Source organism: Myiozetetes cayanensis, unplaced genomic scaffold (assembly GCF_022539395.1).
Source record: "Myiozetetes cayanensis isolate MyiCay16 unplaced genomic scaffold, myiCay2020 scf32, whole genome shotgun sequence".
NCBI classification, from domain to species: Eukaryota; Metazoa; Chordata; class Aves; order Passeriformes; family Tyrannidae; genus Myiozetetes; species Myiozetetes cayanensis.
In genome coordinates this window covers 4,432,407-5,547,597 of record NW_026087544.1, presented here as the reverse complement: position 1 = coordinate 5,547,597, position 1,115,191 = coordinate 4,432,407, and the positions used below count along the sequence as shown (strand labels likewise).

The following is a 1,115,191-nucleotide window of genomic DNA, read 5'->3' as shown; positions in this document are numbered from 1 at the left end:
GGGCACTCTCCCGCTTCTTGGTTAAGCTTTGACTTCTGGGTGGCTGTTCCAGAAGATTTCTGCCTCCCTGCCTCAGGTTTCCCTGTGTGTTTAACTGGGAGATTGTTCCCTGCCTCCTTTACATTATGTATTTATTCCAGGGACTGGAGTTATCGTGGGATGTGGTGTGGGATGATTCTGCTGTGGTCGCTTTGTGCCAGCGAGTTGTTTCTTCGGGTGCTGGGCCTGCCTTTCGAGTGGGTTAGAGGGACGTTCCAGCCACCAGGCTGGTGTTAAAACCAGTCTCTTGGAAGGGTTAAGTGCTCTATATGCACCATATTAATTTGGCTAATGAGACTTCTGGGGAAGGTGGATTTCTAACGAGCACCATTTAATTAACTGCGCTGCAGCAGAAAGCGGCGCAAGCGGATTAGTCGGGAGCCGGTTATTGGAATTCACACGTTTTTTTAGGACTGTGCTTTTACCAGCTGCAGCTGAATTAATAAGTCTCAAACATCAGATGGCCCAGATTCTGCTCTTGGCCAGTAACAAGCTTATGTTGGCCTCATCCTGCTGGTTTACTACGGAGTGGCAAATGCTCCTGGAGGATTCACTCCCGCCACGTGTCGTGGGGGTTGGGGCAAGACCAGAAAGGTTTCACAAGGGGTCTGCAGAAGGGGCAGGGAGAGGAGTAGAGAGGCTCTTGGGGTGATGGACTGCAGTGACTCCCATTGGGTGTCCTGCAGTCACTGGCTCAGAGCTGCGTGCTGAGTGTAATCAGACCTGGCCTGGGAGCTGGGTGAGGTGTCAGCTCCTGAGGCAGAGTAAGTTCTGAGGGACTGGATGAGCTCCACATGGAGTGATGGGCTTAACAAGAGCCTCCTGTTTGTCCATGAGCTGATGGAGCTGAGGTGCCTCTACCGGGAGCAGGGAACATGAACGTGGTGGCACAAAGGTCTCCTCTTTGTCGATCCTGCTCCAGGGAGGTGCTGATTCACCACGGCTGGAAGGCAGAGGTGTGGATGCAGAGGTGAAACACACTGCTGTTGCTGCTGGCTTAAGGAGCTGCCCCCTGCCAGCCCAGCTTCTCTTCCCCAGTCCCTGAGGGTCGAAGTGGTGTGTGTTGTCCCGCCTTGGGGACGGGGTGTGTGTGCACGTGGCCGGCTCAGAGGAGCGGATGAGCTGGAGATTAATTGCGGGTCACGGCAGTTTCAGCTCCTTTATCTCCCTGCCTTGACCTTCACACCCAGTTCTGCAATTGGATCTGGAGATTTTCAGTTCCCTTCGGCATTTCCTGTCCCCGGGTCCGGCGATGGGGTCGGGCTGGCTTTCAGCAACGCTCACCCTTCAACTGGCACATTTCCCCCCGTGATCCTTCAGCCTGTATCTCCTTTCACCAGCACGTTCTGCATTCCCCAGCCTGTAAAATGAGACATTTGAGGTGTGTCTGAGGGCACACGTGGGGTGCAGAGGGGTTGGAGTGAAGGGAAGCCACTGGGGTCTCACAGGGTGGTTGTTAAGCTCTGCTTGCCCACGGAGAGGACCCTGGTGCTCTTTGGGCCACAGTGGGGTTTGCAGCCCCCTTTTGGCCAGTGGGTTGCTCTGGCTGTTGCCAGGCCAGCCTGGGGTGCTCCAGCTCTGACCTGGGCTGGGCAGAGGTTTGGGGCATGGTGGGGTCTGTCTTGAACCACCCAGTTGAGCTGAGGCTCGTGGGGAGGACGTGGTGAAAAAGGGGATGTGCTGGTGTTTCTCCTGCTGCTCCCTCTTGGCTGGATGAACACAAGGCTGGGTACAAGAATACAGGACTCTCCATCAGGAACTGCGGAGATAGGACAAGGGGGAATGGGTTCAAGCTGAAAAAGGGGAAATTTAGCTCAGAGAGATGGAAGGAATTCTTCCCTGGGAGGGTGGGGGGGCCCTGGCACAGGTTGCCCAGAGAAGCTGTGGCTGCCCCATCCCTGGGAGTGTCCAAGGCCAGGTTGGGCAGGACTTGGAGCAGCCTGGGCTCGTGGAAGGTGTCTCTGTGATATCCCCATGGCAGGGGGTAGAGCTGGATTAATTTTGAGGTCCCCTTCCCACCCAAACCATTCCAGGATTCCAAGACCTACTTTTTCCCGTCTGCCAGCCCAGCTTTCTCCCGTGGCACAAATTCATTCCTGGCTCTCAGATATCCTAAGTGCCTTTGCTCTTCCTCCAGGCACTCAGAGCTGCATCCCAGCAGCAGTTGGGAGAGCCCAATCCCAGCTGTCCCATCCCTGTGACCGCCCTTGTCTCATCCAGGGTGGCTGTGACTCCCTGTCCCTGCCTGACCAAAGCCTTGAGGGGCTGGAGCTCGGTTTGTTGGTGTTTTATTCATCACTGGGGTGTTGCAAAGATGCTCTTTGGCCTCTTCCATTCCAGGGTGCAGCCCCTGCTCCATCGGGCCCACGTGAGGAGTGTCTGTAAGGGAAAGTTTTGCAAAGCTTGGTCGTGGCTTTGGAGGCAAAGTCTGCTCTGGAAACGGGACTTTGGCCCATGGATTGCTTCTGGAATTGTCCGTGGCTGTGAGCAGGAGCTCCCATCTCCTTGTGGTTACTGCAGGCTGGGAAGTTTTTCCACAAGGATCTCTTAGCTAAAGCTAAAACGTCTTGGTTTCACAAACACCTGGTTTGATTTTTTTGTTAATTAGAGTTGCTGTTAAATTCCTATGGGCTTGGTTGAAAACCATTGTGGTACCTTTAAAGCATTTTATTGTTATTTTCTAAACACACCCCCCCCCCTTTCCTGGGAGGCTTTCATCTCCCTGGAAGTGAAACTTTTTAATCCAGACTCTGCTGAATTTCACCCTAGTGACGGCCCTGCATTGTAAACAGGGCTGCAGGGGGTGGAACCAGCTCCCCAAAAAAAGCCAAATATTCCTGTTATCAGTGGGTTTGAGGGCGAGTAAACAGCAGGAACCACACATGGCATCTGCCAAAGCTGATGAAGGAAGAGCAGCCTGTGTTTCCTGTTGCTGGAAGGCTCAGTTGGTCAAATCCTCACCCAGCTGTTTGAAATGGCTTTGGGCTTTTTTTTCATGTGGCTTAAGGTAAAAGCAGAAACCTCTCGGGAGTGTTGGGGGCTGGAGCATCTCTGGGGTGTGTCGTGGCCACCACCCCAAACCCCAGACCTGACACAGCCTCTTGTTCTCCTTTAAAATCAGAATTAGGTGGATTTTTCCCCCTGAGTGTCCTGGTGTTTCTCACGAGTGGGTTTGTGTTTGAAGCGATCGAAGAAAGGGTCGATGTGAGATCCCAGGTCATTTTGGGCTTAAAACCCCAAAAATCCCTGCCCCTCACCCTGGTCCCAGCCCCCTCCTGAGTGTCTCTGTGATTCCCAACCAGTTTTCCAAGCAAACCCATTCCTGTGATGTTCAAAAACAGCTGAAATAATTCCAGCCCAGCCCTTGGGGTGGGGGGGGAGGAATTTTATAGCAAGATAAAGATTGTTCCTTATTGCACAATAAACATCAGGATCAACTTCCTCTGGATCCAGTGCCTGGGTTTCTCTGGTGTCAGCATCTGAGGAGTGCTGGGAAAGTCACAGCCTTGGTTATTAGAGATTATTATATTTTTTTTAATCAAAGGCAGAGCCTGACCACAGAGACGTTTATTTTGTGAACTTTGGAAGGGCTAAACCCACACTTTAAAAGCTCTTCTGTGACCCCAGAGCAGGTTTTCAGGAAGACAGGAGGAGGAAAGGGCACCTGCAGCTGATAACCAGGACCCTCAGGGATGTTCAGTGGCTTTAATTGATATGAAATATTAATATAAAATTCAAGTGTGAGTCAGGGATGCAGCTTCCTTTTGAGATCTCTGACTGCACCGACCTCCAGAGCTTTGATAAGCCCGAGCTGAGTCTCAGCAGCTTTTAATCCTGGCTTATGTAAAACCACTTGAAGCGAGTTTAGGACCCAGCAGGTGCCCACCCCATCAATCACTCCTGCCAAAGCCTGGCACGGGCTGGGATCAGATCCCAGAGGGTGCCCAGGCTCCTCCTCCAGGATTACACCCGGGAATCCTCGCTGACTAACAGTGGGAAAGCATTTCCTCCTCCTGGAACTCCCTGGGGAAGGTTGGGAGCCCTTTGGGTGGCACAAGCCCAGGATTAACTGCTCCTTGACTGCAGCAGTGTCTTGTTGGAGGAGCCAATTCCGTGTGCTGCTTCCTCACTTTCTTAATCCTGTGGGGCCCAAATGAATCAGGATTCAGGGAACCAGTCCCCTGGCTGTTGGTACTCAGAGAACTAATTATCTAAATGAGGTTTTGTTGGTTTGGTTTGGTTTGGTTTGTTTTGTTTTTTCCCAAAGGATCTCAGGTGTTGTGCCGGGTTTTTGTTGGAATACAGGGAAAATTGGGGGCTGGCTGTTGCCTCGGGCTGCTCGTGAAACCCTTGGGTTACTCCAGCTCTGGGACCCCTGCAGATCTTTTGGAGGCACCTTTAGTGCTTTGTTGCTTTGCACCACGAACCTGAGAAGGTTTTTAAACTGATGGATCTGGGTGAAAATGCTTCCAGGTGGGATTTCCCATCGGGATCCAGCCTGATGACATCGCTTACCCCATGGGCAGAAGAGGAGTTTGGGGCGGGAAAAATATTCCACTGAGGGACTCCAGACTCGGTGCTGAGGTTGGCAGTGGGTTTTACAGGGTTTTTGATTGATTCCAAGTTAAATTGTTTTCTTGGAAAGACCCAGGAGGTCCTTGGTGGTTTCTTTGCAGTGCAGAGTGTGGAGATGCTGCTTGTGAGGTCCTCTTGGGTTGGAAGCAGGAGGGAATTCCAACCCTCTGCTCCTGGCCCAGCACCTTCCCAGGACCAGCAGGGATGGCTGGGAGGGCACCACATTTAAGCAGCATTTTATTCCTGCTGAAGATCATTTTTAGCCATTGCTGCTCCTTTTTTCTACCCCATGTTCTGCACTCGAGAAAGGGAGGAGCTTCCCTGGAGTAAGGGAAGCGTTTTCAGGGATAATTTCTTCGTGGAGGAGGTTGTTAAGCATTGGAATGAGCTTCCCAGGTCGGTCTTGCATTTGTCCCAGCTCTCACCTATGCAAAACCAGCTTTAGGAAGTTATTTGCAAGGTGATTTCACCGGGATGGAGAAACCTCCCTCTCGGGCAGGTATTCCCGCCCTCCACCCTTTGTTTCTTTCACGCAACATGTTGTGTTTTGCAAGCAAATAAACGCCTTTGATTTCTTCAGAGCTGCAAAGAGAACTAAAACATCTCTTTGGTTCCCTTCCCAGCAAAAGGTGTGAGCAGAGAAGAGTGTTTGACCACCAGATGTTACCCTGAGCTCGATCAGCTGAAGGACAAAGCTCTGAAGATCCTTTTCCCACCTCCCATCCCGGATGGAAGGACTCCCAGGGCACCTGGGAGGAGCTTCTCGTTGTGGACACTGGTTTCCTCAGCATTTTTTTTGGATAGACAAGAGGTAATTGAGGCTGGAGAAAGGCACTTTTCCCCTGCTCAGTTGTTTTGGGATGGGAAAACCCGAAGCCAAATGTCCCTCGTGGCCCCTGTTAAAGCAGCAAACCAGAGGTGCTGGTGCAGTTTGGTTTGCTCAGCAGGAGGGTGAAGATCTCCAGTGTTTCAAGAGGTGGAAACTCAGAATTTTTCACTGAAATCAGGACTGGATTTAGTGCAGGATTGGCTGAGCCAAACTGCACAGCACCAGCTCCCCTTCCTAAACCCCAGTGCCTTAAACTCTTCTTAAATAACAAACCTCCTCCTTAAATCCTTGGTGGGTTGGGAAATGTCCCGCTGGAGATCCTGTCCTGGATGCAGATTTTAATTAACTGGTCCATCTGAAGGCAGAGGGTTTGGTGTTCTGGTTTAAAGGTGTGAAAGGGTGGTGGTTACAGCGTAAAAGGACCATTCCCAAAGCCCTTCCTCCCTGGGGATTCCTGGGAAAAGCTACAGAATGAACCATTTTGTAGCATATTCTCCATTCCCTTCAGTTTTTTCCCTGGCTTTAAGCACAGTTTCTCTGCCACTGTATGGTTGTGTAACTGCTGAATTTGGTCCATCATCTGTGGAGGAGGTTTTGTTTTTTTTACCTGTGACAATAATTCCTTTATACTTTTATGATATTCCATGGCTTTTTATTAAATATAGACCACTTCATTTTGGGCTTGAAATAACCCATTTGACAGTTGAAAGCAGTGTTTCTATAGGGGGAAACAACTCTCTTGATGCTTTAATATTAAAAAAAAAGGGATGAGGGGAAAAAAAACAAGAGTGAGAAAAAAAAAAGGATAATTAAATCTCTTTGCAATTTAATAATTAAAAAAAAAGGGGGGGGGAGTTAAAAAGGAGGTTAATGCCAGTGGCTGGAATGAATCCTGTGATATCCCAGGCTGACAGAATAATTTCAAACAACAATAATAATGCAAAAAACTGCGACTTTGCAGCTAGAAAGGAAGTCAAAGCAGCTGTTATTTAATTCAAAATCAGATTTATGGGATGCTGGTTAAATACGGGCTCAGCGTTGGAGCTGCCTTTGTGGAATCCAGGGAATCTCTGGGTGGGTGGGGAAGGTGGGGAAGGGCAGAGGAGGCTGAGGTGGGGTTTGGTCTCTGGTTTAATTAGGCTGGTTTTACCTGCAGGTCGTCTGTGCTGTGGCAAAGAACAGGCCCTGGGAGATGGAAAATCCATGCCCTTCCTGTGGGAGAAGGAATCTGTATCCTGATGGAACAATCAGCCTCATCTCCCCGTCCTTGGATCCCTCCCCACAGCTCGCTGGGCGTGTGTTAAAACAGAAGGAGCTGAGATCTCTCTGTGCTCTGGCACTTGGGAGCTCCTTGGCCACCACATCCCAAGAGGTGACTCAGCTTTGCTCCTGGGAACGCTCAGGAAGCCGAGGGATGGCTCAGGTTTGGAAGTGTCGGGATGAACACACTGGGATTAAATCCGAGCTGTGGGAAAACGCAGCTCAGGAGCAAAGGCAGTGACAGCCAAGGCCCGAGGGGCTGATGTTTTTTTTCCATCAAATGACACTTTACACTGTGAATTTCTCAGGTGGCTTTAATGAGGAGAAATATCCGGATATCCAGACAGAGAATAATCAGGAGAAACACTCTGGATATCCAAACAGAATCTAATCAGGAGCAATATCCAGATATCCAGAGTGAATCTAATGATATCCGGATATCCAAACTAAATCTGATCAGGGGAAATGTCCCGATACAAAAACGTAACCTCATCAGGAGCAATATCCAGATATCCAAACTGTATCCAATCAGGAGCAATATCCAGATACACAAAGTGAAGATAATCAGGGGAAACATCCAGATATAAACCCAGAATCTGATCAGGAGCAATATCCAGGTATTCAGACTCAATCTAATGATATCCAGATATCCAAACTGAGTCTAATCAGGAGCAATATCCAGATATCCAAACTCAATCTAATCAGGAGCGATGTCCAGATATCCAAATTGAATCTGATCAGGAGAAATATCCAAATATCCACACTGAGTCTAATGATATCCAGATATCCAAACTGAATCTAATGAGGAGCAATATCCAGATATCCAAATTCAATCTAATGATATCCAGATATCCAAACTGAATCTAATGAGGAGCAATATCCAGGTATAAACCCAGAATCTGATCAGGAGCAATATCCAAGTATCCAGACTCAATCTAATGATATCCAGATATCCAAACTGAATCTAATCAGGAGCAGTATCCAGGTATAAACCCAGAATCTGATCAGGAGCAATATCCAGATATAAACCCAGAATCTGATCAGGAGCAATATCCAAATATCCACACTCAGTCTAATGATATCCAGATATCCAAACTGAATCTAATCAGGAGCAATATCCAGATATCCAAACTGAATCTGATGATATCCAGATATCCAAACTCAATCTAATGATATCCAGATATCCAGGCTGAGTCTAATCAGGAGCAATATCCAGGTATAAACCCAGAATCTGATCAGGAGCAGTATCCAGATATCCAAACTCAATCTCCCCATCTAAAAATCCCGCTTTCCACTCGAGATCTCCCGGGACAGCTGGGCTGTGCTGGCCCTGGCTTCTCCCTTTTTGTGGACACAGCTCCAGCCCAGCCTTCAAACCTTCAGCCAGACCTGGGGTGGGTGTTCAGATTGGCTTTTTTGAGCTTCCATTTCTGTGCCCAGGGCTCGAGGCAGAAGGACAGGGGGGACACGAGGGCGCAGGCCCCGGCAAAGAGGAAGGAGCACACGTAGGTCTGGGTGTAGTCATAGAGCCAACCTGAGGGAGACAAAAGTTGGGATTAAAAGCTCTGGGATTTCTCTCCCTGCAGAAAAAAAAAAACAAAACAAAACATTTTTGGGAGGTGGTGGGAGGCAGGCATAGGTTGTGTGATCTTATTTCAGTATTTCTCAGTTATTTAAGCTCCTCCTGGGCGGCATTTCCAGTCAGGACCAAACGTGTCTTTCTTCCCAGGGCCGACTTTGATCCTTGTAGTGGGAATGGGGTTTAATTTAATTGAATTTAAGCCCTGATTTTTTTTTTTTTTTTCATCCCTCCTTCTGTTTAAATGGGCCAAAAGGAGCTGCCTGAGCAGGTGGAAGATCCCAGTGGATGTTTCCAACATGGAAGATGCCAATGGATGTTTTCAGCAATGGTGTTTCCAACAGCTTGGGCTGCAAACCCCTCGTTTCTCCAGCCTTTTTTTATTATTATTTTTTTCTTGTGCCCCAATTTAATTCAGTTTTCTTCAGTTTTTCTTCAGTAATATTATATTATATTACATTATATTCAGTTCTTTTGCACTTTGGGTTAATGGTTTGCACTGTTTGTGGAAATAAAATGAGCCAAAATAATGTTCTGATTTGGTTTAAGGGTTTCTTTCAGTGGTGCTGGTGGATGGGAAGCTCCAAAGGAGAGTCCAAACTTTTCCCCCTGGGCTTTGAGCTGAACAGATTTGCAGGTAAGTCACCTTTTCCTTGCTTCAGGCTTTGGTCTAATATGCACTATAATAATATTTTAAATATTATTTATTTATTTATTTTATTTATTAATTTAAAATACACTTATTTTATGTGTAATATTTTATATATTTTATAGTTTTTATAATACTGTTATAAATATTTTTATAAATTTTAAGGAAATTTTATAACAATATAAAATTTTTTTAAACGAATCTACATTTTTGTATTTTTATATTTTATAAATATTTACAAATATTTTGTGTTTTATAAATACTTGTGTAAATTATATAATTTGTAAAGTATGTTTTAGATTTAATCATTGTTAAAATTTTATAGTATAATATATAACAGTATATATTTTATATTGTGTATTGTTACATTATGTAATACTATGTAATACTAGATATTATATTTGAAATTATATATTTATATACATTATTTTATTGTGTATTCTATTTATTATTTATTATCATATTGTTTTATATTACATTATTATTATTGTATTATATTACATTATATTATTAAAATAATTATCATTTTGTAGTATATATTTATTTTATATTATTTCAGTATTTTTAACCATTTTAACCTTTGCAGTTCTCATTATCCATCAGGTTTTGCTGCATAAAAGCACTTGAGTTTAATAAAATCCTAAATTTAAAGGTTTAGAGGGGTCAGAGCACCCAGCCCCAAATCCTGATCCCTGCAGGGGGCAGTTGGGTTTGGACACTTCATCAGTAGCTTCTGGTTATATTCAGTTTTCATACCTAACCCAGCATTACTGGGAGAGAAAATGGGAGAATTTATTTGGATAAATTAAGAACTGAATAATAGAATTAATAAATGAATTAATAGATAACCTGGATCTTGAACTCTCAGTCCTTCCCCTCTGGGTGGATCAGTGAGAGTTTTATTTCCTGCCTCTATTTGGCCTTTCTTTATCCCACCAGCATAAAGCCAGATTTCTTAAAAATCTGGGAAAAAAATAAAAAAAAGCTTGGAAAAAAAAGCTTTATTTTTTGCAGGAAACCTTGTTTTCCACAATCCAGGAATGCAACACTTCAGGAAGCAAAAGCCTTCCAGTTAATGAAAACACACTGCGAGGGGATGGAGATAAAACTGCAGCAAGAGGCAGCCAAATCATTCAGCTCCTTCCACGCTCTTCCCGTGGCAGGGAATTCAGTGGGATTGAGGGATTGCTGGGAATTCATCCCGTGCCAGGCAGTTCCTCACCCTGACAGGCGAAGCTCCCTGTCCAGGGAACGTTTGGGCTGCTTGAAATTGGATCCACAGGCAGATTTTTAACCAGCCCGGAGATGTCGAGCAGGAAAATCAATTTTTTTTTTTTTTCCTGCTAAAACTTCCCCTGGAGTTGGGATTTACGGAATCCTTGGCAGATTCCAGCCAGGGGCCTTGGCAGGCCCGGAGATCTGGAGGGGCAGGAGGCAACAAATGATGGTTTGGGTTGGAAAGGACCTTAAAGCTCATCTGGTGCCACGGGCAGGGACACTTTCCCACTAGCCCAGGTTGCTCCAAGTTTGTCCAGCTTGGACTTGGACACTTCCAGGGGTGGAGCATCCTCTGGGAAATCCATTCCAGTCCTTCCCCACCGAATTCCTTCCCAATCTCCCATCTAACCCTGCCCTCTGGCAGTGGGAAGCCATTCCCTGTGTCCTGTCCCTCCATCCCTTGTCCCAAATCCCTCTCCAGCTCTCCTGGAGCCACTTTAGGCCCTGGAAAGGGCTCCAAGGTCTCCCTGGAATCTTCCCTTCTCCAGGGGAACATTCCCAGCTCTCCCAACCTGGCTCCAGAGCAAATGTTCTCCAGCCTTGGAGCATCTCCAGGCCCTCCTCTGGACTCCTCTCCAGCATCTCCACCTCCTCCTGTTGTTGTTCCCAGAGCTGGAGGCCTCTCTCCAGGTGGGATCTCACCTGAGGGGGCAGAGGGGCAGAATCCCCCCCTGTCCTGCTGCCCACACTGTGGGATTTTTCTGGGCTGGAAAATGCAGGGAGAGGCAAATGTCCCAGGGGCAGGAACAGCTCTGTCCTGGCCAAGCAGTTTGGAGGAGAACAATTCCCCTGCTCCCAGCAATTCCCCTGCTTCCAACAATTCCCCTGCTCCCAGGCAGGGGTGAGAGAGTCACTCCCAAGAGCTTGGGGAGTGCCAGATCCTCCCCAGTGCCCTGTTTTCCAGGCACAGGGAGAAGGGGAAAAGCTTCTCATCCTCCTTGTCTTTGGGCCCAGGAGCTCTCAGGGCCCAGCTCTGGGATCTGTCGCCAACCAAGAGGTGATTGAGGCTTCTCCTGATGCTCCAGAGCCTCTGTTTTATGGGAATGCTGCCAAGCCCATCCCTGCTTCGCCTTCCTCTCCTTCCCTGCCCTCCAGTCCCGATTCAGAGTTAATTCCAACACTGCTGGGGGTAAAATCCATGGGAATGGGGTCGTGATCCTGCTGTGGTTGGGGTTAAACTGGGCACGTTTTCCAAGCTGCTGGTTGGGGTTTGCAGATTCCCCAGCGAGATGTTGCCTGGGTGTAAAGACATTCCTGAAATAGGAGTTTTTTTCCCCCTCCCCTTATTTGAACTGAAAACTGGGATGGATCCATGTGGGAGAGTGAACCAGCAGCTTTATCACTGGGTTTATGTGGTGGGTGTGTGTGTATAAACACATATTATATTAAAAAAAAAATAAAAACATATATGATATAAAAGTAATATATATAATATAAAAATATAATAAATATAATATAAAAATAATATCTATAATATAAAAATATAATATATGATATATAAAAATAATATATATAATATAAAAATATAATACATATAATATAAAATATAATATATATAATATATATTATATTGCATAGTACTCTGAAATATATGTATAATTAATATTGTAGATGTATAAGAATACATAATATTGACATTTATAATGTAGAATGCCTAATATATAATGTATGATATATATTGTATATTCTAATAAATTATATTACATTATATATATTATAATATATTCGATTTTATTATATTATTACAATAAAATAAATATAATAAATATGATGTAATATACTTTATATTACTTTTAATATTTGTTACTTTATATATTATATTATATTTATTATATTATTTATTATATTTATTATATTATTTACCTGCCAGAGGAGGTCCTCCAATGGCTGCTATCCCTGCAAAGAAGGCAGCAAACCCCAGGTAGCTGTGGAGCTTTTCCACACCCACCAGATCCACCTGTTTGTAAATCAAAACGGGTCATTAGGGATGGATTTCGTGGGAATACAAAAGCAGAAGGGGTTAGTTGATTTGTTTTAAAACACAAGAGATTAATTGATTTAATTTTTTTCTTTTTTTTTTTTTTTTTTTCCTGGGGAGTTTCCTCTTGAGCTGCAGCTTTGGAAGGACTTTGCCCCTGTGGGTCTGATCCAACCTGGAATCCTGGAATTCCTTTGCCTCCTTCAGGCCAGGATGGAAATTGCTGGGATGGGAGATACTTCTGTGCCTTCCAGATAAACAAGACTTTGAGGAATGTGTTTTAAGCTGCGAATTCCTTCCCAGAAAGAAAATGCCAAATTATAATCATGGAATCCTGGGGTGGTTTGGGTTGGAAAGGGACCTTAAAGCTCATCCAGTGCCATGGGCGGGGTCACCTTCCCACTAGCCCAGGTTGCTCCAGGTTTATCCAGCTTGGCCTTGGACACTTCCAGGGATGGGGCAGCCACAGCTTCTCTGGGAATTTCATCCCCTCTCCACCCTCCCAGGGAAGAATTCCTTCCCAATATCCCATCTAACCCTGCCCTCTGGCAGTGGGAACCATTCCCTGTGTCCTGTCCCTCCATCCCTTGTCCCAAATCCCTCTCCAGCTCTCCTGGAGCCCCTTTAGGCCCTGCAAGGGGCTCTCAGGTCTCCCTGGATCCTTCCCTTCTCCAGGAGAACCCCCCCAGCTCTCCCAGCCTGTCTCTAAAACAAAAGTTCTCCAGTCCTTGGAGCATTCCATGACTGATCCCTGTGTGTTGCAGATGATTCTGGGATTGGGAGCAGATCAGCACAACCCTCCGTGTGGGTGTCTGGAAACGAACCCACCCCCGACCCCCAACTCACCAGCACCGGCAGCACCAGAGCCATGAACCCTCCACAGAACACGGAAAAGGCCACGGTGTAGGCGAGGAGCAGCGGGAATGTCGTGGCCAGGGGGCCCAGGAGGTTGGTGATCCCACTCAGGACCAGGTAAGTCACGTGGAAATGGTACTTCTTGGTCCAGTTCTGGTCGGCCACCCAGCCCGAGAGCAGCTGGCTCAGCATCTCCGTGATGCCTGAAGGGGACAGGAGTCAGCAGAGCCTCAAAAAAACCGCTTCATTTTGGGGGGATTTGGCCTCTTTTTTGTCCCCCCTGTGTCACATCCAGGTTTCACCCAACCACAAGGAGTTAAAACACCAAAAAAAGTTACAGGGGGGTATTTTTAGGCTGTTGTAAAATTGATATTTGGGGTGGGTATTTTTTTTTTTTTGCCTTTCCCCAGCTATTTACCAAATCTGTAAATATTCAGTCAAGGGCTCTGCACTCAGCAGAAAATCTCTGAAGTGCCCTTCAGTAAAAATCAGGGATGATGAACTTGCTGTCTGATCCCTTTCCTGAGGTGGAGAAAAAGGGGGATGTTAAGAAGAAATATGTTTACAAGATTTGAATTTGTTTAAAGGAGCAAATGGCCTGGCATTTCTTTAAAGGCTCAGCAAACTTCTGATACTTGTAGGTTTTTTGGTTGTGGGTTTTTTCTTTTTTTTTTAACATTTCTTGATATATTTTTATGAACCAAAGATCAGAGCTCACTCTGTCAGCTTGTGCCTTGCACCGTGTCCCTCCCACTCTTAATTCAAAACACCACCTGAATTTCTGGGCTCTCCTAAATCCCTGCACGGCACATCCTTGCTAAATATCCTACAGCTCTGTAGAAGTAAAATGTATTTTTTTTGGTACAATAAAATATTTGATTATGACTTGAGGTTGGAGCTGCTTTCTTAACCCAGTTTATAATCAGCCATGGGGTTGTTTTTTGGGGAGTTTAGTTGCTTTTTCCACCTCCCCATCCCCCTTGGAGGTGGATTTTTTTCCCCACAACATTGAATTTTTCTCTCCTGGCTCAAACTGGAGCTCTTTGGATTCTCAGTGATTTCTGTGGGTTGTGGTTTTAAGTAAAGCAGGGATGGTGGTGAGGAGGCTCCAGGAGGACAGAGAGCACCTTTTTACTGGAAAAATGGGGTTTTTGGGGGAGCAGGGAGGATGGGGAATCGTTCACATTGGATTGGAAGAACCACCCACCCACCTTGGTGATCCTGAATATACAGAGGGATCAGGGCTGTGAGCTCAACCTCTGCCAGGAGGATTCCTCCTAGGACACATCTGGGCAAAATTTGGGTTGGTTTTCTCTCCTAAAATGGGTTTAAAAGATTCCTTTTGCCTACCAGCCACTGAGATGAGGTAGGAGCCATCCATGCTGCTCATTCCCAGGGTCCTGGCTCTTGCCACCAGGTGAAAGAAAGGCACGAAATAGGCCAAGTGGCTGAACAGAAAGGACCAGGTGAAGATGAAGAAAACAGGATCCTTCAGTGGGGAGAAGTCCAGGAGAGGCTGAGAAGTTTCTTTTTTGGCTGCTGGAAGGGGTTTGTTGCTTCTCTTGGCCTCGGTGGCCGTTTGTGGTGAGGATCTGCCCGGAGTGGGTTTCTCCAGCTTTCCCAAGGCAGGTGGATTGATGGGACCAGAGACACCTTTGCCACGGGACATCAGGAGTGTGTCTGTGGTGGGAAGCTCCTGTGCACTGGGAGGGGGTAATTCCCTGTGAGGGGTCCCATCTGAACATCCATCAGCAGTTTCTGGGTCCTTCTGTGTCGCTGATGACGCGCAGTCCTGGATTTTGGCAGAGGAGGGCCGGGTGCTGATGGGTCTCAGCAACAGGCTGGAGGGCACCAGGTTCAACATGATGCCTCCAAAAATCAGGAGAGTTCCTGAGGGAAGACAGGGGAGCTGTTTTATTCTTGGAGTGAGAAGGAGGGAACAGCAGAAAATAAGCTTTTAGAGCGGGCTGTTTGCACTGAACATGCAGAAAGTCTGCCCTAAGAGAGACTTTTGCCTCCTCCTCATGGAGGAGGTAACAAAACAGTTTTTTTCGTGGTTTTTCTGGCTGGAAGTCCTTTCTGCTCTGATGCACACAGCAGATCCAGAGCTGCCTCTGGGATCTGGGGTCTTGTTTTGTTTACCCTCTGCAGAAGTCGTGAGGGACCTTCAAGATGGCCCAAAACTGCAGTAAAAGCAGGGATTTTCAGTTCTCTGTTTTGCCTCTGATTTTAATGAGTCATTAGGTGTTTAATCATTAAGAAAGATGTCCCCAAACCATCCTAGAAGAGGCAGAGCTGTTGAATTTTTAATCTTTTAAAGGAGCCTCTTCCCCTTGCCCAGACCTCCCCGAACACCCTCTCGGCGCTGATAAATGAGGGCAAACAGGAGATTGCTCACCTTGCCAGCCATAGAAGTCGAGGAGGAGCTGGGTGAAGGGTGCCATGAGGAAGGTGAGCCCCATCCCAGAGCGGGCCACGGCGTTGGAGAAGCCCAAGCGTGCCCGGCAGCGCTTGGCCGTCATCACTGCGGCCGCCTGGTACAGACAGGCAAAGCCCAGCCCTGGGTGGGGGAAGGTCAAAAAGAACATCCCTCACTCTCTCCCTAGGCCCCAAAAAAGTACCAGGAGCTCTTGGAATTCTCAGTCATGCCATGCTGAGTCTCTGGGGTGCAGCGTTCCTGGTGGGAAGGGCGGGGGGGGTTCTCCTGGATGTGGTTGGACTCAGTGGAGAGCGAGGTTTTGTGTGTGGTGTTTCATGTCTGGGGGGCGTTGGAGGCTGTGCCCTTTTAGTGAGGGGGGTTTTAAAAGGCCAGGATTTGGTGGAGCCAGAAAAAAAAAAAAATCAGGGTTAGCTGGGACTAAGTGAGTTGGAAGCGTGGTTTGTTCTGAGCATGGAGTGCTGAGGGCTCACAGGAAGGAGCTGGGGATGCTTTGCCACTCGAGGTTTTACAGAGTCACAAAATAACTGAGTCGAAGGGACCCCCAAGGATCATCAGTCCAACCCCTGGCCCTGCACAGACACCCCAACAATCCCACCCTGTCCCTGAGAGTGTTATCCAGACCCTCCTGCAGCTCTGGCAGCCTTGGGGTCGTGACCATTCCCTGGGGAGCCTGTTCAGTGCCAACCACCCTCTGGGGGAAGAACCTTTCCCTGATACCCAACCTGGCACAGCTCCAGCCCTTCCCTGGGTGCTGTCCCTGCTCACCCAGAGCAGAGATGGTTCTGCCCCTCTTGAGGAAGCTGCAGACCCCCCCTGAGCTCTGACCTGTCTCCTCCAGCTGAGCAATCCATGTGCCCTCAGCTTCCCCCCTGGACCCTCCCCCAGGGTTTGTGCTTAAAGGAGCTGATTCCTTGCTGGTGGCCCAGGGCAATGTGTGTGTCAGAGGCTGCTCACCCAGCAGGAGTCCCATGGAGACGCAGAGGAAGGGGACACTGGTGGCCTGGGTGCTGACCAGGCACCCCCCGGCCACCAGCCCGGCCCCGAGGAGGGACGTGGGACGCTCGCCCAGCCCCCGGCACACGACGGCCACGAGTGGGGCTGCAGGGGAGAGAGGCACAAAGCTCAGGCTGAAGGTGACAAAAAGGCCTCCCCACCCTCACAGCCAAGGATTCCTTCCCAATATCCCATCCAACCCTGCCCTCTGGCAGTGGGAAGCCGTTCCCTGTGTCCTGCCCCTCCAGCCCTTGTCCCCAGCCCCTCTCCAGCTCTCCTGGAGCCCCTTTAGGCACTGGAAGGGGCTCCAAGGTCTCCCTGGAGCCTTCCCTTCTCCAGGGGAACATTCCCAGCTCTCCCAGCCTGGCTCCACAACCCTGGAATCCCAGGATTTTTTGGGTTGAAAGAAATCTTGAAGCTCAACCCATTCCACCCCCTGCCATGGGCAGGGACACCTTCCACCAGCCCAGGTTGCTCCAAGCCCCATCCAACCTGGCCTTGGACACTTCCAGGGATGGGGCAGCCACAGCTTCTCTGGGAATTCCATCCCAACCCCTCCCCACCCTCCCAGGGAAGGATTTCTTCCCAATACCCCATCTAAATGCCATACAGCCCCATCTTTGGACCACATCCCTGCTGAGACACGTGTGGGCACCGGCCATGTCCAGCCTGGAGCAGTCTGGGAAGGGAATCGGATCTGCAGAACACCCTCAGTGCTCTCAAAGCAAATGTGCTGGGGTTGAAGCACTGCCCCAAATCCTCGGGGGTGCCAGCTCACCTCCCAGGAAGCGCAGGGAGGACATGATGGAGCCAATCCAGCTGACCTGCTCCGAGGAGCCCCCCACGTCCTCCTGGAAAGCCACGAAGAAAATCCCGAAGGTCTTGAGCATCCCCATCACCAGGACGTTGACCTGAGAGGCAGGAGCAGACAGAGGTGAGGAGCCACGGGGAGCAGGAGGGAGGAAAAGCTTTTCCATCTGCTTTTCTTACGGGGATAATTTGTTATGCTGATGAATAGACCGGGACACTTGAACTGGTGTTGGGGAACATCAGCAGGGTGAGCTCGTGGTGACCACGCTGCAGCTTCATCTTAACAGGCCCTCAAAACCCCTCTGCAAACTCCTCCAAGAAAAAGAAACAAAATCACTCCATAACCCAACTCTTCCAGGATGTTTTTTGCCCTAGGAGTTACTTTTTAATCCTAAAGCAACAATGAAACGGGTCTTGGCGCTGCTGAAGATCACTGGGAGTCGATGGGGCGGGTGAGAGGAGCAGGATGGGTGCTATCCAGGGCAGTTTCCCAGGCTTTCCCTGCCGTGGGAGCAAAGGACACACACTTTGTGTCCTTAATTTTAACTCCCTCTCACCTCCCTGGTAGCAGGTGGTTAATGATTGGCAGCGAGTTTACTTGGGATGGGGTGGAATTGGGGAAAGCTTTCCCGGCTTGGGGGGGGGTGGTCTTGATGACCTTAAAGATCTTTTCCAGCCTTCAGGATCCCTTGATTCATTGCTGGTGGGAAGATTGTGTGGTGTTAAAGCCCGTGGAATGGGGAATTGGTGCCTCTGAGGGGTGTTGAGGTGCCCGGTGCTCCCAGGGGGCAGTCCCAGGTGTGTGTGTGCTGTCCCTGGGATGTTTGCAGCTGCCATTCCATAGCTGGGTGGGATCAGCCTGTCCCTGTCCTCTGAGTGAGATTTGAGGCTTTTCCCTTCACTCCAGATCACGGAAGGAGGGGTTCAGTGGGATTTGTTCTGTGCTTACCAGGAAGAAGTGAAGCACCGCTGCCCAGGCCCACCCTCCGAGCGCTGCTCCGGCCCCTGGGCTCTTCCCACCTTCCTCGGGCTCTTCATCCTCCTTCCCTTCCCCTGGAACGGGAGTTTCGGGACGCATTAACACCTCCCTCCGGTGCTGCTCCACTTCAAAAGCTGTTCCCCCTGTCCCACTCCGCCTTCAGTTTGGAGGGTGGGGGGAAGATCCAGCGGCTTTTGTTGACAAGGGGTGTTAAATTACACATTATCCCTGCCTGGAAACAGTTTAACATCCTTTCTCTTTCCCACCAAGTTACTGTAACCACTGAAGGGGTTTGAAGTGGAGCACCTTTGCAGCTTCAGCGGTTCGCTTTGTGCCCCGAGTCGGGGAGGGGGTCGCGTCTGTCTGATCCAGTTTTGAGCCCCTGGGAAGCTCTCCCGATCCCATCCTCTGCTTGTCTCCCTTCCATCCTCTCTGGCAGAGGCAGGACCGTGCCCCAAGGAGCAGCTGGACGCTGGAGCAGCTGGGGGTGATGATCCTGAAACCTTTCCTTACCTCCTCGCTGCCTCATGCTGGAAAATCCTCCCTAGAAGAATCGATGGCAAAGAGGAATCATCTCTTCATTTGCTCCGGAGCTTAAATCCCCCCTTCCTGACTTGGCAGCCCAGAGTCTGCTCCTTCATTCACATCCCCGAGAGGATGATGGTGTCTGTCCTTCCTGCAAGCCCCAGAGCAGGACATGGAGCCTGGCAAGCCCTGGGGCTGAGTGACAGAGCCCGTCCTCCTCCTCCTCCTCCTCCTCTCTGTTAGGCCACAAGGCCAGAGTCCCTCCCCTTCCCCAGCTGGGAGCAGGAAATCCAGGGCGTTTGGAGCAGAAATCCTGTTGGGAAAGAGGAGGGGAAGCCTGCAAGGGTTGTAACTCCAGGGAAAGCTTTGGATGTGGCCGGAAGAACGGAGCGGGAGGTGGCAGTGCTGGACTGGATCCAGGCCTGGGAAACTGTCCTTTAGGAGGGGGATAGTCTGGAAAACTTGGGAGTTTGCAGCTGGATGGAGCAGCTGTGCTGCTGCAGCCCTGGGAGGCAGCGGGATCGGCGTTGGCTCCCCTGTAAATGTGCCCCAGCTCCTGGATAAACACGGCCCTCGTGCTTCCTGCCCTGCTGGGGGCTGGCCTGTCACCCCAGCCAGCATTCCTGAGCCCAGAGAAAACTGGGATCACTGTGGGGACCCTGATACTGATCTCTGTCTGCCCCCTCCCTTGGCAAAGCTCCATCTTTCCAGAGGAGCCCAGGAAACACGGGAGTCTGTGAGCTTTCCATGTGGCTTTTAATACTTGTCTTGAGCTTTATTTACATGGGGTGGGGTTTGCAGGGAGGGTGGTTTAAGGGCTTGTGGGGGGGGGGGCAGCATCTGCACTCAGAGCTCTTGGAATTCCAGGGGGAAACGCTCCAGTTCCAGCTGCTCCACCTTGGTGGGACGTGGGGAGAGTAAAGAAGGACTCTTCGAGGCCACCACAGGGTTTGGGCACGCAGAGATCTCAGGGCTTTCCTGAGAATCAACACTGAGCTGGACAGGAGTGTGGACTCAGCCAGGCAGAAGCTCCTCCTGCCTGTTCCATGTCAGGCTGAGATTGTCACTGCTGAAGGGATCAGCTCGTTGGAGTCACATCAGAGCAGCCTGAATGTCATTTTCTCTCTGACCCAGCCCAGTTTTCACCTCGTGCTCTGCTGGGAAACTTCCCTTCCCCTCCCTGCACAAGACCAGCTGCAGCCCAGCTCCTTTTCCCTCCCTGCCAGGTGGGAAGCTCTGGAGTGGAGCAGCTTCCCAGGCCTTTTTTTGCAGGATTTTTTCCCTGCACCGTTTCAGATCCGGGGTCTGGATTTGTGAGGATGTTGCCAACATTCATTTCCAGCTCACACAGGGCCAGCACGTCCAGCTTTTAATCCAAGGCAACGAGAGAACAAGAAATCCTCCCACAGAACGTTTTAACTCGAGGAGGTGAAATGTTCCCCAGGAGAAATTCCTTGGGAAGCGTCTGTACCTTTCCTGCTGGAGGAGCCCCCATTAATCCCAGTCTCTTCTCCAGAGAAATGCTCATGAAGGGAGTGGGAAAAATCACCTCACTTTGGAAAAGAAACACCAGGCCCAGCAAAGAGAAGCAAAGGGGTGGTTTGGTTTTTTAAAGGTCATTTATTGATTTCTCCAAGAAAAAACACACAATCACACCTGGCAGGGTCTGACCACGTGTGCCACCCTCAGCACCACAAGGGCTACAGTGGGAGCTGGGAGACCTGGAGAGCAGCCCAGGAGCTGTTCAGTGGAGAGGGAGAGCCTTCATCCTGGGTCTGGGGGGGTTCCAAACCGGGGCTGGATGGAGTGCAGGGCTGTGCAAGGGAGGAGGAGGAGGAGCTGGCAGTGCAGCTGCTCCCCGGTGATCAGGATGCCAACTTGTGCACTGCCACGGTGATGGTGTCGTGCTTCTGGATCATGATGTTCCTAAAAACGAGGGGGAAAGTGCTGAGGGAGGAGCTGGTGGGGGTGGGAACTGGAGCTGGGATCGTTCCAGCCAGACCCCACCTCCCTTCCCACTCCGGGAACTGGAGACGTCCCTGCTGCCACAGTGACTCCCACGGCACCGCCTCAGTCACCCACGGGGGTCCCAAGCGTGGAAAAGGAACGGAGCTGCAGGAACCACCCCCTCCCCCAAAGGTTTTCTCGCTGCTTTTACAGCTCCTCCCTCTTCAAATCCCGTCAATCCAGCGACCTCCCCTCCGTGCCCGCGGCTTCCCCCGGGAGCTGCTCCCGGGATCTGACTCCTCCGGGGGGCTCCCAGGGCTGGGGGAAAGGAAAACGGGGCCGGGGACTCACCCGGTGTCCGACTCCAGGCACACCACGGGCGTGTCCGTGGGGTCGGAGCTGAGCTTGGCCGCCTGCTGGGCCAGCACGGAGATGATCCCGGCGTGCTCGTCCGAGAGGGTCCCTCGGCCTGGGGGGAGGGGGCGACACGATGGGGGAAGAAGCCCCGTGTGAAGCCCGTTTGCCTCCCCCAGGCCAAGGAGGGGGGGCTGATCCTTCCTCATCCCACTCCCCTCCCTGTGGCGTCTCCCCAAACTCGCCCTCAAACCACCCAAATTATCTCGAATTTTAGGTGGCTCTGCAGGTGGGTGGTGGCCCCCTGGGGACACCCAAAGGTGGGGTCAGGACAGCAGGGCAGGGGCTGGGGTCCCTAAAATGGGGACAAGGCCAGGTACCCCCAAACAGGTTGGGGGGGTTCCTGTAGGGCCAGTCCTGGTGCCTCCCCCCGTGGAGTCCTTAGAGGGTTTGGGGAACCCCCGATATGGGACCTCACACCCACAGAAGCCCTTAGAGGGTATGGGAAGAACATGGGGGGACCCACTCGGCGCTCCCCCTCTCCCCACCCGGGAGTCCCCAGACGGGACGGAGAGACCCGGGACCCCCAACCCCGGTGCCCCCCGAACTCCGCCAGCCCTCGGGGGGCCCCCCCGCGCTTTGCTCACTCACAGCCCAGGTTGAGCCCCTGCGAGTCGGTGCACAGGACGCCCACCACGGCCGGGCTCTTCATGCTGGGGGAGGGACACACACAGCGCTGTCAGGGCCGGGATTAAACCTGCACCTCCCTCCGCCCCGCAGCGTCGGGCCGGCCCAGCCCCGCTCCACCACCCCCTCCCTGTCCCCTCCGACTCCTCCGTCCCCTCCCTGTACCCCTCCCGTCCTCTCCCTGTACCCGCCCCTGTCCCCTCCGTGTCCCCCCCCTGTCCCCCTCCGCCCCCTTCCTGTCACCCCCGTCCTCTCCCTGCACCCCCCGTCCCCCTTGTCCCCCTGGCCCCTCCGTGTCCTCCGTGTCCCCCATCCGTCTGTCCCCTCGACCTCGTCCCCCATGTCCCTCTCGTCCCCTCCCTGTTCCTCCGTGTCCCCATCCCCTATCCCCCTATCCCCCATCCCTCCCGTCCCCCTCTCCTCCCATCCCCCATCCCCACGTCCTCCTTCCCCGTGTCCCCCGTCCCCCATCCTCCGTCCCCTCTCCCTCCCATCCCCCTCACGTCTCCTCCAGGTGCTGCTCCAGGGTCCCCTCCATGGCCCCGCCGCCACTTCCGCCCCACTCCGGGCAGCTGCGTCACCACGTGACACCACCCCCCCATCGGACGGCGGCTCCGCGCGCCCAAACGGAGCCGTCCCGCGCTCAGCGGCAGCGGCGCCGCACCGGGAATCCCCCGGGAATCTCCCGCGACTCTCCCGAGATTCTCCCGGGATTCTCCCAGCATTCCGCACAACCCCTCACGCCGGCACCGTGCTCTGATTTGGGAGGGCGGTCGCAGCAAATCCGCACCCCCCAAATCAGCCCTCCCTGCGTGCTTTTTCCCCGCAGAGCGCGTGATAGAGATGCGATTTTGGTTTGGGATTTTTTTTTTAATCCCCCTCTCCTTTCTCGACCTTTTCCCGCCTCAGCGCGGTTTGGTTGCGTCCCGCTCCCTCCACGCAGCACCGCGCGGGGTTTGTGCAGCCAAATGAAATTCAGGCAGGGTTTTGGTGGAGTTCCTGCAACTCCTCCCCGGCCAGAGCATCCCCTTGGAGCTGGACCACGGTGGGGGATGCAGATTGGATGCAGGGACATGGGACGCCAGGATACAGCTGGACCCCAAAATTTGCAGTAAGACAAGCCGCGCTGGACCCCCATCACCTTCCCAGCGGGCAGAGAGGTGATAAAAGTGATTCTCAGCCCGGATTTCCATCGAGAACCCCCTCAAAATCCAGCCCCTGCCAGACTAACACACGCAGTGGCAGCGGAGTCAGGACCCCATCACCTTCCCAAGGGGCAGAGAGGTGTTAAAAGTGACCCTCAGCACGGTTTTCCACGGAGGACACCCCCCCAAAATTCATCCCTGCTGCCAGCAGGGAGTGGGAGGTGATTTACGGCGGAGCAGCCCAGAGCTGGGTGACGTTAATGAGGCCCCGGCTGCTCCTGCCGATGGATCCGGGCTTGGCAGGGCAGGAAATTAAAATGTTATTGATGGGGGGAGTGAAGTGCGGCAGGATCGTTTATTTTTTATTTATTTATTTATTTATTTATTTATTTTTAATGTGATTTTTCTTTCTCCCGGGTCCAGCTGGGAGCTCCCTCAGGCAGCACAAAGAGCCCCCGATCCCGACTGTCCAGGGGCTTCCCATTTCATCCCACCTGACTGGGAGGGATGGCTGCGACTGGAGTTGCCTTTTTTGGGGAGGTTTTGGTGGTTTTTTTTTTTCCTTTTCAATTTCTAGGAAGCAACACTGGACAAAAATACAAATGGAGATTTGGGGGCTGCATCCTCTCAGCCCCTTTGCAAGGAAACTTCCCAAATCCAGCCGTTCCTGGCTGTGGGATTTCGGGAAGGGGAGAGATTTTTGGGAGGGCTGGCATTGATTAATTCGAGCCCAGGTGGAGGAGACTTCAGTGATGCAGCAGCTGCCACATCAAAGGCTGGGCTGGGGGCATGGCAGTTTTGGGGCTGTTTTTAACTAATTAAAGCGATGATTTAGCACCAGATCGATCCTCTAAAACAAAATAAAATAAAATAAAAAAAAATTCCCCAGAAAAGCCCCACCAAACCGATATTTCAAATCCCAACCCACCTTGGATGATGTTTCCCACACGGGGCACCTCCTGGTGCCTGATTTGCCCCCATGGACCGGGTCTAGCCCCAAAATCAGCCTCGGGGTGTTTGTTCCTCAGTGGGAAAAGCCGGAAGAGATGGAATTTCTGATGCTGGTGAGGAGCTCTGATCCCACCGAGGTGGCACCTGCAATCCAGGGCTGGGAAAATCCATCTTGCTTGGTCAGAATCACAAATCCAGCTGCTTTTTTAGGGGGAAAATGGAGATTTTTATTCCCTGCCTTTGTTCCAAAAGGATCTCAGGCATCACCTCTGCCCCAGACAGCACTGGGAGCTTCGGCTGGGGAGCCTCAGACAACTCCAGGATCCCAGGATGGGTTGGCCATGGAAGGGTATTTACATTTTTACCTATTTTAATTCTCTTTATTGCTTATTTTGTGGCCGAGGCTTCAGGAATCTCTTACCCCCTGGTGGACTGTGGTGCCTGGGGGTGTTTGATTGGAGTCCCCAAGCCTCGAGCACCTTAGGATGTTGTGCTTTGCATCCTCACAGGATGAAGAAATTTAAAAAGAAAAGGGAGTAAATAATTCTACCTTTTCCCTGCCTTTTTTAGCCATCCTCTTATTCCCCTGCACTCCCAGGAGAGGCACCAAATGCAATTCGAGGTGGATGGGTCGTACTTTGAGCCATAAATCAACGTATTTACACATTGCATTCTGACTGAAATTATGAAAAAATACGTTATTCCTTCCCTGCCTTTTTTTTTTTTAATATTATTATTTTTTATTCTCCCAAATAAATATGCAGCCAAGTCTCCATTTCTGGGGGGATATTTATCACATTATTGCACCTTGGGCTCTTCCAAGTCGGGGAGGAGCGGTGGAACTTCGTTCTCAGGTTTTCTTTTGGCTAAATAACCCCCAATTTTTTAATTAAATTCTTCCACACACCTATCAAGGATACCTATGGATTTAGGGGTGTACTTGGAAAATCCAGTTGAGCTGATAAATCCCCCTGGGAATGGGGTGTGGGTAGGAGGGAGGGGACTTTTATCCCCCCCCCTGCCTTTCTTGATGGTTTATTAATATTTCTTCGATGCCATTGGAGATTCAGGTCTCATCTGCTCCTGGTGGGATCAGGAGGGGAGGAGAAAAAAAAAATAAAGTGGAGCTGGAGGGGTTATAAAGGGGGTGGAGGTGCGAGGCTGCTCAGAATTCCAGCACCATGGGCCAAATCCTGCGGCTCCTCTGCCTCCTCCTGCTCCTCAACTCCTGCCCCTGCGCCGTCATCACCGGGGTAAGTTCTGCTCCCACCCCACCCTGGGGTTTTTATTGATTCGCCCTCATTATGCTGGGAAATAACACAGCAATCAGGCCTTTGTGCTGTTTGGTTTGGGTTGTTCTTCCCCCCACCCCCATCACCCTTTTTCCCCAATTTATCACTCGTTTTTCCGACCTACGGGTGCTGTTCCCACCACCAGCACCTCCTCCCAGCAGGGAAATGTGGGATTTTAGGAAGTTTTCCAGCAGGTTAAAAACTGATGTGTCTTTATGGATGTGTCTCCAGAGCACGTTTCCAACTGGAACAAGGGCTCAGACACCCCGAATTGTCCTTTTCCCTCCTAAATTTAGAGGAATTATTAAACGAGGTGGGAGCTGTCAGGGTGCCAAGGGCAGGTGTTTGCTCACCCTGTCCACGGACTCAGGGTGTCCCTGAGCAAGCACTGGACTGAGGGAGCTGCTAAAAGTGAATTTTAGGGACAGAATCCAGTTTTTTGTGGTGCTTCCAGAGCCTGGATGCTGATCTCAGCAAAGCCAGGCTTGGCTGAACCCCTCTTTTCCCTCCAGTATTCAAGAAACCAAGCGTTTCCATCCCGCTGATTTCCCAAAAGGAGGGGTAATGATGCTTTCCTGGCTTTTCCCAGGCTGTGGGAATTTGGGGAGGATCTGGGCAGTGGGTTTATCCTTTGATTCTGCTGCTCTCTCTTGCTCTCCTGCAAACTTTCCCTCTGTGCCCCGTGTCCATGAGGGGTTTCCCCTCCATCCCACAAACCCCAGCACCCCAAAACTTCCCTGAAACCTCAGCCCAAACCGGCAATAACTGGGAACTGCCACCCCCAACTCCCCAGCGTGGGTTGATCCCACTATTAACCCCCCTCAAAAAAAGAGGGATAACGTTTCTTTTCCATCCTTCCTCCTCCTCCCCAGGCCTGCGAGCGGGACCCTCAGTGCGGCAGCGGGACCTGCTGTGCCGTCAGCCTCTGGCTGAGGGGGCTGCGGGTCTGCACCCCCCTGGGCCAGGAGGGGGACGAGTGTCACCCCTCCAGTCACAAGGTACAGGCTGGGAAAGGGGGGGGACAAAGGCCAGGAAGGGGCTCCGAGCTCCTCCCGTGGGGGGAAAGCTCCATTAAAGGCTGGGATGGGGAAGGGGTTGGTGTCGGGGGGAGGGGGGGGGTGTTGGGAGAGTGGCTTTCCGGGGAGGAGGAACTGGTTCCTGAGGATCTGGGGTTGCCAGCGCTGCTCACAGCGATGCTGTCACGCTTCTGGATTGTGATATTCCAAGGAAAAAGTGCTGAGGGAGGTGAGGAGGTGGCTGTGGTGGGGGTGGGAACTGGACAAGGGAATGCAGGTCCAGACCTGTCCGTCTCCATCTCTTCTTCCCACTGCCCTCTGAACTCTGGAATGGAGGTGGGGGATTCAGGGGGCAATGTGGGGGAAGGCTCTGGGTGGCATAGTGGGGTCCCAGAGCTGGGGCAGCTGTTTCAGCCTCTGCATTATTTTGGGCGATCCCCTGCGTGTCCACAGCCCCCTAAATCGTGGAATCGTGGAGTGGTTCAGGGTGGAAGGGACCTTAAAAATCACCTCCTTCCACTCCCTGCCACGGGCAGGGACACCTCCCACCAGCCCAGGTTGCTCAGAGCCCCATCCAACCCGGCCTAGATCCCTCAGGAATGCTGTGGACCCTGACTGGGAGCCGGGGTTGAGCCGCCAGCCCATCCCTTTGCAGGCAAAGCACAAACCACACCGCTCCAAACCGAGCCATAAACGCCCCTCCGAGCCAGGAGAAGCCAAGTTAAATCCTCAGAGCTCCCTGATTCCCGCGGGATAAGAGCCCCCAGCACACCGGGATTAGCCCAGAGCTCGGTGCAGCCGCATTCCCTGTTCCAGGAGGATTTAGCAGCAGCATCCCAGCCCCGGGAAGAGCTTCCCCCTCCCCGTACCTGTATCGATTGAACGCTCCGGGAGCGAGATTTAATGGCACTGCACCTCCTGCTGGCACACGGAAAGGGCTTCAGAGGGATCACAAACTCATTTCAGCCACGTCCCCGTTAAACCTCGGAGAAAATCCGCCGATTTTTCTCAGGGTCTGCGGTCCCACTGATCATTTCTTCTCGTTTCTCTCCTTGTTTCCCGCAGGTGCCGTTCTTTGGGAAGCGCCAGCACCACACCTGCCCCTGTTTGCCCCACCTCATGTGCTCCAGGTTCCTCGACAGCCGCTTCCGCTGCTCCGCCGACCTCAAAAACATCCATTTTTAATGGGGGGATTCTCCCTAAAAAAAAAAAATCCACCCGTGAGCCCACAGCGTGTCCTGCCCTTTCCCACGGCTGTCAGGTGCCCACACAGCCAGGCGGCCTCCAAGTGCTTTCCTGAGGTGGAGAGTGTTGTTTTGAGCTGCTCTGTGGGGGAAATCGAGGCCAAGCTGCCCCAACACGTGGCCCAGCAAAGCTCTGTTTTCTAATCCAGGCACACCATAAATTTTGGGATCTGAAGCCCAGCAGCATCATCTCATGTGCCAGAGCATCTGCAGGGCTGGGGGGAGACCTGGTTTCACTTAATTGTTTTTTTTTTCCAGGAAAAAAAAAATAGAGGGGCAAAACTTCATTGTGAGGGGAGCATTTTGATCAACACCCAAAATTGCAACTCATGCCCAAATTGTCCCACATCACAACCTTCTGCAGCACCCTCAGAGCTGCTTTTTCTCTGCCATTCCCACTGGATAAATCAGTTCTGGAATGATAATCCCTGTTGTGATGCTGCCTGATCGAGGCTTATCAGGACGATCTAATCTGACCCGATTAAACGATCTAATCTGACCCACAATTAAATCAAATCCATAGCAAGTAGCTGTGGGGAATTAAGGGATGGCTTTCCCCAGATTTTGAGCAGGAAGAGGCTGAAGCAGAGCTGGTTGGAGCCGTGTTGTGCCAGTTGTGGCTCTTTGGGAAGCAGGAAAATGTTTTCCAGCCTCGGCATCCCCCTGAGGTTCAGGCACCTTGTGAGGGTTTTGGGGCTTCTCTTTCTGCCAGGTGAATTTGAGAGGAGAAGGGGACATTAAAGGTCATTAAATGTGTCACTAAAAGTGATCTTGGACACGTGTTTGCAGTTCTGCTCTTGAAATACATCGTGGAAAACTCGTGTGTCACTCGAGTTTTTCTCCCCCTTCCTCAAGCAACAATAAAGGCAAAGAATAAAGAACAATAATCAGCATTTATGGCAAAAAAAAAAAACCCTCTAAAAATTATTGGGAGCCTTTCAGGCAGAAGCAGGGCTTGAACACAGAATTTAACTTTGGGTTTGGGTGCTCCTTGTGCAGAAATGATCTTGGAGTTTGGTGCTGGGGCAGGAAGGTCTCACTCTTGGGTGAGGCCTGGCCTTGGTGGGGTTTTGGTGGGATTTGGTGGATTTCAGTGGGGTTTTCTGGGGTTTGGATGGGTTTTGGTGCTACACCAACACCTATTTCTATTTCTCAAGCTTTCACCCCTCCATCAAAGGACACCCATGTGTGGCTGTGGCAGACACTGTATTGGGATTTGGTGTTTGAGGCCAGGCAAAAGCCTCTCTGCACTTGTTCTTCCCCCAAAAATTAATTAAAAAACCCCAAACCAAACCAAAACAAAACAAAACAAAAACCCCAAACAAAACAAAACAAAACCAATCAAACCCCACAAAACCAAAACCTCCAAAATAATAATAATAATAAGTATAAAAAGAAAATTCATAAAAAGAAACCACTGCGATGACCAGGTTGAATTTATTTAGGGTGGGAGGGTTTTTTTTTTTTGTTTCACACAACAGAATTTTTGCTTTTAATTTATAAAAGTCCTGCATCATCTGCACAGCTGGGTGAGTTTGTGGCACTTGTGAACACCACAAAAAAAGAAAAAAACAAAAAAAAACAACCTAGAAATGGATCTCAGAGCAATACAGAAGGGGGAAAAGTCAAGAAAAAAAACATAATAATTCATAAAAGTGTATATATATATATATATATATATATATAGTTTTGTGGGGGCTGGGAGAGAAATCCAAGTCCCTGCTGCTCCTTCATTCCTGCTGTGCTCGACAAGACCTGCAGGAGCCCCCAGAGTGCTCTGAGTGAGTGGGATGTTGGTCCTTGTCCCTAAATGCTGTGCCAGGAGGCAGATCCTAAACCCTCCTGGCGTGGCCATCCTGCACCAGTGCCCAGAGCCCCTGGAAAACACCACCCTGGAATGGGATTCCTCCATGGGATCATCCCTCCCCAGCCAGGAAAACCCTGCTCACATCCGTGCTCACACATGCAATAAAGGAATAAACCAGCTGAAAGCTTCCAAGCAGGAATCAGAGAGAGGAAAACACGCGTCTGGACTGGCTCCAGCAGGGAATGTCTGGCCTGGAGTGCCATCTCCTGGCAAAATCTGAGCTCCTGTCAGCCTGGAAGTGTCCAAGGTCAGGTTGGATGGGGCTTGGGGCAACCTGGGCTAGTGGAAGGTGTCCCTGCCCGTGGCAGGCTGATCAAAGGGTGATTAAAGATCACTCTGGGTGATCTTTAAGGTCCCTTCCAACCCAAACCGTTCTGGGGTTCCCTGGAAATTCCACTCCAAGGAGGAGGGAGATGTTTCTGGGTGACCAAATATTTCACACCTGGCCGCAGGTTCTGATTTGTTCCAGGGGTAAAAAGCAGCCAGGAAACATCTTCTTTTGATAAAGCGGAAGGGAGATTTCTTGCCTGCCTTTTAGGTTTTCCTTTGGCAAAATTTCCAGAGGGAATTCAGTCAGGGAGGACAGGAAGGATTGGTTCCTCAGGACTTGAGTCCAGAACAGGACTGAGAGCTTTGTATGGATTTCATTGAGCTCTGAGCTTTGGGCTTGCATTTGGGAAGGCACCAAGCTGCAAAATGTGCAGGAAAATGGGGTTTTCCCACGGGCTTTTATCAAGCACCAGCTGAGTGTTGGCACTTTGAATTCTCAGCCTGGTTTTCCTGATCTTTAGGATAAATAGGAAGGAAGTCAATGAGTCCTGGAGGGGTTTCATGGCTCTGACCCCATCCTTGTGACATAAATCAGGGGTTTCCTTTTGGAGCTGGCTCCCCACAGGGGATGGTGGGGAGCCAAACTGCTGGGGAAACCTCTGCAGAGCTCACAGATCTGGAGATTTATAATTATCTGTTGCCCAGAGAAGCTGTGGCTGCCCCATCCCTGGAAGGGTCCAAGGCCAGGTTGGATGGAGCTTGGAGTAACCTGGGATAGTGGAAGGTGTCCCTGCCCGTGGCAGGAGGTGGAATGAGATGAGCTTTAAGGCCCTTCCAACCCAAACCCTTCTGGGATTCTATACTGTCCTGCCCTTCAGCCCTCCCACACACAATTCCCAGCTGGGGACCGGACGGAATTCCCAGCTGGGAGCAGCACAAAGCCAAGAACAAAAAGCTGAGTCCAAATAAACAATGTTTCCTGCATGCCAGACTTTGAAGCATTTATTCCTTTATTTGAGGATAAAGTTTACAAGTCAATAAGAATCAGGTTGTTCATCCTTCCATCCATCCACCCACCCACCCATCCATCCCAGCACCATTGTGGTCCGTGTTTGCTGAGGGAGCAGAAGGAGGGATGAGCTCATGGCCGAGTATTTCCCAAGGAATAATCAACAAAAGTGCTTCAGGTTCGAGGGGCTGGGAGAGAATCTGGGCGAGGGGGGAGCATGAAAAACGTTAAAAGAAGGTAAAAAGTTTTAAGTTTTCCAGAGGAAAAGGAAAAGAGAGGCTGTTGTGAAAGGAAAATAGGGATGTGGATGATCTGATGGAGAGAACTGAGCGATAAACGGGGAGGAGCTGGGGATGTTCCCAGCTGTTCCCAGCTGTGCCTCCTCCAATCATCCCCACAGATGAGCAGAATTTGGACACAGTGGGAAGGAAATCCAACATCCCTCACAGCTTCTCCTGTCTGAGATGACTGTAGGGAGTTTGTAAGGGATGGAGGAAAGAAAAGGATAGTGGAGGGGAGGGAAAAAAAAACAACCAGGGAGGGCAGATGAAAAGGGGGATTTGTCCCAAATGGAAGAGGATTTGTGCTTGTGTGTCTCTGATCCATCCCCTGGGATGCGAAACACCTTTATTGCAGAAAGACAGTGCACCAAAAAAACCCCAACAAACAAACCCCCAAAACCAAACCAACAACAACAACCACCCCTGCAATCAGAGCTGTGGGATTTCTGCCACAGGGAGGGGGGGGAATCCCAGCAAGCCCAAACTCGCATTTCCCATCACACCAGGATAACAAAAGCCAATCCCTGTTTCCCCAGTGCTTCCTGAGCGAAGCTGCAAAGCAGGGGTGGTGGAATGTTCAGGAGATGAGACACCAAAGGGAGCAGATGTGGGATAACAGCGGATGGGAGAAGAAGAAACTGTGATTTGATGAAGGCGGAGACGTCCAAAAAAAAAAAATAAAACCAGCTGAGTGAGGCAGTGAAGTGGCAACAAAATGTCTTTGTCAGAAGAAAACCTGCTGGCACTGGAGAGAAAGGCAAAATGAGCTGCTGCTGGCTTCTCCCCTCGCAGTGCCAGTGGAGATTTGCAGGGTTTAAGCAAACCAGAAGTGCCTTTTCACAACAAGGGAAGCAATCGGGCCTTGTTTTCCCCGTGGATTTTCTCTGGGCCGCTTTTGCGGCGAACAGAAGTGGCAATAAGGACTACAGGGCCACGGTGGCTCGTCCCCAAACGTGCCTGTACATCAGGTAACCCCCAAACTGAGCATTTGCTGCAGGAGAAAGGCCATTTTGTTGCAGGGGAAATCCCGTTACCTCTCTCAGAGCTCGGTTTTCCGTCACAACCCCCGGTGTCCTGGATGTTCCTCGTGGCTGTGCCACCATTCCTGGTCACCATCCCTGCCCTTCTAATCCCCTCACCTGCTGGCTTGGGCCCATCCATCACTGCTGTGCCCAGCAAAGTTAATTAGTCAGGCAGACCAGGGGAACTCAGCCAGCTAAAAATATCCCTTCTAATTTCTTTTTGCCGGCTTCTTTTTCAGGCAGAGCAGTCCCAGGTCTGGGAATTCGGTCAGACCCCCCCAGATCTGAAGTGGTGCGTGGAGGAGGGACTATTTACATGGATTAAAGAAACAGGGAGCTGGACCCACCTTCATCCCTGGACAGTTGGGTGCCACCAAGCAAAGCATTTCATGTCATTTTGCCCTTTTTTCCTCTCCAGTAAACGGGGGAAATCTCTGACTGTGGGGGAATTCCACTTTAACACACGGACAGGGGACAAGAAATGTAAAAGCAGATGAGCATCAAATAAAAAAAAAAAAAATACCACCAGGTCGATGGGCAGGGCAGAGAGATAAGAAAGATGGTATTTATTTGAACAGCCGCAGGAAATCAAGAGATTGAAAAATGTCTAATAAAAAAAAAAAAAGGAAGAAAAAAAAAAAAGAAAGAAAAAAAAAGAAAGAAAAAAAAGAAAGAAAAAAACAAGAAAGAAAAAAAAAGCAGCAGCATATTTGATTTTAAAAAATAAATAAATAAATCAAATCAGAGCGTGCAGATGTTTGGATACCTTTCTCCTGTTAACGCCACCTGACAGGGCCCAGTCCCGTCACGGCCTCGGGCGTCATTTTTTGGCCTTGTCTCGAGGGTAACCCCCGTTGGTCTTGTTGAGGGACTCCATGCTGCCGCTGCCCGCCGTGGCCACGCTGGCCAGGAGCCGCTCCACCTCCCCGGGCAGCATCTGCTTCTCCTCGTTCTCCGTCTCGCGGTGGTAGAAATAGTTGAAGTTCGAGACGATGACGGGCACCGGGAGGGCGATGGTCAGCACGCCCGCGATGGCGCACAGGGTGCCCACGATCTTGCCGCCCAGCGTGGTGGGGCACATGTCGCCGTAGCCCACCGTGGTCATGGTCACCACGGCCCACCAGAACCCGTCGGGGATGCTGGAGAAGTGGGACTGCGGCTCGTCCACCTCCGCGAAGTACACGGCGCTGGAGAAGAGGATGACGCCGATGAAGAGGAAGAAGATGAGCAGGCCCAGCTCCCGCATGCTGGCCTTGAGGGTCTGGCCCAGGATCTGCAGCCCCTTGGAGTGGCGGGAGAGCTTGAAGATGCGGAAGACCCGCACCAGGCGGATGATCCGCAGGATGGCCAGGGACATGTTCTGCTGCCCGTTGAGCTCGCTCTGCTGGATCAGCTCGGTGGTGAGCGTCACGAAGTAGGGGATGATGGACACGATGTCGATGATGTTCATGATGTTCCTGAAGAACTCGGTCTTGCTGGGGCACACGATGAAGCGCACGAAGAGCTCGAAGGAGAACCAGACGATGCAGGCGGTCTCTATGACGAAGAAAGGGTCCGTGAAGGTGCTGTGGGCCAGCAAGGTGTCCGTCACGTTCCTAGAAAGCTCCTGGGCAGACTTGAACTCCCTCTCCTCCCGGAACTCCGGCAGGGTCTCCATGCAGAAGATGATGATGGAGATGACGATAACCAGGACGGAGACCAAAGCTACGCCCCGGGCTGCGCTGGAGCTTTCGGGGTACTCAAAGAGCAGCCAGAATTGCCTGTGAAAGTCATTGGTTGGTAAGAGGGTCTCAGGATCCTTGATGAACCCTTCATCCTCCCTGAACTGGTCCATGGCCTCATCCCCCAGCTCGTAGAAGGTGATTTCATCAGCAAAGACGTCGATGGGGACGTTGGCCGGGCGCCGTATTTTGCCGCCGGACTGGTAATAGTACAGGATCCCATCAAAACTGGGCCTGTTCCTGTCGAAGAAGTACTCGTTCCTCATGGAGTCGAAGTAGCGCATCCTCTTCTCCGGGTCCCCCAGCAAGGTCTCGGGGAACTGGTCGAGGGTCTTGAGCCGCGTCTCAAACCTCAGCCCGGCAATGTTGATGATGACTCGCTGGTCCCCCTCATCCATGCCCACCCTCTCCCCCACCAGGTGGTCGCTGAACTCGGCGGAGAACCTGGAGAAGATGGTCTCATTGTTGGCGTTCTCGCTGTTGATGAGGATGCGCAGGTTGGAGAGCAGGTTGGCGCAGCTGGGGTGGCCCTTGCGCGACTGCCCGGCGGGGCTGAGGTCGTTTGAATAACAGGGATCCTCCACGATCTGGTCGGCGTTGTCAAAACTGACTAGTGCCACCTCCATCTCCTTCCAACTGGACACGTCCATCATACACTAATCAGATTAGCAGCGCAAATCCCCGGATCCGGCGCCGGCAGCTCGAGCCTTTCCCACGCTATGAGGATCTGCAAGGGAAGGGACAGGGAGGCGATGCTGAGTGGGGCTGGGCACACAGGTCACTCAGAGAGCACCTTCCAGGCCGTGGGGTGGGTTATTTCCCAGACAGGCTCTGGCAGGTGCTCAGGAACAGCCACTGTGTCCCCAAAACGCTCCCGGGCATCTCCCCAGCACAGCACTGACATTGCTCTGAACTCGCAGCAAAGTCAAAGACGAGCCCAGGGACCAAGTTATGGAGCTGGGAAATTACCTGTCCTGCCTCGAGGAGAGAAATTAGGTGTTAACATGGAACAGTTCTGGGGAGATTTGCCCCAAAATGAACTTTTCCAAGTAAACCCAACATCCCGATTTGCTGACGGGAGACAGCACGGAGGGACACGCGGGGCTGCTCCGTGTGACCACGGACCACCAAGGCCACCAAGTGGCTCCCTGCCCCAGGGGAACTTCAGCAGGAGGGAGTGAAAAAAACCCAGATGCCCCTGGACTGCCAGGAATAGCAGCACAATTGAGGCCACGGAGCAGCAGCGATGCCGGGGCCGGTCCTGTGACGAGGATGGTCCCCAGCGCAGGGTCTGCTCAGTCCATCCCAATTTCACAGAAATAATTTAGGGCTGTGAAGTTTTTCTCCTCCCCAGAAGCAGATTTGTCCATCCCTGCTGACACACAGCCGGGAAAGGGGGGGTAGGACAAGCCCAAACCCCAAAATCTGTTGCAGAAATAGACTTTAACATCCTGTCTTCTACAAATCCTCCCTCTCCTCCTCTCAGCTTTGCAGCCCTGGCAGCAAAACTTCCTACAGGAACCAGCATCCATATACCAGACAAGGGTTCAAAACCTCACTCTTTTCCTCAGCAGAGATCCTGGATTTGGGGACAAATCCCACAATTTTTTCATAAGCTGTTTTCCAGACCGTGTCCCTTTGCCTAAGCCAAAGCCACAGAGCAAAGCTGTTTCTAGGAATCCATCCCTGTGGAACCACTTTGGGTTGGTTTTGTGCCAATTTTCCCACTTAGGGGACACGGAGAAAAGAGTGTTTGGGGCAGGGGGGCAGAACTGATGCCTGGGGGAAGCAGCAGACACGAGGTTTTGCCCCTCAAAGGGATGTGCTGCAAGTCCTGAGTCCTCCAGCCCTGGTGATGTCCAGCTTGGAGCTGCTCCAGCCCAAGGACCAGCTCTTCATGGGGGTTGGATTCTTCCCAGGCTTAACTATTTGGTGACCCTGTGAGAAGCTGGTGCTGGAGGGACGGAATGTGACATCAGAGCAACAGCTCAGAGCTGGGGATAACCCTGATTTCAGGAGCATCAGGAGGCAGACAAAGGAACACCACAAAAAGCCCGGCCCAAACAATGCCCTTTGCAATCTTTTGAGGGAAAGCCAAGCATAAAAGACAAAAGAAAGAAACAGCAGCACAAATCATTTCCCCCCCTCCTCCCCGCTGTGCATCCTTATTTTTGTCCTTAATATAAATCCCCTGAGAGGATTTTAAATCTGAAAAAAAAAAAAAGGTAAAGAAAACAAGTTTGAATCAGAGTTTAGTGTTCAGTGGATGGGGGAACAGACCTGACCCATCACACCTCCATCCTGGGGGGAGAACCCAGTGGGGTCTCACCTTCCCAGGAGTTTCTCCTGGCAGTGGGACAAAGTCAGAGCAGCTAAAGCTGACCATGGAATTGCATCCTAAGGCAGCGCCATGAGATGATCTTGGTATTTTAAGCAATAAGTTCTAAGTGTTTAACTGGTAATAGTGCTGGGCAAGAAAGTTCCTCAGCCCCTGCTTGCAGGGCATCTTCATCCCAAGATTGTTGGTTGCAGAAGGCATTTTGTGATGTCTTGAAATATGGCATGGAACTGAATTTTGAAATCTGGCTTTGCTCTGGAGCCTCCAGGAACGTCAAACCGAGCCCCCCTGCATCATCCCTTGAGGGGAAACTGAGGCACAGAGCTATGACAGGACAATTTACACATCGTGGACAAGGTTGAAAATTGTCCCCACTGGGACAATGGAAAGGGGATTTTCAGTCCTGTTTTAAGCAGGGCTCTGAGGTTCCTTTTCCTACCTTAAAGCCCCAAATTGTGCTGATGTCTGTCTGTCCCAACACCAGAGGGAGGTGCCCCATCTGTCCCCAGGCCCCCACACCACCTTCTGTGTCTCATTTTCTGTTTAAACCAAAATTAAAGGCCCATCCCAAAGCCACAACCCCCCCTTTCCAAAGCTCTTCTCCTGCGCTGCGGCCGAGGCTTGGACTGGAAAGTTGCCTCTTTTTTCCCTCCTAAATCACCCAACATCTGCTTCTCGGAATCTGATTAACTGATATCCTTCAGCAGAAATCCCTGGCTGCGGAAAATAATAGTAATATAATAATAATAATAAAAACCACAGGAGGGGGAGCAATGGAGAGAAGAGGAAGGTCATTTTGAGGGGGAGTTCATGTGTTCGCACATCCCGTCCCAGGAAATCAGGGCTGGGGCTTCCACCGGCCCCTCTGTATCCATCAAATCCTGGAATTGTCCTACACTTCCCATCCATCCCACTTTCAATCTCCCTTGCTCTGCTGCAGGCAGAAAATACCTGTTTCCAAGGTTTTCCAGAAAAATGGAGGTGCTGTCACCCCATGACCACTTAATGGGATGGTAAAGGGGGGGTGATTCTTTCCCACTGCCCACCCACACGAGCCCCTACAAGGACTCACCTGGGCAGGGCATGGAAGCGCCAGCACTCTCTGCATCTGGAAAAAGAGCCATTAACCACACGTGGAGAGGTGCAGGGAGAGCAGAGACGGGGAACAAAGCAGTCCAGCCGCACCCTTGGAAGGTCCCTTTGGGATAACGCAGCCAATGTCATCCGAAAGGCTCCCCTCTCTCGGCTCCACCGTGTCATTGGCCGGGGACGGATTTTGGCAGGCACAGCAGCGGTGGCGGCGCCCGGCACGGTTGGGAACCGCCATCCCCCCCCTCCTTCCCCCGGGGAGCCCTAAAAACAGCCGGGGGCCCACGAGGAAACGGGGCTGGCCGGGTGCGAGGGGCATCCCATGGCCGTGCCCTGCTCGCCCCGGGGAGAGAGGGGGGGATGCGGCCACCCACCCCCTGCCCCCACCCGCCCGCTGGGCAGTGAGGATGTGCCCTTCTGGCTGATGCCACCTTTAATCCCCAATAAAGCTGCGGATGGTCCAGCGGGGACAGGTCTTGTCCGTGACGTGGAGAGGTCTGAGCTGGTCCCCGGGAGAGAGAAGAGAGAGAGAGAGGCGGAGAGCGGGGACAGGGACCCGCGCTGGCACCAGGAGAGAGGTTCCCAGCGGGCAAAAGGGCTCCTTTTGGCATTACCGTCTAATAACGATGTGAAAAAGGGCAGGGGAGGGGAAAGCCCGAGGGTTGGAGCATCCCGCGGTGCCCACCTACCTCTCGCCTGTGGCCACGGGGACAGCGGGAGCTTTTCCAGGAGGGGACGGTGCCACCACCACGTGGGACACCTCCTGTCCCCACCCCGGGCGTGACTGGGGCCAGTCGCGGCAGCAGGTACGGCTGGCACGGCCCTGCTGAGGGCATCGCTGGGGAACAGGGGAGAGGGGTTGTGCCCCTTCCTCACCCCTGGATCTCAGCTGGATGCTGGCTTGTCACCACCTCTGCTAATGAACTGATAAATCACCGAACACCCAGGGCGGGTGGGACCAGGCAGGTTGGCCCCGCTCACTGGAATAACTGGGATTTTGGTTTGCCTTTCCCGTATTTTCCTTCTTTCCACTCCACGCTCATGGCCACCCTTGGGGGCTCCGGAGGGTTTTCATCCCTGTTGGGTGGATCCCAACCTCTACCTTCACCCAGGTTACCTTCCCACCTTCCTCCTCCTCCTCCTCCTCCCCAGGCATTTGGGAAGGCAGAGGAGGGGGTGGCACATTTTTCTCCCCGCGTTCTTCAGCCTGAATTCCTCCGCGGTGACGTTCCTTTGCTCTTGAGGGACACGGTCACCTCGATTTCCCTCCCTCCAGCATCCTTGGCTGTCCTCTGAGGTATTTTTCCCGCCCTGTGACGTTAATGAGCACATTAAACCTCCCTGTCCCGGAGGAGAGCCCGGCTTGGAGCATCCCATACTCATCTCCGGCCTTCTGTGATGGAAAGGGGACGTGAGATTGTCCAGACCTTTGTTCAGGCCCTTCAGGGCTGCTTTACCAGTTTATCCACCCCTTCTGCACCGGTGCAGGTTACAGTCCTCACATTTCCTCTCGTCCCAGCTGGGGATCTATCGAGAACAAGGAATTCAATCGATATTCTTGGCACTTCAATTCACCCCGAGTCCGTTTTCCCCTCCAAACCCGGCTTTGGCAGGGCTTTGACCGCAGGGTGATGGGGTTTGTAGGCAAAATCTGACCTTATTTGAGGTTGGTTTTTTTGTCCCTAACATCTGCCTGGAACGAACCAGGGTCACACCCTGCGCCCGCACAAAGAGCATCTGCGGCTGAGGGAAACGCCGAGAGCGAAAACCATCCAGGGGAGCCGCTGATCTGGCTTGTGCCGGGGCTGAGAGGCTTTAGCTGTTAATAGGAATATCCCTGGAGTCAAAGCAGGGTTGTGGTCCAGGGGAGACGGGTACAGGGGGGGAGATGCCCGGAATAACATCGCTGCCTCCAAGAAATAGGGCGGTTACACAACTCCCGCATCCCCGGAGGGTTTGGCCGCACCCCGGACACCCCCGGGAGATTCTGCCTTTGTGTTCAGCCCAAGGTGACTTTAAACACCCTTTGGCACTAAGATTTCAACCTCTCCCAGCCAGGCTGCCCCAGGCATTCCCTCTGGCACTCCTTTCCTTCTAATCCTCTCCCCCGCCCTCCTGGTGTCCCCCAGCGCCGCTGGAATTTATCCCACGGGCAAATTTGGACGCCGAGGGCGTCCTGCATCCAGGAGGGACCGGGATCCAGCGAGTGATGGCACGGGATCACTGCCCAGCAGCGCTGCACACACAGCTCTGACATCAGAGGGGAGACCAAACACCCACCCCCAGCCCCACCCAGCGCAGAGAGGGATTATCCGGCGAAGGAGGGAGTTTTGGCAGCAGGTCCCTGAATTGTTGTTCGCACAGGAACCTTCGTTCTCCCAGCGGGGAAAAAAAAAGTGCGGCTCGTCACCGTTTCCCTGGGATCTGACACGGGACGAGCTGGAGCGGGGTGGGAACAAGGAGAGGACGACAGGGACGACAGGAACATAACGAGGCGGTGACACTCGGGTTGGGTTTTCCCTTATTCCCAAGCAAAACGATGCCTCTGGAAATCCATGTGGGGCCGGGCTGTGCCCTGTGCCGGGCACCAGCTTCGGTCCACAGAGCCTTCCACTGCAGTAATGAGCCTTTGCTAATTATTCTCGCTCTCTTTGCAGCGCTAATTACCTGGAGTTCAGCTCGATTCCAGCCCCACGGCTCCGGGATGGAGCTGAGGTGGCTCCGCTGCGCCTCCACAGTGGGAATTTTTCCTTCTTCCCTGCTAATTGAAGTGCCCCTCAATTAGCAACACCACGCCCCTGCACGCGGGAGGGGATTTTGGGGGGTGCGATATGCGAAAAGACACAAATTAAACACTTCAATGCCCTCGATTTAGGGCTGAGTTTATGAATATTTGAGCTCTGGCTCGGGCACAGAGAGTCCTTGGATGCTCAGTGAGGTGCCCGGGGCACCTGCCGTGGGTGGAGCAGGGCAGGAGTCACCTCTGGAAGGAAAAGAAGGAGCTGCAGGGGGGAGATCCTGCAAAAAACTTCGAGGCTCACAAGAGGTGTGTGCAGATCGAGCTGTTTAAATTGAGGGAACGAGCAGGAGGGGGGGAGAGATGCTGGTGGTTTGTGAGTGATAAAAATACAGGAAAGAATAATTCCAGTCTTCCAGGGGGTGACAGGGTGTGGGAAAAGCTGCCTCTGCTGTCAAGTCCTCCACGTGGGGATAGTGGAGAAATGGAAAAGGGGCCAAAATACAGCGAAATATTTGGCAATCCCAGGGTTTCTCCTGCCCCCACCACGGCGTGGAGGATTCCAGGGCTCAGGAGCAGCTGGTCCTGAGACTCCCTTGTTTTTAAAGCAGAGGTTAAAGTGAGTCTGAGGCAAAGAGGGGGTAGGACTTTTCATATTTAAACCCACAAATTGTCTTTAAACTGCCAGAGGGCAGGTTTGGGTGAGATAATAGGGAGAAACCCTTCCCTGGGAGGGTGGGCAGGCCCTGGCACAGGTTGCCCAGAGAAGCTGTGGCTGCCCCATCCCTGGAAGTGTCCAAGGCCAGGTTGGACAGGGCTTGGAGCAACCTGGGCTAGTGGAAGGTGATCCCTTCCAACCCGAACCAGCCTGGAATTCTATGCAGTTGCACCAGGAAATAAAAGATCAGCCTGAAACATCAACCACCAACCCCAACGAGCTACTTCCCTCTCTGTGCCTCAGTTTCCCCGGAGCTGGTGTCGTGCTCTCTGGGCAAAGATGTACATAAGGGAGATCCCAAAGTGAATTTCTGGCCCTGGGATGGAGGTGTCCATCCCTGCAGGGGGAAAAACACCCCCCTAACCCTCCCCTCTTCTCATGCTTCATTCTGATTTTTCCACTCCGGAAAAAAAAAAAAGAAAAAAAAATCAGATTATCATCAGAGAGCCCGGGACACAAAGTACACGCCACGAGACAGATGAAACCCTCCTCATAGCCAGCCATAGAGCCCAAAATTAATCAGCTACGGATTAACCGGGTCAGGATGTAATTTAATAACAAGTGAGGGCGAGTTCCTGCTCGATGTGGTCCCACACCGGGTGTGCCTGAAAGCTGCTGCAGCCCAGCCCAGGTAGCAGGGAAAATGGAAAAGCCAGATGGGATGAAATGAGCTCTGCAGGGCTGAAGGGATGGGGACAACCTGGGTCCGGGCCAGGCTTGGCTGCAGCTGAGCCCTCCTCGTCTTCCCGAAGGGCTCAGAGTCGGGATTTTAACCTGATTCAGGAAGATTTAAATGGATTTTTGACTCTGAGGGTGCTGCGGCGGCTTTTTTTTTTGGGAGGGGGGGGGGATGCTGAAGCGGCCCTTTGGAGGCTGAAGGTCTGCCCTCCGCCGCGATTCACGAAGCAGGAGCTGCTGCCGAGGGTTTGACACGCTTTAGGGAGCATCTGGTGAATGAAACACGGGCACAAAACACTTTGGGCAGGGCTTTGATTAGCCTGGACCTGAAGAGACGTGAGGAAGGGGGTACCTGGAGTGACCTCTTCCCTCCCGAGCATCCTGGCTCCACCCGGGCGCCTGGATGGGGCCGGGGCAGGCAGCCACCCCCACCCCCCTTCCTTCTGCTTACTGCCCTGTAACACGAGGAAGAACTCGATCCCAAATCGATGGGAAACTTTCCCAGGCTGCCCAAAAGTGCTTGGGACGGAGGCAGAGCCGCCGCCCCCTCCCTGACCCAGCAGCCGGAGCTCGGGGCTGCAACCCCCGTCCCCTCCCGGGGAGGAGCGAATGACTTTGTCCCCCCCTCAAAATCCGCACCGGCAGCAAACCCTGCAGGAGGTCGGTGGCCAGAGCCAAAAGTGGATCGAAGGGATAAATGGGAAGCAATAGGAAGCTGCTAATGGGGTCAGACGGATTCCTGCACTGATCCCAAGGTTTGCAGCGACGGCACCGAGAGGAGCTCGCGGCGGGTTTGGGGTCCCGGCGTCGCTGGGGATTTGGGGCACCGTGCGCTGATCCAGAGCCAGTGCATAGATCGGGGCACCCCCCAGCACATCCCAACAGCCCCCCAGACACCCCTCACAGGTGAGGACGTTGTGATTCGGAGCCGGCAGCAAAAAGTAATTAAGAGTAATTAAGTAATTGAGATGGTGCCAATGAGACCCTCTGACTGCCGGTAAAGCCGGGGTTCATCCAGCACGCACCCGGTGATCGGTAGCACTTCACCCTCCCTCTTCTGCCAAGGACAAACTAAACTTCCCTTGTAGTCGCCGTGACCCCAAAAAATACCCTCCCCCCCCCCAAAAAAAAAAAACAAACCCAGAGACAAACAGCCCCGACTGCCCCAAACCCGCTCACCAACCTCTCCTCTGCTCCCCCCCACCACAAAACCAAGAAGGGAGCAACAAACCCGGCTTCTGCATCATCCTCATCCTCCCGCGGCGTGAAGGGGACCCCGGTCCCCCTGTTGGCATCGGCTCCTCCCTCGGCCGTGCCAGGCGGGGGCTGCCCGGCCGCGCTGCCCCTTCCCCTCTCCCGGGCAGGGCTGGGATGCTCCAGCCTCTCCTGCGGAAAGGCGATGCCGGTACCCACGTGAGCCCAGTGGGACTCCTTGCCCTCGTTCTCCTTGTGCCTGAAATGGGTTCTTGCTCCCTCCCTGCTGGGCCCTGCCCAGCAGCGGCAGCGGCAGCAGCGACGTCCAGGACTCCCAGGCACTTCTTATCCCGCTCCAAAAGTGCTCCACGGTCTTTTCTTTGCGAGGAAGGAGCAGCCTGAAGCTCAGGAGGAGGAGGAGGAGGAAGAGGAGGAGGCCTTTTCTGTCCCCTCCATGTAGAGCTGCTTGCTGGGACAGGGCTGGTCCCACAGGGACCGTCTTTGTTTGCACCCAAGGAAGGAGCGTCTGGAAAAGCGGGAGACTCCGTTGCTCCCACCCCCAGCAGGGCCACACCAGGAGGGACCAGCCAGGTGGAGGCATCCAGGGTTCCTCTGGCCCTTTTTCCAAGGCACTTTTCCAACATCTGGGCCTGGCTTTGCTCTGGTGCACAGGAAAATCCTCCCTTCCCAGGAGCCTGTGCTTGCCATTACAGGAGTTCCCAAATTCCTGAAATTCAGGAGCAGGAGCTGCCTCCCCCAAAGGGCTTTTTCCATCTTGAGTTCATACGATCAGGGGGAACCTGTTCCTCCATGAGCCCCCCTGTGGGGGGGTGTCACACCTTGATGTGCCTCTCTGTGCCTTGGAATCAGCCTGGGGCAGCCCCTGGCAGGGGCTGGACAGAGGTTCTGGAGGTGGCCACGATCCCTCTGTGATTCTCAAGACCCACTGGGGTGTGACCATCACCCAGCTGTCGCCTCTTCAGGCAGCTGTTTCAACCCCCTGCCTGCTTTTCCAGCAGGATTTAATGAAACCACAACTACTTCCCTTTCCATTTCTCCCTCCAGCCCTTGCAGGGGCCTCTTCCTTCCCTCCCCGTCCCAAAACTTCACAAGCAAAAGCAAAAACCGAGGGCAACACCCTGGGAAGGGATCAAACACGTGAGGGTTGGGGGAGCACCAGCCAGGGAATTTCTAGACTGACCTCCAAAAGTCATCTGCATCCTGAATCCTCCTGCCAGCACCTTGGGATGCTGAGCTTTTCCCTCAAGCTTTATTCCATCCCTGTGTAATTGGGGCAGGTTTCCATGCTGTGCCATAGAACTGGGGGAGGAAAACACTGAGCTCAGCCTGCACTGAGCCCTTTCAGGGCATCCCAGCAGAGGTTGTGCAAAGCTGGGGTCTCTCCCAGGGGTGCTGCTCCAGAGGAAAAACCCAAGCAAATAAAAAGAAATCCAGATCCTGGAAACACAAGTCTGGAAAAATCTCCCCCCTTCCCCTCCCCAGCTGTGGGGAAAAGGGAGATCTCAAAGGTCAGACAGAGCAAAAAGGGGCCCATCAGGGCCTTTCCTCCCTGGCAGCCTCGGGCTTCTCGTGCCAGGTTGGAGCCGATTTTGCCTCAGAGCAATTCCCAGATCTCCTTCCCACGACCTCTGCGAACAGATCCAAGGCAGCCAAGCCTGGAGGGGTGTTTGGCCACCCCCAGGGCAGCCCTGCCATGACCAAACCATGCCAGGAGCTGAGTTCCATCCTGGGCTGCAGTGGGAAATCCATCACAGGGCCCAGACGTGGAATCTCGGCTGTAAAAACTGCAAGTTTAAGCCATTTTGGGGCTGGGGGAGACGCAAAAGGGAGCAGCTGAACCGAGGAAACCAAAAATCCTGTCTCTCTGGGAATCAGCAAGACAATCATTTCCCCCCCACCATTAAAAATTAGGTTTTATTTAGTTGAGGTTTTGCTTGGATGGAAATGTCTCAATGATTGTCTCCCACTGAGACCGTGGAACTCACCCCACGTCAAACACAATTAACTGTTCTGGAGTAACTCTGGGGTGCCACTTGACTGAACCTGCACCCAACACCAACCAAGGAAAGTCTCTGGCCCCTCCAAGCTCTTCCCTCCAGCCCTTTATCTCCAGAGACTCATTTTCCATGGACTTTTCCATTGGAATTTGGAGGATGGAAGTGCTGTCAGTGCAAGCACTGACCCACAAGACCAGGGAAGACAACCAAAACCAGGCTCTCTGAAAACCCTGCTCTCCTCCACCACCAAATACAAACTGTACCCAATCCACCTGAGCCAGCAGCAGTTTTGACCCAGCGTTCCCATTAACCCTCCCCTGGGTTAATGGGAATCTGCATCACTGGGTCAGTGGGAATTCCCACATTCCCTCCCCTGGGATCACCTAAACCACCCCTTTCATTCCCAAACCAGCCTCAAAAGGAACACCCCATGAACTATTCCTATTGCAGCCTGAACCCCCAATGCCACCACTCCTGCATCCCATTCCCTCCCCATGGAATTCACCCCGATGGAACACACCCCCTGCCGCTGTTTTGGGGGTTTAAGTGACTGCTTGGCAGCCTGGATTTCAGCCTGCCAGGGATACTGATGAATTCTTTCACTCCAGGTCCTTGTGGTTTAATTGGAGCAGGCTGAAGGCAACTCGTATTTTCTGGGAGTGTTTGGAGGTCTTCAGCTTTGTTTTTTTTGGTTTTATTTTTTTGCACATGTTCCCATTAAGCAGCTTGGCAGCAGCTGAGGATTTTCTAATGGGAGCCTTGCACAGCGTTCGAACACATTAAAAAAGATCACAGCCAAAAGCAACCACTTTATTTAAGCCTTGGAAGAGAGACAGAGGCTGGAAGTGCTCAGAGCACAGAGAGTGTTTCCGAGGAGGCTGAGGCACAAACCCAAGAGCGGCCAAAAACCCTGTATCAGCACAACTTGCTGTGAAAACAGGAGTCAAGCACCAATTTAGCAGGAGACAAACGGCAACCTTTTCAACCAGGTGATCCTTTCACACCTTACCGATGATAAACTAAAACAAGTGGCTCCATTTAAGTGGGAATTTCCCGTCGGGCTATAACGCTTACATTTCCATTGTACCCTCAAATCTCCTACAGGCTTCCAGGAGCACAAAAAAACCGCAATTAAAACCAGTCACTCACCTGCAGTGAGTCGTTCAAGCAGCCCAAATGCCAGTCCTGCCCTGAGCAGCAGCAGGAGGAGGATCCCGGGTGGCTCTGGAGGCAGCGAGTGCCCGCACGGCTCTGACGGGCAGGTGAGGATCAGAGTTTGTCTCAGGAAAAGACTCAGATTCGGAAATCCTACACCCCCCGTGAAACCCTACCTTGCCTCGCTGTCCTTGGCTGCAAAGGAAACACGGGGCTGCAAGCAGGGCTGTGCTGCATCTTCACACTGCCCCTCCCCACCTCCCCAAAAAAACTGCCCCCAAACTCCTCAGCAACCCCCCCTCAAGGCAGGGGTTGGACCCTCAAGAGCTGAACCCTCCCGGTGAGAATTTCAGCACTTGGGAACAGATTCATCCCCACACGTGGTGAGGGATTCCCTTAACGTTCTGAATTCCACACTGGGCAGCAACACCCGCTTTGAGGAGCAACATTTTTATTTTTAAGACCAAAAATGGCACCCCAAGAGTCCAGCAGCTCTTGCCTGGCTGTATGTGGGTTCTAGTCTGGGCTCTTGGTCCCACCAAGGCATCAACAGGAGCTACCCAACCTTGGGATTGGGCCCTGGCCTCACTCTCTGCCCTGTGCAATGCTTTAGGGACACGAGGTCAAAACTGGGGGGGACCCATTGACTTGTGGCCCCTCTGTGTCCCAGGGAGGCCCTGGGAGCCTTTCAAGGGATTTTTAAGGAGACACTGAGCATCCCACCCTGTGGAAAACTCCAAAAGGAGCCCTGCATTCAGCTCAGAGCAGCATCAGCATTGCTGGGGAAGAGGTAACACACCCCAGGGTGGCACAAGGGTCTTCCCTTTAGCAAAGACCCACCTCGTTCCCACCAAGAACCATCTCCAGGAGATTCTGGTTGCTTTGGTGGGTCCTTCCAAGCCCATGGTACGGTGTCCTTGTCATTTTTATCCCAGGAATACATGGGATGAGTTCAGCCCATCATCCTCCAGGTGAGGAGGGTGGGAGGAAGGTGCGCGCTGGAGCTGCGGCGTGGCCGTGGGTTTGTCGATGAGCAGGGAGGGGTCTTCCCCACCCCTCCTTGCTCCCTCCTTGAGCTGACTGCATCTTGGGATCAGGTAGGTTCTTGGGATCAGGTTCCAACCCTGCAGAAATCACGGGCAGCAAGTGGTGGCATAAAAAGTTCCGTGGCTTGCCCAAGTCATCAGCTTGGCCGTTTTGCTCCAACCCAACCCAGCAGGGACACAAAATTCTCCCTCCTACTTCGAGCACCACCCAAGGCCATGCCTGCCCAGCCCCCTCAGAGGTGGGGCGGCCTCCTGGGTGTTTCCCAGGGGGTTACAGTTACACCACAGCAATAGGGAACCTCATTAATTACTCGTGCAGCTGAACGGTGGTAACGAAGGCGCGGGACATATCGAGAATCATGTTTGCATGGCAAGTGGCACAGGAACACCCAGAGAGGGTGATGCTCCACAGAAAGGCCTGAAGTTGTTACAAGGACGTCAGAAGACTTGATACAAAAAGCTGGCTCATTAATAGCTAATGAGGGAATGAATTATGCACCCACTCGGGTGGATTGTGTTTCTCGCCTCCTCGCCACCATCTCCATCACCTTCCTGCTCCCTGCTTTCTGTCCCACTTGTTGTTGGGGTTTTTTCTGCTTTATTTTCCTGTTTTGCAGGACTTCTGTCTGGTCGTCACCAAAAACCTCGAAGTTGAATCCACCCTCTCTGCAGGTGACGCCCCAAATCCACCCAGAGCCACCCAAGGGACCACCCACCACCCTGAGCCCTCCCTGAGGAGGGCTGGGCGCTTCCCCCCATCCCATCAGGGCTGCTCCTGCTCCCAGAGCCCCCCTGACGCCCTGGAAACCCGAAAGAGAAGCTGCAGGCAGCCAAACAAAAGCTTTCCAGCGTGTTTTTTCTCCAGGATGTGCCGTGCCCTGCCTGCCATCTGCGCGGCCCGGCGGGAGCAGCCGGTGCTGGGAGCAGCCAAGCGCCAGCAGCTCCGCTCCAGCCACGCTCCAGTGGGTCCCCGGCAGGTGGAGAGGGATGGGGAAGGTCGAGAGAGGAGAAAAAAAGGAGGGGTGTGTGTGTGTGTTTCTCCATGTGGCACTCGGGGTTCCCAACATCCCTAAAAACCAGACCAGGAGAAGGGAAAGCTGAGACTTTGGGGGTTTCCCCGTTCCGCGACCGACTCGGCCGCTGCCCCGACACGAAGGGAGTGGCGGTATCTGCTTTGGCCGAGCATTCCCAGCTGGGATAAGGCAGCAGCTGCCTGGGCTGCGGGCAGGCTGGGACTGCCACCCGCTCCTATTTCAGCTGGGACAGCGATTTTCCATCTTCCCTCCCCGAGCCGCGTTTCCTTCCCGGTTTGCGCTCAGCGCTCCGGTGTCCTCCTGACGCTGAGCCGGGTCCGTCCCGTCAGCTGCTCCCTCCAGAGTTCTAAATCCCAGAGCGGTCCTGAGCCCGCTTGCAGCGTTGTTAAAGGGAGCCAAAGCCCGTGGGAGTGGATGTTCTGTCAAACACCTCGGATTCCACCACCCCTGTGCTTTGGGGTTGGCTCCTGCCAGCCAGAGGGAAAACAGGGGGTGCTCACACAGAACTCTCCACTGTTACTTTGGGTTTGGGGTGTCAGACACCCCAAACGCCTCCCCAGCACACGGAGGAGGTGAAGGGCATTTAGGAACAGAGCCAGGAGTGACATCCCAGCCACTGGACCAGCTCTTTAATGGGGAGAGGATGGTCCCTGTGCCCTGAGGCCCCTTTTCCCAGCGTTCCACCTTCTCTAACCTTCAATTATCACTTTCTCTGCCCACTCTGATTTCACGGCCCGGGCTATGCAATCCCTCATGGTGGGGCAACCTGATCCCCCTCCCCTCATCAGACTGTCTACAAACACCACCACTGATCGCCCCAGACCCCACAGTGACCCCAATGAAGTTCCTCCCTGTGGGACTCGATGCCCAGCTCGATGCTTCCCCGGCTCCTGTTCCGTGCCTGTCACCTCCCTGATGGGTTTGGATAACCCCAACCCACGTCACGGCGGCTCCTGGTCACCAAAATCGGGCTATTCTGTATCAGTAATAGGAAACTCCCAGCACCTCTGACCAGGGCACAGCTCTCCTCCCCGGGGAGAGCAGCACCTCAGCCCGGTGCCCACGCAGGATGGCATCAAAAGATCCTTCTCCAGCCCGAATTTAATCCCCACAACAGTCTCCTCCCTAAAGGGGCTGATGCTGCATCGTTTTTATTTCGTTCAAAGGATGAGGAATCACAGATTGGTTTGGGTTGGGAGGGACCTTAAAGCTCATCTCGTTCTGTGGGCAGTGACACCTTCCACTACCCCTGGCCTGGGACACTTCCAGGGATCCAGGGACAGCCACAGCTTCTCTGGGCTGAAGGAAAGGAGAGGGAGAGAGTTTCTTTCCGGGTGATTGGGGAAGCAAAACCACCCAGGTGGAAAAACGAAAGGCTGGAGCGAAGTCACGATGAAATTCTTCCCCTTGGGAGCCCCTGGAAACCAGAGAAATATGGAGAGGAAAGTGGGAAATTCGATCCTTTCTTCTCCTGGGGACAGCCAGGAGGAAGGCAAGTGGGTGGCTGTAAGCAGGCTCAGAGGAGGGGAAGCCCCTCCTGGGAGGTGCAGGAGACAAGGATGAGCCACCACCCATCCATCACGAGGCCAAGCACAACATCTGTCGTCTCCCAACCCCGTCCTGAGGTCACGGGTGGGGAAACTGAGGCACAAGAGGTGCCGAAACATCCCTCACACGGGGCGAGGGAGCTGCCGGTTTGTTCCCTTCGCTCCTCTTTCCACCCACAGCCTGAGGGAGCAGCTCTGCCTGCTCGGGTTCCTTCAGCTGAGCCTCCAAATCCTGCTCCTCCTGCACGGAGTGACTCTGGGAAACCAAGAAAATTAAAGTTACCGTCATTAATCTTAAATTCACCTCGCGGGGAAAGCGTGCCTCCTTCTGAAGGAGCTTTAGGGGGCCGTAAACCACGCACAGACACACACAAAAAAATCCAAATAACTCGTGCCAGGAGTTAAATCCAACAGTGCCCCTGTCTGGGGGATGGAAATACAGCAGCTTCGCCCGGGAGGATTTTTACAGCACGACGCATTTCTTTAAATCTCACCAGGACCGGGAGCAACCCAGAGCTTCCAGGATCCACTGGCTGCATCCAGCCCCAAATCCAGGACGGTCCTGCTGAGGAATTGGGGTCTCCACATCTCCTCTGCAGGGGGGAGGGAGGGAACGGGGCTAATTCACCCCAAAAAAGGCTCCTGCAGGTCTCGGCGAGCGGCTGCGATGGAACAGCTCCTGCCAGAAGAGGACAGCGGTGCCTGCGTTTTGTTGAGCAAGGCACCAAGAGGGGTTTTAGAGGGCTCGAGCTCCCTCTTTGCTCCTAAAAATCCCCCAGCAGGGTCTGGTGGGGGAGGTCGAGGCTCCTCCCATCGAGCTGCGGGTGCAAGTCTTGGCTGCTGGGAGGGAGCAGGGATGAACTGCAACGAAAATCGAGTCTGGAGCCGTATTTTCATCTCAAATAAAATAGGATTTACTGGGTTTTGGAAAGGGGGCTGCTTCAGTTGGTACCAACATTCCTGGGAAGGAGATAAAGGATGTGCATGGGCTAAATATTCCTCTTCCTGCACTCAGATAGAGGGAAAAAAAGCAAAATGGAAACACCTACACATAAATATGAATTTAAATATGATATTAATATGCATATAAATATCATATAACTACACAGGAACAGGTATTCAAGCTGTTCCCTGTGTCTTGACACACTTTCCTAACTCCAAACTGAGGTCATCCGACCCCAAAGGTGAGTCTTGCCCACAGCAGAGGGGCTGGCACGGGCTGCCAGGAGAATTCCTGGCCTGGAATTCCAAAGCTGAGGATTCCAGAGGGAATCTGCCAGGCCCCACTCATGAACAGGGGCTCCTGCTGCTGCTCCTTGCTCCGGGGAGGAAGGTGAAGGTGGGAATACTGGGTGGGACTCTCCTGCTACCAAAAATCACCAGGTTAGGGGTCTCGGAGCAAAACGTCCCCCAGGTTCAGCACCAGCTCTCAGGTGTTGTAACAAGAGATCAAATCACAGCTCTTGAACCTCCAATCTGCACATATCCCTCTAAAAAACATCCACCACGGGATGGAGAGCTGGGATTGTCCACAAACAAGTGCCCCACTCCTCCAGGACAGGGGGAAAGGGGTCCTTGGTGATGGACACCAGTGTTTGGATGCTGCAGGAAGCGGAAAGGTCCCATTTCCCCCTCAAATTCCTGTAAAACCCCCTCACTTTTCTTCTGATTTAGAGCTCAAACAGCCTCATGAACCTTCCCTCCTGCGAGGGAGGGAGGACACAAAGGGCAAAGATCCCGTCCAGGAAGGGTCTTGGTGAAGATGAACCTCCCCAGCCTTCTCCCTGAATGCTGTTTTCTTCCCCCAAAGCTCAAGCCTTGCAATCCAAAACCCGAGAGAAGTCTCAAAGCTTGGCAGAGCCACGTGATGACCTGTCACATCCCACTCCATCAGCTCCCTCTGCAGCCGTGCTCGGCCGAGCAGAAGTGATGGGAAAAGACCCGACAGGCAGGAGCCCCTTCTCCCTCCTTCAGCCATTCCCTCCCTTTTCCTGATGTTTAAAACCTCCTGTGAACTCCTCAGCTCGTGCAAACCTGCAGTGATGCTCCTGGAATTTAAGTGGGGGGGACAAGAGCCCTCTGGAAAATTTACCCTGTTTGGGATTAAAAAAAAAAAAAAAAGGGAAGAAAACACCCACTCAGCACCAAGCAAATCCCTTGGGCTGGGAGAGGTTGTGCTTAAACGTGGAGAGAATCATCAGGAGCTCTTGGACACTGCGATATCTGTCACTGCACAGCTCTCCAGGGGCAAAATATTTAAAATAAGCATTGGAAAAGAAGAAGAAGAAAAAAAAAATCACCGTTTTTTCCTAACTCCAGGTGGCTCCCGGGGAGTCGAAACTTCCTCTCCATCCTCCCCTCCCCTCCCCTCCCTCCCTCTCATCCATTCTCCTGCTCCTGCCAGCCCGGCAGGAATCACCACCCCCACCCCCCTCCTTCCCGCGGCGTGTGCACCCTGAAAAGGAGCCGGGAAAATTTGCTGCTGGAAAACAAACCAACCCACAGGAAACCCACCTCGGCTCATCCCTTTCCATTAACAATCCCTCTTCCTCCTCTCGGGATCCCACAGGGGAGGAGGATGAGACAGGAGCTGCCAGAAAGCTGTCACAACATCCCCAGCACCGCTGCCTGTGGAACGTGGATCTGCCACATCCCGGCTTTTATTCCTGCCTAAGGATCCAAACTCAGCTCCTTCCTTCCTGAAGCTCCTCGTGGCCTCACCTGCTCAAACCCGAGACCAGCAGGCTCTCTCCCAGTAAGACCAGCAGACTGGGGGTGGTCCTAAACTGGTTTCCCTTCGCCAGAGGTCCTTCCCGATCCTCAGGCAGGTGGAGCTGCTCACCAGGTTATCATCAGCCTCATCCCTTGGGTGCCCAAGCTAACCCACAGCCTCGGGAGGCTCCCAATTCCCCGAGGAATGCACATGAGCAGGTTTTGCTGGTGGTCGGGACCGGAAAATCAGGGTGAAAATCCAGGAATCGGGCAGGGAACAGGAAGGAAAAGGTGATGGTGCTGGGCATCCTGTTTGACCCCAGATCCAGGGCTGGTTGCAGCCTCCTCCCTTCCCATTCCCCACTGCTTCCCTAAGAGGGTGAAAAGCAGTGGTGGAGAGGCTGGACCATCCATGGAGATGCTGGATTATCTGTGGAGATGCTGGTTCATCCATGGAGGCGCTGGATCATCCATGGAGATGCAGGATCATTTGTGGAGATGCTGGTTCATCCATGGAGGCGCTGGATCATCCATGGAGATGCTGGATCATCTGTGGAGATGCTGGATCATCTATGGAGATGCTGGATCATCTGTGGAGATGCAGGATCATCCATGGAGGCTGGATCATCTGTGGAGATGCTGGATCATTTGTGGAGATGCAGGATCATCTCTGGAGATGCTGGGTCATCCGTGGAGATGCTGGATCATTTGTGGAGATGCTGGATCATCCGTGGAGATGCTGGATCATCTATGGAGATGCAGGATCATCTGTGGAGATGCTGGATCATCCATGGAGATGCAGGATCATCCATAGAGATGCTGGATCATCCATGGAGATGCTGGGTTATCCATGGAGATGCAGGATCACCCATGGAGATGCAGGATCATCTGTGGAGATGCTGGATCATCCATGGAGATACAGGATCACCCATGGAGATGCAGGATCATCCATGGAGATGCTGGATCATCTGTGGAGATGCTGGGTCATCCGTGGAGATGCAGGATCATCCATGGAGATGCAGGATCACCCATGGAGATGCTGGATCATCCATGGAGATACAGGATCACCCATGGAGATGCTGGATCATCCATGGAGATGCAAGATCATCCATGGAGGCTGGATCATCTGTGGAGATGCTGGATCATCCATGGAGATTCTGGATCATCTATGGAGATGCAGGATCATCTGTGGAGATGCTGGATCATCCATGGAGATACAGGATCACCCATGGAGATGCAGGATCATCCATGGAGATGCTGGATCATCTGTGGAGATGCTGGGTCATCCATGGAGATGCTGGATCATTTGTGGAGATGCAGGATCATCTCTGGAGATGCTGGATCATCCATGGAGATGCTGGATCATCCATGGAGATGCTGGATCATCCATGGAGATGCAGGATCACCCATGGAGATGCTGGATCATCTGTGGAGATGCTGGATCATTTGTGGAGATGCAGGATCATCCATGGAGATGCTGGATCATCCATGGAGATGCTGGATCATCCATGGAGATGCTGGATCATCCATGGAGATGCAGGATCATCCATGGAGATGCTGGATCATCCATGGAGATGCTGGATCATCCATGGAGATGCTGGATCATTTGTGGAGATGCAGGATCTTCCATGGAGATGGATGGACCATCACTGAGGGTTGGTCCATCCTCTCTGTCCCACCGATCCCAAGCAGTGACAAATCCCTGCAGAATCCATCAGGGCTGTGCAGCACAGGCCCCAAGGCACTGCAGATGTGACATGGGAAAGGTCTGGAGGTACCATCCCCATCCCTGTCCTCCTCCATGGTCCTTCCTGGAGGATCCAGGGGTAGACAAACCTCTGTTTGCATCCATAAAACATCAAAATGTCCTGCACCCCTTGGAGAGCTGAACTGGGGGGAGCCTCCACGAGCAATTCCCAAGTGGGAATTAGCTCCCTGGGAAATAATCCTGCCAGGACTGGGGAGAAACACTCCTTTTCCATCCTGAAACCCCTGTCCTAACTCAGCCCTGCCACCAATCCTCCCAACTCCAGGGGTCCTCCTGGAAAAAAAAAGTTTTAAGCAAAATATTAGAGCTGGGATAAATCCCTGAAATCTGGGAAGGCAGAGTTGGCTTTGGGAAGGGGGGAAAGGAGGGGGTCAGAGTGGGAGTTCCTCTTGGAATCCCACATGGAACTGGAGCTGCCTCTGGTTTGGGCACAGGGACAGAGACAGCTCTTGGGCCTGGGCTCCCCCCCCCCCCCCCCCATCCTCACTGGAATAAAAGGTTAAAATAAGAACGATATTTCTTGGAGCCAGGAATGACTAATCCTCCTCTGGGAGCAAGGAAATAATTACGGGTCTTTCCCAGGGAAGGGAGAGCCCTTAATTATGAGGCTGAGCAAACCTTTGGTGCAATCTTTGGAGTTTCTCTCCTCCTCCAGTGAGCTCCTGGCACCTCCTTTCTCCATCCACGAAGCAAGAATGATCCCCCTCTCCCACCTCACTGGCACGACACAACCCTGGCTGGGACAGCTCTGTGGGATTAATTCTGTGGAATCATCCCATTTTTTGTTGGTTGTTATTATGGTTGAATAAATTCTCAGGGAAACCCCAGAGGTGGAATGTGCCCACCCATGCACAAACGGGGAAATTCGGTGTTTTCCATCGACCAAAATCCAGGGAACCCTCTGTTTGCAGGCTGATGGTGCTCACCAGGCGTGGAACTGGTGCTGCTCCATAAAAACCCACAGATTTTGGGATGCAGGCACCCAAATGCTGCCTTGAATTTCCTCCTGGGGGTTCTGCAAGGAAACACTTTGCCAGGAGAAGCTAAAAAAAAATCAACACTTACAAACCCAATCCCCCAGATCTTTGGATTGTGGCTGTTTTGGGCCTTGGAAAGCTGAGACATGGAGGGATCAATCTCCCAGTGTAGGTGGAGACACACGTGGGACACCCCATGGAAACACACGCGGGGTGTCCCAGCCTGCCCGGCTGGAACCCCACACTCAGGAAGGGAGTTTTTAGGATGGATAACGGGGAAGGTGCCTCTTGGAGCTTGGCACGGGGTAGGGAGCAGCTGCTCCACCGCCCCGGCAGCCCCGTGGGGTTCAATCCCTCCCCGTGCTGCACCACGAGCTGCTTCCTCTCTTCCCACTCCTCCTCGCGCTGCTCCGGGAAGGAATCGCAGCCTCCGCGGGGCCGCGGGAGCTCTGGAAGCCCGTTGGAATTCTGCTGAATTCGCCGGGGATGGTGATGTAAATGGATGTAAATCCAACAGTCTCCTTCCACGCCTCCCGCTGCCGGCGAGGAACAGCCTGGGAAGCCGCACGGGGGACAGGGATGTGCTGTGGGAACCAGCAGAGCCGAGGGACGCCTTCCAAAGGGCGGGCGCTGCCTCCCCTGCCTCTGCCCTGGGAATTTCTGGGATGCAGGGGCCAGCAGGAGGCACCTGGGTTCTTCCCCGTGGCCGTACTGGTGAGACTGGTCCAGCCCCGGGGCTTTTCCGATGCAAACAAGAGGTCGCCAGTTTAAGAACCAGCCCTAATCCCCTGGGAAAGGAGGCAGAGGATTGTGGGGTTTGCTTTTCAGACGTGTTTCGTCCCCACTCCTCCCCTTCAAAAACTCCGATTTTTTTTTTTTTTTTAATCACCTGCTCCTCTTCAGACCCAAAATGGTGTCAAATTCCATCTGCAGGCTGGTGGGAGTCACTCCTGACAGGGAGAAGCTGCCAGGGACAGAAAGGCAAAGAGGATTTTCCAGTCCTGTTTTGCGGGAGAGGTTTGGAAGAACACTTTATTTCTGCCTCGAGGGTGTGATTGCAGCCCTTGAGTCCCCAGAAAAAGCGTCTTCAGGGGGTTGTGTTATGCTTTCTGCAAGCACCCCTGAGGAAAACTGCTCGGGAATGAGCAGGAGTGAGGAGGGATTTGCAGCACATTCCCAAGGACAGCCTTACCTGTGGAAAATTCGTCCCTTTCGAGCCACACAGGTGGGTTATAAGGACCACCTGGAGCCCAAAGTGGGACACAAAACCCCTTGAAATCATCTCCTTGCTCAGGGACACGCAGGCTGAGGGCAGGATTTCCATCCATCCGTCCATCCACGGGGTTTCTGACGTGCTCCAGAACGTCCGTGGGGCCCCAGCGTGTCCTCCCGTGCACCACTCAGACATGGAAGGAGGGGAAAAATCCCTCTGGCATCGGTGCCAGGCCCATCTCCCCGTGCCCAGACCGTGCCTGCTGGTTCCCCTGGACAGCCCGAGACCCTTCCTTCCTCCCCACATTCCCAGCCCATCCCTGTCGGGAGGAATCCTCCCCGCTGAACGGCAACAGCCCCTGCCAAGATAAAAGCGAGGCCGTGAATAATTCATGGCTCAATCTTTTTTACCACCGTCTGCTGTAAATATTTAAATAGCTCCAAGATGTCTGAGCCGAACTTGGGGAGGACGAACCTGAGCGAAGCCTCCGGGGCTCGGGAAGCAGCACCACGGAGAGGGGGAGCTGGGAATGGGGAGTAGGGAGGGTGGGAGGTGCCATGGGGATGGAAGGGAACGTTCCCGTGTGCTCTGGGGCAGGGACAAGTGAGCCCCGGGGGGAAAACTCATTTATATCTCCACAAGGAACAAACATCCAAGCCTTTCTCCCTTTCCATAAAAACAGGGAAGTTCAGAAAGGGACGCTTTCCCTCTGTAGGATACAGGAGAACACGGTTCAACTCTCCTCCCCTCTCCTCCACCACCTTCGCCTGGCGCAAAACCTCGCTGGAATTTCACTCGAATTTCTGGTTGCCAAAAAAACACAAACAACAAACCATCAGCACATTCTCTTTCCTCCGGTCTGCAGCTCCCTGGGCTCTGCTCTCCACCTGGAAAACAACAAAAAAACCCCAGCAATCTGACATTAAAACAACACGTGACTCCTCCGGGCCATCAGCTCCCGGCTCCCAGTGCAGCATCCAGCCCGGACACCAGGGGGTTATTTATGAATCCCGATGGATTGGGACCATCTGGGAGCTCACTGCGGGAATCAGGAAACCCCTCTAGGGACGAACCCCTTCCCAACAGTGGGTTTGTTTTATTTTTGTTTGCGGTGTGTGGGAGAGCAGCGCGGCCCCGGGAGGCTGCTGAGCGGCTCCTCCCGCTCCATCATCACTGCCGTGTTCCCCAACCCTTCCCACAGGGAATGGCTTGGAGCAATTCCTGCCACCGTGGCTGCAGAGGTGGGACCTCCTGGATCTTTCCTGGGTGTGTCCCGTGGCCACCTTGTGCTCTGTCTTCCCAGGGCTCTGTTTGAAGTCCCCTTTGGGAATGTGCTCAGCTGATGGGAGCTGTGGCTGCCCCATCCCTGGAAGTGTCCAAGGCCAGGTTGGACAGGGCTTGGAGCAACCTGGGCTAGTGGAAGGTGTCCCTGCCCGTGGCAAGGGCTGAAACTGGATGAGCTTCAAGGTTCCTTCCAACCCAAACCAGTCTGGGGTTCTATGCAGCAGCTTTCCCACCTCTGGAGGCTCTCTGTGGGGTTGCTTGGTTGGTTGGTTTCACTCCCCGGAGTAAATGACGAATTTGGGACACCAAAACCAATTTGCAGCTTGAATATTCGAATGAGTGTTGCTCCTCAACCAAACATTTAACTCAGTTTTTAACCTTTTAAAAGCCTTTTCTTCACCAAATTAACATTTGAAACAAAAGCGATTTTGTTTTCTCGATGGGATGCTTTGATAACTTCAAATCTCTTCTTTTTTTGCCCCCCTCATCTCCACTCCCAAGCCAAGATATTAATCAAAACAATATGTTTCCCACAACGGCAACAACAACAAAAGGCTTTGAGTCAATGAGTCATCATTTTTCTGTGAGAAAAATAAATAAAAAGAAACATTTCCCCAGTGCTCAGGAATGGCACAAATCTCCAACATCAACCCCTGCAGCTGTGGGGGGGTCCTGGACAGATGTGGAGGATTCCTGGGTGTAGGTGCAGGTTCAAGTTGTCTGGGCAGTTTTTCCTCCTTTCTCTGAGGTTGATGGTAAGATCTACAATTTTGGGACAGGGATTGACTCATCTCTCCCATCCCCAGAGATTTTGGAGCCTCCAAAGTGGAAGGAGGGTGTGCAGATGAACCATGCACCGACAGTGTTGGTCAGCTGGGGATGTTTTCCCAGTTCCTTCTTGTTCTTCCTACCTCAGGGCACGAAAACAGGGGGAAATGCCTGTGCACAGGAGAGATTTCACCAGTTTGTAGGGATTGAAACACCCCAGGAAAGGATCTCCACCTGCTTTCACCCAGGGGGTTTTGCCGAGCGTGGCAGAACCCACAGGTGGCTCAGGTCCCACCCCACGGGACCTCGGCCTCTTGAGTGGGCTCAAAATGTTCCCAAAACACACACAAACAAACAAAAAAGGGGTTCAAAAGCCAATGGACATCAATTGTGGGTCTTTATATCCCTGCACAAGGGGTGGGACAGGATGGAGCCCATGAGGTGGACCCAGGTGGCTTCAGAAAACACAGAGAAAATGAAAGAAAGGGGCAAATAAATAAATAAATAAATAAATAAATAAATAAATCACGGAGCTGAAAGCCCTGGCTGATCAATTTTCCCCAGAAGGCCCTTGGAAGGCTGGAAGGTTCACTCTGTACTAAGTGGTTTATAGATTTCCTCTAAATAGGAAGATGCAGCTGCCGGTGAACCACGTCAGGAGGGCACAAGTCTGGCACAGGGAGGCAGGGGACAGGGTTTGGGATTGCTGGAAGTGGCCCCTTCGTCATTTCTCTCCCCAGGAAAGCACACTTAGCAGGGATTAATGGGGGGAGACACCCCAGGGGATGCTCCTTCCCCTCGCTGCAGGGGAATGGGGTTTTAAAGCCCCACAGGACACCAAACCTCTCTTTTTTTTTTTTTTGGGGGGGGGATTTATGCTAAAGGAACTTGCCCAACTTGTCCCACCTCCTCATCATCCCACTCCAGGGGTCTGGGGTGGCATCCCACAGGTAAATGGGTGAGCAAGGATAAAACCAGGCCCGTGCCTGAGACGAGGTGAGATCAGAGGGGGAGGGGAGAGGAGCTTAAACATCATCCCAGTTACACTCTGGTGCCACCTGGAAGAGCAGACAGGTTTCCACTTAAGCCAACAAATGGTTGGGGCTGAGAGGCCTGGAGGGCAGGGAAGAAGGGGCTGATCAATCCCCTCATCATTTATTCATGAGAACAGCAGATGGGAGCGAGAGCCACGGTGCCTGCAGGAGGATTTGGGAGGAAAAAAACGGATGACAAATAAGTTTGGGAAGGAAAGTCTTGTCTGCAGGGTAGGATCAATAGGGAGAAGGACCATCTGAGACCTCCTGTCTCTGCCAAGGCCACTGGAAATCTGCCCACCCTTCCCAGTGCTTTTAAGAACTAAGAAAGTCCCTAAAAAAGGTGGTGGGAACACCACCAGGACAAGCTGAGAAGGACATTCCTCGCTCTGGAGAGGTTTGGATTCAGCCTGACCTCCTTGCAGGTGCCTCACCAGGTCCCTTGCAATGTCTTTTGCTCCTCTGTTGGAGGTGGAAATCCTCTTGGAGATGGGTCTGGTGGAGGGGACTCACCTGCTTGGTCTGGGAATGTGTAGCCAGGAGGCAGAGCCCAAGGGCAGAGCCTTCAGCCAAATGTTCAGAGAGCAAGGAATAGGACACCCTGAGAAAGAACATCTGGTGGCTCCTCCTGCTCAGGAGTCAGCAGGGAAACACATCCAAAATATTCACCTCCAGGCAAAGTCTGGGCTCTCCCGTGGGAAATCCATGGGATTTGGGCACCTACACCAGGATCTCCAGGCATTTTAAGGTCCATTAACTGGCACTGTAAGGCCTGAACCTCATCAGGCATAAAATTGGAGTGAATCCAGGGACATGGGCAGGGTCAGGGCACCAGAGCAGTGGCAGAGGGTGCTGGGGCTCGGGCAGCTCTGGGAACCAAAAGGGGACATTCCCAGGAGGAGTTCACAGGGTCCTGTTGCCCAGAGCACCATCCAGGTCAGCAGAGAGAGATTCTCCACATCAACAACCCAGCTCAATTTAAATATCTGCCTTCAGGCAGAGCAATAATGCCTTAAAATTTCCCTTTCCCTGTGAAAGGATCCAGGGAAACCAGCTCGGCTGGACCGTAGATGTCAGCACAAGACCTGCCACCCATCAGAGTCACCCTGCTGTCCCCAAAACCCCTCCCCCCGTGCCATCTCTGAGGCTTGTGGCACCCACAGCATGGTGTTGGTTGGACACTCAGCCCATCTTTGCTTGGCAAGGGCTTTTCTTGGAACACCACCCGTGCCAGGCGGGAGCGGGCACTGTTCCACCACGGCATACGGTGGGAGCACGGGCAGCCCGGGAAAGCACAGCCCAGCACACCAAAGGCACCAAAAGAGCATCCAGAGGGGTCTCCTCTCTCCTCTGCAGGCATGAAAGGCACCAGCTGGGAGAGCAGAGGGGAGATCCCTATGGCTCTGCTGTGGGATTAGGGATCCGGGCATGGAGCTGGCGGTGGGAAGTGGTTGCAGCCACGGGAACCCCTCACGTCTCAAAGCCATCACATCCCACACAGCCTCTGACAGGTCTTAATAAGGGCCTCCCAGGGGTCCTGGAAATCCAAGTGGCACCTGGAAGTGGAGCACCCATGGCCCATCCGGGCTTGTTTTGCTCCCCTCTCCTTGTCCCAAGGCAAAGGGCTACACTGAGGCAGATGGATCATGTGCAGGAGTTTCTCTGCTGACCATAACGGGATTCCCAACACCGAGGCTGGGTGGAGAGTCCTCCTGGGAGCACCTCTATGGGTTTCCCCCCCCCAGGGGACCAGCCCAGTGTGGTCCTGGCTCCAGAGCTCTTGGTCCCCAGGGAGCACCAGCACGGTGACAAATCCTCTGCTCGTGGCCACACCGTCGGTCCCCGGGGTCAGCACAGGGTGAGAGGAGGGTGGGGAGCAGGTTGAGGATGGGGATCAATAGCACAGTCATCTCCCTGCACATCAGCAGCCTCTCAGAGTACTAAAATGCATCTCCCCCAATTTTCTATTTACGGCAAAGAAACGTCCAAACCCCGAGCTTTGTGCTGAGCTGGCCGGTCTGGATGTGCTGCTCCCGCTGCAGGAGGGAGAGGACAAACTCCCTGGAGCCACATCCCACAGCAGAGACACCCCCCAGCCCCTGCCAGGGGAGAAGCTGCCTGAGCAAACTCCCTCCCTGCCATCCTCCTTACCCTGCACGGTGCCAAAGCAACGCCTTGTCACGGCTAGAGGCACCTTGGCTTCTCTTTTTGGAGCTTTCAGGGGTTGTTTCCTCCCCATGATGACTCCCACCACGGCCACCGTGCCCCCATCCCACCTGGAAACCACCTGAACTGAACTCAGGAGTTAATGTTCCCCTACAGCACCATCCCTAGGGCTGAACTGTGGGGATGGAGGGACCTCAAACCAGCGCTCACGGGGATTTTAAGGGTGTGTTTGTGTGTCCATGCACAGGGGAGTGTGTCCATGGACATGTCCCATGGATCTGGACCAGTTTGGGGTACTCACCTGTTGATCGAATGCAATTTTCCAGTGTTAAAGGAGCAAATGGCAAAGGCAGCCAAAAACCCGAGTCCCCCCAGGCTCTGGAGGAGTTCTAGGGCAAGGCCCCCAGAGAATCAGCAGCTCCTGTGCTGTCCCACTCAAACTCAGGCTCCTTCCAGTGCAGGATGAGCATCAGCAGCACCCAGGGACACCAGTGTGGGTTTGGAGTGCACCCTGGGGCCCCACAACTGAGGAACAAAACGGAGCCCACCTGCCCTTGGGCCGGGCTTCTCCTGCCTTGCAAACACCAAACTGGTGTTTCCACCCAGGCAGTGCATCAGTCCAGCTCCCCTCGAGCCTCCCTGCCCAGGGGATGCTGCAGGAATGCAGGGAGGGACCTTTCCCCGAGGGGGCTGCAAGGATGAAGCTGCTGCTGCTGCTCCAGGGACATTCCCAGGTGCCTGGAGCCCGAGCATCCTCCGAGTGGTGGTGGAGGGCAGCTGATGTTCCCTGCTGGCCCCCAGCCAGAGCAGGGGAGGGAAGGCAGGGGAGGATTTGTGCTGCTGAGCTGTGCCAGGGAGCTCTTTCAGTGCCCTTCCTCTCTGTCCTTGTGCCTCCTTGTGTGGTGCAAAACCCCCTCCAGGGTGGTCACCGAGTGTCCTCCCTCAGGGCCCTCCCATCTCCTCCTGCCCTGGGAAGGCTCCTGCCCATGTGGATGTCCAAATGATCCAAAATGGGATTTTAACATGTCTGCTGCATTCCTTGGAGCTGGAATGGGAATGTTGGAGGGAGGGAGGGGTGGAAGGGAGGGGGATACTCATGGAGAGGAACTTTTCAGCCCTCTGTGCAGCACAGGGAGACTTCTGGAAGCTGAAGAGTAACTCAAATGCCTCTGGGAGCCGAGCAGAGGACGCCCTTGCCCTGCAACCAGTCAAACTGCAGGAAGAGCTGCTGCATAAGACCATTGCCTGCTCTCCTCTCCTGGAATCGCTGCAGACAGACCAGACAGCTGAATCTTCTCTTTCCTAAAGCACTTTAGAGCTCCTAATGAAAAGCACTGTGTGAGAGCCACGGCAACAGAATAATAATAGTTACTCTCCCTGCCTGCTGCTTGCCAGCCTTACTGGATGCCACAACCTTTTTTTTTTTTTTTTTTTTGCTGTGTCTGTCTTCACAAAATTATGCCCTGTTACACCAAATGCTCTGTTGTTGTAGGTTTGTTTTGGTTTTTTTCATCCTTAAGGGTTTCAGGGCATTACTGTAACTCAAACCCTCCAAAAACGTTCCTGAGCAAAGTGCTTTGGGCTGCCTGGCTGGGAGATGTTTTACCAGTGCAGAGCATCCTTCTTCCTGATTTGATGGAGGTCCTTCAGGGTTAAACCCTCCTTCTGCCTTTTAAAGAGTGGAAATAACCAGCTTGTGAGTGTCCAAGAGCACGGATCAGACCAGTCTGGAAGTGGAAGGAGTTGCAGCCATCTGTGCAGTTGCTGGAGGGAGGCCAACAGCCAAGGGGGACCTCATCCCTCCACCCCTTGGAGGTGCCAGTCTCTACACAGAGCACACTGAGTGACCAGGTGACCCCAGCAGACCAACCTGCTTGGTTTGAGACACCTGAAGCTGCAAAACCACCCCCTGCTCCTTTCCCCTGGGCCTGCCTGGCCTTCCCACGGGGACAAAAACACGAGATCTGGAGCAAAGCAGGGCTGGCAGCAGAGTGGGAGCCATCATCCATCTTCCCTCCACCCTTTCCACCTTCCCAGCCTGGTTTTGGGCTTTCCAGGACCCAACAGCAGGGACCTGGGACCAGCCTCCCTCACCCACCTTCCTCTGCAGCAACTGGAACAGCGTGAGGCCCCTTCCTGGTGGGATCCAGCTGGATGGGAACATCTCCTTGGGGATGAGAGGACACCTTTGTTTGCTGGGACAGGATTCACCTCAAGCTCTTCCCCACATGGTGCCCAGGGATTGGTGGGACCTCCCCACACCCATGGAATCTCATGGGATCACAGAACGGTTTGGCTTGGCAGGACCTTTAAATACCCTCTCGTTCCAACCCCTCCTGCCATGGGATCTCTGGTGTCCTGCTCAGGGAGGGCTTGGGAATTTAGCTGATCCCTCCAACTGATCCCTTTGTAAACTCGAGCAGAACGGGGCTGTATCTGCTGTTGCCTCCTCCTGCAACTCGGAAATTTTATTATCCCCGCAGCCAAAGCTGGTAAAGCCGTGAGATAAAAATGCTATTTTCTGCCCAGGATTTCTGCAGCTGCCTCCAAGCATTTGCAGCCACTTTCTAGTTATTAAAGCTCAACTGTGAAGAGCTGTGCTCCTTCAGCAGAGATTTGCCTTTAATTAGCCAAGGATAAAAGGACAGTGGAAGACAACCCCTCTCCTAAGCGGAAAAGGCTCCGCTCTCAAACGCTGCGCCGTCGGCGTTTCTGCGGAGGCAGGGAGCAGGTGCCTGGCAGAAGGGATTTGTTCTGCTTCCCTTCCCCGCCCCAAACCCTTCACCTCTCGCTGGGTACCAAAAAAAAAGCACCCCGTGGGGCCTGATCCTGCGTGTGCCCAGCTCCGTCCCCCTCGCGGATTCGAGGGGCGGGATGACCTTGGCATCTTCAGCTGCTGCCAGGGGCTGCTTTGGGAGGCATTAAAGAAGCAGCAAAACAAACTTGTCAGCTCTGGGGTTCCTCTACCAGCACTGAGGCTGCAGTTCCTGCCCCTTGGGTGCCTGTGGAATCCTCTAAACCAACAACCTCCCCAAAAAAAAACTCCTCTGAGGACCATCATGGAGTTCTGGTGGGTCAATACCCTCGGTTTCTCTGCCCACCCAGGGTGGTGAGAGAGCTTTGCCCCCACAACAGCAGGCCACAGAGAGCAGGAGTGGGGCATGCCTTCTGCTGAGCCCTCAGGGAACTTCCCAGATTCCCTGGACATGGAGTCTCCCACTGTTTGTTTAGGATGAAAAGCTGAGGCAGCCTCGCCGTGGCTCTTCCCCAGCACAGAGAGGCACAAGGTGTCTGAGCAGGACCTCAACACTGCAGGATGAGAAAGGTGCCTCCCCTGGGAAATCAGAATCATTGGAACAAGGGGCCTAAACCTTGGGGTATAGCTAAATATTTGGGAAGAGCTGGCTTTAGTCCCTGGATCTTATTTGTCTGCCCTAACGCTTTGTAGATGTGAGGCCTCAGCAGACTCAGCTCCAACTCTGTAAAATTCAGATTCATGTTTAATACACCCAAATATTGCTTCATTTGCCTAACCCCCACCCTTCTCCCACCCTGGACACCTTTCCAGGGTGCAGAGGAGAGCTCTGCTCCCAGAAATAGCTTTTTCAACACCCGGCACAAACACAAAGGAGGGAGAAGAAGGAGCAAGGAGGAAGTGGGAAGGAGAAAGAGGGACCTGGCCTGATTTCCAGAGCTGCAGGATAAATGTGCATCTCAAGAGCTGTGTGAGCTGCAAACCTTTGCCTAGAGGTTACCTAAAGATAGACTGTGGGGGCCCCGCTTCACACGCCCACCCTTGTGAATTTTTTGTTCCCAGCTGCCTGGTTGAGGCTCTTTGGGATCACCAGCACTGCAGCAGCGATGGTTCAACTCAGCACCAGCTCCCACCCAAGTCCCACTGTCCCAGGCATCCGCAGAGCATCACCAGGAGACCAGCAGCATCCTGAGCATGGGATCATTTCCCCTGTCTTGCTCTCACCATCCCCATTAACGGCCCCCCCACAGTTCCAGCCCGGGAGATGCTGCCGGGATCCCAGTGCCCACTTTGCCAAATGGAAGTGGCCTCACTCACGGCTGAAAATTCCTGCTGGTCCCGGGGGAACATCCCCCGGGGTTGGAGCATCCCAAGCTTTCCAGAATAGTGCTCTCTTGGCACTGGAATCCTTGCCTTCCTCGGTGGGAATGAGGGGGATTTGGAGGGATTCAGCCCTGCAGCGGGTGCGTGGCGTGGCTTTCCCACCACCGGGAGCATCGCTGTGCCGCCTTGGAGGTGCCTGAACCGTGAGCTCCTCCAGAGCGGATCCACGAGGAATTTTCGTGGGGTTTTGGTCGGCAGAGGTGACACTCAGCAGAGAAGGTGACAGAAAGTAGGTCATTAAGCAGGGGCAGGACCAGCCAGGCTGCGCTGGGTGGGATCAGCCGCTCCCTCCAGCCGGGATGAAAGAGCTGCCCGGGTGTGGGGAGGTCTCCCCGTCCGGGTGGGGTGATCCTTCCACCTTCTCCTGATCTCCTTGAAGGATGTCGAAGCACAAGCGGGTCGGCTGGAGGAGGAGGAGGAGGAGGAGGAGGAGGCGGCGACACCCGGACATCTCCACATCTCCCCCGTGCTCGGAGCGAGGCCGGGATGGCGCCACACGCTGTCATTCCGACAATTTAAAACAATTACCGAGTCCGCCCCGCAGCCTCCTCCTGCCACAGCTCCGGAGAGCCCGGGCGGAGCAGGCGGCTCTGCAAACTGCTTGTTCCACTTCGGTGTTCCGGCTGTTTAGGATCTCACGGCCAACAGGACGCTGAGAAGGGGAGGGTTTGGCGCCTGCCAGAGCCGGCTGGAGCGTCTTCTGGGCTTGGAAATGGGGCTGAGAAGCACAGACTGGTCCGGTTTGGGGGCTGCTTCCACTCGGCATTGCGGCAAACACAGACATTTCTTTTGGGTTGCCTTGCCCAGAAATGCTTCTGTTACTTTTTTTTTTTTTTTTTGCACTCAGGTGGTTTTCTGTACTTACAAGTTTGTAATTGGCTGCTCTTAAACACTTTCTCTCCCCCCTCAACAACATCTGTCTGTGGGTTCAGTCACCCATTTATGCATTTTCACTGTCCTGGCATTAGGATTTGAGATTTGCTGGGTCCTTGGAGGGAGCTGGGAAGGTGTCAAGGATGGGGAAACCGAGGCATGGAATGGGACATGACACCCTTGTGGCCACACTGTCACAAGTGACACTTGAACCCAAGACTCTGAGCCCACTTCCATCCCCTTCCCCTGGAGCTGGAACCTTTTTTGGAGCAAAGCCCTGGTGTCTATCAGGGAGATCCATCAGCTCTTCCCTGAGCATCTCCCCCTCCACCAGCCCCTGCAAACTGGCTGATGTTGGAGCACAAACTGATTTTCCCATGGCTCAGATTGCTTCTCTCTCTCTCTCTCTCCTCTCACAGAAGGTTTCAGTTGCAGATAAAACCACCTCGAAAATACAACCACTCATCCTCTCCTCTCCCCCACCCTCCACAGAGCCGATATCAAAAATAACTCCTCAATAATATACATGTTTATTTCCTCTTAATTAGTGCCAGTATTTACAAAAGTCGTGAATACTCTGTGAAGAATAAATTATATACACTCATGATAAACCAGACAGCAAATAAATGCTCAGTTTGGGATATGTATGTACACAGATCTATATACCTATATACAACGGGCAGCCTTATTGACTCGGGGGGGGCCCTCATTCCTTTCCACCCGACCCCCCCAGACACCCCCAGGCTGTCAATAAGAGCAGGAACGTCTATAAACACTGTGCAATTCAGGTACAGCTGGTGTCTAAATTTTTGCCTAGCAAACGCATGGTTAAATGACTTGAAATTCCTAACAGTTTACAGGCCTCTCTCTCCGTTCCTGGTCCCATTTCTCCTGTAACCATGGAAACAAAAGGTTCAGCTCCAGCATTCTTAGGATGAGTCCTTCTTGGGTTTCCTCTTCCTATTGATTGGCTTAAATTAGGCACCACACGCAGGGTTGATCCAATACCCTTTTTTTTTGTGTTTTTTTTTCTTTTTTTTTCTCCCCTTGCTCTTTGGGGATGACATTGGAGGACAAGAGCGTGGTCTCAGGCAGTGAGGGAGCGAGAGCAAACCGATAATTGCAGGCTTATAGGCAGCAGAAGGTATTAAAAAATAATAATAATAATTAAGAAAAACACCCCTAAACCCCAAAAGAACCAGCCCCAAGCTCAGGACAGCCAGGCAGGGCTGGGGAGGGGACGTAGTCCCTCATGTGTGGACCTGGTGTGGTTACACAACGTCCAGCAGCTTGGGCAAACCAAACCATCCCCCCCACCCCCTGGAGGAAAAAACATGGATAAGGAGTTTCTCTCTCATCATGCAACAACTGGGCTGGGGGAATCTTGTCCCTGGGTGTCAGTCAGTGCTGTGCTCCCCAGGGGTGATTCCCATCACTGCAGGCTGGTCCCTCTCCCCTCCAACGGGATGTGGAGGGATCGGAGCACTCCGTTCCGAGCGAGGGAGGGGATGAAATTTGGGCAGCAATACCACAGGGACACTGAGGCCATGGGCTGGGGGAGGGCAGGGCTCTGGCCAGAGGCTGGACCTGGGGGTGACCCTTGTCCCCATTTTGGCATCAGTGGCAGCTGGAGCCCAACAGGAGCGACTGAGGGATGTGGTGGATGTGGGGAGGGTCGGATGCTGCCAGGGCTGCAAGGAGGGAGCCACAGCCTTGTTCTGGGTGCACAACAAGATGGTTTGGGCTGGGTCCTTCTTTCCTCAGCCCTTTTTACCCTGGCAGCACACTGACCAGCTCCCATGGATGAGTACCATGGAAAAATACCATGGATAACCTACCACAGATAAGTACCATGGAAAACCACCAGGGATAACCTCCAGGGATAACCACCAGGGATAAACCACCATGGATAACCACCAGGGATAACCACCATGGATAAACCACCATGGATAACCACCATGGATAACCACCAGGGATAACCACCAGGGATAACCACCAGGGATAACCACCAGGGATAAACCACACCCATGGGTGTAGACCTTGAGAGAAGGTTTCTAGGCCAGGTTGGACAGGGCTTGGAGCAACCTGGTCTAGTGGAAGGTGTCCCTGCCCAGGGAATGAGATGAGCTTTAAGGTCTCTTCCAACCCAAACCCTTCCATGATTCCATGAGAAACCTACCCTGGCTCCAAATAGGAGCTACCACACTGGGACCAAAATTTGCCATAGCTCAAGGGACTTAAAATCCACCCATTAAAAAAAAAATAACCCCCAAAACCCCACCTAGTGCAGCACAGCACTTGTGTCACCACCAGATCCCTTCAACTTCTCCTTGGCTTTCCCTGCACAGTCACAGAAATGGTCATGATGGGTCCAAGATGGGGATTCAGGAGCAGGAGCAGAGACCCTGCTTGCTTGCAGAGCGTTCCAAGGAGATGAATGCCCCCAACACCTTGGTAAACTCCTGCTTCCAAAGCCAGATCCAGCTCTCCTTCACTTGGACCCATTCCCAAACCTTTTTCAAGCTCCACAAAAGCTACAAGACTTTGGCAGCGATTTCAAGGGCTGACCCAGGAATTAATCTGATAACAAAACAAGGCCCTTCCTGAAATACCTCCTCCTCCTCTGTCTTTTTCTCTCCTTCTGTGTATTTATGCACAAATATGCCCATATTTATACACCCACGTGCCACGCTCCCATCACGCTAATCAAGAGATCCTCTCCTTCTTATAGCTCTCTATTCAAATCTGGAGGATTTGGACACAAAATTTCCCTGCAGAGATTAATTTTTCCCAATAAAACACAGTGCCCCACACAGATCATTTTTTCCTGATCTCATGGTAGCATCCACCTGGTATTTGAGCCTCACCCATTGCTCTTAGCAGAGATTTTGGAAGATATTAAATGGGTTGAGAGGTTGCTTGAGGGTTTGGCCATGAGGTTGGATGTAGAAGACAACATGCACTGCTTTCCATCTTTCCATCTCTCCAAAACTCTTTCTGCTTTCCACCTTTCCACCTCTCCAAAGCTTTCCCAGCTCTCCATCTCTTCAAAACTGGGGCACAAAGGATAATCTAAAAGAGATGTGCTGTCTCCTCCAGGAGCACCTCCACAGACCAGAGAGCTCCAGTCCTCCATCCCAAGCCCTGGAGAGAGGCAATTTTCTCCCCAGGAGGAGGAAAGGAACCAGACCACCTCTGTTAAGTGGCCTCATGCAATCAGACACGGATGTTGGGACTCCCCCACTTCTCTCTCCCCGCTCTCTAATCTCACATCCTCAGTCTGAGCCGTTTTGCAGCTCATTTTTGCACCCTTTCAGAGTCAAGAGGAGGTTGGGATGCTCAGCATCTCCACAGAAACAGGCCCAGAGCCTCTGAAAACAAATTCCTTGAGGAAAAAAAAAACCAAACAAGAAAAGGCAAAAAAAAAAATCACATTCTCCTCCTGAAAAACTGGTTCAAGATCACATCAGTGAGTCAGAAGTAAAGCTAGAAATAGCACTGGAGCTCCGACCGCAGGCACAAATCCCATTAAAAGCTGTAGGAGAACCATTTCTCCGTGCAAGGGAGAAATCTGCACCCCTCTGCTTCGTGCAGACGGACAGATCCCTTCCAGCCACGGCCCCGACCTTTCCCACCCTGGACAAATGTCTGAGCACTGATCTGGCTGTTTGCCCTGTTTCCCAAACGAGAGCAGAGCAGGTCCAATCCCCCACCAAGGCTGGTTTTCCCCAGTGCCAGGGGTGCAGGATCTGTCCCAAGGAAGGGACTGGCCATGGGGACAGATGTCAGTTCACATTGGTGAGAAAAGGAGAGTGGACTCTCGCTCTTTGGCCCCATTTATCCCTGCAATGCCCCTTGGGGCTTCCACAGGCTTGGTGAGAAGGTTTGGATGTGGCTGATCCTGCTCGTGGATCCGCTCTCCCCCTCCTGCCTGGCCTTGGAAATCCTGCAAGAACTCTATTCCCAAAACACCACCTCCCCAAAGGGAAACACAACCTTCTTCCTCACCAAACCACAGCAGCACTCCAGGCTTTGGCCAACCATCCCAACCCATCCCAAGCTCACAGCCAGGCACGTCACAAAGTCTCACCGACCGACAGAATCCAACCCCACCACCAAAAAAAAAACAACCTGCGGCAACTTTCCCTCAATCTTGACCAGGAATGGGATCACCTGGTGTGGAGGCACCCAGAGGTGGGCGAGCAGCATTCCCAGTACATCCAGCAGCTTCCCCTGTGCTCGTCTCCACGCTCCTGCCTCCACGAACCCACGGCCAGCCGGATCAATGGAAGTTGGCCGACTGCCCTGGGAATCGTGGCCAAGCTGGCAGCTCCTGCCAGCCCTGCCCCATCCGACAGGATGAGCTTCAGGAGTCAAAATTTATTGCTTTGGGTTGTGTTGGTTTTTTTGAGCGGGCTGCAGAAGCTCCCATTCCTGAGCTGCTGCAGGAAAGCGGGAGCAGAAGGTTCCCAATGTAATGGGATTAAAGACAGGCTGCTGTTGGTCCTGGATGCTGCTGGTCCTTGGCCCCAAGCAGAAGGCAGGACTCCCATGCACAAACCATGATGTTGATTATAGCCAGGCCAGAATCAACCAATCAATCAATCAATCAACCAATCCAACAAAACTGAGGAGTGTTTCCACCTGGCTGAGTGAAGCCACATCAGCCCGAGGTGGATCCGGCCCCAGAGCATCATTTGGAACCATTGGTGTTAGGACATGTTAGCACCGGTTGGTTTATTGTTATTTAGTTGGGTTTTCCTCTCTGAGCTCAGGAAGGGTCTCTGACCTCCCCCACATTCTCTGCTGGAGGGTTCTCTCCTGGTGCCCACACATCAAGCGAGTACAGCACTGACTGTGCCCCAATTCAGCCCAAATTCACCCCAGCTGAACCTTGTTCTGCAGCCCAGGGAGGCTTTGATGGACCACAACCTTGGCAGAGATTTCAATCCCTCTCTCCTGACTCATCAGAGGAACATCAGAGGATTTCCCTGGGGATTCTCAGCAATGGGGGAGAAACAAGGAAATCCAGATGGGAATGGGGAAAGCAGACGAGATTCCCCCTGAACCAACAGCTCCCATCCCCAAACACCAGCAGGGATGAAGAAGCAGGGACATCCTCAGGCTCTCTGCACCCCAACTCACCACTCTAAAGACCCTGGAAGGAGGCAAAGCAAGGGCTGAGAGGCAGCAGCTCAGATCCAGCCCACCCTCAGCACGTGCCTTTTCCATCACAAAGAAATAAACCCCCAGCCCTGGGGCTCTGTGTGGTTGAAAAGGAGTTTTCCAGCCCAAAACACGCCCTTCCCCAGTGATCCCATGGGCTCCACGGGGTAGGTCATCCTGCTCCAGCCCCTGTCCCACCATCCCAGCACCCCTAAATCAGGAAATCCCCAATGCCCCAAGAGCTCTGTTTGCTGAGGATCCGGCCCTGTAGTCGCTCTCTAAATATCTACATACACACACACACCCCAAGGATTAGACGGGAACGGCTGAAAACTGCTGACCAAACAATCCGGGAGAGCCAGAACCTGCAATTCCACCTGCTCCCTGTGCCCTCTCTGATCCGCCCTGCGCTTTCCGCTCCCGACACCAAGATTAATGACTAATTACTCGCCCCATAACGAGTGCAGGTGTTTAACTTTCAGCTCACCTTCCCTCGCTCTAGCTGGCTCTCGTGTCTGAATGCTCGGACACTCGGGCTTTGCCTCGTTATCTTATCCAACTGTTGTCAGCACGCGCCTTCCCCGTCCTGTTTTTAACTGCAGTTGAGATTTTTTTTCAACTCCCATGAATCTCCTTCGAGCCACCGGAGAATCTATAAACACTATAAACATGAATATCGTATAGTCTACTAAGAAAATATATATTTGTGTGTGTATTAAATATTCAGATTCATGCAACAGATATCCATGCAGCTGTACTGTATTACTGGTTAAATTTCACTGCAGTATAAATATATTGTAGGCCACAGCATAGTTGCTCCAGTTTTATATATAGATGTAAAAAAAGATGCTTTTTCCAACTCATTTTCAACAGATTAGTGGAGATGTCTTTGGTGAGCCTGGAAACACCGGGGATGGAAGTGTTATCTAAAGAAATCCTAAAATCCAAGCGCTTGATTTATTTACCCAGCCCTCCCGATGCCTGGCAATAGAAAATTTAAGACTTAATAAATAATGTGCTGTCACACTAATTATCCCTCCCCTGGGCCTCACACTGGCACACTGCAGTGGCTGAAACTATTGCAGCATGCAGCATTTTCAGTTATGAAACACGAGCCCGGGCGACGCGGCCGGGCTTGGCATTCCCAGGGTGGAAACCGGAGCCTTCCAGCAATTCTGACACTTCGCCCACATCGCCCCCTTCGTTAAGTTCTGCCTGACCTTTCCCAGCCCTTCCCTGGAAGGTGGGTTGTCACCCAGGACAGGGAGCTGGCACAACCTGGAGCTGCCCCTCGTACCCCCCATCCTGCTGCTCCAAATCCCTTCCGTACCCCTCGGGAAACCCACGAGCCTGGGATGGGAGAAGGACAACGAAATGGTTTGGGTTTGTTGGGGGGTGTTTGTTTGTCTGTCTGTTTTGTTTGTTTGTTTTGCACGGATGCTTATTCAGTGTGGAAATCGAAGGTTAAAAGTCACTTACACAGCTATTGCTTCCCATGCAGAACCAAATATACACCGTAGAAAATAACTGTGTTAACTACAATGCAGAGCAGCACTCAATATCTGCAATTGTTCCACTTCAGCTTTTAAATACACCACTAGATTTTTTTTTTTTTTTTTTAGCGATTAGACATCGGTTAGCATTTTGGTGATATTCACATAGTTTGTGTTAGCAAGGGTGCAATTGGCTGTCTTCAAGTTCTCCTCCCTGAAATCCTCATTGCTATTGTTTACGCCTTCCTGAATCTCCATGTAATCAGACTTACTAATCGTAGAGGCACTTCTGCTTTTCTTTAGGTCAGGGGAAGAGGGGATCTTTGGGCAGCTGGTTACTTGCAGATATTGAGCCTGCTCCTCTCCCTCCGTCTCCCGGTGGTAGAAGTAGTTGAAGTTGGACACTATGACGGGCACTGGTAAGGCAATCGTTAATACGCCAGCTATGGCACACAAGGAACCCACTATTTTCCCCCCGATGGTGGTGGGGACCATGTCTCCGTAGCCAACAGTCGTCATGGAAACCACGGCCCACCAGAAGGCGTCGGGGATGCTCGGGAACTGGGACTCGCTCTCATCGGCCTCGGCAAAATACACGGCGCTGGAGAAGAGGATGACGCCGATGAAGAGGAAGAATATCAAGAGGCCCAGCTCCCGCATGCTGGCCTTGAGAGTCTGCCCAAGGATCTGCAGCCCCTTGGAGTGCCGGGAGAGCTTGAAGATCCTGAAGACCCGCACCAAGCGGATGACTCGGAGGATGGCCAGGGACATGGCTTGCTGGCCCTGCTGGCCGTCCTCCGGCTTCTCGGCCAGCTCCGTCCCCAGGGTGATGAAATAGGGAATGATGGCTACGATGTCTATAATGTTCATGATGTTGGTAAAAAACCCAGCCTTGCTGGGGCAGGCGAAAAACCTCACCAGGAACTCGAAGGAGAACCAGATGATGCAAAGTGTCTCCACGATGAAGAAGGGGTCTGTGAAGGAGGTGGACTGCTGGTAGCCCATGCTGCTGTTGGAATAGGGGAGGTGGCTCAGCCCGCTGCCGTGCATGTCTTCGTTCTCATCCCGAAAAATGGGCAAGGTTTCCAGGCAAAAGCTGACGATGGAGATTAAAATCACCATGACGGAGACAATAGCTATAATCCTGGCAGGGCCCGAGCTCTCGGGGTACTCGAAGAGCAACCACACTTGTCTCTGGAACTCGTTCTCGGGCAACGGCCTCTCCTCTTCTTTGATGTAGCCCTCATCCTCTCGGAACATCTCCATTGCCTCTTCCCCCAGTTCGTAGAATCGAATCTCTTCTGAGAAGATGTCTAAGGGCACGTTAACCGGCCTCCTCAACCTCCCACCGGACTGGTAATAGTACAAAATCGCATCGAAGCTGGGCCTGTTCCGGTCAAAGAAATACTCGTTCCGGAGAGGGTCGAAATATCTCATCCTCTTTTTAGGATCCCCTAATAAGGTCTCTGGGAACTGGGCGAGCGTCTTGAGCTGCGTCTCGAAGCGCAGCCCCGAGATGTTGATGACCACCCTCTCGCAGCACTCATGGTCGGTCTCGGGGTTATACGTGTCCTGCGGGTGACCGGGAAGAGCTGCAGCTTCATCTGCAGGATCTCCAGTGGCAACTGTCATATTGGGGGTTTTCAAAGAAATCCTTATGCTAAGCTCTTCCCAGGGCCCGGTGGTGGGATCAGGTTCAGGGCAGGGCTACTATCCTGCAGAAGGACAGGTATGTAGGGTTGGAAGAGTCTCATGAAAAGGCGAAGGGATGAGATACAGGAAAAAAAAAAAAAAAAAGGAGAAAGAAAATCACCCCTGCTGAGAAAGAGAGAGATGGAATAAAGTTGGGGGGAGGAGAGCAGATCCCTTCACTAGCATGTCTATGCCCTTCCTTGGGGGGGGGGTTAATTTGCCTTCTGTGGGACAGAGTTCAACAACTCCCGTCTAAACCCATTAGGTGGAACAGAGTAAAACACCTGAGGAACCATCACCTGTTCAAAACCAGCACGGAAAAACTGGCATTGGCAAAGCAGGGCTTATTTTTTGGCTAAAAATCAAAATTTCAATTTAAAAATAAAAAGGCAAGGAGGGGAAAGGGAAGAGAAAGGAAGGAAGAAAAATAACCCCATCCAGCCCTAAAGTGGCAAGGGGACCCCACGGGGTGCCGGGGCTCAGGTCATTCCCAGGCATGCAGCGAAGGGTTAATCAACATTTAACCGTGCGGATCTCAGGCAATCAACCCTCCAGAAAAACTCCAACTCGGCTTTTAACACCTTCCCAATCCTCTTGCCCTAGCCACGAAGCGGCGGCTCGGCGACATGCTGCCCTCCCTGCCTGCAGCCAAGCTCTGGAATGCGGAGCCGGCGATTCCCCCATGGACCACCGCAGTCCCCCTCCTCGGCCGCTGGTGTCCCGGCTCCTGTCATCCTCTGCAAACCACCATGGCACACAGAAAACAAATCACATTACCTGGAGAAGCCAAATCTTAGTGTCTCTTAGTAACACCGATTATCTGACCCCTGGGGAAATCCTAGAGAGAAATACAGGCTTCCAAGATCCCCATAATTTCCTCTCTCTTCAAAGTTAAAAATAATGGTGAGTCATCGTAGAAAAAGGAGAAGGGACATAAGAGGGGTTAAATTCCCAGATGGTGGAAGTCAGGTCTTGTAATGGTTTGGACTGGAGAGAGAGAGAAAAGAGAGACAGAGAGACAGAGAGACAGAGTCTTCCCGGGAGCTGTTGCAGATCTGCACTTCAGGGCAGATGAGCGTCTGTCTGATGCCTTCGGTACGACGGTGAAAAGCTGCTAAGCTCAGCAAAACCCGATGTCCCCAGTGTCCTCGGGAGGTGTGGCATCGCCTGGAAAAAACACCGAGAAGGTTACAAGCTGCTGGGGGGTGGTGGTGGCGGGGGGTCCCAGAGGAGCATCTGCAAAGCCGCGGCTCCTCCGGGCACCCCCTTTCTTCTTTACCCGAGAGCTGCTCGCCCGCTGCTCGCCCGCCCCGCACTGCAACGCGAGGCGAGGGCGAGAGCGCGCTAGAGCCAGGGCGGAAAAAGCCAGAGCCCCATCTCCCTGCGCCCTGCTCAGCACCGCGGGGCCGCTGCCCGGGGGAGCCGGTGCCAGGCGCAGGATGGAGGAGGGGGTGGAGGGGGGAAAGAACGACGCAACCCCCCCACCCCGGCCGCTGAGGCTCTGCAAAGCCGCGGAGGGTCCCCCAGCATCGCCAAGCCCCCTGGAGCCGGTGGGAGCCACCGGGCACGGCACCCACCGGGCACGGCACCCACCGGGCACGGCACTCACGGCGCTGCGTCGCGTCCCCCGGTGATTCAGGAGGCTCCGGTTTCATTCGCCAGACTGAACTCCCCACCGGTCCCTGTCTGTCCCCTTTCAAGGCCACCTTCCCCCCCCACACACACCGCCGCTGGTGGCTCCAAGGACCCGACGTTGCAGGCCCCGACCCACGCGACCTCCATCCACCCTCCCCGTCCTCCCAAAAGCCAACACTTCCCCCGCCTCCCCCCTGCCCCCCACGGCCGACCCACCCCCTCGGGAATTCGACTCCGCCGGGTGCAATTTCTCCTGGGGATGCTGAGGCTCGTGTCCCCGGTGGGTGCCGGATCCTCACATCCCTGCTCCCGGCGAGTGCTCCTTGGGATCATCCTGCACTGCCTCGCGCCACGGAGATGCTCAACCCGGAGAGGGACAACCAACCTCTCATTTTTGCTGCTTTTCTTTTTTTTTCTTTTTTCCCCCACCCCTCCCAAATGAAATAAAAACCCCTCTAACCTCCCTTCTTCAGCTCCAACTCGACTTGTCTACTTTGAGCCAGGATTACAGAAATGGGTAGGGGAGGCAAGTGGAAAATAACCCCGCGGTGCCAATCTCCTCGGCAGAGATTTCAGCCGTCCCCAGGCCATTTATGCCTGTTGGTTCCTCTCTTCATCCCCCGAGGTGCAGATATTGCCGCAGATCCCTCTTTTCTCGGAAATTTCCCTTTTCCGTGCAACCCTCCTCTCCCTTCTCCTTATGCACTAGAAAAAATAGTACAACCCTGACGAGGCTTGCAGCATTCAACCGCTTCTCTTAACCCTTTTCTGCCAGGCCCACAGGAGGGGAGGTCGCGTTTGTCCCAGTTTTATCTCCTTTTTCTGCATTTGCCTCCCCATCACTCGCTCCCCAGCGACCCGCTCAGGAGCTGAGCTGGATTTGACCTTCCCTGGCTCCTCCAAGCATCACGCCAGAGCACCACAAACACCATCTTTCTGCTGCTGCAGGAAAGGTCTGGCAGCCACAAATGCCCATGTCACCAAAAAATACAAACACCCACCCCCCCCCATTCAACAAACATTCGGGGTTTTATTTATTTATTTATTTTTTTAAATAAACACACAGTTTTTCTCCTGTCCCTAAACTCTCTCCTCCCCTTCCTCCTTTCCCAAAACACCCTGGATTTGTTCAACGGCACAGAAATTTCCTTTCTTTTTTATTTTTTTTTTTTAAATTATTATTATTTTAACAGGTTGATTTTTATTTGTCATGGGCTCTGTGCTTCTTTCTGTGACTCCAAACCCAAGCTGTGATGCTCAGCGGTTGCGACATCATCTGAGTTGACATCACCTATCCCGGCACTCAGTTTCTCCTACTTTCTCCCCATCACCTGCCTTCCTAGCAAACAACCTCCGCCCCCCTCTTCAAAGCATTTTTAGGGTTAATCCATGCAAATTTAGGAGGGGGGGATTTGGGTGGAGGTGGTGAAGGTTTGCCCAAAGCCCCGGAGTTCTCTCCCTGCCCGCACTGCAGGCAGGAGCCATGGCTGCGTCTCGGAGGGGTGAAGATTTGGGGTCGTGTTTGCGTCTGAATCAAAAGTCCCTCCTTTTGCACCGCTCCTGGCCAGGATTATTTAAGCAGGGGGAAGCAGCGGGAAGAGGGGAAGGATGCAGGGATGGGGTTGGGGGTGAGGGAAGGGGAGAGAAAAAGGCACCAACTTACACTCGGCTCTGCAGTCAGGCATGCGGCGAATGCACAAGCAGCTGCTCCGCGCCGCTGCCACCACCTCTCACCCCCGGCCCCCCAAACTCTACCCCGGACTCAACCCCCAGAGCCAGCAAAGCTTCTCCATGAATATTCATAAGATTAATACGAGCGTCTCCCCGCCCTTGCCCACCCCTCTCACCCCCCCGCACCCCTCCTCCCAAGCGGGAGACCTAGATTTCAACCACTGGGAAATAATCATATCCCTGGATACAACGATGCTGCTTCACCACGCGTCTCCGATCCATACCATATCCTTGGTAATAGCCTGGATCTGCTACGGGAGAACGGGGAGGGGGGAGGGGGTGGAGAAGCTGCTGGGTCCCCGCAGCTCTGGGGAAGGAGACGGGGCAGGACCGGACTCTCCGCTTTGCCCTGGGCTGGGGTGGGGAACGTGAAAAGGCGATTATTTTGTATCGCTCTGCCTTTACTGAGGTCCCTTCGTCGCGGGGAGGCTTCTCCCGCCCCCAAAGGAAGGACGTGGCCAAGCTCCTACGAATATTTAAGACCTATGGATCAACCCCTGTCTTTAGGCACAAGGGAGATGCATCTGCTTGGACCACTCTGCCATCCCCCCAAGGGGCATGAGGGAGACCCCACGAGGCTCTCCTGGCACCCAGAAACACGGGAGCTGGAGGAGGGAAAGGGGGATGTTTCTATTCCCACCCACGGTGGTCGAATTTGTGTGGAGTGATTTCAGTGCTGGGTGTAGTGCCCCGTGATCCAGGGGGATGTGGGGACATGGCAGGGACAAACCACATTATTTTAGCTCCCTGATGGTCCCAGAGCAGCAGCAGGCACAGACAGGGAGTGGGTGCAATCAGCCAACACCCCTCTTCATCCTGAAACAACACCTGTATTTCCACAAGATCCCCAGCCAGATCCCAATATTGAAAATTACTGTCTAACCCTGTGGAAAAACTGGGAATCCTTTGCAAGCAGCCCTTGCACTGCATGTTTCCCTCCTGCAGGCATCCAGCTGGGAAAGAGGCTACTCTGGGTGAGGGTTTTTAATGTCATCTGCACCATTTTAGCCTTTTCTGAAGGCGGATCTGCCAGAGCAGGGTAGGTTGAATCCAAAAAATGACTTGCCCCAGGCTAATCCTTATGCAATGTGCAGAAACTGAGGCCGGGCACGGAACAGTTCCCGTGGAGCTGAACTCCCAGCACCAGCTCCGAACAAAGAGCCAAACTCCAGAAAATCAGGGGAATTTCTCTGGGCTGGGTGACGTTCTCGCCTCATTTGCTCCCCTAATTGTGAAGCTGGTGTTGTCTGTGTGTCTGCACTCACCTCCCCAACCACTGCTCACCCCTCCAGAGGGATCCCAGCCCTTTGGAAAACCAGAACTCTGCTCCCACTTGGCCCTTTCACAAGGATTTAACCAGCCGACGTCTTCGCATCGATATCATTATGAAATAATAATTTCCTTCTGGATCAGTTCTGTCTCAGCGGGTTTTACAGACACTCAAACTGGAAATCCCACCCTCTCTGTGCGTGTGGTGCTGGGAAGGGCACTTTGTGTCCTCCTGGGGGACCCCATCCCACCTCCTGCAAAGCCAGAGGGACTTGAGGGCTGGGTCAGATGCCAACAGTTGTTCCAGAGGGAGGATTCCTGGTGTCCCAGGGACAGGAGATGTGGTATCCAGGTCCCATCAGGAAACAGATGATCTCTCTTTGTTTTTCTGCCTTCATTCCCAGGGAAACCCCCAAAGCTTCAGACAGTCTGTTTGTGACTTTGCAGACCATCTACAAATAGGAGAAATGTGCTTTTTTCCACCCTTTTCCCCCCATATCCTGCTGGTGGCGGGTTGGGAGATGCTCTGGGATGTGATGCTGTGAGGGGTGGATTAAAACCACAGGGCAGGGTTATCCTCAGGACTGGCCTCATCCAGAACAGCTGAATTCCAGCGCCAGTGTCACTGGGAATCCAGGCCCACACCCAGCCCCACTGCTCAGGACTCCCAGGGAGGGAGTGGGAGGGCAGGGATGGGAGGATCCCACCCCCATCACACCCTCCGAGCCTCCCACGGTCACATCTCCCCACGGTGTCACCCCTGGGGACCCCTCCCAGCCCCTGCAGAGCCACAGGGCCTTGGAGGGCTGCAGTGGATGCCAGCAGCCATTCCAGGAGGAGCATCCAAGCTGGCCCAAGCCTTGCCCACGGTGCCCAGCAGGGTGTGACGGGGCCAGTCGCTGAGCGCCATCTCCCTCCAGACAGAGCTGGGGCCTCGTGTCATTTTGGGAGCTGTGAAAGCTGTGGGTGAGTTCCCAGGGCTGTGAGTCACCTCCAGGGAAAGCAGCCGACCTCCCACCCGCTGCTGACATCAGGGGATGGAGCTCTTGGACCCCCAGCACCCCAGTAACCCCCATCCCCTGTGTGGTGACGAGAGGAGGGGACGCCGAGAGCCGCCGGTGACCCCGATGTGGTGGCACCGTGTCTAAAAATGCACAGCCTGGGAACAAAGTGACACAGACCCAGAGGAACAGGAGATCTTCCACAGCAGGTGCTGCTGCTGAATCCCAGAATACCGGGCAGAGAGAGGTCAGAGCAGCTTCCCCCCCACCCAGGGGAGGTTTGGGGCTTTGCAGGGAGTGATGTGGGAAAGGAGGAGCAAAGCAAAAAATAAAAGAGATGCTGGGCAGGGCTCCTGGTTCCTGGGAGAATCCTTTGGATCCTGGGGAGTTCTCCTGGAGAATTCCCTGCATACTGGGAGGATCCTCTGCAAAATCTCCTGGTTCCTGGGGGCATCTTCTGGTCCCTGGGAGAATCCCCTCTTTAATGGGAGCATCTTCTAGAGAATCTCCTGCTCCCTGGGAGAACCTCCTGGATACTAGGAGAACTCCTAATCCCCTGGGAAAATATCCTTGGTTCCTGAGAAGATCTTCTGGTCCCTGGGAAGGCACAAGAGCCAAAGGAAAACCAGCAAAAATCACCCATCTATGAAGTTACCATTAAATACCTTCTCCCTCTGTATTTCTCCAAGGTGTTTTTTTAATAACAAAATATCCAATTATTTAAAAATATCTCCTTTGGGTTCAGTCTGAACTCTCAGTTGGTCAAGGCCACTGAGTCGCAACTCTTGGCCTCCAAAGATGCTCCACCAGCCTGGATGGGGCATCCTGGACTGGAGAGGAGCTGGGCACCATTCACTGAAAATAAAAAGCATTTTAGCTCAGCCAGGACACGGCAGAGAACTGCAGCTCTTGAGATGACTGTGAATATTTCATGCCATGGAGCAGCTTGCTCCAGCAGAACTAATGGACCTGGGCTGGCACAAGGGTGGGTGCCAGGCCTGGGGGGTGTCTCCCACCTGAGCTGCTCCAGCCACTCCAGTTAAAAGGCTCTCAAAGCCACTTTATTTCACTTGCACAAACAAACAAACAAACAAACAAAAAAAAAAAGAGACAGGCCAAGCCAAATTAAGGAACAGGGAAGGAATCAGTGGCCCCCTTCCAGGCAGCATGAGGGCTTTCTGTTTTTAGAGGCTGTGATTCTCAGCCCAAGTGTGTCCTGGTGCTGAGGGGGGGCCACAAGAGCTGCTGAAGGTCAGAGCCGTGGAGTGGGGTGAGAGGTTTCCATCACCCAGGACGCTCATCCCACTGAAATCCCCAGAAAAAAACAAACAAACAAGATTTTTTGTGTACTTTTTTAAAGCACTTGGAGGATATTCATTGTTTTATCACCTCTGCTGAGCCACCAGGGGTGGCTGGAGATACCCCACTGACCTGGCCCTGCGTGTCCCCAGCTCTGGGCTCGCTGTTCTCGAGGTAACTTGGGCAGGTCACAGGTGACAGGGTGACATTCCCAGGCTGTGTGGGCAGGCATTGCCAGAGCCTCATCTGCCTCCCCTGGGTCCCAGGCGAGCTCAGACCCCACATCCCCCCTCCCTGATGCCTGGGGAACGCCACACAGGATCCTCTTCCCCGTCATTCCTGTATTTACTATTTCTTCATTTCCCACCCCCTCTTTTAGGAAGAGACAGACTTCCCCGTTTCCAGGGAAACACTCCCCCTCTCCCCTCATTTCTCCAAAGAGGTTTTCATCCCTTTCTTTCAGAAAGGGCTATTTTTAGCAGCAGCTTCTCCTTCTCCCCCTCCCCACCCTCCGCTTCCAGCTCACGTTTTCCCAGACAAGCAGCGCCCACTGGGGCTGTCATTGCTGACACCCCGGGGAGTTGTGGCATCACCCACGTGCCTGGTGACCTGGGCAGGGCAAGGGCTGCTCAGACCCGTGGTCCAGATCCTGGTGGTTCCCTTGATTTGTGCTTAAATCCTCTGGGCTCGTGGAAATGTTGCGTGAAGGAAAGGGTGGTGTTTGGGGAAGGAGCGTCCGAAATTCCCACCACTCTGTGGAGTGACCATCCCTGCAGCACCCTCTGATTCCACAGATTCCACAACCCCATGAAACCAAGGGAATACTTCCCTTCCTGCCATCAGGATAAACCAGGAGGTGACACAGCAGTTCCTGACAGAGCAGGAAATGAGGATTGTTTCCACCTTTCCCAAATACAGAAGAGGAGAAATATCAGGTAAATCCTCAGGATCTGGGACTCTGTGACAAGTGGGATTAGAGGCTGGGACTGCAGCACTGGCAGAAGAAACCCACGAGTCAACTGAATTAAAATAAATATCCTGGACGAGGTGCTGTAAAGGAAAGGAGATTTCCATGGGGGAAATGACAACCTTTAGCAGTCCCATGGATAAATCTGGAGTGGAAGGATGGACAACACTGCTTGAAAAAGCCTGCAGTGCTTCCTCACTGCTTGGAATACAAAGGAAGATCCCTTTGGATCCCACCATCCATCCAAAAAATGGGAAGTGAAGTGTCTAAAAAAAAGGGCTCCTCAGCAAGGCACAGTTTGAGGAGCAGGGAAATACCTCTAAGAGCCTGACTGGGAGCTGGAAGAGCCCCTGTCCAGCGTCCTGGAAAAGTCACGGCTGGAAGAGCTGGATGCTCTGGCTTGGAAAGAGGGCACGACACAGGCCATTAAAACTCCTGCATGGTGGTGAGGTGGTGAGCAGGGAACGATTAATCAACATTTCTTCATCATGCAAGGAAGAAATAACACCCAGGGAAATTCCCAGGCAGCAAATTCCAAGGCAGCAAGAGAAGGATTTACTGCCCAGCTCCGTTGGTGTGCAGGGGATGTGCTGCTGGAGGGGAGGCTTCCACAGCCACCCAGTCCTCATGTGGGTAAGGAAGAGACAAATATCATCCAAAAGGCAGCAGAACCCAGCCCTTGTGCCACCAAATTCCTCCAGACCCTTATTTTAAGCCGAGTTTATCCATCACAAAGCCAGGGAGCCCTGGTGCCTGCTCCGTGTGTGGCTCTGAGCACCCAACACTGCGTTACTGCTGTGGGGGTGTTTTCCCACTGTTCATGACCTCTGGGGATGAAGCAGGAGAGATCCATCCTGGAATCACACTGTGCAACCTCTAGGCTGACCTACACCCCACCAGCCTCTCTGCTTCCCTCAGCTCCTCCCTCAAAATATTGGCAAATCCAATCCCACTGTTGGCACCGATCCCGTCCGGTCCCTCTGCAGCTCCTTCTTGCAGGGTCTTCTCCACCTGTTTAATCACTCCAGGTGTGGGCTGGGAACTCTGCAAAACCCACAGGGTTTTGCCTCAAATCAAGGTTCCCCCCCACCCCATCCCTGAATTTGGTACAGGAACATCCCCCTCCACCCAGCAGTGGTGCCAGCAGGGAAGGTTTGTCCGGGGGGGCTTTTCGGAGCAGTCCCAGGTGGAAGGTGCCAAATTTGCCTTCCTTCGGAGCTGCTTATGGCTGCTGGTGGTTTCACTGTCATCTTAAGGTTTGCAGCATCCTCTTTGCCACGGATGTTCAAGCACCAACCCCCCCAGTTCACCACCAGTGTCAACTGAAACCTGCAGCTGGAGCCACCACAACCTCCGGGGAGGAGCTGAGGGACAAAACAAGGTCACAGCACAAGAAAGCAGCACCAACAGCTCCTAAAACCCCTGAAATCTGTCCCTGCCACCCACCCTGGCCAGGAGCTTGCTGTGGTCCCATCCTGCATGGCCATATTGAGATAATTTGGGAATACCTGAGCTGAAGATGGTTTTGCTCGACATGGGTTGTCCTTCCCCAGCAGAGCTCACGGCAAACCTCGAGGGCAGAGAGAGAGGAAACCACACAAACCCTTTCCACCCTCAATGCTGCTTTACTAGGAACTCCTTTGAGCCTTTCAGAATCCTTGGGGCTGGCAGTCATGGAATCCTGAAATGGTTTGGGTGGGAAGGGACTTTAAAACTCATCTCATTCCACCCCCTGCCATGGGCAGGGACACCTTCCACTATCCCAGGTTGCTCCAAACCCCATCCAACCTGGCCTTGGACACTTCCAGGTATCCAGAGGCAGCCACAGCTTCTCTGGGCACCAGAGAAGAGCAAACTTGCACATTTTTAAGGCAACCAATTATGTAAAACAAAAGCTTTGACGCTGTTCGGCCAAGTTTGCTTTGGGGTGAAGCTCAGACACAGTTGGAAGCCAAAGAACGGGGTTTTCAAACGAGCTTCAAACTTCATTTTGCAGGATTTCCATCTGTGATTGGAGCACATGGGTCATATCCCCAGTGGGCACCTCCACTTGCTTTTGCTTTGCCAGAGCAACATCAGTGACATTCCTTTTTGTGACACATCATCAAAATTTAAGGGTTTGCCTGGAGCTTCTTCAGCCCATGCAGAGTGCACAGATCTCCAGATGGCTGCTTGGGATGCTGGAAATGTGCAGATTTTACCCCCAGATTTCACTTGTCTAACACAGTAAATTCTACTCCTAGGAAGGGCATTAAATTTCAGGGTATTTCAGCCTGGAAAATGAGTTTATCCAGGGGATGCACCTCAAACCTCATCCTCCTGCCATCCCTCCCATCCCCAACATCTTCCCTTCACCCCCACTTCAGTCTCAAACCCACCGTGTTTCAGCCATTTTATTGAAGTTTGCATATGAAATAACAGTTTCAAGTTCCAATGAGAGAAAAAAAAAAACAACCAAACAAAACACCAAGAAAAACATTTAAAAAATAAGTGCAACATCAGGTAAAAAAAAAAAACCAATCACACAACCAAAAAAAAAAATAAAAATCACTTTTTTTTTTTTTTTTTTTTACTGGTAAATGAACACAAGGCCCACACCACGGTGGAGTCACCAGGACAAGAGGAGGCAGCAGCTTGGTTTAGCATCAGACTGGTATCAAAACCAACCCAGAGTTTTAAACAATTGGAACACAGCCCACTGGCAAAACCAGAGTTTAAAATGAACTCAGAGTATCAAGACTGTGTTTAACACCCCCAATCCCGAACTGAATTGTTCCTGTGGCACCAGCTTGGTCGGGATTTAGGGAGGAGTTGAGTTTTTCAGTCCCAGACACCGAATTTCACAATATTTCACTGCAAATGCACCCAGTGCATGTCCCAGTTGAGACAGGCGTGGAGAGCATCCCAGTTGCATGTGGGGAGGAGGGGAAAGCAAAGTCAAAATTATATCCAGCCGTCTCCATCCCAGGAAGATTCCATGAAAACAGGATGGGGAAATTAAGAAACATGAGCTGCTGCCACGCTGGAAGTCAATCCAACCTTTTGCCACATTTTGGGGTCTCAGGTGATGAATTAAGGGCCTGTTCTCTTGAAAAGTTCTAAATTCCACCATGAGAATGCACCAGAGAGGGGGATTTTCCTGCAAAACCTGAGCAGTTTGGAAAACAAAGCCCAATTCCAGCCCATCAACAGCAGCCTAAGGGACGTGGTAGCAAACCCTAAAACTGAACCATTTCAGGCATTTCCTGACTCCATTTCCCCCTCATACCACTTGACTCACAGTTCCAGCTCTGTCAGTGACCTGTGCATCTCCAGGTAAATTGTCCTGCTCCGAAATCACCCTCTGGAATAGGAATGATGGACTTAAAAACCAGCACGGGTGCCTGGCCTTGCAATGGTCAGAGCTGACGTGTTATGGGCAACACCAGGCAGTGTCAGAGGTATCTGAGGCCATCCCCTTTAAAACCTGATGATGTAATCTTGGACAAAGCAGAAAAAAGGGGAAAAAAAGCCCTGCAATGTACCTGTATGAGGGGCTGGTGGCTGAAAATCCTGGGATTAGAAATGTGTGATTTAATTCAACCTGGGCTGCTGCAGGGCTTTAACCTCACGTTGAGGGATGAACCTGTGCAATGAAAGGAAAAGCAGGAGAGGGAGGAGCACTCTATTATCTCAGAAATTCCATTAATTTTAAAAGGATTCAGTAGCAATAGCAGCATTTGAACACCTGTCTTAGAAAAACAGCCAAGTGTGTGTGGGAATGAAGCTTCCAGCGTGGTCTAGGGATGTTTTCTGAGATGTCAGCCCTGTGGGGGGGTTTGCCAGGACCTGTGGAAAGAGGCTGGAGTCTGGGATGGGACTGCAGGAGTCATAACTTAATAGAATCCCAGACTAGTTTTGTGTTGGAAGGGACCTTAAATCCACCTCATTCCACCTCCTGCCATGGGCAGGGACATTCTCCACTATCCCAGGTTGCTCCAAGATCCATCCAGCCTGGCCTTGAACACTCCCAGGGATGGGGCAGCCACAGATTCTCTGAACAACCTGTGCCAGGGCCTCCCCATATCCCCACTTTCCCCCCCCAGATCTTTGGAGGCAAAGCAGCCTCTCAGTTATTTCCTCCTTGCCTCTGACAGCCTGTTCGTGCTGTGTCCCCAGAGCCTTCCTTAGTCCCTTCCTTAAACACCCTTTCAGATCTCTCCCTTTCTAATTTTGCTGCCTTCTTAAAACAGCTTAGAACAAGGCATTAAAAACCAAGGCATTAAAACCCAAGCCTCTTGCCGTGACCCTCCAGCAGCCCCAACTCGCCCAGCTCGGCTTTTCCTGCCCCTCCAGCAGCAGGGATGGAGCCAAGAACAGAGCTCTGACTGCACCCCGGAATTAAACGGGGGAAAGGGTTTGGTGCTCAGCCTTTTGGGGCACAGAGGAGGAACATCTCTCTGTTCAGAGCCTAAAGAGCACGTCCAAGGCACGACAGCTCCCCGAGCTGCTCTCCCAGCAGTCTGGGAGCGGGGCTTTGAAGGGCTATGAATAAAGATGAGCTGCCTGCCTTCGGATGATTATGGGAATCAAAGCACGCTATTTTTTTTGGATCTCCTCTTGATGTCAGCCATCATTAAATCGCTCCCTTTTTTTTTTGTGTGCGTGTGTGTGTTTTTTTAATCGGCTGGATACATTTTTAATTTGCCTTTTCTCCCCCCTCTCCTTCCCTCCCTCCCTTCCCTGCCCAATCCAGCCCCTCCAGCTCCCGGTGACGCTTCCAGGCGGCTGCCCCTGCTACGATGGTTATCTTTGGAGTCAGAGTGGTGGCAACATCAGCACACTGGACCGACAGCTAGAGGCTACCAAACCCCCAATAACTGTGACAGAAAAGCACATTGACAACCAGCTGGCTCGAGAGAAAGGAACCCGACGGGACGGAGCGACGCCAACACCCGTAACGCACGACACGGAGGAAAGGTGGGGATTTTGGCAGGATTGTCGTCGGTGTGGAGGCGCCTGGGAGGCGGTTGGGACCCACCAACCTCTTCCATCGTCAAAACACATTTTTTTTGAGCCATAATGGAGATACTTAAACAAGTGGCTGCTGAAAACGGACGAGGTATAATCATGTTACAGACACACACACACACAACCCCACACCCCACACCCCATAAAAAAGCTCAAAAATAAAAAATAACTTTAGTACCGATACATTCTATCCCCCATTTTAAGGGCTACTAGATCATGTTCCAAAAGAAACTAAATATAACACCTTCGGGACCAGGGCTTCCCAAGATCCAGGTCTGTGCTGCAGTCCAGAAGATCGATTCTCCCCCTGTTAATGCGTCATTATCTCTGTGGGCAAAGCCCCCCTTTATGGGGGCTTTGGCTGTTTGCAGCCCAAACCCATCAGCGTGGTAGAAAAGTGGTTTTTGGATGGGTCTCTGGCGATTTCAGAGCTGCAGCAGCTTTTGTTCAGCCTCCTTTGCAGGTCAGGATCTCACTACGAACCCATCACACTGCAGGGAGGCTGCAAACAAATAGGTTTTGCAGCTCCTTAGGAGTTTTGGAGGTGACATGTCCCCAAAAAGCCCAGCTCCCCCAGCAGCTCCCTCTGTGGCAACTGGGAAGAGAGATCTGTGGTTATTTGGGGTTCCCAGTGATGGAAACAGGCTCAGCTCTCACCCTCCTCAAACACTGGTCTTTTTTAAGGTTTTTTGTTAAGATCTCAGGGTTTTTATGATCTGAACATGAAATAATTTCGGTGCTGGAGGGATGCAGGAAGCTGGGTGGACGTGGCTTCTCTCTGCAGTGACAGGGAGGGATGCTTGGGAGAGGGGATTGGAAAGCTTTGCAATCTACCCACAGACCCTCCCAGATCCAGGGGGAACTGCCAGCAGAGAAACTCGCTGGAGGATCCCATGGAGAAGCTCCCTCTCCCCATCACCCCTCAGGGAAGGGCAGGGCCAAACTGGAGTTAATGAGAGCCACTGCTCTAATCAGCTCTAATTTGTGCAGGCAGATTAATTTCACACCGTGGGTTGTGTCACCTCTGGGATTCTCCAGCGTCCCTGTCAGAGCTTGTCACCCCCAGCTCATCTCCCTGGGCTCAAGAACCTCCTCCATGGGCTCTTCCAGGATTCCTGCTCCCCAGCCCAGCTCAGGGACCTGCTCCATGGGCTCTGTAAGAGCATTCCTGCTCCCCACCCCACCCTGTGCTGCTAAACCCACCATAAATCCCAGTGCCAGCAGCACCAGCCCCTTCTCATCCATGTAGGGTTTGTATCCTGCTGGGAAGAGCAAGAGGATCAACTGAAGAGCTGGGTCCATATTTGCATCTTCATTCTCCAACTCATTGAATTGACTAAAGCTGCTGGTTTTGTCACTTTTCCTTTCTTTTTCTTGCCATTTCAGCCCATTCTGCCCACCCTGCACCTACACAAAGCCCCAGAGATTCCTGGTTTGGGGGCTTCTCCCATAAACAAGGTCTCCACCACCACTGATGCTGTGACAGGAGGATGAATTCGAGCCAAGACATCTGTGTTTGGAAAAACAACCAAAAGAAATGCAGCCTCACCGAGGTTGGTGAGTTCCTTTCAAGAACTACATCATTTCTCCACCTTAGGCCAGTTTCTCAACCTGAATTTCAGCTGCAGTTTGCCAGTGAGGCTCAGGCAGCCAAAAAGGAAGGTGACTTCTTCTGCTGAGGATCAGACAAGTCCAGAGCAATCCCAGCCTGAACCTGCTTGGATCCTGTTCCTCTTCAAAGCTCTTCTGCAAGGACAGCAGGTTGCTTTGCCATGAATATTCCCAAGTTTTCCCACTTCAGAGCCTTTCTTCCAGCCAGGGTGTTTGTTTTTCCAGTGCATCCCCACTGGGGTTGTGCCTCACATCATTCCACAGATGCCTCCTGTGGATGTTCCTCATTCCCCCAGCCCAGAATTTGGTGTGAAGTGCAGGTAAATAGCTCTGCTGGGGGCAGGATTCAGGTTTTGGAGCTGCCTCCAGGCAGAGTGGTCCTTGTTGAACCTTCCAGGTGCCTGGCAGAAACCTCAAGGCGTGTCCTTGGACACATCAGCACGAACTCAAGAGTCTGCTCCATCATTTTGTCTCCTGTTACCTCCCCTCGAGCATCCTCTTCTCCAGAGGAAGCTCCAACTCCCTTGGTTCCATCCAGTCCAAATTAACATCCCCCTAAAACCATTCCCAAGGAATTATTGCACTGCAGACACAGAGGTTCCTGAGGTTCATCTGAGTCCCACCAACATTATTTTCACCCTTAAATCCAACCCTGCTGCAAGTGTTTCCTTGCTTCTCTGACTGATTTTAGTCTCCAGGATGGAAGAGGCAGCATCAGGAGGTGGGATGAAGCTGGAGAGGGAGAGGGGGAGCCAGGAGCAGGAGGGACATCAACTGCTTGCATTTACCCCTTGGTGGATGATTTATCCCTTTGCAGATGATTTATCCCTTTGAAGATGATGTATCCCTTGGCAGGCCACTTGTCCTACTGCACCTGGAGAAAGCCCAGGTTTAACAGCTTCCCAGCCCAGCAGGGGCAAACCCACAGCTCTTCAACGTGCCACCCAAAACCTTGGCGTGCAAAATGAAACAGCAACGGGCACAGGAGCCCTGGACTCCCCAAAATGAGGGAGTACTCAAATATTCCCTGTGGAAGAGCAGAAAAGGGCACCCAGGCTCTCATGGAACAAAGCATGAGCGTGATCAGCCAAGGATTCAGGGTTTTTATACCTTTTCCACCCCTAGAAATTTGATTTTCCCTTCGTTTTTCACGGAGTGATCCTGAAAACAAGGCACAACTTGTCGGCTGTTGGACACCGCTTCCCTCAGCGTCGCTGGAGAAGTTACTTTCTTAAGGAGGACTTGAAGTGAAATCACAGCCTTTGGTACAGCACAGAACTAATCCTAAAGGGCATTAACAGGAAAGTGGGAAAACTGGAACAGAAATTATTCAGGAAGAGCTGAGCACAGCCCATGGCCTTCACGAGGGAACAGTGAGAGCAACTGCATTCCCTCTCTCCCTCCCACCCCGAGCCAAACACTTGGAGTGAGCTTTAGCAGCTCTGCTTAACGTTTCCTTTCTGGTTGCTTAATCTTTCAAGAGAAATTTCTTTTTAAAAAAATAATAAAACCAGACTGAAATAATGTCCAAATTTCCACCTCCCCTCCTCCAGTTTTCCCTGGCTTTGCTCAGTCTGGTGACATTGCACATGAGTTGGAGATGATCTTCTGGCTGCAGAGATGTTTCCTTCTACACAAAGCACTTGTTGGAAAACACGGATAACATGGCAAATGTTCCATCTGCGTTCATGTGTTCCTGGAATATGAACTGGGTTTCACTGGGGAGGACAGTCGGGTCCACAGCAGCATCAGTCACCGTGTCCAGGACGTTGGACTTTTCCTTGGAGATGTTTAATTCCTCAACACAGTCCTGAAGGTCTTAATTTTGAAACTTCTTCTCTTATCTGTTGGGCAGAGCAAAAAAAAAACCACCATTTTTGTAAGCTGGAAAACAAGCAACAGGTTATTTTATTTATTTTTTTTTTTTCAAAGTAAAGTGGAAGAGATATCACCCATTGGCCCCCTCAGGCAAACTCACATCTCCATTTCCCACGAATGGCAAGAGAAAATTTGCTAATTAAAATCCTTTAATGGACTGAATGCCACACAGCCTAAAGTGAGCTAAAGATAGAAAAGAAGATTCACTAAATAGATCCCGGTTATTAACTATTATCTGGCACTAATGGCAAGCTCCAAATCCAGAATAATTAGCACAAAGTGGGTTTTCCTCATCGTGTTTTTATCTTAATCAAGCTGGGCCTGTTCCAGCTCGATCACACGATATTGTGCAACTGGTTGATCTTATAAATTATAAATCCAATATCGGGGCTGATCCCACTCCCAGTGCCTTGGACTGGGGAGTTGCTCCCCCAGAGCTCAAAGTCAAACCCCCATTTTGAAGCAGGGATGGAACAAAGGGCCAGAAAATTGTCCCAATCTCTGCAGTGCCAGAGCCACGAGCTCTTGGACCCAGCTGGAATCGCAGCAGTAACTCAACAGCACCAAGGGACTCATCCTGGCTCCCATTTTAATCCAGGGAGATGCTTTTCTCTGCCTTTAAGACACTGGAATTCCTACAAATTTCACGCAGCCGTTTCTGTTCCTCTCATTTTACGGAAAATCCCCGCTCTGCCTTCTGAGCAATCGGAGCATCCCCCTCATCCCACCTGGTTACTGAGCCAGGCTCTTCATTCCCAGCCAGTGACCAGGAAAGGGTTGGAAGGGGCTTTAGTCCCAGCTCAGAGCCCAGCCTAAGGCACTGGGACCTGCCTGCTCCCAGCTCAGTCCCCAGGTCAGCCCCTTCTCCACGAAGGGAGAGGGAGGATGGAGATGGGCATGGTGGGAGGGAAACACCTGCTCTAGGTGCTGCAGGGGGGATGATTCGGGGATGGTGATGTTGCAGGGATGATGGGGATGCAGGGATGATGCTGCAGGGATGAGGATGTTGCAGGGATGATGAAGTTTCAGGGATGAAGTCGCAGGGATGACGGGGATGCAGGGCTGAAGATGTAGGGATGATGTTACAGGGATGATGCTACAGGGATGATGAGGATGAAGGGATGATGAAGATGTAGGGATGATGAGGATGCAGGGATGAAGTCACAGGGATGACGGGGATGAAGGGATGAAGATGTAGGGATGATGAGGATGCAGGGATGATGAAGATGCAGGGATGATGAAGATGCAGGGATGAAGTCACAGGGATGACGGGGATGAAGGGATGAAGATGTAGGGATGATGTTACAGGGATGATGCTGCAGGGATGATGAGGATGAAGGGATGATGAAGATGTAGGGATGAAGTCACAGGGATGATGGGCATGAAGGGATGATGAGAATGCAGGGATGATGAAGAGGCAGGGATGATGAGGATGCAGGGATGATGAGTATGCAGGGATGATGAAGAGGTAGGGATGATGAAGATGCAGGGATGATGAAGATGCAGGGATGATGAAGATGCAGGGATGATGAGGATGCAGGGATGAAGTCACAGGGATGATGGTGATGAAGGGATGAAGATGCAGGGATGATGTTACAGGGATGATGCTGCAGGGATGATGAGGATGAAGGGATGATGAGGATGCAGGGATGAAGTCACAGGGATGATGAGGATGCAGGGATGAAGTCACAGGGACGATGGGGATGCAGGGATGAAGATGTGGGGATGATGTTACAGGGATGATGCTGCAGGGATGATGAGGATGCAGCTGCAGGGATGAAATTGGGGGGAGGAGGATGTTGCAGGGATGATGCTACAGGGGTGATGAGGATGCAGGGATGATGAAAATGAGTTTGCAGGGATGATGAGGATGCAGAGATGATGGGGATACAGCTGCAGGGATGATGGGGATGTAGGGATGGCCATGCTGCAGGGATGATGATACCACAGGGACGCTAAAAGCCAGCAGAGAAAGGAAAGAGGCAGTGCAGCACTCAGGGAAATGAGTTCCAGAGGGGCTCAGTGCTCCTTACAAGGGGCTCAGACCAGCCAGTTGTTCAAGCACCAGCTTATCCTGAAGTGCCAGAAGGGACTATTCATGGACTTTAGGCTAACTGGGGTTTATGTTTTATTAGACTGGGCTTGCTGGGGGGATTCCACCTCCTCCCACCTGCCAGCAGGGAAGGGCTCCTGTCTTTTCAGCAGAGCAGTGATCAAACTGCTGGATCTTCAAGCAGCACTGGAGTGTTACACAATTTACCCAGTAAATAAATGCACCAATAAAACCCAAATAGCACCTTCAGCCTGGGAAGTGTCACTGGTTTGGCCAAGCAGGGGAAGGCAGAGCTGGAGCTCTGCAGATTAAGTGGTAAATAATGATTATACCCCCACCAGACAAATAATCCAGTGCTTTGGGGGTGCTCTGGTGCCTTTCCAAGTGTATCCTTGCTCGTTGTAGGAAGAAATCCCAAATCCTCAGCCTGACAATGATGTTATTTCACTGAATCTGGTAAGAAGAGCAGTAGGGGTGAGAAGTCATGAGCATCTGTGGAGATATCACTGCTCCAGCTCCTGAAGGGATCCAGATGTCTTTCCATCAGACAGGGGTGATGAAATCCTCTCCACTTCCAAGACAAACAGAGGATGTTAAACAGCAGCCACAAAAATTAGATGTTTTTAAGTAGTCCAAGCCAAACAACTTGTATCTGTGCACTCAGAGCTGCTGAAGCAGTTCCTGAGAGTGTAAGTACAGAGCAGCTCCTGAGTCCTCCCAGAGGACTGGAAAATAGCTCCTGTTTGGGCCAGTTTTCTAAGGGATAAACAAAGTGACCTGCACAAACAATGGGTCGGGCCATCTGCCACTGATCCCAAACAACGTGCTGGGACTGCTGAGTTTTACCACAGAATTAAAGAGAAGGATATAATTGATGCCGATCAACACGAGGTTAGGGAACCAGATCTTATCACAGGCTTGTTTCTGATGCTGCAGGAAGATTCCCTACTTTATTTCAGAGGGATTTGAGGTGCAGAATATTCAGGAGGTAGCACCCACTGGTGCACTCACAGAGGTAGGAAACCCCTCAAACCTGCAATGCTGCACCCAACTCACACTAAACTCCTTCCACATCCTTCTCTGCTCCAAGCAGAGACCAGCAAGGAGGGAGAGGAGGGTTCTCAACTCCAAATGCACAGAGAATTCAGGAGAAATGGACAATCAGGGTGGAAGGGGAGAGGGGCAGTGAAGAAATCACAGGAGAGGAGGATGGTGGTGGAAAGGAGAACTGAAGGCAGAGCTGGCACCTTGGGAAGCTGAGTGAAACTTTGGACTTCCCTCCAACCAGGAGTAAACAACTGTGATTATTGGGGTACCCAGGGAGGGTCTGCAGGCTCTGCCAGCCTCAAGAAAGCTGAATTCCATAAAACCTTTGGAGGAGTCTTTATTTGTGCTTTGAAACTGCCTCCTCCTCCCAGAGCGGGTTTCACTGCAAAACCTTCCTGAGGCTGCTCAGTGTCATTTACAGATGGAGAAACTGAGGCACAGAGCACCCAACCCACCCAAAGCCAGACAGGAAACACCACAGTGCTCCTGCCCTCCAGCTCTGGGTGCAGGGACACATTTCCAGGGCCTAACAACCCAAATTTCCACCCCCCCCCTCCAGAGAGGCACAGCATCACCCATCACCCCCATTGCACTCAGCTCCTTCCTTGCACCAACCCCAAAACTCATCTCTCTGCAAAGGCAAAAGACACCTTGCAAAGTGTGTGTTTATCTCATCCAACCTCCATCCCGACCTGCAGCTTCCCATGAGGGCAAGACCCCAAGACAGAACCTGCTTCCCCCACCACAGCTGAGCCTTCAGGGCTTCCCCCACCCGCCAGACCGGGACAAAACCCCGAAGGATTTGCCATCTCCATCCATGACAGTGCTTTGGAGGGAGCAAAGCAAAGTGTCTGGTGCTGATCAGCAGCAAAATAAACTGGATTTCCTCCTGCAGCCTTGCTGGGGAGAGAGGAGATGGCCACAGGCTCGTCTTGCCACGCATCCAAACCCAGCCTGCCCCCGTGTTAGAGATGCTAAAAACGAAGTGCAACCACCGTAGCAAAGCAACAGACGTGCCAGGGCTTAAACACGCTCAGAAAAGCCTCGGAATCACAAGTCTTGAGGAAGTGAATCATTCCCAAACAAACCCAGCAGCGCCTGCTGCCGTTGGCGGGGCTGAGCCGGGGGCTCGAAATGAGTGTGAAGGAAACGGCTGCTCCCGCTGTGAGTCGGGGAAGAGCAGCGATCAGGGAGCATTTCAGCTCCTCCTGACTCCAGCGAGACGCTGAAGGAGACTGGAGACAGGTTTTAATTTACTTGGGCACGTCCGGGTTCATAAGAGGGAGGGAGAAGTGACGGAGCCCCGCGGGGAGGTTCAGGAGGGAAGGTTTCCCTGCCTGAGCGTCCTCAGCACGGAAAATTCAGGCTGTGAGCAGTGATGAGGCACCGACAGACCCTTGAAACTCGTGGGTGTCAGAGAGCAGCACCTTATTCTGGGAAGGCAAAGCGCAGAGGGGCTCGCAGGGGCTTGATTTTGTGGCTGCTTATTTGCCAGCAACGGGGATAAAAAGCTTCCAGCTGCAAGGGCAGTGGGACCCTGCACACACCCCTTTTCAGGGCAACCACCCCACACGGGGGATGGTTCTCATGAGCAAAAATTGGGATTTGTGGGTGACAGAGAGCAGGAGCCCTGCTGCCTTCCCAGGCAGAGCAGCCAACACACGTCCCGTCAGGTGGGATGAATATCCCTTTGACAGAGACGTCATTACTCATTTTCCTGTTTAGGCAGCCAAGTATGGGAGTAAAAGGTCTCAGCTGCATCTCAGGCCCAACCACAGAGGATCTGGGAGAGCTTTGGGAGGAGCAAGAGCCAGGAGGGACTGGGGAGATGGGGCTGGGGCTGCTCAGCAGGGACCCCCTGGTCGGGAATGAGTCCCCTCCATGGGATGGTTCTGCCTTACACGAGGGCTGGACCCCCCCCTCCTCATGCCAGTCTCATTTCTGACCTAAGAACCCCCCCAGTCACCACCCCCAAAACTGAAGTCAAGCCACTCCCCCTTCACCACTGCCACAGGAGTGATTCCCAGCTGGGATGAGGCACCTCGGGGCTCCTGCCCCAAAATATCCTCACCAAAGCCGTGATGAGCACATTCCCAGGACTGTTTCCAAAGAAAAGAAGCACATCACCCCATCATTCCGTGGTCAATGCCCAACTCCCACCTCTGGCTCAATGCCCAGCTACCACCCTGAACCCACTGGGATAACCCAGGCCTCTGCCATGCCAACAGCACCCAGAAAACCAGGAAAAGGTGGGAATATCCTGTTTTTAACACATCCTCCAGCTCTGCAACACCCTCAGAGTCAAGCCTAGCACCCTGTTCAGACCATGGGTGGCACCCAGAGCAGGAGAGCAGTGAAGGAGACAATTCATGGGATATTGCCCTGCCCACAGCACCCTGTAATTATAGAATCATGGAATGTTTTGGGTCGGAAAGGGCCTTAAAGATCATCTATGACAAAGATAATATAACATCCAGACATCCCCTATTTCCCTGTGCCCACCAGACTGCCCTTGCACGAGGCTGCTGGTGCTCTGAGCTCTCCTTCCCAGTACAGACAGCAAACTGAAGGGCAAAATAAAGTTACTTTCGAATCCTTTCTGCCCGTGTGCTCTCCTGGGTTTGCAGCCCACCCGGAGATCACTTGTTAAAGCGTTTAAAAACGGGGAAAACAAAGCCCTGCTTTCCACCGGGCTGCGCTGGAGCCGCCGTGCGCTCGCACCGGGATATGCATATTTTAAAAGCTTGGCAGGAGAGGGCTCCAAACTACACAATTAAACGGATTTTACACAGAAACGGCTCTCCCGTACACACCAGCCGCTGCAAGAGACCCTTTCCCCGCGTTATCCCTGCGGGAGAGACCCCTCCGGAGCGGATGACCCTGGATGGCTCCTTCCCCTCTGCCGGGGAAAGCACTTCCCTGCCCTTCGCCTTGCTTAATTGCCCATGAAGTGGGGGATTAAAAACAAAAACCGACCTCTTTTGTCGAGGGATGGAGCAGGGACAATTGCCTGGGAGGAAATTTAACCCTCCCGGAGGAAAGAGATACCTCCAGCCCTTGTCGGCGTCCACCGCGCAGTGGGACAGATCCTGCTCTGCTCCTCGGCCGCAGCCCAGCACCCAAAGGGCATCTGTTGTGCTGCAGAACAACAGAACCTTTTTGGAAGAGTTCAGGCCTGAACACACACAGAAAAAAAATAAAAAAAAAATAAAAGGAGGGCCAAGGAACAGGAGGAAAAGGTGGCACAGTCAAAGTGCCCAGCGGAGGGGCTGGGGTTGGGGTTGCTGCCCCACCCCCCGTGCCAAAGCTGTGTTTTGAGGTGGCATCAAGGGCTGAAATCGGGGAGTGAAATCCAGTCAAAAGGAAAGGGAAAGGAGCCTGTGAAAAGAGGAAGCAAGCTGGACAAGCCTCTAGAGCCCCCAGTGCCTCTATGAAATGAGATGATCTTTAAGGTCCTTTCCAACCCACACCATTCCATGATGCCGTGATAAACTGAAAGCATCCACGGAGACAGCTCCAGCCTCCCAGGGCTGCATCCCTCGCTCCCATCCTGCAGTGCCAGCAGCGTAATTCGTCTCTCAGGTGACTGGTGGGAAGAGCGGGGGAGGAGGAGGGCATTTCTGAGAGCATCCCCGGGGCCAAGACGGGGATTACCAGCGCTCCAGGGTGTCCCTGCTTCCCCGTGCTCACTGTCTGGGCGCTGGGAAACGTCAGCCAGGAGTCGTGGTAATGCCCTTTCCTCCATTTAATGCAATCAGCCGAGGCTGGAGGAGCCCTTTGCCTCGCAGACAGCAGGCAGCAGCTCTGCTAACACTAATCCCCTAATGCTGCCCCTCTAAGCACATTAGGAACAGTTGAGTCCAACACGCTGTGAAGGCTGAGGCTCGTCTTGAACTCCCCAGGGACTGCAAAACACTCCCTGGTCCCCCTGACGGGAGGCTCGTGGCAAGAGAGCAGAGCCAGTTTAACAACAGCTGGTGTGGAAAGGGCAGTTTTCCAGCGAGCTCTCCAAGCCCTCACACAGACACGGGCAGCAGCCAGTCCAGAGACACCACCACACCAAGGAACAGAAAGCATCTGCAGCAGAATCGCAGAATGGTTTGGGTTGGAAGGGATTTTACAGACCCTACAGTTCCACCCCCCCTGCCACGGGCAGGGACATCTTCCACTCTTCCAGGTGGCTCAGGTTGCTCAGTTTATCTCATCGAACCTACAAGACAGCAGAGAGGGAAGGATGCTGAGAGGAAAAGGGCAGACCATCAAAAGGACACCCTCAGTTCTCCACTTACAGATTTTTTTGGGTGTATCTGAAGAGCAGCAGTGATTTTATATTTTTCAGTGATACCACTGAGTACTGAAAAGTACTTTTTTCAAACTGAAAGAGGGGACATTTAGGCTGGATGTCATGAAAGGAATTCTTCCCTGGGAGGGTGGGGAGGCCCTGGCACAGGTTGCCCAGAGAAGCTGTGGCTGCCCCATCCCTGGAAGTGTCCAAGGGCAGGTTGGATGGGGCTTGGAGCAACCTGGGCTAGTGGAAGGTGTCCCTGCCCATGGCAGGGGGTGGGACTGGATCTCTAAGGTCCCTTCCAACCCAAACCACTCGATGATTCTACTGCAGAAAAGCTGCCTTTTACTCCCATGGATGAAGTGGTTTCCTTGCCACCTCTCCCATACAGCATCATCTACCATCCATCAAACCCATTTGAAACTCTTCTGCCCCTACAAAATCAGGCAGGGAGGAGTCAGGAAAAAAAAAAATCAACAACCTGCAAGGTTTGTGCTTATTTTAGATGGCAGAGAAACCGAAAATTGTTGTGTGCCTTTTCCAGGAGCACATGTGGTTTTTCTGTATCCTGAGCAGCTGCCACGGGGAAAACAGAGACAAAAAAATTCATCTGCAGACTCTCCAAATGAGATGATTCCACTCCTTTTAAACTCAAACCCTCCTTTTAGGAATAGGCGTTGTGGGAAAGCTTTAATACCAATAAAATTTAGTGGCAATAAAAGTTAATCACAATAAAAAGGGAGAACTCATAGGCAGAAATTATATTTCAGCCCACTGGCAGCCTGGGAAAAAGGCAAGTTGGGGTGTTCCCAGTTATCCTAGACAAGGAATTGCAGTTATCCTGGATAAGGGATCTCAGGTTTGTAACTTCCTGTGGTGCTCCAGAGCATCTTCCTCATAAAGATCATTTATCTGACCCTCAGCTGATGAAAACTGAAGAAGCTCCAATAAAACCATCACACACCAGGAGCCAAGGAGCTGCTGTGATGTTTTACTTGGGGCTCAGGGAGGGTGTTACAAACTCCTTTAAAGTCGGGATAAAGTCCCAGCTAAACTCTGATTTTGGCATGGCTGGCACCTCTCAGGACAAACCCCCTCTCCACACCCTTGGGAAAGGTGTGGCTTCCAACAGGTTGGGGCCAAATCTCCTCTGTTCTGAACACCTGTTCCATGTGCTACCCCAAAGGAATTTGGCTTTATTTAGCCCAAAATTCAGCAAAACTGAGGAGAGTCAGAGCCTCGTGGTCCTCAAGGCTGAGGAGCCTGGAGCTGGAAGCATTAAACCACTGAAAGCTGCTTTTTTTTTTAGCACAGAATTGAAGAAATCCAGCTGCAGAGAAGGAGCAGAGATCCCCTCCTACCACAGCACTAAAAAGTAAAGTGAACAGCAAATATAACAAGAGGAGCTACAGGAAGTGATCCCACTTTACCTAACACGTACAAAAACACCCAAGAGCAGCAGGACAGGCTGGAAAACAAAAAAGTAAGCAGTGGAAAGCACGGGGTTTGTCCCCTCCCAAGAAAAAGCAACATTCCTTTATGACTGGGTTAAACTGCAAAGCTCACCTGATCCCTTCAGATGTTCCATGGCCCCTGGTGCACACGTGAAGATGAAGGCAGTAAATTTTCCCCCCCGGTTGGGGTTTCTGGTTGTTTGTTTGGTTGGTTGGTTGGTTTTTCCAGTCCTGCTCTTTCCTGTCCCCCTTCTCTCCCAAAGACTGCCGAGGTTTCCCAGCCGAGCTTTCCGGCTCGGGGCCATTTCCCACCGGGTTTGGAGCCGTTCTTGGCGGAGCAGGATGAACCTCCAATCCCCAAATTTCCCTCCCAGAGGAGCTCCTCAGCAAGGGACGGGTGGGTTTGGAGGTGTTTATTGCCTGTGGGGGGTTTTATTGGGCACGGAGTGTGGGGGACGAGGCCCGGGAATGGGGGGTGTGAATGCCACGATGTCCTGCGGGATGGCAGGGCTGGAACCATCTGGAAAAAAAGGCGTTTTTGCGGGAAGAGCAAGGACCGAGGTGTGGGGGGGGATGGGAACAGGGATGCCATGACAACCTTTTGGGGTTTCCCAGGAAACCAGGGTCGCCATGGCAACTGCATCACTCCTGGTCGGAATCAGTGACTTCCGCTGGAAGGCGTGTTCGCCGCTTTAATCTTCTCGGGATCAGCGGTCGCTTCTCTCCCGAAAGCATTGCAGGAAAAAAAAAAAAAAAAAATAAAAGGCAGAAACGTCCCTTTGTCTCTGGCTGGGTGGGTTTGGAGGCTGCCCAGAGATGATCCTGCATCCCCTGGTCCACGCCAGCATCGCTCCCAGCTCCTGGAACTATTGCATTGCGCCCTTCCCTTCCTCTCCTCCCTCCGCACAGATCAAACTGGAGGGAATAATTCCATCAGGTTACAGGGGAAGGGAACTAAGAACAAAAAAACAAGGGTTCTGGGCTGGATTTTTGGTGCTTTTTTCCTATTTAAATCAGCATTGATTGCACTTTTAGTCTCCGACCAGATTAGAATTTCATAAACAATCTAATGGGGGGAGAAAAAAAACCCCGGAATCTGTGACGTGCCCGTGATGGCACATCACAGGATTCAATACAAAGCCTTGTTTAACGATGTGGTAACAGAGACTTTCTGCAAAATTAAACGGTTATTTCCTCCCAACCCCCTCCCGGTACTCTCCGGTACTCTCGGCTACGTTTTCCTCATTCCCTCACCCAATGCGGGGTTGTTAATCCAACAAGTGAGCTGATGTGATGGAAGGGAAATCGGCTGCACGCTGCCTTCAGGGAAAGGAGGGGGAAATTCAGGAGCAAAGCGAGAGGATCCCCAAAACCCCACAAAGCAAAGCTGCCCTGCAACACGTTGCAGAACAAACAGCTGTTTCGACAGTGAGTGTGGTTTGTCTTCATCTTCCTTGTCTTTTTACCCTTTCTTCTCCGGAGAATTTTAAATCCTTTTAGTGTTGGATCTTTAGAAAGGAAGGATCTAAAAAAATAAACGTATCAAAACGAGGGCACACACAGACTGACGATGGTGCATGTTCCACACAACACCGACACACAGTCACTTTGCATTATTATTGTTATCATCATTATTGGTGTCATTTTACCTCATCCTCAGGTTTTTGTCGCTGTTTGTTTGCTTTGGAATTTTGTTTGTTTGTTTGTTTTTGTTTTAAACATCCGTAAAGATCTTTTTGATGTTCACACAGTTGGGATTGTTTGTGGTTGTGCAGTTGCCTGCTTTGAAGGCAGCCTGTTTGAATGCACTGTGGTTGATCCCCCCTTCCTCGATGACCATGTACTCGGACTTGCTGAGGGTGGAATTGCTGCGAGCCTTCTTCATCTCCTCGCTGGACGAGAGGTGCTGGCAGCTCCCGACGTGCATGTACTGGGCTTGCTCCTCACCTTCCGTCTCCCGGTGGTAGAAATAATTGAAATTGGAGACTATCACGGGCACGGGGAGGGCGATGGTCAGCACCCCTGCAATAGCACAGAGAGACCCCACAATCTTGCCCCCGATGGTGATGGGGTGCATGTCCCCGTAGCCCACCGTGGTCATGGTCACCACGGCCCACCAGAAGGCGTCGGGGATGCTGCTGAAACCCGAGCTGGGGTCATCTGCTTCCGCAAGTACACGGCGCTGGAGAAGAGGATGACGCCGATGAAGAGGAAGAAGATGAGCAGGCCCAGCTCCCGCATGCTGGCCTTGAGGGTCTGGCCCAGGATCTGCAGCCCCTTGGAGTGGCGGGAGAGCTTGAAGATGCGGAAGACCCGCACCAGGCGGATGACTCTGAGGATGGCCAGGGACATGGCTTGCTGGCCGTTGCCTTGCCTCTCGGCCAGCTCGGTGCCCAGCGTGATGAAGTAGGGGATGATGGCCACAATGTCAATGATGTTCATGATGTTCTTGGAGAAGGTGGCCTTGCTGGGGCAGGCAAAGAAACGGACCAGCAGCTCGAAGGAGAACCAGATGATGCACAAAGTCTCCACCACGAAGAAAGGGTCGGTGAAGGACGACACCATGGAAGCAGCCGAGGACGAGGAGTTGGTGAAGGCTTCAGGTGGGAGTGGGCCACCGCCCGTCCCAAAGGTCCCCCCAGTTCCCTCATAGTCGTGGTCATCCCTGAATTCAGGCAGGGTCTCCAGACAGAAGATGACAATAGAGATAAGGATGACCAGGACGGAGACGATGGCAATGCCTCGGGCCGGCCCGGAGCTCTCGGGGTACTCGAAGAGGAGCCACACTTGGCGCTGGAACTCCTTGTCGGGAAGCGGCCGCTGCTCCTCCCGAATGAAACCCTCGTCCTCCCGGAACTTCTCCATGGCCTCCTCCCCCAGCTGGTAGAAGCGGATCTCCTCGGAGAAGATGTCGATGGGGACATTGACGGGCCGCCGGATGCGCCCACCCGACTGGTAATAGTAGAGGATGGCGTCGAAGCTGGGCCGGTTGCGGTCGAAGAAATACTCGTTGCGCAGGGGGTCGAAGTAGCGCATCCTCTTCCTCGGGTCCCCCAGCAGCGTCTCGGGGAACTGTGCCAGCGTCTTCAGCTGGGTCTCAAACCGCAGCCCCGAGATGTTGATCACCACCCGCTCGCAGCACTCGTGCTCCCCGGCGCCCGCGGGCTGCCCGGCGGGCACGGCCGGGGCCGGGGGCTGCTCGTAGCGCTCCCCCGAGAGCAGCGCGGGAGGAGGCTGCGGTTCTTCCAGCAAAGGGTCTCCTCCGCCGCCGCCTCCCACCACGGTCATGCTGCCTTCCTCCCCTCCTTCACCCTCCACCTCCTCCTGCTCGGGGGCGGGCTGGGGGCGGCGGGGGCTCGGCGTAGCCCAGGTTGTGGTGGCTGCTGGTCGAGCCGCCCCGCGGGTGCCGACCGGCGGAGGAGGCGGCGGGAGAGTAGAGCAAGCTCCGGCGCTCGTCCATAAAGGTGTGGGGCGGAAAGGGAAGGGGGAGGGTGGGGAGGGAGGATCGGAGAGGCGGCAGCTGAAGCCTCTTCTTCCTCCTCTTCCTCCTCCTCCGGGCGGAGAGGGAGAAACAGCCGGTCAACTCCTCCGGTGGCTGCCGCTGCTCTGAGGAGCTGAGGCTCTTCTCAAAAAATCCGCCCCCAGCCCTAGCACCGCCTCACTCAGTCACCGCTCCCGGAGACACCCACCAGCCCCCCGGCCCTGCCCCTGCAGCCCCCCGCCAGCTGCGGACACCTCCTCCCCCCGACCCTGCCTGGGGGACCCCCATCCACCCCCCAAACAGCGCCAAGGGGCTTCACAGTATCCTCTGAGAGCATCCTTTGATGCTCAGCGGGTTGCAAGCAGGGAGAGGGGGTTTTGTGTGTTTTGGTGCTTTTTGTTTTTGTTTTTTTTTCTTCTGGCAGAACCGCTGCCTAGAAGGAGTTTTTCTGTCCTTCCCTATGCGAAATGTGATTTTTATTCCGGATTTTGGGGCTTGCCTGTTGATTTTCAGCCGCGGTTTCGCGCGGTGGCGGGGCTGTGGGCAGGGGAAAGCCGACAGCACGGCCAGAGACAACAGTTGGTTTGAATCAGCGTCTGGGTTAGGCTGGGGATTGGTTTTTTTCTGTCTAGGAGAGCCTTGTGCATGTGTATGTGCACACACGTGTGCGTGTGCGTGTTCTCCTCCTCAGAATAAACAGAGAAACAAAGCTGAGCCATCCCTCGACCAGGGAGGTTTCAGGCTGGACCCAAATCTGTCTTTCAGACTTTCCAGCAAGAAAGCCCCAGAACCCTTCAATTTGTTTTTTGTTTGTTTGTTTGTTTTCTTTCTCCCTTCAATTGATCTTCTTATTCAAGGAGTTCAATTCTGGGCAAAAGGGATTTTTTCAGATGAAAAACCTCTTGTGCAGGAACTCAGCGCTGGAAAACACCCTGTCTGCAGTAGATGTAGGTCAGGGACAACCTCTGATCTCTGCACCCCCATCGACCACCCCCTCCAATTTTCACAACTCGCCCCAAAAGCAGAAGCACTTTAATCCCCAGACATGTGACAAAGTGGGGTTTATGCAATTCGGGGAACTCCTGGCTTGGTAAAGAATCATGGATGGAATGGGTTGGGTTGGAAGGGACTTCATATCTCATCTCGTTCCACGCCCCAGCCATGGGCAGGAACACCTTCCACTGGATCAAGAGCTCGACCATGAGGGCTGGGGAGAAGTTAGAAGGGAGACCACTTTCCCTTCCAGGGTCGGATGGGTGGTCCCACCACGATGGAGGTTAAAACCCCTCCACCATCCCCACTTGAGCTCATCTACCTGGTTATTTTTAACCAGCACAGCCTCCAGAAGACGAGGAGAACAAAAGATGAAAGGATTAAACTTATTTATACTCTGAATCAGAAACAAGCTGTACAAAATACACAGATTTGGGAGGGGGAGGAACGACAATAACTATCGGTGTAAGAGCTGAGCCCGAGCTCCAAATGGCAGATGAACAGCATGGATGGAGTCTGAGTGAGCTGAGCCCACCTTCTTCTTTGCTGACAGAGGGGAAAACACCCTCTGCCACCTGAAATCAAGGAGGATTCCCATGGGAATGAGCCCCAGCGAGGTGTGGATGAAAATGTGGACACTGAATCACAACCCCATGCAAGGACACTCATCTATCTCTAGGTCATGTCTATTTTCATGAACATGAAAGAACCATCATCCCCTCACCACAGTCGTGTGCAGCAGTCAAAAACTTGTCTGGCTCATCCCTTTTCCCTGCTAGGATTTCTGCCAATAAATCAGTGTCGTCTGGTCTAAGGCAAACAAACAAGGCTGCTCCCAACCATAAACATTTATTGAGGGCACCAGGCTGGAGGCAACAAGGTGTAACTTCCATAATTGCCATAATTTACTCTGGATCTGTCAGGGGCGAACTCATCAGGGATTCATGACGGAGCCACAGACCTTCGGGATGCTGCTGGGAAAAAGATTTCCCTTGAAACCAGAAGGATTAAGCCCTTACCCCCCACACAGACATTAACCCTTGAACTCCTGCAGCTTTGGTGGCTGCCTCAAAGGATTTCTCCCGGGGCTGGTGGCCCCAGGCCCTGGTGTGGCCTCCTGGCCCTGTTTACTCCTCGGCTGCTTCCCTGTAATCCTATCAAAGCCAATTAAGCTGTGCCAGGCAGCAACGTAGCTGCAGGCAGAGGGCAGCCAGAGGGACAGATCACCTCCTCTCCAGCCACATCCCCTCAGCTCCTGCCTTCTCCTGGGGTCTCCAGCCCGGGTTTGGATCAGCATCAGGGATGCAGCAACAGCATCACCTCCTCCATGAGCCCCCACCAGGGAGGAATTCGCATCCAGGAACTGCAGCAAGCCCAAAATTTGTCAGGCAGCAACAGAGGTGGTCTAGGTCAAGTCCCAGCTCCTGGATTTCTGAACACAGGGGCAGGAGAAGGGTCATGTCTGTGGTGTCCAACCCAGACAGAGCTCAGAGCTCAGGGCAGCATCAAACCTGCTCCTCACAGCTCTGGTTTGCTGTATAATGCGAGATGTCTCAGACCTCCCTCTGCAAATTTCCCTCTGCTTTTTCATCCATCTCCTCTGCTGCATCTGGTCTCCACAAATTTGATTTTGTTCCTAACGTCCATTTAAGAAATCCCCCTGAGCACTGCCCTACAGGCTGCCCTGGAACTGCAGATGCAGCTTCTGTGAAGAAGCAGAGCAACCATGTCTTTTCTCCTCCCTTCTCAGGGCAGATTTTCAAGCAGAGGGGACACACAGCTTCCCTCTTCCCACAGCCAGACCCAAACCATGAGGGGAATCCACTCAGCATCACCCCCCAGGCTGCACAAAACATCTCAGGATGTTCACCACGACCCTCAGTTGTTCCCAGCCAGGGGGCTGCCCTAACATCCTTCTTTCAGCTTGAAATGTTCCTTCCTTCTTGGTGAATCCAAACACCTCCCAGGCAGCTTTTTGGGCTTGTTCTTCACCCACCCAACGCGCCCTTGTGCCCTGTTAGCACCCAGCAGCTGGGCAGAGCGTGGCAGCCCAGCTGTGGCAACGAGCAGGGTCTCACCCACCCTCCCCTCCCCTCCCTCCCATTTCAGTGGGAACTCTGCTCCCATTGACAAATCTGGGACAAATCTGCTGGCCTTTAATTCGGAGGATCAGAAACCTCTCAGCCCAAAGGTGGTTACAATAATACCTTAATGCACTGCAAATGTATTGCCTCTCCTCCCACAGCAAAGCTTCGTCGGGGCAGGGCAGCATTAACTCCCTGGCAAGGTTCCCATCTCATCTGAGAAACACGAGCCCAACCTGTGCTGCTCATAACACGGATCAGGTTACAGATGAGGGCTCAAGGTTGTCCCTCGGGTCAGTAATCACGCCCTGAACCCTTTGCAGGTGGGGCTGCAGACACTTTTGGCACCAGGCAGTTACAGCATCAACCCGACCTCTCAGCCTTAACTGGGATCAGTCGTGGAATCAAAGAATCGTGGACTTGCTCAGGTTGGAAAAGCCAGCTGTTCACCTGGCACTGCTGCCAAGGCCACCACTGGCCCATGTCCCCAAGTGCCACGTTGTGATGGTATTAAAACTATTACACACATCAAGATGGCTTTTAGATCCCTCCAGGGATGGTGACTCCCCCACCCCCCTGAGCAGCCTGTGCCAAGGCCTGACCATCCTCTTGGTAAAGAAATTTTCCCTCCTGGCCAAACTGAACCTCCCCTGGCACAGCTTGAGGCTGTTTCCTCTTGTCCTATCACCCAACAGTCAGGGAATAAGTTGAACAACAGACCTTCTGGCTCCAGACTGGCCAGTCCTGCCACCCTCACCTCCTGCCTCACAGAGGAGGAGCATCAGGAGGTGGGAGCATCCCCACAGTGCCTGAGGCTCACACCCTTCCAGAAGAACCGTGGTGTACCCCAAGGTGGGGGTCACTGACCCCATTTCCAGAAATCATGGACCCCATTTCATCTTCTTGAGCCACAAAAGCATCCCATGATGCTTCTCCCCTTCGGGATAAGACACGTTCTCCACCAACGCCACCCAGGGAGGCAGCAGGAGGGATGAGGAACCAATCTGCATTTCCCAGGATGGATTTAGTGCTGCTCTAACTCTGGAGCTCATCACCCCTATTCCTGTCTCTGTCTTAGTCAGACTCTGGGGATGGCTCAGCCGTGGAGTGAATCCCTCAATCCCTCTGTGCCTCAGTTTCTTATCTGTACGTTAAGGGAGTATTTCTCGCCTCCCACCTGAAGTCTATTTAAATTCCTACACCAGAAGCTTTTTTCTTTTTTGCTTTTTTTTTTTCTGCTGGGCTCACAGTTGCAGAAAATAAGATGCTGAAATTTGGAAGAGGGAGGAAAATCCAAGCCTGGTTGGATCCAATCCTTGGTTTGCTCAGCCCTTGGCACAGGTGAAGAGCATCACTGGGAGTTCTGTAGGGGAAAACTGATGCCTCTTTAACAGGACATTTGGCACCAGGCACAGCAGGACCCCAAACCCTCTGACTGCTGCAGCCCAGCTGCTGAAGGCAGAACATCTTCAGAGAACAGTCATTGCTGCAAATAGAAGGGAGAAGTGAAAATTGAAACTGATCACCCAAAATAACCCAGGGTGGACAAGAGCTATTTTTCATGGTCTTTTTTTTTTTTCCCCACAAAGCTGTGGATTGAGCAAGAGCATCAACAAGTTTTGTGGGCAAAACAGATCAGCCAAGTGGCTTTAACTAAGAGCTAAATTCCACCCAACCTTTGGGAATCTGGGGGTTACAGACTCAGGGTAGAGTTAGATCTATTTCAATACCCTAAAAAAGGTGATTGGCTGGGTGGGATTATGATGGCTAAACAATGTCAATGCTAATTCAGCTGTAATGGGGATCACATTCCAAGGCCTCCACAATGACAGCAAACAGATACCTCCGGACGTCCTCCACAGCTCCTGTTGCACGCCATTATTTGATCATTAAGATCTAAGATTACATTGACAAAGCAATTTAACCACAAATCCCTGGGAACGGCAGGGCAGCGTTCTGTGGTCCACAGGAGTGGGAGATGACCTGAGCTTCTGTGAGGGGAGGAGGGCAAATCAGGGAGCGTGTCAGGGATGAGGGGTGAAGCTGGGAGAGCATCAGTGTCAATCTGGGTGTAGCCTCGGTGTAAAAGGTGTGAAAACCGCAATTTCTGGTGGCAAAAAGCGTGGTGTGGGCTGGGGGGTATGATTGTTTGGGCCCTGAATAATTTATTCACTTCTGGTTGTGGTCGGTGGCAGTCACTTTGTGAGGTGGCACGAGCCTAAACACCCTCCCTAAGCAAGTCAAAATGACATCAAATGGCAGGGAAAACTCCTGGAATCCCTTACAACCAAACCCAGCAACTGTCCCCTGTCTGAACGAATGCTCAAAGCAGTTTGCCCTAAAAGATGGGTTCTGTCTCTTCACAACAGTATTTTCAGGTGAATTGTCAGAGGATGCTTGAGACACCCAGTGTGAATTGGTGCTTAACTCCAGCTGCACCAACAACCCTGTTTTTAAGAAAAATGGGTTTGCTTTCCACAGAAACACCAGCGAGCCTGTGAGTCCCTGCTGTGCCACAAAGCACCCCTTGTGCAGGGCTCGAGTGTTTATTTTTAAAACGTGCCTTCTCCACCTTCCTCCACTCTTTGGCCACTTGTACCCAGAAAAATAAATTCTTTGTTGGGCAGCTGGGATTGAGCTGGTCTTGACCCTCCTGTGCCCAGACCAGGCACCAGAACCTCCCAGGAACTGGATCTGAGAGAACTGGGAGAGGAGAAGGTGGATGGAGGGCACTGAGCTGTGTCACCCAAGCACAGGATCCCCGTGACAGCCCCTGGGGTTGCCTGGCAAACTGCCAGGGACTTTCAAACTGTGTTTTGTCTCTTGGATTTTTCCACTTTCCCCCATTTTTAGTGTGGTTTTCGTGAACATCCTGTCAGAGAGAGGAGGGAAATGGAACAGGGGGGTTGCAGGAGTTTGATTGATGCAGCCCAGGGGAAAATGATGAGAGAGGAGGCACTGCCAGCACGTTGTGTTCAGGTGGGACATGATGCCCATCAATGACACGCCGAGGGTGTTGATGGGAAAAGCCACCATTTACAGAATCATGGAATGGTTTGGCTTGGAAAGGACCTTAAAGCTCATCTTGTTCCACTCCCTGCCACAGACAGGGACACCTTCCACTAGCCCAGCTTGCTTCAAACCCCATCCAAACTGGCCTTGGACACCTCCAGGGATGGGGCAGCCACAGCTTCTCTGGGCAACCTGTGCACTGATACAGCTTGGGGACAAAGCAGCCCTTGGAGAGCCCCCCAGAGCATCCCAGTCCTGTAAGGACTGGCAGGACTGGAGGAGACCAACCCAGCTCTGGGTATCCCCAGTCCTCATGTAACTATGGTAACCCACAGAACCAAACTGAGGGAACTCCCTGGCTTCCACCAAAATCACGCAGCAGCTTTTTTTTTTCTTCTCCACGATGTGAAACTGCTGGTGGTTAAAACAAGGAACGTGCAGGGGAACCGAGATAGGAGAGAAAAATCCCCTTTTTTTAGTTCATCTTTATGCCTTCTAACAAACACAGGAGGAAACTCACTGTGTGGGAGAGTTATCCTGAAGCCACCAAACTTCCATTAGAGTTTGATAAAGTCTTGGAAGGAAAGAGGGTGACTGTGCCTGGCTGAAAAGAGAGAGCCAAGGCACAGAGACCAGGATGCTCCAGAGGGTTGGACCCCCAGCAACACCACCCTCAGGCTTTTGGCCTCAGAGGAAATGACTAAATAGCAAATGAAAACCTGCACAGGTCAGCAGGCAAAACACATTACTGCAGCCCGGGCTTCCTGGCCTCAGTTAATGAGTTCATGTTTGGGCAGTGCTTTGAGAGCAAAAAAAACCTCACCCTGCATTGAGTGGTAATATTCATCGTTCCCTGCCCAACTGGAAATCCAGGGGAAATTCTTTTCTGCCCCCAGGCCCTTCTGTCTGTCCTCCCCATCCTCACCTTAACCCCTGATCACCAGTGCTGGTTTGGTTTGTCACAGAAACCCCTCCCTCGGGTTGCTGGGGGAGGTCATTTTGTGCCGGGGAGATGAATTTGTTTGCAAACACAGGCCGGGAGCCCTTTTGGCTTTAGCTGTAACATCTGGACGCTGGCAGAGCTGCATTTACCTGTAACATCTGGACGCTGGCAGAGCTGCATTTAGTTGTGACATCTGGAAGCTGAAAGAGCCTGCAGGTTAAAGCTGAAGCTCCCTAAAGCTTCCCAGCCAGCAGGCAAAGGCTTCGTTTCCAGAGGGGAAAACCCAAACCAGCAAAAAAAATCGGAGCAAAGGAATTTGCCTGCAAACACCTCGAAGATCCCAGCTCTGCAGCTCAACCCCGCGATTTATTTTTAAGCAGATTTCCTGCTTTTTTAGCTTCAACGGTTCTGGGGGATCCCCCTGAAACCCCCTCGGAAATCCCCACGGCTTGTTGCGAGGAGGGATGGGCCAAAAACTGACGGTGAGGAGGAGCAGATGAGTGGCTTTTTGTCTGCAGATGAGTGGCTTTTTGTCTCCTTAAGTGCTCTCATCAGGACCAGGAGGTGCGAGGGGTGATGGGAGCTGCCAGGTGTGCAGGTCAGGCTCATTTTTGCCGTCCCACATTCCTTTTTGCCAAGCTGTAACAACTCAGTTCTGCCCACGATTATCTCGAACGGCTTTTCTTACACAAACCCCAAAGACACCGCGTTCCTCTTTTCCATTTTCCCTAAGCTACAGATGGCAACACAACCAATCCGGGGGTTGGTTTTTTTTTTTGGGGGGGGGGGGGGGAAAGAGCTGGGGGTTTCTGAAGCCTGCCCTTTGTTTGTCCTTTGATGTGTTAGGAATAAACACGTCGCGGCTCAGCTCGGGGACACGGGGAAGGCTGATCTGCTCTGTCACCTGTGACAGTAACCCCAGCAACAGCTCTGCTGGCAGCAGAGGCAGGAGAGGATGCTGACTCACTGCCTGCTTCGCTTTTTGCAGCTCACCCTTCAGAAAAGACGAGCCTTGCCGTTCCTTTCCTTCGGCCCTGCCCTTAAAAAGGTAATTGAGAAGCCTTAATTATAAATGAAGGCACGAAAGGCAAAAAAAAAAATCAGCGGTGGCTATCAAGGAAAAGTTTCATTCCACCAAGGAATTCTTCCTGCTTCCAAAGGCCCACTGTGAATTCACTGAAGTCACTGCAAGCAGAAATGACTGCGAGACGGAAGGTTTTGGTGCGAATATAAATCCACTGAATTATTAAAACCTGGAGATGGCAAGAAAGGGGAGGAAACCTGAGAAGACCTTCTCAAAAGAGAAACCCTCCCCAAAAGTCTCTTCTCCCCTTTGACCTTATTTCTGCCTGACACTTACTTTCTTTTTTCAAGCAAATCTGGTGCTTTCTCTGCTGCTCTGTTTCCCTCCTTCCCTTGGGGAAGCACAAAATGAGATGCAGAACAGCCCAGAGAGAGGAAATCACTTGACTTTGCCTTTTCCCCACAGCTTTTCCTCATGGTGAAGTCATTTTGACTGTTCAGTGGTGGGCACAGAGTCGAGGCAGAGGGTGGAGATGCCGCTGGCAGCAGGACCAGGGGTGGCTTCCAGCATCCTGGGGAGGGAGAGGAGATGTCATGAAATTCCCCACCAGGACTCGCTTCTGCAGCTTCCCCCTCGGCATCAAAGTGTTGTGACGCCCTCCTTAATAAACAGTGACTGTGGCAAGGCTTTCTTAACTGCCAGGATTTGTTTCTGCTTTTGATTCCTCCATCTGGCCCATCACCAGGAGTATCCAGGTACCCCAACACACGGGAACGCTGCCCTTGCCAGATGTGGTCGCATCTGGGCTGGGTTTCCTCTCTGCTGACCCCAACTCCTGTCCCCTGGCAGCGATGGAAAACCCTCACTCTTCACTCAAACGTTGAATTTCCAGCCCTCCTGCAGCGCAGAGACAAGAGAAAACCCTGCACAAGATAATATTGCTGCTATCTTCTAAAAAATCTCGTGGGGTGCCCGGAGATGTCAGGGAGGGGGAGAAGCAGAGGATGAGTTGTGACTCACGGCTGGGAAATGCACGAGGGTGGCAGAGCCTGTTAGAGGAAAATCAACCCAAAAATAAAATAATAATAAAAAAAACCCAAACCCTTCCTTGCTCAACAGTTGGCGTGAGCCAAACTTCAGCAGGGAAATCCTGCTAAATCCTCCAGTTTCTGCAACACACACGACCACGTTCGGCTCTGCAGGTCCACGGCGATGCCAGAGCCCAGGGGAGGTGGATAATGTGTGTCTGGGGACATGGGGGGTGCTGAAGAAGCTCTGCTGGCCATACAGACCCTACACACACACCCTACACACACCTTTCTTCCCAACCCACTCCCCTTTCAGGTGGCAACCATCACTCAGAAACCTCCCCAGGAGCCCCTCTGCCTCAAGGCCAAGTCCCTCCACTCCCAGCAAGAAGCCTCCAGGTCATCACACACTGACAGAATCATTTAGGGTGGAAAAGACCTCCAAGGTCACCGAGTCCAACCTGTGGCTGATCCTCACCTTGTCCCCCAGCCCAGAGTGCCACGTCCAGCCTTTCCTTAAACACCTCCAGGAATGGCAACTCCACCACCTTCCAAAGCCCTTTCCATGAAGAAATTCCTCCTGAAGTCCAACCCGAGCCTCCCCTGGCACAGCTTGAGGCTGCCTGGGAGAAGAACTCACCCCCAAAACTCGCTATAAAATAATTTCAGTTGGAGAAATCATCTCCTTTCGGGTGGAGATGCCACCAGCAGGTCCAGTCCCCTTCTCCTGGCCCTGGCATTGGGAATGAGGGTGGAAAATGTGAGTTTTACACCCCTTGCCCTCTGCAACAGGGTTCCAGGCTGTACCTGCCTGTGCCCATCATCTGCTGCCTGCCTTTCACAGGGAGCTTTTAATAGCTCTGTCACAGCAGCAAAAGAGGCTGAGAAGCATCTCCGTGGTCTGAACTGAAATGCTTTTTAATGAGGATGATTCAGGGTGGCTCCCAGCCCTGGTGTCAGCGATGGCACCGGTGACATTTCATCAGGAGGGAGCTGGGAAGAAAATCTTCGGCCATCGGAATCTGCGGCGCGGAGGAGACGGGGAGGGTTGGACCTGAGGGTGATCTCTGCTCTTCTGGATCCGAAGGGAAGAGGTGAGAGGAAGGTTTGAGCTCCCAGGTTAGCAGGATTGCCCCCAAAATGAGATGTGAGCAAGAATGTCACCACCCCTCCTCCTCCTCCTCCTCCTCCTCCCGTCCGACTCAAGGACAGCGATAAAGCCATGGGAGGAGGTCCTGGGCCTGTGTTTTGGAGGCTGCTTCACCTTTTAGAGATACCTGGACTGCAAATCAGGGCCAGGAAAAGGCCAGGAGGCTCGACCCACATCACCCAGAGAAGCTGTGGCTGCTCCATCCCTGCAAGTGTCCAAGGCCAGGTTGGACAGGGCTTGGAGCAACCTGGGCTGGTGGGAGGTGTCCCTGCCCGTGGCAGGGGCTGGAATGAGATGGCCTTTAAGGTCCCTTCCAAACCATTCTGGGATTCCATGATTCCACGATCCAGTGCCCACACCTGAGCCAGGGTTATCCCATCGTTCATGAATCCATAAAACAGATTCATCCAACAGTCCAGGAAACCATTCCTTAGCCCATGGAACAGATGAAATTGGGACTGTTTCCCAAGATGATGGAGAAAATTTAGGAGGAAAAAGGACTGAACCCTCCTCCCTACCCCTGAGACCCTGCAAAGCCCTGTGGTGCCTCAGCCTCCCCCTCTGTAAAGGGGGCGCAGGTATCGATCTTGCTTCACGGAATTCCCCAAAATCGAGGAAAGATGTGAGCAGGGGGCAGCAATTATAATTATTCACATCCTCTAATGGCACTTCAGACCCCATCAGGGCTGTGTCTGGATTCTCACATTTGTTAGGAAGAGATAAAAGCTTTTTTTTTTTTTTTTTTTTTGCTGATGGTGTGAAGACTTCCCATCCCTCTTTGATGTGCCGTCGTTAACAGCCCCTTCATTTGGTTAATTTTCAGTTCTGCCGCCGGTCTTTAGGAGCTGCCACACAGACTTTGTGAATGGATCGGAGCAGAGATTTTCCCCCTCCCCCTCCTCCAAAAGCTGCTCCAATTCTCATTAACACAAATCCCCGCAGGGTGAACTCCCAGCCCGGCGCTCGTGTGTGTGAAAATAGCAATATTTATAACGATAATAAATAACGGGGCGGGCTCCAGAAAGCATGAAACGCCTCTGTGTGTGTGTGTGTGTGTGGATGCGTGTGAGGGGAGGTCCCAAAACCCGAGTGACAGCAGGAACCGAGGCTTTTGTCAGAGCCTGCAATGACTGAGCCTCTGCCTCGTTATGTACGGCCCAATTTAGCCCCTCATTATGCACTTGGCAGGCACTTGGCATAACGAATCAATCTGCAACAGGCACGTGAGGCTCGAGCAATTCAAAGTGAAATCCCAAATCAAGATTACGAGGCAAGACTAAGCCTCCTCCTCAGCTCAAATTGTCGGGATGGAGAGGGAAGATGACGATGAAGAGGAGTGGAATAGGCTGGAGGAAGCTTCTGCCACCACGTTCCACGTAGCCTTGGGTGAGGAATCTTAATCTCTTGGGGTCTGGACCCTCATATTTGGGTTCCAAGTGTGTTATTTCTGTTCCAGAGAGTATTTCATTCTCCTTTCCCCACTGAGGGGGCAAGGTCTGCTCTGTGGTCACTGCTGGGTGTTTCTGGCTCAGTCATATCTTCATCTCACTTTCTACTCAAGAAACAGCCCCAAATCTACCCAGTTCTTCCCCTGAATTTACCTCCATAAAAACCCCTTTGCCACCACGTCCCGTGAGCTCTGTCACCCCTCTCTGCTCATCCCAAATACTTCCCCAAAAACCTCCCAAATGTGACAGTTCCTGGGCTTCACACAGCAAGGTGGGGCAAGAGGTATTAAGAGGTGCCCACGACAGGATTGGGGTGGAAACAAAACATGCAGATCCAGAAAGGCCTCACGGACATCCCAACACAGTCCTGTGCCACAAACCCAGCAGAAAGGACGTGGATGTTGCCCAAGAGGCTTTGAGTGAGGTAGAGCCTGGCATAAGTTGTGCTCAAACCCAGCTTTTCTTACCCAAAGCAGCTGAGGAAAGCACCAGCACGTTCTCAGAGCATCTACCTGATCAGGCCTTACCTCTGTACATTTTAGGAATTATCCAGCTGGGATTAAAAATGCCTTCCTGCCCTTCTTATTTAAATATAGGTTTTCAGGCTAACACACACACAAAAAAAGGAAAATAAAAAAAAATAGAAGAAAAAAGACAGAGACAAAGCTTTCCTCAACTAGAGCTGAATAATTAGGGATGACTAATAGGATGTACTGGGGGAAAGTGAAGAAGGGGCTCTTGCCAGGATGCAGACCTTGGTTAATAAAACCTACAGGACAGGTCTGCTGCAGTTTCTGGGGCACTGGTGGCTGAAGTTTACAGCCTCTGTGTCTTCTGAGTCCCCAAACATGGGTTACAGATGAGCCTACAGGGATTTTGCTGGACTGGGAGCACTCATTTCCTCCTGATCTTTGAAGGGGTCCCAAATAAACAGCATGCCAGAATCCCAGACTGGTTTGGGTTGGAAGGAACCTTCAAGCTCATCTTGTTCTACCCACTGCCACGGGCAGGGACACCTTCCACTAGACCAGGTTGCTCCAAGCCCTGTCCAACCTGGCCTTGAAATAATACACCAGAGCCTCCCCTGGCCTTGAAATAATACACCTGACCCTCCCTGGCACAGCTGGAGGCTGTTCCCTCTCCTCCTGTCCCTGTTCCCTGGGAGCAGAGCCCGACCCCCCCCCAGCTCCCCCCTCCTGTCAGGGAGTTGCAGAGCCAGAAGGTCCCCCCTGAGCCTCCTTTTCTCCAGGCTGAGCCCCCCAGCTCCCTCAGCCCCTCCTGCTGTTCCAGCCCCTTCCCAGCTCCCTTCCCTTCCCTGGACACGCTCCAGCCCCTCAGTGTCTTTCTTATCAGGAGGGGCCCAAAACTGTCCCCAGGATTTGAGGTGTGGCCCCACCAGTGCCCAGCCCAGGGTAGGGACACTGCCCTGGTCCTGCTGGGCACACCATGGCTGGGACAATCCAGGTGCCGCTGTCACCAGCACCCTCAGCTCCTTTCCCAGGTTTCCAGCCACTCTGCCCTCAGCCTGGAGCGATTCCTGGGGTCGCTGGGCCCATTTTTCCAGCTGCATCTCCAGACACTGCCTTCCCGGAGAGCTGAATCCCCCACGGGCACACACACACAGCTGGGATGTCACCACTGGCTGAAAGCCAAGGCCGGGCAGCCCAGGTTTGGTGTTTCTGTGACTTCAGCCTCGAGCCACCCAGAAGGAGAGCAGGTTTGTGGGTTGTCACGTAACCTCCTCCTGCCACTCCACGGCTATGTAGGACACGCAGCCCCCCGGGGAGGCTCCAGCGCTGATGAAGCACTCTGGATTCGCTGGGGGCTGTGCTGCAGCGTGTTCCTTGGCAGATGGATTATCTGGGCCAAATCCTGCGCTTGGGGGATCCTCAGCACACCTCTCCCCACGACTTTCAGTCGGCCTCTGGATCTTGCTGAGCCGCACAGGCGGCAACACCCCGGGGTGTGTGCACTGGAACAGATTCCCATTTACCCCACGTGCCCCAGGGAGACACAGGACCTGGGGACAGCAGGGCAGGGGGGATGAAGCCATCACTGTGAAGATGTCCCCCTCAGTGTGACAAGAAGCTCAGGGCCACCCCAGGCACTGGGAAAGGCAGAAGGACAAGGATAGGTGGTGGGGGTGTTCACCGCCCAGCACGTGAGTTTGGGGTTTTTAAGTCGAAGGATGGGCTGGTTAAGGCAGATTTCAGCTTGTGGTGCTGAGTATTTACCCTGAAACCACCCTCCCCAAAACCAAACCCCAGATCTTGAGAGAAGCCAAGTCCCAGCTGAACACAATCAGCCTGTAAGTGCAAACAAAGTGCAAAGCATTACAAACTCTTTTCTAAAGGAATCAGAGAATCATTAAGGTTGGAAAAGACCCAATATCATGGAGTCCAACTGTTAAAGGAGATCCTCCCCTTCCACCCCCTCTCCTACCTGCATGAACTGATGTTCTTTCCCTTGCTGGGGGAAGGAACTGACTTTATTTCCAGCTGCCCTTCCTCCAGAGCAAGGAGGGAAGGGAGATCCACAGTTTGGAGATCCAGCTGTGGCACGAGCTGGTGCCTTGGGCGTCATCAGAGCATCCTGCAAAGTGCTCTGAACCAGGAGGGACAGCATTTTTGGCCCCTAGTGTGCTCTGCAGTGAGCTGCCCTAAAAAACTGGTTTGCTATGAAAGCACCCAAAAAAAACCAGCTTCATGCTACTGAAAATTCCCTGCCCCTGTTAAAAGGCTCCTCTAAAACCCCAACAGCCTGAGCTCAGCCCTTTTCTTCTGAAATTTTCCCCCAAACTGTGACCCCAAAGTGCAGATTAAACCCATTCTTGTTTGACAAAGGCAGTGATATGCCCTTCCCCTCCTCTGGCTGGGTGTTAGAACAACACAGATTTACAGGGGAGCAGGAAAGTTTCCCCGTGTGTTTAACATAAAACAACTTTTTGTCCCTCAATTCCCCCATCAAGCCTGGCTTGCAGCAGAGCTGGAGGAGACCTTGGATGTTACACCTCATCTCAGTGCAAAATTTCCATTACTTTTCCCCCTTCTCTCTTTATTCCATGGCTGAGTTTATTTCACTACATCCTGCAGACACTCCTGTGGACAGAGGCAGCCTCTGAACCACAAATTTTAGGGCTTCAGCTCGAGACATTGTGGAAGTGGAGGCGCAGTTTTAAAGAAGAGATGAGGAGCAGCATCTCCCTGCCAAGTATTTTAACACTTGAGCCCTCTGGATACTGAAACACTGCTTAGCTCAGATTCCTATTAATTATTTTTGAGATGCAGGGTTTGATTCAAAAACTCAATTTTGCTTGAGAAGAAAGCTTTATCTGCACAAGCCAGCGAGGGAAAGGCTTTAGCACAGGCCTTGACACCATCCTGGAGTGAACACAGCCATCAATCTGCAGTGATTGAAGCTCATCAGGGACGAGGAGTTTGCCTCTCATCCTCTTTTAACACCAGCTGGGTCCAGGTGGCACAAAGACAGAACAAAAGATGCTGATGCAATTTCTATTTGCCTCTTTCAGTTTTGCTGGATGCTGAGCCTATTGCTTTGGATACATCCCGTGAAGCTGCTGCTCCTCTTCTCAGGAAGGGTTTCTGTGTGTTAGCCAAGCAAACCAAGCTCAGCAGTGACCAAATCCTTCCTGGTTCTGGCATTAATCCCCCACTCTGCCCATTTTACTTGTTAATCTCCATGTTGCTCTGTTTATACTGCTCTGCTGACCTCCACTTAGACAGGCTCTCCTGCTCTGCCTGCCTAGGAAAGCCAGGGATTAGCCTTGGGAATTTTTTGGAAGTGCAGGTGATGTGTTAAAAAAATCCAGGCTTCACATCCACGATCTCACCTGTTCCCTCCTTTCTTCCCCCTTTTTGGAGACTGACAGTTGTGTGAACTGTGGGGTTTGGGGGCAAAACTCCCCCAGGTGCTCCCAAGTCCCTTTGGCAAAGGTGGGGACAGAGGAGAAGATGCCAGGCATGAAGGGCTGAGGATCCACTGCGTGACCTTCTTGCTCCTCCTATGGTTGGGACTGACCCAATGATAAATATATGAGGACAGAATGGCTATTTTTAGCCATGGCTGGGTGGATGGGAAGCTTCAGTTCTGAGGATCAAGGCCGACTTTTGTGGTTCCCCGGAGCTCAGCCGAGCGGAACAAGTTCATCCAGAAAAACTTGCTGCTCTGGGTTATTGGCTCTGCTTTAACACAGATGCTGGAGGGCCCAGCTCTCTGCCTCACTGGGCAGGAATTCTGCCCTTGGGGAAGCTGTGAGGGCACACAGACACCCTGTTCCTTTCACCTGCACGTTTGGACACCCCCACACGATGCCCATCTCCTCCATCCAGAGAGACCCAACACTGCTCAGCTCCTGCTCGTGTTCTGGAGGATGGGGGGGCTGACAAGCATGGAGATATTTTCCATAAGGCAGAAAACCTCACAGATTTACCCAAGTCTTCCCCCCAGACACCTTCAGCTGCCAACCAGGCTGTTCCAGATCTTGCACGTGTGTATTGAAATCAGATGCAAATCTCTCCTCCAGCTGCAGGAATATTTGACTGATACAGCCCTTTGTTCCTTCCCAGGCATAATTGCAATTTGAGGAGTGCTCTCCTCTAAGAGAAACGTGTATTTAACCTCCGTGTTTATCTGGAGCTGGTTAAACTGCTCGTCTTCATCTGCAGCAGCTGATAGGGAGACAATGAATGAAGGTGATACTATCTCTCATTTCTCACCAGTAACCCCACGGCCAGACCGCTTATTTTCCATTGTCCAAGCACCAGCTGCATCCTCTTGCTCCCTAACAGCCCTCTTTTCTCTCTATTCAAAGCCTGTCGTTTCCACCAACATCACTAATGACAAGATTTAGGGACAAAACGCTTTGCACCTTGGGTTTTTTTGTTCGTTTTATTGTCACAGCTGGGACAAAGAGGTTTGTTCCTCGCCCTGCAAAGGAAGCTGCTTGGAGGATGACACGCATTTGTTCTTTCTAGGGAGCTCAGAGAATTGGCACTTCCAGAATTCGAGTCCTTAGGAGGCCATTCAGAGCCAGGGTTGTTAAGAAAATTGATTAGAAATTCCATTAAGCAACTTGAATGAACTGGAGCTGGCACCGCTGATTACCAGCCCTGCCTGCCTCAAAGTGACGTTCCCAAAAGCCCGATCCAGACTCCTTTTTTTTTTTTTTTTTATTTTTTTTTTAAAGAAAAACCCTTTCTGCAAAGTTCAGCAACACAAGTGCTGGACAAAGAAGGGCAGCAAAGAGCAAACCCACCTCCCTGTTGGGAGGTGTTGGCACTGGGAGGGAGATGAGAACTGAACGGCACAAATTGACTTCCCGAGATCCTGCCACGGACCCCACACCAAGGAGATGCTTTTCCCGCTTGCCACGGGTCCTGCTGAGCACATGAGGTGCCCATAAGTGCTGGAGAGCTTTCCTGGAGGTAGATGAAAACATCATCCCCATGAATCCTAAGGAGATTCCCTAAGGGCCTTTCATCAGCCCTGCAAGCAACGGGACAACCTCTTCTGTGGGTGATGCTGGTAACCCCTACCAGAAAAGCCTCCACCCTTTCTCAACACCAAAAGCCCCCATCAGGCTTTACCCCTCCCTGCACCACATCTTGCCTTCATACCTACTGGAAGACCACTTTTTCCCCCCCAAAAAGGGATGGGAAACCAAGGCAGAGGGTTTCCTCCAGCAGCCTCAAGTCTGGAACCACAAGCAGATCTCTCACCTCTGACCTCCACCATTAACCCACGGGGCCATCTCAGCCCTGCAAGGCACCCCCAGATGCTCAGGGAGATGAACAGCACCTCAGTTTTGTTGTCTCAGCACGGGGATGGCTGAACTCTCCTCGTTACCGTCGCTCATCCCGCAGCAGGATCTGTTCCCAACCCAAGGGATGGGCTGACATCCTCTGCCCGGGTGAGATGTGCTGGGGGATACATGAGCTCTATTTTAAGGTGCTGCTGTGTGACTGCTGAAGAGGTGTTGCTCTGTTTTTCCAGATCCTCAGCAGTGTGAACACGGCGCTGGGGAGAAGGTGGAGTCACCTGGTCACCTCACTGGAGGTGTCATGTGTTCAGCTGTGCAGGGGGATTAGTGCTCACATCCCTGAGCTGAGTCACCATGGACACGAGAGAAAGAGCCCTTCCCATCCATCTTAGCCCTCCCATCCCATCCTGCCTCTTCCTTTCCTGTCCCTTCTATTCCATCCCTTTCTTTCCATCCTAACCCTTCCATTCTATCCCTTCCCATCCTGCCCCTTCCCATCCCATCCCATCCCACCCCACCACATCCCTTTCATCCCATCCCTTCCATTCCACCTTAACCCTTCCATCCCATCCCATCCCATCCCATCCCATCCCATCCCATCCCATCCCATCCCATCCCATCCCATCCCATCCCATCCCATCCCACCCCTTCCTTTCCAATCTCTCCTACCCATTTCTTTCCAAACCCATCCTAAGCCTCCCCATCCCATTCCTCCCAGGATGTGGAGCAGAGTTTGGGATGGGAGAGCCAATGACATCTCGGGGGCAAGAAAACTGATTCCCCAATATCCCATTCATGTCCCCTGTGCATCTCCCACCGCTCCCACCTGGAGATCACCACCAGGAGCAGATCCTGCTGCCTGGCTCAGAGGTGACAGCTTCCACCCCCATCCCAGCCACTCTGTTTCCCTACCCACTCTGCCAACTCCCACACCCAAACCTGCAGCTGAATTCACGGAGGGGAATGGCGTGAGTAGTGAGGCAAAATTAAAACAGACAATAAACCCTCAGTGCTGCACCAGCAGCACATGTTGCTCCAGGAAACTTAAAAAATCCCATCCACAGGGACTTCAGCCCAGCAGTGGCTGAGGCTGCTCTGTTGAGTGGGCTTGTATTTATTTTTAATAAGAATTCTTCTACTGCATCTGCAGCGATTGGAGCTTGGGAGAGAAGAAAGTTAAAAAAGGGGGATATTGAACCTGGAGAGCCAGGCAGGCAATTCCAGTGTTTTCCTAATCCTTGTCAAAATAATCCTGAAAACAAGGAAAAGCTTGTCTTGCCAGCAGTGAGTGTTCCACCAACGCTTTGGCTCAGTACAGTGATGGAGAAAGGCCCACACATCGACCTGAGTCTGATAACCTGGTAAAGCCACATTTAGGGTGGATTAGCTGAGCTAATCCCTCATAAATGCAGTTTTTGTTGCACTGTGTCTGGATTCAGGAAACAACCGAGCATAAAAAGCGGGACAAAAAGCAGAGGTGAGGATATTGAGGTGCCAGCAGGGAGAGGCTGGGAGGGCAGGGGATGGAAAACACTAAAATTGGTTGAAACTCTGCTGAGCCCAGGGGAGAATTTATGGCACATGAAGGCAGTTGAGAGAAGGTTCCAGGGTTGCTGCTTTTACACATGGCTGTGCATTTAATGCTCAACTCATACCCCCACAGAGCAAGAGAAAAGGGTCTAACTGCTTTTGGTTGGCCCCAAATCCCATGAGAAATATGTTCAGATGAGGCTGTTGAACATTCTGAGGTGTTTCCTTGCCTCTTCACGGCAAACTTGGAAGAGCAAACTGCAGATGCTGCTGATGAGAAGGAATTCAGTATCTTGGCTGATGGACCAGACACCCGGGAATGTCTCCAGTCCCTCTCTCCAATCCCCAACACTCACTTCTCTCTGCCAACCCCAACCTGTGCTTCCCCAGTAGGGAAACTCATAGCCAGGTCTGCTCCTTCACACTGCACTGGAAAGAGCCTGACACCATCCAGAACTTCCACAGCCACATGGAGAACACAAATCCCTTCTGCAGGCAGGGCTGGACACATCAAACTCCACGAGACATCACCCCAGACAGTGCTTTTTCTCTCAGCCTGCAGCAACTGATTCTCCTGCTTTAGTGTGACTTGACAGGATTATTTCTTTTTTTTTTTGTGATCTGTCTTTTCCTCTCTCTTTCTGGTTTTGGATTGCTGTGAATCTGTCAGACTCACCTTGCTTGGGAGCAGGGATGGCCCAGCTGTGGGCAGCTCTACCTCACTGGGAATTGTGTGTGGGATTTTCCTATGAGATGATGATTTCTTCCCTTTAATTGCAAAAGGGGGATCAGCCCCTGCTCCCACTTCTCCCACAGGGACAGTCCTTCGTGGGTACTACGTATTTCCCCAGCACCTTGCCCAGGGACACCACGATTTTTAGGTCCACCAAAAATCCAGACCCTGCAGGTTTTTATGCACAACAGGGTGGTGGTGGATGGCTGAAGAGATCCTGAGATGCTCCCTGTTGGAACTGTGGGGGTGAAGGGTTACAGATGGCAACCCCAAGACTCTCAGGCACAGGACACACTCTTGGGTTGTCCTGTGCAGGGCTAAGAGCTGGACTCGATGATCCTTGAGAGTTCCTTCCAACTGGGCATGTCCTGGGATTCTGTGACCTGCATTGCTTAAGATTTACCATGAGGACAAGCCTCCCCCTCTCCCAGCTCCTTTTCCACCTCCCTTCTGAACAGCAACAGCCTGCTGAGCTCAGACTCACCAGATGGAGGACCTTCAGGCGAGCAAGCACGGTTGGGTTTAATGTGCTGAGCAATCCCACAGAAACCCTGGGCCCAGGTCCTGCATCTGCTCCAGTAGCCTGGCAGCGCCTGAAGGCAACCTCCACGGGGTTCCCTGCGTGTGGGGAGTCCTGGTGTGACACTGATACCCAGGGTGGCAAGAGAAAGCAGGGCTTGGCCGGGGAGATCAAACCATTCCCGTATAAGAGCACCCTGGGACATCCTCTGGTTGTCCTGGAGCTGATTTAAGTGACACAGGAGGCCACCACCCAGCGTCAAGGCTGTAAACCAGGGCTGGGTTGCTGCTCCCCTCTGGCAGAGGCTGAGGCAGTGCTGGTGACAAGCACACAGAGGTGACACAGCGGGGCTCAGGAGGGCAGAAAACCCCGCTGTGCCCTGCACCCCACATCACATGTGCACCCCACACACCACACCTGCAGTGCCAGTCACTGAGCCATCACTGAGCCCTGCATTTTCATGCTCTGGGGATATGTTTTCTAGTCCACTGCAGCAGGGCAGGAAAGTCCCAGGAACTCCAGGCCTGGCGTCCTTCCAGCGCTCTGGAAGTCGCGGAGGGAGAGCGGTGGGGTCGCTGCGGATGCCGAGTGTGGCGGGATCTTTGGTGTGCTATCTTTAGAAGGAACACATGCTCTGCTCGATTCCTTCTGCTCTATTTCCTGCGTGAAACCCTTCCTGGTGCACGCTCCAGGGGTGTCAGAGGGAGGGGGGGACTCCCCGTGTCCCACACCCAGTGCTAACCAGTCCGCTCGGTGAACACCAAGCAGGTTGGCATTTATCGGTTGTATTTCCTCCTGCTGAGGTGTTTGGTGTCACTTTATCAAGGGCCACAGGAGAATGGGGGTTGGAATGGAGCCACCTCCTGCACAGCCACCCTCATCATCCACGGCCAGATCCAGGAAGGCTGCTGGAAACCCTGGTGTAACAAGTATCATGGAATCATGGAGTGCTTTGGGTTGGGAGGGACATCAAAATTCCTCTTGTTTTAACCCCTGCCGTCGCGCTTGTAGCAAGCGTGGGTAGAGCCCTTTCAAATCTTCGTTCGCGAAGCCTAGCCATGATGATGATGATGATGACCCCCTGCCGTGGGCAGGGACACCTTCCACCAGCCCAGGTTGCTCCAAGCCCCATCCAAGCTGGCCTTGGACACTTCCAGGGATGGGGCAGCCACAGCTTCTCTCTGGGCAACCTGTGCCAGGGCCTGCCCACCCTCACAGATGTCAGTTTGAAGCCATTCCCCCTTGTCCTGTCACTCTGGGTCCTTTTAAATGGTCTCTTCTTGTTTCTTTTCAGCTCCCAGAGGTACTAGAAGGCCTCAATTAGGTCACTCTGAAGTTGAGGTTGAATATTTTGGACACATTCTCAAACTCATGGTCCAGACTCATCCAAGTCCAGGAGCTGGTGGCTTCCATCCTTTTATATACTTACACAGCTCAACATTTTTGTAATATCTACACAGGCATTTCCTATAAAATCTATAGGGTCAGTGCATGAAAGAACTACCCAGAAAATCGTCTCATCTGCTTGGGGTGGGTGCTGTTAAGTGAGGTCCTTCCAGAAAGTTTCTCAGTCCTTGGTACAGATGAATTTCAACACTCTTGGTCTGGGGTCCAACCTCAGCTTCCTAGTGGAGTGTTTTCAATGACAGACCCGGTTATAAATAGGAGAAAAGGGTATTGCCTGCCCAGCAGAGTCTGCTGGAAAGTGCTGATGGTTTTTGTGGGATTTGGGTGTGATCTCTGCCTTCTACCAAATGGTCCTCCTGGGACTTGGTCATAGAACACCCGGGGCTGTAACCCTGAAGGGGTCAACACAACAGAGAAAATCTGAGTCCAGACCAGCCAAGGCAGCGTCACCATCTCCCTTTGATCTCAGGAATTTCCCCATTTTATGGGAATCCGACCCCAAACCCCATGTCAGGAGCAAATGGTAAGGACTTGAACTACTTGGGAAGGGGGACAGGGCAAAAACATTCCCTGCTAGGCAACAAAGCAACCCTTAGTGCAGCCACAAATGAGAAACAGGATGGAAGAGGCACCCAGACTGTCCCCACATGCCCTCCTCTCTGAAAGTCTTCTCAGTCTGCCCCCGACTCTAGGGGTTGCAGTCCAGCCAAAGCACGTGAAGTAGAAAGAAAAATGTTTGGCAGGGGCTTGGAGGCTGCTCTTCTGGGCTGCCAAACCTCATCAGAGCTGCCTGAGGGCAAAGCAGGGCTTGCCACCTCCGTGCAGCGCTGGGCACTGTCACCCACCAGCCCCACCGTGCTCCGGGGCAGAGGGAAAACACTCTGGCAGCTGAGGTGATGAGAAACTGCCCGGAACAGCTGGCTCCTGGGAGCCAAGAGCAGGATTTTGATCAGCAACAATCCTCTCTATTAAAAAAAAAAAAAAAAAAACCAAAAAAACAAAACACAACAAAAAAACCCCAAACCATCACCCTAAATAAAATAAACCACCGGCACAACAGACCCTGTGCTGGTGTGTGATTTACGAGAGGGGAGACAAGGCTGTCACCCATAATAACCTCGCCTCTTCTGCGCTGACAGTCACCCAAGGCAGGAGTGAGAGCGCTGGCCTTGACTGGCGAGACAGCCCCGATGATTCCGGGCCATTGCATCGGCACAGGGGAGGCAATCACGGAGCTTATTGCAGCCAGAGCTGATCGGTGCATCCACCTTCCCCCTCTGCAAACCCTGCTCGTTGTGAGGTGCCAGCTTCTGGTTTTTTTGCAGGGTTAAGCGAAGGGACATCCCACACAGGGATCCAAGCTGCCTCACCGCGTCCATCCTCAGCGCTGACAAAGGAGGAATTTGTTATCTGTGCTCCCCGAAGGAGTGCGCGGAGAGGGCTGGGCGGTTCTCCTGCTCTCCGGGCATCTGGAGGGCAAGCCTGAGACACCCCATTTCTCACTCGGAGCTTCACAAGGCTCTTTGCAGATATTTATTTTTCCTTTTCCACGAGGAAGAACAACCCAACCCCAGCAGCCACCGGCCAGGCAGCCAATTAGCACATTGTCACGGAAGAAGAATAGCCCTAATAAACGCCACAAGCAGCCTCTGGCTTATTGCCTTTTGTTTGGGAGCCAAAGGAAAAAGAGAGGAAGGAGCCTCTCTCCCGCTGGCCATGGGACCAATTCCACTTGGATCTCATCCTGCTGCACCCCCCGGTGCCAAACTGCAGTGGATTTTGGGTGGCAGCAGCCAGGCAGCCAGGGTTAGAGGCAAGGCTAGGAACATTCCTACTCCTCCGCTTTGCCAGGGGATGTTAGAAAAGTCCACCTCGTCATCCCAAAATGTCGAGATGAGCCTCCAGCCAAGCGGGGTTGCCCTGATATTTCCTTCGGCTCCCTCCGCCCACCACCAGAAATCCAAAGGGATAAAAATCAAAGTCTAGAGGAAGGAAGAGAGGGAGTGTTTCTTGAGGCATTTCTACTGAAGATTACTTACGGAGTTCTGGTTTCAAGTCTCTCCTGGTACTGAGGGGAGCTGCACGTCTGGGGACGCCCAGCGCTGGATTGTTGACCCTTAATGCCACGATCCAGGTCCAGCTGATCCAGAAATCCAGGCTGGGAACGGGATTTCAAACCGTGATTTTCGACCTCTGCAGGAATAAAGAGATTTTTTTGGTGGTCTCACAGCGCCCTGAGCACCATTCGGAGGAAACATCAGGAGCAGGATGGGGGAATTCTCACTTTGGCAGCAATAAAAATCAAAGAATTAAGAGCCACAGAGGGAAGTGTGAAACCCCTGAGGGAGGGGAGATCACAGCTCACGGCTGTTTTTTCCTCTGGCACAGCAGTGAGTTCAGTTCTTTCTGCTCAGTAACCCATTTGAACCTGCCTGAAAGACGAAGGAAGAATTAAACAGGGGAGGACATGCTGCATTTAATATTCACAGGAAAAAGCATTTCTTTCCCTCATAAATAACCAAAGTGTGTGTCCTCCTCAGTATGCATCACTACTAACTTCCCTAATGAAGCCAAGCTCTGCTCCTAATGCTTTCTGTCAGCTACAAGCACCAGTGCTCTCAGCTTATTTTTCAGTCAGGCTTTTCCAGATTTTCCTCCCAAGGTGGTAGTTCCCAGGCTTGTGTCTGCCCTGAAAAACACAAGCCAAGCACCCAGAGCCACAATAGGTGTGAGGAACATCCTGTTGGGGGGACACACTGGTGCTGTACCAGGCGGTGCCACCCAGCTCTGGTGGGTTGGGGTTTTTTCCTTAGTTAGAAGTATAAGGAATTCCTCTGGATGGCCTATATTTGGCCTGGGATATTTAAAGAGGTGGAAAGATGAAAGCATGGAAGTCCCCCTGTGGGGGAAGGCTGATACCAGGAAATTTAAAGACTGGGGGGTGGGATGGGGGCAAAATGTACCCCGTGCTTCCCATTTTGCCAGTCCATGGGTGGGTGATTTGAGGATGATGATGATGGAAGTCCAAACCCAGCTGCAGGGAAAATCAAGCTCAAGGCAGAGCTGAGCTCCACCTTGCACCACTCAAGGCATTGCAGGTGGGGGTCTTGGGACACAGGCAGGGCACCAGACTTGGATGAAAATGGATTATGCAGATTAGAGCGTTATTTTCTGGTAAGGAACCTGTAAGAAAGACAGGGAGAAGCTTTTTACAGGGATACGTAGTGATAGAACAAGGGGCAATGGTTCAAATTAAATGAAAATTGGTCCAGGTTGGACAGGGCTTGGAGCAACCTGGGCTAGTGGAAGGTGTCCCTTGCCCATGGCAGGGGGTGGAACGAGATGAGCTTTAAGGTCCTTTCCAACCCAAACCATTCTGGGATTCTGGGATTCCATGATTCTGTGTTTCTGGTTCAGCTGAGACTACACACCTCACTAGGAGTCTTTCAGCAAGGTCCACGAGCAGCAGCTCGATGGAATCCTCACTCTGAGTTTCCCACATCAGCTCCACTGTCTCTCCTGGTAGTCCCCTCTGTCTGCCTGGACCTGTCCTTTCACAAAAGGCCAGTGCCCTGCACTTGCTGCCCGTGGCAGCTCTTCCCCTCCCCGTTCCCAAACCGGCCCCCCCTCTGTGTCTCAAGTGCCCAGCTCCGTCTGTCACCACCAGCCTTCAATCACTGTCACCCCCAGCTCGTGCAGGATGCAGATGAGTGTGAGCACCCAGCCGTCCCTCCTGCTGGGGCAGTCACCTCCAGGCAGCTGGCAAAGGTGACTCCTGCCAGAGCAAGGGCTGGGCTGTCAAAGTCTTTAATCCTTAGAGATCACAGCTGCTCCAGCCAGGGTCACTGATGTCTCCTTAATCCACCCCGAAACCTCAGGGAGGGAAAACTGCAGCATCCATCCTGCTGCTCCAACCTCCCACTGCTTTGGCCACACAGGCTGTTGGCTCAGGCAGGGATTGGGGCAGCTGGCTGTGCCCAACATCACCATGGGCACTGCTCTGCCCTTCCACTGCTGCTCTACCCACCCCCTCCCTCTCCAGCAGCCCCAAAAATGGTCGAGGTGGGATTTTAATAAAGCCTTGCTGGCCCCTCTCTGTGCCCCAGTGCAGGCAAGGGGCAGAGAGCCAAATGCCAGCTGCAGTTGTTCTTCCAAAGGGGAAATGAGGTTTTTGTAGTCAAAAAGCAGATGATGGACCCTGTGGGGCCTGAAACCCATCAGCAACTTCTGAAATTGCCCTTCAGGTACCATCCATCACCTCTTCCTCCTCTCTCAAGTCCAGCCCTAGGGAAGAGAGTCACAAAAGGGGAGCAGAGGAGTGCAGGAGTCAGCCCAGCTCAGAGCAGCTTTGGAGATGAATATTTCAGTGAGTTTCTCCGTTTTTGTTCAGTGTGGAGAAAAGAAGGTCTCATTGTGGCCTTCTGGTATCATAAAGGGGCTCATGAAAAGGAGAGGGATTTTTTTTTTATGGGCAGACAGTGACAGGACACGGAGGAATGGGTTTAAAGTCAAAGCAGGCAGGGATGGACGGGATATTGGGAAGAAGTTCTTCCCTGTGAGGGTGGGCAGGCCCTGGCTCAGGTTGCCCAGAGAAGCTGTGGCTGCCCCTGGATCCCTGGAATTGTCCAAGGTCACGTTGGGGACGGGGCTTGGAGCAACCTGGGACAGTGGAAGGTGTCCCTGCCCATGGCAGAGGGTGGAATGGGATGAGTTTAAGGGTCCCTTCCAACCCTAACCATTCTACAATTTCACCCCTCTAAATAAGCCTTTCATAGCCAAAGACTGTGAGGCATAATCCTAATTCCTACTGACACTTCACACCACAAAATATTTCCATCACCCCAGAGCCAAAGGCTGTCCAAATAAACAAAAAACAATCCCTGGTTTCATGCTGCCTTGCACAGGACCCACTCAGGATGACCTAGAATTGATGGATCACCAATTCCCTTTCACCAGCCTGCCTGAAACCTTCGGATCTGCTTGAGGGAGCAGGCGACGCTCCACAGGAGGAGAGCCAAGAGCAATCCTTCTAATCCTGCCTTAACAAACATGACTCACCCATTTATTTTCACTGGTATGTTCATGGTTATTTTAAGCTTTGTCTAAAGAATGCCAGCTACTGTATAATAACTGCAATGAAAGATGGCAGTGTTTTTATTTGGCTTTACAACTAAAGATGTATTTTTAGCTCCTTTAAATAAAAAAAAAAAATCAAAAAAAAACCCCAAACACAACAAAAACAAAGCGAAACTGGCCTGTAAATTATTTTAAAGAGTTTGGCACTGATTTCCTGAAGCAGATCCACATGAGCAAGTTCTGCTTCCAGGCCAGAGTCCACATGAGAGAAAACTGGTGGCCCAGGTGCTTCCCTGGGCAAATCTCGCCTCACAGGTGAGGGTTTAAGAGCTAAAAGACTGTGCTTTGCAGGGTGTTTGGTTCAAGCCCGAATCCAAACAGCCCTGCTGTGTTTCCCTGGGCTCAGGAGGGGTAAGATTAATCCTTGGAGTGCTGGATCCATCCTTGCTCTGCTCCCTGCTGTGCTGGGCACCCAGGGCCGTCCTGCAGGGTTGCACCATCAGCTCTTGTCAGGAATCCATCTGTTCCACAGCTCTCCATCTGCTCCCACAGGGAGTGGCTGGGGTTGGCCAGGCAGAGGGGAGGATGAGGATCAGGACTCCTGGTCCCTGCTCCTGCAGACAGATCAGTGGAGGGGAGCATGAACACCCAGAGCCTGAGGCTGCCCTCCCTCCTTCAGGAGTGGGGAAAAAGGGAAACAACGTGGAATACCCAGCCCAGCGCTGGAGGAGCTTGGTCCTGAGTAGTCAGAGCCTGAGGTTCAACGAGCTTGTCAGGGAAAGAGCAGGGGGGAAAGATCAGCACTTTCACCTTCCTTGGCAAGACTCAAAGACTCACTTGACTCTCAGCAAGGGCTCAGCTCTGGAAAAGGACAAGCTGAGGCTCCTGGTTGCTCTTTGGAATGTCTCCAAACCCCCTGAATACCGACAGGAGCTGGAAAAGGAAGGGGGGGGTGGTGTTTAAGCACCTGCTCACATGGCTGACACCTTTAGTTTCACACATACAAATCCCTGTCACAGATTCCTTGGAGCTGGCAAACACAGAGCTCCCCAGGGCCAGGGCTGGTCACTCTGAGGTGGCCACAGCAGGGGTTTCCCTAGGCCAGGCCTCAGCAAAGCAAAGGGCTGCAGTCCCCAAGAGCTGCAGGGAAGATGAACATTCTCCCTAGACACCCCTGTGTGTGTCTGGTGGTGGCTGGTGGTTTGCATCCAGCTGGGAGGAATCCCTTCTCCCTCCATCACACCAGCTTCCAGTGCACTGGTGTAAACCTCAGTTCCTGTTTGGGAAACAGAAGTGTCTTAGGGACAGGGGACATTGAACTTTAGCTGAACAAGGGAATCATTAACACACAATTGCATCCAGCCACCCCTTCTCCAGCCTCCCAAAGCCCTGAGTATACTCCATCCCATAACTTCATTTCTCCTTCCCCACACTTTTAGGTGGAATAAATCCCCTCTGTTTTCCCCAGGAGACAGAGGAGTGAGGAAGGCTTGTGACTCTGCTGGTAAGAAATGCACTACTGCCCACACAGGCAGGGATGTCCTCTTGGTTTTGCTTTCTGGTCCATGTTTACTCCAGGTCTCCTGATAAATCCTCAATACACTTCTGCCTCCAAGCAGACCAGAGCTTCCCTACCCATTTTCCATCAGGAAGTCACTGCCAGCCTCCCAGAGCCAACTTGTTATTCCACAGCCATTTTCTGCCCTCTTGTGAAGCTCTGCAGAATTCCACAGCCACAGCTCTGCTAAGCCACACTCCCTTGTTTCCCAGGCAGAGACATGAGGAGATGGTGACTGTCCCCAACTCACATCACTCAGAGTGACAACAAAAGGCTTTAATTACTACCACCTTTCCCAAAACTTGCATTGCTCCCAGTTCTGCAACAACCCACCCTGGGCTCAACCCTTGCTTTAGCTGCAATCGATCACTTTGTAAAGCCTCGAGCCAGGAGATTCCCTCTTGTGCTTCTGGCCTTGGCAGAGGCAAAGCTCTGGCTCTCTCCATCCAGCTCAGCACTTCCCCAGGATCCTGTGGGAATAAAGGCTGAACAATCTATGGATTTTAAAAGCCCAAGAGTGTCTGCAGGCTCTTCCTACCAACAGCTCCTCAGGAGCACCGGCTGGTGTGTTGCAGGGTTCATCCCTCCCTCCCCTTTTCCTGACCTTGTTTTGGGAATTACCACCTGTGGGACACTGGGATTTGGTGGATTATCCCAGAGACAGGGCAGGGAAAAGGCAGGGATGCAATAAGCACTCTGGGGCTCAGCACATTCCTGCCCACTGGCGACAACAGTTACTTGTCCAAAAGGAGCAGAAACTTCCTTGGCATTGACCCACATTTGGTGCCAGCATGGACCACACCAGCATGGCCCAAATTTCCATGTCAGTCCCAGCATGGCCCAAATTTCCATGTCAATCCCAGCATGGCCCAAATTTCCATGTCAATCCCAGCATGGCCCAAATTTCTATGCCAGTCTTGTATTATCTCCCCCTTGGTTCCATGTAAGGACAGATGGGATGTGGCTCATGCAGACATTGAGACAGAGCAGGGACAGCCTTGCTGTGTGTGTTGCCCTCCAAGCACAGCCCCTCCACCAGAACCCACCATCTGACCAACAAGTCATCCAGGGAAAGCAGCACATCTTGCACCAACCCAGCCAACCCAGCCAGGTACCTCCATAAATCCATAGCTGCGAGAATCCACATTCCCCTGTGCCTAAAACCTACAGTGCTGCCCCTCCACAGCAGCAAAACTGAGGCACAAAAGGGGCTGGGACTCGAAATCCCCCAGTCCTGGTAGAGACCAGCAGGTTCACCCACACACTCCAGCTACAAAAGCCTCTCCAGGTCCAAAAGTCCTCTCAGCAAAAAGTGCCAGTGGAAGATGCCAAAGGCTCCCTGGGCTCCCTTTCCTCTTGCCCAGGCATGGAATGCTTTCATGCAGATTGTCACTGGCCCCGTGAATTATTCGACCCCAGGCTGTCTCTTTTGTAGCCTGGAAATAACAAAGGGATGAACTCGCCTTCCTTCCCACGTACACACAGGGTGACATTCCTCCTGTCCCGAGGAGACAGGATCCCAAGCGGGGCATTTACAGTAAATGCTGCCGAAGGAAGGACATGGTCAAGGAGCTCTCGCTGCTTCACCGCTCAGCAAAGCACCGCGCGATGGCGGTGTGGGCTCGCAAGAGGAGCCGAGGTCCCCCAGGACGAAACCGGCCGAAAAAAAGCGCGGATCTTGAGTCGGAAAAGTCGCTCCTCTCAAAAAGAAACCGTGTCAGGACAGAAAGGTTTGGCCGAGCCTCCCGTTTCGCGCGCACACCCTTAACTGGCAGCACCCTCGAGGGGTAGCAGGAGCTCCTTTCCCAGTTATACGGGCTGACACGTTTGTTGTTTTTGTTTTTCCCACACTCCAGCCGCACGATTGAAAGCAGCTGGAGGAGGTGCCAGGTGAAAAAGCTGTTGTTGGCTCCACCTTGCGCTGCACGCACCGAACTGCGCCACGCACTTTTGCTTTTCAGCTTCTCTCTACCCTCATAATCGTAAAACCAGCCTTGCTTTTGAGGTGCTCCAGGCAGGAATGTCCCACACAGCCATGCCCTGGTGCACAGAAAGGCTGGGCTTTGGGGCAGCTCCTCCTACCACCCCGTTCTAGGCTGCCAAAAACCCAAGCAAGATATGCCATTGTCGAGGGATAAATTAGAAGGAGTTACTAGAGAAGGTCCAGTGGAGGTCAGAAAGGTGGGGAGGGATCTGGAGCATCTCTCTGATGAGGACAGACTGCAGGAGCTGGGCCTGGTTAGTCTGGAGACGAAAAGAGTGAGAGGAGATGCCATCAATCCACACAAACATCTCCAAGGATGGTGCCAGACTCTTTTCAGTGACAGGACAAGGAACACAAGAAGTTCCACCTCACCATGAGGCAGAACTTCTTCCCATGGAGGTGGCAGAGCCCTGGAACAGTTGCCCAGGGAAGGGTGTGGAGTCTCCCTCTCTGCTGACATCCCAAACCCACCTGGATGTGTTCCTGTGTCACCTGCCCCAGGTTTAGGGCGCTAAACTTGCCCTTCGGACTTCCAGAATGGAATATGGAAGAGGATTCCTTTCCAGGCAAAACTTGCCAGGACAGAAAGCTCTTGCTGTGCATGGAATGCCAAGAGCCTGAGGGTAAGGGCTTTCTTTCCTGGGGAAAAGTGTAGGGAGGTGTCACAACCTGAGCACCAAAGGTACTTCTGTGACAGCATCCAGGAGACAGGATAGAACAGATCAAAAGCTTCAATTCCCTGGACCCTCGGACAACCAAACCCTTCCCTGGGGCTGAAATGGTCCTTCTGGTTACATTTTACACATCGTTGTACAGACAAACTGTAGATTATGAAATTAAACCATAATGCAGTAAAATCCACCACGGGTACAGGTTTCTTTTGGAGGGGCAGCCCGGCCAGCTCCTGAATGCCAGCCCCTGTCTGCTGCAGTTTTCACACCTAATGGCTTGATTCAAAGAAATTAAAGTCAACATCTTGAGACTGTTAAGCCCTCTGGTGTTGGGAATAGCTCTTCCATAAACACTCCACTGGAACAAGGGATAAATTCCCTTTAACATCTCAAGCCCATTCTTTGACAGTCAATCATTTTATTCTTACAACATCAATCCTTAGCTAAAGGCAACCTAGACTTCTTTTACTTAACCTCTGAAATAATTTCATATTTTATTGCCACAAGACATCAGCATCCATTTTTAGTTGCGGATAACTTAAACTTCTGGTTAATCTTGGATTGATTTAGCTCTCCGGAGCGTATCTTTTATGTTTTATTGTTATTTATTCGTCATCTTCGGTTACACACCAGCCCAGGCTCCCCCCGGCACCGCCCGCACTTGGTCTCTCCCGCCCGCCCAGCCACAAGTCCCGCCCCCCTCACGTCAATCACGCCAATTCTCGCCGCTGATTGGTGAATCCTCAGGCCCCTGCCCGAAGCAGCCAATGGCGGCGCTGTCCCCGCCCGCAGCCAAGATGGCGGCGCCCAGTGCGGGGCTGGAGGGGTGCGCTGGTTCCTCTCCCGCGGGAGCTGCCAGCGCTCGGAGTGGGGTTTTTTTTTGTGCCCCTGGAGCCAGAAGTGGTGGGTTTTTTGCTTCTGGATCGTCCCTCGGCTCTGCCCGGGGCTCCTCAGTCCTGGAGCGCTGCCCTGAGCCCCGGGAAAAGCCGCGGGCCCCGTCCGGTCCGTGAGGGCGGGGAGCGGGGACAGAGCCCGAGCGCGGCGGGAAAATAACAATAAAGTGAAGGAGCAGCCGACAAAAGGAGGTGGTTTGTGCGTGGGGGCGGCAGGGAGAGATCTTCCCGGCTGGCTTTATTGCAGTTAGGAGGGGGTTAACCAACCCAAAAAATAAAACAGCATCTCCTGCTCCCAAACTGCGGTGTCCCTGAAATGTCACCCAGGCACCCTGCGCGTCGGAGGGGTAGCTTTACCTTCTTCCCCCCGGCCCTGCCCCCGTGTTTTTTGCCTGGATCCGTGTCCTGAGTTCTTGTTTTCCCTCATTTCTTCCAGGAAAAAAAAAAACAACAACAACTTCTCATCTCTGCGCTCCCAAATGATCCCTCTCTCGATGGGAGGGAGGAATCAAGGGCGCCCAGAGAAGCTGCGACGCATCTGCAGCGTGTTGTGTTGGTGGGAGTCCTGAGCAGCCCCCGAGGTTGAATTCAGGGTCCTTTTCCCTTTGGGAAGGGTAACTCCCCTCTGGAATTCACCGGAGCTCACAGCCCGTGCTCCTGGCAGGGCAAGGCGGTGATGGATGGACCGCGGGCAGCCAAGTTTCGCATCCCTTTCCTGCATCCAGGGGCTGCAGGAGAGGGGTGCCGGTTCCCTCCGGAGCTGGCAGAGCTCAGCAGGGAGCGGCAGCCCTTGGAACAGCCTCTGTCCTCGCTGCTCCCCGCCCCGCAGCCGGTGCCATCCCTCCATCTCCAGGGAGTGGAGCTGCAGGACCGCAGAGCTCCCCGGGGACAGCGCAGGGAGAGGGTTTGGCAGCGCAGGAGGCTCTGCAATCCCAGCTCCTTCTGGAGCTGGAGACGCTTCGGAGCCCCCGTGAGCCTGGTTGAAGAGCTGCCATCGGCACGAGCCACCTCGGACCAGCTCTTCGTTCCTGGGTGATGAGATCAGAGCAGGGGTAGCTGCAAGCTCAAGGGTGCCCTGGATGTGTCACCCCCAAATTTTTGAGTCTGTAGTCTGTAGACTACAAACATCGTCCTTGTTTCCAGAGCCTGTTCCAGAGTGGAGCCAGTGCAGCCGGCCTGGAGATGCAGACCAGGAGGTGGCTGTTGGAGCAGCCAGAGGGAGGGGAGAAAAGAACAACCTTCCCACACAGAGGGGTTTGAAAGGCACTGGGTGCTCTGCCAGCACCCTCTGAACTGGAATCCCTTTCCTGCCCCAGCACTGGGTGTCTGGGGGTGAGTTAGAGGGGTGCAGGCACCGAAAGCTCATCTTGCTTGGCTGAGTCACCCCCAAGTGCTCTGGGAGGTCTGGCTGAAACTGCTGCGACTGGCACTGCAGAGGAGTCAACCTGGACAAGTCTGGAGTGTTTCTAAACCCTCTGCAGTGATTCAGCACTGATGGGAGCCCAGCAGCTGCCCAGCTCAGCTGAACCTCTGGTGATTTGGGCATTTTGTGCAGAGCTGCAGCTCCCAGGGCTCTTCCCCACCCAGGGCAGGTTTCCTGCAGGGCAGCACGTCCGGATGCACGAGCTGCTCCAGCTCTGTCTCACCCACAGGGACCTGTTAGCAATGGGCAAAGCTGGGTGGAGGTGTCCACCAGACCCTCATTTCCTGCCTAGGTTTATTTCTGGGCCTGGTGACACGAAAGACAAGCCAGAAAAGCTGCAGGAGGATCATGTTGGCCCTTCCCTGCTGGAGGCAGTGTGGGCTGATCACCTCCTGTGTCATCACTGAACATGGTCTGTGGGCCATGGATGTGGGATTGAACCAAACCCTGCTGTGTCTGTGGAGCTCCCTGGTGTTCAAGGAGTTTTCTTTGAAGCCAGGCTGCAGCAGCAGTTCAGTCAAAGGTGATGCTCTGTGTGCTCAGTCCCTCTGACAGCAGCCTTGGGAGGCTCCTTGATCCATGGAAAAGCTCCTGTTATGCCACAGGGAGCTGGGATGTGTGTTTTGTTGTTTGATAAGGAAATCCTCTCCACATCCATGTTCTTGCTGTATGAGGGGACTCTGGAGGCCTCCAGCTTCACCCCCTGGTCTGTGCCCAGCCCTGGCACTGCCAGAGGGTTGGGGCTCTGCCCATGGACCATGGTCCTTCAAGGGCCAGAGCTGTCCAAGAGCTCAGCCAGAAAGGATCAGGCTGAAATTGGGGGCTGTTCAGCCTGGAGAAGAAGAGTAGGATCTGGGGAGACCTCAGAGTCCCTTCCAGTGCTGAAAGGGGCTCCAAGAGAGCTGGAGGAGAGGGACTTTGGACAAGGGGAATGGCTTCCCACTGCCAGAGGGCAGGGTTAGATGGGATATTGGGAAAAAATCCTTCCCTATGAGGATGTGGAGGCCCTGGCACAGGTTGCCCAGAGAAGCTGTGGCTGCCCCATCCCTGGAAGTGTCCAAGGCCAGGTTGGACAGGGCTTGGAGCAACCTGGGCTAGTGGAAGGAGCCCCTGCCCATGGCAAAGGGTTAGAACTAGTCTGTAAGATCCCTTCCAACCCAAACCATTCTATGGTTCATATGTTTCTATGATTCTATGACATGAAACTTGAGTAAAGTCACCGGGAGCACCAAACCACAGCGTGCCTGCTCTGGCTGACACTGCTTTCCCTCGTCCTCCTGGGTGACATGGGCTCCTCCTCGCCCTGGGCAGGCTCAGCCTCTCCAGCAGATGCAGATTTGCATGACAGACCCAGAGGCAGTGGCCTGTGAAGTTCTGTTACCCTGTAAATGACATTTCCTCTCATTTGCTCGCTCCTGTGCGATGGAGCCGCTCTCTGACCTGCCCCAAGCTCTGGTCCGGGCAATGCCGCTCCCTCTGGGGTGGCTTTGGAGGACTTGGAGGTTCTGGAGGTGCTGGTTTTTGCAGCTCTTTGTTTCCTGTGCCCACAGCTCTGCCTTTGTCCCCTCTTTTGTCCGTGTCCAGCCCCCTGCCCTCTGTGTGGTCCCTTCAGTGGGACGGTGCTGCCTCACAGCATCTCCTGAACTGGAAGGGACCCACAGGGATCATCGAGTTCAACCTCCAACCCTGCCCAGGACACCCCAACATCCCCACCCTGTCCCTGAGAGAGTTTTCCAAATGCTCCCTGAGCTCTGGCAGCCTTGGAGCCGTGACCACTGCCCTGGGGAGCCTGTTCAGTGTCTTCCCTCTGGGGGAAGAGCCTTTTCCTGAGATCCAACCTGACCTGCCCTGACACAGCTCCAGCCGTTTCCTCTGAGGAAGCTGAAGACACCACTGAGGTCTGACCTCAGCCTCCTGCAGCTGAACAAACCAAGTGCCCTCAGTCTCTCCTCAATTTCCCCCTCCAGACCCTTCACCATCTCCACCCCCCACCTTTGCCTGCTCAGCACCACAGGCAAACCCAGATTCCTGTGCTCTCTTTGCCCTCCTGTCCCTCACCCAGCAGCCCCAGCTGCTCCTTCCCCGGCTGCAGCAGCAGCCACCCAGGCTTTCCACATCCCTGGTGAAGGGCTCGCAGCGCGTCGAGGTTGTTTTGCTTCCCCCGGCAGCCCGTGCCTGCCTTGCCCTGCCCACACCCGGCTCCCTCCCGGCTCCTCTGCCTTGGCGTGGCACCTCCTGGCCCTTTGTTCCCGCCTGTTGCACGGCGAGCAGATGAAAGCCGACCTTGGAGCCTAATTTATAGCTACCTTGAAACTCAGTTTTGGCAGGGCAAAGCACGCCAAAAGATGTGGCAATGCCCAGGGAGCTGCGCTCACAATGCTTATCAAACGATGCTTGAAAGGGCTTGGTAATGCAAGAGGAGGGTTGGCTTGCTTAATTCCAGCAGGGGATAAACTGCCTCTATTACAGGGACACGTGTTTGAGAGCGAGGAGCTGAGAGCTGCCTTTTAAAAACCCGTCCAGCGAGGCAGCTGAGCCCGGGGAGCCCCGGTGCGAAGGGCGGCCAGGCTGGGCAGGGGTATCGTGTCCCGGCAGGGCTGCACCACCTCCCCAGCCACCCGCCAGAAAACCGGGCCCGAGAGGAGCTCCTCGCCTTTAACACAATCGCAGATGCGAGCCAGCCACGCCCTGGTCGACCTGGGGGAATCTCTGGGCAGCAGGAATTTGTAGCCAGCACATCCGATCTGCAATTGGGGGCAGTTGCTGTGCTGCCAGGAGGGCCTGGGCTCGGCTGAGAGCAGTGATTGCCACTGCACATCCATCTGTGCTCACCTCCAGGGAGCAGGTCCAGCCCCACCCACGCTCCCCCCACCATCAGCTCACTCTCCAGCTTCGTTACAAGCTGTTCTACCCATCTTTCTGCGGGACAAAAGCCTGGTTTCGTGCTGGAAAAGCCCCACCCCACCGCTGCCTTCCAATTATTTCTGTCACTTGAGTCACACAGGAAAAAAATCCCTCTGAGAACAGTAATTATGTCGTGGGTCTGGGGAGCAGGATCTGTAGATACAACCTGCTCTGGAGGGGCATGGCCCACAGCAGGATGGTCAGGCCCCCATCCCTGCTACCTGCCCAAGGACCAGGGATCAATCTCTGTCCATCCTGCGTTACCTGTGGTGACACTTCCATCCTTGCTGAGCAGGGGAGACCCTCAGGACACCCACGGGGTGGGTGGGAGTCCCCTTGGCCGATACTTCTTTGTCCCAATCCGTTGGGACAGGACTTTTGGTACTGGCAATGTTGAAAAATTGTCCCAGTTGCAAATGTGCCCTCCTTGCCTTCCCACAGCCACGGTAGATGCTTTGGATGCCATGGGCTGTGCCAAGGACAAGCTGTTTCCCTTCCCAAGGACGTTCCCTCCTCCCAAAATCGCTGCTGGGCTACAGCAAGGGGCCCTTTCCCCTTCTGCTCAGGTGCCCAGAGTGGCAGGAAATCTCCAGGACCTGAGGCCTCAAGTGGAATTATGGGGTAGAAGTGTCTGGAAAACTTGTGTTAAAACCAGATTCTGCCCAGAAAGCTCTACATTTTATTGTGTTTTGTCAAATTGACTTAAATAAGAGATTAAAAATCATTCAGGACAGCTGCTGCTTGGTAACTGCTGAAACATCCTCTCTGGTTGTCTGGATCAAACACTGGTACAAATGTCAGCCTTGTGTGATTACAAGAGGAACACTTTGATCTGCAGAAGCAAGGTATGACTTTTTTTTTTTCCCCAGTCATTCCTGAGGGGCAGAGCAGTCCTTAATGATGTGATTTTAATGAAATTTGGTGTATTCCAACCTCAGTCACTGTGCCCTTAAAGAAAAGAGAAAGTGCTCCTTGGTGTCACACAGGGGTGAACCTCCTCTGCCACCTTGGAGGCTTCCACTGCACACCAGGGGTCTGGAGTTCTGCTGCACTGAAAAAGGACAAGTGGCACCGTGCAGAGGCTGCAACAGGAACAACTTCAAGTGTAAATAAGGAAAAAGGTTTTCTCTGTGAGAGTTGTGCAGCCCTGGGATGGGATCTTGGCTGAGGACGTTCAGAGCTCGACTGGGCAAGGGCTGGAGTGACCCAAGCCCTGCTTGGAGTGTGGTGTTGGGCTCAGGGCCTCCCAAAGTCCCTCCCAGCCTGAATCTCTGGTGATTTGCCTTGTCCTGCAGGGCAGTGACGAGTACCCACACGTGGAGCTCGTGGCATCCTGCAGAAGACTTGAGAAAGGGAGATGTCACCAAGTTGTTAGTGTTGGAAGGGACCTCTGGAGACCACCCAGCCCAACCCCCTGCCAAGGCAGGGTCACCTGGAGCAGGTGACACAGGAACACATCCAGGTGGGTTTGGGATGTCACCAGAGAGGGAGACTCCACACCCTTCCCTGGGCAGCTGTTCCAGGGCTCTGCCACCTCCATGGGAAGAAGTTCTGCCTCATGGTGAGGTGGAACTTCTTGTGTTCCTTGTCCTGTCACTGAAAAGAGTGTGGCACCATCCTTGGAGATGTTTGTGTGGATTGATAGGCATCTCCTCTCACTCTTTTCTTCTCCAGGCTAACCAGGCCCAGCTCCTGCAGTCTGTCCTCATCAGAGAGATGCTCCAGATCCCTCCCCACCTTTGTGGCCTCCACTGGACCTTCTCTAGTAACTCCTTCTAATTTATTCCTCGACAATGACCTATCTTGCTTGGGTTTTTGGCTTTTGGGGTGGTAGGAGGAGCTGCCCCAAAGCCCAGCCTTTCTGTGCACCAGGGCATGGCTGTGTGGGACATTCCTGCCTGGAGCACCTCAGGAGTCCTTTCCATTATAAACCAGGGCTGGGTGTGTTTGTCCTCCAGCAGCATTGGCAGGAGGGCAGGGATGAGCTCTGGAGGATGAACCTCCTCTTGTCCTCCCTGATTTTGTGCCCTGGTCAAGACATCAGATCCCAACAAAGGGCCAAGAGCTGTTCCTGCTTCCAGCTCCACTTTGGACCTGCCAGGGAGTGTCACCACGTCCCTCTGCGGTGCCTGGGGCTGCTGGGATGTGGAGCAGGAGCTCAGCCAACTGCCTGGGAGGTGGAATAAATTGCATCCCTAAACCAAGGCTGAGGGGAGGTGTGAACCTGCTGTGCCCCGAGCTCTTGGAACTGCTGTGGGAGCCAGGTCAGGCTGTCCCAATCTGTGCTTGCTCCCCATGGGGAGAGTGGCTGGACTGGCAATGCTGGGCTTCCCAGAGCAGCCCAACAACCTTCCCCCCCACCAACACACAGAGAATAGACCAACAAAAATCACGCTGGTGCTTCAGCACCTCTCCAGGTGTGGATTTTTGCAAGGTGTGACCTGGCAAAAGGGACCCAGAGGCCGTGCCAAGGGTCAACACCCAGTGTGCAGGCAGGACTTGGATGGTTGAAAGTCTTCCTGACTGTCAGGGAAGACCCTTTGCCTCTTCTCTAGCACTGCTACCTGATGATGGTTCATAAATTGCCTTCGAAAAATCTGTTTATCCCTGTTCGGTCTGAAGGGGAACATGTGAATACTTGTCCATCTTGAAAACCCAGTTCAGGATGGACTGGTCCTGGAGAGCAGGCATGAGTGAAACAGAGAACCCCTGCATGACATGTGCTGATTAGCCTCAAATAGTATCTCTAATCACTAGTGTTAGATTTCACTGTTAAAATAAAACATATCCTTCAGAAAGGATGTTAGTAGCATGACTTGCATAAATCTATGGAGTGGTTCATAGCAGTTTTTATTTAGCAGGTTTCTTAGTTTATTTAGGAGATAGAACAAGCTTCTAGGTTATTTTGGGATCATTATTGTCATCAAAGTCCCTCCCTGCACCCCAAAGGAGATGCCAAGTGAGTAAATAACATCCTGTGAGAACCACCTCAACCCCACACTGGACATCCACGGGCCCTCTTCCTCCCCACTCCTGGTGTCTGCCCCTGGCACCACAGGACGGAGCTCTGGGCCTTTGGAGCTGCTTTTCCAAAGGGCTGAGCATGCCCTCAGTGGGACTTGTCAACCCCACAGCTCCCGGTGGGCACCGGTGCCCCACGGGGTTAACGGTGCAGGACACTCTGTGCTCGGGGTCAGGACAACTTCTTCATCTGGAGAGGTCTCACCTACGCTGGGAGTTGCAGATAAATCCTCCTGGAATTGGAGCAGGCAAGAGGCCAGGCCTGGAGGACAGGTAGTGAGATGGCATCACCAGTAATCCCAGTGCTCGGGCTGGGGATCAGGGCTCTCTGATCCTCCCCACGAGAGGACAACCCTGCCACTGGCAAACTGTGCTTAAGCTGGGATCAAACTCTGACAGGATTCCCTATCACAGGCTGTGGGGAGAAATCAAACCCTCTCACAGAATCCCAGGTTATGCTGAGTTGGAAGGGACCCACAAGGACCATCCAGTCCAACTCTTGGCTCTGCACAGCCCCATCCCCAAGAGTCACCCCCTGTGCCCCAGAGGATCATCCAAACCCTCCTGCAGCTCTGGCAGCCTTGGGGCTGTGCCCACTGCCCTGGGGAGCCTGTTCAGTGCCCACCACCCTCTGGGGGAAGAACCTTTCCCTGAGATCCACCCTCAGCCCTGCCCTGACACAGCTCCAGCCATTCCCTGGGGGCTGTCCCTGGTCCCCCCAGAGCAGAGCTCAATCCTGCCCCTCCTCTGCCCCTGTCCAGGGAAGCTGTAACAGCAGGGAGGTCTCCCCTCAGCCTCCTCTGCTCCAGCTGAACACACCAAGTGCCCTCAGTGTCCTCACACGGCTTCAAATCAGGGCCCTTCCCCATTTTGTTGCCCTCCTTTGGACACTCTCCCATGGCTTCAGATCTTCCTTACATTGCAGTGCCCCAAACTGCCCCAGTACTGCAGGTGAGGCCACCCCAGGTGAGAGCAGAGTGGGGACTGTGGTGTGATCAGTGTGATCACCTCCCTCTCGCTGCTCCCCTCTCCAGGGGCTGCTGTGACAAGTCGGGTCACACGCTGGAATATGTTGCTAAATCATTACATAAGTTGGTCTGTGAGGTTTCCTCCCCCACCAGCCGTGCAGGGATTTCACAACGCCGCGGAATCGAGGGCGTCCTCGCACCATTTACACACTTGCTCCCTTCCAGAATGTTACCCTGTCACCTCTGCACCTTTTGCAGCAACAGGAACAAACTCTCCCTTCCCTAAAGTATTTGTCATCTGGTCCAGGTTGTGATGGGCTCGGGGGGGGCCCAAGACTCCAGGTACCATCCTGGTTGTTGAGTTGTCTGTCTGCCTCTACCTCCCCTGGGTGTGGGGACACCATTCACGCCTCTTTGGTCCCAAACACCCCTCTGGAGTCTGTCTTGACCTGCAGTGGCCACGGGCACAAGTCCTCTCCCTGACTTTTTGTGCCATGCACTGATAACGCTCCTGGGCCTGGCAGCATCACCTCTGGGGATGGTGCCCCACACCCCTGCCCTCCCTCCAACCCCTCCTGGAAGCAGCAGATGCACCTGGAAGGACCTGACTTGACTGCATGTGCAGGGCACCACCCAGGAAAGGCTCATACACCCCATGGGGTGCACACTTAGGTTACCTGAGGCTTTTTCGTGGCACTGTGGGCTCTTCTTCCCTGCCTGAGAGTGGTTATTCCAACCACAGCCATCCTCAAGCACTGCCTCCATTGACAGCCAGCTCCCTGTGAACTTACCAGGCACGGGGTGGCATGAAGAGTGGGGGGACTCTTCAACCCTTTACACATCTAGAAGCAAGAAAGGCTCTGGACAGGTCCTTGGATGGTCCTCAAGACCGAGAGGAACGCAGCAGGGAGATGAAATGAGCGAGAAAATGGAGGTCTGCCAGGTCTTCTGGGCACAGTCAGGCAGGATTCACTGTCACCTGGAGCCTGTTGTGGGAACACAACCCTGCTGAGGGGCTGGTGCATCCTCACAGGCAGCCAGGAGACCCTTGAGGGGGTCCAGCACAGGGCTGGACGTGGTGGGCAGCCCCACGGCACGGACACTCAGCCCAGGGCCCCGTGCTGACCTCACCAGCACTGCCCACTTTCAAGGGAAGCCTCTTGCAGCATCACCAGGTAATTGGTCCCCGAGAACAGGCTGCACCACCACAGGTAGGTGCCATCAGCACAAGGAGTTCCTCATTGCACCCATCCCCTCCCACGTGTCCCCTCCTGAGGATGTCACAACCTGCCCCTGAGGTGCACTGGCACCAGGGGAGTCCCTGGGACAGGGCCAGCCCCAGAGATCCTGAGCTGGGATCTTCTGCAACCTCCTGGGGCTGCAGAGGGGTTTGTTCCCACGTTCACTCAAACACCATCACAAACTTTGCTGGGCCAGGTCTGTGGCAAGGAGGGGCTTGGCCAGCAGGGTCCCCGTGGTGAGTCTGGCTGTGCATCCCCCTCACAGAGCTGGCTGAGGAGACAGCTGCAGGCTGAGCTCACCCTGTCCTGGGCACGGCCCTGGCAGGGAGTACTGGGTAGAGATGGGAGGAGAACAGCAGCTCCTCAATCCACTAGAGATCCTCAAGCGAAACAGGGAAACAAGGAGATGAAAACTGGGTGGATTGGCCAACTGGACGGCCTTCTCCTGGAGAGGAAGCAGAGATCCTTCCTTCTCCATCACCATCCTCCCCTCCCAGGGCACCTCCCTGGTGCCTGCCCTTCCCTGGCAGCTGCATGGCCACTCCTGGGGCTTGTTTCCTGAGTGACCTGCTGACCACGTCCCTTTCTCTCTGCTGATGATCCTGCTCAGCCCTGGGAGCTGTCAGCACTTCAGGGCTGTGATGTTGTTGCTCATTTAAGGTGGGACCCGGGATGTGACTGTTTGGCAGGGGATGCCCAAGCGCAGGGAGGGGCAGCAGGGACGATCTCAACCTTGATGGTGCCAAGTCTGGGCCTGCTGTCAGGCACCTGCAGGCTCCTGCCCAGAGCTTTAAGGGGGGTCTCCAGCCCACGGCCCACCCTGTCCTGTGTTGTGCCCCCCTTGAGTGGTTTACATGTGCCATCTGCCACAAACGAGCAGGGCCTCCAGGAGAGCTGGAGAGGGACTTTGGACAAGGGCCTGGAGTGACAGACAAGTCAGAATGGCTTTCCACTGTCAGAGGGCAGGGCTAGATGGGATATTGGGGAGGAATTTCTCCCTGGGAGGGTGGTGAGGGGCTGGGATGGATTTCCCAGAGAAGCTGTGGCTGCCCCATCCCTGGAAGTGTCCAAGGCCAGGCTGGACAGGGCTTGGAGGAATCTGGGCTAATGGAAGGTGTCCCTGCCCACAGCAGAGGGATAGAAAGAGGTGACCTTAGGGTCCCTTCCAGCCCAATCAATCCATTCTGTGATTTTATGGAGATGGAGTCACACCTTCTGAGGTGCATGGGGAGAGGAGGAGAGGCAACTGGAACAAGCTGGGACATGGGAAATTCCTCTTAGATACATGGAAAAAAAATTCACCATGAGGATAGTCAAATACTGGGGGGAGAGGCCTGAGAGGCTTTGGGATCTCCACTGGACAAGGTCTGGAACAATTGTGTCCTGACCCAGTTCAGCAAAGCTGACCCTGCTTTGAGCAGAGGGGCAGCCCCTTCCTATCCCAAACAATTCCATGTTTCTGTTAGGGAGCACCTTAATGATGTTCCCAGGTGCTTTATCTCCGTGACACAAAGCTGGATGGAGCCTCTTGGCTGCTCTGCATAAACCATCCTTCCCTTTCCTGGAGAAACCAGGGATTTCCATGCTTTCCCCCCCTAAGCTCCCATGCCCACTGGGAGATCTCTGGGGCTTGGTGAAGTCCCTGCTTTTCCAAGGGCCAGCCCGTGACCCCCCCGGTGCTGTCTCCTTCTTGCCCCCCCTCACAGCACCACCCCAAAAACATCTCAGTGCCACACTTGTGCAAGGAGTGGAGGGAAGGATTTTTGCTCAAGAACAAGCTGCCCACATGTCCCAGCAGGCTCCTGAGTGACTCTGTGTTCTCTTCTTTCTCTTCTTTCAGCTGGATCCCGGTTGCCCTGTTGGATCTGAGCTCTCCATCTGTCCCGTTCTTGAGGTGCTTTCTGGCCCCACAGAAGAAAGAGAGACTTTCATGGCAGGCAGAGCAAAACTAAGGTTTGCAAACCCAGGTTTCCTCCTGGAGAAACCTTGCCAGGCTCTGCGAAGTCTCAGCTGTGCCCGGGCCAGGCTGAGTCACTTGTCAGAAAATGGCATTATCCCGGGAAATACAACGAATTCCCAGCACCTTTACCTCTGCCCCTCCTGTGACCACCAGCCCTGAGGAAGAATCAACCCTCCGTGCTAAGAAAACCCCCAAAGCTGGACTCCCTGCCACCAGTTTTAGGGGGCAATTCTTCTCCTCCTCAGACACTTCCAGCTCAGGAGCGCCCGACAAGTTGGAACAGCGAACCTGCAGCGCTGCGGGAGCAGCGTTGGGCCAGCGAGCCCTTTGATTGGGATCAGCCAGCTGGCAGGAATCCCAGGAACTCGCGCAAAAATGCTTTGAAGAGGCCAGATGCACAAGGCGTGTCCCCTGTGTGGGGTGCGGAGCTGTGAGTCACGGCATCGCCATGCGATGCTCGGGGTGTTGCACATGCGGCCCCGGCACCGCAGCGAATCCCCCCCTCGCCCTCACATTACCGCCTGCCCGGGGATTTCAATCGGATTTTTGAACCCTCCGATCTTTTTTTTTTTTTTTTTTCTTTTTTATTTTGCCCGTCGCACGCCCGAATCGGGCGCAGGTTTTGTTTCCCTTTCAGCCTTCCCCGCTTTGCCCGTGAGCTCCAGACAGACAGGCAGACAGGGAATTTGCTCCGGGCGCTGGTGGATACACAGGCTTTGCTGCTGCGCTGGGCTCGCTGGGGATGACACTCCCCGTGCCCTGCTCAGGGACCATCCCCGACACCGAGCAGAGCAGCAGTTTGCATAAAGCTGCAATAAACTCCTTATTTAAGCACCTTTTGCTCTTCCAGATCCAGGTCTGGAGTCTGGTGCGGAAACCTGGGAGATTCCCTGGCTTGGGCTAGAGCGGCAAACTCGCCCCAAGAAACCATTGTTTCTTGAAAGCCTCTCTTAAGCTCCCTGTCCGCAGCTCCGCAGCCCAGCTCAGCATTTTGGGCGAGTTATGAAACAGGGCAGATGCCAGAGCCAAATGACGGGGCTGTGATAAACACTCGGCTCTCCCGCGCGCGGGGACAGGGTGAGGGCTGTTCCTCGCCCCGGGGGGAAAATGACATTACAGGTTTGCGAGAGCCGGGCACTTTGTTGTGCAGGAGCCACCTGACGCTGACAGCCTGTCATTGATTTGCGAAAACATCGCTTGGCATCGATAACAAGCTTTCAGGAGAAACACGTAGGACAGGGGAAAACAACACCCAGGTGTTGCTTTGCTGCTCCCTACGTGGTCTGGAGGCACATGGACTTCTCCCCGGCCTGTGAAACGCTCAGGAGCAGCAGAAAAGGAGGGCATCCACTCCTCCCACTCTGTCTCACTGGGCATCAGCCACCAGGTCTTGGGCAGCGCTCAGCCCTCCTCCTGGCTGGACTTGCTTGGGCACGGTTTAAAAGTGCAGGCAGGTTGGGTGATGGCACAGAGTGAAGCCTCGGCATCCCTGGGAAATGAGGGGAGAAGGGACTAAAGGCAAATACCCTCCAGTTGCTCTAGTCCTGCGTCTCCTTGACAAAAACCTGGCTTTCTGCTCTTGGGTTTCATGGGAGGAGCATTCTGGAGCATCGGGAGAGGACAGTGCACAACACTGATCCTCCTGGGGAGTCTGCCCTCTGCTTTCTGAGACTGCTCTTGTCTGTACACAATATGAAATGTGGCCCCTGTGTGGACACAAACCACCAGGGAAACATGAAACCTGATGGATGGGAATGAAATAAAGCATCTGTGAGCTGAAAGCATCAGATCTACAGACAGCCAGGCCCTGGCTGCTGATGATTCCCACTGGAAAGAAACCACCCAAGTCCTTTCTACTACCCTTCTATCCTTCTGCCTTTCTAGCACCCTCCATCTGGCAGCACAGAGGGCTCTGCTCCTCCCAGCCCTTCTCCAGTCTGTGTGCTGGCACAAACACCCAGGATCTGGTCCTGGGGGACCCAAGAATCCTCTGCCCTGGGCACCCTCCCCTCGGCCTCCCTCCTGATGGGGTTTTTGCCTCTTCTCCCATATCAGCCTCTTGTGGCTTGGCAGGAGCTTTGTCAGTGCTTGCTGTGACCTGAAACTGGTCACACCAGCACCAAGGTGTTCAGTCCTCTGCAGACGAGTTGCTGCAGTGTGGCTTGGCAGAGGGAGAATTCTCTGCTCACATTCATAGCCTGGCATGTCATTTCTTGCACAGCCATTTTATCTTCCACTCTGCTTGCTAAATGTCCTGGTTTTCTCCCTGCTACCCCAAACTGCTTGTAAAGATTGCCCCAACTCTGCCTGGCGTGTTTGTCCACAGGCCTGTCCCTGCAGCGAGTGGGACACCCTCTGGGGAGGGGTCTCACCCCCGTGGGCAGCACCGGGACCCTCCTGAGGACCTCGGGCCCCTCCCTGACCCCTGTGCTGGGTGTTCTGCAGGGATCCTGCATTCCCGAGTTCGGAGGGGTGGATTTGCCACTTGTGCAGGCAGAGGAAGATTTCTGCAGACTGGGAGCTGCACACACTGAGCCAGGAGCACCTTGGCAGGCTGGAGGTTGGACCCCGGGCAGGGGTGGGCACTGTGGGCAGCATTGCCCCTCTGACCCTGTGCACCCACTAGCAGGGACGTCCCCAGGCTTTTGGCACCGAGACACCGTTTTGATCCAGTTCAGACTAAGGGAAATGCCAGAACCCAGGACGTGAGGGCTGTGTGGGAGATCCTCCAGCCCTCCAGCTGCCCAAGAGCTCCGTTTCCTACCCAGGCCCACAAAGCCTCACCCTCGAGCCCTTGGCAGTGACGGGCACGGCCACGTCCATCCCCAACCCTCGCGCCTCCCAGCCTTGCCCACTCCCCTTTGTGGCACCCACCCACCCATTCTCTTTGCCCCATGTTGCTCTGGCAGGGTCTGGGGGAGGTGGTTTTTGGGGTGAGGGCCCCCGGGGAGCCGCGTGCCCCGCAGCGACGGCGCGGGGGCTGTGAGGAGCCGCGGCGGGAGCGCGTGGGTGTGTGCAGGCAGGGCTGTATATCCAGTCTGGCAGAGGGTGTGCCTGCTCACAACACCGGGGAGCCGAGCTGGGAGCAGGAGCCCTGAGACACCCCGGGCCAGGGGGACGTATGGCAAGGAGGGGCTCGGCAGATTAACCCCAGCACGAGCCGGTTCGCGGTCGCCCTGTGTTGTGAAGTGCAGCCCCCCTGTGCCCCCGCGCTCTGATCGCAGCCATGCTCCACTCTCCGCTGAAAACGGCCCTGGCATATGAATGCTTCCAAGACCAGGCCAGTTCCACCCTGGCTCTGCCCTCGGACCACAAGCTGAAGACCAAGGGCACGGGAAAGCAGCGGGTCCAGGAGCAGGTGATGATGACGGTGAAGCGGCAGAAGCAGAAGTCGTCCGTGTCGTCGAGCGTGGGCCACTCCAACCGAGGTAAAACCCTTGGACGGCCGGGGGGTCCCCTCTGGGGATGGGGCTGATGCTCTGGGGGTGCTGTGGTGGGGTTTTGTTTGTGGGGGACAGACCGGTTTGCTTCTCTCACGGTCACTCCCAAGCAGGGGATGCCGAGGTGTCTTGCGCTGGATGGAAGAGTTAGGACAAGACTCGGAGCTGGATGCATCGACTCTCTCCCCTGTGGAGCTGATCCCCTGGGAGTGCTGCACTGCTCCACCTCCCCGAGGCACTTGGACATTTCGGTGTGGTGCTATTAACCAGTTTTCCCCTGGCTCTAAAGCTGGAGTAGCTGCCTAATTTTGCAAATCCTTCCTCCGCAAGTGCCTCCACGGTTGGAATTCTCCACCATCCCCTCCCGTGGATGGGCAAAGCTGGCAGAGCTGCTCCTCCACCGTGCTGTGGGGCTGGAACTGGCCATGCTCCGGGCTCACTGCCTCCTGAGCGTTGGGCAGGTGAAGAGCAGGCAGCTGTGCCCACTCACAGGGCACAAACCTGGGCCTGGGATTTCACTCTGGAGCTCCCAACACGTCTGCCATTTGCGGGCTATGAAGTGTGGGAGTCTCTGGGACCACCCTGGTGTGAGTGGCAGGAAGGAGCTGAGCTGGGAGGAGAAGTGTCCCTGGTGGGGGTGTTTCAGAGCCCCCTCTCGTTGTGCAGAGGAGCAGAAAGGGCTGTTGGGGTCTGGGCAGCCACTCCAGCTCCATGCACCGAGCCTGTGCCACGGAAAACAAGCAGTCAGCTGAGTCCTGGAGCCAGCTTTCCTGCTGGAATACCTTCCTCTTTGGCCCAAGGCTTGGCAGATCGTTTTCTTTGCCATCCTTGTGGCTTGGAGAAAGCTGGTTTGGAGGTAAAGCTGGAGTCAGAGGGTTGAGACAGCTCAGTGTAAAATCTCACAGACCTGGAGATGCTTTGGCAGCAGGAGAGAGCTCTGGCCTGGCTGAGTCCCCCAGGGAGAGGAAATCTCGAGGCTTTGGTGGGGGACAGGCATGCTGAGGCTAAGACTGAATGTTCAGCTGAATGTTTGGAGTGAGCTGGAAAGCTGGGAGAGCTGTGCCAGGCTCTGGCACTTTTTTTTTTTGGGAACTATGCCTTGCCTGGAAGCTTTTCCAAGCTGGACTGTGAGGCCAAATCCAGCACTGGTGAGGTGTCATGGTCCAGACACACATTTTGGGCTGGTATGCCATGAGAAGTCAGATGGTACAGGGCTGTTGGGTGAAGTGTGGAGGTGGGTGCTCCTCTGGGAGTCATCCTGGCTCTTGGCATTGGAATTGCTGGGATGGGGGAAATAGAGCAGGCTCCTGGTGGAGGGCACATGTGCCGTGTCCTGTGGTGGAAGGAATGTGGGCACCGCCAGGAAAAAAAAAAATCTCTGCTTTCTGGTTTTTTTGTGGACACAGAATCCAAGGGGTGAGGGGGAGCTGGGGCAAGGAGAGCTTTCTTCTGCCACCCAAGCAGGAGACACAAATCTCCTCCCACCTCCGGAGGGTTCGTCGCTCGAGGTGTTACGGTGGCAGAGCTGACAAAATAAAATACACGCCAGAAGGAGATGAGGGGCTCTGGATGGGCATCAGGGCACTGCCAGCCTCCCTCTCCAGTGGAGGGGCATTTCAAGGGCAAGTGGGCAGAGGAATATCTCCCACTGCTGCCCGTAGGCAGGATGGAAGGATGGCAGCATGGGATTATCTTTGGAGAGGAGCCCAGGTGAAACCCATGGGACAGGGCAAGAGGAAAAACAGCGCATTCCCAAGCCGCCTGTCTCTGCTTGACAAGCCAAACCCCTCCTCCAGCCACCTTTGGGAATGTCTGGGGAATGGGAAGTGCGTGCAGCTCTGGTTTCTGTGTGCCAGGGAAGCTGAGTCTCATCCCGCTCCCAGGAGCTGCCTCCACACACGGGGGCGAGGCCGCCCCACTCCCACCACGGGGGGATTGGCCAGCACGAAGGTGCTGGTGGCTGATTCACCCCAGCAGTTGCTCTGTCAGTGAATTTCTGGATGGATGGAATCCCAGCAGGGCGAGAAGTTGCCGTTTATTCTCAGGTTTTTCTCCTGGCTGGTGCCTGAGCTGGTCAAACTAAACTTTCAGGTGTTGGTTTTCGCTGCTGTTGGCCAAAGATTAGCTGGGCAGGCCTGAGGAGGAAAATTAATGCTTCCTACAGACAGGCTACATGGGTCTGTCAGATGTGGATCCTGCCTGTCCCAGCGCTCCTCCAACACCAGCTACCTGGGATTTCTCAGGGATGCTCCTCAAAGGCAGTTCCAAGCCGAGGTATTCCCAAAGCCCCTTGCTTAATGTCCACATGCTTTGTTCCCCTTGCTCCCAGACAGTTCCCTGCGTGTGTCTGGGCAGGTGCTGGTCCAGGTCCAGGTGTCTGTTGCTGCATTTTGATCTGTGTTTTTAGGCAGAGCTGCAGCACAGGCCAGAGCTTCCCCCAGCTTCAGGAGCCTTGTGTATGTGGGATGGGAAGCACATGGAACCCTCTTGCACGTGGCAGGGATGGGTGGTGGTGTATCCCATAACTGGAGCTCCTTGGGAGGGTCAACACACGCTCCCTCAGTATCCTGCTGATTGATGGATACAGTAAAATGGGTCAGTTATTTGGAGTCCAGCAGGTCACGGTGTTGTGGCCGCTCTCTGAAGATCTGGTGTCACCCAGCGTGTGGCACAAGTCACAGCAGGGCAAGGTGATCAATCTGGGCTCAAAGTGGTGTGCACTGGGGTAGGACAGTGAGCAGAAACCAGCTGCCTGCACCCACAGTGGGACCTTGTCTCAGCACAGCAGTTACAGATGTTCCCAAGCATGACTGCAGAGTCTGGGGGGTCTGTTGGTTCTTTGGGGTCTGCCCTTCTTGGGTTTTGGATCAGTGGGGGTGTGTTCTCCTCGGGTTTTGGGTCTGTGGGATCTGCCCTAGGGCATATCTGTCCTTCCCCCCATGGGAATACCTGACTGGATGGCTCCCACTGAATTTGTGAGTAATGCAAATTTACAGGGAAAATGAATTTCAATGGCACAGCAGCAGAAAAGGCCAGGCCGAGCTGAGCCAGCCCCTCGTGGCCAACGGTGCTGGTCTGCAAAGTCCTCTGGCTAAAGAAAGGTTCTGCCAGGGACTTGTCACTGAGGAAACCCAACCAAGGACTGTCATATCCAACTGTCTCATGGCTGAGCTGGGATTGAGAGGATTCCTGTGCTGGCTGTGGCTGAGAGGGGAGAAATCCCACTGAGCTCTGATGGGATCCCACCTGGTTTTGATGGGGGTCATTACACTGATGTGAAGGGAGGAGGAAATTTTGGGGATAGCAAGTCTGGTTCTTAGACTTCTGTACCCTTGCTCTTCCACAAACCTCAGATTATTGGGGTAGAAAAAAAAAGTACCAAAACCCTTCAGCTCTTAGGCCAGAAGGCAGCAATGAAGTTTGGTCATTCCTGCAAGAATCTCAGCGTCTGGGATTTCACTGCCACTTCCATCCTAGAAGGCATCCAGGCTTTGCTTTGTGCCTCCCACAGGCCCTCTTGTCTTACTGTGTTTTTCCTATGTTTAATCATCCTTATTGTTTGAAAGCCCTGCATAGTTTATGATTTAACTTGTCTAGCCTGCACTACCAGTGCCTGGTTCTTGTCTTGCCTTTCCCTGCCACAGATTAATATTTATTAACGTGCATCCTTTTCCACAATGCTCCACGTTGGCTTTGCTGTGTCCAGTTGAAGCCCTGGCTGTCCCTGCTGCTCTTCTGAACCCAGTTCTTCTCCTTGCCATCTGCTCTCAGCTTCAAGAGAGGAAAGCTGCCTTTGGAGAAAGTAAAGAACTCATCAAGAACACTCACATTGCTTGAGGTGGCAGTCTCAGTTTGCTCTGCAATGATCCATAACAGGCATAGAGAGGAGGATGAGGGCAAGGGGAGAATGTAGTGGGGGCCCACTGGGCTGCAAAGTGCAAGATATTGCAATTCTTACCTGGTTTAATTCGATTTTACCCTCAGGGATTGTCCCCCTGAAGGTCAATAAGATTTTCAATTGACCTAGTTTTGAAAGAAATGCCTTGGGGGGGAAGGATAACCCGGGGAGGGGGGAGAGCCTGAGCAGCCCTCAGGGGGTTTCTGTCCACAGTGTGGTCACTGGGAGGCTGAGCTTCATCTGGGTGATTGGAACCACATCTTTTCTGCCTCTGCTCCATCTGTTGAGTGGTTCTTTGTCATGAGGAGCAGCTGAGGGAGCTGGGGGGCTCAGCCTGGGGAAAAGGAGGCTCAGGGGGGACCTTCTGGCTTTCTCCAACTCCCCCATAGAAGGGTGGAGCCAGGTGGGGGTTGGGATCTGCTCCCAGGGAACAAAGGACAGGACAAGAGGAAATAGCCTCAAGTTGTGCCAGGGGAGGTTTAGGTTGGATATTTGGGAGGAATTTCTTCCTGGAAAGGCTGGTCAGGCACTGGCCCAGGCTGCCCAGGGCAGTGGTGGAGTCACCATCCCTGGAAGTGTTCAAAAGGGCTGTGGATGTGGCACCTGGGGACACGGGTTAATGGTGACCATGGCAGTGTGATCCTGGAGGCCTTTTCCAACCTGAATGATTCTGTGATTCTCTGTTATCTACTGCTAATATCTGGATTTGATTGGCTCTGTGTTTGTCCAAGTGCATGTGGGCACTTCAGAGAGCCAACCAGCTGCTTGGATGACAACAAATGGGACACAGATATAAGTGAACATTGCTAGGAAAAATCACCAAGGAGTCACCTCCCCCAAAGAGCATTTCCACACCCTGCAAAAATGGGTGGGTTTTTTTTTTTTTTGAGATTGTCTGGTTTTACCCCAGATTCTGTGAGCCTGTGACCAGCTGAAAAGAGGAATGTCCTTCCTGTCCCTGAGGGATGATCACACCTCCAAGCTGGTTCTTAAGAAGGACCCAGCCAAGAAGTGTCTAAACTTTCAGAAACAAACAAAGGTGATGTTTTCTTTAGCCACCCCCATCAGAAAATCCCCAGGTCCTTCCTGCCCTTCAGACTGAGCTCTCCAAGCAATAAAATCACAGTTGTGTGGTGGCAGGAGAAGCATCTTCTCCAACCAGCAAGGTGACTTCAAAATGCCTTGCACATTTGAGGTTCTATATAATTATGTATTTATAAGCTCTTATGTGCAAGTTCTTGGAGGTGAAGGCAACTCTTCCACAACTGAAGGACATAAACTTGCAGGAGCTGCCCAATCTCTTGAATTTGACCATGTAGCAGTAAATTTATCCAAGAAAATTAGAGATGTGCCTCAACTGGCTTATTTTTTGGTGTCTCCTTGCTCAGATGCAAAGTCCTTGAGTCTTGAGTGCAGTGCGTGGCAAGAACGGATCCTGAAAGGACAAACCTGATCCCCAGGGAGGACTGGTCAGATGGACCTGCAAGTCATGCCCAAAAACCCTTTCCTGCACCTGCTCCCTCACTGTGTCAGGAAAACGCTCCCAGGTGCTCCCCCCTGCAGTTACATGACGTTTACAGAGATCAAGAGGTTGATTCAAAGAAAGAATTCCCAGGAAATGACCATGGGATGGCTTGATCTTTGTGCTCAGAATGATGGTTATGGGTTAACTCTGGCCCAAACTTAACCATTTCCAGCCCTGCCTTTCTGCTGCTGAGGCCCAACACTAATTCCTGATCTGGGAATCCCAGGGTGGGGAGGGAGCACAAGGTGAAGGACATGGTTGAATGTCCCACTGCATGCCCATGGCCATTTCCATGATTTATCAGCAAGTTCTGTACAGCTTTATACACCTAAAGCCATCAGGGCTAGAGAGATGTCAGTAAGGAGCAATGCCCACCCAGGCTCTGGACTGTGGAAAATGAGGCCCTGTGGTTCCCAGCACAGGTGAAAATACCTCACTACTGCCTGTTCTGCACTGGGTGATGGTCTCCAGGTGCTCCCATCCCTACAGACTCACTCCTCTCTCGTTGACAACAGAGAGCAAATCTCATTATTATCCACAGGAATCATCTTCCTGAGAAAATGCAAGAATTTTTAGCCACAAACCAAATCACCATAACAGGTTCTGGGAGCCTCAGGCAAGGCAATAAATCAGGTTTATTCCGGGCATCAGTGGCTGTAGAAGACCGGAGTGGCTTCGGGGCCTTTGCGGTCGAGCTTATCCAGTTTATCTCAAGAGATGAGTCTTATCAAACAATCACAGAGATTAGGATATTTCTGACATTACCCACCAGTTTAGGTGCATAAGCTGAGACAGGTATGTCCTGATTCTGTAGGTTGTTAGGCATTCAGAGCTTCCCCTGGAAGTTCATTTGAGTGTAGGGTTTGTGCTTCCTCATAACGGGACCTGGGATGATGCCACAATCCTTGAGCGGCTCTGGAAACGAAACTTGAATGGCCTTGAACTCTTTGGGACCATCTGAAGGGGGTTTAGGAAATGACCCTGTGGAAAGAGAAGGACTTGCTTCGTTTTTCCTTGTAGTGATGAATGTGGCGTTGAGTAAAATCTTTTTGGGAGGGATCCGAGGTTTGCGCTGCCGAAGGGGAGAGACAGCTTTGGGAAGGGCTGGGATAGGTAAGTCCAAACACCCTGGTTAAAGCACTGAGGAACAGCAGAAATGGCTGATGAGTTCCTCCTGATCCAAGATGTTTAGAAAGCATATCTGAGATCCAGACTCACTTTTCTCCCCCATCATCCCAGAAATGATGATGGAGCTTAATACATTTTCAGGCAAAGAAAGTGCAAACACACCAAGTGATCTTTTAGAGATGACATTGAAATTTAAGGCAGTGAAATCAGGCTTTTTAGTGTTTGACTGGTTTAGATCCCCATGTGTTAAATACACTTTTACCTTTACCTGTTGTGCTTGTTATTGGCTGTTTATTGATTTTAGCAAGGCTGCTTGTGTTGATGTGGTTGTCAGGATTCAGACACAGAAAGGCAGACCATGGAAAGGGTCAGGGATGGGTTTTTCCTCCAGAGAGGGAAATCCTATTTATCTCCAAGTCAGAGTGAAGGAAGTGGGTTCCAGGGTCAGACCTTCCAGGCTGTGCAGCACAAAATACCATCAAGTTCCTCTCATAGAGCAAAGAGGAATTCACCAAGCTGATCAGAGGGCTGGAGCAGCTCTGCTGTGAGGAGAGGCTGAGGGAACTGGGATTGTTCAGCCTGGAGAAGAGAAGCTTTGAGGTGACCCAATTCAGGCCTTCCAGTGTCTGGAGGGAGCTGACAAGAAGCATGGAGAGAGACTGTTTACCAGGATCTGGAGTGATGGGACAAGGGGGAATGGCTTCACACTAACAGAGGGCAGGGTTAGATGGGATACTGGGGAGGAATTCTTCCCTGGGATGGTGGGGAGGCTCTGGTTGCCCAGTGAAGCTGTGGCTGCCCCATCCCTGGAAGTGTCCAAGGCCAGGTTGGACAGGGCTTGGAGCAACCTGAGATAGTGGAAGGTGTCCCTGCCCATGGCAGGGGATGGAATGGGATGGGCTTTAAGGTCCCTTCCAACCCAAACCACTACATGATTCTGTGATTCTACGACCCAAGACACTGGGCTGGTTCTCTGGTGCTTTCTGCTCATCTGCTGTAGATTTTATGGCACTGGGTCTTTTGTGCTGAAAACCTCAGGGTGTCACCTGTGGTCTGAGAGCTGGAGTTTCCAAGAGCTCTTCTGGAATGACCATCTTCTATGAGCTGCCTGCCATGGCAAGGACTCAACTTACAGCTTCTATTTTCTGTGTTCCTGATTTATATCTCTGTTACTATTCCATAACTAAACTTGCTGGAAAAAAAAAAGAGCTCAGTGCTCTAAAATGTGTCCCATGGGAATACTTTCTCCTGCTGAACACATTATTTTTTTTTTTTCCCTTTACAGGTTCCATGTATGATGGTTTAGCTGATGGTTATGGCTACGGGACATCCCGGGGCAGCTACTACACCAAAACCCAGACAGGGAACAGCAGCTGGGGATATCCGGTAAGAAACTCTTTGATCTGGGAACTGTGGCTTGCTCTGAGGTATCTGCACAGAAAAAATGCTCTCACAGTCTTGTAGGAAGGTCACAGTGCTTCAGAAACGTGCCCAAGAGAGATTATGCATCACTATGTTCTCTTAAAAAGTGATTCAGTTCAAAGGGGGAGGATTATCAAGGACCCTCCATCTATGTCTTATGTGCTTGGGGACTTCAGTGTGGACAAGATTTAGTTGGGTTTTGTGGATTAATAAGCTCATGAAAGGGGTTTGAAGCTGTCTGAAGGATCAGTGTTGGGTTCAGGCTCCTAAAGCTCAGTTCAGGTTTGGAGCACATCCATTGCCCACCTGCAGCAGTTTCCACTTTTGCTTCTGTGCACCAAAATGTCCCTTTGAACAACATTAGTGTGGTTGAGGAGTGATGACCATTGCATTACAACTGTGTTGCTGTTCCCAATCTCATGCTAGTGCAGAGCCTTGCCAGATATTCTCTGTGCTTGGAAAAAAAAAAGATTGTCCAGTTCTTCTGCAGTGATTCCCCCAAAAATTGTCACAGATTTCCAGAAAAAGCACAGGTGAGATAGTCCTTGTCTTTGTGCAGGACATCCCCCAGAGTCCTGCTCCTGTCCTTGGTGACACAAGGAATCACACAAGGAATCACTCACTCCAAACCACTCCACAGCCTACTGGCACAACTTGTGCTCGTGTTCCACCTCAGCCCTGTGTTCTCTTCTTTCCTGGCTTTTCATCAGCTCTGAAGTAGAAAGGAACAATTCAGCTCTGGGATTTGAATATGAGAAAAGGAAAGGGCTCCTTTCAACAACTCTGGGACTGCAAAGCAGCTCCGAGTCGACCATCAAAGGCTTGAACCAGGAAAGGTGCTTTTGTTGGCTTCGAGCACACAGACAGAGGGTTGCAGCTTTTCCTAGTAGTTGCTGGATCCTCTGCCTGTTCAGAGCATCAGCATTCCTCAGCTTCAGAAGGACTCCTGTGTCGTTCCTAATGGCCTTGGTGCAGCACTCTTGCTTCAAGGCAGCGATGCCTCTTGCTGGGTTTGCACCGCTGGGTTTTGCTGCACATTCAGCAGGAAAACTGGGAGCACTGGAGCGTCTTGGAAATTTTTATTTACAGCCTGTCTGTTGTCTTGTTTCAGTGCCTTTTGCTGTGCTGGTTAAATCCCAGACAGTGGGGTATCTGCCCCCAAAAGGGTGATTGTATTGACTGTAACTGGAAAAGCAAGTCCAGAGGAGGCCGCCAGGTTGAGTAAGGGGATGGAGCAGCTCTGCTGTCAGGAAAGGCTGAGAGAATGGGGATTGTTCACCCTGGAGAAGAGAAGGCTTTGGGGTGACCTAATTGTGGCCTTCCAGGACCTTAAGGGAGCCCACAGGAAATATGGAGAGAAACTATTTACAAGTGACTGGAGTGACAAGGGGAATGGCTTCAAACTGCCAGAGGGCAGGGTTAGATGGGATATTGGGGAGGAATTCTTCCCTGGGAGGGTGGGGAGGCTCCAGTTGCCCAGTGAATCTGTGGCTGCCCCATCCCTAGAAGTGTCCAAGACCAGGCTGGACGGGGCTTGGAGCAACCTGGGCTAGTGGAAGGTGTCCCTGCCCTTGGTAGGGGGTGGAACTGGATGAGCTTTACGGTCCCATCAAACCCAAACCAGTTTGGGATTCTGTGATGGGTCAGAGCAAAGTCCATCCATTTAACTGCCCTCTCTCCACCCCTAAGGCAGTGGTGGGGCCCTGCAGAAGGGTCTGGGCATGGCAAACAGGCAGGGGTTTTGTGGCCACCAGAAATGTGCAGCTGAGGCACCTCCCGAGGCAGAGGTGGAGTCTCTGAGCCTCACAAGTGAAATGATGGTGATGGTTTGTTTTGATGATGTATTGTCCACTGTGATTCCTGAATGCAGTTTGTTATGCTTTGTGTAAGCAGAAGTGCTCTGTTTCAGCCATTTCAATATTTTTCTGGATGGATTTTTTTTTTTGTTAAAGAGAGAGGGAGCTCGGCCCCAGCTCTGCAACAGCCCTTTGAGCTCATGCTCATGCTGGGAACACAGTGCTGCAGTCAGTGCTACTGATGTGAGGATTATTGTTTAATCTTGTTAATTAACTGATCTTATTCCCAAATATTGTGACACCTGGACAAATTCTAGGTAGGTAGAAATGCCACTGGCTGCTGGGGATTTCATCCAGCAATGCTGAACAGCTTGGAAGGTGGTGATGGAGATCAGGGCCTCCATGAGACACCAGAGTCCCATGGACACAGAATTTCAGTCACTTGTGGTTCCCTATGGCCTTATGCAGCTCTGGTTGTTTTCTGAAGGTCTTTTTTTGGGGTTATTTATGAGGGAAGGTCTCTCTCCAAATTGAAGTGCCTTTTGTTTTAGAAATTTTTGGTAAAGGTCTTCAGGACCTGGGCTACTGTTCAGGACTGGGACTCGTGAAGGATTCACAGTGAAATTTGTCTTACCTAACTGTGTCTATCTGAAAATCAGCCATTCAGTCCTGACAAGTCGTGTTGGCCTCCTCCCCTGGCCAGCAAAGAGAGAGGTACAAGGAGGAGGTGATTCATCTGCTGTATCTTGGAGATCTGTCAGGTCAGGATGAATCAGCTCCTCTGGATTCCTATCTCCTGCCACTGGGAGCTGGATGGGAGCAGTCACATTAACAGGCTGCAGGTTGGGGGCGATGAGTCCCAAGTGCCATTGGCACATTGGAACATATAACCTCAAGCCTAAATCTGCTTAACAAGCTTAACAGACATCATATTCCCCAACCACACTGAGGAACCTCCTCCATTTTGCTCCTTTCCAGAAAGTGTTAAAGGTTTACACACATCCACCACCAGCCTCCAGCCTGGGTTAACTTCAGCTCTGGTCTGCAGGCCTTTTCTGAAGTCTCTGCAGGTTCTAGGCTTTCTGAAAAAAATGTTTCCTGTTTGTAATCTCTGGGTTGGAAGGCATGAAAACAAAGCTAAAGTGAATCTATTTTTGAAGAACAAAATTGCTGGACTTCTTTCCAGCTGGACCTGGAGCTGTGGATGTGCCTCAGAAGCAGCAGAGTCCTTTGAGGTGCAGAGGCACATTCAGATACTTCAGGGAAATGACCCAGCTTCATATCGAGGAAAATTGCTCACTCTTAATACCCCTGGAGTTAAAAAGGTGTAGCAGGCAATCCATGTCCATGTTGTTGCTGAGACACTGCCCTTAAATTGCCTCAATCCAAGACATTGCCTTAGATGGTGACGTTAAAGGACAGGAGGTTTCCTGTCTCACCCACAGCTCCTAAAAGCTGTTATCCCTGCCTTCCTCCTTTTGTCTTGATTTGTGCCTTCCTGGAAACGTGTCTTCCTTTTTGCTTCTGTGTTTTCATCTTTTATGATACTGATGTTCAAATATTAGAGCAGAAGAAATGATAGATCTGGAGGAGGAGCTGTCTCTGGATCAGTCAACTTGGCACAGGCTGCTCAGGGCAGTGGTGGAGTCAAAAACCCTGTGGATATGGCACTTGGGGGTATGGTTTAGTGGTGCCTGTGGCAGTGCTGGGGGAATGGTTGGACTTGGTGATCTTAGAGGGCTTTTCCAATTCTATGAAAAAGCCATAGACTTAAAAATTCCATGATTCTAACACTGCTGACTAAAACCTCTGCTTTACCCTTTATTAAAGATTATTTTCTGTTTATTCCTCTTGTGGAGTGCCTTGCTTGCAGGATTATTGTAGCTGGCACTGCAGTAGTAGTGGTAGTAGTAGAAGGCAACACTGGAATCAGTGGGGCCACTCCAGAAAGAGGCACTTGAACATCAGGGCTTTGCACTTGGCTGCAGCATTTCCTTGGCTCATGTGCCAGGGGATGGCTCAGCCCTCAGGGATGTCCAACCTTCCAGAAGGTTCATTTGCACAGGGACCATCCTGGGGTGCACTGATGGGTTAGGTGATGTTCCAGTGCAGGTGCTGTCGAGCCCTGAAGACCCCTAGAGACATTTGTCACCCTACTGATGACGTGAGTTATGAGTGGCCACCAGTTCCCAAAGCCAATCCAGCAGGAACTGTGTGTGCTGTGTCCTGATGCAAGGCCTGAGTGACGCCACAGGTCCCATAGGAGGTTCAGGGGTGACCAAGATTTACCCAGACAAACCTGAGGGAGGTTTAGGGAAGATGAACTGGGGCACCCAGAGTGGTGCAGTCATGGCAGGAGGAGGCCCAGCACGAGCTGCCCCCTCGACCCTGACACCTCAACAGCACCCCTGAAACAGGATCTGCTCAGCACTGGGCTCAAAGCCAAGGGCACAGCCTGGTGGTCCCTGAGTTGCAGCATGTGTGATGCAAACCCCCAAACACCACTGCACCTCCTGATGTCCAACCTGCCCCTCCCCTGGCACAGTTTGAGGCCGTTCCCTCTCCTCCTGTCCCTGTTCCCTGGGAGCAGAGTCCGACCCCCACCCTGGTTCCCCCCTCCTCTCAGGGATTGCAGAGCCAGAAGGTCCCCCCTGAGCCTCCTTTTCTCCAGGCTGAGCCTCCCCAGCTCCCTCAGCTTCTCCTGGTGCTCCAGCCCCTTCCCCAGCTCCGTTCCCTTCTGAGGTCACACTCCAGCCCCTCCGTGTCTTTCCTGTCATGAGGGCCAGACCAAGGAATATTTGTCAGGCCTAATGGTGCTCCAGTTAAAGCAGTTAACTGAGCTGGATCCTGGCACAGAACAGGTGGGGACCAGTGGCTGCTGGTCCATCCCTGCTCACCACTGCTCTCCTCAGGCCCCACTGCTGGAGCCTCGGGCTCTGCCCTGCCCTGGCCCACCCAGCTGGGTCCCTGTAGCAATTATGTCCCTGATGGCACTAATGAAAACCACTTTGGTGATCCCTCTGCTCTAGAGACTGTGAAAATTCTTAACCAAATGGCTTCTGTGGGAGAAGGGTTCACAGCTTTCTCCCCCAAGTGCTTTATCTGCAGGTGAGTTGTCACCACCGGACAGGAATGCTCCCTGCTGTCCCTGCTTGGCTTTCCTTCCCCTGGACAAACATCCCTCATTGTCAGTGGGAGCTTTGTTCCATTGGGATTCCAGGTCTGAACGTGTCATTTCCTGTGATGGCTGCATTCAGGTTTAAAAGAACCCCAAAACAGAGTGGTTTGGGCAATCTTGTCAAGGAAAACAAAGATTTAGAGTCCTTGAACAGTCATTGCTTGGTCAGACCCTGGTGTCCCTGTGAGGTTTGGCAAGAGGCTTCATGCTTTGTAGTAGCAGGTTGGACATTGCCTTCCCTGGACAGAACAATCTGAACGACCAACACCTAAATCTCAGCTGCATTACAAAAAAAAACCCCAAAAACCAACAAACAAAACACCAAAAAACCCCCAAATGAAAAATCACAGCGAAAGGCAGCACCCAGGAGAGGTGGGAAAAAGCATTTCAGAAATAGATAAACAACGTCTTTGCTGGTTTTGCAATTTTTCTCCCTGCCATGCCGAGTGCAGGAGGCAGCAGCTGGAGCGTTTCGCAAGCGGCACCAGGAGTTTTTTCCCCACCCATCACCCAGGGTGGGACCTGTCATGTTGCATCGCCTGTGCTTTGCCCTCCAGCCTGGGAGAAACCTGCTCCTGACGTGTTTATACGGAGCCCTTCACTTCTCTCTGTCTGCTGCTCTAGAAACAAACAAATTGCGAGGGGAGAAAAAAAAATCAAATAAAATGAGAGAGCCGGGTAATGAACCGATGGCGTCCTCAGATGCAGGAGGCAGAAACACCCCTGGAAAGGCAGAGCTGGGATCAGAGCATCATTCCCAGGGGCTGGTGCACCTTGCTCTGTGCTTCTGCTCCTCTGGAAAGCAGGAGGAAGGGAGGGACTTTTCCTGACAAGCAAAAGAGTTTATGGAAGAATAAGGACTCACGGGATAGTGCCATTTTGACTTTCTCTTTAGAACCAGTTGTATTCCAGCTGAAATAAAAGGTTAAAGGTGTTTATTCACCTGTTTTGTGAGACTGTTGGATATTCCAACTGTTGTTCCCCAAACATATTTCAGGCTGAGAACTGGTGATACACAAATGGTATTAATTTACAGGCTGCTGCCAGTGCAGGGAAGAACTTACTGCCTGGGCCTGGCAGGAGCACCAGTGCTCCCAGTGCTCTCCTCTGTCCCTCCCTCCCTTGTTTAAATATGAATGAACAGCTCCCAGGACCTGGCCTCAAACATACAGGCTCATTTCACAGTAGGGAGGAGAAGTTCAGGCTAAAATTCAGGATGTTGGGTTGCCTGGCTGCACATGAGCATCCTCCTGAATCCTACGGGACAGTGCGAGGTGGAATGGCTGCAATCACAGGATCATGGGATGGTTTGAGTAGTGGGGACTGTAAAGCTCATCTCATTCCACCCCCTGCCATGGGCAGGGACACCTTCCACCAGCCCAGGTTGCTCCAAGCCCTGTCCAACCTGGCCTTGGACACTTCCAGGGATGGGGCAGCCACAGCTTCTCTGGGCAACCTGTGCTAGGGCCTGCCCACCCTCACAGGGAAGGATTTCTTCCTAATATCTAATCTAAACCTACTCTACATCAGTGTGAACCATTCCCACTTGTCCTGTCACTCAAATTCCTGATGAACAGTCCTTCTCCAGCTTCCCTGTTGACCTCTTCAGATACTGAAAGGTGCTGTGAGGTTTCCACACAATCTTCTCCTCTCCAGGCTGAACAGCCCCAGCTCTCCCAGCCTGTCTCCATAGGCAGAGGTGCTCCAGTCCCCTCATCATCTTCGTGGCCTCCTCTGGACTTGCTCCAACAGTTCCAAGTCCTTATGCTGGGGACACCAGAACTGTTGGCAGTACTTCAGGTGGGGTCTCACCTGAGCAGAGTACAGGGGGATGATCACCTCACTCATCTCCTGCCCATGCTGTGGGATGAGCCCAGGACACCGTTGGCTTTCTGGGTTGCAGACTCACATTACCACAGGAGTTGTGTGCCCTCCAAAATGCTTTCCAGATGTTGCAGTGCTGGGGGAATCACTGCTTTCTCCCCCACCCCACTCCGTGGGACTTCCTCGCCTTTTCCAGCATGTCTCCCCACTCCTGAAGGGCGGAGGTGTGACCTGGCACATCAGGCAAACACCCACAAGCAGTGAGCAGATGCAATTCAGGCTGTTAGGAAACCTGGGCAGCTTATGAGGTTTGAAGGCCAGGGATTTCTTCTTTCCTTTCACTAGTGCTGCTCTGCACAGGGAGAGCTCACCCTTACACGCAGAGTGGCATCAGCAAAAGCTGTGAGTTGGTTGCCAGGTGGCTCCTTAAACCACAGACTGTGTAATAGCATCACCTTCACCTCCAGAGATGTCATCTCCTTTCCAGACACACTGCCTCAACTCCTTCCTTGCCTCGCTTCCTATCTCAGTGATCGCTGCAGCCAGGGAAGAGATCACAGCACAGGGAATTCCATTGCTTTGGCCACCACTGCTCCAGGGACAGTCCTCGACTTAGCTGGGTCAGAGTGTCCAAAATGGGGAGAGAGGTTTCAGTCTGAGAAAGCTGCTCTGAGGGCACAGACACAGCACTTTGCTGAGATCTAAGAAGGGTTCAGCTCAGTCTGTGCACGGATTCATAGGGACTCTTTGGCAAACAGAAATCCACCGAAGCTGGCAGGACGCTCCTCATCGATTCGGAGGCCTCGGATCAGGCTCCTGCTGCAGAGAGGGATTCTAAGATACCAATTAGGTCCATGCCACTTGAAAGAGATTAAAATGGGCTCAGCCAAGCATCTGGTAGAATCAGCAATAAAAGTCATGCACTGACTTTGGTAATGAGCTTCACATCACACGGGAACTATTTTCCCATGAGTTTGCAAAAGGCTTCCCCGCCCTGCCGGGACCTGCACTGACTTGCCACTCAGGGCTCCCTGTGTTGCAGAAAGCTGTCTTTCCAAACAGGCAGTGGCTTTGCTTCACCCGTCCCAGGGCTGGCAAGGAAGAGAACAATTCTACAGGCCACTGTAAAACCCAGCAGGAAATCTAGAATTGATAATTCCGCACCAACAAACAGGGAGACGCTCGCAGCTTCCCTCGCCCGCCCTGCCACAGCGTGAGAGCTCCGCAGAGCAAACAAAAGCCTTAGATAAACAACAGCTTGGCTGAATCAGTTTCAGCAGATGCCCAGGGGCTCCACAGCTCTGCCAAGCTTCTGACAGCCCTACAAAATAAACCCAGCTCAAACTGAGTCACAAAGAAAACCGACAGGGCTCACGTCTAACAAGCTGGTGTCTGTCCTGCGGCAGCTGCCGGGGGTGAGCCCTGGGAATGGGTTCCCTGCTCCAGCAGGCAGTGAAGTCCCCCCTGTGCCTTCCCACTGCAGCCCTGTCCCATCCCTCACTGTCCCAAGGGTTTATAAACGTGGGAAAATGAATTAAAAATGAGGATGATGTCACTTTAGAAGGGCATACATGGTGCATCACGACTTTGTGAAAGGTCACTTCGCTGTTGTCGCATGTGCTGCACCCCAGGCAAAACTGGGATGGAGAGAACCTGTGTGCACATCCATCCTGGACATTTCACAGATCACAGGATAATGCTGAGTTGGAAGGGATCCACAAGGATCATCCAGTCCAACCCTCAGCCCTGCACAGGCCCATCCTCAAGAGTCACACCATGTGCCTGTGAAGCACCCAAACACTCCTTGAGCTCTGGCAGCCTTGGGGCTGTGCCCACTGCCCTGGGGAGCCTGTTCAGTACCAACCACCCTCTGGGGGAAGAACCTTTCCCTGAGATCCAACCTGAAGCTCCCCTGACACAACTCCAGGCCATTCCCTGGGGGCTGTCCCTGGTCCCCCCAGAGCAGAGCTCAGTCCTGCCCCTCCTCTGCCCCTACCCAGGCAGCTGGAACTGCAGTGAGGTCTCCCCTCGTTCTCCTCCTCTCCCACTGCCAGGGGAGCCCCTGAGACCCATCACATGTGCCTCTTATCCTTGCTCTTCTTATGACATCCACATTGTTCTCCCAAACCCGTGGCACCAAACCTGGACCAGCTTTGTTTCTCTGTCCTCTGCAGTAAAGGCAAAGAGAACCTGCTCCCCTTTCCTCCCCTTCCAACAATTCACCTGAAAACTCCTGCAAATGACAGAGGGCTCTGGGTGCCAGCACAGCTGGACTAAAGGTTTCCTCTCACCCAGATGCTGTGCCTGCAAGGGAATCCCTCTGGGAGGTTTTCAGCTGTGACCTGTGCTGCTCTCTGGGACTCAGCCGAGAGGATTCCCTGCATTCCTGAATATCAGCTTGTTAATGGAAATATTTGGCTTAATTAATTAACATAATGACAATTTTGCAGAGTGTTGGAGGCGGGAATGATGCTGAGCGTGCTCAGGGCTGAGGGACTCGGGGTGAGCCTGCAGAGAATTCCCATTTCTCTGCCATGTGGTGTTTCTAGGTTAGGAGATATGGGGGTTTTTTGCAGTGACATGAACTATTACACCAGGCACAGGCTTTTCATATCTCCATGGAAATAGTGAGGTGCCAGTGTTGACTTTTTTCTCCCAGCCAAAGAGACCCTTGGGTGGCCTTTGCAGAAAAAGGCACCTGAAGTACCAGTGCTTAGATGAGAAAAAAACCACTTTGTTCCAACAAGGGACCACAGATGAGCTTTCCCCAGATAAACCAAAGGGGGATGGGGCAGGCAGTTTTATTCTTTAGTTCTTTTTATCCCTCTTGGCTGCATGTCTTGGAGATCTGCTTCCCAGAGTGCAGATGGGGTGCAGTGCACAAACTCAGTATCATGGGGCAAAGAGCACTAAAATAGCTGTATTTATTTTCCTTTGGGGAGCACACACCTTAGTGACTTATCTCTCGTTTGGATACAACCCTGCAGGCTTCCAGATGCCAGCACTGACATCCAGAAAGTTTAATATTGCAAAAGAATATTGAATTCATCCTTGGTGTGGCAAACAATGCAAATCTGGGGGGGACTTCTGGTGAAGTGGTACAGTGGTTTTGAACTGACAGCAGAACAGCTAAAGCCATTTTTTGTTTTGTTAATTGCAGATGATTTATTTTGCCATCTTTTATCTTTTTCTTTTTTTTATTTCCTGGCTTAGTCACCTCAGTTTTTATTGCACATCCCGCATTGTTCCCAGAGCATCCCATTATGTGAGCTGATACTACACACCTCGTAACTCATAAGCAGATAATCGTTGTCTCCACTTGTTTCTTGGCACAGTTTGATTCGAGAATCCCTTCTTACTCATTTTGCACTCCCTTTACTCCCTTCCTAAGGAACTACTAGATGGGAGGGGAAGACAATAGCATAAGGAAATGAAAAACAAATACAGGCACTGTTGGAAGGTGAGAATGTGGCATCAATTGTGAGGGCAAGAGATGTGCTGTGAGCTCCTCAGACCCTGTGTGTGTTGGCAATACGGCATTTTCTCTGTTGTCGGGGTCAGGTTTGATCTTTCAGTTCTGCTTTAAAGCTCCTGGATGCCACACCCTGATCAGTAAGCGTCCCAAATTAGGTTGGTGTCCCAAATTTAAGTTAGATATTAGAAAGAGGTTCTTCTCCCAGAGGGTGGTTGGGCACCTAACAGGCTCCCCAGAGCAGTGGACACAGCACCAAGGCTGACACAGCTCAAAATGATCCTCTCAGGCACACGGTGTGACTCTTGAGGATGGGCCTGTGCAAGGGCTGAGGGTTGGACTCGTTGGTCCTCGGGGGTCCCTTCCAATTCAGCGTATCCTGGGATCCTGTGAAATATCGAGTTTGACACCTTTGTAAGGGCTGCAGGTGGGATAACCTCCCACAGATTTTGGGCCACAAAAAAACCCCAAAAAAAAACACCAAAGATCCACAGGGGGGTTTGGCAACCCCGTGACAGGAGCGGGCTCGGCCACGCAGGTCTGCAGCTCCTTCCCTAACAGCTCTGTGCCCTGTTCTGTCGTGTTCCAGCTGTACAACGGGACCCTGAAGAGGGAGGTGGAGAACAGGCGCTACAGCTCCTACAGCCAGATGGAGGGCTGGGGCAGCAAACACTACGGCAAGGCCGTTTGCAGCCCCAGGGCCGGCAGCGACTACTGCTTCGTGCAGAACATCAAGAGCAGCCGCAGCGAGCCCGACCTCTACTGCGAACCGCCCCGGGGCACCCTCAGGAAGAGCCAGGTCGGGGGCCGGGCGGAGCACAAGGCGACCCTGAACCGCCAGAGCATCTACAGCAGCTGCAGCACCCAGCAAGGAACTACCAGGACGAGTAAAAAAATGCCAGCCCGGGCCCTCTCCTGCCCCTCCAGCAACAAGCCCGACGTGGTGTACGCCCAGCCCATGATGAGCTGCAAGCAGGACGCCGTTTATGGGCAGGCTCAGTCCAGCTCCAAGTAAGTTTGCTGCGATCTAAAGGGAGCGTGGATGAGGTTGGGGAGGGCCGTCAGAGCCGGTCACCTGGGCTGCTTCACGGCCGCTGGAGATCCCTCCCCGGCGCGCCCCGCGCACGATCGCGTCGCGCAGCAAAGTGGGTCGGATGAGTCAGGTTCTTGGAGGGTTTGTTTCTCTTCCTGGGCTATGGAGGGAAACCAACGTGACTGGGAAACCAACATGACTGGCTCGGTGTAGATATCTCTGCTGGAGCCGTGTGGTGTTGGGCAAGATGATGCCTCAGTCCCTGTGGCGGCGTCAACTGACAGCGCCTTTGCAGGATAAGGGTGGGGAGGAGAAGAGCAGAAAGCCTGGTGTGCAGTCTGGGTGCCTCTCCTGGCTGTCAGGCTGCTTCGGTTTGGCAGAAAATATACCTAAAAAAAAAACCCCATCAACTGTCTTTGAAGGAGTTGGTTCCTGAGGGTCTGACTCAGAGCAGAGCTGAGAGCCTGCTGAGTGGTGGTGTTTACCTCTCTTCTTTCCACCCAGCCTGTGCTTCATCTGCCCAAAAGGTTTGATTCGGGTTCCAGAAAAAACCTGAGTCCACCATTGAAATAAATACCCTAACTGGAATAATTTGCCCAGTCAGTAAAGAGGAATCAGTGGAAGCTGTTAATTCTTTGCTGTCCAGAGCATCCAGTCCCACCTGGGTTAGGAAATACATAAGGGTGGAGGATGGTCCATCACATGTCAGCATCAGATCCTTTCTTGTAGAAGTTGCCTACAGCAACAGGGCAGATGAAACACCCCAGGGAGCTCAGACACTTCCAAGGATGTAACTGGACAATGCAGCAGAGCTTCCACTAAAAATCAGCCCTTGTTTGGGTGGTGTTACTGGGGTGTTGCTTGAAAGCTGGTTTTTTTTAATATCTCAGTGTTCCAGATTTCTCTGGCTAAGCCTCCCTGGTTTTGTATCGAGTAGGAGTGTGTCCCAGAGCGTGTATGCCACGGAACATCACTCACCCATTAGCATGTTATCATGAAACCTTGGCTACCCATGTGTCCAGTTACTTCTTGTTTAACATATGCAAAATTAGCCCTGGCCAACCCAGAGCACTGGTGGCAGTGACTTGCTGCTGTCAGCAGCTTTGTAAATCCTCTGGAACGGGAAACTGGTGTTACGTAACCTGGGAATAACTTGATCTAGGGAATTTCTGACTAAAGAGCATAGAAGTGTAGTGGGAGGGATGGCAGGATGACTAAACATGGGGCTGCAGCTGCCTTCTTCTGGGGAGAACAGTGCTTTTGAGAAGTTACTGCCAGGCAGGCTCCGTCCAAGCCAAGCCCTGCACATTGCTTGGTCACTGCTTTGGAAAGGTCACTTGTAGGAATGATGGCATTTTCTGAGGAGCAGAACTGCTGTTGTGAGAGGAACCTTCTCCAGTGCTGGATGGCCCCTGGTTAGGGAGTGGCTCCATTTATACACTTCTCCTGGCTTGGGGCATGGCCCATCTGGCAGAACTGGTTCTGATGTGGAAACGTCGGCTCCAAGTCGGAGGCTCAGCTGGGGCTGTGTCCCCTGAGTAAATCTGATCTGGCTGGGGCACACCCCCTGCTCCACCTGAGACTGCAGAGCTGGACTAGTGCTGAGGGCAGCTGGTGCAAGGAATTCTGCTCCCAGGAGATGAGGTTGGCATTGGTTGCCCGTAAAGCTTTGGAAGCGTAGGAAAGAATTCTCCTCTTTGGAAAAATTACTCATTTGGAAGACCATTGGCCCCTAGACAGTATCTGGTCTTTTAGTATGTGGACTTTTAGCCTTCTGCAGTGTTCTTTGGGTGGGAAAGGGCCTTCAGAGGCAGGTTAGGACCATGTCTGGCCTCTCTTTGCTGTGTAGGATTGTTGTGTTTGGAGGATTCTCCGCTTGGGGATCTCAGTCTTCACTTGGGTCACTTGACCTTTGAGTAGGGAGAGGTTTGCTTGTAGTTGTACCCCTTTATTAACCTGTGCATGCAGAACAGGGCTCAGCTGGGTCACAGCTGCTGCAGTGCCCAGTCTGGGGCTCTGTCCTTCCCTTCCAGGTCGAGTTTGAGCCTTTGTAACAGGGATAATTTTGTGTTGGGTTTTTGTGCTGTGAATCTCCTGCGTGGGTGGATGTCTTGTCTGCAGGTTTGCAAACCACCTGCATGAGGCAGGGAAGGGCTGGATGCTTTCCATGCTTTCCAAGGTGATCCATGTAGTGATTTCCATTGCTCTGAGAGTGATTGCAGTGGGACCTGTGATCCACTGGGTCTGTTTGCCCCACAAAATTCCTCTATAATGCAATGGCTGTGGGTGGTGGCAGGGCTGGTTCAGGAGTGGTGCTTCTCAGATGTCCTCTGCTAGGGATCTGATCTCCTTGGATGGTGTGAGATGAAAAATGGGTGACTGTGTGTTCTCAGGTAGTGAGAATGGCGTGGAGATACCAAAATACCGAGTGTGCAACAAGTGCCTGACTGAGTGTCAAACACTGTACTGAACAATCCCTCTGCATTTGGTCACAAAGTTATTTCATTTCTGGAACTATTCTTGACTGTGTGATTGCTGCCTTTTATTGAACAGGCTTTGGCTGTGTGAGACATGGAAGAGCTGTTTCTTTGATAGTTATCTCTCAGAGAGTCCTTCCTCTTACAACAGCAACTCTGACGAAGGCACCTTTCCTCCAGCTGGCTGATGAGTAGTTTAACACCTCAATGTTTTTCAGGAAAAGCCATTCTCTGATTCTCTGATAAACTAAACCATGACATAGGGTTTTACTCACCCCATAGCACTGGCTCTGGTGATGAAATCTGAGTTTTGCACTGTTTGTCAGATCAGGAGGTTGGGCACTAGTGGCTTGCTTGGAGAAAACTCCTCCTGAAGGGAGTTCTCTTCCACTGGCCCTGTTGTTATGATCCTGCCTCAGTGAGCAGAGAGGGACCTTCTGATGCCCCTTCCTTTCTTCCATGAAGAATTCCCTCATGGAAAGGGTTGTTAAACATGAGAAGGGGCTGTCCAGGGAGGTGATGGAGTCCCCATCCCTGGAGGTGTCCAAGGAATGACTGGACGTGGCACTCAGTGCTCTGGGCTGGGTGACAAGGTGGGGATCGGGCACAGGGTGGACTTGATGACCTTGCAGGTCTTTTCCACCCTAAATGGTTCTGTGATTCCAGACATACTTCTCTATAACCACTCAGGGACTTAAGCCTTTGTAAGCTTTATGTCATATCTGGATCTACATTTCCAAGCTCAGCACATCTGTCCAGTGATTTCAGCAGCTGGTGAAGAGCACCCATCTTTGCTCACTTTAAATCACTTCCTCTGATGGGTGGCACTTGCAACATGCTCCAGGTGACAGGTTGTCACCCTGAGCTCGGCAGCTTTCAGCTAAATAACATCTTGCAATATTATTTATGTCGTTTATGCCCAGTCAGGAAAAAAGTTCCTACATCTTGCTCTGGTCATCAGGTACTGATAATGAGAAGAGGTAATAAAGGAGGTGATGTTTAATGCCTCCTGGGAACTCCTGAGCCTTTGTCCCACTTCATCTGGACCCTGAGGGACAAAAAACCCTGTGTCTATGTTATGTTGGTTCTGTTTGTAGATGTGTTGCACTCTGTGCTTCAGGTGCCCCGTGGGACTGAAAAGGCCAGTTGGTCATCTGGCTCCAGCAGTTTAGGACATCCCTGCATCGTAGCTGAGGGCCCCTGGTGCCCTTGCAGAGATTCAGGCAGTGGCCAGTGAGGCTGAATTCGGAGCTCAGCCACTGAGTTACCCCCCTAACACAGTCAGTGGCCTTCTTGTCTCCAGGGGAACCCCAAGTGTCTGAGCTGGAGATGTTACTGAGAGATCAGGCCAATCCCAGGCCTGGTGAAGGATTCAGGGTGTTCTCGTTTGGGGAGATGAAGAGGTGAGCTGGGCTGTCTGCAGACATTCCCCAGCTTAAGGGCTGCTGATACAGATCAGGAGCCATTAATGGACACCTACAATCCCACATGCACCTTTGGCCTCCTTTTCAGATGTGGATACATTTCCCTTTGGAGTTCTCTGTGTATGAAACGAGGCTAAAACGCCTCATTAGAGATCATGTGAAAGCAAGTGACTCTCAAGGCACCTGGAAATATGTAATCTCTTGATGCTGCTCTGGTAAAGGTCTTGGATACCTTGGCTGCTGGAGGAGACAGTAAAGACTGGGGTTTTCTTTGGGTTTTCTTTGGGTTCATATTTGTGTGTGGTGGCACCAGTTTGGCCCCAGCTGAGCTGCATCGGCCTCTGTGCTCTGTGAGTGAAGTTCAGAGACAGGAACTGAGTGTCCCATAACCACCCACCCCTCAGCTGAGCTCAGCCACCCTGGAAATACTGGGAACAAACTGTGAAAACATACTGAGGTTCTTGAAACAGCCAGAAAAGGTGCTGAGGGTGTTTTCTGATCTATCTCCTGTCTTTTGGGATAAATAAAGATAAAAAAAAGATTAATTCTCTGGGGCTATGCCACTTCATGAAAGCAGAACCCTGTACAACAAAAGGCACCTTCATTTTGGTTTGTTCTCATTTGGGACAAAATACCCCTCAGTGCCAGGTCCCAGAGATGGAGGTGGCTGCCTGGCTGTCGGGTTTGCTCCAGAGCAGCTTTATTTTGAAAGGCCTGGGTGTCCTGAATACTCTGAGTGTTTTCACTCTGGTGTTATTAATGAACAATGAAATTTTCTAAGAGTTTTCTGGCTTCCTCTCGTTTCCCGGGATTTGTAGCCCCAACAACCAGGATGGAGACTCAGATTTGATCAACACAAATGCAAGGTGAGGGAATTTGCCTTTCTGTGACACTGATCCTCTTCACTGTTTGCTTCCCTTCCATTCCAGAGCGTAATCATCTGTTTTGTCTCCACGGAATAATTTCCATTTACCTCCATTGAATCACTTCCTATTTTTATTGCTTCTGCCTTGTGGAAGAGGAACAACCTTTGGAACTCTTCCTACCAGGCCCGTTGGCCAGGCTGGAGGTGGCCACTTGCCAAGAGTTTGTCTTGGAGCAGGATGTTTTTCCCCTAGTGTAGATCTGGTCAGGCATATCCCTGACTGGCTGATGAACAATCTCCCTTTAGCTGGGCTTTGCCAGGGTCATTACATTCCCAGCAAGGAGAAATCTCTGAGCCTGGCTGCTTACCCATCCTTCTGATGAGCCAGCAGGGAAAACAGAACCTTCTCCACCTTTTCCCACACCTGGATCCTTAGATTTTTCCTGCCCTCTTATGGAGTAGGTCGGAAGCAAATTGCCTTCCTCGAGTAGCTGGACCAAGTGGAGATCCTTGTTTCTCAGAAAAGGTGCATTTGATCTATAAATTATAAAGGAAAAGAAATCACCACGATTTACATGGCACATTTTATCTAATCTGCCTCCCTCTCCACACTGCTAGCCCAGGTCCCAGTTCTCAAAGAGGTCCCTCTGGTGCAGGATCCATCAGTGTCTCAGCTCTATCATGTCTCAGGAGCATGAAAAAAACTGAAGTGAAAATCCCAACATCCTGGGTCAAACCAAGGGGTTTATGGGGCTCCATAATTTCCAGTTTAAACTTTGTCTTTCCAGTTTTGTGTTTCCCTGTTGCAAGTTCAAGGGAACTTCCTTGGTGCCAAGTTTTGATGAAGATTCAAACTGATGAAAAGTCACATAATGAAGTGATGGTTTTATTGTCAGTGTGGAAATGGAAGTGGAATGAGGTTCCTCCAGCCTTAGATATCGAATGCTTAAGGTCCAATCCAAGGCTGTTGTCTGTCATTCCTGCATTCCAAGAGAGGAATTACCTCAAAGGTAATAGGCTCACTGTGTTTTGTCAGTCTACTGGACTGGCTGAAGAGGATCAGCCACATGTGTGATCATCCCCCCTACACAGCCACTCACAGCTATGACAGGGAGGAAAAAATAATAATAAATAAATAAATAAATAAATAAATAAATAAATAAATGTGGCTCAAAGAGGAACTGGTTTCCTGATCTGCAGGTAAAACTAACTCACCAGCAGTCCCAGCTGGGTCCTGCACAGGGAATAACATCAGTCAGGCCCAGCTGGCCTAGCAAAGCCCTCACACTTTTGGATCTCACCCGCTGTTAATGAAGCATTTCCCATTTGTGCCCTGTCACTGCTGACAGAAACAACCAAACAGGAGGTTGAGGTTTCACTCTCCTCAGTCCTGAACTTTCTGGGGCTGTTTGTTGTGATGAAAATTAACTCAGACACTGGTGCAATGAGAGGAGATCAAACTGCAGCTGAGAGGAGAGGGCAACTTTTAATTAGAATAATCTCTATAACTGGAAACACAGAAAAGCTTTGCAGTTCAGGCCCCCTTCATCAGTCTGAAAGTTTGGACCCTTTTCCAATTTTATGTGGTTAAAACATCATGATGCTAAATAAGTACAAACCAAAAAAGAGCAGGACCTTCATATTATAAACACGTTGACAAACATTCCAGTGCTTGTATTTCTCCCAAGGTTCCAGTCCTGCCCCAAGCCAGTGGCATCATATCCTTCCTCTGGAATCTCTAGGCACATTCTTTACCTCTAGCAAGGGATGGGGACAATGGTCAACTTTTATGGAGAGCGTGGAGACTACCAAGGTGAACATACCCTGGGAGCAGGATGTCTCAGTGCTGTTATTAGTATTTAATAAACTCAATATTTGCCCTCCCCATCACTCCAGACGTGCCTGTTGCCTTTTCCTAAGGGATCTGCTGAGGCCTCCTGAGACCATCAACTGCTCTCACATTTTTGCTTCCACCACATCTCACATCAAAGGATCCCACGCTGTGGGAAAATCATCTGCCCACGTTGCCCTGTCCTAATAACCTGGTGGATGGTTTCACTCTTGTCCACTCATTCTTTTATTGAGGAACAGTGAAGACTGGTTCTCTGTTCATTAAACCTTCCACTTGAGACATGATTAGACATCCAACTGAGCTTTCATTTTCTGTCTCCTTTGCTTCTGGATAGACTGGATCTGTAATTTATTAGCCTCAGTGCCCTCCACCATGTGTTTTCCACCTTTTGCCATTTCTCTTTTTTTTGAGACAGAGAAATGCTCTGTGTGTGCTCTATGTGGGAAAGTGATAATATTTCACATTTCACCCTTGATTCCTTCCCAAGAACTCAAAAGTGCTGCTGTAGCTCTGCTGGCCGAGCACTCAACCCGTGCCATCCTTCTCTTTGACGCAGGATCTGTGGCGATGAGATAGACGCCGGGACAATGACCATCCAGAAAGCCATACAGCTCCTGTGCTCCTCTGATGACAAATACCAGGCCATGGGTGCTTACTACCTCCAGCACACCTGCTTCCAGGACGAGTCTGCCAAGCAAGAGGTGAGCAAACCCCCACCTGAGCTCCGCCGGCACGCGGGAGGTGACGGCACAGGAGGGGGATGGAGCTGGCTTTTTCCCAGTACCAAGGATCCTTGGTTTTCATGAATCACAGGATCACAAACAGCCTTATAGCTCAGTGGTCACCTTCAGGAATTAATTAGGTGGGTTTTTTTCCAACTTTTCAACTCTTAGTGGCCACTTTCTCCCAACAGCAGTTAGCCAGGATTTTAACACAGGGGACTGTGTTCACCTTATCACCACAAGCTGCTGTGGCACAGGTTGATGGGGTCTGGCAAGATGGAAGCAGCCATCCAGTGTCCTCTTCTGGGTGAAAATTGCTCCCAGTTCCACATAAACCCTTCACTGTCTCAGAGCTGCAGTGTCAGAGTAAGGCAAAGTCGCCCTAAGGCCCACTGTGATTGTCCCTGAGCATTCCCAGTGACTCTGTACACAGTCACCAATTCATTGGCTCAGGTGGCTGAAAAAGGCTGGGAAGTGGCTGCACAGATTTTGCATATCCATAGTGGTGGCTTCCCCGTCCCTGGAAGTGTCCAAGGCCAGGTTGGATGGGGCTTGGAGCAACCTGGGCTAGTGGAAGGTGTCCCTGCCCATGGCAGGGGTTGGAACGAGGTGAGCTTTAAGGTCCCTTCCAACCCAAACCATTCCATCATTCTGTGTGATATTGGAACAAACAGATGCCCTTCTTACAGCACAGGTTATTTTTGTTATGCTCTTGCTCTTCAATTACTTGGCCAAAATGCTTCAAGGGAGGCAGCCTGAAGGATGGATCTGCTGCAGCAAGACTGCCACCAAAATTTATTCCCACCCTGGTGTGTTTGCAGTGATGCAAACAGGGGTTGATCAAAATGCCAACCCTGCAGAGGTGGCTTTCCAGTTCCTGGCCCAACAGTGGAGCTGGATGTGCCCCTGTGCCCTTTTTGTGTCTGAATCCAGTGCAGGTCCCCCAGTCCACCTTAACAGGGCTAATTGTGGGGGTGGCCACACCCTTCATTTACCGTTGAAAACACTCTCTGAGCACTGGCCTGTCCCGTGGCTTCCCAGAAAGGATGTGTCAGAGTAGGTGTGTGAGTCACCTGAGCACACAGTGGGTTTCTGAAAGGTGCTCATTCATTGTCTATTGTCAGTGGGGTTGGTTTGTGCCAGGAGGGGCTCCAGGCAGGATCATATCCTGGTACAGAGGACATCCTACAGCAGGAATACTCATCGTTTTGGAGAGCTCAGCCAGAGGAATTTGCCTTCAAGCCTCTCCATCACGTGTGAGGTGTCCTGCAGGTCTGGGCTCACACCCCTTCCTGGTGCTGGAGCAGCTGGAGAGGCTGAGCTCGAGGGTGGTGACACCGTGCCATGACCATCCCTCTGAGCTCAGTCTGTGATTCCAGCATGCAGATAAATTACCACAGCCTGTCATTACATGGCTATAAATGGCCTCTGCAGATGGGCAGAGCGACATTTCCACCTGATGCAAGCTGTGGAGGTTGGTGAAAGTTTGCGGGAGCACATTTACATCAGCAAAGGACTCGGTCCATGGCCATTGCTCCCAGACATCCACTTACAGAGCTTAAGCTTGAAGCAGCTTTGTGGTCATGACCCATGGCCTGAACCCCGTGTCCTGGGGGGCACCAGGCCCAGCATTGCTGGCCAGGAGAGGGAGGGGATTGTCCTGCTCTGCTCTGCTCTGGGGCAGCCTCACCTGCAATATTGGGGCAGGTTGGGCACTGCAATATAAGGAAGATATGAAGCTGTTAGAGTTTCCAAAGGAGGGCAAGGAAGATGGGGCAGGGCTTTGAGGGGAAGCCGTGTGAGGACACTGAGGGCACTTGGTGTGTTCAGCTGGAGCAGAGGAGACTGAGGGGAGACCTCCCTGCAGTCACAACTGCCTGGGCAGGGGCAGAGGAGGGGCAGGACTGAGCTCTGCTCTGGGGGGAGCAGGGACAGCCCCCAGGGAATGGCTGGAGCTGTGTCAGGGCAGGCTCAGGGTGGATCTCAGGGAAAGGTTCTTCCCCCAGAGGGTGGTTGGGCACTGAACAGGCTCCCCAGGGCAGTGGGCACAGCCCTAAGGCTGCCAGAGATTGAGGATGATTCTCTGAAGCACCTGGTGTGACTCTTGGGGATGGGGCTGTGCAGGGCTGAGGGTTGGACTGGATGATCCTTGAGGGTCCCTTCTAACTCAGCATATTGTGGGATTCTGTGAGTGTGATTTCTGTGAGTCTGGGGTTCTGTGAGTCTGGGATTCTGGGACATGCCCCCTCCGGCCACCCTTCCCGGCCAGCTCAGCTTCCCCAGCTCCCCTGAGTCTGAGGAGCACCCTGGGCTGATGGCAGCCTGCCTCTCCTGCTGCAGGTCTATCGGCTGGGGGGCATCGCCAAGCTCGTGGAGCTGCTCCGCAGCACCAACCAGAACGTTCAGCGGGCAGCGGCCGGGGCCCTCCGGAACCTGGTCTTCAAGAATCCCACCAACAAGATCGAAACCCGGCGGCAGAACGGGATAAGGGAGTGCGTGAGCCTCCTGCGGAGGACGGGGAACACCGAAATCCAGAAACAGCTGACAGGTACAGTTGCCCAGCCCTCAGCTGTGCTCCCCACAGACCGTGTTGCTCCAGCACACAAAGGCCCCACGGGGCTGCCAGGGAACAAAAAGGGGTGTTTTGTGTTCCTGTGGCACCAAATGGTGACCTAAATCGTAAAGCAGAGGAGGTCCTGGCCCTTCAGTGTCCCATAAGGGTTCCTCGCTTCAAGAGTGCCCCTTGGGGAAGCACCTGCCCCAGGTTTCCCCCGCAGTTGTGGTCACCCTGGCCACCCACATGCCTTCCTGAACCCCAGGCCACTGTGATGCTCCCAGGGAAGACCAAGGGTGCTGGAAACCCCAGTATGGTTGGGCAGGTTCTCTAATTCATGTCTCTCCTTTTCCTGAGGGGTTGGTGTGAGTTTTTTTCAGTGCAGATCACGCTCAGCTGTGTTTGAGCTCTTATGTGCAAGCCTTTATGAGATCCTTAGAGAGATGCCGTCCCCCCACAACCTAATGGCAATAAACACCAATTTTGGCAGGAGGGAGGGTGCTTGGATGCCCATCTTCCACATGGGGCCCATCCTGTCTGTCTCCCATAGGGATGCAGAGGCTGGGTTTAGGGCAGTGCTGGAATTGGTGCTGGAATTCACTCTGACCTAAACAAAGTTCCTAATGCCCGGTGACCCTCTGCTTGAACTTGTCTCCCACCTCCATCCTAGGATTGCTCTGGAACCTCTCTTCCACTGATGAATTAAAAGAAGAGTTGATACAGGAGGCCCTCCCCGTCCTGACAGACTGTGTTATCATCCCTTTCTCTGGCTGGTCTGATGGCAGCTGCAATAGGACAAGAGAAATTATTGACCCAGAGGTGTTCTTCAATGCCACAGGGTGTTTGAGGTGAGTCACCAAGCAGGGACTTACTGCAGCTTGTGTCTGTTGGCAAAAGCTGAAGCCACCTAAATCCTCTAACAATGAGCTGAAGACATGCCTGCTGCAATTGTGTTAATTACAAACTCTCCTTGAGAAAGTTTTCCTCAGAGAAGGGGAAGAAAAAAACATTACCCATAAAATACTTTTGGAGTAGCTTTTTTTTAATTTTTTTTAAACATTTTTGTTCTTGCTAAGGCTTTTCTCGGAAAAATGCAAAAGTTGCTTTGTGCAACACTGATACCCGTCAGTGTTCAGCTCAGACCAGGAAACTGGACACATTTTGAGGCTTCCAGAGAAAATTTTACTTGCTAGAAAACAAACCGGTTTGGGCGTTAAGTGACGAAAAGACGGAATCTTCTCTGTGGGGAAAACAAGCATTTTCCCACTTATTTTAATAACTGTTTTAGCACAGAACAGTCCCAACACTTTTCCTGGACTTTTCCTGTCTCTTTTTGTCAAGCAGCTCAGCTACAAAACACGAGGCACAGGCTGAGCCCGGAGTGCTTTTATTTTGTTCCCGGGAAAGCCGGAGCCCGTTTGTAGAGGATCTTCGCCCTGACTTGCTGTTTCTCCTGCCACCCTCCTCCACTTGGATGGGAGCTCCTTGTCTCAATGGGAACAAGTGGGGAAAAAGAATCTACCCTGTATAATTAGGTACTTTCATCAAGGGAAGCTCTCCCCGAGGGAGCTCAGCGGCGGCCGCGCCCTTCCCAGACACGCAGCTCGCAGGAGCTGTATCTGCTTGTGAAACCAACTGGGTGAACGCAGCAGGGGCCTCTGGAGATGGTGATACCATCGTCTTCTGTGGCTGAGAACCGTGTCTGACAGACAGTGGGTGCTGCTGCCTGCCAGGCAGTGGGTGCTGGTCCCTTCCCTGTCCTGGAGGGCAGTTTTCCCACGTGCAGCTGTGTGGTGTGCGTTGTGTGTATGAGGTGCTCGACTTTAAGACCATCTCCAGTCACCAATGCCACGAAATATCCCATTAAAATGAGGGGATGAGTGTGGTGACATCTTGTAAAAGGAGCTCTCCATGGATTTCAGCTCAAGGCAGGCTCTGTCTGCAGGGATTTACCAGAGCCTGTGGCAGCAGTGTCCAACCCCCTGATGAAGACTGGCAGATGCAGGGCAGAGAGGGAGCTCAAAAGCCCAAAGGGAGCAGGACTGGGGAGCAAGGAGAGTGAGGAAAGCCGGGCAGTTGAGTCTGGAGCCCCTGCTGTGAGGGGTGAGCCGGGATTGCTGTGACTCACTGCCCTGCCACATCCCAGCGCAGGGATGAGAACAGCCTTGGGTTTGCCCTGGGCTCGAGCCATTGCTGCTCAAGCATTTCTGGATTGCAGATGAATTCATGGTAATGAGGAGGCTGCAAATCACGGTGAACATCAAATCCAGTTCTGGAACGCCTGGAGTGAATATCTCACAAGGACTGCCAGCCTCTCTTTGTTTTTCATTTGCAAGCTACAAGGCAATAAAACAAGAGAAGGAAAAAAAAAAAACAAACCAAACACAACAAAACAACAAAAAAAACCCATTTCCTGTTACTGGAAAAACCCTGTCCTGGCAGCAACCAGTGCCCAGGAATCCATTACCACTTCACAAACCGGTCAGTCCCTCTGGTCAGAGCTATTGCTGCTCTCCAGCACCTCTGCCCTGTGTCAGAATCAATCTGCTATTGGCCCTGGTAGCTCTGAGCTTACAAACATTTGCACCTTCCTGGTGATCACAATGATCCCAGATGGTCCTTAGCCAGTCTTCCCTTTGGCAGGAGGCAGTGAGGGGTCATGGCACAGGCACAGCCTCTAAGGTAACATCCTGCTGGTTACTCTCACTGGGTGAGTGTCTTCTCCTTAACAGGACATTTTCCCAAGTTAAATCAGTCCTAAAGAGCAACAAGAGAGTTGTGCACCAGCACAGTCCTACAGAAGGCCTCCAAAATGAGAGCAGTAGATCAGCCCTGCTGAATCCACACAAAAAAAAAAATCCCTGAATTCAGTGACAGCCACAGCCAGAACAGAGCCCAACTAACCCTCTCTCCTTCTCTCCTGACATGCTCCTCGATGGCTTTCCTTCAGAAACCTGAGTTCTGCAGACATGGGGCGCCAGACCATGAGGAATTACCCTGGTTTGATTGATTCTGTCATGACTTATGCCCAGAACTGTGTGGCTTCCAACCGACCTGATGACAAGGTACCAGATGCTCACCCCGGGTTGTTTGCTGGAGTTCAGCAAAGTTGAATTCAACTTTGGGAATAGCTCAAAATCCCTTTCAAACACAAGAGGGGGTTGGACTCTCTGTGGCTGCTCTTGTCCTTCTGAGCCCCAGTGGGATCTGTTGTAGGATTACAAGTCCTCTGGGATCTGGGACTGATCTGTTATATTTACAATATTCTGTTCCCAAACACAAAGACAAAGCAAAATACTGAGCCCCCAATGTGCTTTACCCCCTTCCCTTCTCACCTTGAGATCTTTCCAGCATCCTAATCCCTATCTCTTGCTCTTCCCATCTCCACATCTCTTCATCCAGCAGGACTCAAGTGGATAATCCCTAGATTAGCGTGATGTTGAGCAAGAAGTCAGGAACTGGCATCTTTCTGCCAGACCCCCATAAAACAGAGTTTATAGCCACATTTTCAGGAGGTCAACACCCTGAAGTCCTCAGTGTCTAGGAAAGTGCCAAAATTACTTCAAATTATCTCAGGATTGAGCAAATCCTCTTTTGGGGATGGCCTTTTCAAGGCTGGTTTCAGCAGCACATACAGAACACAGCCCTTTGGAAATGTAAGCACATGATTTGGTGTTGGTTATGGGTATCCAGTCAAATTCTCCCTCGCTCTTCTCATTGGCCACTCTGACATCAGGTAGAGGAGGCTTAAAAGGATGTTCTTGGTAAAAAGTGTCACCTGATCTGTAGCTGTGACTTGGATAAAGTAATTGAAAGCTGACTGTGGCAAGAGGAGGACTTGCAAGATTTGGCATTTCACAGTTTGGGGTAACCACCCTGACACTCTCCTTTCCTGTTTACCAGCCTGCCTGTGGGCAGTGAGAGCTACCAAGGCTCTGTGAGTCAGTCACCTCACTGAGATCCACACTGCAGCATCTGGGTTGTGTGGTTCTTCCTTCATGTCAAGTGCACCTCCTGCTTCCTTTCCATCCAAAGCAAGACCAGGAGCGTGTGTGGTGGTGCAGCAGCTGAAAAAAGCTGATTATGGCACGGGATATGTCCTCTCTGCAGCTGTAGCAGGTGCTGCTCCATATTTTTCTGCCTAATGTGATGTTTGCATTTTTATTCCGGTGCTGATTCAGTCTGTGGAGAACTGCATCTGCATCCTGCACAACCTCTCCTACCGCCTGGATGCCGAGGTTCCCAACAAATACACCCAGCTCAACCACATGGCCCGGAGCGTTTACATGGACAAAACTCTCACGGGCTGTTTCAACAGCAGGAGTGGGAAAATGGAGGTAAGATGTGCCACGGGGGATTGGGAATGTGATGTTCAGCCCCCAGGCCGGGGCTGCAAGGGAGGAGCAGGATCTGAGCTTCCAGTTTCTCATCTCTCTGTAGAACGATGAGTATGGTGTCCCTCTTCCCGAGGAGGATTTTAAACCCAAAGGGCCCAGCTGGCTCTACCACTCCGATGCCATCCGCACCTACCTGTCCCTGATGGATCAGAGCAAGAAGGATGCGACCCTGGAAGCTTGTGCTGGAGCTCTGCAGAACCTCACTGCGAGCCGGGGGCTGGTAAGCACTCCTGTGTCCTCTGCACCTGTGCAGCCAAATGTGCCGGCACTTTCGTGGAGTCACGGGATCAGTGAGGTTGGAAAAGAGCTCTAAGATCACTTGCATGATCATCACTTTACAGCCACCAAAAAAGAAAATGTCCTCCTTAAACCTCAGGAGGGTTTAACCCTGGTCCTCAGGCCAGGGGATGCTCCAGTGGGATGTTTATTAATTCCAAAAACGGGGTCTTGTGGGCAGCTGTAATCAGCACCCCAAGAGTCTATCTATCCCAGGTCCATACACTGGTTTTCCAGGTTTCCCCAGTCTGTTGGTCATTCCACCAGCATCTGCTGGTATTGGCACCCTCTCCTCAGGGCACCAGTGAGGATGTGGCCAGATGTGCACAGGTGGACAGATGCCACTGAGGGGGAGAGAGAAGGGCTGTGCGTGTGACACTGTCAGTGTGTGTTCTCCAAGCGGGAGGTGGCTCTAATTAAAGGGACGGGTTGCTCCGTGGACTGAGGCTTGTCCTCACATCAGAGCAGCTCTGGCAGATGTGCTAACCCGTGGGCATGGCAGTGTGGAGGTGCCACGGGCGGTGTGACGCCAGGGGCGTTGCGGGAGCGAGGGACGCGTCACGACAGCGGCTCTGCCGTGCCCGATGTCGCTGCCACGGGCATGTCCTCGCAGGCCTCCCTCGCACGGACAAACCTTGACTTGTCTGTTTGGGCCAAACTTCATCAATTCCAATTTAAATGAGATGGATGGGGAGATAAAGGAGATAATGATTTCATACGTAGGAGAGGCGCGTCACGTGTGTGAAGGGCTCCACCCAGAAACACGGGGTGACTCACGGGAGGAGGATTCACTGCTGGGACAGCCTTGACCTGTGCCAGCTCCAGTCCCCTGGGAGCTTTTGTTACAAGCAGTTCTGTGTGAAACACTTTGGGAACCTTGTTTTTTGGCAGTTTAACTCAGCGGTGTCACTAAGCAGAAGGTGGAGAGAGGCTGTCCCAGGATTGGGTAAGGGCTGATCAGGGAAATGGGGCTGGTGTTCAGTGCTCTGGGGAAATGAAAAGCCTTTCGACAATCAGCATCATTGCACAAGGATGTCTCTTGGGCACACGGGGGCAGAAAACAAACAAACAAACAGAACCCTGCTCTGACAGTGCTGAAGCAACTTAATTCAGCCTTCTGGAATGGAATGGCTGAAATCTGTCTGGATAGACTGAATTGGCTCCTCCCTTTAAGGGTTTTATTGCAGCTGAGAGCTGGAGCTGGGGTGGGTTGCTGGGTTTGCTGTTTCTTGATGGAAAGGGAAGCTGAGGATAAGCTTGCAAAATTTTAGCTTATTTAGGATGGCTCTGAATCTCCTTCAGCTCCACTTTCACATCCCAGTCCTGCTGGTGTAGCAGGACACAAGGACCTGTAGCAGGACATCCTCCAGGGAGCTGTAGAGAGTGAGAAGGTCCCCCCTGAGCCTCCTTTTCTCCAGGCTCACATAACTGTGGAGAAGAGAGGCAAATGACAAAGGAAGTGGGATTGTGGCAGCAGGAGAAGGTTTTGTGCAGGTGCCCATTTTATAGTACAGTCACTTTTCTCCAGCCCTGCACATCCTTCCCAGTTGTGTCCTCCTGGCCTGAGGAGTCCCTGAGGCATCTGTGTTCTCTCTCCCAGATGTCCAACGCCATGAGCCAGTTGATTGGCTTGAAGGAGAAAGGGTTGCCTCGCATCGCGCGGCTCCTCCAGTCCAACAGCTCCGAAGTTGTCCGGTCTGGGGCCTCTTTGCTGAGCAACATGTCCAGGCATCCTGTCCTCCACAAAACCATGGGTAAGTGAAGTCACTTCCACCACGGTGGGTTGCAGGACAGTGCCCAGTTTCTAGTTTTGTGATATCACCCCCATAAGATGACTCAGCCAAGCTCCCAAATTGGCCGAAGCGGCGTCGTTTCTTCTGGCCCAAAGGAGGGTTATCAGTGATATCTGCAGGTTGAATTAAGGGAATGTGCCATCTCAGATTCTCTGGGAGCAACAGGCTGGGTTTTATAGGCAGCAATAAATCTGCAGGATCGTGAGGGTGACACTTTTGGGAACTCAGTTGGATTTGACTGCCCATGACCACCAACACTGCCCTTCCAAAAGCCCCCCCCCCCATATTATTTTGGAAGGATCAAGTGATGAACATTATGCCATTGCTGCCCAACATCATCAGTGCCTCCTCCCAGAGACAGCACTGCGTTCTCGTGTCGAATAGCATTAACACAAATAGCATCACTCACTTGTGCAAGGTTTGATTTAATTGTTGATTGGAACATTCCTCCCTCCACCTCTTTAGCTCACCAGGTGCTGCCAGATGTATCACGTCTCCTGTCGTTCCAGTCTGGAAACACCAGCAGCTATGCAGAGATCATGACATCAGCTTGTTACACTCTGAGGAACCTCATCATGTCCAACCCCCACCTGGGAAAGTCTTACTTGTCAAGCAACATGCTCAATAATGTAGTGAGCCTGTGCCGAAATGGGTGAGTTTGGGGCAGGAGGCACGGAAAGGGTCGTGTGGAGGCACTTTTGAGCCCCCACACCCTGTGCAGGTTGACCCCAGAGCCTTCCCAACAGCCTTCAGAGCCGTAGTAGAGCATCATCCTTTCCCTGGGCTTGTAAAATGGGATCAAAATGTACCCTGTGTTTTGGTAGACAGGAATCCTCATGTCTGGTTTCTCGGAACCAGGTAGGAGCCATCCAGGGAGGGATTTGTAAAGGGGAGCCTCAGGGAAATTTCCCAGTTGAATTTTTAGGGAAATTCTAAAAAGAGCTGAAGCACCAACACTTTAAAGGCTTTTAAAAATACTACTTAGAAAGGTGATAAAAAAAGAGGTTAAAGTGACTTTTTACATGAGCCGACAGTGATAGGACAAGGGGGAATGGTTTTAGACTGACAGAGGAGAGAGTTATACTGGATATTGGGGAGAAATTCTTCCCTGGGAGGGTGGGCAGGCCCTGGCACAGGTTGCCCAGAGAAGCTGTGGCTGCCCCATCCCTGGAAGTGTCCAAGGCCAGGTTGGATGGGGTTGGATCAACCTGGGCTGGTGGAAGGTGTCCCTGCCCACAGCAAGAGGTGGAACAAGGTGAGCTTTAAGGTCCCTTCCAAACCAAACCAGTCTGTAATTTCCTGATCTATGAAAAAATCCCAGCCCTCAGAACAAGGGATGTCAGTGATTCCCTGGCTCCTGGGCTTCCTGCTCGTGGCTTCCTGCAAACCTTACCACGAAGGTCAGGTCTGATGTTCAAACACTCAGGTATTTTACAACAACTGAGCCATCACGGACGTATTTTGCCGCTTTCTATTTTAGGGCTTGGTTTGGGGTTTGGTGGTAGCAATTCTGTCCTGGTTGTTACCCATATTCCCTACAGCCCTGTGCACAGGGCTTGTCAAGCCTTGCCAAGCTCCACGTTCATTTCTGGCCAAACTAGTGTTAAACCTGCATTATCTTTGACCATGTGTTCTCCTTCCTGGGCTTTCATCTCTCCCACCATCTGCCTTTGTTTTAAAACGCCTCATACAACAGCCTTTTGTTTTCTGCCGTGAAAAAAGACATTTGCATTGCCTTCATCGTGCTTTGATAAACCACTTCCAATCTACCACTTGTTTCATGGCAGCAGGGAGGCTTCTCAGTCATTACACTCCCTGTTTAATTTGGGCCTGGGCCAGTGAGCACCGCTCTGTTTGCTGCTTTTATGGGCTTCCCCTCTCCAACGAGCCCAATTAACATGAAACCCAGCCCTCTTCTAAGTCTTCCTTGTTTTGAATGGTATTTACTCCTGCCCAAAGTCCCGCTTCGGAGGCCTCAGACCAGTTGTCAGCTAATTTACTAATTCAGCCCCACGTTGCACAACCTGTGCTCACCTTAATTGCCTTCGCTGCTTGGTGTGATGAGCTTTGTTTGCAGTGACTCATTAAAACTGTGAGGAGTTACTAAACTCTGAGGTGTCTTCACCGTGTCCCTCCTGTCTGTATTGTAAGTACACCCCGGTTCTTACAATATCCAAAAACTCGAGTTCCTTTTCCTCCATCATTCTTTTTTTTATGCTGTTCAATTCTTAAAAAAAAAAAAAAAAAAAATTACAGCCAGGACTAATTTTACTTTTTCAAGCCATATTATTTGAGACTGTTCCCACAGAGTGGATGTGAAAGAGCCCTTGTGACACTTGTCAGTTCACAGGGGATCTGTATTTTCCCGCTGTCATGTGCAGCCTGTGAAGATAAACAAGAAAAATTAGGTCAGGATTTGTCCATTCCTAAACATTCCCTTTCCCACGTTCTTCTCCCTTCCCAAGTTTCTTTCTCCTCGTGTTTCTCGTAGCTGGTTTCTGAGTGAAAGGCATGAATGGTTCAGCAGTTTATCTGATAGATGTGGTTTCTTCTCCTTCCTGAGCACCCCAATTAAATAATTGGCTCTGTCTCCTGCAGTTACTCTCATCTGTGACATGGGGCTCATGGTCATGATGGTGCTCATTCACTCTTTGTTATTTTTAAACCAAGTTGCCAAAATATTGAATATTTCCTATTTTTTGTAGTTGTTGTTTCTAAAAATCAAGCTGCTGTACCTGATTTATTGTGATGTCTTGATTTCCTTTGCACCTTTCTTCTCCAACTGTCTGAAAAGCATTTTTCTGCTCATTATCAAGCACCTTTTTTTTCACTAATAAAATTACAGTTTTTCTCGATAATTCTCCTGGCTGCAGGCAAAGCTTTTCTCCAAAATCTCTCCCTGTACTTTAGAGCATCAGATTTGCAGATCTTTCACCTCACAATCCCTTTATCACAGATTTATTTCCATTTCTCTTTGTTCCTTCACTTTTCACCCCTTTTCTATTGCAAAATTTTGTTTTACATCTAAATTCCACGGCATTTTATCCAAATTAACCTTTCAAGAAACTCAGGTCTTCCCTTGATTCTTTCCTCTGGAAGAGAGTTCTCATCCACTCATCTCCAATTTCCCATTTCTTCCAGAGATTTCACCTTGATACAAATTTTATAAACTTGTGACATCCTGGAGAAATCCTTTTTCCGGGTATTCCTGGGCATGTTCTGTGGCATACACAAGGTTCTTTATACCTTTGTCCTTTGAGGAAGAATTGTTCTCCCCTATTAGTTGATATTTATGTACAAAATTCTTGTCTTTTTTTGCCCCCTTTTTTTTTTGGTTTGGAAACTAAAAGACTTTCGAGGGCTCCTCTGGAGAAATAATTGCAAAAAGGATTTATCATTAGAAGTAAATTATTTACAAAATAAACAAAAATTACTCTGCCTTAGAAAGAGAGAAACTACATGAAGCAACATATTCCTGAAAGAGAGTGTCCAGGACATGCACTGACCAATTCATCACAGGAACCCTTGGGTTTATTGGGTTTTAGTGTTTTTTTAGCCACAAATAATATTTCAGCCAAAAAATGGTTTAAAGCATAGTCATTCTGGTGACAGAGCATAGGATGGTTATAACCAGAGAAGAGATTTTGCAATAAAACCTGATTTTTTTTTTGTCCCAAAGCATTGCTCAAGGATTTCTGGTAGTGCCCCAAGCCCTCCACACATCACCACGAGCTGCACAACCCATTTGAAGTTTATGATCAAGTCAAACTTAATCATTCCTTTGGTAAATTTTGGTAAATTTGCTGGATGTGGTTACACTGCTGTCCCCTTTCACTCCAAGTACGATGCTCGAGGTCCCGGGTTCTTCACAGCCGTGGTCCCATTTCTGGTAGCCTGGTGAGGATGTTTTGGGGGCACACTGGTTTTGCACCTCTCCATCCCCCTGGCTGAGGCAGGCTGGGGCTGTTGCACTGAGCCCAGATCAGGAGTCTCCCACAGACCCAGACGAGGTCCAGGAGATGAGGAGCGGCGATAGGAGCCAGCAAGGAGGTTTAGATCTGGGTTGTTGTATGAAATGTTCCAAAATTATAAAAGGCACTGCTATGACTCACGGTTTCGGAGCTGTTACACGAGCAAGTATCTATTAACTTGTGCTGAGTAAGGACTTATGGTTGCAGATGTTGTTATTACAAATGCTCCCCACTCCTTCGTCCTCCCCAGGAAGACGGAGCCCTCTGCTCTGCTGCCCTCCCAGCAGATCCACCCACGCTGTTCCTGCAGACTCCAGGGAAGGGTTGGCACCATTTCCCTTCTATTTCTCTCTCTCAAATGCCGCACTCAGAAACACTCCTTCAGCTCAGCTGAGTGCTCACTTTCCCTCTCAGATCCTCCCCTCTTTTTCATTCGTCCTGTTCTGCTCCCAGAGGTTGTTGTCCCACAATATTGCTGAGACAGCAGGGAGGGTTTTATTGACAGTGCTCCATCGTGTCTAGCCAGGCTCCAGCTGGAGATGGGCTGCTAGCAGAGGCTGTGGGTTGCTGCTCTGTGGCCTGCCATAAATCACTGGGGTTGCTTTCATCTTCCCAGCTCCTGTCCAAAGGCGGCCGAAGCCGCTCGCCTCCTCCTGACAGATCTCTGGTCCAACAGGGAGCTCCAGAGTGTGCTCAAGCAGGTAAGGAGAACACTTGTGCTTTGGGGAGACAGGAACAACCCTGCCTTGGCTCATTTGCTGAAGCTGGTGAATCAGGGGCTGGGAAGAGCCTGTGGTGGTGGGAGGAGCACGATGGCACCCCCTGAGATCCGAGCAGGAGGCAGCGATCCCAGCTGATTTTAGGGGCTGAGCAGACAGTGGTGTGCCTGTGTTAGGCATCTTCCTCCCTGGGGCTGATGCTGGTTTAGGTGGGCTCTGCCACCTCCCTGCTGGGGTTGGGGGGTGTGTGTGCACAGCACTGCTCTGGGCTTTTTGCACTAGTTCAGGAGATTCCCTTCATTGCAACCCATCGTGTAGGTTCAACATGTCCCAGCAGATCCCTGGCAAGGTTCCTTCCCTCTTTCCCCCCCTTTTTCTAGTGTGTCCATAACCCTACCCTGGTGGTTACATCGCCCCTGCAGTCAGGGGAAGCTTTTGAACCAAGAGGAGGAGTATTTTAGGGTTTGTTTTGCTCCCTGCAACAGAAGGTGTGAAAGTGCAGAGCCAGACGGGCACTGAGCTCCCAGTGGCTTGCTTTGAACAAGTTGGGTTTTTCCAACTCAAGAGCAGCAGCACCTGCAGAGAGTAAAGGGCCAAATTAAAGAGAAGGATCAATATCTCCAAAGGGGAATACCTGGGGGCAGGAAGGGAGAGAGCACCCAAACATGGCTCTCATATTAAGAGTTAGGGACTTTCTGCACAGGAGCTGGGGCAGCTTTGTGCCAGGCTCTGCTCAGCAGCCTCTGCCAGCTCATTGTGATGTGACTGAGTCACTCTGGTGTTCACACAGATGTTCATTGCATAGGTAAACACGAGAAGAGAAGGATGGGAGTCTGCAAGGGGAACATACATCATGCATTGACTTGTGCTGCTTTTTCAGGATGAGGAACAAGCCAGAAAAATACTCAGAGAATGATTAAATAAAGCTTTCCTCAAAACAAAACAAAACATCTGGAGAATTCCAGCTCTTGGTCAATGGGAAGCAATGCAAGGAAGAGCCACTTGGTCTAGTGGAAGGTGTCCCTGCCCATGGCAGGGGCTCGGAATGAGATGAGCTTTAAGGTCCCTTCCAACCCAAACCAATGATTCAATGATTCTGTGAAGTCCATCCATAGGGCTGACGTGGCAAAGGCTCACAGAGGGCTGACAAACAGGGGTTGTCTGAGAAGGAAGCACACTTTGGGGAAGGACAGGTGCTGAAGTTGGGCAGGAGGCAGTAGATATCTGTCATATATAGACTTATAGGTATGTAGATATAAAGATAAGTTTATAGGTATCTGGAAATTGATATGCACTCACTGCACTTCACATGCATCTGCTTTTCCAGCAAGGGTTTGATAAGAACATGATGGGATCTTTAGCTGGAACGACCTTCAGGACCCTCTCCTCCAGATTTTAGGAGCCTCTCCGTGCACCTTCAGGCTGCAGGTGAGAACGGGGCCCTCACGGGTGGGTTTGGGGCAGAGGAGCCCTATGAGCTTTTTTGGTATTTTTAATCACCCCTAAAGTATGTCTGGGGGGATTTTCATCCCAAACCTTGTCAGCAAAGCATTTGTGTCGATGGAAGGGCAGGAGCTCTGCTGTCCCTGGGTTCAGGGCAGATGTTGCCCAGCTGTGCATTATGTACAATTAATTCCAGCCCATGCTACAGCTTTAGGGATGGTCTGAGCCCTTAATCCACCTGTAAACCTCGTGTCAAAGTTGGGAACTAGGTGCTGTCAGCTGAAAAATCCCAATGGAGGAGCCAGGGGAGGGGAATCATGTGGAATCACATTTCACTGCTTGCTCTGTTGGGATGTAGAGTTGGACTCGATGATCCTTGTGAGCCCTTTCCAACTCATCATATTCTGTGATCCCGTGGGTCTGTTCCCACTGAGACTCTCAGGAACGTGGAAGTCCAGGGTGAAAAGCTGTGGGCAACCAAGAAAGCGGGTACAGGCTAAGAAAAAAAAGATTAAAAGCTGGGGTTTAATGTAATGAAAAGATTTCTTGGATGCTTTAATTATCTGCATTTTTGTTTTTTCTTTGTATTTTCTTTTTTCCATTTCAGAATTCGGAATTGGTTCATGTCCAGGAAGACAACCCTTCCACGATTACTTAGGAAGTTAAAGATGTAGAGTGTTTCTGAGTTTAACTCAACTTGTAAAGCAAACTAAACACGTGGATTTCATGTGGATGATACTGATATTTTTAAGCATTTTCTTCTTTTTAGCGGGAGAAGGGACTTTTATAACACTTTCTTGAGGTCAATAATTATTTTTTTTTTTTTTTTCCCCGAGAGTGTGTCTGTGTCAGTCTGTGCTGTGCATGTGTGTGCAGGCACCACACGGGCACACGCCGTGAGTAGGATCTTCCTACAGGCTCAGTCCCCCCCCGTCCTCCTCCCCAAAAATTGTGCAGTTTAACCCCCTTGCAGACTTTTATTCCAGTCCCACCCCATCCGTGCACCAAACACTGCCACGACCCATTTTTATCCACAAACACACACACACAAAAAAAAATGTCAGTTTTTAGGCCGAGTCCCCCTGTTGCTCATGGCTGTTATCAACAGACACACACACATCGATGCTCTTCTTTCCAAGGCTTAGCATTTTTTATTTTTTTTTTCCTCTGATAGTTATTAGCATTTTTCTTTCCAGTCACATGGAACTCTTTGTCTCGAGTAGCAAACTGACGTCTGCCACTTCTCTCCCGGGTCTCAGTGACCCTTCTCTGAAGCTGAATGTGAGGGGACAATTGCAGCACATCTGCAGAGCAGGAATAATTCCCCCGGGGTCCTGATCCACTCTGAGCACCAGAACAACTCCATCTCCTGACTGCACCTGGACAAACATTTGAGAAGCTGAGCGGGACAGGCAGAGTGGGGTTTTCCCCCCCCCCCAAGGATCACTGACTGCCATACTAGAAGGAAAAATGAGTGATTTTTAATCATGTTTAGGTTTTATTGATCAATGTAAAGGAGTAGTGTTAATAAGCAAAGGAATGTAAGCACTTGTGCGCTGCCAGGTTTGGAAATGTTTTTATTTCTCGGGGTCTTTTTAATTGCACGAGTCTGCCTGTGATGTGAGGCTGTGATAGGAGACTGCTGAGCTCATTTTAGGGCAACCCAGTTCCTATGACCTTCCTCCCTCTGGAAGAAAAACATCCTCTACATGTCCCTGGAGGGGACACAGCTCAGATCCACGGGGAAAGGACCAGCTGAGGGTGCATTTGCTGGCTGTCCCACACACCAGGTTTTGTGATGGTTACTCTTCTTCAAACTGTGCAGGGGCTCAGGACCCCCCTTTTCAAACATCAGGGGTTCAGGAGGTGCTTTTGGGATGGGGGGATTATTAACCTAGAAGTGGAAAAACAGCCTCACTTTTTGCAGGTGTCAGACTCCTAAATTAGTGGGAATCAGCCTGTCCCCGTTCACATCCACGGGGTGATTCGTGCCCACCGAAGAACCACCCACGAGGTTCGGGTTTGCTCTGGCACAGCTCCAGAGCTAAGAGACAAGGATGGCACTTGTTGGTCCCCCCCTCTAGAGCACAGGGAGCTCACTCCCCACCCAGGGAGACCATCTCCCAGTTGGTTTTCCTCTTGCACTGCAAAGGGTGGCTCAATCCCGTGCACTTTAACGAGCAGCAGCTCTTTGCCAGCCCTCACCCACGTTCAGCCGAGAGCTTTCTGCGCCGAGCTCGCAGCCAAATGAGAGAGAGGGGGAAAAAAAAGCACCTTTGAAGTGGAGAGTTAGAACCAGGAGAATCCTGTAGGGCAGTTTCAGGAGCGTTCAAACAGCAGCACAGGAGCCCCAGCCCATGGGCAGGCCCTTGCCAGCAGTTCCCCCACTGGCTGTGCATTCCCAGATGCGCAGTTCCCAATGTTTTCGGCACAACCCAAGGCTCTGGATGCCCAAAAGTGGTTGTTGCAGCATCCCCAGGATTGTTTCAGTTTGGGTGGAAAAGTTTGTTGGGTGTGATTTTGCATTCGGGTTTGTTCCTGTAGTGACACGTTCGACAGGAGTCCTGGGAGTTCTCTGGAAATGGTTTTTCTCTGGAAAACTAACTGGGGAAACCTGACTACGAAATGGAATGGTGGAATCTTGAGGAAATGCTTTCTAATTGGCTGTTGTTTAGGCTTTGTTTTCAAACCCTGCTGCTGCTTTCACCCGTGATGCAGTTACTGAATCGCTGTATAAGGCACAAGGAGCCGTAGCTACATGATCATCAGCTCACAGTTAAATTTACAAGTACTGGAGGTTTCATTAGGAAGTCTCAGACTTCAAGAGACAGATACATCATTCACATAAATTTTATTTAAGAAAAATCACTACGGTTGTTCTTATCACAGTTGTTTTTCCAAAGCTAATAAAACGGTAGAAATAAAATCTGTCTCCATCCTCAGAGATCTTCAAAAACATGACTGGGCACAGCCCTGAGCCATCTCACCTGGCTTTGACATTAGCCCTGCCTTGAGCTGGGCAGACCAGAGAGGTTTCTTCCAATGGAATTACTTTTATGATGCTGTTTTTTACTGCTTTCATACCTCAAAACAGAGCTAACTCAAGAGAGCAGTTGGCTGCATGAGCTGTAACTGTTCTGCCATCCCAGCGCTGCTTTTGCAGCTGTTTCTTCCCCCCAGAAAAATTCTCTAGAAATGGATACTCAACTCTGTTTTCTTCTCAGTTGCTCTGTTTAAAATCTGGACTGCAGACTCCACCCAAGTCAGTGAAGAGAAAGGAAAATCAGACTTTTTGGATGTTCATTAGCAGCACTTTGGGGAGCCCAGTGAGGTTCCTTCCATCATAAATTAATGCTGTTTTCTCCTCCAAGATTATTATTATTTTTTTTCATTCCAGGGAGGTATTCCTTCTTAAAGGCACATTTTTAACTGAGGAGGGAAGGACCATAACCAGCAGCACCATTAGCTCTGCCAGCAGCAGAAATAAGAGCAGCTGGGGCCTGATTTGTGCACAGGGCACACAACCATGTAAATAAATACCACACTTGTTTGCCCTGGGCGTAGCAGAGCTTTTTTTTTTTTGGGGTCTGTTTTCCTATAAATGCTTTGTTTGTTTTGTGTCTGTACAATCCAACCCACCCCAGCATTTCAGAAGCCTCATGGATGAGTAGAAGGCAGTAGGCAGTTTTCTTTCCTCTCTGAACACACACCAGTTTGAGACCAACTCAGCCTACAGGTCCATAGCTATACAGTGTATTCTGTAAGATAAGAGGTATGTGAGAATAACGTGTCAGAGTTTTGTTTTGGCTGTACTGTATGTATTTGCTTCACTGGAAAAGCTAAAATCAATAAAAATCGCTGGAATTTCTTCAAGCCTCCCGTTTTGGATGGTTTTATTTTGGTTGTCTTGCCAGGAAGCTGGAAATCCCATTTCCTCCAGCCTGGCACTGGAACAGGCTCCCCAGGGCAGTGGGCACTGCCCCAGGGCTGCCAGAGCTCAAGGAGCATTTGGAAGATGCTCTCAGGACAGGGTGGGATTGTTGTCTGTGTGTGTGTCCATACAGGACCAGGAGTTGGACTGGATGACCCCTGTGGGTCTAGTCCAGCTCAGGATCTTCTGAGATTCTGTGATTACACCCTCGGTGGGTTTCTCTCCCATGAGTTTTACAGCCATCACTTCAATCCATGAAAACAAATCTGTATCTGTGACGTCATTTGTGTCCCTGCTGTAAGAATCCAAAGCTCATTGCAGGGAAAAGCCCCCAGAGGGAGCAGCTCTGCTGTGAGGAGAGGCTGAGAGAACTGGGATTGTTCCCCCTGGAGGAGAGAACGACCCAGTTGTGGCCTTCCAGTGCCTGAAGGGAGCTGACAAGAAACATGGAGAGAGACTGTTTACAAGAGCCTGGAGTGACAGGACAAGGGGAATGGCTTCCCACTGGCAGAGAGTAGATTTAGGTTGGATATGAGGAAAAAAGTTCTGACTTTGAGAGTGGGGAGGCCCTGGCACAGGTTCCCCAGAGAAGCTGTGGCTGCCCCATCCCTGGAAGTGTCCAAGGCCAGGTTGGAAGGGGGTTGGAGCAACCTGGGCTAGTGGAAGGTGTCCCTGCCCATGGCAAAGTTGATCTTTAAGGTGCCTTCCAACCCAGGCTGTTCTATGATTCTTTGAATCTATGAATCTGTGGCTCTATTTAAAGCATGGAAAAATGAGTACCAACAAACCAGCATGTCTTTTTATTTTGAACTCATAAGAAAAGCCCATTTTTGGACAGGACATTTTTGGTCTGCAGACACACACAGAGACCACAGGACAGGTTGCAAGGAAAAGTCAACCAAGGTGCTCCTCGTGTGCTTCAACTGTGAGGAAAAATGGATCCCTTCTAGAACCTGTGTCAGACAGTCAATGGATGCACTGATTTAGCTCAGATGGGATTGGTGCTGCAGCAGGATTCAAGGGAGGACAGTGGGTGTTGCAAGGTGCAGAGTATCCCCAGAGCACTCCTTGTCCCAAACAGGGCAAGCACTAAGTCCTTGGAAAGCTTACAGGTCCTCCATCTTGTGGGATCTCAAATAATGCACAGGACTCCAGCAGCAAAGCCTTATCCCACCAGGCAAACAGTCCCTCTCCCATCCCACAGTGCAACTTTTGAGTCCTTTATCAGTGCCCCTGATAAAGCAGATTTCAGAGCAGACCCCACTCTCCATTTTCCTGCCCATGGGATGCCTTCACCCCAAGATCCCAACCGTGCTCAGAAATTCCTGCCTTCCCCAGGCCACATCCCAGAGGATCACCACTTCCCAGCCAAGAGCAGTTCCATGGCACAGAGACCACGCTGCACTGCTCAGGGCATTCGTGGGGAACACCAACCCCAAACCACGCACCACGACAGCACCAACGACCCCACAGCGCCAACATCTCCCACCGGGACACACAAAGGCCCTGCTGGGGCAGATTTCACTCAGCCAAGTCATCCCCACGTGCTGGGTGGGATGACCCCAAGCAGAGGCACCGCTGTGGCATCCCAGACACCACGGGAGCGCCACGATCCCCCACGGGCACTGCTGGGAGACACCCACAGCAGACAGCCCTGTGTGCACCAGAGCTTTGGCATTCAGAGAGTGGCCAAAGGAGGGCAATGAAGATGGGGAAGGGCCTTGATGGGCTGGGAACACTTGGTGTGTTCAGCTGGAGGAGACTGAGGGGAGACCTCACTGCTGTTACAGCTTTCCTGGGCAGGGGCAGAGGAGGGGCAGGACTGAGCTCTGCTCTGGGGGGACCAGGGACAGCCCCCAGGGAATGGCTGGAGCTGTGCCAGGGCAGGTTCAGGGTGGATCTCAGGGAAAGGTTCTTCCCCCAGAGGGTGGTTGGCACTGAACAGGCTCCCCAGGGCAGTGGGCACAGCCCCAAGGCTGCCAGAGCTGCAGGAGGGTTTGGATGATCCTCTGGGGCACAGGGGGGGACTCTTGGGGCTGGGCTGTGCAGGGCTGAGGGTTGGACAGGATGATCCTTGTGGGTCCCTTCCAGCTCAGCATATCCTGGGATTCTGTGGCTGTACATGGCACCCACAGCCCAGAGCTGCCCCAGCCCCCATCAACCCACACCCCTTGGCACCTCTGCCCCAGGGGCCTGCTCAGGATGTCACACAGTGACTCATTCCCTCCTTCCCTGCCCTGGAACGTGCAGGGCTTTGTGCTCCTCTATCGTACAACCCTCATTTGTATCTTCCCCACAGTTACAATCTATGCAGATTGAATCTCCCCATGGCAGGGAAGTTATTACATCTCCAACCTTGGACTTGGCCCCTTTCTTGGTGCTTTCTAAGCTTGGCTTTGCCTCAGGAAAGCCTTTTGAGGGACACCCATGAGCAGGACCGCGTCCCTTTCATCCAGCCCCAGGAGGTGTCCACTTTGCACCTCTGGGATGCAGGAAAACCTTGCAGCTCTACCTGAGCCTTGACAGCATCTTCTTCTTCTCCACCAGGATGAATGGAACTGTGACAACCAGAGCAACATTTCCCAGATGAGGGAAACTGTGTTCAGCTTTTCAGCATGTGGCATCCACTGCTGAGCTCCAGCTGAGCCCCACGAGTGCTTTTCTAGCTCCAGCTCCCAGCACAGCTCTCAGCAGCTTGATAATTTCACCCAGAAAAGGCTTTGACAAGAGGTTTTCCTGTCATTCCCTCCCTGCTGCCCCCTCCTGCACGTGGTGGCAGGAATGAGACCCCTGCTGCAGGAATGAGATCCCTGGTGTTCCCAACCTCCTCATATCCCAGCTGATGACCAAGTGAAGAGTTTCAGCACAAGCAAAAGCACTGCAGGAAACCTTGCAGGGCACTAGGGAGTGTCATTGGGAGCCTGGGATTGCTGACAGCCATTTTTAGGTAGCAGATCCGGTCCCAATTAACGCTTTGGTCAATATTTCAGGTCTTGGATGAGATCTCAGGTGTCCCAAAGCTGAGAGATGGCCAGATGTGAGCATTTGTTTCTGCTTCTCCAGACCTTGATGCTGTCATACGTGGGCACAGAGCCTGCAGGGGACCTGCCTTGGCTGCACTTCTGCAAATGAGGAGGAAAACAGCCAAAACACCCCCAGCCTGGGCAGCAGGGAATAACCCCCTCACTGCAGACACGTGTCTGGCTTCCCAAGGGAAAAAACAAAACAAACCAAAAAAACAGGTAGAAATTTTCAAAGGTCATAAATCTATCGGAAATTCCTGGCGCTGCAAACCCAAATAGTTTCCCTGAGAACAGGAGTTCCTTCTGCCTTTCCCTTGGCACTTCCCTGCACAAAAAGCCTTGCAAGTGCACTGCAGGATCTTACCCAACAGATCTGAGCTCAGGCAAAAACTGTCACTGCTTTTGGGTCCTGAGGCCAAGTTTCAGTCTGGGAGATGCCCCAGCCCGGTGCTGCACAATGAAGGGTGGCAGAGATTTGTGTGCATCTTATTGCTTTCTTGTGTTTTCTATTCTTTCCCCAGGAAGCCTTTTTATCTCCCAGTACAGGTAACTCCTGCTTCAGTCAACAGGGATCTCTCCTGGCAGAACAGGAAAATCGGTCTCACGTCAGCAGGGCTGAAAGAATCGCTCGAAAAAAACGTAAAGGAAAAAAACTGGAGATTATCTGAGTGCCTTTGAGTTCCACCCTTAGCTTTTCTTCAGCACGTTTTACCCAGGGGGAAAACTGATTCTCGTCTCCTTTCATGGGAGGAGACACATCCAAGAGGGGGAAAGACACTGGAAAGGATCAGGGCAGGGTCACTGGCAGGATTTCAGCCAGACTCTGGATTTCCCACATCTCCTAAATGGCTTCTCTCATTCTTGTCTGGGCAGTGAGAAACTGGCTGTGCCTTTCCCAAATATTTTTTATTGTTGGTTTTTTCCCCCCAAGGGTAGCCCAGAAGCAGCACAGGAATCATTTCCTGCGGGATGCACCAAAGGAGAGAGGTTAAAGGAGAGAAGGAGGAGATGGCTCCAGGAGTGTTTACGCCGTTGGAAGTGATGACTCCCTCGGTGCACGGAGCAAATCCCACACCCATGGCCTCCCTGCCCCTGAAGCCTTCCAGCCCCAAAGCTCCTGGGTGAAGCAGCCACATCACTGCAGGGCTCAGGCACCGTGGGAACATCCAGACTCGGCTGCTGGTGAGTCAGAGCCCCACCTTGCTGGCAGCAGGAGGAAGCAGAACCCGTGGAGAGGCATCCAGAGGGTGGTTCCTACATCCCAGACCCATCCCCAGGCAGTGCAGTTAAGCCAGGGATGAGGTTTAACTCAAGGGGGCAGATGGTGGGTGAGGAGGGGGGATGGAGGAGGTTTTCCTCCAAAAACTGAGGCAGGGACGGACTGACAGTGACAATCAAGGCTCCAGCAGGCAGGAAAAGGATGGGATGAGCACGAGATCACTCATGGGCAGGGAGCTGACTGCTTGGCATTGCCCTGGGATGGGTCAAACAGAGCCCAGTGCTGAAAGAGCCAAGAAGGCGGGATGTGGGAATATCTTCTCGATGAGTGTCCACCAGCGGTGTCCTCCTGCCATGGACCACGTCCCTGCAGGGGGAAATGTACCTCTGTACCTCCTCAACTTCTCCTTCAACGTTTTAACCCAGCAAGGAGTTGAGTTTATCTCACTTACAGGTGCATATTTTGGCCTTTCTGCTGGTTTTGAGACAGTCCCGGGCCATTAGCATGGGATGCCTGCCTGGGTCCTGAGCAGCTCAAGCAGCCCTGGGAGCTCACTGTGCCTCTTCCTTCCCAGAAATCCTGGTAGAAAACTTCTCCCATAACTTCAGGTGCTCTGTGATACCCCCAGATACCTGCCTGGAGCATCCTGGTCTGGTGGAAGGTGTCCCTGCCCATGGCAGGGGTTTGGATTTATTGATCTTTAAGGTCCCTTCCAACCCAAGCCAATCTATGATTCCATGTTTTTAAAGCTGTCTTGGGGGTCTCCAAGCATAACAAATCTGGCAGCAGTGGTAGCAGTGGGGGTGCAGTGCAGGGCAGCTGTGCCAGGGCTGCCAGCAGCGTGGAGGGAAAGGATCTACCATCCCCTCCCCTCTGGCCATTGCCTTCCCATCTGCAGGGCTTTGCAGGGTTGGTAGAGCAGCTTCCTTGCTGCCAGTACCAGCTCTCCATAAACTGAGCTCAACAACCACACCTAAAAAGCTTTTCCTACCTCTCTGGCCTTTGTTGTTCCTTCCCTGTTAGGAGGAATCTCTCAGAATCAATTGATTTTCACTCGGGCAGCTTCAAATTAGACACTGAAGTCTCTGGGTGCCATTCCTGGCTAGTGGGGAGGAATAGTCTGCCCAGCATGAGATTCACCCCATCAACAAGCAGAGGTGGGAGGTGGGGAAAATTAATAGTTTTCTATTTCCACTGCTGATTAAGGAAGTGCAGATTAAGACAGGCAGGGCTCAGGTGTAGCTGGGTGCCCTGACCCTTCATCTTTTGGGAGACACAGAAACACCATGCTGAACAATCTCCTTTCCAGGATGTCAAGAGCAGCTCTACCCTGGCAGGATGGAGATGGCAAACAACACATCTCATGTCCTTCTGGCCTGAGCATGAAACTGGTATCAGAGCAACAAAGAAGGTGAAACCACAGCAGCTTTGCAACCCTCCTGCAGCCCGTGGGGCACCCACCGGTGCAGAGCTGCCAAGCCTTGCCTTGGCATCACCACTTCTCCAAAAAAAAAAAACAAAAAACACCTCTTCCAGGAGTCATTAAGCCACCCAAGACATTTGCTTTCTTTTATTTGCAGGCAGAAGCCCTCTGAGGAAAGCTTGACGTGCTCAGCACCGCCCATGTGCTGGAGGGTAGCTGTGTCTTTGTGGGGAGGATTAAGAGGACTTCGCTGTGAATGGCTGGGTGCTGTGACTCATGTTCCGAGTGTGGTTCGTGGTGCTCATCCTTGGATGGAAGCCCTTCTAGCTGGATTTCCTTTGCAATTTGTGGCTGCTTTCACTGTCTCTGGTCAGGCACACAGCAATGCAGGAAGGGCTGGGTGGCAGAGGAAGCTTCATCTGTTTGTGCAGCCTTGCCTTTTTTGGTGGTGCTGTGACCTGGCAGTGAAATGAGAGCTGGGAATTGTAGAAATGGTGCCAGGAGCCACAAAAGGCATTGAAAATGAGACATCTTGTTCCCCAGACAAGGAATCCCATGAATTCATTATGGTATCGAGGGATAATGTGAATTCATCATTTGTGTCACAGAATCACAGGATATGCTGAGTTGGAAGGGACCCACAGGGAGCATCCCTCAGCCCTGCACAGGACCATCCCCAAGAGTCCCCACCTGTGCCCCAGAGGATCATCCAAACCCTCCTGCAGCTCTGGCAGCCTTGGGGCTGTGCCCACTGCCCTGGGGAGCCTGTTCAGTGCCAACCACCCTCTGGGGGAAGAACCTTTCCCTGAGATCCAACCTGAGCCTGCCCTGACACAGCTCCAGCCCTTCCCTGGGGGCTGTCCCTGGTCCCCCCAGAGCAGAGCTCAGTCCTGCCCCTCCTCTGCCCCTGCCCAGGAAGCTGTAACTGTAGTGAGGTCTCCCCTCAGTCTCCTGTTCTCCAGCAACACAAGGAAATACAACTCATACCACAGAATCTTGGGAATTCTGGTTGTTCGAGGTGGGGTGACGTTATAAGGTGAAACCTGCAGTCTGGAAGTGAGCACCCAGTGGAAGCAGTTAGGTATTTAATTTACATTTGTGTCATGGAAGATCTTCTCTCCCCTGTGTGTGTGTGTGTGTGTTCAGGCACTTCCACGTGCCCAAAGGATGATGCTCATGGCTCAGCCCGGCCTTTTCCCACAGAATTAGTCCTTGTGGCATTGCTGGAGCACATTCAAGTCAAGGTGGAGGCTCAGGCTGGAGGTCTGCAGGCTGACCAGGGCAGCCCACATGCCATCTTTCCCTAAGAAACAGGTGGATATTTATGCTCAGGGATGGTCTAGAAGTCAACAAGAGGCTCAGTTTTGCACGGGAGGACTTTGAAACTGGGCCAGAAGAGCTGAAGCCCCCAGTTGTGAGGACACATCTGCTTCCAGCAGCTCCACATCCCTCTGGCTTTGGAAGTGCCTGTGGTGAGATCCCCAAATTTCCTGATGCACAACCAGCTTTGCAGATGGAGCTGTTGGAGCTGCTGCACTCCACAGCTTCCCTTTGCAGACACGACAATAATACTGTTAATATTTCTCCTTCTCTTTAAATGCAAGCACACACACATGAGCTGCTTTGTGCAGATAGAGGCTAATTCATCTCATTCAGAATTTTCTGAGCTGCTTAATTTTACTCCTCTCTGTGAAGATTTACCTTCTCAGATGCTGAACTTGACCCCAAATACCAACCCCCATCAGCACATGAAGGTATAAATTATAAAAATAACCTACTGACTTCATTCTCCCTTTTTGAGTCCAAGAGAAAACGAGTAGGAAGAAGATTATGAAATTAATGGTCCAAATTCCAAATTTGCAATAGTTCTGTCAGGGTAAGGCTAAATCCTAGAGTTGCTGCTGATTACCTGGGCAGTGAGGCTAAACCATCCTGTTCTGCCTGGCTGGTGCTGGGGAGCTTTAGTTTAAAGAGTCACTGAGCCTTGGCACTGAAATAGGGACAGAGCTGGGCGTGTGGACGATTGGGTTTTTAGTGCTGTTAAGCATCTTAGGCTGAGCCTGGACTTCATTGCTCTGTGACAAAAGAAAAAAAAAAAGAAAAAAAGATTGCAGATAATGAGCTAATAACACTTCACTTTCTCAGCCTGCTTTGCATCTTCAAAGAGCTCCACAAGAACAAACTAATTAACTGTCCAGAGCAGAAGCTCATGACTAAGAGCTGAGAAACCATGTGAGTCAATGTGCTTGCAACAGCTCTTTGCAAGTTTTCAGTAAAAACTCATTTTGGAGGAAGGTCTGTTTACTGGCCCAACTGGTCGCCCCAATCCGCATTCCAGGGGTGTGAGAGGCACAGATGGATGGACCCAGCCCTGGAGAAGCCCCACCAACTTCAAAAGAGCAACACCTTGACAGGAATGCCCGAAAACCAACTGTGTGGCTTCCTCCTTTTAATTTGCAGGTGAGCTGAAACTGCTGAGTTAACAGTCCCTCCACGAAGCCTGGGCTCATCCCACCCCACACGGGAAGGCTTTGTTTGCAAACAGCCTTTTCCCAAAACCATTAATTCAGAATGAACACACTTTCACCAGTGTCCTTTAGTGGAGGATTAACTTTCCTTAGCATATACTGTGGGTGCTGTGAACCGGGCCTTGGAGCTGTGTCTCCAGCCTGAGGAGCTGTGTTGAAGTCCCAGCAATCTTATTCCTTGCTTTGGGCAAATTCTTGAGCTTCCACAAGGATGTGACTTCTTTTGCAGGTCCTTTGGGGAATGTAGATTACATTTACTCGGGCAAAATAAAGATGGGAACATTGGGGGGGTTTTTTATGAGCGAATGAAGTCAGAGACTCAGCCCTTCAGAAGAATTTCTGCTGCAGGTTGTCCTGCCTGTAGCCCAAGGGCCTTCAAACTGCAACTGGGATATTTCTGCAGTGGCCAAGAAAAGCCAACAATTTCCAGAATCCTTCAGTTGCTCGTCCTTCCCAGTGAAGGTGTTTGGATGGCTGCAGTTAATCACAAGGTTTAGGAACGTACAGAGATAATTTCCCAGGAGAAATTATCTCTGCCAGGAGAGACCTGGGATTGAAATCAGGCCGTGAGTAGTTGCTGGGAGCTGGGATGAGTCTGGACCGACGGTGCCTGGTTTACTCCATGCCTCTGGAGAGGCAGCAGGTCCTGAGCTGGTGGTATCCAGGGATCCTGTGGGAAGATCTGGAGCCCAGTAATGGTGAGATCTCCTCCATGCTGTGCCTTCTTCCCCGTGGAGGCCTTGGTGCAGCCAATCCAACTTGTCAGCTATGGAGGATGAGCTCTGGGCAGCCAGGAGGTGATGGGGAGATCCCTGAGATGCTCAGCCCAAGGGAGAAGACTCGTCCTCCTCAAGGGCCTTTGAGCACCTCTGCCAGCACTCAGAAATGCTTCCCAGTCTTTTCCAGGATGCTGCTGATTGTAATCACATCACAAGTGTTTGAAACAGTGGCCTGGATGAAAACCCTGAGGTGGAAAAGCCTCTGAAAGCCAAATGTTCTTTTCCTGAAATATGTTAGTCCAAAAATTTAAGAATTTGAGAATGGCATAACTTAGCTGAATTTTATATTCAATTGAATTTCATATTCTCTTGAATTTCATGTCCTGTCAATTGTCATTTGAGGTGTAGCCTGGCACACAGCTAGTACAGGACAGGCCATGTGGCACAGGCAGTGCCACACCACAGGAAAACTCCTGGCAATTGCTGTCCGAAATTTTGCAGCTAATCAACAGCATCTGATTCACAGCAGAGATCAAAGCATTTCCCTGGATCAAAGTGTTCCCTCTTTGTCATTATATCAGAGGTAGATCTACTACTCTGCCAAGGCACAACTGTGTTTGTTTACAGGTGCAGATAAAAGGTGTGAGTGGCTCACAGCGCTTCCGAAACCAGGAGGGCACGGGCCACAAAGCCATTTCAGTATTGCCTGTGCCACAGCCCAGCATGGCTGTGTAGCTTTATAAACTTGAGATACAGAGGGGACACCTCATTGTGGTTGGTCTTTTGATACTTTAAGGGGGCTTATAAAAGAGAGGAAGAGCTACTTTTTACGTGGGTAGATAGTGGCAGGACAAGGGGGAGGAGCTTGAAACTAAAAGAGGAGAGATTTAAGTTGGATGTGCAGAAGGAATTCTTCCCTGTGAGGGTGGGCAGGCCCTGGCACAGGTTGCCCAGAGAAGCTGTGGCTGCTCTATCCCTGGAAGTGTCCAAGGCCAGGTTGGACGGGGCTTGGAGCAACCTGGGCTGGTGGGAGGTGTCCCTGACCAGGGCAGGGAGTGGGACTGGGTGAGCTTTAAGATCCCCACTAACCCAAACCATTCTGGGATTCTCTGGTAAACCAGCATCACACAAAGCCAGGACTCAGTGCTGCAGCTCAGCTGGGGTTCAAACCCAGACCTCAAAGCTTTGCTCCTATCAGACAAGGACAGGAACTTGAATCTTCCACCTCACCAGCAGGTGCTGTAACCTCTGAGCTGTTAGATAAGAGATGCACTGCCTTCCTCTGCTGCTTTTCCCTCCTGCCCTGTTTATTGTTTAGGCTCAGCCTCTCAGGCAAACCCCCCCTCTGGTTTTGGGGGGTGCTGAGCTGCTCAGCAGGGTCAGGATGCAGCAGCACGAGCAGTGGGCTGGGAGCAGAGAGCAGGCAGGGATGAGGGAGGTGTGGTGGCATCTCTGGGGCAGAGGTCAGGCACTCCTGGGTCTGGTGAAGCACTTCAGTCATCTGCAGCAGCCCAGCCTCCTGCATTTCTATTTCCCATGGGAAATACAAAGGGACTTGCCGGGTAAGGAGGATTTTCCCAGGCTGGGTCTGAAGGCAAACCCTGAGAGTTCACACCTGGGCATTTCCATCTCTTTCAGATTCCAGCAGACCCAAATTGGAGCTCGTGTGGAACAGGGCACACGCTCTGGAGGGGTTCATGCAGGACATTGCACTTGGCAGAGGTGACATCCTTCATTAAACGTGCTTGTGGAGGGGTCTGTGGCCATCAGCAGACTTGGAACCTGAGAGGAGAACTGCAAATGTGGGCTCTGAGACCTGGCTCTGAGGGTTTGTCAGAGATGCTGCTAAAGGCCCTGGCTCTTTCTCACAGCTCACTGTTTGCTGCAGCTAAGCTGGGGTGAGTCTGGACTCCAAGTGCTTTCAGGAGAGGAGAGGGGTCAGGATCTGTGCAGCTGGGGACCAGTTCCCTCCAGTGCTCCAAACCTCCCTAGATCTGTGCCATCCCTTGGCCTGGGACTGCCAGACTCTGCAGCATCACTGCAGCTTTGGTGCTCAGCTCCACACCGGGGCAGGCACCCCCTCTACCAGTCATGGACATTATGGATCCAATGCTGGGCAAAGGGCAGATCCCAGCTCCTGTTAGGGCTCAACACCTCCGTGCTCCTGCCAGTGTGGCTGCCCTCACCGAGGAGGCAGAGTTTACACTTGGGCCTTGCACTGAAACCGAGGCGTGAGAGCACACGCAGACACAGCGATTCAGACATCGCCAGGAAGCTTATTTTCCTTCCACTAAGTGCCAGTAAAATGCTGCTTCCTGACAGCAGCCAAAGCCTCTTCCTTCCCATCCCAGAGCATCGCTGGGTGCTGTGTCAGCGGGACCTGTCTCATGGACATTGTGTGGATGTTAAACCCCATCTGCGGTGCTTTAAAGACTTCACTGGTGACTTAACCCAGCTGTGGAATCAGCAGAAACCGGGGCTGACTTTAACCAATTAAAGGCCATTAATTGATACCTGTGAATGAGCTGCTCTGGGCAGTGCTTTGCAGGGCTAAGGCATTCCACGAAACTCGCTGTTTTATAAGGCGTTTAAAAAATAATCGGAAGAAACTTGCCAGCGTCAGGTGCTTGCACAAACGGGCCTGCCCTGCAGGGAGTGTGCTGGGGAGGGCCATGGCACAGCAACACCATGGCTTGGGACTCTGGAGGTGAGAGCTCCACGTCTGGAAGGTGTTTCAAAATTCAGCATTTACACCCTTTTTTCGGTCTTTTAGGCTACAGGTTGTTGTTGGACCTGAGCTGCAAGAAATCGGGGGTTGTGCTGGTTTATTTTCTGGAATTCTTTTGCTGGTGTTTGGCCTTGGCTTGAGCTGGAGGTTGGTAACCCCCTGCTTTACCTGGGGACAGCGGATCAGTGTGGTGTGACCACCGTGTATCTGAGTTCATGGATGGGGGGAGTGGTGAATCCCACAGCACATTCCCAAGAATGGGCAATGCCCACCGGGATGGCATCCAATACCACACCCACTCTGTGCTCCACAGAGCTCTGCTGCCCTGGACACCCTGGATGTCACACAAAACACAGCCCCCATGGTGGGCTGTGCCTGGGCAGTGGGGACCCTGTGTGGCACCCACAATCCACCATGGGCTCAGGAGTTGGGGGTGTGTTATCCTGTGCTGCACACCCTCTCCAGCTCTAAGGGACTCAGGTCCCCCATCCTGCAGTGGGGAGTGTGGGTGATGGCTCCCTGTGTTGTGCCTGATGGGGGGAGCAATGCTCCAACACCTCATGGGGACCCTGCTTGAGCAGGCAGGTTGGACTAGATCATAGGATCATAAAATCACAGAATGTTCTGAGTTGGAAGGGATCCACAGGGATCCACAGGGATCACTAGGTCCAATTCCTGGCTCTGCTCAGGACACCCCAACAATCTCACCACGTGCCTGAGAGCACTGTCCAAACACTTCCTGAGCTCTGGCATCCTTGATGTCGTGACCACTGCCCTGGGGAGCTTATTCAGTGCCCGACCACCCTCTGGGGGGAGAACCTTTTCCTAAATATCCAGCCTAGCCCTGCCCTGACACAGCTCCAGCCGTTCCCTCGGGTCCTGTCGCTGGTCACAGAGAGCAGATTGCGGTGCTGCCCCTCGGGAGGAAGCCGCAGACCCCGAGGAGGGGCGACAGAGCAGAGCTGCTCACCAGCACACAGCACCCGAGCCGCGCTCCAGCGATCCCTGGCACAACTCGCCGCACCGCTGCCATCGTCACAAGGCTTGGGGTGATGCCAGCACCCGGGAAGCCCCCGGGGAAGCCCCCGGCGTGCTCTGCCACGTCCCAGAGGATCGCCCGCGCTCCGCCGTGCCCGCTCAGGGTGGGAATCCACGGGCACGGGAGGGAGGGGGCGCAGGGAGGGTGGGTGTGAGGGCTGGGCGCTGACTCAGCCGCCTGGCACGGGCTGTGCCAGCGCGCAGCGGGCGCGGGGCGGGAGGTGCCGGGCGTGGAGGGAGCGCGCAGGTTTCGGCCCCGGCGCGCAGGGAGCAGGGCTGGACAGGGGCCAGGAGCTGCCGCGACAGGCAGCGCTGTGGGAAGCAGGGAGTGCCCGGGTACCCCCGCCCTGGGCGCTGCCAGCCCCGCAGGGACGGGCAGAGCGGCTGCAGTGCCGCTGTGCGGCACCACCAGCCCTTTACCTGCCGGAAAAGTTTGGGGAATGGACCTTCCGAGCCTGGGAAAATGAGAGGTTTTCTTTCCAAACCGCACACCGCTGTCTGTCCCGAGCGCTCCTCTCTCCTGTTGCCGTGTGCCAGGCGGGGTGGAAATGTCACTTGCTGGACCATCACTCAGCCACCCTCCGGACATTTCATGTCCCAGCACTGCCACCCTCCCCAGTTCTCCCCATTTGTCCCAGTAAGGGATCACGTTCAGCCCTTCACACCCCATTTTTGAGGAAGTGGGCGACAGGCAGCTGCTTGTCCTCCACTTGCTGCCTCACTGAGTGTGAGGCTTCCCAGAGCCTTGTTCCCTAAAACCTGATGGTTGTGTTGAATTAGGCAAAATAAATCATCCCCCAACAGGAGCTCAACCTGCAGGATATCCCCACATCAGCAGGGAGGGGAAGGGGAGGACAGGTGACCCCAGTAAGGGAGGAGACAAAATATCTTGCTGGGGGACAAGAAGCCTTTGAAGATCCACCACCCTGTGCATCCTTCCCTTCCTCACTGCACTGGGAAATGCTTCATGGATGCTGTTTATCAACACCATGGGCCAGTTTGCCCTGTGAAATGGGCAGTGTCTTCAGATGGCTGTCAGTCCAGGCCCAGATCCACCAGGAACACTCTGGGCTATCCAGCTGATGTGCCACTGCAGGCACTGCACGTGTGAACACGCTACAGAGGTGCCCACAGCCAGATGGGAAGAGATCTACACCCCTAAGGCACAGATAAATGGCCTCTCCACACTGACTTATCTCAAGGCTTCATTGGATGTTGTCAGAAACACACAGAGGAGGCAAACCCAGTTGGTCTGAGCCCTGCAACAAGTGGTGGAAATAGGAGTAAGGATGGCCTGGAGGGTGAGTTTGTGACTATTCCATGGACCAAGAGACTTGGGAAGCAGTGCCCCCAGAAGGCACTGTGGGAGAGAGAGATAACCAGAGAGGAGCACGGGGACAACAAAAGCAGGAATTTAAATGGCCATAACAAGGATGGTGGGGCAGGAAAAGCAGGTCAGACCACTGAGGTCTGCTACAAAACCTCCCAAGGACTGCAGGTGTGAGATGCTGTGAGGCACAAGGACATGATGGGCTCAGTTGGTTGGAGCGTGGTGCTAATAACTCCAGGATCGTGGATTCCATCCCTGGATGGGCCGTTCACTTAGGAGTTGGAGTGGATGGTCCTTGTGGATCCCTTCCAACTCAAAATATTCTGTGATTATGTTATTCAGGAGGTCCTGGGGGCCTGGAGCAGGTGTGCAACCGTGCTGGTTCTGTCGAGCTCTGCTGGGACCGTCCTGTGCCTGTTCCCTCTGAGCTCAGAGCGTCAGGATAGAGACAACACCCGCACCCCCTCACGGCTCTCTTTATTTACAGACACAACACCACTACTGGGGGTGTGGAGATGAGAAATGGCACCTGGTGAAGCATCTGCTCCCCCAGCCCGCCCTGTGCCTGCAGCCAGGGCCTGATGCAGCAGGAGGGCGGGTGGGCACATGGGGCAGCCCAAAGGCAGTGCCCCTCCCCGTGGCTCAGCCTTCCGTGCCTCCTGAGTTCCTACTTCCACCTGCCACCCACCATGCTCTTCCCACGGGCACCCTTTGACCTGGAAGGGAAGCAGAAAAGCAGAAAGGCATTAGCAATCATGACAGGAGGGGTGAGGTGGGTGCTGTCAGCGCTCCTGCAAAGGAGTGAGATATCTCTGACTGATGCTCACTGCCCTGTGGGGATGGAGGTCTTCAGTGGCCCCAGGTAACACCCTGGGACCCGACTCAAGTGTTTTGGGGCTCTGTAGGAACAAGCTCATGCATTTGCCAGGAGTTTCTAAGGAGCCCCAATCCCCTTTCCGTGTTTCTCCCCATCTAAGGATGCTTTGGAGAACAATTGACGAGTTGGACCTCTGGGTGCAGGGGGATAAAAACATCTGCAGAATCCTTCAGGACACACCACATCGCTCTCCTTAACTAGCTTAGGGGGACAGGCACTGCTTTGGGCACAAGTCAGCAGAGAGGAAGAGGAGGAGGAGGGAGGAAGAGGAAAGTGAAGGGCATTTCTGGCTTTGGCTGCCAATCCTTGGCATTGCCTTGTCCCTCAGCCCTGCTGCTTCCCTGCTGTCCCGGTGTCCATGCAGCACACGTGCAGTGGGAGACACACAGCGCTCAGAAACGCCTCTACTCACCCTTTGCTGCAGGAACAGGCCGTGTTGGGGCAGGAGAGAAGAGAGAGCTGGTGTCAGTGGGTGGGAGATGCTGCACCTGACACAGGGGGGGCTGAGCATCTCCCAGGTGAGACAGGAGGGTTGGGATGGGGATGTGAGAGCAGCGTGGTGCTCCTGAGAGTGAGGGTGAAACACCCTCTTCCACCCTCATACAAAGGGTCCCCCAATCATGTGCAGGGAACGTGGACATGGGGTCAGGCTGCCCCTGCCCTTGCAGGGCTCTACAGCTCCCACAGCCAGTGGGATTTCCCCTCCTAGACAAGCTGGGATCTCCAGCACTTCCCTGAGATGCTAGGCAGAGCATCCCTTGCAGGGATGGGGGTTTCTGGAAGCTGGAAGGACCTCACAGGACACAAGGTTCCCCATGCAGAGGGCGGGGTCTCCCCAGGGTCCATCCCCAGCCAGGGTCTGTGGGACAGGGGGAAGCTGGTGGAGGTGGGAAGTCATGAGGGTTTGTCAATGGGAGCAGAAGAGCAGAGACTGAGATCTCTGGGCCAGCCCTGCAGGTCTGTGAACACCAGGCACCAGTGGGACCAGAGGCAGGGGTGGGAGGAAGAAGAGGTGGCCCAGAGAGGGTGTAAGAGAGTGGGGCGATAACAGAGGGAGGGAACTGGGACCAGGACAACAGGGAGCTGGAGCTGGGAGGACAGGAGATGTCGAGAAGGGAGGTGTAACCTCCCCAGGGACTTACACTTTCTGGTGGTCACTGACACGGTTTCGGAGGACGTTGATCTGCAAGAAAAAATGCAGGTGGATGGATGGTGAGGCCTGGCAAGATGCCCCACACCTGGCTGGGGACAAGGGTCAGGCTGAAGATGCATCACTGCTCTCTTTTTCCCTGCAGTTCTTGCATGGGCTTTAGCATAACAGAATCCCAGAATGGTTTGTGTTGGAAAGGACCTCAAAACTCATCTCATCCCATCCCCTGCCGTGGGCAGAGACATCTTCTGCTAGATCAGGTTGCTCCAAGCCCCGTCCAACCTGGCCTTGGACAGGGCTGAGCTGTGCAGCAGAGCAGGAAGCCTCTTGCAGTGCCAAGCAGGAGCTGGGAGGCCACTGGGACAACCCACCTCATCTCCCAGCTGGGGAGCAGAAGGAGCAACCAGGAAGGTGGAGGGTGAACAAATCACAGAGGACCTGGAGGCTCACCTCGTACTTCTGCCGCTTGAACTTTTCCTGCAGGTCAAATTTCTCCGCCTCCAGGTCACGGATGTTTTGCCACAGCTCCTTGGCCTTCTCCCTGTGGGAAGAGCCAGCTGGTGACAGTGCAGGGAAGGGACATGACTCCCAGGGAGCTCAGAGCAGGGGATGGGGCAGTGATGCCAACACCTCCCGTGCTCTGGAGGCTCCTTGCCCAGACAGGGATGTGTTACCAGGTGGTGATGCCAGTCCCACACGTGGACCAGAGCCACGGTGGAGGTCTGTGCAGGTCACACACACGTGGGAGTGGGTCCCTCAGGATGCACCTCCCACCCATGTGAGCCTGGTTCCCTTGGGACACACATGTCCCATGAGTGTGAGCCTGGCTCCCTCTGATGGCTGGTGCCACCAGCCACAGCCTGGATGTGTTGGCTCGGCAGAGCCATGGAGCCATGTCCCCAGAGGGGTGTCACAGCCCATCTCCATCTGTGCCATCACCCTCTTGTCTGGGCTGCAAGCCCCAGATATCCCTCTCCAGCCCAGGATCCTGCCACAGACATCCCTCTCCAGCCCAGCATCCTGCCTCAGGATGTGAGACCCAACACCGAGCTCCTGCCCTGGACAACTCTCCTGCAGCCTGTGCTCACCTCAGCTTGTCTTCACTGAGGTGGTCGATGTTCAGGGGCTTCCGCCGTTCACTGAGGATCTTCTTCTTCTTCTCCCGCTCTGTTTGCTTCTTCCCGCCCTTCTTCTCTGACTGAGGAAACCATCAGTTCATTGGAGGGAAGGAAATCTGCCCAGCCTTTGCTCTACTCCATCCAAAGTTCTGCCCCCAACACCCTCAGCTTTTGAGGTTCCAGAAGCACATGGGGTCTTATAGGAAATTTTGGCAATAGTGGACAAGACACCTCTGTTTCCATCCCTGTCCCTGAGGCAAGGCTGGAGCTGCCCTGGCCAGCACCTGCACAGCAGAGCTGAGCTCACAGCAGCTCTGACCTCACTTTGGCCCTATAAACTCTGTTGTGACCCAAAAACGGTGACCTGACTTCTCCTGCCTTTAGAAACCACAGTCTATCAACACCGGGTGAGCTCAGCCCGTGGTCAAGCCCTTCCCAGGAGCAGCAGCAGCTTCCTGGCACCGCCTGGGGTAGGATTACACACCTTCTGCATGTAGCCTCCAAAATGCAGCATGTTGGAGAGAGCTTTCTTCTTCCTGTCCTCCTCCTCAGCCCTCTTCCGAGCCTCCTCTTCCTCCTTGCGGGCTCTTTCCTCCTGCCAAGGCCAGCAGTGGGTCAGGAGCGGGTGGATGGACACATCACGGGCTGTCTTGCACCCAGCACCCAGCTCATGCTTCCCAAGCCCCCTCAGCCCATCCTGAGCTCCCCATTCCCAGGAGACACTCACGGCCATCCGGGCCTGGCGCTCCTTCTCCCTCTCGCTGCGGATCCGCTGCTGCTCCGCCCTCTCCGCTCGCCGCTTTTCCTGCACGAGGAGAGGACCTTGGCTCGGACACCCTGGAGAATCTGCATCCTCTCTGTCCCTCCCTGATTCTCACAGCCCTGAGAGCCCCAAGGGTGGATCTGCTGCTCCCACATCTCCCAGGGGAGTGTGTTTGGACAGTGACCACGAGGGAGGTGCATCGTCATCGGGCACCGCGGATGGGCCAGGGCTGCCCAGTGACAGGACCTGAGGGAAGGGCTGGAGCTGTGTCAGGAAAGGGTCAGGTTGGATCTCAGGTTCTTCCCCCAGAGGCTGGCTGGGCACTGAACAGGCTCCCCAGGGCAGTGGGCACAGCCCCAAGGCTGCCAGAGCTGCAGGAGCATTTGGGCAACGCTCTCAGGGACAAGGTGGGATTGTTGAGGTGGCCATTGTAGGTGTCTCCCAGCTCAGGAGGTTCTATGATTCTGTAATTCCTGGGCACTGAGGTACAAAATCTGGCTCAAATCTCAGGCTCTGTCCTGCAGGGACATGGGATGTCTCATGTCCTCCTGTCAGGACTGTGAGGAAGGGTGGTGGCCGTCTGTCCACACGGGAGGGGAAAGGCTGAAGACGTACAATCCTGTCCTTGAGGGACAGGAGCTCCTCTTCCTCCTTCTTCCTGCTCTCAAAGTGGGCTTCAATGAGGGCCTGCAGTTCGTTCAGGTCCTTCTCCATCCGCTTGCGGTGAATGTCCTGCACAAGATACAAACAGCAACACTCCCCTGAGCTGGGGAGCTGCTGGGCACTGTGAGGGGAGCAACGTGAGGGGATCACCCCGTGGGAACGGGAACTGAGGGCACAACTTACGTCAAAGTCCAGCCTCTCTCCATCTGGGATTTTGGGAGGCACCAGGTTTGGCATGAAGACCCTGCGGTGGAAGGTGAGCAGGAGGATGGTGGGCCCACAGCAGGTATCTGGGGCAGGATGGGGCCTTTCACCCATCCACTGATCCACCCAGCCCAGAGTGAGCACAGCTGTGGGTCAGGGAAGTGCAATAACTCTTGCTGGAGGGTGCCAGCTGGGCAGCCTCGGAGGAAGACCCGTGGCATTCCCGAGAAGCACTCCAAGGCGCCTGCATGGCTGGAATAGCTCTGCAAGCTGCAGACAACATGACCACGACCCTTTGCCAGCACTCTGGGGCTGGCAGCCAACCCACTGCTCACCCAAAAGGGCACAGAGGAACCGTGTGCTCCAGTGTGACCTGGCACAGGGAGCTGGGGACCATCCCCTCTGTGGGCTTGAGGGAGGGCGGGAGATGCTCGGTAGGGGCACGCAGAGACACAGAGGGATGATGGCTGAGGGCAGATCTGCCTCCCACACCACAGCATTCCGGGGCTCTTTGAGGACCCACAGGTTCCTGGCAGTGGTTCACAGCCCCGCTCCTTGGGGCAGGTGCTCTGTGCCTGGAATGCTGGTGCTCGTGTTGTGGCCAGGAGCACCCTGTCAGAAGCCAGACCCTGGCTGTGCCATGGGCTCTCTATCCCAGGCTTGGGTGTACAGATTTTTTTCCCAGCTACAGGGTCACAGGGCAGCTGAATTTCCTGAGACTCCATTCTCAGGATCCCCCTCATGCTCCATGTTTACCTGTTTCTCTCCCTTTTTTTCCTCCATCTCCCAGTCTCACTCTGTTTCCATGCTCTGGAGGCCTCACTGTCCCATGCCCTTTATGGATCAGGGTGCTAAGCCCATCACATGGAGCCTCTGCCCTGGCACAGCTCCCAGCTCAGACCTTGTCCCAGAGGAAACACTGTGACACTTACTTGGGTTTTGGCTTCGATTCACCTGCAGGTCCCCAGGAGCAGGACAGAAAGACAAGGTCAGGGTCACAGAGGCATTTCCTTCACACCTTGACCCAAACCCACCACCCTGAGCCGAGCTCCCCCTCTCTCCCAGCAGCACAGGCTGCACTGTGGATCATCCTCCAGCAATGAGGTGTCCATCCCTGTGCCAAAACCCGAGACATACGTCAGTGCTCCTGGCTGGGCAGAGCAGTTTTTGGTACCTCCTTACACAGATGAAAGGAATGAGGGTGATACTTCACCTTCCCCAGGCTCCTGCTCTCTGTCCCCCTCTCCACCTGTGGAAAACACAGAGTCACAGAATTATAGAAGAGGTTGAGCCATCAGGATCATCGAGTCCAGCTCCTGGCCCTGCACAGGATACCCCAACAATCCCACCATGTGCCTGAGAGCACTGTCCAAAAATCAGCAATGCCACCCTCTCCTTCTGTATTTTGTACTTTGAATTGTACCTCAACCCTTCTAGGTTGCCCAGAGAAGCTGTGGCTGCCCTTCTCTGTAAGTCTTCATGGCCAGGTTGGACAGGGTTTGGAGCAGCCTGGTCTAGGGGAAGGTGTCCCTGACCAGGGCAGGGATTGGAACAAGATGATCTTTAAGGTCTTTTCCAACCCAAATAATTTTATGATTCTCTGACTTTCTGATTTTGGGTGAGCTGCCCTGATTACCACAGATTCTCTCCCTTCAGCAGAAAATTAATTCAACACCAAAAGTACTGTTCCAAGGGCCCAGTGTCTTGGGGGACTGGGGTCAAGACTGAAATGGCCAAAACCATCTCTCCTTCACTCCTGCTTTACCTTCTCCTGATGCCCTTGTTTCATCTTCTTGCTCTGTTTTAAAAGAAATGGGGAGAATATGAATTAGGACAACCACACAGGGGTCCCAGCACCCAAACCTGGGGGACACAGCGGGGATCTGAGCCCCCTGACGAGCTGTAACGGCACGGGGGTCACACCTCAGGCCACCCCAAATGTCCCAGTGCTCTTTAGATGGTGAGACACATCAGAGCATGACCCCTGCTCTGGAAACCCAACCTTGTGGGGACCCCATGGTGGAACAGGCTTGGCTCATTTTTGGCATTATTTCAGAGGGCTGGACACAAAACAATCAGCAACCAGCAGCAAACACAAACATCCTCATGCTTGCAGGGCCAAGGCAGGTCAGGGAAGGGCATCTCAGCTTTGCCACCTGCCTTACTGGACACCACAGAGCTGGGGGAGAGCTGCCCCTCGGTGCTACTGGCCCCTGTCACAGGCCATGCTGGGACATCTCAGCCCCTGGAGCAGAGCATGGCTCCTGTCAAGCCATGGGAGCTGGCTGGCAAAGCCACCACTCACCTTCTGCCTTGGTTTCACTGGTTGTCTCCTCCACCTCCTCTACCTGCTCTTCCTGACCTGTGGGATAAGGGGCAGTGTGAGTCCAACAGCACCATCCCCTCTGCCTCCCTACACATCCTGAGTGGGACAACACCATTCCCTCTGGCTCCCTACACATCCTGAGTGGGACAACACCATTCCCTCTGGCTCCCTACACGTCCTGGTATCAGGACAACTGTGACATGGAGCCGACTGAGAGAGACCAGAGGAGACACAGCCACAGGAGAGAGAAACAGAGGCTCAGAAAGCAAAAGATTTCGCTCTAACCTTTACCCAAGGGCTGCTCTGTCCTCAGGAAGGAAATAAAAAATAAATGAATGAAATTAAAGGATTGATAGCCACTTGTTGGCTTTGTCCCTCCTTCCCTCTCACGCTATCATTCCCTTACACCCCAGGAAGGGAGGAGGGATTTCTATCGCTCTCCTCTAGCCCAGCGAAGCCCAGGACTGGCTGGCACCCTCACAATCTTATTTGTGACACTGTTGGAGCATTTTTCCGCTGGAGGGAGCAGTGTCCCCACAAGAGTCTTCCACTGGAGTCAGCAATGCTGGGGCTCGCAGGTCTTGGGAGGACTTGCAGCCCCACAGCAAGACAGAAGGAAAGAGAAAGAAGACAGCAAAGAGAGCAAACCACGAGTGCCTTTGATCGGCTGGATGTAAGAGAGAAGCCACAGACGAGGGAGCAGATCCACAGACAGCACAGCAGGGCAGGAGAGGGGAGTGCAAGGACCAGGAGAGAGAAGTGGAAGAATGAAAGAAAACCATCTCCCAGCCAGGGAGAGGCGAAAGACACACAACCCACGACATATTGACAGCAGCAGTGGAGAGGTGAAATAAAGAAAGGTGCAATAACTACCGTCTTCTTCCTCCATCCATTCTTCCTCTTCTGGGCCAGGGAGGAGGGAAAGGAATAAGCGCAGAGTTAGTTGGAGGCCATGAAGCTGCGGAGCTCTGGCGTGCATGAGACAAGGACTCAAACACTGCAGTGGCTTCCCCTTTGTGCCTCTCTTTGCTCTTAAGGCTCAGGATGTTTTGCCTGGCAGTGCCCTGAAGCAGCAAGAGGCTCAGCAAAGCCCAGCTCCCCAGCCCAGCCCAAAAGCCCAGCTCAGCTGTGCCCCAGAGCAGCTCCGTGCACGGGGAGGGGGTGGTTGTGTCATCATCGGGCTGAGGCAGAGGGAGGTTTGTGCTTGAGCATCACTGACACACATCTAGCTGAAGTTCCAGCTCTGCCAACACCCGTGCCCAGCATTTCCACCCCTGTTTTGAGTCAAGAGCTCACTCTGACTGAAAAGATCCCGGGAAAATTCAATCTGGTTTTGATCCTACTGATGTTTCAGGGGGAGGAATCTCAAACATGCATGGGCATGATTTGGCCATTGCAGTCAATGAGTTGACCCCCACAGCCCCCCCAAGCAAAACACTGAACCCACAGCACTTGTCTCTTGGTCCTTGCAGGTAAACACCTACCTTCTTCCACATATTCCTCTTCACAGAGCACACACAGGCACGGGAGAGAGAGAGAAGGGAAAGGAGACGCAGGTTATTGAAGTTTCTGTGATCGTTTTTCGGCCTCAGGGCAGCTGCAGGTGCTCCAGGAGGAGCTGCAGATGCTCCACGTCCTCTTACCTTCCTGCTCCCTGCAAAGCACAACACAAATATCTGGAGTTACACCGGTCTGCTGTAACTGGGCACGTGTGTCCATCGGGAGGGGAGCTGGGAATTTCCTCAAGGAAATCCCCTTTCTCATAGTAATGGGCAGGGACTGTTTTGTGGGTGGCTTTAAGGTGGCAGTGGGGACAGGGACAAGACCCAGGTCATTCTGCAGGCTGTGAACAGCAAGAGTTGAATGACTGACACTTTGACAGTGGTCAGAGCACACCACGGGTTTGCAGCTTGAGAAGATTGAGTGACCATGGCCTGTAGTCCCAGAAACAGTCATCTCACATCCCATCTTTGCCCCAAAGATCTTCTCTGACCTCGGGGAAGATGCACAGCCTGTCCTCAGGTGTGCCCAGGGGACAGGTTGCTGACACATGTGAGTTTGGGATGGCATTGAAACACAAGAGAAGGATGCAAATCTGCTTCTTCAGCTTCCTGAGAAGCAGGAGCTGTGTTCACACTGATCCCCATAACTGTGTAATGCAGATGTTGAGCCCCATCCCTCCAGAACACACCTCATGGCCCAGGAACCCTCAGCAGCAAAAATTCCTCTCAAATTCGGGCCTTGTGGATTGATGGTCTGGGTGTGGCAGCAGGACCCCGTCAGCAACAGACTGGTGGCATCATGTTTTTCCCAGCTCTCTATCTCACTGATTTACACTGCAGCTTTTTTAATATATGAACCATCTCTTTGTCCCATCCATGTGTGTGGAAACAGCTCCTAACACAAAATTCCTCACTGCTGGGGGTCTGGAACTGCCAGGGCAGTGGTGCAGGTGGGCACAGGCTTCGGTGGGGGGCTTCATGCTGAGTGCTGGGATAACAACAAGAGCCAGTGCCCTCTGAATGGCACCTCTGGGAAAGTGGGAATAGGGGGAAAGGAAGTGTGTCTAAAAACACACCACTTACTGCTCATATTCTTCAGTGACCTCTTCAGTGTCCGACATGCCTGTGGTTATCTAGCAGGGGTCAAGGCAGATTGGAAAAAGTGAGGGTTAGGAGCTGAGATAAGGACAAGCACAGCCCGTCCTCCAGCACCAGGACATGGGCACAGAGGTGTCACTTCTCTCCAAAGGACTTGGAGCTCTGAGCTGTCCCCAGCTGGGCTGTGACAGCGTTATCTCAGCAGAGATAAGGCTCCCCCCTCCCCTCCTGTCCCAGGATCACAGCTCGCCTCAAATTGAAGGCAGGAGATTAGACACAGCCTCGTGCAGCACTGATAACTCTGTCAGGAGCCATGTCCAGGGCACAGCTCCCCTCTCCTCAGCCCTCTCAGGGGGCTGTGTTTGCTCAGGGGGCAGGAAAATCACCCCACTGCAATGAGCAGCTTGTTTTGCTTCCTGACTATTCTTAGCTCATTTGAAGCTCTCAGGGATGACCTGTTGTTATCTTGGATTTACAGCCCTGCACAAGGCACAGCACAAATCCTCAGGGAGATCTCCCAGCCCAGCCCTCCAAGGGCTCTGGAAAGAGGCAACCTGGGCTAAGCAGGAGCATTTCTCTCTTGGTGCTGGCCCTGAGCCTGAGGTCAGCTAAAAGGGATAATTCACAGCCTGGTTTTAGCAACAGGGCTAAAAACTCTGCAGCAACGGCCTTGCTTATGTTCCCAGCAAATCTGTCTCCCTCCCAGCTGTGCTGAGGAGGACTTTGCTCATCATCCCACCTCATCTAACCTTCACCCAATGCTCCACTGACCAGCCCCATCCTTGGGCATCCTGGAGCAGCCCAGAGCATCAGCCCCATCCCCTGCCCAGCCCATGCACTGCTCATGACCGTGCCAGACCTCAGCAGAGCTGAGATGCCTCAGGACAACACAAGGCAGCTCTAGAAATAACTTCCATGTGCTAAACCACCTGTTCCCAGAGCAGCAACGCTTCACTTCTCCTGCTGCCCGGAGTCTGGGAACAACTGGTCCTGGCTACATCTGTCGAGCATTTATTACCCAGGATGGGTAGGACAGGCTTCAGGATTGCTTATTCAAGGTGCTGAATCCAGAGCTGGAATCCTCAGGCATGGGAAAGGCACTACAGGGGGGGTGTCTGGGCACACCCGCAGCTCCAGGGGTTGTCAGATCTCAGTTCTGGGTGGTGACTCACAAGGGGCTTTTGGAGACACACGAAGTCAGAACTCGGCCCCGTCTGCCTCGGGGTCACCTCCTGCTTCTGCTGTCGCTGTTCCCTTTCTTCTGATGGATGTGGGGCTTGGCCCTCAGCACCCCCTCCAGCGCCATCCCCTCAATTTCCACTTCCCCTCAAATATCAATTCCTGGCCTTGCTTTTCCCCCTGGCTCAGCATGGTTCTGAAACCCCAAGCTTGGCCAAATCTGTTATGTGGCCTCTAAGCAGAAGGCTTCATGTCATCCTCTCATGACATAGGAGTGGAGGGCCCCTCCTGGCCATGACAGTGCAAACATGTGAAAGTTTATTCCTACGTTTCCATTCCCCTCCTCTCTCATACATCACTAGATCCCAAAGAGCAGAGGGAACAGCACCAAACCCAGGACTGTTAAGGGGGTACACAAGAACAAAGTGGCTCTAGGGAGTATATACCCATCCTCTGCCCAGAAACAGATAAACCTTTCCATTTAAGCTTGAAATTCTGTTTTGATAGAGTTAGGAGAACCAGCAGATACAGTACAGAGTTAAAGAGGAAACATTGCACGTATTATTTATTGACTGCAAAAAATCTCCCATCATTTGTTGTGTATTAAACAATCCAGATATTCCTCCCACTCCTTAAAATCACCCTGTCCTTCAGCTCAGGGCTGGCTGGTCACCCCTGTGGGGCTGAGTTAATCCGTGGTTCACAGGCTGCTCAGACATGGAGCTCCCATTTCCCACCGTTTGCTCCAGTGTGGGTCGTGTCACTGCTCCAGGTCCTGCCTGGCAGGGTCAGACCATGCCCAGGAGCATCCCACCCCTATCCCACCCCACGGGCTGCCAGCAAGCCAGGGTCAGGCTGCCCCGACCCTCCCACAGGCACCACATCCCTTCTGTTCCCTCCAGAGACGCAGGGATGGGGGATCTATGAGATTCCCCCAGAACCACAGCAGCCAAAATCTATCTCAGCCACCTCGGCACACATCAGGGTGGTTCAAAAGGCACTGGACAAACTGCAAATACAGCGGGATGGAGATGGTCCCGGCGCTTTATCCCTGGGAATGCCTTCGTGGCAAACACACGCACACCAGAGCAAGGGGCTGGGGAGGACCGTGAACCCGGAGCCGGATCATTTCTGGGTCCGTAAGCGCTGCCTTCCACCGAGCATCTACATCGGGAGCGGGCTGCCCCAGCCTTACCTGTGCCGCGGGAGGTCCCAGGGAGCCGAGGGGAAGCCGGCGGGTGTCTGGGAAATGCTCTTGGGGGACAGGAGGCTTTAAGGGGGCTCCAGCGCCCACCCCGGGGCGGGCAGCGCCGGCAGGAATGTGCCCGGCGCCCAGCGAGGAATGCAACACTTGTGAGCTGCTATTTCGGCAGCCGCGGCCCCGGCCCCCCTCCGCCGCTCCCCCTTCCTCCCCAGGAGCCCATATAAGCCCAAGCTATTGTGCGGCCTCGGAGATTTGCTATTTTAAACCCTCCGGACCGAGATACGCGAGTGCCCGAGGGGCTGACACAAGCCAGCCCGGCTGTCAACCAGGGCCGGGGATGCTGATAAGGCAGCGCTGCCTCAAGTGGAGGAGCAGACCCTCCCTGGCACCCCCCGGCCCCGGCTCACTCAGCCCCTGCACCGAGCTCGAGATGCTCTAATGAGAAGGGAAGACTCTCAGGCTGCTTTTACCCTCTCAGGACACTTTCGTTTCAGGTTTTTCCCCATTTTTCCCCTTGCCAGGAGAAGGGAAGTGAACAGTTCTCCAGCCCAGCCCAGGAGTACAGGTGACCTGGAGTGTTTTAGAAAGAGCAACTTTTATTAAAAAAAAAAAAAAAAAAGGCACAGAGGAAACCAAGTCCTTTCCAAAGCCCAACAAGCAAGCTCAGATCCAGGGGCAGCAGCAGAGTCCCACACCAAATCTGTCACCACAGTGGTTGCTCAAGGCACAGCCCAAGCCCATGGAATGCCCCCAGCACAAGGATTTGAGCCCTTTGCCCATGGCACCCTAAAGCCAGCCTTGAGAGAGCATCCTGCATCCCTGCTGGGTGGGCTCCCAGAGCAGGATCAGGGCCTGCACAACTCAGGGGGAATGGTAAGAGGGAAATGGGGCCCAGCACAGGGTGTTCAGCTCCCTGCAACCCCCAAAACAGGGCCAGGGCCAGGGCCAGGGCCAGCCCACCCTCCCTGTATCACTAAATGAGAGGGGTCACTGCTTGTAGGGGCAGGGGAGGTAGGGACAAGGACAAGTCTCTGGTTCAGCTGCAAAAGTGCTGGAGGGAAGCACCAGGGCCACCAGGTGCACCCTTCATCCACGAGGCATCTCTGAGCTACACCAGCACTTGTGTGACTCTGCAAACACCATTTTCCTTTGGCTGGGTCCCTCTGGCAGGGACATCCTGGGAGGTGGGGTGGATATTTGCCTGCCCCACCTCACCTCACACGGGCCAGGCAGAAGGGATGGACATGTCCACGGATGTGCAGCTGAAACTCCCTTGGCCAGGCAGCTTCTTGCCCCACTGGCATCTTCCATCTGTGAGGGACACAATGTGGGCTGATCCCCTTTGCAAGGGCAGTTATGGGGCACAGGCAGAGATCAGGAGCAGAACACCAAAATGTTGTGGGAAAACGAGACAGGAGTTTGCCTTCAGCATTGCAAGGAGCCTCCAGGCCTGGACAACCCCAGACAGGCAGTGAGTGAGGACTGGGAGCACAGGGAGACTCCTCCAGCCTTCTTCCTTCCCATCCCCCAAGCAGAGGACTCCGGTGGTCCACATGGCACAGGGGGCTCATGGCAGTGAGCTGTTGGATGGTTGGGTAGGGCTGGGCTTTGTTCTTCAGAGCAAATCAGTTTTTCCCAGATCGTCTGATATTACAACTGGTATTATTGCAGCTGGAAAAGAAAGTGAGAACCAGTGAGGCTGGGCCTGGGGCTGCAAAGCCCCCAGAGGCAGCTGCTTTAACCAGGACCTGGGAGGGGATGAGGCAGGCAGGCATCCCCTATATCCTACCACATGCTACTTCCCTTCTTCTCCCAGACCAGACTCCTCCTCACCCTTACAGATGCCTCCAGCTGTCTCCTCCTGCTGACTCCCCCAAGCCCTGGGGTCCTGATGACCCTCATGTTCCCTCTCCCCCCACAGCCTGTTTTATTCCTGCCCTATGGGTGATGCACCAGCAGGCAGGGCCTGGCTCTGCCCCAGACTCAGAGGATGCACCAGAGCAGTTCTGTGTCTACCTTGGTGTCCCCAGGGGTGTCTCCAGGCTGCTTTATCCAGACATCACGCTTTGGCAGGCTGTTGATTTTCCTGATTTCCTGCAAACAGGAGAGTCATAAGTGCCACAGGAAGGTTTTCTCCAGTGTTACCTCGGTCTGACTTCAACCAAACCTTGAAGCACACACTGTTCAGGTAAAACCAGCCAGTTCTGAGAGGTTGGTAGACCCTCAAAACCCAGTGCAGTTCCAGCCCAGAGAGAGGAAGCAGGGGTTTTTACAGGAAAACTGATCCAGGAGCTGTGAGCTTTGCCCAGGAGTGACCCCAGGAGCAAACCCTTTCCTGGCAGACACCGAGCCAGCACAGCCACCCTGCACAGACACGTTTGGGCAGAGCTGATCTCTGCAGCTCAGCACTGGGGGTGCCCAGGCTTGCCTTCCCTGGCTGTGGGGCTGGGCTGGAGCTGCCCCTCCTGGTCCTGTACCCTGGTGGCTGCAGGAGACTCTGCTATGAGCAGTGGCCAAAATACCTGCCCAGGATTCACTGAGCCTTTCCAAGAACAGTAAAACCATGCTGAGGCCAAAGGCCCTCCTGTCTGTCTCTGGTACATCCATATCCATGGAGCAGCCTCAGGGGCAAAGTGGTGACCTCTGAGGCCCCTTAGCTGGGCACTGAGCCCCCACAGCTACAGGACACCCTATTTTGGGGGGACTGCGATACACATGAGGGGGCAGATGACCCCAGATCACACATGCATCAGGACTCTCAGAGCACACAACAGGTGTCCAAGCCCCTCAGAGCTCAGAGCAGAAGGACTGAGCACACGGTGACTCTCTCAGTGACAACTCTCAGTGACCCCTGGATCAGAGCTAGTCCTCCAGACACTGGCAGAGATGGGATCATGCTGGGGTGATCTCTCTCACAGGTGACAAGGTCAGGTACCCCTACATGTCCTGGGATGCACACCTAGCTGGCACCTGCTCCCTCCTCACCTCACCAAAGGCTGGAATCAGCTGTCTCAGGCATTTTGGGTTTGAGACCAGGGCACAGCAACAATTAGTGCCTCAATACCTCATCACTGTGGCCTTGCAGCACTCAGACCTCCAAACCTGGCTGAACTCCTCTCAAACCCTTTAGTGGGTTCAGCCAAAGCTCCATCAACCCTTCATTCAAGCCCCACCACCCCAGATGCAGGACCTTGCCCTGCCAGGCTGCCTGGCCTCAGGGTTCTCCCCCGAGGAGCTGGCACAAGCTGGTACCTTGCTACTGTCCTCCTTGGCAGGCTCCTGAGCCCGGCTGATCCACAGATTAATGCGAGATGTCACCGATCCTGGAATCTTCAGGCTGTCCTGCGGCACAGAAAGGGACGCCGGGGTTACAGCACCAGCTCTCCCACTGCACGAACACAGCCCAGGCCAGTCCCCGGGGCACGGGGAGGCTGAGCAAAGCTGCAACAGGCAGAGAGCCCAGCCCACACGCTGGCTCCATCCCAGCTCCTCAAATGCCAGCACATCGGCAGGAACCCACACAGACTGACGGAGGAGTTTCGGTGCCCGAGCCCAGCCCCGCCTGGCACCGCTCAACAGGCACCCAAATCCCTCCGAACTGCCCCCTGCCAGGCTGTGCCCTGCTTATGCCAGGAGGAAGATTTGCCCAGAAAGCTGGTGCGGGGCGGTGCTGGGAGGTGCTCGCTCGGGCCAGCTCTCCTTACCTTCCTGACGGCCAGAGGCTCCGCCTTGCTGGGAGCGCTCGCCTCGAAGAAGCTGCGCTTGCTGGCCACCCCCTCCGAGGACAGCAGGCGGCTCTTCTGGACAGGCACGGAGGATTTCACGCCCTCCGAGCGCTGGGGGGAGGAGAGAGGGACGTCAGAGGGGCCGTGCTGCTCCCCAGAGGGTGAAAAGCAACGCCCTGCTTCTGGCTCACAGCCTGAGCCCCTCGGGGTCTGCTCCCTCCCTGCCCCTCACCAGCTCCCAGGCTTGCCCCACTGCCTCCCCCCAGCAGGACTGTGCAGACCCTTCCCAAGGCAGGAAGCAACCTGGTCTAGTGGGAGGTGTCCCTGCCCACGGCAGGGTGTTGGAAAGAGATGATCCTTAAGGTCCCTTCCCACTCAAACCGTTCTGTGGTTCTTTCAGTTCAAACCACTCTGCTGCTAAAACCCTGAGGCCAATCCCTTTTTCTGCCTGGGACCATCTTCTTCAACCCCATTAGCCCTGGTGATCAGTGTAGCTCAGTCCCTCCCCTCCTCACTTGGTTACAGGTCACCTCTCTCCCTCTTCCCACACATCCCTCCCACCCCAGCCTGGCTATGCCCAGTGGTTTTGGTACCTGCACAGCTGAGTTGTACTTTTCCAGCTTCTCCCCAATGGTGCTGCTGCTACCTGGGATCCTCAGACTCGCACTGATGAAGAAGAGGGAAGAGTTGAACACAGCCCCCTCAGGATCTCCTGGACTCAGCTCATGGTCCTGGGGACTGCACTCGGCAGGAGAAGATCCCATCTCACCCCAGCAGTCCTGCATCCATCTCCCAGGTGAACCCAGGCAGCTCATTCCCTGCTGGTGGCCAAGATCTCTGGGTCTCACTGTCTTACTTGGGCCACACTGTACATTGAAATGCATCTCTGAGCTCCTCACCTTGCCCTGTTTTCACCACTGCCAGCTCTGAACTGCATCCTCCCTGACACCAGCTTGGGTTTGCCTACAGCACAGGAGCCAGCCCAAGTGTCCATAAACCCACTCCCTTGTCCTGCATTCAGGAGAGGGGGTCCTCTCAGCTCCCTGTGTTCACATCTGAGCTCTTGGTTCCTCCAGTTTTTAAGCCACCTGGCCAAACCTTCCCATTTGGTCTGTCCACCAAAGCCAGGTCATGTTTCTCATGGACCTGCAGGGGATGTTTTGATATCCCCACGGATGGGACCCTGTTGTGGTGCTGCACCACTCAACACAACCATTCCTGTGCAGACATGAGCAGTGAAACATGAAACTACAGAACCCAAGAGACAGCAGGGCGTTGCTGGGGGGAACCTGGAGAAACCTGGGCTAGTGGAAGATGTCCCTACCACAGCAGGGGGTTTAAACTAGATCTTTAAGGTCCCTTCCAACTTAAACCAGTCTGTGATTCCGTGATCTTGTACAGATGCAAGCTGCACACTGGACATTGTCCTGTCCTCTGCCTGCTCAGCCAGGCACTGTCCAGGGACCAATGTCCAGCAGACCTGTGCCAGGGCACTCACTAACCCCCATGTCCCACCACCTCCTCCTCCTCCCCCCTGGGAAAACAAAGGAGGACAATTCCTGCCCAGCAAGACCAAAGTAACACGAAGGGAGGTGCTGACCTCCTTGTGAGAGGGCTTTGGCTTTCTTCTTTCTGCTTTCTCGAGATGATCTGGAAGACACAAGGAGAGGAGATACCGGAGCCAGCTTTGGTTATCAGAGACAAGCGTGGGACAAACTATCTCTGCCATCTCCCCCCCAGTGCCAAGCAAGCTCCATTTGCACCCACAGCAGAGCTTATCTCCTATCTCAAAGCTCCCCAGACTAAAGATGCTTTGTGGTGATAACAGTTTTATTCCTGATAAAGCCACATGAAAGTCAGTTAAGCACAGCCAGACAGCCCTGATCCACAGCAGGGAGGGTCTCAACACTTCTTGGTTTTCCCAGCCTCTCCAGCCACTTTATTGCACAGATCTTTTTTGGAGGGCTGAAATTGAATATATTCTCAGAGTCGTAACAAGGGAGGAGATGGATTCTATTTTTATCCCGTGCTTTCAAATAAGACTGGAAAGGCCGGAAAGTGGATGGTGATTCCTGTGACTCTGGAAATTCTCAGGACAACGAGCTCCCTGTTTTCTCATCACTTCCCATAAATTTACTGGCCAGCACAAAGCACATGAACATGTCCATCATCACAGGCCTCTGGTCAGACACAGAGAAGGGAAATGAAGGGAAGACTGAAGCAGAACTGCAGTGCCCAGCCCAAGGGTGGATTTCGAACACACTTTTGAGAACAGGCTCTGCCAGCATAATCCAGGGGCCAAAGCAACCCTCCCTTCCTCCCTCCCTCCCATCCTCCACTGCTTCAATGAGGTTCTCTGGCCACTTGCTTCAGCTCTTACCCGAAAGGAGACGGTTCTTGGGCTGGTTCGTCTGATGGAGCTGCTGTAGGTGGCATGAGTTGGAGAAGGGTCTGACTTTTCTGCAGGCTCGTCTTGTGTGGGAGACAGTTGTATAACCTGCTTTGAGGGATTCCTGGATGGCTGCTGAGGAAAAAGCAGACATCAGATGCGTCCCTGCGGAGTCTGCAGAGAGAAGGCTGAGAGGTGCAGGGAACAGCCACGGTGGGAACTGGTTTGGAGGCAGGACTTTTGAGATTTAAATCCTCCAAGCTTTGGCTGCCTCACTTGGATATGCAAAGCCCCAAACACCTCTTCAGTGAATCTATGATGTCAGTGGGGGCTTACTGGAGAAGTTGGTCAGAATAGTGCAGGTGAGGGAGGGCAGGAGATGAAGGGACCCTTTCCACCACCTCGTGGTTTGCAGCTCTCAGAAAAACCTTCCCCAAAATCCCTCAGGTCCCATTATTTCCCTCCTGGTACTTTTGGGCTCTCCCTCTCTCTCTGCTGCACCCAGGACCCCGCACCCCAAGGCTTGGTGCTTTGTCCATTCCTGCTCACCTGCTGCTCCAGAGGTGAGGTCACCACCGAGGTTGTTTTCTCCTCTGTGCTGCGGCTTCCCTGCCTGGTCAGGATCTTCACCTCCCGGAGCCGGCAGCCCCCCACCTCCGGTGGCACCCGCTGCTGCAGCTCCCTCAGCTCCTTCCTCTGCTCCCCCCGGGCAGTCCCCACACCTTGTTCTTCTTTGTCCCGGAGCCGTCCCCTCAGCACCACCTTCCTCTCCGAGACAGGCTCTGGGTGCCGATCTCCTGGTGGGTCCCCTCTGCCCTTGGCTGCATCCTGATCTCGCTCTCCCGCCCAGACGCTCTCCTGCCTCACTCCTGGCTGTGTCCCTGCCTCCGTGTGGCCTTCTCCCAGCCCTGGCTCCTTCTGCTCTTTCTCCTGCTTCAGTTTTTCAGACACAGGTGGCAGGCACCTCATCCGTCTGCCTTGTTGCGTCTTCAGCGCCTCCGAGAGCTTCCGCTCTTCCCCGTCCTCTGGAGACGCTGCTTTCACCAGGGATTGAGGTCTAGAGAGACAGAGACATAACTGGGGGGCAAACCTCGGCAGCCCAGGGCCAGAGGGATGGCTTTCATGCTCTAAGGGAGGCAAAAGGCTCTGGATGGGGACACACAAAGTTCCACCGACATCCCGGAGTACCCCAATCAGACCAGGTCTTGCAGCCACACTCATCTCCAGCACCCCAGCCCGGGTCTCCGAGGATAAGACTGGATTAAAAGTCTTTTTTTATTATTTTCTCTTTGTGTCAGAGATTAAGCATTTCTGCAGCCTCATCCCAGGACACCAGCATCCACCAAGTCCTGTGCCAAGGAGGTGTGGGCTCAGGGCACTGTGCTGGGTGTGCCGATGGATGGGAAGTGTGTCAGCGGCTCTTCACTGGACTGGGAAAAAAATCCCAGCGTGTTTAAGCGTGAAGTGTTGGTGGGAAGTCAATCCACCAGACTGGTCACCAGAGATACCCCCTCTTCAGTCCTCCTGTGGAGCCCATCCTTCTGCCCAAAGGACTCCAGCTCTTCCCACAGCTCAGCCCACCCTCATCCAGGAGAGACTCCCACCCACTGCAGCAGCAGGTTGAGAAAAGGCAGCAAGATGTGAGCTGTCAGCATCAGGAGCAAGGCTGATGCCAGCAGGACCCCCCACACACCTGCTGGAAGTTGGGCTGGGGTCTTTCCCAGGGCTGGGAGGCTCCTCATCCGTCGATGTGGAGGACAGCAGGTTCCGGTGCCTTCGCCGGCGCTCTCTTTGCTGCTCTTCTTCATCCTCGAGGGTCCTCTGCCTGGCCAGGCTGTTTGGGATGAAACATAAGGAGGTGGTGAGGCTGTGTCCTGCACGGGGAGCCTGCAGCCCTGGTGCCACACAAGAAAGGAAACTGAAACACGCTGGGCAAGGCCCAGGGGATGACAGAAGTTGCCCTGCACGGGGCTGGAGGAGAGGGAGGCCGGCGAGAGCCAAGTGTAGCAAAGTGCTCTCACTCCACCAGCTCATGCAGGCATTTCCCACCACAAGCACTCAACTTTGCAACTCCCAATTCCTCCTGCTGGAGGGAGCACTCAGTGAAAAGGAATCCCTACATTAAGCAAACCTTCCAGAGGAAGGATATTGAACCTGTAACTCAGCAAGACCTGGACCCTAGAGCCACCACACAGACCTCAACCACACGAACTGCAAGGGTAACCACTAGTGGCAGAAGATTTTAGACCAAAAGCAAGTTGTGGTGATGGCAATTTAATTTTTATAGAGCAAAAAGCCTCAGATGCAAAAGCACAAGTGCTGAAGGCAACTGCTGAGATGCTGTGCCTGGGGACAGGGCTGGCAGGGGCTCCTCTTCCTCCCTGCATGTGGCTGGACTGGGTATTGTTTATAATCACAGACTGTACCAAAAAGAAAAGGTTTATCATCGTCTTTGAACATTTTATATTGCACAAGCCAAATGCGTGTGGGTTTATAAAATGTCACCCTGAATACAAAGTTGTCTGGAAAACACCAGCTTTCCTGTCTTTTCTCTGCACTAAACCTTCCCACCTTCTGTGCCAGTGCATGAACTGTGTTGGAAAATATTTTTATTGGCTGGATGGAGCTTTTCACACCAGTGTTCATTCACCTCCAGCATCTCAATCAGCCTCAAACAGATGCAGGGAGCTCCCAGCACCCCAACAGCCTGCTGGGGCAGAGGGTCCATCCCAGAACCTCACCCTCACCTCTGTCACTGGCATTCCAGTGTTATCCAGGCTGGGAGTGCTCCGTGGATTTGACTTTTAAGAAGGTAAAAGTCAGCCGGGTCTGGGCAAGCCCCACTGCGAACAGGGTGACTCTCAGCGTGGTTACGAGTTACTGTGTAATCAAAGCTGGGTCATAAATTAAACCACATTACCCCCCGCAACTGTTTGTGGCTTCTGTTCTTCCTGCTCAGGGCAGGAGGGGGGAGCTCAGCAGGGCCAGCGGAGTGGAACGGAGAGCAAGGAGGGACAGGCAGGTCCTGGCTGGGGACAGGGCAATGGGAACAGCCTGAAGTTGTGTCAGGGCATGTTTAGGTTGTGCCTTAGCAAAAAAAGGTTCTTCCCCCAGAGGGTGGTGGGGCTCTGAGCAGGCTCCCCAGGGCAGGGGTCGCAGCACCAAGCCTGACAGAGCTCAAGAAGCTCTTGGGCGATGCTCTCAGGGACAGGGTGTGACTCTTGGGGGTGATCCTGTGCAGAGTTAAGGGTTTGGATTCTTGGGGGTCCCTTCCAACTCAGCAGATTCTGTAACACTGGGGGGAGGGTGATGCCCTTCCCTCCCACTGCCCCCATCACCCCCTACACCCCCAAACACCCTGCACACCCCAACAGCAATCCAACCCAGTGCTAGGGGGCTCCAGGTGGTCCCTAATGTCACTCTTGACATTGGGAGAGACAGGGAGGGAAAAGGCTGGGCTGTGCCCTTGGGGAGCTGATGAGCATCACCTCCTTCGTGCCCACCCCCCTGGGCTGACCCTGACCTTGAGTACACAGCTCGGAGGGGCTGGGAAGGCAGCACAGCCGTGTCTGCTGTCCCAGTGCAGCGATCCCTGCACACACATTCCCACCTGGAAAGGCTGGCAGGTACATCCATGGGCACACACACGTGCTCAGCACTCCTGTCCCTCAAGCAGTGACTGCACCAAGCACTAACGTCGGTTTAAATCCACGTGACTGCCAGTTCGTTCTTTGTTTTTACGCACACAGGCTCCTTCAAAATGAAAATTGGGATTTTCCTGCCTTGGTTCTTTCCCTCCTTGGCTCTTTCTGAGGCAGCACGTAACCTCCACATGCAGCTTCTCGTTACTTCTAATTAAGAAATCCACCCATTAGGCGACGGATTTGCTTCGCCAATCCTCCCCTCCTCTTTTCAAAGGGGGATTTATTTTTCGCTGTCTTACCTTTTTTAACCTCAAAGAGATGAGTAAAAAGCTTGGCAAGTGTCCCTGCCTTGTCCTCTCCTGTTAATCATTAGCGCAGGGATTTCTGACATTTCTGCTGTTTCAGTGCTGCCTCATCTAATGAGAGCACAGGAACTGCCTTCTGGGTTGTGAAACACGCAGGGTGCTGGGCTTGTGGTTGGGCAGGTCCGTGGCTCAGAGGAGGTGGATTTGGATGGGGTTGGAATGTCCTCTGGATCCATCCCACTCATGGAAGGGCAGGGTGTGAGCTGGACACCTCCGAGCAGGGGGGTCTCAATTAGACATAAGGAATTTTTTCACAGTGAGGATGGTGAAGCCCTGGCACAGAGAAGATGTGGCTGTCCCATACCTGGAAGTGTCCAAGGCCACGTTGGATGGGGCTTGGAGCAACCTGGGATAGTGGAAGGATGAGTTTTGGGTCCCCTCCAACCCAAACCAGTTGGGATTCCCCTTTCTTACACGAACTACCCCGGTTTGCAATTAAGTCTCAGAACCATCAGATCAACTTAAACCAGGATTTCTTCTCTGATTTGCGGGAGGTTTTTGTGTTTGAGTCTCCATCACTCCACCTGCACTTGGCTGGCAGTGCTGCCCTGGGGCCTGCAGGAGGTCAGGAGGGATCCCCAGCTTCGTGTGAGCCCCTGACTCACCCCACGATGCCCAGGAGCCTCACCCACCCCGGCTCCCACTGGAGCCAAGAATCTCTCTTTAGGAAAGGCTGCAGGGATGGCTCAGTGACTGCCGCTGAATCAGGGCTTGCTCAGCACCGGATGGGCAGGGGCAGAGCCAGGACACACACCCAGGGGCTGTATGGGCATGGGCTGAGTGGAAAACCCCAGCCATCTCCAGAGCAAGCCTGGAGGCAGAGCCCAGCCAGACCGTGCCCCAAAGAAAGGCAAATCAGACCCAAAGTATATCCCACACGGGGTGAAAATGAATTTCCAGGGTAATTTTCCCGTGCAGTGCTCAGCTTCCCCAGGCAGCAGAAACAAAAACGCCTCTGATCTTGCCCACCCACAAGAAACCCCAGCAGTGCCCAGATCTCCGTGGGGCTGGCAACACCTCCGCAAACAACACCCCCAGGGTGGCTGCCCCTCTTCCCATCCTCCCCAACACCCCTTGGTCCGGCTGGCCGTGCAGCAGCCCACCCTCACCCCCTGCCTCCCACCCGCGGGAAGGGCTGAGCGTTTAAACCCCGGCACCTACCTGGAGAGATCGGACCAATTCCTCCTGCTCAGAGACATTCCTGCTTCCCGCGAGTTTCAGAGAGCCCCCAAAACCTGAGCAGGCATCAAGGCCGAGGCGCCGCTGGATCAGCGCTGCCCGGAGACTCTGCCCCCCGAGGAGGGAAGGAGGGAGGGAGGAACTCCCTGCAAGGTTATTTCCCTGAGCACCTTTACCCTGCCTGCCACCAGTTTACACCACGCTGCATCACATGGTCCCTTATCTACCTTGACACAGGCAAGAGGGCTGTAATTCGTCTACCGGCGGCGCGGAGCGAAAAGACGCCCTGCCCAGAAGTGCCACGCAAAAACAGCTCCCTCCTCGCCTCCTGCCGTGCCAGGCTCCGAGCAGGGACCCGCGCTCGGGGCTCGATCCATCCAGGTCTCCCAGGGTTTCGGAGACAACTCCCTGCGGAGAACCTGTTCTACCAGCCGCCCTCCACCAGTCAACAACTCCTCCAGCACCGGCGGAGGAGGTGAATTACCTTGGGCTGAGTGGGAGGAGGCTGGCTCCCAGCGATCCAAAACAGTCATTAAAACACCTCCGGCTGGGTGCAGCCCAGCGCTTTCCAAAGAGCATGGGAGGGTCCCCCCCCCGCGCTCCTTCCAGCCCTTTCTAGATGGCTTGGATCGAGCTGTCACGGCCTCTGCATTGTTATGAGAACAACGTTACCAGCTCTTCTGCAGTTAGAGAACACTCACCAAGCCTCAGAGGAAAAGGGCTGAAACACGGCAGGATTCAATTTTCGGGGCTGAAGCCCTGTGCCAGAGAGGAGCTGTGTGCCCAGGCTCATCCCATGCTTGGACCCAGCCCATCAAACCCATCGTCCCCTCTGGACTTGCCCTGAGGCCCCCACCCACACCTACACAGGGCAACACCACCTTCAAAGGGCAGGGGTGAAGGCAATGGGGGACGGGCTGATTGACTTATTGGGGTGACAGGGGGTCCAGGAGGTCCCAGCCTGGTTTTTACTGGGGTCCAACCCAAGCACACAGCATGGCCAGGACCCTGTGCTCCCACTACCCCTTGAGTACAACTTCAGCCTCCAAACCCTGGGAGATCCATCTCTCTGCCAGCCGAGGAACTGGTTGTAAGGCTGGGCTTGCCCTGCACGCCTCCAGCCCACAGGGGTGTGTCTGTGGCCTGAGCAACTATTTTAATCAAAGGTTCCTGATTAAAATACCATTTCTAAAAGATAACCCTGTCAACTGAGCCCTCCGCTCTGAGCAGGGTTTGTTCTCTTTCTTTCTTTCTTTCTTTCTTTCTTCTTGCAGCAACTGCTTTTCTTTCAAGTGTTTTCATACATACAGAAAATTCCATGAGTTGTGGCATAAAGGGGGGGAAAAATTTACTTAAATGACCTTGCAAGCATCCTGCTAATTGCTAACCAACTATATTTAGCAGTGGAGCATCACTGAGCTACTATAAAGCAATAAACCTTTCTGATTAATGCATGGCAAGCACTGTGCTTGCAAAACTCATTGCCAAAGGATAGCACTGGAGCACGGGACTTAGCAGGATTTTCAAAAGGATTAGACTGAACGTGGCAGTGAAAGAACACCCCCAGCAAAGGAATATAAAACCTCACAGTTTGTGATTCCCTGTATTAATAAGATGGAGCAATTCTAGATGGACATTTAGTGTCTGGGGATTAGGCAGAGGATGAGCCTCTGTGACACTCTCCCAGATTTTATTTTCAGCTCAGAAACCCTCTGAGCTGAATGCTCAGTTCACTCTTTATTTGAGGTTACTCAGGGGGTTTCTCCTCCACGGATTTGCCCAGTTTCACTAAAACCCAGGAAAATTGTTAGTATAAAAAACATCCCTCAGTAAGAAGTTCCAAGGTCTATTCCTCACTGCTGGAAAAACTCCTCCTTTAACTTGGATGAGTCCTGCAGAGCTGTTTCAACAGCACAAAGCACTGATCTCTCGTGGTTAGGGATTTTTGTTGCCATGGAACTCTTATTTTCCCTGATGTTCCTCAGGTGTTTTCATGCCCACCAAAGATACCCATCCCAAGCAGGCAAGAGCCAGCCCAGAGCCCATTGTCTCATATATGAAGCCCTGCTGGAATTTTCCCTCTGTGTGTCACTTTATCCTCCTCCAAACATCCTTTGCCATTTTATCCCCAAACTCCAAGTCCTGCCAGATCCTTCTGAACGTCTGTGTCACCAGTCCTCACCTCTGCTGTGCCAAGTGCACAGGAATTATCAGCACAGGAATTATCAGCAGCAGTTTGTTATCTCACTACTGTTTCCTATCTGCTGGTTGATTATTTAGCTTTGCTTGGACTTTCCCTCTTAGCTGTGTCTGACCTAAAGATCTTTGCTTCTGGAAATCCAGGAAAACTCTTGCCTGCCTTATCCACAAGCTCTCTGATGCCTTCAGCAAACACCAGTTGCTTTGTGAGACTGGATTTCCCTTAATAAAGCTCTTTTGGCTGCCCTGAGCTCACCACCGAGGCCCAGCCCAACCTGCAGGCCCCTAGAGGTGAAGGTGATGAAATGAAGGCAGAGGGGTGAGTCTGTGGGGGAAGGGATGCTCGGGGGGACCATTCTGATGTTCATCCTGATCCACTCCACGCACCAGAATGTCGTGTGTGCTGTTCCAGATCCACAGCCTGGGGAGGAGAGCTCTGTGCTCTGGGTGCCACAGGACTGTGCTGTGAGCAGGGAAGAAGCTCCAGGGCCAAACCACTCGGTACCTGCTCTGCCCAGGGGACCTGCACCTGCCTCAGGGAGGCCAGACCTTCCCCTGATGCAGATCAGCAGAAGACACTCATTTATACCCACTTAGGAGCTAAACCAGATTCAACAGAGGGTTTTTTTTTCCCTTGGGAACACTGTCCTGTGTCTCATCCCAACACAGATCCTGTTTCTTTGGCTACAGGGCAGTGGAGAGCTTCCAGTTTCCACAACTGTGCTGTAATTAGGGCATTCCTCAGCCTCTCCTGGGGCCCAGCAGTGAACCCTCCACCTCCACCCTCTGTGCTGTGCCATCCCTCAGCATCAACCACGGCTCAGCTCCTCCCTCGGCTCCTCAGGCTCATCCCCGCTGTGGTGGAGCAGCATCACCTGCTCAGGCTTCCCCACTGGGCTTGATGGCCATGGAAAGGGGTTTTTCACCCTTGCTCAGCTCCATCCCATCTCTGCAGCGGTGTCACAGCTCCCAAAGGTCCCACCAGCTTTAAAAATCTCCTTGTATCCCTGTGCTGGTCCAGGGCTCTCCTTCCTCCACAGCAATTCCTTCAGGTTTTGGGGAGAGGTGTGCCATGAACTGATGGGACAGGGCTGTGTAATCCCCTCTGCTCTGAGAGGAAAGTCAGGGAGTGTCTGAAATCGGTGCAGGCTTGCTCAGAAACTGGACAAAAACTGACCACAGACTTTCCTGCAGGAAAAGAATAACTGTTGTCCAAAGTGCCTCACTCACAAAGGGCCTATTTCTGTTGCTTAACTTCTTTTTGAAAGAAAAAAACCAAACAGACAACTCTTGGTTCAGAAATTTCACCGTGGTGCCTCACAGGTGCTACATTATCCTTCAGGTTCCCACTGCATCCCCTGCAGATTGTCCTTCTCAGCAGATGCCACTGCTCTGGTTCCCCAGATCCAATCCAGTGTAAAATTTTCCATTCATGGACAAGACAAGCCTGGCTCACCCTCAGAGCACAGGGAATCACAGAATCACAGGATGGTTGGGGCTGGAAGGGCCCTCAGGAGATCACCCAGTCCAACCCTCCTGCCAAAGAAGGGTCACCTGGAGCAGGTGACACAGGAAAACACATCCAGGTGGGATTGGAATGCCACAGGGGTCCCAGGGGTACTGTTTAACCTTTTCCACAGGGGAAATATTTGGGCACAGTTCAGATGTCTCTGAGCATGACTGGTCAGCAAGAGCATCCTAGGAGAGGAAGGGACCATTTCACAACTGACTAGGAGGGATATTGTGGAAGATCCTCATTGGACAAAGCTGCTTTGATCTCCCTCATTGCAGTTCTCCCAGAAAAACCTTTCCAGTAGAAAATCACTGCCTTGATCAATGTGGGTTTTTTTCTACTGTCCAACTTCATTTGAAATTTGTGCAGTTCTAACTTTCAAGTGCTTTGCTTTGCTTTGTTTTGCTTTGCTTTGGGGGCTTTTGGCTGCACTGGAGCAAACTGTGAGGCAGTTCTGCTCAGCTCAAGGAAACAGGACTGACTTCCAGTTCTACTGGAAAGAAACACCATTTCCATAGTGACCCCTCCAGCATCAGTCTCTCTCCCTAAGAAAAGCCTTGTAAATCCCCTATTTGGGCAGAATTTTCAGTAAAAGGGGATTACTGTAGGGTTGCCTTCTAATTCAGCCAGAAAAAAATGAGATTATTGTCATTTGGGAGGGAAATAACCAGGGGACTGTGCTTTAGATATAAGGAATTTTTTCACAGTGAGGATGGTGAAGCCCTGGCACAGAGAAAGATGTGGCTGCCCCATCCCTGGAAGTGTCCAAGGCCATGGGGCTTGGAGCAACCTGGGATAGTGGAAGGTGTCCTGGCCATGGCAGGGAGTGGAACAAGATGAGTTTTGGGTCCCTTCCAATCCAAACCAGTTGGGATTCCCCTTTCTTACATGAAGGCTCCACCTTCCACCTTTGCCAAGGGGAGAGCTGGGCTCCCAGGTGGCCCAAAGCCACAGAAACAGCTCCAGAAGTGGAGATAGAAGACTTGGCTCCCAGTGCCCTGATCCAAAACCAGGAGAGCCTCGTGCTCAGAGCAGACAGTGGCATCTTCCCCTTGAGGTTCAATCTCACTTAAGAGGCTTTTCCCCCCATGTTTTTCCCATGTTCCCAATAAAACTGAAATCCATAAACCTCTGTTTTCCCGTGATAGTCAGTGTGGTTTTCCACCAGAGAGGGTTGAAAATGGGACACGGTGACTGGGGAGCATCATAGGTTGGAAAAGTAGGGGAACTTGGGGAGTGAAGAGTTTTGGGGTTGGGTTTTTCTCTCCCCCTCGATCTAAAACACGAGGCAGCCCCACAAAGCCACCTGCAGCCAACACCAAGAGCATGTGGGACCTCGCTGAGCACACCCAGCCTGGTCCTTGCAGTGGCTGCAGAGTCCCACTGGGCAGCCCTGAGGTTCTGCTCGGCCGCAGTTTCAGGTCTCTTGGCGTGCAGGATCTGACGATGAGCTGGGCACGGGCCCTGGCACAGTTTGACTGCATCAGCTGGGGCCTGATCCCACAGCACCCATCACCTGCAGTGTCTTTCATCTCCCATCCATCCCTCTCCACCCCACAAACGCCACCCCGTTTTTTGAGTTGGTTTTTTTTTTTTTTTTTAATTACCAAATTAGCATAATTGCACTAAGCTCAGAGCAACTGTTCTCAACCCTTGGTGTGCCATTTTCTGCTTCTCTTCCAGGTCTGAAGAAGGCCTTTGTTTCCACGAATCCTCTCTTGCATTTTCCAGCTCTACCAGTTGGTCAGGTAACAGTCATTACCTCTCCCTGCACATCTTTCTTCCTGTGCCAGGATCGCTGCCGAGTGTGTGAGTTCCCTCTGGGGAGAGCGCACACGGCGGGATCCCAGGACGCTGCCTGGGCACGGCTCCTGCTCGGGCACTGAGCTCAGAGGGGTAGGATGGTAGCCAAAAAAACCTTTTGCCTCCAGTGGGGGGGCAGGTTGGGCCTTGGCAGATCCTGGGTTCTCACTGTGAGTGATCTCTGATCACCTCTGAGTCAGGAGTCACTTGGGTTGGCCCCAAATACAGACTCAGTTCCCAGAGCTGTGCCTGCCCAGAGCCCGTCCTGGGCTGTGTGGGGTGAGGATAAGGGGTCAGTGAGTCCTGGAGCCGTGCCAGGCTGCAGCTGCTTGGCCAAATCAAGCTTGAACAGGAAAGAAATGGGTGGAAAGGGCTGTGTGTGCCATGCAACTGCTCCAGCCATGCAGGAGGATGCCAAGGGCCTGGAGGGTCAGGTGGGATGACAAAGATCAAGCATCAGTGTTTGCTGATGAAGCAAATGTGCATTTTCCAGCTGGCAGCCACCTCTGATCGAACCCTGATTTTGGAATGAGTTTTCATATGAGTTTTAAATCCTCTGTGAAGGAGCTGCTGGGTGTTGTGGCAGCCTGAGTGCCAATGACCGTGCTAGAAAGAAGGGTTCCCATCAGTCCCCACCTGCCCTCACCCTCTTTGTCCAGGGACAAAAGTGAGCAGGTCAGGCCCTGAATTGGTCAAAGATTGCCCAGAGTAATCCAGCTTCCAAAACCAAACCCACCTTCCATTGTTTGCACTGCCAGCCACGAGCCTGCTGTGGAGAGTCCTGCAGGAGCCATCTGCATAGGGCCACCCTTTTTTATCCCTAAGGAATTTAATCTTTTCCTGGGAAGATTTGAGTTCCTTGGAAGCCACACACTTTTTGATGCTGTTTCCTTCCAGCCCTGTCAAAGACCTGTACTTTGCTCCCAATTTATTGCATTTTCTGCACTTTACAAGCTTACTACAAAGGGATGGGGTGTGCTGCAACACACCCATGCTGTGGTGTGGGTTTGAAACCAGTGGATGCTGTAATTCCTCTGGATACTCTGGGAACATGGACAAGGCACTGCTACACACACCAAAACCAGCACTCTGTGGGGCCCGAGCATCTCCTGCACTGCAACCACCCAGAAGGCCCAGTATAGTGTGAATTCTCACTAATTCACCCCTCCTGCCCTGCTCTGGGGATGAGCTGACACATTCCCAGCTGCTTTCACTCAACCAGCCTCAGTCTGGGGAGCTGTGATACAGGAAATGATGGGGCTGAGGTGGGGGGAGCATGAGATTTTTGGCCTGGAAGGTGGATTTGTCTCGTGCTCTCCTGAAGCACTGTTTGAATGAAGCCTTGGAATGGGGCTGCCCCAATTCCCACAGCTCCTGGACCTGTGATGGGGCAGCTGGTGGGAGAGTTGCTGTCTTGGGGAGCAAGCTCTGAAGGCTTTTCTAAAACCAGAGGAAAAGGGGGGTTTGAGGGAGCCAGCAGGCAGCTCTTTCACAGCCTGGTGGTTGGCAGGTTGGGGCATTGCTGGAGCACAGCAAGGGTGGCCAGGAGGGCTCAGCAGGGCTGGTGAGAGATGAGGGAGCAGCCTGGGGGCTGGAAGAGATGAGCCCAAAGCCAGCCTGAGCCCAGCATGTGCTGCTGGCCTGAGGGACAGCATGAGGACAGTGCAGGGGGGCAGGAAAGGACCTCCCCACCAGGCTGTGGAGCAGCCCCTGCCCCTGGCCAGTGTCCCCACTGGTGAGCCCACGCGACGCTCTGCCTGGGACACCGTCCTTTAATACATGTGCAGCCACACCGGGACATCTCAGGCTGCACCTGCCAGAGGATGGGGGAGAGGGAGGAGCAGGAGCCACCTCTGAGGCCTCTCTGCAGTGGTGGGAGGGGAGGGATGGCCGGTGGCCCCTTGGAGACAGCATGGCCCGTGCAGGTGATACTGGGGAGTGGCTGAGCAGGAGCAGGGCTGATGGCAGCGCTGGAAGAAAGAAGCTCAGGTCTCCTTCCCACACAGTTGTGCACAGGTTTCAGCTCAGTGGTGAATTCAGGGTCAGGGTGGGAAGAGCACGGAGGGGCAGTGAGGGAAAGGGAGGCAGGCAGCAGGGGTGGGGCGTCTCTTCTTCCTGATGCTCCTGTGGGAAAGAAACAGAGCAGTGGGGCAGAAGAGGAGCTTTTTTTGGGCTGCTTTCAGCAGCCTGAAGTCAGTGCCAGCGATGCCCATGGTGTGACATGGGCAGCATGGACAAGCTGAGAGAGAACAGCTGCTGGCAGGGACATGTGGGACAGATACCCATCCCTAGTGCGGGGTGGGAGATGGGGATGGGATGCCTTTCTCTTCCTGCGAGGATGGGCTTGGTTTCTGCATTTCCCTGGCCACAAGCACAGACCAGGAGGCTGCAGGGAGCACAGGGGGAAGGGGGAGCAGGGCCCTACCTCTCACTGCCCCGTGGGGGACTTGGCAGCGTCGAACATCTTCTTCCTGCCCTCCATCCCCGACATGGCCTCCACGTTCTTCCGCCAGTCACCCACTTCCACGGGGCGTTCCTGCCGGGAGGGATGCAGGGGTGCAGGGGCTGGGGGATGGCGGGAGCAGCAGCCCCACGCTGTCCCTGCCCCTTGCACAAGGAGCTGGGGGAGGGAGGCAGCTGCCCTGTTGCAAAGACTCCTCCCGCAGATCCAGCTCTGCCGGCTGTCCCTGCACGTGGAGCTGACTGGGAAGGTCTGATCTCCACGGGGAGATCTGGATTCATGTGGATACTGCCCCTCTAAAGCCTGGCTAAGTTGCATTCCTGCACTAGAAAGCACAGAAGTCCCAGAAAAATTTCTTTAGGAGTTGAAAACCAGCACGTGGGATTTCGGATCGACACCAGCACACTGGGGCAGAGGTAAAAGAGTCCTGCCTCGACTTTCCAGCTCCCATAAAACCCTCTTACACCTTCCCCAAGCTTTCAGAGGGGACTGGGATTGCTGCTGTGACAGTGAGAGCCTGGCAGCCACTTCCAGAGCAGACAGGGGAGGTGATGGCAGCTCTGGGACCACATCCAGGTGTCTGCTCTGCCAACCCACAGCATTCATAGATTACAAGCTGTGCCCCAACATCATCTCATGACATCTAAAATAAACCCAGATCCATTCACCACCTGGTGCTGAGGGCTGTAAGCACACTTTTCTACCCAAAGGACTGGAAAAGTGCTAGACTAGCAAGAGAAAGAAAAAGGAAAAATAGTTGAAAATTGAGATCTCATCCAATCTGCTGAGCTGGGACCAAAGGGTAAAACCCCTCTGGGGAGGGGCCCTAGGAAAGCAGCACAACTCTTGCTGTTGGGGCCCCTGCACACCCCAGGCAGGTTTGGGACACCCTCTTCATCCCTGGTATTGAGACTTTTCCCTCTCACACCTCTGCCAAACTGGTGGGAACTGGGCTCTTTATCTCAGGTCAAGTGTGCTTGCTGGGCTGCTTTGTTTTATCTAATCTAGGCCTGGGAGTTCCCTGGGAGTTTTCTGGGTGTTGTTGCTCCCATCAGGAGCTCTCCTGGTTCCCTGGATGATCAAAGAGCAAACTCTCTGTACGTGCAGCTCAGCAGTCATGCCGAGGAAGAATAAAAGACCCCCACGTGCTGTGGGAAGGAAGAACATCACGGACATAGCCCCAAATCTCACTTGTTCCCATCCACCTGGCCTGGTCAAACTGCTCCTACGTGGCCCTGTGACATCCCACAATGGGCAGTGCCTCACAAGGCTCTTTCTGAGGCTGACAGGGGATGACAGGGGCACCTTGGAGAAGGGCAAGGGCATTCCTAGGGAGCATCACTGGCCTCCAGAAGGGTCACCCACCTTCTCAGTGTCCTCCTTCTTGACAGACTTGAGGTTGGCTCTGAGGTCCATGGACACCTTGTGCTTGGAGCCCAGCAGAGCCCTCAGCATGGCGTCGGCGGAGACGCGGACTCGCCGCAGGGGGGGCCTCTTGAACTTCCCTCGGAGATCCAGGACTTTGATTTTCAGATCTTTGATCTGCAGGTTGAGGGAAGGAGGGTGAGTGGGAGGTCGCTGCGTGGGCTGCTTGGCACGAGAAGGTGTGTGAGGCAGGAGTCTCTGAGCCCCAGAGGGGTCTGCACCTCTCCTGCAGCCATGAGGACCATCCTCACCAAGGCACTGTCCACCCGAGCACAGAGCTGCTGTGGTGGCCTCGTCCCAGCCTGCTCAGGTGGCAGCTGCACCATGAGAAACCCTCTTGGTCACACAGGGTGACCAGGAGAGCGAGGAGGTTGCCTGTGGACCCCGTGGACAGTTTGAGTTCCCTTGGGCAGGGATGAACCTTGTGCTGAGTGGTGCCTTGCAGAGCAAACACCAGCCCTTAAATAACCCTGGTGCATGTCCCACATCTGAGCTCAAGCCAGTCCCTGTCAGACCCCCGTGGAGCCCAGAGCTACCCCCTGGCAGGGAGCTGCTGCAAACAGCCCATCCTGCCTCCTACCTCCCGGGTGTTATGGTTGCACTTCGCCTCAATGTCGTATCTCTCTTCATCCACAATCTCGACCTTCTCGTGCAGCTCCCTGCACAGGTCCTGGGGGCCAAACACAACGAGAGAGCAGTGAGTGAGGCCCCTCCACGCTCCCAAGGAGCTCACTTGACCCTTGGACCTGAGAATTACCTGGAGCTGGCTCAAGGAGAGCCCGCTGGTGTGCAGCGGTGTGATCCGCTCCGACAGGTATCTTTCCTTCTCTGACTGCTTGTCCACGATCTCCTGATCCCACTCCTCCTTGGCTTTCGCCAGCATCAAACTCTACAAGCACAACTCAATGGCAGAAGTGTGCACAGGCTCCTCTGTTCCTCCCCCCCCACCACCCAAGCCTACTCGTCCCACATCTGTAGGATGGGACAGTCCCGTCTGCCAAACCTCCTCCCTGCTGTAGCTGTGCCCCCAAACACACATCAAAACTCCCCTGCACCTTTCGTGTGGGGGCCCCAAAGGCGGGGGGAGCAGCAGCAGCTGCAGTGCCGTGGTCCTGACGGGTGCTGACGTTGGCACTCTCTGGGCATTGATTGTTTACCCCAAGCCACGTCCCTGGGAGCGCCTGGGCTGATGCTGCTGGAGCACCAACACAGGGGCTGTGGCTTCAGAGCTGAAGGTGTCAGAGCCTCTCCCCGTCTCAGTGAAGGCGAGGTGAGGGGAGGTTTGTTTGGTGCTTGGACCACAAAGCCCACATGAGTGAGAAGACAAGAGGTGGGACGGGAGCTGCTCCCCACGGCCCATATTTGTGCCATTCCTCATCACTGTCCCACCAACCACGCACGCCAACCCCGGCTCCTTTCCCCCCAGCAACACAAATCCCAGGGAGTTTCCAGCCCTCAGGACTCACCTTCAACAAGAGTTTGCGTGAGGCTGTGATCTTGGATTTTCTCTGGGGGAAAGGGGAGGGAAAAAGAAAACACCCTTTGAAAACAAACTCACAACAAACGCATCGAGATCACTCCTGAAGGGAAAGGCACTTACCTCCCTGCAGGCAGGTGAGCAGCCAGGAAGGAGCAATAAGAAACAAGAGAAAAAAAAAAGGGTATCAGTGAGAGGAAAAAAAAAAAAGAGGGAACAGTTAAGGAAAGCATCTTGTGTGATTGCAGTTGGTTCCTTATTTCTATATCTAATGGTTGCCACCATCATGTGAGTCAGGTCTGAGATGATGGTGCTCGCTGGAAATGCAGTGGGAGCTCAGAGCCACTGCTCAGAAAGCCAAAATGCCACTCAGATGCCTCAGGGGAGCTGACAGGGTGCCCATCCTGCCAACCCCAGCTCAGTCCCTGCAGTTCAGGCCACAGTACTCTCATCCACCCTCTCCCTGAGCAGCCAGGGTAGGATGTTTGGATCCTGCTCAGGTTTGAAGGGCAGGGAGGTTTCTCCCTTCTCTGCACACCAGGGAACATGTTCTCTTTGTGAGGAGCCTCACAGCAAATCAAGTGGTGCTGCCCACCTCAGATCCACATTCTGGGATCCAGGAAAGCTCAAAGGCTTGAACTGGGACATCAAAAATCACTAATAAGTGTCACTTAAAGATAGTTTTTTGCAAGGGGAATGGCACAGGGGCCAGACTCCCAGTTGAACCCCTCCAAGCTCAGCTGGCACGAGCAGCCAGGAGAGGGTTTAGTGAATCCCAGGGGACCTGGTGCTACTTACGGCTCTGGCATTGCGGCGACGGGCTGTTCGCCTGCCAAAAAAACAAAAAGAGGGAAGAAGCTGAAACAAAGGTGCAAATCCCAAGTGCACACAAAGCCAGAAAGCAGTGACAGAACAATCCCGAGGTCCGGTGCTGCCCCGCGCTGTCGGCCGAGGGAAGCGGCTCCGGTGAAACACCGGGACGAGCCGTCTGGCTCCGAGGAAACCTGATTTCGTTTCGGGCAAGCTCCAACCTGCCGCCAGCCGGCCCTGCAGGACTCGAGCTCCCGCTCCTCGGGGGTTTTCCCAAGCACCGAGCTGTTCTCCCGCCGGCTGCATCACCCGCCCCAGCTCGGGGCAAGGGGATGGAGGGGAGAGTGGCTGGAAATCTCGGGAGAAATGGGGTGTCCTGGGGCTCCCCGCACTGTGTCGGCTCGGGGAGTCCTGTCCTGCAGCTCCCTGTGGGCAATGGAAGGATGGGGGAGCAAAAACCCATCTAGGGAATGATGGAACCAGGGGCACCACCTCTGCCATGCAGCCAGGCTGGGAGAGTTTGGGTGTTAAGCCTGGAAAAGATTCCAGGGAGAAGTTACACCTCCTTCCAGGGCCTAAAGGGGCTCCAAGAGAGCTGGAGAGGGATTTGGGACAAGGGATGGAGGGACAGGACAAAGGGGAATGGCTTCCCACTGCCAGAGGGCAGGGTTAGATGGGATATTGAGAAGAAATTCTTCCCTGGGAGGATGGGGAGGCCCTGGCACAGGTTACCCAGAGAAGCTGTGGCTGCCTCATTCCTGGAAGCGTCCAAGGTCAGGCACGACAAGGCTTGGAGCAACCTGGGCTGGTGGAAGGAGCCCTGCCCATGGCAGGGAGTGGGACAGGATGAATTTTGAGGTCCCTTCCAACCCAAACCATTCTGGGATTCAGTAAATCACAGCCCACCGCTGAGCAGATTCCTTTAGCAGCCACATCCCCGGTGAAACACTCAGGGTCTCGTATTTTACATTTGCTTGGTAATCTCGTGCCTTGGCAGCTGCTCCAGACTCTGCTGCCTCCCTCGTTCCCCCAGCCCCGCCGCTGGCACTGCCCTCGCTTGCCAAGGGGGGGCACCGAGTGAGCCCCGGTAACAGAAAAATGTGTGGCAAAATGCCAATCCTTTTTTATTCTCTTTCTCTTTCCAACCTGATGCCATATTTTAGAAAGAAACAGTATTTTCCGGGGGTCTCTTTAGCCCTTTTCCTTAGAATTCAAATGGCCACATTGGGTTTTATTTTTCCCCTAAATTTGGAAAGGGGTTTAAACCACAACGATTTCTGCTGGGGGAAAGAAAAAGGAACAACTCTGGTCTCAAAATGCTGCTGCCAGGTGTGCGTGGAGCCTGTGCCTAGCAAATCTCAGGGCACCTCCCAGCTCTGTCCACTTGTCCCTGTCCCCTCCCTGCATTCCCTGAAACCTGGCCAGAGCTGTGTCCTGGAGGAATGGAGTTGGAGGGGTTGAAATGCCATAAAATCCCAGAAGGAATCTCCCCAGAGCCTCCCAGATCCCTGGATTTACAGGGAAAAATCCCAAGAGCAGGAGGGGTTTTTTTGTCCTCAAAGCCACATCAGCCAGAGCCACCTGTTTTGTGCCTTTTGGGAGGTTTTTGGTGCCATGACAAACATCCCAAAGGAGAGAAGTCAGCACTGGTGCACTGAGCACGTTGGGTCCCAGCTGCTCCTCCCCAGTTTATTTCGGGGTGGGAGAAGAGCCTTTGTCTCTCTGGAGGTGACAAGGGCTGGGTGAAGCCTCTCAGTGTCCCCAGTGTCCCGAGGAGGTGGGATCCACACAGCACCTCAGGCTGATGACCTCTACCAAGGTCAGTCAATTTTTAGGGCCAAATAGTTCCAAATTGCCCTCCCAGAGGACAGCCAAGACCCAACTGTGCTGGTAAGACATCCCCAGCAATCCCCAGTGCCAGGACTTTTGGGCTCCAGCTGGATCTGGAGCATCCACGAGAGACTTTGATGGTGATGAGAGGATCTGGACAAGCTAATACTGCACTGTTTGCACTCACCCGGCTGTGAAAAGCTTAAAAAGCTTATCAAACCATTGGATCATGGAAATCCTTAAGAGAAATAATCCCATAAAGCCAAACACAGTCAATCCTGACATCCTCCCCTGTCCCAGGAGGCTGGAGACAAACCACCAGCACGCTCCCAGTTAACGCAATACCACACTCTGCCCCCACCCTTGAACCTCACACTGGAGACTGGGACACGCAGGGAAATGCTCCCCAAAGCTGTCCTGTTTGCCAGTTTTCCAGGGAAAAAAAACAACAAAACAATCAAATATCAGCTCCAAAATATTTCTCCCCGTCGCAGCCTCACCAATCCTCTCTCCGAGAGCAGAGGGAATTATCTGATCTACCTCAGAGAGGGGGAGGAATTCAGGCAAATTCACATCCCTCCCTTTCACGCCGCCCCGTTTGAGTGCTGGGGGTCCCTCCTGTGTCACCCCCAGCACACCCGAGGGTCCTCGGGCAGGGGGACAGCGGGGCAGTGCCTTCCTTACCTGGGGCTGTGCAGGAGGGAGGTGATGCCTGGCCCCCGGAGAGCCACACAGTGCAGGGGGCCAGCAGCCGAGGGGGAGTATTGAATGGCAGCCCTGCCTGCAAGTGGTCAGTAAAAATAGCACAAATCCCCTCCTGCTGCAGGCGCTTGCTGCGAGCCCCAGCATGCTGTGACGTGCTGCACACACCTGGGGCACTGGCTGGGACACGGGGGGACACACACACAGCACCCCTGTGTCCGTGCCCGCCCGTCTCAGGGCACCCATGAGCACCCCTTGATGAATTCTGGGGCTGTTTGCATCCAGAAGGGTCTGGGTTAGAACAGACTTTAAAACTCATCTTGTTCCACCCCACTGCCATGGGCAGGGACACCTTCCACTAGCCCAGGTTGCTCCAAGTTTTGTCCAACCTGACCTTGGACGCTTCCAGGGATGGGGCAGCCACAGCTTCTCTGGTCAACCTGTGCCAGGGCCTCCCCACCCTCCCAGGGAAGAATTCCTTCCCAATATCCCATCTAACCCTGCCCTCTGGCAGTGGGAAACCATTCCCCTTTGTCCTGTTACTCCATCCCTTGTCCAGCTCTCTTGGAGCCCCTTTAGGCACTGGAATCCCCCCGGCTTGGGCAGCACTTGCTGCTCACACGGGTGTTGTGTGTGAATGCACAGAGGGACCAGCTCAGGCTGGCCAGGCTGTGACAGTGATGCCCAACGATTGTGGGGATGAGGTGTATCCTCATGGCACCTCTGATTTGCTCCTCTCCAGTGTGAAACAGCACCAGAGATGCTGCAAAACCCCCGAGTCTTTTTGGGGGAGACAGAACCCATGAGCTAAAAAACTGCAGTGTTTTTTCTTTGCAGAAAATCTCTTGATTTTTTTTCCCTTTTTTTTTTTTTATATTTTTTTTTTATTTTTCTCCCTTTTATTTCTTTTCTTTTTCTCTTTCAGTAGGTCTCTGCTGGGTTGGGGGTGGGGAGTTGTGAGCAGCCTGGGGAGATGCTGCAGCGTTGACCCCCCTGCATGATGGGACATACACAGAACGATGTCCCCAGGGCAGCACTGGCCAAGAGACTTCCTGGGAGCCACCAGAGAAGAGGATAAACCCCCTAAGCCAGGTTGCTGAGGGGTGATGGGCTAAAACAGATGGATTTGGGATCAAGGAGCTGTCCCCTTTGGGGAGAAGGACCATCCAGTCTCCCTCAGCACAGCCCAGGGGGTTGGGATGCTCAAGCAACTTTGAGCCTCTCACAAGCCCTGAAGTTTTCCCCATGAAATTCCTGAAAAGCAGCAAAAAAGATGCTGTTTCACCCCCCTGCACCCTCCAAAGCCCCTTGCCCAGTGGCCCTGTGGAGGGAGGCTTTGCACGGCAGAGAATCCCGGGGCAAGCAGCACCTGTTCCCTGGGATATTTTTAGGGACAAATTTAGGAGCAAACAATTCCCAGCGTGGGGCCCAGCAGGGACAATGCCCGGAATGTTAATCCTGGGGCTATTATGGTCACGGAGGGACACGCAGCTGCGTGCGTGGGGCAGGTCCCGTGGCGGGGAGGGGGGAGCAAAGACAGTCCCCCCATCCCGCAGAGCCAGGGATGCGCGGCCTCCTTCCCCCTGCCCCGACACCTGCTGGGAGATCCGTGACGGTGACACTGCAGTGCCATCCTTGTGTGAATTGCACTGAACAAATCCCAGTGGGCAGGGGGAAAACCCCCCTCGACCCACCCGCCTCGGGGACCCCTCCGAGGGGCTCTCCCCTCCCCTGGCTCCAAGAGCCGGTGCAGCAGATCCGCGGAAGAGGGGGAGGGTTTAAACCACCCCGTTAGACCTTTATAAGGCAAAAGCCCCGCGGGGCCAGGCCTCCAGCATCTTTCCTCCCAGCTGCCTTGGGATTGTTTTCGGAGCACAGAGGAGCCAAAATTAGCCTGTGACAAAGGCGCTGCATTCCCACAGCTCCCACTGCCCGGGGATGGGGTGGGGGCTGCTTCAGATGCCGTTTGCTCCAGGCTCAGGTTTCACCCTGTGCTGGGACCCGGATTGAGGAGGAGGAAAGGGCAGGCAAGGGGTGGGGTAGTGAGACCCCTCGATTTGGGGCTTCCCCATGGGTTTCAGAGCTCCAGCACTGCCGTGGGGGGGTTGCAGCAGGGGAAGTGGCAGCAGCCTGGGATCTTCCATCCCTCCTGCCCGGCTGACATGATGGGGATGTTTCAGGTCTGCATCTCCAAGCGCAGCTCACAAACCACAGTGAGCTGCCTCAAGGTGAGGGGGCTGTTTTATCAGGTACCACCTGAGGTTGGGCATCACTCTGAGCTTCTGGGGGGTGTGAAGGATCAGGACCTATCAGGGCAGAGCAGTGCTGAGGCCAAATTCAAAGCAAAGTAATATCCCTGTTACTGAGAGCCACTGATTGAAGTGAAGGGTCCCCATGGGCTGCCACAGAGGGGATGGATGTCAACAGAAAATTCCCAGAGAGCTGTATGGGGAGGTCAGACCCACCCAGGACCAAGTCCCCAGGGACAGCTGTTTGTCCCTAAATGTCCCCATGACCTACAGGTCACCTGTGTTTGGTCTCTTAGGAGTGGCCCCCCTGGCATGTGTTTAGATGGATGGGGCAGTTTCCCTCTCTGGACATTCCAAGTCCCTGGAGGCTGTTGGTGCTTCCTCGTCGTTCATTGGACATCAGCCTCACAAACGTGGCAGGGGCTTCCACATCTGCCCTCTGACTTTGGGAGAACCACAATGGCCCCTAGCTCCTCAGGGTCTTGGGACCCCAAATTCAAAGGTATCTGACCCCTGTGAGCAGTTTAGTTGTCCCACATGAAGGCAATCTGCCTGAAGAAATGGACTTGCAGCGATCTCTTTCCCTCCTCTGGAGTCTTTCCCACCCATCCCGTCCTTGCCCTCTTCCAAGCACCGTCCTGGTTTTGTCAACCCTGGTGGAATTCACACAATCCCCAGGGCATCCCAGACTTAGAAACAACAGCTGAGCCTCTGGTGTCCTTTGGGACCCACCTTCCAAACAAGTCCATCCCAACCCTCAGCTGCCACTCTCAGAGCCAGCCCCCAGTGCCGGGCAGAGGGCAGGGGACCACCGGCTGCCTCAGGGACAGAGGATGCCCCACAGACTCACCATGGGGGTAGGAGAAGGTTTTCCCTCTGTGACACAGCTCAGAGACAAGGGGACATTGAGGTCACCTCCTCCCAGCAAGGCGGCTGCAAGGCTGGCAGGGTCACATTGCAGTGAAATCTTGAGGGTCCGTGGGACTGGTCCTGATGAATGGTCCCATCTGGGTGTTCCTCCTGCAGATCATCTGGCAGCTCTCACCCCTCACGAGCTGCTGGAAGGATCCAGCCAGTCCCACCTGCTCCATGGATTGGTGACAGCAGGGGTGAAAACCTTTGGAATGTTCCTCCAGCAGCTGATGCTTTCTGCAGCCCTGGGAAGGATTCCCTCACTCCTCTGCATCTGTGAGTGAGTCCCACCAGACCTGGGCAATGCCCCGAGGCACCAAAGCAGAGCAGGCAGTGGGGACAGCCGTGGAGATGGAAGGTGCACGTGCATGGTGTTCACAACCACGCTCCTCTACCTCCTTGGGACACCCCCTCCAGGACACACCACCAGGACACTGTGGAACCCCCACTGCAATCCCTGCAATCCCTGCCTGGACCCCCCTCAGCATCCCAAGCTCCTGTGTTTTGATGACAGCATTTCTTCCTACACCCAAATCCAAGAGGGCTTTAGTGGAGGTGGCCAAGACCCCCCCAGCAGTGGTGTGGACATCCTGGCCCTCTGCTCCCCTGGAGCATGGGCTCACAGACATCACAGGGCTCTGGGAAGCTCTGCAGCCTGGCTGTGGGCAGGTGTTGGCTTCCAAACCCAAATCCAGTGATTTAGGAACTGTAATTGAGGATGGTCAACAATGAAATAATTTTAGGAGCATCTGAAGGAAGTCGGACGTGTGACCCAAAGCTAAAAAACCAGAACACTGCTTGCTACGGCTGTGATTTCTTTTCCTTTTCACTTTTATCTGAGGAGAGTCAACCTACAAAGTCAGAGATGGTCACAGGAGAAGTGAGGCAGTAGCAGCCTCTCCACAGGGCACACGGTGGTGGAGGAGGTACATTTGGTCTCACCTGCCAAAATCACTGGCACCATCACCCCCACTACCCTCCCTGGCACTTGGGAGGGGGTCCAGCCAGCCCCAAAATCTGACCCCAAATCCAGAGCTTGGATTTCATCGGGAAAAAAAAAAAAAAGGGCTCTGAAGCTCCTCCTTCCCCCCTCCCCTGCACTTACCGCACCCCCGCGGTGCTGCAAGGAGGGTGCCAGTCCCTGCCCCGCTGGGTGCTGGCAGAGCCCCTGCCCTGGGCAGAGGCACAGGGGAGCCCCCAGCCCGGGCAGAGCAGCCCCAGCATCGGGGTATCCTCGGAGCAGCGCAGGGAGGGCCGATGGAGAGGGGGCACCGCGGGGCTGGGAGCAGAAAAGCCGGATTTTCAGGCTCCTGCCTTTGAACTCCCGCAGCTCCGGGGCACCTCGCTGCATTTTGGGGCTCTGCACTGAGCCCCAGCTCTTCTTGGGGGCCCTGGCACTGGGGTACCCTGGCCAGCCCTTTACTGAAGAAGGAGTCCATGTGCTGGAGGGGCTGCAAGGCCACATACCCACCAACCCCGCGTTTTGCCTCAGCTTCCCCTCCTCTGGGGGCATTGGAAACACTGCCCGTGGTCCTCTCCCTGCTGTTCAGGCTGGCTGGGAGTGTGCTGGCACAACATCCCTGGTGCTGGGGGATGCACCAGCCGCCGGCCCCGTCCCTGCTCTGCTCCCTGGCCGAGTCGCTTGGCTGTTTATTTGTTTTTCAGTCTCTGGGTGACCTTTTCCTCTGCGTGAGAAACTCAGCCCTCGCAGGCGGCGGGTGAAGCCGTCCCGCCTCCCACCCGCACGGCCGCTGGCTCTGACCTCACCCCCTGGCCCCAGCTCCCAGGGTCAGGAATCTGCCCAGAGAGGGTGGATTGGGCAGATGTGGGTGTCTGCACACAAGGAACTTACACCCACACACATCTTGACCATTTTCTCCCCCCCGCCCCCAGTTTGTTGCTGGCAGTTGGAAAACAGAAAATAGCTGTTTACGGGGAGCAAGAGAGCAGAAAAGCCAAAATTAGGGAGTCACACTGCCCAAAACTGGCAACTTTGGAAACTCCCCTTGCACTGGGTACTCCCCCCCACTGGTGCCCTCCCCAGCACAGGCTTGGGATGCACACAGGGCTTTGAATGAGCCTCTCTGAATGCCCTGACTCAGGGAGCTGGAGATTTAAGAGAAACCACAGGACAGAGATCCTTGCCATGGAAATGCTGTGTGAGCACCAGCACCTTCCTGACAGTCTCATTTTCATCCAAAAGGTGTGTGGGGACCTGTTTTGGGGGCTGGCCCACACAGGGCTCCACACCTAGAACATCTCCTGCGGGTGGGGGACCAGGTCCCCCCATCCCTGGAGCCCACCATGTTCCTGCCACAGCACTGGGGTGGTGCAAAGCTCCACCTGCGCTGAGTTTGGGTCCAGTTTCATCTGTGTGCCCCCCCTCAACTTTACTCACAAGTCAGCAGGCTCTCAGAAAATACAGCTCTGAGGACCAGGTGGCCAAGAAGGCTTCCTTGGGTGGAAAAACACCCAGATGCCTGTTAAAGCACTGAGCTAGCCTGGCCCTGCACGGCGAGCAGGCTCCAGCCACGCCACCATCCCTCCCTGAAGCCACCTTGGCGCTGCCCTGGCGCGGGGACAGGACCCCGTGGGCCCCGTGGGGTCTGGCAGAGGGGGCTGGTGTGCAGGCTGGGACCAGCAGCCCAAGCCCGCGGGGACAGGGGCACTGCTCTCCTCGGTTCCCACGCGGCCGGGCAACCTCCGGCAGGATCCGCAGCGCCCGCGGCCGCGGGGCTGGGGCTCAGGCTCCGGCTTGCGGAGCTCGGTGGCTCCAGGCGCCGGTGTCTGCGCTGCCTGTCGGGGCAGGGCCGTCCCTTCCCCTGCCTGCACAGCCGGAGCGCTGCTCCCGCGTCGCCTGCCCGCAAACCACCGTGGGAATCCCTGGGGACACGGGAGCAGTGGGATGGGTGACCAGAGAGGGCTCGGGGCAGCAGTGGGGGGGGGGGCTTTGGAGCCCGACTGTGGGATGCTGGTTTAGGGGGGTGCCAAAAACCAGCAAAGCTCTGTGCAGGATTTGTGCTCTCCTGTACCCTGCAGGGTCCCGCAAATCAAAGCAACACCAGGGTAAGAAGCAGAAAGTCCTGTTTGGGGACGCTTTTGGTACAAGGAATGGGGATCCCCAGTGCCCTCCCAGTGTTCCCTATCAGCTCAAGGACATCCCAGGGTAGGACAATGTCCAGCAGCACGGCAGTGTCACCGCACCATCATTTCAGCGCCTTGAAGGGTCCCTGTGCAGCAGCAGCTATCCAGCCCCTTCTCAACATGGGGGCTCAGGGGGAGCTGTGTCCCCAACCACATCCATCTGTCCCAGTGTCACTGTCACACAGGCAGAGCTCCCCATTCCACTGCTTTCTTCGGGCACAGCCTCATCCATCCCCTGTCCTGCAGGAGAGGTCCAGGTGTCCCCACCAGTGCACCAGGTCCTGCACATGTCAGCTGAAGGGTGGTGAGCCCCTGGTCATGGATGTCACCTCCTACCATGGAGGTGGGGAGGGGGCAGTGCCTGCACTGGCCTCACCGGAGCCACCGTCCTTGTCCTTGGGCTGCACAGCAGTGGCCTCACTTGCCCGCTGGGATCCCGTTCTCCCCACCTCGTGCCGAGCCGAGAGCCATCTCCATCCGACTCCTCGGGTGCTGCGTGTCCATGGGCTGTCCCACCGGGGCTGTGTCGAACTGCGCCACTGCAGAGAGAAGGCGCCTGTCACCAACCTGGCCAGTGCTGGGACACGGGGCAGGGCCCAGCCCCGAGGGGACCGGGGAGCAGAGCCAGCCACCACCCCCACCCCATCCCACGTGCAAGATGGCAAAGGGCCCCATAACCTTCAGGTCACCCCAGACGGAGGGAGGGTGATGGAAAAGTCCCTCTCCAAGGGTGTGGGGGATAAAAACCTATGGGGGCGTCCCAGCCAGTGCAGGGGGCAGGGGACCACCACCCTTGCAGACCACCCCAATCCACGGGACCTCTGTGGTTCCCCTGGGGGAGCCGAACCCCTCGGACACGGGATCTGGTGGCCGGGGACCTCCTCCCCCGGCGTGTCCTGCACCCCGACCCGCGGTGCAGCGGCGGATCCGGTACCTGCTCGGCAGCTGTGCCGGGCGCGGACGACCTGGATCGCCTGCTGGTTCTTGAAGCGGACGAGGCCCATGGTGATCTCGGCGTTCCAGCCCGGGTCCTCCTGGGCGCAGCGGAAGTCGATCTCGTGGCTGTCGTCCATCACCACCGTGAAGTAGATGTGCCGCTCCTTCCACTCCACGCACTCCACCGCCTTCATGCGGGCGAAGCTCAGCTCCTTGCGCCGCGAGCCCTTGGGCTCGAAGAGCTGCAGCCCCTTCTCCGTCAGCAGGCACCGCTTCTTCTTCCAGAGCTGCAGCAGCCCCCCGCTCCGCTTCTCCAGCACCCCCTCCCTCAGCACCTTCTCGGGGGTCATAGCGGCCCCTCGGCCCCCAGGGAACCTCCGCACCTCGTGTGGGCTCAGCCGGGCATCACCCGCTGGGGGATTCCCAGCCCCTCCACGTCAGAGCTGAGCTCGGTGGGGCCGGGACCCCCGCGGTGGCTGTGCTACCCCCCCGGGGTTCTCCCCGCCCTGCGCTGCCGGCTCTCAGAGGGGATGAGCGGAGGGGTGCCCCATGCCGACCCCAGCCCTGGTGCCGGGGCTCTGCTCCCTGCCCCGCGCAGCGTGTGGGATCCCGGCGCAGCGCGCCCCAGGAGCTGTCGCTACATGCCCGGCCGCTCTCCCACTCGCATTCCTCCCGCCTCGCCTGGCCCCTCCTGCGCTCAGGCTCCCTTCACGCCCAGGCGAAGCCCGGCCAGGCCCGGCACAGCCCCGCTTCACCCAGGAGGTGCTTTTGGGGTGCCCGCGAGCAGGCGCTGCCCCAGGGCCCTCGTGTGAACAGGCAGGGTGTGGGATGGGTCTGCACGGCAGCGGCGCAAGGGCAGGGCTCAGGGACTTCTGCACGGCAGCCCAGGCGTGGAGTGCAAGGCCAGATGGGGTTCAGCACCAGCTGTTGGGGGTGCAGCACCAGCTGTTGGGGTGCAGCACCAGCTGCATAGGGCTATAGGGTGCAGTGCCAGTGGGCACAGTGGGCTGTGGAGTGCAGTACCAGCTGGGCAGGGGACCCTGAATAAAATGCCAGCCAGGAAGGGGGTACAGAGTGCAGTGCCATCAGGGCTGGGGGGCTGTGGGGTTCAGTGCCAGCCAAGAAGGCACAAGGGGTGCAGTGCCAGGGCAAAGGGGTTAGGGGGTGCAGTGCCAGCAGGGGCTGGGGGCTATGGGGCTCAGTGCCAGCCAGAGCACAGGGTTATGAGCTGCACTTCCAGCCAGGCCAGGGGGTTATGTGGTGTAGTGCCAGCTGGGACAGGGGGCTGTGGGTGCAGCACCAGCCAGGCAGGGGCTATGGGGACCACTGAGTGCAGCCCAAGAGGAGAGTCAAAAGCAGAGACAGTAGCAATGGGAACAACCCTTGACACCCACCAACCACCCAGCCACGCATCCAAGGGTGCTGGGCCACCCTCAGCACACAGAGCTCCCATGCCCCAAATCTGCTGGGACAGGGATTTGAAGCCCCTAGGCTGTCCCACAGCGAGGACCAGCATCCCCCAGCCTCGTGTGACCTGTGCAGGGGGGATAAGCCGTCGGAGCGGGGCCGGGACAGCAAAGCACAGCACAGCCCGGTCCCGCCTGAGTCCTCCCTCCCCTGCAGCGAAACACCAGTCTCCTTTCCAGCCCGTCTCGTTCCCGGACACCGCAGCTCCGTCTGTTCCCGTGCCAGCGCCTGGCACCGAGGTGCCGTGCCGGGCTGCCGGGGGGACATCTGGGGACTGGTGCTGGCCGTGGGTTGCCAGAGGGGCTGACGGTCACAGCCTGCTGGGTGGCGGGATGTGCCCCCACAGATGTTGAGGGTGTGGGTCCTTCACCCAGGTGAGGTCTGGCATGGGAAAAAATTCCCCCGGGGATGTGCCAGGATCACCGACCGGGGCAGGAGCCCGCCGATCAGCCCCTGGCTCCCTGGCACGCAGCCACTGCCCCAGTGCCCACCTCCCGGATCACCCTGCCCGTGCCCCTGCAGACCCCAGCCCCGCGGAGCCCCCGGCTGGAGCCCCTCTTCCCCAACCCCTCCATCCTTCCCGGTCCCTCCCGGGGGCTTTGCTTGCAGCTGGCGTGGCCAGGGGGCAAGTCTGCAGCGGTGATGAGATGCACCTCATTATCCCTCATTAAGAGGGCAGGGCGGCTGTCGGAGCCAGGAACTGGTTCGTGCTCCCTGGGGCCAACCTCGTCACGCTGGCAGAGATCCCCGGTGTCCCAGGAGACCCGGGTTCCTGACGTCAGGCGGCCCCGGCTCCCCTGCGGCCATCGCCACCCCCACCGCCAGGGCGGCCAGTGCCTCCCCGAAGGTCACCCGAGCACCCCGGCACCCCTGGGAGGAGCACAGCAGATGTGTGGGTTCCCCTCCGAAGGTTTTTCCCACGCACAGGTAAAGAAGCTCAGCTCTGGGGATGCTGAGCCCTGGAAGCTTGGGGGTGAGTGGTTTGGGGACTGTTGCTCCCAGGGCTGCTCTGGTGAGCTGTGGGCAATTTCGGCTCAGCACCCAGCTCAAAGCTCCATCCTCACAGCCCAAGGGGGAGCCAAGGGCTGCCAAACCCTCTGCCCAAGGTGCCAGCTCTGCTGCTTACTGTGCTGCTCTGCCTTTCTGGACTCCAGCCACCGAGGGAAGGTGATGGGCCCGCAGCTGCGGGTGTGAAGGAGCTTTGACAAGGTCCTTCCCGCTCCCCTCTCCTTGTCTGTCTGTTCCCAGATCCACAGGGCAGGAGGCCCATCCTGCTGGGCTGCCTGGGGGGATGAGCTCGCAGCTCCTGCTCTCCAGCAAAGCCCACAGGACTCGCTGTGCCAGGCTGCTCCGTGGGCTGCCCACGGCCCCCACGCTCATCCCATCCACACAGAGCCCTCGGGGCAGGTAAGAGGGCTCAGTCCTGCCCTGAGGTGACATCCCCACAAAGCACGGTGGCGCTGTGACATCCCCTGCCACAAGGGCCACCGACCATGGGGCTCAGAGGCTCCAATCCAACCCTTTAAGTGGTGTCATCATCACCAGGCTCCAGGGTCCTTGGCCACGAGCCGACCCCCTGGTTCATCTCTCTGGGGGCAGGTTTGGGCCCCACAGCCCCTTTTCCAAGGCTGGCAGCCCCCCGAGGGGTGTGAACTGCTGGACACAGCGCAGGTCTGCTGCCTCTAAATGGAGTTGGACCCCCCCGGCTGGGGCCCTGCCATGCTCAGTGACCAGCAGAGGGTAGCAGATGGTCAGAGCTGTCCCACTGCAGGGCAGGGGATGTCCAAAACCCACATCTTATCTCTCCCAACCTGTCTCCAGAGCAGAGGGGCTCCCACTCCTCCCTTCTCTGACAGAACCTCTACATCTGTGGGCAGAAGGGACTAAAGACTGACTTCTTGTGGCTTTATTGACTAACCAGCATTGCTTGGGCATGATCCACTCTGTGGCACATCCAGCTGAGATCCTGCAGCAGCACAACATCCCCCACGTGCTCCCAGAGAACGCCAGCAGCTTCCTGACCCCCCCAAGCCTCCACGGGGAAGCAGGGCCTCTGCCAAGTGAGGGAACCACCCTCTGTCCCCACACTGAGGGTGGTACATGAGCCCTCTGTGCTGCAGCTCCCGACCCCACCACATCCCTTGAACCTGGGCTGCTGCTCCTCGTGCCAAATGCTACCATCAAGCATAACCACACACCCCAGAGCAAACAGACCTACTAGATTCTTGGTCCCAGGGCTGGGAAAACTGGAGAAGAGGGGACTTTTGGAGGTGGTAAAGAGCTTACTCCCCACCTCAGCTCCAAAAACATGGGTGTTCAAAAACACGAGGGTCTGATGAACAGGAGAAAGTGCTTAAGTTGATAAAGGAGCCCAAGTCCTGCCCCACCAAAGGATTTCTACCTCTGTTGTGCTTCTCAGAACACTACCCATCTCATTTGCTCAACCACAATGTTTGTAACTTTAAAAAAACCCCAGAACTAAATTCCCTGTGGAGTTCCTGACTCTGAGCTGTGGGTATGTCACACCGGTCCAACAAGAGAATCACAGAAAGGGAGTGAAGAGTTTAGATGAAAACGAATTAGACCTGGGCAGTTGCCAAACTGGAGGCTTAATGATCCCCAAGCTGCTAAAAATCCAGGGAGTAGGTGAAAAGCTGTTAATTATTTGGCACTGCTGGGCACTCCTGTTTGGAGAGGTGCCACCTAAAAGCACCGATAGGGGTTTTGATAGGGTGAGCACACATGCTGTGCTACTGACACACCCCAGAAGGGCTGCCCTGGGCCTCCAAGCATCAACCACTGCTTTTGGAATAGTTATCCCCATCCCTGGAAGTGTTGAAGGTCAGGCTGGACGGGGCTTGGAGCAACCTGGTCTAGTGGAAGGTGTCCCTGCCCATGGCAAGGGCTGGACCGACACAGGCTTTAATGTCTCCTCCAATCCAAACCACTGTATGATGATCCACGGTGGGAGCAGGGGGAGAGCCCAGCTGAGTCGACCTGCAGAGCTCAGCACTGACACATTCCTGCCAAACCCCAAGTGCCAACACTGCCCCTCCTCCCTTCACCTCCTGACCCTCCAGCTCTGGCCACCCAGTGCACCTCCTCAGCCCCAGACAGGGAATAAACTCTCTGGCAAGGCCAGGCCCGGGTCAGCTTTGATGTTCTGGACGTTTATTGCTTGCTCAGTGGCGCGGCACGGTGCGGCTGAGCGCACATCCCGGCAGGACGAGCACACGTGCCGGGATGGGACACGCGGAGCAGAACGTTTCGGGCCCGAGGGCCTCGCTGAGGTGGGGGTGAGCAGCCCCCCCAGCAGCCCCCGCCCTGGCAGGACCCGGTGGGGACAGTGCTGGGACTGCCCTGGCTCTGGGGCGCGCCGGGGCAGGGCGGGGAGGGAGGGGGCTCGTGCTGCGAAGCCGCGGGTGGCTCTGGATGACGGTGAGGATGCTCATGGAGGGCGTGGGAAGGGTCTGGCAGCACAGGCTGGTCTGGACAAGCCCTGAGCGAGCGCAGAGCCCGGCTCCTGGTGCCTCACTGCGAGTGGACGAGCGCCCCGGCGCCCTGCCCGAAGCCAAAGCCCTTGGGACCAAAGTTCTTGGCGTAACAACCTGCAGAGGACAGAAGGGAGAGACAGGTAAGGCTGGCCCTCCTCCCACAGCAGGCACTGCGTAAACAGGACAGGGTTTGCCCTGTTTGTTGGGCAAACAGGGAGGCCACAGGCCAGGCAGGAAATTCCCTGGCTCCATGGCCAGTCGGCACAGCTAGTCCCCACATGCAGCTGCCAGGGCCACCACCTCCCCAACTTCCAGCCCATCCTGGGTCCCTGCACAGGGATTTCCACCCCCTGCCGCTGCCCTTCAGAGCCCAGGACAAGCCAGTGAGGAAGGTGGGACTCACCTTTACAGTAGATCTCCCCATCTTTGTCTGCCAGGGTGGTGGACTCCAGGCTTTTGCCACATTTGGCACAGCGGAAGCAGGACTTGTGCCAGGACTGTGGGGCAGGAGCAGAGCCTGGTCAGACAACAGCCAGGGACAGGGCAGCAGGCTTTGGCTACCAGTGGGCTCACTTCTCTATTTCTGACCCGAAGTTGCTGGCAAAGAGCTCTCAGTGGGATAAAAGCTTTTCTCTGGAAAGTTCTGACCTCCCAGCCCAAGAGGGAAGATACAGAGAGGAAACACCAGGGGCGGTCACTGCTCCCGTGTTGATCTGGTTTCAGAGAACTTTTGCCCCCACTCACAGAATTAATTTGTACAATAATTGGTACAACAACTTTTAAGGAGCAATCATCCCCTCTTTGGGGATTGTCCTCCTCAACCAGCATGATAATTCCCCCCCAGTTATCTAACTGAGACCCACGTTAGCCTGGGGGTGGCAGCAGGGTTGGGAAACCTGCCCCCCACAGAACCACAGCTCCAAGGAAGGCAGCAAACGGACAGGAAGAATGCAAGAAAACTGCCAGTGTTTAAAAATAACCCCCCCACACACAGTTCCAGCAGTCCCCTGGAGATAAATGAGCTCACAGCCTTCAGGCAGACCTTGAGTAGCCAGAGCTGCTCATGGAGGAATTTAAATAAACACTTAGGAAAACATGAAACCTTTTTTGGAAAAAAATGTGAAATTAGGGGGCTGGAGGAGGAGGAGGAGGAGGAGGTAGTGAATGGAGTCATCCAGCAAACATTAGCACATGAAATACATGCTCTGGAATCCTCTCTGGGCTTGCTTGAGTCTAATTGCTTCACCAACTTTGGTTCCCCATAAACATTGAGGCCAGAAGCTGACCAGGAAGCCCAGATCATTGTTTTAAGGGTAAGTTTGGCTTCTGACTCTGGGCTGACCCTCAACATGTCCATCACAGGTCCCTGCAGTGCCAGCTGGGTGATGATGATGCTGGGAGGCCCTTTCTGTGGCCAGGTGCCTCCTCTCCCTGCTCTGGGGACAGAGGACAAGCACAGAAGCCCCAGGAGGGCAGAGCACAGCAGGGTCACCCACCAGTGAGGTGACAAGGCCACAGTTCAGGATGCAAAGGACCCTGATGAAGTGATGAACTTGACATAGGAAGTAGCAGAGCTGTTACAATGTTCTTCACACCAGACCCTGAGCTGACCCAGTCCTCACCTCTGGAGCGGCCCGAGGGAGATGCCCCGAGCCTGTGCCCACACCTCCAACCACCCTGCCTGTGGGCAGCACTGACCAGAGGTGGAGAAGGATCACTGGATGATGCACTTCTTCAGTTAATGGTGGCAGTGGCCATGGCCCACATCGCTGCTGGTCCTCCCAACACATCTACAGCAGGGACATCCAGAGTGACCTCTGCTGAGCAGGGCTCTGAATTTAATACTGAATTTATTTCTCTCCCATCTACAGGTCTGTGAGAGCACTGCAGCCTGGGGAACCTGGCATCCAGACACGTCAAAATCTCCTGTTGGTGCCAGGCTTCCAGGTGAGCGTGGCCACCAGACCCTGTGGTCTGGTCAGCCCTGGTCAGAGGCTCTGGCAGCCCAGCTGGCAGCATCCCGTGGGTCTGGTCAAGACCCTCTCTGAAGGTCTCCCTGCCACACAGCAACTCGTGCCACATCCACTGCATCCCCCGTCTTACCTTCCCAGCTCCGATCACCTTCTCGGCCGCGTAGACGGCTTGGCCGCAGCGAGGGCACCCATCAGACCCTCCCACCTTCTGGGCCATCCTGGCTGCGTTGGGGTTGGTGGGTCGGTGGGGCTGGCCCCTGTGGAAGGGAGGGAGCTCATGGTCAGGAATGCACGGGCAGGATGGAGAGAGGGAAGAGCTACGGGGATCCCAAATCCCAGCCCAGCTTTGGAGGGCCTGGAGCTTCACCCACTGTGTGTCGAGTGCCAGGGAAAGTTCAGCCTGAGGGCTGTGTGCTGGGAGGGGGTGGGCAGCGTGCTCAGGCAGCTGGGGCTTGTCCTGTCAAGCCCCATCTCACCTGGCAAACAGGGTTCAGTGGATTTCCCCTGAGGAGCAGAAAGGCAGGGCAGCCCACAGCTCCAGCTGGGTGCTGCTGGGAGCTCAGCACGGGCTGCACAGCCGAGCAGCACAGCACACACACGGGGAAGAAGGCGCCCACAAACAGCCCCAGTTTCAAAAAAAAGACTCAAACTCACTCTTCATATTTGATTCCCAGAGACTCGCCCTTGTCAGTGCTCAGGGTCCCTGCTCCCATCCCGTATCCATAGCCCTTGGGGCCATACTTCTTCCCATAGCAGGACTTGCAGTAGATCTCCTCTCCGTGCACGGCAACGGTGGTGCTGTCCAAGTTCTTCTTACAGACCACTAGAAAAGAGGGGAGGGTGTGCCATCAGCCTGCTCATCCAGAGCTCACTAATTAGCTGGGGAAAACAAGTCCTCACAGGGATAGCACAGCTCAGCTTTCAAGGAGCAAGGAAACCCTAGACAGGATCCAGTTGCAGGGAGTGAACGCAAACCAGCAGAGATAAGGATCACAAAAAGAACATTGTCTGGCTTTAAAAGGAAGCAACCACCAAAGCCAAGAGGTTGATGATACCAAGAGAAAGCTCTGTTAACCCTCTTGATGCTGGTCTCCTGAATTTTCTCTACAAATCACCGCAGGATTCCCAAGCCCAAGGATGGATGTCCTGGCCCCACAGCTCATCTGCTGCAAATACACAGCGAGAAGCACTCAGGGCAAAGAAATGTTAGCAAATGCATTTTTCCTGGTGTTCAGAGGGACTAACAGCAGCCCTGTGGCCACCACCACACCCAAGGAAGGGTAAGGACCCTGAGATGATGGAAGGACTCATGTAAGACATCACCCCTGGACCATGCCCTGGTTTGAGGGTGTGTGTAGGGTGGTCTCAGGGGATGAACACTAATTCAGCTGGGTGTTGGAGCCCTGGGGGTCAATGTGGGATGTAAGATGGGACAGGAGGAGGAAGCAGCCAGGCTCAGGGTCCCTGCTGAGCCTACCCAGAGCTTGAGCCTGGTGCTGGGCTCAGGTCTTCTCCTGATTTTTAGAATCAGAGAATCACAGAACAGTTTGGGTCAGAAGGGACCTAAAAGATTATCCAATTCCAAACCCCTGCCATGAGCAGGGACACCTTCCACTAGCCAAGGTTGCTCCAAGCTCTGTCCAACCTGGCCTTGGACACTTCTAGGGATGGAGCAACCACAGCTTCTCTGGACAACCTGTGCCAAGGCCTCCCCACCCTCACAGGAAACAATTTCTCCCTTATATCTGATCTAAATCTCTCCTCTTTCAGTTTAAAATCATCCCCCCCCCAGCCTATCACTATCTGCCTGTGTAAAAAGTCACTCTGCCTCTTTTTCACAAGCCCCCTTAAGGTACTGGCAGTGCCAACTCCTGTCCCAGCTCATTTCCAAACCCTTCCTGGAACACAGCCCTGGGGCAGGAGGTGAGCAGCGCCCAAACCCGCGGTGATCTCCGGTGTTTCCGTGCAGGATCCCAACACCTGGGGCAGAGTCCACAGTGCTGGCAGCCAGCCCCGAACAGATCCGGTTGCAGCTGCCACACACCTTAAATGTCGAGGCTTCCAGCAGCCTCTTGGCCAGCAGAACAGTTTCTTGGCCTCAACCAGTGACACGGGAATGCAAACACGGAGGAGCTCCCCCCTCAGAGCAGCACAAATCACAGCACTGAAGGCGGGGCTGCCCAGCCCTAAATATGATAAATATGACTAAATATGGTGCTTCTCCTCCTCCAGGGGCCCATGAGCTGTGCTGGGAGAAAGAGTTGGACAGGGAAACATCTCCTGCCATCTAAGGAGGACCTGGCTGGATCCTCTCCTGGCAAAGCGCTCCCAGCACGGCAGGAGCTGGATGGATCCAGCATCCCTGCTGGGAAAAACCAGCCCTGGGTAACTGCTCCCATCGCTGCCAAGCTACTGGGCTGCTGTTGGGGCTTCAGCTGTGTTCAGGCAGACCCTCAGGAGGGGAATTTGGGGAACTTTTACTGGCACATTCAAAGAGCTTTGTTGTGAGCTTTGCCCCAGGGGTGGCAGTGGATGATCTCAGTGGCATCTGAGTGGATCTGGAGCTCCAACCTAGGCTTTCACAGTCACTCATCTGTACTGGTCACAGAGCTTCGAGAGGCAGCAGGAAAATTCTTTCCCCAGCTCTCGGGGTTTCTGCGTTGCAGAAATTCCAGTGAGCTGCACTCATGGAGTTAAGGACCCTTTGTTTTTCTAAGAGCAGCTGAGTCGCTCCACAAAACAATTAAACAAGCACTGCCCCTGCTTTCCAAGGCCAAGCAGGCTCATTACAGCACATTTCTGCTGTACTACCCTGTCAGCTGGATCGAGGCCAGGAGTCAATCACCAAGTCGCTCCCTGAGCCCATCTCCAGCTCTAATGCACTGTGGTAGGTTTGGCTCCTTTCTGATGATTTTTTTTTTTGGCAGCTCGGGTCAAAGTATCTGTTATTCTCCCCTACAGCTAATGTTTTGAGTTCCCTGATGAGGCCCAAAGGCAGCAGGCCTGGGGAGCAGGCTGGGAATGCAGGAGCTCAGGGGGCACCACCCACAGCCTGTGGCACAGGGCTGGGAACAGTGGGCACCACGGTGGGCTGGCACATGAGCCACGGCCCGAGCTGGGGAGCCTGGACAGGCAGAGCTGCTGGGCCATGTATTCCCATCTGGAAGCAATGCCTTTAGCCCCATTTCATGGCTCTTGGAGGCCTGCCCTGCTCTCTGGGTGCCAGCATCTCATGGCAGCAAACCAGCTGTGAGCACAGAGGGTGAGGGTAACATTCCCCACCCTCCTTATCTTCTTTCCGAAGAAACAGGACTTCCTTCTGCAGAACAGCTGCAATAAGGACTCGACTGCCACCCCCTCCCTGCCAGGGAAAACCTCTCCACGACTCCCCTGCTCAGTCCTCCCAGCCAAAGCGAGTTTCCAGCCTGGAAACTCCCACATCCGAGAGCTGCCGGCCAGCACTGGCCGCGCTCCACACTGGCAGGGAGCAGAGACGCAGCAGCAGCCTCTCTCTCTCTCTCTGTCTCACATCTGGATCCAGCTGTGTGAGCTGCATCCCAGGCAGGATGGCCAAGAAGAACCGGGAGCTGGGCCAGGTGGACACAGGAGCGTGGCAGGGAGCGATCATCCCGTGAGGGCACTGCTATTTCCCTGTGGAATAGCTCCACTGAGCTTGGTCCTGGAGTGGGCCTGTTTACAGCTCCCAGCTCTGCCTGCTGCCCATAAGGAAAAGAGCCTGCCTGTTCTCCCTGCTGTGGGAGAATGGTGAGACTGGAACCAGGGTGCTGGGACCAGCTGAGAAAACGTTACACCTGAGCTGCAAGGGCAGCTCTGAAGATGCACTTCTGCTGCTCTGTGGCCGGTGAAATGTGCTGAGGAGCCATCAGTGGACGCAGGAAACGTGTGTGCTCCTGCCCAGAGAATCACAGAATGGTTTGGGTTGGAAGGGACCTTAAAGCTCATCCCATTCCATGCCCTGCCATGGGCAGGGACACCTTCCACTAGAGCTGGTTGCTCCAAGCCCCATCTCATGTGAGCACAGGAGAATCACTAGTTCTGGTACGTGATAGCCTTCGAGGGCAGGGGGCAGAAATCCGGTGACACAGGCTGAGGACAGTGCTCATCTTTTTAAATGTTTTAAATTTTAAATTTTTAAATTTTATATTTTTAAATTTTTAAAATTTTAATCTTTTTAAATAAAAAGGGTCCTGCAGCCCCTCTGGAGGCAAATGCCCCAGGTTTATGGAGCTGCACTGTAACACCCTGGTATCCCCAAAGGGAGGGGAAGGGTGTCTGGGGAACTGCAACAGGAAACCAGCAGCACTTGTAGGATCCCAGAGAGCATAAGAGGGAAGGGAGTTCAGCACTGAGTCACCCACAGCCAGATCCTGTTCCTCTGCACCTCCCTGGAGGTGACACTTGAGTCCAAACGTACAGCAGAGACACCCTCAGCAATAGCAGATTTGCAGGCAGGCTGGGGGTGATGCTTTGACACTTCTTAGGAGGCCATCCATCAGCAGGATAGGATCACATCTCCCTTCCCATCATCTCCTGGGACACAGGGGAAGATCCCAAACCAGGTCCCAAGGCTCAACCACCTTTTTGATGTGGCAAAGGCCACTTAGAAGACTAAAGCTAGCATCACATCCTTCCACCACTGTTGGGAGAGTCCCTGTCTCATGCTCTAATCCTTAACATCTGGAGACAGACTAGAGGACCCAGCCTGGCCTTTCCCTGGGGTAGAGACAGATTAAATCTCTGCGTGGGTGCTGGCTGAGGTCAGCCCTGACGGCTTGGACAGCCTGTGGTGTCCTGGGATGATCCGTGTTCCTTCAGCAGAAGTGACTTGCAAGTCTGGAGGGAAGGGGAGCCCCTGCCACACGGCTCCCACAGCGTGTCTGATTGCAGAGGAATCCTAAGGAGCACTTACCCAGCCCGTAAACAGGACATGACGGGGCTCCCGGCCGGCTGAGAGCCAGGAAGGGGAGCGGAGGGGGAGGGAGGGGATGAGGGAAGGGGCTGGTACTCACTGCACAAGAAGCAGGACTTGTGGAAGCTGTTGCCTTCGCATTGCACCTCCTCAGCAAAGTACACGGCCTTCTGGCAGACCCCACACTTCTTTCCTCCTCCCCAGTTGGGCATCCTGAGGGGAAAGCACAGGAGGGAACAGGGTCAGGGTGGGGGGGCCAGGCAGGAGCAGGGATGGGGCAGTCGGAGTGGGCATCCCCAGCTGGAGCTCCAGCAGCTTTCCCACATCTGACATGTGCAGAGATCCCCCCACAGATGTTTGGTGTGGGCACAGAGACAAACACAGGGTCTAATTAGCAGAATTAGCAGAACTCAGGATGCCCATCACTACAGCACCCAGCTGCCTCCCAGGGACCACTGGTCCTGCCAGGCAGCAGCAGCAGAAATCCCTCTGTCCTGCAAGCTGTGGGACCTCACAGCTCCTTTCAGTGCCAGGGCAAGGCAGGAAGTGGAACAATGATGGGAGACAGCACTTACAGAGGTACCCACGGCCCTGGCACCTCCTCAGATCCCAGCCCTGCTGTCCCCCCTCAGCCATGGCCATGGGGCTGAGCCTTGGTGCTGGAGAGTGAGAGCTGTCACCCCTCTGGAAACAGTGCCAGCTTCTCCTCCCTGACCAACTCTTCCATCTCAGCCACTGCAGGGCAGGGGTACAGTCAGGGTTGCCCAGATAGGAGGGGCTGACCCCTGACACCACCAAACAGGGGGCTTGGACAGCTCAGCCTCCTCCAGGGCTGCAGGCACAGTCACAGAGGCTGGAAAATCAGAAATCAGGGACACAGTGCAGGTGCAAAGACCTGAGCACCAGCCTAAGCTACCACCCAGCTCGCTGGCAGGATACAAATGCTTCTGTTCCTCTCTCCTCTTTCCTGAACTGTGTCTGATGAGACAAGACCAAGAGGCCCCTTGAGCTGCAAATTTGCAGATAACTCCCCAAAAAAGGAAGCTAAAGAGGATCTAACAGCAACCTGAGATTGCTCCAAAGACAATAAAACACATTTTGGTGCAGCCCAGTGATGCAAGAAAGGTCAATGGGCACAAGCTGCAGCTTGGGAGGTTTCCAGGGGCCTCTCTCCATGTAATTACACCTCTGTAATTCTCCATCCTGTTCCCATGTGGGGACAAGCAGCTGAAGTCACCCTCCCCCAGCCACACGCTTCCTGACTCCTGAACAGCTACAGCAGCAGGAAAATGTCCCCGAAACCAAACCCCATTTTGCCAGTCCACAATGTGCCAGCCCACCACAAACATCAAGCAGAGAGATAGGGGAGCACAAAGCTCCACACACCCTCTGCTCACAGGCACAAGGATGTGGGAAAACTGAGCTCTTCAAAGAGTCTCCTGAGCTGGAAGGGATCCACAAGGATCATCCAGTCCAGCTCCTGCACACAGAACAACCCCAAAGTCCCACCTTGTCCCTGAGGGCGTTGTCCAAACACTCCTTGAGCTCTGGCAGCCTTGGGGCTGTGCCCACTGCCCTGGGGGAGCCTGTTCAGTGCCCAACCACCTTCTGGAGGAAGAACCTTTCCCTGATCTCCAACCTAAACCTGACACAGCTCCAGCCGTTCCCTCGGGTCCTCTTCCCTGTGTAAGAGCATTTCTCAGGCAATAGAACAGGGAATTGGATCTCAGCCTGGTTTTCAGAGCAGGCAGGGCAGGGGTCAGGGCCCTGCTCTAGCCCAGCCTCAGCTCCTGGATGCCCAGAGGGTCTCAGAGTGGGACAAACACTGTGGAGGGTGCCAGGAGCCGGGGCTGGAGAGGCTGTGCTGGCTCCAGGGATGCCAAGAGCTGTGTTTGGGGTGTGATAACAGCAGCCTGTAAGTCTCTTTTTCAAAGGTCCTGGAGGCTGGGCTTCTCACCGTGCCAAATCCCTCCCAGCCTGGTCCTTCCAGTCCCAGCCTTTGGATTGCCTTAAAAGGGCACAGATTGTTTCTCTCCAGAGCCTGTTTTTTTCGCCTGCATCAGGAAGAGGGCTTGACCTGGTTCAGGAGTTTCCTTGGAGGGCAGAAACATCCAGCAGCATCTCCCTGCCAGCCCCTGAGCCCTGCACGGTGTGGGAACCCCTTTTGCCCCTGTGCCCACCTGTCAGATCCCACCTCAGGAAGGCTCCACCTTCCCTGGGTCCCCCATCCCTTTCCAAACACAGCAGCTGACAGACCCCATCTCTGGGACTCCCCAGTCCTGATTTTGAGGGGCAGCCTCTTGCCAGCACTCCCTGCTCCACAGCCAGGGCATCCCTGAGCACACTGCATGGCTTGGAACCAGCTGCTCCCCTTTGCTTCCACCACACATTCTTTCCCCCCCTTACAGCAACAGCAGCAGCGAAGGAAGAGATTTGTGCTGAACATCAGGGCTCATCAGCCCAAACCAAGACCTCGGTGCTGGGGACACCTTCCCCAGAGCTGCCTGCAAGCCCACGGGAGGTGATAAAGGTGCTGCTGGGGGAAGCTCATCTGACATTTGCCACACGAGGAGCCCAAGCCCTTTTGCTGCTCATTTTCCTCCATCCACCCATCCATGGGAAGGTTGCAGGTGCCTCCACACAGTTTAAACAACACCCCAGGGATTTAGGGAGATGACTCTCACCGTGAAGCACAGATGCAGCCCCAGCACAGCCACATCCTGGCACACCAGGATGGATTTCCTGAGGGGAGTATCCATGGAAAGGAGTTTTTCCTGGGGATCCATGTGAGAGCTCACAGCTGGGCACAGAGAAAGCCCAAGAAAAGACTGAAGTTGCTGGGAATTCCTTCTTAGTCCACAACACCCACACTGCATTCTGAGAGCTTGGCAGGCCACACAGAGACCAAAAAGCAGTTTGTGCTCCAGGTCAGTACCAGCAGGAAAAAGGAATAGGAGCATCCCGCTCATGGAGCCAGGGACCTGCATCAGCCCTCTCAAAATCCAAGTCCTTACAGCACCCATCCAGACAGACCCATCATGTAATGACCACTTTAAGATATGCTGGAGTGTTTTCAATCCTTTCAGCATTTTTTTTTCAGAGTACATTGCATATTTTTCCCAGTTGCAACACCTAGTGACCTCACTTGCACTTCTCCAAGTCACTCTGAGCCCTGTGCAGAATGAGGAACAGGAGGTGACTGTCCTGCAGCCAACAGCCTCCCTGAGCACAGGCAGAAGACACACACAGGGTCGCCAAAACCCAAGATTATTTTCCTTCCTCCTTCAGCTCCACAGCCCATGGAGCACAACTCCCAGCAAACACAACCAGAGCCCTACAGACACCATCCTCTGTGCCAAGGGAGGCTCAGCCCCAGAGCAACTCCATCATCCATTCTGGAGAAGGGAAGGGACCCCAAAAACCTTTAGCAGCAGCTGTACTGTTGGGGAGCACAGACACAAGGGAGGCTTGTGCAGAACCACACAAGGCTGACACTTGTTAGAGATTAACTAACTCCAGTGTCTGATGGCTGATGTTGCTGCAGCTCAGTTCTCCACGACAAGGCCAGGTAGGACAGGGCTTGGAGCAACCTGGTCTAGTGGAAGGTGCCCATGGCAGGGGAGTGGAACTGGATAATCTCTGAGGTTACTTCGAACCCAAACCATTCTGTGTTTCTATGAAATGAGAGCTACAGACTCACCCATGTTTCAGGGTTGCAGCAGTTTGGGAGGCAGTCTAAGCCACACTGAACAACCAGGCATAAACCAGTATGGAACCAGCATGTCCTGGTGCCTTCAGATGTCCTCTGAACATGGGCCATAAGGGGAAGCACTGAACAGATGCAGCCAAGCCATCAGACAGCAGGAACACAGTCACCCTCTCCTCAGAGTGGGTTGAATGACCAGTATTCGCTGGTCACTCCCATCCAAGCTGAAAACCTCCCTCCTGCCTACCTGCAGGCAGCTGCTTTGTAACTGCTGGAGCTGAAGGGGCACCCGTCCCCATGTGGACACAGCTCCATGGCCACAGGAGCAACCCAGAGCAGGGCAGGAACATCCCAACAGCTGGAAAACCTTTCCCAAGAATGTGCCCTACTAAAATCCTACAGTAATTAATTGCAGAGCAATCACTTTGTGCTTGGAGGTCACTGAGGAACAGGACACTCGCGCTGGCCCATGTAAAAGGGTTGGTTTTTTTTTTTCCAATGAGGGAATTAATACAAGTGAATGACAGAAGAGTCAGAGCTGCACAAAATTCACTCTAAGGATGTTCACAGCAGCCCACGCAGGATTATTACATGGCATGGCAAAAAGGGACAAGTCAAAGGGAAGGGAGCCATAGCAGGAGCCCCAAACCCCAGGGTCTGATTAGTGCCTTCCAGTTTAGAGAGCAGCTGGCATGGCCATGAAATGGGCAGAGATTTGCAGCAGGAGTCACCCAGGCAGACGAGGCGCGTGGACAGAGCAGAGGAACCCAGCGGGGTCCCCAGTGATGCAAATCTCTGTGAAGTGAGCCGAGTTCACCACAGCAGCGAGGGCCGAGCTGGGAATGAGCTTTACTGAGACTGCAAAGTGCAGGGACAGCAGACCCCGAGTTTTGGCGAGGGGACAGGGTGCAAGGACTCTGCTGACAGCCCAGCCCGAGACCATCCCCCTGAGATTTCCCTTTGCAAAAGGGAACACTGAGTGGGGGGTTCCGATGACTGGCAGTCTGGCACCCAGGTGGGCAGTGACCACCCGTGGATCAAGGCCCACTCGCGGCCGGGTCAGCAAAGCTCACCCGACCTGATGCAACAGCTTTGGCTTCCGCATCCCCGCCACGTGCGCGGGTGCCCCGGCGATCGTGCCTCAGGGGTTCCCCCGCCCTGAGCCCACCCCACGGGCACACGGCGGGGCTGTGCCCCTCTCCAGCCCCGCATCCCACCCCGGTGGGGTCCGCCGGGCTGGGGAAGGAGGGAGTGGAGTGGGGATGGCAGCGGGGATGGGGCAGCCCGTGGGGACGGAGGGAAGGATGGCAGGAGGGAGGGAGGGATGGCAGGAGGGAGGGATGGCAGGAGGGAGGAGGGAGGGATGGAGGCAGCGGTAGCCCCGGCGAGCGGGGCCGCGGGTGGGGGGCGGCTCCGCTGCGCTCGGTGGGACCCGGTGGCCGCCCCCGCCCCGCACCCACCTGCGGCCGGGCCGGTGTCGCTGTCGCTGTCGGTGCCGGTGCCGCTGTCGGGAGCGGGGCTGTGCCCGGCGGCCGCTCGGGGTTTTGTTGGCGGCGGGGGAGGGCGGGTCGCGGGGCGGCGGCGCTCGGAGCCATCCGGGACTGATGTCACGGGATCCAGCGGAGGAGGGCACGGGCGGGACAGCCCCGCCACCGGCCCGGGGACTCCCCGACACCCACCGGCCCCGGGACCCCCCTCAGCGGCGGGTCCCTAAAGCCCTCAGGCCGGTTCCCAAGCGGATGTTGCCTTTGGTGGCATCTACCAGATGTTTGGCTCGGTGTTCTGTTATGCCGGACGTTTTCCTCTAAATTTAAATAAGAGTTGCAAGATAGGAGAATGGACTGAGAGCAGCCCCGAAGGGGAAGGACTTGGGGGTGTTGGTGAATGAGAAGCTCAGAGCGCCCCAGCCGTGTGTGCAGAGACAACACCCGCACCTCCCTGCTGTCCATGGACCCTCTGTACCCTCCAGCAGTGCCCTCCGAGCCAACACATTCCCAGAGCAGCCTACAGAAAGTGTGGCTGCAGGGCTGCAAAGCTGCTCTTTCCCTTTTTCCTGTGTGTTTCTGTGCCAGGGCAATACAGGAGCACAGGAAGGCCCAGGACCATGTGAAAAACAACCCCAAGGCTCCAGGTAATGCTGTTTAAACCATGAAAAGCTGAGGGTGGTCCATGTGTAGGCCCTGCAGACTGACCCAGCACTGAACTGTCTGTCCAACCCTGGTTGCATCTCCATACTCACATCCCCCATCAGGACTCCACATCCCAGTCTGAGTTTGGGTGTTCCCTTGTATGATCATCTATGTCTGATTTGCAGCTTGTTGGGGTACAAGTTCCCATTCTCCATGCCCTTGGGAACCATTCCCCTGGATCTGTCCCCCTCTGGCATTCCCCCTCTACCCATGGAGGAGGGCAAGGAGGGGAGTGGGAATACCCTCCTCGATCCCAGCAAACCCCACACAGGGAAACCTGGACAGAGAAAGGATCTTCCCATTCTTAGGCATTTTTGGTGTCCTGAAGATCCAAAGAAGATCCAATCCATGGATGTTCTGTTCCCTGGACCTGGAGACCAACAAAAGGCAGCCACTTCCAGGAGCAGCTCCTCAGGTTGCTCCATGAGGGGAAGTCAGGAGAAGAGAACAGATTTTGCTGGTGGCTAAACTGCTTCCCACCCTGAGCTGCTGCCCTGGGAGCCCCTGAGGCTCATCTGTGCTTCATGAGGATGTTCCAGCCCCTGGAGTAGGTGAGGATGCTCCAGTGCTCCTGATCACTGTGCCCATGGACAGGATTGCCAAGCCAGACCAGGATGCAATTGGCAAAGGCCCCTATTTAATGTCTCGTGCCTGGGCTGGGCTTTTTCTACTCAAAAAAATGTAAGTAGCCATTAAAGAAGAGGTATCTGGTAGGAAGAGGCTGCTGCTGCTCTATGGGGCTCATGGAACCCTTCTGCACTCACTCTGCTCTTCTGAGCCACCACGGCTCATCAGGGGAAGACAGTTCACTGGCAGGAGCTGAGGAGCCCAGAATGTTCCAGCTGCTGGGAGTGTGTTACTGAAACTGGAAGGAAGGGAGAAGGACTGGGAGGGCAGCAGGGAGGGGCTTCCTTTGGACCTGGAAAACTTGCCATTAGATTCAACAGTAATTTTGCCCTGAACTCTGGATTAAGAAATTCCTGGCACAACTTGAGGCCATTTCCTCTCGTCCTGTTGCTTCCTATTTGGAAGAGGAGTCTGACCCCAGAAGGTCCTCCCTGAGCCTCCTTTTCTCCAGGCTGAGCCCCCCCAGCTCCAGACCCTTTCCCAGCTCTGTCCCCTTCCCTTCACTCAGGGTGCCTGGAGCTCTCAGAGCAGTAGGTCCGGCGGCTGCAGCTCCAGTCAGACACCAGTGGGTTCATGGAGGAGCTGCCAGAACCTGTAAATTTGAAACTAAGGACTAAGCAATAATCGTCAGGAGGGCTGTGAGAGCTCTGGGACCCTGGCACAAGGAACACTAAAAAAAAATATCAAAATTATCAATCAAAATTATAGCGATGTGAAAGTTCCCTGAAAACAAATTCATCCTTCTTGGAAAACCTCAGAAGGCAAGAAGCTTTCTCAGAACTTTATGCAACTCTTCCACCACATTGGTACAAGGTGTGTGCAGGGTTACAGGCATTAGAGAAGAAATGTTATGAGAACCTTTGCTTCTCTGGGCATTTAAAGGTGTGTTTAAAGAAGCCCTGGGAAAGATAGTGGTGGACAAATGCATGTGATAGAAGAAATGTAATATTTCAATTCCTGGTTTCCCCCGGTTCACCCGAGCCCGGCCAGTGGGGTTGGAGCAGAGCCCCCCCCAAGGGAACACGGGTGTCCCTCCGGCACAGCCCCCCGGGCTGCTCCCTTGCAGCTCCACCTGCTGCAGAGGGGAAGCTTTGGGATGAGATGTTTGCCTTGGCTTCGTTGCGCCTTCCCCGAGCCCCCTCTCGTGGCTGCGCGTCCGTCCCGTGGCGCTGAGCGCCCTGCGGGGCTGGCTCTGCTGGGCTGGTGCCGAGCATCGCTCCCGGTACTCAGAGCACTTCTGGTCTGGCATCGCAAAGGTCGGACAGCGAATACTTTGGCCAGGAACAGGAATAGAGGCTCCCTGCCATCAGCCAGGAGGAGTAAAGGAATAACCAGGCATACAGGACTGTGTGGATTCGATGTTTAGCAGGGGACAAGTGGGAAAAGCTCCTGATTGTGACTGGCCCAAAAGCCCTGTGTATCCTTGGCACTGACTACCTCAGGAGAGGGCACTTCAAGGATCCAAAGGAGTATTGGTGGGCTTTTGGTGTAGCTACTGTGAATACAGAGAAGATCAAACAATTATCTACCCTGCCTGGTCTATCAGAAGATCCCTTCATCGTGGGATTGCTACAAGCTGAAGACCAGCAAGTGCCAATTGCCAGCAGAAAAGTACAGTGCCAGCAATATCCACCAGCTGAGATCCATGACTCCCATCCATGAGCTAATTCATTGACTGGAGAGTAAGGGAGTGACCAGGAGGACCCTTTAACAGCCACATATGATTTTTTTATTAATAAATTCAGTTAATATCCCCAATTCAAGTCTGTTTTGGCCATGATGGTGTATGGTGAGGTCTCTCTCCTTATCTCAACCCATGAACCCTTTGTTCTAATTTCTCTCTGCTGTCCAGTTCTGGAGGCCAGAGCATCTTTGGTGAGTGCCAGGGTCAACTCACTACACATCTCCAGGCCTGGGGAGTCCTCAGTCTCTCTGGGCAACTTGTGCCAGGGCCTCACCACCCTTAGAGTAAAGAATTTCTTCCTAATACATGATTTAAACCTGCCCTCCCTCAGCTTGAGGCCACTGCCCCTTGTCCTGTCACTGCATGACGTGGGCAAAAGTCTCTGTCCAGCCTTCCTGTACTGGAAGGCTGCTGGAACATCTCCTCTTAGCTCTAGAAGTTCTCTCCTCAAGTTTCAGACGTTGGTCGGTCATTCCGGAACGTAGAACCTTAGGAACCCTGAGGGCTGGAGATGAAGGTGCAGAGCATCCCGGTGCAGGTGACATCACAAGGAGGCTGGAGACAACGGAACACTGTGGAAGCTTCAGGGGCAGAGCAAACAGGAGGCAAGCGCAGCGCGAGCTTCTCTCTGCCTTCCCTCTTGCTCCGCGTTCGGATTTCGACGTCCCGTGGAAGTCACCCCCGTGTCTTTCTGTGTCGGAAGAGGAACATCGGCAAGAAATGCCTTCAAAGATCGACCTTCCTCCCTGTGAGACCAACAGGCTCGCAGACGTCGCCGATCTGATCACCTCTGCCCTCTCCTCACGCAGCCGCAGAGAAAAACTGGGGCTGGTCATGAAGAGGAAGGGCTATATTCCAAAACTATTGCAGCTTTTCCAAGCCTGCAAGAAGTCCAAGACCACCAAGGCCTTACACCAGTTGAATGGAATTATGAAAGGGATTCTGCGCCTTGGTAAAACAAGCCTGTTTGAAGTGATGTTCTCTGAGAAGTATATTATGGATGTCATCGGATGCCTGGAGTACGATCCTTCGCTGGCTCAGCCCAAACACCACAAGCAGCTCTCCCGTCAAAGAGCCAAGCTTAAGAAGATCGTTCCCATCAAAGACCCCAAGATCCAGAAAAAATTCCACCAGATGTACCAGGCACAGTATATTCAGGCTAACTTCTTGCCAAATCCGCCTGATTTGGGAGAGAATTATCCTTTTGTCCTCAATTCCTTCATCCGCCGCAAGAAAGAGGAGATCTTGCGAGTGTTGGAGGTAAGTGGGTTTGATCTGGTCTAAAGGGGTTGGGCCCTGGAGCTGTAGTTTCCAATGGATCACAGTTAATCCCACGTGCTTTCACTTGCACAGTGTTCAGAATGTTTCCCCTTCTTCCTCATATCTTTGACTCTGTGCTTTAGAAACAGAAGATTTCAGGTGAATATCTAAATATTTTTTAATGGATTGTAAAGAGTTTAAAGTTCTTCTCTTTGATTCCTAATCCTCCTTTTGAGCTGGTTTGTACAGGTGTGTAGGGAAAGAGCAACTTCTGGTATTCCAGATCAGGGAAATTTGTGATGTGTGTGTGTGTAACAAATTCTGAACCTGCGATTCCAAAGAGCCTGCTCAGAGAGATTGCCACATCTGCCTTCCATGGGAAGGAATAAAAAAAAAAAAAAAAGCCAGTAATTGTCCAGAGGTGCAAAGCAGAGTGTCTGTAAGTTGATTGTGAGGAAGGTTAACAGGGATGTAGCTGCAGCAAACCGTGAATTTGGTCACCCTGGTCCAGGTGGTTTGAAAAGATGCTTTGCAGGGCTGCAGATCCCAAAGAGGGAAAGGGATCCTGTGGGATGTTCCCAGTGGAGTGTGAACAGCAGGTGCAGCACGGGAGGAGTTGTGTCTTGGCTGGTTCTTTGTAGTTGCAGTTTTATCTCAGCTTATCCTGTGGGTCTGGTCTCCTGGACCTGCTTCTGCTGCATGGAGGGAATGCTGAAACAGTGACCTGGAAAATGATCCTGCCGGGTGTGTACTCTGGCATTTGCCTTTTTGGGGATGAAATGAATGGAGGTGTGGAGAGCTGGACTTTGGGCAGTGTGGGATCCCATAAAGAAGGAAGTTTAGCCTTCTCCAGAGGCACTGTGTGAGTTGTGTTCCTTTTGTGTGTCACGCAGAAAGACGAGGAATTTTTGTCTGACCTTTTTGCCCAGTTAACAAATGAAGATACAGCTGAGGACGAACGACTGGAATTGGTAAGTCCGTGCTCTCAGTGGTTCCTCGAATGCTTGAAAATTAGAGAGATGAAGTAGAAAAAGTGAAATCGTTCCATGAGTTCTTTGAGGTCACTGAAGTATTTCTGGAGCCCTGGAACCACATCCAGGGGAGCTCAGTCTTCATTTAAGTACCCACTACAAAAATCTTTCTGGCAACATAAGCTCTGATTTATTTGTGGTAAATAATGATTTTACTGTGCAGAAAGGACTAGCACTGAGCTGACATCGATTCCAAGCTCTCCTTTCTTCCCAGTGCCCTTCAGCTTCCCAGATCACTGACTTCCAGTCATATCAGCACTGCTTTGGTCACTGTGCTTTACTGATTCAGAGAGATCTTTAAAGTCCAGTGACTGAGGATTGTTCTTTTATATATGTATTACAGATTGTATTTATCCTTGAACACATTTAGCTGCCTAAATTCCTTGTTTAGTGCTCACTTTCAGAGAGGAAGGCCTTTTATCCCTTCAGACCTGGCAGGAGAATCAATCCTTCCTAAGCTGGGGTGATAAAACAGCTACAAGGTGACTGTATTTCTTTCCAAGCTCAAGCCCAGCACCTTCATTTATTCTTTTTCTGTGTTTTACTTTGGTTTACTTTCCTTTATTGATGTTGGTAAATGCTGGACGAGACAGAACTAAAACAATACTACTTTGTAGGAAGGTACATCCCAGCTAGGACTCAAACTCTGCTACAAATTGGAACCATTTCCTCCTTTCAGAGACTTTTCTGACTCAAATACACCTGAAATTATTTTTTCTTATGCATCAGGTTAACTTTCTCAAGGAAGTCTGTACCTTTTCCCTCATGTTCCAAAAGAAGAGACAGAAATTTTTACAAAGATCGATCAAGTTGGGAATTCTTTCAACTCTTGCAATTCTAATCGTAAGTGAAAACTTCAAGTGGATTTTAATCAAACTAGAAAATCCCTCAGCCACTGAAGCAGGTTTGGGGTCTGCTGAGCACTTCTGTGTCAGCTTGCTGGGACAGCTTTGCTCTGCTGAGGGTGGAAGCTGGTTGGAATGTTCAGAACCCAAAAGCTGCCCACAGCTCTCTGAAGGCCCTGACTTGGGTGCTCTGGAGATTTTTCGTGTTGCCATTGCAGTTGTTGTTGGAGCAGGGCCAAAGAAGGATTTTTAGGTAATCTCGAACTGTCAGCTGGTTCCTACCCAAAAGATCCTGTTGTTAGCAGATTAATATGTCTTAATCAGCAATGGGAAAATGCTGAGTGGGGGAAAGATGCTGTTGGTTTACTGCTGTTTTTCTGTAATATGGTTACATATATATTTGTTTCTCATAGAAACTTTGTCATGAAACACTCCCAAACCTTTTAACTCCCTTTTCTTTGTAGCTTTACCTGATAATAAATCCCAAACTTGATTTGCCCTGGCAAATTAATCTCTTTTTTGTTAGGGAATGGATGATCTGCAAGTTAGAGGTGCTGCCGCAGACATCTTGTCTGACCTAGCAGGCTATTGTCCATTCATGGTCCAAGAATTTGTAATGAAAGAGGCCCAGCAGAATCACCTTGTAAGTAAAAGTGGGTTGGAGTTTGTTGAATAAACCAGCCTTAGGGCAAGCAGGAAGCAAACCAGCCAAACAAAATCTCCATCTTTCTATTTTATTGTAATTTTTATTAAAACAAACAAACAAACAAACAAAAACCACGATGAAAACCAGGGAACTAATTCCACTCGGCTATCTAATTATTCTGTGTCTTCTTTGTTTGGGTTTTTTTTTTGCAGGATACCAACCTCATCAGCGTGCTCACTGAGCAGCTGATCCGCCGCCACGGTCCCGAGTTTGGGGAAGCTGAGCAGTTGACGGATCTGCTGTGCACTCTGCTCGATCCAGGGAACCTGCTGCCCACAGCTAAGGTAAGAAAATGAGAAGGGCTGAAGACACATCACTGTCTCAGCAAACCTGAAACCCTGAGATTCTCTACTGCTGATTTTGTGGGCAGAGGGTAAAAGGAGTTTTCGTTTCTGGGTGATTTCTTGGGTGCTGTGTGTGGTCTGGTACTGAATTTAAAGATGCTGTGAAACAAGCTGAAGTTCCCACTCCCTTTGCTCAGGAAAGCTCTGTGTGTGGGGCACTGGGATGGGATTTGTTAAGCCAAGCAGCGCTGGGTTTCAGTGACACAGCCCTGTCTGGGCAGAGCTCCTGTTGGCTGGGGGAGAAATCTAGAAAGAACAGAGTCCAGGAGAGTCCCTGAGAAACCCAATCCACGTTTTAATCCATTGGAATGTGCAGGAATAGCTGTGAAAAGGTTTGCAGGTTGTCATGACATAATTCCTGCACTTGAGAATGGTTTAAGGGCACTTTGTCAAGCACTTGGAGTCACTGGTGGGTTCCCAGGATATATTTGCACCCGTGACAGTGAGGTTGGCTGATCTTTGTTGAGTGCAGACAATGCTGCAGGTCCAGCCAGAGAGAGATCCAGGCAGAGTTGAAGGAGCCAAGAGAATTCTTTGTAGGCTGTTTCTGCTGTTACTGCCCTTTCTTATTTAAAAGGTGTATGGGAAGGCCAGTGTTTAAGGAAATGATTCTCTGTTTTAGGCTGCACAAGTATTTCAATTTCTCAACTACTTCTACACCTGCTGTCTTCCTGTTCTGACTGCTCCACTTTCGGCCAATGCAGCAGAAGGCACATGTGAAATAGGTAATGAGAATTTTTTTTTCCCCCCCTTTTAGGCTTTTAATGTTTATCAGTGACTGACAGTGCTGATCCCAGCAATCAGCTCGTGAGGGTAGCTGGAAACACACTTGGGGAAAGTGCTTTTCCCCAGGCATCCATCCCTGCTGCTCCCCCAGGGACTGGAGTTCTTGTGGGCAGCAGTTTTCAGCCCTGTCTTGCAGCTCTGAGTGTTGACAGAGCCTGATGCTGTTCTTTGGAAAAGATGCACCTCCTTGATGTGTGGCCTTAATGGTGTAGCAGTTTGACTTGTATAATTTTAAAGAATATTTGCTGTAAGGGCAAAACCAGTTGTGTTTTGTTCTGACCCAGCGTTCCGCTTCCTGAAGCAAAAGTCCACTAAGAACATGTCAGGAACTGTAACAGGAACTGAGTTTGGTGTGCATGACAATACATTATTTGGTTTGTTTGCTTAGTTGAAGGCATTAATTTTCCTTGTAGATGACCATCAAACGGCAAAACTGCTTTCCCTAATTTTGAAGCTGCTCACATATTGTTTGGAATGGCACAAGGAGCACATGAGGCATTACGTTATCAGCAGGGATTTGCTAAGAAGAGTCCTGGTCTTGATGAATTCCAAACACACATTTCTGGCCTTGAGTGAGTATAGAACTGTGGTGATTTCCTTCTTCAGGGCTTTGTATGACCTGTGTGCAGGGTGTTCCAGTGTCAGTGGACACCTGAACTCAGAATTCACGGGAATGAATTTCTGGACTGGAGCCCGGGCATGTGGCTATTAAATGCTTGAATTTCTCTCTTCATACAGATGCTTTTCAGTTTATGAATAAGGTAATTTGCCTGAGAGATGAGTTCTATAACCATTACATCACCCAGGGAAACCTCCTTGAGCCGTTTTTACTTGCTGTGTTGGAAAATGGAGCTGTGTATCAGCTGCTCATCCCGACTGTGATTGAGCTGTTGGAATTCATCAAACTGGTGAGTTCAGCAGCAGCTTCAGCTCTGACATGTCTGGGCCCTCTCAGGGCAAAAGGTAAAATGCAGCTCTCCCAGATTGCACCATCCTGGTTGAATGGCAGTGTCACAAGTAGCGCTAGGACACTGCTGAGTTTCTTGTCCATTTCCATGCAAAGCTTCCTAATTATTTCTAGATTTCAGCTTTTCTATTAAGGATAAATCCAGTTGCTTCACAACTGTTCTTTACTTACTGGCCAAGGAATCAGTTCCTTTCCAAATTAAACTCAAAGGTTTCTGAACTTCTGCCTGGGATCATCTGAGACTGAAACCCTGGTTTGTTTTTCTGCAGGAAGATGGCATGTCCCTTAGTGGATACCTAGTGGACAACTTCTGTCAGGCACTTGGATCTATCAACTACGTTCAGACTTTTGGACTGAAGACAAACAATGAGAAAGAAGAGCAGCAACAAGAGCAGAAAGTGAGCAGGTAGGCCTCAGTTTGTGTGTCCTGAGCCTGCCAGGGACTGCCATTCTGCAAGGCTGCTCCTTGATTTTTAATTTCCCAGAGGGCAGCAGGAGCACTGGGCACTGGGGTTGGGTTTCATTCTTGATGAAAACTTCTTGGATTAGAGGAAAGTCCCATCTGCCTTTCCTCGTGGCCTCCTGTAGTAGAGCTGATGCTGGTCAGTGGATTAATTGTTCCCTTCAGAAAACTCTCAGCTTCTGAAGAGCAGAATCTTGCTCTGTCCCCTGAGTTGGGATTCACTCTGCCTCAGTGTCAGATGGGGTGCTGGTGAGCCTCCCAGTGAGGGCAGAACTGGGGATGGAGTTGGATTGCCTTCTCAAGTGTGCCCAATTCCCTCTAAAGCTAAGCAAGGCATTTCTGATCCTGGCTGAGTCTGAAACAGCAGCAAAGCTGGAATCACCTGTCCTGTCTCTCTTACAGTGTCCCACACCGTGGCTCCCCTTCAAAGAAGGCGACCCTGAGGCCGGCGGTGGCGGCCCCCAAGGTGGGAGAACTGGTGTGAGGAGCTGTCCTGGGTGGGACAGCAGAGCTGTACTGGGTGTGACAGGCAGGGGGCTGAGGGAGAGAGAAACTCACCCCAAGAGCTGCCTAGGAAAACCCTGGCTGCTTTGGGGGAAGGGTTAAGGAAGGACTGGGTGGGGCCAGAGTCTGTTGGTGATCTGGTGGCACAGTCTGATCTCGCATCTTCTGTGTCATTTAACTGGTGCCACCCCTCGGCTTTGTCCCTGCCCAGGTGCTGCTGTGTGTGTGTGAGGTACAGATGGGATTGGGATTTGGGGGAACTGTGTCAGTGTCCCCCAGCTGGGGGGGTTACTGAGTGTTTTAAAGCAGACCAAGGCAGTAATGACAGCTCTGTGGTGCCTGACACAGCCGTGCACTGTTGGAGTCTCCAGCCCGTGAGCTCCTGAGCAGCTCCAGCAAAGCGTGGCAGGAATTTGATTGCCCACCCCTAAGGCTGAGTAGCCAAAGGGATCTCAGGGGGCATGTTGGAGTTTGTGCCTGTCCAGCTGGGAGCTTCCAAAGGGATTTTGAAACAACTGTGAGGCCACAGCCAGAGGAGCAAGGAAGCTCCAGTACCTTTTGCAGCTTGAGGTTCAAAACCACTCTCAAACCATCTCCAGACCAAGGGTCTTGGAATGCCAAAGGATCTCCCAGGCACCTTCTGCTGCCTACTGGGGTGTCCTGACAGGCTGGCTGGGGGGGTGTGTACTAAAATTGCACATTGGTGGGTATTTTTCTCAAGGTGAGGATTTCCTTTTTCTAATTGGCAGAGACGTCTACAGATGGATTGTACTGACCACGAGGAGGAGGAGATAGTTAAAAGGAAAAGAGCACGTCACTGCTGTTGAAGAAAACACAAAGTCTGGAAGACGAATTGTCATTTAGGGTTTCTAGTTCTTCAAGTGTTGAGTGTTAAGTTTTTGGAGTTAGTTTTAATTGTAGTTACTGTTTGGTAGAAGATAGGCTTCTGTAGATTTTGTTACTTCAGTAGAGTTTGTTATGTAAAAGATAAGAAGATAAGTTAGCTTTATCTTCAAGTTCTCATTGTTCTGGTTTTAGACTGTTTGTAAGTATGTTTAAATATTAATAATGTTAAGTTGTTGAAGTTAGGATTTTAAATTTTCCTCTGTAATACGTTTATTGAAGAATGTTATTTTAATAAAAGGTTCTGTGAAAGTTGACTGGGTGTGTTCGTTCTCTTTTCCTGGGAGTCCCTGTGGCCGTCAGGGATGGAATGCCACGGGCAACAAAGGGGGATCTCTCCAGGCTTCGTTACAATTCCACCAAAGCCAAAAAGTCCCTGGGGGGTTATCCTGAAACTCTGCTGAAAACTCCTGGAGTTGTTTTAAGAGGAGCAGCCCCTCAGCTCAGACGAAGCCCAGAGCGATGCTCGGCACCAGCCCAGCAGAGCCAGCCCCGCAGGGCGCTCAGCGCCACGGGACGGACGCGCAGCCACGAGAGGGGGCTCGGGGAAGGCGCAACGAAGCCAAGGCAAACATCTCATCCCAAAGCTTCCCCTCTGCAGCAGGTGGAGCTGCAAGGGAGCAGCCCGGGGGGCTGTGCCGGAGGGACACCCGTGTTCCCTTGGGGGGCTCTGCTCCAACCCCACTGGCCGGGCTCGGGTGAACCTGGGGAAACCAGGAATTGAAATATTAAATTTTTTGTATCACATGCATTTGTCCACCACTATTTTTTCCCAGGGCTTCTTTAAATACACCTTTAAATGCCCAAAGAAGCGAAGGTTCTCATAATATTTCTTCTCTAACGCCTGCAACCCCGCACACATCTTGTACTAATGTGGTGGAAGAGTTGCATAAAGTTCTGAGAAAGCTTCTTGCCTTCTGAGGTTTTCCAAGGAGGATGAATTTGTTTTCAGGGAACTTTCACATCACCGTGATTTTGGTGGTGGTTTTTTGGAGGGGTTTGTTTGGGGTTTTGTTTGTTTGTTTGTTTTTGGGTTTTGTGTTTTTGTTTATTTTGTTGTTGTTGTTTTTGCGGTTTGTGTGTGTGTGTGTGTGTGGTTTTTTTTTTAATGTTTCTTGTGCCAGGGTCCCAGAGCTCTCACAGCCCTCCTGACGATTATTGCTTAGTCCTTAGTTTCAAATTTACAGGTTCTGGCAGCTCCTCCATGAACCCACCGGTGTCTGACTGGAGCTGCAGCCGCCGGACCCGCTGCTCTGAGAGCTCCACACCCTGAGTGAAGGGAAGGGAACAGAGCTGGGGAAGGGTCTGGAGCACCAGGAGCGGCTGAGGGAGCTGGGGGGGCTCAGCCTGGAGAAAAGGAGGCTCAGGGGGGACCTTCTGGCTCTGCAATCCCTGACAGGAGGGGGGAGCCAGGGGAGAGTCCGGCTCTGCCCCCAGGGATCAAGGGACAGGTCAAGACGACCCAGTGTTAAGCCGCGCCAGGGGAGGTCCAGATCGGACATCAGGAGGAATTTCTCCGTGAAAACCTCTGTCAGGCATTGACAGGTTACGCTCACAGGTCCCGGGAGATCTTTTTTTCTCACCCTCAGTGATTCCCGGATTGTGGAATTCCGTCCCTGGCCGGTGGGCGGGGCCCGCAGCGATGGCGCCCAGCCCCGCGGGCGCGGGGGCCGCCGGGAGTTGTAGTCCCGGTCGCGCCCAGGTGCGTGCCGGCGCGGGGGCCGCCGGGAAGCCGCGGCCGCCCCCGGGGTGGGGGGGGGCAGGTGCGGCACCGCCCCCCCATTGAACTACATGTCCCGGGGTGCTGCGGGGCGCGGGCGGGGCGGGAGGGGGGGGGGCGTAGCGAAGATGGCGGCGGGGGCGCTGCGCCCCGCTCCGGGCTGAGCGCGGCGCGGCCCCCGCGCGTCCCGTCCCGTCAGAGCGGCGGCGATGTCCGAGCCGGAGCACCTGGGCGGCAAGCGAGCCGAGTCGGCGCGGCTGCGGCGGGCCGAGCAGCTGCGGCGCTGGAAGGGCTCCCTCACCGAGCAGGAGCCGGTGGCGGCGGGGGGCGGCCGCGGCCGGCACCGCGGCGCGGGGGGGTCCCGCGTCCGCTTCGAGGAGGGCGCCGTGTTCCTGGCCGCCTGCTCCAGCGGCGACACCGAGGAGGTGAAGCGGCTGCTGGGCCGCGGCGCCCGCATCAACACGACCAACGTGGACGGGCTGACAGCCCTGCACCAGGTACCGGGGCCGGGGGGGGCTCCGCGGGGCCGGGGCTGTCGGTAAACAAAGGGGGACGGGGCGCTGCGAGCCGAGCCCCGCTCAGCCGCTGTCACGGCACGGCCCCGGGTGGCCTGTCCTGGTCGGGCAGCGTGATGTGCCGGGCTTTTGCGGGGTTATTAAGGAGCTTAATTAGCAGAATAAAGGCCGAGAGGGGCTGTCAGGGCTGCCCGGCCTGGCCAGCTGGCCGGTTTGTTAATTTTTGGAAAAAACTTCTGCCTTTGTGAATTCGGGGTCTGCTGAAATAGGAGCGATGTTGGGAAAAATTTTCCCGAGGGAGCGCGGATTTTGCAAGGTCAGGAGTGTGTCTGGTCAGCGCCTGTGTTGTGTTTTATCGGAGTTGCCTTGAAACTCCCCCAACTGCTCCTTTGGCAGGGAGCAGAGTGCCCTCATCCCCGATAAGCGACACAGATTCTAGTAATTAATATTCAGCCACACGCGCTGAAGATGGTACAAGGTGGTCCCAGGAATTGGCTGTGGAGCGGTAAAGGCTTGGCTGTTTAGAAACGTGTGCTGTGTTTCATCCATAGCCTTTGCCGTCCTTGTGTAAATGAGCAGGAATGCGAGGGAGCATGTGAAATTGCCCCCCCAGAATATTGGGAAACCTGTTGCTATCTAAGACGGATGGAGAATTTAGCAGGGCATGTGAAATCAGTGTCCCACATTGGTGCATCTGGTCAGTGAAACGAATCTGGTTTGGATCCGGGCCAGCCTCGGGAAGAAAATTTTCTTAGCTCAAGATCTTGTAGATTAAGCATGCAGTGTAGCAACAGGAGCGGGAAAAGAGGCACCATCAGGAATAACATCTGGAAATAATGTGTTTGTAAAGAATAACACGTTATTAGCACAAATAGCAGGACAGTCGCTGAGCTGATCAGGATTTCTTCTTCGCTGGGCTGGTGTTACTGAAGCATTTGGGACGTGTCAGCTGGTTCAGGAGCTCGCTGGCTCCTGTGAGGGAACAAGGGGAGGGAAGATTGATACATTTTATTCTGGGCTTCCAAAAATAAGTTATGAAGCAAAGAGCATGAGAGCTCACAGACCATCAGGTTGAATAAGACTTCAGCTGGCAAAGCAGTGAACTTCGTGATGGCTCAGCTTTCTTTTTGGTTGGTTGTGGGTTTTGATATAGCAGAAGCAAGTAAGTTACACTGCACAAATACTCTCCAGTCTGGCCTGTGTACATTTATTAGCAGATAAATGAGTAGTCCTAGAGATATTGGTAAGAACCAGCTACTGAAAAGGGTTTGGACAACCAAGAAGGCTGAATTTAAGGTGGATGGTAGAGTTGGGATGACTTTGTGAGGGCTTTCCAACCAGGATTGGTTTTGATCTCCTCAGAACTGCCTGGGCCTCTTGCTGATGGAGGCAACGTGACCCTTGGCCAGAGGTGTCTGGTGAGGAGCGTTGGACTCGTCCAGCAGCGGGCGATGAGCTCAGCAGGGTCACGCTGCTGAGCCCATGGTGAGCCCTGTATTGACAGGCAGGCTGCACATTGAATTCTGCCTATGTAAAGGGTGCAGAATTGTGTTATTATGTGTCTTAGGAGCCCAGTATCGGGTGACACTGAGCAGTAACACCAAGGGCTTGATACTTGGAAGAGCGTTTGGGTGAGTGAGCAGTGGAGCAGATGCTGGCGGTACCAGCCAGCTGCTTACGTGAAGGGTTTCTTCACTAACTTGACAGGAAGGGAGGGTGACTTCACTGTGACTGGAATAAAAACTTTGTTTCAATGTCCCATGGATGTATTAACATTTTTGCTGAGCAGTGACGAGATGTTCTTGCACACCCAAATGGAACAAACACTGTTTTGTTAGAGGTTTTGTTGTGCGTGTGTATCCCGAGTCTGTAAATCTGTATCGGATGAAAATGTTTATTAGCGTGGTCAGGGAGGTTGTTATGAGTTCCTGGCCAAAATATGTTTGTTTTCATATTACTTGGAGAATAATACTGCCTATGGTAAAGTGTCAGCCGAGACCAGTTAGATTGGGGGTCCCCAGAGCTGTGGTTGAGAAATGATGTGAGGATATTTAAGTAACTTCTCTCAGTGTTAGAATCAAAATGTTACATTACAGGGCAGATGGTGGTGACCCTCTGCTCTTGTTTAATACATGTAAAACCAAAGGGCCACACAGTAAGGAGGGAAATCCTACATGTTAAAAAGAGCTGGCTTTGTTGAAAGAAAAATCAAGTAAAATTTTTTTCTTTGATTAAAGAACTTAATACAAAGTGAGAGTTGCTCTGGACGGGCTAACAGGTCTTTTTAGGTAATGGAAGGGTTAACAAAGTCAATTGCCTTAATTTGTCAGAGTCGGCAGCTGCTTCCTCAAAACCTAAGACCAGTCTTACAAATTGGGTTAGTTTGTTTGAAACGCAGGGTGGCCCCAAATGTTGTGTGTTGTTCACAAAGGTAAAATTACACTTTCTCTGGTATCTGGGCCACTGTGACTAAGACCCATTGTGTGCTTGCTGGGTGAGAAGCTGCCTTTGCTATTTATAGCCACAAAGCTGTATTTTGAAAATAACCTTTGAAATTACAAGTGGTGTTCCTGAGCCTCCAGCCTGTGTCATCGTCCTCTGTGGTACAGCACAGACCTGCACCACAGCCCGTGTCTGGTGTGAAAATCACCTGGGTGGTGACTTCAGCTGTACTTTTATCTCCCTCAGTGCCTGCAGAATGCTGCCGGATGAACATCAGTCCCCTATTTTCAGTTATTAACTTAGGCTGTATTCAATGAATCATTTTTGGCAATAGTTTTGTGTCTAATGCAGAATGGAAAGGGAGATATTAGTTAAATGTGAGTGAATGTTTAGGAATCATCAAGAAAGCTGCTTCCAGTTGGTGAAGTGAACTGTTGGTGGCTGGTGAACTTCTCTAGGGTTTGCAAGAGGTGGGAAATGGGCATGAACTGCTCCCTCTGCCTCCTGAGTGACAGAGCCAGTGGAAGAGTAAACTTATATGAAAATTGAGTCTTAAGGGGAAGAAGTCTGCTGCTTCTTGTTGGGAAAGCATCTCCAAATGTAATAATAGTAGTGCTTGTTTGTCTTCAAGGACTGGTTCAGAAAGGATGACAGCAAAGATTGTTTATCCTCTGTCTGCCCTTTGATGATCTACCCTCTTTCCCTTTGGCCTGTTCCAAGGAGAAGTGAGTTGCTCATGAAATAACTCCCGAGTTCATGTCATTTACAGTACTCTGCAAGTACCTTGGCACTTGCTGTTTACTTGTTTTCGGGTGCTGGCCACTTGTGCTTATTCAGAAGCTGCTTCTTGAAAAGTCAGGTGCTTTGTGTGGTGACTCTGGGTTAGGTGGAGGCCGGAACCCCTCCAGGAGATCTTGGTTTAAGTTATTCTTCCTTCTGAGCCACAGCTGTAAAATTGCAGGTATGTCTCGGATGCTGCTGCTTTGTAAAGCTCGGAAGAGCAGTATGTCAAAAGGGTTGGGCAGTTTTCAGTTACTGCTCAGTAAATTTTCCCTTTCCTCCCTTCTGGAGGTTGTTTGCAGTCCCAGCAAAGCAGGAGGCAGCAGAATTTTTGGAGAAAGCTAAAACCATCTGGGGGAATATGTTACAGAGCACTCTGGTCACAGCAGTCTGGAGACTTGGAAGAATTGTTGAGGTGCAAAATCTGGAACAAAATCTGTAGACTGAGGGGAAGAAAGAGAGCATTCCTGGGTGGATTGATACTTTTCCTAGCTGGGACATCACTCCTGAAGAGCATGGAGCAAAGGGTTGGGAATGCAATAGTGGCTGAAGCAGCCTGGGTTTGTTTTACAGGATAACTGAGATAGATCCAACTCACACAGTAAAGTGCTGTACTCCTACAGCCACAGCTTCTGGGAATTCATGGAATGATATCAAGGAATTGTTAAGGTTGGAAAAGCCCTCTAAAATCATTGAGTCCAACAGTGAACCCAGCACTGCCATGGTCACCACTAAACCATGTCCCCAAGTGCCACATCCACGTCTTTTGAACACTTGCAGAGATAGTGACTCTACCACTGCCTGGGCAGGCTGGTCCAGTGCCTGACCACCCTTTCAGGGAGGAAATTCTACCAATATTCAGCCTAAACCTCCCCTGGTACAACTTGAGGCTGTTTCCTTTTGTCCTGTCCCTTGTTCCCTGGGAGCAGAGCCCGACCCCCTCCTGGCTCCAGCCTCCTGTCAGGGAGCTGGAGAGGGTGAGAAGGTCCCCCTGAACCTCCTTTTGTCCAGGCTGGGCCCCCCCCCAGCTCCCTCAGCTGCTCCTTATCAGACTTGTGCTCCAGACTCTTCCCCAGCTTCATTTACCTTCCCTGGACACGGAATTTCTTAATCACCAAAAGGTAACAACCAGTTTGTGCCCTGAAAAGTGAAGAGATGACAAAGTGTACAGTGACGTGAAAACTCTTGAATGGATGTTCTGGTACCCCATCTTTGGGGCATCACAGCTGTGCCTTAAGGTGGTTCAGCTTCTGATCTTTAAGTGGTGATGATAGTGTCATAAATCAGGCTGCATTTTTTAAGATTGGGTGGCTGCATTGCCTAAAAATACATTCATCCTCGGGAGAGAAGGTTATCTAGGGAGAGTCATACCTTTCCCAGTGCCCTGTGCAGAGTTCCTTTCCAAAGGCCTCTGCCAGGGAAAATAGAAGTTGCAAGCTGTTTGTGCTGCGTTTAACACTGCTCGTCAAGCTGAAATATGGCACTGTCAAAAATAGGGTTTATCACTAGGGAAACAGAGTTTGTGGGTTTCAGTTAAAAATGGGAATGCAGTAGCATCTACTGTCCCATACTACTCTAAATAAAGTCAGAGAGCTTGGAAGTTGCCTACAATACACCAGGAGTTTATTAGACAAAATAGTCAAGATCCAAATTGCTCTTTTATCAACCTCATGCTTTAATTTTCTTCCTTTTGGCTGACTCAGTCCCTTTTTGGCTTGATGTTTTGTCCCTGTGGGTTCATCTGTCTGTCCCTTGCATCTCCATTTCCAAAACAGTCTCCTAAGTGGGCAGAAATAAGTCTAGACTACACTAACCTTGAGCTGCAGTGAGTTGGAGCCTGGGAGAGCTGCTGCTCCTGGCGAGGGGAGGAAACCCTCCCCTGGTGTGGTTTGGGGCACTTTCTCAACTGGTTGGTTTGGCTGCTGGAAACTGAAGCCAACCCCAGCATTCACTCAGTACTGGATGCTGGGAGGAAACACCCTGTGTTTTAGTAAGTAGATGGGTATTTGGGAGGGGAAATGTGCATCTTCACTGCTTCCTTCCTCGGCCTCTGTTTATCCTACGTGTGATTCCGTGCGTCAGGCTCGGCTGCTCCCCAGAAACAGGGAGCAAGGGAACTCATGGGATTTTCAGCTCCAGCTTCCTTCATGGCAGCAGCTGGAAGTGCTGAACCTGGTCCCTCAGTGCTGCCTGTGGAAAGGTTCTCATCTCCACTGGAGCTGGTGGGCAGTCCAGACCTCTCACCCCACATGGAAAGCTCCTTTGGGAAGCTTTTAGGGAAAGCTTGTTGTGCCTAACATACACTGAAAGCTTTCTGGCTTCTGCAAATGAAATTCTTGAGCCTGCCTTAGAGGTGGAGACAAGTCTTTAGGGCTGTGTACTTGTCTGAATCAACATGGTTTGATAAGATTGAAAGCCAGCTCAGCAAAAAATGCAGGAATGAGCAGTGAATGCAGTGGGACGGTCCCTGCTCTGGCAGCACCTCTTGGCGTGGCTGGAACCTGCTCAAACAGTCAGTACATTTCTGTGCAGAACTCTCAGCTCTAGCCTAGATGAAACTGCTGTCATCCTGGTATTATTTTTCTGCAATTTATAATGCCTCTTGCTTTTTTTATCGGTGAGCGTTAAGGACTGGGAGCTGTTTCTATTTCCAACAGGTTTAGAGATTTAGAATTCACATAAAGTACTGTGGGGCTTGTGAGACATCTCAAGTGCTGTGTCTTGTTAATATACTGAGATAATAACTACTTAATATTAAAATATAAGACTTCTCAGTTGGCATGCTGGCTTCCAGTTGAGGATTATTATATACCATAAGTCAAACAGGCCTGTCAGACTGTGCATATTAGAGCAATTTGTTTTAAGAAGTTTGGGAGAGGGGAATATTATATAAGCAGTTGTATAAATTGATATTTCGTTCTTTCTAGCTTTTGAATACAAATGAAGGCAGGTGGAACATTAAAAACTCTTAAACATCTGATTTGGTTTTTAAAAAATCGTGTTTGTGCTCAAGGCTGGGGTAAAAAAATGAAGGAAAGAGAAACCCAAAGTCTTTTAGGGGAATGGCACCCCCAGTCTCCAGTGACAAGCTCTCCACTGAGTGAACTGTTTGACCTAGTGATAATGGTATGGCCCCAGCACGGGGAAGGTGCCCAGTATAAATCCTGGGATCTGAGTCTGCAGTTTATTTTCAGCTGTCCTTCTGAAGGGAGGTGCCACAGCTGTCCCTGCAATCTCCTTTCTTGGGCTACAGCAAAACGATCTGTGCGGGGAGGAAAGGTGCAGGAGGAGCTGGGACTTGTGTCTTAGGCCTTAGCAGGAAAACTTCACTTGCTGGAAGTGTTGAGATCAGGCTGGAGGGGGCTTGGAGCAACCTGGTCTAGTGGAAGGTGTCCCTGTCCGTGGCAGGGCGTGGGATGGGATGAGCTTTAAGGTCCCTTCCACCCTGAATCATTCGATGATTCTACGGAGGAATGATTTGGTGGGGATTTAGGTGCCAGTTTTCCTGTTGGGTCACTTCAGCATGAATGGATTTAAGAACAAGCTCGTGGTGAGTTTACTCTGTACAGGCCTGTGCAGAGATGTTTGAAGCTGCTGTGAACTTGTTGAAGATACAGGTGATAGGATCCAGAGCACAGCTGTGAGATGGGGCTCCAACCTGCAGAGCTTCCAGGAGCCAAATTTTATTTCCTCTCTTGGCTCCAGAGATGTTCTACCTCTTACTGTGGTGGAACAGGACCATTCTTAAATACTTAAGACACTTCTCAGAGGAAATTTGCTTTTCTAGATTCACAGACTAGTGAGAATGATACCCCACAGCCACATCCCAGGAGTCAGGCCTTCCATTCCACGTCAAGCTGTTGACAATCATGAACGTCAGAATTCTTGATTTAGACACCTACACAATTTCTCATGACAGTTTTCATTCATAATAATTAAAATGTGCAGTACTTACAAGTGATTAGTAATTTAGAAAATACATCCGTGTGCTCTCTTGTTAAATATTTTCCTGTTAAACAAATTTTGAAAAGCTCCTTCCAGCTTTAAACTCTTAGCTTAAATATAGGCTTTGCTCATCTGAAGGCAACCAAAACCACTGAAAATTCACTATTTAGGAGTAAATGGTGTGATTTTTTTCTTTCTTTTAATGCTGCTTGTATTCAGTAGCTTCTTTCTTGTAACTGGGCAAAACAAAACAGCCTCAACTTGTAGGAGTCTCACTGGAAATGTTTCCATAATACAATAAGCTGACCTTGCAGAGGGACACAAGCAGCTTCAGCGTTGCTTTTCCAGCATTCAGCCTTGCTCATAAATCTTTGTGAGATGTACAGAATGCAGAGTGACCACCTGCCATTAGCTTTTTATGTGTCACTGCCTTTTCAGGGTAAAACTAAACCTGGCCCCTCTCCGATCCCCCGAGTCGGAGCATTGATTTGCCACAGTGATTGCTCACCATCCATTTCTGGAATCTCTGAAGCCACCTCCTATTTATAATTCGTCATTCCTCGCTGTCTTAGTTAATGCAATTTCATTACAAAACCTGATGCCTTTTTACATCTGAAATCGTGCGATAGCGGCAACTCCTGGTCCAGGCTTGTCTAAACACAAGTGCTGGCTTAGCAAGGGGACTCCAGCAGTGATTGAGGGGACTGTGGGTGGGCTCTGCCCAAACCTGGCTTATGTCTGTTTAGTTTGCACTTGTAAATATAAGACCATCACCCAGGGGGATGTAAACCAGCTTGAAGCTGGTAGGGCCCGCACAGGGAGCTGTGCCTGATTCACCACGCGGGTTTTGTGCTCGAATTGGAGCATCCTGAAGTGCTGCTGCTGCCATGGTTTCATTTTGAAGTCAAAGTACAAGGTGCAGTTCCTCCTCATCTGCCAGGAATTTCAATTCATGTGGATTGTCAGCCTTACCCAAAACACGTGTTAATTATGGATTCACCTGGAGTGACAATTATAAAAAAGGGGGAAAGCAAAACTTTTTGCATGGAGAGATAGTGATAGGACAAGGGGGGAATGGTTTTAAGCTAAAAGTAAAGAGATGTTGGGAAGAAATTCTTCCCTGAGAGGGTAGGGAGGCCCTGGCACAGGTTGCCCAGAGAAGCTGTGGCTGCCCCATCCCTGGAAGTGTCCAAGGCCAGGCTGGACAGGGCTTGGAGCAACCTGGGCTGGTGGAAGGTGTCCCTGCCCATGGCAGGGGGTGGAATGAGGTGAGCTTTAAGGTCCCTTCCAACCCAAACCATCCTGGGATTTTGTGATCTATTACGCTTTGCTGCCTCATGCAAGACGTGTCAATGGGGATTTCAGGATTTCTCCCTTGGAAGATTGCTGGTGGAGGTGAACAGAAGTCATCAGAATATTTATCTTCAATACCATTGTGGTATTGGAGGGTGAAATGTTCTAATTTTTTCTCGAACAAACCACTTTTTCTACCTCATTTATTCTCTGGTTTCTGTAAATGAGATGACACTCTCACAGCATGGACAGGTTTGGTGTTTATGTGGATAAGACCAAATCTGAGCTAAGTGATTGCATTAGCAGGGCCCACACCTGTCCAGGAAGAGGTGCACATCCTGAGCCTGCACTGGGACAGCCACACAAACACCACACACTTGCCAAGTGTCTGATTTAATATATTTATTTTTTTTTAAATGGATATGATAATACCAGTAGCAGTACCTGTGCTAGGGAACCACAGACCCTTGTTTGGGTCTTTTACTGACAGTCACAGCTGATGTCCATGTGACTGACACGTTGCATTAATTTAACCATTTCTCTGGCAAAGATGCTTTCAAAGCAGCTTGATGGCACATGTGAAATGCTACTTTCTAGCCTATTACCACATCATCATCTTTCAAGCAGAATTAGGAATTCTGAGCTGAAATGGCTCTCTAGAACAGGTAGGAAAAGAAAGATCTGCTGACTTAACTTCTTAACAAGTTAAACCTTCAAAGCTGGTTTCATCACTTGATCCTGGCTTTCAGTTCTTCCTTGGCTCCGTGCTCCTTCCCTGTGTTCCCAGGAAGCCGACTGATCTATTCTGTGCTCCAGCCAGCTCCACTTACTGTGGACTGGTGTTTTCATCGTTCCCTTTTAGGGGAATCTGTGTACCCTTCACAGGCTTTGAAAGGTAGAACCTGTGTTCAGAATGACTGGCTTCAAAGACTCTGGAGAAGCAGAAAGTCACTGTTGTGTCGCAGTCTCTTCCAGACAGTTGTATGGATAGTTCATAAAGCACTGTCTGTCTGTCCTCTGGCTGCTCAGCCTCCCTGAGAGCTTGGCAGGTCATTTGGTGCAGAGCTGCTGTACAGCCAGTTGTCCCAGTCTGTGCTGGTGCAAGGGGTTGTTCTGTCCCAGAGGCAGGAGACTCTTGTTTGCCTTGGTTATCCCTCCAAAACCCTCCATCAGGCCCCTTCTCCAGCCTGTGTAGATCCCTCTGAGAAGGACCTCCTGCCCCAGCCGTGCCAGCAGTTTGGTATCATCTGTAAACTTGTTGGGAGTGCTCTCTGTCCTGTAATTGATGTTAATCAAGTTTGTTAATGAAGACATGGATTTGTATTGGCCTCAATACCAGCCCTGAGGGATGCTTCTGGTAATCAGCTGCTGGCTGGACTTTGTGTGGTATCCCAGGCAATTTTTCATCACTTTATCATCTGCTCCTGCAGTCCAGCTCCCGCCTGCTAAGAACACTGTCAGTGTCCAAGGTGTTCCATGCTCTCTCTCCTGTCCTCCACGCAGCCACCTCGTGGAGGGCAGTCAAGTTAGGCAAGATTTACCACTGGTGAATCCAAGCTGGCGGTTCCCAGTCACCACCACCTCCTGCTGGAGATGGCAGTCAGGAGGATTTACTACATGGCCCTTCCAGGGACTGCGTTGGGACTGACAGGCCTGTAGTTCACAGGCACAGCAGACTAATCATTTCTAGGGCATTTTCCTGGTTTTCTTGTCTCTCTGATTTATTTTTTTCCCCTTTTCTGAAAAATTCAAGTTTTATGGTGAAGTCCCTGCCAGGAGGGAAATAGAAGAGGTTCTTTCTACTTGACTTGTCTCTTAGTGCTTCACATTCAGTGCTGCAGGAACATGACCAGTGAGCAATTCCTGTTGTCTCATGTGGTGCCTTCTCTACTTTTTGGTGTAAACTTGCACGACTTCACTAATGATTCCAAACCGCTTGTCTGTCAGCACCCATCCAGTCTTAAGGCAGGTCATGACCCCTTTCCTCCAGGAGTAAACACGCAGTCAGAGGTGCTGCCAGGTGATGTCTCCCAGGGGAGATGATGACTGTGGATTTCTGTTTCCTGTGACCACTTTGGTAAATGCTCCTTCCCCGTCCTGCAGCTCAGACGTCAGTGGCTCTTAAGGCTGGGGTATTCTCTTATCGAACTTGGCTGCCTTAATTTTACTAATGGGCTTAGCAATTCCTTCCAGTTGCTGAGAATGCTTCTCCCTGCTCCGGTGTGCTGACACTGGAGGAAATGCTATAAAGCTGAGCGGATATTTTTGGCTTGTGAGTCTACTTTAGTGGAGCCCTTTTTACTTTCGGTCCAGCTACCAATTTAATCATTCCTTCACTCCAGGTATTAACTGTTGCTCAGTGCCATCTGATATGGAAAGGGGGTACAGGAGCAGGGCTTTGCTTCCCTGTCCCCACACACATGGATGCAGAAGGTGGAGAGGAGACAAATAGAATTTCTGCAAACTACTGCATATTGGATCTGTGGAACAGGGGGACTTCCAATAAGGAAAATTAAAAAGTGGTGATTTAGTGGAATTTAAATCCTAATTATTTCAGACTGGAAAGAATGATATATTGTTCCTTGTGACATATCATCTTTTATATGTCATGGCCTGTGTGCATTCTCCTCTGTATCATAAGTCATGGTAATAGGTACAGGCTCTATTCAGGGAGCACAGAGAATCCTGAGGGTTTTTTTCTGGAGAGTATTGAGAGAGTCTGAGTGTTGGACACAGCTCAACAGAATAGTTTCAAATGACAAGTCTGTCCCAGTGTTGCCACTGTGTGCTGAACAGTTTTGTAGTGTTTCTCAGCAATACCAGGGCTGCATTGCCTTCAGTCTTTCCTGTACAAAGATCTCTTGGAATAAAAATTAAAAATTCAGTTTTCTGAGCTTTCCCAGGCTGGAGTATTGATCAAGAGATTCCAGAACTGCTCAGACAAATTAAAAGTGTTGGGTCTTCAGCACCAGCTGGTATTTTTTCATGAGGAACCGGCATGTGTGCAGTCACTGAGCTCTAATCCACTGTGTTTAATATACCTTAAAACACTTAAGCCACTACCACAGAATATCAGTGGGAAGTGACAGTTCTCCCTGTGGTGCCAATTTCCATAAGGGACTCTAAGAAGAACTGGAAAATGATGATCCCAAAGGAGGCAAAAAGCGTATGGAGTGGAGAAAGGGGTGGAGGTGATATGTTTGGATTTCCAAAATGCTTTTCACAACACCCCTCTATGGAAGCCCTAAGAAATAAAGCTGTTTTGAAGTATAATGAGATCTTATCTTTGATTAATTACTGCCTGAAAGAGAGAAAACAAAGGATCAGTTTGCAGGAGGAAGGGGAGTTATCCTGTGCATCTACCCTGAAGTCTGTGCTGCTTTGCACACCCTTAGGTGAGAAAGGAAAGGGAATCTAGAGCGAGGATGCAGTTTGCCAAGGGCTCTGCAGAGTCAGGATAATGAAGTAAGAGCTGGCAGTGAAGGGTGTCACAATATTGGCCAATTTGCTAATAAAGTGGCTGGCAAAATTTGGTCCATAAACGGGGAGTAATGTTTGTGGGGAAACAGTGGCTTCCAATGCAGCTGTTACAGGCTGGAAAAGGTTTTCTGGGGATTTAATGTAATAGCGTGGAATTACGTGCAGTGGCTGAAAAAGCAAATCAAACATTAGGAACTATTAAGAAAGGAATAAATAAAGCAGATATTTTAAAGGCAGCATTAAGTTCATGTTGTGCCTCTGTGTAGATTATTAGTATGCACGTTCCTCTTCCTACCGTCTCAAAAAAATGTAGTTAAGAGAAAGAGATGGGAAATAACAGCGAGAAGATGAAAGTCATTGAATGGTTTCTATACCAGGAAAGATCAAAACTGTCTACGATTCCTTCTGACTGATGGAAAGCCACAAGCATCTGTGGTAACTGTGTCTGTCTCTCAATGAGAGGTATCCAAAATTTTATGTAAGATGGGATTAGGAATGTTTCTTTTTTTCCCCACAAGAAAGAATTAAAGAACATCAGTGTTTTAAAACGTTTTTGGTTTGGTTTTTTTTTTTCATGCTGTGTAAAATTCAGCTGTGGAACTAATTGCTTTAGGACACAGCTCATACCAATGTGTTCAGAATCTGCGTGATGGGTACAAGTTCTAATTCGAAGTTAAGCTCCACATCACCAGGCTCTAGGATGGGTGAATGATATAAAGAACAACTAAGAAAGCATTAGTTGTTGCAGGTGAAAGTCAAGAAGAGAAAGTAAGACGGGAGAATTAATAAGGCCTTCGTAATTGTTAAAGCAATAGTTTCAAAATGAAAATCCAGTGCTTTTTAGGAGGCTCAGTAATACCACCCTGCAGAACTGGTGGGCAATTCTGCTTTGTATTTAGTGGAATTGACTGTTTGGGTAACTTACTGCAGCGGCATGAAGATTTTATTTCATAGCATGCTCTAAACCAGAAGAAAGCATGTGTATATATGTAGGATGTCACCTTGCTAATCCAGGAGGGGTTTGAGCATTTTCCCTTCCTGACTCTCAGTAGCCTGAGCTGATAGATCTGACTGATCAGAGAGTCGAGGTGTTCGTGCAAGGAATGGGTCTCATCTTTGTGCTTTGCACTGGATTTTCTTCTCTCTCTCTCGGGGGGCCGACAAACAGAATTTGACCTTCGCAGCCCTAAATGGTTTGTCTTTTAAATGGATATCACTTGTGTTATTCTGAACAAGCATTCCCTCGTGCTGAGAAGGATAAGTGGTTACTGTGTCTGTGTCTCAGTGAGAGACTTCGGGGCCGTGCCAACCTGCGCGGCAGCGGAGCCAGGGTTTGAACTTCAGCGCATATTGCACGAGTTATTTTTGATCCCTTATTAATAGCTGCTATAGAGGGAGGCCTGTGCTTATGGCCCTGTGTCTTACAGTGATTCTGGGTATGGGCTTCTCCTCGCTTCTCCTCAGCCTACAACTCAGTCCACAAAATCCATTCTTTCCCATTTAGTTTAGGTGCTGCTAATCTGAAGGAAAACTGTTCGACGTTGCGGAAAGCGAGCAAGGAACAAAGAATTGATTGTAACCCTTGGGAGGGGATCCATGTGCTGACAGCATGCCCAGCTTCCTGCAAATTTTGCTCAGGACTTCGATTCAAGCCCTGACCTAAACGAGAACTGCTGCGTTAGGGAGGAAATAAAGCATTTTAGTGTAATCTGATTCCAGGATTACCTTTCAAATTACAGTGTTGTGGTGGTGAAACAAACCCTCACAGTCTTGGAGATTTGGGGATCAACCTGTTGTTGACAAAGCTACCTGCCTTTTTTTTTTTAATATATAATTTATTTATTTTAATCGTAGAATCACGGAATCATTAATGTTGGAAAAGACCTCCAAGATCAAGTCCAACCTTTGACCAAACACCACCTTATCAACTAGACCATCTCATACAAGTGCCACATCCAGTTATTTCTTGGACACCTCCAGTGATGGTGACTGTACCACCTTCCTGGGCATCCCCTTCCAATGCTTAATGACCCTTTCTTTAAAAATATTCTTCCTGATGTCTGATCTGAACCTCCTTGGGTGCAACTTGAGGCTGTTTCCCCTTGTCCTGTCCCTTGTTACCTGAGAGAAGAGCCTGACCCCCATCTTGCTAATGTGTTGCTCTGGCCTGACCTCGGTCTCTAACCACTCACCCCTTCCCCAGTCTATCTCAGGTGGTTTCCTAATGCTTTGGCTTCTTGGAGCAGTGCTTGGATGGTTCTCCTTCTGTGGTGTGATGGTGAAAGCTGTGTCTCTTCTGCTGCCATTTGTTCAGCCCGTTGCCATTTGCCCACAGAGCAGTCTGGGCTGTCTCGGTGGTGGGGTCAAGGTGGCTGCACTTGGAGAATTCCAGACATGTGGCTGGAGGAGGTCACAGAAGCCCTTCTGAGCCAGTCCTCTGCACTAAGGCATGACCAGGTTTATCAGAGCTCTTTCCAAAAGAGTTAGCTAATCCCTTCCTAAACATCTTCTCAGAGAGCTTGTCTGCACCTCCCTTGGAAGCCTGCAGGGCCTGGTAAGCTGAGCAGTTAGAATCATGGAATTCCAGAGTAGCTTGGTTTAGAAGGGACCTTTAGGCTCATCTTGTTCTACCCCCTGCCATGGGCAGGAACACCTTTCACTAGCCCAGGTTGTTCCAAGCCCCATCCAACCTGGCCTTGGACACTTCCAGGGATGGGGCAGCCACAGCTTCTCTGGGCAACCTGTGCCAGGGCCTGCCCACCCTCACAGGGAAGAATTCCTTCCCAGTATTCCATCTAACCCTGCCCTCTGGCAGTGTGAAGCCATTCCCCCCTTGTCCTGTCACTCCATCCCTTGTCCAAAGTCCTCCTCCAGCTCTCCTGGAGGCCCTTTAGGCAAAGGTCTCCCCAGCCAGCCCCCAGTTACCCCGTGGGGATGGTAATGCAAAATTCAAAGTGATAGCATCAGCCATTGATGCTGTAACAACGTATCAGTAAATGCTGAGTTGAAGGATGAGGATCCCAAGGAAGCAGCTTGGGGGCTGTCAGGACCAGTGTGAGTTCTGTGGCACGGCAGGGCTGGGGCTACTCTCACCTGGTCAGTGATCTCCTCTGGTGCTGTGTCCTTTTTGTCCTTGTTCTGCCTTTAGAGTCTCCCAGTTAAACGTAGGAATGTTCGTATTTTTGCTTTCTTGCAAGAACATTTGTCAGGGACACTTTGAGGCTGGGCTCTGCTTCCCAGAGCTCGCCACCTTCTCCTTTGGTTTCATCCCACACCGGTAAAACATGATCCCTGCTTCTCATTTTTGCTGAGCAGGAGGGGCAGAGCTGGTCCTCCTTGGTGTGTTCTGATGAGTCCTTCACACAAGTGTTTCCCCAGGCTCAGGGATCCTGGGCTTCCCTGCACAGCCCCATCCCTGCTGTGCAGCTGCAGTGGGTTGGGGTGCCAGCAGTGGGGAGTGGATGTGGAGTGAGCATCCTGTTCTCCCCAAACCTTTTACAACTTGTTCTCTTCTTATCTTTCTGAAATCTTCCTTAGCAGTTTATTTCTGGGGTGCCCTACAAATAGCATAAACCGTGTTTGTGATACCACAGAAATCCATAAGAAATGGTTTTGGGAAATGGGGAAGTTGTTTGGGCTTCTTGGTTTTGTGGGTTTTGTTTGTTTGTTTGTTTGTTGTTTCTTGTTTTGGCTTTTTTTTGCATTTTATTTATTTGCTTTTTCCCATTCATGTCTACAACATGTGTCTTAGCTGTGGAGACTAGAATTTCTTATAAGATGATAAATCTGCTGCATTAGGTAGGGGCCTGATGATATCTTCTGGTTTGTTTTGTTCCTATCCAAGTAATTTCTAGAATTTGCTTTGATTTCTGAGCTTGGAGCTGATGTTTTCCTACAGCTATTTGTTATAATCCTAAGAGCTTTTCCCTGAACACAGTAATAAGCTCAGAGCCTTTCATTTTGTTACGTGACGTTCGGTGTATTTTGTGCCTGTGATTCACTCTCCAGTGATCTCACTGCATTTCATCTGCACTTGCTCAGTGTTGTAAGATTCTTCAAGTTCGCCCTTTTCTTTACCCTCTTGAATGGTTTCATCAGCAAACACCTCACCTCCTCAAATGTCCTTATGTAATACATTTGGTGGCACAGATCTTGGGAGAGCTTTCTGCAGAGATCCCCTGGAAGGATCTATCACATATTCTGCTCTCCCCATCACGAAAATACGTTTAGCCTTGCCAAAAGCGCCCCTCTTACCCAGGCAACTCAGTGGCTTTAGGAGCCTCGGAGAGGGGCCTGGTGAGAAGTCTTTGTGGATAGAATCATGGGATCTCCTGAACTGGAAGGGACCCACAAGGCTCATCGAGTCCATACCCTGGCTCTGCACAGGAGAACCCAAAAAATCGCACCGTGTACGTGAGGTGAATGTCTTGTAGCACCTGGATCTCCCTTCCTTTTGTGCTTATTTACCCTTTGAAGGACTCCAGTGCCTTTCTGTCACATGACTTCCCTCTGTGAGAGCCTTGGTGGATCTTTTCCAACACAGCACAATTTCCCACCAGAGGTGCTCCATCCCTCTGATCAAATCAGCCTCCTCTGGGCTGGGGTGATCCGCTCACAGGTGAGACTGTTCCATGGCTCTGGCAGCTCGGCTTTGTCAGCAAACCTTGCCCTCTCCTAAATTTCTCCTATCCGCCATCCAGGTTGGAATGTACTGTTCCTGAGGATTGCCTGTGCCACCCACCTGCAGGGCAGACTCGTGCTCCAGTACACAAGGAAATAAACAGGGAATTCCCCATCCTCCAGCTGGACTTCCAGCAAATTTAATTCAGGGATGAGTAAGTGCTGCAGTTCCGCTGTGAGCCCAGGCAGCTGCCAGGCTGCTGCTCTGGTGCTTGCAGGGGTGCAGAGTTTGCTCTCCCTGCCACCCCTCCCTTTGCTGGATACATTCATTTGCTCTCCCCATTTCTGGCTACAACCTTTTTTTGGCTCTGCCAGCCAGGGCTGTGTGACACTTTGGAAGTCCTGACAGGGCACTCAGTCGGAGTTCACAGGGGTTGCCAGGATCTGAGCCCCTCAGGGCATGTGTGGGGTGTCAAGGCAATAATTGGGTTTATGTTACTCCTAGGAAAACATAAAAGTTTGTATCAGGTCTGTATTTCTTTGATCACAGAGACCACAGTTCTTTATTAGACTCAAAATGTCATTCATGCCACTGGGGAAAGGTGACACCTTAGTTGTGTCCATCTTTCAAGCTCTCAGGATATCTGGTGTCCAGCCCTCTGACAAGGGTTGGTGCACGGCCTCATCCTTCATGTGCAGAGCACTCAGTTACTCTGAGGGTGTGAGGGTCTCACAGGGAACTGGCCTTCAAGCAGCTCTTGAGGTCCCTCTGCAGTGACCTCATCCCACAGGTCATTTTCTTTAATAGCTCAGTGTTCTCTGTACCATATTTGCCACTACCTCTCTTTTCCACGGGCAGGATGGAGCCCCTGCCCTCTCTTTGCACTGCTGCTGGCAGCAGGAGGGGGCTGTGCTCAGAAACCAGCACTGAAGGATTTTGTTACTGGTGGCCGTGCTGAGATTTGCTTTAGTTTGTTTCCCACAGGATTAAAAAAACCCAAAGACATTTCCCTGAGCAGCCCTGATAGTGTCAACTGATTTTTTTTTTTTTTTTTTTTTTCTCCAGTGGATAAAGGCAAGTTCTAATGAACTTTGCCTGAAAGTGTAGTTGGCATTTCAAAACTAATGGAAATTGGATTCTCAAACATATGTCTTTTCCAGTGTTGGGAATTCTTGAACAGATTTTTACCTCTGCTTTGGAGACAGACTGAGAAAGCTGTGGGTGCTCAACCTGGAGAAGAGAAGGCTCCAGGGACACCTTAGAGCCCCTTCCAGTGCCTAAAGGGGCTCCAAGAGAGCTGGAGAGGGACTTTGGACAGGGCCTGGAATGACAGGACAAGGGGTGTTTCTGTACTCAGCCACTGGTTTCATCATCTTTGCCCTTACTTAGTGCTAACTGGGCACTCCTGGCATTCACAGGAGCTCATGGAACTTCTATGAGAGCTTTGATGTCTGTAAGTTAGAGTTGCTTTCTGTGAAAGCAGTAGTGGTTGTGGAGGGACTTGAGTGCTTTCTCTGTTGACAAATCCATCTTTCCCTGGGTTGTAGTCAGTGTGAACTGTCTGTCTTGACATGAGCAAGATGTTATGTGGCAGCTTAGGACTATCTCTGTCCTGCCCTTCCTGCTGCTCCTATCACATGCCTTTCATACCAGTGCCAGGGCTTGTCTGCTCCCATTGTGAGCCAGTTTAGCTCCTGGATCTGTTCAGTGGGGTATCAAATGAGTTCTCAGTGCCCTTGGTGGGGCAGAGGCTCTGCTGGCAGGGGGTAAGGCTGGGCAGGGTGAGAGCAGCCCTGGCTTCAGCAGAGCCTGCTGCAAGACCCTGCCATGGGAGAGGCTAAAGAAAGCCTGGAGTGACTGGTGGAGACTTCTCTGACTGCCTTTGAGGTCTCCAGTTAGGCAACACAAATCTCACCTTCACTTTGCCAAGTTGGAGCTAAAACCATTTGTTTTTCCATGTGTCTCCCATGTGGGAGAAGACCTGGGGAGACTCTTCCCATAGAGGGTTGAGTGCTGGAGCAGAGGGGCCCTGCCTTGTCTTCCCACCCCACCTTGCCCTTCGAGCGGGTGTGGGGTGTGTGAAGCCACTTTGCCAAGTGGGCTACAAAGTGATTTTACATTTTTTCCCCCACCATTGACAAGGTGAGTTTCCATTTGGCTTTGGCTGTTCTGCACTGCTCTGCCACTGCAAGGCAGCAGAATGAATGTCAGCCATGGGCCGCAGCTGATCTAAGGCTGCATCTTGGAAGTTTAGAATATGTTTATGTAATAGAGCTGATGGCAGAAACGACATCTATATTTGCTTGTGTTGTAGAAGTGCCTTTAGGAACTGCACTAAATAGTGCAGTGTAACCCCTAATGGAGCACTTGCAAGGGCAAGGGTGTTGTTAGCAGAACATTTCTTTGCTAAGCAAACCTGCAGTAGCTGAATTTCCATTTTCCACACAGGAGTGAAATGCTTGTGAGCTTTCTAATTATGAAATATAGAGTTATTTTAGGCAGGAACAAAAATTTCAGTAATTTAAGGGCAAGATTTTATATAGACTGTCTTGATCCAGTGCCAGGGAGTGCTGGCTGAGTGGGAGAGAAATGACATACTTAGTGGTCAGAATGACTAAACTGGTGAGACTTGAAAAGCCAGTCCTGCTCCATACCATTAGAAAACTGGCAGTCCCTGCTTTTTAGTGACAGAAAGACTTTATTTTTAGTGTTGGCACTTGATCACGTACTGGACTCATTTCTGTTCTCAGATGGTACAAAGCGTTAGCCTCTGACTGCTGTTGAAATAATGGGTATTAAAAATCATGTTGGAATTAGTGGGATGAAGATGATGAAAAGGCAGGGAGTAAGATGATGAATCTAGATTGCATTTTGAAGTCAGCCCCACATGGCCCACAAATACTCTGAAGCTCGAGGGGGTTCGTAGGATCATGAAATGTCCTGAGCTGGAAGGGACGCATAGGGATCATCAAGTCCAATTCCTGGCCCTGCACAGGACACCCCAGCAATCCCACCCTGTGCCTGAGAGCGTTGTCCAGGCACTTCCTGAGCTCTGGCAGGGTCACTGCCCTGCTCACAGCACCAAGGTTGTGCATAAGGGTTGGTCCCTGTGGCTCTTTGCACGGTGAATTCCCTGTCAGTGGTCTGTGCTGAGCTTCCTAGCTTTGCCAAAATGCTGTTTGATTAGAAATGTTAAATGAGGGCCAAAAGCTGCCAATCCTGCACGAGCCTGAGCCTGATGTCCTAGCAGGAGTAAAAGCAGGGCAGTTTAGCTTTCTTCCCATTTCCCTCCCGTTTCAGTAACACAAAGTGTGAGTGTCCAGCTGACCTTCTCTTTTCCTCCCAGCAGTGGCTCCCGTTTCTCCCACAGAAGCAGAGCTGGAAGCTCTGGCATGCCAAGGGCTGCCTGGGTGAGCACAGCTCCTGTCCAGCCACGGGGAAGTGAAGTGTGGTGCCTCAGCCCTCACTGGCAGCACCATCGCTGCAGCTCACACAGGATGCTGGTAGTTGTAAAGAATTCCACAGACATTTAGCCAAGCCATCTCTGGTTTACTGCAGCAGGTATTTACATTCATCTCCTGGTAAATAAGCTGATTGCCCCAGTGCACATATAAAGGCGTGGGGAGTTTTGAAACGTGGCTTCTATTCAAAGCACTTCTCCACCTGACATTTCGTGCTGCTATTTCATGTTGGAAATGCTATGTTCATGACATAATTATGCCTTTGCACGTATTCCTCTCTTCCCTTGTGCTCTGCTGGGTTTTTTGTTGTGCTAATCATTGTAAGAGATTTGTTGTTGGTTTCTTTTGGTGACTGGCATGGATACTGCTGAGTACTTCTAGTTGTTGTGAGGTTTTTTCCGATGGAAAAATCTGACATAATCCATATCTCTCTTCCTGCTTACATGAGAAGTATGACTCAACTGCTGTTAAAAAAAATGAAGCTCCATAGCTAATTAATCAGACTAGAAAGTGAACCTTTTTATCTCATTTTGCTCCCTTTCCCCCTGCTCTCTTTAAAGCAGAATTTACCTCTTTCTTCTGGTTGTTTCGGGATTAGATTTGCTCAAGGGTTTTAAAGCATAAAGGTTTTAGAACTGGGCTCGTGGTACAGAAGTGCCTGTGCAGGGTATTGAGACAGAGGACACACAAAAGCTGGGGCTGAGGACTGAGAAGGGAAGGTGCAGAAGCTCTGTGGTGTTGTAGGAGCAGCAGTACGAGCTGTTTGTTGTTCCCCAAATCGCTGGTGAGTGTAATCTGTGCTGCCAGAGATACGGGATCACTTGGAGGTGGAATTTTTGGTAGTGCCGGTTCTGACAGAAGCCCCTTAAGAGCAGAGCTGTGATCATGGGACACCATGGCAATGTCATACCTTCCAGTGCCGACAGGCCGAGTGGTGACAGTTGCCAGGCTATTTTGGGAGGCTTTTCTCTTTGTTTTCTGTGAACTCCTCTCTCTGTGCTCCCAGATTTAACCCCGCTGCTGTTCAGCTGTCATTGGCCTTGCCTTCGTTTGTGGGTTTGAGGTGTATGTTGACATCATGTATTTACTCTTGCTTTGCATTCAGTGGAGGATTGTCTCCCTCCATCTCCTGGCCAACCTTGTTCCATATATTTTAGACTTATGACAGGAGAACAGTAGAGAAGTGAGTCCTGTCATTTAATCCCTTTGACTCTCTGTCATGACTGGATGACTGAACTGCCCTGCCAGTGCTTCCAGCCCAGTGTGTACCAGCTAAAGGTGCTCCTGGGGTCAGTGTCAGCCTCTGATTTGCAGCAACTCTTTTACCAGCTAACGGCAGGGGGAAAGGACAGGTACTGTGAGAGTGGTGCATCCACCCAGCTTGGACAGGGAACACCCTGGGTATCTCTGTCTCTTTACACTTTGAAAATGTGGATGGAACTAATCTTGTGCAAAGCAAGGTGTGGGAGCACATGGCAGCAAGATGGGCTTAAACCTGCCCAAGCTCTTCTAGGGGTCTCAGACTGAATTTGAGCTGCACTTGCATGCACTCAGAAACCATCCTGCTTTGAGATTAGTGCTTTTTATGGCCTGTACTCTGGCTCTTACTTAGCACAGAGAAAACCTTTTAATCCGTGTGAGTGTGACGTCCCCCCTTGGTTTGTATGAACAAACCCCACTTTTTTCACCCCATATCTGATGCAGAATTTTGTGTAGCTCATGGGTGGTGCAGCCTCTGCTATCCAAATGAGTCTACATCAGGTTTCCAGCATGAGGACATCATTTAGGAGGAGAAAGCCAGAGGCTTAGGCACATCAAAACCATGGAGGTGAGTCAGGTCTGGATCAGAACGGCTGCAGACACAGGACAAAAATCTGTGTCTTCTACTCCTTCCCCACAATTGGGATCAGGGATGGAAGAGAGGGAAGCAAACCGTGGGGAGGGCTGGATGTGCAAAGATCTTTGAAGATGGTTCAGCACTTGATTTCTGGACTGGAGGAGAGTCTGGTTAAAGAATTAATAATAGGGGTTTCAGGAGCAATCTGATTTAAGAGTAGCATTTTGCATAGACCTACAGGTACCATAGTTGGAGGAGGTTCCAGAGACAAGTATTTACTGGAGTAATGAAGAAGAGCTGAAGCAAAGGCCTCTCCTGGCCTGGCATCTCTCATACTCTATTTAAAAAGCCAGCATGTGCCTGACCAGCCAGTTTATGTGTTGCATTTATGTGTGACAAGTGGAACTGCCAAGTATGATTTCTATGTGGGAACCATGGGGATTGCTACCCAAGGATCCGACACGGTAGGATTAGGACATTTTCACTCTTGTGCACAGAGAAGTCACTGAGGTTGGGTTCAGTCACAAGACTGGTGTATTCACAGCAGAAACACGTAACACAGCAGCCAAGCACGCAGCCCTTTCTGCTTTCTCCTTCTTGCATCTTCCCTCTGCCTTGAGCAAATGCATGGATTCTCTCTCAGAAATCCCAACAACCACAGAGGGAGCACCATAAAATTAAATACAGCCAAAATTAACCCACAGCAGTTATTACAGGTTTCCTGGCTGACTGAGTCCAAGCTCTTGCATGCTGCTGCTGCTGCTTTATTCCATGATCATATGACACTGGGGGATGTGACATACTGTTTGTAAACCAAATGTTGACTCAGGGGGCTGCAGGGAGTGATGCCACATGCTTGCAGCTGGGTTCACCCTTCTTGTAGGGGTTGTACACAGGGTGAGCACCTCATGCAGGCCCAGGGCAGGGGATGTGCCGGTGCTGCTGAGCAGCTCTGCTGATATCCTGGTATCCTGGCAAGAACTGCCCTTCCTGCAGCCCTCCCACAGCTGCAGTGTGACATGAATGTTGTTCGTGTATTTATATTAAACTACTTAGTATTGGGTAAGTTGTGGAGAAAACAGCTGCCTTCACGTGCCTGTGACAGCACCGTGGATGTGCAGTTATTGCCATGGCTTCTGTGTTCTCCTGGGTTTGTAACCACCTTTCTTCTTGTGGATGTGAAAAGGTGTATTTTTTTATCTCCCAGCTGATCCCAAGCAATTTCTTAGGAATTTCTCAGGTGGTTTAGTTGCTCTCTTTGCTGCTATCCTGTGTGTATTCAGTATGTAGTGGGAATGTAACACCAGTCCTAGGCTGAGGCCTTTGCTAAGTGTGATGCACCCCTAGAAGGTGAGCAGTGTCACACTGTTCACACCTTCTTGGAGCTCAGTTCCCGGCCCTCTGAACCCTTCAGTCTCATCCCATCTGGCTCCTTTTCCTCCCTGATCCTCCAATCTCTGTCCCAGGGGATGCCCAGGAGATAAGCAAACCAAACCCTTGGCGGGCAGCAGGAGCCATTGCATTGCTGATACCCATCAGGAGTTCAGCGGTGCCCCAAGGAAGGAGCAAACACAGCAACACGATGATAATAACGAGGTTTCATTCAAAGATAACGATCAGATTTTGTCTGGTTGCTGGACAAGCCTTGCCAGCCGAGCCGAGCTGTGCAGAGTTTGCTGTGTCCCGTTTCCTGGTGTCCCCGTGTCGTTACTGTAATGTAAACTTCGTGCTCGGGAGAAGAATGCCTTGGCAACAGCTCCTGGCAAAACTCGGGCCTGCAGCGAGTGTCCCTGGCTGGAAAGGGCTCCACCTGTTAGCTGAGAGGGGGAAGCTAATCTGCCATATCTGCAAATTTTAGAAACTGAGCACTTCCTCCCTATGGAAAAACTGCTAAATGCTGGGCTCCTGCCAGGAGCTGGAGGAACACCGTGAGCTGGGGATGGAGGCTTGCCCAGCGATGCCTGGGATTTAAATCCTGTGAGCCAACTTTCTTTGGGCAGTGAGTGGGTAATTCTGGGCACTGGATGCAGTTTGCATCAAAGACTGCTAAAACTGTAATACATTAGTGCCGTTCCAGAGGCGCTTGGAGCTTGTCAACTGCCAAGAAAAATACAGGGATGGCAAGAGATTATCCTGCTGAAGATCCACGATGAGAGGGAAAGATACTCACCCTGTACTCCCACCCTGTCACATCGCCCTGAAGGTTGTACAGAGAGAGAAGATAAAGAAGGAATTATAAATTTAAAGACAAAATTGCTGTGCTCTGCAGTTAACCTCGCTTTTAACCTCCCCTACGTGTGAACCACGCAGCTGGGGGTTAGCAGGACCTAAAACTGAAGGAATGAAGCCTATCCCTGTATTTTTCTTTATACCTGATTTCAAGGACGGTTTAGGAGAAGGGAATGTTTCCTCACATGAAGTAACTACCCACCAAAATGGCAACATCATTACTTCTTGAACCAACTCTTTTTGACTTTGGCCCATCCCTTTGGCCCTGCTGGAGAGCAGGAATCTGCTTTGTGACTCTCTCCTCCGAGGTCGTGGTTCTTACCCTGTTCCCAAGGAGCGCCGTCTCAAATAAGAGAGGAGAACTCTGCATAGCAATAGATCCTCTCGGGTTACTAAACTTATTCACTCTCCTAAATTTAAGGTTGGAGGATTAGTAGTACCTAAAGGAGGACATATCTACCCTTTTACTTCCTCTTTGTCCTCTTCTCCTTCCTCCAGTAACCTCAGGTAACCCAGTTGGCTCAGCGTGAAGGGGATTTGCCCCCTGGATCCCAGTGAAAGTGTTTTGGTTGTGGGGTGGTTCATTCACAGTGCTTTATTTTAGCAGATATGCACAAGAAAACATGCAGCAGAAATTTGGTGGAAGGGTATCAGCACTCAGGACTCTCAAAAATTTTAGGTAGGCAAATGTGTGCCCTGAGTACTTCTAAACAGAGAGAATATCTGTTCCTTAATTTGTGTCTTGGTAAAATGATGTCATGTGTGAAACTATTACTACTATTAATGTGTGTGCAAGTATGAATTCCCTGGTAAAATATCAGTTGGTACCTTAAAAAGACACACAGAAATACACTGAAACCCCTAAAAGGTGCCATTTAATCTGTTATAACCTTTATAAACATTTTTTGACGTTCAGATCTGTAGAAATGTTATTCATTATCCAAGTTGTTGGCCTCATAATTCTTGCTCTGAGATGTGTTAAATATGTCATAGTATATTAAGATGCAAGCAGTGTGTTCTTTTAGAGTGTCTGACTAAAAAGTGATGTAAATAATCCTTTGCCTGATAGTCGCTTATGTAAGACCACAGTGAGATTTTCAGAGCTGAGCAGGGGTTACTCAGTACCTCTATTTATCAAGTGCCATGTTTGGAAACTCCTTTCCCACCTCACTTTCTCTACTCTCAGTGTAATTAGTAGTATGTAATGATACAACAATGCAGAAAGTTCTTGCATTTTAGTATTTGAGGCAGTCAAGGAGTCATACAGGTCACTTAGGAAACTGCGTTACTCTGCCCTGAGCTCACACTAAAATCAGTATTTGCCAAGCAGTGTCCCCTGACTGGATCACATTCCTTGAGCAGCAGCTTTTCCTTGACCACATACCCTGAACAGCCGCTTTCCATGAGCTGCACAAGGGTGGAGTGAGGGTTATTTCTCTTAGATATTAAAGAATATGTTGCTGCCCCGTTAAGGCCTTACTCCCCCTTTGCACTTGGCTTTCTCCTGGTGCACTTTTTCCCCTGAGGGAGGCATGGAATGGCCATGACTCCCTTGGGAAGCGAGCAAGTGCCTGCTGCTGTCAGCACCCATGGAGCCCCGGCACTTTGTCATCATTTTCTCCCTGCAGGAGCCAGGAGAGTCGAATTACTGCAGATTTCGGTGTGGGAACAGGTGGAGGTTGATCCCATTATCCCTGCTGGTTGGAGCGTGCATTCCATCGGAACCACGCGGGATGGGACCAGCAGAACAGCGAGGCAACAAAGGCAGAAATTTCAAAGAGTGAGAGGGGCTTGTTTATGCATTTCAACAGATATTTCATTTTAGAGTCCAGTGACTCGAGCGAGAGCCGGGGTTTTCCCTTGGCTGGTCCCCAGGCTATGCAGATGAAGTGGGTGTGTTTGATGAACAATGTAAATATAATTCTCTATCAAATACATACAAAGCTCATGCTATAGAGACATTCTTCAGCCTAAATTTAGATTCCCACTCAAGCTGCAGGTAACACTTAAACAAACCCAGCAGTGTGCACAAGCAGGAACTGTTCACCTCCCTGCCTTGGCAGAGCTCTGCTGATAAAATTCCTCTGTAACCAGGCTCTGGTTCTGTGGGCAGCCAGGAGGGATTGTACCCAAAAGAAACCACTATGTGGGCGAACTTTTCTGGGCTATTCTCAGAGCAATATGCTTTTAAATGACGTCAGCTTTATTTAAGAAGTGATTGGTGCTGGTTGTGTTCCCAGGTCAAAATGTAAATAGCTCATCGGGAAGGGTAATTTATATGAGGTGTGTTGGGGGGAAGCTCAAAGTATATCACAATAAATATGGGTGGCAACAAAAAATAGATTAGCTGTGAGTTTTGCAGGCTCAGACTCTTAATTCCCAAAGAATTGCTCCTTGAACTGAAAAGGGATTATTAGGTTCCTCTGCGTGTCCATGTCGACCTCTGTGTGCATCACATCCTTCACCTTCCTGCTGCATTTCAGTGTGTTGGTACAGACATAGAACACTGACAGGTTGGTTTGTGCAGTTTCTGGGATTATGGAAATTGGGAGTTTATCCTTCCTAGAGTGTGTCTTGAACTTAACTGTATGCATAGTGGGCATATTAGTTCCCCTTTACAGTAGGAATATTGGGCTTGTGTTTCCTGCCCTCATCACCTGCTGACACTTGGAGGCTAAACCTGTGCTGCTGGAGCAGGAGGAACTAGTTGGAGCAAGGAAAAAATCCAGATTAGAAAAATTACCCCTAGAGAGGAGGATGAAGCACTGGGGCTTGTGCGTGGCTCTTTGTGAACCAACCACATGAAGAGCAGCTCATGTTTACAGCCTAAGCAGCTAGTTTGGGATTGTAACTTGGAATCATGGAGTATCCTGAGTTAGAAGAGTCCCACAAGGATCATCAAGTCCAACTCTACTTGCAGTAGAAGTAGAAAGAGCTGGATGTCCTGGTGCAGGATGTGCCTCTCCTTTGACATAAGCAGTGTAGGAGAGATGAACATGTTAGATAATATGGGATTGTCTGGTTTTGGTGTGTGTGGGGATGTTGGTTTGAGAGGATTCCTCATTTTCAATCCTTACTGGCACAGGAGGGATAGTCAGTGCTGCTCTTTATAGGCAGATCATCTGGGAATCACCTGACTGCCATAAGGGATAGCTGTGCCCACATTGAGCTGTGCAAAGGGATTGAGTGCTGAGGTTCTGGAGCAATTCCGACTGCTTCCCTCTCTAGTAATGAGGAACTGGGATTCTGCCTGTGGATGGATATGCAGTAAAAGCCAGTCCTTGCCCCTCCTGGTCATGCCTGGTGCTCCCCAGCAGAGGCACACGCGTTCAGAGCTATGGATTAAATTGCCAGCTCATCCTTAAATAGCAGCTTCCACTGAGCTGTAAATGCAACGCAGAACATGCTGGAGCCAGGAATTTGAGGAAGGAGGAATTCCACCCAACAGAACTGCTGAGACTTGAAAATCAAGCTGGGTTTTCTTCTGACAACTTCAAAGCAGGGAGCTCCCTGTAAGTGCAGGCTCGGGAGTGACTACAGCAGCTCATCAAGGGCCGTTGTTCTCTTCAGCAGCTCACAGGGCTGTGGAGCAAACAGAGAAAGTTGTACTGTGTTATACTCAGGAAAACGGAGAGATACTGCTGAATGAAGTAGTTATTAAGTTCTCTAAAACCCTGCTTTTGCCCTGGTGACCTGTACACTGGGGGGCTGCTTTGGTCAGGCTTCTTCAGCTCCTGCTTTCCCTGCTCATCCCTGCCACTAGTGAGGCCTCATTTTGTTCACTATTACGACTTCGTTTCATTGACATTTTGAGGAACAACATAATCTAAGTGAATACACAGCTTGCCTTGCTTAGAGGGATTTGATGCCATGCCTAAAACTAAGAGAGATCCATCATTTCAGCATCCCAGCTGTGGGGAGGTAACAGTGGGGGAGCAAGGAAGGAAACAGTTCAATGGTGAGAGGCAAAGCTTGAGCAAATTCAGAGGTTTTCCACCTGTGGAATCTGAGTTACAGTTACTTTTGAAAGTCCTGAAATTGATTTGTTTCAGTTCACAAATTGATGCTACCCTAAGCTTTAAGGTGTGCTCACCCACAGCGTGGGATGTTCAGCCCAGGAATTGCCTGCTGCCAGTAAATTGCAAGTGAGGGTTGTATGTTTGATTTCATACCAACACCCTGTTTTTTTCTCCCTTTCCTTTCTCTTCAATCCTTCCCTCCCTGCATGTTCACCTCCCCTCCTCCCTCGACATTCCCCTTCTCTCCTCCCTTAGGCCTGTATTGATGAAAACCTGGACATGGTGAAGTTCCTGGTAGAAAATGGAGCCAATGTGAACCAGCAAGACAACGAGGGCTGGACCCCTCTGCATGCAGTGGCTTCCTGTGGCTATCTGAACATAGCAGAGTGAGTGAGTTTCGGGCTATTCCGGGTATTTATAACACTTCCCGTGCCTTTCTCATCACAGCAGGTACACAGGTGATGGATACTGTATATACATTTGTATATCTCTTTGGTAGAGAAGGCAAATTTAAAAACTGATGATGGCTTGGCTTGCCGGTTTTTTAAATTTATTTTCTTTTTAGGGGATAATCAACCAGATTAGTGCAGGAACCTGGAGTATTTAAATAACTATAGAGAAAAGAAAACTATGAACCCCCGAGCAGGAACCTTGCATTAGCAGTGAACATTTTTAGTCTAGAAATTGGCTAAGAATAAGGTACTCATTTGGTAATTGAACTTGAATGAGAAGTTTTTGTGCTGCCTGCTGTACTGTGTGAGTTGCTCTGACGCCTTCACACGAGGGCTGATGTGCTTGTCTGGGTCTCGTGGGTGCAGGTACTTGATTAGCCATGGAGCCAACGTGGCTGCTGTGAACAGTGAAGGGGAGGTCCCGTCTGACATCGCAGAGGAAGCAGCCATGAAGGACCTGCTTCTGGAACAAGTGAAGAAGCAAGGTAAGTCAGCTGTGGGATTGAATATGGGAGAGTCAGAGCCTAAAAGTATCCATAAGAGAACTCTGCTGCCTTGCTGTCTGTAAGTGAAAAGATCTAAAGTCTCAGGAGACAGCAGACAGAATTTACTTTGCTGTCAGGACAGTGGAGCAGATGCAGGAGGTTTGTGGTGTGTGGTCTCTGTCCTTGGGATTCTACAAGGCAAGACACCACAGTACTGAAATCTGATTCATTAGATCGTTTTGCTTGTAAAATGAGATTTAATCCTGACCTCTGCTATCATTCAAAGGTCTTGTTTCACTAAGACTTGATAAAACAGAGGTGAGATTTACAGCACTTCCAAGAGCAGGGAACAGGAAAGGAGTATTCCAGGCCTGGAGTGACCTGCTTTGTCCTGATCCTTCCCTGGAGTTCTTCTGCAGCCCATCTGCCATGCCCCCTTTCTCATCAGGTGTGCCTGGCTGAGGGGTTGCTCTCCAGACTGTCCCTGCACAAACATTCCCAGTAGAATCATCTTGGACTCTGTAGCTGATGTTATAATTAAGAAATGCTTTATTAGCGTGACATTTTCTTCAAACCCATGGAATTCATCTGTGAGTCATTAAATCTGTGTACACGTGGGTGAGAATTTTAAATCCTGTCTACAAAGTTCATCAAGAATGTTTTTGAAGGATGCAGTGATGGAACAGGGAACCAAGGAATTTCTGGAACTCCCATCATTGAGTGTAGTCAAAGCCCAGCTGCATTCAGCTCTGAGCTATTGGATCTGGATTTGAAGTTACCCTCCTTTGAGCAGGGATTTGGGCTAGAGATCCCCAAAGATTATTTTCAGTGTGGATTATTTTATGCCTGCAGGTTGATGTGGGGATTGTCTGCACGCTGGATTGAATCCAGTCCTCTGTGAGATATGTTCTGACACATGGTGGTTACTTTATTTTTGAAGCTCCTTTGAGGTGTAGTTAGGGAGGAGATCAGTCCCGTGGTACTTTGTCACCCGTGTTACTGTTCCACAGGTGAGTTTGTAGCTGTTCATCTGAGAGCTGGTTGTTATTTACTGTAGTGCTCCTCTTGGAAAATTGATGCAGGATCATCTTCCTTCTAAACAAAAACTTTTCACTTTTTAGTCCAGGGATATTTGTGACAAGGTTATTCTTATTTTGTTGCCCTTTCCCATCCCCTTTAAAATAAGGTTAAGTAGCTCTTCTCCCTTATATTTACTCTGCTCATGTATTTTAAAAAAAAGATTTGTGTCTGCAGTCAGCCTTTGTTTTACTGGGCTGTCCAAGCCATGCCTTTTTTCCTGTTGGCATTCAGGCCTTATTGAATGCCCAGAAAGACAGAGATCCTTTCTTTGCAGCAGTGTAACTTTGGTCTTTAAAGTGGTTATCAAGAGCTGTGCATAGAGTCAGAGAATAATTTTAGTTGGAAGGGACCTTAAAGACCATCTCATTCCACCCCCTGCCCAAGGCAAGGGGTCTTGAACACTTCCAGGGATGGGACAGCTGCAGCTTCTCTGGGCAACCTGTGCTAGGGCTTCCCCACCCTCACAGGGAAGAATTCCTTCCCAATATCCCATCTATCCCTGCCCTCTGGCAGCGGGAAGCCATTCCCCCTTGTCCTGTCTCTCCATCCCTTGTCCCAAGTCCCTCTCCAGTTCTTCTGGAGCCCCTTTGGACACTGGAAGGGACTCTAAGGTCTCCTTGGAGCCTTCTCTTCTCCAGGCTGAACACTCCCAGCTCTCCAGAGCCTGTGGGATCAGCCCAGCACACTGGGAGTCACCACACACAGGCGGGGTGTGTTGAGCTTCTCATCCCCCAGCACCCCCAGGTCCTTCTCTCCAGGGCTGCTCTCAATCCATTCATCTCCCAGACTGGATTTGTGCCTGGAGTTGCTCCAACTCAGGGGCAGGATCTTGTGCTTGATCTCGTTGAACTTCATGAGGTTCGCATGGTCTCACCTCTCCTGCCTGTCCAGGTCCCTCTGGGTGTCCCATCCCTTCCCTGTGGTGTGTGACCCCACCACACAGCTCGGTGCCATCAGCACCTTGCTGAGGGTGCTGCAATCCCACTGTCCATGACACCAACAAAGGTTAAACTGCACCAGTCCCAACACCGACCCCTGAGGACGCCACTCGTCACTGGGCTCCACGTGGGCATCGAGCCATGGGCCACAACTGTGAGTGTCACCATCCAGCCAGTTCCTCATCCACTGAGTGCTCCATCCACCAAATCTGCATCTCTCCAGTTTAGAGGCAAGAGTGTCATGTGGGACAGTGTCACGTGCACCAGTCCAGGTAGATGGTGTCGGTCACTCTTTCCTCATCCACCAGCACTGTCCCCTGTCAGACAGGGCTGTGTCAGGCACAATTTGCCCCTCAGAGAAGACAGGTTGGTTGTCACCCATCACCTCCTTATTTTCCATGTGCCTTAGCATAGTTTCTAGGAAGATCTGCTTCATGACCTTGCTGGGCATAGAGGAGAGACAGGTTGGCCTGTAGTGCCCCAGGTCTTCTTTTCCCTGTTTAAAAATGAGGATTATGTTTCCCTTTTTCCAGTCTGTGGGGACTTCACTGGACTGCCACAACTTCTCAAATATGATGGAGAGTGACTTAGGCACTTCCTTCGCCATCTCCCTTGGGATCCTTGGATGCATCTCATCAGGTCCCATGGACTTGTGCACCTTCAGGATCCTTAGATGGTCTCGAACCTGGTGATAACGTGGTTGAAACCTTACAGGACATCAAGGCAACGATCCTGCCTCAGCTGCAGGTATTTTGCCTGACACTTTTTGGGATTCTGCTTGCATTGCTTCACCACATTAGCTGCATCCTGCTAAGATGCCCTGAAACAACCATCTGTCTCCACTGAGAAGCTTCCTATCAACACAGTTTAAAGGCTCATAACTGCTGGAGGAAATGGAGTTGAACTTTAAATAAGCTTTGTCCTGCTCAGGGCCTGTCCTCAGCAGTGGCTTGAAGCAGATGCCTGGTGCAAACTGGAACAGCACAAGTGAGTAAAATTCCCCTCCCAGACGTTTTCCCAGTCTCCAGCCACTGTGCCTCCAGGAATTCCTGAGCGAGATGGGCTTTCTGTGTACTCATGAGTCCCCTGTGGTTTTCTGTTTCATGAGCTTGTCAGCCCTCCTTGGGAGATGCAGCGTGTCCAGCATTATGGGTAATAACTACAAACATGCCAGGTCCTTGTTCTGGAGCCAGTTGTGTTTCTGATCTTTGCAACATCCTGCAGCAGTGGGTCTCATGGGTCAGACTCTGGGTGAAGTGTTTTCTTTGGTGCTATTTTAAACCTAGTGCCATATAATTTAATTTGGAATCGTGCCATCCTCATAGTGAAAGAATTAATCCGTGGGGACACTTACTCTTCAACACTCTTCTTGATTTTTGAGATTTGTCATCTTCTCCTTTGTATTTTGTCCTGAATCAGCGAGTTCTGATATGATTAATCTCGTGTGGAGCTGTATCATATTTGTGATTCATACATCAACCTTCCATGACCTCTTTATTGTGAAAACTCCACTTAGGAAAACAAGTCTAAGTTAGTTTTGCCTCTTGTTGGTTTAGTGAGAATTGACACAGTCTGTCAGCCAGACCCACCTGCCTCTCCAATCATCCACCTACCTTTCCACATCATCCACCTGCCTTTCCACACCACAGCAGTTGTTTCCTAAGGTGGGAGACTCATTCCTCTTGTTGTTACAGAGCCTCACAGTCCATGTGTCTGCTATACCAAATGTGTGTGTTGATGAACTTGCCTGATCTGACTTCAACTAAAGCAGTGGCAGCCACCAGAGTACATTTTTTTTTTTGCCTTCTTGTCCCCAAATGATTTAGAATTGTGTTTTGTCAGAATCAGGGGGCTTGCTGCTCAGTGGGATAACTCTCAGTGTGCCTGGCAGGAATGGCTCTGGAGCAGTGCAGATCCCTGTGTGTGTCACTTGCAGGTTGTCCTGAGTTTTGAGTGTGCACAGAGCTGGGCTCACACTGCTCTCCATAGGAGACACCTGAGGATCAAGTCTTCGGACCTTCACTACAGATTACACTCTTGTTACAGTGCAATTCAGTTGGTTAAGCTGTTTTTCATGACTTTTTTGTTTCAGTCTGGGACACATAGGCATCTGTAGAATGTTATTTCAATCTGGCATATCTAGAATTCAATCCTTCCACCCTTAGTGCACTTCTAAGCTTGTAGTTCCTTGGGGTGGGTTGCAACCTCTGGCCCAACTTTCAGATTTTGTAAGTCAGGCTGTTTTTGAAGTCTCTGTCAATGACACAAGAGCTCTCCCAGCTCATAGAAGGTGCTTTTGCTGATTGTTTTGTGGAAGATTACAAAGAGTTTACTAATATTGCTCAGCAAATGAAGCGTAGGGTAAGTTTAACAAGTACTCAGGAGCTTTCCCTTGTTCATCTTCTCTTCTGTGCTTCACCCTCTTAGGTGTAGACCTAGACCTGTCAAGGAAAGAAGAGGAGCAGCAGATGCTCCAGGACGCCCGGCAGTGGCTGAACAGTGGGAGAATTGAGGATGTAAAGCAGCCTCGGACAGGAGCCACAGCCCTTCACGTTGCTGCAGCCAAGGGCTATTCTGAAGTCATGAGGTAGGAGAGCTCCTCCCCAGGGCTGATGCGTTGAATTAGGGCTGGTTTTATTTTAAAGAACACATCTGGCTTTACAGTTGAGAGAAATTTGTTCCATACTGAGATTTTTCAGGCTGCTGTTTCTCAAAAGGCTGTGTGGTTTTATGTGCCCAGCCACAGTGGTTCACCCAGAAATACACAGGGACTGGAGTTCATACCTTGAAGTGAGGAAAGCTTTTCAAAGAGCAAGGCAGAGGAGGTCTCATTTTCACTATTAGAGTAATAGTTTTAGGACTAGCAAGTGAAGCAGCATTAGGGGATGAAAGTATAATTTTAGCCTACAAAGTGTCAACACACACTTGCAGTGTCACAAACACCCCAAAAGTTTACATGACCAGTCTGATGGGAAAACCCAGGGTCCACCTCTGTCTCACTGTCCTCTGCCCTGTACTGCTACTGCTCCTGCAGTGACAGAGGAATTCCAGCAGCTCTGCTGCCTGGGCACTAATAACACTATTATGAACATCAAGTTGCCCAATTTAGGGTTTCCTGGCAAAAAAACATTAATATTTTTACAGATAAGGTCAAATTAAGGTTTCCAAAGTAGAGCTTTCTTTGCTATTTGTGGGTGGAACTGTCATAAACATGGAGTCACAGAATCCCAGAATGGTTTGGGTTGGAAGGAACCTTAAAGCTCATTTCATTTCACTCCCTGCCATGGGCTGGGACACCTTCCACTATCCCAGGTTGCTCCAAGCCCTGTCCAACCTGGCCTTGAACACTTCCAGGGATGGAGCAGCCACAGCTTCTCTGGGCAACCTGTGCCAGGGCCTGCCCACCCTCACAGGGAAGAATTTTTACCTAATATGCAATCTAACCCTGCCCTCTGGCAGTGGGAAGCCATTCTCCCTTGTTTTGTCACTACATGCTCTTGTAAATAGTCTTTCCAAGGTTACTCTACTGTCCACATTAAAATCTGTTCTGGATGGGTTCATCTGTCTTGATTCTCAGTTTCATAATTTTAAGTGACATGCATAAGAGCTGTTTCATCTCAAGCTCAAGCAGTTTTATTATTCTCTGTGTTTCTGACTTGTATTCAATCATTAGAGCTTATAATTGAGTTATGAGCTGTCTGTGCCTGTACCATGCCCGAGAACAGGAATCTAACACAGCTCATGTGAACAGAAATGTAATATCTCCTGCACTGGAGGTGTTGGTCCCGTGGACTGTCAGAGGAGGGTTGTATATCCAGTGCTCCTTGATGAAGTTCACTGTGTGTGCAGGGTCACTTTGTTCTGGACAGGGACTCCTTGGCGTTAATTGTTTTAATGATAAACAGATCTCAGGGCAGGCTGACATTGTTCCTCTCTTGTGTATGTTATGGCCATGCATTAAGTCCAAATACAAATCTTCAATGGCTTAAACCAAAGGGGCTGACAGCCAGGAGCCAGCTCACTCTAAATGGGACATGGAATTTGTCTGTGACCTTGAGACTCTTAGCAGCTCTATTCCTCCCTTCTGCCAGCTGGAAAATCAACAGAAAGTCAGCACCTAATTTAAAATTTCTTTCACAGAGAAGCCCACAGCTGCTTTACTGTCACTGTGTTTTATTTAGCACAGTAGCACATCGGTGTAAAGCTACAGGAGTTTCCAAGCTGTTGATGCCATTCTGGGGTCGTGCTGGATTTGGCTCATGCTGTGCAAAGGTGGCTCTGGATGGTGGATTTTCCCATGATGGAAAGTTTCAGTAGCAGTTTTACCAGACTTGCAAAATTCCCCTGGGATGATCTTCAATATTTAAGGAACTTGGATAATAGTTTTGATGCACGAGCTGCTCAGTGCTCTCACCTGATCACTGCCACTGCACGTGGCTCTGGAGCCTCAGACTACACTGACCCCCTTGTGTTTGTTTTGGTGTTAAATATTTCAGCTCCAGATGTCGTGAAACACCAGCATTCTGGTCTGATGGAGAAGAGGGGGCTGGAAGGGGCATAGCATTGAGTGCCTGGGAGTTCCCAGGCAGCTTCACTTGGGGAAGATTTACTTGAACTGTGCAAGTGTGAAAAAATGCATTGTGGGTTGTTTAATCCAAATGGGGGTTATTTAACATATGAATTTCACCCCTGTCAATCACAGTAATGTCACTGGTGCTTTCCTGGCAGTCCTGCTGGTCTCCTTATGGACCATCCCACACTGTGGCCTTGTGCTCTCGTAGAACCAAGGCCCAGCTCCATTTCCCAGACGTCCCTCTCATGGCAGGTGCTGTGCTTGGTCTCTCTTGTGGGGATGCAGTTGCAGAGATGCTGTTTGTGTACTCGGTGCCTGAGCCAGTCCAGGCTCTCTCCTCCACTCAAGCAACAGTTCAGGCTGGGTCACCAATGCCAGATGAGAAATTAAGGTGGTCCCCAAATTTATGGCATGCTGAAAGGAAGCATCAATTTGACACGTTCCAGCAGGTTTTACATCAGTCACTTTTCATTTACTGCCCTTTCCCATCACAGTTTGGAGCACATGGAGTGGGATATTGCTTGGGGGAATAAAGTACAGAAGCTCATGGTGGTGAGCTGGGCTCACAGGGGAACTCTGCTCAGTCGGGAAGCCGTTCTTGGATGAGCTGGGATCAGTAGTGCTTCTTTCCCCAGGCTTCTGATCCAGGCTGGGTTTAATCTGAATGTCCAGGACAATGATGGCTGGACTCCCCTCCACGCTGCCGCACACTGGGGGGTGAAGGAAGCGTGTTCCATCCTGGCCGAGGCTCTGTGTGACATGGACATCAGGAACAAGCTGGTGAGTACAGGACTAATGCAGTGTATTTTGTAGCCAGATTAACAACAGCTTTATTGCCTGGTGCTTGATCATGGAATCACAGACTGATTTGGGTTGGGAAAGCCCTTAAAGCTCATCTCATTCCACCCCCTGCCATGGGCAGGGGCACCTTCTGTGATCTGTGGTCACTGTCACATGTGTCCCTGCTCTGGACTGAAAGGGAGTGTCCCTCACCTTTTGGGGAGGGAGGATGTGATGTATATTCACTGGTAAATAGTGCTTTTTTTGGCTATTACCACCGTGCCTTATCAGGTACCCTCTTGTGTTCTCTCACTGCACCAGGGCCAGACGCCCTTCGACGTGGCTGATGAGGGACTCGTGGAGCATTTAGAAATGCTGCAGAAGAAACAGACTGTGGTGAGCTTCTGGAGATCATTTTCCACCTCTCCAATTACCTTTCCACACGCAGGTGTTCTCCAAAACATATGGTGCCAACAGATGCAGGAAAATGAGGCCCAGCTATCTTTTTTTGTTGTTGTTAGTTGTTTGCAGTCTTTAATCACAGCAGTCTTTTTAATAGCTGGAAATCCAGATAACTGTATGACTGCAGCAAGAAGGTCAGTAGTGTACTGGCATGCAGAATTATGTGAAATGGTAAGGAATGTACAGTTCACCTTTGGGATTGTTATTATCCTGCAGTTTGCTGGCATCACACCCTCTCTAGCATCAAACTGCTCTGTTCCTAAGGAGTGATTTCCAAGTCCACTTTGTGTTTACATCCAAGGAAATACACTATCAGCACTGAGAAAGAGTTCTGTTAACCATGTCTGCCTCTTTTACAATAGGGAGGCTTTGGATTGAGGGAGAAGAAATTAAAAGCTTCAGGGAATTCTGAAGAAATGGGACATTTCAAAACCGTATTAAATTGCCATTTCATGGTGCAGTGGAGATGTTGGAGGGGGTTATAAGCCACAAGTTGGCATAAAAAAAGGAGAGCAAAAATATACCTTGGCCAAAGTAAGGCCAGCTGTCAAACCAGAAAGTTGTTTTTGGATTGGATTTTTTCCTGTTTTATCTGATCTACTCAATTGTCTCATTTGGGTGCTTCCACAAAACAAGCCAAGCTTCTTTAAAAAGAATTAAAAATCTGTATTATTTAAAAAGTTGGATTCAGAAACAGACAGAATGAGAACAGTGCTGATAAACCCCGGGAAAGTATTTTGAGGAACTGACAATGTGGGTGGTTAGAACTCCAGCTCTGATCACAACACAGCTGCTGCAATCCTCAAATAGCAGCCTTAACATTCACAGGAACTTCTTAAAATTAATCAGCTTCTCCCTAAATGAGGTGTTGATAAATACTATCAGGGTTGTATTTTGGATTCCCTCCTCTCCCACTACCCCAGGATTCTGCAGATAACTGCACTCCTTAAAAGAAAAGAAAAAGAAAGACTACTAGAAGAATTTTTTTTGTTGGGTGCTCACCCATTTTTAGGGTTGTTTTGCAGGGGCTACAACCCCTCTGTTCTCTATATAGCAACACTATATAAAGGCCTTTTCCATTTATTCATTTAGTGTGGAACTGGGCAGAAGAATCCAGATTGTATCACACTTCTTTTTTTTTTTTTTTTAGTGGATATGATTTTTTAATGGAAATGCCATTTTATCGTGTGCGTTTATCATGTGCCATTTTTATCACTTAAAAATAGAAAACTCATATTTGTTAAGGATGAAAGAGGCAATTCCATGACATTGCTCTAAGTCATTATTTCACTTTGAAAATGGCTCTCAAATCAGATGTTTTTTTACTCTAAAGCTTGAGTCAGAACACTGTGCCCTCCTTGCTTAAAGATGTGCTGCTGCTATTGGAGAGCAGAGGGGATTTTTGTTTGCTGGAAGCAATAATTTGGTTTGGGTTTGGATTTTTTTTCCCCATCCCTATGAATGGAGCAGGCTGTTTCCTGCCTTAAATTGAGCCTCTGCCATCTCTTCTTCTGCCTCAGCTATGTCTGGGCTTCTGGAAGGTACTAAAATGATTTTTGGGAACTATTTTGTCCTTTAATGGCAGCAGAATTACTTTTGCTACTCTCTGGGCAAAATGTTTCCACTGCTGTGGTGATCCCAGGTGTTCTTGTGCAATGATTTCATGCATTTGGGAGATTTAAGAAGTGACCCATCCTGACTTGAATGTTTTCCTCTGAGAACAAGTCAATAATAGCTACAAAGGCAGCGAATTCTTGACTATATCCAGCCTGATTTCATGGGCACACACACGTGTGGACAGATCTCCAGCACAATCACAGAATGGTTTGGGTTGGAAGGGACCTTGAAGTTCTTCTGGTTCCACCCCCTGCCATGGGCAGGGACACCTTCCACTAGACCAGGTTGTTCCAAGTCCCATCCAGCCTGGCCTGGAACAGTTCCAAGGATGGGGAGCCCACAGCTCTCTGGGCAGCAGTCAGGGTTTGTCTCTGGGTCTGGGCAGGGACTGTTGCACGTGCCTCTGAAGGGTTCATGTGGCACTGTGAGGACCTGCTGGGTGTGTAGCTGTGCCCTGACAGAGCTCGAGTGCAAGGCTGGCAGTGCCCTCGCAGATGTGCTGTTGTTGAATTGGCTTGTTAAACAAATCCACTGTATTTTTGGTCTAATGAGGCGGGGCTGACCTTGTGCTCTGGTGGTTATTGGATTGTGCTGAGGTGGCTGGTTAACAAGTCTCTTCTCATTCTTTCTCCAATCTTCCCGGGCTTTTTGACAGTTGCGAAGTGAGAAGGAGACGAGGAATAAGCTGATTGAAGCTGACATGAACGGGAAGCCTCAAAGCAGGCTCTTCACCAAGTAAGTCTGGTGAAAAGGAGCTGCCCAGGGAGTAATGAGAGAGCAGCTTCATCTGTCACAGCCAGCTGGCTTCAGCTGGGTCAGAAACAGTTCACTGCTGTTCATTTCATGGTTGTTTCAAGTTTGAGCTCTCTCAAATAAAGTTTTAGTTATTTCTCAGCACACCCACTGAGTGGTGGAACAAGGGGTCGGTGCTTGGTTCTCCAACTCCTGCTCTGGCTGAGGATCAGTGGGAGCTTTGAGCTGAGAGCTGCACCTTTTGTTGCACGGAGCCCTCCAGCTGCTGGGCTGGGTGGCTCTAGGAAAAGAAGAGATCACATTGTTTTGGATGGAAAAATGCTTGCAGATTTAGGAAATGGGAGACTGGCAGTGGAATCCATAGCGAATGGGCCGTGCTGGAAGTGCTGGGGTGTAGAATCTGTAGATGGATTTTGTCCTTTGCTTGTTCTATATGTGGTAAATCACGTCTGTGTGTTCCTGAGAAGTAGAACTCAGAAATAACTCACTCGCCTGGGGAAGGCCTTAAAATTTCTATATTTTGCAGCAAAGAGAAGATTCTTTATGAGGAAGACATGCTGAAGTCCATGGAAATGGAGGAAGAGAACAAGGACTCGAGCAGTTCTAGTTCTGAAGAGGAGGAAGAAGCTGAAGATGAAGTTTCAGAATCGGATGCTGAAAAGGAGTCAGGTAAGACTTGAATTTAATTATTAGCATTCCAGTGTATATATACAGAATATGGAGAAATCTGGAGCTTGTGTGCTAAAATAGCTGATCCAAATGCTGACTCCCAGGTCAGCATAATTTTTCAAAACAAAAATGCTGCAGTTCCCGTTCAATTTCTGCTTGAGATAACACATTGTTTATAGTTTGTTCTTAAACAGGAGATTTTTTTTCGTTTTGGCCCAGTTCAAGATAAACCCTTCAGGTAGTGCAGGATGGTCAGAAAGCAAGTGAAGGTGTAGGAAAGCAATAACCTGTTGTGTTTGGATTACAGACATGAAACAAAGGGCTGAAGCTGTTCTGGGTAATTATAGAGATGAGGAACTTTTTTTTGGTCCTGACTGGGATGTATAATAGTTGCAAAACATAGTGGAAAATAAAGATTAAGTGCATAGTCAGATTAGCCTTTACATTATAGCATACTGCTGGCATCTTACTCCCATTCCTTTTCCATAGTTTCCATGGCTTCCTTAATTACTTTAAACAGTGTTTATGTGCAGCACAGAACGTTTAAATAAAGATACTTAATTTTACAGTAAGCTGAGACTTACTTGTACTTAATATTCTGCAAACACAGATGGATCTTGGTCTGTGATGTGTTTAATGGTTAAATTACTTTTAACATCAGCTTGCTTGGCCTATATCCCAATATCCTAATAAATAAGTCCTTGCAGAGAAGTGCAGTTTGAAGTTTTGTCCTGCTTCTGTGCCAGTGGAATTGTCACCTGTGTCATTAATGCTGCTATGGCAGGGTGAGAGGGGTGGAGAATCCTGGCTGCTCCTCCCAGAGCTGGTGTTACACCATGGCAGTAGCACATGGAAATAATCTTTTGGCTTTTAAATCAAGCAGATCTAGCTGAGAAGTCAGTGGTAGAAACAGACACACAGTCACATATTATTTGCTCCATAAATCAGGGGTTTCCCTGATTATTTAGATATATATATATTTTTAATATATAAATTTATTTCTACATATATAAATTATACCTGTATAAATTCTAGCTGTGTAGTTGTGTGCCAAACCTTGTAATCCTGTTAAACATGGTGGGAGTTTGACCAAAACATCTCAAATGTACAGACCCCTGTAAGAGCTGGAGCTGTGTGGGGTTTAACTGAGCCAGGAACAGCCTAAGATCCTTCAGCAAGGAAAGATCCACAGCACTCACCATTAAATTTTGTGTAAAGCCAGAACTGGTCTTTTTATTGCATTAATTCACTGAGCAAAGCACATTGTAGGAATCTATGTCAAACCACTCAAGCCAATACAAATGGAAGACAAAAAGCACTCAAGTAATGATTAAGCTTCAGGCTTTGTTACCTGTGCTCTACTTTCCTGGAGAGATTAATGGCTCCTTTGAGAAAGTTCCATTAGAATTCAAACCCCACTTTGTAAACTTCTCAAACCTCTGATAGAATGAACGTGGATTTGCCCAGCTGGATGGAGACACAGTTGTCAGTTCTGGCTTTTGCTAATGAGAATTATAAATGTCAGTGTGTTACTGGTTTCAGGGGCAGACAGCTGTGTGCTGGGCTGATCCCACAGCAGGGGAGGGGGGAATTCTGCCCCTCTGCCCCCTCAGGTGAGACCCCACCTGCAGAGCTGCCTCCAGCTCTGGGGACCCAGGCAGAGGAAGGACATGGAGCTGCTGGAGCAGGTCCAGAGGAGGCACCAAGATGATCAGAGGGATGGAGCAGCCCTGCTGTGAGGAAAGGCTGAGACAACTGGGATTGTTCAGTATGGAGAAGAGAAGCTCTGGGGACACCTAATTGCTGCTTTCCAGGACCTGAAGGGAACTTAGAGGAAAGATGGAGAGAGACTATTTACAGGGGCCTGGAGTGAATTTGCAGAGACTGTGGGAGGAAGAAATTGGATGAGAGAAGCAGTGGAATTACTGGAAGGCTTCAGGGTAGCATTTCTGACAATCTGTAAGAAATTTGTGTTCTTCAAACAAAGGGCATTAATGCCACTTTATTCATCTTGAGGACAATTAATTTGGAATTGGGTTGTATATAAAACAAGAGAAAGATCAGGATATAATTCTATGGTCATTATCTGTGCTGGGAACTATTACAATGTGTAATTATTTGGAATTAAAGCAGGCCAGGGAAGCTTTCAGTGTTGTTTTGTTTAAAAACCAACCAAACAAAAACTCTAAATCAAAAACCCTTAAGAGAAAGAAAATAGAAAACTTCATTCTTACTCTCACCGAATTTTTGGGGGAGATTGAACTAATCCTCGACAGTTTCCCTTGATTGGAATTTGTAATGTTTATTGCCGAAATGTCAGTAAAATAAAGTGTGGGACCCTGCCCCAAAGGCAGTGCTGCCCATGACTGTGCCACCTCCTGCTGCCAGCACAGGGTCCTTCAGCCTGTCCTGCTTCTGCAGTCAACTCCCTTCAGTCACACTGCTCACAGTTAGAGCTCTTCCCAGCCTGTCATTACCACTTAAGCCTCTGCCCTTCTGATTAGGCTTGACCTTAAAAGAGATCTCTGAGCTATGAACTTCCAGAGCAGGCTCCCAGTCCCCAGCACCCATCCTGCACAGCCTGGTGCAGCCTCCCCTTGCTGCAGTGCCCTCTGGTTTCCAGGCCTCAGGCTCCAGAAGTCAGCACATGGCAGAGCGTTTATTCCTTGTCTGTGTGCGTTTCCATGGACGCAGAGGCCAAGTGTGCCAAGCCAGGCCTGAGAGGAGGAGTGGGTGATGTGTGGCCCCTTTCCCAAGGGGCTGTGTGACAATGCACCCGAGTGTTTGGCTCCAGAACTGGAATCCTCTTCTGAGATGACTTGGATGGAAGTTCTGAGACAACATAGAAAGGGAAAGTGGCTGAGATTTCGGTCTCACACACACCCGAGGGAGTGGCTGGAGCTGTGTCAGGGGAGGTTTAAGCTGGATATCAGGAGAAGGTTCTTCCCCCAAAGGCTCCCCAGGGCAGTGATCACGGCCCCAAGGCTGCCAGAGTTCAAGGAGTGTTTGGACAATGCTCTCAGGGACAGGGTGGGATTGTTGGGGTGTTCTGTGCAGGACCAGGAGTTGGACTCAGTGATCCTTGTGGATCCTTCCCTGCTCAGATTCCATGATTCTGTCTTTGCCACTTTAATTCAGGCTCTGTCGGTCATGCTCACTGCCTGTTATTTTTAAATGTTTCTCTTGGCTCTTTTCTGTTTTCCATGTCCTTTCAATCCTTTTTTTTCTAGGACTCAGAACATTTGTTTCAGAAAGATTGCTCTTCATGCTCCAAGGTGCTGTCCTCCCAGATGCTCCACCCCAAACTGCTCCAAGTGTGGAACAGCAGATCTTTATTCCCTGCACATACCTCATTTGCTAAGACTGTTTGGGTGCTTATGCTTAAAATTACTTTATTTTTTTCCAAACCGTGTTTGTGTGAGCACTCAGAGCTCTCAGGAAAACATTTTGTTTGGTATAGGCACATCATTTCTCAGGCACGTTGCATGTGCCTGGGTTTTTGGTAAATAGTCTGTCTTCCAGCCCTTTGCACTCCTGTCAACTGAACCTATTGCCTGAGGCACACTTTTTGATTCCTCTCTCCCTGGTAATGTCTGGTGAATGTTCTTCTGTCCAGCTCAGTGCACAAATACAAAAATAAATGTAATGGTGAACAGCTGTACTGGTCTGACCAGCAGGGAGCCAGCTGTGAGCCTGGACAGGGGTTGCTTAGCTTGCTTGGAGCCCTGGTAAAGGGTTTTGCTGGTCAGCAGTCCTGGCTTCCTGTAGAAAGATGGATTTTGCTGCAGAAGACCAGAAATTCTGCCCAGCAGCACAAGCAACTGCAGAGACCCATGCAATGAAACCCACACCAGGCTCCTGGGGCCGTGGGCTGTAACACACCCGTGTGCTCCAGCAGGAACAGCACGTGCTGCTTTTCATCCCAGGTTTTGCAAGGGAAGAACATTCCCAGATAGGGAACAAAACTGTGAAAAACAAAGAGTATGTTTGTCCTCCTTTCTGCTAAGATTTTGCTTGTCTGTGGGGATCAAATTCTAAAGCTTTGCCTGCCAAGTGTATCCATCCTGTTCTTTAGGAAGTGGAAAGCTCCTTGCAGAAAGCCTGGCTAGCCTTGTCATCTGAGGGGGCTGAGGTCACACAGCACTGAACTGGAGTGCAGAGCACACTCTGTGTAGAGATGGGCAACACTGAAACAGTTGGTTTCTCTTCTTGTTTAAATTTGTAGAGAGGAAGGAAGAGCCCTTTGCCAACCACTCCAGCCGTGAATCCAGGCCCAGCATCACTGAGCAAATGCCACCACCCGAGCCCAACTCCTTCACTGCGTCTGCCAGAAGAGTAAGTCAATTTGGAATCAGTGGGGACTCAGCAGTGCTTGGAAGCAGGAGGTTTTACTGGGAGATGGATGCTCTGAAACCAATTTTCAGAGCAGTTTAAGACTTGAATTTAGGAAAGCCTGATCTTAGGCAAATCTGTTAAAGCTCTGTGTTAACTCCAGTGTAGGACTGGCCCCAAGGAGGGTGTTGGTAACATGAGGTTCCTCTTGAATCTCTGACCCTCCAAAGCAAATTGTCCTGTTCCCAAGAAACCCAACCTACAGCACGTGCTCTGTGTGCCGTCAGTTCCGAGGTGGCTGATGCCAATCTCTTCCCAGGAGACCTTTCATCAGAACTGATTCCTGATGGTGGATCGGGGGTGAATTTGGCAGTGTCATCACAAGTGCCCCAGACGTGCCAAACCCTGTTGACTCAGTGTTGTTCCAGCCCAGCAAGCAGAGGTTTGCACTTGACAGGCCAGCTGGACTATGAGAACTTTGAAAGGTGAAGCAGTTACTGCACTCTTACCTGACTCCTCCAGCTCTCACATCACTCAGCTAGATGGCACCAGGAGACCCTGTTCTGCCCAGCACTGGTGTCCTCTGCTGCTGGTTTCTTTTAGCACCAGACTATGGAGAACAGCCACGCAGGCACCTGGCCCCAGGCTGAAGCACTGAGTGCATGTCAGAGGGAAATGTTCCTTGCTTAGTCACAGTTTTGTATTTTTCACATGCTGCTGAGTGTAATTTCTCATCCAGATCAAATGAAAGAGAGCTCCTCTGGGCATTGTTCAACTCAGGCTGCCTTAGCAGGGGAGCTGTCAGAGGTAGAAGGATACTGGGAAGTAGAAGCACTTCAGTTAACCTTTTCCCAGCTGCAGAGGTTTGGTCTCATTCCTTTGAGATGTTTAAACCAAAATAAGGCTGTTAGGGTATGGAAGTTGGCCTGTGTGGAGAGCAGTTATTGATTTGACCTCAGTCACTTAAAATCAGTTACTTTATCTTCTCTTACCTGTTTGATTTTTCTGTGACTCTCCCTGACACACTGGGCTTTGGATGAGAACATACAAGTGCTTCTGTTGCCCTCCATTTGGGGAGTTATTAGGACATGCTGTGTTGTTCAAAATTTACAGGCAGCAGCTTTTGTTGTGGATTTGAGCTTTCTCTGAGGAAAGCATCAAAACTACATTAAAGTTCTAGAGCTGTGTAGGTCAGTAGGCTGGAAGTGCCAGAAATGGTGCAGTACAGACTAACTCTTTGCATTTGCATTAAAATGACATAAGCTGAAAACATTACTCAAATACTGCAGGGATAATTTGAGCTTTGCAGTCTTGAGTCTGAGAGCAGAGCTCCACAGTAACTCCATTTATTCTGGATGATTTACATCATGTAGAATATGGAGTAATAATGCTTAGATCAACTTTGACTGAAAGTACCCAGTGTCCTGCCCCTCACAGTGACCATCAGAAGATAACAGAGAAGACAGAATCTTGCAGGACTTCTGTCCCATCTTCCAGCAATTGGCATTTCAGGGACTTGCTGAACCTGGGGTATTTTTTGTCTTCAGTAGCCCCCGTTGGACTTTTCCTCTGTGAATTTGTGGAGTCACTTTTTGGCTGGGATCCTCTAATGTCCGGGGGCAAAGGGTCCTTCAGCTTAATTACAAACCCTACAGAGCTCCCTGCCCCTGTTCAATTAACCTGCCACACACCAGATTTGTTTGCTGCCCATTGTTCCTTTATGGGAAGGACCAAGGGATAATTGATCCTTATTCACTCGTCTGTGTGCCACTTGGTTTCATGCACCTTGGTCACATCTCAGCCTGGAGATTCCTAATACACTGAGCATCTCCTCATGCAAAACCTCTCTTGCTCTGCTCGTTCTTGTTGCCTTTCTCTGAATCTCTTCCCTTCTTGTCTAATGCTGAGCTGTGCATGAGACCAAAGATGTGATTGTACCCTGCAGTAACACAGAGCTGTAATGGTGCTGTGTTGTGTATTCTTTACTTTTCCAAGAATTCCTATTAATTTGTTTGCTTTATATCTGTCTGGTTCCATGTCCTTTGTAAACCCATCCTGAATTAGCAGAGCAACTAAATCCTTTCTTTTCCATGCTAAACAGTCCAGGTTTCCTCAGTCTTTCCCTTAGTGTCATCACTGGCTCCAGCTCCCTGATGATCTTGGTGGATTCTCCTGGACTCCCTCCAGTTCAGCTGGTGTGAGGGGTTTATTTACAGCCAGTCCCAAAAGACTTGAATACTTGTTTTTGGTTTCTGCCTTTACTGAATAATTCCCCCTTCCTAAAAGGGCGCTAATAAAAGCTTCATTGTTCCTTATATTCTTTCCTCGAAGATGGAGGAGGGCATTGTGCAGGCCAAGAGCTGCACAATGACACAACATTCCTTTCACTGTGTGTCCTCGGGGATGAGGCACTACCTCAGTTTCCATCCCTGTGAGTTCACCTTGAGCTCTGTCCTGTAATTAAAGCAAAGCAGGAAGTCAAAGTCACTCCATCCTACAAGTGTAGCCCAGCTAAAACTGGGGCTTGTTGAAACACTCTGAGAGGTTAGAGCGTGCCTTGCAGTGCTCTCACTTCTTCCCAATGTCCGTGTTTCTGCTCTGCAGTTCAGTTGGCTCAGCAAGTCAGAGGAGCAGAAGGATGAGTCGCCGTCATCGTGGCGGCTGGGGCTGAGGAAGACGGGCAGCCACAACATGTTAAGTGAAGTCGCTGCCACTCGTGAGGCACAGAGAGACAAGGCTGCTTCTATCTATCGTTCCTCCTCCAGTCCTCGGATATCTGCACTGTTAGACAACAAGGAAAAGGTTTGGATTTCAGCAGGGATGCCTTAGTGCAGCCCACTTCACCTCATGTGTTTAAGACCCTTTCCCTTGGAGTTATTGCTGGGTTTTGTATCCATAACAAAGTTGGGTCTCTTTCGTTCTTTGTTTCTTTTCCTTTGCAAATTATTCCTCTCCTATCAGTTGTTCCTCCAGAACTGGAGTTTGCTGCCCCTTTGACCTAATTTGTGCTCAGTTTGGACTGGGCTGCACCTAAACAGGGGCTGCCAGTCTGACGTGGCCCCTTCTTTACCAGAAAATACCAAATCCAGACAGTAGCACATACCTCCAGTGGAAACTCTCCTTCCCTGTCATCTACAGGGATTCCTCCTGTATCCACCAGCTGTATTTGTGACTCCCACCCCACATATTCATTAACTGTAACTACCCCATGGGTAGATGCCCCATCCCTGGCAGTGTCCAAGGCCAGGTTGGATGGGGCTTGGAGCAACCTGGTCTCATGGAAGGTGTCCGTGCCCATGGCAGGGCACTGGACTAGATGACCTCCAGAGGTCCCTTCCAACCCAAGCCATTCTCCAATTCTGTGATTTATAAGCAATTCTGTAAGTTAAAAGATGCTTTTATTCACTAGCATGTTCCTCAGGAAATTACTTTCAGAACTGTGCTGTAGATCTGTTGCCCAAGAAAATGCCTTAAACCGGCTGTCCTTAGATAGGAGAATGCTTGCTTAGTTGAAAAAATTTGAGCATGAATTTAATTGCTACTGAACATTCTGGAAGGGTAAGAGATGTGCAGCTGAAGTCCCTGTTTTGCTTCACCAGGATAAAGACAACAAGAGCTATCTTGCCACCATAGCCCCAAGAAGACTGAGCAGCACGAGCGATATAGAAGAAAAAGAGAACAGGTGAGACTGACTGAACTTAATGCTCAGCTTCCATCCTGTCAGCAGTTCCATTTTTCTGTAGTCATGCTCTGTGAATTTTCTTGGCAGTCCCAAGGACACAGGAATTCACAAGATCAAGAGCCAACTCTGGTCTATAAAGCTCTGCTGTGGTGCTTTTCGTTTGGGTGAGCGGGGTAGCAGGCTGGTTCCTCCACCCCAGTGCTCACACAGACATGGGCTCCATCCAGGGAATTAGGTTTATGCAGCCTTGTTCCTTTTTATGCAAGTGCCTTATTTTGTAGCTGGCACCTGCACTTGCACTTGTCTCTTGTTCAGCAGTCACCTGCAGACCCTTTGTTCACACATCTGTCACTTGTGATTCACTTGAGCCTGTGAAGTCTCCCATGTAGGAACTGTGTCACTGCAGGGTTGTTTTTACAGTCAATGGGTGTAGTTGCCCCTGGACAGAACCACAGTATAAATGGGATATTTATATATCCAGTATCTCCAGATATATTTGAGGAGCTCATCTCTACAAACAGCTTCTTCAGCAGTATCTGAAGGGACCCTACAAGGAAGATGGAGAGAGACTATTTACAAGGGCCTGGAGTGACAGGACAAGGGGGAATGGCCTCAAACTGGCAGAGTGTAGGTTTAGATTGGATGTTAGGAAAAAATTCTTCCCTGTGGGGGTGCTGAGGCCCTGGCACAGGTTGCCCAGAGAAGCTGTGCCTGCCCCATCCCTGAAGTGTCCAAGGCCAGGTTGGATGGGGCAACCTGGGCTAGTGGAAGGTGTCCCTGCCCACAGCAGGGGGGTGGAACGGGATGATCTTTAAGGTCCCTTCCAACTCAAGCCATTCTGTGGTTCAGTTTGTGCTAGAAGGAGTAAAATTTGAGCTTAACCTCATTTTGAGCACTCCCCCAATGGAGGAAGAAAGGCACATGCAGAGAAGTGGCTGTGAACTGTAACTGTTGGGCAGGAGCTGTGGCAGACAACACCCTGAGAGAATTTCAGCACAGCTTGAGATTCTTTGCTGATCTTTTGCTGGAACCTCCCTGCTGTGTTCTTGCTCACTCTCAGCCAGTCTCTGAGATTGAGAGAATCTCAGAGTTTGGCAGAGGCTGCTATCGAGTGGCACATCCAGTGAGTGCTGACAGGTGTCCTTTGCTGGGTGAGTGGGGCCAAGGAGAACTGGCCTGCGGGAACAGATGGTGCCAGGCCTGCTGGGGAGTAGATTTTCCCAATGTTCTTTCCTTTAAAAGCAGCTGAGTTTGACTTCCCAGAACCCACAGGTGTCTGAGAGGGGGTCAGCATGGGCACAGCAATTGGAAATAGAAAATAATTACAGGCTGATGGGGGAATGGATTTGTGCTGCACTGCAAGCTCCAGGTCCTGTCCAGGACCAGAGGGGAGCAGGACACACCACCAGAGGGAAGGAGCCCTGATTTCAGATAACCAGGATAAATAGGACTGCTAGGAATTTATTGATAACTTGTCCGGTAGTTTGAGATATTGCAAATGTTTTGTGTGTTGTTTTCTGCTGCGTGGTTTAGTGCTGGACCTGCAGTGCTGTGTTTATGGTTGGACTCGATGATCTTAGAGGGCTTTTCCAACTTTAGTGATTCTGTGAAAGGATTTGCTGGGCTGGATTGCTTTTGTCCTTGCCTGGATACTTGGGAGAATAAAAACTTCCCAGGAGTCTGGGAAGTTTTACCCATTTATACCATGTTGTTTGATACAAGATGGCAGAGGAAATATCAAATGACACTACTTAATGTGTTACATTAATTTTATGGACTATCTAAATTTCATTTGCAAGTTTTCTGACTAAAAAGGATTTTGTTCCTCTTTATGCAAAGCATTACAGCACGTGTGGTTCTGAAGGGATCTGGCAATAACAGGATCATTAAGGCCAGAACAGGAGTTTCTCTGAGCTGTGTCACCTGTGAGCGTCAGTGCACGTGGGTGTAAGGGAAGGATTTGTGTTGTGGAACTGTAAAGGAGCCAAAAGGAGACTCCAAAGGTTTCTGTAACCAAGCCCTGTGCTCTGTCCTACCTTAGGGAATCAGCTGTGAACCTGGTGAGGAGTGGCTCCTACACCCGGCAGCCGTGGAGGGACGAGGCAAAGGGAAACGAAGCTCCCCATTCTGGTGCACCCACCACTTATGTATCCACCTACTTGAAAAGGTATGTCCAGTTCTGTCTCCTGTGGGTTCCCAGGCAATCAGTTCCACTCTAAACGTGCCTCCCAAATCTCAGCCTCCTGCTTGCTGCCTGCTGCATCTTGTAACTGGCCTTGGGACTCTCCTCTGCTGAGAGCAGAAAAGAAAAATTAAGGTTTTCTGGCATTTGTCATGCTAAGTGGTATTTTTAAAGGCTGTAATTTTTACTGATTTCTAAATTGCTGAACTGAATTTAAATACTCTTGTTCGCATTCAAATGCAAAGTGTTTTCTCCGTTTAATGCTGTTATGGTTAGAATATAAAATCAAAATTGATCATAAAAAAAGATTAAAGTAATCAGAATCTGAAAGCATTGTTCAAATAGCTACTGGCAGGTAAGTTGTAGCTTATCTCCTCGTATTTTGGTTTATATTAGTCCATGTTTATGGCATCATTATAAGAAAGTGGCAGTGATCCCATGCTTGGCACACAGCACTTGTTAGGAGTAAGACTGATGCTTCCAACCACTGTCTTGTGGCAGCAAAGAAGCACTTTGTGCACAGTGTGTGAGAAGTTGTAGAGGCTGATTGTTGGTGAAGGGGCTAGGCAGAGGCAGGAAGGCAATTCCAGGCAGAACTCCTGTAACTGCAGTGTCCTGTTCACCTTTGGGAGGCAGAGCCTCAGTGTCCTTGAGCTGACAGCTCTCTCTGAGTGAGCTGAAGGAATGCCCTGCTCTGGTGAGGCAAATATTGCACTGCTGGGTTTTCACCTCAGTTGTGAGCAGGAGGACCAGCCCTTCGTGCAGGTACAGTGCCACTCCTCACATTTATTCCAGCTAATCCTGGGGACCATCTAACCAGCCTGTGATAAACATGTCACGCTGCAAAGCTGTTGGGTCTCTGCTGAAGGAAAACAGCAGTTCAAGGTTTTAGACTGAGTTTCACTAAATTGTAGACCCTGAACTAAATATCTGTCCTGTAGATGGAACAATTGCTTGAGAGACTTGGGAAGAGGCTGATTTACTGAGTTTCAGTGCTTTAAGGTGGCAGAGGTGAGTGGTGCTCAAAGGGGTGTGTGGCCAATTTCTGAGCACACATAGGCCCTTTGCAACAGAAGGTGAAGCAGCCCCTTCCAGCAGAAGCCTTCTGCTCTGCTGATCCATTGCACTGATTTCACAGCTATCCTGGGACGTGGTGACAGCCCAGCCTTCATAACTTGTCTCTCTCCAAAGCCAGCCTGACAGACCACAGCTGATTCCCTTGGAAAGCCTTTTCCCCTTGCAGCTGGCAGGTCTTGCTGCTCCCTGCTCTGAGGGCCAGCCCAGTCACCCACGGGCTGCCCACTGCAGTCTCACAAACATTGCCTGTTTATCCCAGCTAATCCAGCAGCACATTCAGTGTTACCCTCACACAGTTGTACTGTGTTTCCTTGGTTAAACTGGACAGAGAGTGGGGAAGGTTTAAGCTGCTGTGGGCTGTCACTAATACCGAGTTCCTGTCACAAAGGTTGAATTCTGGCCTTTTGTAGGAGGGTGTTGGTTTACAGGCAGTTACAGAGAAGAGCTTTGTCAAGTAGGAATAAATGTGCTTTTGAAGGAGAGATCAATGGTTTTGCATTTTGTATGCATACAATAGCATCATGATCAATTTGACCTTTATCTCATGTGGTTTTCTGTAGGAGAGCACAGAGAAATTAAATATAATCACGCTGAACCTCTGACTTCTCCAGCCTTGTGCATCAGCCCATAAGATGAGGAAGGGAACCTAGCTACCTGTTAAACATAAGCTTTTTATCATTTTCAAGTATTAACAAAACTCTGAACACAACTCCAAAAGATAAAAGCTCATTCTGAGAGAGAAAGAATTCGAGGGAATATGACATGCTTGGATGTCACTGAGAGGATGACTCCGTATGTCTGCAGTTCCCCTCTGCCTCAGCATTTCACCAATCTGCATAAAGATCACAGACTGGTTTGGGTTGGAAGGGATCTCGTTCCACCCCCTGCCACGGGCAGGGACACCTTCCACCAGCCCAGGTTGCTCCAAGCCCTGTCCAACCTGGCCTTGGACACTTCCAGGGATCCAGGGGCAGCCACAGCTTCTCTGGCCAACCTGTGCCAGGGCCTGCCCACCCTCCCAGGGAAGAATTCCTTCCCAATATCCCATCTAACCCTAGTTATGTTCTATAACCCCCAAACACAGAGTGAACATAGCAGATCATCTTAAGATGTGGAAAATGGGGGGGAGGTGGTTTGTGCAAAAGGGAACAAAATAACTTGCAGCAATGCTGCAAATGTTCTTCAGCTTTAGCTGAAGCAGATATTGAAGCTCTCTCTGTAATGGTACTGGCACTTCTGCTTTCTCTATGGTTGCACAGTACCCTGCTCTGCCAACCTGGTCTCCATTTAATGCCTCCGAACATCCAGGTCACTTTGCCAGTATATTAAAGGGTTTGGAGGAAAACTGGCATAGCAGGTTGGATTAATTTGGCATCCTGCCTCCCAGGAAGGGCTCACACACCAAAACAAAATCCTTTATCCACACAGTTAGTTTCTCCTTCATCTCACATTTATGCAAATGCCTCCTTACTGGTTCTGTTCACATAAAAACCATTGCAGCAAGTCAGGCCAACAGTCCCTGCAGCCCAGACTCTGTTTCTGACACCAACTGGTTTTGAAGGACAAGTTGCAAAAGCCAGGAAAGCTTCAGAGCAATCTTCCATCTCCCACGCTCTCCTTGCTTCCAGCAATCAGGAATTTAGGAGCCAGGGGTTACATTTAACCATTGTTCTTAATGGCCAGTGGCCAACTTCCATACCCAAATCCTAGTTTGATTTCTGCAATGCCCCGTGGCAGTGTGTTTTAAAAAAAGTAGTTATGTACTTTTCGCAAATCTTTTTTATTAGCACATGTGGAAGCTTTTTAGGGTTTGAAGGTTTTTAAGTTAAGGTTTTTAACGCCTTAGCTGTTCTCAGAAGTATTTCTTTTTATTGCTTTGAAATGTTGCTTTGCATTTCATTGCTCATTCCTGGATGGTTCTGTTGTGGTGATAATGTTAGAGAACGAGGAGCAATGTGTCAGTGCCTTTTTCTATTTCTAATGTTGAATTTCAACATAAACTCATAATCCTCCCTTTCACAGATTCCTGTGGACACAGCTGTTAATTAACAGGATTTCCTGGCTAACCTTTTTATTGCAGTTTTCTGGGCCTGTTCAGATCAAATGCAAACAGTGGAGGAAATGCCTTGAAGTGCTCCTCACACTGTGGAGTGCCACCCATGCACAGGGCCAGGCTGGGAGGTGGATTCCCACGGAGCTGGCAGTGCTGTGGCTCCCCTGGGAGCAGCAGTGTGTGCCTGGTGCCCCCAGCACGACATTTCTCTAGCCGTGTGCGTGTCAGAGCTGGCACAGCACCACCACCAAGCCCTATTCCTGCATTCCTCCTGCTCCTTCCCCTCTCATCCTCCACATCTCCACTCTCCCAGGCCCCTGGTTCTGCTTCCATACTCCTCACCTGTTACCTTTCCCTTCTGGAAGGCAATCCTTGTCAGGGTTTACTTGATAACCCTCCTGCATCCTCCCTCCCTCTCCAAGTTCCTGCCCTCTCTTGCAGCCACGCCTCGCTCCCCAGCCTCTGCCTTGGGCTCTCCCAGGATGGTGCCACATCAACCCTGCTGCCCCCAGGGTTGCCACCAGCTTTCCCCCTGCCCATCCTCTCATTCCTTCCACTGGCACATTCTCCCCTGCCATCATCTCCTCAGAACACTCATTTGTGTGGCTCCACAGCCTCTTGCTCCACACACCCACCCCAGCCAGGCTTCTCTCCCCACTCCCACCCTCCGCCCAGCCCATCTCCAGGGCTTGGCCTTTCCCTCTGGAGCAGAGAGCCAAAAAGGGAGGAGGCACTTGCTTCCAACAGGACTTCCTGCTCTCCTGTGCTCCAGGCAGGGGCCAGCATTCCAGAGGAAGCTTTGTTTAGGGTCCAGTGGAGGTTGCTACCTGGTGACAATAACTTACTTGTTCCTGTGTGACGTGGATATGGCAGGCAGCCGTCAACTGAGGAGCCCAAGTGGGAGGTTCCTCCCCATGGAGGCCTTCCAGGATACCCTGTTGTCCCTTCTGGTTCCCATGGGACCAGCTGCTTGTGCTGGGCTGGCCTGGGGCCTTGGCATGTAAAACTGGTTTGTAAATTCGGTCCCTGAGCAAACTGGGCCGGGTCCTTCCTCCAGCCTCCTGTCCTTGGCTGTGATCCTGCCCCTTCCCAGTGTTATTTCAGCCGGGGCTGCTCCCTCTGACTCTTACTCTAGAGTTGACTTCCAGTTTCACTCCATTGTCCCTGGCCTTCCCAAAAACCTGCAGCTCTGTCCCAGCCTGCTGCTTTCCTCACCTTTTATTCCTGGTGCAGCCACTTTCCCCCTGTGTCCTGCCATGGGAGCCCTTAGGCTGCAGGAAGTGCTAGCCAGCCTTCCAACCTTCCTAGCCTTTGATCCTGTGGACAGCCCAGTCTGACCAGTAGCAACCAGGCATTCCAGCTGCTGGGAAAGGTGTGGCAGGGCCCTGGATCCTGCTGGGTTTCTGTGTGCAGGCTGTGAGCAGCCTGTGTGCAGGGCTCTGGCACATGCAAGGAGATTTTACCAGATTTCATCAAGTCTGTTTTCAGAGATGTGCGGCTTCGCCCTCTAGAGTGGATTTTCTCTCCCATTAGTGTGGATTTTATCTCCCACTTAGGCTGGATTTTCTTTGAAAAAGCAAAATGGTCCATCCTTATATCAGAGCTCTTCTCCTTTCCTCCTGTCTCTTCTCCAAAGTACGAGCACTTAAACACTTAGAGATTTTTAGTGAGAATGGTTTTCAGGGTTTGTTTTAAACTGGTAAAATATGTATTTCCCTTGCTCATTCTTCAATATTTTTGGACAGTTGTGATAGCTGTTTTCCAGAAATACAGAGTTTGTGCCAAACATGCCTTAAAGAAAACTGAAGCCTGAACTGATCATCTTTTCCAAAGCTTTAAGCCACTGCAAACAAAACTGGAAGTCCTGGACATCCTTAGGGTGTGATGCAGCCAGACCCGCTTATGTCACTCTCTCCTTCCCTGCTTTAAGCATCCTCATCCTTGCTCCCTGTTCCCACCTTTCCCCGGTGCACAGGGGTGCTCCACGTGCCCTGCTTTCACTGCAGCAGGGCTTTTCCCTTCCCTGATCCTCCTGATTTACCCCCACGCCTTTATTCTCTCGCTGAAACTGAGCTGGGCTTAGCTAAGCCAGGCTCTGCTGGCACAACCTGCGGCAGCTCTGACGGCCTCTCATCTCTTTGCACTCGTTTTGCTACGATGTGGTAGCTGCTCCCTGCCCAGCTGCGAGCCCAGCTGTGGGATGTGCTGTTGAATGTTTACTGTGCTCTGAAGGACGTGATTTTGTGATGTTTTATTACAGTGCTTCATTTGGTAGAAGTAGTGACCTGGGCAGTCCCTACATTTCAGCCAGTCGCAGTCCATCTCTAGCTACCTCACCCACTGCCATTGGCTCATCTACCTCCCCGGGCTCCCCGTGGCAACCTGTCTCTTCCTGCCCCACATCTCTCGGTGTGAACACTCCTGCATCAGCCTGCCACTACACCAGGTAACAGCTCCCGGCCGAGAGAGCGCTGCCGAAAGTCAGCATTTGGGTTGGAAGGTCTGAGTTCTGGAGTGGAGCGTGGATTGGAGTTGTGCTTCTGCCTGGGAAGGGCTGATAAGCAATCCCAGAATGATAAGCAGTCCCGAAATGGTGATGTTGGGCAGTTCCAGCAGTGGGTATGCACTGGCAGGCTGGGAATAGCTGGGATGTGACTGTAGCTCCCTGGAGTGGTCCCTCTTGTCTCTTGACTCAGCCCATGCTCAGGCCGCCCTCGGGCGCTCGGTGTACAAGTTCTTGGAGTTCCTTCCTTCTGCTTATTCACCAGGTACATTTTTCTAATCATTTTTGCTACAAACAGGGAAGTGAAGACTATTAATTCCTCCTACTTATTCTCCTCCAAGTTTTGTAAAACGCATTTTACCGTGGCTGTTCTCCCCGAACACAAGAGTGCAGGGCGAGGAGGATGATCTGTCCGCGCTCCCTCGAGGAGGCTGGGCTTGGTCAGCGCTTGAGTTCACTTGCTTTGCTTTCCGTATGTCTTCTCTATTTCAGAGCCCCTTTCAGGCAACAAACTGATTCTGCTGTAGAGAAAAGCCCAGAGGGCAGCTGTGTTACCCCTCTAGGTGTAATCACAAACCGGGCTGTGCTCGGCGCTGCCAACGGCACCGCGAACGCCGGGGCTGCCTCCGCCCCGGGGAAGGATCTCTCTGCTGAGGAGGCCAGGGAGCGCAGAAGGTCAGTGAGCAGTGGGCTCTGGTGGCCCACTCTGTGGGCAGCTCTCACGTGGTGGTGATGGTGGGGGTGTAGGGACTGGGTTTTAGGTGCTCCGTGGAGTTTCCAGGCTGCTGCCCCTGCTCTTTCTGAAGATTTTGAACTGAGTCATTTCTGGCTTGTAGGTTAAATTTGGTCTTGTAATTTTCTGCTTGTGTCTTCAACATCTGAGCCTTTGTCTTCAGTACTAACCTCGGCTCCTAATCTTAGCACCTCCAGCCTGTGGGTATTCAGGGACAGGCAGCAGAGCAGCCATTCACAGCAGGTTCCATAAAATTAATCCCATCCTAAAAAGAGTGTTGGACTGAGACTCATTCAGATAATATCTGTCCCTCTGATCCTGCTCAGCTGGGTTTGCTTATGCCCTGATGGAGACATCTGCACTGCACAGGACCCCCAGATTCCCTACTGCAGTTAGTGGGGAAAACAAACCTTCCTGGGTTGTGTAGCTGTGTGACACAGGAGGAGATGGACTCCAGCAGCAGGCACAGCTTTGATTGACTGTAAAGGCCAGAGGTGGGAGTCTGCCATGTGCAACCGAGGCCATTCCAGCAGTAGCAGCCTTGGGAATGACTCTGGATCTAGCCGGTGGTATCTCTTTCTTATCACATGATGTTATTTTAAGACTGGGGAAATGCAAACCTGGGGAGCCAGAGCTCTTTTCAAAGGAACCTTATCCTGTGCATTAAGTACAGAATATCAAATGATCTGTGTTTCTTCCTGCAAGCAGGATAACTTTTCCAAAATCTGTCTCTCCTGATGGCATTGACAAAAGCAAATGGTAATAAATAAAATTCCGTGATGAACTGTGTGTTTCTAATCAGCAACCAGTTCATGCAGGATGTATAGTGATTATATTCTTCCAGACTAAAATAGTGATTTATTGAAATACAGCCCTTCCTGAGTAGAGATAGTGCTCTGACACATTTTAAATGGCCTGAGGCCAAGGGGTGGGAAGAGCAGTAATGAGAAATTATCAGCCTAGAAAGCTGAAGGTGGTGAGGCTGAGCTGCAGTGTCCTGTAGAGGGTGGGCTGCTCCACTTCACCTGCAGGACATCCAAGCAAGGTGGGCAGTGCTGCTGGAAAATACTCAAACTTTTAATGCTGTTTGGGCTTTTTTTTTTGTTCCAGAGCCAGCACAGGGAGTGCATTCTGGAGGAGCCACATTCATCAGCTCAGTGTGCAGGGCCAGTTTGTAGGAACTAGTGCAGAGTATCTTTGGTGGGAGAACACTGGGGTTAACCCTGGCAGTGCCTCTGTGTGCTGCTGTTACTTTGCTGGAGGTCACTTGGCTTGGGGTCACTTGCAATTGAATTGAGATGAGCTGCCTAAAGATACTGCCAGTGCCCAGGGAGGTTGTGCAAGAGGACAGAGTGAGTATTGTGCTTTCAGTTCACACTTCAGACCTTTCATAAGTCTCTGAATTTTGGCAGACCCTGAATCAAGCTGCAGAAGCAGAGTTTTCCTTGGAGAAGTGGGCTGCACAAACCCCCTCCCAGACTTTTGGCACTGCCTGCAGACAGGGGACTAGACTGGGCTAGTTACTTGTAGATGCCCAAAAAAGCATCCTTTAATATTACTGCATTGGCATTTATTGCCAAATCTGCTTCTATAAATAATACAGAAGATCTGTTTGCCTCCCGCATTTTTATTAGAGAACCATCTCCTGTGATTTATGGTAATGTAAAGAGAAACCACCAGAAAATTCCTCCCACATTTAATGATGCTTTGAAACTACTGAGAGGAAAAAAGCCCAGCAATGATGCATTGTGCTCGAGTGGGAGGAAACCTTACCGGTGGATGTACATCCTCACAGCATGATACAGGGACTGGGAGCTGCATGCACACTGGAACAGGGAAACACAGACCCAGAGAGACAGGAGAGGTCACCAAAATGGGACAAGCTTATTTGGGAAGGAGACCAATTCCAGTAAAATAAAATGAAAAGGCGAATGCCAAACAGTTGTCAGGGCAGTGCTGCACGGATTTCAGTTCCCAGCGGCAGCTGTCGCAGGAGTGTTTGGGCTGCTTTCGTGTTTCCAAAGCTCCAGCTTGCTCTTAGCAACAAAAACATAAACAAGCTGATCATCTAATATTAGATCACAGGGATGTCTCCAAACGTGTGGCCTTAAAATTATCTGTGTGAAGCCAAAAGGTTAAAGTAGTAAGAGGCTGCTTTAGGGCTGAGGAGGAATGACTGGTGGAGAGCTCTGGAGCGCTGGTTTGCATCCAGTGGGGGCCAACAAGCCTCACCCTGCCCCACCTTAGCGTTTGACCCACAGTGGTTCACCTGCTCCTTGTTTTCCAGCTGAATTGTTCGGGAAACGCTCCAGTAGCTGGGAAATAGTGTAAATTACAAAGGGGAGGAAAACAAACAGCAGAGGGTCAGCAGAGGAGGGACCAGTTGGAGGTGTGTGGTGCCATGTGGGTGCCTGGCCAGACCATGGCAGGTCAGTGCTGGTGTTGGGCCAGATGTCCTGGACATTCAGCCCAGCTGCTGCCATGTGTGTTCCATGTATCCATGGGCAGCCTCTCGGCACTCTGCTGCGGCACTGCAGCGTGCTGATGCTGGGAACCTGGAAACCTGCCATCTCCCACAAGGCAGGGTTTGTGCCAGGCAATTGCTTTTGGGTTTTTGCTGGGAATTTCGGAGCTGCTGATGAACAGGGCTGTCTGGCTGTTCGGATGATCCCCTGCGAGGTTCAAATTGTCTCCTGTTGCAAATGTGTTTGTCCAGCTGAACTCAAACAGCCCTGGCCCTGCTGAGGGTGGATTTCAGCCGTGGGGATGTTGTGCCTGCAGTGTCCCACACAGCCCCTGTGCAGGACTAGCAGCCTGATGGTTTCCATGGGCTGTGACCAGGTGGTGGGGAATGGGGGGGACCTGTTGGTTGAAGCCCATAGCTGGATTATCTGCCTTCACCCAGGGTGACAGCGGCCTCTAGTGCCACCAAAAGCTCCTTCCCAAAGTTCATCTGGACCCTTGCCTGTGCAGAGTCAGTGCAGGGCTCTCCTCACAGCTTCTCCCAAGAGTCCTGGTGTCACAGGTCTGGGCTGCTCAGAGCTGTGTCCCCTGGGTGTGGAAAGGGCCTGCAAGGCATCCTGTCACGCTGGAATGTGGCTCATGCCATGAAATATCTGTGCTGAAAGGAAGGTCTGGGGGATCCAGCTGAACCCTTTCATACTCTGTGGAAGCTTTGGTTCCCAGAACAGTTGGAAAGGGGGCCAAGCAGCCACAGCTGGCACTGAGGTGAGACACACTTTGCTAAGAGGACTCTTGAATTTGAAATCTCTCCTGGTTTGGTAAGAGTTAGGATTTTAATTTGACCTTCCTCAGTTTTTTCTCCCCAGACACTGTGTTTATACATCTGAGCTCTGCAATTGTGTGTGTTCTTCCTGTTCCTCAGGAAGGTTCCAGCAAGGTGGTTCCAGCACTTGCCATCAGGCGCACTTTTAGAGACAGGAAACTCATCTCTCTCTTCCTTAATCTTTTAATGTATTCTGACCAGTTTCTCACATAACTGTGCCATCCCTGAAGTGTTCAAGGCCAGGTTGAACAAGGGTTTAGAGCAACCTGGTGTAGTTGAAGGTGTCCCTGCCTGTGTCAAGGGGTAGAACAAGATGAGCTTTAAGGTCTCTTCCAACCCAAACCATTCTGTGATTCCATGATAAATCCAGAATAGGAACAAGGTGGGTTTGTTTTCTGGGCAGCTTTGGGGCTGGCAGGTCTGCTCAGCCTGTGCCTTCGTGCCTTCTAAATTGTCCCCTAAAATTTTTTTTCGGATGAAGGAAGTTCACTGATGTGCCAGGTAAATGTGCCTGGCAAACATTTCTATTTCCTGCTTCATTCCCAAGAGGAATTTATTTTTCATTCTTCATTCTAAGGATCCAACTGCTAATTATAGTAGTATATATTAATAATATATTAATAATTGAATTCTCCTCCACCAGTTCTGTTAGATGAGCAGTTTTTGGCAAGTCCTTTTACCTTGTGATTCTTGTCCTGTCCGGATTCAGAGCGTGTCTCCTCTAGGATGAGCACAGATATCCCTTATGTCCTTCAACCCTTATTATCTCACTAATAAAATAAAAGCCTCTGGTCTCTGTGAAAGTTAAACTGTGAGATTGCATTCAAGGGGTATTTAAATGTCGCTTGAGCGGAACTGGTAGAAAAAGCTGTGAGCATTAGCTCGCTGCCACCTTTTTTTTTAATAGCATTTGACTCTATAATCCTTATCGCTGACTGATCTAAAGCTGAGTGGTCTTAATCTCCTGGGAAAGGTCCCTGGGGAAGCAGAGCAGTGGGGATACTTGTGAAAGGAGCTGCAGGGCAAGGCACAGATTCCTGTCCACACTACACAGTGGACAACAAGAAGTTAAGAGGTTTCTCTCTCTTGTGAAGAACAGTCATCTGGCACCTGCTGTGACAGCATTTCTCTGCCACTGCCTCTGCAGTTAATCGCTTTCAGATAAAGTTGTCCCTTTTTTAAAAGGCTGCTGGTGCAGATGACGTGGGAGGGCAGGAATTCTTCTGGCCCATGGGCTTGTCCATGTTGGGAAGAGTGGAGATTGCTCCTGCTGGATCAGAAATCAGGCTGCTTTTTTATTTGGAATAAGGTCGAGGTGTGGGCCGGGGGTCAGTGCGGCTGAGGCGGTTTCCTGTAAGGGCGGTGAGCAGGTGTGTGCTCTGCTCAGCTGCAGAGGCTCCATCCCCCAGTGCTCAGGGGAAGGGGGGTGGATATTTTGGCATTTGCTTTGGGCGGAGAAGCCCAGGCTGTAGGTTGGCCTGCTAACAAAAGCAGGAGTATATGCAGGATCCTTCAGGAATGGTCAAGGAAAGGAAGCAGGGACCGCTTGAGCTAAGCCTTGTCAAAGAACTGCAGCTTGGCAGCGTGGAGCAAGCAGAAGGTAAAACTGCCTTTCCCCAGCCCTGTCCATGCTGAGTTTGTGTGCAATTCCTCTTGGCTTACTAATGGGAACTCCTGCCCTGCTGCACGCGCTTCCCCTCGAGCCCGACAGCACATCCGAGTCACGGCTCGTTCTGGCTCTGGTGCTGTCCAGGTGCCAGTGCCTGGATGCTCAGCAGCTGGGCTTTACTAACCCTGACATGTTCAGATACTTCTCTGTGTCCAAAATGGCCTTTAAGGTAAAGAATGTACTGGAAGTCTTTGTGGTGATCCCGTGTGTCTGTACAGCTGAGAGCTAATTCAGCACTAACTCAGCTACTCCGGTAAATTCTTTGCTCCACAGCACCGACCTGTGGATGTGACAGGTGGAGGAGCCAGGTTGCCTCCCCAGGATTTCTATCGGAAAAGTTTTTGTGCGAACTTAATTAATCTTCTGTCTCTGGGAACAGTGGACACTGGAAATTGAACCAAAGCCGCACGCTGAGAAATTGCATTCTGAGCTCAGTGGGAAATGTAAATCTTTGATACATTATTAATATTCAGTGATATTTTCTGTAATTCAGCTGGGGCTGATCTGTGATCCTGTTCCTTGGAGCTGCTCAGGCATCTCCTGGGCAGCTGCTCCCACGAGGTGGCAGTGGAAGGCTGCTGGGATGCACTGGCCAGGCAAGCATCTCTCCTCAGGCTTATCTAGTTCAGGGGCTGAACCTTCTTTATCACCATCAAGTTTTGAGTTTATTTTATTTTTTAGTTGCAAAAGACAATTTCCCAAATAGTCAGATTTTTGCCAAGTTAATTTTTTTTTTTTTTACCTCCAGGGATTTTCTGCCCTGGAAAATTTCCTGGCTTAGATGGTGTAAATCAGCTTTTGGGAAAGCTGTAACAGGTCTGCTTGAGGTTGTTTAAAGTGTCAGATTGTGTTGGCTCACTTGGAAATGAAAGAGATGCTCACAGAGACAGGACACTTGCTTCTCCACCTTCATTTCCTCCATCAGTGGTAGGAGGTGGAGTTCCATCCTTCTGCGGTTCATGCAGCTGATTTTTGATGCGAGGATCCGGCCCCTGAGGACTGCAGACAGTGCACGTTGTTCCCTGTCACAGTGACAACCCACTCAGTGCTCTGTATTGACACCTGATGTCCTTTGCTGAACACGAACTGTTACAAAATATTCCAGCCTGGAAAGCTTTGCACTTGTGATGGTCTCAGCTGATGCATTCAGTGTCTCAGGGGCAGTTTGTAGGGAAAGGTGTTGCCCACTGCCTCTGCTTTGGGTTTGCAGCACTCCTGGCTTTCCTCTTTGCAGCAAAAAATCCTGGAATTTTTTTTTTTTTAAAACAAGTACAATTTCTCTTCTTCTGGCACAACTTTAAAGGTCTGGGTTCCAGCAACAGTCAAGGCAACCAGTTAAGGGAATGTGATCACTGTGGGGTTTGCCTTTTCACCACGGTGCTGAGTGACATTAATTAGTGTGAAGGGATCATTAAAAGCTTCACTCCCCCAGCCCCAAACTTTGTGAGCTCTTGTGAGGTACCAGTGCTGTCTTTTATTCCACTGGCAGAGGAAATGCAGGGCTGGATCTGCAATCGGAGCTCTCCTCACCTGGTACTAGAGCAGCCCAGGCTGCCAAGGAGGCACGAGGAGCTGCCGTGGGGACATGGCACAGGAGGAGCAGCTCTGCTGTCTGAAGGATAAAACAAGAGCTGAACATGGAACCATGGGATGGTTTGGGTTGGAAGGTTGGTTGAGACCTTAAAGCCCATCTTGTTCCACCCCCTGTCAGGGGCAGGGACATCTTCCACTAGGCCAGGTTGCTCCAAGTGCTGTCCAACCTGGCCTTGGACATTCCCAGGGATGGGACATGGGAAAATCATCCAGAACTCTATGATGGGAAGTGCTGTTGGAGCATCAGTTGCCATATGTGTAACCTCACCCCCTTGTAACATCCATGGAAACAGGAGTCCCGTGGGGATAAAGGGGGCTCATTGTTTTGATTAACAAGTGACAAAGATCACAAGCCTCTTAATCTCTCGGATCAGCACCTGAGCATGTTGGGCAAAGCAAAGCTGTGGCAAATAAAGAATTTAATCTGCTGCTGGTGAACCTGCTAATCATACTGTCACCAGAGGGCGGAAATTCAGACATTGAAACTTGCACAGGTTGAGAATTCACAGTCCAGACTGAAACACAGCAGCTCCCAACAGCAAAGGCCTGAAAACAGGCAAAGCTCAGCTGAGCCTTTTTGAGCCAGCTGTGAAAGGCTTTAGGAGCATGATCCTTTATTCCTCTGTCCTCAGCTTATTAAATAACTTGCAATTGTCAGGCTGTCTCCCCACTTATTCCTGGCTCCAACACTCACAGAGTCTGATGTGTCATCCTTCTCCTGCCTGGTGAAGGGTCTCTCACAGCACAGCAGCTTCTGGCAGTTTCTCTAATGACATTTCCAGTGGACTGAGGGGCAGAATGTGTTAACACAGGGATAAATTCAGGGAACAACTGAAACCTGTTGCATCAGAGAGCAGAAAAGTTTCTTTTTCTGACTGTTTCTGTGTACCTGCCAATGATTGACTTGCTGCTGGGGACATAGTTCATTAACTTAAGGAACTGTATTTTGGGAACTGCTGTCAGCATTGTTGCCTGCAAAACTTGCACTTGCTTCTCCTCCCTCCCCCAGCTTATAGATAGTTATTTGCTAATGGCAACAGTCCAGTTTGTAGGAATGCATTGCTGGGATGCTGTACTTTTCCAATTGTTTTCACAGGAATAGTATCTGTACTTGAGGCTTTTGCTGAGCTTTTTTTTCTTATCTTCCTTTTTTCAGAGTATGCATGAGGTTTCATATATATATATATATATATATAGGTGAGAATGACCTGAGGGGACAGAACCTGTTGTGACCCAGTACAGGTCATGGGGGGTGTATCTCAATTTTTGGTCCTGACAGCAGAGTGAAATACCTTGAACCCACTTTGAGAAGAGGGCAGCTCTGGTGAATGTTTAGTGTCCTGATTTGTTGCCAGGTTTTCACAGAATCCCAGAGTGGTTTGGGTTGGAAGGGACCTTAAAGCCCATCTTGTTCCAGCCCCCTGCCATGGGCAGGGTCACCTTCCAGTAGACCAGGTTGCTCCTAACCCCGTCCAACCTGGCCTGGAACACTTCCATGAGTGATGTAAAACTCCCAGGTTCTCATTGTTCCCTCTGGGGCTGGGTGATGTTCTGCCAAAGGACTCCGTGGTGGTGGATGGTGTTTACCACAAGCACTTCAATCTCTGAATGCCTGAAAGAGTTCAGGATGGCAGGAAAGGAGACCAGCGTTGTGAAAGGATTATCAGAAGGTTGCTTGTTTCTTGGAGAAATCCATCTTCTGTTATTGTTACCTGTGCACCAACCAACAAGGGATTGTAACTTCTTTATCTGCATCATTCACCCTTTCTTGGGAGATGTTTCTCTGTACAATATCTTCTTTTCTTTTCCTCTGGCCCGGGTTCTCTAGCAGATTTGCTCTTGTGTTCCTGGCTTACCAGCCTGTATATCCAGCCTTCCTATTGCCCTGGTTTGAATCTTCCCCTCTATTAGTATTTTATTGAAGCTCCTTTTGCCTTGAGATGTTGGTCAGTGGTTGGGATCCACCTTTGTGTTGCACTGTCCCGATCGAAAGAGCTGACAGAGAAAAATAGGTGTTTTCTTGAAAATAGGCAGAATGAAGTGGGAGCTGGGTTCATCATTCAGTTATCTGGTTTTTTTCGTAGCTAATACACCAACCAAGAGCCTGTAGCTCTCTCATAGCAGCAGGACACACTTATCTCTGTCTCTGGGAGCTCTAAACCTCTGCAGTGGTTCTGCTGACTCTCACATACACATCTCACACCATTTCCATTCTGCTCCTTGAACTTGCAGCCAGAATTCTGGTAAAAAATCTGTTCTGCTTTATAGGTGCCTTGAGCTTGACGTGGTGGCTGCTCTTATTTCATCTCTTTCTCAGGGAAAGCTCACTGCAAGGAAACACAGTGCACAGGGCCGTTCCTTTGAAGATCTGCTTGGATCCTGGGATATTTGCTTGAATTAATAGGATGACAGGGCACTGCACTTGAGCAAGCAGTGTGTGTTCCTTGAGAACGTAATTAAAAACGCTGTGGACTGTTTCCAGGCCGCCTCACCCCCTTTGGTGCCTGTGCCCTGCAGCTTGCTGTGCTCTGCAGTGGTTCTGCTTTGGAGAGCAGCGTGTTGCTGCTCTGCCTGTGCCCAGCCCAGCTCTGAGCTGCAGATGACTCTCCATCTCCTTCCAGTGCATTTGTTCTCTCTCTTCTTTCCAGCTCATTTAGCACACTCGGGTCTCTCAAAATCCAGTTTGTAAGCAAAGCAACGCATTGTAAAAACTGTAAAATCTGGCACTTCCCTAACCCTTCCCCCCACAGAAGAAATCAAACACACAAAGCCCCGAGCAGAGTCCTCCTGGGCCTGCATTGCCAGCAGGGATGGGGCTGCTGTGTGTGTTTGAGGCTCTGACAGCACGGGCACCTTCAGCACCTGGAACAGGCTGTAGCTGCTCCCCCGGAGAAACCAGCTCAGTGACTGTGCAGTGGCTCTGCTGACTTGACTCAGAAAATTCGGTTATCTCATGCTGTAAATGGCTTTGGGTGAGCTCCAGGAAGTGATGAATTGTGTAAATGGAAAGAACCCAAAAGTTGGTGATCGATAATGGCTGCAGCCCCGGCTGAGCCTCTCTGACCAGCAAAATGTGCTCTGCTGAAGTCCCTGTTACAGGTTGGATTTCCAGATTTGCTAATAATGCTCTAACATATTTGCATTTTTTTATAAATTCTTGGAGAACAGAGGAAAAAAGCCCAGGAGGATGAGGGGGTAACAGACCCAAAATGGTTTTTCTCTTGCCGTAACCACAGCAAAGCTGCAGCTGAACACTGAACCGAGGGAAATCCTGCAGCCTCCTGCAAACTGCCTGGGCTGCCCCTGCCACAGAGCCCTCCCCGTGCCTGGGGCTGACCTGTTCCCCACGGATTTGGCAAACCTTTTCTGAAGCTCCTTTGAAAACCTTTTTTGTCCGCTCCCACATCCGTGGCAGGAGCTCAGCATTGTTTCCTTTTGTGTGCAAAAGCATTTCAGCCACTGGAAGGTGGCCTGGTGTTGCTGCTCAGATCCTGGGACGAGCACAGTGTGCTTGCTGCAGACCTGCCTGTGTGTGAGCCAAACTCCTCCTCGGGCAAAGGCAGGTCTCACCTTCCTCTTCTTACTCCCTTGTGTGTGCACAGCTCCTACACACCTGCAGCTCCTACATACCTGTGTCCTCACTGCAGAATAAATTCCACTAGATTTCAATTCCACTGATTCAAAGCCATTGCAGTAAACTGCCCACCTCGCACCATACTGAGCTGCACATTTACTGGGTTTATATGTTTCAGGAATTTATTTTATTTTTTTTACTACTGCTCTGAACTTCATTTGCAGTGTATTTTGCAAATGCCTTCTTCCTGTAGATGGCTTATTGATTCTGGCTGCTGGGCAAACAGCAGCGATTCTGCTTGTGTCAAAAGCTGCAGAAAATGCTTATTGTTTCCTTAATGTGCCATTTACCTGGGCAGTGCACACACTGCAGCAGGGAGAGCAGGAGAGCTCCTGCTCTGCAAAATTAGGAGTTGCACAGCTTTCATTCATCAAACAGCAGCTTTTTTTGTTCATGAAACAGCAAATTCTTGGGAGGTAATCATCCCTCTGAAGTGTAGGCGCTTCCCGTGTTGGCATATCCATCACAGCTCGTGTGTCTGTCTGGATAATCAATGGGAAGAAATGAGCTCCTCTGCAGTGCATCCACATGGGCTGTGCTGGAGGCTCCTCTGAAGGTGATAAATCACACCCTGGGAGTGCAGCTCTGCAGGCAGCTGCCAGGACAGGGTTCATGGAATTGTGGAATCTCCTGAGCTGGAAGGGACCCACAAGGATCATCAAGTCCAACTCCTGGTCCTGCACAGGACACCCCAATAATTCCACCGTGTCCCTGAGGGTGTTGTCCAAATGTTCCTTGAGCTCTGGCAGCCTTGGATCCTGTTCGAGGGCCACCCTCTGGGGGTTGAACCTTTTCCTAATATCCAGCTTAAACCTGCCCTGACACAGCTCCAGCTGTTCCCTTGGGTCCTGTCACTGGTCACAGAGAGCCAAAATCAGTGCCTGCTCCTCTAGGAATCTGCAGTGCATCACCCCCAGCACGGACCATCGATCCTGTGCACTCTCCTTGGCCTCTGGAGATCAGGGATGCTCAGGACAGAATTATCAGGTCAAATCCTTACACCAGTTTCAGGTGAGAAGACTCTCACTGAGTGCCCCACAGCACTAGGAGGAGTGTGGGATGGCTGGCTCCCATGGATTTACCTCCCAAAAGCTGAGGAAGCCCCGTGAAGGTCGAAGGTCAGGCAGATGATTTTAGAAGGTCGAAGGTCAGGCAGATGATTTTAGAATGATCCGAGTTTCCTGGTTCTCTGTGGTTTTGTCACAGTGCAGCAGCTTAGTGAACTTTCTAATAAATCTCTTAACATACCGGATCGTGTGCAAATCCTCTCCAGCCCATTATCTTTTCCGTGAAGGTGGTCTTAGTGGAGAACCAGGAAGAGAGTCCAAGGACAAAGTCAGCCTGTTCTGTGATAGACCTTCATCCCTCACTTTGCTCATTGATTGCCCTTTGAACACATCCAGGTCTCTGGTACACTGTTAACCTCTGGCAGTGATAGAACTGCAAAGAACATTCCAGCACCCTTATCCTTGTACAGTGGGACAGCGTGAATAATCATTCCCTACTAACCAGGCTGAGGAGTCCAATTTAATTAATCGTTCCTAAGACTGAAACCTCTTTTTATGTGATTATGGAAATCACTGCTGTGCACTCCCTGACTGTGGGAGCACTGCCCAATTCCTCACCAGGTCCTCCCAGAGAATGCCAGGGCAGAGGGTACAGTCTGTGTATTTTCATGTGAATAATTCTCTCGAATTCTGCCCGGTTTAATGAAATCCAGTGGTGCCCCGCTCTGTGTTTTAACCGTGGGGTTTTCAGTGTTAAGGAGCTCGGTTTACACAGAGTGTGAAGGTCACTTCTTTAATTCCATGCCTTTTTTCGAGGTTTCTGCCTGTAGTTCAGCCGGTTCCTGGTGTGATGGGTTTCATATTGATGAAGCCAGCAGATTGCAGGAATATGATCAGGACTATAATGACAGGAAGGAGGGTCTGAGGAATGTGCCAGTGCAGGATTTCTGTTCTGAGATCTTTATCTGAGCCAGAGGGGGTGGTGGGGTGGGGGAGTTGTTTTCTGTAATGTTGCAATGACGTGGAATGGAGCAAATAATGTACTAAAAGGTGCACTTTTTTAACAGAGCATGTCCAGCACTGTCAAGGGTTTATGTAGGGGCTCTGGGGAGAGGGAGCTGTGAGCATGGGTGTCTCTCGTGCTCATGGGGGAGTTGTCCCAAAGCAGCAGCAGTAGTAGATGGAGCTAAAATTGGTTTCTGTACATAAGAAAGAGAATAATAGCTCAGGAGTCTGAAGGGAGAAGAAAACAGAGCATCTGCTTTTACTTTAACCTCTTCTGCCCCTTTTCTCTTTTTTTTTCCAGGTCATATCTGACTCCGGTGCGGGATGAGGAAGCGGAATCACTGCGGAAGGCACGGTCCAGGCAGGCCCGGCAGACTCGCAGATCTACCCAGGTAAAGAATGGAAATCCTCACATTCATGTGTTGGATGAAGAGAGCTGATGAATTGGTTTCCCCAGAGAAGCTGTGGCTGCCCCATCCCTGCAAGTGTTCAAGGCCAGGTTGGATGGGACTTGGAGCAACCTGGGCTAATGGAAGGTGTCCCTGCCCACGGCAGGGAGTGGAATGAGATGAGCTTTAAGGTCCCTTCCAACCCAAACCAGTCTGGGATTCTATGAAGAGGCTGGATTTTCTTCTTCCCTTACTTTATTTCTTAGGACAAGGAGTTTGTCTGCACTCACACTGTTTTGGAGACGTTCTGGCCAAAGTTCCTTCAGACAGTTAATACAAAACCCTCCCCCAAACATACATGAGTTGGATTTTCAAGCTTCCCTTTCTGCACTGTACCTGCCTTTTAGTTTGCAGTGTGAGCACATGTATTAGGATTGCTTTGAGTCAGTGATAGGTCAGTACACTGAGAAATACATTAAAGGCAAGAGAATTCTTCCCTTTCTCTTACCATTAGGGATGAAACTTGAGCCTGGCCAGGTGGGAGCCTGCTGCATTTAAAACTGACCTGGAAGACTTGAAATCTAATTTCAACATGGAAAAGAGAAGGCTTTGGGGAAACATTAGAGCCTCTTCCAGTGCCTAAAGGGGCTCCAAGAGAACTGGAGAGGGACTCTGGACAAGGAATGGAGTGACAGGACAAGGGTGAATGGCTTCCCACTGCCAGAGGGCAGGGTTAGATGGGATATTGGGAAGGAATTCTTCCCTGTGAGGGTGGTGAGGTGCTGGCACAGGTTGCCCAGAGCAGCTGTGGCTGCCCCATCCCTGGAAGTGCTCAAGGCCAGGTTGGACAGAGCTTGGATCAACCTGGTCTAATGGAAGGTGCCCTGCCTATAGAAGGGGGGTGGAATGAGAAGGGCTTTCAGATCCAACCCAAAGCAGTCTGGGATTCTATGCATGAATTTAAGAATTCTCCTTTACTTCGTGTGCAGGGTGTGACCCTGACAGACCTTCAGGAGGCCGAGCGGACCTTCAGCCGGTCGCGGGCGGAGCGACAGGCCCAGGAGCAGCAGAGCGAGAAAGCCGAGGGCACCGAGCTTGAGGAGAGCGGCGAGAGGCCGGAGAGCCGGGCACGGTGGAGCAGGAGTACGGATGAGGAGGTGATCCTTCTGCCTCAGTGCTCATTGCTTCAGAGCTAATGAAACCATTGAGGAATTCTCCTGGGGGTATCTTTTCGTTTTAAGGGGGGTGGGGGGCAGACTTGCTGGAAAGAAGCAGTGCTGAGGAGCAGCACCTGCACGAGGGAGGTGGATCTGGAGGTGCTGGAGCTTAGCTGTGCCTTGGCTCTCCACTGGGAATTTCAGCTTTCTGCCTCTTGCCAGAAAGTAAGACTCTGTAAATCCCAGAAAGTGGAATGAGAAGGCTAATGATAGAAATGTGGCCTGGATCCATCCTCGCTGTGCAGTCTGGGCTGAGGCTTTGTGTTCACATTTTTCAGCAGATATTCCGATGTGTAATGGAAAGCTGGAGAGACCAGTCCTCTTCCCCTGCCATCACCTCTGGTTTTTCACTCTAAATCATTTATTTCTGTTAGATACCTTGTTTGTCCTGCCATTGGCTGTGGGGACAAAGGGGTTGATCCCAGATCTCCCAGCCCTGGACAGCACTCTCACACTGTAGCTGTACTTATTTATTTATTTTAACATCCATCCCTGTCTGATGGAATGAACCCTATCTGGCAGATGCAGGTGATCATTTCCAGCAACAGGGAAGAAAACATTGCACTCTGAAAGGTTACTACATTCCCTGAAATCCCAGATCTGCTGGTTCCTCTTCATTCTACTGACTTTCTGTCCTGGCTCTGTGTTTATAGTCAGTCTGCCGGCGACTGAGGTGCCCAGCACAGCCCGACAAACCCACGACACCTGTATCTCCTTCGACAGCAGCACCTCTGCTCTACACGAGTTCATACCTGACTAGAACAAATAAATATCTAGGCCTGGACTCTGTGAACCCAGCAGACTTCAGAGGGGCAGCCACAGAGATGGAGAAAAACGGTACGTACCAGGAGAGCGAGGAGCAGGCAGAGCTCAGGGGGTTTGTGTGGTTTAGAACTTTCAGTGTGTACAGACAGAGAGAACAAGTTTACTTGTTACTCTGAGGGGAGATGCCACCTCCACAAAACCAATGTTATTTGTTTAAATGGAGTTAAACAAATTCCTATTGCTTGTAACAGAGGGATAAAAGGATGTCTTCCACTTTGGATAAATAAATGAAACAGTGACCCACGGATCATTTGGATATTAGAGCTGGGGGAAGAGGTTCCTTTAGTACAGCTTGTCCTCACAAAAGGAGTAAGTCGAGATGACCTGGGGAGAGCTTCCAGCTGGGGTAAGCTCTGTCTCTGATGAGGGAAGGAGTGTGAGTATCCAGCTGTAGGAGGACACATTTGGTTTAATAACTGCTTTGTAATGTAACACAAGCCAAGATGACCTTGATCAGCTTGAAAAGAACCCCAGAACCTTAGCAAAAAGCACAGATGTAAATCACTGAAACCAAAGCAGTCTTTCTTTGCTTGGCCAGAGTGTGAAGATCAGGATTCAGACGACAGATCCCTGAACAAACAGTCAATCCGAGAGCGGCGGCGGCCGAAAGAGAGACGGAGAGGCACCGGCATCATTTTCTCGACAAAAGATGTAAGTTTGAGTCCCTTAGAAAGAGAAACTCATTCTGTAATTCATCCAGGATGAATTTTTTTCCGATTCCAAGCTTCAGGTTTTTTTCTCAGTCAGTTGATTTTCCTTTAGTCCTTCCCTCTCCAGCTCTGTTTCAGACTGGCACATCCAAAGTGGTGCATCCCTGTTTGGCCCATGTCACACCAAGCAGCGGGCTCTGGGCAGCCTGTTCCTGAGCCACAAATCAGTGGGAACCCTGCAGGACTGTGGAAGGGCCCACATGGGAGAGGAGAAATCAGAAGTCTTAATTCCTTTGGAAGAAGGAGGTCACAAGCCACTTGAAGTATTTTCAAATTCCTCTGAGCCCAAATTTGTCTGCTCTTTAGGCCCCATGAAATGAAGACACTGAGGAACAAAACCAGGGTCTGGGTCCTCTCCCAGCAGCAGGGAACACTCACAGCATAAGTGCAGGAGAGAGCTGTCTGTGTCATGGTCATTTCTGTTGGTCCTGGTTTCAGAGGATTTCTTCACTCTGAGGGAAGAAATCTAGCCCTCCAAACTTTGGTTAGAGCCTCAGCTAGGAAAATTCAGGAGAGAGTAAGGATTATGAAATCATGGTTAACGAGTTTAGTCTGAAGTCAGCTGGGATGCTGTGGTAGTTTCCCATTGCTCCGTGAAATCCCAAAGCTGTTACAAGGAGGCAGTGGCTAATTGAGAGGCTGCACAAGTGCAGGATATCTGGGATGATGAGTCTCTTCTCCTGGGATCTAATCGAAGTGATGTTCTTTGAAAGTCAGCATTGTGTCAGTATTTTAGATGAGCAGTCTTCCCAAGTGTCATGTTTGTTCCCTGAGTGTATTAAGGAGCTGTTGTTTTTCCTCCTCCTGACTCTTCAGGAGCATTGAAATGGCAGGAGCCATCAGAGAGAGTCATTCTGTTCTCAGTACAAAGATCTTCTAAATAGTCATTAGGTCACCAAACCTGATCTGATAATCAGCCAAAAACATCTGGACAGGCATTTCTTTTGAGACTTCTTCTTATCTTTAACATCAGATCATTTCTTCACTGGAAGGGTGGTCAGACACTGGCACAGGCTGCCCAGAGCAGTGGTGGAGTCACCATCCCTGGAAGGGTTCTAAACACAAGTTTTCATGGCACTTTGTGATATGGTTTAGTTGACATGATGTCAAAGGTTGGACTTGATGATCTCGGAGGTCTTTTCCAACCTTAACAATTCTGTGGTTCTGTAAACAATAAAATTATCACCCTGTGATAAAGTTTTGTTGTCTCCAAAGCTGCCTAATTATATTGTTTGCTTTTCATCCTAGGATGATGATGAAGTTGATGGAAACGAGGATGTGAAGGAAACTCGGGTAAGTGAGACCATGTCTAAACCGTTGGTGTTTCACTTTTGGGTGTTGGTGGCAAGAAATCTTCTGTGGCTTTACTCTTGTCCATGGGAGAGGTTCAGCCTCTGCTCAGTAGCTGAGTACGAACAGGGAGACACTTCCAAGTAGCAAATTCTTTATTGATTTCTCTTCTGAAAGGTAAAAAATACCTGCAGAACTGGCCTAAGTTCAGAGTTGGCTCTTGGAGAGCTGCATGGGCAGTTCTGGAGCCTGGAGGGAGTGCAGCAGAGCAGGGCTGAGCAAGAGCCTCACGGAGCTGTCGGGCCACAGTGCTGGCAGAGCGTGGCCACCAGGTGTCCTGGGCAAGACCTGTGCCCTTGGATCTCAGAATCACCCTGACACTGTTATTTTGGACAATATGTTTTGTGTTTCTGAAATCTGCCCTTCTGTCTCCTCACGGATTTGATTTCTTGTGGGAAATTGTCTTCACAAGCAGCATGTCAGAGGTTGTTCCATGTTCCCCTGTTCTTGCAATAGTCTCATCCTTCGAGGCCCTTACTTTTTTAATAATTACTGAGTCTTTCTGAATTGCCTTGGTTTCCTTTGGTTTTGTCTGTCTCTGTATGAAACACACTGGAGCCTGACAACATGACTGACTGTGACAATGTCAAAGCTAAAGACATTTCCAGGCTATTAAAGCACAATGTGCAAGACCTGGGAGAAGCAGCAAACACAAGGTTGTGTAGGGGTCAGCCTACTTGTGTGATGTTTCATTTTTGCTGGAAAACACCAAACTTGGGATAGCCTTTCCCTATAGTTTGTGATGCAAACTATAAAAGTGATATATATAAAGTGATTGAAGCATCATTTAGTTGAAATTAACTGGTTCAGTGCTGAAAATTGGCAGTAACGCTCTGCAGACTCTTATTTTTGTTTTTCTTATTACAATAGTTGGTCAGAATGCAGCAAAGTCACGGCCAGCCTTGCTGGGACCAGAGACTCACGTGGTGCTGGGATGGCTTTTAGCATGTGCTTATCTTTCCGTGCCAGGCATTGCTTTCCCAGTGCTTACTTTGCAGTGTGAAATGTGGGATATTCCTGCTCACAGAAGCATCACCTGCTTTGAGGAGCCCAGCTCTTCCCACAGGAGTTTCTGCTCATCACAGAGCAGAGCTTCTTGGAATCCTCACTGAGCCCTGCAGGAAAGATTTGGCCATTTATCATCGTTACAATTGCTTTGACACTTCTGCTGTCTCACAGTAGGGTTGGAGGAGGGGAGTTTTGTAATGTGTAAAAAAGTAATAATCGTAATAGGGACACCTTGTTTCCAGCAGGAATGTTTGGGACTTGCTGGGAATGACTTGTTCTTCTGGGAAGTTGTCCCAGACTAGCTAAATTAAGACAAAAGGCTGTCTGAGGCTGCAGGTTTGGAGGCTTCCTACAGTCTAGTCCTAAAATTGCTGAAGATTTAATTGAGCACAGTCCTCACTGCTCATGTCAATGGATAAGCTGCACTTTGGGAGAACCCACCTGCACAAAAATTCAAGGTCACCCAATCTCTTATAGTTACTGCTGGTTTTCTCCAAATTAACAGCAAGGATTCCTTTTCTTGTGCTTCCTGTGGTTTTCTTGTGGGTTCTCATTGAACAGCAGAGCAACTTCCCTTCAGTTCCCTCAGCCCCTTTGTGCAGGTGCTTTGGGGCAGCAGCACCCTGTTTTCTTACACACCCCACATACATTAGACCTGGGTTAGACTCTCCTCCCACTGTGCCAGACCTGTTTTTTCCATTTTCCCAGTCATCCTGTTTTTATCCAGTTTGGAGTTCATTTTCTTTGCTGCATGCCTCCAGCATCGTGTCACTTGGTCAGTCTTCCCTGGCTCGTTTTAGATCCAAATCAGAGGTTTCCATCCTAACTGGCCATCGCTTTGGCAGGATTCACAGAGCAGCTCTTTTCTTTTAGTTCTAGTGCCAAGGGAAAAGTACAATTAATAATCATTAATAATCAATAGCAATAATTCTAGAATGGAAGGTGCCACCATGTCACCAAGATGTGAACTTGAACACACTGGAGTGTCCCATTTTAGTTGCAGATCCCCAAAAACTCTCTGGTTTTATGGGAGCAGTTGTATTTTTCCTCCAGTGTTTATATCTTGGCTGATATTGGAAGAGACCTGAGCTCAGAGAAAAGTTGGGGGCAAGTTTGGCCACAATGTTGTCTCTGTTTCTCAGAAAGTAAAAACTGGGAGAGTCTGAGAGGTCCTGTTAGACCCAGACTGAGCCAGGGGGAGAGAGTGGTGTTGGGAAAGCTTCCCTGTTCCCTCAAGCCAATGACTGCAGGAATTCCATCTTGGTGAGGCCAGCGAGGACAAATACAACAGAGTCAGTGCAGATAGGGATCAGTGGCTCCAGTTTAGGATGCAGCAGTTGGAGGATGACAGTGAAGACTAAAGAGAATGGTCCAGTGTTCCGTTTCAGAGCTGGTGTTTCCTTATTCCCAGCTCTCCTGGCTTTGACTTGATCCTGACTTAGAATGATGGAATCTGTTACAGACTGGCTTGGGTTGGAAGGGACCTTAAAGCTCATCCCGTTCCACCCCCTGCCACAAGCAGGGACACCTTCACTGGCCCAGGTTGCTCCAAGCCCTGTCCAACTTGGCCTGGAACACTTCCAGGGATGAGGCAGCCACAGCTTCTCTGGGCAACCTGTGCCATTGCTGTTGTACAGCAGGAGAAATTGGGAACAAATTTGGAAGAAAAGTGTATTTTAGATGACAGACCATGCAGAACAAATAGAAAATGTTGGTAATCATTTGAAGGATTTTATCTCCTTGCAGTTCTCTGCAGGGGCATTACAGACACGCCTCATCCAGAGGGACTTTGTCAAAGGAAAGCTTCAAATTCAGAGGAAGACATCGAGTATTGTGTTAGTAAAATAACAGTTTACAGGCAGTAAAAGTGTCAAAGAAAATGTCTGTTGTCATGAACTGCCTCCAGGACAGTCTGTATACAGCCCAGTATAAACCCCAGACACGTTAATGGAATTAACTTTTATGCAAGAATAACACTGAACCGCTTGATTGTGGATTACGATCGCAGTAAGTGGATTAAATAGGCTCCATTCCTGTCTCTCTGTGCTTTGATTTATGGAATGAGTGTTTTACATTCTGCAAAGCACCACTCAGGCCCACTCTGGTTTGTAAATAAGTGTTCTGCCTAATTGTACTATTAGCATGAAATCACCAGATGCAACTGGATACCAATATAAACTGAATCTCTGTCTTAGAAGGGCTGAATTTCTAAGCTTGGTTCCATGAGTTCTAAGGGAAGACCAGTGAACAGGAGAATTCCTTATACAAACTAAATGTCTTGATGTTATTACTCATTCAGAGCTATGATTTGGGAGTCCCTGATTTTGGTGTGTCCTATTTCTCACCTGTATTTTTGCTTTTAGTGCCATTTTATCCTTCCACGGAGGCTTCAGTTTAGCTTTTGTCATCCTGCTGTTTGCCTTTTTGTAAAAGATGGGTTTGATGAATGACTAGAAGAGCGGGAATAGCTTTTGTTATAAGTGTTTTGTGACTTGCCTGTCGTAGCCAGGCTGGCTGTACTGGGAGTCCCCAGGAGTTACTGCCCCCTTTCCCAGTGTTGTGCAGGCTCACCCTGTGCCTGCAGACTGTGTTTGGAAGCCAGGGAAGGCTCCGAGTCCTCCACTTTTGGGACTCACATTGCCTAATATGGTAAGGTATGTCTGCATGGGCTGCACTGTTTTGCTGGGATACAAGGGAAAGCTGACCAGTAAAAGGGAACAAAATAGGTGAACTCCTGGCTGGCTGATAAGAAACTTGAATCCTTTAATCCAGGCAGCGCTGTACGGTGGTGTTCATGCTGTGCCTCATTGCTGCTGGCCCAGGGTCCCTTCTGGGGATTAAAGATACGAGTATTTTCCCCTGGTTTTACCCTTGAGTGTTTACTTCTAGCAGGGATGTGGTGTGACGTGGGAGGGAAACCATCTGGCCCCGGTCCAAGGGCACGTAGGTGGCACCGCGCGTCACTCGCGGGGTGTAGTCAAATCAGAGAGCGTTTCATTCCGGGTAACGTAAAGCTGGGAGATCGGCTCTGCTTAGTCCTGTTTATAAACAAAATGCTCTAATGGGCTGTGTGTGCTGCGAGGAAAGGTCTTTAATACATGTGAACAGCAGTAGAAAACAGCAGCAAAGTGCTGCAGGAGCACGAGCTGGTGCCGTGCCACAGAGCATGAACACGGTGAAGAACAGCCTGACGGTGTTCAGAGTGCTCTGGCTTCCCTGGGAGGTGGAGGGCTCAGGCACCAGAGAAATCAAAATTTATTCTGCAAATGTTTCTGCACAAATAGTTCCCATCTGCACGGAGGATTTGCCTCGTGAGTTCTCCAGCCTGACATGCTTGTGTTGGATTTTCTTAACCTTAATGTGTGGAGAAGGGCATCAGCCTGGCTGGCTGCTCTCCCTGTTGATGCAGCACTTTACTCCTCAGCCTGGCTCTGAGCTCCTGTTTACAGCTCTGGGAAAACATATTGTTTGTGCCTAAAGCCAAGTGATCCAAGTGGGTTATGTGCACTACAGGGTTACAGCTAAATGCCTTCAGGTGAATTCCTCTAATTCACCAAGTTGCTGAATTAGGAAGGTGTAATGTGAAGCAGTGGCTGTGATGGGGATGGGGATGAGTAACACAAAACCAGCTAAAATCCGATCTGTGAGTCCCGGGAAGATGAAGCAAAGCAGTGAGTCCTCCAGGAATGATCTCCAAGGTCACAGACTCATAACTATTTAAGGTAACTTTATGCTTTAGCATCTTGTTTAGTAGATTAGTGTCAGAATTTTGGTGTAGTCTGAGGTGACCGATCTTTCTCAGTTGTCAGCAAGTCCTTTCCCCTGCAGCCGTGGAGCCGGGGTTGGCACTGCAGCACCCACCCACAGCTCCCTTGGCCTCTGCTGGCACTGCTGTGAGTTCAGATGATCCCAGTTCATCACTTTGCCTATATGGCAGCTATTGCACAAGGGTCCTGGGATCCTTTTGCCTTCTTCCCAGAAGGGGCTGGGAGCGGTGTGATGGATAGGGTGACAGCAGGATCCATGTGTGTGTGCATCTCCCCAGTGCAGGGTGGACACAGCACGGCCACTCCAGGAGTCAGAACCACTCTGTTCAGTGTGGCTGTTAGCCCAGACCTGCTGCCCTGAGGAGCAGCATTGCTCCTGGACCATATCCCAAAGACAGAATAAATCTATCTATCATTTTATGTCTAATTGTGTTTATAATTTTTGGCTTTTTGAAGGTTAATAGCATATGGCTGCGCTTAAATATGCAATGGAGTATCATGTCACTTTTTGTGGGAAACTGTCAAGCTCTCCTCATGACATGCTCAAAATTATGGAAAGGAGAAGTATCTCTGACTGCTGAACTACTTTGAGCAGGTTCTGGGCCCCTCTGGGAGCTGGTGATTGTGCCTTGGTGTCAGTCATCCAGCAGACTGAGGGGAATGTCTCTGTGGATGTGGTTGAAGTCATCCTCCAAAAAATCTGATGTACTGGATTGAAATTCCTGCCTACAGCAGTGGATGCCTGGGTAGGCCTTAGTGGCCATGTCGTGATGACACAGTGTCTGCTTTGGAGAAAGGTGGATTGGGGGGACAGTGGGAGAGGGCTGGAGCTGGGATGTGCCGTGCTTGGGGCTTGTTTCCTGGCCCTTCTCCCTGGGATGCTGGAGAATCCCCACTGGGAGTTCTGCATCCTGATGTGGGGCCTCAGCATCAGAAGGACGTGGAGCTGCTGGAGACAGTCCAGAGGAGGCCATGGAGATACTCTGAGAACTGGAGCCCCTTTGCTCTGGAGCCAGGCTGGGAGAGCTGGAGGTGTGCTGGAGAAGAGAAGGCTCCAGAGAGACCTGAGAGCCCCTTCCAGTGGCTTAAAGGGGCTCCAGGAGAGCTGGAGAGGGACTTGGGACAAGGGATAGAATGACAGGACAAGGGGGAATGGCTTCCCACTGCCAGAGGGCAGGGATAGATGGGATATTGGGAAGGAATTCTTCCCTGGGAGGGTGGGGAGGCCCTGGCACAGGCTGCCCAGAGAAGCTGTGGCTGCCCCATCCCTGGAAGTGTCCAAGGCCAGGTTGAACGGGGAGCAACCTGGGCTAGTGGAAGAAGTCCCTGCCTGTAGAAGGGGGGTAAAATGAGATGGTCTTTAAAGTCCCTTCCAACCCAAACCATTCAGTGATTCCAGGATTCCATGAATGCTTCTCTGTGGCAAAGCCCCCACGAAGCCAACTGTCCTTGTCTGATGGCTATGGCCTCCTGTGAAGGCTGGTGCAGTCCCACATTTAAGTAGTAAATTATTTATCTCCCAGATACGTCCAGAAGGATTGAAAAGCTGTATTGCCACATGGCTAAGAGAGAACTGAGGAGTAATCTAAGTTTGTTTGGAAAACTGAAGTTAAATTCTCTGGCAAGAAAATACCCTTTGGAAACAACTACTGTAGGAAAAATTGTGTGTTGCGGTGATGCAAGTGTGGTGATGCTGTTTGTCCCCCTTGTCTTTAAAAGGTCACTTTTTGTTCAGAGTTTGTATCCTCCCATATGCTTCTCCTCAGAAAAAGCCTCATGTTTGGAAAGTCATTGTTAGTTTTTTGCTCTTGGACATGGAGTTTCCCTATGAGAAGTAAAATCGTTTGGCAGACAATTTTGTATGTCAAGATGTTGAATCCTTAACTGCAAAACTCCTTCCTGGCAGGAATTTCCCACCTGCTCTGCTTTAATTCACACTTCATTACTCATACTGGGAGCCTACAAGGAAGGTGGAAAGGTACTTTTTAGGAGAGCATGTAGTGACAGGACAAGGGGGATGGCTTTAAACTGGCAGAGAGTAGCTTGAGATGAGATATTAGATAAAAATTCCTTCCTGTGAGGGTGGGGAGGCCCTGGCACAGGTTGCCCAGAGAAGCAGTGGCTGCCCCATCCCTGGGAGTGTCCAAGGCCAGGTTGGACAGGGCTTGGAGCAACCTGGGATAGTGGAAGGTGTCCCTGCTTGTGGCAGGAAGATGGAACTGGATGGGCTTTAGGTCCCTTCCAACCCAGACCATTCCATGAATGTACAGTAGGTACCTACCATGTACCCAATGCTGGGCACTGTTGTTGGGTGGGTTTTTACCATATATGTAGACTTTTCATTGCTCTTAGATTTCATCCTTGGGAGTGAACATAACCTTCTGCACCACAACCTGCTGCTGGTGAAGGAAGGCCAGAAATAGGCTTGAAGCACAGTTGGACAGACAGGTTTTGCAGCTGTGGAGTGGCTGGGGTGGGTATGGAGAATGTGATGAATGTGGATGAAAAGCAGAATTGATCAGGACTAGTGTGAGTGCCCCGACATTTCTATTTCCCTATGTCATATTTTGGAAAGTCCCTTAGCTTGAAATAGCTGTTTCCATCTGGTTCTTGTACTGCTGTTTGCTTTCTCAGCTTCCCTGACATGGCCTGTTCATTTGTCCCCTCCCAACAGGAGCCTGTTGCTGCTGTGTTGGTTTGTTGTTGCTGATTATTGCCACTGTTGCCATTCCTTTCTGTAACCTCTGCCATCAACCTGTGTCAAGGGAGGGTTAGGCTGGATATCAGGAAAGTTTCTTCCCCCTGAGGGTGGTCTGGCACTGAACAGGCTCCCCAGGGCAGTGGTCATGGCCCTGCCAGAGCTCAGAGAGTGTTTGGACTCTCAGGGACAGGGTGGGATTGTTGGGGTGTCTGTGCAGAGTCAGGACTTGGACTCAATGATCTTTGGGGGTTCCTTCCAGCCCAGGAGATTCCATGATTCTATGAAATATATTTTAATAGCACATTCAGAGAGGGAACATGAACTTTTGTGGACTCTTTCAGAAACATTTCTGGTTTTGATATTCTCAAACTATGGGTTTGTCCTACCTCCTACAGGTCCCTCTCCTGGGTTCCCTGTTCCTTTGCTCTAGAAGTGCAGATCTGGTTTGGTTTACTGCCTTGTCCTGAGCTTTATCTTCAGATAATGATGAACTCAAGACAGTGAATTCACTCTGCAGCCTTCTCTTTAAATCCATTTCTCCCCCTCTGAAGTTAGGGATGTCCCCAGAGGAGCTGGTGAACACTCCAGCTTCCCATCCTGCTGTACATGCTAGGTTTGAGTCCAAGGTAAAGTCCAAGGCACCTTACCTTTCTTCCAAAAACTCAACTCTGCTCCACAGAACTGCTGCAAGACATTTCTCCTGCATGCAGAATTGGGCCCTTGCAGCTGCTAGAATGATGTTTCCCTGCTGAGAATGGTGCTTTTTGAACTCTCTTCACCCCTGCTTTTTGTTGAATCTATTTATAAGAAAGGAAAAAGCAAAGGATTCTGAAATTGTATATTTAAAACGTGCCATTCTCAGCCCACACTAAAATGATCTCTGTGCTGCTCAGTGCTCATCCAGGGATGTCTAAGGGGTGGCACTTCCAGCCTTATTATGATAAATTTGGTGATGGGAATAAAAAGGGGGGGAAGGATGATGCTATACATGCAATTATAGGCTGTCAGCTGCTGTGTGTGTGTCTGGGAGGAGAGGAAGATCCTTTCCTTCTTCCTATCTGCGAGGGAGATCTGCCCCTGGGAATCCTGCTCCGTGCTCTGCGGATGGAAGCGTGTTCCCTCCTCAGTTTGGATTCCATTTATGGGAAACTGCAGCAGTGCCTGCACATCCCAATTACAGCACAGCCACTGCCTGACCACGCTGCTTTGCTCCAGCCCTCCAGCATTCTGTGCCCAGCATAACCCTGAGTGCCTCTTGCAGAGCTAAATAAACCCTGCAGAGCTGTAGTTGACCCTGTAAAGCTTGCTTTTAATTTTAAACTCATTTATTTGCAGTGGGCCTTATGTGTCGTGTACAGTTGCTGTAGCAGGAGCTGTTATTATTATTTCTTATTGTTTATTTGAATTACTGGATCTTGAGGCACAAAGTTCCATTAAAAAAGCTGAATTAAATCCCCAAAAGTACAGATTGTAGACTAGAGTATGAGTAACGTTTTAACAACTTATTTTAAATGCAATAAGTCTTGGCCTTGTTACTGCTAAAGAAATTCATACATATATTTAAGTGTTTATCCACCCATATACAGACAGTTCCTTGGCTGTTCTATGCACACAGTTCCTTGGCTGTAGCTGCTGTTCAGCACATTAGTTGTTGTAATCCAGCAGCTCCTCAGCTCCTTATGACTGTGCCCCAGGGGTAATAATCTGTATTTTGGAGCCAATTTTTAGCTCTCTTACTGTACAGTGACATACTCAGCCAAAATTACCTGCTCAGGTTACCAACAGTGTCATGAGAACGTGACTGTTAATAACCAATGCAGAGGGTGAGAGTGGAGCTGACTCACTAAATTTTCTAGACTTAAAAAGACCAATTAAACACAAAAAACCAACCACCCAACAAATACCACTAACCCCTGAGCTGCAGCTCATTCCTTCTCCTGCTCTGTAGCTAAAACAGAACAGCCTTGTCAGGGAAAAAACAACAAACACCACCCTATGGAACAGGGTCAGTGGTCTTAAAAGTCTTTTCCAGTCTTAATGACACGATGATTCTCTGGTTCTATGATGAAGAGTGGCTTTTGGTCACATCCCCTGAGTTAAGAGAGGGTGCTGCTAGTTCCAGATTCACTCATTAAGCACTGAGATGAGCAGGTTTGCTCCAGAACCAGCAGAATTTCTTTGCACAGAGAGCAGTGGGTGCAGTGAATAAAGGGGTGAGAGAGCAGGAGGGTTAACAAGGCTAAGCCTTTTGTTTGCAGGTGAATTGCTTTCCAAATTGTTGGTAATATTCTAGAGACTTTTTACTGCAAGATGCCATGTAGAAGCAGCAGTGAGTGGTATCCTGGTGTAGTGAGCAGGGACTGTAACCCTTCCTCTGGCTGTGGAGCCCTGTGTGTGTAACCAAAGCTGTTCCTGTGTCAAACCCAACCTGACCCAACAGGTCATGGGCTTTTCCTTTGCAAATAACAGCACTTGGGCCAATTCAGATGGAGAGGGACACAAGTGTGAGACAAGATCCTCTTCCAGGGCCAGAGCACTGGTACCATTTAGGATGCACAAAGAATGCATGTTATTTTGGCATGAAGTAATCACAAATACAGGCCACCCTGAGGTGAAAGGAATCACAGGATTTATTAAACCTTGCCCAGTTGTATCTGGAGGAGCGTTGGATGCCACCTTCCCCCTGCTTGGTGGTCTGCAGGGTTGTGTGGTGGAACAGGGGTGGTCCCTGGCTGTGGGGAAGCCCTGAGGGAAGGTCTTCACAGTGTGAAGAATTATCCTGGAGCTGCGTGGGCTCAGTTCGTGTTTCCTGTCCCAGCTGAGCCTTGTGTTTCTGGAGACACCAACATGCTCTCCAGGACGTGCCTGTGCTGGGAGATAGGGGAGGTTTGGCTGTGGATGAAAGAAGTCAGCTGGACGTGAATTAATTCAGTGGGGTACAAGGCTGTGTGTTATACCTGGTGTGGAAAATGACAGCTAGGACATTAAAGATACAGTTTTGGGATAATTCGTTCCAAAAATACCAACTAGTCTCATTCTTCAAGTTTTATTAGAATTCTGGGCTCCCAAGAGGGCTTCTCCTCCTCTGCACTCTCAGAGAATGTGCTATGGGTTCACATCACCCCTGAGCATCATTCTGCAGCTCTGCCTTCAACTTCCCACCTTTGTTTCCCAGTTTTGTCTGCTGCAGGTTGGAATGTTACAGTGCAGCTGACATTTATTTTACCAGCATCATGTTCTGTAGGTGGAGATTTTCAGCACAGATAAAAGGGGTGTTTGTGTGTGTGTTCCCCTCAAATATTTAGCTCAGGGCTTCATCCTGGTTTTGGTACATAATTTTCTTGGTTATGGGTTCTCCTGTCTAAGTGATTTTAAAAATGGGGTTACAAACACAGGTGTCATCACCAAAGAAAGGGAGAGGACAGGCATCTGAATGGACAAGGAAAGATCATGGAATCTCCTGACTTGGAAAGGACCCACAAGGAGCATCGAGTCCAACTCCTGGCCCTGCTCAGGACACCCCAACAACACCCTGTCCCTCAGACCATTATCCAAACACTCCTTGAGCTCTGTCAGCCTTGGTGCTGTGACCACTTTCTGGGTGAAGGTGTCTGAAGAGTGATCATAGCCAAGACCACAGCGCTAACTACAGGAATAAACCACTTCATATCAATAAAACAAAGACATTGTTCTGTAGTACAGTTGTGCTGCCTTGGTCCAAGATGAGGAGAAACTCTAAGGTGATTTTGCCCAGAAATAGGCCACAGCATGAAGTGAAGGTCCAGGCAGTCTTAAGGGTTTGTGTGCTGTGCTGGTGAAAATGCTCATGGAAGGTGGATTTTTTTGCATATCTTTCTGGAGACTGTATAAATATCCCTTAGCAAAGTACACAGAGCAGGTACCAGCCTGGTTCCTACTGAGGAATCTCCTGAACAGACAGGAACAGTCAGATCTAAACCATGACCTTGAACATGACAAAGCTCAGGCTGTGAGGAACAGCAGCGAAGGAGCGTTGTGTTTCATCTTCCACAGGGGACAACTGTACAAAACAGCAGGAAGAACCCCCTAAATCAGGCATTTATTGGAATAATGATGAAAAACATCGTGTTTTGCCATATTGCATCTCATGCTGCTCTCTGTCTCCTGGCTAATCAGAGCTTCCCTTCTCTCTAGAGTGAGTTACTGTCCACTCAGTCTGTGAGAGATCTGCACGGGATGACTAATTAACTTTTAATTAGTAGGGAATAGTTCAGGCTGTGTTTTGGTTTTGGGCTGCGAGTTCTTTACCAAAATGTTGATTTTGGAGCTTTCTGGCCCCTCCTCAGCAGAAGCATGACCGTGGAGGGATGTGACAACAGATTGTTTGGGATGGGAGGGGAAGCCAAGCCCTGCAATTCTGAGCTGTGTAACTCCACCTTTGTGACTAAGCTGGGCTCTGGCAGCCTGGCAGCTGGGATTGGGACACCCCAGAGCACTGCTGGCCACACGGGTTTGCCCAGTTTCACTTACACTGTTTTGAAACCCCAGAAACTGAGAACTGGTGTGAAAGGAATCACCCCTGTGTGCAGGGTCTATAAATATGCATTTAAAATGCCTGAACTACCTTGTTGTACAGCAGAGTTGGGCTCCAGACGTGGGGAGAGGTGGGTGATGAGAGCAACAGATGGAGGCTGGAAAGATCAAGGTCCTGCCCCAGCCTCCTGGAGCAGCGGGGTGCCTGTCACTGCCTTGCTGTGTGTCTGGACTTCATTTCCATACCTTTAAACGGGAATGCAGAGGTATTACCAGGCAGAATTAGACCTCTTCAAACCTTTTTCCTCCCCCTGCTGCAGTCGGTGGATGACAAGTCCCCTCCTTCCTCATGATGAATATCAAGTAGAAACCTGATCTCGCTGTGACTCTCTTAGTGCAGGACAATCCAGCAGCCCTGTCTCCCACTCTCCGTGGTTGCTCAGCAGTGCTGCATTGCCCCTGGAGAGTGAAGATGCTGGGTGGCAGGAGAAATCACTGCAGCTGCTACTCCAAGCCCCTTTTCCCCAGCTGTGTGCCAGTGAAATCACCAGGGTGCCAGGCAGGGTGCAGAAAGGGGCAATACCTCAGAGCAATGAGAGTGGGGTAATGCTCTTAAAATATTTTTGTATAGATATTGTTCTGCACTTTGCAGAATGGTTTGGGTTGGACAGGACCTTAAAGCTCATCTTCCTCCACCCCCCTGCTATGGGCAGGAACACCTTCCACTAGAATAGAGTGTTCCAAACCTGGCCTTGGTAGGAATTGTTTGATGTTAAGCAGCCTGTGAGCTGGATCAGGACATGGATGGGGTGACCCCAGGCCCCCTGTGATTCAGTCAGTGGCCAGGTTGAGTGGGTGTGAATGAGTCCAGCTGAGCCTTACTGGAACTGGTCCAGTGCAGATAACTGGGCTGATGCCCTTCCAGCAATGAAAATCATAGATTTTCAACCTTATGACTCCGAGATGGACTTTGTGTATAAGAGCTGGAGGCATTCCTGTGTCAGCTGCTCCAGGTGACCCTGCCTTGGCAGGGGCGTTGGAGTGGATGATCTCAAGGTTTCTTCCAACCCCAAACAGTCTGTGGTTTTGTGTGATTCTGTATGATTCTGTGAGCTACTAAATCATTCATGGTGATTTGAGGACATTTTTCAAATGAACATCCCATGGGCTTACTTCGATGGGATGTGAGGGACACGCGCTTGCCTTCGCAGAGAGCAGTCCTGCCACTTCCCAGTGAGCTTGTGCAGCAGCAGAGCTTGGCAGAGAGCTGGGAGTTTGGGTGCAATGCTCTCCACACCCTCTGTCCTTTCCTCAAGCTCCTCTCCCTTCTCCTTGATCCTGAACACTCCCTTGAACCAGTGTACATTACACAAGCTCCGTGCCGCCCTGTCACAGCTCAAACAGGCTTGTGAGCAAACAACAAAAATCCTGTTGTGCTGCCAGAGTGTGTCCTCCCTTTCATGGCATGAGCTGCTCCATGGCCCTTAAATCATCTCCCTTTGTCACAGCCTCCTGGAATTCAAGCTTTGCAAAGGTCGATTCACCTCGACATCCCACTCGCAGCCCAACAGGCCCTGGGAGCTGGGGAGGGATTCTCTTGTCTCCCCATCTCCTTTTTTTTCTCTTTTTTCCCTGCCCAAATCCCAAGCCCAATCCCAAACCCAATTTGGCAGCCCAAATCCCAAGCTGAAAGTGAATCGCTGCTGCTGGCTGCCCTCCAGCATTCCTCGCAGAGCGAGTCAGGATCTGGAATGTCAGAAGGCAGCGGCGGGAGGGACGGAGGAGAAGCCTGTGCGCGGGTAACGGCGCCGGGAGGAGGAGGAGGAGGTGGAGGAGGAGGAGGATGGAACAAAACCCAACTTCAGCTGGACTGCCCCTTTCCAAACCAGCGTTTGTTCCTGATTTATGCTTTTGTGTTTCGCTCAGAGCGTGCAGCTCCGCGCAGCGAGGGCAGAGCTCGCGGCCGCGCTCTGGAGTAAATCAGGCTTTGCTTTTCCTTTCCTTTTTTTTTGCTCTTTTTTTTTGTCTTTTTTTTTCTTTTTTGGCTAAAGTTTCATGTCTAGAGAAACCCAGCCGGTTTTCCAGCTCTCTTCTTGAGCTGGGAGTTTTTGCCTCCTGCAGTTCTTGGGGGGAGATAGATCCACACTCTGGACAAGGGGAAATGTCCTTTTGCGGAGCAGTCGGGACGGGGTCCGGGCGGTGAGGCTGACACGGAGCAGCACCTGGCGCCGGAGCACAGCGAGTCCTTGACACCTTCTCTTCTTCTGCTCGGACAAGAAACGTTGTGGAGCCTCAGCTCTCCCTGCAGCAGATTAATGCCTAAAATTATACACTCAAACAGCAGGGTTTAATTACCAGAGCTGTGAATAGTTTAATTAGTTTGCTCTGACCTTGGAAGAAGGACCTGCCCAGCGCCGTAAGAGCGACAAGAGAGCAAGAACTGGTGTTGCTTCTCAAAGACACCCAGCCCGCGAGGCCATGTCGTCCCTGTACACCAGGAGTAAGGAATACACTCGGAGCAGGAAGGCTCAGTCAGACTCTCCCCCGTCCTCTCCTTCCCCGATCGCAAAGACACTCAGAGTAAGCAGCTTTTTCCTTTCTGTATTACCCAGCTCAGCACGTGCTCCAAGTGGAGCCTGGCGGTGGTGGTTTGTTTTCTTACCCTTGGAGACCTGAGGCTGTGGTTTCCTTTGGAAAGAGGATGGTTGAAATGAAACTTGGGAAGGTGCCTCTGCAGCAACAGGTTTTAAGCAGCTGTCAGAGTCCCTGCTCTGGGATTAGCTGTGTTAGTGGTGTAGGGAGTTGCTGGGGTGGTGTTTTCCCCCTGTCCTGGAACGTGGCTCTCCTGCTCGGCTGTTGCTGGATAAAAATCTCCCCAGTGAAAATGAGGCACAACTTGACCAGCTTGTTAAGCTGCACTTTTTCCATAAACACTTTGATACTGCTGGTGAAATGAGGTCTGTGTCCAGCTTTCCACCCTGGGGCTGAGCTGGCCTGTGCTGTGGTTTAGTGATTTCAGCAACACCAAAAAAGTGAAGAAAACCATCTATAGGAGGCAAGTCAAGGTAGACAGCACCTTTCTTCCGCAAACCAGAGCTGCTGTCCCTGTCTCCCAAGGTGTTGGAAAGTTGGGAACACTTCCTAACAGTATAATAGCTCTGGAGTCATGGAAGAGGTTGTCACAAACCCTCCAGGTCCGTATCACTGTACAGGCAGCCTCTTGGCCATCAAGAAATATTATCATGCCAGAGTCAAAGCCTGGAGGAATTAGTTTTTAACAGCCAGGCTAATTTTAGATGGGAGCATTAAATTAATCCCAGCACTGGTGTTTGCTCAAATCAGATATGCATTGTCTGCTCCATTGGCAGGGACAGATCTTGGTCTGGAAGAAGCCAAGTGTCTCTGAGGGGATTTGGATAATCTAAAACTATCCCGTGTGCTTGGATGGACTTTGCTCATCACTGCTGTGATGAGCAATTACCATTCCTCACTGAACAGCCACAGTGTTGATCACCAGCCTGGTGACAGGTGGAGAACTTTCCCAGTGTGCTGAAAATGGTTTAATTTCTTTCAAAACACAAGTTTTTAAGGTCAGTCATGTTCAGTGAACACTGACTAACTCATTTCCCCCCCCTCTCATGCATCTGGACACGTGAAGGGGTGACAAACATCTCCCAGGAGCTGTGACTGCCATGTGTCCAGAGCAGACTTACAGGAGGTGCTGGTTTCTCTGTCCATAGCCATGGTGGAATCCCAGGCTCCTGGGGGTTCGTGGGTGTTGGAGAAGGTGGTAGCTGCTCTAGAGTGAGTACAGAAATGTCCAGGTGGTAGTGGGAGTGCCTGCTTCTTGTGGCAGTGGGGTTTTGATGAAAGCTGGCACATGAGCACAGAAATCTTTGTGATTCCTGCAGTGGTAATGGCAATGCCAGCTGTGACTCCAGAGCATCCATGGGGAGAAACCAGGTGGGAAATGCAGCAGCATCGGCTCAGAGTCAGTGTAGGAAACAGCCCTGGTGCTATCTGGGTTATGGAAATAGCCCATGCCTTAAAAGGCTAATTAGGGAAGGATTGACTTCAGGCTAAAACAGGGATCTGTGTTAACTCTTTCTCCAAGACAACATAATTTTGCCACGAGCAGGAGCAATAACGGAGTGTGGTTTTCTATGGATTTGTCCCACGTGTTTATCCCCCCCCACACTCACTCCCCCATGCCCACAGTAACAGGTCTGTGCTACAGGGAGCCACCAGCCTTTCTAAAATGGGTAAGAATGTGGTATCTTGGAGTCTTTTATCTTTCCATCCAGTCAAGATTGATACCAGCAGAGCTGTGGGCTCTAAACGTTCCCAGCTGAGCAGGGGTGTGAGAACACATGAGCAGGCAGGAGCCTCACACGTGGTGCAGACAGGGGAAAAATCTCTTGGAGAACCAGACAGAGCAAAGGAGGTTTGATTTATCGAGGTGTCGGTGCCAAACAGCTGCATTAAATGTCATTTGCCAAGCAGTTTCCTATGGCATTCCCTCTGCACTTGCACTGCTGTTTGGAATGCTCCTTCTTAGGAGTTGGGATAATACTGCCTGGGGTTTTTCCACCTTTAGTTGGTGGAATCTCCCCAGATGCACCAATGAGGAGGAACACTTTGCAGTGAACTCATACAAATCATAAGAGAGGGAATAACCCTGCACAGGAGATTGTGGTGAGAGCAGGGTGTTGGTGTGTGACCCCAGCTCTGTGCCAGGCCAGAACTGTCCCACTGCCCTGGAACCTCCACGAGGTAAAATACCTAACTCCTTGTGTCACAGCACAACAGCCCAGAATTGTAGTCACCATACAGAAACAGCCCAGCAAATCCTGTTAAATCCCCCAGGGTAAATGTTGCTTTAATGAGGATGTTGCTCAAAAGAAGAAAGTCAACCCCCTTTGAAATCAATTCAGATCATCCCATTATTTGGCACAAGCTTCAGGTTTTTGGCAGTGGGGACCTTTTCATTACATTTTGCCCCATACTGCTTTAGCTTGGGGTTTCTCTTCCTCAAAAAATATTCTTCCCACAGTCAGTTCCAAGGGTGCAATAGGCAGCTGATGGTATGAAACCTGTGGTGAGCAATTAAGCAAATAAATGGCAGGATTGGAAGGCAAGAGCTGAATTTTTTTATATATATTATTCCTATTTATGCTGGGCCAGGGTTTTTTTTCATAGGAAATACCCCATAGTTTGTGTGTAGGCACATCCATCTGTTTATTCTGGTGCTTGATAACCCTTATCCCTTCTCCATGGGATATCAGTCAGGTGGGAAAACCTAAGGAGAATGCACATTCCCAACTTCCTGCACAAACTGCAGTTGCAGCTTTTCAGTTGTTTCCCAACTCTTTGTCAGTAAACCTTCCCTTCTTTTATAAACTGCTCCTTCTTGATTTGTCATCCAGTATTGTTTGCTGTAAAAGAGATAATCAAAGCTTAAACCCCTCGTTGGTGTGTGGGGGCTGCTGGTTCAACAGCAACTCAATTTGTGTGGCTGCCATTGCTTAGAATCCCAGACTGGTTTGGACTGGAAGGGACCTTACAGCTCATCCAGTCCCACCCTCTGCCATGGGCAGGGACACCTTCCACCAGCCCTAGGTTGCTCCAAGCCTTGTCCTGCCTGGCCTTGGGCACTTCCAGGGATGGGGCAGCCACAGCTTCTCTGGGCAACCTGTGCCAGGGCCTTCCCACTGTCCCAGGGAAGAATTCCTTCCCAATATCCCATCTATCCCTGCCCTCTGGCAGTGGGAATCCATTCCCCCTTGTCCTGTCACTCCATCCCTTGTCCAAAGTCCCTCTCCAGCTCTCTTGGAGCCCCTTTAGGCATTGGGAGGGGCTGTGAGGTCTCCCTGAAGCCTTCTCTTCTCCAGGCTGAGCACCCCCAGCTCTCCCAGAGCAGAGGGGCTCCAGCCCTGGAGCATCTCCATGGCCTCCTCTGGACTCCCTTCAGCAGCTCCACATCCTTCTGATGTTGGGACCCCCATGGCTGGAGGCAGCTCTGCAGGGAGGGTCTCACCTGAGGGGGCAGAGGGGCAGAATTCCCCCTCCACTGCTGTGGGATCAGCCCAGGGCACGGGGGGTTTCTGGGTCCAAGCACACACAGCTGGGGTGTGTTGAGCTTCTCATCCAGCAACACCCCCAAGTCCTTCCCCTCAGGGCTGCTCTCAGTCCCTTCTCCGCCCAGCCTGGTTGTAAAGCAGCCACTTGATGGTTCTTACTTGCTCCTCAAGAGGCTTTACATAATTCTTCTTGTTCTGCCCACATTCACGGTTTCACTACAAGGCTCTTTCCCTCTGGCGTTAGTCACTCCCTCATTAAGCCACCCTCAGTGCCTATAACCTGAGCTTTGCAGCTGAATTTTTGTCAGGAAGGGCTCAGCAATAAAGCCCTAAGTGTACTCAGTGGTCTGCCCTGATTGATTTTACTCTGCCTCTGATCTGAGCGTCTGAAGGAGCCGCGCTGGGTGGAATATGGGATGCAGGAGCATCACCTTTTATGGGCCGTGTGTTTTCACCGAGTCACTGGGTAGTAATGCTTGAGTGGAAAAAGCAGCAGTTCCCAAATTGCCATCTCTCTTAACGAGCCTCCACACGGAGCAGTGATTACCATGGCAGCAGATGCACCGAGTCTGGGTAGGGTGGTGTGGAAATGTATCTGTAGAATGCAAAGCAAATCTTAAAGGAAAAAGAAAGGCTAATGTGCAAAAAATGTGAGGGGCAGAGCTGCAAGTGCTCAGCACACAAACCACGACAGAAGGGTTGGGTATTAATGAAGAAGTGATCATAGAGAAGCCCAGAATGGTTTGGGTTGGAAAAGGGACCTTAAAGTTCATCTCATTCCACTCCCTACCATGAACAGGGACACCTTCCACTATCCCAGGTTGCTCCAACCTGGCCTTGGACACTTCCAGGGATGGGACAGGCACAGCTTCTCTGGGCAACCCGTGCCAGGGCCTTACCACACTCACAGGGCAGGATTTCTTCACGATATTCAATCTAAATTTCTCCTCTTTTAGCTTAAAACTGTCCCCCCACTTTTCCTGTCTCTTGCCCATGTAAAAAGTCGATGTCCTAGAGTGCTGAGAGGTCTCTAGAAAGGCCTGGGTGGATTATGGCCTTCCTAGAGTTTGGAATGTAAATGTGCCAGACAGTCAGCTTTTGCTCCCTGGTATTTCTGCAACAGGTTCCATCCTGTTTCAGATATTCCTGATCACAGGTTTATTCTCACATGGGGTTTTCCTCTGTGAATCATTTAACCTGCTGTGCTGCTGCTGCAAGTGCGTTAGGGAATAAAAAGTGTTATGAAAATATTTCTCCAGGGAACTTTATCTTCCTGGTTTCCATTTAGTGGCTTGGACTCGTCTGGTTGTGATAAAAGTGATGCTGCATAAATTGAAACAGAGTCAAATAAATTGTCTCATGACACTTTCTGTCTAGTTTCTGGATTGCTGACTAGTTACAGTTTGTGAAAATGATTCCCTCCTCTCCCAGCAGCCAACAAAAAATGTGGGGATACTAAAACTTGAACTTTAAGGCAGTTAACCTTAGTTAATTGTGTTCTCCAGCATCCTGCTTTGTTTATCCCTGGTTGTTCCTCAAGCACCGTGTTCTCGGATGAGTATCAGGATGAAATCCTTCTGCATTCTGTTTGTTCTCGGGCTTTTTTTGAGTCTTCCTCCGTAAATGTCCATATCTGGAAGCGCATCGGGAACTTCTGCTCGTTCTCAGGGCACCACCCGTGAGATGTTCCCTGCTGTGACTCAGTAGCCAGAACGATGCTCCTGCATTTGGCTGTATAAACAAGATGGGTCAGGGCACGTGCTGTGACCCGTGGGGTGAGCGCCTTCTGTCCCTGCGGCTGAACTTCCTCCAGCTCTCCTCGCTCCCAAGCAGCAGAACTGATCCGAGCCAAAGCTGGAGCAGCGAGTCTGTTAACTGTTTAAGGCTCTGAGTGGTCGTGGATGATTTGGAAAGGACCTGATGTAACGCTACAGCCTCATTTAAAATGCCTCTCTGACCCTCAGCTGCCTGGTCAGTCAGTGGTGGTGCCTTCGGAGGAGCTGGTTAAGCAGCCGGAGGGCAATCCCTTGGGACAGATCATCCTTGAAACCCCTGCAGGGCAGAGGGGTCAGAAGGTCAGGGAACAACTTGAGGTTGCACCAGACCAGGGAATCAGTCGGGACTCTAAAGGGGGAGAAGGGAGGAGGAGAAAGAAGATACCTGTAATTTGGGTCAGCTCGTGGTACAGCCACAAAACCAGGGACGCAGAAACGGGGAGGTGCTGCTGGATGGGGATGAGCGGCCACGGAAGTGATGGGGAGAGTGGGTGGAACCGCTCTGGGCAGCAAACCACTCCATCCTGCTGAGCTGGAAACCACTGTCTGCTTCCCTGGCAGGAGCCCATCAGTTTGTTTATCATAAAATGAACACAAACCCATCAAAAACAGGGCTAGAAGACACACAAGAGCCCAGTCCATCCATTTCCCTGTACACTGGCAGCTCCACCTGTGCCATTCCTGGGAGATGGTGCCTAGAATCAATGGAAGCATGGAGCCAATAAGGTTGGAAAAGCCTTCTAAAATCATTGAGTCCAGCCATTAACCCAGCACTGCTGGATGGGAGTCAGTCTCTTCTTCTGGTGACAGGTATTTAAATCCCTGATGAAACACCTGAGAACATCCCACCAGAGTGTTTGCAGGGCGGGGAAGGGGTTCCTGCAGACATGTGGCATTCTCATCTGGAAGAAATTTAGGGGCAGAAATCTCCTCTCGTGTCAGTTGGCCATTCAGTTTTTATTTCCTCATGTCTGGAGAGTTTTGTCTAAGATCACGTCGCTTTGCAAAATTAAATTTCTCACCAATAAAATTTGATCCCTTAGAAAAGAAGGAAAAAAAAAAATAAGAGCAACAAACCCTGGGTTTCAGCATTTTGGCCTTTCCTAAATTAAAATCCGATCCAAGCCTGAAGTTTTACGTGGCAAGTTTCATCCCCAGGGGACAGTGGGAATAAACTGCAGCTGCTGGAAAAGCCCGTGGGCCGTGGGAGGGGTTTGGGGCACCAAGGCACAGGCTGGCCATGGCACAAATGGCACAGACCAGCATCCAACTCAGCGTGTTTGGAATGGCAGGAGATGTGGCCCTCGGTCCCTCACAGCCCTGGGTGTTTGTTTCTGAATAAATCTGTGCTAGTCGTGCTGAAAGCGCTGGGATCTGCGGCAGCAGCTGCCAGAACCACTGTTCCATCTTGGAGAAGCTTTTAATGTTATGCTTCAGTAACAGCAGTTTTTTCTTAAGCAAAGTTTATTGATTTATAGTTCAAGAAAACATATTTTGCATCAGGCTTTGGGGAGTTGGAGGTTACGTGGAGGTGGTTTGGCTGCGCTGGATTATTAATCATATCCACAGGATTTTGGAATCCTTGCATTTGCACGATTGCAGGCTCGAGCTGGAAGCAGCACATTCATCACGCCGGTGGAGCTGAGGGGATGCTGCACAAACCACGGCTCTCAGGTCAGAGGAGCAGCTTTCTGAAGGAGGCAACAACCTGGAAATAATTCTCAAAAGCAGAGTTCAGCCAGACCTTCAAATTATTCTGCACCCACTAGAAAACCAAACTTGACCCCAGCCATCCCTGACTGTTGTGACAAATGCAGCTGGAGGGGAACGCCAGCCTGACTTGTACCCACTTGGAATGGTCCCAGGTGTCCCAGACAGCCTTTCTCCTGGCTTTTCCTCCTCCCAGCTCAGCTCTGGCTGTGCCAGCTCCATCAGGATTCCTGCCCTCAGCAGTGCTCTGCTCTGGTACAGCCTCACCTCGAGTCCTGGGGGCAGTTTTGGGCACCTCAGTGTGAGAGGGATCTGAAGCTATTGGAACTATCTGAAGCTGTTCCTCATGAGGGGGAGCAGGGAGAAAGCACCAATCTCTGCTCTCTGTGAGCAGTGACAGGACCTGAGGGAATGGCTGGAGCTGTGACAGGGGAGGTTTAGGCTGGATGTCAGGAAAAGGTTCTTCCCCCAGAGGGTGGCTGGCACTGAACAGGCTCCCCAGGGCAGTGGGCACGACCCTAAACCTACCAGGGAGCTCAAGGGGTGTTTGGACAACGCTCTCAGGCACATGGTGGGATTTTTAGGGTGTCTGTGAAGGGCCAGGAGTTGGACTCGATCCTTGTGGGTCCCTTCCAGCTCAGGAAGGTTGTCTTTTCAGGCTCACTGTGCATCAGCCAGGCCCAGCACTGGAGCCTTTGGAGGTGTAGGAGCTATGTAACTTTGCATATAAGAGGGAAAGAACCTCAAACCAGCTGGCTTTATTTTACATCTCATTTCTAAAATAAACAGGACTCACCAGGAGGATATTTGCCAGCACAAGAATAAAATTTGAGGGGTTCCTAAAACTTGCCCTCATGCTTAAGGGAGGGCAGGGTTGGAGCTGTGCCCCAGGATATCATTACATGGTGGTTAATTAATAGTAGGCATTGATCAGGGTTTCTGAGGCGAAACACACCAGAATTAATTCCTCAACAACTCATTTAAAAAAGTGCACACTGTCCTGAGGTTGGCCAGTTGGAGGTAAAGAAGCCAAAAATGTTCCCAAAGCATCTAATTTTTTCTCATTTTTAACTTGTCTTCTTAAAAAAATGTAAATATTGGGGGGTTGTGCCTTCACTGGCTCCAATCTCAGCCACAGAATGCAATTGGAAGCAATTAGGGCAGTGTCTGCCTTGGCAGGAGCAGTGGCCGAGCCCCCTTTTGGCACTGCAGTTCAGGGCTGCATTTTATCGAAACCTTCCATGAGGAATTTGGTTTTAATTATCCATCACTGAGCTCCCAAACAGCTGCAAAAGTTTCTGAGTTTCTTAGGGAAGACTCCTGCCCTCCACAATCCAACCGCATTTTTAAAATCAGTCCCAGATGGCTTTCCTGGCACTGGGCAGCATGCTGGTGCTTCAGACAAGTGGAGGCATGGCCAGTGCCCAGCTGTGCCGTTTCCCTGGGACTGACCTGTGTCAGCACCCTGAGAATTCCTGGAAGTGTTCAAGGCCAGGTTGGATGGGGCTTGGAGCACCTGGAAGGTGTCCCTGCCCGTGGCAGGGGGTGGAACAAGGTGAGCGTTAAGGTCTCCTCCAACCCAAACCATCCTGTGATTCCATAATTCTGTGGTGCTCTTCGCCTTTTTTCTTGGATCCCATCTCAGACCCAGATGTCCTGGTTTGGATCATTTCCAAGCTGGCCAAACGAGTGGAACCCCTTCAGAGTTCCCCACCACCCCAGCGCTACCTGGACATGCTGCCCACCACGAGATGGACGGGAGGGAACGTGGTGGAATCTCTCCAGCGAGAGCTCTCAGAGCCAAGGATTACCAGGAGCTTGTGAGCTGCTGCCTGCAAGTGCTCCGTGCTTTTTAGTCTTCCTTCAAAAGTCATCCCCTTGGGTGTCTCGGCGGGAGCGCCGGGGGCTCGGCGCCGGCTGCCGTGCTGCTTTCCGAACCAGGACATCCGCCTGCAGCACTCTGTGTTCCCTGGGGTCCTCCCCCCCCACCCCAACCCCTGCAGCGCCCTGACCCTGTTTGGATTGTGGAAGGATAATTTCACGACCTGACACTTCCCTGGCTCTTAATGTTTCTAGTCAAATGCTGATCCCGAGGGAAATGAGGGAGTCTGGGCAAAACTGACAGCGCTGCTCCAAATTTGCCAGGGGAAGGAAGAAAAACCCAAGGTGTTTGGTGATGGTGACTGGGGTGGATACAGCAGTTGCTCAGCATCCCCTTTTTAACCTTGACAAGATAAAATCACGAAGGAAGAGCCCTTTCTTGCACCAGCTCAGTCAAGTGCACGTGTGGTGCCTCAGCTCTTCGTTCCCTCTGTTCACCCCCAGCTTCTCTTCCCAGCAATGAAGGAGGGAGAGTTTTATCTTTTGCCTTCTCACTCTGATCTTGGAGTTTCCAGCTCTGGGATAGCACATCCAAGCAGACACAACCTCCTTCCATCAATTCCATAGGGAGCCAATGCTGCCAGAGTTTGAAAGAATATTTCATGGATGTTTTAGGATGGGGCAGTGCAGGGAGGAGTGGTGGTGGCTGCGCTGACAGTGCAGGTGTGGTTGGAAGTGGTGAGGGTTTCCAAGGGTTCCATGGCCAAACATGAGCTGGAAAGAAGCTGTTTTGTGCTCAAAATATGTCTCCAGTGTGACATCCTTGTGACCCCTGAAGATTTGCATCTCTTTGTGTCTCTTGGAGCAAATGGCAGGGATGTCTCAGTTAAGCACCTCGTCCACTGTTTCAGAGAATCATTGAGTTTGGAAAAGCCCTCTAAGATCATCGAGTCCAACTGTTGTCTCAGCACCACCGTGTTCACCACTAAACCATGTCCCCAAATGCCATGTCCATGGTTTTTTTGAGCAATTCCAGGGGCCCAAATCTGACCCCAGCATTTGAAGTGGGTCCTCAGCAGTGCCCAGCACGTGGGGACAGGCACTGCCCTGATTGTGCTGCCACACCAGTGCTGGTACAAGCCAGGTGTCACTGGCCTTCTTGCCCACATGGGCACATGCTGACTTGTTTTTTTTTGCACCCAGGGCTCACTCTTTCCCTCTCGGATCCCTCCTGCCACTCCCAGGAGCAGGAGATTTTAGTTGTCATTTTGTTTAACTCATTTCCTCGTGCTTCAAAGCTTCTCTTTGTGCTGAGAACTGCTGCTTTCCACGTCACCTCTTTTAGCTGGGGCCTTTTTTGAAGGTGCAGAGTAGAGCTTATATTTTTCATGCAGCATTTTTTCTTCTCCCTCCATTCGTTTTAAAAAGCCCCCAAACCACCTGAGTAAGCTGCTCTTTGAAATACCAGCACAAGCACTGGCATTTGTGCAAAATCCAGAAAAATCTTGATCCAGAAACTGATCTAAAACAAAATAAATAAATCTCACCTCCTTCCCTGAAGGCAGAAGCAAGTGGAAGAAGGATCTGCTGATGAAAACTCTTCTGCAGCTTCCATTATGGCAGGGACACACCTACAGCTGCTGTCACATCCCCTCAGGCTCTGCAACTCCCTGACAGGAGCAGGGAGCCGGGTGGGGATCATACTCTGCTCCCAGGGAACAAGGGACAGGACAAGAGGAAACAGCCTCAAGTTGCACCAGGGAAGGTTTAGGTTGGATATTTTGGAAAATTTCTTCCCTGAAAGGCTGGTCAGGCACTGGCCCAGGCTGCCCAGGGCAGTGGTGGAGTCACCATCCCTGGATGTGTTCAAAAAGCGAGTGGATGTGACACCTGGGGACAGGGTTGGACTCAGTGATCCAAGAGGGCTTTTCCAACCTGAATGCTGCTGTGATTCCATGTTTCCAGGTCACTGCAGGGTGGCTCTGCTCGATGCTGGCAGCAGCACAGGAATGGTGTGGGTCCTCCCCTCTCGTCTGGCACTTTGCTTCCCTTTAGGCACATAGAGACAGTCCCAGTCTGATCGAGTCCATCTCAGTAACCATCACAGGGAGGTTGTAAATACAGTAATCCTGGGTTTATCCCCTTTTTGCTGGATATGTTTAAAGTGATTCCTTTCTTGATTCCTTTGCAGAATCACGCCCCTGCTCTCCCTGCCTGTGGAAATTTTAGTTTCTTTGGAGGAAAAAAGGGAACAAAAGTGCTTTTTCCTTGTGCTGCAAGTGGCCAGGCTGGTGAGGGGACCTGCCAGGGTTCAGTGCCTGGTTTCCACGTGGCCTTGCCCAGTCACGTGGGGATTTTCCAGCACTGTTCAAATCCATTGGCAGGTGTGTTTGTTGAAATAAATTCAGGCTTGCTATGGAGTGGATTACTTACCCAGCCGTTTGTCATCCTAACAAAAGTCACCACTGAAGGGGATTAGCATAAAGTGCACAAATAACTTTCAACAAGAGGCTTGTTAATCACTGCCTAATTCCCTTCTCCCAGTCTTCAGGGGAGGTTGGGTCACTAGGCCAGAATTCAAAAGGAGCTCTGAGGCTACTGAGGGGTTTGAGAAGCAAATGTTGAAAGCTCAGCTAACAAAGCACCATGGAAAGATCAGCGTGTGTGTGGCTGAAAACGGGAAATCTTTCGTAGAACCCAGACTGGCTTGGGTTGGAAGGGACCTGAAAGATCATCTCATTCTACTCCCCTGCCCTGGAGTTCCACTATCCCAGGTTGCTCCAAGCCCTGTCCAACCTGGCCTTGGACACTTCCAGGGATGGGGCAGCCACAGCTTCTCTGGGCAACCTGTGCCAGGGCCTCCTCATCCTCCCAGGGAAGAATTCCTTCCCAATATCCCATCTAACTCTGCCTTCTCGCAGTGGGAATCCATTCCCCCTTGTCATGTCACTCCATCCCTTGTCCAAAGTATTTCTCCAGCTCTCTTGGAGCCCCTTTAGGCACTGGAAGGGGCTCTCAGGTCTCCCTGAAGCCTTCTCTTCCATGGCTGGAACACCCTCAGCTCTCCCATCCTGTCTCCAGAGCAGAGGGGCTTCCACTCTCAGAATGTCTCTGGGCTCTCTCCAACAGCTCCACATCCTTCTTCTGTTGGTGCCCCAGAGCTGGACACAGCTCTGCAGGTGGGGTCTCACCTGAGCAGGGCAGAGGGGCAGAATCCCCCCCTCCTCTGCTGCCCACGCTGTGGGATGAGCCCAGGATGTGGTTGGATTTATGGTCTGTCTGTGTAACCTCAGCCCCCTGCCAGAGACCAGCCTACAGAAACTGTGTCCCAACGTGCTGCCTCTGAGCTTCATGCAGAGTGTGGCCCAAGCCATGGCTGTTGGGACAAGCACTCAGGTGCCCCTGTCACGACATGAGGCAGCTGCCAGGCACTGAGTCCCTTGAGATGCTTCCCAGACAGAATCTGGCATGGCTCATGGTGGAAGGTCACCTGCTGTCTTCCTTAGGAGGTTTCTCACCTGTAAAATACAAAGAGAGAGGGGCAGAGCAAATAAAATAATCCTGGGCTGGGACAGACTCTTGGGGTTTTGGTGACAGTGTCTACAGGGTGGGGCTGGCACTGAACCCACCCAGGAGCCCGGCTGAGGGCACAGCTCGAGGGAGAATGTGCTGATTCATAGCAGGGCTTGCTTGGCCTTTTGAGCTTTGCACACAGCAGCTTTGCTGAGTGTGTTGTCCATCCACAAGGTTTCACTGGTGCCAGGTCCCTTCAGTTAATTTCTTTGGTGCTGGGCAGCTCCTGTGTCACTTGTCAGAGGCTGTGCTGCAGAGCCCAGGGGTTGCAGGTTCCCTGGGGACACTCCTGTCTTCAATCAGATGCAAGATGAGGGTTCTATTTAGTGTGGAATGGATTGAACACTTAGTAACCAGGTGCAGGTAACAGGTAGCTGGTCCCCACGTCTGCAACTGTGGGAAAGAATTGTCCAATCCACAAAACTGGATAATAAAAACCAGAAAACTGTTTTTAATAAAACAGTGGTTTGCCACAACCAGCCTCTGAGGGATATTCATAGAATCATGGAATTACTAAGGTTGGGAAAGCCCTCTAAGATCATTGAGGCTAACCACTCCCCATGTTTACCACTTACCCATGTCACAAGTGCCACATCCATATCTTTTTTGAACAATTCCAGGGATGGGGAATCCATTACTGTCCTGGGCAGTTTGGGTTCAAAGGAAAGGATTTCAGTTCTGGAAATTAGGAATTGAAGAGCAAGGTTCAGGATTTCTTAGTTGAGCAAAAAAAAAAAAAAGTAAATCTTGAAATGCTTCAGAGGAGCTGAGGCAGATGAAGATTCAGGCAGGGATTGGAGATTCCTAGTTTGTGCTGGGAAATCTCTGTGTAGCCTGACGTGAGCTGGGTGCTGGTATCAGAGGTGGGAAATTGCTGCTGCCTCGCAGCTCTGCAGTTGTTGAACTGAACCTTTAATTCTCCTCATTATTAATTCCCTTTTTCTTTTTTTTTTCCCCTTCAGCATGAAAGACTTTCCAGGTAAGAATTTTCTTTTTTTCTTTATTTTTTTCCCTGTGCAGTATTTATTGACAGCGGGGTTTTTGTACAGCTTTGAAGCCAAACCCTGTCCCCTGAAGCACAGAGCATTCTTTCCTGAGCTCAGCTGTGGGGCCAGTTTGCTTCTGTCCTTTGCTCCCTAAATTATTTAACTGCAGAGATGAAAACCCCTCAGTTAGAAATGGAGCCTGTTCCCGCCACGGAGATGAGAGGTCCATGGGAAATCACTGCCTATGGGGGCTGGGCTGGTGCCCAGGGGACGTTTTCCTGTTGTTTTTGGGTGGTGGCTGCGGGTTTTGGGCAGAAACACCCAGCAGTGGGTGGAGGTGCTCCCACCCATCCCAGAGCCAGGACTGCCACAGCCTCCAGTGCCAACCAGTTGGGTCCATGCTGGCTTGTTCCAAGTTACAGCAGCTCCACAAGTGCTGGATCTTCACCCTGTTCCAGGTTGGAAGCAGCTACGAACCCCAGCACCAGTGACTCGTCCTACAGCGACCGTGCCTCTGGTCGCTCCAGTGCCTACAGCCGCAGGGAGAACCGGCTCGCCGCCCTCAGCAGCCGCGCAGAGGAGGAGAGCAACAGGGACTACAAAAAAGTAGGATTTGTTTAAAATGTACTGCTGTCACCACACGCACCGCAGAACCTGCCTGTGGCTGCAGAAACCTGCCCTGAGAGTCTGTGGGAAGACAAGAGAGAAAAAATCTGGTTTGGTTTTATCTGTTTCATGGAATCGCGTAATGATTTGGGTTGGAAGAGACCTTAAAGCCCATCTCGTTCCATCTCCTCCTGTGGGCAGGGACACCTTCCACCAGATCAGGTTGCTCCAAGTCCAACCTGGCTTTGAACACTTCCAGGGATGGGGCAGCCACTGCTTCTCAGGGCAGCCTCACCACCCTCTGAGTAAAGAATTACCTACACTAAAAACATCCCTTTTCTTTGCCTCTTGGCTTTGTTTGAACTCCCTACAAAATTCAGCAGCCGTTTTCTTATTTCATGCGAATTATGAAAACACAAGTAAAGCATCCAGACTGGTTCTGTTTGCCTTTCTTCTCATTTCCTGATGTGGGGGAGCAAATGCAACCCCACAGCTCAGTGCTGAGGGCACGTGTCTGCTCAGAGCAGCACAGCAGGGTGGGGTTAATTAACCAGGAGCCACCTGGGTAATTGAGGTGTTGTTTTGTGTTTCAGTTATACGAGAGCGCCCTGTCTGAAAATCAGAAGCTGAAGTCAAAGCTGCAAGAAGCCCAGCTTGAGCTGGCTGACATCAAAGCAAAGTTGGAAAAAGCAGCCCAGGTAAGTGAAAATCCAGGCCCTGACTGGAGGAACTGAGTACTGGCCATGATGAACCAACACTTGTTCCAGGATGGGAGAAGGAAGGGGGAGCTCCTGGGAGGGAAGGTGCTGTAGAAGAGACTGTTACTTTTCACAGAAATAAGTGAGTGGTTCTGTAAAGACTTGCTGCCTCTCCGGGCAGGAGCATCTGTGGGCTGTCTCAGCCTTTGTGCCGCACCCTGTGAGTGCTCTCGGGTTTAATCACTTGCTATTTTTAATTTCCGTAGCAGAAACAGGAGAAAACTTCTGACCGGTCCAGCATGCTGGAGATGGAGAAGAGGGTACGTGTCTCTGCTTTCTTCTGAGTCGCAGTCCTTGCCTCGTGTTGCTGTGCAGGGCAGAGTCATTTCTAGAAGGAAAGCGTTAATTAAAAGATAAGTTGTATTTTTGCCAGCTCGCAGTGATAATTGTGTTCTGACCTTTTCAGGGCCTGAGACTCTGCTGCTCTTCTTTGCACTTCAGGCTTCATTCTGATTCCTCTCTTTCATTGTAGGAAACTGCAGACCAACGGATTGTGTCACACTAAGACACTGTTGGTCCATTATGCTTTAAAATATTCTTGATCCTTTATAAATAAAGAGTGGTTTGGGGTGGTGGGGGAACTAAGCAAAAGCCTGAAGGGCTTCTCTCAATCTCTTCATCCCCCAGCCTGGGTTGGTACCAGGGGTTGCCCCAACCCAGGGGCAGGACCTTGCACTTGATCTTGTCGAAGTTATAGCAACATCCAGCTTGATTTGTGTTGAATTAGGGTCACAACAGCCACAAATACAGCTTTCTGAGAGTTAGAGAGTAAAAAAGAGATAGACTGTTCTCAGTTAAGATGGCATTAGCTGTTTGCAGGATGGCTCATGCATTTTGCACTGATGAATCCCTGGACTGAGTGCACTGGGGCCAGAAAGTGACCCAGCACTCAGCAGCAGCAGCCACACCCAGCAGCTGCATTTCCCTCACTATCCTGACCTCATGTCTCTTTGCAGAGGGCAAAGGAGCAGGGCAGAGAGTGTAAATCCTGTTCCTGACCCACATTTCCTATTTCCCCCTTCTCAGGGCATATCCCTGGGGCGTTGTGAGCCCCCTCATGTTGGGAAGGTCGTTGGAGGAGTCCAGATCTGCCCTCTGGCACAGGCTCTAGCTGAGGGCACCACCAGCACTCACATGGCAGAGCCTACCTGTGTAATCCTCACTTTTCACAATACACCAAAGGCAGTCAGCTTTACAGCTTTTCAGCCTTAAATTAATCTGGGACAAGCAGGGTTTCCAGGCAGGGAATTTCCTTTCCCTGTTCTCTCTTTCCTATTTGAGTGGCTCTGTGACTTTTCTTGTTGCCTCCTATAGTGAAGTTTAAGTAAATCCACGGCTTCACCTACAGAGCTCAAAATCACATTACAATCAGCAACTCCTGAGAACTGGGATCACTGAAAATGGGGGATAATTTCATTAGGGGTATGAATAGAGCTCAGGATCTGCCCAAATGGCCCCAGCACATATCCCTGCTGCTTTGCCAGCTGCCTTATCCCATCTGATCACCTCCTGGTTGTTTCCTCTGCCTTGCTTTGGGATGCTCTTCAGTGAATGCTCCTACAGAAATACAAGACTCTTATTTTTCTTTAAGAGAAAATGCACTGTAAATTTTTCTTCTAAAATCTTGTGACTCTCTTTGTTATGAATCCTTGTAAACAGGAGAAGCGAGCCCTGGAGCGGAAACTCTCTGAAATGGAGGAGGAGATGAAGGTAAGAAATAATCTTCACTGTGTCTATTCCATTTTGTATTCATGTCTTTTGGGATTGTTCTCCAGGAGGAGGATATTAAAGGTGTCCATGGGAAGGGACCCACGTTCCTTTCTGCAGTCAGGCTTTAATGGCCCTGTTCTCCCAACGTGAAACGCTAATTAATAAACTGTCCTGTTCTCATTCATCTGATTGCTCCTATGTTTGATTTGTTCTGCTGTTTGATCTGAGAATGGTGAAAGCTGTTCTCCTTAAGTGCCCTCCCAAACTAACCTTTTGTGGCATCGCTGAGTTCCAGTGTGCTGACCCCCTGTGCTCTGAGTAGTCTGCAGCCCAAGTTAAGCCGCCGAAGTTCTCTCCGGATGGGTAAGAAGACAAAGCTGGCTTTTGAGCTCACGCACACTGGCCAGGATAAAACACAGAGTGATTGTTTCCCCCCCCAAAGCATGTCACTGGGAGGCTGTGGAGGCCTGGGATAATTTCAGCAAAGAGGAATTTTGCTTCCTGGCGAGATGTGCAGCACGGCTTAGCGTCACAAGCCATCGCCACCATCGTGTTCTCTCTCTCTCTCTCTCGTGGTGCTGCTTCGAGGATGGTTCTCTCCTGCCCTGGGAGCAGGGGCTGAGCACTGCAGAGCAGGAGGCAGCACCTTCGTGCACCTAAAACTCCACACTGGTTTTGCAGCATCGCGTCGTGTTAGGCTGCGTTCTAACGCTCGTGTTCACAGAATGAACGTCCCCTTTGCTCTGTGCCCGTGCTTTTGTTCCCTTTGAGCATGACCCAGGTGGGACCAAGCTGCTTTCAGAAGGAAGGACACACCTGAGGGCTCTCCCAGTTCGCTGGTGGAAACGAGTTCCTGCCACCCTGGAGGAGGTTCCAACTTTTGTGTTTCTGTTTGAAGCTTTGAAAGGATCAGTGGCTTGTGCTGCGTATTCTGCTGCGATCAGTAGCAGAGTGATGTGGTGGAGTCTTCTGTAAAGGCTCTTGTTCTCTCACAGAGGAGAAAATAAGTGTGGATGTTCAAGCCAGGAGGGGGAGGAGAAAGGACTGAATGTGCCTACATTCCAACCTCTTTGTTCGGTGAGCAGGTAACAACCTTTATCTTCAGAGAGACCTTCCCGTGATTACAGAATTGTGGCCTTCAAGAGAAACACAGGCAGGAGCACTTTGTGCTGGTCCTTCAGCTCTCCAGATCACTGCAAACCAGCTCAGCCTGTGGAGTAAGAAGACAAGGTGGTGTCCTCTAGTGGCTTCTCGGTTTGGAAACATTTTTATTGCTTTGGAGAGCAATTAATGAAGGAAGATGCCTGTAGGGACTGTTGGACACAGCCAGAGCACCTCTGGTTTGGATAATCCAGAGCTGCAGAGTGATGGAAGCCAAGGTGGTGCAGAAGGAGAAGCACAGGTTGCACATGTTCTCACACTGCCCCAAGAGGTGTGGGCTGAAGGAGTCTGTGGTCCAGTTGAAAACGAGCTTCAGGTCCTCAAGAGTGGTGCTGACTCTGCTCTCTGCACTGTTCTTGCTGCATCAAATAACCAAAGTGGCCTTTTCTTAGTAGAATAAATAGATAAGAAAGTGGAACATCTCTCTTCTGAGGCACTGCTACATTTTCACTAGTGTTTGCAAAACCTTCAGCCCGTGATGAGTAAGCACCTGAGGGCACTGTGACATGTCTTTTTTGACAACCACTCAACAAAAAGAAGTATTGAATTGGACCTGTGCATCTGGAAAGCACTTTTGTGTCCACTCTCATTGTGCCTTGAAGCAGGAGAGTGAGCCCTGCTGTGTTTGCCTGCAGTGAGATAACCTCCACAGAGCATCCCTGTTAGTCCCCAGTGTGGGAGTTGAGCCAGGAAAAAAAATCTATTAATTCTGGTTGGACTTCTATTCCTGCTCCATGCACTGCCTGAGTAGCTGTCAAGCAGAGTCAGAAGGAATAAACAAGAAATTGGGAAGGAATAAGTGAATCCACCAGTTTCCTTGAACATGGAAGGTTATTCAGCAGTTGGAAACAACCAAACCTGCCAGGTGATAAGGTCTCAGGTTGGTTTGGGGGATTCTTTCCACTGGTCTTTGAATCGAACAGGTCCAGCAAGGCTCACATCCAGCTGCTTGATCCTGGGGTGTCTGTGTCCAGTTCCACACATCCTGGCCAGGATTCTCCTCTCCTTGCAGCTGACTTGTGAGGAAGAGGAGGCACAGAAATGCTTTGTACTTCAGGCTGTGCTTGAGGGAATGAGCTTTGTTCCTGTCCTGAGTGTAACCCCTGCTAACAAAGCCATCAAGAAGTACAGAGGAGCGGGACAGGCTCAGCAATCTCAAGACCCTTGGTGGCAGAGCTGCTCCTCAGACCTGCTCTTGATAAAGTGACAGAGTGGTGCAGCATTTCCCTGAGCGACTGCAGAATTCCACTGGAGATCCAGAACCTTGGCTGAGGCAGGAGAAAGAAAATTAACATTTGCACTGAGCCGAATTCAGTGCCAAGTGCCCAAGGTCCCAGCTGAACAGAGCAATTTTTCTTGAAGGTCACAGAAGCTTCTTTATTCCGTAGCAGCTCCTGGCCTCGGCCATCGTGCGTGCTCCGGGCATTTTTGTTTCCCCCAGTGTTGCAGGCACAAAATCCTTTAATTGAAGGCAGGTACAGCTGAACTGAGAGACCTGCTTTGGCTAAGCCAAGTCTCAAGCAGAGTGATAAGCAATCACAGCAGTATCGTCCAGATCCTGGTCTTCGCCCTTGGCTTCAGTCCCAGCTTCCCAGCCTTTGCTGAGTTTCTTGGATAAATAGGAGCCTGGCCTACCTGCAGCATGTGTACATTTTTACATAAATGATCCTTTCTGGGGGCTGTGCAGCGTGCTGAGGCTGAGTGGCAGCTGATGGGACCACGCTGAGGTTTCATGCTATGTTGGTGTGGGAAAGCAAAGGTGGTCTCTGAGATGATCACAATCCTTTCCATCTCGCGTAGAACGACACCTCATTTTACATATGTTGGATGTTTTCTGCCAGCTGTGAGCCCTGTGGTAAAACAGAGGATGTTTATTATCCGTGGTATTGTAGAATCATGGAATCTCTTGAGCTGGAAGGGATCCACGGGGATCATTGAGTCCAACCTAAGGCCCTGCACAGGACCCCAAGAGTCACACCATGTACCTGAGGGCATTGCCCAGACTCTCCCTGAGCTCTGGCAGGTTTGAGGCCGTAACCACTGCCTGAGGGAGCCTATTCCCATGCCAAGCACTCTCTGAGGGAAGAACCTTTTCCTGATATCCACCCTAAACCTCTCCTGACACAGCTCCAACTGTTCCCTCGAGTCCTGTCACTGCTCACAGAGATCGGAGCTGCCCCTCCACTGCCCCTCATGAGGAAGCTGCAAACCCCAATGAGGTCTAACCTCAGGCTTCTCTTCTCCAGTCTGAACAGACCAAGTGACCTCAGCTGCTTTTGGTACCACCAAAAGAAGTGACTCTTCCATCTTCTGGTGCCCAGGCAGCCAGCACAGCTCGGGCAGGTGAAGGGATGGATGGATGGATGGATGGATGGATGGATGGATGGATGGATGGATGGATGGATGGATGGGATGTGGTGAGCACAGATCTCACTGGTGAGGCGTCCCTGCAGCTCTCCTGCAGTTTGTTGGCCGTAGCTCTGTCTCGGGACCTGTTGATTTGTCCAGTGTCAGAATTGCATTGGTGTGTCCATGGAGCTGTTTTGTCAGTTTGATGATCTCGAGGGGCTCAAGCCCCATACTTTACTAGCTCCCTGCACTCCTCACCTTGCTTCTGTTGGTTTTGCAAAGCATTTCAGCAGGGTGTCTTGATTCCTTCATGAGGAGCAGAGGTAGTGCTTTTGAGCAGCTAAGAGTGGAGCCAATGGATGGTACTTCTGTTTTGTACAGGAATGTACAGGAATGAGCCCTTGGACAAAATATCCCAGGATGCAGCAGGTTCCTTGCCAGCTGCAGCCAGCTCTGGGTCATCATGGAATCCCTGGTTTGGGTTGGAAGGGATCTCAAAGCTAATCTTGTTCCAGCCCCTGCCATGGGCAGGGACACCTTCCACTATCCCAGGCTGCTCCAAGCCCCGTCCAACCTGACCTTGGGCACTTCCAGGGATGGAGCAGCCACAGCTTCTCTGGGCAACCTAAGACGTGCAGGTTGGGTGGGTGGTCATTGCAGCTTCTTTGTGATGCAGTAGATTTATTTGTGCAGCCCCTGGTTCAGGACAGACAGTGACCTCCTTTGGAGCACTTCCTTCTGATGAAATGGCAAAAAGGAATCCCCTTTCCTGTAGACCCTTCCCTCCATTTCCTCCTGCTGCTGCGAGCTCAGGAGCATGGTGGGTGCTTTCTGGAGCTACTTTGGTTCAGGGCTGGGATTTTGTCACTTGAACTTACAACTCTTCTTTTGGATATTTCCCTTCCTGCCTTCCCCTGTCCAGTGTCAGTGCTCCCCCCACCATGCAGGAGGGGTTCTTGTCCAGCAGGGGTTCTTGCTCTCATGGCCCTGCTACCTGATGAGTTCTGAGCAGGGAGGAGAGTCAGGCCATGGCTCAGGAAGCAGCTCCACAGCCCTGACATCTCCTGGCACCCACGCTGGTGTAAATGTCCATCACATGGATTCGCTTTCGCATCACTGGGAACAGCCTTGTCCCTGTGGCACTGGGATGTCTGCTTGGCTTGTACCGTTTCCACATTCTGCTTCCCTCGTGGCTTTTCTGTTCCCTTCCTCCCATTGCCTCTGTACCTGTGCCCAGTTTTTACCTGTACCCAGTTTGTACCTGTGCCCAGTTTGTACCTGTGCCCCAGCGTGGGGCTGCTCAATCTCTGCACTGTCCTGTGCCCACCATTGCCTTTGTCACCAGGAATGCCAGGCTGGCACATCCCTCCCGTGGGAGGTGCTCTCATTCAGACTCCTCCAGCTAAAAATGAGAGACTTAAGGTTCAGACTTGCCACCTCTGGAGGTCAGAGATAAATTGAGCCCCAGAGAAGAGCTGAATTTGGGCAGAGGTGAAAAACCTCCCCAAACCTCAAACGTTTTGGCAGGACTGAGCCTGGGCAGACCCAGGAGCATCACTCAGGAACAGGGGACAGGAGCAGGCACAGTACCTATCTCAGTGATTTGCTGTGGGACAGTGACACTTCCAGGTGCTTCAAGTCTGTGCCTTTAGAATCTCCCATGAAGCTCTGGTCGCTCTTTGCTCCACACAGCTGCTTTAACTTTTAGTGAAACATGAAGAAAAGGAGTTTTAAAGAAATTCTCAGTTCCCAGCAGTGCTTTCAGAGCCTGTGTAGGTGGTAAGTCAATGGTGATAGGTCTCACAGCAGTTCCCAAGTCCCAGGGCTGTCTGGGTAAACTAGAATATAATCCTGCTTTTTGGTGGAAAATCGCTTTATTTGACCTTTTTTAAGGCTTTGGGAGCCCCTGGAGAAAGGGACGGTTCTCCAAACATCCTCAGTGTGTTGACAGGCTTTCCCTGTCCAGCACTTACTGCTACTAATTTTTCTTTTACTCTCTTTTTTCCTTTCACTGCCTGTGGACTAAATTCACATTTCTGTGCCCATTTGTCTCCGTGATGTTCTCTCTGTGTTTCTCTGTCCACTCCTCTCACTCTCTGCAGAATCTCCACCAGCTCAAACAGATTCACACCCTGAGGCAGATGAATGAGCAACTGCTGGCTGAGAACAGGGCTCTGACCCGGGTCGTAGCCAGACTTTCTCTGCCCGCCAAGCCCTCAGAATCAGAGGAGCTGTAGCTGCTTTCCCTCCGGCTCATCTCGCCTCCCTCTTCCACTTTTCCAGGCAGGTCTCTGCTCCCTGGCTGTGCTGCTCCCTCTCCTCCCTGCTCTCCAGGGTGCCTGGTGAAGCTTTGTGGCTCAAAAGCAAAGAACCCTCACAGTTCCAAAAGCATGGCAGGGCTTTGCTGCAGGCTCTGCTCGTCCTGCTGGCTCTCGCTCTGCTTGGCAGTGCTGCCAACCTCACCAGCTTAGCCCTGGGAAATGGCTTTGGGGTGGCTTGGCAGTGCCAGCAGCCCCTTGCCCGGTACCCTGCCTGGAGACAGACCCCCAGACTGGGTTGGATTGGAAGGGACCTTAAAGCTCATCTCATTTCCAACCCCCTGCCATGGGCAGGGAGACCTTCCACTAGACCAGGTTGCTCCAAGCCCTGTCCAACCTGGACCCTGGACATCTGAAAATAGGTGGTTTATGCTTTGTCAGCTCATAATAGAATTCTTTTTTAATTGGACTTTAGTTGGACTTTAGTTGGACAGTTCAGGGAGAAGCTGGCACTCAGCAAATCTGCTAATCCAAAGTCAGGATGAACAGTGTCATAAAGTTGTAGGGATATTGTGAAAAGTGCATGTTTTAGACAGGGGATTTTTAGAAAAATTACAAACAGAGCTGTCCTCAGCAGGTTTTCTTGGTCACTTGAGCTCCTTCCCTCATTTTAAATGGAGATTTTTGAGTCTGAGCCCACAGGTTCAGCATCCCCCCTGCTTCCTGTGGGCTGGCACAGGATGGGGGACCCAGCAGGAGCTGGACCAGAAGCACTTTGTGTTTTCATCTTCAGTTTATGATCCAGTACAGGGCAATTAGAGTTTGAAACCCAAAGATGACCCTTCCCTAAGCTTTGCCCTAGCACATCACACAGCTAAATTATATCCCTTCCTGCTACTTCATTGGTTCTGTGCTAAAATAAAGCTGTAACTGCTCCTTTCTCAGGGCCCTGCCTGTCCTTTGCAGGTTAGTAGGGATATTCAGATCCCTTCAGACACAGAAGCACTGTGCTCTTGTGGGCTGGAAGTGGCACCACGGTATAAAAAATTCTATTCTTAGCACACAAATTATATCAAGGCTGATTAGCCACAGAAACAAAAGTAACCAGGGGAATTGTGGCTTCCCCTTTCCAGGAGTCTCAGCTCAAGCCCACATGTGTGTCCCAGGGGCTGGGAGAGTTGAGTGTTGTGTTGTGTGCCCTGGATTGTGCAGATGGTCAGGTGCAATGATCTCACTGCCTTTCTGCTTTAAATCTGCCAAAGTATCCTCCAACCCATCCCTGCAAGTCACCTCTCTTCTCCTCTCAGGAAGTGCCCACGTTATCACTTCCCTTCCATCCCCCCCTGCTCAGAGGTGCCCTCCTGTCTGGCTGAGCTGTGGCTGGGCTCATCCTTCCCTCCTCACTCAGGTTTGCTTTTCCCTGCCCTGCTGGAGCTGGGGAAGAGCCATGTGCTGCTCTGCTGATCTATTTTCAACTCTTTTAGTAGGTCTAACACAGTGTAAACCCTGGCACGTGTAAACCCTGGCTCAGAGGGGTCTGTGGACATCACAGCTGTGCAGTGCCACCACTGGTTTCGTGTTCACCATGCCCTGGCAGCAGCAGTGCTTTTCAAAGAGTCTCGTTTTCCCAAACCCACATCAAATTTCTGAGGAGCCACTTTCTGCAGTGTCACAGGTAGCACAGAGCCCTGCTGCTCAGACCATCCTCCAGCCCAAAACTGACTTTACACCGATGCTGCATCACAGTCAGCCCTGCCATCCCCTGGGGCTGGGCCACATCCCTCCTCTCCACTCCCATGAGACACCTCTAAAGCTGGAGTTTCCAGCCCCAGCCTGTTCACATGTGGTTTATTTTACCCAACTTGAGGCCACTCAGCTTTGAAGGGAGGAACACCCTTGGCTCAGGAGGGGTGAAATTGTGCAGGGTTGATGTGTCCCTTTCAGAAAGGCTCACTGGGCACTGATGGGAGTAGGGATACAACCAGGAAACTTTTCCAGAGACACTTATTTTACATGCAGTTAATGGTTCTTCATTTTTAAATAAATTATGAAATTGCCTGGAGCCCATGTGTGAGGCACAGACGCCACCAGAGCTCCTGGTGAGCTGTGGGACTGAGGTGGGTCTCTCTGGAGTTGTTTCTGGGAGCCTGTGACAGATTCTCTCTACCAAAGTGAGTGGCAGGACTTTGTACCCCCCTTATCACAGCAATGGGCACTCAACCACTCCAACAGTGACACAGGGAGGACAAGGACTGTCCCTCCACAGACCCCAGTGGGTGGTTGAGCTGTCACAGGGCACTGGGAGGCACCAGGCTGAGCCCTGGGTGAAGCTCAGGGGGAAACAGAGGAGTGCAGAGACAGCAAGGGCTCTGCCCTGTCTCTGAGCTCCTGAACACTGATGATGGCAGTGCCTCTCCTTTGGCTGTGAGAAATGTCATAGGGAGCCACAAGTGCTGTTCTGGTGACAGCCCAGCTGTGGTGATGCACGTGTCACTCCACCACTGGGTCCAGGGAGAGACTTCCAGCGTCACTGGCTGGAGCTCTGGCCAGCCCAGCACACCAGTTTTCCCTTTCCCCACTATCCCACCATGTGGCACCATTCCCCTCTTCCCTGTCTAGCAAAACCTCCTGCCTGGAGCATCCACCACCAACACTCACAGGGATGAGGTTGGAAGTGTTGGGGCCACCATGGCTTGGCCTGGCTGTGAAAGGAGGGAATTACTCCAGCACTGCCCCAGGAACTGCCTGCACTCGATGCCAGTGGTCATGGAGGGGGGGCTGCAGGTGGAGGAGAGCAGGAGTTGTGGTCAGAGATGAAACTCCAACTTAGGAGGAAGGAGAAGATTTAGTGGGTTTGGGGGAATTCCTCCAAGATTCACCTCGGCAGAGAGAAGTTGTGGCTGAGCTTACACCGGTGCTGTTCATGCCTGTGTGTGACCCTGCTGTCCCCCAGGCTGCTGCAGCAGGCTCAGGGCTGCTCACCCCGTGGTCTGCTGGCACCTGTGGTGGGACTGACCCCTTGTCTGTCACACCAGGACAGGAGTAGGGAGTGTCCTCCTGGTGCCCCGATGGCCAGGAACAGTCCACTGAAGGTCACCCTCCTGCAGCATGGGGAGCAGGGGAAGTTTGGAGGGTTTATGCCAGTTGGAAGTGCTGGAAGGGTCTTGTTGAAGTTATTTCTTCTCTATTTCCAAAATGCTCAGCCCTTTGTCTGTGTTGTAACCCTTGGTTGAGCACCCAGGAGGTACCTCCAGTGTCAGTGTGTTCTGCCAGTCCTCTGGCCTCAGCACATGTGACTGTAACACATCTGTGGGGTCCCAAGGAGATTTGGGGGTATTCTAAAGAGATTTTGCAGAGTCCAGTCCTAAGTGAGAGAATTTCAGACCTTTGTTTTCCTCTCTAGTCCTGGCAAAATGGAGAAAAAAAACCCAAATTAGGAAAACCAGCTTTATCGTTTTGTGCTGAGCTCTGATGAGCCTCTGGGCACAGGTTTGGGGTGAAACAGCTCAGAAATGGTTCCTGCCCTCCCAGCCTGGTGCTGAGCTGCTTCTGGGGCCGTGGCATTGCTTTGCACCACGGGCTTCCAGGCTCGGGGCTCCCTGGCTCTGCTCTGCTCGAGTCCCCTCTCACCCCTCCACGCCTGGCAGCTGGATTGGGAAAGCTCTGGAGATGCTCCAGAGAAATGGAATCACACTGGGTGGAGGGGATGCAATGATGTCCCCTCTGGTCCCTCCGAGCCGAGCTCTGATCCCGTCTTGTCTTTGTCTCTCTGCAGATTTTGACAGAGCTGAAGTCGGACAACCAAAGGCTGAAGGACGAGAACGGAGCCCTCATTCGTGTCATCAGCAAACTCTCCAAATAGGAATCCTGAGCAAAGGCAGGATGAGGAGGGGCCCTACACCAGCTGCCAACCCCACCACGAGCCCTCCCCGCCCTTTCCCACCCGTCACGTACAGCAAGTGTTTCAGCCGTGGGATCAATGTCACACCTGCCTTGCCCTGCCCTTTGCTGTACATTCCCTCTGTGCCCCTTTTTTCCCCCCCAACACACCCCCCTGCCATTTTATTATTTTTAATTTAAGCATGTTGTGGTATCTCGGACATTTTATTCAAGGGAGAAACGTGAGGACTGGGTTTGAGCTGCCAAAACTTCTTCCAGGAGCCCAGTACTTGGTGTCGGACTCTGACCTGGAGTGGGAAGCTCCTGTTGTAAAAAGTGACACCTCAAAAACTAATCCAGCACATCCAAGCCCTGTACAGGTGGGAAATGTGAGGCTGGGACACACGGGCTGGGACTCTGAGGATGCACATCAACCCACTGAGATGTGGGACTGGCTAAATGTGATGCTGTGAAAGCCACCTGGGCTCGTGTCTGTCACAGGCTGCTTTGCACAGAGACCTTCTCCTCCTCTCACCCCAGTACACCCAGTCCTTTATTTAAGATTTTGAACCTGTTCAGTAACAGCAACACTGACACTTGGCATCAGACCCTTATCCCTCACCCTCCCTTTCACCCAGCCTGGGTGATTCCATGTCACGTTGTGTTCTTCCAGGGCTCCTGGCTGTAATTAGTAGCATCCATTTGCACCTGGACTGTTGCTCCTCGGGACAGGATGTATCACAGGTACTTCTGAGCTTTCTGAAGGACAACCTTGAACCCTTAGAGACCCCTCTGCTGCTTTTACAGAGCGTTGCTGTGCCCACACCAGAAAGCAGCCTCCCTGTCCTAAACAGCCATCTGGGACATTCTGCTGTCTCCACGAAGGCAGTGCCCCGTAGTGGAGTCTGGTCTGGTACTTTGGGTACCTCACTTGGATTTGCAGCAGGATTTGTAGAGAGGGGAAATGCCAGAGTCCTGTTCCCACCCACCCTTCTGTTGGTGGAGCAGCTTGACACTGCTGGATTCCAGGGCAGAGGACCGTGGAGCAGTGATCACTTGCACACACCTTGGAAAGGTGAGGGTGCATGGGTGTCAGACAGGCAAGGAGCTGCTGGTAACTGAATCACTGTGATGAAAGTCTCCTAAACCCATCAAAAGCTTGTGATAAGCCTTGACCTTGAAGGAAACCTCCAAAAATACCCCTCTTTAATCTTACATGCACTCAGAACCGCTTGGAATTGTTCTCCCCGTGGGCATTGGCTCCTCTCTCCATGCTGTGGGACCTGTCATCAGGTCTGCTCAGCTTCCCCTTAACTGACTCCTCTCAAACAATACCTTCCCTCTCAGAGACATCTTGCTGTATCCAAACCACTCTCCCATCTACATCCTTCCATATTTGTTTTTTTCATTCCCTTTGTCCTTGGACTCCCAGCTCCGTCTGGCCAAGGGCTGCAGTCTCAGTCACTGAACCTGGAGGTGGCCACGAAGCAGCTCTACCCACGTTCCCAGGCAGCTCTGCTGACGGTGGGCTGGGGGGACTCTGCTATGGAAGAGAGAGATGAGATACTTGAACATGAGCAGAGTACTTGAGCTTGCTCAACAGGGTAAAATTCATCAGGCAGTCCTGGGCTTTTTGGAACCTTTTGCTGGTTATTGCCTCAGAAAGCATCTTTATTTTCCTCTCCCTTGGGCTTTTTTCTCTTTGGTTCTCCACCCACCCACCCTAATTCTCCATCTTTCCCCCTTCCCCTCCCTGTCCTGCCTGTTTCCACCTCTCTTGCTCTTCCTAGAGCTGCTGTCTTTCCCCAGGCAGCTCTGGCCAGAGGTTCCTCTTCAGCCGGCAGAGCTTTAGGTGCCGTTTCCCCTGGTACACTGAGGCCCTTCCTCTGCTGCTGAGCTTTGGGAGGAAGAGACCAAAGCTGGTAAAGGCATCAGGGTTTCTGCAGAGCACTGCCTAAGCCAGGCATCCTTTTTATATTCCTTGATTTTAACCCTGCTCTATTTAACAGCTTTAAGTCTTGAGATCCGGTCAACGCTTCCCCTGCACGCCGTTCCCTCTTGGTGCACTCTTTATGTGAGTACTTCTGGCGTTCTTGATGTTTTCTCTCTTGGTGACCCGCTCCTCTCTCCAGCCTCGGGCTCTCGGCTCCGCTCAGGAGCTCAGGAGCCCAGTCCCTTCCGTGCCGTGTGGAGGAGAAGATGCTCACCAGCTGATGGTGAGGATGAGAGTTCACACTAAAGATCCTGTTCTTCTCACGAGGCGGGTTCCTGGCAGCAGGAAGAAGCCTGGTGTCTGTTTTAGGGAGAGGGTTCAGCCCAATCTGACAAACCCATCCCGCACTGATGTTTTGCTCCTCCCTGGCAGGACACTCACTGCGTTTTTTTTCCTAAGGAACAGTATGGGAAGGCTGTGGGAGGTTCGTTCCTCTGAGTGGCGCCTTGCAAAGCCAAACCACTTGAGCTGACGTGTCTGCTTAGCACTGGATTCCCCCCTGAAGCCCAGGGAGGGGGGGGAGGGCCCCCATAGCTCAGTGTCCCTGATCAGCCAAAGCTGTGAGCGTTTCGCAAACCAAATTCTTGAGAATGAATTTTTTTTTGGTCTCACTTCTTGCCTGACATAACCAGTGCACTGAGGAGGTGACAAGCAGGACACCTTGAACCCTGTGCTTGGGACAGGGTGCAGAGCGAGCAGGTTTTAAAACCGATCCCTCTTGGAACCAGAGCATTTGCCAGACGTGGTTTCCCTTGGGGAACACGAGGGTGGTTGTTTTTCTTTTCTAAGCAATTGCTTGGGGTGAATTCATTTTTATTGCTTGGGGTGAACCCGCCTGTTGTGGCTGCAAGTTTGATGATGGCTCTTTGTAAATAAACTCCTTGGAGAAGCAGGACTGGCTGACGAGATGGGGAGAGAATGTATTTTTATGCAACTTTTGAGTGGCCTTTCAAACCCTGAGATGAATGATTTGTTTTACTGGTTGTTGTTATATAGTATTATAAGTGTGTTTGAAAGTTTGGGAATAATATTCACAGCTATGATGCTTGTAAACACAACAGTATTTATAAATGAATAAAATAAGAGTTGATTAAATAGAAGCTTTGACTTTGCTTCTGTCTTTCTGGAATTGTAAATTGTTTGAACTAAAATGCCCTGCTTCTCCCAAAATTGTCATGGCATAACAATATCCATCATCCATAAAAGCACAAATGCTACAACATCAGCTGCAACACAGGTGCCTCTTCAGGGAAGCTGAAAAGAAGGGACTGGGATGCACATCCTTGAAAGCTTCTCACCAGTGGGAAGGCAAAAGGGAGAGAGTTCCATCTTGCTTTGGGGGTCAGGACCATCTCCCCTGTTCTGCCAAGTCCTATGTTTGTTCTTCTCAGGAGTTTGGCCAGGACAAAGTGTGGCAAAGATACGAGCAGGTGATGGTGTCACATCTGGGATCCTCTGTCCCAGCTGAGGCTGCTGGAAACCTGCGTGTGTTCCAGACTTCAGAGGTGGTTGGAGCAGGTTGAGCTCTTCCCTTGGAGTCTGGGAGCGTCCAGTGCTTCTGCAAAGCAGGGCAGGACCTAAACATGATTGTAGGGACCAGACTGCTGGGACTCAAGAATTTGGTGGGGACCTTTGATATCTTCCACCTGTGCCCCATGTCTGGGCTGGCCACACTCAGCCAAGAGCCAGGACTCAAGGCTGAGGAAAAGTCACAGGGAGCTGGGAGGGGCTCAGCCTGGAGAAAGGGAGGCTCAGGAGGGACCTTCTCACTCTTTGCAACTTCCTGATAGGAGGGGGGAGCCAGGGGTGGTCGGGCTCTGCTCCCAGGGTACAAGGGACAGGACAAGAGGAAATGGCTTCAAGCTGTGCCAGGTGAGGTTTAGGTTGGATATTGGGAAAAATGTCTTCACTGAAAGGCTGGTCAGCCCCTGGCACAGCTGCCCAGGGTAGTGGTGGAGTCACCATCCCTGGAAGTGTTCAGAAGACACACGGATGTAACACCTGGGGACATGGTTAGTGGTGAACATGGCAGTGCTGGGGGAATGGTTGGACTCAATGATCTTAGGGGTTTTTCCAACCTCAGTGATTCCATGATTCTATGTTTCGGGGGACCTGGGCACTCGTGGGGTTCCCCTCACACCTCGATCCCTCTCACCGTCCCTGGGCTCCCTGCCCCTCTCCGCGGATGCCCCGCTAGCCCCAGCAGCAAGACCAGAAGGGAAAACCAGCTCCTTTCAGCTCGTTTCTTTAATAAGGAAACAGAGATCATTACAAAATAACCATCGAACGATCAGAGACGGGAACGACAGAGTCCACACGAGGGGAAGGGGCGTTAAAAGCAGCTTCCGCCGGAGCCGAGCGCTGCGGGGCCGGGCCGGGGCAGAGCGGGGCCGGCACTGGGGGTGCAGGAATGGCCGAGTCTGCTCTCCCAAAGGAGCTGGCTCCTCCCTTCCAGTTTGAGGGGGGAAAAGGAAAAGAAAGCAGAGCCTGTGGCCAAGACTGGCGGCTTCTCTTCCTTTTAACCCCCGGAGCACCTCCGTGGCACAGCTGGGTTTGCTCCGCGGGGCAGCCAGGAGAGGGGAAATGCCAGTTCTCATGCCCCAAACCAGAAACCACCTGACTGGACGTGGCAGATGTAACCCATACTGCTCCGAAAAGCCTTTTCACCAACCAGCTTTTCCATCACAGAAATGCCCCCGGCAGGTCGGCCCCGTCCCCTCGCCCGCTGTGGCAGCGGCACCCGTGGCCACCCAGGCGGTGGCCGATGCGGCTCGTCCTGGCAGCCTGAGCCCCACGAAACCGGGGGGGACGGTGGACACACACGGGGGGAAGGAGGTCACGGCTCGCCGCGGGGCCGCCCCCGCGGGGTCCCGGCGCACCGTGCTCTTATATGGCTTCTAAAGTTGCTCTGACGGTGAAATGCACCAACAACGCGACACAGGACACGGAAGCCACGATGTTGCCGCTACCCGGCCATGGGACAAACGCGACGAAGTACAGGAACAAGACACACGTGGATGTCACGGGCTGCATCGGTGACGGCTCCGCTGGCGGGCCGGGCTTGGCATGCTTTGCTTCTTGGCATTATTTTCTTCTTTTACATGATTTTATTGGTTTGTTTGTTTGTTTTTCCTTTTGTTCGGGGGGACAAAATAACCAGGGCGGTGGAGAGCTCTCGAGCGATGAGTTTCGTCGGTCGCCGTGTCCTCCCTCGCTGGAGGCCGGAGGTGGGGACGGCGGTGCCGGGGGCGGTGGCAGCGCCGGGCTGGGGCCATGCTGCTACTGCTACGTGGCTGCATCACATGCACTGCTCGTGGTATTTACAGCTATGTCTCCATATATTTTACCTACACACAGCTAAGGGCGGGGAGGGGAAAGGGGGGTTCAGAGGCAGCGCAGATGGCTTCAATACGTTGGTTGGTTTTCCCCTTTTTATTAAAAAAAAAAAATTATGTATTAAAGTCATAGTCTTCTCCCTCCCCCCTCCGCCCCCACAAGGCTTAGAGAGTCTGAATGGAAAGCAGTCAGGTGGGATCTCCGCTCCTGGTGAGACCCTGGACAATGGGGTGGGTCTGGGGGTGGAGGGGTGAGGATGGGGGTGCACAGGAGGGGGATGAATGGTGGGGTGTGTGTGGGTACAGCTGTGTACAGGTGTGAAGGTGTACAGCTGTGCAGGTGTACAGGTGTGCAGGTGTACAGGTGTGCACAGGTGTGTACAGGTGTGCACACCTCCACCTGCTCCCCAGGGGAGGCTGCAGGGCTGTGCACACTCTCTGACTGCCAACAGAAGGATTTCAGTGCTCTCTCAGATTTCTTCTTTTTTAACACATTTCCATGTAAGGCAAACACTCCACCCTCCCCAACCAGTGGCTGAATGGACCCCAAGGTGAGACTGAATCCAGCCAGTGCTCCTCGCCATGGGGCATCCTCACCTCCCAACTCCCCTTTAATTAAAAGCAGCCTGAGACTTCTCCCTTTGGCTACAGGAGCAGGGCAAGACCCATTTGCTGACGCTGACACATTGATTAGGAAAAGGGACTAATTAAAGCCGGAGATGGCCTTGTGGGACCAATTGCTCGATGACCCCTTCAAACCTGGTGTGACCCTGGTGCGACCCTGGTGCCACTTTCACCAGGGCATGAGCCAAGTGCAGCCATGGTGGTGGTGGAGGTGGTTGTTGGAGGTCCATCCAACATCCACCCCCACTGCAGCTTGGTTATCCGAGCCCAAAGCTCCCAAGGGTGGAGCCATCCTTCCCTGGGAACTTGTCCCAGAGCTGCACATCCCTCCAGGGGCAAGGGCCAATCCCTGTGTCCATCTGAACCCCCTGAGATGTGGCTGCCACCAAATTTTCCATCATCTCCCCACCTCCAGCCAGGCCAGGATGCCCTTTTGGATCCGGGAGCTGTGGGAGCTGCTGAAGCATCCGACAGCACTGGGCTGAGCTCAGCTTTGGCACTTTGTCCCCGGACTCAGAACACCCTGCACCAAGGTCCCAGCCCAGATGTTGGACCCCCAGAGCAGTGTCCCCAGTGCTGGGACATCCCCAGGGCTCAGCTCCATTGCAGCAACACCCTTCACTGCTGCACCGTGGCAGAACCCCCAAAACCCAGTCCAGAGAAGCCAAGTGGAGCTGTGACCGTGGCAGGGAGTCAAAGCTGGGACGGGGACACCACCTCATGTCAGAGCTCCAGTACAGACTGGTCTGAACTGGGCAGGGCTGCTGGATCCTCTCCCAGCTACAGGGAACACTGTTGGCTTTCCAGCTCAGGGGCTTGGTCTGACAGTGGGAGAGGTGGCCCAGAGAGGCTCTTCCTCACTGTGAGGGACACGGATATGGCTTAAACCCCCTGGAGGGAGCAGGATGGAGTAGATTCAGCAGCCAATGGTCCGGTGGGGAGCAGAAACTTGTGGGGGGCAGGGGCTTTGGTCCCTTGTTGGCCCTGGGCTCACTCTTGCCCCCTGCATCAGGTGGGCTGCAGTGGTGGGACTGGAGCTCCCCAAAGCCCCCCCAGCTGCCCCCAGGCTGTGCTGGGGTGCCCACAGTGGGGCTGAGCCCAGGGGACACACGATGGATGGGCTTTGGGGAGGCAGCTGGCACTGCTCTGGGGGGCTGCCCTCGCCACATTCGGAGACCTCTCAGCACAATAAACCTGCCTTGTGGAAGCATCTTGACCTACAGGTTTCACCAAGCATGGTGAAACAGATGCAAATCACCCAGCACTGCCCTTGCTTGGCCTCTGAGGATGCAGTGGAGGTGGAGGTAGTGGCGACTGACATGACACTGATGGTGCATCCACATCCACGTGTCTCCTCAAAGCAGCCCCCCTCGGGGCTCCCTGTGCTCAGACAGGCCCCCACAGCTCCAGTTGCAACACCCAAGGGCTCAGCACCACACCAGCCACAGAGGGGACCGCCTGCAAACCTCTCCCCAGAGCAACCAAACCTGGAGCTGACCAGGGGCATTCAGCCATCCCTGGGGGAGACCAGGGGGAGGCACCTGGCTCTTTCCAGAGGGTCTTCTCCACTGTTTTGCCGTCCCACAGCTGATCACAACCCGAGCAAGCACGGTGGGTCCAGTCACTCCACACCATCAGTCTCTGGTATCACCTCCATGCGACGTTCCATGGTTCCCCACATGATCCCGAGGGAAGGATGGCAGCAGCAGCGCTGCAAGCTGGTGACGTGGCTGCCGGGGAGGGTCCCAGGCATGGCTTTGCAGTGGTGGGGGACGGCGAGCAGGACATGCAGCACGAAGGGAGCGGTGCCGAAGAACGAAAAGAACCATCCGTGTCTTTTTAACCTCTTCCCCTGGGAAGCTATGGGACTGCCTGGAAACCCTTCCAGAGCCGTCAAAAGGGCGTTCCAGCTTAAAACACAACCAAAAAAAAACCAAAAAACACTGAGACGGGAGGTTTTGCAGGACTGAGGTATCGGAGCTCTGGACTGTCCGCAGTGCCGCGCCGGCCGCCAGAGCCGCCTATTTGTTCTTCCCAAGAGCTGCATCTACTTCTTCCTCGGGCTTCAGCGAGTGCCACTGGGCGATGGGCCGCCGGGGGTTGGCCAGCATGTCGGACCAGTGCCGCAGCTCCGTGCCCGTGGAGTTGCAGCCCGTGAAGATCTTGCCGATGGCTTCGTTCTTCCCCAGCTTGTCGTAGTCCAGCACCGTGATGACCACCTGCACTTTCTGCAGGAGGTAAAAAGCTTTCTTTAGGGGGTGGAAAGGCACAGCACCGTGACGGCTCCGTGGCCCCAGGGTGCTGCAGGGGATCCCCTAAGGCTGAGCCTGCTCAGTGGACTCATTTTGGGCAGGGCCCCCTCCCTGCTTCCTGCACGTCATTCCCCAAGGAGCCCAGGGCTGCAGAGCCACAGTGGGGACCCAGCTCATCCTCACCTGACTCGCCTGGGTTAGGTCACCAAGGTGTGGTGAAGGGACTGGGTAAGAGCTGTGGGAGACTGGGCTGGGGCAAGGGGCAAGTGCAGGGGCTTGGGCAGGGCCTGGAGGGGCAGAAGGCACTGACCAGTGGTCCAAAATGCCTTTAGGACCACTGGAGTGTCTTTGTTATGCCTGGGGTGAGCACTGTAGGATCAGGAGCAGAGGAAAGCCCCATTCCAGCTGTTGTCTCCGTCTCCAGCATCTCCCATAGGTGCTGCCCAGCCTCCCAAGTCTGACCCTGCACCAGCTGCTCTCAGCATCAGTCCAGGCCCAGGATGGGACTGGGTGTATCTCAGGGACCAGGGACCACCCCTCTTCTCTGCCTCCTAGGGGAGTCATCAGACAAACCTGTATCTGCTCGAAGGGGATCTCAAAGCTGAAGGACTCATTGAAGTAGGGGTTCAGGGTCTTCTTCTTGACTGTGGTCTTCTTCTTCTTCAACCTCTTGCCATTCTGCAGCAGGTGGATCTTCACGTAGGGATCTGGGGGTCAGAAGTTCATCAGCCAGGGCTGAGATGCCCAGAGGGCACCATCAGCCAAGAGGCATCTCAGCCCAGGATGAGGTAGAGATGTCCATGAGCTCTGGGGTTTGTGGATGGGGACCAAAGTCAAAATAGTTGGTCTGGAGAGGATTTCTGGGAGCAACTGGCCAAGGGGTGGAGCATTTCTGCATGCAACAGAGCTGGGGGAGGGTCTGGAGAGTCAGTCATATGAGGAATGGCTGAGGGAGCTGGGGAGGTTCAGCCTGGAGAAAAGGAGGCTCGGGGGGACACTCTCTCTCTACAATGCTCCTGACAGGAGGGTGGATCCTGGGGAGGGTCAGGTTCTGCTCCCAGGTAACTAGCCAGGGAGAAATGGCCTCTAACTGCAACAGGGGAGGTTCAGGTTGGATGTCAGGAAGAATTTCTTCACTGAAAAGGTTGTCAAGCGTTGGAATGGACTGCCCAGAGAGGTGGTGGAGTCACTGTCCAAGGAGGTGTTCAAGGAATGACTGGACGTGGCACTCGGTGCTCTGGGCTGGTTGAAAAGGTGGGGATCGGTCACAGGTGGGACCCGATGATTTTGGAGGTCTTTTCCAACATTAATTCTGTGATTCTCTGCTGAGGACCCTCTTGCAGGAGGACTGGGGACAGTGGAGTGACAGCTGGCCTGTCAGGTGGCATCTGTCACCCAGGTTTTTGGAGTAGGACACCCCCATAATAAAGCTGAACCCTTCCAGTCATGCAGGGCCTGCTCTTCTCATGGTTAAGGCAGGTCTGGAAAGAGCTGAGGACCCCACAGAGCTCAGCCCCATGATGGGGTTGGGAAGACTTTTTGAGCAAAAGCATTCTGTCAACTGAGATCCCTGGACCAAGTCAAGGAGGAGTAGGACCAGGAGAAAATGGCAGAGGAGAATTTTCACCACCCGGGTCCTGCAGCATCCTGGTCCTGGACAGAGTGTGGGACCAAATTGAAAATGTCCTTCCTTAAGGATAGAAGACTCATCCCAAACCCATCTCCCTTTGCCCTCCAGCCAGACCTTGGGCTGCCTCCAGCGCAGGAGGAGGCACTGGGGGGGCTTCCCTGAGCCCAGCCAGAGGGATGGCCCCATTGTCCTTCCTGACAAAGGGTGCTGAGAGCCCCCAGTGGGGCAGGAGGAGGCTGCCCCTGAGTGACACCCACCTGAGAGACCCCCAACATCCATCTTCTTCAGGTTCTTGGCCTCCAGGATGCAGACAGTGAGTTTCCCGGCCGTGGGCACGTACCGGAGAGAGATGCAGATGTCTCCCAGCTTCTCTGGCTGCCAAGGAAAGCAGGGAGTGGATATCAAAGCATTGCCAGTGCATCAGACTGCACTGTTTGGACATGGTCCCATGGGCAGGGCCCCCCAAACCCTGCTCAGCCTTCGATGCAGGCACAAGCTGGCATCCCATGCACCAGCAGAGGGGTTTGATCACTGGGCCTGGGGCAGGCCAGGCCCAACACAGCACTCAGGATGTTTTATACTCTTCATTTTCTGTGGCAAAAAGGTTTTTACACAGAGGAACAAGAGGGCAGATCCTGCCCAGAACTCACAGCCAGGACAGGCACGAGCCCCACACCAGTGTGACCCCACAGTGATCGTCACCCTGAACACTGTGGGGTGCTCCCCAAAGCAGAGCTCACCCCGTGGCCACCCCCATCTAAATCCCCCAACCAGGCTAGCTGAGGGCTGGCTCTCACCTCCTCCTTCTCGCCGCTCTGCAGGTCCCGCCACTCCTCGATGGGCTGGCCCAGGTCCACCGTGTTCATGGGCACCTTCACCTCCCCGATGATGTCGTGCTTGGAGAAGCGGTCGAAGTCGTAGATGGCCATCACCAGCGTCTTCCCACCCAGTTCTTGGTAGGGCACCTGCACAAACAGGGTCAGCAACCAGGCTGGTTGGGGTCTGGACCCCGAGCCAGGCCCCCTGCTCCCAGCAGTGAGGGTCAATGTATGGGACTGGTGCAGTCAGTGAGGAGGATGGGAGAGGGAGACAAGGTCCTGTGTTCTCACCTTGAAGGTGAAGGTCTCGTTGAAGGCAGGGTTGAGGGTCTTCTTCTGCACTTTGGTCTCGTACTTTTTCTTCTTGTCGGGCAGCAGGAACACCTTGACATAGGGGTCTGAGGTGCCCCCCATGTCCAAAGCTGGCAGTTCAGCAGCTTGGAGGATCCCCACCGTCAGCTGGAGGGGGCAGAGGGGTGTCCTCAGTGAGACAGCCCAGCCACACTCTGTAGATGCCGAGGGCCCATCTTGGACTCCTTGTGGCACAGCACCCAGCTCCTCCTTCCCTCCCATGCCACCCAGCTCCAACACGGAGGCTTGTCCCCTCAAAAACCCCCCTGGGCAAACCCCACTCATCAGCTGAGCCCCAGCCCCTCCATCACCTGATTGGCCTGGAAATCGTAGTCCAGTGAGAACTGCAGCTTGCCCAGGTTCTCTGGCTCCTTCTCCTCCTCCTCGCCTTCCCCCTCTGTCAGACCCGTCTCTGCATCATCATCATCCTGTTGGTCCTGCAGTGGCAGCCGTGGTGCCCAGCTCAGCAGCACGGTCACAGCCCAGCAACCCTGTCCCCACACCACTGGGGACCTCAGCACCCCAGCCCTGCTGACACCTCAGCACCCCAACCCTACTGACATCTCAGCACCCCAACCCTGCTGACATCTCAGCACCCCAACCCTGCTGACATCTCAGCACCCCAACCCTGCTGACACCTCAGCACCCCAACCCTGCTGACATCTCAGCACCCAGGTTCTCCCCATGAGGGGAAAGGAGACCCCTATGGGGCATGAGGGGCTTCCTCCGGGTACCAGGACAAGGGGTTGGCTCCAGTGGAGTGAGGTTTGGTGCTTGCAAGCAGTGGGTCCTGCACTTGGGGAAGCATCAGAGATGGTGCTTTGTGGGCTTAGAAATAGAGATACACCCTAATTGTCCCCAGGAAAAGACACCCCTCTTCCTGCCTCCCCAAGCTGTGGGAGTGGGAGATGGGGTGGGACCCCTGGCTCCTTATCTGCTCTCTGACATGTCTCCAGGTCCCCCAAGCCACCCTGGAAGCAGATGATGGAGAAGGAGGCTCACTTACCATGGAGGGTGTCCCAGGATGGGGAGGGACCAGGCAGCCAGGGCAGCAGGGTGGGAGGAGATGAGGGCACCACAAGGGAAGAAAGACACGTTACACAGAGCACTGAGGGACCATGGGGGGGTGGGTCAGGGTTTGTGTGACCCTGTGAAGTCCCAGGGGATACAGCCCTTGATCTTTTCTGGGGAATCCCACCCCACATCTCCCACCACTCCTGCTCCAGCCCTGACTGCATGTTCATGATGCCCACACAGCTCTGAAGAGCAGGAACGGGCACCCAAAATCTCCCACCCCCTCCAAATGGCCCTGGGTCAAGGCCATGGAAAGGGCTGGGGTGCCCCAAGCCTGCAGGTACCAAAGTCCCCCTCAGGCTGGCCCCAAGGATGGGGAGACAGCCCCAGGTCTGCTCCAGGTACCAGCACCTGCCTCTCGACCCCACACTGGATGTATTTTGCCCTGGTGGCCCTCCCCTCTTGGCTAAAGGCTCAGTGAAATGAGGGTAACCCAGAGGGAGGCAGGAAGATGAAAGGGATTAATTTAACATTTTCTGATTCAGGTGGAGCATTGGCAGGTCCAGGACAGTTTGAGCCTGGTCCCATCTGGGCCAGCGGGCACTGGAAGAGGACAGTGCTGCTGTCTCAGGTCCTGGCTCCTGTCTGCACTGTCCCGTCCCAGTGGCTGGTGGCTCCATGTCCTGGCTTCAGATATCCTGGTGGCTCCATCCCAATCTGCTGCCTGACCCATGAGTGCCCCAGCACAGTTCATAGCTCATCCAGAGGGACCGTTGGCCAAGCTGTTGTCCAAGAAGGACATCACCTGATTGCCTGACTTCATGTCCTTCATGTTCATGGCATTCTTCATGCCTTTGCCCTTCTCTTTCTTGTTCTTCTTCTTCTTACAGCAGCACTTCTTGCAGATGCAGAAGCAGCAGGTGAGGATGAGGAGTCCGGCGACCACCGCGATGGCGATGAGGGCCCAGGGAGGAACTGCAGGCAAAAGCCAGCGTTGTGGTCAGCCCTGCAGCTGCCTCCCAGCCACCCCAAAAACCACGTCCCACGTGTTGCCCTGGGACCAGGGCGGTGGTGGGGCCACCAGGAGGGTAGCACCTGGGAGAGGAGCAGCTACTCACGGGGGATCTTGTTGAGCTCGTTCATGAACTTGTCCCTCAGCTTGGTGAACATGTCCTCCTTGCTCTCGCCCGGCCCCGCGGCCTCGGTGGAGTTCTCCATCGTGCTCATGGGCATCGTGGTGGCCGCGGCCTCCGGGGCCATCATGGACGCCTGTTTGAACGTCATGGTGGGCCAGGGGCTCCCTGAAACACAACGTCAGCTCGGTGGTCACGTCACAGCTCCTGCTGCAGTCACGGTGCTGCGATGATCACGATGCCGCTCACGTCCCACTGCTGTCCCCGGGGACGGGCACAGCCAGGCCCGCTCGGGCTGCAGCCCACGCGTGTGCACGCGTGTGTGCGTGGGGAGGGACGTGAGCAGGGCTGTGTGAGCGTGTCTGTGCCCCTCTGCGAGCCTGCAGGCACGGGGGTGCAAGGACCAGTGCATGGGTACAGCACTGTGTGTGTGTGTGTGTCTGTGCACGTGTGTAAATGGATGTGCAAGCACATCCAGGCACGTGTGCACGGGATGTGCAAACGCACGTGAGGGAATGCATGTGTGCAAGTGTGTGTGCACAGGGGAGGAGTGCTTGTGCCTGTGTGTGTGTGTAAACATGCACAAGGGATGCAGCACATCCACCCAGGGTGCAAGCACTTTGTGTGCATGCGCATCACCTGCCTGGCTGGCTCTGCCAGCTCCTGCACGGGGGGCTGTGTGTCCTCTCGTGTGCATGGCACTGCCCACAGCCTGTGCAAGGCCTCCACACACACACACACCCCCTCTGTGTGCCTCTGTGCGTGTGGGAATCGTGGGTGGGACAGGGGGCTCTGGGGGCAGAGGTGCAGCACAGGCCCTTGACCAGGGTAGTGCTGCTCTGGGGGCTCGGGGGGCTTTGCGGTGCTGGCCAGGGCTGGGGAGGCTGCAGGCAGCATCAGGCCTCACCACAGGGGCTGGTTTTGAGCAGGGCAGCTAATTAGCATCACTAATTGCTCCTTTGTGGTGCACACCGGGTGCTGGCAGAGCTGAGGACTGGGGGAAACTGAGGCACGGGAGAGGCCTGGGGGAGCGAGTCCATGTTGCTGCCCCCCCACCAACTGAGTACCCTACAGCCCCCTGGGACCCTACAGCCCTTGCCATGGGGCCAGGGGGCTGATCCTGTCCCTCCAAGTGAGGGGGCCAAGCTTTGATTCCCCTCCTGCATGGGGGCCAGGCTGGGCAGTGTGGGGCAGTGGGGCAGTGCCAAGGGGGCATCGTTGGGTGGGAGGGCAGGCAGTGGGGCAGAGGGGACAGGCAGTGGGGCAGAAGGGACAGGCAGTGTCCTTGGGAACATCCTCTCAACTCCAGCTCCCAGACCCCGTTGTGCCACGGCCTCACTGGGCGTCCTTGGTCGCAACCCCCATCCCCAGCAGGCACAAGCAGGGCAGCCCAAGCCCTCGGCTGCGGGTGCAGAGATGCTCCCAGCCCCACGGCACAGATTCCCGGGCAGGGGGTCCGCCGCAGCCCCCATCCCTGTCGCAGCCCCCTGTCCCTGCCGGGCCCCCCTCTCTGCGGGAGGGCCGTGCGGCGGCTGGGCTGCGGCACTGCATTGCAGTCCTGTTCCGGCTCCGCTGCCTTTTTTTTTTTTTTTCTTATTCCTTTTGCAATTTTTCTTTTTTTTTTTTTTTCCCCTCCCCTCTGCAAGTTGCGGCAGCAGCTGGCGAGGGGCCGAGCGGCCGGCGGTGGGGGTGGGAAGGGAGCTCGGCCCCCCGAAATCCCCGCTGTGCCCTCAAACCCCTCTCGGCCGCCCCCGCCGGGGATGCTCGCTGCGGTTCCTCCCGTGCTTCAAGTTTCCTTTTTATTCTTCCCCGGTTTGGAGCTGCCCCTCGTCGCCCCCCCCACTGCTCCATGCCTCTCCCCTGGCCAAGATCTCAGGGTCTCAAGCACATAAATAAATTATGAGGGTTATAATTAACCATTTCTATCAGCCCTTGGCCCTGGAACGAGCGTGGGTTAAGGCTTCAAGAAAAATTACTGGCTGGGAAGGATGCCCCTCCTGCCTTGCTGACCCCTGTGGACCCCCAGCTCCTCCCTGGGGTGCAGCATTCGTGGGGGATTCTGATGAGAATGGTAGGACCCACCCCACACCCCTCCCCAAAACCACTGGGAGCTCCTCGTGGAGCAGGACAGGGTGGGCTTCACTCAGGCAGCTGCTGAGGAGACCCCCCAGGGCAGAGGGGGCAGAGCTCCTCATGGCACATCACCCATGCACCCACATTACACTCCACCCTGCAGCCCCCCAGGTACCTCCCCTGTTCCCCCAGAGCTTTATCCTGCTCCTCTTTGCTCTGGGCCCCTGCACCCCACAGTGCATTACACTGAACCTGCCAAACCCATCCCCTCGACAGTGTGTTTCCCCCTAACGCACACCCCTGCGTCCCCCAGTGCCTCATCCTGCACCCCTCAGTGCAGCACTCCCCAAATCCCATGGGACACTACCCTGTGCCCCATCCTGCAGCTTCCCAGACCCCCTAAAGCAACACCTCCTCCTGACACTGCACCACCCACAGATCCCCAACGCCCCCTGCACCCCATGGTGTGTTCCTCTGTACCCCCTCAGGCAGTGCCCCGAGCTGCAAACATCTGGCCTTGAAGGAGCCCCCAGGTCCCAACTCTAGCGGAGCCCCCAGGGACTTTATCCAGCCAAACCCCCTCCAGGCTCAGCCCCCAAACTCCCCCCAGCTTTGTTATACTGAACCCCGAGAAAATGCACTGAGCCCCAGACCAGCCCCGTGGGGTCTTTGGCCCTTTCTTGGTGTAAACTCCCCTGGCTACACCGCTGATTTACACCCGGAGCAGGGGGGGAACGGAGGTTGGGGGGTGGGCGGGTCCCCCTCCCATTTACACATTCCTTTTACACATTCCATTTGCCGCATTGTTGGCCGGCAGCACCCCAAGGTCTGGCGGGATGGAAACCCCAGGCTGGAGCCGGCGATCCCATCCCCCTCCATCCCCTGGGCATTCCCCGTATCCAGGAAAGCTGTTCAGACGCCGGAAAATCCCCTTCCCGAGCCCTTCATCCCTCCTCCTCCTCCCACAAAGGCTCCATCTCAGAGACCCCCCCAGCCTGTGCTGCCGCAGCACCCGCAGCATCCCAAAAGCCAAACAAGGGGGATTTGGGCTTTCCCCAGTACGGGTCCCATCATGGGTACCCCCTGCCCCGGCATCAGCTCCCTATCGGGGTGGGATGGGAATGGATGGAGAGGGGGTGGATTCACCGGTTGGGGGGTGGGGGTGGGCTTTGCAGACCACGCAGGGAGAAGCGAGATGTGCAGGGGAATCGACAGGGAGTCGCCCTCATCAGCGAAGGACCAGACTCAGGATGAGGATTCGGAGATGTACAGAAGGATCGGGATGTCCTCGGACACGGCAGCACCCAGCGAGCTCAGCGCCGGGGTCGGGGATTTTGGGGAATCCAACTGCTGGAAACGCCCCCAGCTCCTCCGTGGGGGCAGCCGGAACCTCTCCGCTCCGGGAAGGCGATGGGGATGACGGAGGGCAGAAACAGCAACAAATGAAGATTAATGAGGCTGAGGCAGCAATTAGCAGCAGCCAGCGCTGACAGAGCATGGGCTGGGCTCGGGCAGGCGGGTACGGGGGGGTCCAACCCCCGGCTCCCCCCGCCCAGAGGGTTGAATTGTCCCAGGGAGACCCCGGTCTGGGGGAAGCTCGTTGGATAATGAAGGGCGGCTGCCACCGTGGGCCCGGAGCGATGAGTTATCGCTCATTACGGGATGGCAAAGCCGGGGCTGAGCTGTCCTGCTGAGATGGAGACGGGGCGGGGGGATGGACACCCTCCAGACCTCTATGAACGTCAGCTGAGGGAGCTGATCCCAAAACCTGCACTGCCCTGTGCCAGGGTTGGATATCAGGAATGAAAATCCCAAACTGGTCCCAAGGTGAGCCCCCTCCCACCCCAATGCCGGTGGGAAGCCTGGGAACTACGGAGCCGGATCCTGCAGTGCAGCCCCGGGGCGAGCGGAGATTTCGAGGTACAGCTGAGATATTTGGCAGTGCCCCAGCGGGTGTTTTGGAGCTGGGGTCAGCAGGACAAGGGCTGGAGGAGGAGATCCCATCTCTGCTGGATCCACTGGCATGATGCCAGGGCATCCCTCTGGCCTTTCACGGGGGCACTGACCCCCCCAGCGCTGCCATCGTATCCGATGTCGGTCACGGAGGGGACATGCTGGGCCAGAGTTTCAGCTCACAGCAGTGAGACAGGAGACTCTAATTAAGGCAAAAACATGATTTGGCTTCTAATGGTCATTTAATTAACAGAGAATTCCAGGCAAGGGATGTGTGGAGGCATGGGGAGACCGAGGGATCAGGGAGGAGGGAGAGTAGGGGGCACTAGGTAGGGAGACACTGCAGGACCTTGGTGCAAAGGGGCTCTGCAACAACCCAGCCCAGTAAATCCCCAAATCTCATCCTTGTTCCCCTTCTCCAGCCCCAGCATGACCCCACAGCAGCTGCATCGGCGGTGTTGGATCAGACTCTCCATCCACAGCTCCCCAGGATGCTGTGGCGGCCCCCAGAGCTTGGGGAGCACTCTGCCCTGGGATCCCCCCACAACCCCATCCTGATTCACTCTGCTGAGGGTGAGAGGAGTCTCTGCTCCCCCATCTCCATACTTCTCATGGGAGAGTAAGCCTAGTGGGCTGGGCAGGGGAGCTGCTGCAGCACAGGCGAGGGGTGTGTGGAGCGAGGATGCGCCGGTAGCACGTGGCATCACGGGACCTGAGCTGCTGAGACGTGGCCCACACAGGGACACGTTCCCCTGTCCCCAAACCCAACTACCAGCAGGTGCTGCTGGCCAGACCCTCCTGCCCACCAGGGAAACTGAGGCACAGATCCCTCTGCCCACTGAGGGAAACTGAGGCACAGCATGGGGAGCAGCACCCCGAGGGAGGAACTCCTGAGCAGGGCTGAAATTCAGCATTCCCCCAGCTCAGAGTTGTGATGGGACTCTGCTACTTCCCGGGTCAGTGACAGCCACCAGGCCTTGCTGGGACCCCCAGCACTGCTCCCCATCCTGCATGCTCCAGCAGCATCTCCAGATGGGACCACATCCTTCCTCCCTGCCGTGGCAGGCTCTGCTCATGGCCCCATCACCCACCAGCACCTGTCTCAGCCAAGTAAAAATAACGATGTGCTGGGGCATGGCAGCCCCAGCCACCAGCCCTGCCCTGGGAATGAGTAATTCCAGGGGAGTGCTGTGATGGCCAGTGCCAAGGTGCCCAGACAGGCAGCTCAGGGATTTTCTGCACCTTTGCCTCTAAAATCAGAATAGCACTGAGGTAAAACAGGACAAGGCCAGTGACAGCAACACCAGGGCTTGAGTCAGGAGAGAGGGGGACCCACATCTGAGCACTCAGAGCCCTGCCTGGCACCCAGGGGTGCTGTTCCCCCCAAGCCCACTGGATCCTAGCTGGATCAGGCCCTGGCTATCCCCAGGCTCCAGCACTGCTGCCAGCCCAGGAGTGAAGGAAGGAGGGGAGGAAGCTGAGCTAGGACCGGTGCCAGGGCTCCTGCAGGAGCCAGGGCAGGTGCTGTGACATCCACTGCCAACCAACACTTGGGTGACAACAGCGAAGGGGCCAGTGAGCACCTTGCCCCCCTCCCCACTATGGCTTCAGCTTCCCAGTGCAGCTGCACTGCTCCAAGACTCCACCAAAAGCATCCCACAGGGATCCTGCAGGGGTTGCAGGCACCACTCAAAACCATCCAGAGGGTTTCAGCACGTGCCATGTGCCACCACGGCACCCACAGAAAAGGCAGCTGGGGTTTCTGGCCCCTGAGCTGTGGGCTGGTGTGTTCCCTAGGACACCAGAGCATTCCATATGGAACATCCCCCCGGGCACTGGCCACTGCCACGGCAAACTGCCAGGCTCCCCCAAACCCCGGGGAGAACAGGCAGCCCACCCCTGGCACACAGAACTGCAGAATAGCCAAAAAAGCCTCCCAAAAAATAGGTGTAGGGCACTGCCAGCACCCAGCCCGTTCCCCAGCACCACGCCTTGCCCTGCTCCGACAGCAACACCAGTGTGCAGCTAAATAGGGCACCAGATGGTGATGGGCCGAGCTGTCCTGGCACTTCGAAGGCACCACACGGGCCAAGAGCACCGAGTCCCTCCCGCCCGGGTGGGCACCGGCACCGCGGCCCCGTTGCTGACTCTCCCGGCCATGGTCCCGTGCCACAGTGAGATGGCTCCCGATCGGCACGGGGGGGAGTGAAAATGAGCCAGGTCAGCTCCTGGGGAAGAGCCAGAAGCAGCTCCGGGAGACAGCCGAGCGCGGTGGATTGGTCGGAGAGGGGAGTAAAGGAGCGCACACATCCTGCGCCGCTCCTCAGCTCAACAGACGGGGCCAGATGAGCAGATACAAGCCACGAGGGGCCATTTCCAGCGGGGTGGCTCCAGGGAGATCTCCACAGCGCCCAGCCAAGCACGAGCTGGTAATAGGATGGTGTTAGAATCCACAAAACCAGCTCCCGGCCCTGGGGAGCCCCCAGTGGTGCTCATCCCCTAGGATCCCCCTCCTCCCTGCCAGCACGGGCTCAGTCCCCAGGGACTGGCTGCCTGTGGGAGCAGTGCTGGTGCTGCTCGCCCAGCTCCAAGGCAGGAGAGCCCCAGGGGCAGAGTGCAGCTCCGTGTCCCTGGGGCCACCCACCCGTGTGGCATTCGGGCTGAGAAAGGGGATGGAGGAGGCACAACGATGGGATCACAGGGGACTGGCACCACTCCAGGCAAGGGCATTTCATTATGGTATGAAGTCCCACCAAGGCCAGAACACAGGACCGACTCCCATGAATAAACCTTGTGCAGATGCCACCAGGAGAGCCAGGAGCCCAGCCAGGGTGATGGGCACAGCCCCTGCACACCACGGGAGGGTCCTCCAGGGGCTGGCCTCCCTATCCCTCTGAGCTGCACCCCTGAGCATCCTTCCAAGTGCTTTGGAGGCACAGACACAATGGCACACACGTTCAGGGCTGCACAGAGGAGCTGCTCCACTGGCATTTCCCAGGGAAGGCTGTTTCCCCCCTAGAATAACCTGCAGAGCCCAGCTGCAAAGCATCCCGGTTCCTGCGCTGGTGCTGGCAGCCACCATTCCTCCCACCTTCCAAGGGTCCCCCATGGGCAGGCCCACCCCACAGGGAGGTCCCTGTCAGGCTCTGCCATGGCACAGAGCTGTGGCTGAGCTGTCACAGCCACACACAGTTCACTGCAGCACTGGGCAGTGGCTGTGCCAGGCTACTGGGAGTGGCACCGGTCTGGTGAGTGGACAGCAGTGGGTACACACTGGCACCTTCACCCCAGGCACTAACCCTGCCCTGCCACACCTCAGTCCCAGGAGAAAACCCTGCAACTCCCCTGGGAGCAGAGCAAGACAGCAACAGAGCCCACAGGGAGTCCATGTGCTGGTAAATCCATGCACAGCACTGAAACTTGGGGTTGCTTTCCTCCCTGAATCCAGTGCTTGAGGCTGATGGGAGCTGCGGTGCCACTTGGGGATCCTCAGTCCCAGCAGCCCTCTGTCCCAGTGAGTCCCTGGGGACACCCTGTGTCCTGCAGGGGAAAGTGGGAGGCATCTCCCCGGGGTGGTGCTGAGCAGTTCAGAGGCTGGTCCCAGCTCTGTGGTTTTTTGGTGGAATTGTTCCAAGGCTCCACGTGAGGCTCACGGGGCTCAGGGATTCCTCGACCCACAGCAGCACTGCCGGAGCATCAGCTGCTGAATCAGCTCTGCCGACCCCAAACCACCTCGTTATATTCTGGGCATCCTGCTGTCCACAGACACCCACGCATCCCTGTGCCTTCAGCCTGGCTCTGGAGCAGCTCCCCAGGTCCCTGGCAGCAGGACAGTCCCCCCCAGCCCACCTCCAGTTCTCCAGTTCAGCACAGGATCAGGTGGGCTCAGGGTTTGGATGTGTCCCAGCACAGCCCCCAGCATCCACCTGCATCTCATGCCACAATCAGCTGCTTTGCTCCCGGCCTCCCCACATCCTCAGGGATGCACCAGCCCAGAACCCACATCTGATGCACCCATGCAGGGTTGGAAAGAGCTGGGGAGCATAAAACACCCAGATTAATCAAAACACACCAGCTTTCCTTAAGATGCACAAGGAGAAGGACCTCCCCCGATGGTGCCAGGAGCACCTTCCAGGCTGGTGGGGCCACAGATGCACAACAGGGCTGGGTTTGGTGCAACAGTCAGACAATTGCTCGGGCAGGAGAGCAGGAGCAGATCAGGAATTTGCCACATGCACTGCTGGAGCCGGCTGCAGTCACCCCTCCCAAAGCACCAGCATGACCAGAGCCACCCTGGGGGCACAGGGAGATCTGCCAGGCCCCACCCCACTGTCTGACCAGCAGCGAAATTCAGGTGCCCCACAGTTCCTCCTCCAGACACCAGAGCTGATGAAACATCCCTTGACTTCTAGCACACAGGGAACAACGGAGTGGGTGGCCCCACTGGGACGTGACAGCCCCCAAACTCAGGGGGAGACACCAGGATCCCACGCCCCAGGGCTGTCAGGGATGGGCCAGCACCATCCCCAGCTGCAGGATCACACCTGTTCAGGGCATTCAAGATTACAGCCGCACGCTGCCTGATTTACAGTTTAATTAATAAATGGGGAATTATGCTGAGTTTATCCAATACTTTGGGATGCGTGATGTTATCAAAATCCTATTACTGATGAAGAAAGGCATGAAAAGCAAAATTAGCTTTGGCATCTGAAACACATCAGTCAATGCGATAACACAATTATTAGAGCTAATAATCAAAGGGCACTTTGGGGAACGTGGGCTCTGGCAGGAGCGGAGCCGAGGGCAACCGCAGAGGGGGGACAAGCTGGGGAACAGCCGGGTGTTCATCCAGGAGGGAAAGGCCAACGACAGCCAAGGGCAAAAGCATTTTGCCAATTGCACTTCCCGGCAGCTCCAGATACCGGCACAGGGAAGGCGCCGGTGGCCACCCGGCTGAGGAGGAGTGTGGCCAGGCACAGTGCCGAGCTGCACGGCCGGGGATCGGAAATTAAAACACAGAGGATCTGAAAACCAGCGGACACTGGGTGCCGTCTGTACGCTTGGGCATTGATCCTGCTGGACAACATCACGGCCGCCAGCTCACAGCTCTCTGCGCAGCCCAGGGAAGGAGAAACTCTAGTCATAACGAGGAGCCGCAGTCATCCGGCTCTCAGAGCTGGGGCTTTGCCAAAACCATGGCGAGCTGGAGGAAGGACCTGCTCCCACCCCTCGGGGTGAGCGGGAGCCCCAGCTCACTTTGACGGCCTTTAGCTCGAGCCATCCCCAGGGCTCACGGGGCCGGAGGCAGCTCCCTCGGGAGCAGTTGGCAACAAATGCCACGGCTGCGCCATTCCACTGCCCACGGGCACTGCTGCGGGCGAGCAACGCTGATTTGGAAGCCCCCTCCCCAGCTAAATATATATAATATACATCAGTATATCATATAAGGGTCTATATGAATGTATCTGTGTGTCATCCCTCCTCCTTGGCCCCGGGCGCTGAGGGCAGCGGGTTGCAGAGCGGGGTAGCCCGAGGCGATGCAGCGCAGCCGGTGCTGGCTCACTGCCGCTGCCATCGCCGGGCCGGCAGGCAGCGAGGGACGTGTCCTCGCCCGGCAAAATCGGGGGCACCGGGGCTTCGGGCCGCCTCCCGGCAAGCGGGGCAGTGGCGCTCGCCACGGGAGGCCGGGCGAGGTGCCAGGGGATCAGGCAAGGTCAGACCCCCTCCTGCACTACACCAGAAGCAAGAGGGCATCGCACCAAGAGGCATTTGGGGTTTCGGGAGAGTGGGGTGTTTTGCTGGATTGTGCTGTTCTCGTGCAGTACAGGTGATGTCCCGCTGCCACTGCTGGCCTCAATGACCTTGGGTGCATCACCTCCCCGGTGCCCCGCACTCCCCTGGCACACAGACCACCGCGAGCCACGCTCCCTCCCATCAAAACGCTGCGGCCAAAAAACAGCCAAGCTCAGCAAAGGCTCAGAGCGCCGGGGATGCCCCGGGGGTGCCCCGGGGGTCCGGGAGCCCCCGGCAGCGTGCGGCCGAGGCACTGTGCAAGCGAGGAATAATGCAGCAGGCTGGAGACTCCTGCCGGTGGCTGCGCTGCCGCTCGGCGCGTGCGGGAGGAACACCGCTGCAGCAGCACCTCACGCACCAGCCCTCGCTCAGGACTGAAGTTTTGCTGCAGCAGAGGAGCCGGCGGGGAGTCCCGCAGCGCCCTGCAGCTCCACAGCGCAGGAGGGCTGGGCTGCCGGACACCCTGCAGCGGGTGACAGCACACAGCGGGGGACATCCCGCGGTGGGTGACAGCAGCATCCCGGCCACTCTCACCCACAGGACACGAGAGCGCTGCGCCGAGGAGCGACCGTGCAGAGACACTCAGAGGGTGTACAGTTGGGGACCACGAAGAGATGAGTGACTCAGACCCGTGTTCCCCTCTTCCCACACCACAGTCACCTTGCAACCCTGCCTGTCCCCTGCGCAATTTGCAGAGAGAGCTCCTTCGGGATCACTCTTTAAAACTAGGCTGAGGGGAGCAGCGAGGTGCTGAGCACAGCGAGGGCTGCGGCACCCCGGTGTGACACCCCCGCTTCTGGACTGAGCCCCTCCGCACCACTGCACCCCGACGGCACCCAGCCAGCGTGGGAGGGCAGGAGGATCCCGGAGCTTGGTGTAGCCACGGTGGGGGAATCCAGCCGGAGAAGGGTCTGGCTGGAGCTGGCTCCTGGCCAGGCCGCTACGGAGAAGCTGCCAGTGCAGTGGGGCTTGCGGCCGCCCACGGCTGGGGCCACGCCGCTCCCACGAGTTCCCAGCATCAGGGTGGGTTCCCTGCAATGCAGCGGGGACAGCCCTGCGCCCCCCGTCACTCCCCTGGGCCAGCACCCCAAGGGCACGAACAGTCGGGCACCTACAGGGATGCGAAGCTGGAGCATCCCGCAGCACCCAGAGGGCACCTTTGACCTGGCGGTTCGGCTCAGCACCCCCGAGGGTCTCACGTCCTCGGGGGGGTCCCACGCCTCTGAGTGCTCCCCTTCCAGTTCCGCAGCCCCCTGCACTACTGGTCGCCCCCCTCTTCATCCCACCAGACTCTGTCTCCAGCAGCCTTCGGGGCGCAGCTCCCCACTGAGAGCCCCGGGGGCGTTGGGCAGCGCTGGGACCCGTGTCCCGGGAGGGTTTCCCGGGGAAAGCGCCGTTCCCTGCCCCGCTCCTGGCACCGGGACGCGGCGAGTCACCGGCGCGCACTCCATCCCACCCCACCGGGGGACGATCGCACCTCGGGATGGGCTCGGTGGGAGCCCGGGCGGCCCCGTCCCGCAGAGCCCGCGCCGCTGCGGCAGCGGGGAGAAACTTCTGCGGGAGTGCGGGCGGGCACTTACCAGCCGGGGCGGCGGGGCGGGAGCGGTGCGGTGCCTGCGGTCGGTGCGGTCGGAGCGGGAGGGGACAGGAGCGGTCGATGTGTGGAGGGCGGGGAGCGGAGCGGTCGGGGCGGTGCGGGCGGAGCGGGGCGGTCGGTGCGGGGCGGGCGGCGGGACCTGCGCGGCGCTGCGGCAGCTCCGGCCCCTCCGGGCTCGCGTGCGGCGGCTCCGCGAAGCTCCGCCCGCCCCCGAAGGCCCCGCCCGCGCCCCCGCCCACACACATCGCCCCAAAACCCACCCATCCTTCGCGGGGCGCGGATCGGGGGTCGTGCGGGAGCGGCACCGCCCCTGGGGCTCCCGGCACCGGGTACCTTCCCATCGGGGTCACCTCGCACCGGGCACTAACAGCGAGCACCGACATCAGGCACCTCACACCGGGCACCCCTCACCGGGGTCACCTCAGCACCGGGCACACCTTATCGAGGTCACCTCACACGCAACACCAGCAGCGACACCAGGGACTGCCACTGGGCACCTCGCACCAGGCACAGGCACCGGGCACCCTTCCTCGGGGACACCTCACGCTGTGCACCAGCACTGGGCACAGGGCACCGGGCACCCCTCGCTGGGGTCACGTCACACGGGGAACCAGCACCACACCAGGGCACTTCACATCAGGCGCCTCAAGGCAGGCACCTCACAGCAGGCCTGGTATGAGGCACCAGCACCGAACCGTTCTGTGGGTCTGTGCAGGAAGGGCTGACTGTCCCTGGGGATGGAGGTGCTGCTGGCACACAGGTTGTGGGGTCACCTTGGCAGGAGCTGCTGGGTGCTGCTGTGCCTACACTGGGTGCTGCTGTACCCGGACTGGGTGTTGTAGCCCCTGGGTGCTGCTGCACATGCCGGCAGCTGTGCCCAAGGGATGCGGTGCCCAAGGGATGCGGTGCCCAAGGGATGCGGTGCCCAAGGGATGTGGTGCCCAAGGGATGCGGTGCCCAAGGGATGCAGTGCCCAGTGGCTGTGGCTGCACACCTGGCCCTCTCACACACACAGTCAGTACCTGGCAGGTGCTACTGAACATCCTGGGTGCTGAATGTTCGTGGTGGATGCTCCAAACATGTCCAGGTGCTGCTGGGATCCCTGTGCCCTGCAGCTCCCCTTCCCAGCCCTCGCAGCCCTGCACCAACCCCCACAAACCACAGAAACACCCATGAGCTCCCAGTAGATACTGAGAGCATGGGAAGGGACTTACATGGGAATCACATCCCCACTACAGCACCCATGGGTGCTGGTTACCTAAACCAAAGGGACCCTCCCCTGCCCATCACCCTTGAAACATGTGGCTGAGTTTTCCCAAATGCAGGTGTCTGTCTGGAATTGAAGCATCATCATCATCGTCCCCCTGAGGTCCTTCTGCATCCTCCCCCATGCCTGGGGACAGATTCCTCTCGCTCGCTGGCTCTGCCCGTGGCAATTCCCGTGAAGTGGCGGTGGCTGGGACCCTTCTGCTGCAATCCTGCCTCCTCTCCTGCCTGCTCTGCTCTCCTCTCCTCTCCTGCCTGCTCTGCTGCCCGCACAGGGCCCGGAGCCAGCACAGGTTGGGGTGCACGCACAGGGCACATCTCTGCGGATGAGGGACCGGGGCTCGCCCAAACCAGTCCCGCTCTCCGCGTTCGAGCTCGCACCGTAACCAACTCGTGTGAACTCGCCCTGCGGAAGAAGCAGCAGCCGATGGGAAGAGCCCTCTCCTGGCCCTGGATCCGCCACTGCAGCCTCTTACAACTCATCACCACCCCGTCATTAATTAACGGTTCTTGAAGCATCTGTCCCTGCTCCAGCATCGCTCTCCGGAGGGGAAAACAAATTTGGAGACGCCGCGGGAGGACCGGGCTCTCCCTGCCCCCTTCATCCTCCCCACGTGCCCTGCTGCAAGGCAGGGGAACTGTCACTGCACAGGGGACACTGCCCCACCTCTGTCCCCCTGTGCTGATGTGGCATCTGTCACCACTGTATTCTTTCATGGGGATCAGACCTGGTGAGGCAAAAGGGGTCCATGGGATGCCCACCCACCCTTCTTCCCCCCCTGCTTATCCCAAGTACAGCCTGTTCCTCCTGTCCCAGGAGAGGGACCTCCTGCTTTCCACGTCCTGCAGAACTGCCAGGATTCCAAACCAGGAGCATTTCTGCCCACTCCAGACTTTACAGGAGTGTGACCTTGAGAGAGGGGTCCCCAATCCCTAAAACTGCTCCCAGCATCCTGCAAAACAGCCAAGGTTTCAACCCAGGAGCGCTTCTACCAAGCCCCAGTTCCCAGATTTTGCAGGAAGGTGACTACCAAGGACAGGGCCCCTCTGCTATGAAGACAGGGTGGGAGAGCTTGGGGTGTTCAGCCTGGAGAGGAAAAGTCTCCAGGGAGACATCAGAGCCCCTTCCAGTGCCTAAAAAGAGATGGAGATGGACTTTGGACAAGGGATGGAGTGACAGGACAAGGGGGAATGGCTTCCCACTGCCAGAGGGCAGGGTTAGATGGGATATTGGGAAAAATATTCCATTTAATATCCTTCCCTGTCAGGGTGGGGAGGCCCTGGCACAGGTTGCCCAGAGAAGCTGTGGCTGCCCCACCCCTGGAAGTGTCCAAGGCCAGGTTGGACAGGGCTTGGAGCAACCTGGGCTGGTGGAAATTGTCCCTGCCCAGGGCAGGAGGGTTTAATGAGATGAGCTTTAAGGTCCCTCCCCACCCAAACATTCTATGAGCCCATGATGCGCAGCAGTGGCACAACTGCCCTCCCCTCTCAGGCGCAGGGACAGAGCCCACGGACACAGGACCAGGAGCCAGTGGTACAGGAGATCACTTTATTGAATCCAATGGTGTTAGACAGACGACCGAGAAGAGACATGCCAGTTGGTGCGGGCAGCGTGGGCAGCAGGAGCTGACTTGGTGCAGGGCTGGATTTGTTTCTGTCTTTTCGGAATATCCTCAAGCCTTTTCCTGGCTTCCTTTTATGCTTCTTTGAAAACCTCTTTGAAGTAAAAACAACTGATCGTGGAAAGAGTCCAGATGGTGTTTGTTTGTTCCCTATGATTGTTCCCGCAGCTATGTACAACGTGGGGCTGGGTCTCAACATCAGGTATAAAATGGAGCGAGTTTACAAACGTGGAGGGTGCAAGGAAAAAAGCAAAGACAGACAGGCGAGAGCAGTAGAAATCTGGACCAAAATCTTAAAGAGAAATTTAAAAAGTGCTATAAAACCCCTCGGCAGGAATACCATGCAGTTAAGAAACACAAAACCCAGTCAATTACACAGATCATCTAAACCAGGAATTTGTCCATTTCATCTTTTATTTAATTAAAAAAAGGTTGTTTGTGTTTAATAGAAAAAAGCTAAAATTGTAAGGTTCAGGCCACCGGGCAGCAGCAGCTCGAGGGGGCAGGAGGGTGAGGTGTCGGTGTCACCCACCTCCAGCCCCTCAGAGGAGCTCCCAGGGGCCACGGGCACCTTTGGGGGCAGCAGGCACCTTTGGGGACAACAGGCACCTTTGGGGGTGACCAGCTCCTTTGGGGGTGACAGGCACCACTGGGGGCAGCAGGCACCACCTTTGGGGACAGTGGGCACCCTTGGGGGGTGACAAGGGTGATGAACACCCTTGGAGGTGGCAGGGGATGAGATAGTGCAATCCTTGGACAATTCCCTGGGGACAGAGGGGGCTCAGCCCACAGCCAGGGGATGGTCCCCAGACAGCTGCCAGGCTGGGGGACACGAGGTGCTTGGTGTAAGCCAGGAGGAATCCATCAGGACCTGGTTCCCCCAGCCCATGCCCATCCCAGGGCCCACCTGCTTCCCTTTCCTCCGAGATTCCTCCTGGATCACACTCCCACGTGCCACTCACCAACTGCCCAGGCTGAGGTGACAGGATCAGGGGTAGCTCTGTCCTGGGGAGGGACAGGGCAAACCTGCAGGACACGAGGGGGGACAACAAGTAGCTGTGGGCAGGACAGTTTGGTCAACGTTTTGGTGGCTCCTTGGGGGTGTCAGAAAAGAAAGCAGGCCCAGGCAAGGCTGCCCCTCCTCCCACAGGACTCCTCAGGGCACCTGGGCACGAGGCAGCCCCCAAAGGTGCACGGTGTCCTTCCCACCCTGGGCACCGGAGCCCCGAGGAGGGCGCGAGGGGCTGGAGGGGACAGACAGGTCCCCACCGCCGGCCTCGAGCGGCTGCTGAGCCAGTGTCTTGTACAATCAGAAAAGAAGTCAGCACAGCACAGTCATCACAGAGTACAAAAAAAAAACCCAAAACCAGGGACGAGGCGCAGGGCCGGGCCCCCCCAACCCACGCGGGGCGTTCCACGACGGATCTATGTACAGCGAGTCCTCGGCCGACGGCGGCAACACAAGAGAAGGCGAACAGAAAGCCCTAACGCCCAAGCCAGCGTGGGGAGGGGACCTCGGGAGATCCCTGCGGGAAGGGGCCGGGCTGGCCGGCCGCGGGGGCAGCGGGAGGCTGTCGGACGGACGGAGGAGTGAGCACCTTGGGGCGGTGAGGCGGAAAGCACCGGCTGAGAGCACCAAGGGCAGAGGCGGCGGCGGCCTCGGGCGGCACCGCGGGACATGCCCGTTCCAGAGGGGGGTGAGGCGTCCCTGAAGGCCCCACCAGCCGAGGCACAGGGGGCTGAGGCTGCCCAGTCCCCAGCCTGGCAGGGTTTGGAGACTGGGTAGGCTTGGTAGACCTGGCCCTGGGGTCACCTTTCCCCAGATGTCTCTCCAGGGCCCTGGTTGACTGTGGGGGCTGAGCTGGAGGGAAGGATCAGGCCCCCATAGGCCAGGTGGGCACAAGAGGGGGGTGTTGATCCGCAGGGCACCCCACAGCATGGCTGGGGACAAGCCAGCAGGAGGTGCTGCAGGCAGCAGCCCCAGCTTGGTGAGTGCCAGCACCCCTGTCCCATCCCAGCCAAGCTGGCTTTGGGGACAACCAGAGGACACTGGAGCTGGAGCAGGCTGTGACAGCACTAACCCAAGCCCCACGTGCCCCCTTCCCACATGGCTGGGGATTAAGGCACCACAGCAGCACCAGGGCTGACCCACTCCATGCAGGAGCCTGGCCTGTGACAGCACTGGGTAAGGCCAGAGGGACACATGGCAGTCCCAGGTGTCCCCAGAGCACCAACTTGGGGCACAGCAGGACCCTGCCAGGCTGCAGGAGGGCACAGGGCTGGGAGAAGCAGGCAGCATAGGCAGCAACCCTAGGCTCATCATCAATCCACATCCCCAGGCCTGGTAGCACTGAGGGGATGGGAGGCAGGTTGTGCCCCCCAGCACCAAGGGGACAGGGATGGCATCTGGCTGCCCAGGGATGGGGTAGCAGAAGCCTCCCCCTGCCCTGGTACCTCAGGGAGGAGATGCCCCATGGCACCCCAGCCTGGCAGAAACCCTGTCTCTCTGCCCTGTGCTTTTGGGGAGGGGGGAGTGGCCCGGTGAGGGATGCTCTGGGAGCACCCCACTGCCACCAGCGTCCACATCCCACCTCAGCCAAGCTGTTTGGCCCCAGGAGGCAGGTTCAGGGACTGGAGATCATCCAGTGAGCACCAGTTTTGTAACAGAGGTGGTTTGAGTGGTGAAACCAACAGCTGCAAAAGAAACCCAAGGGGAAGGGCGCTGCTGCCAGGGAAGCGGAGGGCACCAGGCCACGGGCTCCAGGCCAGGAGAGCAAAGAACCAGAACAAAAAAAGGGACCAAAGCAAAGTCTGGACTCGGCCAAAGGAAAAGGGGAAGGGGGAAACAAAATAAAATAACCGAAGCGGGGTTTATTGGGCCGTCCTGGACGTGGGGGCTGCCGTGCGGGTGAAAGGGGGAACGCACAGGCAGGAGTTCCCGCAGCAGCAGCTCCCTCGGCTTTGCCCGGTGGGTGCAGAGGGAGCCAGAGCCCCTCAGGCCTGCACTCTCATCCTGCAGCCACACGCTCCTCCTGTGCCCCCCACCCCAGCTCCGCCCAGGCGGCTCCCGCGGGGTCCCTGCCCCACGCAGGGGCCTTCCTGCGGCTCCCAGGAGCAGGGGCACGGCCGCAGAGGTCGCCCTGGTCCCAAAGCCCAAGAGTTTATAATAGAGACAGAAAAAAAAACCCAAGAAGAGAAACCAGGATTCTCCTACCCCCAGAGTCGGGAGGGGAGATGGCACCTCGTGCTCTCCCTGTGGATGAGCCGAGTTTCCCCACGCTCCGCCAGGACACGCCGGAGCCCTGCTCCTCTCCGCTCGCTCGCCAGCCCCGCGCTCCTACATGCCAAAGGGAAAGAAGAGCAGCCCAGCAGGAGCGGTGGCTGGCAGCTCCCCTCTGCCTGGGCTGGCATGTCCGGGCCTCACAGAGTCGACTGCAGGTCGGGGTCCACCATGGTCTCACGGTCTGGAGACTCGATGTAGTTGGCGGCTTCCTGGAGCTTGAGCAGCATGGCCATCTGTGGGAGCAGGAGTGTGGCATGAGCCCGAAGGGGATGGGAGGCCCATGAGTGGCTAGGGAGGCCACTTAACCCTCCTTGACAAACTACCCATGCTGGGAAGCTCCTTAAAGGGTAAAGCAAATCTCAGGATGCTGCAAAATCCCTCCCCTGCACCAGGATCCCGGCTGGGATGCTCAAGGCTCAGTGTGCCACAGCATCATCACCTGCAGCAGCCAGTCAGCCAGCAGCCTCTCTGGGTGACATGCCAGGACATACATGAGCACACGTGTGCCCCTGTGTGGGTCTGCACAGGGACACAATGCCTTGTGGAGTGTCACGCCATGCCCATTCACTGGCACATCACCACGTGCCCTGGTGTGCAGCCCACCTGCCAGTACCGCCACCCTGCACCCACTGCTCCTCCCGGGAGTGCAAAGCGCCTCTGCATCCACAGACATTTTACACTGAAATTAGGTGGGAAATCAAAGCTCCACCCTGCTCTGCCCCCTCCACCAGCCCCTCCCAGCCCACCCACAGTGCCCGGCCTACCAGTGGGTCTGAGTCCAGGGAGCTGGGCGTCGTGTCCTTGACACCGCGCTCCTCGGGGGGGGACACAGCGCTGTGGGGCCCGATGGTGGGTGGGGGCAGGTGGTACAGCTTCGACTGGTCCTGCTGCGCTGACGGCCAGGGCAGGGTGTCCCGCACCCACTCCACGGGGTCCTCCCAGGCCGCCTTCTGCCCGTGGACCTGTGGCAGGGAGCAAGTGGTAGATGACTCCTCAGCACATGGTAGAGCCAGTGTGTGGCACCCTGAGCCCCCCAGGACAGTGCTATGTCCCACAGCAGCCACACGGCATGGACTGACAGAGATGTCACCTGCACCCACGGTCCCAGTACCTCCCCTTTCCCCACCGTGGCTGCACCAGCACAGCCCTGCACTGGTTTGTGTTTCCATGTGCCAGCAGCACTGGGTACCTTGAGCCCATCTTTCGCCCCCTCCTGCAGGTAAGGGATGATGGAGTTGTTCCACAGGTCGATGAACCAGGTCCGGAAATCCTCAATTCCAATGGGGCAGGACAGAAAGAAGCAGGGACCTGCAGGGGGAAGGCAGACAGTGGAAATGAGAGCTGGGTCTCCCTGCTCCTGGCAGTCACTGGCCCCATGGCTCACAGCACCAAGGTGGGCACACCTGGTTGGCAGGGTGCCCTGGGAGCAGTGTCTGGGCAGCATCCACCTGGCACAGTGGGCAGATATCTCCCAGGCAAGGAATGGGGTTGCCATGTTCAATCTATCCCTAAAAGCATGGTGAGGCATGGGGGATCCGCCCAGGAAAACAGAGTTCCTCCATGCTCCTTGGCTCCCAGGGTAGTGGGAGGACAGGCAGCCTTGGCTAACACCCCAGGGACATCTCCCACAGGAACAAAGGCCACCCAGGGAAGAGCAGTGCTTGCATGCATCACCCCCAGCTGTGTTTGTGTGGCACTGGGGGACACAGGGAGCCTGTCAGACCCCTGAGCTCCTCTGGGAGGGATTGGCCCCAGTCCCTGGGGGCTCCCCACAGCGCAGGGCAAAGGAGGGAGATGAGGCAAGGTCGTACCAATGAGGAAGTCAGATGTGCTGTGTTTCTCCAGGAAGGTGTGCAAGTGGTACCAGAGCTTGGGCACCCAGTCCAGCACCCGCAGCAGCTCCTCCTTATTGGCGTTGATGTCTGTGTCTGACTCCAGCAGCTTCCGCCGCAGGTAGCGCACCAGGAAGCCGTTGGCTGGCTCCACATTGTTGGAGAAGGTCAGCATCCTAGGGGAAGGACTCAGGTGGTCAGGGCTGGCTCTCCATGCAAGCTGCCCTACTCCCCAGCACCCTCAGGGGATGTCCTCACACCCTCAACCTTGCATGTGCCCGAGGCTGGGGATTCAGGGCCTGCTGGGGTGGCAGGGACAGGCCTGGGGCTCAGTCCTCATAACGGCCCCCAGTCAGAGGATGTGACCCCAGAACTGCCCAGTGGTGAGTGATGGCTTCTGTCCTCCACAACTCCACAGGGGTTGGTCACCAGGGATATACAATTCCCACCTGAAGCTGAGATGGAGGCCGTGGTTGGGGGTCATCTTCACAGGCTGGTTGGTGGTCCCGATGATGTACGGGCTGAGTGAGTGATAGACAAGACCCATGAGAAAAAGCCCCCGTGTCACCCCTGCCCACGGCAGAGCTGATCTGGACGCAGCAGACACGTGCAGTCTCATCCCCACAGCCCAGGGATGTCACCAGGAGCACGTGTGTGCCTGGGGGGCTGCGCTGGAAGGGCGCAGGGGGCTCTCACCATTTGTGGTACTTGCAGGTGAGCGCGCCGTTGACCAGCTCGCTGATGGAGCCCGCCTCGCTGAGGTCATCCAGGAGGATCACCAGCGGCACGTCCGCCGTGCCCGTCTCCCGGTCGATCTGGTTGGCCAGGTTGGACAGGTACAGCTGCAGGTCCTGCAACACACAGGGCCGGGTGTCAGGTGTGGGGCCACGGCAGGATGGCCGCAGGGAGCGCGGCAGCGGCGCCAGCAGGGACGCAGCTGCCCTCACCTTGCAGGACTGCTGGTGCATGTTGAAGGTGCTGACGATGCCCTCGGTGACGTCCCGACCCGAGCGCTCCACCAGGTACTCAGCCAGGCGGTTGGTCAGGTAGGTCTTGCCGGTGCCACTGGGCCCCGAGAGGATGAGGCGGCGGTGCTTCAGCAGGAGGCTGATGTAGTGCTGCATCATGGGCTTGGGGATGAGTGTCTCGAACACCAGGCTGTCCACGCACTTCTCCTTCAAGCCTGCAGGCAGAGGAGGGATGAGGGTCCTGCTCACACGCCGTGACACCGCGAGCGAGCACGGACATGGCACAGCAACAGAGCCCCTCTGCCACACTGACCTTTGAGTGTGACCACGATGCTGGTCAGGCCCCGGCGGCACAGCGGCAGCTCCGGTGGCTCTGTGTCCAGCACCCGCTTGATGTGGCTGATGCTGTAACCGTAGACAGACTCGGTGCTGAGCCCCAGCGTGGATGCAGGATCCATCTTGGTGATGTAATCCTACGTGGAGAAGGACAGAGCTGTCAGTGCACCTGAGAGCTGTCAGAGAGCAGCTCCAAGAGAGCTGAGAACACCAGACATGGTGGAGCAGTACCAAAGGATGGCTTCCAAGACGGCTCTTCATGCTCCTACCTTGAAGACCTGGCAGACAGCCTCATCCAGCATCTTCCAGTCCACCTTCCCGCTCACCTTGGTCCAGCCCAGGAAAAACTCCTGCTGCTTGAGGTCCTAGGAGCCAAGGCAGAGGTGTGCAGCATTGGAGCACCATGTCCAACTCCTGAGAGGGCCCCTGGCCAGAGCCACGACATAGGGACAGGTCAGGGTCCCCACAGAGCCCACACTTACCCCCTTGATGATGTGCTGGGGCGGCATGCGCACCACAATCCGCAGCGTCAGCTCGTCCTTCTGGGCGCCAGCGCTGACAGCGTCCATTGGGGACACGTCTGGGGACAGAGCAGTGAGGCTGTGCCGGCAGGGAGGGCCCAGCCACCGAGCGTGGCCATTGCCCAGCCAGAGCCAGATCCTGCTGCGGCCACTGGTGGCATCGGCAGCACAACAGATCCCCTGCTCGCTCCAGGTGAGCAGCAGCACATTCCCACCTCACACACCTCCCTGTCCCAGCCCTTCCCTGTCTGCCAGCAGCTCTGTCACACCTGCATCCCCCGGGCTGGGGCTGAAGGCATGACCAAGGGTGAGACCCAGGGAGCGCCGCGGTGAAGAGGAGGCCGATGTGCTCGTGATGTGGCTGGGAACAGAGCCTGGCACTGCCGAGGGCCCCGGGGCCACCTTGAGACGGTCGTTCTCGGCCTTCAGGAGATCCACCTCCAGCTGTGAGAGAAGCAGGTAGGGCACAGGGTGAGGAGCTGGATGCCAGCAGCACCCTGGGGGGGCACAGGGACTGTGGGCACCCAGGCACTGAGAGCAGCCGGGCTCCTGGCAGGGCTCCTCACCTGCATGTTGTGCATGGTCTCCCGCAGCTGCTCCAGCTGGTGGGCCGAGTTGAGGGCTTCCAGGCGGATGTCTGTCAGCTTCATCTCCTTCTCCCACAGCTCTGACCGCAGCTCAGACACCTCCTTCTTCTCTGGCTCGCCCTCGTTGTGGGCCTGGAAGAGCCTGGGCCAAGGGAGACACCATGTCTTGCACACACCCAGGGCAGGAGCCTGCGGCCCCCACGACTGGCCCTCTCTGGCCCCACATACTCAGCTGTGTCGATGCCCACAGAGGAGGAGGTGGAGGATTTGATGGAGGGCGAGGCAGTCTCTGTGGAGCCATGCTGCAGCTTGGGGGAGGAGGGGGCTGAGGAGTCAGGCGTGGCGATCTCCTCGATGTCCGAGTAGGATGAGGCTGATTTGGGGCCCTTTTTGATACTGAAAGCCTTGTTGAAGGAGCTGCGTAGCTACAGGAGAGGAAAATATTCTTGTCAGAGACAGCCTGACAGTCAAGCCTCAAAAGCAGAGACCTGGCCTGGTTCTGCCCCATCTGCCCAGAGCCCACAGACAGTCTGAGCTGGGACCAGTGCCACCACACCCACCACCGAGGCAGCACTGTGCCCCACCACCATGCTGGGCTCCAGCCCAACCCTACTCTGCTGGCACAGCAGAAGGAGGGGTGCACAGCCCTTTGGGGAACACTCATCCCAGCCTGGATGGCACCAGAGACCCAAAGAGCGAGACCCACATCCACACACAACATCTCCCGACCCTGCTCCCCACCAGCACCTACACCAGCAGCCCAGCTCATCGAACAGGCTGATCCATGCTCACATTCACCCCACCACAGTCATCCCAGCAAGCAGTGTTTAAGGGGGACGTCCCTCGCTCCAGCCACTGCAGATTTGGGTCCTGCCCCACACCTCCCTCTGCACCAGGGGCCCTGCAGGAAGCGCAGAGGGGCTGCCAGCCCCCTGGGGCGGATCCCAGGGTCCCAGCTGGGCATGCAGCATGCACACAGCACACACAGAGCACAGGGTGGGTGAGCAGTGGCCTGAGGCCAGGGAGGACAACGGGCACTGCACAGGGACCAAACTGGATCTGGGTTCCATCAGCCTGTGGAAGAGCAGTAGGACAGGCACTCCAAGCTCACACTGTGAGCGCCAGGGCCTGCTCTGAGGGGAGGTGGGAGGAAGAAGGGATGGACAGCACACAGGATCCATCCCAACCCCCACAGGCACCTGGCAGGGTGCTCTGGGGTGACCCAAAAATCAAAATTGTTGCATTTCTGTGTAAAAAAAAGTGGGTATCCAGCTCTGCTGATGGTGGGAGCAGGGGAGCACTGGGACCCACATGGGTACTGGCAGGGACAGAGGCACTCAGGGCCATCTCAGGCAGCCCTGGAGATGCAGAGATGGGCAAGTGCCCCAAATCAGTGCCCCCAGTGCCACAGACAGGGCTACAGGGAGATGACCATTCCAAAATATCCAGTTACAGAGAGTCAGGAGAGTGCCTGCCTTCCCTGGGCAAGAAGGGGATTGTCCCCATCCAGGGGACAGGTCCCATCCTGCTGCCTCCAGGCAGTTCAAACCCTTCTCATGGGTGGGTGCCTGTTTGGCCTTAGCAACCAAGGAAGCAGCCAAGGTGGGCACAACCCGGCTGGGGATCCAGGATGGCCTGTGCTGGGGTTAGTGCCAGTGGGATGGATGGGATGGGGAGTGTATGAGCACCATCCCACGAAATGGAGCGGGGGCCCTGGCCGGGCACAGCGTGTGGTGGAGGGGACGGCGTGGGACTTACCTCGTACACCTGGAAAAAAAGGGTTGAGGTCAGCATAGGGGGAGAGAAACAAAACAAAGCAAGACTTAATCACACATCCAGCTCGGAGCTGCTTGGTGCAGGGAAGGGGCTGCCTGGCTGAAGTGTCCAGCCCCCCACACTGCCAGAGCCTGCAGGCAGGAGGGTGACAGGGGGAAAACACAAGGAAGTAGGCATGCAGAGCCAGGGCCAGTGGGGCAGGAGAAGTCCCAGCCAATGTGTCCATGGTGGCTGCACATTGCTCATCACTGCTGTCCCCAGGGGACAGAGGAGACCAACACCGTGAAGCCAAGGTAGACTGAGAGCAGCTGGTTTGTGGGGCTGACCCCAAGCAGACCCTGCCAGTGACTCCCCAAGCCCTGCACCTCCTGCCAAACGCCCCATCCAACCCACCCAGCTCTTCTTCTTCTTCTTCTTGGCGTCGGCGTCCTTGCTGCTGCCGATGCTGGAGTGGCTGGTGATGCTGTTGAGACTGGAGATGCTGTCGGAGGAGTTCTGCCGCTTGATGCGCAGCTCTGGGGTCAGTCAGGGAAGCAGAAGAGATTGGGAAAGAGGGATCAGCCACCTGCAACCGCCCCAGTACCAGAGCATCCTGCACTCCCCTCCCTGCACCCCATCCCTCCTCCCATACAACACCTTCTGAGCTCTCCTCATAACTATGATGTGTGGGTCAGACACCACATGGGCACTGCCTCAAAGCCCAGAGAGATGCCCAGAGCATCCATCATCCTGCTGCTGCTCTAGTCAACCTCCCTGCCAGCACCTTGCACTCACACTGGGCTTTTGGGGCTTGAAACAGCATTAATGGGAACAAAGCTAAGATCAGCAGCCAAAACTGGTTGTCAGCAAAAGGCCTGGCAAGGACATATCCTGGGGAGGATGACCACCCCATTCTCCTACACACAAGCACCAAGACCTGCTGTGGTGACAGCTCTGGCTGTCCAACCCTGGCTTCAGATCCTCAGGGGTCTCATGTGTGAAAGAACTGCTGCTACCAGGTGAGCCCCCACGAGCGAGCATGCCCTGGGGCCCTGCACCAGCCCCAGCAGGAGCAGCCCTGCTCAGGAAGGGCTGCATCCCTGTGGAGGGGAGCTGCAGCATCATGCCTTACCTTTGGGGGTGACATCAGTGCCATTCAGGGCACCCTGGATCACAGCTTGGGCCTCTGAGTTCTTCTTCTTCAGGAAGTCAATGGTCTCTCGCAGGTCCAGCAGCTCCGTGTCCTGGGGGAGCAGAGCCGGGAGCCATGGAGTGCATCCCAAAGGTGCAGGGCCCACCCCAAGAGCACTCTTGGGACAGACATATCTGCAGCATCACCCAAGTCCAGCACCCCCACCCCATGAGCCCCACCAGTGCCCGCTCAGCACCCCGACAGCACCCACCTTCTCCTCGGCGGTTTCGGCCAGGTGCCGCAGGCGGGATGTCATGCTCACCAGGCTCTGCTCAAAGGCCGCGACCAGGTTGGCCTGGGAGAGGTGGAAAAACGCGGAAAAACCCACGTTTGGATCAACACCCACGGCTGGGTCTGCGCCCACTGCCAGGTGTGGGACGCAAGAGGCTGAAGGGGTAAATTGGGCTCCCAGGGGCACATCCAGCACAAGCCCTGTGCCCTGCAGGGACGGAGCGGTGTGGCCTGCAGAGGCTCCCGTGGGGACTCACGTTAGCAGACAGCTGGGACGTCAGCGTGGCCACCTTCTCCTGCGACGACTCCAGCTCACGGCGCAGCTTCCGGATTTGCTGTGGGGAGAGAGCGGAGGGATGAGAGGGGCTGGGTGCTTGTCCTTGCCAGGGTCAAGAGCAGGCATGAGCAGAGGGCGCGGGCTCACCTCAGACTGCATCTTCTCCTCAGCCTGGCAGCGTGAGAGCAGAGAGAGACAGACAGACAGACAGAGGCAGGCAGTCAGGGGGACAGCGAGGCATGGACAGGCTCAGCACCAGGCAGAGACATGCACAGAGCCCCCCCCCGATCCCACCCACACCCCCAGCCATGCACAAAGCAGCGCAGCACGGAGGCAGCTCTTACGGAGGAGTAGGTGGAGGATGCGCTGGAGGCCAGGGACAGCACCGATCCGTGAACTGCAACAGAGCAAAATCCAGGGTGTCAGGGTGCCTCGGACAGTGGCACCCCAGGGGCTGCAGGTCAAGGCACAGCAGGGCGCAGGGGACAGGGCTCTCAGTGGTGGGGGGCTCTGAGAGGCCTGGGGGAGGCACAGGGTGGGATGGCAGCTGCTCAGCACTGTCCGTTTCTTGCTGCATGGCTGTTGAACTCCCTGGGCAGGGAACACCCTCCACTCTTCTCTCTGGTTGATCTCAGGGGCTCTGCCACCCTCCCTGGCTGCTTGGGTTCCCTCCTCCCCAGTGCCACAGCACCCTAGGGCCAACCCAGGGACACTGGAAATCCATGGGGGTCAGGGTGGGTTGTGGCCCCGGGGCAGATGCCAGCACAGAGGAGCCCACCAAGCCCCTCAGGGCTGCTATCCCTGCTCTGATGCCAAGGATGGGATGCACTGACCCCTCTGATAGCGCTGTAGCACCAGGAGAAAGGGACAAGTGCACAGGGAGCCCCAGCACCATCCTGGAGCCTCCTCTGCCTGGGCAGGAGCGTAGCACACTCTCACCATCGTCCACAGGGTCCCGGAAAGAGCCTGAGCGGATCATGCCCTTGGGCTTGTCGGCCAGGGAGAGGGTGCTGCCCATCTGGGAGGTGCTGTACAGCTCGAAGGTGGAGTCGTGGGTGGGGATGCTGTTGGAGCGGGTGATCCGCGGGGCTGCGGTGGCAGTGGGGCTCACTGCAAGGAGAAAGCGGGGAGGAAGCAGGGTCAGAGTCACACTGGGCACCTGGGATCGGGATGGGGAAGCAGGGCTGGGAGCGATCCACGAGAACTGGGATGCAGGGAGGAAGCAGGGATTGTGGTCCCAAAGCAGGGAGGGGCTGGGGGAAAGCTAAAAGGCAGGTTGATGCTGGGAAGACCTGGGCACTAGCACCAAGGTAGCCACAGGGCTGAGAAACAAATCCATCACTCCAGGGCCAGGTGGGCACCACCATGCCAGAGACCATCACCTGCAGGTGCAGGAGCCCAGCCTGCTGCCCCAACCCGTCTGTCTGGACCCCCCAAACCTGCCAGGAACATGCAGCTCCTGGTGAGAGCAGGGCAGGGCTCACCCCTTGCCCCACTGGGCACACTCAGAGGAACAGGGACCACAGACTGAGCCCCGAAGGTGGGTGAGATGCCCTGAAGCAGAGGTGATGGACATTTCTGGTCCCAACCCAGCACCAAAAGCACCAGGCACTGGGTGTTGAGCGAGGGCAAGGAGAAAAGCAGCACCCAGGGAGGCACCAGGGGAGCACAGGGAGAAGGAGGGAAGGGAGCTGGGGACTAGCAGCAGAGGGCACTGACCGATGCTGGTGAGTGGACCCTTCCCAACCAGCGCCATGGGGAGGGCAGGGGGTGAGGGCAGGTCCTGCTGCTCGTCCGACTCTGGGAGCCCACTGATGGCATGCGAGTGGCGTCGCTCCTTGGCCTCCTCCTGGGAGTGGAGCTGGTACCTGGGGAGCCGCAGACAGGCACGGTGAGATCGACCAGCACTGCCCCAGATCCTGCCCAGTGTGCTGTGGCCCAGCCTCCTCAGCTCAGGGGCACTGCCCTGGAAAGCACCACATGCCCTCTCTCCCTCCCCAGTACCATCCAAAAGTGATTTGGGCTCTTTTACCTCAACCCTTTCTTGGGCAGGGTGTTCCTGTCGCGGTTGGCACTGGAAGGGAAGGAAAAACTGAATGACATCCCTGTAGAGATGAGGGAAGGAGCCATGGATATTGAGCAGCAGGGACAGGGGGCTTTCCACAGAAATGTAGCAGGGAGAGGCTCTGAAGCAGGCAAAGGTCACGGCAGGACAGCAGGGATAAATCTCAGCCCATGGAGGTGCCCCAGAGACCCAACCCTTCCTCCAGCCATACCTGTCCAGATGTGTGAGCCGGGGGCTTCCGCTCCAGCCCAGCTCCCCTGCCTCTTCCTCCTCCTCCTCCTCCTCCGTGCTGGCAGCGGGTGCAGCAGCAGGGGTGGGGGTGGTGGTGCTGCCCCCTGAAAAGGCACTGGGCAGGCTCATGGGCATCTGCAGGGACTCCATGCTGCGGTGCAGGCCAGAGAGCTTGGGGTACATCCTGCCCTCCTTGGGGACGCTGAAGCCGCCCATGAGCTCCAGGCCCTGGGAGAAGCTGGCCGAGTTGATGTTGAGGATGGGGGCAGGGCTGGGGCTGAAGCAGGGTGCCAGGTGCCCCCCGGTCGGGTGCAGGTCCTGGAGCTTGGCAGTGTGAGGGGGGTGCAGCTCGCCAGAGGAGGGCAAGTCCAGGCTGTTGGAGTTGACTTTGTCCAAGTTGGCTAGGGTGGGAGCCTTCACATAGGTCTTGGCAGCCGTTCTGGAGGGGGAAAATGGGTAAGGAAACAGGTGAGACTCAGGTGCTGGTGATGAGCACAGCCATGCCAGGCACCTGCTGCCCTCAGGCGTGGAAGGACCATACCTGAGAGGTGTGGGGGGCAGCTCAGACACCTTGGCCGCCGGCGGGAGGTTGGCCTGGGCTTTCGGGGTGCTCTCAGGGGAGCTGACACTCTTCAGTGTCCCGCACTCAGAGTCAAGTGCCACCGCCTTGGCCTTGGCCTTCTCCTTCTCGCGGTCTGTCTGGTTCACAGGGGCCGGTGTCCCGCGGCCGGCACTGATCTTGGAGGGCTCCTTGAGCCGTGACACCGAGATGCTGCCCTGCTTGGTGCTCAGCAGGCTGGGGTCTATGCTGCTGCTGACCGGCCGGGCTGCGCTGCGGCCCCCGGTCACGCTCATGGAGCTGGACTTGGCGGGCCGGGGCAGGCTGCGGTACTGGATGTTGGTGCGAGCCCCTGGGGCCATAAACCCGGGCTCAGCCGCGTTGGAGACATCCAGGCTTGTTTTCCTCCCACTGACTGGCTTGACGGGGATGCCGGAGCTCTTCTGGATCTTGCCGAGTGTGGCTGAGCCCCCGGCCTGCATGACGGTGGCCGTGCCGGTGGCAGGGGCTGGTTTCTTGTAGCCAAAGGAGCTGGAGGACGAGGGGCGCGTGAGCCCCGACGGGGGCTTCTTGGCATCAGCGGTGCGGTCACGGCCGGCATCGGAGGAGGAGCGCTGCAGGCCCGTGCTCTTCACAGACAGCTTGCTCTTGTCAGTGGCTTTGGTCTCAGGCTTGCCTAGTGGCAGGGAAGGACAGGTTAGTGTCCCAGGAGGCTTTGGGGACATTTGGGAGTGAACTAACCCAGACAGGACACGCGCATCAGAGATGCAGGGGTGTGATGGAGAAGAAGAGACATGCCAGGTCACCAGTGTGCCCAGTAAGCCCCCAGCCTGGCATGTGGACTCAAGGCCATGGAGTAGGCATAGACCCCCAGCCTGCCTGTAGGGATGCACAGCCCCATCCCCGCCTCCAGCCCACACCAAGCTCCTGGGACTGAGCACAGGCACAGGGCATCCTGTGGCTGATGTGCTCGGAAAGGTGCACAAAGACATCACCTAACCCTCTCCCCACTGGAGAAGCTGGACCCTGCCCAAACTGGGTCTCACCTGCCACTTTGAGAGTGCTCTGGGCCGTGTGGGTGATGGGGGAGGTCACAGCCACCGGAGGGGTCTTGCCCTTCTTGAGGGAGCCCGGGGTGCCCAGACTGACAGGTTTCTTCAGCTCGCCGCCCTTGGGCCCCTCCTCGCCGCCATCCGAGGGCTCCCGCCGCCACTTGGAGGAGCCATGCTCCATCTTGAGGCTGCTGCTGTCGTAGTCCAGCTTCTTGGGCGCCTTCTCCTCACCCTCACCGTACCAGCTCAGCCCACTCTCCACCAGCGAGCGCTTCTCTGAGTCCGTGCGCAGCTGTGGGCAGAGCGGAGTCAGGGGCGCTCCTAGCACTCCACCCCAAACCCATCCCCAGACAGCCAGCTGGGAGAAGGATGCACCAGACACCCTGTGCCATGCCTGTTCTCTAAAACTGGCATACTCCATCCCCTCTTCCCTGCAGAGGCAGTGGCACCAGGTTGGACCCAGTGCTGGGAAGGTCTGGGTGCTGCTGGCACCTACCGCTATGGCCGAGTTCCTGCGAGAGGCAGTGGGGGTGGAGGGCAGGGAGTTGAGCGAGGAGCTGGCGTTGAACTCCTCCGAGCTGAGGTTGTCAGAGGCATCGCTGAGGCCGCTGCTGATGGAGCTGCTCTCATCCCAGCTGCAAGGGACAGACAGCGTCGGATCCCTGCCCAGCCCAGTGGGTCCCACCACCTGTGGGAGCTCCCTGCTCCAGGGGCTGCCAGGACAAAAACTAGCTCTTGGTAGTGCCATGGCAGGAACAAGGTAGGCAGGGGTCACAGCTATTTCCAGCCAGCCCAGAATAGGGTCTGTGGCCCACTAGGCACACAAGCCCCAGTGACCCTACATGTCCCCATTAGGGCCCTGTGGGGGTTTTGGAGGGGATGGAGGGTACCCATGCAGGGCAGGGAAGTCAGCACCCACACCACAGGGCAGGCAGCACCACAGCTGGCACCAAACCCCCTGCGATGTGCCCCGCCAAGAGGGTTGGGATTGTCGGAAAGGGCAGGACCGCTGGAATAAACAAACATGCCGTCCCAAAGCATCCACCCTTCCTTGGGTGGCCCCCACCCACTGCACCCAGCTCGCCCTCTCCAGCTCCCAGCAGCCACAGGCAGCAGGTCCGGACACCGCTGCTATGCCGAGGCGGCTGCTCCGTGCCAGGGCTCAGCCGAGCGTGCACGACCCCATCTGCAGGGCCGTCAGTCAGCGCCGTGCCGGGCCAGCAGCTGCCTGGGTGCCCCACGGGCCCAGCCGGCTCCGCAGCGCAGGGCTGTGCCCGCGGCGATCCGGCACAGACGGGCACGGAGCACCTTCCAGCACGATGAGCACGGCCCCTTTCAGGTCAGCAGCTGAGTAGGTCAGCGAGGCCCCTGCAGCCTCCGAGGGGCTGTGAGAGCCTGGGGGAGGCAACACTGGAAACAGGTTGCCCAGAGAAGATGTGGCTGCCCAACCACTGGAAGTGTTCAAGGCCACGCTGGACAAGGTTTGGAGCAACCTGGTCTAGTGGAAGGTGTTCCTGCCCATGGCAGAGAGTGGAACAAGATCAGCTTTAAGGTCCCTTCCAACGCAAACCATGCCATGATTCTGTGACAAGCTGCAGTGCAGAAGCAGAGCTGGGGGCTTGCAGGCAACCCCAGTCCCTGCTGGAGATGCCTGTTTCTCTACACTGGGGCCAGAGAGGTGCAGAAGAAGCCCAGTGAATACCAGAGACCCAGCAGCTGGTAAAGCCATTTTGTGTCATTCAAGTGACACTCTGATTCTGAGGATAGGGCAGCATGGCCACGCAGAGGAGAGGGCACCTGTGCCAAATGCAGCACCAGGGCACAAGTAACAGTCACCACCATCCCCTCCAGGATGTCCCAAAGCCCATGATGGAGCAACACAGGCAGCTCCAGCACCCTGTGACCAGCACTGTGTGTCCTGCTCTTTCCATCAGGAAAGAGTTCATCAGAGAGTGGTCAGAGCCAGGATAGACACAGTCCCCTGCATCCCCACAGGTTGGACAGAACCCATAGGTGCTGCTGCCCAGGAAGGGATTTCACCAGGACCACGTGCCTGGGATGTACTGCTGAGCTGCTCAACCCCAAGCATCTCCCACCACCAGCCCTGTGCTGGGGGTGACTTCCCACCAGGACAGCAATCCCCACCCAAGAGCCAGCAGCAAAGCTCCTCTCCCAGCAGCCAGTGCTGGGAGCGAGGCCAGGTTTCAGGATAATGGATTGTTGGGTCTCTCAGTTTGGCTTTTGGGACCTGGCAGAGAAACCCCAAACACTCTCCCAGCCACATATGGGATACCCCTGCTGCCCTGGCCCCAGGCTCCCAGAGAGCAACAGGGAAAGGGGCACAGGGTCCAAGGCTGAGCTGGGGCAGGAGGTGACCCCAGATCCTCCTTGGAAACCCACTACCAAGGAAGGACAATGTAGAAGGTCACAGGTGGCATCCCAAAACCACTCAAAGCCTGGGGTGCTGCTTGGGAGCCAGCTGCATTCTGAGAGGGTGACTGACTCTCTCATGAGACACATGGCTGGCACATTGAGGGATCCCCCAAACTGGCACGTGTATGCCATTGGCAGCACAGCAAGGAAAGCCTCAACCACAGCACCACTGGCCGCTCGGCAGGCATAAACTCATTGAGCAAAGCCGAGTCCTGGCATCCCGAGTGCCCCTCTGAACCCCTAAACGGGGTGCAGCCATGTCGCAGTGTCACCCCCCTGCTTTGTGCTCCATCCTCTCCATCTTACCCAGAGCCATTCCCAGTTCCCGCAGCCGGTCCCGCACCGAACCCACCCGCAGGCAGCCCCGCGGCAGCTCCCGGGGACGCGGATGCTCAAGGGCAACGTGTCCGTCCTGCCGCGCTCCGCGGCGCTGGCGGGAGGGCGGGACCCACCGGGGGCAGGATGGGACCCACCGAGCGCAGGATGGCCCCGGCACGGCCTCGGGGATGCTGACCCCGGCCCCATTCCCGGCCCGGAGAGGCGGCTGCACCGGCAGGGAGCGGAGGATGGACCTGCCCCTCGGCGCGGTGCGCGGGGATGCTCCGCTGCGCTCCACCCCGGCCGCGCCCCGGCTCGGAGCGCCCCGCTCGGCAGCCCCGGGGTCAGCGCCGCCGGCCGGGGGCACCGGAGCCGCGGGAGGCCCGGGGGGGCTCGGCCCGGCCGCGCTGCAGGTGCGGGGCGAGGGCCGGGGCGGAGGATGGGGGTGCCCAGGGGAGTCCCCCGATGCCCCCGATGTCGCGGTCCCGGGCGCGACCGCGCTGCCCCGACCTCCCCTTTCTCTCCCCCGCTCCCCAGCGCGGCCGAGACAAAGCACCGCCCGCGGAGCGGCCCCGGGGCGCGGGGCTTTGTCTGCCGGGGCCGCGCTCCGGCCGCGTCCCCGCCCGCCCGGTGCGGGTGCGGTGCCCGTGCCCGTGCGGTACCTGCTGGTGAGGCGCGGGGCGCGGCGCGGCCTCCCCGCCCGCAGCATCGTGCTGCCCGCGGCGCGGCGCGGCCCCGCCGGGCGGGCGAGAGGGGCGGAGGGCGGCGGGACCGCCCCGCTGCCCGCGCCTTAAAGCGGCAGCGGCACTGGGCCCCTCCGCCGTCCCCAGCCCCGCCTCGACCCCGCCAGGACGGGCCCGGGGTCCCGGCTCTCAGCCCCGCCCGCCCCAGCCTCCCGCCCCGCGGCCGTGCCTCCACATCCTGCCCTCCAGCCCGGTCCCTGGTGTCCCCCAACCTCAGCCCAACGTCCCCCACCAGCTGCCCCCGGAGCCCCCAGGCCATCACTCACACGTCCAAAGGCTGCACTAGGGCCCTCCAGTCCAGCCCACAATGTGACACCAGAGGCCATCCCTCCGACTGGCCCCAGTGCCCCCCAAACCACCCCATTCTCCCTCCCCCTCCTGCTGCAGGGTGCCAGGACAGCTGCTCCCAGCAACTCCAGTGCACACCCCCGGTAAGGACACCCACACCCACCCTGCTCTGCCCTTCATCAACTAAAATCCCTATTTTTGTCCTTTTTTCCTCTCTCTCATATCAAAGCAGGAACCACGCTGCAGGGTCCTCACCAGGATGGTGACAACGGGGACACCTTCACCAGCCTGGCCACGGTGGGTAGAGAGAGTTAACTGCAGCCTTAGCAAGACAGACCCGGTCCCTGCAGGCTGGGAAATAAGTAATTCCTTCCTTGAAGCAACGGCAACGCCTCTTGGCTCCTTCCTCACTGCCCTATTGCTCGCTGCACAGTGCTTGCCCCAGCATGGCGTGGCACGGCAAGGCTGGCCATGGGTACCCGACCATCCCTGTCCCTACTGATCAGCTCCTTCCTGCACCCACCAACCCAGACTTTATGGTGAGGTCGCCAATACCTCCTGTGGGCAGCCAGCCCCGCAGTGGGGTGTCAGCTCCACAGCCACAAGCGCCAACAGGGCAGCACAGCCTATCCAGCACTGCATCCCCACGGTCCCTCCAGCCTGGCACGATGCCAGGCACCGTCCTTTCCCTCCTCTTCTGCTGGCCAGCTGCCTCAGCCCCGCCACAGCCAGCTCGGGCAGTGCTCAGAGGAGCTTCAGCTGGGCCCAAATCTGGGCTAGGGAGATCCAGGGTGGCAAGGGGAGGCAGCCTGGCATAGCCCAGCACAGCCCAGCACAATAGCCCCTGGGACAGGCAGCTTTGACCCTGCCGGAGCCACGGGCCCACTGTGAGGTGACAGCAGAGAATTGCTCACAGCAGCCCCACGGGCACCAACCCTGGCACTGACCCCATGCAGAGGAGCATCCCCAGCCAATTCATCAGGGGAGGTTGCTGCTGTGGCCCAAGGTTCAAACTCCCCGTTTCACCTGTCTCACACTGGCACAGACACCTGACCGTGCGCCAGACAGACCCGGTGGAACCACTGGGGGCTTCTGATACCCAGTCCCTGCCAGGCTGGTCCTGCCAGATCCCAACTGCCTGCCTGAAGCCCACCCTGGATTAAAGTGAGTCCCTCCTGGTCTGCCCTGACCCCTTCCTCCTGTCACAGGGGATGACGTGCAGGGCCTGCACCAGGGGGGTCCCAGACCCCACATCGGCAGCTCACTGGCACCGAGGGGGCTCTGTGGCACTGGTGCCCCCAGCCCCAGCCTCATGCTGTGACTTGAGGCAGGAGCAGTGAGGAAAGCACAGGCACAGCCGGGACTCTTCCCACCCTCCCCCTCTCCTCCACTTAATGGGGCAGAAAAACCAATTAGCTTCATAAATCCCGCTGGGAGGGTTGAGGGCTCCCCATGGGCACGGGCAAGGGGGGGCTCTGCTTCCCCCTCACATCCACATCAGAAACCACCTCAGGGCATCACAACACTCATCACTCCCTCTCTGACTCCCTTAGGATCCCCACAGCCCCCTAAACCCCTTCCAGGACCCTCCCAGACCCCCAGGTACCCTCTCAGACAGTGCCAGCCCCTGCAGAGAGCCAGGCTACCCTGACCCTGGGTGTTTCCTGATTGGATTTGGGGTACTGGCATCTGGCACCTTTCACTGAAGCTGTGCTCAAAGGAACAGGGGGCTGCAGAGACCTGGCAGATGTGGAAACTGAGGTAGGGAAGGGGGATCTGACTCGCCTGAGCTCACCCAGCAGAAGAGGATCAGCACATCACATCCTGCAGCTGATCCAGCACCCCCTTCTCCAGGCAGCACCACATCTGGCCTCTGGCGCCCCAGGGCCCTGAGGAGCGCTGGGCACTCCCCTCAGGGGAATCCCGAGTGTGCGTGGTCCCTGCACAGGGGGACCAGAGAGGGACCACAGGGACCAGGCTGTGCCTCCATCCCAGCTCTGCACCACCAACCACAGTAACAGCAGGGTCTGATTTCCCCGTGGCAGCGAGGCTGAGGCCATGGGGGGGATCACCCAGCACTCACTGCCCGTCGCAGTGACACTAACCACGGACCCCAGCCACACTCCTGTCCGCCGTGTCAGTGCAGCTGTGAGCTCAGCTGGCCCCACTGTGGGGGACAATGAGGGGTCACCCCTCTAACCCACCCGAGCGGTGGAAACCCCAGAGGAAGCGCATCCCGGTGTGGGGATCTCCACTGGCAGTTACGGTGACACGCAAAGCCTCGGCCGGGGCCACCATGGCACACGGGGGCTGCAGAGGCTGCGTGTGTGCTCGGAGAGTCCCAGGGCAGTGCCGGGGTGGGGAGCAGTGTGACTCAGCCCGCTTGCGAAATTCCTATTTTTCCCGTTGTCTGGACAAGCCAGTGACCTCGGACACCTCAGCCCACAGCAGAGTGACCCCTCCACAGGCAGTAGGGTGGCACGGGGCACAGAGCAAAGCCAGGTCTTGAGGTCCCCAGATGGTAAGCAGACCGGCAGGTGGGTTTGGGGGGCAGATTCCCCCCAGCAACTCTCCCCAGGGCAGGGGGGTGTGCGAGGTCAAGCCCTGGGCTCGGCATTGCTCTGTGTCTGCATCCAGCCCCATCAACAAGTCACAGGAGCCAGCAGCTTCCCACATCTGGGCGTGTGCTGACCCCCAGGTGCCCTGCATCCCCGAGTCCCACAGGCACAGAATCTCCTTCCCAAAATATGCCTCGTGCAGCTGCTGCCACAGCCCGAGGGGGCCAGGGTTTAGCACTGGGGTCCTGGTCCCAAACCCCAGGGTACAGAATCACTGAAGGGCAGGGCAGAGGAAGGCACCAGAATGGTGGTGGTGCCCAGCAGGGTCCTGGGGCCCCCTTCTGGGAGCATCCCCCATCCCCAGATGGGAGGAACCCTCCGAGCCCAGCACACGGCACAGCCCAGCAAATATTTATCCAACATCCCTCCCCAGCTGGCCAGGCCAGGGCCCCCCACACACGCCGGACCACGTGCAGGGCCACAGCCGTGCCCCACGGGATGTCCCCCATGAGAAATGACTTCACAGGCTCGCTGGGATGGGGTGAGGGGTCATCCCAGACTGGCCAAAGCTGAGCGAGGGGCGTTTAAGGGAAGGGAACAGGCGCCAGCGCCAATCCTGCTCGGAGCAGGAGGGGAAGGCGGCCGCTCCCCCGCTGCTCCTGGGGAGCCGAGCCAAACATCTGCTCCCGCCTCCGGGCTGCGTCGAGCCCGAGGAGCTGCGAGGAAGCCAGAGCCAGGCCAGCCTGAGCACAGCGGGTGTCAGCTCCAGAGCATCCCTCCAAGGAGGATGCTGCTGACAGCCCCTAGCCCTGCTGGAGGGGACCACAGGCCCTGCAGCACCTGGCTGCCAGCAGCACCACCACAGTGGCTTCGGACAGTGCCATGAGCTGGACATACATGCCCCATGGTCCCAATGCCAAAAGCTTCTGCCTCAGCTCCATTTCATGCCTGTGAGCAGAGTCAGGGCAGTACCCGGCTCACCACTTGCTGGTGTAGCTGTGGTGGGATCCAATGCCAACAAGGTCAAAAGGACATCATCCCCAAATCACAGCAGTCCCAGGGTCACACAAAGACTCCCCACTCAGGACTCTGGAAGCCCCAGGGGACACATGCAGCCCCAGGGACCGGTTCTGGAGCGCTGCCCCCACAGCCCTGCAGTGCACAGAGACCATCACTACTCCTGCAGCCACTGCAGCAGAAGGAGCTGACTCAGCAGACAGCCCCGCTCACTCCCTCTGCACCCCACGAGCTCCCAGCTGCAGCAAAGCCTCACAGCATCCCACTCACTGTGACCCAGCTGACCCCAGGGAACACTTGGGGATGCTGCTGCACCCAGGACCCGCCAGATCAGGTCAGGTCCTGAGTGCACACAGCACGGGGGAGACACAACAATGTGCAGCAGCACTGTGGTGGCACTGCTCGGACATGCAGGGCATGGCCAGAACAAAACCAGGCCAAACCTGGCTTGCACATCCCTGCTCCTGCTCCTGCTCCTCACCACTGCCCAGTTCATGTGCCGTTGCTGCCGAACTGGAGGGGCAAAGCCACAGCTTTCCAGCCTCTGAAACTGGCTGCAGGTTGCCTCTGGAGGAAGTGTCAGGCCGATGGACGCAGGCACAGCTGGGCGAGGAGCCACATTTGACTGACACAGGAATGCTGCTGGGGGCTTGGATGTCCCCAGCCAATCCCTGCTCAAACCTGACTATCCCACTCCCTTTCTGAGCCGGGTCCCAGGTCCCCCACTGCCTCCTTGGCTGGGCTCACCCCAATCTCCACCCAGCTGAACCCACCCACAACACCCCACGGGCAGCAAGCGCCTCACCTACCTCAGCCCTCGCTCCTTCCAGGCTGCTTCCCCGACGAGCCACGGGGACGCTGGGTTGCGTCCCACAGCCCCACACGTCTCCGACAGGGACGTGTCACCGTGTCCTCTGAGCCGTCTCTGACCTACTGCCCTACAAGCCCGGGCGTGCGCCGGCGCCGTGCAGGGGACGCTGCCCCGCGGCCCGGGCTGGGGGCTGACGGCCCCATCTGCAGCACGCGGCTCCTGCCCGGTGCATTAGCGGCACCGGGAGATGGGGCCTGGGGCGCTGGTGGCTTTCTAGGTCAGAGCCAGTGAGGAAGCTGCATGAGGGGCTGCGCTGGGTGAGGGGATGTGCTGGCTGAGGGGGGGATGGATGAGGGGCTGCGCTGGATGAGGGGATGTGCTGGCTGAGGGGGGGATGGATGAGGGGCTGTGCAGGGTGAGTGCTCCTGGCCAGTAAGGCAGCTCCTTGTCCATCCGGCTCTGGGAAGGAGGAGATGCCCCTGATGTCCTGCCCTGGCTCTGCACCCGCTGCCCAGACCCCTGGACAAGGCACTCCTGTGTCCCCCAGCATCCATGCCCTGGGGACAGAGGGCCTGCCATGCTACCCACTCTGAGGACCCCCCCAAGTCCTGCTGTGGGGCCATAGGGGATGGAGCTGTGACCAGGTCACTACACAGCCCTGCGTGCCCACAATATCCCAGTGAAATAACTCATGCCCAGGACATGTCCCTGTGGATTTGGGGGTCCTGTGCTGCCACCCTGAGGAGGGGTACCCAGCGCAGAGCAACCAGCACAGAGCACCCAGTCTGTCTCTGGCACGGCACAGCAGGGAACTTGGGCCATATCCAGAGCATCACGCTGGGGACTCTCGGCACCCAACAGCACTGACAGCCTCACCCACACCAGGGCACTGGTGCTGCCAGGGCCTCTCAGAGGCTCATACACACAGGGCTCCATCCCCAGAGCTTGTCCCTTCCCAGAGGAGAAGTAAATCCTGCCTGGAGTAGTGCAGGGCTGAGCCACCGGGGGTCCCCGCCCCTGCCCACATTCCACCTGCTCAGGGGCTGATGGAGACAAAATGATGCTCTGGTCACCCCTCCCGGCAGTGCCTCCAAAGCCAAGGGCACCCCAAGGTTATCTGCCTGCATGAGCAGCACCAAGATGAGACAAGGGGGGAGATGGGGAGTGGTGGAGCCCTTCATCCCCACAGCCAGCCCTGATGAGAACCCAGCCCTCCAGGGCAGCCCAAATCCACCTCAGTGCCCATCATACCCAGCGGACCAGTGGCAACAGCAAAAGGCTGTGACATGTGCCACCTCTGGCAATGGGTTATGATCTCCAGAAGAGTCCATGTTGAGCCAGCACAAGGCTTCCCTGTTCACAAGCCCAGGGCAGCCCCCAAGGTAACCCCACATGCCTGTGGGAACGATGGGTCTGACATCGACAGTGCTGCAGACACTCTCACCCCTGAGCTGGAGCATGGCAGGGGCAGAGGCCAGCAGAAACAGGGTGTTCCCTCCACAACTGCAAAACGTGCCTCTGGGCCATATCTGGGGAGTTCTGACCCCAGGATGGGTGCAAAGCCAGGGGCTGTGATCTATTCTGTACCAAGCTGACGTGACTACAAGCACCCCAGGAGAGCCAGAGCAGCACTGTCAGGAGGCCAAATACCTCCTCCTGCTCTGGGACAGCTCAAACGCCAGAGTTATTTATCTCCTGTGCTGAAACAGGAAACCTCCAACATGCTCAAGCCCTGGACCCTTGCCAGAGTCAGCGGCACCTCAACAGCACAGCAGGAGCTGGACACATCTGGAAAGAAAACATGAGCCCTGCCCATCTGGCAGAAGATGCCCTTGGCCCTGTGGGTGGAGGGATGGAGGCCAATGAGGGTCCCAGAAGGAGGGGACCCTGCTCAGCAGCACACCCTGCTCCACACAGTGCCACCCATCAGCAGTGACACCTCGGTGCCCACTTCTCCCTGGGGTGCTGAGAACTGACCCAGCCCGTCCCACCACGGGCCACCAGCACTCCCAGCCCCAGGATGTCCCCACAGTGCCAGGGTCACAGCAGGCAGCTCCAACTCACTGGTGAGAGCATTTCTGAAAGCAGCAATATTCACCCCAGCAGGGCTTTGGCTCAAGGGTGCTGCAGCCACAGGCCATATGCTTTTCTCAGCCCTCTGCTCTGGTAACACCAGATCAAGCCAGACACTTCTCATATGTTGGGAGATCAGCTCATCCCAGCTCAGGAGGCCATCAGCCCCAAGAAGTCCCAGTTGCCCCAGCAACAGCAGCAGTGGCAGTGGGATGTGGGGACACGATGCACCCAGACAGACTGTCTGTGACTTTGTGCTCCTCCACCCATCCCACCATGTCAGGTGTCCCCAACCTCCTGGGAAACCTCCTGGAGAGCCCCGGTCCAGGCATGGCCCCCTGCGCAGGCACTCACCCCGTGGTGATGTCGTCATCCTCCGTCAGCGTCTTCCCCATGAGATCGCTGTCGCTCATGTACCCCGACTTCAGCTCCACATCGTCGGTGTCCAGCGCCTCGACCAGCTCCAGGCGGGAAATGTGGCTCAGCTTGCTGGGGCTGCGCATGGGCATGGTGTGCGAGTAGTGCGCCCGCTCCCCGTGCATGTACCAGCTGGGGGTGCCCTCGGAGCGGCACGTGCCCCCCACCGACGGCGCGTCCCCCGCCTGCAGGCGCGGGCTCGACTGCCCGTAGCGCCAGGACAGCGGGGAGGAGCGGTTGGAGAGGCTGGAGACGCTCCGGGGGTTGGCTTCGTCGCTGTCGTAGCAGGTCATCTCCAGGGAGCTGCGAGGACGGGGGGATGGGGCGTTAGGGCAGGGCATGGGGGGCAGTGCAGGTCCCTGCCCTGCCTCACCTCGCCCCAAACTGGAGCTGCAAGCACTCAGAAACCAAAACTGCACACTTTGAGGCAGCCAGGGCAAGGCCGGGAGTGGGGGCACAGGGACATTGGTCTGGGCTCCTTCATCTCAGCTGGTCCCCTCCTATCCTTCCTGGTGACAGCCCAGTGTCCCCCAGTTCAGGACCCATTGGGACACCCACAGCACCAGTGTCTAAGTGCTGCTCTTGTCTCCCCAGGGACAGTGGAGCAGGATATGAGGTGTGATAGGGGCTCTGTGCCTCCCCACAGCCCCAGTCACCCCACAAAGACAATGCTCCACCACGGCCCTGCCCACCCACCTTGGAGCAGAGCCAGGGGTGCCACCAGGGCTGGTAGCAAACACGCCCGGGAGAGGGGTCAGCACCATCCCAGAGACCAGCCCTGGCCCTGAACCCCAGTTGTGCTGAACCCCAATAATAGGACACCTTCAGTGAACCTATGGAGAGTGAACCCCCACAGCTGGGCAGGAGGGGACTCCCCAAGACAGGACTGCCCGGTCCCAGGGGCTGCCCACAAGCACAGTGCTCTGCAGCCGTCCCAGAACCCATGAGTGCTTCAGGAACAGGGATTTTCATCACTCCCCACACCCCTCGGGGTATATTTTAGGCAAACAGTGATGCTGGGACTAAATTTAGGCACCAAAAATGATTACTTCTTGGAGCAGCTTCTTGGGAACCCACAGCCCTCAAATTGGCTCCAAACGCTACTATCAGCAAATTATTCCCTAGCTTGGATTAAACGTTCCTGCAGGAGCACCCAAAGCCAAACCCTGGCTGCAGCACTGAATCTAAAACAGGGAACTACAGAAAAAAAAATGAGGAAGTTTGTTAAAGTGGAACTAAAAGGGGCAGCTAAAAGGGCTTTGTTTTTGTCGGCAGCACAAAGGCCGTTTGAGGATGTGCTGCCGGTGGCTCGGAGCAGATGCCAACCACATCTCCGAGCAGGAGGAACAGGGTTCAGTTCTGGGCCCCTCATGACAAGAAAGATATTGAGGGGCTGGAGCCTGTCCAGCAAAGGGCAACTGAGATGGGGAAGGAGCTGAAGCACCAGGAGCAGCTGAGGGAGCTGGGGGGGCTCAGCCTGGACAAAAGGAGGTTCAGGGGGGACTTTCTGGCTCTCTCCAGCTCCCTGACACGAGGGTGGAGCCAGGTGGGGGTTGGGCTCTGCTCCCAGGGAACAAGAGACAGGAGGAGAGGAAACAGCCTCAAGTTATGCTAGGGGAGGTTCAGGTTGGATACTGGGAAAATTTCTTCACAGAAAGGCTGGTCAAGGCCCTGGCACAGGCTGCCCAGGGCAGTGATGGAATCACCATCCCTGGAAGTGTTCAAAAGACGTGTGGATGTTGCACTTGGGGACATGGTTTCATGGTGGACATGACAGTGCCAGGGGAGCAGCTGGACTCGACGGTCTTAGAGGCCTTTTCCAACCTAAATGATCCTGTGATTCCATGACTCTCTAAGCCTCTGAGGAAGCTCACACAGCCCTGCAGCTGGGTGCAAAGACTGCCAGGAACACAGTGACGTCTTTCAGGAATCAACTTGCATCCTAGTGAGGGAACAGCAAAGGCTGAGCCCTCAGCCACTGGATGAAGAACACAGTGAGGAGAACAAGAGAAATTTGAGGAATAGTTTGTGGAAGGAATAAAGAGAGAGCCCAGAGTGGCTACAGGACACTGGCAATGCAGGCACACCCAGAGGATGGCAGATGACATCTGAATTGGACAGACTTGTAGGAAGTGTTCCCAAGAGCAGAATGAGTGGGTATGTGTGTAATTACAACGTACCAGGGAAGAGCTGACACAGCTTTAGGAAAGGAAAATCTGGCTCACAGCCATGAAGGAGCTCCTGGAGGAATGCAGGGAGCTGCTGAGGCTGCTATGGGCTACCAGAATAAAACAAAGCTTCCAAATAAATTCAGGTCCTATGGGACAAGAGGGAAGATCCTCACATATTTAAGTTCTGATGAAAGGGACAGAGTGCAGGGATAGGGATCCCTGGGCTATCCATACCCATTTTAGTCCGTGGCAGGGATGCAGCTGAGGCCTCCACCATGTGATGTACTCAGAGCTCATCAAGGAAAGGAAGTGATAGTGAAGAGTCAAATCCCACCAGCAATGCTAATTTAATCATAATCACCCTTAATATCCTTGCCCTATTTCCCTAAGACCCGAGCTGATGGAGGATTTCCGAAGGAGCTGAGCGCTGGGGAGAGGAGGGGGGTGGAGTTTGACACCGATGAAGGTGAAGAGAACACAACACAGCCCTGGCTCGGTGTGGGCAGTGCCAGGCTCTGACCCAGCTCCTGTGCCAAGCAAAGAGGTGGTAGAGCTGAAATGGACAATCCCAGCAAATAGTCAGCTCGGGGAATATTGTTATGGTCCCGTGCAAATCCCTCCAACCCAGTGCTCTGCTGCTCCTGGCTCAGAAAAGATCTGGGAAGCTCAGCAAGGATGAGCACAGATCTAGAAATTTTGGGTGATGAAAAGGGAGATGAAGAGGCTGCTTCATCCTGGGCCAGACTGATCGAGGGGCGACACAGGAAGGTCTGTAATGGTGAGAGGGGCCTGAAGGGTGGGAGGAAGCTGCAGCTTTTTGTCCCTCCCAAGACAAAAATCAGGATCGAGGGAGACCACGAGGTGGCAACACACTCTAGGAGAAGGATGTTCCCGCATCCTCACTCTCCCGACCGGCTGACACCCACACAGCCTCTGCAAATCCAGAGAGGAGCAGAAACCCTGCGGGGGTCTCAAGTGAGAGACCCAGAGGGACACAGGCAGTCCCAGGTGTGGTCAGAGCACACTGAGTACACACACTCTGGTTCCCCACACACTGCTCGCCCTGTCCCCAGCACTGCCATCCCCTGGCCCCACTCTGGGCAGGGCAGCCCAGGGTACCCCACCTCTGCTCGTGGGCTCTGGCTGAGGGTTCCTCCATCATCATCCTACACAGGGCAGGGAAACTGAGGCAGGGATGGAGCCTCTGGTCCAAACCTGGATGGGCACAGGGGACACCCTTACCTCTGGTGGTCCACTTGGGGTCACCCAACCACTGGGAACACACCCACCTCTCTCTGGCCTGTCATCTCCGCTCATTGACACCACTTCCCAGTTCCCAATGTCCCAGAGCACTGTCAGGGACAGGGCTCTGACACAGTCCCACACATGACACCCCATGGATTTGGGGGCTTCTCTCCAAGCCTCCCTGCACAGGGTCCCCAGGACATGGGGCACAGCTGATTCACTCCCATCCACATGGCCCTCACCAGGACCAGAACTGCTTCCCAGCTACCCCGGGAAGGACACTGATTATGGGGAAGGGGTGATGGGAATCCAGTGTTGGAACCTCACCTGTGAGACACCTGAGAGCCCCTCAGGCTGGACATGGTCTCCTCCAGGTTCTGCCGAAGGTCCAGCACATTCTGTACTGTCCTCTTCCTCTGGGACTCGGGGTCTGTGGACAGACAAGGTGATGGCTTTAAAGGGAGGGAGGGAGGGAGGGAAGGATGGATGGATGGACAGATGGCTTTTGCCCATGGCCATGCCCACCAGCCCTGGCTCTGTCCACCAGGAGGGAACAGGGCAAGGCTGGCACTGGACTGGAGCTGCACCACCCCAAAAGGCCACTCCCAAGCGTGCAGCTGGGATGGGGATGTCCGGTCCACAGAGGTGACAGGACAGGACCCACAGAGGTGACAGGAGGCCAACTACAGCCAGATGACCCTGAAGCACTGTGACCCTGCTCCATGGGGCCATGCAGGAGCAACAGTCCTGAAATAACGTCCCCAAAGCTGCCCCTGTGTCACCCAGGCGCTGGGGGTGTCCCCCACCCTGGGGACATGGGCCCAGCAGGGCCAAAAGGGTGTCTGGGAGTGAAGGACACCAGGTCTCACTCACAGAAAGGTGGCTGCTCCTGCAGAGGGCTGGGGCAGCCACGGGGACTGAGCCCCCATGGGCACAGCCCAGGGTTGGGAATCCCCCAGTTCTGGCTGCCCTGGGGCTTCTCCAGGTGTGCAGACCCACAGCACAGGTGTGCACACAAAACACACAGCCACGTACCCCCCAAAATCCACATGTGCACACGCATGTACCCGCACCACAACCGCTTGTGCACACACGTGCAGATACACACAGGCATACCCACACACATGTGCACACACACCTGCACACACAGCGTGTGCACCCCTCCCAGAGACACCTGCACAGATGTGTGTGAACACAGACACCCACACAGAGGAGGGGGGTCAACCCTGGCACCGCCCTGGCAGCACTGTGGGCTCAGGGCCGCGGCTCCAGCCCCTGTGTGCCCATCCCGCTCGCGTGCACCCCGGGCACTAACAGCCATGCCACTGTGGCTTTGATCCCCGATTTCAGGCCTCTCAGCTGGGCCTGCCATGGATCCGCAGTGACAGCGGGAGCCAGGGACACGGGATGTGGCTCCTCCTAACGTAACGTGGCAACCAGTGCTTCAGGATTTGAAACGGCACCGTATGAGCTGCAGCGAGACGGGGACTGGGGACACTGTCAGCACACACCCCAGCCACAGGGACACAGGGACAGGGAACACCGCTGGCACACACCCTGGCTGACAGGAACAGGGGACTCTGATGACACACACCCTGGCTGCAGGGACACAGGGACAGGGGGACACCAATGGCACACACCCCAGCAGCTCCCCACAACAGCACAGCCACACAGCAGTGCTCAAGCAGGGCTCGTGTCCCTTGTCCCCATCACACACCGGCCATGCCACAGGCAGCACCCATGGGTGATGCTGCCCAACCCACTGGCCTGGGCAGGAGCACCTCAGACCAGTGAAGCGGCTCAAATTTACGCACGAGCCTGGAAGGGTGTGACAAGCAGGAACAGCCCCGATGAGACGGGTTCAATCAAGCAGGTGAAAGCCAGTGTGGATGAGGTAAAAGGGCTGGTGAGCCCACAGGGCACCCAGCGTGGCCAGCACACTCCATCACTTAAAGACACCCGGCCCTGCATGTGTCTGATCACCCCAGTCCAGCTCCCAGAACCAGGCTCAGCAGGACACAAGTCATTATTAACTCATTATTAAATCTCCACTGTGGCCCATGCACGTTGGAGGAGTTAATCAAAGGCACGGAGGCTCCAACTGGTCCCCAGAGCCACAGGATAGGGATGCACAATCAGTCCAGGCAGAAGGATGGAGCTGAGGTGGCTGCACACATGGAGCCAGGGCACAGGGAGGCTCGAGTGGCCCTCAGTGCTGGAGGCAGCACCCACCCCACTCTGCAGCCAGGGACAAGGGGACACTGTGCCCCTGTGGTGGGGCAGGCAGAAAACATCATGTTGACACCTCAAAGTTGTCAGACCCCGCCTGGGTTGCCTGGAAAGATGGATTTTCAGGCTTGAAATGGCGGGGCAGGAGCCTGCATCCAAGTCCACAGCTGTCACACTGCAGTCTGTAGGGCAGTGGGAGATTTGGGAGGGGACACACATGTGAACCCCAAGGAAAAGCAATAAAAGAACCACCAGTGTCCCCAGGGAAGGACTCAGCACCCTTAGCTCCTTCCCCCTGGCCCCATTCGGTGGGTGCTGTCACCCAGGGCCCAGCTCCCGCAGCTCACACACCCAGGCAGAGCCGTGTCCCTGCACCGGGGCAGGGCAGAGCGCGATGGGATGAAGAGCCACTGTTGTCCCCTGGCGCCAGCAGTGGCTCTCACCCCCTGCCAGCTCGACAGCGTGCTCCTCCCAGGCATGGCTCCCTCCCAAAAGCCAGGCTGCCTCCCCCACGGCCACCCGCAGCCATTCCCCCAGGCACGGGGCCAGCGCTGGGGCCTGGTGCTGCCTCCTCCCCGGGCGCCGCTGCCAGCGGGGCTGCTGCAGCCATCCCCATCCAAGGAGCAGTGGGGCGAGCCCGTGCTGTGTCCCCAGCTGCCCTGACTGAGGGGCCAGCACAGGGGTGCCACCTCCTCTGCACCGCCTGCAGCTGGGGCACTCACGGGGAGAAACAGCATCCCAGGGCTCAGGGACAGGTGTTTGAAGGCAGTGGCACTGACCCGCACCCCCAGCTTCACCCCGTGACACCACTGGCCATCCAAGCCTGGATGACATCACCCCAGTTTTCGGGTGACAGTCCAGGTCACTCTGGACTCCAGGAAAAGCAGCAGCTCTCACAAAGGAAAGGGCCAAACCGGGACTGGAGGAGCTGCTCACCCACCTCTGGCACACATCCCACTGCCAGCACTGAAGTGCCACTGTCTGTCCCTGCAGTGCTGGCCAGGCAGTGACTCCAGGTCCCTGCAGGCTGTTCCCCAGGGACAGCATGGGGCTGGGGGCTGGCTCAGGGCTGGCCAAGTCACCACATGCGGGAGCTGAGTCGAAACCGAAGCTGCTGGGAGAGGTTGGAGTGTGGGAACAGCAGGAGCACGCTGGATTCCTCCCTGCATCGATTTAGCAAGCTTGCACAGCCAGATGTTTCCAGCTGTTGGAACGTGGAGCAGCAGAGAAGGCTCAGTCTGTGCCGTGGTGGGGTCAGTCGGACACCCAGCCTCAGCCAGGCTCATTTTCCGGGCAGCTACAGCTGAGACATGTCCCACAGCGTTCCCCTCTCCACAGGGGCTGCAGGCTCAGGGACTGGTGTCTCCCCATCCCAGCTCTGGCCTGGCCTGCAGGTCCTCAGTGGTTCCCATTGCTCTCCCAGGCTCTGCCTATGCTGTGAAGGGCTGGAGAAGGGCGTGGTGCTGTGTGCTGTGGGTCTGACTGTGACCTATCCAGAACCGTGGCTGGATAAGGCCAGGGAGCTCCAGGTTGTGCTCATGTCCAGCCCTTCCCACCACCTCCCAGAGGGAGTGGTGACAGCTCCTCTCTTCGCATCTTGGGGCACAGCCATGGCCCTGCAGACGGGCTCTGCCAGCGTGGCCAAGCACACCAAGGAATGAGGAAATCATCAACTCCAAACGGCTCTGACAGCTGATTTCAAAGGAGCATGTGGCCACCAGCTCCCACTGGGGCGAGGCAGGGCTGCGTCCGTGGGACACGTGTGGCCCATGTGCCTTGGCACGGGAACCTGCGTGTGTGTGTGTTTGCATCATTCCTATGTTCATGTGTGGGCCACATGGCAGCAAAGGCCTGCAGAAGGTGGGGAGGGGGGCAGTGCACGTGTGTCACCTACGCTTGTGACCTCGCACATGTGCCCACGTATGCAGGCAGGGGGACAGCAGGACGTGACACCAACACAGATGCACCGTCTGTGCCTGTGTTCATACACTCAGTGTATGAACTCACTCACATATGTGTTTTCTTGCCCCCCACGACCCAGCTGATCTCGTTTCAGAAGATCCAACCAGGAAAGGACTCCTGTTGACCCAGTAAAGCAGCAAGCGGGAATTCACTGGGAAAGGCCTCGTGGTGTTCCTGAGTCATTCCGGTGGGCCCCTATTCCACAGTAGCTGCAACGAATTTCCCCAGGCCCGGAAACATTTTTAACTGGTTGCTCAATTCCTTCCAGCGCATTGAAAAATCCACTAATAAACTCTGCAATAAAACCCATTCTCGAGGGGCCAGGAGCCTCCTCCAGCCCAGCCGCGCTCCCCGGCTCCACGAACCCTCGTGCAGACACGCGCTGCTCCCTCCATCTGCCCCAGCCCGGGCTCCCAGCCCCGTTTGTGAATGAATCAGCCCAGGCAGCATTTTGCTGGTTATTTTCCTTGAAAACCCTCTGCTCTGGCATTCGGAGCCTGCCCAAGGGGAGACCCAACACCCCGAGCCCGGTGTGAAGCTCGCTGAGCCCTGCGGGTTCCCCACTTACACCCCACAGCCTGCGATTCCATCACCGGCGTCTTGGCTCACCGACAGCAGAGTCTTTCCATATGGAGCAAATGGCTTTATCTTGTATTATTACATCCAGCTCTGATTCCCGCTCCCTGGGGCTGGGTAGGGGGATGGTCGCAACCTGCAATCCTTCTCCTTGGGGCTTAGCTGTCTTTCTCACCCCAGCAGTTCCCAAACAGATGAAACGAGCAGTGGAGATGGCTAGTGGGGCTCTGTGGGGTGACTGCCATGTCCACAGTGTTCACTTCCACCACTGACCTCGTTTTTCAGCCCAGCCCCATCCCTGCAATCCTTGCGTGCTCCCCTCAGGGAGGTACCAGCACCCCCAAACCACCCATCTGTTTCAGAAGATGCCCCAGGACACTCAGGCTGGCAGAGCACGTCTTCCACCCTCACTCACCCTGGGCGAGCAGCTCCCCCTTTCCTGCAAACCTGTTGCCCCACCCAGAAGGCAGAAGGTTCATTAGCACTCCTGGTTTAATTGCATTCATTGGTGTGAGCCCAGGGCTGGCTGCCAGCCCCACATCCCCCGCAGCGGTGCAGGAAGAGGGTCCTGCTCCCTGAGGGGCAGGGACAGGGCTGGGAGCACTGTGCCATCCAGCACTCTGCTAACAGGGCACTGAGGTACCCAGATGGCTGACTGGTGACTCTGAACCACCCTAGGTAGGATAGGGACCAACAGGGAAAAGCATGGCCACCCTTCCCTGGATGAAGGCAGCAGCCCCCAGGCTGGAGGAGCCAGGGATGCTGTTACCCCGGGACATGGAGGGACAGCCTTTTGCCATCGGGGATGGGGGACATGCAGAGGATGCTGCAGGTACCTGAGGTCCCCATCCATGCCTCCACCAGGGCGGGCCAAGCTCTGCACGTGGTGCTGCCCCACATGTAGCCCTGTGAGGCTGAGGGAGGAGATTTTACACAGACCAGGACATCCTGTGCTTGCCCTTGGCCAAGGGAGGAGAGGCCAGGCAGCAACCACTGGGGGAGGCAAGGGGGTTAAGAGTGGGCAGCACTGTGGGGACAGCGTGTGCCCCACAGGACCTGAGTCCTGCAGGGAGCCCCTTCATGAAAACACAGCCAGAGCAGGAACAGTGACAGGACCCCACTTTGGCACGGCCACCCCACCTCTCTGGATGGACCTTTCTGTAAAATGTGATCTCTCTGTGGGAGGCTCCAGGGGTGGCTGCAGCAGGGGAGGAAGCCAATTCCCTGCCTGCACTCCATCACCACACCATGCCCATCACTGCAGTCATCATTACTGCCATCATCCCCATCCCCATCACTGCCACCTTCCCCATCACCACACCATCTCCACCACCACCACCATCATCCCCACCATCGCCACCAGCGCAGGCTGGGGCAGCCCCACACTGTGGGAGGGAGCCACCATCTCCCCAATGGCAGGTGAGAGCAGACAATAAGCAGCAGTGCAGCAGTGACAGGCCGGGACTTCAGCCGAATCAGCACTTCGGGGGCAATCGTGGCTGCTAAGCCTTGTGAATCGCTGCTCGTAACAAGGGCAGGGCTGGGAGACCTGGAGTCTGGACCCCGTCTGGCTCCAGTGAGCCAAGCTTTTAAAAGGGATTCAGACTTTCTCAGGCTAGAGCAGCCATAAATCTACTTAATTGGGTCTCTCCCATACACAAGTTTCCAAGTGAACCCGCTGGAGAGATCCAGGCCGGGCCTCCAGCCCATTCGCGGGTTATTCTTTCAATGGATGCTGCACTTGGCCCCAAACCACCCCACCTGCACGTCCAAACCACAGTTCCTTTTCCAGCTCCAAAGCCTCTAGCTGTTCAGTGTCTCTGCATCCCACCTCTGTGCTGATCTCTGTTCCCCTGCACTGATGAGCCAGAGGAGTCCAAAATCCCCCGCGTTGGGACAGACCCTGCTCCTGCACATGGCACTGCACATCCCAGTGCCACAGCTGCCTCCAGAGCAACGCTGAAGGAGCTGGGAGCATCCCAATACCCCCATTCCCAGCACTGTGGGTCTTTACAATAACCCGTGGAAGTGCCTGTGCAGCTTGGGAAGGAGGGGGATGGCAGGTGGACTGCATTCATGCTCCAAGGGGTGCCACGAGCCTCTGGACACCAGCACACACAGCAGCAGACATACACGGTGACATTAACTCCCTGCTGACAGCCCCACGGCCTCGGGCACATGGAGACAGCGTCACCAGCGGTCACTGCACCTGGGGTCTGTGCTAAGCTGACAGAGCGGGGTCAGACGGGTCATGCAGCGCTCTGTGCCTCAGTTTCCCCCAAGAGCTTCCTGTTGTCCTCAGGGTTCTGCATTATCAGGGTGTGCCAGCACCATGCAGGCCCCCAGCATGGCACAGCTGTGTCCAGCCTGGGGGTTTCAGCACCGTAAATGCTCCACACATGACACCTTCCCCCCAGCCACCAGCAGACATTCAGGGCAATGCTGCAGATCCTGCACAAAACAAAACAAAAAAAAAGCCAGAGAGTGGGGGAGAGAGGAAAAAAATAAAAACCAAACCCCCAGGGTGAGGCAGAAGGCACAGCCAGGCCCCGGCGCGGGGGCCCCGGAGCAGCCGGCGGCAGCGGGTTCACGCTCCCCACGCATCACCAGACGCAGGTTGGACATTGTGGAAATTCAAAATTCCAGATGGCTCTTTTTGGGTGGTTTTCTTTTTTTTTTTTTTTTTTGCCTTGCCTCATTTCCAAGGCAACAAGACTCCCTGTCATCTGCCAGTTGCCATAGAGATTTCACCTGATTCTGCTTCAGCGGAAGAGAAAGCCGGGCTCCTCTCCGCTGCCGAGGAGCCACGAGCCGCGACCGCCTTCAAACTTACTGGGAAAAAGCGGAGATAAATGGGGCTTTATATGAAGGAGGCAATGGGCTGATTCAGAGGATCAAAGGAAGGAACTGCGGGTTTCTATAGCACAAATCATCCCTTCACTTAACTGCTTCGGTGCCCTCCAGATGTGCCCTACATCTTGGGGACGTCGCCAGCCCCCGCTCCAAGCTTTGCCTGGTGGAGGAGGGGGATGTGGGAGCTGGGGGAATCCTGCACCCAGTGCTGACGGCATCTCTAGGACCGAGCTGGGTGCCCTGCAGAGAAGGGAGGGCACAGGGCTGTAACAACCCTCCCTCGCTGTGCACAGCCCTTCTCCAAAGCCCCCAGGCCTAGAGAGACAAGGGGAGGACAGGGCAAATGCAGGAGCAGCCGAGGAGGAGAAGACTCATGGGCAAGGCTGGAGATGCCCACGGGCTGTGTTCAGCTCAGCTTGGCTGCCATGGACACAGGGGTCAAGCACTGCAGACCCCCAGGGGAGCCACAGGCAGCCGTCCACAGTGCTCGCTCCACATTAACACTGGTGACATCTCAACAGCTCCATCACTGCTTGGGATCATCCATGGAGAGGTGTGGATGTGTCCATGCTCCAAGCCCCAGTGTTGTTCCTCCCAGACCCATTTTCACCCCAGGCCCCACAGCAGCTTCACAACAACCTGTCCCCACCCCAGCACAACCAGGCAGACCAGGACCAGGTACATCACTGACACTCCATCCTGTACCACTGCACATCCATCCCCTTCCTTCTCCCATTGTTCTGGGAATAAAAACTCAGGTGAAAACCCAGGGCCATGGGGATTCACAGGTTTTCCTATGAGCAGGGCAGCACCCCAGCCCAGGTATGGAGAGACATGGCTCAAGGTCCCCAACCTGTGACAGCAGCCCTTGGACTCACAGTCAGACACCCCAAATCAGCAGATCTGATGCCCCCCTGCCTGGGGGTTCCCTGTTGCTGAGGACAAGGGAGAAGGTCCCAGGTGCTGGCAGGGTGCTCACAGGATGGCAGTCACCCTGGGTACAACAGGCCAAGGTCCCCACACCCATCCCTGCCCACTGCTCCCTGCTGGGCACCCAGGCCTGGCTGAAAGGGCATTTATCAGATCCCAGAGCCTGTCCCCACCCCAGCCCATGTCCCTGCACCGGGGCAGGCAGGGAAGGGCCCAGCTGGGCAGCTCTTGGCTTGAGTTGGCTCCGTTTTCCAGGAGAACAGTCATTAGCAGAGCCAGACTCCCCATTCCCAGCCAGAATACGGCCATGCTTGGGGAAGCTTTATATTCATGGAGACAAACAACTCACATTTGCTTTTTAACTGTTGGAATTGCACCCACTGGGACGGCGCAAACAGGGAGCCTTTTGTCCCCCTCGCCTTGTGACTGCGAGCTTTGTGCAGAGCAATGCGTTGCAAACACAATTCTCCCCGGCCTCAGCTGGGCTCTGGTAGACACTTGGTCTGTCTGTCCATCACCAGATCAGCCAAAGAGTCCTCATGTGTCTCCAGCAGGAATGTAAAATGTCCTCCCCGGCTTCCCTGCCAGCTGCAGCCTGTGGATTGCTCCACACTGAGCAATCAGAGCCACCCAAACAGACCCAAAATGCAGCCGGCGCTGGGGGCTCTTCAGCTCCCAAGTACCAGGGGTGGTCACGTGGAGGGGCAGGAGGCTACGAGTGGCAGAGCTGCTCCCTGGGATTACAGCTCGCCTGGGAGCAAGGAAGAGCAGCTCCAAGCATGGAAAATCCCAGCATGGTACGGGCACAAAGAGTAGCTCACCATGAGCCTCCAGGGAAGTTGACGCAGTCGCCCCACAGACAGGGAGTCTCTGGAGACCTCCAACCCACTGCTGAGCTCCTGAATATTGGAGCTGGCACTTCCTAAGCTGCTGTGGGCACCAGTGCTGCTCAGAGCTGTCACTCTGGACAGGGACAAGGGACAACCCACCCTGAGTAGGATATGCCCTTGTGGCTGAAGCCCCGTCCCAGTCCAGCAGCACCAGCCAGGAAGGACCATCCTTCACTCCAGAAGAGCAACACCCCAGCAGTGCTGCTCCCCTCCAAACCCTCAGCTTCAGGAAGGGGCTCAGCAGTTCAAGCTCGCCCTGGACTCTCTGCAAAGCCCAGGGGACACCAGCCACAAGGATCCGGCTGCAGCAGCACCAGACCCCATGGAAGGTCATCAGCCATTGCACGAGAGGGTCCCCCAAGAGCCCCTCGAGAGAAGAGCTGGGTCAGGAGGCAGAGCACCTCGGGGGGCAAACCCAGCTTAACGAGTTCCAGGCTCGTTAGTGGATCTATTGTTGCCACCTCCCGCGGGAGGAGGGAGATAACCCAGGCTATTTTTGCTTCCATCTGGGGAATCGTTTTCCCCCCAACGTGTACTGCCACAATGCTAATTTTTAAGGCTGATGATTAATTGATGTCAGGCTCAGTACGGGGCCGACGGATCCCTCTTTCCCGGGAGCGCCAAGGGCAGGGGGGACGTGTTTTGACAGATGTCGCTGGAGCCGCGTGTGAGTGACGTCCTAACAACGGAGCAGAATAGGAGTCATTACCATGGAAAGCCCTGGAAATGGGAAGGGAAGTGCCTGCACGCGACCTCCGCGCCCCTCCTCACGCAGCCCCTAATCAGCCCTTCACGCTCTGCCCTGTGCTTACCAGGGCTTTGCTCCGGAGATAAACGGCCTTTGTGCACGCCCGGGGGGGAAATTGAATCTCCTGCCTGAAGCGAGGAGGGCTCAGCCTTTCTTCTCCCCTCCCCAGCCTCGCAGGAGGGCCAGGTGCCAAATTCACGCTGGCACCAGGCGTAGCAGCCTGCAGGGAGCCGGAAACAAGTCCGCTGCACATATGATCACCAGGATCCCGCAAGGCTTGGGGTCTCCCCGCACCTGTGGTCCCCTGGCAGTGCGGTGGGCAAGCACTGCTGGGGTGCCCGAGGGTGCTGGTCCTACCAGGCACTGAGGCAAGGTTCACCCTCCCGAAAATCACTCCCCACCAGCATCAGCCCCACATGCCTCTCCTCATCTTGCAGCTCCACACCCAGCATCCATCCTGCTGCCTCACAGCACTTCCCCACACCCCCGTGCTGGGGAGGTGCTGTGTTTCTGCCGGGGAGCTCAGCAGCACCAGAGTCCCCCATCCATCCTCAGAACCACCAGCAGCAAAGGGCGAGCTGCAATCTGCCGGAGCTATTACAAACTTGTGTTAATTGCTGCGCAGCGCCTCGAGCACCCTTCAGAGGGAGAGGGATGTGGATGAATAAACGATCTATTCTTAGTGCTGATGGTTCCCCACCGCAGGGAGAAGAGCGCAGGGATAAGGGCTCGGCCGACCTGCACTGTCCTGTGGCTGCTTCCAGACTGGTTGCTCCCCTCACAGTGCTCTCAAGAGGGTCTCCACCACCAGGAAAAGGTTTTCTTGAGCAGCAGTTGCACTTTTCTCACTAAAGGAGATTTGCAGAGAAGGAACATTCTGTCTCCTTCAGGAAATCTGGGTGTGCCGTGGGAGGGAAGGCTACGCTTAGGACCAGAAAGCTCTTTGGCCCCTTCATGGGAGCCACCATTTGGTCCCTGCCCAGGCACCCCAGGGGGCTGGGGGGGGGACAGCATAAAAGACGTGTGTTCTTCACGTCCAATCCATCACCTGCGTTACGGAGAGGGGAGGGACGCTGATGATCCTCTCAGGCACACGGTGTGACTCTTGCCAGGCTAAGGGTTAGACTTGATGATCCTTGTGGGTCCCTTTTCACTCAGCATATTCTGTGATTCTGTGTCACACTTTACTATTCAGTGCAAAGAGCCTGCTGTTCCACCTGCAAGTCCAAGTTTCAGCGGGGGCTTGGCAGTGCCAGCGAAGGGAAGGGCAGGAAATGCTCCAGTACAGGCATCAGCACCATTAGGACGGATTTCAGGGGAGCCTCTGGACTCTCCACCACGTGCCAGCTCCTGTGGCCACCCTCATTATGCAGTGCCAACACCAAGGGCTGAGTGACATGTGATGACAGCGGCCACGAGCCGCTGGGCAGAATGGGAGAGTGGCTGCTCGCCTCCACACCCCTCACACTGGCAAGCCCCATCCCCTGCAGGCTGCAGGATCCGTTCAAGCTGAGACCACGCCGAGTTACACCCCAGCCTGGGCAATTTGGGATCCCCAGCTGAGCTGCAGACAATGCCGTTCCCCGCGCTGCCAAAGCGCCAGCGCGCACTGTCCCACGGGCAGACCCTCCCGGGAACGCCACGCTCCCGAGGATGGCTACACCACCGCCAGGATTCATCCCCTCTAAGACATCTCAGCTCCAAGCAATGGCTGCCTGCATGGCACAATCCCTCTTTGCCGTGGGAAGCAGCTCTGCAATGTGCCTCGAGCTCTCCTCCCCAGATTTGCTGCGGGGGCCTTGTCCAAGCACTGACGATGCACAGCCCGGAGCCACGACCGCTGCGGGAGAAGCCGAGCCAACACTACAGCTTGGGGAAAAGCATCAGCCAAAAGTCACTCAAACAAGGAAGCGATTTGTCTCCTTCTGGCTGTGGTCCCCTGAAAAAGGAGCGCGGAGCAGGGAAACCAGGATCACATGCAGCGCTCTGAGCGAGCACCCACCGCAGCAGCACCAGCGAGCGCTCACACCAGGAGCCTGACAGATACAACAGAACAGGGGAGAAAGGATGGAAAAAGAAATGCCATGTGACCCCTCGCTCGATCCAAGGCAGGCATCACATCCAACGGTTCAGAATATGAAATATGCACAATGAGCTCCAGTGAGTAATTAATCCCTTCAGGAACACTGTAAGTGATTGCAGACAGCTTACCAAGAAAAAAAAATTGGAAAGTCAATGAAAAATTACCATAAAATGTTTCTTTTTCTGCTCCAGCCTGACATACAATGAGATCTGCAAGGAGCCCTATCTGCTCTGCACAATGTGACAGAGATGGATTTAAGCTGGTTTTCCAACAGTACTCAATCTACCTGCCAAGGTGATGGCCCTGGGAAACCAGCCCGGCCCAAGGGAGGGCAGCAGGAGCGGCTGGCCCCAACGCTTGGCTCTGGCTTTGATGGGACACAGCACGACTTCATCAGCAATCCAAACTCTCCAGATGACTTTTGTCAGAGCCCAGGTCAGAGCCCAGCTTATGGAGCCCTCCTGATGATAGAATGTGGGCTCCCTGGCCATGCTCAGCACTGGGAGCCAGCCCCCCTCGCCTGCCTCCACCCCGGCTCTCCATCCTCGTGCTCCCTCTTGCCTCCTCCACTTTCTCCATTGCTAAGGAGCCAGTTCCCCAACTGGAGGGCTCCAATCTGGGCCAAATTCTGATCCATTGCACCCAAAGTCCTGCCTCTGCTCCCTGCCCTGCACCAACAGGCAAGGAACCACATCTGTCCTCGTGCAAAGCCACCATGTGGTTGTGATCCCCTGTGAACAGATGGACAAACACCCAGAGGCATCTGCAGGGGATCTGTCCCTCTCCTCCAGCCTCAGCCCCCACCTCCAGGGAGCACTGACCCCTGGAACAGCCAGGGGGATTACAGAGCACAGCAGTTGCCTTTTACTTCCATAATTCCACGGTATTTTTCAAACAACTACTAACACTTCCACTTGTAAAACTGGGGTTTATTAAAAAGCACATTAGGAAAGGTGTTTTCTCCTCTCAATAAAGTGACTTAAAATTAGTTGGAACTTTCAAATTAAAAACACAGCCTAAACTTTCACCTCCACTCGAAATCACTCTGGTTTGGACAACAGACTTTTTTCCCCATGTCCTCTCCTGGGTTTTCTCCCCTCTCTCCTGTTCTCTCCTCACCATGTTTTTGTTTAAAAATTCATCAGGCCAGGGAAAAATGCTGGGGCAGGAAAAGAGGGAAGAAAAAAAAAAAAACACAGAAGAAACCATAGCTTTTGCAAACCTATCACGGCACAGGGGAGAAGAAGAGCTCCAGACTTGCCTTCCTGCTCTTGGAAAGCGAGAGGCACTTGGAAGGACGAGGGAATATCATATATTAACCAACCTCCTGCACACTCCAGCAGCGGATGCAGCCTCACTGACCCTCCTCAGAGTCCTGCAGTCCTCCCTGGCCTAACACAGTTCCTCCAGCATGGTAGCCAGGGGAAAAAGGATGAATGAGGTGGGGGAAGAGCCCTGTGTGTCAGTGTGGGACACAGCCCACTCCAGCACTGACCGGACACGCTGCTCCCAGTAAAGAATTTCTTCCTAACAACCCTTCCTGCATCCCTGAACATCCCTGTAGTCTTATAGGGGTTACTACCACCCCAGGCTGATCCCACTCTGCTGCTCCAGAGCTTCCCCACCACAGTGTGCATTTTGAGGACAGCTGCTGCACTCTGCACACAAGACATGTGCAACATCAGCTTACAAGCGAGCACACTCCACCAGTGGATGAAAACCTATATGGAAATGGAAGATCATTACCATGATCTCCTTGGAAACATCCCATCGGAGCAAGTTTTTCTTCCTCCTCCTTCCCTCTCCCCATGTGCATGAATTCTGGCACCCCATGCACCACTTGGCATTGCCTCAGCACTGTGGGTCCAAAATGCAGGCGTCTGATTTCTAAAGCCATTGTCTGGGATGTGCTATTGAGCTGCAAAACATGGATGGTTTGGGATGGAAAACAGGCATCTCCTGTAATACAAAAAGGAGCTGGCAACCCGGATTTGATTTGACTTTGAAGCTACAGAGAATCTCAACCAAACACAGTTTGCTTTTATTCCCACAAAGGGAACGAGGATCGCGGCCACAAAGCAAGCCAGCCCCTCTGCCCCTGGAACGCAGCAACGGACAAACAGGGAGCAGAGGGAAGGGAGCGTGGCTTCACCCCCCAGGTCAACACTGCAGCACAGAGCAGCCAGGTCTGGAAAGCAGCACTCGCACAAATTACCATGCTCTACTTGGGAACGGGAGGCAGGAAGAGCTGCTCTGTAAATTTACTTTTGATTTGGAGCTCAGGGTCCGTGTTCCGTTTTGCCAGCGCTCCCGCCTCGCTTCCAGGCGGGAAGGTTCGCAGGAACCCCAAGAGTTTCACCCGTTTCAGCACTTCAGTGACTGTTTGCCAAGGAAATCACCCCAGAAAATTTATTACCTGCTATTCCCTTTCGAAAGTGAGCAGGGTGGGAAGTGCCTGGTGGTGCAAACAGCAGGCGAGCTGAGATCGAATCCTGCCCTCAGGTTACTGTACTTTCCCCATCACCAATATCTGACGGGCGACCTCCCACTGCAAATTCTGCCTGCAGAGGGGTTTTCGGAGCAGCTTTAAAATCCCAAGCTCCAGGCCCTGCTCTGCACAGCCCTGAAAGCTTCTCCCAGGCTCCAGGACGAGATTCCCTCACTCATCCCCCATGCTGCTTTACGAGCGGGGCTGTTCCCCTCCCCTCACAGGAACCAGCCACATGTTCTCCATCTGGGAGCAGATGCCCATGAGCCAATAAGCTCAACTTGGAAAACTCCACTGAAAATAGCACCAAATTTCTGAGCGCTCCACAGACTGTGGCCGGATGATGGATATTAGTGCTCCAGCAGCACCAGGATGCTGTTTGGCACAGCACAGTGAAAGCACAGCTAAAAGGGTTCAGGGAAATGGAAATGAGATGACTGGAGGTGCTGCTGCCAGAGTGCCTGCCCTCCTCCAGATGTTCCGGCCTGTAAGGAGGGAGGGTCTCGGTCTGCTGGTAAAATCAGCCCCCAAATGGCTGCTGTGCTCAGCCTGGAGTATTGAAGGACACCAGCTTTGTCCCTCCTGCATCCCTGAAACAGGGATGACTCTTGAGGAAAAAGATGAGACACCATGCAGGGCAGGGCCCCTCGCTGCCCCATGCCAGCTGTGCCTGTGGCACTGAGAGCACAGGGCCGAGGAGCAGGAGGCCTGGGGTTGGTTCTGGGTGCTGCTCCTCCCCGCAGGGTCAGGATGCAGCCAGCTTTTGATGCATTTCACCACCCGACAGTGGGAGACAGGAGGTCCAGACAGTGATAAATCCAGCCTTAAACCACCCGGAGTGAGACATCAAAACGGAATTTGCCAAAGGACCACGTGCTGATGATCTGTGAGCTCCAGGCTACACAGAGCCTGAGGCAGAGAAGACTCAGGTCTGCGTCTGGGAGTGAGGCAAATGCCGGTGCTTCCCCCTGGCCAGTGATCACACAACACATTCTCCAGCCCAAGCAGGATTTTAACCCCACGCCAAGTCTACGTGTGTGTTATTTGGGAGAGAAACTACCACTACCAGGAGCCAACAGGTCCCTCATGCACTGGTACCTCTGCTCCCAGGACCCCTCTTTGTTGTCCACTTCGAGGTGCAATGCATGTCCAGGGTGACTCCAACTACCTGGAAGAGTTTTTGTTACACTTTTAAGCAAATCTGGCGTCCAGGAGAGGCAGGAGTGCAGGGCAGCCACCTTGCACCATGCCCAGTGGCTGAAGCACCACAAGAGAGAAGCCCAGGGGCCGTCCCCATCGATGTCCCACAGCCACTTCCCTCCAGCAGCCCTGCCCTGCTCTGATCTGACAGAAAGCCCCACATCAAGCACCAACACAGGCAGACTCAATTTACTCCCACCCTTGGGTCTGCAGCCACACCAAGCCCCACAGAGCTCGGCTGCTGTGCGAGGTCAGCTCCTTGGGATTCAGCACACGCTTCTCCAGGCTCGCGGCAGCAACATTTCCAGGACATCATCCGCCCGTCCTCCCTGCTGGGATGGGAGGAAGCTGAACTTCATTATTTCCCTTGCTTCTGCTCTGCCTGTTGGGAGTTTGGAGCCATCTCCTCATCACTCCCTCGGTGCAGAGGCAGTCTGGAGGCTAAAGGCTGCAAAGGGCCACAGCTGTGTGGCCAGGGGTCCTGCACCCATGGTAAACACAGCACATGTGGCTCCACATAGGTCCTGCCCTGGCAGAGCAGGACAGTCCCAGGTCCCAGCCACAACCTGTCAAATGCCTTTCCTCTTGCTTTTAACACACGGGGGAACCCAGTTGTCCCTCCTCCCGCAAAGCAGCACCCCCACCTTGGAGCCTGCAAAAACAACCCTGCCTTGCCTGGCTTCACCACTGCTGGGTCAGCCCATGACTCTGTACCCACCCTGGCAAAGCTGCCTCCAGCCTCTGAACCACCAAAGCTGGGATAAACCTCAGGATGTGGGAGCAGGCATCCACGAGGCTGAAAACGTGTCCCCTGTGGCACCACACCAGCGACAGGCCAGGGAGGGATGCAGTGGCCCTATCCAATGGCTCACAGCATGTTTTCTGCCAGCCCCAGCTCACCTCGGGGACCTCCCACATCACAAGGATCAATGTGAATTAGCCACTATCTCTTCTTCCACTTGTTTGCATCTGCTTGGAAATGTAACACCAAGCCAGAGATAAAGTGAACTGGAAATACCCCGGCAGCCCTAACGCTTCCAGCCCGAGGGGTTCGTTCAGCTGACGAGTTTCACCATCACAGGTTCCAGCCCGAAGAGCAGGTTCCTGTGCTCCCCAAGCACATCCCTCCCTGTCAGCACCCACATCTCACACGCTGGGCCACAACAGGGCTGCTTTCCGCAGGGTGGGTTTTACGGAGCCCCAGCTGTGCTCTCTGCAAAAGGCTGATCCTGCCGAGGATGGGGCCACACGGCCCTGCCACGCCAAAGCAGCTGAACCCCCGGGGGGCCGAAAAAACACCAGGGTAAACCCGTTTTTGTGGCAATCTGGGCTGGCACAGGACCAAGACAGAGCCCACGCTGACACGTGGGAAGGCTGAGACGACGCCGACGCTGCGCATGGGCGGCGGGCGCGTGATTTTGAGAGGTGTCTCCTCAGTGAGTTATTCTCAGTGCACGGCGATGCCGAAAGCTCACACGCTATAAATAACCAGCGACAGAGCCATACCTGAGCCGCAGCTCTGAATGTGCTTCATGGCAGCTCGTGGAACTGGGAGAGCCAGGCTGGGGCAGAGCCGGGCCTGGGGATGCTTCAGGACCATGACAAAGCACAGAGGTGTAAAGCTTCAGCCAGTCTGGGCTCCCAGTAAGGGCTGGGTTTGGCCAGGACTGGGTGCTATTGAAGAAGCTTCATCTGGATGCAGGGTCTCACTGCCAGCTTTGTCACTCCTGGTGACACAGCCCTGCACGAGATGCACAGAGGTGGCACATGCAGCACCCCCAGATACCAACCACACAGGTTGGCACAATAAATAAAGGTGGTTCCACCTTTCCCTGGTGCTAAAGGCACAGCACTGCTCCTCTGCCAAGCTGCAGTTAGGGGGAACAGCTTTAAATTGAATGGAATAGAGTTAGATTAGAGATTAGGAAGAAATTCATCCCTGTGAGGGTGGTAAAGCCCTGGCACAGGCTGCCTGGAGAACCTGTAGCTGCCCCATCCCTGGAAGTGCTCCAGACCATGTTGAACGGGGCTTGGAGCAACCTGGGAGAGTGGAAGGTCTCCCTGTCCATGGAGGGGTTTTGGAACAAGATGATCTTTAATGGTTTAACACAAATCCTTCTATGGTTCTGTGATTTTCCCCTCCAGCTCACACAGCACAGGCTACAGCACCCACAGCACAGCTCTGCCCATCTTCCAGGGTTGCACGAAAATGACACAACCCCCAGCAGCTCCAATGAGGATCTCAGCCATGAGCCATCCTTCCAGCTCACTGAGCAAGAGAGGTTCCCATCCCACAGCCGAAGCCAGCCGACCGGCTGGTGAGCCAGGGGAGCTGGCACGGGGCCCAGCCCTCCCGCTGCATCACCTGCGGCTGCCAGCCAGGCTCACAACCTGCCGAGGGAACCGCGGCTTCGTGAGCGGGGCTCGAACCCTCAATTTCGATTCCTCACTGAAAGGCAGCTCCTGGGTCCCTCCCAGCCAGCTCACCATGCCCTCCCTACCCACTGGGCACGATCCAGCCTGAGGGAAAGGCAGAGCAGGCCTGCCTTTACATCTTCAGACACTGATTCCTGGATTTGCCATAAATTCCTTCTGTAATTTCAGGGAGATGCTTGAGGCCAGACCCTCGCAGGTACGTGGGCAAAGGAGGGCTGCAAAGCACCCACCTCTGGATGAGCAGGAGAGCTCAGGAAAGAGACAAGGCTGACAGGACACTGGAGGGATGTGGAGTGAGTAAGCACCACCGCTGCCGACGCCAGGTGGAAAAGCCCGTGCTCCCAGCGCACTGGCACGCTCACATGTTCACAGAGGTGGAGGCACATGTCCCAGCTGCAGGACACACCCTTCACTGGGCAGCACAGGGGCACGTGTGTGCCCATGGTCTGCCCAGGTCCCCCCTCCAGGTAGCTCACATGCTGCGCTGGCCCCTGCGCTGGGGCCACGAGGCTCTGCAGCCACCTCCCTTATCCAAGGCTGCTCTCAGGATCAAGGAAAATGCCCTGCCCAGCTGTGCTGAGCTTCTGCTCAGCTTCCCTATGTGGATTCCAGCAGCTCCTTCCAGTGGGAGATGAATCTCAGCCCTTCTCCTGAATTAATAAGAAATACATTTCTGCCTCAATCGAACAAGACAAATACCAGCACAAGGAACGAGAGAAAAGCTGGAGTGAAACAAAATGTAGAAGAAATGGATTAGAGGAAGGACCAGCAGATCGGTGGGTGCTGGGCACCACTCCTCAGGTTCACACCCGCCCTGAGAGGCACATCTCCATTTGCACAGCTTCTAATCTCAGCCCTGCAATGCAGCATCCCCTGCCTTTCCAGCTTCCCGGCTGCAGCATCCCTGCCTTCCCAGCTCCCCTCCCGCTCAGCTCCCCGCTCCGAGCTGCAATGCAGCAGCCTGGGAAAGCCCCACTCCCCCTTCTGCCCCTCTGTCCCACCACGGGGCAGCGTCGAGGCTCGGAGCTCACACATCCTCTGCCTTCCCGAGCTCTCCGCTTCCCAGCCCGAGAACCAGCAACCCCTCCCCTGGCTCCCCTCGGGAGAACTGCCCATGTGCCTGGAGGAGGACGTGACTTTGGAGGGGGGGATACAGCAGAACAGCACTGTGTCTGATCTGCTGCATGTCCACAGCTCTGCATGAGACACCCTCAAGGTGCGAAGCCTGGAGAGGACAAGGACTCGGATGCCACAGAAGGACAGAAGGAGCCATCCCTGCTCCACCCTGCGAGTGGATCCAGGCTCGGCAGCTTCACCACTGTCACCAGTACCAGGAACACCAAACACACACATAGCCCCAGGACACTGCTGACATCGGCACCAGGAACACCAAGCACACACACGGAGCCCAGGACACTGCTGCCACTACACACACAGGGCACCAAATGTCACATACACGGTGCCACAAAAGACACTCTGGACCAGGCAAGTGACCAATTCAGAGGATGTGCCAGAGAGTCCACCTGGCACTGAGAGCCTGGTGGTCTTGACCCCAAGACTGCAGCCCTATAGCAACTACCTGGTCACTGCTGGGCAGGACCATGGCTGAGCCAGGGAAGCCGGGAGGCACACGCTGGCCACGGCAGACGGGCTGGCACTGGACGTTGGCATGGCTCACAGGTTGCTCACCTCAGAGGGTGCAGGCTCTGGCTCTGCACGAAGCTGGAATGAATCCTTCCCTGTGCAGTGGGCACAAGCACCAGCCAAGTGCTGTCCTCAGATGCTCGAGTGAGAGTGGGCAGCAGGGACCGTGGGCAGGGGTGACCAGGGACATTGTTGTCTGGCACCACGAGAAGATGCACAGGAAGGCAAGGAGCTGGGAACCTAAATGGGCACAACAGGGTGATTGATGGTGGGGGCAGTTGTGACAAGGGAGGGCTGTGGGCATGGAGATACATGCCATAGCATGAGAAGCCAAATACACAAATTTGGGGACAGGGGGTATGAACGAGGGGCTCTCCAGAAGGACCCAGAACTGCCACCAGCTCAGGAGGCACCAGGACCAGGCAGGAGCCCTCAGCACTCACCCTGAAGAGACCGCAAGGCCTTGAGTGGACATTGCCCAGGTCCCACTGTGGTCACCTCCCACCAACAGATCCTAAATAGCACTCCCAGAATTGCACATAATTTTCCATTCATTTACTTATTTTCTTATGGGACAAGTGTTGGATTTGGGGGTGAGATATAGGCAGTCAGTGGGAAAGTCCCATCTGAACAGGGATTTTCAGGCTCTTTGGGGAGGACTTCATTTCAGCAGTGCATCCCCAAATATCTTTGCCTTCAGGTGTTTGTTCTGCCCTCTTTCCACGGGAAATTTTGAAAGGCAAATCTGCATTATTATTATATATTTTTAGCCCTTTTTCCACACTGCCATAATCACTGGGAATGTGGCACGTCCCAAGCAGCTTCAGCAGAAGATCTGGGACCCTTAGGTGACATTTCCAGACCTCTCCAGTCATTGCAGCCATCTCAGGAGATATCTACTACTCACTGCCAGCTCCTGGGAGCAGGCTGGAAGCAGCAACATGACCATATACCTCTCCCCCTCCTCCTTACCCCTACCCCAAAGGCAGGAGTCCAGCTCTGTGGGCAGAAGGAAATCAATCCCCATCCCAACGACCTCGTCACACGGGCTCCATCACACAGGGGCCATAAGAGAGGAACAGCATTAGCGGTATCAGGGCAGCTACAGCACTTTACGAGGCAATAACCCGCTCCCATCACTGTGAAGAGCTACTTGGTCTCTGACCTCCTCATGGTCTCCTGCCAGGGAGCCTGGCTACTGCTGCACAGCACTGCCACAGGCCCATTAGTGCTTAATTAAACTGGCAGGAACACCGTGGGGCAGAGGGAGGAGCACAGTGGGGCAGAGGGAGGAGCACCGTGGGGCAGAGGGAGGAGCACCGTGGGGCAGAGGTGCTCCTTTAACCCCACACCAAGTGCCTCCCAGCGAGGATGGGAGGGCATCAAGAGGGAATACCTTGCTGACCATCTTCACCAACCAGGGTCGGGAACATCGTCACGCGGGACGTGTCAGACACCAGCCAAGTGTCTTTTCCACACTGTGGGTTCTTTTTCAAACTGACCACAGTCAGATGTGAAGGTCCTGCCTGCCATGGAGCCCATATGCCTGTCCCAGCCCTTGGCTCTCCTCCCCACCACTCAGCTGCCCAGCCATCATCAGTCAAAGCACAGCTGAGCACTGTCCTGCCTGCGTGTCAGCACCACAGGGGTATCAGGCCCCCACAGGCACGTGCTGCCCAGCGAGGACATCCCTGCTGTGCCACCTGGGGAAGGGTGGCATGGCCCACCCAAGGGCTGCAAGACTGAGATGGGTTATAGCTGCACCTGCAGAGTTTGGCAGGGCTGCAGACTCCTGCAGCGAGCATTTCGGGGAACACCATCTCCCCCGGGATCACACGTGTGTCCATCCAGGCTCCGGCCCACGCAACACCGAGCGCTCATTCGCCGATGTGAATTAGCACCACTTAAGAGGCACCACATCCAGCAGGAGATGGACAAGGAAATGGCTGCAGAAAGCAGCTGCAGGCTCTCGGAGGTGCTCTGGGGAGCTCTAGGTAAGTGCCCATCATGCTGGGCACCGCACACACAGCCCGTACGTGCCCCTGCACCCTCCTGTCCATCGCGCAGGGAGACGGGCACGGCGAGCTCTGCGCAGCCAGCTCTGCCACCACGCCGGCCACGCGCCCTCCGCCCCCTTCCCCTTCATCCTGTGGTTGGGCACTGGTGTAATTAGCAACCCCAGCTGCCAGCCAGCTTTGATGAGAAGCCTCAGTCTTCGGCTGAAGCGAAATGTATAATTTGGAGGATGGAAATAGCCTCTACAAAACACATGTGGTCGCTGCGTCCCGGTGACCTCTCCCGGCTTGCGCAGGCTGCTCTGCTTTAAATGCGGTTCAGCTACAAAGGCTTCGGTGCCATCAAACAGATGAGGCAGCGGCAGTGACTGAATGAGAGGTAACACTTGGCTGCTGCTGAATAAACTGTATTTTTGGCCAAGAGAGGCTTGGGAGTGGAGTGCTTCTTGGCAGGAGGAGCGTGAGGTGGAGATGAGAAGTCAGGTGTGGAGACTAAAGACATGCAAGGTCTCTGGAAGCCACCTTGGCTGGTGGGGCCAGGAGCTCAGAGGCAGCACAGGCTTTTCAACACAGGTCAGTGGTTCAAGGACAAGCAGATCTGCAGAGGTTGGAAGTCCCTGCAATTCCTGTCTCTCTCTTCTCAGCGCAAACCAAGCTTGTGGGTTTTCCTGGGCCACTCTGTCCAGTAGACATGGCCAAACAGCTCAGGCTGATGTTTCTCTTGCCAAAGGGATTGATGGAAACAGTAGAGAGACCTTCCTTCCCTCTCTACCAAGCACCTTCTGTAGCAACCAGGAGAAAGCTCCTCTCCTGGCCCTCCTCACCAGCCCACGCAGGGCATGATGCCCACTCTCCTGGGACCCCATTCCTTGTGGATCTACACTGCAGGAACCATCTCTCCCTGGAGAAGCCAGATTGTGGAAGGTACTGTTATCCCCAGAGAAGGTTTCATCCTCCTGGATTGCACCAGACAAAGCAAAGGGGTCAGGACCGGAGGCTCAGCATCTATCCATGCTCGGGCATCCCCAGTCATGGCTGTGCCACCAGCACACACAAAGTGACGGAGTAGCCACCGCCACTCTCACACTGATCCCTCCTCTCTGCATCCCCAAGCTCCTGCTGGCATCCCCACCACACAGGCTGTCACAGTTTAGGTGTAAGAAGGTGTGACTCAACATCACAACTCCCATGAACGTGGGAAGTACAGCCCCACGGAAGGGAAGTGACGTTTCATCAGGGGGAAGCTCCTGCTCTGCCTGCCCCAGGCTCTGCCCCCACCCAACACTGGACACAGCCCTCAGTCCCCTCTGCAGGAAGCCCACCAGTCTTGTAAAATTATCTGTTTTGGCAAATACACAGAGCAGAGGGTTCAGAAGACAAATTTGTCAGAGTCTGGCCCTCAAAGGCCAGCCAACCAAGACTTCAGGTGGTAAGTGCAGTCCAAATGGATGTTCAACACCTCCAAAGGTCAAAGTCAGCCCTGACTGACACAGGCAACAGCCCAGAAACCAAAGTGGGTGCTGGGGGCACTTCCACAACCCACAGTCTTCCTCAGCATGTGCTCAAGTCCCTGTCCTGGATCTCTGGTGCTCCCGCTATGGCCACAAACCAGGAGTTACTCCCACATGGGCCAGTCCTGCAAGAATTTTTCTTGGGGGCGCTGAGGAAACCTCCACCTAAGAGCAGAGTGTCACAGGAAGGGACACTGAGATTCTCCCAGGCGTCCCAACACCAGTGAGTGGCAATCTGTTCATCCTGTAAGTGACAAGTCCTCCCACAATCCTGCCCTGCTCTCGTGGCATCTGGTGCTCCCACAGCATTAGGGCTAAGGATGGATGTCTGTGAGCCCAGCTGTGGAACCACCAGAGCAGCCAGGCTGACCTCCCAGGTCCCACCTGCTCACCCCCATGCTCTGCCTGCCCACGCCTTGAGCTCACTCTGTGGCTTTGCAGTTGCAAGCCCTGGGATGCTCCAGCAGCTGGGACAGACCCAGCTCGAGTGCCAGAGAAGCTCCTGGCTTCCTAAAAGGGGGTCCCAGGCAGGGAACGTCAAGGGACTGGACAGACCAGCCCTGCCTGTACTGCTGCTCCCCCCATCACCAACCACAAGGGCTTTACCCACGATGGCTGTGCAGGGCTCCTTTGCCACCTTCTCACACCAGTTTGCCAGACCAAACAGAGCCCTTGTCCAGCTGAGCCCACAGGCACTGATGGTCAGGATGCAGGGAGGAGGGGGTGTCAGGGGAAGCAGAGGGCTCCCAAGGCAGCCAAATTTCCTAGAGATCAGCACACAGCCACGAGGGAAAGGCGAGGGGTGGGCTCAGCCCCACCGAGACCCAGCACCCCAGCCCACAATGCTCCCAAGGTCAGGGGCATGTGCTCACCGTTCTCATGGAAACCAACAAGCTGAGGGATCAAACGTGCCAGGACAGCAAGGCACAGGCAGCCACAGCCTGAAACCGGCTCACACGAACCCTGCAGCAGCATCCTCAGAGGACCCTCCTCTGCCAGAGCCCCAGACCCCAGAGGAGCTCTGGATCTGCCCAAAGCATGGCAGCGGCGCAGACCCTTCGTACGGCACCTCCACCAGCAGCCTCCCAAGGTCACCCCCGGGGTGACCCCACCCCAATGGTGGGGAGCAGCTGTGGCACCCGGCCGGGCAACCTCCCATCGTGTTTGGGGGTGTCGAGACAAGGGGCAGCCGACAAGACACGTGGGGGAGGGCAAGCTCCACCACCACCTGCCACTGCCCCTCACGAGGAGCAACTGCCATTCTTCCAAGGCAGGAGGTGGCCATGCCGACCCTGACAGCACCTTCCCCCTTGGCATGCCTGGACGATGCTCTGAGGGCTGGGAGAGCTGCGGGTGTTCAGCCTGGAGAAGAGAAGGTTCCAGGGACACCTTACAGCTCCTTCCAGTGCCTAAAGGGGCTCCAAGAGAGCTGGAGAGGACAAGGGATGGAGTGACAGGACAAGGGGGAATGCCTTCCCACCAACATAAGGCAGGGTTAGATGGGATATTGGGAAGAAATGCTTCCCTGGGAGGGTGGTGAGGCCCTGGCACAGGTTGCCCAGAGAAGCCTCGCTGCCCCATCCCTGGAAGTGTCCAAGGCCAGGTTGGACGAGGCTTAGAGCAACCTGGGATAGTGGAAGGGGGCGGAACGAGATGAGCTTTGAGGTCCCTTGCAATCCAAACCATTCAAAGACTGACTGGGGTCACCGAGACCGATGGGTCCTTCCCCCTCAGCATCCCTTCGCTGAGGACACCGAGGTGGCCACCGGCGGGTCCCCCACGGGGTGTCCGGAGCCCCCGCTCCTCCGGCCGCCGCCTCCACCACCCCATTCCCACGCCGCCGTCGAGCCCGGCGGGGCTGCACTCACCCAGCATCTGGCTGAAGAGCAGCTGCTCCAGGTCGCCCAGCACCGTCACCACCAGCTCGGGGTCCACCTTCAGGTACGGCTTCTCCTCGGTGCCCGCCGCCACCGCCGGCCCCTTCCCGCCCAGCAGCTCGTCGTCGCACTTGCCGCCGCCGCCGCCTCCGCCGCCCGCCTCGGGGGCCTTGCTGAGGGGCTTCACCTCGGCGTAGGGCCCGCGGGGGATGCGGCTCGGCTTCCCGGCGGGGGGCGGCTTGGCGGGGCCGGCGGGGCGCGGCGACAGCAGCGAGTGCTCGGAGCGGGACAGGCTCCGCGACATGGCGGGCGCGTCCCGCCCGCGGGGGCCGCCGCGCCCGCCGCCCCCCGCCGCCGCCGCCCCCGGCGCCGCCGCCTTGGCCATGTCGTCGCTCCAGCGGGGCTCGTAGAGCTGCCGCTTCTTCTCGGCGTCCGTGAGGAAGGCGAGGTTGGTGAGCGACTTCTGCTTGCGCAGGTTGGTGCCGGCCGGCAGCCGCCCCTCCGCGCTGCTCGCCTTGAAGACGCGCAGCTCCGCGCCCCGCGGCCCCCCGGCCGCCGCCGCCTTCGCCCGCTTCGGCATCACGGCGCCGCCGTCGGGGCCCCGCCGGTAGCCGCGCTCCTCCTCGCCCAGCTCCACGTCGGGAAGGCTCTTGAGGTTGCTCCCCAGCATCCCCGCGCTGCAACCATTTAACTCGCCGGGCGCTGCCGCTGCTGCTGCTGCTGTTGCTGCGGCACCGAGGACACACCGGGCGAGACAAGAGGGAGAGGCGCCGTCAGCGCCCGCCCCACCGGCCGGGGCGGAGCGGGGCGGGGCGGGGATGGCGAGGGCCGGGGAGGGGAGTGGGGGCGGGCGAGCGGCGGGGCCCCACCTCGCCGCTCCGCCGCCGGCAGGACACTGCGAACCAGCGGAATGTCACGGGCGAACAAAAAGGGCCCGCCCTCCTCTGGCGCGGACAGGGGGCGGTGCCGCGGCGCGGGGAGGGAGGGTGGGAGGGAGGGGAGGGGCGCTCTGGGGGTGGGAGGGGTGGGAGGGGTTGGGGGGACCGGGAGGGACCCTCGGGGTGGGGGCGGCGGGACCCGAACGGGACCTCGAGGAGGATACGGGACCCCCGGGAGGATGCGGGACCCGCAGAGCAGTGCGGGACCCCGGGGGCAGCGGGACCCCCGGGGGCAGAGGGACAGGGTGGGATCCCCGGAGCTCTGGGTCTGTGCGGGTCCCTAGGGTGACACACTGACACAGGACTCCCGGGGGCGAGGGGTGAAGCTGGCAGGCGCGGTGCTGGGTGCACCCATGGGTGCCGTGGGGGGCTGCCCCCCCCGCACCGAGCCCGTCCCGCAGCCCCTCGCAGGCAGGGAGGTGCCGGGTGCCGGATGACGGAGGTGTGAAGCCAGAAGGGTGGGGTCCCCCGCCCCAGCGCCCTGTACTGAAGTACCCCCTGTCCCGCCTGACACGGACCCCATCCAGGCTAACACTGCACACCCATCCCCGGGGAGGGCAAATAGACACAAATAAACGTCCCCATTTCACCCCAAATGCTGAGGGAAGAGCCTGGGCTCGCTCTCCCCCGAGAGACCCCCGAGGGACACCGTGGTCCCCAAACACAGCATGGCCTCTCCAGTGATCCAAGGGAATTAAGGGGGGCCGAGGGGGAAGAGGGGTAGTGGGATCTGGTTATCATCATTTTTCATTAATTACCCTTCCCTCGGGAGGGGTGAATTAAGTCTATTTGGTGACCTCACGCGGGCTGCCATGGCAACCGCCGGGAAATATTGCATTAGAGCCCATCACTGCTGCCGAGATAAGGCCGGGAGGGCCGGGGGCGGTGCGAGCCCCCCAGCCCACCCCCGGGCGGGTGTTCCGGGGTTCAGCCCGTGGTACTGCTGGGGAGTCCCAAAATAACCCAACCTGAATGGGGCAGTAAAGGGTGGCCAAAAACCCCAGCGTTTTGCACCAAAAGGTGCTGCTGGGGCAGGATGGTTGCACAAGCTACACCCCGAAGAGCCCTCTATGGGGGGCAAATCTGCGGGTGTTGTGTCATTTTGGGGCTGAGGAGGTGACCCCTGGGGCCTCCCAATGTCCCGTATATCCTCTGGCTGGGTCCAGCGGAGCCCCGGGAGGTGCCGCGGGCCGGGGTGGCTGGAGCGAGGGAAAAGAGCCGGCCCCTTCCCCACCGCCAAACCCGCTCGGCCTCATCCCAAAACCTCCCCAAAGTCTGCAGGCAGCTGCGCTGGGCGGATGCCAACCCCGCTCATTCCCTCCTGCTTCCTCCGGGAACACCCTCCGCTCGCCTCCGGTTTCAGCGCTTCCCAAATCAGGGCTCAGCGCTGAACCCCGTCATCCTCTGGCTGCGGTGCCGGGACCCCGAGTCAAAGACGGGCTCTGTCGGGAGCCACCTCAGCTTTGACCGACTTCTGTCCCTTCAAATCATCCAGGCTCTCTTTTTTCCCCTTCCCTGCATATCCCTGGAGCATCCCGCCATCCTCCTCTGCTGCTGCCCTGGCAACCGCCGCCCCAGCATCCCTCCAGGAGCCGCCCCCCCAAAATCTCCCCCCGAAGCAAGAGCCCGAGGGGACTGGGGTGTCCCCAACATTGCAGCGGGGAGCTCGTATCAGCCCCCGGGAAAGGGGGTGACCCGGCGTGGGTGTGAGGAGACAGCGGTGCCGCGAAATCCGCCCCCGCGCCGGCTCCTTAGAAATGGGTCATTCCTGGAGCTCGCCGGGAAACTGGGAAGAGGAGGGAAAGGAGCCAAGCGGGGTGATGTCCCGGCGCCGTCCCCGCAGGGTCAGTCCCCTGTGCCCCCCGCTGTGTAGGGTTTTGGCCACAGAAGTCACCGGATGCGGGAACTGCAGCCCAGCCCTTCCCAGGGGAGTTGGGGCACCTCCAGTGTGGGGGTTCCTCCCGCCGCCCCATCGACCTCCAGTCCTGGCTCCCTCTCCAGCACGAGCTTCTGCCCCCTGGCACCGGCAGGACCCCCCCTTCCATTCCCGGGAACCCCTGGACTCACTCAGGCCTCTGGGTTTGGGGTCGCAGTCAGGTCCCTCTGCAGGACCAGGACACTCGTCACCCGGGGACGCGGCCCTCTCCTGCTCCCGGTCCTCCTGCAGCCTGGGGGCAGAGCGAGATGAGGGTAGGGGAGCAGGGGCACATCGCGGGGTGCAGCCAGCTGGGGAACCCCAGGAGATGGGAACGTGATGCCATGGGCTCTGCCAGGGTCTGGGGACACTGGTCTCATAATAGTGGGGTCCCTGGGCATCCTGTTCCCCACTGAGCCCTTCCCCTGCCCCTCACCAGCTCCCACGGGTACCCCAGGAACGCCCAGCACCCCAAATCCAGAGGGAACCCACCTTTTGGTACAGAGTCGCCAGACCCAACCCCTCCATTCCCCATGGCCACACCCACCGTACCTACCACCCTCCCTGTGTCCCCATATCCCCCCCAGCCCCATATCCCCCTGTCCCCAGGCCCCCCCACAGCCCCACCATCCCCTGCCACTCTGTCCTCCCATTCTCCCCCATAGCCCCCATTCCCTGTCCCTATGGCCCCCCTCCATGTCCCCCTGCCCCCCCCATCTCCAGGGACTCACCGGTAGTGGAAGGGTGCCACGGTGGCAGTGACAGGGTGGCTGTGGGGGGGGCCTGAGGAGAAGGTGATGGCCCCTGACCCAAATACGGGACCCCTCCCCTGTGAGCCACTATGGGACTCATCCCCTGTCCCTGCCGCAGCTGCTCCACTCCCCTTCCCAGGGGACCCCTCCAGCCGCCCCCCAGCGCTGCCCTGCACTGATGGAGCTTTGGGTAGCTCCATGGGCTCCCCCACCCTGCCTGCCCCCCTCCTCCTGCTGCCCACTGCCTCTGGACTCTTCCCAGGGGACGCCAGGGGTCTTCCCAGGGCTTTCTGCCTGCCACGAGGGGGGACACTGGGGCTTCCCTCCCTGCCCTTGGCCGGCTCACGGCTGGCAGCTCTGCCAGTGCCTTTGGGCTTGAGGGTCTTGGGGGCTGGCACCGTCCCTGGCCAGGGGGACAGAGCCCTGTGGGGGACTGGGGACCCTGGGGTGCTCGGGGGGGCTGCTGTGTGCAGCTTGCCATGGGTCATGGCACGGGGCACGGGGATGGCGGAGGGGTAGTGGCTGCGGCCGCTGGAGTTGATGTTGGCCATCCCGTTCATCCTGGCGAGGCGGCTCCTGGCAAGGCTGTGGAGGGAGAGGAGGGTTGGTCACGGCCCAGCACAGCATGGGTGGGCCACACCAAACCCCACGTGCTCCACACTGGCTGTGGGTGCTCCCTGTCCCCACCCTGGGAGGAGGACACTGCATCCCAGCCCCCAGGGTGAGGACACAGGGAATGTTCTCCAGCAGGGCCAGGGCATGTGTGTTGTTCTTTCCCAGGGAGTCTGTGCAGCCCATGGTCCCCAGGTCCCTGTGGCAGGTCCCTGCAGTAAGGACACATGGGTACAGACCCTCCCCAGGTCAGGCTGCACCACAGGCAGGACAAGCCCCTCTTGGCCACTCAAAACCTTCTCCTGGTCCCCAAAACCACCTCCTGGTCAAACAAGACTGTCCCCTGGCCACCCAAGATATCTGAGGCCATCTCCTGGCTGCCTAGGACCACCTCCTGGTCATCCAAGACTGTCTCCTGGCCATCAAAGACCAACTTGTCACCTGAGACCATCTCCTGTGGCACCTTCTAGTGGCAGAGGAATTTCCTCAGCAAGGAAATCAGCCATGGAGCAAAGCTCTGTCTCCAACCACCTCCTACCTGCAGCTCTTCAGGAAAAAGCCTCAAAACTCAAAGAAAAAGGTTTCTTCTAGGGGATGGCATGATCTCTAGAAAGATGGGGAGCTGTGGCCCCACAGGCACCAGGTGCCACAAATCTCCAGGGACACACATTTTGCATGTTACTCCAGCGTGGTTTTGTTCAACCTCTTTGAAGGAAAAACTCTGGGGAGGGGACCCGATGTTTTTTGGGGTCCCTGGGCATTCTAGGGGGGACCATACGCTCCAGGTTGGCCACCCATGGTGGGGGTTCCTCTCCCCCGAGCTGCTTTAGTGTTGGGTGAGTGCACTGAGCGAGTGCACTCAGGGCTGTGCTGGAGACCACCAAGGCTGTTCCTGGCAGACTGGACAATGCAGCTGCCCAGGTGCTCCCACACACACCCACTCTGCCAAACCACCTGGCAGAGATGGGGTTTCTCCAGAGCTGGAAAGGTTTCTTGGTAAGCCCTGAGGTGGAGGGGCACCCTGATGGGAACAGCACCCAGCCTCAGCCCTGCACCCGTTGAATCTCCCAGCAGAGGGGATGAACAAAGTCCAAAAATGTCCCAAACCACCTTGTTTTGCCTCTTCCCCACCCCAAGCTGCCCTGAGCCCTGTTCCCCCCCAGGCTTTTGGGGGTCTGCAAGGATCAAACCATGCCCCCATTCTCCCCCAACCAGGGGTGGCCACATCCCTGCCACAGGCAGCGCTGGGATGAACACACTCAAACTCCCTTTCTCCAGAACCACATGAGCTGGATCACTTGACTGGGGAGCCGTGGGTCACGGGGAGAAGGGCTGATGCAGCAGATGAGGTCAAGGAATCACAGCACTGACTCCAGCACCAGCTGGGAGCTACAAAGGTCTTTCCAAGGCAGTTTTGATTAAGGGGCAGAGGGAAATGACACTCTGGGCTTGCTCTCACTGAAGCTTTTAAAACACTCAGGAGCTTTCTCTCTCTCCCCACATGCCCACTGAGCTGTCTCTGCCTTTGCTCACTGTGGTCGTGGCCCCAGGCCATGGCACTGGTGGGTGGAGGCAGCACTGGGACAGCCAGGGGGGCAACCACAGCCCCCAGTGTGGGGCCCTGTGCTGGCACCAGCCCACACCCAAGGGTGCTGCAGGGCAACAGGAGCCAGGCAGGCCTCTCCCTGTTCCTGTGGGATTTCCTGCACCCACAAAGGTCGCTCCTGGGAGTGCAGTGGCCAGAGCTCAGCACCCAGCTGGAGACCAGCTCATTCCTGGGGGCACAGTGCTCCCAACCCAGCTCCCCTCCAGCCCTCAGCCTGTTCCTGGTCTGTGTCCCCCAATCCATGCTTACAAACCCCAATTTTGCACTCTTTTCCCCTCTCCTGAAGGGAACCCCTTGCCCCAGGAGTGCTGTGCCTGGGGGCAGAGCAGTTTGAAGCCCTGAGCTGCAAAATACCTTGTGCAAACACAAACAGGGTTGACCTTCATAGAACTACAGAAAGGTTTGGGTTGGAAGGGACCGTACAGAGCATCTCATTCCAACCCCCTTCCACTAGAGGTGGTTGTTCCAGGGACACCTTCCACTAGAGCAGGTTGCTCCAAGCCCTGTCCAGCCTGGCCTTGAACACTTCCAGGGATAAGAGGACCTTCCTCCTCACAGGCATGAGGATGCCCAGGATGGGGTGAAGAGCCAGCAAAGCTCCAGCCTCATGCACATGAGTGGTGAAACCACCAGTCCCAGCTCACCCATTTCACCCCAAGGTCCCTCACACAAATATCTCCCACCCCAGGAGCTGCTGCTGGTGCATTTTCTCCTAACACAGAGGGAGATCATCAGCCATAAAACCAAGATCCTCCTCAACCACCTCAGAGGCAAAAAAAAACTTCATCTAGTTTCATGCTATGACCTTACCTTCCCCAGCACCCACTGAGCACCACCAGCTATGCAGCACCCCTCCAGCCCTGCCTGCTCCCTGGGAATGTGGCACTCGGGGCTGTAACCAGATTTTGCAGATTTATAATTCCACTTTGGATTTCTCTCTTGTGAACACAACTTCCATTTCTCCCCTCAGAGCCCACCAGTGACGCCACAAGCTGCAGAAGAAGTCAAAGCTGCCACACTGGCCACGAGAAAATCAATCCTCCTCTTGTGCTCTCAGGGCTGAGGTTTCTCAGGAGATACAAATTCCTGCTGGGAAGCAGGCTTGGAGCAGTCCCCTTCCCACCACACACACCTTGGGCATCTCCAAGGGCACGCATTGATCCACTGCCTCCAGCTGGGCATGGCTGAGCCCTCCTCGGGCTTCACCCTGCTCTGGAGATGCCAGGGGCTTCCTGGGGGATGGCTGAGGGGAAATGTGGATGCAGCCACACTTCCCCAGGCTGTGTCACCAGCTGGGCCTACAGACTGGGGTCCCACACCCAGGGATGCCACCAAAGGGATAAATTAAAGTGACTCCCACCAAGTCTCCATTTCCCACTGCCCCCTACTCATCCATCACCAACCAGCACAAACTAAAACCGTTCCTGGGCAAGATTCAGCCCATTCTTCTTCCCAAATAATTCTTCCTTTGCCTCCAGACTGATTTTACCCCATTCAAGCTCTGCCCCCAGAACCAAGTGCCCCTGGTGTGTGCCCCTTGTGCCACCAAGGCAGGGGAGCAGGCGAGCCCCCCGTCATGCTGTGTCACGCTGGCATCCTGCCATCTCTCTGCCCAGCTAAAGCAGGTCATGGCTTGACCCAGTTAACACCCAGCAGCTCCTTCGCAATTAGCTCAAAAGGGAAACAACTTTCTCCTTCAGTGCAACCCAGGAACAGCTCTGGGGAACCAGCTGCTGCTCATCCTCCAGGTGACACGAGCACCAGGAACTTGCACCTGTTGCTTTAATTTGGGGACTTTTACCTGCTGGGTGAGTTTTTGGCCCCGTCACTTGCCCAGGTATCGGTTTGGGACTGTTGGGTCCCATGCTAGTGGAAAGCAGCAGGTGCACACGAGGTATTTTAGCACCAGGGGATATTTTGGAGCAGCTGCAGCAGTGTTGTGGGCAGCAGACCCCTGCATGAGTGCCAGGGCTGAGCCTCCTGGGCAGCCAGAAGTGTTTGCCTCCAAGCCAAGGGGGAGGATGCTCATCCCAGCCTCCAGAGCTCAGGTCTTAAAGTGAAACTTGAGTTTTCCCTGAGTCAAAGACCTTTAATCCCAGGGGCAAGGTTGTTTCTGATGCCTTCAGATGATGCCATCCACAGAGATGCCAGTGTTCACATTGAAGGAAAATGACACAGCCCTTGGCCAAGCTGTGTCCTTCATCCCAGGACAAACACAAGCCAGCACATCCCTGAAGGCATCTCCTTCAAAGAGGCATCTGTTGTGCCCGGAGCTCAAGCTACTTCCTGGGCCCCGTGTCCAAATCCATCTCACACGTGCGATTTTAGCAGCCAGAAACGAACAGGGACCTGGAACCTGATCTCATTTCATGTCCCCATTTCCATGACCCAGAGGGGTCACTGGAGCATCCCCAGCATTGAAGCAGATCCATTTCAGAGCCATCCATCACCTGAGCCAAGCTGGGAAGAGTCTGTGACTCTGCAGGGGCTACACTAAACAGCTGAAGCACAAGAACACCAGGGGCTGCAGTAGAGCTGGACATGCTGGGTGTCCCTGGGGAGATGCTCAGGGACTGCAAGGCATCCTACATTTTAAGGGTGAGGGTGGAGGGGTGAACCCCAGGGTGTGAGTGACCTGAGGAGGTGAGCCCTGCCAAGGGTCCTGGAGCTGTGACACAGCTACTCCCAAAAGCTGCTCCCTGCCCCTCCCAGGCCTGTGCAGGATCCAGCTCCGAGCTGCCGGCAGGGATGGCAGCACTCCAGCACAGCCTCCTCCCTGGCACGCTCGGGAAGGGTGACAAAGAAAAGGCTCCTTGTGACAAAAGGGACATAAAACTTTCCTAAGAGAAACAGAGGGAGCCAGGGCAGAAAGGGGCCTTCAGAGGAGAACAAACTACTGATTCAGCCACCAGCCCCAGCCCTCCAGCCCCCGTGCCCCGGCCAGGACCTGGCCTGCCCACCACTGGTGTCACTGCCTGGGACGTTGCCACCGTCCACATCACCAGGGCACCAGGCTGGGTCCCTCCCCAGGCAGGTCCCCTGTCCCTGTCCCCTCCAGAGGGCAATGCCAGGGTAGAGGGTGCGCTGGCCAGGCTGGCTGCAGACAGGTGGTTCTCCTGGGTGCAGTCAGTGGATGGGCAGCTGGGAGGGAGGGGAGGCTGGGCAGCTCCAGCTCTTCCTGTCCTGGTTGGCTGTTCCCCTCAGCACGATGCTGAGGGCTCTGGGAGCTCCTGGGAGATGGGCTGTGCACTGGGAGGAGCTGAAGGACAGAAGCCGGCTGCTGTCTGAGCAGAGATCGTTAAAAAATCACGGAATCGTTCAGGTTGGAAAAGTCCTCCAAGATCATCAAGTCCAACAGCTAACCAAGCACTGCCATGTCCACCACAAAACCATGTCCCCAAGTGCCACATCCACATGTTTTTGAACACTTCTAGGGATGCCCAGCCCGTAGCCCCAGCTCTAATCCCCGGTTTAGCCCCTCCACAGCAATCCCATTAGCCACTTAACCCACTTCAATAAAACCTGCTCTGAGCAAAGCTGAGCTCGGAGCTGGACCTGCTGTAGCAGCCGCTGCCACCGACCCCTGGCTACGGCCGGGAGACCGAGCTCTGGGCTGGGCTGTGCCCGGCACAAATCCCGCTGTGGGATGAGGCTGGATGCTCTGGGGCTGGGACAGACCCCGGGAGCTGTGCGGGGGTCTGTGCAAGGCACTGCGTGAGAGTCTATGGGAGGGACTGTGGGAGGGGCTGTGCAAGGGTCCTCGACGTCGAAGGCCGGGGATATCCCGGGTCCCAGTGGCTCGGGCCACACAGTGCCCAGTGCCCCATGGCTCCCCCGTGTCCCCCCACCCGCGTTCCCACCCGGCGGGTCTCTCCCTGTCCCAGGGTGCGACACTCCCCGGACCGGAGCGACTGGACAGCGGGGCAGGAGTGTCCGGCAGAGCCCGGGGCTGGGGACATCGGGGACATCTCCGGTCCCCGGCGCTGGGGACGTTCAGGAGGCGCCGGTGCTGGACAGCTCCGCCCGCGGCACCGCCCCCCGGCCGGTGTCACCCCCGGCCCCGACCGGTGTCACCTCCACCCCGCCCAGTACTGCAGCCCTAGTCGGTGTCACGCCCCTGAGGCCGCTGTCGCCCTCCCCTCCGCCGGGTACCGCCCCCTGAGCCCGTGTCCCCCCTCCATCCCGGTGTCCCCGGGTCCCTCATTGCCCGCACCGCCCCTGGCCGATGGTGCCTGTCCCCCTCGGGCCACCGCCGCCAGCCCGGGGCCAGCGGAGCGAGTCCCCAGGGACCAGCCCAGGGCCCCGGCCCCCCGGCCCCTTGGCTGCCTGTCTGGGACAGAGCCATCTGTCCGGTGCCTGGTGCCATCTGTCCCCCAGCAGCACTGTCTGTCATCTCCCGGTGTCCCCAGCACCCACAGGGACCAAGGTTGTCCTTCTGTGAGGTGACACTGCTGAACCCTCTCCAGGTGCCCCTGCAGTGAAGGGCTGCCTGGAAGGGTTTGGGTTGTGCCTGGGGATCTCCCACACCTCAGACTCCCCGATCCCCCTGTGCTAAGAAGAGCCTTGAAGCCGTTGGCAGCCCCACAACTGGCACACGAATCATCACTGGGCACCGCAGAGCTCGGGGTCCCTTCAACATCCAGCACCGTGGCCAAAATGCAACGTCTCCTATTGCATGTCCTGAGGGCTCTAAAACCTCCCCAAAACCTCCCCAAAAGTTTCCCAGAACCTCAGGGGCCGAGGATTTCCCAGTGCCAGGTCAAGCCCTGGGCCAGGAGCCGTCCCGGTGACATTGCACAGAACTCTTTTCTGGGCCAAAACTCCGTGGAGCTTTGGTTGCATCATTTATTTAGCCCCGTGTTCCTGCAGCATCACAGACCTGGCCCTTTGCTCCCGAGAATTCTGAGCAGGAGCAGATGTCGCAGCGTCTGCGTTCACCACCGCTGCGCGGAAACAGCCCCCCCCCGGTCCTCAACCCGTGAAACCTGGAAGCCCCTGATGGATTTTGGCTTGGCTGCCGGGGCTGTGGGGAGAGGCAGCTGCACGGCGGGGCTGTGAAAGACATTAACTCAGCAGATGCTGTCGCCTTCGCACGCGTACGTGTGAGCCGGGGTGGCCGGGATGGTCGGGGGGCAGCTGGGCTTAACCCCCCATCCCGGCACAGGCAGTGCATCCCCAGCACCCCCCGTGCTCCCTGGGGAGACCCTCACTGCCTGTCTGCTCCTTCCAGTGCTCGGCTCTCACAGCCCACAGCAGGCAGAGCAGGCACGAAAAAGGTATTTTTCCTCCCAAAGCAGGTTAAGGATTTAAAAACGCCGCTGGAATTATGGGGTGGATAACACCGGGAACATAGGAACACAGCCCAAAAGTAGGAGCTTTAACCCTGAGAGCAGAGACACAGAGCCAAGGATGTGCCATCACCGAGCTCCAAACTGGGGCATTTTTAGATGCTGAATCTGCCTCAGGTGATGAACTGAGTGAAAGTCAACTCATGGATCCAATTCCCAGCTGAACACCCTCAATCTCCTCCCCGCAGTATGGACCATTCCCATCACAGACCATTCCCATCAGGAGTTCAGTTTCCCTGTCTGGTCTTACCTGGCCAAGCCGGATGAGTGTCCCCTAATCCCTTGTACAAAAAAACGAATCCACTGCTCTTGCAGCCAGGACCCTTCCCGGGGGGGTTTGCTCCAAGAGGCCCTGACACCTGTTGGCACCCAGAGGGGTTTTCCCTTGGGACAACCAGGAATTTGCAATGGAAAGCAAAAGCCATGGGGAGCCCTTAATGGGATGAGTGGATTTTCTAGTGAGCTGTAAATCCCCAGTCATTGCTGGCAAACATCTCCCTGCTGGGTTTGGAAGAGGAGGGGTTGGGGTTGCAACAGCCCCCACTCCAGAGGGACTCACATTCCCAGGGTTTATCAGAACAACCCCAAGGTTGTGTTCCTGATGCCAATGTCCCCACTGTCGCTTAATCCATGTGGCTGGAAGAGGTGGGCAGGGGATGGTAATGCCCGCCCCCAGCCTCAGTATCCCCCACCAACCGCAGATCAGGCGGCAGCTCTGGTGCCACCACCCTGTTCCACCTGAAATTAAACCTCTCTCCTCCATGGGATGGAGCCATCCTGGGGCCATCACACGCAGAGGACGCCTGGCTTTCCCAGAGGGGAGCACAAGCATCCCTCAAACATCCCTTCAGTATCCCTCAAGTGTCCCTTGAGTATCCCTCCTGCCTGCAGCGAGCGGCCCATGCCAGGATGGCAGCGCTCCTGTGAACGGTGAACGTGCCCTGGGATGGACGCTCCAGCAGGGAGCGAGGAGGGGGCACAGAGCAGCAGTGGGAGGGAGAGGGAGGGGAGAGGGAAGGGGTGGGGGAGAAGCTGTGACTTATCGCCTGGCCCTGCTCAGGGGGAGTTTCCGCTGCCGGAGGTGACACCGCCTGGTCACATCCGCATGGGCTTCGAGTGGGAGCCGAGGATGAGGATGGGGGAACGAGCACAAACCCAGCTCCCCCAGCTTCCACCTCCGCTCCTCGTGAGAGCAGGGGAATCCAGGGAATCCAGGCAGCTCCTGGGAGGCAGTAAGTCGAGCACTGGCTCCCACCCCAACCCCACTCCCTGCAGCACAGCCAAGACCTTTGGAGATTAATTCTCCCATCCCGGTGGGGAGAGGATGCCAGGGCACCAGTCTCACTGCCCCAGCCAGCTCTGGGCATGGGTGGCTTGTCCCCACCTGTCCCCTCCCCATGAGATACCTTGGGGCATCCCAACCCCAGTGCCTGCAGGGCAGGCCCTGGGCTCTTGGCTTTATCCCCACGCAGGGTAAGAACCAGAGTGGTGCCAGGACCTACTGCCAAGCCTCAGCAGAGGAGAATTTGCAGGATGTGGCCCTGCAGTGAAACCCCAGCACTGAGATGGGGTGACCCAGAGCCTCTCATAAGGGTCCTGGGGACAGGGATGATGCCACAGGTAGTTCAGGTATCATCCCCATCCCATCCCTAGCCCCATTTATGGGGCATTGACCAGACAAGCTCAGAACAGTGCAGGAGGACCAAATCCCACAGCCAGAGACAGCTTCTCCCCAGCTCCTGCCCCCCACATCCCCACTAACTCCCTGGGACAGAGCAGAGCTCTAAATCCCCCCTGAGCTGCTCAGCCAGGACCTCCCCCTCTCCAGTTAATGAAAATCCTGCTTTCCCTAATTATTGTCCTTTCCCATGATGGTAGTGACGTGTGCTGAGTGCCAGGGGCTCCTCCAGCCCCTCTCCTCCCGAGCATTCCTCAATCCAGGCAGTCAATCCACAGCAGTGCCCAATGTCCAGACCCCGCAGCACAACCTGATAAAACTCATTAGAGGTCACTTGCTAATGAGCAGGGCTCCAACTGTGCTAGCAAATGCACCAGAGCCTGCTGGGACAGGTTGGTGTCTGATGTGTCAGCTGGAAGCATTCGAGGGTTTCCCACAGGTGCTGGCAATGTGTCACCTGCCTGCAGCCCGTGACTCAGTTTCCCCATGTGTTGCCACCAGCCTCGTCATCACCTGGGCCAGTGACTGCCCCGACAGGCCCTGGCTCCCAAGAGTGAGTTCCTGGAGCTGGCACTGCTCTGGGCTGAGGGCTTGGGGACTGATCCTGCCTAGCCAAGAGAGGCTTTCCCTGGGGACACGCAGGGCAGTGGACAGAGCCAGCGTGGGCCCAGCTGCCCCACCCCTGTCACTGCTGTTTTTCCCCTGCAGAGGGTACAAAGGGTTGTGGGAGGACGGAGGGTGCTGTCCCCGGCTGCCACCAAACGGACTCCAGACAGGTGACAGGGGACTGTCACCCATTTGCCAGCAGCAGGGCAGAGGGGGTCACACGGCAGGAACAGAGGACTTCCATCCCATACTGGTGTCCCCACCATAGGCTGAAGTCCCCCTGGCACTTTGCTGGTGCTGAAGCTTGTCAAACTTTCCCAGGGAGGGTGTGCAGATGAGGGAACATCCCACTGGATCAGGGAACAGAAGGGGCTCTGCCAGGGTCACGGGCACAGCGAGGCACCCTCCTCCCACAGCTCTGCTCCAGCTCCCCCAGCTCCACAGGGATCAGTCGGGGAGGAGGAACACGTCCTCCGAGTTCTCGCCTGGTGTGTGCCCCAGCCCGGTGGCACTGGGGACAGGACAAAGTGCTCCAACCCGGTGACACCATGTCCTGTTCCCACATCAGCTCCAGCCTGTGCCAGGGGTTCCCACTACCGGGACCTGGGGGGCTGCAGTGGCCCCGCTGTGGTCAGGGGTCCCACCAGCCCCAGGTTCAGTGGCTGCACTCCAAGCATCCCACCAGGGAGGGTCACCTGATCCCCCTGCCCGTGGGCCAGGCCCCACATCCCGCTCCGAGCCCGGGGCCCCGCTCCCATCCGCAGCCGGAAACACCTTTTTCCTGTCCGTGGGGCTGCAGCGTGAGGAGGGGGGGGCGGCAGGAAAAAACCTCAAGTCCCGGCAGGTTATTTATATCCTGCTGCCAGCGGGGCCAGCCTGATCGCCCTCCACGTCCCCACGTGCACCCCAAGCTCTGCTCCAGCCCCTTCAGCCTCATCCCCATCCCATTCCTGCCCTCAGCCCCATCTCAGCCCACCCTTGCTGTATCCCCATCCCTATTCCTATCCTCATCCCATCCCTAACCCATCCCATCTCATCCCCATCCCTGCCTTATCCCCTTCCCTATCCCTGCTCCCATTCTTTTTCCAGTGAGCGCCAGATCTCACCCAGCCCCACACTCCCCATCCCACCCTGTCTCCAGTCTCCAGACCCATTCTGACCCCTAAGAGCTGGATCCCTGTGCTGGAATGTGGGGCGGGGCTGGATCCAGCCTGTACCCACGTTCCAGGAGCCTTCTGTGTCGTCCAATCCCAGGAAAACGTTGTGGGGAAACTGAGGCACGGGACTGGCAGAGAGAAGAGTGCCCGAGGCCAGGGCCATGGGCACGGCCGAGGCATGGGCAGGCAGCCCCTGCCCCCAGAGAGGCGGGGGAGCCCTGCACCCCCCGGCACGGGCACTTACTCAGTGAAATGACTCAGGCAGGATCCGGCCGGGCCAGCCGGGATTTCCTGACTCAGCTCCCCCGGCTGTGAAACTGGGGGGGGTCCAACCCTCTTTCCAACAACACAGACACCAACACATCCTGCTGAGGGGACATAGGGGGCTCCCCCATCCCTGTGACCCCCCTGGGATCACCTGGACACTCTCTGGCGCTGGGAATGACGGCACAAGCGGCTACGGCAAAGCCTTGGGGAGCGCGGGCAGCACCCCAAAACCCCACGGGCAACCCCTGCCTGCGCTGGGGGACATGCTCGCCCTCTCTGGACAGCGGTGGGTATTCGGCAGAGCCGGCTGCGGGCCCGGCATCCCGGCACACCCAGACTCCCTGGCTCTCCTCCCAGTTGTTTTTTTCCTAGGTGAAATCCAGGAAAAGAGTCGCGCCGGCACACACACGCGCTGAGTCTTTACCGCTTCCCCGCCGCGGGGTGATGGCACCTCCACGTCCCGTGGGGACACGGGCCGGGATGAAGTCAGCACGAAGTTTTCCCTCTCTCCTGTGCCATCCCGGTTTGACAGCAACATTCCCGGCTCCGAGGAGCCTGGGGATGCTCAGTCACCCCAGGTGGTGGGGTGGTGCTTCACCTGGGGTGGTGGAGCATCCCTGGGGTGGTGGAGGATCCCCATGGGAAGCACGCATGAGTGCCTACAGCCCGGCAGCACCTTCCCGTGTCAAAAAGGGAGGGCAGACACCGGGATCTGCCGGCACCGACCTGCTCTGCCTGCGGAGAGATGATGTGGGGCAGCACAACACGCTTTTTTGACAGCCCCGTGCCTCGGTTTCCCCCCACCACGCATTTCAGCAGTAGCTGTGCCTCAGTTTCCCTGTCACTCTTTGTTGGCCATTCTCGCCGGGGGCTGGAGAGGGGACACACCTGCTTTTGGCACCGCGATGTTTTCCTGCAGCCCCCCTCTGCCCGGAACAGGGATTGAGGGTGTCCTGGGGACACTGGGACACAGGAATTTGCCAGCCCAGCCACGCTGCAGCTCCCACTGCTGAAACAGGACCCCCGCGGAGAGGTGGGAACATTGGGGGACTCAGGAGAGGGGACATGGGGGGCTTCCACTAGTGCCAGGCAGTGCCAGCTCCTGCAGCAGCTGCCGGTCCCCTCCCAGTCCCTGCAAGCATGTCCCTCAAGTCACCACTCATCCCCGCAGCACGACCACATCTCCTCGGTCCCCAACGGGGTGTTCCCCATCATCTGCCGCTCCCAGCTGTGCGCCCCCCATGTCACCCTAGACCCCGACGGGGCGCCCCCATCACCACTGATCCCCACTCGTTACCCCTTCTGTGAACGCTGGTCCCTGTAGGATGTCCCACATCACTCCGACCCCACCGGGATGCCCCCAATGCCATCGACGGTCCCCGTCGGGGTGTTCCCTATCAGGGCCGGTCTCCACCGGGGTGTCCCTCCAGGGCCACACAGGACGGCTCCATCACCCCCGGTCCCCGGTGCGGTGTCCCTCGTGTCTCCCCACTCCCAGTGGGGTGTCCCCCGTGTCTCCCCGGAGCACATCCCCCCCGGCCCCGGTCCCGGTGCCCCGCTCACCGCTCGCTCTCCCCGTCCCGCCGCGGCCCCGCGGGCAGCGCCCGGAGCCGCCGCCGGTCGCGCAGTGACAGCGGGGCCGGGGACCCGCGCGGGCCGGGCCGGGATGCGGGGGAGGAGTCGCGCAGGCCCGAGCCCGGCCCCGCCGCTCCGGCCGCCCGGGGGTGCCCGCCCCGGCCCCCGGTGCCCAGACCCCCGGCCCGCCGTCCCCCAGCCTAGAGAGGCGGGTGCGGGGCCGCCCCTGCCCCACTCGGTCCCTCGGGGCGGCCCTGCCCTGTCCCCGCTGCCCCCGATGCCGCTCGGCTGCCAAGACGCGGCGCCTGGACCCGGCGGCGGAGCCTGAGCCAGGGAAACCCCATAGACCCAGCCCAGGATCCTGTGGGGATCACCCCGCCCGGATTCCCCATGGATCCCATATGGACGCTCAGCCCCATTGGCTCCCCCATGCATCCCCCCTGTATCCCTCCTCGATCCTCCCCGGATCTCCCCATGAATTCCTCCGCAGGGTTATCCTTCGATCTCTTCCCCATGGATCCTGACGCTATCTCCATCATGGACCCTCTTCCCGGATTCCCCATGGACCCCCGCGGATTTCTGATGGATCTCAGACCCATAACTCCCCCCAGATTTCCCCCTATAGTTCCCTCCTTATGGCCCTCCCTGACTCCTCTGCCCCACACGACCCCAGCCCTGGATCCCCTCCCCATGGATCTCAACATGGTCCCCGCCTCGGACTCCTCCTGGATCCCCCATAGATTAACCACGGATTCCCTATGGATCTCCGATCCCTGGACAGACTCCCACACACACTGGATCCTCCCTCGGATCCCTCTCTATATCCCTCCTGGACTTCTCCCTGGATCTCCCCACGGACACCCCGAGGGGTTCCCCCGCTCCTCACGGATCCCGACATGGACCCTCTAATGGATCCCATTTTGGATCCCTATGGACCCTCCCATCCAGGGACGCCCCACCGCGAATTCCCTTGACCCGTGGATTTCCAGCCTCTGGATCCTCCCCTCCCAATCCCCCACGGCTCTCCCCCTGTAGATCCTCCTAGATTCTCCCCAGATAATTCCAGCTTGGGTTGACCCAACCCACGGGCTCCCCGCTCCTCCCAAATTCCCACCGCATCCCCCACAGGATCCCCCACGGATTCCCCCCACAGACCCCCCCATCGTAGTATCCCCGCCCTTCCCCGTATCCCCTCCCGCCTCCTCCCCGTCCCCGCCCTCCCCGGGCCGGTCCCTCCCTCCCGGCGCGGCGATGGCGGCTGCGGTGCGGGACGGGCCCGCGGTGCGGGACGCGGCCTCGGCGAGCAGCGCGGGCCCGTGGTCGCTGCGGCACCTGCAGCTGGAGCTCCGCGTGTCCTTCGCGGCCGCGGGCGCGGGGCGGCTGCGGGGCCGGGCGCGGCTGGAGCTGCGCTGCGAGCGGGACGGCGGTGCGGGCGCGGAGCTGCGGCTGGACGCGCACCCCACGCTGTCCGTGAGCCGCGCCGCGCTCCTGCCGCCCCCCGGGGGGCCCGGGGACCCCGCCGGGCAGGAGCTGCCCGTGGAGAGCCGGCCCTTCGCCAGCTACGGCAGCGCCCTGCACATCACCCTGCCCCAGCCGCCCCGCGCCGGGCAGCTGCTCACCCTCCTCATCGACTACGAGGCGGGCGAGGGGCCCGGGGTGAGCGGGGGGGGACACACCGCAGGATGCCGGGCCCCCGGGGAAGGGGGGACACTGGGGGGACACAGGGCCGGGGGAAGCTGGGGACACTGGGCTCGGGGAGAGGGGAATACAGCAGGGGACATTGGGTCCAGGGTGAGCCCCGGGGGGAGCAGACACCGGGCCCAAGGAGTGACAGGGCGGATGGAGGGGACACTGGGTGCAGGGGGGGCACACCGGGTGTGGACTGGGGGCCGCCAGACTCCAGGGGAACTGCGGGAAGACCCAGGGGACACCAGGCCTGGGTTGGGCAGAGCTCCCCCGGGTGACCAGTCCCTTCCCAGCTCCCTCTGAAGGGAGCAGCTCTGGGTGAGCAGCCCCTCAGTGGGGTCTCTGTCCCTCCCCAGGTGTGCTGGCTGGCCCCTGAGCAGACGGCGGGGAAGCAGAAGCCCTACATGTACACCCAGGGCCAGGCTGTCCTCAACAGGTCCTTCTTCCCCTGCTTTGACACCCCCTCGGTCAAGTTCACCTACTCAGCCACCGTGAAGGTAAGGGGAGCCCTGGGAGCTGACCCTGCTGTTCCCTCACACCCAGCAGGAGCCAAACCCTCCTGAGTGCAAAGTTTGCTGGTGGGGAAGAGAGTCCAGAGAGGGCCATGGAGGTGCTCTGAGGGCAGGAACACCTCTGCTCTGGACACAGGCTGGGAGGGCTGGAGCTGTTCAGCCTGGAGAAGTGGTGATGATGCTGGGCTATGCTGGATCCTGGTGGTGGTGCTGGGGCTGCCAGACTTTCAGGATGGAAGGAGCAGCTGCTGGTCCCTGAAGACAGGACTAAATAATCCATATTCCCTCCTTGCCTGTGGGTGGGCACGTGGTGACACCAGCACTGGGCCACTCCAGTGTGCTGGCCTGCAGTGGGCCAGGGAAGCTGCTGGGTGATGCCAAGGCAGTGCCAGTGGCATGGGGTGGCATCAGCTGGCCATGCTGGAATTGATTTATTTTGCCTCTTGCTCTAATTCCTCCCCTTAAAACTTTGGCAGAACCCCTGCACCCTCACAGGCTGAGCATGGGGCTGGGCTGTGACAGAGCCAAGAAAAACCTTATTCACTGTGGAGCTCACCCCATTTTTGGGATGGGGGACACTGGATCAGTGACCGTGGGCTCAGCCCAGGCCAGTGGATCGGCCAAGGGTTCTGTGTTGGCTTGGGAACAGGAAAAACGAGTTGTTGTGCAAGAACCCGGAGGGGAGCCTGCAGCTCTGGGATCTGCATCCTCTGCCCTTCCACACCTGCACCTTCAGCATTTCCTTATCTCCTGGCACCTCGTGGTGCAGCTCCAGGTGTCCTGGTGTTGCACTCAGCTGAGTGATGCTTGTTGCAGGGATGTTCCTCCTGGGCTGGGAGTTCAGGGCCTTCCTGCTCTGCTCTGCTCCCCAAAACCCGCAGTTACCATGAATCCTGCACCTTCAGTGCTGGGACACCTTTGCCATCAGACATGTCCCATGGGTTAGCTGACCTCCCACTCTGTAAATTATGGATCTAGTGGATGTTTTTATCCACGTGTCCAGGTCCCTGAGGGCTTCACGGCTGTGATGAGTGCCACGAGCTGGGAGAAGCAGAAGGACAATACCTTCGTCTTCAAGATGTCCCAGCCCATCCCCTCCTACCTGATCGCTCTGGTTGTCGGGGACATTGTGTCTGCTGACGTTGGCCCAAGGTAAGGGGCTCAAGAGGAGACCCCAGTGCTCTCCCTGGCTGTGGGAGCTGAATGGTGGAGCTCCCATGGCAGCCACTTCTGCTTCTCCCTGCTCTGTGGGGCTCTGGAGTGCAGAGACCCAGCCATGAGCATGACCTGGTCAGTCCCTGTCTGCGTCACCAGATTGGGGGCTCTGAGGGTCCTTCTCACTCTGGAGAGTGAGGAGAAGCCTTGGTGCCATCTCCCCTCATCTTTGGGGGTGTCCCTGGCTCTGCTCATCTCACCCCACATGTAAATGAGGGCAGTGGGTCCCTGTGCACGAAGGGTCCTCATCTCCTCCCAAGGCCGGTGCTTTCTCGAGTTCTTGGCTGCCACCACAGCCCTTTGACATTCAGACAAGGAAAGAAATTCACAGTAGTTTGCACTCGGCCTCTTTCACTGCCTTTATCAGCAGGTTTATACTTTCTGTGGAATAAACCCCTGCAGTTTCTGCCTGATGAAGCAACAGGGTGAAAGTCCCCTCATGGTTAAACTTCCTCTTCTCCGTGCTTGGCCAGGAGCCGTGTCTGGGCCGAGCCCTGCCTGATCGAGGCTGCCAAGAAGGAGTACGATGGGGTGATCGAGGAGTTCCTGGTGGTTGGAGAGAAACTCTTTGGACCTTACGTTTGGGGCAGGTATGGCTGGAAGGTTCCTGAAGGACCTCGTTCCCCAGGACCCTCCCTCCCCAGCCCTGGGGAACGAGGTCCTTCAGGAGGGACACTCCCTCCCGAGCCCTGCCCTCAGGAGGAGCAGGGCGGGATCTGAGCCAAGCCTTCCCCCGGCAGGTACGACATCCTGTTCATGCCGCCCTCCTTCCCCTTCGGCGGGATGGAGAACCCCTGCCTGACCTTCGTCACGCCGTGCCTGCTGGCTGGGGACCGCTCGCTGGTGGACGTCATCATCCACGAGATCTCCCACAGCTGGTTCGGCAACCTGGTCACCAACGCCTCGTGGGGCGAGTTCTGGCTGAACGAGGGCTTCACCATGTACGCCCAGAGGCGCATCTCCACCGAGGTCTACGGTGCGTGGCCGAGGGGTGCTGAGCCCTTTGCAAGGGTGCTGGGACCTGTGTGGGTCCGGGGTCCACGCCCTCAGGGCGCCCCTCCGAACGCTGCGTCTCGGGGGAGGTGAAGGGCAGCAGCTGCAAATGCCGTGGAGGTTTTCTGTGAGATGGAAAAGGAGTAGGTTTGGATTAGGTATTGGGAAGAAGTTCTTGGCTCTGAGGGTGGGGAGGCCCTGGCACCTGGTTGTTCAGAGAAGCTGTGGCTGCCCCATCTCTGGAAGTGTCCAAGGCCAGGTTGGACAGGGCTTGGAGCAACCTGGGCTAGTGGAAGGTGTCCCTGCCCATGGCAGGGGGTGGAATGAGATGGTCTTTAAGGTCTCTTCCAACCCAAACCATTTTATGATTTCTGGTGGTAGCAGAATTGCCTTCACTCTGAGATGACAGATCCCCTCAGCCCCTGCCAGGGATGTGGACACTGTGTCCTTGCCCAGCCTCCTCTTCCTCCCTCAGCTCCCTCGTGGAGCCGATACCAGCCTCCCGAGCTCCCCCCTGGACTCACAGTCCTGTGCAGCAGCTCGGCTGTCCCAGCACCATTTGCTGCATCCAGGTGAATTGAAGTGGCTCTAAAAACCTCTCAGTGACCGGGGCTGGGTTGTCCTGTGCTTCTCTGCAGCCCTGCTGTCCCAACACCGTATTTATTGATTTCCTCCTCTCCCAGCTCGTGTGCTGATGCTGTTTCTCTCCTGTCACAGCACCCACTGTGATCATAGTGCCCAGGGGTCTGCTTGGGGTCCCTGAACACCTCCTGTTTGTCTCTACCCAGGTCTGCCCTACACCTGCCTGGAGGCTGCCACGGGAAGGGCCCTCCTGCGCCAGCACATGGACGCCACGGGGGAGGACCATCCTCTCAACAAGCTGCGGGTGGTGATTGAGCCAGGTCTGTGGGGTGTCCCCGCTGCTGCCAGGGGAGGGGGACAGCGAGGGCTGGGGTGAGGGAGCCCTGCTGGAGTGTTCCATGGCTGGCAGTAAAACTGGTGGGACCTGGGTGCGGTGATGGCTGCAGGAGGGATGGGAATGGGCTGCACCCAGCTCAGAAGGGGGAATCTTGATGCACACCAGGGCTGCCTGGTTTTGCAGGTGGGCAGAGGGTTTCTGAGGGGTTTTTGCCTTTTTCCAGGCATCAATCCAGACGACACGTACAACGAGACGCCCTACGAGAAGGGCTACTGCTTTGTCAGCTACTTGGCCCATCTGGTGGGAGACCAGAGCAAGTTCGATGCCTTCCTCCAGGTGGGTGTGATGAGGTACCAGGTGGAGGTGCAGAGTCCTCCAAAACCCCACAGCAGGAGGCCAGGGCACAGCAGGACCCTGGGAAGGACAGGCTGAGCAGGGTGGCTGGGGAGAGGAAGAGGAGGTGGGAAATGGAAATGTTAACACAGGAATGAGGTGAAAACAGAGCTTGGCCTTGTGCTGGCAGCAGGTGCTGGGAATGCTCAAGGGGTATCCCAGGGGCTGGGCAGCCCCTGTGAGGAACAGGGGTTGGAATGGGCTCCTCTGTGAGATGGAGCACAGATGGGCAGCAGTGCCGGGGTGAGTGTGTCTGGCATCACCCCTGTCCATCCCTGCAGGCCTACGTGAACCGGTTCAAGTTCCAGAGCATCACTGCTGATGACACGCTCGCTTTCTTCCTGGAGTACTTCCCGGAGCTGAAGAAGAAGGGCGTGGACTCCATCCCAGGTCAGTGCAGTGCTGTCCTGGCCAGGGAACTGGGGTTGCCACTTTGCAGACCAGCACCCGCCCCTGTCCCTGCAGACCCCGTGCAGGTCCCTTTGTGTGTTTTACTGGAGACGCTGCCGGCCCTGGCTCTGATGGAGAAGGCAGGGCAGTGGCCAGCTGGGGTCAGGGACTAGCCCAAGCCTGGGCACGTGCCAGCTCAGCCTGATTCTTCCTCCATGCAAAGCCAGTCCCTGCTCTGCGCTCGAGCGCTGTTTCGTGGGGTTTCCATGACTCAGCCTGGTCAGTCTGGTGAGCGCTGGGATCAGGCCCAGCCACCGCCCTGGGCTCAACCCAGCCTTGCTGGAGATCCAGGCTTGGCAGGAGCTTTCCATGCTGGAGCCAGCTCATCCTGCCAGCAGCAGCAGGGCTGATGCCCACAAGCGCACCCTGAGCCCAGGGTGGTTGAACAGCCTCACCCCGTTCGTCTCTGCTGCTCCCTGTCCTCGGGCAGGTTTGGTGCTGCTGGGGACGCCCTGGGAGAAGGCAGTGAGGGGTCTGGGCAGCAGCACCTGGCGTGAGGCTCAGGGATCTGCTCCCTCCCACCTCGGTGCAGGGTTCGAGTTCGACCGCTGGTTGAACACGCCGGGCTGGCCGCCCTTCCTGCCTGACCTGTCCCCAGGGCAGCAGCTGATGAAGCCGGCGGAGGAGCTGGCAGAGCTCTGGGCAGCCGACAGCTTGAACGTGGAGGCCATCGAAGCCGTGGACATCACAGGCTGGAGGACGTACCAGCTGGTCTATTTCCTGGATCAGGTCCTGCAGAAGTCCCCCCTGCCTGAAGGTGAGGGCCAGGTGCCCAAAGGAGACCCAGGGTGACGCGCCCCAGTCAAGCCTCGTGGCTGGGGACACGAGGACACGTCAGTGGGACACACAGATGTGTGGCCATCAGCCCATCTCCAGTTGCTGTGGTGTCAGGGGATCCTCAGTCGGAGTGGTGGGGGAGGGAGGGCCCAGGAAGTGTCCCTGGATGTATGGGGATGTTTGCAGTGGCAGGAAGGAGCCCTGCTGTCCCCAGCTGTCACCTCCCCATGTCACCTCTTTGCTGAGGGATCTCCCCCCACTTTGTGCTGGCTTCCCAAGCCACTGGCACGTGGCTCTGCAGAGCTGCCTGGCCTGGGAGGCCCAACATGGGCCCCCTCCTGTCCAGAGCCAGCGAGTGCCTGGGGTGCTCCAGAGCTGGGGCTGTGGGGAGGCCACGTGAGGGTCCAGGACTGACCCAAGGCTGGGAGGATCCCAGAGGATTCTCAGCACAGCTGGGATGGGCTCACAGGGTTCACTGGGAGCTGGGGATGGTGAGCACTCCCCTCTCACAGGCAACGTGGAAAGGCTGAGCAAGATGTACCCCAAGATCTCCAAGGCCCAGAACGCTGAGCTGCGACTGCGCTGGTGTCAGATTGTCCTCAAGAACAACCTGGAGGCTGAGTACAGCAAAGTCAAGGACTTCCTGCACAGCCAGGTTTGTCCCTGGGCAGTGGTGGCTGTGCCAGTGGGGAGAGGTGGGCAGAGAGTGTCAGAGGGCCAGGGGTTGGCTCTTGCTTAAGAGTCCAACTCTTAAGTGAATGGATCCAACCCACAACCTTTGTGCTGTTCTTGTGTGCTCTCTCCCTGGCCAGGAGAGATGCTGGAGGTGTGCTGGGGACAAGGGGGATGTGGGGCTCCTGGGGCTTCACCCCTTGGCTCCAGGGAGGAGTTTGGGGTGTAACCCCGCTCTGTCTCCACAGGGAAAGCAGAAGTACACACTGCCCCTCTACCGGGCCATGTGGGGCGGGTCGGAGGCCACCCGGGCCCTGGCCATGGAGACCTTCTCTGCCACGGCCCCCCAGCTCCACATCAATGTCCAAAACTATGTGAAGAAGATCCTGGGCTTGCAGGTGGCAGAGGCCTAAGGCAGCCTGGGCTGCACTCCCTCTGCTGCTGTTCCCGCTGGCAGGACCTCAGTGCCTCCCCCTCACTGCACATTTCCTTATTAAAATGTGTAATTTTTTCTCTCTGTGTGTGTTTCCTGTTCCCCACGAGCCATGGGCTGCCTTAGTGGGACTCCCTGCTCCTCTTCCTGGGCTCCAGGCTGGTGCCCCAGGAGCCTGTGCTGTGCTGGGCCCTACAACACGTCCCACCCTGCAATCCCTTAAGGAAACTCGGGGTGTCCTCTCAGGGGGTGCATGATCTCGGCACCCTGCACAACAGCAGCCCAGGAGCAAATCACAACGGGCCACAAGATTTTACACACTAAATCTCTGACCCAGCACTGTGGTCTCTAGAGCCAAGACTGAACCCAAACTACCCCCAGAGCCAAGACACCTGCAGTGCCCGGGTCAGAGGCTGCACTTTTCCTCACAGGTTGGCTCAGGAGGGAGCTCCAAATCCCAGACAGTTTGAGAAACTGGAGTAAAGGGGGCATGGTTGAAATCAGCCTGTTTGGCCCGAGAGAAAGAATGAGGCTTTCCTGGGCAATGGGTGTCCTCTAGTGGATCAGCATTGCTGGAAATGACTTGGACCATTGTTACAAGTTACAAGAACCTTTCTCCAGCTGCAGATCTGGTTTCCCAGGGAACACAGAGCCTGTTGATACAATTAAGGTGACCTCAGATAAGAGACTTCACTACCTATGAGGCATCTGGAAACAATCCCTCTGGTTTAAAAGGTGCCCTTGGCTCTCAGGAGCTGTCACGTCTGCTCTGACTCACCTGAACAAGCCACCAGTGAGACAAGCCGGGTGGTCCCTAAAGCACTTCCCTAGGATTAAATAAGCGGCATGTTCTCCACTGCACCGACTGCAGTGCCCTTGGCACCCCAGAGCACACACAGGCCTGTCAGGTTATGGGATGCTGAAGAGGAGCTCACAACTAGCACTGCTTCACTGAATGAAAATGTTGGCTGTCAGGGTGGGAATGCAGGGGGTGGGAGCTGCACGTCCTGGGAGGGATCCTCCAGTGCTCCAGCCATTCCCACCAGCCAAGCAGGGAGCAGCCCCCTCGTGCAGCTGGAGGCAGGACAAGGTCTTGATTTCCAGCTCGTTGCTCCCTCCCAGGGCTGCCCTGGGAGCTCTGGGCAGGGCTGGGACAGTTCCACCAGCAGACACTTCACCAACACCACCTCTGGTGCTCCCCTACCAACAACATCCAGCAGTGGGGAGAGGTGAAGCTCCTCTTCTCTCTGCTCTGCATCCTGCACGGAGCTGGGGGCTGGAAGGGAACTGCAGCTGATCCTGCAGGGGCTGGGAAGGTCACTCTGCCTTCACTCACCTTCCTGCAAAGGCAACGGCTCAGAGAGACACTTGGATATAAAATTGGTAACAAGATGTAACGCACTTATTTTTAACAACGTAACCTTCATCAGGCTCGGATCGTTTTTTCCTAATTTTTTCCAAAATGAAAGCCAAGTCAATCATGAAATGCCGGGAGAAGATGTTAATTCTTTATTAATAAATAGATTTAGAAAGGCTTAGCGAGACAGGATTAATGGATTTGATGGTCAGAAAAGAACTGCTGTAATCTGCCAGTCTGACCTGCTGCAGAGCACAGGTCTGGATTCCCACAGCCCACCAATCCAGGCAGTTGCTCAGGGGCTTATCTGTCAGTCCACACCACGGAGTCTCTGAACAGTCACTACATTCTGGTCTGAGGGCCAGTCCCCCTGCAAACACCACGTGCCCTGTTCCCAGTTCTGTTCCATCTCACTTCCCCTTACAGCCCCCGGCTGGGTCAGCTGAAGCTCTTTAAATAGTGTTCTTTAAATACTGTGTTTCAAAGGATTAGTGACTCTCTTACTCATGGCTGCTTGGTTTTACAGTATGAAAGTAATAATGGGCTTGATTATGAACTTAGTAACTCCCCAAACCACATGGAACTAATTCATTCCTGCAACGGCTTTCGGTTCTACATTTGGGAAACAAATGTAACAAAGCCCAAACCCTGCGCCAAGGTACAAAGGCTGCAGATCCCAGGAGAGCAGATCCCCTCAGCTGTCCCTGCTGCTCCTGCCTGCCGTGAGTGTGAGCAGCTCAGGATGGAATGGCAAACCAGAGAGGCAGCTCGAAAAGTGCCAGTGTTTCTGAGGATTCCCAAGGCAGGTCATATGTCTGCGCTCAGCTCCGCACACTGCTTGTCTGAGATGTGGGTAGCTAAGGAGTCTATGATGTCAAGGAGGAGGAGCTGACTGAGCGAGCGGAGATTTGGCAACTTGGAGACCTTCAAGGAAAACAGAACAGAAAAAAAAAAAAAAGAAAAACAAAACACAGGAAGAAATTAAAACCCTCCCCAAACGACAGCTGATGTATCACCCTTTTACCCCTGGAACCCCCGTGGGAAGGTCAGTGAGTCAGGCTGGGCATGGGTGGTGTGAGATCCCAGTCAGGGTTTAAAACCCAACTCAGCCTCTGCTGGTACTGACAGACCCAGTGCTGGTCACCAACTGAGCACTCTCCTGACAGCAACACTGGGCACCAGCACAGCCTGAGCCTTGAGGTCTCTGAGTTTCCACTGAGAACAAGGCTCAGGGCCAGATCTCTTCACTCCTGTGCTCCTGAGGAGAGGCTGCTCTCAGTGCCCATGCTGGTTCTGCTGGCATTCCTCCTGCAGTCAAAGCAGGTCACTGGAGCACTTGCCAACAAAAACCTCACCACATCAGACTGATGAGAATCTACAACAAACTTCACGCTTTTAGACTGTTCAGAAGCTCAACTGTTAGCAAAAATTCCTTCCTTCTCCACAACCTCATGGTAAGAAGCCAGTAACCCCTCGGTCTAGAGGCATTCACACACACACACAGGGCAGACTGTCCCCAGAGCCCAGCCTGCCTTACCTGAGCTGAGATTTTCACCTCCATCCACTCACCCAGCCCAAATTACGTGAGCTGAGATGATCACCTGGGCTCTGGGGAGCTGGACTGTGATAAAGACACCATGAGAGCATCTTTTGAGGGAAGGAAACGGCCGTGGATGCTTTCAGAAAGAGCTCAGGACATGTGCTCGTGGCAATATCCTCAAACTAAGGGTCTGCCAAGACTGGGAGGGAGAGAGAACCCCCTCAGCACTGCTGGGAATCCTGTCCCCACCCCCAGGCATGCCCTGTGGAACAGATCAGGGTGTCACTACAAGCACATCACAACAGCAGGTTTATTAGGGCTTTTGCACAGCACTTGACACACAAGAGCCTGAAAACACGTCACCCAAAGCACCAAACCTCTGGGAACAGCTCTTCAGTAACGTTCCTGCTGTGGGGAAAGCTCCTGAGCAGGCCAAATCCAGAACAGCATTGAATAAGGTGGAAGAACAGGAGATCCCACAACCACAGACCCCAGCCTGCCCCAGCCCCAGTGATCCACCAGGCTTGTGCATGAGAACAAATCCCCCTCAGAGCCCGAGGCTGGCCCAGGAGCACAGCATGGAGTGTCCGTGCCCAGCCACACCGACTCACCCAGCCCAGGCCAAAAATCACACACTGAGGCCTCTCAGGCCAAGGGAAAACATTGCATAATTGGGATTTCTTCGTGCACATCTGCTTGACACTCTTCCAGCCACGTTTTGGATGAAGACTGTTCTACCAGTCAACAGTTTAAATATAAAATGTTTCCTCACATCCTGGTGAGGAAGTACAGCTGAGGAAAGGCCTCCAGCTCCAACTGCTGTCTCCGAGTGCTGCAATGTTTGTTCCCCCAGGATGTTCTGGGGACAATCACACCGACCTGTTTGTCTTCCTGTGGCCTCCACTGGGAGGTGAGACTGAGATTTCAGCCCTCGGGGGCTGCAAGGCACTGACCCCAAACCCCAGGGATGTCCTGTACCCCACAATGACTGTTCCCCATCCCTGCTGAACTGGGCTGCTCCAAAGGACTCACAGAGCCAGAAGAAAACAGGTAAGAAGAAGGTAGGAGCTGTAACTCTCCTCTGGGAGTGATTCCTGGATGCTGGCCCTACTCTCAATGCTTTTTATGCATTTTCAGTTACTTCTGAATGTAAAATGTGTCATGCTCCAGCAACTCTGGCGTTTAATGAAGAGCCTGAACACCTCCCTGTCTCCTCTCCAGACACTAACAGGATGCAGCAGAGCTCTCCTTCCCCTGGAGGAGGATTGTGAGTTTAAATATACAAAGCAGAGCAAGCTACTTGAATACTAACTAGGGAATCATTATCAGTAAGTGTGTAGCATCCAGAAATCCCCATTCTGTGATGTACCTACCCATTTCAACAATGCTAATGAGTTGTGCAATGAACTGGTGACATGCTGGGGAACTCTCATGGGGGGGATCACATTTTACAGGAACAACTAAATGACAACATCCTTATCCTCTCAAGTGAGGACAGGAGTATCAGCACATCAGGCTCTTGACCTTTCCTGCCACTAATGCATCATCCCACATATCAAAACAGAATCACAGAATCACTAAGGTTGGAAAAGACCTCTAAGACCACTGAGTCCAACTGCTGATCATGGAAACTACAGAAAGCCCAGCCAGGACACGATAATTTACTTTAGAGCACATGACAATATAACATGTATGACAGAGAACAAAGAGAAATATAAACAGCACACTCATAACTGCTAGTAGGGAGAGATTTGTGCCCTCAGTACACAACAAACTTAGCCTGTTATAAACCAACCCAATGAGGGCAAGGCACAAAATTAACAGCTGTCTCACACGAGGAAGAATTAAACTGATTCCTATATTAATGTGTCTTTAACCAAGGCAGTGACACAGGACAGCAGCTCTCAAAAGCCACAGAAAAGATGCAACCAACCTTGGTGAACTGGTGGACGATGATGTGCAGGCAGTGCCTCTTCATGTCCAGGGCCTGGGTCTTGTCAGCTGCCTCTAAAATCTAGAGCAGAAGCAGTGATGTGATTTCCCTTCTGCACAGCTCAGGTGCACAAACACTGTCCTGACACAGAGCAGCAAACTCCTCTGAGCCAGGGAAACATCTCCATTTTGAATTACAAACCGAATCTTTACTGAACTATTCAAAAATAAGCCCTGGATTTAAAATGTATGGAGTCCTCAAGAGTTAATAAGCAGGAATTGCTTCTGCTTGTGCTGCAGAGGGTTCAGGAGATGGCACTGGCATTGGGGGCTTTCTTACCACACAATATCTTTTGTCAGCTCAAACTCCACTGCCAGATCCCATCAGCATCACTGATAAAACAAGACTAATGTCACCTGCACATCACCACTTGCCCCGGTACAAATGCCTGCCAAAAAGGGTCTGCAGCTGAGAGCTGAGCTCACCATGAATCTGAAAAAGGCCTTTAAAATGCAGTTCTGCAACGGGGAATGAGGAGCTCGGGAGGAGCCGGGTGAGCAGTACCTGCTGAACCCTTCAGCACAGCACAGGAGCAGAAGTGACCCAAAAATCAGGGAAGGAACAATGGTGCTGCAGGCTGGGCTCTCACACACCATGGCAGTGCCACTGCCACTGGAAGGGGCTCGGCAGTGTCAGTGATTTAGCACTGGGGGTACCCACTTGACCGGACCCCTTGGCTTTCCTCTAAGACAAGGGACTAATTAAAGTGCCTGGGGACAATTACCTGGAGCACATTCTCCACGGTGACATTCATTTCCAGGTTCTGCTTGCAGTAGGCCTGGAGCCTGTTGTTGGAGAAGCCGTAGTAGTAAGGGGCAGCAAAGAGGTACCTGTTCATCCCATTGAGGAATCAACCACGAAGCAAAGGTGAGAGCACTGATGGCAACCCCAAAATCCACGTCAGGAGTGACAGTGCAGAGCCTGTCAGTGCCACCCTGACAGACCATCCTCCCACGCTGTGCCAGGCAGTCCAAAGCAAAAGGAAGGTGATCTGCTGGACCCACACCCAGACAGATCCTTCAGTTCCCTCAGATTTAAGGATACAGGGAGTCTTCAGGAGGCATGTTCACTTCTCCATAGTAGATGTACCTAAGCATGGACTCGAATGCTTGCTTGCTGGGAACCATTTCACCTATAGAAATGTTCACTTGCCCGTCCTCTGGCATGAAGGAGCGGAACATGGCTTCGAAGTAACTGGAAAGGAAAATAAAACGGATGGAACGCATTCTGCAGACCGATGGTTTAACCCGGTATTGTTCAAAGGCTGCAATTCACATCTGCAGCTTCCAGAGCAGAAAATTCAGTTGACAACCTGGGCAAAAACACTGCTGAATTATTTTTTCATACATGTCTGCCAGTGAAAACTCCAAATATAATCCCCCTAATTACCATCAGCACTACCTGAAATTCATCTGTTTCTTGAAAATTAGGACACATGGTGCTTTGATTTTTGTCTCATTTGCATAAGACCCAGTAGAGAGCTTAAAGCATTATGAATTTCCTTGGTATCTACAGGCTGCCAATCATCAGGGCTGGTTTAAGAGCTGTAAAATGCTTCTGGTAAAACCCCACGGTAACTAATACTGAATATTGTTACTGGGACTGGAAAAAAATTGTGACAGTATTTGAAATAGGGATTTTATGAGAACACGTTTGGCAGAACGTAAGGTGCAGGCCCACAGAACACACAAAGCCACTTCACCCATGTCCTGGGGAGGGAGAATAGTCCCACCTTCAGTAGGGTGAACTCCTTGTCTCTGCATAAAGCATGGGAACAATCTACTCTCTGTTATGCACCATTTTTTGTTGTTTATTCATAACCAGTCTTAGATATCAGCAAGAGAGAAAGAAGTTCAAGTTTCACATGATTCAATATGAATATTCACTGTCAGAAGGTTCCTTCTGACCTCAGTGGACATCTGTTGCTTTCCACTTCACTGAAACCACCTTACGTTTTCTACCCTTTTTCCCTTCCTGTGATTTTACAGATTCTTTGACTTGCAGTGCAGCTTCTCCCACACCCTCTGAGGAATCTCTGCAGCTTTAATTTCCTCCTATCTTTCCCTGCTGGGTATCAAATGGGAAAAAAAAAAATTAATCACTACTGGCTAAAGGCTTATTACACTCATTGAGCAAAGCTGCTTCTTCCAGTTCTTGCAGATTGAAGTTCCTCCCTGTCTCCTGGAACAATCCAGCTGAGCCCAGGCTGCCCAGCAGGGCACTGTACTCCCAGTTTTTGCTCCAGCTTTAGGAGCAGGGCTCACCTGGAGCGAGCTGCCAGGATGGCCTTGTGGGCTGGCCGTGGGTGCCCGTCCAAGAGCAGGATGATGTCACAGAATTCAGTCCCAGCTCCTTCCAGGTAAGCCTTCATGTCCTGGATCAAGGACGTTCCTGAAATCCAGCGTGAGGAAATAAAGACACAACAGTTCCAAGTGACCAGGTGCTACTGAACTAACACATGGCCAAGCCATAGCTCCAGCCCCTCTTTCCTCTGGGGCCCTTGGGCTGAGGTTCAGGTAAGCCCTTCTTCATAATTTTGGAGCAAAATGAGCTTCATCCTTCCCCACCATAACCCATTCCCTACTGCCCATCCCAGAACCAAACCTGTCAGCTCTGCTCTCTGTTGCTGACAGCAAACACCAGCTGTGGCCACAGTGAGAGGCGTTCTCTGTAGACAGGAAATCTGATTTTTCCACTCCCTTTTCATTATTTCCAACCACGAGGGATATAAAATTTTGTATCTTAACGAAAAATCCCAAATCAGCAATAAAGGCTTCTTTTATCCAATATTTTAATCAACCTTAGAAAATACACAATAACTGAGAAATAGAGCACATTCAAGTCTGATTCAAACTCACTCATATTTTTAATGTTCATCTTTCAATTTCTGATGTTTGGGTCTCACACCATTCCAGCTCTGGACACAGGAAGTGGCTGTGCCACCTCCCCCACTGGTGCCCCTCCCCTGTCTGGGACAAATGCCAGCCAAAGCCCTTCTACCCACCCTTCAAGGACTGGCTTCCTCCTCTTTCTCTCCAGTTCCCAATTGTTTTTTGCAGTATTCCAAACCAGAAAATTTGCAGTATTCCAAACCAGAAAATTTCATCATTACATTCCTTGTTTTGTGTGTCAGGATGTTAAAATGTTGAGTAAGAACGGGTCCCAAATGAGTCCTTGATGAATTCCGTGATAGAACTGTAAATTGTAAATCAAATATTTTTTTTTCTCCCTCTTTCCTGTTCCTTTCACACACACACACACAGAGCAGTGCCTGACTCACAAGGAGGAGCAGGAGAGAGGAGGGAGATCTTACCGATGTCGAGGGGCTGGTCGGAATGTGTTCGGACAGGAGGCTGCTGCTTCCTCCGGACAATCTCCACGATGAGGGATGAAGAGAGGTGCTCAAACTCCTTCATCATTATGACTTGATTAAAATGGGACTCCTTCACCACAAAGTTCAGGCAATGTTCCTTAAAAACACGCCAACAGTAATTAAAATTTTTATGGTTTATTGTTTGAAGTCATCTTTTAGAGTATCCCATAAATGTCACCGTGTTACACGTGCCATCAGCCACCCTTTCCTTAGGACCCTCCATGTGGACCCTGCAGCTGGAACTATCAAACCATTACATCCTTATCCTTCCTAAGTGACCATTTAGGCTCCTGCTTGAACATGAAATTCAGGACAGTTCTAAGCACCCAGAAAAACTTGACTAGAAATACTAACAAGGAAGAGTTTAATTGTCTCCCATCTAGATGCTCCAAAGCTTTCTAAAACAGGAATCTCGGGAGACACTAAAAACCTCACAGAGCTAACCAAGATTGGTTGCTATCTCATAATAATTGTTAACATAATTAGATAGCAGAAGTTAATTAGAAGGGTGAAGAGATTTAACTCTTGGCACTATCCATGCAGGGTCCAAAGAGCTTGCAGGATTCTTTGTGTGGGTTTTGCCTGAACCTTTTCCATAAAGGCAGCAAACAGTCTGAGAGCTCTGGCAGGTTAAAAAAACTCCTTACAAAAATCAGTGTGGTGGAAAGGTGACAAATGAAGCAGACCTAATGCTGAACAGTTAGTGACAAAAAAAAGGGCACTTCATTTGCCACTGTGAACCAAGGCTTTCCCTCAGTACACTTTCCTAAGCAATAAATACAATCTATACCAGCTCACCATAAGGTGGGTACAAATTCACCCAAAGAATAATTTCTACTACCTGTTTTCTGCCAGGTTATTTCACCTGGGATCCAAATGGACCTGTCAGGATGAGCAGACTTCTGCAGAGGACCCACCCACGAGGACTAACACACACCTGAGCAGACAGGACACCAGCTCAGGGTGATCCCGACCGACTGGAGCTGGGTGGAAGAGCCCCTGTCACCCCACAGGCAGCCGGGGCATGTGGGGGCACTTGGCTGACCTGAAATTATTGTCACCAATGCTTGTGCTTCTGGGCACCAATGCACCCTGGTCCCGGGCACCAAAGGCTGTGCCAGCATTTCCACACTTGCTGCTGGCTCTGCTGCTGTTCCTCCTGGAGGGCTTTCCTCCCCCAGAGCCAGGGCAGGCAAAGTGCCTGAGGAAGTGCTGGTGCACACTGGTTCCTCCAGCCTCACTGTGCTGCCAGCAGTGCAGTCACTGGTGTGCACAGGCTGAATATCATCAAACAGGCACTGCATGGTCCTGCTCTGGCCCTTGGACTGGGGGCAGGAGCTGCCTCCCTGCAGCTTCAGCAGAACTGGCTCTGGGCACTGTGGTGGGATCAGCCCAGCCCAGCCCAGCTCAGCCCAGGCTGCAGCCAGGGGGATCAACTCTACCCTGACTGTCAGCAAACACTCAAAAGCCCCTGACCCACCACACAGAGATGGAGAATCACAGGTACATTTTGTTTCTCAGATCAAAGGCCTGAGAACAGAACTCAGTTTTCCCATCAGCCCAGGGGAAAGAACCTGCCTCCAGTCTCTGTAGATATAACACAGCAGGACCAGGAAATGCACTGGTTCCATCTTGCTGCAGCAAGAGTGAACTGATGAAGAGCCAAAGTCACTCTGCCCTTGACATCCTACGCAGCAGATATGGAAAAATATTGAGCACTTAGTGAAAAAAACCCACACAGTAGCAAGAGCCACTGCAGGACAACCCACACTAAATATACTCAAGCAACGCTAATTAATAGGAAGGATGAATTTGCAGAAGCTCAGAGCTCTGGTAAAACATCAATGACTTAAATTTTTATTTTTAAAAATTTCTTATCAGTTACTTTGCATGCAGAATGTGATTACCTTTAGCTGATCCAGCTGAAGCTTGTTAGCATTCTCACACACGATGAGCACGTTCTGCAGATCCACGGACGCTTCGATGTACTGGAGGCAGAGCTGTTCCAGTCGAGAGAGCTTGAAGTTTAAGGCCAGTTTGTACACATCCATAATGAGCAACACATCCTGCACGTGCCCTGAAATTGCAAGAGACAAAATTCCTGGAGAGCTCACAGAACAAAAGAGAGGAGCCCTTCCGAAATGATTTCTTTTTGCATCAACCTGAGCAATTGGAATGGTAAGAACGGTCAGCAACTGGAATATTTTTATAGAGAAAAGATTCCACTTCTGGTTAGATAAAATCTAAACAAAAAAGGAGTTTCAAAATTGAGGCACTCAACAGCCACCCTGAAGGATTTTTGGACAAAGATATCGTGACAATCTGGATCACAGTTTTTTAAAACCCTCAAAAGAAAGTGAAGTCTCTAAAATCCCTGACAAGCTCCGGAGCTTGCAGCCCAAGTTCCCACAGTGCCCAGCTGCCAACAGCCCTGCCAGAGTCCTTGGGTTTTACACAGCATTAGCAACCAGCTCCCTGATTCTGACAGGCCCTGGTGAAGGCACTCTGTGCTATCACCCTGTGCTTGTGTGCACAGATCTGCAGCTGCTCTAGAAGAGAGGGCTGAGGTGAGAGAGGGGCAGTGGGGACCCTCACAGGCCACTGCAGTGGGGCTACTGGCACACCAACTCAAAGAATAATCCCCCCCAGTCTTTGCTTTCCTCACAGGAGATCTCTGCCCATCTGCTCTAACTACTTTTTAATAGAGAAAAGCCCTCTTGCACGTCTCGTGCCTTCCCTGAGTCTAATTGGAAAATCCCATTTGATAAGCATGCCCAATTCCATTAGCTCAGCCTCTGGATGGCTCCCCAAGGTGCTGCTCTCTGAACTGAGAGGAGCAACCAGGAATACAAATGGGCAGGGCAAGGCCACTGGAGGATCCCAGAAGAAAGGGAAGTGCCAGCAAGAATCTCTGAGGGGCTGGGGGAAGGGGAGCAGGCTGCCTGGGAAGCCTGTAACAATGGGAAGAGCTTGAAGGGACAAACCTTCCCTCGGTCTGAGTCTGTCCTGAGGTGAGGGGTGCTGAGGGTCAGCAAACAGCAGGGAGAGGGACCTGGAAAAGTCCTCAGAAACCAAGGAGCAGGTTCCCTCATCCCCTCTCACTGGGATCATTCTCAGACAGGAAAGCCTTGGCACAACTGCACACAAATCGTTCCTTTTCTGACAATCACCTTTACAGAAATGAAAGATCCTGGAGTGGAGCTGAAGTAAAGCTCACTGAGGCTAGGGCAGCTGTACCTCACAGTGCCCTGTGCCTGCAGCTTCCCCAGTGTATCCAGTCCTGTCCAGCCCCACTCCCACGGCCCCACAGCCCTCCTCACTCCCACAGCCAGGAGTTGGATTCCCTGTGTGGGTGCTGAGAGATCTCTGGCTATGACTTCACAGCCCACAAGTGTTTTCAACTCCAAGAGCTTCAATTAATGCATCAAATGGATTTTTCCTTTCTTGAGGCATTTCTTTGTTTTGACATTTTGAAGAGGTGATAAATCCTGGCTTGCTCTGCCTTTCTGTGTGGGCTCAGTTTGCAAGGGATCAAAAGAACAGCAGAAAAAGGAAATAGGCCAAGCCAGGATACATGGTTCTTCCAGGCAGAATACTGTGATATTCAAAACACCACAATATTATTGCTTGTTTATTTGGGTTTTTTTACACCTTTTGGAACGATCAAGAACCGTTTTTCCTTAATATTTAAAAATAATTAAGGGAAAAAACCCATGGTTAGTATGCTCTGATAGAAATGTGCTTTTTTTTTCATCTCAGGTCAGTGACTGAGTGCTCAGAACGGGACTGGCCACCTGCAAACGCTCGATCCTGCTAAATGTTCAAACCAAATCACGCTAAATGTTTCAAAACAAATGTTTAACGGTGCTACTTTACCCTGCCCCTGCTGCCCCTACCTTTGCGGGGGTACTTTATTTTATCTGTGTACAGGAACTGCATGAGCACCTCGAAGGGCTGGGCCTCGGCCTCCCGGATGGGCACTTCCAGCAGCGGCTGCAGGCGGCACAGCTTGACATTCCCACCAATCCCATCCTTCTGGCACGTCGTGTGTCCCTCATCTTCGATGTCCTGCTTGGATTTCTAATGGAAGAGAGAAACCACTCAAGCAGGGCACGAGGCTGTGCCAGCTGCACATGTCACCACCAAACCAGAGGATCCTTCTCCTGACGCCACGTCCCTCAAGACCCCAGGGTCTCTTTAGCTTCAGGATTATCTTCAAGGCACCGAGGAATTGATATGTCTTAGACTTTCTGTTCCATATCAGAACAGATCAGAGCACAAGTGACCTCCTGGATACAGCTCAAAAGCAGGATGTCAGAGCAAGGGAGGCATGAAGTGCACTGAGCTCACATTTCTGCCCACAGCAGGAACAGCATCGCTCTGTGGAGAAGGGAGAGGTGGGAGCAGACCCCGTTTCGCAAAATCAGAGCTCAAAATGCTGCACAAAAGTATCTTAAACCACTCTGTTGCTTTAAGTTTGACAGTCTTTCCCTACAGCCTTTCTGGTTGTAAAACAATTAACTAAGGGGCAGTGAGGCATCCACATGTCTTACTGCTGCTTGTGTGCTACCACCTCCTCAAGAGCCTTTAAATGTTTGCTGCTGAAAAGCTGGAAGTAGCTACAATTAATAGACAATGATCAGAGGCACCAGACGTTCAGCTCTGGAACAAGTCAGGAAATATGAAGGTTAAAGGGAACAGAGGCAGCTCAAACCCTTAGCACTGCCTTCCTTGCCTCTAATCTGTCTGATCTTGTGGGCCATCCCCATGACACGCAGCTCTTACCTCCCCAGAGGGAAGGGCACACACCCCTTCCCCGGGGTATTCCACGAGATTAGACCTCAGACAGCTACGAGAGCCTCCAAGAACCACACTGCCAAATCCAGATAACTGGATTAACTCTGGCTCCTCCATGTTACACTCCTGACACACATCCAGTAGCCTCTGTTAATACTAATGATCCTCTTTATTTGACTTGCTCAAGAGCACCTTCGCATCAGATGCCGCTCCGGTCCTACAGCTGTCTCAGCAGATAGTACTTTCCCCCTGACAACCTTACTCCCAAACCTGGGCAGAATAAGCCTTACCTTGCCACAAAGTTACTCTTCCAAAACACTCACCTGTTTCAGCCTCTCCCTGGCCTGTATGATTTTCTTTTTCAGCCACTTGCAGCGAGCGGTAACGATCGCAGTGTGCCCTCGGACTCGCTCCTCCTTCTGCCAAAGGCAAAGGCAGCAAACACATGGAACTGTTATCCCCAAATCACGTGGCGGTGGCAGATGGCAGAAGTTGTAGAAACCTGGGCTGATCCCCAGGTTACAATACATTTAAAGTTAGAATCAAAGGCAGCCTTGCATCTGCTCTGCACATGCAGATGAAATTCAACACTTCTTTCCCCAAGGGCTGATGGCACACACCATTTGGGAGGAGCCTGTGCCACGTTTACTGAGTGGAGGCTGTTGTGTAGGTTCAGTGTCACAGACAGAGCTGCTTATTTTTGCATCTGATTTTCAGTTTAATTTAATTTTCCCTTTTCAAAATAACAGTATGGTTTTTCCTGCTTTCTTCACAATCTACTTCCCCTGTTGCTGGGGATCTGTTCTCTGAGCTCTGCAAAGCTTTTTCTAACTTTTTTTTTTTTCTAAAGGAATGCAGGTAAGTTCAAATTTCTCATGGTTTTCTTCAGGAAACCTGTTCTTTGTAAAAATTTTAAACTGTTTTCATTACTACAGAATCATTCCCCTGTGCTGCTTTTTTCTCATCCTATTTCGTTTCATGGCTCTTGAAATGATAATGGGTCTGCAAACCACTGACCTGCTCTTCCCAGGAGGCAACTGGGACCTGGGAGTACAGAGGTCATCGGTGTATTTTCATATTGCAACTCTATATAACATGCTCTGATGAATTCGGGTTAAGTGGGTGATGCACAGACCTTCTCAGTTTAAAAGTTTCTTCTCCTTTGCAGCTTTAAAAATTTATCTGGATTAGAGCAACTTAACTAAACCAGGCAGACAGTTCACCAGTGATGCTGCTCTTTTAAAGCTTCATTCCCAGGGTTTCTGGCACAATCATTGCACAATTTGCTTTTTCCCAGCAAACACTACACATACAGTAACACCCCCCTCACTGGCACCTTTCCAATAAATTCTACTCACCTCTCCCAAAACAAACTCCAAGTCACTGAACTGCCTGTTTTCCCACAGCCTTCCATAGTCTTCATGGAGAGTGCACTTAGGGTAACAAGAAAACTGAAAAAAAAAAAATAAAATCCCACAGAAGACAGAATTAATTTCAGTGGCTATATAAACTTCCAATCTCAAATCACCCTGGAGAAGAGGAGCCTGAGGTCAGACCTCAGCAGGGTCCTGAGGGGCAGCAGAGGGGCAGCTCCAATCTCTGCTCTCTGTGAGCAGTGACAGGACTTGAGGGAATGGCTGGAGCTGTGTCAGGGCAGGGTCAGGTTGGATCTCAGGAAAAGGTTCTTCCCCCAGAGGCTGGCTGGCACTGAACAGGCTCACCAGGGCAGTGGGCACAGCCCCAAGGCTGCCAGAGCTCAAGGGGTATTTGGACAATGCTCTCAGGGACAGGGTGGGATTATTGGGGTGTCTGTGCAGGGCCAGAAGTTGGACTCAATGATCCTCCTGGCTCCCTTCCAGCTCAGGAGATTCTATGATTCTATAACCAAAAGTGCTGATGTTACATCTACCATCACTGGATTTTCTCATTAACTCAACCTCAGTGTAGTGCATCAAGCAGAATGTAACAAGCAAACCAAACACATGCAAGGGTTCCTCTGTGGTGAGGGTAAGGACAGAAAACACAGGGGCACAGGGAAGAACCTGTCTCATCACAGCTTCCTGATATGAGGGTTTGAAGGTTGGGAGTCTCTCCTGCTCTCAGGACTTGTCTAAGTGATAAACTCGAGTGCAGGTGGGATTTGACCTGGTGTGAGCACCTTGAATTTAAAATTTCCTACTCCCATGGTTCCTGGGGGCTGGGAGTGGGAGTGCTGGATAGAGATAAAGCCTCAGTACAAAATACTCTGCCCCAGAGCTCTGAACAGAACAGCACATGGAGAGGAACAGTCAATTCTCAAAGAAACAACCCAGTAAATCCCATCTGCTACACTCTCCAATGATTTGTCAGAGTAAGTTGTCACGATCTCTGTAGACTTCAAAACGCAGTGGAGAGCTTGGCCTTACCAAAATGTCTGTCCAGATAACATTTCTCAAAAGATTTTAAAGTCACACATTGACCTCTGGCAGCTAAATCTGAAATGTAGAGGCTGCCTGCAGGAAGGACACGGAACAAAAGCCGTGGAGCTCACAGTGAGCCAAACCAGACACTCCACAGCCAGAGCCAAAGCCAGAAGGATTCACATGGAATTGGTGTGGGTGTGAGTATGTTTATCAGAGAATTACCTGGAACCTGTACATCTCTCCACTCCTGATGTTGTTGTCCACTGTGCCTCCAAAGATGTACATGGCATCCGAGATAACGGCTGCTGCATGGAAGAGCCTGCCACTGGGTAACTGGGGAGAGAAAACAGGGCACAGACAAAAAGAAAAGGGCAAAATAGGTGAGGGAATAAATCACAGCCCGTTCTTCTGCCAAAAGAAAGGATCTGCTCTTAAGAGATCAGCAGCGAGAAGGGAAAATGACAGAATTCCAGAATATTCTGAGTTGGAAGGGACCCTCATGGAGTCCAGCTCTTAAGTGAATGGCCCATACAGGGATCAAACCTTGGCATTATCAGCACCATGTTCTCACCAAACCGGTGTATCTGAGGTCACACACAACACTTGCACCCTGAGATTCCCATCTATTGTATTTCAGGATTGCTTCCTAGCGTGTTCCCAGAGCATACCTTCCAGTCACACTTAAGAACACCCATTCCCTGCCCCTTCTAATCCCAACAGTGTCTACATAGGGCTCTACATATGGTGACAGTTACAAAATGCATCATTTACAAAATTAAACTCAATGTCAACTCTCACATAGACAAAGTAAACCACGCTTCTAGAAATAAGCAGATTCTGCAAATGTGATCACTGTGCAAACTCAGAGCTTACTCCAAATATTGTCAGGAACCTGAAAGGTAAATGCTCATCTACCTCAGCAGGACTGAAGGCCAGGCCTGTGAGTGCCTGCCTGCCCCACAGCTTGAAGGGCTGAACCATCTGGCTCAGCAAAGCCCAGCTCCGAACAGGAGGCCAAGCTTGGAGCTGTTGGCAGAGCTGGCACCTCAGAGCCACGGCCACGTCCCCATCCTGGCAGCTCCACAGAGAGTAAAGCCCCCCACACTGCAGCTATTTACAGGGCTGAGGGGATGGCACCGTCCCTGCAATGCCCCCCACCCTGGAGCTGCAGCACGGGGTGATTTTTGACACGGGAAGAGTCGCTGCAAGCTGAAGCCACCGTGACCCTCCCGCAGAGGACAGACCACAGCATTTCTTCTGAGGTTACACAAAGGTATGTGATCACATCAGCACATCTCACTGAGAGCTCACTGAAAGGCTGCAAGTGCTGAGAGAAACTTTTTTTTCTTTCCCCCTCCTAGTTTGATCAGGCCTGTTTTGTCTTCCAGGCAGTAAATCTGATTAAATCTTTGCCAACAAAATAAAAAGCCCTCTGGTGTAAGAAATCTTTGCTTCTCGTGCATATTTATAGACACCACTCAAGTAAACTCAGACATGAAACAAGATTATGTTTATCTGGAGAGGCAGATTTTCCAGGAAACCGTGCTGACTGGCAGTTCCCACTCCCACCAACTCAGCCCTCTCACCGCAGCATCACACAACGGCCTCATTTAGCCTGTTACTCACCACACTTTCCATGACTTGTTCTTTTCTTCAAACTGCAGCTTTTAAGGAGGCAATCCCCCAGCCAGCAACTGGGACCAGGGTGTTCTTCTCAGATGGACAAACCACAGATTTGCTCACCTTAGAAAGCACATTTGCCCCTTTAAACAAACCATCTGGATTCCTCTGGATAAACAAGATGCCTTCTGTCTCCAGAGTGTTTCATGGATACTTTATCAAAGAAACTTCAGAGTTGGTGCTGATAAATATTATGATGGGAAGATTGTGGAATAATATTGATCTCTTAGTACATTCCTGCCTGGCCCCTGCTCCATACCTCTTCAAAAGAGGATGAGATTACTGTCAAATATCATCTGTTTTCTACGGCCTCTGCTTGTTATTGCAGTAATCTCGTTAACTAAATAAGATGTACTAATTGAAATAATCAACCGTATTATAGTGGGTTAAAAATACATCTGTCACCTTTTATCAACTGGAGCTCCAGCCTTACCCCAAAACATGAAATTTGCTTGCCCAGACCTACTCCCACACAACTGAGCAGGCAGGTACTACCTGTGCTGTAACATCCTTCTCACAACTGCCACCAAAACCAAACCAAACAGAACCTTTCTGTCAGAGCTCAATGCAGCTCACCTGCTTTAGACTTATTCAGGTCATTTTCCATGTCTCTTTTTCTCTAATAAATAACATTTTAGCTTTGATTTTAATTAAAATAATTCTCAAAATCCTCTAGTATTTGGTTTTCAAAAGCTGCCATTGTATTTTAACAACTACCTTATTTTCAGTCAAAAAGAGCTTTGCAACAACTGGTGCCAGAAAACAAACACGAACCACCTGAATATTTAACAAAGTAAGACCACAGTTGCCAGTCACATCATGTTCAACTCCAATGATCTGAATGGGGCATTGTGACAATGATTTTTCATTTGTAATGGCTGGTACTGGCCCAGAAACCAGAGCTCTGCCCTTACTAATAACTTAAGCAATCAAACAACTCCCCTTTCTAAATACACAGACCACATTCTTAAAGAGAGAAATGTAAAATAAGGAAGGAGAGCCCAGAAAAAGGAAGGCCACGTCCAGTTCATCAAAACATTGTGCAGCTGAGGGTTTCAGGGGGTTTGTTTTGCTGAATCAGGACAGCAGAATTCAGGCCAGCACAAACCCCCCACGTGGAGATGACAACTCTGCAAGTGGTCACATTCTGATGCCAGAGGAGCAACGCTCAGCTCTGCCACAGCCAAGGATTTGACCAGAGGAAAAACTCTGCCCCAGTGCAAAGCAGGGGAGCTGGGTCCTCAAGAAAATATTCAGGGAAAAAAAAATAAAAGGGTTAATAAAACTCAGTAGCACAAACAGCTGGAGAAACATAAACAGACTGAGACACATTCTGGTCCCCACGTTCCTCAACCACCAATTCCAGACACCCAGAAGCTGCCCTATCTTGAATTTTGCATTTGCCAGCTCTAGATCCTGTACTTGCCACTCCACCAAAATGATCTCCTTACTTTATTAGCAGTGCCTGACAAAAGGAATTCTGGATTCCATCCTGACACCTCCAGTGACGGGGGCTGGCACCCCTCTCTGAGCTAACACTACCCTGTTTCATCTGTTGGAGTGGTTTCTCTATTTAAGGTTAATGAGATTTGCATCTGAGGCTCTTTCCAAGCTGGAATCTTTGCTTTCAAAAGCAGACCTCATCAGTCACCTTTGCTTCCCCTTCAGCACCCCCTCCACACTGCCAGGACGACTCCAGCCATCACTTTCAAAATACAAGTATTTCACAAGTCTTTTTCTTTTCCTCATTTCTTGTGCTCAGACTCAACCCTGGAGCAGCTCAAATGGGGTTTATCCTGTGCTGATTTGACTCCCAAAGCTGTGCCAGAGCACCCAGCAATCATTCAAATTGCCTTGATTACAGCCCTGAGCATCAGCTTTGGGGCTGAGCACACGTCCTTTAAAATAAACTCAGTTAAATCTGTGCAAAACCACCACATAAACTCAATGATTTAAATTTTGACCTCACCAGGAACACATTTAGCTTCATTTCAAGTCCTTAATAAATTGAAGCTGAAGCAATGTAAAAGTAAAATTAAACAGTTAAAAAAGTAAAATGAATCATTTCCACTCAGGGGTCAATACTGGTCCATTCTATGCAATTTAGAACTTGCCTGTGCAGAGTCAAGGCTTAAATGGTTCTTGGATTATAGCTTAAGCTAAAATAGCTGAAGATAAATTGCAAGGAAAAAAAAAAAAAGGAGCAGAGAAGTAAAGCCATATACCAGGCTGAAATTTATCTCTCTCTCTCCTGGAATAAATTTAATTTCCACTTCTGAAGTCTTTTTCACTTCCACGTGTTTCTTTATTTACCTCTGAGCAGGTGCTTGTTTAACTGTTGTCATGCTGAAATCTAAAGCAAACACATCCCCAGATTTTTTGGAACTCTGTTCTCCAGAGGGCAGGGAGGGAGCTTCCCCTGGGGCAGGAACTCTCAGCCACTGCTGGGCAGGACACCTGGAGACAGGATTTCCAAACAACAGTGTGTGCAAGTATAGATGTGAGGCACCAGAGAGCAGGAGCAGGACTGCCCTGCAGCTGCAGCTCCAGAAGATGCTCCCTGTGTACCCAGAACACTCAGGGTCAGTCCAGAGAAAGCTCCATGGTCTTGTTTGGAGCCCATCACTGTGACTGAACCATTTCACAAATTACTCAAATAGTGTTCCCCTGGTTTGTGCAGTGACAGAGGCACAAAGCAACAAAATCCTTCACACTGATTGCTTTTTGTCTGCCTTCTTCCTCCCCTGGCTCTTCATGAATCACAGAATGCCAGAATGGTTTGGGTTGGAAGGGACCTTAAAGCTCTTGATCCACTCCCTGCCATGGGCAGGGACACCTTCCACTATCCCAGGCAGCTCCAAGCCCTGTCCAGCCTGGCCTTGGACACTTCCAGGGATGAGATGAGAAGCTGAGTGAGGGGTTTGCTCACTGCAAGTAGGCAGAACGCAGACCACAAAGATGGTGAAGAGGAAATATCCCTCAGTTGTTCCCAAAGTCTGGGACAGCCTTCTCACATTTTGGCTTGATGAAAAAGCAGGGCAGATGGATCACTCCAAAGTGCCAAGGCTGACCAACATGCTGGAAGAGGACAAAGTGAGACCTTTTCTGAGCTGACAGGTCCCAGCAGGGCAGCACTCACAGCCCTGTCCATGGCCTGGCCCAGCTCTTCTGTACCACTGGCACAACTGGGGCAGGGAAAAATGTAACTTTCTTGTAGTGAGATTCATCCTCTTGGCTGTGAGGAAAGCATCAGCTATGCTGTTATTGCAGGCTGTGAGTGCTTAATTTCTCTCTCTGACTCCTTTCTCAAACCATTTTAACATGTTCCTGTGCTTTTCTCATTGAAACTTCAACAGCTAAAATCAAATCCCCTGCAGCTGTTTCAAAGCTCTTCTTTGTCACTCTCAGCTTCTCAGCAGCTTTGTTATATTTGCAGAGTAGATTTATAACTGTGCAAATGTTAACTCTCCTCACACTCAGCTATGAATGAGCAGGTATTATGGAGCCTGACTGTTGCACTGAACTCCAAAGCCAGTAACAACGTGCTCAAATCTCTTTCACAACATCAATGAGCCTCTCTATCCTTCAGTACCACTAAAAATTCAAAGCTAGAACAAAATAAAAATACCCAAAGCCATCAACAAACCAACCTGGTGAACCCAAATATATTAGAAGTTTTAAAAAGTATCTATTTTTCTCTGAAACCCAAGAAAACCAGCTACAACAGGTCAAAATGAGCTGTCACTACTGGGAGCTGTTGATACTCAAGATGTTTCCACACTGTCACACCAGGCAACAGCATCAAACTCAAACAGATGGGCAGACAGAGCTTTGGATAGTCTTTAAGTTCAAGGAGGTTTAAGGATTTAAAATGTTTTCCCATGCTTGGTGCAGACAATCTCTGCTTTCAGACAAAATTGGAATGGACACATGTTAGAGTGAACTTCAAGACACGCAGCTCCACAAATAAAGAGGAGCAGGCAAATGCTGCAGGGTTTTACTGGGCCTTTCCTTGGGCTGTCATTCCTTTGTTAGGCCTTTCCTTGGGCTGTTATTCCTTTATTGGGTCTTTCTGTAGGCTCTCATTCCTTTCAGATGGCAATGGACTCTTCTGTCCCAGTTTATTGCTGCAGGTACCAAAGAATAAACCAAGTGCCCAAGTATTAATTTTAAAAGTCTGTCCTGGTGTGGACCTGGGGACACAGCTTGGGCACCCAGCTAACCATGAGCCAGGCAACTGCACCACCATCCCAAGAAAGTTACCTGGAAGCTACTTCCACCCCATGAAGGAGGTGACTGGGACCAGTCAGCAAGGATTTACCAAGGGCAAACTTTTCCTGACTGACCTGATCATCCCCTTCAAAATGCACTGAGGATGAGAATTTCCCACCTGGCATCCACTGGAGAACACAGAATGGAAACAGGAAGGTTAATTCATTAACAATGACATCCAAACATGTGCCAATATAACCACAGAGGTCAGAGTTTGAGCCCGTCTGTAACTTATTTACAGCTGCAATAATAGTAAATGCTATTTCCTTTAAAATCGTTTCAGTATATCAGTTGCAAATTTAAAAAGCAATGTTAATGCATAATTCATCAGAGAGCACGAGGCACACTTTGAAGAGCAAGTATTGCCAAATCCAATGATTGTGTCACAAAAGATCATACACTGAAATCTGACAATCTGAGAACCCAGTGATCAACCATTTGCTTCTCTTTGGCACATGGTGTGGATTCCAAAATCCAATAACCATAATAGTACTTTAAGCATCTTAATCTGACTGCCTGCATAAACCAGCCTACCAGACTTCCTCGAAGAGGTACTGAAGTGGAGCCTTCCTTTGAGGAAAACTTTCTTTTTAGAAAAGATCAAATCCTGGTGTAAACATAATGAAGACGTACCACGAAACTCCAATAAAATGTTCCAATGAATCATTACTCTTATTCTTTAAAATCTGCAAACTTTTATTTCCTTCCTTTTTGAGTCTTTATCTTTTACCAACATATTTAAAAAAACCTCTGCTCCCCAGGTAAGCCAGGGAAGAATTAATTTCCTACAGCTAAAAGACACCTCTCTTCACAGCTGGTCACTGGGCTTCCCATCTTCAATAATTTTCTGATTTCTTCTCTGAATAACCTCCTTGATTTGTGAACACAACATATACTGGAAGATCTATTTAATAACCACAAGGATCATGTATTTATATTACTTACTGACACTACACCGTGTCAGCTTCTGGAGCCAAGAATATCCCAGCACTTCCATCCCTTTCACACCACAGGGAGCTCATCTCAGCTCCCCACAAGAGCTGGGGATTGAAGTCACTGTTTCCAGGGATGCTGTAAGGGAAACCACGAAGCCCAGACCACAAACCCTGTCCTAGATGTCCCCTCCAGCCAGACTGGAACACGGACTGTTTGTGCCCACCTTGAGAAGAAATCCAAATCCCCGAGTGGACTGTTATTGTAACCAGCAACTGGCAAAACTCTGGACAAAGATAGCAGAGGAGAGCTGGGATTTTCTGTTGTCTTTCAAGGTTGTTGACAAAAGGTTATACAGAGTAACTGCTCCTCATTCAAAACCACATTTCAAATCTTTCCATTACCCAAATTCATTCCCCTTTAACGTGAGCCATGCTCAGTCTGTGCTGTTCCAGCTCCTGACTGGTGAGCGAGCTACAGAAATCTCCTTCTGCCTATCATCTACATCATTAGTATTTTGCTTTCTCTGGGAGAATCCTATAAAAGCATGTAATAAACACCCCTCAGAAAGGATGTGAACATAAAATTGATGAACAGAAATCGAGCTGTGCAACAATGTTGGTTACTCTCAGTGTTACAGTTACCCTGGTACCTGGGTTCTTACAAATACCAACATTTTGGAGCTGTCTCTCCCCAGCTCACTGAGCACAGACCTGCAAAGGGCACTTGGTGTGAAGCTCTTACATTTCTTAAAAGGTTTTCTGAAGAGGATGCAAGCTCGAACACTACATATGATTTATAAACACCAAAAGCACCAGCCCTCTCTCTAGACTGTGAAAAGCTCAATGTTATCTCTCCCAGCAGAAAACTCCCCTGCCCACCTGTGAGGCAGATCCTGTCAGGGGCCTTGCTGCAGGAATTTGGGGATTTGTGCACACAACAAGATGTTTCTTTAAGATACCTCAGTGGGTATAACTGCACAGGGAGACGGGGCAGACTCATCCACAGGAGGATGAGTAAGTCCTTTTAATCTTCCTCAGCTGCCCACAAGCCACGTCACTGTAATCCATTTGAAAAACTCCAGAACTGAGCCTCCAAGGAAGCCCGAGAAGGTTACCAGCACATCAGCCTCCCTTTTGGCTCACCAAAAGAAAAATTAAGAGCTTTGGAAGTCAGAAATTTTTACTGCTCTTGGCTTTCAAAGGCCCAATTGTGAGACTGAAGCGTTTCACAGGTCAAGTTTTAGAGACTGCCCCTGTAACTTCAGGATGGCTTGCCAGTCCCTGCAGCCACAGGGAGATGAGAACTGTGAGGAAGGAGAATTTTCTTCCTCCTGATGTAACACCCCTGTCTGTCAGCTGTGCAAGATGGGGCATTCTCCCTGTTACTGCCTGCCTAATTTTTATGCTGCTCCAACCTTCTTCAGAAAGCCAAGGATATTTTGAGTTCAATAGGAAGACTCGAGGCAAATAAAAAAAAAATCTATTTCCTATTTTTGCAATCTTCTGATAGCCCTGTATAAAGAAAATCCAGCACCCCAGGAAGCTTTGGCAGTGTTACACAGGCAGGCAAGGACTCAGACAAGATATTCCCGTGGCTGCCTTAGAAAAGTAGAACCTCCAGCTGTGAAGATCATCTAACAGTGAAGATGGAGAAGAGCTCTGTGTGCTCTGTAAAATATATATGTACATATATATAGGTCTGAGGAGCTACAGACTGCAATTGTGCAGCTCAGCAAGGACATCTTGATACTCATTTTGGAGACACCCTAAAGGCACAAAATGGCAAATCCTGGTTTATTTTTGCAGGACTGACCTATTCCATTCCCATTTCCCCTCTTCTACCCATTAAGCCTCCATCTCACAGCAAGGCACTGTCAAGAATTCTGAGAGCCCTGGGCAGAGAACCAGGACAGGTCCATTTTGCCAGACCTGTTCCCAGCTTTGTTCTACCTGTTTACCCAAAATGCAGAAAATGCCAGATTGTCTCAGGGCACCTGCAGCACCTGACATGTGATTGCTGCCTGTGCTCCAGAACTGCTTCGACATCCTTCCTGGAACTTACCCTGCTTTGCTGTGATAAATGCCCAAACTGTACCCCCTCCTCCACGTAACAACCTCAAGGTTCTTCAGTCTCATGTGACCTGGCACCTTCCACATTGCCCATAACAGGGTAGCAGGGGAAATATCACTTCCACCTGACAGCCTATTCCTGTTACTGGCATGTGTAGGTCTGCAAAGCCCAAATCTCTCCCCGGATCACTCTAAAAAGCTCCTCAGGGCTGGCTCTGTTCAGAGAACAAGACTGGAATGGCAGCAATCACTCTCCTTCAGCCTAAGAAATCTCTTTTGCAACGCACTGTGAAAGTCACCACTGAATTACAGCTCAGTCAGCACCAAACCTTCTTATTTTGGACTCCAGAGGCTTTACCCACTCTGTGCTAAATATCCAAAAGAAGAAAGAATTAAGGATATGCATCACATGACCATAAGTAAGAAGGTAACCCTGCTGTAGTGCAGTCATAATGCAGCATTTCTAAGATCACATCACATAATGCAGAACAAGCAGAAAGTAAACTCTACAATCCACCCATTGGAAAGAGGGGAAAACACCAACTCTGAAAGTGAAGACGGATCATTCTGCTGCACAATTAACAGAGGTCACCATCACTTCACACACAGTAGAAACCCTCAAGTGCTGAGACAGCACTGCACTTATCGACTTCTATTTTGTTTCAACTTAATGTGAAGAACTTTGTTCACAGAGATGGATAAACAGGGAAAATCCCAGTTCAGAGTGTCCTGGGAACAGTATCATATTAGAGATTCATTGCCACCATTAGAAGTCTTTGCCAAAAGCTCATAGAAACTTTAGGGAAACAATTCTGAGAAATTATCGAGTTACCCCTCCAGAAGACACAAAATCATTTAAAACTTAAAATGCCAGAATCTTTCAGATTTTGCAGTTAATCAGTCTTTTAGGAAAATTTACTATCCTGTGTTTAAGCAGCACTTCAATCTCTCCTCCCAAATCAGTCTCTAGATGCTGTAACACAGAAGGAAACTTCAAAACACAACACAAGCAATGAACAGACCCTGTCCAGGACTACTGACAGCCCAAGAGAAGAGCTCTGATATCTGAAATGAAGTTTTAGCAGGGTATAACTCAGGGAATAATGCTGGTTTACAACACTGTCAGGAGCAGTTCTGCTCCTGGAAGCAACAATCAATCACATCCCAAAGAACCAACGCCTGCCCAAGCCTCACACATCCAACGGCAACGCTGGCAGGAACGGAACAGGATCTACAGTCCTGAAGGCAACCGTGGCTTTAGAAAGTTGAAGAAGCAGCTTTATTAATTTTGTGTGGCAATAAAACAGCTTTTTAAAGCATTGACTAGACTGCTGTGAAATACTTTGGTCAAATAACTGTTCCCAACGAGGCCCACGGGCACGGTTAATTAAGGGCACCTGGAATACCAGCTGATCCCACGCAGGATCTGTGGGTGAGCTACGAGAAAAAAGTGGCATTTTATCACACAGTCCCTGCCTTGGAATGAGTAGCCCAAAAGAAACATATTACCAAGTTTGTCATCTTCCTTTTTTTTTAAAATGTTTTCTCATTTGGGGTGTTGCCTTGGCCCTTGGTGGTCTACAGTCTTTTGATGTCCATGTAAAAAAATGACATTTAACAATTTATATCTCTTATTAATGCAAGTATGTTCAAAAATGCCCTTTCTGAGCCTTACTACTATTTTTCCAGCCACACCTTTATAAGCAAGCACTTCACACTCGACCTAGAAGGGAAATGCTAATCTGTATGATGAGAGTTTGTAAGGTTTTACGCACATGGGCGTTATTACAGTGACACAATCAAACTTTGCCTAGCTTTGAATTCTGCTGCAAGAGCATCACCCAGCCAACCACAGAACCGCTGGTACGCAGTGAACTCATAATTAAATTTTCCCAAATAATGACTGACTCATAGCTTGAATTACAAGCGTTTCATGGTATTTCTTTAAACAAAATGCAAAGCAAAGTTTTAAACGTGTCAACACTGACAAATCTTTAAGGACTGCTGGCCACAATATTTGAGCTGATTAACCACCCGTGGGAAGAAGCTGTTGCTATTTAGCGAAAAGTCACCGTCCTTTGTCAAAAAAAAAAAAAAAACCTCCAGAGCGAAAACGAGTCGAAGACGATAATAAAACATAAACAGAAAACACACCAAGAGGAAAGGTGTTACCTCACTGTCTGGGCTGGGCTGGATGACCTCCCAGGTCTGGGAGTCCACGTCGTAGCAGTGGAGCTCGTTGGGCAGGGTGTTGTCCGCAGCCCCCCCAAAGACGTAGAGGTGCCGGTCGAAGGCCACCATGGTGTGCCCGTAGCGCCGCTGGGGAGGAGGGGGCGACCCCCGAAGCAGGTGCTCAGTGGGGATCCGTGTCCAGCTGGGACAGTCAATGGGAAAAAGGGTGTTTTTTTACAACTCTTTTAAATTTTTCTAACTCTCGGGAGGAGTTTGTTACAGCGCTCACTGAACCTGCATGAGGGCAGCTGCTGCTTGTGGTTCCACTTCGGTCCCAAAGCAGACAGACCAGGCTGTCAGAACACACCAGTGCCTCTGTATTCCCACTTTTTGGCATTTTTATCCCATCAGACAGGTCGTATTTTCACACCAAATGTCTCAAACTAAATAGGATTTTCAAAAACGCCTGGCATTTTACATTTCCCAGTGGCTCCAGTATTGAATTGGCATTTCACAGGACCTCTGGTTTTAATCAGGTAATCACACAACTCCTAGGAAGGTAATATCTGACATCCCCCTCTGAGCACACTGAGATTCACACTTTCTATTTTAAGTGAATCTACTAAATTTTCTGTTCAGCTGCTGAAGAAGACCAATCTGATACACATGGAAAATGAAAAAGTCTCATGAAAACAGTCCATATTTTTTCTTATCTACTCTGCTTTGTCAGGAGATGCAGCATCCTTCCTCAATAGCCTTAAGTATTTGCATTTCTCAACTCAAGCAGTCAAGGATTATGTGGATTTTGCACGACTTAACTGTCTACACTTACATCTTTTCCTTGAATTCAAACTGGAAGAGATTATTGGTAATCTTTGCTCCGCTCTGGCCAGAGAAAACAAACATCTTGTCTTTGCAAACTGCCACAGGAAAATTACAGCACGAGGGAGGAATTTCACCGCTTTGCTCAATCTGAAAGACAAGGGAAGTTCCAAATCAGAAATGCATTATTTCAGGACACAGTGGGCAGTCCAGGTTCAGTTCATAGATTCACAAGTGAAAAATCACCCTTTCACATACACTTGGTTTTCCCAATCAAACTTGAACTGTTTCTTTTCGCTGTGGGTCAAAAAGCACGTTCTGGAGAGCGAGCAGTGCAGTCCAGTGGGGGAAATTTTAAATAACTTTAATTATCCAAAAAGGATAATTCTATGTGTTACTTGAAATTAAAGCTTCTTACCTCTTCCCAGCAGGTCAGTTCTCTGTCCTGCAGGCCAATTGTCCACATGTCATTTAATCTGTGCCACAACACAAAAAATGCTTGATTTGAAACAGTTCATTTTCAGTAATGACACTGAAAGGACAAAACCCTATTTCATCAAAGTTCCTTCTGCACAGGAAGAATCCTCTATTTCCACTGACAGAAGAACAACTATTAGCATCTTTTCTCCCTATACCTAAATTTGACAGCCTCACCCCAGCTTGCTTCAGCATCTTGCTGCTTACAAATACACTGAAGTTAAAGCTACACACAGTGACTCAGTCTGGAATTTAAGCTTTTGAGCCATTTAATCTTTGGGATTTTTACAGAAATACCCCTTATTACCCTGCCTCCTTCTGCTCATCCCTGCTAACTCCCGAGACTGACCACAGCAATTATTTATGGGGCTGAATCCTTCCTTAAATACAAAAAGGAGGACAAAGCAGGTAAGCTGACACATCCCTGACTGTGCTGTTCCCAGGACAAGTTACTCACTGCACCTACAGACATTTCCTTTGTTCAAATCTGCCTGGAGGCTCAAGTTCCACAAAAAGACTTTTTTACCACGATTAGACACATTTAACATAAATTAGACAGCTCCTCTCACCCACTCCCTCCTTCCAGCTACCCAAAGCCCTCAGGGACTCTCTAAGCTGGCACTGAGCAATCCCACAGAGTCATGCATCTTACACCAATTCCTCCTCCAGAAACAACAAAGAGATCCCATCTGTTTTCCTGGATTAACAGCAGTTCTCCTGAAGACTTTGAGGAGCTGGAAACTCTTCTGCAGATTCTCCTCAGAAGAGGAGGCAACCCAGGTCCTCATTTGTGACAATCTCTGTGTGCTCTCACAATGCAAATATTGTACATCAACAATCAATAAATTGCTCCTCAAGTTCATCAAGACAAAAAAAAATAAATTACGTGTTCAGAATCGACTTTTCCCTGACAGACTAATGGCAAACTCAAAGAACTGCTGTGGGGCAAAGCACCAGGCTCTCTTTAACTTCTTGGTGCCACTCATTTCCAGTCTTTTCCCATCCGAAATCCCACCTCCTTTCAACCTAAATATCACATCAGATTTTCAGAGGAAGAGCTGACACGCTGCTCTTAGTTCTGTCAGATGACTTCGCAGCAAATCCAGCTTTGCTCTCTAAGTCTTCAGCAACATCAGGCGGCCTGTGCCGGGAATCTTTTGAGAAATGCACATTTGCCAAATTTCAGAGATCATTTTGCATCCTCACAACCAAGCAGGCTGTAAAATTACCCAGCCACAGCCACTCTGAGTGACCAGATTTTTAGGTTTTAAGCATGTACTTATCTGAACACGAGATGGTGAACGGCACAAGGGTGATGCCCAACAGCAGGCTGGGTTTGCAAAGCCCCAGTTGCTTGTTTAAACCCCTTGGGATGTGGAAATGACTCTACAGGGGTGGGAACTGAAGGGCTGGGACTTCACAAAAGCACTCAGGGAGAGGGTGATCCCACCCATACCGTGCATTGCCATCATATCCAGCGAAGATCCACAGCTTGTCACTGTACACGGTGGCACCGTGAGCTGACCTGGCCACTGGCAACCTGCAAGGGAGAAAACACAGAAAAAAATGTTACCTCAGCTGCAGAGGGGCTGTAGAGGGATCTGTGTCACAGCTACAATGCTGTGACATTATAAGAAGGAGAAGGATGTCCCCTACACAAAATTGCTTCTGCCATCCACCCTCCAAACACTGAGCCTCTGAGGGGCTCATGTTAGTCCTGCACTCTGCTGCCTTCACTTGAGAGAAACCACCTTATACACAAAAAATCCCAACTAATTCCTTGCCTGGACTCAAATATTCCCAAGAGTATCTTATGGAAAGTAGTTAAATAACGGGACAATTCGCAGCACCGTTGGTACAGGAAGGTGGCAATCCCCACCAGCTCTTACCTTCCCTCAGTCTTCCACTCTGTCCACTGTCCAGTTGCAAACTTATATTCAAAGAGATCATTTTTATTCTTCAGGTTGGAATTGGAATAAATGTCTCCAGTGTAACCACCTGGGCAACAAGGATTTCATTAGACTGCAAGGCAAGTGGAGCACACACACACTCCAGGGCACTGCATTAGGAGAAACTTTAGACTGCACAAAGAGCAGGTATCTGGTATCTAACTGCTACAGGTGAGAGACTTCTCCTCCACATCTCCTCCTACAGAATCACTGAGGTAAAGAGTTTCTTCTTCTTACCAAACACGAACATGCTGCTCCCGTAGACCACGGCAGAGTGGTGGTACCGCGGAGCCGGCGGGGTCCCCGTCGTGAAAGCCCTGCACGAGTCAGAACAGCAGCAATCAGACACCCTGGTCGTGCTTCAGGCACTCAAAGCTACTGTTCAGATTCAGAAAAAAAAAAACCAACCCAGTTGTTAGAAGTTATTCTGCTGTTCCTGAGTGTTTCACCAGTTTGGGATTCTTGGCTACACTAGGATTTTAGGGCATAGTGTGGAGTACAGGTGCTTACAAACACATTGCTGCTGAAATCTGTTTGGCAGAGCTGGAAAATGGGGCACGGGTGAGACAAGACAGACTACCCAGCCCAGAGGAAAGGAGGAAAGGTATGAGCCTCCCTCGGCACCTTCCCCGCCCCGAGTTGTGCAGCAGCCCGGTCCCTCTGCCCTCCCACAGGAGGAACAGAGGTGACCCCGGCTGGGAGGGACCAGCTGTGACAGCGCTGGCTGGGGGGCGACACTTCCCTCAGGTGCTCCGGTAGAGCCACAAACTTTTACAGCGGGACTGGAGGCGCCGAGGAAAGACGCGGCGTGTCCCAGCCCTGCCAGCGCCCGGGGGGCTGCGCTGCCCACCTGCACCACGAGCAGTCCTTCACGTCGAAGCGCAGCAGGTCGTTCAGCATCGTTTTCCTGCGGGGAGGGACGGGAGAGGCGGCTGAGCCGGGCCGGGGGTCGGGCAAGGGCGGCCACAGACCCTCAGCCCCAGCTCCCCTCACATCCATCACCCCTCAGCCCCGGCCCCCTCACATCCATCCCCCTCAGCCCCAGCCCCCTCACATCCATCCCCCTCAGCCCCGGCCTCCCTCACATCCATCACCCTCAGCCCCGGCCCCCTCACATCCATCCCCCTCAGCCCCGGGCCCCCTCACATCCCTCTCCCCTCAGCCCCGGCCGTGCTCCCCCCGTTCCCGGCCCCCCTTACCCGTTGTCCCCGCCGAACACGTAGATCGCATCCCGATAAGCCACCACGGTGTGTTTGCTGCGCCTGCGGGCGGCACGGACGGGTCAGCGGCGCCGGGACCCCCTCCCCGCCAATCCCCCCCGCTCCCCCCACGGCTCACCGGGCCCCCACGAACTCGTCGCAGGGCGGGAGGCGGCGCCAGCGGTGCACGGTCTCGAAGGGCCCGAAGTTGAGGGTGAGGTACTCGACGCTGTCCGAGCAGCTGTGGTCGAAGTCCACGCTCGGCGCCACCTTCGAGCGCCCCGCGCCGCCCACCGGGGCCGCGGCCGCCGCCATGGCCCGCGCCTGCCCCGCGGGACTACAACTCCCGGCGTGCCCCGCGAGAGCGTCTTCCGGCGCGCCAGCACCTCATCGCCGGACTACAACTCCCGGCGTGCCCCGCGGCAGAGGGGGTTCGGCCTGGCCGCTGACCAGCCCTGGACTACAGCCCCCAGCATGCACCGCTCAGGGTTGGGGGGAAAGGCGTGAGGAGCTGAAGGTCATGGGTTCGAGGCCCGCGGTTGTCGCGGCGGTTCCGGCATTGATGGGGACCCAATTATACTTTAAGAGTTTTATTTGTTAATACAAACCCTCCCCGTTACTGGTCAGAATTGTTTTGGCAGAATTCCTGCAGCAAACACAATCCTTGTTTAAAGGCACATCATGGAGCATTCGGAATTCTGTTAGCAAGGAGGGCAGTTGGAAGGCAAAGAAGCAACAAAGTCACGAGCACCAGCAGGACCTCGATGAGTTCCCTCAAATCGTTTCCCTCATGCACCGTCTCCCAAATTCTATCCAGCCTCTTCTGGGGGAATGCTAGAGTCAGAGTATTTCTTGCCAAGACCACCCAGCACAGGGTGAGTTCCCTGGCAATAGCTGCTGCAGGACCACGCTGTCCCTGTGCCCATCTTGGGGGCAGGACCAGCTCCAGGGCTGGTCCCAAAAAGCCACTGGTCCCCCCTTCTCACACTCCTGGCAAAACCATTGATAGCTGCAAATCAAAGCAGCTTCTCCCAGCATACCAAGTCCAGCAGGAACATGACACTGGCCCAGCCACCTTCTGGACCTTACAATCACAGACACTGGATGTCTCAGTTCAGTCTCAGGACTGCTATGTCAGCCTCATTCTTTGTGGTCTTGTTTAAGCCCACCCTCTGACCTGACTAAAGCCCCTCTGAGGCACAGGACAGCTCCAGCTCCAGCTCCCACTGGAGCAAACCAGCCTTCAATGTGCTCTGTTTACTCCTGACACCCTGAAGCACACTTTGATGCTTCCAGATGTCTGGCACTCACTCACCTCCAAGCGTGGATGGCTCGTTTTGAGCCTCTACTGCCAACACACGGGGCAAAAATAGCTGCTCCTGCCTCTTCCCAGAGCTGGGACTGGTCCCTCTGAGGACACTCCTGACCCTTCCTGCACAGCTATCAGGACACAGCCAGCAGCTTCTCAGGGGGTTCCAAGAGAGACTGCACTGTTCAGTTTAACTATTTTCCCTTTTCAGTGAAAGCTGAAAGAGACAAAAGACCCGAGAACAAAACTCCTAATGGACTCCTAATAGTATGACAGGAGGGCCAGGACACCAAGTTTAATTACAGATATTCTTATAGACCAGAGAATCCACAAAGAAGAAAAGACACTGCGACACAACTGCGTGGAAAGAGCTTGTACCTTATTAAGACACATAAAAATCAGGCTTCAAACTCTGCTTCTCATCAAGTTAGCCAGGCACACAAAATACGAGGACTTGAGGACGGCTCAGAGGAGTCTCCAGGGAATGGGGGATCCCCCCCCCAGCTCTGCCCATTCTCGGGCACAACACGAGACCAGCAAGACACAGAACGACTCCAGTTTATGGAGGTTTTGATACGACGTCGAAGCAGATTATTCCACAGAGGAACAGCAAGTGCCTTTCTTAAGAAAGGAAACTCTACAACGGCTCAGCTTGTTGTTTTTAGATGCATCCAGCACAGGACTCCCTTTCTGTTCAGGTGGCTCCTAACATCCTCCAGGCAGCACGTACAGAAAGCGTCCTAAGGAGAAAGATGTCTTTTTAAAAAGCGACTTCAGGAAACAAGCGCAAGTTCCTTTTAAATCTGTTTTATAAGAAGGATACCAATGTACATTTCAATAGTTTTATTTTCACTTTCCCCCAAAAGGGAACCAAAGGCAGAGAGGTGTTGTGAGATACATCACGCTGTTCTCATGGGGAAATCAATTTGCAAATGTTATTTTTACCACTCTATAAGGATACACACAGGAGTGTGAAAGAAGAAGAGGAGTTCAGAGTGGCTGTCACGGAGAAAATACGTTAAATACAATCAGTTTGTTTTTTTTTTTCCCCCTAAAAACCGTGGCTCCTTTTGTTCCAGAAAACCAGTCTTTTGTAGCCACAGGAACAGGAATTTAAGTGGTGGCTTCCTCTGAGCACGTGCACACACCAGTGTCAGCACAGAACTGCTCCCGTGGGAGTGGACAGCAGATGGGAGCGACAGAGCCCCATCCACACCAGGAGAGAAGATGTGCACTCGGGTTTATCGTCTCAGCTTCCCCTCCAAACTCCCATGAACAGGCTCCATCCCATCCAGGCAGCTCTGATCAGAGTCTGTGGTTCTATAAAAGAAGTCACGTTGTAGGATCAAGATTTTTACCCTGTGTTACGTGAGTGCCAAGTGGAACAACCTTCCCACCACTCAAGGTACATCCGAGCAATCCGTAAGTGGCCCAGTTCCTTTCTCTGTCCAACTGTGCTGTGGGAAATTCATTTAAGTGCCTCTTCACAGGCAGAGACAGTTTGCTTTTAAAAATATTAAGGACACCTTTTTTTTTTTTTTTTTTTTTTTTCTTTATCTTTAAGAACTTCCTGGAAAAGTTACTGTGGAAAATGAAAGTGCTCCCGTGGTGAGACCGACGTGCAATGTCCTTGCTGCTTTCTCGGGATCCCCTCCCTCAGCAGACTCGTGTTAAGATGAGGCTCAATACATCACGAGGCCGTGGTCCACCTGGAACAGGCAGGCAGACACTGGAAAATGTTTTATGTTCAATCATAAAACGTGGAATTAGCCCAAGATAAACCTGTTGTGCAGATCTGACGGGTCTGGTCTCCGGGGTGGGGCTAAATCCCAATGGCCTGAAGCACTCGCTTCTCGTTGTCGTTGAGGTGGTCGGAGAACATGGCATAGCAGGGCTGCTGGGCAAACTGGCACAGGAATTCGGTGAGATAGGCCTGGAAGGGACAGAAAACACCTGCTCAGCACCACCTCTTCCTGGAAATCCTGCTGCTTCCATGTGTCAGGAGGGATATCTCAACATACCCCAGGTAAGACCCTGGGATTGGAAGGAAGAGAGAGGAGCGATGCAGGAGGAGGAGGAGGAGTGGAAGCTGAGGGGAGGGTGGGAGCAGAGGGAAGGGCTCATCAACAGCTGCAGGTGGTGGGAAAAGCAGGAGCAAAGTGTCACCCAAGGGCTGACTGGGTGGGAGCACCTCCAAGTGGAGTATGAAATTCTGTCATGGTCACTCTCCAATCTACCCCTGACTTCTGCAAGTAGCTGTGAAGCTCACCAGTAGAAAAGTCTTATCTCCCTCTGTTTAAAGATTTTTCTCCATTTATCTTCCCAAGTTACAGATACTGAGATCATAGGGAAAAATAGCTCCAGAAATTTTTGGAATACTCCACCCTTTCCAAAAAAAAAGTCAATTAACTGCATCCCTTTTGGGGTTACAATCAATAGCTGATGTTTCCAGTGCTTACAGATTTGTTAAAACACAACATTAAAAACATTAAAACTTTATGAAGAATAACTAGAATCTGATAAACCCCTCATTCTAGAGCATCACCTGGAGATCTATTTGGTAAAGAGGGTCCTTTAATGCATCTGGATCGTCCTCTTCATCATCTTCATAGTAATCCTCATCTGTCAGAGGCAAATCAGCAGGTTTAAACATCAACCAAAGCAAAACATCTCAGGAAGTTTTCTATTAGAAACCCGAGGATCCCAAAGTAAATAGTTTTGGCACTGCTGGGAAAAAAAAAAATGTATCCAGAATATTCACTCCTTTAGGTCATGGGACAGAAATCTCTGAACCCCAGGTGATGTTATTTATTATGCAGTGATTTAATCACTGTGCTACTTCTCTCCAGAAGGTCCTGATTCACAATCCCAGAGCAGAATTCCTTCCTGCAGCCTCTGTTCTGCTGCTGGCAAGGGAAGGACACTCTGGAGTAGTGTCACCTACTCCATTTTTGCTCTGAGTAAGGACTTTAAAGCTGTCACTCACCATACTTGTTTGTGGAAAGAATATCTGATAGGAACTGTCCTGCTAAGCCTTCATCTTCATCCTCATCCTCTTCCTGATCCTCCCACATATCATTTGAATCATCTGTTTAGAAAAAACAATATTCCAGAAATAATGCAAAATCCAAGAGGTCCAGCCTGTGATCACTCTCCAGGGGACTGGAGTCTGTAGGCAAAAACATCCCTGCACGACCTGCAAACTTCCCTTTTCTTTTGGAATGATTCCAGAACCGGAGCCAAGCAAAAAGCAGCAGCAAGGATGGATGCTTGAGGCAGGGAGGAAGAAAGGCAAACCAGATACACCACAAAAAGGATAATTTTACTGGCATACAGTCAGGTTCCATCTTCCAAACTAGGCCCAATATAATTTTCAGGTCTAAAGTTTACACAACACTGACTGGTCTTATTCTCCCATTTTATTTATTTTTACCTGGAAGAGATTGATAGCACTTAAAACATGGCACAGGGAAGGAAGAGCTGTTGTGCTGGAAGCTGCTGCTGATGATCTGTACAACAGGACAAGGGAGCTGGAGAGGGACTCTGGACAAGGCATGGAGTGACAGGACAAGGGGGAATGGCTTCCCATTGACAGAGGGCAGGGTTAGATGGGATATTGGGAAGGAATTCTCCCCTGTGAGGGTGGGCAGGCCCTGGCACAGGTTGCCCAGAGAAGCTGTGGCTGCCCCTGGATCCCTGGAAGTGTCCAAGGCCAGGTTGGATGGGGCTTGGAGCAACCTGGGCTGGTGGAAGCTGTCCCTGCCCATGGCAGGGGGTGGGATAAGATGGTCTGTAAAGGTCTCTTCCAACCCAAACCAGTCTGGGATTCTCTGAGCTTATCCTTTGGATCACTATTCAAGCCTATGTAATCACAGGCACACCATTTACTGCTGTGAATTTCTTATGACTATAGAAAGCTTCTCAAGAGAAGACAAAGTAGATTTAAGCCCTGGAAAGAGAAAAAGCAAACTCAGTATTTTACCTTGGCTCCAATCTGCAGTTGTCTGTCTAGATGCATTTGCTTCCATTGCATTAGAGAGTTCATTTATTATTAATTTTAAGATTTTTACTAACAAAGGAATGTTTGTCCAGCGCTCAGGATCTGTAAGAAAAACAAAAATAGATATATTCACGCTGCTTTTAATAAAATGTTGTAAAAAACACACCTTTTTTTTTTTTGTTGGAGTGGGTTTTAACCTGTTTGGGAGGTTGGGGATTAAACACAACTGACACATACCCTCCAAGCATTCTTCCATGCACCCTCACAGCCACATTCCCAAAGACCTCAACCACAACATCAGTCTTGCATATTCTGAGTGCAGAGAAGGCAGGGGGAAAACCTTCCCAGCTGAATGGATGTGTGACTCTGCTCCTGCAGGCTGCTTGATGGAGTCATCTGGAACAGCCCTGCTTTCCTGAAGTGCATTTACACATCCACCACTGCTTTCATGTAAATGGGCAGTGCAGCAATCCCAGGAGTGGCTCTGCCCTGCCTGAGCCACTGTGAGCTCCATCTTCTCCTCACTGGTGTTCCTGCAGGGCTTAACTATTCCATAGGGATAGCTAGACAGTGTACTTGCCCTTAATTACAGAAGTAAAGATCCTATCAAACAAAGAAACTGGGAGCACCAGTTTTAGCCCCTCCTGGTATTAGCACTGATCTTTGTTTAACTCAGATGCTGGCAGTTGCCATTCTTCAGTTCTGACCACACATCAGTTGGTTTGGGGTGTTTTAAGCCAAGAATAATTAGGCAGCAAGTGCTCTGTGACCATCACTTACCTCTCACACTCCTAGAGCTTCCTCCTATTGATCTCCTCAGTTGTCACCCCAGTCCTTCCCTGGCCCTGCCTCACTCCTGATCCCCATGGCAGCCTCGAGGAGCCTCCACAGGCTCCCAGTTTGGATCTGTGAAGCCACCACATGCCATCCCACAGCTGGTACCACACCACGTGGCAGGACCAAGGTCTGACAGACCTGGCTGAGGACAGCAGCTCCTCAATGTCCTCAGCAAGAACTGCCCAGAGCTCTGCCCACTCTGACTTAATCAAATCAAAGGTGAATCTCTCAACAGTAATCTCCAGTTGAAGACTCTGGGTTCAGCCAACTAAAAAGAAGACAAGTCTTATGCAGGAGACTGGCTTTCCTTAAAAGCATCTCCAGCCTGTTGAATTCCAGTTGATATTTGTGTGTCTCATTTAAAATCTCTGCATGCACTAAAACCACTTTCCTCTCAGGCATCAGTGAATTATCCATTGTGTCTCATGATGTAAAACAGCAGTGAGTAACTCTCCATCCCATAATCACCTCACCCAGTTATATTAAATCAGACATCAGGAGTCTTCCAAATCAGTCTTTGGCAGAATTAAGGCCAATAACAGATACATAAGTACATGATATATGGTTTAGCCCTAAAAACCAACATGTACCTTCTGCAGGAACTATCTCCCACAGCTCTGTGTGATCTGCCAGACCTATTGAAGGCCTTTCACAGCATCCACTTACAGAAAAAACCCAAACCTGTTAAACGCAGCAAAATGATTACTTACTTTTGGCCGACTTGGATCGTGTCCGAATCCCCTCATCCATATTAAATATTTCCTCTCCCTTCACCCTGATGTCCTGAAGTCTCTTGTCATCTGTGTTGATGCCATACTGCAGGAGTTTACACAGTGCTACAGAGCTGGGGAGCAGGGAATGGGAAAATTACAGATCAGAATTTCCCCAGACTGTGTGGCTTTCAGAGTGCCCTGCTAACAGGGAGCAGCACATTCAGAGCAGACACCCAGGTGCCCTCTCTTCTACACTTCTGCCAAGAGCAAGCATTACAGAATTTTCCCATTTCTCCTGCTGGATGTCAGCATCCAAAACTGGACTGAGCTCCTGACCTGCACAGCAGCCAAAAAACTGGCCAAGCTTTGGATTAAACACCAACAATACACACTTACACGAAAGGTTTGTCCAGTTCAGAAGGGCCACGAAGCACCACGTGCAGATAAAGATGGAAGTAAGAGGAAAGCAGTGGCAAGGAAGTGGTAATTTGGCTGATGTGCAGCCATGATCTGCTCCCTTTCTCCAGCCTCAATGCTCGTTTTCACCTCTGGTCCTTCGTGGCTCTGCTACACTCAGACCTTCATGTGCTCCTTCCATCTCTTCTGCTCAGATTTCTACTCCACACTTTCAAACCTTCTCCAGTTCCAGGCTGTTTTCAAACCACACTGAGGATGATGCTGACTACAGGTCAAGGCCAACCATCTGTGCTTGGCACTCCCAAACCTCCCTCCAGGCTCCACAGATCTCAAGCTGAAGTTTTGGAGCTCTGTGGAACTCAACTCTTTTTGTGCTTTCACTTCTTGCCCTCTCTCTCTCCCCCCTGCTATGATCTGAGTTCCAAATCATCTGAGTTTGGACCCAGATCTTACCTGTCACCCTGAGCTGCCCAAAGTTTTCCCATCCTTTCATCAGGTGAGTCAAGACCAAACAGACACCTCTTCAACCTGCCCTCACCAGGTGGGGCCTGCTGCACCCAGAAGGTGTTGGCTGCTCTCAGGGTCCCTGATCAACAGGCTCCTCAGAGCAGGCCCTGCTTTTCCTCAGGACACAGAAACACCAGGCATTTTCTGATGCATGGTAAATGGCAACCCAAACAACCCCAATCCAAATGTTTATTACAGGGTGGAGCCCTGTAACATCAAACAGCTCTAATCTTGGACAACAAAGAGACAGCTCTGAACAACCACCTTTAGCCTTGGCTTCTCCCTGTGCCACAAACAACCTCAGGGGATCCTGCAGACAGCCCTGCACTGTCCAAATGGGGATAAACCACCGGGCTTGGGGATGAAACAGAACAAGTGGGACCAAAAAGAGCACGAGATCCTCAAACCTGCCTCCTGTCCTGCATGATTCTTTACTAGCTTCCATTTTGAACCTGCTTTTTCTCATTATTTATTTCACAGGCTATTTGAGTGCCCATAACAGTAACACAACAACATCCATGCTATGAAGTGAGTTAACAGCTGGTGAGACCCCTTGGAAGGGTCTGTGGGGCTTCACGTTTCCAGAAAGATCAAAGACAGCAGCTGTGGCAAAAATTTAAATGAATAAAGAGCATTCCATGCTTTGGAATACAGCACTCAGCCTCCACTGGAACACAAACGTGCTCCACAGCAAAAGGGAGAGCAAACTGTTGCAGCTGATTTCTTTATTGACTTTAAACAGATTAACAAATCAACAAGAAAGCACCAAGATTCTCTTACAAACCCCCTACAACACCCAAACCCTCACAGTAGCCTACGAAGGTAATTCCACATCTGGAAGTTATTCTCATCCCATTCAAATAAGTTCAATCCCAAAAGCTCTCTCGTACTTGCAGGAGACACCCCTGTCCTCCAGCACAGGAACCCCAGGGAGCAGGAGGAGCCCTGAAGAGATGATGAGCACTGAAGAGATGATGAGCACTGAAGAGCACACCATGATCAGAGCTTGCTCCAGTTCCCAGGGCTCTCCTGAGCTGAACTGACAGTGCAGGGAAAAGCAATTCTGCTGGCACCCAGGAATCCAAGTCTGAAGCAGCTCCCCCTTTCCCTACCCCCAGCACTGAATGGCAATGGGATGATGGCAGTTACCACAACTGGACCTGTGGATCCCACCTGACTTTGCCTTCATACTGCCCGTAGAACAGGTGCTGCCTGCTCATCCACTCGGCCATCACGAACTCCAGGGCAGGTTTGCCAGTGGGGCCGGGGAGGCTGCACAGGAATTCCAGGAGCGGCTCCAGTTGGGAGTGAACCAAGTGAGCAAACACCATGATCAGGGACTGCAGGAGGAGAAGGGCAGTGTTAGCTGTACATAATTTAATAGCTGGCAATGTTTTATCAAATATTTAAGGAACTGGGTTCCCTGCAGGAATGGAGGCTGTGCTTACCAAGCCCAGGAGGAAGGGAAAGTACAACCAGCTGCAAGACACTGTGCTACAAACACAGGCACTGAACTACTACAGTCAACAGCAGTGTTCAATCACCCCAAAAACACCCAGCAGGAATAAATCTACTCACACCCATGCCCAAACTAACAAACGTTCCTAAAGTGAAGATTAAAAAGCTATTTAAAAAATGTCAGAGGTTGGCTGCAGTTGACTTTTGACCATCAAAAATGTGGTATGGCAACACTCACACAGCAAATGGCCAGTGTGCTCCCTGAGCAGAAGCTGCAGAGGTGGCTCTGCACAGAGCTTGGAATCTGGACATGTCCAGCAGAAATGTGTCACATCCTCAGGTCAAAGATTACTGATCCACAGCCAGAACCCACATTCTCTTCCCCTTCCACTCCAGGGATTTCCCACCATCACCTTCACGCTTCTCCCACACCATCACATCACCACTCAGCGGCACCTTCCCAATTCTAAGTGCACGTTGAACACATGCTTTTAGGGAAAGAACTGCAGGTTTTGGAAAGGTCTCTTTACAAGATGCAGTTTTACAGCTGACTCCTAAAGACCAGAGGCAGAATTCATTTGCTGTGCATGTCCAAATGTCAGTCTCCCGGTCTGAGGGCACCTCTGTAGCCTTCCCCAGGGAAAAGCTGCCCAACTCCAGAGGCCCATCTTCCAGGCTTACACAGGGAAGGAATCCAGCATTGTGAAAGGCTCTTTTCCCTTGGCTACAGGGGCTGCATGGGAGTGCTTTAGATTAAGCTTCCACATCTTTTAAATCCAAAAATAAAGCAAAGTGAGAGCCATTCCGGTTAACAATCAGCAGCGTAGCCAGGGGGAAAAAAAAATATCTTAAAGCAGATGAGATCTCTGCTGACATCCAAATGGCCTTGATGATACACCATGTGCTGGCTGAAAATGCACATTCAAAAATCAGAGAAATAAGATAACAGGGTTAAAGCAAAGGGAGCCTCAGCCAAGTGCTGCACTGTGGGCAGTGGCAGGATTTTGCTCAGCACTGCCAGCAAAAAGCCTTCCCCAGCTGCTGCTGAGGAACCAGGGCAGCCAGCACAAGCTGTTTTACATTGAGGGCACACACAAGAAAGACAGGAGGGAGAATGAAGACCACAGGGACAAAAATCACTCCATAAAACTGTGCCACACAAGTAGGTCAAGGCTAGAAGAGATCGTGATGCTCTGGTCTCTCACCTGATGGAGGCCACCTACACCTCCCATCCACCAAAAGCTCACCTTCTCCCAGGTCCCAAGGATTTATCCTTGGAATACAGCACAGACCCGCTCAAAACCATGTGCTGCCTTTGCCACAGCATCCCTGCTGAGGCAACCCCTATCACTCCAAAGGTTTACTGCTCACAAGCACAAGGGCATGGTGCATTAAATGGGCATGGTAAACTATTCAAGGAGCATTAAAGTTTCCTCCCAAGAGCCTGTCTTACCATGTAATCTGACAACAAAAGGTTTAGGACCTGAGGGAACAGCAGGAAGTTGTGTTAGGGGAGGTTTAGGTTTGATATCAGGAAAAGGTTCTTCCCCCAGAGGGTGGTTGGGCACTGAACAGGCTCCCCAGGGCAGTGGGCACAGCCCCAAGCATAACAGAACTCAAGGAGCGTTTGGACAATGCTCTAAGGGACATGGTGGGATGGTTGGGGTGTCCTGTGCAGGGCCACAGGCTGGACTTGATCCTTCTGGGTGCCTCTCAGGATATTCCACAACTCTGTGATCAGAGCAGGAATCTTCCTGGCTACTTCAAGGGGATACACAGACCCTCCACCCGCACAAGCCACAAATAATCAAGCACAAAATGATTAAAAAAAAAAAAAAAAAATTATGAAAATGTCTTTTCTTGGTGCTTCTCCTCCCTCTCCTGGGTGCCCACCCCGCTCACCTGCATCACGCTGAGCGTCTCCGCCTGCTGCATTTTGCTCAGGATGGCTCTCAGGATCTGGTCCAGGTTCTCTCCCAGCTCACTTCCCGCTTTGGAAATCAAAGTGGACACCAGCCTGCCCACGAAGGCGGCGGTGAACTCCGGAGGTGCGGGGGTCCAGGAGCTGGCTCACCACCTGCATCACGTACCAGAGCCCGTTGTGGCCCTGCTCGTCGTGCCACTGCGCGATCTGCTCCAGCGCCACCGACACGTACGCGCGCAGGCACTCGCCGCCGTTCTGCACCAGACAAACAAACAGCACGGGCACAGCGTCACTGCCGGGCAAGGGAATGGCCAGGCACCCCCCCAAAACGACCCTGAGCCGGGATGGAAACAACAGGGCCAACTGCTGGCACCTGTAGATGATTTACAAGTGGTTTCTACAGACTCTGGCTCGTTATCAAGTCAAGAACAACACTCCTCGCTGCCCAGGCAGTGACCAAGAGGATCAATTCATAAATACAACAAGCGGCTGCGGTTTTGTGCCAATCCTGCTACCCAGAGAGAAATTCAAGGAGGTTCCAACAAGTAAGAGATGAAGACAAAGAAGTGTGGCATGAACGAAACCCAACCCAGAGCTGAGCTGCAGCCCTTCAGAATCCTTCTCAGATCCAAAAAGCAACCAGCATGCAGGTCTGGAACCTCTTCTTGCTGCTCTCCAGCCTGTTCTTACTGGTCTGTTCTTTAAGGAAAGCCATTTCCATGATCTGTATTCACACGGCAAAGGGCAGCTGCCACTATGGAACTTCTTAATAAGTAAGGAATGAAACCAGCTTTGTTATTCAGACACTGGCTAGCAGCTGGAATGAAAAGGCTTCCTGCACCTCTAATGCTTTTTCTTTCTTGCTTAAATACTCCAAAGACATCAGGCCATAGCCAAGCCTGCCAGCAAGCACAACTGAGGCAGTACTGATGATGGGAGATGATTCCCTGCTTTCCCTCCATCCCACACCTGGCTCAGTCAAAAACAAGTCTGCTTTCCCCCTCCCACTTAAATGAGTACAGCAGAAAGCTGCAAGCAGGAACAGGGGGAGGGCTAGGAGGTCTTTTGCTGCCTTTATGTGTCCCTGAAGACAGCCCTTCCACTCCTAGGTGTGATGAACGTTATTATGGGGGAAGAAAAGTAATATGGATTTGTTTCTTTGTTTGGGATTTTTTTGTGTTCCGTTTTTCCTGTTGGGGTTTGTTTGTTTAACGTGCTCCAGTGCATTAAAACAAAAAACATCCAGGATGCTGCTTTACTCACTCCAGTCCTCCACATTTGGGAACGATCAGAAGTCACCACAGGCCCTGAACAAACAGTAATTTATTTCCTGGCAAACTGGAGGTGGCTGAGACTCCTCAGGGGGTCAACAACAGCAACTGGCAAGCACAGCCTGGGCCCCCTCAAAGGCTGTGTCACCTTTCTTGGATTTGCACAGCCCTGCAATCCTCACCCTCCCCACAGTGTTACCTGCATAGTAGCATTGTCATCTGTGTTGAGGCTGCACTGTGCCACTGCAGGGAATGCCTGGCAGATGAGGAGCTGGGACAGAGGGGGCTTTGTGTTCCTCACAACCGTGGTCAGGATATCAATAGAAGTCTGAAAGGAAAGTACAGACCGAGGCACTGTCACAGCAGCAGCCACACTGCAAGAAGTCAGCACGACCCACCCTGCTGCAAACAGCAAAGGTGAGAAATGCAGAGGTGTGGCCCCTGCTGCAATCACACCCTGAATTTACAGTCTAGAATAATCTGTAAATCTGAGGACCCTGGAGTCACGCACCCAAACATCACTGGTGTGAGCTGTGAAAGTTCCCAAGGCAGTCCCAACATTAAAAGCAGTGTCACCACTTAGACGTGGCAAACAGATGCATGTTAATCAGAACAGCCAGAGAACTGCTCTAGCTGACTTGTTCCACTTGGTTATATTGATTTAAATTCATTTTAATTACCCATAAGCAATTGTTACAGTCATACCAATTAATAGGCAGATTACAAGCATATTAATGAGGATGCTTATGGGTTTAATCCCATACAATCATTCGGCACAGTCAATGCTTAATCTTTTATTTGGGCACCTGTATAATTTATCTCCAATTTATACATGGGTGATGCATAAATCAGAAAAAGCCTTAGGAAGCAGTGCAAGGAATAATCATGTAGCCTGCTGGAGAGCATTCCACCAACGATGGGAGACTGCTCCTGCTGAAAGATGGCACAGTCAAAGCGAAATGACTGGGGATTCACTGCAGAGACTGCAAGAAGACCAAAGGAGCTGTTTACAGTGAACTTTTGGAAGCATCTCCCCCCCCACAAGCTGCAGTTTGCCTTCTCTCCACAGAGAAACCTCTCCCAGTGACTGAAGTCATTGCCCCAAGGCATGTCCAAAGCAGCCCCCCCGTTACAGCACAGGGAACATCTCCACATGCCCCACCGAAGCACTTACTGCACAAAGCCCCGCAGGGATCTTGTCAGCAGGGGCCTGCATGATGCTGACAAGGGTTGGTATCAGCCTCATCTGCATTGGACCCTGGCAGGCTTCTATCTGAGCTAACTCCTTAAAAATATCCTGGGCAAGAGAAGCAACAACGGGATCTGGAGAGAGAAAGCACCATTTACTAAAACACACACACACACACACAGAGACCTCTCCATTTTTGCCACCACTCTTCTGCCTAGGCAAAGCAGCAAGCCTTCCCCTCTCCCCTTACCACAGGAATCAATGTTCATTCAGTTATCATTGATTAAGTTTCCATCAGCAAAACCAAGTGTCCTTTGGGGATGTGACTGCAATGCCTACCGTTACTGTACTTCAGGAATATCGCAATGGTGAAGGGGCAGATTTTGTTCTCCATGCTGGCTGTAAATGCTGGGTCCACCGTGCAGACGATGCACAGTGTTTCCATCACCAGGTTCAGCACCTCTGAGCTGAACTGAGTTGCCAGGTGGATCAGGCCATCCAGAATGCTGGGAAGGAAAGGCTGCAGCACGTGGGTGCTCTCAGAGATCTTCAGCTGGTCGCAGTAGCTAGGCAAGAAATACAAAAATACACTCATACTATACTGAAGTAACTTATTTATTTAACTCTAGATGATATATAAGGGGTTATTTCATCCTATCCATTCTAATTCCTTAAGTTCTCTCCTCTGCAAGTTCTCCCCTTCAGTCCACTACTGCTTGACCTCCCAGCAGCTCAGCAGGAATGAGGAGGAAAGCTCTCATCAGGAACCTCCCCTCCTCATTCCATCCATGATGTTCACACAAGCAGAATTGAGCCATGTGGTGTTGGAAGCTTCCACTGCCTCTCAGGGACAGATCTCTCCTAAGAACTGTCCATTGATGGAGAAAAGGAAAGAAGCCCATTCCCTGCTTACAAAGTGTTTGGTTACCATGTTCTACAACGTGAGCTGGGGGATGATAAAGCAATTTCAGGAATAACTAAGTTATAAATCTCTGCCTTCATTTATTCATTAATATTTCAGTGCAAAAAAGAGATAAGGTGTTTTTTTGGTGGGAATAGAGTGGGGAACAGTGGCATTTTTGCAGATTTTTTTGGTTGTTTTTTTTGATTTTACAAGTATGTTCATTTTTCACTTTAGAATCGGTACAGCAGAGCTTCCTTCTGACAAAAATGGGGTAAGAGAACCAAACCCCAAACACTTCTTACTGCTGTGATTGGCTCCATAAGCCTGTGTGGTGTCAGTCACCTCTGGGACTGAACAGGAGCAATCTGGGTTTCATCCTCGTGCTTTCCATCACAACCTTGTGCTGCTTCTCCTTGTGACTGTACCCACCACAACACTTCACTGCAGCCAACCTGGGACTCCATGAGAATTATTCTATTTTGAACCTGCAGGATTACACTTGTTAAGCTGCCATTTATTTCCTTCAAAGCAGAACCTTCCACAGCCCATACAGAAATGTTATTAATATTTGAACAACTCGGTTTTATCAGCGTGATTTACAACCTCCCCCGTCCCTGGGGCTGGGGAATAAATACCTCAGGGTTTACTCACCCCCAGATGGCTCTGACTGCAGAGATCCTGACAGAGGGAGGCTGGGTTTCGTGTAACCCACTGACAGTGGCTTGCAGGAACTGCTGGATGAGCTCTGGGGACATGGCCACGGTGAAACGGCTGGCGGCCCACAGAGCCCGGCCCAGGAGGAAAGGAGACACTGAAACAAAACATAAAAAAATAAAAACACCTCATGGTTTCAGAATAAGCTTTATGAGTTTAAAATTACAGCTGCTTCCATCCATTATTTAAAATCTTGCCATCCCAGTAAGGAAAACACTGAGATGTGGCACACAAGCCAAGCACGCAGGCATAGAAAGAATTTCTGTTCATCAGCAGAAGCCACTTTAATTTTCTTAGTTATTTCAAAGAATAATTTCTCATTTGTTTATAAGAGACCCTCCTCACTTCGGCTACTTGAAAACTACACTTGAATTTGTTCATCAGTGAACAAAAGCAAAGGAAGAAAACAGAGGCTCTTCCAGTAATTCCCATTCATCCAGCTCAATATTCTGTCCCCAGCTGCAGCAAACAGCAGCAGCAGCTTAGGGAGAGGAATCAGAGTAACAAAGCCCATACCCAGGAGTCTTTCACAGATTGCTTTTCCAGTTTGGGGCCATCACCTTGCAGTTACAGAACAGAACATTCACCAGTACCACAGAAGCACTGGACACACTCATTATCTACTCACCTGCTTACACTCACCAAGGTATGATGTGTCTTGTCACAATTTACCCTGCTGACTTTTCAGGCTAAGAGTCTCCTTACCTATCTGGGCTAGCTCCAAACAGGTGATGCTCTCTGTTCCTCATCATCTTTACTGCCATTACTTCACTGCCATGCTTCTGCAAGTACTGATTTTAAGATGAGGACATAAAACACTGTGGGCAAGATGTACAGCAAGTACATCCTGGTTATCTAACTCAGTGTCATGATTTGTTTGTCTGTACCATTACTGACCACTAAACGGATATCCTGGGAGAACCATCTCCACACTCACTCCAGGAGCCCTCCCTAGAGCACAATAGCTCATTTACAACCCAATGCCACAGATGTAAATGTATGTAAATATGTGTAAATTGCCGAGGTTGGTTTTTTACAGGCCTTGCACATTATTTCTCCAGTCAAAAACCCTTCTCTGTAATGGGCTTAAATAAATGTTTCTTTAATGAAAGCACCCAGCGATTATTTTTTTTTTCTGCATTGACACAACTCAGTGTGGACTCACCAATGATGCTCACATTGCTCTGAACTCCTAAAATTTTAATTTGCAAGGACTTTCAAGGTCTGACTTTCAACAATTCTTTTTACTTTCTTGCCCACTGATGTAAGATAACACAGAGAGCAGAAGCCTGCTGAGTTCCCAATAACAGAATCCCACTTAGCCAGAAGAATTATTTGAATTCATGTGCTACAACCACTGTCAGCCTCAGCATAAAGAAAGGGATGATTTGGTGCTGCAGGAATTCTGAAGGCGGTTGAACACTGCTGGTGTCTTTCCCAGGGACACATAGGACAACAGAGCAGTTCTTTTCCACCCAGCTCCCCAAGCCCCACAGGCTCCAGCACCCAGCCAGCAATGAGTTCCAACTGAAAGCACAGTCCCACACATAAAGGACTCATATTAGAACTGGGAGCACGTTAAGAACTCCCAAGATTTATTTTTCTCCCACGAACAAGGGGCACAACTGCACTTCCCACCACCACGTGGACACAGAGACCTGACTGATTCCCTGTGGGTGGCACTCAGCAGTCACTCCCAGGGATGCAGGGTCCCACCTACCTGAAAGGTTGAGGTCTGCCAGGACCACATTTGTCAGGAAGCCATGCATGTCGAAGTGTATCCTCCCATTCTTCACGCTGTCTGTAATTATGGACTTGACTGAGCCCAGGGCCAGCATGCAGGCTTCGTGGATTTTCCACCTGCAAAAGAGTTCAGATGCCTTTAGGTTTTCCCCCACATCATCACCTCAAGAAAAACACACTCTGAAGAGAAGCCATGAGTAGCTTTGTTGATCTCAAAAGAGAATTTAAAAAAGAAATGAACACTCAAAAACGCCTGTAGGATGAGGGCTTGGAAACTCCCCCAGGACAGGCAGCATTCTCAGTCACTTCCTAAAATATTGGTTGAATAGTTTGTTACCTGTACCAATTTTGTTCTTATAATAAATAAGAGATGAAGGCTCATGTTCCAGCCATGCCTTGATTAATTATGTGCAGGAGCACTGGGATACCCAGTACATTAAAAGTTTAAAAATGTCTAAGTTTGCATTAGCATTTTGTTAATTATAATGAAATAGTTATGTGCAAACATCACTTCTCCTTGGTTTTATTTATGAAGCCAAGAACCTATTTTACAACTTCTCACATTTAAGGCAGACAGGGACTTCATGTCTGATTTCATGGACATTCAGCTGCTGCTCAGAGTGGCTACTTTGACTTTACTATTCAAACTAAACACAAACACTGAACCAGTGCACTGAAAAACCAAGAGAGAATCCTTACAGACCAGCAACCAGGTACTCCTGCAATGGAGTTTTCTTCTTCTATCCCCAAACAACATTAAAAACTGCAACTCTGAAGTTCTAAAATTGAACACATTTATCTGCATACAGCACCTATCTCACTTCTCGATATCAAGTGAAAAAAGAAATTAATATATATTTAAATGTATTCCTGAAATTTTGAACTCAATTAGTTGAACACAAAGTGAAAGCATTGCCGATTTCCCTTCTGATTTTGTAAAACTAATTATTGTGTCCTGTGAGATGCTTTAAGGAATGTCAAGCTCTGGAAGGAGGGAGCCTGGGCACAGCTTGCTTTGGCTTCTTCTAATCAGAGCTCTCTCAGGTTCCATCAGGAGCAGTGTCATGGATAACAAGGGACTAAATCAGGCTGCAGAAGAGCTCCCCACTCACAGCAGTGCCGTGCCCTCCCTGCCCAGCCCCTCACCAGTGCTCAGCGCCGCTGTTTTTCGCCTGCTCAGCTTCCTGCAAATGCCTCGTAGCTGCTGCAGCCAGGGCAGTTGCACTCTCGTTCTGGAAATCAGCAGCCACAGCCTGTGCAGGAGGAAATGGTAACACTCATTTGTGTGGGACTGGGGAAAGTTGGCCGGGTTTTGTCAATTGTTATTGCTCTCCCAGTTGTATCTAAAATGTTTCGTACCAGCAGCAGATCCTGGGCAGCGATCCTCACTGTGTAGGAAAATGTATCATCGTCTTCATCCTCCACAAACTGCTGGGGGTTTGCAGTCCAAACTTTTATCTGCAGGAGACAAGAAGAACAGGGCAGCTGAGGATTCAGGACACCACGGGTAAAAGGCAGCTTTGCTGTTCCCAGCAACCTGTTGTGCAAAACTATTTTCAGAATTTTTCTCTGCCGTAAGGAATCTTCATCCTCAACTGATTTTTCTTCTGTTCCATTGGAGAAAACCTTTGAAAAGGAGAAATTCTCTTTGTTCTGAGCTCATCTTGCTCTTCTGCCCCTCCTTTGAGATCAGAGTTTGACAGAACTAATGCCTGACCTGGAATCAGTGCTACACAGCTTTATTTATAGATGAGGAGTGGAAGAAGCAGATGAATCTTTTAACAGAGTGCCTGTTTTTATGCATGTCTACCTAAACTAAAAGATGATGGCTGTCAGGCTTGGGAGGCCAGGAGCCATGCAGAATTTCAGTACAAATCATTTCACCCTACTAGCACAATATTTCTGCTCTCAGAGAAACCTCTTTATCCCTTTCATTTTCACATCATCATAATCCTTCATGAAGGGAGGAAGGAAGAAAGCCTGGGAGATCTGGGGCAGTTCAGCCTGGAGAAGGTTCCAGGGAGACTTTTACTGTTGCCTTAAAGATTGTTGCCTTTTTACCAGGGCCCCAGGACAAGGGGCAACAGTTTTAAACTGACAGATGGTAAGTTTAGATTGAATATACAGAAGAAAGTCATTACTAAGAGGGTGCTGAGACACTGGATATGTTGCCCAGAGCAACTTGTGAATGTCCCATCACTGAAAGGCCAGGTTGGACAGAGCTTGGAGCAACCTGGGTGAGTGGGAGGTGTCCTGGTTCACGGCAAGGGGTTGAAATGAGATTGTCTTTAAGGTCCCTCCTGACCCAAACCCTTCTGGAATCTGTGATTTACTGTCTACCTTACAACATTTGGGAACTTTTAGATGTTATTGCCCCTATTTGCCAAAGCAAAGTCACAGAACAACCTATTAGACTACAGCAGTTTCCAGGCACTGAAACTCTTCCCAGGACACTTGCTGGTTTAAATCTCTCTTTTTTTGCTTCCTACATGACAAACATGCTCACCTGCTCCTCTGTGATCTGCATGTAAAGAAGGATGTAGTAGATCAGCTCTGGCAAAGCCTTCTTCACCGTGCTCTTGAATTTGTTGTTTTCCAACAAGGCGTGAACAAATTCAAATATGCTGAACACCAGATTTTCAAAGCCCAGCACTTCACCTGAACAAAGGGGGAAAAAAAAACCAACATGAATTAATATACCAATATACAGAAAGGTACAAATGGATGTCAAAATAATTACAAACTGTTACCTTGTCTGACCAGATGTTTATTCGTTCTCCCTGACTATCCGGTGCAGCAGCAGCCCCAGGAGGATTTCTGACCTCATCACTTTCTGCCCTCTCCCCACTACACCCCCCTCATTAAAAACTATCAAGCTCAACCTAAACCCCATTTGGTTTCCTTTTGTTCCATTACTTTTCCCTCAAAATTGTTGGACTCATCCCTCGAGCCATTAGAAAACTTAAATTGTGCAGCTTCCTTGATTACAATCACAAGTAACTTGCAAAGAAGTGATGGACACTGTTCTGACACCATAAATGCACCTTTAAGCACAATTTCCCCCAGTGTTTCAGTCACTCTTTTGACAGCAATCTTTAGGTAACTCCATTTCTCTTCAAAAAAGAAGGCAGAAGTGCAGTGCAAGCTCTTACCATCAGAATCCACAGGGTCCTCCACCTCTTCTGTGTAATTTACTTCTGTTCTCACATAAGTGGATGGAGTTAAGGAAATGCAAGTGTCTTAAGAACCTCATCCATTTTGGAATTAATCTGTTTCTATCTTACAATTCCTGATAACTAGGGAAGGTTTCTTCCTTAAAAAACCCCTTTGATTTTATGCAGAATCCTGTGTTTCACAGAGAAGACAAGCCCCAGGAGCTCCTGGCTTTGTGCACTGCCCAAGTTCAAAGACCACTTTCCATCCTTCACATCATCTGATGAACTTAGGCCAAACCCACCAAGGTAACCCAAAACTTCATTTATGTTAAAACTTTGCAAGAACAGAACCCCTCAGACTCCACTCCTGCCAGAGGACGTGAGCCAATTCAACACTTCACTGCTGCCCAAGGGTGAGGAGCCTCCCCACGCTCCCACATCCTACCTTAGGTTGGCTCTGCTCCCTACCAGGCCTCTCCACAAGCCTCAAGCCCTGGGAAATGGGAGTCAGAGAGTCAGGACAGGAGAGGGAGAAACACACCATCAAAAAGCCAACAAACAGCTCCTTGTGCTTTCATAGATTCAAAGAATGGCTTGTGTTGGAAGGGACCTTAAAGATCACTCTAGTTCCAATTCCTCTTTCAACCTAAATGAAACAATGGGGCCTCCTGAAGTCACAGAAATATCCTGTTCTGTCTGGCAGGGCAGGCCACTCCACACATCGTGCTCCTCAGCAGCATCCAGGTCATTGCTGTGTCTGAGACTGAGCTTGTCCTGCTGGACTCCAGTTAAAGCCCTTCACTCCCAAGGATATAAAGCAGCACTTTCCGTAAGGGTGTTCCAGACAATGGGCAGGATCTGCTGCATCGATGAAATCATGTGCTTGGGATAGTTTTTCACAAGCGCTGTCACAGCCTGGAACCAAAAAGAACGTCAGTCAGAAGCAAAAGTGGGAAAACCATCAACACTCAAATCACAGGCTGCCGTTTCACTAACAACTGAGATCATCCAAAGTCCTCCTGTCACCGAGGTCTCCTCCTCTCACTTCACTCCTGACCACACAATCCCTTCTCCTGCACGAGCACTGACCCACACTCCTCGTGTTTCCTCTTGTGCAGGGAAGCAATGGGAGGACACAGGATGTGCCACTGCAGTGAAGACAAGGCCATAATCCAGTGACAAGGCAATGACTCCAATCCAAAGCACTTGGTTGCACAGCACTGTCTGGATACAATTCCCACCTGGAAGCTGTCTTGTCCCAGAAAACGAACTCCAGTGTCATGCAAAACCAGATCACTGCCCATTTCCCACACACACGTGAGCAACACATCGGTTTGCACACCCAGGGAGCAGCTGCAGGAGCAGACACCCAGCCAGATCAATTCTCTTCCCAATTCTCTGCCAGCCCAGCGCAGGGGCTGCTCTGGGAGCAGCTCAGCAGCTCCACAGGGGATTGTGCCTGGACCTTTGAGAACCTGATCACCCTGACTTAGGGGAGCCCTTCCAGTGACGCTTGCCAAAACCCTTTGGGGATCCTCCAGGAGCCAGAGAGCTCTCACTCCACCATCTCCTCCCACAGGGGCACAGCTCCAGTTACACTGAACTGGTTATGGATCAGCCCCTGCCAAACTGCCTGACCAGTGGCTGCTCCGAGACACGCAGGTGTCACTTGGTTTCTGCTTACCCAATACACAAACCACTTTGTGTAGTTTGTTTGTTTGTTTGCAGCACTGGGTACATTAAGAGAAATTAAAAAAAAAAATAGGAATTTGCCTTCCAGGAAAACAACAGCCATTTAGTATCAATATTAGAGACGAGCAGAGATAATCCAGATAGGTGAGTTTGGGAATGAGTCTGGCAGGGGCTGGGAGGAATCATTACAGAAGGGTCTGCTGAAGCCTCTGGGGAAAAAAATTATGCAGGTGCTGACAGAGGATGTGAACCTGATCTGCAGGAGTGCTGCAAACTCAACACCCTGCCTAGGGCCACAGGAGCATCTACACAGGCTTGCTCCATATGTCACTGCTTATGAACCCCATGTAAATGTTTCTGTGCTCTATGCCCAGCCAATCTTGCAGGAAGCACTGCTGGAGTGCTGAGAGAGTTCTTCAGTTCAATGGCTCTGCAGTTGTGCAGTTGTAACAATAGAAGGCTGCATTTGCAAGGTTGCCACAGCCCTGCAGAGCAAGTCATTAAAAAACAGAGCACTCTCCTGTCAGATGCTGCATTTCAACCTCTGGCCTCTCATTCTGCCAATTCCCACTGCTTATGTGAACTCAAAGAACATGCTACACACATCTCCTCCTGCTCTGCCAATCCCCACATATTGCTCCAGCACCTACTGAATCCTCCAAGGAAACCCTTGCCCTTGTCTCTTCAGAGCAAAGGCCATGCTGCTCCTCAAGCAGATGTTTGATGGCCAGGCCAGGCACTGCATCCACACCTGAGCCACTCACAGACACCCCAAAACCACCACTGGGAGAGCAAACGACAGCCCCTGAACCCCTGCTCGCCCCACAGCTCCTGAACCCCGCTTGGCTTCCTACCTGTGTCTTTAAACAGAAAAGGAATCCCCAAATCTTTGGATAAAAACCTTAACACACACACAGCAGAGAGCACAATAAAGTGCACTGTCAGTCAGAGTGAAGCAGGGGCAGGTGACATGGCCACCAGCTCATCTTCCTCCCAAGAACAAAGAGGGCATGACTAATTATTTTTTTCTAATTATTTCTTCCAACAGCAGGAAAAACGTAAGCATTCACTTCTCTGACCCACAGGTGCTGAACAGCTTCTAAGCACAAGCAAAGGAGCACAACAGCAAGACTGTAAGATGTTTCAGACTGGTGGTTAATTGGTTAATTACTGCACACTAAGTACATCATATCTGTATTCCATTGCTGTGAAATCTGCCTTAAATCTCTCACCTGACATGTTTAATCACTCTGTTCCTCTCAAAACAATCAATAGTGGCATGTTCAACACTGGAATTAGGATTCAAGAACTGCACAGTTGCAGCTCATTCATCCTCAGAGGCACCAAGTTAATTCACGCTGAACTATTAAACAACACAATAATAATTACACCACGGGCATTTCCTTCTAATCCTCACAGCAGATGACATTTTTGTTGTGGTCAAACCTCCCATCTCCTCCAAGGATTAAAGGCCCTGACTTTCCTGCTGCTAACTGCTTGTAAACTTGTACCTGTACTGGGAGCAGCTGGGGACACATTAACCATCAGTGGTTTGTGACCCAGCCTATTCACTCTCCCAGCCAGGATAACTGTCCATAACTGTCCCAGAAGACCAGGTTGATCTGCACACTGCAGAGCAGGATTCCCTAAAGCTTTCAACACTGTCCTGCAGAACATTCTGACATGGACAGCACGACCGTTTAGGTCAGGGCTGCCTCTGATTTCCATCAGGAACTCCACGAACCTTGGAGTGCAAAGCTCTCAGGAGACAGGCAAGGCAAAAAAAAGTCTTCCTGTCATTTGCTGCACAGCACTTCATTAGGGAATAAAAGATGGGATTGAGTTTGCATCTGGTTGAAAATGTGCTATAAAAGATTCTCAATTCCCTCCTCCACTGCATCAGCTTTTCAAGGGGGCCTCATCTGCAGAGCTGGCTTAACTAATCCCCTGAGGTTTCTTCCTTCTGCATTACCATGACTGTAAAATCCACTTCTCTGAAAGTGAAGGCAATTTATGGGTCTTTCACCTGAATCCCTTTTCCCTCAGAAAATTGGTATCATCAGCTTAAGAAACCCTAAGTGACAAAACCATGAATTAAGCCTTAAGTCAACAGCTAAGAACACTCATCTCTTCAAAAAGAGCCTCCTACAAACCACTTGTCAGCAGCAGATCTCCTGAATTCACTGTTAAAATCCACACTGATTCTCTGCTGCCCTGGATGCCACCTGACACACAGGAGTGTATTCAGACCCAAATGTGCTGCACCTCCCCTGCAGAGGCCAAAAGCAGAGGCCCTCACACAGTTAAACAACAGAGTAAGGACTTGGTGACATTTCCTCAGGCACTTTCCCAGCCTGTCACACTCTTCAAGAGCCTACTGGTGAGACCAGTGCTGACACACCAGTGCAAGCAGCCCCAATGCCAGTGTGATGTAAATAACAAAACATGCTGCAGAATGGATGGATGTACCAAGAACAGAACTGGCCTCTGGTTAGAGTGACACCATCAGTTACAAATGTTTTCCTGTGTTTCCTCTGAAAACCACTTCTTCTCATTAACCACCCAAATCTGAGTATCTGGAGTCAGAGATTCAGACATTCTTGAGCTGCAGGCTGGTCTGAATTGAGATGACACCCTGCAGAGTGTCCCCTTCACGTTGGTGTTCCTGTGTATCATTGTCCATGGAATCCCAGTGCACAGCCAATGGAAAGGGAAAAAAACCCACAAAAGACAAGACACTCTGTCAACATCCTGCCCCAATCTCCCTCCCATTGGTGCTGCACAGCAAGAACAGCTCCAGTTGTTCTCAGAGAAGCCACAGGATGCCCTGAGCAGGCACTGCTGCCTCGAACAGGACTGGGACAGTTCCACAGAGCTCAGAGCTGCTGGTTTGAGTAACAAGAGGGCACCTCCCAGCATTTATTTTCATTACTGCAGCACAAAGCTGGTCATTACGAAAAGCTTTTGATGCTTGTCTTCAATAACTTCCTTATTGTTTTCTTCAGGGAAGGTGGCTGAATGGGCCTCAGTGTCCATCCTCAGACACCTGTACCCTGACCTGAACCTCGCTCACCCCAGCACACAGGTAAGGAGATGAAAGATATGGATTTGATCCTGCAACTTGTGCTTTTGGCTCTTCTTGGCTCTGCCACGTTGCAGGCAGCACATCCTACAGTTCCAGTGCTTTCCCAGCTGTTAAAGGGGTCTTCATGCCTTCAGTGGCCCTCATCCCCATGCACTCAGAGCTCTCCAATCCAACCTTCTTTCTCCAGGAAACCAGGAGAATACAGACTTGCCCCATCTCTCTTTCTCAGAGACTAAAGAGCAGGCAAGTTCTAGAAAAGCACCTGCACATAAAGTGCTTTTAAAACTTCACTGCAGCAGAATTCTGCAGCACCTTTAGAAAAGACTGATATTTAACTACAGAGCATGGTGCTCAAGGCACATCCACAGCACCTTAGATCAGAAAATGAATGACAAGGACAGATGGTTCTATGGATTGGATCCCTATGGATCATTTTATGGACAGATCTCCATGGATCACACCATGGATATCCTCAGTGCAGGCAGAACAATTTATTTCAGTGGTGCTGGGAGCCAAATAACTTCACTGCTCATACCATGAGCAACAGCAGGAGATGTGCCATGCTCTGGAGTTTCTGTTTCCCAGCACATGTGACTGGGTGCAGGTATTCAATTCTTTCTTCACTTCAGCAGTCTCAAGTGACTCACCTTTAAGACTTCCATCTTAAACCCACTGTCTGATGTTGGTCCATCAGGCATCTGCAGGGCCTGAACAAAGGCTTCTGTGAACTGCTGCACCACAGGGAAAATCAGGACCTTGGCTGCACCCTGGTTACAAACAAGGCAAGCACAGGTGAATACCAGACACAGAATTTCTGACCAGAAGCACCAGAAATTGCACTTTCCTGCTACAAAAAGGAAGAGGGACTCATGGCAACTCCAGAATATTGCAAGAGCACGTGAAAAAATTGATTCAGACATCACTTGGGCTCTCTCCTCGTGCTGGGAACTAAGCTCACCTGAATCCCACCCTTGAAAACCCCACAGCACAGGCTGCCACAAAAACACACCCCCACATCTAACTCATCATTCTGAGCCTAAAGAGAGATCCAGACAATCCAGTCTGGAGAGTCTCAGGAGCACTGCTCATCCTTCTAAGGAGGCATTTTATTTGATGAGCTGAACCCTACCCTGCACCACCCAGACATCCCCAGGCTACAAAACAAACTGGGGTGACTCCATCACACACAACAATTACCCTGCACCCTGGGCTGGCATTTCTGTCCCTCCAGAGCCACCCTCCCCCACACCAAACAAGCTCTTTGTGAGCTGAGCATCAACAGCTGGCCTGAAGATTAACAGGATGACTCTTCCTAGGAAAACGCAGCAAGTATTTTTCCAGATGTCGAAGCATTCCATAAGTAGTTCTTGGCAGAGCAAGTAAAACTGGACCAAAATAATTTTAGTGAGATTATTCTCCATAACTCCATAGCCAGGAGAGCAGAGTTGCATGTTTAAATCAACTGCTTATAAAAAGATTCCCCCCCTCTTTTTTTTTTTTTAAGTCAAATTTCAATAGGAAAAGTTTTGTATCCAATGTAAAGGACACTTTCAGCCCTCCTGCAGAATAAGACAGTGGGGAGCTATTACTGTCTTTAGGATACTGGTACCAGCTGCACAATGTATCAGTGCAGTCCAGATATGGTGTAATGGTCAGAACTTCCCAAAAGTCTGCAATGGATTGTTCAAACAGGGAGGGAACAGCACACAGAGCACTCAGCAATGACCAGCCAGCAGAGTGAGAGTCACTCTTCCTCATCCTCACTCCCTAGAAAGTTAGAAAGTAGCATTTATTGTCTGGGAGTGCTGGCAAACCCACTGGTCAAAGGCCACATAAAATGCAGGTGTGCTCAGTTAGAGGCAGACAGGAGACTCCTGTATAAAGATGCTTGACTGCAGAGTGTTTGTTTCTTAACAGCTGTTCTTCCAAACCTGGGTTGGGTTTGGCTTCCCCCACTCCTTCAGGAACACAAGGCCTGGCAGATCATTGGGATACAAGGTTCACCTGGAGACTGGGAGCTAAGCCAGGGATTTCCAAACAAAGGGATGATACACCAGCTCCTCTCCACGCTGACTCCCCTTTCTCTGAGCTGTCACAAGCATGTAAGTGGTTAAGTCACAAATTAAACTTAATTATGGACCCCAGTCCCAGTATCAAGGCATGCATGTAAAGCAGGGAATCTGCCACTTTACACGTATTAAATTACAGCCTCTTCCCCAGAATTCCAGCTGACACAGTACATCATTTTCCAACCTTTCATTTCCATATTAACAACTATTTAGAACCTCACTCAGTTTGAATTCAGAGTCTCTTGTATGTCAAGCTAAACTCTTGCCTTTTCCAGTTCCTCCATGTTACATATCATGTGGGCACACGTGGTAAAAATCTCCACTGCACGAGACCTGGTGCGGATCCCATAGACCTGGAGAAAAGTTCAAACCAAACATCAGGAACACATGATTCTTTTGACACAAAATAGTTCCTTTAATTCTCATTTCATTCTATTTATATTTTGCTTTAGCTTGATTCTTGCATTTTATCACTAGCTCCAACATTTCTGTTGAATCATTAGCTGCTCCCAACTATCACATCATCCAGAAAATTCTTCAAGTCTAACTCATACCACAGTACAGCTTAACCATTGAATCTGGACCTTCTCTGCTCCAAGAAACATTCCCACTAATTCCATCCAGTACCAGCCTCACCATGAAGACCATACCTCTGCCATTGTGAAAATCTTGTACATCTCTGGAAGAATCACTGGAGCAACAAGAGGCATCTGTATGTCTGTCACTTCCCGGGTAAACTCTAAAAAATGGAAAACAAAAGGAAGATCCTATAAGAAACCCAATTTGTAGGCAACATCAACAATGGAATCATTGAGAAAGAGTAAATGTACTGGAAACATGTTGATTTGTACTTGACCAGACCAGGGTCATCTGGCCTACCCAAGACAATCCTCCAAGGCAGGAATTAAAACAGCACATTGAAAACTGCAGGTATCTGGAAAAAACAGGGTGTTACAATCAAAGTCCCTGCTGAACTATAACCTGGAGCACAGAACCTCCTTCCTCAGCTCTGGTGGCACCTGTAGAGCACACGATTCTAAAACAAGCAACAGGCCCAGGAGAAGAGCAGAAAAGAAGCAAATTCTGACGTCTTCAATTTGGAGTGAAAAGTGACAGAACACTCGCTCAGGGAAAAGCCTAAACCGCCTCCTACATCAGCCCTGCCCAGCTCTGGCACCCACCTACCTGTGAGCACCCTCATGGCTCCGTGCACAGCGTTGAGATCACCACTGACCAGCATCTCCATCAGGAGGTTGAAGAGCTCGGGCCAGGCCTCGGGCCAGTCCCAGTGGGCGATGGCAGACACGGCGTAGGCCACGCTCGAGCGCACCTTGCTGATGGATTCCCTCAGCCCGTTGGGGAGCAGCTCCCTAATGGCAACTTTTGCCTGGAGAGAACAACAGTGTTCAGAAAAAAACAGATCCACAGTCGTGAAACAGTTCAGTAACAAAAAAAAAAATTGTACCTGTGGCTGTATCCTGGTTATTGATTCAACACTGATTTTACTAAATGAACATCCACGAGGCAAAACCCCCCCTGCACCCCATAATTGTTTTATGGAAAGCTGCATGGTGTGTTCTAACGTAGCATCTTCTCAGGCAGAGCACCAGACAAGCACACAGCAAACAGCTCACAGCTGCAACTACACAGGATGTGCATATCTACATGGAAGACATCCAGAGGCAGCCGAGACAAATCCCAGCTCCAGTGTCAGGGACTGTGTTTGCTTACTTTGGAAGATTTCAGTAAACAAGAACAGTCACCCAACCCTGAAGGGACAGGAAAAAATAAAAGCCACTTCTGGGACATAACTCAAGCAATTATCTCTGGATGGGATGAATCATACCCTAGATGTGAAAGATGCTCCAGTTAACAGCCAGAGTGGAAGGGGCTGGAATCTCTGGCCATTTTAGCTGCTAAACATTCCTGCTGAACAGCTTTTTAATGAAACCCAGAAGAGCTTTAAACTAGACTCTGTCATGGGAAAATAGCCTTTAAGTCCCAAGCTAAAAAACAAAAGATTTAGCAAATCTCCGAAAAGGGATTGCCAGAATCAGTATTTGTGAAACTTAGAAAGCAACTTCTCTTCCAGTCTTGCTCTGAGAGCAGCAGAAGCATTATGGCTGAACTTTCCCTACAGGAATCAGCCCAAGCTTCTCAAGCCCAGTGTTGTTTTAAGCAACTGAAACCAGATTTTTGAAGTGGAAAACGTCAGAAACCCTTAACTGAAGCCATTAATCCTCAAAATACACAAGGGCACCGGCAACTTTTTAAACCGCCCACAAAATTAATATTCTCGATGGATAAAGTGTCTCAAAGGAGAACATGAAACCAAGTCTTACCCTTTCTGTGGTCTCTGGAGGTCGAAACTTTTCCGACTGGGAACACCAGTGAGTTTCCACATACTGTTTCAGAATGACAGATGCCAGCTGGAGCAGAAGAGAGGGCAGGAATCAGGAACAAATCTTGCAACCAGGGCAAGGATCAGCCCTGACCTGTTTTGCTCAGCCTCCCATCCCACCACGCTGCTTTCAGAGGGGCATCAGGGCTTATTAAGTCAAAAAAGCACTATTTGCAAAAAACTAAGAGTGTAACACCTGAGTAATGTTGAAAGAGAAAGACTCTTGAGAAATTTAAAAGAAAATGGAGCAACAGTAATAGAAAGCTGATTTTTTTTTAACCTGGAAACATAAAGGAATGTTTTTAAAACCCACGGAAATTACCATCAAAATTCCTTCTAGAGTTCCAGGCAAACTCACCTGCCGGATGGCCAGAGCTCCCTGGGGATCCACAGTCAGTTCTGCTAAATGAACACCAAACTCTGCAAGGAGAAAAAAACCCCACAAATGTTGGTATCATAACTTTTATTCCCACACAGCAAAAGTCATCAAGATTTTTGGAGAAAGACATCATACCAATTGAATGACTCATATGTGGGAAGGAGGAGACGATTCCAAAGCACAGCTACTCAAATGAATTATGAGCATTAATTCTCCCCTGTGCTCTCCACAAAAACTTCATTTATTGTCTCGGCATCTTATTTCCTCCTCTCCTGGGCAAAAAATTTTGTGATGCAGGCTAATAACCGCAAATTATTCAAAACTTTAAAAATACATATAAAACTCTTACGTACGATGCAAAATCATTACTCAAGTTCCTACAAGGAGGGATGCATAGAAAAGATCCAGGCTGGAGGAAGACAGCAGACTGGCAAGCAGTTTTGGGCAAGCTGGGTTCATCCAGAGACTGATCTGGAGACATCACTCCAGCTGCCCCAACCCACATCCCTGAACAGCCCAGGACACACTGAATGCCTTCCCAATCAAACCTGTCCCAGCACAGCGACACCAGGACTGCCTGGACAATCCTTTGGGCTGTGGGACCTATTCCAGCAAGGAATTTGTCCAGGAAAAGCAAGAACTTCTTGCAATTGCCAAGCAAGCTCTGTGACAAGGGCAAAATTCCAACGCTCGTAACAATCCTGTCGAGAACCGAGCACAGGAAATAAAAAGCCAGGAAGAGCAGCTGTTCTGGTGTGGTAAATCCACATGGCTCAATACATTTGCTGAAAATTGCAATTTTAAGTTCCAGGAGGCTGATAACTGTCCTAAATACCTCATTTCATTTCACCAGTCTGCTTAAGAATCGCATTTGTGGCGTTTTAGTTCTCAGAAACTGCGGAGCAGGAAGGGAAGCCCTGAGGTCCCCTCAGCACGACCTGCGGACAGGCTGAATGTGCTGACCAAAATGGACTGAAAATTCTGCTCCAAAGGAGTTCTGCAGCTTCCCTCAGCAGCACAGCTGAGTGCTTCACATCCCAGTGCCTCCTAATGCCCACCTCACTGCTAAGAGGCTTTTCTGCCTTTAAGAGATAATTGCCTCTCACTTTCCCAAGCTCACACTGAACATGCCCAGTTCCTTCACCCTTTCTTCACAGATCATGCATTTAAAAAAGAGGCAAATAACCTTCTTATCCCAGCTGCAAAAGCAGGGAGCCTCATCCCGAGATGTACTTACCATAATATTTCCCTTAACTGGAGCAGTAATTATTCTACGTGCTGTCTGTGATTTCCACACTTGAGCGGGGCACTGCTTTTCAGCCCCATCTTTAAAGGGTAAATGGAAGGGTATAAAGGGTGTAAATGGAAGGGTATGAAAGGTATAAATGGGCAAGGAAGCCAGAGTAACTGCAGCAGCTTCACACAGCTACAACTTATTATTCTATTTCACAATCTTTGATTTGTTTGCACACATGCATTTGATTTATCCCCTTCAGATACGGTGCTCTGCACCTGACTTACACTATTTAGTTTCTCCAGCTTTCCTGCATCTCCTCACTGCTCCCCAAGCAGATTGCAGTGGGACACCAGGCCTGCACTCACTGCTGCATCACCAAGGGCTCTGTCCTAAAAGCCCCCTGTGACTGACAATAAGTCACTGAAAGCCCCCCTACACAAAGGTTTTCAGCCCAATGTGCTGCTTAAAAATATTACAAAACTGTCCCTTCTTCACTGATAAATGACCACTGTGGTAAATTCCTCTCAGGGATCCCGCTGAACTCGCATCGCTCGTACCCAGCAGGGAGCCAACTTTCCCGCCAAACCAAACTGAGATGGATTGATTGAGAACAGATCATATAAACCAGTATTAGTTGTGTTGCAACTATTTATCCTATTATGTTATAAACACTGGCAAGCTGTTTAATGAGCTGCTCCAAGAATCCTTCCAGGGACTGGAATTACACTGATCCTTCCACAGCTCACTGGCTCCTCTTTTCCCAAAGAATTGGTTTATTATTGGGTGTTTTCTCAGTTGGCTGGGAACTTTCTATCTTTATCATGGGTAACTTCAGTTCAAATGCACCTTGATAAACACTCCCTCCACTTATATTTTGTAGATTTGAGGTATCAGAAACATTGAGTCTTCTCCCCAAGACAAACTCTGTATTCAGAGACCACTCACTGCAACACTGAAACCCCTCTTGAAGATGCATTAAAGCAGTTCTGTTGGGAAGAAGCCCACCCCATGCTGGAAGAGTGAAGCACAAGTGATGCTGCAAGTTTTGTGGTATCATGGTACCTGTAGCTCTTCTCCTGCTAAAAACAGACAGCAAACTGTATCATGAAAACATCATCAGAGTTTTAAAGCATCAAGCTAAACATGCTGAGCCACCTGCTCTGGAAGAGGAGATACTGAAAGAACATTTACAAGACACATAAAGCAAATCTTCCAATCTAAGGCCACGTTCAGATCAAAGCACTGGTTATCTCCTGCACAGGACTAGTATCAAATAAGATGGACAGGAAACTCTGAGGAGGGTCAGCGTGCCCAGACTGACCCAGGAGTTGATCTGCCAGGGTCAGCACCATCCTCACAGCCACCTGCACATCTCAGCTCCTGACAACAAACGACTTTGCAAAGGACCGAGCTGAAGGGGCTTTTTCACGCACAAGATGTCCCAACACAGGCCACACTGAAGACAGCCCTACAAATGCCTTCTCTACCTGCAAAAAGGGCAAACAGAAACACATGATGCAGGCAGGCAAGAGAAAAGGCAATTCTCCAGCCTGGAGCCATTCATCTCTCACCACCACGTTTCCAGAGCACAAGAGCCGAGAGCTCAGAGACTTAATACTGTCACCATAAAACATCCAAGCTGCTAGCTAAGCAGGCAAGCAGGGAGCAGTGTTTCCCAGCTGTCTGAGAAGCTGACATTAAACCTCCTTATCCATATAATTTAGAGGAATGTGTTACACACACTGCTCCTCTCTGTGGGGTGGAAGCCATTCACTTCACAGTTGGACTCATGATCCTTGTGGGTCCCCTCCAACTCAGAATATTCTGGGATACTGTGGGGTAGGATCCTTCCTGCTGGACAAGCACCTCCTTCAGAGTGCCACTGGCCCTGCCCTGACATTCCTGAAGGTGATTTGGCCTCCACACTTTCTCCACTGTGGTAAGACCTAGAGAAAGAGATCATTTCTCCACATTAATTACCCTCAAGCCATACAACACTGGTAGTAGTGCACACGTGCACACCATCAGGGGAGGCACGTGGTGCTACCTGGATGGACCAGATAAAGGACCAGAAACACCAACCCCACTTCACCAGGAACAAGCTGGTGCCACAGTCAAGCCAAGCTGAGCACAGCAGCATTTTCCTGTGTCTTCCCCCTACACAGTCTCAGGGATTGCATTTATTTACGTTCCATTAAAATCCAGAGACAACAAAGGTCACCAGGTGAACTTTCACCTTTCCAGAGACCCACAGTAATGCTTCTCCCATCCCCAGACTGCCATGTGGTGCCTGTTATTTCAGCAGACAGAAGATGCAGACCAGGTAAGAGACTGAGTTTTGCTGAGGGCATGTCTGGCAGTGGCCAAAGGGTGACACTGCAGGAAGAAACTGCCACCGTGTTCTTAATCCAGAAGTGAAATCCAATATTCCTCCAGAACATCTGTTTGGAGTCTGACAGAATGCTTCCCTTGGGTAGTGCAGCCTGTTCCAGAGGCTCTGACCGGGCATTGCCACCCATCTCCTGTACAAGCACCAGCCAGATCCACCATCAACCTGCTCCAGGGAGCTCCACTGCACCCTCAAAACACCTGAACCATCCTGACCTGGCTAAGACCTGCCTGGAAAAGAGCAGGACACAGCACACAGGAGAGCCAACTGCTGCAATGGCTTAACCTCATTACACAACCCACCCTGCAAGCAGCTTAGGAAAAGAGGTGGGAGTAGAGCAAGGCTGACCCAACACATCTCCCCCCCACAGGAAATCTGGGCATTAGGAACCTCCTGAAGTGGGTGTTATGTCTGCCCACCGTGTTTAATGGTTCTTGATGAGTCTTTTCCTCCAGGAAATGCTAAGCCATTTTTAAACCATTTCTACCTCTAACATCCAACAGTGATGAGTTCCACAGTTTGCACACTGGGAGCAACAGCCTAATTCCTTCTGCTTGTTTCAGATTCCTTTTCCCTGACAGCCCAGGATATTCTATGATTCGTGATCTCAGCTTTGTGAGAAGTCACAAACAATCCTTCCTCACTCATCTTCTCTGTAGCTTATTATTTCAGGGCCTCCCATCTCTGCTAACCCTTTCCCAGGCAGAGTGTCAATGGATTCGCTCCCTCTGAGAACAGAAGCTTTTCCACATTTCTGTGAGTGTCTCTGCGCTCATTTTTGCTGCCCTGCTTGATCCCTCCCGAGAGCAGCAGGCCAGTAATTCATGCAGCACTGGCAGGAGGAATTTATGTCGGGCTTTGTTCTCTGTCCCCTCCTTAACGGTCCATTTGGCTTTCGGAGCACGGCAGAGCAGTGAATGGGTATTTTCAGGGAACTCTCCACACGGACAATGGGATTTCTTCTCCCAGGGACAATAGTCAGGACCGCCCATAACTTTTTACAGCACTGTTTGGGCTCTCTCCCCTTCCCCCAACACTACTCTGCTGACCAACACCTCCCTCAACACACCCTTCCTGAAATCATCCTGTAATTTGTGCCACCGATTCTCACTCTGGCCAGCCTGAGCAGCGCTATCAGCAACTTTGTCACACCACTATTCACCGTGTTCCACATCATTCACGGATTTGCTGAGCAGTCCAGCTTCACCTGGGACTCTTGATTGCGTCCCTGTGCTCAGCAGTTTAGTCTCTTCAAGAAGTTTCAGTAAGCGAAATTTCCTAAAAGCTTTTTGGGAGCTCCAGGATTCCTTCAAACACTTCTTCTGCCACAACAATCTCATGTGCCTGGCTCTCCTCATTCCAACTGCTGACGTAATTTTAACCATTACAGGCAGCGCAAAACCCACACCCACTCACCTGTACCAGCCCCAGCATCCACCCCACTGCTCCTCACCTGAGAGCCCTGACCTAAAGCTGTCCCCAGTTTAACAACTTACACTTAGCTGGTGCCCAAGTGACCTAAGTGGTAAGTTTTACAGCCCAACTCATAGCACAGCAATTGGATGTTTGAGTCCCTCTAAACTCCGGGAGATCCATCCTGCAGCACTTGCTATTTAAAGCAAACTGGTAAGTGAAACTGCTTCTACTTGGGCTTCAACCTGATGTGGGTCCTCCAACGTGTCTCCTTTAGAGGCCCCTCAGTGTTGCAAGTGAAGTCAACACCACCTCAAGGAATTGGGCTCTTCTGCAGTCCTTCTGTACTCCTTGGATGCACCTTCAGTCACCTGCTGGCTTTGAACACCCCTGAAACACTCCTGCGACATCTGAAAGCGTTTCAAGTTTTTATGTCTTTAACAAGTTCCTCCTCAATCTCCTTTTTGCCCCACCTTCATTTGCTTTGCACTAGAAGTGCCAGCACTTGTGCTCTTTCTCACTGCCCTCGATTTTCCTTCAGCATCTTCTTTTAGCTGTGTAATGATACGACACTTTTTGTTCTTTTAAAGTATTTGTGACACACATGATCTACATATCTTCACCTCAACAATACAGTGCTGGCACACAGCAGATTCCTTTAGCTCCTCCTCTTGCTTTTTGCAAGCTTCCTCATCCCAAAAGCAGTACAGAAAGGAGATTATAGCTTATTCCTCCCGTGCTGCTTGACTAGGACAAGAGAGGAGGAATCAGAGATGCACAGAATAATTCCCTGAAAGAGACCTTGGGAGGTTTCCAGTCCAACCCCCAGGATCAAAGCAGCATCTGCAGCATCAGATCAGGTTGATCAGATTTTCTACACAGGTCTTGGAGATACTCAAGGATGGAAACAACACAGCTGCTACAGACAATCTGTGTAAAAGTTCCTTATATCCAGCTGGAACCTCTTGTTCCAACTGGTGCTCATTCTCCTTCCTCCTCTCCCACCCCCCAGTGTCTTGGCAGCCTCCTCATAGATACCAGAAGGTGCTGTCAGACCCACCCCCAAAACCATCTCGGCCTCCACACTGGAAAACCCCTCCTCTGGTGGGTGCTGCAGTTCCCCAGCCCACTCGATGCCCCTTGGCTGAACCCACTCCCCTTGGCTGCTGCAGGTCTTGCCCTGGGGCTTGGAAGCCAAACTGGGCAGGCACTGCAGGTGTGGTCTAACAAACCCTGGCTGGAGAGGGCTGATCACTGCCCCTGCTCCTGCTCACACGGCCCGGGATGCAGGAAACCTCCAGGGCACTCTGCTGGCACCTGTCCAGCTCCCAGGCCACCGGCATTTCCTGTCCCTTTGTCACAGAGCTGCTCCCCAGACAGGGGGAGGGCCGTGTCAGTGCCTGACCTGCATCCCTGCAGCTGGATTCTCCTGTCCCAGGAGCAGGACCTGCCACCTGTCCTTGCTGAATTCCAGGGGTTTCCTCTGCAGGCAGCCCTGCCCTCAGGACATCAACCACCTCCCCTCCAGTTTGGTGTCACCTCCAAACTGCCCCGTGCAGGTGTTCTGCAGCCTCCTCCGGGTCACAGAGACAGGTCCTGCATCAGCCCTGAGAGTTGTGGGATGGAAACCACAGGGAAATATTAGGAGACTTCAGGGTATTTGTAAAACCGTGACAAAGTAGCCACGTACACAACACCAAATGCAACTCCTCTGCACGCCTGGGCTCTCAAAGGGACCTCAGGGACATCCATCACCCAGAGCCCTCAGAAAACATCTGGAAGTCTGTCACTCAAACAGACTGTGGAAAGGTTCAGACTGTTTGGGGAGAAGCTGCCACTGAGGAGCACCCTGACTGCAGCGGCTGTGAAGGCCAAGGCTCTACAGTCGATGAACCTCCCAGAACTTCCAGACTCCATCAAATCATTCATTCAAACTCCCAAGAGCTGCAGGGGCAACACACAGAGCTCCTGAGAACGCCTCAAGTACCTGAGAGTGGTACAAGCACACCGAGGGACTGCACAACAACAAACATTTTATCAAACCATCTGCCTTCCTTCATCCCCACAGCAGCACAGTCACAACACCTCTCTTGGCCCTGTCTTGCTCTCAATACCTTCCTTCTTTGTACCACAAATTGCCTCTGGTAACGTTTCTGAGCTGGAGCTCAGGAACAGTTCACAAAACACTTCACAGAACACCTTCAGAATGGCACAATCAGACAAAGGTAAGGCAAAATTTCCAGGAGGGGCCACAACCAACCAGCCCTTCGAGCCGCCAGGCCACAGGCACAACGTCAGGCCCAGGGCTGCAGAACTGCACTCCCCAGCTCCTGTCCCAGCAGGGCACCTGCAAATCTTCCAGTGGTTTCTACAGACTCCAGACATTTGGGACGGGTCATAAAACTCAAGCTGAAGTGAAACAAAATCTTAGCACTGACAGGTTTTTAAGTGTAGCTTCCACACAGGAAAAGCAGCAGGTGCCTGAACCAGCGGAGTGCCACCATAGGAAGTCCAGAGGAGCAATGGAATGATTAAAGACACTGCTTGAATTTGGGGTGTGGGCTCTTTTAAGATCTCTCTTTCCAAAGCCAAAGACCAGCTGCCACTCCAGCTCTGGTGTCCTGCCTGTCCCCAGCTCCCCAGAGCAGACAACGGGTCCCTGTCACTGGAGTTCCACACTGGATGAGGGCACAGCTACACCCCGACTGCGCTCAGCCTCAAACACGGAATGCACAGATGACGACCTGCAGAACACAGCCCAGAGAGAGACAAGGAGCTACGGGAGAGGGTCCTGTGGAGGCCACAAAGATGGTGAGGGGTCTGGAGCATCTCTCTGATGACAGACCGTGTGAGCTGGACATGGCTAGACTGGAGAAGAGAACGACTGAGAGGGAATCTCATCAATCCACACAAGTATCTCCAAGGTGGGAGTCAAGAGGGTGGTTCCAGACACTTTTTGGTGCTGCCCAGAGACAGGTCGAGGAGCAATGGCCCGAAAGTAAACCACAAGAAGTTCCACCTCGACACGAGGCAGAAGTTCTTCCCATGGAAGGTGGCAGAGCCCTGGAACAGCTGCCCAGGGAGGGTGTGGAGTCTCCGCGTCCGGAAACATCCCAAACCCACCTGGAGCAGGTGAGACAGGAGCTGCACTGGGTGATCCCCAGAGATCCCTTCCAGCTCCAACCATCCCCTGACCGAGCGAGAGGCACCGGGCACGCACCTCCAGGAAAGGAAACCACCAGCCGGCAGGAAACCACCACCACCACCACCTCGCCCGCTCCGGGGCCGAAGCTCGCTCCGAGCCCCAGGCGGGGTCATGAGGCGCGGGCAGCGGGACCCGCGGCAGCGGCCCGGGAACCCCCCCCCACCACACACACACACCCCCTGAGCGCGGCCCTCACTCACCCTCCGTCACCTCCAGCACCTTCACCTGCTCCTCCGCAGCGGCTCGCACCGCCTGCACCGGGCACAGGATCCCCGTCAGCGTCTCCACCAGCGCCTCCTTCAGCCCCTGCGCCACCGGCCCCGCTCCGGGCCCGCCGCCGCCTCCCGCCATCGCCGCCCTGCGCGGGCCGCGCGCGCCAAACGCGGGGCGCGCGGGGAGGAGGGGCCGGAGGGGGGGGAGAGAGGGGAGTCGGCCCACAGCGCCCCCTGGCGGCGCGGAGGACCGCGCTGGCCCTGAGGGGATTGGGGGTTTGGTCCCTGAGGGTCGGGGTGTCCCAAACAGGCACAGCTGGGTGACAGCGGGCGGGGATTGTTGGTAACAAGCTGCGAGAAAGAAAGAACAAGAGGTGGCTGGGGAAGGGGGCCGTGAAGATTTTATTTTTTTTTTTTTTTTCGGGGCAAATATCTTCGTTTGTCGTTCCTGGGGGTCAGCACGGCACGGCCCGGGGGCCGGGAATGGGGCTGTACAGGGGGATCCCAAGACCGTCCAAGAACCACCCCCAAAGGCTCCAGCGCTTTTCCAGAAAGGTCTGAAGGAATGGGCTGAGCATGAGAATTCGTCTGCAGGGAGAGTGAGAAGCCTGCCCCCGGAGCAGGGAATCCTGCCCAGGAAAAGGGCAGAACCAGGACTGGGGATCTCTTTTTCTCTCTCTTCCTTTTTCTCTCACCCCTTTTCCCCACACCCTGACGGGGTGACCACGCCGTGTGAGCCTCGAGGAGCCCACCTGTGTTTTCTGCAGCTGTTTATTTACGAAGTATAAGCAATTTTACACAGTGTTAGTTAATGGTTGGACTCTGATCTTACTTAGAAGGCTTTTTCAACCTTCACGATTTCCGTGCTTCTCTGATGCCATCCCACCAGACTGTCACTGGAACTCAGCAGGTCTGACACGTCTCTGCAAGTATTTGTTAAGAAGGGGCAAAAATTATCACAATGGGAACTGATTTATCTACCTTACAAACATGTTGTGAAAACCGAGGCTGCATTTTCGGGAGAGGAGGGTAGCCCAGAGCAATGCCTGTCTAGCCCATCACCCTTTTGCTGAAGTGATAGCATAACCACTCTGAATGCTCCAACTCATCCTTCCACAGCTGTAGAAATTCCATTTCTTTAAATCTTCCAGGCTTTGCCAGGTTTGAATTCCCACCAGTTTCGCACGGGCTCTTCAAAGGTTCCTGTGGGGATGCTCCTGCAAACCCAGCACACAGAGCTCCCTGGTCAAACACAGCACACTCTGCCTCCAAGCTGAATGGTTCTGACATTCCTCTCCCCTGATGTGCTTTAGGGAAGACAGTTCAGTCACCACAAAAAGATATTCTTGGCATGAAAAGGTATTTTATGATGAACTCCTTGTTTCCTCCTGTGCTGTTTCAGCAAGGCACAGGAGCTTTGAGCTTCCCTGCAGATCTGCACCAAGGAAAACCCCACAGGAAGATGTGCAGCAGGCATGGATGGGACTGCTGGGACCGGCAAAAATCCCCCAAGAAAAACCAGGGCAGCACATGGAGCAGGCAAAGCACCAGCCTGAGTTACAAGGCATTTAACCTGTGCCCTGCTTCGTTAAAACTTAACTCCAGGCAGCAACAAAAACATGAAACCCACGATCCAAAGCAGCCCAAACAAAAAACCCAACAAACACTCTCCAACATGGGTTTTATCTTCAATGAACCCTGGATGATGGAGTGACTGAGTGAATTCCATGTTCTGGAGACAGGGAGCTGCTGGTTTTGCTGATATGTTTGGATGTGCAGCTCACACAGATTTCAGGGGGCAAGCACATACACACACACACACATATATACATATAAAATCTGGCTCAGTATTGTGATTAAACAGCCAAATTCCTTTAAAAACATTGCTGTAAGCAGCAGGATTAACAAAACTTTCAGAACCTGAAGAACTGAGGTGCCTAAGAAACCTTTGTGAAGCTGCACCTCTGAATTCGGGGTGCGTCACTATTTTTTAAACCACCTTGCAGCAAACCTGCCTCTCAGCAGGTGGAATTTTGGACCCAGCAGCATTATCACATCAGGACATCACATCAGCACACAGGCTTTTCTTTTCTTCATTAAATATTTGCTCCTTCTACCCAAGCCCTTTTTCCTGGAACCCCCAATCCCATTTTTGTCTAATAATGTTGAACCTGCAGTTCTGTTACTCTCCTGGGGCTGCTTTATCTCTTCTTCCAGACAAGACTTTTGTCTGTGATGCTGCTCTCAGTGAGGGGCTGTTCCTCCACGGACTGACGTGTTCACATCCTCGAGAAGAACTCTCAGCATGCAGCTTGTTCCCTTCTGGAGGAAGGGTCATGCCACAGCTCGGACTGTTACCTCAGCATGGCACAAAGGTTCTTCCAACCAAAAAGAGAAAAAAAACCCCCACCAAATCTCCAAACATCCTCTTGGTACTTAAATAAAAAGGACCATTCACACACCCTGGAAGCACAGACACAACTAAAGTATGTGGGTTTAAGGTTGTCTCCCCCACCCCAAAGCTTTCAGATGGATCATCTGGGCCAGGCTGAAGATTCCTTCAACAGTTAAAAAATGAACAATGTTTAAAAAAAAAACCAAAACACCAAATCCCTGGGGGACTGAATTCCTACACAGTTCTGATCCCATCCACAGATCCACCACGCCATCATCAGCCACAGACACTCCAAGGCTCTGCCCCACCCAGTGACTCCATGTGCTCCTGCCCATGGGAAAAGGGCTAAAACCAGGAGGGCAAAAAACTTACCAGCAAATTCCTCTTGGTGATGAGTGGAGGGGACATGAACCCCACCAGGGTTCTGGCTATGACAGGATGTCACACAGACAGCAATCTCTGCCATAACAATGATCTCCAGCCCTCCCATCTCCCAGGGCTCCACAGGTTCCACCTCTGGCAGGCCTTGGAGCCACGCTCCTGTCACCAGGCCATTTCCAGCTGTGCTCTGCAGCAGTGATTGCTCTCCAAAGGATTTTGGGTGCAGAACCATTCCAGAAATGTCCTTATTCCTCAGGGTTTTAGGCTACGTGCAGGCAGAAGCAGCTGAAAGGAGCCACAGCCCGGGCTCTGCAGAGCCAGCTCACCGTGGGCCACAGGGAAGGCCACTGTGGCCACCAGCCCAGGCTCTGTGGCCACCAGTCTGGGCTGTGGGGGGAGGTCTCTCCTTCCACCCAGCTGGGCAGGGCTGGCAGGAGGAGCTGCCTCCCACCTTTGCCTCCTGCATGAAACCCCCATTCCCACCCCTGCCAAGTCCCAAACTGTACTTTCAAATCCTGTGTTGGCTCAACCTGCAAATAATTCCAGCTCTGGAAAAGCTTTGTAAAAAACTTGAGGTTCTTTTTCTTTTTGGTGTGAACAACATTTTGACCTCCCTTCTCCTTCCAAACCTGAGCAGAGGAGGGAGATAAGGAAACACCACAGCATCTGCATGGCTGTTTTGGAAGATGAATTTCTGTTGGCTCAGAGAACCCACTGATGCAACCAGCGTGGATCCAGAGGAAAATAAAACTGCATTTCAAACTCTCTAAAAACACCAACATTTAATTTTATAACATAACCAGGGGTTTATTCCACAATATAAACTGCAACATTTGATACAAGCTACCCAAAAAAGGAGAAAGCCAAAATACAGCTGTGGCAATTACTTTACAGATTTTTTTTTTCCTGTCTTCTACATCACAGGGCCCTCAGTGACACTAGGATCTAACATTTGCTGTCTGTACACCAACCAATGCTAGAAGCAACACGCTGTTCAATTGTCATTCCAGTCACTGAAACCAGACATAGAAGTTATTGCTCAGATAAATAAACCTAGTCTACGAAAAAACAAAGTGGAAAAAAACTAAAGTCTCCAAAGAGTTAACAGAGTAAACAGGGATTTCCTCAAAAGAGGATTATTGGAAAATTCATGGTGCAGGGGTTTTTTTTTGTTTTGTTGGTTTTATTTTTTTTTGCACCCAAACCAAGCTGAATTAAATACGCCGGTAAATCCCAGAGAGGTAACTGAATGCTGTACAGTAAAAGGTGCATGTGTCAAATGCCTTCCAAATCGGTGGAAACCCCTGCAAACAGTCAGCATCTCAAACCTCAACAACCACAAACAGATCAAGGGAAAATACAAAAGTGTCAAAAATTGTGTTTTTTTGAGTTCTGGAAAATGATCCCATAAGGATAGAAGTAGCACCATTTGCAATCTGGTTTTTTAAACCAGCCCCTGTGGCTTAACTGGAAAACTGGGAGAACCTTCTTTACTCGAGTCCTGAACGGTTTGTGGGGGTTTTACTTCCGATACTGTGAGTCCTTCCCCGTGCAGCTGGTGCAGATGTAATCCTCCTTCTCGGCCATTTCAGGAGAGATGCCCACACACACCTGGTGGAACCACTGGTTGCAGCTGCCGTCGCACTGGACCCAATCGACCTGGCCAAGAACAGACATGGGGTTCAGAGCAGGACCAGGCAACAACACACCCCAGCTCCTCAGGGTCATTTCTGGGGCTCCTGGTCTATGTAAATGAGTGAGAAATGTCCTGTTCCACAGCTGCTGGGCATTCACCTGCTCATTGCTCTCTGGAGCTGTGGGCAGGGCACACCCCCTCTTATCCCCCTTCTTGCTTCCCCAGCTACCACCAACTCAGCTTCTCCATGGCCCTCCCAGACACCTGGGGCTGTCCCTCTCCTTCCTGTCCAGCCTGGATGGGCCTGTGCAGAGCCCAAAGCTCTGCCCCTCCCACACACCTGTATCCCAAGAGCAGAGATGGGCACGGTGTTTGCACAGCCCCACCTCCCCCATCCCATTCCACGCAGATGTCCTGATGCTGCACAGCTGCTCCAGGAGAGGTGGGATCTGTCCTACCTATCCCAGCCACAGGAGAGGGGCAGGAGGGATCAGTCCTGTCCATCCCAGCCACAGGAGCAGGGGCAGGAGGGATCAGCCCTGCCACACAGACACCAGCTCTGGGTTACCCTCACGAACAGCGTTTTGCCGCCAAGCAGTTCCCTGTCCCAGATCCCAGCACCTGGAACACCAGTGTGGGTCTGCCTGTACTGACCTCCTCTCCCTCGGGCTGGAGGCAGTTCAGGGCAGGGCAGATGGCATCCTCATCCTCAGAGTCCTCCTGCTCAGAGGACATGTCTGAGGGGACCAAGTGGCTTTCGCTGGAACGCTGCAGCTCCAGGAGCCGCTCCCGCTCTCTCTCCAGTTTGTTACTGCACAGATCCTTTGGGTGACTCAGTTTCAGTTTCTTCTTTTTGGGTGTTCTCATCTTTTTTACTCTCGCTCTCTTCTCACCGCAGAAGGTCTCTCTCTCAAAGCGCCGCTTCAGTTTTCTCTCCATGTAACTCATCCCCTCCTTTTTGCCTCGGCAACACTCGTTCTATTGGACAGACAGTTTGGCAAGGTTGTAAGTATGCAACTAACACCCATTATCCTTTTATTCCATAACCCTGATTTTCAGAATAGGCTTAAGGGCAGTGTTTGACAGTGCTGCCTTTTCAGCAGCCTGGGATGTGCAGAAGGAGCCAAGGGCAGGGTCAGGTCCCAGGGACAGAACTTAGAGAGAGAAAATTACTCTCATTTCCTGCCTCTGAACCCACAGCTTCCATGGCAGCTCCCTTGGAAAACCTCCACACAGGACAAGAGTCAAGTGTTCAAGGCCAGGATGGGGCTTGGAGCAACCTGGTCTAGTGGAAGGTGTCCCTGCCCAGGGCAGGGGGTGCAATGAGATGAGCTTTAAGGTCCATTCCAACCCAAACCAGTCTGGGACTCTGCAATTCTATAAAATCAGGAGAGATGTATTTAAAGAACAGAGTGACCATAAAAAGAAGATCCAAATTTCAAAACTATATCAGGCCACAAATGACATTCAATAATTTGTAAACCGATTTGTTATCAACTTCTTGATTCCTTTTGAACAAGGAAAATGCATTTTCATGGAAGTGCAGCCACAAACCCCTGTAGAGCTCATGGGCTGAGGCAGAGCCCCTGCCCCAGAGCGACCCAGCCCAGTGCTGCTGTTGGACACTTGCCTTTTCGTTTGTGGGTGCCCCTGGTGATCTCTGCTCTGACTGCAGAGCAGGGCTCTGCTTCGTGAACAGGGTCTGGTACAGCTCCTGGATTTCGGGCAGAGAAACCTGCAGCAGCTGGGCCTCCATCATCAGCTCATCCAGCTCGGTGCTAATGACTGGTGGGAGAGACAGGGAGAGAGAACAGGGATTCCTCAGTGCCAGCACTGATGAGAACTGCACAGATAATGCAAATTCTCTGGTAGCACATTAAAAAATGGTGAGAGGCTTTAAATCTGAAACTGTATGAATCAGCTCTTATCTGTTCCCTCTTGACTGCTCCTTTTTAACAGCAGGGTTAAAAGGAAAGATAAAAGCTTGCACAGAAGTTCCTGCACTGTGGCTCAGCACCCTGCCATGCTCCCATTTCCTGCTGGTTCAAGGATGAGCCATTGCCATCGTTCCTGGCAACTTCTCCTGCTTCTGGAGCTACAAGAGTGTGATGGTCCCCTCACTACTGAACAAACTGACTGAGATCTGTAAGTGAAGCCAGGACAGGAGAGGAAGCAAAGCTGAGAGGATGAGCCTGGTAAGTGAGTCCTGCTCTACAGTCACCACCCACTGCTGCTGCTGGTTCCAGTTCCAGCTGGGGATATCAAAATTATAGCGTAAATAACAGCTTTTTAATACAGTACAACTCAAACATGGCCTGAAAAATAAACCTGGTGACACAAGAACTGCCTTATTTGAGGTGGGAAGGGGGCAGAGCCTGTCCCCTCCTTTCCCCCTCCTGCAGCTTGGCTGGGGCCACAGCCCGTGCTGAGCTGTTCATGTGGGAAGGTGCCAGCTCTCCTCGTACCTCTTGTCCCATTGTGCCACATCTCTTCATTACATGTGGGAAATTTGTATCCTTGAGCAAGGCACCCCCTCTGCCAGAGCTGGACACTGAGCTCCCAAGTTGTCAGGGGATGGAGGAACCATCAGATGTGCTGCCTGCTCAGCCATTTCCTGGTGACCAGGACACACTGCCCCCTCCACCAAACACAGAGAAGAAAAAGGAAGGGAGGAGGGAAAAACCCCAAATCAAAGTGAAGGTTACAAACCATGAAGTGGGATGCAGTGCTGTCCTGTAGAGAATGGAGAATGCAAATAGATGGTTCTGTTATCCCAGTCGTGAGGCATGGAGAATGACATTGCTCCAATTGTCTGGGACACCTAGAAAACAAAAGGCAGATCGTTTCACTAAAGGTGGGGTTGGAAGTTTGGAATAATTGTGATAGAACCAACACCTCACCAGGTGCCTTCCACAACACCCTGTGCCTCACCAACCCAAGTGCCTGGGCCCCTTGCAGAATTTGGGTCTCTTCAATTCCCACAGCTGCTTTCCAGTGAATTGTTCAAACTCACCCAGAGGCTCCACATTCCTCACTTTGGCCGGTGCCAAAGCAGCCCAAGTCCAGTGGTTACGGTGAAGAGCTTTCTCTTGGGGAAGTGAGGGTTGGATTAGCCCAGATGACAGGGAAAACAGAATTGGAACAGGACAGCCAGCCATGCTGAGGAACTGGATTGTCCAGAAGACCACCTCAAATCCATCCAAACTGAAATTTCAGCTCCCACCTGTCCTGCCACAGCACTGCTGACTCCAGAAGGGTCCCTGGCTCAGGCACAGAGAGGGACCCAGGCTGGTGCACGTGGTCAGATGCTCTTCTACTGAGCTTCCAGGGACCTCTGATTCGGGAAATGCAGTCACAAGGACCTGGACTGGCTCTGCCAGAGATACCCTGATTTGGGAAGTTAAATGACTTGAGATCCACAGCCCTCAAAAAGGTTACACTGCTCTCGGGTGGGAGGAACCTCATGGTTCCATGCTCAGCTAATACCACTGTGCTAATAAAACTAAACTCTCTGTTTCCATTTTGGGCCCAAACATCCACTCACGCTCCCCAAATCCTGGCCTGTTCTTTTCAGCTACAATAGCTGATCTAGGAAAAAGATACTTTAAAACCTAAATGACCAGACAAATTCTCTCAGCTGTCTAAAGGTAGTTTTAATTTCTAATCTAGACTTGCCTGCTTGAAAAATTTGGTCCCCACAAGCCATTGCTACAACTGGGTGACTGAGAAGCAGCTGTAACACCCCCTCAGGCATATGGGGCGTGTTTTGTGCTTTAACATAACTGAACATGAAAACACAAAACCAGCCTAACTGTAACTGGGCTGGACTAGCAAAACTAAAGTGTTTCAATCAAAAAGTAAAAGCAACAGAGTGCATTCCATATTGGGGTGTTTCGTGTTCTTTATACTGCACAGAGCTTTTATTTCCGATTTTTCTGTATTTGTTATCTCAGGAAAGCTGTTTAACCCCTTTCCCTCTTTTCCTGCGCTTCTTGCTGAAAGATCTTTAATGGAAGAAGACAAACTCGCTCATGACTCCATCTGAAACAGCTGCTGTGGCTCAACTCACCAATACAAGCAGCATATTCAGCTTGGGAGGGGGCTGGTGGAAGTGAGGAGGAAGAGGAGCAGTAAGAGATGAAGACACTTTGTTAAAAACAACCTTGTCTGAGAGCCAAGCTGGTAACACACGGGACAGTTTGTGCCTCTGTTAGTAATTCTCAACACTTAAAACTCTCTTTGAATACTTGTAAGAACAGAATATAAAGACTAACTGAATAATGAGCACTACAGAAACAGCAGCTCCAGCAGCTCTGTCCTTAGTGTTGTCACAGCAGAGCACAGAAGCCGGAGGAAGAGAGGGGGGAACAGGCTCTTTGGGAGGAATTGTTCCTGGACTCCTGCAGAAGGGGACACGAAGCTGCTGCTGGAACACACACACACATCCTGGCTAACGGGCACAGCAGGACCCAGCTCCCTGCAGCTGTAAAGCAGGGCACAAACCATCTGCCTCAGCGGGATCTGCACTGAACCCAAAGCCAGAGCAGCGTTACAGCCCGTCCTTGCTGACCCCAGGAAGCCCAGCCCAGCCTCACCTTGTTTGTCTCCGGCAGCTGGCCCGCCGAGGGCTGCCACCGGCTGTGCAGTAATCCTGAGCCAACTTTGTCCTGGATGCGTTTGAGATTCCCTGAATACAACATTTGTTGTGCTCTGTGCTGCCAGTTCACAGTCCTCTCGATCATGTACCGCAGGGCGTCCCCCTCGGGCAGCCTCACGCGGATGCGCTGCAGGGAGGCCAAGAGCGGCAAGATCTTCTCTAGGGGCGGCTTTTGGGAGCGGTGGCAGTGCGGGCACAGCCACACGCGGGGTCCCTGCGAGGCGCCGGGCACCGAAACGCAGCCGGTGTGGAAGAAGCCCCTGCAGAGCTCACACTGGATCATGGGGGCAGCCGGCTCCTTCTGGCACAGACACACTTTGAGCTCGGCGTCCTCCTCGCTCGACAGCACCTTCACCTCGTTCGCCGCTCGCAGGGCACGCAGCGCCTCCATCTCCCTCAGCCGGGCTTCTCCGAGCGTGGCCATCTGAAAGGGATCCAAAGGTCATCCCCAAAGGAACACTGCTCGTTACAACTGCCAGCCACTGTCCTGGACCGTTCCTACACTCCTCACACTCTTGTAACACCTTCGGGGCTCTCAACCTCTGAACTGCAGCAGTGATGGAGATGGAGGGGCAGCAGTGGGGATGGAGGAGCAGCAGCAGTGGGGATGGAGGAGCAGCAGCAGTGGGGATGGAGGAGCAGCAGCAGTGGGGATGTGCAGGGGGGATGTGCAGCAGGGTGACTTCAGTTCCCTTCCATTTTCTCCCGAGGCCCAGAGATCCAGAGCTTATTCCTTTGTAATAAAATAGCTCCCAACCCCCTCTCTGCTCCAATACTTCGTGTTTTGTACTACAAAAACATGGTCTGCCTTAAAGTAGCTCAGATCCTGAAGAAGTACAGGTTTTGGACTGCAGGTACTTCTCTGTGAACATTTCTCTCAATAGTCAGACTCTGGATAAGCATAAAAGGTGCCTGGGCAGGTTTCACAAACACAAATGCATCTCCAAGCCCCTGCTCTGCACACACTGCCCACTGCTCATGGCCATGCCCTGACCTATGGACTTGCTCTGGGGGTTGTGAAGAGCAAGCAAAGTCCAGGTGTACCCTGAATGTGCTGTTTGCCCTCTCTACACCTTCTCATGATCCTTTTTTCAGGAATCTTTAGCATTAGTTACTATGAAGACAGTACTATATTTCAGTTCCATAAAGGCTGTTCATAGCAGCTGCAACTAATTCTATGCATTTTATTATGGGACACAACTTCTAAGAGGAGGGTTTATAAATATATACAAAATGGTTATTTCCCACATCATGGCTTTCACGTGTGATGCCTGGACTAAAATCAGCCCTGGAAAAAATGCGACAGCTGTGCCCATCTCAGACAGATGTGGGACTGGGGCACAGCACATTGTGACATGCACACAGGTGCTGAGCCAGGCTGGGGAAGGTTCTGGTTCCCTCTGTGTGTCAAAAGAAACCCTGCCACCCTGAATGACTGCACTTTCCTGGGTGCAGCCCCGTGAGTGCCCTGGATCTCCTGAACAAGAGGTGATGGAGTCACAGAGGGACAGGTGGGGCTGAGGACCCAGCCTGTCCCAGTCAGTGCTGGCTCTAACTCTGGCCTTCAGACAAGGGAGGCCAAAACCAGTGCATGTTCCCCACCAGCCACTGAGTCTGCTCCACCCAGAGCAGTGTTTTAGTGACTCCATAATACATGAGGTTTTCCTTTAATTATTCAGAGTGTTAGTTTTAATTATAAATGGTGCTGGGTTAGGGTGTTCTTTGAAAGGATCAGACTTGGGCAAACCCTATCCCATCTTTAATAAGGTTTAGATATGGTGGGGGAAAACAGGTCTCTATTTTTTATTTTCCTGTGCTCTGCTTGGCTACAGGCACTGCCTGGCAAACTGTGAGGCTGCCTCACGCACAAAGCAACAAACACCATTTCCACTGAAAGCAATTTTGGGAAGTCTGAAGCAAGCACAGAAAAGTGCAGCCCCAAAAGTCCTGCAGAGCAGCACAGGAGGAGGAACAGGGTGAAAGCCACACTTCTGCACAGGGGGGCAAACAGAAACAAGGATTCAAGGAACTCAGAAGCAGCTCTATTTGGAAAAGATCTGAGCCACGCACCGCGGACGCCGTGTCCTTGCTCTCGGAGAGCGCCCGCTCCAGGTCACTCAGCGTCTCCAGCTTGGTGCTTTTCTTCTTGCCACTCGGCACTGGCTCCTTCAGCTTCTTCTGCTTCCTCTTCAGACTGAGCATTCCGATGTCACACCAGGGACACAACACCTGAGGGACAGAACGGCAGGGTCGCAACTCCAGTGTTCCTAATGCACTGCCCTGCCCTAACGCAGTCACAGGAACTGGAGTTCCTGAACTTATTCCATCAAAGATCTGATGGAATGAGGTTATCTGGAAGGTAGGGAGAGCTGGAAGGCTGAAACTTCAGTTTTATAAAATGGCCAGACCCAAACACCCCTGCATTTCACCCAGACACTGCTGGTACATAGAGAAAGCCAACATGCTGAAACTGCAAACCCCAGAAAAAAGACAGAGATTCCCTGCATTCCCACCTGTCCTGATGGGAGAGGAGGACTGGGGGGTCAGAGGGGCTCAGGGTAGGGCAGAGTGTGGATTGCTCAAGGACTGCAGGTGTGACACCACCTCCTCCAAAAGCAGAGGGGCAGTGAATGCAGCTACAGCCTCCACCGAGCCTGAGGACGATGGGGCAGGTGTGAAGCTGCACACCTTGGCCTGACACCTGGAGTAAATCCAGTGCCACAGATCTGTCAGTATTCCCATACTGATATGGGAGATGTCAGGCACTGGCACTGCCTGCTCTCCTTAGCTATGGATTGAGAAGAATAGAGCAGAGCTAAATCTTAAGCTGGGATCTCTTACCTCCAGAAGGGAATAGGGAGAGTTCTCGCACAGGAAGGTGTTTGCTGCACATTCCTTCCAGGCCTGCACTTCAGCCACCAGGGCCTCCAACCTCGGCAGATAATCCAGGTGCACTGGGATGGATCGACCTCTCGTGACAAGCTCTGCCAGCGTGTCCAGCACAGGCACACGGCCCCCAACCTGCAGGGTTGTAAATTAGGAAATCCTGGATGTACACAGGACAGAGCGCTGCCCTGAGTCCCAGCAACCACTCAGTGAACTGAAGGTAGAGCTCATAAAAATGAATTTACTGCTCAAACACCTCAGTCACCTCAACCTCCACAGCTGTTCATCCAATATTGGTGCTGCTTGTGAGTGAGTCAGACTACGCAGACAAAACTAACACCACTGGGGGGTGGAAGGAAGAACACACTTCCCAAGTGACAAAAAAAACAAAAACAAAAAACAGAACAACAAAAAACTCCTCAAGACTGCCAACAGTATAAGCAACCTCACAGTTTCACACTCTGCATTCACAACAGAAAATGGAAATAATTCTGAAATAGTAGAATCAGAGTCATTAACGTTGGAAAAGATCTCCCAGATTATCAAGTCCAGCCATTAACCCAGCACTGCCAAGGCCACCACTAACCCATGTCCCCAAGTGTCACATCCACACACCTTTTAAATCCCTCTGGGACTCCACTAACCCTGGGCAGCCTGTGCCAGGACAATTAAATTTTTAAATAAAAGCTCAAAAGAAGTTTTTACAGAGAGCTCAGTTTAGCCTGAAAATACTCCTAAGTCAGATCAGAGTTCCCTTTATGGAAAAAACATGAGGACAAATAAAAATATAAAAAATCATTTGGCAACTTACATTAAAATGTGAAATCAGGGCTATCCCAGTGCCACCCTGGCCTGATCTGGGCAGTCCCAACTGACCTCTGGCTCAAGCACTCGCAAGGCTGAGCCAGGAACCACTTCTGTATCACCAGACTGTACCTCAGTGTGGTACAAAAATGTGATTAATGGGGAATTGTTACTGAGCAAAACTGACCTTGAGGTCAAGTTCCATAATACAGTATCTTTTTAACTTGAGATTTTTGCTAACAGTTCCTTTACAGATTTTCCTGCAAAGGTGAAGGAGCACAGACCCAGTGCAGAACCAAGCAGAAATCAGGGCAGTGAGTGTATCTGCACCAGGGCCAAGGGAACAGATGGCACACACGAGGGAAACCCGGAGCACACCCGGGGTCTGCAGCCCCAGAGCACACCCAGGGTGCAGAGGGTGGCTCTGGGGACCTGGGCAGGGTCACTGTCCCTGCCCAGCAGCCACGAGCACAGTCCATGTACCTGCAGAGCCTCCACCTCCTGCATCCAGTCCTTGGCCTTCTGCACGGCGTCCTTGAGCGCCGCTCCGTTGGGGAGGTAGGCTGGGATCTCCTCCAGTTCCTTCACGGCTGCTGCCAGGCTGCTCAGGGACTGCCGGGGTCTGGGGGCACAACAGATGCTGCATTACAGGAGGGGCTGCTCTTCTACTCACCAGGGTCATTAAAATCAGAGGGTCACACCAAATAATCAGCAGTACAGGGGAGCTTTAGAAGTGCTGGCTCGCTCCAGGCTCCTACCAGAAACATTCTCACATTTGGACTCAAAAAGATTTACCTTTTATTAACTTTTGAACAACAGAACCCTAGATCTTCAAACACTCACCAAAACCCCAACCAGCAGCAGCTGAAAGATTCTGCTTTAGAAGGTTAAACCCCTGAAATTTGGCTTTTCTCTACTTCCCAGTTTGATTTTGTGGTTTTAGAAAGGTATAAAACACAACACAGCTCAATACTGGAGATTAAACCCAAGCTTAGTCAGCTCTGTGCTCTGTGAAGTTATTTTAAAACACTGTGGTTAGTAGTGGGTAAGAGACACTCCCACACTTTCATAAATATGAGGCTGGGGCAAAATTAAAAAAAAAAAAAAAAAAACAAAACCCAAAACAAAGAAAAGTCAGGAATCTTGAGGGGAAAAACCTGGCATACAAGTTTGCAGCACCCCCATTTTTCTCTAGAAATCAGGAGGTCAGAACGACAAGCAAGAAAATTTTTCTTAGTAAGGATGTATTTGGCCTATTTCCTTCTCCTCTGCACCAACTCACATGGAAAAGGCTCCTCCTTGTTAATTAGAAATAGTCCTACATGGACTATAAAATTTTACAGATCTGAGCTCCATCTGGACCCGCATCCTCCAGCCTGACACTGGGCAGGGGAAGAAGGTGGAAAAGAAGGAAGAAGCATCTTAAACCCCTTTCCTGTGGTAAAAGGAGAATCTGCATGATGATGGTGGAGCACCACAACCACGGCAAGGCAACCAAAATGATTCCATGCCTCATCCTCCTTCTCCAGCCCTGTCCCTTCTGGCTGGGAACAAGCTTTGCCTTCCTGCTGGGAACTGGATGAAGCCTCTTCAGGAGTCACGGCACTTCCATCTGCAACAGCTCACTGAACTCCAAAACACAACAGTGAGATTTATAAGCTCTACCTGGCCTTTATCAGGTTCCTGGCTTTGTCATCCCAGTGCTCGGACACGGTGAGGAGCTCCTGCAGCTTCGCCATCGCCTTCTCCACCGCCGGGTAGGGCGCCAGTCCCACCCCCGAGTCTATGAGGCGTCTCATGTCGTCCAGGGTGAGGGAGCTGTGGTCTGAGGAGGCCAGGTGGACGTCCTCGAGCCAGCGGGCCTGCTCCAGGCGCGTCCGCAGCTCGGCCAGCTGGGGCAGGTCCACGTCGAAGTCGAAGCTGACGTCCAGCAGCTCCTGCAGCTCCGCAGCGCTGGGCATTTCCTCGGAAAGGAGTTTTTGGCTTTGCTGTTGGAAAGCTTCCACCCGGTCAAGAAGGTCCTGAAAGACACAAGCGCACCAATAAATCAGAGTAAAATCCACTTCACCACGGAAGTGCAAGGTTAACCATGGAGTGCAGGCTCCTGGCAAACACCCCACTGCCACACACACACTGCGTGTGGCAAATTATCCCAACGTCTGGAACACTTCAACTGTGTCTTCAACACACAGCAACTCCTCATACAGAGCATGGCCAGAAGCTTGAGTATCCCAGAACGAGGGAATTCCATCCCCAATTCCTGTGAGCTGAGACAGGTGTCAGTCAGAAAGAGGGTTGGGAAGAACAATCTACAGGGAAATTGAGTGTGCCACGAGTGTTGCTGTCTGGCTTTGTTCTGGAATGGTTCAGGCAGCTGAGGAACAGAAAAGTGAGGATTATGAAGGCTTTGAAGAACACTGGGATGCTCTGGGATTCATTTCTGCTGCACTGTTAAGGTTTTTGAGTTCAGCCCACAGTGCCTGTGAGCCACAGGCATTTTACTCCCTCATGCATTGCAACTCCTTCTCTCTCCACACACTCTGCAGCTGATTACCCCAAAAGGTACCTCTGGGGCTGTTTGCAGGTTAGGGGACAGTTAGGGGACTGTCCAGGTTAGGGGACAGTCAGGGGACTGTCCAGGTTAGGGGACAGTCATCCAGAGCAATCCCACAGCCGAGGCTGGGATTACTCTGCATGGAGCATCCTGCCCAGTGCTCCCAGTACTGCTGGAAATGCTGTTCCTGCAGGAAGTTCTTCCCTCACAGCTGACACCTTGGCATCTGGCCAGCAAGACTGTTTCCCAGGGTGGGCAGCCTCCCCCAGCATGGAATAAAGCCTTTTTAAGAGCCAGATTAAACTGTGAAGCCATCTCCAGTTACTGTTGGTCATTTACATTAACAGCCTAATTTACATGACTCCATATAATTGAGGCTCGTTGAGGATGATACAAAGGAACACCCTGACCATATGTGTTTGCTATTTCCCTGCTCAGGAATGCCAGATGGAGAGGAACTGTTTGCATGCCTGGAATTTCCGAACTTCTGCTTTTCAACCAGCAAGAGGACTTCACAGCTCCAGTGCTATAAACAAATAACTGTAAAGAGGATTGTATCAAATCTGATCCACACACTATCCCTCAGTGTGATATGCAACATTTTGGCAAATTCTGAAGCGAAATTTTGAATTACTTTCAGCTTTTCTGAGGGCTGATCATCTGGGGATCACAGAAACAGCACCAGCTGTGTGGGGGACACAGTGACCTGGCCCCCTGACAGCAGCACATTCTCTGCTCGAGTAAGGATTTGGGCATTCTGGGCTGGGTTTGGCTGGAATTATCTGTGGGGTTTCCTGGAATGTGGGTTGAGAACACGAAGAGGGATCTAATTACAAGATTATAAGAAAGCTGATTCTGGACTAACAAAGAAGGAAGGTGATGAGACAGAGCTCCCTCAGAGTACCTGCAGACTTTGAATGTTCTCACATTAACCTGGTTTCTCTCAAGAGCAGACCAGTTAACTGACCTCAAACTTTTAACCTGTAGTTGCCCAGGTCATCCTGCTGCTTCTCCTGCACTCCTTTATACAACACTAACACTTTGATTTGCCTGTGCAGGATAAAAATCTGCTGCCCGTGAACACCAGCAGGTCAGAGCTCCGTCCCTGACTCCCCTGTGCACAGGAATTAATTCTTGGAGCAAACAGTGAGACAGGAGATGGATGCAGTGCAAATCCACCCCTGCAAACGCTCACGTTCTCTCCCCTAGGGTGTCCAGGTTACCTTGAGCAGCGGTGTCTGGCTGAGCACACAGGGCAGGGCATAGAGCTGCCTCACGAACAGCCGCAGCTCGTTCACCGTCAGCTGGTTCTGACACTTCCCCCCTCCGGAGCGGTACCTGCAATGACACAGTTCAGCTTTCCTGGTTACCACTGAAAAACAACTGAGAGAAAACACCTCAACTTCGAGGCCAGGTTGGATGGGGCTTGGAGCAACCTGGGCTACAGAAAGCGTCCACCTTCTGTGGCAGGGGGTGGAATGAGGTGAGCTTTAAACTTCCTTCCAACCCAAAAGATCCTGGATTTTTTTGATTCCTTAACATCTGCTCATGATTTCGTGTCAGTCAGGCCTTACTGAGGAGTAACAGAATATTCACAAGCACCCAAGCAGAGGGAAACCTCAGTCCACCACTGCAGAATGAGCTATTGTTGAAACACTCCTATTAAATGGGATTCTGGAACAACTACTCAGCCTTGGAAGGGCACTGGTTATTATGGAATAAAATTAGGCTTTTTTCCAGAACACAAAGCAACTGTGGACAAACTATTCAGTTATGTTGCAACAGCTATTGTAGTCAGCTCTGCCCCTGCCCACACCAAAAGAGAACAAATCCCAATTCTGAATGGGTTTTATATTGATGGGTCGTGTAGGCACTTCTGAAAAATCCTCTCCACGCTGAAATCAGCACTTTTATTTTTATCTAAAAGCTTTGTATCAAATGAGTGGCTTATAAGTGCTAACAAACTGGCCAATATTAAAAACCTCTCTAAACTCAAGCCACTATTAACGAGGTCTGAGAACCCTGAACAGAAGAGGAAAGAGATCCCTTACAATGCTGGCTCCAACTGAATCCACAATGTGTCATTTATACAAAAGAGGAGAACAACAGCCCAGCAGGATGTGCCAGCACGACTGGAACGTGAACACTATTAATTTAATTTTAATTTACCACTCTGGGTTAAAAATAAGTATTTTTAAAGGATACACAGGATCACACTGGGAGTTCAAAACCCCTCGGTCAGTTGAACCATAAAATGAATTCAAAGCCTCAGGTACAACACAGGTTTCCTTACAGTGTGCTTTGTTCTACTGTTTGCTGTGGAAGCTCTGCAGTATCTTCTAGGGAAAGGCACAAATTTTTAAATACATAAGTATTTATTTACATGAAAATGCATGAGCCTAAGAAAAAGCCAGACAGAAGCCACCCCACATCCATCCAGGGTTATTAATCAGAGAGATCTCCAAGCACAAGGTCTCTAAACTCTTGGAGACTAAGGGGCAGAACAAGTTTCATGAGGCCTAGAGAGGGAAGGAGATGGACAGGGAGAACACATGTTATTCAAATCAGCAGAAAAGGGTGAAAATTGTCAGGTTGGATGGGGCTTGGAACAACCTGGTCTAGTGGAAGGTGTCCCTGCCCATGGTAGGGGGTGGAACAAGGTGATCTTTAAGGTCCTTTCTAACCCCAAACCAGTCTGGGATTCTGTGCATGGGTGGAGAATGTGCAGCAGAAGATGGTAATTTGTGGATCCTGAGAGAAAGGCTCTCACATCAATACAGGCACAACCAGACTCATGCAATGAGGAGATCTGGCCTCAGCCTTCTGTTCTTCTGGCTCTTTTCAACCCATTTCAGACATGGAAGTGCCAGCAGGACCAGGCAGACAGTTCATAAAGGACACGTTACTCAAACACTGCCCTACCTTCAAATCTCTTGAGCAAATAACCTGTCTGAAAGATTCAATATAAAGAGCAGGTATTTTTCAGAGTTTTCATACAACATCCCCACCAGCAGCAGCTCAGGGAGTTGAGGCACTTCATTTTTCCACAACAGAGAGAGTAATGAATACAATGACACCTGCACTATGGACAGATTTACAGTCCCCATGGCACAAAGACAAGTGGGCTGGATCTTGCTGGCTGCGACTTTATCTTTGTACCACATCATTTTTTCCTTTCAGGAACACTGGAGTAAATTTACTGCCCAGCTGTCAAACACAGAGGAAGAGGAGATCTGAAAGCTCAGGATGTTTTTAACTTATTACCTGCAGCAAAGGTGAATCTCCCTGTTAAAGGAGACAGCGAAATTCCTCCAATTTTTAAGTCTTGCAGAGCACTGGAGTCCATCACCGGCCACTGACACCCACCTGTGGTGCCTCAGTTTTGCTGCAGACACACAGTGACACTCACCTGGTTTGTCTCTTGCCGTTCAGCAGCTGCTGAGCCACCGAGGCACATTTGTCCGCATCCTGCGTCACCAGCCGGAGGTGTCGCAGCAGGTCGTTGTCCGGGAACTTCTTCATTTCTGATTCTTCTATCAAAGCCTTAAAACTGATCAGACCTGTTGGGAAAGACATTAAGTTAAGAAGTCTCCCTTTGCCATGGATCTTCCATGTTTCTATTTCTACTCCAGTTTTCTTTTGTGTCAAAGTGATTTACAGCCTCGTCACACAGAGACAGCATCACTTCTGGGACTGTAACAGCTGAAATACTTTAAAACATGAAATGACAAATGGTTTCTTTTGGCTGTCACATAAGGAAAAAGTTGCTACCAAAAAACAGAAAAATCAGCCCTTTTAAGTTACGTGCTGCAGACAACAGGTTAAGATGCTCACTTTTTTTGTTGTTAATTTTTGCCTCCAGGGCCTCGTTGACGTTGGAAGCCCACTCGTTGTAGGACTCCGCGCGCATCTTCAGCGCGTTCATCATCGGGTACAGCTCCTCCAGGGTGTAGCGGTACCTGCAGGCAGCACAGAACTCAAATTAAGACCTACAACCACACCACGTCCTTCCCGAGACAATTTCGACGTTGCAATTACTTCCCAAAGTGATTTCAGCAGGACAATAACTGTGAGACTGCCTTAAAGAAAGCTCCATTCACGTAGGACAAAGATCTACCAAACAGCAAAGGAGAGCTGACAACAGGAAGGAAACTCTGAAAAGCAAAACAATATGTCCTGGCAAGGACTGGATATAAGGGACAATGACCTTGTTGCTATAAATAAAAATGCAAACTAACTTAGCCAGCAATTTTTGCCATTACAGAGCAAGAAGAGCTGAATGCTGAAGAGAAAGAGGCTTTGTGTGCGAGCACAAAACAGGCCTGTTGTTATGGGGGCACTGGATTTGCAAAGCACTGAAACAGAAACAGAAACCAGCCCTACTGACAGCAAAGCAAGCACCAGTTTACCAAACCACAGGACCTACACAGACAGCAGTAACTTCACATCATGGCATTATTTGCTATCTCAGGCTTACCCCACTTTGTATTTGTAGGTGGGGCAGGAGCAGAGGTCCTCAACGTGGTACAAGCACACCAACAATCCAGGTTTACAGGGACAATAAACTGCTGACATGAAGCAGGTGGTTTTACACTTCAGACACTGCCGCTCGTCATCGGGGAACAGCTCAAATGTCACCCTCTCTGAGTCGGTCACTCCCTGCAAGAGAGTGTTACGTCACTTCAAGGCCTAACAAAGAGGTGACTGTTACAAAGAAGAGGTGACTATTCCAAGCTAAAACATCAGAAGCTAAATTTATTGAAGGAATAATGAAGTTTTTGTAAATGAGATATTAAACCCAGGTAGACAGAAATTTTGGTTAATGAAAAAACAGCTTTTCTGACTACATTACTGAAAGGAGAAATATTACTTTAAAAGCAACATTTGAACAATATTAAAGGGCAGGTGCTAAAACAAGGTGCACAATAAATGATTCTTTAGCCAGGTGGTTCTCTGAAATTCATGACTCAGGAAGGAACTATGCACCTCTAAGCCACTGATTCACCAGTGAAAGGACCAGCATGTCCTCACATCACTGTTTTGATTGTTTCTCCATTCATTATTAATAAATCCCATCTCTAGAAGTGTTCAAGGTCAAGTTGGACAGGACTTGGAGCAACCTGGTCTAGTGGAAGGTGTCCCTGTCCATGGGAGGGGGGTGGAATGAGATGAGCTTTTAAGTCCCTTCCAACCCAAACTATTCTTTTCCAACAACTCACCAGTTTATCAACCTTCTCCCGCAACCTCTTCTCCTCTTCAATCATAATGGCCATGTCTTTCTGGACCGTAGATGCCACCACCACGTCCAGGACATCTGCTTTGGAAGCCATCTTACAGATCATCTCGTCGTGGGAGAAGACGCAGTAGCGGTTCAGCAGCCGGTAATGCTCCACGCACTGGCGGCCCAGGGGCAGCTGTGGGACAGACGGGGGCATTGGGGGAGAAATCATTTGGAAAAGTGACATTAAGGCACTAACTCTTCATGCTACTGATCACAAACTATCCCAAGGAAAGGCCAAGACAAATCTTTCGTGCAGCAATGTTCATACTTCAGAGTGTAAACTGAGAGAAATCGAGACACCGAGCTGTGCACACCAGGAATGTTCGTGGCTCTCGCCAGAGGCCTCTGTGGGTGTGAGCTGTGCAGCTGGGGGGGTGTCCTCTGTGGAGAGGCTGTAATTAGGGGCAACTAAATCACTAAACTACAGTGGGCTCAGGAGGACCCAAGATAAAACCACACAGAGGCCAGGGAAGCATCAGAAGGACAAGTACAGGCACTTGTCTTGCTCCCAGTACTCGAGGGATGTCCCATCCCAGGCAGGTGCAGGGCATGCTGGGCCTTCTTCTCCCTGACATGGCTGGTTTATGGGGACATAAACTATGCTGCAGCAGCAGAAACTGCTGACTCTGTGCACTGCTGAAGCCCCTAACTGGCTGCAGGCAGAGCACACAATTCACCATGAGCTGGGCAGGTCACTCCCAGCTTTATTTTAAGGTCAGGCAGATAGTGATGCTCAGGGAACAGCGAGGTTATGTGCAAGTCCAGAATGAAATTCACGGAAGGACAAGAGGAAAAACCAAACCAAACAACTGCCACATGAGCACAGTTGAAGTGCAGGAAGCTTTCTTGCAATATTAAGTCATCTCCCTCTTCTAAGTGATGTTTTTTAAGTCTAACAACCTTCTCAGTTGGGCTACACTTACAAAGAGTCAAGACCTTTTCTGGAGGAAAAAAAAATCAGGAGAGGAGCAACTTGAAATATCAGAAGCTTCAAAGGATCTTTCTGAGATCAGACAACACTGTGTGTCTGAATCATCTGCTAGGAAGGAAAAGTTACAGGTAACTTTGGAGCAACTCTCCTCCATTTGTCCATATTTAAAAAAAGACAAAGAACTTATTCAATAACTGTGACCTCATAACTGCAACGTGTGCCCATCTCTGCTGTTTCAGTGAGCTGAGTGAAGCTTACTGGGAATCAAGTACTGGTCTGTAAACCTTCTGTTTGAACTTGAGAACTTTCTTCACTTCTCATTGGAATGATTTTCCCTACAGCACCTCTGCTATCCAAGAGGATGCTCTCACATCAGATGCAATTCCTATTTGTTTGCCCAAGAGGACTATCAAGGTCTTTAACTGTTCTTCATGTGTGTTACACGTGTCACCTGATTTTATCACAGAAGCTAAAGCAGAAAACATATCCATGTTGAATTTGGTTTCCAGCTGCAGAAAGTACCCCTTAGAAAAACTCCCAGTGCAATAAACTGGGAAATTTCATTCCAGAAACTGGGAACACAAAAAAGACTCCAGCAGCACTGGTGGATCTCGTCCTCCAGGCATGCATGGGGCCGAGCTGATGTCCAATTCCAAACCAAATCTTTGGAAGCAGAGGAAACCCAGAGTTCAGTGCATGACAGAAACGCCTTCAGCAAACATCACGCTGCCAGAAACAGGCTCCTTCTGATCTGTAGGCCTAGATTTGTGCATCAGCAGCAAATCAGAGCTGTACAAGCAGCTAAGAACAGGTTTGGAACCGCTCACTTAGGGGGAAAAGGCTGGTTTGGGACGTACCCAGTCGACGGTGCAGAAGTTCACAGCTTCAGCAAAGTTGAAGCCCTGGTTGAAGCCGCTGTGATAAGCCCTGGGAAAGGTGATCACGAACTCCCCAGCACACTGGTTGGTCCTGTACACCTGGGAGGACAGACAGAGCAGTGTTAGGTCCCACCTAAACAGAGCTGCAAGAAGAACATGGATTTCCAACTCCCAGTAACTTCTGTGAGGACTTTGGAGCGTTTTAAACCGTTAAGGCCAAGAATCACAACTGGCATTTGGTGACAGACCACGTAAAACCCCGGGAAGCAAAAGGGTTCCAGTCAGCCACAACCCCACTCTGAACAGTTCTGAGCTGGCTGCCTGGGCCTGGTGCACCTCAGTGCCTCTGTGCAGGTGCTCAGGGGTGGGGTTAGCACAGATCCAGCTCTCTCCAACGTGCAGCTGGAGGGAGAAGAGAAATTGGGAACCTTGAAGTTCATACTGCTGTAAATGCTGTAACTCTGCTGGGGCTATGCAGTCAGCATGCAAGCAGGTAGGTCTTCCTGCACTGTTCCATTTTGGAGGCTATCAAAGCATAGGAGACACCAAAAATTTTGCTGCTTTTTCCAGATTTTCCTTTTAAGTCCCAAGGTCAGCTCGTCAAAAGCCAATTCAGTTGTAAAGGGACATAATTCCCATGAATAATCTAGTATGGAATAAGATGGAAACTGATGAAAAAATGTTTTTTAAATACCTAAGGACTTATCCAGGAAAAATAAGAGGATGTGGATGACAAATAAAGGAAGAATGGGGTTTGGGCCCTTGACAGAAACTCTGAAAATAATAAAAAAAAAAGGTGTCTGATTGAACAGACACACAAGAGCTCCTGCCATTGTTCCAAAGGTTGAGCCTAAACCTTCCAGCTGAGACACAGAAACAGAAATATCCAAGATGGATCTCCAGAGAAGAGCCTGCCAATCAATTCCATAGGCAATGATTCCACTGCCCATCTGTTCACACTGGCACATTTTACTGGATAAGGAAGGTGCAGCACACACAAGGAAACCACCACACCATCTCTGTAATAAAAGTGGCTTCAATTATCAGCTTTTGAGCTCCAATCAAAAGAGGGTTGGGTTTGGGGAGTAGCACAGGAGTCCGACACATACAGGCACCCCGTGGGCCATCAAAGTGTTGGGGTTCATTATGGTGACAAGTTGGTGCAAGAGATCTGGCTGGGACTCAAATAGCTCTGGAGCAAGTTTCTTCATTACATCCTCCAGCTGCTCAGCTGCGTACCCTGGGGCTCCATACCACGTTTTAGGCTCCCCCCTGCAAGATTATTAAAAAAAGTTAAAATGTAAGCAATCTTTAAGTTACATTTTTTTTTCAAGTCTTCTGCTTTAAAACACACACTACGTCAAAAGAAGGGCACATCACCGGGAAGGAATGCAAAGGTTCTGTACCTTCCTGAATCTTCACATTTGACACAGGTCCCTCTCGTCCAGACCTGTTTTTTAACTGCCTACGCTTCTGAGCAGGTACTTTAAATATTCTAGGGTGGGGGAAAACGTCTCAAGAAGTTCTCACTGAAGTCCTGCTGATTTCAGCACAATTTCAAAGCATAAGCTGCTTCTCTTTTCCCATGAACACTTAAACTCCCTCTTGGGTTTAACAACCAAAGCCAGTTCTTTCTGTCTTGTGCTTAACTGCCATAGAAGCAACGCAGAGGAAGTAGAAATCAAACTTCCAAATTATGCAAAAGACCTCAAGGGGAAAAAAAAAAATCCATATCCAGAGGAGGAAAAAAAAGAACTTTTAGCACCAGCTTAACCCAAAGCAAGCCAGCTGAGAGAATTAAGGTGATGCAGATGTGTTCCAGCAGATAACTCTGTCAGGCTTACACTGGCACTGGCTCGCTGCAGCACTGAGATGAAAATGCCTTCAGGGCCTTATAGAGAACGAGGTTAGAAAAGGTCTTTAGAAAGGAAAACCGACAAATCACCTTATCCCAGACTCCTGAGGAGCTGGCAGAGTAAAACCAACCCAACAGTGTTCTTTTTTGCCATTAACCATGATGCAATTGGGAGGATTCCAAAAGGAAGGAGTGAAGTGTGAATCCAGAAGCCTACCCTTCACCCCTAGGAATCCCATCCCTATCCCTGCTATCCCTGTATTCACACAGCCCCTGTGCTGGGGAAGAGGAAAGTCAGCAGGATGGGCTGTGGAGGGGGCACTTACACTGCTGTCACAGGGAGAGTTGTTGGGCAGTGTTAAATCACCAGGCAGCCTTGGAGCTGGGCACCATCCTGGAATAACTGCAGCCTTGGAGCTGGGCACCATCCTGGAATAACTCTGCAGCCTTGGAGCTGGGCACCATCCTGGAATAACTCTGCAGCCTTGGAGCTGAGCATTGTCCCAGAACAACTGCACAGATTCATGAAGACCAGCCACACATGCAACTAAAAACCCTCCTGTGTCCAGACCCAACACTGGGTTAGCCAAGAGTTAGTTCTGCTCTTTGATGTGTGTCAGCACCCAGGAATGAGTGACAGCAGATATGAACTGTGCTAAACCTGGACCAGGATACTGGAACTGGCTGTCTCTGGACCTCAGGAGAACAGGTAAGAGAGAGAAACACAATTGTACTGAGGTGTTGAGGTGCCAGCTCTAGGGACCAGCACACTGCAGGTGGATGGAGGTGACAGTTCCTTCTGCACTGTTACCTGACTGCCCCACATCCTGCCTGGAGAAATACCTGCAGCAACAATGGTAATTCTTCCTCTGACCAGGACTGACATCTTATTTATTAGTTTCTAAGCCTCTTCAGAAGCAGAGATTTGATTTTTTCTCCTTTTACCATTTTTATAACTAACACAGGACTCAGAGTTCTGCAGGAGGAGGACTCTGCTGCTGCAGCCTGGGTCACTTGGGATTCGCTGCTCCCAGTGCTGCACCAGGACATGGGCATGTGGGAGCTCCTCCTCAGCACGTGGGAACACTGAGGATGGACACACCATCCCTAGGATTTGCCAAGAACCAGTCCTGACTTCTGGAATCTTCAGAGTTTGCAGCAGCAGGTTGTTCAGACCGACTGCTCTGGCCAAGAACAGCTTTAACCTCAACTGCACATTCCCCTCCAACAGGCTAAAACCCCAGACTTAAACCTCTCCATTGAAGGGAAATAAAGAAGAATATCTGCAAATGAAAAGATGCCAAGGACTTTCCTGCTGGAGGATAAATAAATTGAAAGCAGGTCAGGAAACTCTCACATGTATGTGAATGAATCATGTGTGTGCACATGCATGTGGACACACTGAAGAACCTTTCTGGCCTTGCTGCAAACACCAATGCAATTTGTTGCACATTATGGAGGGCATAAAGTCATTCCAACAGCAGTGAGTGAAGCTCTCCTAGAAGAAATGAAGGTTGTACTGCAAACAAACTCCTCTCCTGCCCACAGTTTTCAGCCTGACTGAAGACCCAGACAAAGGGAGGGGAAAAAAGCAGCAACACATGACAAGGAAGATCCTTTTTACCCTGTAATCCTGTCACTCCTCTACTTACCCTCACTCAAACATTTGTTTTAGTAACAGTAAGTACCACGAAGTGAATTAAGCTCTTGGACTGCCCTACAGCAGCAGCAATTTCAAGGAGCAGCAACTGAATAATCAACCAGAAAGGACCCACTGAACAGCAGCTGGGAGGTGGGTTTACCATTCATGGGAACAAGGAAAGGCAAAGACCTTGAGGGAAAGAGGTTTCAGGAAGAGTGGCAAGAATAATCCAGACTCCAGAAAAGCTGTTGTAAGGTGAGAAGTTCAAGAAATTCAATCTCTTTAGAATATCAAAGAGATGGCAAAGATCTGTCCTGATTACACCTGACAAGTGTTGGCTTGATGAGAGGATTTATGACAGCATGATCCATCTAACAGACAAAACATGCTGGGTCTGAGTTGTTAGCTGAAGTTAAGATGATTTCTTAAAAAAAAAACTCGCATGGTTTTTAGTTTACACTGAGCATAATAAAACACTTGATGGAGTATCTGCTGCATCTCTCATGGATTTTTAAAACTGGGAATGGATGTCTCTTTCCAAAATATGACCTCTTGTCCAAAAGCAAATCAGTGTAGGCATTACACTGTCAAATTTAACCCTGCTGTGACAGACCAGCAATGCTTACTCTGGCTGAGCTCTCTGAATCTGGTTTTAGTCTGTTAATTAAGAAGCAGAAGGGGAAAGGAAAGGGAGATTGTTTCCCAGGCTGGGTTTACTCCTCAAACTCACCAATGCAGATAGTTAATGGAATAGCTCCAGTGGTCTTCTATATGCCAACAAAAAGAGGAAAAGCACATTCCTACGTACAGCCAGGGCAATTTCATCCCACAGATGTCTGCAGTGATGTGAGCAAGCACAGACTGCTCCATCACAGGCATGTTGTTTAAATTCCAGCCACTGTCAAGGTATTCCTGAAAATCAAACAGAACAGTTGCAGGTTTACACAACAGGAAGTAAAAAGCCCAAGAAAATAAAACTGCTAAAGAGCAACAGAAAAAAAGGACATTTTCCAACTGAGGAATATAAGAAACAGGTCAATGAATCAAAGATTAAATTCTTCATTGTCTTTGCCCCTGTCACAACCCTGACCTGACCTGCTTTGTTAAAATGAGACCTTTTTTATTTGTTTGTATTTGGTTTGGAAGTTATTTATTGACTACTAGGATAAACCTGTGGTGTTGGATGTCTGATCACAACAAGTTTTATTTATTCAAAACCCTGATATAACTCTTTTTTTCCAAATACTCTGCCAGATACCCAAAACAAACACTTTGCAAACCAGTTCCATTATTGTGCTTTGAACCAAGGAGCCTTATTTAACAAAAAAACTGCAATAAACCATTCCCAGCGAACTCCAAGACCTACCTCTTCTTCTGGTCTAACTTTAAACTTCCCACCCCTAACTGGGAAGCCACTGCCAAACTCCTTGGAAGCAATGTCAGCTCCATATTCCACAGTCACATCCTCTTCAATGGTACTGACAAGTCTCCAGAATTCCTTCTCAACCAGCTCAGTGGGGACCATCTGGGTGTGAGAAGAAGAGCAAGGAGTCTGTACTGAGGAATCAGTGGAGAAGAAGAATGTGCATCAAAGCTGTCTCAGGAAGGAGCCTCCATTAGCTTGGAGCCTTTCCCCATTTCAAAACTGTTTCAACAAGAGAAAAAAAACCACAGCAGTTTCCTGGTTCCAGGAAATGCTGCTGCTCTGTTCTCTCAGGAATGGGTGACAGTCAGAGAGCTCTTCCCTAGAGACACTTCTTCAAAAGTGGGAAGAAACAAACAAAAGCACAAGCAGCTGGTGGAACAAAAAACCACGACATCAGCCAGAACCAGGATTGGCTGGCGTAAATGAGAACATCTGATTTGGGATTTCATCCCCTTCAAAAATCAGAATTCTTCCCTCCCCTCTCCAAAGATCCCTATTTTAATGAGCACACAAAATGAACTCTAGGTGACAGCCCCAGGGTAAGGCAGGAACATACATGTACTGGCATGTTGAAATAGTCTGACTTGAAGGCATCAGCCATTTCCCCGAAGGTGCGCAGGGTGTAGTCTCGTGCCGCTTGTTCAAACCCAAAGGCTTCTTGAGGCTTGTTACACTCCTGCAATTGCAAAGGGGATTGTTTCTGTGTTAATACAACCCTGTGCTCATAATTTACACAAATGGGCTACTGTGATAGCACGTGAGGGGTAAGGAGGCAGGACACCTCGCTGAAATGAAGTCACCGCCCCAAGGGTCAGAAGAAGAAATGCTGTTTGATTCACTAAATCCCAATATTTATTTACTTATAAATCTGCATAAACATTAATGAATTAATATGCCTAATTTCTCCTTATTGCAGTAGAGCTATGCAGAACAAGACCCATGGAGCACTACACTGAAGCACCCAGCGAGACTCCAATTTCAGGCACAGAGGAAAGGTGCCAATTAAGATGTTCTTCCAAGGCACACCAATTTTTGGCATTAAGTGACAGCTTTCCAATTTGAAGCACACCCAGTCTTCATTTTAGCTTTACCTCTATCACTTTGTTTGCACAACCTTAAGTAACAACAAACAGTATTTTCAATTTCCACGATCGATCTTGAAAATAATCCACAAAGTAACCTCTGGCCCAACAGTTTGTCAGATTACCTGAGCCAGACACTGGGGACACCTCCAGTCCCCTTTGGGGACGTCATGGAGGGGTGGAATCAAACAGAAGGTGTGGTAACTGTCATCACAGCCATCGCACAGCAGGAGCCGGTCCTCGTCGTTCCCGCTGCCACACAGGAGACACACGTACAAATCCACCTGCAACACAAAATTCCAGAGTGGGGACGGGAGCACCGAAGGGAACTCTCATCTGTGACGTTTCCCAAAGCTTATTGCTCCACTTTATCTCTGCAATGGAAATGCGACAAGCAAACACCAGATAACTCCTGTAAAAGTTTAAATACTCCTCTCCAAGAGCTGCAAGCCCTTCCATGTGGGGTTTTTTTTTTCCAAATGCCGGAAGACTTGACTCAGTGCCAGAATAGTTCACATCAACAGCACTGTGCCCTCAGCAGGTATAACCCAACAGCTGCTGGGGGCTCACAAACCCTTCTCCTGTTGGTGTGCTCAGGTGTTTTGTTCCCCTCTGAGACCACGTGGCCTCAGAAGACAGAAAGAGGTTCCTCCTCTTTTTTCCCCCAGAGAAGGCACCAACCTCCCAGGAGAGCTTTGGGCAGGGGGGCAGCTGTTAATTGTGGCAGAGCAGCTCCTGAGCCCCAAGGAACAAGCACAAGCACTCCAACCTTGGCAGGGCTGCCTGCTGCTTGTCCAGTATCCCACTCTCACCAGCAACAGCCTGGAAAGCTCTTCCCAAACCCAGAACAGAGCTGTGAGGACAGGCAGACCCTCATCTCCTGCTCCTCCCCACAAGCCTTTTCCATGGGGGACTGGTGGTGTCAGGCTTCTGGTATTTGCCCTCTTCATTCTCAGCTACAGGTGTGGATTAAATGAGAAGATGTTTGGTTTAGGAGGGACCCAAGTAGTGGCACAGGCAGAAAGAATCTTGGCATCAGCTTCTCAAAAGTGGGACAACTACCAGTGCTTTCAGGTTGGGGTTTCTAGGAGGGGTTTCTCTGGTGGTGTGTGGAGAGTTGGAACAGGAACAGGGTTGGTTTTTTTAAGGTGTATTTCAATAATAAAGCTTACAGTTTAGTGCTGAAATTGGGGAATTAGGGAGAGCTGTGTGGAAGTGCCACAGCCTGCACTGAGCTCCCCTGAATTAAAGAGCAATGGGAAGAGATCAGGTCACACAGGAACCACTTCCACTGGACTAAACATTTCAAAATGCTTATTTTGAGACTGTACCTTGGAGACAGAAAACAAGTTACTTCAGTTACAGATGATGGTGAAACTTAACCATCCTGTCATTTCCAGCTCTGTAAAGCCAGAACCTTTAGCAGTTTGGATATTCCAGCAGGCACAGACACTGCTGTGCTTCACCACAGGGTTCTGGGAAGAACACAAGAGTCCTCAGTGTGACAGAAATGCCAGGAGGTTTCACTACACACCCCAGAGAGACCCAGAAACACCTGCAATCCACACACACAGCAAGAAGCCAGGGGGTACTCACAGCATTGGTGGGTTTTTTAGATCTGACTTTGGATTTGTCCTTCTCTGGCTCCCCAGGAAGTTCTTTCTTCTCAGGGAGTTTCACCAGGCTGCGCATTTCCTTGTCTGGGCAATGGGGGAAAAAAAGGAGAATATTGCAAAATGTTTCAATGCTGAGCATTCCTTGTTACTGTCTGATTTATTTATCACTTGTTAGACTCCATCACACCAAGTTATTTGCTGAATTACTTGTTATCCCCCCACACGTTTCACTCAATATAAGGTAAGATTTGAACCCCTGTAGTTGGTGTTACCTGAAAAGCCAAGCACGACACCATGAGCCAGCACTGACTACAGAGCCCACACTGCCTATTTTAAGTCCCATTTCAATTAATTTAAATTAAATTATGAGCAGATTCATAAGCTAAGATTTTGTTTCCACGTGGTGTTAATAAATGTTGTCAAGAGTTTTTCCTTCTACTCTTGGGGAGGGGGGAAGTTCAGAGACTCCTTGAGGAAAAAAAATCAAGTTACAAAACACCTCAATCTAAAAAAATTTTTGAAAAAAAGATTTTGAATGAACAAAGGAGACTGACAGACTGCTCAGGTAATTTAAATTATTGCACAGTTGTAAATGGTCCCTATATTTATTTAGCCAAATTATTTGTCAACAAGCTCATTGTTCTGTTTGATGGCATTAAATTTTGCTTCTCAGTCTGAAATGATTATTTCTTAAGGACAGATAACAACAGGTTTGGAACTGTTGATAGAAGCAATTCAATCATATTGTGGGAACTTTATCATTAAGCTTAAAACACAGCATCATCTTTTGCCTCCATGAGCTTAATTTCCTGATTTCAAATCCAAATTCTTTGCCAAAAGTGTCTGAAATCTGATACATTCTTAAAAGAGTTTCCTCTATTTAAAATACAAAACAAATATGGCTCCAACATCATTTCCAATTGCTCTGGAAGGGACACCCAAGTTTGAAAAAGTAGGTTTTTTTCAATTGGATGTATCTTCTACAAGAAAAACAAAAAAGCACTTCCAACCCTTAAAAGAGCTTTTATATACCATCCAATTTTTAAATTAACAGAAAGTTGGTGTTTTGTTTTGCTTTTTTTAAAAATATTTTGAATAGTTCCAACTGCTGAATTTAACTCTGGTCTTAAAATGTGTTTGTACAAAGTAACAGAAGCTGCATTCAGGTTGTGTTTCACTCACCACTGTCACTCTTTGGAGGGGCACATCCCATCCTGCGTCTCAGATTGTGAGTTCTGGCTTCTGGAGGGTCAGACTCAGTTTTAATATTGGTTGCCTTAAAAAAAAAGGGAAAAAAATAAGGCAAGGGGGACTCAGAGGCTCTGCAATTAAACCCAGAAACGTTTAATACTTACAAAACAACAAATCTAAACAGACACCTGAAGTTCTGAAACAAAGTTCTGAAACACCTGTCTTCAATTATTTACAAATAGTTCAGGGAGAAATAATACAGGGAACAACACTGGAGATTTGAAAGCAAATCCTACCAAAAATCCATGCCAATAATGATACCAGGCTTTGGGTTTGCTGCCAGTGGGACCCAAAATGAAGCAAAGGAACAAGGAATGTTTTCTCCTGACTGTTTACTCACCAGGTAAGAAGGGGCAAGGTAAAACTCTGTGTGTCTCACAACTGCAAGCTAACACTTATCCTACAGGCCAGGATAATTTGCAGTATTTCTCTGTGGTTCACTTCTTTCAAAGGTTTATGATCAGCCTTTGAAAAGCAGGAAATGTCAAACTGGCAAACATGAGACTGAATTTAAGATTTACAGTTTAAGACCCTGACAAATCCTTGTTTATCTCAAAAAGTTGGGACACGAGAACAAACATTACTCCTTTGCAACCAGGTCAGAGCAAATGACAGCTGCTTGGAGCTTCAATGTTGAATAAAATGGATTTAATCACTGTGGCTGACTGCACTGAAATGGAACAGAAACGCTCACATTAACAAATCTCGTGGAAATTATTGTCCTAAAACACTGCAGCTCCTTGCTAAGCCAGTCAGTCCCTGCTGCTCAATTGAGCCTGAGCACTGTGTGTGTTCAATTCTATTCTCAATCAAGGATTTTTTTCCACAACAATTAGGTGCATGACACCAGTGGAGCTTGGGGCAAGAGCTGAGAGGGCAGGTTTGCCTTTTAGTTAAGGATGGGCACATAAAAAACGTGCCCTCTTTGTTAGTGCCATGTGACACCACTGCCAGAGAAACAGCTGGAATTTCAGTGTATATTTTTGCCCTGCAGTTAATCCTTAAGGGATCCATGAGAACAAGCATCCTGTAACCACAGGCAGACACTCCAAATGGAAAGTTTCAGCCCAAACTACTGAGGTTTGCTCAGAATCACAAATCCACTTGTAGCCAGGTATTTGAGTGGAAAAGCTTTAGAAGCCCTTAATTGTAACTCATTAACTAAGCATAATTACAGGCAGAACTTGCAACAACTAAGCTGTACTATTGGTACTAATAAAGACCAAAGACTAGAACAATGGGAGTTAATAAGAGTCTGAAACGAACCGTGACCTTCCCAACTCATGATGTCACCACTAATCAGACCCTCTCCTGGGAATATCCTCCCCTTCTCTTCATCTGCTCAAACAAAAGAAATAGGAACTCTCTGGAGACAGGATCATCAGGCTGGAAAGGCTGGAGCCACAGTATTACTGTTTTCCAGCAATAAGGGAGACACAGCATGATCTCCTAAAATATATCTTCATAGAAGACAGTGAGACATAATCAATACATTTTATGCTTATCCAAATAAATATTGTTTCTTAAGCACATTTAAGATTGTACAAAACCACATGGACTTCACGTCATGCATTTTTCCCTTACATTGCATGGGTAAGCTAATTCTATCAGAATTAGCTAATTCTATCAGAAACTGATAGAATTCAAGAGTGAAAAATGAAATTCAACAATGCTAATGTTACATCAAAACCTTCCCTGCTCCAACAGCAGCTCGTGAAAGATGTACAGAAACCTCCCAGCACATTTAAAGAAGAACTGCAGCTCACTGGCTGACCACAACAGATCAAAGCTGCTTCACTTCCAGAACTTGTCACCTGCATTTTAATCCAAGAGCCCCACAGTATTTACTACCATCACACACTCCTAAACAGCTCCCACAGCAGAGCCCCCCAGGACTCCACACCTCAGTAACAACACAACTGTTCCAGCACCAGGCAATTCTGAGCCCGTTTTTTTTCCTGATTTATGCCTCTATCAAAGTCGAGGCTGTGCCCCCCGAGCTGGGCCCTCACCTCTGCCGTCAGGCGCTTGGCTCGGCGCGCGGGCGGGCAGCTCTCGGACGGCGGAACCGACTGTCTCTGGGGGATGTCGTGGGGTTTGTACTCCTTGTCCTTGGTGTCACTGCTCAGATCCGGCTTCTGCAAGCACTAAAAGAGACACAGTTTGGTTACTTCGCTTGTTCTGCCCTCACCTCCGACACAAACCCCCGGGCAGAACAATTTCCTGGCTCGTGGGAAAGAAGGGAGAGAGGGCTCTGATGATTACTGTGCTGAGCTAATAGAACAGCGTGTAGGACAATGGTAGAATTACCTATTTGAATAAGCTACAAATTCACTTTTTCCTGCCCATTTAGTCACTGCAATAACCATAATAAAGGATCTTAAATAAAGCTGAAGTCTTCCTTTAAGTGTTCTGAGCACTAAACATTTCTCTATGTGAAATCCTAACCCAAACCCCTCTAGCAGATGGGGCTTTTTCAGACTGGATCACCAGCAGTGTCCTCAGGTTGCACTGCTGTGATGCCAACAATATAAAAGTAAATTACAGCCTATCAAACATCCTTGTCCTAACTGAAATACAGCCTTGTCCAGTGGACACTGCTGGAGCTCCCTTCTTCCATGTTTTGGAGAGGACAAGTGCTCCATGAATTAAGGGCAGAAGAGAAAAGATGCAAAACCAGTTTTAGTTCTTTCAAGTTGCTGAACGAACATATTTAATTGCTGAAAAAAACTGTGCACATTTTTGGCAAGAAACTGAATAATTAATAACAATTCCCCGTTTGTCAAGCCACACAACACTCAGTAACAGCAGACAAAATGTAACAGTTTTTAATGAGTGAACAACAAATCCTACAGAAAGAAAAAGTCTCGTTGTCAGGAAGTAATTCACAGGAATTGCTGGATCCACATTTCCCCTGTTCCTGTCAGAAGCATTTTCTCAGCAAGAGGGAACAGTAAAGAACCACTGCAGTGGTGTGAGGATGATGATACTCTATGGACAGCACAGAAATCAGACTTTCAGGAACAAATGACAGCCAGAAGGGGGGATGGAAAAGGAGGAAAAAGTGGCATTTTAGAATACAAGTCTATGCTGAAAGAATGATATATTTAAAAAAATCAGTATCAGTCACAGGCAGCAGGATGAGAAGACCTAGAAGTGTAAGCCCTGTCTTAAGGATGAGAATTCCTCTGAACCTCCTTTACTCCTGCACTGAGCAGATCAACTGTCTTCCACCAAGGACACAGATGACATCTCTCCAGTTCAGTCCTTCCCTCTCCCAGCCAGCCTCTGGCAAGGCTGAGCTTCTATCAACAATTCACCATAAGCTCATCCCATGCACTGTGATCATCCTCTTGCTGTATTCCAAGAAGATGGCTGCACTTATGATCCTTGAACTCCCAGTGGTGGCAGAGAGCAAGGGGAAAGCCCACCAGCTGAAGCCATAAAGGAGCACCTCCTTTAGCAGACAAAGAAGGACAGAAGGAATGTCAAAAGATGGGGGACAAAAAAGGGATGCAATTTATCTCCTCCAGGTTTAGGTGTTTATTAATAGTAATTAAATTGGAGTAATTTATGTATAAGTTAATCAGTCAGGCTCCCTGTACTTGCAGAACACAACTGGTCTACCCCTACTACTTATCCATGGAGGGTAAGAACCACCACACTGCAGAGGTGCTCATTTTTCTCCAGGAACAATAAAGGGTGCCCAGAGAACTCTCTCACACTGACAGATCTTTATTAGAGGCACACACATATAAATCTTTGGAAATACGAAATCCTACTCAGGCCACTAAAGCCTTAGTTTGGAAAAGAGACCAGACCCACAATTACTGAACCAGCTGGATTCACTGAAAAAAACCAGGAGCAAGACCATCTCCAACCCCCCAAAGTGTAGCTGGAGATGATTGTTTAAGTCATCAAACATCTGGGCAATGCATCACAAAAGATGCACTGACAGCAGATTCCAGACAGGGGAACATTTATCCCTCTGGGCACAGAGTGTGACTCTGCAGTATCACACAGATGGTTGCTACAGGTAGGAATGTGAGGTCCAGAACCAGTACTGACAAGTTGAGTGCAACTGCTCTGGACACAAAACACCCAAGGCCTGTCTAAGCCAATCTTTCAAGATAAGAAAATAAACACCCCCTGTGAAGAGTTGCTTTGAGTAGTAGGAATTGGCTGATTTCAGGAATTTTTGCTCTTGGAGTGAACAAGAGCTTTAATAAAAACATGTTATTCCCGTCCATCCCCCTCTGAACAAGCTCCAGAGAGTTTCACTGTTTCAGTATGTAGATAGAAATTTCTCCAACTGGGGTATGTGTCAAAATAACTCCTGAAGCCAGTTTAACATGTATTTAAACCACACAAACAGTTAATGCTATGCTCAGATCTGGATTAGATTTCAGTTATGGCACAGTCATCAGTGGAAACTACACCATTCCATATATTCTTCACTTTTGCAGGGGGGAAAAAAGAAAAATCAATGAATATTTCAAGCACTACCAAACAAAGAAAAAAACGTAAATCAAAGGAATCAATGAATGCAAGCACTAATCTTGTCTGGATGATCACCCGAGCTGCGTGAAGGGCTTCTCTCAAAAGGCTGTTGGTATCACAAGGAGGAAGCATCTCCAACTGACAGCTGTCACATCCAGCAGCTCCAGCTTCTCCAAAAACACAGCTCAGGTGCTTAGCAAAACACTGAACAGACACACAATAATGCCCACCTACACAAGAAGCATTGGAGAAAGCATCACTTACTGAGAACACGTGGAAGGGAGCCAAAAAGAATCTCACCTGAGGTTGTTCCACAATCTGTTTTTCACTGGGAATTGATCATCACTGCCCAAACAAAAAGTCTAATTCTAACCTCTCTGAACTTATCTCAAATCCCTCCCTCGTTTCTGTAGCTTTGTGTAAAGGCCTGTGTTGATTTCTGTACACAGAGACAGGCTTGTAACAGGATTAGGGCTTTTATTGCTTAAAAAAGGTCAACACTCCTGTCTTGGAAAGATCATCATGGAAAGAACATTGCAAAGAAATAAAAATGGATGTTGGCAACTGCAACCTATTTTGGTTTTCCAAATAAATGACTACTGCTCTAAAAGAGAAGGCCTATTCCTCATCAGAGATTACACTCTCAACCAACCCTGAGTTTTGGTTTAATGGTCAAATCAAGGATTGATGATTGATCCAGGAAGATTTAAGCTCGGAAAGAGTCACAAGCCACACTGTCAGCCCCGCTGCAACAGCCAGGACACGTTCTTCAACTTGTCACCCCTGCCACAACTCTGCCATGGTCTGCATAGCCCCTGGGTCACTGGGTATGTGACACAGACCCACAGCACTTGTTCTGGCACAGAGATGGACCTGGGATGGATGTTCCATGGATTAGCAGCACTTGGCATTACAGAAACCGTTACAGGAAGCCTGAAAGTGTTATCAGGAAGCTTCTGTAAACTGCAGAGAGAAAACACAAACAGGTGGTGTTCAAAGCAGGAGTGAGAGCTTACCTTGAAGACTAATGCTAAAATTTTTACTTTTAATTAAAAGTCTGCCCATGGCTTTCTGAACTGCCTTGATCACCACCACACGCAATGCATCTGGTCACCTGCATGACACCAAGCACGAAATGCAGCTTCACAAACATCCCAGTAATTAAAAGAACCCTGACAGAGCAGCTGGTAAATGAACTGGGCTCAGGGTAGCTTACCAAGAGACTGGCTCCCGACTGGAATAAGTTGTAGGGGTAGAGGATTCGCTCGTAGTGTGCCCGGATGTGCGAGCCCACGGCTTTGCCAGGAGCAAAGCCCATCCTCGTGGCTATTTTGGTCCATTTTCTCTCCTTGCAAACGACATCAAATCCTCCTTGTTCTGCAACTAGCTAAAAAGTGAAAATAAAATGCTTATGTATTTCATGCTCATATATTTAATAATGAAATTATCAGTGTTTAAGGAAAAAGGACGACACCACAACTGGCATTTTAAACCAGACAAACACAGATTTTTAAAAAAGCCTCACAACACATAAAAGTTGTTTTAAGGCAGTAACTGGAATATGTAACACATCACCTATTCAGGAATTACAAACAAGTCAGTGCCTGTGTTTCATGTGCAAACAGTCCCTCAGCCCACTGTGAGAATTTTTTAGCTGCTGTTTGTCACTTTGTATCCCAACACAGCTTTCTAGCACAGGACACTCAGTTCTTCTCACTGGAACGAGTGCTATGAAATGAGCTCAAACAAACCCAATAAAAACTCCCCTAAACACAAAGAAAAGAGAGAGAACATACCCTTGGGGGTCAGAGGATCCCATCTCTTACTATCACAATACATGAATTTCTCCAGAAGTTTAACAAGTTTCATCCTAAAAGTAATTGGATTTTTTTTTTCTCCTCACATATTTCTAATGGAAAAATGTTTCTCTCCCTGCTGTCATCGTTCATGAACTTTTTCCAGTTAAGCCTAAGCTTATTCTTGACTTGTTTACACCGAAGTTCAACTTTAAAGATGAGCTGGAAATTTAACATGATCTCCTAGTTCACATGAGAATTTCCATGATAGCATATTACCTACTGTCTTTCCATGATAATTTATTATTATTGTCACATTAGCTGTGTTAGCTGAAACAAAGAAATACTTTCTCCAGCTTAGGTACACCCCAAAATCTCCCTGACCAGCTGTGACACCATCCCAGGAGCTGAGGTAACACAGCAGCTTTTCTGGATGAGTTTTTATAAACAGTCTTACTCTATTAAGCTGAAATAAATCCAAGATCTTCCTCTCCACATGTGGAATTTTCAGCGTGCATCCCTGAAGCTCCCAAAACTTTGCAATCTGGTCCAGAAAATTCAGTTTTACACGAGTTTGGGCCTGAAAAGAAACAAACCAACAAGTGAACTGCCTGGCTTTGCCCTCTGCAAGGGTCATTTGCATTTCTCCCTTTTGTCATCTGAAGAAAAATAAATTCTGTGTCTTTTCTCAAGTCACTTTTTGTTCCTTTTTACTGCACTGAGAAAAGTACTATCTGAGAACAGCCAAGCAATGCTAAAAACTCCCTAAATCAGCTGTATTGTCAGGATTTATTGCATTTATTACATTAATAACTGTAACAGTTCATTGCAATTTGGTATTTGCAAGAAAGCAAAAATATATCAATTTTTACAAAAATACACTTTAGAAGTTTTGTTCTGTTATCCCTTCTCACTCCCAGCTGTATTTGTTTCACTTTTAAGGATACCAAGGGGTCAGGGCAGGGAAAGCCTGGCTGGTTGCACAGCAATTCCCTCAATAAGATCACTGCACTGCTGTTGTGTTAAATAGCAGTAACTTAAATTTTGATACATTTTACTTTCATCACATTTTCTATTCCTCAGGTAAAAAACAGCCACGTTTTCCTGTAGCTTGCCTGTAAACTCCAGGGAGCTCTGAACAGCTTGTGGTCACACAAATCCCTCTCTTGGCATCCCAAATCTGAGCCCTTCCTTGACATTTCACAGGACTTTAGAAAGCAAGAATCAGGAGAAAAATCAGTCCCAGAGTCACCACCATCCCAACTGGTACCAGCACCGAGCCAAACCAGGGCTCCTCACGCTCCCTTTCCAGTCTCAATTCATGGAAGCAGTGAATGAAAGTGCTTGTGAACAGCAAAATTTCCACCAACCGAATCCAGATTTTGCAATTGTTTCTTCCAAAAGGCCGGTTATTTTTAAAGCACTCCAAGTGTTTAATCTCTTCTCCTTTTGAAAGATGCTGCGTGTGTGCAAAACGCAGGCACGGATCTGTGGCAATGCAGAGTTTGAGTTTAACCACTTAGAAGCGCTTCTGTGTGAATTCTGTTCCTTTAATGAGCACGAGCTTTACTTTTTATGCACGGAACGTTCCGAACGAGGTTCTGAACCAGATGAATTTCTGGGCTAATTAAAAACCGCTGTTCAGAGGTCCCGAGTGCTGTCAGCTCAGGGCCGATCCTCGGGCAAACAGCACCTCTCAAAAACACAGTGGCACGTTTCAGGGAGCAGAAGCAATGCCCAGCTTTCCAGTTTACCTCCAGTTCATTGAGCCTCTGGATCCGTGGGGTGAAGTGAAGCTTGTCGACGTCGCACGCGAAGGGAGGCTGCCAGTCCTGCAAAACACAAGCGTTCCATCAAAAGACCAGGGAAAGGAAGGAAATTTCTCTCTGTGAGTGGCAGCCAAGAGCCAGGTGAAGCTGAAGCACAGAACAGGCTCCTGGAGCCCCCAAAGGCTCCAGCACACAGTGGGAAGCGGCAGTTGGACCCCAACCCATCAGCATCATCCACGCCGCATGTCCCACCGGGGCTGCTCCAAGTGCCTTCACGGGGAACAAGCCCAGAGAGCAGGAAGAGGGAGACAGATCGACTGAGTGTCATTGTCTGCACCTTAAAATATTTCCCAGTGCCTTTAAAATAGGTAATGGAGCCACAGAATCAATTATATTTGGAACTAAAGACCTGTCCTGCACCATGAGACTCCCCGGAGAAGCCCTTTAAGATCCTCGAGTCCAACCCTCAAGCAGCACCATCACAGTGGTCACCACTAAACCATGGCCCCAAATGCCCCTACACATCTTTTGAACACTTCCAGGGATAGTGATTCCACCACTGCTCTGCAGAAAATCACCTTGGCTGCAAACATTCAGAAAGAGCTGGAATATGACCAATTAAAATAATAAAAAAAGGAGATTATTATTACTTTGATAAAATACCTGCAACTGGTAGTGTTGTTTATAAACACAACTATAAAGCCATTTTATCTTTCAGATCTCTGACATCTATCACACAACGCTGGGTTTGGCAATACACAGATTCACAAAACCAAATTAGATTTCATTTAAACTTGACAGGAATTTATTGCATATAAAGTTATCTTATTATCACTAATTACAGAACGAAGATAATGCACAAGAGAGCTACTGATAGTGGAGTAAGGCAAGAGCTTTGCACCAGGAAAAAAAAATACCTTTCCCTAATGTTGGCAGCAACTGAAGTAAGACCAGCATCATAAACACAATATTTGTTAATTTAGCAGACACAGAGGATATGCAAACCAGCATTAAAACCAACCATAAATGGTTTGCAAAGCAATTTTCCTACAGAACAAACAAGACACAAGAGTCACCAAGAGTGTGGAGAACCTGAAGAGCAGATGGACACCAATCCACAGGCTTTATCAAGCTTGGGTAGACTAATCCATATCTCAAAATTGGTAATAAAAGCTTTCTGATCCCACAAGGCACTTGCAGCACATCAAGACTTGACAAGGCCAGTTGCAATTAAAATCTGAATCGGAAATTTAGACAATGGTAGGGGGTCGGGATGGCAAATTACCAAAAGGACACTCAACCCTCAAAGAGTGGATATTCTTCTCAATTATTTTCCTGCTTTTAACCACAAGCCTAAGTCTGGTGCCCAACAACATAATGTTTTTAAACACCCAGTGGCATTAACCCTTCTTTCACTGCCCATTTTCTTTGCCAGAACACCAAATGTGATGAAACCGGCAAGTCTGACAAAGAGAATGTTGGATATTCTTTCCTAATATCCTGCCATCTGATGAATCATTTGTGGTCCTCAAGCTGTAAGATGAGAAGCACAACTGGGAACAGCTGGGCAGGATTTGAAGCGCTGTGCTTCAACAGGACAAATCTGACTCTCAAGCTGAACCAACCGGTTACATCATTAGTCACAACTCCAGAGTTTGTACCAAAAAGAGGGAGACAGCAGACAGGCACCCAGTCCAGGAGGGGACACAGTGGTGATGACACATAAGAGACATGCTGGGGACCAAATTAAATTGCCCAGAGGAGAACTGCAGGGTCCTGAGAGCTTTGCTTAGGCTGGAGTAAATGAAACCAAGGGGGCTGTGCTGCCTCACTGCTTGGCTGAAGAAACGAGCCAAGGCTGTCCCCAGGTGGGCCCTGCACTCATTACCCCAAACCAGGCCCTCCAGTTAAGGCTCTGCAGAGATCAAGGAACAGGAATGAAGTGAACAGGAGCAAGGACTGAGCTCACGTAGGCAATGACGCCGCCGCTGTCACTGCCACCGACCCACGCCGCGCTTCAGGGCATCGCCTGCAGTCACTGCACTGGCAGCACATCAGGAACACCAAGGAAAGGAGGGGAGAGCTCAGGAGACTCCTCTGGTCAGGCCACACGTCCCCTGGCACAGGCTGAGCCCAGGAAGAGCCCAGAGGAAAGCCTGCGTGCCACTGGGCACAACAGGAGGAGCAGGATCCCCACCTGCTCCTACAGGTTCTGGCTCATGCTCAGACCAAAGAAATCCAGCTCCGAAGGTGCCCAGGGCAGACACAGCCCCAGCCCCTGGCACACAGCACAGAGCAGGCTGCTCCTCTGCTTATGGAAGCAAATGAGGAAGTTTATGTGCATGATCTCACACAAACACCTCATTCACAGCACGGCACCCGAAACAACCTGCTCCAGAATTAGCTGATTATCTCCATGATCTCCTATTTATTACTGCCTGGTGCATGTCTGGGGACATTTTTTTCCTCTTTGGCCAAACACACTGGCTCTGGCAAAGCACCAGTTACCTGCTGCACTGGAAAGAGTAACATGACTCCAGACAACACAATCTGCCTCAACAGGCATTTCCTACACCTGCAGTTTTTAAGTTGACTGATACCGAATGTCCAACACGCTCACCAGGATGCCCGAACGGCTCATCAGCTGTTTACAAGAGATAAGCTTTGGGAACTCCTTTTATTAAATACAGCACTTTCAGTAGGTGACTTTTCAGCCTCTCAAGCAGATGGGTTCATCAGCCAGAAACAGACATTTTACAGCCTTAAAAGTGTTTAACTCGTAGCAAGAAGCAAGTCATTGCAAGGGCTTCTGCTGTGAGATGGTAAATTTGCTTAACGAGAGGGAACACTGGATTGACTCTGTTTTCTGAGGTTTTTAAGCAGGTATCACAGAATCACAGAATATGCTGAACTGGAGGAAACCAACAGGGATCATCGAGTCAAACTCCTGGCCCTGCACAGGACACCCCAACAATCCCACCACGTGCCTGACAGGATTGTCCAGATGTTCCTTGGGCTCTGGAAGGTTTGGGGGCTGTGACCACTGCCCTGGGGAGCCTGTTCAGTGCCCGACCACCCTCTGAGTGAAAAACTTTTTCCTAATATACAACCTCAACCTCCCCTCTCAGCTTCATGCCATTTCCTTGAGTCCTGTCACTGGTCAGGAGAGTGAAGATATCGGTACCTGCCCCTTGTGAGGGTATTGAAGACACCAGTGAGGTTTCCTCTGTCTCCTCTTCTCCAGGCTGAACAAGCCAAGTGCCCTCAGCTGTTCCTCATAAGGCTTCCCCTCCAAACCCTTCCCTGTCCTCGTGGTCCCCTTTGGATGCTCTCTGACAGCTCAATGTCTTCTCTATATTGTGATGCCTAAAACTGCACACAGGGCAGGAGATGAGGCTGCACCAGTGCAGGTGGAGCTGAGGGAAATTAATGCTATTTGTAATATGTCAGATTAGATTACTATAAAACCACTTTTGACTTCACGAACACAAACTGTGTCAGATGACACTGTCACAGACCCACAGGCATTGACCATCTGGAGAAATGACAGCATGTAGCAAACAGTCCATCCTGACTGTCACAGAGTCATTTTAAAGGCGCAAACAGTTTATTTTGGAGCATCCAAACTATTCAAAGTTGATCCAACCAATAAGGATAATATTAATCTTTTTCTATTCCACAGTATGGCAAGTTCCTCAAGCCCTAAACAAGATGCTATCAACCCTTCTTTAATAAGTGTATTATTTACTCAACAAAAATCCTGGACACATTTTGAAGCACAACTTACCAAGACAAATGTGACGCTCGCTCAAAGGAGCGTTAAGGGACATTTGTGTGTGACAGAAATGCCTTTATGCACCTTGGGAAAGCAGCAGCACCACGAGAGGGAGCTTTGTGGTGCAGGGCTCGTCTGCAAAGCTGCTGAGCTGCATGAGGAGCTTTGCTGGGGAAGAGAAGGGCACGCACCCCCCACCTGTGCAGGCCCACTTCCCTTAAGATCATGGCTGGGAATCTGAGACTCGCCTTGTCATCCAGCTCCTCAAAGGAACTGGTCTGGATTTCCCTGTTTAAAACAAATATTTTTAAAATGTTTGAAACGTTCAATTTAAGTGTCTTCCAACAGCCATGCTGAGTGCTAAGGTTAACTCCACACAGAAAGCAAGAAAACATCAATTTCCAAAAAATCAGGAATTTTTACACCTACCCCCCCTACCCCCAACTCTTCATTTGAAGGGATTCCAAGGGAATCCAGCCTCCAAGGGAGACAAAAAATCCTGTGCTACCTTAGCCTGCACTTGTCATAAACCTGACATCAAATACAGGCAAAAATGAGAAAATTTCAAACTCTTCTATAAACTGCAGAGACCAATCCAACTGTGCAGAAGACGTGCTTTGAGGATCTTCCCAGTATTTCAAGTAGTAATGCAAACTACAAATGGTCAACACAGCTATTTCTGTGAGATTTCCATATTCCTGCTCCCAGCTCAGCTGCTCCAGGGATGTCAGGCTTCAGAGCATTTCAGCTGGCAAACCCTGCACCTCAGCCAAACTCACAAATGAAAATTTAACCACCCCCGCCCCTGTGAATTCAAGGGAAGGAGGAATTACCACTGCCCCTGGTAAGCTGCTCCACAAGTTAGTTAGCTTCAGCTTTTCTTCCTCCCTTATCCTCATCTCCTTTTTAACCAAATCCCTTGTCTGCTGGCTGCCCAAGCAGCTATTCCTGAACCCTTCCTGGGAGCGACACTTCAAGCCATTTCTCAATAAACAAATATCTTTTTGCTTCTCTTTGCAGAACCAGCTTACCAGTCCCGCAAATAAAGATCTTTTTTTTTTCTCCCTCGGGCTTTTTCTGAAGTGTCTCATGTTTTTTCAACATCTTTTGAAAACTGCAAGTAGCGTTTCACTTGCAATCTCTCCCATGTCAGACACAGAAAAAGACATCGCTTTTATTATTTTGCCAGACAGCAGCTCATAGTAAGATCCAAAGGAATATCTTAGCAATTCTTGCCACAGAAACACGTTCATTGAGGGAACTGCAGCCATTCCCCGCTTCCTGGGATGCCCACCCTGCGAGCCTGACCTACATTCTTTGTTCCCACATCTCTGATCTTGCCTTGGCAAAAGGTGTTCCACGATTGCTGCCTCGCTCGGTGACTCAGGAGGTCCCTCTCAGTCTCCTGGTTTTATGACTGCATTAAAAACACCCTGGGAGCTCAGATGGCAGAATCCACACAAACCCATTACTGCCCGGCAGTGGGTCAGCCATAAAGCTCCCATCTAATGGCAACTAATCCCTCTCTGACCCTGTTAGAGTTGGGAACTCCAATCATCAGCTAACCCAGTTTGTGGTGAGCAGTCCTTGGTGAACAGTCCCTCCTTGGCCATTTGGAGTGGAGGTGATTTCCCAACGAAACCCCCGCATTCCTCCTTGCCAAGGAGGGACAGTGGGTGCAGTAACACACCGTACACACAGCAGCTCTGTGCCCTCTGCACAGCTGGAACTGGCAGCTTTCAAACCCAGATTTTACTCCCAGTGTAACTGAGATTAAAAGAGCCCTGAATTTCCCGTCCACCAGAACAGAAGCAGAACAGCTACGGACAACTCTGCCAGCTTCACCTGCAGAGCCCCCTCGGCTGCTCAGGCATTCCCACCACCCACTGCCCTGGCTGTCCACAACCCCCTTCCTTTGAGCTGCTCAGATCCACTGTCCCTGCTAAAGCACCTGATCCCAGGGAAGATCATCCACTGTACGATCCCACAGGTTCTCCCTAACTTTTGAAAATGCTCAGCCTGCTCCTGGACGTGCACGGAGCATTCCCCAGATATAACCCAGCCATTTGGCCTTGAGAGGAGGCACATTCTGATGGATACACGGGCGTGGATTGGTTCCATCCACTGGCAGCTTTGGTTTCAATGCTGGGGAGGGGAGCTGTGCTTGGTTTTAGACTCAATTCCAGCTTTTAGCTAACTGACTGTCTCAAGTTAAAAAAAAACAACTATAGAAATTCTATCTATGCTATTCTTGCCCTATATGGAAAGTTCCAGACTAAATGGTTTCATTTTAAAATTTTCAATGAGCTGAACAGAGTGAGTGTTGAAAATCCCTCACTGGAGGAGACTGAGGCAAGGAGAGGAAACTCTCATCATCCTTTAAGCACACCCCAATGTTTCAGTGTTTCTGAAGAGCAGAAACCACACTATGGTGACCACAGCAACGCTGCTCACAGCCACTGCCATTGGTAAAATAAATAACAAATTAAAATAACACTCCTTTTGCATGTTTTCTTGCTAAATAAAGATAGAGACCAGTAAATAACCTACTCTGAATTCACCTAATTCCACAGTACAGCCCCTGTGATGAACGTGGCAAGTTCTTCATTTAAAGCCAACATTTCCTAATGACCTTAAGTGACTGATCTGTTTTTCTTCCCAAGTTTGACAGCAGGAGAACAGGAACCTCAGCACTAAATCAACTCTTCCTCCCTGAAACCCCATCCATTCTTGATCCCAAAGTGCCAGAAGTGGCAAATCCACCACCACATCCTTCATTTTCAATGAACCTGGCCCACTCTGAGCAGGACCTGCAGCTCAGTCCCAGCTCACCAGGACTGACAGACACCACAGCACCTCTGCTTTCTCCCCAGGAGCTCACTTCTGTGTTGTAATCAGGTTACCTCTCTGTTTTCTTTTTGATAAAATCAACTGGATGAGCCTCTGTGTATTATCAGAAGTGAGGGATCATCACCATCAGCTTCCTGTTTCAGACAAACTATCTCAATCCTCTGCATGAATTCCTGTTTCAGCAGTGCTTTGTTTCACAGCTCCAGGACCAGGAGACTGCCAGAATCTCAAGCAAGCTGCTCCAGAAGTGAATTGGTTTTTTGTTTTGTGTTTTCTTTATCTCCATTAAAAAAAAAAAAAAAATCAAGCAACCAGCTGAATGAGCAGCTTGAACAGACTTAAAGAGGTTTAAACAACATTTAAATCAATGTGGCTCCTCAAAACACGTCCCTGGAGCAGCAGCTCCAGTTCTCTCAAGCCCTGGGCTTTTGGGTTTCACCATTTAGGCTTTGCTAAGGTTAAATTTCTCAAAATTCACTGACCTTTCTCTGTACCCTCTCCAGTTACAAACCTTTTTGAAGTCCTCCAACAAGTGCAGGACCCTGAATGCAAAATTTTCTTCTCTCGTGCTACTAGAGGCAAAATCTCCTTATTTGTCACCAAGACACTCCAGAGCTGCATTTACTGCTCCATCCAGAGCTCCCATTCCACCATTACACTGCTATCCACAGGTATTTTTCTACACTCCTCCCTCCTCTAAGATGCTCTGTGTTCCTTTCTTCCACAGGTAAACCCTCTCATTGAGTCCTATTAAGTGATTATTGTTTCATAATAGCCATTGTTTATTGGGCATTTGGGATCCCTCTAAAGCAACTCCACACTCCATTCACAATCATGGATTTTTTTTCTTCTAGACTGGTAGTAAAAATTACATACCCTTACCTTGAGGTTCTGAGACCATCAGGAAAGGATCCTTCATTAAAAACACTCATTAACAGCTGAAATAATTTGTGATCCAGTATATTCATTTTGCACAGTAACGATGTCTATAACTAAAATATCAAACACAATTAATTTCTAGGCCATGACAACACAACCGAATTAACCAATTATGTGGTCCCATGGAAAACAATGAAAGTAATTCAACCACACCAGTGCTCAGACAATTGTATTCCATACTATCACCTTCCAAATTCCAGGACTAGACAGGATTGTTCCAGCCATTTTTCCACCCTGGAGTGAGATGGGGTCAACTCGTGCATCCATAAAGAACTGAAACCATTCAGGAAGTTAATTCTCCCTGTCCTCTTGAAAGTTCCCCAGCATTCACTGAAAACTGACAGTGAATAATTTCAATAACTCCAGTGTCAATTCCTTCCAGATTCCAGCTGGTTTGGGATACTTGGAAGCCTTAACAGTACTTCTTCATATGCACGTTACTTAGAGCAATGAAATTCAGCTTCAATTTTCTCAATTTTCATGCCTGGCCTTGGGAAAGTCATGATGTTTCTAGTATATTGTACAATATTGTGCATTCTGAAATGGATTAATATGGTAAGGAAGGCTTAAGTAATCATTATTTGTTACTTCTTCAAAGTAGCAAAGCCATGACACAGTGGAGTGAAGGCAGAGTCCATCCTCAAGGAAGACTTGGAGCAGTTGATGCCATCCCTGCTCCACATTTTACCTTTTATTCTTGAAGTTAAACTTCACATTTGCTAGACTCTTTGCTTCCATTAATTACTCTTAACTACCTACTTCAAACAACTACTCCATTGTCAAGCAACGAAGCAATTCTTCATTTCCCTCTCCTAAATGGCCTCACTGATTTGCAGAGCTATCAAAAGCTTCCAGAAGGTAAAGCCACCCCTTCACAGGCCAAGTTTTTGGAATAAACTTAAGTTTATTCCAAAAATAAACTTAAGTTTATTTCAAATTACCAGAACACCACGAGCTGTCAGGATCTGTGCCAAGAAAGGAATTGAACATTTGATGGTTGGGCTGGCATTATTTTAGCTTAAACTCTGCTGGGTTTAAAGGATGAAGTCCTAATAAAGGATATTTTCGGTTCATAGAATAAAATTCCAACTACAGAACAGGGTGTTGTGGACTGCAAGCAGGTTGTACCCCATCCACCCTCCTGCATCCAGCTCCCCTCTCTGGTCCATCCAAGTTTAAATTCCTATTTGTTAACTCCCAGGGAGCCCAGCACTTTGCTGCCAGTGCCTTCTCGTGCTCCACCCTGCTGCCAAAAACCCACGGACAGCAGTGCCAGGGAGTTGGTCATTGCTGTACCCTCCACCACACAGTCACTGCAGCATCTCAGCGTCCCCAAATAAGAGCAGAACTCGAGTCACTGCTGATGACTGGAACAAACTGAACAGGAATGAAGAGGAAGAAAGCTTCCTTGAGTTCTCAACTGGAAACTGCCCTGCAGAAAAGCAGAGAAAGTGCTGCCCCCGGTCCTGGGGAGCCCAGGAAATTCTCCTTGTGTGCTCCAGTGCTGGAACATCAAAGCCATCTTCAGAGGAAGGACTTTGCCATGAGCCAGTGGGGAAGCTGCAGATGGGCACCACCACCACGTTATTCCATACTGCAGCTCAGACACAGAAACACAAATTCATCTGCTGACAACGGCCCAGCAGAGTTCAAACTAAAATAATGCCAGCCCAGCCATCGCATTTTCAGTTCCTTTCTCGGCACGGATCCTGACAGCTTGTGGTGCTGCCTACCTGCTCCCCGGCACGTCACCGGACTGCGCACACCAGCGAGAGATTCCCTCGGATGCAGGAGGATCCCAAACCTCAGCCATCACCAAACAAGCATCCGCTGGGAACACACCTACTGTTGTGCAAAGGGCAAGCGGTCTGTGGCTCCCAGGGCTACAGACCCCTCGATCACACCGAAAAGAACAATAACCGAATATTCACTGCGGCTCCTGATTGCAGGAGGAAGGCCAGGAACTACGTCAACTTACAGGCTTTTCTGGGCGCTCTGGAAGAGCTCCCTCTATGCTCCAGGCCGCTGAACCAGCCACGCAATTCACGAGCCATCCCAGGCATTATCCAGGGGAGAGAAAGCCACGGGAGCTCAGCTCTCCCCAAGCCAGGCTCCACGCAACTCCCGGGTGCTCAGCCCTCAGCAGCTCCAACTATTTTCATCCTGCTCCTAAATAGGCTCAGTGAAAGAGCTGATCACACAGCCAGGCAGGTCCAACACCTGGTGCAATACCTGCCTCTTCAAGAAGAGGAGAGGAGAGTGGCTGAAAATGCAGCTGCAATAAGTAATTTAGTCCATTGGAGGGCTGTTGATTTATAATCTCCGACAGGTAACAGAGCCTACATGAAGCTTTCCTATAAGCTTTTGGCTTTTTACACAAGCGGCCAAGAAACAGATGAGGTTTTTTTAGATGAGGTTTTTTTTTAAACAAATCACAAAAGTAAAACAAACAAACAAACAAAAATAAAAACAAAACCAATAAAACACCCAAAAAGCAAAAGAAAATTCTGTTCGGCTCACAGCTGCTAAAATGCTGTTAACAATGTACAACGCAGAAAGATCATTCTACTCAAAGATATTACAGAAGTTCAGTGGTGACTCTGTAACAAAAACCATCTTCTCCCTTAAACTCTGTCAGCATCTGGCTGCCCTGCATGAAAAGGGGCACTGGCACATTCTACCGGGGCACAAATTCAGGAGTGCTCTTAACACTGCAAACCAGGACTCTTCCTCCAGAGGGCTGAAACACCTTTCTCTCCAGCGAGAATCACGTTATTCACTCCACTACAAACATTTCTGCCACCTCAGACACTAACTCAGCAAGTTACAAGTATTTTAATTCGGAAGGAAAAGGACGGACACCAATAGGGACTCTCAGCAACAACCAACACACCAAAGCGAGGAGTGCGTGTTTCTGAACGTTATTTCTTTGAACTCAAAGTCTCCCTCGCAAAACTTCACTCTGCAGAACTGTTCTCTCTCAGTTTGCCCCCTTGCTGGAGCAGATTTGAACTCAGTGCCTGTTCAACATTCGAGTTGTTGCCGTCATGTTAAACTGCCTCAACCCGGCCGCACCAGCCCTGGACCCGCACCACCCTCAGCTTAGGGAAAGAGCAATTCACTCAAAATAAGGATGATTCACGCATCGTTTAGTTACATTTTTTACCCCGAGAAGCCCCTCTCCTCACCAGTGCGGGTGTTCATCCCTTTGAACAAACTAACAATTCTGACCACACAAACTATGGCTCTAGGATCGCCACAGTATTTCTCAATAAATTGAGCCGACCAAGAAAAGGAAACCAGAATTCACGCTCCAATTTTGAGCTCACTACACCATGGGCCGAGATGACGATGATGAAGATGAAGGCTTATTACTCTTCCCACTGTGTATTGCATTCTAAAATGGTGGCCATGTCTGTCTAGGCTTCAGCTCGCAGAGCCACCAGCCAAACTCACGGCGCGCGGAGTTTGGTCCTGTCCAACTTCAGGAACAGTTCCCCGGGCTAAAACTGAGCCGCGGCCGCGGCGGGGCCGGGGGAGGCGGCGGCGGGGCCGGGGGCGAAGGGGAGCGGGTCCCCCCGGCCCCTCACGGCCACAATGCCAACATGGAGGGCAGCACCCCGGCACCTCCTCCGGGGCTCAGCGGGGCCGCTCCGGGCCACAACCCCGCAGGCCGGGGGAGAGGCCGGGTCCGGCCGGGGCAGCCGCCTCCCCGCTCCCCGATCCCCCCACGGCCGCTCCGCCGACTCCCCCGGCACTTGGGAGCCACTTCGCGGTGGGGGGGGAGCGATCGGTCCCGTCGGTCCCCTCAGCCCCGGTGAAACTTCGGAGCGGCGGCGGCGGGGGCGGCCCCGCCTGCCCGGGGTCACCTGCGCGGCCGCGGGCCGGGGGGGCCGGGCCGGGCCGGGCCCCACACAAAGGCCGCTCCCGGCGGCGCCATGCGGGCACTCACCGGCGGCGGCCGCACCTTGCAGATGCCGGTCTGCTCGGCGATGGGCCGGATCTTGTGGATGAAGGCGAAAGGGTCGGCGAACTCCTCCCAGCTGGGCTCGAAGACGGGGCACTCGGGCGGGGGCAGGAACTCGGCCATGGCCCGGCCGGGGCGGCCGCTCCGCTCGGCTCCGCTCGCCGAACAATCTCCGGGGCCGCCGCGCTCCGTGCGCGTCCGCGGGGGGGCCGGGGCTGGGAAAAGAGTCCGCCGGCCCGGGCAGGGGAGGGGGCGCGGCCGCCCCGCCCCGCCCGCGCCTTTGTGCGGGGGCGCCGGGGCCGGGCCGGGGAGGGCCCCGGCGGGGGTGGCGGGGGGTAAGTTGGGCGACAAGAGCCGGCGGCGGATCCTGCGGAGCTCAGAGCGGCCCGCGCGGCGCCGATCCCACCCCCCCCCTTCCCCCGCGCTACCCGGGCCCGGCGGACGGCGAGGCCCTCTGAGCGCCGCTCACCGCGGGTCCCGCCCGGTGCCCCCGCCCCGCCGGGCCGCAGCTCCGCGTCCCTCCCTTTCCCCTTCCCCTCCCCTCCCCTCCCGCCGCCTTTGTGCGCGGCCCCCCGGCCGCGGCCGCTCCCCCCAGCACCGCTGGTTCGGGAGGCCCCCGGGCCGCTCCCGCAGCCCCGCGGCCCGTGCGGGTCCCGCACGCGCCCCCCCCGCGCCGCCGGCGCTGTGTTTACATGCGCGGAGGGATCCGCACAGCTGACAGCGGGGCCCCCCGGCCGGCGCTTCTTTTTTTAAAGAGCCTCTCCGCGCGCCGCCATTGGCCGCGCCGCGGCCGCGTCACCCCGCGCGGGGCGGGGCCGTGTGCGCGTCCGCGCGGCCGCATTGTCTGCCCTGGCCGCGGAGCCCCGCGGCCCCGGCCCGGCCCTTTGTTGGGGGAAGGGGGGTGATGGGGGTGCGGGGGCGAACAGCAGGAGTGGGGGGTTGGCCAGAACGGGGCCATTGTCCTGCCCGCGGGCACGGGATAAGCGCTGCCCGCTCCCGAGGTGACCTCCCCTCCGCACCGCTGCTTTGCAGGGCTCACCCCACACACCCCTCCTCGGGGGTCCCGCACGGGGCGGTCCCGATCCCGGTACCGGGGTTGTGGGGGCGGCGCCGGGCGGGGGAGGGCGGCCCCGCCGCAGCAGGCTCCGCACGTACCGCACGTGTGCGGGCCGGGGAGGAGGGATGGAGGGGGCCGCTCTCGCCCCTCCCCGGCACCGCCCCCGACCCCGCGGGGACCCCGGGCGCGACCCCTGCGGCCCCTCGGGGCGACAGAGCCACCCTGGGCGCTCTCACGGGCAGCGCTGTGAGGACCGGCGGTCAAACAAATAATAAACGGCAACTTTTTTTGAGGCGGGTGTCATTTTTTTTTTTTTTAACGAGACTTCGCTCGCTGGCTTCGAATTTCGGCTAAAACTCGGAGAAAGCGCTCGCTGTTAGTGCAGCGGCTGGAAAAAATCAAACCCACGGTGAGTTGCAGGCCCAGCAGCAGCCGCAGGGTTGGGGGCTCGGTTTAGCCACAGCAGGAACTCTCAGCCCGTCAGCTCCGGGTCACACACAGCCCTTCCCAGCAGAGGAACATCCCCAGGAGAGGGGCTGAGGGGGACAAACATTCGTACACAGCACTCAGGGCCAGTTTAAAGTCAAACCTAATTCTTGTCCTCGCTTAAAAATGGAGGAAAGGAAGGGAAAGGGACACGGCTTTTGTAAAGCGTTGGTGCAGGCGCTGGCAAAGGGAGGGATTCTGCTCGGGGAGCTGTCCCTCCCTGGCTGCACAGCCGTGGGATAGGGAGGAGCCGGACACCTCCCTGCACAGCCAGGGCTCAGAGAAGCTGCCAAGGGCACAGGGGACGAGGCACCAGCTCCCAGCCCGGCAGCACAGGCCCTTATCCACCATGGCTCAGGAACATCTCCGCTTTCCAGGGGGCTCCTGCCGTTTTATTCCCTGAATCTTAACCTACAGCTGACAGAAGACACCGTAACCCCTTCCCTTGTCCAGAACAGTATCAGGTTTACACAGGAAGCTTCAACCCCAGATGTAAAACACACCAGAATCTGTTTGTACTTCCGTTTACACCCAGGGACCCTCCAGTATAAATCACCAAATATCACAATCTGGAGAGAAAACGAAGCTGGTTCATCACCTTCCAACAGCTGCTCTGCAGCACATCCCAAACTCGAGGGGCTCTGGCAGGGAGGAGAGCACTACTTTGGGGACTTTGGGTCTTGAGGGGCCCCAAGAGCATCAGGGATGCTTGAACACCACTGGGTTCTGGCGTTTGGCAAGTAAATGCTTTTTGCAGTGACTCCCTGAAGATCCCTTTTGCCAGAACTGGAAGGACCACGTTCAGTGGGACTGGTTCTGCCAATCCTGTCACATCCAAAGGCCTCCCGTGGGACTGTGAGGAAAAACCACTCCCACACAAGTGCTCTTCCTGGGAAGTTGTGATGGAGGAGAGAAAGCACTGGCTACAAAGATCTGAAGGGATGACCCGAGGATAAAAAGCAGTTGCCTTGAAGGGAGGGCAAGGTGGGTCAGGGCTGGATGATATGGAGATTTAAGGTAAGCAGGAAGCCCTGGAAGGTCTGTGTATCCCATGAGGCATCATACTTGCCTTTCCACCTTGCTGCCTGCAAACATAAACACTCCATCCCCACAAATGTGTACTTTTACATGCTGCCTTCTCTGTGTCTTCCCTCTGCTGTGACATCTGCAGTGTTTGCTCTGCTCAGGGGATTAGTGTGGCACAGCCCTGTCTGGCTTAGAAACCCAATTCCCCAAGTGTCAGAGGCACAAACTGCAGGGAGGAAAGCAGATTTCCCTCTGTTGGAACGAGAATGCAGGCACTCCTCCTTCATGCTTCAGTTGACTGTCATTAATTAACACCTTTTATTAGATGGGTTTTCTCCAAGCCTGTCCCATTTGTCCCCCCACGAGCAGAATTTCCCCGTTTGCTGCAGCTCAGTGTGAACCCAGGAGACACAGCAGCTGCTGGGCTGGCAGGGACAGCGAGAAATAAAGGAGCAGGATTCCAACACGTAGTCCAAAGGCCATCAAAAGGGGCTGGCCCAAAAGGGAGGAGTGCCAAGGCTTCCAACCGAAGCCAAACGCTCTTCACCACATCAGGGATTTTTCCTTGGCAATTCCTCCATCCTCACAGCCAGCTGGGAGCCCCAAATAGAGCATCTCTTGAGAAGCCTGCCCATCCCAGTGTCCCTTTACATTGCTCTTGCAGCACAGCTTTCCTCACACACTGCTGACGTGCAGGAAGCCCCCTCAGCCTGCAGGGATATTTAGCAAAACTTGGGTTTTCTTGGGTGGGAACAATACTGGGAACTTTCCACAGCTTCTCTGGGCAACCTGTGTGTCAGTGTGAAGCCATTCCCCCTTGTCCTGTCACTCCATCCCTTGTCAACAGTCTCTCTCCGTGTTTCCTGTCAGCTCCCTTCAGGTACTGGGAGGGTACAATGTGGTCTCCCCAGAGCTTCTCTTCTCCATATGGAACAATCCCAGTTCCCTCAGCCTTTCCTCACAGCAGAGAAGCTCCATCCCACTAATCAGCTTATGGGCATCCATCCTTAGGTCCATGTCCTTCACGTGCTGGGGATCCCAGAGCTGGAGGCAGCTCTGCAGGTGGGGTGTCACAAGAGCAGAGCAGAGCAGAGGGCAGACTGATCTTTCCTCTTTTATGTACCTGCTCTTGCTGTCCTAGACCACTTCTCCTCAGACAACAGCTGGGGATCACTCCCTTCACCCAGCACCTTCCATCCCCCTAGCCTGGCTCTGCCCAGTTTAATTCTGCACCACAGCATGAACATGAACTGCAGCCAGTTCCTCCAACAACCACCCAGTGCTGGGACCATCGGCCTGGGACAACAGGACACTGAGAAGAGCTTTAGGAAACACCACACCCTGGACTTCTGCACTTTGGGCACTGCACAAGCCAAGCAAGCAGCTCCCAGAGGCTCCCCAATGAACAAAACTTAGGGAAAACATGCTAATATTACACAAACTGCACCCCAGAATAACCCAGAACCAAGCTGGAGGAGATCCTGCCACGTCCAGGGACAATCAGCACCACATATGGAGTTGAAACTCTACTGGAGCCAAAGCCCTCGTTTCATCAGCAGAGTTTGGCCTAATTAAAGTGCTACATGTTTAGAGGAGCACAGGGCAGGGAGGGAGATGTGCTGAGCCTCTCTGCTCTTTAAGAAAATAGGTTCCTGGGAACAAACAAATTTAGTAAGCAGAATCTCTGACAGATCAAACCAAACCAGTTTTCCTGGCCAAACCAGCAGCCTGTACGAACCTGCAGAGCAGTCCAAGTGTCATCATCATCAAGGCTTGAGAGAAGGGTTTTAACATTTTCCAGCTGCTCCCAGAGATGGTGATGCATGTCAGCCCTTGAGAAACAGGACTATTAGCGTCGAGGTGCTGAAAAATCTCAGGATCCTGGTTAAAATTATGGAGCATTCTGGATATACCTGGTATATCCAGGCATTTAGAGCAAAGCTCCCAGCTCACAGACACCGCTCTGGTGCCACATACCAGAACTGTGATCCCTTCTGCGCTCTGGGGGGGACCTGAAAAGCACCCCCCAGGCCTGAACTCCTCAGGCAGGAGATGTCAGGCACAGGAAGCCCCGTGGAGGGGCCGTGCTGAGGGGGCAGGCAGGAAACCTGAGCTGGGTTTGGGCTGGAACGGAGCAGCCCAGGACTGGAGGAAGTGCCCCAGCTGCAACACAGCTCCAGGGGGGACTGTCAGCACCAGGTAGGAACAGCTGGCCAGCACATGGAGGCACGAAATCCCTCTGCTCCAATATGAAACTCCTCTGCAGTTGTGCAACTGCCTTCAGCATGGCTTTTATTAATCAAATTCTACAAGTCCCTTACCCTATCATTAGCTGCTATTAAAGCTGAGGAAAGCCTTACTCCAAATCCTCGCCCAGACTACCCTAAGAAGAAGGATAAGCAAGCCACAGCTGTGGGAAGCACTGGGAAAGGCAGAGCTGAGGTGCTGTTTCACACGCCTCACCTCCCTCTCGGGCAGCTGCTGACTCACACTCAGCAAATTTGGGTTGTACCTTCCTGTGCTTCAGTGGGGGACAGAACCTGCTTCCAGGCAGGACGTGCAGCCGGTGGGATTCTCTCCAAGTGTGGAGGCTGACAACGGACCTGCCATCAATGGAGCACTGACAGTCAGTGAGGGGAAGGCTTTGAAGTTTGTTATCTTAAGGCAGGTGCCTAAAATAGGTCAGAGTAACCTCACCCTAAACCCCCCTTGCTGCTCTGCACTGACTGTACAGGCACCTGGGGTGACTGGCTCAGCCTCAGGCCTCGATGCTTGAGAAGGTGAAGCCCCGGCAACAACAGAGCAGCTTGGGAAGCACAGTTTGCCACGATGCACAAAACCACAGAGCGCATCTTTTTTTCTTAGAAAAAACACCATTTCAGAGGTGAAAACGCAGTTTCTCTGCTCCCAACCCCTTGGCTGCAGTGAAACAAAAAGTGCCATCGTGACTGGTCCCCCCAGCAGGATCTGAACTCAGCTGTGGTTTCTGCATGGGGCGAGCAGAGGCAGCAGAAAAACCCCCAGAGCTCGGGAGGTTGTGCCCTGTGCCAGCCCTGCACTGTCACCATGAGCCACCACGCTGTGCCACCTCAGATAAGCCCCCACCCTCTCCCCTGATGCTGTGACAGCCCTAGGCCTGGGCAAGGAGAGAAGCTGTTCCTGCAGAAAGTGTTTAAAATTAGCAAATCTTGTTCCTAGTCAGGCTTCCTGCCTCTGCTACAGCCCCAAATCCCCCTCAGTCACCCAGACACGCTCCAGGACTCGCTGTCAGACACACCAGAGGTGGCATTACCAAGGCAGTGAGGAGACCTCATTACCTTGTGCAACAGCACGGGATTTGGGGGATCCTTGTGCCTGGACACCTGCATTCCAGAGGGATTTACACCCTCAAACACTCCCACCTAGCTAGTAGCCTAGTTTCAACCAGCAAGTACACACAAAGCCATCTAAGCCCCTGTGGATCGCTTAAAATACACAAAAAATTTACAGTCCAAAGCTGACAGGGAGCCAGGACATAAGTTTAGGGTTTAAAGTACTCATTCACTGGTGAAGAGCCATGGCAAAACTGCTTCTGAAAGGGATTTAAAGGTGCAAAAATACTTGTAGATCACTTGGGTACACTGACAAACATGCAAGAGCTACGTGAATTAAGGCAGAGAAGACATTTCAGTCAATACCGATGACAAAGGTGACAAAGTCAGCAAAGGTGGCAAAAAACTGCATGAATCATACCAAGGCAGACTGATGCTGAATCAGGGAGATGGCACACGGGCTAAAACCAGCTGGGGAGCTGGAAGGCATTCAAAGGGGAAAGGATGGGATGAAACAACCTGGCAATGGAAAGAATTTAGAAACTCTACAGTCGAAAAAAAAAAATCAAAAAAATCAGGCCTTCAAATGCACCAAGTTCTGAGGGAGTTTCACAAAGGAAGGCTTGTTGCCTTCACACCTGAGGAAGGTGATGCAAAAATTTCCAAGTCTCCAACAGATTTCAGAGCACCTTTCGCAAGGAAGTGCAAGACTAGACAAGAAAAGCCTTCAGTGACCACAAGTACAACAGTGAGGAATGTTCTTGTTCTGCCACCACCTACAATTAGCAAAGAAAAAAAGGGGTGTATCAGCACACAGGTGTCTGCACTAACCACATGTGAGTGTTCAATACACCCAACCCAAAGTAAACACAGTCTGAGTTAAGATGGGGTCAGGCTGCCCCCCCTCAGCCTCATCAGGCAGACCCAACACACTCACCAGGCATTAAATACTTGCAGGCAGTGAGAACAAGGAAGCCAGTGCACATATGCTCTAATAGACAAAGCTGGAGCCAAAACACTCTGTTGGGATCTGCAGCAGCAGCGAACAAGCGAAAAAACACAGGCACAGAATTTGAAAACAGAGAGGGGAAGATAAAACACTAAACACGGCAAAAAGTAAAACAAGAAACAGGAGTGCCCGGCATGGAAGGGCCAGTAAGTTTTGCTGGAATTATGAGGGAAGTCAGGGAATAGGAACCCCCCCTCTCTGGGTTCCATATGTGCTCCCTGCAAAGCATTAACACCAGATTCAAAAGCAGTTGTGGACAATGGCAGAAAGTGGTCCCTAACTCACTGAGACGTGACTGGGACACTTCCACCTGTGCACAGGCTCTGCCTTCCACACAGACACACCATGGAAGTTGTGGAGAACAAAGGCAGAAACCACCCTGTCCCAGTCAGCAGAGAACAGTGGAGCTGCTGTGGCTGACCCCTGGTATCCCACAGTTCCCTCCCTGCTCCAGCACCCAGTTAATCCTACCCAGAGTTCATGAGAGCAAAAGAAAACTGTGCCCTTCTTGCAGAAAGGGATGTTTTTTTTTTTTTGCCAATTAAACATAAAACTCAGTGCCAGAGGCAGTGTAAGAGTATTATTATATGGGGAAGACAAGAGGGAGGACAGGGACAGCAATAGCCAGGTAAGATCTAAAATATACATAATATATACAGATATAAAACTCAGCACGGGGCACTCCTGTGACAACTTATATAGAATTACACAGAATCAACTCCAGAACTGCTGGGAAACACCACCCTTCTCAAAATGGGACATGCAGCATCTCCTGGAAACGCTGCACACCAGCAGCAGCCACCCAAGGCAAGTTCCACAACGGGGTTTTGAAATAACTGAAAAGCCACAAAGATCCCCCACAATCAGCAGAACGACTGAAGTGCAGCTTTTGCAAGCGGGGGTGATGTAAGAACATGAAATGCCTTTGACAGTTACAGCCATAGAGCTCTAAAGAAAAAAAAAGGAAAAGCAACATGAAGATGCTGAAGGCCTTGGCAGCCTTCTTGAAGAGTTCCTCCCTAATCCGAGGCTCTGCAACAAGGCCCTCCCAGCAGCCACCTCTGAAACAGGAACTGAACACTTGACAGCCAAGAACCTCAGAGGTTCTTGTCTTGAGAAAAGTCACAGAAATGACAGAGAAAAACCTCAGGGTAAGAATCTCAACCCCTGAGGTTGGAAAAGCCCCTTAAGATCGAGTCCAACCAGCACTGCCGAGCCCAGGACTAAACCATGTCCCCAAGTGTCACATCCACGTGTTTCTTGAGCACTTCCAGGAATGGTGACTCCATCACTGCCCTGAGCAGCCCCTTCCAGTGCTTGACAACCCTTCCCATTAATAAATTTTCCCTACTATTCAGCTGAAATCTCCCCTGGTGCAGCTTGAGGCTGTTTCCCAGTCCTTGTTCCCTGGATCCCCCCTGGCTCCACCCTCCTGTCAGGGATTTGGAAGGAGTGAGAAGGTCCCCCCTTGAGCCTCCTTTTCTCCAAGCTGAGCCCCCCTGCCCTTCCTGAGCAAAGTCTCAGTAAGTTTGAGCCATTTGGGACAAAATAATTAGTCCCAATTTAAGCCTTTTGAAGTTCAAATGCAAGTTCTGGACTTGACACATTTGGCTTTCAACAGGCACTTAGGAAAAATTCACTTCATTCTAACTTTAGAACAGACAGAAAAAGCCCCTGCTCCCCTTTATCTTCTCTCCCCTAATTCCCTCAGCATTGCAAAAGGATCCCAGCACACCTCACTCAGGCTACAGGTAACTAAACAGATGTGTTTGGAAAAGTGGATCCTGCCCACCAAACATCAGGCCCAGTTTATGAAGAGTTATGGACTGCTCGAAACTCCTCCTCTGATGTGTCTGATGAACTGCCCAAGCAGCAGAGCTGACTGGTGTGTAAGGAGCAGACAGAGATAAGTCTGCAGATAGAGCCCAGCAACAGCATCTCACCATTTCAATCCTGAACTATTTAGAGATAAAAGACCTGCAGCTCTTGAGGAAGCCACAGACAGGCCCTCCCCACAGTGCTGATGGCAGCTCAACATCAGCCATCACCTCCCCAAGGGAGCAGAGCTGAAGGGGGGGAGAAAGGCCTAATGCAACACATTTGGTGCAGCCTTTCTGCAGCACCAATCACATCCATATGGACACAAACCCAGCCTGGAAAAATCAGCTTGAACATTTATTTCTTTTAGTTTTTTTTTTCCAACTTCTCCTTGACCATCTGATCTCCAGTCCCAAACTTATAAAGTGAATTTCAATATTCCTGCTTAAGATCAGGCCTCTCTTCCCCACTTTTTTGAAACCCCTGAAAGAAAGGTTTTAAACACTTGTTCCTCTCAGCTTTGCAGCTGATGTAACACAGTCACAGCTGCACATTTTGGGCCAAAATTGAGAGACCCCTTGCACACTTACTGGTGTCACACAGAAGCCTGGAGTGGTTCTTAAAGCCAAGTTGAGCCCATCCAGTGCTTCATTTCACAGGGAGTCAGATCCACCTCCTTTCTTTCTCATAAAGAGTAACTCACTTAAGACTTCCCAAGTCTGCCTGCATTTCGAATAAACTGTTCAGTATTAGATCTGAGAATAAACAAGTGGAGATGTTTTATGCCACAAGAAGCTGGCCATGCAAAGGAAAGTCTGCAGAAAGCCAAGAAACAGGGATATGGCAGCAGAAAGATGGAGCCCAGGGTTTAACAGACTCAATTCACTGGAAAGCTCCACGAGGCACCACTCCTCATGTGACTCTTGCCCTTTTCCTCTTTTTATTATTATTTCTTTTTTTTATTTAGAGTCCTGGTATTTCTCAGTGTCTCATCAGCCAACACCTACCAGACCTTCAGAGCAATGTAATTTCTCCCACCTCGTCATGCTCTCAATTCCTCTCCCCATTAACAGCCAGTTGAGACTCCACATCTTTAATCTGCTTGCCCAACTTTTAAGGGAAAATCTGTAGATCAAAGTCTTTGCACAGTCTGGAAGTAACACTGTTAGTCCTCCCTCCAGTTCAGATCCAGATAGAAGGAAGGGATTAATCATCATCACCTCCCCAACACACACAGAAACCCCTGCAGCCCTTCCAGAGAGTCCTGCAATACGATGGAAAATTGTTCTTCGGGTCTTTACTGCTGAATTTGCTTATAAACCCAGTCCTTGTTTTCAGAGTTCAAATGAAAATGCTTTTTTTATTTGAAGTAATCCTTATAAACATGACAAAACTGGCTAGATCCAGTCAGTCACCCAATCCACTATCCCTTTTCTGACAGAAGCCTCTACACCCTTTCTTGGCCATGGTAGTTCACAGCTCCTATAAAGGATATGGCATCTTCACATTTAATACCAGGCTGATTTTTCTTCCTGAACTTTTATGACTTACAGAAGGGATGTGATTTCAAAGGTGGGGAGGCCCTGGCACAGGTTACCCAGAGCAGCTGTGGCTGCCCCATCCCTGGAAGGGTCCAAGGCCAGGTTGGAGGGGGCTTGGAACAAATGGAAGGTGTCCCACTAGACCAGAGGGTGGAACTGGATGAGCTTTAAGGTCCCTTCCAACCTAAAACAGTCTGTGATTGACAAAAAAATCTGCAAAATAACTGGAATCTTCAAAAAAACACCAAAACTTCAGCAAGGCCAGTGAAAAATCCATCTCATTAACACTGAAACAGCTCTGGGCTATAAACAGTGACCACTGCAGCTTTGCTTCTGTGCAGCATCTCCAGACAATCTTTACTACCAACTCACACTCCCCATTTTTTTTCAGATAAGGCTTTGTATTTTCCAAAAAAGCTGCCAAAAGCAGTGTCATTTGCAATCTTCTTCCCTTTTTTTTCCAGCACAATGCTGCAGTCACCCCGTTGTTTCTTTACTTACTCACTTTAAAACCTCACCAATTCCAACTCCAAAGAGCTCCCCTAGAAAAGCTCCTGCTTTGCAACAATGGGCTGAACGGGTGAATGTTACCTGTGTGACAGAACTTCACCTATCAGAGGCACAGAAGCCCTCTCTGATTGTATTTGAGAAGTCTGCTCTGTAAGAAAGGTGTCAGCATGTGTAGCTCTGGGTTTATGTTACCTCTGCTGCCCAAGTGAGACTTTTATCTTACAATTACACTGTGGCATGCTTACTATAGAAATTAGGAATGTACATGATTATATATATAATACAGATATTAGCACAGCAAAGGGGACTTGGATTGCTTTTTCAGAGGGCAGAGTGGGTGGAAATCAGATTCTGCTGCACTGCATTCCCCTGGCAGGGCACCAGAACCCTCCTAGAACAGATCTTACAGATAACACCAGAATTTACAAAGTTCACAGTGACCGCCAGGGGCTCCAACCCACTTCCTCCTCCTCCTCCTCCTCCTTCACTCCATGACTCACACAAGTGATTCCATCAGGTGAGAGCTATTAATTGCCAATCTCAATCCTGGAGAAAGCTGTGTCACCACACAGGTAAAGATATATTTAGTTACCACCAGATAATGCCTGCACTTCTGCCAGTGCAAACAGGCACATGACTGTGCTGAGCACAACTGTGGGCATTTCTTATCAAAGAAAACAACATTTAAAGGGTAGAATTAGAGAAAGGCTTTCAGAGTGCAAAGCAAGCAGTTCCCTTAAAGGAGCAGCTAATATGAGCCTCTGCAAGTCCCAGGTACACGCTCTTAAACTCAAATTTTAATTCAGTGCAAGATCTCCTCTACAGTTCAGGAAACAGATGAGCCACCCATTTGTTCATCCAACCATCGAGCCAGTAATTAGAACATGTTTAAGGCTTTCTGCAGCTCTCTGAAGCAAGAGCAGTGTTAGCAGGATTTTCCTGCTGTAATTATCTTGGCTTCGTATCTGAGAAAAACCCCTATCTTATCTCAGCTCAGCATCCACACATGCCTACACTGAGCTCAGCTGCCCACTGGCTAAGGCAACAGTGTTTCTTCATCCTAATATAAAGAGAAATTTCAAGTGTGATGTAGGCTGGAAATGTATGATGTGTTTGCAGCATCAGTCCAGTGACTGCCACGTGACAGAGCATCTCTTGTGAAACCTTCTCCAGTGGTGTTTCAGATTACATCTTCTCTAAGTAGCATTGCATGTAACTTTTAAAAATTAAAGGCATAATGCATCTCATCTGCCTACACAGAGAGAGATTCCCAGCTTTCCAGAGCTCAGCATTCCATAGGCAGGAGGCTTTTACAGGGCTGCTCATTGCTGGGCCCTGCACAGACTCATCACTGGATAAAACACAGACACATCATGAGCCAACTCTCACTGCATTGACAGTGTCCTAAATATGGGTGATCCACATGGGCATTAAACCCAGACACTCCTGCAGGAGACAAGAGCAGGCCAAGCCTCAGGGAAATCAAATTCCTCACAGAAGAGCCAAATTCCTACTAAAAGATTACACTGAAGGCCAGTTCAGAAATCCCCAACCCCGAAACACTGGAGTTCCAAAGGAAACCGTGGTGCTGGCACTTGTGGCACAGAGCCCTCTCCATGATCTGCTGGCCACACAGGATCTGCAGTGTGAAAAGCTGACCCCTGCAAGGCATCAAACAGCATAAAACAGCACACTCCTCTCATGGGCACTGCCATCCCACTAAAACCTGAACGTGTGCTGAAATGGAGCTGTTCTGACTGGAAGGAATGTGCCTGTCCCCTGCCAAACATTTGCTCAATCAACCAGTAAGCAGGAAAATAACTTCATCAACAAATAACCTTGATGGTTACTTCTACCTGCATCGTAACACCACAAGGAAAAGCAAAACAAGGAACTCGGTGGAACACTGGCCACACTAAGCTGTGCTGAGTGGCAGGAGGTACAATTGACACGAGGTATGATTGACACACATCCTGCCCAGGAGCAGGGCTGACACTGAGCCACTCTCTGAAGTGGTAAAACCCTAAGACTGCTTTACCCTGCTCCAACTGGGACCCCCACACTGTGAGGGGATGTCAGAAACTGCAGCATTACCTGAGCACTGAGGCTTCCAAGCAGAAGGGAGTTCAGGAATTTCACATTCCCCAGCTGAGACTCCCTCCAAGCAGGTGTGCACACCTGCAGCCAACATGCTGCAAGGCTTCATCTCAATCACACTCTGCTGTTAAATCAGAAGCAATATAAATAAGGTTGAAATAGGGCAGCAGGGAATTCTCCAGCCCAAATCTCATCTTGGAGTCAGAAACTTTGGTATCCTGCAATCGCATTCAGTATTCAATCATCATCTTGACATTTGACTATTCCACCTTTGGGGGGAGATTCCCCAGTCATCCAACTCCACAGCAGGGAAGTGATTTGGGTTGTGGTTCACTGTGTGCCCAGGGCCCCACTCAGTCCACGCAGAAGCTTTCAGACAGAGCCTGTCCACATCTGAAGATAAACCTGATTAGCCAAATCCCCTCCTGTTCCATCAGCTTACACAGAAGGATGGCAATGCTCATATCTGAACCTGTGGACTAATTACTTCTGCAAAACAATTAGATTTAGGGAAAACTAGTGTTTAACCCTGGCCAGCTAACCCTGAGAGTTTGCTTCAGGCCAAGTCTGACTCCTGAGAGCTGCAGACAGGGACACCAGTTCCTTCTGTGGGAGGACACAGCAACACAAGGGCAGCCACCACACAGGTTCTGGCTGAGGTGGGAGTTCCTCATGCTATGGGCACATCTTTCCTGGGCATCTCCTCCCCATCCAGGAGGAGATGTTACTGCATCTCTAAGTTACTGGCTCTCATTAAATCTAAGAATAGGAGAAAACCAACCCAAATAGCCTTTGGTTTTGGAGGTGTTGCATCTTTTACAGGTAACACAAGGTCAGTTCCTGCTGCCTCTTGTGACACCAGCTTTGGAGTTGAGTTAGCTACATTTTGTTTCCACAACTTCCAGCAAAAGCTCCAGTTCATTTTAGCCTCATTCTGGGGGAAAAGACACTAATGTGTCTTCAAATAGCAATGTCTTAAGGACAAGAACTCACTGAACTACAGCATGGTCATTTTATTCAGCTGCCTTCCTTAAAAAAAGAATTCCATCTCCTGGACTGCTGAATGCATATAGTTAATGAGTGTACACAGTGCTTGGACACTGCCAAAGTTCTTGATTAAAGAAGTTTATTCCAATCAGTTGACATGATTTACATCGCTACTAAAGAGGCAGTAAAATGGCAAGGACTTGCAATTCCCTGTCGGATTTAATACTCTTCACCTGCATCTTCTCCGTCCACCGAGTCTGTGCCCACTTCTTCGTAATCCTTCTCAAGAGCAGCCAAATCTTCCCGAGCCTCCGAGAACTCCCCCTCCTCCATCCCTTCTCCAACGTACCAGTGGACAAAGGCACGCTTGGCGTACATCAGGTCAAACTTGTGGTCCAGGCGAGCCCAGGCCTCGGCGATGGCCGTGGTGTTGCTCAGCATGCAGACCGCCCGCTGGACTTTGGCCAGGTCTCCCCCAGGAACCACTGTGGGGGGCTGGTAGTTGATGCCGACCTACAGGAGAGGCAGAAGAGACCATGAGTTTCTTTGTGGTGTTTGACAGAGACCATAATCAAAGTGAGACAACAGGAGCCGAATCAAACGCGTCGCTCACAAAGCTGCTCCGTGTGAGAGCCCCAAACCTCCACTTCCTAAAACACCTCCCCAAGCACCTACAGAACAGCTCAACGAGCAAACACACCCCCTGTACCCAGGACAGCGAATGAGAAGTCTGAAAAGCCACGATGGGGTTGGGACTTGCCTTGAAACCAGTGGGACACCAGTCCACGAACTGGATGGTGCGCTTGGTCTTGATGGCGGCGATGGCGGCGTTGACGTCCTTGGGCACCACGTCCCCGCGGTACAACATGCAGCACGCCATGTACTTGCCGTGCCGGGGGTCGCACTTCACCATCTGGTTGGAGGGCTCGAAGCAGGCGTTGGTGATCTCAGACACGGAGAGCTGCTCGTGGTAGGCCTTCTCCGCCGAAATTATCGGCGAGTACGTCACCAGCGGGAAGTGGATCCGGGGGTAAGGCACCAGGTTAGTCTGAAATTCCGTGAGATCCACGTTTAAGGCACCGTCGAACCTGAGGGAGGCGGTGATGGACGACACTATCTGACCGATGAGGCGGTTGAGATTGGTGTAGGTCGGGCGTTCAATGTCCAGGTTTCTGCGGCAAATGTCATAAATGGCCTCGTTGTCGACCATGAAGGCACAGTCGGAATGTTCCAGCGTGGTGTGGGTGGTCAGGATGGAGTTGTAGGGCTCCACCACAGCTGTGGAGACCTGGGGTGCAGGGTAGATGGCGAATTCCAGCTTGGATTTTTTCCCATAGTCGACCGAGAGCCGCTCCATCAGCAGGGAGGTGAAACCGGATCCGGTGCCTCCCCCAAAGCTGTGGAAAATCAGGAAACCCTGCAAGCCAGTGCACTGATCTGACTGGAAGAGAAAACATGGGTGTTTGAGTCATCATGTGGACTTTAAGCATCCCAAAACAAGCTCAAGAAAGCTCTGAATTCTGACACATACCACCTGTTCAAGCTTCAGAAGTACTGGATTTAATTTATCCACCAGTAATCAAGGAGGTGTCCCATGAAAAACACTGCACTCTTGCCTGTTTTAAACCTCTTCAAATTGCTCCCTTATTCCCAATTCTCAGCCAAGGCCATTAACAATGAGCAAGACAAGCAGTAATGCTGGAAGACCTACACACCATCCATGCCTTACACCGATTTGACATTCTCTACCTGCACAGAAGTGGAACAATCCCCCATCCCAGAGCTCCTGCTCTAATCCTGTACAAGTGCCAAGCATGCATCTCTCCAGGGGAGTGAGCTGTCACAGGGTATTACACAGCCAGGCCAGGCTTCTCAGATGACACAATGAGACAGCCCTGTCCTCACAGAGAGGTGCCACACGATGCTCAGCTCAACTCCCAGCACTGACAGGGACTTCCAACAGCTTGTAAAAAGAAATTACAACCATGTTTTTCAGGTCAAAGTACAGCCTGCTGCAAACTTATCTTGGCTTTAATTAGAGGCTGTGGCAGCCAAGTGCTGAGAATAATTCCAGTTGTGATCTGCAAAAGGTGCACCTTTCACAGAGACACACTTAGCATTCCATATCAAAGCACCTGAGTTGTTTTGTGCAATGAGAATTCCTACCTTTGTGGCACAGATTGGGTAATGTCCATGCTTAGCAGTCCTAAAAAGGGAACCCAAACCTGCTAAGCTGCCATCTTGGTAAATCTGCCACATGATCAAAGTACTGGGGAGCCTGAAACATCTGAGATTTGTTTCTTTTCTGCTGTTATTACCATAGAATTAATCCAGAAATCATAACAGCAGGAAATGTCTAAAACCATGGAAGGAAACATTCCTATCTAAACTTCCTTGAAAGAGTCACAGTCACAGACCAATCCTTTTCCAGCAGCCAACAATGTGAATCATAATTTTTGTCTTGGCTTTCTGAAGTTGAACAAGAAACCATATATGAAGTCTTAGGTGCCTCATCAGCATTTTAGGCCACTTGAAAGCCATATCTGACAGAAACAATCCAGCCATTCTCAGCTGGCTAAGAATAAAACCAGATGTAGACAAAGCCCACAGATTCTCCTACCACAAAAAATATAATGCACAGCTTATGTACTGAATAACTATGTATTGAATAATCTCATTTCCAAATCCTGGAAAACAGGGCAAACAAAGATGTTTAAGAGCTTTCAGTAAAGAAGAGCCTCACCAGTTTCCTGATACACTCTAGAACCAGATCAATGATCTCCTTCCCAACTGTGTAATGACCTCGAGCATAGTTATTTGCAGCATCTTCTTTACCAGATATCAGTTGTTCAGGATGAAAGAGTTGCCTGTATGTCCCATTCCTAACTTCATCTGGGGAGAGACGAGATAATTATTATTACATAATATGTAAATATTACTTAGAAGTTCATTTTCTATGTTGACCAGGTTTTTCAGACTTCTGAGGGTGTCCAGAATAAGGTAAAAGCAACCTGATCTACCAATCAGTAGGTGACAATACCTTCTACAGCCTGAATGTTGAATCACTAAGAAAAATTAAGTTACTCCTTAAGAAACTGTTCCATTCTACACCTGAGTTTAAAACTGGTCTGCCAGGGCAATTTAAAACTGGACTGTGGCAGCAGAATCATTCTTCCAGTTTAAGACAACTTTAGGCCCATTTTGCAGCTCAGCAGCTGAAATCCTGCAATGCAGATGCACACACAGCATCCCCCAGCAGCTACACGTTGGGAGACTGATTTAGAGTTACCATCTCCACTAGTCCCAGAAATATGCACTTACACCTAGCAGACTAAAGCTCTGCCCTAAGAGGTACAAAGGCACTCAGCAGAGCTTTGTCTCTGGTTTAGCTCAAGCCATTCTTGAGTTGTGTGCTAATGCAGTATTGCATCCTTTAATTAAAATCAGGTGGACAGCACAGAGCTTTGTGAACTGCAGCTGAAGTTGCCTGTATTCATTAATCTGAAAAAGAGCTAGCAAGACAAAGATAAGTAGAATTCCAGATGTAAAAATACAGTTACTGTTCAAACCAGTTTAGGCTGAGCAGCTCCCACTGCAGTTCTGCCATCCAACATTCTAAAGTATTTCTAAGACTGCATCAAAACAAGAACGATTTGGAGAAGTTTATCATCCCAAATACTCATGTGTCCAAGACTTCCTGTATTAGCACTCCAAATTATAAAGGATAAACGTAGGGTAATAAGGGAAAATATCGAACCTAAGGAAAAAGGCAGCTGATAGTGTGAGTCAGGATGGTCCTGGGGAAGTAACAAAACTGATAGAGTTCAGAGGATTCAGTCACTGGACTATCAAAGTGTGCTGGAACAAAGAATTTAGAGTTGAGGGAACAGCTAAACCAGACATGCTGTGCTTCATCTTTTTAAGCCTAGCTGAGTTAGACTTTTCAGGACACTTGTGTTGAATTCCCAGATGTCACTGCCCTATCTTTGTGGTGGAAACTGTGATGGTGTTTCACCACCACACCCACAGAGCTGGTGCACATGTCCAGCACCCAGAGCAGCACTGATCCAGAGGGACAGAAGTCCCTTGTGCACACCTGTGGCAGCTGCAGAGCTGCTGCATGCACAGCACGTGAGTTTCCAGAAACTCAGTGCAGAGGGACTTCCTGCATGAATGGGGAGTCTCATCCTAGCCCTGCCCAGGAAACTGGAGCAGTGATTTCCACATCAGCCAGGCAGGAATAAAGCAGGGCAGCTATCCCCCGAGAAAGGCACATGATGTGACCCTGAGTATTACCAAGCTGTAAGACAGCCTCTTGCCCCTCTCCCCACACCACACCTGCATCATTAACGAGCACTGAACACTCACCACCTTTCATTTGTCCCAAGGTTCACCTGCTCCCCTTCCCCCCCGAGGCCAGGTGAGAGCTTTGCTGCCTGCCCTCCCTCACCTCATGTCTCAGCTGTTCCTGGTTGCTCAGAGCCACCACCTGGCCAGCAGCAGAGGAGACAACAGCCACAAGGCAACAGCTCCTGGGGATGTCAGTGCATGGCCAAGGGTGCTTGGGCTCATTTCAGAGTTATTAAACACTATTAAAGGTACACAGAGTGGGAGATTGCTTTGGGAAAGCACCACGAACAATAAGAAATCTGCTTAACAAGACTTTCACATCTTTTTAAAGAGTTTCTCCTGACTGCAGCACACGTTTTCCATACTGTTCCGAGGGGTTATAAGTGCTCCTTGCACGGCAAAAGCATGCAGTGTGTTCACAAGACCCTTTTAGCTCCACAGCCTGGCAGAGGGTAATACTGAAATTCCTGAGAGCTCACAGTGCACACTTGCACAGCAATGAAAACAAAGCCGAGCCTTTTCCATCACTAGGAAGGTGCAGGCAAGTAAAAAATTTACAGCCCCCAAAGCATTTTTTTTTTTTTCAGGGCTAGAGAAATGAACTCCTTAGTCCAAAGATGTGCAAGGGACTGTGCAAGGACACTCTTACCTATGACTGCAGGTTCCAGGTCCACAAACACGGCCCGAGGGACGTGCTTGCCCGCCCCGGTCTCGCTGAAGAAGGTGTTGAAGGAGTCGTCCCCTCCTCCGATGGTCTTGTCGCTGGGCATGGTGCCATCGGGCTGGATGCCGTGCTCCAGGCAGTACAGCTCCCAGCAGGCATTCCCGATCTGCACGCCCGCCTGGCCCACGTGGATGGAGATGCACTCGCGCTGCGGGACGGAAAGGGATCGCTCAGCACCAACAGCACCGCCCTTGTTTAGCAAACCTCCTGCACACCCACCCCCCGAACTCCCAGCCTGCAAAGCCATTGAAACGTTGGCCTTATTGTCTGGGTGTTGGGGGGTATTTGGCACAAAGCAACAGAACACAAAAGCCCCAATCATCAACGGCTCCACCCAAACAGACCCTCTCGGACACGATCGTTTTTACAAGCTCCTTCCTCCTTGTTGTTCTTCAATTAGACAGGAAGAGTCTGATCAACTCTTCCAAATCCTTCAGCCAACTCCTCTCTTCATACCAAGCACCGAATATTTAGAAAGGCTGGTGACTGCACCTGTCATTGGCCTCAGTGTCCAGAACAGCATCACCCAGACTCCAGCCCACCCACCAGAGGCACCAAAACCCTCCCCAAGATCCAGGGTCACTTCATTTAATGTACATAAAATCAGAACAAGATTCTCCTGATCCCTTCAGGAAACTTTTGACACCCTGCAAGGAAGTCTTTGCCTGACAAACCCCTTTGTATCCCTCCACTAATACAGACCATCAGGCCTCGCACCACACTGCTGCACACAAAGTGCTCAGTTCCTTGATCATGGTCTGTACCTTCCTCATCAGAGGAAGCAGAGGGTTCTCTGGTGACCAGGGACAGGACCCGAGGGAAGGGCATGAAGCTGTGTCAGGAGAGGGTCAGGTTGGATCTCAGGAAAAGATTCCTCCCCTAAAAAGTGGCTGAGCACTGAACAGGCTCCCCAGGGCAGTGGGCACAGCCCCAAGGCTGCCAGAGCTGCAGGAGGGTTTGAACAACGCTCTCAAGGACAGGGTGGAATTTGTGGGGTGCCCTGTGCAGGGCCAGGGTTTGGACTCAGTGGCCCCTGTGGGTCTCTTCCAACTCAGAGGATTCCATGATCACCAGGCCCAAGCCAGGTAAATGCACATCAGACTGCACATGAGCTTTTCCAGCGTCTCAGGAATTAAGGCCACACAAAGCAACAGCAGTGACTCGTGTTCCGAAGAAAATGTATGTCTGAGAGTCCAACTTGGCAACACAGGCACAGCCCAGGTGCTACAGACGGCACATTAACCTTTGGCATGTTTATTCTGACAAAGTGCAAAGTTCAGCACATGGGGCAGTGACTCCCTGCACCAGTACAAACAGCACTAACTGGGAATCAGCCCTGGCCTGCTGCTCTTCATCCTGCTTCAAGAGTTCCTTCACCTGCTTCCCTGCAACCCTACCAAGGAATTCGAAGTAGTACATAGCTATTTACCAAGGAATTCTAAGTAGTACATAGCCATTTAATTAAACACAAATCTTTGTCAGACACTAAAATACTCTCTTGCCCATTTTGCTCTGTGTGGTCTTTTCACAGCATCAAGAATACAAAAAAACCAGACCAAAATCCGAGCTTTGAAAGTATCATCTCCAAGCTGCAATGACAGGCAGGAGAGCTGTCACACTCATTACAGCTCAGGGCCTTCACACATCACTGAGGGGAGATTTGTAATTATTAGAGTTTAAATGTGTACTACAGACAGTGCTGCATTCAAGCCATAACACAGAATGCCTTCTTTTTAGTGAAGTAATGCTCTCCCCCACTTACATACATTATTTGCAAGCACAGAAACAGTTTCAGTGAAAATTCAGGAAGAATTTCTCCATCCCAGTCTCTGCCTCCTTTCCCTATGGGATGTGGCTCCAGCTGAAGGGGACTGGCCTGTCCTCTGTCCCTGCCCTTCCAGCAGCTGCGGACTCAGCCCCTGCACTCATGGCTGGGTTAAAGCCTCCAGCTCCCTCCATCAAACCACTGGGTCAGGCTGTGGGTCCCCTGCACTCCCCAGCACAGTATTTAAGGTCCAGCTCCACCTGTGTGAGGTCGATGGAAAGGCAGATTTCCCGAGAAAGGCTGTGCCAGCTCCGACCAAGCTCAACAGCACATCATACAGAGCAACGTGGTTCCCCTGGGAGGACTCCAGGGAACCTGTATCCTTGGCAGAGACAGGGGCTGTATTCACACTCCTGATCTGACTTTATTTAAAAAGCGTGACCAGAAACAGCTCCCCAGGGAAGTGCAAGGACAAGGGCATTAACACACCCCATCAGTACTCTAACTTGTAACCATCTGCAGTTCAATACATATTTCCCACGCATTCACAAGCCTACAGGAGCGGTCTGGCTACATTCTGTTAAGCTCATGTAACCTTCTGACAGCCTCTTTCCCCCAAGAGATGCAGGAGGCCAACACCCCCATCCCCGGCTCCAGCTCAGCACCTGAACCCTGTCCTGTGGGACGTCTGGTCACACCTTCCCGCTCCCCCTTCAAGGTGACTCACAGCCTGCCGGGTCGTTCACCCAGGAACCCTCCACATCAGCTCCTTCCCGGCGCTCCCCACGCCTCACACCGCGGCGGGCGCGGGCAGCGAGCGGCACCCGGGGAACACCCGCGGGAGGGAACGGAAGGAGCTTCCCTGCTCCCCCTCCGCGGGTCCCGCACGGAGCTCCCCCGCGGTCACACCCAGCGGGCTCCCCACAGGGGACGGCGGTGCCCGGGGCGGAGGGTCCCGCGGGCCGCCATGTTCTCGGCGGGGTCGCCACCATTTTGGGAGGAGACGGCGGGAGCGACGCGGGAACGACATTCCGGGGCGAGACACGGCCCGCCGGGGGCAACCCCGCCCGCCCCTTTCGCCCCGCCGCCAGGGCGGGCCCGCGTGTCCCGCCCCTCTCCCCCTCTTTCCCGCAGCGCACAGGACCCCCCTGCGCCCCCCACCCCGCGCTCACCATGGCTCGGGAGCGCCGGGACAGACGCGCAACGTGTCTGAGCAGCACCGAAAGCGGGAGTCCTGCCCGGGCTCACCCTTATAAAGGGCGGGGGCGGGGCCATGGGCTGCCCGCGCGCCGCTCATTAGCGCGGCGTGGGCTCGGCTGGGCGCCATTGGGTGGCAAGGGTGTCTGTCACCTTTCTGCCACAGCTATTGGTGGATTCGTAACCGGGGGCGGGGAGGGGGCGGGGTTTGGTCTTCCCGCCAACCGAGGCCGGAGCCGCCCTCCTGAGGCTCGCGCGCGGATCCAGGATGGGATCGCTGTGCCCGGGCTGGAATGGCTGTCCCTGAGCTGGGATCGCTGTCCCTGAGCTGGGATCGCTGTCCCTGAGCTGGGATCACTGTCCTGAGCTGGGATCACTGTCCCCGAGCTGGGATCGCTGTCCCCGAGCTGGGATCGCTGTGCCCGGGCTGGGATCGCTGTGTCCGGGCTGGGATGGCTGTCCTGAGCTGGAATGGCTGTGCCCGAGCTGGAATGGCTGTGCCCGAGCCGGAATGGCTGTCCCCGAGCTGGGATCGCTGTCCCCGAGCTGGGATCGCTGTCCCCGAGCTGGGATCGCTGTCCCCGAGCTGGAATGGCTATCCCCGGGCTGGGATCGCCGTCCTGAGCTGGGATCGCTGTCCCCGAGCTGGAATGGCTGTCCCTGAGCTGGGATCGCTGTCCCCGAGCTGGAATGGCTGTCCCCGGGCTGGGATCGCCGTCCTGAGCTGGGATCGCTGTCCCCGAGCTGGAATGGCTGTCCCCGCGCTGGGATCGCTGTCCTGGGCTGGGATCGCTGTCCCCGAGCTGGGATCGCTGTGCCCAAGCTGGGATCGCTGTGCCCAAGCTGGGATCGCTGTGCCCGGGCTGGGATCGCTGTCCCCGGGCTGGGATCGCTGTCCCCGGGCTGGGATCGCTGTCCTGAGCTGGGATCGCCGTCCCTGGGCCCAGAAGCTGCCTGGAGACACCCTGAGAGCCCCAGCCCTGCCGGGTGGGCACCCAGGGGCCCCCAGTCCTGCAGTGCTGTCTCTGTGAGTGAGATGTGGGCAAACCCCTCTACAAGGAGCCTGGAGGCAGCTCCACAACAGTGCCTGTGGCAAGTGCCACTGGGATAAAGAGTCACACAATGGAAGAGACTCAAAGCCAAAGGGCCAGATCTGGAGAGCCATGTAGATCCTACTGAAATCACCTTTGGTGTTTAAATGCCCCTCTTCCTGTGTGGATCCCTCCACTCCTGAGAGCAGCCTGGACAAAGGTGATACTTCTGATATGAGTGTGATGAAATCATGTCAGGCCAGGTCTGTACTTGGCTGGAACCAGTGGTGGGAAGGGATGAACCCCATCTCTCCAGCTGATCCCGAGGGCAGGGAACTGATGCCTGCTGAGGATGCTGCTACTGCTGTTATCAACCCCATTGTGATCGTTTCAGCCCAGGGTGTGGAGTGAAACCTGCGTGGGTGCACCCTGAAAGAAAAGAAGGGCAAAAACACTCCAGAAAGGAAGGATCAGAGGATCAAGAGAGAAGGACAGAGGTGGAGGAAGGCGAAAAAACCTAAATAGTATTGATACAATTGTTCAACCTTCAGAAAATGCTGGATGTGCTATCTGTGATACAGCCTCTGTGGCTGCACTGTGGGTCTGGGGCTTCTCCAGGAATTTGGATGAAACTTCCTTGAATCTGCAGCTCTGCAGCTCCTTGCTCCTCAGTGACAGGTTTTATTCTGTGGCTCTGAATGACTCTGTCTGTCTGTAATATAATTGATTTTATTAATTACTTTAGATGCAGGATCTGGAGCTGCTCCTGGGCATCAGCTGGGAGCTGGTGAAGGGACGGAGTGTGCTCTCAACAGCTGACAGCAGGAAGGAGCAGCCAGTTCCTTAACATGGATTTCACTTTCTCATACAGTGAATTGCTCAACCCAGGTGAGCAGAGACAGATCTGTCAGTCCTCTCACCTCTGACATGCCAGCTGCAGCCTTTATGGCCACCTGCTCATGACTCCCTGGGTCGTTTGCCCTCTAAAATCTTCATTAGCTGCAAACACCAGTGTTACACCAGGTACTCCATCCTTTGCTTCCATTCTTTCTTCATGCTTTCCCCAAAACGAGGTTTCCTCCTGGTCAGGTCAGATGAAACAGCACCAGGAACACCCATGGCTGGGATCAGGACCAGGGCTGAGTGTCAGAGGGAGAGATGGTGTGACACAGTTAATTATTCACAAACATGGCCACTTCTCTCCCTTCCTGGTGCAGGGGATGGGATTGATTTGGCAGCTCAGGGCTCTCCTGAGGCCGAGGTGGGGAAGGTGCCTCCCACAGAGGGATTTATTCCCTGACCTCTGCACAACCTGGGGCTGGGGCAAACGAGGGCCCAGGGACACCTGTCACAGGAACTGGGCTGAATGTTGTGCTGCTGCAGGTCCCCCTTTGCACTGGTGATGTCTCCTGGCTGTTTTGGTGCTGTGGGGGAGGGTGAGAGGTTGGTCTGTGTTTTAATCCTGGCGTGACTGTACACATGAGAAATGGATCATCAGGTATGGTGTAACCCTTCTCCTCGAGCCAGCAGGTCTGACACCCAGCCTAGAGCTGCTGGACTTTTACAGGGCCTCCTACTGCACAGCCCTGACCTTTGGCTGGTGCAAAATGCACTGTCAGCTCTGCAGAGGCTGGGGAGGGACAAGGTTCCTGGCATCAGGTACAGCAGCACCTTCATTAGTCTTTTGAAGAGGTGGGTGGGGAAGAGAAACAGAGGGTTGTTCTTTTTTTTTCCCCCCTCTGTAGCCTGGCAAGGGAACAGCAGGTAAGGAAAACTGTTCTACACAGTAGAGCTAGCAAGAATGAGGAAAACCAGTACTTTCCTGTGCTGTGTGCTGAGATTTTTGTTGGTTTAGGCCTGACTGTGGCCGTGGTCTGCCCAGACAGGCTCATCTGGCCATTCAGGTCTGGCTGTCATGGGCTGTGCTGTCACTACTCCACAGCTGCAGGAGCAGCCAGCACCGTGTCCTTTCCTGCCTGAATGTATTGATGTGAACTAAACATATCATGGGAACAGCAGAAGACACCCAGAGTGGAACTGGGTTCACTAGACTGGGTTGAAATAAAAAACCACTGCAGCTCTCCCAGTCTTTTTTTCAGTACTTGTGAGGGGGCAGAGCCTGGAGCCACAGGGCATGGCCAGGTTGTTCTGTACCACCCACATCATCACCAGGGGCAGGGGAAGGGACCCTCCCTTGGTGGCAGATGGGCAAGAGCTGGTCAGAATTTGTTTGTTGTCCTGGTTTCCTGTGTAAATCGTTTCTTTGTCTTATATTTTCTGCTATTAATATTGTTGCTTTTACTGGTTTTCTCATCTCGTTTCCAGGAAGTTGTTCTTATCTCAACCCATGATTTTCACCTTTTGTGCCCTCAGTTCTCAACCCTATCCCCAGAGCAGAGAGGGAAGAGGATGGAAAGGGAGGGAAGCGAGTGGCATCTGGTTTGGGAGAGTCTCAGTGGGGGCACTGAACTGGGGAATACCATTCCTAAACCACGACAACCACGTATCTCATCACACAGACCTGCACGTTTTATCTCCAGTGCTGCACTCAGCAAACAGAGCAACAATCTGGGGAGAATGTTCCCTAGTGGAAATGCTTAATCTACTGATCTCAGACCAAACCTCCACGGATTCTCCAAAAATCTTTTGCAAGATTTACTGGGTGCCAAGAAATATCTTTCATTTAGGGTTGAAAACAATTCAACTAGACAGGGCTGAATTAATTCCTAATCTAAACACTCCCTGACCCAGATGGGCTGGGAATTCTTAAATATGGGAATGGTGAGTGCAGAAGACATAGCCAGAGTAGTTTTAAAAGGGGAGGCATCACTGCCTTCCAGAATGCTGAATGTGTGCAATGGGCACATCTCCACTGATTAAATCCTGTTTATACCTGGTCCTTCCCCCGCAGGGAGTGTCCAATTGAGTGCAGGATGTGCCTGAGTTGCCAGAGTGGAACCCCAAAGGGCTGGGCTCTGCTTTCCTTTCGCAAGGCTCCCTCCATGACAGCCAGAGCACTTGCAGCAGTGTCTGCACACAGATCAGCATTTCATGAGCAAGTTCAGTATCAGCATTCTCTGCCTTGACCGCTTGGCTTTGTAACCACACTGTGCTAACAGCCCTTCACCTGCCCCAGGTCCCTGCCTGGGCCACCTGCACTTCAGGGGACTCTCACAGCTTCTCCAACCTGCAGGAACCCTACATGAGGCTGAAAGATCCCAAGAATCTCATGGCACAAAAGCTTCGTCTCAAGAATTCCCGTCAGACCGTTCATTTCTTCTTAGCCTTTCCAAAGTCTGCGTGATCCTATTCTAATATTTGGGAGTCAGCAGGAAGCACACCTGGATCCCACGGAGGACTCACCTCCCTTCTGCCACCAAAGGGCAGCAGGAGCTCCCAGGAGCCCCCAGCACTCCCCACCACTGAGCAGCGCTGCATCAAGGTGGATTCAAATCACTGCCATTCTGATATGAAGGCCTCTGACCTGAGGTCTCCCATCCACCCAGAAGTGTTCCACTAACTGGGAAAGCTGCCACCACCCCCCAGCTCTGTCCCCGTGCTACCCACTACTCCCCAGTATCAGCAACCCACAGGTACCATTTTTTGAAGGTCATTTACTCAGCGCCAGCCAAGCTGATTTCCACAACCTGCTTTGCACAGCGGTGCCTTCCAAACAAAGCTTGTGCAGCACATGTTATATTTAAGTAACACAGACTATAACTGGGGCATTACAGGTCAAAACACGTTCCCCAACAGACAACAATCCAAGTGAAAGTGTGAAATTAGTGACACGATCCCACCATGTTGCTGTGCCTGTGCAGAACCCCAGTGAAGCTCTCCTGCCTTTTGAGGTACATCTCCTTGATGAACCTGTTGAGTCACTGGGCTGAGGACCAAGAGACAGGAAGGGCAGGAGGGAAGCAGCAGTTTTCATGTCAAATGTGCATCTGACACATTTAACGAGGGCACAGCACAGGATTCGCCTCGTGCTCCAGCAGGAGCCTCAGCCCCCCAGTTCTGCTCCTCTCCCTCCTCTGAAAAATCCTGACTGCCCACAGCAGAGGTTCCTGATGGAACAGCCCCAGGAGAACCAGCACCTTGATTGTTCTACATTAAGGCAGAGTCCCCAAATCTTAAAAGTGCAGGTGCTCAAACCCTGCAAGGAGAAGGGACTCATTTCTCCCTCTCCCACAGTCAGGAGGCCTTTCTGGGAGCCTTGCCCAAGGCTGTGCTGCCTTAGAGACTCCTGCCAGCAAAACTGCTTCACTAGAGGGGTGAGGGAAAGGTCCCTCCCACGGCCTGGAGGCAGCAACATCCTTAATCTGCAGGTAAAACCCACCTTGAGTTTGGTGGCCCAAACAACTCCATCATCCCAGCACAGTGACAGCTGCGCCTTCCCAGCTGGGTTGGTGCCCAAGTGTTCATGAGCAGAGACACAGCACCAGGGACACCAGAGCACCCCTGGAGAGCTGCTCTGTCACTCAATCTGCAGTTTGCAACAGAGAATGAACTGGGCCATGATAAACTGCTGTAGCCTCCTTGCACTTTCAATCAGCTTTGTGCCCTGCTTTTAAAAGGCAGAGACCAAAACTGGTCACAATATACCAGGCTGCTCTTCCCAGGTGCTTTTACAGAAGAGAAACTCCTTGCTGACTTCTTTGTTTAACACATACACAAGTGGCTACTCTGACATGCTTCAGCACTGACACACACAGTCACTGCACACTGCCTGTCCAATGATTCAGATCCTTTTCAGGCTGGAACCTCTTCACTCTTGCTGCCTGAAAACACTGTGATCTGGCACATTTTCTTTATTTGCTGCTTTACCTGTACTGTGTTTGGTTTCCAGGTACTCAGTTAATGGAACTGCACACGGGTTAGCTGGAATGCCTTACACTCACTTCACTCTCACAGCTGTCAGGTGGGATGAGATTCTGGGAGAATGTCAATGTTAGGCCTTGGGGCAGGGAATGTTCCCTCTGCAAATCAGCAGAAGATTCAGCCTTAAACCCTGGAGCTGCTCTGGCTGTAGGTCAGACAATTTTAGCTGCCACGACGACTCAGTGCAGCAGTCGTGTCCTCCCCTCGCCCCTTCCCAGTGCCCACATTTACAGGTGTCACAGAGCCAGCAGCCTGAGAGACATCTCAGCACCTTGGAGCAACAGCAGCCACGAGGGAAGTGACAGAGCAGACAGCGGCAGATGGGGTTATTTGGCAAAACTGTCACGGTGAGATGTCCCTGCAGGTCACAGGGGACCCTCCCACCACCACCATCCCTCCTGCGTGGGAGAGGAGCTGGCTGTGCCAGGGCTGCGCTTCCTGGTGCTGCTCAGCCTGTGGCCCTGGCACGTGAGGTGACCAGTCAGGCCGTGGGTCAGTCACACCACGGGGCAGGTGGGCTGTGCTCAGTCAGACACTGGGGTGCCCAGCCGGGGTGTAGGTCAGTCAATCAGACACCGGGGTGTAGATCAATCAGACACCGGGGTGTCCAGCCGGGCTGTAGGTCAGTCAGTCAGACACTGCGGTGCCCAGCCCGGGCTGTGGCTCTCAGGGCTCTCGGGGCTCCTGGCGGCCGAGCCCAGCTGCCAGCCCGGCGCCCGGGGCCGTGGTCACTCGTGGGCCACGCGCTCCAGCGCCACGTAGAAGCTGTCCTTGTCGTCCAGGCAGTGCCAGCCGATGGGCCCCGCCTCGCAGTCGGCGCACACCAGGAACTTCACGTTGCCCACGTCGCGGGTGAAGCCCACGTTCTCGAAGGAGAACATGTCGCGCACCAGCCAATGCTCCCGCAGCACGTCCCCGCCGCCTCCCGCCGCCGCCGCCGCCGCCTTCTTCCTCATGGCGGGCAGGAGGAGCTGCGGAGACACCACGGGGCCGTCACCGCCCGCCCGGCACCGCCCGCCCCGCCCGCTCCCCTCAGGATCCCCCCCCCGGTACCTCACGGCGGGCGAAGGTGGCGGCGCCGGGCAGCAGCACCCGGGAGCCGCAGCGCTGGCACACAACGGCCCGCAGGTTGCGGCCCTGCGCGCACACGAGCCCGGCCGAGCCCGGCGAGGCGGCGGGAGCGGCGGCGGGAGCGGCACCGGGAGCGGCAGGAGGGGAGGGAGGAGGCGCCGCCGGCTCCATCTCCGCGCAGGGCGCCGCCATGGCCGAGGGGCGGGGCGAATGGATGACGTCATACATCAGACACCGCTGACGTCACTGCTATGGCTCCGCCCACCGGACTGTGCACGTCTCGTGACGTCACGCCCCAGGCCACGCTGACGTCACGGCCCTGCCCCCCCCCCCTCGGGCGGTGCCGGGGGGTCCCACCCGGCTCCTCCAGCCCTGGGAGCGTCCAGGGTGCTGGGAGTGAGCTGGTCCGGTGGAGTCGTCCCTGCCCATGGAAGGGATGAGCTTTAAGGTCCTTTCCCACCCAAACCAGTCTGGGATTCTCTGATTTCCCCCCCCTCCCCACGACGTGATTCCAGGATGTGCCACCAGCTGGCAGAGAGTCTGTCTGTGTGTGCAGGGATCATCAGGGGCTGTCATTTACCAGACATGGGAGTCTGGAGACACTTGACTTCATCACCGAGGTTGAAGAAGGAGTTCAGTTGATGCTGGGCAAAAGGAAATTGTCTCCCTTTAAAGTCTACCTCTCTGGAGATATTCCAGAGCTGTCTGGACACAATCCTGTGCCGTATCCTCTGGGATGACCCTGCCTGGGGGAGGCAGGGCCAGATGACCGACTGTGGTCCCTTCCAACCTCACCCATTCTGGGATTCTGAGAAGCTGCTGCACGTATTTTGAGTGCAGTGGTTGCATCAGTGTTCGGGAGAGCCTGGGTACACTCTGTTGCTGCTGCAAACAGCAGCTCACGTGGCTGCTTGGTACAGAGAGACCCCTTTCCAAACTGGGGACCTGCTGCTAATGGCCCACTGTTGTTAGCATGGTTGAAAAGACTGAAAGAGACCTTTTGATTGAGCCACTGCTTCTTTAGGGAGTAAACCAGATCCCAGAAGAGCTCTGATTCTTGTTTTTTCTGCCCATTTAGTGTAAACATGCACCATCCTCCTGCTGCCTCGCTGTCTCCTCCCTGTCTGCTGCCAAGAACTCTCAGGAGAAGCCAGAAATGGGAACTGATGTTCAAGTACTACATAAAGGTACAGGATTTCATCAGCAATCCAGCTGCTCACCTCAGGCTCCCCCCATTCCCCTGTGACTTGTGCCAGCACAAACCCTCCACACGGTGGTTAGATGAAGGTCTGGAAGGTAGAGAACAGAAGCTGAACTCCCACTGGCTCAGGAAATATTTTATTCTTTATACTTTCATTAGAAAATAAACATAGGAAACAAAACCACAGAACACTTGTGTGATAGAAACAAACGCAGAAGGTTCAGAGCGTTGGCTGAAAGTGCATAATTAAGTCATGCTACCACGTCCCTGATCCCACCCTGTCCCCAAGCAAGGAGTCAGCAGGAAGCTCAACGAGCAGCACTACACAGAGCCCAGGCACTGTGGGGCCAAGCTGATGGCAGAGGGGAGCCCGTGCTCCCGGGAACGCAGCGAGGCAGGACACATGCTGGGAGCCAGTGAGGGCTCGTGGGCAGGCGAGGGATAGCAAGTGTCAGAGGATGTGGGCAGGGAAGTGAACAGCTGAGAGAGAACAAAGGGCGAAACAGAATCCTGGATGTTACTCCAGAACGGCCTTGGAAGCAGAAAAATCCCGGATGAAAGGAAAACCAACACAATGAACTTGAGTGAAAGGCTGCCGTGGGTGTGCTGGACTCGGGTGTGTCCGGGGATGAACCCCAGTCACTCTCCAGCAAGACCCTGGTGGGCAGCAGCCACCGTGTCCCTGCTCTCCTGGCCTCAGCTGGGGTGACGTCCCTGCAGGGTGGGAGCAAAGGCACGGCCGCAGCACAGCAGCGCTCCCGGTGCCACGGATGGCAGCGCTTTGCAGCTGGGGCTCTCAAGCTTTTTGAGGGAAGTGCCACGTGAAGAACCTTGCTGAGCACCTGCTCAAGAGCACAAACACTGCAGCCCTGCTTCTGCAGCAGGCAGTGAGCTCCCCCCCTGCCCTCTGCCCCTGCGGCCTCAGGCCTCTGGGTCTCAGTAGTTGACAGCTTTAACCTGCGACTCCTTTAGTGTGCAGCCCTGGGAGGAACCTGCAGACACAGCGACACCGCAGGCCCCCCTCACACACGCTCACCCAAACTGGCTCTGCACCCACGTGTGCTCGAGGAGCACGTTTGAACATTCAGTATGTACATGATGATTTGAAGCTGGAACACAAGAGCAGCCGGATTCACCCTCCCACATCCACGTGGCCGAGAGCAACCCGAGGACCCGCGGGGTCCTGTGGCGGCTGGAGAGGTGACCCAGTGGTTATGTACATGTCCTTGGGAGGGTTCACCAGGCTGGCTGAGGCCAGGCTGGGGCATCTCTGCTCTGCCCATAGACTGAGCCACAGGAACAGCAGAGAGTGCAGCTTCTCACGACCCACTCACCCCCTTCGTCCAGCTTCCCACAGAGCCCCCGATTTCAAATGACTGCTGAGATCACACGGTTATGCACATGCTCTAGTCACAAGCAGCACAGAAAGCTGCTCTTCTGGTGCCTATTCCCACAGCATCCACAACTCTCAGGAACAGTCACTGCAAATCACTTGGGACTCTTTCTCCAGCCGAGACTTTTTAGAATGTTCTTCTTTGCGAGCTCCCTCCCGATCACTTCTCCCGCAGGACGCAGACTCCGGCGTCGCAGCGCTGCATCCCCAGGGAGGTGACCACTTCCCAGCTGTCAATGATGGGATCGTAGCACTCGATGCTGCTCAGCAGTGAGTTGCCATCGTATCTGCCGGGACAGAAAGTTACAGGTGAAGGAGGGAGAGGCTGAGGCATTCAGAGAGACTGGGCAGGCTCGCCCAGCAGGAACGGCCCGGAATGGAACGCCTGCACGAGGCCGCCTTTGCCTGGGCCCTGGGTGGGCAGGGTGACCCTGCGGGCCACACCTCAGTGTGAGGAGCGGCCAGCTGCGATGGGGCAGCCGCTGTGTCCCCTCAGCACCCCTGTCCCAGCGCCCAGAGCTGCAGGCCGGGCCCGGGCGGCGCTTACCCGGCGATGGCGTACAGCCGGCCCCGCAGCACCGTGGCCCCCACGTAGCACCGGGGCGTGGTCATGCTCGTCACCGTCGTCCAGGAGTCGGTGCGGATGTTGTAGGCCTCCACCGAGGAGAGATGCGCCGTCCCGTCGAACCCCCCCACGACGTAAATGTGGTCGTTGAGCAGAGCCACTCCAGCCCCTGGGGAGAGAGGTGGTGGCAACAGTCACGCCCAGGAGCCACACCGGCGGCACCGTGGCCCGTTATGGGGCTGAGTGGTCAGCTGGTCAGCTCCTCCCTCTTCTCAGGACATTTTGTTACGCTCATCTCTCCCCTAAAAGAGCTGATAACTGTGTCTTCTGTTGTTGTTGTCTCCAGTATGATTGGTGAAAGCGTGTCACTGCACCAAACACTGCTGACTCTCTGCCATGGGGGCACTGGGCAGCATGGCAGCACGAGAAGCTCCCCTGGGGTGACACCTGACACAGGTGTGTGAACAGAGCAGCACCAGGCTCGCTCTGCTGGCAGGCAGCCAGCTGGGACTATCAGCACAGACACGGGTTCCTCTGGTGCTCCTGGCTCCCTGGTATCACCCAGCTCCTGGCCACAGCCGGCAGATTGCGACACAGCCAAGATTACTTTTTGGAATTCAAAGACCTGCACACTAGGAAGTTTTTCTGGGGGGGCAAAAGAAGTCTTACAGGGTCCAAGGTCACCAGGATGGACTGACCTGATACTAGGATGAAGACTGCAAGTACAAGTAGTACCTAAGCTACTCGTAGTTAGCAGTGTTAGTTCCAGAGTGGCAGCACAAAAACCTGGGCCCTAAAAGGTCCATGGGCACACCCCCATTTCAGAGATCTTGGTGCTCCAGGTGACAGCACCAAGGAAGGAAGCAGCTGAGCCAGTGCTGGGGTCAAAGGTCTCCCCATGCTCCTGCTCAGTTGTGGAGCTCATGCTGCAGGCCAAGGCACTGCTGCCAAAGCTCCAAATCCTGTGGGAAGCGAGCATGGACCTGGGACATGCCCATTGTGGAAGGCTTTTTCCCTTGAACTCTGCTTTTGGTCTTGCCCAAAGTCAATCTTCTCTGGTGTCCACAGCAGACCCCTTGGGGAAAGCCACCTCATCCTCAAGCTTCCTAGAGATCTGTGGGTCGGTCTCACACGGTGCCTCCGACGCAGGAAAATCTGCGGATTTTATCCCCTGTTTTATGTGGGGTCTTCCTGGGATGTGGAAAAGCGCCCAACTCCTAAATCAAAACCATTCTTGGCAGATAAACCCACACTTAACAGGAATAGCCCTGTCACAGGAGTAAATATTTAAAGCTCGGGGTTTTGGTGAATGCCACTGCAGGCACAAGGAAGCTGAGATGTTTTTGGAGCAGAGCCCAGTTTTAGCGAGCACCCAGCACTTGTCCCCAAGCAGGAACACTGCACAGAGATCACGTGGAACCAGTGCTGCCCAGGCTGACTGTGAGGGGCACTTACTGAAAGAAGCAGAGAAAAAAGCAACTACAAAAAGGGGTTTGAAAGAGGGGCTGTAAGCACAGAGCTACCACACTGGGAACCACCCAGCTGTGGAGGCACTGAGCATCCTGCCCAGGGCTGTGCAGGGCCAGGGCTGCTCACCAGCACGGCATGGAGGGCAGTGCACGAGGCCTGAGGCACAGGGTGAGGGCAGAGAGCCAGGATCTGAGCACACAGGAGCTGCAGGAACCCCTCTGGAACTCCTCTGAGGAATGAAGGAGAGCTCAGACAGAAAGATACTTCTAAAGTAGGATTTAAACTATATTTTTCTCCTAGATACAACTGCCAACCTAAAGGTTGGACAGAACTCCAAGCAGGGGAGGCAAGTGAAGAGTTGGTGGGGGATAATTACTGTGTGACTGCACCACGTTGCAAGTCAACACCACTGGAGGGTAACACTGCTCTGGCAGTGCTGCTCTCTGTGTTCCTGCTGCAGCAGGAGCTGAGGCCTTGCATGTCCCAGAGCAGAGTGGAGGTGAAGGAGCAGCCTGACAGGGCACTCCTGCCTTCACCCTGTTCTGTGCAGCTGAGGAGCACTGATCTCGTACTGCAGTCTGTAGTTTGTGCCTTGTGGGCTCTTCTCCAAGCCAAGCACTGTTTCCTAGTTTTGGAAGTCACACAGGACTTCCTCTCCTTCCCTGTAACCAATAACCCATCCCCCCTCCCATTCCTACACACACCTAAGCATGGGATGGAGGCATCAGGGCTGTGAAGATCAGTATTTGTTTTGGGAATTCTGCACCTAAAACCATTCCTTCTCAAAGCCAAACCACCCACTGAGGGCAGAGCATCCTGCAGGGCAGCAGAACCCACCAGCAGTGACAGCCACCTCAGTGCAGCAGGAAACACAGCGACTCAAGGCACCGTGGGCTCTCACCTGAGCGCTTGGTGGCCATGGGGGTGACGTTTGTCCAGTGTCCAGTGTGGGGGTCATACCTCTCTACAGAATTCAGGATGTTCAGCCCATCATAGCCACCTGAAAGAAAAGCACAGGAGCAAACCCTGGGGCTGAGAATGGGGTGCTGCCATCAGCACAGCTCACACAAGCGAGGCACAGGCTCCTGCAGCCAGCTCTGCAATCTGCCTGGTGTAGGAAATCTGTGACTCCTCAGGAACAGGACTGCAACAGATGTGGGTGCAACGCTGGGCCTGCCTTTTCTGGGGTCCAGAAGGTGACCTACAGAACAAGTCCCAGAGTGCTTTGCCCTCTGGCACTCTCACTGCATTCACAGCTGGTGTGGGGCTCTGAAACGAGTGCTACAGAAAGGAGCTGGAGAACACACATTTCTGGAGCACTACAGCCACCACTTTTGGGTGGTGCAGGTGCACCCTCTGTCCTTTGGCTACCTGCTGCATCTCTGGGCATTTAGCCACTGCTTAGGCCATGCAAGCCTCAGGTGGCACTGCTCATCCTCCACCCCTCAAAGGTAGTGTGTAAATTCTGTATAATCTGCACCTTGCAGCATTTCCTGCAGTTACATGGCAGCTCCAGTCCCAGCCATCGTGATGGGAACAGTGAGAACAGGCAGCATTCACTGACACAGGTGGTGAGAGTGCCCAGGGCAGTGAGGTTAAACCTCTTCGAACCTGGACGTGACAGGTTGGTGCTCCCCAGGCAGCACCTGGGTGGTCACTTTGGTAAAAAACCAGGATCTGCAGGACTCCCAGAGGTCCTGAGGTACCTACCCAGGCAGTAGATGACTCCATTGGCTACCACAAGCCCCGCTCCCTCCCGTGCTGTCTGCATGTCTCCCAGCATGCTCCACTGGTCGATGTTGGGGTCGTAGCGCTCCATGCTGGTGTGACGGCGGCTCCCGTCGAACCCACCCGACACGTAGATCATGTCTGCAATGACAGACGGGGGTGGAACCCAGCGAGTCAGGAGTCAACCATGCACATAAGGGCCCTCACAGACTAAGAAAAACTACGGCATGGACTGCAAACCCCGGAACAACAGGCCTTGGCACACTGGGAGCCAAGACAAACCCAGGCTCCTCAGCCTGGCTCGCTGCATCAGCCTGCTTGCAGGCCCAACAAACAAACACAAAACCCATCTGGCCCTTAAATCTGCTTCTTGCTGTTGGGTGAAACAGAACACTGCCATGCCCAAACCCAAACCCTGCCTGTCATGAGCCTCAAGTCAGCACCTCCCCAAGGCCCTCGCTCCTTCCCTGCACATGCTCCAGTCTCTCCTGCGCTGGATGATCACAGCTGCACTCGCTGCCCTGTGCTCAGTGTTGCCCAACACTGTCAACACCCTCAGATCTTCCCACTCCATAATCCCTCCCAGAGCCCCCTTCCCTCGGTGCACAGACACGTGCCGTAGGAATGCGGCGGAGGCAGAGCTCCTCTCAGGATATGTGGGCAAGTGTTCCATTTCTGCACCCCAGTGGTGAGGGAAGGCAGAGTCTCCTGCTCCCCTCCTCCCCCAGAGCCAGCCCACTGTGCACACACCAGAGCCGAACGGGCTGCTGTGCCCCGGCAGCCACCAGGACGCACCTCCAAGGGTGGTGGCTCCCGCCAGCCCTCGCCGCACGTTCATGGGAGCCACGGAGTACCAGATGCCGTCCTCATCCGACGTGTAATCCAGGCACTCCACGGAGCTGAGCCGGGAGCGGCCGTCGTAGCCCCCGATGACGTAGATGCGGTCGTGCAAGGACACGGTGGCCACGTATCGCCTCTTCCGGGTGATGCTCTGGAACACGGGGGGAACACAGCGGTCAAAGACAGCAAACAACACCAACACTGCTCTCCCACCCTCTTCTGCTGGCCCATTGTCCAGAGCAGGCAGCACCATGGATTTAAAGGGCTGTGTCTGCCCTCCCTTGCCTGTATTCTCTCTTCAGTGCTCTTTTCTCAGGGCCACGTCTCTTTGCAATCAAATATATAGCATTAAATGTTATTATTATTAAGATTTATTAAATATCTTAAGGTATGTAATAATATCATACATATTATTGAATATCTTATGCTGCTACAGAATCTTTGATGCATCTGGGACTTTTGTGTGCCTCCCACTGGCTCCTGCAGGCACTGGTAATGGGAAAATGTGGAGACTCAGAATATTTGATGAAGCTTTCAGCCTCCAAAAAAAGTCAGAATTTTGGGACACCAGGTGGTACTGGGTCTGTCCTGATGGGTGATATTAAAGAAGAGCCAGTTCTCCACCATTTCACACAGATAAAGGTGATTTTAATTTGGGCTGAAACACTCCTCAGTGTAGGAAATCTTTCTTCTCTTTATGCTCCAGAACACTGCAAGCAGCAGGATCATGAAGCAGCCTGAAGGCTGCACTGATTACACTGTTCCTATTGACATTCCAATTATCATCACTAACCTTAAAGCTTAACACCCCTTCACTAAGAAACACGATAGTTCTCACTCCCACAACCAAGATGTGGGTCTCTGCAGGCTCAGCTGATCAGGACTGTGACAACCCCCTCTTACTCAGTCACTCTGCAAACTGAAGTGGTTTCAGCATCCACCACGTAAATCTCTGTAAAGAATTTCTGTCAGAAATCCTCAGCAGATTGCACAGGACAGCCCCAAAGAGGATTGTTATCCAGCTGATGCTGCAGAATCAGTGTTTGCTCACAGCCTGGTCAGCCCAGGGGTGGTCCAAACCCATCCCTTACCGGCAGGAAACTCCACTCCTGGGTCTTGGGGTCGTATTTCTCCACCACGTCGATGGGGGACTGTTGGCTGCCGAAGCCGCCGATCACGAGCAGCACTTCGTTGGCTCCTGGGGTAGAGGGGGAGAGCGAGGCCAAGTCAATCCCTGCACAGCCAAAGGGTCACCTCAGGGGAACAACCTGAAGAAACACCGAGCCTTCCCTGGTGCAAAGCCGCATCTAAATCCCTGTTTTCCTCACGGCTCTGGAGCAGGGAGCTAACCTGGCTCCAGGTTCTGTGCTCAGCGGGGAAGAGGAGGGAGAAGCTCTTCAGGGTGTGTGGCAGGAGGCTGAGGGGGGGTCAGGAGCTGGCTGCTGGAGAGCTGTTCCTCCTAACAACAGAGGCACTTTGAGAACACAAGCCAGCTCAATCAGGTGCTGAAGCTGGCTCCTTTCTATCTCCTTTTGTGTTCTTGTTTTTCCCAAACCTCTCACCACCCCACAGAATCTGGAGGAGAATGCCTGCTTCCCTGCAGCCACCTCACAACACAGGGCCTCCCCTAAGCTGCAAGTAACACCCCCACCTGATTCCTGATTTCAGGGATTTTGTTCACCACTTAACTGAGAAACAAGTCAGGCTGTCTGGAGCTTGGAAAATTAATTATTTTCCCAGGAATTGTTTCTTAAATCTTGTGTATTTTATTTCAAAGTTGCCTTCCCTCTACTTTCTTTTCTCTCAGATGGTCTCTGATTTTTTCTTATTTCCTCCATGGTTGTTAAATAACAGTTGTGACCTGGAGGGTTTTAATCTCCTTTGTATCCACTGCCTGGAATCAGGGTAGAACAGCTGAATACCCTGGGCCTCCTGGAACAGGAGTTTATCACTGGAGTTTAGGACTGTCCAGCTTTTCGTTGCAGAAGGACTGAGCACCAAGGAGCAAACACTTAACAACTCTGTCACAAAGCAAAAGATGAGGAATAATATAAAAAATAACTGGGAAGGATTCACAGAAGAGCTTCAACACCTTGGAAAGCCTCCTGTCCAGCTAAAAGCAAGACAGCTAAAAGTGCAATTACTTCAGTTCCTCTCATGCAAAGTTAATGTACAACTTGCTCACAGTTTATAAGTGACACATTGTTGCTATCAGACGGTGGGGAATAATTTAAAACAGGTAGGGCTGAACCTTTGGTTCAGTTTGAACCCGTATAAATAAACAATAAAAGGGTTTTGTGATGTCTTTTTATCAGGTGAAGCGTTTCAACTAAGAACAAAATGAAATGTGCCTTTCTAAAATCACAGAATGGTTTGGGTTGGAAGGAACCTTAAAGCTCATCTCATCCCACCCCCTGCCATGGGCAGGGACACCTTCCACTATCCCAGGTTGCTCCAAGCAGGAAGAGTGGTCCATGGCTGGCACAGCTCTAAGCCAAGCATTTTCCCAACAATTCAGTGACTGTGCTTGGTAGGAGTTACTGAAATAAAGGAAGAAATCATCATTTGTTGCCTTAGCAAGGCTAGGGAGAGAAAAAAAAAAGGCACCTATGAAGGGAAAGAGGGACCTCTCCCATTTCCCTCCTTGTGCCTTCCCCTCTCCAATTCCCTGTGGAAACCTGCTGGCACTGTAAGGCAGCTGTCACTCACCTCACAGCTCTCTTTGGACAATGATAGCTGTGCTTTCAGGCAGGAATAAACTCTTCCCACACTTCTTGGACAGCTGCATACTGGTCAAACATATCTGCAGGAACCAGCAACTCAGGAAACTGGTTTTATGGTCAGAGCAAGGGCCTGGGATTAAAGGCAATCAACTGGCACTAAGAAATCATGCTCTGAAAAAAAAAAGGCCCCTTTGTCCTCAGCTCCAGCCCCCTCTCTGTCCCACTGGGGACCATGGGATGACGAGTTACTGCTGTGAGCCCATCAGCACAATTACAAGGCACTAGACAAGGTGTCTTACACAACACCTGCCAGTGCCCCAGCCCCTCTCAGTGTCCCTTCCTCTGCTGCTCACCCAGACGTGCTCGTGTCCTGGGTCCTTGCATTTGGCTCCGGAGCTCGGGCCGAAGGTGGAATTTCTTGGCTTCATCGACGAGGTCTCTGCACTGGAGGCTGCAGCGGATAAAAGGCTGGGGAGAAACATGAGTCACTGGTACATGCAATGTATTTTAGGAAACCTCAGAAGAAGTGTCCTAAAGCCAACTCTTATCAGCTCAGACAGCACGAAAAGGACTTGTGTGCAGGCTGCAGTGTCCTGGTGCGAACACTGCACACAGGGAAACGCAAAGGTAACTGCAGACCCGAGTGCAGCTGAGGAGATGGGGCTTGATTCTCACAGTCTGGCACTGCAGGTTCCATAAGGAAGATGACTGCACTGGAAAACTCTGGAAAAGCCACTTCTGCTACATTTAAGCCAGAAGAAGGATGTCTGAGCAGGGGAACTGGCAGTGAAACCACACTGGAAACCAGTCTGCCTCGATCTGCCCCCATGACTCAGCCTGCACTTGATATCGGAGAAGAAACAGGGAGCACAGCATGAAGCAGCTTAGCTGATCTACTGCACATGGGACACGGGAGTTGTGGAGAGGCAGCAGAAGCAGTGAGGTCTTGTTGAAGAGTGGGGGGCACTTCACCAAGGACAGCCTCATCTCCTTGCATAGTGCCTTGTAATTCCCCTCCCTGGCTGAGGGCCTGGACCAACCTCTCCTGAATGCTCAGTGCTCAGTTGCCCTTGGGTGTTTGGTGTTTCTGCTGCTTCCATAAGCTCAGATTTATTTGTACAGGTTCTTGGTCTTTGTGCAAGGCAGCCAGAGTGTTCAGAACCCACAGGGGGCCAATACTCCACTTTCCACACCACCCCAGGCTGAGGATGTCCCACCAGTGTGTGGCTCTGCCAGACTGGAGAGGTCACTCTCTGCATTCTCTCAGGGAGCTGGGAGCCTGCACACTCTGTCTCAGGCTGGATTTGGAACAGACCTGTTGGTTTTGGTACCAGTCCCTCTTCCATTAATTTCAATTTCAGTTTGAAGTGGACCATAACAATCTGACTGAACACCCTTCAGCTCTGGCACAACCTAACGGCCCGTTGGCTGCCCTGGTTTAAGAACCTCCATGGTCCTGTGTCCACACAGCTGCTGTTCTTCTCAGAGGTACATGCTGGCCATCTGCACCTGGGACACCTTCTGAGGAGCCATGTGCTCCCTGAGATCAATGCCAGCAACCTTCAGCCTGGGCAGGGGGAGCTGCCAGCACTTAGGAATGCAGGCAGAAAGCACTTGTTGGAGGTTATAACGGCTGACAACAGAAAGGTACTGCATGTATCAGCAGAGACAGCTGACTAATGGCTCTGGACAGGGCACCCTCTGGCTGCAGAGCGGGATGCTGTGGCTGCTGGCACAGCAAACCACTGCTCAGTGTGACAGCTCCACGGCATCAGCAGAGAAAGAGCTCTGCACATGTTCTGGTGGGCAGCAGGAGCCCAGCCAGGGCCATGCAGTGCTCCCAGCTGTGGCGGTACCTCGGTGTCGATGACGTCCGTGATGTAGCGCGGGGTGAGCAGCGGCATCCGCACGTACTGCAGCAGCTCGGGCAGCGACGCCTCTCGGTCCTTCTTGGAGTGCTTCACCCAGTTTATAACTGCCTCGAACACTGGCTCTTCAGAGTCCACCTGCAAAGAGGAGGCACATCCTGACAGGCTGCAGGATAACATTGGAGCTACCACCACAGAGCAGAGAACGTCCAGAGTGCTGACACTGCTCCGCAGTGACCCAGGGAGTGCCACACTGCAGCTAAGAGTCTGTTAGGGAGATCCCCAGGAGCTGTAATTACAGGCACCATGAAATTCCCTCACTTTCTTTTCCTTGAACCTGCACTTGTTTTTTTCCCTACGGCTGAGATCAGCAATGGGAAGTTCAAGTGCCAGAGCAGTGAGTGGTAAGCAGAGCCTGGAGCTGCCACTCACTGACCTGCAGGAACTCACAGGGCAGCTGCCCAAATTCTCTGTGGAGCAGGAGCTGTGGCCCTGCAAAACACAAAGAGTCATTACAGAGATGATCAGAATCCTGTTTCCTTTGCACAGAGCAGTGTCTGGCTTAGTCCCCAGCAGCCCTGTGCCCATGCACTCCCCTCCAACACCCCAGCCAGACCAGCTACATTTAAGGGAGTTTTGTATTTCAATCCACCTTTCAGAAACCACAAGCAATTGGATTTCGGAGTGGAGAACCCCAGGGCATGAATGTTACTGTTTATTTCTACTGCTTATTTTATTTTATCAGTAGTTTATTTCTGTCTCCATTTAGGACCAGCACATGCTGGTGCTTACACCACTTTCAGAGATTACACTGAACCATCTAAATTTGATATTGTCAGAGAACCTCAGGTGCTGTGGACATCTATGACTACCAAAAGAACTGTAAAAACCTCTGCAATATATAACTTAGGCTTGGTTTTGTTTTAGCACATCTATCAGACCATCCAACATAAAAGCAAATCAGACATGAATTTATTATCACAAAGTCTGCTAACTGAGACTAAATATGAAGATAAAAGGAGAGCCTGTGATGAGAGGACTGAGCCTTCTCACCAGTCTATGACTGGTCCCCTTTGAAGTCCAGTTTGAAGCTGTCAGACAAAATGTTCTGAAGCAGGGAGCCACAGAGGTTAATTATGTAAGGCCATTCTTCCAGGCCATTGATTTATATTTGTTACAGTGTAATTTGGAACGGCCTCTTTCTATTGGAAATACAGGGAGAGGACAATTAGAGCTCACAAAAGGAGAGCAGAGCACTGTATTGTTTCCAATTCCCCCACCTCCTCCTTAAATGCAATAACCCTGCATTGATTTATTCCCTCCTGAACTGAATGTCCTCAGATATATTTAACAGTTTTATTGTTCATTAAATCATTTGTTTGCTGATAAATGATGAGTAACACTAAATGCAGCACCGCAGTGAGGACCTGCCATGGCACTTCTTGAACAACCTGGGGATTTTCTGAGGGAGTTCCCTCAGCACACTCTGATTCCACACAGCACCCCTGTGCTGGCACAGCAAGAGAGAGATTTGTTCCTTATTCCAGAAGGATTTCAGCTGGAAGGCACCTTAAAGCTCATTTTGTTCCACCCCTGCCATGGGCAGGGACACCTCCCACTAGACCAGGTTGCTCCAAGCCCTGTCCAACCTGGCCTTGCTCTTCCTCCTTCTTCTAAGCCCCCTTCAGGCACTGGAAGGGGCTCTCAGGTCTCCCTGAAGCCTCCTCTTCTCCAGGCTGAACCCCCCAGCTCTCCCAGCCTGTCTCCAGAGCAGAGGGGCTCCAGCCCTCAGAACACCTCCAGGGCCCCCTCTGGACCTGCTCTAGAGATGCCTTCTCGTGCTGAGGACCCCAGAGCTGGACACGGTGCTCCAGCTGAGGTTCCACAAGGACAGAGAAGAGGGGGAGGATCCCCTCCCTCACCCTGCTGGTCACATCTTCTTAAGGTATGACAGTGCATGCACACCCCACTGCCTCCTGCAAGGCCTGAGCCAGCCCTTCCAATCCACAGGGAATGTTACTCCGCAGGGCTGACTCATCCTGAAATTCCTCATCATTATTTCCCGGTCCCTGCCTGAAGCCGCTGTCAGGATCACCCCAGTCCACACCAACTCAGCCCCTCACAGCTCTGAGCTTGTCAAACACCAAACACACATCCAGCCTTCTGCACTGCTGATCCTGCTGCTGATCCCAACTGGAGCCCAGTTGTTCACTGCTGTCTCACATGCTCTTTCTCAAGCAGACTCATTAGCAAGAGGATTTCAGTGTGGCTGAAGGCCACTTTCAACATTTTCAACAATTCTCCTGTGGCTCACCCCCTGTATTGGCTTTTCAGGAATCCCACCAAAGGTAACCCTTACATTGGGTTGCTTCCAAGAGTTCCTGTTCCTCTCAACAGTGAGCAGGGATTACTTCAAGCCCATCAACTACAGTGAACATCAGCTCTTGACATAAATAATCATGCCCCGCCCTCATTACCAGGGAATGTTGAACTTATTCATAGAGAAGTTGGAAAAAAGTATTTGACGTGTTCCAGTCAAAAAGGAAATCCTCCAGAAACCCACCTTGATGGAACTGAAATTTGGGAACTAACTCCCTGCAGAGTCAGACCACCCTGAGGATGGCACAGGCATTCCTTGTGCTGCTGAGCAGCAGCAAACAGAAGTTAAAGCTTGGGGGTATTTTTGGGATGCAGGGATTGAGACAACTTGTCTTCTCCAGGGAAAGGAGGGAACAAAGTACCAAGAACTCTGCAGAGGGAGCTCACTGTGATTAACTTGCAAGAAACACTTGTGTGACAATAAATTCTTACAGAGGAATTACATGTTATTGATCAATTACAAATTAGCAGAAGAAATTAGAACTTGTTGAGAATTTTATTTCAAATTGGGAACTGTGTGAGAAGTCCATCCCAGGACCAATTACTGACTGGTTTCAACGTTTTACTTTAACTCTTTGCACAGTAATGGTACTTTTCAGGTTTTACCTGAATTTCATCACACTTGATGAGCTTTTCAACCTCTTCTTGATTTAAAAGGATAAACTCTTCATGCTGAACCACCTCTGGAAAATGTTTCTGGCTGAAGACCTCTGCAGCTTGCATTAGATCCACACAATTGTGTGTCTCAGCAAAATCCCGAATGCCCAAACAATTTGATGGATCCAGTTGGCTTTCTAGAAACTCACAGCAAGCTTGTTTCACACCTACGGAAAATTGGAGGGGTGAATGAGCACTGCAGGCTTACTGTCAATCCACTGCTTTGGAAAGGGCTTCAAAAAGGAAACTTCCAAACAATAATGAAAAGCCAACTCAAATAACAAGTAGAAACACCACAGAAACACACACATGCAGGTGATGCTTTGGAGCAGGTGAGGACACTCAGACAGACCGTGTGCCTGGGCTGGTTTGAGCTCTGGCTGTTCTATTTTAAATGAAAAAATAACATCAATCTGATACCAGGGAAAGACTCCAGCGTGAGCTGTACTCAGTTTCATGGATTATAAACCATAAATGTATCTGCTAGTGGATATGACCAGCAGATTTCTAGGTTTTCTAGGATAACTTTTGGGTAAGTCACTTGGGATTTGGGATAATTGCCTGGAATAGCTCCACAGGTGCACGTGCAAGGACGTCAACCAGTTTGTCATCAACCTGTGATGGCAGGTCAAATGACATCTAGGATTTGCCCACTATAATAATTTGACTGAGCTGTAACATTTATGTGCTACAGCCCACAATTCCTCTTGGGAATACTCCTGCACAGTAGCCCAAAGCACAGAACAATAACCTGTTTTCTCATCTTTTTTTTTTGCACCCAAGTCAGTTCCTCTACCAAGGAGACCACAGAGCGCAAGGAAACAGAAGTTTGACATAACTACTTATAAATATAATTTCACCCCCAATTTCTCTTCCATTCACAGAGGGTCACCCAAACCAAATATCTAAATAGCAGTAACTGCAATATGTGCTGCTCCTTGAATTACCTTTCAGCTGAAGCAGGCATGCTGCTGGGAGCAGTTCCTGGACGTTTTCTACTGTCACATGCACAGTTTCTGTATATACAAAGTCCAGCAGGATTTCCATGGTGGAGGCTGTCAGGCCCTGGATATCCACACAGGGTTTATCTTTCTCTGAGAGCTGCAAATCAGAAGGGAGACACAGCTTTATTTTTCAGTAATGTGATCAGAAATCCCACAACACTCAGCAGGTTTGAAAATGAGACTTGTCAGAGAGGTTTCAATAGAGATTTGTCCTTTATCTTTTTGGGCTCACTGAAAGAATAAGAGGAAGGAGGGAATTCCTCCCCAGAATTCACTTAGAGGATGAGTAAGACAAAGTTCATTGTGGATCAGGAGGACAGTCACACTGCACTGTGAAACCTGCCAGCTGAGATCAGAGTGAGCAGAGATTACATGTGTCATCTGTGTAAGACAACTAAACCCTCTCCTCCACGCAGTAACTCCAGCCTTTACTCCCAGGAACAGCCCAGGGGAATTCCTCTCTGGCTGGATGTGTGTGATACCCTGCAGTTCACACGGGGTCCCCACCTCACTGTTACCCCAATGCTCACCGGCTACAATTTACCTAGTTCTCTTATTAATTAGCATTCTATCTTCTAGTGGTTAATGATTCCTTTGTTTCTTATGCTAATTAGCCCCCTGCTCAGTCTTTCTCTTCCTCTGAGGTGGGAGGAGGGGTAGAGGGGAGATGGGAGGTGGGGTTTGTGGAGCTGGTGGTCTGTGGGTTGGTAGTCAGGATCTGCCCCTGCCAAAATTACCTCCTACCCACCCAGAGCTGATTTCAGCACAGTTGCTGAGTTGGCTTTCTTAGTTTCTTCCTTATCTTGGGGCTTCTGCCAAGTGTCCTTGTGGCCCGGAAATTTGGCATCCCTGTGCCCACTGTCAGCAGCACATCCTTCTGCCCAAGCTTTGGGTAACCTCCCCCAGGTCTGAGATCACTGCAGCCGTCCAGACCTAAACGTTAACAAGGCAATTCTACTGACAAGCAATTTTCCTTTCTAACACCTGGACATCATCACCACTCTGCTCCAAAACCAAACCAAGTCAAAAGCTTTCTAAACTAGTCAATTCCTCATCCGTTCTGCAAGCTTATGGTGAAGGTTCCTAAAAGGAACGGCTACAGGCCAGAAAGTTCAGAGTTAAAGGTTAAATGTTAAAGTTTAAAATTCATTATCTTGAATGTTTGAAAGCAAAATGACAATACATGCACTTACACAATCCAGACTTTGTCCTCTGAGTATTTTATCACCTCTATGATTCATTTGGGAATAACTATTTTTTTGCAAGGAATGTTATCCTCTCAATGGTCAATCTTCTGGAACGGCAAATTCTGTGAATCCACCAAAATTCGCACAAAACTGAGATTGTATTTCACAAAGCTCTGCTTTGTGATTCGGTGCCTCCACCACAGAGCTGCTGGCACAGCACCCGATGTTTCCTGAGCAGTGGAACAGCAGGTGGGCTCAGCAACCACACCCTACACACCCCTGGCCTCAGCAGAGGGTGATTGATACACTGCAAAACCACCTGGAGTTCTGAAGCCCCGGAGTCAGCAGATGAAAAAGCCCACAGCTTCGCTGGCCAGGAATGAGCCCCAAGCTGGTACAGCCAGTTGGGCAGAGACTCGGGAAGCATAAAGCGTGGTCAAAGCATGATCCCTGGGCTTTGGATCTGCCACAGCTGGGGAAAAAGGAGGTGATACAGAAGTAGAGAAAAGAGCAGTGAAAGCTACTCCTGCAGAGGCACTCGCGGGCACAGCAGAGGAGGGAAGGGATGTCTGCTGGGACTGAGCAGCAGATGTGATGCAGAGATGCACTTGCAGTAGAGAAAAAAAGTGCAGGAGGTAATGGTGAACCTCGAAGTAATTTGAGGGAAGAGGCCTTTCAAGTCTGTTGACTCAGTGAATAAACTTCATGGCTTTCAGAGTCAGGAAGGAACAGTAAATTACCTTGTCGGACCTGCTGTGTGACAGGCCAGGCACTGCATTCAGAAGCTAAAACCAGTTCCTGCTTTGGGTCAGACAAAACATTCTGAAAACAGGACTAAGCTGTTTGGTAGCACAGACAAGGGACACAGATGTCACCAGAGGTCAGAACTGATCAGATGAGACAAGATGTTCAGATGATTCCAATAAGCAAATGGAGACACAGAGCACACATGTTTAGAAAAAAACAGAAGTCACAAACTTCTATTGACAGGAGGTTACAAGGCCACCAGACCTCCTGGTACTTGTAAGCATCAGTTCTTCCCACATCAGCCTGGAGCCAGTAAAGAACTCCTGACCCACAACCAATATTCAGTAACCAGGCATGCACAGACTCTCTATTCTGCTGACCACAACACAAACCATGGGGACAACACTAAACCACAGAGATGAGCACTTCCTGCTTCCTTTATATTTCTGCTACGTTCCACTACTTAGGTTGTTATTTTGCTCACAGTTTACTCACATGCCTGGAAGGAAGGAAGGAAGTAAGTATTTCAAGTAACTTCCCGTAATGTATGTGATGCAGAATTGGGATCCTAATATCATACCTTAAAGAATGATCTCAGGGTGGAGACAATTTGATTCTGAACATATAAAATCATGGAATGGTTTGGGTTGGTTTTATCCCAGGATGCCCAAGTTGTTGAAAGCCTTAAGGCAGGGGCTGCAGGTCAAAGCTCTGCTGTGAAACACAGTGTTGCTGTCTTCCATTCCATCTACAAATCACTGTGCTGGGTTTGGCTGGGGCAGAGTTAATTCCCCTCCCTGTGGCTGGCATGGGGCTGTGGTTTGGATTTGTGCTGAACACAGGGATGGTGATGAGATGTTTTTGTTATTGCTGAGCAGTGATCACAGAGAGCCAAGGCCTCTTCTGCTTTTCATGCTGGGGGTGCATGGGAGGTTGGGAGGAGACAGAGCCAGGACAGATGGCCCAAATGACCAAAGGGATGTTCCAGACCACATGGAATGGTGCTCAGTGTATTAAGTGGGGGGGAGAAGAACTCAGGGGGTATGTTTGGAGTGATGGTGTTTGTCTTCCCAAGTCACCATCGCCCGTGGTGCCCTCCTGGGGGTGGCTGAACACCTGCCTGCCCATGGGAAGCAGGGAATGGATTCCTGCTTTTGCTTTGCTTGCATGTGGGGCCTTTGCTTTCCCTGTTAAACTGTCTTTATCTCAACCCATCAGTTTTCCAGCTTTTACCCTTCTGACTCCCTCCCTGGTCCCGCTGGTGGGGGTGTGAGTGGCTGTGAGGGGCTGGATGGGGCTAAACCATGACAATCACAAAACTCACCCTGCAGGACAAAGGGCCTACAATTTCAGAACCACCTTCTTACCCTAGGCCACGTTTCCTTTTTGCCTGTACTAATGCAGATACACCAAAGGATACTGGAGTAAACCCCAATTTCTTCTTACTTGGAGGGGAAGAGAAACGTGGCATGGCAGTGCTAAGGTGTGGCTCACTGCACTCCAGAGTGCAGTGAAGCTGACCATGTAAGAACCTGGAAACAGTAGCTGTTTATTTTCAGAATAGTATTTCTCCACCTTCTAGGGGACAAGAACCCTTCAGTTTCTACAATACAGCCAAAAGGAGAAGACAGAATAGTTTCTTTCTGAGGTGCAGACAACAATCAGCTCTAAAGAGATCCCAAGCTACGTTAACTTGGCCAAACACACACAAAAGCCAGCACACAAACCAGGGGCCAGGGGAGCTAAAACTGCTCTGCAACTTTTACCACAAGGAACAACTCTGTAGGTAAAACTGATGGTGTTTCAGTTCTCCCACACTGATCAGCACAGGGGCAAAGGGAAGTGTTGTAAAGAGCCTGGGGTTCATCGGGTGATCAGTGGCTTCTCCTCGTTCTGGAAAACGGGAACAGAAAATGGGACGAAATTAATACCAAGCAAGACCGAGAACTTCTTAAAATGTTAAAGTCAGAAGTGAGAGAAGGAAACCAGGGAGACAGGGAGGGGCAAAGGCAGCTCTTTGTGACAATGTCTGCTGATGGTCTCAGTGCTGTGCTGGCCATGCACAGATGTGGCACCAGGAATGCCGTGGAATGAACCCGGGATGTAACACCAGGAATGCCGTGGAATGAACCCTGGCACCAGTTGTGAACAAAGCCTTGTGCAGCCCCAGTCTGGCACATCAGAGCAGCCAGGCAGGCCCCAGACTGGCAGGAGGAGAGGGATGAAGTGCCAAGGAAGCCCTGGTGGGGACTGTTAGCCCATGACACCACAGGGCACTCTGAGCTCCCTCGAGTCTCAGCCCTGGCCAAACTCTACACCCACAAGTGCCTGGAGAGTGCCCAGGCTCTGTCCCATCACACCCCTGGGACACACAGGAAGCAGGTCCACTCTGAGGTTCACCAAACAGCCCTTTCCTGCAAGGAAGCTCTCCCACAAACTGTGTGCCCCTTGGCAGGTTGGTCACTTTAGTGTTTCCATACAAAAAAACCCCCCAAAATCTGGAAGAAATACAAACTAAGCAAAAGAAGCAAAACCCTTAAAGCAAAGGCAGTTTGGGGCGGGAGAGAGCAAGTGATCCTGCCTATTGTCCACTTTCCAAGGAAGAATTTCATTCCTAGGAAGAATTACATCTCTCAGTGAAGATGTTACAATTCACACGAGTGAACCAAGGAAGGAGACACAGCTCAGCTCAGACCCAAAGCACACCCACCCTCAGCCTTTGTGAGCAGCCACAAAGAACGTTCTGGAGCACATGGAGCGATTGGATCTCTGCACACTGCCTAGAGAAAGTCCAGAAGTCAAAAGCATTGACAGGAATTGTGGAGGCAAACCCGAAGAAGCAGAGACACTCTGCTGTACTGCTGTGCACCTGGAGCTTCTGGAGAACACAGAACTTCAGCCTCCAGGGATTGAATTTCCTTTGTGTAATTTTTTCTTTCTTAAATGCATTTCCTTTATGCAGATAAAGAGCATAAACCTGATGGATTTACAAATTTCACAAAGACACGGACCAGAAAATATATTGGTATGTGATCAGGCCACAGATGTCTTCTTTTGGTTGCTTTGCACAGGACTGCAAAAACTGAGACACCTGCTCTCCTGACAGCACTGAGAGCAGTGGGCACACAGAGAGCTCTGCCACAGCCTTCATTGCAGGGTAAAACAAAGAACAGAATCATTCTCTGCTGCAAGGACTCCTGGGCTAGCAGGGAGGGCTTTAGGACCTGCGAGCTACTTGTTAATGTTTCTCCCTGCTAATGGGAAAGGTGGTAGGATAAGGAAAGCATCTTCTGTAAGAATAAAAGCCACAAAAGATTGATTCAAACTTATAAAAGACAAAGCCAGGCAGAGCATCCGATGTTTAACAGCACAAATGAGCGCCAGTTTTAGCTCAAACAGCACCTGCCAGTGACTCAGGGAAACAGCACAAGTGCGAGTCTCCCAGTAAGAACTGAGAGCCGAGGTGCTCTCAGGGGGGATCTGCTGGGTACAGCAGACCTGGAGCTCAGAGCCACCCCAGCCCCAGTGCTGGAGGTGACACCCCCACGGCACGAGCAGCAGCACAACCCCGAAGGGCCCAGCTGCTCAGCCAGAGCCAAGGGGAGCTGTCAAAGCCCCTCCCTTGCACTGCGATTGCCCAGCTCGGCACCAGGGCTGCTGCCCCTGGCAGGAAAGATGCCCAGAACCACAGAAACCACAAATCACCACTGGAAAAATAAGTAAACATGTCAGAACCCTCCGGTTTGGCAGCTCAGCCTGCCAGCTCGCTGGGCACAGGGGGGTCCCAGCACACCACGATTCAGGACCTCAGTCCCAGGGACGACCTCCAGCTCCACACCAGGCCTCGATAAAAGGGCTCTGCCCATGAGGGCACCCAGAATCGCCACGAGGGGCTTCAGGGCCACCAGGAGAGGACCCAAAGGGCTCCAGAGCCTGAATGGGGAGATCCAACGAGACCCAGGGGCACCACGGGGGGACCTGGAGCCACCATGGGGAAATCCAGGGTGACCATGGGAGAATCCAGAGAACCCCAGGCCACCATGGAGGAATTCAGGGCCACCATGGGGGATCCAGAGAGTCCCAGGGCCACCATGGAGGAATTCAGGGCCACCATGGGGGGATCCAGAGAGTCCCAGGGCCACCAAGGAGGAACCTCGGGGCACCATGGAGGAATCCAGGGCCAACATGAGGGGATCAAGATCCACCACGGGGGCATCCTGGGCCACCACGGGGAGTACCCAGAGGACTCCCAAGATCACCACAAGGGGATCCCGGGCCGCCACGAGGGGGATCCTGGCCCAGCTGCCGAGCAGCTCGCCAGAGGGCAGCCCCGAGCGGCCCTGCCTCCTCCACCCACGAAGCACCCGAGGGGGGCCGGCGGCGGCGGCAGCGGCAGCACCGACCTCGCTGGTGAACATGGCGCAGAAGTAGTCGCTGCAGGCGGCCAGGACGATGCGGTGGGCCGGGAAGTCCTTGTGCTCCACGCGGAGGGTGACGTCGCAGAGCGTGTTGCTCTTGCGCAGGGCGTTCATGGCGTTGAGGATGGACTTGGCGTGGGAGTTGGTCATGATGTCCTTGGGGGGGGCCATGGCGCGCGGCACCTGCGGGCACAGCCAGCACGGCCACATGGCACGGGCGCCCCGCCGCCGCCAGGGGGCGCTGCCGCCCGCCCCGCCCCGCCCCGCCCGCCCTCAGCGCCCGCCCCGCCCCGCCCTCAGCGCCCACCGCGACCCCGCGGCGGACACACCCGCCCGGGATGGCGGGGAGGGGAAAACAACCCTGCTCGGCTCAGCCCAGCCCAGCCCGGCCCGGCCCGGCCGCACTCACCGCCGCGGGGAGAGCTCCCGGCCCGCACACCTCGCCTGCCCCCACCCCAGCCCCGCTCCGCCCTTCCCCTCTCCCCGCGCGGCGCGCGCCCCGATGGCGTCATCGCGCCGCGCGCCGCGGGCCACGCCCTCCCTCCCCGCCGCGGGAGTGCCGGGTCCCGTTGCCGGGCAACGGGGGGGGAGCAACACAGCGCTCCCCAGCGGCCCCCGCGGGGATCTGCGGGGAGGGAGCGTGTCCAGCCGTGGGAATGGGAATGGGAATGGGGATGGGGATGGAGCACTGGGAACGGCTCTGGGAGCTGGCGGGGCTCAGCCTGGACAAAAGGAGGCTCCGGGGGGAACCTCCTCGCTCTCTGCAACTCCCTGGCAGGAAGGGGGAGCCGGGGGAGGGTCGGGCTGTGCCCCCGGGGAACGAGAGGGAACGCCCTCAGGTTGCAGCAGGGGAGGTTTAGGTTGGATGTTGGGGAAAATTTCTTCCCTGACAGGGCGGTCCCCAGGCTGCCCAGGGCAGTGGTGGAGTCACCGTGCCTGGATGTGCTCAAAAAACCTGCGGATGCGACACTTCGGGAACATGGGTTGGTGGTGAACGTGGTAGTGCTGGGGGAATGGTCGGACTCAGTGATCTTACAGGGCTTTTCCAACCTTAAGGATCCCGTGATTCCATGATTCTCAGCGCTCTGCTGCAGCAGAGCCCTCACAGAGCTGCAGGCACAGGCTGTGCGCTGCCCCCCACCCCCGTGTGCCGCTCCTGCAGCATCAGTCCCTTGGAACCGGCTCTCCCGAGGCTGCTGGAGCCAAGCTGGCAGAGAGGCACCGGGAGACTGCTTTAGTATCCCAGGGTTTTGAAACGAATGCTATTTTTGAGCTCTTCCCACACGCGCATCTCAACATCTCCAGCAGATCGCCTCCAGCTGACAGCCCTGAGCCGCCCCCGCTCCCCCCCTGCCCTCCAGCTCGCTCCCACCCTGCCCGGGGATGGATTTTAAAACCTGAATCCATCCCTACGGTCCTTGTCGGCCACCCGAGATAAATTCCCAGCTAAATGTAGAACAAATTATGACTTAAGAAATCTGTACGTGAAAGCTAAGACCTTATCCTGGCCTGGGGGCAGGGTCAGTCTGTTTGGAGGCTGTGTGTGGAATGAGAATTTGGGGGATTTGTTTGACCTCAGCCATGCTAAGCAGGCAAAGGGTTGGCAATGCCCAGCAGCAGGAGGTGAGAATTCAGTGCTTAGCAGGGAGGACAGTTTACCACTGCCTTCAGAGCTGGCAGATGCTCTGCCACGGGGGATCTTTAAATCAGCAGCGCCTGATTTCAAGCAGAAATTATTGTGCTAGAGGCAGGTACCAGTATGTTTGTCAGATTGCATCATCATCTGGTCCTCTTGGAGCTTGAAGTCAGGAGGACTGTGTGACCAGGCTGTCAGTGCGTGAGAGATACAGCCTGGAGTAACAGAGCAAAGAGCCAGCACATCTCCACATGCTCCTCCTTTCCCAACAGACACACTAAATCAGCCTCTTCGTCCACCTCACGCTGATTTTCCAAGGATATGGATGAAATCTCTGATAGTGCTGAAGTTTGAAACAATCTGTGGCTGTCCCACCACCTGAGGTGGTGCGGCCTCACCTCGAGTCCTGGGGGCACTTTTGGGCACCTCAATGTTAGAGGGATCTGAAGCTATTGGAGAGTGTCCAAAGGAGGGAAACAGGGATGGGGGAGGGTCTAGAGGGGCCATGTGAGGAGGTCACTTGGTCTGTTCAGCCTGCAGGAGCCTGAGGTCAGACCTCCTCAGGATCTGCAGCTTCCTCAGGAGGGGCAGCAGAGGGGCAGCTCCTATTTCTGCTCTGTGTGAGCAGTGACAGGACCTGAGGGAACAGCTGGAGCTGTGTCAGGGGAGGTTTAGGCTGGATATCAGGCAAAGATTCTTCCCCCAGAAAGTAATTAAACACTGAGCAGGCTCCCCAGGGCAGTGGGCACAGCCCCAAGGCTGCAGGAGCTCAAGGAGTGTTTGGACAATGCCCTGAGGGACAGGGTGGGATTGAAGAGTTGGAACGTGGTGGAATGACCTCAGGGGTAGATGGTGCTGAGTCTCAGGTGCAGCAGAGCTGTTCAGGCCAGCTCCTGTTCCCCCAGGGCTTCCTACAGAATGGCCTGACCCAAACACAGCTCTGCTGGTGACTCAGGTGTTGTCCCAGCCCTGTGCTGGGACATCAGGGGCACAGCTCCCCAGCAGGTGGGCTGGGCTGGCTCTCCAGTGTGTCCTGGCTCAGGGCAGGCTGGGGAAGCTGCTCTCACACTGCCAAGCAAACCTGGCTTTCTGCAAATCCCGATGGACACGCAGGGTCTGTGTCTGCAGGTCCTGTAGGTTGAGAACACTGAGATGAGGTCCCCACTGGCCCAACCCCAGGGAACAGATTGACAGATTTTGGAATAGCTGAGGGTTCATCCAAGACAGAGAGGACAGAGCCAGGCCAGGCCTGTCTGCCTTCACACCCCCCAGGGGCTCCCAGGTCAGTGTGAGTCAGGCACTGCTCTGTGCTGTCAGAGGAATGAAGGTGTGCAAGAACTCTGGAGACACAAACCAGACGTGCCCAGGACAGAGCTTTAGCCTCAATACAGGCAGAACCATTACAAACAATTCTGATTTATGAAAAACAACAAAAAAAAATTATTTGAATTACTTTAGTTATAAAAAAGTTTTTGGAGGCTCATGCATTTCTAGAAACAAAACTGATGTGTTTTATTGTTCATTCTCAGAGAAAGCATTTTATGTTAAAGATTCTGTTCTTAAAAGTTTCCTTTTTTTTTTTCCAGGACTCTCATTCCTTTGGTCCCACACCGGAATTGTTTCCATGCTTGCAGGTGTTATAGGAGGAAGGATGATTTGGAGAAGGAAGAGGAAGAAACATTGGAACTGGATTGACTGTGAGTCACTTAGGTCAAAACTGACAAAAGCCATCACAGGATTTGGGAACATCCTTTAGAGAATGTTCATCCTCTGGAGGACAATCCTCTAGCAGCCAGAGGCACTCAAAGGCTACTGCCAAGTGCTTTCTGGCTTCAGCTCCTGCATGGAGCTGTTTATCTGAGGACCCTGAGTCTGTTCTCAATCCTTGTGCTGCAGTTTCCAGGAGAAAAATACACTTACTGAAAAATTTCTGCTCCTGTTGCAAGCCCTGGCTTAAGAAATACCTTTATTCTTTTCCTGTTCAGCTGCCCACTGGATGTTCTTCAGTTGAAAAGAAGGAAGATGTGATCTCTTCTGTCAGAGAAATAACATTCCTGGAAAAACAGGCCAAGGTCTGTACACCCAGGCTCTCCTTCGAGCCTGAGCAGTAGCAGGCAGCTCCCAATTCTTCTTCAGTGGTGGTTTACCAGTTTGGGATGGGCAGGATTATTGTGGCTGTGATCATGGGAGAACCCAGACTCTTTGATCCTCCACTTCTCACAGGGTAGTTTGCAGTCTGGCTGCACTGTGGGGCAAGTCAGCTGGAGAGCTGGGTGAGAAACTCCTGCTCCCTGTCAAGGGAGTGGTAGAAGAGGGATCCAGCCTGGGCTCCATCCTTGAGAGGTGCCAGGGTTGTGACTGTCACTGTTGAGGTCCATGTTCACCCACAGCTCTCCTGAAATATTCCACATTACCTTCAACTCTTCCTTTTCTCCTTTCTCTGGTTCAACACCCTCTACAAAAGTGTGTGAAGAAAGCAGAGCATCCCCCCTCTGCTCTTCTGCTTTGCAGGGAAGCACTTCTGTCCCTGTTTCTTGTGGCTGGAAGAGGTTTGCTGGAGCTGGGAAGAGAGTTGGGAGCCATCCAGCTGGTACCATGTCAGTGCAGCAGCACAAGGTCCCTTCCCTGCCTATTGGCAAGGCTGGAGACACCTGATGATGATGATGATGATGATAATCATGATAATAAAACCCACCAACAACTTCCAGGGCCGCCCCCCTCTTCCTTTTTTGCTGCTGTTTTTGTCTGTAGGGAGGTCAGTATTGCCCTGGATCACCGATGGACCCTCTCAGGTGATCCATTTGGAATTGCTGAGGTCATGGATGGAAATATTCATGGCAGAATCAGTTTGTTCCCCCCGGGAACTGTGGGGTGGTGCCACCTTCAGCTGCCTGCAGTGTGGCTGTTGTACCCTTCCCTGCAGCTGGAGTCAGAGTGGGAACCCTGTGATTCCCATTGTCTCCTCTTTGTTCTTTATGGCATAAAATGGGTCCCATGAATGAGACTTAACAGGGGAAATACTCGCAAATCCAGCATCAGTCAGACACTTTAAATCACATCTCTGATCCTCCCCCAAGACACCATTACATAACCATTATGTAAACTGTCTCCAAAAAATCTAAGAAATGCCTCTTGTAAAAATACCCCACCTCCATTATGGAGCTATTGTGAAAACACACTGAGGAGACCAAAAATACTGCCAAGGAGCTATCAAGAGTAAGCCCAAATTCCCACAGGGGAGCCATTGTAAGTAGAACCATAAAAAATTGAAGGATCATTGTACAAATCCCTTCAAAAGGCCCCCACGAGAATACTTCCAAAAATCACACAAAAGATTTTTAATACTGGATGCTTTGTGGGATTTTTTGGTTGGTTTTTTTTTAATGGTCCTTTTAATGGGGTGTTTATTGCTATGCTTTGACATTACAGATCACTTCTAAAATGGCTTCTATGCAGTCTTATTTGGGGCAATTTTAGAATCACCAAGATGTTCTCACTAAATCCATATGGTTTGACTCTGGGGCAGCTTTACAGCTGCCTTGATGATTTTCACAATTGTTTCATCAGTGATGCCCGAAGGGCATTTTCTAAATGTCCCTTCAGTGGGATCACTGAGACTTTTGATAAATTGCTTTGCTGGAGCCTTAGATCTATATATTTTCATAACTGCCTTTGGCTGTGGTTTCTGGTGTGCTGGGTCTGTAGTCCAGGATTTTTTCCAGCTCTCAGAGGAGTCACAGAACGTTTCCTGGGCTGGGACTTGGGATAATTTTCCAAATTCTTATTGGTTCTGTCCTTTAGGTGAGGACTTAGAGTCAGACTGAGGCTCTGGATTTAGGGGACGTCTTGAGCGATATTAAAGGAGATGCCTCACAAGGGTGATCTGAGGAGCGCTTCAGAAAGCCCCGATGTGGCTCGGTGACAGCAGAGCTGCAGCAGTGCCCGCGCACCACGCGAGGGCAGGGATGCTCCGAGGCTGCTCTTCCCAGCGCCCGGTGTTGTAAGAGCTGCAGAAACTCCGTGCGCGTGTGTGTGACAGTGGCTGGAATGACCCCTGCGGTTTCTTCTGACCCCTCCCAACAGGATGTAATGGATGATCCCTCCGAGCTTCCCAGGGCAGTGTTTGAGGATCAGGACCACAGAATGGCCTGGGTTGGAAGGGACCTTAAAGAACATCTTGTTCTACCCCTTTACCATGGGCAGGGACACCTCCCTCTATCCCAGGTTGCTCCAAGCCCCATCCAACCTGGCCTTGGACACTTCCAGGGATGGGGCAGCCACAGCTTCTCTGGGCAACCTGTGCCAGGGCCTCCCCACCCTCACAGGGAAGAATTTCTCCCCAATATCCCATCTAACCCTGCCCTCTGGCAGTGGGAAGCCATTCCTCCTCGTCCTGTCATTCCATCCTTTGTCCAAAGTCCCTCTCCAGCTCTCCTGGAGCTCCTTTAAGCACTGGGAGGGGCTCAAAGGTCTCACTGGATCCTTCTCTTCTCCAGAACACCCCCAGCTCTCCCAGCCTGTCTCCATGGCAGAGGGGCTCCAGCCCTTGGAGCATCTCCGTGGCCTCCTCTGGAATTGCTCCAGCAGCTCCATGTCCTTCCTGTACTGAGACCTCAGAGCTGGAGGCAGCACTGCCTGACACAGGTGGGGTCTCACCTGAGCAGAGCAGGGGGGCAGAATCCCCCCCTCAGCTGCTGCTCACAGCTCTTTTGATGCAGCTTAGGACATGGAGGGTTTCTCAAAACATGAGCATTGCCACGTTGTGTCCAGTACAAGCAACCCTGAGCAGGATCTGGCAATTTCCATTTCTAATTGAGCTCTAATTTCTGGTAGGTTCTGTGGTTTTTTTTTTTTTCTTTCCCCTTTTTAAGAAGTTTTCACTGGAGCAAAAATGTCATGTGGGAAAAAAAAAAAAAGGTATTTTCAGCTTGGAAGGATTTGTTTCTGGAAGGTGAACTGCATCTCACCCTGTGGTGTGCACATGGTGAGGCAGCTGCAATTTCTGCTGTCATTTGGAGCATGTGGGAGGCATTAAGAGGTGAGGGCTGGTTCCCTGGACATGGTGTTTGGAATTCAGACCCTCAGTTTTAGGATGAAGGACTTTATATGCTGATTTTTTCCTCTCTTTCACTCAGTTGATAAAATTCACTTCACTAGAAGCTCCCAAGGCTTTGTTAACAGCAGTCATTAGGGACTGCTAGGAAGGAGGAAAAGGACTTCCAGGATGTGTCTGTGTTCCTGCTCACAGCTGAGGCAATGGCAGAGCAGGTATTTCAGGGGGAGGCAGCTGCTGCTGAGAGTTGGAGAAAAGATCCCTGAGGAAGTGAAATGTCAGAAGCCAGGGACAGGCATTTGAGGGGGGTAAATCAGAGGCTTCAGTTGAGTTAGAGAAGGAAATACCTCTTGCCAGAGCTGCTGTGTAGAGGGGGGAAAGGTTCTGTGAGTGACCTGGGGTGGGGGATTTAGGATCTGTGATCCAGAACACAGACCTCAAGGGGTCTGCTTCTCCAACACCTCTTCCTGTGCCTCTCCAGGCTTCTGTGTAGATGATTTTTAAGGTCTCCCAACCCAAACCATTCTGTGATTCTCTGCTTTTCTCTCAGCCCCCTCTCCTTATACCAACTGCTAAAGGTACCTGCAGCTGCCTGAGGAGATGCAGAACTGCCTCTGCAGTGCAACTTCTCTGATGCAAAATCTTTTTGGTGTTTCTTGCTCACACGGAGGACAAGGGAAGTGGTGGTGCAGCAGGTGCAGTGCCTGACTGTGGCTTCTCGACTTTATGTTCTTCTTTGTTGTCTGGAGATTGGGATTTTCAGATGAACCTGCATGAGAAGGGGCTCTCCAAAAATCCTGACCTGGATGCACTTGTCCTGTGGAGATCTGGAGGGCAGGAGATCTGGAGCTCCTGCTGTGGCGTTGTCGTGGTTTTGCTCTAGCAGGACAGGTCAAACCCCTCATCCCTCACAAACCTCTGGGGCTCTGGAAAGTTCCTTAATTCACAGAATCACTGAATCAATTAGGTTGGAAAAAGAACTTCAAGACCACTGAGTCCAACCTTCTCCCTTTGCCCCTAATGCAGCTGAACATGTGTGTGTGTCCATTGTGACATTCCCTCCCTGTGCTCCTCAAATGCCTTCGATGTGGTGACAAAAGGAAATGTGAAACTCCAGCTGTGGAACTTTTCCAAACCAGAAGTTTAAAAAAAAAAAAAAAAAAGAAAACAGAGGTGGTGGGGGGGAAGAAGGAAATTAAGATCTAAATGTGAGAGTGGGAGAAGAAGGAAGAGAAGAGGTGGATTAGAGGGGTTGGGAGAGGAAAATAATCCGGTTATTTTAATTGATTGATTAAATTGGCAAAATTGGAGGAGAAAAACAGAAAATTAAAAGCATAAAAGGCCTTTTTTTTTTTTCCTGAGGGCTTGGAGCTAAAAGAACTGCAGATTTTTTGGTGCAATTGTTTTTCTGTTGGTTAATTGGCTCTGTGGGGCAGCACAGCAAAGGGGAGGAAGAGCCCTGCTGTGTAGGGGCCAGGCCCCCTCTGGGCACCCCTTGAACCTCAGTGGCAAACTGGGACCCAACTTACCATCTGCTTTTTCCTTGAGGATCGGGGTCACTTTAGCTGTGTTGCTGCAGGGCTGTAGTTTCCTGAACAGCTGATGCTGGGAAAAGTTGTCATTGCCACCCAAACGAATCATCTGGCTCCATCCTCTGCTCCTCGCCTGCTTCAGGAAATCACCCAAAATGAAAGTGGCCTTTTGTTGTTGTTGTTGTTGTTGTTGTTGTTCAGAATTAACCTCAAACCATTCCTAGGTGGTGTGGAGCAGCTGCTGGATTTTATCCCTAGACTGGCAGCAACTCAGGATCAGCTCTTCCCACACACCATGGAATAAACATGGATGTAGGATGATGTTTTTGAGAGGAGGAGCCAGTTTTTACTGCTACTCACCACGTTCCTGGCCCTTTGCTTTCTCCTACATCTTGGCTGTGAAAGTCATAGCAGTAAGTGTAAACCCCCTAAAGTGTTATTATTATTGTTACTATTATTATTATTATTATTCCCAGTGTTTGTGGTCCAGTGTATGTTTGGATGAGACCAACTGTGCCTCTCCCTCTGCTTCCCTCCTGTGCCTCTGCAATGTGCTGGGAAAACTGTACTGGAGGCTGGGAGTGTGTTGGACAACGGGACAATCAGGACCATGGGTCGTGTTCTACAGGCTGGAAGTTTTCTTTGTCTCTAAGGCTACCCCAGACTGCTGGACAAGGAAGGGAGACAATATCCCAAGGGATATAGGCTCTCCCCAAGCAAAGAAAATGCTGTCATCAGGAGCAGGAGAAAATGGGAGATTAGTTTGTAGATGGCTTTGCTGCCAGCTTGATTTGCGCTTCAGGAAATCAGCTAATTGGTGTAAAGAAATAGATCTTATAATATCTCTGTGTGATGTGACTGGTTGGGCAGTCTCCTCTGGGTTTAGGTTGTTGTTGTTGTTGATGTGGTGTCAGTCATTGCTCTGAAACCCAGCGCTGTGTTCCTTGTGATGATGGCATCTCCCATATCCCCTGGTGGGTCCTGCTCTTTATTTTGCTTTTTCTTTCAGAACATTTTAAAAAGGAATAAATAAAAAATGGATTCTGATTGTCCTGATGTTTGCAGTCCCTGTGTGATGATAATCATAAATGAATGAACAGTTCCTTAACACTGTTGGAGTACTTTGGCAGCCTGGCCTCTTATTTTTGGGTGATGGAAACTGCATTGAGTAATGAAAAAGCAGGTTTGATTTTTTGATGGTGGAAAGGTGTCCTTTTACTCTCCATGTTTTGGGCACCAATAGGTCTATCTACAGCATGCCTTCTTTCCCACTTTGGAGTTCCAACATTCTTATTATTAATGTATCAGGGGAGGTGCCACAGAAGTGGTCAAGGTGTTTAACTCAGTTTATCACTGACCAGTATTTGAGTGGGATTCTTCTTCCTCACAAATTGCAGGGAAGCTACTCCAGTTCTGAGGCATTCAGGAAGCTGGAGGTTTCTCCTGTTTTCCAGGTTAGCTTGTCACTCAGTTCCCATTCACACCTGGGACAGTAATGGTTCTTGAGGTGTTTCTGGAAGAGATTATCTGAAAATGTGAAAACTGCTGAGGTCACCTGCCAGACCTGATGTGTGGTCCATCCCAGTCTCAAAGATGGGTTTACATTCTCCACAATGTGTGTTTTCCTTTGGCCTCCAAGAAGGCTGGTAGCAGATATTGCCATCCCATGCAGGGTTTACTCCTTGCCATTTACATTCCCATGGCTGCAGCACTGCTGCCATCCCAAACATTCCCAATCACGGCCCAGTCTTCCAAAAATCACAACACTGGTGGAAAAAACAATGAGACTGAAAAAACAACACTGTAGGGTGCTTGTTCCACTGGCTTTGTTTCAGAGGAGCTGCACATCTACAGCCAGGAGGGCTGGATGAGTGAAAAATGGACACTGGAGTGTGCCTACAAACTGGCTCCACATTGTCCTGTTAGACAATGCTTCCGGGTCCCTCAGGGCCCACATCCTCCTCAAACATGCCATCTCTGCCCTTCAGGGTGTCCTGGCAGGGCCTTGCTGACGTGCAGGGGAAACCACAAAGGTGCCCAGCCCTGACAATGGCTTCCAGAGCAGCTCTGCCTGTCACCCAGCCACCCCCGAGGCCTCAGAAGGGACATTAAAGCTCATCTTGTTCCATCCCCTGCCATGGGCAGGGACACCTTCCACTATCCCAGGCTGTTCCAAGCCCTGTCCAACCTGGCCTTGGACACTTCCAGGGATCCAGGGGCAGCCACAGCTTCTCTGGGCAACCTGTGCCAGGGCCTCCCCACCCTCACAGGGAAGATTTTCTTCCCAATATCCCATCTATCCCTGCCCTCTGGCAGTGGGACACCATTCCCCCTTGTCCTGTCACTCCAGGCCATTGTCCAAAGTCTCTCTCCAGTTCTCCTGGAGCCCCTTCAGGCACTGGAAGGGTCTCCAAGGTCTCCTTGGAGCCTTCTCTTCTCCAGGCTGAACACCCCCAGCTCTCCCAGCCTGGCTCCAGAGCAGAGGGGCTCCAGCCCTGTGATCAACTTAGTGGCCTCCTCTGGACAGGTCCACATCTGTCTCGTGCTGGTGGCCTGAGAAGTGGAGGCAGCACTGCAGGTGAGGTCTCACAAGGGCAGAGCAGAGGGGGAGAATCCCCTCTCTGACCTACTGGTCACATCTGTGTCGATGCAGCCCAGGAAACCAGGCCAGCTTGTCCAAGCATGACGTGCAGCTCACTGGCTGCTGCCTGGGGCTCTTTGGCAGCCAGGCCTCTTCCAACCAGGAGCAATCCTGCTACAGGGAGGGACCCTTCCATAAACTTCTCTCTCCCTCCCTTTTTGGCACACATCCCCTTCCAAAGGTTGGAATCCAAGGGAGCCCTGTCTCCAGTGAAAAGGCTCACAATGCCTCAAGGACATCTGGTTGCTTTTGGGAGGCTCATGCTAACATCTGGTGGCCTTGAAGAGGATCATATGGAAGGGAGGTGTCCAGGCAGCTAAAGCTCAGTCTAGGAGGCAGAAGAGCAGCCTCATGAGTTCTTGCTGGTCGAGGATGGGGAGCAAGAACTTCTCTCTGTTCTGCTGAGGTTGTTTCACACCTCCACTGGCGATCAGAAGTGGGTTGCACAGCTTGGCTCCTGCTTGCCTGAAGGTGGGCAGCCTGGCACCAGTGTGGGCCAAAACAACTGCTAAGCAGGGAGATGGAGTGATGTAGGTTTGCTTTTCCTTTTTTGTCTTTTTTCTTTACAGAATTATTGAATTTAGTGTTTGGGAGGGTGGAAAGCCGTGTGTACACAGTTAGAGATGTGGTGAAAGGCACTTTAATGAGCATTTGCCAGAGAGTTCCTACTCTGGATTTATGGCCTGCAGCAGCGATAGGAGGACACTGGTTTCTGTTTCCTGCACCTCTGCAGATCCATAAACTTTCACTGTTTCTCAGGCACCTCTTTGGTCAGCACAGAACATGCTCTGTGTTTATGCTCCCTCCTTTTCCCTGAGTGACCCTGCAAGGAACACAGAGAGGGCTTCAGGGTGTGTTTGCTCTGAACGGTCTCCAAGGGGCTCCTGTGGCCTTGGGGGAGCAGAGAGAACAGGTTTCACTCCTGCTCCCTGACAAGCTTGTGCTCAGTTAAGCAGGGGACTGTGACTTGTAATGATGCTCATTGTGTCAGTGATAGTGGGGTCTATTTTAGGGTCTCTTCTAATTAGAGGTTTCCTTATCCTAGGGATCACAGAATCATAGAATGACCTGGGTTGGAAGGGGCCTTAAAGCTCATCTAATTCCACACCCCCTACCATGAGCAGGGACACCTTCCACTGTCCCAGGTTGCTCCTAAGCCCCATCCAACCTGGCCTTGGAGACTTTCAGAGATGGGGCAGCCACAGCTTCTCTGGGCAATCTGTGCCAGGGCCTCCCCACCCTCACAGAGAAGAATTTTCCCCCAAAATCTAATCAAATCAAATCAAAGTGGGAATCCATTCCCCCTTGTCCTGTCACTCCAGGCCCATGTTTCTAGTGGGCTCCCTTCAGGTACTGAAAGGTCTCAATTAGCCACTCTGGAGCCTTCTCTTCTCCAGGCTGAACAATCCCACCTGTCTCAGCCTTTCCCTGCAGGAGAGGTGCCCCATCTCTCTAATCAACTTGGAAGCCCTCCCCTGGACTTGCTCCAACAGGTTGATCCCACTTCTGAAGGAGCCTTCAGAAGAGAATCGACCTAGATGAGTGTTTCCCAGTCCTGTGCATGTGAGCAGCCCTAAGAACATGGAAGAAAATGGCTCAGTGTTTTTAATGAACCAAGCATGAGAATGGATTTTGAGCACCTGTTATTACAAGTCTGGAGCAGGATTCAAGTCTCACAACAGGCCATGTTTTTCCCAGTTCCCACCTAAAGACCATGGCAAAGCTTTGGATTTTGCCACTACGTTTGGGGTTCCCACCATCTTCTCTAATCCTTGGATCCCTCTCCTCTGATTTTCTGCTGATCTCTCAAGTTTTTCTTCTTGAGAAAAGACTACATGGCTGATCTGCAGAGGAGGGAAGCAGAGCCAGGCTCTGTCTGGGGAGTGTGGCTTTGCTTGGGAGACCCTGTTATATGACGTCCTTAACCTTAACCTTAACCTCCTTGCAGCAGCCTCTGTCCTGCTCATGAACTCAAACCCCCGAGCAGCAGATCATGGGGTACAGCAGATGGCTCTGGTCCACAGGATCTGGAGAGGGACCCTGCTGGTGCAGTTCTGTTGCATAAAGGTGGGTGGTTTGGCTCTTCCCTCTGGAGAAGAAGGGTGGGGAGGATGGTGTAAGCTCATGTGGACACAAGGCGATCTCCCCGCCCTCACTCAGGGAATGCACCCAGACAACACCTGAGGCTGGGAGAGGCAGCTGCCCAGAGAACCACCAAGGTGCTCCTCACATGCAAGAGGACAGAAACCAGCCACTGGTCAGCAATGGGGCTCATTTATTATCTCACAAGAATGAGTGACAAACAGCTGCAGTAACGTCAGCAGAACCAAAGCTTTGCCCAGGGCTCCCTGCTGCGCCGGCTGGCACTGGGAGGGTCTGTGATGGAGAGCATGGATTTGGGAGATCCCTGAGCTGCAGGGAGTGGATTTGAGGCTCTTCCCAGTGGCCTGTGTCCTCCTGATGCCATCATCCCACAATGCTGATTTCTGTTCCCTCCTTCTACGTGAGCTGCCTGCCCTTAAAATAGAAGAGGGCAAGTGCAGCCCTCGAAACAACTGCACTCTGTCTGGGATGTGTATCCAGAACCAGCAGCCTCTTCCAGGAAGGAGGTTTGGGGGCAGTGAGGGACCCAGACCCCATTTTCACCACACCTGAGCAGGAACCAGGTGACTACAGACAGGAGTGCCCCAGGTGTGCTGTGGTGTGTGAAGCAGGATGGAGAGAGCCCAGTGTGCCCCTGGGTGCCTTGGGTGGGTGCTGCTGAGTGACCTCAGCCACAGCACGTGGGTTTTTCTGGGAAACTGTTTGGGTTTGGCTGCCGTGGTTTTCAGAGACCCCTTGTGAGACACTGTGGGTCAGATTGAAAGGTGGGCTGAGCGTTCCCAGCTCTTGGTATCTGCTGGAAGTGAGGGTCCTGCCCAACCCACGAGATTCCCAGTGAATGAGTGGAGACTCCCAAAAATAGAGGCAGTCCAAACCTCAGATGCACACATGGATACGCTGCTTTTAACCCACTTCTGCTTGCCCAGTTGATGGCATGGGGCAGATACCAGCCTATTCCCAGGGCTGTGTGGGACCTGCAGAGAACCCTGGAGGACAGGCTGAGGTCCCTGTGGGTGGCCATGTCACTGCAGTTGGACATTTCCATGTGTGGCCACAGAGCAAGGGCTTTTGCTAAGATGTCTCTGCCTCAGAAGACACACTTGGCTTCACTGCAGGCTCCTCCTGGCTGGCGATGCTTCAGGACGAGGAGGAGGAGGAGGAGGAGGGAGGTCTCCCTGATCCTCTTCCTGAGCTGGTGGGGCTCTCTCCCAGGCAGTTCCCAGCAGGAGCGACACATGCAGGGGTTATCTCCTCCCGTGGCCAGCCCTGAGTGTCTGGGGCTCAGTCAGAGCCCTTCCAAGCGAGGGGCAGCTGGCAGAGTGGTGCCTGTTGTCCAGGCAGGTGTGGTGGGGTTGAGGGTAGACAGGTTGTACTGGTGCTTTACAGGGAGCAGCCTGTGTCACCTTGCTGGCCCCCTTGGAGCTGGGGCTGGCCCTCGGCGTGGGCTGTGGGGCTGTTCCGAGGAGGTTTATAAGTGAGACGTGTAGGGCGGTGTGGGTGGGGAGGGGAAGAAGGTTATCCGGAGGCTGCTGCCCGACGGGTCTCGGCTCTCTGAAGTGATCAGCACCTCACTGTCACTGAGGCAGGGACAATGCTCAGAGAAGCCCCTCTCCTTCCCCCTGGTGCCCGTTCTTTGCTGGCAGGGGATGAGCGTCATGGAGGGGAAGCTGTAGCTGTCGAGGATGGGGCACACTCCCAGGGAATCAGGCGTCTCAAACATGTGGTCGATGTCAGAAAAGCTCACCAGGGCCTGCGTGGAGTCATAGGAGCTTTTCTCCATGTCATCGGCCGCGCAGGACTGGGGGAAGCTCCCCTTGTCCTGCCCCTTCTGCCTCAGCAGGCGGAAGTCATCTCTGAAGTGGGGGTTGAAGAGCAGGTAGAGCAAGGGGTTGAGGCAGGCGGGCAGGGGCAGGACCACAAGGAGGACGGATTTGATGACCTCTGGGGTGATAAGGAAGAGGTTGAGGGTAGAGGAGAAGGTGAGGAAGGCCACTGGGCAGTACAGGAGGCAGTTGGTGAAGATCAGCCAGGCCACGTGCTTAACCATGGCGCAGTCCCAGACAGCGCCGAACTCCCCCTTGAGCAGGTTGCAGTAGAGTCGGATGTAGGTGCCAGTGATAGTCAGGAAGCAGAGCATGTTTGTCATCACCAAGGCCACAGTGAAGCCCAGGGTGGCAGGTTTCCCGTCTGGGATGGGGTACGGGAGGCAGAGGGGGGACGCTCCGTATTCCCCAACGGAGAAGAGAGGCAGAACGGCAGCCACAGAGGACAGGAACAGGCAGCAACAGGCAGCGGCCTTGACCTTGCCTAGGGAGGGCGATTTCCCGTAGCCCCGCACGCAGGAGGCTGAGATGCTGCACTGCACGGCAGCCAAGGTGAGCAGGAAGATGGCAGCCTGGGAGGCGAACACGGACAGGAACCCCGTCACCCTGCAGCCCGCGCCCGTCTCCCATCTGGCGCCGTATCTGGCGAAGTGGCCGTAGGTGAGGGCGTCGACGAGGGCCATCATGCTGCAGGAGATGCCGGTCAGCATGTTGGCCCCAGCTATGGAGCCGATGATGAACTTCACAGGAGAGAGGTAGCTGGGGGAGGCGAAGACAGCCAGGATGACCAGGCCGTTGCAGAGCACTGAGACCAGGACGATGACCCAAACTCCCAGGCGGATGATCCAGCTCTCAAACAGGTGATCACAAGGCTTGAAGGGACCTGGAAGACAAACCTCAAAGTTATGCCCAGCAGGCACCACTTGGCTCCAGGGGTGCTGCTCGGGGTGGTGGCCACGTCCCAGCCCTCTCCTGGCCCCACCAGCCCCGTGAGTGCTGAGGGCTGGCAAGGAGAATTGTTTGCCCTCTTCTGCAGCTGCCTCTTGGCTCTCTCCCTCCTGTGCCCACACTGGGTGCCTCTGACATCTCTCAGATCTTGTCTAGGGCAGAAACAAGGTGCAGGGAGAGGTCAAAGCGAAATGTGAGGAACCACAAACTTACCAGACCTCCTAAAACATAAAAAAAAGGTCATGACACCAGACCCAATGACACTCCTGGTGTCAGCCTGGCATTTGGGCCCCTCTGCCATTACCTGCTCCCTGGGATCAGGGAGTTAGTGCTGTGGAGTTGTGTGACGTTCCTGGGAGGGATTGGGATGTTACAGTGAGGGGCTCAGCAAAAACAAAAACAGGATGGGAGAAGTTTTAGGTGGTGCAGAGCAAACAAAATTAGAGGAAATGGAGAAATCTTGCTCATCTCAAAGGGGATAAAGCTCAGAGCACCACAACCTTTGTTCCCAGGCAGCAGGACATGCCCTCAGCTATAATCTTGTTCCTTCACGTCTCTTTTGCAACAAAGTCAGTGGGACAGCTGGTGAAAACTCTGTCCCTGCCAGTGTTCCACAGCTGGCTGGATGGAACCAGGCCTGTCCAGCCTCCAGCTACATCCAGCTGGGAGAAGGAAGCTCCTCACCTGTCCCCAGTTTGGCCAAAGCCTAACCAGGCTTCTGATCTGAAAGGTCATGGGGGGATCCTGGGGATTTAGAGAAGCTCAAAGGATCCCAGCTCTGTTCAAGGGGTTTCCCTGGCTGCTCACCGGGGCTCGGCGTGCACTGGATAGTGGGGTGAAGCTTTGATTCCTCAAGGTCCAGCTGAAGGTCATCTGCATCTAGGTCATCTGGGGAGAGAAGAACAAGAAATGGTGCTCGGAGAGGAACAGGCACCATCAGGGTTAACTGGGCCAGGAGTTTTCCCACTGCCTGCCCTCCACACGGACCTTCCCAGCCAGTTCCCAGCCCACAAGTTCAAAGTAGCTGCTGGTGTCCAGTTTGTCCCCTGCAGTCACTGCTGTAGAGGGAGAAGGTCTTGTAAAAACGTTGGTGGGTTGCAGTGTAGCCAATCCCTCCGTTTTTAGGTTGCTCCCAACATTTGAAGTGGAAGAGCCCCAGCTCCCAGAGCTGTGTGACTGTGGTTCCCTCCTCCCAGCAAGCATTATTAAAAGTAAATAAATACTCCAGTTTATGTGGTTACAGAACACAAAGCCTTCAAATGCATCTTCTCCGTGGGAGCTTTCTGGGCAGGGCTTGTCCAGTGTGTTCATCAAGAGGGATTTTGGGGCTTTGTTCAGAGGGAGCCATCAGCCTCTCCTTGCAGAACAAATTCTTCGTCAGCATCCACCGCCACCGAACGGCTCAGTGGCAAAGAGACAAGGGAACCCAACATTTATTGCTTCATTTTACGTCCTGTGAATTCTTGGGACTGTGGCACCCTGTTTTGGTCATGGAGGTTCCCAGGATTTGCTGAAGGCAGACTGGTTGCCTGCACCCTGAGCCAGGTTTGGGCTCACTGAGGCTCAGGCAGAGCCTCCATGACTGAAGGAGAAGCTTCTGGAAGGGAATGGGGCTGAGACCTCAGCCACGTTTTCGGTGTAGGACATCACCAAGGCAAATGGCATCCTCTCATTCTAATCCCAGACGTGATTTTCTGCTTTGTTCCCTTCTTCCTCTTCCCAAACTCCTGCTGACTGATAGCACTGGGACACAGTGAGGACAGCTGCTGTCCCGCTGCCCTGTCCCCACCCATGGCACCAGCACGGCCTTCAGCTCCCACTGGGGATCTTTGGAGGGGTTTTCTGCCAGCAGGAGCAAAGGGAAAGGATGTGGTTTTCTGCTTCCTGCAGCCTGGTAGCCAGGGAGCTGTGGGATGAACTCTCCCTTGGATGAAGGGACTGATGCTGGTGTGCACCTGGCAGCTCAGATGCTGGCCAGGAGGGTGAGTTTCCACACAGCTGACCTGAGTGGGGTTTCCTTGTCTAATCTGTTTAGAGGTGGCGTCTCTCATGAGCTCTGCTCCCTGCCCGTGTTTGAAAATGTGACTGGGATTACTTGATTAAAGAATGATGACAAATAACGTGCTATCTTTAGTGCCTCCTGACAAGCTTTGTGGCTTTCTCGGCTTCAGGGAGCTTTGGAAAAAAAAAAAAAGGGCAATTTTTTAAAATCTGTCTGTGTAAGAGTTGAAATATTACTGCTGCTTTGGAGCCTGGCAAGGAAACACTCACAGTGGGATGGAAAAATATTTCATCCTTGTATTTTATAGCCTTATAAATCTCCAGTGTCTTTGCCAGCCACAGAGCGGAGGCTGTGATGTGCAGGCACGATACCCAAAGAACACAGACACAGACTTGCACTTTCTGTGCCCTGCTGAGACCCAGCCCTTGGGAAAGTGTAACCTGCCCCTTCCCTTTTCCCCTCAAAGGGCTGGGTTTAAGCCCAGGTTAAACATTTTCATGGAGCGAAGGAGGATCTTTTGTTTTGCCTGGACCGCTGAGCCTTTTGGGAATAGCAAAGCAATCCTCGGACAGCACAGCAAGGTTCAAAGTGAAAAAATGTACCTCTCTGCTGGGAACCAGCACTTCTCCAGCCTGGGAACTGTGGAGAAAGAAAATGGCTGTTTTGTCCTAGCAAGGTAGACTGCATCAGTTTGGAAGGAGCTGCTATTTATTTGAATTCTGTGAAGGCACCTCCACTTTCTGAGGTTTTATGGAAAAAACCCACTTTGCCAGTATTGCCCTTTCCATGGAAAAAAACCTGGCTGTACCAAAAGCAAAGTGGGAGGAAGAGGAGGAGAATTGCTGGAGAAGGGGCTTGGGCAGGTGCTTTTTTGGGACTTGAGTGGCCTTTTGAAATGATCGAAGCAGGAAAAGTGTAGCTCCAAGGACCCTCCAGGGTTTGCAAGGTGGTTGCCAGCTAAACACTGTCAGCTGGAATCCAAGGAGGCTGAGATAATTGGGAATGTCCAGCCTGGAGAAGTGAAGGCTCCAGGGAGACCCTAGAGACCCTTCCAGGAGCTCCAAGGAAGCTGGAGAGGAACTCTGGACAAGGGTCTGGAGTGACAGGACAAGGGGGAATGGCTTCCCACTGCCAGAGGGCAGGGATAGATGGGATATTGGGAAGAAACTCTTCCTTATGGGGGTGGTGAGGGCCTGGCACAGGTTGTCCAGAGAAGCTGTGGCTGGAAGCAGTGCCTGTCCCTCTCACAAGCTCTCCCAGAGCATCCAAGTGCCCTGATGAGCCTGGCTGTACATTGCCAGGACAGAGCCACAAGTTATTTTCTCTTAACTAGACCACTTCCCCTTTTGCATGAAAGGAATGTTTTGTCTTTTTTAATGAGGAAGTGTTACAAGGTTCATATAACCCAGCTAAATGCCACCAGTGGCCATCAGAAAGGAAGCACTGGGGACAGAAATAAAGCAATGATTAATTAAGTAAAACAGCAACACCACAAACGCCTCATCACCAAGAGCAGACCTGGTTGCTGAGTGGTGAGGAGGGTCATCTGCAAAAGCTGCAGTCATAGGAACATGTTCTTGTGCATGGCACACTTGCACCTGTGTGCTTTGGTATTTCAAGACAAATCCAGTGCTTTAACATCTGAAAATGGGAGCCTTTACAAGCTGCTAATAGTCTCATCTGGCACATCTTAGAAACAGTCAACGTTCCCCTCCGGTCCCAAAATCTCATGAACAAACCATCCACGAGGCTGAGACTGGCTTGGAGGCCTGGGAGCCTGTGGTAGGTTTTGGTCTGCTGACAGGACCAGGAGGTAGCATCCTCTGGGACATCAAAGGCTTTGGTACCCAGCAAGAGCAGCTCTGTGAGCAGTGCTGTGGGCTCTGTTCACAAACCAGATCTTTCCACAGATGCTGTAATTTGCTGGGCAACCCCCCCAGCCATCTGCACCAGCACTGTTACAGCATGGACTGCGTTAATGATGGAAAAATTGACCCGACCGGGAAGCAATTCCTGCAGCAATGACCGTGACTCCTCTGGACTGTCTGCCCAGCGTTACCACCACGTCTACCACGCTTCCCAGAGCCACATCAGACCAGGAGGAACCACACTTGCTACCCTCTGGCTGGACATTTTACATGTCTAAAGCTTATTGTTGGTCTGGGAAGGATCAGGGCAGGAGCAGAACACAGAGCTGGCTGTGCCATAAAGAGTCTTGGTCATGCTGCCTGTAACACAGAATCCAGCAGCTCTGGGTCAATTATCTGCCTCCACATCCAGTCCTGCCTGCTCAGGATGGGGCAGGAGACAGCAGAGCCCCTGGCTATGGCTGGGTGCTCAGTGAATCAGGGGCTCCCCAGGGTCTCAGCCCTCTCAGACCTCAGAAGTGCTCTGCAGCCACTGTATTTACACAAACACAGAAACAAATGCAGCATCCAAGCTGTGTCCTGAAATGCTGTTTTCACTCTCCAGCAGTTACAGGGGAAGGAACCAAAGGAGCTCGTGCTTTTCTTCACGTTGTTCTGAGATTCCTTTGCAACAGGACCACACCAGCTTTGTGCCAGAGCTGCTGCTGTGCTGGGGGGCTGTGAGTGCAGGTGTGCCTTGCCCTGTCCTGTGCTGGCCTCCTGGGACTGGCTTCATGCAGGTCCGTGCAGAGCTGAGCTTTGGAGATCAGAACAGATTGACTCTTGGACAGAAAGTTCTGCTCAGCTCTGGAGGCCCTCCTGCCCTGCTCCAGCCAGCCCCTGCATTGAGCTCATTGTGCTCCCCAAATGTGTCCTGTTGTCACACCTAACCCTGGCCTTTGCTGCAGCATCAGGGGACGTGCCCCAAAGCAGCACAGATGCAGGTCTCCCTATCTCCAGCCAGCTGCACACTCCAGGCCTTTGACTTCATTCTGTTACTTGGATTAATCCTGATGCCCTTCCCCTAGATGTTGTAAGGAGGAAGGCTGATGTCCTGCCAAAGGCTCCACACTGCCCAAAAGTCTGACAACCAAGCCCAGAAGCTACCCCAGGTAGCCTCAGCCACCTTCCAGTGCCTTGGGCAGTCTCGCTCCATGGCCAGCAAGGCCACACTGGCAGACGTGCCCATGCTGTGGAGGACTGCCAGGTCCTTTGGTCACACTGTGAAGGTTTGGATGTGCCAGATCAGCTCTTTTTTCCCCTACAGGGTCACCAGCTGAAGCCCATTCACAGCAGCTGGCCACCTGCACTGGAGGAGGCTCAGTCTGCCTTCCCTGGGGCAGCTGTCACTGGAGGTGGGAGCACTCCAAGCTCTCCGCCCTGCCCGTGGACCGATCACCCTTCAGCCCAGCTTACTCACAGTGGTTATCGGCGTGACCAGGAAACAATTCCATGGTCCTCCTGTGGGGATCCTCCTCCTCAGGGCTCGTGTCTCCTGCCTCCCACTGGCTGGACACCTTGAAGAAGCTGCTGCAGCTCCCGTAGGCGCAGCACTGGTAGGCGTACGGGACCTCCAGGACTCTGCACGGGGGGGAAGCAGAACTTAAGGGTTGTGTCCCCTCCAGGACCCGACTCTCCATTGCTTTGCACTTTTTGCTCGGTTCAAATGTGACAAAGGCTGGTCTGTCTGGTGATCTTTACACCAGAGAGGGTCTGTGCTCTGGTGAAGGACTCCACGTAGGACCCCATGGTGCCTCTGCCCTGCCCCACTTGTGCTGGTTTGAGCAGGAGCACTGAGGTGGAGAATACCATTCCTAAATCAAGGCATTCCTAAAAACCTGCCTGCAGTTTTCCCCAGGCTAAATTAGCCCCTCTTTCCCCAAGACATGTACAGTCTTCAACTTCAACTTTTACCAAGCATCCTTTCTTTCTTTCGAGGTGAGAAGCTTCCCAAAAGCAAAGTTCCCCTTCCTTGTTGCTGAGGGTCAGAAAGACACCTTCAAACTTCAATTCCAGGAGCGTGGCTCCCTCCTGCCAGCTCAGGAAGGGAATGCTCAGATCCCTCAAGTGAAACAAGTTGTTTAAATATGTCTGATTTCTACTTGAGGGTCAAACTGTTGGTTGCTAATTATAGCATGTATTACAAGGTTAATTCTAGAGCAGCTGAGCATCATCTGGACACAATACCAGGCTGTCTGTCAGCGTTTTTGGCTTTGCTGGAAGCCAGGGAGACTGCTGATGAAGGCAAAGGAACCTCAGGTTTTCCAGACAATTAAGGTCTTCTGACAAGATCAGTAAATATGGTGAAACTCTATATTCTAAAAATATGCTTTTGTTTTATGTTCCCAAACATTTCTGCCCGAGCCCCGTGAGGCTGTGGAAACTCTGTATACAAGCTTGTTTCCTGTTATAAGCTCCAAATTAGATCCCGTTATTGAAAGGTGGCAGGGAGGTGCTGATCCTCCCAGGAAGGGTAAGAATTGTTCTCAGATGATTCCTCCAGGCAAATGCCCCAAGAGTTAAGACTACTTAGTGGCAGTACCCCCAAAATTTAGGGAATGTTAACGGGTCCATCGCCTGGTTCAATGAACCACTGCTGCAGGCTCAGTTTCTCTGGTACGAATCCAAACCAGCTCCACAGCTGCCAGTGGAGTTAGTTTAGAGGAGAAACACCCTGGAAGTGCTGGAAGAACTTGACCCACCCTGCACAAGGGACTGCCTGTTGGAGTGGGTCTGGAGGAGGACATGGAGATGCTCCGAGGGCTGGAGCACTTCTGCCATGGAGCCAGGCTGGGAGAGCTGGGGGTGTTCACCTGGAGAAGAGAAGCTCCAGGGAGACCTTTGAGATCCTTCCAGTGCCTAAAGGGACTCCAAGAGAGCAGGAGAGGGACTTGGGACAAGAGCCTGGAGTGACAGGACAAGGCAGAGTGGCTTCACACTAACAGAGGGCAGGGTTATTGGGAATACTGGGAAGAAATTCTTGGCTGGGAGGGTGGTGAGGTTGCCCAGAGCAGCTGTGGCTGCCCCTGGATCCCTGGAAGTGTCCAAGGCCAGGCTGGATGGGGCTTAGAGCACCCTGGTCTAGTGGAAGGTGTCCCTGCCCATGGCAGGGGTTGGAATGAGATGAGCTTTAATATTTTGTTTCATCACAAATCACATTCTGTGATTCTATGCTCTTGGGTGCAGAAAACCCTCCAAAAGCTTCTGGAATCCCCTGCCATTTGGAAACCAGTCATGCAGTAGATCCCAGCTATGATGAGCCAAAAAAGTCAGAGAGAAAGCCCTTCAGACCCCACTGTGAGATGGACTGATGTGAGAGCTCCACACTTTTCCTCAGGCCTGAGCTGTTAATCCCAGTGTTGGTGCAGTGGCCTGTGGTCCCAGCACTAGGTGTCCAAAATGGAGAAGCTCCAGCCTTGGGAACTCACACTGGATGAGTGGGAGCCTCAGCTTTTGCATTCTTGGCTCCAAGGGAACTCCCCATGAGACCCAAGGAACAGAGGACTTTGCCTGAGGGGAATTTGTGTTCTTTGGACCGTGGACACCTCAGCCTGAGGGCAGGAGCCAGGATGAGGCCCACCTGTAAAGGAGGGTCAGGAGAGCCTGAGCCTGCAGCACAGCACTGCTCTCTGAGCCTTTCCCAGCCTCATCTTGCTCAGTTTGACCCCTCCAGGCTCCTCATTAATCCACAGCAGACAAAGACACGGCCACACAAACAGAGTTTACAGAAGGAAACCTGGATGTCATTAGCTAGGGCTGCTTCTGGGAATGTTTTCCATTGAGAGGAGCCCTGAGCTGGGCTCGCTGCATGCTTTCCACTTGTGTGTGTGTTTGGGGTGGGGGTGATGGGCCAGGGAGCACAGCACCATTCTCCAGTGAAAGATGTTAAAGGATGAGATGCATGAGCAGCAGATGAAGCTTCCTCTGCCCATTGGCCAAAGCATGAGAGAGACAAGGAGAGCAGGAGCCTGGGTGCTTTAGGCAAATACAGGCTGTGCTGAGTGCTAGAAGTGAAAGAAACAACACCCCAAGTACCTCATTTTGGGGAAGCTCTCCTTGGTGAAGGGCTCAGAGAGAGCTGGGTTGCCTTGGAGCTTCAGGTGGGTCAGTCCAGCCAAGCCATCCAGAGGCAGCGTGACCAGCTGGTTGTCAGTCAGGTCCCTGGTGAAGGGAAAGTAGAGAGGGAGACCACGGTCAGGGTTCTGCTGCCACTGGTACCTCAGCCAAGCCCTCAGCTGCCCGTCTCGACTGCTCCCTCAGTGTGATGCTGAGGTGGGGCTGGGTGCTGCATGGGAGCCAGAAACCTCTGGAGAAGAACAGATTGAGATTGCAATCCCTGGGAAAACGAGGGGATGGGATTGGTGCCCATGCTGAAAGCTCTGCACGGTATCTTCCTCCCTGTACACGTCCCTGCTCCACACACCTCTTCCTCCAAAATAGGTTGGGTATAAAAATACCCAGGTCATAAAATACCCAAAGGCTTAGTGAGGGGGCTGAGGACTGAGAACCCTCCAGAGCCAGTGCAGATGATCTGCAGTGACTCTTGCTGAAACAGTCCATCTGTTTGATCTTCCATAAAGACATCTAAAGCAGGTATGAAAGCACCAGGAAATGGAAGTTTAAGTGTTCAGGGTGAGAGCAGCTTAAAGACAGCCCCTCCTGCACTTCATCATCCCGTTGGTATTGAGTTGGGATTTGGTCTGTCCACATCAGTGCTGAGACAGGCACCTCAGCACATCAGCCTTCCAGCATCTAAATCCTGAGTGTCCTTCTTGCCTAGAGAGTCAGTCTGAGGTCCTCAGATACCTCCCATCCATGGACCACTGTGAAGGAAATATCCCTGCGACTTACAGCTTGGTGAGTGAGTGCAGGGTCACGAAGGCCTCTGGGTGAATAAACTGGATGAAATTCCAGCTCAGGTCTCTGCAAGGCAAGGACACAGCAGTAAGAAGGGAGCACAGCAGGGCAGTGAAGCTGCTGACACCAGGGGCTCAATGGGATCAAATGTGGGATCCTGTAGCCCCTTGGTCAGCAGCAAGTTCTGTCCCACTGCAGCTCCCCAGGGACAAGAATGCTTGGGTTTGCAAGAGCACAAGAGTTTGCCTTGCAGGAGCTCCTCCACTGATGAGAAAGATTCCTTTCTGGGTTCATTTTCTGTAAATTTGGGGATTTTATGCTGACATGCTAAACCTCAGAGCAGTAGACTAAGGTCATGCCTTAGTACCAGGGCATCCCCAATGCAGTCACAGTGCTGGGTGTAACAAGCACAGATAGGGCCGGGGGTGGGGGGTGTGGAAGGTGAACCAAGATGATTTTTGAATGTCTCCTGCCATGTTTGGATGTCACAGGGACAGAGGTGCCCTGCAGGGCCTAACTAGCTCTCAAAGGTGCCAAGCACCTGGGAGGTCACTCTCTGTGCATGACACGTGCGTGCTTGGGTGCACTTCATCCATCGAAGATGAGCTCGTGGGGAGGAAGTCTCAAACCACATGGGATGCTCTGCATGGATGTTCCAGGACTGCATGGCCCAGGATCAGGCTGTGTATGGCAAGGGGGGCAGGAGCTCAGGTACACCGTGGTAGATCCCTGCCATGAGTCCCTGGCTGCATTTAGGAGGTGTGTCCACAACGTGGGCTGTGCTGTGCCCGAGCTGCAGCGCGTGCGTAGAGCAGGTGGTGCGTGGGCAGGGATTGAGGGGAGTTACAGAGGGGTCTGCAGGCACAGGGGAAGCCAGAAGGGTGGTTTGTGCCCTCTTCTCTTCTAAAGGGGAGGGGCAGAGGGACTCGAGAGCAAAGCCTCCCAGCAGAGACAGAGGGAGCAGGGTTGGAACTCCCCACAGCCTGCCGGGGTTCACAGTTCCCCTTCAGACTCCAGCCAGTCCCCTGCCAGACAATACTTGCATGGAGCGCAGGGCCATCAGCTGCACAAAGGTGTCTGCTCTGATCTCGTGGATCCTGTTGTGCTGGAGACCACTGGGAAAACAGAAACTGGTTTGAGAAGACAGCTGAAGGCAGCGTTCCTACTTTGTAGGGATCTTTGTCCCAGTGCAGCCAATGCAGATTGTCACAGTGGAAGCTGTTATTTGCACTTGGGAGACCTGCTCTTATTTTAAGAGTTAAATGGGATGAGCAGCAAAACATCTCAGAGCCATTCTTCCCTACAGGCAGCTCCAGGGCTCAGGCAGCCCCTGCTTTTGATGCCATCGTGGCTCAGCAAAGTGCTGTTGATGTGCAGTGTTTAAAGGTGCCCTCTTATCTCCAAAGCCACGCTGGTTTCCCACTCTGCTCTGCCCTAAGCCTGCAAGCTGCTTCATCCAGAGCAAAAGTGGAGAGCTTGGAGCCAGTGAACCAGCAACCAGCTCTGTGTGATCCTGCAGGAAGGACCACGTGGTGCTACCCTTTGCCTTTGTGAGGGTGAAGGGGGGTTGAGGGCTGAAGGCATCTCAGTGTTGCATGAAGAAAAATCCCAATGTCTTGTTGAACCCACCATCCACATCTACACATGAAGTGCCTCAGCCCTGCACATCTCCTTTCCAGCAGCCTCCTACACCCCCTGGGGAAGGGGAAGGAGCAGGGTGGGGGCTCCCACAGACTTTGCTGGCTGACCTACACACTTCCCACACCCCCAAGAGACACCTAGAATACTCCAACCATGCACCCCGTGGGAAACACTCAGTGTTTCATTTTTCCCTGGTGTGGAACAAGGGTGAGTAAATATTAAGATTCCTACGAGATGCACATCGTGAATTCCCAGATGTGCAGAACTGGTGTCCCCATCTGTGATCTTCTACAAGGGGACACAGCTACTGCCTAGTGCTGTACCTACAGCAGCTCCCCTGTAGATTTTTCGTAGATAACTTGCCTTTAGGCTCAGAAACAACCTTGACTCATCTCACACAGGGCCCTGCATGCGGTGGTTGTAACATCTCAGCTGATATTTGGCCACGTGTTCCTGTTCCAAAAGTGGGCACTTGAGGCTCTCCTGCCTGCTCTGCTGCTGGTCCCTGGGTGCCCCACGGGTCGTCCTCGCTCCTACCTCTGGCTAAGATTTCATCTGGGGGCCACTGGAAGCTCTGGGCACAAATTCAGGGGTCACTGAGCAGGAGAGGTGGAGTTTGGGCAGAAGGAACGAGGCAGAGAAAAATAACTTAGGGATGTTTAGCTGTGAGGGATCACCTGTGTGGTGCAGGTAAAAACCTGCACACTGGCAGTTAGAGCAGAGCAAAGGCACACCTGAGTTGTTTGTGTGCCAGGCTGTACCACCACGCACCATCAGACTTGTTTCCAATGTATTTACCAGCAGGAATGTTGATGCCTGCTGGGGGTGGGGCTTACAGGACAATAACTTCGGGGTTAAGGGACTGAATGCTAATTTGCAAGAAAATAATAATTTAAAGCATAATCTGTCTTGAGTTCAGCAGCCTGAGAGATTTATTGTGATTTTACGTTATTGTTAAGTCTGAATTTGGCACACTGTAATGTTTTGTAAGCAGAAATTTCAGCAGAATGCATGAAAATACGGGTTTGGAATTCTGAACATTTGTCCCTTTTTTCTTGGACTTTCTATTTTTTCCCAAACGTTTACCTTGGGGGTACTTTAGATAAAAATATGTCCAGCTCTATCTCTGTCCTCGCAGCTCCCACAAAGGGCAGCAGGGTCTGTGTAACTCTCATTTTAATGTGTTTTCACACAGTGCTCTAACACCCAGATTGCTAAGGCTGGATGAGCTGGTCTGGCCATCCAGGCTGGGATGCTGCAGAAAGCAGGGTCAATCTCCCCTGTTTTTTGTTTGTTTGTTTGTTTTTGTTTTGTTTGTGGTTTTGGTTTTTTGTTTGTTTGGGTTTTTTGTTGGTTTTTTTTTTTTTTTAATGGAGATTCTGCTCCCATACGTCTGTTTTTCCAGGTTGCAGAAGATGTTTATGCTAGAGATAAACCCCATTCTTGATTAGCTCATAATGGGACTGGAGTTAGAGAAGTGAATTCTGTGCTGTCACATCTGTTTGCAGTGGCTGGGACCTCTGAAAGGACCTGAGTGAATTAAGCTCCTGTGCACAGGGAACACGTTTTTATTCTGTATTTGCACAGGGGCAAAGAGTGGAGCTCTGGTCCCTTTGCAGTCCAAGCAGTGAGTTATAATCTCCAGCTTTCCCAGTGCTTAGTGAAGGTGGATTTTTGTGTGTGGGAACTGCCTCTCTCCTCCAAACAGCCCTTTTTACCCCAGAGCACGGTGCAAGCGAGGACATCTCTGTACTCACAGCTCCTCCAGCCGCTGGCACTGGTGGAAACTGGGCAGCTCTTCAATTTGGTTGTGTGACAGCTCTCTGCAGGGGAAGGACAGCACAGCAATGTTAGGAACCAAAAACCAGTGCCCCTGAGCCCTCCCTTGGAAAGCAGGGACTGTTGGAGGGTGGGATGACTCCACTCTGCACAGATGCAGAGCACTGTAACCCCAGGTGAGGGGGATCTCCACTTTTGGGCAACCCCAGGTGAGGGGGATCTCCACTTTTGGGCAACCCCAGGTGAGGGGGATCTCCACTTTTGGGCAACCCCAGGTGAGGGGGATCTCCACTTTTGGGCAACCCCAGGTGAGGGGGATCTCCACCCTGCACACACCTGGTGCTGGCTCTGAGTGTCTCTGTGCAAGGCAAGGGTTGTCCCGTGGTTTCCCCACTCGTCCAGCCCCAGCCCAGCTCCCTCCAGCCCAGGCTGTGGACTGATGGAACCACCTGTACAGCTTGTCCCCCCCAGCCCCAAGTCAGCTGTGAAACCCAGCTGTGCCACTTTCTGCCATGCACAGCTTTCTGTGGGAGAAGAAGAGAGATGTTTGTGCCAGAGCTGCTGTGATGGAAGCTCACAGAAACTGCAGATGTGCCTGCAGAGCCAGGGAGGTTTTGGCCAGCCAGCTGCTCAACTCCCTCCTAGCACCCAAACCAACTGCCTGCTCCCCATTCAACCTGTCCTGGCTTTCTCCCAAGGCTACAGAAAGGGTTGTGGCATTGGCAGGGATTTGGTTCAGGACGTTACAGACTGTGAAAACCTCTGGTGCCTTGGTCCCTGTTCCTTTAAGTGCTGTCTGTTGAAAGTAGTTCCCAGCAAACTCCTCTCCCACTGGTTCATGGACAAGTGTCACATCACAATCCAGAGTAGAGTGCCTTGATAGTCAGAGGAAAACCCATCCTGACACAGCCTAATGAGAATTTATTCTGGAGCAGGCTGGGCAAGCAATAATGTTTAAACCCAGCTCTTTCCCCCACCAGCAGAGACTGGATTTGTGGTTGTTCAAGGGAAATTTGCCCCAGGGTGAAGTTTTGTATGTGGCTTCTCTGCCGACTTTCCAAACTTGGTTTCCATCTTTCTGCCAATAAGTTACTGCTAAAATATTTCAATTATTTTATTTTTTTTCTTTTTTGCCAACCCCCACACCACCAGTTTTCCGTGGTGGAGAGGAGGAGGGAGGGAAAAGCAAGCAAAAGGTTTGTGCTGGGCTCTGGAGGCTTCACCCAGTGGGAAGCAAAAGCCTTAGCATCAGTCACTTCTCCCTGGTCCCTGTGTCAGGACACCAGGCTTGACAGGGCAGTGGCTCAGCTAACAGTGCTGGGGGGAGAACCAGCCCCAGGAGTTATTTCTGGTTCCTCCAGAGTGAGGGTAACCAGATGAAGCCCAGTTATCTACAAGCAGAGCAGCCTCAGTCACCGGGGCTCTGTTGGGCACAGACCAGGACAGAGGTGGTGGTGGCATCAAGGGACTTCAGCTCTGCTCAGGGGAGTTTCACCTCTTTCTGCTTGAAAGACAAACCCTCCAGAGCTCAAGGAGCATTTGGACAACGCTCTGAGGCACAGGGTGGGATTGTTGGAGTGTCCTGTGCAGGACCAGCACCTCCATAATCCCCGTGGGTTCTTTCTGGCTCAGGATATTCCATGAAATCTGTGCCCTGAGCAGAAGCTCTGGATGAAAGCAGCAGGATGGTGCTTGCTGGGTTCAGTGCCCACCCTCTGCCCCTGCTCCTTGAGCCCCCACTCAGGATCTCTGCAGAGAACCCACCCCGTGCTGGGAGGGCAGAAGTGCAGCATTAACTGTGCCATCTGTGGCCAGATGTGTCACAGCTGTAACGTCCCCCTGATGGACTCTCGAGGGGCTGGCAGAGCACCAGTGGGTCTGTGGAGACAGGAGACCAACCCATTCCAAAGGCAAGAGAGATGTAAATGCACAAACATCAGCCCACATACTCTCTGTCCAAACTCTGAAAGCGACGCAATGAACGTCAGGAAAGTTCACCAGGGAAGAGGAACGAGGAACAAGGTGGGGTGTCCCAATAAAACTCCCCCACACGGAGCAGGCAGCCACGAAGAACCCTCTGCTGTGAGGGTTTACAGTCTGATAACTTGCAAGCATAAACAGAGGTTTGGGACTAAACAGCCAGGGCTGTGCTTTTGGGACAAGTTGTCCGCTGAATGGGTCCAGGTGTCTAAAGATGAGAGATCTTCTCTACAAGGACAGCCAGAGCCAAAAGGCTGTAATCTCCTAAGTTACAAATTGTGTTCTTTTATTTTTATGTTTTACTCTTGTTTCCAATTTCTGCGATCAAGAATTTACTCCTGTTGCTTTCCTGGAACAAACTTGTTTTTTTTTTTCAGCTTGCTTGTATAAAGACTCATGAGAGGCAAGCCTCCTGTTGCCCTAAGGCTGCAAACTTGTATAAATCTGGCTCATGACTCATTTCCTGAGGATGTCTTTGACTGCAGACAAAGCTGGGGATCTCAGGAACCACGGGTGTGATTCCTGGGATGCTGCAGGAGTCTTTCTGAGATGTTGATTTCATCGTGTACCAAGTTAAAGAAGAAAGCACGCTCCCCTCTCAGCATCGTTCAGTGCCCAGCTAAGCAGGCAGAGCCAAGGGAGTGTGGAGTCTCTGAGCAAAACCCTGGTGGGGCTCTGCTGCACCACGTGAGGAGATATGGCATTTTTCTAAGGACCAGGCAGGACAGAGACACAGGTTACTCACAGGATTCGGAGGCTGGGCAGCTGCTGGCACATCCCTCTGGGAAGGACATGGATGCCTGCCCGGGTCAAGGTCCTAGAGGGGTGGAGGAGAGGAGAAGAAATGGTGTTGCTGAGAGCCAGCACCCAGACTCTGTGACCCACAAGCCCAGCTACCAGTCTCAAATGGTGGCAGCAGAGACAATTTCAATGGGGCAATGAAAGGCCTGGAGAGGATAAAAAACTGGCTGGCAGTTTTGGGAACAGGCCCTGCTGCTGGATCTGGCAAAGGTGAATGTGCCTCTAAGAAGTTCTGGGACACTGCTGAATAACGAATTAACAGCTGCCCTTGGATGTGTTGAGGGCAGGTGGCAGTGCCCTCTGTGGCACTCTCTGCCATCCCAGTTCCCTGTTGTCCAGAGTGGTGACCTGCCTGGAGCCAGGACTGCTTCACAAACCTGTGGATAGGGGACAGATGGGGTGTCCCTGTGTCCCTGAGACAAGGCATGGCTGGGGTGCTCCCAGTTTGGGCACTGCCTGGGGACCAGTGTCCTCCAAGTCCCTGCTCTCCAGAGCTTGGAGGGATAAGGAGGACACCAGAATGGTTGCAGGAGCCCCACCGTGGGTGGCAGATATTTCCTGCCCCGCTCTGCAGTGCTGGCCCCAGTATGGGCAGAGACACTGGGGCTCAGCAGACCGTGCTGAAACACTGCCCTCAGAGGCTCATTCCTTCACAGGTGCAGGAGGGAAGGAGGAAAAAAAACCAACAACAACAACAACAAAAAGATTGGAGCACACTCAAGAGTACTGAGAGAGCAACTCACGGAGAGGAAAGCTGCGTTCAGGAGCCACAGGGGTGAAACGAAGCAGAAGGGTGAGTGACCAGGGAGAGGCAGAGCTGAATACTGCACAGCACTGGGAAAGTTGTCCTCACTGAAACAGCCTGGACCGCCTTGAAGGAGGAAGAGCACAGCTAGCAGGGTAAAAGGGAGAGAGGTGCCACTCACAAAACTTCTAGGCTGGTGGTGCCTTTAAGGTCCGGGAATTCTCTGATGTCCGTTGCACCGTTGAGTGACCTGCGGAGAAACGCGGGGGGAAGTGAGGTGGGCACAGGACCTGGAGGCACGTGCAGCTGCCCAGGGTGCCAGACCCATCAGCCACACAGTTGCCAATCTGCTTCCTCACACCCAGACGTGGCAATTGGAGGCCCAGATCCGGAGTGTCCCTGCCTCGTGCGGTGCAGATGGATGGGATGGAGCTGGGCACTCCTGTGCAGGGAGACCTGGCAAGCCCAGAGCCTCTCCCAGCCACTGACATTCTTGGCATGATCTCTAGCCAAATTAAATAAAAAAAAACAAACCTCAAACAATTAGCATGGGGAATGTAAGCAGGGCATCCCACCCAGGCCTCCCCGGGTCTGTGCATTTGGATCTAAAGAATGCAGGGCTATTTGAATGATTTATTTTATTTGCCTGAGTGTTCCTGCAGCAAGGGGCTGGGTGAGGCTTATAAATAGAGATTTTGAGGTTGCCTCTGCCTCAGTATTTAGTGCTGTGCCACAACAGGTTGGCTGAAAAGCCAACGTGGAGCAACTGTTTTGGTCCGGGTGGGCATGGTGGTGGTCCTGGACCAGGCTTAAGGTCAAACACATAAAGGAAACTCTGTCACTGCTGGCTGCCCACTGTTCCTCCACCTCTCTATCTTATTCAGGAAGGCAGATGCCTTCAGTGTCCTTCTGCTTGGGCAACTACACAACAGCAGCAGAAGTTGTGGTCCTTGTATGTGAGGTCTTTGCTGGTCCCGAGGCAGCTGTGGAGACCCTGGAAGGCTCCAGTGCCTGTCAGCTGGGTGGGGAGGAGGAATTAATTTCTGCTTCCAAAATACCCTTTTCAAACTTATTCTTCCTCAGCAGAAAACATCTGCAGTGTCTGTTCCTTGGATCACCACCTTTGGGGCTGGCCTGTTGACACAGGGGCTCTTGAGAAGAGGAAGGGAGGAGGCCCCAAAGATGCCCAGTCCATCAAGGTTGGAGCTTGGACGTGTTACATCTTTGAGGATGTGCTTGGTGAACTTACAGAGTGTGGAGCTTTGGCAAGTACTGGAAAGCAGACTGTCCAACAAACTGGATGGGATTGTCATAGAAATGGCTGCAATGGGAAAGAGGAACCAGTCAGAGTCTGCTGCACATGAAGAGAAGATGCTGTTACAGGTCAAGAACCCCGAAGCTACCAGATGTCCTCCAGGGCTTAGAGGGTTTCCATGCAGAGCACCCATATTTTGTTCCTTCACTGCTGAAGCAAAGTTCAGCTGCAGGGAAAGGAGAACTCACACAAAAACCTGGGGTGTAGCTGAGAAGGAGCTATTTCAGCTTGTGCTGCCCCATGGATAACAAGTGTCAGATTGTGGTCATGCTGACCAGCGTCAGAAATCCCAACCAAAGACATCAGGAAATGCCCCTTTCTGGGTAATATAAAGATGTAGGAAGCATTATTTAATTTTCTTACATTGTTTGGAGGAGGGGATTCCCAACAAATGCGTTCTCTGGAATAGCTTTGATGTTGTTGTTATGAAAACCGCTGGTGGGAGAAAAAATATCTTGTTATTAATTAATTAAATTAACCTTCTTTCCTCAACGCTTTTAAAGCCTTCAAAAAAACACATAAAATAGAAGGTGTAGGCTCTGTCCCAGCTGTAGCATCATCCCAGCAGGTGAACAAGGTCTGTGGTTTGGCAGGACAAAGCCCTCACTCTGCTGCATTTACTCTGCCTACAGCTGGGTGCTCCATAGGTGACCCCACAGAACCCACCAAGCATAGCAAGACTTGGGGTTGAACTCTTCACAGGTCAGGAAACAGGAGCAAATCACATACAAAATTCTCTACCCCCCAGGAATGGTAATTTTTATGGATGGTCTCCACTGCAGCTCCACAGCTGCCAACCAGAGTGCAGCAGGAATTATCAGCCCTTGGGACTTTGTAGCTCTAGCTGGGATGTTTTTGGTTAAGCTTGAGGAAATTGCTATCAGCAGACTTTTCCAGTGAGAGAGAGCTCTGGGGTCACAGTCTGACCTCCTGTACACCAAAGGCAGCCACAGGGGTCTGTGTCCAGGGCTCAGACCAGGCTCTGGGTGATGCCCAATTTTTTTAATCCCACGGGAGTCTGAGTAGGTGATCAGCTGATGACTGTTTGAAATTTGCCTCTTCTTTAGTGATGGCCATTTCAAAAGCCCTCTCAAAGTGGATTAGGGATCTTATCTCATTTTGAAGGTGAGAAGAATGGTGATATCTGGGCTGAACAGGGAAATCTTGTGAGAATTCTTCCAGTAAAGAAAAAAGCAGTGTCAGGTTTTTACTCCAAGAGTCCCAGGAAAACACAGCAGCAGCTGCTTTTGTTCCACCCCAGCCTGGTACCAGTGTGACACAGGAGCTGTGGATCCACATCAACTTACTCCACCTTGGGGCTTCTACCTTCATATTTTGGGATGTTTTCTCATTTTCAGTGTCTCCCAGGCTGACCAGTGAGAGGAGGGAGAGCTATCCACTAAAAAGGTGGATCACTTTTGTGATTCCCTATTATATAAATTTATCCTAAGGGAGTTAAAACAGTCTCTGCACATCCAGAGGAGGTGGTACAGGGTCTGCAGAAGCTTTGGCCTCACAGTAACACAGATAACTCCAGTTTGTGGTCCCAAACTGGGGAATGGACATCAGAAGTAGCCAGAGAACAGATGGAATTTGAGTCCTCAGCTTGGACCGTGTGCTGCCCTCAAGTCAGAGCACAGGTGATGCTTTATTGGTCACCCTCCATCGGGGAATGGCTTTGAAAAGGAATAAATAGGAAATCTCACAGCTCCTGCAGTCGGCCCAGCGTCCTGATAGCCCCAGGGAATTCCAGCAGCTCGTTGTAGTTTAGATCCCTGAAACACAGAGAAGGGAAAAACATTCGCTGAGGCTGCTGCAGGAACTCAACCCTGTGCATCTGTGCTGGGAAGCCTGGGAGTTAAGCATGGGAGACAGGCTTTTCCTACCATGCTGGACAGGTTTTTCCTACTGCCTGGAAACACAGTTTCACATTCCTGCAGCAGGAATATTGTCTGACTGTCAGGTGAAAGTCAGTCCAAGCCCTGGCTGCTGCAGTCGGGACTTTTTCCCCCAAGTCCCCCCATGCCCAGAGTGGGGCAGTGCTGCTGCTTCACATCTCCAGAGTGCCCTGTCCCCTTCTGCCAGGAGCTCACCCCTGGGGGCTTTGGCTCTGAGTAATTTTTCCTGCCTTTCCAGGTCAAAGTGGGATTCTTTGAAGGACAAGAACTGTCAGCTCACAGAAGTCTGAAACCCCTGCGACTGCTCCCTACCAGCACGACACTCACCGAGTTTTAAGAGGTAGATACTTTGGAACATGAGAGTAATTACTGGCTCCTGGAGATTACTGTATAATAACACTTAATGAACCTCAGAGTAATTACCATGTAACCTGGATTGTGGTTTATGGAACAGAAATAACTGAGCATTTACACAGCAATGAGCTGCTGCCCAATTACCCTGTAATTCTCATCCTCTGGGCCCGGGCATGGGCATTACGTTATGATCTCTCCCGGCCCCCTTCTCTCTTACATCTTCTCTTACTGCCAGTGCCCCTGCTTGGGAATGACTCTGGCATCACCTTGACTTTGTCCTGAAGGGGTTTACACAGGAAATGAACCCAGAGAGTGTCTCCAAATTGGTCCTTCCAGGACTCCTGGCTTATATGACTTATGTCTTAGGGAATACTTGTTGGGGAATTGCAAGATAGGGCACAGAACCAGACGACAGTTATGGAATGAGGCTGTCTTGGGCGGATTTTGTCTTGTTTGCTGGATCCCCTGTGAAGCTTAGGGGATGTGGTGGGTCCTGATCTGGCAAGGATTGTCCCCTGACACTGAGGGCAGTTTTCCCTCCTCCAGTTACAGAGGGATCTCGCTGCTGATACTACGAGCATGGATTTGAGCAAATGAATCCTGCTCCTGTAGGACCTGCAAAGGGTTTTCACACTGTCTAATAATTGGCAGTGCTGGCAATCAGTGGGTAAGGAGCACGGGGCTCGTGATGAGCCCATGAGCTCTGCCTGCCCACTGTGTCCACTCTGTGATGTGGTGGTCCCAGCACACCTGAGGCTGCTGTGCCTGTCCCCAGGACCCAGAAGTGGAACAGGAGTGATGTGTCCCCTCCTCGCACCAGCTCACACCTATGTGATATCACAGCTCTGTCTCTCCACTGATTTTCCTCAGGTCTTCTCTGCCTGATCCCAAATGTTTCAGAATAAACAGCCCAACATACGACTGCTCACAGCCTCTCTCTTTGCCTGGGGCTCATTATCAGCTGCTTGGGTGCTCTTGGCCAGCATCTGTGGATGGAATCCTGATTCCATCATGGCCTCACGTTGCACAGCCTCAGTTAAGCCCAGGGTAGGACTGTTAACAATGCACATCCTCTCTCTGCAGCTCAGGAAGGCACAGGAGTGGATTTCCAAAGAGAGCAAGCAGTGAGAAGTGCAAGCAGGGCACCACTGGGTATTTTCAAAGCATCAGTCAAATCCAGTTAACCTCCAGATCACTGCACTGGATGAAATCAGAGACATCAGCAGCCAAAGTTGACCGACAGCCCCAGATCTCTGCACATGAGGTGTGTAATACCTTCAACAGTCTCACCCTGCAGTGACTCCCTGAAGTTACAGGGAGGTTCCACAGAGAGCAAGAATCTGCAGAGGTCATTCAAGGCTGGCTGTTCTGCCTGCAGCACTTCCCTCCCTTGCACCACAAAAGGGCTGGGATGAGCCCGTCTGATGCCAAGGGACAGTCCCTGGAAGAGGGGTTGTTAACCCTGTCCCCAGGTGACACTGCCCACTGCTGCTGTGTCACCACTGCTGTGGGATTCTTTGTGTGATGGCACAAGGCTGAGCTTCTCCCCAGCGACACCCAACGTGTCTGTGAGCTGCTGACAGATGGGAAACATTGCCCAAGAGACAGGAGGCTTGTCTCACCTGTGATTCACTAACAGAACAAGGGATCTTAGATCTGCAACCAGTATTATTTACAAGGAGTAATTCACTCTGCTGCAATATTTGCTCCTGCCTTTCTCTAAAAATGCGTTTCCTTTCCAGCCTGCACCTCTTCCAGGCAGGCAGGTCTTTCATCAGCAGATGAAGGTTCTGTTTGTACCTCTGTGTGTGTGCAAGTACGTACAGGACCAGCCCTTCCTGAGCGAACACACACCTTTCCCAGCCCTGGCAGCATCCTGGGGCCTCCCTCCCCCTCTGCACTTGACAGATACAAAGAGCATTCATTGTGCTCAGCAGCTCCCGCTGGGTAAAACCCATCTGGGAACGCTGGCAGACAGCGGGCTCGTTGGAAAGTGGAAATGCAACCAGGTGTAGTCGTGGCGCTCCAGCCCGGCTGCCAGCACTGACAATGTGCCCCTGCTCGCTCCTGCCGGTGCTTCCTGGGTTTTGGGGAGGTGAGCCTGCCCTCCCTCCTGGAAAACAAACCCGGCTGTTCCAGGGAACAGCCCCCCCAAGAGATGTTTGCAGCCCCTGGATCGTGTGGGGCTCACGCCGGGTTTGTCTCCAGCGCTGCCCCCTGCCCGGCTCTGCCCCTTTCATGGGGTCCAGATGCTTGGAGGAGGCTTCAAGAAGCCACTGCCTGATGAGATGGTCCTCAGATGTCATCCCTTCCCTGCAGTGGGACTGGCCTTCCCAAAGCCCAGATCCAGACCAGGACTCAAGGATGGTTTCCCTCCTCCTTCTTTCCCAGAACCTGAGTCAGGCTCTGGTCCAAGAACGACCCAAAACCAGCATCCAACCCCCACCGTGGTGTCCCTGGGGAACAGGGGGAAGTTCCTGCTCATTTAGTGAAATTCAGTCCTTGGGTCTCTCCCCAGGTACCAGCAGGGCTCCATCCATCCTGGACGTGTCTCCTCTGCCTGCTCTCCCCTGGTGAATCTGGCCCAGCCTGTGCTGGGTCTCCTGAGCTTCTTTCCCATGTAGGGTCAAGGTAGATGGGAAAGAGTCAGGGCTTATTGGGTTGGGGATGATTTTGGCTTTTTTTTTTTTTGTCTAGAGCAACAAAATTTCCTCCACTGAGCATGTCATTGTTCACAAACTCATTCCAGGGGGTGCTGGATGTGGGAAATGGATGTGCTGTGAACACCTCCAAGGGTCTCCTTTCTCTCCCTGCCTTATCTGAGGTGCTGGGGCAATGCTTTGCTGCTCTCAGCTCCACACTGAGTGGGATGTCAAGAAGGAGCCTTTTCTGTTCTTCTGGTTGGAATGAAAACCTCTGAAAGGTCACCCAGTCTGCCCAAGACACAATGAACTGGCTGGCTTTCCATTATTGTTATTGCCAGGGGGAGCCTATAGCTTCATATTTGGGAGATCTTAACCAACCCTCTTGTTTATTTAGAAATAAAAGCAAATTGACATCAAAGGCACGGTTATTTTGGGGTTTAATTGCCAGGGTGATTTGAAGCTGACAACATGCAGCCTGGAACTATTAATATCTTCAGTTAGGCCAAAAGGAGAGAAGGAGGGGAAAGAGTCTCAGGTCAATTTTCTGCCTGTTAGGGACTATTAGTGGTTCCACACAGGAAGCCAAAAAAAAAAAAAGAAAATTATATAGTACTATAAATTCTTCCATAAGCCACAAAACACTACAAATTTGCAGCTAATAAACCTGAAGATGCAGTGAGATTAGGAACTGGAGATGGGACATTTACTGACTGCTTCAGTCCCAGTGGAGTTGGAGATGTTACCACGGTGCCTGGGGGGGACTTTGTGCAGCCTCTCCTGAGGACCTGCATTTCCACCTGTCCCGTGCTGGCACCTCATCCAGCTACCAGTAAATGTAATTATCACTGCTGCTATCCAGTCCTGCTGGTTACTGTGGCCAAATCAAGCACTGGGAATGATTTAATTGGTAGTCTGGAAGCCCAAGGGGGCTGTTGTGACCATGCAGTTTGACCTCCTGCCCAGCACTGGCCAGACAGCTTTACCCAGACACTTCACATCCAGCTCATGGCTTGTGGCTGAGCTGGGAAGAGCTGCCAGATTAGTCCAGAATGTGAAAAGTGCACAACCAGGTGCCATATTTTATAGAATAACAGGATCATTAAGGTTGGAAAAGTTACTTTCCATTTATACAATGATCAGAGCAGACAATTAATTCCATAGCTCTGTTCTGGCACCAGGAACAGGGACCCATGAAACCCAAGGCCCTGAGCTGTGACCATTCTTTCCCAAAATCCACCTGTCCCCTTCTTTTCTCCATCCCCTCAGCCTAGATACCAAAGTGTGTCCTGAAGTCCCTTCCATCCTCTGACAGGGCAGGTTGGGATCTGATGAGCTGCCCACGCTGACACTGCAGGGCTGGAGCATCAGGATGCTGAGGAAGCACCAGAGCAGCTCAGTGCAGCAAACAGGGCAGCCTTGGGGAGCCAAACCCATCAGCTGCTTTGGGATTGCACAGACTGGGGTCAGCATCAAGAGACTGCACAAAAGGTTTCAAGTTAAACACGCTGATGGAGAGAAATCCACTTGAGGAATAAGGTAGCACTTTGGCAGACAATTTTCCAGGTGAACAGCAAAGCCTGCCTCTCCCTAAAAGGGTTAAAAAACCCTTGTATGAGCTATGCTGGAGGTATTTCCCATTTCCTTCTTCCTGCCTTCAGTGCCTGAGGTGCATTTCATATTAATTTCCTTTCTTTTTTTTTTTTTCTTTTGTCTAGAGCAACAAAATTTCCTCCACTGAGCATGTCATTGTTCACAAACTCATTCCAGGGGGTGCTGGATGTGGGAAATGGATGTGCTGTGAACACCTCCAAGGGTCTCCTTTCTCTCCCTGCCTTATCTGAGGTGCTGGGGCAATGCTTTGCTGCTCTCAGCTCCACACTGAGTGGGATGTCAAGAAGGAGCCTTTTCTGTTCTTCTGGTTGGAATGAAAACCTCTGAAAGGTCACCCAGTCTGCCCAAGACACAATGAACTGGCTGGCTTTCCATTATTGTTATTGCCAGGGGGAGCCTATAGCTTCATATTTGGGAGATCTTAACCAACCCTCTTGTTTATTTAGAAATAAAAGCAAATTGACATCAAAGGCACGGTTATTTTGGGGTTTAATTGCCAGGGTGATTTGAAGCTGACAACATGCAGCCTGGAACTATTAATATCTTCAGTTAGGCCAAAAGGAGAGAAGGAGGGGAAAGAGTCTCAGGTCAATTTTCTGCCTGTTAGGGACTATTAGTGGTTCCACACAGGAAGCCAAAAAAAAAAAAAAGAAAATTATATAGTACTATAAATTCTTCCATAAGCCACAAAACACTACAAATTTGCAGCTAATAAACCTGAAGATGCAGTGAGATTAGGAACTGGAGATGGGACATTTACTGACTGCTTCAGTCCCAGTGGAGTTGGAGATGTTACCACGGTGCCTGGGGGGGACTTTGTGCAGCCTCTCCTGAGGACCTGCATTTCCACCTGTCCCGTGCTGGCACCTCATCCAGCTACCAGTAAATGTAATTATCACTGCTGCTATCCAGTCCTGCTGGTTACTGTGGCCAAATCAAGCACTGGGAATGATTTAATTGGTAGTCTGGAAGCCCAAGGGGGCTGTTGTGACCATGCAGTTTGACCTCCTGCCCAGCACTGGCCAGACAGCTTTACCCAGACACTTCACATCCAGCTCATGGCTTGTGGCTGAGCTGGGAAGAGCTGCCAGATTAGTCCAGAACACGAAAAGTGCACAACCAGGTGCCATATTTTATAGAATAACAGGATCATTAAGGCTGGAAAAGTTACTTTCCATTTATACAATGATCAGAGCAGACAATTAATTCCATAGCTCTGTTCTGGCACCAGGAACAGGGACCCATGAAACCCAAGGCCCTGAGCTGTGGCCATTCTTTCCCAAAATCCACCTGTCCCCTTCTTTTCTCCATCCCCTCAGCCTAGATACCAAAGTCTGTCCTGAAGTCCCTTCCATCCTCTGACAGGGCAGGTTGGGATCTGATGAGCTGCCCACGCTGACACTGCAGGGCTGGAGCATCAGGATGCTGAGGAAGCACCAGAGCAGCTCAGTGCAGCAAACAGGGCAGCCCTGGGGAGCCAAACCCATCAGTTGCTTTGGGGATTGCACAGACTGGGGTCAGCATCAAGAGACTGCACAAAAGGTTTCAAGTTAAACACGCTGATGGAGAGAAATCCACTTGAGGAATAAGGTAGCACTTTGGCAGACAATTTTCCAGGTGAACAGCAAAGCCTGCCTCTCCCTAAAAGGGTTAAAAAACCCTTGTATGAGCTATGCTGGAGGTATTTCCCATTTCCTTCTTCCTGCCTTCAGTGCCTGAGGTGCATTTCATATTAATTTCCTTTCCTTTTTTTTTTTTTTTTTTTTTTTTGGTCTTCTCTCCCAAAGAAAATCCAACTCTCTGGAGGAGCTGGTAGGTTCCAGCCCTGCTCTGCATTTACAGACTCGACTAATTACCCAGATAATGGGGTGAGTGCTGTGGTAAGGGCATTTCCTGTGAGGCAAGGTTAGGCAGATAAAGTGCCTGGAGCCAGAGGGTTTTGAATTCAGCCCTTCTGGGAGACGTTTTTAATTTATTAGCGCTATTTTTAAAAAAATAAATTAAAAGGTTTTTAAATGAATGGAGATTTGCTCCTTCCAAGTGATTTATCTCCATCTGATGGGCGGAGGAGCTGGCAGGGATGTGGATGGGGAGGGAGAAGCAAGGGAGGTAGGAAACAGTGGGGTCATCTCAGGTAGAGAGGATGGGCGAGGACTGTGAGGCCTCCCTGAACTGGCTCCCCATCACATCCCTGTCAGAGATGGGCTGGAGATGCCCAAATAATGAGAGGAGCAGGACTTTTGGGGCACATCATCAGGTCTTTCTCCCTCAGGGCCACAACACCTCTTCCTGCTTGGCCAGAACAATCCTGACAGGAGAAAGAAATGCCTTCTCCTTTTCCTCAAAGCACAGATCCCAGCCCAGGGGCATTTTCAATGGGTCATTTCCACCACTCTTTTGGCAGAAGGGGTAGGAAGATCCATGAGGAACCTCTCTCCCTCTGTTCAGCTGCACTCTCTGCCTGCTGTCTGAACCCATGGGGGCTGAGGGCTCCCTAACAGTAGGCAAGGTGGAAATGCTAAATGATGGTTTATGTATGCTGAGTTTGGAGCCAGAACTTGGGGGCCAGCTCTGAAATTCAGTTTCCATGATGAGATGCCCTCACCAAGGCTATCTGTGAGGCACTAACCTCCCCCCATATACCTAGATATCTATTTGGCTGAATAGTATCAGGTCACCTACCACTTCCATCCATTTACCCTGGATAGAGCAGTGACTTGGAGCTTAGATGTGTGTAGAGACTTCCTGCAATCCCCATCCCCTCCAGCCCTGATCCATGACACATTCATATTTCAGGGACTCAGAAGGATAAATTCAGTGCTATCACAATCTACCTAATGGGGCCAAAGTCAAGCACTACAAGGCATGAGGCAACAATTCATCAGGCTTTAGCCTGCATTCAGAGTGGCTGCAAAGCTCAGGGGCTTTAGGCCACTGCTCAGCTTTCCAGGTGAGGGTGGTAAGGAGGAAACCTGGGCATGAGACCAGACTCAATGTGGAAATTCATGTCACAGGGATCTCCTCATTAGAAAACTTTCCTTATACAGCAGTGGAGAACTTGGCTCCTGTGTTAGCAAACCTTTGGATGGCAATTTTCCCTTTGCTGCTCCTTTGAAAACACAGCCATGTATTCCCTAGCACCGTGCCCCCAGCCCCTGAGCACGGGGTCTGAGTGTTTCCTGTCACTGCAGAGATGCTCCTGGCTGCAGCTGACTGCTCCTTACATCAGCTTTTCCATAACAATTCCTGCTCACCAGGCTTGTGACACACAACAAGTTTAATCACAGAATGGTTTGGGTTCGAAGGGACCTCATCATCTTATTTCAAGCACTCACCATGGGGAGGGACACCTTCCACTGGAAGGTGCCTGATCCTCCTGCCCTTCTCCCTGCATTGTGAAAGACTGAGAAATCAGGTCTAAAATAAGCAGGAAACGTGGAAGTTCTTGCCATCCAAATGGCAGAAGCTGGTTACAATACACCATGGGCACCCCCTGACCTCACACATTGTGTAAGGGATTGAGTCCATCGCCCAAAGGGGCTGCAGGAAGGATGTGTCACATCAAGACATTTGCACTCTTATTTACTCCACGGTTTTGGGAAAGGGCTAAGGAATGCCAAGCTTCACCCACTCCCAGCTGTCTAATACCTGATCTCACGGCTGAGCTGTGCTTGGGGCTTCTTCCCACAGCCCTGCAGGGCTGCTCTGTGTCACCTCTCAGGCTGATGGGAACTAGTGAGGGAATCTCACCGGCTTTCAAGGCTGTTTCGAAACCCTTTTGGGAATCTGGCCAGGGCGGTTCTGACTTACTTCCAGCCCACCTGCCAACTTTCCTTCCCGGGAAGAGGAGGCTGGGTGGGGGCTGTGAACAGCCAGGTCTTGCCCTGACAGAGAAAATATTCTTGGAGCTTCTTTCTTCAGTTGCATGCTGGTGTCTGACTGGTTGAGACCCGATGGGTGTTGCACATCTACCCTTTCCCCCCATCAGTGTGGAGAACACGGAGCTGCTCTTGCTGTGTACTTGGCAGAGCTGGTTTGTGCACAGAAGGTGCAGGTCAGTGAAAGGGAAACATGAAGTCATTCATCTGACTTCATCCCTTTCTAAATTTGTTGCCCTCCTGGAACAACAGGGCCAAGCCCTCTCGAAGAACAGAGATGTTCCACTGGGATCTGTTTTTGCAGAAGTGCTGGGACCTGGGGTAGAGTCCAGTGTGGTTGTACAGCTTACACACTGCTGAGACCTGTGTGGAGCAGTGGCTGCTGCTTCTCTCTAAAGTTTTGGCTGCTGCTTCTTTCAGAGTTTTGGCTGCCTTTGATACAAATAGAAGTTTTCCTGTCTAGCTGAATATGAGAAGAAATATTTCCCTTAGGGGAACAGAGGTTTCTGCACCTAAAACTTCCCAGGCTCTTCAGAAAAACCTGAAACAGTATTTTACCATCCTGCTGCCTTCCAGGAGGTAACACCCACAGGGTATCTGAGAGCCCAGTTTGGCCTCCACAAGCCAAGAGAACGTGCAAACTGCTGTCAACAGAATGTAATCACGATTTGAGTTAAAGGATATCTGCAGAGGCTGTAATCATCTCCACATACACAAGCGCTGAGGGGTGGTAGGTGATGCAGGTCCAGCAGCCTGGCTGGGGTGGTGCAGTCAACACTCAATAATTTTTTACCCCAAAGCTTGTCCAGTTTTGACCAGCAGGCAGGTGAGTGCTAAGGATTAACCGAGGTGGGTGGGGTCCCTCGAGGAACGTGGGTTCCTCAAGGGTCAGTGGCTCAGAATGCTGGCTGGCCTGGAGGTGAGAATGGGATGCTCAGGCCAAGAGAAGCAGAAGGCAGCTCCTTTCTTCTGGAGGACACTCCTTCAGAGCCATCAGATGTGGAGCAGAGCAGGATGAGCCTGGAGCTCTCCCCTGCAGTGCTGCCCTTGCAGCTTCAGACAGCTGTGCAGGATGGGGCCGTGGGACAGTCCCACACACAAGTGATGTATCAGAACCTGGACACAGGCAAAGCCCTGCTCCAAGGGGACAACCCTCAGGGGCCAGATGCTCCCAGGGCTTCCTGATCAGCATCAGCAGACAGGACTTGCAGTGCCACAGCCCTGCAGGCAGCCACATCCCCCCAGCTCTGCTCAGTCCTGTCCCTGCAGGGACTGGGAGCAAGATGCTGCTCTCCCCAAGTGCTGGGTGGCACCTCGGGTGGGAAAAGAAAGTGCTAGAGGGGGACCAGAGGGGAAGGGAGGGAAAATGAGCTTTCAGCACAAGTGTCTGTGGAAACAGAATTATCTCCCAGGGCGATGGAATCCTGCAGCCTTTCCCACGGCAAATAAGGGGCCAGATTCTCCTCTGCAGCTGCATCGTGCGTGGGGTGGGCAGCAGGACTGCTTTAACCACCCTGCTGCAGAGGAAAGTTGCCCCGATGCAGGCTGGGATGTTGCTGCATGGGCTGCCACTGCTGTAGCTCAAGCAAGGTTTTCTCCCATCAGTGAGTTCTCTGCTTCCTCCTGCAGCTCGCCTGCCTTTGTGCTGCCTGGGTGCCATGGCTCTGTGACCACCAGAAATGACTGGGGAGGAAGCCAAGCTGGCACAGTGATGGGGGACCCATGGGTCACCAGAGGAGACCATCCATCAGCCTCCTACCCCTGGCACAGTTCAACCTCTCCCCAGCTGAGCCCTTCTGGGTGGCCCCAGGATCTGCCAGTCTGAAAGGAAGAGACAATGCATGTCATGGTCCTGCCCTGAGGAGCGTGTCTGGGGACCAAGGGCTTGCCTGCTGCTGCCACTCTCGCCTGATAGCTGCTGTTGGCACCGTGCTGGGCACAGAGGGGCCTTGTCTCCTTGAGTGGCACTTGAATGCTGGGAAGCAGCACCTCCTTTTGCCACGAACCAGACCCCCTGGTTCTCCCTGGCAGGGAGCGAGGGCCTGACTCTGACCCCAAGCCTGCATGAAGGGACATGTTTCTGCACAATTGAAGGCATCAGCCACCTCTTCCAGTCTTTCAGAGCCTCGATTTATTTTCTCGCTTGTTTGTGTTTCCTCCCGGGCCAGCGCACGGCACACGAGGCCCTGGCCATTCATGCAGCTGTCACAGCGCAGGGCATGTGTGGCCAGGCTGTCAGATTTAACTCTCCTCGAGTTCAGGGTGAGCTGCCTGCATCTAATCATGGAACAGTTTTGGTTGGCAGGAGCCTTAAAGCTCATCTTGCTGACTTAAAGCTCATTTTGTTCCACACTGCACCCATGGGGACACCTCCCACTGGACCAGGTTGCTCCAAGCCCCGTCCAACCTGGCCTTGAGCACTTCCAGGGATGGGGTCTCAACCTTCCTGGGCAACCTGTGCCAGGGTCTCACCACCCTCTGAGTGAAGAATTTCTTCCAATCTACCTTCCTGAAGATGTGTCCTGGAGGAGAATTCATTCCTGCTTCCCATCCTCCCTGATGGATTGCTACTCAGCCATGCCAAGCATACGGTGCAAGATGAAGTCAGCTGGCTACAGGTGACACCAGGGGACATGAGACCATGTCAAACAGGGATACCCCACAGATCCCTGAGGACTTTACTGGCCCCTCACTCAAAGCCAGCTCCTTGTTTTGGCTGTCAGGTGTCGAGGAGGCTTTTGGACCACCCGCACGTGGTGAGGAAGGGGACGCATTCCCTGAGCAGGGCATGCAATTCAAGCTTTTGGGATTGCACCTCAGACTAGACTGGTGCCAGGGGCCTCAGAGCCCCCTCCCAGCCACTCTGCCCACATGCACAGACCCCTCTGCAGGAGCAGCAGCAGCAGAGCCAGAGCAGCTTGCACGGCTGCAGGGGGAAGGTCCAGCCTCTCACTCCCCAGTGAACCCTGTGCCCTGGGCATCTGCTCGTGCTGGTGCCTGGAGCCTGCCCTGCTGCTGCCCTCAGTGCATGGTGACCAGTGACAAGCAGTGGGGCTGCCCCCCCTTTCCTGCAGGCTGTGCTGGGGGAGGATGAACACACAGCAGCTCTTTAGGGTGGAGAATAAAGCAGGTGACTCACAGGGTTTCCAGGCTGTGCAGCCCATCGAAGCCGTTGGCTCCCAGGCTTTGGATCCGGTTGTTGTGCAGGTGCCTGTGGACAAAAGAGAGATGGTCAGTGGAGGTGCAAGCTGACCTTTTCCCACAGCCTGAGCTGTGGTCCAGGGTATCCTTCAAGCTGAGCACAGCCTTGGCTGGGATGCTGAGAGGGCTTACAGGGTTCCCTCTCTTGCCCCATGAGACACTTGCAGGGTGCAATAATGCTTGCAGAGCAGCTCCAGAGCTCCTGTTTCTCTCAGGAATTCCAGACCAATGTAGGAGTTTCCCTGAGATCTCCACCTTCACAACTGCCAGGTGACTGTGGATGAACATGCTTAAGAAAGAAGTTTCAAGAAACACCCTCGAGCTCTTACCCTGGGCCCAGCCCACTGTGCAGCTTCAACAGCTGTTCCTGGGCACTGGGTGCTATCTAAGGACACAATCATAGTTGGAGCCTTAGTAGCAGTAAGAAGGCTTTGAGTTCAAAATCATCCTGTTAGTCATGGTTTATTATCTTTACTTGCAAAAAAAATTGAAAATGCTGCCAGTTCCTGGACCAGCTCCAGTTTGATTGTGATGAGAGTTGCCTTCAGTGAAATCCTCCAAATGGCCTGGTTGAAGTGCCAGGGCTGTGCCACAGGCTGATTGCACTACAGGAACAATTATTTCCCTATTTTCCTTCATCCTGGTGCCACATGCCATGAATTTCTAGTGCCTAAAGGTTCTGGAGCTCCCAGCCTTAACGCTGGTACTGGAGAGCCAAATGCTGGGGGGTCCTGAGAAATCACCTGGGGTGATTTTGCCTTGGAAGCTCTGTAGGTGATAAGTGCCTGGAGTCCTGGATTCTCTGTTTCCATGGGCCCCTCACTCCCATGTCTCAGTCTTTTGGCAAATCCAAGGCCTTAATCCCTGGACCCTTCCTCTCTGTTTGCAGGGGCTCTGTGTGTGTTCATCTGAGTGCTTCTGCCACCTTCCTTCACAGCTGGTGTGAGCTGTGTGGCTGACTGTGCCTGTCCCTCAGAAATTCCATTTCCAAATCCATGGAGAGAGTTCTTGTGAGCAGCCTGAGGAAAATCTACTGAAAGGCATAAGAAGACAACCCACTGCTGCCCAGCCTGCACTCAACACCCTTAGTGCTGCCCATGCTTGCAGTGGTGTGCTGCCCATGCTTGCAGTGGTGTGCTCTGTGTGGATAAATGCCCACTGAGGAGGTCAGATCCTCTGCACAGCACCCTCCCTTTCCTCTCTGTCAGGGCACAGACACCACTCACCCTCGGGGTCCTTTTCTCCCCTGTCAATGCCAGGGATGCACCAGCCTTTGTCCAATGCTGCTGCCTCCTTCCAAGAGCCTGGGGGAGGCTAGGTGCTGGCAGGTGGATCAATGACTTTTTCGTTATTTGTTGCTTGATCTAAATCTGTCTCAGCTTGAAAAAAAATCTCTCATTCCACCTGGATTCGAGTGTGAGTTGTTTGGCTGAGCACAGGCAGCTCCCACTGCCAAATCTTCTAGGGTAAAACAGGAGGGAGCTGGGAGTGGAGGAACAGCCAGGCTCTGGGGCACTTTGGTAGGGGCTTGCAAAACAGAAACCAGCCCGAGCCACATGTTTGTCATTGGGATGAGAACACACAAACATTTCAGAGGAAGGGGAAGGGAGGGGAAAGATGTGTGATAAAATATGTTTGCTCCTTCGAGCGAACGGGAAAGAAAGAAAAGGATGTTGCCTGCGAGAAAACTCGGGCTGTGGCTTTTAGAGGAGAAAGGAGGCTTGAGATCAAAATGAGAACTTGACAGGAGAAACTTCTCTTTGTCACAAGAAGAGAAGTCTGAGCCTAGATGGGTCTTGTCTATCAAATGTTACTGCTTCAGCTCGTGCTGCCCTCTCCTCACTTGGTGGTGCCAACCACTTTGGGTCCCTTTGAGCACTGGATACTGCACTTGGCAAAGAGAGGGTTTGGGTCTGCAGTTGCTCTGGAATCAGGTCAAGAGGTACCACAGGAACCCTGTGCCCCATATCCCTGTCTGCTGCAAGGGGAGAAGGGAATGCTGAGTGCCAGGGAAATCCCTGGAGCTCTGTTGGGATGGTGTGACAGGACATCTTGTCCAAGGTTGGACGTGCTGAGCAGCTGACTGCTATCACTGCACTTAGGCAAGGAGACAGCACAGCAAAGCAATCACCTGCTGTGTTTATATTTGGCTCCAAAGTGCTTTGTTTGGAGGCAGAGTAATGAAAATCATCCGAAGGAAGTTCTTTGTTGGTGAGAAAATTATGAGCAACCAAAAAAGGGAGTTATAAAAAATTTGCTGTCCAAGCTGAACTCTAGAGTTACCCAACCACATGGCAATAATAGAAACAAGAGAGCTGGAAAGGTAAACACTTGAAAAGACGTTCCTGTCTTCCATCCTGCCTTTTCTTTTCCTTCCCTGGTAAACAAATTTTAACAAGTGGAATTGCAACATCTCCAGTGCCTGTCAATTCGAGCTCAGCCCACACGACGTTATATTCTGCCCTGTAAATTACAGCTGGTTTGATAACAACTGGACATCCTTGGTTCTGGGCTGTAAACAACCCTCAGGGTTCAAAAATTTAGGAAGTGTTTAAGCCCTTGCTATCAGAGCTGGAACTCATCCTTCTCCTTGGCAAGGGCAGGGATCTGTGTCTCTTCCATCCTGTGGAGGGACGGTGGGTTTGGGCAATCATCCACGGAAGAGGTTTTGCCCAGGGAGGAGGACAGTCACTGCTGCTTTGTGGTTGTGCTGCTATGTTCTCAGCTATGCACTTCCATCAGAACACAGGCTCCCTGCAGTAGCAGCTGTCACACTGCACCTCTGGCAGGGTGGGACGCCGGCCCAGGCGCTCCTGCAGCAGCACAAGTGACGTGGGACAAGGGAGCTCCTCTGCTGTGCCAGGTGAACCCCGTGCTGTGTCCTGCTGAAACCAACACAAACGATTTGTCAGTACCTGAGTCCTGCAGACAGGCTGGGGAGAGATGCTGCAGCTTGGCTGGTGACTCAGGTGATGGAAATAAAGCAGGAAAAATCCAACCCTGCAAGGTTAATTTCTGACCCACAACAAGAAGTGCACAACAGACTCCAGAAGGAAGATTTTCTGTTCTTGCCAACAGTTTTTTATCAGAAATTGAGCATAAATGTGATTTTTCCCCCATCATTCATGCAGTACCCCTAGTGGAATTTGTTTCCTTTTCATTTCATTTCATTTCCTTTTTCATTTATTTTTCCAGTGGATTAAAAGGTCCTGGAGAGCAGTCTCTTGTACTGAACTGAGAGACAGCCCAACACAGGCATTAGCTCCAGCTCTAGCAATGCCATCTCCAAGGGGACTGGGCAGTTGTCTTAGATACGAGAAAAGCAGGTTGAGTTCATGCCTAAATGCTGCTTTTATGAAGGTGCTTGTCTGGATGAGCAAGGAAAAGGAAACCGTGTCAACACGTGCACTGTGCACGGGTGAAACCAGCTCTGGCAGGCCCAGAGTATTGCTGGTACCCACACTGTTAACTGGATGTTGCTAATTGGAAATGGGTGTAGAGAAGAGCAATAAAAATGATCCAAGGGCTGGAAAAAACTAGAATGGAGACTTAGAGAACTCAATCTGTTTAGCTTATTAAAAATAAGATCAAGGGGATGAGTGCAGTGTAATGTATAGGATCCTTCCTGCTTACAAACTGGGTACTAAAATGGTTCCGTGATTTAGTGGAGAAAAAAATAGTAAGAACAAATGTCTGAAGTCAAAGCCAAAGAAAATTCAAATGGGAAATACGAGCTTTTTTTTTTTTTTTTTAACACTAAGGATGATTAACCACTGGAACAGACTACAAAGAGAAGTGATGGATACGCCATCGCTTTCATTTTTAATGACTTCATTTTTTTCTTCTCAAAAAGGACAAACTCCAGCACTTCCCATCAGTTATTTGCGTTAGATGATTTGAACCCAGCTCAAATCTGACATGATATGAATTGCCCCACTGCACCAGCCATTGCCATGATAAACTTCCATCTCCGTTGTGGCAATATTGTCCTTTTCCTCAACTTGGACATGGATAAGTAGAGAAACCCAACTCGTAAATGGTGCAAATTCCAGGGATTGTTTCCGGCAGTGAAGGACCAGCATGGGACTTGTCTGGTGAAGAATAAAGCTCGAGCAGAAGTGACATTCTCAGAGTGCATTAGAGCATGATTTGCTTCTTCCTCAAGTGCTGGAGAGGGAAATTCACTTTTGCCAAGGCAGTGAGCCTGGTCCTCTGAGAGAAAAGGCACTTCTGCAAATTAAAAGGCTCATGAATGGGACCCAGATGTTCCAGGCAATATTGTTCTTCGTGATAATGAATTGCACATGCCTGGCACTCCCCACCAACACTGAGGTTCCCAAGAACTTCTCAGAGAGGGACTGGGAACTCCCTTGCACAGGTGAGGAGAGTGGTTCACAGCATCATCCTGATGCTCCAACCCACCAGACTGGGGGTTGTGGTGCTGGGAAGCTCCAAGTTCCACACATATCAGCAGAAATGGCTGTGCTCAGCTCCCCTGGAAAGCAGGGGATGTTTTCTCCCAGGCAGGGAGGACACTGAAAAGCAGTGGTCCCTTCTGAAAGTTTTGGCCAGGGTTACACCAGAACAAAGACCAGGAGTCTTGGAAACCAGTTTTCTCTTCCAGTCACTGACTCATGCTGTTAGACAGAGAGCTGCAACGTGTCCTTACATGATAAAAACTGTAAGAAAGAGATGTTCTACTGAAGATCCTTCATTTACTACACTCACACATTGTGATGGTTTAGACCATCAGCTGGAAGGTGCTGCTGGGTGGCCTAGGAAGGGAGCACTTGCAGGTGAGTGGCTTTTCCTTGAAAATAAAACATCAGCTGGAATTCAGTCAAGTGCTGTAGAGGGGAGAACCAGTCTTATCTGAGCTTACACACTGACAGGCTTTGAAATCTCTCCATGAAGGAGGTCTTGGTGTTTAGTAACTGTCAAAAGACCAAATCAAATGACAGGAGTGACTGGAAAAGGGAAAATAGGCGCAGAATGGCATTGTGCCATCGTATAAAGTGGAATTAATTTTTGTCCTTAATACAGGGTGCAGATCTGGTCTCTCCTTCTGAAGGTGTGAAGGAACAAGCAAGTGTCATATGCTGAGTTCTAATTTTACACAGACAGATAGTGACAGGACAAGGGGGAAAGGTTTTAAACTGAAAGAAGGTAGATTTAGATCAGATGTTGGGAAGGAATTCTTCCCTGTGAGGGTGGGGAGGCCCTGGCACAGGTTGCCCAGAGAAGCTGTGGCTGCCCCATCCCTGCAAGTGCCCAAGGCCAGGTTGGATGGGGCTTGGAGCAACCTGGACCAGTGGGAGGTGTCCCTGCCCATGGCAGAAGGTGGAATGAGATGACCTTTAACTCAAACCATTCTGGGCTTCTGTGTTTCAAACCAGGTAGCTGGATGGGAAGTGGAAAAGGGGAACTGAGATGAGGGAAGGGTACAAGAGACAGTAACAGATACAACAATGGCGCAAGGGAGGTGGACACAGAGCACAAGAATTAGAGGGCTTGAAGCAAAAGTAACTGGTTGTGGCATGAAAACAACTTTTCCCAGGGTCCTTGTTTTTGAAAGACTTGTGAGCAGGCAGACAAGGGTCAGGGCCAGATGAGAGGAGAGGAGCATCTCTTTTGCATTATGGAGCCAAGTTAACTCTCTGCATGTGAGGGTCCTTCTGACAGTGGATGTTCAACGCTGCAGAAATGTTTGAGTCAGGGTGGTTTCCAGGAGCTAAGGCTCCCTGTGGACCCAAACAGGGAAGAGTCTGGGTTTTGACCTCATTTGTGTTAATGTAAGGGATTCTCTGCTCTGTGAGGAAAGCAAAACTACTCTAAGACTTTCTCCATCCAGGTCCCTCATTACAGAGCAAACCTCTCTACTGCTTGGCCTGCTTTGGAGGGGTCACTCAGAGCATCTCTGCTGAGAACTCCTTTGGTGACATCAGGAAAGGAGGGAACTGCAGCCCACTGCAGAGATGTGGCAGCAAGGACACATCTGCAGCGTGGGGGATTTCTTGGCAAGGGATCCTAAATTCATCCACGTAAGATTTTCCTTGTGGATCCCTCTGGGGAGCAGGACTGAAAGAGATGCTGTGATCCCTGCCTCAAGATTTGACTTTCTGCTGCATTCAGCTGACAGAGGAGATGAGGGACACTAATGGGAACTGCTGTCATGCACTTTATCGGCCTGTCAGCACAGCAGCATGGGGGTTTCAGATGCTGACTGCTAAATGAAAAATCTTTTATGCCCAAGAAGGAAGATGCTTTTTGTAAAACAACCTTTGAGTCATACAAAGCATGAAAAGTATTCAGGACTATTTCTGCTTGCAGATACTGAGATCTATTTGATCCTGAATAGATGAGACTGAGAGGTAACGTGTGCAGTGTCCTATTCCCAGGAGCTACCCTGAGCAAATATCCACCTCCCTTCTGCCATCCCAGCACAGTGCCAGCATCCCAGCACGCAGAGAAACCATTGATAAACTGGGAAAGGATGGTGCCAATTCCGAGACCCAGGGATTTCATGATGAGTGATTTACAGGAGGCTCTGCTCCCTGAAGTGCCTGCAGCCCAGCAATAGATGGGAGTAAGATCAGGGAATTCCTCAGCAAAGGTGTAATTTATTAGCAGAGACTGAACCCTTGAAGAGTTCCAGATTGAGGCTGGGATACTCTGGTGCTGCTGCCTCGTGGCCGTGCAGGATCCTCACCCACAGGTCTCCCAAAGGCCCAAGGTGTGTGGAGGAGGAGGAACAGCAGCTCATCTCTGCCCCTGGGAGGAGGCTCCTGCCCTCAGCCATGGCCAGCTGTGTCTGTGAGTATTGATCAGGCTGCAGAGAAGAGATTCCCCCGTGCTCATCCACATCTGCCCTCGTCTCTCCTCCCCCAGGGGCTCCTTTTAATACCTCTGTGTCTGGAAGTTGCTGGTGTTTACGGCAGCAGCCAGCTCCTCTCCATCTACCTGCAAATCCAGACATTTCCAGAGGAATGCACACAGGCATCATCTGCATCCCAGTAGGGAAAGTCTCCTCTCCAGCTTGGCTGGCTTTTGGGGACATTTGCCTGTCAGCTTGGTGGGTGAGTCTGGAGCAGGGACACATCCCTGGTAGGGGCACAGAAGGAACACTGGGTGACTTTCCACTGGTGGCGTGCTGACAAGGGCTTGCATGGAAGCAGGGCAGAGATTTATGGGGCCGGTCCTGCCAAACACTTGTGATCCCACAAAAATGCAGCATCGTGTCCCACAGAGCCTGGCAGGAGCGCACATGTGTTCCCTTCCAATTGTATGTGGCGGGGCATTATTCTCTCCCTTGTGACCTAATGGTCAATGACTTTTATTTCTCGAGCTTGCCTGTTTAATTAAGGAGTTGCTTCTCGCCCAGAGTATGGGATAAGCCCAAATGAAAGCAGCATGCTTGGGAGGCTGAAATAAAACCCCAAATGTCAGCTCCCCCGCTGGGCCAGTTATTAAAGCTGACTGAAGTGGTTGCATTATGGTGGCCATGGGTTGCCCGGCAGAACGAGCACCATTGTGGGTGAAAACTACTTTTTTGACTTTTCTCAAGTTGCTTTTCACATTTCTCCTAAATAAGCATTTATGCTTTGTCTAAACAGCTGAAGTTGATGTTTAATAAAACCCTGAACTGTGCTTTGTCCAGGCGCTTTCTGTGCTGGGTGGCTTCAGTAAACACTTTAAATTTTGAAAGGGAAATAATTGCTAAACTTTCACCAAGGCACTGCATGCTGAGGTTACTTAACACCCTGGTATCAGTACAAATTACCAGACTGGAGGTGGCATTTCACGTGGATAGAGGAGCTCTAAAGCAGTTGGCAATCGCACCTGAACTCGCTAATCAACACCAAAGAATTAATGAATAGCTAATTTGCATGTGTAAATTTCCTGTTAGAAGCAAGATAATCTACAAGCCCCTGTTGATAGAAAGGACGTCCCTCCTGAGCAGCTGCCAGAGGGTTTCTGATTGTGGATTGTGAGTGGTTTAGTATCTCCCTGCCCATGGAGTGACTGTTTTCCTCCTGGACCAGGTGTCCTGGAGCAGCACTGCTCTCCACATCGCCCCAAACACTGTCAGGAAAGTGCTTATCGTGCAAACTGGACAGCAACCACTGCAGAAACATCTGACCTGCAGATGTAACACAGTCATGCAAAGAAGAAGACGTGGGCTTGGACAAGGTGTTGAGGTCAGACCTTTGGTTTAAAATCCTATTTGGTAAAAAAAGGTGGGTTTTTTTTGGTATGTTTTCCAAGAAATAAAAATATTGCTTTTTTGAGCTGACTGCAAGTTGTTGCAGTTTAATTTTTGTTCATGCTGCTAGAAATTCCTGTAGTTTTAACACAGGGATTGGAAGAAAGAAAAGAAAGAAGAAGCTTTTAGTTGCTTGATTCTTCAAGGGGAAAAAAAAAAATCTGATTTTTGTTCCCAGATACTGATTTTTTTTTTTTTTTTAAATACAAAGCATTTCTTGAATTATATCAGGCAGCTTTTTATCTCTTCGGTGAAAAATGGGGCAACTATGAAAAAAAAATCAAAAGAGGCAATTTTAGCATTTCTTATCAAATGATGGGTATTCCCTGACCCTTCCAACAAAATCTCTGCCCCAGCAGCAAAAAGCTGAGTGACCCCCAGGTCCTCCCACGGGAGGAGGACCCCGTGGGCCAGGCACAGGGGAGTAAGAAGTGGAGAAGTCTTACAGCACCACGAGGCTGCTGAGGTTCTGGAAGGCGTAATCGGGGATGTGCCAGATCTGGTTGAGCGCCAGGGTCATGGCTTGGAGCGCTGGCAGGTGGTTCAGGGCTCGGACAGGGATCTCCGTCAGGGCGTTATCGTCCAGCCACAGGTGACGCAGAGAGAGCAGCCCCTCAAAGCTCTTCTCGGGCACCACGGAGATGAGATTTGCATCCAGGCGTCTGAGGGGGAAAGAAACAGGGTGGGGATCAGTGAGAGACCGATCTCTCATGTCTCTCCCTGCCCGCAGTGTTGTGCAAAGAGAGTGATGTCGATTCCGGGCGGGAGGGATTGATGGCCAGGGAGATTGGATTAGGCTGTAAATAGTGATTAACAAAAGAAGGCATCAGTTCGAGGCTCTTGCCTGTGCTTGGAGATGTCTGACCACCTTACTGATGGTCCTTTGGTGCTGCCAGATGGATGGCAGCTTCTGAAACACAGTGGTTGGGCTGAGTCCTTCCATGTGGGCCCCCCAGACGGGCACTGGCCAAGCATCAAAGCCGCATCCCCTGGGGCTGGGCTTGTCAGGATCTTGCCAGGATCTTGCCAGTGGATCTGCCCGAGCAATCTGCAGAGGCACGGCCCGGTTTGGGGTACCCCACAGCCCGCTCACCCCACCCAGGCTCTGTGGGACAGCCAAACCCGCCAGAGCCCCGTTCCAGAAGAGAAGGATTTGTCTGGAAATGTGGGATATTTGGCAAAACCCTGCTTGGGGTTCCAGCAGCACCTGAGCAGAACACTCAGAGGTACCTGCAAAGGAGCAGTCAGGCCCTATGTCAGGAATTAAACTCGTGCTCTTGTGTTGCACAAGTTTGGGCCTTTCTTCCCCCTTCGTTTGCCAGTTCCTTTTTTTTTTTTAAATATTTTTAATCATGATGAAAACCTTAAGGCGGTTGAATTTGAGGTTTAATTTGGTGAGAAACTTTAATTTTCAAGACTTGTTTTTGCTTCAAAATAGAACGGGAAGCCAAAAAATATTAAGCTTATTATGGAAAAAAAAAAGTTTAAAAGTTAGGTTAGGAAATCATCTCTCTAAAGATCTCTTATTGCAACAATGGTGAGCAGGATACAATGTGTTATCTGTAGATTTTAAAACCAAAATATAAGAGGAAAACACATCACATTTGGATGAAATACCAGGAAACAATTATACCAAGGAAAAAGCAAATTTTAATTTCCATCAGCCAACGGAGCTTATTTTATTTTTCCAAGCTATCTAAAGGAAAGATCTCTGAATTCAAATTGCAAAGAGAAAGCACTTTGTCTCTTATCAAAGCATGAGAGAAGGAAGTTAACAGAGCTGTCACGGCCCAGCCCTCAACTCAACAATCCTCCAAAAAGGAGTGTGGTAAACAAATCAGTATTCTTGACTGTGTTACCTGTAGTGTATGAAGTAATATTTTTGATTAAAGTTGAACACTGGAGCAAACCTCCAGACACTGTTACACTGTGATTCTACTTTCCCAGGTGCCACTACTCTTGCACTACCACAAAGTAACATTTTCTGGTGCAAGGCTGTTCAGCTGAGAGTTTCTCAGCCAGCTCTGTTGATTCCTCTGTGGAGGAGAAAAGCACATCACACCCAAATCTCACTTCCACTGCCACAGGATTTGCATCTTTGCTCAGAGGGCTGACATAAGACAATGAACTGTGAATTTTCCTGTTGAAGAGGGTGGGCATGTTTCAAGTTCTGCCTCAATTTACCAACTGTCCCCAAGATTGCAAACTTGTCAGTAAATAGCATCACTCATCTTTCTGAGACAACAAACCCAAAGAGTAAAGAGCAGAAAAGCAAACCTTGCAGCAGCTCAAGGGAAGATTAAAGCTTCTATTTGAAAACTTTCATGAAAATGTTTTAGGACAAACAAGAACTTTCTGACCAAAACTGTGTAGGAAATGTTAATCTCTTCTTTTTTTTCCCCCCATTCCTTCCTCAGCATAAGAAGTCTGTTAGTTTTTGGCATCATAATCTGCTAAAAAAACCCCAAAAAACCAACAAAGAAGAAGCATTGCTTACTTTTCCTGGAGATATTCTTTCATCCAAATCCCTATATGTTTACTGAAAATTGTTTTAAAGTGAATGCTCAGTTTCAAGCTTAATTAATTAAAGACCAGACAATGAAAATATCCACAGAGAATAGTTCTCATTTCTCAAAACCAAACTAAGCTTTCAGAAACGGAGATGCTAAAGCAGAACCAAAGGCTGGTACACCAGGCTGAGCTGGGACAGGGACGGGGACAGGAGAGCAAGGTGGAGCCCATGGCTCTCTGGTTTTATGTCCCACTTTTTTCAGGAACTCCTGGGTGAAGACATGACCCCCAAGGGTGTTTGTTTTCAGTGTGACAGCGCCCCAGGAGCTGGGGAAACCCTTAATGTTGATGGTTTTGCTCCAGGGCTATTTAGCATTCTCTCAGGAAAGACCCTTTTCCCCCCAGGTCCATCGGTATGAAAAGTGCCAGTGAGGCAGCTTGGGGGATTTTTTTGAGGGACACTTCCCTCTGGTTAGCACAGGGGCAATAACTTGGATCCATCCCAGGAGATTATTAATACTCCTGGGTGACCTCTGGCTTTGGACTTCCCACAGCTCCAAGCCAGAAACCTTGCTGGCAGTGAGAGGTCACCTCTGCAAGACTCAGATGAACCCCAGCTCTCCTGCTCCTCAGCTCTGCAGGAGCTGCCTGCTGGCAAAGTTGTGAGCTGTGAACATGTGGCCACTGTCCACGAGCCACTCTCTGGGGTCACAAGCTTGGGAGGTCTTGGGGAGCTCCAGCCACAGGATTACTGTCTTAATCTGCTTCAGAGTGTGGAGATCAGGGCCCAGACAGATTCCTCAGGGGAGTGACAGGGAGACTTTCTGCTGGTTGTGATGTGCTGGGCCTGAGCAGCCTCAGAAACAGCAGCCTGCTTGGACCTCAGCGCAGCAAGACGCACCTACCTGGAGCCAGGGCAGTTAAAATTCGGAACAAGGAAGTTACAGGTGAGGGCATTTCGTGTTCAGCATAATGGGCAGGGCTCTTTATGTGCCCTTGCAGCAGTGATGAGGGGACAGGGAACGTGGGTTCAGTGACAGCTGCATTCCTGGCACCAGAAGGTCTCTGGGATGTTTAATTGCTCCTCAGGGAGCTGCTGGCTCTTTCTGGAATAGAGGTGCATTCTTTCTAATAAAAGCTGTGCATGTGGGGATTGCTAATTGCTATGGCTTTCAGACAGCTCTCTCCTCTCTTCTGGAAGCAGTAAAGCTGAAGTTCTTGGCACGGAGCTGTTGGTAATTATATCAATTATACTAAACAAAAACCAACCCAACAGTTCTCTCCTTTCTTCAGTGTGTGACTCTGGCTCCGTAAGTGTTTTGTGTTATGATTTATACCTGAGATAATTGGGCTGATTAGTGGGTAAATGGGACAGCGCAGGCTGGGGCTGGCTCCTCACCTTCCACGGAGATGTTTTAATCTTTCTTTCACCAAATCACTCAGTTGGCTTTCCTCGCCAGCATTAACCCGTTGGCTGCTCAGGGAGGAAGACGCCTCTTTCCCGGAGCTGCTGGAGGGCTTAGGAGTGGGACTTCATCCCACACCTGCTGTCAGACACTGCTGTGGGTCTGGGGAGCGGGTGACACGCAGTGACTCCAGGTGTCAGCATGGACAAGACTTCCAGGTGACTTCACGGGCTCAAGTGAGGCCCTGCTGAGCATCGTCCTGCTCGGTGCATTCAGAAGGAGCTGGTTTTAAGGGGGACATTCAAGAACAACAGCTGATGAAAATCACCAGCTGCTGGAAAGCCTCAGCTCCTGGCTTTGGAGCTGCATCTACTACTGAGAGTTAGAGGGCATTTATATGACTTCCAGGTGACACTGAGTCAAAAGTGCCTAAAAGGGCCTGCAGACACCTCAGACTTTACTCTATTTTCTGTTTTAAGGACTGCAGGGGTGGGTAGAGAGTGAGCTGCCTGGAAGAACACCAAAAGTGCCTTGGACTGAGGCACTGCCACCTTTGTTCCCTGAGTGGATGTTCACATCTGTGCAGAGCCACGGTGAGGGGAGCAGGTCAGCACTAAATGTGAGTATGCCTGAGCCTGCCAGTCCATTCCTTTGCTGCAGCCTGGCTGTTGCTGCTGCGTTTTCCTTCCTCACACACAGCAGAGCCGGTAAGAGCTGACCATTTGGGTGCCTTAGACCAGCCATGTGCAGTAACTGGCCTGCAGCATAGGCTGGGTTGGCCCCCTCAGCCCAGTCCACCCCAGGGCAGTGGGACCTCAAACTGCAGCCCATCCTCACAGTATTTTTTGCAATATATTGGGCTGATGTTTCTCTTGACAAAGTTGGAGGAGACTTGCCAGCAAAGATTGTGTGCAGCACTGAGTGCTGCTGGACTGGGCTGTACTCTCTCCAAACCAGGGAGTTCCTCTGCACTGTAATTCTCTGTCCACAGTAGGACACAGGACATAATGAAAGGATGTTCTGGAGGAAGAGCTGTGGCTGTTGAAGGAGTGAGGACTGACCCAGCAGCCCTGGGAGTGAGGAAGCCCAGCCCTCCCTGAGGCACCCATCCTCTGGAGGGAGGTGCTGGCTGTCTCCCTGGCCCCAGTGTGCACGTGTGTCAGCTGAACAGAGCTGATCTCACCAGCGATGTCTAATTGATGCCTTCAGGCAATCATGTCTCTCTTCCTGTCTGAGTTTATCTTGAAAGGCTCGATTGAGTTACCTCCTCTCCCATAACAGGATCTAAGTTCCTTGTAGTAACATAAGAAGGAGATGATGTCACTGCAGCTCAACTTCTCTGATAACTTAACTAACGACTGGGGCCAACACCTCAGCTCCTTTCTCAGGCACAGCTCCCAGCCACTCTGAGTCAGTGCCTGGCTGGTGAGCTCCCGGGGAACTGGCTGTGCAAGAGGCTGAGGGCACAGCGAGGGAGGGAGGATGGCTCCAGAGCCACCTGCTTGAGGGCACTTTGTCCCCTTCTGCCACACTCCCCTGCGAGCCAGCTCCACACGTGCTGCTCTTTCTGCCTGGCACAGCACCTGGTGGGGCCAGGACACACAGAAGAAGGAGGTTCTGAGTGCCTGAGCCTGCCCAAATAATCCAGGGGAAGAGCAAGGGCTTCTCCCATCTACTAATATTAACTGGGATGGAACAAAGGCAGCCAGGGACTGCAGTGCTCACCTGGAAAAGGGAAACTGGGCTAAATTTCTGCTCTGCCCATTATGTTTTTGTTGTCACCATGTACTGCTGATATGGTGGGAGAATGGACCTGTTGGAGTGGGTCCAGAGGAGGCCACTGAGGGCTGGAGCCCCTCTGCTCTGGAGACAGGCTGGGAGAGCTGGGGCTGTTCAGCCTGGAGAAGAGAAGGCTCTGGAAAGACCTTAGAGCCCCCTTTAGTGCCTAAAGAGTGCCTATAAGAAAGATGGGGACATATTTTTTAGTAGAGTCTGTAGCAATAGGTCAAGGGATGATGGTTTATACTATAGGAGGGGAGATCCAGACAAGATATGAGGAAGAAATCTTTCATGATAAGGGTGCTGAAACACCAACACGTTGTTCAGAGAGATAGACGGTGGATGTCCCATCCCTGGAAACATTCAAGGTTGAATGGGGCTCTGAGCAACCTGATCTAGTTCAAGATGTGCCTGCTCATTGCAGGGGGTTGGAGTAGATGACCTTTAAGGTCTCTTCTAACCCAAAGCATTCTATGATTCTATGAATGACACATTATTCCCTTGTAGGCCTGCTCCTAAACCTGGGCTCTCTGCCCCTGCCACAGAAGAGTTCACAGCCCTCAAGCAACGCTCACAGGTGTTGCTTAATTCCATTTCCAGGCTGAAAACTCTTGTGAAAACCCCAGGCAGTGAATGGAGGTTCAAGACACAAACATGTTTGCAGTTGGCTGTGGAACAAGACCTGGTGGAAAAGTTTGCAGGGCTCTGTTTGGACCGCAAAGAGTCTTCACTCCTGACTTAATGGGGCATGTTCCTCTGGGAAGCCCTCCACAAGGGATGCTCAGGAAATGAAATCAGAGCAATACCCAGACTCCACACAAAGTGCCTTTGGTGCAGACAAGAGGGCTTTGTTATCCCCGGTTGCAGACACCTCCAAAACCCCTCAGGTCAGAACGGTGCAAGAAGGGTTGCCAAAATCTCTGTGCAGCTACAGAAACTGCTGACAGCTGGGCAGCTGTGCCAGCTCCTCCCCCCACTCCCCTCAACCAGCCCTCTCCCTGAGCTCCTGGCATTGCTAGAGACCCTTCCAGTGCCTAATGGAGCTCCAAGGAAGCTGGAGAGGAACTTTGGACAAGGGATGGAGAGACAGGACAAGGGGGAATGGATTCAAACTGCCAGAGGGCAGGATTAGATGGGATATTGGGAAGAAATTCTTCCCTGTGAGGGTGGGCAGGCCCTGGCACAGGTTGCCCAGAGAAGCTGTGGCTGCTCCATCCCTGGAAGTGTCCAAGGCCAGGTTGGACAGGGCTTGGAGCAACCTGGGCTGGTGGAAGGTGTCCCTGCCCATGGCAGAGGGTGGACTGAGGTGAACTTTAAGATCCCTTCCAACCCAAACCATTCCACGATTCTATGATAGATGTTGCCAGTTGAAATATGTTCTTCATTCCTTGCTTGCCTTCCTATCCCCAGTTTACCTGAAGCTTCTCTGTGGTCCACCAGGAGTGCTTCCACATCAGTGCACGTGCATCTGGGACCCATCTCCCATTTGCACTGACAAACCCACTGCATGGAACATCTGGGACCCATCTTCCCTGTGATGTGACTGCATCCACTGCATGGATCATCTGGGATCCATTGTCCACCGTGCCCACTGAGTTGTCACCAGGGACCTGCAGTGTGCCTCGGGTTCTTGCCTGGATAAGCCACTGGGTTAAGGTTCATGAGTCCCCATAATAAAGGTCAATGGAAAACACACTATATGACTGCAGGAGGCGAGAGTGTGTGCGTGGATTGTGGATGAGAGCTGGGATTATTATATCTTTAGTGTCTACAACGTGCCTGGAACACACACTGAGGGCAGTCCAGGTAGCATGTGCCTCTTCCTGAGAGCTCTTACAGCCTGAGATGGGAAGTGGCACAGCATATGAGAGGGGTGTGAAGGTGGAATTATGTTTAAGTGTTTGCCAGAGTCTCCTCTGAGGGACATTTGCTTACTGAAGGGGAGTACTGCAGTCATTGCAGCGTGGGCAGAGAAGGGTAGGAACAATCTAGACAGATAGGCAACCACCAGTTTCAGCTTGGTGTAAGCTCCATTATCCAAATGGAGCTCCTGGTGGCCCTGCTGGATTGCTACAGTCAACACAGAGAAGTTTGGAGGTGTCCAGAGCACCTGGTGGGCACAGCCAGGGAGGTACAACCACTGCCAAGCTGCTGGACAAACAGAGCTCAAACCACCCACCCCTGCTGTGACTTCTTCATCTGGCAGCACAGCTGGTGAATTCTGGAGGTGCTGAGGCAAGGGAGTCCCTCATCATCACCCCCTTCTGAGTGTTGCCAACCAGCAGCTCAAGGGATGGGAAAATTGGGAAGTGACGTCTCAAGAGAGGAATTGACTCAGGGGATCATCACAGGGCCACATGATGGCCCAGCTCAAGGTTGTTGGGAGCTGAATTATCTACTCTCTACACATTCCAGGGAGGAATTTCAAAAGCTGTGAGGAGATGAAGCTGCTGCTTTTTACACACAGTGTGCACAAATGAGGCATCTGATGCATTTGATGCACTAGTTTCTATGTCTTATATCACATCCACCATTCTTGGGAGGGGATAGCAATTCATGCAGACACCTGTTTTTCTGTACTATTATCCAGGTCTGAAGTGACTGAAGTTGGCTAAACTTTTAGCTGTTAGCCTGACAAACAACACAACACTCTTGCCTTCCTGGGAGATGAATCCAGGGATCATTCACAGCATGGACACTCCCAAGCATGAGACTTGTATTTCTTGTCCATAAACATATGGACATTGCCTTTACATAAACTTCACATCAACTCATCAGCTCAAAGACAGCAAATAATGGATGGAGAACAAATGCAGGCAGGGATTTATTGGGGCACTGCTAAAGAGAACTGTTCCTTGGAGATGTTACATTCAACAGCTTGTGTGTGGTCTTTAAATCTTCCTCTCAAGAAAGCTATTGAGGTCATTGTAGTGGGAGAACCACATTGCATTTCATGCTTTTTTACTCCTCAGCAGAAAAGGCTCTAATCTGACCAGCTGAGTTCCTCCTACTGACAGCAAAAAACCCCATGCCTGTGATGTGCCCAGTAGCCATGCCTCATTTCTGCCTTGCCCCCAGAGCTTTGGGTACAAAGTCAAATCCCTCCAGCTCTGAAAGGCAGAGCAATGCCTCCCTGCTCAGAGGGTGAGCTGCTCCTTGCACTTGTGTTTTTGGGCATGGTGGTCTCCTCTGAGAGGTTTCCCTGAGGGCTACACAAGTGTGTGCTGGCCATGGGGGAGGAGAGATGCTCAGCTCTGCGTTGGTACCCACGCTCTGATGGTCTGTGACAGCTTTGGGGGGCTGGTTTTGACAGATAAAAGTGAGGGGTGGGGACAGGGACATTTTGTTTTTTGGCTCTCCAAGGGTAGGAAAACCACATCTCGCCCAGCCTTCTTCACACAGAGCTTGAAACCAATTATAGGGTCTTTCCATAGCCAGGAGAGAAAACCAGAGTCCTCCAGAGAGTGATTCATCCCCCAGACAGGGCTCTGAGATAACAGATGATTCACCCTCTGGAGATGCTGATCATTTTCCACTGCTGATGAGGTGAGGTGAGTAATATCTAGACAGCTACAGTCAGAGGAGACAAATCCACCTGGTGTGCCCGAGGGAGATGTGGGCACAGCAGAAACTTTACTCCAAGGGAAGAAAGGTTGGGTAGTGAGGCCATGGAGGTGACTCAGAACAATTTGATCTCCTTCCTGGCGGTATTTTAGGATCTCCCACCATGAGGGAAGGATCTAGCACCCCAGTCACAGCAGAGGCACAGAGACACCAGTCTCCTGGTCCCAGCTCCTCAACATCCCATCTCTGAACCCAGACCTGGGTTTGGATCAGGTCAATATAAGCAGAGGAACGAGTCCAAAATCTGAATCTTGATTTGTATTCTAATGCAACTTTTTCTCCTCAACCCTGGTCTGATCTTGCTAAGCTGTTCCTGCCAGTCCTGGTGACAAGCACAGATCTTCCAGCACAGCTGGGTGAAGTGGAGGGAAGACCTAGAGAGAGGTAGGCTGGATGACAGCCCGTGGCACATGGAACCAGAAAAATGCTGTCTGCTCAAAATCTGCGCCAAAAAGCAGCAACTCCTCTGAATTTGGCTCATCATACCTGAACCAAATTATGAGAGGTGGCCTCAGGAGGAGAGCCCCAGTCCCTTCCAGGGGCATCTGCCCACCTGAATCCAAACTGTATCACAGCCAAACTTCAGCAAGGACTCATCACACCTGGCTGCATCAGTGCCTGAAAGTTACCTGCAGCACATCCAGATGTGTGGCACATCTGCCTGAAGTTTTCACTTGAATGTGGTCAATGCCTGCTCTTGGACCCTCCTAGACCACCTTCTTTGTAGAAATGCTATTAAACCCTTGAAATACCAAATTATGGAGATCAGATGTCTGAAGATGAGAATGGGGAGAAAGCTCCACTGACTCAGCTGTGCTGCTCTGCAGAGCTGGCTGCTGGGAAGAGGAGCCTCAGGGAAAAGGGGATTTCAGAGATGGCACAGGAAGGCTTTGAGCAGCAAAGTGTCCTCTAGAATGGAACGACCTTCTTTAGCACGCTGCCTGCACTGTGATGCTTGTCCTGGGCTCTTCTTCCAGCTGCAGGCACGCTCTCAGCAACAACAATCATCACCAAGGAAATCTTTGTGGTTGCTTTACTTCGGTCTGTCTTCAGGGATGCCGTAAGAGCTACCTCACTGCTCTTCCCTGACTTCCCTTTCCTTGTGCTTCAGAAAGACCCTGCAGCCAGTAAATCAGGGCACAGGGCTGAGGTGGTCTTGCCACGAGACAGCTCCTATGCCAACAGGCCTTAAGTCACTGCTGTGTTATGCTGACTGTACAGATATCTGTTCTTTCCACAGCTTTTATCCTCTGAACAACCAATGGGAACAACACCCTCCAGAAACCTCACTGCATCAGGTGTGATTTATAGAGGAGAATATTGCACTGAACAGCAAACTGTCAAATGTCAAACAGATCAAAGCAGTGAAATGAGGAATGAACTGACTGAGCTCTTCAGGCCATGCTGATTCCTTCTGTCATAAGGGTTTATGTGCTTGTGAGAATCTGACCAGGTGGGAAGAGCTTCTTTCCTTTGTCAACATCAAAGCCCACATGTTCTCAAATTGCTATAAGTCATTGCTTGCATTTTAATCTCTGGCCATATGTAGAAAAATAATTGCCTGCCTTTAGGGACAGGGGATGAAGCAGCCTTTGCTGCATTTCCAAAGGAGTCCAAATGGTTCCTGCTAAATATATCAGAGCAGTGGCAAACCAAAGGGTTGGAGGAAGTGGATTGTTTTAGTTAGAGGTCCAATTAACCTGCATGCAGGGAGTTACATGTCAGGCTGTTTCACCACTTACAGATGACACAAGTCAATACAGCTGGAGTGAAATCAGAATATAATGGGAAATAACACTTGTAGCAAACATGAAAATGCTTTCAGTATTTCAAAGAACAACGTCTATGACACAGTTTGCATCCCATCAGCTTGTGAAGGCATCAGATCCTTCTGCAGTACCAGTGTGAAGGGGACAGCACTGCTGTCATAAGAGCACCTGAAATGGGCAGGTGCTGCTAGTGGGAATGGTGCTGATGGGACCAGAGCCCTCCTCAGGGAGCCTGCAGCTGATTTCAGCTGAGAACAGCAGGTTTTTGGTGGAGTGATGAGAGAATCCTGCAAATACTCCAGAGGAATGCACAGAACAAAGACTGGGAAGGAGAAAGGGGAGCTAAAATGATGGCAGGGACAGGATCCCAGGGAATGGGACCTCTTGGGCTGTTTCAGGCAGTGTTTGCCAGCAGGAAGGAGCATCGTGGCAGGGAGACCCAAAGAGAAAACACAGAGTGCAAGGTGGAAAGGAGTCAAGAAGAATCTGATTTGGTGCTGCAGGGTCTTGAGTCCTCATGAAAGAGGTGCTGCTGCTGCTCTTGGAGGCTGAGCAGGGACTGGAGCGTGACTGAGGGACAGGACAGTCTGATGGCAGAGGAGGACGTGACGGGGAGTGCCAGCTGAGTCAGAGAACTGTGATGGCTTTCCAGAGGCCACCACGCAGCCCCCCATGCTGGAAAGGCTCTGGTACTCCTCTGGCTGGCATTAATCTCCCCGCTCCGAGCTGATGTAGGCAACACCCACCCAAACGAGCCTGACACATGCTAAGCACCTTCCCAAAGTGCTGATCTGCGAGAAACTCCTGAAAGAGCTTTCCATAGATATTTGAGAAAGAAAAACGAGGAGTTTATCTTGATCTCTTAATCCTCCAGTTGGTTTTTTTTTGTTGTTTTGTTTTTTTTTTTTCTCTCTCTGCTTTCTCTACCTCGGCAAGCTTGGTAATTATAATTTATAGCACCTGCTTACTTTGAAATACCTTGGACTCCTTCTGCCTGGCAGAGGAACAGACACAGTGCCCATCTGCTTTAGGTAAGTGCTCACAAACCACAAAGTCGTTAATTAGACTGACACACGACTCTTCCAGCATACACATGGTATGTTGTTCCTGCACCTATAAACCACTGGCAACCAGATACTCTGCCAGGGGATCACAACTGGATCCGAGCATTACGTAAAGCCCTGGCACCCCGTGCAGGGCTCAGAGCGTTGCCATCAGGTGTGCGTGTTCTTTCTAATCCTCCCCACTGGGCTTCCCAACATGCTTCCCAGATAAATCAAGCCTGCTGGGAAGCAGCTCCCTCACACTTGGTAGGAGGCTCAGCCTCCAGAGCTTTGCCCTCTCTTCTTTTGAAATCCAAATTCCTCTTTGTATTCATCTGGTGATCTCTGCCAAGGTCTCCTTCCTGACAGCTTGGGCTCCAGGCTGTGATGCCCTCACATCCTGGAGCTGACAGGGAGCAGGGCAGGTCTGGTTCTGGCCCCACAGGCATGGCTGCAGCTTCAGAGGGCCTGTGGGGAAGGGTGTTTGTGAAGAGAGGGGTGTCTGATGTAGATGGGGCTGTTTGGGTGGATTTGCCCCCTCAGGCTGGCTGGCATCCGTGGGGCAGAGTGAAGGATGGACATACCTGTTTGGGGAAAGCTGAACCCCCCCAGTGGGTGCCTCCCTCTGACGGAGGGGTGGCACAGACCACAGGAAGTCCCTGCTGAGTGATGGTCAGTGATACACAGCGGTCCAACCTGGAGCAGCCAAGCTTTGGGTCAGCACATGAGGGCATTTGGCATCCTGGACCTACAAATTCCTTTGGCACAGAGTTAGGTTGAGTGATTGAAAACCTCCTCCTGGTTGGCCAGTCTTCCCAGCACCTGTGTGAGAGTCTGTGGGAGGAAACCCTGTTTGAAATATTATTTGCCAAAACTCAGGACCACATCCTCCTTGGTTAGAAAAGGTGTGGGGGGATCACACAGGAGGATGGGAAACATCCTCTAGGAGAGGATCCACAGGAGAACACCCTGACCCTCCCATCTCCCCTAAATTTACCTGAATATTTTTTTCTTTTTTTTGTCATTCTGTCTGTCCAGGGAGCTGCTGCTTCCTCTCCCTGAGAAGGAGAGGAAGGAAGAAGAGCTGGAGCCCTTGTGGAGCTGTGTGGGAAGGCATTCAGGGTGCATGTGCAATGCCAGAGGGCTCCAGGGTGGAACAGGCTTTCCTGGGGACAAGGCATTCTGGAGAGGAGAGTTCATGCCCTGACTGTGCCACTGACTCTGATCATTCTGGGCAGGGCACTCCTACTTCCACGTGCACCATCACCCCATAAAAAGGAGGAATGATTTCCTTTCTGCTCCCTGAGTGACAGCATTTATTGGAGTTTCTTCCTGCCTGCACTTCCCTCTCCTTGAGCGTGCATGGAAAGTTGATCTCCTGCTGTTTGGGCCTCACAAACTTGCCTCAGACTTCCAGCTGCTCCACATCTCACAGCACACATCCTGCAGAGCCTGAGGAGCATCTGCTGCCTTCACTGTCCAGCACTCTCAGCCAGGACCTGTACAGAGGGATTTCAGTACAGGTTTGACCACACCTCAGGCCTGGGAGCCAAGCTTGGACCCCAGCAGTGCAGCAATTCCAAATGCCACCAAAGCTTGGGTGCATGTGTCCTATCTCATCCTCTCTGAATGCCCAGAAGCCAAGACAGCTGCCACATTTGGAGACAACTGCAGTTCAACAATCATTGTTTTTTTGCTTTCCTATTTCAGAGACTCCACTGACACAGTTTTTTTGCCACATTTCAGCTCTAACTCTCTGCTGTTCAGGCAGTAAATGCCAGCATCTCTTTGTCCTACAGTGGCTGAAACAACCCTTTCTGTCCCACTTGTCTGGCCACTTCATCCCTTGCATGGTTTGGGAAGTTCTTCTGCTAGAGCTATGCTCAAAACAATTCCTCTCAGCCCCCACTTAGTTTGGCTGCTTCAGTTGTAACCCTGAGAAAAAAGACTTTTGCATTGAGAAGTCTGCCTTTTTTCTCCTTTGTCAGTTTGTCCCTAAGGGGTACACACTTTCCCTCCAAATGCTGCCTGAATCCCAGAATGACAAACATGGACACCAAATGCAAACATCTGAAAGAGCAAGAAAATAACCAGCACACAATCCCTTTCTGTCTGGAACTGCTGTTCCACCCCATTCCCGTTGGCTCCCATTCTCACCCCCTTCCCAGCTGTCCTGCCTGCTTGTCATGTGTTGCCAGCTTGCAAACAGAGAGTTAATATTGCACCAAGTGCTGTTCCAGTCCAGTAACTCAAGTGCCATAAAGCCACTTCCCCTTCTGAGTGGAAAAAAGTCATCTCTGGGCAACACAAATAACACTGGATCTCAGGTAGCCTGACCAGTAACGCTTGGAAACTGTGCTGTGGGTGACCTATAGGTGTTCCAGGCTGGCTGATTTTTTGGCAACAAACACACAGGAGTCTCATAAACTTGTGGAAAATGACTCAGATATTTGAAAAAGAGGGGGGAAAAAAATCACTCTAATGCAGACCTGCATGGAGCCTCTTGGTCCGAGTTGTGCAGTTTTTGTGTGAAGAGGAGAAAGTTGTTCTCTACAGCTGCCTGAAAGGAGGTTGTAGTGAGATGGAGGTCAGTGTTTCTGCCATGTTTCAAGTGACAGGATGAGAGGAAACGGCCTTAAGTTGCACCAAGGGAGGTTCAGATTGATATTAGAATTTTTTTTTTTCACTGAAAGAGTGATCAGGCATTGGAATAATTTGCCCAGTGAGGTGGTGGAGTCGCTGTCTCTGGAGGTGTCCAAGAGGTGTCTGGATGTGGCACTTGGGCATGTGGTGTAGGGGTCATTAGGGTGGTGCTGGGTTGATGATCTTGAAGGTCTCTTGCAACCTTGATGATCCTTGATCATCCTTGATGATTCTGTGACAGTGCATATCATCATCTTGATCTGCTTGTGCCCTCCACGCTTTCAAGTGGCCAAGCTTGAGGCACAGGAGGGGCTTGATGTGGTGCTAACACGAGACAGAGCTGGCTTGTGAGTGTCCTCCTGGAGAATAACCGTCCTGGGGAACACCTGGAGCCAGCTTCTGGCACATACATGGAAAACTGACTTCTGGGGACCTCATTGATCTGTTATGGCCTTACCCTGAATTCTTGTAGGCACAGGCAGAGCAGGATGGGTGAGGAGCATTCACCGATGTGAGACCTGTACATGTTACTGCTGTTCTGCTGCTTGCTTTTTGTTACAGAAACCTTTCTCCTGGAGCCCTTCATCTTACTGGCAGAGGTTGCCCAGAGAAGCTGTGGCTGCCCCATCCCTGGAAGGGTTCAAATCCAGGTTGGACAGGACCTGGAGCATTGTGGTCTATTGGAAAATGTCCCTGCCCATGGCAGGGGGTTGGAATGAGATGAGCTTTAAGGTCAAGCCTTGTCTCCTTCAGGTTGTCTAAGGTAGCTCATTTCTTCCTAAAATTTGGCTTCACTGTTCAGTTTCTGCAGGAAGAGCACCAGATCCCAGCTGGCCTTGCCTCTCCCTCACCCAGCTTTTGGAGACATTTGGGGAACCCTCACTGGATGAGGTGGCCTCCAAGTGCACCAGGAACAGGTGCTAATTCACACCAAGCCATCCTCCCACCCTGCACCTTAAACAACCCAAAGTGCTGCGAGCAGCTTCTTGGAGTGTTTTGCATTTCTCACGTGCCACGTGGAGTTTTGGCAGGGGTTGTGGGCTGAGGAGATGGAGCACGTGGGCCTCACAGCACCAGCCAAGGTGGACACCCATGAGTGCCCCAGGAGAGGTGGCCCAGGCTGCAGGGGTGGCTGTGCAGGTGCTGAACCTTTAGAAATAAGGGCTGGGTTTATACAGCCACGGGCTCTGGCAGCACTGGTTGTCACAGACTTTCACAGGCAGAGGAGAGACAGGCTGAGGGGGAGAAAGGGGCAGCCCCCTTGCAGTGACCTTCCATGTCATGCCCCCCTTGGAAGGGAAGTCACTCAGAAAACAATCCAATCTCCAAATCCCCGGAGTTGGAGGGGTCTTGACTCTGGCACTGGAGGTGATGTCAACACCATTTAATAACAACCACAACCATGTGCCAACCGTGTTTCAACAACAAAGGTTTCAAACCTTCTTCTGGCAGAAAGAACATTCATATCCCGCACAGCAAACACCCCCATTGCAAATTAATATTTAAATTAATATTTACAGGAACTCCTACTTGGTGCTGGGAGGGCCACACATGGAGAATTGTGACCAGATTGGGGCTGCCCAGTGTAAGGAGGATGAAGAGGAAGCAGATGGGTGCAGGGGAGGGCTGATGACTGAGTCAGGGTCCCTCATGAGTAGAGGTGGAAGGAGCTGGGTTGGTTTCACTCAGCAGAGAAGAGGCAAAGAGGAGTTCTGCTCGTGACCCACAACCAGAGGTGATGAAGCCAAGCTCTTCATGGTGGTTCCAGGTGGTCAGACAAAGACTAATGGCCACAAATTACCTGCCAGGAGGTTTAGCTTGGACTGGAAAAAAGCTTCTTCCCCAGGAAGAACAGGCCCAGGCCAGGCCACCAGCTGGGGAGAATCTCTGTGCTTGGGTAGACAAAGCTGCAACTGCCCCACCGAGTTTTTGGGATAGTCCTGTCCAAGCAGGAGACTCCCAGAAACCGCTCCCAACCAGCGTTTTTGTGATGAAAGGGCTGTGTGAGACAGGGACTGAAGTTAAGGATTAGGGATCAGGTCAGTTTTTCAGTGGCTCAGCCCAACTCAGAACACTCTTCCAAGCTTCAGCAGTGCTGCCTACACTGCTTGGGCAATTCCCAAACACACCTTCCCAAAACTCAGTGACACTATCAGGGTCAGTTTGCAACTGTGCCTACACACAGAGAAACTCCAGGTATTTCAGAGTTGTGTGATTTTTAGCGAACACAGTAGCAAAAACCTGCTGTGGATACAGTTTAAACAAGAAGCACAATCACAAGCCTCAGTTTCTTCTCAGGGCTGAATTGCCGAAAGTGTTTTAAAGCGTTTCTACCCTGACACAATAACCCTTCTTTTTTTGGGTAAAACAGCCCAACTCGCATGTTGACAGACCAGAGTGTCCTCTGTGCTCCCTGGCAGGTCCCTTCCCCACTGTGGTCCGCAGTGGAGAGGACAGAGACTCTCTGGGTGGATATTTTCCAACGTTCCTTGAAATATGAGTTGGCGCTGGTGGCCTTTTCATCACGATGCGCACATGGGGAGCTGTAATTTCAACATCCTCTACCAAGACAGCGCTTCTTCCTTGAAAACTGCCCTCTCCTCCCTTCTACCCTAAGTGACAGTAATCTTTGCATAAATTGGAAAAGAAAAGGAAGAAGGAACAGAACATCCTTGACAAAGGAACTAATGACTCAAATGCTGGGAAGCCTGGGGCCCCCAAGGGACCGTGCAGCTCGCAGCATTGATTTTTAATGACTTACAGAGATTGGAGGTTTGGAAGATCTCTCAGTGCCTCTGCAGGGATGCGACTCAGCTGATTGTTCTGCAACATCCTATAATTAGAAAAAAGAAAACTTTGTTAAAAAGAAAAAAAAGCCTGACACAAAATGGAGGGTGTTGCTGTGTGTTTCTGAAGCTGTCCTGGGCTCTCAGTGGAAAGCTGGAGGTGTTGGCCACTCAGGGCTCTTCAGCGAGCTGCAGGCTGCTGGCAGGTGAGCTGCAGCCCAGGCTGGCCCAGGACCTGCAGCAGAGGGGTGAGTTTGGTGCTGAAATAGGGGTCCACTTGGAGGATGTGACCATGAGGGGGCCTCTGCCCTGCAGACGTGCATCTGTTATCCCAGAGTGTTATCCCAGAGTGCCCTCAGCCAACTGTCCCGTGTTTTTCCTGGTGGAAAGCATCCCTCTCCCCGCCTGTGTCAGCTGTGGTTACCTCTGCAGGGTGATGGAAACCAGCCCCTGGGCAGGTTTCCTATCCCACTGCAGGCCAGCTGCAGACACAGTGGGTGAGGAACCACTCCACAGCTGTTCCATGAGGGGCTCTGCAGCCTTGGCACCACTTGTAGCGGTAACTGGAGCTGTTGTGGGAAAAACCCAACCAACTCAGGGATTTCAGAGAGAGCAGGTCCCTCGAGCTGCTGGGCTGAATGGGCAGGAGCCAGGAGGACTCCTCAGAGGTGGAAGTGAGCACAGGATATGGAGAAGGGTCATGGACTTGGACTTATCTGTGTAAGTGATGGGAAAGGAGGAGACAGGGGTGGCAGTGCTCCTACCCCAGGGGTGGGTTTCTGAGCTGCTCTAGTGGTTGAGGCAGGGTGAGAACCAGAGTGGGGTGTTCAGAAAACGCTGTTGGGGTTTTGGTGGGACACACACATTGGATCTCAGTGGCTCTATGGAATCTGAGCTCGGGCGTTCAGGGTTGATCACTGGAGTCAGTACTAAAGCAAAGCCCATTGTCACACTCCTGTTGCCTACCATTTATTACAAGTTCCTTCTCCAACCAGTAAAACAGAATGAGAGACTTTCCAGACCACCATCAGCATGGACGGGTTCCAAAATGAAGCCATTTTGGCGCAGACAAACAATATTTAAGGAAGACGCTTCAGAGACCTCTAAAACCACTGGAGTGCTGGACAGTGCTGTTTTTCACAGCAGTGAGGCAGCCAGAGAAGTTTTCAGATGCCGGGACTGGGACAAGAACCAATGCTTCTTCACACGGCACATAATTAATCCAATAACTCATCATCAGAGCATGACACAGAGAGGCCAAGAAACAGTTCCAGGCAGGGTTAGATAATTTTTTAGGGACAGGGCCACCCTGGTATTAAACAAGAGGTTCTTCATTCAGCCTCAAGCTCAGTAAAGCTCCATCTTTGCTCACTGGGAGCTCAGGTTTGAGCAGGAAAAGACACGCTGCACCTATCACTGGATGTCCCAGGATGGCTTTTCTTACAGTGTGGTATTAAGGAAGGCCTGGTCAGGCCCTGCTCACTGCACACAACCCTTACATATCACATTAAACCATTCTTGCACAGTTTTTTTTTTTTCATAAATGACGTTTTCAACGACAACATACAACATGAGCTTGAATAATTATAGCAGAATCTGGGGGATGATGTCAAGGAGACTCCTATACACTAGCAGGATCACATCTTCTCTCTGAGGCAACCAATTCCTGGGGCTGCTCCCTACTGAGATAACCAGGCACTGCTACAAAAGCAGGATGGCAAAAAGGTTCAGAGGACAGCAGGGTATGTGAATTGCTGGGACACAGTTTCTATGTCCAAGTGGTGGCATTTTCCCTTTGAGATGCTGCTTCTGTAGAGCATGAAGGAGGACAACGTTGCAGCTCACTGAGAAGAGCACCCTCAGCAGGAGTCCTGGGCTCCAGGCCAGCTCCAAGAATGGCCAATACATTCTGAGTTGAGGGGTCACTGTGTGACTTGTGTGATCAGCAGTGCAGAGAGGGAACAACCCTGCAAACCACTCAAACCATCCTGTGATTCTGTGACCATGCTGGTTGATGACCCAACTTCTGGACAAGCTGAGGACACTGATGAACATGACGAGCAAAGACTGCTCAAGCCAGCAAGTACTCAAAACCAAGTGTGGATGGAGCACTGTCACCTTGGTTGGCACTGCTCAGGTGACACTGGGGCTTGCAGACACCACCAGACGTGGACACACAATCTGCTATCCACAGCAGTCTGACTGGAACTGGAGTAAATCACTACCCTTCAGAGGTCAGGTTTCATTTTCAGAAGCAGGAGAATTGTTTGTTGGCAGAGACCACGCCTGGACGACCAGAAAAATGCTGGGATCAGGTCCCATCACACCAGGATCCTTGCACAAGAGAGTCTCAGCATACCTACAGCCCTCAGAGGTGCAGGCCTGTGCATGATCAAATGTCCCCATCTTGGAGGCTGAAGTGACTCAGCCAACACAAAGGGCTGTTATTCCTAGAGGCAACTGTGCCTGGAGCCCATGCACAGGGATTAAAGACATTCCAACCTCTGCATGGTCCTCTCTTCCCTCCCTCCACATCCCTTGGATGTGACCCACCATTCCTTTCATCTCAAAGCCATTTCTGTTCTGCACAGGCTCGGGGTCGTCCAAGAGGTAGGGTCTGTCTGGGGATTCCTCAAGTGTCCCAAACCACCTCCAAACCTTCCATCCTGGGGCAATGTGGCTTTTTTGGTGATGGGCTTTTTGATGTGTGTTCATAAGCCAGGCTAGTCAGCACCTGTCCTGGGCCACAGGAGGTGCTGGGGTTACAGCTCAGGTGGGGAAGAGGAGGGACTGGGTGAGGTGGCCATGGGGTAGGGTCCATCCAGCCAGGAGATGTGGCATGTGCTGAGGAAGGCCACTCCTGTCAGGCTCCTTCCAGCCTACCTGCTGATGGAGACGAGCCGTGGGAAGCGCTGTGGGCAGTGTGTGGGTAGGGGAGGGTTCGGGCCACGCTGGGTCAGCATGTTTGTGCAGGGCAGAGCTGGGCAGTGCTCACACCAGGGGCTGTGCAGGCAGCTGTGGGCAGGCAGGTGAGGGCAGAGCAGGGTCTGCACCCTCACTCAGGCTGGTTGAGGCTTGCTGAGGAGCGGAGTGGCAGGGTGGGCCACCCCAGCTGACTGCTGCGGGTACAGGGTCTGCAGCCAAGAGGATGCACCCAGGCACTTTGCCCTCCACACTTTTGGGGGTGAGGTTGTGGTTGCACTTGGAGCCTTGCCCCTGTGGAGTTTGGTGTGGGATTCCTTCTTGGCTAGTAAGCCCTGCCGTTGCTGCAGCACGTTCAGCCAGGAAAGCTGGAGGGCTGGCAGTCCTGGCTGTGCAGCAGAGCTCTTGGTGAGGGACACGTGTGAGGGTGGCAGCCACAGCAGCACGAGCTCATGGCCAGCCAGGATGGATGCTTCCTGCCATCCAGGTCACTCAGAGCTGAGGGGTGTCCAGGCAGCTCACGGGGAGGTCTGGAAGGATGGAGAAGTTTCCAGTTTTCCAGATACTCTGATTAAGCAGCGTATTCTACCACCTTGGAAAGCTCCAAGGCTGGGAGAGCATGGACCAAGGCTTAACTTTGCAAGGGAAGGAGCCTGCAGAGAGAACACAACAGCCTATGGAGATGGTTCTGGTGATCCTGGCACTGGAGTATGGGCTGAGGAGCATCAGCCCCCGTGGGGAGGGTGTGGGTGGTCTGTGCTGCACAGCAGAGCCCCCAGGAGAGGAGCACTCACAAAAACTCTGTGCAAAGGGATATACCTGCCAGGGGAGAAGACCTCAGAGCACCAGCTGCTGCTGCTGGGCACCCACCCCTGTCAGTCTGCACTTGTCTGAGGGGAGCTGAGGAGGCCCCACCTCGCCCTGCCCAAGGCTCCATGCACGGAGATCTCAGCACATTCCCCCCCCATCACAGTGTTTTGTTGCAGTGGGGCAGCCTGGCTCTTCACTTGCTCTCTTCCAAGTCTCCACACACACACCTGCTTCCCTGGGTGTACCCCTGCATGGTTTCTGCACAGGCCTATCTTCGTGGCCACTTTCCAGGTGGTTTTTGTGCACTGAGGCAGCCGGTGGAGGCAGAGCCAAGAATCTGGTCCTGCTTCCAGTACCTCTGGGATTCACTCCGAGGGCAGGGAGAGGACCATCTGCACAGGCAGGTTTGGGGAGGAATTCCCAGGGTGTTTCCCATCCTTTTCTAAACATAAACTAATTCTCTGGAAAGAGCGGGAAAGAGCTGGGCCCCCTGACAGCCCAAGATGCATGTGGGAGTTTACTGGGGGACTTGCACATGACTACAGTTAGCTCTAAGTCTCTACTACCACTAAAATTAAACTGGGAAAATTGTTTCCAGCCCCAGCTATCAACCTGTCTCCTGTGGGGACAACCCCTGTCACTGATCCTGCTGTTAGTCAGCTCCTGAACACCCACACAGGTTTCAGCTGGTCGTGTTTGGGGCAGTCAGTCCCCACTACAGCCATGCCTGTCACCTCTCAGACCTCAGCCAACCTCTGACAGAGCACCCACATCTATAGATATGATATGTCCAGAATAGCCCTGGTGCCATCTGCTCCAAAACTTCTTATTCCTGTCTTCATATATGGAGAATATGCATTTCCTTCCTCATTGCAGCAGCTGCTTGTCCTTGACAGTTTGTGTCCATCCTCGTTCTCCAGGTTAAGTCAGTCGAATTATTGTTCCTTTAGTTCATCCCCAGACCCCTGATGCTTCTCACTGGGCTGCAGGACCCAGTGTGTTATCTCCCCAGCACGCTCTGGCTGCAGGAACAAACCTGGATGCAGGAGCAGGAGCCCCAGAAGCTCTGTTGGTCCTTGTGTGATGAGGTTTCCCATTGCACTGCACTGTAGTCCACCAGAGGGGCTTTCAGGCCCCTTTCACAGCACAGAAGGTGACCCAGGGGTGATAATTATGGACATTCACAGCAGCCACATGTGCTACGTGGGTGACACTCATCTCAGGGGGGTCCCACCAGCCTGAACCCTGCAGGAACAGGCTCTGGGTGCACAGTGAGGCAGCTCATGGTGCTCAGGGGTCCCTGCACGTGGCCCATGACCATGCAGAGCAGGAGGGCAGAAGATCCCCCAGGCAGGGAAATAGGGGAATTCTTTAGAGAATGGCAGGGGGTGTGAGTGGGGTAAACAGAGGAAAATGATGAGCAGGTGGGGCAGGGACCTGAGCCTGCCAGAGTGCCAGAGGCTTGGGCTGCCCCCAGTGTGCATCATGACCCCTGGGGCCCCTGGTGGGCCAGTCACTGTAAGCATCCATCCTTCCTTCCTTCCTTGGGCTTGTGGCTGGGCTACTGCTCTGCAAATCCCCATGGGAAAGGTTTGGGTGCGTGTGGGGGGGTGTCAGAGTAAATTTCCTTGAATCATAGGATCATTAATGTTGGAAAAGCCCTCTAAGATCATCAAACCTGAACCTAACACTGCCAGGTCCACCCTGGCCCTAAACAGCCATGTGGTTTAGTTTCAGGGGAGCGGGCAGGGTGTCAGCGAGCCCATCTGAGCAGAGCACACTCCTCTTCCTCCTGCACCCTGCAGGGGAGCTGTGCCAGCTCCGGAAGGGAGGAAGCTCTGGGTGCTGCCTCAGTAGCTCCCCGGGCCTGACACAAACAGCGATTGATCAAAAGCGCCTTGAAAAGCTCCCGCGTCCCCAGAGCAGAAGGTTCCTCCTGTTGAAATTGGGTGGGAGAGCTGCGGTTTTTCCTCAGTTCCTTTGATTTGTTGCCTAATGCAGGGGATGGATAAATCTCTAAGCCCTGAGATTTAGGGCAGGATTCATACTTTACATCTTCAGAAGACGTAGTAAACAGCCTTATACTCTCTAATCCTGGGAGCAGGTTTGTACCTGCTCGCTCTGTGTAAACTGGACCAGCTACAACAATTTCACATTGTGGCTGAGTTCAAAACATCCCCTTGGGGATAAAATGTTTATTGCAGATTTTTAAGATGGTTCCTGAAAGGGAGCAAGGGACTCCCACCTCAACAGACCCTGTGGGACTGTCATATGGATACAAAAAGCAGTGTGACTCCACAAGCAGTGGGACACCCTGGCCTGCAGGAAGGCACGACTGTAGGTGCCACAGCAGAGCCAGCTCATCTAAGTATGGTTTCCAAAGCCTCCAGAGGAATTTTGTCACTAAGACCTTCCCCACTGGACAGCAGGGGTGGGTGGCCTGCCTGCCGTGACCTTTATTAAGCAGGGCTAGCAGATCCAAGCCTGATGGCTGCAATGCTCCTGCATTCCAGCTGTTCCCATCACCTCAGCTGGGCTCCAGCTGAGGTCAGATTGTCCAAGGATCCCACCTTTCCCAGGGGCAGGTCACTCCAGAGCCTTGCAGAGACCTCTTGGGCTATGCAGATGTTTGTGGCAAGGACAGGCTGAGCCCTTCCCCAGTGCCTGTGGGAGTGCAGGTGTCTGGACCTTTGGGATGCTCCAACCCAGCCTCAACACAACAGCAGAGCAGATGGGACCCAGCCTGGGGTCTGAACACCACACCTGGGGGACACCATCACGTGGCATTTGGTGAGTTTTATGCAAGATGTGAACCTCTGCAGGTTCCCCTGGGGCACATCACACAGGGGGGAGCTGTGCCCTGGGTGGGGCTGCAGGAAGAAGGGGAATGGGTGGCCCACGGGGTGGGACACAGCTCTCCAGTTGCCAAGGGTGTGTTGACCAGCCTGGGTTTAACAGCTGACACCACAACTCCTTGTAGCTTTGCATTTCCTTGGGATGGCTGTAAGTCCCCAGTGCCAGGGGGCCAGGGGAGGCATGGACAGGGGGTGGATCTGCAGAGGGGAGAGAGCTACTTACAGAATCTTCAGGTTGTAAAGGCCAAAGAAAGCTTCCCCCGGGATCCTGGAGATCTGGTTTCCAGACAGGCGTCTGCAGTGGAAAGAAGAGCCAGTGATGTGTCAACATCCTTGCAAACGACAGTCCCTTGTCTGCAGAGGTTTAACAGCTCATCCATCCTGCTGCTGTCCCCGTGAGAGGAGGCTGCAGCACCTGCAAGCTGAGCCACGATCCTGAGCTTGGCAAACCTCTGCATATCATCCCCTTGTACGGGCTGTGGAACAGGCAAAGAAAATCACAGCTCCTGCTAGACCTGAGTCCAGAATATTCTGCATCCAGAGACAGCTGATGGCTAAAGCCATTCCCTGGATACACACAGAGCTCACCACTCACCAAAATTACAGCACAGGCACTGATCAGCCTACAGACCCTGCTCTGTGCCAGGCCCTGGCAAAGAGAGTGGAACAGGGGAGAGCTGTTCCTGTTCATGCAGAGGGAGGACTGTCCCTAAATCCCGGCCCCTTATCTGTCCCCTTTGTCTGCATGTGGCCTGTTTCTGCACCCTTCAGGTTCTCCTTTGTCCTGTGCATCAGAGCTTGATGCCACTTGATTTGCTTCCACTCCCTCATTCCCAGTCTTTCCTTCACCTAAAGGTGATCACAGCCAAAGCCCAGCTCCTTCAACACCTTGGGGTTTGGAATCACTGCTGTGAGGGGACACAGGGAAGGGGTTGGAGATGGGGACTACCATGTAGGTGCCACAGTAGAGCCAGCTTATCTGAGTGTGCTTTCCAAAACCAGGACAGAAAAGTCAAAAGTGGTTCTTGGACGAGTTATGGCTGGAGAAAAGTGTAGGAGGGGAGATGAGGACAGGGACAACACAGCCTGGGAAGGCTGAATGAGGGTGAAGGGATGGGAGAGGAAGACAAAATGAAGAGCAGCATCACAAAGGACAATGTGTTGATCTGGGACATGGAGCAAAGAGCAGGGGACAACATTCAGAACTTACTGAAAGAATTTATCCAAGGAAATCCATGGGATTTGCCATGGAACAGCACTGCCTGATCAGAGCACTCAGATGTCAGCAAGGCTCAGAGCAGGCTGGGTAATTAAAAGGTATTTGTATTTTCCACTGGCACTAAAAACTGCATCACTTATTTATCATCAGGACCATGGTGAGGGCCTGTGGTGGAGCCAGGAGTGGAGACTCTGGAGTCTAGGCTTGACCTAGAGGAGAGGAGAATCTTCTTCTTCTCCTCCTGTTTCACCTGTGAGGACAAACATGGACCAAGTCCCAGTACCTATCAGCCAGAAATCGTAAAGACAGGTTCAACAACCTGATTAGGACCCTAAATTGCTGCTATATTTTCAGTAAGAAACTTGTTGCCTACTTGACTTGGAGTGGAATATTGTGCCTCCAAAACAGAGATAGTGAACATCATTTGTGACCAGGCTCATCCTCACTCTCACAGAAAGTCCAAACCAGGCCCAAAAGGTTGGGCACAGACCCTGGCAAAGGCCTTCACTGAACTTTGACAAAGCTCATTTCATCTCATTTTGTCTGGGAAGGAGGCAGGTGTGGAAGATGAGCAGTGCCATCCTGGCTGGGAGCAGAGTGCACTGCAGCCAGGACTCTGCAAAGGTCAGGGGGAGGGCTGGGGGTGTTTTGGGCTGCCACACTCACTGGTGGCAGAGCAGGCAGGGCTCTCCCTCTCTGTGGGTGCCCAAGAGCTCTCCCTTTCTGTCTCTCCCCTCGGGAATCCAGAGAAAATTGCTCCCATAATTAGGCCTTCAACACCATAAACAGCACAGGGTCGTCTCTTTAATGTGTGTGAGCAGGTTGGGACCTGCCTCTTGCAGCAGAGGAGCTGCCTGGCAGGCTGGGCTATTTGTCACTTAGGGGCTGTGATTTGGGGTAATTGCTCCTTTTGATTGCTGATTTCCACATGGGAGGCAGTGTTGGCAGGCAGGCTGGAGTGCTTGACTGGAGGGGAGTTGTTCCTGCACGGCATCCTCAGCCTGCTCCCTGCATCCATCATCCCACCTGGCTCTGGGGGAGGGGGGCTGTCTGTCCTCACCTCCCCAAGGTGCAGAGGTCCATGCCAGGACAAGAAGCAGGCACAAAGGGAGGCACCAATCACAACCACTGCTCCCAGTTCACCTCCCAAGGCAACCAACAGTGTCACTGAGGTCTCAGACGGGCTCTGCTCGCTCGTGTGCCTGCAGGGACTGGGGGAGTGGGACAGGTCTGTGTTTGTGCACACAGGCTGAGGTTTTGCTTTCCTAGAGGGGTGCATGGCCAGGACATGACACAGGGTCCGCAGGTGTGGGGTTTGGAGGTTTGTTACACCTCACAGATGCTGAATGATGCTAGGAGGGGTGGCCAGCTGTTCCAGGGAAGGCAGCACGGCTGTCCCATCAGGAATGGGTAGGCCTTTTGGGGTGTCCTGTCAAGCAGGAAGGGTGGCCACTGGGAAGAGATCATAAAATCACAAAATGGTTTTGGTTGGAAGGGACCTTGCAGATCATCTAGTTTCACCCCCTGCCATGGGCAGGGACACCTTCCACCAGCCCAGGTTGCTCCAAGCCTCGTCCAACCTGGCCTTGGACACTTCCAGGAATGGAGGCAGCCACAGCTTCTCTGGGCAACCTGTGCCAGGACCTCCCCACCCTCACAGGGAAGAATTTCTTCCCAATATCCCATCTAGCCCTGCCCTCTGGCAGTGGGAAGCCATTTCCCCCTTGTCCTGTCATTCCATGTCCTTGTCCAAAGTCCCTCTCCAGCTCTCTTGGAGCCCCTTTAGGCACTGGAAGGGGCTCCAAGGTCTTCCCAGAGCCTTCTTTTCTCCAGACTAAACAACCCCAGTTCCCTCAGCCTGTCTCCAGAGCAGACCTGCTCTAGCTCTTGGAGCATCTTCCTGCCCATCCTTTGCCTTCCTTGTCATTGGCTCCTGTGGCAGTTCATGTAAGAGACTGAAGACACAAAAGTTTCCCTGTGTGAGACCCTTCCTCCATCCATGGTCACTGGCAGTCTGCCTAGTGCTTGGTTCCTTCTGTCCCTCTCACTCACACTCTCCAGAAATCCCCCTGCCTGGCAGAGAGGCACCCATTGAATGTGTCTCCAGAATTCAGATCCCACAGGAAATGCAGAGAAACGCTTCTTGCCTTTCTATTTAAAATGGAACAATAACATTTAAAGTGATGCTGCCAGTGTGACATCCACTGAGACAGCTCCTAATTTGCTCCTTCTGTAGGGAAGGCTGAAGCAAATAACCCCACCAAGAAGTACTGAGAGGTGGTACTGCCTTTGCCTAAGCACAAGGGGAAGAAGAACTGCTCTTGTAGGGGTGAATATCTGGTCCACAGCACGTGACCTCAGCTCCAGGACTGCTCAGGGCTCTTCTTAGGATGAACTTGATTCAGTGGGATGTCCTGCTGTCCTGAAGTTTACACTGTGACACAGGATTGGGAGAAAAGAGAAAGCTCTGGATTTAAAGTGACTGATGGAAGAGGGAAGGAAGGGGCAGGTGGAGGGGGAGGGTGGCAGTTGGATAGGGTTTGCTTGCTTCGGAAAGCTCGCGGTGGATTTTTAGATTCTGCTCCCCCCTCTCTTCCACCCCTCCCGTGATTTCTGGGAACGCTCCTCCAGGCTTTGATCTGCATTCCCAGTGCACTCCAAGTTGGAACAAACTAATGGTTTACCACCTCATGGTTGCTGCTGTTCAGTTACCACAGGCTCCCACCCCCTCCTGTATCTTGGGCTTCTCGGTCATGCTACAACTTCCATGGCACGCCCCGGGGCTGTGTGCTGGGCATGATGGCTCATGCCATGCTCTCAGGCAGCAGGGTGATGCTCTTATCGCTCCCATTAGGAGGCAGGAACGTTGCCCATTGGCAGGACAGGACAGACATGTGTGTCCGTATCCCGCTGGAATTTTCCCCTTGCCAGCTCTTCCCCGAGCGTGGCGGCCGCCCCCTTTGATCTCCTGCTGCGGTTGGCTTCCCAGGCACTGTGCCCAGACACTCCGTGCTCCTGCCTGAGCTGTGTCACCACGCCAGGCGTGTGCCTTCCCCTGGGCACACGGGGGACCGCGGGGCCTCTGTCATGCCCGAGTTTGTTCTCGTGCTGGTGCAAAGCAGCAGCGAAGCCAACCGAGTCGTGCAAGTGAAAACACGGTGCAGATGGGGAAAGAGCCAGGTTTGGACTCTTCCTTCCCACAGAGGAATCTGCAGCTGGTCCTGGTCTGGTATCACCTGGAGGTGCCTCTAACGCGGTCTCTGCTGCCTCACTCCATCGTGAGGAGGAGACTGTGCCTGTTTCTAACTCCCCCCCATGCCTGTTCCAACTCGATAGATTGATGGCATTTGTTCTTTTGTTTATGGTCCTCAAGCCAGTTTTCAACCCACATGAATGTTCATATGCAAGGCAGTTTGGATTCATTTGCCAAGTAAGATTTAATAAGACACAACTCCTTAATCAACAGCCCAATACAGGACACTGAACACCTTCATTCCATCTCTTTATAATATAAACTGTAAAGGTTTTCAGTTTGTTGCCTTCAAACCTTCAGAGCAGTTTTGACTTTTGACTCTGTTTTGGGTGCATGGGGTACCCCAGAACAGAGTTAGTTGTATGGAAAGCAGTTTTCAGGAAAATTAGGACCAACTATGCCAGCTGTTGCTGAACATGCTCACAAGCCTAAGAAGAGTAGAAATAGAACTGAAATCTCTAAATTTTCAAAACATTTTGAGTTTGATTTAGGCCCCTGCAATAACTTGGTTTCGTTTGTTGATGTTCATGATAGAAAACCTCTTAGAAGCCATTCTCTCCTGTCCCCACCTTCACCTTAGCCAGTGCCAGGTTGCACAGGGATGACCTTTGAAAGGCTTCATCAGAGGAATTATCCTTTAACTCTCTCTGTGCTTTTGCTCACCCGGCTGGATTGATGGCCAGCAGAGCAGCACCATCCTCTGCCAAGGACTGGTGCCAACCAGGAGGACAGAAAGTCCTGGATGAAGCAGTTGGTCTCCTTTTTGCTAACAAGTTGCACCCTGGTGCCTTCTCAGAGCCAGGAGCTGTGCAGAATCCTGGGGGAACGACAGTGCCCAAGAATTCAGAGTTGCAGCCCCTTACCTGGAAATGGAGGGCTGTGCAAGGCGAGGTGGCTACCAAGGGAGCAGCGACTCTGCCTCCCAATCTCGGCATGGCAAAGCGAGGTCATGGCCCTACAAGGGTTTGTGTCTTCACAAGAGACCTCTGCAGCCTGCTGTGTCATGGAAACCTGCCAAAGCTGCTGTCCTAGGAGTACCCTACTCCAGACATGTTACTGCACTGCTCCAGGAACTGCTTCTCACCACGGTGCCAACACGTGAGAGCATCGCCCAAAAATGCCAGCACCCCCTTCCACAGCAGAGCTCTTGCTCCCAAAGGTGTCATGCCCCACAGCCAGCATTACTGCAGTGCTACCTCCTGCAAGAGTGAGGTTGCCATGGAGTGAGACCCTGAGCTGGACAATCCCCACAATGATGGATGTTCCAGATGTCTGGGAGCTGGAGTGGGGGGAGAGCTCCAACACCAGGGGCAGTGCCCAGTGCTCCAACACCAGGCAGGGGCACTCTGGAACAGTGGTGGTGCTCTGTAACCCGTGATGGCACCCTCACGGGAAGAGGAGTTGAGAAGGGGGTTCCCTCACAGGTGCCAGGGAGGAGAAAAGGACTGCTGCATTCACGTTGTCCAGAACACATGTCTGCATTTTACTTCGGTTTGCTTTTATGCTGTTTCTTGGCCTTTGGCCCCTCGAGTTGCAGGAGCTGCCTGGGGAAGTGAACAACCTGTGAGGGGAGGCCACGGAGTGGGTCCTGAGCGGGTGGGTCCCGAGCCTGCCGTGCTGCCCCGGCGCAGAGCACGGCACTCCCCGTGACGCTGAGTCCCTCTGCCCCCGGGGCCCGAGAAGAGGCAGGTGAAAGAGCCAGTGGCTGGGAAGGGGTCTGATCTTGCCGCTGTGCCCCGAAGCAAGAGGTGAATGGCAATGAACACCTGCCTTTGGCTGCAGTTTCTCCTCTTGGCACCGAGCGCTCGCGCTTGGATTCAAAGCGCGGTAACAAAGCCCTTGCCGGCAAACACATTTCAACATGTTATTATTCCCAGGCCGGCTTTCAAGATCCTCTTTCTATTCCTTCTGTACTGATTGCTCTTGTTTCTCTTGGCTCCCAACTCTGGCTTTTCAGGCTTCATTAACTGGAATTTATTAGCAACTTTAAACAATCTTCCTGCTGCCAAAAAGAGAGAAAGAAAAGGAGAAGGAAAAAAAAAAAAAAGGAAAGAAACAAAGAGGAGACATACTAAACTCTGGGCTGCTCCCTGCCTGTGTGAGGCCCAGCTCTGAACACCTCTCTCTCTCTCTGCAGGTTTTTTTTTTTGGAGGAAAAGACCGGTGAGTGCCTGCTCTGGGACTGTGCCTGCTCACACACAGCCTCTCCTTTCTGCAGGGCTAGAGGCTGGTGGGGCAGAGGAGAGCACACACTGATGGGCAGCCACCGAAGACTCCTCTTGCACTGTCTCTTCAAAGGCAGCTGAGACTGGAGAATCGGTCTCTGGGCATCCCCTGAGCTGAGCATCAGCGCTAATTGCACCCACAGCACCTTCCTGAGCAGCTGGCAGTAAAAATGACTGACTAACAAGTCCTGGCACTCCTGGGAGGCCCACTCTCACTGCTGGACAGATGAGGCACTGGCAGGGAAAATCACTTTACCCAGACCACACAGTGAGTGAGCAGCTTGAGCTGCAGCAGTCCTGGCACCCTCATCCATGCCCTAAGCACGGCATCCCTGACCCCTTGGGGGGCATGTTTGGTGTCCAGAGGGGAGATGGACCTTAAAGATCATCTGGTCCCATCCACCACTGCCATGGGACAGCTCCCACAGCTGCTGGGTGAGAGCAGGAGGGGAGAACGATGAGGATGAGGCAGAGGAACCTGGGCTTTCTCTGACTGCTGAAGAAGATAAGGGTTGTAGATCGAGGACCAGGGGTCTCAGGAGTTCCTGGGATGTTTCTGAGCATTAGACCAAGGTTAAAGTATCCCTAAAATATAAGAGTTTCTATGGGACCTTAAAGAGGAGATTTGAAAGTCTGGGTTGAATTTGGCAAATATTTTTTTGCTGAGGAATCTCCAATTTTTTTTCAGAAGGTTCAAACATCTTTTTTAAGGCATCTTTGCAATAAAACAAATATAATTTGAAATACCGTTTTCTTTTCAGGTTTGACTAAAAGAGGAAATGTTAAGAAATAACCTGAGGATTAAAGTAGTTTCTCTCTATCAGGTTGGAAGAAATTTTTGGGGTTGACCAAAGCCCCAGAACAACAGTTTTGGTTCACCTCGAACTGAATTTTGCAGGTTTTGTCTTCAGTTCCTCCATCCTGTTACCCACACAGTTTATCAAGGATGTAACACAGAACATAAGAGAGTCTAGGATGCAGACTAAGGCCATAACAGTCCCCCCAAATCCCTGGGGATGAGAAACCTGCTGAAGGGCTTCCATCCAGCTGAAAACAGGTACTTGCAGCAAGGATGGGCTGCAGCAGAGTCTTCTTCATTGTCAGTACTTCTCTGCCTGGAGAGGGGGCAGGCAGGAGGGCAGGCAGGTCTTCCTGCTCCCCAGAAGACACTAACACTGGGATACCTGGATTTGGGATGCCTGGGTTGTCCCTCACTGCTCAGAAGGGATTTCTGCTCTTCACTCACTTGGCATGTCCCAGCAAGGGCAGTTCTGCCACGGGGATGCAGAAAGAGTCTCCTGTGCTACGTGTCACCCTGGCAGACCCAAGGGAATATGCCCTGGGTAGATGAAACCAGCAGAGATCTGAGCTGTGGGACCTGAACAAACTTCCCTTGAGGATGTCTAAACAGGCAGGATTTGTTTGCTTGATTCCTCTGCGTGTCCTGGCACAGAGGGTGATCCCAGCCTGAATGTCAAGGTCCTGATGTAATGTTTTGGGATGAAAATTTGGTAAAGATAGAAATGAAAAGAGCAGGGAAATGCCAGGCAAGTTGCATTACTGGTCGATGACAGCCCTATGAATACTGTACACACTGTCCCTTTCTAGCTGTTGTTGTTGTTTGTTGAAAAAAATCACTTTTAATTACTTGTAGTATATAAAACCCTCTCTTGCTTGATTTCATATAAATTACTTGATTTCCATAAATAAGATTACTGTCTTACTGCTATCAAATTCAAGCAGGCACTTTGCTATGCACAGATATATGATGCATCAGTTTGCATTTCTTCCCCTAACTGTGGTGTTTTTTTCCCTAGTCAAAATTCCTTTCCTTCCTGAAGGAGGAGGACTTGTGGCATTTTGAACCTCTAGTAAAATGTTATCTAACAACTTCCAATTATTTTTCAGATTTTCCTGTTTAAATTTTTCCCCTTTGCCTGTTTCATTCATAGTTATTTTTGGCTGTGGGAAGCTGGCTCTTTGGAGCCTATGAATATTTATTCCCTGCTGGTGGAGACTGCTCTGTTTGCACATGACGTAATGAGGACAGGGTTGCTTGCAGCAAGACAACTGCTAATTGTGCACAGCAGGATCTGGTCTGTGTGAGTGAAAAGCTTCACTGCCCCCAGTAAAGGTGTTGGGTGTCCACACTTTGACGTGGATGTTGACAAAATGAAAAGGGAAAGGCCTGTAAATGCCCCCTGGGAAGGGGGTTTCGGGTAGCTGGGGTCCTTACAACTCTCATGAATTTAAACTACAGACAGGTGGCCACTTGAAGTAAAAAACATGAGGAAGAAATTCTTCCCTGTGAGGATAGTGAGGCCCTGGCACAGGTTGCCCAGAGCAGCTGTGGCTGCCCCATGCCTGGAAGTGCCCAAGGCCAGGTTGGACAGGGTTTGGAGCAACCTGGGCTGGTGGAAGATGTCCCTGCCCATGGCAGAGGGTTGGAATGAGAGGGCTTTAAGGTCCCTTCAACCCAAACCAGTCTATGATTCTGACATTCTAGAAACTACCATTTCTGAAATGTCAGTGTTGTGCACCAAGATCTGGTTCAGTGAAAGTGTTTCATTTGGACAGATTAAGCTTTAGTGACTGTTATATGCAGTAGGTTTGCAGCATACATCAAATACAGCATTTATATTAGTATATCATGCGATGCAATAATAGTGTTTTGACGAAACTGTGCTTTCCAACAGAAGCTGTTGTGTTGAAAGTAGCAATAGCATGAGAATAACACCTGGAGGTATTTCTCATGGTCAAGTGGAGTAAGACCATACAGGTGCAATTTACTCATGCAGAAATGGCCAACCTCAATATTCTGCCCCCCGGGCTCCCATTTTTTTGGGGCTTGCAAAGGATTCCAGTGGTTTCTTGTGCTGGTGGTTAATTTTCACACTTTCAGAAGTGGGGCCACTCCTTCACTGACACACAGCCACATGCTGATCCCAGGGATTGAGACTGCTGCTGTATCTGAGTGTGCCTGCTCAGACCACAGTGCACAATGGTGCCTGGTGGGACACCTCAGCCTCTGGGGAAAATTTTTTGGGCTTCCACTGCCCAGGCTTGTTTCCATCCCAACTGTGAAGTGTGTGGGGCCCAATGTGTCTCTGGGCTGCAGAGGCTGTGAGGGGGACCCTGTCTGCAGGAGCAGGAGGGTGAGTGAAGCTCTCTGTTTGCTGGCTCTGCCCCAGGGTACAGTGTTGATTTTTTTCATAGAGGATTATGTCCTCTTTTATTTTGGCTTTCAGGACAGGCATCGTCTCAGCCTGACGGTGACAACCTCAGCAAAAGCTGGAGCAGCAAATCAACCCTCTCCCAGCATGCAGTCTCCTTCCACCTCAGCCTGTAGCTGCAGTGACATCACTGGGGTTGTGCCCAGTGCTACAGGACCCTCTCCAGTGTCCCCCCTGCCACCCTGACCATGCTGTGACCGTGCAGCCTCCCTGTACTCACAGCTCCTCCAGGAAGCGCAGGCGGCGGAGCGTGCGGGGCTGCAGCCGGCTGATGTTGTTCATGCTCAGGTCCCTGGCAGGGAAGAAAAACAGAAGTCTGATCAGTCTCACGGTTGGTTTGCACAGAACAAACCTCAGTGCCAGGCTCTGTGCCCCCTCTCTGCTAAGAAGGGAAGGCAAGAAGCCTCTGCAAACAGGATTTCAACATTGACATGTGATCACAGCCCGGGCTCTGCCTGCAGAGGGATGGCCAGGAGTAGCCAGAGAGAGCTGGCTCCTTCAGGGTGGTCTGTTCTGAGCTTCTCCAAGTTATGCAGCAAGTTAGGACATTTCCCAACAGCACAAGCAAGCAGTATTGCTGTCTCACAATTTTTGGAGGGTGAACAGGAAGCCCCGTGACGCTGGAGTAGGACAGCATGTCCTTGGGCCCGAGGAGCATCTCTCTGTCACAAATGGTCATGCCAGCCCCCACAGGGAGCCCTTCCAGAGTGTGGACAGAGAGCTGCCTTTGAGGAGAGAACAATCCATGAGAGAAGGGGTACCTCCCATCAGACTGGTCTGCTCTACATTGGAAAAACGAGAGGACACCACCAGGAATGAGGGGTGGAGGGTGACAAACCGAGTTTAGGAGGGTGTGAGGGAATCTGGCTGACTGTGCTTGTCTCATTCTTTGCCATCTCTCATCTTGGGGCATGAAAGTAGCAAAGTCTGCAGCTAGAGGTTCAATACACAAGCTGGTAGTTGGCAAAAAAAAGGATATTTCTGGGCTCCAAAGCTGTTCATGAGCTCTCATACTTGATAGATGCAACCCTGCCCTCATGAGCAGCTGCACGTGAAGAAAACCACGCTGCTCACCCAAACCTAGACCAAGGTGTGTTCAGGTGAGCCAGGGAACATTGGTCTTTACAACCTTCATGAGCCCTATTTGAAAATGCTCCTGGAAAAGTTTGAGGTTTTTTTCCCTTTATAACTTTCTCCTCTCCAAAGAAGTGGTGAAAAACTCACCAAAAACCTATGAAAATTCAGATTTCTGTTCTTCAGAATGAATACAAAAATAAAGTTATTGCCTGCACTGTTTTGTGTGCAACTCTGCATTCTATATTTGGATGATCCCGGTGTACAAGAGTTAAAATATTATTTTGTGATGCTTCTATTTTTATTTTTAAACCCCTAAGGGCAGTTGCTACTTAGCACCCATTAAAACATCTTTTTTCCCTACATCAAAGTGTCTCCTGTTTGTGTTGTAATGAATCAGTCTGATGTTTTGACATGTTGTGGAACAATGTGAAAATAACGAAAAATAATGTAAAATGAAAGACTGTGAAAGAAAACACAGATCTGAAACATCCAAGATCTCCTCGAAACTGCAAGGTTTGCTCCTTTAAGTTGCCTTCTTCTGGCAGTGCATGGAATACTCCTTGCTTGCTGCAGGAGACACTTTCCAAACCTCGTGGACCTGCCTTTTAGGTGCCCAGCCCTCCCCCAGGCATGATGGGGACAGTGCCTGACTGCACCCCGGGGTGGGTGGTGAGTTCCAGGGATGTGCAGACCCTCAGCACCAGTCCCAGCCAGGGGCTGTGTGTGATTGAGGACAGTGGGAGGTCAAATGTGATTTGGAATCATAGAACCACAAAATGGTTTGGGCTGGAAGGGAACTTAAAGCTCATCTCGTTCCAATCCCCCAGGCAGGGACACCTTCCACTAGACCAGGTTGCTTCAAGCTCTGTCTAACCTGGCCTTGGACACTTCTTTTCTCCCCCTTGATCCATAGCTAAAAGGAAGAAAACTCACTGGTTTCTGAAGGAATATTCCAAAAGGCAGAGGAGAAATACCTTTATCCCATCACTGTGGTAGCCTCACAGCTCCACAGCAGATGGTTTTTCTTAAAAAACCCCACTCCCCTCCCTCTCCCCTCCTGCACCCCTGGGGCTTCTGGCAGGTCTGAGAGGAGGAGCTCTTCCCCACCATCTCTTTGGGCAGTGAAGGAAACCCAGCCCAGATTTCTAAGGTCCTTGCACAGTAAACACTTGGAGTCATTTTATCTCAAGCTTGCTGATGTTCTGGCTGTTTGAACGCTCTGGTGGTTTGCGGCCCTGCGGGACTCGAGCGCAGCACATCTGCACTCAGAACCTCGACAAAGGGGGATCCCCTGAGAGTGCAAACCCTGTCAGTGGTCTGCTAGCCAGTGAACAGCAGGGCAAATGTGGTGCCAGTGACTCAGTGTGACTTCCCACAGGGACCCCACTCCAGCCCCTGCAGAGCACGGGACATCACACCCGGCTTGGCGCGGTCCTGGCCCGGCCGTGGTGTGAGAACATCGAGGAGGACACGTGCAAGGACAGATGCTGTGACAGAAGAACAAGTTCCTCCAAGGTCTGGAAATGAACTTCCTGAGTACAGCCCTGGACCTGGTGATTTTTTTTTCTAGCCACAAAAGTATGAGATATTTCTCCACAGGCTGTCCATGCTTGTGTGAGAGCTGAGGCACAGGATTGTTGCCTGAAGTGTTGTGGGAGTAAATATTTGACTTATTACTCATTTAAAGATGTTGTTGACTTGTTGCTGTGTTTTTCCAAGCTCGTGCTTTTCCTCTTAGTAAGGTTTCTTGTGTTATGTACATCCCCAGCACAGGCAAGAGTGGAAGTGCTTCCTGTCAGAGCAATCAGAGGAGCTGTTTATCTCTTCAAGTGTTTGGGGTGGTTATTTCAGTCAACCACATTAAGTTAATTTAAAAGGAACCCATGGTGTTTGAACCTTGTTGGATTATTTTTTTTTCTGCAGCATCTGGCAGAAGGACTAAGGATTCATGGACTACAATGGGTTGGGGACTCCTCTGACCTTTCCTAGCTCTGCCAATGACTTTGACTTTCCAAACTAGGTTTCTCTTTGAGTGACCAGCGTCCACTGAAGTCAGACAAGTGCTGGGTCATCATATCTATGCACAGCTCTTGTCATTTGCACTGGAGAACCCACTCCAAACATAAGACACTACAGAAATGCACAAAGAATATGATTCAAATCCCCAAATCCCCTAAACTCTAAAAGAAATTAGAAAGGTAGGAGAACAAATGGGGTGCTGCAGCTTCACCCTGGTTTGTAGTGTAGGACCTGAAGAAGAGCTGTCCAGATTTTTGCCCGTGAGTTCATGACATCACACAGGATTGGTGTTCTGGGGCAAGCCATCCCTCTCCTGTCCCAGAGCCCCCCTGTTCCCTTAGTGACTGGCCTGTCTGTCCTCTCTACAAGATATCAAATAAAAGCAGGAATCCTTTAGCTGCCAAATCATCCCTCATGGCTCTGCTCTGAAATGCTGCCAGGAGAGTGAACTACTCCACTACTCCCAAAACTGAAACTCTGTGCTGGTGTCACGCCACTTACCCAAGAAGCAATGATGTCTTTTAAGGCCTCTTGCATCAGGTGTTGAAAACAAATACCTATGCTTTCAAATGGCACTGCACCAAAGCCATCGTGGCTATAATTAGTGTGATTTAACTTTCCCCCCTTCCCCAACTAATTCTAAACATTTATCGTAAGCATTTCTAACTTGTACCTGCAGGAAAACTGAGACACAGTTCGTGGAAACTGAGCTCATGTGATTCAGTCTCAGACCTTACAACTCCTCTGGCCCTCGAGGGGTTCCTTAAATTATTTGCTTTGATGTCACCTTCTTTCATGAACAACCTTTGATTGTTCCCTGATTAGCTATATCTTCCTTTACCAAAAAATGAGGTGACACACACACACACACACACTGCTTTGGGTTCCCTGGTAGGACTGCCTGCCATGCTCTCTGCTGGTGATCACAGTGTTCCAGCTAAGGAATGAGATGAGCTTTAAAGATCAAAGGGATTTATCTGTGGCATCACTGCCTGGGGAGGTGGGATTCAGGCTGTGGTGCTGGGTGCTCTGAAGCACCGAGCCATGGGTGTCCCTGTGGGGAGTGCACAGCCCCACCAGATCAGCTCTGCTGAAGGCACCTGCAGGGTTTTGTGGATGTAGATGTTCTGGGGTCAAAAGGAGAGGTTTTTATATTACAATAAGGGGGCTGCATGAAGGGCACCCTGCAATACTCGCCCGAGATAGGTCTAAGCAATGTCCCCAGGTCACACCTCTAGGGACAGCAGGATTGGTGCTTCTCTCACAAACTGCCCACAAAACTGGGGAGAGATGAACCCTGTCTGTGACCCTCAAAGCTCCTGACGTGCCTCTTCCCAGGGGAAAAGTAAAAGTGTTTCCCCAGAGATTCACTCTGATGGGAATTAAAACAGCAGAAGCCAACAGACCTAAAGTAACACAGGTGGAAGTGCCTGCAGAGCAACACAGAGAGACTCAGCCAAGAGGGTTCAAAGGTGACAGGGTTTTGGGATAGGGTTTTGGCCAAGGCCAAGCAGAGAGCCTTCAGAGCTCTCAGAGCAGAGATGTGTGTCTGGTCCAGATCTGAAAATTGCACAGAGCTGGCAGACAGATCCTCTCCAGGGAGCTGTCCCAGGACAGGAGATGTCCTACAGAAAGAGCAGCTCCTACCTGTGGCTGAGAGAAGATACTCCCCAACCACCTCTCTCTACTCCAAAGGAGCAAAAAGTCTGGTCCCCCAGCTTCAGTCCCCTGAGGTGCTCTCCATGGGTCCCTCTGTCACTCAGCACAACGAGGAGCCTGTGTCCTCCTGCTCTTGTAGCTGCCTTCGAGCAGAATCCTGCTCTGCAAGGTTTCTGCAAGCTCAGGTCGTTGCTCCCAGACCTCCACAGAGCCCACAGTGGGGTAATCCACGGGCTCTTGGCTTCTTTCCTGCCTCACTGAAATCCAGTGCAAAGTGACAACACCTGGGAGTGATGACAGACACGGCCCAAGCCCCTGGACAGGACCTTCAGTATTGAGTAACATGGACGTTGTGAGGTCACCCCAAAGGACACACCAGACTGCCATCCTGGTCTGAGCCTACACGAAGCTACCAAGAATCCCAGATGGTGACTGTCTTCTCAACCCCTAAATTTCTCCAGCCTATGAATATCTTCATATTTTTCAAGATATTCAGGATATTAACGTGCTCTCTTCCCAGCACAGGCTCAGCCTAGCTCCTCTCAGGGTTGGTGCTGAACATGTGGCTTCCTGGACCATAAAAAACCATCTTCCTTACAACTCAGGCAGGTGAGCAGATTTTTTTACGGTTGTGGGAAGAAGCTAATGACTTGGCATCCTCTTGATTAATTAATTGCACAATTACAGCATTAAGGCCTCCCAGTCAAGCAGCCTGATTTCTGGGGGACCTGAACAAACCAGACCAAAATTCCCATCCTTATCCTGTTCTTGCAAGGCATGAAACACCCTTGTCTCTCTGAAATCCCTGAGGGCTGAGCACTGTTCCTCCCTCTCTCCTGGCCACTCTCATTAGAATCCAGTAAAAATGCACATTATACCACCAGAAAAGAAGCCCAAAGGCAATAAATGATGGTTTCAGAAATTCTTCAGATTATACTAGAGTGATTCATAAAGGTTCTTGCTATCTCTTTTCCTCTTTATCTTGAAATCTCCAAGGTCCCCACAAAATACCTGAATTGCTCAGGGCAAACCTGGGGCTGACAGCAGAATGGTACTTGGAGCCATAGAACCAGCTGAAATTTTTCCTTAGAGCCTGCAGGTTGAAAGCTCCTCTAAAGGTACCCTCCATAAAGAGAAGGAGAAAGGGAAGATAAAGAGATCAAAGCAGCAAGAGCTCATTTGCATCACACCATATCTGGAGGCACCAGCCCTGCTTCCATCCCGTATCGCTGCAATGGGCAAAGAGCACAGCGTGTTTCTACTCCCACCTCTCCACGTTTGAAAACAGATCAGTCCTCTCAGATCATCCCCCACGTGTAGGCCCTATCCCAGATCTCCACAGTGTTTCAACAATAAAGTCTCAGCCAGTTTGCCAGGGTGAGATTAAGCCCCTCCCTGCACCAGGAGGTCTTCAGAAGCTGGGTCTGTGCAGTGAGAGCAGTGACCCAGGGTGCACACAGCTCTGAGGCCACTCTGCCTGCTGCTCCTCCTCCTCCTGTACCTGCCCTGGCTCCCCCTTGGCAGCACAGGAGACAGGAAGGTGTGGGGTGCACAGCCCAGGGCAGGGGGAAGGGTGGGTGACTTGGCAGAAGAGGCTGCAGGAAACGTGGCTGAGGGACAGCAGGAGTGAAACTTGGACCAGAACACCGGGGTGTTTTTTCCAAAATGGCAAAATCGTGAATTTTTCTAAAAGTGTCTCACAGAATCACGAAATCACAAAACACCCTGAGCTGGAAGGGTGCCACAAAGATCAATTCAAGTCGTGGCCCTGCACAGGACAACCCCAACAATCCCACCACGTGCCCGAGGGTGTTGTCAAACGCTCCTTGAACTCATGGAGATTTTGCTCCTTGGCTCCTTCTCCTCTCTGCAGCTGTCCTGGCTGCCCTGGGGGAACGTGAAGATCACAGGGGAAAGCACTTGTGCCGTGAGGAGTCAAGGGAGCACATGGTTTGTCTGGCTGGATACAGCTCTTAGGAGCACGACAGGCACTGACATCTTCTGGTCTGCAGGTGTATGAGTGCCCTGGTGCTTTCTGTGCCATTCACACAGAGCTGGAGATGAGGAGTCTCGCACATCAGACTGAGGATGAGGTGATGGAGCCTCCTCCCCTTCCCTCTTTCACCTTCTAGACAGAGCAGCCAATGCAGCAGCCTGCCTTGAGTTGGATGTTGGGAAAGAACCACATTTTTCTTTTCTGTTACCATTCTGCAAATTCAGCAGAATTCTGCAAAATCACCCGTGCTGTTGGGGCAGAGGTGGGTCTTTCCCACCCCACTTCATGTCTTCTTCGTGGTCATGCAGGTTAAACCTCAGGATATCTCAAGGTGTGTCCCTCTCTCTCGAGCAGGGGGGGCACTTGCTCCCAATAGCAGAGACTCTGAAACTTTTACCCCGTGGATTGTGTGCACTGGACCTCCTCTGGATCTACAGGGGACTGCTTTGGATTTGAATCCCTGTGGATTAGCTCCAGCACAGCTGATTCTCTCAGGCACTGGATACCTTTCCTTGTGGTGTTCCACTTGTCTCAGTGCACTATTAGATCCTTTCCCTCACTCTTGACAGTCACCTCCAAAGGCTGAGAGTTTCCATCCTCTTCCCAATCCCCTGGTCCATGCCCACATCCCAGGACAGGGATCCCAGCTGCTTGACTTCCCTACTCTCCAGTTCCATGTTGTGATTATCTCTGGCCCTGCCTCTTCCTCCTGTTCTGAGGTTCCTCCTTCTCTTCATCCCTCACTGTGCAAACTGATTTGCTCTTGGATTTCTTGTTCTGTGCAGGGGTGACTGTTCCCAGCATGGGTTGTTCCTCTGGTTCAGCTGCAGTTTGAGTGGCCACAGTGCCTGTTGCTCTGCTTTCCTCCCCTCAGGGTGCTGTCTGGTGACAAGCAGTGTCTGACAAAGAGCAGCCAGGGCCCAGCAGGCAGCAAGAAGCTGCTCCTCTCTGGATTTGCCACAGCATTCTCCTTGCAAATGTTCTGTCACTTTATCAGCGTCCTGTAGTTGTTCAGGGGTGAACTTCCAAACCATTAGAGCAGAATAATCCTTCAAGAAGTGGCCAGCACCACTGCCCTGGGGAGAATTTGATCCCAAAGTCCTAGCAAGTAAAGCAGTACAGGTGACCTAGAGGGCTGGAGTTGGTGCAGTGCTGAATGTCAGTGCAGTTTGTGTCTGTCACTACCTGGAAGAAGCAGGAAAAATTTGGAAATATCCTACAAGGGACCAAACCTGATAAATTTTTTTAGTTGAAAATGTCTGAATGGTTAATTGAAATGCTTTATGCTGACATCAAAACATTTCATTCACTAAAAGCCTAGCCATGACAATGCAATATTGAATGACAGGCAGCACCTGCACAAACTAACCTGAGGCTGAATTTGGAAAAATCAGGAGTAAAATGAAACACCAACTGAAACAAAATCCTCCTCTTCAGACTGAAACACCTCCACTATGTTTTCATTCAGAAAAATCTGAGCATAAATGCCTGGAAACTTCTTCATTTGCTGAGGAGCAGTTTTGGCTGAGGAAACTGTCATTGAGGGAAAAGTGGGGCTCCTCTGCACATCATCAGTGGATCCTTCTGCTGCTCACAAGCAAGGTACCAGCATGGATGCCAAGCCCAGCCACCACAGGGAAGATCTATGGCCCTGCAGGGACCTTGCTCTTTGTGCCAGGCTGTGTTTACACACAGAAGATGTTTCCTGAGCAGCTGTTCCCCATCTGCCCCCCAATGGAAAGCTGATGATGTCCTGTATTTTCTCTGCTTTGAGGTGTCTGTGTTATCTCCAGAGCTGCAGGTGCCCCCATCAGAAAAACCCACGTGCTAAGATGGAGAGGTGGCTCAAGTGTCAGGGAGGGAACAACCCACAAAGAGCTGGCAGAAGGAGCAGGGCTTGGCATTTGGAGGTTGGGCTTCTTCCCCTTGCACCCGAGACATTTAGGCTTGCCAAATGTTGATGTCAGTGCTGCAGCTGTGCACTGGCCTCTCAAAGAGCAGGAATCTGGTTACTGGGGTATGGAGGATTGTACCTGATCTGGCACTCCTGGACTGATCCTCTGAAGTTCCTGGAAAAGCACGAGAGGTTTGCTGGCAAGAAATAATGGGAAAAGCTTTGATGAGGAGCCTGTGTCTTCCTGCCTGGGATTCCTTGGAGCAAACTGTTTGTTCCAGTGATAACTGATTTCTCTCACCCAGAAGGGGAAAAAAGATCTTAGGTCAGAGGAAAACAAGCACTTCAACGTGCCAGATGCAAGCAGGTGGCTTTATGCCCAAATCCTTGGCCTCATGGAGAGGGACTGCTTCTCAAATACTTGTTAGAAAGCCTGTAAGCACCTTCAGTGCTGCTGTCAGTTCTGAGCCCCTCATGACAAGGAAGATATTGAGGGGCTGGATCCTGTCCAGAGAAGGGCTGGGGAAGGGTCTGGAGCACAGCTCTGATGAGGAGCAGTTGAGGGAGCTGGGAGGTTCAGGGGAGACCTTCTCCCTCTCTACAACTCCCTGACAGGAGGGTGGAGCCAGGTGGAGGTGCAGCTCTGCTCCCAAGGAACAAGGGACAGGACAAGGTTGAAACGGCCTCAAGTTGCAGCAGGGGAGGTTCAGGCTGGATACTGGGAAAGATTTCTTCCCTGAAAGGGTGTTCAGGCACTGGCCCAGGCTGCCCAGGGCAGTGGTGGAGTCACCACCCCTGGAAGTGTTCAAAAACCGTGTGGATGTGGCACCTGGGGACATGGTTAGTGGTGAACATGACAGTGCTGAGGGAAGGACTCAATGACCTTGGAGGCCTTTTCCAACCTAAATGGTTCTGTGATTCCACAGAAACCTGTGTTTAAATGGCACTTTTTAAACACTCCCAGCCACGATGACCAACCAGCAAAGACAATTCGGTGTCACAAACATCCAGAACAGCCAGGGCTGTGTTCTCACGCCTGGAATGGGTGAAAGGCTCAGATCTGGTGTCTCTGACACTGCTCTAGCCAGCTCTGGAGCCAGCTGTGTTGCAATGCTGGCTGACAGACATGAGAAGGTGGGCTTCTGTGAATGTTCCCATGTGGCTCGAGGTGCACCATGAGGCCAAGTTTCTCCTCATCATCGCTGCCCTGTTCTTACAAGTGCTTCTTTCAGAGCCACCCTGTGAACCCAAGCTTGGGCTTGCCCCTGGGAAAACCAGGGCTGGGATCAGCTGGGAAACCAAGCCCTGATGTAGTGTCAGCACTCTACCTTTCCTGGCTACCCCGATTTTCAAGCAGAACCAGGTATTGCTTTTCCTTTTGGCCCATGAGTCACAGTATGTGGGCACCAGCCCCCAGCAGGGTGCATCCTGCTGGCTCCTGTGTCGGGATGCTGCGGTGCTGGCAGCAGGCAGCAGTGTTGGCTTCAGTCATTTGACAATGACCACTGAAAAACACTGCTTTGTCCACAGATTTCCACCTGTGCCTCCAAGACTGGGGTCCTGCTGCTGGCACTGCTGTGGCCCGAGGGATCAGGTGGGGTCTGTCTGTCCACACTCAGCCCCCCATCAGGGCAGATTCCAAACACAGCAGTGACAGAATGGTAGAACGATAGCAATGCCTGTGCAGGACAGTGCTAAAGGGCCTCCAACACATACCATCTTGAAGCTTCTCATCAGTTTTCTCATCATCTCACTTACGCAATGACCTAAGCACGTCCAAGTCCGCGACCTCAGGAAGGTGGAAAACTCAGCAAGCCAGTGCTACCAGGACAGGCTGCAACCAGTGGACCCCTACTGGTTTAAATCAGCTGCTTAGTAAAGACACAGCACCTGCCTGGAGGAGTCAAGAATCTGAGCAACGTGGCAGCCTGAAGTCGTGGATCCCAACAAAACGGGTGATGAAGCCTCAGCGTTGCCGGTGCAGCATTTCCCGGTCCGTGCCCGCTGCGCCCACACCACCAAGGGAAGGGATTGCAAAAACACCATGTGGGCAGTTGCAAGTTGCGAAAGTGTGGTTTGGTTTTTGTTTTTTTTCCCCTGGCTGAAAACAGGTCCCTCCTCACCCCCACGCAGCCCACAAGGCCTCAAACCTCTCGCCCTGACTTCCCGCTGGCCTCGCCGCGCACCCACGCGCCCGTCTGATCTGGCGGGTGATGCTGCCTGTCGTGTCCTCATCCACTATCAAAGGCATCAGGGAGACGTTTCATTCTTACTGATGGGGTAAATGAAATAGGGCTGGGACATTTTTAAGCTCTGAATAAGGGCGAGGGGGGTCGCCAACCAGACACGGTTGAGAAATCTGGCAGAAGAAGTGTCAAAGCAAGGTGGGGTAAGCTTCGCCCAGAGGCACAAAACCATCCCAGCCCAAGGATTCAGGTTCTGGCTCCCATCTGTGAATGGAGCTGGCACTCAGAAGGCAAACCCTGCACCCTGTTCTCGGGACCCTCCCTGGCTCTGCTCTGCTGGCAGGGCAGGACAATGGAGGCAGTTCCGGAAGCAAAGAAAGTTCCAATTCCCCCAGCCAATTACCTCACGGCAGTAAATCTTCCACCTCTCTTTCCCAGTCACCGGTGAAGCCTGCCTATTGTTTGGGGAGCCTGTCTGTCTGCCCCAGCACAAAGGGGAGAACAATCAGTGGGTTTGAGTAACATCCGATGCATTAAAATACGGAAGAACAAAGCAGGGAAAGGGCCAAGGAGAGCTGGGTGGGGAGGGGATCTCCAGGAGGCTGCTCTGGTGCAGGGGTGTCTGGTTTGCAGAGGTTTCCAGCCTGCTGGTGCAGGTGTCACTCAGGCTGGATGCTGGTCAGGGTCATGCTGGGGAGGACTGGGGACCCCTCAGTGTGGTGGTTTTCAGAGAGGGGGTGCTGCTGGCCTGGAAGGGGATTGCTGCCTACAGCATTGTCCAGGTCCTGACCACACACCCTAAAGGTGTCTTCCCCGAGGTCAAACTGCCAAGTCTTCTGGCAACAAAGTGGCAAACAGCCCCTGAAAGGTGGTAGATTGTCATCGTGGGCATCTTCTGGTTCCCTCTGTGTTGCCCCACTGCACTGCCAGGCACTGATCTGCATCAGAAAGAAAATATTCTGTGCTACCAAGATCCAGACTTTTGGAGAACATCTCTACATTATTGCCAGCAATCCTGATGGTCCTGCCTGTTTCCTGGTTGATTTAAGGGTCAATGGCTGCCAAAGGAGGTGCCCTCTCCAGCTTTGCAGCTTGCTGGAGCCAGGTATGAGCAGCCTCACCTTTCCTTTAGACAGCCCCATGCACTGTTCTTCCCAGGAAAGACCAAGGTCCTGGGGGATCAAACATGAATCCAGTCCATGCTCCATCAGCAGGACACTGTTTGCCTGCTGTGTCCTGCAGTATCTGTGCAGGAGATGAGAAGCAGCTGCAGCAATGTCTGTGTTCTGAGGCATAGTCTGCATTTTGGGTAGTCTGGAAGAACAAGGAGCTGCACCTGTGAACTGATGAAGTTCTTCAGAGTTTGAGTTCTTCCATCTGCAGTCCCCTCTCTCTCAAGCCAAGTTCTGAGCAGACTCCACACCCCAGTCAAGCTAGACAAGATTACTGGAAGCAGGAGAAAGAGGCCCAAGTGGAACAGAAGGATTTCCTTAAGGTAAACTGCACCTTCTGATGAGAAAACAGAGAGAGGCCAGGCTTGTGCAGACCATGAGAGACTGAGGATAACCAAGTGAGGAGCAGGCACCAGGGCTTTTGGGCAGCCCTGACGGCATCCCACTCTGACTGGGGTCTGACCACCACCTCTTTCTGCCACTGCTACACCAGCAGACCTGTTCTGCTGACCACCAGATCTGTGCCAAGTGTTTGAAGGGCTGAGTGCAGGAGAGGAGAGCAGCTGCTGGGGAGCTCTGGGCAGGTATGTGACAGGGCACATCCCATGTGGCACGCCCTGAAGAGCCTTGCAGGGTGCAGGAGGTGGAGGCTGGATGCAGGGCTATGAGGCAGCTGCAGGATAGCACAGGATTCTTCTCTAATTTGTCTTCTGGAGTTGCTGCTCCTTCCTCTGCTTGGTGCTTTGACAGGTGTTGGCTGCTTGTCCTCTGTAGCCCCACTGCGGGATTGTGACACCTCTGTTTCCTCCAGGACAGGTAAATAACTCACCTGCACTGCTACCTGGCACTTTTTGTACAGCCTGGGCTAGGGGGGCTTTCACCTGTAGCCCAGAGAAAGGGGTAGTAGAGAGGAGCTGGATGCTGCTGTGTGGAGGCACAACAAGGCTCTGGTTGCACACTCAGCCCCAGATGACTCCTCTGCCCTCTTTGAGTGGAGCTGACCTTGGACACAGAGATTGAGGCATTTGTGTGGGTAATCCAGGGAATACTTTGGGGTTTGACTGCCTTCCCACTCAGGATGTGGCCACACACCTTGGGGTATGGGCAGACACCTTATCATGGTTGGAATGGTTGCTGGCAGCCTGATCCTGCATAAACTATCTTTAGAGCCATGGCCTGACTCGCTCCAGGTCCCTGTGGTTCTTTAGGGTGGAAGGAGGCCCCTCTGGATGACAGAGACAAGCAGCATCACCCCACGCTGGTCCAGCAATCCCACCCAACTCCAGAGTGATGTTGCTTTTATTTCATGCAGCTCCACTGTACAAAATGTTCCTCATCAGCCACAAATCAAAGGTCAGTGTCCTTGTAGGGTCCTATGGGTGGTCCCCACACTGCTCCTGGCAGTTGGCAGGGCTGGATCGAGCTGCTTATGATGGGTGTTCTGGAGTGGGGCTGGGAGTGATCCACAGCCTCTCCATCCACCAGTGCCCCAGAAGAATTCTGGAATCACAGAATCTATAATTTGGGTTGGAATGGACCTTAAGGCTCATCTAGTTCCAAACCCCTGCCATGGGCAGGGGCACCTTCCACTATCCCAGGTTGCTCAGAGTCACATCCAGCCTGGTCTTGGACACTTCCAGGGATGGGGCAGCCACAGCTTTTCTGTGCCAGGGCCTCACCACCCTCACAGGGAAGAATTTTTTCCTAATACCTAACCAAACCTACTCTCTGTCAGTGTAAAGCCATTCCCCCTTGTCCTGTCACTCCAGGTCCTTGTAAAGAGTCTCTCTCTGTCTTCCTTGTAGGCTCCCTTCAGGTACTTGAAAACCTCAGTTAGTTCACCCCAAAGCCTCCTTTTCTCCAGGCTGAATAACTAATATTTGCTTTGCCAAATATGCCTGTAGAATGACACTTTGAGACTGGGCAAACAGGCATCAGGTTTTCCAATTATTTGTGGAGGCAAAGGCTGCAAAACTCTGAAAATGCTAAAATGCTTGGTTTCACAAAGAATACATCTCAGAATACATCATTCTTCATGCAAGCTGACACAGTTAAATAGATTGAATTGTTTGAAAGCAGTTCAGACAAAACACTGTCTTCAACTGAGAACAAATGCTCCTGCTTTTCAACTTGTGAGAACAATTGGAATATATTCTTCTAGGATATTTTTTTTCCTGTTTCCTACAGTTTGTCCATCCCCACCTACAAAGACCACCAGCCAGGAACCAGAAAGGACCTGGTGAAAGGCCAGCTAATCTGATCGAGACCGACTGAAGTATTCCCAATATATTTTTTTTCAGAACAGCAACAAAACCTGAAATACAATATTTGCTTTCCTTACATATCTGTTTTCCACGTGGAGAACCAGACCTCCAGCATTAATGCCTTTATCACATCACTCTGGGGGTCCAATTAGGAAACCTGTCAGTAGGATTATCTGAGCTGCAGGTCCAAGCAGGTGCCTCCCATTTTATAGTTCAGAGTCACTGTGAGGCCAAATATGGTTTTGTTTGACCAGACCCAGTGCTTTGACTGGGCATTGGAGGACGCCAGTCAATTCATCAGGATTCAACTTTCCCAGTGGAAACTTGAGATTCCTGGCAAACACCACTGTGTTCTGGAGGAAACATTCAATTTGAGGACAAAAGAACATTTTTCCATTGAAAAAAAAAAAAAAAAGACAAACCACCCAAACCTAAACCAGAAAATTCCCTTCCCATTGAGCAGCTCTTCTGCAGAACTCTCCTGGAAAAAAAGGTCCCAGGAGCTGCTTGTTTTGCAGCCAGATTTTCAGAAGAGTTCAGCTTCCTTGTAGGCACCTCAGCACAGTCTGGATGTCATGAGGAAGCGGCACCAGCAGTACCTGTCAACAGTACCTGTCAACAGTGGCTCCATTTCTGAGCACCCCAGCACTGAGCACTTAAAAATCAACCCAGACAGAGATCACTCAGAGGATTTATCTGGGGTTTTCTGGCCCAGGATGGAACGGGAGGAAGGAAGCAGAAGACGTGGCTCCTGTGAAGTTACTGATATTTTGGCAAGGCAGATGAGTCGGGGAAGTGATAGCAGAACCTGACATATCTACTCTGTGTCGTTATCATGATGGGGTCAGTGACCCATCCTTTTATCATCATTACACTGACATCAATTTTATATTTCAGTTACATTCACTTTTATAATAATTTCAGTGTCAGTTCACAAATGGTGAGAGTGCACTGCACCCACAGCAGGCTTGAAAACTGCTGCTGAAGTTGAATCTTGCCACAAAACTGCTTCACAGCGTGGGAACTGCTCAGAGCAGCAGCAGGAGGAAAAGCCTGGCAAAATGAACATTTTCCTAGCTCCTGAGTCAAAAGCATCTGGAACTGGCTGGGGCAGTAAAGCAGGACCTGCTGGAGTCAGTAAGGGAGGCAGAGATTCGAGATGGGTGCAAGGAACTGATTTGTGGATATTACACAGAATCCTATCTGTTCTTTCTTCTGTACCTCTTTTCTAAGCTCTGGGTCCTGAACCTATGGGATATGTATTTCACTGCAGATCAGAAAGAGGGCAATCACCACCTCTGGTCATCCCTTTTGACTTCAGTGGACCCACCACATAATTTTATAGACTAGATCTGGTGCAGCTTCCCTGCCGTCCCTGCCTTTTTGATCACCCTGAGGACCAAGCTGTTCATCAATCTGCCTGCACTGCCTCCATCAACTCTTTCTCATGAGGTCATAACACCTTGTGCAGCCCACTGCTGTGTGCTGTGTGCTACACAGGGAGCAGTTTGTCCCTGGCTTTCTCAAAACTGAGTTTCCCCTGCTCAGTTCTCCTGGCAAGGCTCTGTCACCTGGCAGAGGCACAGATTTCGGTGATGCTCTCCCAGGCCTCGGTCCCTCCTGCTTTCTGCTCTCAAAATGCCCACTGAGCCTTCTTTCATCCCCTTTCTCTTGGCCAGTTATCAGCCCACATCAACTGAATTCCTTAAAGAGGTTTTGATGGGGGCTCATTTTGGAGACTCTCAACAACTAATGCTGATTGGACCAGATGATTGTTGGCCCCTTCAATGAATGGTTTTCTCTTCTCTCCTCACACTCTCCTCTTTTTATCTCCTACCACATTTACCCTTTCTAATTTAATCTACTAATTCTCTTCCTTACTTCTACCTTCACTCCACCTGATGGGCTCAAGGCTCTGTGATTCCTTGGATTGCCCCAGCAGACTTTTCAAAAGCCGGTGTTGCATTTGTCCCTTTGCATTTTTCAGACAGCAGAACTGGTTCCAGCAGTGGGCTAAGCAGGATGATTAGTAGGTCAGCACTCTCAAATTTGGATGCCTTTAGAAGCTGTGTGAGTATCATCTGACAGTTTTTGTTATTTGCCTTATCCATTTGTTCTCAGATTTGTCCACATTAAGAATGGCTTTGAGGGAAGCACCCACAGCCTGTTCTCAGGGAACAACAAAGGAAATTATTTAATTACATGGTGATGGCCCTGTGTTTGAGCAGCTCTTCCCACCTCTGCCACCTTTTGGCCTGTTGGATTGTCTGCTTCTTCTGTGTTGGAAATATTACTAATAGCTGCAGTTACACTGCAAAATTAATTGGCTATTAAATGTTGTCTGGCTCATTCATCCAATTTTCCAATCATGTGAAGGGGGACAGAGGACTGACTCCCCTTGCACAGTCCCAAAACTCATAAAACCCTTTGGAATAAGGGAATAACATTATTTATTTCTGATTTTTGTCTCCATCAGTGTGTCATCAGAAGGCATATCACAATCTTGGGAGGAAGGTCACTGGCAATACCCCAACCTGGGTGAGTGAGACAACAGTGTGTGCAAGTAGGATGATTTATTTCCATCATACATCAAGGTTTTGGAAATCAGGTAAGAGCTGTGAGAAGAGAGAGCATTACTCTTGATCTCAAAAATTAGATTGCAGAGTGTGTCTTTACAAAACTGCAACTCAGAGACATCTGAAGTTTGGCAAGAGAATCCTCAGAAGATAATACCAGGCTGATCTTTTGGACTAGAGACAGACACTTTAAGTACTTGGTCATGCCCTTTGGCCTATGTAATGCTGCAGTTACCTTGCAAAGTGTTTAATTACGTTTTTTAGAAATTTACTGGATTCCTTTATAATAACATTCTTGGACAACAGCACTGTTCTTTTCACAGGACAGGAACCAACCTGAGCAGCTTGTAAAATCAGTCCCAGAGTACCTGAGTTGTCACAAACTCATATACCAAATTAGAGAGGTAAAATTCTGGAAAGTCTTCCATTTATTAAATCCCTGGGCTGCTTCACCTCCCCAGGGGCAATGGAAATGAACCCTGAGAAATCACAGACTCGGCCACACCAAAGACAGTTACGAGGTTTCAGTGCCTTCTTAGCTCCATTAGCTTTTATCATCAATTAATTAAAGACTTCAGCAAATGATCTTCCCATTTATGGACTTATTAAAGAGGGGGGTGTTTGAATCTCACCGCCTCAGCTTAGGAGCCTATGATGTGCGTGTCTACATCTGAGCAAGACTCTGGATTTCCTTTATTGTCACATGAAGAGGAACCAGTCCTTTCACTGTGTGATTCAGCCTGTTCGAGGGGTGCATTTTAGGCAGAGATAAATCATGTCCTGGTTCCTGAGGAAACATGGGGTGATTTTGGACAGGTTTTTGTTAATTGTCCCATTCAAAACACCCACAGGCCCTTCCCATCGGGTCGTTGTGAAAGCAGCTGTTTCTCACTGGTAGCTCAGGTAAAGACCTTTCAACCACAGCTTCCTCCCTACACAAGCTATTTTTGGTGATGACAGTAGCTGAATTCAGGATAATTAGCTGCAATTGATGAGCTACCTGCAGCAGAGCCACTCTTGCCCAGCCAAGGATGGGAACACTGAGGAGGATAAAGCACCACGACAGCAAAACTCAACCACTATTAACCCACTTCATTTCCTGATTGTCATCTTTCATTTCACCATCTTGCATTCTTGCCTGTGAAGAAGGAGGCAGAAAGCAGGCTTTGGATTAAAATCAGCTGTGGTCTGCAGTCCTGGAGATCAGATTTGAAACCATCTGGAGTTTGTCATGTTTAGGTCCTGTTTAGGTCCCACGGCCACATGAAAGACGATTTTGGCTACTCCTGGCTCTTAGTCTTCAACCAGAACAAGGTACCTGTGCAACATGTTCTTAAATGTCATCATAAAGGACTTGGATGGAGGAATTGAAGGTACAGCAAGGCAAGTTCCTTGGCAACATTACATTGGGAGGAGCTCTTGACTCCCTCAAGGACAAAGAGGGCCTGCAGAGAGACCCAGACAAGTGAGAGGGCTGGACAATGATAGAATTATAGAATGATTTGGGTGTGAAGGTACCTCACAGCTCATCTTGTTCCACCCCCCTGCCGTGGGCAGCGACACCTTCCACTAGCCCAGGTTGCTCCAAGCCTCTGTCCAACCTGGCCTTGGACACTTCCAGGGATGGGGCAGCCACAGCTTCTCTGGGTAACCTGTGCCAGGGCCTCACAGCCCTCACAGGGAAGAATTTCTTCCCAACATCTAATCTAAACCTACTGTCTGTCAGTGTGAGGCCATTTCCCTTTGTCCTATCCCTCCATCCCCCTGTAAATTGTCTCCATCTTCCTTGTAGGTTCCCTTCAGAAGACCACAATTAGGTCACCCCAAAGCCTCCTTTTCTCCAGGCTGAACAACCACCAACCCCATGAAGTTTTGGGAACAAAAGAGTTTTTAACTGCTGTGTATTCACTGTAAGGTAATGGGTAAATAAAGAAACTAAACTAAAGTCTGGGATGACAGTTTGGCTTGCACTGTTTGAGTGACCGGGTGTATTTCATCTTGCTTCCCATAATATCCCTCCATTCATTTATCTGTACAACTGTCTGGACTGACAGGTTGAGGTCTATCAATTATTTCACTCACAGTAAATTACAAAAGACCAGATTTCTCACTCAGGCCAGACTGTTCCTTCCATACCCGTCTGTGTTCAGAAGGGTTTACAGTCCCTTCTGAAAATATCAAAGGAAGTCTTTAAAGCCCAGCCAGATTTTCATTGTTGGGAGTCTCCAACTCCATCAAAAGAAGAGACAGTCTAGACAAAACACCTACAAACTTCACTCCCATCTAAAAATGTAACTGCTGTTTTTGTGGGGAACCTTTCACAATTTCTACCCAGATCCACCCAGGAAATTACATCCTGGCTGCTTTGAGTTCTTTCTCTGTGTCGTGAATCTCCATGAAGACACATTTGGAAAAGCATTTCCCTCCCTCTGGCCTAGCTTGGTGACCCTCCAGAGTGTGAAATCCAAGAAATATTGGATTATGAGGGAACACATAAGGCAGCATTTCTTTGCTTTGGGAATTATGCAGATTGGAGAACTTCTGGAATGCCACTGAAAATCTCATGGAAATTTGCAATCTGCCAGACACCAACAAATCCAGGCCACACCATGACAGATAGGAAAGGTGTCCTATGGAAGCTCTACGTCCTGGGAACCCCTCACCAATAATGTCACACCTCCACGATGCCTGGATGGCCATCCCAAAAACTCCTACACTCAGCTGCCAACAGCTCCTCAAAACTCTGCCTATGCACCCCTTAATGCCTCCTGCTTTGAGCTCAAATCCAGCCTTTTCCTATCCCATAGACCTTATTTCTGTCTGGAAAAATGTCTCTGTTTCTGTCTTGCTCTGGTTTCACTGGTTGCTCCACTGGAGACCCAAGCACAGCCTCTGAGTGTCAGATGGGTTCTTGTAGGGTTTTTCCCCCTTTTGCAGGTTCTTGTAAGGATGACAGACTAGCAACATGTAAAACACCTGCAAAGGATGAAGGTGACCTGCCAGGTGCCTACATGAGGGTCTCTAGCAAAGGCAGGAGTTCCTGCACATTGACAGGCTGAATGACATCAGGGGGTGGTCACACTCTGCCCTGAGCCCTGGCATTCCCCAGGCCCTGTGGTCAGAGTGCAACACAAACAAAAGAGGTAAGTCCCACAGACAAAATCCCATCTGAGGAACAGCTCTGACACAATCACAATCCACTGAGGAAATCATGGCAGTGACTCATTCTGTTGTCTCTGGGATAAACCTGGATGAGATGGGCAGTGAGGCAGGAACACAGCGTTAAAGCAGATCCTCCCAATCTTAGGCTGCCAAAAGTACCCCCACCCCTGTGGCTGACAGGTCTGTAGTGCCCATGCTGGAGGGTTTGCACCTCTCTTGACAGAGAACAAGCGAGACACCCTGATGGGATGGGTGCAAGTCTGTCAATCTCTGGCTGCCAGTGCTGACCCTGGGACAGTGCTCACCTCCACCCCACCCACTGGGACCCTGCCCCCAGACAGGTGCAAAAGACAACTGATTTAAACTGAGGAAACTCACAGGCAGCATTAAGTCACTGAGAATTTTTTTGGGGGGGAAATGGAAGCTTTTGACAGCAGGACTCGGTTTGAGTGCTCACACTTGGAGGAAGTTTGAAAGCTCATGTTGTGACGTTCCTGCTGGTTTCTGTGGTGTGGGCAGTGAAGTGACCCTCAAGCACAGTGTTTCCAATTCCTTTTTCTTTTTTGACAGATGTGATTCAGCTGTTTTACCTGGAAGCTGGTGAAATGTGGAGGATTGAGAGGCAGGTAGACTTAGGGAGCAGTACCTGGAACTATTAAAACACCAAAGACGATGCAGATGAGATGGGTTCACCTATTTAGATCAGTCCCCACATTCTTGCAGGAGCAGCAGAGCCAGAGGAATGCAGAGCCTGCACATACCACTAATAATGAATTGTTCCATTGTGACTTGTAATGGGAAGGTTCACTAATTACAAGGAGTTTTTAAACAGTGGGGGTTTACCCTGGCAATGCTCAAGACCCATGGGCAGGCCCAGCAGTTCCCTGGTGCTCTCCTGGATTGGGAAATCATGAGCAGAGCTTATGCAAACTCCCCACCTCCTGCTGCCATGTGCTGGACCAATGCCTGGGTGTTCAGCACTGGTTTTACCCAGCTCTTTCTGGTGCTGGTGGCTTGAGCAGCAGATGGGGCTTCCCCCTGCTCCTCCTTGGTGCTGCTTGAGGGCAAAAGGTGTGGGGCAGAGGAGGGTGGGAGGCAGGGTGAGGCAGCCTGTGCCTAATCCATACTCTGAAGGGAGAAGGGAATGGGATCTCCTTACTGGGGCTCCAGTGATGTGTCCTCATAATGCTGGTCTGGGTTTCCAGAGTCCTGGCCAGCTTTTACAGGGACATTGCCACCACATACAGCTATCAAGAGGGGACCTGCAGGGGCTCTGAGCTGGAAAGAGCTGCCAAGGACCCTCCCTACTGCAGGATCAGGGTATCCTGGTAGGGAAATGACCCAAATGTTCCTCATGAATGAGAGAGGATGCCTGTCCAGCCGCTCTTGCTCCCAGCTCCCCCTGGCAGCTGCAGGATACCAGAATCTTTGCAGGGGTTGCTGCTCCAGTGGAAAGCCCTGAGTGGCAGCTCTGCTCCCTCCCTTCAATGTGGATTGATGATGGGGTGACCCCAGAATTTATGGCCTGGTCTCCTGGGAGAAAGTCAGTGAAGTGTGTGGGCCATGCCTGGGAATCAGATGCCCTGTGGGTGACTCAGTGGCACTCCCTCTGCTCAGGCACCAAAGGATCACCTGTCCTGTCCAGACAAGTTGCACCAGTGTGAGCAACAGCTAAAAGCCAGCAATATTCCAAAATGACAATATCTGAGAGCCCAGAGCTGCCAGGATCCACCTGTGGGAAACAGCCCTTTCTTGGGAAACACCTGGGTGGGCACCACTGAAGGAATTCCGTGTGCACAGTGAAACACTTTCACTGGCACAGAGGCCATCAAGGACCATGGCAGGCTCCAGGATGATGAAGGTTACACCTTCTCCAGCCCCACCACTCTAAAGCCCATGAGGCCAAACTGCTGTATGCCAAGTGGGGAAGTCCCCACAGCACCTTCTGTCCCCACGAGCTCCTGTTGTGCTGGCCACAGGGTAAAGATTCCTGAGGTCACCACTCACAGAGGTTCCTTTCCCAACAGCTTGGGATCTGCATTTGAGGAGGATGCTGAGCAGTTGGTTTCCCTGCTCCCTGTTCCCTGAGGGGGTGTATGGCATTCCTGACAGCTCTGCAGGGCAGGACCAGCCCTGACTCTCCTCTGGGGAAGGGCTTCTAACAGAGAAGTGTGGCTCTCAAGGTGACCTGTCTGGTAGGACTATCATGCTCTGATCCTCCATTGGGCCCAGCTGTGACAAGGCTTAGCCTTGCTGATCTAAACATGTGCAGTCTGTGTCTGCTTGAGATTTGGGGCACCCCCAGTGCCTAACAGGAATGCCAGTGCTGCTCCAGGACAAAACCAGGTCTCCTCTCAGGTCTGCTGGATCACAAAATCATGGAATCATTTAGTTTGGAACAGCCTTCTAAGATCATTGAGTCCAACCATTGGTGTCAAGGCCACCACTAAACCACGTCCCCAAGAGCCACATCCACACGTCTTTCAAACACTTCCAGAGGTGGTGACTCCACCTCTTTCCGTAGCCAGCAGGACCAGGGAAGTGATTCTTCCCCTGTATCCAGCCCTGGTGAGGCACTCCTGGAGTGCTGTGTCCTGCTCTGGGCCCCTCAGCTCAGGAAGGACATGGAGGGGCTGGAGCAGGTCCAGAGAAGAGCAAGGAGGCTGGGGAAGGGTCTGGAGCACAAGTGCTGTGAGGAGAGGCTGAGGGAGCTGAGGAGGCTCAGGGGAGACCTCATCACTCTCTACAACTCCCTGACAGGAGGGTGTAGCCAGGTGGGGGTTGGTCTCTTCTCCCAGACAACCAGCAGTAGGACAAGAGGGCTCAGCCTTAAACTGTGCCAGGGGAAGATTAGGTTGGATAGTAGGAAGAAATTTTTTAGAGAGAGTGTAATCAGCCATTGGAATGGGCTGCCCAGGGAGGGGGTGGATTCACCATCCCTGGAGGTTTTTAAGATGAGACTGGATGTGGCATCAGTGCCATGGTCTGGGAACCACAGCAGGGTTGGACTTGATGATCTTGGAGGTCTTTTCCAACCTGGTTGATTCTGTGATTCTATGATCTTTTTCTTGGACTGTAGCACAATGACCCTTAAGGAGCCTCTCAACCAGCATGGCCTGCCTTCCCCGTGGGACAACCTCATCAACCCTCTTGTTAAGTCCCTAATCTTGGGCTGCCTGCAAAGAAAAGCCCAGGACACAGTCAGAGGAGAGACTCTGCTCCCCATCTGCTTCATCAGGTAATATTTCCTGCTCCTGCAGTCTCCCAGATAGTCATGGGCTTTATTAATTGAGTTTCCCCCCTGATTCTTTGCCCTCTGTCACCATGATTTTGTCAGCCAGCACCAATCTGAACTGTGGTTTATCCTTCCTCTCTGAGCTGAACCTTACTGTGGAGCACAGCACAAGCCAGACAGCTCCATAAATACTGTTCCCATCCACACATAGCCTGGACCCCGGGCCAGAGGCAGCACTCTGCATCTCTCTGGAGGTAACAGTAATGGTCCCTGGAGAAGGGACTGTGTTGGGTGACAGAGATGGATAAACTGCTGGGATCCCAGAGGATTACTGCCTGGAGATATTTGACTCCTCTTGCTGGAAACTGTAATGAACAAGGAGCAAAAAAACAACAGTTGTTGACACTCTCAAGTGGAGAATTGCATTTTTATCAGAATTGAAAATTGCTGGTGGTTTCCAGCAATTTTTGGCTGATAATTACCTGTGTTCAGAACAACGACTTCCCAAAAAGAAACATTATGTCTGAAAGCTTTTGAAAAATGCCTTTTGGACTTCTGGCCTTCTCCTGAGGAAATTTCAAAGACAAGCAGCCAGCGAAATCTCGGCCAGCAGAAACTGCGAATCCAACCCAAAGGATCCACCCTGGTTATGGGGACACAATGGCAGACAGGATCCTTTCATTCCTTCCCTCTCCTGACGCAGCCCGTGCGGGCAGACTTCCCTTGTGGTACCAGGGAATGACAATCCAGGCATTTCTGAACACTTTCCCAGGCAACTGCTGATCCTGCCAGCATCCTCCCTACCCTGAGCAGGAACAGCCTGGGTCTCTGTGGCCAGCAAGCATCCAAGCCCTGCCTCCTAAAACAGGGAGTGATTTACAGACGAGGAGTCTCCGAGCATCGGCGACAGCGGAGGGGCAGAGCTGCTCCACACAGCTTGCTGCTTGGCTTCTTGGCTGGAACTCGGAGCCCAAGGTAGAGGATGAATACCAGCTGCATTCCTCACCATGTTCACTGCCTTCTAAGGGCAACGAGGTGCCTGTGGGGGTTTGGGTTGAGATGCTCTCCAGCCAAGCCTGGTGATGGCCTGGCAGGGGGCTGGGAGCTCCTCTAGTGGGACAGGCTGTGTTTCAGAGATGCTCAGAGCTGGCTCATCTCAGAGTGATGTCTGCTAACCCCGAGGAACAAGAGTGTTTCCATTAAGAGCAGCAGACTCGCTGGTGTCACCAGGAAGCCACGAGACATCAGAGCACGACAGCTCTTGCCTTGTCTCATCCTTCGGTGGGTGGTCCCCACGCACCAAGAAAAGCCTTTCTTCTGCTGTCAAGTGGGTAACAAGAGTCTTCCTGTCTCCAGCACGCACTGCTGCTGCAGGTCCTGGCCACACAGTTCACTCTGAAGGGTGGTGAGTCACCATTGCTCCTGACTCTGCTGGGGAAAACTCCACTTATCAGTGCAATTGGGAAAGAGAGGGGTAGGGCTGGGGAGCTGAGCCCTCCTGCCAGGAGCCAGCTCTCTCTTGTGGGAGTTTAGCAATGGAAAAACTGCTGTGGATTGACCTGACTCATTCCCCCCACCCCACCTCCCAACGTGAGCCAGCCATCGCTCTGTGGCCCCTTTGGTTCAGGTAGAAGGGGAAACCTGATAATCTGCAGAGCCTGTGAGAGGAGAAAATCCCCATGGGATTGTCCTGGGGAGTCCCACAACGTGAGGCTGGTGGCAAAAGCTGTGCAGAGCCACAGAGTGTACGGAGATCAAAGCTGGTCTCTGATTTCTCCATGCTCTGGATCCAGGCTGCTCTGGGAGAGATGTGATTGGAGGGAGGATGAATAGCACAGGATCCTGGATCTGGCCCTGTCTCTGCTGGAGTGCAGGAGCACCAACACACATGAGCTCTCTCTGGTGCCCAGTGACACTGGGAGCTTGTTCCAGTTCCCATTCCAGCCTCTGAGCTCTGCTAGGACACCACTTCCCAAACTTCTCATACCAGATGCCTCAAGCACCAGGGACTTATTTTGTGGTGGCTACAGAGCAATCAATCAGGGTGTCTCGTAAAGAATGGTGAAAATGTCTGATCTCACTTTTTCTGCTAAAACTACTCTGGAATAGCTCTTGCTGGAGACACCCTTCCAAAGGTCAGAGTGACTTGGATTTGGGAATCATGGCTGCACACAGGACTCCTTCCATCAAACCCCAGAGCCATCAGAGCAGCGGAGCCAGCCGGCTCCACTTCCCCTGTGTAGACAAAACCTAATTCCAAGCTGACATTTCCTTAAGACACATCTTGTATTTCAGGATCTTTTGGTGCTACTTTCATCTCCAATCCACATATAGCAGCCCTATAATAATAATAATAGCAATAATAATAGTAATAATAATAGTAATAATCGTAGCAATAATGATAATACCTTTTGTATGTACATAGCACCTTTCATCCAAGGATCTAAGTCACAATTACAGCCCCACACATTCCTGTACATTACAGCCCTATAATTCTAAAAGACTGTTCAAGTATCCAGACTTCAAAGGCAATGTGGATTTCCCCTCCAGCCCAGTCATGGTGCCCAACATGCTGGAGACGTTTCAAAGGTGTTTCAAAGGTGCCTTGGCAGTAGCCAGAGGTAGTCAGAAGAGCCAGAGGAGCTCTCTGAAGCTAAAAGGAGTCTTCATGGATTCTTTCCTTCCCCCCTCCCAGTCGCTCTCTACTCTCCCTGGGAAGTCAGCACAGCCCTGGGATCAGGATGATGCTCCCATGAAACAGCTGTGTCTGTACAGTAGGGGGTGAAAAGAAGGGAAGTGTTGAAAGGAAAAGCAAGTGACAGCACAAGCTCAGCTGGGTGACTGGAACTGTCCAGGTCAGGCAGAACCCACAGCGTTGTGGTTGAAAATAAACTCAGAGAAAAATTCTGCTCCACTGAAATAAGCTGAGGGGGTCGGGGGGAGATGGTGGAACTTTTAATTGTAAGATTTTTTTTCTTTTTTTTTTTTTTTTAAAGAGGGTTTAAAGATTTTCAAGGGACTCAAAAAGGAAAGTAGTCTTTTTTGGGTCAAAGCAAGATGTCTCAGGAATACCAAGAGCCAACATGTTTTGGTTTGGTTCGGTTCAGTTTTAATTGCCTGGGAAACCTGAAAAAAAAAACCTTATTCATTTAACCCAAGCCAATCTTCTCCCTCCTTTTCAGCTGTTATTTACTCCCATCCATTCAGGAAGAAGTACCCTGAAAACAAGGGAGCTTCCCACAGAAAACAGAGTCAGGGTTTACAGCCCCTGTGGCCAAGCTGACGGGCACCAGCTGGGTTCACTTCCTCCGTGGAGTTCTCCAGTGCTGCCCACGAGCTTTCCAGAGCTGCTGGATGTGGCTGTGAGGAGTGTTTCGGTAGCTGCTCTGACTTGTGGCTGCTCCCTGAGCGAGGAGTGATGAGGTCATGAGTGGACATGAAAGACGGGCACCAAATCTGAGAGCGCAGTGCTGCTTTTCTTCATGTGGTGGGATGAACAAATGGAAAGCTCAAGAATTTTTTTAATGAACTTTTAAAGGGTGTTTTAGCTCGAGAGGTTCAGACATGTGGCTGGAAAGGGCAGAGAGTCTCCAGCTCTTCCACAGCACCGGTTTGATGGGTTGGTCTCAAAGCACATTGGGAAGGGTTTATAAGCAGTGCTTTCAAGGTAGGGAGAGAGGCACAGGAGAAGGAGAGGGCTTGTTTGGGGTGAACCATAGGGCTGGGCTGGAGCTAGAAATCAGTCCCAGTTCCTCGTGCTGCACTCCAGTCCTTTGTATCTCCCACCTATCCCATACAGGGGAGCCAAAGCTCATGGGACTCCTCTCTGTTCCCCGAAGTCTGAGTCCTTGTGTCCCTCCACCCTGGAGAAACCCCTTCCTCAAATAATCTGTGAGATGGTCAGTGTAAAGTCAGCCCCTGGCAGAGGAGTGGGTCCACCCCATGGTATCACCAGCTGAGCCAGAGCACCTGGTGTAGGAGCAGGGCAGTTTTCACAGCGTGTGCGAGCTCACCTCAGACACACCACACTAACCAGCATGGGCTGCAACACGTTTCCTCTCCCCATTCCTCAATAAATCACGGCTTCCAGCATTCATGCTTTTGTCACTCATAAATCTTGTGCTGTCTTACACCACATGAAAGCACAACAATACCTAAACTGACAGGCACTTCCCTGCGCAGGACGCAGCTGCAAACACAACCTGCAGCACAGGAACCTGCTGCTTGGCCCTGAGCTGAGGAGAAGCTGCAGACAGCAGGTATGGGGAGGCTGCTCCATAAAGCCCCACATGCTGCTTCCAGAGCACAGGTAAAACCACTCTGTGCAACAGGCACCTCGTTAATCTGTGGAACTCATGGCCACAGGGAGTTAGTGCAGCAGCACAAACCTCACCTGCACCTACAATCGAGGTCCTGTCTTGGTGGTGACGCCTTTGGTTCTGCCAGAGCAGCACAGCTGACCCTAAAGGTACAGCTCTGTCCTTTGGTAGGACCTCGGGACAACATCTGGGACAACAGTTTGGGATGATGTCTGACCATTCCCATGCCCCCTGTGTACAGGGAGAAGAAAGCCTCAGAGGGCAGCTCTGTGGGTTTGCATCTCATTCTTCCCTTGGAAGCCACGAGCTGAGCAGCACAGAAGCCCTGGTTGATGCCCATAGCCAAGATGACTCAGAGTTCTGCCTGGGGAACCACTGAGTGGAACAAGTCCAGAGGAGGCCTCTAAGTTGATCACAGGGCTGGAGCCCCTCTGCTCTGGAGCCAGGCTGGGAGAGCTGGGGCTGTTCAGCCTGGGGAAGAGAAGGTTCCTGGGAGACCTTAAAGCTTCTTCCAGTACCTAAAGGGGCTCCAAGAGAGCTGGAGAGGGACTTGGGACAAGGGCCTGGAGGGACAGGACAAGGAGGAACAGCTTCCTACTGGCAGATGGGATACTGGGGAGAAATTCTTCTCTGTGAGGGTGGGCAGGCTGAGGTTGCCCAGGGAAGCTGTGGCTGCCCCACCCCTGGAAGTGTTCAAGGACAGAATCTGGTGCAGAACCAGGGATAAAGCAGAACTGCAGAGATTGTTCCCTGCAACCAGAGCTTTTTCATGTGTTCTCTGGGAAAGACAGGAGAGGAATTTCTATCTAAAAGTGAAAATGCCTTTCCTGCAGGTTTCAGAAAAGCAAAGATGAACATTTGCTTTGCTAAGGTTAAGAAATGCCCACAATTGCGAATTCTCTTGAAGTTGCAAGATGCAATTATACCCAGAGCCATCCCCAAAATCAGATAACCCCCTTGAGGGGGTGACTTGTGCCTTCAGATGCTGCAGGCCCCTGAGATCCCTGATGCTCCCTAGCAGCCCCCATGCCTGCATCCCCCTGGTCTCCCTCCTCATACTTGGCATTTCTGCTCCCCTTTCACCCGTGTGGTTCCCACCGTGGCACACCTGATGGGATGACACACAGTGCTTGGGCTTCACCTTCCCTTTGAACCAAGGTAACGTCCCTAATTGGTGCCCCACAGCGATGTTCAGCACTGGAAACCATCCTGTCTCCCCAGGGTCTCTTTGTAGTGGGACCTGTGGCTGCTCACAAAAAGACACAGCAGGTCCCTTGAGTGGGTCCTGCCCTTACAGGCATGTCTGACTCGCTCCACTCCCTTGGGGGCTGCTTTTCATTTCCAAATCATTCAAAGAGGTTTAAACAGCTACAGGAAGGCATGCAAACAAGGCAAAGGGAGACAGGGAGCTGCGGATAGCTCAGGAGACTCCTCTGTCATCCACGGAGGGGAGGAGACCGGGAGCTGCCCTTCTTCAGCACAGCCAGCTTAGATCTGGGAAAGGTTTAGCTTACCCCTCTTCCTGGATCCCTGATGCATCCCTGCAGGACTGGAGGCACCACCTGAGCTTCCCTGTGTCCTCCCCTTGCTCCCCATTCCAGCCCGGCTCCTGCCTCCACACGGCTGGCTGTGTTTTGACTTGACTGCAACAACAGTGCTTGTGCTTGGTCCTGCTCTTCCTCGCGAAGGCTGCTCCCCATCTCTTTCCTGCTCCTACTAAACTCCAGTCCTTCTCCAAGACCCCAAGTCTCTCCGCAGCCCTGGCAGTCCTTCCCCTTCTCCTTCCCACCGCTTTTCAGAGCGCTGCTGTGGCGATCCCTCTCCCGGCCTCTGCTCCTCTCCCCCGGGTCCCCATCACTCATCGTGCCCAAGAACCACCCGAGCTCCCGCGAAGAAGGATCTGGGGGAGCAGAGTGTTCCACCGGCGTGGAGGCATCTCGGCACCCCGGCTGAAGAGCTCCAAGGCAGCAGCAGCCACTGCCCTGCTGTTGGCAGAGGGTGCTCCCCCCGCCCCCGAGAGGGGTGACAGGGGACCCTCAGCCCCCACTGCAGCGAGCTGGGAAGGGCTGAGCTTCCCTTTCCCTCCCCCACGCTCCTGCTGCTCCCTGACCCAGGCAGGTGCAGAGGGGGAGAGGCATTTGCAGCCCCATGGCTGCCTTTTGGCACCGGAGCCTCTGCCAGAATCAAAGAGCTTTTCAAAGCAAACCTTAAACTCCTTTAATCGCCAGCGAGAGCTCCTCCCACACAGATCTAAGGGCCATGAGCTCAAGTGTTTTCGTTGCCCCGGGCAGATTTATGAGCTTATTCTTCAAGAAAGGGAGGGAGAGAGGGGAGGCTGTGGCATATTGCTTAGCCTGGGGGGCGGGCAGGGAGGATGGGGGGGAGGAAGGCGTTTGCGGTGGAAGGACGCTGCAGAAAGCCGGGCTCTGCTGCGGCCGCGGCTCTCGGGCACGATGGAGAGGGAAAGAGGGATCGGGTCGAGCGAGGACCAGCTCAGGACCAGCTCCTTCCATCTCTCCCAGCCAGGCTCCGGGCACGGCTGTGCCAGCTGGGAGGAAGGGCATGGACACGGACACGGCGTGCCCGCAGAGCCTCGACAGAGGGGACCAGGGGAGCGGGGCATCCCTCAAAGCACCACTGCTCTCCTCCGCTCCCAGCGAGGCTGCCCCGGGTGCAATTTGGAGAGCGAAGGAGGAGGGAGGAGGCTTGCTGACCGTCCCAACACGGCTGTCCATCCCACAGCACAGCGCCAGCCCCGTTTAGCTCTAATCACCCCCTGCGCTGCCTCCTCTCTGTGCTCCTCATCCCGCAGATGAGGATCCTGCTCCAGCCCCTCCAGGTGTGCGGCAATCACAGCAAAGGTCTGGCTGCTCCCTCTCCCGCAGTGACCTGAGCTGGCGGCTTTAGGATGGGGCAGATCCTTCGTCTCCCCTCCTGCATCTCCTGCAGCCCAGGAGTTGGACTCGATGATGCTCACGGTCCCTTCCAGCTCAGGACATTCCACGAGTCTATGCCCTGACAGGTGCCCCACCAGGCATCAGACATTTGCTCACATCCAGCGCCCCAGACACCTGCTGCCACTTCCCAACAGCCCTGCAAAAGGTGCCTCTCTTCCTGCTGAACTGAGATCTCGGGGAGGTCTCAGCCATGACCCCTGGTACTAAAGCCACAGCCCTCTCCCCAGTCACCTTCAGCATCACTTTTTGTGGTTGGAAGCACCTGAGGGATGCAACTCTTGTTCATGGACCAGTTCCCACCCAGAGAGCACGGTATCCAGTGGATCCCAACAGTACCCACACCGGGAAAACAACACCCAACACTGCTGGTCCCAAAGTGCTTCCACCTCACTACATCAAAAGGTGAAAGGGAGCAGAGCCCATGGCAGAAAAGGGGGCTGGGAGGTGATGTGGCAGGGGGAGATAGGAAGAGCTGTCATGAACCTCACTGGAAATTCCAAGACATCTGAACTTCCTTTTCCTCGAACCCGGAACAAAGAGCCACCATGTCAATACTTAATATAGAACAACAACAAAAAAAAGTGTTTTTAAAAGTAGAAAAATGCTTTGCTTTGGTAGTTTTGGAGCCCCACAATGTGAATATTAAATGCTTATGGGGAAATGTAACACCAGCAGGTGAAAATATGTAAATGGAATTTTTTTTTTAGAAAGACACCATGAAGTGAAAACACTGAAATAATCTCTCTTGATTCAACCTGTTGCTACATTTCTACCACTCAGAGTCCCATGAACACTGATCCATTTTCATTAAGCTGTTCCTTTTTAACGAAAAATGTAAATCTTGAAGAAGAGGCATCTTTTCCTCACTCTGCTCTGGTCTGGATCTGCCCAGCCTCATGTTAAAGCATCCCTGTCTCCTGTGCATGCCTGTTATGGTACCTGATCCCAGCGGGGAGCTCAGAGGACAGGGTGGGTGATGCAGGGTGCCAGACTCCCAGCAGGATGCTAAATTCCAGGCAGTGTCTCAAAATGCCTCTGCAAAGTGAGAACAGCCCTGAAGGCTCCTGGTCCCGTTCACCTCAAAGGAAACAGTCTGGGGAACGAGAAGTTCTCTGTCTGGGAAGCCTCACGAGATGCCTGGTGATATCTGGGAGCAGCCAGGATCTGCTGCTTTTCCCTCCCCCAAATCCTGCTGTGACAGCAGCAGCCTGACAGCCTCATCACCTGTCTCATGCCCCAGGTCTCTGCTGGCTTTCCAGGACAGACACCTGGACACACTGCATACTACGAAAAATATTTCCCATGAGGACAGCAGAAAATGGGAAAAGGGTGAGGGAATCTTAGAGATACTCAAAAACCTACTGGACAAGATCCTGACCAGCTTCACCACCTGGACCTGTTTGGAGTGTGAATCAGAGATCTCCAGGGGTGTCTTCCAGCCTAAGACACCTGGGCAATCCTTCCTGTACCTCCCCATGTCCCCTTGGTCCAGGCACTGCAAGGTGTGCCTCATCCTCACTATAGCTGTGCAGGGTTTGTGCTGCCTGGCCAGATGATGTGAATATGTGGCCACGAGGTTATGGCTGTTGCCTTTCCATCCCTGGGTACTTCCCAGGGTGTCTCTGCTGGGAAAGACTCTCCATTTCTTTCCTACCAGCAGTGATTGGACAGGCCAGTGCATCCCTAGGAGGAACCTGGCAGGCATCAGCAGCATGGTGTCATTTTTTCTGAAGGAAGAGGAGGAGCCTCAGCAGGTTGAGAGCATCCCTTCATCCCCACTGTTGCCACCTGTCACCCTTGCAGGGGCTGACAGCCAGATGTATGGGGAGGGAGGGCTCAGGATGCCATCCTGGGGCAAAGGGCTGCACTGAGCACCTGCACCCAACCACAGGCATCTTCCTGGTGACAGCCGTGGGGACAGCTGGGGACCAAACTGCCCCAGACCATGCAATGCAGCACTTCCACACCCTGAGGGATCTGAGGTGGGGCTGCTCCACCAGGTCCCATGCAGGGTGTGCAGTGGTGCCAGGGGTCACAGCTGAGCTAACACTTTGAGCACCAAGCTGTTCCCATTTTCCTTGTCCTCTCCTGCACCCCCAGCTTGTTGCTGTCTGTCCAGGGAACCCCCAGCAGCTCCAGATCAACTCCCTGACACACGTTGCTGGCCGTGGGTGACAGAGATGTGCTATGTGATACACGGCTGTCAGGACTCACTGCCACATCAGCTGAGGGCAAAATCTGCTCTCTGAACAGCTCAGCTCTCTTGGGTTGATGGAGGGTGGCTGAATAGGAACTGAATAGCTGACCTTTAGTGCTCCGTGGCTGCTCCCTAAGGCCAGGCTAAGACACAGTTTACCCTGCAAATACATCATGCACTGAGTGATGAGCCAGGCAGGAAGGATGGTGAGGGCTGCTCCAAGAGAAATGGGCTGTTAGGGCCAGCAGGAGAGCTGAAGGAGCTCAGGCTGCCTGCAGGAGCAGTGCAGGGACCTGCCACCCAATGTGACAGTCCCTAGGCTCTCTCCAGGACTGCCACAAGACACCACCATGTCTCAGTCCCTACTGGAGAGGTGCCCATGGAAAGAGGTGACACTTCTGTCCCATCTCCTTGACCACAGCTGCCACCCCACCAGCGACTGAAAACACTTAGTTTGAGATGGATGGGATCAGTTCAAGTTCAGGGAGGTGCAGGAGTGAGCAAGGACAGGATTCTTGGAGATAGAGGCACGGCAGAGGCACAGCATGGTCAGGATGAGGCATGAACACAGGCTCATTAGTGGTGAGGCAGAGTCTAATCAGAGGTGATTACAAGGATCCTTTCTTTTGCTCCCAAGGAAGTCCTGCCCTCCACAGTGCCAGTGACTTGCTTAGAGATCAGAGCACGGAGCAAAGGAGCTGGAAATTTTTGGGAGCAGCTGCCCACCAGCTCTCTGCTCCTGCTGCCATTCCAGGGCTCGCTCTTCAGCACTCGCAGCTCTCCAAAGGAATCCAGCATTTCTTTACACATCTGAATGTATGGATTTTAAACCTGGATATCCAAAAAAAAGAGCTTAGATCTCTCTCCAATACTTTCTACACAAATTCATGCTGATTTGCTTTGACAAACTACCCCTGGCTGCCCTCTAGTACCTGAGGAGCTAACCTCACATGACTCGCTGGAAGTGGTGACAGAAACAGGAAGAAAACCCAGCTCTCCGGTCCTCCACCAGTAATTCCCAGTTCATCGGGCCTTTCCCACCTCCGTTTGGTCCCTCACTGGCGGGGTTTAAGGCAAACCGGGCTGGTTTTCCCAGAGGAGGGAGGGAGGGAGGAAAACTGCGGAGCCTCCAGCATCCCCCGGGCTGAGGATCCCCTCAGCCGGGCTGTGCGGAGTGGGCTGGGGCAAAGGACCGTCACTGGCGCCACCGTGTGAGCGCCGTCGGGGGACCGACCCACGGAGGACCGACCCACGGGGGACCGACCCACGGGCCGTGATCTTTGCTATCCACGGGAGAGCGCGGAGTCACGGATGGGGGAGAAACCCACGGGGGAGAGCGGAGCCACGTCCGGCGCAGCCCACGGGGAAGAGCGGGGCCGGTGCAGCCCCGCACGGGGCCGCGGTCAGAGGGACCGGACACGCTCCCAAAGTGACGCGGGGCTGTCCCGAGGACCCGGTGCCAGCGGAACCCAGAGCGCTCTGCCCGCGGCCACGCCGGGCCAGGAGCATCTCACAGCATCCACCCGCCCCGCGGCTTGCCCAGCCCGAGGCACAGCTCCGCGGAGATGACGCGCAGCGTGTTCTCAGCGGAGCGGGAGCCACGGGTGCCCCGTCCTGTGATGCCTGCGAGGGTGGAGTGGGTGCCTGACAGGGCTGTCCCTTGTCCCCGCAGTAGCATCAGTGCTGCAGCCTCCCGTGCTCCAGTGACTTTTCACTCGTGGGCAGCCGGCTCCAAACCGAGCCCCGGGGATTGCTCCGTGCAGGTCGTACCTCGCCTGACAAGTGGTTCCCTCTCCCAGAGGAAACATAACTTGCATTACACATTTCTCTCGTCGTTCGCGCTTTCCAGGGAGCATCATCCTTTTCTATTTCTCTCCCAGTTAACCCAGTACAGCTCTGGCCACTCGCTGGCTGGCACAGGACTGCTCCTCAGACAAGTGGGATGAGCAGAGAAGCTCTTACCCAGCTGTGGCAGCTTCCACCTGGCTTTGCAAAGCCCCTCCTGCATGGGTTTGGGTGCTTTGCTCTGGCAGCTGAGCACCTGCATCTCAGAACAATCCAGGGACCCCAGAAACCCAGCAACACCGTCTGTGTGTCAACCCTGGAGACAAGTTCCCTCTCAGCACGATGAACACGAACATCCCCAGCCCTGTCTGGGGGCCACTGGTGGTCCTTGATGACTGTGGTACACGTGGCTTCCCTCGGCAGCACCCACGCAGGGAATGCCATGGTCCTTACCAGCCTATCTATCTGCAGCACTTTCTGCTTATAAACCCAGAAAGCATCTTCCCCAGGGATAACTTGTCTCCCTGAGAGAGATGTTTCCTCCTCTGGTTAAACCCTGAGATTTTTCCACGGTCAATCATCAGGATCCTCAGTCATGACCAGCCTGATGGCACCACCGAGACCACCTCTGGGGCTAGAAATGAACCCTCCAGTCCCTGTGGTCAATTAACCCTTGGGGGTATTAACATCAGAAAGGCTGTTAAACATTCGGATAATCAAGAATTTTCAAATAACTAAATGATCAAAACACAACACCTACCAAACCCCCACACGTCTTACAAGACTTCAATATTCATTTTTAAGAGGCAACTCAGACACTGCTGGTGGCCAGCTCAACCCGACCTCCCCCCCTCCCAAAAAAAAAAAGCCCTGAGTTATCGCAGCTATTGAAATGTTTGACAGAAGGATCCCAGAGCAGTTAGCACTAATTGCTGTGTAAAAATACTCCATTATGTGCTCAGACAATCAGAATCGACCCAGCAAATCCGCCGCAATCACGGAGCAAAGCATGCAGAACATCGCAGTATAAACAGCGCTCGCGGAGGGGCGCAGGAGGGAGGGGGGGATTGGCAGGTCCTGCCCAAGGAGCTGCCTTTTTTTATTTTTTTTTTTTTGCTGCTGTTGTTGTTATTATTTTTGCCTGGTTTCTAATTTCCACAGGAAATTTAATTTGGGGAAAACGTGGCACAAACTTCCAAGCCGGAGGAGGAAAGCGGCGGCTTGGAACGGAGGGGTCCAGGGAAAGCAGCTGCAAAAAGAAGCGGCAAGGGCTGTACTCACAGGTAAGCGGTGAGAGGGCTCAGGTTGGCGGGGACCTCCGAAAGCCCCAGCTCGGAGCAATCCACCGAGAGCATGATGCCATCCTCCTCGCAGTGGCACTGGGGCGGGCAGGAGGGCGCAGCACCTTGCTCCACGGGCACCGTCTGGCAGCGGGCGGAGGAGGCCAAGAGAATGCCCCAGAAAAGGAGCCTGTCCATCCTCGCCTTGGCTGCGGGGACGGGGCTCGGTGCCTCCGGCCGGCTGCGGGGCTCGGCGGGGCTCGGGGGAGCGATCCCGCAGCCTGGCACGCAGCGGGCAGGGTATCTCCCGCAGGTCGGAGTGTGGTAAGGATGCAGCCAGGGGAGGAAAGGCATTGTTGAATGATCTTGGTTATTGGGTTTCAAGGGCTGGGCAGGGGCGTGAGACACTTCACTGGGAGGAGTTAAACTTTCTACTCTTTCCCTCTCTCTCTCTCTCTCTCTCTCTCTCTCCCTGCCTTAGAGCTGGCAGGAATTTCATTCAAAGGGAAGAAAGGGGGGAAAAAAAAAAAAAAAAAAAAAAGAAACCTCAACAAATAAAGACCTGTTCATAGCTCCGGGAGCCAGGCTTGTTTTGTAACCATGTTTTTGTGAGATAGCAGGGCAGGGGAAGGCAGAGCTGGCTCTGGCAGGGCAGAGGAGTATAACTAAGGAGGCAGAAGTACCCAACCAGCACTTCAAGGGCTCCAGACTTTGGGACGCTGAAACATAACCCCAGATAAAGGACTCTGTGTCTGTGCTGGCTGTTAAAAGCCCAGCTGCGACTGGAAAGTCAGGGTGCAGCTGGGGAGAAGGGAGTGAGGAGCTCAGGATGAGCTGTTTGCTGGGAGCGACGGTGCCCAGGGCTGTCCGTCTGTCTGTCCCGAGCTCTGCTCCTCACTGTCCAGCAGCCCCGTTGCTATCCCCGTGCATCAGGCAGGGGCTGGGAGGAAGATGCAGGGGGATGGAGCGGCAGTGCCGTGGTGCAGGAGCTCCGTGGTGGAACGCTGTGCTCTTGATATAGTGTTGCCCTGATCAAGGACACGTGTGAGCCGTGCTTGCGGGAGCTGCCCAGCACCGATGCCAGGAGAGGGGGGCTGGGTTGCTCCAAGAGCTCTTTCTAACCCTGGGTTAAGTGGCCAGAGGCCAAAGTAGAGGAATAACCCACTGCTTGGGGGCTTGAAGCCACATCATCTGGAGCTGCATCATGGTCTGGCTTACCTGGCTTAGTACTCATGCCTGCCCAGCTTGGGCCCTCACAGTGTCCCAAAACACTTGGGATGTGCATCAGAAGAGGATTTCTTGCTGCTTGTGTGTCAAGGAGCTACCGAGTTCTAAGGCAGCAGAAACACCTGCTCAGCAAAGGGAGCTGGATCTGCAGTGGGAGAAGGCTGTGAAAGTACAGCCCTGTGAGTCCTCTCTGATGGCAGCCCCTGGCTGCTCAGTGTCACCATGATGTCCCCAAACAGTGTGACTGCTGTGGATTGAGGGATATGGGTGAGCCTGGTCCTATAGTTTAAACCATGCTTTGTCTCTCTCTCCACAGGGCCAAGCATCTCATCTGTAATGGGGACAGCTGAGCATGGGTCTCACACTGAAGGCAGACAGCTGTCCACGGGGCTTTAGGTGGATCTGGACTCCTGGTGTGTTCCTCCCTCTGCCTCTCCCACAGCCAGGAATGGAGGAGGTGGATGGTGCAGGGAAAGAAGGGCCCAGGTTTGGGTGGCTGCGAAGTGCCCCCCAAAGTCACCCCTCTGACTGTGACCACGCTATGGTAAAGTGCCACATGGCCAAAGCACAGAACTGGGAGATGCTTTCACAGCCCTGCTTCCTCTGAATGGGTTCTTCCTTCTGGCAAAAGAGTTTCCTGATTGATATCCCCATTATCTCAGGATGAAAGAGGTGGAAGAGTTATCTGGGGTCAGGAAGGTGAACCTGTGCTGTGGGAGACTTAAATAGCTCCACCTCACCCAGAGGCTGTGCTGCCTTGTCAGACCAGGTGTCTGCTCCCCAAAAAGCTGCTCAAGATGGAGTTCAGGGCTCAGGGCTGATGCACAGACTCTGAGTGAGGGCTCCTGGCTGGGGTGATGCTGGGTCTGAAACTATTTCACTAGCAAAGCACATTCAGATCCTGCAGTTTCAGGACTCCCTGTGACTGCTGCAGTCAGTGGAAACTTTGTCACTGAGTGCAGAAGAGTGCAGAGAATTTTGGTCTAGGAGCAGGAACTGATTTAATTGAAATCAAGCCCCTTCTGTCATGAACAGTGCTGGAGATGTCTTTAATTAAACATTTGCAATGTGTTTTGACAACTCCAAAAGTAAAACACTGCTTGGTGGGGAGATGGGCAGCCCTCTTCGGAGACGTGGGCCCTCCTGGGGTTCCTCAACACAATTCCCCTTCAGCTCTGGTGCTGGGCTTTAGCATGGCCTGAAATGGCTGGATTTGCTCTTACAGCAGCCAGGAATTTGGAATCAGTCTGGAGGAAGCGTCAGGCCTCTGCTCCTGGCTGCAGCAGCAGCTCTTATCTGTGATTCCTGTCCCTCTCCCTCAAACCTCAGCAGCCAACACCAACCACATCGCCAGCTCCTGGCAATTTCTCTCTCAGGGAATTCTTCCCAGGGATCCAGGGCTCTGGACGAGCACACTATTAGTAGAATTCTTTGAAAAATAAATCACACTGAAAAGTTTCTGCCATTCAGCTGAAACAGAGATATTTCCTCAGGAAGGCATTGACTGCAATGACATTTTTCACATTGTTTTTGGAGCAGCGTGGCCTGACGTCGGAGAGCTGTTCTCTGTGTGCCTCCCTTTGCTTCGCCTTTTCTGTTTGCTTTTTCTTTCAGCCCGGCTGTGGGGGTTCATATCCACCTCTCGTTTCTTTGAGACCTCACAACAGCTGCCAATATTTAAAGCTGTCACTCGTTCCAGCATGTCACCTGGCTCCTGGCAAAACCAAGAGTCCGGACATCAAGTTGCTTGGACCAGAGAGCTTTGATGTTTCCGTGGTAAACCCGGAATTTCTGAGTAAACCCCTCTGGGGTGGAAGTGTCGCTTTTCAGGCAGCTCTCGCTGAAGCTGCAGCTCGCTGGGAGCAGTGTGGGCTGTGTCATTCCATTGCTGAAGGCACCGGGAGCTCCCGATCCGGCTCGTTGCTATTAACGGGAGTGGATGTTTTCCTCCGGGCTCAGCCGTGTTTGTGTGTTGTCCTCTAGCGGCAGGCTGGGGAGAGGAGGAGAGCGCTGCTCCAGCGCCACCCTGCTCTGTCGGCTTTTAAAGGATGGGGCTGAGACTCTGGGACCAAACACCGGGGGTCTGTGTGTACCCCTGAGCGTGGGGCGCCTCTGAATGGCAGGTGGCATCCCAGGTGATATTTCTCCTGCTGCCACACAACAAGAAAGTCCTCTTACAGCTCTCTTAAAAGCAGGGGAAACCAAAAAGCCTTGGGAAAATTTAGAATATAGCCTAAGTGGGGTACAAGACTCAGCTCGTGTGAGCTGCAAGCACAGCCACGGCCTCAGCTGCTCAGGGGCACAGGGGGGAAAGGGGTGGTGGGAGTGGGTTGCATTTTTCACACCAGCACATGCTCAGGGGGGTCTTGCTCTGGAGCCCAGCCTTGGACCTGAGGGGAGCCAGGACTCTGTGTACCAGCACTGGCCAGATCCTCTCCGTGGGCCAGAAATGAGATGCCGGACAGGCTTTGGACTGTGCCTGGCAAGGCTCTCTGGAGCTGTTGGTGTTCAAAGGCCAACAGAGTTGCTGTGGAGGTGTAGCTGGGGCAGGGCTGTCCATCTGCTCCAGGTGACCTTGCCTTGGCAGAGGAGCTGAACCAGTTGATCTCCACAGGTACCTCCCAACCCTGTGATCCTGTGAATTCCCGTTCTGGTTCAGACCTACCTTCAATCTGTCTGGCCCAGCACTTGTGCTCACCAGGAGGTGGCTGACATTGACAGAGGATGTTGGAGATCCTGCAGGGGATCCAGCTGGGATCCTGCTGCTCACAGTGCTGGCACAGCTCAGGTGTAAGACATGGTGGGCAGTGGTCATCCCACACCGTGACTGCTGCCAGGGGCTGATATCAAGGAGAGCCTGGAGTAGAGGTTCAGCACCTCTCGAGGTGGGATTGAGGAGATGTGGTGCTCCAGCTGCCACCGTCAGGCTCCCACAGCCATGGATCCCCAGGAAATCCGAGGGGTGGGCACTTGTCACTCCTCCTGTCACTTGGCAATACTAACCCAGTCTGCCCCTACTCTTGGGGGTGGGAAGGGGGTCTAAACAGTCATGGCCTTGCTTATCTCCAGTGTTTTGACCTCTGCACAGGAGCTGATGGAGGAGGGCAGTGGCTGGATGCTGCTTGACTGGAGCAGGATAAATATGAGGAGCAACACAACACGGTCCAGAACTCACTGGGCGGCCCAAGCCGGAGGCTTGTTTTGTTTTAGTGTTTTGTTGTCTCTCTCTCCCCCTCTGGGTTTCGTGGTGCTTGAGCTGCAGGGCTGGAAAATTATTCATCCAAACCACAGCTCCCCTGACACCCTCTGGAAGCATCTGTGGCTCCAGACTCCACTGCAGCAGTGGGTGGGAGGTCGTAAATTCATCATCGTCACCAGCTTGGCCTCCTGTCAGGCAGGACGTGGAGCACAGAGCAGTGGGCTGTGCCACAGTCACAGGCTGTGTGACTGTCACAGCTGCACTGAACTCAATGGGCAAAACCTGTCGGCCAGTTTGTGTGACAGATCCCTGTCCTGTGCCTGTCCTGGTGATGAGAAGGTCCCCCCACAGCTGCTGGAGCAGCTGTGCTTTAGCTGCAGTTGTCTGCAGGTTCCCCTTGGCTGCTGGCTCTGCTGGGAACACCGTGGTGGTGTGTTAGCCAGATGTGAGGGCTGAGGGATCACTTGCTCCTGGACTTAGTCCCTAATTGGCAGGGGCTGCTGTCTCTGTGCACAGACACACAGGAGACGCAGGAGCACTTTCCCAAGGGACTGTAGAAGGATCCTGGTGCACAGCCCACCTGCTGAGGCAGATGGATAGTGATGTGCTGAACTGAGCTCCAGTGGGGCAGGTGCCAGCAGAACTCACCCCATCCCTTTGTCAGTCACGGCCACCAGCTGAGGGTGAACTGGGGAGTGCTCAGCTTGTCTCATGGGGATGATGTTCTGCTCTTCTCCACGAAAGGCAAGAGCCCACAAGCTGTCCCTGGGAATGCTGTCCCATCCTGAGACCTCTCCTGTGGAGCAAGACCCAGACCCTCTCCAGAGGCAAAATGTGCTGAGGGTGAGGCAGTGAGGAGAGGGCTCCAAGCTGATGGGATTGAGCCTCTGGAGAGAAAGTACCAGCACTCTCACTGTCCTAGGGGTTTGTTAGGGTGGACCTGCAGGTCCTGGCAGAAAGGCTGCTGTCCTGTAGCCCAGGAACTAACTGAAAGCTGGACATCAGGGTTGTTTCCATTGGAGGCCTAAGGAGGATGTGGCTATCTGCCTGTGTCAGCAGGACACGTGGTCTTTGAGACTGCTCCTTCTTGGAGGCTCTTGGGGCAAAATCCCCAGCCTGTCAGCTCCAAACTCTGGACAGACAAGGGGCATGCCATTCTGGCATTCTTTGGACCAGGTTTGCTTCTGCAGCTTGCTTGCTTGATGTTGACCACCGTGTTCTCCTCCCGTGGTGGCCCAGAGGCACATAGGTGGCTGCTGCTGCAAGCCTCACGTGCAGCCAACAGCCCAACCCCACTGAACCTGGCTACAGGGCTGTGGATCACTGGAAGCAAGCATTTCCCTGCTGTGATCCTCATCCTACAGCAGCAGTGTGGTCCAGGAGTTACTGGTTACATAAAAGTCATAAAGCCATCAGGCACTCTGTGAGCAATGGGAAGTGCCAGGCTCCTCCCAAGGCAACATCATAAATCCTTTTGTGCACATGAGAATATCCACTGAGTTTCACAGGCCCTTTTCATGTTGAAAGTATTCACTCATCCTCCTGGAGAGCCCCTGGCATGTTGGCATCCCACCAGAAGCAGGAACATAACAAGTCACTGGATGGTCACTTGGCTGTGATGGGTCACGTCCCTCTGGTGGGTGACCCTGGCACAAAGATGCAGTGACATGGAAACATTTTCAAACGGCAGCTGGATCCAGGACAATGCAGGTCGGGGTGAGTGAGGGTGGCCAAGGGTGACTCAGGATGCTCTGGGCTGTGGTGAAGCCAGCACAGCACACACAGCATGTCCAGGGTGGGAGGAAAATCAACCCTGCAGAGGGCAAAGGCTCTGCACTGTCTGGGTTTCCTCCAGCCCACGAGTGCTGCAGCTTGGAGCTGGGAATAGAGTATGGAATGCAGGGAAAGAGTTGGTGGCACAGGGAACTGAGCAGCTGTGCCTGCAGTATGTTGAGTGAAGGGAGAGACTGCTCCCACCCTCCCTGAGGCCACACTTGGAAAGTGGGTGCAAAGGACAACAGGCAGGACACACGACTGGGGGCTGCACAGCCCTGGTGGGTGGTGGGGATGAATGTTGGGTGGTGAGAACAGGAGGTGAGTGGGCACAGCAAGTGCCAAAAATGCGATTTAGGAGAGGGGGAAAAGGGATATCCCACTGCAAGAGAGGCATCATCCCAGTGCTGGGAATGCTGACGTGCCTTGGGTGTCCCATTCTGGGGTGCAGACAGCAGGATCCTTGCTTTGGAAGAGGGAGAAGCTGCTTGTGGAAACACAGGGACGGTATGGGGCAGGGCAGGTAGGATGAGTGGCCAACTCAGTCACCCATCTGGGGCTCTCTGCTCCTTGTAACAGGTCTTGGGACCCCCTCATCAAACCTGTTGTGTCTCCTCATCCTGCTCCGAGGCAGCTCCCACTGGGCACAGTATTATGGGCAGGAGTGTGGACCATGCTGGGACAGGAGTGCTCCTTTGAGACTGCACTATAGGCACATGCTGCTTGAAGGGGTGAAGGAGGATAAACAGGTCCCAGTCACAGTTTTTTCTACCCCAGGAATATGCTTGTGAAACCATCAGATTTTTTTTCTTTTTTTTTTCTTTTTTTTTTTTTTAACTCTATCTTCTGTCCTGCACTTGCAGCTCAACAAACTGAGTTGCTCCTTGTGACTTCAGCTTGTGCATGGCCACCCCTGCTTGCAGAGCAGCCATGTCCCTGCATGGACAACCCAATTCCCAGAGCAGCAGGACTGCTGGGGCTGCCAGCTGCTTGCCAGTATGTCAGCTGGACCAAGTGGCCTTGCCCTGGTCCCTGGTGCTGGGCAACCAGCAGGTTCCCAACTTCGAGCCCAGGCTTCATCTGAAAACGTGTCCCTTCCTCGCGAAGCTGTGGGTGGGCTGGAGACTCACTGCAGAAGTATTGCCTCAGGGGCAGGAGTAGATGAAAGTGAGCAGAGGCTGCTGTGTGCAATGGGCTTCAGCATCTGGAGTGCCCAAGGGACGCTGCTGATTCCCAGGGCTGGGGACACAGCTGCCCTGTGGGGAACGGCTGCCACGCTGCAGCCCTCGCACCCCTGAGAGCCCACAAAAGCCAACCCGCCCTGATGAGCACACGCCTTCCTAGGGCTGTTTATTGTTTGTACCTAAGACCTTCCCACCAGCCAAGACGAGCCAGCTCCCACACTGCTCTGTCCACAGCACATCTGGGACCTCCACACGCCTGTGGGGCGCACGGAGACCTCAGGGGCACCACAGAGCCCCACAGCTGCCCTGTGAACTGCAGGGGGGGGTTAGCAAACCTTCCAGGCACCAGGAATCCCCGAGATGTCCAAAGCAGGAGAGCATCCTGCCCAGCCCCTTGTTGTGTCTGCACTGAGGGGCCAGGGCAGTGCGTGGCAGGACACTTTCTGTCTGTCTGTCTGTCCAGGAGGCCCTGTGCCACTGCTCACATCATGTGGGATGAGTTGGTGACGGTGCCAGGGTGGGTCACTGCTTGCTGCAGGGCTCGCTCTGTGCCAGGAGTCCCACAGTGCTCTCACCCTAGCTCCCAGCTCCGTCCAGGACCCCAGAGAGGGGGAGGGCAGGATCGTGCCAGGAAGGGCTGAGCAGTGTTAGGGCTGGTTCTGGGTGATGATGTCCTGGATGCAGGAGTACAGGAACATGTACTGGTCCTGCAAGAGACAAAATGGGGTCACAGTCAGCTTTCTGACAGAGACCTCTTGCTCACAGACTAAAAAATCCTAATTAAGGAACAGTGCCTGATAGCAGAGCAGGATTTGCTCTCCCAAGTGGTCCATGATGGTCCTGTGTCACCACTGTTGCTCAGAAAGGGAGAATCAAGCCTATTGCACCACGTTTGTTTCCCCCTGCTTCATCCCCCCATGATGGGGCTGAGAGGAACACCCCATCCGAGATGGGGAAGAACAATCCAAGTGCCCCAGTGGCTTTTGGATGTGCTGTGGTTGCATCCAAAACAAGAGCGAAGAGCAACTCCAGTGATGCTGCCGAGCATGGGGCTGGATGGAGTCCGTGGGGTTGGGTCCCAAGGCTGCAAGGGAAGCACCCATGGAGCAGGAGTTTTCCTGTGGGTTTGATATAAAGTTCTGCCCGAATGCCAGGCTGCTCCAAAAATGACACCAGGCTACAAACACCCAGGACTGACCAGGCAGGCTCTGAGGAAGGCGAGATGTGGGGAAGGTGAATGAAGCTGTACTTGGGACACAGAGCTGGAGGGCAGGGCCAGCCAGCAAATGGTGTGGGTAGGAATCACATGGCAGTGGGCAGGGGGGATTAGGGACTCCTGGAGGGGCCTCTGAACAGCTGCTAATGCGCTGGCTGAGCCACAAGTCACGAGGAGCCTCCTCCCTGCAGCGGAGGGTTTAGCCCCTCGAAGGGCCGGGAACGCCACGGATCACACAATGGCTGAGGCTCCAGGTCACCAGAGCGTGTTTTCAATGCCCCAGCTCTGATTGTGAAATCTGCAGTGACAGCCCAGGGTTGACTCCAGCCCAGGCACACTCAGTGCCTGACCACATGCAAGAGCACATCCCCCGGGACACGCACCGTGCTGGAGCTGCTGGTGCTTAGTGTCCATGGATTATCCATCGAATGTTCATCTGCCTCGTTCCCCCCCAGCCAAAAAAAAAATCAACTGATGCCCCCTGCACAAGAGCAGCGTGCCCCCACGGGAGATAAAGGAGTGCTGGCAAGCCCTGCGGGTATGGAGGAGGCTGGAGGGCAGCCCTGCCGCTCCCCCCGCTGGCCGTGCTGGGATCCGAGCGACCACCGCTCCCCTGCTGCCCCTCCTCCAGCGGGACTGCGGTGTTTGATGGGCACTTGCTGTGCCTTTATGGGCACATTGTGCCCCTGCACGGCCGGACGCCGTGGGAACACAAAGCAGCTCTGGGGCGGGGGCAGCGGACGCCTTGCCCTCCTCAGGCTCCCGCCACGCACATGGTTCACATTAATTAAGAATGCAATTAGCTTCTTGAAGGAGGCTCTGCAGCTCGGAAGCCTCGGGCAGATCTGGCCCAAATTCTGCTGTGCCCTGTGGGGAGAGTTTCTAGGGATGTGCATGAGCTCATTCAGCAGCTGCAGCAGCTCAAGAGCTGTCCAGAGGCATCGGTGCCACGGGCACCCATCAGGAGCTGCACACTGAGGCCTGCCAGGCTGGGCTGCCACGGCCCACAGGGCATCTCCTTCTGTGGCAGCATGTCCCACTGTCCCCCTGGCAGGCAGCCCTGGCTCTGACAGCAGGCTCTGGGTCTGGGGGATGCAGCAGGAAAGGCACTGGAGCAGGGGATGGCCAGCAGGTCCCGGGTACCCAGGCTGACAGCCACGTCCAGGTGCCAAGGGAGAGCAGGCAGGTTTGCCACGTTGGATGACACCGGTGCTCCACACTCCCCGGGTACAATGGGAAGAGTGCCTTGCATTTACTGTGAGCTCACATACAATTTAACTGATCTTAACTCCAGAAGTGAGGAGATGGAAAACTCTCCCCTGGGAGAAGACAGTGCCCTCAGCCCTCAGTGGCCTGCAGAGCCACAGGGTGGGGAGGAATCACGAAGTGAATCCCTACCTAGGCTGGACAGGGAGCAGGGTACCACCAGGTCCAGGCAGGTCAGCACAAAGGCTCTGCTCTGCCCAGCCCTCCACCCCTTCTCCTTCCCACCTACCAGAGTCGGGGTCATGAGGCAGCAGCTTCGGGCCAGCTGGAGGGTCACGCCGTAGATGTCCACGATCCTCTCAGCTTTCATCTGGTGCAACAGGCAATCCAGGGAGATCAGTGTCCCCATCTGGCTCATGTCACCACTGCAGGGGACAAGGAAGGGTCACTGATGCCAGGCCAGGCTGAGCTGAACCTCTTTGGGAGAGGGCACCAGTCCAAGGAGACGTTGGCACTGTAGGACTGGGAGCTCTCTCTGTGTGCAAGCAGGTGAGGATGTCAGTGCTGCTCCCAGGATCCCAGTCCTGTCAGTCCAGGAATGGCCTGGGCACCTCAGCCTGGGAATGCCTGCTCCATCCACGCTCACTCCTGACCATGACCTGTTTGCCCTCCCTTGTCCCAGCCCCTGGCAGAACATCCCTATGACCTCCCAGGCTCACAACTTCCCCATGGACCTATTCTCAACATGCCCCGATGCCTCAGGGTCTGTGATGGAGGGGAAAGCTTGTTGGCACCACACCAAGGAGCTACAAAGCCTGGTAGCAACCAGCTCAGGGAGGCTGCCCATGGATGGAGGTGCAACCTGGGGTACCTGCAGTGCAGCAGGAGGGGACTGGTTCTCCTCCGGTGGGGCAGGCACCGTCTGACAGCCGTGAGCAGCTCCACCAGGCTCTGGGCATCAGGCTGCTTCTTGCTGCTCCAGAGCGTGTACAGGAACCTCTGTACCTGCCTCTCCTTTGCTTTCTTCTCCTGGTAAGACACAAAGAGCTGACATGTCTGTTGGGGAGGGATGGGCATCTTTGGATGCAGAGGGGTCCCAGTTCTCCCAGTGGGTACAGTGACTCTGGCAACCTGCTCTCCTTCCCCACAGCACCCCAACCTGCCCCTGCTGAGGGGACTGAGAACTGTGTGGGCCTTTTCAGAGGAGGTTGGAAAGACCTGTCAGCAAGAGGTGGGGGAAGCCCCCAAGGCCTCTCTGGTGCATCTCCTGTGTCCACTCAGTTCTGGATGTTGCAATCCAGACTCACTCCTGCATTTGTGGACTGCTGGCACTCTGCTCTTCCGGCCTGGAGAAGTCCCCACAGAGCCTTCATCACCTGCAGGGCCCTACAGACACACCCCATCCCTGGAGGTGGGAGCCAGGACAGCCCCATCGACACGTACGTGCTTCAGTTTGAGCTGGGTACATCTCCATCCCGAGACAATCCTCTCTGTGCCACACTGGATGGTCATTGTCTTTGTGCAGAGTGAGTCTCCTTCCAGGGGCCAGCACGCCTCACCTTGGACCTGTGTGCAACAGCGAGTTTGGATGGCCATGGTCTGTCATATCAGGCCCTGTCTTAGGTCTGTGGTGGGGCTGGACCAAGAGCACCCCCAGCACCTCTCTGTGTCAGCTTGTTCTCCAGCTAAACCCCGAGGGAGTTTTGGGAACACCAGCAGGTTCAGCCAGCTCCCCTGAGAACCCAGAGCTGCCTGGCAGTGGGAATCTGCTCAGACAATGTCTAGACTGGGCTGGGCAAAGCAGGAGCTGCTGCCCTTGGTGCCACACAGGTGCAGCTTGAAGGGCACCAGCCGAGTCCAGGCACGGGGGGCAGACAGAACCCATCTCCTGTGACAAGCTGTGGGAGCACCTGGACACAGGAAAGGTCCAGCTTTGGCTAAGCTGGATTTGCACCCAGGACTCAGGAGGCACTGAAGAGTTCCAGGAGCTTTGCTAATTCCAACTCCATTGAACAGGTCCCTGCTGGGCCATGGCATAGGTGGGCACAGTGCCTTACCTCCCCCTTGTCCTGCCAAAGGAGAAGAGTTAGGATGGTGTGAACATCCTGTTCCCACACCAGGGTCCAGAAATCCTCCATGGTCAGCTTGTCAGGGCCCTGGACAGCCAGATAGTCCCTGCTGGAGCTGTAGCCCTGGGTGGGAAATGGGAATGTCACTCTCCTGCTGGAAAGTGTGGCACAGGTGCCTTGTCAGCCCAGGTGGCTGCAGGAGAGGCCAGGAAGAGAAAGGAAGCTCAGCAGGTCAGGAGGCAAGAAAGCACTGAGGGAGGGAAGTGAGGACAGCCCAAACTGGGCAGGTGAGGGAAGACACATCCCCAGTGCTTGCAGTCCCCTCTTGTCCACACAGGATCACAGGGACCAGTGGAGCAGTGCAGGACACAGCAGGGAGCAGGGACACAGCGAGGATGGGGGACCAAGGCACCAGGGTGGGCATTGCTGAAGGGAGTGTGACTCACCGGGACACGCCACACCTGCAGGAGTCCTGAGAAAGGACCCTGTTCCAGCAGGGAAAACTTCACTCTGGAGCGATCATCTGCAAAACAGGTGGGAGCTGGAGGGATCCAGAGCAATACCTGAGCTCACACAGCTTCTGCAGGCTGACTGCAGAAATCCAACACCCCCTTCACCATTTCTTGGCAAAGGTGCTCCCTTCTGCAGTGCTTGTCTGCAGCCAGTGGATCTTGGCTCCCAAAAGACAGGTCTCTATCCCAACCTCCTTCCCAAAGCCTGTAGTGCAGTGTCTGATCTGCCTGTCTCCAAGGCTGGAGACCCTGCTCTGGGCCCCTGTTCCAGTGTTTGACCACCTTCATGGAAATTCACCATTCTCTGTTTTCCCTGTGCCTTCCCACGGGGAGCTGAAATCAGCACTAACATCTCTCCTTTGCCTTCTCTCCTCCAGGCTGAGCAAACCTACCTATCCCCCATCCCAAACCACGTGTTGCATCCCAAACACCTCAGTATTCTTCTGGTGGAGTCACCAAAGCCTCAAAGTACTTTCTTATGTTGTGGTCCACCGGCCCTGCTCCAGCCTGGCTCCACACCCGAGGAAGAGGAACAAGAAGGAAGAGGATGCAGTGGTGTCACAGCACTTACATGGGAGGATGCTGGAAGAGGGCTGTGTCTGCTGGCTGCCTGAAGGTGGTGATGCAGAGCTGGCTTCTTCCTTGACAACTTCCAGGAGGGTCTGCCAGAGTGAGAGAAAGTGGAGGAAGCAGTGAGTGGGAAGGGTCAGGAGGAGGAGGAACAACTGGGGACTCCTGAGGACACTTGGACTTGGCAGTGGGGAGGTCATGGCTGCACATGAAGAAGCCTGAGCAGGGGTGCTGTGAGACTACCTGTGGGGTGGGCTGCCAGGTCTGTGCCATGCTGTCAGGAGAGGGCTGCTGGTGTCCAGGTAGGTAGGTCCCTGCTCTGCATGGGATCTGGGAAGGAGTGGGTCATGGACAGACCCTGATCAGTGCAGGACGTGTGAGGGAGGTATTGCCTTGGGATGCAATGCCATGGAGAGGGGACACTGCCAGGACACACAGGAGACTTGGAAACTGGGGCATGGGACCCACTCAGGAGGCACTTATGGGGTGTCCCCCACCCTGACCAGGAGCAATCACTCCCCAGGTTCCCCCAGCACACACAGCCATGGCAGCGCTCCCTGTACCTGCCCAGGACAGCTCTCACCTCATACTCCCTCAGGAAGCCCATGTGGGACTTGGCTGCCTTCTGGGCATAGTGCTGGGCAAAGCTCTTCAGCGGGATGGGGCAGGACCTGGGAAGGGAACCGGGGCACAGCGGTGAGGCTGAGCTGGCTCAGCACCACCCAGGCTGTGTCTGCAGCAGGTGGGCAGGGCTGTGAGCAGACCTTCACCCTGCAAATGCCAGGGGTCTCCCAGGTCTCCAGCCCAGCTCTGGCCCGTGACAATGTGCTCTCCCCCCAGACAAAGGCAGGTCTCAGGTGTGGCACAGCCCAGGGCTCATTCCCAAGAGGCAGTAAGGACAAGGACATCCTGTTCTGCATGAGGGAGGAGACAATCTGGCCACAAAGATAGGTATGTGACCTTCAGAGGTAGCCCCCAAGACAACGAGGGCCAATTAGGTGGCCAAAGCCATGCCCAGACAGACCTTGCTCCATCCTCTTGGCCTCCCCTAGGAGGGACATCCCAAGGCCACCAGCTGCCATGAGCCTCTCCAGTTTGAACCTATCTCTAGGGCAACCCTGTGGGCTGGGAAGGCAGGGGCTGAGAGAAATGCCTTCCCCAGGACAGCTCTGCAGATCTTTGGCAAAGATCTGGCACTTTGTTCTGTGCTGGGCTCCCCATGCTGCAGGAACAGCCAGCCCTGTGCTGCCCCCACTCAAAAACACCAGGTGGGATGGCTGGTTGGGCTTCCCTGTCCTTCCCTCCTGTAGCCAAGGTTCAAGTTGGGGGCTGGATCTCAGCTTGCTCTCTGGAGGGGTCGTGGATCAGGGTGGATCGAGCAGCAGAGAACAGCAAGCCCTTACCTCTCTGTCCCTGATAAACCCAGGAGAGGTTCCTCCAAGATCTTGTCCAGGATACAGCTGTGCAGGAAAATGTACTGGGACTGGAAAGCAAAGGCAAGACAGCAACACAGACCATCACACTACACAGACAGCATGAGAGGGTGGGTATGGCATTGCCTGGTGGGCAGAGGGGGTCCTGCATTCATGCCCTAAAAGCCCAGCATTTGTGCCCAGAAGGCCCTGGCTGCTGCAATCTGAGAATCCCATGATCCCTCTAGGTCTCTCTGTCCATTCTGACACCTTGTCCCAGCCTCGAGGACTGGAGATATGAGATGGACTGTGGAGCATCACAGGCCAACAACAAGGTGTAGGTTAAGAACTGCCTTCAAAGGGCTTGATCCTGTTCCTCAGAGCTCTGGGGTGTTTCTGAGCCTCCTGGGAGGTCTCTGAGACTCTGTGGGTCTAGCAGGGCATGAAGCTGCTGAAGACCCCCCTCAGCAATTTCCCCTCCAGCTGAGCTGCTGCTTTGAGCAGCACCATGGCACAGGGACAGGATGGGGATCAGCCCAGGGGTGCTGTGGCTGGCCAGCCAGCTGCCAGCCACGGAGAGAGGTGCCAGGGGGAAGAGGGAGCAGAGGGAACAGAGGTCTCACCAGCGTCTGAATCATCAGGTACCGGTTCATCCGCAAGGCGTAAACAACACCAAAAATGTCCACCACCTTCTCCTGCTTCATCTGCTGCAGCAGCCGGTCCAGGGCAATGAAGGTGCCAGTGCGGCCCACGCCAGCACTGAAAGAACAGACAGCAAAGGTTAAACGTGGCCTGGCACCACCCTTCTGGCTGCCAGACACGCTCCCAGAGGCTGCAGCCTGGGCACCTGTCCGAGCACCCCCAGGCACTGGTCCCAGCACGGCATGGGGCTGAGGAGCCATTCGTGCTGCCCTGGGTTGGTGCTCACAGTCTCCACCTGCCCCACACCCTGGGGTCGTGGGCAGGCAGCCAGCAGACGCTGTATTCCCCAGCACCCTGAGAGACAGACTCCACAGACCGGCTGTGTCCCCCAGGCACTGCTGTCCCTCACAGTTTGGGCGTGAGATGGACCCTCGTCCACCCCTGCTGTCCCCCACTGTGCCCTCCCACCACCCCCAGGGACAGAGCCTCACCTGCAGTGCACGAGGGTTGGCCCTGCGTCCTTAGCGCTCTGGATGTGCTCCCGGACCAGCTCTCGGAAGGTCATGATGGAGGTCGTGGACTCCGGGATCCCGTGGTCGGGCCAGGCCGTGTAGTGCAGGTGGGACACGAATCGCTCTGCCCGCAGACCCTCCTGCAGGGGGGGTGTTGGTGATGGGTGTGCAGCCCCCTGGGACAGGGCCAGGCTCGCACCCTGCAGCCCTGGGAGCGCCTGGGTGCTCGAGGACGCCCGGCTCAGCTGCAGGGAACAGCCAGCACCAGGGTCTGCTGCACTGCCTGGTGGTTCCTGCTCCTCCTGCTCCCCCACAGCCCCCTGCCACGCTGGGACACGTGGAGGTGGGAGGGAGGAGACCTGCCTTTGACTGCCAGGGAACATGCCCTGGAAGCTGCAGGCTGTCCCAGTGGAGAGCAGGGTGACACATGCTGGACACCTCTGTGACCCCCATCTGAAGCAGCAAAGTGCTCCCCAGGGGCCTGAGCCTTCTCCGAGCCCCGAAAATGGCAGGGAAAGGAAGCTACGGCACCGCCACCGAGGAGACATGGAGCACCTCCCACCAAAACCTCCAGCCCTCGACAGGTCCCCGTGTCCCCTTGGGTCTGTACTCACGTGCCACAGCTTGAACTCACGCATGGTCCACTCCTCAGAGCTGCTCTGTGTCAGCAGGTGCACCCGGACCTGCCCGTAGGACACCGGGGCGGATTCTGATGGCCAGTAATGGTCACAGAGGACCTAAAGCACAGGCAGAACAGGGGCCCAGTGAGGCCAGTGAAGGCTCAGGTGATCTTCTGGCTCCCTGGAAGCATCTGGAGAGCAGCAGCTGTGCAGGGAGCCAGGACAGGTCTTGGGGAGCAGACTACTACTTCCCCTCCCCATCAGGAGTTTTGCATGGCTCTCCCCCACCTCCCCTTTGTTTGGATCTCAGCCCCCTCCACAGAAAAGGACCTGTGCAGGTCCCATCATCCCTGGAGATTGAAGGAATGGTCCATGTGAGGTGGCTCACCCAGGGGATGTGGCAATTTCAGATTCTGCAGAAATATCTGAGGGCAATGGGCATGGTCCTAGCAAAGCTCCACTTCTGGCCCTGCCTGCCCCAAGCTAAAGGCTCAGCTGCACAGATGTTCCCCCAAACTGCCTGTCAGGGAAGCTGTGTGGTCTGTGCTCACCCTGGAGCCACAGTGGAGCAGGGATTTTGTGAAGGGAATGAACCCAGCCCTGGGCTCAGCTCGCACCACTGGGGCTGGGCTGAGGCTGGCCCCGACCTACCCGCCCGTTCTCCATGCACACTGTCAGCATGATGATGTTGCAGACATTTTGCTCCCACACCAGCCTCCAGAAGTCCTCTATGGTTTTCTTGAGGGGCCCCTGGGTGGCAATGAACTCCTGCTGGGACGTGTAGCCCTAAGTAAGAGGCAGATAAGAGCAAGAGGAGTTGGCAGGCGGCCGAGGCAGGTGAATCCTGCCCTGGCACAGTCAGTGCCTGGTCTGCTTTTGTGGTTGCCCTTAGGCCACACGGGCACAGTTCCCAGGCAGCTGATCTCAGAAGCAGCTGATTTCACAGAAAGGATGTGCTGCCCAGCACGTGCTCCCTACACATTTGGGATAAAGAAGTGACCCACACCGCTTCCCTCCAAGCAGTTCCTCATTTTGGCCTAACCAGGGAGAGGCAGATCTGGGTCTTCCCTGTGCTTCCCACTCACAGCTGAGGGTAGGGTGAGCATGCAAGGTCTCAGGGTGTTTCTCTGCCCTTGAACACACACATGCTCCGAGGATCCACACACTGGCACGTGCATGCTGCGTGCCCTGCCTGTTACCTGGGAACAACTCCCGCCTGGGAGACGAGGGCACAGCTCCAGGGTTGTTCAAATGCAGCTGCACAGACCAGAAGGAGAAAGAGCAGGCAGACACAGGGCAGTAAGCTGGGAGGTGAGGGAAGAGGACAGATAGTCCACAAGAAGAAAGCAGAGAGCCTTGCCAGTCTCCCCACACTCACACCTCTGCGTCACAGCCTTTGTCATCTGACAGGCTCCATCAACCCCTGCTGAAGGGCAACTACACACACATCTCTGCCTGACCCCCAGCTTTTCTCGACAGCCTGGGCCAGCTGAGCCTTCACCAGCAGCTCGTGCCCACCAGCCCTCAGAGAGGGGGGCACTCTGCCTCAGCCCAGGTAGAGATTCTGTGACAGTGCCTCTGTGGGGGAGGCCAGTGGGCACTCACAGGCATGAAGTTGGCATTGATGTAGTCTGAGTGTGGATCATCCCCCAGCTGGCTCAGCTTGACCCGCGAGTGATCATCTGAAAGAGACCACGCACAGGTGAAGCCCTGCTCGTGGCAGCCCTTCACCAGGACATCACATGGTGGGAGAAGCCCCAGCAGCTCCAGCAGGGAGGCTCCATGCTCAGACAAGCACCTTCTCCCTCAAAAGGTGAGCATGGCCTGCCAGCTGGGCTGCCAGGGGATCAGAAAGCAGAGCTGGTGTCATGATGCTCATCAGAGGAGCCATGGGACACTCATGGACTCCCTTTGGTCTCCAGCTGGGACCCATCCTGAGCTGGGCTCACCCAGCAGCCCGCTGGAGGAGCTGGACTCAGCCCAGCTGACGGCTCAGCCCTGGCCCAACCATCAAGCCTTGAGTCTCCAGCAGGAAAAAAAAGAACCAAGGCCCATTTCAAGAGTCCTTCTGCTTCCAAGCACTGAACTCTGCAGCGATTCAAGGTGAGTTTGTCCCTGTGCACTGCCCCGTGAGCTCCCACCCTGGGTGCTGGGGGAGGAGGACAGCACTTACAGGGCAGCACATGGGGATATCTGTTCTTGGAGACATTTGCTGGTAGCTCAGCCTCCACCTTCGATTGCTCCTTCCCAACTTCCTTCAGCTCCTATAGGACAGGGCAAAAGACAAGCATAAATGTTCCCATGGAGAGCTCCTGGTCAGCTCAGCTCCCTGATCATGGCCAGAGGCTCTGCCTGGAAGGTAAAGAGGATTACTCAGGACAAAACTATGACACCCACACACAGGGAAATGCTCCACTCCTCCCTCCACATGGCCTGTGCACTCTGAGCCATGGTGGCTTTTCCCACTGCCTTTTCCAACAGCACTATTTGTATTTAAAAGAAAAGCCCAAGAACAAGTTCTGGGGAAAAAAAAAATTTCAGAAATCAACCAAGAAACTCAAAGGATTTTCTGCTGAGCAAAAAGAAATATCCTGTGCTGTATCTGCTTCTGCACCTGTCCTCACTCAGAAGGGCCAGAGAAGGGTGATATGAGGAGCGTTTGAAAATGCTGATGGGAATTTGAAAGGTGGTGCAGCATAACAGCAGCAGTGCCAGCCAGGGAAGGCAGCCTGAGGTGAAGCTCACAGCCTGGCCCTGGAGGTCTGAGTGCTACTCAACCTTCCCTTTGGCTGCAGGCTCTCTTCTAACACTGTCAGGGTGGATCTCATTGCCACCCCTCTCATCTTCACCTCCAGTCAGGCCCTTTGCCCTGTCCTAGTTCACCTTGCACCACAGAAAACATGTGTTGAACTTGAACAAAAGAGGAAAGAGCAAAGGAACTGCCTGATCACTTGGCCAATCTTTGGCCTCCAAGGCTGCCTCACAGGGTGGCTGGATTGCTAGAGATGGGTGACTGTCCCTGGAGAGGAGCACTCCATACCGGACACCCAACAGCAAGAGTGGGGAAATCAAGTGTCATCTCTGTGAGGAGCCTCATCTCACCTCAAATTCCTGGAAAAAAGCATGGTTAGCACTTGCTGTCTTCATCTCATAGTACTGCTTGAAGTTCTGTAGGGAAACTGGCCGGTGGGCATTTCTGCAGGAAATGAAGTCCAGAGGAAAACTTGCCTTAGCTACTGGGAAGTCTGGCTGGCCAGTCAGGTGCCACTGAGACAGCCCAGCCTTGAGACCTGGATGCACACACACAGGGGTGGTTTACAGCCCACATCACTGCCCAGGGGAGGGGGTGCAACAGTTTAAACAGTGGGAAGGATTTCAGGGTGATGAGGATATTCTGCTGCTGCAGAAAACTCTGGGAGGAGGTGTGGACAGTGCACTGTCTTGGAATGGAGCTGGGCAATAAATACTGCATTTGGGAAAGACTGATTTATAAAATAACTGAAGGAGAGGAGGCAGTTGGATTTTTCCTGAGTGAAAGAGTGAGAAAGAAAGTAAGTAGGTGAAGGACAGTGGGAGCTGCAGTGGGGACACACAGACAGCAGACTCCAGCACTCACCTCAAGCTGTAGGTCACCATTTCCTGGGGCAGGCTGCTCTTCTTGGTTCTAGAATCAGAGCACAGGAGCTGTCACTTTTCCCTGCAGGGCAGGGATCAGTGCCCTGAGGTGTTGTGTGCTGCTGGTTCATGGAGCTTATGGCAGGCATGGCTCCCCTCTCCCCTCTGCCTTTGGCTTCTGAGCCTGCCAGGCACAAGCCCACCAGCCCACACCTTAAATGTTTTTTAAACCCTGTCCCTGCTCTCCTCCTGGCACTGAAGGTTGGGTATCTCAGCCTGCACTCAGCAGGTAAGATATGGCTCATGCTCACCTCTTTGCTCTGAGCTGTTTCCAGTAAACCAAAGCAAAAATAGCTGCAAGTGTCAGGAGAAACCCTACAATGATTCCAGCAATTACTGGCATTGAGAGTGGAGTTGTATCTGCACCAGATCCAGCAGCTGGAATTAAAAAGACAGAAGGAAGAGTCAGTAAAGAAGTTTTTTACAATGAGTATGGTGAAGGCCTGGCACAGGTTGCCCAGAGAAGCTGTGGTTGCCCCATCCCTGGAAGTGTTCCAGGCCAGGTTGGATGGGGCTTGGAGCAACCTGAGATAGTGGAAGGTGTCCCTGCTTATGGCAGGGGGTGGAACAAGCTGAGCTTTAAGGCTCCTTTCAGTCCAAACCATTCTGTGATTCTATGATATATGCTTGCATTTATTCTATTTACTGTATTTGCTACAGCCTATGAGCTCCCTCTGCCTGGCCACTGTCGGGGTGTTCGTTACCTCTAAGACACACAGCCATGGGGGAAAGGAAAATGCCATTCTCCATCTTACCTGAGAACATGGTGAATGCCACTGCAGGGGCTACTGGGTCGTATCTGGTGAAGGCAGCAATGCTGAACCTAGGGCAAAGCAGAGTCCTGTGTCAGGGGCAGCCTGAGCTGAGAACATGAGAAAACGTCCAGGAAGCACAAATGGGAAGCAGCTCTCCTCCAAAGGGTTACCTGCAGACACAAGTGTCTGGTCTCTTCTAGGACACAAATAAGGAAGAACACTTTACTTCATGTCAACTGATTAACTGGGTTTGACTGGAAAGAGCTGAGCTCTGTTTGAAACAGGGGCACCCCAGCTGGGAGGGCTGGCCCAGATCCTTCCTTACACACGCAGAAGTGGCTGGTGTGTCCTCTTCCCTGTGGAGATCTGCCCCTCATCCCCCTCCTGGCAGCAGGGCACACCAATCCCCACAGCTCTGTAGAGCTGGCTTCCTTCTGAGCAGGTGACCTGGAAGGTTTTCTTGTGCCCTACATGCAAGGCAAGGCTTTCAAAGGTAGCTTTGGATTTCAGCAGCCAAGAGTTCATAGAGCTGTGTGTGGGTCCCCTCTGGCAGCTGCCAGGGCACAGACCTCCTTGGAAAGTGAGCCTGAAGATGCCATGGCATGAAAGATGAAGGCTTGTGGTTACAGAACTCACAGAAAACAGGCAACAAGGGTGCAATATCTGCATGGGAATGGGCTGTCAGCTTTTCACCACCCTCAGAATCATTAGGAGAGCAGCACAGTCTACTGAGGATCTTTAGGTATTTAGGTTGAGTGTTGCATGTGCTGAAGATATTTAGGTTGGCTGTTTAGGATATTTAGGTTGAGTGCTGTTTGCACTGAGGACACTGAGGTTGTTTAGGGCAGCCAAACTGAAAGCAAGCTGTGAAGAGGTGCAAAAGGATCTTGTACTCCTGAGTAACAGGCCAGTTAAGTACATGTTATTGAATCACAGTGGGTGGACTAATGACAGCCTGATGGCCCTGAACTGGTTTTACTTTTGTGCCACCTGCACCTGGCTCTGGGTCACACACAGAAATCCTACAAAGAAACAATATCTGTTTTAGTTCCTACCCTGAGGGTGGACATCTGCCCAGCTCCCGAGGCAACACACACAGCCCTTGGCAGGCTCAGCTCTCCCTCTCCCTGCCCATCACACTGCCGAATATCCCCTGCATGCCAGCCCCTGCCTCCCTCAAACGCTGCTTGCTGGAACAGCCCCTGGGGATCTGAGGAGTACCAGGGTGAGGTGACACAGTTTGCTGGTGGCACCTTGCAGGGACACGTGCAGTCCCTTTTCTCCTCCAGCCCCTTCCCCTCAGGAGGGCTGCTGACATCTCTCACCTGTACTGTTTGTCGGCTTTCAGCTTCCCATTGCACATTTCCCTGGACAGGCCACACTCCTCTGTTCCCACTGGCACTCTCCAGGTCTCGAGGGAGCTCCTCTGATGGAAGGGATTGGGTATGAGCACCGCCAGGTAGGAGTCCTCTGTCCCATAATAATGGTCATACCACGTGCTGGACATGATCTCCTGGGTGGGCCTCAGCACTGCAGGAGAATGTACAAGGTGACAGTGGCAGAGCCAGAGTGACATCCAGGGGATGCTGGCTGCCCTCCAGGGAGACACTGGGAGCAGACTGGGACATGCAGGGACACTTACATGAATCATTAGTGGTAGCAATGACACCATAATACTCGATCTGGCCGTTCTCCTCGCTGAACAGGTCGGAGGAAATGACAACCGTGGAGCTGGACTCCACCTGGAAGACGTCTGCACGCAGGGGTGGGGGCAAGGCTGGAAGAGGAACCATCAGGGACAGCCTGTCAGTGTGTCCCTGCTCCCACAGTCCCACCACACAGAGCTCTGGCCCACTGCAGGTCAGTGCAGGACCATGTGGGGCTCACAGGCACCCAAGGTCTAATTAGCAGCACTGGGTTCTGGGGCAAGGTCGTGGGAAAGAAGGAGACTCACCCTCCACTGCTGTGCTGCAGAGCAGAGTCACAGCCTGGCTCCTCAGTGTGTTCATGCCCACAGTGCTCACAAGGATTTGGTAGGAGGAGTTCGGCTCCAGCCCCTCCAGACTGGCCTCGCTCGAAGGGATGCTCATGACGAACTTGGAGGTGGGAGGTCCATCAGACAGTCTCTCTGTCACCACCTCATAAGCCTCCACATCTCCAGGAGAGCTTGTCCAGTTCAAGTAAAGGCTCCTTGACTGTGGTAGGCATTGCACATCCTCCACGGGGTTTGGTTCTGCAAAGGAGATAAGGCAGGCTCTGCACTCAGTGGATCAGAGAAATCCCAGCTTCTGCCCCTGTGTCAGCCTGGACCCACACTGGTATGTGCTCCTGAGGTCTGTAACAGGAGCAGAAGCTGGACACCTGTGACCTGGGAGCCTGCTGTGCCACAGCCCACAGGACAATGAGAATGGCTCTGGGCCTGAGCTGATGTCTTACAGGAGAAGTCAACCAGCAGAGATCTCTGCAGAGTCTGCTTTGCTTCATGGGAGATAGGGTTAGCTTAGAGAACCAAGGGCTACCAGAGGGTCACATTGCTGGCTTTCCTTATCTCCCACAGCAAACACTTCCCATGTCTCTGTTGACACCCAAGGGCTGATCCAGCCTTGAGGCCACCCCCGTGTTTCTGCCCCTTCCCGGCTGCCCTGCTCCCTCCCCGTGGCAGTGTGTACCCACCTACTGGCACTGCCAAGGGCTTGGTGCTGCTCCAGTACGGCCCAGCCACGCAGCTCAAGGACACAGAGTAGTTCCTGCCTGGGATGAGCCCCTGCAGGAGGTGCTGGACTTGCCCTCTGCCCAGGGAGTGCCGCCAGGGCAGCGAGCTGTTCCGGGGGTCCCGCAGCCACAGCTGGCAGTCGTCCTGCTGTCCAGAGACACTGCCCCACGAGATAAGCACCGTGTTGTTCCCTTCAGCCACCGCTGAGAGATTCTGGGGAACTGAGGGGGCTACAACAAAAAACACACCAGGGAGAGTTACTGGCATGCATGTGCTCCCTTCCACCCTACAGACACAAGCAGGAGATGGGTGACACACAAGGAGACTCCACATGTTCAGTGATAACATTCCTGCTGCTGGTGGTGGCCAGAAATGACCTTTAAATGGCAGCTGGAGGACATGCAGAGTGAGGAGCGTGAGGGGATGGGTTCTTCCTCCAGCTAATGAGCAAGTTTTGTTAGAGACCTGCCCAAAGGGCTCTGCACATGACTCCCAGCACCCTGCCAGGGGATGGCTGAGCGTGGGAGCAGAGACCGCTGGATTCCCCAAGCAAAGTGCAGGGACTGTGGGGACAAGCACATGAAAAGGCTTATTGTGCTTATCTGCAATTTCCACATTCCTTAAAAAGAAAAAAAAGAGCTCATCCTCCCCTTATTCCCCATGCCAGGAATTTTCTGAGTGCCTGGGAGAAAGGCAGTGGGGATGCTGGGGTGTACCCCCCTGGCTGTAGTACTCATGGTCTCCCAGGCTGTGGGTGTCATCTACCAGAGCAGCTCTACTGCAGTGGGATCTCATGCTTTTGTTCAGCCACTCATTCCCAGAGGAGCCAGCAGGCTCTCCTACAGGCAGCAGTGCTGCCTGGCTCTCCCCTCCACCAGGGGCTTGATCCCATTGCTGTGGTGGTACATCCTACCCTATGCCATGCCATGCCATGCCATGCCATGACTGGAAATATTCACAGTCAGGTCAGACAGTGCTTTGAGCAACCTGATCTAGCTGAAGATGTCAGTGGTGGGGGGATTGGACTAGATGGCCTTTGAAAGGTCCTTTCCAACCCAAACCATTCTCTGATCCTACAGCTCCCAGGCAGCTGTCCTGGCTGTGTCCCTGTCCCTTCCCACTCCAGGTGCTGAGCCCACCCAGCTGGGAAGGCTAAGCCTTGTCATGATGCAGGACCTGCAGCTCTGACACTTACTTGTCCAGTCACTGATGTTCCCTGCAGATGCTGTGTAGGGCCCTGCCACAGACGCCACTTCCAGCAGGTATTTGTGTCCTGGAGCCAGGCCAGAGAAGGTGAACTTGCTGGTGCCTTTCCCAACAGAGACATTGGCTGCCAAGACCCCTGATCCTGAATGATACAGGAGGAGCCGGTAACTGTCTTGTCCTTGGGGTTCAGCTCGCCAGGACACGCTCAGCCTGTTGGGATACCCCTGGTTCGTCATGTACACGTTACGGGGTGCCAGGGGGTCTGGAGAGACAGGATGGAGACACGTCAGCAAAGGGCCTGAGGACATTGCCTGGGTCTCTTGGCAGTGCCTACAGGATGGATGTGCCACATTGGACAGGGCATTTAGCCTCGGCTGTGTGGCTGCACCCACCAGCCTGGAGGCAGCTCAAAGCTTCTCTGTGCCTGTCTGAGCAGGCACAGCCCTGTCCCAGTTGAGCAGGGCTGAGGAGGGAACACACAGCCAGCTACAGGAGTGGGGAATGGGGATGCCCCATCTGATGCTCCCTCCTTCGTGGCTCTCCCCTGAAGCATGGCTCTGGAGCTCCAGCTGCCCTCACCCAGGCTGGTGGAGCTGGTGACAAGGGTGGGCAGAGCCCTGCTCAGTGCCATGGCACTGACACGCCCCAGGCAGGGCTTGGGTCTGCCACAAATATCAGCATTCTTTGCCATGAGCTTTGATGGCTGCCCAGCGAGGCACCCACCCCCCCAAAAAGGGTACTCACACGTCCAGTTGCTGACATTCCCTGCGGGTGTCCTGAAGGACCCGGCTGTGGACGCCACCTCCAGCACGTATTTGCTTCCTGGGGCCAGCCCCGTGAAGGTGAAGTTGTGGGTGTCTCTCCCCAGCGAGGCCGTGGCTGCCACGGTGCCCAGCCGTGCGTGGTACAGGGTCAGTGTGTACCCCTCTCTCCCCCCGGCCGCGGCGCCCCAGGCCGCGCTCAGCCCGTCGGGGTGTCCCGTGCTCAGCAGGCGCACGGCAGCCGGGGGTAGCGGACCTGGGGAGCCATCAGACCTGAGGTTAGGGACTGGAAACAGACTCTTATGGGACACTGAGCAGCAGGACAGGTGGTCCCAGAGGGCAAGGACTCATAGATCCTCTCTGGAATGTGCCTCCTCATCCTCACTGTTTTCTGTCCCCATCCCCACCTCAGCTTTAATGATGGTCCCTCACATGTCAACCCTTCTCCACCCAGGTCACCCTCATCCCCACAGACCAGCCTTCATTTCCGGGTCCAGGCAGTTCTCTGTACTCTGCCCAGAAATCTTTCTGGGCAGGAGGAAGTGCTGGATTAGCCCATCTCCAGAGTAAAGACCCCTTCTCCTGGGAGGACTCTGGAGTGGCCTCTTGTACTACACTGATTCATTTGATGAACCTTTGTGGTAACGTGGTTTCTACCTGCTGGAGACTCGCTGAGTCTCCTGTACACTGGGAGAGTACAGGTCACCTGTGCATTCCTGTACACAGGGAGATGGGTCAGCAAGGGCAGGGGACACATCTGGGCAGCCCTGTGTGTCATCAGCACGTCAAGCCTACATCATCAGCTTGTGCAAGCCTACAGCTGAGCATCCACGTGCCACGAGGGTAACAGTGTGCCCCTGCACCAACTGCTGAGTGTCACCCCTGTGCATCTGTGTCTGTGCACATCTCCCAAGGCACCAGGTCCCCAGCGAACCTCCCAGCCCTCCTCAGGACTCTGCAGTGGCGTGACATCTCCCACCCCTCCGCAGAGGGTACTGCTCCGGTCACTCACGTGTCCAGCCGCTGATTTTGGGCGCTGCTGCCCGGTACCGTCCAGCCGTGGCACTGGCCTCCAGGGAGTACTCGTGTCCTGGGGCCAGCCCCGTGAAGGTGAAGTTGTGGGTGTCTCTCCCCAGCGAGGCCGTGGCTGCCACGGTGCCCAGCCGTGCGTGGTACAGGGTCAGTGTGTACCCCTCTCTCCCCCCGGCCGCGGCGCCCCAGGCCGCGCTCAGCCCGTCGGGGTGTCCCGTGCTCAGCAGGCGCACGGCAGCCGGGGGTAGCGGACCTGGGGAGGAAACAAAAGTCACTGCCAGGGGCTCCACGTCTGTGCCAAGCCTGTGCTGCAGGAGCCGGGTTGGCTCCACGAGGTCCCATGGGCTGGCTGTGTCCTTGACTCTGTGGCAGCTGCCTCCTCCCCCAAACTGTGGATTGCTGTGGGTGGCTCCCAGGGGTGGGGGTGGCACAGGATCATGCACAGACTCCTCGTGCTGCATCCAGGCGGGGAACAAGCACTGCGTGCTTGCATGGGTGGGAGAGGAAGGCAGGAGGGCTGCACCAGCATAGCCTCTGACCGAACTGGGAAGGGAAGGTCTGGTGAAGCACTTGGCTGCAAGGAGAGCATCACACTCACGTGTGCAGTGGGTGACGTTGGGGGTGCTGGCGTGGAAGGGCCCGGCTGTGGCCCTCACTGCCACGCTGTAGAGGGTGCCAGGGCTCAGTCTCCTGAAGATGTGACTCCTGGCATTGCCTCCCAGCACTGTGTGCCCGACGTGAGTGCCAGAGGCTGTGTCATAAACATCCACCACGAAGCTTTCTGCCCCACTCCCCGCTGCTGCCCAGGAGGCCAACAGCACCCAGGCCGAGGGGCTGCCCAGGGTGAGGTTGGCAGGGGCCAAGGGATCTGGAAAGCAACAGGGAGAGAGTCAGCCCAGGGATCCTCTGAAGAGGAGCCTGGGCACAAACGGGCAGGCAGGGCACAGGGCTCTGAGCACAGCATCCCTGGGGTCTGCAGCTGGACGTGACAGGGGAGATACCCTGAGCCTCTGAGGCGGGTGGGGGGATTGGCTCCATGTCAGGGATGGAGTGAGGACAGTGAGCAGAAAGGTGGGACCATCACATAGAAGTTGTGGGCACAGTATGAATGGATCAGGAGGGGGAAGGTGGCATTGGGTGCTCTGGAAAGCTCAGGTGGAGGCTCTGGGGCACAGCAGGGATGGTTTGGGATGGGGCAGGTGGGTGCTCTGCAAGGCTCAGGTGGAGGGAGGCTCTGGGGCACACTATGCCCAACCCAAGCAATCAGACTCACGTGTCCACTGGGTGACATTGATGGAAGAGGCTTCTGACGAGCCTTTCACAGCAGTGACCTGCACAGCAAACCTGCTGCCTGCCTCCAGGTGGGTCCAGGTGATGTTCTGGGCATCTGGACTCAAGGTCTGGACCTGAACCCTGCTCTGGGTGCTGAGGCTATACAGAGTAACGCGGTAGTGGTCCCTCCTGCCGGGGGGCTCATTCCAGGATGTGTAAAGCTCTGAGGAGCTGCCTGGGTTCATAAGGCTCAGGTTTGTCGGGGCTGCAGGAACTGTGGGGCAAAACAGTTGGAGAGAAAAAGATCCAGTTCTGAACAAGTAGACATCTCGGTACAAAGAGGGTGTGAGACACAGGATGTGACTACAGGGCAGCTTCACCAGGAACCAGGCCAGGGTGCCCTCCTGCCCTCTCCTCCCTTCCTTCCCCTCCCTTCATTGGGTGCCAACAGTGTTCCCATCCCATTCCAGAGCTTGTCATAGTGCTCCCACCCACACCACCCCTGGCTGTCACACATGCTGACCTGTGCAGCCGGTGATGTTCTTGGGGAGGGAGTGGTAAGGTCCAGCCACTGCCCAGATCCCAACAAGGTAGCATGTTCCTGGTTCCAGCTGTGGCACAGTGACATTGGTGCTGTCCTTCCCTGCTTCCAGGCTCCTTGGTGGTGCAGAAGAGCCCTCCTCGAGCACGCTGAGCAGGTATCCATCCCTCTGCCCGGGAGGAGTCTCCCAGTGCACAGCCAGAGCCCAGGCGGTGCTGACAGGGCTGGCAGACAGGGAACGAGGAGGCAGTGGGACTGTGGGAGAGAAACAGGGTCACTGGGCACAAACCTGGGGTGCTCAGGGCTGACTCTAGGCTGGGAATGAAGCTGGGGGCTGAAGGACTGTGGGTATCCAGCACACTGACTTAAAGATGCTGAGAGTAGCAGGCTGCTCCCGGGTCAAAGCTGCTCCCTGCATCCCAGGTGACAACAGTGCCCCACCACCACCATGGCCTGAGTCCCCCTTGTCCCAGCAGCTCACAGCACATCCCACTGAGCTGCTGGGCTCAGGATGAGAGAGGGTCCCACAAAAGACCCAGCACCTTGAGTAGGAGACAGGCTCCAGTGGGGTTGCAGGGACACAGTCTCAGAGCTCTCCCGCAGAACAGCCCAGGAACCCTCCAAGCCCCTCGCCAGGTCAGAGCCAGGCTGGGTGCCAGAGGTGGAGAGGGGATGGGAACAAGGGAGCTGTGTTTCTACCGGTGTAGCCGATGGCAGTCTGAGAGGAGATGCGGTGAGGCCCGGCCTGAGAAATGATCTCCACGCGGTACCGGGACCCTGGCACCAGCCCCTCCAGGTCCAGCTGGGTGACTCCACGGGGCACAGACACGTTCCTGATGATGGACAGGGACTCAGCCACCGAGAGCTGCACCAAGTGGTCTCTGCCACCGCCAGACTCCACCCAGCTCACGCGCAGCTCCTGGGGGCTCCGGCCAGGCTGCACGCTCACATTGGCCAGAGACAGTGGATCTGGAGGAAAGCACAGCGTGAGATCTGTGAGGTGGTGGAGGAGCCACCTGGAGAAGCCAGGGCACAGCCTGCACCTCAGCACAGGGCTAAAGGAGGGGTGGTAGCAGCTGACTGCCAGCTCTCCTGTTCTCCTGGGGGACATGCAACCTGCCTGTGCCCGTCCCCAGGGTGCTACTGGCAGGTGGGTGCTGACAGCACTCAGCTCCCAGTGGGCTGCTTTGCTGCAGGGACAGGGAGTAGCAAACCCATACAGGTCTCTGTGCTTCCTCTCCCACATCCCTCTCCTACCAGTCCCCGGTTGGCCTTGAGATCACCAGTGGTCTAGGCAGAAGGTTCAGCTTGACTGGGGAAAACCCAAGCTGGGGAAAAGGGTCTTTTGGGGCCCAACAGCCACTGCACAGCCTATGACATGGGCTCTGATTCCCAAGACAGGGAGCGTGCAGGTCTCAATGGAGCCCTCCCTCCACCCAGACAAGTCCCTGTCACTGCTGCTCTTGCAGGCAGTGCCAGGATGTCCCATCCCTGCAGGAGACAGGGGGTTCTTCTCACTCACATGTCCACTCAGTGGCAAAGTGTGATGAGGATCTGTATGGGCCACTGAGGACGGTCACCTTCAGGAAGTACTGAGTGCCAGGGGACAGCCCCAGGAACGTGAAATTGTGGGTGTTTGGCCCCACTGAGATGTTCCTCTGTGCTGCATGGCTCTTGCTGTAGAGCTGGAGATGGAACTGGTCCACATCACCAGCAGCCTTGTCCCAGAAGGCTGAGAGCCCCAGTGGGCGCCGGGTGTTGGTCAGGGTCACGCCAGCTGGAGCCAGGGGGTCTGAGGGAAAAGAGACACCCAGGCAGTGAGAGGTGGTTGTGGTGTGGAGTGGGAGCTGCACACACTTGTCCTGGGCACCCTCCACTGCCTGCACCTGGTGGGGTTAGGTCAGGAACCAGCCCTGGCACATCAAACCCCAGAACAACCAGAGCTCCTACTCCACAGCAAGCAGGGGAGCAGGTCCCCCCATTCCCCCTGGGTGACATTTGGAAATGTTTTCTGTTCAGTGATGGGTTCCTCCTGCACTGCAGACCCTTTTAGGTCCAACGTGGCTCAATGCAGCTCCACCTGTCCTCTCACTCTGCCTGGCTATGGACCCCCATCCCTGGTTCCCCACCTCCCCACCCCTCTGCTCCCATGCTGGGCTCTGCTCTCACGGGCAGACCATGGTTGAAATTTGCAGTAGGGTCAGGTAGGACCATCACACTCACATGTCCAGTCCGTGGCTGATTGCACAGGGGATCTGTAAGGTCCAGCCACAGTAGCCACTTCCAGCATGTACTGTCGCCCGGGGACAAGGTCCTCCAAGGTGACATTCATCCAGTCATTCCCCACAGTCACGTTCCTGACCCACTTCTGGGACTTGGATTCCAGGAGGGTCCCCACGTAGCCAGTGCTGCCAGAGGAAGCTGCTCTCCAGGAGGCTTGTAGAGAGGTGCTGTGGCCCCCATTGCTGAGGGTCAGCTGCTCCGGGGGCAAAGGGTCTAGAAAAGGAAAGGTCCAGAGTCACCTGGAAGAAGTGAAACCCCAAATGTGCTTGGGCACATTTCCCTTCCCTGGGAAAACCCACATCCAGGTGTTCTGACCACCGTCACCCCTGCTGGCACCAGTGTGGCAGGGACTGGGCCAGCACAAAGTGGCACAGAGAGAGGACTGTTCTGGTGCTGGACGAGGTGGTGGGTGGTGGAGAGGTGGCTCAAGGCAGAGGCAGCCTGAGCAGGAGGATGGGCCAAGGAGAAGGGGGAGGAGGGCACTGGGCCTGGCAACTGGGAAACAGAGCAGGGTCAGACACATCCAGCAGCAGCTCTGCCCCTCCTGAGCCTTTTGCCCAGTTGGTGGATGAAGCTGTAGAAGACACTCGCTGCCCTGAGGCACAACATCACGGGGAAGGGCAAGATCCAGTGGGAACCCGGGGCTGTGGAACTCACATGTCCAGTTGGAGACGCACTGGGGTGAGGATGTGTAGGGGCCAGCCACGGTGCTGACCTCAAAGGTGTAGAGGGTCCCAGGGTGGAGGCCCTCGTAGGTGAAGCTGGTGACGCCCCTGAGCAACGAGCTGTTCTTCACGGGGTGCTCGGCAGGGCTGAGGGCCAGCAGATAGCCCTCCCCCATCGCCTCCTCCCAGCTGGCCAGCAGGCTGTGGGGGCTGCCCTGGCTGGACAGGCTCACACCAGATGGTGCTAGTGGCTCTGCAAGGGACAAGGACAGCACAGCACAGGGCAGTGCATCAGGCAGGCAGACTGCTTTCACAAGATTTCCTTTTTTTTTTTTTTTTTTTTTGCTTTTCAGATTACTCCAGGTGACCCGGTCTTGGCAAGCAGGTTGGACAGGATCATCTCCAGAGATCCCTTCCAACTCCAACAGTTTTGTGATTCTGTGACACTGCAGCTGTCTCCATCCCATACAGGGGCAGCCAGGGCTGCAGGAAGAGCTCTTAGTGCCCCCAGGACTGTGGTGGGTGCCTCCCCACACTGTGCACAGCTCCCATTGTCCCTTCCCAGGGTGGCAGCTCTGGGACAGCACCAACTGTGGCTCCACAATTCACCCAGGAGGGACTGGGTACAGGGAGATGCTGCTCTGGGGGTGCTTGTGGCGCTTCCCTGCCCACCCACCCAGCTGCAGTGAGGGGAAGGGAGGAAACTGCCTGGAACCTGCCAAACACTGAGGCTACTGAGCAGGATCTGGTCTTGAGTTTTGCCTGACACTTTGCTGGCACAAGCCTGCCCAGCATCTCTGAGCCCACCCTCGCCACGAACTGTGGGGAGGCAGATTTTGCTGAACAACCTCAAAGGACTTGCATGGGCTTTCAGCTCACCTGTCCAGGCTGCTGTGCTGAAGGCTGATGCCTGGTATGGCCCTGCCACCACTGTCACCTGGACAGAGTACTGCTTGCCAGGGCTCAGCCCGTGGAAGGTGACGTGACCATTGTCCCCGCCGACGGAGATGTTCCTGGTGGGAACACCGTCCTCTCCCTCTCGCAGCGTCACCAGGTAGAAGTCCCTGTGTCCCACTGGGATGCTCCAGCGAGCCTGCAAGGAGCTCTGCTCCTCTGCACTGCTCAGGGTCACATTGCCAGGGCTCAAGGGGTCTGGAAGGGAATGGGATTGTGTGCATCAGGATTATGCGGTGCTCTGTGCCCCACGCACTCCCGAGCCTCATTCCCGGCAGGATTTTGTCCAGCCTTAGACATCTTTTGGAGCCACCATCTCCACTCCCCAGCACAAGCATTCCTGGACTAGCAGAGTCCAGACAAAGCTGGCAAACCTGCTGGGAAATTCCTAAAAGTCAGCCTCCACTCCACTCTCATCCCACCATGAGCTCGCTGATATTCCCAGGAACTGGCCTGGACTGAACTCCTGGCCAGACGCCCCTGGCTCGTGTGTCTGGCACAGGGGAATTTTGTTCAGTGGAGCAGGTCAGAGCTGCAGACAGCAACGGCAAGAATCAGCCTCACTTCACAGCAGAAGAAAACCATCTGCGGAGGCCTTCGGAAATCCCAGCGGCAGAGCCAGCAGGGAGCAGGCTCCAGTTCCCAGGTGAAGCAGGAAGCTGCTGAGACTTGACACCTGGTGGCATCCAGGTCCTCCCAGCATACACCTGACCCCTGTCTTGCCAGGGCCAGGACGAGTCACTGGCCACAGCAGCTCTGAGTCTGCAGCTTGGCCCCTCTATCATTCGAGGGCCAGCGCTTCCTCGGCATTCAGCGTGAATCTGCTCTGCCCAGGAGCCTGGGCTTGCCCTCTCCTTTTCCCCCCTGGTTCTCCTGGGAACATCTGGCATAGCAAGTCTGGGAATGGAACTGTTTGCAGTGCTATGGACGTGGTGTTGGCAGCAAACCAGGGCTGTGGTGGTGGAAGTTCCCCTCTCTCAGGGCCCTTGTCAGCCTGAGGACAGAGCCAGGAGGAGGATGGGGGAATGGTGCAATAGCAGGGCCTGGGAGGGCTGCCACTACACTAGGTGGCTCTAAGCCCTGTCCAACCTGGCCTTGGACACTTGCAGGGATGGGGCAGCCACAGCTTCTCTGGGCAACCTGTGCCAGGGCTTCGCCACCCTCACAGGAAAGAATGTCTTCCTAACACCTAATCTAAATCTCTCCTAGTTTAGTTTAAAACCATTTCCCCTTCTCCTATCACTGTCTGCCCATGTAAAAAGTCTTTCTTGCTCTTTTATAAGCCCCTCCAGAAGCCTCCAGTTCAAACTAGCTCAACTGCTGTCCTCTTGCCTCAGTTGTTCTGCAGCCCTTGTACAGCCCTGAGGCAATGAGAGCCCAAGCTCAGCTGCACTGAACACCAGTGGGATCTGCTGCCCTTCCATCCCCCTCCTCAGGGGGTGATCACAGGCTGATCCCACTGCAAGCCAGGGAGAAAAGCAGGCCAGCACTGGGAATCCACCTGCTGCAGGGATTCACTGGCCCCAGTACAGCAGTGTCCCAGAGCCAGGTCCTGGAGTGGCTTTAAGCCAGGTCCAAGCAGAATCACCCTGTGCACTGAGAGGCTCTGTCAGGAGACCTTTGGATTCAGAGGCTGGACCAGAGACAGGGAGAAAGCCGGGGCCACCAAGGTCCTCCCCCGTCCCTGGCCATCATACTCACACGTCCAGGCAGTGGCATTGGGTCCCACTGCAGTGTAGGACCCGGCTGTGGCGCTGAGCCCCAGCCAGTACTGGGTGCCGGGGTGGAGGTGCTGGAAGGTGTAGCTGGTGAGGCCCCTCCTGGCTGACAGGGTGGTGGTGACCGTCTGGGTGAGGAGGTTGCGGAGCTCGAGGTGCAGCCAGGCAGCCCCCGCAGCCCCTGCCCAGGAGGCGACGAGGCTGGTGCTGGAGCCCGGGCTGAGCCTCAGCTGGGTGGGGATGGAGGGAGCTGAGGGGAAGAGCAGCAGGCAGAGAGGTTCAGCAATAGGGTTGGGCCTCCCTGGGCTCTCCTCTCTCCCCAGGGCCCCCTATGACCACAGCTGCTCTCTATGGCATGGGGGCTGAAGGTCTGGCAGGGCTCTGCTGAGGGATGTCCCTCCCCTGTCCATATTGTCACGCTCTTTCAGGCTGCATGGGCAGCCAGGGCTAGTGAGAGCTGCAAGAATGCCACATTGCACAGGTGCCTGTGCAATATGGCATTCTTGCAGCTCTCACTAGCCGAGACATCCAGGACCCACCAGACTGCCCCTCTCCCTCGAGAACACACAAGTCCAAGTTGTGAGTGCTGCAAGGCAGGTCCAAGGTGTGAAGTTTTCCCCTTAGCCCAGACACTGCGGGGATGTGAAACACTCCCAGCTGCTGCCATCCTGGAGACCTCCTCCCCACCTCATCCAGCCCAGCAAGCACACGCTCTCCGTGCCCCCTGACTCTCTCCCCCTCGCTCCCTACCTGTCCACTGGTGGACACTGGTGCTGGCCTGGCCGGGCCCAGCCAGCGTGCTGACCCTCAAGGCGTACTCGCTGCCGGCCAGCAAGCCGTCGAACAGGAAGGTGGAGGTGCTGGGCGGGAGGGACACGTTCCTCACCAGCGCCTGGGAGTCGCTGTGGTACAGGGCCAGCCCGTAGCCCTCGTGCTGCCCCGGGCCGTGCGCCCAGGCCGCCCGCAGCGAGGCCGAGCTCCCCTCGCTGCTCAGGCTCAGGTTGCGGACGGGTGACGGACCTGCATCGGGACAGGACAACGGCACAAGACAGTGTTGGATGGCTGCCTGGGAATGCCTGGCCTTCCACTAGACTAGGTGGCTCCAAGCCCTATCCAGCCTCGCCTTGGACACTTCCAGGGAAGGGGCAGCCACAGTAACCTGTGCCACGGCCTCACCACCCCCACAGTGAACAATTTCTTCCTAATATCTAATCTAAACCTCTTCTCTGTCAGTTTAAAACTGTTCCCTCTTGTCCTGCTGCTATACGCCCATGTAAAAAGTCCCTCTCTCTCTCTATTTTCAAGTTCCCTTTAGCTACTAGAAAGGGTTCTAAGGTCACCCTGGAGCCTTCTCCTGTCTAGGTTGAATATCCCCAGCTCTCTCAGCCTGTCTCCATAGCAGTGGGACTCCAGCAAGGATCCCCCAAGCACAGCCCCATCACCTCCCTGACCTCTCCCCAACCTCCCGTGGAAGGACCCTAGTTCTTGAGGAAGTGAGGAAAAGCCCAAATTTCCCATGAACTTGTGCTACTCCAAACAGACCTGGGCTTGGCACCCTCCAAATCATCACAGTGGTACTGGCAGGAGCCCTGAGACCCTCTGCAGTCCCTGTGGAGCCCTTACTTGTCTGAGCTGTGATGGTCTGGCTCACAGTCTCCATGCAGGCCAGCAAGGCTGTCACCTCGACCTCGTAGCGCGTGCCAGGGGTCAGCCCGTGGAACCAGAAGTTGGTGGCGTTGGGCCCAGCTGACCCATTCTGCAGTGGCCTGTCTGACCCCAGGGTGGAGAGGGCGAGCAAATATCCCTTGGCACCTTCCTCTGGCTCATCCCAGGACACAAGGAAGGAGTCTGACCGGCCATGGTCACTCACGCTGACGTTCAGGAGGGTGCCTGCAGAGGCAAATCCAAAATTGTCAACAGGGAGCCTGCAGGGCCAGCTCCCAGCCCACCCACCCTTGCTGGGGTATGCTGGGCACCAGCCATCACCATGGGTGCTGCCCTGCTTTGGTCAGGCCCCCCCAACACCGAGGGCTCTGAACAGCCTTGGGGAAACACAAAAATGCTCAGAAACCTCCATGGACTGAGGTCAAAGGGAGATGTGAAAGAGATGATCCTAAGCATGGAGCATCTGTTCCACTGGAGAAAGACCAGAAGGCTTCAGTTCATCGTGTGTTTTGTCCAGAGAGCTCTGGTTTAAGGCAGAGGAGTTCCCTGGCTGGGTATAATCCACTGCTTGCCAACCTTGGTTGGCTTGAGCCTCCAGAAAAGATGTTGAAGGGCTCTGTGCCCATGGAGAAGCAAGACAGTGGCCAGTGAGGGGGCAGGATGGATGTGGCAGGGGGGCCATTATGCTCACTGCAACAGTCTCTACTTCTGTGTGGGGTCTGACAGAGCAGGAGGACGAAAGTTCCTTTGGGGGAATCCAGACATTGAGTCCCCACTGTCCTGCCTGGGATAGAGGTGAATGGGAAGAGTGGGACACTGTGTTCATGGAGGAAATGTGGGGCCAGCCTGGCTGCAGGCCCTGCTGAGGTGTCCCTGCTGCAGCAGGGACTGAGGTCAGTGCCCTGGGGCTGTGGGGCTGGAGCTGTGGCCTCCTGATGGAGAGCATCTGGGGACAGGGAAGTGGTGTACAGGGCTTGGCCTTATTGGTGGCTCAGTGGCCAAAACTGCTACTGAGTCCCTGCCCTTTGAGCTGGTCAGGAACCACCTACACAACAGGAGCCAGACAGAGCCTGTCTGTCAGGGCCAAGCTGGCAGCTGACCTGGGTAGGCTCCATCTCTGCCTCCCAGTGCCTCCAGCAGATTGTCAGGCACCCCCATCCCCAGCCTTGCTGTGAGTCACAGAATCACTTAGGTTGGAAAAGCCCTCTAAGCGTTTCCCCAGCATTGCCAAGTCCAGCAGTGACCCACGTCCCCAAGTGCCACATCCATGAACTCTTTACTGCTCTCAGCCTTTGGAAAATGACAGAACAGTTTCAAGTGCTAATAAGACATTTGGGTAATAATTAGCACTTAAAATGCATGGTGTGCAACATGTCGTGACAGGCTTACATGGGGGGTCTGGCACAGCAAGAAAGCTTGAACCAAGCTCAGTGACTGCCCCAGAGGTCGTCCCAGGGGTGGCCTTTACACAGCCAGGCAGGAACAGTGTGGGGTGAACCCGGGGCAGGGGCACCTTTGGCACAGTTCAGGAGCTGTGTGTGTCCTTCCCACTGAGCTGAACGCTTCCAGAGCTATGTTCAACTTCTCTTCCATGCAATGCTGTGGTTTGGAGCCTGCTGCAATGCTGAAAGCTTCACTCAGCAGGCGAGGGCAAAGGGACCTGGCGACATCAGATGAACACAAATAGCAGCAGGTTGTGCCCCTGGGAAAGGCCTCCTCAGCGCCATCCCTGAGCAGTTCAGGTACACATTTAGGATCAGACTGCTCAGGAAGGGTTAGCTGAACGTAGCTGGCTGCCCACGGGTCAGGTGTCTACACCTGGGCCAGCTGCCCTGGGCTCCCCTCGCTGTCAGCAGACACCCAGAGCACAGGACAGGTCTGACCTCCTCCCTTAGGCAGCCCACGGGACCGTGCCCTGCCCTGTGGAGTTCAAGCAGGGATCGTTTGTCACTGCAGGCTCTTTCTTATCTTATTTATGAAGGTATGAGTTCTCCACCCACATTTCTCTGCTCCTCCTGGGTTTCCACCGGCCTCATTGCCTGCCTGCCTCCCTCTGCCACCTTCCTCATGTCTGCAGCTCAAATGTACCCAGAATGGGCAAGAGGCACCCTGTGGCCCCAAGGCCCCTGAGCCCACAGGTAAGCTCCACTGACCACATCACAGACAGCCTCACCCAGGTACACCCCGTGCCCTCACAGGTGCCTGTGGTTCATCTGGGAGAGTTCTCACTGGCACAGGCTGGTGCCATGTGGGCACCACGCTGGCTCCAGGCCCGCAGCAGCCGTGGAGCTGCCTTATGGACTGTGATCCTGCCTGGGCAACTGCAGGGGCTCTGAGCAGGGCACCTATGCCTGTGCTGCTGCTGAATCCATCTGATGCTCTGTGGAAGGAGAGAGCTTGGAGCCCTGTCCATCTCTCACAGTGCCACCCATACGGCTGCTTGCTGGAGGGGGGTGGAGCTGACTCTTCCCCTTCCCTGGCCATGATCTGCAGCCTGTAGTAAGCCTAAAGCAGAGCATTTACAAAGCTGCTCTCAACTCCAAGAGTCCTGGCCCAGCACATCTGCTCATCTCACTGCTCCAGGCACCGAGACCATCTCACCCTCCTCAGCCTGGGACTTACCTCTGTCACCACGTGCGTCCTGTCCCTCCAGCCACGCCTGTGCTGTCCGGTTGCATCCCCATCCCTCACCCTGGGGGATTGAAGGTGTCAAGTGAGAGAGGGGGCTGAGCTGGGTCCAGTGCCTGGGAGATGTGTCCTGTGCCAGGCCAGGGGTCAGGTTGGCCAGGCAGAGGTCTGCCATGGCCAGACCAACAGGCCATGCCCACAGGGGAAGACCCCACCAAACCAGCCAGGGCACAGGGAGGTCTGGAGAGGGAGGGAGTGAGCTCTGCACAGGCCCTGGCAATCTCATTCCCTGCACAGGCACACCTCCTTCCCACTACCGCGGGGGGAGGATGGAGGGATCCCAGACCTCAGTCCAGCTGCCACTTCCCGCGGGATGCGCAGAGCCCCCGGAGCCCCCGGTACCCTCCCCCGGCAGCGGGGACACCCGCCTGCTCGCAGCCTGCTCCCAGCAGGGTGTGCCCTGCTTTGGGCTGGCGTCAGTTCCCCCCATGGTAAAGGAAATGTCTCTGCCCACTCCCTGTCCCGCAAAAAGCCCCGGCAGAGCCATCATCTTCCTGGCGTTCCTCCCCCTCGGCTCCACGAGCAGACTCGTCCCGGCTCCCCACCGACCGCGGGGCTTTCGGGAGAGGGGAACAAAGAGGCTGGGGACCCCCGGGAACAGCAGGCGGGCCATTCCCGGGCGAGGAGCCGCGCAGCCATGGCAGCGGGACACGCCGCGGTCCCGGGCGCTGCGGCGAGGGGGGCGGCGAGGGGGGCAGCGCCGCTCGGGACCGCGGACGCCGCTGATGTGGCGCAGCTGCAGCGGTGAGGGGAGCCCAGCACGGTTCCCCCGGCGGGGCAGGGCGGCTGCGGAGCCAAAGAGGGGCCGGGGTAGCCGAGCGCTTACCTCTGCCGGGGTCCCCGGGAGCCGCGGCACCCACAGCACCAGCAGCGGCAGCAGCGGTGGCCTCATGGGGACCTGGGTGGCTGCAGATGAGAGGGATGACAAGTTGGCGGGGGTGGGGTCAGCTTCTTAGCGGTGGCTGTCCCCGGCCAGCCCCTTCTCCCACGGCAGCCAGGAGCCGCGTCCCCACATGCTTTCCGAGCGCGGGTGACAAGATGACATCAGTGGGGACCAGGCAGCGCGTAGCACCTCGGCCGGGCCCGCTGTCCCTGGGCAGGGGCAGAGCTCACCTCCGGCCCGGGAGGAGCCCAGCGGGGGCGGCTGCCTCTGGCCGGGCGCATTTGTTGTTGTCCCCGCGGGTCCGTGTCCCTCTGCGGTGACTCTCGAGCGGGTGCGGGCTGCGGGCAGAGCTGCGGGCCGGGGGGCTGGGCCGGGGGGGCTCGCGGGGGCTCTGCGGGGCTGGAGCCCGCTCTGGCATCAGCAGGAGCTCGGCGGAGCTGGGGGAGCTGGAGCGGGAGGAGCGGCAGGGGAGGAGACAGGACGGCTCCGGGTTGGGAGGGAGCTCCCGAACCAGCCCCCGGCGCGGGGAGGGAGGGGAGGAGGGCGCATCGCTGGGCTGCGATGCTGGAGGGAGCGAGGGCACGAGTGTGGCCGCGGGGTGCTGTGCACCCTGGGCTCGCTCTGGGCTCGCACCTTCAGCTCTGTGTTCACGGATTCCTGCGCAGCTGCGGCTGTGGAACGGGGGCAGGGATTGGGGGGTGTCCCTGTGCGTAACACAGCAGCCTGCAGGCTGGGACAGGGGGTGCACACTATGAGGCTCCTGGGCCCGGCATCCCGCGAGCACAGAGACGCCTGGACTACACTTTGGCCATCTGAGGGGGGCTGGGGTGAGCTGTGCCCTGTGCCCGGGCTGTGTAGGCACTGTACTTTGGGGGGTTGCTTTGGGGAGCAGTCTGTGCCCACCCTGCTGCGGGCAGGGCCGTGCTCTGCGGTGCTGTGCGGTGTCTGTGCAATGCGTGGCACGATGCCAGCTCTGATTCAGAGCAGAGATGCCATTGGCTTCACATCAGCGCTGGAGATCTGGGACAGTGCTGGAAGAGGTTCAGTGATGCATCAGTCCGGAAGCCAGGGCAGCCTTTGTGGCCGTGGGAGTCTGTCCCAGTAGCCAGCACGGCCACCAACGGGGGCTATTCAAGCTCTGCTCATTGCTCTGAACCACCAAGCTGTCAGGGTGGGACACATCCCCCATCTACTCTTTGCAACAGCAGAATCCCTCGCCAAAAAACTCAGAGGTTTGTCAAGAGGGGTCTGTGATAGACAGAGCAACCCACAGTGCCTGGACAAAGACATGGAAAGCCTCAGCTCTTGCATGCAACTGAGAAATGAGTGGGACACAAGGAGCCTGGTCTAGGACCCATCTCCAACCCCAGGTCCATCCCCCAACCCTTCTGGCAGCCCCCAGGCTGATAGACCCAGCTGGGAAAGGGGACAGAGAGCACGAGTCCCCTTCACTTTACATGAGTGACAGTTAATTTCCCAGGTCCTGGCCAAATGGGACTGGTGCCAGGAGTGTGGGTCCGTGGTCACAGTCACGTCTCTGCAGAGGTCCAGTCCCCTGCCTGGAGCAGGCTGAAGCTAAAGGAACCCTGGCCCTGCAGCTCAGCCCAGCAGTGAGGGACACGGAGATCAGGGTGGGAGCAGAAGGTCATGCCTTGGCTGCGGCACAGGCAAGCTTTTTAACCCTTAATGCCAGCAGCTCCAAGGGCTGAATGCAAAAAATGCCATGGGTGCACCCTCTCCCGTGGATGGATGCCCACAGGAAACAGCTCTGGCTCTTGGAGATCCCCTGATAAGCATTTGGGACTGAGGTCCACCAGCACCTGGGTGATGGGGCTGACCCATGAACCAGACACAGCCAGCTCTGGAGACATCCGATCCATCCCTGCTGCCAGACACTGGTGTGACAGGGAGCTGAGTGCGAGGTGGGTGCTCAGGGGTACTGGGGTTGACGTCCTCCAGCCACTGAGATGAGGGTGGTCCTCTCCAGGACCCAGGCAAGAGGAGGTTTGGAGTTGGCTGCTGCTGTCTCCAGTGGGCTGGGGACTGTTTTTAAAGGCCCCTTTCCAGAGCTGGGTGGCTGCAGCCAGCTGGGAGGAGGCTGGAGCTCCCCGCTGCAGCGAGGGCTTGCCAGGTTTACCCAGGGGCCCAGAATGGGATCGAGGAGGTTACAGCTGGCTGGTCCCCAAAACACATTTGCAAAGAGGCTTTCGATGGATGTCCCCACAGGGGTCCATGACGGGATAGAGGCTGTCAGCAGAGGTGATCCCACTTTGGATGGGGAGCATGGAGCTGTTTGCTGCCATGAGCAGCCTGGAGGGTCACCTGGAGGATGGCTGGGGCAGAGGCAGCACAGGCAGTGAAGGCTGGGGACTGTCTGGTATCCCTGGAGCATGGCAGGTGATGGCAGAGCTAACTGGAGGAACCCCTGGCTGATGAAGCAGGGGTTAGAGGTGAGGATGAAGGGCCTTGGTGGGCTGGGAATTGTGATCCAGGGGCATGGGGCAGGAGGGACCCTTGATTATCAAGGAAAACCCTGGGAAGAGGTGTTGCATCCCCCAGTGTCAAAGGCAGAGTCTCGTGCAGTAGTGGCACAGACAGGAGGTTTTTCCAGGCTACAACATCAAGGTGGGGCTCCTCTAGCTTCAAAGCACACCAAAGAGCAGCCCCAGGCCAGCAAGAGGGCAAACCCAGTCACTGGAGTCCTGGGAAACTCCAGCTAGGTTGTGCCTGCCCTGCCCAGCTGGGGAGAAGCTGAGACCTTGTGTACTCACTGCACCTGCCTGGGCACAGCCTCGGTGCCCCTGCACCAGCCTGTCTGCAAAGCTGGCCATCTCCATCTTCAGCCACTCTGATGGAGTCACGAGGGTGGGAGGTGGCACCTCCAGAGCTTGTTGCAAACCGACCTCTGCTGTGGCAGCCTTGCATGGGGGCACAACTGCCCCACCGAGGCAGCTTCTCCAGACACTGCTTGCCCAAGGAGCAAAGGGTCTGTTCTGCCCTCCCTGCTCTCTGGGCTGGGCAGCCAAGCAGGGATTCCTGAAGCACAGTGTCTCTGTCCCCTTGGGTCCTGCTGCCATGCTGTGCCACTGCCCCACACCTCCCCATCCAGGAGGAGAGGTGATCCCCCACTTGGCGTGAGGATGGGCTTGGGGAATGCCTTGCTGCCCACCAGCATGGGATTGGCCTCTGAGCATGGGCCAGGAGGTGTCCCAGCAGGTTTCTCAGCCTCTGCATGCTGCTGGTGACCCATCACAGGGCACACTGAGCTGTCACCCCCCTGCCATGGGAACACACCTCCATACCAGCCCCACTTATTTAACATTGGATACCGGTGGCTGTGCTCCCTGAGCTCAGGGAGTTTGGGCTGTGCCTGCAGTGGAAACAGCCCAAAGCACTGCTGGGAGCCAAATCCAGGCCCCATCCTGGTGCCACAACACTCAGCAGCCTCCACTTGGGACAGAAGCTGCTCATCCCATGCCAGCACTGCCCTCGCCACAGCCACCCCAGTGACACCATGTCACCACAGTTAGGGACAGAGAGAGAGAGAGTCCTAGAGCTGGGCATGCCAGATCTCCCCTCTGGTCCCCCCAGCAGTGTAGCCTTCAGCTGTGCCAGACCCAAAGACGACTGCAGAAGGTTTCTCCACCCAGCAGCTGGAACCAGGCCTGGAAACTCAGAGGCTGCCGAGTCATCACATTTTCCACGAAGCAGCGAATGCTACCACAAGGCGCAGGGGGATGGGGACATCCCGACTGCGGTGACTGGAGAGCTCAGCTGGCCAGAGCACTGTGCAGCCAGGCCATCACCTATGGCAAGGGACAGAGCCTCAGGGTGGGAGACTGTCCTTGCCCCGTGCCCTGGAGGGATCATCCAGGAGCAGAGGTGGGAAAGGGGATCGCTGACAACATGCCCATCCACGTGGTGTCAGGCTGTTCCCCTGAGCAGAGCAGGGTCCACCCCCTTGGCACTCTATGCATTGGCCTTCTCTCCAGGTGTCCAGAGCTGGCAGCACTGGCCTTGTCCCTGCTGAGGCATCTCCTGGACTTGAGCATGGTCCCACACACCTGGTGGGACCGGAGGCCTCCCCAGGAAGCACTTGCTGGGGTGAGGGTGGGCAGGGGGAGCAGCAGAGTGCGTGCCTGTGGCGTCCAAGGGTCCCAGTCGTGTCACAAGGTCTGTCAAGGTGACATTGGCAAGTGATGCTCCCAGGGCTGGGCATGGACAGAGCCTTGCAGGGTCCCTGCTGGAGGACAGCCTGTGGGTAAGGATGCTCCCAGAGGGACTCAACCTGTCACTCAGAGGACACAGCCACGGCCTGGTGCTGTGAGCAATGCTGTCACTGCACAGAGTAGCCTCTACCCCTGTCTGGACGTGCAGGCCCAAGGTCCCCATGAGAGCTCTGCCATCCCTGCTTGGGCAGGACCCTGTGCATCCAACCTGGCCCCCTGTGACAATGTGTGCCCAGGGATCCCATGATATGGGGTACTGGTGCCACTGGGATTGGGCTGGGAGCAGCTCTGGGGCTCCTGTCCTGCCTCGGCCCAACAACAACATCCCTTCAGTTCCTGTCCCTTGGTATCTCCTGGTGCCCACCAGCACTGTGACCTGCCCCAGGTCATGATTTCTCCGCTCTGCCACCTCTCAGGTGCCTCGTGCTGCCTGGGGCAGCGAGTGAGGAACAAGGGGAACAGGTTGCTCCCGGGGCAAAGCCTGCAGAGGATGCAGGTGCTGCTGGGACTTCTGTCTTTGCAAGGTTCACACGCTACACTTCTCCAGCCCTAAAGCCTAGAGCCCTGGGATGCTCCTTCTCCAACCCCTTGCAAGTGTTTAATCATTCCCACGAGGAGCCCTGCCAGCACCACTGCTGCCTCCTGCCCCACGCTTCCAGACCTTGGAGCCCTTCCCATTTTGTTGGGGCGGGGGAGAGGGCAGGCAGGTAGTGGGAGACGTCACCCCTCTGCAGGGCAGGGCACAGCCACACTGTCTGGGCTGGGGGACAGCCAGGAGTGGCCGCAGTGACTCTGTCACCGTCGCTTGGGTGATGCTCTTCACTCCCCCCCGCTCGCTGCTGAAGCCCTGGCAGCTGAGCCCGGGATGCCTGTGGGTGCGAGCCAGGCGCCTGCAGAGCTGGGAAGTGCAGGGTTGCGGTGACTCGGGCACGCCCAAAGCCGGCAGAGCCGGGCAGACCTGCTCCGCACCCCCGGGGCACGGGTGCCGCCCCTGGGGATGAGAAAGCTCAGGACTCCTCTTCCCCTGGCCAGGCAGGAGGCACTCAGTGGGGAGGGCTGAGAGCAGCCTGGACAGTGCCTGCCCCACACCTACTGCAAGTAGTGCTGGGGCAGCACATGGATGGCCCCAAAATCACCCACCCCATCGCCAACAGCCTGTGGAAGGAACCCTGTGGGGCTCTGCTCCCACCCTGCGATGCGGTGCCAGCAAAGGTGCCTGGTGCTGCCAGGATGCCACACTCACAGAGCCAAGAAGTAGCTACGAAGCATCTCCCGGTGCCCACTCACGCTTCACCACGCTGGGTGGTGAGATCCCCCCTTGCAGGCACAGCCACAGAGTGCCAGGCCCTGCTCCTGGCACTGCCACACTCAGAGGCTGCCCCATCCCCTGCCGCCCTCCCGGGGCTGTGGCATCGGGTTTGCCCGCGCTGTGCCAGGGCACGGCAGGGTCCGCGCTCCTTTCCTCGCCGCGCACATCCCGGCTTCGACCGCGCGTCTGGGGGAGAGGGGCAGGAATGTGAGCGGTACCTCAGCTGGTGGGTGTCCCCAGAGTGGTCCACAGCCCGTCCCCCTGCGCCTGGCGCACGCGATGGCAACTTGACACGCTCGCTCTTGCCGCTTTCCTCTGCTCGAGCACGGCCCTGACGCTCAAGTCTGGGCTGGTCCGGCGGGAAGGCCCGCCTGGGCTCGCCCAGCTCCCAGCGCCAGGATGCTGGGGAGGAGGGATCAGCTGGACAGGGATGTCTCCTGTGGCCCCTTGAGAGCAGAGGTCTGCGCTCCTGGGGGGCGGGAGCTGCCTGCCACGCTGCAGGTTGGGCACAGCTCACACCCCTCTGCACCTCGCCAGGGGTTCACCCCACGTGCTGCAGGTTCAGCAGGGTGCCAGGGACCCCTGGACATGGTTGAGCATCCCCTCGTGGTGCTGCTGCTGTAAAGAGGGACAGGAAGAGGCCCAGGTCTGTGGTGGAGCCAGCACAGGTATCCAGCACGTGCACCAGCCCTGAAGGTGTCTGTGGGCTGTGATTGCTTAAGGCTTTGCTGCCCTGAGCCCCATCGGACCAGGAACCATCCCAGAGTGAAGGCATCCTGGCCTCCTCAGCCCCACATCAAAGGGGATTGAAAGGAGCTGGTGTGTTGGCTCAGGAGCATCCCAAGAGCTTGTCCAGGATGGCTCTTATCCTCACCCTGGTGAACGGGTGGCAGCTGGTCCCACAAGGGAGGGTCACACATATTTCAGCCACCAGACAAGAGGCTCAGCCTTCTGCAGACAGGCACCTGTCCCTGCTAGTGTCCCCCCTGCCTCAGCTGGGCTAAAGCTCTCTGCAGACAGCAGGGACAGTGACAGGAAACTCTGGAAACTTCTGCCATGCTCAGCAGTGATGTGAAAACCCAGCCTTCAAATTTGGAAAGCAGCTCAGTTTCCAAGTAGTGCCACGAGCTGAAAATCCCACCTGAAAACGAAACCAGCCCCAGCCTCTGGTTCGAAGTTTCCTGTATAAAAACAAACCTGCAGACAGCTTCATTTGCACACAAAAGGCTTTGTTTTCAGGAGGAAGGTCTCTTTTTTTGGAGGAGTAAACACAAAGCCTGCCCATCCTCCATGTCGCCATGTGGGAGGGAGATCGACCTGGCAGATCAGGTCGCCGGCAGGGCATTGTCTCGTCTTGCTGCCTGGCTGCTGTCCCTCTCCCGCATCTCCTGGGGGCAGATTGATGCCTGCACCAGTGCCAACGCCACTGCAATGCCACCACCACCACCATACCCAGCTGCGAGCCCGGGACTGAGACTTGCACAGTCGGTCCACACCCACCCCCATAGCTGCGACACCTTGGAGGGTCCCAGGCCATGGGGACAGGTCTTTGCACCACGGCAGTCCTGGGGAGCTGTGGTGTTGGTGTGGCACCCAGGGCTGCTCCTGTCCCCACAGCATGGCTGCAGCCTTCTCAGTGCCTGCTCATGCAGCTCCTCAGCTTCTCCCTGGCATCTCCCGCAGCTCCTGGAGCCAAACACAACACGAGCCTGTCTCATCCGCTGTCAGCAGCGCCTGCTGCTTTCTGCATCCAGCCCCCGGCAGAAGCAGCTCTGCTCCTTCACAGGAGCAGTTGGGGGACCCCCTCTGGGCTCTACTCCCCCAGCCCAGCTGCAGGGAGCCCTCAGTGCCACCCTCCCCAGGCAGAGGCACGTTTGGGGCTGGCACAGCCTGGCTGCTCTCCAAGGGCACTGTTGTAGCCATCCAGCAGTAGTTGCTGCTTGGGACACATCCTGACCACAGGCACAGCTCCCACAGCTGTCGATTGCCAGAGGCTTTGCTGGCACGAGCTCGGCCTCTCCAGGCGGGTGCTGCAGCTCTGGAGCAGGGGTGAAGCGCTTGCAGAGGGCTGCAGGATCAGCCCCCTCCACTGCTGCCTGCTGACAGTTTTGTCTGTCCCTTCAGCCAAGGCCTCTGCTGCTTGACTTGGGATGGTGCAACCATTCACTGGGTCCTGCAGAGTGACACAGAGCCCAGCCTTGCCTGTCCAGAGGTCCCCAATGAAGTGTCCACTGAGTTGAACATCCTGGCTTGAGGTTTTGGCGCCATGGAGAGTCTGTGGGGCTTGGAGACCTTCACAGATGCCAGACTTGGAGAGCTGGTCCCTACCCAAGGCACTGGCAGAAGCGATTTTCACCTCTGAGCTGGAACACACCTGCTGTGCCTCCATATGCTGGGAGGCAGAGGTGCTCTGCTGCTGGAGGGCAGGGAGGGAGGGCACGCTGGTAACAGGGATGCATCAAGCTTTTCCAAGCCTTCTCATCCTCCCCTGGGCTCTCAGTAGCGGTGCATTTGTCATCTGGGCTGCAAAGCCACGCTGCCCTGCATCTCCCATGGGCAGTGCAGCCGGGTTGGGCTGCCTGTGGGGCCCAGAAGGACGGCCTGAAGGCTCGCTGGGATCAGCCTGGCTGCTGTTTGGCTTGGAGCCACTTGGCTGGGAGAACCTAAAACAACAAACAGTGCAGAATAAGGGAATGTTTCACTGCTTTTTTTCAGTCAAGTGGTTTCCGGTGTTCTAAGGAGATCTTCCAGCACCTCTGGGCCAGAGGACTTGCCCACACAGAGCCTGGTCCCAGAGCAGACCCCCACCCAGGAGGCATGTTCTGGCTGCTTGACATGTGGCAGAAGAAGAGGTCAGAGAAGATCAGCTCCAGGGTCAGCTGTGACCTTTGCTGGAGACCTGCAGCAGGAGACAGCACCATTCCTTCCCCTCTGGGCCAAAAGCATCCCTGAACATGTGCCTGCACTCAGCACAAGGATACCACTCTCATACACAGCCTGGCTGATGATTCTTAACAGACACCTTCCCACGGCCTGACAAACTCCTCACAGGCCTGGCCAGCAGCTCCACAGGCTGCCCTGCCTGGGAAGTGGGCATTGCTGGGCTCAGTGTGCTCTGGCAGGTGCCTTTGCTGCATGTTGTTAAAAGAGACCATTGGTAAAGTCCGAGCTGACAGCCTGTGTCAGCCCCTGGGGCCTGTCTGATCTCTGGGCAGCAGAGAGAACGCTGACACACAGGGTGGCTGTCACTGTTTGAATCCATCCTGGCTCCTCGTGGGAGACAGGATCCATCTGGATCTCTTCAGGGTCCATCCTGGATCCTTACAGGCTCAGCTGTCCCCGACCATGACAGAAACAAAAACCAGCCCCAGTTGCTTTTCCTCCAGATCTGGGCCTGCCTGTGGCCCTGAGCACCAACAGCTTCCCCACCACGAGCTGACAGGAATATTCCTGATGCCTGGAACTGGGATAAAACAGGTTGTGCTGTGAGCTCTTGTGGCTCAGACCTACGGCTGCAGCAAGACCTAGGGGACCCACAGGCATCACACAGCATCTCCCAGCAGCAGCGATGCACGGTGGCAGCTTCCTGAATTTCTGAGGCCAGAAACACAACCCAGAGCAGCTTTCAAGAGTGGACAGGCCCACGTTGTGTCGTGGCCGTGAGCTGGAGGAGCAGCACTGAGCAGACCTGCGTTCTGCCTCTGCACTGCTGCCCTCTGGCTGCCTCTGCTTGTCCGTGGCCAGTCCTAAGGCTGGAGAGGTGGGACCTGCCGTGGCTCTCACAGGCTCTGCCTCGTGCTATGCAAGAATCATCACGGAGTTGTTCAGGTTGGAAAAGCCCTCTAAGATCATCAAGTCCAACCATTAACCCAGCACTGTCATGTTCACCATTAAACCATGCCCACAAGTGCCACATTCACACTCCTTTGGAACACCTCCAGGTAACTCCCCCTGGGCAGGCTGTGCCAGTGCCCCATCAGGGAAGATATCTTTCCTAAAATTAAAGCTGCTGGTGTATCCTCCCTGGCCCTCTGGCCTCAAGCAGCTGCATCCACAGGTCCATCCTATGCTGGGGCCAGAGGGTACAGGCAGCCCTTAGTGCAGCATCTGTCCTTAGCGAGGTTAAGAAGCTTAACCCCTGTGCAGTGACCAACTGGGCATGGTTGGACTCACCACATGTATTTCTGCACTGGGTGTTGGTTGATGATGGCTGTTTTAACCATCCCTGCCTTACTATATTCTTTCCAGCTGTTATCAGGGGCTAGAAGAGGATCTGTGCCTTCATCATAAAAACTCACTGGTGATCCCAGGCCAGATCAGCCTGAGGAGAGCCAGCACAGTTTCCCCTCGCCCAGCGGCGCCTGCTCGCACACTGCCTTGCAACAAAAATGGAAGTGACTGCTTTCTAACAGCTTCCTTTCTTTCTGAGTCTCTCTCTCCCTCCTGCCCCTCCTGTCCAGATCATTTCCTGTTATTGGTAATGGCCCCTGCACCTGATGAGAGGTAACTGGGCTCAGTGTGCCCCAAAAGGAGCAGCCTGGGCTGGTGGCAGCAGGGCCATGCAGGGCAAACCCAGCCAGGCTGGGCTGGGCTGGGCAAAATGCTCAGCCCATGTGCTGGCTGCTGAGGTGCCCACTGTTACAGGGTGCCAAGGGACCTGTGGTAGGAATAACATGATGGGTCTTCAGGATTTTCAGGCCTTTTTGTGCCTTTTTCATTGAGAGCTGCTTTGCCCTGTGTGCCGTGGGGAGGAACTGGGGGGGTTTCCTGTTCCTGGGAGATTTCTCGCTGCCCACACAGCTCACAGGGTTTTGCAGGCAGGTGCTGTGCTCTGGAGCCTCCCAAGGGGACATGTGTGTGTGTCTCCTGGCCTGGGGCAGCTGCTGCTGCTTGCTGCCACCCCACAGATGTCCCAAGCAAGGCAACAGCTCACTCCCCAGGGGAAACTGAGGCACACAGCATTTTCCAGGCAGCCTTTCTAAAAGCAAAGCCCTCTTAGAGGCAAACAGGACAAGCCCAAGTGACAGAGGGGTGAGCCAGGTGCTGGGGTTTGTCTCCAGCAGCGTGTCCTGGGTGCCCAAGTCACTCAATGCCTCTTGCTGTGCCTCTGTGGCTTCTCCACTGGCATTTGTTGGCTACAGAGTCAAAGTCTCAGCACCTTGGAGGTCTGGGCCCATGTGCTGGCTTAGATCCCCTTTACTTAGAACCACCCCTTAGGGACAGGGTTTAGTGGTGAACATGGCAGTGCTCAGTTAAGAGCTGGACTCGATCTCAGAGGGATTTTTCTGCCTTAATATTTCTGTGATTTTGTGGTTCTATACACTTGACTTGGGAACAATCCCCCGTGCAATTACTCCACTGTAAAATGAAGGGGGAGACCTTGTTCCCACATGAGGAGAGGAATAAACCAAGCTGATATAAAGCACTTTCACTCTGGGATACCTATCCCAGGGGAGCTGTTCCTGTGCCAAGGCACCCTCTTTAGTCCACAACAGCACCAGCTTCACATCACTATTACTATTAGCCCACCCTGGCAGGGCTGGTGGTTCACCTGCTCTGCCTTTCTGCTGGCAAATTTGGAGGAAAGCTCAGCTTGTTTGCTGGAGTTGTGGGAGGATATCCAATTCCAGAAACCAAAAGTGGTTCTACTCAGCAGTCCTAGAATCATAGAATATGCTGAGTTGGAAGGGACCCGTGAGGATCATCGAGTTCAACTCCTGGCCCTATGCAGGACACCCCAAGAATCCCACCCTGTGCCTAAAAGCATTGTCCAAATGTTTCTTCAGCTCAGACAGGCTTGGGGCTGTGACCGCTTCCCTGGGGAGCCTGTTCCTGTTCTCAACCACCCTCTGGGTGAAAAACTTTTTCTTTTCTAATCTAAACCTCCCCTGACTCGACTCCAGCCATTCCCTTGAGTCCTGTCACTGGTCATGAGAGTGAAGAGATTGGTACCTGCCCCTCTACTTCCACTCATGAGGATGTTGAAGACCGCAATGAGGTCTCCCCTCAGTCTCCTCTTCTCTAGGCTGAACAAACCAAGCGATTGAAAGAAGGAAAAAAAATCCATCAGTTAAGCAAGAAACCCAGGTGCTAAACCCTCCTCCCGGTTCTCCTTGAGGAGAGGGCAGAAGCGCAGGGGCTGGCAGGATCAGCGGCGATGCCTTGGCAAGACGAACCAGCAATTGCTTAACTGCTCCCAGCCCGAGCCGGGTAGCAGCGGGAGCAAACTCCGCACAGAGTGTCATCAGCCACGGGGAGAAAGGTCACACACATCGGCTGCCTCTGACTCGGTGCCCGGGATCAGCTCCATCCCGGTGGGATGCTCGGGGGTCCAGGCTCGCATGCGGAGCTGCGCTGCGGGCTCTGAGCATCCCGCATCCCCGCCGGCACGGGCTGAGCCCGGAGGACGCTCGTGCCGGGGCTGTCCTTGGGAATGCGCTCCCGTGGAGGACTCCGGAATAGCGAGACGCTGTTCTCCGGAAAAGCAATCTGCGGAGGTGCTTCCCTCAGCTCCGGGTCCTGGCTGTCCCCGGGTCGGCGCAGCGGAGTCCCCGGCAAAGGGGACTGTACCGTACCTGGGCTGTTCACACCCCCACGGCCGGCTCTGCGGGATGCTCCGGGTGATAGCACCGTCCTCCTCCTCACCTCTGCCGGGAGCTGATCGGCCAGTCTGCAGAGAGCCTGCTCAGTCCCGAGGCAGCTGCTTCACCTTCAAGCCTGTGAGCGATGTTTAGGCAGTGGAGGAGATGGGCTAATTTCCAAAAGCCTGCAGGACGTCCTGGATCCCAGTCGTGTCAGCAGAAGCAGGACCAGCCCTTCCTGAGTGCCGGACCCAAAGGTGATGGGGGCCTGGCGGGACAAGGCAATCCCAGGGAGTGAGGCTGTGGGGCAGCATCTGGGCTTTGGGTGCCAGTTTGGTGCCTGCCTGGGCTGAGGTGACTTTGGGGCTACACTGATGTTTGGAGAGGGTGAGGAGAGGTGCTGGGGTGTGTGGATCAAGGGAGGGAGGCTGGGTGAGGAGGCCCATGCTCAGGAGGCTGGGGGGCAGAAATGGGCATAAGGACTGCCTAGGGAAGTGGGAAGAACAGCTCCCAGTCTGGAGCTGGAAGGTGCTCTTTGCACAAGGGGAACTGGCTCTGAGATCATGGCCAGAGGTGCAAGATGATCCCATAGAAGTGAAGTTGTAAAGCAGCAAGTACCAGCCAGGGACGAATCCAGGTCTTCCTTCCCAGAGCACCAACTCTGTAGGGTCCCCATATACTGATGAAAGTAAACCCTCAGCCATACCTCAAGGCCCCTGAGGCTCTGCCACAGACCTCTCCAGTCCCTACATCCCAACAGATAATCCTAATGCACAAGTGTTCACGGACAGAGGACACAGGGGATCCCAAGCCTGGCACATCCCTGGTTGGGCCAGAGTGCATGGCTGGTGTGGTAACAGCTGGGACCCTTCCCCCAATGTCTGCCCCCCATCACCAACCCTTTGCTGTCCCAGCACCACTCTGGAGTTCATCATAACCCCTGACACCCCACTGCCACCAAGGCCAGAGCAGAGAGGAGAGCTGGGGAAGAAGGGATGTTCCTATTCTGGGTCCTGACCCCTCCTTCCCCAGAGGATGAGGGAGGCAGGAAGGTGAGGGGCACAGCTGTGACCCTGTGGGACCCTCCCCTCAGAGCCATTTCCTTCAGTCTTCCTTCCCCCCATCCCCTCCTGGGCTTTGCCCCCTGGGGACTGTCAGGTTCCTCTTTGCCCACAGCAGATTGCAGTGGCGGTGGCTGCCCTGGTGTCCTGGTCCTGTTCTTACAGCAAACTATCCCTGGGTTGGGATCTGCCCTCAGGCTGGACACCCTCTCCCCTCAAAGCCTGGTCATTCCCAGTCCCAGCAGTCCCTGCTTGTAGGATCCAGCAGCTCCCCCTCTGCACCCAGGCCAGCCTGACACAGCTGGTGCAGAGCTGGTGATGGGACATGGGATGAGCGTGGCTGCACGTGAAAGGCACAGCCCCTGGCCTTGCACCACTGGCCAGAGCAGCTCTTGGCTCTTTGCTCCCCGTTGTACCCCCTGTGGATCCAGCCAGGGTCCCTCTGGAGGAGCCAGCTGGCAGCAGCATCATGTTCCAAGCTGGTGCTCAGAGGTGGTCAGGAGCGCTGTGCCCAAAAGTGCTTTTATGTGTGTGTGTGTGTGTGTGTGAGTGTGAGTGTGGGCACATCTGGGACTTCACTGCTCGAGGTGCCTGCACGCCCTCGGCCTGCTCGGCTGGGCACTGATGAGTGACCAGGGACACTCACTCTGCACGTGTGGATGTGCTGTGTGCAGGCAGGGGGTGCAGGTGCCATTCCCAGGAGGGCAGCAGACACGTGGCTGGGTGCAGCAGGGTGCAGGGAGCAGGTTGTTGTTGCAGGAGTGGGCACTGCAAGCTGAGAAGTGCCCTGGGTCAAGCAGTGTGTTCTGGGCCCATCTGCTCCTGGTCTCCCTCACATTCAGTCTATCTCCACCAGCTCATGCCTCATTTCCCACCATGTCTTTCAAGGGTCTTTACCAGTCTGTGTCCCATCCCATGCTCTCTCTGTCCCCTCAAATGCAGCTGCTCAGTCTGCTGGTGCTTCAGCAGAGGGGAGGAAGAGGAGCTATGCTGGTGGGTGGGAGCACGCTGGCTTCCACTCATGCACCATCAGAGGCATGTGGGGATCAGGAGGACCCAGCAGTGCAGACTTTTCTGTCCCTGGGAGCTGGGGCCATGGCACATCTCCGCACCACATCCCTACTTCCCTCCTGCATTCCCCCCATCCTGGGTCTTGGGCAGGAGGTGGCACTGCCAGGGTCTCCCAGAATTGCCCAGGTAAGATGTTCTGGCACCTCAGCACCCCCTTGCACACCTGCAAACACAGGTGTGTGTGCACAGACAGGCTGCTCTCCAGCTCAGTGGCCAGCAGTGCTGGCACCACACATCCCAGGGATGGGACAGTGGCTGCAAGGAGCTGGGCTGGAGCTGGCCCAGGCTGGAGCTGGCCCAGGCTGGGAGCTCTCCAGGGTGCAGTGGATGAGGGAAAGGTGTTTGGGATGTGGTGTCTGTGGTGTCTGGGGGGTGCAGTGGGAGCTGCTGCAGCACAGCAGGGTGGGGGCTGAGGAGGAAGGAAGCAGCAGTGTCAGAGCAGAGCCCGGGCGAGAGCAAACAGGAAGAGCGATGGAGATGTGGCAGGAAGGATGTGCAGTGCCCCGAGGGCAGACCTGTCCTACCTGAGCCAGACTCTCCAGGGACCTTTGTCCCCAAACACATCCCCTGCCCTGCCCTGCTGGGAGGGGGAGGGAACCCATATGTCTTCCCCTGAGGTGTCCAGGGGTGGTTGCAGGTGCTGAGAGGTGCTGGGTCCCCACATGGACGTGGGTTGGGGGATGGTGGGGTGGCACCAGGAGCACATTGCACATGGCCAGGCATTGAAGGTAGGAGGCACTGAGAGAGCCCTGGCTCTCTCCACAACAGGATGGGGAATGGCTGGGGCACCGCCCGGGTGCCCCAAGGGGCAGGACAGCGGGGGTGGGAGGACTCATCCTGGCTTCCCACGCGAGAGGTGGGCTCTGGTGCCCCCAGAGCAGCACCACTGCACCTCGTGAAGCATCCCAGCTCAGCCCTCTGCCAGCAGCCTCCTGTGGCCAGGCCTCGCCCGCCGCTCCGTGCCCCATGGGTGGCACCAGTGCTGGCCGTGCCTCGTCACAGAGGGCACTGAGCACACCCCACCAGCCCCACCAGGGGTGCCCGTGGAGGCACCCCAGGGTTTTGGGGGAGGCCAGGCTGTGCCCAGAGACGCAGGCTGCAGGCTGGGGGTTCGCCGGTGGGGAGCAGGGCTGGGTGTGCAGGCGGCCCAGCGGAGCCGAGCTGCAGAGATGTGGCCGGTATGTGTGTGGGCGGCAGGCAGGGTGGGGGAGAAGGAGGGAGAGGAAGCAGCAGAGGCAGCAGCTCCTTTGATAAGCAGCTTCCTGAACACTTTAAACCCGCGGTGTCAGACCGAGAGACGCGCGGTGCCCGCGGGCCTGCGCCGGGACCGACCAGCCCTCACGGCAGGGCAGCAGGTAGGCAGCCCCCCCAGCCCACCCCTGCTGCCCACTGGAGATGAGACCCCCACTGGGCAGCGCCGGGCCCCGGTGCCCAGGGGTGGTGGGCATGTGCTTGCAGCCAGGCAGCCCCAGGCAGGGCTGGGATGCTGGACAGGGTGATAGGAGAGCTCTTTCTGCAGGTACTGGCAGCTGGGGTCTTCCCAGGGCTCTCTCTGCCATCCAGGGGCTCGGCCAGGGCGTCTCCCAGGTGTTTCCTGGTTGGAGCACAAGGAATGGTCGCTGGGATGGGAGCCTGGGCTGTGTCTGGTCAGGATCTCTCCTGGTGCTGCAGTTCCTGCTCGTGCCCTGCCTGGCTGGGCAACACCAGGACACCCTGAATGGGTCACAGGGCATTAGGGGCTGGTGTGGGTGGCATTGCCACCCCCAGAAATGCCACTGGGCAGCAGGGAGTCTTGGAGAACATCTCCTGCCCCAGCTGTGTTCCCAGCCACCCTGTGGACTCAGCTCTCCCTGAGCAGATGGGCTGACAGGGATCCCACTCTTTGCCCACCAAGAGCTCTGATTCTGCATCATTCCCCATCTCCTCATTCTGAGCCTCAGGATCCCAGTGCGCTGCCTGCACTCTGAGGAGCTGTTCTCAGAGGTGAACCAGCATCACCCACATGTCCCCAGCCCTGCACCACTGGGGCTGGTGGTGGAGGAGCCCTGGTACCTCCCCCAGCTGGGCTGCCCCATCACCTCTTGCTCAACCACCCAGATAAAGCAGTTTCCTCTTGACAGTTGCTGAGACCTGCAGGATGGAGGAGTCTGTCCCAGGGTCATCCCTCCCTCACCAGAGTCATGAGGCTGTTGAGGGAGCCTGGTCTGGGTCTCCCTGTGGCAGGAACAGGCCAGGCTCACTGTTGTGACTACAGCCCACCTCGTGTCACCTGCTGAACACTGCTCATGTGTTCCAGTTCTCCCACTTCCCACCATGTTCCCAGGTCGAAGCAGGCATTGCAGGGAAGGGCTGGAAACACAGGGCAGAGTGTGCTTCCCGTGGAGGTGGAGAGCATCTGGGGCTTCCAACACAGAGAGTGGGTGTCCTCCCCTCTGGGGAAGCAGGTGATCCTTGGTGCCATGCCCAGGGTCACTGCTGGTGTCTCTTGGGCTGCAGTGCTGCAGCATCCTGGAGGGTGGATGTGCTGGGAGCTCTCCCTCTGCCATCCACCTGGATACAGGAGCTGGGGGGTCCTGATTCCAGGGCAGCTGAGAACTTAAAACCCATCTCTTGCTTGCAGACCATCTGCCTGGGGAGGTCCACTCAACCTCATTGTACTTCCCAGATCCGCCTTTTCTCTTCCAGCCTCTTCTCCTCTGATGGCTCTGTGATTCTCCAGAAGTTCAGGGCCCACCGTGACCCACCCTGTGCTTCAGGACAAGGGCTCTGTGGCTGCTGCAGCATGGTCCAAGCCTGCTTGGTGTGCTCCAGAGTTCACCAGGGCAGCCTGGCAGCCCGGGCAGCTGTGGCAGACATGGACAAGCGGGACAAGCCCAGCCCCTCTGCCAAGAAGCACGTGCGTCTCCAGGAGAGGTGAGCGTGGCTCAGCCCTGAGGGGGATCCCCACAGCACTGCTCATCCCCAGGGCTCCCCCAAACTTCCCTCCTTACACCTGCCAGCATGTGCAGGTGCCAGGTCTGAAGGTGGAGGCAGCCTCGACCCTGCCCAGCCCAGGATAAATCTCAACAACCCCCTCTGGGGGCTTCCCAGCAAAAAGGCAAAATGACCAGCTCAGGTTCCTTGTTCCTCAGTCCTCCCATCTCCCAGGGTCTCTACCTGGCTTTTTTTTCGGTGTGGGGTGGTTTTAACTGATGATACAGTGGGATGGGCTGTCCTTCTGTCCCCAGCTGGCAGTGGGTCAGCCAGGGACCCCTTTGCCTTGCAGGAGGGGCTCCAACGTGTCACTGGTGCTAGACATGAGCTCTCTGGGGAGTGTGGAGCCCATCCAGCCCGTCTGCACGCCACGGGACATCACACTGAAGTTCCTGAGGACATCCAGCCACGTGCTGAAGAGACAGGAGCTCCAACAGCATGCCCAGAGCCTGGCACAGCTCCAGGAGGAGTTTTCGGTGCGATGCTTCCCCTCTCCCTCCTCACAGCAGGGGTGGCAGGGGCTGGTGGGGGTGGGACAGACAGGGGTGGACAACTCTGAGGGAGGCTCTGACCCCAGCTGTGCCCCACAGCCCCAGTGGCAGGGCAGGCAGTGTGGGCAAACAGAGGGCAGGGGTGCCCGAGGTACCACCCTCTCCCAGGGGCACACACATCCCATTGGGGGCCCTGGAAAGCCTGTCCTGCCCTCCCACAACGAGCTCTTATCCTAGGGTGTCCTCTCTGGAAGAAGTCCCACATCATCTGGGGTGAGGACAGGGCTCATCCCAGGAGCTGGCATCTCTGGTGATGCCAGTGGGTCCCTGGGTCAGCTGTGCACTTCTGGGGGACCAGCTCTGCCACCACCAGGGTACACAAGTGGCAGCGGTGGGCTTTTCCTCACAGCTCTTCTCTTCCCCTGCAGAAAATCCCACCCAACTTCGTGAATCCAGAGGAGCTGGAGATCCCTGGGCGTGCCTTCAAGGACAGATACAAAACCATCCTCCCCAGTATGTGCCCCTGCAACCCTTTGCCCCCCATTTGCTCATAGGAGAGGGATGACTGGGAGCAGCCCTGGCACTGGGGTGGGCACGCCTGGGTGCTCTCAGTGTTCCTGCTGTGTTTGTTCCTACTTCCCATGTTCCAGGGAAGGAGCTGGCTGTTGCAGGGGGTGCACACAGTGCTGGGGGAGCTCCTTGCCAGGGCAGGGAGGGTGAAGTGGGGCGAGGATGGGCCTGAGGGAGGGTGCAGGCAGCTCTGAGCTTGGCATGGAGTGGGAGGACTCAGCCTGCAGTCCCTGAGGCTGAGACATGGAGAACGGGAAGGGTCAGTCCCTGGGGTAATGCCTGCCGTGTCTTTCAGATCCTGAGAGCCGGGTGTGTCTCAGGAGGGCAGGGAAGCAGGAGGAAGACAGCTACATAAATGCCAACTACATCACCGTGAGTGTTCTGCAAGGTCGGGGGGCAGGTGGGCTCCCAGCTCCTGCAGCCCACGGCTCACAAGGCATCAGTCTGCAGGTGTCACGCTGTCACCCACTGCCCCGTGCCTGCCCTGGGGCAGCAGTCTCAACTTGCCACCTCTTTTGGAGCTGTGCAGGGCAGACACGCTGCTCCTTTTGGTGGGAGGGTTTCACGAGGGGGCTGCTCTCAGCTCTCCCCTGACAGGCTCCTTTGCAGGGGCTTCTCCATCTCCTCTCACACACTGGCCCGTTGTCTGGCAAGGCCATGAGAGGCAAGCTATGCCAGTAGAGCACGGCAGCTCAGAGATCCTCAACCCTCACACATCCAGGGGTTTCTCTCTGCTCCGGGGGTTTGTTGCGATTTCCCAAGAGGAAAGCTTAACGAAGGTGGGGCATGGCTTAATTTTGCCGTGTGCTCGGCAGGGCCACGCGGGGCGGCCCCGGGAGTACATCGCCACCCAGGGACCCATGCTGCACACCGTGACCGACTTCTGGGAGATGGTGTGGCAGGAGGAGGCGCCCCTCATCGTCATGATCACCGAGCTCCAGGAGCGCAAGGAGGTACCACGGCCCCTCCCAGGCCCGGGCACCGCCCCCAGGGTGGGGTGGGGTGGGGTGATAAGAACGGCGAAAGGTTGTGCGAGACCAAATGTGGGGTCTGTGCACCCGCTTGCTGTGCTTTGGTCTCCGAGGGTTTCCTGATGGATCGGGTGGAGGAGGAGAGTCCCAGGGCTGCAGCTCCTCGTTCCATCCGGCAAATCTTCTCCTCCTCGCATGGCCTCGTGTTCTGGGCACTCTTTGCCAACTGGATAACAGGCTAAAGGGATTAGAGCAAGCCCTGGGGAGGGGGCAGCAGTGCCCCTCTGGCCCCCTACAGCTCTCCCCTGGGCTGGGAGCTCTCAGCCAGGAGATTCAGCTGGGATGGGAGCCCACAGTGCTGTGCCTTTGCTGGGAACTCTGGCTTCTCATCCAAGCAGCACCACTCTGGGAGAACTGAGAACTGAAAACTTACTCTCTTTCCTGGCCACGTCTCTTGCTCCCTTCTCTCCTGATTGACAGCCTTTCCCTGGGCCCTGCTGGGCCTGGAAGCTCCCAGGGGCTGGGGAGAGCTATGCAGCCCTAGGGTCTGAAAGCCAGGGCAGGCATGGGAGTGGGTGCAGGGCAGCAGATGCAGGGAGAGGGATCTATCCTTTCTTTGCTTGCCTTCTGTATCACTCCACATCCACCTTCCCCACTCCCCCACATCCCCCCCAGGCGATGCCCCTTCCCAAGAGCACTGAGCCAAGCACAGCTCAAACATCCAAGTGGGCGCCTCGAGCGTCTCACAGCCACAAAACCTGACTTGTCCTCCAGAAATGTGTCCACTACTGGCCTGAGAGGGAGGGCACCTACGGCCCCTTCACCATCCGCGTGCAGGGGGTGAGCGAGTGCATGGAGTACGTGGTCCGGGATCTCCGCATCCAGGTGGGTCTGAGCCCCATCCTGGGGTTAGAGGGGGAGTGCAGTGGGGCCTGGCTGTGCCTCTGGGATCTGTAGTGAGGTGGCAATGCTGTGTGATAGGAAAGAGGAGGGTTCATGGCTCTCAGGAGCTCCCCTGCCAGAGGAGGGGTCTGCAGAGCCAGCCCACTGTTGTTTGCACTGTGTTGTTGGGCTCTGCCCCATGGGCTCCCCGTGGTCACCCTGGGCTGACATTAGCCTAAAGGATCTTGTTTGCTTTGCCTGGACTCTGAGGACAGTACTGGGACACTCTGCATCTGTTCCCATCTCCTGGGATGGGACACATCCCATTTTTCCTGGCCCAGGGATCTTTCCCAGGTGTCTGGCAGAGGCTCAAAGAAGGATTTGGGAGGAGAGCAGCTGAGATGGGTACAGGCTGCTTGGCTTCTGCTTGAGCTGGACTGTGCTTTCATTTGGCCCATGCTCCCACATCCTGATTTCTCTTCCTTCTGTGCTGAAAAAGCTTGGAGGAGAATGTCGTGAGGTCAAACACATCCTCTTCCCTTCCTGGCCGGACCAGCAAACACCCGAGTCAGCCAAGCCTCTGCTGCACCTGGTGTCCAAGGTGGAGGAGACTCTGCAGACTGCAGCCAGCCCAGGGCCCATCGTGGTGCACTGCAGGTAAGAGCTTGCCCCTCACCTGAGCCCCTGTCTGTGCTTCTCCTGGGGGTCAGCCTGCCAGAGAAAACCCCACATGTGAATGCTCGTGTGCTGGTCCTGCTGTGGTGCAGAAATCCCAGGGCACAGCAACCCCACAGCAACCAGCAGCTCCTGTCCTGGCAGCAGGATGGAGGCATTAGCCTGGCACATCCTGCACCTGGGTCCATGGACAGCAGGGTAGGAGCAGGAGAGGTCTGCAGTTGGGACTCAGCCCCCAGCCCCACGGTACATCCACAGATCTGGCTCTGGAAGACCCTGCTTGAGCAGGGAGGTGGGACAAGATGACCCCATGGGTGGTCCCTTCCAACCTGACCCCGTTCTGTGACTCCGTGATTCCTGCTCACTCTGCCACTGAGCACGGCCTGCAGCTTGGCTGTGGAGCTGTGTTTCAGGAGGTGGCCTCTGCCTATTTTCTCCCCCTGCTAAGTGGATTTGGGGACAGCAGAGCAGAGCACCCAGCCATCCCGCCTGTGCTGCTGCGGGCTGGGTGCTAACTGCTGGGTGCTGGGGTCAGAGCCCAGCTGGGAGGGGAAGGGGCTGCAGAGCCCCCTGCACTGTGCAGGGGTGGGGCATGGGCTGGTTTTGTGCTTCCAGAGCAGCCTCAGCCACGCTGTGCAACACAGCAAGACCCCCCTGCCATGGCAGAGTGACCCCAGGCTTTTGGTGCCTGGCCAAGGAGGTTGGCCTGGCAGCTGGGACTGGGACCCCAGCATCCTTCTAGGAAGAAATCACGGCAGCAAACCAGTCCAGGAGTGCATCCAGCTCAGCCAGGCTCAGGTCCAGGCAGTGGGTGCTGCCAGTGCTCAGCACAGCTGTGTCTGTCCCGCAGCGCAGGCATCGGCCGCACGGGCTGCTTCATCGCCACCAGGATGGGGTGCCAGCAGCTGAAGGACAAGGGGGAGGTGGATATCCTGGGAATCGTGTGCCATCTCCGCATAGACAGGTGGGTGCTCGGAGCAGGGGGCTCCTTGGAGGGTCCAGCTGGGTGCCAAGCCTGGGAGGAGGGGTGTGGGAAGGGCGTGGGGATGGGCATCCCAAGGGGGCACGGGGGCTGTTTCTGGTGGAAACCAGAAGGGTTGCTGGAGGATGCAGATGAGTGGAAAGCAAACAGTTCCCAGTGCCAGGCTGGCCCTGCTGAGATCTGACCTGAGGATATGAGGGACAGGGCTCTGAATCTGGCAGCCATCTGCTCCTTCCCTTCCAGCTCAGCCATTAAATCCAGAAACTCTCCATCTGGCCACATTTCAAGAAGTACTGGTAAATATTAGAGCCAAATCAGTTGCTAATCTCATATTGAACAGCCCAGCAATGCTTCTGAGCCCGTATACTCTTTGGGCAGCTGTGGTGCCTGTTTCAGAGGCATCTAGACATGGTTGGTGAAGCAGGAATATTGTGCCCCAGGAGCAGAGAGCTGGGAATGAGGTTCTGGGTTTGGTTAAGTGTCAGTGGGCCCTGCCTTTCCCTTGCAGAGGTGGGATGATCCAGACCAGCGAGCAGTACCAGTTCCTCCATCACACACTAGCTCTCTACGCTGCCCAGCTGCCAGAGGCTGGAGGCCACTAGCACAGGGCTCCCACCAGGCTTCTAGCTCCCCACTCCAACCTCTCCTGCACCAGCCTCGGGGACAACTCCACCAAAACCTCTCCTGATGCTGCCAGGCCACAGAAAAGCAGCACGAGCATCCCTCGGGATGAGAACAGCTGAGCAAACCCCCAGGGACTGTGGCCTTGGACCCTGGGGGCGAGCAAGGTGTGCTGGGTTCACATGAGGGGTGCAGTGGGTGCTTGAGGTGGCTGTTGCTGCTGCCTCGAGGCAGATTTCACCCGTGGAAAGAAGCTTTGGCTTTTGAGAGGCGCAAGATCCTGAACCAGAAGAGCAGGCTGTGCAGGGGAACTGCACGCCTGGGGAGCGCCAGGAGCGCGGTTTGCCCTTTCAGCTGCAGAGAAGTGTTCACTCTGTGAGATGCAGCGCTGGTAGAATTACCCTGAAATAAATGGAGCCTCTGTCCTGGCTGTGCATCGTCTGTGGGCAGGGCTGGGCTTGCTCCAAACGCGCTCCATGAGGCTCTTCTTGCTGAAGACACACCTTGATGGGTTGGTACGACAGGTGCACAGTTGGCTACCATTGTTCAATGGCTTGCTTTTCTCTCCACCTTCAGCCAACACCTTCTCAGCTGCCCTAAAGTAGAATCATGGAATCTTTAAGGTTGGAAAAGGCCTCCAAGATCATCGAATCCAACCTTTTATTGAATCCCACTGTGCCCACTAAACTGTATCAGGAAGTGCCATGTTCAGTCGTTTCTTGAACGCTTCTAGGGATGGTGACTCCACCACCACCCTGGGCAACCTGTGCCAGTGCTTGACCACCCTTTCAGGGAAGAAATTATCCCTAATATCCTTAATATTCTCCCTAATATCTGAACCTCCCCTCTCCCAAGCAGGGGAGATTCCCAAATGCATCTGCAGTTTGCAAGTGATGTGTTCCCAGTTGCCTTCCCTGGAAAGGTGAGTCTCCAACAGCATCCATGGATTCCAAGTAATCACTGACCAAGCCATAACCTGGAAAGGAGACATTTCAGGGCATACTTTGACATTTCCAGGGCAGCACTGGGGTCCCAGAAGGCCCTGTGAGAGCACCTGCAGGAGGTGGAACCCACCCAGCACCAGAGGACACTGTGGGACACGGGAGTGACATCTGTTTGGGCTGGTCCTCAGTAGCCCAGGGGTTAAACTCTGAACCAGGGAACAGGAGGAGAAGCCACCCATCACCCACATGAGCACAGCCCTGACCATTTAGTTTCCTTAAGGAACTTGGTTGAGCAACCACATCAAAACCTCCTGGGAATGTCAAATATGCTCTTGTCTGGAGAGGCCCTGGAGCCTTGCACAAGACTCTGCCCAGTCCCAAACTTCTGGCATGGAGACCATGGGGTGACAATGGGGGTCAGAGCTGCAGGGATGGAGGATGGTGACTTGGGGACATGGTTTACTGGTGACCACGGCAGTGCTGGGGTAACAGTTGGACTTGATGATCTTAAAGGTCTTTCCAACTTGAACAATTCTGTGATTCTATGAAAAAAAATTTCCTCAATCAGAAATTACATGCAAGAACGGGAGAGGGATGAAGAATTTTTCACTGGTATGAGGAGGAGCTGTGATGGGGTAATTACAGAAAGCAATGATATTCCTGCTTCCTCAGGCCTCCCCCTGAGAGCACGGGGATCCTGAGCAGACTGCAGCAGCTCTGAAAGCAAAATGGTTTCTGCCTCCAAAAACAAAGGCAGCTTCCCAGACTTGCAGCACATGGTGGAAACTCCCACCATTACTTATCAGGGGTTGAGATATCCCCTGTGAGGTGAATCCAACCCCATCCCCGTTTCCCTCTTTTCTGTGCATACATCTTTGTCTCAGGCAGCTTTAGCAATGGGTGCAGCATCCTCGTCTCTCGTGGGAGCACGAGCAACCTCCGCACACGGGCTCTCCCCAGCCACTGCTGGAATAAAGCAGCCCAGCACGAGGGAATCACAAATAGCCCTGCGTGTCAGTCCTCCCATCCTTCGAGGAAGCCGTTTGTGCCTTTGGGCTGTGTCTCCTTCTCCAGGTGGAAATTTGCTCATCAGCTCCTGGGGCACTGCTCGGGGCTCTTGGCACCCACTGCACCCCACAGCCCCCACCCTGCTTCGGACACCAAGCATTTCTATCCACCCCTGCACACCCCACGCCCCTGCACCCCCCGGTTCCCTACGCTGACCACACCCTGCATCCCTGCACCCTCAGTGCCCCAGGACTTTTGCATCCCCAGTACCACTGCACCCCCAACTCCTTCACCCCCGTGCCCTGCATCTCTCCCACCTGGCACTGCCACACCTTCAATACCCCCAGCCCTTCTGCACACTGCGCCCGGGATGTCCGGGAGTGTCCGGGGTGTCCCAGGGCATCCCGGAGTGTCCCAGGTGTCCCAGGGTATCCCTGGGTGTCCGGGGTGCCCCAGGGCATCCTGGGGGGTCCGGGATGTCCCAGGCTGTCCCGACGTGTCCCAGGGTGTCCCGGGGTATCCGGAGTGTCCAGCGTGTCCCGGGTATCCCGCTGTATCCCGCTGTATCCCGCTGTATCCCGGGTATCCCGCTGTATCCCGGGTATCCCGGGTATCCCGCTGTATCCCGGGTATCCCGGGGTGTCCCGCAGGGCGCGCTGTCCCGTGCCCGGTGCGGTGGGTCCTCCGCTCCGGGAGGGGGCGCGGCAGCGGCGGCGCTCGGGCCCCACCCGGTGCCTCGGCGGGGGCTGCGCTCGGACAATACGGGCGGCGGCGGCTCGGCCTCCATCGGCTCCGACCGGCGCGGTCCGGACGCGCTCGGCTCGACTCGGCTCGGCTCGGCTCGACTCGGCTCGGCTCGGCTCGACTCGGCTCCGCTCGGTCCCGCTCGGATCGCCTCGGCCCTTCCCGGCTCCGCCCCGACTGGCCCCGCCCCGGCTCGGCCTCGCTCGGCCCCGCTCGGTTCGGCCCCTCTCGGCCCGGCTCGGCTCGGCGCGGCCCAGCTCGGCTCGGCTCGGCCCCTCTCGGCCCCGTTCGGCTCGGCTCGGCTCGGCCCAGCTGGGCCCGGCTCGGCTCCTCTCGACTCCGCTCGGCCCCGCTCGGCGCGGCGCGGCCCGGCCCGGCACCATGCTGGCGCTCTTCAACAAGCTGCTGGACTGGTTCCGGGCGCTGTTCTGGAAGGAGGAGATGGAGCTGACCCTGGTGGGGCTGCAGTACTCGGGCAAGACCACCTTCGTCAACGTGATCGCGGTGAGCCCCCCGGGGAACGCCCGCATCCCCCCGGGGAACGCCCGCATCCCCCACATCCCCGGGGAGCAGCGGGGCCACCCCAGGGCAGCACCCCTGCGCCTTGTACCCCCCATTGCATCCCCCATTGCACCCCCCTCGCATTGCACCTCACCCATTGCACCCCCTCATTGCATCCCCCCATTGCACCCCCCCTATTGCACCTCACCCATTGCAACCCCCGTTGCAGCCCCCCAGTTGCGCCCCTTGGGTGCTCCCCGGAATGGCTCCGCCCTGTCACACCCCAGCCTGGAAATGCATTTGGGCAGTGGGGTGCGGGGTGGGGTGCGAGCTGCAGGCAGTGGGGCACGCTCTGGGGTGCAGTGTGGGGTGCGGGGTGCCGGTCCAGCAGCATCGGGAGGGGTCCAGGCGAACCCCGGCGTTTGCTCCCCGCATCCGCGGAGCCCAGCGCGGTGCCTGGAGCAGGCCCCGGGGAAGGATCAGGGAGCTCCCTGCCCTTCCCGGCCGGGGCTCTGCCGGTGGGCAGCAGCCGGTTCTGGTGCCCTGGGGTGGGTGCTGCTGCTGCTGCCGCCGCCCAGGATTGCGGGAGCCTCGGCCCCGGCAGCCGGGAAGCTCCTGCCCTCGTACGGGTTGCAGCAGGAGCTTTGTCATCGTCCGTGCCGCCGCCGGGACGCGCGGGTGGGGGCCCTGGCGATGACCCTGCTGGGCTCTGAGCCGCCAGGTTTCATTGCCCAGGGGCCGGTGTAGGAGGTGTTTGCCTGGCGACCTTCCTCGGGCAGCACCCACCGGCAGCAGCAGGGTGCCGTGGGTGCCGGGTGCTGCTGCTGCTGCAGCACACGCTCCACACCCCAGTGGGGATGTGACACCCGCCTCGGGCACCTCCAACCCTGGCCTCTCCCCAGCTGTGCTGCCTCCTCCGCGGGGTCCCTGGATCCGGCAGCAGATCGGGAGCGCGATCCCAAAGCCCAGGGCGTGGTTTCAGCCATGGGGATGCTCGGTGGAGTTTCCTCTCTTGCTTTTTGGGTTGCTCTCGCTCTCTCCACGGGTGATGCTGCGAGGTGGGCGGATCCCGAAGGGTCAGGTTTGGGCTGTCGCTCCCCGCAGGGTTTCATGGAGGGAGGAGGATGTGGATCTTCCAGCTGCCCTGGCTGCTCTACTGCCCTCCTTGTCCCTGCACTTTGCTTGCTCGGTGCCGTGGCTCCAAAGCACAGGGAGTTATTGCTGCTCGCTCAGGGTGCTGGGCTGTCACAGGGGATTTTCAGCCCATTTGGAGGCTTGGTTGCACTGGAGCCATGCTCTTTGGGAGGTTTCCCTTGGTGCCAGGTCCTCATTTTACCCTGTTCCCCACATGCCCTCTCTTCACCCAACCACATCCACAGACGGGGCTCAGCGTGGGCTCCGTGGGGTTTGCTCCTGCAAGGAAACACTTTGTAGCAGGCAGTTCTACTGTGGGCAAGACCCCACCTGGAAGAACCCGTGCACCAGGACTCTGTCTGCTTAGCCAGGATTGCTGGTAAGGGACTTTGAGGAACTCCAGCAGCTCTGGAGGGGGCAGGAGCTGGCACCATGGCCTGCCGGTGTAACAGGTCTGTGGTGGGGTGTTTGACACCCTTGCAGGGCAGTCAGGCTCGGTGGCCGAGTTCAGGTTATTTGGAAAGTTCACTTTTGTGGCAAATACACAGGAAAAGGGGCAGCAGCCCTTGAGGAAACGTCCTGGAAAGAAGGTGTTGGGGACAGTGAAGTAACAGCGTGACACAGAAAATGCCGACTCGACAGGAACTGCCTGAGGAGGGCTGGAGGCGCCTGGCTGTAGGGTGTTGCAATGGGGGTGTTGGAAGGGGAAATAGCTGTGATTTGTGCTTTGGGGAGGGGAAGAACCTGAACTGAGAAGTTCATGGGATTTTGGCATCGTTGGAGACACCTCACAAGACGTCTGTGTGGGTGCACGAGGTGCCCCCCTTCCCTCAGAGCGATGCTGGGGCTGGAGCTGCTCTGGGTGTGGTTGGCACTGTCCTTGTGTTCCAGGATTTTTAGCTGCACCTGACTGAAAAATGGACTCTGGTTGCTTGGAAGTTGGGTGGTTCCTTCCCTCCCTGGGAGCTGGGCTTGGTCAGCCTCAAGAAGAGACATCTGAGGGGGGACCTCATCAAATCTGTCAGTATCTGCAGGGAGATGTCAGAGGATGGGCCAGGCTCTGCTCAGTGATGCTGAGCAATAGGACAAGAGGCAACAAGCAGGAACTGATGCACAAGAAGTTCCACCTGAACACGAGGAAGAACTTTAGTGTGTGGGTGACCAAGCACTGGAAAGGCTGCCCAGAGCCAGTTTGGAGTCTGGATGTCATCCTTTGCTCTGGGATGACCCCTCTTGAGCAGGGAGGCTGGACCAGATGACCCACTGTGGTTCCTTCCAACTTCAGCCGTTCTGTGGAACCACATCAGCCTCTTGTGTGGCATCAGGTAGGATGATGGATGCCGTGGCTCTCCCGACAGCACTGCTGGTGGAGGCATGTCCTGAGAGTGGCTTGGAGGACTGAAGAGCTCAGTGCCTGCTCCCATCCATCCCTGGAAAGCCACTGACCCCTTCACTGACCAGCTGACTCCCTCATGCTGACTTGTGGTCCTTCTGCCTCCAGATGCAGCACCTGGACCCTCCACAGGAGCATCTTTGCCCCTTAGCTTCATAATGCAGAAGGGGGTAGGTTTTTTGGGAGGGTTTCTCCCATGTTTCTGGAAGAGGAGAAGAATCTGGATGGGGCATGGTCTTGTCTTGCTACTGCAATCTCTGCTAGCATAAGCCAGGAAAAATGGACAGTGGTGGTTTTCCAAGATCACAGGGTCATAGAGTGGTTTTGGTTGCAAGGCACTTTTAAAGGTCACCTTGTCTAACACCCTTGCCATGGGTAAGGACATACAGGGACATCTTCCACCAGCCCAGGTTGCTCCAAGCCCTGTCCAACCTGACCTTGAACGTTTCCAGGGATGGGGCATGTTAAGCTTTTCATCCACCAACACCCCCAAGTCCTTCTCTTCAGGGCTGCTCTCCAGCCATTCTCCACCCAGGCTGGATTTATGCTTGGGATTGCCCTGACAGCAGGTGCTGGATCTTCCACTTGGCCTCTTTGAACTCCACGAGGTTTGCACAGACCCACCTCAACACTGTGACCGTCCAGCCAGTTCTCCAGAGCTTCTATAACAGACTCTGTGCTGCCATCAAGTAGTGCTGATGTCAGGGGGGGCTGCACATGTCCAGCACCCCAAAATCTGGGCCAGCAGCAAACTGAGCCACCAGTGCTTCGTGCTGCCCCACTGCAGACGCATCTGAACGAGAGCAGCCCCTGATAGATTTATAGGCATTTACGGTGTCTCTGTGGACAGAGGTGGGACCAGACACTGCTGCAAATCTTCCCCAGAGCTGCTGGCTTCCCATCAGAGTTGAGGCTGTGCTGCCTGTCCTTGGGGAGCTGCTGGGAGCATCTCACAGAGAGTTGGGTCAGCGCAGCCTCAGCGCTGCTGTCCAGCATACTTTGGGCTGTGAGGCAGTGCTGAAGAAGCAAAAGCAGCCCAAGGGTTTTCCCTTTCATCTGAGGAACCTAATTTTTATGAGGAAAAAAAACACCCAACCCTGAGCTTCAGTGATACTGTGCTCTTAAAAAAAAAAAGAAATAAATATGTGCATTAACTGCATTGCAGGGAGTGGGATGCGTCGCCCTGCCTGACTCGGGTGGGCTTACAGCACTGTTGGCCATGCCAGTGTCACCTGGGCCCTAGGGACAGCACATGCATGGCCTGGCTGCTGTCCCCAGGTCCCATTTTTGCTCTTGAGGTACCCAGTGCCCTGGAGATGGGGCCGGTGGGGTCAGGGAGGGCAGCACAGCCTGTCTCAGCATTGCTGGGAGCAGGGCCAGGAGGGGCCTGTGGGTTTCCCTCCATGCTCATGGCCTGGGATGATGGATCTCCAAGCTGAGGGGTGCTGTGGAGCCAGGCCATGTGTGGTAATGCAGGCAGTGGTGGTGGTGAGGCCATCTGCTCTGGGCACTGCTTGCCCCTGCAAAAGCTGAATCCTGGCCACCTGTCCCAGTAACCCAACCCTTCCAGGCAGGGCAGCGAGGCAGAGTGGTTTGGGCAGACTGCTGGGGGAACCCTGGCAAAATCAGCAATCAACTGGAGCCTGTGAAGACCTGGTCTGCCAGTTGGAGCCTCGAAACCCATCATGCCTGCAATGATTTTTGTGCATCCCAGTGAAACCTCATTCCCAAGTGATCAGTGTGGCTTGGTATCATCTCCAGGGTCAGCATGGGTGCTGTGCCCATTGCAAAACCAAAATTTGTGAGGGGCTAGGATATGTCCAGTGAAGCTTTTGCATGTCTCCAGCTGGGTAGTCTCTGATTTCCTGGCAGTGGAGCTGTGGATGGCTGGAGCCTGCTGGGAGCTGAAGATGTGCTGAAGATGCCACAGTCAGGGATAGCTGGAGAGGAAAGCTGTGTTTCCACCACTGAGCTGCTTTCAGAGAGCAGCTGATGCAGGAGAAGCTGAGCAAGCTGCAGCACGTTGAAGATGTTTTTGTGGGTGCTGGGACAGCAGGGACCACGTGCAAGCCATCCTGGACTACGACTGTCACATTCCCAGCCTGTTTTGGACAGCTCAAGGGGTTTCCTGCTGACCCCTTGGCCCCTGGAGGCGGGTGCTGCAGGGGGGAAGGATTTGGGGCAGGGAGCAAGGCTGTGCCTCACTTTCCCCATGGAGGAAAGAGGAGGTGTCTCCTGGCTCCTGCAACCCATCCTCTCTCTGCCTGAACTGTGCCTTGGGTGGCTTTTGCACAGGCAGCAGATCCTGTGACGTGGTCTGGGATCCCTGAGGGAGGTGTCTGCAGCTTCCTGGAGCTCTTCAGCAATTGCTCTCTGTGTCTGGTGATCAAAGCCTGTGAATTTCTTAATTTCATAAAGCCAAGTTGTGCATTGAACCTCAGTCCAGAGGAGACATCCCCTGTGGATCCCTTCCTGCTTCCCCTCCTCTCCCTGCACCCTTCCCTGCCGTTCCCCACAGTGGTTTCTGGGTGCAGGGTGGCCTGGACACCCCTTGGCTGCTGGGTTTTGCTGTTGGATGCAAAAGGGAAATGAAAAAGGGAAGTGGTGTGTACTGCAGAGACGTTGGAAGAGGTCAGGAAAACCCTGGGGACTTGGTGATGTGGTGGGTCTGGAGGAGTCGTTGGCTCCAAAATCTGCTTATGAGAAAACAGCATAAATCTTGCCTTCCTGTTGTGAGGTTTGTGTTAACTGAGAGAAAACCCAGAAAAGCCTTCAAGAAACTGAGGTTTTAAGAGCTGCTAGGATGAGTTTGGCCGTGGTTGGTGATTCCTTGCAGGTTTCTGGCGCTGATGGCCAAAATCCTCGCGGCTGTGTTAACCTGGTTATCAAACCCTCTTCCCTGTTGGCTCCCCAACCTGATCTGAGTCCCAAGGAGGCTGCTGGAGGCAGCTGCAGTGTCCTGGTTTAGGAATGGTGTTCCCCCAGTTTAGTGCTCCCACCACTTGCTTCCCCCTCCCACTCCAACTGGAAGCACAAAGGGCAAAAGATCAGGGGTTGAGATAAGAACAATTTACTGGTAACAGCAATGAGGTAAGAAAAGGACCAGTGACAGCAACAATACTAATAACAAAAGTGTACAAAGAGAGGGTGATTAACATGCAAAATGCTCACCAAGCCGGGACAATGAAACAATGGTGGATGATTTCCCTCCCCCACCACATTTTCTCCCAACAGGGAAGGGGCAGGAAAGGAATGCCCTTCTTTTTGGGTGAGCTGGCTGACCATGTTCCTCTGCCTCCTAACGCTCTTTCACCTTGTTCCTCACAGTCAGGGCAGTTCAACGAAGACATGATCCCCACGGTGGGCTTCAACATGAGGAAGATCACCAAGGGGAATGTTACCATAAAGGTAAGATGCAGGTGTTACTGCTGGTTAGGGCTCTAGGGATGGAAGGTGGAGGGAAGGGAGATTGGTGGCTCTTCTGCTGGACTTGGAAGGATTTCAGGGACTGTTCCCCCAGCACTACCATGTTCACCACTGAACCATGTCCCCAAGTGCCACATCCCCGTGTTTTTTGAACCCTTCCAGGGATTGTGATTCCACCGTCTGGAAGTGAGAGATCTGCCCTGTTAGGGTCCTGCAGGTACCCACCAAAAGAGATGATGGGATGTGGGAGATCCAGACTTGTGCAGTAAGAGCCAGTCCAGGCTGCAATGCTGGAGGTTTCCTTGTACCTCTGGCTTGCTGGTGGGGACTCATGGAGGTGGTCACCTTGCTGAGGGTGGCAGTGCTGAGAAAAACAGGTCATGGCTTCAAGTGGTGGTCTCTGCCTCAGAAGCAAAGGGAGAGGAAGGTTCTACCCCTTCTGGATCTTTCCAGGGCCCTGAGTTGAACTGGGAAATAGCTGCGGGACACGCCTGAAAAGATGGCTGGGGATCTCTGGCTGCTGCAGGAACACTTTTGAGAGTGTTCTGAAATGGGAAATGCCTCAGGGAAAGAGCAGGAGGTGTGGTGGACATGGGGAGGAGCACTCAGCTCGGGCCAGCAGAAGCAAACCACAGGGGGATTCAGCGTCCTACAGCTGCCCTTCCTGAGGGGAAGCATCTCCTTGCTTCACTGAGCCAGGAGCCTCCTCCCCAGCTTTGAGCTGAAGAGGACGGCATGGGGACGGGTTTGGTGCATGGACAAAATGCCCTGGGTGGCCACGTGATCTTAAGCAGGACTGGGGTGCTTGGGGCACTGGGGTGATGGAGAGGGCACCAGAGTAACCCCGATCTCCCTGTCACAGCTCTGGGACATTGGGGGCCAGCCACGGTTCCGCAGCATGTGGGAGCGGTACTGCCGCGGAGTGAGTGCCATCGTGTGAGTATCCCGGGAGCCAGAGCTCCACTGTCACCCACACACCGATGCTGAGCCTCTCCAGTGGGTGTGGGCACAGTCCAACCCCAGGAGACTGGGCTGGCTGCCAGGGGAGCTGCGATGGTGGGGCTGGACACCTGTGTCTGTAGTTAGAACCACTGAATTGTCATGGAATCACTAAGGTTGGAAAAGGCCCCTAAGGTCATCTAACACGGCCATGGTCACTACTAAACCATGTCCCCAGATGGTTTTAAAAATTCTAGGGATGGTGACTCCACCACTGCCCTGGGCAGCCTGTTCCAGTGCCTGGCCACCCATTCAGGGAACAAATTTTCCCTAATATCCTTTGCAGGATGAGTGTCAGCCCACAAGAGTGAAATCCTTCCCCAAATCTCCCTGTGTGCTCAGAGCAGCGTTGCTGACCATGGGCTTCACACCCATTTTCTCCGTGGCCCCTTCCAAGATTACCCCATTGATGGGATGAGCAGGTCCTTCCCCCTCTTGGGTCAATGTCTCCTCTTCACTGGGTGTTTGGGGACAACGTGTGTCCTGCAGCTTCTCCTGCCCAGCCTGTCCCTGCTGTCACCTGCAGGGATGGAGACAGGGTGGGTCCTCCACTCCCTACTCCCTCCATGGCCCAGTGTCCAGTGCCTGTGCTCAGGGGTGTCCCTTCCCTTGCAGGTACATGGTGGATGCTGCTGACCAGGAGAAGATTGAGGCCTCCAAGAATGAACTGCACAACCTGCTGGATAAGCCGCAGCTCCAGGGCATCCCGGTGAGCTGCTGCCTCGGTCTGTCCCCACAGCCACTCGTCATCCCGAGGCTGCCAGGGCTTGCAGAGCAGATTCAGGGCAGGGATCCCCTTCCTTGGGGGGAAACCCTTCCCCACTGCGCTCCTGAGGGAGCTTTCTAGGCCAGAGCTAGGCCAAGCAACAGAGAGAGAGGGAGCTTTAGGGCAAGGAGCACAGACCAGACCCCTGTGTGTTCAATCTGTCCTCTTGCGCCTGATTTATGGTGTGACATTAAGGTCCCCCATCTCCTGGGAGAGTGGCTCCTGGGGCTGTGACGTGTGCAGGAGGTGGGGACAGGGCACAGCATGAGGCACACTGCACGTGCCAGGGTGGGATGTGCACAGAGCATCCCGAACCGGCCTCCTTTGAAAGGAGCTAATTGAGGATCTCGCCACGGATCCCGAACGTCCGCTGCCTGCTAAATTAAGCTCCTGACACACCACGCTGCAGTTGTAGCCCTCTGAACGCTCTCCTCTGGGAGAGCAAGCCTCGGGATTGGAACGGGGAGATGCTGCATGCTGCGTTGCTGCAGAGCCCCGGCTCAGCCTGGACGTGCAGCCTCGGCGCTGCCCCTGTCAGGTGACAGTCGTGTGGGCGCTCTGGCGGGACAAACCAGTCCTGCCAGGTGGTTATTTTCCTTGCCCAGTCTGAGAATGCCTTTTGAGGATGTGAAAAGCCTTGAAATCGGGAGGGATCAGTGGATGGCGCAAGCAGCCGTTGCTGGTTGGTGCTGGCTGCCTGCAGAGCAGAGTCTGCCCGGCATCCACAGCTTGCTCGTGCTGGTAACGTCAGGATTAGCCCTTTCACTTGACTTTTTGCTCAAAGACAGCAAGAGGCTCCTGGGAGAAAGTCCTAGATGGCACAACAGATGCTGGTGCCCTTCAGGGAGGATTTGCTGTGGGGCCATCTCCACACTGGGAGTAGAGAGTGTATAAGAGATGCTGTACACAGGCTAATTAAGGCAGTTAATTGAAGTGCTCTGCCTCCTGATTGCTGCAGAAGGGGTTTTCTCCATCTGGGACATCCTGGTGGAGTGGCTAGGGCTGTCCTGAATCACAAGCAGACTCTGCTTCTGGGTGGCAGAAGCAGGATCCTGCCTGGTCTGGCAGCTGGGAGCTTCAGGTGTGCCCTGTCCCTCCCTGCAGGTCCTCGTCCTGGGAAACAAGCGGGACCTGCCTGGTGCCTTGGATGAGAAGGAGCTCATCGAGAAGATGTAAGTCTGCCAGTGTCCCAGGCAGCCACAGTGGGGCTGTGACACAGTGTGACCACCCCCACACCTTGTTCTGCCGTGTCCCCACCAGCAGGGTCACCCATCTGGGGTGACCTTGTGGTGCCCGGGGCAGGCCGGCACAGACGGGTGGCTGAGGACATCTGAGGTGACACCTTGTGGAGACAGAGAGGAGCTGGAGCCACCAGAGCCAGGGCTGGGTCCCGTGTGCCACACGGTGGCGTGTGGGCCTGGCACAGCGTGGTGCTGGGTGGTGGAGCTGGGGACAGTGGGACCGGGCTCCCCGGGGGTCTCACGGTGGGCTCTGGGGCTGGGTTCCCCAGGGGTGCTGCTCTGGTCACCCTGCCTGCCCTGTCTGGCTGCACAGCTGGGGAGCAGCTGTGAAATTTTGTGGCCAGGCTCTCTGGTGGGAGCAGGTCCCTCCTGCCCCATCACATTCCTCCACCCCCCAAAACCACCTCTGCCCTCAGAGTGCTGGTGCCCTCTCCTGACCCACACGCAGCTCCTGGGGAGCCTCTGACCCTTCAGTGTGCCCTGTTTCGGAGCCCCCTCCAAGGGCTGCCTGGAAGTGTCTCCCTAAGCTGCCCCACACAGCCCAGGGTCTGCAGCCAGCGCTTGCCCCTCTCCCACAGGAACCTCTCGGCGATCCAGGACCGGGAGATCTGTTGCTATTCCATCTCCTGCAAAGAAAAGGACAACATCGGTGAGTGCCGAGGGCTGGGGGCACAGGGGTTGGCACAGGAGGGGGTGACAGCCAGGGGGAGAGGCTGTAAGTGTCCCCTTGCCTCTGCAGACATCACCCTACAGTGGCTTATCCAGCACTCGAAGTCCAGGCGAAGCTGAGATCCCGCGGGCTTGGCTCGGATCGGGGAAGATGCCATTGTACAAGCCCGTGCCCCTCTCTCCTGCTCTGTCCCTCCGGCTCTCTCTCTAGATGGGTATTTTTAGGGGACCCCAGACTCTGCTCATGTTGGGGCAGAGTCCTTGTTTTTATTGTAAAGAAAATGTCCGACTGCCCTCCTCTCCTCTCCTCTCCTCTCTTCCCCTTCCCCTCTCTCCCTCTCTCCCTCCATTTTGGCACTGTTCTGTTGTTGTCTGTGTATACAGTATATATATATATGTATATATATTTTAATTTTTTAATTTAAGGGATAGTGCTGTTACTAAACTGGGCCCTGTGAGCAGTAGGAAAGCTGGGGCTCCCCGAGGGTCAGCGCTGGGAGGAAGAGGAGGGTGGTAGCAGAAGGCAGCCCTTGGGGATGGGACTGTGCCAGCTGCAGGCAGGTCCCCTGGGGCTCCATCTTCCCTTCTCTGGGTGTCCTGCTGCTGCCTCCAGGCAGACACCACCCTGGGGGCATCAGGAGGTGCCCACCTTGCCCTGTCTCAGGCTTCAGCCTTACGGGCAGGGTTTGGGGGAGGGGGTGATGCTGCCCCTGGGCTCCAGGGGACAGGGATTAGACACAAGCGCTGTGATCAGCCTCCCCCCATTGCCTCTGGCTGATGTGCCACTGCCCCAACCCCTCTCTGGGGCCAAGGGCCACTTGTCCCCCTGCCCCACATGTCCCCTGCTCCTGTGCCTGTTCCAAATCCTGCCCACTGCCCAGCCTGGATGCTCAGGGTGGGCTGATCTGGGGGACTGGTGCCAGTGCAGGGGGCCCAGCAATGCCAGCAGCCCCTGGGGGTGCAGGGGGCTGGCTCCTGCCATGCAGCTGCCCTACAGTTGTGTCAGCCCCCTGTAGCCTTTTGGGGTGGCTGCCCTGGCTCCCCGTGTGCCAAATGGCATTGCCTGTGCCTGGCTGGGGCTGCTGGCTCTGCTCTGGCTGGGGACATCCCACGGGGACCCTGGGGAGGGAGGGACACATGGGGGCACCTGGAGACACGTTCAGAGCATCTCACTGGAGCCAGGGAGGTGATCCCTGTGCTGTTCCCCATGTCCTGCTCCCCATTCTCTGTCCCCATTCCCTACTCCCCGTGCTCAACTCCCCATGCCCTGCTCTCCATTCCTTGCCCTCCATTCCCTGCTCCCCATCCCTGCTCCCCATCCCTGCTCCCCATTCCCTGCTCCCTGTGCCACCCCCTGCTCTGCTGCCCTGGCTGGGGGTCGTGGGAGCTGTGGGGCAGGGCACAGAGGGGGCTTGTGGGGACCAGAGTTGGGCCCTTGTCTGCAGGTGGCAGGAGGATGAGGGGAGGTTTTGGGGGGGGTGAGGAAGGCTGTGGCCATCTGTGCCATGTGATGATTGGCTGGGGCTCTGCAGGTGCAGCCTGGGGGCCTGGCCAGATTGTTTGGGGCCAGTTTTTGAGGACTCAGCTGTGCTGGGGGGCTGCTGGAGGGTGGGTGTGCAGGGGGAAGGCAGTTGCCAGTCCCAGCGCAGGGCTGGGGCACAGGGTGGGAGTGGCTGGGAGGGCTGCAGGGTCCCCTCTCAGCCTCTTCCCACTCAGCTCTGGGGCGTCAGACCAGGGGTTTATCTTCTGTTCTTGTTTTTGCAGAATTGCACAAAGAGAGGTTTCTTTTTGTTGGTTCTTTTCTTGTTTTTTTTTTTTTTTTAATTTAATGACTTGTAAAGTGTTGTCACCCCCTACTCCCCCCTTTTTTTTTAAAAAAGGTATTTTGGCTCAGATTTGACCTCTGTTGGGGAATGATTCTTGTAACTGTACAATTTTTTTTTTTGCCTCCTAATAATAAATTAACAATTTTGCGTTGGGGGTGTGGTTGCAGTCACGTTACTTCCTCACCACTGGGCCCTGCCCAGGATGGGGGTCCCTGTCCCCCAGGCAGCGCCATCCATGTGGTCATGCTCACCCAAGAGGGGCTGGAGCCACCTCTGGATGCCTCATTTCCTTGGCCTGGGTGCCAGGATGAGCTTGGGCACTCTGTTGCTCCTGCCCCTTCCTGCTGCCGGCATCCCCCTGCCCTGTGTCCTTTGGGGGTGGCCTCCTGCCCCATATCCCCTGGGGGCTTCTGGGGTCCCTCCACCCCTGCCCCTCCGGCCAAGGGCTGTGCCCTGTGCCTGGCAGGTGCCCTGGCAGCAGGCCTGGGGTTCAGCCCAGCCCGTGGGGTGCTGTGCCCGCTGTGGGGCCACGTGCTGCCACAGCCCATGGTGATGGTGCTGCCTGCACCTCCCCTGCCCCCGCCCGCGCTCCCCCTCCCCACCCATCCAGCCCTGCAGCAGCACAAGCCCAGCTTTGTTCGCCCTTGGCCCGGGCTCAGGACTGAGCTACGTGGACCAGGCACATGAGAGATGCTCCCCCTCACTGCCCCCACTGCCCTCAAACCCCCATGGGGACCCCGCTTGCCCCGAGGGGACACACGGGAGTTAAAGGCACGGCCTGGGCTCTGCACCCCACTGCATCCCTGTGCCAGGGTGAGACCCCTCTTCTCCCAAACTGTGGGACCCAGCGCTGGGTTGTTGGCAGGGGAGGGGGGGAGGAGGATGAAAGGAAAAACCCAGTTTTGTGCTCTCGGAAGAAAACTGGGGCTTTTGTTTCCCTGGAAACGGAGCTGTGAAAGCAAAGCCCGAGCGGAGCCCGGTGGGTGTTGTGCACAAAGCCCACAGTGAGCCCCTCGCTTTCACTGCCCGTAGCAACCGTCTCCCTTGCCCCGGCATTTCGGGGGCTGGGGCGGCTGCCAGCAGCTGGGACAAGGAGCTCTAACAGCTCCTGGTGGATGGGCAGCCATGACCAGCCTGCCCTCAGGCAGATCCACAACCCTGGCTGCTCCCCGAGCCACCACCCCCCGACTGCCCCAGAGAGGAGCCGTGGGCAGGGGGTGGATGTGGGGTTGGAAACCCTTATGTCCTGAGACCATCTCCCTGGACAGTCCTGTCCCTGCAGTGGGCAGGTGGATGAGGGCCAAGAGCCCTGCAGGGGACAGTGAGATGTGCTCACCCCAAGGCTCCCCAAGGGGCGGTGGTCCCACATCCCCCCCAGGCACTGCACAGCAGTCCTGCATAATGCAGGTAAGGAACCAGCTGCCTTGCAGGCTGTGGGGCACTGCAGCCCAGTGCTGGGCTGGCTGGGCTTTACTGGGACCAGTTCAAGTCCTAGAGACCACCCCAAAGCCTGATGCTTCAGAGGGAACCCTCCCACAGGCACCGCTCAGCATCACCCCAGAGGAGGGGGCAAAGGGGCCTTTCCTCACCTCCTGTACCTGCTGCCTGCCCTGGCAGAGCTGCTTCCCTGCCCTCAAGCCCCCTCAGCTGTTCATGCCCACCCCAGAGCCCCTCAGGTTTAGGGAAGGGCCATCCAAGGGGCTGCCGGGGCTCAGCCCGGCGGTGCCGGTGGCTGCAGGTGCGATGTGCTCTAGGTTACTGGTTTATTGAGCTCATACAGGGCACGGCTTGGATCCGTGGGATACAGTCACTGGGACCTTCTCCTACTGTGGAGGGGCTGACAGGAGGGGAGGGGACGGGACGAGGGCAGTTTGTGTTTGCTGTGTCCTCTGCGAGCCACCACGACCACCTCCGCGGTTTCAGATGGGACCTTTCCGGCACAATTCCATCTCCAGAGCAGCAGCCCCACAGAGCCCAGCCGGGCAGCCAGGACGGGAGGGTGCTGATGTCCTCACTGGCCTTTGGGCAGAGGCAAGAAGGTCACCGATGTAGCCACAGGGTCTCAAGCCCCACCTGCCCCAATGCTGGGTTTGGAGCCCACGGCGCAGCCCCCTGAGCCGTCTCTTCTGCTTCGTTCCACAATCCGGACACGGGCGCTAACGGCAAAACAACGTTTGGTCTTGGGAGGAGGTGGTGGAACGATCTCTACAGCTCCCCGGTGGCGCTTTTAGCACGGGGTGCCGAGGGCCAGGAGGGGTGGGGGGGTCTCCCGGGGCTTGTCGAAGAAGATGGAGGAGGACATCTCGGTTTTGAGCTTGCTGTCGGCGCTGCCCTCGCTGGAGGCGGTGTCGGGGCCGCAGCCCTCGCAGCAGCAGCAGCAGCAGTCCATGAAGGCCTGGCCCAGGGGACGGCAGAGGCACAGGAGCAGGACGGGCGTCACCGAGCACTTGAAGAACAGGAAGAACTGGTTGATGAGATTGAGCAGGTCCAAGGTCTGCTTGGACATGTCGGGGGACATGTAGGCCACCACGATGTTGCAGACGTTCTCGGGGGTGGTGCAGAGCCCGTAGATGACGGTCAGCGCGATGATGGTGCAGTTCAGGTGGCTCTCGCGCTGGCCGTGCTTGGTGCCCCGGCTCTCGCTCTTGTCGGTGCCGCGGATGCGGCGGGTCACCAGCTGGCAGCTGATGGTGAAGAGGATGGGCAGGCAGAAGTAGCAGCCGAAGTACCACCACATCCGAGCGTTCTGGTAGGTGAGCACCAGCGAGTAGACGGACTCGGGCAGGTTGGACGAGGGCTTCATGGTGCAGTACTCCGTCACCACGCCGTTCACGGGGGACGTGTCCTGCGCCAGCTGCCAGAGCAGGATCTCTGGCACCGACAGCGTCATGGAGCCCACCCAGATGACGGCCAGCTTGGCAATGATGGACTGGCACTGCTCGATGGGCCGGGTGCTGGCCTGGGGGCTGGTGGCCGCGTGGAACCTGTCGATGCCCAGGGCGCAGAGGCTGAAGGTGGTGACTCCCAGCGACGATACCTGGCGAGGGAGGAGGCAGAACAGGTGAGCCCTGCTGCAGGGACGTCACCAGGAGGTTGGCTCTACCAGGCCTGTGGCAAACCCCTGGCTACCCAAGACCACAACCCCTCCTCTGAGTTTGTAGGTAGGTCACAGCCTGTGGCTGCATCCCAGGGTTAGAGCCACTTTTCTGTGACTCTTGAAAGGACAGTGGATAAATATGTCCCCCAACCCATAGTCCCTGCCCAGCCCCCTTCTCTGCAGAAGGGAGAAACTTTGCTGGATGTTTGTCTGTCCAGCCAGCCAGAGTGGGAACAGCAGGATTGTCCCTTAGGCTCTTCCTCTATTCTAGATGGCTCTTGGAGAGGAAAAGCAGGAACCATCACACCCACCAGCACCTTCCCAGGGTTCCCAACCCCCCCCCACGCTGGCTTGTCCCTGCCCTGCTCTCCTCGGACAGGCCAAGAGAATTGAAGGCGCCGTTGTCCCAAATCAGCTTGGGGCAATTTCCGCTGCATTGAGAATGGCAGGAAAAACATCCCCTTTGCCAAAGGAGGAGGCCAAAGGAGGCAGAGGAATCTCTGTGGCTCTGGGAGGACTGGCCAGGCACCCAGGGTCACGATCAGCGTTCCCAGTCCCAGCCCCAGAGCTGGGAGCCAAGTCCCACAGCCCTTGGCCAGGACGATGGCAGAGTCACATGCTGGTGCCCCCAGTGCTGCGGCCATTCCTGGCCTCACGAAGCCATCAAACATCACCCTATGCTGAGGGACCTTCCCAGCACTCAGGAAAAGTCCCAGGGCTCCACGTGAGTGCCTGGGAAGCAGCCCAGAACGCTGCACCCCTTGGCCCCCCCCCAGCCTTTTCCTGGGTCTGGGGCTGGTCCCTCCAGCAGTTGATGGTGAGGGTGATGCCAGCACCGAGCAGCACCGTTGGTTATGCACAGCAACGTCTTCCCAGGCACAGCATCAGGGCACCAGCACAGCACCAACATCCTGCACTCAGCACCACCTCCCAGCATGTCCCAGCTCCTCTGCCCAAAGCCCAAAGCCACCCTGGGCACCCAGTACCCTGCTCTGCCCCATGGCCAGCACCCAGCACATTGGCCCAGTTCCCTCTCTCTCAGTGCTGCTGTGCTCCTGCCCCCTCCCTCCACACCCTTCCCCAGGCTCTTCTGTCTCTCCTGGTCCCCTGGGTCCTGCAGAGCACAGGATGCTCTCCAGTGCCCTGGCAGGGATGCAGCTGGTGCCACTGGTCAGCCCGAGCACATCCCTGCAGGTGGGCTGGCGCTGGGAGCCCGTGTAACCAGCTGTGCTCACAAAACCTGGCTCTGTGCCCCCCCAACAGGGCATTGGAGCAGCTACACAGGGAGGCCAGGGCATCCAGTTCTCCCAGCATCTGTCCAGTAGCCTCGGCCACTCAAGGTGGACGTGAACCATCGGCCTGCAGACAGGTCACCCTCTGATGGCTGACCCACATTTGGCTCTGTTGTTCCTGTGTTTCCCTGCTGCTCAGTCCCAGGTAAAGACCTGGAGCCCCTTTCTGCCTGTGCTTTGAGGGGCAGGAGGGAAGCACAGGCTGAGCAGGAGTAGCCCCCACACCAGCATCCCATCGTTCCCGTCCCTTCCTGCCTCCTCCAGTACCGAGCTGTCCCAGGAGCTCCCTGGTGCTGCTGAATCCCTGTGCCTGGTGGTGCCATCCCCAGGGTTCTCCCACAGGGACAGGGAGCCCGTGAGCAGATCGTGGCAGATCCTCCTCAGGACTGGGATCTGCTTTGGGGATATCAACCCTTCCCTTCCCATCCTTCCCCCGAGCACTGAGCCTGGTTGGGCACATTCCTGCCCCTCTCTGAGTGTGATGGAGGCCTGTGGTGGTGGAGGACAGGGATGGGGCAAACACTCCATTTAATGAGGGGCTGGGCTGGGCTTTGGAAAGGAGCAGGGACACAGTGAAGCAGGGGGGCTGCACTCAGCTCCCCCAGCAAACACCACATCCCCGTGCTGGGCTGTGCTGTGCAGGTTTGGGGCTGTGCCCAACAAGACACCCAGAGTGCGGGTCCATCACCCTGCACCCAGAGGCCTCAGTGGCATTGCTGGGGTCCCCTGCTAGGGCTGTGCACAGCCAGGGACCCCCGTGCCACTGCAGGTCCTGCACAAAAGCACTGGGGCACAGGCAGGTGACTGTCCATTGCCAGCAGGGCACGGAGCAGCTGAGGGCCCTGAACACTGGGGTGGATGCTCTGTGGGACAGGCTGGTCCTGAACCCCATCTGGTCTGACCAAGCCTGAGAGGGTCTCCAGCAACTTGACACTGTCTCTGAGCAGTTCCAGGTGTTTGCACCCTTTGATGAATGTTGACCCCACAGAACGAGCACAGGCAGGTTAGATCTGCCCCATAAGGGCACAGAGGGGCACAGCTGGACCCCAGGCTCCCCTGAGGATGATTTGTTTCCAGTGCAAGAGCAGGATCACTCCAAACCCTGCCATCTGAGGCCGTTTTGCTCATTCTGCTGTCTCCTGTGGCCTTCTCAGGAGGTGCCTGGCTCTCCCACGCTTGGCTTGAGGACAAACACAGATCTCAGGTCCCAAACCTAATTCCAGGGCTGTCCCACCACAGTGCTGCCCACCTGCACCCCCCTGCCTCAGGGCCACCCTCAGCAGCCCACAGGGGCCAGTTTCTGAGCCAGCACAGTGTGAGGCTGAGCCCCCAGGCTTGGGGGGGGTCAGGCTGGGACTGGGACAGAGAAATGGAGGGACCCTGTGGATAGAAGTGCCCATGGTGGCTGGACAACGGAGGGTCTAATGGGCTCCTCCCAGCCCTGGCAGAGCTGGTGCTGGCTGCAGAGCCTGAGGAATGGCCTGGGACAGAGGCAGAGGGAAGGTCACTATTGGGACTGTCCCTCAGCTCCTTGCCGTGCCTCACCGTGGGGGTCTCTGGAGCACAGTCCTTGTGCCAGGCCACCAGCAGCACACACTGCTCCAGAGCAGGAGGGAGGAGAGGAGCTGAGTCCTTGACCCCTCCAGGGCCCTGTGCAGCCCCTTACCTCCATGAAGGGCACAATGCGACAGGACACGTCCCCCAGCAGCCTCTTCTTGGTGATCTCATTGAAGATGACCACAGGCAGGCAGAAGAAGAGGATGAGGAAGTCCCAGAAAGCCAGGCTGGCCAGGATGGAGTTCCAGGCACTCTTCATGTAGTAGTTGTGCCACACGATGCACATCACGGAGAGATTGGCAATGATGCCCACGGCAAAGACGATGAGGGACAGGAACATCACGGCGTAGGCGCTGTAGGAGCTCTCGGTCACCGGGTACAGGGGGTTGTGGATTTGCAGCCGCTTGTCGGACACGGTGGTGAGGTTGGCTCGCGGCTCTAGCCTGTCCCTGTCCGTGGGGACCCCCGGCTGCTGCTCCGAGGGGTCTGTGCTGGATGGCAGCAGGGCCCTGGTGGGGTGCAGGCTGGCGGAGTTGAGGGGCCGCGGGAACTCCACCCGCACCCCCGGCACGTACTGCTGCACCGACTTGGAGTCCTCCTCCGTCCCCCGGCGAGACCTCTCCCTCATCACCGGCACCTCCGCGATGTCCTGGGAAACCGTGGGCAGGGTCCTGCCTCCCTCCGCACCCTGCCCGTGCTGGGGGCTGCCGGTCCCAGCCCCGCCTCGCATCCCCGCGGCCCCCGGGGCCAGCAGCAGCAGCAGCAGGAGGAGGAGAAGCGCCGGCGAAGGCATCGTGCCCCCGCGATGATCCCCGCACCCTCCGGGAGCGCGTGTGGCGGAGGCGGCGCAGCCCCCGGGGCTGCACGGGAGCTGTGTCCGGGCACAGCCGCTCGGTCCGGCTCCGGCCGCGGCTCTGGGCGCTCGGGGAGAGCTGGGCAGGATAAAGCGGCGGCGGGAGGGGGAGCCGGGCCCTCTGCTGGTCACCCACCGCCCGGGAGGTGGGACAGCGGCCAGGCTGGGCAGCTCCGCATCCCCCAGCATCCCCCAGCATCCCTCAGCATCCCCAGACATCTTCCCTGCATCCCACCGGCGTCCCTCCAGCGTGGCCCAGCATCCACCAAATACCCCCAAACAGCTTCCCAGCACGCCGACAAATCGCCCAGCATCCTCAAAACGTTCCCCAGCATCCTCCCAGCATCCCCCAGAAATCCCCCAGCATCCCCAAAACATTCCCCAGATTCTTCTCAGCATTCCCCCAACACCACTCGGCACCCCCAAAAAATCCCCCAGCATCCCCAAACTCCCCTTCACATCTCCCCAGCATCCCTCAGCATCCCTCAACTTCTCCCAATATCCCCCAACACCCCCTGGCATCCCTCAGCATCCCCAGAGCTCCTCCAGTATTCCCCAACATCCCCAAGCATCCCCCAACATCCCTGCAGAACAAGCCAGATGAGGGATATGCCCACGGCTTGGCACTGGGCATGGCCTGCTGAGCTCAGCTCTTCCCACGGGAGATCTCCCACTCTCTCCCTGGAGCAGGCAGCCCTCAGGAGTCCTGAGGTCTGGCACTGGGCACAGTGTGGCACATCTGGCACTGGGCACACCCCCTGCACACTCAGCCTGTACTCAGGGCTGCCTCCCCAGACCCATCATCTCTCTCCCACACCCATCATCTTTCCCTGTTTCCACCTCCTCTCCACATATCCAAGCTCCTCTGCTCTGTCCTTGTCTCCTGCTCCCCTACTTGTTATCCTTTTCTGTGCTGTCACCCCTTCCTCAGGCCTGTGGGACCAGAGGGACAGGGTGACATGCCCTGTGGCATGCAGGCAGCCTGGTGGGGATGGATGCCTGCCAGGCCTGGAGCTGCAGAGGTGCCCCACACCCAGGGAGCTCGAGGAGCGTGTCCCTGTCCTGCATGTGCCAGTAGCAGGGTCTGGGATGCCTCACCCCTGGCAGCCAGAGAACACCAACTTCCCCCTATCTGGGACCCCACTGCCATTTCCTTCTGGCACTGTGCCTGCTCCTCCCTGAGCCACAAGGGACTCTGGGCTGACGTCCCAGAGCGTGGGGAACATGGGCCTCCTGCTGCATCACTGGCAGCTGGGACAGCCAATTCCACCAGAGCCAGCACAGGGAAACCGAGTCCTGGGACTCAGAGGTTGCTCCTTCTAGAGGGTGTGTGTGTGTGACCACAGCTGGCAGGACATTGCTGGCAGAGTTTTCAGTGTGTGATGCAGGATGCTGATGACAGGGTGGCATGTCCCCTGCTCTGCTCAGAGTCACATTGTACTCAGCTGGCACTTGGTGCTCAGCCACCACAGCTGGGCTGGAAGAAACTCTGGTTGGGGGCAGAAGGAGCCTCTGCTCCCAGATCAGTGGGCTCAGCAAAGCACAAGCTCTTCATCACTCCTGCACTTGGAGCTGTTCCTCCGCTCTGTGTGTGACAATGAGGATCAGCCACGGCCACAGACGCTCTCCTTTCTCACACTGCTTCTGCAGCCAGGTGCTGCTCCCTGACTCTCAACAGTGCTCTGGATTGTGATCATCATTTGGAAACTTCCCATGAGAAAAAGAGGGGTTTAGCTCTGGCTGGGTTCTACAGGAGCAGACAGTGGCAATGCCTGAGGTCTGGCCTGGGGGCAGAGGAATCAGTGCCTCTCAGTGATCACTGGCCTGATCTTGGCACAGCCTGAGTGTGGCAGAGGAAGAACAGCTCAGCCTGAGCTCATTAACAGCCCAAAGATCCCACAGCACTGCTGTGGGCTGGCAATGGCTTCAGGTGCTCTGGCTGCAAGGACTCCAGGGGATCTGTCCCACACCTAAAATGAGCAAAGTCGTTTTACTTAGTGGAGAACAAACCCCAGAAAGAGCTGAGCTGTGTCCAGTTTGAATGGTGCATAGTGCTGTGCCCAGGTACAGGGGTGCCAGCAGAGCCAGGGCATGGGCAGCTTAGCCAGCCAAGCACTGCCAGTGATTTAATTGTGGTTAACTGAAAGATGGATAACTTGAACTTCCTCCTCACTGAACTCCCAATGCCAACCCCAGCTCCTGGCAAAGGCCAGGAAGGAGAAATGGTGGCATCAGTCCCCACATTATGCTCAGGGAGTGATGCCACCGCACCTTGGTGAGGCTTGGGGGAAAACCACGCTGTGCCAGTGGCCAGGATGGGCAGCTTGGCAGCCCCCAGCACACCCTGAACATCCTCCAACATCCCCCAGCGTGCCCCCGGCTTGCTGAGAGAGGGGCGAGCAGATGGCAGGGCTTGGGGCAGGAGAGGGGCAGGCTGAGGTCTTCCCTCAGTGACCGCATCAGCTCGGAGGAGGGAGCCCTTGGAGCGCTGCTCCCGGCAGGTGCTGGCAGCCAGGTGTTGTTCTGGAGCGAGCAGGAGCTATTTTTAGTTTCGTTTCATTTGCACAAGGGCCGGGTGTGTCATGGAGCTGCCTGGAGACAACAGCAGAGTTCACTGGGGCAAGGTGACACTTCAGAGGCACGGCAGTGACCTCGGGCTGGCTCTGTAACCCACAGAATCACCCTCCAAGATGCCTCTCTGAGATGCTTCTCTTCCTTCCCTCGCTCTGTCCAGGGGCTCTCAGTCAGTGAGGGTCCCTGGCTGTCCCCAAACTGGGGCCAGGCAGCCCCGAAGGCTATTTGGGAAATGCACATTCAGCTTCTCCAGCTCAAATTCACAGATGGGTGAGACTGTTTCTGGGGAGATGTGTGTTTTGCAGGCCTGCAATCTGGGAGGTCCTTCATCAGTGACCCAGGGGAGGTTTGTTCCTGCATTGCCCTTTCAGAGATTTCCTTTGACCATGGACAAGTCTGCATAAAAATCATACACTACCTAAGACCTGCATCCCCCCACCTTGGGGCACCCCCTCAGCAACACATTCCAAACCCTCTGACAGAAGAGGGACATGAGTCAGGAGACCTGTTCTGAGCCTGCCACCCCCTGCCCCTGCGGGTGCCCCTCACCCCATGGCACCTCACACGTGCCCCGTTGCTGGGGAGATTCGGGGCGTGCGAGGCCCAAATACCCCGTGGGGGGAGGAAAACGTTCCCTTTTGTTTCTACCAACAGTCTGACCGCGGGAGCAAAGCAACAACCAGGCTGGTACACGCCTGTTTGCCCGGGAAAGGAGGGAGAGGGCAGGGAGGGGACACGGTAAACACAGACGGCCGGTGCAGGAAGCCCAGCGCTCAGGTGGCTGCTGCTGGAGGGCTGTGGGTGGTGGGCACTGCCAAGGAACCTCCCCTGCAAAGCTGTGTCCTCTTGTCCTGAGTGCTGATACTCCCCTGGGACTTTCTAGCCCAGTGTCTGTGCCCACCCCAGCCCCCTGTCAGCTGTGTGTCTGCCCCACTCGGTCTGGGGGTTCCCATCAGTGTCCCAGTGGCACTGACCCTGCACCCTGCTGGGTTCCTCCATGAGGGTGATGATAGAACACGAGAGGGGGTCACAAAGGCTTCCTGCAGAGGCAAGGAGGGAGTCAGAGAAACTCACCCACCCCAGTCCCAGTCTTTATGTCATTGCTGCCCGGGGGGATGGTGTGCAATGGGAGCTGGGGATCTGGGGAGTGAAGCACCCTCAGGGTTTGACCAGCTGTTCCCACCACACCATGGTGCAGGCCAGAAGCCCTGGCAGGCTCTGGAGCTGCAGTTTCCCCTCCCCTGCTCTCTGGAGCTCGTGGAAAGCTGCTCCCATCTGACCATGCCACGCTGCACTGAGTCACTGCTGCCAGCACTGCCAGAGTGAACCCACAGCCCGTGGCCTTCCTGACCTCCTGCAGGATGCCAGCTCTGCTCCCGTGGGTGGGTTTCCCAGGGGTCACTGGTGTAAAGCACGACACGAACACTCAAACCCATTCTACAGCAGGAGAACCAAAACGACGATGGGATTTTCCTCGAGCCACAGCAGGAGGTGAGTTCCTGGGGCTGCCTCGCAGGGAGCACCACGGGGACGTCCAGGCACTCTGTGGGTCGGTGTCAGGATGCTGGATGCAGCCCTGAGTGTGCAGGGAAGTATTCTCAGCCCTGGGAGCAGGGGCTGTGCTTCTGTCTACACCGGGGAGTCATGTGTTCCAGGAGGAACTGAGAACCCACGGCAAGGTCAGCTTAGGGCAGAGGCAGTATTTTGCCATGGAACTGAATGGGAGATGGTGTGGAAGAAGCAAAAGGCCCTTGGGAGAGGCCCTGAGCTCTCCCCTGTGGTGGAGCCCCCTTGGTGATTCACCCCCAAGTTCCCTGTAAATGCACGAGACGTCACTAATGCAAAAGTGTGACTTGGACCAAAACCACTCCTAAGTTCAGTGTAGAAAACAAACCACCCTCCAGTTCACCACCTTTATTTCAGGATGAGTATTTCTCCACTTAGCTCAATTCAGTCTCTCTGGCTGTTGCAAGAAATCCTTCATTTTTCCCTGCTGTGGGTAAACCTCATTCTCCCTTGCTCCTGTGTCCATCAAACGCTGTGGCCAGGGCTCCAGTTGTTGTGTGGAGCTTGGGTTTGAGCGATGGATGCCCCCCAAACCCTGGGGAACGCCACCCTGGCGAAGGTGATGGGCTCACCCCCCCTGTTTCCTAGCACCACTCTTGCAATGCTTTGCCATCCCTGGCTGGTGTCAGTGAATCCCAGCTCCTCCTGAAGCCGTGGGAAATAATGTGCCCACAGAGCACCAGAGCCCAGAGCCGGGCACAGACCCTCAGCCATTCTCTGCTCCAGCCATTCCAGGGCTCAGAGCAAAGGTGAGGGTGATTTGTGCTTACCAGGAACTCTGTGGTTTGTGCTTCTTTGGAAAGCTACAAGGAAGGAGGTGGTGCCTGGGCAGTCTGTGCTTGGTGTGCTGCACCCCCCAAAAGGCTGCTGGGCTTCAAGGCTGGCAGCAGGGTGGGCCAGCAACGCAGCCCCCCGGGCAGGGGTCTGTGCCCAGCACTGAGCACAGGTGGGCCAGGAGCTTTGGGAGAGCCTGTGGTGCATGCAGGGGGTTCTTGTGTGCAGGCAGCCCCGCTCACAGGGGCTGCTGACTCCTTGGGAGTTGTGACCAGAAGTTTCTCTGCTGCAAGGGCTCCATTTAGAGACCTACAACCCATATTCATCGTCTCCACGGCCTCTTCTGGTCCCCCCACAGCTTGCCCTCAAACCAGAGAGCTCATCCTCACCATCCTGATCAGATACTGCCCATCCTGCATCCATGGGCAGCACCTGGCTGGGATGTGCTGAGCAACCCCAGAAAGGTCCTGTGCCAGAGCCTGTGCCACAGCTCATCCCTTCCTGTGGGGCCAGGGATCAATGCCAGGAGCTGGCAGCAGGCTGGGCAGAGGGACTGGGGGCACTGGTCCCCACTGATGCCCAGAGGTGGTTGGGGGACATGCTGAGGGAGCTCTGGGGGGGTCTTGCTCGTTTTTCACAGCCCTGGCAGTGGGAGGGTGCTGGGCACAGGGCCCAGACCCCTTGGCTATGCCCCCTCTGGCTGCCCAGGCTGTCCCACACACAGAGGGGCTGGTCCCCAACCCTCCAGTGGGGAACAGGTGACATTTGTCAGCCGCTGTGGGCTCCCCACCCTGGGTGGGGACAAAGGTCACCGTGCAGAAATTTCGGCTGCTGGCTGATGGAAAATTCCCTGCTCTGTGCACATGCAAATGAGGGCTCCCCTCCCTCCTCCGACCAGCAGGGCTGGGGGTTTTCCATACCACCTTCACTAAGGTCACCATCACACATGTTGGCCCCCCAAAAACCTGTCCCCCCCATTGGAGGTGTCCTGGTCGCAGGGCACACCTCTGTCCCCAGTTCAGCTCTTGCTACCCACAGCCTGCCCATGCTCTGAGGATATCCACAGACCAGGCTCAGGGAAGGGAGAAGAACAGGATGGTAATCTCCTTTAAAGATAATAATCTTTTAACATAATAACCTTTTAAGCCTTTACCTTAAAAGTCCTATTTTCCAGGGCTGTGGTACTGCCTGGCATGCTCCAAGGATGACACAGGGAGGGAAAAACCTCCCTACCAAACTCTGTGACCCTGCAGACTACCTGCCCTTTAAGATGCCCACATTTCAGCCAGGAGAACACAGCCACAGGTGGGAGAGATGTACTCCACTAGTGTTAGAGCTGCTCTACCCCAACCCCTGCAGCACCAGCCAGGCCAGTCACAAGCACAGAAGTGCGAGTGGCACCACCCATCCCAAGCTCCAGGACCTGCCACCTGCAGGGCAGAGGTGTTTGTTGGCTGTGTCTGTGGCAGCAGGGCAGAGAGAGGGAGAGGATGGAGAAAACCCCAGGCTCCCTGAGCAGTTTTCCCCGTGACTCAGTCCCACGAGGTGAGTTGCTCAGCGCCGAGTCTCTGACCCGCACGGCCTCCAGCCAGCGACCCACAGAGGGCTGGAGCTCCTCAGTGCCACAGCAAGGATTACCCCAGGTTCAGGTCAGGGGCTCCAATTAGGCCCCAAAACCAGTGGCCCTGAGTCACCAGGTGACGACACCCCGCTGGTATCTCCCAGGTGTGGCAATGTGACGGGTGACGCGAGGCCAGCGCCGAGGAGGTGGTGATGCAGCAGCAAGTGCAGCCTGGAGCTGACAGCACTCGTGACTGTAGGTGGGGGATGTCTCTGCTCTTCACAGCTTTGGGTAATCGCTGAGGAGCTGGTAAGACAGACCACTTAGCTGGCAGAGGTCCAAAATCTGCCGGGATTTGGGCTGTTGTGCCCCTGGAGAAGCTATCGAGCTCCAAGGAAGCCTCCTCACCCCTCTGTCCTGTCCCTGACAGTGTGGTCATGGGCATGGTCTGCTCTCTGCATGTCCTGACCATCTCACTGGGACCTTTCCTGCCCACTGCACTGAGTCAGAAGTGCCACCTGAGAAAAGGGACAGCCCTGGACCCCTCGTCTTCTTCTGGAGACCAGTGGCAGGACCTGAGTGAATGGCTGGAGCTGTGTCAGGGAAGGTTAGGCTGGATATTAGGAAAAGGTTCTTCCCCCAGAGGGTGTTTGGGCTCTGAACAGGCTCCCCAGTGCAGTGGTCACGGTCCCAAGGCTGCCAGAGCTCAAGGGGCATTTGGACAACGCTCTCAGAGACATGGTGGGATTGTTGGAGTCTCTGTTCAGGGCCAGGAGTTGGACTGGATGATCCTTGTGGGTCCCTTCCAATGCAGCAGCCAGCAACCCAGGGCCAGCTGCAATCTCAGCACACTCCTGGGGTCTCTTTGTGCTTGGGGTAGATGGTCTCTTGATCCTGCAGGGGTGTCTTAAGCCTGTGGTCCTAATCACAGCCAGGCAGGTGACTGTGTCCTACCCAGACTGGCAGGTGTGTCCCTCCTGTCTGGGACACTCAGAACACAAAACAATGTCTCTGTTCTCCCTCTATAGCAGCAATCCTGGGGCTGCCAGTGGGGAGCAAGGGCAGAGGGGGCAGTGGGAGAGTAGGATCCAAATGGCAATACCCTGTGACATCATGTGGCAAAGCTCTGCAGGATTTCTAGCACCTCACATCCCTGTGTCCGTGGGGTGCTGAGAGAGCCCCAAAGAAGGGAGGGGAGAGCAGGGGGCCAGTGCTGAGCAGAGCCAGTGGGACACAGCCAGGCTGCTCCCGCCCCACGTGCCTGTGCTCTGGTGAGCTCATGGCTGTGGACGTAGGAAACCCACAAAATGGAATATCTGGGCCATCTTCCCACTCCCAGTGCGTGGCAGGCCTGCAGATAAGATACCACAGGCAGATATTTGAGCTGGTGCCGTGTCAGGCTCCAGGGCTGGGGAAAGGGCAGGCTGCCAGGAAGGTTGCAACGCTGCCAGGTGGTGCAAGGACACTGCTGCCAGCCCCAGACTGCCAGCCCACTCCTGTAACAGGAGGGTGATGCCAGCAGATACCCCGTGTCTTCCCCCTTTCCCAACACTTCGACAGGTAGCAGCCAAAAAACCCACCCAAAATAAGAATGAACTAATAAAAAGCAGTAGCTCTGCCTGAGTCTCGTGGAAGGTGAAGAGAGCAATGTTTGGAGGGGAAAAAATCCTGCAATAGTGCATCAAAAACCTGCCCCAAAAGTGTTTTGTCATTGCCAGCTGAGAGGACCCTGTGCAGAGAAGTCTTGACGTCGTTCTGTGTGTCAGCCTGAAGGCTCAGCCATGCCCCTTGTGCAAACACCTCGGGGTGGGGGTGGCTGTGAGGGTGACAGAGACCAGAGAGAAGGGTGAGAGACTGAGTCAGTTCCCTTTAAAACAGAAATCCCCTCTCGCCCTGAGTTTTGGTACGTGCTGGGAAGGAAGTCATTGCTCCCATCAAACCAGCCTAGTTTGATCAGTGCCACGGCCCCAGTCAGGTCACCAGTTCACTGGGGAAAATTCCTGCTCTGAGGTAGAGCTTTAGTCCTAAACAGTTCATGGAACTTGGGGAAAGGTCGCTATTTCCAGTGCCCAGCATGGTTTTTAGCCTATAGTGCCTTTCCCTTCCATCTCATCTCCTCTGCCACTGGTACAGACAACATTGGGCCCTCATCCATGTTCAGGTTGGGGACCCATCTTCAGGCATCTCTTCCTATGAAATTTGTTGAAATGGCCCAATTTTCTGAATCCAGTTTTCTCTTTTCCCTATCACAATTTTGTCACTTTTCTTCTTGTCCTGTGTTTACAGCAGCCCAAGTTTCCTGACCTCAGCCTGGAAGATGAAAGGACCCTTCTGTTCCCACTGGTCCTTTCCCATTCAGTGAGGGAGAAGTGATAGGGAGCATCAACTGCTGGGTGCCAGCCACTTGGTGTTCCTGCCATTTCCTTGGAGTCTGCTTTGGAGGGCTGCTGAGTCTGGGATGTCCAGATGGGATCATGCTGACAGGTGACTGCAGAGGGACCAGATCTCCTCTCACAGGAGCAAGAAGCCCTTCGAAGTGTAGCTCCAAGCCTCCCATGATGGAACCCACGCTCCTCCCTCCCCCTTTGCCTGATTCCAAAACCACCTTTCTGACCTTGGGTGGTAGAGCCCTGCCAGCCTGCTCTGCCAGGAGGAGGGGCCGAGCCCTCCTGGGTGGCTGGGCAGGAGGAGGCAGTATCTGCAAACCCTGAGTCACGCTGCAGGAATGCAGTCGGGATGGGGTGGTGAGGAAGGGCAACCCGACCCACCAGGTGCGGGAGGGGGGGATCCCCGAGTCCGTGGGTGATGTCTTTCCCTGCAGGTGACATGGTCACAAGCCCTGGGGCCCACACCTGCACCTTGCAGAGAGCACAAACACCACCTCTGCTGGGCCCTGAGCAGCCCCTTCCCCGGACAGCCCCAGGTCCCTGCACTGGGGTGACACTGCAGGGATGTTCTCCTGGGTGAGCCTGTCCTGGCTTTCAGCAGGGTCAGGGTGGTTGCCAGCATGGATCCTCTCAGGCATTGTTCTCCTCTTGCAGTGTTGGAGTCAGGGTAAGGAGATCCTTCCCAGTCTCTTGGGCTCTAGAAGCAAAGCTGCCCAGCAGAGAATCACAGTCCTCAGAGACCCCCTCTCTGTTGACCTCTGTGTGTCTGGGCAGGTTTGAGAAGTGCACAGAGCAGCCACCATCCTCTGCACACCATTTCCAGCTCACTGTGGTGGCTCTTCACAGCTCTCCAGGATTTTACAAAGGTCCTGCCACTGTGGGATCCAACCCTCATCTGTGTGTCCCCAGCAGCTGCTGGAAGCAGCATTCCCAGCCTGGCCAGCACACAGCATTAATGCGTTAAAATTCCTTTGGGAAGGGGTTTTTATTAAAATAAACTGCCTGAGTCTCTCCCACTGTGCATCTCTCACCCATCCTCACACTCACCCACACAGGGTCTGACCAAGGGCAGCACTGGTGTGAGGGCTGCTGGTCCTTACTGTGTCTCACGTGTTCCTCTTCACTGGCTGCAGCAAACAGTGCTGACAGGTCTTCTACACCCTTTAGGAATCAACCATTTTCATGGAGCCTCTGATCTGGGCTGATGGAAACACCAGACTGCTCAGCATCTTCCTGGTGTGGGCTGTGCCCTGTGCAGGACATAATTTCATCTTTAGAGTTTCTTCTGGTGCTTTCAGACAACAGCCAGTCCCACACACACTTCCTCCATCCCAGTCTCAGTGTGCCTGTTACGTGGCTTTACAGGCAGGACAACAAACCTAGTCCAGAATGTTCTCAGCCACTCCTGCTACGGCCCCTCCAGACCCTTCACCATCCTCATAGCCCTCCTTTGGATGCTCTCTGATAGCTTTCTATCTTGTATTTATATTTCATAACGCGTGGGATGTTTTGTAAATATGATACTGGAGGCAGGGAGCAAACGTTGCATGTCTGTCCACAGAGATTCTTAGCAGTGTTATAGCAAATGTTTTTGAAAAGCAAGTGTGGGAGCCTGTTGGAAGTAAAGTGATATCTTTGAATAAGCCATAACTGTGTCCAAACAGTGAGGAGTGTAAACCTGGGCAAGTGAAATGTGAAACCGTGGTCAGACAAGCCAACTTTTTTTTTTTTCCTTTTTTTTTTTTTTTTCTGAGGAACAGCTTGCTAAAGGCATAACAACTAATTTTTCAAACATTTTTTTGTGAGCAGACAAAAGGTGGTTGCCTGCCAAAGAGGCTGGAGTTAGCAAACAGTGGAGTACAACAGGAGCAGTCATGAAAATAGGCTGTGAGGAGAAGTGAGATGAATCCCTCACATGGCTGCCCCTCACGAGGCACCCACAGGGGCTTCCCAGGCTGTGCTCTTTCTGCCCAGTGAAGAGGGCTGAGGAGGTCCCTCAAATGGGGATGCCAGCAGAGGAACATTGCAGAACACAGTTTTACATGAAAGGAGAGGAAAATGCCAGGACCTTCACGTGGAGAGGCTGGGGACTCACGGGTGGGGCTGCTGCCTAGCAGGGGATCCACGGCATGTGGCTTAGCAGCAAGCTGTGGGGAGAGTCAGAGTGATTTCCACAGTGAAATGCCCCCCAAAGACTGAGGAGTTCTAAGGGATTCTTTCTGGAGCTGGTGCTGCTGGTGGCATTAAAAGCTCCAGAACCTCTTATGGTGACACAGGACCAGCAGTTAGGTCGGTGTGTGCCTGACAGTGCCTCAGACAGAGCTCCTCAGGAACCCCCCGTGCCCCTGTGATGGAGCAGAGAAGGATTTTCTGCTTTCCTCTGGCACCTGGGGCCACCAAGGGAGATGGAAGCACAAGGCAGGAAGGAGCACGAGTGATGCCTCACACCCATCTCTCTCTGCCTGCTGCCTCTGCCCACATGCTCTGTGCCCTGCTCCACGCTCTGCTGCACAGATGGAATCCCTCCCTCCCACTGTTTTCCTAAGGAACCAGAGATATTGTTCAAAGCTCTCAGACTGCAGCCAGAGATCGTTTTCCACCTGTGCTGCTTTGTTTTCCCAGGGCCCCAGGGCTTGTTCTGAGATCATAGACCAGAGCAGGAAAGACTAGAAAATGATGCTTAAAACCTGACCCAAGCCCTTGATGGCCATCGATGGCCATTCCCAGGAGATAGTGATCCCAAGAAAGGAGGCAGGGACAACCTCAGCCTCCTAAAGCTGTGACCCCAGCTCCCACAGCAGGGATGCACATGCCAGAGCCAGGATAAGAATTTCCTGCTGCTGGGGAAAAAAAATGACATCAGAATAGCTGAAATGGATGACCTGTGACACACCTGGAGCCCAGAGGGGGTGTCTGGGCGGCTTCTCCCCCAGCCCAAACATGGTTGTGGGGAATTCTGTGGTCCTGGGCACAGTGGGCAGGGAGAAACCTCCCTAGAGGTTAAGGCTGGAGGCATCTCTGGAGATCACCTAGTCCAGCACACCTGCTCAGAGCAGGATCAGCCAGGGGAGGTTGCCCAGGACATGCCCAGATGGTCTCCACAGCTTCCCTGGGTCACCCATTCCAGGGCTGTCTCCAGTTGTAGCCATTGATGACTCTATGCCATGCAGTGTCATGAGGTAAAGAGAGAAGGAAAGGCATTTTGGGGATGGGAGGGTTCTGCAGCAGAGGGACCCTGCTTTAGCTCTCTCTTCAAAAGGCCCTGTGTCAGTGAACTGATGTATCACCAGGGTCTGGGATGAAGATTGTCAGAAACAGCACTGTCTCCAAGGAGGTTATTCCTGGTTGCCATAGAAACTGGGGGGAGTTTGCTGCCACCTTTTTCTTTCTCTGTTATCAATACCATAATTGAAATAAACTTCATTTTGGGCCCTGGAGGTTGTTGGAGTTGGGGGTACCCCGGGGGGGCGTCATCTGCCCGAGACCACCAAGGGGCTGAGTAAGTTCTCATCACATCCACACAGGGTGATGGGATGTGGTCAGGGAAGAGCAGGACCCAGGCAAGGACTGTGAGTAGAGGCTCAGATGTGTGTCCACATCCTCAGCATGTCGAGCCCTGGCTGCCTGCTCTGCAGCACTGGGAGCACAGGGCTCAGCTGCCCCATGCCCTGCCCCACTCCCACACCCCCACTGGCGCTCGTACCAGTGCCCGGCACTGCAGGGCGGTGGCAGCTGAGGTGTGTGGCAGTCGATAGCCACATCATCACCTGTCCCTGCCCGCCATCCCAGAGGAGAGGCCTCCGACTGAGAAGTCACATGAGGGCCTGTCGCTGATTTACAGGCATGGGCGGCTCCTGGATGTGCCATGTGGCACCTTCCCCACCTCCCTGGGCACCCTCTGAACGGGGGCAAGAGTTTGATATCTGCCAGGTGCTGCTGCAGAGGGTCAGCCCAAGAGAGGAAGGGGTGAGGGGCTGGGCTGGGTATGCATTTGGGGAGCCATCAGAGAATCAGCGGAGGCAAAACCTGCCGTGCCCATGAGCGCATATACCCTGCGGGCAGATATTCCTGGCATGGGGTGGGTGAAGATATTTCTCTTTCATGTGTGGGCCCTGCCCTCTCTGCTGTTCCTGCTGTGGAGCTGGGGCAGCCCAGCAGTCAGGGTGAACGCTGGGGCACTGTCAGGGTGGAGCAAGTGCCTGGCAGGAACCCGGAGAGCAGCAAGAGAGGCTGAGCCTCCCCCAGGCAGCCAGAGCAGGTATGGAGAGCGATGCCCAGCCCTGGCACTGCACAGCTGCCTCTCTCCACCCAGCCCCACAGCCCTGTGATGCTGGAGGAGCCACAGCATCAGCTGCCCACTTTGACCCCACCCCAGCTCCTGCCGGGCTGGGGAAAGCAGTTTCTGCCCTCCCTGCGAGCTCCTGCCAGGCTGAACCTTGACCGGTAACCAAGCAGTAAATATCCCAGGGACAATGCGGTGACACAGGTCCCTTCTCGGCCGTTGGCATCGGGGACTGGCATGAATCACGCGATGGAAAGGAGCCAGCAAGGAGGCCAACAGGAGACAAGCCCGCACGTGCTTTTCTCTGGAAGGCCCAGCCTTGCCCGGAGCCAAACTAGGTTAACTGGGAACAGTGTTTTGAGGTTATCTGATGCACACTGCTCAGTGTGGCCAAGGGTCCTGGCTGGCCAGGCACCAGCAGGATTCAGCAGGTGGTGGCATCACTCTGCAGTGCCCCATGTTCCCCCGTGGTGGGGACCAATATGGACCTGCTGAAAGCACCTGAGACCTCCACTGGCAGCTCCAGGGCCTCTTGTCTGTGGTCATCACGTGCCAGGCGCTCCTGTGGTTCCAGCTGCAGCAGGAGCACTGATGGCCATCGTGCTGAGTGCCCATCCCTGGCAGTGCTGCAGCAGCAAAGCCAAGTTCACCTACAGCAGAAAGCAGGGAGATGGGCCTCCACCTGACACCCTCCTTCCCAGCCCATTGCAGAAGGGAATGTTGGTGTTTCTGCCTCTGACCAGCATTCCCCACCTCAAGCTCCACAGGAAGCTGAAATGAAATAAAAGAAAACATCTTTGGGATCTGTTGTCCTTGGCTTTGCTCCGGGGAAATTTCACAAAGCAGCACGTTTAGCCCTGAAACCATCCATAAAAAGGGAGTTTCCCTTCACTCTTTGTGTCCTGCCCATGCAGGACACGTATCCTGAGGCAGCTGGCAGAAGGTGGCTGGGATGGCAGTCAGAAATGCTGTAAGGGGAATTTCTGTCCCTCTCCCTGGGCTGACGTCATGGGGATATAACTGGTCTGGTCTGTCACCACCTTACCGTGGTCTGGGGCTGTGTTTCAGGGCACCCTGTGGTTTTTGGCTGCCCTGAGAGCACACTCCTTGACCTCAGCGTGGGGCATCGCTGTCCCCTGGGCAGGGGCAGCGTGCCAGCAGCAGTGCTGGCCAGAGGCTCCGTGCCCACCACGACTGGGCTGGCTGCAGGTCCCTCCTCTGCCTGGCAGAGCCTGGCCAGCAGGTTCTGGGCTGGGGAGGATGGGCTGCACATCCTGGAAGGCAGCGGCCGCCCAGGTGCTGGTAAACACATTGCGAAAGGCTGGGCTGAGCCTCACCCCCCACACATGCCCAGCTGAGTCACCCTGAGCTCCAGGCTGCTCCTTTCACTGCCTTCCTGCCCTCTCCTCTCCACAGTGCCACCAGTGCTGCTCTGCTCTCCTGGGAGGTGCCAGGGCCCAGCTCCTCCTCAGCGCTGCCTGAAAACGGGAGTGAGTCATGACTTCTACGTGCCTCAGTTTCCCCAGCCATGGCAGAAGGGCTCCTGGGTAGGAGGCAGCTGACTCAGTTTACCACAAGAGGACAGACCCATCAGACACATCCCACACCACCCTCATGTGGGGAGGACAGCATTCCCAGGACCCCTCAGCTTTCCAGAGGGGTCTCAGGGCTGGGAGCAAAGGTTTGGCAGCATCCCCCTCCCCAGTTCCCCCAGGATTTGCACCCAGGGTCAGCCAGTGCTGCTGGGAGAGGGAAATGACTCCTGCCCAAGCACATTCCAAGTGCAGCACAGAAAAAAAAAATGCAGGTGTGCTGCTTGCCCTGCCTGGAGAGTTTGGCTCTGCCTCTCTGAGCCAGCAGGAACACTCTCCCTGGCAGCAATGCTCAGCTGGCCCCCCACTCCTTCATCACTGGGGTCAGTCAGGACTGGCTCACTCCAGCACCCAGTGGGGAACTTGTGCCATGTTAGTGGAGCCACCAGCTGACTCCTGTGTGCCCAGAGCTGGCCCAGGCACAGCCCACCACCTCGGAGAGGTGGAGATGATGGGCAGGCTCAGCTCAGCTCTTGGGGATGCCAGGCATTTCTGTCTCAGGCAGGTGAATCTCAGAGTCACGTCCTCCTCTGCTTTACTGCTTGGCTTACCATGGGAATCTCCACATCCCTTGGCTCTGCACGTGCTGCTGTGTGTCACCCTGGGCACTTGTACCCACTGCTTCTCCCAGAGAGGGCTGCCCCATGTTTATGAGCAGCTCTGCTGAGCAGGAGCCATCCTGCCTGGGACTGAGCAAGGTGCCCATCAGCTTGGAAACCTGCTCAAGACCGGGTGATGGTGCTGGAAGACGCCCTGGAGCAGGCTTCCTTCCTTAGCCACAAGATGTAAATCTGGTCTCATCACCCAGCTGGGGTTTCCCTAAACTCCTCTCACTCCAGAGCTGGCAATACTGGAAGAGCAGTAACACCTGAGGAGATGGAAACACGGCACAGGTGCCAGACTCGTCTCTGCTCCAGGTGCTCTGAGCTCCCTGCCCGGCTTTCCCTGCTCACCTCTGTGCCATGTCCCCAGGACTCAGCCCTGTAGCAGAGCTTGTCACTCAGAGCTGCATCCCCAGCTCAGGTCAGCTCAGCTTGCCCTTGGGGACCAGTGCCAGCCCTGCCAACTGGGCCCTTGCTGTTAGACACTTGCCAGAGCGTGCTGGTGGTGAGAGCTGTGCTCAGGCTGGCACAGCCTGGACCAGCCAGACACTGGCAGAGCCTCTTGGGCTCCAGGGCTGGTGGGCAGAACCCACAGCCGAGGAGAGCCTGGGCCAGCAGTCCCACAAGTCTCCTGGGATCCACCTCTCCAGGAAATAACCAAAAATCTCCTGGCACTCCTGGGCAGCTCAGACTCCATCCCACCCTCCTACTGAGCAAAGGACACTGTGCTGGATCCTCAGGGTGCTGGGACTGGGTCAGGAGGCCAGTGGTGCCCTTGGGAGACCAGCACACAGCTGGAGTTTCTACCTGGAGAGTAGGAAAGAGTTAGTGTTCCTGGTGATGCCTTCATCCAGCTATGTGAGGTATGTGTGGCACCAGCTCACCTTGGCAGAGGAGAGACTCTCCTTGCTCTGGCTGGGTTGCCTGGAGATAGCTCTGCTAGAGCACAGTGGGGAGAGAGAGCAGGGTGTGGTGTGTGCAGATGGGCCCCCACATCCCACACCCCACTGACAGAGGGGTTGGCTGGTGGCTCCAGCTCGTGCCCTGCTCCCTGGGGAATTTATCTGTCACACAAGGAGATGTCCCCTCTCCACTGCCCCTGCACAGCCAGGATGTGCTTTGAAAAACCAGGAGGTGACATCCAGCAGAAGGAGAGGGCAACAAGCACTCACAGAAATGGCACACTGCTGGCTCTGTTCCTGTCATCCATCAGCCAGGCAGTCACCACCACGGATCTCCACATCAGCTGCTGCCCAGCTCTGGCTTCAGCATGCCCCATCCCACATGGATGCCAAGCTTCCATGGATACAGGAGAGAGGTGGGCTGGTGCATGGCACTGGAGCCAGTTTCTGCTGGAACATGGAAGACAGAGGCTAAGGCTGCTGGCCTCCCCGGGGACAACTCGTGTTCATTCCTCAGGCTGGGAACAGCCACGCTCCACCAGGTGTGCACGGATGAAATCATCACCCAAGCACAGCCCAAGGGAATCAGCCTGGACTCCGGTGTGTGTCCCCAGTGCGTGTTCCCAGCGCACTTGTGGGGACACCCTGTTCCTCAGGGAGCAGACCTTGGAGCTCATCCAGTCAAAATCTTACCTCGTACCCCAGCAAAAACTGTCCCAGCCCAGGGAACTCGCCGGACCGGTCCCCACGCCTGCTGCCGCTCAACAATGTGTTGTTTTGACAAAAGGCAAAAGCAAACCACAGCCTCCAGCAGCCCCAGAGGAGCTGGGACCAAAAGGAAAGGGGTACAGGTTTCTAGGGAGCCTGACTGGAATGGAGAGGAAGGTGTCATTGTAGATTCCCAGGCTGGGGAAGGCTGTGCAGCTGGAAAAGGTACAGACAGACCACATTGACCACAAAGATATTGGGTTTTTTTCACATGCTCCTTTTACAGTTCATACAAAACCCCAAAATAGGACAGGAGCTGTTAAGGGTCTTCTCCTCCCCAGGTGCTTCTCTGTCCTTGCCTTATCCCCAGGTGACCAACTCCCAGGCTCTGTAGTAGGGCAGTCCCACCAGCAAAGTCCATGTTGCCCTGAGAAATACAGGCTTGGGGCTTTCTCCTGCTGCCTGGGCACCTGCAGAGTACAGGGGCCTGAGCTTGGGCAGTGAGGGGGCTCAGACCTGGGGGAGCTGCTGTTCTGGGGCAGTGCCAGGAGCCCTCCAGAAAGCATGCAACAGAGGTGCCCACCTTGCAGTGCCCTGGCACAGAAACCCCCCAGTGCAGGCTCTGTGTGTGCCTGTGTGACCCATCCCAGAGGCTGGACTTTGGGTTTGCTGCTGGGGCTGGGGAAAACCTTTCCTAGGGAAAAGGTTTTGGATACATCCCGAGGACAAAAGGCCCTCTCCCAGGGGAAATTTGACCTCCTGGCACTAGAAGCCTCCCATTTCCCGTGGGGAATAAGGATGCTGAGCTAGGTGGGCTCTCCTCTTGCTGTCCCTCACCCAGCCAGGGAAGGAGTCGAGGCTGACAGGGCTTGTGCAGCAGCACATCCTCCCGCACACCACCTCACAGGGACAGTCCAGCACACAGGGCAGCATAAAGAGCCCATTGTTCCCAGATGGAAATGATCATCCTGGTGACCTGGAAACACAGAGCAGCTCTGTCAGCAAAGCTATAGGGTTTCAAAGGCTGAGATCAAAGGGCCCCCCAGGTCAGACTCTGCCAGGTCCTCACAGACACCTGTAATAAAGGCACCTCCTTCCAATTATTCTCATTTTGCCTGTGACAGTCACCAGGGCTGTGGGGCTCATCCCTCACTCCAGAGCAGTGGCAGGGACAGGGACACGGTCCTGGCACGGACAAAGGACTGTTGTGTGGGGAAGGGCAGGCACAGGGATCTTTGGCAGAGCAGCATTTGCTCCCTCCTGCCTGCTGTGAGCCCCAGCCCTGCCTCTTGCCCCCTCCCACCTCCCACCACCCTGCCCAGGCAGCCCCCGTTGCTCCAGCACATCCCAGTGATGCCCCTCTGCCCCCACAGCTGGGCAGAGTGGGGGCATCCAGTGAGTGCCACAGTGCACCAGTGCCACTGGGGACCTGACCTGTCCCAGCACAACCCAGCTGTGCACCGGGAACCTACTCCGCTCCCTCTGCCGGACCCTGGAATCTCTCCCGCAGCAGCTCCACAGCTTTCCCCAGCCTCTTATCTGCTGGACTTCAGACCCCACCGCGGGGCAGATAATGTATCTGCGGACACACCTCGTGCAAGCGGAGATCGGCCCCGTGAACGCTGAATTTCTCTTTCTGCCTTAAACTGGCAGACGTGGCCCTGGAAATGAATGCCTGTGCTCTTGTGCAACCCAGTCCCTCCGGCCTGGCTAAGAGCGGCTCCTGGCACGGCGGGGATGCCGCGGCCCCTCCCCCGGTACCCGCGGGGTAGATCGAGGGGGAGGGCGAGAAGCTATTTCGGGCGCCCTTTCAAGAGGTGCAAGAGTGGCTGGCAAAGTGCAGGGGCAGGCACCGTCCTGCGTGGCCTCAGCAGAGAGCAAAGCCTGCTGCAGCACCTGTGATGAGCGGGGTCCGTTCTCAGCAGGTCGGGTTCAGCGGGTGTTGGGAGGAAAACTAGGGCTGTCCCTGACTTGAGACGTCAGAGGAGAAAATTAGCACAGCTCCCCGGCAAATGGTTGTGCTAATTAGAAGAGGTGTCTTGTATTGCTCAGAGGCTCCTGCATCCAAGTGTCAGCCACGTCCTGGCCTGGCACAGGGTCAGTTCTGACCTTGGACTGCAGGCTCTTGAGGAGCTGGATGTGCATGGTCCCTCTTTCTGGGTCAGATTGGCCCCTTGCCTGCCCCAGGTGCTGCTGGTTTGAACTCGGGTTATCCTTCCCCAGCAGCTCTGGGAAGATGCTTTGCCTCCTCCCTTCCCCTCCTCTGCTGGGACAGCCAAAGGGAGCTGAGAGTGGAGTGGGACGGGGCTGCAGAGATGACACCAGCACGGAAATGCCTGGGGTTTAGGGGGAGGAGGGCCAGGTGCTGTGTGCAGGGCAGGGGGACACTGGGGCACAGGGTCACCAACCAGTCCAGGTCCTGCTCCTCAGGACAGCACACATTGACAGCAAATTTAGCGTGATGGCATTAACCACCCTCCCACTGGGGACTGTCCCTGTGTCCTCAGGAGCCACCAGCCTCTCTGTCCAGGGGAGCCTGGTCTGCCTGGCTGGCATGGCACAGTTTAAATGTGCACTCTGGATGTGCACATTTAATCTCACACTTCAAATGTGGAGGTGGTTTGGGGACACTGCTGGGGCTGTGGCAGCCAGAGCCCCTGGGCAAGGTGTTCTACACCACGGGCAGAGGTAAGGGTCTGTCAGGGCCCTGGGGTGCCACTGGCTTTGGCTGTGCCCAGGGAACCCCTCAAACAGCCCTCACCGTGCCCAGAGGCCGTGGGACCGGGGCAGGCAGTGTTTGACTCGTTTCTGCTCCTCCCGGCACGGCCGTGTTTGCCTGTTTGCCTTCACATGGCACCCAGAGCTGAGCAAACAGCACATGGGGAGAGCCAGCAGCTGGCAGGGAGTGACAGTGCTGGCTGTGTCCCCAGGGCTGCCTCCCCTGCTCCCCTCCTCACACACCCCCCCAAAGGCTTTGCAATAAAACCACAGATCCAGTTTGAGCTGGGAGGCTGCAGGGTGGGGATACTGGTGAGCCACGATTGTCAGAGCAGAAGGGTTGATGCAGGGCACAGGAGGGGTTCACCAGCCTGCTTTCAGGGGTGCTGCCACCCCAATGTGATGGTCCTGGGGCTGGCACAAGGATTTCTACCCGGGAAAGGCAATTAGACCTCACTGAGTGGGTGCTGGGAGCAAGGGTGCACCCTGGCTCTGTAGCAGTTTAGCCATGACACCTGAACCTGTACCTTCCTCCAGCTGTGTTTGTGTGGAAAAGCCCAGAGACAGTCCAGGCTGGCCTTGCCACCCCATCACCAGCATCAGCAGTGCTCAGAGAAGCAGCTACAGTAGATTGGGTGTCTTCTACAGCTCCCCCCCACCCCAGCATTGCTGGACCCCATCCTAAAGCACTGCTGGTCATCAGCTTCTCCCACAGGGCAGCCAAAACTGATCAAGACCCTTTCTTTTCCTATCTGTGACCTCACTTAGACTGGCTCCTGATCTTTCCTGCCCCCTGCTCCCAGTCCCACGGGAGCATCAGGTGTCATGCCAACCATTCTGCAGCAGCCCAACGGCACCTCCACTATGATCCTGAGCCAAAGGCAGGGAGGAGCTGCCTGCCGTGGGTGCAGCACTCCGTGGGCTGGTCCATGTGTGGGATGGCAGGGCTGGAGCGGATCCAGACAAGCCCTGAAGGGCTGGATGTGGTGTCTGCCTCAGGTCCTGGCCATGGGACAGTGCTGCAGGCATCCTGGACTGGAGCTTTTCCTGCCTTTCCCTTCTTCTCGCCGCAGTGTTCCCTTTTTCCTGCCTGCAGCAGGGCTGAGGGGTGGGCTCTGAGCCGGGACTGAACGAGACCTGGGTGCTCTGAGCCCTTCCCACCCTCCAGGACACACTCCCAGCCCCGGGGTGCCCGTGCCCGGCCGTGGGGAGGCACCACTGCCCAGCAGGGCCCCGAGGTGGATGTTTTCCTTTCGAACAGGCTGTTAGCATTTCACCTCCATAAATAAATAAATCCCGGGAGCCCGGCACCCGCCTGCTCCCGTTCACGACAAAGAGGCCAGTGTTTGCATCCAGCTCCTCCTCCTCCAGCGCTGTCAGGGCTTGCTCATCCCGGCGTTTTGCAAAGTCAGGGCATGATGGGCTGCTCTCCAGGCACGAGGGAGCGCGGGCAGCCCTGGGGAGAGCCCTCGGGCTGCCTGGGTACTGAGGCGGAGCAGGTCCTGGGAACGGCAGGGAAGTGGGGAATTTCCACGGCCAGCAAGCTGAGCCGAGCCCGCGCCTCGGGAAGCCCAATGACACCCGGTGGCCAGCCCAAGGTCGGGCAGCGAGTTCGGCAAGCTGCGGGGCTGGGGACAAGCCTACAGGCTCCATGGCGTGTGGGGCTGCAGGGCCCCTGCCCAAGGGTGCCGTATCAACTGCCCTGTCTCCAGGCAGGCAGGAGCAAAGTTCAGAGGGTCCTACAGTCCTTCCCCTCCCTGTCAGCTCTTCTTTTTCTCCAGGAAACGGGGGCGAGGTGCTGCCTATACAGGAGTGGATATATCATCCAGTCCTGCGTTAAAAGGAGTAAGAGCTCTGCCACACTTGCTAAGCCCCTGCTCTGCCATCCAGGGGATGCACAGCTCTCTGCCACAGCAGAGGGCAGCGAGAATGGCACTTCAAAATAAGCCTTGGTTTGGGGTCTCCATTAGCACTCCCAGTGTTGCATTTTATTTCTGTGAGCAACAGATTCGAAGGCAAATTAGTTTCAGGACCAGCACGTGTCTGAATAGTGACAGAGCTCCCCAGAGCCAGCAACCCCACAGGATCCCATCCCCTGCACCCTAAATGCCCTCTGCAGCTGAGAGACCCCCTGAGCTGCAGGAGGAGCAGGGCTGTGGCAGGGCTGACACATCCCTCTCCTGGGAAGCCACTGGTTCAGGCTGATGAAGTGGCCTGGGGTGTCCCTGTGATGTCCCTGCCTGCAGGATATCTGGGCTGGGAGGGTGGAACAGCAGAGAGTGGGGTCTGCAGCCACTGGGGGACTGCAGTGATGGCAGGGAGGGAGCTGTGCTCACAGGGCCAGGGCAGGCAGGGGCACCTCAGCCAGGACATCAAGCCCTGGCTTTGGCTGCAGAACCAAGGAACAGGTAAGTGGTGCTGGGGTTATTGCAGTTAAGCTGTGCTAAAAGCCTGGCCACCCTCAGCAGCCCTGGGAGACCCAGCAGGATTGCAAGATCACCAGCTGCCCTGGAGATATGGGTGGGTGCCGGGAACCTCCCTGGCTTCCCACATCTCCACCGGGAGTCTGGCCAAGCAGTCGTGAACCCTGGATCCACGTGCCCAGTGCAGGGGCAGGCATGCAGGAATGCAGCCCCAGCTCTTACAGACCCACCAGGCACTCGGCTGGGGGAATCCTCAGCCCCTTGGTTTTGCATGAACTGGTGCTGTGCTTTCTTTGTCCCGGGGCAAAGGGTTGCTCTGTGTCCTCCACCCACACAGCCCTTCCATGGTCCTGCTCTCCCGGGGCTGGCTCGGATGAGGAGGCACGGCTCAGCACGGCTGCTGGCACAGCCTACACCTGCCCTTTATGTAGCTCATGACCTCACAGTTTGCAAAATGAATGTATGGGTGGTGCCACGGCCCGGCTGACACGGCACCCTCCGCTCCGCTCCTCTCCACGCTGGGGGGGCCCTACACACACACACACACACCTCCCACAACACAAACAGCGCTGGGTTACACCACAGCCAGCGGCAGGAGGGATGGGGGCGATGCTGCAAGCGGGTCCCTCCACCCACCAGGTCAGGGAGGCACCCAGGGACCCGCTCTGGCACTGGCTCCACCAGGCACGGTGCAGCTCAGCCGTGCCTGGCTGTGCCCTGGGAGGGTGTTGGGTTTGCAGCTCCACTAAACCCTCTCTTCTTCGCACTCCTGACATGCCCCCTGCACTGGGCTGGTGCCTGGTAGCCCTCTCTATGGGGTCCCTCCCTTCCCTAACCTAACCCTAGCCCTGCCCCCATCCAGGGCATGTGCCCTCAGCTCTGCTCTTCCCCCCATCCCCAGATCTTGGGGTGCAGCTCTGCCTGGTGGCCTCCCACAGGCTCAGGGAGTGGCAGACACCTCTTCTGGCAATGGACAAAAGTCACAGAAGGAGAAGTGACTGACTGGGCAGTCTCTGACCATACTTGAGCATGAAAAGAGAAAATTTCCAACGATCAGCAGGGCAGGGAGGAGCTGCAGTCGTTTCCCAGGCAGGTGCCTGGAGCAAGGACCAGACACACTGTGGGGCAGTGCTTGACCTGTGAGGGTTAGCGTGGGATGAGCACAGGGACTGTGGCATCTGCCAGCAGGAAAAGCAGCTGTTGGAGAGGAAGAGGAGGAACAATACCCTGTGAAGCATCACCAGATCTCCAAGGTGCCCAGGGGGTACAATACCCTGGGATGGCAAAGCAGAAGGGCTGCTGTGCCTGGTCCCTGTGTCCCGCAGGGTCATGGCCCCCCCTAAAAGAGTTTGCCCAGTTTGGTGATCAGGTGGAAAAGGAGATCATGGAGAGGGCAGGAGGGGGCTTCAGGGGTGTGGAATTGTTCTGGTCCATCTGGGTACCCTCAACCTGCTGGTTCTTAGGCTGGGGAGGTGACAGTGGGGGACACACTGACTGCCAAGGAGGGAGTCCCAGGCAGTGGCCCGAGGCTGTCATGCTGCAAAACCCATCACAGGGGATTTCTGTTGATCCCATCCAGGTCAGGTCTGCTGACCTGACCCAAATATGACCCGTCCTGACCCCAACCCGCCTGTTCCGGCTTTGATGATAATTATGCCCCGCAGACTGTTCAGCCTCTCTGCCACACCTTGTAGGCGGGGGCAAAGTCTGCTGCTCCCCCGATCCGTGCCCCGTGGCTGTACTGCAGTGCCTGGTGCTGCTTCCTGACCCCCCCATCCTCACCTCCCTTCCCGGAGCTCCTGTGGGAAGAGGAGGGGGCTGCACCCTGCCTGCCAGCCCTGCTCTCCCACCCCCGGCCCCTGAGCTCACCTGTGCGTGCCCTGAGCCCTGCAGACCTTGAATAACCTGTTCCCCCTCCTCCTGTTGCCTCATGACAAAGCAGCTGGCATGCAGTTCGGAGGGTAACCACAGGGGAATGAGCTCACCACCACTCTGGGGACAGTGTGGGGCAGTCACAGAGTCACTGCAGCTGCAGCCTCTGGCCCCTTCCCCAGCCAGCTCTCCCTGTGGCACACCCCACGTTAGCTGCCTGTTTCCTAAGGATAAATGGGATTTGCTCTCTGTTTGGGCACAGGGGGGAACCAAGCCAGAGGCTGTGGAAGGCTCTGCTTTGAGATTCCCAAGGTGCTGTTGTAGATGCAAGGGGAGGAACTGGTCTCCCCAGAACTCCAGTTCTTCACCATGCCAAGTGACCTCTTGGTGTGCTGCACTCTCAGCCTTCCTCACCTCCCAGCTGCAGGAGTTTGCTTTGAACCCTGGCCAGCGTGCCTACCTCATGGAGACCTGGTTGCTGCTTTCATCCCAGTGAGCTCCATCACCCTACCCCTGCGCTGAGGGACTCGTGTCCTCCACACCCCACAGCCCCAGGGACTTTCGGTGGCCTTTGCCTGGGCAACCAGTCAGCTGGGCTGGTGTGTGAGTGACCCACTGTGGTTGGCTTGCTTGGGGCAGAGAGGTGCCCACCTACCTCTGCATCTGGGCCAGCTGCATGGCACTCTGAGCCCAGCCTGGAACCTGGAACAGGTTTGGCAGCACCCCACGAGCAGGGGAGGTGCAGTGCTGGCATGTCGAGCCGGGGCCCAGGGGATCTTTGGGTTACATCTCACAGGCAGGAGCTGCAAGAGGACACAGACCCTCCTACTGCCTGGAGGAGAGAGGCACAGCCCAGACCCCAGCTTGGGTTGTGAGGGGGTTGAGATGTCTGCAAGACCTCAAGCTGTTTGGCTCGTTTGGAAGTGGCTGGGCAAGACACTGTGGCTCGTCACTCAGGGCTGGAGTGGCCCAGCCAGATCCAGGAGTTTGTTTGTTTGTGACCCTCAGTGCTGTGAATGTTGGAGGTTTCGCCAGGCAAGCCTGTCCCTGCAATTCTGAGCTCCACTCACCAATCCATGGGGATTGAAATTAGGAAAACAAAGAGTGTGAGGTCACACAGCCCTTGGACACTGCCCAGCTGTGCCCCAAACGGGCCCTCATGGGACACACTGGGTGGATAGGTGCCAGGGAAAGCAGGGTCTTGGCTGGCACTCCCACATATACAAGCCTGTCTTCACCATCTCTGATAAAACACCAGGGATGGTCAAGAGTCCCCCCATGGTCTGCTTGCACCTTCACCAGACAAGGCTGGGAATTATTTTCTGACTGCTGGAGCTTCTGCTGCCCCAAAACAGGGAGCACTCACCCTGTGTCATCAGGTGCCCTTCCCTGTTGCCTCCAGCTGGGCTGGAACAGGGCATGACACACCACTGTGATTCCTTGCTCCCATCAGCACCCCGTGGGGATTTCTGCCCATGCCAAAGCCCTTCTCAACCCAGGGAGCTGGGAGCAAGGAGACAGGCTGGGGTGTGGCTGGCTGGCCATGGCATGGCTGGAGGAGGCACTTGGGCACCTTCTGCAGGTGGTGGAGGTGGGATATGAGCATGACTTGTGCCACCATCATGCTGGGTGCAACCTGCCCGAGGGAGAGCGTGTGCCCATGGCTGAGGAGTTGTGTGGGGACTTGTGTGAGTAACTGTGTGTGAGTAACCATGTGTATAACTGCTTACATGCCTGAGTAATGCACTGTGCATCTCTGTGTGTGTGTGTACACCTACAACTCACACGCTGTGTGTACCTGTGTGTGTGTGTGTGTGCAGTGCTCTGTGCCTGTAACCCTCAGGTTGTGCCTGCAGCTGCTGTGTGTGTCTGCCTCTGTGAGTGTTCCCAGTGTAACACCTCTGTGTGTGTGCCCAAAACTGTGTGTCTGCAAGTGTCTGACACTCTGTGACCCCCTGTGTGTGTGGTCATGTGTGTGTTGTGGGTAACATGACACGGTGCAGGATCACAGAGTCTTAGGATCACAGAACCACAGGAAGGCTTGAGTTGGAAGGGACCTTAAAGTTTAGCTCATTCTACTCCCTGTCATGTGCAGGGACACCTTCCACTGTCCCAGGTTGCTCCAAGTCCCGTCCAGCCTGGCCTTGGACACTTCCAGGGATGAGGCAGCCACAGCTTCTCTGGGCAACCTGTGCCAGGGCCTCAGCACCCTCAGAGGGAAGGATTTCTTCATAACACCTGGCCTAAATCTCTCCTCTTTTAGTTAAAACTATTCCCCTTGTCCTGCCACTATCACCCCATGTAAAAAGTTGCTCTCCTTCTCTTTTATAAACCCCCTTTAGCACTGGAAGGGGCTCTAAGGTCTCCCCAGAGCCTTCTCTTTTCCAGACTGAACAACTCCCAGCCTCAGGATATGCCTCACCCCTCGGTTTCGCAGGGCAGAGCTGTGCTGTCCCTGCACGGTGGTGGCACTGCTGGCTGGGGGCACCACTCCCCCTGCTCCTGCAGCAGGCGATGCCTGGCAGGACCCTGGCAGGCTGGGACAGGCCGTGGGTGCCAGCCACTGCCCCCACCCTTGCTCTACCTGTCAGACAGGTGGGGTTGGCCACCTGCCACCGCCTGCCACCGTCACTTCTGGGAAGGGAGGATGCAAGAGGGATGGGTCTCTGCACAAAGGCTGAGGGCCTGCCCACAGCTAGAGTGAACCTTGGGACCTGCCCCCCAGGATGGCTTGGGGGACAGAAGGGGCTTCCCTAGGAAGCCTCAGGGCTTCCCTGAGTGTGTCCAAGGAGAGGGGACAGACACTCAACCCCTCCATGTGTCCATCTCCTCTCCTGCTGTGCCACTGCTAGAAGTCGATCTGGGGCCAAGAACTTTCTGTCCACCCTGATGAACCTGCTGCCTGCTCTGTCCTGGCTCCTGACAAGGCCAGCACCTCAGAAGCCACCAGTTGGAGCCCAGTGCCAGACAGAGACAGGTCTTGCTGTGCTCAGCTGGGTACACTGAGAACACACAAGGAAGAAAACTGGGACAGGCAGCAGCTCTGGTGTCTCCACACCTGTGAGCCTGTGCAGATCCCCCGATGGCACCACTCACACTGTGCCCACTTCATCAGGTGCTGCTCCAGCTCAGAAAGCGCCGAGGCTCTCGTTGTCCTAGTGGGGTACCATGCTGGGACAATGCAGATCCCATGGGGACAGTATAACTATCTCAGCCTTCAGGACCTGGCCCCCCAAGTCCCTGTTTTTGCACCTCCCTGGGCTTCCTTCTCAGTTTACTCTGCTGCCTCCCCCCCCTTCCCCAAACACTCCTTATGTAATGGCAGTGATGTTTGTGGCTCCCACAGAGCACACTCTGAAACTCAGCTCGTTTTAGAAAGGCCTGGAGCGATGAGATCCTCTCATCAGACCCACCCTTTGCCCAAGAGCGGGCTCAGGCCTGGACTTGCTCGCCCGCAGTCCTGAAGGCAAAGGCTGGAGAAGCGCCAGCTCTCCAGGGAGCCTGAGGATCACACAGGAGCTGCCACCACCACAATGGCATCCCCTCAGCCAGCTGGACACGCCCCAGCTGAGGCCAGAGCTGTCCAGGGTCACCTTGCCCTGGCGTGTGTTGTGGCAGCAAAGACCTTGCCACCCCAGAGGTCAGGCCCCCGGCTGAGGAAAGCCCAGACCAACGTGAAGGGACATCCTCCAGGGTTTTCTGTTGGGATGACCAGGACTAGATCCTCAGCTCACCTCAGCCAAGCTCTTCGTCTCCCTGGCTCACCCCCTCGTCCTTTGGGGGTGGAGGGAGCTCTGAACCCCGAGCAGACCTTTTGCCCCGGGGCTCTGGCAGAGCGCTGGGCTGACGCAAGAGCGAGTCTCGTGCTCAGCGGGTGTGCCCGCGGATGGGATCGCAGGGCACAGCCATCCCTGTCCTGCTCAACGGGCACAGCAGGCAGCTGGAAACCTCTGCTGTTCGTGTCTGGTGACAGCACACACCACCTGAGGTGGCAGGCGTGTCACCCTGCCCTGGTGCACGGCCGTGGTCTCTGGGACTGTGCTCTTCCAGGGGGCTTTGGGAGAGGTTGAGCTGGGAGGTGTGCTGGGAGGAAAGGCTGAGAGAATTTGGGATTGCTTGGCCTGGAGAACAGAAGGCTCTGGGGAGACCTTAAAGCGCCTTGCAGTGCCTAAAGGGGCTCCAAGAGAGCTGGAGGCAAGGGATAGGTGGGATGCAACGCTGGCCACAGGGAGAAGGGAAGATGGGCATGAACAGGCAGAGGCACGTGGCGTGTCCCAGGCTGGTACCCCCATTCCCCAGAGTGGTACCCCCATGCCCTGGGGGTGCTCTACAGTGTCACTGGCTGCCAGCTGTCTCTGGTTCCAGGCAGCCACTGCAGCAGTTCCCCATTCCTCCAGTGGGAACAACCATTCTCTTGTTAAACAACCAAACAGCCCAGGGTTACCAGAAGAGCTCCCATCAGCAGGCAGCTGCCCTGGCAGCTACTGATAGAAGTGACTACCAAAGGGCTGTGAGGGAGGGGGGAGTGTGTCCTGGGAGCCCAGGTAACTCCCTGGGGAGGAGGGATGCAGCCCCAGGGGGCCTGCCCAGCCCTGGGCATGCCAGCCCAGCCCTGAAACTGGGCTGGGTTGGAGCCTGCTGTGGCAGCACCCTGATGACAACCCCTGTCCAGCTCCTGTGTGATGTAGGTCCCCAGGGCAACAACTCTGTCCCCCCTGAGCCCATCCCACCCTGAGCAAGAGATCTCCCCTCTGCAGTTCCCTTTCTAGAAGTGCAGGTATGTAACACAGTGGCTTCCTTGCTCTGCCATCCCTGAGCACTGACCTCCCAGGTCAGAGCAGGAGGTGCTCTCCTGTCCCATCAGGAGGAGATTTTTCCCAGCCTGTTTGTGCCAGCTGATTTTTAGTTTCCTGGGAAAGCACCCAAGACGGTTGGGCAGCATAAATTTCCCCACACTTTTGCTTTCTAACAAATTCCATGCCAGAGGGTCTGGGTACTCTGGAGTCTGGATCTGTCTGTGACGAATCCTGCACACCTCCTCCAGGTACAACCAGTCCTAAAACCTGGGAGATATCCAGCTGGGTGGCATAAAACAAGCCTGGGGCTGCTTAGGGCAGTGCCAGGTGAAATCCAGTGGGGAAAGGGTTTCCTGTCACAGCTGCACCACAGGCACCTCTCCCACAGGCTTTCAAGGTTTTTCCTCTGGATGTTTTTTAGGAGGATGAGACCCAACAATTCCCACAGCTTTCTTTCACTCTGCAAGCTCGCTCCCAGAGCTGGAAGGGCTAATTCCCACCTGAACCAGGCACCCCAGGAGGAACAAACTAAAGAAATGTCCCACCAAAGTGATGTTTCCCCCAAGGAAAGGAGACATTGGACATTTTGAACCAACCTTCCTTTTGGGTCAGGTGCTGCCCTGGCCCTAGACCTGGGCTCCCTCCCCCTGCCCCCTCTGTGGATCTGGGATCAGTCTCCATCCTAGTGCTGCTGGGAGCTCCTTTGCACATGGCAATGGGAGCCCTCAGCCCCAGTCACTCCCAGTATGGGGCTCAGTCCTGCTCCCTGATCATGCTGAGCCAGAGGCAGGAGGATAAGGAAGGGTGAAAGCCAGCAGGGATGCAGGGAGCTTGAAGGAATGGCTGTGGGAGCAGTGGGAACCAGGGAGATGGTCCCTGCCTCCCGCAGGCTGTCCCCGTCCCCAGCGCATTCCCATCCACCCTGATCTGCTCGAGGATGGCCACAGTCTGGCTTGGCTGGAAAATCAGGTCGTGCTGCCGTGCTCAGGGGCAGTTCATGGTCTGGCATGTGGGACACTGAACACCTTCCTGCTGGCTCGGACGAAGCCTCTTCCCTCACCCCGTGTCTCTGCTCCCACTCAGCACATTTCAGCCACAGCAACCTGCTCTGAGCCACGGCTTCCAGGCAAGTGCTGGCCAGGGCAAACTGCCCTCCTCTTCCCCAGCTGGGACCAGGGACCAGCAATGGGGCTGATGGCCTCTGTGTCCCTTTGGGGAGTCTTGAGGGACAGAAAACACACTTTAATGATCAGACTTGAAGGGTGACCGAGACATTTCCATGGGAATTGTGTTACACAAACAAGTTCAACTTGATGGGAAGAGTCTCCCAGCAGACCCCAGGGTAAATGTGAGAGAGGAGGTTGTTTTGAAGGAAAATCCTCTTTTTCTCCAGTTCTTGTCATGGCTTGCCACAGGCACCTCCAAGGAGAATAAAAACTAAATAAATCATCTATTTTTCATGCCAGTGTGCCAAGAGGCTCTGCTGCAGTGGCTCACTCTGGACTTGCAGGTCACTGTAGGGGTTGCCCTGAGTGTGTGCCAGTGTGTGCCCGTATGTTGGGGTGTGTCAGTGTGTGTGCATGTCTCTGGCCTTGCTCTCTCTCCTCAAGTCCTCCCTGGCTCTTTGTCCCACAGACCAACACAGATTTCAGTGTGCCCACACACCCCTGCCTCCTCCTCCTCCTCTGTCACAGGGTGCCCACAGAGCTGGGGACCCCAAGGGACAAGGGGGGATACCTTCACACTGACAGAGGGTGGGATTAGATTATATTTTAGGAGAAAATTCTTCCCCACCAGGGTGGGGAGGCCCTGGCACAGGTTGCCCAGAGAAGCTGTGGCTGCCCCATCCCTGGAAGTGTCCAAGTCCAGGTTGGATGGGGCTTGGAGCGACCTGGTCTAGTGGAAGGTGTCCCTGCCCATGGCAGGGAGTGGAACAAGGTGGTCTAAGTTCCCTTCCAAACCATTCTGTGATCCACAGCCTCTGCCCAAGCCTCCTGGCTGATGTCCCCCCCACTCAGTGATGGCAGAGGAGTGATAGGATGGGCATTGGGGACACAGGGGGCACAGGAGGCGAGGCAGACGGGTTCCCTGCTGCTGTGGGAGCTGGTTAAACATTGTCCCAGGCCAGTTAGGTAACACGAACTGCAGTGGGAAAGAAATGAAACTGCTTGAGCAAACAAGGCACGCTTGGCAGGGCACCAGGCTGCGTGACAAAGTGCTCCCCTCTCACTGCCAACCTGCTGGGGTTATCTATTGACGGAGAATAAACACCTCGCCCACAACCCCAAACTTCAGGGACAGCAGCCAGGAGCACAGAGGGCTCCTGTGAGACCCGGCCCGGGGCTGGGCCTGCCCCGCTCGCCGCGTCTCCTCCTGGACGTGCCGGGTGCCACCGAGAGCCACCCCAGCCCCCTCCCAAGCGTGCCCCTCGTGTGGGCAGCAAGCACCTCGGCGCTGTCCCTCCTGGCCACCACATCCAGCCTGCTCCCTGCAGGAGCTCCGGGAGGTCAGGGATGGGCTCCGCTCGCCGGAGCCAGCAGACACCAGCCGGGAAAACCTGTTCCCTGGGGAGGGTTGCGCAAGGAACCTGGCCCGGGCCTGGCTGCAGCCCAGGCCATGGGCTGGCTCCAGGTTCACACCCAGGGACTGGGACCTCTTCTTGCTCCACGGGGCAGCCCTGATGGCCTCATCCCAGCATGTGGATCTGGGAGTGTCACAGCTCCAGCCCGGCACACCGGAAGGCAAGGAGAGAGTGAAGGTCTTCCATATGAGACGAGGCATCCCAGGTGGACCAGCAGGGCAACTCCCCGCCTAAAGAGGAGTTGAACCAACCCAAAATAGCTTGGATCTGGCCCATGGGCAGCTCCTGCCCCTGCAAAGCAGCTGGGTCACACCCTCTGTGTTAGTGAGGCATCTCCAGGAGGATGCTCCAAGCCAACAGCCTCACGCTTAAAAGCTGAGGCCAGGCAAACTGGGACCAGTTCCAGCTGCTGCAGCCAGCACAGCTCAGGAGGGGACAGCCCAGATGGTCCCTGTGAGACCTGGATTTGAAGGGCTTGCTGCTCTCTTTTGCATTGGGTCACACTCACCAGTGTAGGATGGGGAATGTTTAATTAATTTAATTAATGCCAGAATGATGTCTCTGGCAGTAATGAAGGGCAGTCGGGGAACATGGGCAGACAGAAATAGGACAAGGGGGAATGGTTTTAAACTCGAAGAGGAGAGATTTTGATTAGATATTAGGAAGACATTCTTCTCTGTGAGGGTAGTGAGGTACTGACACAGGTTTGCCAAAGATTCTGTGACTGCTCCATCCCTGGAAGTGTTCCAGGCTGGGTTGGACAGGGATTGGAGCAACTTGGGATAGTGGAAGGTGTCCCTGCCCATGGTAGGAAGTTGAATGAGATGAGTTTTAAGGTCCCTTCCAACCCAAACTGCTCTAGGATTCTATGATAATGGCCAGATCCTCCTGCCAAAAAGCCATCTCAGGCTCTGCAAGGCACCTTTACTGCCTTAGGTGCACCCCAAAAATTCTTCTCACTGTCCTGCTGATGGTCTGGCTCCCCTTCAACCCCTGAATTCCTCCTTGCCAACCTGCAAACATATCCTGTAGATTGGAGAGATCCTCCCAGCACCTCTGGGACAGGTTTGGAATAATGATGGAGAGAGTTGAGAGATGTCCCTCCCCAGACCACCCAGGACATTGCTTCTCACAGCAGGCAGGAGATGGTGGCAGACAGGGTTCTTGCCATGGGCCAGCCCAGATAACACAAGCCTGGTCCCCACCCTGTCTTTAAGAAACCCAAGAAAAATGACAGGTAGGTACAAATAAAACCCAACAAACCAAAAATTTATTCATCTTATGTTCCCATTCGAAAAGGAGGAAACCACATGCCACCTTGTGGGTTGGGCTGGCGTCCCCCTCTGTGGTGGGCACAGCACCAGTCTGTGCCCTGGGACATCACTTCAGTCCAGCTGAGCATCACCACCTACCACCACACACCTGTGTGCCCCACACTGCACACTCTCACACAGGAACATCTTACTTATGAAAAAATATATCTGTATACATTCACTCTGTGCTTTTTTTTTTTTGATGTCTTACATAAATTAGATGCTACTTCTAGGGAAAAGGCCTGTTTCTAGACAGAGGTAGCTGGACTGGAAATGCAGTATGACCCTGCTTTATCCTGCCATCTCCCCACTGAAGGCTCTTTGGGGCCAGGTGAAGCTCCATAACGTTTCCATCTTCTCTCAGAAGGTGCCACACTGAGAAGCTGCTACACAGAGGGGGCCTCACCCGACCCACGTGGAGCGAACAGGACGAGGGGCACCTTTGGCACGGCGCAAGGAGAGGGAGGACCCCACAGCTGGGTCAGCATCTGTCCAGTCCCAGGTGACATCGAGGTGCTGCCCCTCTGCCCAGGCAGGAGGTGGGTGACAGCAGGAGACCTGCTGGGATCTCACGGTGGGACCAGCCGCTGCTTGCACTTCTCTTCCCCTTCGCACCTGGTTCGGGCTTGGAAACTGCCACAAGTCCCCGTGGCTCCAAATCAGAGGCACAAAACCAGCAAGGGAAGTCACTGCTTACAGGAACCTACTGGAGCCAGAACATTGGCTCTAAACACCTCGGTGCTGGGCAGTCACCAGCACGCAACGAGCGTGCCCACGCAAGGGTCGGAGTTCCACACGCTGCACGGAGCAGCAGCTTCCAGGTACAGCTGCAGGCAAAGTTTCCTGCCAAGGAGCCCAGCTCGGGCTGGCCCTGAGGGGCTCATCAGACCCTGGCTCGTCCAGGACTCCTACAGCTCCTTGTTCCTGTTGAGCACCTCCTCCTCCTTCCAGCCGCTGGAATTCTTCCCAAACTTGTACACCAGCCGCCGCCCATCGACTCTCTCCAGGATCTCTCGCTTGTAGTAATATCTGCAGGAGGTGGAGGTGGAATCAAGGCTCTGGATGCAGCCCCACGTGCCTGGGGGGATCAGGCTGAGCTCTGGTGAGGCTGACCCAGCCGTGTGGGGTCAGGGGAGGGAACTCACCGCATGGCTCTGCTCAGCTTCTCGTAGGTCATGCTGCTGTTTTTCTTCTTCTGGCCCCACAGCTGAGCCACAGCCTCCGAGCGCAGGAACTTGAAGACCCCTTCCCGCCGGTCCTCCCACTTCATGAGCCCCTCATTCAGCTCGGGGTGGATCAGGATGTCCCGGATGAACTCCCACAGGTGGGTGCCTCGCGGGGCTGAAAGAGGAGAGGGAGCTGTAGAGGAGGGGAGATCCTGCACTTTGGATCTCCCTCAGCGCCCCTGCCAAGGGCCATGGCCAGCAGACATGGACCCTCCTCCCATCACCCCAAATGGAGCCAAGCAGAGGGAGGCAAGTCCAGGCTCCCAGGCCAGAGGGTTCACCTACAGTGCTTGCCCTTCCTGTTCTCCAGGCAGTCTCTGCTCTCCTTGCTGAGTTTTCGGGGCCGTCCCCGTTTCCGCTTGCCGTGTTTGCTGTCCCCTTTCTTGCTGCTTGTGAAGTGGTCTGTGCACACAGAGAGGGGCACACGTCAGGTTGGGCAGGGCATGCCAGGCTGCAGCCCCCTCTTTTGGCACGGGGCTGTGCTCCTCAGCAGCAGAAGCACAGGGGAGAGGGTGGCTCAGGGTGGGGAGAGAGATGAGGGACTGCACCCTCTTTTCAGGCCCAGGAACAAGGGAAATAGTCTCTGAGAGCAAGGTCTCCGCATTCCCTCCATCATCATCCCTCCCAGCCTCATGCCAGCCTCATCTGTGACACCATGCTTAGGACAGCATGCTGTTCCTTCCCCAAACCCTACTGCTTCCTTGCATTCCTGGTATTCCCAGTATCATCACCAGCTGGGATCAATACTGAACACTGATTTGCATGCCCAGGATCTCTGGCTTCAGCCTGCACTCATCTGTCACCCCTTCCCACCACGATCACCACTGCCCAGCTACACCAGCCCTGTCCAGAGACTGCACCATCACCCTGCTCGATGGAATGAAACAAGCAGAGCACTCAGAGAAAGAGACCCTTCCCTCCTTCCCAGTGTGAGGATGGGTGTTTAGGTGGTATCCCTAAATCATTGCAGGGTGGGATATGCAGAAGTGCCCCTGGAGCCAGCCCTGCCCTCCCAGCTCCTGTCGGGAAGCGAACAACTCACCGTCAGGGAAGAGCTTTGCTTCCGCAGCGTCGAGGTCGAGGTCACTTCCACCGGAGTCCTGAGAGTTGGGGCTGTGGGACATCACAGGCCCTGAGAGGCAAAGGTTCAGGGCTCAGACCTCCTGCTGCTGGCATCTGGAGGTGTTTCCCCCCCCGGTTCCCCTGCCACCTCCTCCACCACCAGGTTTCTGCAAGACCCAAACCCACCTTTGGCAAAACACTGACCTGAGACATCAGAGCTGCCTGGGGACATGGCACCAGGCAAGCAGGTGAAGTCTGTGGATAGGAAAGGGTTTGTGGGCTTCATGTCCTCCAGGGAGTCCTTGGTACAGGGGTTTCCCAGCTCTGGAAGGGGTAGAGAAGGGAAGAAGGGTTAGCCTTGCTGCCATCAGCACATGGTCCCTGAGGAAAAGGCTTGGCCAGGGCCCCTCTCTTACCCAGAGAGCTGGGGTCCAGAAAGGGCTGGGAAGTCGCATCCTCTTTTTCCAACAAGTCAATGATCCAGTTCAGCTCATCAGAGGCTGTGGGGATGGAGGACTGGGATTAGTGAGGCCTGTTCCGTACGGAGGGGAACGGCACATACTGGGAGCCGAGCACAGCCCTGCCTGGACTCTGGTCTGTGCCCCCATATCCCCCACACAGCCTCTGCAGTGCCCAGCAAGCAGAGGATCCTGGGCTGGTGGGGGGCTCCCAGTCTTATGCTTTGAGCTGCCAGGCCTGGGCACGAAGGAGACCTGGGGACACTCACTGATCTCGTGCAGGCGGTCGTAGAGCTCGTCCCCCAGGGGCCCAAAGATGAGGCGCATCTGGTCCCTGGTGCAGTGACAGAGCGCGTGCCCGTCCATGTTGCAGCAGGAGAAGTCAATGGAGCTGGCATCGTACTTGTTCTTCTCCACGTGGTAGCTGATCCACTCCAGCACCTGCACCTTGGTCCAGAAGTACGGGAGCTCACTGAACCACTCGGGCTTGTCTGCAAGGGATGGAGAGCGGGGCTCAGGGCAGGGTGGCCGTGCCAGTGCCATGTGCCATACATGGGCTGCCTGTGGCCACTGGGCATAGGGTCTGGTCCAGTGGCAATCTTGTGGCACGCAGCAGGCCCTGCACTTGAAGGGCTGTGGGACTAAAGAGTCCTTAGAGCCCTGCCCTGAAGACAGCGATGACCCCACTCTCCCCCCAAGCTGTTTTTGGTGCTGTTCCTCCTGTTCACGCTGGTATCTACCCTGCTGTGCTGGTGTGCTCCCCATGCCTCCCCCAGCACCATCCCATGATGGTCCCTCATCACCAAGACTGTACTGCCAAACTGCTCCTGGTGAGCCCCGGCAGCCTGTCCCCTCTGCTGTGCTGGGGTAGGGGCACTGTGATTCCCCCATCCCCTGTGTACATCAGGTGTGCTCCCAGCAGCCGTGCCCTGTGCCACCCAGGGCCTCCTGCCACAGCCCTTGGGCCTTTCCAGGGGGAAACTGCGGCATGGTGGAAGCTGCTGACCTGTCCCCGTGGGACAAGGACCTTGCAGTGCTCTTCCCAGCCAGCGGCACTGCCTCGAGTGCCGCGTCCCTGGTGCTGCCACTGCCACTCCCCTGGTCCTACCTGTGCTCTGTGCTGGGGGCTGGCTGCTGGGGAGGCTAAGCCCCAGGCTGGTGTCCTCCCCAAGGTGTCCCAGCATGTCCAAGGTTGGCTGCACCTCCTCTGGTTGGTACATGGCACTGATGTAGTTAGAGAAGATGTTGCTGATCTCACAAGATCCCGCCATCGAGCTCTGTGCCGAGAGATGACAGTGAGCCCCGGCCCCACGGAGGGCGGGAGGACCCAGGCCCGCAGCACCCCAGGCTGGGTGAGGCCGGGCTGTCCCTCCCTCCACCCATCGTCACCTCTCAGGTCACTTCTGCCAGAAACATCCACCCAGCACCTGCCAGCTGGGGCTGGGGCCTGACTCACCACCTCCTCGGGGGCCGGGAGAGAGGGAGGCTGAGCCGGAGCAAACCGGGGACGTGGCAGTCACCCTGCTTGCGAAGAGCCCTGTCCCCAGCAGCCCGGCCTCGCCCCGCCGGCAGCCAGCGTGAGGGGACAGCAAGGGGCTGGCAGAGAACGGGGGGGCACAGCCCCTCCGTGGGGACGGGCACTCGGCCCATGGCACAGGCAGCTGCCCCGATGCCCACTGCTGGGACTCCAGTGCCAGCAGCTCCAGTCCTCTCGACCAGTCGCAAGAAGCACATCCCAATAACTCCGCAGCCAGAAAGGGACCAAGCCCCTGCCCGGCCCTCGTAAAAGGGGCAAGTCTTGCTGTTGGCTGGGGGCTGGAGGGCACCCGCTGTCCCCGCAAAGGGCTGGCAGCTGCGGTGGGAGAGCAGGCGTGGAGCAAGAAAAGACCAAGCGCTTCCCCCGGCGAGAGTGAAGATGCGCGGGGAGGGGAGCAAAGCGTCTGTCCTGGGCTGGGGGACGTCAACAGGCCTCGGCCAAAAAAATAGCTTTGGTACCTTCTGCGATGGCAAACCCCGGAGCGGCGGCTAATCCAGAGAGGAACAAGGGGAGACGGAGCCCTGCCTGGCCGCTAGCCACTGCTCATGGGCCCCGGGAGGCTGGTGCCGATGGGCAAGCCCTGCCCTCGTCTCTGCTTTTATAGCTTGGGCGGCGTAACAATCTGGCAGCCTGAGGGGAATTCCAGCCGCAAACGTTCATGCTCCCAGATCCAGGTGATTTGCATAATAGCACAGGGTCCCAGCCCTGTGCTGCCTTGCCGGGAAAGCTGGGTTGGCCAGTTTAATCATTGTCAGAGCCCGTGCCCCGCCGGTGCCCAGAGTTTCACCCACACTGGCTTCACCGGCTGTTTTCTCTGCTGCCGTTTGCCCGGCTCGTGTTTGTTTGCTCACAGCAGCAGGTTCGCTCAGCTCCCGCAGCCAAAAACATCCCCGGAGCCAGAGCTGCCCTGGGGGCTGCAGGTCCCTGCCTGGGGCTCTGCCCGAGGCAAAGGGGCTGGAACGCTGCCCCAGCACCCACGGGGTGTGGGTGCCCAGGTGGGCAGCCCAGCCTTGCACTCAGCAGGTGTGTGTGGGGTGCTTGGTGATGCCAGGAGCACAGGCTCGGGCTGGCACTGGCACAGCTTCTCCCCAGAGCACCAAGAGGGGACCCTGTGACCAAGTGGGACACACGCTGGGATGAGACTGGGTGGGTGCCTGAGAATTGCTGCTCTGTCTGTCAGGATGGATCGATTTTTGCCCGGGGAAAGGTCTGGGACAGGCTGCAGAGCCCTGACGGCCCATTTTCTGCCAAGTCACAGGTGCCTGGCACAGGCAGACACTTACACCAGGGACATGTGACAAGGGGCAAGGCAGAGTTGTGGGATGCATTTGGAGAATTACCTCGGTGGCTTTTGCCCCTCTGGCCCTCGGGTCCTGTCGAGGTACATTCCTGCTGGTTTTAGCCCTGTGCTGGCAGGGGTGGGGAGGGCAGGCCAGTCCCAGCCAACAGCTTGGCACCCTTTTGTCCAGTTCTGGTACTTTGCCAAGCTAGCCACATCCATTCCACACACAGCCTGAGGCAAACCCGGGCACTGTGAGAGCAGGGCAGACCCGGGCATCTCACAGCCACCTCTGGGCTGTCCAGTGACACAGTGGTGACAGGCTGCTGCCAACATGGATGCTCTACCTTGGCACACGGACAAGCAAGGACAGGGTGGCTCGTGTCCCGTCCCCCTTGTCACATCCCCCCGACCCTGGGGCAGGCAGGGCCAGCGTGCCAGCCAGGAGGCACCAGGTCAGGCCAGCTGATCACCTGCCCCAGCTTCATTCCTCTGTAGCACAGTCACGAGTGCTGGGTGATGCCAGGCCCTTTTGTTTCCTTGGGCACAGCATCCCACGGGGACGTCCCCATGCCTGGGAGCAGCCCCTGCCATCCCTGCCACCGGGCAAGCCAAGACCACCAGGGAAAGCAGACACAGAGCCTGAATCTGCATCAAGCCAAGGGCTGAGCCCCAGGGTCCTCCATGCCCGAAGAATGGGCTGCCAGTGCCTGTGGTTGCCACTGGGGAGGATTTTTCCATCCACTGTTTCGATGCAGGTGCCCTTGGAGCAGGGTGGGACATGCCAGCACTGTGCCCTGCCCCGGGCCACAGACTAAGGGCTGGTGGTGAGGGCATGTGGCACTTGGGAGGCTCCTGCCCAAGCCTTGTGCAGCCCAGCCATGGCTCTCCCCATCCCAGGGTTTTGGTGGATGCCTGACAGAGCTGTCTGGCATGGACCACACCAAGAATCTCCTTTCCAAGGTCTCCCTTCCCTGCAGACCCACAGCAGTCCTCAGGGAAGCACTGTGGTCAGTCCATGCACCCACGCTATGCCACCGATGGGAGAGGTACCCTCAGCCCCTGGCGTGTGCCTGGCACGTTGGGAGCCCCCAGGGACAGCTCGGGGCTGGCCCAGCATCGCTCAGGACCAGCACTGCAGTCCAGGGCTGGAGCATTAAGTTTTCAGGGTGGGAGGTGCCCCACGCGGGGAGCAGGGGGGTGTGGGAGGAACTGAATCCAGAGGGTCAGTGTGAGCACAGCCCCGGGGCCGGCGACTGCCGCTCGGCTGCTCTGCCTGACCAGTTCAACCAGGGAGAGCCGGCTGGGAACGAGAAAGTGGAGGCTGCAGGAGCTGAGCCCTGCGGGGTTGGGGGTACAACAGCTTGCTGCCCCCACCTCCCCACCCTGCAGCAGGTTGGCTGCCCGGTGTGTTGGGGGGCAAAAGCTGGTGCCACAGCACCGGTCACCTCCGGTGGCTCAGCAGGCACCGCGCAGTGGCACCGCGTCACACACACCCCTCGCGTATCCCCCTCACTGCATCTCCCACTGGCCGGGTGAGTGGCGCTCCCACACCCACATCATCCTCCTCAGCATCCCCCTCCGCCAGGACCCCGCGTCACCCCCAGCATCCCTCCCCACCCCTCACCCTGCATCATCCCCACTCAGCGTCTCCCGCAGCCCCCGCCCGTCCATGGCCCGCAGTGTCCCCGTTCCCCCGCTGCGCGGGCCGTGGTCCCGCAGCCAGCGCTGCCCTCTGCCGTCGGCCCGGTGCCACCGCTCCCCTCGCCAGCCTCTGCCCCCATCGAGACCCCTCTCCCCTCGGCAGCCCACCCACCACAAGCTCCGGCCCCCAGGAGCACCTTCCCAGCGCAGTCCCAGGGTCCTGCCCGCGGGGGGACCCGGGGACCCCTCAGTGCAGGGTCAGGGATGCTCCGATTTCTGCGGGGTTGGCTGTCACGCTGGGTTGGGGCTGCCTGGTTGGAGCCCTCCTCCTGCTCCTCCTCGCCAGGAGAGGGGTAGAGCCAGCCGGGTTTGGTCCGGGCTTCCTCCACCTCAGCCCCTGAATTCTGCCCCAGCAAGGTCAGTTGTGCCCCGTCTGCCTGAGGAGCTGGTGCCTGTAAGGATCCGTGTCACCTCAGAATCATGGAATCGTCCAGGTTGGAAAAGCCCTGTAAGATCGTCCAAGCGCTACCCCAGCACTAAACCACGTCCTCAAGTGCCACATCCACTTGTCTTTTGAACACTTCCAGGGATGGTGACTCAACCATTACCCTGGGCAGCCTGTTCCAGTGCCTGACCACCCTTTTGGTGAAGAAATGTTCCCTGATATCACACCTGAACCTCTCCTGGTACAACTTGAGGCCGTTTCCTCTTGCCCAACCTTCTCCCAACACATGGGATTATAGAATCACAGAATGGTTTGGGTTGGAAAGGCCCTTTAGGAGCCACCTTCCACTCTATCTGGCAGGGCCAGAAGGGCTGCAGTCACAGCCCCCTCCACCTCTCCCCCACTCCCATGGGCACAGGAGGAGGAAATGGGGGCTCCCAGCTGTGCCCTTCCCTGCCTCAAAGCAACCTCTCCTCTCCATCCCTTCGTCTCAGAACATTTTATTTGCAAAGACAAAAAAGGCAAGGAACAAACACAGCCATTGAAAAACGTACAGCAGGAGACCGCAATAACTTACACTATTTACAGGAACACACCAAGGTATAAAACACACGCACGCACCTCGTGCTCTGACAGACCCAGGCCGGGGCTGGGCTGCACAACCCCACAGAGACACCACCAGCCCCGACAGCAGCTGGCCTCTGGAGACAGCTCTGAGTGAGAAAAGGCATCTGCTATTGTGCTCCTTGTGCAGCAGGGAGGGGTGGCGGAGCAGGTGACGTGGGGCTGCAGCTGCCCCAGCCCCCTGTGGGGCCGGACCGGGGGTCCCAGGCCAGGTGGAGCAGTTGGCAGGAACCAGGGTAGGGCTGTGATGATGAGGGCACACGCCCCGGGGCAGGAGGAAGGCGGAGGGCTGTACTTCCCTGGGGGGTCAGGTCTGTGCTGGGCTCCCTCCCAGTTACAGGTGGAGCACCACGAAGCACCTGGAGGGGCCGGGGGTTCCCTTCCCTCCCCAGGAGGGTGAAGGGGGGCTCAGGAGGGCATGCAGCCTGCAGGACAGAGTGAAGTTGCTGCTGAAAAGCAAGTTGGAACCCTGTGCTCCACAGGGATCGTACCTGGACCCTGTTCAGCGTGGGGCAGGGGAAGGACTGGGATGGGGCACTGGGAGAGCACCCCGGGAAGCAGGCACTGGTTCGGCAGCACCAAGGCAGGAGGCAGGATCTGAGACCCCAAAGCAGCTGTGCTCAGAGATGGTGAGGAGAAACAGTGTACCTGGGGGAGGGGGACAGGATGGGACCCCAGAGCCCCTGTCACAGCTGGCCAGCCCATCCTGGGCCATGGGAGCTGTAGGAGCCAGGAAGGAGACACTGCTCAGGTTCCCAGAGGGGCTCACAGTGGTTTGGGGATCCAGTGCTTTTGGGCTCCTGAGTCTTGCCCACCCCTGTTGTGCAAAGCTCAGCTCTGGGGCAGCCCTGCATCCCCCACAGAGCCTGGAGCCAACCCCGTGTGCGGGGGAGGAGATCCCTGGTGCCAGAGTCAGGCCCCGGGGACAAAACCATAACCCAGCGATTCGAGGAAGGACTGCAGGTATGATCACACACTTGGCACAAACCAAGGCACCCAAGGGCGAAGCAAAACGAGGTGCATGGTGCGAAGGCAGCTCCAAAATGTCCCTGCCCTGGAGGGGCCATCAGAGAGGCTCAGAGACCACCAGAGGGGACTTCAGTTGTGCAGCAGGGCAAGCCCTGAGCCCCAGAGAGCAGCCACTACAGTGCAAAGGGATGGAACAGCTCACCCGTGGCCACTGGCAGGCAAAGAGCCCTCATCCCAGCCCACCTCCCCCTCAGCTGTTCCAGCCCATGGCCCAAATCTGAGCTCTGAAGGGCCACCCCTCCTAACCCACCTGCATGTGGGGACCTTGTGCTTTAGTGTTTGTGCAGACCTGCCCCCCCGAACTGACAGTGTGGCTCAGAGCTTCCCAAACCTCACTGTGCCAGGGGAGCGAGGTCCAGCCCAGAGCACGAGGCAAGCTGGGGGCTGCAGGGCTACCCTGGTTTATGTTCAGTGCCTGGAACTGGATCTAGACTCAACTACATTTTGGGAGAGAAAAGTCAAACATCACACACCAGAATTAGCTTCTCACAGACCACTCCCAGCCTGAGCAAGGGTTTTAACAGCACCAGGTTCCTGCTGCCATGCAGCTGCAGCAGGCTCTGGAAAATGGGGGTTAGGACCAGCCTATTCCACTGATGTGCTTTGCAGGGATATCTCCCAGACAAAGACTTCCCTGCATGCCCAGAGAACATCCAAGAGAGCAGAGGCAGGAATATGGGCTGAGCCAACCCTTCCAGAGGTCCCTTTCCATCCTTCCAAGGGACAAGATGCACCACTCCCAGGCTGCCAATCAACCCAGTAACAACTGGCAACCCCGCCGAGCCTCAGCCCAAACATCCCACCAGCAATGGGAGCAAAATCTCAGTGCTGGGACCGGGCTGGGGAATCCAAAGGTGGGAGCTGGCAGTGCAGAAGAGCAGGAATCCCACTGCCAAAGGTGGGAGCTGGCAGTGCAGGGGAGCAGGAATCCCACTGCCAAAGGTGGGAGCTGGCAGTGCAGGGGAGCAGGAATCCCACTGCCAAAGTGGGAGCAGGACACTGGTCCTGCTGCTGAGGAGGAGGAGGCAGATGGAGGGACACAGGGGGAGGCTCAGACATGCAGGAAGGTGGGAGTTGAGGCCACGTGTCCCCAGGATGAATTCAAGTGTCAGAACCATAACAATAACAATAGTTAAGAGAAAAAAAAACACCTCCCCACCCCCATCCCCAATACGAAACCCGACGACGACAGCACCCAGCTTGCACCGTGAGGTAGCTAAACCAGATCAACACCCAAAAAAACGCTCTCCTGCGTGGAAACATCAACCCACACAGGCACTAAGACATCCACACACACACACACACACATAGAGCTATGGGATCACAGTCACCCCTGTCCTTGTTCTGGTCAGGACAGGGTGAATTTTTGCAGTAGCCAGGAGGGGGACATGGCCAGGACCCTGAGGTTATTCTGTACCACCTCATGTCGTTGTCTCTTCCAGCTGTGGTGCCAGGCTAGGCTCTTAGGTGAGCATTTTGCATGGGAATCACTCTCTTTTGTACTCTTCTGTTATTAATAGTGTTGCTGCTACTGTTTGTTTTCTTATCTCACTGCTGTTTGGAGTAAATTGTTCTTATTTCACCGTATCATCTTTACCCCAGAGCAGAGGGGGAGCAGTGCATGGTTTTAGTGGGAGCACTAAACTGGAGAATACCATTCCTAAACCAGGACAGCTTTATTTGGCACCCAAGGTGGGGCTCAAAGGGTTGAGATAACAACAGATCTGCTCAGAACAGGTTGGAAACAAATTCGATCTGAGCAGGTGCTGTGCTGGGGACAGAGCCATTGGTCACAATGTTGCTTGGTGTGGGTGCGGTACCTAACCCTGAATATATTCCCCAAAGTGCTCCTCAAGGTGCTCTTTTTCAGAGCAGGGAGAGGGATCAGAATTGCTTTGTTGATGCGCTGTTGGATATAATTTTATGACATGATAACATCAAGAGCAGTGAAGGTCATGTGGGATGTGCTTTCTCTCCTACCCTTACCTCGGATGTTACCTTTGGGAGCCCATTAATAACAGTACCCAGTCTGTGGGCCAAGGGGGGATAGTCATGAGTGGCATGGAAGTGGGAGAAAAATGGAGCAGTTTTTTGGGGAAATTCTCTGCTTCAATGGTTTGGAAGTTCACCCCTGAACAATTACAGGATGCTGATAAAGTGACAGAACATTTGCAAGGAGAATGCTGTGGTAAATCCAGAGAGGAGCAGCTTCTTGCTGCCTGCTGGGCCCTGGCTGCTCTTTGTCAGACACTGCTTGTCACCAGACAGCACCCTGAGGGGAGGAAAGCAGAGCAACAGGCACTGTGGCCACTCAAACTGCAGCTGAACCAGAGGAACAATCCATGCTGGGAACAGTCACCCCTGCACAGAACAAGAAATCCAAGACCAAATCAGTTTGCACAGTGAGGGATGAAGAGAAGGAGGAACCTCAGAACAGGAGGAAGAGGCAGGGCCAGAGATAATCACAACATGGAACTGGAGAGGAGGGAAGTCAAGCAACTGGGATCCCTGTCCTGGGATGTGGGCATGGACCAGGGGATTGGGAAGAGGATGGAAACTCTCAGCCTTTGGAGGTGACTGTCAAGAGTGAGGGAAAGGATCTAATAGTGCACTGAGACAAGTGGAACACCACAAGGAAAGGTATCCAGTGCCTGAGAGAATCAGCTGTGCTGGAGCTAATCCACAGGAATTCAAATCCAAAGCAGGCCCCTGTAAATCCAGAGGAGGTCCAGTGCACACAGTCCACGGGGTGGAAGTTTGTATGAGGCGCCAAATCATCGTACACCAACTCATTGGCATTGATGTCAGTGAAAGAAGGAGAACAAACAGTGCCTCTACCTGACTCCAGCACTCCTGAACTCCTCACTACCTGACTCCAGTGGAAGGAATGTCCAAGACTGTGGACAGACTCAAGCAAGTTATAGAGTGCATGTCTTTTCTTCCAGGGTCTCTTCTGGTCAAGGTAACATGGCTGGGGGTCAGGTCAGGGCCTCCATAATGAGCATTTTGCATGTGAATCACTCACTTTTGTACACTGTTTGTTGTTAATATTTTTGCTGTTACTCTTTGTTTTCTTCTCTCATTGCTGTTTTTCAGTAAATTGCTGTTGTTATCTCAACCCATGATCTTTACCTTTTGTGCCTCCACTTCTCCTCTCCAGTCCACAGCAGGGGACTGGGAGGGGCAGTGAGAAGTGCATGGTTTTAGTGGGAGTACTGAATTGCAGAATACCACCCCTAAACCACAGCACCCCTCACTTCAAAGACCCCCACCCACCTTGGGATGCCAGGGCTGCAGTATCAGCTCCCTCCCTCCACAGGCAGCAGGAGCCTTGAAGCCCCTCAACACGCTGCTGGACACAGCTGCAAGGGATGCTCAGCACCATCCAGGACTGGCCACTCAGCCCTGGAGTATTAAACAGGCACGTGTAGCCTGCACACAGGAAGAAACTGGTGGTGAAAAGCAAGGCAGGTCCGACCCCAGGCCCCCCAGAGCTCCCCTTGAGCAGGGAGCAGCAGATTATTTCAGGGCAGGCACTGGCAGATCTCAGTGCAGACATCGATTCACATGTGACAGCAGACTACAAACACACCCACCCCCATACACACCCCCACCCTCTGGCCAAGCAAAGGTTAAACCAGCTGAGGAAGGAGCAAGAGGCTTGGGGAGGGGGTTGACACCTCCTCCAGACCCCCATGTCTGTGTGTTACTGGGTGGCTGAGGTGCCCTGTCCATTTTTGGCTGTGGCCCCAGTTGCACAGGTCACACGGGATGGATGGGCTCCCCACCTCAATGCAGTCATCAGTCCTGGCTGTGCAGGGCTCAGCCACAGTCACAGGGGACCAGTGCCTGTCCTGGGCAGGGTCACACACACACACACACACATGCCATACGACCTCCAACAAGGCAAGCCAGCAGGATGGAATTTTCCCCCCCAAAAGGCAACCCCTCCCTCCCCCATCAGTTCCACAGAGATGCTCCTGTCTTTCACAATGCAGAGGAATCCCCATTCTCCAGCCAGAATACTTAGAACAAGGGCTGATAGCAAATGACCTGGGGCTGGTCCAGGTGTCACCACAGTTGGAGAGAGCAGAGGGGATATGGTCTGTGCTTTATAGGGCAGGTCCTGGAGCCCTTGGCCTCCAAGATCCCAGTTCAGTGCTGGTGGGATCACATGGAGAAATCCTTAAATTTGAGTTCAAGTGCTGCTTCTTCTGTGACAAAGGGGAAAGGAGAGCAGGTGAGGCAACACCCATCTAGGAGCCTCCTTGGCCATCCCATAAGAGCTCTGCATGGCCCAGGGCAGGACAGAGCAGGGGATGGTCCAACAGGCCAAAGGAGAGACAGAGGGAAGCTCCAGTGAGAGACCAGGGCCTTGCCAGCCCCTGGAACAGGAGAGAGAGAGAGGCAGGAGCCTGGAGAAGGTACATCCTTGGAGAAACACTCCTGGATGGAGCCCCCAGCCCCTCATGGAGATGGGATTGTGCAACATCATCCGCTGTAGGATTGTCCTTGGAGCACAGGGAGAGTCAGGGGACTTGTGCAAGACCAGTGTGTGCAACCCCCTCCTCCCTCTCCTCCTGGCACAGCAGACTGCAGCTGCTCCATGCCTTGCTGGGCCCTCTCCATCCCTGGATCCATGGAGGCCAGCAGCTCCAACCCAGGCAGAGGGCAGAGCCCAGGGGAAGGACAGACAGGTCACAGCAGTGGGGCTGACAAATCCAGCCTTGGCTTTTTTGCCCTGTAACCCCCGTTCTTGCTTCATTTCTCCACCTCGAGGGGGTGAAGGCGCTGCAGGAACGCACCACAAACCCGTGCTGGGGGTCCTGGTGTGCAGAGCAGGGCTGAGCAGCCTTTCCCTCCCCGCTGCAGAGCAGGGTGGGCACGTGGGGGAGAGCCCAGAGCCATGGGGCAGTTGTGCTTACAGCTGGGGTTTGAAGAACACTGAAGGGAACTGCAGCAGGCTTGTCTGGAAGTCGCCTGACAAGAGATCTTTCCAGGCTTGCTGTGTCTCCCAAGATGGGACACGGCAAAGGAGCTCAGAGGTGCCCACTTCCAAATGCTGGGGACAGGTAGACAGAGGATGGGGAAGGATAGGAGTACCAGGAAATCCTTCTGCAGCCCCCACAGCAGACAGGTGTCCCACGAGTGACGGCTCCAGAGGAGCACCCTCTGTCCTGTGTCCCGGCCAGCAGACACCAAATGTCCTCGTGGTTGTGGAGAAAGGCTCCTGCAGGAACCAGCCCCAGAGCAGCACATCACAGCAGAGGCCACACAAGCCCACAGTGGCAGGAGGGAACTGGATGTGTCCAACAAGGAGCCAAGGAGCTCTAACCCCCCAGAAGTCCTTACAGCAGGATGGGTGAGAGGAGAGATGAAACATTTCCTGGTCACCGGAGAGCCATCGAGAAACCTCAGCAGGAGGGAGGGTGGAGCTGCCAGTGCCCCACAGAGCTGCCAGTGCCCCACAGCAGCTGGCAGCGCTCAAAGTGTCAGGTGAGGCATCATCCACCCCGTTGGGTCAGGCACAAAGAAATCCCTGTCCTGGGCTGAGCGCTCCTGTGGATGACCGAGTTCCTAACAGCAGGGGGAGGCACCCCGACCTTCTCCCTGCTTCCCAAGCCTTCCAGTCTTTCTGCAGTTCCTAGTTTGACCCCGCGGGCAACCTCCTCCCACTCCAGAGCTTCACTGTCAAGTCGCTGAGGAACAAAGGTGAGAGGGACAGCATGACCCAGGGGTTGGGGCAGCAGCCCCGCAGACGCTGCACGGAGGCACCACGAGGGGCCATGCTCCCCTCCCCACCCACGGCAGCATGCAGCCCCCAGAACTTCCAGGCCCTTTTCCCCTTGGCAGGAGGTTGCCCAATGCACTTTGGGGAGCGGGCAGGCCCAGTGGGGCTCAGCCCACTGGCAGCAGTTGGGGGCAAAGGGAAATGGTGACCTCCGGGGCTGACCCCACACCGTGACTCCTGCCCCCCTCGGTCCCAGCACTGATATCCAGGGAGCTGCTCTGCTCAGTCCCCCTGGGGCATGGGCTGATTTGGGGGTGGCTGCTGACTCCCAACCCACCATCCATGCAAAGGTGTGGGCAGGCCACGGCTTCCACAGAGTTGCCACAGTGGATGTGGGCACTGGGCAAGGAAAAAAAAAAAAACCCAAAAAGCAAATGAAACCAAGGCGGGGGGTATGGCTGGGACGAGGGGATGAGTCCCTTCTAGCAAAGACTTATCAAGTGGGGAAAAACGCGGAAGAGTTTCATACCGTGAAGAAGCAGCTCAGACCAGAGAGAAAAGAGGGGAGAAAAGAGAGAGGAAGAGCAAAACCGACAGTGAGAGGGACAGAGGGAGGGAGAGATGGAGAGAAGAGGGAAGGAGAGACAGAAGAAGAGCACATGAGCAAGAGAGTCAAAGAGCAGGAGGGTCAAGGCAGACTAGTAGCACGGCCCTTTATGGCAAGGACGCGTCGTGGAAGGCAAGGGGTGAGCCCAGGCACGTAATTCCATAACTTTACCCGGCAGTCGCTGTGGCACAGATGGGAGGTGGGGAGGAGAAGAGACAGAGAGAGACAGAGAAAAAGGAAGGGAAAAAAGGGACATGGTCGAAAAGAGGGTATCAGAGTCTTGCTGCCAAAGAGCTCCCCAAGAGCAGCAGAGGATGCCCAGCCCCGGGGGAGAGGGGTCCCTGCATGGGGGGTAACCCAGGGCGTCACCAGAGAGTGGGCAGGGCATGGCTGGGGACAGCTCTTGGCGCTGTGGTGGGCAGGCCGTGCCATGGGCAGGCTAAAGTGGGCAAGAGGAGATGAAGGCGTGGAGGGACTAGAAAGCTGTGAGACTCTCCCCTTCCCTCCCTCCCCGCTCCCTGTTCACCCAGCACACACCCACTCCGGCCCAGGGGTGACACCTCAACCCCGGAGTCTCCCCCTTCCCAGGGGCTGTGGGGGCAGAAAGCCCGGGGCTCACCTGGAGGCAGTGAAGATGTGCTTCGAGTTGGTGCAGATGGCGTTGATGGGGCTGTCGTGCCCCTTGATCTCCCCGACCGGGGTGAAGGTGTCCACGTTCCAGACTTTGATGACGCCTCCTCGGCAGGCGCTCAGCACCATGGGGCGGCCGGGGATGAAGGCCAGGGCACAGACCCAGTCTTTGTGGGCATTGGGGATTTGCTGTAGGTGTGGGCACAGAGCAGAGGTCGTGACCAACCTCAGCTGCAGCAGCACCACCAGCAGCCTCACGCACCCAACCCTGTCAGCTGGGCCCTCACTGACACCCCGGGACTGTGGGTGATGCCCAGTTAGGAGCCAAGGGGATGGACTCAAAAGTCAGGGCTTGGTTTCTCCCCTGGACCGGAGACAACCATCCTGAGCTCAGAGGGGAACACAACCCTCCACACTGCAGCTGATGCTGCAGCCTGTCCGTGGGGGAGCTGGCAATCCCAAGTGCCCTCACCCACACCCCCTCACCCACACGTGGCCCAGCATCAGGAATGCCCTCCCTGGTGAGCTCCACGCAGGACACTGGCACTACATCCCTGGACAAGGGTGCCCCCCAGGGCCCCAGCAGCAACATCCCTCTGCCCCACATCACTGCAGAACGGGGTGCTGTGCTCCCCTCCAGACCTGGGTGAGTTCCTGCTGCTCCAGATCCCACTTCTTTATGCCGTTGTCCCTGGAGCCGCTGAAGAGGACATCTCCCTGGATGGCCAGGCACTCGATGCCATCGTAGTGAGGGGGCTCAAAGTTGTGAGTTGGGCCAATGTTGCCCACCATGCCCTCTGTGATCTCAAACACCTGGGGAAGAGCAGTGGGGAACAGACCACAGATGGCACTGGGCACAGAGCAGGACCTCTCCTGTGTTCTGGGCTCAGGGCACCCAGAGTGGTGCTGGAAAGGGGAGTGGGCATTGCCCACTTGAGGCTTTTTGGGGCTGAGGGTCCTGCCACCACCAGAGGAAATCTGTCCCCAGGGACAGCCCCACTCCTGGCGAGCCTTTACATTCCCCATAAGCCAAGCTGACAGCTGAGTGGGATCCTGTCTCACTCACCATCTCACCATCCCTGCTCACTTGCCTGGTGCCAGCTCTAATTCAACTTGCTAAAACCTGAAATGAAGGGACAGGCTCCTGCTGTGCTGGAGCTGTGACTGAGCCGGCACAAAGCATCTATATCAGGCAGGGGGGGGAAAAATTGAGCAGAACAGGGTGAGCTGCTCATCTGGGTCAGCCATCACAGGCCAGTCCCAGCCACAGAGTCTGAGGGATGAGAGAAATGCAAATCCTTCTCAGAAGGTGCACTGTGGACCAAGCAAAAGGCAAGATTTGGGAAGAGGAGGAGACAAGTGAAAACCTCATACACAGAGGCAAAAACAGAATCTGGGCTCAGCTTTCAGAAGGAGAGAAGAGACCTCAGGGCTTGCCAGCATCTGGGCTGCCCTACAGGACAGAGGGAGGAGAGTACCTTGACATAGTGATCTTTGGAACCCGTGACCACCAGGTCGTGGTTGCTCGCCGTCTGGTTCACCGTGAGACACATCACGGGCCCGATGTGGCCACTCAGCTTTCCCACAGGCTGCAACCTGGGGGACAGGGGGGCACAGGTCAGCCCCCTCCTGGGTGCTGGAGCTCCTCCAAAGGGTCCCTCCCAGGCAGAGGCCACCCACCCCCCACCCAGCACTGGAGCCCCCCCCCAGTAAGGGTTGTTCGCTCTGGGGGATAGAGGGCAGGGAGATCTCATTCCCAGTGATGCCTGGGAAGGAAGGCTTCTCCCCTGGGAGAGTCTCAGGGTGTGCCAACATCTGGCTGCAGAGTCCATGCTGCAGCACAGGGTGTGCAGCCCAGTGCCCAACAGGCAGGTAGGAGGGCAAGGGCAAAACCAGGGGGCAATGCTGCTCATCCCACCTGTGTTCCCCCTTTCTCCTAACCTCAGCTGAGTGCACAGACAAAGCCCCCACCCCAAGGAGCTCCAATGCTGCCCCTCACTCCTTAGGTCTCACAGGAAAGGGTCCTGAAAAGCCCTTATTCCAGTCAACTTCCACTACCAAAATGCTTTCACTTTTCCCAGGGGGATAATCCCAGGCCCCTTGGCACCCACAAGGTGGGTGACTGTGCCCAGCTCAGCACTGCCCTCACCTGCTCAGCTCCCAGACGCGGACGGAGTTCCCAGCAGCAGCGTAGAGCGTGGTGCCCGTGGGGTTGAGGGCGATCTGGTTGATCTGGTGCTCCCCCTGCACGCTGGTGACAGTGCGGGTGGTGGTCCCAGCACAGGCGTCCCCAGAGATCACCTGTCCAGAAGACCTAGAGAGGAGAGAGAGAGGGCAAGGTGGGGAGGATGAGTGGAGATCAGAGCGTCTTTCTGGCCACAATGGGACCAACAAGAGCTCTGTCCCCCAGACCAGTGCCCAGCCTGCAGAGGGTCTGTGCATGACACAAAGCATCCTGCCCTGGTTTCCATCTGAGGGCCATTCTGCTCTCCTCCCATTCCTTTCCACTTCCCACAGGAAGAGCTGGTGAGTGATGACATCCAGCAGAGGTCTTGACCTCTGCACCAAGGGAAAAGCACCTTCAGGCCAAGGCAGATGAGCTGAGGCTGGACAGAGAAAGGAGCTCACCGTACTCTCCCCTAACATTTGAGCCCTACTCCAAGCTGGCAGCCACAGCTACAGCCTGCTCCATGCTCCTTTCTGGTCCTCAAACTCCTTACAGAGATCTGAGTTCCCCATTGGAGAGCTTGTGATTTACCCAGCCAGGGTGCTGTTGGGGCTGTGCCTCCCCTCTGGAGCTGCTGGCTCTCTCCTGGCCACTCTCAGAGCAGCTGCAAAATCTCTTCAAAGCTCTTGACCCTTAACAAGGGAAAGTACTGGATTCTGCACCTGGGATGAGGCAACCCTGCCTGTGTGTCTAGACTGGGGGACAAGAGGCTGGAGAACTGCTGTGGGAAGGGACCTGGGGGTCTTGGTCAGTGGGAAGTTGAATGGGATTCAGCAGTGCCCTGACAGCCAGGAGGGTTAACCATGTCCTGGGGGGCATCAGGCAAAGCATCACTGGGTGAGGGAGGGATTGTCCTGCTCTGCTCTGCACGGGGGTGGCCTCACCTCGAGTTCTGGGGGCAGTTTTGGGCACCACAATACAAAAAAAACTAAGCTGTTAGAGAGCATCCAAAGGAGGATGGGGGTCTGGAGGGGAAGCTTCACAAGGAGTGGCTGAAGTCACTTGGTTTGTTCAGCTGGAGAAGAGACTAAGAGGAGACCTCATCGTGGTCTTCAGTATCCACAAGGGGGACAGGTGCCAATCTCTTCACTCTCATGACCAATGACAGGACTTGAGGAAACGGCTGGAGTGGAGTCAGGGGAGCTTTAGGTTGGATATCAGGAAAAGGTTTTTCACTCAGAAGGTGGTTGAACACTAGAACAGGCTCCCCAGGGAAGTGATCACAGCACCAAGCCTGTCTGAGTTCAAGAAGCGTTTGGACAATGCTCTCAGGCACAGGGTGAGATTGTTGGGGTGTCCTGTGCAGGTCCAGGGGTTGGACTCAATGACCCTGCTGGGTCCCTTCCAACTCAGCATATCCTGCGATTCTGTGATCCTGACTCTTCTCTGCAGAAGCTCCCCACGGCTCCCTCACCCCAAATTCTCTCACAACCTCCCTGTTCCCTAAGGAAGCAGCACTGCAAACTGGCACTAAAGGAGCTGGTACTTGGCCCTGTCCCCAAACCCCTGTAGGTCCTGGGACTGGCTTCTGCAAAGCCACAGCTGCCCAGAGTGCCCTGGCTCTCCCCAGGCCGAGGGTACGTACGTGAGGGTGCGGATGCAGCGGGCGGAGTCGCGGATGTCCCACACTTTGATGTACGACGTGGACACGGTGAACACCAGCCCCGTGTGGCTGCAGTACTTGATGGAAACCACATTGTTTGGGTGGCCCTTGAGGGAAGCGATCTCCTGGCCCGTCACCAGGTTCCACATTTTGCAGCTCCGGTCTGTGGGAGGAAGAACATGCCCGAGAGCGTCAGGTGGGGGTCTCGTCCAAGGCACGGTGGCCTGGGGACAACATCTGAGCGTCTCCCCCCACCCACAGGGCCAGAGGGAAAGGAGCCAGCCAGCCCCAGCCCTGGGGCAGGGTTTAATGCTGAAACAGGGACCATCCCTGCAGTGCCCAGCACTTCCCACATTCCCAGTGCCAAGCTGCTCCCACCTTCCCTGTCCCCTCTGCCCGTCACGCACCTTTGGACCCAGTGAAGAGCAGCTCATCAGTGGCATCCAGGCAGAGCACAGGCTTGGTGTGTCCCTCTGCCACCGAGACACACTGCAGTGGGGCTGTCCGGGCATTCTTGGTGCCACCCACTGGGTTAATGATGCCCCTTCGTGGGAGAGAGAGAACAGGTACAGTGCAGGGGTGGAGGGGCACTGTGCCCACAGTCCCAGGGCATGGGAGAGCTGTGTCACACCGAGCAGCTTCCACTGCCCAGCTGAACCCGGCATGTCTGAGCCAAGGTCTTCGTGGAAACCCCAGGAGTCTCCCCAGGGGCAGCCCCTTCCCACCTCTGCCCCAGCAATAGACTGGGAGAGGGGGAGGCTGCCCAGTGGCCTCTGCTCTCCCCTAAACCTCTCGTGCCTGGGCAGCAGAGACCCAGGACAGGTCAGGAGACCCAGCTCACAGGCCCTGAGGTCCATTTTGGGACAAACTGTCCCCCCTCTCCAGCTGGAAGCTCTGCTGGGATAAATGTTTCAGGGTACCAGCCTGTAGCTGGTGACATCTGGGGACAGCACCTGCCAGTCCCCCCTACTTCAGACACACTGAGGGTGCTGAGGACCCCCAGCCCAACCCTTCCATGTGTGACCCTTGGCACCCTGGTGTGCCTGGTCACCAAGCACAGCCAAGGGACCCCAGGCTGGGCTGGTTTCTTCTTACAGGCAGGGAAGCTGCAGTGTGGGGCTGGGCAAGGGCAAGGTCTGCGTTAGTCATGAGGAGAAGCACAGGCTCATTAATTTGGGTTTGGAAATCGCATGCATGTGATGGTTCTTCCTCAGCTCTGCACTTACCAGAGCCAACCCAACAGCCCTCCCCTGACTCCTGGTGCTTCCACCAGTCTCAAAGTGCCACTGAGCCCAAGGGGAAATCCTGACTGTGCGGGGTAAGATGTTTTCCACTGTCTCTGTGTGTCTGCCCTACTAAAAACTGCCCAAGGTGACACAGCCCAGACTGGTTTGATGTCACCCCCAAGTGACTGGGGGCCTGCAGGAGCTCAGGGCACAGGCAGAGTGAGGGGACACCCAGGTGCTGGAGAGCTGCTCACAGAGTCATGGAATGGTTTGGGCTGGAAGGGACCTTGGACACACATCTTATTCCACCCCCCTGCCATGGGCAGGGACACCTTCCACTAGCCCAGGTTGCTCCAAGCCCCAGCCAACCTGGCCTTGAACACTTCCTGGGATGAGGCAGCCACAGCTTCTCTGGGCAACCTGTGCCAGGGCCTCAGCACCCTCACAGGGCAGGATTTCTTCCTGATACATAATTTAAATCCCTCCCCTTTTGGTTTAAAACTGTTCCCCCCTTGTCCTGTCGCTATCTGCCCCTTTAGGCGCTGGGAGGCCACAATGAGGCTGATGTTCCTTAAGGATGGGGGAAACTTGGCCCTTGTGCTGGTGTCGTGGTTTTGCCCACCAGCCCGTCCCTGGGGCTGAGGATGGTTTTGTCCAGGTGATTTCCGGACAAAAAAACCAATCAAAAAGTTCAGTGACGCCTTTGCTAATTACATCTTTAAGAAAACGGAAGAGAAGGTGGTTGCGCAGTTGAAATTAAGAGCAGCAGCCATGTAGAAGGGTAGCGGGCCCGAGGAGGGCCAAGGCCCCCTCCTCCCCGGCTTGGGCCGGGGTGGGACCAGGTGCAGCACTGAAGCCTCCCATCTCTCTTGTGAGAGAGTGAAGAAAAAAAAGTTTAAAAGACAAACTACTTAGACGAGAAACTGCTACAGAAGAATTCCAGCCATGAGATAACAGAATTTTCAAGGTCGAAGCTGGCAGCTGAAGCTGCAACAGAAGAGAGAAGAAAAATTCGAAGGGGGGAGAGCTGCTGTTTTTCTCCTTTTCGCTCTCCCTCCCTTCAGCAGGGTAAAGACTGAAAAATAAAATCCCTGCCACCTGTAGAAGTTTGTTGGGGTGAAGAGACCCCCATGCGGCTCACAGAGGAACTTGTGGATGCACCAGAGATTTGTGACTTTAACAGAGAAAGCCTTATGCTGGAGTAAAAGCGGCTCAGATGAGGCAGAGTCCTGTTAAAGACTTTGTGACCCTCGAAGGGATCGATGCTTATGCTGGAGGCGAGACGGCTCAGATAAGCTTGGGATCTCAGTGAGAGATCCATGCTGCTGCTGTTGAAGATTTATGACCCTGACGGGTATTAGAACCTACGCTGGAACACAAGACGGTTCAGGTAGGGATGTTGGGATCCATGTGTGGGATCCGTGCTGCTGGTGCTAGAGAGAACCTACGCTGGAGCAGAAAATGGCTCAGGTGGGATATTGGGATCCGAGTAAGGGATCCAGACTGGACCCATACCGAGAAGTCAATCAAGGACTGTTCTCCCATGGGGAGGGACCTCCATAGGGAAACAGGGGTGAACTCTTAAACCATTATCCCCTGTAACCCTGTGGAAGAAGATCCATAGTAAGCAAGTGTCCCCTTGCAAGTCTATGGAAGGAGACCCTTCAGGACCTGGGTAACCCCCAGCCTTCGGTTTTAGCCAAGGAGGGGGGTAGGCCCAGCCCTGGAGGCTAACACAGAGAAGAGAGAAGAAAAAGTTCCAACTGCGACGAAGTGCTGCAGAGTTACTAGAGAGAGAGAGAGAGAGAGAGAGAGCTGGAATTCTGAGAACAGAAAAGGACTACTTCTCCTCCTTGGACTGATATAAAGGGAAGTGGGGGGAGAAGTATCTTTTGTAAATACATAGTACCTTTTACTCAAGTAGAATTGTTGTAAATATAATTCTTTAGTTTTAGTTTGTTAATAATAAATACTCATGCTTTTTTTAATTCAGTCTCTTTTTGTCTGCATAAACCTTCTCTCAACTAGTAATAATTGTATGTGGGAGTATAAAAGTAAATTGAGCCAAAACAAAACCACGACATTTTTTTGGTGGAGAATGCGGGCAAAGACTGCCCAGAGAAACAATAGCTGAATCAAACCCCAACATTTTTAATACCTCATGTGAAAAATTGGCCATAATGATTTTAAGATAACTGAGAAAAAGGTCTGCAGACAAAAATAGACTGACCATGTGTACTGTGGTTGTAGTAAAAAGGGAATAATAGAGTTAAATATTATAGTGATGTTGTTTTAATTTTTAATAGAGTAATTTTTAGTTATAGTTTGTCTATTTATAATTGTATGTTTATTGTAGAATTTAAAATTTCTTAAAATGTAATTCGCAAAGGCGAAGGGGGGAAGATGTCGTGGTTTTACCCACCAGCTCATCCCTGGGGCTGAGGATGGTTTTGTCCAGGTGATTTCCGGACAAAAAAACCAATCAAAAAGTTCAATGACGCCTTTGCTAATTACATCTTTAAGAAAACGGAAGAGAAGGTGGTTGCGCAGTTGAAATTAAGAGCAGCAGCCATGTAGAAGGGTAGCAGGCCCGAGGAGGGCCAAGGCCCCCTCCTCCCCGGCTTGGGCCGGGGTGGGACCAGGTGCAGCACTGAAGCCTCCCATCTCTCTTGTGAGAGAGTGAAGAAAAAAAAGTTTAAAAGACAAACTACTTAGACGAGAAACTGCTACAGAAGAATTCCAGCCATGAGATAACAGAATTTTCAAGGTCGAAGCTGGCAGCTGAAGCTGCAACAGAAGAGAGAAGAAAAATTCGAAGGGGGGAGAGCTGCTATTTTTCTCCTTTTCGCTCTCCCTCCCTTCAGCAGGGTAAAGACTGAAAAATAAAATCCCTGCCACCTGTAGAAGTTTGTTGGGGTGAAGAGACCCCCATGCGGCTCACAGAGGAGCTTGTGGATGCACCAGAGATTTGTGACTTTAACAGAGAGAAAGCCTTATGCTGGAGTAAAAGCGACTCAGATGAGGCAGAGTCCTGTTAAAGACTTTGTGACCCTCGAAGGGATCGATGCTTATGCTGGAGCGAGACGGCTCAGATAAGCTTGGGATCTCAGTGAGAGATCCATGCTGCTGCTGTTGAAGATTTATGACCCTGGCGGGTATTAGAACCTACGCTGGAACACAAGACGATTCAGGTAGGGATGTTGGGATCCATGTGTGGGATCCGTGCTGCTGGTGCTAGAGAGAACCTACGCTGGAGCAGAAAATGGCTCAGGTGGGATATTGGGATCCGAGTAAGGGATCCAGACTGGACCCATACCGAGAAGTCAATCAAGGACTGTTCTCCCATGGGGAGGGACCTCCATAGGGAAACAGGGGTGAACTCTTAAACCATTATCCCCTGTAACCCTGTGGAAGAAGATCCATAGTAAGCAAGTGTCCCCTTGCAAGCCTATGGAAGGAGACCCTTCAGGACCTGGGTAACCCCCAGCCTTCGGTTTTAGCCAAGGAGGGGGGTAGGCCCAGCCCTGGAGGCTGACATAGAGAAGAAGAAGAAAAAGTTCCAACTGCGACGAAGTGCTGCAGAGTTACTAGAGAGAGAGAGAGAGAGAGAGAGAGCTGGAATTCTGAGAACAAAAAAGGACTACTTCTCCTCCTTGGACTGATATAAAGGGAAGTGGGGGGAGAAGTATCTTTTGTAAATACATAGTACCTTTTACTCAAGTAGAATTGTTGTAAATATAATTCTTTAGTTTTAGTTTGTTAATAATAAATACTCATACTTTTTTTTAATTCAGTCTCTTTTTGTCTGCATAAACCTTCTCTCAACTAGTAATAATTGTATGTGGGAGTATAAAAGTAAATTGAACCAAAACAAAACCACGACAGCTGGGAAACCTCCACAGGCAGGTGGGTGCAGTGGGAGAAGCCCAGGAGCACCTTAACCCCAAGCCTGAGCTCTGCACCACGACCTGAACTCGATTTCTTTGGGAAAGAGATCAGCCTTCCCTAACTCAGCACCAGAGAAGCACAACCAGGCACGGGGAGAACCTGAGACATTTGCCTGGAAGCACGAAGGACTCACTGGAAGCACCCAGGGTCACTCGCCCCCTTCCCCACCATCCCACCGTCCTGCTGGAGAGCTGGGGAAGGGGTGGGACACGGTGGCCTCAGGGCTGGCAAGACCCCATCAGAGATGGAGGAGAACATGCTGCCAACCCCAAACCACAGGTGAGCCCATCAGTTTCCAAGGGCTGATCCGAGCAGGAACGGTTCTAACTTGCAACTGAGGGGACAACATCAGGCACCAGAGGTGGCATGCCAGGAGGGGACAGACACACGAGCTGGGAGGTGGGGAGAGCAGCAAGGTGCAGGCAGAGCATGTGGGGACAGGGAGAGCAGGCACCTGAGACAGAGAAAAGGAGGAGCGGAGGAAGGGATAATAAATAGAAAGTTGTCTATACCTCAGCACCTCCGAGACAGAGGAATCGCTGTCATCAGACCTAGGGGCAGAAAATTAGCAGGATTATGGGAGAGAAAACCCAGACTAGAGGAGGCAGCAGTGGAGTCAGAGGTGGAGGATTGTTATTGCATCCAAGCCAGTGGAGGGTAGAGAGGAGGAGGGGAGAGAGGGAGAAAGAGAAGCACACATGGAGAACCAGGGGAGAGCAGAGGAGCAGGAGGGCATGTGATGATCAGACAGCAGGTCTCCATCAGGGAACGCCAGCGCTGCTAACAGTGTCCGAGCTGAGGGCAGCACCCAAGCTGGGGGAGGCTGGAGCAGCATTTGTGGGTGAATGCCAGTCCATCAGCTTCCTGTGAGCCCTCACCCCCTCACCCCATCCTGCTCCATCGCCTTTCCAGGCGCCCAAGTCTGGCACTGCCCTGTCTCCAGGCAGAGGCCAGGAGTGTGAACTCAGAGGGGGCACAGTGGGCAGGAGCACAGGACTGGCACAGCAGCTGCTCCCTCCCAGGGAGAAGCAGGGCAGCTAAAGTGGTGACAGGACACCGGCTGGAGCCAACCCAAGTCCTGGTGCTCCTTTTTGCCCCCATTAAGGGCTTGGTACACATGTCACGTGCTTATCACAGTTTGGGTCCCCTCACTCAGACACTCCCACCCCTCCAGGACTTACTTATCCAAGGCAGAGCCCTGGCTCTGGGTGCTGGTGAGGCGGGAGAAGACGTTGCGGTCGTTGCGCGGGCGGGTGGAGTGGGGACGAGGGCGGCGTGAAGCCGATGTCTGCAGGCCTGAGCCGGGAAGGACCAGAGGGACACAGGACTCAGGAGCTGCTCACTTGGCACCAGCAGAACTCAGCAGAGCTGCCAGACAGCACCCTTCCCCACTCAGCTGGGCCACCCAGCCTCCCCCACCCAAGCTCACCTGGCAGGTTGCCCGCGGTCGTAGGATTTGCGCCTTGTCAGGGGCGAAGTGTCCGAGCCTCGAGACTGCCTGGGACTGAAGCAAGTGAACAGAGCAGAGTGGGTGCCTGCCCTCCACTGGGGTCCCTCCACAATGAGCACCTGTGTCCTCCCCCACAAGAGCAAATGAGAAGTTGGGCTGCCCTGGAGTCACAATCACCCAGTCAGAGGATGCCTCAAGGCAGCCCTGACTGTGGAGGCTTTTGGCAACCTAAGAAGGCTGATAACCAAGAGCAGGGAGCTGGGGACCCTCACACACTCCCTTCTTTCCCTCCTCCTGAACCACCCTCCTCTCCATCTGCAAAGGATACCAACATACTCCCAGACACTCTCCAAGTCCCACTGGGGAAGCCTTGCTGTAGCCAAGCCTGGATAGATGCTGGACTGGGCTCACCTTCACCCCTCTGCACCTCCACAGGCCAGGCACAGCTTCCCATGGGGTGGCCCATGCCTGCAGGAGCCTCCCAGTGCCCACAGACCCATCTCCCTGTGCTCACAAGGTGCTTCCTCGCGTGGGCAGGCTGACGGTGCGTGACACCTTCTCCTTGTAGTACGGGTCTCGGATGGAGAAGCCGATGCCATCCTCTTTGATCTCCATGAGGGATGCCAAGGACTTGGTGATGTTCTTGGTAGAGACGTCCAGCGTGGGTCCCAGGCACTCAGCCGACACCGCCTTCATCTGCCCCGAGAGCTTGGGCTCTCCCTAGAGCAGGGCAGAGGGCTCAGGGGTGGGCAGTGGGAGCAGCCAGCGCTGCGGGATGGACAGCTCGTGCTCTCTGCCCACGGGAGGCTGAGCTCCCCCAGGTCACACTGGGATGCCCATCACAGCCAGCTCTCCACGCTCAGAACAAATGTGGCAGCCTCTACAGAACACTGGCTGCTTCCCTGCACCTCTGCCCTGCACAGGATCCTCCTTGGTGCCACTCAGACCTGCAGGGCTGATGTGGTGGGCGTTTCCTGAGTTTCTGGTGTCTCAGGACCACAGTATCAGGAGAGATCTTGGTTCCTCCCATCCAGAGACCAGCCATACTGCCTAGGCCAAGCCTGATTCCCCAAGGTTCAGACCAGAGAGCAGAGGCCTGGAGCATTGCTGAACATCCTTCCATCCCTCCTCCCGGTCCCTGTGACAAGGGCCATGCTAAAAGGCCAACTAACCTTGAACTTGAAGTCATCCTGGCTTGCTGAGCCCTTCATGGTGAAAGACTGGGAGATGCTGCACGGAGAAGAGAGAGAAGATAGATCTTCATTGCCTATCTCCCTTCAGAAAGCTGGTTCCACCAGTCCACCAGCTCTTTGGTTTACCCCCTGCTCCCCAGCACCCTTTCTCCAAGGTGTTCACTCCCCACTGGTGCCCAAGAGACATCTCTGCTCCCCCCACCAAGGGCTGGGCACCACAGAAAAGCTCAGGCGGGGCTTTGTTCATCCACAAGGTCCCATGAACGGCACCAGGGCATCCCACCCCGGGCACCGCCAGCTCAGGCAGCACCAGGCTGGGTCTTACCTCCCATCCGAAGCCAGGCTGAACTCTGACACCTCCTCATCCGTGCTGGTGTAGCCGTTCTCTGCGTGAGAGGGAGACAGAGCATCAGCAGCGCAGAGGGGACCCCACCGTCCCCAGCCCCACCTGAGCCACCCTGCCCCTTGTCCCACCCTTGCAAGGGTGGGCACCCACCCCAGGGGCAGCACACCCTGCCTGAGGACACACACACCCCCACCCACCACCCACGTCCCACCTTGCTGGACGTTGTGGATCAGCGCCTGCAGCTCGGGGTGCGACTCGGCCTTCTCGCGCAGGGCGTCCAGCAGGGCGTGGTTCTGCGAGGAGCTGGCCACGTCCGACTGCCGCAGCCGCCCCTCCAGCAGCCGGATCTGGGCCTCCTTCTGGGCCACCTGCAGCCCCTGGGGAGGATGGCCAGGTCGGGGCTCAGGAGGGTGTCTCAGGTCCCCGCCGCCAGGTCCCCACCCTGGCACCCTGTGAGAAACCCTGTCCTGCATCCACACCCCAGCCTGGCCCCTCACCTTGTCGATGGAGGCCTTCAGGAAGTTGTCCAGCAGCAGCCGGGCTTCGGCCAGGGAGCAGGAGCTGATCACCACCGAGGTGTCCGTGGAGTCCAGCTCCTCCTGAGAAATGGAGAGACAAGTGCCGGATGCAGCAGGGGAACTTTGCCAATGGACAGGGGATGGGCAGGAGGGGCTCCATGGCCAACACAGCACCTCCATCATCCTGCAAGCACTGCCCAGTCCAACACTCGCCCTCCCCAGTCTGCCCAGTGGTTACTGGGGAGATCTGGCCATGAGGATGTCCAACACAACCTGAAGGGCTTCTGTATTGCTACAGAAATTCTGGGGCCAACACTGAGTTAGACACCCAAGAGACACCAGGCTCACCTGAATACACAATCCAAAGCCTAGTGTGAATTAACAGCAGCTCTCCTTCCCTGCCAATCCCCCAGGTGACAGCTGGGGGCAAGCCATGGACAGCACACAGCTTCCATTTCAGGCTTCAGGCACTGAGGGGAATCAGGAGCTGCACAGTAGCATGCCCAGTGTCACAAACAGACACAAAACATGGATAGCTTCTGCCAGGAAAAAATCCAGTCCCCTTGGGACGTTTCCAGCACATGAAGCTCCCATGGGGATGAGTGACCACCAGCACCATGGGCAGGATGGGGGCTGCAGCTTCCCTACAATTCCAGGGCAGTCCATGGACATGCAAGGACCTGCCAGCACTCCTCCTCACAACTAAGTGATTGTGTGGGTGCAGCCCCAGCGAGTGTGACACAGCTCAGAGGATGCTCTTGCCACAGAGAGATGCTCTCACTCTCCCCCTGACAACTGGGCCCAGCCCCACTGCCCACCTTGGTCTCCTCAATCTGCATGATGGTGGCCTGGCAGTCTGAAATGCTGTCGTTGATGTAGTCAATGTTGGCCCCCAGCACCTCGATCTCCTCATTCAGCTCTTGCAGCCCTTTCTGCTCCATGGGGCTCTCCGCCTGCAGCTTCGCCCGCTTGCCCAGCAACGCCTCCTGCAGCAGCGACAGCTCCTCGCGTTTCTGGGGGAAAAGGGAAGGGAGATTGGCACTGCCTGCACAGCCATCTGCCTGTCCTGCACCCACCACCCAGCCCTCTCCACGCCCAGCACCACGGCCACCTTGATGAGCCTCTCCATGTCCGCCTCGAGGTTGACGATGGTCATCCTCTGCATGACGATGTCGAAGATGCGCCGCTCCAGCGACTGCCACTTGAGGCGGGCAGCTTTGCTGAAGGTCTGGCTTGAGCCCTTCTTGGGGAACTTCTTCCTACAGCCAGAGGGGAGAACAGGCACATAGGCTGCCAGCCACGCCGTGCTGGAAAGCTAGGCTTGCCCCAGGAGGATGCCTGGGCTCTGGCTGGCCAGAGGCAGAGGAGGCATCTGCATTGTTTCTGGGTTGTCCAACTTTTCTGTTGCCCCTTAGCAAAGAGGGACAAGAGATGAGCCCAGCAGGGTTTGTGCCATGGCATTTAATCCTCGTGGAAGGCCAGCTCTGGGCCCAAGCCCAGGTGACAGTCAGTCACCCTCTGCCAGCACAGCCTGTCACAGGGTCATAAGCTTAATACAGGTCAAGTGCACACTACGAAGCCACACTCCAACCTCTGCCACCAGCCAAAAGCCAGGCAGGGGGATCCCTGGGATGCCTCACCCCCCACTCACCCAGCCCCTGCCCTGACCTGGCAGGTCGAGCCCCATTCGCAGAGGACGAGGAGTCTCCCAGGAAGTTGTTGATTTTCCTGTTCCACTGGCGCACGATGCTGGAGACGGAGCGAGCGCCGGACTCGGGCTCGGAGGAGGTGGTGCTGGCCGAGACCTCTGCGCCCGAGTCCAGCATAGCCGGCTTCTGGCTCGTCCTGCCCGCCACCCGGTCTGACATGGGCTTGGCCAGCCGGCGCAGTGCTGACACCTGCACACGAGGAGGGGCAGAGGAGAGGGGGTGTCAGCTGGGCACCCCCACCCAGCCCAAACCTGTTGATGTCACCCCCCACCGGGACCAGGAGTGGCAGCTCTGTAGACCCAAAAAGCCCAGGGACATTTGTGCCTCATGGGTTTCCCTCTCCTCCCTCATAGCCCACCCCTGCCACCAGGCTCTGCTGCCCAGGATGAGGAGTTCTGCTGCTGCCTGCAACCATCTCCACATGGTTCCTGAACCACAAAACCCCTCCCACCCTTTTGGGAGCCCCACTCCCAGAGCTGGCCCTGTCTAAAGGACAGGGTTTCTCTGAGCCAAGTGCTGGGGACCCAGACCTGCATGGGGGCTGGGACCTATGTGGAGACAACCCACTCCCCTCACCTCCTGGGTTTTCCTCCGCAGCACTATTTCCTGCTGCCGCTTCTGAGACTCCAGAGCCCTGATCTGGAACTGCATGAGAGAGAAAGAAAAAAGACACTGCTGGGGTCCTGTCCATTCACCCCAGTGATAGTGTGCAGTCAGGGCCAGCTTGAGGGTGGGAACCTGCTCGCTGTTAGGATCAGGAGTGAGACTGTGCTAAAGGGAGCCCTGGGACTGACTCCTGCACACAGCAGGGCAGGGAGCCCACAGCATTCCCCACAACTGGGCAGAAGCTGAGGGAAGCCTTTGGGAACCGTTCAGCCAGGTGTGCTGTGCTGGGCTGCACAGACCCCAGTGAGGCCATGGGCACAGCAGGGCCCCAGGTTTCACCAGCTTGGGCTATTTATTGAACACCTGGAGCTCCAGAGCGGGACAAACAGCACCTTTCCCCCAGCCAGGCCAGCCCCCCCTGCACGGGGACACTGGTGGCACGTGGCGAGCTGGGTTCTCACCTCCTGCCGGCGCTGCTCCTTCTTGAGCTGTGCAATCTCCCGGTTCCTCTTGGTCTCCACCAGCCGCCTCCGCTGCTGCTCCTCCCGCATCTGCTTCATCAGCGCAACCTGCAACGGAGGGTTCCGACTGTCCCGGGGCACCCACCCACCCACCCAGCAGACGGACGCTCTGCACTTGCCACCAGCGTGGAAAACATTGCTCTGAGCGGGAAGCCAGGCTGGCTCAGGGGATCCCTCCCTGCCCCGGCACATCCAGGTACCTTTGCCTTCTTCATCTCGGCCACCTCCGCCTGCAGCTTGCGCAGCTCGCGCTCGTAGCGGGACTGGTTCTTCAGCAGGCGGGCGTGCTCCTTCTGGGCTGCCTGGAGCTTCTGCAGGTCCCTGTTCATCTCCTTCAGCCGCTTCTCGTAGTCTGCTTTGATCTTGTTGGCCTTCTCCTCCGTGTAACACTCCATGGTGCCTGGTGGGTGAGGAGAGGGTTTGCAACAGCCCTGCATCCTAGGAGGCTCCTGCACCCACATATCCTGCCTGGAGGCACCAGGCACTGCTTCTTCCCCGTCCCACCAGAGCCCCCCTCACCCCGCTGTGGGCTGGGGTCTGTCTGGGGATCCTGCTGGAAGAGCCCAGCGCAAGGTGGAGACTTTGCTGGGCTGAGCTGTCTCCTGGCAGAGCTGCAGGCTCAGAGCCACAGCCACAGTATGGCTGACCCTGCCCTGTTTAGCCTGGAGATCAGCCACACCACGGGGTCTTTTGCCCCTCAGTTTCCCCAGGGATCCCCACTGAAGTGGTGGGGGCTCATGAAGTGGTGCTCAGTGCTACAAGAGGCTTTGCCTCTCCATCCTTCTCCAGCACCAGCGGGGTCCAGAGCTCTGCACTGACTGCTCCTGCTCCCACAGCAAGACAAGTGGGGTCTTGGGGGTCCCAGAGACTTGAGCAGAGGCAGAGGATGACAAAGCTCTACCAGAGCCAGCACTGCATGCCAGGGGGGGATGCTCTGACTCTGAGTCAGCTGGGCAGGAGTGGGAAGTGGGGCCCAATCCCACAGGTGAGGTGGTTCTCACTGAGGTTTTGCAGGACCCGGTCCCGCTCCAGCTGCGTGTCCCGAATCTTGTTCTGCAGCAGGATCAGCTTCTCCTCGTACTGATGCTTGAGGGTCTGCAAGCGCCTCTGGCTGTTCTCCAGCTCATCAATCAGCTTCTGCTTGATCTCAATCTCACAGGTCAGATCTGCCAGATCAGCCTGGAAATTCACAGCTGGAGGCAGAGGGGGACAGTCAGGCTGGGAGGGATGGGGGAGCATCACTCCCATGGCCCCACTGAGCCACAGCACAAGGAGAGGGCAGAGGAGCTGATGGGAACCCACACTGCTAGGGAGCAGCAGCACCCCAAAGCACTGCAGCAACCCTGGGGCTCTTCCAAGTCCCCCAGAGTCCTGGGATTCTGCCTTCCCAGGAGCAGAGCTCGTTACCAGAGACACCAGCAATGCCCCCACCATGCCCAGGGCTGCACGTGGATCTCCACTTTACCCTTCTCCTCTGCATCTGAGTCTGAGTCCACCAGGCTCTCTTCACTGCCCGAGTCCTCATCCTCATCTTCGCGCCCATCCTCTTCCTCACAGCCACTCTCGTCCTGCTCCTCCTCCTCCTAAGAGACAAGAGCCCAACCTCAGCCTGCAGCATGGCCTGCTCTTCTGTCTGCAGCTCCTCCCTCCTCCAAACCTGAGCTCACCCTACAGCAATGGGCCACAGCCCCCACAGTGGGACTCAGCCTCGCACACGGGATGCCCAGGGGCTGCAGCACCATTTCTGGGCCCCTGCTGAGAGGAGCAGCTCTGTGCCCCATCCATCCTTGCATCCATCCCCTCCCAGCTGGGCAGCATGGCATTGCCCAACCCTCCTTCACCTATGCTGATTGAAACCAAGCCTCCTAAAATGTGGACTCCTTGCTCCACAGCAGGGCTGGCAGGGGAGCATCCAAGTGCCCCCCTGCTCCAGCATGGAGTCCTCAGCAAAACGACCCAACCTCCTTTGGGGCCAGCCTGGGCTTGGTCCCTGTCCCATGTGGGGTGATTACAGCACTACACACCCAGACAACCCCTCGGTGTGAGCACGATGCCCACTCACCTCTTCCACCTCGTTCTCATCCGTCTCCTCCCCGTTGTCCTGCTGCAGTTTCTGCTGCTTCTTAAATGCCTCCTTCTCTGGGCTAAGGGGGGAGCAGAGCAGGGCTGGTAAGTCCCAGTGTGAGGGAGCCAGGACCACCCCCAGCCTCCTGCTTTTGGACCCTTTGGGGAAAACAGCCTCTGGAATTGTGTGGAGGGCGGAAAAGGAGACCAAGAGCAAAGGCAGGGCTGGGAGGGGAACCCAGACGTCCAGGTGGGTGGGGGAAGCGGGATACCCCACACCACAAGGACAGACAAACCCACACAGGCAGCCTCTCCACTCCCCGAAACCGCTGCCTTCACCTCTTCCTCTGCTGCCTCCGCTCCTTCTTCTTCAGGCGCTCCAGGTCCTGCTTGGCCCGTCGGAGGACATCGGAGGCCTCTGAATCCACTGGCACCGCGGGGCTGCACAGACCAGCCAGGCCAGCAGCTGGAGAGGAGCCCATGGAGTAGGGGGGCCGGGCGGACACCCGGGACAGGCTGCGGCGCAGGGACTCGTTCATGGACTCGCTCTCCAGAAGCTTCGTCCTGGGGAGTGGAAGCAGGATGGAGTCAAAGAGGGGCCGTCCCAACTGCCCCCTGGTTTAGTTTGGGAGGGACCTTAAAGCTCATCTCATTCCACTCCCCTGCCACACTCCACTAGATCAGGTTGCTCCAAGCCCCATCCACTTGCAGGGATGGGAGAGGCACAGCAGCTTTGGGCAGCCTGTGCCAGTGTCCCACCACCCTCACAGGGAAGAATTTCTTCCTAACTTCTAACCCAAATCTCTCCACTTTTAGTTTAAAGCTGTTCCCCCTTGTCCTATCGCTATCTGCCCATGTAAAAAAAAAAAAAAAATAAATCACTCTCCTTCTTTTCTGGAAGCCCCATTTAGTCACTGGAAGGGGGTCTGAGGTCTCCCTGGAGCCTTCTACAGACTGAACATGATGTGTTCAGATGGTGTAAGCCAGGGACAGATTCACTACTAAGCTATTCCAGCTAATGATGGGTCAGAAAGTCACAGTGTTGCCAGACAGGGTCCCAGGATCATGGAAGACACTGAGGTGGACCCAACCTTTGGGGGCCAGCAGTCCCTGAGAGACCCCAGGCACTCCCAACAGGATCAACCCCTCCATCAATGCCTGCACCAAGGACAACAACAGCTGCAGCACTGCCCAGCACCAAGGCTGGGCCTCCTACAGCCCCCTGGAACAGCAGTGCCATCAGCTGCTGTTCCACAGGGCTCCCAGCTCACCCCAACAACGCTGGAGGCAGTGAGTTCAGACCCAGACAGCAGCCCCCCAGTGACTCACCAGCCCTGTGCCCTCTCACCTGAGCTCTTCAATCTCCCGGATGTAGTTCTGGATGAGGGTGCCGATGGCCTCGTTGCCATCCCCTGGAGGGGCAGAGGCACAGGTGGATCGGGGCAGGCACAGGCTGTACCACAGAGCCCATCCCAGCCGCGCCGCCCGGGCGACCCGCCGTGCCGCTCGCTAGCCGGGCCTCACCTGCCTTGGCCAGCATCAGGTTGGCCTCCTGGCTCATGAGGTAGGTGACCCTGCTGTTGATGGCATCGATGGCCTCCTGCATGGCCTTCACCCTCATGCGCAGGGCGCTGTTCTCCTTCTGCAGCATGGTGTTCTCGCGGAACAGGTCGCTGTACCCCTCGGCGCCGTCCTCCCCGATGACCCGCTTGCCCTGTGGGGGCACGAGGGAAGCCCCTGAGTGCAGGGGGAGCTGGCACAACGGGGACCCTCCGCTGCGTCCCTAAGGGCAACCCCAGACGCCACGGCAGGGGCAAACCTAAGCACCAGAAAGGTCTGAGCTGAACAGGTAGAGGGTGGGAGATGTTTCAGGGCTTCTCCCTGCCTTAGCACCCCCAAAAACCTGCCCAAGGTCCTCCTTGTCACAGGCAGACTCTGTGTCTCAAGCCTCCTGACTCCTCCTGGAAGTTACCCTTATCCATAGGGGCGGGGGATGGGAAGAGGAGGGTCTGTCCCACTAAACCTGCCCCAATTCAAACATGAAGAGTGGGGCTTTCTGCACCTTCCTTCACCCTGCTGTGCTGGGGATGGCTGAGCATCTCCCTGTGATGGGACACTGGGAATGAGTTCCTTGGTTTGCTTTACTTATTAAACTGCCTGTATCTCAATTGTATCTCAACCCACAAGTTTTCTGTTACTCTCCCAGTTCTCTCCCCCATCCCACTGGTGGGGCAGTGAGTGAGTGGGGCTCCATGGCTGCCCAGGGTTAGGGTTAGGGTAGGGCACAGGACCACTCACTGCCTTGTACTCCATCAGTTCCATCTGCAGGCGGGCGATCTCGGCCCGCAGGGCACTGATCTGCTGGCTTGTCTTGTCCTGGTTCACCACCACTTTGTTCTTGATGTTGCGGGCCCGGTTGGCGTATTTGAGCGTGTTCAGGGTCTCCATGAAGTCCCGGTCGGAGGGGCTCACACAGGCAATCATGATGGTTTGGCTTGGGGATGCAAGGGCAGGGTGAAAGCCAGTCCCCACCCACCCTGCAGCAACTCAGCAGCTAGAAACTCAGGACCCAGCACAGGCCACATGCCACCCAGACACCCACCCTGGACAGGGAGCCATCTGTGTTTTATAACCAAGGTATAAAATGGGTTCATCCCTCCCAGAGCCAGAGCACCCACAAGGCTATTGAAGCACCACATCACACAGCACTGAGCAAAGGCAGCTCCCTCTGGTCAGCCCCCCATTCTGGGATTGCCAGGGAAGAACAAGCTCTTTGGAGAAGAGGCAGGGGATTCAATCCACCCCATGCAGGGCACCACCACCTGCCAAGCCCCAGATCTGCGAGGGTTAAGGAGGGCTTTGCACCAGCTGATTCTGCCAAAGCTGCCAATTGTGCCTTGGGCTGATGAGGAGCCAAGGTCTTTACATCTGCTAAGTCATGCCGTGCCTGAAGAAGGCATCCCCTCCCCACTGGGCAGCCACGGGAGTGCTGAAATAGCTCCTGCATTGCTCCAGAGCCCCTCAGCCTCCTCTGCAGAGGGACAGTCCCTGCAGCCCTCGCCCCAAGCTCAGCCCCCACCTGGGACCCCCTTACCTGTTGCCCCCCAGGGAATCCTGCAGCAGGCGGGTGAGCTTGGAGTCGCGGTAGGGCACGTGCACGACCTTCTTGCTCTGGTCTCCGAGGGCACTAATGACGTTCCCCAAGGCCAGCTACCAACACAAAGGGAAGCCCCCCCCAAATTCAGCCCCAGCTGAGCCTACAGCTGCCACACAGCCAGCATGTCAGGCCTGGGGCATGTGCTGTGGCACAGGTTTGGGTTGCACAAGGGGGAGGAGTGGGGGCTTCCCTTGCCAGTCTCACCTTCCCCCCTCTTCCCTGGCCTGTGCCTTTCTCCCACGCTGCATTGAGAAGCAGCATTGAGCCCTAGAGTGGTCTTTTTAGCTCAAATTAGCAGACCTCACACTTTTGGGCCTTGCACCCCTTGCACCCCTCCCCACAGCCCTGCCCTCAGCAACAGAGCTGTGCTCTCGCCACTGGCACTCTGCATATTCCTGCCCTCAGGGCCGGGCAGCACAAACCCCAGCTGAGACAGCAGCACCCCAGCAGTGCAGAGCAGCTTCAGGCAGGACCCAGGAGTGGCACAGGCTCCCCCAGGCAGGCTCTGCCTCCCTGCTCCCCCTGCCCACCGGTGCCCACCATACCAGCCCGCAGTTGATGGAGATCCCTTCCTTCGCCCTCTCGCCGGTTGCACCCGTCCTCTTCAGCCTCTCCGAGCCAGCCAGGTCCACAAAGTGAAACTTGGCTGTCAAGGTCTCGTACTCAGTGGCGGGCTGGGATCCATCCAGGAGGCTGCTCACCTCCCCGTTCACCTGCAGCCAGGGACACAGGAAGGGTCACCACCGCACACCCAGAGCGGGCAGAAGCTGCCCTGGCTGCACTCAGATGTCAGCAAGAGCCTGAGTATTCTCCCTCCACATCCAGCCCCTGGGGGATGGAGACAGGATTCCAACAGCAGCTTGCTCTGAGCCATCCCTGGGTCAGATCATCACTGCCTTGGATCAGCTCACGCTCAGCTCCCATTAAACCCTAACGCTGGCTATGACTGGAAAGAAGACAGATAAATCTCTGCTCCTCTTTGCCAGATTTCAAACCCTCTCCCCTTCCCAAGGGACCTCCACGCATTGCCTGGGTATGGGACCCAGGAACAGCCTGGCCACGAGGCAGGATCATGTCTCACCAGCTCCGGGCGGGCACACACTCTCGTCTGGCACAGGTGAATGGTGAAGATGGCGTGGGACCGGGAGCTCTGCACGTTCATCTGGGTGCTGGCCGTGGTACGGGAAAGAGCTCCCTGTTTTAGGCACTGGATCAGCTACAACGACACCAGGGAGGGAAGGAAACCTTGAAGCCAGGACAGACCCTGTGCAGCCCAGCGGGCACACCAACCTCCCCCAGAACTCCCCTCGGGACTGCGCCATCCCACCCTGGGAGAGATCTCCCCTTGTCGAGACCCCCACACAGCACATCCCTGGCTGCTGGCACCCAGCTGCCACCCCTGCCCACCCCACACCCACCTCGTCCTGCGAGCTGATGAGGCGTGACGTGACCCCCGTGGTGTAGATGCTCCCGTTGGCATCCTCGTGGATTTTGATGTTGGATTTGCGGTGCCGCGCGTCGGGGTCGCGGGCGCTGTCGAACAGGTCCAGGATCTCCTCGTTGTAGAGCTGAGTGGGGCAGCAGGTGGGGGGTGAGCAGGGGGAAGCAGCTGGGGCTGCACGTCTGCTCACACGTGTGTGCAAGGCTGAGCAGGGGAGCTGGTGCGTGTGCAAGTGCAGGAGAGGAGATGGTGCACAGAATCCTGGAATCCTTCATGTTCTAGCACCCCCAGGTCCTTTCCTTGCCCACCGGGAGCTTTCCAGTCGCTCTGCCCCCAGTCTGGAGCACTGCACGGGGGTTACACGATGCACAGGCGAGCTCTGAACTGCCTGTGCAGGTACCAGCTGGGATGGGATGCCCGGAGGAATGGGGTGTGTGCAGGTGTGCATCCACATGCCTGTCTGCCCCACAAAGCTCTGAGCTGCACTCTGGGTTGGTTCCTGCTGCCCAGTCCTGGCCTGTCCCACACACAAGCAGCTCTGCAGGAACAGGACATTTTCAGAGCCCTGTCTCCAGAGCCTGAGCAGACACCCATGAGCTACACATCCCCCTGCCCTTCCTGGCTCACCTGAGGAGCCCCAGCCACATGAGGCAGTGAAGCCCCACTCCCATCAAAGATGGATGACCTCCCTGAGGTCATCTCTGCCAGGTAGAAAGGAAATAAGGGGGACCAGGGAGTGCTGGACAAGCAGGGAAGCCCTGCAGCCCCACAGCTGACAGAGGATGCCCCCATCCATATCTTGACCCTGCAGCATCCTCTCTCACCCTGGAGCAGGCCCTGCCCATCGCCACCACCACTCAGTATCGCCCTCCTGCACTCACAGCCCAGTGCAGAGAGCAGGGTCACCCAAGGACTGCAGGTTCCTGGCCAGCAGAATGGATCAGGCTAATCCGTCCCTGGCTGCCCCAGGTGCCACCAGGCTCCTTCAGCGCTTAAACCTTCCCCCAAGGAGCAGAGTCACAGGACAGGGATCAGCCGGGACAAGTCCTGTGCCCCTGCTGGGACAGTGGGTTGGTGACCAGAGCCTGATGTGGCCACAGGCCCAGGCTGGCCCAGCAGAGCCATTACCACCACAAAGCCCTCCCTGCATCACCTGGATGAGGGTGGCTGCAGAACAGGGCTTGGCACAGCGGCTCAAGAGCTCCTGGTTCAGTGCCCATGCTGTCAGGGTGGACCAAGAACCTCGGTCACTGGGTCACCAGGCTTTATTCTCCCCACCTGGAAAAGAGCCCCTGGGGAGCCTTCAAGCCCCCCACCCTGGGGCTGCCAGTCTCCCTGGTGAGCAGCTTTGAAACAAAGCAGAGGAGTCCTTGTTCCCACCCTCCCCCTGCAGCCACTGGACAAACATCTGAGTCTGAGAGCCAAACCAACCAGGGTCAGAGGTGATGGAGAGAGGGAAAGACTACAGGAAATGCCCATGGCAGTTGTGTGACCCCACACAGGGCCACTGCTCTGTCACCCTCGAGTCCACCTCGTGGTCTGCAGAGATGTTTCCCAGGATGGCCTGGTGAAGAGGCAGCACTGGAGGCACCCATCCCTCCAGTGTCCCAACAAACAGGTCACCCAGGACAGGCAGGAAACTGTTCCCATCTCCACCCCAGCCCACAGGATCCCCAAAGAGGAGCCTCACGAGTTGAACACAGTTGGGAAGGCAGCCAGGAGCTTGGATAGGCCAAGTGATGGGAAGGGAAGGACACAACAGCAATGACATGGGACCTAACAAGGGCTCTGCAGAGGAAGACCTAAGTGGGAAGGATTTCTCCAGCAAGGAGGTGACTTTGGGCACTGCTTCCCCTCTCCAGGCCATCAGCATCTGGAGACACCCAGATGTGATGGTCAACAGAGCCACCTGGAGGCAAGATCACAGCACAGGGCCCCTCCCTGCCCATCTCCCAAGGTCCATGAGCTTCCCAGGACAAACTTCTCCAGGGAATGAAGCAGTTAACAGAAGAGGCTTTTGAATTGGAGAAGCCAGAGCAGAGGCGTGAGAGGATGCATTGAAACACCCTCAAGGTCAAAGGTGCAACAAAGGACATGGGAAATAGCACAGCCCTTCCTCAAACCCTCCCAAGAGTGGCCACTTTCTTCTCTCCCTGTTTCACTGGGAACACTGGTCCGGATGCAGGGCAGCAGGTATCCTACCACCCTTGACCTCAAATAGGGGTAAGACAGCCCAGAGCCCCTGAATCCCCAGGGGACCAAGCCATAAACCCCTTCCCCATGGGGGGAGCTCCCTCCACCCAGTTTGTAGCCACCCTGAAGTCAACAACTTTGAGCCCTGAGGTGCTTTGAGCCCCCACTGCACCCACACGCAGACCCAGTCCCACTCCTGCCACCAGTAGGGCAAGGACTCAAGACATGGGAGTAGAGAAGGACAGGGCAAGGCCACGGTGTCCCCCAGAGCCCCTGTCACCCACCTCCAGGAACTGGGCGCTGACTTTGAACTCGGGAGCCGCCACGCCCTGGCTCTGAGCCGCGCGCTTGCGCTCCTCGATGCCGCTGAAGAGGTGGCCGATGGCCCGCGGGATGATGCCCTGCTCCTCCTCGGAGATGCTCATGTCGAAGCCGGTGCCCATGGTGTACGTCTTCCCCGCGCCAGTCTGTGCACAGACAGTGAGGGGAGAGCTGGCCGTGCCCTCCCAGGCTCAGCTCTGCCTAAGGCACCCCACAATGCCCCCCTACCGCTCCAGGCTCCCCAGACTGAGACACCCTAATCCCCACCACCACACTGACTCCTACCCCAGCCCTGCCGCCCTCTCCTCCCACCCCCCCAGTGCCCCAGGGATAACTCTGTCCTCTCCACACCCAGAAACTCCCACACCCCACCTTCCCTCAGCTCTGCAAGTGCCCTCTCGGTATCCCCAGTGCTGCTGGAGAGCCCTCGGAGCGGGCAGGGCCCGTACCTGCCCGTACGCCAGCACCGTGGCATTGTAGCCCTCAAAGCAGCCCTCGATGAGCTTCCCCATACACGTGGTGTAGATCCGCTCCTGCCACGTGTCCAGGTCGAAGACAAAGTCGTAGGTGAAGGCCTTGTCCTTCCCCAGCAGCACCTGGGGCTCGCCGGGTGTCACCGAGGTGCAGATGTGACATCCCTCTATCTTCTCTTTGGGCAGCTGGGGACGGATCCTGTGGGAAGAGAAGCAGGCTGAGGGCGGCCTCACGGCTCACCCCGCTCTTGGGGGACACCAGTGTGGTCCCCAGGATGTGAGCACAGCCCGTGCTGGGCACCAGTGTGTCCTGGGGTGTGTCCAGTGCAGCACAGCTGGCTGGTCAAGGGCACAGAGCTGTCCCCCACTGCCCTGCACTGTGTGCAGTTTTGGGCACTGCAACATAAAAAGGACATAAAGGTATTAGAGAGTGTCCAAAGGAGGGACATGAGGATGGGAAAGGGCCTAGAGGGCTCTTTTGTCACTTGGCCTGTTCAGCTGGAGAAGAGGAGCCTGAGGTCAGACCTCACTGGGGTCTGCAGCTTCCTCAGGAGGGGCAGCACCAATCTCTGCTCTCTGTGACCAGTGACAGGACCTGAGGGAAAGGCATGGAACTGTGTCAGGGGAGGTTTAAGCTGGATTTCAGGAGAAGGTTCTTCCCCTAGAGGGTGGTTGGGCACTGAACAGGCTCCCCAGAGCAGTGGGCACAGCCCCAAGTCTGCCAGAGCTCAAGAAGTGTTTGGACAACACTCTGAGGCACATGGTGAGATTGTTGGAGTGTCCTGTGCAGGATGGATGATTCTTTTGGTCCCTTCCAGCTCAGGACATTCTACAATCCATGATGGAACCATGGCTGCTGCGGGCAGGGGATGGGCAACACCTCTGCCTGTGGCATGGAGCAAACAGGGCAGGGCATGCTTCAGCTCCTGCATCCAGCCAGGACAGGGGTGGGCAGCTGGGCTGCAGCTCAGCCCCGCTCGCTCCCGACACAGACAGATCAAACGGCAGCTACAAAGGCTTGAAATGCAAAACGCAAAAACACGACGAGACAGCCCCAGCGCCAAACCCACCGTCTGCACCAAACCACCACCCAGCCCAAGGGCTGTCCCCTGCCCTGGACCCGCCGATGGGACAGGGACAGGCTAGGCTGGGCTGAGAGCAGGACCCACCCGCCTCATCCCACCCACTGCCTGAGAAATGTGGGAGCAGAGCGAGAAATGTGGGAGCAGAGCGAGAAATTTGGGAGCAGAGCGGCTGGACCCGCACAGACCCCGCTCCGCCTCAGGGCTGCACAGCTCCGGCTGCCGGTGGATTCCCAGCTGCAGGAAGCTGGGGACTCCCAGAGGGCTCTTAGAGAAAGAGGGGGTTTGGAACCAAGTGCCATGCAAATAGCTCTCCTCAGTGCTAATGACTGCACAGCTCCCCTCCCCGGGTGCTCCATAAACACAGCTATTAATTCCCCCAGACCGCAGCCCTGGCAAAGCCACATCAGGACCTCAGCAGCCGCTGTGTGGGTTGGGACTCAGAATCATGGAATCTCCTCAGTTGAAAGGGACCCACAAGGATCATTGAGTCCAACTCCTGGTCCTGCACAGGACACCTCCAACATGTGCCTGAGACAGTTGTCCAAATGCTCCTTGAGCTCTGGTAGCCTTGGGGCCATGACCACTGCCCTGGGGAGCCTGTTCAGTGCCCAACCACCCTCTGGGGGAAGAACCTTCTCCTGAAATCCAGCCTAAACCTCCCCTGGCACTGTTCCATGCAGGAGCCACTGATCCTTGCCTGGAGGCAAGCAAAGCCCAGTGTGGGGATGGGGCAAACCCCTGGGCCTGTGTTTGGGGGCACAGGGTGTCCCTGTCGGGGACAGGCAGCAACGGGAACACCTCCTCACCCCCTCACCCTGCACAGCAGACGCGTGGGAACAGCTCTGCGCCTCCCTGGATATATTTAGCTCAGCAGCCACAATAAAAAAAAGGCAGCTTCTGATGTGCTCGGTCCCAGACTCACTCCTGTCGCCTTCCCAGGTCCCACCCTCCTGCAGGAAAATTATCCTCCACTTTTAATTACTTTTGGGCCAAGACGATGTGGCTCTGCCACCCCCACCCCAGACACGCACAGCAACTGCAGCCCCAAGGAATGGGCAGAGGAACAAACTGGAACCACAGTACACTTGGGAATTCTTTTTCCCCTTGGGAAAAACGAGAGCAGGTTTTCAGCAAAATATTTCTTTCTCTCTCTGCCCCTCACCCCCCCATTCCTCCCAGGGGATTAAATACCTCCAAGGGCAGTTGGCAAGAAGATGAGCAGCAGCCCTGGAGGGGTGTGTGCATATTTATTTTCCACAGGGCATTTAGGAACCCACCTCCAGCCTGGCCATGCTGGGCTGATCCAGTGTCCACACACCAACACCAACATCTGCCCCCCTCGCTCCCCACAGCATCATGGGGGTCTTATGTGGCCACCAGGAGACATCACAGAGGGTTTCTCTGGGCCAGTGCAGCTGCTCCTCCTGCTCCCCAGTGTTCAAGTGCCCCAGCACTCCCACACCAGTGTCTCATCCCTGCCCTCCCAGGAAGCACATCACCACACCAGGCAACATGAGACCCTGGTTGGGCCAGGCTGTGTTGTTCAGGTCATGCCCAGGCACCACAACACCTCCTCCAAACAGAGACTCATGGAACTGTTTAGGTTGAAAAAAACCCTCTAAGATCACCAAGTCCAACCATTCCCCCAGCACTGCCATAATTCACCACGAGAACTGGGTGTGATGCTGTCGGGGCCCAACCTGTGGACGATGGAACTGCTCCCTCACCTGCCTCTGGGCACAGCCAGCCAAACTGTTTGTGTGGCAATTAGGGACATACACGCCAAGCAGCAGCCAAATTTAAGCAGCACTTCACCAGCAGGGTGCTGCCTTGACACCCTCCAGCTTGGCAAGGAATGACCTGAGCCCCAGCTCTCCCAGGCAGCCTGGGCCCAGCCAGCCCTACACTGGCACTGGTGACGGCTCCTGCCCAAAGCTGGTGTGGGGGCTGTCCTGGGACCAGCAGGGTGCTCAGCACCACCCCCACCTCCTTCCCATGGAATGGGATAATGCGATGGATGGATGGATGGATGGATGGATGGATGGATGGACCGACCTCAGCACAGGCAACACCCCAGGCAGGAGAGAGTCAGCAGGACCACGGCAGCACCAGCCACCACCACACTGCACCCCACCCTCAGCGCCCCGCGAAGGGACGGTGACAAGGGACGGAGCTGCACGGTCCCAGCCAAGCGCTCCTGCCAAGAAAACCTTCCCAGGCACCCGGCGGGAGGCAGATGGATGAACAGACAGACAGAGGAGCCTGCAGGGGTGGAAAACATCCCTCCCCGACCGGCAGCTATCGCCGGGGCGATGACGGGCGGCGCAGCAGGAGCCCGATCCAGCATCAGCATCCAAGCGCGGCAGCACAAGCGGCACCCGTGCCAGGAGAGCTGCAGCCGGCACAGGGACACAAAGGGGACCTCGGCTGGAGCCTCTCCATCGCTCCCCTTCCCGTCCCTGCCAGGCTGGCAGGCTCTGAAAGCGTCTCCACGGCTGGGCCAACGGGGAGCCCGAGCATCTGGGAGGAAGGGGGGAGCGGGTCCCGCGCCCCGAGGGGCAGGAGCTTCGGCAGGCACAAAGGGCGAGTTGTTCTGCGCCGCTGCCCCGTGCCAGGCTTGGCTGGCGGGAGCGGAGAGGGGCTGGGAGCCAAGTGGGCACTGAGGGGCAGCTCCTCAGGCAGGGTCAGCTCAGGAGTCCCTGACCCCAACGAGAGCAGCCTCCACATCCCAGCATCTCGAGCCCTGCAAGAGGCAAGGGGATGGGACTGACCCTATGGTGTCCCCACACCACAGACACCACCAGCCTCCTGTACTCTGATGGGAGGTTGTCTCCTTGCACAAGAAGGCACAGTTTGGCTGACATGTCCTCCTCACCCAGATGTCTCAGCTTCCACCCTCCCAGCCCACCCCTATGGCAGCCCCAAGGGGCTCAGAGCATCCTTTGGCCCCCACCAAACTGCCTGCACCCATGGCTGGGCATATGCCAGGCCAAACCATCCTGCTGAGACATGGCTGGCCTGGGGCAAGGCAGCCATCCCATCTCTCTTGGCCATCCCACTCAGCATGGCCCACAGGAGAGGGTGGGCACAGGGGCAGAGGGACCCAGCCTCCCCCAGACCCATCACCCACATCACACAGGGGCTGTTCCAGCTCCCAGGGAGGCTGAGCACACACACCCATCCAAACGTTTCCCAGTGCTGGCAGGGACTGCAGGGCAGCCACTCACAGACTGGGGGGGGTCACCAGGAGCTCCTGTCCCTCCAAGACCTCTCTGTGAGGCAGGGAGGCTGCCTGCAGACCCTACAAGGAGCCTCTCCCCTCCCAAGGAGGCTGCCCAGCCAGGCAGGGCTGGTTTCCCAGGGAGCAGAGCCAGGGAACAGCGGGTGGAAGAGTTCCATGGGATTTTCCCTCTCTGTGCCAGGCCCTGGAGGCTTGGAGCCACACTGCCTCTTGCCCACCTTCTCTGCAGAGGGGCAAGGCTGCCCAATGCAATGCTGATGAGGGGCTGGGCACTGCACCTTGCCCAGCCACAGCCATCAGCCACCACGGGCTGGCAGAGGCTGGAGCTGGCAGACCCCACCAGAGGCACAGCCCAGCTCTCTGGATGAGCCTGCCAGGACAGGTGGGCTGGGCAAGCCCAGACAACGCCTGGCTCCTCTCCCCACATTGCCTGCATTCATCCTGTTCCCATCCCCATTCCTTGCATCACCTGTGTTCACCCCAGCCCTTTTCCCACAACACCCCCCTCCCCACATCACCTGCATTCACCCCACTTCCCCTCCCCTGGCATTCAGCCCACTCCCATCCCCACAGCACCTGTGCTTGCCCTGCTCCCATCCCCACACCCCCCATGGCCCCATACCTGCTCCCCCTGTTACCATCTCCCTCCAGCCCCCCCCAAGAACTGCAGGAGCACCTTCCCAACAGCCCAGCCTCACATACAGCCCCTCTGCCAGCCTTGCTGTCACCTCTGCTCCCTGCCCACTTCACTCCCCTTTGCCCCAGACCTGTCTTTCATGCTTTGCTGCTGCCCTGTAATCCCACCAAGCAGCACAGGGCAGCCAGAAGGAGCAGCTCTCACATCTTCCTCTGCTCCCCCAGGTCTCCTCAGGGGTCAAGGACACCCCAGGCATCACAGAGCCACCAGGCAAGGCGGTGTGTGGCACATGGGGCGCAGCGTGGCACTGTGTGGGGCACTCAGCTTGGCCAAGCAGCTCCCCAGGACAGGATCAGAGCAAAGTGCTCCAGGTTTTCCCACATCTCCAGGTCAACACTGCAAGCTGCCTGCACCAAGCAGGAGCCAGCAGCTCCCCCAGGCCCGAATCCCATGGGGGGGATCTGCCCCCTTGGCCACAAAGGGATCTCCCAGGTTCATCCCCCCCAAGCACAGGGTCCCAGGAGAGGGCTGGCTGCCAAGGGCTGGCTCTCTGCACACAGGTTACGTTGGACCCAAACCAAGACAAAGTTCAGCATTTAATTATTGTGGCGGGGAAGTGGCTCAGCAATCAGAGAAAATTGAATCAGGCTCCCCCGGGGACTGCCAGGTCTGGTCGGCAAACGTTGCAATTAAGAGATATTATAGCCAGGCACCTCCCAGCAGGAGCGAGCACAGCACGGAGCCACCTGTGCCACTGTGCCCCAGTCAAACCCTGCCGAGGCACAGGGTGCCACAGCCAGCGCTGGGGACCAGCACTGGGGCGAGACAGAGCTCCTGGCCGGCCTGGGGACACCCCACAGAGCTGGGGTGCACCCCGAGGCTCACTGGGGACGTGCCTTCAGCCCACATCCATCCCCCAAGGAAGCTGCCCCAGTGCCACCCAGCCTGCTCCCCTGCAGGCCAAACCCCACCGCCTCGGACCCAAGAACCCCACGGGCTCCTCCTAATCCTCCCACTCCAGATTTTCCCAGGCTTAGAGAAACCTTTAAATCAGGCCGTGGCAGGCGCCATGTGCTGCTCATTAGCTCTGGCAGGAGCACGTGGCGCTGAGTTGCACCATCTGCTCCGAGCCGAGACCCGTCTAGGGCAGGGATGAGGGATGCTCTGCCTGCTCAGGGCCAGCACTGGGGACACCCAGCCCGTGGCAGAGACCAGCAGGGCCCGGGGATGCACAGGGATGCTCTGCCCAGCCTAGAGGGGAGCGGGAACACACCGAGTTTGGGATCTCCCCAGATCCCACATAAGCGACTGGCCACGCCATCGGCTGCGTGTGGGGCTGCCCAAGGTGAACACCACGAGGATATTTGCAAACAACAGACCCAGGACAGTCACTTGTAAAGGGCTGCAGTGTCCCAAAACCCCAGGCACTGCCCCTGCCCACACAACGTGACACAGTGCCCCAGCAGGGCCCCCACTCCCTCCAGCAGGAACAGCCCACCAGCTCAGCAGCAGCTTCAGCAGTTAACAGAGAGCAAAAGGAAATCATCATTCACCAGGAGACCCAGGGCCTGATGGGCCATCAGCCTGACCCTTGGGGCACAGGAATGCCACGGGTCCCATGGAGAGAGCCAGGCAGGCTCCCCCACCCAACTCTGCCCCCCAGTGCTGAGGCTCCCACTTCCTCCCAAGCCAGTGAATCACACCCAAAGGCTCCCTCCCTTTCCCAGGAGTGCCTGTGAGGTCCCCATGCCCCAGTTCCACCCCAGTACTGGTGCACCCACACTGGAGATAAGGCTTCCCCAGAGCTGGCACGCTGGCAGCCTCCCGGCACGCTCCAATTGCCACCGGGAAAACAACAACCCAATCTTGGCAGAAGATACTGCAGACCCAGAGCCTACAGGGAGCATCAGAGCAGCTTGCCCACAAGACAGGGGAGCAGGTGGCACAAAAGAGGTGCTTCTCCAGCCCCTCCCCAAAAAAATAAATAAGTGCCAAGCCCTTGGCCAGCAGGATGGGGGATGCTGTAAAGCACCCAGGAGCAAACCTGGTCCTATGGGTGGGCAGGGAACAGGGAATGCCTTGCCCTGATGTCTCCCTCAGGCAGGTGCAGGCTGAAATAATGGATGAGCAGAGACCACAGCACCATGGACTAAGAGACCACCCCACAACAGGAGGGGCTGGGCTGTACTTCCCAGCCCTGCAATGTTGAGCCAGGGAACTCAGTGCTTGGAGGGCAAAGGAAGACAAGGAGGAGGAGCTCAACTCCAGCCTTTCCCCTGCCAGTATCCACCATCTCCTCCCAGACCAGAGTAGGTATGGAGATATCCCACTCTGCCAAACAAAGCCAGGCATGGGCGGTGGGCAGAGATGTCCCCAGCCCCGCATGGGGTTCCATGGTGTTCCAGGGGTTCCAGGGGAGCTTGGGGCCAGGCTCCACTACAGCAGGCTGTGACAAGAAATCTTCTCTGCCATGTCAGGCTCCAGGGAGCTGCAGAGTGGGGGAAGGGATCCCTGAGACCTCGGGCTCAGCCCTGAAGCCTCGCTTGGAAATGGGGGTGATGACTGTGTGGCATCCACATGGGAAGAGCAGAGGGGCAGATCCCAAGCAAGATGAGGTGGCCCCCAGACACACAGCAATGCAGTGGGTATATGGGGACATGCCAGGGCAGTGCTGGACCAGCTCCTGCTCTGCCCAGAGGGGGAAAGGGTGGCAGGCAGGCCAGCCCCCTTCCCTCCCACCAAGCCAAAGCAAAACCCATCAGCGACTGACCTGGGTGCAAAGTCACTCCCGGCACGACGAGCCCTTGCAGCAGATTCCAGCAGCAGCTGCCCTCACAATCCACCACATCCCAAATCTGCCGGCTGTTTAACCAGCAGCATGGAGTGTTTTGACAGCCTCCAGCAGGAAACAACCCTGTGGGACCACCAGGGCCAACCCCCCACCAGCAGGAACAGCAGGACAGCCACTGGCCAGGGCTGGTTCACACCAGGCTCATGGGGGTATCGCCTTCCCTCTCCTGGGGCCAGGAGCCATGTTCCTGACAGCTTTGTTTGGGGCTTCATCTCCTGCAATTTTCTCCTGCCTCCAGTTTCACTGCTGAGGTCGCAGCTGGCTCTGTCCCCTGGCTAATCCAGCCACGGCCTCCCAAGATCCTGAGGCTCCATGGCATTCAGTTAAATCCCCTGCCAATGGGCGATGTGTGCAGGCACCAAAACCCTCCTCAAGCTGCTTTGCTGCTGGCACACCTGGTGGGACCACGGGTGCAGCCTCGCGAGGCTCCGGCCCCTTTCTAACATTTCCACTGTAAAGCCGTGGAGTGCCTGACTGGAGCCAGGCACAGAACCCCCAGTGCCCCACACACCTGGGCTCAGCACTGCCCTCCCACCACAGCCCCCAACAGCACCCTACAGACTGGAGGGACCTCTGTCCTGTCGCTCCTCAGAACAAGCACCCCCTCCCCTCCGAAGGCTGAGGATCCCCAGAGTGAAAGCAAAGAGCAGCAGCTCACCCGGATGGGCTCAGCCCTGCAGCAAAACAGGCACAGGATGGGGAGGGGGGGAAGGGTGTGGGGAGGGGGGCCACTGCCAGGGCTGAGCTGCCCTCACTAGGGGCAAAGGATGGAGAGATGGGCTGGGGATGCTCTGCCCAGCCTAGAGGGGAGCAGGAACACACCGAGTTTGGGATCTCCCCAGATCCCACATAAGCGACTGGCCACGCCATCAGCTGCGTGTGGGGCTGCCCAAGGGGAACACCACGAGGGTGTTTGCAAACAACAGACCCAGGACAGTCTGCTGCAGTGTCCCAAAACCCCAGGCAGTGCCCCTGCCCACACAATGTGACACAGTGCCCCAGCAGGGCCCCCACTCCCTCCAGCAGGAACAGCCCACCAGCTCAGCAGCAGCTTCAGCAGTTAACAGAGAGCAAAAGGAAATCATCATTCACCAGGAGACCCAGGGCCTGATAGGCCATCAGCCTGACCCTTGGGGCACAGGAATGTCACGGGTCCCATGGAGAGAGCCAGGCAGGCTCCCCCACCCAACTCTGCCCCCCAGTGCTGAGGCTCCCACTTCCTCCCAAGCCAGTGAATCACACCCAAAGGCTCCCTCCCTTTCCCAGGAGTGCCTGTGAGGTCCCCGTGCCCCAGTTCCACCCCAGTACTGGTGCACCCACACTGGAGATAAGGCTTCCCCAGAGCTGGCACGCTGGCAGCCTCCCGGCACGCTCCAATTGCCGCCGGGAAAACAACAACCCAATCTTGGCAGAAGATACTGCAGACCCAGAGCCCACAGGGAGCATCAGAGCAGCTTGCCCACAAGACAGGGGAGCAGGTGGCACAAAAGAGGTGCTTCTCCAGCCCCTCCTCCAAAAAAATAAATAAATGCCAAGCCCTTGGCCAGCAGGATGGGGGATGCTGCAAAGCACCCAGGAGCAAACCTGGTCCTCTGGCTGGGCAGGGAACAGGGAATGCCTTGCCCTGATGTCTCCCTCAGGCAGGTGCAGCCTGAAATAATGGATGAGCAGAGACCACAGCACCATGGACTAAGAGACCACCCCACAACAGGAAGGACACGTTGGGCCAGGGAACTCAGTGCTTGGAGGGCAAAGGAAGACAAGGAGGAGGAGCTCAGCTCCAGCCTTTCCCCTGCCAGTATCCACCATCTCCTCCCAGACCAGAGCAGGTATGGAGATATCCCACTCTGCCAAACAAAGCCAGGCATGGGCGGTGGGCAGAGATGTCCCCAGCCCCGCATGGGGTTCCATGGTGTTCCAGGGGTTCCAGGGGAGCTTGCGGCCAGGCTCCACTACAGCAGGCTGTGACAAGAAATCTTCCCTGCCATGTCAGGCTCCAGGGAGCTGCAGAGCGGGGGAAGGGATCCCTGAGACCTCGGGCTCAGCCCTGAAGCCTCACTTGGAAATGGGGGTGATGACTGTGTGGCATCCACATGAGAAGAGCAGAGGGGCAGATCCCAAGCAAGATGAGGTGGCCCCCAGACACACAGCAATGCAGTGGGGATATGGGGACATGCCAGGGCAGTGCTGGACCAGCTCCTGCTCTGCCCAGAGGGGGAAAGGGTGGCAGGCAGGCCAGCCCCCTTCCCTCCCACCAAGCCAAAGTAAAACCCATCAGCGACTGACCTGGGTGCAAAGTCACTCCCGGCACGACGAGCCCTTGCAGCAGATTCCAGCAGCAGCTGCCCTCACAATCCACCACATCCCAAATCTGCCGGCTGTTTAACCAGCAGCATGGAGTGTTTTGACAGCCTCCAGCAGGAAACAACCCCGTGGGACCACCAGGGCCAACCCCCCACCAGCAGGAACAGCAGGACAGCCACTGGCCAGGGCTGGTTCACACCAGGCTCACGGGGGTATCGCCTTCCCTCTCCTGGGGCCAGGAGCCATGTTCCTGACAGCTTTGTTTGGGGCTTCATCTCCTGCAATTTTCTCCTGCCTCCAGTTTCACTGCTGAGGTCGCAGCTGGCTCTGTCCCCTGGCTAATCCAGCCCCGGCCTCCCAAGATCCTGAGGCTCCATGGCATTCAGTTAAATCCCCTGCCAATGGGCGATGTGTGCAGGCACCAAAACCCTCCTCAAGCTGCTTTGCTGCTGGCACACCTGGTGGGACCACGGGGTGCAGCCTCGCGAGGCTCCGGCCCCTTTCTAACATTTCCACTGTAAAAGCCGTGGAGTGCCTGACTGGAGCCAGGCACAGAACCCCCAGTGCCCCACACACCTGGGCTCAGCACTGCCCTCCCACCATGGCCCCCAACAGCACCCTACAGACTGGAGGGACCTCTGTCCTGTCGCTCCTCAGAACAAGCACCCCCTCCCCTCCGAAGGCTGAGGATCCCCAGAGTGAAAGCAAAGAGCAGCAGCTCACCCGGATGGGCTCAGCCCTGCAGCAAAACAGGCACAGGATGGGGAGGGGGGGAAGGGTGTGGGAGGGGGGGGCCACTGCCAGGGCTGAGCTGCCCTCACTAGGGGCAAAGGATAGAGAGATGGGCTGGGGATGCTCTGCCCATCCAGCACCCTCAGGATAAAGCAGCCTCTTAAGATCTTTCCTTCCTGGGATCAGGGCTGCTCCCAGCCCCTGTAGATGGGAGATGGAGCACCCTAGGGCTGTGCCCCACACCAGGATAGGCTGGCTGTTAGCAAGAGCAGTGGGTGGGCAGCAGGTACCAAGCTGTACCCCACCTCTCCCCACTGGAGCCCTTGGAGAGCACGGACACTGGCCTGGCACAAGTTGGGTTGAGACCACCTCTCCAGCTGGACCCAAATCTGTCACAGAAGGGATGGTTTGAAAAGGGCTACAACACATCCACCTCCTCGGGGACTGACCCCAGCTGGTGCTGGAGACTTCGGATTCACAGAAAGCATCCCGGTAGGCAGAGATGCCAGGACTCTGGCAGGGCTAGAGCCCAGCTGATCCCACCACTTGGCCTTTCCCAGCTCAGTCCCTCAGCCGAGGACCCCCCAGGGTGATGGGTGCATGAGTCTGTCCACTCCTCCTTCCCACGGAGGAGTTGGGGGTCACTCCCTGGGGCAGAAGCCAGCACGGGACTGCCCTCGTGGAGCACAAAGCATCGCAGGGGGAGTGTCTGCGAGAGCAGCAGAGCACTGGAGGTTGCAGGGTTTAAATAAACTTGAAATCCGACTCAACTTCCTTCCCCAATTTCACAAGCTCCGTTTCCTGCGTCTCCGCAGCCGGCCACGCGTGCTCAGTGCCACGGGCAGCTCTGGCACAGGGGATGCCACTCTCTCCGATGAGCTGGCCAGTTTGGAGGTGCCCTCAGGGAGCAGCTCTGCAGCCAGGCAGGCTGCTCAGGCCTCCAGCCAAGGAGTTTAATGGCCTCTGGGGTCAATACGAGCCATCAGCCCTTCCTGACACTGCAAAACTGCTCGTGCGCCCAACAGGGCTGAGCTCCGCTTCCTGCAACCGGCACGGGGAGTCCCCGCTCCCCAGCCCCCTGCAGCTGCCAGAGCTGCCAGCACCCCACTGCAAGCCTGGAGGGGGGACTGCTGAGCCTGCAGGCATGAGCCTTAAACCCCTGGCACAAGCCTCAAATCAAGACTGTGCTCCTGGACAGAGGGCAAGGAACGTGGGGAGCTGCTGCGCCGGCTGCGCCGCAGCCACCCTTTTGAAGGTCACCTACAGAAGGAAGCGGCAATTGCTGCCTAAAGGAGTGTGGGTCCCCAGGCCCCCCCCAGCTCAGCACCATCGTGGCAGGCAGCAGTTTCCTGCTGACACCGTTACCCCGGCGCAGGGCAGGCGGGCACCGGCCCCGGCGGTTCCTCCCCACGCCGGAGCCAGCGAGCTCAGCCGCGCCCACGGAGCCACGAGTCAGAGCCGAGGCTAAGGGGCAAGCGAAGGCAGACCCTGCTGGCGGGGAAGGCGGCGGCCGGGGCAGGACCCAGCCCTGCCCTTTGCAGACAGTGCAGGTCTGAGCTGCAGGTACAAGGTACAGGGACAAATCAGCCCCTGGGCCAGGAGCAGCTGCTGGGCCTGCATTTCCCTCTGCTGACGGCAGCGTTGCTGCAGGTACTGGCCATTTCCCTCCTGGCACACAAGAAAGCCCAAATAATGCCCCTGCACTCCAGCACCTGGCTCAGAAACCGGATTCTTTGGACTCCCAGTGCAAACGGGGCAGACTGGGGGTCTCGAGGGGAAGATGGGAGCCTGTGAGGTCGACAGTGAAACACCACAGCGTCGCTTCCTGCCTCCTCCTGCCAGACCAAGAGAATCAGCAAGAACTGGGGTACACAGCTCCAGTGCCTCTGCTCCACTGTCCCCATTCCTCCCACCCTGAGGGCTCTGTGGGACCACAGAGATGGATCCTGGTGGCCTGTGGCACCTCTTGACATCAGCTGGACCGTCCCCAATCTTTTGACCCCATCAGCCCACAGTGCCTTCCTCCAACACCCCAATCACTTCACAGTGTCCCTGGCCCTTCCCCAGGTCCCACCTCACTCCCACCAGCAGCACAGACACACAGACCCCGAAGAAATGGCACAGCTGGCCCACTGACGTTATTATGAAGGGACAAAAGGGGAGCTTTGATCCGTGTCCTGCCGCACCCCAGAGGCATTCAATCCCTCCACGCTCCGATGGCCAAGGGAGGCAGATCTAGGGCAGGTTTGCTCCAAGGGTGGGGGGTCCTGGAGACTCCCCCAGCCCTGCTGCTCCACCGGCAGGGTGTCACCAGCGCTCACAAAGGAAAATCTCACTCTGCTCCCAGCCCAGGACAGGAGGGGACCCAACCCAGCCCCCCGGGGCTGGTGTAGCAGAAAAGGCGGGTGGTCCACAGGGAGAGCAGCTCGGCCCTTGCACACTCAGCCCTTGCACACTCAGCCCAGCCTCGGAGCCACCTTCCTGCATGGCGCTGCGACCTGCCGGCTTTGTCTGGCAGCCTCCTTGCTCTCAGCTCCGCTCCTTTGTCCTCCCGACTCACCTCCACCACTGCATCGCCCCAGCTGCCTGGCTCCCACCGGCTGCACTGAGTGGGATGCTGGCTCAGTCCCTCAAGGAAGGCACGGGAAAGGGTTGGACCTGTCCCCTCTCCCTGGTTCCTCACCATGGACACTCCAGCCCCACTGCAATGCTGCATATCCCAACCACCTCCCGGCTGCGATGTTTTCCCCAGCACCAGCCAGCCCAGGACCCCACTGCTGGCACACCCCTGAGGGATTGGGAGAGCCCAGCAGAAATGACCCCACAGCCGCCATCCAGAGTGGCACCCCCCGCATGATGTTAAAAGGCATCATCCCGAGACAAATGCAGCGCAAAGAGGGGAACAGCCTGGCCAGGAGGAAATCTCCACCCCCAGCGCCGGCATCACTCGGTTCCCGGGTCAATGTCCTGGCACGGCCACTCTGTCTCGGCACAGCCCACCCTGCCCCTGTGCAGGCACCCCAGCAGCACACGCAGCAGGGGCTGCCGTCACTCCTCCTGCAGCTCCCCCATCCTTCACAGCCACAGCCCGGCCTCAACCCCCGGCTTCTCCAGAGGAGCACGGCAGAAAATCCCCTCCGGCTGCTCCCTGGGCGGGCAGGCTGGAGGGGCAGGGGGAGCTGGGAGGTGTCCTGGTGCACACACACACACACACACGCGTGCACACACGCACACAGCCCTGCACACTCGCCTGCACAACGCACACCCAGCCCCACACCCACCCGCTCTCCCTCCATCACTGCCGCCGCACCAGCAGCATCTTTTGTGCTCCCGCTCTGCCCAGCCAGGGCCAAGGCAGTGCCCCCCGAGCCCCGGCGGGCTCGGAGGCCGCCGGCAGCTCCCTCTGCGAGGTGCGGGTCTGGAGGCGCATTGTTCCCAGCACAAAGACACCGAAACGCCGCATCGTTCCCCCCACCAACCAGGGACCCCCACCCCGCCCCCGGCATCCCGGTGACACCTCGGGGGATCCAAACCCACCCGCGCCGCAGCCGGGAGGTGCCCAGGCTGGGTGGCAGGCAGCTCTGCCGGTGGAGGGGTCGGGGGATGGCGGGGCGGGGAGGGGGGGAGATCAGCGCGGAGCTGAGCGACGCGGGAGCCGGTGGGGAGAGGTGGGGGGAAACACCCCGAAACGGTGCAGAGAGAAAGCGACGGGAGAGGGGGTGCGGGGTGCGGCAGAACCCGGCTCGGTGGAGACAAGGGGGTCTCACCACCCCGGGAGGAACACCCGCCTCGCACCCGCGGCCGTAGCGCCCGCCCCGCCGGCCGGGCATCGGTGCCGGGGAGCGCACCAAGCTCCCTGCGCCCACCCCCCCGGGACGCACAGCCCTCCCGGCGCCGGGAGCACCGGCCAAGCCCCCTCCCGGAGCTCACCTCACGGCCACCTTGACGCAGCTGTCCGGGGTCGCCATCGCCCCGCGCCGCCACCGCGGCCGCCGCTACCCGGGAGCATCCGCGGGGCGGGGGGGCGGGACCGGCCCAGGTGCGGGGCGGGGCCGGGACGGGGCCGCGCCCCCCGAAAAAAAAAAACCCAACCGCGAGCACGAGGGTTGGGGGGGTGTTTGGGGTACGCGCAGAGATCCGCGGAGGGGGTCGGGGCTGCTCTCGCTCTCACACGCGCGGTTACACTCGCACTCGCACCCCTCAGTTGGCGCTGCCCCCTGCAGGGGCTGCTCCGGGTGTTCTGGGGCTGTTCCGGCTGTACCGGGGCTGTACCAGGGTTTTTCCGGGTGTACTGGGGCTGTACCAGGGCTGCGCCGGGTGTACCGGGGCTGTACCAGGGCTGCTCCGGGTGTACCGGGGCTGTTCCGGCTGTATCGGAGCAGTATTGGGGCTGCTCGGGGCTGTTCCAGAATATATCGGGGCTGTGCGGGGTTTTTCCGTGTGTACCGGAGCTATACCGGGGCAGTACTGGGGCTGCTCTGGGTGTACCGGGGCAGTATCGGAGGTGCTCCGCGTGTACCGGGGCAGTACTGGGGCTGCTCTGCGCTGTTCCGGGATTTACTGGGACTGTGCCAGGGCTGTTCCGGGCTGCACCGGATGGCATGGTCCCACATGGTTGGCATCACTCAGACACTTCCATGGCTCCACTGGATCCCGTCCCAGAGCTCTGTGATGTTGAGGGGTGGCACCGTGGAGCAGCAGGAGCCAGAGCAGGTCAGTTGCTGTGCCTCTCCTCCTACTCCCACCCACGTGCCAGCTGTGCCACAAGTCACATCTGCTCCCCAGTTCAGGTAGAATCAACTCAAAAAAAAAAGACACACCAAAACCACACCTCCCGTGCAGTGCTAGACCCTAGGAGAGGGTGTAAAGGCCCCACCACCGCTGTGTGTCCCCACCACAGTGTCACCCTTCATGTTTAGAGTCCCCAGTGAGCACCCACCTGTCCTGGCAAGAGGAGCATGCAGTCCCACACCTCCCTAAACCCACTAGAGATCACAACCACTTACCTCATCACCCATAATGTGTCATGTCCTTGACATCCCTTGGTAGAGCAGCTGCCAGAGCCACACTGCCCTTCCTGAGCTAGGGGGGTGAGTGTGAAGGCATGTAGGTCCTGCCCCAGGGCAAGGAAGCAAGAGGAGAGGATGCAGCAGCTGCCCCCCTGTCGTCCTCCCTGCTGGCTGCATGGCACAGGGAAGCTGCTCTGCCATGGCCCAGCACCAGACTGGCTCTGGTGCTCAGGCTGCAGCTGGAGCTCAGAGACAGCCGGTTCCCTTGATTGAGTTAACAAATAAAAGCCCTGCTGGGGAGCAGGCCGGCTCATTGATCGGCTCCTCCCCCGGGACCCATCCGCTCGCTGCATTTTAATATATATTAGGTGAGGAAGAGCCCTCCGGTTCCCAGTTCTGCTTGGCTGGGGGCCCTCAGGAGCCGCATCCCAGCCAAGAGCAGGGCAGGGAGCTGGGGCTGCCCCAGTGCTCAGCACCCAGACCCCACGGGGGGCACTGTGTGTAAAACAAACCCCCTGCGCAGCCCCACAGAGGAACGACCTCAGCTGCTGCTCAGCAGGCAGCACTGGGAGCAAGCACTGTGCCCCCACACTCTCCTGGCCTGCTGAGCCGTGGGGATGTCATGGGATGAATGAGATGTTCCCACAGACCAGGATGAGCGATGGATGCCCGACCCCAGGAGCGGTGCCTGGAGATAGCGGGAGAGACAGAAATGGCATCTCAGTGCCCGGCTCTCCTCTTGGCCAGCCCCAGGGCTGGTGCCCCAGCTTGGACATGCTCTCATGCCTCTGCCACATCCTGTTTCGTACCCAGCTGGGATAGGCAGCCAAGAACCCCTCAGCCCCCATTGTGCTGCCCAGCCTGTGGCAGATCTCCTCCTTCTCCCAGGCCAGGCTCGGCTGCAGGCAGGAAGCCACAGGGTCCAGCAGAGACATGAGGACACTGGGATATAACCTGCTGGGATACCAGGAGACCCCCAGAGCTTGGCCTGGAGGTTCAACACGGTCTCACATTTGCTGTGTGGGCAGGGGGGACAGAGGAAGGAGGGGACAGGGGATCCACAGGGTCACACAGCAGGAACACTTTAATGACCTGTCCAGCTCTCACAAGAGCCCGCTGGCACAACATTGTCCTGTCCTGCACCAGCATCTTAAGAGACCTGTCCCCAAAATACTCCTGCAGCTGGCCAGAGCCCCCCAGGACTGCAGGCAGAGCAGGGGAGTGATGCAGCTCTGCCCCAGCACCCCCTGGAGCTCCTGACAGGACCATAACCTGCTGGGCTACTTTGGCAGGTGGCTCAGAGGCACGTGGGCAGTGAAGGTCTCTTGGGAGGGGGCTGCCCTGAGCCCTGAGGAGCTGGCTGGTGACGTGGCTGAGGTGTCCAGGGGGGCAGAGCAAGTTTTTGCACCCTGCAGTGTTTGCCTTCCCTTCAGCAGCTCCACGGCTGCTCTCTCCACTTCATCCATCTCCAGCTGGCTGCTGGCTGCCATCTCGTCCCTGGTCACTGCTACGAAGGACGAGTCACGGGCCAGGCCAGGAAGCCCACCAGAGATCAGAGCCTGTGCAGAGGACAAAGTCACAGCCCGTGGGTGCTCGGCCTGGGGAGGTGCCCCACTGCCACCACCTTGCCCTCTCCCTCCTCCCTGCTGCCCCCCGTGCTGGCACATGCCTGCTGCTCACCCTTGGAGCTAAGCTTTGCCCCCCCCAGCCTCCCATCATGGCATGAGCATGGCATCCCCTGGAATTCCAGCCATCCCTGCCCTTCCCTCTGCCAGACTGTGCCCTTGCCTTACCTCCTGAATGAGGAAGGTGATGGCTGGGGTGGAGGATGTGCTTGGCTCACCACTTTCTCCCTGCTGGAACCCTGAGCTGGATGCTGTTCCTGTCCCAGTGCCATCCTCTCTGGGCAGCTGGGTGAGAGGAGAACAGAGCTGCAGCCTGGGCTGGGACACTGCCCAGGGAAGATCTCTCCTGTGATAGTGTGGGAGGCTGCAGGTTCTGTCCCCTGTCCCTGTCCAGTGCCTGGACAGGCACTGCCATCCTGCTGGAGCTCCTGTGTCCAGGGCACCCCGACAATGGGACCAGCAGGACCATGTGGGCAGAGAGCTGGGAACCATCCCTGTCCCCCTGCCCTGGCACCAGCAAAGGGCAGCCAGGCAAGTGTGGGAGCAAACCTGACACACCCCTTCTGCCTGCCCTGGCTCTGAAGGCAGCTGGGGAGCCACAGGGATGCTGCTTCAAGCTGTCCCAGCTTGGAGGAGCCCCAGGTGACTGCTGCAGCAGTAGGGTGGGGACCCAGCTCCATCCCCAGGCTGATCCAAAAGTAAAGCTCTAGCAAGGCTGGATTCACATGAGGAGCCCTTCCCAGCATGGCTGTGCCAGGCTTTCCCAGGACAGAAGGGAGGTTCACCCATGTCCCTCACATCACTGCCTCTGGACATTGCCCCTCTTACCTGCTGGGGGAGGAGGAGTGGCCCCAGCGATGAGGGACCCCCAGAGGTGGCCCTTCGCCTCCTGCTCAGCCTCTGCATGGGTATGGGGTGGTTGTGCTCTGCAGGAGAGAAAAGTAGGACCATCAGATGGATACAAGAGCAAGGACACCACTGCCATACAGAGCTGGGAACGGGGTTCACTGGAGTTCAGCACCACCCAAAGTCCCAGTGCCTGCCCGCTGCCTGTGCTGGCTCCTCACCCACAGCTAGGTGAGGAGAATTCCCTGTTTGAGGAAATGAATGTGGTCTTGTGGCCCTGTTGCCAGGGGGTGGCCAGTGCTCCCCCAACCCGAGGTGCTGTCTCTGTGCTTCATCACCCCAGAGGGTGGGAGGAAGGAGAAGGGTGTCCTGGAGCTCTCCAGACAGGTCCTGCTGTGCTCAGGGCTCTCAGCAAACCTCCAGCTTGTTGTGGTCTGCATCTCCTCCTCCCACCTGCCCAACATCAGGCCCTTCCCCCCGCTCTGGCCCCTGGGCTGGTCCCAATCCCCCAGAAGAGAAATGAATCCGACACTCACCCCGTGCCCGACGCGGGGGTGCTGCTGGCACCACCTTCCTCAGCACCTCGTCCTCGTACTCCACCCTGGCAAGGGCAGGCAGGTGGGTCAGCCCGAGTGGGGACCACACACCGAGCCCAGCTTCACCCAGGGGTGCAGCCCTCCCCACCTCCTCCACCCTGGGGGGACAGACCTGGAGGGATGCCTAGGACACATGAAGAGTGCCAGGCTGGTGACCGGGGACCAGCATGGGGCGTCTGCTCTTCCTGTCCCCTCGTCTTGTCCCTGTCTCACACCCCAAGGGCTGCCCAAAGCTCCTGTGTGCCCTTGCACAGCCAGTGCTCGACTCCTCCCCCACTTCTCCAGCAGGACAGCCCCAGGGGAGCCACTGGCATGGCCAGCTCTGGCCCTCCTTGCCTGCCCACCGAAGCTGACCAGCCCTTACCCCTCCAGCCCGTCGCTGCTGTTGGCGTTGTTGATGTTGGTGTTGCCTTCCTGGGGGAAGTCGTCAAGGAACACGGGGGAGTCGAGGTCCTCACTGCCCACCTCGGTGAACTGCAGGGGCCTCTGGCTGGCCACCTGGGGCTGCAGCGGGCTGCTGGGCTCCATGAAGCTGTCAACCTGGCCAAACAGGCCACCTGTCCTCTGCAACCAACAGGGAGGGCATCAGGGGAGGCCTGGAGCTCCAGGCTGCTCTGGGGCCATTCCCATGGGAGCAGACGTGGAGGTGCCTGTTGGAACAGCGGTCGCCCAGCTCAGCCCTTGCAGACCACACAGTCCCAAAAGTTGGAAAAAACTGAGGCACTGAGGGTTGATGGCCATACAGCAGCACTGGTGTGAGCCACCCCTAAGCATGACTAATCTGTCACTTCTGTGGGACAGCCTTTGGACACAGCAAGAGGTGCAACCCTGCAACCCCACAGCTGCCCAGGATGTCTTCGAGACACTTCCCAGGGTGTGGGAAGTGAATGTGCTCCTGTGGCACCTGAGTGTCCTGCCTTAGCCTGGCAGAGGATGTGAGTGGGCACCTCCAAAGTGGCTGGTAACAAATCCAGCACACCTCTGCCAGGCACGTGAGCAGGGTCCTTCCACAGAGGTGGAACTGAGGCAGAGGGCAGCTTGCCCAGGATGACACAACCAGGATGCCCTGATGCTCACAGAAAGGAGAGAAGTGCTGATCCATCCTTGTGGTCCACACTCTGTGGACTGTCCCCCGGTGTTAGTAGCCATGCTGACCCACCACCACCACTTCAAAAGCAGAGAGCTGGGTGGCCCTGAGGGCACTCACCCTGTAGATCCCTTCCTCCATGGCAGCCTCCACCATGGCTCTTTCCAGCTCCTCCTCGGCAGTCAGGTCCCCAGAAATGGCCCGATGGATTTCAGGAGCAGCTTCTTCTTCAATACTCCTCAGCCCAGCCTGGAAGGGACAGGAGGGCTTGGTGAAACAGCTTCTGGGCTCATGCTGTCCCACAGCTGTCCCACAGCTTCTGGGCTCACACAGTCCCACAAAAGGCAGAGCCAAGGGCAGGCTGACAGAGGGCCAGGCTGGTGATGCCCGAGGGGTGGCTGTGCCTCTGTCCCTGATCTGGGACCTGATTCTTTTCCTTGCCTTGCACCTTTGGGGCCTGGTGTTTTACCTCTACAGGTGATTTCCTCTCTATAAAATCAGGAGAGGCTGAGGACACCCCAGCTGCTCTGGCCAGGCACATAAATCCTCCCCCAGCACCTCTCAGGGCTGCTGTGCAGAGAGACACAGAGAACATCAGGCACTGCTTCAGGGGAGAGGAGGGAGAAGGCCCTGGGACTGGAGCAGAGCAGGTGGATAAGGGCCTGGATGAGCAGCATTTGGCACGGACATTGGTCCGTGGTGGGAGCTTCCAGGTCTTAAAACTACTTGGTGAGGCACCAGACCCTGCCAAGCCCTCTCAGCAACTGCAATCAGTGAGGCAGAGAGTCCAACCCCTCCTTTGCTTCTGGAGTCACCTGCACTCTGGACACTAAAGTCACCCTCAGCAGTGGGGTCTCATGGCCAGTTAAGTGCTGGTTTACTTGAGCCACCTCACTGCCAGAGCCTGAGGCACAGGGGTCCCTGTGTGTCACTGCAGCTCTCTGAGTCACCCTGGACTTCACCAGGCTGGGGGAAGCCTCTCCCCTGACCTGCTGAACTTCCTGCCCACCTCCAGGAATGGTCACCCCTCTGGCACCACCAGCACACCCACCTGGATCTCCACAGGGTTCTTCTTGGGCCGGTATCCGTAATACTCCTCCTGGCGCTTCATGAACTTCCTGAAATGCTCTTGGATCAGGAAAGTGGCATAGAATTTGCCCACTGTCACCTCATCATCTGGAGGGAGGAAACCAACACCACGGTCCCAAGCGGTTAGAACAGTGAGACCCTGACCAGGAGCTGCTCTGTCCCTCTGGGAAGTGCCACCTGGTGACATACCTCCAATAGGGGGGATGACCTGGTCCAAAAGTTTCATACTCGTTCGCTTCCAGATTTTTTTGATAATGGTTCGGAGCTCCTCGTTGGCCTGTTCAAAGTTACCTGTGAGGAAAGCCAGCAGGACAGAGCAGTTAATTCCCAGGGAAGTGAACAGGAGTGAAGACAAAGCATGTGAACACCCAGCCTGTCTCCTGAAGGGTGTGGCAGTTCGTCTCTGTCTCCCCAGCCAACAAAAATGAGCTTTGTAAGAGCGAGGCTTTAATTTTAATCAAAATCCTTTAACTACAGAGTGAGTCAGACCCAGCCAACGGGTGAACCTTTAGTGCCACCGTCTCTGTTCTCATGTTCAACAGCAGACTGTCACCTTTGGTGCTCCCAAAGGCTTCACCATTCCTGCAATCCCAGTCTGTCCCTTGCTTCTCCCAAACTGCAGTGTTCCCACCCCCAGCCAAAGGGATGCATTGCACTGTGGAAGATACTGCCTCCAGTAGTTCACCACTGCCTGGCCTCACCTGCTGCCACAGCCAGCCCAGCCCAGAGCCACTCGTGGGACAGGCACAACCCACAGGCAGGGAAACAAGCTGGTGGGACACCTTCCCCCAGCAGGGCTCAGAAAACCACGCTGCTGGTGAGGAAGGGTGAAAGCAACTCCTCCCCAGCACAGCTAAATTCAAAGGATGGGAGCTGGGCCAACCCCACTCCTGAGCTGTTTGGGGTGGCACTGGTTGACCCCTCACTGACCTTCTGTCTTGATCTTGAGGGCTGTCCTCACCAGCGCAAAGAGGGTGGCGTTGAAGGTGACGGTGCCATCGCTGTTCAGGGGCATGTTCATGCACACCAGACGCTGCACAGCAAACCAACAGCTGTGACCCCGGGGGGCAGAGCAGGCTGGCAGCCCCCCAGACACACTGCCTGTCCTGCCCAAGGGGCTCTGCAGCACCCCTGGCAGCACAGAGGCCAGAGCAGGGTGTAAGCCATGGCACTGGGAAACTGCCTGGACTGCCATTCTCAGCCCCCTGGGGGGGACACGGGGACAGCTGGGGGAAGGTGTCCCTGTGCCCACACACCCTGTCACTCCCTTGGCTCTTACCTTACAAGCTACACGGTGTGGGCAGAACTTCCCAAAGCCCAGGGGAGGCTGGATACGCCTCAGCAGAGTCACCACATCCAAGTGTTTGATTCTACCCCTGCAGAGGAAATACACCACGTCAGCAGGGAGGTGGCAGACCCATGGGGGCTTGGGTAGGGGCTGTGGGGGCTCATCCCTGGGGTCTGCCCTGTGCTCCTGAAGTGGGCAAATCCCTACACTTCCATCTGTTCCTCTTGGGGAAAGCAGCTGCTCCCCATGGCACCTGGCAGCAGGTAAAGGTGTGCAGTGGCACGGGAAGAGTCGGCAGCATCACCAGAGCTGGATGAGGAGGGAACTGGAAGTGTCATATTCCCAGACATCCTCATGGCTTGTAACAGCCCTGGAATGTTCTGGCACGTCCACATCCACCTCTGAGATGCTGGAATCTAACTCCTAGGCAGTGCCACAGCCTACCCTGCCACGCATGTCTCAGGTCAGCCCACTCCACAACACCCTCTCTGTGCCACCCACCCCCCAGCACTCACTTGGCCTCGGGGTCGTACTCAGCCCAGATCCGCTTGAACTCGTCCAGGTGATGGGGCCCGAGGATGGACCAGTCCCGGGTCAGGTAGTCGAAGTTGTCCATGATGACAGCCACGAAGAGGTTGATGATCTGAGGGCAGAGGAGCGGGTGGAAAGGACCCAGTTAGGGCAGAGACCTGCCAGCCAGTACCATGAAAACATGGGCTGATGTGTTCGGGAGCAGAAGGGGCTTGGGATCCTCTGGGATCAGGGCATGTGGAGTGAGGGTCTGCCACGCTGGGAGGGACCTCGTGCCCAAGCAGGCCACGTGAAAGGGCAGGCACAGGGAATCTCATCCCTCTCCACCCTTGCAAAAGTGAGCACAGACACATCTGGATGGCAGCACACGGAGGCTGTGGGAAGGAACTAGAGGGGCATCCAGGATCCCCCAGGAGTGCAGTGCCAGTTTATAATGCCCCAGGAGGAGGGTGCTGAGGGCCCACCCCATGAGACGCACGGCTGACAACACCGGGGCTGCCCAGGCAGGACAGGGGTGCCAGAGGGAGCCCCGTGGGAGCTGGCATACCAGGAAGGCACAGAGCATGTAGAAGCTGATGAAGTAGAAGTAGGCAAAGCCCGTGCCACAGGTGTACTCCTCGCCCTCAGCATACTCCGACTCCGGGTCGCAGCGCCGGCCGTAGCTGCAGTCCAGCAGGATCTCCTGCCACGCCTCGCCCGTGGCACACCTGGGGAGAGGGGATACCTGCTGGTCCCTGCCTGCCCTGGCCAGGAGCTGGGCATGTGGGGAGGGCAGGGGCCAGCCCAAGTGAGCAGGTGAATGGGGAGCTGCTGGGAAAGCAGCGGTCAGGATTCTGGGCTTGCCGCTGTGGGGCCACTGAAAGCTTCAAAGAGAAGTGTCTGGAGTCAAGGAAAGCCTTGGGCTGAGCTCCTGCTCCCCTGTGAATTGCCCCACAACACACAAATTAAAATCCAGCCCAGGAAGGAAATATTCATAATAGTGACCCCAAAATGCCAGTCTGTTCTGCAGCCCAGACACACCAGGCAAACCCACAGCCTCTCCTGAAATGCTCCCACTGCGGCAGGAGATCGTTCTGTGGGACAAAAAGGAAATCATCTGCAGAAATGCTGGTGTCCCTCACTCCCAGCTAGGGGTTCCCACAGGCTCAGAGCCCAGCTCGCTTCTGGAGCTGCTCACAGAGAAGACTGACCTGAAGAGCAGCAGCACAGCTTGTGGAAAGGTCTGGAAGTTGTTGTTTCGGTTGATCTGTGTCCCGTCCACCATGGCAATCTTCCCAAACATCTGTAAATCACAACTGTGAGGTCCCCAGCACCCTTTCTCAGGCACTGACCACCCTCCAGAGCATCTCTGGTCCCTGAGCTCCTTTTCGTTTTCTTTACATGGCTTTGGGTATCCACAACAGAGTCTGAGACCGGGGTGTGGGTGCTCTGAGGCTCAGGAGCTATTTGGACATTCCTGCCTGTGCTGAAAACAACCCTGACTACAATTGCACTTCAGCTGGCCCAAGGAGATGAGGCCTCATCAACCAGCACAAGCACTGGTGCCTGTGTGTCCAGGTTGTGCCACTGACTCCCAAAGTGCTCTTTGCTGCCGTGGCTACTACCCGGGGATGGGAGGCTGTGGGGTGGCAAACACCCTTGCAGACCAGGGTAAACAAGTCCCAGCATGTGCAAAGTCCCAGAGAGGGCCTGGCAGAGGACCCAGTCCCTCCCTGTCCCACCTCCCCAAGTACTGTCAGGCTCAGGGCAGCTGCTCAAGACCGATTCCCCTCTCACCTGCATCCCGATCACAGCATAGATGAAGAAAAGCATCACGATCAGCAGGGCCACGTATGGCAGAGCCTGTGTCAAAGGGACCATGGCTTGTGTGAGACACCAGCCCAGCACCAGGGCAACCCAGACACAGGGGGTTGGCTCTGGAGCTGCTGCACGAGGCCAGCATCCATGTCCCCATGTGGGGAGGGGACAGCTAACCTGTTCCTCCAACCACCCTCCTGCTGGCTGCTCTCTGTGGTTCTCACACATGGGAGGCCAATGCCAGCTCCCAAGAGAGCCCTTGAGCACACCCCAGGGCTGAGGGAGCTGCCCAGGTCAGGGCTGTGAGCTGATGCTGCAGCACACCCTGAGGCACCCACTGGTGCAGAGCCCAGCCTTGCACCCAGCCCAGCTCTGACACACAGTGCTGTCAGCCAGGGAGTCCCCACACCTCCCTACCCACATGGGCAGTGATCTCCTACAAAGTACAAACCCCCAGCCCAGACTGGAACCAGCAGCACTGGAGCCTTCCTGCTCTGCCTGGTGAGGATGGGCTGCTCACCCTGCCAGCCTGAGGATCAGCTGCCAGCCCAGGGCACATGCGTGTCTGAGAGGGGAGAACTGCTCCTCACAGACCTGGAAGGACTTGATGAAGGTCCACAGGAGGGTTCTGACACCTTCCCCACGGCTCAGCAGCTTCACCAGCCGCATCACCCGGAACAGTCGGAAGAAAGTGATGGAGACACGGGAGTTGTCGTCAGGGTCCTGCAGGCAGAGCACAACAGCTGGAGGGCAGCGAGTGCTGAAGCCTCCAGGCTTTCGAGGGGGGAGTTCAGGTCCTGGGGAGAGGAAGGGTAACAAGATCCCACCCCCAGGCACCAGTCATGGTCCCCACAGCCTTTGCCTGCACAGAGGATCAGGCTGCAAAGGGGATATGCAGGCACTTTTGCCCCCAGCCTTCCCAAGGATCTCCCCAGCCCCTAACTCACACCTCTGATACTGGGACACTGCAGGAAGGAAGGCATGCTGCCACATGGGCTGTGAGGGTCACAGGGCCACCAGGGACAGGCTCAGTCCCACCAGGCTCTCACTCAGCGTGTCCTATATTTGTAGGGTGAGGTGTAGGGTGGGCACCAGGCACAGGAAGGGTTAATGACAGCTGTTTAAACACAGAAGGGTTATTTCGACCCAAGGCCAGCTTTCCTGCCCGACAGGGGACACCTCTGATGGGTTCTCTGGTATAGCAGTGCCAGGGGGTGGGATGGTGGGAACAGCCCAGAACCTCTTAGGTTGGGAAGGGGTGTCTGTGCAGCTGGTGTGTCACCCCAATTCCCTCTCAGCAAAGGCAGAGCTGTGCCCCAGAGAGAACAGCCGGGTGTGGTGTGCCTCAGGGACATGCAGGACACATGCAAACACTGGCCACAGGCAGCAGGATGCACAGCAGGCACGTGCAGCTGATATTTACAGTGCCATCACAGCCTCCGCCCAGGCAGTACAATCCACCACTGGGGGCAAGAATAGTCTGTCAAGAGAACAAGAGAGTGAGCAGAAGTGGGGTAGGATGGAAAGGGAGAGAGGGAGGGAGGGATGGGTAGTTGCACAAGAAGACAGACACAGAAGAAAGAGTAAGATGGAAACTGGGGAGAGGAGAAAGGGCAGAGGGAAAGGGCAGGCAGAGCTCCACCATCCCTTGCCTCAGACCCCTCGATATGCCCCAGGATCTGGGGGCACTGAGATTAGCTCAGCTGGTTAGGGCGTGGTGCTAATAACACCAGGGTTGTGGGTTTGATCTCTCTGTGGGTCATTCACTTGAGAGCTGGCCTTGGTGATCCTTGTGGGTCCCCTCCAGCTCAGAATAATCTGTGAAATCCCTGTGAAGTCAGTGACTGAAGAGCTGTGAGGGTCTGGCTGGGGTGGGTAGCAAAGGGCTCCTGACAGCACAGCTCTTCCCTGCCTCACCCTGAGAGTCAGAGAGGGAGGAGGGGAGAGGCAGAATGGAGAGAGAAAAAGAGAGGAGGGGAGGGAAGGGAAGAGGAGAGAAGGGGAGGGAAGGGGAGAGACTTTGCAAACCAGCATCAGGTGCCTGGGTGCCACCAGGAATGAGCTCTGACGGGTGCCCTGATGGCTGCAAACACCTTCTGGGGACCAGAGGTGACAGACCCACCTTGTGCTGACCTCTGAGCAAGGAGGAGATTTACCGGAAGGGGAGGTGAGGTTGTCCCCACCCCAACCCCTCGCTGTGCCTCCTAATCCTAATCTCAATCCCCCTGCACACCACCAGATGGTTGAGAAACCCTTGGTGATGCTGGGAGAGGAAAGGTGAGACAGCTCTGGGGGACATAAATGATCACTGCCAGAGCAGGGTCCTTGTGACAGAGGTCCCTGGAGACCTCGGGGGGCTGGGCAAGGAGACCAGTGCTCTTAGTGCCCCTGTGTACAGCCCTGGGGGAAAAGACCCAGGACGCTCAGCCCACACAGGACCATTCTTGAAATCCTGCCTGGCTCTCTGCACAGCCCTACCCCTGTCAGTGGTGCTGTGGCACACAAAGCACAGTCCCTGGGCCAGTCCCTGCCAGCCCAGTCAGGGCATCAGACTCCTCCAGGCACCTGTGACCTGTCCTGGGCATCCCCACAGACCCACGGCCAAGCACAGCAGGATTTTGGCATCTGTGCCAAGTGGTCTCTTGCTCCCCAATCTCTACCCAGTGCAGGGCCCTGAGCACCCTTTTTGAACTTCAGTTCTGAGTGGCAGCAGGCTGGGGAAGGGTGTAGTGATGCCCGACAGGCAACAGCAAACCAAGTCACAGGTACAGAGAGCTGGGGGGCAAGGATGGGGACCTGGAGGAGATGGTGACAGATGAAATCTGCTGGCACTGACAGGAAACCTGGGAGCTCATCAAGGCTGAGAAGCCCAGGGGCTGGAGGATGGCTGTACCAACACACAGGTCTGTGCAGAGAGGAGCACAGGGCTGTCACAGGACAGGAAGGTAAGGGGCACTGTGACATGTTGGCCATCTGGGGATGTTCAAAAAGTGCCAGGGGCTGATCCTGGCTTGTCCCTCCTCAGAGCCAAGCAGAGCAGGCAGAGAGGAGAGGGCAGAGCTGGACACTGCCCCAGCACCCCTGCCCCGTCCCAGGGCAGGCACTGCAGTGCAGTCCTGGCTGGGGACATCCTCGTGCCCGAGCCCCCTGACACTCACATCAATCTCACTGAGGATGACGTCGATGATGCTGCCGATCACGATGAGGAAGTCAAAGACGTTCCAGGGGTCTCCGAAGTAGCCCTGTCAGGAAAGAGCCAGAGGAGAGGAGTGAACATCCAAGGGTTTAAGGCAAGGAGGAGACAGATGCTGGAGTCCAAAGGAAGGGGTACCAGATGGACCCTCTTTCCCAAGAATGGATGGTGGTCAGACCTTGCATCCTCTGCTCAGTTGTTTGGTCCTGTCTTGAAGTGGAGTGAGATGAGGAAGCTGGATCAGGGTGACTAGAGCTATGACCCCACCAGTGGGGTTAAATTCCCTGAGGATGGGAGCAAGGGCCAGCTGGACTGGATCAGGTTTGGCTTAGCAAGGGTAGCCCTGACAAGCAGTACTCCTTCTAGAAACTTCCAGGTCCTGCACATGGGGGTCCAAAAGGGTGTCATGAGGAGAAGTTCTCTGGAGCTGCAGGGCTGGGGGTGTTTGTACTCAAGAAATGCCAAATGCAGGATAAAGAAACCCCCTGGCCTGGCCTGAAACCCCTCCTGCCCCCCATGCTGACCATGCCCTCCTCTCACCTTGGCTTTAAAGGCCATGAGCTTGAGGACCATCTCCAGGGTGAAGAGGATGGTGAAGGCCACGTTGAGGATGTCTGAGACGTGGTTCATTTCTGGAGACTGGTTGTAATGCTGAGGATAAGCCAGAAGGAGCCACGTTAGCTGACAGCAGGTCCAGCCTCCGCTGTGAGCTCAGAGGTGCGTGCTGGATGCAGACCCCCCTCCCACAGACAGGCCTATGGCTCAGCAAAAAGGAAATCTCCCCCCTTGCAGCCCCTTCTCTGGGATCCCCACGCGCCACCAGTCCCACCATGAGCAACCCCCCCACAACCAGCAGCTCTTCTGGGGGCTGCAGGGCCGAGCCAGCCCCCCGCTGCCCCAGACACCCCCCACCACCCCCCACGGCGGGCACTGTGCCCTTTACCTGCATGCCCAGGCAGATGGTGTTGAGCAGGATCAGGAAGAACATGAGGTACTCGAAGTAGGAGGAGGTGACCACGTACCAGATCTGGTACTGGTAGGGGTTCTTGGGGATGTAGCGGCGCAGCGGGCGAGCCTTCAGCGCGTACTGCACACACTGGCGCTGGGGAGGGCAGGCAGGCAGGGAGGTGTGATCCCACCACAGCAACACCAGCACCACTGCACACCCCCACAGACCCAAGCTGGACCCCCCTTCTCTTCCAGCCCAGCCTCACGGGCCAGCAGCAGGTCATTGTACCCGCTGTGCTTCCTGCAAATGCACCCCAGATGTGGGACGAGTTTCCAAAGTCACCTCTTGCCTCCAAAAATGCCCATGTTGCCCTTGGTCTGAGCCCTCCAGCCTAGAGCCTGCCTGCTTATCCTGGCACTTCCCCATGTTCTCCCAGGGCTGGTCAAGAGCATCCTGAAGACATCACACGAGCAAGGGGTGAGGGGGGCACTGAGATGGCTGTGAGCAGGTCGGTCCTACCCCAGCAGCCTGGGGCCATCTCTGCTGGGTTCCTGTGTGGCTCACATCACCCCAGCACCCTAAACTCAAGCTGCCTCAGCACAGGAGCATGACAGGGGTTGGCAGCCACTCCTGCCCAGTGTCCTCCCCAGCATGTCCCACGTCCTCTGCCAATGCCTCTGCTGCTTTCAGCCTTGCCACCACAAAGAAGGGCTGATCCAAATCAGCCAGCCCCAGCAGAGCCAGCTCCAGGGCTGGTCCTCCTTGTTCTGCCCCAGCAGTCCCATTACCTGGTTCTTGTCCAGCTCACAGTTCTTGTACTCATTCTCCCCCTGCTCCTGGAAGGTGACGATGACAAAGCCCACAAAGATGTTCATCATAAAGAAGGCAATGAGGATGATGTAGATGATGAAGAACATTGCAATCTCCATCCTGTAGTTGTAGATGGGGCCTGCATCCTCAGCATTGGTGTCAATGGCCATGTACAGCAGCCTACAGCAGGGAAAGCGAGGCAACAGAGATCTTAATCAGGGGGAAAGACCATTTCTCCTCTTGAAGGTTATGGAGAGCTCTGGGGACATCCCAAACCCAACAACGGTGGGACAGGGCTGCTGGGATGACCTTGCCAGCTCCACAGCCTCTGCCAAGGCCTGTGGCAGTGCCCTGCTCCCAGCTCAGACCTCTCCCCTTGGCACAGACTCACTCTGGCCAGCCCTCGAAGGTGGAGACCGTGAAAAGTGACATCATGGCTGAGAAGACGTTGTTGAAGTGGAAGTTGCTGTGCACCCACATACGCTCCTGGACCTCAATCTGCGTGGGGTCTGCGTCCACATAGTTGATGAACTGGCCCCTGCAGCAGAAGGGACACAGTGCTCACTGGCAGGGCCCCCCTCAGGCCACACTGCAGTGCTGGCTGGGGTCTCCTTAGTCCCTGGGAGAGGAGGACAGCCCTGTGCTTCTTCCTGATTTACCCCAAGGTAAGGGAGAAGAGCATGAGACCTCTTTTTGGATGCAACATCCCCATGCAGGAACACAAGCACCACCCCCCACATCCCACCTGGCTCCCATCCCTGGCCACTGCCCCGCTGGGAGCCGCAGAGAGCTCTTACCTGCACTCCTTCTCCGTCAGCTTGGATGGGTCTGTGCACCTGTAGAACTTGCCCTGCATTTAACAGAGACCAGAAGTGGCCGTGGTGTTGCTGTGACTTCAGAATCCCTGCGGAGTTCTGACTTTCACCCAGCCCACAGTCAGTCCCTGCCCAAGGCGATGCCCAGGAGAACCTCTCCAAGATGTGCTCGAGCAGAACATCCCCTCCTGCCCACCTGAGACGCCCCTCACCTTGAAGAGCTGGACCCCGATGCAGGCGAACATGAACTGCAGCAACGTCGTGACAACCACGATGTTACCGATCGTCTTGATGGCCACAAACACGCACTGCACCACGTGCTGCGGAGGGGGAGGACAGTGCACGTGTGACTGTGTTTGGGGCAAGCCCCTGCTCCGTGTCCCTCACCCTCCCACTGCAGGGATGGGCCCCAGGAGGAGTGGGAGCCTGCCAAGGGCAGAGGGATTGGGCAGACCCCTTCCACAGTGGGAATTGGGAGCAGGGCGCAGTGCCTGCCACAAAACCTCCCAGGAGGGCTGCCACAGGCTGAGGGCCACCAGTCCCAGCTTCTGGCTCACCTTCAGCCCCTTCGCCCTGTTAATGGCTCGCAGAGGCCGCAGCACCCGCAGCACCCGGAGGATCTTCACCACGGAGATGGTGCTGGACCTGGGGAGGAAGGCATAGCTGAGATGGGACCATTTCCCTGCCTGGGCCAGGCTGACACAGCCCCACCAAGGAGCCACAGAATCCAGGCTGGAGCCAGGGCTGAGGGGAAAGGGACAGCAGAGTAAAGCAGATGTCACTAGGCCATCACCCCCATAAGGCCAAGGGACACTTGCAGCTGGAGAAAGCAGCTGCAAAATTTAATTTCTACCCAGATCTTCTTTACCTTTGACACTCAAGGAGCTTGTCTGCCTCCCAGTTGTCCATGCCCTGTCCCCCCCAAGCACATGGGCAGCCCTTGGGCCAACTGCTCCTCCTCCACCCACCACCCCCAGCTGCCCTGCCAGCCTGAACAGACCCGTCCCGTGGCATGGGGAGGTGCTTACTCGAATCCCATGGAGATAAGGGAGACAGCAACCACCAGCAAGTCAAGGATATTGAAGGAATTCCTGCAGAAGGAGCCTTTGTGCAGGAAAGCACCGTAGGTTGTCATCTGGGGAGCAGAAGGAGTTAGGAGAGAGGCCGGGCAGGAGTCAGGGGCATGGTCCCTCCACAGCCCTGGGGTGGACAAGGCACAAGGGGGTCCTCACAGCTCCATGGCTTGGGGACCCCATCCCTGGGGACCTGTGCAGCCTGGCATGAAGTTGACTTCAGCTGGAAATCCTCTGTGTTGCACTGGCTGGAGACAAAACTCTCCCAGTCAGTCAGCAAATTAAAGAGGAGAATAGTAAAGACACCTGGAGTGGGAGCAACACACAGCAGTGGCTTGGATTGCTGTTTTTCTCCCCAGATTCCCACTGCTGTCGCTTTCCCTTTCCCAAAGTTTCTCTTAATGGCATGTCAGAATGCAAATCTGATCTGTCCCCCTGTCACAGCACAGCTGACTTGGCTGCCTGACCTCACTGGAGGGCTCTGGGACAGGTCAGGCACCACCCACGCTGCGTGGATGAACTCTGGGGATGTGAGGATTAGCCAGCAGTTTCTCCTCACCGGGACCTTCAGCTTGTGCCCAAAGTGCATGAGTGTCCGTGGCCAGAGCAGTCTAGACCCACGTGCCAGGCCATGCCCATGGCAGGACCATGGGGAGAAGGACTCACCTTCAAGACGATTTCGACTGTAAAGACAGAGGTGAAACCAATGTCGAAGTATCCGAGAATCTGGGGACAGAAGCACCAGAACTGGATGAGATTTGGGTGACGTGGGAAATGCTCCAGTGTCTTCAAACATCCTGGAATTGGGGTTTTGCTTCCACGCTGTGGACTGGGGAGCCCATCCAGCTCAACAGGGTCTGCAAACCCAGTGCCAAGGAGACTCCTGAACTTCCCCCAGCTTTACTGGTTTTCTCCAGTGCAATGATCCAACCTGCAGCTGGGACAAAGCTCTCCCTCTCCAGGTGAGTTAGGCTTGAAAAGCATCTGATCCCCAAAAGCACTGAGTGCCCTGGGAAGGGGTTGTGTGTGAGATCTCTCAGTCCCTGCCAGATGCATTTGTGCCTCACTGGAGCCATGGCTCCCACCAGCAGCATTCCAGGGCGCTGAACACACCAGAGGCCCAGTTTGCCACCTCACAGGACATCCCTATACCAAACAAGTCACCACAGGCTCAAAACAAGGTAACTTTGCACACCACTCCCAGGTGGATCTCTTGACCCAGAAGTAAACTGAGACACAGAGCAGTAAAAACTTGTCCCAGAGGCACCTTGACTGGAAAACACACCCAGCCTCCCCTGCCAGGGTGCACTGCCCTCCCAGAGGCAGGGTTGGAACCACAGCCACCTGCCTGGGGAGGACACCTGGCAAGCAAGTCCCTGCTTACTGGGGAGCTGGGGGACTCCATGAGGTTTTCACCACCCACCCCAACCCTCCACATCTCCACGGGCACCTTGTTGCGGAAGGACTCGGCCCGGATGGGATCCTCAGCTGCCAGCGAGATGCTGCTGAGCAGGATGAAGAGCAGGATGAAATTGGTGAACCAGGTGGCATTGACAGTTCTGTGGCACAGCACCCGAAACCTGCCAGGGACAGAAATGCCACGAGATGCTGCAGGGGGCCAGAGGGAGATCAGAGAGGGCCATGGCAGCCTTGAAGAGGGTTATGGCCAAACCCTGAGGACAGAAAGGCCCACATGGAGGGATGTCTGTGTCAGTCCATCCACACAGAAGGCTTTTCCCCATGAGCTGGTCCCCTTCAGACCTGACTGTCACACAGAAACAGGACTCCACTAGGAAGGGTCAGTGCCAGAGGCACCTGGACCAGGCCTGGTTTCACAAGGCAGGGAGAAGGGGCAGTGCTTACTTGTTGGTTGGGCTGAAGATGAAGAAGGAGCTGGCTTCAGGCATGGGCACAGCCTTCTCTTTCAGCTGTAGCTCTGCCAGGGGACGTGGCCGAGGACTCAGGGGGATTTCAGGCTCATCTTCCTCATCATCACCTGCAGGGTGGCCATGAGGAGGGAAAAGGAAAGAATCATCCAGAGAGGGAGGGAATTATGACCTTATGGACAATCTTCCGATCCCGTGATCCTGATTTGGCATCTGTGCCAGAAGGACCTCAGTACCCCAAGGCTGGCAGAGGGTCACCACAGTCTTTGCTCCTCACACACACCATCCCTCTGCAATGCCCCCTCAGCTTTCCTGCTGCCCTGCCAGGGACAAGTCTTACCTGGGAAGTCCGCAGAAGGATAGGGGTCTTTGATCTCGTTGACGTTGGATTCAAATTCGTCCACTTTCAACTGAAACAAGACAAAGAAGAGGACATGCAGCTGCATGTGTCAGTTGGCCAGACCCTCTCATCTTGGAAGCCATGTGGGACAAGCAGTATCTCTGCATTTGGCCCATAAAAAAGCACATGGAGTGCTGGCCCAGGTTGGAGCTGGGTGGGGGAAAACATCTGAGGGGTGCTGCAATCAAAACAAAGAGCAACACCAAGAGGATGGGAAATGGAAACGTGTGCTGGGCAAGAGCCTGGGGCCCTGCAAATAAACCAGGGTTGGAATAAGATATGGAGCAACTCCTGGGTGAGTTTCCATGGGGCATCTCTGGAAGGTGAAAGGGAAGTAGCTGCTGGTGAGATGCTTCTCAGAGGCAGCTCAGCACACAGTCAGCACAGCTGAACAGAGGTGTTTGCAAATGGGGGGTGCTGGTGTGGACATAAGGGAGATCTGGAATACTTCTGACTTGCTCTGCTCCCCACCACACTGGTGTGCACCACCCCACCTCAGCCACTGACAATGGGCTGTGGCCAAGGAAAAGAACTGGAGGAAAAGGATCCCCCAGCAATGGAGCTGTTTCACCAGGCAACTGTCCTGCATGGTCCCAGTCACCAAGAGCCCCCTTCACCAGTGGACGCTAAGGTGAGGATTGATTCTGGCCAAGAGTCCAGACCCAGCCTGGCTCCAAGCCTTTGTCCATCCTGGCTGGTGGGAGGAGGAGCCTGGTCCCTGCTCAGGAGCTCTGCATGGCCCAGCCCCACCAGCACTGACCTTGGCTGTTGTGGGAATCCCTTCTCCCTTTACTTTCTGCTCCAGCTTCTTCGCCAGCACCTGCTTCTCCTCTTCAGACTTCTCCGGGTAACCTCTGAGCAGAGAGGAGGGAAGAGCGGGAAGAGAACTCTGGGCAGGGGCCGTAGGCAACGCCATTCCATCCCCTCACACCAAAGCACCAGGTCTGGGAGCTCCCGTGGCCAGGGACAGCAGTGCTCACCTGGACATCTTCCTCCGTTTGCGTTCCTCTGCTTTGGCCTTCTGGGCCAGAGTCAGGCTCTCGGCCTCGGCCAGGTTATCGACCGCGATGGCCAGGAAGACATTGAGGAGGATATCTGCAGGAACAGTGCTAAGGAGGTGGGCTTGGATCCTGTCTGGAGGATGTGGCCAGAGCTGTCCAAGGTGTCCAGGACATCTTGTGTGTGCCCTGAGAATTATTCCTGGAGCTGAGCCCTCGAGATAACCCCGATTGGTAATCTTTAATCAGCACTCTGTGAGCGCTGAGCTCTGGGCTGGCTGTCCCCACTCTGACTGAGTCTCTGCCTGCTGGGCATCCAGACCTTCTCTGGGTGTGCTTTCCCCCACATCCCAGACTCCAGCCACCACTGGTGCAACCCTGAAGCCCATGGTTTGTTCCACTGCTGTTCTGAACTGAAAAGCTTAAGGCAAGCACTGAGATGCTGACAGGAGCTTCTCCCCTTCCCTGTCCTGTGAAGCTCTGGGGCTGGGTGAAGGGAGCCTGGGCCTGGCTTTGCAGGCAGAGGATACAGTTCCCACAAACAAAGAGGATGATGAAGTAGATGCAGACCAGCATGCCAGGAAAGGACGGGCCCCCATAGGCCATGATGCCATCGTACATGATTGAATTCCAGTCCTCTCCAGTCAGGATCTGGGAATAGAGAAGTAACACAGACTCAAGAGCCTCCACAGCACAGCACAGCACAGCAGTAGCCCACAGACCAATCCTGCCCCACTGGCTCTAGTCCCAATCCCTCACAGCCCCATGGTCAAATCCCCTTCCCTGCTCAGCCCTGAACTTGAACTACTGCTTTGACTCCAGTTGCATTTCCCTGCTTGTGTCTCAAAGCTGTATCAACCCCAAAAAGCCACATCCCCCTGAGACCCAGCTCCTACCTAAACACCCACAGCCCAGGTGAGACTCCCAGCTCCCTGCCCTCCAGCCCCCCACTGCCCTTCCCGTAGCCCCAAACCTGGAAGACGCTGATGAGGGCCTGGGGGAAATTGTCGAACGTGCTGCGCCGCACTTCCATGTCCTCGAAATCAAACTTGCCCCCAAAGAGCTGCATGCCCAGCAGGGCGAAAACAATGATGAAGAGGAAGAGGAGGAGGAGCAGAGAGGCAATGGAGCGGACTGAGTTGAGCAGGGAGGCCACCAGGTTGCTCAGAGATGTCCAGTACCTGGGGAGAGGAGAGACAGGAGCGTGTGGGAGCTGAAAGAGTGGGGAAGGCTGTGGGCAGGATCAGGCAGGCAGAGGGAACAGACCAACTGATCCAAGGTGATGTGCCAGCAGCCCAGCAAGGGGGACTCTGGACCCAGGCTGGGCACTGGGACTGCTCCAGCCAGGCCCCAGGAGGAAGAAACGAAGCTGCAGGCATGGTGTGACAGGCAAGATACACTGCTGCCTGCACAGGGCACCAGCAGGCAGGATGGGGAAGAGGGGTGAACACACAGTGGGTTGGGGCCAGAAAGAGGAGCCAGGAGCCCTGGTCCATAGCACCCCCATTTACAGCATCCCAGAACCCAGAGGTAGAGTGGGACCTCAGCTCTGTTCTCATCACTCCCAGAGACAAACCACGTCCCGGAGACAGAAACCCCCAGCTTGGCCTCGTTGCTCCACCCAGGAGCTACCAGCTCTGCTCGGTGCTGCAGCCTTCCCCGGGGGCAAGGCCAGTGATGAGCAGGGACCGTGAGTGATGCCAGTGCCCACAGGGCTCCCTCCCCAACCTGGTGATCTTGAAGATGCGGAGGAGCCGGATGCAGCGCAGCACGGAGATGCCGAGGGGGGAGAGGGTGCCGAGCTCCACCAGGATGATCTCCAGGACCCCCGAACACACCACGAAGCAGTCGAAGCGGTTGAAGAGCGACATGAAGTACTGGCGCAGCCCCAGCGCGTACATCTTCAGCAGCATCTCGGCCACGAACAGGGCCAGCAGCAGCCGGTTGGAGTTGTCTGGGGAGGGAGATCCAACCTCAATCCCAGCGTGGGCAGGGCAGGCAGGGAAGGAGGGGGGTGTTGCCCTGCCCACCAAGCTGTTTTTCGGGGAGCACACAGGGGAGGAGGATGAGGAGAGGGGTGATGTCTGTGTATGAGGTGTGTGAGTCCATGCACACAGCAGGCACTTGGACTGGGTGTGTGCATGTGTGTGCCCACCTGTGCTCCATGTGCCTCTGTGTGTACGTGTGGGTGGAGGTGCAGGCAGTGTGCCACGTGTGTTTATGGTACAATCTACACACGCTCTGTGTGTCCCCCATGCAAACTCACGCCCCTAAGAGCACACACACTCAGGCTCTTTGCTTACCTTGCACCACTGTCAACCATTCTGGCTGCATGTGGTGCTCAGAGGCGATGGACAGGGTGTTCAGTGCCACCATCAGGATGACAAGCCAGTAGAAGAACTTGGACTTCACCACATCCCTGCACCTCCTACGAAACATTCGGTTCCAACGCCTCCACTGACGGCTGGAGAGATGGCAAAGGATCAGCAAGGCCGGCCAGCAGGCCAGCCCCACCTCCTTGGGCTGTGCCTGCAGGGCAAATCCATCCCTGCTCCCTCCTCCAGGGGTCTTCCCTGGAAAGGGATGAGGGCCATAACCTGCCCCTGGAACTCAGTGCATGCACTCAGGCCCTGCAGTTCATTCACACAAACACCTCCTGGCTTCATTTTGGCTTTCAGCACCTCCTGGTTGGGGGCTACAGGCACAGCTCTAAACTACCTGCTGTGCTGCATGAGCCATGAGAGGATGCTTGGGGCCTGGTCCCACAGCAGATGTTCACCTTGAAGAGCTTTTTGCCAGCACCACAGCAAAATGCCCTGTTTGCTGCCCTGATGTTTGCATCTTCACCTGAGCAGCAGCCCCTGGGTCTCTCCCAAAAACCAGTGGCTGACCAGGAAAGCCTGGCCCAGTCAGGCCACCAAGTGAGAGACAGAGCAGAGGGACAGACAGACCTGTGCAGAGCAGCAGGTGGTTCAGCCAGAGCATACTTACAAGAAGAGAATCCACTTGTTCATGCCCTCAATTTCATACAAGCTCTCTGTCTCTGACCCTCCTTCATCCGATGGCATCATACCTAGGAGGGAATGACAAATCTAGGCTGTTCTTGGAGCCCCTTGGGAAGAACATGTTGGAGGGACATGTTGGAGGCTCTTTTCCTGAGCCACTTCTAATCCCTTGGAATTGTCAAGTGGATGGCAAGAAATTCATGAATGTGTTGGTGTGTGAGCTCATGACCCTGCACTGTGCCCCTGCACACCAAAGGCACACACTCCTCATGCTCCTCATGGCCATTTCAAGTGCCTCTTTGTCAAAGGAGACACAGGCCTTGCTCATTGTCTGTAAATATTAAATATAGTGGCTGAGGTGGAGATTTAGCATCAGGACTAAGATATTGCTAGTTTGGGTCAGATTCAACAAAATGATTCGGGAAATAAATTAAAAAATAAAAGAGGAAGGAAACCATTCTGCAGAAGACAAAGCTTTTTGTTTCATGGGTTTTCAAGCAAAACAAGTCTTTGTGACTTCTCCAGAGGTTTCCACGTTGCCTCTCTAGGATGGTGTTTGGAACCCAACCCTCACACTAAGGGCCTGTGACCAAGCAGAGCTGGTACCTTCTCCCCGGGCCCGATCACTGTCCATGACCTCTGCGTGGGTGATCCAGTCCATGTAGCCCTTCAGATCCTCCTCCAGCTGCTGCTTCTCCCTCAGCTTCTGGAACGTGCCCCGTGACTTGGCCTTCTCACGCTCCTTGGTGAACTCGCTGGGACGAGGGAAGCAGCAGAGTGAGACCCGGGAGGGGACATCGTGGAGGTCGGGTACCACAGCTCTGTGCCAGGCCAGGCCTTGTGGAAAGCTGAAATCCTGAAATACCCTGCCTAGAACTGCTCCAGTGACTTTCCCCTTTCTTGGCCCTGCTCCACAATGCAAGACCTTCACCTGATGCCTGATGACAGGCAAGGTTTCTTCCCCACCACTGCTGCTCTTTGGGACAAGTAATCCAAGTAATCAGGGTACAACTGACCCTGTGAACTAATGGAGAAGATGAGTGTGATCCAGTTGCACATGCAGGATTGAAACATATAAAACAGACCCTAACCCTACCCAGTCCAGAGGAGAAAAGCCCCCCCCTCACTCCCAAGGACAACACACACTTCCCAGAAACAAAATTGGGGTGGTGGCAGCCACACAGCAATGCCTGGTTGAGTATCACGTCTCAGGTATTTAGGTGTACTACTGGGGGAATTAGCACTTGCTGAGTTTGGCCTAGAAGTGCTACAATCATTATAACAGACTGATGACAGCTCGTTGGTGTATTTGGAGGACTGCTGAAGCACTAATTAGATTATTAACAATCATTCCCTTGGATCCCTTACACTCATGTCAAAGATGTCCTCCTTAGGCTGGCCATAAGCACACGAATCACGTGTGCTCACAGCAGGATGGCAGCTGGGGGTGCCAGCGAGGAGTGTCCAGACCCACAGCCATGGGGTGATGGCTGCTCCCCACTCAGCTTTGTTTGCTGTGCGTGCTGGCAGAACACAGCACAATCCCCAAACCATGTGCTCCAAGGCTGGGCTAGCTGACAGTTGCCTGTGCCACAGGGAAAAGATTTCAGTGTTGGGAGTTGAGCTGAAACCTCAGGCACTCGTGGACACTAACAAAAAAAGTAACTCACGGATCAGGCTCTCTAAGCAGGCAAAAATAAAAAAGGGAGAGGAATGAGGGAGGAAAAGGGATCAGAATTTTCCCAGGCTTTTCTTTGAATAGTTCAAACCAGTTAAAACTCCTTTGCTGGAAGAGAAAGGATAGGGTGACACTTACCCACTGAGCACCCCCAGCACCAGGTTGAGCACGAAGAAGGAGCCAAGCAAGATAAGGCTGACAAAGTAGATCCAGGGCCATTCATTCCCCATGGCATCATTTACCTGGCAAGGAGAGATGCAGGTGAAGCATTCTGAAGGCATTTTCTACTCTGTCCCCTTAGGGCCCCTCAACAGTTTCTGTGATCTTTGCCCCCTGGAAGGGAGTGCATGGGATGGGTGGGACACAAACCTGACTGAGCCTTGGCTGCTTAGAACTCTGTATCTGGTTTTAGCAGAGGTAAAGCCAGACCCAAGCATTTGGGGAGGAGATTTAAACATCAGCCCCAAGCCCAAACATCAGCACAACAAGTCTCCCAAGGACTTCAAAACATGGGGCTTTGCTGGAGGGGCACCCACCAGTCTTTGCTGTGCCTGGCCCACACCCCTTCACAAAGGTGGGACCTGGAGCACTCTCCTGTCTACCTGAAGAGCAAGGACAGCTTAGGCAGTGCCTGCAGGGATGCAGAGACATTCCTGGTGTGTTATGGGATGTGCATCACAATAAGAAGGTTGGTGGGGCAGGTTGTCTTTCACTGGGGTCCTGTGTCCAGGAGGGCATTCCCTGCCCCGAGGCAAGACCAGCATCACCTCTGCCGAGACGGGCACCAAGCCCGAGCTCTGGAGCCTACCCAGTAGAGGACTTCAGTCCAGCCCTCCATGGTGATGCACTGGTAGACAGTGAGCATGGCAAAGCCGAAGTTGTCAAAGTGGGTGATGCCGTTGTTGGGGCCTGGCCAGCCGCCGCGGCACTCGCTGCCGTTGATGCTGCAGTGCCGCCCGTGGCCGGAGCTGGTGCACGGGGCTGGCTTCTCTCCTGCCACCGTGGCGATCACATCTGAGGGGCAAAGCCACGGTGTGAGCAGCAGGTCAGGCCAAACAGAGCAGCCTCCACCCACCCCTCCTCCAGCAGAAGCCTTCCAAAAGGGGCCCATTTCAGCAGCCCCTCACAGCCAGCTGTGTGCTGTATCAAACACCCTTCAGTCCCACCAGCCCCACAGAGACAACTCTGCCACATATTCCCCGCCCCAGACACAGCTGCACCTGTCCCGAGGTAGTAGCAGGTCTTGTGCATCCTGCCCTTGAAGAGCTCCTGCCCGACGATGGCATAGATGATGATCATGAAGAGGACCAGCAAGGCGATGTGGAGCAGGGGCACCATGGCCTTGATGATGGAGTTCAGGACGACCTGCAGGCCTGCACCAAGCAGAAGGGAGAGGAGGTCAACCACTTCCTAAACAGCTCTGTGTGTGCACCTGGCATCCCTGCCAGCCCCACTGACAAGCAGCCTTTGAAAAGCCCTGTGCCAAGGGAAGAGCGGCACTGGTGGGGTAGGACTGACATCTCTGAAGTTAAAATCCTGCAGATCCCCAGGGTTGACAACTGCCAGCTGCAGGGCTGAGCAAGAACCTGTGGCTGCTCTACACCTGCACTGTGGATTGGGCTTGATCCAGCAACATCCCATGGCTCCCCCACCCTGGCCAGGGGTTCCATCCACCCTCCAGCCCTTCCTGATGGCAGGGCAGGCAGCACCCACTTGGCACTCCAGACACCAGGCGCAGGGGTCTCAGCACACGAAACGCTCGCAGGGCCTTCACGTCGAAGCCGCCTTTTCCCCCCGACGTCCCTCCCTGCTTGGCGTTGACCTGCTCCAGGGTCATGGTGATGAGCCTGAAAGAGCCAGGGCACAGGGGAGGAAGGAGGAGAAGCAGAAGAAAGGACAGGGGAAAAAGAGAAGGGCGTGAGAATAGAAACCAAGAAACCTGAGCTAAGGATTTAAAGCCCCTTATGAGCTCAGCCTTGGCCAAGTCCAGCTCCCGGGCACAGATTCACTGCTGAGAGCTGGGGCCCTCCCACCCCCTGTGTGCAGACCCTGGAGGATCCCATGCCACCCCCATTCTCCAGGGCAAGGAGACCTAAGAGGCATGAAGGAGTCAGACAGGAAAAAACAGGAGTTAGGGGGGATTCCAGTGGATGTCAGGACAGGAAAAGGGGACAAGGCAGGAAATGAGTCGAGGAGTTGCCCCTTGCAGTCACCAGAAAAACCAATGCCCCTGTTGGGCTGAGGAACAGGCCTGACACAAGCTGAACAAACAGCAGCCTCCCATCTTTCCCTTACCCTAGAGTAATGATGGAAAAGTCAAGCACATTCCAGCCGTTTCGCAGATAGGCGTCCGTGTGGAACAGAAAGCCGTAGGCGATTATCTTGAGCATCGCCTCGATGGCAAAGAAGATCAGGAAGGCATATTCAATCTTCTCCTGGGGGTGGCAAAGGCAGCAGCAGAGGATGCTTCATTAGAGCAGACTGTCACCTCCCCTGGTGTCCCCACCGTGCACGGCCTGACTGTGGATCAGTCCCTGCTGCCAACCCGTCTGTGATCCCCCATGAACACCAGGCAGCACCGTGGCTGCCCTGGACAGGAGGGGTGGCATGCTGTGTCACCACATGCCACTTTCTGGCTTGCAGCACCATCCCCTCACCCCTTCTATGCCCCCTGCCAGGACCCTGTCCCACAACTGTGGGTACCCCTTCTGACAAACTGCTCCAGCAAAGACACCACTTCCCAACCCTACACCCAAGGGTGCCTGGCACAGGGCACTGCTCCTCTCTGGCTCTCCTCCCTGCTGCTCACCCTCCCACTCCACCACAACCTTCCTCCTGCAGGCAGCACTGAGACCTTCTCCTCATCCTCTCCAGCTGAGGGATTGCTGGCCCTGTCCTGGAGACCCCACACAGTCACCACGGGACACTCCATCCTTCCCTTGTGCCTGGGGCATTAAGGAAGCTCCCAGGGGACTGAGGCCAGAGATGTGCCTGGCAAAGTGAGCTGCTAGAAATGGGCCTGGGCACTCACTGGGCAGAGGTGCTGCACCCCTTTCCAGGCAGGACCTGGCACCCCAGTGCAGGGGCTCGGCAAGGCCCTGTGGACACAGAGCCAGGACAGCTCATGTGTCCCTGGAGCACAGCCAAGAGCTGCCTGTGCCCATCTGGCTCTGCCTGTCACTGCCATCACTGCCCTTGCTGCCAGTGGCCCTTCCACACTGGCATTAAGAGCCCCCAGAAGCAGCCAGTTGCAGAGTGGCCACACAGAGGCCATTACCTCTGTTATTTAAATTGACTTCTTGACAGCTTGAGCTCCAGCTCTGCCCTCCACTCACTGTGCCCCATGTCCTACCTGACACTCTTATAAAGCCCAGCTGTCTTTTCTTGGGTGAATCCCCTGAATAACCTACCTTGCTAAACACAATGAACCTGCTTTCTGTTCTGATTAACCAAGCTTGCATGGGACTAATTCTAAACCCAGTGTAAACTCAGTTTGCAAATCTTCCCTGGCTGGCTGTGGAATTCTCCACTTTTCCAACCTTGCAGGAAGGAAGTGGCAGCAGAGGTCTCCCAGGAATCCCCTCTTCCTGAGACTCTCCTTGCTGGAGCACCCCAGCTTTAGACCCCCAATCCTGCTCTACACAAACAACGTGGGGCAACATCCTCACTGCCCTGACTCAGTTTCCACGTGCACATTTTGCCTCCTCAACAATTTCAGGGTCTTTATATAAAAACTGATCATCTCCAGAGAGGACTGGGCAATGGAGACAATTAAAAAAGGCCAGGGAGAGATGAAATGCATCACAGCACCTCTCTCCTGCAGAAAAAATGCCTCAACAAGCCTTTGTTCACTCCCTGCAGGCCCGTGCCAAGCACAGCCCGATGCCCCAGGTGATGGGGCTCAGCTCTCAGCTGGGTTTGCTCACACAAAGCCACCAGAACTTGGTGACAAAGGGACACACACAAGCAGGGATGAAAGAAGAGCAGCCTGAGGCTGCCAGGCTCCTGATACCAAGGGCTGTTGGCATGGCAACAGGCTGGAAAATCCCCCAATAGGGCACAGCATAAGTAATCTAAAATGCAATAAGTAGAAATAGAAGGAATTTCACTTATCCACGACAGTGCTCAGTCCTTTCCCGCATGCCTCGCGCTCGTGGAAAAGGCTGTGGGTCCTTGGGCAGCATCAGCCCCTGTCTGGGAGCCCTGTGAGGCCAGTGCCACTTCATCCACCTCAAGCCACTTCAGCTTTGCTTTGCCTCTTTAACCTCTCACCTGAGGTAACTGCACCTTCCAAACCATGTCACGCCCCCTTGGCCAGGGAAGACACCAAAACCAGTGTCCCTCAGTCCACAGGGGTTAGGGAGGATGGTCAGGCAGGCCAGGAGGATAAAGAACACCCCAGTAATTAACCCTCCACGGGGATTTACCCTGAGGAGCCCCAAAACCAGCAGGGGAGAACATTTCATTAAAAAGGTGCATTTAGATGTTTTGATTCAGTCACCAAACTCAGCCTCTCAACGGAAATCAATGTGGATTGAACCACAGTGGGGATCTGAAGAGTGGAAAGGGCTGGCAAATTAAAAATAGTGCAAACTATTGATTTGTACCACATCAAAACAACATATTCCAGGCAAACAGGAGTGACTGAGGAAAAACAAAAGGAATAACAATTGAAAAGGAATGACCTTTCTGCTTAATAGAAATGGGATTTTTTCCCCTCATAAAGTAACAAAACTAAAATACAGTTTTGAAAGGAAAGGTCAGAAAAATTTATTCCATAAATGCTGAGACAAACCATATGAGCCTTTCTGGAACAGGGTGTTTCCCTTTCAAAGAGTCACAATGAAAAACAGAGGCAATTTTTTTCTTTCAGTGGCATCAATTCTTCCTCCCAGTGCACTTCACCCACCGATCTGCTGCCTTTGATCTCAACCCAGAGGTGGTTTCAGCCCCTCTAAAAACTCATTTTGCAGTCATTTCTCCCCCCTCCCCACTCACTGCCTCCCTCTGACTCTGCAGCAGCTCTGGCTGGACCAGCAGTGCCTGACTGCATCCCTGGGCAGCAGCAGGTGCCCTCACCACGGGTATTGCCCACCTTGCACCCGTGTCACAGCAAGAAGCCAGCCCTGCAGGGCTTGCAAAGCCCTCAAAAGGAGCCCTCAGCTTACCAGGCTGGAGTTGGCAACGTTGGTGTCATCTTCAGGCATGGGCAGGTAAATGGCCAGGGCAACGCAGTTGGCAAAGATGGTGAGGAGGATGATGATCTCGAAGGGTCTGAGAGCAAGTGTTAAGGAATGGAGACAGGAAAGGAAGAGCAGGTGCAACCCTGCCCCTGCCCTGCCTGGGTGTGTGTGGGGAACCAACCTCCCAGAGAGAGCAGCCAGACCTCAGCCTCAGCACACCCTCAGCATCCATGAGGGAGACACTGCTGAGCAGCACCTGGGGAGCATCCTGGGCTCTCATCCCAGGCTTTTTTCCTTTTCTGAACCTTTCTATCCATCAACCTGGTGCCACTTAAAAGCCTGAAGTCAGATGGAAAAGTGTTCCCCTTGGTGTTGCAGGCAATGGGGCAGAGCCCAGGGGTTGGAAGCTTCCCTGCCTGCTCAGAGAGGGTGAGACAAACTCTCCTTGAAGGGTGACCTCGATTGTAACTGGAGCTGGAATCCACTTGCTGCTTCTGACTCCGTGAGTCTGGCACTGTTATTAGGCAGAAATGCAGTAGGACAGATTTAACCAAAAAAAAAGAGGCAAGCAGTGCCACCAGGCACAATCTCTCTGCCTCCTGAGCCAGAGCCTCAGCATCCTCCTCATCTACTTGTCCTGCAATCTCATTTCTTTCTCTCCAACAGCCTCCCACAATAAAGCATTCAAGGGTCCCCATATCTCCCTTGCAGAGGGAATTAGGCCTTAGTGTCTTGCAGCTCTGTGGTCCCCCAGGGTCCCCAGACCTCACCTTCCTTGAAGTCCTCCTGGCTGTGAAATGACCTGGAACACGAGGGTGACATCACACGTCCCAATAACTATCAAGGTGCTGGACTGGCTGTTGTGCACACAGTGACCCATTAAGTTGCAGAACACCCAGATTTCCTCGTTCTAACAAACACATTTTTTGACATGTGAGCTAATTTCAGCACAAAACCCCCTCTGCTTCAAGCCAGTCTGGCTTTCACCCACCGTGGGCTGAGTGGAGCGGTGCTCCCTGCCCTCCAACTGCCTGGAAAAGCCCCCGTCCCACTCCTGTGGCTCAGCTCTGTGCTCTGAGAGCAGCAGCTATCCAGCAGCAATGGCTGAACCCAGAGGCCAGGTATCCCCACAGAAGATGGTCACAGCTAATCTCCCCCTGGCAGCCTGCCTGGCCCTGCAGACCACAACAAGCCACAGGAACTGGAACGACCCTGCCATGCCTCGCACACCCTGATCCCTGAGCGAGGGCAGCCAGGTGCATCTGGGTATAAATACAGCCAAGGCTCTGGAGAAACCTGATCCCCTGGACCATTTGTCCTGCACAGGTCAGAACCACCTGCACATGCCACCTTTCTGTGGGGAGCACCCACCTCTCCCCTCCCCTCTCCCCTTCCAGAGCACTGATGTGGGAGAGACCCCCACTGTGCTACGCACTGGCTCTGGCATGTGCTGGCCCAGGGGCAGGAATGTGTTGGAGCATGCTGGAAGATGCAAGTCCTATTTCCAGCTCCTCCCCTGCCACTTGGGTGGATGCAGAAGTTTCTGCCCTGCTCAGTGCCTATTTAAGACACAGGCACAGTTCCCTTCCATGTGCTCGTAGAACAGCCTGGTTCTCTTCCTAGAGAAACAGAAAACGAGAATTCCCCAAGTTTGGCTCTGCTCCCACTCCTTTGAAGGACAGAGAGTCCCTTTGCAGTAAAGGAACAAGGGCTCAAACTCCAGCACCAGCAGAGCTGCGAGCATGCCCTCATACCTGCCAACCACTCCCTGGGCATGGTTCTGGTGTCCCCACAGCACTGTGTGCACAGCAACACAGCCAGCCTAAGATGACCAAGCCACCTCCAAGAGGAGTAAAGCCTGGCCAGGGCTGGGATCATCCCACCAAGGCCAGGAACACACAGATGAGTTTCAGCAACTGAACTGAGAAAATTGTGGTGGCAGAACTTGATTCCATTTCCCACAGTCCATCGTTTTGCTTGAGCCCAAGGGTTTTGCTGAAATCAAAGTGGAGTGTTTCATTTCCCATTCTCTTCCCTTACATAAAATATAAGTGAACAAAGTGATAGTTCCTGGAGGCATGGCAGAAAGATGGCATTTTGGTTTTTCTGAGCTACAGTGCCCCCGTGAAAAGATCAAAGAGCAACACCCAAACCCCATCCCTCCATTAAGTCAAAGACACACAGAGAGACTCTCCCTCTGAGCAGTATCACCTACAAAAGCCTTCACCTGTGACAGCAGTGCCAGGGAGGGATGGGAAGGGGAGCTGAGAGGACAAGTGTCAGCAATGATATGGGGGATGCTGGCCAGCCCCACTACCAGTGCAGAGCACAGCTGTGGGATCAGGCAAGAGGTGATACACACAAAGAGCCATCCCAAACAACCCGCCATGGTCTCGTTACCCACCCCAAACCTCTCTCCCTGGGTGACCTGTTGTCCCCAGCTCCACCCCCAGCTCCCTCAGCCTGACCCCATCCCCACCCCAGGATGGGCACTGTGCCCCCTCCTCACGCACCAAACACCCTCCCTTCTCAGCGAGCTGTCCTGTTTCTCCCCAGCACACAGTGTGGTCACTCCCTTCTCCCCAGGCTGTCCCTGCCTGTCCCTGCACCACCCCACCAAAGGTCCCCACGGCCTGACCCGCTCCTCAGCCCCAGCTCTCCCCACCAGCCTATTCACACCCCAGTTTGCACAGCCAACACATCCCACCAGGGCTCCCTGAGTGCCTCGCTGCCTTTTACACACCTGACGAGACACCTGAAGCAGGTTGGCGGCTCTCCTGACCCCCAGCACCCACACCCAGCACCCTGCTCACGGTCACACACACACCCATGTGCTCCCAAGTGCCTGCAGCCAGAGGATACTTCCACTCCACGATGCTGATGCAGGCCTTCCGCAGCGGGTTCTCCAGGGTCAGGCAGAACAGAGCCCTGGGCGGCCGAGGGGCTACCGGGGCACCGGCTTCTTGGACTTCTCCTTCTGTTGCCTCTTCTTCACGTCATCCTGGGGGGAAGCAGGCTCCATGGTGTCGCTCCCCCAGCCGTTTCTCCCCCTCCTGCCCCACGGCCGAGCCCCTCTCCCTCAGGTCCCCGTCCCCTCCGTGCGGCGGGGGAGGCGGTGGGGGACTGGGGGCTGGAGCCTGCACTCGCATGTCCAAACACACAAAGCACGAGGTTAAATTTAGATCCCGGCCTGGCCCTGGGTGCTGTCCCAGCTCCCGAGGCAGCAGAAGGGCCCCTGCAGCTGTTGCCTCTTTACCCAGCACATGGGGAGCCGGGCGAGTGCTTCGCGTGCCGCTGCCCGGGCTGGGGGTGGGACAGCCTGCCCAGCGCTGGGAGCGCTGTCTCTGAGAGAGAAGGGCTTCTGTCCCAGGTCAGCTCTCTCCCCAGTTCCCCTGGCTTTCCTGACATGCACTGGGAAGCAATGTGCATTTACTGAATCACACTATTCAGGGTGAGATGGAGAACGCAGCTCTGGCCACTTCCCAAAGACAGTTTGCCCCCCCAGTGTGATCAGCTCCCTCTCTGTAGGATTCACCTTCACTTGGTGCACACTGCTCACCTGAGCCCCAGACTGTGTGATCACTGGCCTTTGGGGCTGGGTCCATTTCACTGACTGGAGACCCCAGTCTCAGAGCTCTACGAAATCATGGTAAGTTCAAGAAGTGGACACTTATCAGCACCTTTCACAGCAGGGGACTGAGCCAGGAGGAAGTGTTGTTCCTGGGGTTTCCTAGACTGTCAGTAAAACAACTGCAGCCATCTAATTACTTCCAGTGATGTCCCACAGTAAATGGTCCTACAGATGTTACAGTTGGTGGGACTGACCGGCTGTGCCCCACTCGACCCCGTGCACCCCAGGGTGATGCTCCACCCGTGGCACCACGCTGCCTGGCTCACAGCTTCCTCTCCTTTGCTTTGTTCCCCATTTCCTTTGCTCCCCATTCCACGGCGGAGGGAAACGGCTTGCCAGGTGTGCAGCCGGCTGTGCCAGGAGGGAGTGACCAGGGAGTGAATTGATTCCTGCCCCCGGCAGGGAGGTTGCATGGGAGAGCAACTCCTACCGCTGCTCCCGCCAGCTTTGATGCCCTTTGGAGGAGGGTGCCCTCGGCTGTAGAGGGGTTTATAGAATCACGGAATGGTTTGGGTTCGAAGGAACCTTAAAGATCATCTTGTCCCAACCCCCCTGCCATGGGCAGGGGCACCTTCCACTAGGGTTAAATTAGCAATATAGCCCCTCCTACACTACTCTTGCGTTTTGTGCAAAGGCAGGTTAAATCAGTTCTGCTGCGGGGTCCAGCCCCGTCTCCTTGTGAGGCAGCTCCACGCGTGTTCCCACTTCTCCCTTAGCCCTCGTTCCCCCTCTAAACCCCAAGCGAAAGCCATTCCCGCTGCTGCCTGTGCAGAAGAGCCTTTCCAGGGACCGCAAGGCCGCGGGGCCCATCTAGCGGGGATGTCCAGGAGGAACATCTGCCCCGGGAAGTGGAGGAGGAGGGAGGGCGAGCGGTGCTGCCCAGCGGGGCTCGGACAGGGGCTGTGGAAGAGACCCCCGAGGTCTCCGTGATCTCCTCGACACCCCGTGGCTCGCACAGCCCCCGTGTGCAGCCTCCCCCCTGCTTTTTGCACAGGGCTGTGCTGGCACCCACCCACCCGGCTGGGCTCCAACACGCCCGCTGCAGCGCTCTGAGCCGTTCCCACCAACCTCCTGCCTCGGGAAACCTCTTCAGAGCCGTCCTCCTCTTCCTCGCACACCTCCCGCTCCATCACCGCACAGGCACGGCCTTGGGAAGGGTCCCAAAGGCAGCCGGGCCGGGATGGGGGTCTGACTCCCCCCGGGGTCGTCATCTGCGGCAGAGCCGAGCCGAGCCGAGCTGAGCCAAAAACTGCATTCGCCGCTCCCCTCCCGCTCCGCCCCTCTCCCCGCCCCGCCGGTTCCCTCCACGCCCTCTTCTGCCCCTTTACTGTCCCTTTACAGCCCCTCTCCCTGCCCTGCTGTAAAGTCAAGACTTATGACGAGCCCCTGAGATGCAGAGGGCACAGGGGAGGATGCCCCACCACAACCGGGCATCTGTGCTCAGCCCCGCTCCTGCTGGGACCCGGGCTTACAGGGCTGCAGCAGGAATTATCAGACCAAAGCACGGACGCGTTTTCATTTGCCGAGAGTTTACTTCCACAAACCCTGATCTTCTCTTGTTGAGAAGATCTTCCCTTGAGATGCACGCATGGTCTTGATATTTAGGTGGGCAGAAAGCACCCCTTTACCAGGGTTGAACTCGCAGGCCAAAACCCTGTATTGGAAGGTTTGCTTAAATCCTGCAGTAGATGGAAATACCTGCACTGAAGACAGTGACAAGATAAGGCTCTGACTTGAGAAAACTTTCTGAGTTTTCTCAAAAAATGTCATGGACAGTATGTAAAATAGCTCTGCACCAAGTTACTTGACAAGGAAATGAAGTCTTTTGGGTCATGGGAGGGGAAAGAACCACTGCCTGCCCTGTACCTGGGAAGAGGGTCTTCTGGCAAGGCTACTTGGAGCATTCTTTTTTTTTTTTTTTTTAAATTCAGCCATCCAAACAAACAAACATGCCTCTCACAGTTGGTTTATACATTCACACAAGACAAGAGTTTAAGCATCCCTTTATTGCATAAACATCAAAGCAGTCACTGCTCCCCAAAGCAGCAGCAGAAGGCACATGAAGAAACAAACGTGGTTTCGGTGATGTCACCTTCCATTTGTGCACTGTTCCTGGATCCAGCCTTCGTCTGCAAAAAGGACTCACTAACTAAATGGCAAAACATTTCCCTTTCCCAACAGGCTTTCCAGCCCTTAGTTTCCTCACAGAGATGCTGCCTGCATTCTAGCTTGTGCTTGATCAGCTTCCTCAAAGGATGACAAGAAAAGCTGCATTCAGCCAGGCCAGATCTCAATATCTTTCAGTGCCCTGTCCCTCACACCAGCCAGGAGCAGATGCTCAGATAAATTTAAGCAGCAAGGTTGTGTTTCATTGTAGTTTCTCTTCTCTCTCTGTCAGTGAATTGTACTCCCCACCATAGTCAGTGACTGTTGTAGTCATAAGGCAACACAATTCTGCAGGTCTTATACAGCATTCATCAATTTTTGTATTTTATCACTTCAGACACTCCAATAAGGAAGGGTAAAAACAATGAAGGAAGGGGAGAGAGGACTGGAGGAAGGGAGGGATGAAGGAGAATGAGGAGAATAGAGAAAGACACAAAAAGAGAGAGAAACACTAAATGTTGCTAAGCCCCGTTAGTCAAGGCAACAGAATCTTGGGATGGGATTATGCAAGTAAATGGCTGAAATTCCACCTGTAGTGCCCTGCTGCCAAGCCTTGTTTGTATTAAGCCACCAGCTCTAAGTTCTCTATTTGCGTTGCAGCAGTGCAAAGGCCTCCCAGGGTCAGCATAGCCAGCACCCTTTCCACCTTAATAATATGCTGCTTTTAATTCCCCACACCCATCCATTTCCATAGCTTCCTTTCCAAACACTCTCACTCTTCACCTCTGGTGATGCTGAGAAGACAGTCGATGCCTGTGGAGCGATTTAGCAACCCTTGACAAAGGAACTCAGGTTTCTGCCCTGGCAGTGGTTTTTCCAGCCGTACCTGGAGAACAAACACATTATGCAATTTGAGGGTTGAATTGGTTATAAAAACACACTTGGTTAGTCTTTGAGAGTCTTGGGGGAAGAAAGGTGGGTGTGAAAGACTCTAAGGGAGCTGGGGGAAAAGAACAAAAAGGGGGATCTCTGGGAGAGGAGGGAAATTTAGGGAGCTGAAAGTGAGGACTCCTCACTACTTTCAGCTCTAGGAGAAGGACTGTGCTAACCTTTACCAAATACAGCTTCTCACCCATTTCTCCCTCCCCCTCCACCTCCAGTTAGTAGAAGGATTTTTTTTTTAATCTCCTCTGCCCACTCTTCCCCAGTGTCCACTGCAAAAACCCTTACCAGGGAGTGAGGCCACGAGCCTCTTGAGCAATCTTCTTGGCACACCGAATATCATCCTCGATATTATCATCTTGCAATTCTGTAGAGAAAGGAGAAACGGTCAGCATGGAGAAAAGAGGGCCAGAGGAAGAGCAGGGACAGATTGGCAGAAGGAAAGGTGTTCATCAGGAAAGGACACTGAGAAGAGATGGATGAATGGAAGGACACATGGAGAGAAATGCCCGGAGCGGCTGCTGGGCAGGTGTCACGGACAGATCAGGTGCTTTCAAGGAGTGGACAAAGAAAGGCTCTTTGTTCTGTCCCACCACTTACTTGAGCAAGAGATATTGCAGGCATTCTTGGATCCAGAGGTCTTGCCATCATTGCACCAGTACTTGCTGTTGATCTGGAAGATGCCGTAGTCCCTGCTCGGGCCGTTGTTGTTGTACGCTTTGGTGTTGTAGCCACTCTCGTACTTCACCAGGCACATCCCTGCAGGAGGGGAAGAGACACCACAGGAGAACATCAGGGAATGCTCAGGGTAAATAAAAGGAAAGAGATGGAAGGATTAAGGGTGAATGTAAGTGCTGAAGAAGTAATTAAACTGGTGGTATTGCAAGCTTGACAACCGGATGGGTAAATGCTTCAAGCTCTGGATGGGTATTTGTTGTGTAAACTTTACACGGGAGGAAGGAAGGGGATGATGAAGAGAGGTGATGAAGTCAAAGGAATGGAGGGACAGAATAGCACTGCTGGAACATCACAAAAAAGTTGAGGGGGAGAAGCGTGGTACAGGCAGAGAGGTCCAATGGCAGCTCATTATACTCACAGTCAGCAACAGTTCTGCCCTGAAAGCCCTCAAATCCATTCTTACGTAGGATCTTCACCAGCTCACATCGGGGGATGATTTTCCCCTGGGTGACTGGCAGAGCCAGACCAAGGAAGGCAACAAGGAAGCCGAGGAACAGCATTGACTTGCTCATCATGCAGTCCACAGCAAGACGTGCCAAAGCAACTTGAGCTGCCAGTCTGCCAAGGACTGCCTTTTATTCCTGCTTCCAGGAGGAGGATCAGCTGGCTGAGCAAGCATGGCTGGGAAATCTGGGCGGTCTTTACAGTAAAAAGCCAATAAGGAAGCGGGCCAAGCTCCAAAACAAATTCCTGGAGGGTGCCAGTAACTCTTTCACTGGTCCTGCAAGGCTGAGGCATTCCACAGACAATCCAACAGTCCTCAGTTTGATTTTGTTCCAAGTATCATGCATCAAAGGTTGTAGTTGCCTTGTGTGGGTGTCATGGCTTAACCCCAGTATTCTGCTAAATCCCTCAATCTCTCCCTCCTGGTAGGATGGGGAAGAGAATGGGAAGTTTAAAAGTGAGACAACTGGTGGGTTGAGGCACAGACAGATTAATGGGGAAAACAAAAGCCATCCAAGCAAACAAAGCAAAATAAATATTTAACACACTTCTTTCCATCAGCAGGAAGATGTTCAGCCACCTCCAGGAAAGTAGGGCTCCACCACATGTTTACAGTGGCTTGGGAAGACAAACACCACCTCTCCAAATGTCCCACTCCTTCCTCCTTCTTCCCTCAGCTTTACACATTGAGCACGATGCCATATGGGCCAGTGTGGGTCAGCTGTCCTGGCTCTATCCCCCCTTGTCGTGGTTTAGGAATGGTATTCCCCAATTTAGTACTCCCACTAAAAAGACCATGAGCTGTCCCCTCCCGGCCTCCATAGGAGGCACAAAAGGCGAAGATCATGGGTTGAGATAAGAACAATTTACTGGAAACAGCAATGAGATAAGAAAATGAACAGTAACAGCAACAATATTCATAACAAAAGTGTGCAAAAGAGAGAACGATTCACATGCAGAAATGCTCAGTGTGGATCAGGAGACAATGAGCAGTGAACAAGTTGCAACACTTTGCTGATGCATATCCTGTCTAATAAATAAATTTCCCACGTTGAGCCCAGGAGTGTTTATTAGACAGGAGTTCCTGCATCAGGCACTGTAATAAAGCAATGCCTGCCTAAGGATACACTGGTGTTAGGGAGGTTCATTCCCGAATTTCAGTGACACAGAGAGCTTTAGGGAACCAGCAAAAGGGTGAAGCAAGTGCAGACGCAGGTGGGTGGGGGAGAGGCTGTGGGCAGTGATGAAGAGCCAACAACCAGAAGTCTGAGGGCAATCAAGAGAGACATCAGGGCCTTGGAGCAACTGATTAAGGGAGTTTCTTATCCAAGATATTGTGTTGGAAGTGCTACTTTCCCTCCAGCCACAGAACCAGACGTGTGGTCTTAGTGGATGATCAGGTTGCTCAGCCACAAGCTGGCCTTGGTCAATCCATGCTGACTGTTTCATGTCCCCTTCTTGCCCTCCATGAACCTGGCATGGCTTCTGGGAGGGTGGAACTCGTGATCCTCCCGTGGCCTGAGGAGAAGGGAAACTACCCAGGCAGATGAGGTTCAACAATAGAGTCCACAAAGGCAGCACAGTGAGCAACAAAAAGAAAAGATACAATGGGAAGTACAAGAAAAACTGGCCTGAGAAAAATAACCATACAGACCACTAGAGTGCCTGTGGAAAACAGGGAATTGAGACCATATCCTTCCACAGACCCTTCCAACTGCTGGGTTTCAGTCATCTCACCCCTGGTAGGAATTATAAGCCAGAGGCCACTGCAATAGGGCTCATCCCTAAATTGTGCTTCCTAAAAAGAATCAAAGAGGGCTCCTTCTTCTGCTATGTTTAATATGCAATGGTAGTTACAACTTGAGCTTGGTGCCTCCAAAGAGAGGCTCTGCTTGTTGGCTGTTAAAGGATTTATAGTCTCTATAGGTGACTTGATTTCCTGATGGTACTTCTGCTCATCCAAGCCTGTTTGCCACATCAGGGCTCTTCTCTTCTGATTCCTTCAAGCAGCCTCACGGCCCCTTTTTTGTCTGTTTCTGGAGACATTTTGTTGCCTTTGGCTACAGCATCTCCTGTAGTTAAAGTTTTACTTATACTTCCTTATCTACTGCTTACAGTTCTACAGATTAAATAAAGGCTAAAATAGAATTCCTGGGGCCTAAGGCTTTATTTATTTTAGTCAACAGTGCTAGGCTGTACAGCACAAATTAGTCTCTCCCTACACATCTGTGGTGAAGGACTAGAGGTTTGCATGCATTGTGGCATCATCTTAAACCCTGGACTTGTGGCTTCCACTCTCCCTTTCCTGGGACAGGACACATATACCACTGTGTCAGGTGTTTAGAAGAGATGGGTTGGAAACAACCAGTCATAGAATCATAGAACTGTGGAATGTCCTGTCTTGGAAGGGACCCACGAGGATCATGGAGTCCAACTCCTGCAACTCCTGGCCCTGCACAGGACCACCACAACAACCACACCATGTGTCAGACAGCTGGCTTGGTGCTGTGGCCGCTTCTCTGGGGAAGCTGTCCCAGTGCCTGACCACCTTCTGGGCTCTGGTTCTTCACCCAGAAGGTTCTTCACCCAGAAAATTCTTCTGGACAGTGACAGGCTCTTCAGTAGGGGCAGGCAGGGCAGAAGAGGTGGAGGTGGGGGGTGGCATTTGGCACTGTATGCAACAGAAGGGTTAGAATGCATGGAGCTCACAGCTGGCAGTGGCACCCCTTGGCAGAATTTGCCCTCCCCTCCTGCCCCAGACCTCACTCAGGATAGTTTCAAACCATTGAAAACTTTTTTAATAACTTTTTTTCAGTCCCTCACACCCCCCACCCCTTTCTTCTTTTATGTTTTCTTCTCTTATTCATCTTGGATCTCGGTTGATGGCTTTCTGTTCTTCCAGCCTTCCATGAACCTGCACTCGGTAAATGCAGGTATACCACGGGTTTCCCCAGTTGCTCTTCACGAGGAGTTTGACATATGAAAAGGCTTCTGCTCTGGGAGGCAGCACATCCTGTGAAGAGGGAAAAAAGGGAGCATTGAAAGCAGCAGTCAAATCAACACGGAATCAGCCTTCCTCCTGGAAGGGAGTGATGTGATGGGAGGACACTGCCCAGCTTGTCAGCAGGTCACAGGATGGAGCAACAGTGATGCCTCACAGCTTGTGCCACCACTCATCCCCATTTCTCCATGGGACAGGGTCATAGCTTGGGTGGAGTGGCTGCATGTGCACCTGGCAACTCAGCCCTGCAAGCCCCTGCAGGTCTCTGAGAGTGGTGCTCCATGACCCTCTGCCCAGGGAGGAAACATTCCTGCCCTTCCTGTTATGGACTTACAGGCAAACCCATTTTGCTCCCTGGCATCTGCCCCCGTGCGTGGAATGTACCTTCAGAGGGAAAGTCTGCATGGGCTCTTTTTCCACATTGTAGGTGAATGTCCCCAGGAGAGATTCCTCTTCTCCATCTGCATCCACTCCCTCAGGGGCAAAGCACGAGGAGAGCAGCTCAGACCCGGCCCAACAAAGAGCAAATCTACCCAGCCAGCCTTTCCTGGGGCTCTAACAGTAGTCTAGCACTGGTTAAGGCAGAGCTCAGGCTCTGCCTTGAATTTTGGTCAAGAACCCTTAGGTGCTTAGCCAGGACAAGTCTTAAGAAGGATGAACCTCTCGAGCCCTTGAATTGTTGCACTTGGGCACTGCAGTGACAGACACAGAGCTCAGAGGATGCACAAAAGCAAGCAAGACCCTGCTCTGGCTTCCCCCCAGGCCCAGAACCCCGGCAGAAGTGCCCAGCAGACTTACAAAGACAGCGATGTCTTTGGGGGCACTGATGATGGTGCCACTCGGAGAGACGTCTTTGGTGATGTGCTGCACTGTGATGGCAGTAAGGTGGACTCGTGCTGGCAGCTTGATGACCACCTGGCCCTCATGCCCTTTGAAAGCCCAGCAGCTTCCTGGGGAAACATTTGGCTGCAACCAGAACGCGAGAACAATGACGTGTGAGAGGTTGAGGCCAACACAACCGCCCGTGTAGTTTGAAGCGTTGGGGTTGGGATCTCTGTGGGCTCTGTTTCAGCTTGAAAATAAGGCCTTCCCTGCCAGCCAAAGTGGGATCAGCATGACAGGACAGAGAATGCTGATTATGAAACCATCCTGGTCGGGGCCAAGCCGAAACACCTCTGCCCAGGGTCTCCATGGGGGACATCCCCCCTGCTCCCACTCCCCACCCGTGAAAAGCGGTTCTTAGGGATGAGTGTGCAGACAGGGTGTCTTGGTTTATTGGCAATGTGTCCCAGGAGGCAGGATCTCTGATGGAATGAAAACCCCTCCCCATAAATTATGAAATTTTTTTAAATTATGAGGCGTTCGAGCGGAGCACGAAAATGAACAAGAATTTTAATAAAAACAGGGAACAAAACAACAACCAAACAACAACAGAAAAGGTGGGGTTGCAGTCCCAGGAACCAAAGAGAGCGAGTTCCCACCATGCCAGCAGCTTTATTCCTTTAAGTTCTCACAGTATTTTTCCTAGTAGGACCCTCCTCCCTCCCTGCTCCCTGTGTTGGGGTGGGGGGACAGCGGTGGCCCCCTGCACTTCCCCAAAACCACACGATGGCATGAAGAAATTTAGCTAAACCATGACACGGGGTCAGCAGGTAGGAAGAAAGCCTTTCACCCAGCTGTGGCTGAGGACTGTGGGCAGCATGCAGCAGCACAGCCCAGTTCAGCTCCACTTCCCTCCTCAGCAAGCCCAGCCCTGTGTTCCAGTTTGAGGAATCTGATCTACACTGTGGCTTGAGCAGCCCCTGAGAAAGGTCCCCAGCTTCACAGGAAGGAAGGAAACTGGCACTGATGATTTCTGCTGAGATACCTGCAGAATAGTATCAGGAGGGTTGGCAGTCCAGAAGAAATATAAAATCCTGCAGACCCAACTCTCTCTGCAGTCGTAGGTCTGGGAAGTTCTCTGGGTGTCAATGGTGGCTCCTGTAAGGAAGGGAGAGCAGATGGCTGCAGGAGGCTACAGACTGAGAGGGCTTGGTGCTCAGACACCGTTTCTGATGCCACTGGCCATCTCCATGTCCTCATTTCCCCACCAGTGGGGGTGCCTGGCTGCACAGGGCAATGACAGCAGCCACATGCCTGGTGACTGCTTCTCTCACAGGCCTGAGAGTGCTGGGAGGCAGCAAAGAACAACCCAGTCATTCCCATTCCAAGCAGAGGGCAAGAGAGACTCTCCTTCAGCACAGGAACCTCTGTCATCCCTGTGTCACCAGGGATGTGTGGGGGGCAACCCCAGAGTCATCCTTGTGGAGAACAAGGACAGGACACCAACAAGGGCAAGGAGACCAGGCTGCTTGTGTCCCTACCAGAGCTCTTCAGGGCCCAGTCAGTCTTGACATAGGATTCCAGAGTCATCCTGGTCAATTCTTGGGAAAGCTATGAGCAAACACAGGAAAGGACCACACCAGTGGACAGTTCAGCACGGCCACCCGTGCCCACAGAGGCAGAGCTGGGTGTCAGACACGCAGGGTAAGCTGTGCCCACAGAGCTGAGAGACTCTGAGCCACGAGGACCGAGCAACAGCACCCGTGGCCACAGCAGTCTGACCCCACCACAACCCCAAGGAGTGCTGCCTTGGGGGCTCTGCCCAGCCAAGCCTCTTTGCCCAGAATTCAGGGTCACTTCACTCCATCCTCGTTTGACTGACCTCCTCCAGCAGAAGCTGCAACTTCTGGATTTCAGTCAACTTATCCGAATTCCTGCAGGAACAGAAAAGCAGATCCTGTCAGGGGAGCCCATCCACTTGGTGAAGCACCTGAAGTCAGTGAGGAGACACCCGTGTGCTCTCCCTGCTGTTCCAGTGCTTCCCTCCACCCCCAAGCTGAGCAAAAGGCAAAGGCAGGAGGGAAGTACGGGAGCCTTTGGAAAATGAGCAATTTCAGCTAACACCTCTGCACAGGCCCAGTTTCAGTTCAGGAAACATCTCTTACCAGAAGGTCTTCAGGCTTGCTGGAAATACACTTGTCAGCTCCTGCAAGGGAAAACTCTCCCTTAGAACACCCACTGCCAGAGCCACCAGGCTTCCCAGGAAGACTTCCCTGGGAAGGCACAGCACAATCTGCTGCTTCTTTGGGTCACTCTGGTTTATCCAGCCACCGTCAGCAACACTCTCTTGCAGGAAGTGCCCGTCCCACAGGAGTCACCAACCTGCATCAGGCCCTTTGTCAGCAGTGTCCAAGCTGGCAGGGAGGTCCCACAGAAAACACCAGCTGCAATTCACACCACCAAGAGACAGTTAATGGATGGGGGTTGACAGCGAACCCTGAGGGCCCGTTGTCTCCTCCCTGCTGCCCTGGGAGTCAGCTGAGGAGTGTGGAAGGTGGGGTGCAGAGAGAGGATGTGCCTGTGACTGGGGCTATCAGCCCAGGCTTCAGCAGACATCACAGTTTGGTCTTCAGGTGTGCTCGGTGCCCCAGAGCTGCTCCCTGTTTCCCCTCACTTCAGGGAGCACCAGGCTGCATGGGCTAGGATGCATCCATCCCCCTGCACAGTCCCTTCCCTCTGGGCATCCCCAGTTCAGCCTTGGAAATACCTACACTCTTCTCTTGCAGCCTTGCAAGCCATGCAGTCCAGTGGCCAGAGCAGTAGCATGGCCAGTGAGACCTACCTGGGAAGTCTTACTGGTGATCCCAACGTCAGTCCCAGTCAAGGACACACTCAAGAAGCACTTGGGCCACAGGAGCTTCCACACATAATGGCCCCAAAGGAGAGCTGGCATCCAGCACAGCCAGGCCTTTGCTCTCAGCTGTTTGCTCCTGAAAACTCACCAAGATACACTGAGAGCAACAAGGCATAGACTTTAAACCTCTTCTTCTGCTGGACCATCTTTTGCCTGAAAGAGAGGGAGTCCTGGGGCTGTCAGTGAGCCAAGTCTTGGGCAAACCCCTTCTCAGCAGGGAAGCCTAGAAATCTTGCCTGGCTTTGCTCCCAGAGCTTTCCCAGACCTGCACAATCTCTTGCCAGAGCTGGGGAAAGTCCTTCCCCTGCAGGCACTTGGCTCTGCCCCAAATGCCAGGCTACGTGGCAGTTTGTCCTACCACAGACAAAGCTGGGAGCTCTGGCTCTGGTGTGCCAGTGACACTGCCAAGGGGCTTTGCTCTTGGCTCCTTCTGAGAGTGGCTGCAGCACAACAGCACCCAAGATTCAGGGCCCAGGTGAGAGCCTTGGGCTGCTGGCTGAGGAACACCATCCATTTTCCCCTCATCCTGCCCCCTGTCCACAGTAGAAACATGCAGTACATACGCCTTGAGGATGTATGGGCTCAGATGATTTCTCCCCAGGAAGACAAGGTCATCTGTCAGTTGGCAAATCAGCCTCAAGAACGTCCCTGGGCAAAGAAACCATAGAAAAGTTGTGCCTGGACAGAGGGCTGGAGCTCTGGCACAGCACAGCTCTCCCAGCTCACCCCAGAGGATGTCACGGCAAGTGTCAGTGAGGAGCTTACTTGCAATTTCTTTGACCTTCTCCAGATGAAGGGTCACCAGAGCTGCAGTGAGTGGGGCATCTTCACTGCTTCCAGGAGAAGAGAAACAAGCTGGTGTCAGCAGTCCCCTCCAGCAGCACAGCCCAGTTCTCACCCTGTGTCTTCCTTCTCCCTGACCCCTGACCCAAACCTTCCCCTGGGCAGGCATCTCTCGGTGGCTGTTTGGAGAGGGGGCACAGGCTGCTCTCCCCCACCATGGCACCCCCATCTCTTCCCTGGGTGCTGATGGTCTCCAAACACAGCAAGCCAGGCTGTTGGCCTAGGCCTATCGCCCCAGAAGGAAGGCTTTGCACCCCACAGGGCTGATCTGCCATCTTCCCCGTGCTGCTCCAGCCCCTCCGGCCTCGTTGCGCCACATCCATCCCACTGCCCCAGCCTCACACCCTGGGCAGGAGCAGCCGACTCCGTACCTGCTCCTCAGCTCCACGGTCACCTCTGCCACCTCATCCTCACACCCCAGGCAGCGCCTGGAGGCCTCACGACGTCTCCTCTGGGGAGGTTTTTTCCTCGCCATCTCGCGGGCCCCGCGCTCAGCTCCACCTCCTCAGCCCCTTCGGTGGGCTCTGCTCGGGGCAGCTGTGGGTTCTGTCCCCGTGCCACAGGGCTGGGCGGGCACGCAGCTCTGACCTCACAGCAGCCCTGTCTCTGCTGCCACCACGGGGGTGCCCAGGGTGACAGCCACACGGAGAATGGGGGGTTCCATCCCCCAGATGCAGCGCTGGTGGGACTGCCTTGGGCGTTGAGCCCACCACCTAACGAGCGAAGTCACGTGCAAACAAGCAAATGATGCTTGCAGAGGGCCAGGAATCACGGAATGATCGTGGAATCACGGAATGGTTTGGATTGGGAGGGCGCTGCAGGGCCACACGTGTCAGAACTCTGGGGGTTATCGTGTCTCAGCCTCAGCACTGGCAGGCACTCCTTCCCCAGGTGGGCACAGGGAGGGAGGATGAGCCCTCCTGCTGCCCCTGAAGCCCCGTGCTGGGGTCTGGCCACCTTGTGGTGAAGGAACCACAAGCCCTGGAAGGTGTGAAGCCCGGTTTCTTACAGCTTTGTGGGTAAAGGACAGATTGTTGGTGCTCAGTGAGTTAACTCAGAGTGCTCCTCACAAGAGCTTCAGGCCTTCTAATCAACCCATGGTGAGAAAGTGAGAGGACCAGGCTTTGCCAAGTGCAACCACAGGAGCTGGAACAGACACACCTGACGTTTCTGCCTGCTTATCCAATAAAATATACTCACATATGCACCTGAGTCTTGCATAACTGAAGAAAGGATGCAAAGGGTGGTAACCCAAGTCTTTTTCCTAGTTCCAGTAAGGGCTGTCACTATCTGCTTAGTCAATCCAGATACTGCTTGGAAACCAGTTATGTGCCAACACTGAATTTTATTATCAGAAGAAAACTCTCTTGCCTATTGAAAAAAGATTTGCAAAGATAGGAACACAACCGGTGACATACAGAGATGGCAAGTGAGGCCCCAAGGCAGTTCTGCAAATATCACTGTTGTGCCTCTTAGGGATACACTTGATCTTCATCCATACTTTGGATCCGGCTGATCTTTTTTCCCCACAGCCATTTAGGCAACACTGAGGAGCAGCAGGTCCCGTGCCCTGGCGTGGACCTACAAGCTGGAAAGCTCCTGGCTCAGGTACAAGGAAACGAGGGTGCCTTGGAAAAATATTTTGAAAGGTGGTTTCAAAGCCCAAACATACAAGATAACCAAAGTACAAAAGAAAACAGAGCTGAAACAAAGAGCTTTATCTTCTCTACCCTACTTACTAGCAGCCAGCTACTTCACTCTGTAAACATTGCCCTCAGGATAAGCTCAGTTTGGGCTGTCCCTGAAGTGTAGCTGGACTGCACAGCAGTGACTCTCCCCTTGAAATAGGGCACCACCATAGTCAAAGTATGAGGCTGAGATTAGACCTAGCTGAACTGAGGTTTTGTAAGAGTTTAGAAAGCAAGGGGGTCCACTCTGAACCTCGTTGCAAGGATCTTTCTTACCCTCTCTTATCCTGCTTATGCAGCAGCTCTTTTGTGCTTCCCTTTCTTCTTCCCCCTCCTCAGCTTTGGCCAGCTGAAGAACATAGACTAGAATCCCAGAATGGTTTGGGTTGGAAGGGACCTTAAAGCCCATCTCATTCCATGGCAGGGACACCTTCCACTAGCCCAGGTTGCTCCAAGGCCCATCCAACCTGACCCCAAACATTCCCAGGGATGGGGCAGGCACAGCTTCTCTGGGCAACCTGTGCCAGGGCCTGCCCACCCTCACAGGGAAGAATTCCTTCCCAATATCCAATCTAAATCTATCCTCTTTCAGCTAAAAGCTATTCCCCCTTGTCCAGTCACTCCAGGCCCTTGTCCAAAGTCCCTCTCCAGCTCTCCTGTAGGCCTCCTTCTTCTAAACACTTTCTTGGTCATCTCAACTTTCTGCCTTTCAAACAAGTAGCTTATCTTAACAGGACAAGGATAGATAGCACTGTTTTGACCTCAAGTAAGCAAATATTTAAACTGTCGATTTAAAGATAAGAATTAAGAGGACTGGAAAAAATGACAGCTACATGGAAAGTGAAAATTCAATTTAGTGCTTAAACACCTTGAATCCTTATGCTGCAGCTGTAGCAGAGGGCTGACGCTGATTATGATAAAATCGAAAATCCTTCCACTAAGCTTTCAAATGACAACATAACTCCATCTCAGGGGAGACAAAATCTATATATGGAAACACTGCCATATGTCTATAGTGCCTTCTCAGCACAGAGTTTCTCTTAACAGCACCGAGAACTTGCTGGTATGAAAAATTACAAATTTTAAGTGCTATTTAAAGTAATGTACAGTTCTATCAACAGGAGTGAGAAAACACTCAAGATTTTGACTTGCAGAAAGGGAGGTGATTCATGACTTTCCCAACAGCTTTTACTACAGATGAAGCTTACACCTACCTATTTGGGAATGACACACTCTGATAGTATTGGGCTGGCTGGCTTGATCAGCCTTGCAGTTTTTCAGTCAGAGAAGAGAAAGAACTGAGGAAGAACCAAGCAGACAAAGGCCAGCAGGTATCAGTTCCAGCTAACTTTCACCTGAAAAAAAAAAATAAAATTGCATCTTTATTAGATATTGTCATTTCTAACAAATGTCTTTTTTCCACCCTTTGCTTCATTAAAAATCTCTTTTGCCCAGACTTTGTTTTCTTCTCATGCAGAAACAGGAAAGCACTGGGAATCTTGCACAATTAAATAGGGAAGCTGTTGCCCACTCAGCTCTGCAGCTGCAGGGGAAGATGCTACAATTCAGTTGTCCTTGCCTTACACCCTAACAGATCACAGGGGAACCACGTCAGGAGAGAGCTGTTAAACCTGGAGAAGAGAAGATCTCATTGTGGCCTTCCAGTGCCTAAAGGGGGCTTATAAATACAGGAGAGGGACTTGAAACACAGGCAGATTGTGGCAGGACAAGGGGGAATGGTTTTAAACTCACAGAGGGCAGGGTTAGGTTAGATGTTAGGAAAAAAATGCTTCCCTGTGAGGGTGGGGAGGCCTTGGTATGGGCTGCCCAGAGAAGCTGTGGCTGCCCCATCCCTGGAAGTGTCCAAGACCAGGTTGGACGGTTCTTGGAGCAACCTGGGCTAGTGGAAGGTGTCCCTGCCCGTGGCAGGGGGTGAGACTGGATGGGTTTAAGGTCCTCTCTAACCCACACCATTCTGGGATTCCATGCTGCTATGATTTTTCCATGGTACTCTTGGTCGTGTGAGGTCACAGTGTGGGCTGGGGGGGGTTCTCCTGTTCTCCTGTGGGTTGTGCCCCAAAACTCCCTTGGTGGAACACAGAGGCCCCGCAGTGAGGGGTCACTCCTGGCTGTGGATGTGTGTGTGAGAGGGAGCAGAGGCCAAGCCCTGGCTTTGGGGCCATGTCCCACGTCCACTACAAGTTCTCCTCCATGCTGAGCTCCGACGTGGTCACCTTCAACGGCCCCAGCATCGCCCTGGGCGAACTCAAGCACCGCATCATGGCCTGCAAGGGGCTGAAGGCAGCGAACAGCAACCTGCAGATCCTCAATGCCCAGACCAATGAAGGTACAGGGGGATGAGGGGCACGTGTGTGGTCCCCACGCAGTCACCCTGGGACCCATCCAGCCTGGGGCGTGCTGAGAATGGGAGTGCAAGTGGGACTGCAGGGGGGCAAACCCAAACGTGGGATTGATGTGCAACATGCACTGATTGTAATTTTTTTTTTGATTTCTGGGAGTTTTCGAGGTAAAATGATGATGAAATGGGGGAGGATATCTCAGCACTGAGAAGGCTTTGGGGACACATCAAAGCACTCACCCAGTACCTCAAGGGGGGGTATTAAAAGGAGTAATGTATTAAAACCCATCTCAGGTTTTGTAGGTTAGTCTGTCATGGAAAACGCCTTTACCTCAATAGTTTGAACAGCTGAGGTTTTTTCTGGATGAAGTGGTGTGTTACAATAACTTTTGATGTTTAGAACTGGTGTTTTTATTTGTATTCTGTGGGCTCTGGTGAGTTTGGCACTTCTAAACTGATTGCCAGGAGGGGCAGAGGAAAAGGCACTTGTTAATACAGCCAGGTAGTAACAGGACAAGAGGCAATCTTTTCAAACTCACAGAGGGCAGAGTTAGATGGGATATTGCATAGGAATTCCTCCCTGTGAGGGTGGTGAGGCCCTGGCACAGGTTTGCCCAGAGAAGCCCAAGGATCTACTGTGTTTGTAGCCTGGCAGAAGCAAAAGCAACTCAAGCCAGAGCAGGAAAGAACTTCCTGAATTACCAACTATCCTTCAGTGACCTTTGAGAGCATTTTGATGATGCCATTCAAACTACTTTAAAAAAAAAAAAAAAAAGGATACAGAGAAAGATTTTGTTACTTTTGTTTGATTATCGGACCTGAAGATTTCCTCAAAGGTTCTATCTGTGTGCTGAGACAATCAAAGCACGATGTTGCAGCCAAAATTTTGCCTTCAGCTCCCTAAAGGGGATTACTATTCCCATGAATACCCATTCTCATGGGGTGTTTTTTCTCGTGTTTGTTTTGAGAATACACCGATGCCAATGCCCTGATCCTGAAGAACTCATCGGTGATCGTGAGGAGAGTCCCGGCTGGAGCAGGTACAGCTGCCAGCAGAGCAGAAGCCAAGTGAGTATCCACAAAGCATTGGATTCCCTGTGAGGGGCATCAGTGTATCAACTGTTTTAATGGATAATTCAGACTGTCTATGTTAAAGCTGCAGTTATTTCGTGTTGTTATGCAGTAGATTTTAATGTATCTGTCCCAAAAGCAGCAGATTTTTAGGTCTGCTGGGACACGGGGTTCAAACTGCAGCAATGGTGACTTTTAAGATGGTTCTGTTGGGTTTGTCCTTGGGGTTGCTTTTGCTGAGAGCCAAGTCACAGATCCTGTTCCCTCTACATGGGGAGATTCTTTATTCTGTGTGGATGCTTTTAGTGCTTTTATAGCAAAGACAGGTATGCCTTGTAGTGCAAAATTTGTTCCCCTTTCAGAAGTGTCTGATTATCAGTGTTTGACTATTTCCTGCACTTGGCGAAGGGATAGACCTCCTGCAGGAGTACCTGCAGGATGTGGCAGTTATTCTCACACCCATTCCACCTGTAGATAAAAAACTAAGGGTTGCCAGCTGATGACCTCTGCAAACAAGGATATTCATCCACAATTAATTCCTATTAATTTCCTAAAGACAACGTCCATTTCAGGCAGGAGAAAAAGAAACATACCCTAAATTTCACTGGCTTTTGTGTGAGTGCAGTGAAGGAATAGTTAATCCTTTCCAATCTTGAAATTCATGAGCAATTTAGCATGTCACCAAACGTTACAGGCTATCTTTCTGTGTCTGTTTGTACCTGTTGGGGTTTAGGAATGATATTCTCCAGTTTAGGAATTATATTCTCCATTTTAGTACTCCCACTAAAACCCTCTCCCCCCCTGAATTTGTGTGACTCTGTCATTGCTTCAGTGCTTTCAGGCACTGCCCAGTGACTCCAGATGCCTCAGGGTTGTGCTGAGAAACATGGCTTCAATTTTATGATCTGGTTTCACTGCTTTAGGCTGTTTTAAAGTGCTTTACTTTCAATTCTGACCACCTTTATTTCTTCTTCCAGATGTCAAAAAAACCCAGTGAAGGGAACACCAAAAGCAGTATGTAAACCCACAACCTCCCACCTTTTTGTCTACACATCACAGTTAATTCTAAACAATTAATGCAAATCCTGGTGCTAATATTCCAAGTGTTGATGTATTTTCCAGTCAAGTACGGTGTGTGTTGTAAATACAGCTGATTTGACTCACTCAGCACAGTATTTTTCAGTAAAACCTGAGTCAAGCCATCACTTGCACAGCTCCCCAGGAGCACTGCAGCTCAGTCCTAACTGTTCCAGTTGGTATCTGGGAGGGGGGAGTATGGCTGAATTGAAAAAAAAAAAAAACCAATACAGGGCTGTGCTGTGAGTCCATCTGTTCATCATCAGTTAAAAATTGTGTTTGGTCTGATAGCAAGGAGAATAATATTAAATTCTCCCACTTGTCAAACCAGTGTGGGTAACGTGGCCTGTGGTCTAATAAAAGGCATGAAACCTGTTATTCTGAGCAATAAATTGATCTCAGGCAGGGTTGTTTCTTTTAGTTTTTCAGAGGCTTTCCTAATCTGTCATGAGGTTGGACTTTGTTTTGAACAAACACCCATGGCACTAGGATGGAAATGCCTTTTTCAGTGGCAGAGGATGGAGTGCAGACTTTCAGACTACTGTGGAGGTTAACTATTGCCATGTTTTGCTTGTAGAACTTAAATATGTGTTTAATTTTTTTGGACAGATTGTTGATCCTTCTGTACCTCCTCCTCTGGCCCAGCTCATTGAGGTAGAGATATCATTCTCCAATACTAAAAGAAAATATGTTTGCTTCATACTTTTTAAATGTTATACCGTGTTCTATAGCTGGATAACTGTTGTCATGTGAACAAAACTTTATTTGTAGTAATGGTCAGACTGTTGAAAAGAATCTTTGTCCTGTGGAGGAGTTATGAAAAGCTTGTTTCCTCTGAATGCTTCTGTGTCTGAAGCTGAATTTCAGCAAGCAAAACCAACTGCCCTACCCCTGCAATGGTGTGTCCTCTTAATCTGAAATGGAAACAATTCTGCTTTTACACCCATCTTTCTCAACTACAAGTGCAGCAGAGACTTTCTTCCAACAGTCTGGAGCTTGAAAATCAGTTTTAGAAGCGCTGGGTAGTACAACTTTTTCAACACAAAGCTTCAGTCCTCTTGGAAGCAAACTGGACTGGTTACCCAAGGCTTCCTGTGAGGTCCAGTCAGAGCCCAAGGCCTGGGATGCTCTTTCCAAGTGGGTCCCCAGGCCCATAAACATCATGGAATGGTGCAAGGGCTCCCCAGGAGATCCTCAGGACAGCTCTGTTTTGCACAAGCAGCTGTTTTCAGCCACCCCCAGCCAGCACTGGGCTGCTCTGTCCCAGGGCTGCTGTGAGTGATGTCATCTTTGGCCATGGGGGGGTTAAACACGTTCCTAAGGTGTGTGTGTGTCCAATCCTCCCCTGCTGCACAGAGCCCCAGCCTGGCTGAGACCAACATTCCTGAAGAGGAGAAGATCAAAGTCATGATGATGCAGTCCTGCTCCTACTACAGTCCCAGCAAGTGAGTGTTGATCGTGTGTCAAATCCAGCCTTTGAGAGCAATAGAAGAATTGTGGAGAGGTTTTGAAAAGGGACACACATGCAAGCCTTTTTCCTTTTTTTTTTCCCCCAAAACTTGCAGTTACCTGAAGGTACCCTTGGGTCCACTCCCACCATCCAACGCTTGCTTTAAATGCGGACAACAAGGTCACTGTAAGAAGAAGTGCCCAAACACAGGGGTAAGACTGGGGAGAACTTGTGGGCTTAATGCAGTTTTTAAGGCTTTTTACCTTGGCAATTATGCAGCAAACACGTGAATGCTCCCATGAAGGGTGGTTTCTCTTGGGGTGAAATACAAAGGTTGTGTGCCACTCTTCAAAATTCAAGGGAGACCTGAAGTTATCAATGAAAAATTTCCTTTTTCCAAGGTCATGGGCAATAAATATGCCTGTAGATCTCTCTCTGTGAGAAACACCTATTTTTATATATTGAAATATATATATACATTTATAAATATTCTGGAAATTCTGATGGTTTAAACTCTTTCCAGTGACAATTCATGGTATTTGGTATTTTGTATGAAAGCACAATATTTCTGTTGACCCCCTCTGTTGAATATTTTGTGTGTTGTCATTACACAAGGCTCTGGATGAGTATTCACACCCTTTAATGTTTAAATATGTGTTGTTGGGGGATAAATTCAGCCTCAGCTGTAGATGGGGAATAGATGTTTCCCCAGTGACTGATTCAGAGCCCTGGATTCAGCCCTTTGGAGGAGGAGGAGTGGATTTGTGTCCCTTCTCTGAGCCAAGGAGCATTTCACCCTCAAGGAACCTGAAGTTAAGCCCAAGAACTGAGGTCAAAACACTGCTTCAGCCTCTGGAAGATCCTGGCAAATTCATGTTCATGATTATTCCCATATTGATTCTGGCAAATAAGTATTTGGAGGGAGCAACCCCTGCATTAGAAAAAAGGAGAGGATTAAAGGTTTTGCTGCTTCAAATAATCATTGAAACATCATTTTTCTTTCTTTTCTCAGCAGAACAAAAACATGGAGAGCGTTCCCAGAATTAAAAGGAGCTCAGGGATTCCAGAGAGTTTCATGGTGGAGGTGAAGGACCCCAATGCAAAGGGAACAATGATAACACCCAAGGGAAAATATGCAATACCCATCATTAATGTGTAAGTATGGGATTAACTGGACTGAGCCAAAAGTGACCACGTGGAAACATCTGAGTGCCAAGGCCACCACAGTGGCAGCAAAAAAGAGGGAGAAGGACTTTTTATATGGGCAGATAAGGACAGAAAAAGGGACAGTGGTGTTAAACCTACAGAGGGCAGGGTTAGATGGGATATTGGGAAGAAATCCTTCCCTGGGAGGGTGGGGAGGCCCTGGCACAGGTTGCCCAGAGAAGCTGTGGCTGCCCCATCCCTGGAAGTGTCCAAGGCCAGGTTGGACAGGGCTTGGAGCAACCTGGGCTGGTGGAAGCTGTCCCTGCCCATGGCAGGGGGAAGTAAATGGTCTCCAAGGTCCCTTCCAACACAAAACACTCTATGATTCTCTGATCTGTCATTATGGGTGTGCTTATGCATTTTAAGAGACACTTGGTAACCTTTCTGTTTATCTGTCTTGAATCTCCTTTGGTAGAAGTTTAACACAAACTTCTTCTATTTATGAAATGTATTTACCCAGAGACCAGCTTTGTCATGAGTCTGTAATTTACCCTCTAGCAAAGTGGAATGCATTCAGTTTCATTTCGTCTCATTTCTAGCTGTCAAAAAGTTATTTTTCTACTCTGAGCTCATTTCTTAATTGATGCAATGATGGGAGAGTTTTGCAGAAGGAAAACTCTTTCACCCTCCCTCTTCTCGTATTAAGGCTACAAAAAGCAGTTTAAACTAAATGCCTGCAGTTTAAGGGGGCTAATGTAGGCTGGGAAGAATTCCATCTGTTATTTTCCTTTGATATAAAACCCACAGCTTGGAAATACTTTCCTTTATATTATATTATACTTTCCTTTATACACCTTTAACTTTTGTCTTTTTCCTTCCCCTCTCCCTACCCCCCTCTCCAGGGAAGCTTATACCAGAAAAAAGAAGGAAAAGCCTCCTGTTTTACAGGAGGAGCCAACCTCTTCCTCCTCCTCCTCCTCCTCCCCAGCTCCTGTTCCAGACAATCTGTTAAATCTCTTCTATAGAGAGATAAGGACTGATGCAGCTGAAACTCCCTGCTGTGGAAGAAGTTACTGTGATGGCTGTAAGTGTTAGCCCCACAGCTGTAAATTCAGAACATCACACCTGATCTGAAAGCAGAAACTGGAAGGAACAAAATGTTACCAGTTCTAATTAATACTTCAGTCTGCCCTGAATAGGAAAGGACTCCTCTCATACAAAAGAAAAAAATAAGCAGGAAGCATTTTTTTCCCTTGATGGAAGGGACCCACCCCCCTCCACCCCTTCGTTGCCTAAAATCAAAGAAAAAAAAATCTCTGGACAATTTTAGTATAGGAAGGTAGAGAGCAGGTGTTTAATTAAAGCACCTTAAGGTTCATAAAATACATTTTTGCATAAGCACACAGGATAGCTTTTACAATTTATAACACTAGCTAGTTATAATATTCAAGGGATACACCTATCCCAAAAATTGTTTGTCCCTCAGGCCCTCCCTCAAGCCCACCTCCCTGAATTGGGTGGGTGGTCCTCTACCTTCCTCTACCTTCCTCTATCTTCCTCTTCCTCATGATGTTCTGTCCTGCTTAAAACAATTTCGAGGATTCTGGGCCTTCTGAATAGCTTTGACCAAAGTTAGGCCAAGGAATGCACTGGTTATGTCATGTTCTTGAACACTCTCTACAGACTAGATGTCCTTTGGCTTGCTAAAGATCTCCATCTATTGAAATCCTTGACTAGAAACATAAGAAATATTTTGGAATTTGGCATGAAAGCATTTAGTTAAAAGCTCTGTCTTAAAATTACTAAAAGCTGCATTAAAATCTTTATACTTATGGATCTTAAGGCATCACCTTGTGTATGGTGTGAGGTGGTAAAGAATAACCCCAGGGTGCTGGGCATGCCCCTCCTGGCTACTGCAAAAATTCACCCTGTGCTGACCAGGACTAGGATTGTAGATGTCTCCCAGGGCAGGAGGGAGGGTGGGCTGTTGGGTGGGTGTAAAGTGCATCAGGAGCTCATGACTGGTGTACCTGGAGCAGTCCATGGAAGTGGACACAGGGGCAGTGTCATTCAGCAGCCAATATCACACAATTCAACATCACAGACTGTTCTCAGCCAGAAATCAAATCCCATTAAAGGTTCACATCGTGCCTCCCTGTCCCTCTGCATTACCCACCCAGGCCCTTGAGCAAAAACAACCCCCAAGATGGGTTTTGCCTTTGGTTGAGGCAGGACCAACCCAAACTGTCACCAGGACACAGGGAGAGTGGAGAGAGGCCTGGTGGAAACACCAAGACACAGCATCGACATCTTCAAATGTCACCACAGTTAAATGTCAGAACTGTAGAGTTATTTGTGACATATTAGAAAGTATTTCCACTGTTGAACATTTAGAGCCTCTTGCTCCCAATTCAGGACCGTGCTGACCCATTTTCAAGATCATATTCACCCATTAATCTTGTACATGTTTTTACAGTTGGTGAGAACCCCCCCAAAATTTCTTTAGTTTGGCTAAAACCTGTTTTGATTGTTCTAATTACACACAGGTGTTAGAACAGCATTGCTGGAATCAGAGGGACACACCTCCCCAACGTGCCATCAGACAGGTGTTTCTGCTGGTTCTTTAAATGCCAACCAGCTCCCAGGCCAGGTAACAACGAATTTTACTTAAACCCTTCGTAAGAAAAGCTATTTGTGAAAAGCAGGAAGGGAAATAAGTGTTAATTCACATCTCCTTCAGCAGGGCTAAGTTGAATAAGGCTTAATTTATTTCTCAAACACGTTTTCTGCCGTTACAGAAGCAGACAGCACTTCAGACATGGTCTGGCAAATCCAGATCACACTTTTGTTGAACATGGTCCCCTCACTTTCCAGTTAACACTGGAGCACTTTAAATACAGGTGCCTTTACTGACAGTGTTTAGTGGGATGTGCTCCTACATCTGTCATTGATTTACTTTTGGATTGACAGCACTTACAGCAGCACACAAGTAATTCTCCTCTGTGGAGACTTTTGTTCGTAGGTCTACCGAAGTTTCACGGTACCTGTTTGTAAATGTTCTTCTGCCTCTAGGCTGTGAATGACCTCCAAAGTGGCAAATCCATCCGGGGACTGTAAGTATTCCACAGAAATGCAATATATTGAATTCGTGATTTATAATGAAATAAGTATGCACGGGTGGTTGGGAGAATAAAAGTGGTAATTAATTTTTAAATGGCTTCGTTTGAGTGGGCTTTCACAAAGGGGATCTGTGCTGACACCTTGGTTAGAGCAGAGGGGTGTGCAAGACGTTTCTCAGACATCTGGCCAGCAGAACACTCCTCTGTGGCAGCTGCAGCACCAGCGTTTTTCATCCTGTACAAACTGACAAACGAGTAGTGAACTTCAACGGGCTGGTACCACACTACAGCCATTCAGACTCGCTCTTTTCGCTTCTTCCCGCGGCAAAAATGATTCCTGTAACTGCAGAGTGGTGACAGCTGTGTGCGTTCTGCACCAGCAGAGGCCACTGCCACCCCCTTAAATCCACCCGCGGCTCTGGCAGTTCAAGTGACACGAGAGAGTGGAGACAGCCTGACCTTTCCCGGCTGTGTTTGCACTCACAGAGAAGCAGCTGTTCTACCTTGTCAGCAGAAACTTTTACAGGTTACCGAGTTCTTCCACGGGCAGCAGCCCATGATGCCAATATCGGCAGCAGCTGAAACAAACTTGGACATAATCATATGAAGAGGGGGGGAAAAATAAAAACCCAAACCAAATTTGGGAGGAAAGCAACAGGGAGGAGTGACTGTTTTGAATTAAGTTCGTTTTGTTTTGTTTTGTTTTGTTTTGTTTTGTTTCCCCACCCCATACAGAAAGCCGGGGTTTCCAGGTGTGAGGGATGAGCCTGTGAAAGCAGATTCTGTGGTTTTCAAACCAAAAGCAAGAACTCGTAAGAGGAAGAGGAAAGCAAAAGTGACTGTAGGAAGGCAATTCAACCAAACCTGCCCGAGCTTCCCGAGACAAAGCGGGCACCGACCATGAAAAATGTCCTCGAATGGAACCTCCCGTGAAGGAGGAGTAGCCAACCCTGTGTTCTCAATTCATCTTCATACTATGCCTTGTAAAGCATTTCTGAACAATAAACAATATAGGCTAGAAAGAAACCTGATTTCGTGTGGTTTTATTTACATGTGCTGTATATTACAAGCCGTGGCAGGTCACTGGACATTAACTCGATTGGCCACTACCTCAGGTGACTGCCTTCCACATGGGTTTTCTTTCTCATTCTTTAAGCATCAAAAAGCCTAAAAAAACAGGGATAAGAACAAATCTTGACAGGTAAAAATAAAAAGAGGCAATAGTTATGAAAGAAATAAACCTCAGAAGATGTGTCACAGATGAGTTGCAGGAGTCTCTCATACTGGCATGTCTGACAAAACAGCAAAAGTTGGCTGGGCTGGGTTTGGCTGGGGCAGAGTTAATTCCCCTCCCCGTGGCTGGCATGGGGCTGTGGTTTGGATTTGTGCTGAGCACAGGGATGGTGATGGAGATGTTTTTGTTATTGCTGAGCAGTGATCACAGAGAGCCAAGGCCTTTTCTGCTTTTCATGCTGGGGTTGCATGGGAGGTTGGGAGGAGACAGAGCCAGGACAGATGGCCCAAATGACCAAAGGGATGTTCCAGACCACATGGAATGGTGCTCAGTGTATTAAGTGGGGGGGAGAAGAACTCAGGGGGTGTGTTTGGAGCGATGGTGTTTGTCTTCCCAAGTCACCATCGCACGTGGTGCCCTCCTGGGGGTGGCTGAACACCTGCCTGCCCATGGGAAGCAGGGAATGGATTCCTGGTTTTCCTTTGCTCATATGTGGGGCCTTTGCTTTCCCTGTTAAACTGTCTTTATCTCAACTCATCAGTTTTCCAGCTTTTACCCTTCTGACTCCCTCCCTGGTCCCGCTGGTGGGGGTGTGAGTGGCTGTGAGGGGCTGGATGGGGCTAAACAACGACATCGACTGAAAACTCAGGATGCAGGAATGTTCCCTCTCCATGGGAGAGTTCTCACCAAACCACCACACGAGGGCGGTGAGGACTTGCAAAAGGAGTCCGTGTACCAGGACTAAACCCGCCCAAGTGCAGATCCAGGCGGAAAGCATCGCTACCCTCAAAGAAACTACGTGAGGACAGAAAGGTTTGGCCGACCTTCCCCTTTAATATGCAAACTCCTATTTGCACCACACTCGAGAGGCAGCACGGACTCCTTCTCAGTTATATGTACTAATAAATGTATTTACTCTCCCAGAACCCACTGCACAACTGGAAGCATCCAGCAAAAACAGAACTCACAAAAGTGCCTCATTGTTCACACCTGGGGCTGCCCCACCTGGGAGTGACCCCACTCAGTGGTCCCAGTGCCCTCCCATTGCTCCCAGCATCACTCCAATAATTCCATGATTCCACCTCTTCCTTGGGTTTTTCTCTTTCCACAGCGTGCCGTGGGGGCTGCTGACAATGGGAATCCTGCAGCCAGGAGCTATGGAAAGCTCCTCAATGGTGTGGGCATAATGATGGACTCAGAAAGGCAGAGTGTGACTCTGGATGCCTTCTGGTCAGGGAACTGCTCTGCTCTTCCCAGTCTTCTCCACTACCTGGAAAGAGGGGATGATGTAAATTTGTTCTAATATCACCTAAAATCCTTGAATGGAGTTCTGAGCAACCTGGGCTAGTGTGGAAGGTGTCCCTGCCCATGGTAAGGGGTGGAATGAGATGACCTTTAAGATCCCTTCCAACCCAAACCACTCTGAGATAATCTATTATCTACCACTGAGGTGTCTTACTGGTATAACAGGGTGATCCTAAGGCTCTGGTAAGGTTAAAGAATTTCCTCTAGCCTGAAATGAAGCAGTGCCTGCCCTAACTCCTTCACACTGGAGGTGGAGATCTGCCCAGACACCTTGTCCTCACAGCCCTGGGTGTGCAGACGTCACAGGAAAGTCCCTGCAACAGAGACACCTGGACTTGTCTGCAAGCACCACCTTCTCCCTCCTCAGAGAAGTCACTGTTTCATCACCACTAGGGCAGCCCATGTGGCTGCTGTGGGCAGTGACATCATGTCATGTGCCTGGGTGAGATATTTGTCATGTGAACAGGGAAAAGGTTTCTCTAATTAGTGCTAATCGTAGCACAGACTGGAGGTTTGTGTGCCACACTCCTGTTAGAAGGAAAGCCAGGTGTGCTGGGGCACTGGGAGCTGCCAAATTTAGAGAAATGCCAATTTGAAAGGCGAGGTCCAGGGTGGAACATTGATGCTTTTTTTTCTTTCCTACTCAGAATAAAGGTTGTCAGTGAAATCGGCGGCAAAAATGTTGATTGTGGTGTCAACCCTTAAAATCAGTGTTCTGGGAGGAGGGCAGGCAGATGGGAATGTGCTCTCTGAGGCCAGTGTCAGCAAGTCTAGACCACTGCCAGGGCCACTCCCTAATTCTGCCCCTGTTTCAGTGCACTAAACTGGGGAGGTGCCTTGGAAACTGCTTCATTAATCACTTCACCGAGCTGTTTAGACACAAATAAAAAGCAGCTCAGCTTCTATGAAGATGAGACAGAAACACAAACTGATTTTTGCTAAGATTAGGGTCTCCCAAGAGAAGATTTCAACCCAAACCAGACCTGTTATTTTGGATTTCCACAGTGGCATCTTTCTCCCCCTCAATCCTTTGCCTTTTCCCTGCTGTAGGTGTAGGGAATGCTTTTTCCAATTGAATGTTTCCAGTTATTCACCCAAAGCAAGGCACTGAAGGTGGTGGTGTGGGGGGAAGCAGGACACAGGCTATAGACAAGGCTGGATCCATTGGTGTTGGGATAGCCTTGATAAAATCAATCTGAAGCCACAAGAACTTGCACCCTTTTGTTCCAGGCCAAGAGGAAATGGCTCTTTTGGACCTTTTCAACTGAGCTGAGGCTTTTAGATCAGTGTTGGGCACTGCTGCAAGTATGGATGGATCAGGAAATTTTTTTTTTTGGGGGTGGGGAAGGGTTCATTACACAGTTTGGATGAGCTCAGCCCCTCCTATCCCTCCCTTTTGTCCTGAACACCTGAACATCTCACTCAGCTAAAAGCTTCCTCAGCCAGGGAGATGCATTTAGAGCAGCCAGACAATGCTGTCTAAGGCAGACGAGTGAAAAAAAGCATTCAGGACGTGGCTTTTCCTTTATTCTCCATTGCAGGAGTTGATATTTCTGGCCATGCAGTGGCCTGTGTGAGCAGCACCACCAACCCCCCCAGCTCCCAGCTGGTTAATCCTGCCAGCACAGCAGCACCAGCCCAGCCAACGTGTTCATGTGCCAGTGCTTCAGGTCTGAGAGCTGCACACCTGATTCTGAGGTGATTCATTGCCCCACAGAAATGAATTCCTCCAAGTCTTCCTCTGGAAAGGACTTGCACGTCAGAATCCATGTGTGTGTGGGTTAGGAACACACTGGATTCCCAGGACAGGGCAGCTCTGAGGTCACGTCTTTGCCACTGCAGATCTGTGGAAGAATGGTCTGCTCTGGTGTCAGCTCAGTGCTAAAATATTCCACCTCGGGGAGGCAAGAGAACCTCTTGGCATCTGCCAGCCTGTTCCTGCTGAGTCCTGGCTGTGCAGCTGGGGCAGCTCCTGGATCATTTTAGTGCCAAAGGAAGAAGATCCCGTTTGGGGTAGTGCCCTGTGTTCTCAGGCACACGGATTCCTTTGTTTCTTTTGGCTAATGGAGCTTCAAACTGGCCCACCCTGGATGCTCTGTTTGCTCAAGGCCAAGCCTGGCTTTGTCCCCAAAGCTGGGATGAAGAGAGGAGGGACAGATGAGCTGGGTCCCTCAGTTTGGAGTGGTTTCTGACACGGTGATGGAGACACGACAAGTGCCAAAGGGCATGGGGGCATTTGACCTGGCAAAACAACACACCCAAACCCCAGGGCATCACTGAGGGACTCACACCATCAGTGTCCCATCCTGGGGCAGAGCAGAGAGGGGCAGAGAAACAGCCTCTGCATTTCCACAGCAGGATTTCCCAATCACTGTTTATGCCATCTGGGCCACTCCTATTCATACCCACCTGGATTTCTCCTACATTTCAAGCCCCACCTTGGAGGTCTGGGTACCTCACTCTGACACAAAGCTCACCCAGGGCTGTGCAACAGGTTTGCAATTCAATTTTTTTTCTAACTCCTTGCCCCTTTGGAAGGAGATGAGGAGCAGTGCAAGGGTTTGAAAGCCAGGGAGGTGTGGTAGTAGTAGCTGCTAGGACGGAATTAGCAGTGGGGGCTTGGCTTCCCTCTGCTTTTCCTAAGCACTTTGGATCTAGTGCTTAGATAAACACCATCTACTTCTTAGTGCTGCAAGACTGGGTAAGGATGTAAAACACACAGATTTACAAACTATCTCAATAGGACAGAGATGCAATTAAGAGTCCAAACATGGCCTGTGTGGCTTGATCCATGGGTTTGGTTTGGGATTGCAGTAACAGGGTTGTCCAGTTGTGTTTGGAAAGCAGTGCAATAACACAGCACACTTCTGGCTTCCCTGCTCCTGCTGCTGACTTAGGGGAGGAGGGCTTGAACCAAGGCTGGGAGCAGTAGGAATGCTGGTGCTTTCTGCAGGGCTGGCTCTGTTTTGTTTAACCCAGGTCATGGAGTTGGGCATCAAAGTTTTTTCCTTAAGCTCAGGAGCTCTGTGTGCCTCACCAGTGGGTTTCAAGTGCCACATCCCTCTTGCACCCCATAAGCAGCTCAGAGCAGCTTCTGGGATCAACTTTCTCACTGCAGTTAATTCTTAGGTGTTCCTTGCACTAAAGAGTAGATGGGAAATTATTTGCAGTGCATTTGTTCTCTTCACTCGTCATGGAATATATTTATTCCTCTCTTGAGTCCAAAGTGGGTTGGGAAGCCTCTTTGCCTGAGGATATTGGGTAGATTTCCCATAGAAATATGTCCAAGCTGTGGTTGATGTTGTTGTTTGTGTTGTCCAGTTGCCTCTGACCTTGCCCAGCTCAGAGCTGGCTTTCCCTGTAGGAGTTTCCCTGTAGGTGTTTCTTCAGGCTGCAGGGCTAAGAAGGCTTTGCATTTTGGGGTGGATAATCAGTAAATCACTGGGTTTACCAGGCTTTTTTCCCCCTTCCTCTTTACTTCTTTATGGAGCTGTTGCTCTACTGAAACCTCAGCCATTTAGGAGGCAGGTGAAGCCACAAGTTGTTACCTGGACTCTGTATTTTTACCCTTTATTTAAGCAAACTTGGACCCTGAAATTGTGAAACGAGGAAAACAACCTGGGTTGTGATTTTTTTTAGTAATCCAACCAGCCTTTCCACTCCCTGGGATGGGGTTTGGTAACCTTTTCCAAATGGGGCAAGAGAGCTTTGAGGAGCACCTTGCAAGACTCACACCAGGGTGTATTTGTTGATTCCTGCCTCCCAAGAGGCTGGAATTTCGTGCTGGTCCCCCTGGGGTGCCACTGAAGGAGTTTCACTACTTGGGCAAGCAGCTTTCTCCTTCCTGAGGAATCATTTGTGGAGCCCCCCTCCCTGAGCTGCTTCCCTAACACATCAGTGTGACGTGTCCCCACGTCCTGGGGCTGCCCAGGAGCTCAGTGCTCACCTCAGACACCCTGCCATGTAATAATCTGATTTTAATGGGTGGCCTTAGGCATTAAGACATCACACCATCCACTTCTGCCCACTGCTGCTCTTTCACTGGACCCTTGGCTTAGAGATTTATGACCAACAGAGGGATATAAGACAGCGAGACACAGCTGAGGCTTGGCTGGCTGTGGAAAGCCCTCTGAGGGTGTTGGGCAGCTGCTTTCTCGTGGCTGGAGTGCTTAAGTGTTTGCAGAGATGATGAGGATAAGTGGAAAAGAGGGAAGACCTTACTCTATACTGTTTAGAGGCTGCAGTTTCTTGATTGCATACGAAGCTGGAGTGTTGTCTGCTTTGCAGGAATTGTCTCCTGGCATACTGGAATCTGCATCCAGGATCTATGGATCATCTTCAGGATCAGTTGTAGCTGCAGGTGGACTGTGTGGGTGTGATGTAGGTAAGAGCTGTGCATTTCTGTCCATTGGGAGCCTAAAGAGAACAAATAGCTTGGAATTCGGGAGTTGCAAAAGGGGTATTTTTAATTAATTGGTGGTTAATTGCTCAGAATTTTGCTTTATTGACCTCTGGAAGAGTGGAAAATATGGGTAAACTAACCAGAACAGAGAGAAAACAGATTAGATATAGTTATTAAATAAGTCATGCATCTTATTAATTTGAATAAATAGTAAGCATGTCTAATATACGAAACAGAAGTTCTCTCCTTAATAATGCATTTGGGATTGCTGGTAGATTCCCAAAACACAGAAGGGAAAGAAAATACATTAGGGAGGAACACAGATCCAGGAGCCAACAGGAAGAAAAGTTTTACAAAGGCTCCTTGTCAATTTTCTCCCATATGTCCAAAAATTTTTAAGATGCCTTGTGGAGAAAATCAAGAGAAAAGGGAAAAGAAAATGAAATACTTCTGCTTCCTGCAATTTTGAAAGTCCTTGGAAAGTTTGGGTCCACTCATGAGAGCTTAAACCCTAATAAAAATAATGGCTCTGTGTGAGCGTTTCACAACATGGTAAAATGCCCCTTTCCCAGGTAGGAAGTGCAGCTTCAGCAAGTACATAAATCATTCCTAATAGTAAATAAATAATAATGTAAGGAGTGTGGCATGATTGCTTTGCTTTGCTTCAGATGAGTTCAAGAATACCTTCCTCGGTCTTTTGACAACCTCCTTCTGGGGGCTTGTTCCTGGAAAAAGAATCCTTAAGATCTTAAGGTATGGCCTAGAAAAACACCTGCCTCCCAATGCCCACCAGCTGGTGTCTGGAAAGCTGCACATTGTCCTCACCCGTGTGCACGACTGGAAAAGCGTGACCGTGTCCGAGTTTTCCTCCAAGGAGGACCTGATCCAGGTGGGAGCAGCCACAGCACAGGGAGATGTGTGGGATTTGCTGCCTGGCCACGTCCCAACAGCACAGAGTCCGGGAATGGGTTGGGTTGGAGGGGAGGTTAAAGCTCATCTCATTCCACCCCCTGCCATGGGCAGGGACACCTTCCACTATCCCAGGGTGCTCCAAGCCATGTCCAACCTGGCCTTGGATGCTTCCAGGGATGGGGCAGCCACAGCTTCTCTGGGCAACCTGTGCCAGGGCCTCACAGCCCTCACTGTAAAAAATTCTTCCTTATTTCTAGTCTAAATCTCACCCTTTTTTATCTCAAACCCAACCCTAACCCTGGTTTCATCCCAACAGGCCCTGGGGCCTTGCTGTAACCCATGCCGTGATTTCTGGTCTTACCACCCTCTGAATCCAGGCAGGGTCACAGGCTGAAATAATACAAACAATCAGCCCTTTTAATTGCTGGCTGGATTATCCTGAGTACGCAGGGAGCAAACTGAGGCGTTTCACAGCTTCCCTTCCTATATCTCCACCCTGGCTGTGGATATCAGGCATTGTCTGGTGCACAGCAGTGGTGCTCAATAACCCAGCTGGGGGTCTCTTTTTTTGGCATTCACAGATGAGCCACCATTCCCAAGGGCAAGGGGTTCTGTGGCTCTTTGCTCACCTCTGTCCTTCCTGTCTCACCCACAGGCCATAGTGTGCAGCTGCTTCATCCCAGTGTATTTTGGACTTTTCCCTCCTAGATACCATGGGGTGGTGAGTACCTTGTGGTCTGGAGACCCTGTCCCAGGTCAGGCCAAGGGCCCCTCTAGGCTGTGCTCTTTCTCCAGTGGTGGCATTAAGGGTGTTTATACCCGTGTTTGCCACCAGAGTTGCTCAGTGCCACGTTCCCACAGTGTCTGCAGAGGGAAGAAGGTGCCCCAAAGTCTGACCTTACTGCAAAGAGAACTGACCTTCTCACAGAATTGTCCATCCTACCCCTGTCCCCAGGCTTGGCTCAAGTCCTTTCTGCCACTCTTTCCTCCCAGTTAAAGGGTGCTTTTGTGGCTGGAAGGGAGGAGGTGGTGGGTGTGGACCTGGAGCACACAAACCTGTGCTGTTCCTTCGAAGGGCATCTCTGTAGCCCCAAAGCCTCAGCCCGGGTGGGGAAGAAACCCCAAAGGGGACGCAGCACTGCTCTCCCCGACACCAGGAGGGCTCAGGGTTCCCTTTTTTCCTCTCTCAGCGTTACGTGGACGGGGAACTGGCCATGTGGAGAGCTGACTTCGTGTCCCAGACCACCATCACCGTGTCCGCCTTCGCCGGCGAGTACGACATCTGCCCCAGGGACGGCGCCGCCGCCTTCTTCAACTTCCAGCTCTCCGATTGCATTCTGCAGATCTCCACAAGGAACCTCTGCCGCTTGCAGCACATTTTTCAGTTCCCCAAACGCCAAGTGAGCTGCTCCTCCAGGTACCCAGAGCCACGAGCCCCCTTTTCTCCGGCCCAGCTGCCCTGACTGGCACCTCTCCCCCTGTTGCAGGTCCTGGACCGGTTTTTTGCCTGTGGCTACCAGGACGCGGTCCTCTTCTTAAAAAGACTGAGTAAGTGACTGGGAGTTGGTTGGGTACTTCTCTCACATTTTGGGGTTGCTGACAGAAGGTGAGAGTTGCTGCCAGTGCACCCAGAGGGATCCCTGCATCCCTGGCATTATAGGATTGTTTGACTCCCAGCCTCTCCTGAAGCTCCCTGTTCACTCTCTGGGGATGTTGGATCTTTCCTCTGCCACAGTGGGCATGGCAGAGCTTTCTCCCAGGGATACACAGGCCCCCAGGTCCTGGACAGAAATGCAGACTCAGGTGCCCTGTGAGGTGTTTGATAACCCAATGATCACAAAGCAGCAAAGTTTGGTGATCCCTGACCCCCAAACCCAACTCCCATTAACCACGGGGTCACCAGTATCCCTGTTTTCCAGTCAACCCTGGTCATGCCTCACACTGCTGGAGAACAGGTCATTGGGGAACAGGCAGTGAGAGCTGGATTCTCTTCCCAACAGTTAATTTCCCTGTGGATTACTTTGAGGGCTTTACGCTCTCATTGACCGATGGATCATGCCAGAAAGGTGAGGAGACCCTGCACCTGAAGCCAGAACTGAGAGAACTTTGCTCCAGAGCCACAAACCCGGAGAATGCCACTGAAGAGGATCCAGGGACCACCCAGGCAGAGGATGAAGAGGAAGCTCCACACCACCTTGACCACCCCCAGAAAGGTAAAGAGCCAGCACTTCCTTTATCCCACCAATTTTCATGAGCTAAGTGACACTTGGCCCAGGGCTGTCACTACCAAAAGGGGTTCTCTGGGACTTTGGAGGCTCCAGAAAAGATGTGAGAACACCAGGAATGGGAAAAAAAGTCCCCCCTGGGTCAGGGGTTATTAGTGAGGCTTTATGCTGAACCTGGTTTAGGTGAGGATTGAGGCTTGTAGCTGGCTCAGAAGGGCTCTTTGGAAAAGCAGCTCTTTCCATGGAGAAAGCCATTTATTTACTCAGCTTGCAAGGTAATAACAGGTTCTGTCCACACAGGATTTCATTAAGAGTGTCTCAAGGGTTCCAGGATCAGATCCAAATTTCTCCTTAGTAACCCTGGTTGCAGCCAGAGAAATACTGAGTGCAAGGAAGGCACATCAGACCTGCAGGTGAACCTCTACCTGTATCATTCTTGAGCAACACAAGGCAGGTTTAGATCCAAAACTTGTAGTTTTCTGCAATCCTGTGCAAAATAATGCCCTCTCCCATCTGGGTTTTGAATGAAAAACCATTCAAATCCTCAGCATTTCAGCCCCCAGTTTGTGTTATTATTACCAGAGAAATACAAAGCATCTGGTGGAATGCAAAGTTTTTTACGATTTTATTATATATTTCCTTTTTCTTTTAGAGGCTTTCAGCGTTACAGAATTTGTCAGCTTAGGTAAAATGACACAGCTATTTTAACATGCTGATTATTTAAAATGTTGCCACGTAAATAAAAAGTAAAAACAAACAAAAAAAAAGACCCAAATATTGTTCTAGGAGCACCACACCAAACAAGGAATATAAAGTGGAAAGAATAGGACTGTCACCCTTCCAGCTATAAAAATAAAAGCTTGAAAAAACATCAAATAAAAGCAAGGAAGACCTTTCCCTTGAAAACAAACCAGCTCTAGGCCCACTTAGAACAGGGAGGGAACAGCTCAGCTCAGGTACTCGAATCCAGTTTGTCTCACAGGAACTGCCAGAAGTGTCTGTCAGACAGAATAATGTGCTTTTCCTCCCTTTAGGGCCAGGCCAGCCACAGAAGAGCATTTTTGGCCCCGCTGCTGCCTTCAGCCCCAGTTTGTGTTTTAAAGAGAGAATAAGCAACTTGCAGCCCAGCCTGAAGGCAGAGCCTGACCTGCACTGAGGAGCATAAGGATGTGACAGTGACAATGAAAGTGACATCACCAGCACAGGCAGGGCCACAGCCCCTTCCATCCCTGCCTCAGACCCTGGTGCTTCCTGTGACCCACCTTTGAAGGAGGCATTTCAGAGTGGATCCATCCCAACTGGGTGCAGTGGGATTCCCAGTCTGCTTCCTTGGGGTGAAACAAGGTCCTGCACAAGGTGATTCCAGCTGATGCCAACCTTTATCCATCACCCCTGGCAAAGCCTCCTGGTGCCCTTAGCTCCAAGCTCATGCAGAGGAGGCAGCACCAGCTGTGCTTCCTTGAAAAGGTGAGGGATTAATAAAGCAAAAAAACAGCTGATTTGAATGTTGAGTTGTATAAATATTTCTCTCTTAGCAAACCCCTGCAGGTTTGGAGCAGGAGGGCTCTTTGCAGGGACTGTTTTGGTTTGGGTGTTTCTTGTAGGTTGTTTTTTTTTTAATTGAAGCTCTTAAAGTTTTCCTGGCTTTTTATGATTAAGTATCATAGGGGTGGGTGGGACACACTGGGCAGTTCAAACTGTGCTCCTGTTTGTGGTTGAGATTTGCAGACACATTTAGTGGGTTTGGGTGTCCAATTCCTAGATGAGAATTTTCTCAGGGGGATTTTAATTCCTGTTTGAAGTGTAATTGCTGGAGGCTGACTGAAAAGGGAATATCCTACCTGGAGGTGGTGGTGATCCTAGGGAGCCCAGGAACCTTTCCCACCCAAACCATTCCATGGTTCTATGAAATAAGCATCCAGCTTTTGTTTTTGCAAGCTCATTTCAGAGAAAAATATTCCCAGGTCTCTGATTTCAACCAAAGACAGCAGAACCTGGTGTGTTAACCTTTCACAGAGCTTTCAGAGTTAACTTTGGATCTGTTTACATCAAAGCAGCCACTCCCCACATTCATGCCTGAAGTCTCCAGGGCCCTTTGGATGAAACTTCCCTCTGTTCCATTTCCCTTTGTGCAACTAAACAAGCTCTTTATTGACATCTTGTGCTGTTGGGATCTGTTTGTTGTCCATCAGGAACCAGCAAACGGGGGACACTCAGTCGGGGTGAAGCCAATCCATCAGTCCCTGACGTGCAGCGTGGATTTGGGATAATTAAGAGAGCTGCCAATTAATTCTGTGCACAGACCAGCAGCACGGGGTGTGTTTGCCTGGGCCCTGCGCTGTGGGTGGCTGCAAATTACAGATAATTCCCTGAAAATAACTCATTTATTTGTGAAATGCCGGGGAATGCACAGAGTGCTGGACTCTGGAGTAGGAGGAGGTTCATCTTCAGGTTTCTCCATCCTTCTCCACAGCTGCGAATTCGAGGGGGATCCAAATGTTCTCCCACCTCCACAGGCAGGAGAAGCAGAGCTATGGGGGTGTGTGAAGTTCAAGAATAGATAATTGGTAAAACAGCTTCAGAGAACTGGATGAAAATTGGTTCCTACCAAGTGTGATGCTCCCTAAGGCTTCTCCTTTGCTCTGATGAAACTGCTCTGAAAGTTTTTGAGTGGGAAGAAAATACTTAAAATGTGGCATTTCGTGGCAAATTCCTGCCCCATAATCTGCATTAAAGGAAGGGAAGGGATGCTGCTGGTGATGAGGAGGGAGACAGGGGAGGGAAGCAGGCTCTGGGCTGTAGGTGCCTGCAGGTGAAGCTGCCCAGTGGCTCCTGCAGCCTGGGGTGGGTCACAGGAGCAGCACCAGAGCTTTGCCTCGGCTGTCACGTTAAAGCAGGTCAGGCCTGAGCAGGGGCAGCAGCAGCACAGGAGGCAGAATCAGCTCCCAAGTGAAAAAAAAAACAAACAAAAACCCCAAAATATTCCATAGCAAAGCAGCAGCTGTGCTGGCGTGTGAGATGAGCTCTGGTTTCACCCATCCCTTCCCGAGGCAGCAGAACTTGGAGACCCCCAGGGCCCTTCCAGGCCAGTTACCTGTGGGAACAAAGGGACAGCTGGGTCAGGATCCACGGACCCAGAGGGATGAGCAGCCCCAGGGGTGTTTGACACCAAAGGGCTTTCTCACAGCTGAGCAGTTTGTAGCTGTGTGGAGTCTCCTCGCCAGCTGCTCATGAAGGAACTTGCGAGCGGGTTTGGGGCAGATGTGACTTCAAAGCTGCCGGTGTGACAAGTTAAATGCCTCAAATCCTTGAGGGTTTAGTGCCAAAACATCTCTCAGGATCTTGGTGAACGTTCCTGATGTCCTGCCAGGACAAAGCCCGGTAGGTAAATATCTTGAACATGAATATATTGCAATAGGGAAGCAGCACTAAGCTGTTTTGTAGCTCCTTTGATACATCAAAATAATATCATAGGGGGGAAAAAAATAGCTACTTTTAATGTGGGCTGCTCCAGATTTGGAGATTTTAGCCATGTTCAGCATCAGGGACCCTTTCCCTGTTCTCCCTTTGCTGAGGGAGAGCTTCTCACCTCCTGTCCACGGCTCTCTTGGGCAAAGCAGGCACCAAGGTTTGGAGGAGTTTATGGAGTCCTTGTGCCAGGGAGGTGACACCTTCCAGCAGCCCCCACACCTTCTTCACCCTGCAAGAGTAAAATAAACAGGCTGAGTTTAATGATGGGCAAAGGCAGGGAAAGGTGCTAAATGGTAAATGCACACTGTAATAACCTTTCCCACAGCCAAGTGATCCTCTGGTGTTCTCACCAGCCACTCCCTGCCTCCCAGAGAGTTTGCCTTCAGGGAACACTAAATCCCTTCATGTGTCCCTTCAGCTGCCTCACCACTGCTGAAGGCACGACCCCTGGCTCGTGTGTCATTCTCTGATGCCTCTCTCAGGATGTTCTTACCCTTTCCTGAATAAAGCTGGGAGCCTGTAAGGCTGCAGCAGGATCCTGGCCAGGGGGTCCTGCAGTCCATTCACCTGCTCCTTCTTCCACAAGCCTGTGCCCGTGAACGACAACACAGAAGGAAACAAAGATCAGTAACAGAAATAACCAAATAAATGCAAGAATTCCTCTTGTCCAGCTGCAGCTCAGGTAGATGCTTAAGCCCAGGAGCAAGTCCAGCTTGAGCAACTCTTACAAAGCCTCTTTGTGAGCAGCTACTGCAGATGTAGAAATATTTACCATAATAAATAACTCAATAATGTCTTAAAGATAACACTGCTCCTCTGGAGGACTGAACAGCCCCAAACCCGAGCTCATCACCCCAAACCCTTTACCTGGCAGGAAGCAAGGGGTCAGGCTCTGAGGGACCCTCCTGTACAGCCCGGGGTGTGTCCCCTCGGATTGGGTGGAGTTGTTCTTCCCACAGGTGCTGCCAAAGCGGAAATTCCCATCGAAGTAATTAAATCCAAAGGCATCTGTGGGGAGAGAAAGGGCTGATGTTTGTGTCTGTCACACTCTGAGGCTGCCCATCGGGTCTTGGGGTGGCACTTACTGTTCCTGTACAGGAAAAGGGCAGTGTCCTGGTACCCCTGGGAGAAAATGTCGTTCAAGACCTGCAAGGAGAAAGACTTGAGGTCACTGAAGAGCCCCAGTCCAGGCAGTGCAAGGTCTATCCAAAGCTGTTTGACCATGGAGGGTCAGGGATGGCCCATTTGGGAAGGCAGCAAGCACAGGTCGGTTTCCAGCCACCAAAACACCAGTCATGGGATCACAGAATGGTTTGGGTCGGAAGGGACCTTAAAGATCATCTCATTCCACCTGGTCCTTTGCAGGTTGTGGACCCCCACCCCAGCTTGGCCACCCCAAATAATGTCCTGCAATAACAGTTGGTGCTCTCCCCTACCTTTGAAACCTGATTAATTAGTGGTGGAGATTGAGCCGAACCCTAAAGCTCGGGAAGGCGGGAGCAGAATTAATTCCTTCCAACCACAACAAAGCTGGGAGAAGCCCTGCTGGGCTCACCATGGTGCTGGGCGGGAAGAGAGCGTAGCTGATCCTGCAGAGGTTCTCTATGGAGATCTGGACGCTGCCGTTGAAGATCTGGAAGCAGAAGAAGATGGCAGGGCAGTCCCGGGGGCAGATGTCGAGCTCTCCGGTGAAGGGGGACACGGTGATGACGGGCTCCTCCAGGCTGGAGACGGGCTGCAGGCCGGTGAATCCCCCGTCCACGTAGCGCTGCGGGCAGGAGCAGAGGGGAGGGTTTGCTCTGAGGGTCGTGGCAGTGTCACCAGGACGAGAACCAGCAGCTCCACGGGGTGACATCTCCCACCACGAGCCACTTCCAGCACGTCCTCTCTCCTTTCAGCAGCGCCTCTTCCCACCCTGACTCTTAATCCCAGGCTTTACCAGCTCCTTCAGCTGCCCTGCCTGTGGCACCCAGCCAGCTCCTCGACCAGGTGCTGTAAATCCACAGCAGTTATTAAGAAGGGAATATAATTACTTTAATTCACAAAGCTCTGTAAAAAAAAAGAAAAATTTGGCAGTTGTGAGCCAATTCAAACATCACCAAATGTTGCATAACTTTCGAGTCCTGAGCTCGAGCAGTGGGGCCCCCACTTTAATAATTGTCTGCAAACCCCTGGGGGATTGCTCACTGGGCAAGGAAAATGTCATTTGCCGTGGTCCAAAAGGAATCTGAATTTACCACCCACCTCAGTGGGATTTGAGGTTGCAGCTGATCAAGCTGAATGTTCATGAAGTGACAGTGCAGAGGGGCCTCACACAGCAATCCTAGACCCAGGGAATGGTCTGAGCTGGAAAGGACCTCAAAGCTCGTCCCATTCCACCCCCTGCCATGGGCAGGAACACCTTCCACTAGCCCAGGTTGCTCCAAACCCTGTCCAACCTGGCCTTAGACTCTTCCAGGGTGGAGACCTTAAAGCCCCTTCCAGTGCCTAGAGAGGCTCCAAGAGAGCTGGAGAGGGACTTTGGACAAGGCCTGGAGTGGCAGGACAAGGGAGAATGACTTCCCACTGCCAGAGGGCAGGGTTAGATGGGACACTGCGAAGGAATTCCTCCCTGTGAGGGTGGGGAGGCCCTGGCACAGGTTTCTCAGAGAAGCTGTGGCTGCCCCATCCCTGAAAGCTCTGGAAAACACTGATGTGCTCCTCCTTCACCCAGACAAGCACAGGGTATGAAAATGCACAGGGATTCTCCCACAGACTTGCTGTGCCTGAGCCATGCAGGTCTGCACCTGATCTGAGTGACACCGGCACCGCAGGCAGACCCTGCCCAGGATAACTGGACTGTGTCTCTAATTCCTGATCGTGGGATTCCTCTCATCTCGTGCCGGAGATCTGCAAGGCAAGATTGAGTCACTCACAGTCTGTCTGTGGGCAAAGCCCTCTCCAGATGGCAATGCCACCCAGCTCTCACCTTAGGATGTGATGGAGAACGAGCTAAAAGGCTTTATCCTCCTCCATTAACTAAAGGAAAAACCTGGACACACATAACCCACCCTGCTCGAGGGAATGTGAAGTTCAAACACAAGAACACGCTGCTGGGAGCATCTGTTTTATTGGAAATACCACTCACCACTCCTCGGTAGGATGGAGGGATGAATCCACAGTAAATAGGAAGGAAGCAGCTGCAGAGGAGAGCCTGGGAGAGGAGAGGGATTGGAGAAGTCAATGTTCCTGTTAAAGTTCCCCTGGACAAAAGCTGTTGACTGGGTGCCTGAAAATTCAGCCTTGACAAAGTCTGGAGCCAGGCTGTCAGTGCCACCTGGACTGTGGTAGGAAGAGAGGCTTCAAGAAGGGGCAAACAGCTCATTTCATTAAAGCTGAAATAACTCTCTTGAGCAGGGCAAAGCACTTCTGTCTTTAATTAATTTTTTAAAAATTATTTAAAATTAATTAAATTTGATTTAATTAAGCTCTGCCAGAATTAATAGGTGCAAATCTACATATCACTGCCCAAGATATTTTTCTGGTTAATTTACTGGTTAATCAGCTGCTTGTTGTTTGGCAGCAGCTTTGTAGAGCTCTGTCCTCCCAGGAAAGCGCTGAGGCAACAAGGAAAACCACTGCCAGTGGGATTTGGCTGGGGAGAGACCTCTATGGAGAGCTGAGCATTAACAGAGCTCTTAAAGAGTCATCAGCACTTATCAGAGCACCAGCATCAGCTTTGTGAGGCTGGAAACAAACCTGCTGCTTTTTTAGCGTGATTTGTTCCTGTCTGACTCTCGACCTCACATCTCCCTCTCCCCCTCCAAGGACTCATGGAGCTCATTGTGGCAGGACCACAGCTCTGGCAGAGCTTCTTGATACTGTCAGTAGAAAACCTGGCAACTGCTACAGTTTTTATTACTCAGGGTAGAAAACAGTGCAGTTGAAGACACCAGCTTAGGGTCCTCCACCCCGAGCAGCAGGCAGAGATGTTCCTCAGCATCAGAGGAATGTCTCTGTACCTGAATGAGCTCCTCTTTGGAGCTGAACTCCGAGGCCATGACATTCTGGCCATCTGCCACCCTGGTGAGTGAGATGTGCAGCCTCCCTGAAGCCAGCTGGTAGGAATTCTCTGGGAGCATCCGCTGCAGAACAGACTTGATATTGGCCAGCAAGCTGCACCTGGGAGAGAGGGGGCCCAGGATGGTTTTCCTGACTTCTGCTGCCATGGCAAAGAAAAATTCCTTTAGGTCATCTGAAACAGAGACAGGGGAAAGACAGAGAGAAAGTCAATATCCCTGCTGCCCTGCCAGTTATATTTTTCATCCTATTGTTAACTCTCCTCACAAATAAAGCCCCTCCAGCCCCACTGTGTGAGCCCAGGATGACACTGCTGGGGAATGTTGTGGCAGGGCAGAAAAGGGGACATCACCCCCACGGTGTCCTCAAAAGACTGAGTGTGACCCCGCCTGTGAAATCCCCGTCTGCACCGGAGACAGGTGCTCAAGGCAGGGATTAGGGAAAGGTTCCAAAGAGCCCCAGGAAGGCAGACGGGTGCAGGCAGAGTTGTAGGTGCCAATGTGACTTGCTCAACACGTTCCTGCCTTCCCCCTCCAGTTTTCCAGCTGCCAGGGGGAGATGAGGGAGGATGAGGGGCATCTGCTCTGTTTAGGGCTTTCTGCAAGCCAAGTGTCCTGGGACTCACCTGAGCTCCCCCAGCGACCTGTGAGATGGTGTTAATAACCATTACATGTGTCTGCACATCCCAGGAGCTGGATTAAAGGAGGGGAGCCCCAGAGCCCTGGCTGAAGGGGTCCTCTGGGTTTTAAAGGCTGTGCAGTGATGGGGAGGACGAGGAGTGCAGCAAACTCCTGATCCCAGGGAGGGATTTTGGTCCCTTTGCTGACGTGGGGAGCCCCCCTAGGGGAATATCCCACCTTGGGGGTTAAATTCCTTCAGCAAAAAGCTCATCTAGCTCCAAAAGAGCCATCCTTGCACCCAGGGGAGCTCCCTGGGACCCTGCACCTGCACCTGCACCCATGGCCTTGTAGGGACAGAGGCTCCCATGCTGTCTCATGAGATTGCATGGACAGACAGACGGATTAGGTGGAGTGTCCTGAAGGCACCTGGAGCCACACAGGTATTAAGAGGGGTTATGTGTGTTTGAGCGGATGCTGAGGCCATGTGGTGATGATTAGTGTTCAGCAGGGTCACACGGGGCCCTCAGGGATCCCAAAAGAGCCAGAGACACCCCAGGGAGGTGGTGCACCCACAGGGCACTGCTCTGTATCCTGGGAATGAGGAAAAAGCCCCCGGCTTGGGGGCTTCGGTTCAGGGCACGCAAGGGTTGACCGTGGCAGCAATGCCATGTCTGTCCCTGCCTGCACCAGCTCAGTGACCAGGCATGTCCCCAGGAGGTGACCTGTGGGGTGGCAGACGACAGACTGGCTCAGACTGTTCAGCTCAGACCTCCTCACCCAGCCCAGGTCAGGGCAAGGGACAGGGACCTGACCGCAGCCACCCCATGGGATGCCAAACACACCTTTCACCCTCTTTTCACCCCAGTGTGAATTTGACAGAGTTTGTGGCACTTCAATTTTCCTTATTAGAAACCCAACCAGCCTCATCACTACCCAGAACGTCTTTTCTTCCCCTGGGGAAGGTATTTTGAGTACAAGATCACCTCAACCCCTCTAAGTGGAGGGTGCCTTTCACCCCCGTGGAAGCAGAGCCCTGTTTCAGGACTGGTGCCTCCAGCAAGAGCAGTTCCCAAATTTATTTGCACTGCTGGACATCCCCAGCTCCATCCATTACACCAGCATGAGGAATCAGAGAGGAAATTTTTTGCTGATTTGTGAAGGAGTTCACCCCCATATGGGCAGAAATGTTTATTTCTGCTTTTTCTAAATATATATATTATATATATATATATATATACTGCTGTTCCATCAGGCACATCCCACTGATGAGCTCCTGAGATTTTACCACAGGGAAAGATGCTCCACTATCTGGGAATGGGAATTGCACATCTTCCCTTGTTCTGGGAAGGTTGGGTGGGATAAAACAATGTGACATGCAAACAGGGCTGTCACCTCTATGGATACCTAGGAATGCCACTCACGTCCCTTTGTGGCTAAGGAGCCCAAGGGACCTGATCCATAGGGACAAAGGGCACATCCCTTGTAGATGCTGAGTCTACAGCCAGGCAGACTTTCTTTGGGACACATCTCAGCACTCCTCAGACCTTGCAGCTGAAGGGAAGTTCTGCTCCTTCAGCAGGAGCAGGGAATGAGCCAATGGAATTCAGGTACATCCAGCTTTCCCCACACAGGTATCTCCCCACCATCTGACAGTGAACATTCAGACTGTCACAACAGGCTATTTCACCTTATACCCCCAAAATTGCTCCAGCTTGGCTGCCAGAAGCGACAACACCTTGGATTTCTTTAGTGCCTTGTGAGCGATAGGAGTTACATCAATATTGCATCCCTGCTGCCAAATACCCCTGAAATCCTTGGGAATGACAGGACCCTCTTACACTGCATTTTGGGTGCTAGAACCACTGTCTTTTTAGTGTTAGAAAACAAGGCCTCACTAGATTTGCAGCTCTGGGTGTGCATGTGGCCAACAAAAATCCTGCCTCCACCCAGACACCAACACGTCATTTTTTTCACCTGTTTATAAATTTTTAACAAATTCAAAGAAACACATGTTCATTGGTTCTAAATTACATCATTCCCTTTCACTAATTAGTATTCTAGCCACTATTGGTTATTAATGTCTCATTGCTTGTGCTAATTAGTTCATACTTTTAGTCTTTTTAGTATCTTTTTCTCTCCGGCAGGGACTTTCTGACACAAACACTGAACCTTTGTTAGACTTCGTTGTTATCTGCTGGTTTCTGCAAAAAGTTCTTTTTTTCCAGATGCCCAGTTTCAACAACACATCTTTCTCTCACAAGCTTTTCATTGAAGCCTATCAAGGTGAACTTTAAAACTTGTAGTTTTAACCCTTTTCCCAAGTTGTGTTCTCACAAAAGTTGCCCATGACAACTTTTTGCTCCGTGCTGGCTAAAAGCGATTTTAAGGCCTAACACGCAACCTATGATTGATGAAAACAACTAATTAAAAGGCAACATCCCCACCAACACTTTGAGGCATCAATTCTGAAACAGAAATCTCCACGAGAAAGGGAAACTGAGGTGACAGTTGTCTTACCAAGGCCGATCCCGCACACGACGGCGGCGGCGATCAGGGAGCCAGCTGATGATCCATAGACCTTGCAGGCAGATTTGAGGAGCTCAGGAGCCAGTTCCAGGAGGGACTGCACCACCCCGACCTGGTAGAGGGCCAGGAAACCACTGCCCGAAAAGGAGAGCGAGAAAGGGGTGCTGGGACCCCGAAGATCCTCCACGGGCATCTCAGGATCCAAGCGCTGTATCCGGCTCGACGTCTCAGCTTGTCCTTTTTCACCAGGTGAAACTCAGGCTCTCTTCTCTTCTGCTCCCTCCAGGCTCATCTCTGGTGCAGAGGAGTCCAGAAGATGGATTTTCTGCCTCCTTTTATGACAGCTCCCCGAGGCGTTGAGATTCCTGAGCTATTTTAATTGCTGCCTATGCTAAAAACAGAAATTTTCCCCTGATCAAAACAGCTCTTATAATCCTCAACCAGGCTGATGCTCAGGGCTGAGTCAAGGCTCCCCTCTCATTCCAGGGGGTCTGCAGTGCCCCAGGAGCTCTCCCAGAGATAGTTCTGATGTTCCTGTGCCCGTCACAATTGGAAACATCCGTGCAAAAATTCCTCTTTGCTTTGTGCTTTCTCCATCAAAGGGTGTTTTCCTAAATAGGATTCTCCCTTAATCCTGGCTTAGGCACAGCTCAGTACTGAGTGAGTAAAGGCTTGTATAAGACACTTAAAGCCAGCGGGTGTTACACAAGGAGAGGATGCAGGGCTGGGTTAGGTTTGGAAATGTTCCTTACATTTGCTCCCCATTGGAAGGGTTTTTCCTTGCCTGACCCTTGGATATCATTTGATACCAAAAAGCTGGGTTTGTTTTTCTCTCCCCTTCCCAATGAGGTCCTACAGCAGCACCACATTACCCCAAGTCTGTGGTTACAGAACCAAAATCAAAGTGGGTTTGGGCTGTCTGCATTTCCTGGGGGATAGTTAAAAAAAAAAAAATACACTGAGAGATTCAGGACATTTCTTGTGTCTTTTCAGCCTTAATGCTCTGATGTTGCTGCCAACATACAGAATAAAGGCTGCCATTTTCAACAGATGTGTTTAATAAATATTGGTAAACACTGTGTGTTTATGTTGTCCAAATCCATACAGCCTGAACACTGAGAGTGAATACTACTTATGTTGAAATTAAGGTTCTGTCTATTAGCACTGGCATGTGGATAATGACAGGCTGCAGGAACAAGCTCTCCTTCCTCATGTCATGCACCAGCCTGGCCAGGACAATACAGGGAAACAGAGGATGGTCCCAGCATCCTGATACAACCTTTGCAGTGCTGTTTCACCCCCAATTTTTATACATTTTAATTTGCCCTCTCTGGCCATCACTGTGTCCCCTGCAACAGGAGTTGTGTCCTGGGAGCACAGAGGAGCAAACTGTCCCTGGGTTGAAGTGTCCCTGGTGGACACTGCCTGAACCCCCAGGTAAATGTCACAGCACAGCCAGGGCTGATCTCTGGTGCTGCCTGGATGTCAGGGCACACAGCAGAGAGTTCTCAGCCCCAAGACATATTGAATAATTATTTGAGTTATCCTGGAGGTGGACAATTGCTTGAATCGGGGTTTTCGCATCACAGCCTTACTGGAGCTTCTCATTTCTTGCCTTCCCAGTGTTTGATGTTTCACATTATCCCCCCTGTTTGGTGAGTCTCCCACACATGGCAGCCTTTCCACCAGCCTCCTGGTGATATCTGAGCTTTGATCTGTGTGATTCATGCCACTGGCTCCTGCAGCCCTCGGGAAAGCAAAAACCCCTTCATTTAAAGGACTTTCTTCCGGTACTGGCAAGTCCAAGAAGGACAAAAGTATCACCTCTTGCTGCAACTGGTGCAAACACTCCAGGGCATCAGAAGTGCAGGAGTGTTTGCACACTGGAAGGAATTGTTCCTGTGTTCCCTGCATGTGAACTGTGCCTGCTGTGCATGTCAGGCCCCCAAGGAATGCAACAGGCTCTGCATGGAGAGGTGCAGGATGCTCCTGCTTCACTCAGCGCTTGCATCGCCTTGGTTGTGCCCAGCCCTGGCTGCCAAGATTTGGGAAAGGTGTAAATGGTCCCATGGGACCTGCAGGAATACGTTGTTCTGTCCACACATTGCTCTGGCCTGCAGTGAGTCATGGGGGGTTTCTTAAGGGGTCTAGGAGTTGCCAAATCCGCCCCTGCACCCTCCCCTGCTGCGGACACTGAGACCCCAGGACGGCATTCCAGGAGACATCATCCCCCCCTGGCTCAGCTCCAAGGTCCCGTGAGAAGAAACCTTGTCATCATCCTCTTAAGTGGCAGCAAATTTTGCATTAATTGGCTCGTTAAGTGCCGGGCTGCTTTTCTAAGCTGCCCTCCCCACCTGGCAAAGCAGGATTAGAAGGGCCTGACGACTTCAGAGACACGAGGGATCCCAGCAGCAGGTGGGTTTGGGGAGAAGGTTCCCAGCTCACTCTGAGCACCAGGTGGGCTGGGGGCTGTGCAGGGCTGGGGGCTGCTTCTTGCCAGGGCAGGATCAGTGCCCAGATGGTTGGTGTCGGTGATCCCAGGGATTTTCGTGCGAGGGGATTGTCTTTGCTGTTGGAAGCCCCCACGGGGTGTTTAGGGAAGGATGAAGGTAATGCCAAGAGTTGGAAACTGCTCAAACCCCTGGGACTAATAACTTGCCCTTCTTTAAAACCTTCTTAGTATCTTCAGTGGCCACAGGCAGTCAGGTTCTCAATTTTAGAACCAAGAGATTAGGCCAAGAAGCTGGAGTTGCTCACAAGAAGGGACATGAGGTGTTGCACTAAAGAGCAGCCGTGGCCACTCCTGACCTCATCCCTCTGTGCTGGGCTGGAGCAGCATCCCTGCTTTGGGTTGGGCTATTTGGGAGCAGGAGCCCCTTGTGCAAGGGGATGGGCACGTTTTGCTCCTTGTTTTCCAGGCACTGCTGCCCTGATGGGTTGGAAATGGTCCAGTGACCACAGAAGGAGAGTATTTGGTTCAGCTGTGGTATTGGGAAAAGCACAGGAGAAGGGATTGGGAGAGATGAGTTGTTTGCCTCGTTGGTGTTTCACCTGGAGGGTGAGTCCCACGTGCTGATGGAAGATGGAAGGCAGTGAGGAAACAGAACCCTTTTCTGCTCCATGCAGCTCCCAACCCACCCCTGGCATTGCACGAGCTCAGATGCAAAACAAATAGAGGTATTTGTATGATCCTCCAGATGGGTCCCCACCACCCCCCCAACATCAGCTCACCCTGCCCTGCTCACAGCCCAGCACAGTCCCCCAGGCTCCCGGCAGGGAACAGGGACAGTGGGGCAGTTACAAACAGCAAGAGCAGTTTTGGTTTCTCTTGCAGTAAAACTCTCCCAGTTTGGTTCCTGGCCAAAAAAAACCACGGTGCTGATGCTGCACTTGTGGTGGGCAGGATCCAGGACTGGGATTTGATGTTTTCCACAGTCCTAATCACCCCAGGCTAAATTAGACAGAGCCCCTGCAAGGTATCCCCCCTCCCTGGGACCCTTCAGCAGTCGGTGACTGAACTCCCTGGGTCTGGCAGATGAGCCCTTAATGGCTTTGCAAACAGGGATGTGGATCTGGGTGGGGAAGGGCTGCTCCCATCCTGCAAGGGCTCTGCTTCCTCATTTTCTGTTACTTAGGGTTTGAAATGGACTGAGAATCCAGGAGAGGAGGTGCTGGGCAGACCCAACCGGCACCAATGGCCCTCAAGGGACTGTCACCCCACACATGACCTTGACCCAGACAAACATATTTGTTTGCCACCACCACCACCTTCAACCTGCTAGACCATCCCACCTCTTGCACACTGCAAACCCCAAAACTTCATCTCCTCCACTCCAGGCTGGGTCCAACCTCTCAAGGGAGATGCTCCTGCTGGTGCCACCACACCAAGCCCTGGCAACACCCCCCCAGCCCCAAGCTGCCTTAATCCATGGCCCTACTTAGGGGTCTGGGCAAAGATTAGCTGGAAACATTCCCAGTGATTAGGGCTTAAATCCCTCTGACATTTCACATCTTCTTAGAGCTTGTAGGTGAGACCCTGGCAGCTGCAAATCCCCTCAGTCCTCGAGGGAGTGACAGCTCCTGCACCGCTCAGGAACGAGCTTTACCCAGTTCTTGGTGTTAACCCAAGCTGCTTTGGGCAGTAAATCTCCTTCTGCTGCAAAGGGAATGACTATAAATCGTAAAATTGGCAGGACAGCACTGTGCATCCGCTGTAAGATTCCCTTGTGCCGCTTGGGATATGGCTGGAAAGGAGCAGCCACAGCAGCTGGAGCAAAGCAAATGTTATTCCATCTAGCAGATAAGCCTGGATGGCATTTAGGCACCAATTTTATTTGAGTTTTTTATGTTCTTTTCCAAACTGGATGCTTGGCTGACAGCAGAAACTACAAAAATTATGGTGTACATTCACAGACACGTGTAGAAAAGCAGGTAAATAAATACACATACACAAACACCAACAACCCCTGAGGTTCAACACATGCACTTGGCAGGAGCTAAAATGCAAACACGGAGTGAAATCTGGGCTTTGTTTGATTTACAGAGTCTTTGCCCCCAGCCAGGAGGGGTTATAGCATTTCACAGTGCTCTGGCTGTTGCTCAGGCTTTTCCTTCGAAGATTTTAAATCCATGGATGAGGAATCCCCCCCACATCCAGGTCACCATCAGGGATTGTCCTCCCACCAGTAAATCTTCATCCTTGGGTTCCCAGGCACCACAGGCCCTTCACAGCAGCTGATGTCAGTCTGGGCTGTCACAGTGGTCTGTCCTGAGCTTTTCTCTGTTCTGCTGAGACAGAAGAAACATTCATAGAATCGTGGAATCATGGAATGCTTTGGGTTGGAAGGGACCTTAAAGCTCATCTTGTTCCAACCCCTGCCATGGGCAGGGACACCTTCCACTAGCCCAGGTTGCTCCAAGCCCCGTCCAGCCTGGCCTTGGACACTTGCAGGGATGGGGCAGCCACAGCTCCTCTGGGCACTTGCCCTGACTCGCTCCTGGGAGCTCAGCCCCGGGCTCATCCTCCTCCTTACCTGGAGAATTTTGCCGTAGGGCGCAAACGAATCCTCCAGGTACCGCGTGCCGAAGCCCATGATCCTGTTCACTGCCTGGCTGCGGATTCCGGCCAGCCTGGCCGTGAGGTGGACCGTGAAGGCAAACTGGATCTCCTGGGGGTTGGCATCAGCTCTGCTGGCCGTCATCTCCCGCTGGACGTAGGCGTCGGCCAAGCTCTTGAAGGAGCTGTAGGACATGTCCCTGAAGAAGAGCTGCAGCCGCGCGTCCTCCCTCATCTGGGGGAGAGGCAGGTGAGGACAGGTTATGAGGGAGGGATCCCATGTGTCATCCCCCTGCTGATGCCTTCACTCCACACCAGGATGACAGCTGAGGGAGGACACACAGGCAGCCCCGGCCACGCCCAGACGGGGAATTGAGAGCTGCTTTTACTGAGCGTTTCCCTGCACCAAATCGATGGCCTTGCTGCATTTCACAGCAGCTTGGCCCAAATTCCCTCAGCTCTCCTCTCACCTGCCTGTCCAGCTCATCTCCTGCGCTCCGGAGCAGGGCCACGATTCTCCTGATGGGTTCGTCTGCAGACAGAGATCCCACGTTATCTCCAGCCCTTTCTCCAAGCCTCCCACACCCCAGTGCTCTGTTTAGTCCCCAGAAAAAATTCCCTGAGCAACATTTATCCATCTCTATCCCTCTAAAAACTATTTCAGCCTGTTGCCAAGCGCCTGGTTACCCTCACCCAGCAAAACCACGCTCCTGCCTTTGAATTCTGCCTTTTCTGTGGCAGAAATCCACCTAGTTGAAGGTGTCCCTGCCCATGGAAGGGGACGGGAATGAGATGATCTTTAAAGCCCTTTCCAACCCAAAGCATTCTATGAATTTCTCTCTCCCCCAGTCAAGACCTGATGCTGAAAATCTCCACCAAAGCCTTTGTATTCCCTGGATCAGGACTGAAGCAGGCTCTGCATGGGGAGAAGTCTTGTGTGCATATGTTTTCTGTAAGGGCCAGCAAGGGCAGCACTCACCAACCCCATCGGTGCCAGATGGCTGTGGGGGCTCCCCAGATCCACTTGCTCTGCTCCCCTGGCTCTCACTGCCCTGCACGATCAGCCCAATCTCCTCTGAGACTTCTCTGTAGTAGCCATCAGGCTGCTCCACCTCTGCTGGAAGGAAAACACATATTCAGAAGTGAGGATTATTTTTGTTGGTGATTGATTGAAAGGGAAAAGCAGCTGCAGCAGGGACTGGATGTGCTGGTGCCCACCCAGGATCAGTGCATTCCCGTGGTGGAGGATGTGGCTGCGCTTTCTGAGCCACAACTGAGCGGCTGTGACTTGCCCCAAATCCTGTCAAAGCTCCTCTTAAATCCCCTCATCAGTGTTCTGGCACTGGAAGGGGTGGAATTGGGTGTCCCATGGGCTCTGCTGCACCAGCTGCCCACACCCATCCCCGTGGCAAATCTCAAACACCGTAACATCGGCCCTGGAGTGGTTTAGGATTTAATCTCAGGTCTCAAACACAGGTTCAAACTAAACCACCGTGACCCTTGGTTGCCAAAGGGCAGAAAACTTGTGCTTGGGTGGTTACTGCCAACATCAGGCTTGAGGTGACGTGTGCTCGAAGCACGGGCAGATCGAGCCTTCCCGGGGGCAGCAGGTTGGGATTGGAGTCCCCAAACCCCATCCCAAACCCCCAGAAAGCTCCAGGAAGGTGACACCTCATTAAAAGCCAGCACTAAACATGAGGGTTTTCCCAAAAGAAGCCCAGGGAGGTCCCGTTGGACGAAGGGGTGGGTCAGGGGAGGGGGCGTGGGGGGTCCCACCTGGCGTGGCCGGTGCCAGGACGTGCCGCAGGGGAAGGCAGCCGGGGCGCTTGGTCCTCGCCCCAGATCCCGTCTCTCCCCGCTCCTCCTCCCCATGCTTCTTCAAGGAGAAAACCTTCTTGATGCTTGTTTTCCTCTTCGAGGCTCTGCCCGGTGTTGGGGATGTGCTTGAGTCCACCCTGTGTTTCTTGGCTCCTTCTGGTCTGGAGCCCTGAGAAGCTTTGGCATCTTTCTCCTTCGCTTTTTGCCCCGTGTTTTCCTTCTGCTCCTCGGGGCTCCTCTTGAAGAAGAAATTTAAGAAGCTTTTCAGCCAGGTCGGGTTTTGAACCAGAATGGTGGGAAGAGTTTTTTGTGCTTTTCCTCTTGGGCTTCGTCCCCTCTTTAGGGACCTCCTGGGGAGATTTGCTGTCATCATCCAGAGCCTCTTCCAGGTCCAGCACTTTGAGTCCCTCCTCCTGGTCCTTCCTGGGGCTGGATTTGGCACATGGGTACGTACAGAAGTCGCTTTCTGACCGTTGCAGCCCGTCCGTCTTCCTCCCTCTCCCTCCAGTTTTCTCCCGTGGGCTTTGCTTGGCCACTGGTGGGTTTTCCCGGCAGCTCAGCGAGCGCCTGACATAAATCTCCAGCACTTTCTTGGCCCCTTGCCTGTCCAGGGAGAGGATCTTGCCCGACGGCTGCCTCCCGACATCCCACCGAGGCATCTCCACAGCCGGAGCCCGTGCGTTGCTGGGGAGAAAAACAACATTTTCAGCCTGTCTTTTTTGTTTGTTTGTTTTCCCCCCAGGTGGCTGCACAGTTGGGTTGGGCATGATGGAAATCCTCCCCCCGACTCTGGCACCCAGGGGTGCCTGAGGTTGTTGATGTTCCTGGTTAATGATCGGCCAGTTTTATAGTTGTTATCTGAGTGCTCCTGGTGTAGGTGGCCCACGCGGGGTTTTATGATGGACTGTAGACAACACTGATAAAGGAACTGAAACTGCAGGGAGCGGGAAATGGGCTGGGCGTGTCTCAGGGGAGAAACTGGTCATCATCCAGGGGGTTTCACCCAGCAAGGATATCACCCAGACACCCTCCTATCATCCATCGCAACGTGTTCCCACATTAGGATGAAAAATGACACCCCAGGAGCACACTGTGAATGACACAACCCAGATTTTTGAGTATTTCCCCTTAAAATTTTGGCTGCTAAAAAAAAATCATCCCTCAATAAGGCTGGAGAAGTCAAGGGAAACATGGGCTCTTGTAAATCTCCTCAGTGACAAACTCCCTCTGAGCTTCCACCAGCACAGGGCTGTGAACAGAGCTCTGACCACCCTCTCCCTTCCTTTCCCATTGCCCTTTTTCTCTGTATTTGCAAGCAAATTGAAACAGGAACGTTGCTATTGGAAAACCAGGAAGCCGTGACGGTGCCTTGTGTCGGTTTTATCTTTGAAACCAATTTCACCCTTCAAAGAACCAGACCCAAAGCAGACTTCCTCCACCACTGAACAGCACAGAGGGAGCAAGCACAGAAACCTGGCAAGCTGGGCTGTACAAACCACCCTGGAGTTGGGCATCAGCCTCCCCTCAGACTCGGTGAACATCATCACAGTGCCCAGCACAACCACCCACCCACCCCACCTTGGCCGGTTCTGGGGATCAAGAAGACAAGTTTCCTTCATCCAAGCCAACACCAAACCCCACCAACCACCCGACAACAAGTCATTCCACTGAATTTAATCACACTAAAGCCACAACCCCCGTCCTACTCTGATGATTCCAGTGCATTGGCCACACCATTCTTTATTTGCTGGTTTGGTTTTTACCTTTCCATCAGTATCTCTGCCTGTTGGGACAGAGGTGAAGACAAGCTCCTCGGCCACGGGTGCTGAGGGTTCTTCTCAGGCTCTCCTGGGAGCTGCCTTTTTATGCCCAAGCCGGTGGCTGGCTGAGGTAATTCCTATTTTTAGCAGCCATTCAGGTAGGAGAGCGGCCGATGCTTCCGCCTGGGGTGCCCGTTATCACCGCCCTCGTGGCGGAAACCAATGAGTGTGAGTTTCACTGGAGGAGAAAACAATTTCCTTGTGACAAGCAGCAGCAAAACAGCATAAAAATCACCTGTCACCTGGTGTGTACGAGCTGGCCTTTGAGACCAGCTATCTCAGGCAGCCACTTGGCTTTGGGCTTGGTTTGTTTTGTTGTTTTTCACTCTGTGTGTGGTGCCTTATATGGGTTTTTCTGGGTTGTTTTTGTAAAGGGAAGTCATAACTTTCTCAGACAAAAGCAGGAAGCAGATTGCCCTGCTCGTGTCCCAGGAGTTCCCAGAGGCTGTTGTGAGACCACAGACACTCTGGGACACGGTGCTCTCAGGTTGTTGAGAGACAGAATCAGAATCACAGAATATTCTGAGTTGGAAGGACCCCACAAGGATCATTGAGTCCCATTCTTAAGTGAATGATCCATAGAGGGATCAAACCCACAAATTTGGTGTTATTAACACTGGGCATGGCTGGGCTGAAACCCTCAAAACCCACCCTGGGGTCCCTCAGACAGCCCGTGCTCCCACCCTAAAACATGAATCAGCACCAGCTCATGACCTGAATCCTTCACACCCCCGTGGCTCCCACCAGGCACATCCCGACACCTACAAACCGCCCCTGAGCCCAGAAAATCCTGCCTTAAGATCAAACCTTTCTCACACCAAAGCTCCTCTTGGCCCCAGGGCCACCCCTGTGCCCACTGTGACACCCTCCGGCAGGTGCTTCCCACATTCCCCATCGCAATTTTGCCACCTGATGGCAAAAATCCCGCACTGCACCTCGCAGGGATGGAGCCGGATGCTTTTGGCGAGCTGGCGGGACTCAGGCTTTGGAAAAACCCCTCCTGGAAAACCCCTCGGGAAGATTTCCAGCCGAGCAGCGACGCGTTGTCCCTGGTTTTCGGGTGGGATGATGCGCAGCCAAGGTTTCCCCTGGATACAAACGGTCTTTTCCCGATAATGGATTCAGTTTGCAATCAGAACAGCCCGGGATTATTTTCTTCCTTTCTGTAAACTCTTTGGGCCATAATTTCCTGTGACTGGGAGAGATCCAGTCCACATCCCTCGGTCCCTCCTGAGCCCACACTGATGAATCAGAGTCTAGTATTGATCAGGAATTTCCTGGCTCGGTTTTTCAGCATCTCCATTTATTGATAAATAATTAAATCCTCCGTGAGGAGCTCTGTGCTGCTCCCCAGCACACAGCCACATCCTTCCATTAGCAGGTCGATTCCAGGGAAGGAAAGGGACTTTCACAATCAATTTGGTTGGGGTTTTTTCCATAAAATAAAAAGCCACATCCACTCCAGCAGTTTGGCCACCTCCAGTCTGCTGTGGCGTGGTGTGGTTGGGCTACCAGGCAGGTCTGCCTTGACTGACAGCCCAGCTCCAGGCCTTCAGCTCTGCCCTGTGCCCTCAGCACAGGCCTTGCCATGTTCCCAGCCCTTCCCCACATCCACACACACACCCCCACACACACAGAGTGAGTTGATTCCGACCCATATCGATAATTCAGCGAGATTCCGATCCAGGATCTCACACCTTCCCCCCAGGAAAGAAAACCCTTACTGTCTGTCTCTCAAGTGCAGCTGTGGTGTGCCACTCTTGGCACTCCATAATCAGCAAGAGTTTTCTGTCCTGGCACTTTTTGCCTGGCAGGAATCTTCATCCAGATTGAAATTTGGGAGTCGGGTTGGCAATTTCAGTGCAGGGCTCCTGCGAGCGAACAACAGGCCCTTTTTTTCCAGGAAAGCAAGCCTGGAACCTTTGGATTTTCACCCCCCAAGATCAAGGAAGGTTGAGGGGTTTTGGCAGCTTCCCAGGCAGGAGAGGAAATCCCCGTCCAAGTCCAGAGTGATCTTTAGTCATGGCAGGGAAAACAAGCGGAAGGTGTTATCACAAGGACCAGGGTCACCAACTGTCACCTGCTCCAACAAAACATGCACACAGGTTGGAGAAGCAATGGAATACTCCATAACCATCAGGGCTGTTTCCATAGCAAGGAAGTGTAGGGATGTCTGGTTAAAGAGAAGGTCACGAAAAATGCACCCCTGGGTGTGCATTCCAGAAGTGCCACAGGGCTGGGGTGGGAGAGTTGCCGAGGAAGGAAGTCTGCTGTCCCACCGAAGGTGTCCCTCAGGGCTAGAGGGGATTTACACTTATTCTGATGGATTTTATCCCAAGAAAGATCTGGTTTTAATCTTCCCTGCCACAAAAAGCCCCCTTTGTGAGAGGAAAGATGAGTTCTGGCTGCTTCACTTCACCTTCCCGGTGTGGTGCAGCCCCAGGCTGCAGCTTGGTGGGTGCTGGGTAACCTCCAGCCCCTCTCCTAGCAGGGATTTTGGCCTCCCTTCCTGGCCAGGATCTCCCACAGGCTGTGATTTTAAGCTTATTTACCCCATCAGAGCTTCTCCTTTCCTTCTCCTCCCTCACTTGAATTATCAAGCACCTCTGTTTTGCCAGCGAGCTGGTGATTTTTTGTGGAAGTGAAACTTCTCAGGCGGCGTTTCCAGAGTTGTGGTACTGCTGAAACTTTGCCAATCAGCCACCACCCATCCCACCACCGTCTCCAGACTCCAGTTGTAAAGTAGTTTTGGAGGAGCAACACCAGTTACAGCAAAAAGGAACTGTAATTTCAGGTTGGAAACAACCAGTTTTGGTGGAAACCTCATGGTGCAAAACCCCCCAGGTCTGTGCTGTGTTCACCCATCAGCTCCTGAGCAGCTCAGACTGGTGCACTCTGGTGTAGGAGCTGCCAAAGACCTTTGTCCTGGGGACAGGAACTGGTTTTAAATGAGGAAAGCTGGAATTTCCCAGTTTCAGACCTTTAACCAGCAAGTAAGTGGGATTTTCAAGTTTACACAGTCACAGGATTTTATTTCCTCAATGAAAAGCAATGTGAAAATATTAGTGGGTATTTTCTGTTTTCCAACACGCACACAAACACACTCTGTTCCCTCCAGGTATTCCTGCTTCAAACTCAAAGCAAATAATACTTTTTTTTTTTGTTTCTTTTCACATTATTTAATCAGCTAATTACAAAAAGCATTACCCAGAGGGAAAGGAGTTAAAGTGAGAATCAGCTCAGGGCAAGCCTGGAGCTTCAGCCAGGCCTGATCCAGGTGGATACTTCACCACACTCCCACCCTTAGTCACAGAGGAGCCACTGAGATTCCAATGGGCACCATTTCTGCAATACAAGTCCATTTACAAGTCAGGGAAATGGCTCAGATTCAGAGCAGCACTCAGGGACACCACTCACTGCAAAAAAGATGCTCAACCCAGAGCACACGTTCTGGTCCGCTCAGCACATCTCGCTGTGAGAACACAGGGATCTCTACCAGCAAGTTTGAGCCCTAAAGAGACAAGCACCACAATTTTCAGAGCAAAAATATCACATTCTCTCCCAGAGGGCAGGAGAGAAACAAGCAGAAGACCAGTCCACACACATTCACGTGCACTTTTGGGGCCGGGGGGTGGTTTCTGGGTGTGTTTTGCTAATGAAGCCCCAGAGATGTCCCAGCTTTGGCTCAGGGCAGGTTTTGAAATCCAGGGCCAGCTCTGTGGCCTTCTGTCCAAGAGATGCAAGAGACACCAGCACTTCCCAGCAGAGCACAAGTCTGTCTGTGATGCACCTCCAAAGATTTTCTACAGTGAAACCTCCAGCGGGTCTTCGGAATCTTCATGGTCCTCATTTTCCAGCTGCTCCAGTTTGCTGGATTTCTCATGGACAATCTCCCCAGGAGTCTTCAAAAACCTGCAATACATTTTTGTCATGACTTCAGGGCCATGTCCAAACCCAGCCCCAAACCAGGCTGTAAATACTGGAGCCTTGACCCTCAACAAGGCCAGGTTGGATGGGGCTTGGAGCAATCTGGTCTAGTGGAAGATGTCCCTGCCCAAGGCAGGGGAGATGAGCTTTAAGGTCCCTTCCAAGCCATGATCAGCTGAGCTCTGGAGCTCACCAGAGGGGATCAGCCACCCTTGGGCATTGCTGAGGATCCCAGCTCTTGCTTTTGGAACCCAGGAAGCACCATCAGATGGGATCCGGGTTCATTTCTCTGTTCTGCTTCATCTCACCTAAACAGCAGCTTCTGCCCTGGCTCCTTTTTGATGATGTTGAGTTTGTAGTAATGTCTGAGTGCTCGTGACATCTTCTCATAGGTCATGTTCATCCGGTTCTGGAAAGGGGAAGAATTGTGGGATGTTGAGTCGAAGCAATTGCCAACACCTGGTTTGGGTCTGTCTGCAGCAGGGCCACACTTGGGACATTCTAGGTGGTTCCAGTGTAGGTTTCTAACCCAGAATGGCTTCACAGTCATCATTTTGCTTTCCAGGGGATGAGAAAGTCCCTCCTTCACCACCAGCTTGGCATCTCAGCACCCACCGTGGCCCCCCTTCCCCGCGCCTGTGCCATCAGCCCTGGGGACACACAAAGGGACCTGCAGAAGCCCAGGGGTGACAAATTTGTTCTCAACTGCATTTACCTTGTGGTTCCCCCAGAGCTGGGCAAGTCCATTTGGGTTAACCACCCGGAAGACCTTGGCTTCCTTGTCCTCCCACCTGATGTAGGGCTCGTAGCGGCTGTCGGAGAGGAGCTGGTACACGTATTCCCACAGCAACCTGCAGTCTGAGCAGTGTGGGGGGGGAAATGGTCACAGAGCTCCCACTGTGAACCCAGCAAGGGTGTATCAGCAACAGGATTGCACGTGGCAGCAGTGACAATAAATGTAAGAAGTGCCCAGAGCACTTTTACTGCGAGATCTCAAAGCACAAGCCTGAACTACAGTTTTTTGGGGGAGGGGAAACTGAGGTGGGGAAGCACGAAATAAAGGGGAGGGAGAGAGACAGCTGGGCAGACAGGACAAAGCACCTGTCATTTCCCCAAGGAGCCAGGTTATAAATTCATAATTACCTGCCATTTTCCCATCCAGTGGGGCCGACGGGGTTGTGGGCAAGGAGCAGATGGCACCTGCCCTGCAGCCACTCTCTGAGCTGTGATGGGACAGGTTCAGTGGCTCCACGTGGCTGTGGAACACAGGCTGCTCTGCACAGCCCAGCCACGAGGGAACAACAACTGGGGCAGACTCAGCACTGCAGTCTGTCCCTGGAAATAATAACAATAATTTAAAAAAAAAAACAAACAAATAAACACTCTGTGGCACATCAGGTCAGGTCCCAGATCTTCCAAAGCACTGAAACAGGAGGGGAGGGGCAGCCCAGGGTGGTTATCAGCCTGGTAGAGCCCATTATTATTATATATTATATTATTATTACTTTACACAAGCCATCAGAAGTGCTCAGGATCCACCTCCACACACAGCCAGCCACAGATACCAACCTCTCCCCACCCCAACCCCTACCTGGGCCCCCCCTCTGGTGCTGCTTGGGTCTGATTCTGACCAGACCTGCTTCATCACTACAACCTTCCCAGCTGGAGTTTGTTGGACCTGGCTGCCTCTCTCAGGTGGTGTGGGATGGGTTCAGCTCCAAACCCCAGATGTGTGCAACCCACTGGAGCTGTGGGCAGGTTCTGCTTGCTGGGCAGCTGCTGTTCTCCATCCTACCTTCCTCCGTGCTCCTGGGCTTCCCAAAGGATGAGTTCAGCAAAGGGCTGCACATCAGAGCTCTTCTTTGAGTCTTGATGAAGCAGAGTATTTCATACAGCACATCACCTGCAGGGAAGGAAACTCTGCTCAGAGGACTTTGGATAACAGCCTCTCTCACAGTGATGCTGCTGAGGTTATAACATAACATAATAACAAGGTTATTCCCCACCCCAAACCATTTGCAGTGCAGGTGGAGTAAAGGAAGGAAGAGGGTTGTCCTTGTCTCCAGCACCAAAGTGCTAAAGCCTGGTCTGCTGGGACCCATCCAGCCCCTCTCAGGTTGTGCTTGGATGCTCCTTGAAACCCCCTTGCCCTGGGTCTAACCTGAGCTGGGAGCTCTGTGTCTGAAGTCCTCCTTGGTGAGGATGCACAGGGCTTTGCCGTTCATTTCGAACTTGCTTTCGTCGGTTTGCCGAAGGGAATATTCCCTCTCAGCCCATCTGAGCCAGTGGATCACGTCATCCTTGCTCCACAGTGAGGGCTGGATTCCTGAAACCAGGAGCAACCTCTGAAACAGCTCTATCTTCATCCTCAAAACTCCTGAGGGGCAGGGTGACATTTCTTCTCCACCACCAAATTCTCCCTCTGTCTTAAGCACTCATGGATCAAAAACACCCCACAGAGAGAAAATGAACCCTGATGACACTTTATCCCTCTTGCCAGCAGGGAATGGTCCCTGGGTGGGACACTAGGGCTGCACCCACCATATCCCACCCTGTCCTTTTGTAAGCAGCTTTGTCTTGCTCAACCTTTACTCACTCAGCCTGCCTGGAAGCTTGAAGATGTCCCCAGTGCTGACGAGTGGCTGTCTGGCCTGGGATGGGGATGGTAACGAAGCTGCCACAGCAGGGCTGGAAGAGCTGATGGCCACTTTGCCCTGGGGAAAAAAGATCAGATGCATCAGTGGGGTCAATTCCCAGCTCTGGTCCTGCCTTTGCTTTGGAGATGCCTGCTCCAATATTTTCCAGCTGTTTTCTCATAGCAGCGTGTTGTGCTGTCTGCAGCTCTTCCAGACATCGTCCCAGCCCCAAGATGAGTCTCTGTTTGCCCAGCTCAGTGTTAGTAGCCACAGATTCCCCTCTCTTACTTCAGCTCTTGTCTTCAGCAGAGGAACCTGCCCTCCTTCAGGCTCTGGAAGGAGGTTATCCATCCCCACTGCCCCATGGGCTGCAGGGAAGCAGGAGATGGAGCCAAAGATTGACAGTGCCTGTGCTCCCAGTTCCTACAGGAACCTCAGATTCTCGTTGGATGTCTGGGGTTTTAGGACAGCATTTCAATCATTTAGAGTTGAGAAATCAAGCTGGCAATAGTGCTTTGATTTTGTCTTTAAAACACTGTATGAAGAGAGATCTCCAGCTTTATCCCCAGTGATCATTTGGGCATGAGGGGAAATGGCCATCCCACCCCTCTTGTTGACCACCCATTAAGCTCCAGCCTCTCAACGATTATTTTTCTTCTCAGCCACAGCTCATGAGCACAAGGGAGCTCAGATCCTGCTTCCAACCCCATTTAGATCTGGAATATTACTGGCAGCCAAGCAGATAATGTTTCCCCTTAAAAATCTATTAGTGTGAATCCCAGCAATTTCTCAGCTTCACCCATGGAAAACCCAACAATTTTGTTGGCAAATGGTATTTTCTAAAGCAGTTGCCAACTCTGAGCACTTCAGGCTCAGGCAGGTTTTTGGAGGTGGTTAAAACAGCCACCCCTCGACTGTGTGTGCTGGGTAGACAAGCTGAGTGCCCCGAAAATCAGAGGTGAAGAATATCACAGTGGTGGAGGTTGGAAACATCTTAAATGCAAAGCTGATGTTCCCAAAACCAGGAGAATGGGAGACAGGAGGAATGCACTGCATCCCTCCAGGGAGAAGTGCTTCCCTGGGAGTAGCAGCAGGTTGGTGAGGGCTTTTCCTCAGCAGAAAGACAATTTGGTGGCTGCTGGTTGTCTCTGCAAAGCACTCAGCTCCATGACACTGCACAAGGAAACCAGTGGGACTCCAGAATAAACTCTGAGCAGGCTTGGCAGCAATGCAAACTGTCTTTCAGATTCATTTTAAGCAATAAGCTACAGGGAAAATAAAAGTGAAAGAAATGAGCAGTGTATTTTGCCTAGAACCATCTAAAAGTTATTTTGTTCTCCCATCAGTGCAACTCTCCTACAACAAGATTTACAGTAAAACCAGGAAAAATATGGTATTTTTCTTGCTCCTAAAGATTTCCTAGGCCACGAGACACCTTCTGAATTTTTATTACTTTATCCTGATTTTATATTCTCGCTTCTATCCCCACTTATCTGCTTCCACACGTTTCCAAGACAGTTTTTCTTTGCTTCAGGAGGAAACACTGTCCTTTGGAGGGGTTGGAGCGGGAAAACCAGAAAAAGGAGGGTGACAAGGAACCCCCAAACGTGCGAGAGGAGCTTTTGGCTCAGCCCCAAATGTTGGGGGACCAAGCCCCACGGCTGCTCCGGGCCCTGTGAGGCCATTTGGAGGTGGGCTGGGTGGGGTCACCTTTCAGCAGGGGTATGAGCTTCCACCTCGAATGGAGGGGGAGAAAGCCCGGGGGGACCGGGAGGAGGGAGGATGAGGGCCCGGGCAAGGGATTGCCGGTTCCTACCTGCATCCCCGGTGGCGATGAGCGGCCGCTCCCCGCCCCGGTGCGACCCGGAGCCCCCGCTGTCCGGCACGGTCAGGCCCCGGCCCCGCTGCGGCTTCGGCGCGATCGTGGCGAGAAACGAAATCGAAACGAGCCGGGGCCCCGGGAGGCAGGAGAGCAACGGGGGGCAGCGCCCGGGGCCGTGGCGTTCACCCACCTTCCCCCCCTACACCACTCCGCCCCTCCCGGGGCCGTGGACCCGAAATCTCCTCCCGCTGCTCCTGGGGAAATCGCACTTCGCCCGGGGCATCCCCATCCTTCCAGGGCATCCCCATCCTTCCAGGGCATCCCGATCCGCCCGGGGCACCCCGTTCCGTCCGCGGGGTCCCGCAACTCCCGGGGAATCCTCTTCTCCCGGGGATGCCGTCCAGGAGATCTCCCTGGATGCCGCTGGAGCGCGGACACGCGGCTGGAGGAGGGGGGGATCCCGGGACCCTCTGGAATACCAGGGTTCGTCGTTTCTCTCCGCCGGGCGGGGCGGGGGGCCGGGGAAGGGTGTGGGAGCAGCGGGAGGTGGGCGCACAGGTGCAAGGTGCGCACCTGGCCGCCCGCACACCTTGGGTATGGAGCGTAGGCACGCGTAGTGGAGGTGTACAGGTAACTGGGATAGGCTAGGAGGGGCTGGGACGAGATTGGATGGGGCTGGGAGGGACAAAAAGGGCACTTTTAGGAAGAAAACGGGGGGTTGGGAGGGGTCTGGGGGCGACTGGGGAGCACTGGGGATAGACTGGGATAGAGCTGGAGGGAATTGGATGAGAATGAGAAGGACTGGGAGGGACAAAAGGGGCACTTGGAATGGACTGGGAGGCACTGGGATAGATTGGGTGGGACTGGGAGGGACAAAAGGGGCACTGGGAGCCACTGGGACCACTGGACTAGACTGGGATATACTGGGATGGACTGGGAGGAGACTGGGAGCCATTGAGAGGCGACTTGGATAGCCTTGGCGGGGATTGGATGGGACTAGGAAGGACTGGGAGGCACTTTTTAGGGACAAAAGGCACGCTGGGCCGTACCGGGAGGACACTGGGACAGACTGGGAGGACTCCACACGCCGGCCCCTCACGCCCCGCCCCTTCCCCCTCCCTCGCTTCCCATTGGCCAGTCTGGTAATGTCAATCACGTAGCGAAGCCCAATCGCCTGTCGGCGTGGGTGGTGGGCGGGGCTCAGTGGCGGGGCCCCGCCCACCGCCCGCCTAAGGGAGCGGCCGCGGCGGGGACGCGGTGAGTGAGGCCTCGAGCGGGGGCGAAGGGTCAGGGACCCTCGGGAGGCTTTGGGGGGCCCTTTCCCGGCTCGTTCAGAGCCTTTAGGGGCCTTGACGGCCCTCTGTGTGCTTTGCGAGCGGTTATGGGCCCGGGGGCGTCTGTGGTGTGCTGTGGGGTTGGGGACGGGGGGGCCTGCCTTGCCCGGTGGGGATGGAGGAAGGTGCGGGGCTGAGGGGGAATCTGGAGATCCCAGGGGACACGGGGAGGGTTGGGGGGTCACAGAGGAGTTGGAGGGGGGTACGGGGCCGATGAGGGGGGGTCATTGGGGCGTCATCGTTGTGAAGGGGTTTTGGAGGGGGCTGTGTGGCCGCGGGGGGCACGGAGGGGGTTGTAGGGCTGAGGGGGGTGCGGGTATCACGGAGGACACGGAGGAGGAGGCTGAGGGGTTGTCTGAGGCGGTCACAAGGGGCTTTATTGTTGTCAAGGGGCTTCAGAGGGGCCCGGGGCGCCGGGTCGTTGTCTAGGGGGTCACAGAGGACACGGAGGGGGGTGTGGGGCTGAGAGGGGGCTGGGGGTCACAGGGGACTTCACTGTTGTGAGTGGGCTTTGGAAGGGGCTGTGGGGCCGAGAAGGGGTCTGGGGGTCACAGGAGACGTGGAGGAGGGGCCTGGGGGGTTTACAGGGGGCTTCATTGTTGTCAGTGGGTTTTGGAGGGGCCTGGCAGGCATTGGGGGCTACTCCCTGTGTGTTTGGGGGCAGCGCTTTGTGTGCTCTGAGTGGGAGCGTCTGTGGGGCTGGGGGTGCCTCTTCCTTTTAGTGTTTACTTGGAAAGGGGGTCTTTAGGGCGTTTCCTGCACTCTGTGTTTGGCAGGGGGCTGGGGCTGTTATCCATGGGTTAGTGCTGCAATCCCTGTGTCCCTGACTTGTCACAAATGAGTGAGTAGGTGTGACCTCAGCCCACTTCTGCTTGTAGGCACTTCCTTGGGTCATCCCTCATCCTGCCCCTCTCTGTGCTGCCTTCTCAGTGACCTGAGGCTTGTCAGGGGATGGGTGATCATAATGCAAACAGTCTTGGTATGAGGTTTAATAAGACCAAGCTCAAAGTGTTACACCTTGGTTGTGGCAAACCCCAGGATCTATTGAGGCTGGAGAATGAAGGGATTGATTGCAGATGGGGAGGAGGAGGAGGAGGACTTGGGAATGAGATACTGGACATGCCCCCTCCATGTGCACTGGCACCCAGAGACCTCCCATGTGCTGGGCTGATCCCACAGGGTGGGCAGCAGGTGAGGGGGGGACTCTTCCCCATTCCCTGCTCAGGTGAGACCCCACCTGCAGAGCTGCTGGAGCAGGTCCAGAGGAGGCACCAAGATGATCAGAGGGGATGGAGCAGCCCTGCTGTGAGGAAAGGCTGAAAGAACTGGGAGTGTTCAGCCTGGAGAGGAGAAGTCTTTGGGGTGACTCACTGCAGCCTTCCAGGACCTGAAGGAGCCAACAGGAAGATGGAGAGAGACTATTTAAAATGGCATGGAGGGACAGGACAAGGGCAATGGCTTCCCACTGCCAGAGGGCAGGGTTAGATGGGATATCAGGGAGAAATGCTTCCCTGTGAGGCTGGGGAGGCCCTGGCACAGGTTGCCCAGAGAAGCTGTGGCTGCCTCATCCCTGGAAGTGTCCAAGGCCAGGTTGGGGGGGGGCTTGGAGCAACCTGGGCTAGTGGAAGGTGTCCCTGCCCATGGCAGGGGGTGGAACAATTTGAGCTTTAACATCTGTTCCAACCCAGGCCGTTCCCTGGTTCTGTAAACCTGGGAGGCTGAGAACCTCCGTGGGGAGAGCATTTCGAATGACTTTCCCAGAGTTGCTGCAAACCCAAATCCTGTTGGAGCAGTGGGTTATGGCTTTAAGGCAGAAAGTTCTCCCTAAATGTGCCTTATCCTCCCCTCAGTCCCAGTCCTTCCTGCTGGCAGTGGCACAATCCCAAACAGTTCACTGGGAGGAGGTTGTGTCTGGGAATCAATGGGAAGGCTCAGCTTTCCCTGTTGAGGTGTGCCCTTGTTTACCCCATGCTGGGGCTGTGAGGCTGCACTGCTCACAGTCACCTGGCTTTGAGGGCTATAAATACCTCAGTTCGCAGAAGTGTTATTTGTGATGTAAACATCAAAACAAGTGAATTACCGGGGTCAGGAATTGTGGGTTAGTTTGTAGACAAAGCTGCTTGTGAGAGTTGTTGTTATTATTCTTCACGCTGGAGTGCCACGTGCCTTTATTACTATTCTATTTAGGGACAGTCACCTTTTACCAAAATAGACTGATGCTGTTTATAACCTCTGAGTCCTTACATCACTATAAAAAAATGCCCTTTTGCAAAGCAGCCTGTACAACAATTGTTCATCCTGGCACAATTGTGTTTATTTCCTATAATAACATCCACATAAAAGGGTCTCTTGTGCTCTGAACTTACAGCTGAAATGCAGCAGTTTATGTGGAATAAGTGAAACCTGTGCAGAGGGTGATTGTGTCTAGACTTATTTCAGCTTATCTTAAAGCAATTAAGAACAGGTTAAAGTAAGTTCTGCTGCCATGGAAATAGGCATTTGCTCAGTTACTGGTCTTGTTTCAAGACCTATTTGCAGCACACAAAAAGCTTTTTGACCCCTCTCAGTGCTGTCCTTTGCTGGTAGAGTTAAAGGGGGTGAGCTTTCTGTTTGAAAGGCATGATCTTTGTTGTAGGAGTTCATCAAATCATTTTATTTTTGGGGAGCTCTCTGGTTTGTATTAATTAAACTCTGTATAAATGAGTGGTGTTCAGTGAGCCCAGTCAAGCTGCAGGTGCTGACCTGAAAGAAGTTGTAGTTGGAAGGACCAAACTGGTTATTTCTGTTCCTCTCAACAGTGGTGAGAATCGAGTTACAGCAAAGCCATTTGAGCTTTGATGTGAATTGCATGGACCTACAGGCAGAGAAAGTGGTTGGGGTTTTTATTTTATTTTTGGGAGGGTTGTTGGTTTTTTTCTGGACAGGTTTTGAGACAGTTCTTTGAGCGGAAGGTGGTAAGACAGTCATTCCAGAAGCCTCGTCACTGATCATCTTTGTGCACACAGAAATGTGTCATCTGAGATCCATCTCAGTTTGTTGGATGTGTTCAAAACCACTCAAAGTTATGCTTTATTTTCCTGTGCTCCAGAGAAAGCCTTACCTGAGCTATGCACAGCAATAACCTGTCTTTCCTTCCCCAAGTATTTTTAACCATCAGAATTGAGAAACCCTTTCACCTGAGCCGATTTGGTCATAAATCTGAGCTTACCTCATATCTTTGAGGCACCTTGGTGTCTTGGCACGTTCATTCTTTCCTTCTCAGAATCCAACAGCTTTCACAAGCACTTCCCTGGAGTTTTCTGTTCAGGATATTGTACCTTGGGTTTTTTTTGTGTGTGGTGACTCAGTCTGTCTCTGCAGGTCATGAGAAGTAAGAATCATCACCTTGTTTTATTAGTTGCTGCTTTCAGCACCAAGTTTGGGCCATGCCAGGATGTTTTTGTCACTCAGCCTCATCTTGAACTCACTCCCTGTGCCAGTGCCAGGCAGCCAAGTGTTTAGTTCACGGTGTAGCAGCACAGTCAGAGTAAGCAGAGTGTAATATTATTTAAAAATGTTGCTATTAACTCTAAACACCTGAAAACCCGCAAGCAGAAAATTTTGGGTGTAGAGAAAGGTAAATAGCACTTCACCCTTTGTAATGAATTTGCTCTAAGGCTCCAGTGCTGTAGTTAACACCACCTTTGTCCCCTTTTGCCAAAAGCTGGGATCATAAAGGGACATTGGCCAAGCAGTGGGACTGGATTAATAATTGCATCAGAGTTGCAGAGTCCTGTTAGGAAAGTCACTGCAAAAGAGGCCAACTCAGCAGCCAAATAACTTGTGAAAGGAGCCTTGCAGGGCTCCCTGAAACTGCACGTTCTGTGCACTCTCACTTTGTTACCTGTTCTTGCCAAAGCCGCTGTCAGAGACTCTTCCTCCTTCTAGAAAGTTTAACAAATACAAAGTGAGTCTCCCTAAAGCTTCAGCTTGGGACAGACTCTGGAAATTCTGCATTCTGCTTCAGGATCCCAGGGGAGTGTGTGGATAATGAGCTCTTTCTTTACAAGAAAAATGCTGAGTTGGTGCCTGTTGATAAAGGTCACTTGAGCTGTCTAAAGGATCTCCTGATTTTTAAATGAATTGCTTAATAAGAAGTGAATTTATCTAGAGGATCAGTTCATTACTGGCTAATTTAACCCACATCCAGACAAGCAGCACAATAAACAATTCTTTTGTGAGGGAATGTGAAAGGATGGGGAGCCACCAGCATTTTTTTTCCATGCTCTAGTTGTAAGTAGCATAACCAGTGCTAATGCTGAGTTCAGAAATGACCAATTTGCTAAAATTCACATCTTCTGTAAAAGCAATGTGATTGCCATTATCTGGTTTTTGGGAGAGCTGGCCAGACTGTTGATGAAAATCCCTGTGATTTCAGGTTTCTGATCCCAGGACTGGATCTCCAATTCCAGCATGACAATCAGCTAGAGCTTGTGGACCATCTTTTGCCAAGGTTAGTACAATTTTGGGCCCCTGGCTTTTGGATGGTTTTGCCATGGGAATTCTTCACTGAACAGCCTTGACAGGAGAGGGAACCTGAGACTTGTAATCCAGACAGCTGGAAGGGAATGTGTTTTGGGAGTCTGTTCCAGGGAAATAATGACAGTTGCTGTAAGTAAATAAAGCCCTGGGACCTGCTTTCCCTGTGTCTCATTCCATCAGCTTTCCTGGACCTTTCCCCTCCTGTGTGTTGCTCCAGTTCCAATTTGCAGTCACAGCGTGTCCTCCGACCTGGCAGAGACTTCAGGCTGGCCTGGGTGGGTTTTGGCTCCACACAAAAGAGGATTGAGGACTTTTGAAGGGCAAAACCCAGGCCTGAAACTGAGAAGGAAAATCAATGGCTGTCAGCCTTGGGAGCAGCAATGAAGTGGGCTGTAGTCACTGAAGCTCAACTCATTCGGTAATTTCATCTGCAATTTGGGATTGTTTTTTCCCCCCTCTTGCCCTCAGAACAACCTCAAGTGTGTTGTGTGCAGCTATTAAGAAATGGTGCTAAGCCCTGGATCGCTCCTGGGAGCGGGAATGTTCAGTCATTGCGTCTGTTTTGCTCCCGAACACACAAATATAGTAATACCCTTGTGAACTCTAAATTGGAACAGGTTGTATTTATCCCACTGTCAGAGTGGCTGGAGAATTGCTCAGCTATTGACTGTGAAAATAAAAATCTGCCTGAGATTCAATACTGAAATAGCCAAAAGAAGCAATTAAAAAAAAAAAAGTGGTGGGGGGGTGATGGAAGTGGAATGAATATGGAGAAATGAGAGCACAGCTCTGCGTGTCAGCTTTGCCTCTGCAATTTGTGGACAAATAACGTAGATTAGCCTTTATTAGTCATGCTTTCAGTAGCACCAGTGAGTATTACAGGAACTGGGAAATGAAATCATTTACCAACCGGCTCTCATAAAACAGCGCTACGTCCCCGACTTGTGTTGGGGTGTTGTAGTTTAGTCCTTGGAATTGGGGAGTTTTCAGAAGGAAGCAGAGCTTGGCAGCTGTAAAACCAGCAGAGCTGACCCTTGTGACAGCAGGGAGATGGTGTGTGACAGTTACTGCTCGCTGCTGCCACGTGCCTGGTAGGCAAAGTTGTGGCTACGTAGCTTTGGAAAAACAGATGGGGCAGGTGTAAATAGCAAGGCCGTGTTTAATAAAAGGGTTTTTTTAAATAAATGATAATTCCTGGTCTAGTAAGCACAGCTGAGTCTCTTGGAACCCAACCATGTGCTGGGACAGCAGCTATTCCGTTTGCTGGAGTGGATCTCCAAGTCCACATGATCCCACTGGGTGTCCTATAAACTGCCTGGATTAAGCACCTGCCCCAATTTGAGTGATTTCTCTCAGTTTAATCATCAGTGATGCTCTTTTTCTCCAAGTGTATCTGTTTTATAACTGAATGACTGCAGTTCTCACTCGGGCTGTGCTGGTAACTGAGAGAAATCGGAGTGAGAGATCCACAAAGGAGGTGAGTTGGGAAAAGGCAGGATGGGAGAAGCTTCCCAGCAGCAGCAGAGTTCCTGGTCAGACTGGAAATGAGCTGGGTGGATTTTCCCAATCCCTCAGTTCATGTACTCCCATAGCATCTGCTGCTTCAACAGAACTGGAACAAGCAGTGGGGAAAAACAGAATAATTGAGCTTTAACCTACATGAAAGTGAGCTCATTTCTTCTTCCTCTGGGTGGGTTGGATTAAAAACTGTGGTGTTACATAATCTCTACCCACAGAACAGCTTCCAGTCTGTCTGGAATGTTATCTGCTGGGGCAGTAGGGAGTTATGAATGAGTTCCCTGATCCATTGACATAAATCTTCCAGCAGGCACTTGCAGACTTCCCTGTGGTCTAATGCTTTTTGAGAAGCCCTTGGTCAGGTGTCAGGGGCTGATACAGGCTCAGGAGATGGACATTTGTGTAGCAAAGGCCTTTGTACTGATAGAATTTTTGGAAAAAAATATTTTACTGACTGTGTTGGGAAAGGAGGCTTTGGGGTTTTTTTTAAAAGTTTGCTTTGTTTCTGGTAGCTTTAATCAGGAGACCAGCTAAGGAATAGAAAAGAAATACAGATTATCAGAATTTCCAGTTTCTAATTTGCTGTTACATTTTGATTTCTGCAATCCATGGAGTTTCTCTAATATATATATATATATAAGCACAATCTGGCTCTTTTCTATAGGATCTGCTTCATTCTTTTCCATCCAGACAGGCCAAGCTGCAACTATAAAAAATCATCAGAATTACCAGTGATGGGCAAATCAGATGACTCAGGTGTGTTTGAGAAATTTTAATATAATATATTTTTATAAATATAAAAATACTTTAATATAAAGCACCTCAAAACTGCAAGGGTTTGCTCATATCCAGTCTCTACGAGTTCCCATCTAATGGTGTGTAAATTAGGTAATGTTTGAGTCATTTGGGACGAGGCAGGTTTTAGCTTTTACCCTAAATGCTGCTGCTCTCTGGGTTCAGCTGTGCTGCAGAGCAATTTCAGACCTCCCTTTTGAGTGGGATGGAAACCATCGATTTGGGTGCCGCACTAATGGAGAGAAATATTGATCAGGCACATTTCTTGGGCTTGTGGGAGAAGAGCTTTCACATTCCTGTCTTTCTCTCCCCTCTTTCACATGCTGTAACAGGGCTGGAGCGTGTCTGTCCCTGCCCCATTTCTGGTGGTCAGAGGTGCTGGTGAGTGGTGTGGGAAGGTGGCTGTGACAGCTCTGTCACTGCTCCCATCCCACCACCCTGGGGAGGGAGGTCCCCTCACAGAGGGGGGGATGATGTGGATCTCAGGAAGACCTAAATGAATGTATTTGATCCGAGGAGCTGCTCCCACCTGGGGTTGTGCTGAGATGAACAGCTGGGTTAGGGATGGTCCTCTGGGAATGTGCTGCATTTCACGCTGAAGTGAAACCAGTGCAATGATTTCCTGTTACCTTGTGTTGCCTGAGCAAGGGGGAAACTGGGGTTCTGTTTATTGACAATTATAAACCTGAGGAGAGCTTGGTGCATTAGGGCTGTGCTATATTTAAATGGTGTCTTGTCTGCCAAGTGTCCCTGTTACAAAATGTTCCTTGCCAAGATCACGGGCCTCTCCTTTTAAAAGCTGGTTTTGAAACTCTCAGTTGTTCTCAGAAGATTGGTTGATGTCCATAGCTGGGGCATCTCTGGCTGTCTTCACTTTGTGCTCTTAAGTCATTCCAAGAGCATTTTAAAGGTGGTGTGAGCAGCCACGGGAAATGCCACTTCACCACTTGCAGAGTGGAATTATTGCATTTCTGAAAGATGAAACCGTGATTAAAGCAGAAAATAGAGTGTTCTCCAGCCCCTCGCCCTGTGTGCTGCAGACACTCAGTGGTGCCTTTAATTAGGCAGTCACAGCTGAAGTAAAAAATAACAAAACAAAACCTCCTATGAAGCAGCTGTGAGGTTTAAAGGCTTTTACTCCTCCCCAGAGCAGGGAACCCTGACAGGGAACATTCCAGCCCCTCGTGCTGCCCCAGCCACGTCCCAGCACAGGGCTTGGAGGAAACATCAACCTGCTGGTGTTGAGCCTGTCAGGATTTCTGCTCATGTGACAGGCAGTCCAGGTTTGCCACCGAGAGCTGATTTCTTGTATCCTCAGTCAGATTGACAAAAGCCAACTCACTGCGTGTTCTCCATGTTAAAAGTTCTAAAATGTCACTGTTTTGGTCACGTCTGGTCAGGACTGAGTTGAAATTCTTGGCTTAGAGAGCTGCTTTGGACATGAACAGACGCTTTAATTAGCAGGCTCTGCACTAAAATCTGTCTTGTCAGGGATTTATTAAAATCATGCATAAGATGGAATATGCTTATTTATTTGTGAATCTCTGGGATTATTCAGCAGAGTTGAATATTCCTCCCAATGACAGCCTTTGAAGACCATTTCTTTGAAACAAACTTAATTTTTTTAAGTCCTGACCTTTCTTTTGTATGTTGGCTTGGATATAAACATGAAAACAGCTGCAGTTTCGGCAAGAATATTGATGGGTTCTTGCTTGTCAGATGAAAAATGAAGCGGAGTGGACTGCTCTGGAATACTCTTCAATTTTAGAACTTACCTTTTTCAAGAGTGACCTTACTCAATGCCCAAATGAAGCACCAACACCTCATTATGTGTGTTGAAACAGGCATCCTCTCTGCTTTTTTCAATTCTGTATATTATTTTTTTTATTTCCAGTGGTATTTTCCCCTCTTTAACCTCCCCCAAAATACGGCTTCAGTTCCTGGCTGATCTCGCTGTAACACTGCACTAGCCAAATATTTTCGTGTAAGATTTATTAGTCACAGAAGCAAGAGTGTAACAGAATATTCTTAGAAAGCGTCAGAGCCACGCTTGACACGTAAAATATTTATCCAGACGTGTAAACAAATCAAGAGGTGTTTTGCCAGTGTCCCACCGTGAACTTTTGTTGGTTGGAAGTCAGGAAGTGCTTTTCAGTTCTTGAAAATAAGGGATCAGGTTCTCTGCTGACATAAGCTGGGAGTGCTCGTGGTTGGCCTCACCTGGCTGAAATTTTAGCCCCTGCTTTTGCCTCCCTAAAAATAAATCAAGATGTGTTTTCCAAAGAGCTGTAATTGGGCTAAATAAAACTCCTGTGGTTATTTTGAGGTTGGATTACTCACTGTTGCTTTGTAGTTACTCCACTCTATGGGGAGCCTTAGGTTTGTTTTGCTTTTTTTGGTGTTATCAGTATTTTAGTGAGAATTAAGCAATGTGTTTGATTCAGGGAAATCTGTTGTTTTTAAGGACAACACTGATAATCTTCCCTTTGTGCCTCTGCTCCCAAGGAGCATCTCAGCCCTTCAGCAGGAAAATTCAGCTGTGGCTTTATCTGAACGGGCTTCCAGTGGCTGTTGTGGTGAGATATGGTGGGATGTGCCCCGTGGGGGTGCCAAATAATCCCCCTGGCAGGGGTCCTGTCTCATCCCAAAATCTGGGAAAGATTTCCTGTGATGGGTGAGGCCACCAGAGTTGTGCCAAGGCTGGTTCTGCCCTTCCACACCGGCCCTTGGGTCGTGAATCTCTTTCTCAGCACTGCAGAATTTCAAATTCCATTGCGTTCCATCGCAGCCTCCCCCGTTTGGTTTTGGTTTTTATTATTATTATTATTGTTTTGAAATCTCTTGGGTCGGCAGCTCCTGTGGCTGCATTCAAACTTTCAAAACTGTGCCATCTATTGTTGGTTTTCCAAAGTGCCTCCATGTCATTGGTTAAAACCCGATGGCAGTTGGAGTTGTTGTAGGGCACGAGCTGGGAATGAGGGAGCAGTTACTGGTTGGGATCCCTTCCAGAGGAGGAAGGTGGAGTTTTGAGCTGCTCCCAGCCCTTCTAAAATAAGAGTCAAAGCCAAAAAAAAAGGTGCTTTTTTTGTTGTGGGTGACACACTAGGTAATTTTTTGTAGGAAACTAAAAGCTCCACAAATGAGGAAGGAGTTTTGTTTTAGGCTGATTATTCTCTCTGCTGATATTGTGCTCTGAGATAATCCACTCATATTAAAACTTGGGCACTTGGAAATACCCTGATGCTCATCTCAAGAGATGCACGGTGGACAGTTGCTGTGCTAAAATTATATTTATATAATTAAATATAATAAAATTATTAATATATTGTATTTTATATAATATAATTAATCATGTATTATAATATATTTTATAATCTATATTTTATATATTATATATATTTATATGTATTTATATTTTTATTTTTATATATAATTACCCTATATATAGGGTAATTATAAGAGCTAATCTATAAATTATATGTATAACAATCATATAAATTATATAAGTATATTTTTATATAATATATAAATGTATATAAATTATAAAAGCTTTTTTTCATCATCCTGTTGATCACCTGCTGTGGGACAACACACCTTGGTGATTAGAAGCTGTTGCTCTTTACATTTCCCCAACTTATTTACCAGGCCACAGGTGCTTTACTGCACCTGAATCTAAACAGACAAGATAATTGGGCATTAAAGGAATAAAATGTTGCCCCCAAATCAAAGGTATTAACAAGTGCTTATAATGCAAAAGTCAATAAATTAGAGACAACTTGGATTTTTTTTTATGTTGGATTGGTTGGTTTGTTTTCAAGTAAGATCCCTCTTAAGAGCTCTTTCATTCACACTCTAAGACTTGTCAGGACATGTTTTGTCACTGCGATTGGTCAGGATAAAAAGAGTTTCCTGCTTCTTCAGGCTCTATTTACATTAAAAATTCTATATTTTTGGTGGTATGTGATGTATTTAATTCTGTTGTCCTGTGAAATTGTATTTGGAGCAACCTGTGGGAAATCCAAGTATATCTTAGTGGAAAGCAGTGAGAAAAACAGAATAGATTGATCTCATCTTTGAGCTGAGAGAGGGGAACGTTTCCAGGTGACATAAAAGTGTGACAGCTCTGCCCTGCTGTGTGAAGGCACCTGAGCACTGAGGGAAGGGGCTGGCACTTATTGGGCACTAATGTATCAAAATAACACATTTTATCCTCATTTACTGTAAATTGATTTGGGCCCAAGTCCAGGGTCTTCTGGACTTGGGAATCCACATGCACGTGGTTAGTAACAAATCCAAAAAATCTGGTCAGTAGTTCCTCTCTACCTGCACAAGGGATATGGGGCAGGAGGGGGTTTAACAAAACCGGACCTTTTCTACCACCCAATTCCTGCAAAAACAGGCTGAGCCAGGAATCTGAGGAGAGAGAGAAAGATTTGGGGGGGAGACTTCTGCTGGGAAGAGAAGACTTAAAATAAAACGGTTTGTCCCCGGCACAGATCGTTGTGTTCAAACATTCCATGAATCAGCTGCGGGGAGGGGGGGAAGAAGGAGGGGTGAGGACTCTTAAAGTGAAATATTTACATGAATCAGCCGCCTGGGCTTTTGGGGGAGTGACCAGAGCTCCTCTAAGAGATTAAACCCAGCCTTGCAGTGCCTGAGTGCTTCCCTGGGATCCAGCAGGATTTTGGGATACAGGTGCTGGCGGCACTGAGGACGGATGAGCCGGCAGTAAGTGAGGAGCTGGGAGGGGGTGCTGGGCACAGCGTTTGCTCCGGGAAAAGAGGGGGGAATTAGTTCTCTCAGAAGTTCTGATGGCTGCAGGTGGAGCAGATTCCCTTTAGAATTCCCTCAGAAATTCTCCTTATGCTTTTTCTACAGCTTACAATGGCGAATGTGTGGATTTGAAACCGAGCTCAAGAGAAAAACTTGAGAAAGAAACCAGCCTTTTAAAATCAAAGGGATAAGGCAGCTCTTGCTTTTATGCTCTGTTGGAACACGTGGGTTTTTCTGAAAGCATTATAAGTGCTTTTGCAGAGAGTGATAGAGCAGAAAACACAGCAAAACTCTGTTTTCTGCAGCTCTTTCTCTTATTGCAGCTTTTTACATAAGCATTTGTAGCTTAATCTAGCACAGATGAAGGGAAAGTGTAACTCATCAGTGTCACCTGCCTTAAAACTTTATTTAGCTCAGTATTTTAGCAGAGGAACGTTTGTTTTTCCTGTCTCAAGATAAAAATAACCTGCTTATACTTGAAGCAGCTCATCTTTAACCAGAGTTTTCCCCTTACCCTCATCAGATCTCTACACATTCCATCCTTTTGCCAAGGAAGCCAGCTTTATTTAAATTGCTGAATTCAATCAGGCAGCACTAGCAAAGCTGCCACAGTGGTAAAAAGCTCTTTATGAGGACCAAATATATAAATTTTTTTGCCTTTATTCCAGTCGTGTGAAGAGTAGAAATACCCTTTATAATTTTCTTGGTTGTGGCTCTTTAACACAAATACCTTGAGCCTCACAGGGAGGGAAGCAGAAAAGCATTAACCTGTTGCTTTGGTGAGGAATTTTGTTCCCTTCTGACTCTCCTGGTGGTGGGACATTGCTGGATGCACTTCATCCATCCCCTTGATGAGGTTGCCACGAGGTCTCTCCTCTTTTGGACAAGTCTATAATACATCAAGTTAATAAATCTCAGTTTTTCTGCTTGTGTTAATTTTAGTGATAATAAAAAGAAGTGATGCTCTGAGTGTGGGGCACTGATGTGGCTCCTTGAACAGAGCACTGGTGGTGACAGAAGGACCTGGTGAACTTTGGGTCTTAACCCAAGGTGTGCAAGTGCAGTGTTAAACCATTAAAAGCAGACTGCCAGCTGTAGTTTTGAATTGCATTTGTTGAAACAGTGGATTTTTGTTAAGCCTCAAGTCAAGGAGCAAGTCAGTAAACTTTGCTAACAGTGCAGCTCTATGCACAGAATGGGAGGAACAATCCAGCATTTCATCAGCTTCCTTGCTGTCTCTTGCCAAAGTTTTTGGGCTGCCCTGTGTTGCATCAGTCCTGCTGGACATTATTTTCCATCTATCATTTGGAGCCAGATGGAAAATGAATCCTCTGTATGTTGATAGAGTTATTTCATAACAAGGGAAAAGCTTTTTGTCCTGTGCCCGTTCAACCTCTAAATCAGCTTTTATTGTCTGTATTTGTGTTTGGAAAGTGAAATAAGGATCATTAATAGGTATGTGAAGAGCACGAGAAGGCTCCAGGTAGATGTTTTTCTCTCTGGTGCAATCTGTGTGAATGCACTTCCATGTTTTTCCCCAGTGGCCCAGGTGTATCCACAGGTGTATCCACAGGTGTATCCACAGGTGCCAGGGAGTGGCAGCCTCAGACCTGCCAAGTCTCACCTTGCCCTGAGCATCTGGTTTGGTTCAGGGGCGCAGGGCAGTGCCTGGGGCTCTGCCTGGAGTCATGCTTAGAATACAGAGGTGGAAGAAGAAGGAGGAAGGGGGGGATGTTGGGAGTGATGGTGTTTGCCTTCCCAAAGCCCTGTTAGGTGTGATGGAGCGCTGCTGTCCTTGGGGTGGCTGAACACGTGCCTGCCCGTGGGAAGTGGGGAGTGAATTCCTTGGTTTACTTTACTTGCATGCACAGTTTTTATAGAGTCATAGAATCCCAAAAGTCATCTCATTGCACCCCCCTGCCATGGGCAGGGACACCTTCTGCTGTCCCAGGTTGCTCCAAGCCCCGTCCAGCCTGGCCTTGGACACTTCCAGGGATGGGGCAGCCACAGCTTCTCTGGGCAGTCTGTGCCAGGGCCTCCCCACCCTCACAGGGAAGAATTTCTCCCAAATATCTAATCTATCCCTGCCCTCTGGCAGTGGGAAGCCATTCCCCCTTGTCCTGTCAGCCCATTTCCTGACTGAGTCCCTCTCCACCTTCCTCGTAGCCCCTTCAGATCCTGGGAAGGGCTATGAGGTCTCCACACAACCATCTCTTTTCCTTTCCCCGTTAAAATGTCTTTATCTTAACTCACCAGCCTCTGTTCCCATTCTCTCCCCATCCCACCAGGGAACAGGAGCACGTGTGGGGTTTAGTTGCCCTCTGGGGTTAAACCAGGACAGAAATTAAAGCCAGGCTTTAACCACTGTGGAAAGACTTGCAGTTCTGTTAGAAATCCCTCCTGTTCTGAAGGAGTGCACTGTGGAATTGGGTCAGGCACACCCTGCCTCCTCGTGTTTCCTGCTGGCTCATATTTCTGACAATAATTGCACATGGGAATGTTTTTGTGGACTAAAGGAGTGTTGTTACCTTAAAAATTAGTTGTTTGCAGTTTTATTTCAGTCGTGGTGGTTACCCTGTGGTTCAGGAAGAGGGGGAGGGTTGCTCACCATCTGATTCACTCGCTGCTTGTCCTTCCTTGCCATTTACAAACTGAATGGTGAAGTAAATTACTCATTTCTACTATTTTTACTCTCTTACAACCTCTCTGCTGCCGTGCCAGATGACAGTGAAGCCGTGCAAAAGCTGTCAGATGTTACAGCAAGGGCTGTAATTCAATGGGTTTTGACAGCTCAGCTTTCCATTGTTTTCCTTTGAAGTTTCTGTGAAGTTCTTGATACCTAAAATACTCTGTAGTGGTTCTTTAAAAAAAAAAATCCCAAGGATAAGGAGTATATCCTTATAAATACAACAAAATATTGTATTTATGTAGTTAATATAAGTAGAAACCAGCAGGTTTGTACTGATGCTTTTATTACCTTCTGTTTAATAAAGTGCTGCATCTAAATGGGTTTTCTCTGCAGGGTGTGTGGCTGTAATTTGATTTCTTTTCACGGCACACATCACCTTGTTTATGGTGATCTGTGCAGCTTAAGCCATTCAGCTCCTTCCAGCAGCTGAGTGAGAACTGGGAACCTTGGGAATGGCTTTGGATGTGCCTCAGATTCGTTAGGGAGGGGAAGGAGAACGTGCTGAGGATCTTCCCAGCCTCTCAACATTGCAGAACCCTTCCTTGTTAAGAATTGCACAGAGCAAGGATCACCCTCTGCATCTCTGCAAAGCATTTGTAGCATGAGAACACAGGAGCCATGGAAGGAAGGTGGTGAGCTGGGAATTGCTGGTGCCTGGAGCTGAGCAGTGAACGTGCTGCAAGTCAGAGTAGCACCTGGGTAGGCAGAGGATCTGCTCCTCTGATCCTCAGGATTATGTCTCCTCCTCTGTGCCCCTCTTTTCTCCCATAAAACACTTCCCTGCAGTGTTTCCCAGGGCTGCTGGGAGCAATGAGCAGTTAATATTTGCAAAAAAGCTTTGAAGATGAATAGTGCTAATTATTATTTATAGGTATTCGCTCTCAGCACGGGGAGTTCTCCTTGATCCTGGGCATGAAAGGAAACCAGGACATTTGTAAGCTGGTCAGGCAGGAGTTTGGCCTTGAAGTCTTTGTGTCCTGATTTCCCCACTGTGTGTTTGCAATATATTTGTCTCATTAAATGACCACTTTGGGGTTTTATTGCACCAGCCAGATGTGCTGAAGGAACCTTACTCATTTTCCTCAGTTCTGCTGACACATGGTGTGCAGGATTTGGGAATGCCAAGAGGGGCCACAAGACAGGGAATTGCCATCAGCTTGGCCTAGGCTGGATAATCAACAGGGCTGAACGTTCCATTTCCTGAAGATTTAATAAGGAAAGTCAGCTCTGATGCTTGGAAGAGCCACCACATTGCAAAGAGCAGCTGTTTGTGAATCTGTTTTAACAGAAGAGAACAAGGAGAAGGGTGTCCATCAGCTGGGCTTTTCTCCAAAAATCTTGCTTAGCAGATTAAGCAGCAAAAAATGGGAAATTATCAGGGAAAATTCACATATTGTAGTTCCTGTGTATGTGATGATAGTTCTATAAATAGTTTTGGAGCTGTTGTAGCTGAGGACTCTGCTGAGGGGTGTTCAGGGTCTCATCACATGATGTGTAAGCAACAGATTTTCTAAAAATACACAGATAGAATAATGCTGGCAACTTAATATTGGCTTTACAGAACAAAGGGAAGGAACTGTTAATTCCTTTTCTAAATTCTCATTAAGAATGAAATGGTTCCACTCACTGCCAGGAACGATGGGCTTGGAACCCACCACTGAACTGCTCATTAAGGCTTCACCCTCAGCAGGTCCTGCCCACAAAACTCAGCAGCTCTGCCTTGGCATTTTGTTGTTTTATTAGTGCTGTGTTTTATCTGGTTTGTCTCTACCAGGTTGGGGTCAGAGATGGCACCAACAGGCCCTGGGGTCTTCATTCAGCCAAGGAAAAGACACAGGACAATTGTTCAGCAGGGGGAAAATTGGGAAAATTCATTAATGAGGAAATCGGTGCTTTGCGGTTGAGAGGGTGGAAGGAAAACAGTTGAAGCCAAGAAAGGAGAGCTGGTTCTGGTCCAGGGCAAAACAAATGCCAGAGAGAATGAGGGAAAGAGAGCAAAGAGATCTGTTGGGAGATAACAGGGAGTGAAGTGGGTCTTAAAGATACAAATGAGGAAGAATTTCACTTGGAAAAAATGAAAAAAAAAAAAAAAAAATGGAAGCTGTGTCTGTGTATGCTGAAGGAACATTCCAGATTTGAGTGGCATAGGTTAAAGCATCGTGTATGAGGCTTCTCCAGCCATGGATGTTCTGCATCACACAAGTGTTTTTTGTAGGACTGTTTTGGGTTAAATCCTGGGGTGAGCACTGTGTGACAGCAGGAGCATAAATCAAGAAGGAAAACCCAAAAGCAAGGAGCAGGGAACCTCCTGGTCAAACCTCAGAGTGGTTAAGTGGCAACTCCTGGGCTGTTAATTGGGAAAATGTTCTATTTCAGGCTGTAGCCATGTTACAGAGCTCATATTGCCAGGGCTGGGAATCAGGAGATATATAAACATTTTTAAAGGGCTCTAGAGGTCTGGAAGGGGGGTAATTGCCAGGAAGGTATTTGCAGGAACACACATGTGATCTAAAGACATCAATGGCTTTAGCCTTAGCTTTAAAAAAAACGAAGATTTATAGATTAAATATATTAAATCTATTTAATAGACCTCTGGTTACTTTAAAAGCTTTTCTCATTTTCCTAAGTGAGTGCAGGGGCATCATAAGCCTCTGAAACACTGTTAAATACCTGAAAAAAAAAAATGCCTTTTGAGCCTGAGGGACTTGGCTTGTGGTACCAGATCCAGGGATTTGAGCTTCACTGCTCAGGAGTTCCCTCCAAAAGTAACAACCTGGTGTTTTCCCTGCAGCTCTTCCCTTCGGAAACGCCACCAACTCCTCGCAGCGCGGAGGCCCAGCATGAATGTGAACTGTGCTGGGGGGACAGACTGGCCGAGGAACCTGGAGTCCAGTTGCCCTGTGGAAAACAGAGCTGTGGCACGCCATGAGCCAGAAGAAGGTGCTGTGGTGGTAGGAGGTCACAGCCCTGCTGCAGTTCCCAGGCCTGAGGGTAAGCAAGGATAATGTCCTCACCTCACGGGCTCTGAGGGAGATTAGTTTTTGTTCTCTGAGGGGTGTTCTGTTTTGGAAAAGCTTCCAGAGTCACAAGGCAGGCTGCACAGGGGAGTGTGTACCCTGCTCTAAAGGACAGCAGTTCACAGCAGAGTTCAGCAGCTTGGCAGGATCATCCCATGGGAATGCCCTGGGGCTGTCCCTGAACAGATTCCCTGGAAGCAGCTGGACAGTCCTGTGTGCCCACCACGGACCAGGATCAAGCACTGCTGACTTGCACCACCTGGTGAGGTGTGTGCTGCTGCTCCAGCTGCCTGGGAGGGTCTGTGTCTGTATTTCTGAGCTTGTTTAATTCCTGTGCTCCTGCCCTTTGCCACTGAAACCATCAGTGGGGTTCGTTAGGAAATTTTTTTATCCAAAATCTAGCTGCTGATTCAGTTCAAAAACACAGTCTGGTTGTGTCAGGGAGGGTCAGGTTGGATCTCAGGAAAGGTTCTTCCCCCAGAGGGTGGTTGGGCACTGAACAGGCTCACCAGGGCAGTGGGCACAGCACCAAGGCTGCCAGAGCTCAAGAATTGTTTGGACAACACCCTCAGGCACATGGTGGGATTTTGGGGTTGTCCAGGAGTGTGACTGATAGTTCTTGTGGTTTTCTTCCAACTCAGCATATTCTGTGATACAACATTACTCTGACAGTTATGTCTATTGGACTCCTTAATTGTGTGACTCAGTTTTCTCGTTCCAGTAGGAGGTGTTACTACGAAAAGATGTTTTCCAATAAATTATCTCTTACCCTGCAGCATTCGTTTGTCTCCCTCAGGTTTGGATCCCGAATGCCGACACCACACCTGCCCAGGAAGTCCCCAGATCAGCTGCATGCCCCCTGCTCCTGAAGACCCTCACAGCTGCCATTTCCCAGATGGAAATAAGAGACAGTCGGAATATTTCAGCCCCCAGGAACGCCACGGGTGCTGCTCTTTGTCCTCGAGCAGCAATTCACAGACAGTGGCTCCCGAGAAAGTGACCCTTGTGGTGGATGGCACTCGCTTTGCAGTGAACCCCCAGATCTTCACTGCTCACCCTGACACCATGCTGGGAAGGTGGGTCACGTCTTGTTGTTTTCGAGGTAACTCAGGTGGGTCAAATGTTTGTTAAAAGTGGAGCAAACCCACAGTGTTTGTTTTGTGATCTCATCTGTACACACAAGCAAAGCAAGGGTGACCTCAGTCAGAGCTTGGCTGCGAGGGAGGCCCCGAAGACATGACCAGATGGAGAGTTGGTGGTTCTCTAGATGAGTCTCCCTTTGGTCCATTTCCATCAGAAAATGCACACTTTTAGCCAAATGTGGTCTCGGTTTGCTTTCTCTCCAAGTGTTTGCCTGGTTTGTAAGCAGCACATCTGTCCACAGCTGATAACCTCCCTCCTGAATGGGGAGTATGATAATGCTCCATCCCCTCCTGCTGCCCTCTTTTGATACTCTCCCAAAAGAGAAGTTCCTCAGCTCCCTCTAAGAGGGCTGGAAGGTTGGAACCTGTTGCTGCAACAAGAAACACTCACGTTGTGTATTGCCAGCACTTCCCCCCTCTCTGACCAAAGGGAAATAGTCCTGTCAGGTCACTGACCCTTGCACTGGTCATTGTGTAAAACACAAACAAAACAAGGGATCAAAAGACATGTGGAGTTATCTGGTGTAGGTCAGTGAAAGGGCTTTATTGCCAGGGGATTTTTTCCTCAGGGCTGAATGATCTGTTCCTTGACTTGTTCCTTACACAGTAGCTGTAGCAACAGAGCCCAGACTTCCCTGAGCCAGCTCCTGTGCTTATTTACCATGGAACAGGTTGGAGTGTGGATTTGTCACTGCATCTCTGTGCCAGTGGCCTGGCTTGGAGGAGACCTTAAAGCCCATCTCGTTCCACCTCCTGCCATGGGCAGGGACACCTTCCACTATCTCAGGTTGCTCCAAGCCCCGTCCAGCCTGGCCTTGAACACTCCCAGGGATGATGGGGCAGCCACAGCTTCTCTGGGCAACCTGTGCCTGTCCCCACCCTCACTTTTTTAACCTCAGTGCACCTCTTTGTCCCTGGAATAAATGCATTTCTCTATTCTTCTGTATTCTTACATGGGTTTTTTTTTTCTCTCTTCAGAATGTTTGGACCAGGAAGGGAATATAATTTCACCAGGCCAAATGAGAAGGGAGAGTATGAGATCGCCGAGGGAATCAGCTCAGCCGTGTTCCGCACGGTGCTGGTAAGGAGACGTTTGCAGATTGGGGGAGGGAAAAAAAAAGAAATAAACAATCTGTTTGTCACATGTGCAAAGCTGAGCCATCTCCAGGCAGCTGCACTCCCTGGGACATTCTGTTTTTACGTTTTGCATCATGATTTTTAAAGAAAAAAAATATAGGAGGCTTTGGTAGAAGTCAGTGTTTCAGATATTTGCTCATCTTACCTTTTACCTTTCCTGTTGTTGGAATTCCTGAGCTGCACCCTGACCTTGTGGTTGCATATAAATGTCTGTTGCACATGAGATGTCACTAAACCCTGTGCCATGGGAAAAGCTTTAACTGGAGCTCATCATTTATCAGACCCAAGAGGACCTGCAGATGTAGCTTCTTGAACAGTCAGGCTCTAAACAGCCTCTGTAGCTCTCAAATGTTGGTAAACAAAACCAATTAAGAATTATCAGAGTCCAAGACACTGTTAATTTTTCTCTCTAAAAACTGTCCTTACATTTGCAGGATTATTACAAAACTGGAGTCATTAACTGCCCTGATGGGATTTCCATCCCAGACCTTCGGGACACGTGTGATTACCTCTGCATAAACTTTGATTTCAACACAATCAAATGTCAAGACTTAAGTAAGTATGGAGAGAAACCAGCTCCTAAGAGATCAACTGCGTGGATCCTGATTCAGTGCAGCTCTTAATCATGTGCTTTAGTTTCAGCATGAACATGTGGATTCCACTAGGACTCAAGCTGCATTTAAACAGCTTCTTTTTTGCTGCCTTAACCAGAACTGAAGTGATTGAGGCACCTTGGTCAAAAAACAAATCATAAACATTCTGGTCTCTTTTTGTAACAGAGGCCAAGCAGAGCTTGCTGTTATAACCAACAAAATGAAGGCTAAAAGCAGGGTTATGACTCCAAATGTATCCAAAATGTACCAGAGAATCGTGAATAATTTAAGCTAAGGAATTATGGGCAAAGCAGGAACCAAGGATACCAGAGCTGGGAGGTGACAGAGTTCCTAGTCGTGAAGGGATTTGATCGGGAGCAGCTTTTTGGTGGGCATGCTGGCAAAGAAAGGACTTTTAGCACAGGCAGATCTGTGAAATGGGGTGTGTGGTACAGTGGCACAGGCTGTGGGTGGAATTTCCTGCCCTCTTCTCTGATGAGTGATCAAGGAGAAGGCAGCAAAATGTACTTTCAGGGGCAGAGGTTGTTGCTGGGAATTCAAGTTAAGTATCAAAATGGATTAATTATTCAGTCTGTTACTGTTTCACTCTATTGATCGGAGCTTGTTGAGGGGGTTTTTTTCGTGGCCATGGAATGGTTCTGCAGTGTAATTTGCATCCCATTTGAAATGCAGCCTGTACATCTGATTTTGCCAGCTCTGGAGCTGGAGGCTGTTGATGCCTCTGAGCATATGTCGAGCAGTTTGTCTGAGGCAGAATTCTGGCTGTGCTCTTGGATGGATCTGGAAGTGCAGAGCTGGGCCATATTTCCATGGTGCAGAGCAGCTCACTGTCTGCTTTCTGCCTCCCCAGGTGCTCTGCTACACGAGCTCTCCAACGATGGGGCTCACAAGCAGTTTGACAGCTACCTGGAGGAGCTGATCCTGCCCATCATGGTGGACAGTGCCAGGAAAGGGGAGCGGGAATGTCACATCGTCGTGCTGACAGATGAGGACACCGTGGACTGGGATGAAGATCATCCACCTCCCATGGGAGAGGAGTACTCACAGAGTAAGGGCTCTGCACTGGGGCTCCTGGCTCTGGGTGCCAGACATCCAGCTGTAAGGAAAGGACCCGTTCCCAAACAACAGGCTTCCTCCAGGAGGAGGTGCTGGCATGTGGAGCCCTGTTTTGTGCACTCCTTTTGAGCTGCTGCTGGGGGCAGGATACCTGCTTGGTTAGAGCTGTGCTCTGATCCCTGTGTTGGGACTGACAGCACACACTGCAGCTTTTCCTTGTGTTCCTGCCTCCCCCTCAGCCTTTTCCTGGCTCCTTAGTGAGGGAATACTCTTTGCTTTCCACTCCCATCACCTCCCAGCCTGTCCTGACTGTGATGTGCACCACTACCCTCCCACAAGGAAGTGCAGCTAATCCCAGTGAGGAGAACAGACACCTTGAAAACCACGCCTGGTATTAGGCAGCCCCACAGCTGAGCATGTCAAAACCAGGGAGAAGGTTCCTCTTTGTAGATTCTAATCACCTCTTTCCTTTCCCAAGTCCTTTACAGTTCCAAGCTGTACAGATTCTTCAAGTACATCGAGAACAGGGACGTGGCAAAGGCCGTGTTAAAGGAGCGGGGCCTGAAGAACATTCGCATTGGCATTGAAGGTAAAGTGTTGCTTCAGCAAAGGAAATCCTGAAACAGGTGACTCCACACTCAGTAAAGCCTGGTTTCCTCTCAGCTCCAGGCATTTCCTGTTTTACTCTGTGTTTTACATTTATTTTTATGAAACTGGTCAAAGCTGGGCATGTTCCTTCACCTTAAAGGAGGGTAAAAGATACATGAGATGTACCAGTAAGCCTCGTCTCCTTAGGAATGAGTAAACAGGAAACAGGAGTCAAATGCTTCCACCTGCTGCTCCAAGCATTCCCTTAGGGAGTCCAGAGAACGTTGTGCTCTGTCCTGGGAGACTGTCTTGTTTTTATAGTAGCTGTGTTTGCTCACAAAATGGCTGGTGCTGTGCACTGACTGCACACAGTGCTGCACCCTCTTGTCAGAGAACCATGGAATCATTTAGGTTGGAAAAACCACTGAGTGCAACCATTAACCCAGCACTGCCAAGCCCACCACTAAACCATGTCCCCAAGTGCCATATTCTCATATGTTTTAGGTCCTTCCAGGTATGGTGACTCCACCACTGCCCTGGGCAGCTGTGCCAGGGCTGGACAAACCTTTTGGTGAAGAAAATTTCCCTCATCTCCAACCTAAACCTCCCCTGCTGCAACTTGAGGCCATTTCCTCTTGTCCTGTCCCTTGTTCCCTGGGAGCAGAACCCAACCCTCTGGCTCCCCCCTCCTGTCAGGGAGTTGCAGAGCCAGAAGGTCCCCCCTGAGCCTCCTTTTTTCCAGGCTGACCCCCCCCTGCTCGCTCAGCTGCTCCTGCTGCTCCAGCCCCTTCCCCAGCTCCGTTCCCTTCTCTGGACTCGCACCAGCCACTCAATGTCTGTCTCATTCTGACCCCAGGATTCAAGATGTGGGCTCAGCAGTGGGACAATCACTGTCCTGGTCCTACTGGAACACTATTGCTGATCCAGGCCAGGATGCCCTTGGCCTCCTTGCCCACCTGGGCACACCTGGCCTCATGTTTAGCCTTGGCCCTGCTAACTTTTTCCCCTGCATAACCTCGTGACGTTCTCAGAGCCCTCCTGATTTGCCTGCCCCTTCTTCCTGCTTTTCATCCCCATCTTTGGCACATGGGAATGGCCTGCTCCTGCAGCTTCAAGTTTTCCTTCCTGAGGAATGTCCAGCCTCCCAGGACTCCTTGGCAGGGGAAAAGAGAACAGTCTTTTGCAAGCCAATAATGCAAAAAATGAGCATTCGTGTGTGTGAGTGTGTGTGTGTGTGTCCCACCCTGACCCCACAGTCACTCCCACCTGGCTCTTCTGGAATGCTGCTGTGAGTCAGAGGGGTGCAGTGCAGCTGAGGGGGGCTGTCTGTGTATCCAGGCTATCCCACCTGCAAAGAGAAGGTGAAGAGGAGGCCTGGTGGCCGCTCAGAAGTCATCTACAACTACGTCCAGCGGCCGTTCATCCAGATGTCCTGGGAGAAGGAGGAGGGCAAGAGCCGCCACGTGGATTTCCAGTGCGTTCGCAGCAAATCCCTCACCAACCTGGTCACGGTGGGGGACGACGTCTCAGAGGACCACGAGGTGATGATGCATCACCCCCCGCAAGTGGATGAGCTGGACAGGCTGAACGCCCCCTTCTCCCAGATGGTTCTGAACGATTTCCCGGATTAGGGGCGGAGAGGATCCTGCTGGATGTGGGGACATCTCCGCGTGCTCTCATCCCCGAGCGGTGGATCACGGACTCCTCGCAAGGTGCTTTAATCCTCGTTCGTGCTCTCAACTACGTTGTCATATTTACAAGCATGTTAATAAAAGAGCCACACTCCATAGTCTTAATTGTGCAATCAAAAGCAACATCTTCCTCAGACAAAAAGGAAACAATGCTGTTTGTTTCTGCTACAAAGGCTTCCGGATTGGTGGGTGCTGAATATTTTATCCAGACTTCTAAAAGAAGAGCACAATTATGTAGAAACATCTTGTTTGACATGAGAGGAAATTCTGGGCCTGTCAAGAGACAAAGCTTTCCTTTACCATTAGGCACTTAGCTTTGCTTTTGTGGGAATCAGTTGCAGAGGAGCAGAACATCAAAGCAGGACAGATGATGCTCTTTCACATCAACCAGCAGAAATGTAGCACAGTCGTGACAGCAAAATCCTGAGCGTGGAGGAATCTGTTTGCACTGGATCCAGCATGCTGTACTGTCCTAGGATGAACCAGGTCCATAGGAAGCATATGCCTGCTCACAGGAATTTCCCATATTTACTTCTCCATGAGATGGAATCATTGTTTTTAGGGATGTGTTCTCTTAAGTTCTGTAAAACAAGTAGATGGTGCTGAAGGAAAACCCAAAAGAGAGACTGTAGCTGATGTTTTACCAACCAAGTAAATCTGTTTAGTAGCCATATAGATGTGAAGCTTTCTAGAGGTGACTGTGCATGCTACAGACTTTCAGTTGTCTCCTTCATCCCCCTTCTGAGACAAAAGCCAGTGGAGGAGCTCCCAGTACAAACAATACCTGAGTAAAATCCTTGGTCTCATCCACTTGAGTTGATCAGAATTCCTGGAGACTCTCCAAGGAACGCTCTGCTGCTGCAGCTTTAAAAGACCAGGTTGGAACTGAGTGGATTATTTTGTTGTCAGGCAGGTAAGAAATACCACCAGTAAGCCAGCCCTCAGGAGAGAAAAATACACATCCCTGGGAACAACTCCTTTGCTGCTCTGGGTGTAGTGTCCTGGTCTGTGTAAGGCTCTGGGAATTTTGAGTGCAGAGCCAGCAAAGCTGTCCCTGTGAGAACAGACACACTCCAGGCTGGTTTAGCACAGATAGATTGGAGCTTGCTGGTCTTGTTCCTGCAGCAGGAGTTTCCTGTAGGAATTTTCTATAGGAATAACCTGTAGGACTTCCCTCTAGGCTGGCTTAACCACTGATGAGCACGTGGGGAGTTGAGCTCTGCCCCAGCTGAGCTGAGGGCACTCAGAACAAGGCAGCCTCACAAAGCCATCCCTTCTGGCTGGGGGGGAGTTTAAATACTCCAGAACTGGAGTATCTGAGCGTGGTGCTGCTGCAAAGAAAAGCTGAAAGTATTCAAGAAGAAAGAGAGGGACAGGGCTGCTTGCAGGGTTGTTCAGGTCAGAGCTGCTCTTGAAACCTGGACCATTTGGGCACTTGAGTTACCTGGTCAGACTTGGCAAAGTGGAGGTCAGTATTAGTCTACCCCTGGAAAGTTTAATCCTTTATTATCAGGACTGCATCATCAAGGGAATTTGTCTTATTCTCCCTCTGACTGCCAAGTGCATGGAGCATTTGTTGACCAGTGAAGATTGCTGCTGTTTGCTGCTGGGGATGGTTGTGGTTTTCAATGTGACATGAACAAGATCAGGCAAAAATTTGTAGTTACAAGTAACAAATCTGCCAAGACACCTATGGCTGATACTTCAGTTCCCATTTATGTGAATACAGGTTCCTGTTCTTAATTTTTTTTCCAAGTGCAGGAAATAGATCTCTTCTTTTTAAAAGTGCCTATGAGAAGATTTCAGGTCCCAGGGTTTTCAGATGCCCAAGTTCCACCTGAGTATTTTTGAAAACTCCTCCCTCCGTGTCGTTGGGTCAGTACAAGAAGTGTCCTTCGGTGCCTGCACAGGGCTGGGGGGGTTGTGCAGTCACTCCCTCTGTTGCTCCAGATGAATTTCTATTTTTGTAGTAGAGAAAGGAAGACTTATGGACCATTAACCTCCCACCAGGGGCCAGACCAAACCCGTTCCCTCAGGACAGGCAGCAGCACTGGTGAGCCTGGGTGTGCCCAGCAGGGATGGAGGTTGCCCCCAGGCCCTGTGATTATTGTTTTTCAGTGTGTATTTATTTTTACCTCAGTGTCAGTTTTAATTATTTGAGTATTGGCATTGCCCAGCTGAGTTGGAATTAGGAGCTTACACATGTTCTGCTCTAAGGACTGAAGGGTGTGTTTGTTGAAAGCTCCTCTTCAGGACTCTCTCAAGGCATCAGGTGCTGAGAATTGAACCTCCATGGCACCTTTGGGGATCTGACAGCAAAGTCCCATGGCCAGCCAAACCAAATCCCACCCTGTGTGTCCCTGAGCCCAAGGGTCAGCTCAGCCTCTTGAAGGATTCAGCCAGTTTGTCAGAAATAGTGGCCACAGGTTCAGGACTGTCACTGCCTGTAGGAGCTTGTGGTTCCCTGTGGAACCAGCTGGACCTTCAGCATGGGATGGGGATATCCAGCCCCCATGATTGCCATGCACTTTTTACCACTCACCCAGTGTAGTTTATTGGCTTTCCCGAGTAATTCAAGGTGAATTCTGGATTTTAATTTTTGTTAGTAAATTGAATTCCATTGGAACACTGAATAAAACTGACAAAGTGTTTGCTTTTCCTCCTCTCATGGTCACCTACTTCAGGTACAAGGTCAACTCTTGTCTTATTCTAGATGTACTGAAGTGTTCCCCGTGCTGTGTATGAACTCCAGATGTATGGTTTCTGTATTAAAAGATAAATTATATGTGGCTTGTGTGGCTCTTTTAAAACCTGTTTTAACTGTGGAGTAGAAGAACAGGCTGGGGATAGGGGGATAGAAGGTTTTGTTTCCTGCTTCATCAAGTACCTGTGGCCTCAGGAGTAGTGGGAGGTGTCTCTGCCCATGGCAGAGGGTGGGACTGGATCTCTGAGGTCTCCTCCCAGCCCAAACCAGTCTGGGATTCCACAATTCCAGCTGGTAAAACACAACATGCCAGCAACAGCGTGTCTACTGAAGTGTGGATTTTATTTACACGACACAAGGAGAGATCTGTCTCCATAAAAAGTTGACTACACCTGCCAAATTTTACAGTGCAATTTTGGAACAGCTTTTAAATATTTACAAAATGCTTTCTCAGCTGAAGAGGTTAAGGCAGAGTCAGGGCACAGTGATAAGAAAGAGTGCAGCTTTGTGCTAGGCATGATACAGAGATGAACTGGCAGCACAAGGTGTTCAGATCCATTGGAAATTCAGACTGGAATTAACTCCTACAAGTCCAGCAACTGCAGGTTAATAAAAAAGAGCTAAAGATACAAACAACCTCAAAACACAAGCAGTAAGGAAAATGTTTGGCTACCATGGAAGATGGAACAGGCATCCAAAATCCTTAGTTAGCAGAGAATTATGGATCCTGGGAAGGAGACACTGTAGGACACACTTTTTTTCCCTAATGTTGGTGAAAAACCTGGCATAGGAAGCACCTGGGATACAGAAGCTACCAATGCAGGTGTGTCCAAGAGGACTGGATTCAAGGACATCCAACTTCTGCTGGAAGACAACAGGAATGAGGTACCCAACTGCTCCTCATGCCTTTGAGAAACCACCTTGAGCTCCGTGACCTGAGGGGTCACACTTCAAACACAGCACTAAAAATGCACAATACACAGTACTAGAGAGTTGGGTTTTTTCACAGCAAGTCATCACAACTTATAATGGTTTGGCTTCTTTGGTATTTATAAATAAAAATGCTGGTCCCTTTCAGTAAAGGGCTACGAATGCAGCTACTATCTCAAAATCATTTGTTGCTAATCCACGGCAGCTTGAAAGGATTCTGATTTTTGTTTTATTTCATTTTTTTTAAGGCAGTAACCAAGTAGTTAGGAATTGGGAAAAAAAAAAAAAAACAAAACAACGGTTTTATATTATTTCCAATGGTTTGTAAGGCAACATTTTCAAATGGCTGGAAGAAACTGCAGGAGGAGTTGGTATCAGCCCTTCACACAAAGTACAAAGGGAGCAGAAGGTGATTTTAGGGACGAGTTGGTAAAAGCCTGATCCTATAAGTCATTCCTTCTGTTAGCCCTTATTCATCCAAGTGAGCCCTGCTGGCTACAGTGATCCTGGGATCACTTCTAATTAAGGCTATTTTGCATTTCAGCTCGGTAGGATCCAACTGGTACCTAAAAACTGCTTATGGCAAGTCATTGAAGTCGTGGGGCAGGTACAAAAAGCACAGGGGGTGGTGAGGGAGAGGACGTGAGTTATGTACAGTACTGGCAATCCCCCCTCAGTCCTTCAGGATGGCACTCCAAAGACATGTAGGTAAAAATTCCCTAAAAGCACCTATTAAAAAGAAGTTCCACTACAAACCCATTTTGTTTCATTTCCTAATCAAGAAATTCAGGACTAAACAGCCCTGGAAGCCTTTTTTTTTTTCTTTGTTCCTGTGAAGCATCACTCGAGCTTTGTCTTGTCTGTACTCTGGAGTTGTTCAGCACCAATAGAAGTCTGCAGGAATCCAAGACAATTCCAACTGAGACACGCTTTTGGAAACCTCAGAAAGCTGTCATTTTTATCAGTCTGATGGCAAATGAGAGACTGGAACCAGGCAGGCCCAAAGGGTTAATGCCACCTGCCCCTGGAAGTGCAGAGTTAACTACAAACAGAAAAAGGAATTGGGAAAAGCTCAACTGAGGCAGGACCCTCCCTCCCTAAATGGTGTCACTTTGCCAGAGAGGCTTGGGCAAGGAAAGGCACTTTGGGGCTCTCCTGGAGAGAACCTGATCAGAACTTTTACAAGTTACAGTAGGCAATAATCTAAGAGTGGGCACGGTGGGTTCCACTGCCCCAAAAGTGACCCCAGTCGGTGGAAGACTCCAGGGACAGATGGTTCAGCCAGGACAGCGGGAGCAGCTCTGTAAGGAAACACTAGGCAGGCCTCCATCAGCAACATTCTGGTCCTGTTCTGCTCAAAACCAAGAGCAAAAAGGCCACAGAAGATGTTCTTTTGTCTTTAAGCCAGTGGAGATGCAGCAGAGCTCAGGGACGGCCAAGAGATGGCACCAGCCAGCCAAGGGAGCCTCGGGCTGAGCCAGCTCTGCACAACTTACCCAGCCAGGATCAGGTTCAAGGAACTTCCCTCCCTCTCTGCTCTAATTCCAGATGCACAGTGTGAGCAGCTGTAGTTTATTATCTGTGCTGTTACAGATCCACCCTGTCACACAGTAACCAAAGACTCGGCGCTGGGAGCAGGAAATGGCCCATTTCTCCTCTATCCGGGGAAGGAAAAGTGTTGCACAATTTTTTTTTTTTAAATTTAGAAAAAGTATTAAATGGCTTGAGGGTCACTTAGTACCAAAAGTAAAGTGCACCAGGACTGGAGGCCACTGTGACAGAGCTGAGAGATGCTATAGAGAGGCTTCCAAGGAGCATTATAAAAACAGCACTACAAACTAAGGTTAAGGCGATCCGAGTTGTGTCCTTCTGCTCCACAGTTTCCTGGAGAGTTGTCTGTCTCAAGCTTTAATTATTGCTTTGTTACTGGAGTTCCTCAGCCACTGGGCAAACAGTGCTGGCAGAATTGGCAGAGCGAGTTTGTCACTTAATGCAGGACTGGCAAACCATCCTAGAGAATCCCGTGCTTTGCAATGCCAAAGGGAAGGCTCCCATCCCCCAAGGGACTGTACAATCTGGCAAAGGATTCAAAAAAGGAAAAAACTCTTGCTCCTGAAGCAGCCAAAGGTGCTGGCAGCAGAGATGATGCAAACATGTTGTGGAATTTTTCAATGGTGCAGGAAAAAAAAAAACAAAAAAATCCTTGGTAACAACCAGGTGTGTAACAAAACAAGGGTCCTGAAGTCTTCTCCAAGAGTTGACAGCCCTCGAGTTTTCTTTAAAAAAAAAACCAAAAAAAGTTCTTTTATGGGTATAAACCCAAAGTACAGCAACAGAATTCCATGGCTCAGAAGTCCCAGGTAAAGCTGGTGTCACTTCCCTCCTTTCATGTAGGATGGGATTGCTCCTCGGGCCGTCAGGCCCTCGAAACGCTTGTAGGTGTAATTGATAAAAACCCAGTCTTTGTTCTTGTAGTCGGTCTCTGGGTGGTTGCTTGTTGCCACTGGGAAGACACAGAAGAAGTAAAATTATCCTTTGGAGACTGCCAAGTTTGTTTTCCTACAAAACACTGCATGTGGATTAGGGCAGGAAAAAAATATCATAAACCCAGGATTCAGCTTTGTGCTTCAAGGCCAAGAACTGCTGGAACACAGGACATGGCACAATGATTTTAAGCTAAAAGAGCGTAGATTCAGACAAATTTTTTACAGGGTGGGCTGGGAAACACTTGCACAGGTTGCCCAGAGAGGTGGTGGATGCCCTGGGAGTGTCCAAGGCCAGGGTGGATGGGGCTTGGAGGAACCTGGGCTAGTGGAAGGTGTCCCTGCCCATGGCAGGGGGTGGAACTTTAAGGATGAGCTTTAAGGTCCCTTCCAACCCAAACCATTCTGGGATTCTGTGTTTAAACTCGTGGAGCAAATGTGTGACTATGCTGTGATCCTTTAGAAATCTACACCTAAAACATCCCCTCTTGTCCCACCCTTCCCTACCCACTACTCCAAGTGCCAGCTGTGCCAGCAGGGATCACCCAGTAACAAGGTCCTGCTGAGAGCTTGCTGGGAGCTCTGCTGCCTCAGAGATGCCCTTTCTCAGGCAATTCCCCCATCATTTCCATCCTGCATCTCCTGGAACCCCAAATTCCAGCTTGCACACCCTGCACCACAAGGCCACCAAGCCTTATGTGGTCATGATTAAACAAAAAATTAGCACCTAGTAAGATCCCTTCTCTGATTAACAGGAAAGATGATTTGACTGGAGAAGAGGAAGGATTGTTCACATGCAGAATCAATCAATCATTTACCTGTTGGTTTAAGGATATCAGATTCTGGAAATTCATCAAAGTTTGAGGTATCATCAATGCTTTTAATTTCTATGGAAATCGCAGCAGGTCTCTCTCTGCCAAGAAGAGCAGATGGAGCATTAAGATTTCAAAGGCAAAGCAGGATTCAGCCACTTTCCCTTTCTTAACAGAATCAAGACTAAAGGTGCCTAAACCTCAGCAAGCTTCAGAGGTAGGGAACAAACTACTTTCACCCACACCTGGATATGATAAATTCCACTCAGCTGCTCCCTGCTGCTGAACAGGACCAGCCTGGACAGTCCCTAGAGAAGAGCAGCTTCCTTTTCTGCAAAGCATCTTACCTGATGTGCTCCCAATCAACCCCTTCAAAGAACGGGTTACTCTTTATTTCCTCCACACCAGATGCACCAATTCTGTGCTCCCATTCACAGCAAAATCTGGGATGGAAGGAAGAATGAAAATGAAGGGAGAATGAAAACGAAAGCATTCCATCCAGAAATGGAACAGCTTTCTGGACTGATAATGATACAGTTTCTTAACATATAAATGGAGCAGGCTAAGAACTCCCACAGCAAAAAACCAACACACAAAGTTATGTTCAGAAATGTGGTGTCCAATGCCACAGTTCAGATGTGCCATTCCCTCACAACAGGATAACGTGGCCTTTCTATTTCAGGACCAGGATAGAGCAGGAGAACATATAAAGCCTAAAAATGTAGGCCTTTATATTTCTGTCCTGAGAATAGATAATGATTGGAAATACAGTGGGATACATTTGTATGCTCCAGTGCATCCAACGGCAAAATCATTCCTGTTGTAAGAAGCCAGCTCTGGTAAAAGGATTAAAGTTGCTTCCATGAGAAGCTTGCAGGGAAAATAAGGAGCAGAAACATTTTGCCAGAGCAGTCAGGGAACAACTAAATGACCTGAGAGACAAAAGTATTTGACGAGGGAGTTCAGCATTTGATGCGTGTGCACAGCAGTTTGTGCCATGAGGGTTTTTCCAAGAGAAACAAGCCATGAGAGGCACAGAACACAGCAAGACAAGAAAATCAGTGCTATATTAACTGGCAACCCATGTGGCTGGCACCTTAAAATAAGATCCTTTGCTTTATCAGAGATTGGAACTTCTGGAGGGAACGTCAGGGTCTCTTTCCAGTTCATCACTTTCTTGTACGTCTCTTGAGGAGTCTCGGAACAGAACGGTGGGTAACCTGACCAGAAAGAAAAACACCCTCTGGGATAAAGCAAAACCAGTTCCTGAAGTCTACAATGTGCTGGTCAGAGCACACCTCACTGACCAGGGATGCTCTGAGCACATAAACAGGTTGCCCAGAGCAGCTGTGGCTGCCCAATCCCTGCAAGTGTCCAAGGCCAGGTTGGATGGGGCTTGGAGCAACCTGGACTGGTGGAAAGTGTCCCTACCCATGGCAGGGAATGGGACTGGAGGAGCTTTAAGGTCTCTCCCAGCCCAAACCAGTCTGGAATTCCATGATTCCATGAAATACAGGTATCCCACACCACAACCCCTGTTTAGAACCCCTGCACTGCCCCTTCCTTACCGATCAACATCTCGTACATGATGACCCCCAGGGACCACCAGTCACAAAGCTTGTTGTACCCAGTCTGCATGAAAACTTCAGGAGCAATGTAATCTGGAGTTCCCACAGTAGAAAAAGCCTGGAACAAACACCATCAGTCATGCATCTTTAAGGAAAACTGCCTGCCATGGAAGTGGGGACTTACACAACACTGGTTATTTTAAGGAAGACACCAGATTGTCTCTGAGATCCTTTAGCAAAGCTGGGTAAAGCCTTTATGTCATGATATATAGAGACAAAATCAGCATGTTCATGTGCAGGTGCCTTAAAATACCATCAGGATTGTGGGGAAAGGTACCACTGTCCAGATACACCTTGGAATGGGTCAGCAGCCCTTGGTTAGATTGGAGGGCAAGAACCTTTAGTGTTGGCTGGGAACCATCAGATATCCATGCAAATAATTCTGGCAGTGCCATCTCAGGCACACGTGTCACCAGCTGTTCAGCAGATGGGTGAAGGACAAATTAGAGTCATTCCTCTTTTTTTTCAAAGAAAAATGAAGCAATCCCTTCCTTTATGGATTGTTCAGAGCTCTGGAATGCATTAACCCCTTCCATGTGCATCCATGTGCCATTTGGATGCAACACCTGAGCAGGAACATTTCCAGCCAGGTGAGACCTACTTACCAACTGCCGTCGATTCCTCTTCCAAGTCTCTGCTTTCCTTTTGGAATTCATGTTCTGAAAAGCTAAAGGAGATTCACTATCTGTGACTGAGTCCTAACAGTCACCCAATACACATTTTTACCCCCAAACTGTTACACTTTCAGGGTTTATTTAAATCCATGATCCAAGTGATTCCCCATGAGAAAATTCCTGAATATTCAAAGAGCCTGTCCTTGCTTATTAATTTAAATAACACTTTAGATGCAGCCACCATCCTTCCATGCCAGGTTTGTTACACATGCAAAGGGCTACAGCAGAGTCTGTTTCAGAGACAAACTTCTGGAAGTGAAGGTGGGTTTGTACATTAAAGTAACTGAAACTATTTTTATTTTACAAAAAAAGTCAAAATTACACCTCAAGATGTAATTTGATTATTAGACCTCCCACTGCAGCCTTCTACCCTCACACTAAAGTGAGTTATGCCAGGCACTGGGAACAACCACCCAGATACCCTTTGGAGCCAAAGAACTTACTGAAGTCACTGGGAAGACTGTGGTTCAAGTTTCTATAAAATTCTGTCCTGTGGGCTTTCTTCAGTCCAGTACACAGACCAAAGTCTGAGAGTTTCACGTGGCCCTGGAAACGAACAAACCAACCAAAGACAGAACCGACACAAGACATTATCAGAGCAAATCACAGAATCAGCAAGGTGGGAAGAGAGCCCAGCCCCATCTTCATCCCCCTAAACTGTGTCCCCAGGTGCCACATGCAGATGGCTCTTGAACACTTCCAGAGACTGTGACTCCACCACTTCCCTGGGCAACTTATTCCAGTGTCTGATCACGCTTTCCAGGAAACAATCTTTTCTAATATCCAACCTAAACCTCCCCTGGCACAGCTTGAGGCCATTTCCTCTTGTCATGTCCCTTGTTCCCTGGGAGCAGAGTCCAACCCCTACCTGGCCACAACCTCCTTTCAGGAGCTGTAGAGAGTGAGAAGGTTCCCCCTAAACCTCCTTTTCTCCAGGCTGAGCCCCCCCAGCTTCCTCAGCAGCTCCTGGTGCTCCAGCCCCTTCCCCAGCTCTGCTCCCTTCCCTGGACACGCTCCAGCTCCTCCATGTCCTTTGCATTCCTTGTTTTAGCCTAACACTGGATGTGTGCATGGAATGCAGCTATTGATACTTTCATCACTATTCCACAAAGAAAGCCCTTCAGAAACCTCTGCTCCTGTAGCTCCTGATCACTTCAGAGTGAAAGGAAACATCTCCAGATGCAGCTGCAGGTATTTCTGGAGTGAGCAACGGGAGGATACTGAAACAATGAGGCTTTCTGCAAACTGCCTGCAATAACCAGGTAGCCTGACCAGCCCTCAGGAATAGATCCTGATCCTGAGGGAGATCCCACCTCCATCCTCAGTCTGGAACAGCCACATCCTTCATGTTTGGTAGAACCATCTACCCCCATGCTGGCAAGTGGGAGCGTAACAGATGTGAGAGCAAAAGGAAACAGCTTTGGCTACGAGGGGAGAACTGAAACTCCAGCTGAAACAGCCAAAAATAGCTCAAACAGCTGTCAGAGAGCTCGAGGTCTGAGCACAGCTGGGGTGGAAGGGAGGCCTCCCCTGGTTTGGGTTTTTCCCAGGATTATGGCAGCTACACCTCAAAAACTGGAAGGAGCAGGGCTAAAAAAAGAGGCACCATCTTCTTTCACAACCCTCAGCACTAGTTCAGGTCAATGTTAAAAATCACAAGGCCTGTTTATCCTCCCCACCAGTGGCCAGTCCATACCTTGCTGTCCAGGAGGAGGTTGTCTGGTTTTATATCCCGATGGATGAAGCCCAGCTGATGGATGGAGTCAATGGCAAGCACGGTCTCAGCGATGTAGAACTGTGTCTCCTCCTCTGTCAGAGTGTCTTTCTTCATCAACAGTGTCATCATGTCACCTGGAAACCCCCCAGAGGTGAACACACGGGCTCCACTCTCACTGATTTAAGACATTAAATTAACAGTTCATGTCCCAGTCCAGGTTGTTATGAGGAAAGAACTGGGACCTTCTGTCCAGTTCCCCCTGGAACTTCTCTCCCTGCAGCCTCCAGGTACCACTGTCCCACCACCACTTTCAATTTTCAATAAGGAAAACCAGATTTGGGATTTTATCAGTCCACATGGTCAGTCCAGGTCATTATGAGGAAAGAATTGGGACCCTGTAAGGCATTAATAGGAAAAAAGAGCTATTTCTGCTGCACTCAGTTAAAAACAACAGGTTAGAGAATCCAAACCTAGTTATGTGGGGGTTCTACTCACAGCCAGGGGAGGAAACAGAAAAATATTCAGGACAAGTTGAAACACCTGCAGCTCAAACCCAAGCAGGAAACCTCCAGCTTGCCCCAAACATCTCAGTACCCCAAAAAGCAGAAAAACCTCCACAAAGATTTCCCCCTCCCAGATGTACAAGCCCAGGGTACCCACACACACCCTAATCTCAGACTACACTTGTGATTGAGAAATCAGCAAATGCCCAAACAGCAGGAAAGCAGCCTTTGGGTTCCAGTTACCTCCAGGCAGGAACTCCATGATCAGGTAGAGGTTGAGCTTGTCCTGGAAGCTGTAGAACATCTTCACGACCCACAGGCTGTCGGCCTCCACCAGGATGTCCCGCTCTGCACGGATGTGGCCAACCTGGACACGCACACATGCCCTGGGTTAGTTTTATTGGATGCATTTATTGCACAGCTAATTCAAATACTATGTTGGAAAGCATCAAATACTGAGCAGCCAACAGTCAAAACCTCTGCACAAGGGCAGAAACACCATCAGAATTTCAATATATGGTTAATTATGTAGATAGGTTTTATACCCACAATATAAACCTATTAAACCCCTATATTATATAAATCATGCACCCCAAAATATCGCAGTTCTTTACAAAAACATCTAACCATCAGATCTCTTTTTGAAAACTCAAGAGCTTCACCCCAGTGCTGAACAAGAAGAGACTGTTCTGAGATCATTTTATCCCCAGAAGTACTGAAAGAAAGCCTTAAAAATGTTAAATGCTGCTACTTGATGTCTCTCTGGCCTGAATTCCAGCAGTTGTATCTGATCCCATAAATCAGAAATGCAAGAAAACACTGATTTTGAAGTCTACACTGAATCATTTGCATGAGTTTGTGTTAAAGAAGACGAACCCTTAGGAATTCAGAGGTTTTTCTGACTTATTTCCTGCACAAAAAAGGAGGGGGGAAAGCCCACAATTTTGTAGCTGCTAAACTTAAACCAGAGTTGCCTGTTCCTCCTGTGCACATCCCAGTGACCTCCTGGAGTCATTCAGTGCTGCCCAAGGGGGGATTTACCTGCTCTTTTTCCAGCATATCGGCCTTGCGCAGGATTTTCATGGCATAGACGTGCCCCGTGTCCTTCTTCTGCACCAGCCTCACCTGGGGAGCACACAAGGACTGCAGTCAAATCCAGCACTAAAACCCTCTCCAAACCTGCCCACCAAGTCTTGTTCGACGCCATTCGGGTTCCTTTATGTTTTAAACTGGCATTTATTGGCTAAAAAGATGCACCTGGCTGTTCAGCTAAAAATCCATCTGTGGTTGCTACAGCATTTACCTTCTGCTTGTATGAACTAAGCAAGCCTTTAACAGACACCAGAGCCAGTTTAAAACCACATTTTTTTGCTGGACTCACCTCTCCAAATGCTCCTCTGCCTATTACTTTTAAAGACTCAAAGTCCTCCAGTCCAAGCCTTGTTCTCTTCAGGCGAAGAAATTCTGTTTCCTTTTGTGCATGGGCTGATCTCCTGATCCTTTTCTAGAATTAAAGAAACCCCAGTGAGAATTCTGCAGGTGGGTTCCACAGGGGATCACAGCAACTTCAAGGAAAGATCTCAGATCTCCATTTAGAAAATACCTGTATTTAAGCATTACGATAATTTTTTCATATTCATTACCTCTTCATCTTTTAAGCCTTCTTCTTCCATCATTTGTTCTAGTTTCTTTTGTCTAGAGCAGAGAGAAATTAGAAAAATAAAGGCTGAATCATTAACCTTGTTTTCTTAATCAAAATTAGAAAAATAAAGGTTGAATCATTAATGTTGTTTCTTAATCACATGCACAGATCCACCAGCATGGCACAGACTGTGCCAGCAAATAAGTGTATTATGTACAAGGGAGACTCAGAAGATCAATTTAGAAGCATCTACTATCCAAATTTAAAATTCCAGCCTCGTCCTCTGTAATTTTAATAATCCAAACCTGCCTTGAGTTTCATATGTTATTCAACTGTACATTTTTGTTGTACACAAACCCAGACTGAGGAGATCTGGGTTCAATTCTTGTCTCGTTCTGACAGCTGAGCAAGTCACTTCAGGGCAGAGCCATAACAAATAAACACCAAAGTCTCACCTATTTTGGGGAGAACTGGCTCTTTAAACACATTTAAAATTTCTCTGCATCTCAAAGTCATCATGTGTGAGAGGAGAAAAGTCACTTTAGACTTCCTGAGACCTGAGATACTCCAAACATTTAGGAAGAGGAAACGTGTCTGTACATGTTCTCAGAAATATTTACAGCCTTAGTCCACAAGGGTCATTTGGGAGAAAAGAAAGAAGGAAGCAAGACTTCAGAAGGGGAATGGCTTCAGGGGACACTTGCAGTGATTATCCTCTGGGAATTTTTCCCCAATGCCGACCACATTTACAGCTGGCTGAACTGGGATTGATGGTTTGGGGGGGTTTATTGTCTAACATTACAAATGCACCAAAAAATTCCTTCTCTTTCTGCAAGTCATCCTTCACAAGATCCTCTTCCTGTCTCCTGGGGCCCTGTGCAGCTGCTGCAAAGCGATAAAATTTGGGGTTATCATTTCACCATCGGGCACATTTCAACCGCTTTGCCCTCGTTTAGGAACCCACTGAGCCCTGTCCAGTCCTCCCAGTCCACACTCAAACCAGTGACTCCAGTAGCAAAAGCCTGTGCAGTACACAGAATTAAACAGCTCAGGTCAGAATTCCCCCAAATATCCTTACTAGGCCCAATCTGCACTTCAGGGTACAGTGTCAACACCATTTAAACTCCAAATTGCACAACCACAGACACATCTGTTGTTACAAAAAACATGTAACTTATAAAGTCCAGTCTGTTTGTTCAGACAAAGTCTTGATCCCAGACAGGAAAAAAAAAAAAATTGAGATTTTGGGGAGTAGACAATAGTGCTCATAATAAATAATTAAATTTAAAAAGCAAGAGCTGTGCAAAGAGAAAGAAGGGAATTAAATCAGTGATATTTTCTGTCTGAATTAGACCTCAATCTCTCCTAATCTGCAACTCTGAAGGAAATATCTCTGCAAGTTAGGATTTATTTCCAAACTGCTGCCTCATTTCTGCAGCTCCTGTAGTGAGCTGGCACTCCTTGCTCTGGGAGCTCGTTATGGCTTTGGCAGCAAGGCCAAAAGGGAACCAACGCTGAACCGCTTTCCAAGTTCTGATTACAGACTCCATGGCAAGGTGGGAGAACAGCAGAAGTCCCAGTGCTGCAGCTTGAGGGTATTCAGCAAATTGGAAGGTTCCAGCCAAAAAGGAAAGTCACACAGCTCAGTCCAATCCCATTTTACGCTGGATTGATGGATTTGAAGAGGTGCCACAGGTTCAGGTAGCATTGAGTGACTCCTCACAGCAACCCCTCCTTGTCCCTGAAAAGACTTCCTTTAGGTCCTGCACATGGATGGATCAAGGCACTCCCAGCACAGACACAGGCTGGGCAGGATAATGGGCTGGGAGCAGCCCTGGGGAGAAGGACTCGGGGGTGTTGGTGGATGAGAGGCTGGACATGACCCAGCCCAGAAACCCCCCGTGCCCTGGGCTGATCCCACAGTGTGGGCAGCAGGGCAGAGGTGAGACCCCCCTGCAGTGCTGCCTCCAGCCCTGGAAACAACAGCACAAGGATGTAGAGCTGCTGGAGAGAGCCCAGAGGAGGCCACGGAGATGCTCCAAGGGCTGGAGCCCCTCTGCTCTGGAGCCAGGCTGGGAGAGCTGGGGGGGTTCACCTGGAGAAGAGAAGGCTCCAGGGAGACCTGAGAGCCCCTTGCAGGGCCTAAAGGGGCTCCAGGAGAGCTGGAGAGGGACTTGGACAAGGGATGGAGGGACAGGACAATGGGGAATGGCTTCCCACTACCAGAGGGCAGGGTTAGATGGGATATTGGGAAAGAATTGCTGGCTGTGAGGGTGGGGAGGCCCTGGCACAGGTTGCCCAGAGAAGCTGTGGCTGCCCCATCCCTGGAAGTGTCCAAGGCCAGGTTGGACAGGGATTGGAGCAACCTGGGCTAGTGGAAGGTGTCCCTGCCCATGGCAGGGAGAGTGAAACGAGATGAGCTTTAAGGTCCCTTCCAACCCAAACCATCCTGTGATTTTATGATTTTTGCTTTGGCTCAAGAAAGCTAAATGCAGTTAACATAAATTCAGGCCCTTACCCAGTCTGGAAAAGAACCAAGGAAGATCTTTACCTCATCTCTCTCTCCTCGTGCTGTGCGATGAGGTTGCTGTAGAAGTTTTCTAACGTCACCTTTGTCATCGTAACTCGCTCCTTGGTGTGATTGCTCATGGACGAGCACGGCGTGGGGCCTGTCATTGCCATGGCTGCCAGGAGAGGGAAAGGGAGGAAAAAAACTAAACATTATAAATGGCAAATAACCTTCAAACAAGAGCTGCGATCAGTCAAGGGATGCTGAATCACAGAGTTCAGATTTTAACAACAAATCCCACCAGTCTGAACTAAGACTAAGTGGGGAAAAGTCTTACAAAATAAAAGGTACAAGTCAAACTTCCTGTTTTGAACGTATTTGATCTGAAAATAAGAGGGAAGGAAACTTGAGAAACGTGGTGCCTCAAAAACCACAATTTCAGCCAGTGCTGCAAATGTTTGTTGCTCCCAACACATTCTGTCTTTAGTAAATGTTTGAAATTCAGGAATATCACTCTGAAACACCTAATCCAAAAGTCGTGCTTCCTATAACCCCTGCAGAAATAACTCCATCAGATGCCTCCTGGCTCTTCTGCTGTGACATTCATCAAAATCCTGAAAGTCATCCCACTAACAGAGCAACCAAAGAGGGAAAAAAAAAGGCATTTAGTTGCCTCTAAACACTTTTCCTAGATGTCTTCAGCCAGAAATTTGGCGAAATCCAGAGGATCAGTGCCTTTGAACACACTGCAGTTTGAAAAATACCCAAAAGAAACAAACTCTAGTGTAAGTATCCTACATATATTTTCGTTTCTGCCTCTGTGAACCCGATATGTAAATACTGGTGTGTGCCACTTCCAACCAGAAGCAGTTTCAGGGCGTATCTGACAACCCAGCTCCGCTTCCTAAAACGCATTAAAAACAAAGATTTCAAGTGTGCAACCACCCCTTAACCTGGTTCTCCTGGGTATCACGTAACTCACGGTGAGGTAACAGTTTTGCAACTGTTACTAGAAGTTACAGACTTCTAGTCTGCAGGTGAGACACTTCCCCTTTGTACAACCCCGGGTGCTGCCAAGGAGCTCTGAGTGACTCTTTTCTGTTCGCTTTTCGCAGCTGTTTACGAGGCGTCACAGCTGGGCCCCTGCAAACCACCTCCCCTACAGACACCAGCTCCTTGTGGGCTGCCTGGGCAGGATCCTCGTGGAAAAGCACCTCCAGCTGGGTGGTTTTTGGGATGGTGCTGTGTCTTTATGCGGGGTGGGACCGTGGCTTTATGGAGGAGCAGCTCTGAGTGACCCCACGCAAAGCAGGGTGGGGGGGTGTCACATTTTCCACGCACTCCCAGGGAGGGGTTTTACACCCTGCAGAGATGGGGTGTTAAACCCCCAGAGATGGGAATGTTATACCCCCGGAGATGGGGTGTTACACCCCCGGACATGGGGATGTTATACCCTCGGAGATGGGGATGTTACACCTATGGCTCTGAGCGGGAGGTGTGAAAGCCACGAGGAAAATTATCTATCTGACGGAAGACAGGAGGAGGTGCAGGAATAAAAAAAAAGAAGGGGGAGAAAAGAGAGAGTATCGGTGTCAAACCACCTGTTGGTGGCGGCGGCCCCATCCGTGGGGATGGGCGCTCAGAGCCCGCCGACCCCCGGGGGGCGGGTGGGACGGTGCGGGGCTGGATCCCCCCGCACCCGGCCCGACCGGAGAGGGGGCACAGGGGGCGGCGGCTCCGCGGCCCGACGGGCGGAGGGGCCCGGGAGCATCACCGGGAGCGGACAAAGGGGGCCCGAGCCCCCCACGCTCGGGGGAGGAGAGACCCCGGCCCGCAGCACCCCTGCTCCCAGCCCCGCCACACCCGGGAGTTTTGTGGGGAGGGGGCCACACCAGCTCCGCTCCCCCGGCAGCGGCGAAGGGCCCGGGGGAAGGAGGAGAGGAATGAGGAGGGCGGGGAGGGGATGCGGAGCAGCTTACCGGAGCCCCCCCGGGGAGGGGCGGGCTGGAGGCGAGGCGGGGTCTCGGCGAGACGGGCGGGGCACCGGGGGGGACCGGGGGTACCGGAGCCCCCGCGCCGCTACCGCCGCTTCCCCCCCCCACCCCGTGCTCCGACAGCGACCCGGCCGGGACGGGCGGCCCAGGCACCGCTCCGGCAGCGCAGGCGCCCCGGGCCGGCCCGCCCCGCCCGGGCGGGACCAGCAGCGACCGCCCGGCCCGCCCGCCGCGCCTGCGCCCGGCCGAGAGCGGGGCCGTGAGGGGGCTGAGGGGCCGCAACGCCGCCCCCGGGGCGGGGGCTCCGCGATGCGGGGTTCTGTGCTGGGGGCTCCGCGATGGGGGCTCTGCGGTTTGGACTCCGCAGCGGATGCTCCAGGGTTGGGGTCAGGGCTCGCCCGGGGGGCTCCGGAGGGCTGGTGCGGAGCCAGCCCTGGGGGGCAGCGGGCGCACCCCCTGCACTTTGCATCGGGTCTCATCAGTCTGTGTTCTCCCCTGGGTCGGGGAAGAGGGACTGGCGATGCCGAGCCATGGGGTGCCAGCCTTCCTCCTGCTCCTGGCAGTGCTCGTGGGACGGTCCCGCGGGACTGGGGAGCCCTGTCCTGCTGCCTTCCCCCCTTCCCACAGTGGTGCTGTGACCTGCAGGCTCCCGGCACACACAGCCCGTTCTCACCATCGAGGGGAGCTTGGTTTTGCCCATCCCCACGCAGGAGGAAGGCACACCCAGGGACAGGTGCCACCAAGATGCCCCATGGTCACCTCCACCTCCCGGGGATCAAGGGAGTCATTCCCAGAGGAATCCACGTCTTCAGGGGCAAAGGGGCTGATCCAGAGTGTGCTGGGAAGGACACGGCCAGTTCTGGAGAGGTTTGAGCTGGTCACAGTCAGGTCCCCGGGGTTCCATCCTGATGGGTTCCAGGGAGGAAAATGTCCTGCATCCCAGCCCAGCAAATTCATTGCTTGGGCAGTAAAACCTCTTTTTGTCTCACCTCTCTCAGCTCTTCAGGAATATCTGAAACGATCTGTTTCAATAATGGTTTGATTGGCCTTGGGAATGTAACAGGGAGCTGTGAGGAATGACACAACAAACAAAATGTGACTCCAGACTCATCCCAAATGTGTGGACATATTGGCAAAAGGTGGTTTTGCTTCGTTTTATTTACATTTCTACCAAAACAAAAGCAAGTGCAATTCAGAGGGTGAAAAGGGTTTTTATTGTCAGCATTTGAATCACTGAGAAATACATTCTGCACAGTTGAAGTCTGTCAGCAACAGAGGAATTTCAGGATTTAAAATGGTGTGTAGAGTCCCTACACGATGGAAATGCGGATACATTTGTAACACACATGAGAGATTTCATTTCTTAAAGACTTGATTTTACAATTAAACTGGACCTTGCTTTGCTTGGGCAGAGATGATCGGTTTGATGGCAAAGGCGAACAGCAAAATCCTGTGGTACCTATTCCAGAAAATGCAGGTGGCCTCATGAAGCTGGTTTTCTGCTGCTGTGGGAGCTCTTGGGAGAGGATTTCACATGGGGAAGGAAAAGGAAGGAAGTGTTGGAACAAAAGGCTGAAGTAGAGACCCTGCAAGCTGGTTCTCATCCCTTCCACCAGCAGAACAAGGGGAATGTTTAGGGCTTTGGCTGAGTGGGGATCACTGGCAACTTTTACCTGGCAAAAGGGAGGAAAACTGAGGGATGAGAGGCTTAAAACATTCATCATGCTGGAGAAGCAGGGAGAAAACCCCTTTGGACCTATAGGATAAGAAAAGTCATTACTAGACCAGGGCAGAACTGAAGGCAGGGGTGAAATGAAAGAGAACCTGTATTAGGAGATAACTTTCTTCAGGATTCAAAACATTAGGCTCCAGTGAGCCTCCAAATATGCACATTAATGACCCAAACTTCCTGCTGAGTGGGCTACAGGAGCTCCAACAGGCTGCAGCATCCCTAAGGTACCCATGACAGACAGGGAGGGCCCTGATGTAAGAGAAGTGCCTGTTCTATGACAAGTGACCCATCTCGTAGCCACAGCACTCAGACAGCTGCTCAGGAGAGAACTTGCCTCCTTATGAGGATCTCTATCAACATCTGGAGGAGTTAAAGCAATAAATTATCTTTATTTTGCCGTTCACCTTTGCGCTGGAGCTTTTCCCTACAGCAGCACGTGTGGAAAGCAGGGACGGAGCGGGGTGGGTTGAGGGCTAACGGGAATAGTCCTGTGGCTGCGTGCTGGGATTTCTCTTGCTGCCCATCTCTTTGGTTTGCAGCAGCTCAAAAAGGCCTTGTGGGTCCCAGTTACCCTTTGGGGTCTTCAAATCCAGCTGCTTTAAGGGGAGGAATCCCTGTGCTTCCGTCAGCCCCAGCAGCAGCCGCTTCCTCAGGCTGGAAGTCTCGTCCCCATCCGTGCTGCCGTGGAGATCTGAGGGATCTTGGCTCTTCTGGGCACCCCACGTGGCGTGTGGAGGTGGAACATCCCTGCTGCTGGCTGTGTGCACCGTGCCCAGGGCGTTGTGGAGCCACGTCAGGCGCTTCAGCCCTTGGAACGCCCTCCCTCTGTCGTGCATGAGCTGGTGCTCCGTCACTGCTCTCCTGCTGCAGGGAAAACAGAGGGAATGAGGGATCAGATTGGCACCCACCAATCCCAGGTAGGAGTATATTCCCATTTGGGCTGCTCCAGCAGCCTGGCAAGCAGCCCATTCCTGAAGAGAGGAGGCTGGAACTCTGTGCCATTCCCAAAGGTGCACCTTGAATCTCCTTTCTTTTTTTTTTTTTTTTTTTAAATGGGAAGACCAACAAAATGACCTGAGCAGGTTTAAAGAGCTCTCCCACACAGGTTTGGGCTTTCCCAGATTTAGATTCTTTTCAGAATAAAGTTTCCTTTCCTTCACCTCAGTGTTACAGGATTTTTGGGGTTTGTTTCTCTCCTCCCAGAGCTGGAATCACTGGGATTTAGCTGGAATCGCTGATGTCCATGAAATAAAAACAAACCCTTATTTTCTTCAGATATTTCGGATTCTTCAAAAATGTTGAGCCAAGTGTTGAGTGAGGAGGGCAGGCTAATTCTGGGATGCAAATATTTCAGGCTGTTCAGATAACATCTAACTGCAGCTATAGGCTCCTGCTGCAGATTTGAATCCACATGGGAACCTAAATATGGAATTTTAGCATGTGCCATCTCCATGGCCTATGTTGAACATCCTTACATGGTTTGTTTAAAAGCATCAGCTGAAATGTGGCACATGTTACACATCTAAAAATGCAATTGGACTAATTTTATACTGCAGAGAGGGTGATGTAAAATGTTGCTGTATCAAATATATTGAATTTTCTTTCCCCAATGCCTGGAGTTACTGACAGCAGTGCAGAACACAGCCTGTTAAATCAAAACCAAGCAGTTTTCTAATTATAATAATGAAGTAAAAGGATGATATTACTTACTTTTCAATCTCTTGACACGTTGCAAAACAGGCAAAAAAAAGAATTGCCAAAAATTTTACTGTCTGCAGAGATCTCTGGGGCAGGAACATTTTCCCACTTCTTAAATCCACTCCACGGGACCAGCAGCTGATGGTGGGACCAGAAATCTTTCCCTCTGTTCTTCCTTTTTCACCTGACAAAATGAATTTCAGCCTTTAAGCACAGGTAAAAAGTGGAGCATTGTGCTGTGGGAAATCATCCCAGGACCTCCCAGAACATGAGTCATGTGGATCTGAACACACAGCAGAAAAGATGAATAGGATTCAGATTAAAGTTCTGTATTTCCCTGCTTAGAGTCCTAAATCTGCTCTCCCAGCGTTGCCTCTCAATATAACACTTCCCACTCCTGTGCATTTGCAAGAACATTTCAGCACTGGGAAGAGACCTCTCTGATAAAAACTTCACAGACATTTGTCCAGAAGATCAGGATTGCTGAAAATCCCAAACCAGGAAGTATTTAAGAATGGAGCAGGAAGATCAAGTTAAAAGGTGTTCATAGCCCTGGGGTTTGGGCCTTTTCCACCAGCAATACAAGTGCTGACATGCAAATATCCAGTATTTTATTAGACTGATGCCAGATTTCTTTTCAGTGAAAAAGTGGATTTCTGGCTTAGGGAAGGGACAACGAGATGATGTAATTGTGCAATGATTATTTTACTTTAAATTCTAACTTCATCCAGTTCTATATCTGCTTCTGGCATTGATACACCTCTTCCTACCCATTCCTTCAGCCCACCATGTCTTAATTGACAGGTCTATCCCTAAAATCTCTGCATTTTTCACACTAATAAGTGTATCCTGCTTTATTGGCTCCAGTCTGGTCCTTTCGTCATTTACCAGAAAATCCTGTATTAATTGTTACATCAAAACCTGGGGGGACCACAAAACAAAAGCTGCAGCATTTAAATTGTTATGTAAGAATAGTTAAGATGTGTTCCCATACAACTCTTTGAAGAAATACTTCTTTTTGTGCAGGAGAAGTTTGGCATAATAAAAAACTCAGCATCTCCCCAAATTACTTGTCTTTATACTAACTTGAATACTGAATTGTCAAGGGTTGGATAGAAAGGCAAATTATACATTCATATAATACAAATAAATTATATATTTGCTTGTAACAATTAAGCTTGTTCTTAATAAGTCTGCTCCACTAATCTGTGAGTGATTTCCTTGGGCAGCACGTTGAAATCAAACTAAGGATGCAAGTAACAGATGGGTATTAGTCCTGATTAAAAATATCTGTATTAAAAGCAGATACATGCACATAAATATACATAGAGATGTGTATATTTACTTGCTGAATGGTATTTCAAATTATGCTAATGTAGAACTCCTGCTCATACACAAAAGGGAAGCTACACTATTGTGATCAACAGTAAAATATATATTAATTAAGAAGCATGTTCCAGTTGCAAAAGGAACATTACCTACTTACTGATGGTGGTGTTGGATCCCAGAGAAGTCCTGACCTGCACAGGGTGTCTCCTGCCAGCCCCGTGGTGACGTTCCCGTCGCAGCGACACCGAGTGCCCTTCACCTGCTTTTATAGCAGCCCAGGGAGCACAGAAACAATAGGGATGATCTCTGTGACTAAAGCCTTTCCTCTCCTGTCAGTGAAATGAGACAGCTCCCTGTTCCCAGGGATAATAAATGCTGGATTTTAAAATGTTCAGCTGTGACTAAGGAGAACATCACACCTTCATGGACAGTCTCTTTGTTGTCTCTCTTGTTCTGCGTGAACTTGATTTTGCCTCAAGGTTCCTGTGCCCCAGGGTGATGATGAACAACAGGTTTGATCAGGAAAAGAGTCTCTGGATGTAAAAGATCTCCCTCCATTCCTGTCCTTGTGGACTCACGTGTGGGACGCTGGAGCTGGGTAGGAGGAATCTAAATTATTAATACTGGTGAGTTCGGCAATGCCAGTTGTCATAAAATCAGCAAAGCGGGGTAGTTATTCACAGAAAATCTAACTGAGGGGTTGGTAAATCATAGAATCATGGAATTCTAGAATGACTTGTGTTGGAAGGGACCTTAGAGATCATCCAGCTCCACCACCTGCCATGGGCAGGAACACCTTCCATTATCCCAGGTTGCTCCAAATTCCATCCAACCTGGCCTTGGACACTTCCAGGGATGGGGCAGCCACAGCTGCTCTGGGCAACCTAAATAAGATC

General features: G+C 53.0%; 38 protein-coding genes and 1 long non-coding RNA gene across 72 annotated transcripts; 9 read left to right on the top strand and 30 right to left on the bottom strand.

Moving 5' to 3' along the window:
• Positions 1–8,082: 8,082 nt before the first annotated feature.
• Positions 8,083–18,965, bottom strand: SLC16A4 (solute carrier family 16 member 4). The gene is made up of 9 exons (XM_050327125.1): positions 18,778–18,965; positions 18,235–18,338; positions 17,254–17,386; positions 16,437–16,580; positions 15,441–15,602; positions 14,393–14,932; positions 13,034–13,245; positions 12,073–12,166; positions 8,083–8,237 (listed from the first exon to the last, which is right to left on the bottom strand). Exons 1-9 carry the CDS (start codon positions 18,791–18,793, stop codon positions 8,083–8,085), a joined length of 1,560 nt encoding a protein of 519 aa, XP_050183082.1. The 5' UTR covers positions 18,794–18,965.
• Positions 18,966–20,389: 1,424 nt separating this feature from the next.
• On the bottom strand, positions 20,390–22,373 carry LAMTOR5 (late endosomal/lysosomal adaptor, MAPK and MTOR activator 5). The gene is made up of 4 exons (XM_050327151.1): positions 22,281–22,373; positions 21,742–21,803; positions 21,088–21,205; positions 20,390–20,715 (listed from the first exon to the last, which is right to left on the bottom strand). The coding sequence occupies exons 1-4, from the start codon at positions 22,313–22,315 to the stop codon at positions 20,655–20,657; spliced, it is 276 nt and encodes a 91-aa protein (XP_050183108.1). The 5' UTR covers positions 22,316–22,373; the 3' UTR covers positions 20,390–20,654.
• Positions 22,374–25,054: 2,681 nt separating this feature from the next.
• PROK1 (prokineticin 1) lies at positions 25,055–27,366 on the top strand. The gene is made up of 3 exons (XM_050327150.1): positions 25,055–25,126; positions 26,038–26,163; positions 27,247–27,366. Exons 1-3 carry the CDS (start codon positions 25,055–25,057, stop codon positions 27,364–27,366), a joined length of 318 nt encoding a protein of 105 aa, XP_050183107.1.
• A 3,161-nt stretch (positions 27,367–30,527) lies between these two features.
• On the bottom strand, positions 30,528–42,578 carry KCNA10 (potassium voltage-gated channel subfamily A member 10). Of its 2 annotated transcripts, none has more exons than XM_050327127.1 (2): positions 37,006–37,071; positions 30,528–34,322 (listed from the first exon to the last, which is right to left on the bottom strand). In XM_050327127.1, exon 2 carries the CDS (start codon positions 34,246–34,248, stop codon positions 32,695–32,697), a length of 1,554 nt encoding a protein of 517 aa, XP_050183084.1. In that variant the 5' UTR covers positions 34,249–34,322; positions 37,006–37,071; the 3' UTR covers positions 30,528–32,694. The 2 variants fall into 2 exon arrangements, with proteins under 2 accessions (XP_050183084.1, XP_050183083.1); XM_050327126.1 differs by lacking the exon at positions 37,006–37,071 and adding an exon at positions 42,387–42,578 and having other exon boundaries at positions 30,529–34,322.
• Positions 42,579–66,593: 24,015 nt separating this feature from the next.
• KCNA2 (potassium voltage-gated channel subfamily A member 2) lies at positions 66,594–77,781 on the bottom strand. Of its 8 annotated transcripts, none has more exons than XR_007630220.1 (3): positions 76,529–77,031; positions 68,010–75,600; positions 66,594–67,956 (listed from the first exon to the last, which is right to left on the bottom strand). XR_007630220.1 is itself a non-coding variant. In XM_050327135.1 (3 exons), the coding sequence occupies exon 3, from the start codon at positions 74,371–74,373 to the stop codon at positions 72,874–72,876; it is 1,500 nt and encodes a 499-aa protein (XP_050183092.1). In that variant the 5' UTR covers positions 74,374–74,559; positions 75,211–75,600; positions 76,529–77,031; the 3' UTR covers positions 66,594–72,873. The 8 variants fall into 8 exon arrangements, 7 of the variants coding, with proteins under 7 accessions (XP_050183092.1, XP_050183087.1, XP_050183091.1 ...); XM_050327135.1 differs by having other exon boundaries at positions 66,594–74,559; positions 75,211–75,600; XM_050327130.1 differs by having other exon boundaries at positions 66,594–74,556; positions 75,211–75,600.
• A 9,503-nt stretch (positions 77,782–87,284) lies between these two features.
• Positions 87,285–103,234, bottom strand: LOC126646078 (potassium voltage-gated channel subfamily A member 3-like). Its single transcript, XM_050327120.1, is given in 4 exon segments — positions 87,285–90,800; positions 99,786–101,845; positions 101,848–103,022; positions 103,024–103,234. Coding segments are annotated over 3 exon segments (1,743 nt in total). The 5' UTR covers positions 103,134–103,234; the 3' UTR covers positions 87,285–90,800; positions 99,786–101,387.
• A 46,496-nt stretch (positions 103,235–149,730) lies between these two features.
• On the top strand, positions 149,731–193,182 carry PKP1 (plakophilin 1). The gene is made up of 14 exons (XM_050327119.1): positions 149,731–149,932; positions 157,781–157,881; positions 168,777–169,198; positions 176,395–176,539; positions 178,901–179,108; positions 179,785–179,962; positions 182,065–182,179; positions 183,296–183,451; positions 183,555–183,731; positions 185,388–185,541; positions 186,046–186,232; positions 190,168–190,252; positions 191,598–191,698; positions 192,321–193,182. The coding sequence occupies exons 1-13, from the start codon at positions 149,731–149,733 to the stop codon at positions 191,667–191,669; spliced, it is 2,202 nt and encodes a 733-aa protein (XP_050183076.1). The 3' UTR covers positions 191,670–191,698; positions 192,321–193,182.
• Positions 193,183–210,319: 17,137 nt separating this feature from the next.
• On the bottom strand, positions 210,320–221,770 carry TNNT2 (troponin T2, cardiac type). 4 transcript variants are annotated; one of them, XM_050327140.1, is made up of 18 exons: positions 221,728–221,770; positions 219,339–219,388; positions 218,397–218,407; positions 218,238–218,255; positions 217,627–217,656; positions 216,733–216,789; positions 216,193–216,225; positions 215,641–215,676; positions 215,360–215,381; positions 214,407–214,467; positions 214,176–214,292; positions 213,525–213,602; positions 213,282–213,392; positions 212,768–212,877; positions 212,130–212,220; positions 211,672–211,712; positions 210,942–210,947; positions 210,320–210,368 (listed from the first exon to the last, which is right to left on the bottom strand). In XM_050327140.1, exons 2-18 carry the CDS (start codon positions 219,374–219,376, stop codon positions 210,320–210,322), a joined length of 909 nt encoding a protein of 302 aa, XP_050183097.1. In that variant the 5' UTR covers positions 219,377–219,388; positions 221,728–221,770. The 4 variants fall into 4 exon arrangements, with proteins under 4 accessions (XP_050183097.1, XP_050183100.1, XP_050183099.1 ...); XM_050327143.1 differs by lacking the exons at positions 217,627–217,656; positions 221,728–221,770 and adding an exon at positions 215,817–215,819 and having other exon boundaries at positions 219,339–219,376; XM_050327142.1 differs by lacking the exons at positions 217,627–217,656; positions 221,728–221,770 and having other exon boundaries at positions 219,339–219,376.
• A 542-nt stretch (positions 221,771–222,312) lies between these two features.
• LAD1 (ladinin 1) lies at positions 222,313–233,253 on the bottom strand. Of its 2 annotated transcripts, none has more exons than XM_050327137.1 (10): positions 233,021–233,253; positions 229,544–229,684; positions 228,400–228,907; positions 227,842–227,985; positions 227,062–227,111; positions 226,055–226,127; positions 225,441–225,572; positions 224,989–225,078; positions 223,753–223,830; positions 222,313–223,407 (listed from the first exon to the last, which is right to left on the bottom strand). In XM_050327137.1, the coding sequence occupies exons 1-10, from the start codon at positions 233,056–233,058 to the stop codon at positions 223,399–223,401; spliced, it is 1,263 nt and encodes a 420-aa protein (XP_050183094.1). In that variant the 5' UTR covers positions 233,059–233,253; the 3' UTR covers positions 222,313–223,398. The 2 variants fall into 2 exon arrangements, with proteins under 2 accessions (XP_050183094.1, XP_050183095.1); XM_050327138.1 differs by having other exon boundaries at positions 227,842–227,982.
• Positions 233,254–240,981: 7,728 nt separating this feature from the next.
• Positions 240,982–243,942, bottom strand: TNNI1 (troponin I1, slow skeletal type). Its single transcript, XM_050327152.1, has 5 exons — positions 243,906–243,942; positions 243,197–243,328; positions 243,020–243,109; positions 242,380–242,556; positions 240,982–241,089 (listed from the first exon to the last, which is right to left on the bottom strand). Exons 2-5 carry the CDS (start codon positions 243,320–243,322, stop codon positions 240,982–240,984), a joined length of 501 nt encoding a protein of 166 aa, XP_050183109.1. The 5' UTR covers positions 243,323–243,328; positions 243,906–243,942.
• A 10,038-nt stretch (positions 243,943–253,980) lies between these two features.
• PHLDA3 (pleckstrin homology like domain family A member 3) lies at positions 253,981–254,849 on the bottom strand. Its single transcript, XM_050327148.1, has 2 exons — positions 254,498–254,849; positions 253,981–254,102 (listed from the first exon to the last, which is right to left on the bottom strand). Exons 1-2 carry the CDS (start codon positions 254,847–254,849, stop codon positions 253,981–253,983), a joined length of 474 nt encoding a protein of 157 aa, XP_050183105.1.
• A 4,247-nt stretch (positions 254,850–259,096) lies between these two features.
• CSRP1 (cysteine and glycine rich protein 1) lies at positions 259,097–271,637 on the bottom strand. Its single transcript, XM_050327147.1, has 6 exons — positions 271,530–271,637; positions 266,464–266,576; positions 262,088–262,256; positions 261,564–261,690; positions 259,864–259,957; positions 259,097–259,574 (listed from the first exon to the last, which is right to left on the bottom strand). The coding sequence occupies exons 2-6, from the start codon at positions 266,573–266,575 to the stop codon at positions 259,498–259,500; spliced, it is 579 nt and encodes a 192-aa protein (XP_050183104.1). The 5' UTR covers position 266,576; positions 271,530–271,637; the 3' UTR covers positions 259,097–259,497.
• A 3,634-nt stretch (positions 271,638–275,271) lies between these two features.
• LOC126646086 (serine/threonine-protein phosphatase 4 regulatory subunit 3B-like) lies at positions 275,272–282,369 on the top strand. The gene is made up of 11 exons (XM_050327139.1): positions 275,272–275,829; positions 276,723–276,800; positions 277,590–277,703; positions 278,232–278,348; positions 278,564–278,695; positions 279,378–279,480; positions 279,955–280,113; positions 280,280–280,449; positions 280,778–280,914; positions 281,374–281,437; positions 282,225–282,369. The coding sequence occupies exons 1-11, from the start codon at positions 275,290–275,292 to the stop codon at positions 282,300–282,302; spliced, it is 1,692 nt and encodes a 563-aa protein (XP_050183096.1). The 5' UTR covers positions 275,272–275,289; the 3' UTR covers positions 282,303–282,369.
• Positions 282,370–284,235: 1,866 nt separating this feature from the next.
• PPP1R12B (protein phosphatase 1 regulatory subunit 12B) lies at positions 284,236–401,523 on the top strand. Of its 6 annotated transcripts, XM_050327102.1 has the most exons (26): positions 284,236–284,595; positions 312,976–313,106; positions 313,539–313,657; positions 318,103–318,262; positions 320,884–321,028; positions 321,350–321,424; positions 323,763–323,842; positions 324,387–324,529; positions 328,755–328,864; positions 331,466–331,663; positions 332,461–332,543; positions 334,585–334,710; positions 340,116–340,301; positions 340,851–341,033; positions 353,587–353,677; positions 354,664–354,831; positions 355,545–355,728; positions 356,255–356,367; positions 357,675–357,719; positions 379,222–379,293; positions 385,686–385,702; positions 386,168–386,315; positions 386,909–387,013; positions 387,280–387,333; positions 388,733–388,783; positions 398,327–401,523. In XM_050327102.1, exons 1-26 carry the CDS (start codon positions 284,308–284,310, stop codon positions 398,411–398,413), a joined length of 3,162 nt encoding a protein of 1,053 aa, XP_050183059.1. In that variant the 5' UTR covers positions 284,236–284,307; the 3' UTR covers positions 398,414–401,523. The 6 variants fall into 6 exon arrangements, with proteins under 6 accessions (XP_050183059.1, XP_050183062.1, XP_050183061.1 ...); XM_050327105.1 differs by lacking the exon at positions 340,116–340,301 and having other exon boundaries at positions 284,237–284,595; XM_050327104.1 differs by lacking the exon at positions 340,851–341,033 and having other exon boundaries at positions 284,237–284,595.
• Positions 401,524–402,652: 1,129 nt separating this feature from the next.
• Positions 402,653–423,124, bottom strand: SYT2 (synaptotagmin 2). The gene is made up of 9 exons (XM_050327146.1): positions 422,980–423,124; positions 411,566–411,748; positions 411,253–411,422; positions 409,745–409,861; positions 409,374–409,541; positions 409,062–409,229; positions 408,522–408,639; positions 407,208–407,341; positions 402,653–406,610 (listed from the first exon to the last, which is right to left on the bottom strand). Exons 2-9 carry the CDS (start codon positions 411,729–411,731, stop codon positions 406,404–406,406), a joined length of 1,248 nt encoding a protein of 415 aa, XP_050183103.1. The 5' UTR covers positions 411,732–411,748; positions 422,980–423,124; the 3' UTR covers positions 402,653–406,403.
• A 2,673-nt stretch (positions 423,125–425,797) lies between these two features.
• NAV1 (neuron navigator 1) lies at positions 425,798–484,469 on the bottom strand. 3 transcript variants are annotated; one of them, XR_007630218.1, is made up of 32 exons: positions 483,874–484,469; positions 483,295–483,395; positions 480,281–481,015; positions 455,175–455,277; positions 451,369–451,734; positions 441,270–441,408; positions 440,768–441,065; positions 439,704–440,397; positions 439,143–439,601; positions 438,899–438,940; positions 438,586–438,734; positions 437,806–437,976; positions 437,211–437,263; positions 437,014–437,037; positions 436,847–436,924; positions 436,570–436,653; positions 436,299–436,410; positions 435,581–435,702; positions 433,640–433,836; positions 433,391–433,553; positions 433,094–433,268; positions 432,786–432,883; positions 432,573–432,668; positions 432,281–432,440; positions 431,947–432,182; positions 431,696–431,850; positions 431,449–431,520; positions 430,979–431,175; positions 430,357–430,475; positions 429,932–430,129; positions 426,573–429,400; positions 425,798–426,493 (listed from the first exon to the last, which is right to left on the bottom strand). XR_007630218.1 is itself a non-coding variant. In XM_050327098.1 (31 exons), exons 1-31 carry the CDS (start codon positions 484,452–484,454, stop codon positions 429,305–429,307), a joined length of 6,273 nt encoding a protein of 2,090 aa, XP_050183055.1. In that variant the 5' UTR covers positions 484,455–484,469; the 3' UTR covers positions 425,798–429,304. The 3 variants fall into 3 exon arrangements, 2 of the variants coding, with proteins under 2 accessions (XP_050183055.1, XP_050183056.1); XM_050327098.1 differs by having other exon boundaries at positions 425,798–429,400; XM_050327099.1 differs by lacking the exon at positions 437,014–437,037 and having other exon boundaries at positions 425,798–429,400.
• A 13,525-nt stretch (positions 484,470–497,994) lies between these two features.
• On the top strand, positions 497,995–504,871 carry RNPEP (arginyl aminopeptidase). The gene is made up of 11 exons (XM_050326686.1): positions 497,995–498,399; positions 498,786–498,926; positions 499,945–500,093; positions 500,630–500,746; positions 500,897–501,132; positions 501,938–502,051; positions 502,292–502,404; positions 502,743–502,851; positions 503,444–503,668; positions 504,201–504,343; positions 504,609–504,871. Exons 1-11 carry the CDS (start codon positions 497,995–497,997, stop codon positions 504,771–504,773), a joined length of 1,917 nt encoding a protein of 638 aa, XP_050182643.1. The 3' UTR covers positions 504,774–504,871.
• A 1,408-nt stretch (positions 504,872–506,279) lies between these two features.
• On the bottom strand, positions 506,280–536,170 carry LZTR1 (leucine zipper like transcription regulator 1). The gene is made up of 20 exons (XM_050327113.1): positions 535,971–536,170; positions 535,832–535,894; positions 535,483–535,539; positions 534,870–534,949; positions 534,573–534,681; positions 534,140–534,223; positions 532,625–532,682; positions 532,217–532,356; positions 531,385–531,586; positions 520,478–520,588; positions 519,212–519,304; positions 518,177–518,272; positions 516,953–517,136; positions 514,964–515,133; positions 512,997–513,153; positions 511,948–512,074; positions 510,728–510,877; positions 510,408–510,513; positions 509,624–509,704; positions 506,280–507,074 (listed from the first exon to the last, which is right to left on the bottom strand). Exons 1-20 carry the CDS (start codon positions 536,144–536,146, stop codon positions 506,958–506,960), a joined length of 2,361 nt encoding a protein of 786 aa, XP_050183070.1. The 5' UTR covers positions 536,147–536,170; the 3' UTR covers positions 506,280–506,957.
• A 1,221-nt stretch (positions 536,171–537,391) lies between these two features.
• On the bottom strand, positions 537,392–574,204 carry IPO9 (importin 9). The gene is given in 25 exon segments (XM_050327108.1): positions 537,392–539,073; positions 539,686–539,762; positions 540,127–540,228; positions 541,123–541,242; positions 542,688–542,821; positions 544,788–544,954; positions 546,975–547,115; positions 547,117–547,251; positions 548,467–548,595; positions 549,442–549,590; positions 549,796–550,022; positions 551,012–551,171; positions 552,795–552,934; positions 553,964–554,070; positions 554,177–554,275; positions 555,324–555,475; positions 555,970–556,028; positions 556,787–556,887; positions 561,397–561,516; positions 563,085–563,171; positions 563,469–563,557; positions 564,004–564,205; positions 565,161–565,247; positions 565,578–565,639; positions 574,043–574,204. Coding segments are annotated over 25 exon segments (3,108 nt in total). The 5' UTR covers positions 574,194–574,204; the 3' UTR covers positions 537,392–538,962.
• Positions 574,205–577,611: 3,407 nt separating this feature from the next.
• KDM5B (lysine demethylase 5B) lies at positions 577,612–625,291 on the bottom strand. Its single transcript, XM_050327101.1, has 27 exons — positions 624,911–625,291; positions 613,380–613,457; positions 612,083–612,205; positions 611,046–611,216; positions 607,342–607,476; positions 605,261–605,354; positions 604,059–604,162; positions 602,588–602,746; positions 601,937–602,056; positions 601,321–601,479; positions 600,685–600,866; positions 597,567–597,729; positions 596,437–596,556; positions 594,587–594,781; positions 593,845–594,026; positions 593,202–593,326; positions 592,777–592,927; positions 590,591–590,705; positions 588,479–588,834; positions 587,297–587,435; positions 585,965–586,144; positions 585,194–585,352; positions 583,062–583,547; positions 581,176–581,287; positions 580,097–580,251; positions 579,121–579,444; positions 577,612–578,489 (listed from the first exon to the last, which is right to left on the bottom strand). The coding sequence occupies exons 1-27, from the start codon at positions 625,046–625,048 to the stop codon at positions 578,352–578,354; spliced, it is 4,563 nt and encodes a 1,520-aa protein (XP_050183058.1). The 5' UTR covers positions 625,049–625,291; the 3' UTR covers positions 577,612–578,351.
• A 13,600-nt stretch (positions 625,292–638,891) lies between these two features.
• LOC126646084 (tubulin alpha-8 chain) lies at positions 638,892–646,831 on the bottom strand. Its single transcript, XM_050327136.1, has 5 exons — positions 646,779–646,831; positions 643,767–643,989; positions 641,511–641,659; positions 639,528–640,208; positions 638,892–639,280 (listed from the first exon to the last, which is right to left on the bottom strand). The coding sequence occupies exons 1-5, from the start codon at positions 646,779–646,781 to the stop codon at positions 638,987–638,989; spliced, it is 1,350 nt and encodes a 449-aa protein (XP_050183093.1). The 5' UTR covers positions 646,782–646,831; the 3' UTR covers positions 638,892–638,986.
• A 1,712-nt stretch (positions 646,832–648,543) lies between these two features.
• Positions 648,544–653,978, bottom strand: RABIF (RAB interacting factor). The gene is made up of 2 exons (XM_050327149.1): positions 653,769–653,978; positions 648,544–653,686 (listed from the first exon to the last, which is right to left on the bottom strand). The coding sequence occupies exons 1-2, from the start codon at positions 653,976–653,978 to the stop codon at positions 653,444–653,446; spliced, it is 453 nt and encodes a 150-aa protein (XP_050183106.1). The 3' UTR covers positions 648,544–653,443.
• Positions 653,979–655,107: 1,129 nt separating this feature from the next.
• On the bottom strand, positions 655,108–676,449 carry KLHL12 (kelch like family member 12). Of its 2 annotated transcripts, XM_050327123.1 has the most exons (12): positions 676,376–676,449; positions 675,952–676,149; positions 669,558–669,711; positions 668,560–668,777; positions 665,563–665,712; positions 664,060–664,174; positions 662,075–662,181; positions 660,939–661,134; positions 660,126–660,284; positions 659,317–659,415; positions 656,928–657,114; positions 655,108–656,667 (listed from the first exon to the last, which is right to left on the bottom strand). In XM_050327123.1, the coding sequence occupies exons 2-12, from the start codon at positions 676,135–676,137 to the stop codon at positions 656,541–656,543; spliced, it is 1,698 nt and encodes a 565-aa protein (XP_050183080.1). In that variant the 5' UTR covers positions 676,138–676,149; positions 676,376–676,449; the 3' UTR covers positions 655,108–656,540. The 2 variants fall into 2 exon arrangements, with proteins under 2 accessions (XP_050183080.1, XP_050183078.1); XM_050327121.1 differs by lacking the exon at positions 676,376–676,449 and having other exon boundaries at positions 675,952–676,210.
• Positions 676,450–679,175: 2,726 nt separating this feature from the next.
• Positions 679,176–680,250, top strand: LOC126646115 (uncharacterized). Its single transcript, XR_007630224.1, has 3 exons — positions 679,176–679,299; positions 679,588–679,674; positions 680,114–680,250. It is a non-coding gene; the product is annotated as an uncharacterized LOC126646115 (long non-coding RNA).
• Positions 680,251–689,086: 8,836 nt separating this feature from the next.
• LGR6 (leucine rich repeat containing G protein-coupled receptor 6) lies at positions 689,087–800,789 on the bottom strand. Of its 2 annotated transcripts, XM_050327078.1 has the most exons (18): positions 800,437–800,789; positions 764,878–764,949; positions 754,951–755,022; positions 748,116–748,187; positions 731,026–731,241; positions 722,255–722,326; positions 710,436–710,504; positions 709,093–709,164; positions 708,664–708,735; positions 707,596–707,664; positions 706,614–706,685; positions 703,867–703,932; positions 701,512–701,583; positions 700,463–700,534; positions 699,647–699,772; positions 697,032–697,192; positions 692,510–692,590; positions 689,087–691,637 (listed from the first exon to the last, which is right to left on the bottom strand). In XM_050327078.1, exons 1-18 carry the CDS (start codon positions 800,787–800,789, stop codon positions 690,400–690,402), a joined length of 3,027 nt encoding a protein of 1,008 aa, XP_050183035.1. In that variant the 3' UTR covers positions 689,087–690,399. The 2 variants fall into 2 exon arrangements, with proteins under 2 accessions (XP_050183035.1, XP_050183036.1); XM_050327079.1 differs by lacking the exon at positions 731,026–731,241 and having other exon boundaries at positions 800,437–800,773.
• Positions 800,790–807,956: 7,167 nt separating this feature from the next.
• Positions 807,957–845,176, bottom strand: LOC126646014 (receptor-type tyrosine-protein phosphatase V-like). Of its 7 annotated transcripts, XM_050326998.1 has the most exons (40): positions 845,145–845,176; positions 839,332–839,411; positions 838,440–838,509; positions 835,776–836,042; positions 834,903–835,172; positions 834,136–834,402; positions 832,360–832,632; positions 831,473–831,733; positions 830,756–831,028; positions 830,055–830,324; positions 829,232–829,501; positions 828,515–828,787; positions 827,993–828,265; positions 827,318–827,587; positions 826,700–826,972; positions 825,671–825,943; positions 824,916–825,188; positions 823,681–823,950; positions 822,962–823,240; positions 822,650–822,784; positions 822,333–822,537; positions 821,008–821,075; positions 820,504–820,630; positions 820,194–820,241; positions 819,680–819,773; positions 818,751–818,841; positions 818,183–818,259; positions 817,229–817,363; positions 816,572–816,694; positions 815,937–816,097; positions 815,427–815,562; positions 814,795–814,874; positions 813,975–814,062; positions 813,393–813,483; positions 812,756–812,832; positions 812,298–812,432; positions 811,684–811,806; positions 811,112–811,269; positions 810,530–810,665; positions 807,957–808,525 (listed from the first exon to the last, which is right to left on the bottom strand). In XM_050326998.1, the coding sequence occupies exons 2-40, from the start codon at positions 839,395–839,397 to the stop codon at positions 808,466–808,468; spliced, it is 6,819 nt and encodes a 2,272-aa protein (XP_050182955.1). In that variant the 5' UTR covers positions 839,398–839,411; positions 845,145–845,176; the 3' UTR covers positions 807,957–808,465. The 7 variants fall into 7 exon arrangements, 4 of the variants coding, with proteins under 4 accessions (XP_050182955.1, XP_050182954.1, XP_050182956.1 ...); XM_050326997.1 differs by lacking the exon at positions 845,145–845,176 and having other exon boundaries at positions 839,332–839,547; XM_050326999.1 differs by lacking the exons at positions 826,700–826,972; positions 845,145–845,176 and having other exon boundaries at positions 839,332–839,547.
• Positions 845,177–851,359: 6,183 nt separating this feature from the next.
• PTPN7 (protein tyrosine phosphatase non-receptor type 7) lies at positions 851,360–862,230 on the top strand. 2 transcript variants are annotated; one of them, XM_050327164.1, is made up of 10 exons: positions 851,360–851,764; positions 856,325–856,552; positions 856,905–857,088; positions 857,532–857,616; positions 857,969–858,045; positions 858,489–858,626; positions 859,419–859,529; positions 860,026–860,183; positions 861,052–861,165; positions 861,692–862,230. In XM_050327164.1, the coding sequence occupies exons 2-10, from the start codon at positions 856,422–856,424 to the stop codon at positions 861,783–861,785; spliced, it is 1,092 nt and encodes a 363-aa protein (XP_050183121.1). In that variant the 5' UTR covers positions 851,360–851,764; positions 856,325–856,421; the 3' UTR covers positions 861,786–862,230. The 2 variants fall into 2 exon arrangements, with proteins under 2 accessions (XP_050183121.1, XP_050183123.1); XM_050327166.1 differs by lacking the exon at positions 851,360–851,764 and adding an exon at positions 854,936–854,994.
• A 2,496-nt stretch (positions 862,231–864,726) lies between these two features.
• ARL8A (ADP ribosylation factor like GTPase 8A) lies at positions 864,727–876,607 on the top strand. The gene is made up of 7 exons (XM_050326980.1): positions 864,727–865,004; positions 870,856–870,936; positions 871,817–871,890; positions 872,569–872,662; positions 873,824–873,891; positions 874,539–874,609; positions 874,700–876,607. Exons 1-7 carry the CDS (start codon positions 864,882–864,884, stop codon positions 874,747–874,749), a joined length of 561 nt encoding a protein of 186 aa, XP_050182937.1. The 5' UTR covers positions 864,727–864,881; the 3' UTR covers positions 874,750–876,607.
• A 1,597-nt stretch (positions 876,608–878,204) lies between these two features.
• Positions 878,205–883,306, bottom strand: GPR37L1 (G protein-coupled receptor 37 like 1). Its single transcript, XM_050327093.1, has 2 exons — positions 882,511–883,306; positions 878,205–879,492 (listed from the first exon to the last, which is right to left on the bottom strand). Exons 1-2 carry the CDS (start codon positions 883,192–883,194, stop codon positions 878,683–878,685), a joined length of 1,494 nt encoding a protein of 497 aa, XP_050183050.1. The 5' UTR covers positions 883,195–883,306; the 3' UTR covers positions 878,205–878,682.
• Positions 883,307–915,854: 32,548 nt separating this feature from the next.
• ELF3 (E74 like ETS transcription factor 3) lies at positions 915,855–920,929 on the bottom strand. Its single transcript, XM_050326810.1, has 9 exons — positions 920,647–920,929; positions 919,760–919,928; positions 918,921–919,142; positions 918,610–918,693; positions 918,398–918,517; positions 918,174–918,263; positions 917,417–917,533; positions 917,051–917,246; positions 915,855–916,934 (listed from the first exon to the last, which is right to left on the bottom strand). The coding sequence occupies exons 2-9, from the start codon at positions 919,920–919,922 to the stop codon at positions 916,814–916,816; spliced, it is 1,113 nt and encodes a 370-aa protein (XP_050182767.1). The 5' UTR covers positions 919,923–919,928; positions 920,647–920,929; the 3' UTR covers positions 915,855–916,813.
• A 7,886-nt stretch (positions 920,930–928,815) lies between these two features.
• Positions 928,816–972,063, bottom strand: KIF21B (kinesin family member 21B). Its single transcript, XM_050326797.1, is given in 36 exon segments — positions 928,816–930,908; positions 932,167–932,366; positions 932,820–932,990; positions 933,656–933,773; positions 934,327–934,491; positions 935,990–936,170; positions 936,415–936,551; positions 941,694–941,732; positions 942,363–942,439; positions 942,441–942,477; positions 942,611–942,685; positions 943,146–943,351; positions 943,804–943,861; positions 944,150–944,210; positions 944,382–944,547; positions 944,668–944,769; positions 945,507–945,701; positions 945,800–945,947; positions 946,357–946,586; positions 946,974–947,042; positions 947,465–947,572; positions 947,725–947,924; positions 948,526–948,717; positions 948,990–949,107; positions 949,587–949,668; positions 949,928–950,152; positions 950,937–951,000; positions 951,113–951,302; positions 951,887–952,082; positions 952,683–952,798; positions 953,291–953,458; positions 953,827–953,961; positions 954,164–954,313; positions 956,664–956,846; positions 957,150–957,372; positions 971,954–972,063. Coding segments are annotated over 36 exon segments (4,878 nt in total). The 5' UTR covers positions 971,992–972,063; the 3' UTR covers positions 928,816–930,853.
• Positions 972,064–974,150: 2,087 nt separating this feature from the next.
• CACNA1S (calcium voltage-gated channel subunit alpha1 S) lies at positions 974,151–1,004,903 on the bottom strand. The gene is given in 45 exon segments (XM_050326796.1): positions 974,151–974,591; positions 974,826–974,942; positions 975,486–975,583; positions 976,040–976,104; positions 976,464–976,663; positions 977,307–977,435; positions 978,238–978,362; positions 978,465–978,566; positions 979,206–979,308; positions 979,555–979,651; positions 980,079–980,206; positions 980,642–980,801; positions 981,285–981,376; positions 981,871–981,936; positions 982,486–982,614; positions 983,315–983,371; positions 985,050–985,133; positions 985,625–985,735; positions 986,028–986,186; positions 986,822–987,023; positions 987,235–987,381; positions 987,641–987,693; positions 987,871–987,978; positions 988,216–988,303; positions 988,687–988,793; positions 989,398–989,457; positions 990,182–990,311; positions 990,595–990,727; positions 990,958–991,027; positions 991,778–991,871; positions 991,998–992,112; positions 992,546–992,666; positions 992,989–993,196; positions 993,744–993,969; positions 994,319–994,479; positions 995,007–995,088; positions 995,627–995,775; positions 996,837–996,940; positions 997,507–997,712; positions 997,919–998,071; positions 998,412–998,545; positions 998,994–999,133; positions 1,001,867–1,001,972; positions 1,004,744–1,004,831; positions 1,004,834–1,004,903. Coding segments are annotated over 45 exon segments (5,556 nt in total). The 3' UTR covers positions 974,151–974,312.
• A 2,607-nt stretch (positions 1,004,904–1,007,510) lies between these two features.
• Positions 1,007,511–1,009,889, bottom strand: LYZ (lysozyme). The gene is made up of 5 exons (XM_050326827.1): positions 1,009,657–1,009,889; positions 1,009,161–1,009,319; positions 1,008,849–1,008,927; positions 1,008,402–1,008,504; positions 1,007,511–1,007,641 (listed from the first exon to the last, which is right to left on the bottom strand). The coding sequence occupies exons 1-4, from the start codon at positions 1,009,811–1,009,813 to the stop codon at positions 1,008,444–1,008,446; spliced, it is 456 nt and encodes a 151-aa protein (XP_050182784.1). The 5' UTR covers positions 1,009,814–1,009,889; the 3' UTR covers positions 1,007,511–1,007,641; positions 1,008,402–1,008,443.
• Positions 1,009,890–1,039,920: 30,031 nt separating this feature from the next.
• On the bottom strand, positions 1,039,921–1,050,341 carry PNPLA1 (patatin like phospholipase domain containing 1). The gene is made up of 9 exons (XM_050326809.1): positions 1,049,978–1,050,341; positions 1,046,783–1,047,015; positions 1,045,909–1,045,974; positions 1,044,337–1,044,549; positions 1,043,867–1,043,927; positions 1,043,649–1,043,789; positions 1,043,275–1,043,368; positions 1,042,900–1,043,010; positions 1,039,921–1,042,404 (listed from the first exon to the last, which is right to left on the bottom strand). Exons 1-9 carry the CDS (start codon positions 1,050,177–1,050,179, stop codon positions 1,042,401–1,042,403), a joined length of 1,125 nt encoding a protein of 374 aa, XP_050182766.1. The 5' UTR covers positions 1,050,180–1,050,341; the 3' UTR covers positions 1,039,921–1,042,400.
• Positions 1,050,342–1,054,393: 4,052 nt separating this feature from the next.
• On the bottom strand, positions 1,054,394–1,057,519 carry LOC126645944 (uncharacterized). The gene is given in 6 exon segments (XM_050326819.1): positions 1,054,394–1,054,771; positions 1,055,020–1,055,277; positions 1,055,513–1,055,574; positions 1,056,022–1,056,156; positions 1,056,819–1,057,137; positions 1,057,139–1,057,519. Coding segments are annotated over 6 exon segments (1,200 nt in total). The 3' UTR covers positions 1,054,394–1,054,726.
• A 5,324-nt stretch (positions 1,057,520–1,062,843) lies between these two features.
• On the bottom strand, positions 1,062,844–1,065,318 carry ETV7 (ETS variant transcription factor 7). The gene is made up of 6 exons (XM_050326818.1): positions 1,065,204–1,065,318; positions 1,064,769–1,064,933; positions 1,064,403–1,064,510; positions 1,063,751–1,063,942; positions 1,063,323–1,063,465; positions 1,062,844–1,063,016 (listed from the first exon to the last, which is right to left on the bottom strand). Exons 2-6 carry the CDS (start codon positions 1,064,830–1,064,832, stop codon positions 1,062,912–1,062,914), a joined length of 612 nt encoding a protein of 203 aa, XP_050182775.1. The 5' UTR covers positions 1,064,833–1,064,933; positions 1,065,204–1,065,318; the 3' UTR covers positions 1,062,844–1,062,911.
• Positions 1,065,319–1,069,571: 4,253 nt separating this feature from the next.
• On the top strand, positions 1,069,572–1,094,725 carry KCTD20 (potassium channel tetramerization domain containing 20). Of its 3 annotated transcripts, XM_050326808.1 has the most exons (9): positions 1,069,572–1,069,590; positions 1,072,817–1,072,891; positions 1,085,487–1,085,686; positions 1,086,509–1,086,788; positions 1,087,833–1,087,935; positions 1,088,426–1,088,546; positions 1,089,456–1,089,653; positions 1,090,140–1,090,250; positions 1,091,588–1,094,725. In XM_050326808.1, exons 3-9 carry the CDS (start codon positions 1,085,536–1,085,538, stop codon positions 1,091,878–1,091,880), a joined length of 1,257 nt encoding a protein of 418 aa, XP_050182765.1. In that variant the 5' UTR covers positions 1,069,572–1,069,590; positions 1,072,817–1,072,891; positions 1,085,487–1,085,535; the 3' UTR covers positions 1,091,881–1,094,725. The 3 variants fall into 3 exon arrangements, with proteins under 3 accessions (XP_050182765.1, XP_050182762.1, XP_050182763.1); XM_050326805.1 differs by lacking the exons at positions 1,069,572–1,069,590; positions 1,072,817–1,072,891 and adding an exon at positions 1,073,009–1,073,338; XM_050326806.1 differs by lacking the exons at positions 1,069,572–1,069,590; positions 1,072,817–1,072,891 and adding an exon at positions 1,079,874–1,079,961.
• A 242-nt stretch (positions 1,094,726–1,094,967) lies between these two features.
• On the bottom strand, positions 1,094,968–1,109,636 carry STK38 (serine/threonine kinase 38). Of its 2 annotated transcripts, XM_050326803.1 has the most exons (14): positions 1,109,522–1,109,636; positions 1,107,585–1,107,717; positions 1,105,035–1,105,086; positions 1,104,773–1,104,895; positions 1,104,433–1,104,516; positions 1,103,635–1,103,758; positions 1,102,868–1,103,022; positions 1,101,615–1,101,717; positions 1,101,103–1,101,164; positions 1,100,438–1,100,555; positions 1,099,966–1,100,089; positions 1,099,217–1,099,312; positions 1,098,876–1,098,970; positions 1,094,968–1,098,077 (listed from the first exon to the last, which is right to left on the bottom strand). In XM_050326803.1, exons 2-14 carry the CDS (start codon positions 1,107,713–1,107,715, stop codon positions 1,097,947–1,097,949), a joined length of 1,398 nt encoding a protein of 465 aa, XP_050182760.1. In that variant the 5' UTR covers positions 1,107,716–1,107,717; positions 1,109,522–1,109,636; the 3' UTR covers positions 1,094,968–1,097,946. The 2 variants fall into 2 exon arrangements, with proteins under 2 accessions (XP_050182760.1, XP_050182761.1); XM_050326804.1 differs by lacking the exon at positions 1,099,217–1,099,312.
• Positions 1,109,637–1,110,750: 1,114 nt separating this feature from the next.
• Positions 1,110,751–1,114,907, bottom strand: LOC126645946 (parathyroid hormone 4-like). 3 transcript variants are annotated; one of them, XM_050326821.1, is made up of 3 exons: positions 1,114,445–1,114,907; positions 1,112,979–1,113,150; positions 1,110,751–1,112,132 (listed from the first exon to the last, which is right to left on the bottom strand). In XM_050326821.1, exons 2-3 carry the CDS (start codon positions 1,113,065–1,113,067, stop codon positions 1,111,742–1,111,744), a joined length of 480 nt encoding a protein of 159 aa, XP_050182778.1. In that variant the 5' UTR covers positions 1,113,068–1,113,150; positions 1,114,445–1,114,907; the 3' UTR covers positions 1,110,751–1,111,741. The 3 variants fall into 3 exon arrangements, with proteins under 3 accessions (XP_050182778.1, XP_050182779.1, XP_050182780.1); XM_050326822.1 differs by having other exon boundaries at positions 1,114,449–1,114,907; XM_050326823.1 differs by having other exon boundaries at positions 1,114,453–1,114,907.
• Between the last annotated feature and the right edge of the window lie 284 nt (positions 1,114,908–1,115,191).

What these genes read in the sequence shown, in the direction of transcription:
- LOC126646084 (XM_050327136.1), bottom strand. An exon ending in CCTGGAACCTGCAGTCATAG is followed by an intron (nt 641,660 to 643,766) that starts GTAAGAGTGTCC and finishes GTCTCTCCCCAG; the next exon opens with ATGAAGTTAGGAATGGGACA. An exon ending in TAGAGTGTATCAGGAAACTG is followed by an intron (nt 640,209 to 641,510) that starts GTGAGGCTCTTC and finishes TTTCTCTTCCAG; the next exon opens with TCAGATCAGTGCACTGGCTT.
- LOC126646086 (XM_050327139.1), top strand. Translation starts at nt 275,290, where the DNA reads ATGCCTTCAAAGATCGACCTTCCTCCCTGTGAGACCAACAGGCTCGCA. An exon ending in ACCTGCTGCCCACAGCTAAG is followed by an intron (nt 278,696 to 279,377) that starts GTAAGAAAATGA and finishes TCTCTGTTTTAG; the next exon opens with GCTGCACAAGTATTTCAATT. An exon ending in CGGCGGTGGCGGCCCCCAAG is followed by an intron (nt 281,438 to 282,224) that starts GTGGGAGAACTG and finishes TCTAATTGGCAG; the next exon opens with AGACGTCTACAGATGGATTG.
- GPR37L1 (XM_050327093.1), bottom strand. Translation starts at nt 883,194, where the DNA reads ATGCCTTCGCCGGCGCTTCTCCTCCTCCTGCTGCTGCTGCTGCTGGCC. An exon ending in GCATTGTGCCCTTCATGGAG is followed by an intron (nt 879,493 to 882,510) that starts GTAAGGGGCTGC and finishes CTCCCTCGCCAG; the next exon opens with GTATCGTCGCTGGGAGTCAC.
- RNPEP (XM_050326686.1), top strand. Translation starts at nt 497,995, where the DNA reads ATGGCGGCTGCGGTGCGGGACGGGCCCGCGGTGCGGGACGCGGCCTCG. An exon ending in AGGCGGGCGAGGGGCCCGGG is followed by an intron (nt 498,400 to 498,785) that starts GTGAGCGGGGGG and finishes GTCCCTCCCCAG; the next exon opens with GTGTGCTGGCTGGCCCCTGA. An exon ending in GGACCTTACGTTTGGGGCAG is followed by an intron (nt 500,747 to 500,896) that starts GTATGGCTGGAA and finishes TTCCCCCGGCAG; the next exon opens with GTACGACATCCTGTTCATGC.
- LGR6 (XM_050327078.1), bottom strand. Translation starts at nt 800,789, where the DNA reads ATGCCTTTCCTCCCCTGGCTGCATCCTTACCACACTCCGACCTGCGGG. An exon ending in AATCCCCTCCTCCAAACAAT is followed by an intron (nt 708,736 to 709,092) that starts GTAAGAAAATTA and finishes TTCCCATTGCAG; the next exon opens with CCATTTCTATGACAATCCCA. An exon ending in CTGCACTCACTCACCAAGCT is followed by an intron (nt 699,773 to 700,462) that starts GTAAGTCGCAGG and finishes TCCCTTCACCAG; the next exon opens with GGACCTGACTGACAACCAGC.
- PPP1R12B (XM_050327102.1), top strand. Translation starts at nt 284,308, where the DNA reads ATGTCCGAGCCGGAGCACCTGGGCGGCAAGCGAGCCGAGTCGGCGCGG. An exon ending in ATAGAAGAAAAAGAGAACAG is followed by an intron (nt 332,544 to 334,584) that starts GTGAGACTGACT and finishes GTCCTACCTTAG; the next exon opens with GGAATCAGCTGTGAACCTGG. An exon ending in TCAGCCTGCCACTACACCAG is followed by an intron (nt 340,302 to 340,850) that starts GTAACAGCTCCC and finishes TCTCTATTTCAG; the next exon opens with AGCCCCTTTCAGGCAACAAA.
- KLHL12 (XM_050327121.1), bottom strand. Translation starts at nt 676,176, where the DNA reads ATGTGGCCGTGCTGGCTGTGCCCGCAGGTGCCGCGCGCCATGGCCCCC. An exon ending in CAGGACACGAGCACGTCTGG is followed by an intron (nt 662,182 to 664,059) that starts GTGAGCAGCAGA and finishes CCTCTACCCCAG; the next exon opens with GAGCCAACGAAGTGCTGCTC. An exon ending in TGGAGTCATCTACTGCCTGG is followed by an intron (nt 659,416 to 660,125) that starts GTAGGTACCTCA and finishes CTTTTCTTTCAG; the next exon opens with GTGGCTATGATGGGCTGAAC.
- LAD1 (XM_050327137.1), bottom strand. Translation starts at nt 233,058, where the DNA reads ATGTCTCTGAGCAGGAGGAATTGGTCCGATCTCTCCAG. An exon ending in CAAAGCCCTCTCACAAGGAG is followed by an intron (nt 226,128 to 227,061) that starts GTCAGCACCTCC and finishes CTTCTTCATCAG; the next exon opens with TGCGAGTCTGAGGATCCCAG. An exon ending in AGTACAACTCAGCTGTGCAG is followed by an intron (nt 225,573 to 226,054) that starts GTACCAAAACCA and finishes TCCTCCCCCCAG; the next exon opens with CGCTCGGAGGGCGTGAAATC.
- TNNT2 (XM_050327140.1), bottom strand. Translation starts at nt 219,376, where the DNA reads ATGTCGGACACTGAAGAGGTCACTGAAGAATATGAGCA. An exon ending in ATGGATGGAGGAAGAAGACG is followed by an intron (nt 216,790 to 217,626) that starts GTAGTTATTGCA and finishes CTTATCCCACAG; the next exon opens with GTCAGGAAGAGCAGGTAGAG. An exon ending in AGCGCCAGGCCCGGATGGCC is followed by an intron (nt 213,393 to 213,524) that starts GTGAGTGTCTCC and finishes TGGCCTTGGCAG; the next exon opens with GAGGAAAGAGCCCGCAAGGA.
- NAV1 (XM_050327098.1), bottom strand. Translation starts at nt 484,454, where the DNA reads ATGAACGGGATGGCCAACATCAACTCCAGCGGCCGCAGCCACTACCCC. An exon ending in GTGGGCATCGACACAGCTGA is followed by an intron (nt 433,554 to 433,639) that starts GTATGTGGGGCC and finishes CCCTTGGCCCAG; the next exon opens with GCTCTTCCAGGCCCACAACG. An exon ending in GGGCGAAAGATGGGCTCAAG is followed by an intron (nt 430,130 to 430,356) that starts GTACCCAGTGCT and finishes TCCCTGCCACAG; the next exon opens with GTCCACGGGCAGAAGGCGGC.
- PKP1 (XM_050327119.1), top strand. Translation starts at nt 149,731, where the DNA reads ATGCTCCACTCTCCGCTGAAAACGGCCCTGGCATATGAATGCTTCCAA. An exon ending in ACGAGTCTGCCAAGCAAGAG is followed by an intron (nt 176,540 to 178,900) that starts GTGAGCAAACCC and finishes CTCCTGCTGCAG; the next exon opens with GTCTATCGGCTGGGGGGCAT. An exon ending in AATCCAGAAACAGCTGACAG is followed by an intron (nt 179,109 to 179,784) that starts GTACAGTTGCCC and finishes CCTCCATCCTAG; the next exon opens with GATTGCTCTGGAACCTCTCT.
- LAMTOR5 (XM_050327151.1), bottom strand. Translation starts at nt 22,315, where the DNA reads ATGGAGGGGACCCTGGAGCAGCACCTGGAGGAGAC. An exon ending in GCAGGGGCTCAACCTGGGCT is followed by an intron (nt 21,206 to 21,741) that starts GTGAGTGAGCAA and finishes CCCTCCCCCCAG; the next exon opens with GCCGAGGGACCCTCTCGGAC. An exon ending in TGCCTGGAGTCGGACACCGG is followed by an intron (nt 20,716 to 21,087) that starts GTGAGTCCCCGG and finishes CCTCGTTTTTAG; the next exon opens with GAACATCATGATCCAGAAGC.
- LYZ (XM_050326827.1), bottom strand. Translation starts at nt 1,009,813, where the DNA reads ATGATGAGCAAGTCAATGCTGTTCCTCGGCTTCCTTGTTGCCTTCCTT. An exon ending in GGGCAGAACTGTTGCTGACT is followed by an intron (nt 1,009,320 to 1,009,656) that starts GTGAGTATAATG and finishes CCCCTCCTGCAG; the next exon opens with GGATGTGCCTGGTGAAGTAC. An exon ending in CTGCAATATCTCTTGCTCAA is followed by an intron (nt 1,008,928 to 1,009,160) that starts GTAAGTGGTGGG and finishes CTTTCTCTACAG; the next exon opens with AATTGCAAGATGATAATATC.
- RABIF (XM_050327149.1), bottom strand. Translation starts at nt 653,978, where the DNA reads ATGGCGGCGCCCTGCGCGGAGATGGAGCCGGCGGCGCCTCCTCCCTCC. An exon ending in CCACCTTCGCCCGCCGTGAG is followed by an intron (nt 653,687 to 653,768) that starts GTACCGGGGGGG and finishes GTGTCTCCGCAG; the next exon opens with CTCCTCCTGCCCGCCATGAG.
- KCNA2 (XM_050327133.1), bottom strand. Translation starts at nt 74,373, where the DNA reads ATGACAGTTGCCACTGGAGATCCTGCAGATGAAGCTGCAGCTCTTCCC.
- ELF3 (XM_050326810.1), bottom strand. Translation starts at nt 919,922, where the DNA reads ATGGCGGGATCTTGTGAGATCAGCAACATCTTCTCTAACTACATCAGT. An exon ending in GCCCCCAGCACAGAGCACAG is followed by an intron (nt 919,143 to 919,759) that starts GTAGGACCAGGG and finishes CATCCCTTGCAG; the next exon opens with ACAAGCCCGAGTGGTTCAGT. An exon ending in GAACAGGAAGGGCAAGCACT is followed by an intron (nt 917,247 to 917,416) that starts GTAGGTGAACCC and finishes CTCCTCTTTCAG; the next exon opens with CCCCGCGAGGCACCCACCTG.
- STK38 (XM_050326803.1), bottom strand. Translation starts at nt 1,107,715, where the DNA reads ATGGCAATGACAGGCCCCACGCCGTGCTCGTCCATGAGCAATCACACC. An exon ending in ACCTCCTCCTGGACAGCAAG is followed by an intron (nt 1,101,718 to 1,102,867) that starts GTATGGACTGGC and finishes GTTCGTTTCCAG; the next exon opens with GGCCACGTGAAACTCTCAGA. An exon ending in AGAGGAATCGACGGCAGTTG is followed by an intron (nt 1,100,556 to 1,101,102) that starts GTAAGTAGGTCT and finishes TGTTTGTTCCAG; the next exon opens with GCTTTTTCTACTGTGGGAAC.
- LZTR1 (XM_050327113.1), bottom strand. Translation starts at nt 536,146, where the DNA reads ATGGCGGCGGCCGCGGCCCCGGTGGGCGGCGCGGGGCGCTCGAAGGTG. An exon ending in TTCAGCTGGATCAGCTAAAG is followed by an intron (nt 513,154 to 514,963) that starts GTAATCACATTC and finishes CGTGTTTTTAAG; the next exon opens with GAACATTGCCTGAACTTTGT. An exon ending in CGACCAGCCCCTCGACATCG is followed by an intron (nt 512,075 to 512,996) that starts GTAAGATCTCCC and finishes GCTGGATTTCAG; the next exon opens with GAACGTCCTTGATCCAGGAC.
- SYT2 (XM_050327146.1), bottom strand. Translation starts at nt 411,731, where the DNA reads ATGACGTTCAAACAGGCGTCCATGATGGCCCCGGAGGCCGCGGCCACC. An exon ending in AGAGCGGCGAGAAGGAGGAG is followed by an intron (nt 408,640 to 409,061) that starts GTGAGAGCCAGC and finishes TTTCCTTGGCAG; the next exon opens with CCAGAGAAGCTGGGAGACAT. An exon ending in GGATGTTGGGGGTCTCTCAG is followed by an intron (nt 407,342 to 408,521) that starts GTGGGTGTCACT and finishes TCTGACCCCCAG; the next exon opens with ATCCCTACGTGAAGATCCAC.
- PHLDA3 (XM_050327148.1), bottom strand. Translation starts at nt 254,849, where the DNA reads ATGACCCCCGAGAAGGTGCTGAGGGAGGGGGTGCTGGAGAAGCGGAGC. An exon ending in CCGGCACAGCTGCCGAGCAG is followed by an intron (nt 254,103 to 254,497) that starts GTACCGGATCCG and finishes TTCTCTCTGCAG; the next exon opens with TGGCGCAGTTCGACACAGCC.
- TNNI1 (XM_050327152.1), bottom strand. Translation starts at nt 243,322, where the DNA reads ATGCTGGCGAAAGCCAAGGAGGAGTGGGATCAGGAGATCGTGGACAAG. An exon ending in TCTCCTTGAGCCAGCTCCAG is followed by an intron (nt 243,110 to 243,196) that starts GTAATTCTCAGG and finishes TTTGGCCCCCAG; the next exon opens with GACCTGTGCAGGGAGCTGCA. An exon ending in GCAACCATAACACCCGGGAG is followed by an intron (nt 242,557 to 243,019) that starts GTAGGAGGCAGG and finishes CTCAACCTGCAG; the next exon opens with ATCAAAGATCTGAAAATCAA.
- PNPLA1 (XM_050326809.1), bottom strand. Translation starts at nt 1,050,179, where the DNA reads ATGCCCGTGGAGGATCTTCGGGGTCCCAGCACCCCTTTCTCGCTCTCC. An exon ending in CTCCATCCTACCGAGGAGTG is followed by an intron (nt 1,044,550 to 1,045,908) that starts GTGAGTGGTATT and finishes TCCTGCCCGCAG; the next exon opens with CGCTACGTGGACGGGGGATT. An exon ending in TCTTCCCGCCCAGCACCATG is followed by an intron (nt 1,043,928 to 1,044,336) that starts GTGAGCCCAGCA and finishes TTCTCCTTGCAG; the next exon opens with GTCTTGAACGACATTTTCTC.
- KCTD20 (XM_050326805.1), top strand. Translation starts at nt 1,073,301, where the DNA reads ATGAAGTGGGCTGTAGTCACTGAAGCTCAACTCATTCG. An exon ending in CCGTGTTCCGCACGGTGCTG is followed by an intron (nt 1,087,936 to 1,088,425) that starts GTAAGGAGACGT and finishes TTACATTTGCAG; the next exon opens with GATTATTACAAAACTGGAGT. An exon ending in AATCAAATGTCAAGACTTAA is followed by an intron (nt 1,088,547 to 1,089,455) that starts GTAAGTATGGAG and finishes CTGCCTCCCCAG; the next exon opens with GTGCTCTGCTACACGAGCTC.
- SLC16A4 (XM_050327125.1), bottom strand. An exon ending in CTACCTCATCTCAGTGGCTG is followed by an intron (nt 13,246 to 14,392) that starts GTAGGCAAAAGG and finishes TGTCCCCTTCAG; the next exon opens with GCATCACGGAGATGCTGAGC. An exon ending in CTCTGGTGCTGCCGGTGCTG is followed by an intron (nt 12,167 to 13,033) that starts GTGAGTTGGGGG and finishes ATTTACAAACAG; the next exon opens with GTGGATCTGGTGGGTGTGGA.
- KCNA10 (XM_050327126.1), bottom strand. Translation starts at nt 34,248, where the DNA reads ATGATGGACGTGTCCAGTTGGAAGGAGATGGAGGTGGCACTAGTCAGT.
- LOC126645946 (XM_050326821.1), bottom strand. Translation starts at nt 1,113,067, where the DNA reads ATGTTCCTGCCCCAGAGATCTCTGCAGACAGTAAAATTTTTGGCAATT. An exon ending in ACGTGTCAAGAGATTGAAAA is followed by an intron (nt 1,112,133 to 1,112,978) that starts GTAAGTAATATC and finishes TTTTCCCTGCAG; the next exon opens with CAGGAGAGCAGTGACGGAGC.
- KDM5B (XM_050327101.1), bottom strand. Translation starts at nt 625,048, where the DNA reads ATGGCCGAGTTCCTGCCCCCGCCCGAGTGCCCCGTCTTCGAGCCCAGC. An exon ending in ATTTCAACATGCCAGTACAT is followed by an intron (nt 601,480 to 601,936) that starts GTATGTTCCTGC and finishes TCTCACACCCAG; the next exon opens with ATGGTCCCCACTGAGCTGGT. An exon ending in AACGGCAAGAGACAAACCAG is followed by an intron (nt 590,706 to 592,776) that starts GTGAGTGTCACT and finishes GTGTCATTGCAG; the next exon opens with GTACCGCTCCGGAGGGGGGA.
- CSRP1 (XM_050327147.1), bottom strand. Translation starts at nt 266,575, where the DNA reads ATGCCCAACTGGGGAGGAGGAAAGAAGTGTGGGGTCTGCCAGAAGGCC. An exon ending in AGGTGATCGGAGCTGGGAAG is followed by an intron (nt 259,958 to 261,563) that starts GTAAGACGGGGG and finishes CCTGCCCCACAG; the next exon opens with TCCTGGCACAAGTCCTGCTT. An exon ending in TGGGGAGATCTACTGTAAAG is followed by an intron (nt 259,575 to 259,863) that starts GTGAGTCCCACC and finishes TGTCCTCTGCAG; the next exon opens with GTTGTTACGCCAAGAACTTT.
- ARL8A (XM_050326980.1), top strand. Translation starts at nt 864,882, where the DNA reads ATGCTGGCGCTCTTCAACAAGCTGCTGGACTGGTTCCGGGCGCTGTTC. An exon ending in CCTTCGTCAACGTGATCGCG is followed by an intron (nt 865,005 to 870,855) that starts GTGAGCCCCCCG and finishes TGTTCCTCACAG; the next exon opens with TCAGGGCAGTTCAACGAAGA. An exon ending in CGCGGAGTGAGTGCCATCGT is followed by an intron (nt 871,891 to 872,568) that starts GTGAGTATCCCG and finishes CTTCCCTTGCAG; the next exon opens with GTACATGGTGGATGCTGCTG.
- LOC126646014 (XM_050326998.1), bottom strand. Translation starts at nt 839,397, where the DNA reads ATGAGGCCACCGCTGCTGCCGCTGCTGGTGCTGTGGGTGCCGCGGCTC. An exon ending in GACTGCCATCGGCTACACCG is followed by an intron (nt 828,788 to 829,231) that starts GTAGAAACACAG and finishes TCTCTCCCACAG; the next exon opens with TCCCACTGCCTCCTCGTTCC. An exon ending in GTGAGTTCAAGCTGTGGCAC is followed by an intron (nt 816,098 to 816,571) that starts GTGAGTACAGAC and finishes CCCCCCCTGCAG; the next exon opens with GAGGGTCTGCGGGCAGAGCG.
- ETV7 (XM_050326818.1), bottom strand. Translation starts at nt 1,064,832, where the DNA reads ATGAACGGCAAAGCCCTGTGCATCCTCACCAAGGAGGACTTCAGACAC. An exon ending in GCCCAGGAGCACGGAGGAAG is followed by an intron (nt 1,063,943 to 1,064,402) that starts GTAGGATGGAGA and finishes TATTATTTCCAG; the next exon opens with GGACAGACTGCAGTGCTGAG. An exon ending in AGCTCTGGGGGAACCACAAG is followed by an intron (nt 1,063,017 to 1,063,322) that starts GTAAATGCAGTT and finishes TCCCCTTTCCAG; the next exon opens with AACCGGATGAACATGACCTA.
- PROK1 (XM_050327150.1), top strand. Translation starts at nt 25,055, where the DNA reads ATGGGCCAAATCCTGCGGCTCCTCTGCCTCCTCCTGCTCCTCAACTCC. An exon ending in CCTGCGCCGTCATCACCGGG is followed by an intron (nt 25,127 to 26,037) that starts GTAAGTTCTGCT and finishes CCTCCTCCCCAG; the next exon opens with GCCTGCGAGCGGGACCCTCA. An exon ending in GTCACCCCTCCAGTCACAAG is followed by an intron (nt 26,164 to 27,246) that starts GTACAGGCTGGG and finishes TGTTTCCCGCAG; the next exon opens with GTGCCGTTCTTTGGGAAGCG.
- PTPN7 (XM_050327164.1), top strand. Translation starts at nt 856,422, where the DNA reads ATGGTCCAAGCCTGCTTGGTGTGCTCCAGAGTTCACCAGGGCAGCCTG. An exon ending in CACGTGCGTCTCCAGGAGAG is followed by an intron (nt 856,553 to 856,904) that starts GTGAGCGTGGCT and finishes TTTGCCTTGCAG; the next exon opens with GAGGGGCTCCAACGTGTCAC. An exon ending in CCCATCGTGGTGCACTGCAG is followed by an intron (nt 860,184 to 861,051) that starts GTAAGAGCTTGC and finishes TCTGTCCCGCAG; the next exon opens with CGCAGGCATCGGCCGCACGG.